The 1153433-nt window shown below is 35.4% G+C and overlaps 1 pseudogene; it reads right to left on the bottom strand.

The window, feature by feature from the left end:
• Positions 1–489823: 489823 nt before the first annotated feature.
• LOC100582635 lies at positions 489824–493276 on the bottom strand (annotated as a pseudogene).
• Between the last annotated feature and the right edge of the window lie 660157 nt (positions 493277–1153433).

The following is a 1153433-nucleotide window of genomic DNA, read 5'->3' as shown; positions in this document are numbered from 1 at the left end:
TATGTTCAATTATTAATGCATTTAATAATATAATTGAAGAAATTCATAGGCGGCTTACAACGTGCTAGGTATTAAAGATAAAAGAATGGGGGGGTCTTTTTCCTCAAATAATAAGTCTAGGTAATGACTAGGAAAGGTGCACCAGGAGATTAAAAAAAATAAAATAGAGTTTGGGCACATACCAAAGATTGGGTGAAAATCTGAGAAGTTTGGCTTCAGACTGCAATGCAACATGGAGCTGCTGGAATTAGAAGCATTTGAGGCAAGAGTCCTTTCTATCGCTTTTTATTTTCACCGTATAGGTGATTTTCTGTCCCCTATGTGTAGAGCTTACCCCCTTATAAGCACCAGTTATTGGTTCAGTGTTATTTCCTAGGACTGGGGAAAACCTATGAGATTAATCTTACATATTTCACCTTCTTCTAGAAATCATTCTTGTCTGGTGCATTTTTAACCCTGTTATTTTGCTCAATGTTCAAACTTTCAATCAGAAAAAGTTATAATAAATTCCTTTATCCTTAAGGCTTAACATTTTACTTTCCCCAGAAATATTTTATTTTCAAAAAGACATGAAAAGCCTTGGAGTGAAAGGTATTAATTTCTCACTGTACAGTGTAAGATGTGTTGAATCAGGTACAGAAACAAGGTATTCAGGACTATCTCTCCCTCTCTTTCCATTTCTAGTCTCTGTTTTCTTTGGTATTAGCTTCTTCCTTTCACAGATTCTCATGTGAAAGATCTCTCATCACAGGTCCAGTCTTATCTACTTCCTAAATTTTACTGTCTCCAAATGAGAGAGACTGTCTCCCAGTAATCATGTTCATCCCTGCAAAGGGACCCACATTGGACTTTCTTGAGTCATCAACCTGCCCATCTATTGTGGTAGAGGTAAAGCCTCTTAAAGAGGATTTAAAAAGATATCAAGAGTGACATACTCAAAACAATGTCTCACAAGTGATCTGTTCAGGAAATGTTAATTCTCAATATTAATTATATTTTGGATGAGAACCTTTATGGGTCACTTAAAGATAATCATAAAAATTTAGAATAAGCAGAATCCAGAATTCACATCAGAATAGAGCAAGAAGTGTCTGGGGATTACTAATTTTTTCTTCTTTTTTAATAAACAAAGTCCTCTTTTACCTAAAAAGCTTTAACATATTGATGGAGATGACTAAATAACAAAAACTAATAAGAAATTAGCAAATATGTTAAGAATGTATTAACCAAAATATAATTTTAAAAGAGTAGAAAATATACAATATGAGGCAGGCTTAATTTACTCATAGTAAATATTTTAGGGTTTGCAGGCTATATTGGTCTCTTTCACAACTATTCAACCATCATTGTAATGTGAAATCAAGCGTAGGCAATGCATACACAAATGACTGTGATGGTGTTACAATGCACTATTTATAAAAACAAGCAATAGGCTGGATATTGCCCTTGAGCCATGATTTGCTGACCCCTACTATAGGCAATGATGTTTTGTATAACTATAGAGTTGTAGATTACTGGAAATACTTCCACAGAACCTCAGTGTGGTGTTCATTTTTGCTTTTTGCAAATTGTTCCATTTCTTTGGGGCACCATGGTAGGTTTTATTTCTTTACTCCGTTTGAAATAAGGCATGACCACTGTGTTTTGCTTTTGTTAATAAAATGTGAGCAAAAGTGTCAAGTGTTCCTTCCGGGTTGAAACCGTAGAAGTCAGGGCATGACTTGCCATGCCCTATTCACACCGCCTTAGTAAGTTTAGATGCATGTGCTGAGATTGGTCTTCAGAAGCATGTGTGATGAGCAGAGTCTTCTGATGTCCTACTATGGGCACATATTATGTATGGGCAATATAATTTTATTTTGTTATTCCACTAGAATTATGAGGTTGCTTCTTTTCTGCAGCATAATCTAGCCTCTTCTGAATGATACCTCCAGTTCCATTGGCTCACAGGTGGAGAATCCCTGGTTTTACCTCAGTAAATGATTTCTTAATAGATTTTTAGGGAGAAAGAAATGGATCTATATAATTAAAATTCTTTAGAGGACTAATCTAAACTCTTGCATGCAAGTGAAATCAGTTTGAACTAGCTTGCAGAGGGATTTTTAAATGATACTGAGATATCATGTATCAGTCATTTCTTCCCTCATTTATTCAAGAAATATTTATTGAGTGTACATTATGCCAGGCACTGCTCTAGGCACTAAGTATACACTAGTGAAAAAAAATGTTTACTATAATACTAGCAAAAGGTGTTAAGAAGAAATGAATATGAATTAGAAAATGGAAATTTATGGAAAGGGGATAATTTGAAGAATATTAAACCACCCAACTAAAGAGAAAACAGCAGTGTGGATGGGCCTCCAGATGCCTACAACCAGGAACTCAAATGCTTAGAAAAAGCTCTCTCTCTTTTTTTCTCTCTCTCTTTGTTTCTCTCTTCTCCATCCCCTTTGCTGCATGTCTCTCTCTTGCTCTCATTTCTTGTTTCCTTTTCTGTCAGCTACATGTTCTTTCATTATAGGCCAGCTGCTTCACATGGCAGGCAATAGCTTCCAAGAATTGCCAAGTCTTACTTCACTAAAGTTTGTGCCATCAGACAGAGACACAATTTTTATTGTCAATTTCAGCTTCAAAAATTCTGAGGAAAGATTTTGATTGGTTCAACTTGGGTCTGTTGGCCATCTTTAAATTGACTGTGATTAATGGCTCAGATAGATAAGAACATGCCAGCCCTGACCCTGAAGAGGTGTATTGAGTCAGGGATCAATTTCCTACAGATGAAGGCCCAATATCATAAGTATCTACTAACATACTTTAATACATGCTGATATACTAATGCATATTAAACTGAATATATCATTCATTCCACAGTGAAGTTTTGTATTGACTATTATTTTCCTAATAGTTTAAAAAATTCTCATTAGATGATTTTCAGTTTTATGTCCTCAAAATTTATGTCCTCACACTATGTCCTCCCTACTTGACAAGAGTGAAGATTCTGTTACCCTAAGTGGGAAAAAGCAGGCAAGCATTCTTCTCAGAAAATTGTACTTTAACAAAATATATTTCTAAATGGCTATGAGAATATTAGATTATTTGAGGGAGAACACTTCTCAATTTCTTAAATCACACCTGCGTAAGGAGTATTGTCTACCTATAGGACTGTCCTGCCTGCACCTTAGGGTAATTTATCAACATAGAATTCAGTGTCTAATACTTTCTGGCATAGACACAATATTTTAAAAGAATGTCTTGATGAAACTACTCATACAAGGAAACATTAATAACAAATCCCGCAGATTATAACTGCTATTTGTTCAATAAAATATAATCATTGACAAAAATAATTGTAAAGCATTGTTCATTTTCATTGCTAGGTCTTTAAGAACAAAAGCAACTCTTGAAAAGTAACTCCCTGACTCAATCTCAGACTTATGCTTTAATGTGTGAGTGGAAGAAAAAATTGGTGAGCAATCATTGTGCAAATGTGCTGCCTACAGAAATGCAATATATGCAAACCATGTCCCATGCCATGTATATTTGGGAGGGTGAAGGCAAAAGCCTAAGGAAATATTCTTTGGGAAGTTGTATCAAGCCCAAGGGCAGACATCTGTCTGTTCTTTAAATTCTCACAAAAAGAGGGAGTTTAGCTGTATATATGGAAATGGAATTCTCGATGGGGCTGGGTAAGTACAATCAATACTCATAATTAAGGGAGAGCATTTCAGACAGCTGCATCTAGTGTGACACAGTTCCTCGTGATCACAGAGCACTAAGGCAGCTGCCAAAGCTTCCTATTCCTTGAGGACAGGCAAACTTAGAAGTGGGCTATTATTGAACATGAGAGTAAGCTATATTTCTGAAATTCTTAAAAGCTTGAGGATGCTTTTACAAGGAAAAGACAATCCTTTGGAGAAATTTTTGATAGTTGGGTAAAATAAATAGATACTTTTTACTTGTTCGAGTATATTGTAGCTTTACTTACTCAGTTGTAAACATCTTGGGAACATCATTAAATGGTTGTATTAAGAAAGATAGTTACGTGTTAATTGTAAAAAGAAAAAGAAGAGCAATAAGATGGGATTTTGGAGAGTCATAAGGCTGAAAGACACATCAGCAGCTGGGAAATGGAGGCCGCTAGGTCAAAACAGACACTAATTTTTGTTTATTGTAGTGGTGATTAAAGAGACACACTAAGTTCGAGACCGGCCTGGGCAACCACAGGACAAAACCCCGTCTCTACTAAAAATACAAAAATTAGCTGGGCACGGTGGCGGGTGCCTGTAATCCCAGCTACTATGGAGGCTGAGGCAGGAGAATCGCTTGAACCTGGGAGGTGGGGGTTGCAGTGAGCTGAGATGGTGCCACTGCACTCCAGCCAGGGTGATAGAGCGAGACTCTGTCTCAAAAAAAAAAAAAAAAAAAAAAAAAGGGACACACTAAGTAGTAGAGGATTGTAAATTGGCAAATACTTTTTTTTTTTGGAAAATTGAACCTGAGAAACTACAAAATATCTCCTCTGACCTTTCCACATGTAAACTTGTTTCTCAACCAACAGACTAAGTAACAATCTATTTGAGATGTCTCATAGATGCTGGGCATTCTGAAATACATCATCTAGTAGATGGAAAAGGAATGGACCATCACACAAATTATTTTTAATTAAGATTTCCCATTGTTCCTGATTTAGAAGTATGTTTATGATCCTTTTCAAAGCAATATTGTTTCTCTTTGTTCATTTTTACCTCTTACTCATTTTATTTTTTGTTTTAAATTGGCCATGCAATGTAAAGAGAAAGAAGTGATAAGAAACTTTGATTTGCATCTCAACTCCCTTGCATACATATTTACTTGAATGTGGAAAACCCAATTTACTTTCTGAATCTATTTTCCCATCAAAAGAAAGGAGGATTTAGATGATGAATAATAACATATCACATAGTACTAAGATTATGATATAATTGGGGTTAAAAAGAAAAACAGTTACCTCCCAATGAGACCCTCCCACCTCAAGTGAGGATTATGGGAACTAAAATTCAAGATGACATTTGGGTGGATAACCAGTCAAACCATCTCATTCTGACACTGGCCCCTCCCAAATCTCATGTCCTCACATTTCAAAACACATTCATGCCTTCCCAACAGTCCCCCATAGAATTAACTTATTCCAGCATTAACTCAAAAGTCCACAGTCCGAAGTCTCATCTGAGACAAGGCAAGTCCCTTCTGCCTATGAGCCTGTAAAATCAAAAGCAAATTAGTTACTTCGTAGGTAAAATGGGGGTATAGAAATTGGGTAAATATCCCCATTTAAAATGGGAGAAATTGAACAAAATTAAGAGGCTATAGACCCCATGCAAGTCTGAAATCCAATAGGGCAATCGTTAAACCTTAAAGTTCCAAATGATCTTCTTTGACTCCAGGTCTCACATCCAGGTCACACTGATGCAAGAGGTGGGCTCCCATGACCTTATGCAGCTCTGTCTCTGTGGCTTTGCAGGGTACAGCCCCCACTCCTGGCTGTTTTATGGGCTGGTGTCTGCCATTTTTCCAGGCACAGGCACATAGGGCAAGCTGTTGGTGGATCTAACATTCTGAGGTCTGGAGGACAGTGGCCCTCTACTCACAGCTCCACTAGGCAGTGCCCCAGTGGGGACTCTGTGTGGGGGCTCCTACACCACAATTACCTTCTGCATTGCCCTAGCAGAGGTGTTCCATGAGGGACCTGCTCCTACAGCACACCTCTGCATTTCCATACATCCTCAGAAATCTAGGCAGAGGTTCGCAAACCTCAATTCTTGACTTCTGTGCACCTGCAGGCCCAACACCACATAGATGCTGCCAAGGCTTAAGCCTACACCCTCTGAAGGGCTGACCTGAGCTGTACATTGCCCCCTTTCAGCCATGGCTGGAGTGGCTAGGATGAAGGGCACCAAGTCCCAAGGCTGCACACAGCAGGGGGCCCTGGGCCCAACTCAGGAAACCATTTTTTCCTCCTACACCTTCAGGCCTGTGATGGGAGGGACTGCCATTGAGAATCTCTGACATGCCCTGAAGATATTTTCCCTGTTGTCTTGGTGATTAACATTTGACTCCTTGTTACTTATGCAAATTTCTGCAACTGGCTTGAATTTCTTCCCAGAAAATGGGTTTTTCTATTCTATCACATTGTCAGACTGCAAATTTTCCAAACTTTTATGCTGTGCTTTCTCTTGAATGCTTTGCTGTTTAGAAATTTCTTCTGCCATATACCCTAATCATCTCTCTCAAGTTTGAAGTTCCACAGATCTCTAGGGTAGGGGGAAAATACCACCAGTCTCTTTGCTTCAAACATAGCAAGAATAACTTTTATTTCAGCTCCCAACAAGTTTCTCATCTCCATCTGCGACCTGCTCAGCCTGGACTTCATTGTCCATATCACTATCAGCATTTTGGTTGAAGCCATTCAATAAGTCTCTACAAAGTTCCAAACTTTCTCACATCTTTATGTCTTCTTCTGAGCCCTCTAAACTATCCCAACCTCTGCCTGTTACCCAGCTCCAAAGTCAGTTCTACATTTCAGGTATCTTTACAGCAGCACCCCACTCCCACTACCCAGTATCAATGTACTGTATTAGTCTGTTTTCATGAAAATAGCATAGAGGAAACTGCTCCCATGATTCAGTTACCTCCCACTGGGCCTCTTCCCACAACACATGGGGATTATAGGAACTACAATTCAAGATGAGATTTGGTGGGGACACAGCCAAACCATATCAGATGAGAAAGACTGCTGATGTCTTGTTGGAAACAATCCAAAATACAGGATAGTGGAACAATATCTTCAAAGTACTAAAAAGAAGAAAAAATCAATCAATCTGAAATTGTGTATTAGCAATATGTCTTTCAAAAATGAAGGTCAAAAATACAAAACAGAAAAACATTATCACCTGCATACATTCACTACAAGTAACAGTAAAGTAAATTTTTTAGGCAGAATGAAAATTATAGCAGAAATCTGAATCTATACAGAGGAATGAAGAGCACCAGAAATGGTAAGTATGTCAGAAAATATGAAATAACATTCTTCTAATTTTAATCTTTAAAAGATATTTTATAGTTTAATGGACAATTTATGGAGGATTTTACACATATGTAAAAATAAAATTTATGAAAAGTGTAAGGCAAAGGTTGGGCAGAATGCATGAAAGTACACCGTTTTCCAGTTTCTATACTCTGCATAAAGTGGTGTAATGTCATTTGAAGGTAGACTATAATAAGTTAAAGTTTTTAACTATAAACTTCAAATTAATGACATAAATACAAAATAAAGTTATATCTAATAAGCCCATAACAAAGATAAAATGAAATAATAAAAAATTCACCACAGTTTTCTCAAAGAGGACAAAGAATATGAAGAGAAAGAAGTAACCTTGTCTTTGTTTTCAGATAACATTATTTTCTATATAGAACATTCTGTGGAATCTACAAAATAAAACTTCTAGAATTAATAAGTAAATGTAGCATAGTTGCAGTGTACAAGGTCATTATTATAAATTAACAGTATATTTTTATTTTAAAAAGGAGCAATAAAGGTGATATTTAAAATTTTTAAATTCTATTAAAAAGCATAATATAGGCATAAATTTAACAAAAATATAAAATATTTGTATAGAGACAAATGTAAAACATTGATTAAAAAATTAAAAAAAGGCTGGGTGCGGTGGCTCATGCTTGTAATCCCAGCACTTTGGGAGGCCGAGGTGGGCGGATCATGAGGTCAGGAGATCGAGACCACGGTGAAACCCCGTCTCTACTAAAAATACAAAAAATTAGCCGGGCATGGTGGCGGGCGCCTGTAGTCCCAGCTACTCGGAGAGGCTGAGGCAGGAGAATGGCGTGAACCCGGGAGGTGGAGCTTGCAGTGAGCTGAGATTGCGCCACTGCACTCCAGCCTGGGCAACAGAGTGAGACTCCGTCTCAAAAAAAAAAAAAAAAAAAAAAAAATTAAAAAAAAGATAAATAACCGGAGATATATTTGATAATCATGGATTGGAAAGGGCAATATTTTAACATTCTCTCAAGGCTGATCTATAGACTCAATGCAATCCTAACAAAAATCTCAGATGGTGATTTTGAGAAATTGACAAGCTAGCTCTAAATTTTATATCAAAATGCAGAGACCTAGGTTAGTCTAATCCAATTTGCAAAGAAGAGGAACAAAGTGGGAAAACTCACACTCCTTGATTTAAAAACTAATAATGAAGCTACAGTAATCAAAAGAGTGTGGTGTTGGCATAAAGGTAGACAATTTCATCAATGAAACACAATAGAGAGTCCAGTAAGAGGCTCACACAGACATGTTAAATTGATGTTCATTGATGTCCCATGCAATCCAATAGGCAAAGTATAATCTATCCATCCTCTGTCCCGAACCTCATTCCTTACCTCAAATGATATATACAGATAAACTGGAGATAGTCCTAAATGCAAGAGCTAAAATAATAAAACTTTTAGAAGAAAATGTAAATTATTTTGGATTTGATGATTATAAAATGTAATTAAAAAACACAAACTATGCAAAAATCTGAATGTCTTAATATCTGAATATTTTCCAGTCATATGGAAGAAGTTGGGATTATTTATTTAAACATTAGAACATAGGCTGGGCACAGTGGTTCACACCTGTAATCCCAGCACTTTGGGAGACTGAGGCAGGCAGATCACCTGAAGTCAGGAGTTTCAGAACAACCTGGTCAATATGGTGAAGCCCCATCTCTACTAAAAATACAAAAAGTATCCGGGTATTGAGGTGCACACCTGTAGTCCCAGCTACTCAGAAGTCTAAGGCAGGAGAATTGCTTGAACTTGGGAGGTGGAGGTTGCAGTGAGCTGAGGTTGTGCCACTGCACTCCAGCCTGGGCAGTGGAGTGAGACTCCATCTAAATAAATAAATAAACAAACAAACAAACATTAGGACATAAATTGGATATCATCAAAATTAAAATTTTTACACCTTCAAAATAAAACATCTGACTTCAAAAGAATATTTTCAAATCATATATCTGACAAAGGACTCATATCTGAAATAAATTAAAAAACTCATAATTTATTAAGAACAATAAAAAGATGGCAGTTTTTAAAATGGGCACAATATGTAAGAAGCAATGAAAAATAAATGCAAGAAATTTGCTCAATCTCATTAGTCATTAGAGAAATACAAATTTAACTGCAAGGATATCTTAACACAACCCCACTTGAATTGATAAAATTGGCCAACAAACGAAAAAGTCTGTCTACATTAGTATTGGTAAATATATGGAGGAACTGGGATTTTCTTATCCTTCTGGTGGAAATGTAATATAATGTAGTAACCTTGAAAAAAAGTTAGAAATATTTATTAACTCTCAACCTTTTATAAAAATGTTGATAGCAGCTTTATTTGCAAACAACACAGATATCCACCAATAGCTAAACAGATGTCACAGTGATCACCACTAACTATGAAACTGCATTATTACTCAGAAGTTTTGTCTAAGAAATATTTCACTGAGATTAATTTTATCAATGAAAAGAGACATGCTAGGAAATACTGGATACCATTCTTTTCCATACCATAGTGTTTCTTATCAGTGGGAAAGGTTTAGAAGTTTAGCTGACTGGTAAATATTCTCTTAAAATGTGAAAATGATTCCAAGGTATGTAATTAGACTTCATATGTGCTTCCTGAACGTATACGGGCAGATTTTTTTCTCAGTGAATATTCTCTTTATTATTCAAAGGTGTATTTTACCATTTTCGGTTTTCTCAAATCTTTTCAGTCATTTATATGAGATCTAATGTGTGTGTGTGTGTGTGTGTGCATGTATGTCTGTGTATGTGTGTGTGTGTATATATGTGTGCATATATATATTTAAAATCTTTTTATATATTAGAATGCGTTTAAGATATTAGGTATGAGGAGAATATATTTGAATGCAGTATAATTTATTCTGTAAAAATATGTTTGTAAATCACTTTGGAAAACAAAAATGCCTACATTAAAAAGAGTAAAATGTAATGTCCTCACCCTTGCCCCTTAGAAGAGAAGGAAATAGGGAGATTATGATAAAATGCTTCATTATTACATACATACTTAGAAACATACATACATATACACATGCACAGGACTAGTTTAATGGAGGTGATTCTTAGTGATAACCAACCACAGAAAGTGAGCCAAGGTTGATTAGTAATATTTGAATTGGTCACAGAAAAAGATTTGGCCATATTTTCATAGGCCACACTGTTTTGTAAGAGATTATACTGTAGTTACAGGGAGTGTTAAAAGACTGCATCAAAGAATACAGAATTTTGAAAAATTCTCCCCAGGGAAGAAGTTCTAAAAATGTCATAACTTCTAACTGAGAATTACTAAAAGTTTTTGTAATTGCTACAGAATTTTTGTGACTTCATACCTTCCCCTGATCTTAAACAGATATGTTTTAGTATTTTAAAATGCATTATCAACTGAGAAGAAAAAATCCTGTTCTGTCCTTCTTTTCAAGAGGGCTGGTCGTAAGTGGCAAAAAACCCTTTAGTTTGGAAGTCAATATTTACAAAACGTAGTCTTCATTATTTTTTCCTTTCCCCAGATAGGAGTCTTTCATGGAGTTTTGACTGGAAACAAAAAAATAAACAAACAGAGTTGGAAGGTTATATTTTCTTCTGACACCAGGTCAGACTCTGGATATAAGACTGGCCTTGGAGCCTAAGTTAAAATCACATTTGTTTTTCAAATGAAGAATTGATGTTAAATTATTGCATCTTTAATAACAGAAAAGAATACATAAACACAAATACACACACAAATTCATTTATTTGCTTGATTTTTGTCTAAAAAGATTCACAAGTTGAGGATGAAAGATGATGCAAGGCTGAGGTAGATTGTTTGAGAAGACACATGTTTAAACCAATGAGCTACTTTCTAAATAGCACTGGGAAAACAGCCATGTTTGGGAGATTTCAGAGGAGCCTTTGTCTTCACTCATTGTGGTTTATTAGATAGGGTGACCATATACTTTATTTCCCCATTTTTCATCGAGACAGTTGTTAAATGTTCTAAAGAAACAGGAGATGTGGTAACTCTATTAGTGGGGTCAGTCCAAGGAACTATGAGATAACACTTGAAGAAACCAAGAATTTGAAGTTTATTATACATTTATCTCAGATTTAAATTCTGGCCCTATCTCATAAAACAATACGGCTTTAGACAAATTTACTTAGCTTATCTGAACCTTTGTTTTTTCATTTGTTAAATGGTGATGATAGTCTTATCTTCAAGCATGACTTTAAGAATTAAATAAATGAATTAAAGAATGTAAGACTCTTAGCAGAGAATCAGGAGCATAGCAAGCATGCAATAAAAGTTGCTTTTTGTCATTTGTGTTTCAAAGCAATCCAGCTCAAACAGATACTATTCTTTGAAGTTTTACATTCTGAAGTTTTCATTTACTGAGAATTAATACTATGCTTCCTTCCTCTGAGTCTTTAGAATACATTGCTTATACCTCTGTGCTAGCCAAAAACACATTATATTCTGTCTCAGGCTGTCGTTGATTTTGTAGATCTCCATTTTGTCCAGAATGTTGAGCCCTAAGGTCATATTATATCTATCTTTTTACCCCACATAGGGTTCATCCCTGTGCCCTGCATAGAGTAGGAATGCAATGATTGCTGAAAGCATTGCATTTAATTTATCATAATCTCATGGATTTAACAGCCCTTTATATTTTTCCCCTAATTTCTAGGCAGTCATTGGCTTTCCAAAAGAACTTGTGTTCTCTTGATGATTAATTCACTATTTGTTTAAAGTATGGTGATTTCAAAAAAATATTCTAAAAGCAAATGTGCATTTTATGGCTAAACACAATTGACCTTGATATAAAAATAAATACACTGAAGCAGAGATGTGAATGTGCAAAGGAAAACTCAGAGTTGAAGCTAATTAAACATTCTGCCCTCTAACCATAAACGCTAATAAGTGAGCATTGCTCAGCTTCTTAAAATTTGAAGCTGGCCATTCATCCTTCTTGGGTAGCATGAGTCTAGGATTTGTTACTGCTGCCAAGTGATGGTATACTCAGGAAAAATGGTATAATCAGGAATGTTATTCTTCCAAGCCTACTGGGCTTTTTCATTTATTTATTCATTCAATCAGTAAACAGTTATTGGGAACTCACTATGTGCCAAGCATACAAAGGGATACAAAAATGAATAAGATGCAGTCCTTCCTCTCAAAGCCTAAAGGAGAAAGATAGTAATGAATAAGCAGTTACAATATGGTATGGTGAGTACTGAGATAGAGCTCCATATAGAGTGAACAGCTAAGTCTGGTTTCTAACTCAGAGATGTAGGATAGATCTGTGTTTCAGAAGGGCTAGATGTAAGGAGAATTATGAAAATGATTCATTAAAAAATTCTAGAAACAAAGCAGGTATTTTTTTCCATTCTGGTGAAAACAATACAAAGTATTAAAATGATTAAATAACTTATACCCAATCAATTAACTGGTTAATAGGGCTAGGATTTAGTTTTATGTACTCTGATTTTAAATTTCAGATTTTTACACGTTACCATATGTTTTCTGTTAATTAAAGTTCATACACATTTAAAGAATACTTTAAGTCAGGTTAGTTCATCAATCTGAGACTGTATAAAAAATGTGGTACTCAATGGGATACTATTCATTCATACTGAAGAATCAAGTTCTGAAACGTGCAACACCATGGATGGAGCTTAACACATTACATGAAGTAAGAAAAGCCAGATGCAAATGATCACCTTTTTCATGATCACATGATTAGTTTCCTAGGGCTACCATAACTAAGTTTACAAACTGAGTGGCTTGAAACAGTAATTTATTATCTCATGGTCTGGAGCCTAGAAGTCTGAGATCAGTTTTCCTTCTGAAACACTGGAGGAGAATCCTTCCTTGTGTCTTACTAGTTTCTGACAATTTGCCAGCAATTCTTGGCAGCCCTTGGCTTGTGGCTGCAACCCTTTGATCTGCTCCTATTGTCACATGCATTCTGTCCTAATATATATATGTCTCTTTGTCTCTTCTCTTCTTGATAAGGACAAAAGTTATATTGGATCAAGAGTCATATTCCACTATGACCTCACCTTAACTAGTTATATCTGCAACAAGCCTATTTCCAAAGAATTGTACATTATTGGGGATTAAGACTTCAATATATCTTTCTGTGGGGACACAATTCAAGCCAAGGCACTCATTTATATGAAATATTCAGAATAGGTAAATACAGCATAGAAGCAGAAAACAGATTAGTGGTGACCAGGGCTCAGGGCTAGAGGGAATGGAGAGCAACTGTTTAATGGATATGGGGTTTTCTTCTGAGATGATGAAACAGTTTTGGAGATAGTTTGTAATGCTTATGCAACACTTTGAATATACTAAATGGCATTTAATTGTACACAGTAAAATGGTTAAAATAATAAATATTTTACAACGTGTAATTTACCACAATGGAAAATTTAAAAAAAGGTGTTAGATCAAGTTACTCTGTTCTCCTTGATCACATTTTTATTTATTTATTTTATTTTTATTTTATTTTATTTTGAGACAGAGTCTCACTCTGTCACCCAGGCTGGAGTGCAGTGGTGTGATCTTGGCTCACTGCAACCTCCGCCTCCTGGGTTCAAGTGATTCTCCTGCCTCACCCTTCTGAGTAGCTGGGACTGCAAGTGCCCGCTACCATGCTTGGCTAATTTTTGTATTTTAATAGAGATGGGGTTTCACCATGTTGGCCAGGCTGGTCTTGAACTCCTGACCCCAGGTGATCAGCCCGCCTCGGCCTCCCAAAGTGCTGGGATGATAGGCATGAGCCAATGCACCTGGCCTCATTTTAAACGTATTTAGCTTCCATTTTTATTACTCCACTCATTTTAGTACCCCCATCCTTGCTGCTAGTCAGCACGTTGCCTTTTGCTGTAGTGCTCCTACCTTTTGTCCTTGAAGTCTTCTCTACTGCAGGTGTTTGTTTTTTCTCATTTAACACAAATTACTCCAAAATCTTTGTTCTTTTAAATTTCTCCTCTCAAGTTTTATTCAACTATTCTGTGTGCTCATGGCTGAAAAATGCAGTGCTGTTTTTCTTCCTGCTACTGGCAACTCTCCCCTATTCTTCTCCTGTTGTAGTTGGAGAATTTAATACTTTCACATAAAAAGTAGCCATTGGCAAGAATTTCTTATCCCTGAAATGAAACCATATGGCCATTTTTCTACATATTGACTTTTGGTTCTCCCCACTCTGTTTTACTTCCTTTTGCTCTGGGAACTCACTCACACTGGTGGAGACCAATCCTGCTGGACCATGAATCTTGGCAGTAAGCAGCTGGAGAATAAATTAGAAAGGACGAGGCAGGCCAGAGTTTGTTTGCAAACAATTCTAGTGTGAAAAATGACCTTAATGCAATAATGTATGTAATAGGAGTTAAGTCCTCCTTGCTTTCAAGGAGAGCTTTTGCTAAACTCCTTGAATTCAGGTATTTCACTTTCTTTATTTCTAAATCTTTACCTGAGCAAGCAAGTAATGGACACACAGTACATTTGTAGTAATAGTAGTAGTAGGTTGGTGCAAAAGTAATTGCAATTACCAACATAGTAGTAGTAGTAGTTAAAGTTGAGGAGTAGAACTTATTTCTCCCTAGTCTGATACATCTATGTGAAAGAATTTTGACTTGAGATATACTCCAAGGGATTTGTTGAGTGAAATTCATTGGTACACATTTCTGAAGTATTTTATTAAACTGTGGAAATCACTGATAATTCATTCTCTTTATTCCTTTCCTATCTTCCCCAGATTAGTATGAGACTGCATTCCCAGGTAAGGGGGATAGGCTCTGTAGACTGAGACTTTCCATGAATGCGTTTTCAAGTTACACACTTGCAGGGGCTTGGGAATAATGCTAGTAAGCCTTTTTGTCTGCAGGTCAAAGATACATTTTCTTTTTTTAGCCTATTAAAAATAAAGCTAACATTTTTTTCCTACTCATTTTGTTTGCACTGATTCCAAAGTAGAGAGGTGCCAAGGGAGGAAGGGATAAGTATTGACATTCTATTACTCCAGTTGGTATTTATTGCACCTTTGTTACATGCCAGTCATTGTGCTGATTTCTTTTATTTTTTATTATATTTTAAGTTCTAGGGTACATGTGCACAACGTACAGGTTTGTTACATATGTATACATGTGCCATGTTGGTGTGCTGCACCCATTAACTCGTCATTTACGTCTGGTATGTCTCCTAATGCTATCCCTCCCCCTTCCCCCATCCCACAAAAGGCCCCGGTGTATGATGTTCCCCATCCTGTGTCCAAGTGTTCTCATTGTTTAATTCCCACCTATGGGTGAGAACATGCAGTGTTTGGTTTTTTGTCCTTGTGATAGTTTGCTGAGAATGATGGTTTCCAGCTTCATCCATGTCCCTACAAAGGACATGAACTCATCCTTTCTTATGGCTGCATAGTATTCCATGGTGTATATGTGCCACATTTTCTTAATCCAGTCTATCATTGATGGACATTTGGGTTGGTTCTCTTTGTTATTGTGAATAGTGCCACAATAAACATACATGTGCATGTGTCTTTATAGCAGCATGATTTATAATCCTTTGGGTATATACCCAGTAATGGGATGGATGGGTCAAATGGTATTTCAAGTTCTAGATCCTTGAGGAATCACCACACTGTTTTCCACAATGGTTGAACTAGTTTACAGTCCCACCAACAGTGTAAAAGTGTTCCTTTTTCTCCACATCCTCTCCAGCACCTGTTGTTTCCTGACTTTTTAATGATGGCCATTCTAACTGGTGTGAGATGGTATCTCATTGTGGTTCTGATTTGCATTTCTCTGATGGCCAGTGATGATGAGCATTTTTTCATGTGTCTGTTGGCTACATAAATGTCTTCTTTTGAGAAGTGTCTGTTCATATCCTTCACCCACTTTTTGATGGGATTGTTTATTTTTTTCTTGTAAATTTGTTTGAGTTCTTTGTAGATTCTGGATATTAGCCTTTTGTCAGGTGAGTAGATTGCAAAAATTTTCTCCCATTCTGTAGGTTGCCTGTTCACTCTGATGGTAGTTTCTTTTGCTGCACAAAAGCTCTTGAGTTTAATTAGATCCCATTTGTCAATTTTGGCTTTTGTTGTCATTGCTTTTGGTGTTTTAAACATGAATCCTTGCCCATGCCTGTGTCCTGAATGGTATTGCCTGGGTTTTCTTCTAGGGTTTTTATGGTTTTAGGTCTAACATGTAAGTCTTTAATCCATCTTGAATTAATTTTTGTATAAGGTTTAAGGAAGGGATCCAGTTTCAGCTTTCTACACATGGCTAGCCAGTTTTCCCAGCACCATTTATTAAATAGGGAATCCTTTCCCCATTTCTTGTTTTTGTCAGGTTTGTCAAAGATCAGATAGTTGTAGATATGTGGCATTATTTCTGAGGCCTCCGTTATGTTCCATTGGTCTATATCTCTGTTTTGGTTACAGTACCATGCTGTCTTGGTTACTGTAGCCTTGTAATATAGTTTGAAGTCAAGTAGTGTGATGCCTCTAGCTTTGTTCTTTTGGCTTAGGATTGATTTGGCAATGTGGGCTCTTTTTTGGTTCCGTGTGAACTTTAAAGTAGTTTTTTCCAATTCTGTGAAGAAAGTCCTTGGTAGCTTGATGGGGATGGCATTGAATCTATAAATTACCTTGGGCAATATGGCCATTTTCATGATATTGATTCTTCCTGTCCATGAGCATGGAATGTTCTTCCATTTGTTGGCCAGAGCAATCAGGCAGGAGAAAGAAATAAAGTGTATTCAGTTAGGAAAAGGGGAAGCCAAATTGTCCCTGTTTGCAGATGACATGATTGTATATCTAGAAAACCCCATCGTCTCAGCCCAAAATCTCCTTAAGCTGATAAGCAACTTCAGCAAAGTCTCATGATACAAAATCAGTGTGCAAAAGTCACAAGCATTCTTATACACCAATAACAGAGAAACAGAGAGCCAAATCGTGAGTGAACTCCCATTCACAATTGCTTCAAAGGGAAAAAAATACCTAGGAATCCAACTTACAAGGGAAGTGAAGGACCTCTTCAAGGAGAACTACAAACCACCGCTCAATGAAATAAAAGAGGACACAAACAAACGTGCTGATTTCTTTATTTGAAACATCTCATTAAATTTTCACAACCCTAAACTTAACTTAGAGACAAAGGGAAAATAATTTCCTATTTATTCTTTAACAATTCCTTTCAGCCCTCAACTTAGGTTTTTATAGTTCCTTTTCTGTTTCAAAGATACTAATTAACATGACCCTACTTCACCTGCAGACACATAGGATGGTAGAATAAAGTCACCTCAGGATCACACCAATCTGAATATTTCTCAGACAAGGAAAGCCTTAAAGAACTAGATTACACAAGACACCTCAGAGGAAAGTCCAGGCTTACTAAAAACACAGATGGTCACCAAGAATACGAATTCACACTTACTATCCTACCACCTTCCACGTGAAGAGATTCATGCTGACTAAATATAAGTTATTTGCTAATTTTAATTATTCAAAGTGATTCTTTTTCAAGCCACACTTATTCCAAAACCTCTCTTGACCTGCTTTCTATAAGATGGATAAGTTTTATTTGCCTTGATATTCTGAGTGCCCACTACAACATTGTTCCTGAATAAGTAATAACACGTATGTATATTCTTATACACTAGAGAAGCTTCAGAGTTATCTGACTAAAGATTTTTAAAATGCCTTTATATAAAAAGCAGGCAAAACAGCATTTTCACCAGTACACAAATATCCAAGTGCTTAAAACATGTGGTTCAGAAAGAAAGCATCACTGCAACTCCAGCTGATATGTCTGTATATAGTACCATTATATCATGCTTGTGTTAAGAACCCAGACATGTGAAAATTCACATCTCCTTACAGGGAAACAAAGGAACAACTGTGGGAGAAAAATCAGAGAGATGCCTCTGATCATGAACTGCCTCCTAAAACCTGATGGGGGCTAGTTGATCAATATCATTTACCTTCAAATAGCCCCCACTTTGTCCACCCATCAAACAATTCACACCGAACTCCTAGGGAACCCTGAAGGAGCATTTGGCTCAAGGTGAATACGTCTGTATAGATTGCCTTGTGGGTGATTTTTATTAATTTTTCTTCCTTGTCTCCCCCATAGTGAGCACTGATGAATCACAACAGCACTTTGGCTTTGACAGACAGACAAGTCTAAATTGGAGTTTTCTTAAAAAAAAAAGGAGAGAAAGGAGAGTGGCACTACCTTGAGAATAGGTTTAACAAAGCAGTAAAGAGACAAAAGGAGAGTGGGGGTGGTGTTGTTCGTCTGACTCAGGAGTCATTGGTATGTGTGGGGGTCATTATAAGCTTACATGCTCATTATACAGTTGTTAACATGTGAAATCAGCTGTGTTTTAATGAATAACATATGCTACCAGGGAACTCAAAGTCTCAAGAAGGAAGGTAATTCCTGCCAGCTGCATAGCATTAGTGCTTACTCTTTCGAATAGCACCAATATACCCTTTTCCATTTGCATCAAAAGGCACAAAGAGAAGGGCAGTTTTTTCTAAGAGCCAAGATTGGCATTTTGGTGATCTTGGCTCAAGATCATGAGACAGCCATTTTGATAGCCTCCTGGTCTATCAATAATTGCCAAGGCCTCCCAACATGCTTGTGATACAGAGCCAAATAGGGAAACAAGCTAGTTGTCTGGTCAGAAGGAAAGGGAACATTCCTAAGCTGTTTCTTTTATGTTTTCTTTTTTTCCATAGTTGTGCAGAGCAACTTGGAACACTAGAGGGAGTTCTGATTTTGTGCAAAGTCCTGTTCTCATTTTTAAATTAAGTCGTTGCATATTGTTTAAAGTCAACTTTATTTCATTTTATTTATATTTATGTATTTATTATAGAGATGGGCATCTTGCTACATTGCCCAGGCAGGTCTCAAACTCTTGGCCTCAAGCACTTCTCCCACCTTAGCCTCCCAAAGTGTTGGGATTACAGGTGTGAGCCACCATGCCCAGCCTCTACTTACCTTAAATGGCACAACATTTTTCATTGCAGGTTACTAATTCATAGGGAAATTATTTTTTTTCCATTGGGAAAATGAGAAAAGCTTTCACTTTCATTTTGTGGAATAAGTCAAAGTACAGACTTCAAGCTTTAAAAACACTGTTTAAGATGGATGTATATTGAGCCCTTTTGTCTACTCAACATTCTCAGTTGTAACATTCTCAGCCTCCTGATATATACAATTATCCCAAGTTCAGTGTATTTATGTGTGTGCATGTATACATATGTATATATGTGAATAATATGTCTACACCAAGTACTTGAATTTTTTAATATTTTCAGAATTGGAATAGCAAGTGAAAAGGTTGGAAATATGCCAGAAGTCTTAGAACTGTTATTTCATTGAGAAAAGAAGAAAACGTGAAGTGTATGCTTTTCTCTCTAAAAATCATATATGTTGAGCAAAACCACATTGTGAATTATCCAAGTAATAGTAATCCCAGAAAAATGAGTTTAATTGTTTAACAGTTTATTTAGCTCTTTGTTATGCATATACATATATAGAAATGTAAGCTGGATTTTGAGAGCATACTGTGAAGTCCAAACTTGTTTTAATTTACTAATCGCCAATAATGGATGAGTAAAAAGGACAGACATTCTTAAAAAACATATCAGTACTGTTATATGTTTTTTTGCCCTAACTAAACAATTGCAAGGGAAGCATCTTCATGAAAGAAAAAAGAAAACTCTATAGTATTTTTTTTCAGTTTATACTCATCTTTACAATACAATTATTAATTGCTTTCAATTATTTTAATTTATTTTAGTTCTAGAACAGAAGTTGGAACCCTGAATGTGAAGATTTAGTTTTGTTCTGTATGCATTTAGAGTATATAAGTTTTAGTCCACAAATGCAAACATGCAAGAAATGTCATATTATTTATTTTAATTAAATTGAATCTAACTCCAAGCCCTATTTCTAGATGATAAGAAATTCTAACGCAATTATTATTACAACCATTCCCCTACCACAAGCTGTGTGAAAGATTCTGTGGTGTTTGGTATACAAGTCCACAGGAGTCATATTTACTCCAGGTAGGAGTAAAACATTTGACATAAAACATTTGGGAAGCTCTCTGGTCTCAGGTCTGCACTGTTCTGATAAGATGTCAATTGCATGCATCTCTGATCTGTTGAAATAAGAGAGCTCTGTATTTTTCTGTGGTTGAAGAATATTTTTAAGCTATGATACCTCCCAATTACATATTTCAATCCCCTAGAGCTGCCACCTTTTCCTAAGGTACTGCAGATAATTGAGTCATGTGGCCCAATACCTTTCAAACCCAAGATCTTACATTTATTTTACCATCTTTCAGCCTTAGGCCCATTGCAGCCACTATTTCTTCTTTAAGGTACTCATCCATCTTGTTTCCCAAGAGAAACTTCTTGCCCCAGGAGCTCAGACTTTCTGAAAACTAAATCCAGGAAATAAAGTTGTCTGCAAACAACTTCGGCTTTTAGCTTTGTAACAGAAATCTTTCCTGAGTGAGGAATAATGAAGACTTCTAGCTTCTCTCTTGAAATAAGGATTTGGGTTGGGCGCGGTGGCTCACGCCTGTAATCCCAGCACTTTGGGAGGCCAAGGCAGGTGGATCACGATGTCAGGAGTTCAAGACCAGCCTGGCCAACATGGTGAAACCTCGTCTCTAAAAAAATTTGCCAGGCATGGTGGTGGGTGCCTGTAATCTCAGCTACTCGAGAGGCTGAGGCAGAGAATTGCTTAAACCTGGGAGGTTGCAGTGAGTCGAGATCGCGCCACTGCACTCCAGCCTGGGTGACAGAGCAAGACTCTGTCACAAAAAGAAAAAAAAAGAAATAAGAATTGGAAGAATATTTTTAAAACAACATGCAAATTAACATCTTAATATATGACCCTGCCACATATGTTTTTGTGTTTTCTGAAATTTCCACGATAAACATGCATTATTTTCTTAACTAGGAAAATATTTTTTATGATGTATACTTACCTTCAAATTATTGTAACTAGATGTGTTTAAACAAATAATGTAATGAAAAGGATTTTTTTTCCAGAGGGAGGACTAATGAACTACATGATCTTTGCACTTTTTAAACCCTGCATGATGCTGTTTTCCAGTCCCACTAAGTTTTAATAATATTAGTTGCTTACATATTATTAAAAATAGACAGTCATTTGTATCTCATTTTGCAGAAGTTTGAAGTCTTAAAAGCATATAAAATTTCTTCATTTTTTTTAAGTATCAAATTTGATTTCTACCTGTCAGGATACTTTTGAAATAAAAGTGACCAATCAGCATTCTAACATCCGGGTATCTAGTAAAAGTAGGAGTTCATTTGCAGTTCTTGAAGTTGACTCTGATATTTAATGGCCAGTATGGCTAAAACAACCATGCAGCGACGTGTGCCATAATTCCTTAAGATACAAATAACCACACTGATCCTGGGGAGCAAATCCAAATTTCCCCAGGCTGAATGAGATGATCATTAGATATGTTTCTCCATCCAAATTTATATTTAATAGATGGGTCAAGGAGAACATATTTTTACAGTTTACTAATGGATTTGTTGGATTGGTTACCACCTCTTCTTATCACTAATAACTCAGCCAATTTTTGGAGCAATAAAATGCCAACAAAGAGAGACCCTTTTCATGCAAATTATAAGTTTCCAGATACAGTTGGCCCTCCATCTCTATAGATACTGCATCTGTGGATTCAACCCACTGTGAATTAAAAATATTTTTAAGAATTTTGTCTCCACTGAACATGTGCAGGCTTTTTCTGGTCATTATTCCCTAAACAATACAGAAGAACTATTGATGTAGCATTGTCATTTTATTATTATAAGCAATCTAGAGATGATTCAGAGATTTTAAGCATATGATTTAAAGAGGATGGACATAGCTTATATGCAAATACTATACCATTTTATATCAAGAACGTGAACATTCATGGATTTTGGTATCTGTGGGAGGTCCTGAAACCAATCCCCCTTGGATATTGAGGAACAACTCTATAGTCTATCTCTTTTCAAGATCTTTAATTTGTTCTAAGAAGTTTGCTGACCCAGATAAGTGGAAGATATTCATAATATAGAAGCACTAGCCTAACAGGGAATTGTTCAATTGTTTGAACTGAATGAGTGTCCTAGAAAAAAGGCTTACTGAAACATTTGAAGAATAGGCACTTGGTGTTTCTTCTGGCTGCTAGGTTACAAGTATCTTTAAGACCAGCTTCTTTTGCACTTGTTCCGTATCTGTTTTGTATTTTGACTTTTGATGTCCCTACCTTAGTTAGGTTAGAATAAAATATTGGTTACTTTTTGGTAGATCAGCAGTATCCAAGAGAACTGTCTGTGGGGAAACAACTGTGCTATTTTATATAGTAGCCACTACCAGCATGTGTTTAGTAGACACTTGAATTTTGGCTAGTGTGAGTGCTGGAGGGTCTGAATTTAAACTTAAATAGAAATAGCTATATGCAGCTATAATAGCGGACAACACAGTGCTAGACTCATTAAATCTCTCTTTGCAGAGGTTTAATTAAGCAGTTTATTCTTTATATTTGAGATTCTATACTGATGAGGTCTGAAACTCCAAGAAGACATTCAAAAACGTGTTTTTTGATTGAATATGCTTTCCTGACAAGGATGAAAACTCAAAAATAGATATGTATTTCAGTCATTGGTGACCCTTAATCATTAAATCATATCTAAAGACCTGTATTGTTTGCCTGTTTCTCATGTAGGTACAAACTAGATATTGTCTACCCTTTCCCTCTCAAACAAACGAGATTTAAGTAGAACTATGAATAGGATTTCTGCCAAATCTAAGTCAGAATTACATAGGAGGAGGCATCTAGATGACTGAAAAGGCAAGACAGGGGTGAGATCTATGCTCAACTAAGACTGCATGGAAAGCATTGATGGAGACAATGCCAAAATAAATGATGCAAAGACCAGGACTGCGATGCATGGAGAGGGACAGGAATACTACTACCGAGACAAAAACAATACTAGTGGTAGCAAATATTTATTTGCAGAGATTACAGTGGCACGGCCCTGTACTAAGTACTTAACATGCATAATTATAGTTTCTCTGTGTCTGTCTCTCTCTCTCTCTCTCTCACACACACACACACACACACACACGAAGCAAGTGCCCATAAAATCACCGTGTTGGAGAGATTAAATGTCCTATACCAGGGGTCCCCAATCCCTGGTCAGTGGACCAGTGCCGGTCAGTGTCCTGTTAGGAACTGGGCCACACAGCAGGAGGTGAACAGGAGGCAAGTGGGCACTACCACCAGAGCTCTACCTCCTGTCAGATCAGCAGTAGCATTAGATTCTCATAGGAGCGCAAACACTATTGTGAACTGTGCATGGGAGAGATCGAGGTTAAGCCCTCCTTATGAGAATCTAACTAATAGCTGATAATCTCAGGTGGAACAGTTTCATCCCAAAACCATCCCCCTCACCCACCTGGCCCCCTGTGCCAAAAAGATTGGGAACTGCTGCCCTAGACTATTCAATGAATAGACAAAAAACAGACTGGATAGAGGTGAGATTAAGGGTGCTACAGTAATGAATTGAAGGTGTGTAAAAAACTATAGGCAAATGAGCACAGAGAGATTTGAAGTAAAAACCAGAGTAGTAGGTGTAGCAAAGGAATGCCCTATTGGTGCAACTCATAATTTCAGAGTGTACCAGAAACTCCATCTTGACAAGACATCCACTGAAAAAGATAGTTCTTCTGGTACCAGCCAATCCACAAGGAATTACTCTGACTGTCAATTTATACAACCCCAAAACTTCCTTCTATACAGGGAAGACAGTCTTGACTTACCAAGGCTTTATATGAAGTATTACTGACTGTTTAAACCAGCTACTCAGTTTGTTCAGAAGAGTAGTGGAAGAGTTGTCATTTGAATCATTAGTTTGTAAGTTGCTTTGAGATGATCTAATAATTAACTTTTTAAAAACTAATGTGTGTTTAAAGGTTTAATGCCAATTAAATTAGTTCTCTTTCTTTTTCTACTAACTCTGTCCTTAATATATTATATATTATATAACAATCAGATTTTCTATTAACTTCAAATGAAAGAATTGGAAACAAATATTTTAAGAGAAAAATCACCAAAGCAAGTTTTGATCGGCAGTTATGTAATCTGAAACAGCGATTATTAAAATGCAGTGGGGCTGGCAGAGCAAGGCAGAGGAGACGTTACTTCCCTCCTGTCTCCCCAACATACATGCACAGATTCTGTTACACCTTCCCTTGACTACCCTGAGTTAAGAATTGCCAGAAAATCACTAACAGTGTACTTCATGCTATGGGAAATTTCAAAGATTTGAATTCCTCCATTCCTCAGTCTATGGAAATGTGTATTCTATAATATCTCCAATCATTGGTATGTCAAAGTACAATGATTTCAGTGCTTATTTTTAAAATAAAAATGTAAAAAACAAACAAAAAATAACTCCTTCTAGTTCAGACTCAGAAATCTTGAAAACAGGTTATTTTGGAGGAGAACTCCGTGGGTGGCTTTCTTATTTTTGCACTCAGAACACAGCTGTCACTCATAACAAAGTTAAAGACAGTAAAGTCCTGCTGTAGTTGGCTATTTAGTTCACAGCCAGGAGAAAGCTTTTCACAGTGTATTCCCCAGTGACTTGTCTAATCTAGTTTAAAATGACTGAAATGATAAAGGCAGAGCACTTTTACTAAGAAGCTATTAAATAGCCTAAGATAACTTCATTGTTCCAATAATATCACCAGATTCATCATCTGGTGCAAAGAAAGGGTGTATATTTAGTTTATAAATTTACTTTTAAAAAGCATATAGTACTTTGGTAACCCCAAGAGTCAACACAGAAATTATCAGTCTAGGTGAAATAGAACTAATTTGGGGATTTAGCATTAGAAATTAAAAAAAAAATGCTTTGACAGTGAGAAGGGACAATTCTTGTCACAGGAAGAATTACTGGCTGTTTAATTCCAGCTTTGATATTTGTTTAATGCCAGTCTTCACAGTCTTCATAGACTAGATACAAATTAGCAAGGGTGACCCCAGACAAAATTTCTAAGCAGATGAAGGTATTCTCCACAAAGATTCTTTAATTTTCTCTTCTTTATCCTCTTCCTTCCATTGGCCCAGTGACTTCTACAACTATGCCAAATGTAACACTACACTTTTAAACCCTACCCCATGTCAGAATCCCTTGGATTCCAGAAATTTATTGCTTTCTCTTCTACAGCCCTCTTCCCTGATTCTTTAAACCTCAGCTATCCCTTTAGTCACACCATCAGATATTTGCTCCCTATCAGATGACTAATGAGTAATCTCCTAAGCAAATTAATGTCTTAAGTAAAGTTAGTCTCTACATACATATTTTCTCCCTTTTATAAGATACCCACAATTTAACAAGCTCTTTATGATAAAACGGAGTGGCAGTACAATGTCAGTACAGCAGTTTCCAACAAGAAAACATATAATATTACAATAATTCACTTGAAAATAAAGGGTTTAAAACAAAATATTTTACCCATGAAATCAATTTTATAAATTTTAGTTAGGTGACCAGTTTGCCTATATAAGCCTAATTAACCTGTAGTACTTTCGTGTATCATTATATTGTGTTCCTTTGTTGCCAAGAGAAGACATTTTCACTTTCAAATGAGATTCCATGACTACTGAAGTGAGCAAGTGAATCATTTTCTCAGCTTATGATCTAGTCTTGAGAAGAGAACCTATCTTATGCAAGGAAAACTTTCATGACCTCTCCACGTTTGTGGTTATAATATTAGGAGTGGTAAGGGAATTTTAGTGCCAAATGAGATAAAAAGGACTGGGGTAGAAGGTAGTGAAAAGGAATTGTAGTTGAGAGAATGGTGAAGCACCAGTTCTAATGAATATAAATAATATAATAATAATAACAATAATAATGAGGTTTCTGTTTATATAGTGTTTGAAAATTTTACGGTGTTCATTCTGTCCACCCAGAGAATGGAAATCTAAATTTATCCTCATCTAAAATATTTTCTGCATGTTCCAATTTCAAGTAGTTGCCCAGGTGCCACTTAGATATAAAGTAGGTTAATAGTTTCCATATGCACTTCTGCTTTTACAAATAACATGAGACAGACTAAAACATCTTTCTCTCTCTCTCTTACCGTCTCTCTTTCTCTATACCTTTCTTTCTCTCTCTTTCTCTCCTATCTCTTTTTTTTCCCTACAGTCAGCTTTATTTGGCTTATTCTGCACAAAAGCAGGCTGATGTAATTTGAAATTAAGTTCTAAAATTTGATGAATATTCTAAATGAAACTTAAGTTTTAATTTCTTAGTAAGTGATAAAATATACTTTAGAAAGTTAAGATTATAGACTTTTAAATAAACACATGCTTCCTAAGGATGAATTGCTTTCTCTTATATTTCATTTATATTTTGTCTTTGTTTGAATTATACAAATGTAGAAAAATGTAAATTTTGGTCAGTAATATATGAAATTTGCTTTTTACTATGTATTTTCTTTGGATTGGCTTATTAAAGCATTAAAATGAAAAAAACTGTAGACAAAATACAGTGGAAAATGGTTATTCTAAATAGTTTAGAGTGGCCCTGCAATGCTTTTAGTGATTATTATCAGTAAAGAGACTCTCCTATTGTTAAAACTTTATGAATTCTTGATGTTTTTATTAATTGAAAAATTCTAATTGGCTACATACAAAGTAAATAACATTGTCTTAGTGGATGTGTCAGTCTAGAGATAGGGCTCTGCATCTGAGAGAGGCTTATCTATGATAAAAATTCTCGAGTGACATGGGAGCCCTTAATTTAACATGATACAAGGTAACATATGCAAAATTAAGATGCAAATTACTTTATTTAACTAAATGATTAGTCAGTAATAATTACAGGCTGTGAAACCTGTAACAATGTTTTCAGTTAGCAACATTTTGGTAGAGATTTTGATTTATACAATTCAGAAGTCTCATTTATAGTAGTTCACATTCCCTGCCTATTTTATGTATGGCTTTTCCAACTCATTACAGAAAGACAATATAGAAGAAATAAGGGCATCATTTAATTTTTAAAATATTTCTCCTTAACAGTGCTTCAGCTGTATCCCAGAGATGCTGGTACGCTGTATCTTCGTTCTCATTAGTTTCAAAGAACTTCTTGGTTTTTGCCTTAATTTCATTATTTACCCAAAAGTTATTCAGGAGTAGATTGTTCAATTTTCATGTAGTTGAATGGTTTTGAGTAAATTTCTTAATCTTGAGTTCTAATTTGATTGTGTAGTGGACTAAGAGACTCTTATGATTTCAGTTCTTTTGCATTTACTGTGGAGTATTTTACTTCCAATTATGTGATTAATTTTAGAATAAGTGCCATATGGTAATGAGAAGAATGTATATACTGTTGTTTATGGGTGGAGAGTTCTGTAGATATCTATCAGGTCCACTTGATCCGCAGCTGAGCTCAGGTCCTGAATATCTTTGTTAATTTTCTGTCTTAATGATATGTCTAATATCATTAGTGGGGAACATACCTCAAAATAGTAAGAGCCATATATGACAAACCCGCAGCCAATATCATACTGACTGGGCAAAAGCTGGAAACATTCCCCTTGAAAACCAGTATTAGACAAGGTTGCCCTCACTCAACAATCCCACTCAACATAGTATTGGAAGTTCTGGCCGTGACAATCGGGCAAGAGAAAGAAAGAAAGCATATTCAGATAGGAAGAGAGGAAGTCAAACTACCTTTTTTTGCAGATAACATGATCTTATATGTAAAATACCTCATTGTCTCAGCATGAAAGTTATTTAAGCCAATAAGCAACTTCAGTAACATCTCAGGATACAAAATCAATGTGCAAAAATTGCTAGCATTCCTATAAACCAACAACAGGCAAACCAAGAACCAAATCAGGAACACAATCCCATTCACAATTGCCACAAAACATACCTAGAAATACAGCTAACAAGAAATGTGAAGGACGTCTTCAAGGAGAACTACAAACAACTGCTTATATTATAGATGACATACACAAATGGAAAAACATTCCATGCTCATGGGTAGGCAGAATCAACTTCATTAAAATGGCTATATGGCTCAAAGCAGTTTAAGGATTCAATGCAATTTCCATTAAACTGCCACTGAAATTGTTCACAGAATAAAAAAAAAAACTATTATAAAATTTATGTGGAACCAAAAAAAGAGCACAAATAGTCAAGGCAATCCTAAGCAAAAAAAAAAAAAGGAAAGCTGGAGGCATCATGCTACCCAACTTCAAACTATACTACAGGGCTACAGTAACTAAAACAGCATGCTACTGGTACAAAACAATACACATAGACCAATGAAAAAGAATAGAGAACCCAGAAAAATAAGACCACACAGCTACAACCATTTGATCTTCGAAAAATGTGACAAAAAAATAAAACAAGCAATGGGGAAAGTATTCCCTATTAATAAATGGTGCTGGGAGAACTGGCTAGCCCTATGCAAAAAATTGAAAATGTACCCCTTCCTTACACCATATACAAAAATCAACGAAAAAAATGGTTTAAAGACTTAAACGTAAGACCCCAAACTATAATAACCTTAGAAGAAAACCTAGGCAATACCATTCAGGATATAGGCACAGGCAAATATTTCATGACAAAGACACCAAAAAAAATTGCAACAAAGCAAAGATTGACAAATGGGATCTAACTAAACTAAAGAGCTTCTGCACAGCAAAGGAAACTATCAACAATATATAGACAACCTACAGAATGGGGGAAAATTTTTGCAATCTATGCGTCTAGCAAAGATATAATATCCAGCATCTATAACGAACTTAAACAAATTTACAAGAAAAATAAAAAAAAACACATGACCCCATTAAAAAGTGGGCAAAGAACATGAACAGATACTTCTCAAAAGAAGACATACATGCAGCCAACAAACATGAACAAATTATCAACATCACTGATGATTAGAGAAATGCAAATCAAAACGACAAGACATACCATCTCACACCAGTCAGAAAGGCAATTATTAAAAAGTCAAAAAACAACAGATACTGGTGAGGTTGTGGAGAAAAAAAATGAGTTTATACTGTTGGTGGGAGTGTAAATTAGTTTAACCATTCTGCTAGACAGTGTGGTGATTCCTTAAAGACCTAGAAATAGCATTTGACACAGTAATTCCATTACTGGGTATATACCCAAAGGAATATGAATTATTCTATTATAAAGACACATTCACATGTATGTTCATTGCGGCACTACTCACAACAGCAAAGACATGGAATCACTCTAAATGCCTATCAATGATAGACTGGATAAAGAAAATGTGGTGCATATACAACATGGAATACCATGCATCCATAACAAAGAGTGAGATAATGTCCTTTGCAGGGATGGAGGAGCTGGAAGCCATCATCCTTAGCAAACTAATGCAGGAACAGAAAACCAAAGACCGCACGCTCTAACTTACAAGTGGGAGCTAAATTTTGAGAACACATGGACACATAGAGGGGAACAACACACTCTGGGACCTGTCAGAGGGCAGAAGGTGGGAGGAGAGAGGGGAAGAGGAAGAAGAGTTAGTGGATGCTGGACTTTATACCTAGGTGATGGGATGATCTGTGCAGCAAACCACTATGGCACACATTTACCTATGCAACAAAACTGCACCTCCTGCACACGTACCCCAGAATGTAAAATAAACTTTGAAAATTTAAATAAAGATTTCTCAAATTGTTATTGTTTCTGCCTTAAATGGTCTCTTTGATCTTCCTTTTTTAAAAATTTTTGTTGTTGTTGTTAAGTAACATTTCACCCAGTAGTGATATGACTTTATATATTTTCTGTGTCTGGATAACAGCATAAGACAGTAAAAGGTTTTGTTGCTGACAGTCACTGGGTGAAGGCAAGCAGTGAAGGGGCCCACTGCAGATGTCTCCTTCCCTCTGCTTGTATTGTTGCAATGTGCATTTATAAAGAAGTTTTTGCTTCACATTTTAATTTCTAATACTTGCAAAGAAAGCAAAAAAATGCAAGTTTCTGATCATGTGGAGTTAAGTAGGATGGCTCTCTATTAAGTGGTTCATTTGCCTATAGACACCCAAGGGAAACCCTGTGTTAACATAAAATCTTTGCAGTCTAACAGATCTTTAAGTAGTTGAATATCTTTCAGCAGCATTTTCTTTCTTTCTTCTTTTTTTTTAACCTCAGGCAATGTTACCTATGAAGGTATTATCTAGGAGTCATAAATTGGAGTTAACAAAAATAGAATAAAATGTAAAAAAGAGGAAAAATATAAAATAAAAGAAACTAATATAAAGAATACTAAAATTCAAGAAAACTGATTTTCTAGTACTTGCTCTGCTGCTAAACGTGTGCCATGAGCAGGTCAGGAAACTCCAATAATTTAACATGGTGATCTATATAATGAGATGTTCTGAGGTAATATATGAAATTGTGTATGCATAATATAAAAATGCTGAATAAGTTTACTGAGGGCATAGCAAGGTAACAAAGGTAAATTGTTTCCTTGATAATAGCAACCAAATATTTTTAACCAGCATATCATGCACCTCCTTTAAAATAGTTAAAAACTTAAATATCTAGAAATACTCTCAGTCATTTAATTTCTCTTCAAAGCTCTAATGACTCCCGTATCATTCAATACACTTTGCTACGGCATCTAAGTCCCACATGGTCTGACTCTTGAAGTCTTTTTCACCCACTCACTACTTTTATGACTTCAGCTCCTACAACTCTCTCCCTGACACCTGTGTGCCAGCCACATCTCCATGCCTCGCTCTTGTATTCCCCTCACATTTCTGATCAGCTACCTTGTTACTAGGGAAAACTTTTCAAATCACTTTATGTAAAATAGCACACCCTCCATCTCTCTTAATCCCCCTTAACCTCTCTTTATTCATTATTGAAATTTGGAGCCAATTTCCTTGGACTGGAAGATTTGCCACTTAATAATTCCCAACCTGATCAAGTTACTTAATCTTTCCGTGCCTCACTTTCCTTTCCATCTCTAAAATGAAAATACTAATAGTACCTTTCTTATAGATGAATTAAAAATAATAGTATTTTAAAAACATTAACTATATTTGGCATATGGTGTTACTATTATGTTTGTTACTATAATCATTATTATTGTTCATAGCATTTACTTTAAACTGACATATATATTTTTGTATATTTCACCCATTAGAAATGTAAGTCTATGGGAATATTTGGATTTGCTCATTGAACAACTCCCTGTGTCTCTAATAGTATCTTGTATTTAGTGGGCACTCTGTTGGATAAAATCTGTTGGATTAATATCTGTTGGATAAATATCTGTTGGATTAAAAAAATGGAGGTGAGTATATTGGATAAATTTTGCTTCGTTTATAGGTTAGTCCCAGAACTAGTGTTATACTTGATAAAATTAAGTTTTCTGCTTGATTATAACAAGGACCACAAAAATTATATTTTTATGACTTTTGCTATTTACCAGGAAAATTTCTGCAAAGTACACTGGAAGCAAATATGCAAAAATCATGAGTGCAGCAGAACAATTTCATAAAACTATACAGAAGGTTCTGATGTGGAATGTAGCATTTTGAATAGTTGATTGTAAATAATTTTCTCTAAAAGTCAATGTTACCCTGAAAGTTCCAGGGCAGAGGTGACTTTACTATAGTAACTTTGAGCTTTCTACCCATAGGGATTCCCTGAGTTACAGGCCAACCTGGAAATACAGAAGGATTCCCATCATAAAAATAAGCTTGCTAGTGTTCAATGCATTTCTTATGATTTTTTGCTGAATCCATTATGGACTAAAGGAAGTGAAGGAATGTCAAAGCTAGCAAGGTCCAGGCTACACCAGCAAATAATTGATTATATAGGTCTATTCTTCCTGTGTTCCACTTATTCTTCCCTGAGGTGCTTTATGACACACCCTAGTCTGTCACTCCTGTGTTCACCCACAGTAGTCACTTTTTCCATCTCAATACAGGCAAAGGGGTATTATAGTTCATTCGTCTGTATTATCAGCAGACTATAAAGTTATGTAAGTTTTCTGAATATCTTAAGTCATTGACCTTCTGTCATTGCCACAATCTCCCTCTGCTTCAAAGACATCTATAACTACACTGTATCTTCCTAGCCCTTTTCCTCTGACCTACTTTCTTCACAGTAGCTGATAGTTTTAAATAAGAATTTGAACCTCCTGCAAATTTGGGCACAATATTAGTACTGATGAAGGCAGAGTCAACTGCACATATTGAGATGTCTGAATCCCAGGGGGACCAGAGACTCAAAACCATCCATGTAACCTTTTGGAACCAGGCACAGATTCCAGTAAACAATGCCCTCAGAGTGAGATACTCTCATTTTATCTGGGTTTCTCAATCTTACTGAATTTGTTTTCTCAGCATAATCATTGGAAAAAGATGAGAATTAATTAAATTTCAGTAGGATTCTCCCTTATGCAAACTTCTTCACCCTTATCTCAAAAGTCAAGGAACTGATTTTCCATGTACTGTTTCTAGTTTTGAATACATGATAATAATGCCCTATGGAACTATACCATCCAGTAAAATGCAATAGCATCTAACACCCAATGAATTCATGAAGAGAAGCTAGAAATCAAATTACTGTTCATTGTGTTTTTCCTTTCTCAAAGAGAACTTTAATGATTTCCACCTGTATCTTTGAAAAGGCTTAAAATCTAATTTATGGCTGTGCACATTAGAATTAAAGTTGTATGGATATCTTTTATTTTCTAAAATGACATTGAATATTTAGAAAAGCATGTGAGTCTCAGGTGCCTGTAGTCTCCCTGAATATAGCCCACAATTTACCTTCTTTCTAGTAGGAAATAGGTTTTACTTGATCTCTGAAGAAGCTGAACAATTGCCAGAAAAAACGAACCTTCTCTGTAAATCAGAAACATTCAAAAATATTAGAGAATAAACACAGAGAATCCTATTACTTCTGAATTTTTGTAGAGATCTATCTCAACCATGTCACCCATCATGAAGTCAAAAGTCACTTTCTAAATGCCTTAAATCAGTTGGCCTTCTCACTATAAAAAAGGTAAATTAGGAAAGAATATTTTGGAGTCACTTTGAAAACCTTTTCTGATGAAGCCCACAAAAATATAAATTTTGGAGTAAGTAGGCAGGGATTTGTACATATAGCTTTCATTCATTCATTGGTGCCATTCATTCATTGGTACATACAGCTTTTCATTCATTCATTTCATTCATTATAATAATTATTATTATTTCATGCAATAATAATTCAAACACTATATTCTTAAGTTTCATCTGATATCAACATAGATGTGGCATGTTTTAAATAAAAAATAGCACTGTCATTTCCTGACACTACCATGAGCAAACACTTCAAGGCATCCTATCCTTATCTTCAATTTATAGGTGAGAAAACTGAGGTTCATAAAGTTTAAGTAATTCGTACAAGGGTCAATAAACTAGATAGTAAAGGCTGAGGCTGGCTTTAAAGACAGTGTGGTAATTCCTGAAAGACCTAAAGAGAGAAATACCATTTGACCCAGCAATCCCATTACTGGGTTTATACCCAAAGAAATATAAATTGTTCTATTATAAAGGCACATGCACCCATATGTCCACTGTAGCACTATTCACAATAGCAAAGACATGGCATCAACCTAAATGCCCAACAATGATAGACTGGATAAAGAAAACTTGGTACATATACACCATGGGATACTATGCAGCCATAAAAATGAATGAGATTATGTCTTATGCATGGACATGAATGGAACTGGAGGCCATTATCCTTAGCAAACTAACACAGGAACAAAAAACCAAATAATGCATGTCTCACTTATAAGTGGGAGCTAAATGATGGACAAATGGACACATAGAGGGCAATGACACACATTGGAGCCTTTTGGAGAATGGAGGTTGGGAGGAGGGAGGGGATCAGGAAAAATAACTAATGGGTACTAGGCTTAATACCAGGGTGATTAAATAATCTGTACAACAAACCTCTATGACACATTTACCTATATAACATCTGCGCATGTACCCCTAAACTTAAAGTTAAAAAAGTCATACGATTCCAGAACTTAGTTCTTTCATAAATTATAGTACTTCTCTCTATAAAATACAGTCATGAAAATATCCATGTAGTAATCATTTTTGTCATTAAAACAAGGAAATATCAATTTATTAATTTGGAATCATTGTTGGAAAAATGTTTTAACACCAAGACTATGATTGACATAATGCTGTGATTTATATTTTAAGTCAAAAGCTTAATAAAATGATTTCAAATAAAAAATAAAGTGTTTAAGCTCTTAGGCACAATATAAATGAAATTCTAAAATTAAATTTATTTCAAATGATTAAGGAATGTAAAATATACATATATAAATAAATATGTGTGTACATGCATATATTTATACATATATACACATGTATACATATGTACACATATGCATGTACAGATGTACACATGTATATATGTACATATATACATGTACACACAGACTTAGGTTAGTTTAACATTTAAATGTGACTTTAACTTTTAAATATATGTATATACTAGTATACATAGGTTAGTTAACCTATGTAACAAACCTGAGCAAATATACATACATATTTATTGACATATATGTATCTTTTATGTATACATATATTTATATGTAATATGTGTCTACATATATGTATTTATACATATATGTAAACAAATGTATGTGTATATATTTATATATTCCCTAATTACATATTTTTAAACGTGTTTTTATATATTATATATTTTATATAAATAATTGTATATTTTATTTATAATAATTACATATTTTTAACATTTATTTGAAAGCAATTATACATTCACATGTAGTTGTAAGAAATAATACAGAGAAATCTTATGAACCCTTTACCTAGTTTTCCCCAACAGTACATCTTCCAGCACTTGCAAAACATTCAAGATATGGAACATTCCCTTCCCTACCAGGATCCTTCTATCCTATAGCTGCTTAAAAAAAAAAATTACCACAACTTAATGGATTAAAATGCAAATCTACTATCATATGGTTCTAGCAGTCAGATATCTGAGATGGGTCTCACTGGGCTAAAATAAAGGTGTTAGTAAGGCCATGTTTTTTTCTGGGATCTCTAGAGAAGAATCCATGTTCTGAACATTTCTAGCTTCTCCAGGCTGCCTGCATTCCCTAGCTCTTGAGCACATTCCACATTCAAAGCCAGCAGTGTCCTGTTGAGTCTTTCTCACACTCTATCACTGTGATGCTGATTGTTCTGCACTCATCTTCCACACTCTTTAAAAGCCCCTCATGACTACATTGGACCAGTCAGACAATACAAGAATTATCTCTTTCATTTAAGGTCAGTTGATTAGCAACTTTAATTTTATTTGTAATATTAATTATTTCTTATGAAGTAACACAATATATTCACAATTTTAGAAGATTGGGTCACGGATATTTTTTGGCGGGGGTTGGGGGAGACGTGGGCATTACTCTGCCTTCACACATATTGCCTACAATAGCCATACCCACTTCCTTATTCCCTCCATACTCACTTGTTCTCATTTTTAACCTTTGGAAAACAGTAATCTTGTATCCATTTCTGTAACTTTGTCATTTCAAGACTGTAATATAAATGGAATGATACAGTAGGTAACCTTTGGGATTGGCTTTTACACTCAGCATAATTCTCAAGATATTCATTCAAGTTGTTTTGTATACCAATAATTCATTCCTTTTTATTGTAAGTAGTATTCTGTGACACAAATGCACTACAGTTTTTTTAACCATTCACTTGAGAAAGGAAATTTAGTTTTTTTCTCATTTTTGACTATTTCAAATAAAGCAGCAGTGAACATGAATATGTAGGTTTTTATGTGAACAAAAATATTAATTTCTCTGGGATAAATGCCTAGTAGTACAAATACTGGGCTGTATGTTAGATGCATGTTTTAGTTAGTTTAAGAAACTATCAAACCATTTATGCAGAGTTGTAATCCCAGCAGCATCTAACGAATGATGTGCATTGTTGCCAACGTTTGGTTTTGTCATATTTTTAGTTCAGCCATTTTGATATGTATGTGGTGATATCTCACTGTCATTTTAATTTGCACTCTCCTAATGGCTCAGGATGCTGAACATCTGTTTATGTGCTTGTTATGTGTATATCATCTTTGGTGAAATGACTGTCCATATCTTTGAACATTTTCTAACTGGATTTATTATTATTATTAATATTATTATTTACTGTTGAGATTTAAGACTCCTTTATAAATTCTATAAATTAGTTCATTGTCAGATGTTGTTTGCAAATATTTTCTCCCACTCTGTGGCTTGCCTTTTAGTCCTCTTTACAGGGTCTTTTTCAGGGCCCAAGTTTTTTTTATTTTGATCAGTCCAGTGTATTGGATTTTTTTTTCTTTGATGGATCATTCATTTGGTGTCAAGTTTAGTGCTCTTTGCTTAGTTCTAGATTCTGAAAATTTATTTTTAAAATTACAGCTTTACAATTTACATGTAAATCTGTGTTTCATTTAGAGTTAATTTTTATATAAGATGTGAAAGTTAGGTTGAGGATTTTCTCCCCCACAACCCCTCCAAAGGGCATCTAATTGCTTCAGCACTACTGGTTGAAAAGGCTATTCTTTCTCTATTGAATTGCTTCTGCGGCTTTATCCAAAACAAGTTTGGGGCAAATTTTTGTGGCTCCTTTTCTAGGTCCTTTATTTTGTTCCATTGATTTATGTTTCTATTCCTCCACCAATAACATACAGTCTTAATTGGTCAAATTCATATGGGTATAGTTGTTCATAGTATTTATTATTCTTTCAAGTTCTTCAGCATTTGTAGTGATAGCCCCTTTTTCATGTTTGATATCAGTAATTTGTGTCTTCTTCTGTCTTCTCTTGTCAGGCTTATTGGAAGTTTGTCAATTTTATTGTTCTTTTCAAAGAACAAGCTCTATGTTTCATTGATTTTTCTATTAAAATTTTCTCTATTTGTTTTTAATTTTATTGGTTTCTGTCTTTACACTTATTATTTTCTTCTTTCTGCTGCTTTGTGTTTTTTCTCTTCTCTTTTTCTAGATTCTAGGTAAAAAATCGTAATTAGGGAATTAATAATATTCTAAAATTAAACACCCATATTATCAGTCTCTTTAGGTTGCAAAGAACCTAAGTTTATGCCTCCTCCTAGATTGATCTCCATCCACTGACTGATGGTACAAACCTGGACGTCACAACTCAACTTATGAAAACTCAAAAGGGCTTTTCTAGTTCCAGAGCTCCCCATGGGGTTAGCCAAAGCTGCCATTGACCCCCCATTTAAAGAAATTCTTTGCTGTGCCCAGTCCTGCTTCTTCTTTCCCTTCTAGTGTTTTTGACCCCAAGGACTGCCCATAATTCATTATAATCTCCATATCAGTGTTTCTTCTTGGTGAAACTTATCTTCCACAGTTTGATAATTGTTTTCTTTTAACTGGAGTGGTTAGCTTGATTTTTACTTTTTTATTTTATTTTATTTATTTTTTTTTTTGAGACAGAGTCTAGCTCTGTCACCCAGGCTGGAGTGCAGTGGCATGATCTCGGCTGATGGCAGCCTCCGCCTTCCAGGTTCAAACAATTCTCCTGCCTCAGCCTCTTGACTAGCTGGGATTACAGGAACGCACCACCACACCTTTCTAATTTTTGTATTTTTGGTAGAGATGAGTTTTTACTTGTTGGTCAGGCTGGTCTCGAACTCCTGACCTCATGATCTGCCCGCCTTGGCCTCCCAAAGTGCTGAGATTACAGGTGTGAGCCACCGCTCCTGGCCTGATTTTTACTTTTTAATACTGATAGACTTTGATTTATTTTTACCACTTTAGTTTTCACTTTCAATTGATTCATTTTCCCGTTTATATTTTGTGTTGTTTTGCCATCTTTTGGATGATGCATATTTTTTCTTTTTCTTGGGCAGACAGGCAGCCTCTTTAAATTCTTTCCCCACTTACAATCTGAAATTAACATTATTACATTATTTTTTTCTATTGAATTGTTATGCTAGATGCTTCATTTTGTATGATTAAAAATTCTAAAGTTATTTAAATTTCTTTACTTTTATGCAATTTATTATATGGAAACGAGGGCATTTTCACTCCGATCTCTGCATTACCCAAAATTATCCAGTATTTTAACTTTCTCATTAAATCTCAAAAAATAATAATTATTATCCTTTTATACATGCAGTATTTATTTATATTTACTCATACATTTAACAATTTTTGTTTTTGTTATTTAGCAGTCATTCAGCTTCTCAGAACGTCTCTCTTTGGTCCTCATCCTTTTGGATGAATACATTTATTAGATGCTCCTTTAGTGAAGATTGATTGATTATAAACACTCAACTTTTTACTAGTTGAAAAGTCTTTATTTTATGCACCTTCTTAAGAGTTAGCTTTTCTTTTATACAATTTTAAGTTAACACATTTACTTTTAGTACCATGAGAATACTATTACTGTCTTTTTAGTTCTCATTGTTACGTTTGAGAATTCAGCTTGTTAAATTATCTTTTTTATTAACTGATTTAAGTCCTTACTGTTTGTTTTTGTTATGCTACAGCTTAGTTCACAAACATACAAACACATACACACCCACACACATACACTATCAATTATAGACTTAACATTTGCTAGCTTATTTGACTTTCATTATTAATGTTTTATGATTTCTAGCAAATTATCACCCTTTACTTTTTAAAATATTGTGCATCTTCCTCTCTCTTTTATTACAATTGGATCTCCAGTTGGATATATATGGAGCCTCTGCACTGTTTTTCCCATGTATCCTACTTCCACTTTTATGTTTTTTTATTTTTTTACTGTTTGGAGACGGAGTCTCGCTCTGTCACCCAGGCTGGAGTGCAGTGGCGCGATCTCGTCTCACTGCAGGCTCCGCCTACCAGGTTCACGACATTCTCCTGCCTCAGCCTCCCAAGTAGCTGGGGCTACAGGCGCCCGCCAACACACCTGGCTAATTTTTTTGTATTTTTTAGTAGAGATGGGGTTTTGCTGTATTAGCCAAGATGGTCTCGATCTCCTGACCTCGTGATCCGCCCGCCTCAGCCTCCCAAAGTGCTGGGATTACAGGCGTGAGCCACTGTGCCCGGCCTCCACTTTTATTATGAAACAGTTTTAAATACTTCATTTTTCTGTGATATATTCCAAGAAATTTATTATGCTATATTTTCTAGGTAAATATTTCATCCTTCAGAGAAATCAAATTGGTTTTTAAACTGTCCATATCATTTTAAATTTTATTTTTTTCATTTATTTTACTTCCCTTGGAAATTATTTTTGAATCTGCTCATTTTGGTAGTTTCTTGGATATTTATGTCTTTTATTACTTTTGTAATTTTTTAAATATCTAAACATATTAAACTGTATTAGTCAAGGTTCTCTAGAGGGACAGAATTAATAGATGTATATATAGAGGGGAGCTTATTAAGAAGTATTGACTCACATGATCACAAGGTGAGGTCCCATAATATGCCATTTGCAAGCTGAGAAGCAAGGAAGACAGTCCAAGTCCCAAAGCTGAAGAATTTGGAGTCCAATGTTCAAGGGCAGGAAGGATCCAGCACAGAAGGAAGATGGAGGCTGGGAGGTTAACTCAGTCTAGTCTTTTCAGGTTCTTCTGCCTGCATTTATTCTGGCAGTGCTGGCAGCTAATTGGATTGTGCTCACCCAGATTGAGGGTGGGTCTGCCTTTCCCAGTCGGTTGAGTCAAATGTTAATCTGCTTTGGCAACACCCTCACAGACACAACCAGGAAAAGTACTTTGCATCTCGCAATCCAATCAAGTTGACATTCAATATTAACCATCACAAGTCCACCCCTTGTCAACTTGAACCCATACATATATCCTGAAATCATACATAATCTTCAAATAACAACAATAATAAGGCCTTAATTACACCTAACTTAATACTACTATCCTTTGTACAACCGGGAACGCACCAATCCCCAACCCAAATACTATTACATAATGTTAACACACTTAAATGTTGATATGAAGTCAATAAATCTTATGTCACATGATAAAAATTGAAATAAAATGAAAATTTTTTAAGTACAAGTGTATACACGCACAAACATGTTCTTAACAAAATGAGGAAATACTCATGACAATAGCAGCCCTCATTTCTGCAACTAGTCACTGGTTGTAGCTGGTATTGATGACTACTTTCTACTATCCATTCTGTATTCCCTTGGCCTTCAGCAAGCACCTCAGCACATTGTGGTTTTTTACCTGGTAGCGTGACCCAAACTTTCTTTCCTGAAGGGTCTGGGTCATCTGTAGTCCTGCCTAGATTAGGGTATTGTAGTTTCCTATTGACCTTAATCACAGGGTGTGGTAATACTAAGAGAGGCCCTAAGGGATCTCCTGTATTCCAAGGCATACTCTTCCTTACCTCCATCATGGAGTAGTAGACTGATTTCATCTTGCTTGTCCGGATCAATTACCTCAGCCAACACTGTAACTCCCTTCTTAGCTGTCTGACTTAAAGGTAGGAGGAGCCCAAAGTGTCCAGATGGCAATCCTAACTTCCAGTTTAATGGAATCATTGTTGTGTCTCCTGGTGGCAGTGTTCTTCCCTCTGGAACTAAGACCTCTAGGCCAGCAGAACATAATGTTACAAGAACAGAAAACAAAAACCTTGCTAGTGGGTCATTAGGGGTGATGGTGAGTGGTGCCACTTCCACTTCCATTCCTTGATTCCTGGACCCATAAATCCTTGCTGTGGGAGTAACAGTACAACAGAAATATATTGGATGCTGATTCAGAGCATACACAGCCTTCTTGAGAACTTTGCCCCAGCCCTGCAAAGTATTGTCACCTAGTTGGCATTGTAATTGTGGCTTCAAAAGGCCATTTCATCGTTCTATCAATACAGCTCTTTCAGGATGATGGGGAACATGGTAAGACCAATGAATTTCATAAGCATGAGCCCACTGCCACACTTCTTTAGCTATAAAGTGAGTGCCTTGGTCAGAGGCAATGCTGTGTGTAATAACGTGATAGTAGACAAGACGTTCCATGAGTCCACGAATGGTAGTCTTGGCAGAAGCATTGTGTGCAGGATAGCCAAACCCATATCCAGAGTAAGTGTCTATTCCAGTGCGGACAAATCACTGCCCTTTCCAAGATGGAAGAGGTCTAATGTAATAAACCTGCCACCAAGTAGCTGGCTGGTCATTCCAAGTAATGTTGCCATATCGAGGGCTCAGTGTTGGTCTTTGCTGCTGGCAAATTGGTCACTCAACGTATCCCTAGCCAGATCAGCCTTGGTGAGTAGAGGTCCATGTTGCTGAGCCCATGCATAGCCTCTATCTCTGCTACCATGGCCTCTTTGTTAATGGGCCCATTGGGTGATGACAAGGGTGGCTGAAGAAAGGATGAGTGGTGTCCATAGAATGAGTCATCCTATCCATTTGATTATTAAAATCCTTCTCTGCTGATGTCAGCTGTTGGTTAGCACTCACCTGGGATACAAATATCTTCAGTTTTTGACCACTAAGAGAGGCCCATTCACAAACTTCTTCTCTAAATTTCTTTGTCACCAACTTTCCAATCATGATTCTTCCAAGTCTCTGACCGTCCAGCCAAACCATTGGCTATAGCACATGAATCAGTGTATAATCACACATCTGGCCATTTCTCCTTCCATGCAAGTACACAACCAGTTCTTGAAGTTCTGCCCACTAGGAAGATTTCCCATCACCACTCTCCTTCAGGAATGTCCTAGAAAGGGTCTGTAGTGCTGCAGCTGTGCACTCTTGGGGGGTGCCTGCGTATTGTGCAGAACCATCTGTGAACCAGGCCCTAGTCTTCTCTTCCTCTGCCAACTGATCATAGAGAACTTCCTATGAGGCCATTGGTGCAGGCTGGGGGAGAGAAGGCATGGCAGCAAGAGTGGAGACCATGGGCATTTAAGCCACTTCCTCATGTAACTTACTTGTGCCTTCATGACCTGCTAAGGCCTGATCACATATATACCACTTCCATTTGATGATGGAATGCTGCTCTGCACCCCACATCTATGGCTAGATGGGTCAGAAAGTACCCAGTTCATGATAGGCAGTTCAGGTCGCATGGTGACTTGATGACCCATAGTCAAATGTTCAGTTTCCACCAAAGCCCAGTTACAGGCCAAGAGCTGTCTCTCAAAAGGAGAGTAGTTATCTGCAGAAGAAGACAGGGCCTTGCTCCAAAATCCTAGAGGCCTCTGCTGTGATTCACCTAGGGGGGGTCTGCCAAAGGCTCTGGATGGCATCCCTGTCTGCCACTGACACCTCAAGCACCATTGGATCTGTTGGGTCATATGGCCCAAGTAGCAGAGCAGCTTGCACAGCAGCCTGGACATATTGCAGAGCCTTCTCCTTTTCTGGACCCCACTCAAAACTGGCAGCCTTTTGAGTGACTTGGGTGGAGTAACATTCCCAAATGAGGACTGTGTTGCCTCCAAAATCTAAATAGGCCCGCTAAACATTGTGCCTCTTGCTTGATTGTAGGAGGGGCCAAGTGCAGCAAATTATCCTTCACCTTAGCAGGAATATCACGACAGGCCCCACACCACTGGACCCCCAGAAATTTTACTGAGGTAGAAGGTCTCTGGATTTTAGTCAGATTTATTTCCCATTATCTGGAACACAAATGTCTCACCAATAAGTCCAGTGTGTTTGCTACTTCTTTCTCACTGGATCCAATCAGCATAATGTCATCAATGTAATGGACCAGTGTGGCATCTTATGGAAGTGAAAAGCAGTCAAGTTCTCTCTGAACTAGATTATGACACAAAGCCAGAGAGTTGATATGTCCCTGAGGTAGGACAGTAAAGGTATATTTTTGACCTCCCAGCTGAAGGCAAATTGCTTCTGGTGAGCCTTATACACAAAAATGGAGAAAAAGGCATTTGCCAAATCAATGGCTGTATACCAGGTAACAGGAAGTGTGTTAATTTTCTCAAGCAATGAAACCACATCTGGTACAGCAGCTGCAATTGGAGTCACCACTTGTTAAGCTTACAATAATCCACTGTCATTCTCCAAGATACATATGTCTTTTGCACAGGCCAAATAGGAGAGTTGAATGGGGATGTGGTTGGAATCACCACCCCTGTGTCTTTCAAGTCTTTGATGGTGGCTCTGATCTTTGCAGTCCCTTACAGGGATGCAATATTGGTTTTGATTTACTATTTTTCTAAGTAGAGGCAGCTCTAATGGCTTCCATTCAGCCTTTCTCACCATAATGGCCCTCACCCTACCAGTCACAGAGCCAATGTGGGGGCTCTGCCAGCTGCAAAATATGTGTATGCCAGTTATGCATTCTGGCACTGGGAAAATGACCACAGGATGAGTCTGGGGACCCACAGGACCCACCGTAAGTCAGAACTGAGCTAAAACACCATTAATTACCTGACCTCCATGTGCCCATAGTTTAACTAGAGGACCACAATTACCTTTTGTGTCCACTGAAATCATTAGCTCAGAGCCAGTATCTGGTAGTCTCCAAAATGTCTGATCATTTTTCTTTCCCCAATGCACAGTTACCCTGGTAAAAGGTCTCCTTGAGAGAGGACAGGAGAAAGATTAACAGCACAAATTTTTGGTAGTTTAGTGGGGTCCTTCCTCAAGGAGACCTGGCCTCCCCTTCATTCTAGGGGGATTCTGGATCTGTAAAATGGTTTAAGTCTGAAGGTTGATTGAGGGGCCCTGATCCTCTGTTTTTATAATTCAAATTTGTCTTTTGTTCACTTGACCTTGAAGTTTTCTGCTTATGTAAATTAAGAATGCAGTAGGCTTCCTATCAATTTCACTTCTAGGAACACCGTGATTAATTAGCCAATGCCAGAGCTCTACAGGATTCAGACTATTCTGATTGCTGCTTTGCCTCTGCTATCCATTATAGTAGCTACACCTACCTTGCCTTTGATGGTTGAATGCTGCCACTTGGCCCCTGCCACCTTGGAATCCAATTATTCCCATTGCATTTAAATTTTGTAGTTGAGATTTGAGAGTCTAATTATGTCAGCAGACTTTAAACTCACTGGAACCGTTAGAACTGTTTTTTGTTGATTGCTAAAATACCATTCTCTGTCTCTTCTAAGTATAATTTTGTATATATTTGAGTGACTGGAGTTCCCACTGTTGGATCTGGCATAGGGAGGAAAGCAACCACAAAGATCTTTAATGATGCAGGTGCTGCCCTCACAAATCTATTTTGCAAAACACTGGCCAAGGGTGTGTCTTCTGGACCCTCCCAGCTGGGATGAGTAGGTCTAAAGTGAATAATCCACTCCAGCATCCCAGACTCCCTAAGCCTTTGGGTCACTTCTTCTATATTAAACCAAGGGAGATAAGGCATTTCCAGCTTGCTCACACTGGGCCATCTTTTAATCCATAGTTCAGCTAATCAAGCAAATAAACTATTAGAACCCTTTTTAATTCCCTGAGCTACAACATTAAATGCAGAATCTCTTTTTAGTGGGCCCAAATCAATAAATTCAGCCTGATCCAACTCTATGTTCTTTCCTTCTACCCTTTCCCCACACCTTAGTATTCATTCCCATGCCTGTTCTCCAGATTTCTGCTTATGTAAATTAGAAAACTCAAGCAGTTACTTTGGAGAATAGCACACCTCCTTGTGGGTCACACTCTGAGCCTCACCTCTAGTGGCCTGCCAGGACTTTATTCTAGTTACAGGTCTAGAAGCAAACAGGGGTGTTGTGGTGGGTCCTGAAGAGAATCAACATCATTTTGCCTGGCAACTGCCTCAAGGGAGGCCATCACTATTGCCTCAGGCAGTAGAGGGCTTATCTCCTCAGACAAAGGTGAGATGGCTGATGGCAGCATGGGCCTGGGAGGGGATGTTGCCATCACGGGGGATGAGGAAGCTGTTTCTTCTGTCAAAAAATGGTTCATCAGAGTTTACAAGCTCAGTGTCTCCAGCTTCATCAGGGTCCTCCCACATGTCCCTATTCCAGATTGTAGAGTCCCATTCTTTTCCAATCAATGCCCTCACTTTAACAGTAGACACTGGGCAAGGCTGTGCATGCACCTTTCATTGCAGGTCAGCCACTTGCATGATAAGAGCTTGTGTCTGTTTTTCCACAATTTTAGCTCTTCCTCTACAGAGGATAAGACTTTCACTCAGGGCAATCTTAGAAAATTTGAGGCTCAGTATCTGCTTCTGAAGCTGAGAATGAGAATCCCTGAGTTCATCATTTTCTTTCATCACTTTGTCCAGTGAACTTAGTGAACTAACCAACTTCATTTTATTCTGTATTTCTCCACACATGGTCAAAGATATTATGTATAGAGTCACTAAACTCCTTGCCTCTCATGAATGGTGAATCAGGAATGTCAAAGGCATTTATTTTGCATAACTTTCTAAACAGTTCATGCCAAGGACTATCGGTATTCTCCATACTACTAGAAGTAGAGTCCTTTGCATTTTGAGGTCTAATCATATTAATCAGCCAACTCTAGAAACTCCCAAACCAATGAAAGTACTCCATTATTAATATTCTGTTCCACTAGAACCACACCTGGTACCAAAATCTGTAATAGTCGGGGTTCTCTTGAGGGACAGAACTAATAGGATAGATGTGTGTATGAAGGGGAATTTATTAAGAAGTATTGATTCACATGATCACAAGTTGAGGTCACACAATAGGCTGTCTGCAAGCTGAGGAGCAAGGAAGCCAATCCAAGTCCCAAAGCTGAAGAACTTGGAGTCCAATGTTCAAGGGCAGGAAGCATCCAGCACAGAAGACAGATGTAGGCTGGAAGGCTAAGCCAGTCTATTCTTTTCATGTTCTCCTGCTTGCTTTCATTCTGTCAGTGCTAGTAGCTGATTGGATTGTGCCCACCTAGATTGAAGGTGGGTCTGCCTTTCCCAGTCCACTGAGTCAAATGTTAATTTGCTTTGGCAACACCCTCACAGACACACCCAGGAACAATACTTGGCATCCTTCAATCCGAACAAGTTGACACTCAACATTAACCATCACGAAACATTCATGTTTTTATCTTTTATCTCATCATTTCAGTATCTGAAATATTCATGACCTATATTCCGTGTCTACTGTTTCTGCTATTTTTTACTTATGGTATTCCCTTTTCTTCACATTTTTTATTGTGAGCTCATATTACTTTGATGTAATTATTTGTGTCACTTTTGATAGAGTGTTTTATTACATATTAATATTTTTTCTTTTGCCAGCCCATTATGACAGCCATTTTAAAATAATTTCTCTTTTTAGGTTTTCTTTTCCTTTTATAGGTATTGAAAATTTCAGGTAAGAACTCAAATGAGGACTAGCTTCATATTATAAACTCCAGTTGGAGCTTACTCCTTCCCATCATATCCAATATCAAGGTTGAGAGAGCTTCAGCAGCTTGATGTGGAAATATCTTACTGAATATCCATTCAATATATGTTTTGAAGGTATATATCAAATTATACTTATAAGAAACAGAGAATGATATTTTAACAATCAATAAAAAACAGTTTTAATGGTTCCAGTGAGTTGAAATTCTGCTGACATAATTACATTATGGAAGTTAGAAGAGCTAAGATTACTAAGAAAAGCTAAATATTTGACCCTGGCAAGAAGTCTATCACTTCTTGAAAGCTATTCAGAAAAAGGAAATCTATAAATATCTTCTCTCTGATAAATGTACAACTTTTCTCTGATGAGGAAACAGAGTTTCTGTGGTTCACCCAAGGAGATAGAACAATATTTGATTTCAAAGAACTTTCTCTGATTCCTCCAAATTTCAAAATGTTTTAGTTTATATAGGTCACATAGGTTTTAAGGTTTTAAAGAGTTTAACTTTTGTACTTTATAAAGAAATTCAAAGAAGACATCAAAGCAATTACATGCCTGATTTGTAATACTTTACTTCAAATGTATAGACATGGATATAGGAAAGTAGAAAAGAGAAAGATAATCATTTTATGTCTGAAAATTTTTATAAGTAAAAAGAACTCTAACACTTGACATTATTGGTAATGGCTTGATACATAATATAATATTATAATTATAAATGCCTCAATGGTCTTTTATCATCTGATTTTTACTGTAATGAGCCTTATAATGAGCTTCATTGACTTGCATAAGAAATAACTATTTCCCCCAAAATTTATAAAAGTACAGGGAAGCTTAATAAAACTTTAGGGTTAAAAAGAGCTTTCAAGATATTGAAACTTCTATTAATGTTCCATATGCTTCATTTGCTTTTTATCTTCCTGAGCTATTATATGTTTAGATTTTGAAGGATCTATCCACCTAACAAATTAGGTTCGCAGTAAAAATAATTTTAAAATTATATTTTACAAAAAGGCAAAACAAACACAAAACTATGATTATTCATTCTCAGTATTATACAAAGATAAATCTGTTAATGAAATGGCAGCCTCTTAACTTGCTGACAGCTCTCTTTCTCTGTTAAACTTCTTTTGATAAAAGTTTTTCAATAAAGTTAAAAACAAAGGTAACCTTGTTTTTCAGCTAATTTTAGAGAAAATTTTATCCTTGAATGATCTTTCATGTTCTGATTTAATGAGGAAAATATTTAGAGTTAATATGAAAACTTTAAATTCATAAATTGACACAGAAATATCTACTACTATAAAAAGCTGAAAATCAAGAAAGGTTATTACCAACTGGTTCTGGGTCTATAAGGAAGAAAATGCCTTCTAAGCATTTTGTATAAAAATATCCAATTGCCCCTGGGGCTTCTCAAAAATCTAGTTTGAGAAATAATAACTAAGATTTGTAAGTTTATTTCATGCTAAAATGGTACTGTAAAAATCACTTATTCAAGTCCTCTAGTTTCAAGATGTTCTAATACAGCCCATGTAAAGCAGTTATGCTATTCCGAATTATTAAAATTAAAACCAAGGAAATATAAGTACTCGTATTACCTTCCCATAAGAAGACCTCCATTGAGGTCAGAGATTTTTATTCTAGCTGTGTCTACTCCGAGTGTTGGTACAGCTGTGTAAATGATTTCATAGTCATTATGAAACTGCATGTTTGGTTTCATTTTCATACTGTAGGACCATAGGAGCAGGTAGGAGGGAGGAACAGAAGTCTGTTGCATTTCTTCTTCATTGATAAGGTTTGGTTGATCTCATATAGAAAGTTAATAACCAACTTGTTATTGAAACATATGTGTATTACAGAAATTCAAAATCTTTTTCCCTCATCCAATATGTTGTTCACAAAACTTTGCAGCTGCTAGTTGCGACTTCTTGACTTAATCTTTGAGAAGGTAAACACTTTTTTAAAAGTGTGAGTGAGGAAGACTGTGGAGAAACAGTCACAAATGAGAGAAATCAAGATTGAATATACAAAAAAGTCTTTTAATACCTTCTTTTATCTTTGTGTAGCAAACATTTCTTTTTAAGGATGTTAAATTATTTGGATTTTGCTACTATCTCTGCATTTGCCCTGCATTAATTTTCCGGTGTTTTCCTTTCCTGAAAGATAGTACGTTTCTTAAAAACAATGATTATGCCTTATTAAGTATATATCCTCACCTTCTCTACAGTACCTGGCCACAAAAGTGTGCACTAATAATTAATTTTAAAGAAACTTGTAAACATTAGTAGAGAAATGATAATTTGCAAGATACTTTTCTACACATAAGTCATAAAAATAAAGACAAAAAAGATGCTACCAATCCTCAAGATACTTAAAATATATTAGCTTTCTCTTCTTTCACTAAGGTGTGCTTTTATCTCTACTTGTAACATTTGTCATACGCAACTTTTTATCTAATTTATCTGTTTACATATATGTTATCATGTTTTATTCACAAGCAACAGAAACTCATATAATATGGTTAAAGAAGAGGGAGTTGACTTTAAAGAACTTAAGAAACATCTCAAATATACTCAAGAAGAGGAGAGGGAAAATGCTAAGCTGTGTAGGGATCAAAGCTATAATGAGCTTCTGCGTTCAAGAACACTCTAAGATCTTTAACAAAAACAGTTTTCATGATTTAACTCCTGTGTTCTGGAATTAATGTAGTTTAGCTTCAACTCTCGTGTCTCATTTCCATCTGTCATGCTACTAAATAACTTCTTTCCTCACAGATCCTATACCTCTGAAAATTTGTATTTCATGTCATTCGATTATTGTAGCCTTTTCATATGGACCATATTCTCTTTCCATATTATTTCAAGTTTTAGAGGGACAGCGGTTGTTTTTTATTTAAGAAATTATCTCAGTTAGAGCAAGAAAATATATATAATTAGCCAAAAATGTCCTTCAGAACCCACTTCCAGTACCGCTCTCTGTGAAGCTTTCTTTAATGCTGACTTCCAGTTGTCCTTCAGCCTACAGAAAATAACTGCTTTGGGTTTCCACTTTGTATGCATTCACCTATATACTACACTGAAATGATTTCTTTATGTAACTGTCTCTCCATTAAACATTAAGCTTCTTAATGACATTTACTTCTTTTAATTTCTATGTTAAATGCCAAGGAGGTTATAAAAGTAAGTGCTTAATAAGTGTTTGTGAAGGAAGTGATGGATACCATAACTAAAGGCTTAGAGGTGTAGAGAAGTAGAAATCAAACACTGCTTCAGGGATAAAGTAGCGTTTGAGATGAACTTTGGGAGATAAACAAGTAGGAGGAGATGAAATTGAAGACAGTTGCTCTAATGAGCAGAAAACATAAAAGGGAAAGCATATTCTTGGGCATGTATGAAAAACTTATTCCTTTATTTTTTGTAATTAAACTTTAAGATCTAGGGCACATGTGCACAACATGTAGGTTTGTTACATAGGTATACAGGTGCCATGTTGGTTTGCTGCACCCATCAACTCATCATTTACATTAGGTATTTCTCCTAATGCTATCCCTCCCCAAGGTCCCCCGCCTCCTGACTGGCCCCGATGTGTGATGTTCCCAGCCCCGTGTCCATGTGTTCTCATTGTTCAACTCCCACCTATGAGCGAGAACATGTGGTGTTTGGAAACACCTCTATGCAAATAAACAAGAAAAACTTCTTATGTTGAGCAAATAGTTCTGATTTATTCATTTATAGAGGTAGCCATTTTTTAAAGATGAAATTCATTGGGTAGAAAAAGAAAACGCTTTCATTTTTTCCTACTATTAATTTCATATACATTCTGTTGAATAACCCTTCCGTACTGTTGAATAATCCTTCCCTACATTGACTATATCTCAGGCAGTTATCATTACTTTCTCATCTCTTTTAATTATAACAAGTCTCATTTTCCTTATTAAAACTCATTTATAAGTATTAAAATTTCTCTTCAACTCAAATCGAAACTTCAATTTTAAGTCAGTAGTGCCCACCCTCTTGTGCAGGTAGTATCAACATGGTGTAAACCTAGTCACTGTTTTTTGTTTTGTTTTGTTTTTTAATTTCTTCTAAAAAAAAGAAAGAAAAAACAAGATACATGTGCAGAACATGCAGATTTGTTACATAGGTATATGTATGCCATGGTGGTTCACTGCGCCTATTGACCCGTCCTCTAAGTTCTCTACCCTCAACTCCGACCCCCCAATGGGCCCTGGTATGTGTTGTTCCCCTCTCTGTGTCCATGTGTTCTCAATGTTCAACTCCTACTTATAAGTGAGGATGTGTGGTGTTTGGTTTTCTGTTCCTGTGTCAGTTTGCTGAGGATGATGGCTTCCAGCTTCATCCATGTCCCTGCAAAGGACATGATCTCATTCGTTTTTATGGCTGCATAGTATTCTACAATGTATATGTACCACATTTTCTTTATCCAATCTATAATTGATGGGCATTTGTGTTGGTTTCATGTCTTTGCTATTGTAAATAGTGCTGCAGTAAACATACGTGTGCATGTGTCTTTAAAACATAATTATTTATATTCCTTGGGGTACATACCCAGTAATGGGATTGCTGGGTCAAATGGTATTTCTGGTTCTAGATCCTTGAGGATTCCTCTAGATACAATTTCTCTAGATCCTTGAGGAATTCCCATACTGTCTTCCACAATGGTTGAACTAATTTACATTCCCACCAACAGTGTAAAATCATTCCTGTTTCTCCACAGCCTTGCTAGTATCTATTGTTTTCTGACTTTTTAATAATCGCTATTCTGACTGGTATGAGATGGTATCACATTGTGGTTTTGATTTGCATTTCTTTGATGATCAGTGATGTTCAGCTTTTTTTCATATGTTTTTTGGCCACGTAAATATCTTCTTTTGAGAAGTGTCTAGTATCCACATGGTAAAAATTCATGTGTCATTATCAGGACAAATATTAGAATTTTCTACCAGTGTCTTGCTTCAAAATCCTTTAGGAAGAAAGCAGATTCCAGATTTTATGTTAATGTATGACCCCCAAACTGCAGAAGACACATGTTGAGCTCACTTAGAAAAGCATTAAGTTCTGCCCTAGACACACAATGAGGAACATTGTAAAAACTAGAGTAAATAGGCATCTAGGAAGGGAGTGTATTGCCTAACTCTTCTTTTTTCAAGTAATCATGACCTCTCTCATGGATTCTCCTGGAGTCCTCTCACTTGCTTTGAGGAGTCCTTCTCTACTTATGAAGGAGTGAAGGAAACTGTACAAAACACTTTACCCCAGGCTAATAATTCATTACTTCAAACAATAACTGTGCACATCTAGTCTTTTGGTTTTGTAAGCAGGAAGAGGGTGTCAAAGGAGCATTAGCTACATCTCTGTGATTTGTGTGAGGTTATGTGTTTCATTCCCTTTGTAAGAGTTCTTAGAGACATATGTCTTCAGTAGAAATTCTAAAATAACAAGGTAAGAATGCTATTCCATTCTTTGTTTCTGAGACATTTGTAGTTAAATCAGAACCCAAATATCATCCTTTCTGCAAAAGCTTCACATAATATCTATTTCAGGAAATAAACTGCCACAAAACTAATAGTGTCTACAAGACAGTGTGAAATCAAGTAGTAATGTGTACAAACCACAGAGTCAGAATTTATGTTAAAAGATGGAATGGTCAGTATGAGAAGGAGTAATGAGGGAACACTTCTAGTGGAGGCAGGGTTTGAGCACTTGGTATCCATCCTCCCCTTCTTCTTCACTAACAAAATTCCACTTTTGTGGAAGGCAGCAGTAAGCTCTGTTCTTACCACAACCACAACAACAATAAAAAGTTACATTTCCTAGTTTCTCTATCATGTGAGTATGACCACATGGCTCAGTAGGCCAAACTCAGTAATATTAATAATTATTATATCAATTTTTCATTGAAAGGCTGTTTGACGTTATTAAATTTAAATAACATTGTTTTTATAGTTAATTTTCAATTCATCAAATACAAGGTGCCAAGAAGCTCAATAAATATTAATTATAAATATTCATTACTGTGTACTCCCATCATTTCTCTCTAAGAATATAAATTATCTATGCCATTGACTGTGCCTTATTAATTCACATAAGTTGTTAGGACTCAGTCATTATCAATTCTGCTATCAAAACAATATTGATTGAGTAGCTACCTTATTTTGTGTCTGGCACAATTTTTTGCTCTAGGGATAGCTATATAGTTGACAACTCATTAAAAAATTTCCTACTCTCAATAAGTCTCTTGTAAGACAATAGACAAAATGATTAAGCAAAATATATAGTATATTAGATAATACTGTATTTATTGATTAATAAGGTAAAGGAGCTGCAATTCTGATACTTTTTTTTGAATATTAAATATATCTTTTATTTTGGTATTGAGTACCAAATGTCTAGTTTCCCAAATAACTAAGTAAATAAAATAAATGGACTTGAAATAATTAGAGGGGATCAGATATTTTGAAAACTGTAAACAAAATGTATCTTATCACATAAAGTTAAAATATTATAATTAGATATTATAAATAATATCTAGAATTTTAGAAAAAAAAAGAATATGTCATGAAGGGGAGTCAGAGAAACACTAACCAGAACCCAAAGATTGATAGTCCCAGTGGGTAAGACAGTCACGCCTAACTATTCTGCAAAATAGATTGAATGACCCAAATTGCTCTTATGTTTATGATATTTACTTTCTTAGGCCCTTAGTAAAATTGTGTTCAGCACAGAAACACTTTTGAGTGATCAACCTGAAAGGTGAAATCAGAATGGTTGAGATTAAGAGAAAGATGCAACTGTTTCACTCTTTCACAGGGACATTGCTTTAAAAAAAGTTATTGCAGTAAAAAATGAGAGGAAACATAGAATAAAATATGTCTTTAATTTTATCTGGATTGGTTATGGACTTCACACCTTTTAGAAAAGAAGCAAAATCAGCAATAGTATTTAAGTTTGAACAGAAAGATGGTTTCTTCTAGTTCGTAGTAGAAGAACAATGCCAAATAGGAGTAGGTGAAGATTTCTTGCTAATGCTTTATTTTTTTTCTGTGGGAGGTAGACAGCAAAGTTCACTGGGTACCAAGGAAAATATACCAGTAGGTCCCTTGGCTGATACAGAGATTTTGCTTTAACTCAGAGCTCTTCCTTTTCTATAGGAGGCTGTGAAAATATCTGAAGCTAAAAGCCTCTGCAAATGCTCTCATAACTTCCTAATATCCATCAGTTCCTATAATAGAGTCAGATTGTCCAAGGCATTTGATTAATTAGCCATGGCTGTCTTACTCCATAAAACTTTGGCCCAGTCTCCTTGATATGACTTCTACTTTCTCAGCACTGCCAAAGATTTCCCATTTATATAGACACATGCTGTTTCTCTTCCTCATACTCCCATCTCTCTCTCTCTTTCTCTCTCTCACACACACATATATACCCACACACTACCCAATATAATGGTATTTACTTATCATTTCTAAGTTGAAGGAACAGAGGGAAAGTGAAAGCGGAATATAATAGTTAACAAAAGGATGCCCCTATGCTGTATAGAAACAGATGTTAGAGACTAGAGTGGCCACATAGAATAATAATTCAGAGATAAGTGTTGACATGGTCAGGTTTTGGTCTTCCATTTTACTGGCTATGAGATTCTTTTGTTTTGTTTTCAACTCTCTAAGCCTTTTTTAAGGAGTCATATATATATATATATATATTTGTGTGTGTGTGTGTGTGTATGTATATATATATATACACAAAATTATTTAGGTTTACAATATCTCAAGTATATTTAGTGTGATTAAGCCTTTATCTGAAAAATAATAATTATTCTACTTTGTAATTACAGATACAGATAGAGTCTAGGAAATGGCACAAAACAATTACTTTTTTGCTCTTCTTGTTTAATAATTTCAGAAAGAAATTCTGTTTTTTATCAGTTTATTTTTTCTTATCTCCCTTTATTTTCAATTTTTTTTTCTATTGTTTTCTGTCTTTTATTACCTCCACCCCCTCCCTGAATCCTGCTTCTTGCCTGGAGAAGCAGCATAGGACTTTATAGTTCTGTGTCTCACTCCTATAACTATTCTGTAAACAGATGCAAATCTTAGAAGGCATTTTAGTTCCTTTAGCACCTTCAGGACAAAATAGCTACAAGACAAAACCAAGCCAACATAACAAAGAAAAACATCATTTCCTTGCGGATATTGAACAAACTTCACTGCATTATTTTCTTTGTACTAGTATGCTTTCAAAATGTCTTTCTCTTCTTAATGCTATTTCCCTTGATTTGTTCCCTCAGAAAGAAAGTATAAGGAAAGTATGGGGTAAGGGATAAAGGAGATCTAGGGTTTGCATAATATATATTAGTTATGATCAAACTGCAAAGGGCCAAGTGTTAGATAGAAGTCTTAACACAAAATTCTGAATTAGAGTGAGGAAAGCACCACCAGAGACTAGGCTGGAGATCCTAAGGTGCTAAGGTGTTTAGGACAATGGATCCAGAAAGAATTGGAAAAAGAGCGTTTGTGTTATGCCTTGGAAAGTTGGAGAGGATCCTTTGAACGTGAGTGCCTCTTCTACTTCTCTGCAGCCTAAGGTTGAATAAAAACTGAAAGATGAATTTTTCAGGAGACACAAAGGGCTGAAATACCTGAGGGCAATTTGCAAAGAGAACGACGTCAGCTGGGCAAGAGTGGTGTCCTTGTGGGAGAAGATCCTACTGGCAGGACCAAAACAAAACAGTCAACCTTTTATGGTTCACACTTTATATCATGCGGTCCACTCACAAGTAAGCATAGTTCATCTTGAGGGGAGATACTCATTACAATTATCTTAATGTGACTGTGAACAAATCTATTAACTAGAGTTTTCTATTGAGTCAAACACCTTTCTCTATTGCAATTATGTTTGTGGTCCTATTTCATGTAAAACATAATATGAATGTACTTAAGAGGAAAGACTTGGATGTCAGAAAAATTGGATCTTCACGACTTCCTATCAATGGACAACCTGCCTAGGCTTCAATTTTATCACTTGTGAAATAGAGATGCAGAAAATTACTTGAAAAAATTAATCAGATATATGTAAAAGCAATAAGGCAGTGCCTGGGGTGACATGTTTGTATGTAACAGTATTTTTATATAAGTAATATAATGGTGAGTTTTTGTCAAGAGAACTAGTATGATTCAGTTGATGAAAAAGAACTTCAGACACTTTCCTTCTATAGAAGAGACTAAACTGTAGGTTTTGCCACTCCATTTTCCTTTAATTCTCTCTAAAATTACAAATGGATAACTATACTGATATCTTCACAACTTTCGTGCAGTTTCCTGGTGTGATTAATATGTAATGAGAGCTTTTAATGAATGAGCATGTCACAGCTTGTTCTTGTTTGACTGTCACAAATTAGAAATTGATCAGCTATTTTTCTGTTGATCAAGGCTTTCACTTTTAACGTGATGTACTATCTACGCATGGACAGAGGATTGTGGAAAAATTGCTGCTTCCCACTGATCAGCACAACATTTTCTCTGCAATTACAGAGCAATGATTCACATGGGCTGTTCTGTGCATGGCCCTAATTTTCTTGCACTGATGTGGTGGATGGGGTGAGAAGATGTAAGTTACATAATCTGCTTAAGCCAGAAGAGAGAACAGCTCTAACTTTCTAGTCTAACGCAATGAAATAAACCCTGAGCTAGTTATCAGGAAGCCCAGGGTGTTCACTCGTACTGTTTCCATCTAACCCTAATTTTTCTCAACTATAAACTGTGTCTATGTGCCCCTATATGTATCTGCATGGGTGAGGAAGAAGATAATGAATTTTCCTAGTGTATTTGAAGGAATTATGATTAGTGTTCATTGAGACATTTGTTAAGAAAAGCTGGGGTAAGTACCTTACAAATGTGGAAGTTTATTTTAGTGTCATTGCCCTACTTTAGACAGAGAAGAGCCACATGTCCAGCAATATCTGTCCTAAATCCTGTCATTCCACTACCATAGATATATCACAGATATGTATTTCTCTTGACATTAAATGCACATGAAGTTCTATGAAAATAGCAAAATGCTGTATAAACTATTTGTATCAAATAATCAAATAATAGTTGGAAGAAGTACTCCTTTTGTTCCAATTAAGAGGTTAGCCTCTGAATCAAAGTTAGATCTGAGTAATGTTTTGGTGGGGAAGAGATTTACAAGGCAAGAAAGGGATGGCTTAGAAGTGGAAAAGACTTTCGAAGGAAAAGGGAAGGGCAAGAAAGATTAATATTCTTAGATTCTCATATTTACTTCCGTTTAACCTTGAAATTGAAACCATTATTTTTAAGAGAAAATATGCTGAATTTGTATTCATTCATTTATTCTATAAATATAAATTAATCTTCCACTATGTTCAAGGTACTATGCTAGGTTCTAGAGATACAACTGTGAATTAGACATGTAAAGTGCCAGGAAGAAGTTCACAACCTCATTAAAAGACAAGTGCCCTGACGAGGATAAGTAGAGGTCACCAGAGGAACACAAAACAGACATCTTACGTCAGAAAAGTCTTCCTAGAAAAAGTTGACATGCAGTTTGAGGCCTAAAGATGGGACAGGAATTAACTTGTTGATAAAGTACCATTGAAGAGACTGTACCATTGAATCTGGAGAATGTGGCATGTAAAAGGTAATTAATGTTCTTCATTTAGCTTCCTATTCCTTAATATTATTGCTAAAATTTTGCTAATCGTATGCTGAAATTCATGGCGTGAAAACTATTCTTTACTATACCAACCACATTTGCTTCCACAGACTGATTAATTTCTAAAAGTACCTGTTTCATAATTGTAAAGAATGATAGCATTTTCTATAGTTTTTTGGTACCTCCAAAGGGCAGAAAATGGGTGTGCTGGGCATTAAGAGTTGATGTGCAGGCATAAGAAAATATGCAGTATTTAGTGTGGGAAGTGAAATATTACATGTGGAGAAGTAATCAGGGAACATGCCATAAAATGATTTGAATGCTAGGGCCGAGTTTGAACTTCATCCTAAAAAGTTGAGTATGCTTGTAAATGTTTTAAGTAAATAAATAGTATAATCATAATGGTATTTTAGAAATGTCACTCTAGCTCTGGATGTGTTATTCAAATATTTTTGATCATATACCTCTATTAATAAATCATTTTGACCACAGTCCTCAACACAGAAAACAATGAGAATTCTTATTCTGATGCCATAGTCCCCAGACTTGGATTTCTTGCATCATTTTCATTTCTTTACTTAGACTCTAATGACTCAGAATGTCCATTTTTCTCAGGAAACACATGTTCATTATAGCAGATATCACATGAAGACAATGCCTTCACTCAGAATAAATTATTTCTAAATAGGAAAGTCAGAACTATCAGAGGAAAGGTTAGGACGCAATACGTGGTGTGTGTGTGTGGGTGTGTGCACGTGTGTGTGTGTAGTTTCAGAGGTAGCAGCCAAATCTGTGTGTATGAGAAATATTTTAAAAGTTTGTGATATTTTTAAAGTCAAAACTTAAAGGCATCCGTTCTAGATTATTCTTTATTTGATTTTTTGATATGAGAGAATGAATAATATTGTAAGGTAAAAATCTAAAATTATCAAAGTCATAAAAAGGCAAATGCATATTTTACTTACGTAATTTTCTATTCAAGACAAAATAACTAATAGTATTGACGTTGTATATTTTTGGGCAATTAATCATGTTGAGGTAATGATGCATGAAGCAATCAAAATGCCTAAATAAGGCTCAATAATATACAAAGATAAAGTAAAGAAAATTAATGATGAATAATTCTTATGTGTTATATTACCTTATCCTAAAATATTTACAAAATAAATGTAATAAGTAAACAAAAGACTCAAAGTTGACTAATAAATTAAAATTAATTATACATTAAAAATACACTGAATATACAGCAAACTAAAATAAATCTAGAATACCTCATCCCCATAATTGGACTGGAAATTATTTCTAACCTGATCTGTCACTAATTTATACTCCCATAAAGTGAAGACACATAACCTGTATATTTATTTTTTAAAAATAAGATTACTTGACTAGATAATTTTTAAAATTGCTTTTAACTCTAACAATTTTATATTCTTTTGCTCTCTGACCAATTTTGAATCTCCTCATTGTTCTTATTGCTTAAATTGTGTTAAAATAATGAAAATATCCCAACCTGATGAAGACCTTAGTGCTTGTCAGCTATGTTTTATTATTAGAGTGATTAAAAATGTTCAGTCTTCAAGTGCTGGAATTTCACTTGCCACTAACTCTTCAAAGAGTTTTTTTTTTATTAACATAGGCACCCCATCTGGAACTTATTCCAGTCTAGACTCCTCCCTGCCACATCTGCTCATGTGCTTAAATCAAAATTAAAGACCTTGTGCTTAGTTAATATTTTTCCATTTTATTTGTCATCATTTTTTTTAAAGTCTGAGTTTAACAGCATGGAATATTGGAACATATTTGGAGGAACCATGTTTCTAAATAAATTTAGACAGAAAGATGCTTAATGGCATCTACTTCGTGGTCCCTTTTTCTGAGTACAGAGTTCAAAAATTTATTAAAATGTTTTTGCTGTGTGGAGTACAATGCCATTATTAAAAAAAAAAAAACATATTTCTCAATCCAAACTATTCAGTTGGATGAAGTCACTCTTTCCTAACAGTGTCATATTTACAAATAAAGAACCAAGTAAATTTCATATTAAGTGATAAATAGGCTGTATTCCAACATATTGTATTCCCAAGTGATGTTTACAGATGCTAAAGAGGAAGTACTATGGTATTAAGAAAATGGAAGATCTATATTCAAATCTGGGTTCAAACCAGGAGGTTGCTCCTGATTTGAACCCCCCAAAAACCTCAAAAACTCTCTTTATATTTGTAAAGATGATGATTCCAACAACAAAAAAATTGAGTCTAACAAGCATTGAGCACATAAAAATACAGATTCCAAAAAGCGAGTGTAGCTGGTTGGTGAATTATATTCATAGAACCCTCTGATTAATGAGGCAGAAAACTACAGCTCGTAACAAAGAAAAAACCTATTTATTGCTGTTCAGCAAAATAATTCTGATGCAGGGAAGATTATAGGGGATCCAAGCAACATTGGTCAGAGTGGCCAGAGTGGTCTGAGGGGTCAGAGTGGATCCCTTTTTAGCCTTCATAGAGCTTGTTCTTTTAAGCACCCTGGTTTAAATGCCATTACCAAAAAAGAACTGCAAACTTGGAAGCTGAGTAAAAACACTTTATTTCATAAAATGATGATGGTAGATGATATATTAAAATACTATGTTATATAGAATGTTTTTCTTATGATTTCCAACAACTTGTCTGTGTCATCTTTATAAAGTGTTGAATTAAAAAGCTATCTATGTATTGTTATATAAAACATTTGTAAAGAGCTGAACCTACCCAATTATTAGAATCAAGATTCTTTTTTATTTATTTTTATTTTTTTAAAGTAAGCAAAGTCTGGAAAGCCACCTGCATTCATCCCAACACCTCCCTGATATGATTTGGCTCTGTGTCCCTATACAAATCCCATTTTGTAGCACCCATAATTCCCATGTGTTGTGAGAGGTACCCGGTGAGAGATGACTGAATCATGGGAGTGGGTCTTTGCCATGCTGTTTTTGTATTAGTGAATGGGTCTCAAGAGATCTGATGGTTTTAAAAATGGGAGTTTTCCTGAACCAGCCTTTCTCTCTTGCCACCACCATAAAAGAAGCACCTTTTGCATTCCACCATGATTGTGTGGCCTCCCCAGCCAGGTGGAATTCTGAGTCCAATAAACTTTCTTCTTTTGTAAATTGCGAAATCTTGGGTATGTCTTTATCAGCAGCATAAAAACTGACTAATACAGTAAATTGGTACCATTAGAGTGGGGTGTTGTGGAAAAGATGCCTGAAAATGTGGAAGTGACTTTGGAACTGAGTAACAGGCAGAGGTTGGAATAGTTTGCAGGGCTCAGAAGAAGATTGGAAAATGTGGGAAATTGGAAATTCCTAAAGATTTGTTGAATGGCTCTGCCCAAAATGCTGACAGTGATACGGACAATAAAGTCCAGGGTGAGGTGGTCTCAGATGGAGACGAGGAACTTGTTGGGTACTGAAGCAAAGGTGACTCTTGTTATGTTTTAGCAAAGAGACAGATGACATTTTGCCCATGCCCTAGAGATTTATGGAACTTTGAACTTGAGAAAGGTGATTTAGGGTGTCTGGCAGAATAAATTTCTAAGCAGCAAAGCATTCAAGGGGTGGTTTGGGTGCTGTTAAATGTATTCAATTTTATAAGGGAAGCAGAGCATAAAAGTTTGGAAAATTTGCAGCCGGACAATGTGATAGAAGAGAAAATCCAATGTTCTGAAAAGAAATTCAAGCTGGCTGCAGGGATTTGCATAAGTAATGAGGAGCTGAATGTTAATCACCAAGACAATGAGGAAAATGTCTCCAGGGCATGTCAGAGGTTTTCACAGCAGCCCCTCCCATCACAGGCCTGGAGGCCTAGGAAGAAAAAGTGGTTTCATGGGCTGGGCCCAGGGTACCTGTGCTGTTTGAAGCCTAGAGACTTGGTGCCCTGGGTCACAGCCACTCCAGCCATGGCTGAAAGGGGCCAATGTAGAGCTTGGGCCATGGCTTCACTGGGTTCAAACCTCAAGCCTTGGCAGCTTCCACATGGTGTTGAGCCTGACAGTGCACATAAGTTAAGAGTAGGGGTTTGGGAACCTTCACCTAGATTTCAGAGGATGTATGGAAATACCTGGATGTTCAGGCAGATGTTTGTTGCAGGGGTGGGGCTCTCATAGAGAACCTCTGCTAGGGCAGTGCAGAAAGGAAATGTGGGGTCAGAGCCCCCACACAAACTCTCTACTGGGGCACCACCTAGTGGAACTGTGAGAAGAGGGCCATTGTCCTCCAGACCCTAGATTGGTAGATCCACTGAAAGCTTACACTATGTGCCTGGAAAAGCCACAGACACTCAATGCCAGTGAGTGAAATCAGCCAGGAGGGAGGCTGTACCCTGCAACCCCACAGGCCAGAGCTGCTCTAGACCATGGGAACCTACCTCTCACATCACAGTGACTTGGATGTGAGACATGGAGTCAGGAGAGATCATTTTGGAGCTTTAGGATTTGACTGCCTTGCTGGATTTCAGACTTGCATGAGCCCTGTAGCCCCTTTGTTTTGTCAAATTTCTCCCATGTGGAATGGCTGTATTTACCCAATGACTATATCCCCATTGTATCTAGGAAGCAACTAACTTACTTTTGATATTACAGGCTCACAGGTGGAAAGGACTTGCCTTGTCTGGGGTGAGACTTTGGACTGTGGACTTTTGAGTTAATGCTTAAATGAGTTAAGACTTTGGGGTACTGTTGGAAAGGCATGACTGGTTTTGAAATGTGAAGATATGAAATTTGGGACGGGCCAGCAGCAAAATGATATGGTTTGGCTCTGTGTCTCCACACAAATCTCATTTTATAGCTCCTATAATTCCCACATGTGTGTGAAGGACCCAGTGGGAGATAATTGAATTATGGGAGCAGGTCTTTCCTGTGCTGTTCTCGTGATAGTGATTGGGTCTCATAAGATCTGATGGTTTTAAAAATGGGAGTTTCCCTGCTCCAGCTCCTCTGTCTTGCCGCTGCCGTGTAAGACATGCCTTTCGCGTTCCACCATGATTGTGAGGCCTCACCAGCCACATGGAACCATGAGTCCAATAAATTTCTTTCTTTTTTAAATTGCCCAGTTTTGGCTATGTCTTTATCAGCAGTGTGAAAACAGACTAATATACTCCCTACCCATCATCACCACATATATTTCGCTAATATAATTCTATCTGATTGTGTTCTACATTTAAATTCTTTTTTTTTTCCACTTGAAAATACTTATAATTTACCCTGTGTTACCTGTCAAATATAAATGCTCTCTCCTTCCTTTATATACAGGTGGCACTAGATGAATATGTCTTGATTTATTACTAGCAGGAAAGTGTGCAATGCTGTTTATTATTTCAACTGTGGAAATACACATTTTTGATATTTGAAATCATTAATATTTGATATTTAATGTTTTTAATAAATCTTTAATATTTGATATTTAAATGGCAAAACTGACTATGTCATTGGCCAAATGGGCTATCAGTCAAGAAATTCACATTTGGATCACAAGTAGAATCAATTTCAAAGAATTGATAAAATAACAAAGCAGTAATGCTGTCCTCAAAAGTTAATAGGCTATATAAAATTGGAAAAAAATGAACCCAAAGCAATTCTACATAATACCTTTCCATTTACAGTTGTTGTGGACATGTTTCTCAATAATATTATGTTGCCTACAGCAAATTAAGCACGTTGGATTTAAAATATTTGAAAATAGATAACAATCAGGTGTCCAGTGAATTACAGAACTGTGCATCAAAAGGCCAATAGAATAGGGGATATGAGGCAACAAAGGAAAAGATACATTTTAAAGGCTTGGCAATGGCACTTTTCAGAAGGCAATAAACAGATAAGAGGAAGGTTATAAAAGGAGGAAAAACTATGCTATCAGATGAGTAGACATGATTTGCTTAAGAAAATAACGAGAAATGGCAATAGATAGCCTTGGAGGAGAAAAGGAAAATCATGTATTCCCTCCATTTTGATTCTAATCTGTACTTAAAGGTTGTGTTGAGAAGAGGGCAGAGGTTTGTGTTTGGAATAGGGCAGAACTAGTTTCAAATCCCAATTGTAGTATTAACTACATAATTTGATTCAAGTTATCTTTCTGGCTTCCATTTTCTTTTATGCAAAATGAGGATAATCATTTATACTTCTTAGAATTGAGGTGAAGATGTAACAACATCATATATATGTAAATATTTCTTACAACATATGGAATGTGGTAGGCATACATACCTTCTTCCCATGCAAGGAAAGAGCATCTCTCTAGACTGTTTCCTATCTCAATGATTTATATCATCATGAAATTAATATCACACTGGAATAAATATCAGAAAACTGAATATCTTGTATTAAGTTCACCAGTATCCAGCAAATAACATATCTGGCATGAAGTATTTTTCATTTGTACAGTTTTGTTACAAACAGAACATGAATAGCTACTGTTTATAGTCAAGAAACAAAAAAAGCTATGGCAAGATAATAGTATCTGTTGAATTAACAATTTGTTAAGTAAAAATGGAAAAACATAGTTCATATAAATTAGTAAGAGAAGCAATAGTTTGTGGAGGCTACTTTGAGTGAATTTTACAAAGTTCATGGAGCATATACTATAAGATACTTTACAAATGATACAAAGATGAATTCAACAGTTTTTTATCTTCAAAGAACTTAATATCTACTAATTAAGAAAAGAATTGCACATAGCTAAATGTATTATATGGTCAAGTAGAATACAATATATATTAAAAGTAGAAAGTGAAGCTCTGGGAAAATGTGTTACTATGACAGACTGATTAGTACCCATGTCTGTTACTAATCATTACTGATTAGTATTCCTGTATGTTTATCAATAAATTTTACCAAATGCCTTCTTTGTGCAAATAACAGTTTAAGGACATTACACTTTTTATCATCAGTGCCAAGTCTAGGCCTGCTTCCCAACCTAGAGCTAAACTGCTTATTTATGGGTGCAATGGATTTTTCTTAAGCAGCAGAAGACTGCACTTTCACCTATTTAGATTTTTCTTGTTTATTTCTCTGAAGCCTTTATCTAATTTTTCAAAAGAAAATACAAAAGGAAAGGATGGGTTAATCAATGGCTCTGAAAGAGACAAGGAATTGAGAGTAATTTGAATTATACATTATGTTAATTTGTGCTACCTCAAATTCTAAAATGTGATGGGAAAAATATTAAAATGATCACTTGAAGTCAGTTGAAGCATGTTAGAGTCATATAATTGATAACAATTAGATACTGTAATCTATCTCAAATAGCAAGTTAATAATGATTGTTTTTGGTACTAAGGCCTTAGAGAGCCTCTTGTCAGTCAGTGCCTAATATTCTACAGTATTTAGAGAAGCCCAGCACCAATAATCATGCTAATTTGTAATGAGACCATGACAGAGGTGAAAGAAGGGAACTGATTGTTATTAGATGCTTATTAATTTCCAGGCACTTGTACATGCATTAGATTATTTAATTTTCATAACAACTATGTGAATTAAGAATTCTTATTAATATGTAAAATAATAAAATTTAGGCAAAGAAAGGTTAAGCAACACGATCTAGCTGCTGACAGAGCCACATTTCCCATACTATCTACACAAATGCTTCCAAAAATTGCCTGATTACAACAAATCCTCCTTGGTACAACATAAAATAAAATTCTCAGGATTCTCCTTTGAAATTTGGGTTCAATATTTCTGGAGTGAGGCCAGAAGGCTGAGATTTTAACAATAGTTATTTTAGATCATGTTATCACCAGGCAAGATTTGGAAATATTACACCATGTCACGATTTGGAGATGGCTCCAGATATTCTTTATGTGGACCTTTTATTGAATATGTAGACCCCTTTTCTCTACCGTTTTTGGCGTATTCCTGTAGGTCTCTTGTCATGTCAAAACCTACTCCCTGGAAAAAAAATATATTTTTAAGTCAGTCACTGATGCCTGAGTATGAATTTAATTTATAGTGTTTTCTCTCCTGGGGAGTTTGCATCTTTAGCTATAGTTTAGGATGTGGGAGAAAAGTCTTTACCTTCTGGTTAGTTTTATGAATAAAATATTCAGAAAACTGGCAGGTGAGAAATGTGGAAAGAATGCATAAGAAGCTATTTTTAAGGCTCTTGAAATCACGGGGAAGGAAAAGCAACTTTCTAGCCCTATGTTTAAAAAAATGTCCTGAATTAAACTGAGGATGTGAAGAATGATTATGTGAGTATGACATTTTTGTAGGAATTCAAGTGTTCACTTGGAATTTATATTTTAAAATACTTTAGACTTATGATTAAGAATGTAATGGAAAAAGAGGGAAATCATGATGCTGCCAGGAGAAAGCACAGAGATTTTCCCACACGGCTTATACCTCAGCTGCCAAAAACACACCTATTCCCGGTATTTCTGGTATAGTGCAAAACTAACAGATGAAATGACAAATGGTTCTTTTGGTTTATAGTTGAAGCATTTCAGCAGCTTAAAAGATTTTGTTTGCTCATGTTGTAATGAACACTCTTCCCTGCATTTTGCAAAACAATAAATTGTTTTTTTCCCTGAACCTTATAGACTAATACTAGATTCACTTATAAAAACAAAACACTAATGACAGAGAATATACATTTATGCAGATATAGCATACCTTGAAGATATTGTGGGTTTTGTTCCAGACCACTGCAATGAAGTGAATATTGCAATAAAGAGAGTTACATATTATTTTTTCACTTCCTAGTGCCCATAAAAGTTATAAATTGCATTATACTATAGCCTACAAGTGTGCAATAGCATTTTGTCTAAAAATTGTATGTGCCTTACCTTAAAATACTTTGGTGCTAAAAAGTGCAAATGATCTTTTTTGAATCTTGCCTTCATGTTGATGGCTGCTGACGGATTAGACTGGTGGTTGTTGAAGTTTGGAGTGGCTGTGGCAATTTCTTAAAATAAGAGAACAGGAAAGTTTGCTGCATCTATTGACTTCCTTTCATGAAAGGTTTCTCTGTAGCATGTGATGCTGTTTGATACTATTTTACCCAGAGTAAAACTTCTTTCAAAATTAGAGTCAATTTTCTCAAACCCTGCTGCTGCTTTATCAACCAGCTTTATGCGATATTCTAAGTCCTTTGTTGTCATTTCAACAATGTGGAAGCAGCTCCACATCCTTTCAAGTTTTATCATGAGATTGCAGCAGTTCAGTCACGTTTTTAGGCACCACTTCTAATTCTAGTTCTTTTGCTATTTCCACCACATTTGCAGTTACTTCCTCCATGGAAGTCTTAAACCCCGCAAAATCATTTATGAGGGTTGGAATCAACTTTTTCCAAACTCATGTTAATGTCGATATTTTGACCTGCTCCCAGGAATTACAAATGTTCTTAATAGCATCTAGAATGGTGAATCTTTTCCAGAAGGTTTTCAATTCACTTTGCTCACAACCATTGCAAGAATCACTATCTATGGCAGCTATATCCATACAAAATGTATTTCTTAAATAATAAGACTTGAAAGTCAAGATCACTCCTTGATCCATGGGCTGCAGAATGAATGTTGTGTTAGAGGGACAAAAACAACATTAATCTCCTTGTACATCTCCTAGCTCTTGGGTAACCGAGTGCCTTGTCAATGAAAGAAATCCTCTTTTTTTTTTTTTTTTTTTTTTTAGCAATATGTCTAAGTGGTGGGTTTAAAATATTCGGTAAACCATATTGTAAACAGGTGTGCTGCCGTCCAAGCTTTATTGTTCCATATATAGAACATCCAGTCAGTGGAGTAAACATAACACACACAACATTGATTAATTAAGTTCACTATTTTATATGGGTGCAGTTCATGGCACCCAAAACCAATTATAATAGTAACATGAAAGATCACAGATTATCATAACAGAAGTAGTAATAACATTTGAAATATTGTGAGAAATACCAAAATGTGACATAGAGACATGAAGTAGGCACTGGCTATTGTGAAAATGGTGCCAACACATTTGCTTGACACAGTCACCAAAGATCTTCAATTTTTAAAAAATGAATTATCTGTAGAGCACAATTAAATGAGGAATGCTTATATAAGTTGAAATAATATATGGAGTAGGAAACTTTACATTGAGGCCTAATAATAAATTAAGTGCCTTATCAAACCATAAAAATAGATATTTTATTGCACGTATCATTGTTCATGTTGAAGTAATTTATGTTAGTAGCTCTTTTCTTGTTTTTTTTCTTTTCCTTCTTTTTGCTATGTTATACTACTGGTGGGTGATACATGAAAAAAAAAGCTGTAACAACAAACATGCTGTATAATAAAAAATACACTTATGAGTTGCTGGTATATGCTGGTGAAGCTACTACTATGATCATAAACAAATGTAACTAGTAATTTATTTCTAAGGGTAATAATATGATTGATATATAGATAAGACTTTGATTTAATACAATGGAAATTATTTAAGAGGTTGATCATATAGGCTCTGCAGTGAGACTGCTTGTGATATAATATTGGCCTCAGATTTTGCATACACTAACTTAGTGTCCTAGTAGTAACTATTCAACTCTTGTGTGTTTCATTTTCTATCTCTGTTAATTGGAAATTAAAAGGTATGTATTGTATAGTTGTATATACATATCTGTGTACATATATGCAGACATATATGCAGCATATATGCAAGTGTATATATAGTCATGTGCCACATAACAATGTTTCCATCAATGAAAAAACACATATTTCACAGTGGCCCCATAAGATTATGATACCATATTTTTCTTGTACTTTTTCTATGTTTAGATATGTTTATATACACAATTGCTTACCATCTTGTTACAATTGCCTATGCTATTTAGTACAGTAAGTTGCTGTACAGGTTTGTAGCGTAGGAGCAATAGTCTACACCATATAGCCTAGGGGAGTAGCAGGCTATGCCACTAAGGTTTGTATAAGAATACCCTGTGATGATCACGCAATGACAAAACAGCCTAATAACACAGTTTTCAGAATGTATTCAGTTGTTAAGTGAGGTGTGACTGTATAAATACTCTTAGTTGGAGTCCCAGGGAAGCACACATAACACACTCAAATTAGAATAATTGAAGATGAGATTATTATCAAAGAAATTAACAACACAGGTGTGGGTAGGGTTCAGAGATACTGGAGGGGAGCACAGGATTCTGAACAAATAATAACAGAGCTGTTATCACACTAACCCCAAAGGGACAAGAAAAGGAAGGAGTCTCTGGAACCTGAAAAGACAGTTATGTTAGGCCAGCTAGAGAGGAGTAGTGGGTTTCTTTCAAAGGATAGTCAGCCTAAAGACTTTTAAATAGTTTTGGAAAGAAAGCTGATGGCTACTGAGTATACCGAATTATGTTTCAGAAAAGTAAGTTGTTTACGTCAGTGGTTTTCGATCTTTGTATTTCTAGGGCTGTTATATGGTCTTAAAAAAAGTGAGAATGCCAAAGAATATATCCAGTTATATCTCTTGATATTTACCATCTTGGAATTTCTAACAGACAATTTTAAAACTTTCATTTATTTATTTTAAAATAATAATAAATAACTCTGGGAACCACACACTTTTTCTGTGAATGGCTGGATAATGAGTACTTTAGGTTTTTTGAGCCATATTTTTTTTGTAATTATTCAGTTCTGCTGCTGTAGAACAAAAATAACCATGGACAATATATAAAACAATGAGTGTAACTGTGTTAAAAAAAATCTTTATTTACAAAAATAGGCATGAAGCTAGATCAGGCCTTCAGGCTGGATTTGGTCTTTGCTAACTCCAGATAAAACTGTTTACATAAACCTATTAACCTGTTAACGTAAATACGATATTTTGATAATAAATATTTTCCAATATAGTATGGTGAGAAAAGAGACACCATTTCTCATTTTTATTAATCTCTAATGTCTGATTTTATAAGAAAGCTGAATTCTTTTATCTAATTTGGCATTAAATTTATCACAGTGTTGATTTGATTGACATATGTAAAGAATATCTGGCCCCATCCAAGTATACAGTTTGAAATATGAGGTTATTTTACCAATTTTGAGATAATTTATGTTCTTTTTTAATGCTACACCAAAATTCAACTAGCGGTTGATTTCAAAGGATAATTGCAATGCGTAATCTGAGACCATGTCAATATACATTTAATATTTTTTATTGGCCAGGCGCAGTAGCTCACGCCTGTAATCCCAGCACTTTGGGAGGCCGAGGCGGGTGGATCACGAGGTCAGGAGATCAAGACCACGGTGAAACCCCGTCTCTACTAAAAATACAAAAAAAAATTAACCGGGCGCGGTGGCAGGCGCCTGTAGTCCCAGGTACTCGGGAGACTGAGGCAGGAGAATGGTGTGAACCCGGGAAGTGGAGCTTGCAGTGAGCCGAGATCACGCCACTGCACTCCAGCCTGGGCGACAGAGCAAGACTCCGTCTTAAAAAATAAATAAATATATAATATATATATTTTTTTATTAAAAAACATTTGTTTTTCTCACATGAAGATGATTCTGTAACATACATAGATTATGTAAATAATATTGTTTGGTGTAGTGATGCAGAGCTTCCAAATATTAACACAGTTTATTATACAATATTTTATAATTAATATTACTGTTTATCTACCAAGAAAGGTCTTTATATTCAAAAGGTGTCAAGCTCATGGTAGCAAGTACAGCTTTTCCAACATTCTGACTTTTGCTTGAAAACATTAATTTTATGTAACAAATATTGTTTCATAAAATTAAAACTTTATAGTACAAAATGCAAAAATTTCTAGTAATAAATATTGTTAACTGATTTTCTTGAGGTAATGTTCTTACTTTGTTCATTTTTCAAGACAATACCTATCAAAATCCTAAGTTTGAATAACTATTGTTTTTCTGTCTGTTCTTTCAAGTAAAAATTTTGTTCCCTGAATAAAGCAGCTAGTTTAGCTTGCACAGAATAGACTTGCCAATTGCTTCTCCTTAAGATAGTCCTCAAACTTTGGTATACAACAGAAGTATTTTATGTGTACTTACTATTTCATCATACAGAATATTAAATGAAAATTATGTAAGTAAGACTGGAGATTTAAAAGTTGAGTAATTTTTATTACTTCATCAAAAACATGGTAGTAAAAACAATAACTACTAGTATGGTTGGGTGCCATTTCCTTGACTTGTACTAAGGTACCAATATTTTTACTCACCATTGTTTTTGCATCATCAGTACAAATGTTAACACAATCAAAAAAGCAAATAATATTTTAGTACTATTCTAAAATACTTAGGATCTCACATACCCTTTGAAAGGTTTGGATATCTCCGAGTGTCCACTTGGAAAAACATTACTCTACATTTTATGAATGAGAAAGAGTGAGGGTCCAGAAAAGATAAAAATAAGAGTTTGGTGTCAAAATGTCAAATAACTTTATAGAACAACCGTGACAACAATATGCCTTTACTAATTTAAAATTAAAAGTCTCTCCTGAATGCTCTGCTACTTCATTTGTATACTAAAAACTTATACAAATTGACTTATTTACCTTGAAAATTATGAAGTCCTTCTCATTTTCAAGACACTAACACTTATACTCACCACCGTATTGGATTCTGAAACACTAGTTTACCACAATGGAAAGCATGGCTTTATCAAGCATAGCCACAGAAGGACAAAGCAGCAAAACAATTCAGTTAATACATAAAACCAGGTGATTAGTTTGATGTAAATTGCCAAGATTATATTTTTATTTTCTGTTTGTTTCCTTATAATATAGACATTGTTCTTTCAACTACAAAAGGTAATAATGATTTTACATTGTGTACTTCTTTTACTTTTCAAAATTATTTTAGAATTATTGACAAATATTTAATAACTAAAGAAAAATATTTTCCATAAGTGATTAAGTTCAAACATGAAGTTATTATGTCAATTAAAGCAAGTCTTATTTCCAGATTAAAATTAGGCAGGAATTCATATAAAAGTAAATATTCCCCCAAGATTTCTGTTTAACTAATGGCATTATTTTTACATTATAACTACTCATATTGCCAAGAAACAGAGTTGAGTGCCAATGATTAATTATATCTATACTTAAAAAAATCCTAATCTCTTAATATTTTCTTTTTTTAAATTATTATTATACTTTAGGTTTTAGGGTACATGTGCACAATGTGCAGGTTTGTTACATATGTATCCATGGGCCATGTTGGTTTGCTACACCATTAACTCGTCATTTAGCAATAGGTATATCTCCCAATGCTGTCCCTCCCCCCTCCTCCCAACCCACAACAGTCCCTGGAGTGTGATGTTCCCCTTCCTGTGTCCAATTCCCACCTATGAGTGAGAACATGTGGTGTTTGGTTTTTTGTCCTTGCGATAGTTTACTGAGAATGATGTTTTCCAGTTTCATCCATGTCCCTACAAAGGACACGAACTCATCATTTTTTATGGCTGCATAGTATTCCATGGTGTATATGTGCCACATTTTCTTAATCCAGTCTATCGTTGTTGGACATTTGGGTTCATTCCAAGTCTTTGCCATTGTGAATAGTGCCGCAACAAACATACGTGTGCATGTGTCTTTATAGCAGCATGATTTATAGTCCTTTGGGTATATACCCAGTAATGGGATGGCTGGGTCAAATGGTATTTCTAGTTCTAGATCCCTGAGGAATCGCCACACTGACTTCCACAATGGTTGAACTAGTTTACAGTCCCACCAACAGTGTAAAAGTGTTCCTATTTCTCCACATCCTCTCCAGCACCTGTTGTTTCCTGACTTTTTAATGATCGCCTTTCTAACTGGTGTGAGATGGTATCTCATTGTGGTTTTGATTTGCATTTCTCTGATGGCCAGTGATGATGAGCATTTTTTCATGTGTTTTTGGCTGCATAAATGTCTTCTTTTGAGAATTGTCTGCTCAGGTCCTTTGCCCACTTTTTGATGGGGTTGTTTGTTTTTTTCTTGTAAATTTGTTTGAGTTCACTGTAGATTCTGGAAATTAGCCCATTGTCAGATGAGTAGGTTGCAAAAATTTTCTCCCATTCTGTAGGTTGCCTGTTCACTCTGATGGTAGTTTCTTTTGCTATGCAGAAGCTCTTGAGTTTAATTAGATCCCATTTGTCAATTTTGGCTTTTGTTGCCATTGCTTTTGGTGTTTTAGATATGAAGTCCTTGCCCATGCCTATGTCCTGAATGGTATTGCCTAGGCTTTCTTCTAGGGTTTTTATGGTTTTAGGTCTAACATGTAAGTCTTTAGTCCATCTTGAATTAATTTTTGTGTAAGGGGTAAGGAAGGGATCCAGTTTCAGCTTTCTACATATGGCTAGCCAGTTTTCCCAGCACCATTTATTAAATAGGGAATCCTTTCCCCATAGCTTGTTTTTGTCAGGTTTGTCAAAGATCAGATAGTTGCAGATATGCGGCATTATTTCTGAGGGCTCTGTTCTGTTCCATTGATCTATGTCTCTGTTGTGGTACCAGTACCATGCTGTTTTGGTTACTGTAGCCTTGTAGTATAGTTTGAAGTGAGGTAGCATGATGCCTCCAGCTTTGTTCTTTTGGCTTAGGATTGACTTGGCCATGCGGGCTCTTTTTTGGTTCCATATGAACTTTAAAGTAGTTTTTTCCAATTCTGTGAAGAAAGTCATTGGTAGCTTGATGGGGATGGCATTGAATCTATAAATTACCTTGGGCAGTATGGCCATTTTCACGATATTGATTCTTTCAACCCATGAGCATGGAATATTCTTCCATTTGTTTGTATCCTCTTTTATTACATTGAGCAGTGGTTTGTAGTTCGCTTTGAAGAGGTCCTTCTCATCCCTTGTAAGTTGGATTCCTAGGTATTTTATTCTCTTTGAAGCAATTGTGAATGGGAGTTCACTCATGATTTGGCTCTCTGTCTGTGATTGGTGTACAAGAATGCTTGTGATTTTTGTACATTGATTTTATATCCTGTGACTTTGCTGAAGTTGCTAATCAGCTTAGGGAGATTTTGGGCTGAGACAATGGGGTTTTCTAGATATACAAACATGTCATCTGCAAACAGGGACAATTTGACTTCCTCTTTTCCTAATTGAATACCCTTTATTTCCTTCTCCTGCCTGATTGCCCTGGCCAGAACTTCCAGCACTTTATTAAATAGGAGTGGTGAGAGAGGGCATCCCTGTCTTATGCCAGTTTTCAAAGGGAATGCTTCCAGTTTTTGCCCATTCAGTATGATATTGGCTGTGGGTTTGTCATAGATAGCTCTTATTATTTTGAGATATGTCCCATCAATACCTAATTTATTTATAGTTTTTAGCATGAAGGGTTGTTGAATTTTGTCAAAGGCCTTTTCTGCATCTATTGAGATAATCATGTGGTTTTTGTCTTTGGTTCTGTTTATATGCTGGATTACATTTATTGATTTGCGTATGTTGAACCAGCCTTGCATCCCAGGGATGAAGCCCACTTAGTCATGGTGTATAAGCTTTTTGATGTGCTTCTGGATTCGGTTTGCCAGTATTTTATTGAGGATTTTTGCATCAATGTTCATCAAGGATATTGGTCTGAAATTCTCTTTTTTGGTTATGTCTCTGCCAGGCTTTGGTATCAGGACGATGCTGGCTTCATAAAATGTGTTAGGGTGGATTCCCTCTTTTTCTATCGATTGGAATAGTTTCAGAAGGAATGGTACCAGTTCCTCCTTGTACCTCTGGTAGAATTCAGCTGTGAATCCATCAGGTCCTGGACTCTTTTTGGTTGGTAAGCTATTGATTATTGCCACAATTTCAGAGCCTGTTATTGGTCTATTCAGAGATTCAACTTCTTCCTGGTTTAGTCTTGAGAGGGTGTATTTGTTGAGGAATTTATCCATTTCTTCTAGATTTTCTAGTTTATTTGCGTAGAGGTGTTTGTAGTATTCTCTGATGGTAGATTGTATTTCTGTGGGATCGGTGGTGATAACCCCTTTTTCACTTTTTATTGCATCTATTTGATTCTTCTCTCTTTTCTTCTTTATTAGTCTTGCTAGCAGTCTATCAATTTTGTTGATCTTTTCAAAAAACCAGCTCCTGGATTCATTAATTTTTTGAAGGGTTTTTTGTGTCTCTATTTCCTTCAGTTCTGCTCTGATTTTAGTTATTTCTAGCCTTCTGCTAGATTTTGAATGTGTTTGCTCTTGCTTTTCTGGTTCTTTTAATTGTGATGTTAGGGTGTCAATTTTGGATCTTTCCTGCTTTGTCTTGTGGGCATTTAGTGCTATAAATTTCCCTCTACACACTGCTTTGAATGTGTCCCAGAGATTCTGGTATGTTGTGTCTTTGTTCTCGTTGGTTTCAAAGAACATCTTTATTTCTGCCTTCATTTCATTATGTACCCGGTAGTCATTCAGGAGCAGGTTGTTCCATTTCCATGTAGTTGAGCGGTTTTGAGTGAGTTTCTTAATCCTGAGTTCTAGTTTGATTGCACTGTGGTCTGAGAGACAGTTTGTTATAATTTCTGTTCTTTTAGATTTGCTGAGGAGAGCTTTACTTCCAACTATGTGGTCAATTTTGGAATAGGTGTGGTGTGGTGCTGAAAAAAATGTATATTCTGTTGATTTGGGGTGGAGAGTTCTGTAGATGTCTATTAGGTCCACTTTGTGCAGAGCTGAGTTCAGTTCCTGGATATCCTTGTTAACTTTCTGTCTCATTGATCTGTCTAATATTGACAGTGGGTCTTGGCTCCACCTCCCTCTTAATATTTTCTATAACTCTAAATAGAAATATAAAATTATTAGTATTTTCATTATTCAGCACATGCACATTTCAAGACTTATTTTATCTTAAATGCTGATTTTTAAACTAAGATTATTTATCAAATTATTGACTAGAGTACCAGTCTAGTGTTAGTGGAGTTGGTTAGATCTTTTTTGTACTCTTGAGGTAATTGGACTGTTATAATCCTGTTGATCCCTCAATCTGAATTTATATAGTAATCTGCCTACCATACATGACCTTCATGAAAGTTTCTGTCTGTTCATGCACAGTATAAATTCCCCTTATTCCCTCTAACGTTAAATATAGCCTTACCTTCCTCAGTTACCGGAGTCACTTCTTGAATTGGTCTCTTGCAGACTCCATCCTGCAAAATTATGGTTTAGAAAAGGAAATAAAAGCAGTGAATTGTGTGTTAAGATCAGAATATACATTGCTATGGAAGCTGTCAAATTCTTGCTGAGGTAATTTTATTGTTACAAAAAAATATCTGGGTCAGTCCTCCTGGAATCACTGCCCAGCAGTATGCCCTGGAGTGCTTACACTCAGTAGCCAGGAACAGGAGGAGCCAGAATGCAATTGGAAGCTAGGTGTGAACTTGGTAGCCTTGCAGTCACAAGTCAAGGGAGCAAAATTCTGTTCCAAAGTACAGTTGCTAACTTTTGGTCCAAATCAATAATTTTATGAACAGTGGTCAAATAATAGTTAAAGCCATTGATCTCAAATATAATAGGTACATAATGGTCACAATCAAAGGTTTAAAAGCCAGTTAGATTCTGATTGTGATGGTCAGTTATTTGGGTCAGCTTTACTTGGCCATGGGGTCCCCAAATATTTTCTAATATCTTATTCTGGGTATGTCTTACAGGGTGTTTTTGATGAGATTAATATTTAAATTGGTAGACTAAGTAAAGCGGATTACCCTCCTTTTTGAAAGCCTAAATCAAACAAAAAGGCTAAATAAGAGAGAATTGCACTGATTTAATGGTTGAGCTGGGACTTTGATTTTCACCTGTACTTAGACTGGAACTTACGCCATCAGCTATTGATATGGTTTGGCTGTGACCCCATCCAAATCTCATCTTGAATTGTAGTTCCCATAATACACACTTGTCAAGGGAGGCATCCAGTGGGAGATAATTGAATTATTGGGGGTGGTTACCTCCATGCTGTTCTTGTGATAGTGAGTGAGTTCTCACAAGATCTGATGGTTTTTTAAGGGTTTTTTCCCCCTTTTACTGGGCACCTCTTCTTCCTGCCACCATGTGAAGAAGGATGCATTTATTTCAATTTCTGCCATTATTGTAAGTTTCCTGAGGCCTCCCCAACCATGCAGAACTGTGAGTCAATTAAACCTCTTTCCTTTATAACTTACTCAGTCTCAGGTATTTCTTCACAGAAACGTAAAATGGACTAATACAGTAAATTAGTACTACAGAGAGTGAGGTGTTGCCCTAAGGATACTCAGAAATGTGGAAGCGACTTTGGAGCTGGATAACAGGCAGAGATTGGAACAGTTTGGAGGGCTCAGAAGAAGATAGAAAGATGTGGGAAAGTTTGTAATTTACTAGAGTCTTGTTAAATGGCTTTGACCAAAATGCTGATAGTTATATAGATAACGAAATCCACGCTGAGGTGGTCTCAGATGAAGATGAGGAACTTTTTGGGAAGTGGAATAAAGATAATTCTTACTATGCTTTAGCAAAGAGACTGGCAGAATTTTGCCCCTGCCCTAGAGATCTGTGGAATTTTGAACTTGAGAGAGATAATTTAGGGTATCTGGCAGAAGAAATGTCTAAGCAGCAAAGTGTTCAAGGAGAAACAGAGCTTAAAGGCTGCAAAATTTGCGGGCTGATGATGCAATAGAAAAGAAAAATCCATTTTCTGGGGAGAAATTCAAGCCCAGTGCAGAAATTTGCATAAGTAAAAAATAGCCCAATATTAATCACCAAAGCAATGGGGAAAATGTCTACAGGGCATGTCAGAGACTTTTGTGGCAGCCCCGCCCATGACAGGCCTGATGGTCTATCAGGAAAAATGGCTTCATGGGCCAGGCCAAGGGCCCTTCTGCTGTGTGCAGATTTGGGACTTGGTGCTTTGTGTCCCAGCTGCTCCAGCTGTGGCTAAAAGTGGCCAAGGTAAAGCTCAGTCCATAGCTCTAGAGGGTGCAAGCCCTGAGCCTTGGCAGCTTCCACATGGTGTTGAGCCTGTGGGTACACAGAATTCAAGATTTGAGGTTTGGGAACCTATGATTATATTTCAGAGGATGTATGGAAATGCCTGGATGTCTAGGCAGAAGTTTGCTGCAGAGGCAGAGCTCTCATGCAGAACCTCTGTTAGGGCAGTGCAGAAGGGAAATGTGGAGTTGGCATGCCCACACAGAGTCCCCACTAGGGCACTGCCTAACGGAGCTGTGAGAAGAGGGCCACCATCCTCCAGACCCCCAAATGGTAGATCCACTGATAGTTTGCACCATGCACCTGGAAAGGCCAAAGACACTTATGAAAGCAGCCAAGAGGGCACTGTACCTTACAAAGTCACAGGGGTGGATATGTCCAAGGCCATGGGAGCCCACCTCTTGCATCAGAGTAAACCTGGTTGTGAGAAATGAAGTCAAAGGACATTATTTCAAAGCTTTAAAATTTATTTACTGCCTCGGTGGATTTCAGATGTGCATGAGGCTGTAGCCCCTTTGTTTTGGCAAACTTCTCCCATGGGGAGTGAGTGTATTTACCCAATGCCTATACGCCCAATGTATCTAGGAAATAACTAACTTGCTTTTGATTTTACAGGCTCATAGGCAGAAAGGACTTGCCTCATCTCCAATGAGACTTTGTACTTGGACTTTTGGGTTAATGCTGGAATGAATTAAGAGCTTGAGAGATTGCTGGGAAGGCAATATTGTGTTTAAAAATGTAAAGACATAAGGTTTTGGAGGGACTGGGGTGAAACGATATGGTTGGCTCATCTTGAATTGTAATTCTTTTAATCCCCACTTGTGGTGGGAGGGACTCGGTGAGAGGTAACTGAATCATGGGGGCAGTTACCTCCATGCTGTTCTCATGATCCTGAGTTCTCAGCAGATCTGATGGTTTTATAAGGGGCTTTTTTCTCTTGTTTGCTTGGCACTTCTCCTTCCTGCCACCATGTGAAGAAGGATGTGTTTGCTCCACCTTCCACCATGATTGTAAGTTTCCTGAGGGCTTCCCAGTCATAAGGAACAGTGAGTCAATTAAACCCCTTTCCTTTATAAATTCCCCAGTCTTGGATATTTCTTCATAGTAGTGTGAGAATGGACTAATATACCTCTCCTGATTCTTAAACAATTGGACTTGAATGAGAAATTATACCCTCAGTTCTCTTGGGTCATCAGCTTGGCAGCTTCAGATCTTGGAGTCCCAGCCTCCGTAGTCATGGGAGCCAATTATTTAAAAGAAGAATTTCTGTGTGTCTCTCTCTCTTTCTCTCTTTCTCTCTCTCTCTCTCTCTCTATATATATATATATATATATATATATATATATAGTGTGTGTATGTTTTTATCCATATCTATTGGTTCTATTTCTCTGTAGAATATTGACTAAATATACTAATACTGCATAATGAACAAGAGTAAACGTTGAACAAGGGGAGCAGAATGGGCTGAGAGCGTTTTTTATTGTGCCTTCAGGCTTTTATGTATTTCTATTTTTTAGAAACAGAAATAGAAAACATAGTATTAGAGGTTATTAATAAGGATTGAGGTAGGTTGTAAACAGAAAACTAAAATAAATAATTTAGTAAAATTTAACATATATATGTTTATTATATGTATGTATGCATATTATATATATACACACACATATAATAAAAATATATTAACTTTATTATATATGTTTGTATGTATGTCTAATGTGGATACACACACACACACACACACACACACAGTAACTTCCTATTTCTGTATCCCTGATGCCATTCCCTAAGTGTAGTGCATTTGTGAAGTAAATTTGTATGTAGTGGCTGAATGTCAGGTAGAGTGCTCTGATATATCTCAAGATTGTAATTTAATTTGAGTTTAATAACGGGGCATGTTACTTTTATTTATGTTGCCAGCACAATTAATAGTGATTTCCTTTTCTTTCTTTGAATATACATTCTTGAAACCCTTGGGAACCCTATGCGGTCATTAGGCCACAGTTAGAGGCATTCCAAAATTTATTTATGTAGGTCAAGAATAAATTATTACTAGTTTCCAAAATAAGCATCATAATGTAATGACTGAAATTTTCTGCTGCTGAGACTGCAGCATATTTATATCATATCACAGCAATATTCTGATGTCCTGGGGTTCTCTACAATATAAACAGAAATGTTAGTTGCAATCTCTGCAATGCATTTAAGGAATTTATTCAGTAGTAGAAGCTAATGTAGAATCAGGTATTGGAATAAGGAGACCACCTATAAATTTAAACTCTTCAAGTCATTTATAAATTGGCCTGCGCTTAAGGCCAATTTAGCGAAACCATTATTTTACTTCCTGAACTCTTTAGCTATTATGTTTTCTTATGAAAAGCTTTAGTGTTTTCAAAAGTAAATTGATCCATATTTCACAGTAAGACTGCATCACTATTACTTTAACATGTGTTTTTCTAAATATAAAAGTAATATTCCACCACAAATATTCCAAAATAAGGAAAAGCCATAAAAAACTACCCATACATCCAGCATTTAAATATGTATTAATAAAATCTGAGTGTTTTCTGCCAATTTTTTTCTAAGACAATTTCTCTACAGTTGTAACAGGGCATATTATGATATGTGTATACATTTCATTGATTATGATATCCTAAGCACATGTTATACTGCTGTATAGGCTTACTAGTCAGAAGTATAAATAGCTACATAATAGTTCACTGGATAAATTCAGCATAATTTTTAACCTTTAATTTTCAAGTGGAGATTTGCCTCTTTGAAAAAGTTTATGTGGGAAAATGAGAATAGGAGAATAGAAGTTATCAAATAGGTTAAATATTAGTTTATCTGAATTTTTAAATATAAGAGGTATTAACATATATAAGACATATATAAATAACCAGCATTGGTCAGGGAGAAATAAAAGTTTCTCTTTGGCAAAGAGATATGTAAATGGCCAACATTGGTCAAAGAGAAGTGATTTGTTGTTGTTGTTGTTGTTAAAAATACAGCCATAAGGATTGACGAGAACAGCCAAATCTTATATTTATATCCTACTTGATTCAGAATACAGTGAAAAAGTAATAATCATCTAACATGTCTCTGTGACAAACATACATTGAGTACCAACTAAATTTAAAAACAGATATTGAACTGTCACTGACTGTATCTTCCACATGGAAGTAACAGAGAATTAGACAAATCTTGCCCTTAGAGTCAGATACACTATATAGACATGTAGACATGCATATACCTACACTAGACAAATGGAAAACCAAAATTTAAGTTAAAAATTAGGTAACTTGTGCATTATGTATCACCTAAATTATAATAGTGATTTTCAGAAGAAAATTTTTCAATATGTATATGGCCTTTGGGCAAATGTGAGGAATTATAAGTAAAGGCTTTGTTTTTTCTACATATTTGAGGTTTTGCAGAATTTGAACATGTGGAAATAGAACATGGAAGAAAGGTAACTTCAGACAGAAAAAACTTTAATAAAGTCAGAAAATAAAAATTCACAGGAGATAGCAGCAGAACAGTAAATTCACAGAGGTTTTAGAGAAAAGCATGGTTGTATTAGTGAATATGAAAAACACTGATGCTTATCAGAACCTCTTTGAGAAAAGACAATGAATAAATGAATGAGAATATGAAAATATTCCTTAGGGGAGAATAGAATAAGACTGTTTATTTAGGAATTCTGTGGAAACAAGTTAAGAGTTGAGGGAGATGCTATCCGTAATCCAACCCATATTGTAGTAAATCCTTGACTTCCACATCAGACTTGAAAATGTTTAGCAGTAGGAACAATGGTCTGTTTTTTTTTTTTTTTTTTTTGAGACGGAGTCTCGCTCTGTCGCCCAGGCTGGAGTGCAGTGGCGCAATCTCGGCTTACTGCAAGCTCCGCCTCCCGGGTTCACGCCATTCTCCTGCCTCAGCCTCTCGGAGTAGCTGGGACTACAGGCGCCCGCCACCATGCCCAGCTAATTTTTTTGTATTTTTAGTAGAGACGGGGTTTCACCGTGGTCTCGATCTCCTGACCTTGTGATCCGCCCACCTCGGCCTCCCAAAGTGCTGGGATTACAAGCGTGAGCCACCGCACCCGGCCCAATGGTCTGTTTTTTAATGTTACATCTCTCATTTATCAAAGTGTCTGGCACATAGTAAATATTTAGCAAGTACTTGTTGAATTGGAATGATACTTAATAAATGATTTATGAAAATGACTTGATACCCATCAGATTAGAAGTAAGAAGAAACACCAGTAAAACTATAATAAAGGAATACACTCTAGGAAAAAAAATTAATTAAGATATAGCAGTGCCATGTGATAAGTTTAGAAAAAGAGAGGTAGAACATAGTGTTAAGTCTTGCAAAAAAAGACCCCAGTTAATGACCTTGTATTTACCTAGAAGATTGTCTTTACTTATTAATAGGCTATAGCTTTTAAGAATGGTAATGAATAGAAGAATGAATGGAGTCATTAAAAATCAGCAGTAAGCAAGTAAGCATTTCGTAAAATAAAATATTGTATACATAATGTGAACACACTTAACGTTATGACATTTCTGGTTGGAAGTAGAATGCTGGATGATAGTGCTGCTGGATTATGGACAATGGAAGGGCTGCTTTTAAATTGGAGGTTATAATGCTGATGAGAGGGTGTATCATAATGTTTAAAGATTGTTTTGATGGCGAGACACAACACAATTACACTTGGATAGATGAAAGGCAGAACTTTTTTGTCATTTACAGCAACAAGGGGAAGAAAGCTACCAGGCAAGGCCACACAGGAGGCTCTACCTGAAGACAGGATAATAGCATGCTGGAACAGTAGGAGGTAGCTATGTATGACAAGTGGGGTAGGAGTTAGCTAGGTTTTTCAGGCACCCTGTGGACTGACTAATTTGAATAATTCCTCTGGCTTTTGGGCATAAGAGCTTTCTCTGGTTGTCTGGTGGGTAGCCCCAAGAAGATTAGGTCTGGTACATAGCGGCCTGGATTGTAAGAGGGAAGTGATTGGGGTGTGGTCTTAATCAACTACTCGGAAAGAGTACTGACCAGCTACTAAGAGGGCCTCAACACTGGGTCAACATAATGACAAGAAACACTATTACACAGGGGCTGCCCGTGAATCACAGGTTGTACTGAGATGAGCTGAATAGAATTATCTCATGTCTTGTGGATTAGAGAGGAAAGGTCTGTGGAATAGTTTTGAGTTACATATAAAAGGAGATTTTTGTGAGCTATAGTTTATGAATGATAGAGCCGAGTTATGCTCTTGACCTGAGGCTAGAAAAGGAGATGGCTAAAGATTTCTGAGAAGAATCTCTCTTTGAGGGCATTTGTTTAAAGGTGAAGGAATGTCAGCCTTTAGTTAAATCTTCTTCACACTGGAAATAACCAAAATGTCAAGGAGATATGTCACCAAGGAATGGCCAGACATGGCTTTATGATGACTACTGCTCTGAGAACAATAGGGTATCCGGCCCAGCTTAAACAGTTTGAGAAGCATTTAGGACACTTTTCAAGGTCTCTGCTCTTGAGGAGTTTACAGCTTGGTGTCATATTGTCATAAAACTCTTCATGGCAATTGTCATGGTGGAAGATTTTCTCCAAGCTCTATAAAATCTACTTTATAGTTCCCTGCAGCTTCTACATGTAATATTAATTATTCGCCTATAATTTTCTTTTCCTTTCCTAACAACTATTCTTAGTTAAAGCAGTTTTAATGGTATCATTTCTCTGACAAGTCTTAAGGGTATTTTATGGAAGTTAACACTGGTTTCCCAAATATTACCTAAAACTATTCAGAAATAAATAAAAGAACACCTTCTTGCTTGAAATTCCATAGCTCTTCTTAATGATAGAGAATCATTGCTTCTTCATATGTATTTCTAGGAAAGCACCTACTTACTTGTCCTGATGGCGCTGCTATGGAATGGTAACTTCAAAACTTACAAATTTAGCCTGAAGGCATTGTGACTTTGAGGACACATAGGACTCAAGTTCAGCAAGAGAAAAACCCTATGCCATATTAACTATTCAAATGGATTGGATGTTTCCTTATAACGGCTTTTAAATGAAGATTTGCCCTCTGTTCCTTTTCATGATTTATTTGAGTTAAGGAAACATAACATTGCATTATGAAAACTAGAAGACATAGCCTTGTGCCTGAAGAATACATATATAATTCATGAAATGGGTCAATAGTTTTGTAGGAAAACAATAAATGGCTACTTTATTTAGGGTGGACAATTAAATTGCATTGGTGGAAGAAAATTATATCTGAGTACTTATCTTTATTCATGAATTATAGGGCAGCTCTTTCCTGAACTTACAGGAGAGGAACACATATGGCTTAAACCCCCCAGTACAGAGATGTGCCAGGCAGCTTGAGAGACATCTGAGCTTGGAGGCAAAGCTAAGAATTTGTCAGTTTGCATGAATATAGCATCTTTCCTGGTATTTATACCACCCACTGTCTGTCATAATGAATCAAGCTCAGATTAGAGTCTGTTAACTTTCAGATATAAATATTATAGTTTAGTTTTTTCTTTATTTTTCAAAGAAAAACAAGAGGAGAGGGAGAAATTGCTTTTATAGATTGTTGCTAGGGAAACCATTCAGCTGGGCTTTTTTCTTTATGGCCTGTCTGCCTTATTCTGTATGTACTCCACAAAGAGTTACCCTGTGGTTTGCTCTCAAGTTCAAATTGGGAATTATGCTGTGGGTTTTAAAATAGTTTTTAGAAAGTGAATATATTATCTGATTTCATTTATAACATCACAGTACTTATTCATTGTTGAGCTAGTTATTTATTTATAAGAATCTACTGGCCCAGATTCTTAAAACGATGAGAAAACTTGTAAACTTTTGAGGCTTTCTTCCTTAACAGGTTTGTTAAATCTCATCAATTCAGAGCTGAGCTTTTGCTCAAAAAAAGACCTGTTATTCTTTTCCATAAGCCTCAACAAACATCATTCTCCATGTATTCTTTAATTTAGCCTAAATCAGTACTACATCCAGCACCTTAGAAAATTGCAGGCTTCTATTACTTGTCACTCAACAAATATGATAATGATAATACAAACTACTCATATAGAACTTTACAAAATTTTATCATATACATGATCTGCTGTAAAGTTCACAAAAGTATTGTTACCCTCATCTCAAAGATAAAACTGAGTATTTTGACTCATTAAAAACTATAGAGTGAATAAGTAACATAGCCATTATTTAATTTATTATTTTCATTTCCATGCAGTGAAAAATATTTGAAGAATCATCAGGAAATGCATGCATCCTGTGATTAAATATGTGTTTATTTTGTATTTAAGTGGGCCACCTGAGATACTTGCCACAGATAATTCAAACAGAAGGGCCCCAGCTGTGCATACTATGTAACACATTTTTATATTTTCTGACTGAAAAGTGAGTCTTAAGGGAATACTTAGCCTCGTAAATGAGAGAGTAGGTATTTTTTATTTAATGGGATGTTTCCTCCATGTGAACAGTGAGTAAGAAGCATTGAGAAGCAGGTTTCCCTAAGCTAAGAGAGATTTCCCAAGTCATATCTCTTTTTGGAAGGACAGAAAATACCCTTTTAAAAATAGTTGTGTTACAGTACTCACTTCTGGAACCCAGAGCAGGGCAAGACCCTGGCAGTGATGTTAGGTGACTCATTTCTGGATGGTGATTTCAGAATCAACTTGTCCTGAAACAAGCATTATGCACGTTATGCTAGGAGGTAGATTTATCAGCAACAGAAAATCCTAAGAGAAATATGATATTTCTTTTTGCAACAGAAAAAGGCAGGATTTATGACAAATATGAGAAGAGATATTAAATACATGCAGAAGCATTAACATATAACCAAATAGGAAAGAGAATCAGGATGTGACTACATTAACAAAAGGCACTGACAGCTGAGATAAGAGTGTTTGTGAACAACTACTCCATCCCATCATGGCCACTCTGCTGGGGAACAAAATTGGCCGGGATGGGAAAATCTCAAATACCAGCAATTACACAGGTAAGGACTAACTCAACATTTGTGGATTTTGTTGTTATTGTAGAACTCTCATTTTTTTCTTTTTTTCTCAAATTGTTCGCTGGAATAGTGCCCGTTATCTTTCTGATTGCAGTTAAATTAGCAGTCCATTATTCCACCTCTAAATTATTTGAGGGGTGAATGTGGAAAGGCATCAAAATGTTTTTTATTCTTAAATACACATTGTGTTATAAATAATATGCATAGCATAAGTTGAGTTCTCTTAGAAACAGACTCCCTGCAGTTGTGGCTAAGGCCACTATTGTCCTTTCAGGGCAGTTAAACCTTCCCTCTTCCTAATCCTGCTTCCACTGTCTTTTAATGCTGGTGTTCCTAGGAGGATTCTCCCAAAACTTTTTGCCCACGAGGACTTCTGAAACTGTGTATCCTCACAAGGACCAGTCATCAGATGACCGCTACGATCTGAGCAAAGCAGCTTTCTTTAGCTGAGGGAAATTTCTGGACATAGCTTTGAACATTCAGTAGCCAATAATCTTCAGTCTTAATGGAATAATGGTGGCTGTGATTTTTTTTTTTTTTGGTGTATCAACTATCATTTATAGTCCTCAGTTACTCATTCAATCAAAAACTATTCTGGGTGGCCCTTTGCAGATACTTTTTAGATGTGATTAACGTTCATATGTTTATTTTAAGTTAAAAGAGATCGTCCTCAATAACGTGAGTAGTCCTGACTCAGCTAATTGAAATGCATTAGAAGCACAGCGGAGGCTTCCAGAAAGAAGAAACTTTATCTGTAGATAGCTCCTTAAGCCATACTTTTAAGAGTTCCCATCTACTCTTCCTGACAACCTGCCTTACAAATTTGTGCTTTCCTAGGCAGCCCCACAATCATATAAGCCAATTTCTTGCAACACATTTCTCCAGATGTATCTCCTACTTGTTCTACTCTTCAAGCTGAACTCCTTCTGATACAGTGACAAACCACAACATCCATTCATATTACCATGCTGGCTTCTTATTGTAATTAGAGCCAATTTTCTGTACTAGCATGGTAACTCCTGTCATTTCTATCCCTGTAAGTGTCTTTGCTACAAGGAGTCTTGAGTGACTATATGGGTTCCATAGATTACAGTTTAATGGGACTCTTTGTCTGTCCCAGATGGAAGTATTCCATTCCATTCACAGAGCCTAGAATTATGGAGGCGTAAGCATAGATTTCCCAAGTGGATGCCTCAGAGTGATGGTAATGACACTATTCCTACTATTGTCTGAACATAGAATCTACATAATGGGGACACAGCACCAAACAGTAATTGTTGATTTAAGATATATGATGCATCCTGAGAGATGGCTGTAATCATTCAGGTACCATTTCCAAGATGGTACTTCAATTGTACCTGTAAAACTTTGCTTATTGGATGTTATAACATCCAATTTGTAGATAGAACAAATAAATAACCTTGTCATTTGCCCACCATCGCACCTTTTATGCCAATGTAGATATCTTGGTCTGATATGAGGTAATATGGTATGGATCCATGTCCCCACACAAATATCATGTTGAATTGTAATCCCCAATGTTGAAGGTGAGGCCTGGTGAGAGCTGATGGATCATGATGGTGGTTCTTCATGAATGATTTAGCACCATCTCCACTTGATATTGTATTTTGAGTTAGTCATTGTGAGATCTGGTTGTTTGTAAAGTGTGTGGCAACTCATGCCTCTCTCTCACGGTCCTACTCCAACCATGTAAGATATGTCTGCTCCCCTTTTTCCTTCTGCCATGATTCTAAGTTTTCTGAGGCCTCCTCTGGCCAGAATCATATTTGCTGTACATCCTGTGGAAACATGAGCTAATTAAACTTCTTTTCTTTGTAAATTACCCAGTCTTAGCTATTTCTTTATAGCAATATGAGAATGGACTAATACATGAGGTTATGTAGTATCATGTACTTATGGATCAAACATGTTTTAAGTTATCTGAGAGTGGTGTTGACTGAGATCTGGGAAGCAGGAAAAGCAGAAACAATCCTGTACTAAATATATTCAAGATGAATTACTGACACTTCAGAGCAAAATGTTTTAATGTAATCAACTTGCCACAACAGAGCTGGTTGGTTTCCTGAAGAAATGGTGGCATTTCAAAGGCTCAGCATTGTTCCTTTTGGCTGGAAGTCTGGATGTTCAGCAGCAGAGTAGTTACAGCAACCTTGGTGAATGAAAACACATCCCTGTGGGGCCATGTGCAACTTCTGTTCTTGACATCATTGCTATTTTGTTCATAAGTCTAGTGTGCTAGCACTGAGGTGGCAGATGTCAGAGGCTTGCAGGTGTCAACTGATTGAGACATTTAGTTTATTTGGATGTGAAATCCCTTTTCCATGGTAGACACTCTCACACTTTGTACCCACTTCCATTAACCCATCTATATGATTCTTCCCTAAAACTCTGTCCTCAGTCTTTCTTTCTTTTTTTCTTTCTAAGCACTTGAGTTACAAGACAAGCCATTGAGCACTGTCTCTGATTCTACATATATTTTTACCCCAGATACTTCTTTTTCCAGTCAAATTGGGAACCAGTTGATCAAACTGGTTCACTGAGAAATACTCTGCCTATTGGTAATATTCTCCTTAAGCAGTGTCTTTCAAAGATATCCCTGTGTAAGGCTAAAGCGCAGCCACACTCTTCTTTTCAGCTTTCACTCACGCTTTGAGCTGACCCTCTCTGATCCACATCTAGCTTTTTTCCTTCTTCATTGGCTGCTCATAGAGGAACCCCCTAAGAAGTTGCCATATGTGTAAACTGCAAGAGAGTCACAGGCGCAATTATCGTGGATTATATGGGCGTTTGAGTCACACAGTCATGCTACTTATTTGTGCTTTTTGGCTGTGTTCAACCTTGGTCCCAGACATGCCACTTTCACCTTATGATGGATGCTGTTGAACTTCCTCAAACATATGACTTATTGACTCTGACAGAATCCAGACTATGATGGACAATCTGGCTGTATAGCCTGTTGATGTTCAGTAGCCAGGCACTCCATCTCTACTACGACCCAGTCGATGCCACAGGCTATATTCTGAATAGTGTCTAATTGTCTGTTACTGATTGCATCATCCCACTCCAGAATCCTGCAAGTTTCCATTGTGATTTTTCTATTGGAGCTTGCCATCAACTGCGAAAGACAAGTTTCTCCAAAACAAATACCTTTGATAATTCACTGGAGGCCAAATTATATGGCTCATGAAAGATGGTATCCTACATCACAGTCTGTAGATGCTACAGAGCCCTATTCTATGCTTGATCAAACTCAAACAAGGCAGTCTTTTATACCTCTCAGTAAATGGATTTAGGTCAGATTCCAAAATGTGGAATATGGCAACTTCAGAAAGTGAGGAAGTTCATTAGACATTATACTCGAATTTGAAAAGAATGTTCTGTAACGTCCCAGACCACTGGATGCTGAAAACATTACCTGATATGACAGGCCTCTGAATCTCCTTCAATATTATTTCCAGCCCCCATTCCTGAAGTACATATTTTATCAAGGCCATCGTTGTACTTGCCACACTTTCTGTGAAGCATTTCATAGTTTTCTATGAGTCTGACACCCTGGCTGCCATTCTGATGTTGCCATTTATTTTGATAATTGCACTAGCCCTCCTTCTGTCAGTTAAGCATCACCACCTGGCTTATAATATTTTATAATCCTGTGATCCCCATTGTTATCAGGGAGCCTAGTTCTAAAACCATATCTCTTATTATTAGCCTGAGCCTCCAAAGAACAGCCACCAATTGGTTTCTTAAGAGTGTCCATGCCTCTCTCACCAGTGCATCCCTATAAATTTTTGGTAAATAGAGTGTCATCTGGATCCTTTTATGGACTGTAATCATTTGATATATGTAGTAGGTATGTTTGGTATGCCTATTTCTCTGAGCCTTTTGATCATTTTTCCCCTTCTGTCATGGAAGTTCTGGAATTTCTATTTCATTTTGTGTGGGTCTTTGCTTTCTTCAAGCTTCTAAGACAATCACAGCAATGCATGTCACAGAATAGTTCTCCCATATCAATAAATTCTCCTTTATCCAAATTTATGTTCTGTCACATCTCTCTGTGGCCCAACCACCCTAGAATCCAGTTCTTTAGTGTGTAGTCAGTTTGTGTCCTATTGTCAACCTGTATGCTTGACTGTACACATTGTCAAGATTATGCAACTCCTGGATAAAGTCCTTTTCTTCTCTTGGCCAAGAATTTCCTCAGGTTATATTATGACTTAAATTGGTGTGGTGGTTTACATTTTTTCTGATTGCAAGGAAGAGTTTTCCTCAGTAGGGCATATGTTATTTGGTCTAGTGATACACTGGAGCTGGCTCGTACCAACTCACGGAAGAAAATTGTGAAGCATTTCAGAAATTTTGTGAGCCAATTGCTAAACTGTTAGTAGCTTGAAATCAACTATGATGTATTTGTTTACATCATGCAAAGCAGCAAATGCTACATGTCAGGGCTTTGCCCACTTGTTTGATTTTCTTTTCAGACTGTTAAATACTTATCAGAAAACCACTGGGATTAATCGCCCTTAAGCCACAATAAAGTGAGAAACTTCAACAGTCGTAGAGGGTTCAAGAGATCATGGGGATTTAAGATATTTTAGTTTGCCCGCCCAAATGTCCCTACCCAATGTCTCAGATTCCACTTACTTCCAAATTAGATGTCTGATCTTGGTGTATCAAATTTTCAGAAGTTGATAATTTGGCCTCTCCTGGAAATCTGCCACTGCTACAAATAAGTCATTGGCCTGATCTAAAGCTGTTTTGTCCTTTGGCTAAGGAAGCTAAGAATATATTTATTGCCAAGGAAGCCCTCATGTGGTGAAAGACTGAGTTTAAATCAATGATTAATTACCATCAGTTTTTCGTAGACTTTCTGTAATGTATCAATTGCCCTAGCAACAGTTCTATGACTGTTTAATCCTTACAATTACTATTCTTCAGTATTTCTCAATGGCCTGAGATATTACAGCTGCTAGTGCAATTCCTTTCATCATTGCCCCATTGAATCTCATCATCCATGAATGGTTTTAAAATTCCTTTTCCTAATTGCCATTCAGCTCCAAAGTGTCATTCTAGGATCTGCATTCTAGGATCTGCCTACTTTGGACACTAAATGTCACAGTTTGGGTTCCAAGGGAAACAGACTCCTAGACTCTGAGATTTGCGTGCAGCACATTTATTAGAGAGTGATTAGAGGGTTATCTCTGGAATAAATACGTGAGGGAATGAGGTAAGCAGGACTGGGCAGAGGGAAAGGTTGAACTACAAGCTTTCATATCAGTGACCTCAATCAATCCTATGGGGAGCTCTAGAGCTGGAACAACCCTATAGAATTGTTCTCTATCAAGGCAAGGACTCGCACCTTTGTACTGCTCCATCAATCAGTTATTGCATGATGATGGCTTTCCCAGCAAAAGATTCAAAATTAATGCATCAGCAGCCACTGCCCTTGAAAGGTGACAAATGGAGTCACTCAGTCCTGAAGTGGTATTTGGGTGGCTCTTTTCAACCTGCACTACCAACAAGTAATCAAAATGTCATTAATTTAGGAATCAATTTTCATAATACTATATCTCTCATATTCGTTTATAAGAAGGGTTTGGCACCTTTAAACTAATGAGGGTTTAAAACAATATTTCGTGTTAGGAACTCAAAGATCTTTACCTTACTGTTTTGAGAAGACAAAGAAAATAGGGGTCACAGAGATCAGCCTCTCAGGAGGTGCTTCAGGGTGTAAGTAATAGAGATCTTACAGTTTGTCTGATCTTCTGAGTAAAATGAAATAGCCAGAAGCTGCATTATGTAAATTCAAATAGACCCTCATAATTTAGAATAAAGTATTTGGTTATGTGTTAACTATAAAAAGAAATGGAATCCCAACTTTATAATGGCCAATATACTTCCACTATGTAAGTAAGTCAGATTAGCCATGGGAATAGAAACTTTTATAATGTTAATATAGTCTTTTCATAATGTTAACATAATTAGTATTTTTGCTACAATTTTAACATTTTTGTATCCTTGCAACAGTACTCATTTGAATTATTTAATTTATTAACATTTTCACAAATTTTGAGTCATGCTTCATTAAAAAAAACTTGCCAGAAGTTTTTGATTGCCAAACGTGAAAATTAGATTTACTTATTTTTCTGTGATGAATTATGCTTTGGAAATTCTATGCATTTTTCTCTGAAAATCAAGTAACATTTTTGATTTTGTTTTTTTTTTATGGTTAGGCATAGGTGAGTATTTAATCAGAAAAAAAGAGTAGTTCTACTGTTTGATATGTGTGTACAAAATATATAAGTCATACATTTCTTATGTAATTTTGTATGTGAGTGAGAACTATTTATGTGGGGAAAGTACTATTTAGTTTTGTAAAAATTATGAAAATGATCAAAATATGCTGAAATTATTCAGAAAGGTGAGAGTCTTAAGAAAATTTAAACAAAAGATTGTTAAATCTATTAGAGATTTTCTAGTTAGTTAAAATGGAAAGGACTAGAAAGATAGAAGTGTAACTGCAAATAATGTAAGTAAGAAAAAAACTTGTGGGGTTCAAGAGATTCTCCTCACTCAGCCTCCTGAGTAGCTGGGATTTCAGGTGCCTGCCACCAAGCCTGGCTAATTTTTGTATTTTTAGTAGAGACAGGGTTTCACTATGTTGGCCAGGCTGGTCTCAAACTCCTGACCTCAGGTGATCTGCCTGCCTCAGCCTCCCAAAGTGCCAGGATCACAGACGTGAGCCACTGCAGCAGGCCTTTTCTTTTTTTCAACCAAACACTTTACATAGTCAATCCTCTTTCAAGGACAAAGAATAACTCTTCTTGTAAACACATATATATGTTGATATATTTTAATGCAAATATGTATAGTTCTAAAGGTTGATATTATTTACTTGTGTGAGTACAATAATTATCCATCCACAAAAAGAAAATACACAGAGAGAATGACTAAAGGTATAATCTTTTAAAAATCTTTTTCTTATTATGTTGTAGGGACAGGGAAATAGAAGTTGGAAACCAGAACAATATATGAAATTGAAGTTTGAGTCTATTAGAACAAAATTTTAAAAACAATGCCTGAGATATTTTGGTGCTGAATTTCTAAGTGGCTGACTTGCCCATTGAGTTTATAGACATGCATGGAGAATTGTACTTCCTCAAAATGATTTATATGAGTAAATAGAAGGGGCCTTAATTCTCCCTTTGAGGCAGCTAAGAAGATAAGAATTAGGGCAGATGCAGGTAAATGTGTAGATGGGTCTAGGAGGTGATATGTATGCATGTCACATAATCTCTTTCTGCTCTTACAAAAATGAAGGCCATTTGACCACTAGAGAGAGAGATGATGGCAGTAAGATGCAGAGGACTTAAGAAAAATAGTAAACATTTGGAGTAACTGTTGAGAAGAAGAGAGAAAAACAAACTGTCCTTTCTAAAAATAATAATAATTATTATTAAAATTAAAATAATTGACAAGATTGAGGGTACATACTTGATTGGATGCCATAAATGTATACTGAAAGCTGTTCTTCATGATATATTTATTTTCTGCAGGAATGCTTAGGAACCCCAATTTAGAGCAGCAGATATGCCATGTTACATTGATAGAGGAGGGGAGGCTTTCTGATCAAGCAAAGACAGTGGAAAAATAGGTGAAAAATCTTTGAGTCTGTGTTAGCTCAGTTTGGAAAAGATCTTAGGTAAGAGCTGAGTGACATTCATATGAAGAATGTAAGACACAGTAAGATCTTCAAATGACCCATAAACATTCAAAACAAGATTAATTATTTTCACTTTTGTTTTAGTATGTGTTGAAAATATGCAATTAACTCATGGTATGCATACATTCTAATGACCTATTAACCTAAATATTCAGTCAACCAGAACATTGTATTCCCTGACCAGTGTAGATAAACAGGAATTTGATTTATGCCCCTGCCAAGATACATATTTCAGAAACCATTTAAATCCAAATCAGATCTCAAGTTTCTCTCCATAATATAAGCCACTGAAACTCTCGAGATTTGCAATACTTCACACATACCAGAGAGCAATTAGGGAGAAGGCAAAGTAATTGAAAGGTGATCTACATTTAAATACCAAATACAATTACTTTTGAATTCTGCTTGAATTTATTCCATGAATTTCCAGAATCACTGTGCTCATTTTTCAAATATTTTTTAATTGAAAGTTATTACTCTCATAAAGGTAAGTTACATGAGACTTTTCAGGTCACAGATAAGCCAGGTTTTTATAGTGGTGGTTGTTTTTACATATTGTCCCCATCTCATGTTATTCTCTCCTCTAAAATGATAATACTATAGCACTTATTAAATAGTTGGTATGTGCCTGGCACGGTGCCTTCTAATTAAAACATAAATATTATTATTTACACCTTTTTTTTAATATGAGGACACAAAGTCTAGGAGAAATTAAATAACTTGTCATAATTTATGTTGCTGATAACCACTATTCCTTATCTAAACAGGTCTAATTGATTCTAGATACCATGATTTAAACCTCTGCAATTCTATTGCCCTGCTCCCCCTCCCCAACTGCTTTTTGTACCCATTGAAACTTATCCTTTAAGGCAGACTGGATTTTTTTTCATCATCATCTTTTTTTTTTTTTGATACGGAGTCTCGCTGTGTCCCCCAGGTTGGAGTGCAGTGGCGCGATCTCAGCTCACTTCAAGCTCCGCCTCCTGGGTTCACGCCATTCTCCTGCCTCAGCCTCCCGAGTAGCTGGGACTACAGGCGCTCGCCAACACGCCCGGCTAATTTTTTGTATTTTTAGTAGAAACGGGGTTTCACCGTGTTAGCCAAGATGGTCTCGATCTCCTGACCTCATGATCCGCCCGTCTCGGCCTCCCAAAGTGCTGAGCCACCGCGCCCGGCCATCATCATCATCTTTATTTTTATCTTCCTATTAATACATTCATGTTTTCCTGGTATATAAATATTTTCCTAAAATTGTTTATATTCAAAGAATGCTATTACATTTTTTAGTGGTACATAATATTTGTATTTATTTATGGGATACATGTGATATTTTGTTGCATGCATAGAATGTGTAATATTCAAGTCAGTGTACTTAGGGTATTCATCACCTCAAGAATTTATCATTTCTATGTGTTGGAAACATTGCAAATCTTCGCTTCTAGCTATTCTGAAATATACAATATATCACTATTAACTATAGTCATAAACTCTGCTATGAAACATTAGAACTTATTTGTTCCGTATAAATGTATGTTTGTACTTACTTATTATCCTGCCTATCTTATTCCCTCCACCTCCCACTTCCACCCCCTCCCCAACAAACACATCCTTCCCATCTTCCCAACATCTGATAACAAAGTTAGATCCATCTAGGATACTGGTGCTCCAAAGCTATTCAGAACAATGATCCTGCTTATTATCTTTCATATATAGTCTGCTAGATTGTTGAATTTCTGAATTCATTTCCTGTTTATTACCTTTCTACTTCTTTTCTAGATTTAGCATGCAGAACTCTCAAGTTTTTTTTTAAAAAAGACTTAAGCCAATTCTACCAGTATCCCAGATAGAATATTCTAGATTTTAAAATATTTTTCACATAATGTTTTTATGTATGAGCATATATATATATGAGCATATACATATATATAGACTAGGTTCTAAAGATTTCATATATATATATGAATTCTTTATGTAAATTTATTTCCTGTGAGGATAAGCTGATTGAAATTAGAGTCATCCCTGTATATCTGTGTGTCCTGTTGCATTATAAAAAGTCTTGAATATATTAATGTCTTAAATAATACCTGTTATTAAAATAATGCTGAAATTCACCCACATGATATTTATTTATATGGATTGAAACACTACTTTCTCAAAAGATAGATTTTCTTCACTGAACTAATGTGATAGGGCACTATCAGTTAAATCTTCCTGTAAGATTAAATGATTATGTCCTTTCTCATGAGAAGATAAACAAGAGTAACTTTTTAAATTTTTAACTTGTATCTTAAGTTCAGGGGTACATGTGCAGGTGGAGAGTAACTTTTTAAAAATTTTTTTGATTGACACATAATAGAAGTATATATTTATGGGCTATATGTGATAATGTAATATATTCATTCGTATAAGATTTAAGAATCAAGCTAGTATGATTGAAATATCTCTTAGCTTAAATATTTGTCATTTTTATGCTAGAAAACTTTGAATTAGTCTCTTCTAGCTATTTTAAAATATGCACTAGACTGTTGTAAAGAATAGTCACCCTACTCATCTATCAAACACTTGGTCTTATTTCTTCTATCGAATTTTATATATTTATCCATTAATTAACCTTTCTACATTCCCCGTTTCACTATCCTTCATGGCCTCTGATAATCACTGGTCTACTCTCTATTTTGATGAGATTCAACTTTTTAACCCCCACATATGACTGAGAACATATGATATTCATCATTGTGTGCTTGGCTAATTTCACTTACAATATTAACCCCCAGTTCCATCCATGTTACTACAAATGACAGGATTTTATTCTTTTTATGCCTAAATAGTATTCTATTGTATATATAGAATATTGTGCACATTTTCTTTGTTCATTCATCAATAGGCACTTAGGTGTATTTCGTATTTTGGCTATTGTGAATAATGCTGCAAGAAACAAGAGTGCAGAAATCTCTTTAATAAATTGATTTACTTTCTTTTGGGTATATATCCAGTATTAGAAATGCTGGATCATATGGTAGTTCAATTTTTAGTTTTTTGACAAATCTTCATAAAGTTTTCTATAGTGACTGTACTAATTTACATTTTCAACAACAGCATACCAGGGTTTCCATTTCTCCACATCCTCATTAGCATCTGCTTTTGCTTGTCTTTTTGATAAAACTCATTTTAACTGGGGTGAGATGATATTTCATTGTGGTTTTGATTTGTATTTTTCTGATGGTTAGTGATGTTGAGCAATTTTTCATATACCTGTTTGCTATTGTATGTTTTCTTTTGAGAAATGTCTTTTGAGATATTTTGCACATTTTAAGTCAGATTATAATTATTAGTAGTATTTTGCTATTAAGTTGTTTTAGTTCATTATATTTTAGGATATTAACTCTTTGTCAGATGAAGCGTTTGCAAATATTAATATTTTCTCTCATTCTGTGGCTTGTCTCTTCACTTCATTGATGTTTTCTTTGCTGGGCAGAAGATTTTAAGCATGATACAATCCCATTTAACTATTTTGTTTAATTGCCTGGACTTTCGAAGTCTTATGCAAAAATTGTTTGCCTACACCAGTGTCCTGGAGTGTATACACAACATTTTCTTCTAGTAGTTTCATAGTTCCACGGCATAGATTTGAGTGGTTAATCAATTTTGATTTGATTTTGGTATATGAACAGAGATAGGTGTCTACTTTCATTCTTCAGCATATAGTTATCCAGTGTTCCCAGCACCATTTGTTTGAGAAACTTTCCTTTCTCTACTCTATGTTCTTGGCTCCTTTGTTGAAGATGAGTTGGCTATACATGTATGAATTTATATCAGAATTCCCTATTCTGTTCCTTGGTCTATGTGTCTGTTTCTATGCCAGTAATAGGCTACAGCTTTGTAGTATATTTTGAAGCCAGATAATGTGATGCCTCCACCCTTGTTCTTTTTGCTCAGGATAACTTTAACTACTCAGGGTCTTTTGTCATAACATATAAATTTTAGAATTTTTTTTCTTATTTCTTTGAAGAATGTTATTAGTATTGTAATAGTAATTTCACTGAATCTGTAAATTGCTTTGGTTTGTATTGCCATTTTAACAATATTAATTTTTCCAATCCATGAGCATAGAGTGTCTTTTCATTTTTTGGGTCCTGTTTCTTTCACTAGTGCTGCATAGTTTTTCCTTGTATACATCTTTCACTTCTGCGGTTAAATTGATTCCTAGGTTGTGATTTTTTTTTTTTTTGCTAAATATTGTAAATGGGATGCTTTTTAAAATTCCTTTTCAGATTGTTTGCTACTGAAACACTAGGGGCTAGTGATTTTTTTATGATGATTTTGTATCCTGCCACTTTACTGAAAATCAGTTCTAACAGGTTTGAGGTGATGTCTCTTGGTTTTTCTAAATATAAGGAGGTATCTATGAACAAGGCTAATTTGACTTCTTTCTTTCCCATTTGGATGCCCATTATTCCTTTTATCCAGTTGCCCTGGCCAGGACTTCCAGCATTATGTTGAAAAAAAAATTGGAGAAAGTGGACATGCTTTTGTTTTTCCAGATCTTAGAGAAAAAACTTTTTTTTTTCCATTTTCACTGTTCAGTATGTTAGATGTGGGTTTGCCATATATAGCTTAATGAGGGTTTTCATCATAAAGGGTTGTTAAATTATACTGAATGCTTTTTCAACATCCGTTGAAATGATCATATAGTTTTTGTTCTTGTTTTTGTTAATGTGATATATAATGGTTATTGATTTGCATAAGTTGAACCATCCTTGCATTCCTGGGATGAATCCCACTTGATTATGGTGAATGATCTTTGTAATTTGTTGTTGAATTTGGTTTTCTATGCTTTTGTTGAGTATTTTTCATTTATGATCATTAATAATATCGGTTTCTACTTTTCTTTTTGTGTGTGTGTCCTTGTCTGCTTTTGGTATAACAGTAATTCTGGCATCATAGAATAATTTTGTAGGTATTCCTTCATCTTCAGTCTTTTTGAAGAGTTTGAATAGAATTTGTATTTGTACTTCTTTAAATGTATGGTAGAATTCAATAGTGAACACATCAGATCCTGGGCTTTTCTTTGATGGAAGCCATTTTATTGTTTCTTCAATCCTATTTCTTATTAGTTTGTTGAGATTTTCTATTTTATCATGGTTCAATCTAGGTGGGTTATGTGTTCAGGAATTTATCCATATCTTCCAGGTTTTCCAGTTTGCCATTATATGTTGACATATAGTTGTTCATAATAGTTGTCAATGATTCTTTGTATTTCTGTGATCTTAGTTATATCTTCTTTTTCATTTCTGATTTTATTTATTTGGGTCTTCTCTTTTATAATTTGTTAATCTAGCTCAAGGCTTGTAGATTTTTTTCTTATCTTTTCAAATAACCAATTATTAATTTTGTTGACCTTCTGTATTTGCTTTTATTCTCAATTTTATTTATTTCTGCTCTGATATTTATTATTATTTTTCTTCAATAACTTTGGATTTTATTTGGTCTTGATTTCCTAGTTATGTTGTTTATTTAAAACAATTTTCTAGTTTTTTGATATAGGTGATTATTGTTATAATCCTCATAGTATTGTTCTTGCTATATCCCATAGATTTTGGTTTGTTATATTTCTGTGTTCATTTGTGATACGGTGTGGCTCTGTGTCCCCACCCAAATCTCATCTTGAATTATAATCCTCACTTGTTGAGGGAGGAAAGTGATTGGATAATGGGGGTGGTTTCCTCCACGCTGTTCTCATGATATTGACTGAATTCTCACGAGATCAGATTGTTTTATAAATGGGAATTTTTCCTGCACACACATTTTCTCTCTCTTGCCTCTTGCTATGTAAGGTGTGCCTGCTTTGCCTTCTGCCATGATTGTAAGTTTTCTGAGACCTCCCTAGCCTTGTGAAACTCTGAGTCAATTAAACCTCTTTCCTTTATAAATTACCGAGTCCTGATGGTCATCTTAATAGCAGTGTGAGAATGGACTAATACAATTTGTTTCAAGAAAATTCTTAATTTATTACTTAATTTTTTCATTGACCCATTGGCTATTCAGGATCATATTGTTTACTTGCCATATGTATGTGTATTTTCTGAGGAAAATAATGTGTATTCTGCATCCAGTGTGTAAAATATTCTATAATGTCAGACCTATTTTTTTCTAGTGTGTGATTTAACTTCTGTATTTTTTGTTGGTTTTCTGTCTGGATGATCTGCCTATTACTGAGAGTGGAGTGTTTAATCTACTACTATTGTGTTGCAGTCTGCCTATTCATTTATATCTATTAAGGTTTGTTTTATATACTGGGGTGCTCCAGTGTTGGGTACATAGGTATTTATAGTTTTTATAACCTCTTGCTGAATTGACCCCTTTATCATTATATAATGAGTTTCTTTGTCTCTTTTCACTCTCCTTGATTTGCAGTCTGCTTTATTTGATTGAAGCATATCTAATCTTGCTTATTTTTGGTTTCTAGTTACATGACATGTCTTCTTAAACCCTTCCATTTTCCTTTATGTGTGCCTTTATAGGTGAAGTAAGTTTCTTGCAGGTAGCATAAAATTTCTTCTTGTTTCTTTATCCATTGAGTCATACTATGCCCTTTAATGGGAGAACTGAGTTTATTTACAGCCAGTGTTATTATTGATACATAAAGTCTCATTACTGCCATTTTGTTGCTTGTTTTCTGGTTGTTTTGTAACTTCTCTGTTTATTTCTTCCTGTCTTCCTTTGTGATTATGTTATTTTCTCCAGTAATATATTTTAATTCATTGCCTTTATTTTTAGTGAATGTCTTATAGGTTTTTGGATTCTGGTTACCATGAGGATTACAAAAAAAATCTTAAAGATATACAAAGTTACTTTAATGTGATGACAACTTATCTTATACAAGATCACAAAGAAAAGAATAGAAACAATCAAAAAATGAAATAAATAAAATTCTATGCTTTAATTCCAAATCCTCAACATTTTTGCTTTATGTTGTCTCAATTTACATATTTTTATATTTCATATCTCTTATCAAGTTGCTGTAGCTATTATTATTTTTAATATATTTTTCCTTTGGGTTTTATATTTGACTTACAGGTGGATTGCACACCACAATTATAGTATTTTAATATTCTGGTTTGTCTGTGTACTTAATGTCCGCAGTTGGGTTTTCTACCTTGAAAAATATTTTGGTTTTGCAATTTATTTTTTTTATTTTTTTCTTCTTTCAGGTTGAAGAACTCACTTTGGCATTTCTTGTAAGTTGGTTCTGGTGGTGAGGAATTCTCTGATCTTTTTGTTTATCTGAGAAGAAACTTAATCTGTCTTTCATATTTGAAGTATAGCTTTGTTGGATACATTAATCTTCTATGGCAGTTTTATTTTTTATTATTCCCAGCATGTTGAAAATGTCATCCCAATTCTTCCTGCTCTGTATGGTTTTTGTTGAGAAGTCTGTTTCCAGATAAATTGGAGCTCCTTTGTATGTTATTTGTTTCTCTTTTCTAACTGCATTTAGAATCCTCTCTTTATCCTTGAACTTTGGGAGTTTCATTATTATATGTCTTATGGTAGTCTTATTTGAGTCAAACTCTTTGGTATTCTCTCACTTCCCTATGCCTGGATATTTATCTTTTTTTTTCAAGTTTTGGAAAACTTCCTGTTATTTTTTTGAATAAACTTTCTCTCCATTGCTCTTGCTCACCTGAACAATTGTTCTTAGATCTATTTTGTTTTTTGAGATATTTTCGATATCTTTCAGGTGATACTTCTTCTTTCTCATTCTTTTTCACTTTTGACTGTGTGTCTTTAAAAATCCTGTCTTTGAGCTCAGTAATTCTTTTCCTCTGCTTGATCCATTTTGCTGTTGAGAGCTTCTAGTGATTTTTTTCTTTATGCAAATATATTTATCAGTTCCAAGGTTTTTGATTGACTTTTTAATTATTTCAATCTCTGGTTAATTTCTCCAATAAATTTCGGAATTGCTTTTCCTTTTCTGTGTTATTTTGGACACCACTAAGTTTCCTTAAAACTGCTATTTTGAATTCTTGGTCAGGTAGTTTACATATTGCCATCTCATTCTGGTCAGTTACTGGTGGTAACTTGCTGTTGTTTCTTGTGGATCCATGCCTGTGTTGTTGCATTGAAAGTTTAGTTAATTATTCTAGTCTTTTCTTTATGGTGTGTTTTGATTTCTATTATGTTTGCTTTGAGATTTAACTTATCTGTTGATTCCCTCTCCTCTCCTCTCCTCTCCTCTCCTCTTCTCTCCTCTCCCGTCCTCTCCTCTCCTCTCCTTCTCTCTCTTTATTATTTTTATGCTAGGTGACTGACTCTTTTTCTGCACTTGATGGCCCCTTAACCACAGATTTGCTTTGGTTCTAATAAATAATCAGATTGCCCTATCCTAAATGGTGAGGGATATTCCAGCAATATGGGAAAGTTGGCTAGGGGTTCGTGTTTAGGGGACCTTAGAAACAAATCTCTTGCAGTGTGGTGCTCCACAACAGCCATTCTAATTTAGTACTCTCCTTTGTCTGAATTACATAGTAGAGTTTCCAGGGCAAGGATGGTAGTCCCACCTCCACCTTTGTTTCTAGGTATTCTTAGGGATATTTCTCCCTTCAACTACCCCCAATGCTTCCTGTTGTTTGAGGTAGGCATAGGCTCTCTGCCAAGAGACCCAAAATGTGGGAAAGCTGGTTGTCCACCTTGATTTCACTTTTTCCAATGTAGAAATCATGAGACATGGGAAAGCCATATCTCAAAATAAGTAAATAAATAAAAATAAAATAAATCATGGAATTTTGTTCAGAAAACTCTTGGTTTTACAATTCATTGTAACATTTCTGGGTACCATGAAAAAGGAAGAAACTTTGGGAAATGGAGATGGGAGAGCATAGATACTATTGTACTAGTGGCTTGGCATGGCCAAGAAGAAATATACTGTGTTGACTCCTATGAAGCACAAGGTCCAAGAGGAAAAACATTCATAGGAGTCAAATCCAATCCAAAGGTTGTTATATATGGGCAGTCAGTGAACCCAATAGAGTAGACAGTCTAAGCAATGATAAGCGCATCCAAAACATAGGTGTGTCTCTTTAGTAGATGTGCCTAAGGGATCCTCTTTTGGTGGCCTGGGACTCCTTTCCCTTATGTTTAAAGTGATGTGGTTAGTTACCCATTAGTGATTTACCTTAGACTAAAGGTAAAGAGAATAACCTACAGCAGTATATTTCTTTTAACAGGCCACTTCTCTAATCAGTATCCATTTTGCTCATTATATACATTTTTCTTCTCAGTAGAAATGGGTAATGATGAGAACATTGCAAACCTCTGTCTATTGTTTGAAAACCAAAGAACAAGGCAATTAACTCATTCCACTGAGATTGGGAACATAAAAATGTAGAACTGTGACAGTTAATACTGAGTGTCAACTTGATTGGATTGAAGGATGCAAAGTATTATTCTGGATGTGTCTGTGAAAGTGTTGTCAAAGGAGATTAACATTTGAGTCGGTGGACTGGGAGAGGCAGACCCACCTTCAATCTGAGTGTGTACCATCTAATCAGCTGCCAGTGCAGCTAGAATAAAAGCAGGCAGAGGACTGTAGAAGGACTAGACTGGCTGAGTCTTCACCTGTCTCCTGTGCTGGATGCTTACTCCCCTTGAACATGGGACACCAAGTTCTTTAGCTTTTGGACTTTTGGACTTGCACCAGTGGTTTGCCAGGGCCTCTTGGGCCTTTAGCCACAGACCGAAGCCTGCACTGTTGGCTTCCCTACTTTTGAGGTTTTAGGACTCAGAATGGCTCCCTGGTTCCTCAGCTTGCAGATGACCTGTTGTGGGACTTTACTTTGTGATCATGTAGTGAATAAACCTTAATAAACTCCCTTTCATGTATACATCTATCCTATTAGTGCTGTCCCTCTAGAGAACCCTAATACAAGAAGTAAGAGTATTTTTTCTGATTTTTTAAATAATTTCTTGAAAACTGGGAATGATAAACTAAAAAAGAAAGATCCATGTGGTTTAGTGAATTCTAAATTGTCTACAATTAAATTTCTTTGATTTTTTTAAACTTTTAGACTCTTTGCTATAAACTACGTTGTTTTTAACCAAAAGTACTTTCTCCACACATGTCAAGTTATATGATAGATCACAGAATGTGATCTAATGTTTCTAATCAAATATACTTTAATTAAATTTGTTTTATATTGAAATGAATAGATAGTTGATATTTTATTTCAAATATCTTCACAGGCTCTGGTTTTCATTTTTATCAAAGTACCACTCTCCTGTCTACTTATAATGATTTTGGAAGCTTTATGTCATTTGAGTTTATGTATTTATTTTTATTTTCATCTTATTCTGGCACAGAATATGAATTTATTGATATAAAATTAAGAATTTCATTAAATATTTTTCACAAGTTGAAATATTCCAAACTAAAATTATTGGATTCAAAATTAAATTTTTTACACTATTTGAGCTCAAGTTATTTAAATTTTTTGTGTTGCAAGTTAATGTTTTCTGTGATAGCATTTGTTGAGTACTTATATTTAACACATTTAACTCATTTTGAATATGGGACAACTATATTTAGAGGCTATTTTTAAAAGACATTCTAGCAAAAGACCAAGAATAGGCAATTCAATCTTGAATGAAAATAAAATTAGAAGATGGACTACCCAACTTTATGACCTACTGTAAAGATACAGTGATCAAGACACTGTGGTATTAGTGAAACAATGTACCTATACATTAATGGAACAGAGTAGAAAGCCCAGAAATAGACCCACATAAAAAGAGTTAACTGATCTTTGATAAAGGAACAAAGGCAATGCAATGACATAAAGATGATCTTTATAAAAAATGGCGATAGAACACCTGAAAATTCACATGCAACAAATAAATCTAACTATAGACCTTACCCCGTTCTCAAAAAATGTAGGTAACTCAAAATGGATCATCGACCTAAATGTAAAATGCAAAACTATAACACTCCTAGGAAATAACATCAATGAAACCCTAGATGGCTGTCAGTATTTTGATGACTTTTTAGATCCAATATGAAAAACACAATCCATGAAAAATCAATCGATAAGCTGAATTTCATTAAAACTAAAAACTTTTCTCTGTGAAAAACAATGACAAGAAAACTAGAAGGTAAGCCACAGATTGGGAGAAAATATTTGCAAAAGGCACTTTTGAAAAAATGCTGTTATCCAAAATATACAAAGAACTTCTAACAATTCAATGATAAACAATGAACAACCTAATTAAAAGGTGGGCAAAAGACCCAAAAAGACACTTTACCAAAGAAGATATACAGATGTCAAGTAAGCATATAAAAAGATATTCAACAACATATAACATTAGGGAATTGCAAATTACAACAATGAGTTACCGCTATGCAGTTATAAGAATGACAAAAACCCAGAACACTGACATCAAATGCTGGAGTGGATGTGGAGCAATAGGAACTATTGTTTATTCCTGGTGGAAATGAAAAATTATACATACACTTTTGAAGAAAATTTGGTAGTTTCTTATAAAGCCAAACATACTCTTACCACAGAACCCAATCAAGCTATTTAATATATAGCCAAAGGGATTAAAAATGTATGTCCACACAAAATTTTGCACATAACATTTATGGCAGCTTTATTCACAATTGCTAAAACTTGAAAGCAACCAAAATGCCCTTTAGTAGGTGGATGGATAAATAAATGATACCTGCAGACAATGTGATATTATTCAGTACTAACAACAAATGAGCTATCAAGCCATGAGAAGACACAAAGGAAACTTAAATGCACATTACCATGAAGGATGCCAGTCTGAAAAGTCTACACACTATACTATTCCAACTATATGACATTCTAGCAAAGGAAAAACAATAGAGACATTAAAAAGATCAGTGGCTGCCAGGGTTTAGGGAGGAGGGAGAGAAAACAGATAGAGCACAGATGGTTTTTACAACAATGAAACTATTTTCTATGATAATGTAATAACTACTTTCTATGATAATGTAATAGTAGATACTTGTCATTAAACCTCTGTCAAAACCTGTAAAATGTATAACACTAACAGTGAACTCTAATGTAAACTATGGACTTTGGGTTAAAATGATGTGTCAATGTAGATTTATTGACAGTAACCCATATAACAATTTGGTGTGGGATGTTGATAGTTGGGGAGTTTGAGCATATGTGGAGACAGAGGGTTTATAGGAACTCTCTGTACTTTCCATACTTTCCATTCTGAACCTAAAAGGGCTCTAAAAATTAAAGTTTATTCATTTGTAAAACAAAAGGGATTCTAAGATACTAACATTTATGTTAAGTGTAGTTTCCAAAGTCTCAAACATTTCTAAAATTTAATTGGCTAGCAACAAAGACAGAAAACATGGACGGACATGCTGCAGTACATTTTTAATAGATATCGGTATACTCACAAAAATTACATTTTAGTTATATTAACTGTGTGCATATATGACAATTTTTTAACTTTGATAACTGTGGCTTCTATTTTAATTTCTGAAATATTTAAAATTCTTTAGATGAAATTTTGAGTTGTATAATTGTTGCAACAAAATCTGAGTACTTTGTAATTTCTACTTCACAAATTTCTTAATTTGATGAGAATGTCATTTTTACCATGATGCTGTGCTACATCAAACTTTATATCCATATCTTTACCAAAATAATTCATAATTTTTAATCCAATATTAAACTTTTTAAATTAATAAACATGTAAATAATATTGGTTGTTTTATCTTAAACAGATAAGACTTCCAAAAAATTTATCTGAGTCCACAAATGTGATATAAAAATGATTAATTATTGGAAATAACTGATATTTTATTCTAAATACTTAATGGCACGGATATAAAAAAATTACCATGTAATTGTGTGGAAATTTCTTTTAATGAAACCGATGAATAACCAGTTATTATGTCATTTTAGTATGTGCACAAAAATCTTGGAATAAGAAAGAGCAAAATTAGCCCACAAAACAGTTATTTTATCTAAATTGCAGTATTCACGTGTGATTAAAGTTGAAAACTATATATTATGCCAGCTAAATGATCAATTGCAACTTGCTTAAAAATTGGAAAGTCAGTATTTATTTTTAAATTAATTTTGTACTTATATTTTTTCATTCTTCTATCCTACAAAAATGGATTTAGCAGAATCTAACAAGAAAAATAAATGATTTTAGATGTATAGTCACTATTGGGAATGGATGCTCGATGTCACAAAAATCAACACTGAGACAAAAGATCTCTCAGCAAGACTAGTTTACTTTCTGCAGAAAGGGTGCCGCTCGCTAGCAGTCTTGCCATGAGAGCACACATGAACAAAGGAGACGGGTCATTTATAACCTGATGTGTCCATCCTACTGCTGTGTCCAGTTTCCATTGGCTGGAACAGGACCTCACATTCTCTACTCAAACCGATTGGCTAGCAACTTAGAACTTCCCAAAAGAGGCAAAGGCAGAGGATAACAAAGGACGAGAGGAAGTAACTTGTGGAATGCTGAGAGAGGCAAAAACACTTCCAAATAAGGAAGAGGAATAGGCTATGACCTAATGCTTGCTTGGACCACTTCAGTCATGCCAGGGCAAATATCTAGGCTAAAATATGGGAGTTAAGAACACAGAGTATATTGATTTCTTTATTACAGCTAGCAAATATTTAAGAATATTAGCACAGGTCTTTGAGTAAGTTTTGCTTCTAAGAGAGGTTACTATCTATTCTCAATTGGACTGGGAGGAAAGTTCCTTTGAAGAGGAACCTCTACTTACTTCGTTTTCTGCAGTCATCCTACCAAAATGGAAAAAAACAGTGAGGCAAAAATATTTAGGCTACTTAACACCTTAATATACACTGTGACAGGAATGCTCAACCTTTATTTTCTGTATATATTTTGCATACAATTAACCTTCTTTTTTTTCTGCATTTGTCCTTGATTTCTACTCATTTTTTTTTTTTTTTTTGAGACAGAGTCTCTCTCTGTCACCCAGGCTGGAGTGCAGTGGTGTGATCTCGGCTCACTGCCAGCTCTGCCTCACGGGTTCAAGCCACTCTCCTGCCTCAGCCTCCTGAGTAGCTGGGATTACAGGTGCCCGCCACCACGCTTGGCTAATTTTTTTGTATTTTTAGTGGAGATGGTGTTTCACCGTGTTATCCAGGATGGTCTCGATCTCCTGACCTCGTGATCCACCCGCCTTGGCCTCCCAAAGTGCTAGGATTACGGGCGTGAGCCACTGCACCAGGCTAGGCATTTCTTTACTGTAGTTGAGTTGAAAGTTAACCATGGCAGCTCTCTTCAGTTCCACATTTAAATGATGTCTTTAATGTTTAAATTATTTTAATAATAATAATACTCTGTTTATAGTGCAGAGCGCTTTCAGCAATTCTTTTAGTTAATGTTTGGTTTTGTCGTATTGAACCCTTCATTACAGGAAAACTAACAATTAACAATATATTAAAATTCTTAGGGCTACTAAACTTTATTGGTAACAATTTTGTCCTTATTTTATTATTTAGTATTGCTAACGCATTGGCCTATGTATTAATTTACTAATGTTGTTTAAGGAATAGTATGGAAAGTGTTTATTTTGTCAAATCTATAGATATGATAATTAATGCTTATATCACAGCAAAACTTCAGTTTTGTTGGTAGTGTTTTCCACAGTTTGAGCAAGCATATAAAAATATGTTGAAAAAGAATAATTGGATTATGTATTTGAATTATTAGGACAATATAGTAATATGTGCTAATAATTATGACTAAATAGTTTATTCATAAGCTAAATAGAACAAAGCTTTATTTTACAACTTACAAGAGAACAAGTGAAAAAAGACTGATAATGCTTGTCGTGTTTCCCTGCAGTCAACAGAAGTCTCCCTGATAGGAATATACAACATTGGCTGATATAGAAAAAGAATGAGATCCTAAGGATACTGAGTAACAAGAAGTGAGATGAACCAAAAACATTCATAATTATAGAATTATTAATATATTTAATGTGATTTATTTTTTACCAAGCATATTATGTAGGATATGTAATGCTATAGGTAGTAATTACAAATGTATAATAAATTTAATCCATAATCTCACTGACTTAATGTAACAAATATTTATTTCTTGCTTACTTTGTATGTCTGGTGAACATTTGGCAAGTACTCTGATCCACATGGTCACTCCAGCATTCAGGCTGATGGAAGTTTGTCATCTCTGTGTCAGGAAAACAAAAGACTGGAGATCAGCATTAGATTTTATTTTTTTACTGTCTCATCCCAGAAGTAAAACATACCAAATGCAGTATTTATAAAAATTTTAGTCTCTATGTCTCTGTGATTTTAAATATATATATATATATATATATATATATATTTCAAGTGGTTTAATCTCATGTTCACATACAAAACACTTTCTGAAATTTATAAAAACAAGTAAGTAAACCTAGTGAATGGAGCCGACACTGAAACCCAAGTCTCTCTTCTCTAGCATTCTCTTTCCAATATAGCACATTGCCTCAGTAGGTTGAGAAGTAATTCCAAATTTACTCCCAAATGTCAACTTTCTGCTTTTGTTAGAATTATTAAGAAAGATCCTTGAGGAAAGGCTATTTTTACTACATAATATAGTTCTATTACTATTTTAAAAGTAAAATTAAAAAGTGATTCTAAAAAAGAATGTATATTTGGATACATGCTAATGTAGTCAGGTCAAGTTTTTTTTTTTTTTCAATGAGAAAAGATAAATGAGGTGTGTATACACACACACACACACACACACACACTCACATAGTTGATTACTGTGAGGGCTATTCTCTCAAAAGGATTCCTTCTGCTTTCTAACTACTCTCTTTCCATTTAATTTGTTTCAATATTTGTAGTGTTATACTTATCTTCATGGTGATGAACTGTGATATTGCAAACATTAGCTAAATCAGGCTGGAGGAAAAGATAATTGGAGAACAAAGGGCTCTTTGTCCACAGACAAATAACCTGGTACACATCAATTATGAAAAAATTTGAAGAAAAATAATACTATAAAAGGATTCTAACGATCACATATGATATAAAAAGAAGAGGAAATTGAAAATTTAGCTTTCCAAAGGCCTTAGAAGTTATAAACTGAGCAATAAGCTCTCAATATAGTAGTAATCACTATCGTTTTAGGATATTGGCAATGCTTCAGATAATAAGGAAATCCATGTCATTTTTGATTGGATAAGAAGAATGATATATTTTTGAGATACTTACAGAGATATAAGAAATGTGAATAAACAAGAATAGTTTTTTTTTCTTTTAAACCTCACAAGGTTAATTTCGTGGTATTGCTTTATTTAATGGATTAAGGGAAATCCATTAGTGAGTTTATCTGTTCAAATTTCAGAAGTCATTATGGAGACACTCTCCTTTTTCTTTTTGAAGTTTACTATGTTTCTGTTACCTGCAGAAGAATCCCATATGCAAAAAATTAAAATATATTGTACCATATGTTAAAAGATAAATGTTCTTCATTCCCTATTTCCTCCAGGAAAGTATTATTAGTGGCCTTGCCAGAGAGGTATTTTAGATGAACTTTCCTGATTCTATTAAAATATAAGAGCCCTTTAATCACATTTGCCACCCTCCATTCCAGTATGTTAAATCTCTGAAAATTATGCATTTATGTATTCAACTACTAAATGAATATTTGCTGAGTTTCCACTATGTATAGGCACAATTCTAGTGTTTGTCTTCCATAGTATAAGGAGAGTCAATAAGTTGACATTATATTTAAAAGTCCTCTAAAATACCATTCAAATACCTGTTTACACAATATACTTTCTCTCTACAAACACATATTCCTACAAAACACAGACATATGAAATCATATCTTCAAATCACATTTCAGAGTCAGTATGTACTTTTTAAAACTTTTATTTTAAGTTCAGGGTACATGTACAGGTTTGTTATATAGGTAAACTTGTGTCGGGGGTGGGGGGTTTGTACAGATTATTTTGTGACACAGACAGACATTAAACCTAGTACCCTTAATTATATTTCCTGATCCTCTCTCTCCTCTCACCCTCCATCCTCTGATAGGCCCCAGTGTCTTTAATTCCACTTGATGTGTCCCTGTGTTCTCATTTGGCTACCACTTATAAATGTGAACAGGTATTATTTGATTTTCTGTTCCTGTGTTATTTTGCTAAGAATAATGGCCTCCCAGCTAGATCCATATTCTTTTTATGGCTGCATAGTATTTCATGGTGTATATGTACCACATTTTCTTTATCCAGTCTACCATTGATGGGCATTTAGGTCTATTCCATGTCTTGGCTATTGTAAATAGTGCTGCAGTAAACATTTGTTGCATGTCTTTATAACAAAATGATTTCTATTCCTTTGGGTAAATACCCAGTAATGGGATTACTGGGTCAAATGGTGATTATATTTTTAGGTCTTGGTGGAATTGCCACACAGTTTTCCACAATGGTTAAACTATTTACACTCCTGATAGTGTATAAGCATTCCTTTTCCTCTGCAATCTCACCAGCACCTTTTATTTTTTGACTTTTTATAACAGCCATTCTAACTAGTATGAGATGGTATCTCACTGTGGTTTTGATTTGTGTTTCTCTAATGATCAGTGATGTTGAGCTTTTTTTTCATATTCTTGTTGGCTGCTGTATGTCTTCTTTTGAAAAGTATCTGTCCATGTCCCTCGCCACTTTTTAATGGGATTGTTGTTGTTTTTATTTTTTTTTTCTTTTTCTTGTAAATTTGTTGAAGTTCCTTTTACATGCTGGTTCCTAGACGTTTATATAAGATGCGTGGTTTGCAGAAATTTTCTCCCATTCTGTAGGTTGTCTGTTTACTCTATTGAAAGTTTTGTTGTTGTTGTGCAGAAGCTCCTTAGTTTAATTAGATCTCATATGTCAACTTTTGCTTTTCTTTGCAATTGCTTTTGGCATCTTTGTCATGAAACATTTACCCATTTCTGTATCAAGAAAGAGATTGTCTAGGTTGTCTTTCAGGGTTTTTACAGCTTTGAGTTTTACATTTAAGTCTTTAATCCATCTTGAGTTAAATTTTTTATATGGTAAAAAGAAGGGATACAGTTTCAGTTTTCTCTATATGCCTGGCCAATTATCTCAGCCCCATTTTATTGTTTGTTTCGGGCAGCTTTGTTGAATATCAGATAGCTATAGGTGTGTGGCCTTATTTCTGGGCTCTCAATTCTGTTCCAGTGGTATTGGTGCCTGGTTTTGTGCCAGTACTATGCTGTTTTGGTTTCTGTAGCCCTGTAGTATAGTTTGACGTCAGGTGGTGTGATGCTTTTAGCTTTATTCTTTTGGCTTAGGGTCGCCTTGGCTATTTGGGCTCCTGTTTTGTTCCATATGAATTTTAAAATATTTTCTAGTTCTGTGAAGGATGTAATTGGCAGTTTGATAGAAATAGCATTGAATCCATAAATTGCTTTGGGCAGTAGGGACATTTTAATATTGATTCTTCCTATCCATGAGCATGGAATGTTTTCCCATCTATTTGTGTCATCTTTAATTTCTTTGAGCAGTGTTTTGCAGTCTTCCTTGTAGAAATCTTTTATCTCCTTGGTTAGCTGTATTCCTAGGTATGTTATTCTTTGTGGCAATAGTGAATGGGATTGCATTCTGGATCTGGCTCTCAGTTTGACTGTTGTTGGGGTATAAGAATGCTAGTTATTTTGGTATATTGATTTTGTATCCTGGTATTTTGCTAAAGATTTTTGTCAGCTTAAGGAGCTTTGGGGCTGAGACTATGAGATTATCTAGATATAGATCATGTCGTCTGCAAACAGGGGTAGTTTGACTTCCTCTCTTTCTACTCAGATGATCTTTATTTCTTTCTCTTGTTTCACTAAAACAGTTGTCAAAGTAATTACCAATGATAGCTGTAGGCTTCAATCCAAGGAACATATTTCTGTACTTACCTTACTCAGGTCTTCCTTTTTGGGTTACTTTTCCACTAGTCTCCTAGGTAACATGCCCTTTTAACTTTCTTCCCACTCTGTCTGCTACTTATAAAACTCTGTTGCAGAATTATTAATGTTGGTGTTACTCAACCCTCAATCTTAGAGCCACAATACTTTTCATTCCATACACAAATAACTCACAATCTACTGTGTTTAGCACAAAATCTCCTCTGATTCACTGACCTATATTTTCAAGTATCTGCTGAAGTTTAGGGGCTGAACTGCACTTCAAACTCAATATGTTGAACTCAGATGTTCTTATCTATTATTCTTCCATGGCTTCTTATCTTCACCAGAGAGGTATACCCTCTTCTATTCAAATAGCAAATCAAAGACCTAAAAATGTTATTTGAGGCTTCTTTTTACCTTCACTCAACATAGCAAAATCTATCTTCAATTTCTATTACTTTACTTCCAAATAGTCTTCAAATTCAATTGCTTACCTCTATATTTTCAGTGCCAAACTCACTAGTCCAAGTAGCCATTAACCTTTGACTAGAGCTTGGCAATAAAATAATAACATGTTTTTCTGCATAAATTCTATTTTTCTTTCCTAGTTGTCCTCCATAATGCTGCCAGGGTAATCTGTTCACAACACAAAACTACTTATATTATATTCCTGTTTAAAGTGATTCACTACTGTTTTGAGGAAGATATAAATATATAACTTGGCCATAAAATAAAGACCTCCTCCTTCTCAGCATCAACATGTATTATTCCACTTTGCCTTCTTTTTTAAATTAGCCTCCTCTGACATTTTTTTCATCTGCCATGCTTTCTGTCTATTTCACATCTTTGGAAATCTATGGCATGGATGGTTGTGATCATAGAATGACATGATTAACAGCATGGTATCGAATAACAGAGACCTGTGTGAATCTCTGATATATACACTTGCTTTATAATTTAAAGGAAATTCCTTATGCTCTTTTTTTTTAGAGATGAGGTCTTGCTACGTTATCTAGGCTGCCTCAGACTCCTGGGCTCAAGTGATCCTCCCACCTCAGCCACATGAGTAGCTGAGACTATACCACTGTACTTGGCTTCTTATCATTTTTAAGCTTTAATTACTTTATTATAGACATGGAGTTAGTAGTAATATTAACTTTATAGGTTTCCTGGATATATTAAATAATTCAAAAATAACGAGCTAAAATTCAACATGTCAGTCACTGGTTTTGTGCATTTTGACAAGTCATATATCATTTTTAGATATATTAGTCCCCTAATTAGCAATAGAATGTTGGACTGCATATGTTATATAGTGGATGTATTAATGTTGATATGAAGTGCTTATTAATGTTAAAAATATTGATCATAAATAGAAAATAATCTTTTCCCCTTTTGACTTCAGTTTTCTGGCAAAGAGTTATTTTTGAATAATACCATTACCAAATTCAGATAAATTGAATGTTGGAAAGTTAGAAAATTTTATGTCTTAGTTTAATCAGTACCCCAGAAACTTACTATGCATTTTAATTATCTTAGGATATTTAAAAAATACAAAAACAAATTTATTTAATCAAGAGTGATTTTCAAAATTCTACGTTTCCAACCATCTCCCAGGTGATGCTGTGATTCCTACCTTTAATTTACCTTTTAGTCATAGTAGTATAGATAGATAGATAATATATTATCAGCATTAATCTATGAACATTTGAACACGTTGTATTTCTTAAGTATATTATGTTGTAAGAAAAAAAGAAGTATAAGTCATATGAGTATCCTTCCCATCATGGCAATTAAAAAGCGAGATTAATTTTTTTTGGCCGGGCATGATGAGTCATGCCTCTAATCTCAGCACTTCAGGAGGCCCAGGCAGGAGCACTGCTTCAGCCCAGGAGTTAGAGACCAGCCTGGGCAACATAGTGAGACCTTGTCTCTACTTAAAATAAATAAATAAGCCAGACATGGTGGCACACACCTGTAGTACCAGCTACTTTGGAGACTGAGGTGGAAAGATCACATGATCCTGGTTGATTGAGGCTGCAGTAAGCTATGATTGCACTACTGCACTCCAGCCTAGGTGACAAAACAAGACCCTGTTAAAAAAAATAGATTAACTTTTTAATAGAAGAAATTTTATTGAAAAAAATTTAAATTGTGATGATTGTTGCAAATCAAATGGACAGTTGCATCATGCTATACACATTGTAGATATGGAATAAGCACTTAAAATGGGAATTCAATAAATGGACAGATTTTTACTTGCATTAATAATTAGAATAGAATTAAGATGAAGAAGATTTGAGTTGAGATTTGGTGGATAGGTAGAGACTAGATTCTTTACACACAAAGGAAATTTTACGATACAAAAATAACTTTAAACAAAGTCACAGAAGCAAGAATGAAATTGGTACATGTAGAAATATCGGGGGAGTTCAAGTGAATTTACAGAACGTGGAAAGATTTGGTTCTATGCAGCATCGGGCTTATAAAGATTTGGTTCTTGACAGCAGTGTTTTGACATGCTAGTAAATCTTGGTGTGTTATGTGCAATTTGCTACTTAGATGGTTTTAAGTACTGAATATTCATATCATATAAATTAAGGTAAGGTCAATATTCAATATTATTTGTAGAATAACAATATTCAGTTGCATGTCAATTCTATTCCTTGAATTCCAGAGATAAATGGAGCAATAGCTGGCATTTCATGGAATTTCATATTGGGAGGCATGTCACATAGACAAATGTCGGGTTGGCTTTAGCTCAAGCCATTGCTTCTTCATGCCAGACTGTCCATCTGTCATAAGTGAATGTCATTGCTTACATATGTAATAGTATAAAACTTAGACTGCTCTATGGTGGAGACTAATGCCTGACACATAGTAGGGACTCAAAAAATACTTGCTGATTCAATGAAAGAATGTCCACCTATTAGGCAGGATGGGCTCTGAATACAGAAATTCTTCATGCTAAAGCATATTATTAGTTGTAATAACTTTTGATAGGAAAGTATACACTGATATTGCCTTATTTTGTAGGAAGAACCACACACATTTATTAAAAATTCTGTCTTATTACCATCCACATTTAATAATAAAAAGATTAGGATAACTAAGCAGGTAAATTAATATTTTCAGAAGGACAATCCTTATCTGGAGCCCCTATATATGACGTATATGAGTGATTTTATTTCTATAACCTTCCAAATGCTGAAAGCCAGGATCATCTGAGAGACTATGCAACAGTTTACTTAAGGAAACACTAATATTTAGATGCATTCTAGGTTCCATTGAAAGGATCTCTCATTCAATTAACATCATTAATGTACCAATTGTTTTTCTGGTTGAAAATACAAGTATTTATATTCTCTCATGCTTCAACACATCTGTTGCCCCAAGTACCAATGTGATACTGTTCAAATTAAATTAGTATTTCAATATTGCCACCATTTTTATGTCACTTCTAAACTAGCAATGTAATTATATACACCTTTCTTCTGATATTTATTATTAATAAGGAGATAATAAAGTGGGTGATTAAGCATTTGCCAGTTGCTTCTGTAATCACTGGACCAGCCTGAGGGGAATAGGTTCAATAACATGTCATCAAAAGGATAAAATCTTAATGAGTCATTAACTAGTGATGGAATTGCGAGGCACAGATCAGATAGAGTTATTTTCTTGGCCATAGAAGAGAGAGTTGAGGCTGAGAAAATAATTCATATGACATTTCATAGGAGAAATGAATACATAGACTCTAATTCTAGATTTTTTTATTTTCTCACCTTCAGATGCTCTGAAATATAGGTGAATTATCTTCCCCTTTATCATGAAATACATTAAGTACGAATTATTTAGGAAACAATAATTCCAAACATCTTTGTACCTTTGAATCTGTTTATTCTAATTAACACAACAGTTATCTTATCTAACAACTTCCTAGTTTTGAGTCCCTTAGTAGTTTTTTGTCTTCTATTGCAAAGCAGATAGGTTACCAAAAGTAATATCCACTTCTCAATTTTTATGTCCTTTAATTCATGTGGGTTAGAAATATATTTATATACTTACCAAGATGATTGATGTAGTGCAGACTCTATTGTATCCTCTACAACTCAAGTCACTTGAGTTACTGAAAGATTAATTCCCAGTCGGCATGAGGGGCACAGCTTGTGTCCTTGTGGTCCATAAATGGCAGTGCCCTAGGAGAATCCCTAAGATATGACTACTCTTTTAGGTAGCCAGCCAACTCATTAATGAAACTTATAAACCTAGCCTTAGATACCAGCTGGAGGATTTAATGGCCTCTGACTAACAGAGGGTAAAAAGAATCACAACCAGTCTGCCACATGGCTTGAAAAACATTTGTAGGTCCTAGGGAGATTGTCATAGAGAGGATCGAGGAGTGGCATGATGGCATATTTTAAATAATTTACCTGGGAGACTTCACTTGTAAGAAAGATAAATAAAAATCACTTTAGAGAGAGTATTTTTGAGGATCTTTATTAAGCTCAAGAGAGAAAAAAAACTGTCAAAGTAATGGAGCCTTCAAACGTGAATTTTCTACTATGTGAGATAGTATGCTTCCCTATCTCTATTTTTAAAAGCATGAATGATTACTTATCAGAGATGTAATTTTTGTGATTTTTGCATTTTATATTAAATATCTTGTGTTCTGCATAAGGTCGTTCTGGTAATCAAGTGATTTAATACACATAAATCACATAGAACAGCCTCTGCGACATAGAAAATGCTTAAAACTGGTAGTTTTCAACTCTTCTATTATCGATAATTTTATAACTGTTTTATCAATTATGTGATACAATATTTTTTCATAGTGCATACACTGGCAAATTGAGTTGTATCTTAAACAGCAGCATTCGTTTTCTTTTTTGGTAATATGTAAAATAATAATGTCTTTTTAAATCAATGGTAGCTTGGATAAAATATACTATTAATTTTATTTGTCATAATACCTGACAATATTTAACTTTCCCTTTGAGATAACACTATCCCACTAATAGCCACCTGTTCAGGAATTCTAATGTTGGATGATATTTATGCAAAAGTTTCCCTTGATCATTCTGGAAGTTTCACCTGGCCCAGGGCCAGTCACTCCATAACTTGTCCAGTGACTATGAGATGGGCACCAGAAAAGAGCTATGCTAAATACTAGCCATGTAAATTTGACTGTTTTCTCTATAATTTGGTACATAGGCAGCTTGCTCAGGAGTAGAAAATGAATGAAACAAATAGAGAGGAGTATGGATGCTATAAGAAAGAAAGATAGTGAATGTAATTTATTCCTAGAGCTAAGTTCTTTCCTGTTCTAAGGATTAATAAGACTATAATCTTTAAGATATGTCTAACATCTGTCTAGTTAGGGCAAAAATGTATCAATATCAGTTCACAAATATAAAGTATATATGTCCGAATTGAAAATGAATTCAAGAAGAATTAAAGATCTAGCAATACCAAGAAGACTTGGAAGAATATCCCCAAAGCAAACCTCTCTTAACAGTTTGGAGGTTTTTATGTTGGTAAGAAAGGTCTCAAGTTAATTATTCGTCGTAAGTTCGCCATTTTAATAACTGGAGATATTATTAGTCTTGGAAACATTACCATTATTATCAAGATTTTATGATCACTGAATTTCTCGTAGAATGATTGTAAAATGTTTTGCTGACTGATGAAGAGATTCTTTAGAAATATGAGAATGTGACATATCTCTGTACTAGAGACTGCTATATGCACCCCATATTCATTCTCCACTGTTTTATTGTAATAGAACTTTCAGCTTTAAATTCTATTTTGACAAAACCTCTATTACAGTAAAGAAGTGGAGAATGAATATGGGGTGCATAGACATCCAGGCAGAGATTACATTTTCATTTTCCTTGCTATTAGGAAACCGTATGACTAAGCTTTTGCTTTAGGGATGTGAACAGAAATGATATATGATACTTCTGTGTCACTTGTATATCAAGAAGTTGTTTACTCTACCTTTTTCATCTGGTGAAATATAGAGCTGAAATGACATCCAGCATTTATTATTCAGGTAAGAGGAATACTCCAGTGAATATAGAACAAGACATAAGGAAGGTAGGCCCTTAGATGACTTCATGAGATAGAGATTCCCTTTTAATCTTGTCTCTACCTTGACTTCTGACAAGTTTCCCTTCACCTACTCCCTGTACATTGCCTAGCTACTTCAACACATACATGCCTTTTGTTTATGCTTCCTATCAATCTAGGTATTTGAAAAACTTCTATCTTGTTTCATCTACAATAGTTCTTATCTCCCGGTTCTTAAGAAGCTTAGCCTATTCCATAACTAATGCACTCTGTAATATATTTTACATAAGGCTAGATGATGACTCACTTTTTTTTTTTTTTTTTACAGATTGTATGATTGGTTGTTGTAGATTTTTCTCAAATGAAATGTGAGTGTTGTTAAGACTTTTTGCTCACAAAAAAGATATATGCTGAAAAAATATCTCTCGATATCATGGTACTAAATTTGACCTTGTGAATTAAGATAGCTTTAAATAGCTCAAACTTATTAAATCCAACTCAGCTCATAGATAAGTAGGTAGTCATACATAGATGAAAAAAAGAAAGAAAGAGAGAGAGAAAAAAGAAAGAAACTTAATTGAGTATGGCCAGCTTTAATCATAGATGTTTCTAGAAAGGGCAGCTATGGAGTTGAGGCATGAATTCTGCCCAAGCAGATCAAGAAATCCATGAAAAACAGAATCATCACTTAGATAAGTATTTTTATAATTTTAAAGAAGTTACCATAACTTGAGGGATTACGGGGGAAGATTGTACACACATATTTAGATATTTGGCTTGGGGAATAATTTTGCTAAACGGACCTTATTCCTAAAATAGAATGAACCATATATAGTGGGATTTCAGAATCATTTAATAGTCATAAGAAAATCTACATAAAAGTTTTGGATAAATAAAAAATTTTCTTACTTTGCAATTTTCCTAATTCTCCCAGTGATAATTGCAAGATCACCCAATTGTGATTCATGTTGTAGAAATAACGTGGCTATAATGAGGAAGGATACAAATGAGAATAATAAAAAGTCCTGGTAGTTGGGTCTACATATTCAACATAAAATGTAGATCAATTACTTTATTCTTTTATTGATTGAGCTGGAAGCAATCTCAGCTCTACTCCCTTGACTCACAAATGAGAAATTAAAGGCCAGTTAGACAATGTAAAAGATTAATCAAGGTCATAATAATAATTAAGGACAGCATTAAGACTAGAACCTTGTTTACCTGGTTTCCAATCCAGGGATCTTCCCACTAAACGTTGTTGTCCTGAGGGGTCTATTTAAAAACAGTCTGGTTGAAATATGACTAGAGAAGAGGCAAGTCTCTCCAGGTAGCCCAATCAAATGCAAAATTCCTGAAAGTTCATTCAGATAAGGCACATCTGGCTAGAGCACCAACACATAGCTATAGCAGTGCATGTAAAAGCAAAGAAATTGGAATCTGAACATGACTAGCAGGGTTTACAAAGTCTGACACCATGGGCAGTGGGATTAAGGCCACATTTTGAGCTGCTGGAAAGAGACGGGAGGATTTAAGCCCCAAATGGGGCCTAAATGAAGAATAAATCTGTTAGCAGAGCAATTAATCATGTCCTCAGTACACTGCCTCCTTCAAGGATGAGCAGATAAATCTAGGCCTAGGCATTAATGTTTCCTTGGCACATCTTCCTCCTTCTGCACATCAATAACAATGTATTTACCCAATTATCAGATAATCCCACTTAAATTGATCAATTGATAGCTGCCCAGTCCCTTCAAAGCACTGCTTTGTTTTCTTTGGCCTCAAACACCTAAAAATATTTCTAGAGGTCAGGAAAGTACAAATTGCAAATTTATTATTCTTTGAGTTGCAGGATGACCTTTAACCAAGCATTTCAAATCTCTGTGTGGTGCCTTGGAAAAGTGATTTCCATTAAAGTAAACAAGAGTCCAAGGGCAAAAAGCTGAAGGGAGCTTTGAGGTTTAACCCTTTCGTGAACTTAGCCCACAATGAGGAAGAAAAATGGGCAATTGCTTATGGTATTTGTTGTATTTAAATCATCTCACTTTGAAATGTTTTCTTCCTCTTTTGCTTTATTTTTGCCCCTTGACTTTGCAACTTAACAAAACCCTGTACAAATTATTACAAAGTGATAACTCTTATGGAGAAAATAATTTTCTCTTCTCATACATGTGCCATATCAAACAGTAGATTAGTTTAATTTAAAGAAGAATATTACAGATACTCAATTCTTGTTTGTTATCATTTCACTAAAAGATGAGAACTGCTTCAAGTCCAGTGCTTTCATAGTTTTAGGAGGAGTTAATAGACTTAGCAACAAAAAATATACGATATCCAGTTAAATTTGAATTTAATCCACAGTAGATGGATTAAATTTGTCAAATTAAATGGTAGATCAAACTTAAATTTGATCTACTATGATTTTTTAGTATAAGTATGTCCTAAATATTTCATGAAACATGTATACTAAAAATGTATGTATAGTGTATTTAAAGTTCAAATATAAGTGGACACTCTGTAGTCCAATATTATGCCTGGAAATACAACGATGGGAGAGCCTCTCACTTTTTAGTTATTAATGGCGTGATGGTTACCAAACAACAGAGGAAGGCAACAGCTGAGGCAGAACATAAGTTTGGACACATTCTGCCTGATTTTAGTTTCCCTAAGAATCAAAAGAAAAAAGATATAAGCAAGATTTATAATTAAAAAAAAAACTTTCTTCATCAACACCACCTTTACAATTTGCTTCCTACTTTCAACTGCATCTTTCCCACCTGTCTTGTATCATTCTCTTCACCCCACTAACTCCCTTTTTTGCTTCAAGAATGTATTTAGCTATTCCTCACATTCATGTATTTTGATCACACTGTTCCCATGTCTGGTATAATACATACTGTTCCCACCTGTACCTCTTCAAATTCTTTAATCACAATCACAATCTAAGTCTCAGTTCCTCTGTGAAACTTCTCTTGTTATACAATGACCTTGCTCTCCATCTTGAATCACCAGAGAAACTCTCATATCCTTTATTTGGCACTTACATTTCACTGGGATTCCTAAAGTGTCCATCCTCCCCCGACCCCACCTCTTTCCCTCGCTCTCCTCATTCTAGAGTGCACACCCCCAACTGCTCAACCTTGGTTTTTTAGTTAAAGGGCAATCTCATGAATATGAGGCACAGAACTTTATTTAGTTTTATTTCTCTTCTAGTGATAATAAATACGCTTAGTATATATCTGCTCTAGGTTATTGGTCTTAATATTTAACCAGTCTCCTAACTTGAAGTCCTTTTCTATCTCTTTGAATTAATTCAAACTATCTATTCATTCTTCCAAAATTATCTATTGAGCAACTATCATGTGCTAGATGTTTCTCTAGCTTTCAGATCACTAAAATATAAACTGCATGAGGGCAGGGATTATATACGTCTTGTTTAGCTAAATCTCAGAAACTACAGCACGCAGTGGAGGCATAATAGCTAACATACTGAAAACACATGCCTTTAGAAATCATTCACTGCTTTTTAAATAGATGGTATTTTCATTTTAATTAAATTTAAATGACATTTTTACCACATAATCATTGCAGAGACAGGTAACAAAGCATAGCTCTTAGGAGAAAGGAATAATGAAAAGACAAAAACACTTAAAGCAAAAGTAAATGTTCAATGATTATTGGTTGAATAAGTAAAATAAAACCTACTACCTATTCTTGCTAGTTTATCTTCAATTCATGCTTGCTTTCTTCTAGTACCACTGCCTTAAATAAGAACTCATCCATCTCTTTCAAATGATCACGTTACTGTCTGCAATAGTTACCCTGCCTTCAATCTTCAGTTTAATATCTATTACACAAGTTGCTACTAGGATTATAGTGAGTACTAATATATTTACTTCTCTGCTTATGTACCTTCTATGATTTCTCATTATATAAAATATAAAGTCCACACTCAATAATGGCATATACACTGCTTCACAATGTGGATCTAACTTAAGTCTCCAGACTTAGTTGTTTATTTCTGATTGCACACTCTCAGGCTCCAACCAAATCCATCTAATTCCTCTCTGATGAAGCTGTAAACAGCTAGAGTTGTGTGGAGTCAGGTGATTAGTAAATGTAGGGGTGAAGGTCACTAAAATTTCTCATCATTTTAAAACTCACCAGCCATTTGCTGTTTAATGCTTTGCATATGTTACTATCTGAAAAATCCTTGCTTATTTTTGTCTGAGAATCCCTAGACTTCTGTTCCAGTCTTCTCACATGTAACTTTCTATATTATGTCCATCTGCCTTCCCTACTTAAAAAGAGAAATTCCCTCTGTGTACTCCTATAATGTTTTGTCCATATGTCTGCCAGAATGAACATGCTAAGTCTTAACTCATCTATTCACATTTTGACTACCTTGTCTAGTCTCTGAGTTCCCTGAAGGCAAAGATCTTGCCTTGTCCATCTCTGTGTATATTGGTTCCCTCTAATCTGTTAAATAGAACACGAATTATTTTGATAAGATTATTCTGTTTGGGTAGGTTCTTTCTCTTTTCTTGATGATCATTGTATGAGTATATTTCCTCCTGGGTCCTGGTGTTTCTTTTGCTATTCTTTATATTTTGTTGGATCTCACTATGTTAGGCAAGTAGTTTCTTTCATAATTGTGCAATGGTAAAAGGTAGCCAGCATCTTCATGCTGATTAATGTACACAGGAAGCATGTGAGTCATTTATGAATCTGCCTGAGTTTTGAGTCTGAGATTGAAAATGTCAAGCCAAAAGGTAATTATAATCCTAGGTTTCTCACAGAGGTCCAATCTAGAACACAGACTCCAGGAGAGAAAGGATTTTTGTTACTTGTGTTCACTTCTCTATCCCCAGCACCTGTTACTATACTAGGAATATAATGACCACTAAGTTAATACTTGTTAATTGAATAAAAAATACTCGCCAAAAGCCACAGAGCTGACAAATTTCAGAATTATAACTGAAGTCAGAACAGTCTGATTTCCAAGGTCATTTGTATTTAAATAGCCTGCTATCTCTCAAGATGGCGATTATTTAATTTAAACTCATGTTACAGACCATGCAAATGGAGACTTTCCTATATACTCAGTCTAATCTGTATATTCAGACTTGCTCTTCTGGTGCTAAGTGCCTCATAATTTTCTCTTATATAAATGGTTTCTGATGATTGATTTTGCGTTATTTACAGGCACCATTCTAGGTATTTTAGATTCATGAAGATAATTAATCATGACAAGAAACTTACTAGCATCATTTTGAAAATGATGCAACTGAAGTATAGTGAGGTTAAACAACATGCTCAAAGTCAAATAACAAGCAGTTCTCGAGCTGGTCAGTCTATCTTCACATACGTACACCTTACACTCTAGAAGAGTTCAACTGATCAGTATCTCTAAAAGTAGAAATCAGCAAGGGAAGAGCTGTTAGCCTGAGTCCAGCTTACCAGCTTCTGAAGGTTTACCTGTGTCTTCAGAGAAGCATGTCTACTGACCTCTGCCATACTGCTATCACTTATGATGTGAAATGGTGTCTCCCACAGCCTCCTTTTTTTTGCAATGGCAGCATTTCACAGACCCCCTCTGCTTGAACATAAATAGGTGTTCAATCTGTAAAAGCAGGCAGGAAAATGGCATAAACACAGGGCACAAAGTCATTAAATGTACCACCAGACAACAGCCCCAGTATTAGGAATACAGAAATGCATGTGGAGATATAATAGCTAAAATATTGAAAATATATGACTTTCTAAAATCATACGTTGCTCCTTTCATAAGCAATATTTTCATTTTAATTAAATTCATGTAGTGTTTTTCACCATTTAGATGTTTCACAGACATGTATTAAAGTATAGCTGTTAGGGGAAAAGAATGAATATGTGAATATAAGGCAAAAAAGCTTTAAATCAGGATAATTTACTTAGCAAATTTTTATCTTGTGTTATTGGGGAAAATGAAACTTATGGGTAATACTAAATACACTCAAACATATAAGCATTTGTACTAATTTAGTACAAATACAAAAATAAGATATATGTGTATCTCCCTGTATTTACAGGTAATGAAAATATATAAATAAAATATTCTTGAAATTGTAATATTCCTAATACAATCCAAATCCTCAAAAATCTCTTTTTTGCTTAAGGATGGTTGAGTCAGGTTGTGGTTGATTGCATCTCCTAAGTGGTAAAGTAAGATCAGAGCAATTGCCTCAGAAAGAATAAGTCTTTTCATAAGAATAATTGATGAGTCCTTATTGCTCTTTCATGTAATGCTCATGCTCTAATTGTAAACCAAAGTCATTCTCTTTCAACCCATTAAAAGTCTTCAGTGTTCTCCTTCCACATGAGTTGACTGTATCTGCTTTTGACTGTTTACTGCTTTGTCTCTGTTGATTTAGTCTATACTTATTCTTTAGGAAACTATGCATTAGATAACTTTTTAATTGATCACAATATAAAGTGTCTGTGCACACGTGCATTATATAATGTGTAATATAGGAATATAGATGTATGTTACAAGTATTTTGCCCAGTTGTAACTCCTCTAGTGGTGAATATTTCTGTTATTCAGGACATATTTGAGATTTAATTTGTCAGTCTTTTCTTTTGGAGTTGTGTCACATGTATAAAGTTCTCTCCAAATTTAAAGAAATTAAATGTGTTGTATTATGTCACCTTGTACTTTCATATATTTGTATTTTTGCATTTAATTTTTTAATGAAAACTGGAATTTATAGAATTGAAATTTTGAGGAAATTGATTCAACCTTATTTCCTTTTCTAGATAACTACCAAATTGTTTGAATATCATTTGTTGATTAGTCCATATTTTCCCCACTGATTTGAAATATTAAAAAAATCTAAATATCGCTATATACTGAGTTTGTCTTGAGTTTTTTTAGTTCCATTAATGTATTTATTTATGAGCCAGTACTATATTGTTTTATTATGAATTTCTAAGAATTTCAACATCTTATAAGAATAATTTGTCGTCATTACATTGTCCCTTGGATATACTTGATTTTTTTTAAATGAACCTGAAAATCAGTTCATTTAGTTATAAGAAAAAAAAATCTGTTTCTGTTTTTATTATTCCAAAAATTTGGCACCCATCTGGACCACAAAACTCTGCAGGTTTCTTTACATTTGTATCTTTTAACCAGAAACCCTGAGCAGTGGCAGGCAGTATTTTGAAACTCCTTTACTCTAAGAAGGGCTCAATGACTATTCTATTTATGACTTTAACCAGAAGTACATTTGAGTCAAACCACTGCTTAATTATTTCCCCAGATTGCTTTTTCCATGTCTGTAATATATATTGAACTATTTTTTCAAGTACCAGGACTGAAGGTTGATTTCCTTCTTCTCTACAAGTTATTTTATATGACTCACCATAAGACAGTTGTGTGCTCTTCTTTCTTTTAAATTTTTTATTATTAATAACATCTTTATTGAGAAATAATTCTCATTATCCAAATATAAAATTTGATGATTTTTAACGTATTTAAAGAATTGCATACAACTGCCATCACTGTCAATTTTAGAATATTTTATTATAGCAAAAAGAAGCCCCATACCTTTTAGATATCAAACTCCCTATTCTCCAACCCTGCAACCTCTTAAGAAACTACAAATCTACCCTCTGGCTTATAGATTTGACTATTGTAGATGTCTTTTATACAATGAATCATATCATGTGTACTATTTTGTGTCTGGCTTCTTCAACTTGGCATAATGTTTTCAAGGTTCATCCATGTTGTAGCATATATCAAGATTTTGTGCCCCTTTATGGTATAAATATATTCAATTATATGAGCATACCACAGATTTGTTTATCTGTTTTTCAGTCAATGGACATTTGGGTTATATGCACTATTTGGTTGGCCATCATGCAGAGTATCATTATTGTACAAGTTTTTGTGTGGACATGTGTTGTTATTTTGTTGGTCTGGGTCATATGATAACTCTGTGGAAACATTTGAAGAATTGTCTGACTGTTTCCAAAGTGGCTTTACCACTGATATGGTTTGGAGAGCTTGGAAGAAGACAGGAACATGTGGGAATGTTTAGAACTTTCTACAAAGAAGTTGAATAATTTTGACCAAAATGCTAATAGTGATATAGACAAGGAGGTTTAAGTTGAGGGAACTTCAGCAAAGGTCACACTTTCTATGCTTTAGCAAAGAGACTGGCAGCATTTTGCCCCTGCCCTAGAGATCTGTGGAACTTTGGATTTGAAAGAGATGATTTATTCCAAAATAAAATATACTTTTATTTTTAAATACATATTTATTCCAAAATAAAATAAAAAAGACGATTTAAATATATATATTTAAATATAAATTTATTCCACATAAAATAAAAAGAGATGATTTGTTCCAAAATATACTCTGTCACCTCTTGAACAGTTTTGCTGCTAAGAAATTCCTTCTGCCACCTCACAGAAGTGGATTTCTTCTGCCACCTGGCATTTGGAATGGGAGCATTTATTCAATGCCACCTGGCAAAAGAAATTTCTTAGCAGAAAAGTGTTTAAGAGGTGACAGAGTGTAAAGGTTTGGAAAATTTGCAGCCTGGCCATGTGTTAGGAAAGAAAAACCTAATTTCTGAGGAAAAATTAAAGCTGTCTGTAGAAATTTGCATAAGTAATGAGCTGGGAATGTTAATTACCAAGACAATGGGGAAAATGTCTTTAGGGCATATCAGAAATCTTCACAACAGTCCCTCCCATCACAAGCATGGAGGCCTAGGAGGAAAAAATTGTTTCATGGGCCAGGTCCAAGCTCATCCTGCTGTGTGCAACCTAGGGACTTGGTGCCCTGCATTCCAGGCACTCCAGCCATGACTTAAAGGGGCCAAGGTATAGCTTGGGCCATTGATTCACAGGGTGCAAGCCCAAGCCTTGATGGCTTCCATGTAATGCTGGGCCTTAGGGTGCGCAGAAGAGTTGAGCTTTGGGAAACTCTGCCTAGATTTCTGAGAATGTATGGAAATGCCTGGATGTCTAGGCAGAAGTCTGCTGTAGGAGTGGAGCCCTCATGGAGAACCTCTGCTAGGACAGTGTGGAAGACAAATATGGGGTTGGAGCCCCCACACAGTGTCCCCACTGGGGCATTGCTTACTGGAGCTGTGAGAAAAGAGCCATTGTCCTCCAGGCCTGAGAATGATATATTCACTGACAACTTGCACCATGTTCCTGGAAAAGCCTCAGACACTCAATGCCAGCTGTAAAAGCAGCCAGGGGGGCATACCCTGCAAAACCACAGGAGCACAGCTGCCCAAGGCTATGCAAGCCCACCCCTTACATCACTGTGCCCTGGATGTGATACATGGAGTCAAGGCAGATTATTTCAGAGCTTTAAGATTTAATGACTACTCTGCTCAATTTCAGACTTGCTTGGGGTCTGTAGCCCCTTTGTTTTGGCCAATTTCTCCCACTTGGAATGGGAGCAATTAGCCAATGCCTGAATCCTCATTGTATCTTGGAAGTAGCTAACTTGTTTTTAATTTAACAGACTGCTAGGCAGAAGGAAATTGACTTATTTCTGATGATACTTTGGACTGGAACTTTTGGATTAAAGCTGAAATGAGTTAAGACTTTTGAGGACTGTGGGAAGACATGATTGTGTTTTGAAATATGAAGACATGAGATTTGAAAGGGGCCAGGGGCAGAATGATATGGTTTGGCTCTGTGTCCACACCCAAATCTTATCTTGAATTGTAATCCCCATTATCTTCATGTGTCAAGGAAGGGACCTGGTAGGAGGTGACTGGATCATAGAGGTGGTATTCCCCATGCTGTTCTTGTGATAGTAAGTGAGTTTTTATGATAGCTGATGGTTTTATAACTGTTTGACAGTTCCTCCTTTACATGTTCATGTTCTTTCCTGCCACTTTGTGAAGAAGGTAAATGCTTCCCCTTCTGCCATGATTGTAAGCTTCCTGAGGCCTCCCAAGCTGTGTGGAACTGTGGGTCAATTAAACCACTTTACTTCATAAATTACCCAGTCTCAGGGAAGTTTTTATAGCAATGTGAAAATGAACTAATACAATCATTTTACCTTCTCACCAGCAGTTTGCATATGTTTCGTTTATCTACATCCTCATCAATATGTACTATTATCCAACTTTTTGATTATACCTAGTAGGTGTGAAATGGTATCTCATTGTAGATTTGATTTGCATTTTCCTGATGATTAATAATTTCAAACATTGAATTATTGCATTTGCTTTTTGCCTGAAGCATTCTTTAGTATTTCTTTTAAAGTGGGTCTGTTAGTAACAAAATTTTCACAATTTTTGTTCATAAGGGAATCTATTTATTTTACCTTTATTTTTCAAAGATAGCTTTGCTGGATATAGGATTCTTGATTGACACTTTTTTTCATTGAGCACTTCAAATATGGTATGCCAGTGCCTTTTTGCCTTCATAGTTTCTACCTACAGGTCAGCTGTTCATTTTATTTTGCTTCACTTTTAAATAAATAAACATTTTTCTCTGCCATTTTCAAGATTTTCTCCTTGTCATTGGCTTTCAGCATTTTTATTATGATGTATCTGTTTGTGAAACCCTTTTCATTTATTACACATGGAGGTTTCTGAGCTTCCTGTATGTATAGATTAATGCTTTTCAACAAATTTGGAAGTTTTTAGCCAATTGTTCCACAAATATTTATCTCGTCTTTTTCTCCTCTTGGATACTTTCATTATGTTTATGTTGATGAGTTTAATGGTGTTCACATTTGTCTTAGGCTCTGTTATTTTTTTCTCTATTCCTTTTTCTCTCTGTTCTTTATATTACATAAAATCAATTAATCTATCTTCAAGTGCAACAATTCTTTCTTCTGCCAGTACACATTTACTGCTGTTTCCCTCTATTAATTGTTTTATTTAAGTTGTACTTTTTAGCTCCAGGTTTTCCATTTGGAAGTTTCTTTTTTAATACATTCTATTTCTTTGTTGATATTCTCTATTTGATGCAATACCATTGTCATACTTTTATTTGTCTTCTTAATCATCATTTCCTTTAGGTCTTTGAATATATTTATAATAGCTACTTTTAAGTTTTATTCTGCTATGTAAGACATATGATTACTTTCACAGGCATTTTCTGTTGCCTAACTTCTGGTGAATGAGTTATATTTATCATTCTCTGTATGTCTCATAATTTTTTGTTGTTAACTGAACTCTTTAATATGTTGCAGCAACTCTGGGTACTGGTACTCCCTCTCATGCCAGGCTTGTTATTTTTATTTGCTTTTTTACTTGTTTAGTTATTAACTGGGTTATGATAGTGAAGGCTATGACTCTCACCCCACCCTCACCAGCAGTATTAGGTCTCTGAGATTGCTTCTCAGGGGCAAAGACTTCAGTAAATACATAGTCACTCTGTTGTCAATGGTTTTTCCAGAGCTCCCTTTGTCTCTCTCATTCCCTGATCACACCCAACTGTCAAGCTCTATGAATTTTCAGCTTTTTTTTATTGTTCTGACAATATCTGGAAGCATAAGTTGCTTCCCATATTAACCAAAGTTAGATTTGCTTGAAGAAATAATTTCTGAAGTCAGTCTTTGAAACTTGTTCTGACCCAAGGAGGGCTATTTCCATCTCTCTCCCACTTTTCTCTCAAGCAAACTAGCTGGCTTATAGTTTAGCTGATATCTCCAGTGGATATATTAATCTCCTTCACATTGTCTTTTACTACAACCTCCATTGTTATTGAGAATGCTCATAGGTTTAAACTTCTCCGTACTCTGTTGTAAATAAAGTCAGTTGTTTTGGGGAGAAATTTTAAATATGGTTTTATGATCTACTTTTCCCTCAGATAAAATCTCTGAGCCATAGGTCTGGTGCTGTGAGCAGGGACAATGACATCAAGTTTCTCTGAGTGACACTCCTGCTTTAGGAGCTGAGTGCTTTGTGGATGGGGAAAGCAGTAGCTCTAGGTCACCTAACCTTGCCCCTCTCACTATGGAATCCTCATCACTTCTGCCTGTATATGAGTGATCCAGGCCCCAGTATTCTTAATGGCATTGCACTCAAAGTGGAATCTCTGTTGCATAAGTAGTGGCTGGGCAGGAGAAGGGAGCCCTCTTTTCTCTCAGGTGCATTTGCCCAGAACTCAGTCGGAGCAACAGTTATCTGGGAGCAGAATGAGAAATACTGATATAAGGCCCTCCTGGAATGAGAGTCCTTTGAGAAGTTAAGGAAAGGGAGTCCTGTGCCCTTGGTTATATCCATCTGGAGGATAGTGTCCAGCTCTCTGAGATGAAAGATGAAAGGTAGGTAGCTCTTGCTGTGCTTATGGAATTTTGGTAATTTTTTTGAATAAATGTTCCTTCATTTGCTGCATGACCTTAGGCATATTTCCAGAAACTTTAAATCATTTACTTTTAAATTTTTTTTAATTTTAATTTTTTGATTTTTATTTTAGGTTCTGGGGTATATGTGTAGGTTTAAATAGTTTATTTTAATTTATTTTTTAGCAATTTTCACCAGTTTTACTTGGGTGCGAATCTGGAGAGCTCCTCATGCTTTCTTGCCAGAAATAGAACTTGTTTTCCTTTTAAAAATGAAACACTTTTCCTTCTGTGTTTTGCAGGGCAGATATTTCTAAAATTCCCAGTGGCAGAGGCCTCAGAAAAGAAGGCAGGGCTACCAGAAACTGCAAGGGGTTCTGGACTTATAATTTGGAATCGTAATTCCACAGAATCATGGAAAACCAAATCAGAGTCTTGGAAGTAGGCAATCTTTAGTTCAATCTCTCTTAATTTTTTTGTAAACTCACCATTTATTGATCAAATGCATTATATTTAAATTCACTTATTTATCACATATATGGATGAAATAAAAACAAAATCAAGTAGAAAAGCAAAACTTTTAATGAGAAGCAGCCAGACATTTCCTCCTTGTCTTCTCTATCTTAAACTAACAAACCAAACCAAGTTCATCTATGTCTAACTTTTTGTACAAAGACATAAACATAGATTAAATTATATAAATTTATATACATTATAGTTATTTAAAATTATTTCTTACTGTATGTAAAATATTAATACACACCCACACAATCCTTCTCATTTACCTCTCCCCAGTTTTTTTTAACTTTTATTTAAGTTCGGGGTACATGTGCAGTATGTGCAGGTTTGTTACACAGGTGTGTGTGTGTCATGGGGTTTTTAATACAGATTATTTCATCACCCACATATTAAGCTTAGTATCCATTAATTATTTTTCCTGACTCTCTCCTTCCTCCCACATTCACCCTCTGATAGGCCCCAATGTGGGTTGTTTCCCTCTAAGTATCCATGTATTCTCACCATTTAGCTCCCGTGTATAAGTGAGAACATGTGGTATTTGGTTTTCTATACTTGCATTAGTTTGCCAAGCATAATGACCTCCAGCTCCATCCATGTCCCTGCAAAGGACATCATCTTGTTGCTTTCTGTGGCTGCATAGTATTCCATGATGTATATGTACCACATTTTCTTTATCTAATCTATCATTGATGGGCATTTAGGTTGATTCTATGTCTTTGCTATTGTGAATAGTGCTAGCAATTACTAGTTGTTTTTCAATGTTTAAGTTTTATATTCCTTTGTTTACCTAATGTTGAAACTCACTGAAGAAGTGTTGGTGGCAGAAACTGCCTCGTCTCTATTGAAAACAGACCCTCAGATCCTACTTCCTCGTAATTCCCATAGTCAGGGCATTCACATATGAGCTAGGCTCAGTTATATTGCTGTACACTCCTGGAGTTTTTTTTTTTCCTTTGAATACTGCATTTAAAAAAAATTTCAATAGGTTTTTGGGGAACAGGTGGTGTTTGGTAACATGAATAAGTTCTTTAGTGGTGATTTCTGAGATTTCTGAGATTTTGGCACACCATCCCCTGAGCAGCACCTGCACACAGTGTGTGGTCTTGGAGTTTCATTGTAGAGTTAGTGATGTAAGAAATATTTTAAAAGTGGATAATTGACTCTTGGAGAGTCAACTCTCTCCAGCAGCAGTACAGCTACAAATTCAATACTCAGTGGTGCTGCTACACACAGGCTTATTCTAAAAGATCATTTGAAATGTAGTTTGTTTGCCTGGAATCTCATTGTGCCGTTTTTTTTGTTTGTTTGTTTGTTTTCCTATTTTCTGGTTTTCCATCCTTCCCAGAAATTCTGTGAGCTATATAGGCCTCTTCCTACGAATGCCTTTTCTACTTAAAACAACCTAATAAAGATTATGTTACACTCTTTATTCAACTTTCCAAATGACATAATATTCATTAAGTTATATTCTTTAACCTCTTATTTATTGCTATGTTGATACTGAATTATCCTGTTTTAGCCCATCTTCCTTTTACCTTTCATCACACAAGTAGATTCCAAGTCCAAAGTTTTGAGATCTCTCTTCAATTACTACAGGTTGGGCAAATTTAGGTGGCGTTTTCATTTCACCTGACAACATTCTACCATTCACCTCAATTTTAAAACATGTAGTAAAATTAGTAAAATGTCTTATTTCCTCATGGCCCCACTCTCATTTATTTTCTTTTATAGATTTACTGCCTTAAAAAATCATCACTGTCAATTTAAATATTAAAAAAAGAGAAAAGTATATAAGCTTATGCATCAGTCTTAACCCAATAGCTTGAATTATCTTTTAGCTTTATATTTGCCAAGTCCCAGGATTTAATAAGTTTTTACTGGGTAAACTATTTTCAAACACTTTGTATTTATTTATAGCTACTTCCTTTTTTATTCTCCTAAGTTAACATTTTACACCAAGGGTAACTGACAAGTTAGCTATAATCTACAAATGATTTGCATATTTTTCTGATTAGTTATGAGTTCTGTGGCTGTCACTGTGGCTTTGCCTACTAAGTTCTGGCAGAAAGGGAACACTATTGCTTACTTGAAATGATATTGTCTGAGTATTTTACCATACAGGTCATTATAATACTTTTTTCCTAGTAGCAACCAAACGATTTTTGAAATTTAAATTTTTCTATTTTTGAAATTTAAATTTTCTATTTTTCAGAAGAAAGCATTTGTAGTCACTCTCCTGCTTTAAGGTTTTTTTTCTCATATATTCTTCCAAGTCATTAAACCAAATATATCCTTCTCTTCTACTAGTATGTCATCAAGGTTAAATAATATTAAACTAATAAACTCTCTGATTAGTGGTCAGCTTTGAGTAAGCATTGTCTGATTTGAAACTTAATAACTATTATATACTTCAATATGCAACTATCTTCTTCTAAACTCAAATAACATTTTTATTGCCATTGTACCACTCAATGTTAATTTAGCACAGCTCATAAAAGACTCAATAGAAGTGATGAGAATAGACATTTAACCACTGACCTTCACGATTGAATCAAGTCTGAGCAGTTTATATTTGCTGGGGACACCCAAGCCTAGTCAGCTAGCAGTCCTTGTGAACTAGGGTTCTCATTCTTCCCTGTCAGTCTTGTCACTGGCGGTCATTCAAGCCTAGTCAGCTAGCAGTCCTTGTGAACTAGGGTTTTCATTCTTCCCTATCAGTCTTGTCACTGTCGGTCATTATACTGTATCCCCTTGAATGAATTACCTATTATCTCTGGTCTGTTTTATCATAAGGCAAATTCATAACAAAAAAATTATATTAAATTAAGTTAAAATGTATTGAGTGCTTACTATGGAATAGATATTATTCCAGGTCCTAGGAATACATTGGATAACAAATATTCCTTCACAGAGGTTCAGCTCTGCTGGTGTAAACAGACCATTGGCCAACAAATATGTAAAATATATTGTTCATCAGGTAGTGAAAAGTGTTGTGAGATAAATAGCTACATAATAAGAATAAGGAGGGTTGGGGATGAGAGATTAGCCATTTTAAATAAGGCAATTAAGGAAGCCTTCCCAGATAAGGTGGCATTTGAACACAGATTTGATGGAGGTGGGGACATGAGTCTTAACCATATCTGGGAAATAGGTAGTCCAGGCAAAAGTAATAGCAAGTTCTAGTGTCCTGAGACAGGAATGTGCTTGGTATGTTTGATAAACAGAACAGGATCAGTCAGGATAAAAGTTGTGGGAAGTAAGGTAACAGTGTTAGAATGGGAGCAGATTATGAGAAATTTGTCAGCCATTTATAAAATTTTGGCTTTTACTCTAAATGAAAGGAGAAGCTACTGGGGGGTGTGAAGATAGAAGTGACATCTTTTATTATAAAAGGATCGATTTGATTTTTGCATTGCCAGTGGACTAGAGGTGGGGACAAGCGTAGAAGCAAGAGACATTTTAGAAGATTATTTCAACATTTAAAGTGCGAAATGATGATGGCTTGTACCTGGGTGCCTCTGGTGTGATGTAAAAACAGATTCTGTCACTGAATTTTTTTTATGACAGGACATACAAAGCCTGTTGGTAAATTGTATGTGAGGTGTGAGATTGGAGTTAAGGATGAATCCAAGACATTGGTCTGAGTAGGTGGAAAAATGGAGTTAGTGTTTACTGAGATGTGGAAAAATGTGGTGGGAAGGGGAGGATATTTTCAGAGGTGAATGTATTTCAAGAGTTTGGTTTCGAGGCATGTTAATTGTGAGATGTTATTTAAACATACAGTTAGCAATGTCATGGATGCGGTTGGACATATAAGTCTGGAGTTGTTGCGTGGTGAGGCTAGAGATGTACTTCATCATAGAGAAGGTATTTAAAGTCATGGGACCTGATGTGGTAATTTAGGTGGTTAGTGAAAGTAGATAAGATCATTTATTTTCTTCCTGCTTTAAAAAATTAGAGTTGATTTCTGTTTTACCCAAGAGATTTCTTTTCTGTCATTAGTTCCTTTCTACCTTCCAAATTATCTCAAGCTGAGGATAAGTGATCCAAGGAATTGAGTTCAAAGAGTCACGCATAGAGAAAATGGACGTGTAAAAAAAAGCTGCAATACAGATAAGTATCCACTACTGCTAAGGATAGAAGAATTAGCAGGAAAGATCCCAAATTCTTCATTGTATCCACACAAATGGTGTGTCTGAGTCTAACTTTCTCTTACGCTTCATAGGCATCATATTCTTTTTAGGGACTTCAGGAAACCCAAAAGCAACCATAAAGTGATCAACTAAAATTATATAGTGGAAATAGCACAGTGTATGGAGTTAGAGAAACCAGTTTGTGTCCTGATCAATTCACTAGCTCTGATACTTTGGATTCATTGACATTTCCTAGGTTGAGATTATTTATCATTAAGATGTATACAATAATTTATGCCTTGAGCACAACAGTGAACTGTCTTTGAAGATAAAATAAAACAGTCTTTGAAAGAGTTCTGTGAAGTGTAGGGTCCTTAGTAGATGCAACATTTTGTCATCGATCTTGGGATCAGTAAAGTTTGTTAATCCTGGTACAAAGCAAGAGTGTACTACGAAATGGAAAATTAAGCTCCTAATATTAGCAACAGTTTTATCAGTGATTGAGGTTTTTTCTTCTGTGTATAGTTCAGTGTTAGGAAATCTACATATTGGTGTATTCAAGAACATTCAGGTGGCAGAGGTTTAAAAAAAGAGTAAGATGCCGAAAATAAGAAGAAAAATAGGACTATTGCTCTTGGAAAGTAAGAAACAGCATTGAACACTGCAGTGTGATTGCTTAGCAAAGACACTGTGGGGAGAGTGAATGAATTTAGGATGGATAGCCAGTTAGTAGCTGGAAAGACAATGAATAGTCAAAGCATGTTGGTCTTGAGGAAAAGACTGATATGGCTCTAGCAGTATTAAAGACATGCATATGCTTCTGCTTGGGAAGATAGTTCCCAGGAAAACAGAAGATACAATGTGGTTAGCACACACAATCTGAAAGAATATTCTAATTGCTTCAGGTAATTAGATAATGTGTTGTCATCAAATTGGCTATGGCTAGTAAAATTCTATCTCCATTTTCATATGTAGTATGCTGTTTTGCCTCTTTTTGTGTTTTGTCTATTAAATTACACTGAAAAATCCTAGAATAAATGTTATCTCACAGGAAGCAGAACAACAGGATACATTTTAAACGTTAATTTAGGATTTGAAGATTCATTCAGAGAGGTAGAAATGCCAAGGTACAAACTAAGTTTTCAAGTTCACTTTGTCAGATATATTTGTAAAGATATGAAAGCTATTAAAATTTTGGTATCATTATTTCTTGCTTTGCTTACAAATTAAAGTTTGGATTATGTGATATATAAATGGTAGAAGTATTAAAAGACATGTGATCCTAGACATATTAATAAAAATGCTAAATATATGCCCTAACAAATTTTATAAATTTAGTCTTTTCAGTAACCATAAATAGTGCTTATGTATTAGTGAAGGACCACTATATGTAAGATCCTTTGCAAAATTATAAAATATCACTTAATTTTAACAATAATTGTATTTTATAAATGATAAAATTAAGGGTAAAAGATAATTTGTGTATAGTTAAAAAGCCAATAAGTAACCAAAATAAGATTCAAATGCAAGTTTAACTGCAATTTATGTATTATTTTAATCACACCACATTGCTTAACAGTATTCTCTCTATCAGTACAAACTTTTAAGCTACTCCAATGAAGATCTAGCCAGCATCAAAGTTTAAGGGCTCCCAGGATATTTTCCACATTTTTCTGATTGTTTACACAATCTCTGTAGCTAATTGTGGATGGTTGTTTCCCACATGCTTTTTGATATGACTTCATTAGCATTACCTCTCAATCACAGTTAGTAGAAAATATTAAGACAGAATTCAAAATAAATTCTAAAGCTTGGTCTAGCACATAATAAAACTAACAATAGTAATTACAAATTGCCCAGTCTCTGCAATAGTTAAGGTATATGTTCAATATCTCTATTCTTCACATTAACCTTGAGAGATAAGCAATACCATTTCTTTCACAGGAAAACATTGAGATTAAAAACAAATAAGTCATTTCCTTACAATGACAATGCCCTAAGTGGGATAGAATCTCCAGTAAAATTAGGCTCCAGTGCTTCTTTACATCCCAAAAACATACTGTCTCCCTATTATACCATTAAGCAATGCTTATTGCACTACTACTTTCTTATGGGATAGACATCTTGATTCAGTGGCTGTAGAATATGGTGAAATAGGCAAAACAGAGAAAAGTAACCATACATGTTGAGTAGCAGAAAGAGGCTGAGAAAAAAAGTGTCAAATAGGTATTTCTTTTTGAGTTATTTTGGCTTTAGGGAGCACTGTTTTAGGAAGTATTCCGAATTCAAATTTAGTTGAGTAGAAAAGAGAGCCTTTGCTTGTTAGCATTATCTTTGATGGAGTAGAAAAGAAGAAATGAAGTGTGCTAAGCCTTTTCTAATCCGGGTTTTAGTTGATTGTTAAACCAATCTGCATTTTTAAGAGTGAATCTGACTTTCTGAATTTATACATTCATTAGAAAACATTAGACAAACCCAACTTAATGGATATCCTGCAAATTAATTGGCTAGGATTTTTAAAGATACCAACATCATAAAGCATAAAGGAAAGCAGAAAAACCATTCTAGACTAAAAGAGAATAAAAAGCTTCACAACCAATTACAATGCATAATACTTGACTGGATTCTGGACTAGAAAATATATACAGGCAAAGGATATAGAGATAATTGACAAAAATTGAAATTAGTCTCTAGAATAAATACTAATAATATTACTTTGAAGTTAGATTGACTGATTGTAATTACTGTAGAATATGAAAGAGAATGTCCTTGTTAATAAGTACACAGTAATGTACTTAGGGATAAAGCACTTAGAGCCAACTTACCCTCAAATGACTTAGATCAAAGTTTTAAATATGTAAGTGTGTGCACGTGTGTGTGTATGTATGTATGTATGTGTAAAGAAAGAGGAGAGAAGGATAAGACAAAAAGAGGCAAAGTGTAATCAGGTGATGATTCTGGGTAAACAGTATGCATGTGTGTTACTTGTTTTATTCTCAAAACTTGTCTGAAGCTTGAAAATGTATAAAAAAATAAAGTTACAAAAATAAAAATAAGTAAAACAGCTATAATTTGAGCCCACTCATCAGTATAAACAATGTAGAACAGCCACATTTTACCTGACTCCAATGATGCAAAACAACAATATAGAATTGCTATTAACTATTCTTGCCAAAATTGTCTAATCTGAAACGAATCACATATTTAAATCTAATTTCAATTGACGAGAAATATAGGATACAGGAACAAATGAAATGATGGTACGAGAAAGCAGTCATCAAAAATCATAAAGTTGGAAAATTCTGTAGGAAAAATTGACCTGATTTTCAACAAATCAATGCCATGAAACATATGGGTCTATTTTATATTAATTATTTTTAAAAAGTATAACCAAAGGCAAATCATTTGTAAGTGATTCATTGGAAAAATTGGGGGAAATTAAAGTAAGGAACTGTTATTAGATTATGATAAGAACTATTGTTAATTTTCTGTTGTGTGGTAATAAAATTATGTTTATATAGTGACATGAATTAAATGTTTTATATTTTGAGAAATAGTGAAATATTTAAAGGCAATTATCATTGTGTTTGAAAGTTAATTTAAAACTTTTTTTAAAAGTAGACCAAAATGGGGGAAATACTAAACTTGAGACCTTGCTGATAATTATATAAATTAAATTATTCTTTGTATTTTTGGTATGATTAGTTATTTTATATTAAATTTGCAAGAGTTAAATAAAATTAAGTAGAATTGTGACTCATCAATGAAAGTAGACTGGTGAATGTCAGCTTCAGTAGGCAAAGAAGTCAGAGAGAAGACATTTGAGAAGTTACAATTGCACACCAATGAGCATGGCAGACAATAATTGCAGATCAGAGGAGGAAAACCAGGAGGAAAATATAGTTATCAAACTGATCCGAGTCTGAGATAAGAGTTGAAAATTGTATTAAGCTCCCAAAATAACAGGAACCACACTTGATGTGAGTCCAGTTTAGAAATTTGCTACATTCTCCACCCCTGGATTTTGATGGCAAGAGAACCACATTGGAAAAGAAAAAATAATGGCTTTTCCAAATTACATGCCTATCATATCACAGAAAAATAATTCTCCCAAATGCAAACTAAAAGTGCCATTAAGAATCACGTACTTCTTGCTGGCAAGAGCGAAAGTGAAGAAAGATATAATGAAGTCAGAAAAGGCTGCTGAAATGTGGAGAGGAAGAATTGGGTTTTTTGTTAGCCAAAAATTTTAAATAATTTAATTTCACTTTTACAGATACATTAATGGAAAATGAAATACTTATGCTGGTCCATATTTCTAGATGCAAATGTTACTACATGCAGAAGAAATAAAATATACAATTCTAAAACATATTTTTAAAATGTATCTCTAAAGCCATAAAAATGAAGATCTCAGAGATACAGCATTATGTTGAAGAGGAAACTATGATGACTATTAGGCAATAAAATTATCAATTAAGAAGGAAAGACCTATGTTTGAGGAAATTGTGAAGCTGAATTATAAGTATATCAAGAAATACCAGTGAGATCATCGGTTCGTATTTGGACATTCGTGATATCATTCTAGCAATAAGGTAATTCTCAAGATGCTGAAGAGTTTTAAGGATAACAAGTGACAGAATCAACATTAATCATAGTAAATTTCTTCAAGCATTCTTCAATAATATCTCTAGTAGACATACTGCTAAAATTATAGATACAAAGACAAAGGGAGTATTTTTAGGCACTTTGAATCTGCAAGACAGAAAGATACACAAATAATCACCATACAATTAAATAATTTTTATTTAGAGTAATTTATTCATCCACAGTGCTCTTCAGAACTATTCATTAAAGACAACATAAGCTTTATAAGCTTGGAGCATTTGAAGAACCAAATGAGAGTTGTATACTAAATAAACACTGCAAAAATATAAGGAAGGCAGACATCATGTACATTATGGTAGGCTATGTTAAGGAATTTAATTTTATTCTAAATCATTAGCTAAGAAAATCATTGACAGTTTTGAAACAGAAGACTGATATAATCTGATTTTATTACCCTGGGTGCTCTATGGAAATATATTGTAGGGAGAGCAAGAGGCACTGGAGAGACCAGGTTACAGGCTGCTGCGATGCTCCAGGTAGATACAAACAGCAGTAAAGCATGAGATAGAAGGATTTAACTTCACCCATGAACATATCCATTCTCTAAAAGTTTCCTTGTGGCTCTGTATAATATCAGTCTTCAACTACTTCCTCACATTCCCAAGCAGCCCCTTATCTGTTTTCTGGTACTAAGTATTAGGTCCTATTTTCTAGAATATTTATGAGTCATACAGTATATACTCTATTTTATCTACCTTTTAAGCTCAGCATAATTATTTTCAGATTTAGTCATGACCTAGTCATTCTTTTCTTTACTGCTGAGTAGTATTCAGTTATTTGGATATACCACTGTTTGTTTACTCATTAACTTGTTAACAGATATTTGCATTGTTTCCAGTTTCTGCAATTGCAAATGAAGTGCCTATGAGTATTCATATGCACATATTTTTAAGGAAACATCATATTTTTATGATTAATTGAATTTTGTTACATTTCAGTTTCTAATTGTTTCTAATATATAGAAATAAATTTGATGTTTTTATGTTGTTCTTGTATCCTACTACCTTGCCAATTTCACTTTTTAATTCTAGTAGCTTTTTTGGGAGATTTTATAAAATTTTACATACAGAAAATCATGTTATCTGACAATAATGACTATTCTACTTTCTTTCCACACCGCATTTTTATTTATTTTGGTGCATGATTGCACTGTCTAGAAACTCTAGTCCGAGTTTGAATGAAACTGGTAAGAACAGATATGCTCTCTTGTGCCCAGTCTTAGTATAATTCAGTCTCTTACCATTAAGTATGGTGTGAAATGGAGATTTTTTTTTTTTTTTGGTAAATGCCCTTTATCAAGGTCAGGAAGTTTCCTTCAACTTTAGTTTGCTGAGAGTTTTTATAAGATGACAATGGTGGATTTTGTCAAATATTTTTATATGTTTATTAAAAGAATCATATTGTTTTTCTTTTTAGTCTGTTAATATGGTGAATTATATTGGTAACTTTTTCTAGTGTTACATCAATCTTCCTGAGATACAGCTTACTTGATTATAATTTATGGTGTTTTCTCTATATCATTGGTTTGATTTGCTATTTTTTAGAACTCTGCATCTAATTTTCATGAGTTATATTCATCTATAGTTTTTAATATCTTAAAGAAGATATTTTGTCTAATTTTCTATTAGAATACTGCCATTGATTAATATACAGTCCAATATCTGATTAAAAGTAGTTAAAGAGAGACATGCACACTACTCTGTGTGAATCACTTTTTATATTATTTCATTGTCTTTGCAGTACCCCTTACACAGCCAAAAGACCACATGCCTAGTAAAAGGTGAACTGCATTTAAATTTTGTGCCAGCTATCAATTTGTTGCCGTTCAGCTCCAAGTTCACACTTTCCTCATTTGCTTTGTCATTATTGGTTGGGACCTTTAGGTATTTTTTTCTCTGCAGTAAGCATGGTGTCAGTTGAGGTTGCCAGAGGGCTTTCTAGGAAAAGGAGTTTTCTCTTTGTTGCTGTATTTCTGGTTTTCCTTTCTTCTTCTTCTTCTTAACATTGGTATGCTAAAATTAGAGAATCAAAGGCATTCTGCCTCAGCTGTGAAACCAGAGTACACACTCTCTCTGTAAGCTTGGACATCTGGTCACATCCATTGATCACGTTACTGCAATTATTTTTAAGTGGACACAGCAATCCAGGCCTAGTGCCATGCTTCCAGTGAGTGAGCTTCTGACACAATGATTCCTTTTGTGTGTCTGCCCCTTAGCTTCTGCCTGCCTCCAGCCTGAAGGTTGCTTCTTGTGGCCCTCCTGATGTGAATACTGCATATCCCAGGCTGGGCACTACTGCCCTGTATTCTCCCAATGTGCCAACTCTCTCTGCATGCTGGCTTACTAACTTTGCCCACTTATATTCCAGAAGTGTTTCCTCCTTACCTAGTGTCTGTGAACCAGCTCTGGTATGGGCATCCCAGTGAATGTCTCCATCATCAAGTTGATCATACCATGCATTTTCCAATGAGGTCTGATTTCCAGTCTTGTAGGAGGACTCCTCTCTACCTGTTTGGTTCATTCATTCTTTGGTTACTCCTCCTCAGCCCTAGCCTAATCTTTTGTGTTGTTCTTATACCTTTATGGTTATTCTGCTATTACTGTTAATATTTATCTATATTAAACTTTTCCTGTTCAGAATTCTTTCTCTCTGTTGGAGGCAGTTTCCAAAAATGTAAGTTTTTCATTCCACTAGAGCATGCCAATTCCCATTGCTTGAAAACAAATACATCTACTGTCAAATAATTCACAATCTCTCCAAGAGCTGTAAAAGTTGAAATCATGCTTCTTCTGAAAGCACTTATCTGTGTTCATATCTAGAGGTTGAATTGTTAATATAGTCTTACATCAAAAAATAAAAATGTTACTGTTAGCCAAACCAGCACACAAGAGACAATAAGGATAGAAATGCAGTTATTTACTTCAGACTCTAGTTGAGAAGTGCAGTTTGTGTAACACATATCTTTTGAGAAGGTTTAGGAGAGTCCCTTTGACTTTGTTTGGCTTGTCTCACTTGTATCTTACTTGTACTTCCTGAAGTCTTTAATCTTTATTTTGGATAGGGGAGCATTTTCCCAGAGGAATGCTGCTTCATTATTCCCTCCTGAGCTCCTCTGTCTCTTTAATGCCGTGGCCTTGCCAAATTGTCAAGATTTCACCTTGACCCTCTGGCCAGGTTCCAGAAATTGGCTTTTGGGGTTTTCCTGGTTGAAATTTAAAGGAACTTCATTTTTCTGCTGGAGAACGACTGTATCATGATGCTAAAGGAAAATATTCGTCACTTTTTGTCATCTAGCTCTCTTGACCCACATGATAACTGGGTCAAACTGGAATAACATTTGAATGTTGAATGTCGTATGTTAATAGGATTTACATATTTTCCTTGCTTAAATAATATTTCAAGTGGCTCCTTTTAAAGAATATCTTAATTTGTGACAAGTCCCAGAAATATGTGTCTGTCAAAAGCAGAAAGAAGAGTAAGAGTTAATATTAAAATATATCCTATTATAGACTGAATTTTTGTGTCTCCTCAAAATTCATATGCTAAGCCCCAACTCCCTAAGCTATGATAAGTGAAGGTGGGGTCTTTGGTAGGTAATAAGATTTTGATGAAGTCTTGAGAGTGGGGTCCTCCAGCTGGCACCTTGATCTTGAACCTTACAGACTCCAGAACTTAGAAAGTTAAGAACTGTTAATTTATAACATTAAGAAGTGCTATCTGTTGCTTAAGCTACCTAGTCTTTACTATTTTGTTATACCATCACGAGCTAAGAAAGACCACATCGTAACACAATTATATTGAATAAAATCTGTCTCTTTAAATTTTATTCTAATTCATCTTAGTAAAGTCCCTCAAAATTATCTGTATTCAATTATGGAACCACTTAAATGTAAAAGAGTTTAAGATTCAAAATGATTCTCTAAGCTCAATGCAAGTAATTCTTGGGGAAGAAAAGTTATGTTCATCCCTCATATTATGTCATCTAATCAATTGTCGATTCATACGTTTTGTAATGAAAGACATTGGAGAAGATGCCATCAAGAAAAAAGAGTTATATCCTATAGAAACGACATGGAGAACAAGGACAGAAATTCATTTTATTGACTGGCTTTTGAGAAGGCAGTGTTCTGTAAGTTAATTCCCATTGACTAATGGTTGTGAGACTGGTGTTATCCAGATATAAAAAAAGATTAAGAAATAACCTAATAACCAATATAGAGGTTTTAACAATGATAGGAATAATACATTTAGGAAGAAATTCCTAAGCAGAGCAGAGTGGAAGATAACTTCTTTTAGGGTAAGAAGATTTTTATTTTTTGGAACTCATACACATTGCTGCTGTTGACGTAAATTGATATAACCACTTCGGAAAACATTTTGGCAATGCTTTATAAAATTAGGCACACATTTACCATACAGTGCAGCAACTCGATTCTTACATATTTATTCAAGTGAAATAAAAACACATGTCTACTCACCTTTGTTTATAATGGCCCAAATTACTAGAAACATCCCAAATGGACATCAACAGGTGAGTAGATAAACAGACTGTGGTTTATGCACACAAAGGGATCCTACTCAGAAATATGATAGATTGATTTTATAAATATTATGCTTACCCAAACAATTGAACCACAAAAATACATATCGTGTGATTCCATTTATCAGAAATTCTAGAAAAGATAATTAAAATTTTAGTTACAGAAAGCAGATCAGTGATTCTGTGCATCTTGGGGTTGAATGGACTATGAACTTTTAAATTGCTCAAGGATAAAAATTGGGAGTAAGGGAAATGAAAAGGGAAATTGAATACAGTAAAGATGTCAATTCTTGCCAAATTTATATTCCAGCAATACTTTTTATTGATATAGGAAAGATTATTCTAAAACTTATATGGTATTAGAATTAGGAAAATCAATTCTGAAAAAGAAGGGTAAAGTGAAAGAAATCATTCTACCCAATTTCAAACTTATTATATAACTAGTCATTAGGACTACATAGTGTTGGCAGAAGGATGGACATATATAGATCAACAGAACAGAATAGAGAACACGTATCTAGCTGCATATGGGTACAGCCTGTCAATTTTTTTAAATAAAATTGCAAAAGTAATTCAATGCAGAAAGGATAACTTTTTGACAAATAGTACTGGAACAATTATTGAACGTTAATAGGCAAAAAAGGAACTTCAACCTAAACATCATTCTTTATACAAAAAATAACTCAAAATTGGTCATAAATTTAAATATAATAATTATACTACAAGAACTTAAAAGAAAGTACAGGAAGAAATCTTTAGAGCCTAAGGCTTTGTGAAGAGTTTTTTGACATGATACCAAAAGCATGATCCATAAAAGAAAAAAATAATAATATATACTGGACTTTACCAAAATTAAAAGCCTTTGCTTTGTAAAAAAAAAAAATGCTATAAGAGAATGAAAAAGAAAGCTAGCAACTAGGAGACAAGATTTTCAAACAACATATCTAACAGACTCTCAAAATGTAGGGAAAATAAAAAAAAGAAACAAATAAAACACTTCAATTAAAAAATCAACAAAAAACATTGAGACATCTCATCCAAAAGATATACCAATAGTAGATAAGGATATGAAAGATGTTCATCATCACTAGCCATTGGGGAAATGTTCTATTTAGAACAGGTAAAATGTAAAGTTTTGACAGTACCAAATACTGGCAAGGACATACAGAAACTGGATCACTCATATATTCTTGGAGGGAATATGAGATGTTACAGCCACTTTGAAAAATAGTTGGATGATTTTGTAAATACTAAACATACACTTAGTATGTGACTCAGAAATCACACTCCTGGGCATTTATCCTAGAGAAATGAAAATATATGTTCACACAAATATCTTTACATAATTGCTCGTGACAGCTTTATTTATAGAAACCCAAACCTGGAAACCCTCTAAAGTAGGTTGATGGTTGCACAAACTGGCACATCATGGCATCGAATGTTACTCATCAGTAAAAAGAAACAAATACTGATACACACAACTTGAAAAGAGCTCAAGGACATTATACTAAATGAAAGCACTGAATATCAAAAGATAAGACACTGTGCAAATCCATTACTTAACATTAATAAAATGATGCTATTTTAGAGATGTTAAATAGTTAGTTTTTGTCAGGGCTTAGCTATCCTAGAGATAAGAAGGGGGAGATATAGGGGTATATATAGCTATAAAGGGAGTGGTGAGTTGAATGGTGACCTGCAGAAATGTATGTCCACATCCTTCTCCTGAAACCTGTGAGTATTATCTTTTATGACAAAAGACAGAATTAGTTAAGTATCTTGAGGTGAAGAACTTATTCTGTATGGTCTGGGTGGACCCTAAAGGCAGCCACAAGTATCTTTATAAGATATACACACAGAGGGAAGACATACAGAGTAGAAGGAGATGGGAAGATGAAGCAGAGAGAGATAGGACCCAAGACAAGGTATGCTGATATCCGACAGACACAGAAAGAAGAAAGAGAGGATTGATTTTTTCCCTATAGCTTCCACAGAAATGCAGCCCTGCAGACACCTTTGGAATTTTACCCTCCAGAACTGAAAGAAAATAAATGTCTGCTGGCTTAAGCCACCAAATGTATGTCAATTTGTTATAGCAGTCACAGAAAATTATGCAAAGGTCAGTGTAAGATAAATCTTTCTGGTGATAGAATAATTCTGTACCTTGATTGCAGTGGAGGTTACATGAATCAACACATGTGATTAAATAATGTAGCCCTATTATTAGACTAGATTTTTTGGTTTTGCTATTGTACTTTAGTTATATAAGATGCAACCAATGGGAAAAACTGAGGGAGTGTACATGGGCCACTCTATATTATTGTTGGAACTTCCTGTGCATCTATTTCAGAATAAAAAGTTTATAAAAATTCTGTCAGCAAAAATTGAAGTAAAAGAAGATAACGTTTTTCCCCTGAGGTTTTTGGTCAATAAAACTTTCATTTACACCATGTTAAAAATTTTCAAACAACTTAGTTCTCACACATATGATATGATACAAAGTATCGTCTCTGAACTTTAAGTGAATGTAATTCCTATTTTACATCTAAAGCAGCTTAGGCCTTTCTAAAGCAAATATACTGACTTTATAGCAGCAGTTCCTCATTAATAAGGGCCAGATGTGGTATGTCTGCTTAGAACTGAAGTGGGAGAGTTTTTCTTTGATTCAGAGCTCTCATTCCTTCATTCTCTTTTTATTTTATCTCTATGTTTTTCCCCAAAGACCACACTGTTGCTCTTTCTTTCTGGTTACTGCCATTTCTAACTATTCCTACAAGCTGTGTCTTTGCACCTTTCAGATAATATCCTTCCCTCATTGACCTGATTCCATTTGTATCCTGAATCAGAGTTTTGTTAAGAAATTTGTTAAAATAAATTTCTTTCAAAAATTTCTCTTTCAGTTGTCAAACTGAATACTGAAGCGTGTTCAGAGAAAGTATGCAATGAAGACTTGGTGGAAGGTTGAACAAAGGCATGATTACATGAATTAACATAGCACATTAAAGCAGAATTGTATACCCAAGAGGAAAGCTCAAAATGAACTACTTGGTGGGTGGTAGTGACTGATTCGCCCTTCATTTTGCTTAGGTGTAATACTCAGGGTCAATTTAGAATTTGAACACTCATTAACACACAAAGTATTATTTAGAACATGCATTAATATAAAAGTTTGGTTGTTTACATGTTATATTTCTAAATCTAATCAGTGCCACAAAACACTGAAGGCCAGGTTGATGATCCTGGATATCAACTTTCAGTTCCTTCGGTTTGACCTAAAAGAAGTCACCAATGTAAACAGGTGGTAAAGATAGTGACTGAAAACATGACTATCCCATGGTGGCATGTGACTGTTAGGTGTATGTGATATCTCATACGCATTAGTGCTTGTATCAGCATCTATTTTTTTAAGTGCTGTTGACTCATGACTGTTCAAATGAAGTTAATAATTCCATTTGCTTCAGCTGTGGCAAACTACTTACACTTAACCAATGTGCTCTATCTATTCTTTTTATTAATAAAGTTATCTGCCTACAAGGACACAAGCTACTTAGTAAACACTCAGTAAATATTAGCAATTATTATTTTTTACTTCTCTGATTTTTAAAATCTTAGAAGATTGAATATGTATTATCTATATCTCTTTATTTCTAGTAACTAGTTTAATGTTCGATATATAATCTTCAACCAGTAAACGTTGGTTTAGATAAATTGCAGCTGAGTCTTTTCATTAAAGTTGATTCATGTTTCAATATATGAGTTTTTCTCATATGATTTTTCCAATAGGAAATGTTGTTTTTATATTATTGCCTATTCCCATTCATATAAGTAGTGATAACTTCGTCCGTAACATTCATAGTAGCAGCCCCTGGATTGTACAGGTTAGTTATTGTTATCTGCATATGCTGTTGATTGCAACTAGTAAAGGAGAAGCAAAAGAAGGCTATATAAGAAAGGCATTTTACAATTTAATTAACCAGTTAAAAAAAACAAACAATTATTTGACTACTGTTGTTAGAATAAACTGCAATTTTAGGCGCCATTAAATTAGTCGTTATAGGCTTAGTAAACTAAATACAAATCAACAAGAAAATATTTGCTTGAATTCAATGGAGACATTTTTTAGATCAGGTATATTTTTCCTTCTTAACATGAATTAAAGAAAAAGGGACAATATTGTAAATACTTTGCAGGCTAGCAATTAGAAAACTAAGACACATGGGAATTGAGTGTAGTGATTTTCTCAAATAAAGTGATGTATGTTATTTAGGTATAAATAACATACATCTCATTAACTCAAATCTAAATCTCCCAACTTCAATATACTGAAGGATTTTAATAAAGGACTATTTTCACTGTTCATTCTTTTCGATAATTCATTCCTTTTGTATGGAAAAGATACTAGCTCAGCAAGGCTAATCTGTATAAGCTTTTCAAGCTAAGTGAGTAGAAGAGAAAAACAGAACAGTTAAGAATTTCAGGCATAAATATAAAAGTTTGAAATGTGGATAAAATAAATTTGATGTGGGCAGTGTCATTACTACTTGTATGAGAAGTACGAGAAATGAGAAATTTCTGAAAATGTTAGAATAAATAGCATTGTAAATAATAATAATTTAATGTATATTTCTTTGGAGATTGATGGTACACAGAAGCTTATTTAACAGATAAAATCATATTAGTGAAATAGAGTTTGAAATGTTTTTAATCAAATGATTTTTTTCTTAAAATTCATTTTTATTATATGTCTTGGAAATAACATTAGTTTACAATTACCACTCTACTTCATGCATTAAATGACTCAGCTAATAGATGTGGTTGGTTAAACATTGCATCTATTTTCTACTGGAATAACCACCATCACTTATACAGTTACTTCTATATTTTGCATCTGTATTGATGTAAAATACTACGAAATCAGGTCCTGAAGCTTTATTTGTATAATTCTTAGCACTCATTCAGCAATATCAGCACACTTCATTTTTGATACTGTTTACACTCATTACAGGTGGAGCTGGGGTTTATTTATTTATTGTAGAGACAGGGTCTCACTTTGTTGCCCAGGCTAGTCTCAAACTCCTGGCCTCAAGCGGTCCTCCCACCTTGGTCCCCGAAAATGCTGGGAATGTGGCTTTCAGCCACTACACCTCGCTGAAGAAGCTGTCTTTTTAAATATACGAATTGTGCTTATGTTCTAGAGATAATATTCTGAGATCTTCCAATTTACTACTGGTGAGTAGTAAATTATATATCTGAATGTTTTGCTTTTTGCTTTCTCTCTAGGTTTTGGTGTTAATTCCTAGACAAAATATTTTCTTAATTAGACCCATGATATAAGCCTTTGTTACTGCAGCATATGAAAACAATAATATGGGGATATAACATATAGGAATATTGGAAAATTAAATAGTTCATCAGAGATTAAACTGAGACTAGAAAAGAACTCTCTGGTTAAGACGGAAAAAAGTAAGGAAGAGAGAAAAAGTAAGTTGGCAACTACCAGCAGAAAGATTATGATTCTGCCCTTCCTTGCCCTTGGGTCCCAGAGAAGTTCGCAACACCTCAGCTCCTTGTATAATTTAAAGGCCTCTGGAGTGTTTAAGTGTAGAAAGTCACTTGCTACTGCCTGGATTTTGCCTTTTGGATGACAGGAGACAAAGGGATCACAAATCAAATACAACAATACAGTAGAAATAACAACAGTAGAAGGAAAAATGGCAGTTTGACTGATACAGAGCTGAAAGAAAATTCCTTGCTGCTTTCAGGATATAAAAAGTTCATTAAGTATGAAGGAAATTCTAGGAGGCTGGATGTTGAAGAAAATGAACCCTGAAAACTTGATTTTTTTTCACCCCCCTAAGAAACTATTCAATGTTTAAGGTTCTTTTGAATGACTTTTTATACTGAAGGCACCCTGTAAACTTAATGCCTATGTATAGCGTAAAAACTTAATGCATAATATCTGTATTATATTTTCTATTAATTAGATGTACTTATAAAACTTTTTGAGAAAAATACTTATTTTGTATTTCAGGTATTCTAAGTAATGCTATGAAATAAAATAGCATACCAACTGTAAACATTTCATGAAATTGATATGATGGAGTGTAATTCATGAAAGATCACATGTATTATCATACTACAGGTATCTCTTGGAAGGCATGGCAGAAAATAAGATACCTGGCTGATTAATATACACTCTTAAAAAAATCAATAGTTGAAGCTTGCTCTTTCAGTCACTTTGACTTCTGTTTCTTAATGATTTATCTCTTTATAGTCTGTTTTGTGGATATATTGTGGCATGTTGAGGAACTCAGTTGGTATTTGATTAGGAAGCAATATGACGGCACATTTATCAAAGCCCTTAAGCATGGTTGTTCAACAATGTTGCTATTGACATTATGAGTCATTCTGGTGGCAGGGGAGGGGCACGTTCTGTGCATTGTAGTATGTTTAGCAGCATCCGTGACCTCCATTCACTAGATAGTAGGAGCCTTCACCCCAGAATCCCAGCCCCAGCTAATTGTCACAATCAAATTGTCCTAACCAAATTTGTCAAATGTACTTTTGAAGGCAAAATTGTCCCTGAGTAAGAACAACTGCCTGAGACAATTATAGCAATTGCATCTTATTCCTCAGTGATTGATTTAGAAATAATGAAACACATCTAAGTCAATATCAAGTTTTATAAGTTGTAAAATTAGGGAAGCAAAGAGGGAAGAACTTCTGAGCCAAACAGAGCTAGACTCAAGTTATGATTCTGTGAATTTCATTAAGCTACTTAATTTCACAGAGCCTCAGATTTTTCAGCTGTAAGTGGACATAATAACATCTATGTCTAGGATTGTTTTGGGAACGAGGAAAAATGAATGTAAACTCCTTAACAGATTACCTGGAATATGGTAAATACTCTTATGTTAATAAAACATTAATGCTTGAGATGATGAAAGAATACCAAAGCATGGGGATTGTATTAGGAAACACCTTTGAAAAATTTGATGGGAAAATATTGATACTACATCAAATTTAAATTCATTGAGATCTCACATGTAGATATATATTTTATTTTTATTAAAATGCTAATAATATGTTTGATTTTATAATTAATATTGAATTCCTAACAAATTCAAATAAATTGAATGCTAATAGAAACATAACAAGGCATAGCTATTTGAAGACCTAAATTTTTAGAATATGTGTTTCAAGAAGTTATGAGAAGAAATTTGACACAGTATCATAAACTGAGACCCATAACATAAGAAGTATGCCATATAAAGTTAACTTCTTTAAAAAAAATCAACAAATATGTGCTGCAAATTGTACTTTTTAAATCTAAGAGGTAGAACAGGACTTAATCCCTCATAGTTGCACTTTATACCTGTGTGTAAAAGTGATTATACTTCATACACCTGAATTTTCTTAAAAAAGAATTTACTTATGTATTTATTTATTTGAAGTCCACAGATCCACTGGGAAGGAAAATAAAGTCTCACAGGGAATATTCCCTTAGAGAAATAAATTCATATTTGATTTGTTAAATATTTGGCAGTTACTGTGCTTCTAGATGTTTATATGCCTAAATAGAGACTTCAGAAATACCGAGTGACTCCTAGATATTTACACTCTTCTAATTTTCAAGCTAAAACAATAATCTATTTTGTTAATATAATTTAAAGGTAGAGATTTTAAAGAAAATAAAGGAGAATAGAAATGATAAAGAATGGGACAACAACAAATAAGAGATGAAACCAATCAGAAAGGCAGACACACTCACAAAGACAGAAATGGAGAATAGAAGATATCGGAAAAGCAGCCTCTAAGATGTTTTCAACTAATCTACACTGGCATTTGTAGCAATATGTAAATATTGCTGCTTGTGATTCATAAGATTATGTTGTGCTTTCATAGCTATATTCACATATGGAACATCTATGTCTTGTCACTTGCCTCAGCTGCGAGATAAAATTAGGTCGCAATTTAGTTTGGCACAAATGGTGAATAAAGCTAAGTCTGGAATTTGCAAGTAGGTCTTTCTTCATTGAGACTCATGTATACATTCTCATGCCAGCAGCATCTCCTGCCACACAAAGTGTGGTCAGATACAGAGAAGCATTTAGGAGCTGTGTGCCTGCAAAACATTCCTTTATTTTCTCCTTACCGTTTTCTCATTACATTTCGGTAAATGAGAATGTTTTATAACATACTCAAAATAGAAGGGCCCAGAAGCCTCATTGAAAAGTAGTGAAGATTGTTAAATGTTCTGGTAGAATTTGGGTTATTATTAGTTGTATAGGAACTGTTTATTAAGAAACAATGTGCTTAATCTATGATTATCTGAAGCATTTGGAGTAGATAATTCATGTGGTAAATTTGAGTTATTGAGATATAATTATTGTTTAGCTTCTATTTAATTGTTTAATTGTATTATTAATGTGTAATTTAATTTCGAGGCAACAGTTTCATTGGACTCTAACTATACAAATCATCTAAAATTTCACTCATCATTAGCAATACTTAAACCAATTCTGAGTATTTATTATTAAACGGGAAATTCTTTAAAGAGTCTGGGTTGCTGTTTAGCATGTTATCATCTTACTGACTTTCTGGCAATTTGTTTATCTATCTTTTATTCTTCTTGTGCATATAGGCTGAGATCTTTGGGAAATTATCTCAATATTTTACATTGAAATTCTATATCTCAAAAGGAAAGATTAATAAAAATTATATATGAATGTTTTATTGGAGTTTTGCAATTATGCTAGGTTATTATTAGGCTTCATTATTTTAACAAAAAGAAGACTTTCTTGGTGAATGTATTTTAAAGTTAAATAAGATTTATTACACCTAGAGGTTTATAGAAACATAATCCAGAACAAGGTTTATGGTTCTTCCATATTTTCTTAATTTTGTCAGCTAATGGTGTGATTCTTATTCATTTCTATTGCTTTATTAAGCTGGTAAAAATGTCTAGAGATTTTTCATCTCTAACAGATAATAGGAAAATGTTTTATGAAAGTATAATAAAGCACATATTAAAAACTTAAAGTCCATTAGCATGTGCTTTAGGTAAATTTCACTGATCAAAGCTACTAGAGAATATTAATTTATAGCATATCTCGAATTTTTTTTTTAAAGACAGACATTCTAATTCATTTTGAACAAGACTAAAGTGTTAGATCAGCAAGAGCAGAGTGACTCTTCTGGGGAAATGGAGAGAGCAGAAGGAGCACACATAGGAAAAAAGAGAAAGGGGAAAATGATGAAAAGAGGAAGAAGTATGTAAAGGAAATCTAAGAAAATTGAAAACAATGGGGAAAGAGGAGAGAATGAAAAAGAGGAAAAAAGGGGAAGAATTCAGATAGGGAAGAGAGGGAGGGAGAATAGGAAGAGGGAGAGGAGGAAGAAGATAAAGAAGGATAAAAGAATGAAATGGAGAGGAAAGGAAAGGGAAAACAAAGAGAAAGGAGGAGTTGGAAGAAGGCAAGGCCAGTGAGGCAGAAAGAGTTACATTGGTTAAGTATCCTAAGGTGAAGAATTACATGCCTACATGTCTGAATTGTCACTCTGGAATTTCGATCCATGGCTTTGTTCTTCAACATTAAAAAAAATATATGAACAGGAAAATAAAACCAAAAAACAAAGACTAAGGAATTGGTTTTTAAACAACAATCCAAAATTGCCAGCTAGTTCCCTGTGTTTCTGGGAGCTATGTCTAGATTGAATTAAATGTACATTATAGATTTCTTACTGCTTAATATGCATTTATGCCTCGTTTTACTTTGCTAGACCTTTGAGTATCCTGGCTAGAGAAGAAAACATTTGACTTTCCTAGATCTGAATTCTACCCTCAATAGTCTCAATATACTACTGGTGAGGTGGGAAATTCTGCCCAGACTTTGGGAATGGTGTTATCCTATAAAGAGAACTTTAAGAGTTAGAGAAAGCTTCAATACAAAGACAAGAACTATTTCTGTGTGCTCTGCCTGCATATTCAAATATCAAGCCATTTCCTTACTACTCTCCTTAATTCTGCTAACTAGATTTGATTGTATTTAATGTATGGACGTAGACACAGAGATGAATAAAACATAACTCACAATGTCTCCCCACGTGTATTAACCCATATTAAGTACACATGAAACAGCAGAATGTAGACAAATTAAGCAGTATTTTATTAATATCTGAGTTAGTAGGCCAAGGTAAAGCAGGTTGAGTTGAAGCACACAGATACAACTGGAAGCTTCAGCAGAGCCTACTAATCACTATTGAATCTGAATCTTGGAATTTGTAGCATGAAAAAAAAAGTTGAAGAACAGGTGGGTTAGAATAGGAAATTTGGATAAGCACATTCCGAAATAATTTATATAACCAGGCACCATAAATCAGGAAGGGATTATAGGCTCTCCCGGTCCAAAAGAGGGCACAGACAGTCTATTGGTTGCATGAAGCAGATGCATGAAGTAGAACGAGAGGAATATTAGCAACAACAGAAAATGGGTTCCTGCTTCCAAGGCATACAAACGTAACCTACTAGGAATTATTGCCCAGTGACTGTCTGGAGCATTAAAGTACCAGAGAAGAAACATAGAAATGGGGTACCTAGAAGCTAATTTAGCATGGGAAGATACAGCTAATAGTTCCCCTGTTCCTACATTCCAGTAAAGTCAAGACTTCTAGGATGGTTCTTTTGTTGTATAATTTCCGGATGAAGCCGGACTCTCCAAGTAGTATGGAGCTTGACTGAGTCTGGGGTGAAATTTTAAAGTGGCTGTGACCTCTGGCTTTTGGTTACTGTGACCCAGAGTCATCGAGTTGAATTGATAGCAGTTCTGGAAATGTACTGATCTAGTGGGAGCCTAAATTACAATTATAGATTAATAGCAAATGTTTGCAAATTATTGAAACTATTTGCTACATTTTTGTAATATTATATGCCTCAGAGTCATTGTAAGCACTATATGCTGCCTAATATAATGCTCATAAACAATTAGTTAAATGTGAGGAATGTAAACGACTTACAGATCAGCCCCTTTGTTCACTACTCACCACAGTATTGCACATCATTCAGACGTAATAACATATTTTTTCAGTCTTTTACTTTTAAGATTCATTTTTTTTATGCATTTAAGCATATACAAATCACCTTACATTTTTCAGAGACATACCCAGGGGATTTTACACACACAGGAAAGCCACTTCAAACGTAGCGGTGTTCTAACCAATTTCCTCATCTCTCAAAGAGCACCCGTTACTGCATTTATGATGTCCAATCAAATTTCATTACCTCATTTGAGATGAGATGAGTATAATAGGCTCACCCTCTCTGTTCTTTAGTAGCAACACTAAGTGGCAAGCTGTCAGAATTTTTGAAAGAGATCTTTTTTTAGGAGGTGTCATCAAGATGGCTGAGTAGAGGCATTCAGCACTCACATCCTCCACAAAGAAGAACCAAAGCAACAAATTGATAACCACGTGTCCAGTAGAGCTTCTGAGAAAAAACACTGGAAAGCAAGGAAATAACAAAGATCCCGATCTCGTGAAGCATGGAAACTTAATATGGCAGCGTACAGAGGGAAGCAAAGCAGCCTGCCACATTCACACAACGGATGCCTGCAGTCCTGATACAGGAGAGCCCTACAGCCCTTACAAGCCCTCAACTGCCTGGAGTCCCTGTGACTGCATTGTCCCAGAGAGAAAAACTTATCCTAGGCCTTCCTTACCCTTGAGACCCAGGCTGCTGCTTCATAGCACCATTTTGAGAGATGAGCAAACATCAGACTACATCTTGTCCTGGGGCTCAATAGCATCTGCATCTCCAAATCCCTGGAACTCCAACATTTCCCCACATACACCAAAAGGGCTGGAAGCGTTCCAACACCAGATGGACCCAGCAGTGCAGTTACCTTCCCACCATCCCAGCCCATACTGTACTCTATACCCCAAAGAAGAGGCTGTACCATACATAAGGGAGGCTGTTATCAAGACAAAAGGAGCCATAGTACCTGCTTCTAAAAACCTAAGAGCCACTTTCTTAGGGCTACCAAAGACTATCCGCTACAGCAGCTGGCTGCTGTGCACCTGCCTGTTGCCTAGAGACTGAGAACCAGCCCACATGGGACCTGTCACAGCCACCACTGAAGCTCAGGCTTGCTGAGCAGGGGCTGGAGGACTGTTCACCTGGTCCAGGACCTGATGGCTTCACTGCTGAATTCTACCAAACATTTAAAGAAGAACTGGTAGCAATTTTTCTCAAACCTTTCTGACAAATAGACACAAAGGGACTACTTCTAAACGCATTCTACAAGGCCAGCATTACCCTGATTCCAAAAGCAGACAAGGACACAACAACAAAAAACTGCAGGCCAATATCCCTAATGTACATAGATGCAATAATCCTCAACAAACTATTAGCAAACTAAATCCAACACCACATCAAAAACATGACACACCATGATCACACAGGTTTTATCCCAGAAATGCAAGGATGCTTCAACATACACATATGGTTTTTGTCCTTTATTCTGTTGTTGTGAGGTATCATGACTCTCTCTATAGATACAGAAAAAAATTATACCATTCAACATTCCTTTATGATAAAATATCTCAACAAATTAGATATAGAAGGAACATACCTCAACACAGTAAGGGTTATATGACAAATCCACGGATAACATCCAACTGAATAAAGAAATGCTAAAAAATTTTTCTCTAACAACCAGAACAAAACAAAGATGTGTTCCTCTACCCCACTTATTCAATGCAGTACAAAAAGTCCTAGACAGGAAAATAGGCATGAGAAAGAAAGAAAGAGCATCCAAATTAGAAAAGAGAAAGTCAAATTTTCCCTCTTTGCTCATGACACAGTCTTATATATAGAAAACCTAAAGACTTTGCCAAAAAACTCTTAGAACTGACAGATAAATTCAGTAAAGTTGCTGGTTACAAAATCAATATACTAAAGCAGTAGCATTTCTATATGCCAATACGAAATACCTGAGAAATAAAGCAATTTTATTTATTATAGCAACAAAAAACCACATAGGAATAAAAGTAATCAAGGAGGTGAAAAATCTCTATGATAAAAACTATAAAACATTGATGAAAAAATAGAAAAGAACATAATAAAATTGGGAAGACACCCTATGATCATCTATTAGAAGAATTTATGTTGGTAAAATGACCATACTATCTAAAGCAATCTGTAGATTCAATGCAATCCCTATCAAAATACCAATGGCATCTTCACATAAATAGAAAAATAATTCTAAAATTAGTAAGGAACTACAAAGTCCCTTAATTGCCAAAGGAACACTGGACAAAAAGAACAAAGCTGGAGGAATTACATTAACTGACTTCAAAATACACTGCAAAGCAATAGTAACCAAACAGCATGCTATTAGGATAAAAGCAGACACATAGACCAATGGAATGGGATAGATAACCCAGACATAAATCCACATACTCACAGCAAACTAATTTTTGACAAGGCTATCAAGAACTAAGAACATACATTGAGGAAAGGAGGATTTCTTCAATAAATGGTTCTGGGAACACTGGATATCCATTTGCAGAAGAATGATCCTAGACCCTGATCTCTCCTCATATGCAAAAATCACTCAAAAGAGATTAAAGACAAATGTAAGACTACAAACTATAAACCTATATTTACAAAAAGTAGGGGAAGTTCTTCAGGACATTGGTCTAGGTAAAGATTTTATGGGTAAGATCTCAAAAATACAGGCCTCAAAAAGAAAATTTGACAAATGGTATTATTTACAACACAAAAGTCTTCACACAGCAATCAAATCTATCAAGAGAAGAAAAAGACAATCTGTAGAATAGGAGAAAATATTTATAAACTAGTCTTTCCACAAGGGACTAATATCCATAATACACAAGGAACTAACAATTCAACAGAAAAAAAAACAAAACAAAACATCTGATTTAAAATTCAGCAAAGGAGGTGAATAGACATTTCTAAAAAAAAGAACAAATGACCAACAAGTATAAGAAAAAATGTTCAATGTCACTTATTATTCAAAGAAATACAAATCAAAATGACAACGAGATATAATCTCACTATCCTGGATGAAGAGAAAAAGAAGTTCTTATATGTCATTGATGGAAATGTAAATTAGTACAGTCATTAAGAAAAAAAGCATGGAGGCTTCTCATAAAACTAAAGATGGAAGTACCATATGATCCAGCAATCCCACTACTGTGGGATTTACAATATTACAGGAAAGAAAATCATGGTATCAAAGAGAGAGCTGCACCCCATATGTTTCAGCACTATTTACAGTAGCCAAGATAGAGTCAACCTGTGTTCATAAAGAGATGAATGGATAAAGAAAGTGTGGTATATACAAGCAATGAAATACTATTTATCCTTGTTAATATTCTGTCTTGTTGATCTGTCTAATATCCCACTATTATTGTGTGGGAGTCTAAGTCTCTTTGTAGGTCTCTAAGAACTTATTTTATGAATTTGGATGCTCCTATATTGGATGCATATATATTTAGAATAGTTAGCTCTTCTTGTTGAATTGATCCCTTTACCATTATGTAATGCCCTTCTTTGTCTCTTTTGATCTTTGTTGGTTTAAAGTCTCTTTTGTCAGAGACTAGGATGACAACCGTTATTTTTTTTTTCTTTCCATTTGCCTGGTAAATTTTCATTCCTCCCTTTATTTGAGCCTGTGTGTGTCTTTACAGGTAAGATGGGTCTCGTGAATGTAGCAACCAATGGGTCTTGACTCCTTATTCAATTTGCCAGTCTGTGTCTTTTAATTGGGACATTTAGCCCATTTACATTTCAGGTTAGTATTGTTATATGTGAATTTAATCCCGTCGTCATGCTTCTATTTGGTTATTTTGCACATTGGTTGATGCAGTTCCTTCAAAGTGTCATTGGTTTTTATACTGTGGTGTGTTTTTGCAGTGGCTGGTACCAGTTTTTACTTTCCATATTTAGTGCTTTTTTTAGGAGATCTTGCAGGGCAGGCCTGGTGGTAATGAAATCCATCAGCATTTGCTTGTCTGGAAAGAATTTTATTTCTCCTTCACTTATGAAGCTTATTTTGGCTGGACATGAAATTCTGATTTGGAAATGCTTCTCTTTAATAATGTTAAATATTGTCCCCCAATCTCTTCTGGCTTGTAGAGTTTCTGCTGAGAGGTCTGCTATTAGTCTGATGGGCTTCCCTTTGTAGGTGACCTGGTCTTTCTCTCTGGCTGCCTGTTAAAGTTTTTCCTTCATTTTAACCTTGGAGATTCTGATGATTATGTGTCTCGGGGTTGCTCTTCTCATGCAGTGTCTTAGTGGTGTTCTCTGTATTTCCTGAATTTGCATGTTGGCCTGTCTTGCTAGGTTGGGGAAGTTCTGGATAATATCCGGAAGTGTGTTTTGCAGCTCGTTTCCATTCTCCCTGTTTCCTTCTGGTACTCCAGTCAATCATAGGTTTGGTCTTTTTATGAAGTCCCATAGTTCTTGGAGACTGTTCATTCCTTTTTAATCATTTTTCTCTATTCTTGTTTACATGTCTTATTTCAGTAAGGTGGTCTTCAAACTCCAGCATCCTTTCTTCTGCTTGATTGATTCTGCTGTTGATACTTGTTTATTCTTCACCAAGTTCTTGTATTGCGTTTTCCAGCTCTATCAGGTCATTTATCTTCCTCTCTAAACAGGTTATTCTAGTTAACGATTCCTCTAACCTTGTATCAAGGTTCTTAGCTTCTTTGCATTGGGTTAGAACGTGTTCCTTTAGCTTATCATAGTTTTTGTTCCCCATCTTCTGAAGCCTGCTTCTGTCAATATGTCCATAAGATCCTCTGCCTCGTTCTTTTGCCCTTGATGGAGAGATGTTGAGATCATTTGGAGGAGAAGAGGCACTCTGGCCTTTTGGGTTTTCAGTACTTTTACGTTGATTCTTTCTCATCTTCATGAGTTTGTCTAGTATTGGCCTTTGAGGATGCTGACCCTTGGATGGGGTTTTTGTGGAGGCCTTTTTGATGTTGTTGTTGATGGTGTTGTTGTCACTTTCTGCTTGTTTGTTTTTCCTGCGATAGTCAGGTCCCTCTTCTGTGGGATTGCTGCAGTTTGCTGGGGGTTCACTTCAGGCCCTATACATCTGATTCGCTCCCGTGCCTGGAGATATCACTCAAGTAAGCTGGAGAGCAGCAAAGATGGGTGCCTACTCCTTCTTCTGGGACCTCTGACCTCAAGGAGCACCAGCCTGATGCCAGTAGGATCTCTCTTGTGTAAGGTGTCTGACAACCCCTGTTGGAGGGTCTCACTCAATGGGGGGCATGAGAAGTTGGATCCGATTAATGAAACATTTTGTCCCTTGGCGGAGAGGGTATGTTTTGCTGGTGGGAAACCCACTCATCTGGGATGCCTGGATTCCTCAGAACTAACAGGAGGAGAGGCTAAGTCTGCTGCTTTTCAGACTGCGGCCACCCCTCCCCCTAGGGGTTCAGGCCCAGGTATATTCAAATTCTACCTGGAGTTATTGGACAGACTGCAAGGAAGCCCCACCCACTGAGGAAAGATGTGTCAGGGTTAGACCTGAAGAGGCACTCTGGTTGCAGATTCCCACAGCTGGTGTGTTGAACTGTGGGGACAAGTCTTAGGACCAAGCCGTCCAGCCACCCTGGCTCCAGTAGGGGAAAAGCACAGCCTGGAGCTATAGAAATGGGTACCCCCCCTTCTCCCGCCCATGGAGCTTAGTGTGTTAGGCAGTTGCTAGCCCCAGTGCTGGCTGCTGCCCCTCCCCCAAGGAGCTCAAATAGCTTAGACAGAGGGCAGCTGCAGCCTGTGTTGGTCGCCCTTCCCGCCAGGAGTTCAGTAGGCTTAAGCAGATTCCAGCTGAGAGGCTGCAAGAGTTTGCTAGTTCCAGGGTTGGGACGCTAGGCCTCGGTGGTGTGAGATTGCGAGTGGGATCTTCTGATCTGTGGGTTGCACAGTTCAATGAGAAAAGCACAGTTTCCCTGGCTGCGTAGCCAGCTCATGCACTGCCTCGCTTGGCTGGGAGAAGGGGTTCTCCTTCCCCTCGTGGCTCTCATGTAGGCCATAGTGTAGCAGGAGGAATCATAGACAAAATCCCTTAGCGGATTGTGGAAAGAAAGAGCTTTATTCCGCTGGGAGCATCGGCAGGCTCATATCCTAGAAATCAATCTCTCTGAATAAGTAATTCCTGTCCCTTTTAAGGGCTCACAACTCTAAAGGGGCTGTGTGAGAGGGAGGTCATGATCGATTGAGCAAGTGAGGGATATGTGACTGGGGGCTGCGGGCACCAGTAATCAGAATGAAACAACAGAACAAGGAGTTTCATAATGCTTTTTCATACAATGTCTGAAATCTATAGATAGCACAGCCGTGAGGTCAGGGGTTGAATTTTAACTACCAGGCCCGAAATGTGGCACCTGGTTGTCTGACTATGTTTTTCACTTCTGCCTACTGTTTTAACTTCTACTTTTTCAGCAAACAAGAAATTAAATATAAGACAATATGAGGAGTGGTCTCCTCTCTCAATAGCACCACACTGCTCTTCTTTCTCTCCGTGGGTTATGCCAGCCTTTTAGTAAATTCACAAGCTAATTATGTTTGGTTTTTTCCATGAGAGCCTCTGATGGCGGCTGCTTCTAGTGGGCCATCTTGGCCTCACCCCCTAGGATACTTGAAATATCTTCAGAATAAGGCAAGAATCAGCCTTTCCTTTAAACTCAAGCTTCCAACCCAGTTAAAAAGGGAATATGATAGAAAGTAAAGAGTAACCCGATTCCAAGATCATAAAAGTGAGAAGAAAAAAGAATTATGGTTCACCATAGAGAAAAGGCAGAAAAATCAAACAAGAAAAGAATAGGTAATCAGTGAAAAAGAAAAAATTAGGCCGGGTGCGGTGGCTCACACCTGTGATCCCAGTGCTTTGGGAGGCCGAGGTGGGCAGATCACGAGGTCAAGAGATCGAGACCATCCTAACATGGTGAAACCCTGTCTCCACTAAAAAAAATACAAAAAATTAGCCGGGCTTAGTGGCGGGTGCCTGTAGTCCCCAGCTACTCGCGAGGCTGAGGCAGGAGAATGGTGTGAACCTGGGAGGCGGAGCTTGCAGTGAGCTGAGATGGTGCCACTGCATTCAGCCTAGGTGACAGAGGGAGACTCGGTGTTATAAAAAAAAAAAAATACCGGGAAATATCAATAACTAAAATACATATACTTAAATGTATATGAAGACAAATAGAATGCATATTTTTTATTCACATCTAACTGCTTACTCTGGCAAGAGTTACATAACAAGTACACATTTTTTTCAAGACCATTGCTCCCCCCATTAAAATATTCTGATGTATAATTAGCAAACAATACCACGTTCTCTAGTATGATTTTGATGTGTGCTTCATTCAAGACATTTTTGCAAAGTCCCTGATAAAGTTGCATATAAATACTTTCATTCAATGTCTCTTTCCATATTAGTAATAAAAGACTTAAGCTAATTACCATTCTTTAAGAAAAGATTATATTACACTGATTTATTAAGAATATGAAAATAAAACAAGAAAATTTTGTATGTATACCAGTATAATCAGCTTTTGGTCACAATGGGGGATACCCATATTCCATTAAGAATGGGTAAAAACAATTTTACCATTATGTGGTATGCAAAGAGATCATCTCCCAAACTTTCTACATTACTATAAGGATTTAATGATTCATGACTCTGAGTGATATTTTGAAATTTTATGTGGTAGATGCTCTTTATAATGTGGCTTTGCAGCTTCTCCATCAATGAAAAATCTCTTTTCTCATGCCCTTGAATCTGGGCTTCCTTGTGACTTGCACTAGCTGATAGAATGTGCATGAAATTAAGATGTGCCTATCCTGAGCTTAGACCTCAAGAGCCTGGGTGAGCTTTACTCTTTGGCTTGGACCCATGAGAACACCGTGTGAACATACCCAGGTTAGCCTGCTACAGGATTAAAAATCATGGGGTGTGATACCAAATCCTCCCAGTTCACACTGTCTTAGATCAGTCAGTTCTCACAGTCAACCAACCAGCTGACCATAGACCCATGAGTGACACTAGTCAAGATCAAGTGAACCTGGCATAAACCCATAGAAATATTCAACTAATCCCAAGTCCAACAAGGTAAAGCTAAATACTTGCTTATTCTTTTAACTATAGAGTTTTAGGGGTAATTTTTAATTCAGCAATTGATAACTCATATGGCATAGTGGAATTCTTAACTGGTGATTCAAATCTGGGGACAATTCTCTCACTATTGCCATCACGTCAAAAGAAAACAGTCATATTTGTGGACAGATTCAAGCCATAGGTCTCAAGGTAGTTTGTTGCTGATGTTCACTGTTTCCAGTATAGTCACTAAATCAATAAGTTTCTAATCCAGTACAGTCACTAATTCTGTGCCACATGCCAGAGATATAATATCAAAATATTTAAATAAGAATATATACCTTAGATATATAAGTAAAAGCAGAAAGTGATATGTACAGAGAAGAAAAATAAAGCAGGGTGAAATGGGAAAGCCAAGGACTTTCAATTTTGAATAGGGCCATTAGGGAAGGCCTCTTTAAGGAGGCCGCATTTCATAAATGCCTGCAAGAGGTGAGGGAGTAAAGCATTAGGATATCTGAGGGAAGGATATCCCATACCGATGCAAAGTCTGTGTAAGACTGAAGGTAGAAAGATGTCTGATATGTTGAAGAAACTTAGAGGAGGCCAGTTAGACCAGCACCGTATGAACCATGGGGAGAATAATAGGAGATAAGGTCAGAGAAATAATGGGGGTCAGATAACAAGAAGAGTTTTCAGGTCATTCTAAGGCTTTGACTTTTATCCTTACTTAAATGGGGAGCTGCTGGAGAATTTTTAGTAAAGGAATGTCAGGAATTGGCTTTCATTTTAATAGCATCATTCTGAATCTTGAATTGAAAATGTACTTAAAAGAGACAAGGGCAAAAGTAGAAAGATAAACCAGGAGTCTGTAGCAATGACCCAAGTAAGAAAAGATGGTGTCCTGGTTCAGCATAGCAGCAATAGAAAAATGGTCAGATTATGATTACATTTTGCAGGTAGGGCTAAAGAATGTGTAATAAATTCAATACGGGGTATAAAGGAAGAGAAGTTTTTGGCCTGAAAAATAAGTGACTAATACATTATTCTTAAGTGAAATGAACTTACAGTGTGAACAAATTGATATCAAATCATAAGACATATTCTGTGTTTTTTTATATATAGCAGGTAATTTTCAGAATATTTGTCTTTAGATGCTGCTGAAAGGTAAAAAGATTTGTAAGGGGATAAGATGAATCTCCATGTCTCCCCCCCCCATGAGGACTTGACGACTGTAAACTGTTAATAATTCATTTTGATCATTTGAGATACTTTACATTTGAAGCCTGCATATAATGTGCTGATTAAATTACATTATGTGTAACTGAGTGAATATATTATTAAACAAATTACCCCTTTCCATAACCATGAACTGTGCATCTGTAGCAAATGGCTGAGCATTTTAATAAGGAGTAGTGTAATTATATTATGGTCACTGCCTTTTTCAGGCTTATTGGCCACATTTTAGAGGTGAATATCTTCATTTGAAGATATTTATTGCAAAGGAAGTGTCTTTAAGTTATAGTTAATACTCATAATTCACTGAAAATATCTCTGCTTACAAAATAAAAGAGCATTGGGGAGGAGATTTTGGAGAAATTATTAAACTTAGAAAGGATAAATTACCAACTAGCCTTTCTGTTTTTCTTCAGAAATCACATCCTTAATGTCTATCTGGCAAAACAACCAAACCAAACAAAACAGAATCCTCTGTCTTTTCATTGTCAGAAAATAAATAAATAAATACATAAATAAATAAATAAATAAATAAATAATAAAACCCTCTAGTAAGTTTTCTAGTAAGTGGAAAAGTGGAAAACTCACTTGGAATTCTCTGGCACTTGCCATTAATTATTTAATTATTTGTCAAGACTCAGTACAGATTAAAAAAAGAGAGAGCAATCCAGCTGGGGTTCCTAATTAAGAGAATTCAAAAGCACTTTTTAATAATTGAAAAAATCATTTTGACTATCCAAATCTATTACCTCAATACAACTTGCAATGAGTCCAAAGCAAGTGTGTCAGAATCAAAGGGATTACGTTGTATTTCAAGGACGACCAAAAGATAAAAAATAAAGAATCCCATATTGGAAAGAAGTTTGAGTTTTGCCCATGCAGAGTTTAATGGTGGTTTTTCAGTAATTCACCCAATCAAATAAGAGAAAATGGAACATATAACAAGGTGACGAATTTGATGATTTATTGGGAAAAAGGCAGACAGTGATATTACTAAATAGTAGTTTTTTTTTTTTTTTTTCCGAATAACTGGTGAAGGATAAAGTGAAGTGAAAAATCAGTGAAGAAAATGACAATTTTACCATTGAAGTACTAGAATACTTTAATTAAAACTCGAATGATTGAACCAATTTGCCCAACTACTCTTCTCTGACAGAGTAAAATATATTTTGATATCTCAGGATGGGTATAGAGCTGTGGCTGGTTCTCCACCAAGACTGTATTTTACAGTCACCTTTGCACTTTCAGATTATATTCATGCTCAGGCCCCACCCCAGATTAATTAAATAGAATCTATAAGCAACGGGGCCAATGCATTAATAGCGTCAAAACTCCCCATGGTGATTCTAATATGCAGCCATGGTTAAGAAATACTGGCTTAGAACACCAGGAAAACTTTGTTCAAAATGGCCCCATGTATGCCAATGATTGAAGAACCACATTCAACCTAAGCGGCCTTCTCTAAAAATTTATACAGGAGGTTTGAATTTCAGTTATGACAATATATTTGTAGATTTTTTAAATTAGCAAATCCTTTCCTTAACAGTCAGCAGAATTCAATCTTCTTAAAGAAGTAAGTTTATCTTGAAATGAGTTAAATTTGCAAAAGGTAGTGGAAGAAGGAAGTAAATACCAGATATGACCAGAAACAAGATCTATAATACTTATGAGACACATAATACACACATACATACACACACACACACACACACACACACACACACATAGAATATTAGTCCATTTTCACACTGCTATAAAGAACTACCCGAGACTGGGTAATTTATAAACAGAAGAGGTCTAATGGACTGATAGTTCTGCATGGCTGGGGAGGCCTCAGGAAAATTATAATCATGGCATAAGTTGAAGGGGAAGCAAGGCATATCTTACATGGCGGCAGGAGAGAGAGACAGAGCAAAGCGGGAGCTGCCAAACACTTTTAAACCATCAGATCTCCGGAGAACTCACTCACTATTATGAGAAGAGCATAAGGGAAACCATCTCTGTAATCCAATCACCTCCTACCAAGTCCCTCCCTTAACATGTGGGGATTACAATTAGAGAAGAGATTTGGGTGGGGCCACAGAGCCAAACCATATCACAAACATATCACATGTGTGCACATGCACACACATATATACACACATCAAACGTAGGAAGTATTAGAGTGATTAACCTTATATCTCATTATTAAGTTGTAGAATGTAAGGAGAAATAGTGTGACTGCTAGAAGAGAAATGAATATCATCAAGAGACAGATAAATGGGACTTTGAGGCATCATGTTTAGGGAGAGTGTTAAAGTGTTTAGAATTGTGTGAAAGCAAGGATTATTGGGTCATATTAGGAAGAAGCATGACTTTGCTGTTGCCTTTATCTGGAAGTTAAATATGGTAAAAAGCTATGTGTGGAGTCAGTTTGACAAAGGATGAGCTGAACTGGACTGTTTGATTGTCAGCTGCATTATGTTGGGAAAAATATTTTCCAGAATCCCCTTAACTCTGTGGTTTCAGGTTAGAATTGACAAAAGTTGCAGTTGTGTGAGATTTGGCAGGTAAAAGAATAGAACCTTTATGTTTTGCAGGTTGTTGGTTAGAAGTAGTAAGATTCAAATCCAGTTTCCAGAGGTCTCTAATGTTTCCTTGCTCCTGTCTGGTCTATATCCAGCTTTCCTGTGAGAGTGCCACCCCTATGGTCAACAGTGACCTGAGGCTAACCACTACACACTTCTAGAAACTTAGTGTGGAAACCATATAGAGCCAAGAGCCTGCCATCAACGTTCCTTCATGGTTCCGCTCTAGCAGCTGGATGTGCCTATTTTTCCAAACTTCCTTACAAACTGACTGTGCCAAAGCTGGGTAGGGATTTTTCTCTGATCCTCCCAATTCCTTTTGATGCCTTTATTTTTATAGTTCCTTCCCCTATTGTTAAATTTGCATGATAAATTCCTTATTCTGTAACACTCACAGTATTAATAGTACTGATTGAGTCATGATTGATACATAGTGAGACCAAATGCACTTGAAGTCCAAACTCTGTGAAAATGCAACTAGGAACATCAAAAAACATTAAAAACAAAGAATATTGAACTTAAGAAGATAAAACACTGCAGATTTAATCAAAAAAGATTTTGAATGAAGTCTTCAATTAACTTCAATTAAACTTGAAGAATGTGACATAAAATATGGGTAAAATTGAGCACTAGAATGAGCTTGGAAAATATTTTGAGATGGGGCTTACATTTTACTTCATTTTATAAAATAAGTGGCTCAACCCTAAAGAAGACAGTTCCCAATAAAACTTTTTAATTGAGCATGTAGAAAGTCTCAGGCACACTTACCTGAGTTTTTTAAATATCTCCTAAAACCAATGTTTAATCTTAGATAATTATATATTGCTTTTAAAAAATATTCTTGTTGAACTTACTGAGATATGAAACAAGTGAGTTATTAAATGAGTTGCCCAGAAAATGTATGCATTGATATATAAAATGTTTTAATATTTATGAGTAACTATTAGGATTTTCTAGAACACCGAGTCTATCTTTTGTTATTAACACTAGGACATTCTCTTTAGCTATAGTGAAACATTTCTAACTAGATTGGGCAGCACAGTACTTTTTTTTTTTAATTTTTGTTTTACTTTTCAATCCAGGTTCCTGGTGACAGTTTTCAAGTTTTGTTAAAAAGGCATGGACTGTCCACTTAGTTGTATAAAAAAGAGGAGGTCTCCATGACCGCGAAAATCAGACAAAACTACTAGAAAAATTATCATAGGTTCAAAAATCAATAAAACACACTGTTTTTTTTTCAGAAGTTCAGTTATACTGAGGAAGACAGACACACAAAGATGAGTAACTGAGCTAATTTTCTCTAAAACATCTAGATGAGCCTTCACTTATAATTTTTAAGTGAATTCAGAATTAGAAAATATAAATAGATCCCATGACCACTTAGTCCAACAAAATTTTTGTGGCCTATATGAAACCAACTTAGTGGTTTGACTGAATTTTTAATTTCCATCCAGATATTCTCAGGTCTTACCTAAGGAACTCAAAACTAGTCTCCAAGTTTCATGAAAATTACTATTTTAAAAAAAAATTGCTTTTCTGCCTCTTTTACCTTGTTGAGCAAAATTAGTTAAGCTGGTATGAAGAAACTATGTCGACCTGAGCCTGTTTGTATTATTGTATTAATTATATATTATTATTATTTTTACCCAGGGAGCTGTTTCAATCATTAAATAATAGTTTAACAGCAGCAAACTGCATTAGACAAAAAACAACTACGAATTTTTGAAAGACCAAGTAGTGACTAAGATTTTATTTATTATTGTCTGTTGTGAAGGAAAAATATTGTGTTTAAAAGCAATTGCATTCACCATATTGAAGTATAAATGCACAGAATGGCTTTTTCAATTATCAGCTGTCTTTGCTCTCAGCTCTGCTTTGGAACATAACCAGTAACAGAAGAAATATATTGCTTTGCATGCTGACTTATTGTGACATTGTCCCTTAAATATTCTTTACACATGTGCAAAGCCCTCATTAGAAAACTTTTGCATTTGAATGTCTCCTAACAATACACCCATGTGCAGTATAGGTTTTAATACAGAATGCCAAAACTGTCTTATAAAAGAAAATTTGCATCCAGAGGTGTCTGTAGAAAAGCAGTTTTCTTTGTTAAGTTTCAAAAAACCCATTTAAGAGACTTGGGATGAAGGCAAAATTCTTTGTGCAGTAGCTTCCTTTCTTAACAAATGCTTTTCAATATGCCTCCATCTTACTAATGAGCATAATATGTATTCTGTGATCTGATAATAAATTGGAGTGAAATTACACTCTTAAGATGTTGATTTTTTAAATAAAAAATGCACTGACCTACCCTCTGGAAATAAAAATATGTGTAAGCTCTATATATTTCTGGTCCTCAAGGAGATGCATAGTAAATGATAAATTCTAAAGTGCAGATGTTAAATTTCTAAAATATAGCAGCCATTAAATACGTCTGCAAGGAGAAGTTCAGAAAGATTTATCAGAATAGAAGGCACTTACAGCTGCTATAGGCACAAAGAAGAGGAAATACAGAATTTCAGAAATAGAGTATAACATGTGCAAAAGCATGTGTGATAGAGGTTATGAATTGTTTTTATCTGACTAGGTGTGGCCATGTGACTATATTCAGGACATTAGTAGGTAAAAGAAAGTTATTTTTTCATTTTCCAGGTCATATCCTTTAAAAAGATAGCCAGGTGTAGTGGTCCATACCTGCAAGCCCAGCTACTCTGGAGGCTGAGGGGGAAGGATTGCTTAAGCCCAGGAGTTTGAGGCTGCAGTGAGCTATGATCACACCACTGCACTGCAGCCTGGATGACAGAGCAAGATCGTTTCTAAAAAAAGTAATAATAAAAATAAAATTTGAAAAGAAAGTTGCTTATTTTTAGCTTCTTCCCTTTCCTCTTTTTTATATTGAAATTCAGACAAGGTGATAGTGAGTAAACTTTAACCATGAATGTGAGGGCTCTGTCCTGGGAAATGGTTGAGCAATCCAATTAGAAAAGACCCGGTATCTGTCTACTCTGAATTGCCTGTCTACGTCTAAACTGTCACAAGAGAAAAAATAGAATTGTATCTCATTAGAGCTGCTATATTTTCTGTTCCTCTTGTAACAGTAGCTTAGCTTATACTCTAACCAATACATTATGAAAGGATGAGATAAGATGGCACGCTTGTATTATGTTTAGGAAAGCTGGAGACTCAGGTTGAATGAGGACACTGATTAGATCAAAACCTTGAAAGAAATGTCATGACTATATTTTGAAGACCTTCATATGAATCAGGTTTGAACTGTGTACAGATACAATCATGAGTCATCAGATTTTTATGCAGTCTAGTAATATGATCAATTCAGAGCACATACTTAGGTCAGTATAATCACACAATTTCTGGTAACAGCATCCCAACTTCCTTTTGAGGAATCTACCCCTTGTATGAAGCATCCATGGTGTGGTAAATCAGGGTGAACTCGTAGTCATTTGACAGCCATGTGACCTGATTGAGGCAGTCAGATTCTATCTCCCAGAACTTTAAATCTTGAGTGGATTACTATAAGCATGTTCACATGCTTATTCATTAAATATATATTCATTAATTTGCTTATCCTCTATTCCACATCACACACTGATCTAGAGATCAGGGTTAGTGTTCAAAAAAGATAAAAATTCTCACCTCCATAGAATATATGCTTTGAAAATATTCACATGCACTGAATCATTTTAGCAATAGTGCCCAGATTGTGAATTTTCTGTTCACGTATTCTAGTGTTTTCTCGGTTCCTTTATTTTCTTACCCTTTCCTCCCAAATTTCCTACTAAACAAAATGTTCCCAAAATTTCTACAAATTTCCCATTTCCTAAGATTGAGATAGTGTCTACTGCAACCAAAAATACCAAATACAGATTTGAGTTAAAGAAGTAATACTTTGATTCAGTTCAATTTGACAGACATTTATTACTTATCTGCTGAATACCAGAAACTGTGTGATGTTCTGGGAAAAAAAAAAAAAAAGACATGATACTACTTGTTGTAAATAGAATATTGAACCAAATGTCAACCATACCCTTAACCACAAACTTATTATGGTGACTATACTCTCTTGACCCTTTACTTTGGACTTGGTCTCGTGACTTGATTTAGCCATTGGCATGTGGGTAGGCAAGACAGTATAGTAGTTTCAAAACTAGAACTTTAGAAACATAAGTTTCTGTTTGCCTTCTTGTGTCTCTGCCATCAGCATGCAAAGAATATCTTCTAATTAGATTACTAACTTAATACTGGGTGAGGAATATAGAGCAGAATCAGACCAACTCACCTGTACAACAGAAAGGAAAATAATTACGTTTGGGTTTTTTTTTGAAGAAGGTTTACTATGAAAATTTTAACATTTTTCGTTCATTTAAGGAACGTAAGGACTACGGGAGAGACAGGCACACTATGAGATCATTTTCATGTGTCTTGGGCATACATTGCCTCTAAGTCAATCCAATCATCTTCCTATATAATGACTTTCAACAAAATCCCCTTATACTAGCATAGGGTTAATTGATCAGTAGAATATATTACTTTATATAGTGTGTGTTATCCAGATACAATTTCTACAACATAAAATTTCTAGAAAATCTACAATGGGAAAACTCACTATGAATACTGCCAAAAGTGAATAATTGCTCAAACCTTTATTTTACTTAGAGTCACATATATGTAAGATATATCTACCAATCTATATCAAAAATAGATCGATAGATCAAAAGATATATATCATATATATATCAATATAGATCGATAGCTATATATCATATATGTCACATATACCATGTATGTATACAATATCATATATGTGTCTTATATGTAAATTATCCTATTTATGTTTTAAATAAATAGAAAAAAATTCAGAATGTATGTAGAACCAGCAAAAACCCTAAATAGCTAGAACAATCTTGAGAAAGATAAGCAAAAGTAGAAGCATCACACATTCTGTGTTTAAACTGTATTACAAAGCTATAGTTATCACAACAGTATGGTACTGGCATCACAACAGACACAGACTGATGGCACAGAATAGAAAGTCTGAAAAAAAACATGCAAATGTGGTCAACTAACTTAAAGCAAAAGTGCCAATAATATGCAATAATGAAAGAATAGTCCCTTTAATAAATGGTGCTGGAGAAACTGAATATCCACATACAAAATTAAAATTGCAATCTTCTCTTACACCATACACAAAAATCAGTTATAAATAGACGAAAGACTAAAGCATAGGTTTTATGAAACTATAAAACTTCAAACAGAAACAGGGAAAATCCTCCTTGACCTTAGTCTTGGCAATGATTTTTTGTATAATACCAAAACACAGGAAACAGTAGCAAAATATAAACAAGTAGGATGATACCAAACTAAAATATTTTAACACAGCAAAGGAAACAACCAATACAATGAAAAGGCAACCAACTGAATGGGACAAAAAAATTGTAAAGTATATAACAAGGAGTTAACATTAAAAATATATAAAGAAGATACACAACTCAACATCCAAAAATAAAAGCAAATAATTTACAAAATGGGCAAATGACCTGAACAGACATTTTTCCAAAGAAGACATACAAATGACCAGCAGGTATATGAAAAGGTACTCAAACAACACTAACCGACGAGGAAATACAATTCTAAACCACAATGATATCACCTCATACCTGTTGGGATGGCTATTTTCAAAAAGTTAAAAGATAACAAAATTTGGGGAGAAGGTACAGAAAAGGGAAACTTTACATATTGTTGGTGAAAATATAAATCAATAAAGCTGTATGGTAACCAGTATGGAGTTTTCTCAAAAAACAGAAAATAGAATTGCCATATGAGCCAGCACTCCCATTTTGTTACATATCCAAAGGAAATCAAATCAGTATGTCAAAGAGATATCTGAATTCCCATTTTATTGGAGCATTATTCACAGTAGCCAAGATATAGAAACCACCTAACTTCTCTCAACAGGTGAATAGATAAAGAAGATGTGGTGTTTATGCATAAAATGAAATATTATTCAGCCTTAAAAAATGAAAATCTTGCCATCTGCAGCAGCATTGATGGACTGGAAGTGCATTATCCTAAGGGAAGTAAGCCAGACAGATAAAGACAAATGTTGCATGATCTCACTTAAATGTAGTATCTAAAAAAGTTTAACTCATAGAAACAGAGAGTGGAATAGTGGTCACCAGGAGCTGGAAAGTGGAGGAAGTGAGGAGATGCTAGTCAAAAAGTGAAAACTTTAAGTTGCTGGAAGAATGTTTTCTGGAGAGCTAATGTACAGCATGGTGATTATAGTTAATAATACTTGAAATTTGCTAACAGAGTAGATCTTAAGTGTTCTCACTATACACAAACAAAAACAATAAGTGTGTGAGGTAATAGAGGTAATTAACGTGAAAATTATTTTATAAGGTATACATACATCAAATCATGTTATATACTTTATATATAACTTTATATATCCAATACATTTCAATAAAGTTGAAAAAATAAAATTGTATGTTTGGCTTGTTAGATAGGTATGACTAATAGCTAGTTAACTAGTAGCTAGATAAATTAAACTCAAAGAAAAAAATGACTCATTTGGTGAATGAATATATGATATATGCTGAAGAACATTCCATGTGCATTTGGGAAGAATGTATGTTCTGGTTCCTTGGAGTGAAGTGCTATGTATATACAACATTGCACAAGATATAGATCTTGTATATAGTTGTTCTATCCATTATTGGAAACAAGGTATTGAAATGTTCGATATTATTGTCTAATTGTCTTATTCTTATTGTCTATTGTCTAATTTCAATTTTTCTTCGTGTATTTTCAGACTCTGTCGTTAAATGAATATGTGTTTATAATTGTTACATGCTCTTGATTAATTGATACTTTTCTTAATATGTAATGCCCTTTATTTCTAGTAACAGTTTTGACTTAATTTTTCTTTTATGTGGTATTTGGCTATTCCAGTTTTCTTTTGCTTATGACTTGAAGAGAATATCTTTTTCCATCCTTTCACTTTCAACCCATTTGTGTCTTTGAATATAAAGTGAATCTTTCCTATCCAGCACAGAGATGTATCATTTAAAAAAATTACATTCTTCCAATCTCTACATTTTAATTCGAGTTTAATTAATTTTAATTTAAAGTAATTACCAGTAAGGAAGGACTTCTGCCATTTTGCTATTGCTTTCTGTATGTCTTATGTGTTTTTGGTTACCAAATTCCTCCAAAACTGCATTCTTGTATGTTTAGTTGACTTATTATAGTATATAATTTTGATTCCATTCTATTAGCTTTATGTATATAGGTTTTACTTATTTTATTGTGGCTACCTTAAAAATTACAGTGAACATTTCAACCATATAAAAACCTCATTTGAATTAATACCAATTTAACTTCAATAGTATTCAAAATTTCTACTCCTATCCATCTCACTGTTATGTTTTTATTGTCACAAATTACATCTTTATACATTGTGTGACCATTAGTATAGATTTATAATTATTTTTCAATTTATTTTTCTTTTATATAATACAGAAAATATAGCACTACAAAACTTGAATACAACAATACTGACATCTACATTTATCTAAACCATTGTTCTTTTTTTTCTTTTTTTTTCAGACTAAAAATTTCTTTTCTTTTTTTTGTATTTTATTTTATTATTATACTTTAGGTTTTAGGGTATATGTGCACAATGTGCAGATTTGTTACATATGTATCCATGTGCCCAGTTGGTTTGCTGCACCCATTAACTCGTCATTTAGCATTAGGTATATCTCCTAATGCTGTCCCTCCCCCCTCCCCGCACCCCACAACAGTCCCGGGAGTCTGATGTTCCCCTTCCTGTGTCCTTTTTTTTCATACGACTTTAAATTTCTGTCTAATGTCTTTTCATTTCAGCCTGAAAGACTTCCTTTAGCATTTCTTGTAGAACAGGTCTATTAGAAGAAAACTCCTTTAGCTTTTATTTATATGACATCATCTTAATATATCTTTTGAAACATAGTTTGTAGAATATAAAATTCTTTATTCACTGTGTTTTTCTTTCAGCACTTTAAAAATGTCATCCCACTCCCTTCTGGCTTCCATAGTTTCTGATAAGAAATCTACATTTTATCTTATTGAGGATCTCTTAAATAAGATGAGTCACTTCCCTCTTGCTGATTTTACGATTCTCTCTTTGTTCTTCGATTTCAACAGTTTTATTATAGTATGTGTCACTCTGGTTCCATTGATCTATAAATTTTTGTTGAGATTCTTAGGTGTTTAGATTCATATCTTTTATCAGATTTGAGTGTTGATCATAATACCTTCAAATTTTTTTTTTGCCCCTTCCTCTCTTTCTTGAATTTCCCTTATGTGTATGGTCTCCCACATGTCCCTTAGGCTCTGCTCATTTTACAGTATTATTCTTTCCTTCTGCTTCACGCACTGAATAATTTCACTTGACATTTCTTTAAATTTGCTCAGTTTTCTTCTTCCTACTGAACTCTTCCGTTGAACTTCAGTGAAATTTTCATTTCAGTTATTGTACTTTTCAGCTTCAAAATTTTTATTTGATTTCTTTTATAATTTTTATCTTTGTTTATATTCTCTATTTATTGAGCTATAATTTTCCGCTTTTCCTTTAGTTATTGGTCTGAGTTTTGTCTATTTAAACATAAGACAGTTGATTTAAAGTTTTTGTCAAGCTTGTTCTATGACTTTGATTCCTCAGACTCGTTGATATTAGTTTATTTTTTTCATTTGATTGCACTATATTTTCTTATTTCTTTGAAAGTCTCATATTTATTTCATGAAACTTTCAATTTTTAGTATTTTGGTAGGTACTACATTCTTTGTTGCATTTGGCATTTGTGGTCTCTGTTCTTTTAGTTAGTGCTCAGCTAGTCATCTTTTATTTTGAATTTTAAAATGTGGTAACTGTGCAAATCAGATTCTCCCTACTCTTCAGGATTAATTCCTGTTGCTTACAGTAGATTGCAGTTGTCCATTTTTTCAAGTGGCTTTTTCAAACTGTTTTTGCAAATATTTTATTTCTTTTTGTATGTGGTTACTAAACTGTCTGTTCCATTAGCTCACCAGTTAGCCAGTAACCCAGCAGAGTTTTCTTTAAATGCTTGGAGTGACAGAAAGAAAGAGAGAAGGTGGGGGGGTGGGACGTAGAGAGAGAGAGAGAGAGAGAGAGAAAGGAAGGTGGGAAGGCAGGCAGGAAGAAAAGTAGGAATGAAGGGAAAGAAAGAAGGAAGCAGGAAAAAAATTCCTTAGGTCTTTGTAAATGGTGTCTGTTTTGGGGCTTAGTTTGCCCGTTTTTGAATCTGTCTTAGCCTTTGCCTCTTGCTAGTGTGGAGCTTAAAGTTTAGCTGAGGTCAAACTTATGATCTCTTCAAGTCTTTTCTGAGTGTCTTACCCTGTTAATGTGTATGGCCTTTTAGTTAACTTGGTATATGTAGGAACTTTTCACAGTCCTTATTCCCCAAAACTCTCACTTCCCAGATTTTCCTCCAAGCCTTTCAGTGTGTCAAATATTTGCCCCATCTGTTACTTTTTGCTCCAGGTGGCAGCACCTTTTCTTTTGTCTTTCAATGTTTTCATAGCCTTTCCTGCCTGATAAAAGTCTTAGGCAAAACAAAAAATATTCCTTGTGTTAATACTTTGGGAAAACTGTCAGGTAAGACAAACAAACAAACTTCCAATATTTCTTGGAAACAGGGATGTTCTGCTCATTCAGAAATCAAGTATTCACACTGAGAATGTAGGCTACAGTCTCTGATATGGTTTGGCTGTGTCTCCACGCAGATCTCATCTTGAATTCCCACGTGTTGTGGGAGGGACTAGTGAGAGGTAATTGAATCATGGGGCAGGTCTTTCTCATGCTGTTATCATGATAGTAAGTCTCATGAGCTCTGATGGTATTACAAGGGGAGTTTCCCTGCACAAGTTCTCTTCTCGTCTGCCGCCATGTGATCATGCTTTCACCTTCCACCATGATTGTGAGACCTCCTAGCCACGTTAAAATGTAAGTCCAACAAACCTCTTTCTTTTGGAAATTGCCCAGTCTCAGATATGTCTTCATCAGCAGCACGAAAATGGACCAATACAGTCTCCAAGACTGCTGTGTTTGGAAGGGAGAGGAAGCTAGGGTTGGTTAAAATGCTACAAAGATCATATCCCATGCTTAAGTAGCCTTTCTCCTGATTCCTTTTGCTTGGTTGCTCTAAATCTTTGGCTAGCTCCATGACTTCCAGTAGGATTGATTTTGATAGTTTCTGTTAGAGTTTTTAGTGTTTTTATGAGGAGAAATGAACCCCCAGAATTCCCTACTCTGCCACTTTCCCTGACATTACATAATTTCTGCATTTCTTAATGTAATTAATTATCCACTCTCAGAGAACACATGACCCTAGTTCTTAGATCTTCCAATGTAAAATAGGTTACCTGTATTACACAGAAATGTGTTTATATACATAAAATAAGTCATAATCAGTGATGAAGCAGGGTATAGTTGGATCAGCCAATCAGGGAAACTGACTAGTTCTATGTTGCTTTGTTATTTTCTGATAGAGCAAGGTACAGAGCCCACATATATTTTTAGTTAGTCACTTTTTTAATGCATAGTTTTGTACAGAAGAAAAGATTGCTGTTGAATATTAACTAACACATATTTTGTAACTTTCAGTTTAGTCTCCTGTTGGGGACATGAAACCTAGATTAATACTAATACATATCACCAGTCCTAAAAGCCAGTAACATTGGTCTTTGTAATGATGATTTTGAAATGTTTTTATATCTGACAGTTCCATAAATTCACATTTTAAGAAGAAAGAAGAAATATATTTTGCTCCTTTTTACATTGTGTCAAAATAGCAATGAAAAATTAAATTCCAATTGTTATCTCTAAATTTTCTTAAAGGTATATTGTCCTTCTACTTCTCCCACATCGGATCTTATATTTTTGACTTTAGCATTGATTCAAATGAGACCAAGTGTAAAGAACAGTATGTGTGTATGTGTACAGGGGAGGAAAATGATAAAATGATAGAATGATGTAATAGAAGAACTACTTGAAAAATCTTTGTGCAAACATGTTAATTTAATTTACTGCTTCGCAAAATGTAAGAAGGCACTTCATGTGATTTGAACAAGCTAGGGAGAGTTGAACTCCTGGACTACAGAAGATATAAATGCAGCATGCACAGCCTAGGATTCTTACCTGGTCCCTGATATCCATGAAACACAGTAAACTGTTTTATAAGAAAAGAATGCCCAGTAGCCAGTCAGTTATGTGTTTAGACATACAAATGTTCAGATATCACTTCTGGTTGTAAAACTTTTTCTAGCATCTTTTATTAGTATTTTTATTTGCAGACAATTTTAATGAGAATTGTAGCTTCTGTCCTCATATCCAAGGATAATGTCATCCTGCCTAATAATATTTCGTAATATCCAAAGGCCAGAATTTTGTGATGTTGATGTTTTTCCTGTGCTTTGCCTTGTAAAGTTGGTAGGTGATCTCTGCAGGCAAGCTTTTCAACCTGACATAGACACTACTGTTTTATTCTAACATAGGTTCCCAGCTGGAGACTATTTCATGTTGGAGAGATGGTGATATAATTTTAAAAGTTTGTAAAAGCTCTAAATGGAAACAAAGGTTTTCTCCATACTTTAATTTCTTGTAACACACTTGAAGTGTTATCTGAACAGAAAAATTAATCTCAAACATCAAGTTTTGTGGTTTCACAGCACCGCTCAAGCTTGAAGTCATTAGGATATATATTCAGCATTAACAATAAATCATTTGAAATACAGGCAACAAGTATGAATGCTTTATCCTTCCCTGATGGATGATGGCTTGGGGGATAAGTGCCTCAGAATCATTATTCTTAGAAGAAAAATAATGCTTTATTAATAAAATAGGACTCAGAGTCTTTCATTTAAAGACCTCTAGTTACTTTTTTCTGGGGGAAAAAGCATTTTTTCATTTTAAAACAAGGAAGTGGATGTGTGTGTTAAGTGATTTATCCCAGGTCTGACTGAAAGATTCAGAATTAGCTCCTATTTTTGCTTATGTCTATTTTTTGCCTAACCCTCAGGTGGCACCCCATGGCATATATAGAGGAGGTGTGGGCAGATGTCCACCACATGGGCTCCCACGATGCATGTCGGTTTCACATGTTAACCTGCCACGTTCTCTTGAGTGTTCTTTTTTGGACTTTTAAGAAGCGCGGAGATATGGCATTAAAAACTAAAATTCACAATCTGCTCATTCTAAGATTTCAATATGATATACTGATATTTGAAATTTTAAAATGAGATATTTTGACATTATTTCATACTGTGAGAGAAATTAGAAATGCTAAAGTTGATTGCAGTGCTAGTGTATTTTTTTGTTTGTTTGTTTTTTATTTTTTAATTAATTTTTGCACCCATTAACTCGTCATTTAGAATTAGGTGGATCTCCTAATGCTATCCCTCCCCCATCCCCCCACCCCACAACAGTCCCTGGTGTGTGATGTTCCCCTTCCTGTGTCCATGTGTTCTCATTGTTCAATTCCCACCTACGAGTGAGAACATGCGGTGTTTGGTTTTTTGTCCTTGCGATATTTTTAAACTTTTTTTTTTTTCTCACCAAAACACACACACAAAAAGGAGAATATTTAGAATTTAGCATGTATCGTAAGGGTAAGGCTAAAAGTAGGAGTAAAATGGGAAGTGATTTATTTTTTATTTTTATTTTATTTTATTTTTATTTTTATTTTTTTATTATACTTTAGGTTTTAGGGTACATGTGCACAATGTGCAGGTTTGTTACATATGTATCCATGTGCCATGTTGATTTCCTGCACCCATTCACTCGTCATTTAGCATTAGGTATATCTCCTAATGCTGTCCTCCCCCCTCCCCCCACCCCACAACAGTCCCCGGAATGTGATGTTCCCCTTCCTGTGTCCATGAGTTCTCATTGTTCAATTCCCACCTATGAGTGAGAACATGCGGTGTTTGGTTTTTTGTCCTTGCGCTAGTTTACTGAGAATGATGTTTTCCAGTTTCATCCATGTCCCTACAAAGGACACGAATTCATCATTTTTTATGCGGCACTATTCACAATAGCAAAGAGTTGGAACCAACCCAAATGTCCAACAACGATAGACTGGATTAAGAAAATGTGGCACATATACACCATGGGAAGTGATTTTTAAAGATTGATCAGTTTTCTGGCAGATATCTCTATGGATAAGGACATTACAAATACATGAATTATCCTGTGTTCCAGTTTCTAACTCACATACCCTTTGCTTTTTTCTATATTGTATATGTTATGATTTTATTTGAGGCTTCAGAAGTAGATTAATTAATAAAATCCTCTTGGGTTTTACAAGTATGTTGGAATTTCACCATTTTGTATTCACCTTAGGAAGCCATGCTTTTTTACTGATAACACCTGTGCTTCAGGCATAAAGCAGAAATAAACTTATTAACGTATGCTTTCTAATTGGAACTTAAACAGAAGGCAAATTCACAAATGTGACTTTTATCATCTCCTGGAAAGTGCATTTGTGGTTCTTAGTCTTTCAGTGTCATTACCAGTATGTTGAACAGAAACTAAGTACAAACCAATGAAGTTATCAACAGCCAGTCTGTTTCCTTTATCTAGAATTTCTGATGTAAATTATCAGTGAGTATTTAATGAGGTCCTACTTTAAGCCTATTGTCAATGCAGTTTTTTGTGGGTGAAATAATTGTATATCCACATGGCCATTCCACCCTATATGCTGGACTTATCCTGTTTCTCACTATGTTCCCTCCTGTTATTATTAACCCATCCCCTGTTTCTAAATTTAATTCCTAGAAAACTTAAGCCTTAGAAATAGAATATTATAACAGGAAAATTGGCCTGTTTCTGAAATTTCCTCAGTGCTTTTATTTCCCACAGCATGAAATCTTTTAGCTAGCTCTCCAAAACCGTAACAAAAGGATAGGAGTAGACAACAGGAGGGTTGAGCCAGGAATCCGTGTTCCTCACTACTTACTCTATCTCAATGGGGCATAATGTCCTCAGGGTATTTTTTGTTGTCACAATTAGGGGAGCACTACTCTCAAGGTAAGAGGAAATAGGCAATATGCTAGTATTCCTGCAGTGTTCTGGAATGCTCCACCTATCAAAAATATTGTACATCATTCCATGGAACTTCCAAATATATTTGTGCCTATTAATTAGTGTGAAAATCATGTCTGTAGAAATATAATCTTAAAACATGTCTTCATGTAACAATTAAAATTATAGTGTTTTCATCATTTTAATATTCATTAAATTTTCCAGGAAAAAATATCATGTAAATAGATTGAATATTATATTTTCTATTGTTTGAAATTTCAACAGGAGTGGTTTACCAGTTAGAGAAAATCACATGAGTAGAAAGGTCACTTTTGGATATTTGAGTCATCAATATAACTTTCAATTTGAATTCATGTATGGTTCATTAATAATCCTATATACAGACGCAAGCATATGATCATTCCATTATGTTTTTTACTACCATGCCACAGTATTTACATATTGAATACAAATTATAATAAATTATTTTTAGATTTCTTTTATAGATTACTAGATTACTGTTAGGATATTATGTTGATTTTTAAGTAATATGAATAATTATTTAATATTCTTTGTAATTCCATTAGAATGTTAAAGAGGGCTTTATATCATGAAGTTATTAAAGAAGGACATGGGGCCTGCTAGGATTAAGAATCATAGTTCTATTATAAATGAAGTGATTATGGAAAAATAAAGGGCAAAAACTGAAAAAGAAAAAATGGCTTTCTGACTCAACAGGAGTCAGGTGGCAGAAGCGGTTTCAAGTGGCTGGCTGGTTAATTCAAAGGGCATTCATTCTAAGAATGTGGAAAGAAGAAAGTAACGATTAAAACAGTCAGGGTCTAAAGGAGCTGCTAGCTGAGTGGATGAGGGTACAATCAGTGGTGAGGGCAAGGCTAGAATGGTGTTTGGATTTCTGCTCAGCACAGAGGCTTTATGTGCTAAGCTCCGGCCAGGCTATAGGACCTGTTCATAATGGAAACCTGAGCAATTAGATTGCCCTCCTCTGGTGCTTCCATTTATGTCTTCTTCCATTCTTTCCTGCATTTCGTTTCTGTGGGCCTCTGGTTTCTTGGTCAACTGTGTGAATGCTGGCCCCTTGCATTGCCTTCCCTTTAGGCCTTTCTATTCTCACCTGTATTGCAATTCCTGAGGTGCTTTTTATCTCAGCTTCTGGTATCCACATGTGCCTGATGGATTGCTCTCTCCAAACTATAGTTTTGAGTATGGGATCTGTGAAGGCCTAAATTTGTATGTGTTTGCTGAACTCCCACCTAGCACAGAATTTCTCCTAAAATAGTCAACTACCCCTTACCCAATTATTTATTCTTTATCACTGCCCTGGATCAAGTGCTGTTACATATACAGGGAGGTTACAATAGGACTTTTGAAAGATGATATATTCTTTCGGTTTGTTTAGGTACCATTTAGCTGATGGCTTTCTTAGCGCAACAAATGGAAAAATTCATTTCTCTTTTGAGCCCTGTAATCATTATGTGGATCCCAGAAAAATATCTTAGCAGAAGATGTTATCTAAGCCATTTGCCATAAAGTGAGACCATTTAACTGTTACAGGTTGGCAGACTTTTCACTAAAGGACTCCATAGTAAGCATTTTGGCTTTGTAGGCCAGATAGTCTTCCTTACAACTATCCAATACTGCCACTGTAGTCAACAGCAGCCCTACGCAAGGCATAAACAAATGAATATGGCTTTTTCCAATAAAAATGTGTTTACAAAAATGGTAGGTGAGCTGGATTTGATCCACAGGCTATAGTTTAGTAACTTTGGACTATTAAATTGGCAGTTCTTAATTGCTTAGTAAATTAATTTGAAATTAAATTTGTTTCATCATTTTTTCCTATTGTGTAGTCTATGCCTAAGATGTTTCCAGTGTAAAACTTCTACTTTGCCCACCCGGATGAATCAGTCAAACTCACTTAAGATAATCTGCGATATATAGTATTATGTTTGTAAAGTATCCATTTACAATTTGTTAAGCCTTGTCAAAATTCTGCAGACAGGAATATAAATGATCAAACTAAAAACTGAAATAAAGTCCAAATTTGTTATTGTAAGGAGATATCCTATTATATTTCTTGCTCCCCTATCCCACTGCTTGAACTGCTTTGCAGTAGTTAAATCGTGTGACCAAAGTAAACTTTTTCAGACAATGAGAGCTAATTCAAAAAGCATCAGTGCTCCATGCAATTAAAACAATGAAAACATCAAAAATATGGTGCTAATGAAAACACATTAATGGAAAGATATTTACCTAGCCATTAGTAATAATTTTTTTTGGCTTAGTCAGGTAATAGTTGCGAGTATATGCGGAGAGAGATTGTTTCTCAATAAAAATAGTTCTCCAAATCTAATTACTTTACCATTTATCAAAATTTTTCACATGGCAGGTTGAAGGCAGCATTTCCAGAATTAAAATCAGAGCTTGAAAAATATACTTACACTGAATTTAATTTTAATTTAGCATTTCTTTTTTGGATGACTTTCCCGTTAAAAGTTTTACCTAAAGTAACTCAAATGAATATTAATCTACATAATTTAAAACATTTAGGATTTTTAATATAGTGTTGAAGAGGTAAGACCAAAGTCCAAGTTCTTAAACAGTGGTTTAGTGAAGTCTCTGATATGCTCTGAAGAAACTTTACATTTATTTTTGCAAAAAGAAAGAAAAACCTGTCATTTCTCACAAATAATTTAGAAATTTTGCATTTTGCTCTTTTCTGTATCTTAACTCTATCAAATTATATTTTTTTCATTTATCTATTTAACAAATACTTATTGAGGGATTTCTACATCCAAGGCCTGTTTATGCAAAGGTAAACAGACATGATTCTTGTTCTTATGGAGTTTCCAGGCAAAAAGAGAGGCCAGAGTAAACACGTAAATGAAGAAATAACATGGATTTAAAATGTAACCAATTGTTATATAAGCAGAGATAACAGGATAGGCATGGTGTAGAGGAGACAGAGATCATCTCCAACCTCCCTGTAGGAATCTTCACAAGAGAATGAACTCCAAAGAAGTGGCCAAGGAAAGATGCTTTTATACATTTTAGACAAAGAATGATACATTTGAGAGGAAATGATGGGACAAAGAAAAGCTGACTGGGACAGTAAATTTCTAGAAGAGTCACTAGGAAATATGTTGGTGGGAGTTGGGGGTGCAGATCCAGTGGAAGACAAAGTTTCCTTCATTATGTCTATTTATTCAGCTTCATTGCAGCCACTAATTCCCAGTCTCTGGTGATAAGGGCTATTTTCTCACCCTTGTATGAAGAGGATATCCCTCCCAAAGGAATCTTTATAGCTTGCTGCATGCAGGATGAAACGGTCAGCTAATCCACTTCGAAACTACATTGTTTCCATTTTTTTTAACTCAAAATAATCAATATACTAATTTGGTGCATTTCGGGATGGCACATCATTTACTCTTTCAGCAGTACAGCATGAGCTGTGCATATGAAAGGAAGATACATGTCCTTTTTGTTGTACATACATACTCTGATCCAAAGGGGTCATTCACAGAGAATTCAAGGGGATCAGTATGTCTTGTGTTGGTAACAAGATGTTCCTTATACAGTGACAGAAAATAATAGTGTGATGGGGGATAGGGAGAAAGGGAAAACGTGAGAAGAGAGAGACGCCTTTTGCATATGGTAATCAGGAAAGATCCTTTGGGGGAGTTTATAAACAGAGCAGAAAGCAAATTCAGTCATGTTATCACAGGGAAAGCATTTTCTAGGAAGAAATTACAACAAAAATCAAAACCGTAACTTTGGAAAGACAGTTGTTTCTTTGAGAAAATTTAAAAAATAAAAAGATCAATGTGATTGAAGCTAAACCATGTGGCATGTGGTGACAGAGTAAGAATTCTAAGTGACTTTTTGAGTAACAGCAAAGATTTTCAATTTCATCAGTGCAAAGGGAAACAATTGAAGAAAGGGTAATGTGATCTGATGTGTTTTCAGAGGAAGCTTGACTGCTTTATAGGTTAAAGGTGCTTGTAAAGAGACCATTTAGGAAGCTATTTCATTGGATCATGATAGTGTAGTAGATATCAAGAGAAATAGACTAATCTAAGATATATTGTAGGGAAGGAATTGACAGGAATCTGCATTTATTTATTCAAAACACACTTGCTGATTACATGAAGCATAATGATATCCTGTGCGGACAGCTAGGAGGGATAGAACTATCAACTTCTAAAATATCTAATCAGACTTCTGTAATAACACTAGATAATTTGACCTGGACTGGAATTTTCATTGTCATTCAAACAGACTAAGCTTTTTATTTAAAAAAAGTATTTAAAAGATGATAGAAAATTTGGCTGGATGCTTGTAATCCCACTACTTTGGGAGGCCAGGGCAGTTGGTGGATCTCTTGACCCCAGGAGTTCAAGACCAACCTGGGCAACATAGCAAAACCTCATCTCTACAAAAATAAAAAATAAAAAAAAGCCAGGCATGGTGGAGCATACCTGTGGTCCCAGCTACTTGGGAGACTGAGTTTGGGGATCTGTTGAGCCCAGGAGAGGCTGCAGTGAGCCGAGATCACGCCACTGCACTTCAGCCTGGGTGACAGAGTGAGACCCTGTCTCAAAAGAAAAGAAAAGAAAAGAAAAGAAATAAAGGAAAAAAATTCAAAGCACAAATAAATTCCTCTCTTACGTAAGAAATCTCTCTAATCAGAATGCTGAACTGCCTGAATGAATCTAAACTAATGGTTTTAATAATCCCTTGCTTACTTTTTGTTTCACAGATTTTTTAGGGCAGAAAACACTTCATTAAAATAACCTTAGTGGTTAAATGAGACATTTCCTAATCTTCTTTGCCAATTGACTTCCACTAAATATTCATTCGTTAGTCAATATTTAGAATAATCAACACATGCCAAATCACTGCTTTGTGCCTGATATTAGTGATCAATACCAGTAATAAAAGTCAAAGTGGTCATTTTTCTCTTGACACCATATTATCTTATGTGGCAATAATTTTGTATTTTGTTCGATATTATGGCCCATTATAAAGTCAAATGTCACAGTAAATATTAAGACAGATATATTTTTTCTGTTCAATTCTAGACATTTTTAGTAAGTTTAAAATTATTTTAACTTTTATATTTGTTTAATTTATTGCTTAATTTTAGACTTTGAATCTTTTCATTTATTTATAATTTTTTTTAATTTTTATAATGAAACTTTTTTTCCAGAGGATATAAACAGCCCATACTTTTGAGTTGCATTTAGAGAATAAAACTTGTTAATGGAAATTGATTGTTTTTTTCATGAAAAAATAATATAAATTACTGTTTAGATCTTTGTTTTATTTTATCATGGAAATGTAAATATCACACCTTCATTAAATAGTATTGGCATTAATATTTTAAAACTTAATGTTGTATAGAAGGTCACACATCATCACTGAAACACTATAAAGCACCAGCTGTCTCAGAGTGTTTAATTTCTTTGCAGAGAGAAACTTCCAATTTAATACTAGAATCTTCATGACCAAGGCCATAACTGAGATGTACCAGCCTATTTTTTCATTGAGTCTATCTTTAGAATTCTAACATTCTTGAAATTTCTCTGAAAAAAAAAAGATGGTTAGAGAAAACTTGATTATTACCTATAATGCTGTTTCATAAGATATACCAAATCAACATAATTTGAAAAATAGTAATATTTGACAGCTTCATCCTATATTCATCGTTTGAAATCCTATATGTGTACATCTTTATAATTGAATCCCACAGAGGGGGCATCAATATGACTGTGACACTTTTGCAGGAAATAAATGAAATTCCAGAATATGGCTACATTCTTGGTTAACTTCTGTTAAGAAAAGGGTCTTATTTAATTATTTTTGTAGAGTACCTATTATATTCAGGCATGCATTTCTGCATTCTCTTTTTGAGACTCCTATCACAATTTGTCTAATATAATTTCTTTACCCACTACCAGGCTCTCACTTCAAAGTTCTTTAGCCAGCAATCAATCAAATAACACCTCTTTCTCTAAGTCCCAGGAGAAGATGTCAATTTTGGCAGAGTGAGTTCAGGAAAAGCAATACCTGCCACGATCATAGTCTAGTTTATTTATAAAATGCTGAAAATCTAGATAAGACATTCACCTCAAATATTGTGGGAAAGGAAACATATTTTTTCCCTTTTTGGTTTATACTTAAGACATCCTCCTGAAAACAAAAGTCAGGTTTACTAAAAAGAAAAAAAAAAACTATAATTGTGTGCTATACCCATTATACAGGATAGGCCTCAGTTTAAAAGTATTTTCCTTTTAAAGCAGTAGCTTAGGGGCCCTAAGTAAAGACCCTCATTATTAACAAGGCAATGAAGGTTGAGATAATTAAGGCATATTTCTGAGAGCTTGGTGCATTTGGACAAACAGACATTTCAGACTCCCAGCTGGCCTCCCAGCTGACGAACTGACATGAACCCGACAATTTATGTCCTCCAGGACGGTAGAAATCAAATAATTAATTCACTGGTTACAAAGCCAAGTTTCTCAGGAAACAAAACAAAATGAAAATAGAACCTTATTATGATTTTATTCCTCTTGACAAACCACGAAAAGAGACAGAGACAAGGAAAACAAAGATCCTTAGAAAACTAAAAATCAATAACCAAATAGGTACCCCAAACAGATAACTATTATAAATGTTTTTTCGCCAATCAGAAACTAGAAAGGAAGAGACAAGAAACAATTTTTACCTTCCTTTCTTGACCAGGTACCACAGATAGAAGCCTCGAGAAGCTTACTTTGGTGAGAAATTTTATCTTTCTCTGCAGGCTTCTACCAGTTCGATTCCATCTGTGGGTCTTAGGGTGAGTAAAGTCTATCTGTTGGTCCCATATGGGTCACCAAATTGTAGAGAAGAAAAATATTTTTTCTTTCTTTTTAGGATTTTAGTTGAAACACTTTCCTGAAAACAAAAGTCATATTAACAACAACAACAACAATAGCAGCAACACCCCAGAAGTTTATTAATGTGTGCTGTACCCATCATATGGGAGAAGCCTCAGCTTAAAAGTATTTTTCTCTTAAGGCGATAGTTAGGGGCCTTGTTTAAGTAGTAGTTTAGTAAAGAGTCATAACTCATATATAATGACAAAGAAGAGAGCATCTTGAGGCTTTTCAATGGCAAGAAAATGTGTGAAGGTAAATTTAGGGGAAGACTAAAGTCTGTTCTTAGATTCTCTGGTGCTATTGTCTCTGAGCTCTATTTCTGAGCTCATCAGCAAGTGTTGTATATGGAATTACATTTAGGTGGGAAAGGCAGAGAAGAGTGGCAGAGTGTGTCCCTGCATTTTAGCCTTTCTTTTTAGCTAAAAAATCTCCAGTATTTTAGAGAGTAATATTTTGGTTTCCTTCGATAGTAGTTATTTTAACATCATTTTGATTCTAGAAATGAAATATACAGATAGGTAGGAAAGAGATTTTTTCCACCATGGTATAGACCAAAATAGTAAAAACAAAACACTTTTAATTTATGAACATTATTTTTTAACCCAGTTTTCCTCTAATGAGTCTTTTAGAACAATTTTAAGCCATTACTGTGGCACAAAACTTTGCAAAATATTAGAGCTAGGGATATCAGACTCTTAGCTCAAAGGTAGAGATATTTTTCAACACACACATGAAAAATGAAAATAGAATATATTTCTTTGCTTACAATACTTGGGTAATAAAATTTTCTTAGGCTTTGGGGCAAAAGTATCTCGATATGTATATATAATAAGAAAAAGTGATTCACAAATTTAAATATATATCAGAATCTCTCAGAGAGCTTAATAAACAAATAGTATCATAGTCTAAAATCTTGCAGGGTAGGGCCCTGGAAACTGATTTTGTAAATATTTCTCAGAGAGTAAAAGGAGTAACAAGTATAAGGCATAGTTATAAAATAGAGACATCTTGGTTATACAAAAAGTCATTGTACATTAAATAACATATTATACATTAAAATTACGTTTGAAATCATATATATATATGAATTCAGATATTTAATATATTACTGTGTGAAATTATGATTTATTCATTTACATCTGTATCTCTAATATTTCTATTACTTAGCATAATTCTATATAGTAGTCACTCAAGATATTTTTGTGGTATGATTATATAAATTAAAAAAATCTAATAACAGGAAATAGGTCTTATGCCACTCCATATCTTTTGGTTTCTAAGACAGTTTTTTGAAAATAACAACAAAAGTCCTTCTGTATACATAAATTTAGCAACTATTATTGAGAGAGAGAAAGAGAGTGAGGGAGAGGAAAGAAACAAGTTAATACACACAGGTACACGCACGTACAAACGAAGACAAAAAGAGACAGAACTAGGCAACATGAAGAAGGTGATTCTGATTCGGTTTTGGTGATGACAGAATAGTTTTAATTGAATTAACGCCCCCAGTGATAATACATAAATCCTGGGAAAAGTATTAAAAACAAACTGCGTGAAGGCACAGGTAAGTGACTAATGCAGAAAGAATCTAGAAGGAATGTGTCTTTTGAAACAAAACCACATTGATGAAATCAATCTGTATATAGCTTCCCCCAAAGGGCAGCACATGAAAATATAATGAGGCCACTAAAACTCAAGCAGAGGGTTGCAGGAAAGAAATATAAAAACCAGAAAAGCTGGCAATTTCAGGGAATATATGTAGGAAGAATCTTCAAGAAGGAAAGACCTCAAAATGAAAATAAATTCTCTTTAAATCATGGGCTGACACTTAGGCATGTGCAGGTGAGATTATAAGCATATTAGAAAGAGACAATAACTAAAAGACTGAAATAAGTTAGCATAGATTACAGCTGCTGTCCACTACAGGGATAAAAGAGTTTGGAGTTCAAGTCCCGTAAAATTAGCAGGACTTCAAAGTGTATTAGGCTTCTCACTAAAATGCACCCCCACCGCGCCCCCCCCCCAAAAAAAAAACAAGCCAACCTTTTGAGTAAATTCTAGGAAGGATTAGGCATAAAGCCAAAACTAATACATTCATCCTAAAATTAACAGCAAAAGCAAAGTAGACTTACCCTAACAAAACATAGAACTAAATTATGAATGGTTGAAAGTGACTTATCAGTAATTAAACTGCTTAATACAACAATACTTAACACTCTTTAGGGGAAGATAAGAAAATACGGGAGGTCTATACAATGTGTCATCCATATTTCTGGAATACAATAAAAATACTAGGATAAAGGAAAACAGAAAAAGTTTGATTCATTGTCAGGAGAAAATTTATGAAAGAGAAGTAGATGTACTAACAAGCTAGATGTAAGGAGCAGATATGTACTTTAAAATAACTATAATAAATATATGAAAGAATCTGTAGAAAAAGATAAATGAAAGTAAAGATTTTCAGAAAGTATTTTGAAATTATAAAAACTAAAAAGCTATAAATTTCCAAAACTAAAAATTATAAACATTACTTAGGAAATATTAGAAATGAAGAAAATGCAAAATCTAAAAAAGAATAGCAGATTAGAAACAATAGATGAGAGTATCAGTGAACCAGAAAACAGGTAAAAATAAATCTATAGGGGGAAAATCAAGAAAGCTTATTGGTTGGTGAGACACTATCAAATGAGTTAATAAATACTTATTTGAAATATCAAAGGAGAAGAGAAGATTAGGGTAATAAATTTTTGAAGAAATACGGGCTAAAAAATTCCCAGGTATGATCAAAAAGGGGAGACTACATATCCAAGAAGCTCAGCAAACACCATGAAATTACAAAGCAAATTTTACCTACGAATATCGTAATCAAATTTCAGAAAAGAAAACCATTAAAAGCAAGAGAAGAGAAAAAAACAAATTATGTACAATAAAACATTAATATTGTTGAAAGCTGAATTTCCATCAGTAATGAAAGCCAGAAGAAAATGGCATAACAACTTTAAAGTGTTGAAAGAATTATTTCCATGTAGAATTCTATATCCTGTAAAATTTTTCTCCAAAATACATACAAAATAAGGACATTTTTGGGAAAACTGAGAGCTGAAAGAATTTGTCACAAGTAGACCTGTAGTATCAAACACACACACACACGCACGCACACACACACATGCAAACACACACACGCGCGCACACACACACACGCACACACACACGCACACATGCAAACACACACACACACGCGCACACCCCCCCCCCCCCCAGAACAAAAACAAAAGAATACTCTTCTGGCTGAAGGAAAATGACACCATACGGAAAGTAAATTCCACAGAAAAAAAGGAATAGTACTTGAAATGTTAAATATATGGATAAATATATTAGATAAGTTTTCTATCTTTAAAAACTTTAAATTACTTAAAGCAAGAGTCATAACAAATAAATGTGAAGTATGTAAGGTATGTAGGTATAAAGTACATAACAGTAGCACAAAGTGTGGGTAGAGCTAGATATGTAATTATAGAGTAACCAGTTTGTTACATATTATGTAAAATGATAATATGAAGTCAGACAGTATGCAGTAAGCTATATCATAGAAAATCTCTAGAGAAACTACTTAAAAATATAGAGATGTAAATTTAAAGTCAAAATGTGAGTTAGATTAAAATAGTAAGGTATTGGCTTTACCAAGAAAAAAAGGAAGAAAAGATAAAGACAGTAGAGACAAATAGAAAATAGCAAAATAATGGACATAAATTCAACTATATTGACTATTTAAAAGTCAGAGATTGACTAGATTAAATAGAAATAGATCTGACTAAATATAAGGAAGGCAAGTAACATCTAAAAACAATTGTTTTATTAATAACAGGATGAAAGCTGAAATATCATGCAAAATTCATCATTGGATAGCTGAAATGACTATACTAATATCAGAAAAAACAGACTCGAAAGTAGATTCTTTATCCAGAGATAATGAAGTTGGTTGTATATTAATACAAGTGTTAATTCATTCAAATATAAAAATTCTAAATGAATATGTGCTTTATTGGTGCTTCAAAGTGCATGAAATAAAGAGTGTCAGGTTCACGTAGAGAAATAAAGAGATCCACAAATTGTAGATTTTGTTAATTCTCTCTCATTGACAGAAAAAATTGAAAAAAATCAGTAATTATGTAGAAAATTTGAACAACCTTTAAAGAATTTGAATTAATTGACATTTAAAGACTGACATATATCAAAAAATTCCAGAATACACATTTTCCAGTAACCATGATGTATTTACCAAGATAGATAATGTATTTTCTCATAGAATAGGACACAATTAATTGTTGTCTTGAAGTCACACAAAGTGTCTTTTATGAGCATCTTAGATGTAAATTAGAATTAACTAACCAAAATAAATCTAGAAAATGTCAAAACATTTGGAAAACATGCAATTGTAAAACACAAGAGAAATTGACACCTAATTTGGCCTGAACATTAATGAAATTACAACACATTTGTGGGGTGCAGATAAAGCTGTGTTTAGAGGAGATATGTATAAGATTATATGCTTATAATAAAATAGAGATTCAACATCAATTATCTACGCTTTCATATCAAGCTAAAACTAGCAAAACAGAAAGTAGAAGAAAAGGAATAATAAATAGAACAATGAGAAATCAATGGGCTATATATTACAAATAATAGAAGAAATCAGTAAGGCCAAAAGTTTGCTGGCTGGTTGCAGTGGCTTACTCCTATAATCCCAGCACTTTGGGAGGCTGAGGCAGGAGGATCTTTTGATCCTAGGAGTTCAAGAACAGCCTGGGCAACATAGTGAGATGGATGTCTACAAAAAAAGTAACAAAGTAGTCAAGTGTAGTGGCACATGCCTGTAGCCCCAGTGTATTAGCCTGTTCTTGCATTGCTATGAAGAAATACCCAAGACAAGGTAATTAATAAGAAAAAGACATTTAATTGGCTTATGGTTCCACAGGTTGTACAGGATACATGATGCTGGCATCTGCTAGGCTTCTGGGGAGGCCTCAGGAAACTTACAATAATGGAGGTAGGTTAAGGGGAAGTAGGCACTTCACATGGCCAGAGTAGGAGCAAGAAACAGAGATTGGGGGGGTGCTACACACTTTTAAACAACCAGATCTCACAAGAACTCACTCACTATCAGGACAACAGCATCAAAGGGTTGGTCAAAACCGTTTGTGAGAAACCTGTCCCCATGAGCTAATCACCTCCTACCAGCCTCTACCACCAACACTAGGTAATACAGTTCAATGTGAGATTTGAGCAGGGACTCAGATATAAATCATATCACCCAGCAACTCAGGAAGCTAAGACAGGAGGATAGCTTGAGCCCAGAAGTTGGAGGCATAGTGAGCTATGATTATACCACCACATTCCAGCCTGTGTGATAGAGGGAGACCGCAACTCTTAAAGAGAGTTGCTCTTTGAAGGGTAATACAATTGATTTTATTGACTAGAAAATCTAATCATGAAAAACTGAAAAGAGAATGAATGAGAGAAAGGAAACACATTACTGATATCAATAATATTTGCAAAGATAACACTATGGATCCTAAAGACATCAAAAAGATAATAAGGAAATATTATAAATGGCTTTATGCCATCAACTTTGTAATTAAATAGCACAATATTTTTAAAAACACAACTCCAAATATAACATAAGAAGAAATAAAAAATCTAAATAGCTACCTATTTACTAAAGATACTGAATTTGTGATAGACATTTCATGGGGAAGATAAAAAATTTTCATGTAGGTCATAAAAAATACTACCAGTTAAAAAAGGAATTAATTGGAATTTATTAAGGTTAAAATCTTCTGTTTTTCAAAAGTCAGTGTAAGAACGCGAAAAGACAAACCATATATTGGCAGATAACATTCACAATACTTTCTAACAAAGGACTTACCCAGAATTTATACACAAGTACAAATTAATAATTAAAATATTTGAAAAGCACAACATTAAAGAATATATAGACTATATATTATATATAATACATATTTTAACATATATGGCTAATAAACACAGGAAAAAATGCTCCTTGTCAACAGTCATCAATGAAATACATGCTAACTAACTTTCAGGTATGACTACACTACCAGTAGAAAGACAATAAACCAAACAGACAAACAAAAATCTGACAATAGCAAATATTATCAAGAATATGGAGTAATTCAGATTATCATATTTTTTGGTGTATAAAATACTACAACCACTTTGAAAAATTCTTCTGCAGGTTTTTTTAAATTGGGTTCAGGTATACACATACAGGTTTGTTATGTAGGTAAGTTGCATGTCATAGGCATTTGGTAGTTAGATTATTTCATCACCCAGGTAATAAGTATAGTACCCGATAGGTAGTTTTTTGATAAATTAAATGTGCACTTACCCTATGAACCAGCAATTTACCTTAGATAAATGAAAACATACGTCTACCAAAATGCTTATATTCAAATGACAAGCAATATAAAGAAATATAAAATATTAAATATATTAAATAAAATCTAGAATTATAAAAAACTTTTTATATTTCTTCAATATGAAATCATAAAATTGGTATATCTAAACTATTTTGACATAAATAAAAACAGTTATTACCTCAGGGTGGAGGCATTGCAAACAAAAGGGCACAAGTATATTTTCTGCATTGATAGAAATTTTCTATTTTCTTTTTTTGTTGTTTTTGGATAGTTGTTACTTGGGTATATGTAGTTATTACAATTCATCTAACTGTACATATAAATATGTGCATTTTATTGTTTATACATTTTAGCTCAATAAGCTAGAAATGCATTCCAAGACAGATAAAATTATAAAGTTGACTTTGGCAATTGCATATAATATATAAGCAAATAAAACCCTCAAGCATGAGAAAGTGATAAAACTATTCTAAAATTGTATGTGTTGTAATGTGAAGAGCTATGGCTAAGAGGACTAGGACAGGAGGAAAAGGGGAGTGGAAAGAAGAGGGAGTATTCCAGGTAAGAGGAGATTTTAGGAAAAGAAGAGAAATAAATAAGACCTGTGTAGGTAATCAGTATTTTTTCTATCAGCACTATTAACTGGAAGTCTACAAGCTTCATTCCACTACTTGAAGCCAGATATTTTATTTATTCATGATTTGGATTTTTCCACCCCATTTTACAATGTAAATGAAAAGACATATTTATCCTGACCCACTTAACAGGAGAAGTTCTAAAATCTTTCTAATTTTACACAATACCACTCATATTCAAGTCATCAGAGCACATAACATGCTAGTAGAATGTTCCATAAAACTTTTTGAACTTGGATAGCTCAAATATTGATCCTTTCAGTTTCTAGATTTGGGAGAGAGTTGTGAATAAATATCAGACTTATTTTTCCTAGGATTTTGCCAAATTGTAGATACTTATGTGCATATTTATTAACAATTTTCACACATGCTTACAGTCTTCAGTCTCTAAATTTTCATTTACACTCAGGCCTTGGTAAGCAGTGTGAACTGATGGAAGCAGCTACGGCAATATGGATTTTTAGTCAACCAAGTTTTTATTTTATTGGATCCTACACAATATTGATTATTTTATTTTACAGCAAGATGTTAATTGCAGCTCTGCAGTCAACCATTTAGAATATATTAAATTTCTGTCAAAGTGGCAGGTAATGCAGGGGGCATCTATGAGTAATACGAAAAAATTGCACCATGATCTCATGGATAATGGAGAAATAACCACATTGTATTATCTTAGTAATCTCAGGGCATGTTGTTTTCTAAGTAAATACATGTGATACTTTATATCAGTATATAGGCATACCTTGGAGGTATTTTAGGTTTGATTCCAAACCATTGGAATGAAGTAACACAATAAAGCAAGTCACATAATTGTTTTGTTTCCCAGTGGATATAAAAGTTATGTTTATACTATACCATATTCTATTAAGTGTGTAATAGCATCATACTTTAATTGAAAATATATTATTGCTAAAAAATGCTATCGATCATCTGTGCCTTCAGTGAGTCCAACTTTTTGGTATGGAGAGTATTGCCCCAATGTTGATGACCACTGACTAATTAGGGTGGTAGTTGCTGAAGGTTAGAGTGGCTGTGGCAATTTCTTAAAATGAAAAAGGAAATATTTATTGCATTGATTGACCCTTTCAAGAAAGATTTCTCTGTAGCATGCAATGCTGTTTGATACTGTTCTACTTACAGTGTAATTTCCTTTAAAATTAAAGTTAATCCTCTCAAACTCTGTGGCTGCTTTATCAACCAAGTTTGTGTAATATTTTATTTTATTTTTTTAAATAGCTTTATTGTAGTACAGTTAACATAACAATAAACTTCACCAATTTTAGTTGCACATTATGACAAGTTTCGACAAATGTACATATTCATGTAACTAGCACCAAATTCATGGTACAGAGTGTTTCCACCAAACTTCAGAGTCAAAATGGCCACTTTGTGTCATTTTTCTCCCCAGTGCCTTCCCATGGCAACCACTGGTGTGATTTCTGTCTCCATTATTTTCCACTTCTAAAATTTGACATAAGAATTGTCATATGTCATATAGCCTTTGGTTCCTGGTCTTTTCCCTTTTCATGATGATTTTGAGGTGATTTTGAGTTTCATGATTTATTGCGGTCCATCATTACTTTATTTTTTATTGCTAAATCATCTTTGATTTTAAGGTTACAACACAATTGGTCTTATGCGTTCTCCTATTGATGAAGATATGGATTATATCATGTTTAGAAACAGAAAATATTATGAATCAATCTGTCAATAAGTCTTGGTGTAGACCCATGTTTTTATTTCTCTTGAGTAAATACCTAGGAGTTGAATTGGTGAATAACATGGCAAGTGGATTTTCAGCGATATAAGAAACTTCCAAGTGGTTTTCAAAAATAGCTGCATCATGTCATATTCCCATTAGCAACAATGGGAGTTCCAGCTATTCTATATATTCTCCAAATCTTGGTACTGTCAGTCTTTTTAATGGTAATCATTAGGCAGAATTTGTAGTAATTTTTCATTATGGTTTTGATTTTCACTTCCCTGATGAAAATTATGTTGACTATCATTTCATGTGTTTCTTTGCAATGTATATATCTTCTTTGGTGGAATGCTTGTTTACAACTGTTGTACATTAATTTTATCGGATTGTGGGCTTGTTTTTATACGTGAAAACTATTTATATAGTCAGGATTAAATTACTTTATTAAAGTATATGTTTTGTAAATATTTATTTCCATGTTAAACATTTTATTTTTAAAATTTTTGAATTGTATTATGATATTTTTGATGTACAGCCATCTTTCTAGATTATTTTATTTTATTTTATTTTTTTTATTATACTTTAGGGTTTTAGGGTACATGTGCACAATGTGCAGGTTTGTTACATATGTATCCATGTGCCATGTTGATTTCCTGCACCCATTAACTCGTCATTTAGCATTAGGTGTATCTCCTAATGCTGTCCCTCCCCCCTCCTCCCACCCCACAACAGTCCCCGGAGTGTGATGTTCACCTTCCTGTGTCCATGAGTTCTCATTGTTCAATTCCCACCTATGAGTGAGAACATGCGGTGTTTGGTTTTTTGTCCTTGAGATAGTTTACTGAGAATGATGTTTTCCAGTTTCATCCATGTCCCTACAAAGGACACGAACTCATCATTTTTTATGGCTGCACAGTATTCCATGGTGTATATGTGCCACATTTTCTTAATCCAGTCTATCCTTGTTGGACATTTGGGTTGGTTCCAACTCTTTGCTATTGTGAATAGGGCCGCAATAAACATACGTGTGCATGTGTCTTTATAGCAGCATGATTTATAGTCCTTTGGGTATATACCCAGTAATGGGATGGCTGGGTCAAATGGTATTTCTAGTTCTAGATCCCTGAGGAATCGCCACACTGACTTCCACAATGGTTGAACTAGTTTACAGTCCCACCAACAGTGTAAAAGTGTTCCTATTTCTCCACATCCTCTCCAGCACCTGTTGTTTCCTGATTTTTTTAATGATGGCCATTCTAACTGGTGTGAGATGGTATCTCATTGTGGTTTTGATTTGCATTTCTCTGATGGCCAGTGATGATGAGCATTTCTTCATGTGTTTTTTGGCTGCATAAATGTCTTCTTTTGAGAAGTGTCTGTTCATGTCCTTGCCCACTTTTTGATGGGGTTGTTTGTTTTTTTCTTGTAAATTTGTTTGAGTTCATTGTAGATTCTGGATATTAGCCCTTTGTCAGATGAGTAGGTTGCAAAAATTTTCTCCCATTCTGTAGGTTGCCTGTTCACTCTGATGGTAGTTTCTTTTGCTGTGCAGAAGCTCTTTAGTTTAATGAGATCCCATTTGTCAATTTTGGCTTTTGTGCCATTGCTTTTGGTGTTTTAGACATGAAGTCCTTGCCCACGCCTATGTCCTGAATGGTATTGCCTAGGTTTTCTTGTAGGATTTTAATGGTTTTAGGTCTAACATATAAGTCTTTAATCCATCTTGAATTAATTTTTGCATAAGGTGTAAGGAAGGGATCCAGTTTCAGCTTTCTCCATATGGCTAGCCAGTTTTCCCAGCACCATTTATTAAATAGGGAATCCTTTCCCCATTTCTTGTTTTTGTCAGGTTTGTCAAAGATCAGATAGTTGTAGCTATGCGGCATCATTTCTGAGGGCTCTGTTCTGTTCCATTGATCTATGTCTCTGTTGTGGTACCAGTACCATGCTGTTTTGGTTACTGTAGCCTTGTAGTATAGTTTAAAGTCAGGTAGCGTGATGCCTCCAGCTTTGTTCTTTTGGCTTAGGATTGACTTGGTGATGCGGGCTCTTTTTTGGTTCCATATGAACTTTAAAGTAGTTTTTTCCAATTCTGTGAAGAAAGTCATTGGTAGCTTGATGGGGATGGCATTGAATCTATAAATTACTTTGGGCAGTATGGCCATTTTCACGATATTGATTCTTCCAACCCATGAGCATGGAATGTTCTTCCATTTGTTTGTATCCTCTTTTATTTCATTGAGCAGTGGTTTGTAGTTCTCCTTGAAGAGGTCCTTCACATCCCTTGTAAGTTGGATTCCTAGGTATTTTATTCTCTTTGAAGCAATTGTGAATGGGAGTTCACTCATGATTTGGCTGTCTGTTTGTCTGTTATTGGTGTACAAGAATGCTTGTGATTTTTGTACATTAATTTTGTATCCTGAGACTTTGCTGAAGTTGCTAATCAGCTTAAGGGGTTTTGGGCTGAGACAATGGGTTTTCTAGATATACAATCATGTCATCTGCAAACAGGGACAATTTGACTTCCTCTTTTCCTAATTGAATACCCTTTATTTCCTTCTCCTGCCTGATTGCTCTGGCCAGAACTTCCAGCACTATGTTGAATAGGAGCAGTGAGAGAAGGCATCCCTGTCTTGTGCCAGTTTTCAGAGGGAATGCTTCCAGTTTTTGCCCATTCAGTATGATATTGGCTGTGGGTTTGTCGTAGATAGCTCTTATTATTTTGAGATATGTCCCATCAATACCTAATTTATTGAGAGTTTTTAGCATGAAGCGTTGTTGAATTTTGTCAAAGGCCTTTTCTGCATCTATTGAGATAATCATGTGGTTTTTGTCTTTGGTTCTGTTTATATGCTGGATTACATTTATTGATTTGCGTATGTTGAACCAGCCTTGCATCCCAGGGATGAAGCCCACTTGATCATGGTGGATAAGCTTTTTGATGTGCTGCTGGATTCGGTTTGCCAGTATTTTATTGAGGATTTTTGCATCAATGTTCATCAAGGATATTGGTCTGAAATTCTCTTTTTTGGTTATTTCTCTGCCAGGCTTTGGTATCAGGATGATGCTGGCTTCGTAAAATGTGTTAGGGTGGATTCCCTCTTTTTCTATCGATTGGAATAGTTTCAGAAGGAATGGTACCAGTTCCTCCTTGTACCTCTGGTAGAATTCAGCTGTGAATCTATCAGGTCCTGGACTCTTTTTGGTTGGTAAGCTATTGATTGTTGCCACAATTTCAGAATCTGTTATTGGTCTATTCAGAGATTCAACTTCTTCCTGGTTTAGTCTTGGGAGGGTGTATTTGTCGAGGAATTTATCCATTTCTTCTAGATTTTCTAGTTTATTTGCATAGAGGTGTTTGTAGTATTCTCTGATGGTAGATTGTATTTCTGTGGGATCGGTGGTGATATCCCCTTTTTTGTTTTTTATTGCATCTATTTGATTCTTCTCTCTTTTCTTCTTTATTAGTCTTGCTAGCGGTCTATCAATTTTGTTGATCTTTTCAAAAAACCAGCTCCGGGATTCATTAATTTTTTGAGGGGTTTTTTGTGTCTCTATTTCCTTCAGTTCTGCTCTGATTTTAGTTATTTCTAGCCTTCTGCTAGCTTTTGAATGTGTTTGCTCTTGCTTTTCTAGTTCTTTTAATTGTGATGTTAGGGTGTCAATTTTGGATCTTTCCTGCTTTCTCTTGTGGGCATTTAGTGCTATAAATTTCCCTCTACACACTGCTTTGAATGTGTCCCAGAGATTCTGGTATGTTATGTCTTTGTTCTCATTGGTTTCAAAGAACATCTTTATTTCTGCCTTCATTTCATTATGTACCCAATAGTCATTCAGGAGCAGGTTGTTCAGTTTCCATGTAGTTGAGCGGTTTTGAGTGAGTTTCTTAATCCTGAGTTCTAGTTTGATTGCACTGTGGTCTGAAAGACAGTTTGTTATAATTTCTGTTCTTTTACATTTGCTGAGGAGAGCTTTACTTCCAACTATGTGGTCGATTTTGGAATAGGTGTGGTGTGGTGCTTAAAAAAATGTATATTCTGTTGACCTGGGGTGGAGAGTTCTGTAGATGTCTATTAGGTCCACTTTATGTAGAGCTGAGTTCAATTCCTGGATATCCTTGTTAACTTTCTGTCTTGTTGATCTGTCTAATGTTGACAGTGGGGTGTTAAAATCTCCCATTATTATTGTGTGGGAGTTTAAGTCCCTTTGTAGGTCACTGAGGACTTGCTTTATGAATCTGGGTGCTCCTGTGTTGGGTGCATATATATTTAGGATAGTTAGCTCTTCTTGTTGAATTGATCCCTTTACCATTATGTAATGGCCTTCTTTGTCTCTTTTGATCTTTGTTGGTTTAAAGTCTATTTTATCAGAGACTAGGATTGCAATCCCTGCCTTTTTTTGTTTTCCAGTTGCTTGATAGATCTTCCTCCATCCCTTTATTTTGAGTCTATGTGTGTCTGTGCATGTGAGATGGGTTTCCTGAATACAGCACACTGATGGGTCCTGACTCCTTATCCAGTTTGCCAGTCTGTGTCTTTTGATTGGAGCATTTAGCCCATGTACATTAAACGTTAATATTGTTATGTGTGAATCTGATCCTGTCATTATGATGTTGGTTGGTTATTTTGCTCATTAGTTGCTATAGTTTCTTCCTAGCCTCGATGGTCTTTACAATTTGGCATGTTTTTGCAGTGGCTGGTACCGGTTGTTCCTTTCCATGTTTAGTGCTTCCTTCAGGAGCTCTTTTAGGGTAGGCCTGGTGGTGACAAAATCACTCAGCATTTGCTTGTCTGTAAAGTATTTTATTTCTCCTTCACTTATGAAGCTTAGTTTGGCCGGGTAGGAAATTCTGGGTTGAAAATTCTTTTCTTTAAGAATGTTGAATATCGGCCCCCTCTCTCTTCTGGCTTGTAGAGTTTCTGCTGAGAGATCAGCTGTTAGTCTGATGGGCTTCCCTTTGTGGGTAACCCGACCTTTCTCTCTGGCTGCCCTTAACATTTTTTCCTTCATTTCAACTTTGGTGAATCTGACAATTATGTGTCTTGGAGTTGCCCTTCTCGAGGAGTATCTTTGTGGTGTTCTCTGTATTTCCTGAATCTGAATGCTGGCCTGCTTTGCTAGATTGGGGAAGTTCTCCTGGATAATATCTTGCAGAGTGTTTTCCAACTTGGTTCCATTCTCCCCATCATTTTCAGGTACACCAATCAGACGTAGGTTTGGTCTTTTCACATAGTCCCAAATTTCTTGGAGGCTTTGTTCATTTCTTTTTATTCTTTTTTCTCTAAACTTCCCTTCTCACTTCATTTCATTCATTTCATCTTCCATCAGTGATACCCTTTCTTCCAGTTGATCGCATCTGCTACTGAGACTTCTGCAATCTTCGTGTAGTTCTCGAAACTTGGCTTTCAGCTCCATCAGCTCCTTTAAGCCCTTCTCTCCATTCGTTATTCTAGTTATCCATTCTTCTAATTTTTTTTCAAAGTTTTTAACTTCTTTGCTATTGTTTTTAATTTCCTCCCGTAGCTCAGAGTAGTTTGATCGTCTGAAGCCTTCTTCTCTCAACTCGTCAAGGTCATCCTCCATCCAGCTTTGTTCCGTTGCTGGTGAGGAACTGCGTTCCTTTGGAGGAGGAGAGGTGCTCTGTTTTTTAGAGTTTCCAGTTTTTGTGTTCTGGTTTTTCCCCATCTTTGTGGTTTTATCTACTTTTTGTCTTTGATGATGGTGATGTACAGATGGGTTTTTGGTGTGGATGTCCTTTCTGTTTGTTAGTTTTCCTTCTACCAGACAGGCCCCTCAGCTGCAGGTCTGTTTGAGTTTACTAGAGGTCCACTCCAGACCCTGTTTGGCTGGGTGTCAGCAGCGGTGGCTGCAGAACAGCGGATTTTCGTGAGACCACAGATTCAGCTGTCTGATAGTTCCTCTGAAAGTTTTGTCTCAGAGGAGTACCCGGCTGAATGAGGTGTCAGTCTGTCCCTACTGGGGGGGTGCCTCCCAGTTAGGCTGCTCAGGGGTGAGGGACCCACTTTAGGAGGCAGTCTGTCCGTTCTCAGATCTCCAGCTGCGTGCTGGGAGAACCACTACTCTCTTCAAAGCTGTCAGTCAGACAGGGACATTTAAGTCTGTGGAGTTTCTTGCTGAGTTTTTGTTTGTCTGTGCCCTGCCCCCAGAGGTGGAGCCTACAGAGGCAGGCAGGCCTCCTTGAGCTGTGGTGGGCTCCACCCAGTTCGAGCTTCCTGGCTGCTTTGTTTACCTAAGCAAGCCTGGGCAATGGCGGGCGCCCCTCCCCCAGCCTCGCTGCCCCCTTGCAGCTTGATCTCAGACTGCTGTGCTAGCAATCAGCGAGACTCCGTGGGCATAGGACCCTCCGAGCCAGGTGCGGGACACAATCTCCTAGTGTGCCGTTTTCCAGGCCCGTTGGAAAAGCGCACTATTAGGATGGGACTGACCCGATATTCCAGGTGCCGTCTGTTTCCCCTTTCTTTGACTAGGAAAGGGAACTCCCTGACCCCTTGCGCTTCCCGAGTGAGGCAATGCCTCACCCTGCTTTGGCTCACGCACAGTGCGCTTCACCGACTGTCCTGTACCCACTGTTAGTCACTCCCTAGTGAGATGAAACTGGTACCTCAAGCAGAAATGCAGAAATCATCCGTCTTCTGTGTCGCTGGGGCTGGGAGCTGGAGACCGGAGCTGTTCCTATTCGGCCATCTTGGCTCCACCTCAAGTTTGTGTAATATTTTAAATCCTTTGTTGTCATTTCTACAATGTTCATAGCATTTTCACCAGGTGTAGATTACACCTTAAGAGACCACTTTCTCTGTTTTTCATAAGAAGCAACTCCTCATCCATTCAAGTTTTATTATGAAATCAGAGCAATTCCATCAGATCTTCAAGTTCCATTTCTAATTCTAGTTTTTTCGCTATTTTCTTGTTTTTTTTGTTTTTGTTTTTTGTTTGTTCGTTTGTTTTTGAGATTGAGTCTTGCTCCATTGTCCAGGCTGGAGAGCAATGGCTTGATCTCAGCTCACTGCAACCTCTGCCTCCCAGGTTGAAGCGATTCTCCTGCCTCAGCCTCCCGAGTAGCTGGGATTACAGGCACCCACCACCACACCCGGCTAATTTGTGTATTTTTAGTAGACATGGGTTTAGCCATGTTGGCCAGGCTTGTCTTGAATTCCTGACTCTTCTTGCTATTTTCACCGCACCTGCAGTTGCTTCCTCCACTGAAGTCTGAAACTACTCAAAGTTATGCAGGAGAGTTGAAATCAAGTTCTTCCCAATTCCTGTTAAGGTTGATTTTTTTTTTTTTTTTGAGATGGAGTCTTGCTCTGTCCCCCAGGCTGGAGTGCAGTGGCGCGATCTCAGCTCATTGCAAGCTCCGCCTCCCGGGTTCACACCATTCTCCTGTCTCAGCCTCCCTAGTAGCTGGGACTACAGGCACCTGCCACCATGCCCAGCTATTTTTTTATTTTTTTGTATTTTTATTAGAGACGGGGTTTCACCGTGTTAGCCAGGATGGTCTCGATCTCCTGACCTCGTGATCCGCCAGCCTCGGCCTCCCAAAGTGCTGGGAATACAGGCGTGAGCCACTGTGCCCAGCCTAATGTTGACATTTTTACCTTTTCTAATGAATCATGAATGTTCTTAGTGGCATGTAGAAGATTAAATCATTTCAAAATGTTTCCAATTTACTTTGCCCAGATCAATCAGAGGAATCACTATGTATGGCAGCTATAGCCATACAAAATCTATTTCTTAAACTATAAGCCATAAAAGTCAAAATTATTCCTTGATTCATGAGCTGTAGAATAGATGTATGTTAGCAGGCATAAAAATATTAGTCTTTTTGTATATCTCCATCAGAGTTATTTTATGACCAGGTGCATTGTCAATAAGCAGTAATATTTTGAAAAAATTCTTTTCTTGTGAGCAGCAGATCTCAACAGTGAGTTTAAAATATTCAGCAAACCACACTGTGAACACAGGTGCTGTCATCAGGTTTTATTGTTCCATTGAGACAGCACTAGCAGAGTCAATTCAGCAGAATTTTTGTTTTTTTAAATGGAGTCTCGCTTTGTCACTCAGACTGGAGTGCAGTGGCGCAATCTCAGCTCACTGCGACCTCCGCCACCAGGGTGCAAGCGATTCTCTTGCCTCAGCCTTCTGAGTAGCTGCGAGTACAGACGCACGCCACCACACCCAGCTAATTTTTGTATTTTTAGTAGAGATGGATTTTCGCCATGTTGGCCAGTCTGGTCTCGAACTCCTGACCTCAGATGATCCACCAGCCTCGGCCGCCCACAGTGCTGGGATTATAGTTATGAGCCACCGTGCCCGGCAAGCATAATTCTTAAGGGCTATAGTGTCTTTGAAGTAATAAATGATAATTACTTTTAAATTAAAGTCGCCAACTTCATTAGCCCCTAACAAGAGAGGCAGCCTGTCCTTCAAAGCTTTAAATTCAAACATTGACTTCTCCCCTTTATGTAATTTCTCGATGGCAACTTCTTCCAGTACAAGCCTATCTATTTTACCTAGAAAATGAATGAGTTGTTAGTGTAGTCATTTTCATCAATTATCTTACCTAGATCTTCTGGATAACATGTACTTCTATATCATCACTTGCTGCTTCATTTTGTATTTTTTTGTTAGAAAGACATGTTTCTTTAAAACTCATGAACTCCAATTCTGTGAAGAAAGTCATTGGTAGCTTGATGGGGATGGCATTGAATCTATAAATTACCTTGGGCAGTATGGCCATTTTCACGATATTGATTCTTCCAACCCATGAGCATGGAATGTTCTTCCATTTGTTTGTATCCTCTTTTATTTCATTGAGCAGTGGTTTGTAGTTCTCCTTGAAGAGGTCCTTCACATCCCTTGTAAGTTGGATTCCTAGGTATTTTATTCTCTTTGAAGCAATTGTGAATGGGAGTTCACTCATGATTTGGCTCTCTGTTTGTCTGTTATTGGTGTACAAGAATGCTTGTGATTTTTGTACATTAATTTTGTATCCTGAGACTTCGCTGAAGTTGCTAATCAGCTTAAGGAGATTTTGGGCTGAGACAGTGGGGTTTTCTAGATATACAATCATATCATCTGCAAACAGGGACAATTTGACTTCCTCTTTTCCTAATTGAATACCTTTTATTTCCTTCTCCTGCCTGATTGCTCTGGCCAGAACTTCCAGCACTATGTTGAACAGGAGCGGCGAGAGAGGGCATCCCTGTCTTGTGCCAGTTTTCAGAGGGAATGCTTCCAGTTTTTGCCCATTCAGTATGATATTGGCTGTGGGTTTGTTGTAGATAGCTCTTATTATTTTGAGATACGTCCCATCAATACCTAATTTATTGAGAGTTTTTAGCATGAAGGGTTGTTGAATTTTGTCAAAGGCCTTTTCTGCATCTATTGAGATAATCATGTGGTTTTTGTCTTTGGTTCTGTTTATATGTTGGATTACATTTATTGATTTGCGTATGTTGAACCAGCCTTGCATCCCAGGGATGAAGCCCACTTGATCATGGTGGATAAGCTTTTTGATGTGCTGCTGGATTCGGTTTGCCAGTATTTTATTGAGGATTTTTGCATCAATGTTCATCAAGGATATTGGTCTGAAATTCTCTTTTTTGGCTATGTCTCTGCCAGGTTTTGGTATCAGGACGATGCTGGCTTCATAAAATGTGTTAGGGAGGATTCCCTCTTTTTCTATCGATTGGAATAGTTTCAGAAGGAGTGGTACCAGTTCCTCCTTGTACCTCTGGTAGAATTCGGCTGTGAATCCATCAGGTCCTGGACTCTTTTTGGTTGGTAAGCTATTGATTATTGCCACAATTTCAGAACCTGTTATTGGTCTATTCAGAGATTCAATTTCTTTAAAGTTCATATGGAACCAAAAAAGAGCCCGCATTGCCAAGTCAATCCTAAGCCAAAAGAACAAAGCTGGAGGCATCACGCTACCTGACTTTAAACTATACTACAAGGCTACAGTAACCAAAACAGCATGGTACTGGTACCACAACAGAGACATAGATCAATGGAACAGAACAGAGCCCTCAGAAATGATGCCGCATAGCTACAACTATCTGATCTTTGACAAACCTGACAAAAACAAGAAATGGGGAAAGGATTCCCTATTTAATAAATGGTGCTGGGAAAACTGGCTAGCCATATGTAGAAAGCTGCAACTGGATCCCTTCCTTACACCTTATACAAAAATTAATTCAAGATGGATTAAAGACTTATATGTTAGACCTAAAACCATTAAAATCCTACAAGAAAACCTAGGCAATACCATTCAGGACATAGGCGTGGGCAAGGACTTCATGTCTAAAACACCAAAAGCAATGGCAACAAAAGGCAAAATTGACAAATGGGATCTCATTAAACTAAAGAGCTTCTGCACAGCAAAAGAAACTATCATCAGAATTAACAGGCAACCTACAGAATGGGAGAAAATTTTTGCAACCTACTCATCTGACAAAGGGCTAATATCCAGAATCTATAATGAACTCAAACAAATTTACAAGAAAAAAACAAACAACCCCATCAAAAAGTGGGCAGAGGACATGAACAGACACTTCTCAAAAGAAGACATTTATGCAGCCAGAAAACACATGAAGAAATGCTCATCATCACTGGCCATCAGAGAAATGCAAATCAAAACCACAGTGAGATACCATCTCACACCAGTTAGAATGGCCATCATTAAAAAATCAGGAAACAACAGGTGCTGGAGAGGATGTGGAGAAATAGGAACACTTTTACACTGTTGGTGGGACTGTAAACTAGTTCAACCATCGTGGAAGTCAGTGTGGCGATTCCTCAGGGATCTCGAACTAGAAATACCATTTGACCCAGCCATCCCATTACTGGGTATATACCCAAAGGACTATAAATCATGCTGCTATAAAGACACATGCACACGTATGTTTATTGCGGCACTATTCACAATAGCAAAGATTTGGAACCAACCCAAATGTCCAACAACGATAGACTGGATTAAGAAAATGTGGCACATATACACCATGGAATACTATGCAGCCATAAAAAATGATGAGTTCGTGTCCTTTGTAGGGACATGGATGAAACTGGAAAACATCATTCTCAGTAAACTATCGCAAGGACAAAAACCAAACCGCATGTTCTCACTCATAGGTGGAATTGAACAATGAGAACTCATGGACACAGGAAGTGAACATCACACTCCGGGACTGTGTGGGGGGGGGAGGGGGAGGGACAGCATTAGGAGATACACCTAATGCTAAATGACGATTAATGGTGCAGGAAATCAACATGCACATGGATACATAGTAACAAACCTGCACATTGTGCACATGTACCTAAAAAAAAAAAAAAAAAAAAAAAAAAAAAAAAAAACTATGAACTCTGCTAGCTTCAAACTTTTCTACAGCAGCTTGTCACCTCTTTCAGCCTTCATAGTACTAAAGAGATTTAGGACCATGGTCTGGATGAGAAGTTTGCTTAAGGAAACGCTATGGTTAGTTGAATCTTTTATCCAGACCCCAAAACTTTCTTCATATCAGCAAAAATACTGTTTTGCTTTTTTAACATTTGTATTGTTTATTGGAGTAATACTTTTAATTTTCTTCCAGAATTTTTCCTTTGCATTCACAGTCATGCCAACTGTTTGGTGCAAAAGGCCTATATTTAGATCTATCTCAGCTTTTGACATGCCCTTCTCACTAAGCTTAATTATTTCTAGCTTTTAATTTGAAGTGAAAGATTTGGAACTCTTCTTTTCACTTGAACACGTAGAGGCCATTGTAGGATTATTAACTGGCTTAATTTCATATTGTCCCTCAGGAAACAAGGAGGTCTGAAAAAAGAGAAAGAGATGGGTAATGGCCACTTGATGGAGTAGTCAACAAATACTCAACATGTATCAATAAAGTTCATTATCTTATATGGACACCCCAAAACAATTACATTAGTAACCCAAAGATCACGGATTACAGATTACCATAACACATATAAAGATAATGGAAAATTCTGAAATATTTCAAGAATTAGCAAAATGTGACACATAGGCAAGAAGTGAGCACAGTGTTGGAAAATGGTGCTGATAGAATTCTTTAACACAGGGTTACAACAAACCTTTAATCTGTAAAAGTTGCAGTATCTGTGAAGCTCTATAAAGCAAAGTCTAATAAAAAGATGTATATCTGTATATGGAAAAAGGCTTTGTCTCTTTTGAATCAGTAGATTTTAATCCCAGAAGTCAATTTTGTACCATAATTCTGGGTAGACCTGAATATTCATATGCCTTTTTAAAAATTCAGTACCTATAGAAAAGAGTCATTTCTCATTCAAGTAGCATAATCATTTTTATAACTTTTGAGTCATCTGTATATCATTCTACTTGGTCTCCAATAGAATCTAGTCCTTTAGAACTAAACAGAGCTTCCTTTACATTTCCCAGTTGTCTGAGACATCCTTCTCAGATTCTCTTCTTTTCTTACTTTGTCAACACTATTTCCCCCCCCTTTTTTTTCCCTCAAAGTTATCTGCTTGCTCTTCCTTGGGAAAATCTTCATCTCAACACATTATTTTATCTCTTACCCTAAATAGAAGTGGAATAGCTAAATTGTCTGCCCTTTACTAACCCTCTCACATCTGAGCTTCTTTATGAACAAACTCTTTCTTCCATCTAGTTTCATGAACAAGTAATTTCTACCCTTTTTCAAGATCCTATGATAGGGATCAGTCAAATTAGTCTCAACTGATTATTCTTAGGCACATGACATTTTTGAATAATTCCTATCCCTGAGATTCTCTTCTTTTCTTATATGTCAACACTATTTTCTCTTGTTTTTTTTTTGTTTTGTTTTGTTTTGTTTGTTTGTTTGTTTTTCTCAAAGTTATCTGCTTGCTCTTCCTAGGGAAAATTGGAGACTTTTTACAGATACACCATTCTCCATCCATTTAACTATAGTTATATTTAAAAGTTCTATACTTAGCCCTTTTCTTTGGCCTTTCACCCAGGGCAATATTATCCATACCCAAAATTTCAAACATTTGCCTCCTAAATGCATGTGTCTACCAAACCTGCAATTTGAATCAAGTCCTTACTTTTTGAGATCTATATAATCAACTTCCTGCATGCAGATACCTCAAATTCAACAAGCAATATGCTAAAATCATCTGTCTCTGTGTATCTGTTACTTCTACTAGTTTGCTTTATTCAGTGATGTGCACCTCAATTAACATAGTCATACAAGTAAGAAACTTAGAGATCAGCCTCCATATCCAAAGACTCCTAAAATTTTGTCAATTCCATATTTCTAATTTCTGTATATTTTTCACATGTCCCCTACCCTATCCCAAACTTTCAACCATTCATTTACGTAGCAGTTATATACTGAACAACTGTGGACTAGGCACAATAGTAGGCTTTTTACTGCCTGAAACTAGAATGTCATTATGTCTCATTATTTCTTGCTTTATCTGTTGCAATCATTATAAAATAAATTCCATCATGCCACTTTCCTACTTAATCCTTTGGTAAATCTTCTTTAAGTACAGGTTAAAGTCCAAGCTTTCATGCAACATCCCTCTTGATCCAGCTACAAACCATCTTTGCAGAATCCAGCTGTTCCTCAAATTTGTTCTGTTCTCTCAGGCCTTCCTAGCAACCCATTTGGCTTCTTTTCTTTTGAGTATTTCTTCCCTCATTAATAGCTAGTCAAATCCCATAAAGCCTTTAAGATTTAATTCACTTGTCCATTAATCTTGGAAGACTTTCCAGATGTGTCCTCCAACAACGTGTTAAATACTTGACTTGCATTACAGCACAGCATATAATATTTTATTACTTAGTCTATCTTTCTTATGTATGACAAAGTAATGTCACTTCTTCACCCACTGCAAGGTTTACAGCTGACATCCCAATCACAAAAGACAGATTAGCAAGAAAAAAGTGTAACAAATTTATTAATCAAAGTTTTATGTGACATGGAAGCCTTTAGAAATGAAGATCCAAAGACCTAAGGAAAACTGTATATTTTTATGCTAAGTTTGATGAAATAAGAGGATAGCAGTGGAGGAAGAAGCATAATTGGAAAATAGAGTATGATTTAATGGAGGGATCCAGCAAAGCCTGTTTGTTCAGATTCTTCTTGGTCTCTCTATGTAGCAATTCTTTCCTCCAGGTATAGCGTAGTACATCTGTCACAAGAGGGTCTTATAACCTACGTTAAGGGAAGGTAGGTCAGAGATTGAACTTCCTAGGTTTTATGACATGGTTCAGAGCAGTAAAAGGTGAAGGAGATAGGAGGGCTGAAGAATCTAACAGAAATCTTGCTTCTGAGGCCCTCCTGTCTGTTTCAGCTAAAAAATGCTCAGCATGTCAAGGCACCATAGTGGGATATGATATTTTGAGTTCTGGCATTTAGTAGACTGTGAACTCCTTGAGAGAAGAAAATGTATCTTTAATCTATTTTTATCTTCAATTTTTCAGTACATAGTGCTTGAATATATTTTTTAATACAGAACTGAGTAAAATATGATTGAAAATATCTTATGGGAGGGTATGTAGTGTGAAGGTACTCAGTGTCTTTACTTTAATTTCCCTACTTGGAATTGATGTTTACAGGTTAATAACTTGGGAGGAGTCTTTATTGAATTAATCTTTCCATGATTACTATAGCCTTTAGGGAAAACACTGTCATGAAAAAAGATTTTTTGGCAGAACGTTGTCTACTACCTAACTTGACATACATACCTAGTGAGGAAAATGTACCTGAGCATAGTATCAGCAATCACTAAACAATAATAAAATATATAAATAATAAAAAATAAACATGCCTCTTGTGGTTTGGCCCCAATATTATATGATATGGCATATTCTTAAAACTAATACCACTAAGGTATATATGTTCAGAAGCAGTTTGGAAAAAGGAAAAAGGTATAAGAAAATTTGAAAACTAAAAAAAAAAATAAAATATGAGTTTATCATTACAATATGTAAATGTCTCTGGCAGGAAGAAATAATGCAATTGTGAGAACCAGCAGAAATCTTATTTTCCCCCTCTGAGTAGTAGTTTCTATTTTCTTGGATTGGCCATTGTTCAATGGGGAATAAAGGTTAAATTTTTAAAATTATTTTAACCAACTAAAAAAATGGAAAATAAGTAATTTCAAAGGGGCCTTCACAACCTGAGGAAATCGAAGATTTCTGTATTAGAGCTAATATTTTCCACTTTGTTCTGTCTTGTGTCTATGGGGAAGATAGCTGTAAGATACAGCGATTATTTGCATTCAGATTTCTCTGTTTATAAACTTTAGTCTATGAATTAATCTCAACAAAATAAAAAACATGCTAAGAATTTACACTTAAATAATTTTAGCTAACATATGTTTATTGAGAATGTCTTATACGCAAGACTCTCTTAGATTCTGATAAATAAATAAATGAAATTAAAAAAAAAAACTGTCCTTAAGGTACTTCCAGAGGCAAGTCTTGGGGAACGTGTGGTTGGTGAAGAACTAATAAACAGAATATACTGAGATTTATGTCATTATGCAACTAGCATGGAATTTTATTGGAGTAAAGATGGAGGAGCTAGTGAGATAAAGAATGGAGGTATAATTATCAAGTATTTTAAGCTCTAAACCATACTTATGTCAATTATAATGAAGTGAAGAACCCCATAATTGGTTCATTCTCTATTGTGTATTGCGCACATAGCCCTAATTGTAAAGCATCATTATCCTTCTTTTAGAAGCTAAACTATGAATCGCCACTGTAAGCCTTGGACCTCCCAACCTCTTTGGCCTCCCACTTGTGTGGAAGCCCAGCATGCCTTCTGATTATGAGGACCATGAGCCATTGCACACTGCTAGAACACACAGATGGGTGGCAGCAGTGGTTTTTCTTTTCCTTAGCTTAGCTATTATGTAAGGCACATCAGGGAAGTGTGTACAAAATTGGCATCCAGGTGTTAAGGAAAAAGAAAACAATACAGTGAATGTGCAAGGCTCAATTGAGCTCATTGTACTGTCTAGAAACCACTCTTGCTCCAGCTGCCCTTGAGACTGTCTGGAAGAATCACAGAAGAGCTGGGGTGCAGTACAAAGAAAGTTTAAAGGGATACTTTTTAAAAAGAAATAATTAAAAGTAAAAGAAGAATAGCTGTCTCTGTTATAATAGCTAACTTGGAATAAAGAAGATACGGAGGGTATTTAATTGTTATTATAAAGAGACAACATTTCAGAAAATGAGCATAATGCCCCTATATAGAAAAACTCTAAAAAAGATTACTATCATTTTTTCCATCTACTGTCCCTATGCATTATACAGATTGCATGATTTATGGAATTGGTATTTCCTTACTTCCCTTTCATCCCTCTCTCCTTCATTCTATTTTTCTTCCTTCTTTCTTTCCTTCCTGTATTCCTTCTTTCTGCCTTTCTTCCTTTTCTTCTTCTCTTTCTCTTTCTTTCTTAATCTCTGGCTTTTTTTCTTTTTCTCGCAATAATCTGATATATTTGGGATTAACAGTTGCAATCATAGTATAAACACTACAGACTGCTATCATAAAAGCTGCTTAACTACTGGAACCTCAATTTTCACATCTGTAAATTGTGTACAATGTAATTGCTGCCTCAACTAGCTTTATGCTAATTATATAAGATCATACCCTTAACACAGTTGTTGGCATTTAATGGACTCTTTAGTAGTTTATGCAATTGTCATGGTATAGCTCTATAGCTTTTCCTTGCTTTGAGTATTTTTCATTGAGACAAATTACTATCATAAATGCTATATGTATTTTTAAATATTACCAAATTGCATTATAAAATTTCTGTGCAAATTTGATATAACCTTGTGATAAAACAAATATAGAAAAATATAGCTTCTGTTTCATTCTTATACCAAATTTTAAATGAATTACATATATAAAAGGAATAAATAAAATGTCAAGAAGAAAATAAAGCATTTATTTACACAGTCTTTTGTATAAAAAATTGTCTATACCAGAAAACAAGAATAGGAAGTATAAGGCTGATCATTTCACGGATTTTACTACAACTAAAACAACAGCAACAATTGCAAACATCAAAAAAGAAATTACAAAAACAAAAAGGCAAATAACAAACATGGAACAATGTTTTAAATAATTTCTTGGAAAAAATATTCTTTTTCTTAAAATGGAGAGTGTTCTTACAAATCAACAACTAAAATACATAAAAATATGTAAAGGAAGCATAGAGAAGATATTCAAAAAATAGTCCCAATTGCTAATAATTATATTAATACCTGTTTAGTCTTATTGGCTATAAAATAATGGCAATTTAATACAATATCCTTCTATAGTTAGCAAGTTAACTGGAATTAAATGAAAAGAATGATGTTTATGTTGTTGCAGACTATAGGGAACGCTCTATTCTACTATTGGAAATCTGTATTAGTAAAAAAATAGAGAGAGTAAATTGGCAATGCTTTAGAATTTTGCTTACCTCCAGAGTTATTTTTATTTTAAGAATATATTAAGGATATCAACTTATATTTGCATTAAACAGTGGATCCTAATGTTGATGCTTTTACTAGTGTGGAGACAAAAACATCAAAAAATGTCAAATAACAATAGCATGAATTATATTCTTACTAGAAAATAATATAAAGTCATTAACCTGTTGTGGTAGAATAATATCTAATGATAAAGGCAATATTTATTATGATATTTTAAAATACAAAACAACCCACTTATACACAGTTTTTCTTCCGCCTCTGGTACTCGTGAGACAGCAAAGACAACCCATCCTCTTTGTATTCCTCCTCAGCCTACTCAAGGTGAAGACAGTGAGGATGAAAACCCTTAAGATTATTCACTTCCATTTTGTGAATCACAAATATATTTTCTATTCCTTATAGTTTCCTTAATAACATTTTCATTTAGCTTGCTTTATTGTAAGAATACAGTAAACATACAAAATACACATAACGTACAAAATCTGTTAATTAACTGTTCCTATTATTACTAATTGATGTGATCCAAATAGTTTTGTTATTTTAGCATTTTCCTAGCTGATTGTTGGAATGTTGTAAACTTTAGGATATATTTATTTTTTAGGTATATATTTACTTAGTTGTAATATGGTCAAATCTGGAATTCTTTTCAGCTCTATACTTAACTTTAATTATTTAAATCTTACTTGATAATAAAGCATATAGGTTTCATAATATAGTCATCCTTAATAATTTGGCTGTGATTTTATTCAGCAACCTATCAAATTGTAAAGAATCAGCAACAAAGCAAAAAGAGAGCTAGAATTCCATTGTAATGTAGCCTTTGGCATAAGGTAGACAGTACTGTGAGCTATGTAGCATATTTGTTGTTCTTGTGCTGAGCAAATGACACTCTTTTTAGAAAAAAATTCCAAAGTCTTAATTTCTAGACTACAAGTTTTAAAACTGCATTTGGATCATATCACAGTGTATCAAAAAATTAAAAAGTGACCCAAGTAATTGCATTATACAAATGCCAAATACTAAGTTCGGTTTGTTTCTTTTCATTATCTTGGACAATTATTTGACAGTAGGTTCTCAAAAAGAATACAGTTGTGTTCTATACCAACAAAAATCTATGCATCATAATTTGTAAAAGGGAACAACAAGACAATTTTTGTTGCTAGTGTGAATGAAACAAGGAGTGGCAGGAGGTGAGGTTGAGAGCTGAAATTGGGATGGACAATGAGGATCCTTCCATAAAAATTTAAAGGAGCCACAGCTATATCCTAGAAGTAATGGGTGTTATCAAGTGATTTTAGAAAAAGACTTTACAAAATAAGCTCCCTTACTGAGAATCTTCTATGTGCTAGGCCCAGTAATGACCACTGAAAATGTACAGATTGAAGAAGTTTTATCTGCCCTAGCTTACAAGAAACAATGATAATCTAGTTTAAAAAATGCAATGATAGAAAAAAAATGCAGAGGATTTAGACCACATGCACTGCAACTAGCTTGAGAAAGGAGATGGGTATCACTGGGTTAGGCAGTGATATGTGTATATGATAGGTGATTAATGATTGAAAACCTTTTATAAAACCCTCTAATAAAGATACATCTTTCTCACATTGAGTACAAATATATATTTGAGTCCAAAATACTGTTCTTAAAGATTAGGTTCTTTAATATGATAATATGTAAGTAACTCAGAACAATGGCTGACTCATGGTTTGATCTCTAATAAAATTAATTAAAATCTTTGTACAACTTATGAGTGTTAAACTCAAATGTCATTTCTTGGGTTGTTATTAATTAACTATTAGCAAGTCTTGATTGGAAGTCAAGCCTGATAATCTGAAAAGTAAACAGGAGAAACTCTTTCCTCAATTAATGGACACTAGAGCTACAATGGCCTCCTTTCTTTCTTTCTCCAAGTCCCACTGCTTGAATATACCTCTTATATTAACGAATGATCTTTCGATCACTTAGTGCTGCCAAAATCCAATACCAAAAGGACCCAGCAGAAACCGCATCCCTAATCAAAACTGAGCAAATTCTCATTCATTGATTCGGTCTTTTGTAGGAATGAGGCATACTTGTTTTATTGATTTTACCTTCAAAAGGCAGCATGGACATTAAGAAAGAAAAGGTTCTTTTTGAACATATTTGGTACTTTTGTTGTTGTTGCTGTTGTCATTGTTTAAAATCTCACTCCAGTCTAAAATGGTTAAGATTTTGTGACCATGGCCAGGCTTAATTGGAAGACTCAGGACCTAAAACCAAAATTCCCCTGTGTGACTCAATAACAGAGACAGAATTTTATTTAGAGAACAAAGAGACAGCCCATTTCAAATGCTATGTTGTGTTAATTGGGTTGACAAAAGGCTGGAAACTGTTATTTAAAAATCCTAATTAATACTTGACATTTGTTAAAGAATGCAACAATTTACAAAGTTTACATATGCTTTTTAAATTTTAATCTTACCATTTCCTGTGGAGTATGTTAGACAAGTATTAATAAATGACAAGTTTTGTAAGTGAAAGGACCAAAACCATTAATTAGAGCAAGTAGATGCTGGAGAGGCAGTGTAACTATAGTATAGGGGTTACAAGCATGGACTCTGGAGTGAAGCACACCAGGGGTTAAATTTTGACAATGTTATTATTGTATAACTACTGATTAATTGTAAGTTGATTACAATTCACTGTCTTTATTAGTACAATGACAATAACCATATCTATTTTACATGGTTGTTTTGAATACAAATTAGGCTATATATATTATATATATATAATATAAATATATATATTAATATTACATATATATATATATAAACACTGTTTAGTGCCTGAAAGAGAGTAAACATTCATCGAATGTCAACCAGTTTTATTACATGTGTCAAGATTCTAGTCTCTGGTACCTACATCATTGTTTTTATTTTACATTTTAGTATTGTGGTAGGTAGACTACAAATTGATCACCAAAGATACCTGGTCCTAACCCATGGAACCTATAAATATTACCTTATTTGGAAAAATAACCTTTGCAGATCTGTTTAAGTTAGGGATTTTGTGATAGGAAGATTATTCTGGGTTACTTTAGTAGGCCTTTAATGTCATTACAAGTCCTTTTATAAGAAAAAGGCAGAGGGAGATTTGATGTACAAATGGAGGACAAGGTGATATGAAGATGAAAGCAAGAATTGGAGTGACAGAGGCACGTACCAAGGAATGCTGGCAGTCACTAGAAGGTGGAAGAGGCAAGGAATGGATGCCCCTATGGAGCATTTGGATGGAGTGTGGCCCTGCTGATATATTTGATTTCAGACTTCTGACCTCCAGAATTGTGACAAATTAAATATCTGTTGTTTTAAGCCACCAAGTTTGTAGTAGCTTGTTACAGTGGCAGTAGAAAACTAATATAATGCTACATATTCATTAACTTAATAACTTATTTATTCTTATGTAGTATATTGATAAATAATACTGGAAGAGTAGCTTACCATTTTTTTTTAACATGTAGGATAGGCCAGTCAGCTTTTGATACATTGTATCATTTCCCAACAATCCTAGGAAGCATTTCTCTTGGCAATGAGTTCTTTGAATATAGGGAACTAAAAAATTCTATATTAGCCAGTACCACTCCACCTGCTGTAGAGCGTGAGTGCTCTTTGAGGATGCAAATGGACCAGGTACACTTCAGCCCCAGGACATAAGGATTAATCACTTATTAGGAATATGTTATTCCTAATTCACCTGCAATTGTATCTTCTTATTATATATAAATAAAAGAGATACTACTTGAGACATTCATATACAACTTGTAATAATCTTTATCAGTACAGTCAGTTGTGTCTGAGATACCTGCAATGCACTCTATCCTTTCACCTTAGTGACCATATTTTTGTTGGATAAAAATATCTGCTCATGAATTGACATATAACCTTCAAATAAATTAGAAGCACTTATTTATTGTAAAACATCCTGGACTAACACCCTAAACTTCGATTTACTCTAGATGTTGGGTGTCATCTGGGTGTCTGAACTAGGGTAAAAAATCTTCAACAGATGACAGTTGGGTAGATAGGAAATGCCTGACTTCTGCTCAGAGGTGGCTAATGCTGTAACAGGTTCAGGTATTTTGAATAATATAGATAAAATAATGAATTTTTGAAATTTTGATCTTTCACTCACATCTTTGCCACTCTATGCAGCTGAGAAAGCTCCTCAGCTGTGACCTCCCTTTTCCTTTTAGGGAAGTCACTACTGAAGAGCTTTTATTATTTGCTTTTATTATTATTGAGGCAAAGTCTCACTCTGTTGTTGCCCAGGCTGGAGTGCAGTGGCACGATCTCGCCTCATAGCAACCTCCACCTCCCAGGTTCAAGCAATTCTCCTGCCTCAGCCTCCCAAGTAGCTGGGATTATATGCATGTGCCACCACATCCAGCTAATTTTGTATTTTTAGTAGAGATGGGGTTTCTCCATGTTGACCAGGCTGGTCTTGAACTCCCGACCTCAGGTGATCCACCTTCTTTGGCCTCCCAGAGTGCTAGGATTACAGGCATGAGCAACTGCCCCTTTTAAATCTAGCATGAGCTTAGTTATCACACAATTTTGATCAATATAACCTTATAACCTAAATTATTTTTTGAGTTTGATTTATTGCAACTTTCTGAGCTCAAGCAATCCTCTCGCCTTAGCCTCCTGAGTAGCGAAAACTACAGGCACATGCAACGACACCTGGCTAATTTTTGGTAGAGATGAGGTTTTGCCATTTTGGACCTGGCTAATTTTTGGTAGAGATGAGGTTTTGCCATTTTGGTCAGGCTGGTTTCAAACTCCTGAGCTCAAGCAAATCACAGGCCTTGGCCTCCCAAAATGCCAAGAGGCGTGAGTGACTGTGCCTGACTTCATTTCAGTTTTAGATTGTTCAGAAGCCAGTGATTATAAGCAATTATAGGAATCTAATAATGCTGACACAACACCATATATTCAGCCCACATGAACACTCACTGTGAACTGGACCGTATACAAGGGTCCATTTTAAAATTTATCCTCAGGCCACCATAGACCCTAATAGTAACATGAGGACATCATGGTCCTTTGGGTCTCCATATTAGGTGTTTGGTTTTCTGTTCTTGTATTAGTTTGCTGAGAATGATGATTTCCCATTGTGGAAGAGAGTGTGGCGATTCCTCAAGGATCTAGAACCAGAATTACCATTTAACCCAGCAATCCCATTACTGGGTATATACCCAAAGGATTATAAATAATTCTACTATAAAGACACATGCACATGTATGTTTATTGCAACACTGTTCACAATTTTTGAAATTTTGATCTTTCAGAATTATGATTTTGATAATTTTTATTATTATTATACTTTAAGTTTTAGGGTACATGTGCACAATGTGCAGGTTTGTTACATATGTATCCATGTGCCATGTTTGTGTGCTGCACCCATTAACTCGTCATTTAGCATTAGGTATATCTCCTAATGCTGTCCCTTCCCCCTTCCCCCACCCCACAACAGTCCCTGGTGTGTGATGTTCCCCTTCCTGTGTCCATGTGTTCTCACTGTTCAATTCCCACCTGTGAGTGAGAACATGCGATGTTTGGTTTTTTTGTCCTTCCAATAGTTTGCTGAGAATGATGGTTTCCAGTTTCATCCATGTCCCTACAAAGGACATGAACTCATCATTTTTTACGGCTGCATAGTATTCCATGGTGTATATATGCCACATTTTCTTAATCCAGTCTATCGTTGTTGGACATTTGGCTTGGTTCCAAGTCTTTGCTATTGTGAATAGTGCCGCAATAAACATACGTGTGCATGTGTCTTTATAGCAGCATGATTTATAGTCCTTTGGGTATATACCCAGTAACGGGATGGCTGGGTCAAATGGTATTTCTAGTTCTAGATCCCTGAGGAATCGCCACATTGACTTCTACAATGGTTGAACTAGTTTACAGTCCCACCAACAGTGTAAAAGTGTTCCTATTTCTCTACATCCTCTCTAGCACCTGTTGTTTCCTGACTTTTTAATGATGGCCATTCTAACTGGTGTGAGATGGTATCTCATTGTGGTTTTGATTTGCATTTCTCTGATGGCCAGTGATGATGAGCATTTTTGCATGCGTTTTTTGGCTGCATAAATGTCTTCTTTTGAGAAGTGTCTGTTCATGTCCTTCACCCACTTTTTGATGGGGTTGTTTGTTTTTTTCTTGTAAATTTGAGTTCATTGTAGATTCTGGCTATTAGCCCTTTGTCAGATGGGTAGGTTGCGAAAATTTTCTCCCATTCTGTAGGTTGCCTGTTCACTCTGATGGTAGTTTCTTTTGCTGTGCAGAAGCTCTTGAGTTTAATTAGATCCCATTTGTCAATTTTGGCTTTTGTTGCCATTGCTTTTGGTGTTTTAGACATGAAGTCCTTGCCCATGCCTATGTCCTGAATTGTATTGCCTAGGTTTTCTTCTAGGGTTTTTATGGTTTTAGGTCTAACATGTAAGTCTTTAATCCATCTTGAATTAATTTTTGTATAAGGTGTAAGGAAGGGATCCAGTTTCAGCTTTCTACATATGGCTAGCCAGTTTTCCCAGCACCATTTATTAAATAGGGAATCCTTTTCCCATTGCTTGTTTTTGTCAGGTTTGTCAAAGATCAGATAGTTGTAGATATGTGGCATTATTTCTGAGGGCTCTGTTCTGATCCATTGATCTATGTCTCTGTTGTGGTACCAGTATCATGCCGTTTTGGTTACTGTAGCCTTGTAGTATGGTTTGAAGTCAGGTAGCATGATGCCTCCAGCTTTGTTGTTTTGGCTTAAGACTGACTTGGCGATGCGGGCTCTTTTTTGGTTCCAAAAGAACTTTAGTTTTTTCCAATTCTGTGAAGAAAGTCATTGGTAGCTTGATGGGGATGGCATTGAATCTATAAATTACCTTGGGCAGTATGGCCATTTTCACGATATTGATTCTTCCAACCCGTGAGCATGGAATGTTCTTCCATTTGTTTGTATCCTCTTTTATTTCATTAAGCAGTGGTTTGTAGTTCTCTTTGAAGAGGTCCTTCACATCCCTTGTAAGTTGAATTCCTAGGTATTTTATTCTCTTTGAAGCAATTGTGAATGGGAGGTCACTTATGATTTGGCTCTCTGTTTGTCTGTGATTATCGGAGTACAAGAATGCTTGTGATTTTTGTACATTGATTTTGTATCCTGAGACTTTGCTGAAGTTGGTTATCAGCTTAAGGAGATTTTGGGCTGAGACAATGGGGTTTTCTAGATATACAGTCATATCATCTGCAAACAGGGACAATTTGACTTCCTCTTTTCCTAATTGAATACCCTTAAAATTTTAGAGATTTTGATATTTTGGGATTTCAACATTATCAATTACGGCATTCGGGATTGTATCTTTTGGGATTCTTTCCCAAAACCCATTTGTAGGCAATTTCAAAAGAGAAAACTTTATCACTCTTTTACAGTGAAAATCAATGTAGCATAGTACTGATTAAGGATATCAAGGTTGGTGCCATACACATCTGGATTCCAATTCCATCTTTGCCACTCTATGTACCTGAGAAAGCTCCCCAGGTTTCTGAGATACACACAGCATGTTAACAATTCTGCCTAGGAAAAGCTTCAGAACCCTCACCCTGCCCTCAGGTACTTCTCACTGTCTTCTAAATGTGGGTTGAAGCGACTTGACAGACTAGGGAATTCTATGAAGACTGAAATCTGCCTATCACTACAGAAAACTATCCTGTACTAACACTCTGAATTCTGATTTACTTGAGACATTCAGATACAACCTGTAATAATCTTTAACAATACAGTCAGTTGAGTCTGAGATACCTGCAATACAGTCTATTTCACCTCCGTTACCATATTTTTGTTGGATAAAAATATCTGCCGATGAATTGATATACGATATACAACCTTCAAATAAATTAGAAGCACTTATTTATTGTAAAACATCCTGGACTAACACCCTAAACTTCGATTTACTCTAGACGTTGGATGTCATCTGGGTGTCTGAACTAGGGTAAAAAATCTTCAACAGATGACAGTTAGTTGGGTGGATAGGAAATGCCTGACTTCTGCTCAGAGGTGGCTAATGCTGTAACAGGTTCAGGTATTTTGAATAATATAGAGAAAGTAATGTCTATTAAGAGGGAGGGGGAGGGATTGCCTGGCTTTTGCTAAATTGTATTGATGCCCTGCCTGAAGAAGCAAAATGGGAAAGCAAAGGCTAATAATGGCTAAATAAGAACCAGAGAGCTTCTGTGGTGGCTTATAGAGTCTCTCATCACCTATAGTGGAATCGTGGAAGCAGGTCCCTAGAGGGAAGGATCCTGTGTTGTCATGGCAAATACATAGTATGTTGTTTCCCAGGTTTTACCCAAGAGCACCTACAGCCAATTACTTAAGTAACATATACTGGTAAAAGGGGAATAATAAGACATTCTGAGGACTACAGAGCACAGGAGCCAGCTATGGTTTGAATGTTTCGCCCCTCCTAAACTCATGTTGAAACTTAATCTCTTATATAACAGTATTAAGAGGTGGAGGTTTTAAGAGTGATTAGGTCGTGAGGGCTTTCCTTCATGAATGTGAACCATTCATAGATTAACAGATTAACGAATTAATGAGTTCATAGATTGATGAATTAATGGATTCATAGCCTAATGGATTAATGTATTATCATGGGAGTGAATTAGTCATGAGGGTGTGTCTTGTTAAAAAAGCATGGTTGGCTCTCTCATGAGCTCCCTCACCATGTCTTGTCCTGTGTAGCCTCAGGACTGTGTAGAGAGCATCCTCACCAGAAGAAGGCCTATATCAGGTGTAGCCCTTTGACGTTGGACTTCCTGGGCTCCAGAACTTTTTTTTTTTTTTTAATTTATAAATCACCCAGTCTCAGATATTCAGTTACAGCAATAAAAAACAGACAAAGATGGAACCAAATTGACACCTAATATGGAGATCCAAAGGGCCATGATGTCCTCATGTTACTATTAGGGTCTATGGTGGCCTAAGGATAAATTTTAAAATGGGCCCTTGTATACAGTTCAGCTCACGGTGAGTGTTCATGAACCCATCCAGTGGTTATATCCTCAGTCCCTGAGTGCATCATTGACATTCATTGACTTACTTACTAGAGTAACCCTTACTTTAGGGACCTGCTCTGTGGAATAAGAACTATCACTGTGAGGAAAGCCAAATGAAAACCTCTAATTGCCCTAACCTCACACACATACATACACATAGGTCAACAAAATAAATAAATCAAACAAAAAAAAACATTTTATTTTTGAAGGAATGGTAGACCTATCAGCAAAGACCTAAACTGAGCAGGGATGGTGGGGACTATACTGTATCTATCTAACTTTCCAGGCTGGCTCTTGTAGAAGCTCGATAGATTGATGAGATGGTAGAAGAAAAACCCTTTGAAGATTCATGAACTGGCTGCTTCAAATTACAGAGGGTCTAGAAGTCAAGGTACCCTCTCCAAAGTAAAAAAAAAAAAAAAAAAAAAAATTGCTGTATCTTGCATGCCCCACAAAAAGGAAGAAGCATAGTGCCTGGCAGGTCTCTTTGAGTCATGGAGGCAATATATTCCTAGAAATATTATTAACACAGAATGTTTTCAGCTTTGAGTGGGACCTGGAGAGTGAAAGGGCACTGTCATAGGCAAAACAACAGTACAGTCAGTCTTCCTTCTTGGGACACGTGATCTGTGAACCTAAAATGTTAGAGGGGTCAAAGATAGAGAGAGAGAGATGCAGTACGGAGCTTGTAAAAATTTCTGAAGGGGAGTCACAATACACATCGTGGAAGGTTAAGGCCATGCCTTCTGCAGCATGGTGCTCCCAGAAACAGGTCTGTGCTCTCAGGGCACAGTAGAATTAGATCACTTGACGAAGGTACACAAAGTGACCATGCATTCAGAACTATCTATTACTAGCTTTGCTTTGTTGTAATTTCCAAGTCATAAAGTCAGGTCATCTAAGCAGTAGTCCATAGAAAAATGGGCTTGGTACAACTGTGAGAGTCCAAGAAGGACCAGTGCATACAACTAAGTTCTGTTAACGGACAGCTTAGACACCCTAGTTGAGCAACTATCTGATTCAATGCTGCAGATGCTGATTTTACATGCATGATATACTTGCTAATGTCATTGTAGACTCAAACTATTGATAACATAGTGCACTTTAATAGTTTTCATAAATCAGCATTTCTAAAAAGTATTGCCTTTAATTAAATATGTGTCCTTTCTTCCTTTTGATCATTTTCAGGACTGCATCTGTTTACACTCCCATTCCCTTACATTAAAATTATGAATGAGAGAATAATATATATATAGTAATGAATATAAATTCCCATTGAATTCTGGTAAAAATCATTATGGATACTTTTATAAAATTAAGATCAGTTTTAAAACCAAGTTTTTAAGAGGTCAGATAATGTTATGTATATAGAGAGAAAGGAAAATAATGATAGAAATAGGTGAATAATATATAATAATTTTATGTAATTGAAGTTAATAACCAGAGAAAAATTCAAAAACCACAAAGCATTTATAAATCAAATTTAAATTTATTTAGTTTTCAAAGGTATACATGAATAGGAGATTGACTTGGCTAAGTCCTTATGTCTGGGTTAAATCACTGGACTGTTAGGCTTCTTACACAATATCACTAATGTGACTCAATGAATTAATATAATTTAGAAGCACAGAGAGCAGGACAATGTGTGCCACATGGATGGAAAACACATGAAGACAATTGTTCTGAGTTTTACCAATTCCATACCTTTCATTCCTCAAGCTCTGAATTCTCTATTTGCTAATAAATAAAAGTAAATATCTGAAGATATAAAGCTGGCTTTCAATTGTGGACTTTTATAACTTCTATAAGCCATTATGAACTACCTCAGATTTGAGAGCCTATTTCTTCTAGTCCAGACACTGAATAGTTTTACTTGCTCTATTGTTGGGTTTATGTAGACAATGCTGAAAGGAGACATTTCACAGCCCTGCATTAACAAAATGCTATGCAAATAAAGATTATGACTTAGCAAAGGAGCCAAAGGGAACAAAAAAAGGCTCATTCTGAGAATGCAGTCTACCCCTACAGAGGCTAATTAGCAGAAGACCTCCAGATCTTTTGTGTCTTGGACACCAGAATGAGTAGAATTTTTCTGGTGCGCATTCATTGGATGAGTTAGGTGCACTCACTAGTTCAATACTACACCAAGTTGTTGCCATCTGGATTATGTTATTAGTACCCAGCCTGGTCTCATGTTTCTGTTAACAATTGAAGAAAACTGAAATGACTGGGAGAGAAATACGTTGCAGTATCAAAATGACACTGTGTTTTTCATTGGCAGTGTAGTCCTCTATTGTCATGTGGATAATCAATTCACATTCAAAGTTGGTCACTCTCTGCTAACACTCATGGCCACAGATGTTATCGATGATCATAAATGAAGTCAATGCCCCTTAAAATCTTGCCACACTCTATTTCTCAGTAACCTGATGTATCAGACCATTTGGACTGCCTTTTTAGTCATTAAGAATTTGTAGTTTCCTGGGCTTCCCTGGGTAACCTTTCATTTTAAGAAAACATAGAAATGGGAATTACAGTGTGCTCAGAAATAGCTACCATTTCAAAAGCTAAAGATTCATTTAAATTATGGAATGTGAAAATGTGAGTCCTAAAAATACTAACAATTTATATTTATGTGTAGAGTTTTAGTTAACTATAAAAAGATGCAGATTCTTTTTCAGAAGTGTAGGTGCAATTGATCACTGGCCCTTAACTCTGTTTCTCGACACTATAAGTGTAAAACTAATGTCACGATTATTTTTTTTAAATAGAAGTCTCGGTGGATTATATAGTTTTACATTAATTCCTGCCTATATCTAAGTGTTAAATGTACTTTGCCTAACTTCATATAATATCTTCTATGTTTACACTATATAATTTCATGGGAAACTTGTTTCTTAGGTTCTGAAAATATAGCTTAACATATCAAAAATAATTATGAAAGTGAAGACAATTAATTTTGTAAAAATCTTTGTTATATTCGAGGGTGGGAGGAATAATGTCTATATTATAAGAAAACAAAAAAAATTGATGGTAAAAACTCCAATTAACATACTAATAATTTTATAAATCAATACTTAGCAAACGGACTTTATTGGATTAACTGGATTGTTTAAACACATCGTCTTGTACCTGCATGCTTGATAGAGCCATAAATCCCATCCCTAGAGTGGTAAAGTCATATTTCAGAAAATAATAAAGCAATTAATATGAATATGGGGGTGAGATTTATCATAAAAAGAGTAAAAGTGATTGTATTTTAAAGGGGTGTTCAAAGCCCTTTCATCTTTTTTTGAATTCTCTTAACAGTCCAAGATAAACAAGGCAAGTATTTATAATATTTTCATAACAATTCACATATGCTGTAGAAGATTACTCTAACACAGTAACTTAACACTTAGAAGATGCAGATTCTTGTACGGACTGTGCCACAAATTAGCTGTTTGACACACATAAACAATTTCCCCTTCTTTGAAACCTTGCTTTACTCCTTTCATCTATAGCAGGGGTCCCCAGACTCCCAGGCCACGGACTGGTACCAGTCCGTACCAGCCACATGGTACCAGTCCATGCAGCAAGGGGTAGGCAGGGGCTAGGGAGCATCCCTGCCTGAGCTCCACCTTCTGTGAGATCAGAGGTTTCCAAAAACGTACCTGAGCCACCAGCTAAACTTCATGAGAGAAAGCTTTTACATACTCTTACTTACCACTCTTTTTTTCAGTTTCTTGACATTTCTTGGCATGTAATAGACACTAAATTTGTTTAGAAACTTGTTCAATAGTGACTGGCTTGGTGATAGAGACACAATTCTATCTCTTGACATCACTTTAGTCAGAATTTTTTGTTTTATTTATGAGATTACCATTAAGATGTATTTGTGTTAATAAATCTAATATTTAAATACAGTTTTGTAGATCTAGGCTGGATGATCTGCATGATCTTCTAATTTTATATAATTGAGGTCTTTTGAAGGTTTTGCCTGCCAAAGGTTTAAAAGCTAAAATAGAAATAGTATATTGGAACCCAAGCTTCCTGACATGGTAGTCACAGCTTTTTTAAAAATAAAACTACCAAAATAATATTTCATTTAAAAAAGTGATTTTTCAGACTCTTTGAACTCTTCAAGGAACCAGAGAAATACACTATGATGTTTAAAAACATGGTTTAAAGATAGATAGTTACAGATTCCTAGACCAACTCTGTAACTTACAACTTGCTTATTTAATATGTAAAATAAAAACAGTAATAACATTTTCTTATGAGATTCTTATGAAAATATAAATAATATAACAACAGATGTGTGCAAACTAAAAATTAATAAACTGGAAAATACATTAGAATTAATTATTCTTAATATAGCATAGAGAGAATAAAGAGGGGACAAAGAATAAAAAAGGTTAAGAGGTTAAAATAAATATAGTAAGTTTTCTAAAGATACATTTAATTGTAGTTCCAAGAGGATGGGAAAGAAAGAATATGACAGACACAAACTGGAAAAGAGAGATGAATCTTTCCAAATACCTTCTGTTGATTCAAACAACTGTAAGAATATCAAGCAACTAAATAAAAAGCTATGCACATCTAGAAACATCATTATGAACTTTAAACTACTCAAAAGAATAGCAAAATCAAACAAAAAAAGTCAACGAGAAGGGAGAGAAGTGAAAGAGAGATTATCTCCAGAGGTTGGAATATTAGGTCATCAGCTAATTTCTCAACAGCAAAAATGAAATTCAAATACAGAGCTTTGATAACACCAAAATGTTTAAAGTAAAAGTTCCCCATCTAGAATTTTACTTCCACCAAAACATACTTTCAAAAATGAAGAAAAATAAAGACATTTCAGAAAAGCAAAACCAGAAATGTTCATAACAGTACACACTGAATTAAATTTAAAAAGATTGTTTTGTATTTAACACAAAGAAGTTTTACATGAAAGAAGAAATGAGGAGCAAAGTAAGTTGTAAAATTAGTAGGTAAATAAAAGATGATTAGCCACTATGTAAAATAATCTGAGTGATTTGAGAAGGGGTTCCAGAGACAGAATTAAAATACATGAGAAGAGAATGCATGTAAGTTAGCAGGGATACATGAGCATTAACATACTTAAGATTATTTTAGCTCTCAGGAGAAAAGAAAAAATGTTTGTCAGTTTTAGACATTCATGTTAACTATGTATGTCACTATTCCTAAGGAAACCAATACATAAATAAACAACCAAACAATATTGTACTTCCATGACTACCTGAGAGAAAAAATTAAAGATGAGGAAAAAGTAATCAGTGAAAAATGTTAATAGAAAAAAAAGGAAACAAATTGAGCTGGACACTTCTAAAATACAAAGGAAAATGGTAGATACAAATTCAGTTATATTACTTATTATATTAAATGGAAATGGAATAAATGCTCAGACAAAATTACAAGGGATTTAGTCTGGAGTTTTTAAAAGTAAACCTATTTTATTTGATAATTTAGAACATAAAGAATTAATATAGAAAGAGTAACAGTTAAAAGATAAAAAATGTGAAGAATAGTTAAGAGAAAATTTATATAATTGGGAGATACAAAATTAATTTTAAGGCAAGTTGCATTAGAGATAGAAAATTTATTTCATAATTTAAGAAACATTAAAATGTATAATAATTAAAATGATTGATATACTAATATAAAAATATATAAAGCCACAACTAAGAAAACATAAGGAAATATAGACAAATTCTTAATATATTTATATCTTAATATAAAACAATCCTTTTAGGAAATACAGAAAAAGCTGGCAGAAATCTATAAGGAAACAGTACATTTAGCACTCTTCAGTGAACAGCCTTTTATAGGATATCAAGCCATAAAAGTTTAAATTATGCATTCTTTTAATGCATGGACAGTAAGTGTTTAAAATGGGCTCTATTCTGTGTTACAAAGCAAGTTTCAACAAATTTGAAATGATTGGAATGATCAGAGTATACTCTCTGACAACAATGCTGTTAAGCTAGAAATCCATAATAAAAGCATAACTAGAAATGTCTGATACTCCTAGAATTTACAAAACATATTTCTAAATAATTCAAGGCTCAACTATGCAACAAAAATGGAAATTATAAAATAATTTGAATGCAACAATTGGAATACTATACTACATTTTAAAGCTTATGGAATGCAGCTAAACCAGTATTTTGAGGTTTAGATGCTTCCATAAGCTTTAAAAGGTAGTAATACATTAGCTTGAAATGCCCAAGTTAGAGAAGAAGGGCTAATCACTAACATTTTAACTATCATGAATTTACATAATGAACAGTAAAATGAACACATTATCCCAATGTTGGTAAGAAATAAATAGTAAAGAGCAGAAATTAATGAGAGGAAACACACACACACACACACACACAGAATCACACACACATGCACCCAAACATACAGTAGCTCAACATATCAAAAAGTTGATTCTCTGTAAGAAATAATAAATTTGGCAACTTTTAGATGAAATCCATCAAAAAATTTAATTGTAATCAATAATAGAATTAAATGATTCTATTATGTACCAACAGCAGAATTCAGGGATATTCTTTGATGACATGGACATTAAAACAATAATAAAACTCACAGTATAAATTGATATTTCAGTAAAATATGTGTAGAAGAATATTCAAAGAAGTTTTATTCTTAAAATGAAAACACTGAAAACAACTCAAATGCCTATCAAGGGTAAAATGGATAGATAAATTATGGTATTTCTATAATAAATTATCTACAAGTTAAAATTATGGCTATACACATCATGGGTACTTCTCTCAGACTTAATATTGAACAAATTAAACTAGGCACAAAAAATACACATCACATGATTTCATTTATATCAAGCTCAAAATTAGTCAAAGTTGATGATGAAGATAGAAAGCTGAATTGTGGTTACTATTAGGGGTATCAGCCCAAAAGTGGCATATTGAAAACCAATGGGGTACTGGATTTGTTTTTTATATTCTTCTAGGTGGTAATTACGTGAATATGTGCATAAGTAAAAATTCATTATGTTGTATATTTAAGATTTATGTACGTTATAAATATATAACTCAAAGTATTTCAGTAAGAAAACATTATGGACAGATCTATGACAATAAATTTTAACAATACAAGACTAAATGTATAAATTTTCAGAAAAATATAACTTACCCAAATTCCCAAACTGACTTTAACCTGAGTTGTCTTGTGACTGCAAAATAATTCTAAAAATAAATGTATACTACACCCCTCAAACAAATATCACCACTACAACATACATATGCACACACAGAATCACACACACCCAAAACAGACAGACTGAAATGATGTTGGCAAATACTTAGTATCTTCAGTAAAATAACTGATAAGGAACTAAAATAAGGGAAGAGAGAAATAGAGGAGCTATCAAAATGAGACAGGGTGGTAATAAATAAACTGAAGGACATTGAAAATGACTGTTGTTGAATTAGCCAAGCGGCACAATAAAACTTTGTTGTTATATATATATTTCTCTAAAATTTTCAATAATTCATAGTTTATTAATAGATTTTGTAAATTATGCTATAAGTTTGTGTGTGTGAAATTCAAACAAGGAGATATATATTACATCTGGTGTTAGCACCCACAATTGCTAACACATGGCACAGGAAGTCAAAGACTTCATAAGAGGGCTTGGTGAGGGCCCTGGTTTTCTGTGAGCTAAAGAAGTATATGTGTAAAACAGGGCTTCATTTACTGAAGATCTACAGGAGCTAGGAACAACTAGGTGATAGCTCTGTGACTCCATATTGATAGACATTCTGTTTTTCAGCTTTCTAATGTAAATGCTGGTCTTACATAGATAGCATATTTGAAGAGGAGGTAAGCATCCATCATAGATAAGAAAATAGAGTAAAAGATTAATTTTTTTCATTATCTCCCATTTATGAATTTTAAATTGTGTCTCACTAGGCTGTGAGACCCCAGGGACAAGGAGTATGTTGGTCACTTTTGCATACTTCCATTATTAGGGATATGTTGTAATACAAACATGGTGTTTGCATTGCATTTGGTTGAATCCGTAGAAGTTATAATAGCCCAATTGAAACATATTTATGTTGTTTTCATGACTGAAACATATGCATGAAATTAAACATGATATGGTTGTGTTACATCTATTTTTACATATTTTGAATTCAGAATAGCTAATGCTTAGTTCCGATACCATACTTTCAGAATTTTTGTTGGATATTTTTCAACCACTGCAGCCTTGTTACAATCCTCAGGATCCTGAGAATCCTGTCAAAATTCTGACTTAGAATGTTCTAAAGGTCTGTTTTTAAAATACCGCTGTATTAATTTTGTGGGGCTATATAGTCTTTGAATGATTCTTTTGAAGGGAAGGTGTTGTAATAATTCTATAATTACTCAGTGCAATTGAGTTCTGAAAATTGTTGTTGGTTTAGGAAGTTAAGCCACATTGCTGCTATGGTTAGAAGATTTGTTCCCCCTGTCTTGCCCCCACATGCACATATTTATATGTTGAAACCTTATTACAAAAGTGAAAGTATTAGGAAGTTGGGCCTTTTGGGAGGTGATTCAGTCATGAGGGTGAAGCCCTCATGGATGGAATCAGTGCCCTCATGTAAGAGGCCCTAGGGAGTTACCTTATCTTTTCCTCCATGTGAGGACACAGTGAGAAGACTTCCACTATGGAAACAGACCCTCATGGGACACAAAATCGCCAATTCCTAAGTCTTGGACTTGTCAGCCTCCAGAACTGTGATACATAAATTTCTGTTATTATAAGCCACCCAGTTTATGGTATTTTGTTTAGCAGCCCAAATGGACTAAGACATGGACGATATTTAAAACAGTGCATTTTAAATGTAAGTCACATGATCTCTAACTTTAAAGCTCAGACACAGTCTTAGAGCTTTAATCAAACTGGAAGACGGAAGGGAGAGTTGCTGATGAAGGCTTAATTCAGGTCTATTGGCTTTGGGATATTGATTGTTTATAAGTTCTGCTTTCATAAACTTGATGCTAACTGGTAATGCTGGACTAGATATGTGAGCTTGTAGTCTTACCACCTAGATACTTGCCTTCACATTTTTTTCCATTCCAATTGTAATTTCCTACTTTATTTTGCATTGGCTGTGGGTTCCACCTCAGATGTGATTTCTTTGAAATATTTGAGTTGATGTCAGCCTCCCCTTTTCCTCATTCCATCACAGAAGTCCTCAAACATCATCCAGAGACCCACTCAGTCAGCTCATCACAAACTAGAAAACAAAAAACAAAAAACAAAACAAAAAAACAAAACCACACACACACACACACAAAACAAACTAACAAAAAAACCTTTTTTTTTTTTTTTTAAGGCTGTGAGAGAAGTAGATATATGTTACCACAAAGTAGCAACTTCCCAATCTAATATATCATGAGTCCTCTGGGTATGGTTAATCGAGAAAATAATAATCTTATTTTTCCCATAATTACCTGTTTTTCTTCTCCCTGCCCCACTCCCCACACCAACTTTTCTGGGAAAAAAAGGAAGAAACTTACATTTTTATGTGGATATTTCCTGGATTGGGACAAGGTAGTTCTGTGCTCAGTGGAATAAGAAGCACTGCCAATACCTCTTTCTTCATTCTCACAATTCTCCAGAGTCAGAAAGGGAGAGTTTCTTGTGCTTCAAATTCTCTTTCCCCCTAACTCAAATTTTCTTTTCCTTGGCTCTGGCTAACTTTCTGGCTAAGCTTTAATAGAAAAATAGATATCTTTAAATAGGCATTAAAAAAACTATAATTTGAAGACTAGGATAGATTACTGATGTGCACTTTCTCAAATCAACAGCTTGACTATAATGTTATTGCAAATTTGATTTTGAATGTCAAAAACTGACTACTATTTTTCTTTCTTTTCATTACTTCTTTAACAAATTTTGATGCATAGTCCAGACAGGGATATTTTAATCAACTAACTACATGACATTTAGGTCATATACTCAAGAAGGACAAAAACAATAGGTATGTATATTATTCATGTATTTGAAAAACTGTCTGTATTTTACCAAGACTGAAAATACAGCAGTCCATGAAACTTGCTCTATTTTACAATCCACCAATCTGCTCACAGTAGAGTACATGCCAAACATGCCTATTTTTGAAATATGCTGAATTTGGCCAATGGAAAATATAGCATAAGGGAGGTATCTTGAGAGTCAATTTTTTTACTGCATATTATGGATAGGAAAGTTAAAAATGTGTTCAGTAAGAGCTGTATTTTACTGAGCACTCATACTCAGCATCTACTTATGTAGCCCATGAGTTTATGGTTGAATAAACATCTCAAATATTTACCTGACTTAACAGTGTCGTCGATTCAAATTTCCAAGGTTTTCCTCATTTGCCTTGTATTTTTGTCTGCAAAGGTCATTTACTAGTAGATATGTAAGGTGACATAATAATATATATAACTTAACAAGACTTTTCTTTATAGAGTCAGGTATTAGGAAAATGTTTATTGTTTCCCGATTTAGGACTCAGTAACACAGATGCGGAAGCATATTCATATTTGTTCCTAGTAATCAATCTATTCTAAATGATTTGAGACACATTGGACTGTATTTGTATATGTCAAATAAGTCACTCTAATGTCAGACAAATGTGTAACTAACTATAAAAGTGGATGTGCAAAAAGCATGATTCTATATACTATATTCAGTATGTTATAAAACATAGATATATATATTATATTTATCATAATACAGTACTTTCCTCTTACCCACAGTTTCAGTTATCTGCAGTCAAATGTGATCCAATGTACAGACTGGAATAAGAGACATTGGAGACTCCAAAAGGTGGGTAGGGGAGAGGGGGGTGAGGGATGAAGTGTTATTAATTTGGTACAATCACGCCACTATACTCCAGTAGTTAGAATGGAAGTACTAACACCTTCTATGTTGTTCCCCAGGACTGATAATCATCTGTGAGTGTTTGTACAGCTCATAGCCCTCTTATTCTCTCTCTCTCTCTCTCACTTCTTTCTCTCTTTTTCCCTCACTCCAGCCTCTCTCCAAGACTTGCAAAAAAAAAATTGTTTTAAGACTATCACATATTTATCTCATCTGAATTACTCAGGGTTACCTAAAGTTTTAAGGCTGACTTCAGTGCAACATTTCATTCATCTACTGGAGACCTATAAATTGCTCTTTCTTTCCCTCTTCTTTAACTTGATAACTACTTATTCTATTCCCAAGGGTTTCTGTTCTCTCAAGATTATAGGTTTGAATTTAAAAAATTTACAATTATAACATATATTTTTCAAAGTTTTTATTTTTATGCTTTTATCCTTTGCATATAATGAGATACCTAACAAATACAGTTCCAGATGGTATAGTAGGCAACTCAGAAATGTATAATCTCATGTAATTTATATTTTAAGTAATATCATCTAATTTAACCCACTTATGCCTAATGTTCCATTATTGAAATACTAAGCATGTGGGAGTTATTTATATCCTACTGCTCAAGGTCATCTCCAAAATTTGATTTTTTCACTCATGCAAAAAATCAAAAAATTGTAACCTCAGGCATAAATGGCTTTTAAAGTGTTGCTGGTCTGTGTAGTTTTATATAAAAGAGTGAGTGAAGTGAGTGAGATGTAATTAAAAAAATGTAGAGTGCATTGGGCTTCCAGTAGTGGCAATTCATCTACTGAAAATAGCTCTGACAGCCAGGAGATTTTATATATCCAGTGAAGGCCCTGGAAAGCTAACAGCAGTGGAAAATTAAAGGGCTGTGATGCAAGAGAAAGATATCTATCATTTTTAGTATTTGGGATCACATTGCCCCTAAGGCATTGCAGAAGAGTATCTGTGAGGTCAACAAGAAGGAAAGGAATGTTGACTGTCTTTTAGGCCTAACAGAACAAAAATTAGAGTTGAAGGCCATTTAGGGAGAAGGTGACCAAAAAAATCCCTAGTACTTTGGGCAGGGTCCCCATAGAAATACATTATAGAATTTAAAAAGAGTCACAAGTAGAACTACCCTCAAGGACTGAAGCATAACTTTGCATCATTTTATTTCCTAAATTTAGATTCATGTGATCCAAGTGGCTAGTGTCTCTAGCCATCTGCTAGAAGTAAATATAAATTTTTTCTGAAGAAAGATAACAGTATAATTAGTCTCTAGTTATTTTTTCCCTAAATTTAAAATATGCAATGCCTATCACTGAAACAAAAATTATCAGGCATATGAGGATAAGATACATGACCAAAATGCAAGAAAACACAAATCACAAATCATCAGGATCGTTAAAGGATTATCAGACAGATACTTTAAAATTAATGTGATTAATATGCTGATAGAAATAAAAGGAAATGTTAATAGCCTTGCCAGAGAATGGGAAACTATAAAGATTACTGAACTGAAAAATGTAATAAAAAAATTTAAGATCTCAAGAGGTTTAACAGTTGTTAGATTCACGTGAAGAAGGAATTGGAAGATAGGTTATTAGAAAATATGAGGAATGAAGCATTAAGACATAAAATAGTAAAATAAAACACAGTAAAGATTATAGGATGCCTGGGGTATATAATATTTTAGAATTCTACCATACATGTGATTGGAGTTCTAGATTATGACCTCAAATGTGAAAGACAAGAAGAAAAAGGGCAAGGAGGAGGAGAGGAAGAGAAAGGAAAAGAAAGGAGGGAAGAAGAGGGGAGAGGAAAAGAGAAGAGAAAAAGAATAGAGGAAAGAGAATAGAAAGGAACAAAGCAGAATCAGTATTTGAAGAGATAATGGGTGAGAATATTTTTAGAAGGATGAAAGATATCAAGCTACAGATTCAAAGTTTTATGAACCTGGAGCATGTAATAGAGTGTTTTGGCACCTGGGAGACAAAAAAAGGGGAGCAGATTACATATTGTGTGAGTTATTTACAGGCTCTACAAGTTATACTATTGCGTTTGAATAAGGATAATTCAGAAAGGAATCTGAGCAAAATAATAAAAAAACTTCAGTAATAAACTAACTCAGTTTATTATCCCATCTAACTCAACAATGGTACATGTATTATACAATTATTTCTTCTAATTTACAAATGAGAAATTAAGATTGAAACGTCCTGTTCTAGGTTACACAGTAATAGGTGCAACTGAGCTACGTTTACTTGATGCAAGAGCCAAACTCTTAACCATTATAATATCACAATCATGTTGACATCTATATTTCATTTTAGTTCAAAAAATTACAGTTGTCAAGGTCTGTCATTTCACAAATATTATCATTTATTCTCATAAATGCTGTAGTCCATTTCATATTCATTCACATATTTACTAACAACAAGTATTTATTTAGTACCCTCAATGGGCCATACATACACTTCCATAAGCATTAGAGTTACATCAGTGTCAACAACTGAGAAGAGTCTGAGATTTTTCCCTACTATTAAGTTAGCAAGTTTTCCTGCCACGGTTTCATAGACGCCAACAGAGAAAGCAAGACTTCTGGGGCAGAGGCAAAGGAAGTTATTACTCATGGCACAATGGACAATATGACCTTCATGTTGGTTCCAGTTTCAATTGCCTTTTAAGTCATACAGAGTGACACAGAATGACTTTGGAGGATGCTGTGCACACAGTAAGTTTGAATCACTGCTGAGGAACCCCAAGTTTAAGAGGATGGCACACCATTATACAAGTTTAAGAAGACTGCATACCATTATGAAAGATTAACCCTAATCTTTCATAATCTATGAAAATTTAACCCTAGGGTTAATCTATGAAAGATTAACCTGAATCTTTCATAATGGTATGCAAGTAAATATGCCCAACTTTGGCCATGAAGGGATATATTATATTTTTTATACTGGGAAGGAAAGAAATTTGTCCTCTGTTTTGAAGGAAGGGACTATCTATGATTTCTTCCAAGAATGTTTGCTATACACATATCCTTGAAAAGGGAGTAGAGAACAAAAGGCTGTAGTGCCTCTATTTATAAGATGTACAGAAATCAAAATGACTCATGGAGAACTGTTTCTCAATAAACAGATGGACAAAAATTTCCTGTGAAGCTTACATTTTAAGGAAAAACACCAGTAAATATAGCACATTTTTTAAAAGGTTTTTGTTAGATTACAGGTAATCAATGCTAAGGAAAAAACAAACAAACAGTGGATAAAGGAGATTGGGAGTATTTGAGAATGTAGTTTAAATTTGGGTTGGTTAGAGTAGGACAAGAAAAGTAACATATGCAAATAATTAAAAATAATTTCCCTGAATATTACATTTTTCACTTACTTTTAACCTAATTAATTTCGTTGGGAAAAATAAATGCACTTAAAATGAAACATATTTCTAATTTTGTTTATTGTGGTTTAAGTCTTCACATGAGAATGATAAGAATAGTGTAGAAGAGAAAACCTCTGTAAACCATCATTTTTGATATTTAGTGATCATTAGAGATATAAAAACAATATATATGTGTGTGTATATGTGTATATATATATGCTGTAGTTCATTTCTTATTCATTCTCTAATTACTAACAACAAATATTTATTTAGTACCCTCAATGGGTCATACATACACTCTCATAAGCATTAGAATTACATCAGTGTCAACAACTGGGAAGAGTCTGAGAGAGATTTTTCCCTACTATTAACAAGTGGTCCTGCCATATATAATACATATATATATATATATATATACACACACACACATATGTACACATATATACACACACACACACATATGTGTGTGTGTGTGTATGTATTTCTCTCTCTTGAGTGGTCCTGCATGCGTGTCTGTGTGTGTGTGTATACACATATATATGTATGTATCTGGAGTTTGATTAGCAGTTACATTCAGTTCTCCAAAATGTTGCTCTGGAAAAGCAATTTTGAATCCCTGAAGTGCTTTGGCTTATTCTATATAATCCCTTTGGTACCCACTTTACTGTAAATAAGAAACCAATTTTTCTCAAGAGAAGCAAACAAACGAGACCTCATCTCAAATTCCCAGAGGTTTAAGTTGACTTTGCAAGTCAATGTCCATGAGATGAAGGTGTTTGCAACCTGAGTAATGTATATTTTCCTCGCTTGTAATATATTTTCTGGTCATTAACCATGGTGCTCTCCCAATTCACTGTTAATTCATCCAAACGGGCTTGCATCCTCTGGGGCTAAAGTACGAAGTTTGGGCCTACTTATGGCTGCAGGAAATGCCATTTTGTGTATTTTGAGGTAACAGAAAAACTGATGGTTTAGATATTATAAAATCCTACAGTCTCTTGAGAACAATATACTTCACATAAGGTATGATGATAAAAAAATACAACAAAGATTTTTTTACACAGATCCACCAAAGCAAGCTCAGAGACATATTATTATGGAAAATTTATACTGCCATGTAACTGGATATTATAGAGAGAATATATATAAATATCTGGATTAGATTTAAAGGCAGTGAAATTTAATGCATTATATATAATTTACTAAAATAATTTTTCTGCCGACTCAGCACTTGGAAGATTACTTGTTTGAAAGAGAGTGTAAGAAATATAGTTCTGGGTAGAAATGCTCTCTTTTTATCACTTATTCTACAAAATACAGTCATATTTATGGCTGGAAGTTTTACAAACTATAGATTTTGCAGCTGCTAACTCTTGAAATGGTTGCCTAACATTACAGTATTTCTGAAGTGTAAATTAGGATTCAATGCTGTCAAAAGTTGCAGTAATACTTTCTTACGTATATAGACGATTTGATTTGCATTCATAAAAATAGAATGCAAATCATTCACCACTTATCACACAGAAACATGAAAACATAGTTCTGTCTTCAAATCATGAACAGAAGCACATAATTGTCAATGTGCTTACTTGAATAAAGGTATGTAAAAATTTGCATTACAGCTTATTTAACTATTTTACTTTTTCTGAAGTTGGTTCTCATTAATTATATAGTATTCTGCCACACTAGATTGTGGGTGTTAATGAACAAGTTTTAGAAAATCTTATTCACCTACTATATAAAGAACATAGTTTTCTTATTTTTGAATGATATATTTTTGCAATATATCATATTTTAGAAAGCCCTATAATGCACTGGAATGTAGTTAGCATTCATATATATATATGAGAAATTGGAGGATACATTGTTAGTGAAGCTATCACAAATTTAAGATGTTAAAAAAATTCTATTTTAATAATTATAATTTTTAAAAACTGCCCAACTACTGAAGTGGGGCGCTGATATTTTTCTGGTCTAATAACCTGAGTAAAATATAAGAAAACATAATACATCCAGGCATTGTACAATATCCAATAGAAGAATGTGACAACTGAAAGAAGGAGAACTCATGAGGTAAGCTGCAAAATCATCCTGGCTTTCTGTGGAAGATTCTCCAATGGCTGCAACATGCTAAAGTAAAATGAATGGGACTGATTTCTGTGCACTGCACCTGCTGAATGTAGCAAAATGATCATACAATTTTTTAACATTATGTTGAATTGCATTGATTGATTTTTGGAAGTTAAACACTGTTTTGGAATATAAATCTAATATGAATATGATACATTATCCTTTTTAATATAGTTCTTAAATTTGATTTGCTAAGATGGTTAGAATTTACATCTATTTTATGAATGACACAATTTTTCTTTCTTATAATTTCTTTTATGTTTTTGTATTAATGATAACCTCACAAAATAAGTTTGAAGTATTTTCTCTTTCTGTATTCTCTAGAATATTTCCTGGTAGTCAGATATATTTCTCCTAAAAAATTTGGAAAAATTTTGTGATGAAGAAGCTACCTGGGCCTGAAGATATCTTTTCTGGTAAGTTTCAAATTACAAATTCAATTTCTATAATAGATATGTAGATTTTCTAATTCTTTTTGCATCATTTTTGATATGTTGGGTACTTTGAGACATTAATCAATTTCATCCAAAGAAAAATGTTTGTAAAAATATAAAAAGAATGTATACTATATAATTTTCATGCATTAATACATATGATAAATTTTCATTTATAAATTGTTAGAGTGTATAAATGTGAGAAATTTTGAATTTTTTAGTTTTTTAATATTACATATGATTTTCAAATGCATATTTATAACAATACCTGTTCTGTTATAGAGATGACTCATGTTGCGTCTTGATTTCAAAGGTTGATTTATATTCAAAGAAAATGTTCTTCATAGAAAGAATTTTTAATTACACTTTGGAAAACACTCTTGTTTCAGTCATAAAACAAATGATATTAGCTGTTGATAGAATGAGAGAGCATTTCAAGAAACATAATCTAATCTATAGAATTAAATAAATTATTAAAGGGTAGTTCCTAATTAGGCTTATAAATATCAATAATTAATAATTCCCCAAACTCATGGCAAAAGTGCTTTATTCTTTTCAAAGAGGTTTCTTTTTATTTCCATATTAGATGCTCACATCAACTCTCTGAGGTAACTTGGGAAAACATTACCCTCATTTATTGGGTGAGAAATGAATTCTTGGGGATGTGTGCCGTTTGTTTATTATATAAATACTATGAGAAGAAAGGTTCTCTGAATCCCAGGGCAGTTTCATCATCAGAGGGTTAGAGTGGAATTAATGTAAAATTCTAACATTTCACTGTGTGAACCATGCTTTTCTCCAGATCCTTATAACGTATAATAGTTTATAAATCCAAGCTAACAAATGTGCTACAATTAAAGTAAACCAAATTAATCAAAATAAAACAACAACAAAAATACAGCTATCATGACAGAAATCTCATTAGGAGAGAATCTGTGAATCGTTTAGGGAGAAAAATAATGGAGTGCTCTGTATTGAAATAATAAGCATCTCTATAGTCAACAGTTAAAATAGGAAGGAAGGAAGGGAGGAAGGAAGGGAGGGAGAAAAGGGAGAAAGGAAAGGTGAAAGGAAAGGAAGGGAGATGCTCAGAAAAGGAAAAACAAAAAGTATTTTCCAGTGGGGAGAAAAAAAACAAATTTTTATTTGCTCTATTTCTCTGAACAATCTTGATTAATACAGGTGCTATTTTTTTTCTCTGAACAATCTTGATTAATACAGGTGCTATTTTTTATTTTTATTAAAAAGTTATTATTTTTCTTTTATACATTATGGGGATCCATCCAGCCCTTCTGTTTGCTCACAGGTGGATGTGGCTTATTATTGGCAGAACTGTGTCCACTTAGGCATTTCAGATCAAACACAATTCCTGGTCATATAAACCTGAAGTTTGTATGGTACCTATGATAGTTATGTTTTATGGAAAGATAGATAGGTTGACATTCAGAATATGACTGGACAGTTCATGTAGGTCTACCTAGAGAGAGAAAATAGACTGATCATGAGGGGTGCAAACGTTGTTCCTGTGACAATTATAGTTCTCATAGTGAGTTAATCACTTGCCATTCTGAATTTATAAGTGTCTTCAGAGCTTGCTTCATGAGATACCTCTGAGATATTTATTAATGCCCCTTGATGTGCTGATGAAATCAGTATGCTGCACCAGGAAAACAAGGGACCAGATCTGAATCTTAATATATTAATCAAAAAAGTGAGTTTAACCCCTAGCGGCCTCTTGGTAGTATTCTTGGGTGTATCAAACAGACTATGTGGACGAAGGAATGTTGAGGAATCAACATGCCTCCTTTTTTTTTCAAACATGAGAGCTCAGCATTTTTCTTTTCAAATTTCTACCAATAAATGTAGAATGCAAAGGAAAAGAGAAAGTTGAAGAAAACGGGTATTTCAACAGTATAGATAATTTAACTTTTAATTTGTTTAATTAAAAGAAATTCAAATTAAATCATCTCTGATGGCTTATCTTTGATATAGCCTGTAGTACAGTAACAAGCACTAGAACATAAGATGTTCAAGGATTGTAATGTTAAATAATACAACATTGAATCCCTAAAGTCAAGCATAAAATCTGCATATGGGAGATGCTTAATAGAAATTGCTCACCGGATATTCATTATCATTAAATAACTTAACCCTCTTAATGAACTATTAATAATAATTACCTAATAAACTATTATTTAACGATAATGAAGATGCCTGATTAATAAATGCCTTAACTGATAAACTGATGAATTGATAATTGTATTAATTTTAAATTTAATTTTAAATTAAAAAATAAAAATTTTATTTATGATCGATCTTGAACACAGTACAGTGCTGAAGAGACGTACATATTAGATAGGTTGTATGTACTCTTGCTCTTTCATAGTCCCTATTATTACTTTTTAATGTTTTCTTTTGGTTTAAGAGGGCTGACAAGTCATGTTTTTTCCTCCTCTGAATTTGTAATCAAACTGAGAATACAACAAGCATCTGTTAGGAATAAAAAAAGTCATCACTGGTGTTATGACTGGATTGAAACCTTAGGAGAAGGAACAAAGCATGGTGGCTCTCTATTTTTCATCATATTGAATGTAAACTGTCTGTGATCTTCTCTGCTTCTGTTTCCATATGGTAAATATTCTGGAGTCACAACTGACATTTAACAAACTTAAAATACTTATTATGATTCAACATGCTTGGTGATTCTAGCAAAAGCTGTAATACAATAGATTATATCCTAGTAAAGTATACATTTCCAAAATTGATCCAAGAAAAAAGAAAAGCACACTAAAATATACAAATGATTTTAGAAGAGATTGGAAAGGTGATTAAAGAGTGCATGTGTGTGTGTGTTGTTTAAAGGCTCCAGGACAACACAATTTCACAGAAGAGGTTTATCTAATCATCTCTAAAAAAAAAAAAAAAGAACTTAAGTATTCCAACTTACTTATCAGAAAAGGTAAAAGTTGACAGCCGGGCACAGTGACTCATGCCTGTTATCCCAGCATTTTGAGAGGCCAAGGTGGGTGGATGACTTGAGGTTCAAGACCAGCCTTGCCAGCATGGTGGTTCTTCATCTCTGTTAAAAATACAAAAATTAGCCGGGTGCGGTGGTGCACATCTGTAACTCCAGCTACTCAGGAAGCTGAGGCATGAGCATCACTTGAACTCAGGAGGCGGGGGTTGCAGTGAGCTGAAATCACGCCACAGCACTCACTCCAGCCAGGGCGACAGAGTGGACAGAGTGACAGCCTGTCTCAAAAAAAAACAAAGAAAAGGTAAAAGTTTTTTTTTTATTGTTTTAGGCAGTTAGCAGATTTTAGATACTAAAACATGAATAAGATGGAGAAAGAAAACAGAAAAAGAATATCCATTGAAGAAATAGTTGTGTAATTTTTAAGTAAAACATTAGAAGGAATTATTCTAGGAATGTGTTAATTTTTCCATATCAGAAAATGCATTGCCATAATAGATTACATCATTAAGCTGAAGTGCAGAAAAGCCATACACTTTATCTTTCTGTCAGAGAGATTTTTTGTTTCCTTGTCTTGAGAATCCAACAATTGTACAGGGTATGCTAGTCTTTTAAAATAAGTGCTGTCTAGACCACAATTAAAGCTTCAATTTGACAGTATAATGTCTTGCTTAAGGTTAGAGAAATCTCTTTCTATAGTTTTTTGCAATATTACCTTTTTTTGTATGTTTAGAGATTTTTACTCAATGTCTTTAAGCAACTAGTTCAGTAATAGTCATTTACTTTAACTTATCATATAACTGTCTTGAAAAAATCTTAAAATCATGCATTTGTTTGTATTCAGTACTTTGATATCTTTAGTTGCAACTTTATTTTAGTAGGAAACATGCAATATATAGAGCGACTAAAAGGAATCTCAAATTTGCAAACCTTGTATACCTGAAAAAGACATATCAGAATACATAAAAACTTTCATAACTCAAGACAACAAACTATCTAATTTTTAAAATGGCAAATGAATGGAAAAACAAACACCTCACTAAAGAAGATATATCGATGGAAAACATGCACATGAAAAGGTGTTCAGCATTATTAGTCATCAGAAAATTCAATGGGGTCGTTTGTTTTTTCCTTATGAAATTGTTCAAGTTCCTTATAGATTTTGGATGTTAGAACTTTGTCAGATGCATACCTTGCAAATATTTTCTCCCATTCTACAGGTTGTCTGTTTGCTCTGTTGATAAGAGTTTCTGCACAGCAAAAGAAACTAAGTTAAATTACGTTCCATTTGTCAATTTGTGCTTTTGTTTATTGCTTTTGGCATCTTTATCATGAAATCTTTGCCAGTTTCTATGTCAACAATGGTATTATCTAGATTGTCTTTCAGAGTTTTTATAGTTTGTGGTTTTACATTTAAGTGTTTAATTCATCTTGAATTGATTTTTTTGTATATACTGTAAGGAAGGGGTCCAGTTTCGTCTTCTGCATATGCTAGCCAGTTATCCCAGCACCATTTATTTAATAGGGAGTCCTTTCTCCATTACTTGTTTTTATCATCTTTGTCAGAGGTTAGATGGTTATAGATGTGCAGCCTTATTTCTGAGCTCTCTCTCTTTTTCCATGGGTCTATGTGTCTGTTTTTGCACCAGTATCATGCTGTTTGGGTTACTGTTAAAGGACATAGACAGAAACTTTTCAAAAGAAGATACACCTGCAGTGTACAAGCATATGAAAAATAGTTCAATAACACTAATCATTAGAGAAATGCAAGTCAAAACCACAATGAGAAAACATCTCATACCAGTCCAAATGGCTATTAGTACAAAGTCAAAAAATAACATGCTGGCATAGATGCTGAGAAAAGGAAATGTGTATACACTGTTGGGGGGAATGTAAATTAGTTCAATCATTGTTGAGAGCAGTGTGGTGATTCTTCAAAGAGCTAAAAACAGAACTACCATTTGACGCAGCAATCTCATTACTTGGTATACACCCAAAGGAATATAAATTATTCTACTATAAAGACACATGTATGCATATGTTCATTACAGCACTATTTACAATAGTAAAGACATGGAATCAACTTAAAAGCTTATAATTGGCAGACTGGATAAGGAAAATGTGGTACACCAAGGAGGAGCTGGTACCATTCCTTCTGAAACTATTCCAATCAATAGAAAAAGAGAGAATCCACCCTAACTCATTTTATGAGGCCACCAGCACATCAAATAGCTTATCCACCATGATCAAGTGGGCTTCATGCCTAGGATGCAAGGCAGTTCAACATATGCAAATCAATAAACGTAATCCAGCATATAAACAGAACCAACGACAAAAACCACATGATTATCTCAATAGATGCAGAAAAGGCCTTGGACAAAATTCAACAGCCCTTCATACTAAAAACTCTCAATAAATTAGGTATTGATGGGCCGTATCTCAAAATAATAAGAGGTATTTATGACAAACCCACAGCCAATATCATACTGAATGGGCAAAAACAGGAAGCATTCCCTTTGAAAACTGGCACAAGACAGGGATGCCCTCTCTCACCACTCCTATTCAACATAGTGTTGGGAGCTCTGGCCAGGGCAATCAGGCAGGAGAAAGAAATAAAGCGTAAATAATTAGGAAAAGAGGAAGTCAAATTGTCCCTGTTTACAGATGACATGATTATATATCTAGAAAACCCCATCATCTCAGCCCAAAATCTCCTTAAGCTGATAAGCAACTTCAGCAAAGTCTCATTATACAAAATCAATGTGCAAAAATCACAAGCATTCTTATACACCAATAGCAGACAAACAGAGAGCCCAATCATGCGTGAACTCCCATTCACAATTGCTTCAAAGAGAATAAAGTACCTAGGAATCCAACTTACAAGGGATGTGAAGGACCTCTTCAAGGGGAACTATCTTCAAGGAGCACTACAAACCACTGCTCAACAAAATAAAAGAGGACACAAACAAATGGAAGAACATTCCATGCTCATGGATAGGAAGAATCAATAGATTCAATGCCATCCCCATCAAGCTACCAAGGACTTTCTTCACAGAATTGAAAAAAACTACTTTAAAGTTCATATGGAACCAAAAAAGGGCCCGCATTGCCAAGACAATCCTAAGCCAAAGAACAAAGCTGGAGGCACCACGCTACCTAACTTCAAACTATACTACAAGGCTATAGTAACCAAAACAGCATGGTACTGGTACCAAAACAGAGAGAGAGAGACCAAAGAAACAGAACAGAGCCCTCAGAAATAATACCACACATCTACAACCATCTGATCTTTGACAAAACTGACAAAAACAAGAAATTGGGAAAGGATTCCCTATTTAATAAATGGTGCTGGGAAAACTGGCTAGCCATATGTAGAAAGATGAAACTGGATCCCTTCCTTACACCTTATACAAAAATTAATTCAAGATGGATTAAAGACTTAAATGTTAGACATAAAACCATAAAAACCCTAGAAGAAAACCTAGGCAATACCATTCAGGACATAGGCATGGGCAAGGACTTCATTTCTAAAACACCAAAAGCAATGGCAACAAAAGCCAAAATTGACTAAATAAACTAAAGAGCTTCTGCACAGCAAAAGAAATTACCATCAGAGTGAACAGACAACCTACAGAATGGGAGAACATTTTTGCAATCTACTCATCTGACAAAGGGCTAATATCCAGAATCTACAAAGAACACAAACAAATTTACAAGAAAAAAACAACCCCATCAAAATGTGGGCAAAGGATATGAACAGACACTACTCAAAAGAAGACATTTATGCAGCCAAAAGACACATGAAAAAATGCTCATTATCACTGGCCATCAGAGAAATGCAAATCAAAACCACAATGAGATACCATCTCATACCAATTAGAATGGCCATCATTAAAAATTCAGGAAACAACAGGTGCTGGAGAGGATGTGGAGAAAAACGAATGCTTTTACACTGTTGGTGGGACTGTAAACTAGTTCAACCATTGTGGAAGACAGTGTGGCGATTCCTCAAGGATCTAGAACTTGAAATACCATTTGACCCAGCCATCCCATTACTGGGTATATACCCAGAGGATTATAAATCATGCTGCTATATAGACACATGCACACATATTTATTGTGGCACTATTCACAATAGCAAAGACTTGGAACCAACCCAAATGTCCATCAATGCTAGACTGGATTAAGAAAATGTGGCACATATACACCATGGAATACTATGAAGCCATAAAAAAGGATGAGTTCACGTCCTTTGTAGGGACATAGATGAAGCTGGAAACCATCATTCTCAGCAAACTATTGCAAGGACAAAAAACCAAACACCGCATGTTCTCACTCATAGGTGGGAATTGAACAATGAGAACACTTGGACACAGGAAGGGGAACATCACACACCAGGGCCTGTTGTGGGGTGGGGGGAGGGATAGCATTAGGAGATATACCTAATGTTAATGACGAGTTAATGGGTGCAACACACCAACACAGCACATGTATACATATGTAATAAATCTGCACATTGTGCACATGTACCCTAGAACTTAAAGTATAATAAAAAAAAAAGAAAATGTGGTACACATACATGAACGAATACTATGCAGCCATAAAAAAATCCAGATTATGTCCTTTGCAGGAACATGAATGAAACTGGGGGCCAGTATTTTTTAGCAAACTAATGCAGGAACACAAAACTGAATACTACATGTTCTCACTAATAAGTAGGAGTCAAATGGCTAAATGATGGGAACACATGGACACAAACAGGGGAACAACAGACACTGAGGTCCACTTGAGCTTGGAGAGTGAAGAGCAGGGAGAAGATCAGAAAAAATAACTTTTGGGTACTAGGCCTAGTACATTGGTGCCAAAATAATCTGTACATATCCCCAGGGACACAAGTCCCTCTATATAACCAAACTGCACATGTATCTTTGCACCTAAAATATGAGTTTACAAAAAAGAAAATTCAGTTTAAAACCACAATGGGCCGGGCACGGTGGCTCACGCCTGTAATCCCAGCACTTTGGGAGGCCGAGACGGGCGGATCACGAGGTCAGGAGATCGAGACCATCCTGGCTAACACGGTGAAACCCCGTCTCTACTAAAAATACAAAAATTTAGCTGGGCGCAGTGGCAGGCGCCTGTAGTCCCAGCTACTCGGGAGGATGAGGCAGGAGAATGGCGTGAACCCAGCAGGCGGAGCTTGCAGTGAGCCGAGGTCGCGCCACTGCACTCCAGCCTGGGCAACAGAGCGAGACTCTGTATCAAAAAAAAAAAAAAAAAAAAACACAATGAAGTGCCATCGCTATGCACCAATAGAACAGCTAAAATGAAAAAAGATTAACCATACCAAGTGTTGGCAATGATGTGAAGTAATCCGAGCTCTCATATACTTCTGGTGAAAAAGAAAAATGGCAAAACTACTTTGAAAAACAGTTTTGCACTTTAAAAAATTTTAAATAGCATGTAGTAGTCATTCTGCTCCAAGGCACTTCAACTAGAAAAATAAATAAAAACATATTTATTCTCACAAAAACATATACATAAATGTTCATAGCAACTTTGTTTACAAATACGTAACAAGATGGAAAAATCAACTCTCCATGAACCAGTGAAGGAATAAACAAACTGTGGTATATTCATATGAAATAATACTCAACAACAAAAGACAATGATGTATTAATACATAATCTTTAAAAAACTTTGTTAAAATAATGAAAATAACATTGATGAGTCTCTAACCTATGTTAGTGAGTGAAAGGAGTCAGACAAGAGAATGGTACCTATTTTCTTATTTCATTTATATAAATTTATGGAAAATGCAAACTCATCTACAATGACAGAAAGCAAATCACTGGGGATAAGGGGAAGATGTCCAAAGAGATTATAAAGGGGAATCAGGAAACATTGAGGAGTGACTGACATGTTCATTATCTTTATTGTGGTCATGGTTTCATGAGTAGATTCAGTTTCTAAAACTATGCATTATATATACATATGTGTATATATATTTATTTTCTTGTATAGCTTTCATTATTATTCTACCCAGTCTTACAGATATCTTCGTATATCTTCTTCTAGATGTTATACAGTATTAGCTTTTAACATTTCGGTCTATGATCCATTTTTAGTTAATGTTTGTCTGTGTATGGTATGGGGTAAAAGTTGTCAAGGTTCATTGTTGAGTATGTATATCCAAATGTTCAGGTACTATTTGTTAAAAATAATATTATTTTCCATTGAAATACCTTTTTTCGAAAAACAATTAGTATGTATGTGTCAATTTTAGCATGTTCTAATCTGTTTCATTGATCTTTCTGTCAATCTTTACAATAAAGCCAAATTGTCTTAACTATTATTTAATTACAGTAAGACTTAAAATAAGATAGTGTCTATTTCATTTTTCCTTTATTGTTGCACTTATTTTGCCTCTTCTAGGTCTTCTACATTTTTTTTTGGTAAATTTTAGTATTAGTTTGTCAATTTTTGTAAAAGTGCCAGCTAAGGTCTGCATGAAAATGCAGTTTAATCTACAGATTAATTTAGAATAATTGCCATCTAAAAATCTTATTAGATATGCTTCATAAACAAAATCTTACTTAGCTCTTTAATTTATCTTAGCAATGTTGTTATTTTCAGTATGCTCATCAATTTTGTTAGATGTATCAAATATTTCATCAACTCAATTTTCTATTGTGCCCTGCAAGCATATTATGGAAATACGGTGAATTTATATATATTGAACCTGAATCTTGTAACCTTAGTAAATGTTATAATTAATTATAGTAATTCATGTGTAAGTTATTTGGGGTTATATTTAAGCAATCATGTAATAATTAGAAATTACTACAGGTAAATCAAAATAGATTTTTTAGGTTGATTCCATGTCTTTACTATTGTGAATAGTGTTGCAATGAACATACATGTGCATGTGTCTTTATGACAGATGACTTATATTTCTTTAGGTGTATACTCAGTAATGAGATTGCTGGGTCAAAGAGTATTTCTGTGTTTAGATATGAGGAATTGTCATACTGTCCTCAACAATGGTTGTACTAATGGGATGGAGCTGGAGGCCATTATCCTTAGCAAAGTAACAAAGGAACAGAAAACCAAATACTGCATGTTCTCACTTATAAGTGGGAGCTAAATGATGAGAACACATGGACACAAAGAGAGGAACAACACACACTGGAGTCTATGGAAGGGTGGAGAGTGGCGGGAGAGAGAGGATCAGGAAAATTAACTAGTGGGTGCTAGGCTTAATACTTGGGGTGATGAAATAATCTGCACAACAAACTCCCATTACACAAGTTTGCCTATGTAACAAACCTTCCAATGAAGCCTGAACCTAAAATAAAAGTTATAAAAAGAAATTTATCTTTTATCTTTCCTTTGCCCTTTAAAATTTCCTTTCTAGACATTGTGCTTACTCAGATCCTGATACAATACTGTGTAATAGTGGTAAGAGAGGGAGCTATGGACAGAATATTTGTGTTTTCCCAAATTCCTATGTTGATGCCTAGTCTACAATGTGATAGTATTTTCAGGTGGGGCCTTTGGGAAGTTATTAAGATATGATGGTAGTGCCTTTATGAATGGGACTAGGGCCCTTATTAGAAAAGACATGAGAGAGCTTGAGCTCTCTCTCTCTCTCTCCACCGTCTCTCTCTCTCTCCTCTCTGCCATGTGAGGATACAACCAGAAGATGGCCATCTACAAAGCACACAGAGGATACTCACCTGTCACCGGATCTGCCAGCACCTTGATTGTGGACTTTCTTGTCTCCGGAATTGTAAGACTTGTTTCTGATCTGAGTGGGAAAGCATCCAGTATTTCTCCATTTAATATGATATTAGCTATAGATTTTTTATAGATGCCTTGCATTAAAGTGAAGAAGCTTCATTTTCTTCCTAATATTCTGATTTTTTTTTATCATAGATATGTTTTATCTAACTTACTGAAAAAGGAATTTCAAAAATGTGTGGCTGGGTGCGGTGGCTCACACCTGTAATCCCAGAACTTTGGGAGGCCGAGGCGGGTGGATCACGAGGTCAGGAGATCGAGACCATCCTGGCTAACATGGTGAAACTCCATCTCTACTAAAAATACAAAAATTAGCCAGGCATGGTGGCAGGCACCTGTAGTCCCAGCTACTCGGGAGGATGAGGCAGGAGAATGGCGTGAACCCAGGAGGCAGAGTTGCAGTAAGCCTAGATCGTGTCACTGCACTCCAGCCTGGGCTACAGTGCCAGACTCCGTCTAAAATAAAATAAAATGTGTTTATATATGTACACAGGTAATCACGTATCTTTATGCCTATATGTGTAGTATCCATACATATTTAAATGACTGCATCATTACGGGAATTCATCAATAAGTCAGCCAGAACAAGTTTTGGAAAAAAGTATTGTAGTCTCCAAGAAGGGACTGAAAACGGAAAGTCAATATAGTTTTCTGGTCACAAAGGCTCCTCTCTAACCCATAGTCACAACGGCACAAAGGCAATATTCTAATATTAAAGGGGAAATAAAAATAATTTAGATATCCATTTCAAATTTCAAATGCATGCATTTAAATGAAAGAGCATAATCCTAGAAAAATTTACATCACCAATGTATCAGTAATATGAATAAATCCCATTTTGTAAGCATTAATAGGAATATGACACTCAAGAAATACATGTCTCTAATTACTTATTCACTATATTAATCCAATGTCAAGACTCATAAGATCCACAAGCCTAAGCAAAGTAGACAACAAATGGTGAACATCAGTATTAGTTTTTGGACAGAGTTCTACTTAGATCCCTGGGTAACATAACATGTTCTAAAATTACTTGCAGAATATATTATTAAAACAATATCAGGCCTTTTTTAAACGTAGAACAATTAAGTTTTATTTTACTTTTTTTCAGATTATTTCAAAGCTGGTTTATTTCATTAAATCCAACTCCTTATGCACAAAAATGTTTTTGAAGAGTGGAGTCAACGCGCAATGAAAAAAAATCATTTTAAAGGCCTCCGAGGGAAGCTATTCTGTAATGTCCTTTGATAAACCATCATAGTATATAATAATCCTTATGACTGGAAAATTTACATTTCTATTTTACATAAAATTCATATTCCACAGTTTTAGCCTGAATTTTTCTCTTCTGTCCTTTCAGATAATAGAACACATTTTTATTAATTTGTGTATGAAGACCCTTGATATTCTGAAAAAATAGATTTATATCTTTCTTTCAGTACAGATATTCATTTTTTTTTTTTGACTTTGGAAGAGGAAAGGGTCCAAGGCTCACCGGAAGGTAGTACATGGGAAGAGAGTGGGTGAGCTTAGCAACATATTTGGTCTTTGTCCTATGGCATCTTTGCCTTAATTCTCATTATTATAGTTGGATCTTATTCTCAGGCCAGGCACCACAATAATTACTGAGCTTTGAGGGCATTTTTTGCAGTGTCTGTGCTGCTGCCAACTCCCTCTCTCTACTTTCATCACCAAAATATAAGGCTTTGCGGATGATGCAATATGTGAAAAGAAATAACTCATATCATCAGAGCCAACAGTAGTCAAGGGTAAAACTTTGAGGAAACACATTCCTTTAAGGAAACAGAAACACACACACACACACGTGTGCACACACACACCATATTCCTTATGAGGCCATTCTCTCTATATATCCTCTTTACTACTTTATATTTGGGACATTTCTTTTTGCATATATATCTTTCACTCTCATACTTAAAATATAAAAAAAAAATCTTTTAAAATCCAATTAACTTTTTCAACCATGACTTTTTCAAACCTTTGCCTTTGCATACTTCGTCTGTAGCACTTTAATACCATTTGTTAACACCATTTGAATATTTTATAAATCAGGAACTTTCCAGTATATAATGAAAAGCCACAAACCTACACAGTTCCTTCATTTTCATTTAACAAATAATTATTGAGAATATACTAGCTTTTGGGAAAATGCTGGTGAGAAAATATAGTACCCCACTCTGTTTTGTTCTCATTTGGAGTCATTGGACTTTTTGCAATTTACTTGCCTTCTCCTATGCTCCAATACTGTAATTTTCCTACAAATTGACCCTGGATGTCCCTGCCACCCCCCACCCAAACCCCTGGCTTTTGGTATTGTGTTGTCTCTGGAAAAAAGCCTACACTCCAGTTCTGTCCCCATGGTCAACATCCCACCTTAATCAGATTTTATTTTTCCCAGCACATATCCAATAATCCTCTTAAAATGGTCCTCCTTATGCATAAACACATATAGACTGACCCAAACAAACAAAGCCGCAGGGCCTAGAGAGCCTAGATAACTGAGAATTCTACATGTTGTAACTTCTAACTTTTCTCTCCTCATTCTACTAATCATCTTGTCTTGTTTCACTTACCTCCACCTCCTTTATTTGCTTTCATCATAGATTCTCTCTCTCTCTCTCTGTATGTGAACATCTAAGTAGTAATTTATTTTATTGCCTTTGTATTATTAATCTGAAAATATCTTGGCTTCTTCACAATCTCAAAGCCATAACATTTCTGCAATTTACTTTTATTGCTTAACTTTGTCTTTGTTGTTATATGTTTAGTATTTTATATTCACTCAGAGACCATGGCAATGGGTGCACTTTTATAAAGCTAAAAATTAAATGAATAAATTATAAATGAGTGTATCATTTCCTGTACATGAGCCCAGAGACTGAGGAAATGACATTTTCAAAATCAGAATATAAATAATCATTTTTAAATCTGGGTGCAGAGTACATTTGTGTGAATTACATTCTTTATTTCACTTTACAATTTTAAAATGTCACCTTCTGTATCTAAAGAAGGCATCAGGACTGTTACCCCAAAACCAGAGGTAAAAATGGCCCATGTTTCCATTACTCACTCTTATTATCATCCTTTCTCGGAAATGGATCTGTGGTGTCACTTTCTCTGGTTGTTATACCTTTGCCAAGAAAAGGAGATATAAGAATTCTAATGTTTGATACCCAACAGGAAGACAGGCAGAATCACCTCTTGACTGGGCTATGACCTTACTGTGGAAGTTCTCACTTGAGAGATCCCAGCCAAGGCTACTATGTGGAATTCAGTAACAAAACACCTACCCTTAAAACACTGTGGCCTGCTTCTCTCACCTAAACACTAGCAGAATTATGTTTTACTGGAGAGACAAAGATTGCAATGTGATGTGGCACAACACAAATACATCCTTGTTAGAATGATGGCAAGGAGAATTGCAAACAGTCAAGAAGTCTTCCCAATTTTTGTTATCACCTGACGATGGCACGTTAAGAGTCTCCTCCAAAGCTCTTCTTCCCTCTGCAAAATAGTTATAGTTTTTTTTTCCATTCTCCATTCATTCTTGCTTATAAAACTGAGAGCTGTAATTCTTACATCCTTCATTCTCCCCATTTTTACTGGAGTTATATGTTCATAGGAGACATCTTTCTGAGGTGGTACTGAATAACAAGGTGAAAATGATAAACATTATTATGTCATTAAGAGCAAAAAAGTGTTTAGAAATGTGTTTCTTTGTCTTTTCTATTTCACATAATACTGATGCTTTGGTGGGGGGAGACACTCCCTAAGGTTTTTTGCTGCATCTATCTTATAAATGATTCCCTTTGATCAAAATCTAGTGCAAGCTCGCCTTTTTTAGAGTCATAGAGGCAATGATTTCATATCACAGCATTTTGACTCTTGACAGCTCAGTGGGAGTAAGGAAAATGAGGAGGGGGATTATCTAAAGGAGAGGAAAAGGTTGGGGAGAGGAATTCAAAGTCAGGACAAAGATGACAGGCAAAGCATGAGAGCAGCTGTACAAAATGTTACTTGCTCTCTTGCAGAGATTGGTGTGCTGGAGTGAATGACAACTACTAATTAAAATGGTGGCTTATTATCATGTAAGAAGTGACACAATTTGTCTAAGACCTGGAGTAAAAGATGAATCACTTTTATTTGTAGAAAATTCTAATTTAAAAATATGCATTTTTAGATGAACATCTGTGGTGTTTTTGACAGAAGCCATGTGATAATTAAAACCTTTTTTATTTTCTGACTGAAATGTTCATATTATATTTTTGCTGTGTGCCAATTTTTATATTTCTATAAATAAGAACAAAGCAAGTTTTCTACAACAACTAGAAGTTTATACAATTTATAATTTTTAAGTCCAAGTGTCAAAATTAGATACCTAAATCATGATTACAAGTTTGTATCTTGCCATAAAAGATATTGGATATTAACTTTCCAACTTAATGATCTCTTTTTTTAAAATGGATTTCTATTAAAGCAGATGAATTGGTCTTTTGCAGGACAAATGTACATTACTGTTCTCAAAACACTTACTGCCTGGTGCTTTTTTTTAAACTTTTTGAGAGCTTAAAAAACGATAGCCTTGGATTTACTCTACTTTATACATATATTTCACAGTTAAGAGAATAATTTTCAAATTATACACATGTGGCAAGTAATTTTATTATTCCAAGTAAAATATGTATCTCTCTGATACCAAACAGTTGTTTATGATTTTCAGAATTAGTCTGGATAAGTTAAAGCATGCCATAAGTGGACAAGAAAATGCCTCAATCAGATAAACAATAATACTAAATAAGCAGATGTTAATATAAAAAATAAAGGAATAACTTATTTTATTGCACTTCACTTTTTGGCTCTCTGCAGATGTTGTGTGTTTGTGTGTGTGTGTGTGTGTGTTTAACAAATTGAAGGTTCATGGCAATTCTGCATCAACCAAGTATATTGACACCATTTTTCCAACAGCATGTGCTCACTTCATTTCTCTGTGCCACATTTTGGTGATTATTTCTAACATTTTCATTATTATTATGTCTGTTACAGTGATCTGTAATCAATGATCATCAATGTCACTGTTGTAATGGTTACAAACTTAGCCCATATGAGATGGGAAACTTAATCGCAAATGTGTGTATTCTGACTGCTCCACAGACCAGCTGTTACTGCGTTTCTCTCCCTCTCCTCATGTCTTTCTATTCCCTGAGACAAAACAATATTGAAATTAGTCCAATAATAACCCTTCAATGGCCTTTAAGTGTTCAAGCGAAATGAAGAGTCACACATCTCTCACTTTAAATCAAAAGCTGGAAATGATAAAGCTTACTGAAGAGGGCATGTGGAAAGCTGAGGTAAGCTGAAAGAGAGACCTAATAGACAAAACTGTTTGCCAAGTTGTGAAAGTTAAAAAAGTTCTTGAAGAAAATTTAAAATGTTACTTTAGTGAACACATAAATGAGAAGAAAGCAAAATGGCCTCACTGCTGCTATGGAGAAAGTTTCAGTCATCTGGATAGAACAGATCAACCACAATATCCCCATAAGCCAAAGCCTTATCCATAGCAAGTCTCTAGTTCTTCAGTTCTGTGAAGGCTGCAAGAAGTGAGGAAGCTGCAGCAGAAAACTTTGAAGCTAACAGAGGTTGGTTCATTTGGTTGAAGGAAAGAAGCTCTTTCTGTAATACAAAAGTGTAAGGTGAAGTAGCAAGTGCTGATAGAAAAGCTGTAGTAAGGTATCTAGAGCTAAGATAAATGATGAAGGTGGCTACACTTTCCAACTGATTTTCAATGTAGACAAAACAGACTTATATTTGAATAAGATACCATCTAAGATTGTAGCTAAAGAGGACAAGTCAGTGCTTGGCTTCAAAGCTCCAAATGACAAGCTGACTATTTTTAGGGGATGGTGCAATTGGTGACTTTAAGTTGAACCCAATCCGTACTATTCTGAAAATCCTTGGGCCTTTAAGAGTCATAATAAACTATCTCTGCCTGTTCTCAATGGAAGAGCAAAACCTAGATGGTAACTCGTATGTTTACAAAAGGATTTACTGAACATTTTAAACCCACTGCTGAGGCTTGTTCCTCAGAAACTAGAAAAAATTCCTTTCAAAAGATTACTGCTTATTGATAATCATGTGCTCATCCAAAAGCTCTGATAGGGATATACAAGGTATGTTTTCATTCCTGCTAATAAAACATTAAATCTGCAACACAAGGATCAAGGAGTAATTCAAGCTTTCAAATCCATTATCTGAGAAATAATTTTTGATATAATTCCTCTGATGGACCTGGGCAGAGTAATTTGAACACCTTCTGGAAATATTTCATTATTCTAGATGGCATTAAGAATGTTTGTGATTCAAAGGAGAAGGTCAAAATATCAACATTAATGGAAGCATGAGTGAAGTGAATTCCAACTCTTAGGGATGCCTTTGAGGGATTGAAGACTTCAGTGGGGAAAGTAATTGCAGATGTAATAGAAATTGCAAGAGAACAATTAGATGTGGAACTTGAGGATGCAACTGAACATCTATAATTTCATGATAAAACTTTAACAGATGCGGAATTTGTTTTTATGAATGAACACAGAACATAGTTTCTTGAAATGGAAACTACTTCTGGTAAAGATGCTATGAACACTGTTGAAATGACAACATATTTAGAATATCACACACACTTGGTTGAAAAAGCATGAGCAGGGTTTGAAAGGATTGACTCCAATTTTAAAATAAGTTTTACTGTGAAATTCTACCAGATAGCATTGTATGCTCTGGAGAAATCTCCATGAAGGAAAGAGTCAGTCAATGCAACAAACTTAATTGTTTTCCTATTTTCAGAAATTGCCACAACCATTCTAACCTTCAGCAACCACCATCCTGATCAGTCAGCAGCCATCAATATCGAGGCAAGACTCTTATAGCAAAAAGTCTATGACTCTCTGAAGGCTTAGCTGGTTTTTAGCATTTTTAGCAATAAAATAAAGGTGTGTACATTGTTTTTTAGATGTAATGCAATTGGAATTCTTTTATATGCACTAGAAAATCAGGAATAAAAAAATGTGACTCACTTTATTGTGACATTTGCTTTATTGCAGTGGTCTAGAATAAACTTGCACTATCTGCAAGGCATGCCTGCATGTGTATTAAATGAAAACAGAACAGTTTAGCTTGGTATTTTATTTTGTCTTATGTTCTTTTTCCAAGCCATATCTTTGGGCCCCTACTTCTATTCTCAAAGCAGTTTATTTTGATCTTCACTTTCTAAGAAGTTTTTTTGCTTCTTCATTTTTGTTGTCTTTGCTACACATATTTTAACCACAATGTCAAGGCTGAGCACATTATGTGTGTTAGGGGTATGAGGAGGGAGTCAGTGAAATTAATACATGCAGGAAAGATGTTGGAAGAACAAATCCAATAGAGATCTAAGGCAAGTGGCATAGGAAATACTGCCAGCAGACAAGAAGGTAGAATATAAAAACTAATATTTAAGATGTTTCCATTTACTTCTAGGAACTGTACTAGCTGTTTGACAGAAAGTATCTCATTAAATCCTCAATAAAACAGTGTAATATATTCATTATAATTTCTGTTGTAAAGATAAAATTTTTAGCTCAGAGAAGTATTCTATTTTTTTACAATCACAAAGCCGATATAGAAATTACAGTTTTAATTCATATTATATAGGTTTCAAATACATGTGTCCCTTTCCATAATACACTGACTTCTAAGTAAAAAGAATAAATAAAGTTTTGATGTTTTAAAACTTCTTCTTCAATATTTATCCGTGTCTAATAGCTGGAATGCATCCTGTGACTTTGATTGGCAAAGGAAAAGGATACACCAGAACTTACTTTTTAAATATAAATTAAATATTAACTAATAGTTGAACTCCTTTCTTACACCATATATGATAATTGACTCAGAATGAATCAAAGACTTAAATGCAAGTGTTAAAACTAGAAAACAAAAAAATAATCTCAGAAGAAAGCATAGAGAAAAATTTTCACAATCATATTTGATGGTGGTTTCTTAGATGAGATACCAAAGGTATAGGTATAAGCAACAAAGAAATAGCTAAAATGAACTACAATAAAATTAACAATTTTTATGCTTCAAATGATACCATTAAGAAAGTGAAAAATAAAGAGAAAATATTTGCAAATCATATATCTATTATATGACTTGTGTGTAGAATACAAAAACAACTATTACAACTCAATAATACAAAGACAACCTAAGTAAAAATTGACCTGACTAGACATTTCCTCAAAAAGAATATACAAATGGACAATAAGCGCATAGAAAGATGCTCAAAATCATTATCATCAGAGAAGTGCAAATCAAAAGTTCAACGAGATACCACCTCATACCCACTAGGATAACTGTAATAAAATATCAGATAATAACAAGTGTTAATGAAGATGTGGTAAAATAAGAATCTTCTTTCATAGCTAGAGAGAATGTAAAATGGTGCAGCCACCTGGGAAAACAGCCTGAAAGCTGCTCAAAAAGTTAAACACCAAGTTATTATTTGACCCAGCAAATCCACTCCTAAGTAGATTCCCAAGAAAAAATGAATGTAATTGTTTATGTAAAAACATGTACATAAATATTCATACCACTTTTATTCATAAAAGACAAAAGCCAGAAACAACTCAAATTTCCATCAACTGATGAATTAATTTTTAAAATGTGACAAAGACACATCGGACAAAAAAAACTACAGGTTAATATCCCTGATTAACATTGATACAAAAGTCCTCAACAAAATACTAGCAAGCCAAATTAAGCAACACATTTCAAAGATCATTTGTATGACCAAGTGGGATTTATTCCTGGTATCTATGGATGGTTCAATATATTCAAATCAAACAAAGTGACACATCATATGAACAGAATGAAGGACAAAAATCATATCATTTCATTTGATGCTGAAAAAGCATTTGAAAACATTTCAACATCCTTGCATGATAAAAGCTCTCAAAACACTGCATGTAGGAAGAACATAACCCAATAAAAGCCATGCGTGACAGAGCCACAGCTAGTATCATACGGAATGAGGAAAACCTGAAAGCCTTTCTTCTGAAATCTGGAACATGACAAGGATGTCCACTTCCAACACTGTTATTCAACATAGTACTGGAAGTCCTTGCTAGAGCAATCAGACAAAAGAAAGAAATAAAGGGCATCCAACTTGGAAGAGAAGAAGTCAAATTATCTTTGCAGATGGTATGATGTTATATTTGGAAAAGCCTCTTGTCTAAAAGGCAATAAGAAATTCTGGCAACAATGTTGAGAAAAAGGAATCCTCATACACTATTGGTGGGAATGTAAATTAGTACAACCACTGTATAGAACAGTTTGAATGTTCTTCAAAAACTAAAAGTAGAATCACCATCTGATTTAGCAATCCCACTGCTATGCACATACACAAAGGAAATAAATTCAGTATATCAAAAATATATCTGCACTATCATGTTTATTGAAACACTATTCATAATAGCAAAGATTGAGAAGTAACCTAAGTATCAATCAACAAATAAATGCATAGAGAAATATGGCTATTTAGCCATAAAAGAATGAGATCCTTTCATCTGCAACAACATGGATAGAACTGGAATTCATTATGTTAAGTGAAATAAGCCAGGCACAGAAAGACAAATATCACATGTTCTCACTTATTTGTGAAAGCTAAAAGTTAAAACAGTTGAACTCATGGAGATAGAGATTAGAGAGATGGTTGTAAGAGGATGGGAAGTGTAATGGTGGAATGTGGTTAATGGGTACAAAAATAAATAGAATGAATAAAATCTAGTATTTGATAGCATAACAGGGTGACTACAGTCAACAATAATTTATTGTACATTTAAATATAACTAAATAATTATAATTGGATTGTTTCTTACACAAGGAATATGTATAAATGCTTGAGGAGATGGATATCTCATTTACAGTGATGTGATCATTATAGATTGTATGCCTGTGACAAAATATGTTATGTACGTCATAAATATATACACCTACTATGTACCCACAAAAATTAAAAAAGGAATACATCTCTACAATGACATATTATTCAGACATAAATAAGAATGAAGTACTGATACATGCTACAATGCAGAACCTTCAAAACATCATGCTAAGTGAAAGAAGCCAGTCACAAAATATTGCATATTATATTATTCTATTAATATGAAATGTCCAGAACAGGAAAATCTATAGGGACAGAAAGTATATGAGTGTTGCCTAGGGCTGGAGGAAAGGGGGCAGTTAGGGAATGATAGATAAAGAGTACAGGGTTTCCATTTGGGGATGATAAAAATGTTGTAAAATTGATTATGGTAATGATTTCACTGTTCTTGCTCTTTGAAGTGCATTTTGTTGTAATAAGCCATTTGAATTATTGAAATAAAATGCAGGCTTTGAAATCATGCCAGCCTATATTTGCAGTCTGTAAATAACACCTTCTAGCATAAAGGGAATGGATTTAAAGTCAAAAGTCAAATCTATTAGGAGTGACCTCAGAAGACGTAGAAAAAGTAACCTCATGTATAAACAGTATCAAAATAAATAAAAAAAGCGGGGAAGAAAAAATTCCTAAAGTCATGTTAAAATTTAAAACCCTAGCATTAAACAAACAAAAATAAAAATAATGCCCTTACCTATGAATCTGGATCTAGTCTTAGACTCTTTCAAAGAGAGCATCTCAGGAAACTAGCTTAAGATAATTAAGGATGAAGAACATGATGCAATACTTTTTGCCTATTAGACCTTGGGTAATTCAAGACTTTTAAGTTCAGTTCATACTATATGCCAGGCCTGAGGGTAAAATGAGTGATACATTATTCATGCCCTAAAGAAGCTCAGAGTAGAACTCTGGGAGTGTGTGTGTGTGTGTGTAATACACACACACAATACACATACACACTTATTTTAACAGTATGTTCCATGTGGGAGCAGATCCATTACCTCTAGTATGATTCACTTCATCTAGTGGGCATGGGGTAGAGTGGAGTGGCTAATACAAAGGTCATATAAGGGATATCATTTAAGACAGACTTTTAAAGATACATAGGAGTTCACTAGATAGACAAGGTTTCAAAACAAAATTCTAGGTCGAGTAAACCAAATTCACATATTAATATGTGCTTTAAGAAAATAATGACAAAGTAAATTGTTAATGAGAAAAAATGCAAAAAATAAGTTTAAGTGAGCATCAAAGAAACAAGGTGAATAAGTAGTTATGAACCAAGTTTTAAAGAACTCTAAAACATTCTGGAATAGAAAGTATGAACTTTATTCTATTTCAGTGATTAAAAATTATTAAGATGTTTTAAATTAAGTATTGGTATGATTGGATTTAAATTCTAAAGTAGTTTTAAAGTTCTGCCTAACTTATCAGATTATCAGTAAAACAAGTGAAATAATAAAAACCCTTTTATTGGAACCCACTATAAACCAGGTACTATGTGAGTCACTCTAAATGGATTACTGCTAATCTCCCCAATGATTCGTCTACATTAGGTGATGAAATATGTTCAGGCCAACAGAAATACTTCTCCCAAGATCCTAGAGATAATAATGACAAGATTCAAGCCCTAGACAACTGAAATCTAGGCTCTACCCACTATGTCTCTCTGCATCTGGAGAACACTCTAATACACTGCAGGATGCTTTAAGGAGTGTTTGTGATCTGAAAGTAGCCAGACTCATTAGGTGGAAAATATTTTTAGGATTACACCAAGTGAGTGCTTTTACTACATTCACCGATATAAGAAAACTTTTTTTTCTCTTTTTCTAATTTGAACCAAAGCTCTCTGCAGTTTAGCAAACTATAATGACCTCAATATGAGCTTACAGTTCAGTGGAAAAGATCCAGTCCTAGAATGGAGGATGATTTGGATAACGCTTCTAGACAAAAACCCAGAGACTTGAAACAAGATTTCTGGGCTAGTTTTCATGGTATATAATTGGCAAAGAGGAAGTGACAAGGAGGCTCAGTTATCAGATTAAGAACATAGAAACAGTGAGAGATGTAAAAATATGATCATCATATAAGAAAAAGAATAAGAGATCCAGAGCCAGATTGCTTTGGTTCAAATCCAGATTCTATTATCTTACACTATAATAAACTCTGGTGTGATAACTAACATCTCTGTTCCTAACTTTTCTCATCTATATGTGGATATATTAGTGGCCTTTCAAAATGTTGTTATGGTACAAACACGACAATACGTGATAAAGTGCTGAGCAAAATATGTGGCACAGAGAAAGGACCCTTCTGTTTTTGACTATCTCTCTTGTATGTTTGTCTGTGTGGGCATACATATATAAAGTCATCCCCCAGAATTCATAGGGGCTTAGTTCCAGGATTTCCACAGACACCAGAATCCATGGTTACCAAATTTTGTGGATGCTCAAGTCCCTGAAATAAAATGATGAAATAATATAGCATCGACATATAATTCGCACACATCCTCCTGTATAGTTTAAATTGTCTCTAGGTTACTTATAATACCTAATGCAATGTAAATAAAATGCAAACAGTTGTTCTAACATATTTTTATTTGTATAATTTCTATTTTTATACCATTATTTGTTGTATGCTTTTATAAAATGTTTTTAATCTGTGCTTGGTTGACTCTCTGGTTGTAGAACCTGCAGATACAGAGAACAAAATATATACACATATGTCCATTTAACTTCTGTAATCTTTGTTTTTAATATTTCTAAAATTAGGACAATAATATATTTTCTCTCTCCAAAGGATATTATAAAAATCAAAATGAGGCCAGGCGTGGTAGCTCACACCTGTAATCCCAGCGTTTTGGGAGGCCGAGACGGGCAGATCACCTGAGGTCAAGGAGTTCAAGACCAGCCTGGCCAACATGGTGAAACCCCATGCTTACTAAAAATACAAAAATTTGCCAGGCATGGTGGTGTGCACCTGTAATCCCAGCTACCCAGGAGGCTGAGGCAGGATAATCGATGGAACCTGGGAGGCTGAGACTGCAGTGAGCCAAGATCATGCCACTGTACTCCAGCCTGGGTGACAAACCAAGTCTCCATCTCAAAAAAAAAAAAAAAAAAAAAAAAAAAAAAAAAAAAAAAAAAAAAAAACCTCAAAGTTAAACACTGTTAAATTGTTAAGCTCTAAAGCACAAAACATGAAATTACTAGTATAGAAGCAGAATGGGTGACAATATCAGTAGTAGAAACTAGTTAATGGGTGCAGGAAATCAACATGGCACATGGATACATATGTAACAAACCTGCACATTGTGCACATGTACCCTAAAACCCTAAAGTATAATAAAAAAAAAAATAAAAAAAAAAGAAACTTACAATAATAAAATATAGGAATAAGCAACACATGTTGTTATCCTACAATAAGAATACATCAATATTCTCCTCAGGTTTTTAGGCCATTCAGACAAGATCTCAATATTCAAGTATGACTTCAAATAATAGAAAATGGAGCATAGTGTTCCACATTGAAAGAGGAGTAAGATAAAGGTAGGAGGTTGGAAAGTCATTGGCTGTGTCCGATAGAGGTAATAGATTAGTGAGATAGCAGACTATGGTATACAGAATGATACAATTAAAGATAAATTTAGAAAGATAACTTGGCGCCAGATTATGAAAGACCTAAAATTGTATATTAACAAGCCCACTGGAATCAGAGAGCTTAGATCGTACTTCTTATTTTTCAAAATAGTATTGTGTGGATATAATTTACCAGCAACAAGCTAGCCTAGGAACTGATTTCCACTTCCTGTCACCTACCTCACAGATTTGTTATAAATATTGTGAGGAAGGACAAGTAAGAACCAACTGCATTATTGGAACTCAATAAATAAAATATATAATTATAGAGCAAGTAGGAGGTCACTTTAAAATATACAAGATAAAGAAGTCCTTCTGTAGATCATAAACATGGAAATTTTCTCAAAGTATTATGTAGATTATGCATTAAGTACATTGCTTAACATCTCAGAGCTTTAAATTTTATATTTTTACAAAAATTAATTAAAAATACTCTTATCCCAGTGAGAATTAAATACTGTACATAAAAGCGTCTTGCTGGCTGGAAAATACAATTTTAAAGCAATTATTAATTATATATAGGTTGGTTAAGGGTATTTCTCAATAATAAATTCATAACCAGTTAATAAAGCACTATAATCTCAGTTGGTAAAGTCTCACATAGCACAAGAGAGAGTTACAGAACCAATAAAGTTATTAAGACCCTTTGGAATAAATGATATTTAGGTTTGGAAGCAGCCAAGAGATGAAGCTTTGTGCATGCTATGCAGGAGTCTTTTGGTGGTTGCTGTGTCCATAGAGAAGTGACGAAGTCACCATTTCTGTGCTAGCTTCATTTTTCTTTTCAGTGAAAATGTACAGCTTTCCTGTTTGCCAAAATAAAGTACCCAAAGCTCTAAAGGCCCTACTGAGCAGTCTAGCAAGATACCAGCTGGTGCTAACTTGATTTCCCCGGCCTAAGAGAAGTGTTGAATCACCCACATTTCCTTGGATTATGTTGCCCATAGCTCTCAGCTCAGGACATCAGTCAACAATCAGTTGTGCTGCTTCCTCCATCTGCCTGCTCTCTTTCTCAGTAATATCCCTACCACTCCCTAGACTAATGCCTTGGGTGTCAGCACTTAATCTTAGTCTACCTCTCACAGAGAAGCAAAGTCAAGTCAGAGGGGTGTAAAAACTCTGCTGAAACCAGACTCTACTTCTACTATGGTTACAGCTCATACAGACTACTCTTCTGAATCAGGCCTGGGAGAAATAACATAGATAAACAGAAATTCTGATACAAAAATTCAAATAACGAATAAGTTACTATAATAAGTGGTTTTTAAAATGTTGCTGAATCAGCCAACTTAAATTGATGTAAATGATTACTTTGGCCTATTTTTTCTCTCTAGTAGTTTAGCCCTGAATTAGCATTTCCATTCAAGAAGCCTTTGTTGAGCACCTATTGGATTCTAGTAACAATGACAAATATGAATAAGAAATGATCCCTGCTCTGGAAAAACACTTAGTTTAAAGGCTATAAGAGTCAAGCAAAAATATAACTGCAGAAAAAGAGACAAATCTGAATGAAAGGACCGAAGGAATTGCCTAGGATGTCAATCTCTACTGGCCAATTAAGTATCTGGAGTGTTAAAACGTCCCCAAGAAAAAAATTAAACGAATGGCTAACTAGAATAACCAATGCAGAGAAATCCTTAAAGGACCTGATGGAGCTGAAAACCAAGGCACGAGAACTACGTGACGAATGCACAAGCCTCAGTAGCCAATTTGATCAACTGGAAGAAAGGGTATCAATGATGGAAGATCAAATGAATGAAATGAAGTGAGAAGAGAAGTTTAGAGAAAAAAGAATAAAAAGAAACAAACAAAGCCTCCAAGAAATATGGGACTATGTGAAAAGACCAAATCTATGTCTCATTGGTGTACCTGAAAGTGACAGGGAGAATGGAACCAAGTTGGAAAAGACTCTGCAGGATATTATCCAGGAGAATTTCCCCAATCTAGCAAGGCAGGCCAACATTCAAATTCAGGAAATACAGAGAACGCCACAAAGATACTCCTCGAGAAGAGCAGCTCCAAGACACATAATTGTCAGATTCACCAGAGTTGAAATGAAGGAAAAAATGTTAAGGGCAGCCAGAAAGAAAGGTCGGGTTACTCACAAACGGAAGCCCATCAGACTAATAGCTGATCCCTCGGCAGAAACTCTACAAGCCAGAAGAGAGTGGGGGCCAATATTCAACATTCTTAAAGAAAAGAATTTTCAACCCAGAATTTCATATCCAGCCAAACTAAGCTTCATAAGTGAAGGCGAAATAACATCCTTTACAGACAAGCAATTGCTGAGAGATTTTATCACCACCAGGCCTGCCCTAAAAGAGCTCCTGAAGGAAGCACTAAACATGGAAAGCAACAATCGGTACCAGCCACTGCAGAAACATGCCAAATTGTAAAGACCATCGAGGCTAGGAAGAAACTGCATCAACTAACGAGCAAAATAACCAGCTAACATCATAACGACAGGATCAAATTCACACATAACAATACTAACCTTAAATGTAAATGGGCTAAATGCTCCAATTAAAAGACAAGACTGGCAAATTGGATAAAGAGTCAAGACCCATCAGTGTGCTGTATTCAGGAGACCCATCTCACGTGCAGAGATATACAAAGTCTCAAAATAAAGGGATGGAGGAAGATCTACCAAGCAAATGGAAAACAAAAAAAGGCAGGGGTTGCAATCCTAGTCTCTGATAAAACAGACTTTAAACCAATAAGGATCAAAAGAGACAAAGAAGGCCATTACATAATGGTAAAGGGATCAATTCAACAAGAAGAGCTAACTATCCTAAATATATATGCACCCAATACAGGAGCACCCAGATTCATAAAGCAAGTCCTTAGAGACCTACAAAGAGACTTAGACTCCCAGACAATAATAATGGGAGACTTTAACACCCCACTGTCAACATTAGACAGATCAACGAGACAGAAAGTTAACAAGGATATCCAGGAATTGAACTCAGCTCTGCACCAAGTGGACCTAATAGACATCTACAGAACTCTCCACCCCAAATCAACAGAATATACATTCTTCTCAGCACCACATTGCACTTATTCCAAAACTGACCACATAGTTGGAAGTAAAGCACTCCTCAGCAAATGTAAAAGAACAGAAATTATAACAAACTGTCTCTCAGACCACAGTGCAATCAAATTAGAACTCAGGATTAAGAAACTCACTCAAAACCACTCAACTACATGGAACCTGAACAACCTGCTCCTGAATGACTACTGGACATAACGAAATGAAGGCAGAAACAAAGATGTTCTTTGAAACCAATGAGAACAAAGACACAACATACCAGAATCTCTGGGACACATTCAAAGCAGTGTGTAGAGGGAAATGTATAACACTAAATGCCCACAAGAGAAAGCAGGAAAGATCTAAAATTGACACCCTATCACAATTAAAAGAACTAGAGAAGGAAGAGCAAACACATTCAAAAGCTAGCAGAAGGCAAGAAATAACTCAGATCAGAGCAGAACTGAAGGAGATAGAGACACAAAAAACCCTTCAAACAATCAATGAATCCAGCTTTTTTTTGAAAAGATCAACAAAATTGATAGACCGCTAGCAAGACTAATAAAGAAGAAAAGAGAGAAGAATCAAATAGACACAATAAAAAATGATAAAGGGGATATCACCACTGATCCCACAGAAATACAAACTACCATCAGAGAATACTATAAACACCTCTACGCAAATAAACTAGAAAATCTAGAAGAAATGGATAAATTCCTCGACACATACACCCTCCTCCCAAGACTGAACCAGGAAGAAGTTGAATCTCTGAATAGACCAATAACAGGCTCTGAAATTGAGGCAATAATTAATGGCTTACCAACCAAAAAAAGTCCAGGACCAGATGGATTCACAGCCGAATTCTACCAGAGGTACAAGGAGGAGCTGGTACCATTCCTTCTGAAACCATTCCTTCTGAAACTATTCCAACCAATAGAAAAAGAGGAAATCCTCCCTAACTCATTTTATGAGGCCAGCATCATCCTGACACCAAAGCCTGGCAGAGACACAACAAAAAAAGAGAATTTTAGAGCAATATCCCTGATGAACATCTATGCAAACAGAATCCAGCAGCACATCAAGAAGCTTATCCACCACTATCAATTGGGCTTCATCCCTGGGATGAAAGGCTGGTTCAACATATAAAAATCAGTAAATGTAATCCAGCATATAAACAGAACCAAAGATAAAAACCATATAATTATCTCAATAGATGCAGAAAAGGCCTTTGACAAAATTCAACAACTCTTCATGCTAAAGACTCTCAATAAATTAGGTATTGAAGGGACCTATCTCAAAATAATAAGAGCTATCTATGACAAACCCACAACCAATATCATACTGAATGAGCAAAAACTGGAAGCATTCCCTTTGAAAACTGACACAACACAGGGATGCCCTCTCTCACCACTCTCATTCAATATAGTGTTGGGAGTTCTGGCCAGGGCAATCAGGCAGGAGAAGGAAATAAAGGGCATTCAGTTAGGAAAAGGGGAAGTCAAATTGTCCCTGATTGCAGATGACATGATTATATATCTGGAAAACCCCATCGTCTCAGCCCCAAATCTCCTTAAGCTGATAGGTAACTTCAGCAAAGCCTCAGGATACAAAATCAATGTGCAAAAATCACAAGCATTCTTATACACCAATAACCGACAAACAGACAAATCATGAGTGAACTCCCATTCACAATTGCTTCAAAGAGAATAAAATACCTAAGAATCCAACTTACAGGGAATGTGAAGGAACTCTTCAAGGAGAACTACAAACCACTGCTCAATGAAATAAAAGAGGATACAAACAAACGGAAGAACATTCCATGCTCATGGGTAGGAAGAATCAATATTATGAAAATGGCCATACTGCCCAAGGTAATTTATAGATTCAATGCCATCCCCATCAAGCTACCAATAACTTTCTTCACAGAATTGGAAAAAACTACTTTAAAGTTCATATGGAACCAAAAAAGAGCCCGCATTGCCAAGCCAATCCTAAGCCAAAAGATCAAAGCTGGAGGCATCATGCTAGCTGACTTCAAACTACACTACAAGGCTACAGTAACCAAAACAGCATGGTACTGGTACCAAAACAGAGATACAGACCAACGGAACAGAACAGAGCCCTCAGAAATAATGCAGCACATCTACAACCATCTGATCTTTGACAAACCTGACAAAAACAAGAAATGGGGAAAGGATTCCCTATTTAACAAATGTTGCTGGGAAAACTGGCTAGCCATATGGAGAAAGCTGAAACTGGATCCCTTCCTTACACCTTATACAAAAATTAATTCAAGATGGATTAAAGACTTAAATGTTAGACCTAAAACCATAAAAACCCTAGAAGAAAACCTAGGCAATACCATTCAGGACATAGGCATAGGCAAGGACTTCATGTCTAAAACACCAAAAGCGATGGCAACAAAAGCCAAAATTGACAAATTGGATTTAATTAAACTGAAGAGCTTCTGCACAACAAAAGAAACTACCATCAGAGTGAACAGGCAACCTACAGAATGGGAGAAACTTTCTGCAGTCTACTCATCTGACAAAGGGCTAATATCCAGAATCTACAATGAACTCAAACAAATTTACAAGAAAAAAACAACCCCATCAACAAGTGGGTGAAGGATATGAACAGACACTTCTCAAAAGAAGACATTTATGCAGCCAAAAGACACATGAAAAAATGCTCATCATCAGTGGCCATCAGAGAAATGCAAATCAGAACCACAATGAGATACCATTTCACACCAGTTAGAATGGCCATCATTAAAAAGTCAGGAAAAAATAGGTGATGGAGAGGATGTGGAGAAATAGGAACAATTTTACACTGTTGGTGGGACTGTAAACTAGTTCAACCATTTTGGAAGTCAGTGTGGTGATTCCTCAGGGATCTAGAACTAGAAATACCATTTGACCCAGCCATCTCAGTACTGGGTATATACCCAAAGGATTATAAAACATGCTGCTATAAAGACACATGCACACGTATGTTTACTGTGGCACTATTCACAATAGCAAAGAGTTGGAACCAACCCAAATGTCCAACAAGGATAGACTGGATTAAGAAAATGTGGCACATATACCCCATGGACTATTATGCAGCCATAAAAAAATGATGAGTTCATGTCCTTTGTAGGGACATGGATGAAGCTGGAAACCATCATTCTCAGCAAACTATCGCAAGGACAAAAAACCAAACACCGCATGTTCTCAGTCATAGGTGGGAATTGAACAATGAGAACACTTGGACACAGGAAGGGGAACATCACACACAGGGGCCTGTTGTGGGGTGGGGGGAGGGGGGAGGGATAGCATTAGGAGATATACCTAATGTGAAATGATGAGTTAATGGGTGCAGCACACCAACATGGCACATGTATACATATGTAACATATGTATGTTATCAACGAATAAAATTGCATCATAATTCATTAATATAAATGCAAATGGAGTGAGATTCTATTATATTTCTATTGATATATCACAAACCTACCTAGATCAGAATCTCATTTTTTAAGACTTTCCTCCTAGTCCAATAGGGAAGTGTATCTGCCCCTTTCAAAAGTATGTGTATCTCCTTGTACTCAGGATCTTATTACTCTTTCCTTCTTTAGAACTGTATCCTTCATTTATCTGCATCTTCTTTCTAATTCCTTTCTCTCTCTTTTCTCTCCAATCTCCCTCTGCCTTGCTATTCTGGATTATTCCCTTAGAATAACATATATTATATAATTTGTTATGTATAATAATACATTCATTATAATTATATTTTATATTTCATAATTATATTTTATAATTACATTGATTATATTAAAATATTAATGTAAATTATAATATACAAATATTAATATATAATAATATATATATCCCTATCATGGACATAAAGCACTATGTGACCTTGTTGCCGACCTCCCTCCAAAATCTTATCATCTTCCCCCATTGAGCTACAGCCACTTTCTTGTTCTCTCATACACTATGCTCTATCTCCTCTCTGGATTTTTATACTTGTTGCACCCTCTTCCTAGAGGAATCATCCTTCACATCTATTCTTCAGTCTGAATTTTTGACATCTTTTGGCAGAAATAGGTTTGGTCACCAATCTAGTGGTGGTTGGTTGGTTACCCCATTTATGTATTCACAATCTCTTAAATCTACTGCTACAGCATTTGGGCCATCTTTTTATCTTCTTATCACCGTATGTTTATTGTGCTTACAATATAATAGAAAGTAGAAATGAGTTTAATTGGTAAACTTAACGGTGTTCAAGATATGTAGGTTAAGATATTTTAGAGATCCCTCTCCCCTTTAAATAAATAAACATGTGAATCGAAAAAAGCCTTAACCCTTCACCTTTTGGAGAGACAGTCAACACTTGATTATGAAATGTCCATGCTTGACTACAATTTCAAAAGATTTTGTATTTGATGATAACTATAAATTTACAAACCCTCCTTGTACATTGAATATGGTGTCAGCCTTAAATTATTTCATTCAAGATTTTACCAGAGCACCAAGAATTGAGGTAACATAGATGAAACAGAATTACTCTAGGAATTTATTATTCCTAATTTGTTAGTATATTTGGTGTGACAAATGACTATATTGAGGACCTCCACACATCTTAGTGTCTACATTAAGCAAAGCTATTCCATTGCCCTCAGTGGCAAAACTTAACTACTTCTAGAAGCCCTTCTCCAGGCAAGTAACTTTATTGTTCATTATAGGAACTTCTCAACCCACTGACTTCAGTAGGAAACATCAACAGAGTTTATACATAAGACACTCTGAATATCTCAACTTAAAATCTTTGTCTTGCTGTTTCCATTGATCCTAAATATACCATGATGGATACACAATTCTAATTCAGTCCTCACATTGAAAAATTCACTTTAAACCTAACTTCAAATTCTCAATAAAATCCAATCTTGTCCTTCCCCCTCTGAGATACTACCAAAGCCCTGCTGGACTAGTGTTCTCCCTTACTGAGGTGATAAGTAAATTAAGCTCTCTCCTATCAACATTGTGTTGGACATAGTCAACTATATGTAATGGAATATGGCCCAAGACTTGCTTTTATTTTTAACTGAGTATGGAATTTGAGAGTGAATAGCTAGCCTATATCTGTATTTTGGCAGTACCAATAGTGGCCAGAAACAGCTAAATCAGTTTATAACCAAGTTAATTTGGGCCAGATTTTATCAAGGTCTAAATTCAAATGTCATACGTCAACATGGTCTTCTCTGACTGCTGAATTGAAAGTTGCCTTACTCATTTAGTCGCCATTTTGTCACTTGTTTTTTTTTGTTCTCCTTCACAGCTTTTATTAGAATAATTTAACTTACTAATTTTGTGTTAATGGGTTGGATTTTTTGAATGTGGGTTTATTATTTGCTTACTCATTCATTTATTCATTTCATAAATATGTTACTTACTAAGCATGTTTACATCCAGTTAAGAATGGCCAGTGTTTTAATTATCTTCTTCTTTTGTTGACACCTTGGTTGACAGAACAAAGAACTGTAATGGTGTGTATTAGTCTTTCGTCAACAAGTTGTTTTGAATTTAATGAGTAAAGAGAGTAGATGCATACATGAATACCCACTCAAATGAATGCAAAACTTTAGCCTGCACAGGTAGTCAGGTGTTTTCTGCGCCAGACTATATTCCATAGGCCTTCTTACTTCAGTGTATTCCAGCCTATGGCCTTCTGCTGGGATATGCATCTCTATGCCTGAGGGTCTTCTCCAAAACAGGCCAGAAGTTAGAAATGCTTACACCCACAAATAACCCATAATCAATAACCGAGAGGAGTTAGGGTCTAAGTACCCAGGTCAATGGCCCTTCTTGTGCCACAACTCTGAAGGGTAAGTTTTATGTTGGTTCTCTAATAACTTACCCCATAGGCTTATCTCTGGCCATACAGCACTAGTTGCCTTTTAAATGTACTATATGTTTGCTTTTTCTCTTGCTTACCTTACTTCATTACTCTCATATCAATGTCTCCTGCACCTATTGTGAGGATCTGTTCCTGGAGTATCCAAACTACAATACCCAATTTCCACGTATATTGAGTCAGCTCTACATATGTACTGGGGGCTAAATTAGCACCTAGAAGAAGCCTTTGAAAGACCCTAAACTGTAAGTGAAAACTGAGCTGAGTCTTGAAGAGGCCCTTAGTTGATTTCCCAGCTTTCCTCTTTCACATATGATCTTCTCTCTTTTAAATATATTGGAATATTTTCCAGATGGAATCTTGGATCCTCATTTCCTTCTCCATGAATTATATTTTAATTTATTCACCTTCAACATCCATTCTAAAGGCCTCCTTTGTTTCACCTGAGGGAGAAACAACCCACAGCCTGTTATATTCAGTCTCAGATACCAGACTGATCTATAAACTGCAAAGACCTTTTCAAAGAACTTCTGAACCTTTGCCTATTATTGAATATGCTCATTTAACAGTTGACGCTCCTACACAATTTTTAAAATATATTTATTTTAGGCTTATGTATTTAATACATGGTCATGGATTATAAATTTTTAATTTTTATTTGTTGAGTCACAACTTTAATTGGTGCAGCTCAGTGTGAATTTTATAGTGCTACATAAAATATTAAATTATGATTCCCATTACGCTAATTATAATAATTATCCATCATGATCAAAAAGCAATAATTATCCTCCTACACACAATATTACACAAGGAAAATCACCTATCCTGTGGCACTTAGTACCTAAAACATAAGATGGTAATGCACACAAACATCTAAAAGTATACATAGTATATATTTATGGCATTAATATTAAAAACTACTGATTTGCCTTTCAGTAAGCAAAATAAAAATACCAACATTTAAATTTTGGAAACCTGTGTTTTAATAATTCACTTTAACAATTTGAAATTTTACTTAGAATTTCTTCAAATAATCAACTTCTTAATAGAAGATAATATTTTTTCTTATTAAATATTTAACTTTACACATTTTTAGAGCCATACTCACTTATTATCTCTTTAGCAATAGGATAAAACTCAAATTATCTACAAGCATTTGTAAAAATAATTCCACGTGTGTGTTATATGAATAAACCAAATAAAATAAGTCAACAGAAACCAATATCTCAATAATTCAAGGGTATATTGAGTAACAAATTCCTAATTACATAGATATTTTAAAGGGATTTTATGTGCTTGAATTATGTCAATAATTGTTAGTTCTGAACTTGTTTAATATGTAGCTTTAAGAATAAAATATAGGAACATAAACATAAATGATAGGAAACTTGCCAATAATTTCATATTTTGAAAGAAGTTGGATTTCAAAATATTTTCATGCTATTGAAACAAATGGGGCTTATCTAGTTTGATGGAGTATTTTCCATAAACTTGGATCAGAGGGAGTTAAAATATTGAGGCAAAAATTTCCTATTTAGAAACATTTAAATATTGTATTTTAGAGTGAGGAGGAAATTAGAAAAAGTAAAATAAATCTATAAATACTAATATATGATTTTGGTGGTTCTATACCTGGGTCCCCAAATTTAAGACAGTTCTCTTATTAAACGTTGGGGTCTATGGCCTTTTTACTTGGATTTCAGGTGATTTGTGGCTGCTTTAACCCACAGAATAGTGATACCATATGGCTTCTAGGGTCAGAAAAGGCCATGTAGTATCAACTTGGTCATCTTAAAATGCTTGTTGTCGAGGCTCTCTTTTAGGAAGTTCTTTTAGGGAGTTCTCTACGAACTTAACTGTCATACTACAAGAATTCAAGCCACATGGGGAAATCATATGCAAGTACTCCAGTTGAAAGTCTCATCCGAGATCCCAGCTGACAGTCAACGTCAGTCACCAGACATCTGAAAAAAGATGCTTCCAGATAATTCCATGCCCCCAGTAACAAAGTTACCCTCAGTCATGGAGTCATTCCAGCTGAGGGTGCAGATGTCATGGTGTAGACATATACCATGTCTTCTGTGATCTTCCTGAATTCCTGAGTCTCAAAATCTAATCTGTTTGATGTGACTACATTTTGGAATGGTTTAACAGCAATAGTCATTGAAACTATGACTAAATTTCATCGATGTTTATAAAAATGCAAATAAAATCCATCTGATGATGCAGATGCATAATAGCATCATCTACCTAACATTTAATCCTTTAATCAGTCTGTCCTTTAATAGCCAAAAAGGACAAAGAATAATGGATTATTTTAATTTCAGAGAGGAAGAACTTGAAGAATTAATAGTATAATTAATTTTCTAAGAATTCCATGTTTTCTAAATGTCAAAGCCAGGAAAAAAAACAAAACACAACAAAAAAAACCCTCAGGTCTTCTTATTCCAAGTCCATTGCCATAGTTGTATCTTTAGAATATGTTCCACTGATGTGTTACTGGTTGTCAATCTACCAATTATGCTGGATGGAGGATTCACAATGTAAGTGGTTATATTTGTCCATGTCTACTGTTTCTTTAAAAATGATATATGCATGCATTCTCAGTGCATTCCACTTCACTCGCTGCCATCATGCCAGATGGGATATCTATTTGTCCCACTAAATTAGGTACTGGAATTAGAGTGACTCTGTGAGGTTACACAAAGAGGGACACATTGACGCGTTTAACACAATGCCCAGCATGTGGAAAGTGCTTAGTAAGGATAACCTTAAATTATGGCTATCACTATTGAGTACTTTTCATATTATGATGATTATTATTGTCACTAGACAATGCCTACTAAAAAGAGTTATAGTAAGATAATTTTTCAGGAAAAGAATGGCTTGAAGGCGGGGTATTTGAATAAAGATATGGGAGTCTTCTAGGTTTTTCCGAGTAAAGCAATAACATAAGTTGCTTAGTCATATTTATTAATTATAATCGAATGTATAGAGAGGCATTTCTAGTCATTAGGACAAGCACTTTATTACACAGGCAAACAACTTTTTCTCTTTTTAACAACCTCTGAAGTAAATAATATTTCTCCCCTTTACAGATAAGGGAATAGGTGTTCTGAAACTAAGTAATTTGTTTAGTGTCATTGGGGTTAGATAGTGACCCAGCCAGAGTGGAAATAAGTTTTGGATGCACACAAAGCTTTCATGCGTAGGTACTACATTTCTTAATGTGCTTTAATAGTTTGAAACATGAAGTTTAATTTTTATCTGAATTTGTTTGCTATGGCATTCCACTAAATAGAGATATATTTAATTACTTTAGGCTGGCATAATGTGTACATGTGTGTGTATATTCAGAGGAACCCAAAGAATTAATACTTTGTAGGTTTTGGAAATTAATAAAAATATTTCTGTGCACAGCAAATTTGAATTTTCATTGTTCTTAAGAAGTTTGCTTTTTAAATCAATTTTTGAATATTTTATCCTGTAACTAATACTTTGATATTCTTTTTAGGGCAATGAATTGTTTTTACTTTTATATTGGTCAAATTAAACATAAAAACATGTTATTTAAAACACGACACCCTCCCAAGACTAAATCAGGAAGAAGTCGAATCTCTGAATAGACCAATAACAGGTTCTGAAATTGTGGCAATAATCAATAGCTTACCAACCAAAAGGAGTCCAGGACCTGATGGATTCACAGCTGAATTCTACCAGAGGTACAAGGAGGAACTGGTACCATTCCTTCTGAAACTATTCCAATCGATAGAAAAAGAGGGAATCCTCCCTAACACATTCTATGAAGCCAGCATCGTCCTCATACCAAAGCCAGGCAGAGACACAACCAAAAAAGAGAATTTTAGACCAATATCCTTGATGAACATTGATGCAAAAATCCTCAATAAAATACTGGCAAACCGAATCCAGCAGCATATCAAAAAGCTTATACACCATGATCAAGTGGGCTTCATCCCTGGGATGCAAGGCTGGATCAACATACGCAAATCAATAAATGTAATCCAGCATATAAACAGAACCAAAGACAAAAACCACATGATTATCTCAATAGATGCAGAAAAGGCCTTTGACAAAATTCAACAACCCTTCATGCTAAAAACTCTCAATAAATTAGGTATTGATGGGACGTATCTCAAAATAATAAGAGCTATATACGACAAACCCACAGCCAATATCATACTGAATGGGCAAAAACTGGAAGCATTCCCTCTGAAAACTGGCACAAGACAGGGATGCCCTCTCTCACCGCTCCTATTCAACATAGTGCTGGAAGTTCTGGCCAGGGCAATCAGGCAGAAGAAGGAAATAAAGGGTATTCAATTAGGAAAAGAGGAAGTCAAACTGTCCCTGTTTGCAGATGACACGATTGTATATCTAGAAAATCCCATTGTCTCAGCCCAAAATCTCCTTAAGCTGATTAGCAACTTCAGCAAAGTCTCAGGATACAAAATCAATGTACAAAAATCACAAGCATTCTTGTACTCCAATCACAGACAAACAGAGAGCCAAATCATGAGTGAACTCCCATTCACAATTGCTTCAAAGAGGATAAAATAGCTAGGAATCCAACTTACAAGGGATGTGAAGGACCTCTTCAAGAACTACAAACCACTGCTCAATGAAATAAAAGAGGATACAAACAAATGGAAGAACCTTCCATGCTCATGGGTTGGAAGAATCAATATCGTGAAAATGGCCATACTGCCCAAGGTAATTTATAGATTCAATGCCATCCCCATCAAGCTACCAATGACTTTCTTCACAGAATTGGAAAAAACTACTTTAAAGTTCATATGGAACCAAAAAAGAGCCCGCATCGCCAAGTCAATCCTAAGCCAAAAGAACAAAGCTGGAGGCATCACGCTACCTGACTTCAAACTATACTACAAGGCTACAGTAAACAAAACAGCATGGTACTGGTACCACAACAGAGATATAGATCAATGGAACAGAACAGAGCCCTCAGAAATGATACCGCATATCTACAACTATCTGATCTTTGACAAACCTGACAAAAACAAGAAATGGGGAAAGAATTCCCTATTTAATAAATGGTGCTGGGAAAAGTGGCTAGCAATATGGAGAAAGCTGAAACTGGATCCCTTCCTTACACCTTATACAAAAATTAATTCAAGATGGATTAAAGACTTAAACGTTAGACCTAAAACCATTAAAATCCTACAAGAAAACCTAGGCAATACCATTCAGGACATAGGTGTGGGCAAGGACTTCATGTCTAAAACACCAAAAGCAATGGCAACAAAAGGCAAAATTGACAAATGGGATCTATTAAATAAAGGCTTCTGCACAGCAAAAGAAACTACCATCAGAGTGAACAGGCAACCTACAGAATGGGAGAAAATTTTTGCAACCTACTCATCTGACAAAGGGCTAATATCCAGAATCTACAATGAACTCAAACAAATTTACAAGAAAAAAACAAACAACCCCATCAAAAAGTGGGCAAAGGACATGAACAGACATTTCTCAAAAGAAGACATTTATGCAGCCAAAAAACACATGAAGAAATGCTCATCATCACTGGCCATCAGAGAAATGCAAATCAAAACCACAGTGAGATACCATCTCACACCAGTTAGAATGGCCATCATTAAAAAAGCAGGAAACAACAGGTGCTGGAGAGGATGTGGAGAAATAGGAACACTTTTACACTGTTGGTGGGACTGTAAACTAGTTCAACCATTGTGGAAGTCAGTGTGGCGATTCCTCATTGATCTCGAACTAGAAATACCATTTGACCCAGCCATCCCATTACTGGGTATATACCCAAAGGACTATAAATCATGCTGCTATAAAGACACATGCACACGTATGTTTATTGCGGCACTATTCACAATAGCAAAGAGTTGGAACCAACCCAAATGTCCAACAACGATAGACTGGATTAAGAAAATGTGGCACATATACACCATGGAATACTATGCAGCCATAAAAAATGATGAGTTCGTGTCCTTTGTAGGGACATGGATGAAACTGGAAAACATCATTCTCAGTAAACTATCACAAGGACAAAAAACCAAACACCGCATGTTCTCACTCATAGGTGGGAATTGAACAATGAGAACTCATGGACACAGGAAGGGGAACATCACATTCCGGGGACTGTTGTGGGGTGGGGGGAGGGGGGAGGGACAGCATTAGGAGATATACCTAATGCTAAATGACGAGTCAATGGGTGCAGGAAATCAACATGGCACATGGATACATATGTAACAAACCTGCACATTGTGCACATGTACCCTAAAACCTAAAGTATATATAAAAAAAAAAGTTAATAAAAAAAAAACACGACATATATAAATGTATAAACTTTTCCCCCAAATTCTAGAATTAAAATGAGTAAACCTCATCTGCTGAGATTTGATAAAAGCTAGCCTTTCATATTAAATATATGCACTAATGCCCACTCTTGCGCCTCTATTTAAAAAAAATAGGTAAAAAAGATACTGTAATGTAATAATAAACTTCCTCAGCATAAAGTTTCAGTACTATTTATCATTGTTCATCTGGATAATTTGGCACACTGCCAAAATATACTCTATTTCTCACTCCCTCTCCTCACAATTAGTATTATGTGGACAGAGCCAAAATGTGAATTTTGTTCTGGAGAAGTTAAACATAGAATGATGATTTCAATACTGTTTATTCATTTGGTTTTATCTTTGGCTATAAAATCCACATTAGGAAAAATCTGTATATTGATCCAATCTAACATAAATAGATATACTGTGCCAATATTGCAGAGTGATTTTGGCTATGAGTCTCAACATTCTGTGCAAGCTCAGATTTGGCTCTAAATGATTATATTAATAATGTAATCATAGGTTCATCAAATCCATTATGTGTCATCTTCTAGTTTTTAAAAGAGTATACTATAGATTTAACTATTCACTTTCTTCTCCAATATATTAGGCTATTCATTTTGGTAAAGTTTTAAAAGCAACTTTTGTCTATTCCACTGTGTTTAATTTTTTTTAAACGAATCATCTAGAAGAGGAAAAGTAGAGTGAGGAATACTAAAAACTTCTTGCTTAAAAAATATATGCTATTTGAGATTAAAAAGGATAGCTTCTGAACAAAGATTTTAAACAGAGCTCTCCTCCACATATACCAACATACATAGTACATTCAGTCTGTAGTAAAAATTTACTAATTCCTACAAATCACTTAGAGGTGATGGTTGGTAACTTTATTTCCCATATCAACCTCTCTGAATGGTGGTGGTGTTTTTGTTCAATGAGCATTCAACTTGAGAGTTAAATGGTAGCCAATTAAGTGATTTATCAAACTGAGTCAAAGCCTAAATCTCTTGTCACTAAAGCTATGCTTTTCCAAATAACCGCCACCCCACCAACGTATGCTCCTGGAGAAAAGAAAAGTGAACACTTACCAATTTTAAGGGCATATCGAATATAGGCAACAACTGGGCTATACCATTCTCACCAGAAACAGACGTCAGTTGGATTTACCTTCTTTTTCGACTAGTATCCTGAGTAGTTTTCACATTAAGCCAGTTGCTACCTGCTGTGATGTCTTTTTTCTCTGTTGGCTTCTCATACCTGGCAGATACTAAAATTCACACCAAACCGAATTTCCCTGCTGATCCTTAGAATTTGCACCTACCTTCCTTCCTCCAAGGGAGTCAATTATTATCCCTTAAAATTCAGTCCTAACTCTGTGTTATTGGGGGAAAAAAAAAAGTCAACTGTCACTCCAGGTTTGAGTACTGGCCCTATGGGAAAAAGCAAATGTCAATCAAGTGTTTGCTTAAGAAGGTTGTCAGATGACAAGATTTCAAGGAAGAGTTTTCTATTTGAGATTTTTCATATTAACAATTATGCCCAGAAAACCTAAATAATGTATGCACCTTGAGTGAGCAAATATTTTAGTGATAATTTACATTAGCCTTCTTAAAACATGAGTTCAAATGTGTTTTTACTAGTTTATATTAATTATAGCTCTTCCATATTATAATAATTTATTAACTATGGTATAGCTAATTAACATATTTAATAAACTATATGATTATATTATTTGCAACTAATATATAAGATGGTTTAGCACTATTCACTTTAAGTATTACTGATTTTTAAAATAAAAGCAGAGCATTTTCCCTTTTCTATTATTTCTCATTTTAATTCTGAAATAATCTTATAATTTCTCATTTCAGCTTTTAATTGTGATTTCTAAAATAGTGAATTCCTTGAAAACATATTAAGCATTTAAAGTATAGATAATAGAATAAATCACATAATTTCACTAAGTAGTATTACATGCTTAAATGGACTGTGTGCACCTGTGCCAGGAATATCCAACTGGGATTGGTCTGTCTTAGAATAGAGTTTACAAAATTGTTTCTCATGTTTTGTTTGCTTGTTTGTTTTAAGTTTTACCTAGGGTAACTGCTGTCTTTACATGCCATATCAGTATGCCAAAGATATCTTAGGGATGTGGAGAAGTATGAAGGGAAGCTGCCCTATTGCCCAGTCTCTGTGTCTACATGTGCATTTCTCTTGGGTTTTATGTATTTGTTGAAACCACTGGCAATCTCATTTCCTCAGCCTCTCAACAGTGGAACCCTAATCTCTTCTCTGTCACTTCTCACTAGAATTATATGGCTTTCATAGAGTTTTGCAGTAATGTGCAAGTCAGTGCTAGCATACTGATTTGAAAGTACTGTTCACTTTTTTTTTATAATCTCAGTTTTATCAGCTACAAATTTGGAATAGTTACATCTACTGTGTGTTTTTCATCAAACTGTGAATGTTTTAATTAATAGGTGAAAGGGCTATGTATTTTTTTTTTTTTTTGTCTATGATCTGGTAAGGTGGAGTGAATAAATACTCCAGCTGAGGATCATGTTATTTTGTTTTAAAAGCATTCCTTTGATAGAAAGACTCCACTTCTTCCATCATTTTCTCAAACTGTCAAATTAATATATTTACAAATATCTCTACAAAGATTTTCTTAATCAGCCCTGTTTGGATTCCTGGACCATTAAGGCCCCTGAGATCTATACTCATATTTTCTGGAAGATATTTCTCAGGACAGGCACAGTTAATTTCTCATTTTAAATCCTATAGAATCTTAAAATATATTTGCTTGAACTACTGGAGATTACATTTATTGAATATTCTATGCCTGGACAACACTTACCTAATGGTAGTTAGTATACAAGTCAGGAGTACATGGAATAAGGGTGAGCAAGAGTGAGAAAATGAAAAGAAATAAAATGGTAACATCCTGTTCAGATATTATAGTGTTCCTGCAGAAATGCTACACACACAGACACACACACACACACACACACTGTACACAGAGTTATCATTGGAAGGACTTAACAAAAGGTAAAGATACAATCTTCCAGGGATACTAAAGCATTCATACGTTATTTATGGTTGGTTAATACTGTTGTAATTTTTGCCAACATTTTAATTCCCAATTTATGTTACATGGTGATTCCTGATGGGCAGGGAAGGAAATATCTCTGAATCACCTGAGAGCGTAGGATATTAACCTCGGATATTCAAATTCTTGCACCCTAAAAGGCATCCCACTGTATCCTTTGAGAATCACTGCTCTAGTCACCACCCTTGAGAGTATGTCATCCACCTGGAATGGCTGAAACATTTACAAAACCACCAGGGTATTTGGTTTAATATACTCATGCTATAGTTTCAAACAGATTCAGAATGTAAAAAGTACTATTTTCTCTCATTGTGTTAGTTTTCTGTTGCTGTGTAACAAATACCCCATAATATACTGGCTGAAAACAGTTATTATTTCAGTTTCTGTGTGGCAGAAATCTGGGGGCAGTTTTGCTGAATAAGCATCTTTCTAAAGTGTTGACTAGGGATTCCTATATCTTTTTTTTTTTTTTTTTTTTTTTTTTGAGACGGAGTCTCGCTCTGTCGCCCAGGCTGGAGTGCAGTGGCACAATCTCGGCTCACTGCAAGCTCCGCCTCCCGGGTTCACGCCATTCTCCTGCCTCAGCCTCTCCGAATAGTTGGGACTACAGGCACCCGCCACCACGCCCGGCTAATTTTTTTGTATTTTTTAGTAGAGACGGGGTTTCACCGTGGTCTCGATCTCCTGACCTCGTGATCCGCCCGCCTCGGCCTCGCAAAGTGCTGGGATTACAGGCGTGAGCCACCACGCCCGGCCAGGGATTCCTATATCTCAAGACTTGGTTGAGGAAGGATCTGTTTCTGAGTACGTTCTTTTTTTAAAAAAAAAATTTATTTTATTTTACCTTAAGTTCCAGGATACATGTGCAGAATGTGCAGGTTTGTTACATAGACGTACATATGCCACGGTGGTTTGCTGCACCTATCAACCCATCACCTAGGTTTTAAGCCTCACATGAGTTAGGTATTTGTCCTAATGCTCTCCCTCACCTTGCCCCCCACCCCGCAACAGGCCCGGGTGTGTATTGTTCCCCTCCATGTGTCCATGTGTTCTCATTGTTCATCTCCCAATTGTGAGTTGAGAACATGCAGTGTTTGGCTTTCTGTTCCTGTGTTAGTTTGCTGAGTACATTCTTGTTTCTGTTGGCAGGTCTGAGAAAATTGACTTCCAAGTTCACTCATGTAGGCCTTCCCACGTGGCTACATTATAATAGAGGGCCTGGCTTCCAAGATTGCAGAGCAAGTCATCAATGAGAGAGTTAGAGAGATCCCCTGGTTCGTAAGCCATAGTTCTTAGATAACCCAATTCTACAAGTGACATCTCATTACTTCTGCCATATCCCATTCACTAGAAACAAGTAAAACAAGTCCAACTCACACTTAGAGGGAGGAGATTACACAAGCACACCCGTAGGTGCGGATCAATGGAGACCATCATAGAGGCTACTTACTTTACTCATCTATCAGGACATTTTTATACGGTATGAAAGATACCCTAGAAATCAAGGAAGAGAGGTAGAATACTGAGGACATTATGAGGTCACAGGAAACTGCATTGGGTGAGACTTTTGTCATAGTTAGGAACAGATTAACCACTTATGGGGCTAATTGTGTTTTTGTTTCTATGTACGATTATGCTTGCCCTACATTCACCTTCGCAGTCTCAAAATTTTGTTTTTATCCCAAAAGTAGCTTTTTTACTGGGACAACTATATTTTTTCATGATTTTAGCCCCCCATATAATTGTTTCTAATTGAAATATTGATTGGACCAAGTAATTTTATATGAAAGAGTAAAACTATGTTTGATTTGATAAAATTATAAAAGGATTAATAATATTGTAACTACCTCTAGTGCAACAAGAACATAGTAGATGCAAAATAAATAAGTTCTCAACTGAACAAAATCTAGTTCTTCAAAAAATTATTGTCTTCAGTGTAGTTATTTGGATAATCTCATTGTTTTAAATTGCTAGTTTCATCTACAGAGTCATAATAATCATGATTTTGAACAGGAAACACACAAGTATGAGGTTTGTGTCTACCTTTGTTAGAGGTCAACAGTTGTTACCCGTTTGACTTTGAGCAAGTATTCAAATATTTATGACTTACTTTCCTCAACAGTGTAAGACACAAATAACAGCTCTGCCTACCTGTTACAAAGATTTTCAAACAGGTGAAACATATAAGAATGTTGTTATAAGTGCATTTGCTCTTTTGAATATATATTAACAATAATATGAAAAAATACTAAGCTTTTCCTATAAGTTGTATTCTGATAAGCACATGTACATGTTATTTCATGGAATACTCATAAAAGCCCTATGATACAGGATGTATTATAATCAGTTTAGAGAGGAAGCAGTTAACAATTAGAAAATTGCTTAAGGTCATCAGTCTAGTATAGGAGCCATGGTTTTAATTCAGGTTTGTCTTATAAATCTCATGATTTTGTACTACTGTTCTTTGTTTACCATTTTTAATGAAAGGCGAACTTATTCTAGACTTGGAGGAAAGAAAGAGCTATGGCATACCCTGCTAATTGCCAATCAAAGTGCCAATTCACCCTTCATGCTTGCTATCAAAACTCTATTTCTCCAGCTGTTGGTAAGGAGCATTTTGCTCAGGAAAGGAATTCTCCTGTTCCCACCCAAGGGGTAAATAATGATTCGTCTCCATGATGGCGTTTTTATTTCTTCATGCCATCAATTAACCAAGAGTTAGCATGTGATCTAGTTCTGACTAAGGAATTGTAAGGGGAGATCTGCTAACACTTCTGTAAAACAGAAGATAAGCAAGACAGCTTATGATATTCTGTCTCAAACCAAGAACTGGTAATTTCTCAAGATTTTATTGATATAAACACTTATGCTTATTATTAAAGCTTCTATAATTCTAATTTTCTGACACTTAGTAAACATAGCATAACTGAAAAAAAGGCCTTGGACAAAAGGAAGAGGGATGATTATTCTGTAATTAAAATAGCCTTATAACTTGATAAAGCTTTTAAGCATTTTTATTTTTGGAGTTCCACAGTTAGGCTGGTTGTTTTAGTTTGCAACTATAAGGGTACCTTTATCTTCTTTTTTTATAAAAAATATAATAAAAGGAGAAAGTCAGTTGTAAATAAACATTCACTTGTTCAGTAAATATGTATTGAGTGCTTACAATGTGTTGATAAGTTGAGGAATTAGGGAGTGAGAGAACATACACAACTTCATTTCATCATGAAGTTTACACACCAGGATTTTCAGTGGGAGGACACAGATGAAAAATACAATAAACGCATAACATTTACAATATATTAAGTACTGTAGTAAATACTATGGAGAAAATAGAGTGAGGAAGTAGGATAAAGAGTTGCTGGAATGGAATGTATCAACAATTTTAAAAATAGTAGATATGGAGGGCATTACTGGGAAAGAGGTATCTAAATAAAGATTTGAAAGAAGCAAGGGTGTCCTGGGGAAGCCTATACCTGGCAGAGGGAATAGATAATACAAATGACTTGAATTAGGCACAGGCCCAGCTTTTGGAAGAGACAGCAAAATGCAGACACAGTTAAGTAAAATAAGATGAGGTCAGAGAGATGACAGGGTGATCACATTGTCTATGACCTTTGGGGCTTTGATAAAGACTTTAACTTTGATTTTACAAGAAATAGGGACCTATTTGGAGGATTTGAATGAAAGAGTAATGTCATCTCTCAATTATGATTTAAAATAGTGTGACAGTTTGGTTCCGACAGACTGTACAAGAAAATAAGGACAGAAAGTAAGAACAGTTGGGAAGCTATTGCAATGATTTCAGTGACAGAGGGTGGCATTTTGGGCCACAGTGTTAGCAGTGGGCATGGTATGAATTGGTCAAATTCCGATTGTATTTAGAAATACACTCAGTAGGTCTTGCTGACAGATTAAATAAGATGTGAGGCAAAGAGAGTGTGTCCGTGATGATTTTAACATTCTTGGCTGATGTAACTTCAGATATGAAATTATTGCAGGAAAGACAGACTCAGGGAGATGCTGAAAAATTCAGTAATGGACATGTTTTTGTTGAAATGCTTCCTATCCAAGTGGAGCTTCCAAGACAAAAGTTTAATATATTAGAGCAAGGAGGTTGTAGATGAGGTGTTGGAGATAGATACAAATTTTGGAGTCATTAAGAAATATAGTATGTCTTATGGTGATAAAGTCATGAATCTGGATGAGATCACCTAGGAACGAGTCTAGATAGAGGAGATAAGTAGTCCAAGAACTGACTATCAGGGCTGTTCATTATAAGGAGGTCTGGGAGACAAGGATGGAATAGAAAAGTAGATTGAAAAAGAAAAGTCAAAAGTAGTAGGAGGGAGGCTCTGATAGTAGTAACTGGGAGGTTGTGATATGCTGATGGCCTGTGAGAAAACAGGAAAAAAAAAGATTAACAATATTAAATGCGACTAGTAGGTCAAATAAAATAAAGGTTGAAAATCTACTATTGGGTTTCTTAGTATGAAGATTTCAGTTGATGTTCCTAAGAGGCGAGTCAGAGAATGATAAAGGTAAAGTCTGACTGTCGTACTTTAATAAAGAATGGCAGGACATGATTAGAGACATTGAATACATACAACTCTTTTGCAAATTTCCCTATACAGGGTTGTAGAGAAACAGCATAGCATATCAAGATGGAAGTACAATGAGAAGAAAAAAATAAGTTTAGATATATAATGGCATATTTATATAAAAAGAGGAATAACCAGAAAGAGGAAAAACTGAGAATTCAGTTGAGCCAATTATATAACTTTACATAAATTAATTTTTTGTTTACTGTTTCTTCCAAAATTCTACCAATTTGTTGTATGCCCTACTCCTACTGTAGAAATGGAGATACTGAATTATGTAATTTTGATTTTGCCTCTTCCCACTTTAATTTCCTCTAGGCTTCATAATTGTCCTTTTAAAATAATGTGGATTTGAGAAATTACTTCACAGACGTCTTTTAGTTAACAGTTTCTGAATTCTAAAAAGGATATACCATTGATGGACAAAGATAAAGGACCTCATACAGCTATTTATGTGTATGTATGTGAACTAAAATACATTTGTTGAGCCAAAACACATTTAGTTTCAACAATGTTGGTATTACTTAATTCATTGTTAATAATGTGTTTATTCCCAATTTGAAGTATGAGTAGTTTAGAAACAAAAATGACAAACCCTAATAGAAAATTGATTTCTGAATATATCTCTATAAAATTCTACAAAGAGAAACATAACACATAATTCATAATAAGAAATCCTTGGCATTTAAAAAATATGCATTCATCATTTAAAGTGCTATTCAAGGAAAATAATCAGATAAATTAAGGGGCAGCAGGACTTTGGAACAGCAGAGTAAGAATCTCTAAAAATCCATTCATCCATAAAAGCAATGAGACCACTGACAAAAATTATCAAAGTTAACTTTTACAGAACTCTGGAAATCAACCAAAGACTTCCAATAATCTGCCTATCATGTATTCAAGGAAAGCTACTGAAACTCAATGTTAATAAAAAGAGGACAATAACAAAGAGGACATAACAGGGTGAGAACTCCTCAAAGAATTCCATCCTCAGAGTATTGTTATTATTTTCCCTGTCTGGCAGCCCCCTGGGAAAAGTTTTAATCACAGGACAATACATTATTTACACTGATTTGGGACTCACTTGGTGGGAAAAGCTCTATTCTACAGAACATTTTTCAAAAAATATTAGTGTCATTTTGTTAATATTATGGCTATCTGAGAAAGAGATACCAATTAAGGCAAAGAAGATCCTTAAAACTTAAAAAATGAATATCTGAAAAATAAGATATGCACAGGGGCTCTGAAAAATAACAGCATGTTCTTTAGGATGTGGAAGGCTAAAAACAACTACAGGACTATATGCATGCCCAAGAATGACCTGAGAAGTCCCAACCTCTCATCTTGGCTGATGTTGTTGCCTGCACAAGTAGAAAGTAAAGGCTAAAGAACAGTTATAAATGGCTGGAACATGGAAGAGCTGCCCCAATACACCCACTGAGCAACTCAGCAAGGATACAAGATGTATTAGTTCAAGGAATTTAAAGACATTTCTTTCCAATTATTCCCTTAACATTAAACTAACTGAGATGGGACCTCAGTGATTGTATACAACAGCAAATACAAATTGTATAGAATATCTAAGAATGCAAGTAAACAATTGAACACTAGCAACAACAACAACAAAATGACACACAGTAAAATCATTAAATGTGGGGAGAGGATCTGATTTCCAGAATAACAACATTATATCATTTTAAAAGTCCATTAAAAAAGACATATAAAACATTGTATTATTTAAATGCCTGTTAAAAAAAGAAACGAAGTAGTATAACTCATATGCAAAACAAAACAAAAGAAACAGTCCTTGAGGGAGCCTAGACGTTGCACTTAATACACAAAGGCATTGAATCAGATATTATAAATATGTTCAGAGAACTGAAAGTAACCATGTCTAAAGAATCATAAGAAAGTATCAGAGCTATGCCCTACTGAATAGAAAATATTAATAAAAAAATTATAAAACTAAAACAAAACAAAAAGTCAAATTGAAATTTGGGAGTTTAAAAGTATAATAACTACAATGAAAAGTTTATTAGACTGACTAAAGAGTAGATTTGAGTTAGCATAAGACAGAATCAGAGAATTTGAGTATTCTCCAGTCAGAGAACAGAAAGGGAAAATAATAAAGATAAATAAACAGAGTCTCAGAGATCTGTGAAACATAGTCAAATAATTCATGAATATCGGGTTTCCAAAAAAAAGGACAGAAAAAATATTTGAAGAAATAATGTCCCCCAAAATTTAAGCATTGTTTACTGTACTGGATCATATGGCCCAACTGACAGAGCAGCTTGAATGGTAATCTAGATCTCTTTTGGAGCCTTCTTTAGTTCTGGGCCTCAATCAAAACTAGCAGCTTTCAGACCACTCAGTGAATGGGCCTCACTAATACTCTCAAGTGGAGAATATGTTGCCTCTAAAATTCAAATTGGCCCACTAAGCATTGAACCTCTGTTTAGATTATAAAAAGGGCAGATTCGATAATTTATTATTCATTTCGAGGGATATCTCAAAATTCCTTACATCCCTGGGCCCCCAGAAACTTCACCGAGATAGAAAGCCCCTGAAATTCTGTAAGGTTTATTTCCTTCCTTTTGATATGCAAATATCTTACCAAAGAGTTTTGAAAAGTGCTGCTTCTTGCCAACTAGTTTAATCAGCATAATGTGATCAATATTATGGACCAGTGTGATAGCATGTGGAAGAAAACCTATCAAGATCTCTGTGAACTAAATGATGACATATGGCTGGAGAGCTGATTTACTCCTGAGATTTAGGACAGTATTGATGTCATTGCCAGCTGAAAGTAAACTTCGTCTGGTGATCTTTATTAACAGTTTCCAAGGAAAGAGCATTTACCAGATCAATTACTGCATACAAAATACCAGGGGATGTATTAACTTGCTCAAGTAATAAAATCACATCTGGAACAGGAAGTAAAATTGAAGTCACCACTGGGTTAAGTTTATGTTAACCCACTGTCATTCTTCAATATCCATTTAACTTCAACACAGGCAAAATAGGTGAGTTGAATAAAGATGTGGTGAAACTCACCAGGCCTGGATCTTTTAGGTCCTTGATGATAGCACTAATCTCTGCAATCCCACCAGAAATGTGACACTATTTTGATTTACTATTTCCTACATAGAGACGATTCTAGTGGCTTCCACTTGTTCTTTCCTACCATAATAGTACTCACTCCATAGGTTACAAAGTTAATGTGAAAATTCTGCAAGTGCTGAGTATGTCTTTTCCAATTATGCACTCTGAATCTCGGGAAATAACCACAGAATAGGTTTAAGTAGTCACTGGACCCACTGTAAAATGAGCCTGAGCTACAATTCTATAAATCATGTGAACTTCAGAAGCCCCAATTCTGATTGGCAGATCACAGTGACATTTTGAGTCAATTTAGACGGGGTAGATCACTGTCACTATTGGCAAAAAGACTCAGCAGAATTTAAGGGTTCAGTGTCTCCTGCTTCATCAGAATCTTCCCATATGCTGTTCCCATTGCAATATTTGATATCCAACTTCTTCCCAAACAATGTCCTCAGTTTAAAGCATACATGCTGTGAGGTTGGAAATTCAATTTGCCTTGTAATTCAACCATTCATAGGATGAGATTCTGAGCTTGTTTTTCAAAAGTCTCACCTCTACGTCTAAGGGAAATTAGAGTTTCTTTCATGGAGGACAGATAAATTTTCAAGTTGTGTATGTGGAGCTTGAGCTGACAATTTGAATACCTGAGTTTATCCTTTCCCCCACCCTTACTTTCTTGGAAGCCATTAGGAGAAAATAACTAATCTCATTATACACGTTAATTTGATAAAAGTGTTCTAAGGTATCAAATACAAGTTCACCAGGAACTTGCCATTTATCAGTATTTGATTAGATATATCCAACAGTGATATTTTTATATCTCTATTGCCATATCTTGTCATGACACATCAGTGTTTCCTTTATAATCGGAAAGAGTTATTTGTGTCTTTAAATCTAATCAGATTAGAGAACTGATTTCAGGAACCTCAGAACCAACTCAGAAAATTCATCTTTATTTTTCTTCTTTCTTGAGATGGAGTCTTGCCCAGGCTGGAGTGCCCTGGTGCAATCTTAGCTCACTGTAACCTAAGGCCTTGTAGTTTCAAGCGATTCTTGTGCCTCAGCCTTCCATGTAGCTAGGATTACAGGCATGCACCACCACAACCAACTAACTTTTTTATTTTTAGTAGAGATGGGATTTCACCATGTTGGCCAGGCTAGTCTCAAACTCCTGACCACAAGTGATCTGCCGGCCTTGGTCTCCCAAAGTGCTGGAATTACAGGCATGAGCCACTGCGCCTGGTAGAAAATTCATCTTTTTAATTATTTTTCTCTAGAATGACTCTCGGTATCAAATTACAGATCACACTTCAATCCAAAATAAGAGATTGCCAGAAAATATAACACACAAAAAATGTGATGTCACTATATAATGCTAAAAGAAGCTTTAATTTCAAAGACATCAGTAGATTAAAAGTAGAAGCTATATTATACCAAAAGTTAACAAAACAAAACAAAACTGGAATTGCTCCACAAATGCCAGACAGTAGACTTTAAGAAAAATAAGTAACTAATGACAAGTAATGGCATTTAATAGAAATTAATGAGTAAATCTCCCATAAAGATATAACAATTAAAAACATATATGCACCTAACAACTGAGTCCCAAAATACAAGAAAACTTGGCAGAATTAAAGTCAGAAATAGGTAATTAAACACTGATAATTTGGATATCACATTTTCAATATGGAAAGAGCACGGCAGCAGATCAACAAGGAAATAAAAGACATGAACAATGTTATAAACCACATAGACCATGTTAAGCCAAAAACAAAAAACTCAGTACATTTAAAATGTTTAAAATTATACTTAGTATGTTCCCTAAACCCAGTAAAATTATTTAGATATCAATAAAAAAGATAATTTTGTTTGAAATGAACAGATATATAGAAATTCAACAAAAACACTTGTAAATAAACAATGGCTGAAAGGAGAAATCAAAAGGGACTTAGAAAACTCTTTGAGATGAATAAAAACAAAAACACAATATACCCAATTAGAGAAATACTATTTTTAGGGTAAAATTAATACCTATAGCTGGCTATGTTAAAAATATTTTGAATCAATATCTTAAACCTCCACTTGAAGAACTGGAAAGAAAAGAGTGAATTAAACCAAAGCAAGTGGAAGAAACAGAAAAATAAATACTAGAGTGGAAATGTTTACAATACTGAATGCAAGACAATAAAGAAATTCAACAAAACCAAAACTTGGTTCATGGGAAAAATAAATAAAATTGATAACACTTTAGCTCTACTGACTAAATACAAGAGAGAGACGATTCAAATTACTAAAGTCCTGACTGATATCACTACTGATTTTACAGAAATAAAGTTAATACTGATCCTTCACAACCGTGTCCAAAAAATTCCAGGTGGCAAATATTATCTTGATATCAAATGCAAATATATTATAAGAAAAGAAAACCACAGATCAATATCTCTCATAAGTGCAGAAATCCCCAACAAAATACTAGCAAACCAAATACAGTAACATATAAAAGGGATTGTATCCCTTGACCAAGAAGGAATTATACCTGGAAGAGAAGGTTGATTTCATAACAACAAAAAGTAATAATTTCAACGCATCATATTAATAGAATGAAAGATGGGAAGCATGTGTTCCTCTAAATTAACAGAAAAAGCATTTGACACAATACAACATCCTTTTATTGTAAAAACTCTCACCAAATTGGAAGTATCTGCAGGCTTCCTTAAGTTAATAAGGGGCTTCTACAAAAAGAGACAGTTGCCTTAAATTAAGTAAAAGATTGAATGCTTTCCCCCTTAAGAATATACTTACACTGAAAGTTCTAGCCAGGGTAAATGGGAATAAAAGGGAAATAGAAGTTACGTAGTTTGGAAAGAGGAAATAAAATTATACCTATACTCACAAGACATTGACCTTTTATATAGAAAATTATAAGGTGTGTATGCACGCACATGCACACACACACACACACAAACACATCCCTGTTAGACTAACAAAGATGGCAGCAAGGTTGCATGATAGAAGATTAATACACATTTAATTTTATTTCTATGCATTAGCAATCACGAATCTAAAAATAAAATTTAAAAAACAGTCCTATCTATAACAGCGTTGAAAACAAACAAAAAAAACCTTTGAAAAATTTTTAAAAAGAAGCACAAGTCATAAACATTGAAAACTACAAAATGTTGAATTAAATGAAAAAAACATAAGTAGTGGATAGATACTTATATTTATTGATCGGAATATTAAATATCATTAAGTGGACAATATTCCCCAAATTGATCTACAGATTCAACATAATATAAATCAAAATCTCACTAGGACTTTTCCACAGAAATTTAAAAGCTGATTCTAAAATTCATATAGAAATAAAATGTACCCAAAATATCTAAACCAATCTTGAAGAAGACAAAATAGTAGAAGTACTTGAACTTCCTGATTTTTAAAACTTAATACAAAACTACAGTAATCAACACAGCATAAGGATAGACCGATAGGTCAATGGAATACAGTAGAAGGTTTAGAAATAAACCATTACATTTATAGTTAATTCATTTTTTTCAATGGTGCCTAGAAAATTCAATGGGGGAAAGAATAGTCTTTTCAATAAATGATATAGGGAGAAGTGTGTAACCATGTGGAAAACAATGAATTTGTACCCACTAAGTTACCATACACAAAAATTGACTCAAAATAGGTCAAAGACCAAAATATCAGAGCTAAAACTATAAAACCATTACAAGAAATTATGGGCAATGGATTCCTAGATACGACACCAAAACACAAGGAACAAAGTAATTAAAAAAAAAAAAAAAAAAAAAACAGACTTCATTCAGTACCTTGGGAGGTGGAGGCGGATGGATCATGAAGTCAGGAGTTCGACGCCAGCCTGGCCAAGATGGTGAAACCCTGTCTCTACTAAAAATACAAAAATTAGCCGGGCACGGTGGTGGGCGCCTGTAATCCCAGCTACTCGGGAGGCTGAGGCAGGAGAATTGCTTGAACCCAGGAGGCGGAGGTTGCAGTGAGCTGAGATCTCGCCACTGCACTCTAGCCTGGGCGACAGAGCAAGACTCTGTCTCAAAAACAAAAAACAAAAAACAACACTAAAACACACACATACACACACACACACACAAAAAAAAACCCAGACTTCATTAAAATTAAAAAATTTTGTGCTTCAAAGGGTACCATCAAGAAAGCAAAAAGCAACCCATAGAAAAAGAGAAAATAATTGTGAATTATGTATCTGATAAGGGCCTCCCTAGGATTCAGAATTAAATAAATTATTACAGCTCAACAATAAAAAGTATAACCCCAATTTTTAAATGGGTACAATGTTTGAACAGTCATTTCTGAAAAGAATATGTGCAAAGACCAATGTGCACAAAAAAAGGGTCAACAATATTAATCGTTAGGGAGATGGAAGAGGAAATGCAAATGAAAAGCACAAGATCCCACATCCTGTCTACTACAATGCCTAAAATTGGAAGGAAAGACAATAGCATTTGTTGGCAAAGATGCGGAGGAATTGAATCCCTTAGACCTTACTGGTAGGAATGTAAAATCCCACTTTGGAAAACAGTTTGGCAATTCCTCTAAGTTTTAAGCATAGATTTACAATTTTACCCAGTAATTCCACTGCTAGGAATCAAGAGAAATGAAAACATACATTCACACAATCGCTTGTATGACCTTGTTATTGATGCATGTTTTTTTCTCAGGTATGAAACAGTGGTCTGCAAACTACTGCCCTTTGGTCTCAATTCAACAAGCTTCCTATATTTGTGAACAAAATTTATTGGAACATAGCCATGCTTGTTAATATGCATGTTGTCTCTAGCTTTTTTCTTATTCTTTTTCTTCTACAGTAACAGTGTTGAGCAATTGTGACAAAGACTAGATGGTCCTCAAAGCCTACAAATTTACTCTATGAACTTTTATAGTAAATTATTGCTGACTGCTAGCCTAGAGTCCAGGGTATTTCTTCCTTACACAGATGACTGATTTGAAATGATCAGCTCTATTATTTATTATTTGATAAAATGTTATGATAAAACGTGTTAAGGACTCATCCTAACCTGGGACTTCATGATTATTTTCTAAAGCTGTCCTAAATTATTACCAAAACAGTTCTCCTACTGCACTTATTAATTCCATTTTTAATTATCTTATTCACTCATTAAATATATATTGAATGGCGAGTATTTGTCTGTGACTTCTATATGAGATTTTATACAATCAAATCTGGTGTTATTTATATGATAAAGAGTTTGCATTCTAATGGAAGAAATAGTGGAGTAAAAGGGTGTGGTATGTGTCATGGTAGATATACACATAGGGAGGGCATGGGACTGCAGGGGAATAATATATAGATCAGCTGCTGAACAAGGGCAAGGAGTAAAAGAAATTTCCTGGAAATATTAATGAATGAACTGAAACTTTAAAATAAGAAAAAGAATCCTAAAACTGTTCTGTCAGATTCCAAATGAGACTGTATTGAAGGGAGCAGAATAACTGTGATAGGAAGAAAAATTAGGAGACTACAACCAAAATTCAAGTTATAAGAGATTAACTGAGGTAATGGGAATGGGAGTGCTGGGTAAAGTGAAATATAAAGAGAGAAAGTGGGTAAGACCTGGTGATGATTGCTAGTTAGAGATGGGGAAAAAAAGAGATATTTAGGGTAACTCAGGTTCTGGTTTTGACAATCTACGAAGTAAATGGTGACTTTATTCACATGGACTGGAAATGCAGGGATAAAAACAGGCTGGCAGAAAAGAGCTCATTTTCCCACCCTCATTCCAGGAACCAAAAAATAAAAAATAAAAAACCAAAACACGAACTATGCTTCTAAGTGAAAATGAACATTTATACTTCGATTTATTCATTTGTTTAAGACAAACAATGTGCTAAACACTACTAGGTTTTGGACCAAATATGTAGAATGGAAGCAAGAACACTATTCTGACAAAAAGAAACCAAGCAAGTAATTATAACAGATCCTGATAAATCTTTCATTGTTAGGTAAAAAATTGCTGTTCTTATTGGTAAACATCTAGAGTTCAGATCTTCTTCCTCCTACACAGAATTATTTTTTGCCAAGTATTTGCAAAATCTTTGATTTCTAGCCAGAACAACAACAAAAAAATAAAAATAGTTTCTCTTCCCTTGAAAAGTGGAGAATTGAAAGCCTCTACTGGTAAGAAGAACAATAGTTACTCTTTTAACATAGAATTTCTCACAGATGCCAAGGCCACGCCAAACTATGCCTGAAAACCAAGAGCTCATCAGAAAAAAAAAAAAAAAAATGTTTAATCTATGATGCTTGCAGGCAAGAGTCAAGTATGCTCATTTTTAAACTGCCAGACTCAGGAAAGACTGCTGAATACTTTGTTTTCAAAATTTAGGAAACAATTTAGGAATATAAAATAGATTTTTTTTTCTTGCTTGTAATAACTGTTATTGTTGAAACTTAGTGTTGAAGGTGTTGAAGATATTGTACTTATAAATAATCTCTTACTATTATAATTATTTTACATTTATAGAAACCTTAAAATAACAACTTCAAATGGGCAATGGGGTCTGAAGTTTAATGAAGATAAAACATGAAATATTGGTAACAGCAATATAACAAACAGTTTATATACAGGGGATAGAGGACTGTTAGAATGAAACAGATGTTATAAACTTTTATTTCCTATATTTTACTTATGGAGTATTTAAAAGTCCTCTATGAATCAAAATTGGTATGATCTCTGACACTAGTGGAACTCAGAGCTACCTAGAATACTTTCAAAGAATACCAAGGTTTAACACTTGCTTTTCATGAACAATACCCTTATCATGAATTTGTTTGCTAGACAGAATGGTTTCTAAAATATTTTTTATATTAATACTATTCTGAAACAGGAAAGTGGGTGTAGTAGCTGGCTGAACATGAAAATTTTGGATCAATGCCTACTCTGGAAGCTATTTATAGAATGCATATCAAAGCTTCATCTTGGGATGCAAAGAAATCAGTAGACCTAAGGTTAGCCCAAGACAATGTGAAATAGTCTATCCCAGCTAATGTGGACATCCTCAGAGGCACTGGATATCCAGTTAATAACCTTGAGTCAGAGTTAAAGAGAACTGTCGTTGGCTCCATAGAGGCCATTTATGTTCTTTCCAACTTGTTAAAGACTAATACATGATCAAACCACAATTTGCTTCAGGGGCTACCCTTAAAAACTGTATCAAAGACTTAGGTACCCTCTAGAGGGTGCCATTTTTCCATGGGCAAGTAGATTTTACAGTAGTATCATAAATCTTAATAGTAAATGAAAAATCTGCTAAAGAAATATTAAACACAGAGCAGACTTGGAAATGGCTCTCTGCACTTTAGAGAGACCCTATTCTTAATCAAATCATTGGATATAATGATGAGCATTGAAGTTCCTGTGGACTTGAAGGGAATATTCCTAAGAATTACGGGGCGAGTTGGTAAAATGAGAAAATGTTTTCCCGTAACACTAACTTCATATCATGTGATGATAGGCCAATTTATAACTACCTATGAGGCTGGGTGCTGTGGCTTACCCCTGTAATCCCAGCACTATGGAAGGCTGAGGCGGGCGGATCATCTGAGGTCAGGAGTTTGAGACCAGCCTGGCCAACATGGCGAAACCCTGTCTCTACTAAAAATACAAAAATTAGCCGGGCATGGTGGCATGTGCCTGTAATCCCAGCTACCTGGGAGTCTGAGGCAGGGGAATCGCTGGAGCTAGGGAAGTGGAGGCTGCAGCAAGCCAAAATCACGCCACTGCACTCCAGCCTGGGTGACAGAGTGAGACTCCGTCTCAAACAAAACAAAACAAACAAACAAAAAACTACCTATGTAGTCAGCTCAGACCAGTTTAGCTGCCAAAATTTTAGGTAGTGAGACCTGGAGAAGCAGAACATACTTTTTTTTTTTTTTAATTGCATAACTGTGTTTTTTTTTTTTTTTTTTTAAAGAAACTTACTTAATGATAGAATAATTGTCCTGGGTATCAAAGTCCTTTTCTTTCCCTGGCAAGAAACAGTAGAAGGGGAAGTGGTCAACTGGAGAAATGTGGATCCCATCACCTTTTGCAGGGGAATGGAAAATGTAAGCCTTCTTATTTTTGGAACATGACTGCAGAGCTGATGGTATCAGTAAAGCTTTTTAATTTTATTGGAGCTATGTAAACATGTTTTTCTTACTCAAAACAGTCTTCTATAGTCTAAACGACCCAAGTCAAGAATAGTAGAGAGTATAAATTAGGTAAGAGTCTTCCCATTGTCATTGAAATATAAATAATGCTAATAATGTTAATAATAACAATGATGGTCATTTTATGGCTTTTCTCCATGCCTCTACTTTTGATAGCTGTTGTGTTATTAACAGAATAAATCCTACTATATTATGCTTTATATATATGTGATAACATTATAGAGTTCAGCCTATGTATTACACATGCTATTCTGTATATGTGAAGTAAAACATTAAGTAAGGCACAGTAGTGCATGCCTATAGTGCCAGCCACTCAATAGGCTGAAGTGGGAGGACGAGTTAAGCCGAGGAGTTCAAGGCTATAGTGCACTAGGATGATGCCTGTAAATAGCCACTGCTCTCCATCCTAGAAAACATAGTGAGACAATGTGTTTTAAAGAAACTGATAATACAATAAAATACATAAAATAAAAATAAGTAAAACATTATTATTGGTGTAATTATTAATCATTCCTTCCATATAAAAATTTAAGCAGCTACTATATACATTTCATGGTGTATTAGTCCATTTTGCATTGCTATAAAGGAATACCTGAGGCTGGATAATTTACAAAGAAAATAGGTTTATTTGGCTTACAGTTATGCAGCTTGTGCAAGCATGGCACTAGCATCTGCTCAGCTTCTCATGAGGCCTCAGAAAGCTTTTACTCATGGCAGAATGTGAAGGGGGAGGCAGGCGTGTCAAGTGGCAAGAGAGAAAGTAAGAGAGGGGAGGAGGTGCCAGGCTCCTTTAAACAAACAGCTCTCATGTGAACTAATACCACCAGAACTTGCTGATTACCATGGGGAGTGGGGAGGGGACACTAACTTATTCATAAGAAATCTTCCCCAATGTTCCAAACACTTCCCACTAGGCCCTACTTCTAACATTGCAGATCACATTTCAGTGTGAGATTTGAAGGGGACAAACATCCAAACTCTATCACATATTCTTCTGGCATTGAGTTAAGGTAATAATTTAAAAGCTTGAAATTAGCAAGACCTGTATGCAAAAGTTTAAATCAGCTTTACTCATAATTGTCCACAGGTGGAAATAAACCAGATGCCAATCAAGTGCTACATGGAAACAGTGCTATAGTATAACGATCCAATGACAAGCTACTTAGTAAAAAAAAAATGAGTAACTAGGCCCGCACAGTGGCTCATGCCTGTAATCCCAGCACTTCGGGAAGCTGAGGCGGGTGGATCGTGAGGTCAGGAGATGGAGACCATCCTGGCTAACACAGTGAAACCCTGTCTCTACTAAAAATACAAAACATTAGCCGGGAGTGGTGGCGGGTGCCTGTAGTCCCAGCTACTCGGGAGGCTGAGGCAGGAGAATGGCGTGAACCTGGGAGGCGGAGCTTGCAGTGAGGCGAGATCATGCCACTGCACTCCAGGCTGGGCAGCACAGTGAGACTGGATTTCAAAAAAAAAAAAAAAAAAAAAGTAACTAGTGGTACATGAAACAGCAAGAATGATGTCAAAAGTATTATGCTAAGTGAAGAACACCAGATATAGAAGACTATATAGTGTATGATTCCATGTATTCGACATTCTGGAAAATGTAAAACAATAGAGACAAAAATTACATCAATGGTTTCTACGTGTGAGGGGTTGGAGGAGGAGATTAACTACAAAAGGGCATAAGGGAAATTTTAGGGGTGGTTACTGAACTACATACATTTGTCAAAATTTATAAAACTGTCCATCTAAAAATTAGATTTTATTATCTGTAAATTTTATCTCAATAAACCTGAATTTACAAAAAGTTTGCTTCTAGAAATTGGAGTGCAAAACTGTTTTACTTCAAATATTCCACAGCATATTGAAACCTCATGAATGTGCTTGGCAATGGTGTTGATGATACTGATTCTGCTAAATATGACAATTAACATCCTTCAACACACTTTGGGATAAAAAGGGGATCTTACTGGAAAGTAGACCACAGTTTACTTTCTTCTACTTGACTAAGTTGTCTTATAATTTCAGAGCAGAGTCTTTGATTAGCTACAATTCAGTAGTGATACAGGCTTGAGCATATACCTTTGCATAGTTTCACATAATTGTTTTTTTACCTTGGGACATTGTAGAAGAATGGGGGCAGATCATTCTTTTCACATTGACTCTGAACTGATGCCACTGACTCATTGTCCTCACTTTTGTTTTTGCTTCTAGTAATGTCTACCTCCGACAGGTGCAAAATAAGATGTTGCAAATAAAAAAGACATAATCAGTCATGAAGAAAAACAGATAAAGTGATCATTCTGTAATCATGGGCTTGACAAAAACACCTCCAATGTTTTTAATATTCTACTTGGTGATTTAGATGTTCTTCTGGAAGTTGTATGAGAGTATCCTTTTTCTTTTTTTTTTTTTTTTTTTATGAGATGGAGTCTTGCTCTGTCGCCCAGGCTGGAGTGCAGTGGCCCCATCTCCGCTCACTGCAAGCTCCGCTTCTGGGGTTCATGCCATTCTCCTGCCTCAGCCTCCCAAGTAGCTGGGACTACTAGCGTCTGCCACCACGCCCGGCTAATTTTTTGTATTTTTAGTACAGACAGGGTTTCCCCATGTTAGCCAGAATGGTCTCGATCTCCTGACCTCGTGATCCACCTCCCTCAGCCTCCCAAAGTGCTGGGATTACAGGCGTGAGCCACCGTGCACGGCCATATGGGAGTATTTTTTCTTCAAATAGTTTGCCATCCTGATGACTCAAATTATGAGGAGGTGGCGTATTTTAAAAATTAGTAGTTATGTTTACAACATAAGTATTATTTATAAACATTTAAGCCTGGCTTAAATTTAGTTTCATAGCTATGTGTCTGTAGGTATCATTTTATTTATAGTACTTTTTTTTTTCATTTAGAAGCCTTACTGTTTTATTTATTGCATTCCACTAGATAATATTTATATGCACTTTGGACTTCTACCAGTTAAATCCTGTAATACTACTACTGTTTATGTGAAGGTGAAGTGATTACATTTAAATATTTTTATCCATGTTGCCCTGACTATAAAATACACTTGATGCTATTGTTTATCCAACTGAAATAACATAAATTTAAAGTTAAGAGAAAGGGAATAAAGTCTTATAAAATAGAACAAGGGAGTAGATGGTTTCTGAAGAAAATTATGTCATCAGTAGAAAGCACTTCTATTTTAAGAAGGAGGTAGGGCAGTTAACTCCATAGGCTAAGAAAAACGGTCCTTTTCTACTCTAAGAACCAAAATTGTCTAATGTAGGTATTATTAAACCATATTTTAATATGCAAAACACAAGACCAAAAGGAGTCGAGAAATGTCAAAAATGTCAAAATGTGCAGGTTTTTCATTTAAGAAAAAAGTGCCTTCTACATCAAGTCCTGCACAGCTTTCAGGTGTTTTCAATTAATTAACTTAATAGAAAAAATCTTGAGTACACCCAGAAGCTAGATATACATCTAAATGCACAAGCACATACCTGCGCACTTTCGCAAACATGAACGGAGTACCTGCTACAAGCACGATGTTCCATTAGCCTGGATCTTGTTCCTAATCAAACAAGGTAAAAGTCTTTCATAGTATAATAGTTTTAAAATAGGATTCCTGGTGCCCACAGAGATCCCTTGAATAAGGTCCCAAAGATGGAGCCAGGAAATTTGAACATTTACTCAATCTCGCTAGTCTTTCACCAATATATAAAAACAAACATATGGACACAGACAATAGCAGTTAATGAGCTGATGGTCAGTAAATGACTTAGTTTTCAAGGTAAATTCTAGTCTTGAAATTTTTTACATATATATAGTGAAAGTGATAAAGAAGAATACTCTGAGCAAGTGCTTCAGGCCATTTTCTTCCTAGTGTTCATTAACTGCCCAGTGACATGATTTACCTGGTCACTTTCCCTTCGCTGTTAGTTCCTTTTTTGTAGCCACAACATGTTCAGTCTTTCAAGCCTTTGCTTTTATGACTTACACATCTGCCTATTTGATATTATGTCTAGTCCAGACTGCCAACTTTTTCATAAAAGCCATAAAAAACCTTAGTAAATTGACTTAAGGTAGATAAAAATCAGTGATCTGGAGATAAATAAGGTTATTCCTTTATATAAAATAAGAAAGTTGTGAGCCTTCAGCCTTTTTCTCTTTATTTAGGTGGACATGCTGATGTATACCAGCTGAAAACTTTGAAAGCTCTTTCCTTTAATCTTATGCTCTGAGAATGATCTGCAAATTCCAATACTAAGTTTATGTTGGCCTTGTAAATGCCAAAGTATTTCTTAGAGATACAATCATTCTGGCAGAGAAGTTCTGCATATAATTCCTTGGAAGAAACTTAAGATATTTATCTGAACATGTTTAAAATTACCTTTTTGGGGATTTTGTTTTACTCATGAACAGAATTTCATCAGAAGGCTTATTTTTCTTTTTTAATGATGTAAGAAAGGTTTTTTTAAAAGGCAAAAAAATCAAATGGGCTCTAAACTCTCATTTTAACACATATATAACCAATTACTAAATAATTATATTATGTGTTTTTTTTATAACAAACAAAAACAACTAAACCATTTATCTCATTTCAGCATTGTGTCAGTCGAAATAGGCTGTATGATGCTGACATTACAGAAAATCTAACAACATAATATTTCAGTAGTTTCAAAACAGCATTTATTTCTCATACACAGTAAACATTCAATTGAGGTTTGCAAGCAGGCTCTGCTTTCATAGTCATCCACAGACCTAGAGTGATTGGGGCCATAACTTGATGGGTAGCACAAACTTGGGAACGTTGCAAACTTTGCCCTGGCTCTTAAAACTTCTAGCAGCATATTACACACATCTATTCAGCTCATATTTCATTGGTCAAAACACATCATATGGTCATACCTAACCATTCCTAAAGGAAACAGTGGTGGGCAACCCTGCGCATGCTTTAAAAAAGTTAGCAGGAAATATGTGACAAACATCATAAGCAACCATCACAAGCCTATACCTCTCCAGAATTGGAAGGATGACACCGCAAATTTACTGGCTCTAATCATGGTACAGAGACCTGGTGAGTGAGACAACCACCTAGGGAAGTGCTGAATCACCATCAGAGAAGCACATATGCCAAGACATTTGTGAAAGAGAAGGTAGTTAGAGGGTTGAATCTATGTGAAAATTCAATAGATTAAGTATAGGAGGCCAAATGAAGAAAGCTTCAAAACAGAGAATGGAAGACAGCACTTGAGGCATTTTCTCTGTTAATTCATGGTTAAATGTAGAGAAATTTCAGTGCATCCTGGGTTTCAAGAATAAGCATGCATAGTCAGAGGGATTAGACACTGAGTAGGTTATACTTAACACATTTTTCTTAGATTAGATATCATATACTAAGATGCTATGTAAGTCAACACTGTATAAGGGGCTTTTAATTATTATTAAATGCATGATATATTAACATTTGCATTTAAAACAATAATTTAATTTAAAGTAGCATAGCAGGTACTTCAAAATTTGGGTTGGCTGTTTCCAAACTTATTAACAGTCAAAGTGATGCTGCTTGATTATTGCCAGTAATATTCAGATGAATATTAAATTTCCTTCTGTGGTTTTCCCACTTAGGACAAAGTAAATGAATGATTGAAGACCTGCAAACTGTGTTTGTAACGACTTTCCAAGATTGATCGCCTCCGTGTTTCAATGCTCATGGAGCAGATGGATATGACTGACACTGCCCTTAATACTATAGCATGATCCAAAGCATCACCAAAGTCTTCAAAGAGAAAGTAAAAAAAAAAAAAAAAAAAAAAAAAAAAAGGTCTCTCCATTTTTCACTTCTACTTCAAATCCTGCAATTTGACATAAAAAGACAATATATCTGTCTCCTTCACTAGACTGAGGGTGTCTTAAAGTAGGGCTCATGGCTTTTTTCTATGTTCTCCATACCTAGCGTACACTATACATATCCATTTAAAAAAAAAATAACAATTTGGCCTTTGTGGAAAGGATAGTTTTTCTAAGACTTCTGTGACTTGTTTAGCAACGTGTTTCTATTGATTTCTTCACTTGCATGTATGTGACAATGTGTCACTTTGGGGCAGAAGTTTTAAAAGCCAGTATGGAGTTCATCATATCTCTTTTATGGCTGCAATAATAAATGGCAATATTCGAGATAGAAACTCTACCAACCTGGGATCCCGAGGAAGATATTATGGAGCAGGGCCTTGGCTGACTCACAGTGGCCATGGGTGAGAAGTGTTCTTTGCTGCTCCAAGCAGCTGAGATATTAGGATTGTTGGTTGCCTCAGCGTAACCTAGCGTATTTTGACCGATACATTATGGAATATTTGGAACAAAGCATAGGACTTCAAAGAACAATAAAATGCTATTAAGAAACACAGTAGATGAAAAAAATTCATAAATTAAAGCCTGTGGCTTTGTGTGTATAGGTGATTTCTCAAACCCAAACTTAGTTTCTGCATGTAAAACCTGAAGCTAAGTTGACTAACTTGACCAATTTCACAAAGTGACTTCAAATTCACTTCATGCTCTTTCCACTCTCCTCTATGCCACGCAGTTTTTATTCCTATTTCACAGAAAGGAAAGCTGAGTTTGTGGAAGATAATTAGTTACTAAGAAGGAGCTCAATTGGCTTCATGCCTGGTGTTATTTCCACTACTAAAAATACCCTCACTGTCAAGGAGAACACTTAAAATTTATATTTTAGAGAAGTGGTGTAATACAGATGGTGATAAGCCATCCACATTACATACTTACCACTCCTTTATTCCTTCCACCTTCTGTGTATGCAGTGAATCAGAACAAGCATAGCTGAATTTCACCTTCAGCTCTACCTCTTAGAAATCATAGGGATAGAAGCCACATATCTATAAAATGTGGATAAGCAAATATATAAGGTCCCTATCACAGTGAACCAAAGCAGACAATGAATCAATGTGAATTATCTTCCATTGTAACTTCTCTATGTAAGAATCCTTACTGATAAATATGCATATGGTCAAATCTGAGCAAGTCATAATTAGAAATGGGCCTTAAAAACAGTTGTTGTTTAGAAGGGATTTTTTTCTTCCTTTGGCACCTATTCAACAGGAAAGGGTATTTATTGTCCTATAATCAAAGTTGAGGCCTGGTGTGGTGGCTCATACCTGTAATCCCAGCAATTTTTTAGGCTCAGATAGGAGGATCACTTGAGCCTGGGAGTTCATGATTAGTCTGGGCAACATAACGAGATTTCATTTCTACGAAAAACTAAATAATTAGCCAGGCATGGTGTCACGTGCCTATAGTCCCAGTTACTCAGGAGGTTGAGGTGAGATGATCATAATTGCTGGAGCCCTGAGACCAGGAAATTGAGGCTTTAGTGATCCATGACTGCACCACCACACACTAGACTGGGTGACAGAGTAATAACTTGTCTCAAAAAATAATAATAAAAATAATTGAGAACTAAGCAGACTGAATTAAATTATCATAATTGTATTTGCACATTTTAGAGATGTTGGAGAAAAGAAAAGCATTTTACTGTCTCCTTTGTATGAAAATGATTAAACTCTAGGAATTCTGAATCCATTCCACATTAAGGAAGCTAATTGACAGGACTCATCAGAAATCTAGAGCTGGTCAGTCAAGTATGAATTAGGAGGCTGTGATAGACTGGAGTTTCACAGTCTGCCATTCAGGCTGTACTCACCAGGGCTCAGAGAAAAATGAGAGATACCTTAACAGGTTTACTGGCTCCTATTGAGATGAAAGGCAGTAGGTAACTTGGCCAGCCTTTCTTCTCTGTCTTTTCCTAGTCCTCCTGCCCTTCAGATGAATCATATGAGCCCATAATCAGGATTCTTGGGGACTCAGTGAACTTTTCTAGAGCTCTGAAGAGGATGAAAAATCCTGCATTTAAAGGGAAAATAACTATTCTCTAAAGGACATTCAATATTCACACTCTATTAGCAATCTCGCCTAACTTCTATAAATTCTATAATCCAGTAGTATATCTACTTGACATTTGTAAAAAACATCTATACTAAATCGTGTTCTTTCCTCTGGGAAGCATTATGAAATTGCAAGAATGCCGCCTATTGTATCTAAGGGAATCCTAGAAATAACACGTGAAAATAAATTATTGTATTATCTATGTATTCCCTTGGTGAATAAAATTGTCAGCCTCCATTTTCTATTTTAACTCCCTCTAGGATAGCATTTACTTCATTGGGGTGGGAATGGGAATCTGCCATCACTCTTTATTGTTGTAATCCAAAGTGTTACTTTTGCTCTGTGCCTTTCTTCTTTGAACTGAATTTGGTACTTGAAGTCCTGCAGAAGGTAAATGTGTCTGCTCTCCAAGGTTTCCTCGCTTTGTAGGAAGAAGATATATGGGTTATTTAATTCCCATTTCTATGCCTACAAAAATACACTGCCATCTTCTACTTACTCCACAGTGGGAATACATCTGATTTATCTTTTGCTTTTTGCACTAAAGAGAAAGGCTTCAAGCCAAGTCTTTTATTCTAGAAAATCCTTATCTTGACTGGAGAAATTCTTTTTGTTAATGCTATTCTAAAACTATCACCCCTTGAAAACTGGCTCAACTGCTGACCATGTTGAATAATAATATAAAATGGTTACCATGGTGGCTAGTGGTTTAATGAAAAAGAAACAGTGGGTTGCATTTGGAATCAGCAAATCGGGTCAGAAAGAAAATCACCTTTTCTTTCTGCAAGCTTCAGTCATTTTATCTTGAGTCCTGACTAAAACCTTTGCCTCATTCTAAAAGTTTCATCAGTTGTCAGGCATGAAAGACTCTATCCATATCTCTCTCCTATAAAACCCCTATATAGGCTCAGAATCGCAAGAAATACAAAGGGCTCAATAATTTATTATGCCTACTTTATTCATAATGCCTAATTCATTTATTTTGCCTCTGACAAAATATGTACAGATTAACTTTTTTTGGTCTAAAATATTCTAGTGTGGCTTGGTTCTGGTAGCTAGCTCATTTTGCTTAGTGCTAATGAGTCAAGGGTTATGAGTTCAAACCCCACGTGAGTCAGTTAAGTTTACTTGCCCTTAAAGTTGGAAACAACCTGCATTGAATAGAATATAAATAAAGTACCACTAGTGGACAACCAACCAAAAGTATATGCTTTTGTGATTGAAGGTTAATAACTTCATTTATATGAAGGAAATCATTGGAAATATGTTAACATTATTCCATACATAGACTGTCTCAACTCGTCTGACAGCATGTATAGTTCAATGATCTTAAAGTAAGACATTTTGGTTTCTATATAATCTTTGAGCTGGAGGTCATCTCAAAAGGTCTTTTGATCTGGTTGCCCGCCTTCTAACTGGTGAATTTGAATTCCATTTACTGCTTAGCTCATACTCATTTTGGAAATGTAGAACAGCTGGTAGGCATTTTCTTAGTAATGCTTCTTAATATCCTTAAAGACAATAAAGTCATTCATCAGTCTTTTCATCTCATTGAACAATTCTAACACATAATTTTTAGGATTTCAAATACATATTGTTTAATGTGCTTTTTTTAGTATGCTTATTTTTTTGCCTCAATTTTCTAGAAAGTCATTAATATAGACACTACAGTTTTTCTCTCTTGCCTCGGACTAGAAAGACCCCCATGCAGGAGCATGAAGCCAACTCTAGTGAAAGTGACTCTTAAATGTACTGATTAGATGATGGAAGTCATTGTCTTATAAATAAATGTACTCTGGAGCATGCATTCATTTATTTCCCATCATATGTTTCCTTGAGGATTAAGAATAATGTCCTTAATAATCTTAACATTTCTTAATGGAACTAGAATCATTTTGTATTACAGTTCTCATTTATCTGCCTCAGAGATATTTCCAGCAGGAATCATCATCACCCCGGTATAATGGAAACGATTTACCAAATTGGAAACAGTAAAGCATAGTGGCACATCATATGCCATTGACAATAAAGGCAGCACATGGCACAGCTGTATTCAATTTAAAGTCCCCTGTGACTAAAAACAGTTTGCTTCTGAATTTTATTAATTGAGATTTAGGTGAGCATCATTTAGAGAATAATCAACACAAACAGAAAAAAAACTAATCTGATGGCAAAATTGGCAATCTTGAAGATTAGAACAACATTGAAAGAAAATTTGGACAGCTTGAAAATAAAACATCCAAAGGAAATATTTTAAATATGATGACATAACAAAAAATAAATCATAGTTCATCTGAGTGCAGAAAACCAAGAGCAAATCTTACTTAAAAGCAGGAAGTGATGATCGTTTTAAATTGAAAGGAGCGAATTGGCCAACACCATCAGGAAATACACTTTCCACAGGAAGACAGCAAAAGGATTAAAGACAATGAAATAAATGTCAGTCACACAAGACAATAGCCCCAATACTGAATCTTTGTCTAACTTCCAAAGTTAGAGGGCATATATTTCAAAGTTTTTATAGCCTGCATGTAGATTCTCCTGTGGCTACTTGGAAAGTTGGTTCTGCTAAATTTGCTTTGGTTCACAGGCAAAAATGGATCTTATGTACCTTCCCTCAAAGATAATGTAGACATAATTTAAATGCATGTAAATGTTTTCAGCCAGCTAGTGCAGCATGTACCCTTGTTACCAGGTTGTCCTCTAATCCTCAGTTTGTATATCGATGGTCATTCTGCCAGGGCCATTGTTTTTATTACATTTTTCGAGAGTTTTTGGTGATAGATTTGCAAATGTTTTAAAGATCAGACATTGTAAGACTATTCCCATTATTGGCATCAATAATTCTTTAAAATTTTTTGTAGTGATATTTAATAAAATTGGCTCATCTGTCAAAGTAGAAAAATACTAACTAATATAAAATTTGGTCCAGTAAGTGTTGTTCTTTTCAGGTGACTCATGGGCCCAGATGTCCACTGGATGGACAGGAGCAGGTAGGGAAGCTATACTATTCTTGCCTTGTTTTTTCTCTTTTTTGAGTGAATCCTGCTTTGCTTCCTTTGCAGAAGCAGCAGCAATTCTTCATGTTTTCAACACTTTCATGAATTTGGATTGCTCAAGACATTTACATAAAAAGCACATATTTTCATGAAATTCACAGATAAATATAGGATAAAAGAGTGCCCTTGTTTTGACTATGACATTTTCACTCCCATTTTTGTCATATTTCAATTTATTCTTAAGGCCAAATTAAATGCTATATTTAAAATAAAACTTTCACTTACAGCTAATGATTCCAGGCAGAGTCCTCCATATTCTTATGAAAATTTAATAATTTTTCTTATCCAAAAAAGTGGTCACACAGCATCATCATTATTTCATGGATTGTGTAATCCATGAAATGTTTGGGGGCACAGATAGAATTACAGATGTCCCTGACTTACAATGGTTCAACCTTTTTTTTTGACTTTACAATGGTAAGAAAGGGGTACACAGTCAGTAGAAACTACTTCGAATTTTGATTTTTTTTCTTCTTTTCCCAGGCTAGCAATATACATCAAGACATTCTCTCTCAATGCTGGGTACTGACAGCATGTGGCAGCTCCCAGTCAGCCATGCAATTAGGAGGGCAAACAGCCATGAGTTATTCAACATTGTGTTATAAAATAGACTTTGTGATGATTTTGCCCAACTGTAGGCTAATACAAGTATACTGAGCACATTTAAAATAGGTTAGGCCGGCCGGGCATGGTGGCTTGCGCCTATAATCCCAGCACTTTGGGAGGCCGAGGCGGGCAGATCACGAGGTCAGGAGATCTAGACCATCCTCGCTAATATGGTGAAACCCCGTCTCAACTACAAAATACAAAAAAATAGCTGGGCGTGGTGGCGGGCGCCTGTAGATTCAGCTACTACTCGGGAGGCTGAGGCAGGAGAATGGCATGAACCCGGGAGGCGGAGTTTGCAGTGGGCCGAGATCGCACCACTGCACTCCAGCCTGGGAGACAGCGAGACTCTATCTCAAAAAAAAAAAAAAAAAGTTTAGGCCAAGCTACAATATTCTGTAGCTTAGAAGTATTAAATGCATTTTCTCTTACAATATTTTCAATTTACAATAGGTTTATTGGGACTTAACCCCATCATAAATCGAGGAGCATTTGTATTTAATCATAAATGTGACAATGGATTCTACTTTAATGCATAAAACACAGGCAGGCAATAAATACATATTGACATAGACTGAATAAGTCAATGAAAATCTTATCTGAATATTGCTGAGCTAATCTATCTATGACATCTGGCTTCTGAACACCAAACTTTTACTACAATTAACCACTTCTCTGTAAACAAGGTATATTTACTCTGTTCCCTGGTCTTTTGTTCTGAACTACTTTATTGATCTATTATCTTAAAGAAGCACATAAGTAACAAGAGGTGAAGATATCTACCCCTTGTGTCTGGATGATTGCATATGTGTAGTGTGTACAAATATTTACATACAGGTCATAGGTGAATTCATTTTCTGATTGGCAACTGGTTGAAAGAGTTAAGTGCCTATCTAAACACCTGAAATCAATAGAGAAGGGTGTCGCGTTGAGACAAGAGGTTATGAAGACCAAGATTCTTATTATGTAGATGAAGTCTCTTAGGTAGCCAGCCTTAGAGGCAATAGATGGCAAATGTTTCCTATTCCAACCTCTAAAAGATGTTAGGCTCTCAGCTAATCTCTTCAGGACTAGAAAGGGAAGGAGATTCTCTACAGAATGTAAATCTCCTTCACAAGAGACAGCTTTTCAGGGCCATTTCAAAATGTGTCAAAGAAATAAATTTTGGGGTAAAATACTTCGATTTCATTCAGGGCATGCTACCTCTTATGTGATGCCATACTGGAAGCAGGTTGGTATTTGGTATCTTATTGCTATAAAGAGTCTGTTTGTCTTAAGATATTGTTTTAATGTTCATGCTGGTCAGTTGTACCTGAATTCCAAAGGGAGGAAGATATAATGAGTTATGTATGACCCCCACTTCCCATCAAGGCCTGAACTAGTTTTCAGTTTTCTTTGGAATCCCATGGGCCAAGAGGAATGGTCCATTCAGTCATTTGGGGGGCTCAATTTTATTTTTGGCTCATGAGATATATTTTTATGTACAGTGGTTTAAGTGTTTTGGGTGACTTACTAGGTTCCTAGTTCAAGATTGTTCTTTTCTGCTGATATATTAACATGCAGTTTATTTAAATCAATGGTGCAATATTTTTGGGGTGGGTGGGTAAGAAGACAGTGGGTGTTGCAATTATTCCTTCTGATCTGATGATTGGAAAGGATCTTTTAACATCTATCTCAACTCCTTCTTTCCCCTTCCCACTATGCCATCAAGGGGCTCCTTGCCTTTCCAAATTTCCTCTTCTTTCTAAAAAAAGCCACTTCATGTATTGTGCATTTTCAAATCTTCATTCTCACTTCTGAGTAGCCAATGCTTATAGATCCCAGTACTCAAATATGTTCTCTGCATTATCTGCATCTGTTTTAGAGTAAATTTACCTGTGTTTCATTACCCACAGGCTCCCCATTGGCTCCTTTCTTTATTGATCATGTTTAACTCTTAACTCAGTTGTAAGTACTAAACTTGGCTTAGTTATTTTGTGTATTTATTTCCCTACTTACATGTACTTTATGAGTTTTAGCATTCTGTGTCTCCCAGGTATAGTGCAGGCATGGGTTAATGTTGGTATAATTTGCCTTCTTATCAATATGGGTTTTGAGTGTGTGTGTGTGTGAATGTGGTGTGGGAAACATATGGAGTCACCCAATCTAAAGAAGATTTTTTATTCTATAGAAACCTAGAATCAAATTTTTACCAATTTTTTCAAACTTTCAAAAATTCTACTAGTGCGTTAAATGATGCACGTAGCCACAAAAGTAGAAAGTAGACATCACGAACTTGGAGTTTTGTATGCAGAAGCATTATAATGAAGACATAATCTTCCATTCAACAAATACACAAATACACTGAATCTTTTTTTGTGCCAAATGCTATACTTAGTATTGGTGATATAGTGGCAAAGAAGACCAAAATTTATAGAATTATAGTGTCAGAGGGGTGTAAACCAGAGCAACTTCATCTTGAATAGGAGCTGGGTAAAATGAGGCTAAAACCAGTGGGCTGCATTCCCAGGATGTTAAGGCATTCTAAGTCACAGGATGAGGTAGGAGGTCAGTACAAGATACAGGTCATAAAGACCTTGCTGATAAAACAGGATGCAGTAAAAAAGCCATTACTCACCAAGACCAAGATGGCCAAGAGAGTGACCTCTGGTAGTCCTCATGGCTATACCCCCACCAGTGCCATGATAGTTTACAGATGTCATGGCAACATCAGCACATTATCCTATATGATTTAAAAAGGGGAGGCATGAATAATCCTCTTCTTGTTTAGCATATCATCAAGAAATAACCATAAAAATGGTGTCTATGGAGTAGTCATTCTTTTGATTCTTTACTTTCTTAATAAACTTGTTTTCATTTTACTGTATGGACTCACCCTGAATTCTTTCTTGCATGAAATCCAAGAATGCTCACTTGGGGTCTGATCGGCACCACTTTCCTGCAACAATGAAAAGATAGATATCAAATATATACCTATAATAAATAACTGCAAAGTCTAAAAATAAACACTTTGGTATCTGGATTATGCAAAATCAGAAAATGTACGATAAAAACAGAATGATGTATTTCAATAGGCTATTCAGCGAAGGCAAAATCTAAATCATAAACAACTATAAAGGGAGAGTCTCAACTTCATTTATACTGAAATAAACTAATATTACAATCATGCTGAAATAACACTTTACGCCCACAGAAAGGCAGAAAATGGAAAGTAGGAGAGCACCATATATTGACAAACATGCAGGAAAACATAAATCTCAAGCACTATTCATGGCCATTTAAACTGATGTAGTAGTTATGAAAATCATTTGGCAGTATTTTTTTAATATATTTTTGAAGCAGAGTTTGGCTCTGTCCCCAGGCTGGAGTGTAGTGGTACAGTCTTGGCTCACTGCAATCTCCACCTCCTGGACTTAAGTAATCCTCTTGCCTCAGTCTCCTGAGTACCCTGGACCACAGGCACATGCCACCACAGCTGGTTAATGTTTGCATTCTGACAATATTTTTATAATTAAATATATAAACATTACATGATAGCAATACTATTTGTGTATATGTGTGATATGTATATATGCATATATGTGTGTGTTTGTGTGTGTGTGTATCTGCAAGAGAGGTACACGTAAGAGTGTTTACTGTATATATTATAGAACAGATGATATTCAAGAATGGTGTTTGTGGTAAGATGGAACAGGAAGCAATGGAGAAATGAAATGTGACATATATATGGTGGCAAATGCTATGCAACCCATTGGAACAATAAACGGCAGCAACGCTGTAGATCTTAATGTTGAGTGGAAAAAAAATAGTAATGACCAAATAGTAGTACCAAAGTAATAACATATCAATTGAATACGTTGGCCATGATTGGGAGTTGAATAGAAGTGGAGATCAGCTATGAAGGGGCAAGAAAATAACATGAGACAGGTTCACATTCCTGTAAGGAGCAGAAGAGTGACTGACTCAACTTTCTGCACTTAGCATCACATCAAATACCTGTATGAAATATAAGAAAAAAAAAAGCCAAACTTTATTCTTCATCAGCCTTTATTGATTGAAGCATTCTATACATGGACAGTTATTGAAAATCCCATTCCTAAAGTTTCTGTAAGACTTCTGATGGAAAAATATTATCCATTTGTATTGTCTTTATTCCTTTATTTCTTAGTGTAGTCCCAGAGGCATATACGACTTTGCTGCTTATTTATTTGGCAATTTTTATTCTGGTCATTTTTACTGGAGATAATCAAAAGTCATAAAAGTAGTATGATGGATTTAAAAATTATCATGGACGTCTTATATTGTAATTGACTTCACTCCCGCTACCTATCACACATTCTTCTGTGGGTGCTGTAATGTCTTCATGCACTTTCTTCTTAATGCTGCTATTTTAATTTTCCATCTTGCTTTCTCAGGAGCACAACTCTATCATTATTTTTTAAATCATCTTTTAAAATCTACTGTTGTTTCATATCTCTTTTTCTTCTTGCAGCCTTTCATACCTTGTAGATTTTCCTTTAAGTTAAAAAAAGTCAATAATTCAGTGCATTCCATAAAAATATATGTCAAAAGTAATGACTTGGCAACACTAAGATACGGAATTATCTTTTAAATTATTAAGGAAAGACAAAATTGCATGGACTTTTTAAGTGCTATTCACATTTAATTAGAATATGTACTTTTTTAAAATAAAAAACCTCTTTCCTTGTCATTAACAGAGTATTTTCTTCAAAGTCCAGCACAAACATTACCTTCTCTGTAAAGATTTCCTTGCCTCATTTTAAATAAAATGAATTCTAAAGAGAATTAATTTTGCCTTCTTCTCTAATCTTCAGTCACTGCTTTGCTCTGGCCTGGAATCTGCTTCCTTTGTCTAAGATATTTGAATAAGACTCTTCTCTACGTTCTGTTTGTTCATTTTGTTTTAAGTCTACGCTTTCTTTGTTAGAGCTACTCACTTTCTTTTTATTTTCTTTTTTAATTTTGGTAGGTTTTTAGTTTTGCCACTCTTCTTTATTTGTGATTATTTTTTAATTGAATAACAAGTGATTCATTTTATTTTGCAAATATTATTTTACTTTTATTTGGCAAAATGCTAGTTCTTTATCATTTAATGCCTTGGAATATATTTGATCTGTTTGCTTAGCTCTTTAGTTTCCTTTTTAATCATAAGCCATAATGTGGTTTCCAAATAAGCTGTTTCAGCATTATATGCAAAGCTTCTTAAGCATATAAGTTCCTCATTCTCAACCTATGTGCACCAAAATAGAATTTTCAGGAACAGACCCCTAAGGTCTGTATTTCTTAGAAATCTACATGTTTGAGAGGCCGAGGCAGGTGGATCACGAGGTCAGGAGATCGAGACCATCCTGGCAAACACCGTGAAAGCCCATCTGTACTAAAAAATACAAAAAAATTAGCCAGGCATGGTGGCGGGTGAGGCAGGAGAATGGCGTGAACCCTGGAGGCAGAGCTTGCAGTGAGCGGAGATCGTGCCACCGTACTCCAGCCTGGGCAACAGAGCGAGACTCTGTCTCAAAAAAAAAAAAAAAAAAGAAAAGAAAAGAAAAAAAAAGAAATCCACATGTAACTTTGACATACACTGAGGTGGAAATCTCAGCTCTAGCTCTGTTTTTACCCAAGATCAATTCCCTTTTGTCTATACTGTTGTGATTTGCTTATTTTCTTTCCGTTGAAAGAATCACTTTCTCATTGAATACCAGTTTCTAATTATACAGGTCTATATTTTCTGTGTCACATTCTTTTCGAAGTGTATATATATATATGTATATTTTACTCAGTAGTATGTTAGACTCAGGTAAGAGCATCCTTGGTTTTGGGGCACACATTTAGATAGCCCTAAAAGTCACAAATACTCACACAAAAAATAATGTTATTTAGAAACATGGGTGTCTCAGGATCTCAGGATATGTTGCTCAGTTGTGGCACAATACACTACATAAGCCAAACTATCTACTCTCATATTTAACACCATATAGACCTTAGGGAAACAATCATTCCCAACTCTTGTCCTATGTTACTGAATGGAAAGGCAGCTATATCTAAATTGTTTGAAGGTTTGCAGATATTGCTACCATTGATGTGATGGAAGTCTGCTTTTGAACAAAGGAAGAAAATTAATTTGACATTTTTCAGAGAGCAATAATGCAATATATTCTTACACATTTATATGATAGTTATATGATATGTGTGTGAAATTATATTAAGGGCCAGAAAACAATGTTTGAACTAAATATATACAATCATGCATCTGTTAATAACAGAGATTTTTTCTGAGAAAGCATAGTTATTTCATCAGCGTGTGAACATCACAGAGTATACTTACACAAATGTAAATGGTAAAACCTACCACACACACAAGCAATAAGATATAGCCTACTGCTCCTAGGCTACAAATTTGTATAGCATGTTATTGTACTGAAAGCTGTAGACACATGTAACACAATGGTATATATTTGTTTTGCTAAATGTTCCTGAATATAAGGTACAGTAAAAATAAGGTATCGTATTATCTCATAGGACCACCTTCATGTATGCAGTTTGTTGCTGACCAAAATGACATTTGGCATGGGACTATATTTTGTAAATCATGTATTTATTTTATTGCGTATCTAAATGACACTGTCCACTAACAGAAGGAGATATATGTTAAAAACATCAAATTCAATCATGTTGCCCATTGTCTGTGTATAATATAAACATTACAGCATTGCATATTTTAAAATTATTATCGAGACATGTGTTCCAAGATACAGCATGCAACATGTTTTATTTAATAAGTTGTTAGTTTGATTTATAACTTTTATGTACTTAGACAACAATTATGTTGCTTCTATTTACATGATTATTCTAGGTCCTACAAATATTAAGCATCAGCCTATCCCTACAAACAGATTTAAAAGGCTATAAGTTAATATTATTTCATTTTATGTTTAACCAATATTATTTAAGATACACAGCTATGCATTTTCCATTGTCTACAGATGCATGAAGTTTATCTAAGGCCAACAGTTATTCTGAGAGTTTGGAAGCCACCAGGTAACAATAGCTGACCAAATAGAAAAGCTGCTAGCTAACACTGTGTTACAGATAGAGAACAATATTGTATTAGCCTGTTTCTGTTTTCACACTGCTATAAAGATACTACCTGAGACTAGATAATTTATAAACAAAAAAGGTTTAACTGACTCACCATTCTGCATGGCTGGGGAGGCCTCAGGAAGCCTACAATCATGGTGGAAGTGGGAGGGGAAGCAAGGTACGTCTTAAATGGTGGCAGGAAAGAGAGGGAGTGCAGAGGATATCGCCACTTTTAAACTATCAGATTTGTGAGAACTCCCTCACTATCACAAGAACAATCTGGGGGAAAGTGCCCTCATGATCACCAGGTCCCTTCCTCAACACATGAGGATTACAATTTTAGATAAGATTTGGGTTGGGACACAGAGCCAAACCATATCAAATGTTTAAAGCAGCATTTATCATCATGCCAAAAATATGCTGTTAGTATGCACTCAATGAATGCTCACTGAGGTGAATTGGACTCATTATCCTACTAGGTGAGACACTCACCTGTGCGCTGCCTCCCATAATGGGTGGCACATAGCAGGTCCAAGTGAGTGAAGTTTGATCCCACCAGCACCAAAACGACCAGCTGGTTCCAGTGCTCATGTACTCCAGTTCCCACTTTATTTACTCATGTGTTCCCTCTTATGCGTGTTGACAGCAGTGGGCTGAGTAAATGAGACACACCGTCACAAGTCCTGTGAAGGGGTCAGGGAAATATCCTACTTCATCTGGAGTCTCCTCTGGCATATATCAGAAAGGTGAGTAAATGCGGATCTGTTGGATCTCTCTCTTCTTGTCCTCAGACTTTCCTCTGAATTATGCCATTTGCAGAAGACAGGATGCAACCCTGCCACCTCTTTCATTCTTTTGGGCGAAAGGAATATTGGCTCTGTTTCCCTTCATGGAGGTCTAGCTGTCACGTGGGACCGGAATAAAGTCCTGGGACAACTGATACCATCTGGCTGAGGGCACTCCTTGGTGTTGCCAGAAGGCCCCTAGACTGGACCCTATCGCCAACCACTTGGTAGGGCATCAACCAAGACCTCCAGACTTTTCTATGGTATCTTTCCTTCTTTCTTTTATGTTTTGAAATGGCTCCTATCTCTTCTTTTACAATGTAACAGGTGTTACTGCAAACTGCAGAAATGCTACTAGGTAGAATGAGCATTTGACCCAGTCACCAGATACGCAATTCAGAACAATGTGATTTTCATTTGTGCTTAGATGGGTGACCACCCCCCACCCCCACCTCAACAGCCACGGGTGTGTTTAGCACAGGACAGCTCCCCTCCTCACTCACTCCCCTCCCACCTGGGGCACGTCTGCACCCAGGTCCAGTTCTCCTCCTCTCTACAGGACTTAAGGCAAATTAAGGGGGATCTTGACAACTTTTCAGATGACCCTGACAGATATATAGAGGCTTTCCAGTATTTAACTCAAGTATTCGAACTTTCCTGGAAAGATGATTAGTTACTTTTGAATCAAACCCTGACTAGCACTGAGAAGCAGGCTACTCCGCAAGCAGCAGAGAGATTTGGGGATGAGCTTTGTATCACATATAGTGTCAGGGAAGGGGTCAAACTTTATCCAACTGGAAGAGAAGCAGTACCAATTGGATGACCCTAGATGGGATCCCAGTGACGATTTGGGAGAATGGAAAAGGATACACTTTCAGGTATGCATAATGGAGGGACTATTATACCAATTACACCAAGCTCAATTACACCAAGCTATCCATGATAGGCCAGGGATTTGATGAGAATCCCACTGCCTTCCCAGAAAGGCTAAGAGGGGCCTTAGTAAAGCACAACTCTAGATCTCCTGTTTCAGCTGAGAGACAACTAATCCTAAAGGATAAATTTATTACTCAGCAGGAAGGTGCAGAAACAGGCCCTGGGACCAGATAGTACTTTGAGAACCTCCTGAAAGTGGCCACCTCAGTCTTTTACAATACCTCACTGGAATAAATTCTTGGATTTATTATACCTGAGTAAAGGCCTGGGAAGCTGATGGAATTACCTCTCTCAACCCAGAAGAGCACCCAAAGTACCAACGTGAAGAGACCAGGGACCTCAAGCTAAAAATCACAAAAGATAAGTGTTAATAATTCACCTTCCATGGATATCCTCTTTATAGTCTTGCCTAAGCTTGCTGTTCTTACCTTTTTTCTGTTCTATGCCACAGGGTACAATGTTTTGGGGATGATTAGTGTATTTCACTTCTTATTTCTGTAACCCCTTTTTGTACAATACACATATTTGATTGACACATACTTAACTTTGTGAAACATGTTTCTTCTCACCTAGAGGTCATCAAACTCCAAATGGGCAGGCAATCTGACCCTTGGACAATGGCTCCCTCTTCCTGGGAACCCTAAAATAGACCTCTAGGAAGAATCTGACTGTTGTTCACCTCAAAACTACACCCACTCTCAGCAGGAATTAGCTAAGATCAGTCATTGCCCATGTTCTAACAGCAGTTAGATGTGCCTCTTCAGAGTGGGGAAATAATAGGGACAGGAGACAGACAAATTCTAGACAGAAAAATACAGATCCCTGGTGAAAAACCAACCCTCAACCCGAAAAGCCTGAAACTGTGGCCCAATGTGACAACTTATATCCCTGTTTTCCTAATTGAATGTTGCCTTTTCCTAAACCACCCATGGCCGTGGCCCTTCCCATCCTGTGCCTATAAAGACCCCAGACTCAGCAGACAGAGAGGAGAAGTAGCTGGACATCAGAGAGAAGCAGCTTGACTTCAGAGGGACAGCTTGATGGCATAACTTAGGAGAATAATCCAGACAGACATGGCCAGACTTCAAAAAATATTAGCTACACAACCCATCCCCTTTTCAGCTCCCCTTCCCACTGAGTGCCACTTTCACTGGCAATAAAATCTCTTGCATTTACTATCCTTTCATTTGTTCATGTGTTCTCATTTCTCCTGGATGCCATACAAGAGCTCAGAAGCCATGAGTCTGGATACAAAAGGTTGTCAACATGGCCCTTTGCCCTCGCTGGTGGAGGGCAGCTGTAGGCCCACTGAGTTGTTAACACTTAAGGCATCCGTCAATGGCAGAAATAAAGAGCACTGTAACACACCCTCTGAGGCTCTGTGAGTTCCAGGCACCCTGCCTGCACACTGCCATGGGATCTGCAGGGAGTTTGCCCCTGCTGGTGCCCAAAAGCACTTGTTCCAGCTCCTGCACCCTCTCATCTGTGAATTCCCTCCCATGAAGGGTGGAACACAGCAGGTCTGAATTAGTGGAGTTTGCTCCTGCCAGTGTCAAAATGGCCAGCCGGTTCCCACACTTGTGCACTCCAGTTCCCACCTTGTTTACTCATGCACTCCTTCCCATGAGGAGTTGAGAGGGGCATGCTAAGTAAATGAGGCACCCCTGTTGCAAGTCCTGTGAAGGGGTCATGGAAATATCCTGCATTAATAGTGTACTAACATGAAGAAAAGTCAGAAAAACACATGAGAAAGTGTCAGGGAAGATTTATTTGAGGATCTGATATTATTTTCCTGAGCTTGGAGTGATGAGGTGGGAAAGAGGATTCCTGGCACAGGGCACAGCAGTGGCATGTGCTAGCAGTTAAAAGGGTTTGGCATGCTCATAGACCATGAAAGTGACCATACTGAGCAAGGCAAAGAGTGGGATAGCTTAGATGGGAATGTTAGGTATAGGCCAGATCAGTAATATCTCCTTATACATCGTAATACATGATTCAGTTTTATTCTAAGTTATAGAGATATTGCATGTGTTTGTATTTTATACAAACACATATATAATGTACATACTATACACACAATATATTAATATATACAATATATACATATATCTGGTATATAACTATACTGTGTGTATATATATAAAATAAATTTTTATATACAACAGATTGCATCCATTTTAAGAATAAACTTTGAATTTGGACAACCAGCTGTGCCCCTGTAATCACCACTGTAATTAAAACATTTTCATGGCTCCACAAAAGTTCCCTTTTGTCCTTTGCAGCCATCTTCTCTCCACCACTACCTGTAGAAAAATCACTGTTTTTTTTTATAACTGTAGATTAGGGTTTCTCATATTCAGCAATATTAATACTTTGGGCTGGGTAATTTCTTATTGGGGAAGAGGGATGCTGCCCTGTGCATTGTAGGATTTTTAGCATCATCCCTGGTCTGTACCTACGAGATGGCAGAACTCTTATCCCACACTTCCAGTTGTGACAAGCAGAAATTACTATAGACTTTGCCAGACATACCCTGGGGAGCAAAATTGCATTTACTTCAGAACCCCTGCTACGAGTTAGTTTTTCCTCTTCTATTATTTAATAAAATACAATCATACAGAATACAATAATTGGCCTGCTTTCTCTCTCTTGGCATAATGGTTTTGAGACATATCCAGGTTACGTCACTATTTTTTTACTTATTTTTCATAAATAAAGATTCCAGTATTCATAAACCATAATTTGTTTAAACATATACTTTTTTCATGTTCTTTAAATCCTTGAAATAGCAGCTTCAATCTTTAACTTACGCTTTCACCATCTCAGACTTTCTTAGTCTGTTTCTATTAATTTATCCACTGGTTATGAGTCACATTTTTCTCTTTCTTTCTCATGTTAGTGATTTTTTTTCAGTGGATAGTAGACATTATTAATTTACATTGTAGGATGTTGGATTCTGTTTTCTTTCTTTAAATAGTGGATTTTTTTTTCTTTGGTCAAGCAGTCAATTTACTTACAGATCATTTTGATCTTTCAAGTCTTCCATTTTTTTTTTTATTTTGTTCAGGGGGACAACAATGTGTGATTTAAAACAGAGAAGTAATATAAGTGTGTTTTACTAAAACAACAACAACAACAAAAAAAACTTTGTGGCTTATATCAGATCTAGCTACAATGAAAATAACACCGTTCTGATTTTCTGTGTAAAACCCTTCAAATCCTCATGATCACATAATGAATGAAGTCCAGTTCTCTTAGCATTGTTTGAAAACCCTCCATTATCAGGCTTATGTCTTCCTATTCTCTTTTCTCTTCAGCCATTCGCTGCCCCTCCTATAACATTCTTCAAATACGGATATGCTTGTGATTTTTTCGTGTACACAATTTTTAAAAATACATACACCTATATTCTGTAGCTTCTCTTTGTCCTTTTCCTCAATGGAAAACATTACTCTGCCTCTATCTTACAATGTTAAATTATGTATACACATACACACAAATATGGACTCAGTCAATACATATTGTTTCATCTGATTCCTGTAAACAATCCAATAGTAAACTGAAGCTCGTAGGGCTAAAGTATTTGCCTACATGTGAATCCCATAACTCAAGTGTGGTTGAGCTAAAACTCAAATTCGAGTTCTCTGGAGAAAATGCATTCCTCTTTTCATGAGATCAAGTTTTTTTCCTCCTATTCCTTAGGATAAGTGAAGAAACTCTTTGCTAGGAATATAATTCTGTTCTATAAATTTATCTGATTGGGCAATTTAAGAACCAGGAATTACAAATTCTGGAAGACGTCAAACTTATAGCTTCAATTTTCTGCCTGTTCAAAAGCATTAATTTTTTTTCAGACCACCATAATTTTGAGATCCAACTGACTGTCAATGCTTAATTAGCAATGCTAATTTAACTCTCAAAATCTGGTAGTTACAGATTTTTAAATAGGTCAAAAGTTACCAGAAATTCATCCTGTAAGCTAATGACCCAAGCACAAAGGTCCTGTTAGAACATAGAAATTGTATTTAGCAATTTTTCCTCAAAGGATATAAAACTTCTGAGTTTATAACCCTTTCAACAGACTAAGTAACGACTATGCAGATAATTACAGCTTATCCATTGCATTTAAATTGAGTTTCAAAAGTTTGGGTGTTGTATTATTTTGTAAGCCAAAAATTATAATAATATCTTACACTTGAAAGGGGTTTTATGTTTAGAAAGTACTTTCATATGTATTATCTTATTTTATCCTCATGACAATCCTATGGAGAGATATTATTATCACCCACGACTTTACATGTGCTGAAACAAACTCAGGCATTGCAAATTGCTCAATGCCACTCAGCATATGGCCACACTGGGGCCCATTTGGGGACTTAAAATTCATCCAAATTTACACCCTATTATATAAGGAAAAGTACTGTTAATTACCAATACTCTGATAAAATAGAATTTGAGAGTTGCATAACTAAGAGAGGAACGATGGCTATTTATTGCTCTTCAACTCCAGTGTCCACATTTCTTTCAATCTTCAAATAAACATGGGATTATAATAAAACAAAATAACATAGTCCCCCCTAAACTTCGGAGAAATTAAATATATCTCCTCTGAAAACATTGCAATAAGGCTAGCCACAATGGCTAACCTGTAATGCCAGAAATTTGGGAGGCCAAGGAGACCACCTGGGGTCAGGAGTTTGAGCCAGCCTCGCCAAAATGGCAAAACCCCGTCTCTACCAAAAATACAAAAATTAGCTGGGCATGCCTAGTGCTTGCCTGTAATCCCAGCTACTCAGGAAGCTGAGGCGTGAGAATTGCTTAAACGTAGGAGGCAGAGATTGCAGTAAGCCAAGATTGCACCACCTCATCCCAGCCTGGGTGACACACTGAGACTCTGTCTCAAAACAAACAAACAAAAACCAAAAACAACAACAAAATGTAAGTAAGCAAATATAAGCTATTCCACTAATAAAAAAATGAGCATAAAAATTTAAAGATCTAAATCAAGATCACTCATTTAATTTTTGCTGTAAACCTATGGTCAAGGAATTGCCTCCACTTAATAGACTTGGTGTCTTCTCACAGACTGCAGGCATTTCCTTCAAACAAAACAAAAGAAAATATTTATTTCTTCTTCTGTGCAAGAAATGTGTTTGATATTATAGGGTATAAAATATGAATTAAATACTATCCCACTCCCTTTAGGGGTTTGAAAATTATCAGAGGGGACCAATGCATACACAAATGATGCAATACCCTCCATATAAGTGGGAAGTTACCTAGAAAAAAACAACACTTATATTGAATTTATGTTTCTATTGAAATGAAGTCATATACAGATAAAGTGGAATTCTGAAACCCTTGGAAAAGCAGACATATCACTGTACACCTGAAGGCAGTTTACCCACAAGAAGAAGAGATGAGACTCTTACACATGAACTCACATCCTCAGAAGAATGATGCTATGAAGCTGACCAGAAAAGAAGAAAGACAAAAATTTCAAAAATACAGCCTACTTCTGCCAAATGAGTGGAGGGGAGGCTTAAGGAGTAGGTTGTGAGAAAAAAACATAATGAATATCTATGCAATCTAAGAAATCCCAGTCACAGAAATAAAAACACCATATAATGCACTGCGCACTCAAAGCCAGTAACTAAGACAGAAAATGGTGGTAAAAAGAATTCATGAAAGTGTTCAGAATTTTTGGCTGTTATGCATGAAAAAGACTATACATTTCATTGATATTACAGGATGTGAGGGCAGGGAGTGTTGTACGTGCCAACATTGGTGAATACTTTTGGAGAAAAAGTTAATAAGAGTATAAATCACAGACAATTAAAAGCCAAAGAAAAGTGTTTTTTTCTTTTTTTTTATACAGAGTCTCGCCCTGTCACCTAGGCTGGAGTGCAATGGCACGAATCTAGGCTCACTGCAACCTCCACCCCCGGGTTCAAACGATTCTCCTGCCTAAGCCTCCTCAATAGCTGGGATTACAGGCACCTGCCACCACACCCAGCTAATTTTTGTATTTTTAGTAGAGACGGGGTTTCACCATGTTGGCCAGGCTGGTCTTGAACTCCTGACCTCATGATCTGCCTGCCTGGGCCTCCCAAAGTGCTGGGATTACAGGCATGAGCCACTGTGCCCGGCCACGAAAGTGGTTTTATTGTGCTAATCCTTATGAAGGACCATACAAGAGTTAACAGAAGCTAAAAACAAGTAAGTTATCTGTGCAAAACTGTGTTCCCTCTTTCATCTACTGAACATGTGAGTAAAGGAAGTGACAATTCCCTTTGCACTTTAACTTGTGAGGGTGTTGCAGATATAGAACTGGGAAAAGAAAGCACAATTATCTGCTGGCCCTGAAGATCCTCAAGTGTCTCTGAACCATAGGGTCTTGTTATCAGTGATATTCAGTGAAATTTAGGTTTTCTACTCAGTAAAAGAATAGGCATGGATCTAGGCTAGAGGCTGCAGGTCTTCCAAAGCTCTGCTTTCCCAGGGAGTACTTAAAATAATATGCCCAGGCTTTCATTGACCATCACAGTTTGCCCTGTTTATTAGCAGATGAATCTCCCCTGGGAAAGCAGTATTTTTCCTCATGTAGCTGTCTTTTATGAATCACTTACTATGGATCAGTCATAAAAAAAAACCTCTATGTATATTTTCTCATTAAACTCGAGTTATAATGCCTACTCTGTGAGATGCTGTAGGTTCCCCATTTTGAGGCCCATGAGTTTAAAGAACAAGATAATATAGCCAATTAGCAGCCACAATAAGATTCAAAGTCTGTTAATTCTGTTCGCAGAGAGAATGCTCAACCACCACTCTAGGCTGCCTTTAGGAAGTCCACATAGCTATAATGTATGTTTTCTTTGTGCTATATCACAGGTGAATCATTTCATATTTCTGTTTGTTGTACAGGTCCCTTACTCTTACAGTCATCAGTAACCTGAATCTCAGAAAGTGAAAGAAAGGAAGGTAATTAAGGAGGGATCAGAGCTCCAAAGAAAGCATGAAAAGGAAAGGGGAGGGATTCACATATGAAATGTTATGCAAGTGCTATAATATTAGTCATTGGTCAGTGTATGCAATAGGATACACAAGATAGACTCACTGGTTAGTGGAGTTGCAAGAAGAAATTATATTTTCTATACTTCTGATTAATGGAGGATTAATACCTATACCACATGCTAGAGACAGCTTTTTCCACTTAAACTACCCTTGCACTTAAGAGAGTATAGAGGTCAGGGAGATGAGAAAGACAGAGTTGTACTTCCTTAACAAATAAACTGGGCAGTTGGTACTTTTTACAACAAATGATGTCCTTGGAAACAGCTAATAAAGATTTGGTCAGTTAAAGACTGTACCATAAGAAATGCAAGCTCCTTAAGAATGAATATTTAAATGATCTTCTATTGTCTGAATGTTTGTCCCCTAAAAGTCCTTGTTATAATCCCAAGGTGCTGATACTGAGAAGTCGAGGCTTTTGGTAAGTGATTAGATCATAGGAGTTGAAATTTCATGAGTGGAGTTAGAGTCTTTATAGAAGAGGCCCAAGGGAGCTTCTTTGCCACTTCCACCATGTGAAGACACAGGGAGAAGGCACCATCTATGAGGACGGGGCACTCACGGGGCATCAAAGGTACTTAGACTTAGAGAAATCAATTTCTGTGTTTTATAAGCCACCTACTTTATGATATATTTGTTATATAAGCTAAAGAACATCAGAATAGAACCTAAAGGATGAGCAGATTTCTAGAGACCTGGGCAAAACTTGTACACAATGCTTTCTTTGTTCCTCAACTTTGACCCTACAAATTGAGTTCCCCTACCAAAGTATATTGAATCCAACACATTCAGGAAGAATATCCCCAGGTCCCACCCTACTCACTGCCAATTCCTTAATCTTCTTTCTAGGTTCTTACATCTGATTTTCCAGGCTATTACTGAATTTCTTTAGTTCCTGACCTTTTTCTGGTTCTGCATCTGATTTTTAGTCTTATGATTTCCTTAACATAAATTCATTAGCTCTGGCCTTCAGCTCCCCTCTTCACTGTCATTTAGTAACACTCTCCTTTGCATTCGCGTTTGGAGCCATGTAATGTTCATATGTGTGTTAGTTTGTGGCTCATTTGATTCAGTTGGATGCTATGTGTGATGTTAACAGTCTGATCTGGAACACTCAAACAAAGATTAGGCCTTTTCCCACCATTATTTCAGATATTTTCTTCTTTTCTTCAGAGTCTTCTCTGAATTACACCCTGAGTCCCTAGACATTTTGCCATGATACAAAAGAAAGTAAGAAATGAAGGAAAGAAGAAAGAAGGAAGGAAGGAAGGAAGGAAAAAATAGGGACAAGAAATATTCTAAATCAATGAATATCATAACATGTATCCTGGTTAATGATTTTGACACAATTGCTAGGAATATCATATTATTTCTTATACATTTATAATTCATTCTTTGTTCATTTTAAACCAAAGAAGCAGCAAATTGAAATGCATATTATTCCAATTAACTTTCCCTATAGTCCAGTAAGAAAAAGCAGCTTAAAACAAATACAAGTATTTATTTCTTTCCTTTGCCTCTCTTGCCTAAGCTTTTACTGAAAGCTTTTAAACAAATGTTATACTTCATGGATATGACCAAAATAACAGGAAGCTGCAAAGATGTATTGACTTGAGACCAAGGCTTAATCAATTTATTGGAGATACATAGAATAAAAGCAAAACTTTCAAATGGCCTTTGGATAATTTTGTCTCGCTAAGTTTATCTGAAATAAAAAAATCTATATGGTTCTTCAGAGTCTTCCACTGACTGAATTTTGCAACCACTTACAGAACCTGATTTTTACTCTCACATAGTACAAAGAAAAGTAGAATTTAATAAGTACTTAGCAAATTTGACAGATGTGGGTATGTCTATACAAAGTTAAACTCTGTGCTGTGAAGGGAAAGTCTCAAGCCTCAAAAAACAGGAGAGTGAAGGTATTACAGTGAATAGAAAACTGACTTTATAGTCACACAAATTCTAGACTAAATCCCTTTTTACTGCTGATTATGTAGCATAGATTGAATTATTCAACTTGGCTAAGTTTATGCCTTCTCACATGTACAATAGAAATAAAACTAATTAAAATGTAGATATCATGAATATTAAAAATTACATGTACACATCTAAAATAGCTGGTATCCAATTAATAGTAGCTTCTTTTAATATTGCTATAGATTATTGTAATGTCATTATCATTTTGAACATTCATATGCAGATTTTTGTCAACTAATTATACCCTTCAAAAAGCGAAATTGACAAATATGATGTGAATATGTTATGTTTTATGTCATATAGAATCTTTGCATTTTTATGTAGTGAAGCTAAATGTATAGTAATTGTTAAGTCAACTATAGGTAGTCAATTTAAAATATGAGTTTCAAATATATATCTCTTCAAATTTATGGAGGTCTACATAGAATCTGATCATATTTGTTACTATATGAGGAAAAACTAAAAGGGAGGAATCAAGCTAGGAACTTTAACTTTTCATCTATACTTTAACATTATTTAAAATTTTCACCTCGAGCACTGCACGTGTATGTGTGTGTGGTGTATGAAATCTCACAAATGTTAGCAATGGCTGGGCATGGTGTCTTGCACCTGTAATCCCAGCACTCTGAGAGGCTGAGGTGGGAGAATCACTTGAGTGCAGGAGTTTGAGACCACCCCTGGAAACATAGTAATAACTCTATCTGTACAAATAATATTAATAATTTTAAAAGTGGGCATGTTGGAGCATGCCTGTAGTTACAGCTACTCAGGTGACTGAGGAGGGAGGACCACTTGAGCCTGCGAGGTCAAGGCTTCAGTGAGCCATGGTTGCACCACTATAGTTCAGCCTGAATGAGTATATGAAACAAAGGTTAGCAGTGGTAATTTCTGGGTCGGTAGAATTGTGAATGTCTATATATACCTTTTACTTGTCTACATTTTCTGTAAAGCATGATAATTAGGGTAAAAATTGCAGAGTTCAAAAATCTGGATTTAAATTAGTTTTTGTTACTCCTTAGAGTTCCAAGATCTAAGCTCATTGTTAACTTGTCTGATGCTCAGTTTTCTCATGTTCAAAATGAATTAGTAATAATTCCTATCTAATGAGAAGATGGTACACATCAAATGAGGTATGTTGAGGTGGTACCAAGCACTATTTGTTGCCAGTGCATAATCTATCTTGAATAAGAAAAGTCATTATTATTTCCATGTGATTATATATTAATTTTATGAAATGAGTAAACACTGTATTTATTTTGAAAAATAAATAACTATACAAAATAGTTATTTAGTTCATAGGAGATATAGTTAATAATAGGAAACCAATGATACAAATACAGGCCTGGTTTTATTATCTCTTTAACTGAAAACCTAGTTGGCTAGAGATGTAATAAATGGAATGGCTGTACAGTGGTAAGAAAAGCTGTAAAGGCCGGATAAGGTTCCTCATGCCTGTAATCCCAGCACTTTGGGAGGCCGATGGGTGTGGATCACCTGAGGTCAGGAGTTCGAGACCAGCCTGGCCAACATGGTGAAACCTCCTCTCTACTAAAAATACAAAAATTAGCTGTGTGTGGTGGTGGGAGCCTGTAATCTCAGCTACTCAGGAGGCTGAGGCAGGGGAATTGCTGGAACCCTGGAGGCAGAGGTTACGGTGAGCTAAGATCACGCCATTTACTCTGGCCTGTTGTGAAAACAGTGTGACTCTGAAGAAAATGAAAGAAAGAAAGAAAGAGAGAGAGAGAGAAAGAAAGAAAGAAAGAGAAAGAAAGAAAGAAAGAAAGAAATAGAAAGAAAGAGAGAGAGAGAAAGAAAGAAAGAGAAGAAAGAAAGAAAGAAAGAAAGAAGAAAGAAAGAAAGAAAGAAAGAGAAAGAAAGAAAGAAAGAAAGAGAAAGAAAGAAAGAAAGAAGGAAAGAAGGAAAGGAAGGAAAGAAAGGAAGGAAAGAAGGAAGGAAAAAGGAAGGAAAGTCATACAAAGGTTTCAAGGAGGATTCCTAAAGGAAGCTTAACCAGCTTCACAACTTTCTCAAGAATGGCTGTCCCTTTGTTTTGTACATGGCTGATCATTTGACCAGCCATTATCTGAGTTCTCTGAAATTATTCAGATATCTTGATTTTTTTTTTGAGATCTTTTCTCTCACATGTTGATGTTAATAGTTCCCTATTGGGTCTTCATTGCACTAATTATCTCATTGTGAATAGAATAAATAATTACAATAATATTATCTTGGATTATTTTTTCCCATTACAAAAACTGTTAGTTTTTGTCACTTTAAAAAATTCATGTTCCTGCCTTACAGCTATAGTAAAACCTCTGGCAGCAATTGGAAAAAAAAATAAAGATGACAATTTGTCTGTGTCTCAAATAACAAACCAAGTAGTCAGTAAAAAAGCAACTGAAGGAAACTAAAAAATCTTCTCATTATATCACCACATAATGATGGCATGCGAGCTAAACATAATGCCTTACATCTGGAGGGACAAAGACGATGTAAGGAGGATGATCATGTGGTTATACAGAAAACAGAATTGTTGGATTTCTTCTCATTTGCATCATCTAGTTTGTATTCTGTTAGAGGGTGATGTATTAGTTTCCTATTGCTGCTGTAACAAATCAGTGGCTTAAAACAACTGAACTTATTATTTTATAATTCTGGATCTCAGAAGTCCAAAGTCAGTTTCACTGGGAGGAAATCAAGGTGTTGGGGGTAATGGCTCCACCTAAAATTTCTGAAGAAAAAATCACTTGATTAGACAGAAATGTGGAGAGGATTTGGGACTGGGCTTATAAATTTAGGAGTCACTAATTTTGATCAATCCAGATACTTTTTACTTAAAGGGCCTATTACTATTTTCTTTTTCAAATCTCCTTATCAATTTTAAAGTTGCTGATCTACAAATTAAACATGTTTATCCACATTACAATACTCAGCTTTGGCTTCATAAAATTCTGATTCTTTATAAACTTTGCTATTACATGTAACACCCTATTTACTTTGTATTTGGCTCATTCTGTCAGAAACTTGCCAAAACAGAAAATCAGAAAGATATAAGGTGGTAAAAACAGTGATTTGACATGGAAGACTATGTTTTAGGATTAAGTAGAAAATGGCTAATTTAAGTGATGCATTTATTAGTGCCATTTTCCAGACAGGGAGAGTTTTACTTCACTATAACACTGAAACTTTAGAAACTTCAGAATAAATACGTAAAATAGGATTACTCCCTAAAGTATTGATATACTAACGTATAAATTCAACGTTTATTTATTCAAAAATATTTATTGGCCCTTTGTTAATAGGTAACACTAATTGTAGCATTAGGTATATAGTTGTAAAAAACATAGACAAAAGTCCTTCCCCTCATGGAGGCTACATTCTAATGGAGAACATTTAAATTTAAAAAAGTAAAAAATGAAATATGTTAAATATATTAGAGATGGCTAAGTTAAAATATATATAAATACAAATATGTATCAATAGTCTTCTTGATATATACATATCAAGCATGTGTATATATCAAGTACAGAATATAAAATATTAGAAAGTGGATACCATTTTATATAAAGTACCATGGAACACTAAGTAGGTGACTTTTGAGTACAGACATGAAGAAAACTCACTCTACTATTTGTTAATAATATTACATTATATTACATTCCTTTATGTTGTACGACATTATATTAATGGTTTATTTCTATGCTGTTTCTTTGTTTTTTACACTAGAAGTGAGTTCCATGAAAGATGAGAAAATTTATCTGGTTTTCTTTTTTAGCCATGTATCCCTCTATCTGAATCAGTGCTTGGAACATGTAGATAGTTCAGTAACTGTGTGTTAAAAGAATTAATAAATAAATACATTTATTTAACAATTATAAATGTTCATGGTACTTGCTTTCAAAATGCCCACTGGTGAAACACTCTACACATGCAGGATTCAAAGTAACACACCTTAGACTAGGAACAGAAAAATGATCTCAATCTTATTTTAAAAATTTAAACTGAAATTTAGATTTGTAACATTTAAATTACAGAGATAGAAAAATAATTAAGCTCTTAAATTGACCAGAACATTCTACTTTCATATTAAGAAGAAAAGAAAAAGTCAAGGTGTGTAGATAATTCAGTTGTATCACTCAAATTTTAAAAATAAAGAAAATAGTGATAGTAATATTATATATAAAAATCATGAGCATATGCAATTGTTTCAATATTCAAATTTAATTAAAAATTTTAAATATTCAATTATATCATTTTTTGTGACAGTCCTTTTTCTGCCTTATGCATTTATTTAGTCATTCAGTATCTATTTGTTCTGCATTAGAACCCCAAGTAATGTCCAAATAATGTTACCTTTACCTTCCAAATCTTTTAGCCATTGAAGCAAAAAAAAGGCAGGAGTTAAAGAGACAGCCTAGGAATGAATAAAATGTAAATTCATATATAAAATGCCAATATAGAAATTTAGTTGATATATTTCATAGAATGCAATGCATTTTCAATTTCCAACTGAGATTCTCCTAAAGGTGTCACTTGTAGTGTAACCTATTGTGTCGAGTCTTTAATCTTATTGAACTGCTTAAAGCCATTTCATTTAGTCTCAAAACAGTTTCCATATTTTAGAAATTATGTTTTTTCTACTTGTCTTTCTGTGGCAAAAATATTCAATCTTTCATAAAAAGTCTAATGCCTTAGTATTATTTTCAGAAACAAATTTATTAATAATTATTATAAACAAAAGTTATTTAGATAAATCCCTCTGGACATTGATCTTTCTTGTTTAAAAATTCTCAATAATTCTCTATTGCCTCTACAATAAAGTTGTATTTCCTCACAATGGCATAAATGTCCAACCAAAACTATCCAGACATTATCAACAACTATGTAGCTTTCCTAAAACTACTTTCTAGTGAATTAAGTTCAGATTATCTAATTAGTATGTCTACTAAACTTACACCTTTAGTTTTTTGTAAACGTAATAACCTTTCTCCCTACTACAAGTGTAATTGTTATTTTTCACATGTAACTACTTTAAAGCTTCAGCTTAACTCATTCCTTTATGAAACTAGGCAACCATATCCTAAAGTGGTCTCTATGTACTCTAAATTTATACCTAACTATATCTGGCTATATAAATGTATATATATATTTTTTGAGGCAAAGTCTCACTCTGTCGCCTAGGCTGGAGTGCAGTGGCAGGATCTCGGCTCATTACAAACTTGGTCTCCTAGGTTCAAGCTATTCTCCTGCCTCAGCCTCCTGAGTAGCTGGGACTACAGGCGCCTGCCACCACGCCCAGCTAATTTTTTGTATTTTCAGTAGAGACAGCATTTCACCGAGTTAGCCAAGACGGTCTCGATCTCCTGACCTTGTGATCTGCCCACCTTGGCCTCCCAAAGTTCTGGGATTACAGGCGTGAGCCACCGCGCCTGGACTATAAATGTAAATTTTAAATGTTAAAATTAAATAAAATTAGTTTCTTAGACACATTGGTCACATTTCATTTTCTCAGTGGTCACATGTGGGTGGTTGCAACCATATTGGACAGTACAGGTCAAGGGTAGGTTGTTAATTAGGATGGTAAAATCTTGACTTTGGAGAATTTCAACAGAACTGAGTTTTGATTTTCTTTTAAATAAAGGAGTTGGGTGAGTATGGCAGCCAGTTTCTCATAATGACGGACTGTCCTATATCAAAAATCTCTAACTTGGTTGCTGCGTCCCCAAAGGTCAAAGTGAGGAAGTAAGTGGAAACCATAAAGAAATGGATTTCAGTTCCATATTAGAAAGGATTTATGTTCAGACCATAAAAAGTAGAGGACATTTCTTCAGGGGCATAAAATGGCCAGTAGTCAGTAGAAATGTGTGTAGGACATTTGAACCATAGACAGTAAGGACCCAGCCTGCCATTAATGCTGTTAATGCCATGAATTGTCAGTGAATAGCAGTAGCATTTGCGTAACTTCTGTGAAGAAAGAAATTATCCGGGTCTTATACTCCTAAGCCCCACCCAGTATTATTTAATCAGAATTTATAAGAGAAATGTCTGATAATCTACATATTTAATACATGTCCAAGTTATTCTAATCTTGAAGGGGAGATTGGGAAACTCTGAAGTAAACGATACAAAAATGATTGATATTCAATTTTATTAATGAAGCAGATCAAAGGGGACAGCACAATTTGGCAAAGGCTTTGTTTAATAGAAAGACATAGAGCTGTATTTAGAAAAATAAACAAACTAAAAAGGGAGAGAAAAGAGGAAAAGCATTTCAGGAGTCTTGAACTGAGGAATTATTATGGTATATTCAAAGATCGGTACTTTATTTTTTACAGTTTCTCCTCTTAAAAACCTTCAAAGAGTGATGATAAGAAACAGACATGACATCTCCTATCTAGAAATTTAGATATAAAAGGTAATTACAACAAACTAAATAAGCAAATAAAATGCTGCCTTTATAGAACACATTCAGAACTTCTGAAGAAAAGCTGGAGTTATTAGATTGAGGCAAGCTTGATAATGTAGAAGAATAAGTAACATAGTCTGAAACATATATGTTTATAGGAGTAAATAAAATGTCATTTTAGATGACTGTAGCACTTGGTATATATTAAGGAAATCATGAATAGTGTTTGCTTAGCTAGAATAAAGAAATTTACCTTGGTGCTTATACAAGATGAGACAAATAAGCAAAGAGGTTGAAAACAGGAAGGGATAAAGGCCTATTATTTAAAAATTCAATTTAATTCAACAGTTATTTATATAGTATGCAACTACTCTCATCCTGGCGCTGCATAACATGTCAGCAGAGGAAGGAGATTTTGTTATATTCTAACACTTATGTATTCCTCAACTTGAAAGCATCAGAAAAATGAATACTGTTTTTAGGTGATAATGACCATGATTGTGGGCTGCAAGGTTGGAAAGAGTCCCTGTAATTTAATCATATTGTTCTGGCGTACCATGTAGATGCATCTCTTGAACAAATAATTCATTGCTTGTGACACATAGGTTGCACCAGCACAAGAAAACTGAAGTGTAAAATACAGTAACCACTTAGAAAACTCAGATCATTGATATTATTGTCATAGAATATATCTCTTCCCTATATTATTATGATCTTTTAATTTTTACTGATCACTTTCCTGTGATTATTTTTATATGAACTGCTTTATCAAATCCATGCTGACGTGAGTTACATATAGTTATGAACTGGAATCAGCATCACCAATATTGATAATAGAAGTAAGGATATAGCTTACAAATGACCCAAAAAGGGAATCAAAGAGAACTCAGCAATTCCAAATGAAAAGCTGCCAGCTCTGTGTAGTAATTTCTACTTTCCCTTCTGATCTGATACTATATCTGGAATGAGATTTAATAGACCCAAAATGCATAACTTCTGGAAAGTGTTATTTTATATATATAAAAAGATATTTCATTAGCTATATTTATTAAAGTAGAATTTAGTTGTGCCTCTCTTAAGGAATCTATTAATAATTTTTTGAATTAACTATATAACAGGCATTACTTGAGACATGAGAATAGAGGGATAAAGAAAACACTCCCTCGGCTAAAGGATTTCATAATCTAGTAAAAGTCTACTATAGATGCTAATAACTAAAAATCTCACAAATTCCTTCAGTTAATAAATTTGAATATTAAACACGTGATTAGTATGTTTGTTAGGCAGAATAATGTCCCTTCAATGATATGTATGTTGTAATCCTCAAAACCTGTGAATATGTTACATTGCATGGCAAAATGATTTTGCGGATGCTTAAATTAAAGATATGGAGTTAGGCAGATTATCCTGCATTCTCCAGGTGGGCTGAATAAAGTAAAAGAATATCAGAATCAGACAGAGAGACTTAAAGATGCCACGCCGCTGACTTTGAATGCAGAAGAACAGGTCATGAGTCAAAGAATGTGAGCTACCTCTCAAAGTTGGAAAATACAAAGAAATGGATTCTTTTGCAGAGACTCCAGAAGGAATACCTCCCTGATGACAACTTTATTTTAGCCTAGTAACACCAATTTTAGATATCTGACCTCTGGAACTGCAATATAATAAATTCATGTTGTTCTTAAGCCACTATATTTGTGGTAATTTGTTGTAACAATAATAGGAAAACAATAGAGTTAGCGACCTATTTCTGCCTTCACGGAGTAAACATGGTAGTAGGGGTTACAGGCAAGTGACTGAAAACATAGCAGGCAGTTACAAATTCTGAGTTACATTAGTCCTCAGAGAATAAATGTTTGAACTGGGTCTTAAAGAATACCTATGAGTTTGTCAGATTACAAACAACAGAAAATATATTTCAGGCAAAAAAAAATTAAATGGATTGAAAAACAGAGTAGAGTAAGGGAATACAACAGCTTCATAAAATGACAAAAATTCAATTCAATGTAAGGCAAGAAGTGGTGAGAAAAAAAAAGTATCATACTCCTCAACTCCAGGGCTTGTGCACCTTGCAACCTACGCGAACGTCTGTACACGGCACACCTTACAAAGACCACAGTGCACAAGCGGCCTCTAGTTGGGAACTGAGGATGCTGGTGAACAGGCAAATTGGCCCCAGGCTGAGAAGAGTATTGAATGCCACTCCATGTAATGCGGATCTATTTCATAATCATTAGAATCTTACACATGATTTTTTAAAGAAGTAAGTGTCATTAACCAATCTATGTTCAGAAAGATATCACAGATGAAAGGAGTGATTCAGTACAGAATGAGGGATGTACTGTAAGGTCCTGCGAATAAAGGTCCATACAATAATTACCTCTGATATACACATTAAATGCAATATAAATAAGTAATTATATGGGGGAACATAAAGATATGCCATCAAGATTTTTCAGTCTCCCAAGCAATACTTTTTGAACTTACTTACTTGGTGGCATAAACCTCTTTTTCCATTTCTAGTTAAGTAGAATACTAAGGTAGTAAATGGAATGTTTTTCACCCCTTAGAATACTTCTTCATATATGAATTATTTTGCTTTATATATCTGTTTTGCTTTATATGGGAATATAAAATTATCAGAATGAAACCAACAACTGTTTTGCTATGATTTTTATTGACTTTTATACTCATTAGAGTATAGGTCATATCAAACTGTCAAATGCTTCACTGATTTTTTATTCTTTCCTTTGGTTTACATTTCTCATTCTTGATCTCCACTGGAATAACTGCTGGTTCCTTGCCTAGAGGTGGCACAATTCACCGGATAAAGCACCAGCTGATACCCAAGGGTATCAAAGATTTGTTTTGGCTCAACTTACTTAACACTTTACCTTGTTCTCCTGTTCTTAAAAATAAGAACTGAAGTACTAACCTTTATAACCTTATGGGAATATTCAATCCTTTGAAAAAAAGGTAATGATAGAGAAAGGAAAATTCCAACATAATTAGACTTAATACTATGTTTCTGTTATGTAACCATGAGATTTTTAAAGAAGAAAAGAAGGTATTCTTATCTGGATGGCTAAAGAACAAGAAGAACTTTGCGGTAAACACAGATTACCATTTTATTTTGGTATCCTTGTGGTGGTACTCTTCCTCAGTACAAAAAGAGAAGTGAACATGGTATCAGAATTTCTTAAAATTATGAAGTTCTGTAGGAGTCTGAAAGCATTTTTCTATTCTATTTCATATTCATCTGACCCCTACTAGAATGTAGTGTATAGTCTATAACATAATTATTCAAAAATATGAGAAGAATATTATTAAAAATTAAAGCAAGTAATAAAATGAACAAACCATGGAAAATAGGCAAAATGGTTAAAATATCTAAAAAGGAGCAAATTTAGTAATTCCCAAAGCACTTTTTCACAGGGTGTTCAGAGATATTACATGAAAAATGAAGCTCATAATGAAAAGCGATTAAGAAGTGCTGAGGAAATTTAAGTTAAACATGCTTCTTTGTGTTAAATGGACCCAGAATCACTAATAGATTAATGTGCATCCAAAAAAAGGATACGTTTTCTGGCAGTTACTGACTTCCTTTGACCACAAAATATTTTGGTTTTTATCCCAACCCAGTATTTAAGATACCATTGTCGCATGGAATATGCATTGAAAAGTGCTTGTTTAGAGAAGAGCAGGCAACATTTCAAAAGTACATGTAAAGAATAATGACGTCAATTATCAGTGGTCTCTGCTTATATCTCTAGGAATTCAAAAAACAGTAAGTGAGAGTCAATTAAGTAAGAGACATTTAAGTTAGACAAAAGGACAAGTTCTCATAGGGGAGCTAGTCTGAACAAAATGAATGTTTGGAGGTAGGTAGAATTTACTGCATTAAGTGCAAGGAAGAATAGAATATGACGTGCAAATTCTTATTTTGTGGATGCATTGATAATAGCCACTATCAACATTTGCAAAGCTGCAAAAGCTGATAGATTATGAAAATAATAAATTTCAATTATAATGAGAATACATTCACAATATAAAATGAGTTACTAAAGATAAGAATACTCTGTCTGCTTTTAAGAGCCCTGCAGGTAAGGATAATAATAATAATATATTTTAAAAATAAAAATTAAAAAGCCAATAGTTTCCCTAAAGGTGATTAAATGATATAATTTGTTTTATGGTGGTGGTGATGAAATTAGAGCAGAAATAGTGAAAATCAAGGAGCAAATGCAAATATGAGGTACTAAAATTGGTAGGATCAAAATTATGAGAAAAGTAAGACATGGTTCAGTTTGACTAAAGGCATTTTTCAGCAGATTTCTTTCTTTGGGCAAGTTTAAAGAGACCGAAGTGGGCAAATTATGATGTGCTTCACTGAGAAAATAAGAATGATAGAGGCTTATATTTTACCGATTATTTTAGGAGCAAGTGAATATAGTGCTCCAACTTAAAGTAAATGGATTTTTTGGACAGACATCAGAGCTCAAGAGTTCAGCTATTTATGAAAACCTCATACTTGAGTTTTAGATTTTAGGCATATTTTGGTATTTAAAAGAATATTTAGATAAATACACAATAAAATAAGGGTGAGTTAATTGTATTTCTAAAAGAAAGTTAAACTGTTAAACTTGAGTCTACCTGTGTTCATAAACATGCATTAGAAGAAATTTATAAGACATGTGTTACAAGGTATAAGAAAAAAGTAAAAGAAGCATAGAATGTGAAAATAATCACATGACAAAATCTTAAATAAATTATGACTTTCCCCAAAAGAAAAAATGTAAGAATTATATTTTCTCACCAGGAAAAAAATCAAAACAAAATGATTTTTTCAAGATTGCCTAAATGTAGACGGCAAAAAATGCTGTTGAGATACCTGAGGACATTATATAACTATACACTTTTGTGTAATGAATGGTATAAATAAATAAATGTCCTTTTTTATATGTGTGCAATAAGACCCTATTTATATGCAAGCATATGTTTACTGAATACCAGGATCAAAGATCAACTATCACAATAAAGCTCTTTCCTCAATTCTCTTTTGCCCACCTTCCTTCTCACCCTAAATCTGAGCAAACACCTTACCTCTAGGATTTCTAGGCTTTTGGCCTTGAACACATATTATTTCAATTCATTCATTCAGAAAACATGCATTTTATGTAGGGGCCAGCATGTCCTATGCATATTGTTATACAGAGGAAATTCAAAGTTAAGAAAGTCAAGGACAACTATCCTAAAGGAGTTCATTCTATTAGCTCAACAACTTTCTTGCTCTGGGACATTATTTTCCTCAATTGTAAATAGGCAAAATAATACAATCTCATAGAATTATTATAAAGTAATATAAATAGCACTTAGCACTCCACATAGAGGAGTCAAGAAATGCTGCTTGGATTCCATATTAGACACATTATATTCCATCTACTGTAAACTTTGCTATATTGGTAGACAGTAGATCTACTGCCAAAGGTGTTTATTCATTTTTATTTTGTTTGGATGGATTTTCTCCTCCACTAGATTATGATCTTTATATAGGTAGAAACTGCAATTTCCTCACATGATTTTCCTATGACCTAGCTCAATTGTTAGGCCAGAGCTGAAAGTCAATAAATTTTATAGAAAGGGTAAGGAAGAAAAAACCGATATAAGGAAGGTAGGGGAAGAGTTATAAAATATGGCCATTATAGAAGAAGAGACTAGTTGGGGCACAGTGGCTCATGTCTATAGTCCTAGCTACTCAGGAGACTAAGGCAGGGTTACTTGAGGCTGAGAGTATAAGAGCAGTCCTGGCAACATAGCAAGTCTCTTCCAAAAAAAAAATTAAAATTAGTCAGATGTGGTGGGGTTGTACTTGTATTCCCAGCTACTTCGGAGGCTGAGGCTGGAGGATTGCTTGAGCCCAGGAGCTTAGAGTGAGCTAGGATCCTACCACTGCACTCCAGTCTGGGCGACAGAGTGAGAGCCTGTCTTAAAAAAAAAAAAAAAAAAAAAAAAAAAAAAAAAAAATTGAAAAAAGAGAGAAAAATCAAAGTATTTCAGTTAAGTAAAGCGTTTCTTGGAAAAGCTGAAAAAGTCTGCCGAAATTGTCATCAATAAAGCAAAATGTAAAGTCATTGAAGCAGGAGGTAGTAGAAAATATTACAATTTCTTCATTGTATTTCTCTTCTCAGTTTGCTGCCAACATAATGATTTCTCTTCTTGCTCTCTCCTTTTTTAATTTAAAAGGCCATCTAAATGCTTTTACTCTTAGATTTTACCTGTTTTCTTATTTATGTTTGCCAACTGGCTCCAAAATCTTTGCTCTGGTGCCTTTAGAGACCAGGTGTTCTAAGTATAACCTGGAAAACAAGTCACTGAAATTTTTGTAACAGGCTTTGGAACAGAAAATATAAAAAAATGACTTCAGAATTAAAATAAATGATGTTATAAAGAACTAGCCATATGGGAAAGTTGTCAGTTATCTTTGGAAAATATAGCAAGAAAGATCAAGTAACTTGTGTTCTCCTTTTGATAAAGTTTAAGCTTTGATGAGTAACACCAACAGGGAAGAATCTGAACTATGCTAGGTAGGCACTGGCTTAGGATATTTGTTTGTACATTACTCATTTACTTCTTTAATGTAAGATTTAGAGTTCTCATTTTAATAGTTATATTTTGATTTTTAAGATATACTTTACATTCCCCATTTTTATAAGAATGAAACTAAACTTTATTGTAGAAATCATGAAACTAGTGCTCAAAATTCAAGGGATTATTAACGTAGAACTCATCTACATACATCTTAATTCTCATTATATATGTGTCATTTGTTGTCTTTTGAATATCTTCTGAAGTTCCTGATTAAGTAATGAAAAAATCTAAATCTGATCTATAATAAACATTGATATTGAAATCAGACTATGTCGCTTTTCTACTATAAAAATGTTCCATACATTAAGACAAAAATCTGAACTTATTTGGATTTAAGATGCTTACCATTATTAGCTCCTGCTTCCTGTTTAGCTTTATCTTTGTTGACTTTATAGTTTTTATTTTATATTTGAGAACGCTGCAGTGTTATTGAAACTGTAAAGCATACCTTGTACACAAGGTTCTCTCTGCATGGGAAGCCTTTTCCAAACATGTCTACTAAGAAAACTCATCCTCATCTTTCAGATACAGCATGAGAAGAAATATCCTACATTCTGCATTGTACCTTTCTTGACCTTATGAGCCAGGACAAGGCATGATTTCTTCTGTTCCCATGCTGTTTTGTCAATATCCCAATTAAAGCAATGGTACTCCTGATTGACAATGATCTTAATTCATATTAATAGAAATAGGTAAGTTTAGTTGAGTTCTCACAATCTCTTTAACTGCATTGTTATCAGTAAGCTTTCATTGCAATCCTGCATGGAAAGCTCCAGTTTACAAGATGACTCAATGAGCGAGTGGTAAACTAGAAATAAAAACCCAAGAAAAAAGCTCAGTATCTTTCCTATGACGTTTAAAGTCCTTGTTTGGTGTCGTTTTCCTCTAGATTAAAGACTCTTTTAATTCATGAACATGTAATAAGTCTTAATATCCACATAACACAACAGGTATATGACAATAAATAAAGCACATATACACATCCATATTCATTCAAATATAAATATAATATTTTAAAAACAGAAAAAGGCAACAATTTATAAATGAACTTGGATTTCAAAGTGGGAATATTTTAAGCACAGTTTAAAGGAAAAATATCTTTTAAATAAAAAGTAATGATAACAAACTCTGGTTTCAGCTTCACTATGTAAAGTGCTTAAAATCTTACTCCCATTCTTACTTCAAGATAAATCTAGGAAAACCGAAAACTAATAACTTTTCATGGACCCAACAAAGAATTGATGTTGCAGGACATACTCCTACTTGGAAATGAGGAAAGATAAGCATATTCAGATAGTCACAACTAAGATATCCTTTACCTGGAGCAGAAAACTCTGCCACCCTAAACTGGTACAGACACTTGAATGGTAACTGACAAATTTCTGAGGCTAAGTGTGGACTAGCATTAGAATGAGAAATTCCTATTGACTGAAGTCTTAAGAGAACTCCCACACATTTGTGACCAGGATTCCTAACCTGTTCAAATGTGGAAACTCTGGAAAAAGTTCCCTCATGATTCAGGAAGTGGAGGTAAAAAGTAATCATTGTGAAATATGATCAGACCTTTGCCTTTTGGAAAGATTCTGACATTGTCTTATACCATTGGGAGAAATGCATTTTTTTCACTCCAGTCTCTTCTAGTCTTTTATCTCACCAGCGGGGAATAAAATACATAGTTACTGAGGTTTAGGCTGTCAGATAGATAGACTGGAGTTCTGTAGCTAGGGAGGAAGTAATGAGAATGTTTGGGGGCAGAAGGGAGAATGTTACACCACTGGAGTAACACATGTGAAGATCACAGCCCTTAGAAATAGGCCCATTAAAAGACTGAGATTTAATTATAAGATTATAGAAAACCCTCCCTCTCTCCGTCATGTCACCTGCACAACAAGAGGCTTCCATTATCATAACTATGAATAACAGCTTAAAGAGTTGCAAGATACAGATTCTCTGTGATGAGTATACTTAGAAAAGTCCAAACTGAAGATGAGAGACAAAAATAGGGGCAAAAGAGAATTTTGATCTTTTAAGGTACCTATGGATATTGCAAATATTATACAGCAGTACTTCTAGCCCTATTAACATAAATTTGCAAAATAAAAGCCAACTTCCCTCAGTTCTTCTTTTTCTATAAAATACAACCTGTTTTCAACAAAAAGTTACAAGACATGCCAAAAGGCAAGAAAAAAATAGTGTGAAAAAAAATTCGTAGAGCCAAACTCAGATATCACACTGACTTTGGAATTAACAGAGAAATAATTTAAAATAACTATTAATCATATGTTAAGAACTCTCATGAAAATAATACACAACATGCAAGAAAAGAGGAGTCATGTAAGTATCAGGGGCATTTGAACCAGAATGCCTCCATCTTGAACAGGGACTGGATCAAATGAGACCTGCTTTGGTGCATTGCCAGGAGTTCGGCATTCTTAGTCACAAGATGTTTATGAATAAGGGAACAGATTAATATGTTTATTAAACAAACCCACACCTAAAAGACTCAGGGAATGTCCTGATGTCCTGTTATCTTAAGGGCAAAAGCATTCTTCATTAAGAATAAGTTTTACTTTAAATATAATCATATAGAGTCTTGTGAAAGTCAGTAGTTACACAAAGATGAACAATACTTTGTCAGGAGTCATTGTAATAGAACACAGCTCCCCTATGTTTTTTTTTCCGCTTTATTATCTTATATATAAACAAGCATTGAACCTAATAAAATGGAAGCATTCCTCTTCTTGGTTTTAGGAATGCCCTGCTCTGTCCATATAGTACCCATTATTTTGTCTCTTTACTTCTTGAATACATTTGATTTCAGTTTACTCTGTTGATCCGCCCTGGAGTATTTCTTGCATGAGATCCAAGAACTCTCTCTTGGGGTCTGGATAGGGACCTCTTTTCAATAACATAAGCAAAGAGATGAAGACTTTAAGAAAAATTCAAAAAGAAATGCCAGAAAATAAAACCACTGTACAGTAAGTGAAGAGTTCCTTTGATGAGCACCTCAGTAGACACAACAGGAACAAAAAAAAAGAATCAGTGAGCATAAAGTTAAGTCAACAGAAATTTCTCAAACTGAGCCGGGTGCGGTGGCTCACGCTTGTAATCCCAGCACTTTGGGAGGCCGAGGCGGGCGGATCACGAGGTCAGGAGATCGAGACCACAGTGAAACCCCGTCTCTACTAAAAATACAAAAAATTAGCCAGGCATGGTGGTGGGCGCCTGTAGTCCCAGCTACTGGTAGAGGCTGAGGCAGGAGAATGGCGTGAACCCGGGAGGCGGAGCTTGCAGTGAGCCGAGATCGCGCCACTGCACTCCAGCCTGGGTGACAGAGTGAGACTCCGTCTCAAAAAAAAAAAAAAAAAAAAAAAAGAAATTTCTCAAACTGAAATGCAAAAAGAAAGAATAAAGTAGATTTAAGAACAGTGGGACAATTTCAAAGGGTCATAATATATATTTAATTAATATTACAAAAAGCAAAGAAAGAACAAGGCAGAATAATAATTAGAAGTAATAATGGTTGGCCAGGTGTGATGGCTCATGCCTGTAATCCCAGCACTTTGGGAGGCCAAGGCGGGTGGATTACTTGAGGATAAGAGTTCAAGACCAGCATGGCCAACATGGCAAAACCCCGTCTCTACTAAAAATACAAAAAATAACCAGGCTTTGTGGTATGTGCCTGTAATCTCAGCTACCAGGGAGGCTGAGGCAGGAGAATCGCTTGAACCCAGGAGACGCAGGTTACAGTGAGGTGAGAAAACACCACTGCACTCCAGCCTGGGCAAAAGCTCAGTCAAACAAAAAATGAGTAATACTGGATAATGACAGGAGATTTTTCAATATTAATGACAACCACCAAAGCACACATTCAGGAAGGCCAGAAAACAACGAACAGATTAAAAACCACTTCCCTAAAAATAAAAACAAAAGGACACACAGGGAAACACTCAGGCTGCAGAAAATCAAAGACAATGGGAAAATTGACAGGAAAAACAATTTACTATATAACATGAAAATAAATAATTTAAAATCTAAATTGTTAGAACTTTAAAATATTTTGAGCCTTAATGAGATTATGGGACCTGAGTCAACTAAACAGGCAGCTATAATCATTGTTTATCTTATTATAGATTAGCTTTGTTCTTTGCATACAAAAGCAGCTCTAAGAGGTAAAGTTTATAGCAATAAATGCCTAAATCAAACAAGAAGCTCTTAAATTAACAAAGCTATGTTTTAAGAATTTTTTTTTAATGAACAAACAAATCGCAGCATTAGGAGAAGGAAATAAACAATGGAGTTCAGAGCATAACTAAATGAAATGAAATAGAGACAGATCACGAGGTCAGGAGATGGAGACCATCCTGGCTAACATGGTGAAACCCCATCTCTACTAAAAATACAAAAAAAGAAAATTAGCGGGGCATGGTGGCGGGTGCCTGTAATCCCAGCTACTCTGGAGGCTGAGGCAGTAGAATGGCGTGAACCTGGGAGGCAGAGCTTGCAGTGAGCCGAGATCGCACCACTGCATTCCAACCTGGGAGACAGAGCAAGACACTGTCTCAAAAGCAAAAAAAAAAAAAAGAAGGCCTAAGATCTAATGGCCTCACAATTGAATTCTGCCAAACATTTAAAGAATAACAGTCCTTCGCAAATTCTGCCAAGAGATTAAAAAGGAGGGAATATTTTCTTTCTTTTTTTTTTGTTTTTTTTTTTGAGATAGAGCCTTGCTCTTGTCACCCAGGCTGGAGTGCAATGGCGCGATATCTGCTCACCGCAATCTCTGCCTCCCAGGTTCAAGTGATTCTCCTGCCTTAGCCTCCTGAATAGCTGGGATTACAGGTGCCCCCCACCATGCTTGATTAATTTTTGTATTTTTAGTAGAGATAAGGTTTCACCATGTTAGCCAGGCTAGAGGAGGGAATACTTTCAAACTCTTTTGATGAGGCCAGCATTATCCTGATACCAAGCACACTGAAAACTATAGAAAGTTACTGAAATAAATTGAAGAAAACACAAGTAAATGGAAAGATATCTTGTGTCTATATACTGGAAGAATTAATGTTAAAATGTCCATATTACCCAAAGTGATCTACATATTCAGTGCAGCCACTATCAACATTCCAATATCATTTTTCATAAAAATAGAAAAAAAATCCTACAATTCATGTGGAATGGCAAAATAAGCTCAAATAGTCAAGGCAGTCATGAGTAAAAAGAATAAAGTTGGAAATATCATACTATTTGATTTCAAACTATAATACAAAGTAATATTAATTATAACAGCAATATACTGGCATAAAATAGACATATTAACTAATGGAACAAAATAGCCTAAAATAAACTGAACATAAAAAGTCATTTGATTTTAAACAAAGGTGCCAAGAATACACAATATAAAGGGCAATATCTTCAATAAATGATTTTGAGAAAACTGGATATCCACACACAGAAGAATAAAATTGAACCCTTATCTCAAACCATACACAAAAATCAATTCAAAATGGATTATAAAGACTTTAAAAAGATGTGAAATGGCAAAACTACTAGAGAAAAACTTAGGGGGAAACTACACAACATTGGTCTAGGCAATGCTTTTCTGGATTAGACTCCAAAAGCACAGGCAAAAAAAAGCAAAAATAGACAAATGGGATTAAAACAAAATAAAAAGCTTTTGCACCACCAATAAAACAACTAATTCAAGAAACAACCTATGGATTGGGAGAAAATATTTGTAAGCTATAGATCTGATAAGAGGTCAATATACAAAACATAAAAGATTATTAAACTACTCAATAAAAAGAAAACAAATAATCATATTAAAAATTGTCAAGGAAAGGGGACAGAATAGATATTTCTCAAAAGAAGACATTCAAATGTCAACAGATATATGAAGAATGCTCTATATTATCATTAAAGAGATGCAAATTAATTATGCTATTCCCAGTGAGATACCATCTCACAACTTTCAGAATGGTTATTATGAAAAGGATGAACAATACCAAGTGTTGGTAAGGGATGAAAAGGAAACAGTTGTACATTATTGGTGGAAACGTAAGTTAGTGCAGCTATTATAAAAAACTGTATGGAAGTTCATCAAAAAACTGAAAATGAATTATCATATGATCCAGCACTCCTACTTCTGGGCAATTACTCAAAAGATTTGAAATCACTGTGTCAAAGATATGTCTGCACTCCCATGTTCATTGCAGCACTATTCGCAATAGACACGTTATGGAGTCAACCTACGTGTCCATCAACAGAAGAATGAATACAGAAAATGTGGTATATGTACAATGATGAAATTTTATATGGCCTTAAAAAAGAATACATTTCTGTCACTTGTGATAACATGAATGGAATTGGTAACCATTATTCTAAGAGGAGTAATCCAGGCACAGAAAGACTAATCCTACATGTTCTCACTTAATGAAATCTACAATAATTTAATTCATAACAGTAGAGAGTAGAATAGTGCTTACAAGCGGCTGATGGGTGGGGGAAATGGGAAGATGATGGTTAAATGAGATAAAGCCTCAAATAGACCAGAAGAATAGGGTGATTTTTTATTTTTTGAGATCTATTGCACAAGGTGATGAATGTGGTTGATCCTCTGTATCTGTGAGTTCCACCCATGGAATCAGCCAATCATGGATTAAATATATTTTGGTGAAAAAAGCAATAAAAAATAAAAGTACAATAATAACGAATAATACAAACATTAAAATATAGTGTAACAACTATTTGCCTAATATTTACATTATATTAGATATTGTAAATAATCTTAAAATGATTTAAAGCGTATGGAAAGATATGCATAACTTATATGCAAATGCTATACCTTTTTATACAAGGAATTTGGGCATCCACAGATTTTGGTATCTGCCAGGGATCCTGGAGCCAATCTCCATCAGATACCAAGGAACAAGTGTTTTGCACATTTCTAAATCACTGAGTTAATTTCAAATGTACTTACCACAAAAAATAATAAATATTTGAAGTGATGGATTTGTTAATTAGCTTGACTTAAGAATTCCACATTGTATTCATTAATAATGACATTGCTTTTTATCCCATTAGTATATTCAGCTATAAATTTTCAATTCACAATAAAAAATAAAAAATGATCAGAAATCAATGGAATCAAAAACAAGAAATTAATAAATGAAACAAAAATAGTTCTTTGAATATATCAGTGAAGGTATTAAATCTATAGCTAGGTAATACAAGAAAAAGAGAAGATACAAATTACCAATAACCAAAATAAGAGAGTGGTCATCATTTCTGATCCTGCAGACATTAAGTGATAATAATAGGCCCACAATTTTCATAACTTACATGTATTTCCTTCCCCAAATTCACTACCCCATTGTAAAAATAAAAAAAATAAGAAAAATTTTAATCAATGGGCATTTGATACAATACCTGATTAGTACTCCACTAAACTCACAAAGTATGAAAAATAAGGCCCATATAAGAAAGTCTCACAGCCAAGAGAAGCTTAAAAAGACATGAGCACTAAATATAATTCAGTATACTTAAATGGGATCTTGGAACAGAATGAGTATAGTAGGTTAAAATCAGAGAAACCTAAAGAAAGCATGGACTTTAGTTGATGATTTAAATAATAATACTCCTTAAAATGGCAGGTTCAAAATAGTCAAATAAAATACAAAATAATTTTAAAAATATAAAAGTAATGAGACATTAAGTAATATAATTCAGTACAGAAATAAAGGATCTGAAATGTTAGTAGCTTCCCTATAATATGATATCAAATGAGGGCTCTATTTACAAATTGCTCAACAATATACTACTTAAATACTGATGCAGAAAATAACAGATTAGGGGAAGGATTATATATGTTATGAATTCATTTACTTAGAAAATTATTAGTATAAGGTGATTAAAATGTCTTCTGAAAAAGAGATACAAACCTAACAAAATGTGGTAATGTCTTTGAATGCATCACAAGACTTCTTCGTTCTCACAATTCTTTTTCATGTAAGTAGTTGTTCAGGATTGTCAGAACAATAGGCACAAACCAAGTTAATACGGTGGTGGAGAAATTATCTATCAAAGCCATGGCAAAACTGGGACAATTAAACTAAGAAAAAGTTGAAATCAGGAATTGTGTCAGTTAACAATTTTTCAAATTCAATTAAAGATAAAGGCACCAGGCATACTCAGAGGTATTTCCCAAACTTGAAATTACTACACGTGTAAATATGAATGACATTTCTAGATAGGCTAGAAAAATCTCATAAATGATGTTTTTATTTTTATGTCTGAGGCCAATTTTGACAGTACTATAGTATTTAAAATCTGTGACTTAAAAGGGGCTATCTGATAAAATTTCAGAAAGAACAGAACAAACTGTAGCTATAAAAGAAACAAGAGTTTCTTTCCTTAAAGGAATGAGACTAAGAATAAGTCATATTCATAGACCATTATATTAAAGTTATATTGAAATATTTGCCCCTTCCTTCTCAATTTAAGGTTACTTACAATATATATGAAAGATGAAATTTAAAACAAGATGCTGTAGAGAGCATATCATTTGGAATTTTTTTAATGAAATAAAATAAAGCCAAGATTAGTTACCTATATAATGTGCATGCTCTGGAGGTAAGTGGAGTCATTTCCTTTTAAAGGTTTACTAGCTGAATCTCCAAAACAAATGTGCATGCCTATACTTTATACTGTATATACATATAACACGTACAGTTGAACCTTTAACAACACAGATCAGAAAAAGCAGAAAAGTTACCAAAGGAAAAAAAGGAAATAATTACATCATCTAAAGCATAGCAACTGCAGTCCTCTCTTCTGGAGCTGCTAATGGAGCCAAAAGTGAGAGTTATAGGATTGTCTTGGCAATGTGGGCTCTTTTTTGGTTCCATATGAACTTTAAAGCAGTTTTGTCCAATTCTGTGAAGAAAGTCATTGGTAGCTTGATGGGGATGGCATTGAATCTATAAATTACCTTGGGCAGTATGGCCATTTTCATGATATTGATTCTTCCTATCCATGAGCATGGAATGTTCTTCCATTTGTTTGTGTCCTCTTTTATTTCGCTGAGCAGTGGTTTATAGTTCTCCTTGAAGAGGTCCTTCACATCCCTTGTAAATTGGATTCCTAGGTATTTTATTCTCTTTGAAGCAATATCTGTACGTCACCATCATCAAAGACCAAAGGTAGATAAAATGACGAAGATGGGGAAAAAACAGAGCAGAAAAACTGAAAATTCTAAAAATCAGAGCGCCTCTCCTCCTCCAAAGGAACGCAGCTCCTCACCAGCAACGCAACAAAGCAGGACGGCGAATGACTTTGACGAGTTGAGAGAAGAAGGCTTTAGACGATCAAACTTCTCCAAGCTAAAGGAGGAATTTCGAACCCATCACAAAGAAGCTAAAAATCTTGAAAAAAGATTAGACGAATGGCTAACTAGAATAACCAGGGTAGAAAAGTCCTTAAATGACCAGATGGAGCCGAAAACCATGGTATGAGAACTACGTGATGAATGCACAAGCTTCAGTAGCCAATTCAATCAGCTGGAAGAAAGGGTATCAGCGATGGAAGATCACATGAATGAAATGAAGCGAGAAGAGAAGTTTAGAGAAAAAAGAATAAAAAGAAATGAACCAAGCCTCCAAGAAATATGGGACTATGTGAAAATACCAAATCTACGTCTGATTGGTGTACCTGAAAGTGACAGGGAGAATGGAACTAAGTTGGAAAACACCCTTCAGGATACTACCCAGGAGAATTTCCCCAACCTAGCAAGGCAGGCCAACATTCAAAGTCAGGAAATACAGAGGACAACACAAAGATACTCCTTGAGAAGAGCAAATCCAAGACACATAATTGTCAGATTCACCAAAGTTGAAATGAAGGAAAAAATGTTAAGGGCAGCCAGAGAGAAAGGTCGGGTTACCCACAAAGGGAAGGCCATTGACTAACAGTGGATCTCTTGGCAGAAACTCGACGAGCAAGAAGAGAGTGGGGGCCAATATTAAACATTCTTAAAGAAAAGAATTTTCAACCCAGAATTTCATATCCAGCCAAACTAAGCTTCATAGGTGAAGGAGAAATAAAATTCTTTACAGACAAGCAAATGCTGAGAGATTTTGTCACCACCAGGCCTGCCCTAAAAGAGCTCCTGAAGGAAGCACTAAACATGGAAAGGAACAACCGGTACCAGCCACTGCAAAAACATGCCAAATTGTAAAGACCATTGAGGCCAGGAAGAAACTGCATCAAATAACAAGCAAAATAACCAGCTAACATCATAATGACAGGATCAAATTCACATATAACAATATTAACCTAAAATGTAAATGGGCTAAATGTTCCAATTAAAAGACACAGACTGGCAAATTGGATAAAGAGTCAAGACACATCAGTATGCTGTATTCAGGAAACCCATCTCGTGTGCAGAGACACACATAGGCTCAAAATAAAGGGATGGAGGAAGATCTACCAAGCAAATGGAAAACAAAAAAAGGCAGAGATTGCAATCCTAGTCTCTGATAAAACAGACTTTAAACCAACAAGGATCAAAAGAGACAAAGAAGGCCATTACATAATGGTAAAGGGATCAATTCAACAAGAAGAGCTAACTATCCTAAATATATATGCACCCAATACAGGAGCACCCAGATTCATAAAGCAAGTCCTTAGAGACCTACAAAGAGACTTAGACTCCCACACAATAATAATGGGAGATTTTAACACCCCACTGTCAACATTAGACAGATCAACGAGACAGAAAGTCAACAAGGATATCCAGGAATTGAACTCAGCTCTGCACCAAGCAGACCTAATAGACATCTACAGAACTCTCCACCCCAAATCAAAAGAATACACATTCTCCTCAGCACCACATCGCACCTATTCCAAAATTGACCACATAGTTGGAAGTAAAGCACTCCTCAGCAAATGTAAAAGAACAGAAATTATAACAAACTGTCCCTCAGACCATATTGCAATCAAACTAGAACTCAGGATTAAGAAACTCACTCAAAACCACTCAACTACATGAAAACTGAACAACCTGCTCCTGAATGACTACTAGGTACATAATGAAATGAAGGCAGAAATAAACATGTTCTTTGAAACCAATGGGAACAAAGACACAATGTACCAGAATCTCTGGGACACATTTAAAGCAGTGTGTAGAGGAAATTTATAGCACTAAATACCCACAAGAGAAAGCAGGAAAGATCTAAAATTGACACCCTAACATGACAATTAAAAGAACTAGAGAAGCAAGAGCAAACACATTCAAAAGCTAGCAGAAGGCAAGAAATAACTAAGATCAGAACAGAACTGAAAGAGAGAGAGACACAAAAAAACCCTTCAAAAGATCAGTGAATCCAGGAGCTGGTTTTTTGAAAGATCAACAAAATTGATATACCGCTAGCAAGACTAATAAGAAAAGAGAGAAGAATCAAATAGACACAGTAAAAAATGATAAAGAGGATATCACCACCGATCCCACAGAAATACAAACTACCATCAAAGAATACTATAAACACCTCTATGCAAATAAACTAGAAAATCTAGAAGAAATGGATAAATTCCTCGACACATACACCCTCCCAAGACTAAACCAGGAAGAAGTTGAATCCCTGAATAGACCAATAACAGGCTCTGAAATTGAGGCAATAATTTTTTTTTTTTTTTTTTTTGAGACGGAGTCTCGCTCTGTCACCCAGGCTGGAGTGCAGTGGCGCGATCTCGGCTCACTGCAAAGCTCCGCCTCCCGGGTTCACGCCATTCTCCTGCCTCAGCCTCTCCGAGTAGTAGCTGGGACTACAGGCGCCCGCCACCACGCCCGGCTAATTTTTTTGTATTTTTAGTAGAGACGGGGTTTCACCGTGGTCTCGATCTCCTGACCTCGTGATCCGCCCGCCTCGGCCTCCCAAAGTGCTGGGATTACAAGCGTGAGCCACCGCGCCCAGCCATTTTTTTTTTTTTTTTTTTTTTTTGAGATGGAGTCTCGCTCTGTCACCCAGGCTGGAGTGCAGTGGCGCAATCTCGGCTCGCTGCAAGCTCCGCCTCCAGGGTTCAGGCCATTTTCCTGCCTCAGCCTCTCCGAGTAGCTGGGACTACAGGCGCCCACCACTACGCCCGGCTAATCTTTTTGTATTTTCAGTAGAGACGGGGTTTCACCATGGTCTCTATCTCCTGACCTCGTGATCCGCCCGCCTCGGCCTCCCAAAGTGCTGGGATTACAAGCGTGAGCCACCACGCCCGGCCAATTGAGGCAATAATTAATAGCCTACTAACCAAAAAAAGTCCAGGACCAGACGAATTCACAGCTGAATTCTACCAGAGGTATAAGGAGGAGCTGGTACCATTCCTTCTGAAACTGTTCCAATCAATAGAAAAAGAGGGAATCCTCCCTAACTCATTTTATGAGGCCAGCATCATCCTGATACCAAAGCCTGGCAGAGACACAACAAAAAAAGAGAATTTTAGACCAATATCCCTGATGAAAATCGGTGCAAAAATCCTCAGTAAAATACTGGCAAACCGAATCCACCAGCACATCAAATAGCTTATCCACCATGATCATGTGGGCTACATCCCTGGGATGCAAGGCTGGTTTAACATATGCAATTCAATAAACACAATCCAGCATATAAACAGAACCAAAGACAAAAAGCACATGATTCTCTCAATAGATGCAGAAAAGGCCTCGGACAAAATTCAACAGCCCTTCAAGCTAAAAACTCTCAATAAATTAGGTATTGATGGGACATATCTCAAAATAATAAGAGCTATTTATGACAAACTCACAGCCAATATCAGACTGAATGGTCAAAAACTGGAAGCATTCCCTTTGAAAACTGGCACAAGACAGGGATGCCCTCTTTCACCACTCCTATTCAACATAGTGTTGGAAGTATTTGTGGAGTTTCTTATTTTTTTCCTCCAGCTTTACTGAGGTATCATTTACAAATAAAATTTTGTAAGTTTATGGTATACACCATGATGATTTTTATATTCCTATATAGTGTAAAATGATTACAATTAAGTTAGTAAACACATCCATAACTTCACATAATTATCATTCCTTTGTGATGAGAACATTTAAAAGTCTACCATTTTAGCAACTTTAAAGTATATGATACAGTATTCTTTAGTTATCATGATGTATAATAGATACTCAGACATTATTCATCTTATAAGTGAAAATTTATATCCTTTGACCAAAATATAACTGTTTTTCCCAACCTCCAGCCACTGGTGAGAAACATTCTACTCTGCTTCTATGAGTTAGACTTTTTTAGATTCCACATGTGAGATCATGTAGTATTTTTATTTCTCTAACTAATTTCACTTAGAAAAATGTGCTCCGTGAGGCTGGGCGCAGTGGCTCATGCCTGTAATCCCAGCACTTTGGGAGGCCGAGGCAGGCGGATCACGAGGTCAGGAGATCGAGACCATCCTGGCTGAAATGGTGAAACCCCGTCTCTACTAAAAATACAAAAAATTAGCTGGGCGAGGTGGCGGGCACCTGTAGTCCCAGCTACGCGGGAGGCTGAGGCAGGAGAATGGTGTGAACCCCGGGGGGGCGGAGCCTGCAATTAGCCGAGATCGCGCCACTGCACTCCAGCCTGGGTGAAAGAGCGAGACTCCGTCTCAAAAAAAAAAAAAAAAAAAAAAAAAAATGTGCTCAGTGAATCTCCACATTTATCCATGTTGTTGCAAATGGCTGGATTTATTTTTCTTAATGAATAATAGTCACACACACATGCATATGTACATATATATATATATACACACACACAAATTCTATTTATTCACTCATCCATTGATAGACACCTACATTGTTTTCATGTTTTGACTATATTTAACAATGCTGTAATGCACACGAAAGTGCAGACATCTCTTCAAAATTGTTATTTATTTCATTTAGATATATACTTACAAGTGGAATTGGTAGATAATATGGTAGTTCTATTGTTTTAATTGTTTGAGAAATCATCATACTGTTTTCCATAATAGCTGCATCAAATTACATTTCCACCAATGGTGGACAACGGTTCCTTTTTCTTGACATCCTCACTAACATTTATCCCTTGACTTTTTAATAATTGGCATACAAGCAGGCGTGAAGTAATAATTCACTGTTGTTTTAACTCACAATTCCTTGATAAGTCACAATAATAAGCAAATTTTCTTTTACCTGTCTGCTATTTGTAGGTATTTTTTAGAAAAAAATGCCTATTAAGATACTTTGCTCTTCTTTTAACTGGATCATTTGTTTTTCTGCAGTTGAGTTGGATAAGTTCTTTATGTATTTGGGATATTTAGAGTGTATTAGATATATGATTTGCAAATATTTCTTCCCATGCAGACTTGTGAAAAGCTGAACACTTTTCCTGTAAAATCCAGAACAAGGCAAGGATGCTCACTCTCACCCTTATAATCTACAGAGTACTGGAAGTCCTAGCCAAAACTAATAGGCAAGCAAAAAAAAAAAAAAAAAAAAAAAAAAAAAAAAAAAAAAAAAAAAAAAAAAATTAAAGGATCCATATTGCAAAGAAAGGAGCAAAATTGCTTCTGTTTGCAGATGACATAATCTTACATATTTAAATGTATTCTAAAGAATACATTTAAAATCTGTTAAAACTAACAAATTTAGTAAAGTTGCAAGATATAAAATGTTACATTTTTATACAATAACAATTAACTGTTTGAAAAAGCAATTAAGAAAATATTACTATTTATAATAGCATCAAAATAATAAAATACTTAGGAATAAAGTTAATGAAAGACAAAAGAGTTGTAAGTGAAATCTAAACAATATTAATAAAATAAATGGAAGAAGAAACAAATAAATTGAAAGATATCTCTTTATGGACTAGAAGAATTAATATTGCTAAAATGCCTGAATCACCCAAAGTCTTAAACAGATGCAATACAATTCCTATAAAAGCTACAGTGGCATTTTTTACAGAAATAGAAAAAGAATCCTAAAAATTTGTATGATAACACAAAAGACTTCAAACAGCCAAAGCAATCTTGAGAAAGAACAAAGCTGGGAGCATCACGTTATCTGATTTCCAAATACATACAAAGCTATCAAAATCAAACTCTATGGTACTGGCATAAAAATCTTTGCATATACACTCAGCTAATATTTGAAGAAGGTGCCAAGAATACACAATGAGAAAAATATACTCTCTTCAATAAGTGGTGTTGGGAAAACTGGATATCCAGAAACAAACAAACAAACAAACCGAAGAACTGAAATTGTATCCTATCTTAAACCATTCACAAAAATTAACTCCAAGTGGAGTAAAGAATTAATGTAGGTTCTGATCCATGAAATTTGTAGAATAAATATCGGGAATAAGCCTTTTGACGTTGTCCTGGTTGAGATATTTTCAGGTTCAAATTACTTGGAAATCTTCTATTTTATTTTATTTATTTACTGAAGTCTCAAGATACATGTGCAAGATGTGCAGGTTGCTTACGTAGGTAAACATGTGCCATGGTGGTTTGCTGCACCTATCAACCCATCACCTAGGTATTAAGCCCTGCATGCATTAGCTATTTAGCCTGATGTTCTCCCTCCCTCTGCTTCTCCAACAGGCCCCAGTGTGTGTTATTCCCCTCTCTGTGTCCATGTGTTCTCATTGTTCAACTCTCACTTATAAATGAGAACATGTGGTATTTGGTTTTATGTTCCTATGTTAGTTTGCTGAGGATAATGGCTCCTAGCTCCATTCACGTCCCTACAAAGGACATGATCTTGTACCTTTCAATGGCTGTATAGCACTCCATGGTGTATATGTACCACATTCTCTTTATCCAGTCTATTATTGATAGACATTAGGGTTAATTTCATGTCTTTGCTATGGTTAATAATGCTGCAATGAACATATGTGGGCATATATCTTTGTAACAGAATGATTTATTTTCCTTTGGGTATATGCCCAGTAATGGGATTGCTGGGTCAAATGGTATTTCTGGTTCTAGGTCTTTGAGTAATTGCCACACTGTCTTTCACAATTGTTGATCTAATTTACATTTCTACCAACAGTCTAAAAGTGTTTCTATTTCTCCACAGCCTCACAAGCATTTGTTGTTTCTTGACTTTTGAATAATCACTACTCTGACTGGCGTGCAATGGTATCCCATTGTGGTTTTGATTTGCGTTTCTTTAATAATCAGTGATGTTGAGCTTTATTTCAATGTGTTTGTTGGCCACATAAATGTCTTCTTTTGAGAAGTGTCTGTTCATGTCCTTAGCCCACTTTTTTTTTTTTTTTTTTCTGAAATGGAGTCTTGCTCTGTCACTCAGTCTGGAGTGCAGTGGCGCAATCTCAGCTCTCTGCAAGCTTCGCCTCCCGGGTTCACGCCATTCTCCTGCCTCAGCCTCCCGAGTAGCTGGGACTACAGGCACCCGCCACCACACTCGGCTAATTTTTTGCCCACTTTTTAATGGGGATGTTTGATTTTCTCTTGTAGATTTAAGTTCCTTGTAGATTCTAGATATTAGACCTTTGTCAGAAGGATAGATTGCAAAAATTTTCTCCCATTCTGTAAGTTGCCTGTTCACTCTGATGACAGTTCATTTTTCTTTCTTTTTTTTTTTTTTTTTTTTTTGATTTATTTTGAGATGGAGTCTCACCCTGTTTTCCAGACTGGAGTGCAGAGTTGTGCGATCTTGGCTCACTGCAACCTCTGCCTCCGGGGTTCAAGAAATTCTCCTGCCTCAGACTCCTATGTAGCTGAGATTACAGGTGCATGTCACCAACTCCAGGCTAATTTTTGTATATTTAGTAGAGACAGGGTTTCACCATTTTAGCCAGACTGGAGTCAAACTCCTGAACTCAACCGATCCACCTACCTCGGCCTTCCAAAGTGCTGGGATTACAGGTGTGAGCCACCATGCCCAGCAGACGACAGTTTCTTTTGTTGTGCAGAAGCTCTTTAATTTAATTAGATTCCATTTGTCAATTTTGGCTTTTGTTGCAATTGCTTTTAACACTTTTCATCATGAAATCTTTGCCTGCACCTATGTCCTGAATGGTATTGCCTAGATTTTCTTCCAGGGTTTTTACAGTCTTGGGTTTTACATTTAAGTTTTTAATCCATCTTGAGTTAATTTTCATATGAGGTATAAAGAAGCGGTCCAGTTTCAATTTTCTGCATATGGCTAGCCAACTTTCCTAGCACTACTTATTAGAGAATCCTTTCCTCATTGCTTGCTTTTGTCAGGTTTGTTGAAGATCAGATAGTTGTAGATATAGTCTTATTTCTGAGATTTCTATTATGTTCCGTTTGTCTATGCCTCTGTTTTTATACCAGTACCATGCTGTTTGGGTTACCATAGCCTTGTAGTATAGTTTGAAGTCGGGTAGTGTAATGCCTTCAGGTTTGTTATTTTTGCTTAGGATTGTCTTGGCTATATGGGGTCGTCTTTGGTTCCATATGAATTTTAAAGTAGTTTTTCAAATTCTGTGAAGAACGCCAATGGTAGTTTAATGGAAATTTCACTGAATCTGTAAATTACTTTTGGCAGTATGGCCATTTTCACAATATTGATTCTTCATATCCATAAGCATGAAATGTTTATCCATTAGTTTGTGTCCTCTCATATTTCCTTGAGCAGTGGTTTGTAGTTCTCCTTGAAGAGGTCCTTTATTTCCTTGTTAGCTTTATTCCTAGGTATTTTTTTCTCTTTGTAGCCACTGTGAACTGGACTTTATTCATGATTTTGCTCATCGCTTATTACTGATATATAGGAATGCTTGTGATTGTTGCACATTGATATTGTATCCTGAGTCTGCTGAAGTTGCTTATCAGCTTAAGAAGCTTTTGGGTTGAGATGGGTTTTTCTAGATATTGGATCATAGCATCAGTGAACAGGGACAGTTATTTGAGAATCTTGAAACCTCATAAATTTAGATGTACATTTCTCTCCTCAAATTTGAGAAGTTTTTGGCTACTATTTATATAGATTTTTGGTCCCTTTCTGTTAATCATTTGAGATTTTCATAATGCACAAATTATTTTGCTAAATAATGTCCCATATATATGCCTTATTCACTCTTTTTCATTCTTTTCTTCTTTTAGCTCCTCTGACAGGATAATTTTAAATAACCTCTTTTCAACTTTAACAGTTATTTCTTCTGCTTGAGTCTTCTTCTAAATCTGTCTATTAAATTTTTTAATTCGGGCATTGTATTCTTCAACTTTAGTATTTTTGTGTGATTTTTAAAAAATTCAATGTTTTCTATTTTTGCTGAATTTCTCATTTTGTTCACAAATTGTTTCCTTAATTTTATTAAATTGTCTATCTCTGTTTTCTTGTAGCACACTAAACTTAAGAGGATTATTCTAAATTGTCTGTCAGTCAGTTCACAGACCTTCATTTATTTTATTTTATTTATTTATTTATTTTTGAGACAGGGTCTCACTCTGTCACCTGGGCTGGAGTACAATAGCATGGTCTCGGCTCACTGCAACCTCTGCCTCCTGGGCTCAAGCAATTCTCGTGCCTCAGCCTCCTGAGTAGCTGGGATTACAGGTGCACACCATCACACCTGGCTAATTTTTGTATTCTTGGTAGAGATGGAGTTTTGCTATGTTGGCCAGTCTGGTCTCAAATGCCTAACCTCAAGTGATCCACCTGCCTCAGCCTCCCAAAATGCTAGGATTATAGGCATAAGCCATCGCGCTTGGCCCAGATCTTCATTTCTTTAGTGTCAGTTATTGGAAATCTATTAGTTTTCTTTGGAGGTTTTTGGCTTCCTTGGTTATTTATGAAAGTTATGTATTTGTTGTGATGTCTGTGTATTTGAGAAAGTGCTCACTTCTTTCAGCCTTGGCTGGTTTGCTTAGTGGGGAAAGACCTGCACCATTCTGTCCAGCCTGGAGTTCTGGATAGGCCAGCTGGTAAATTCTGTGAGGAGGAGGGGCCTGATCTCAGAGCTTGTAGTTGTTCAGGTCTGCTGCACATGCTTTACGGTTTAGTAGCGTTGCTGTCTGGGTTTTGTATTTAGGTGTCTTCTTACTGAGCTCTGTATTGTGGTAGGACCACTTCCTGAGCTTTCTGGTTCAGTGGGGCAAGTAGCTGAGCTTTTCAATCACCTCTGGTCATGCAAGTTTACAGGCTATTCCCTTTCCTGGAAGTGTCATTGGTTTACCTCCATGATTGGGTGGAGACACAGGTAAGCTCTGCAATCACTCCTGGTCAAGTGGGATGCCATTTTTAGCTGCTTGGTGTGTCTGGCTGGACTCCACTTTCAGGTAGGACTGTAGGCTGGGTTCTGCTATCAAATGAGGTCTCAGGTTGCATGTGCTCCACAGTTGGGTGTGGCTTCACACTATTTTCTGCTGTGAGTTAGGGTCACCAGCTTGGCTCCCTAGTTTACTAGGACCACAGACTATGCTCCATGATTGGTCAGGGCCACTGGCTGGGCTTCTTGCTTAGGTGTGGCCACATGCTATGTTCAGCAATTGGGCAGGGTCATGGGCTGGGCTTAGGGGCCAGGTAAAACTTTATGTAAGGCTCCATGACCAGAACAATCTTCAGTGAGGAAAATTCTATGCTGTTGATTATTGCAGATAAATTAGTAGAACTCTGTTGTAGGAGTTCATTGTCAGTTTGAGTAATTCTACCTTTTTCTTTCATAAACCAGGCTTATGCATTCTTCTTTCTCCATCAACTCATCATAGAAAATTCTCCTTGAAACTATAGATATACATAGACACGAGATACCTATTAATTCAATTGTGTCTTGCTGAACTTCCTAGGATTAGTCATACCATATCAAGGTCTATTATACCATTTCTGTGTAAAAATAAAATGCTTATTCGCATTCAAAAGTTTTCTTTCATGTCCAACTTCATGATTCAGTATATCAGACAACACTTAATTTGTGATGAATAGCTCAAGTTGCATATAAACTTGGTTCCTTTTTCTTCAGCATTCAGTCTCTATGCACTAGAAGTAGCAACCCACTAGCAGTAGCAAGCCAGGAGCTTCTTTTTAAATGAAGAATATTGTTAGCAAAATATAGCATGTCCTTGTTTCAAACATTGCAATTCTTCTATCTAGCCTTATTAGAAGAAAAATTCACATTTACCACAGGCACTTAAAGCACAATTGTATCTGATGGGCTATAAGGTCCAAATGACATGTGGCATTTTATTAGAACTTGAATGTGATACAGAATTGTCTATTGCTCCAACAAAGCAGGCAGCCTTATAGGTAAGCTGACAAATGGATAAAGCAGCACACATTCACATGTTTATTTAAAATGTCTTTGTAAACTAGGCACGGTGGCTCACACATGTAATCCCAGCACTTTGGGAGGCTGAGGTCAGCAGATCACTTGAGCTCAGGAGTTTGAGACCAGCCTGAAAAACATGGTGAAACTCTGTTTCTACCAAAAAATTAGCCAGGCATGGTGGCACACACCTGTAACTGCAGCTCCTTAGGAGGCTGAACCATAAGAATTGCCTGAGCCCGGAAGGCAATGGTTGCAGTGAGCCGAGATCACACCACCGCACTCCAGTCTGTGTGACGGAAGAGGAAAGACTCCCTTTCCAAAAAAAAAAAAAAAAAAAAAAAAGTCTTTGTTTCTCCGGAACTTTATAATCACTCATTCTATTGGTCTTTGGTCTGATCTTTAACCATGTCTTCTTTTGGCTACATAAGATAAATAACTATTTTATTTTACATTGTTGAATGTTCATTTTATGACTATATATTCTTTCCCTTAAATTCCAACTTGTAAAGTTTGACTGTATATTATACATAGAGATTTCTAAAGATGAATTTTAAGCAATTTTTGTGTTCTGTGACATTTTCCACTGCCTACGCTCTTCCCCTTAAATTTTAACTCCTGAAGCAACACTTAGTTAAGAGCCATACTGTTTTTTGCTTTTTTGAGTACTATATTTCTGTTGTATTAGTTTCTCTGAGTGTATTATGTTTCTTTGGAACATGAAACAATGATAATATAGGTTTTAAGATTAAAACAAGCAGTGTTCAAATTTTTCCCTTCAAATGTATCTCTCCAAAGAGAATATGGGTTTCAAGAGGGCAAGATCCTCATCTGCTTTGTTCATTACTCTAAGCTTAGTGTCTTATATCATAGGTGCTTAATAAATATAAGCTAAATTAATGAGGTAAGGCCAGGATTATGCTTGAGAACTGTCTGACTCTCAGCTTTTAATACTTTGGTAGTCATCATTATGATAAGGATGGTGTTCAACTCCTTAGCTTGGCATCTAAAGTATTAACATTTCTCATTCTGTTTAGGCTATAGCTCATATCACTGTATGGACTCTGAGGCTTTTATATAGTCCAGGCCTTTCAAACTGCTGCATTTCATATGTCTGTTTTTCTGCCACTCTCTAGGCATTAATCGCCTACCACTCTCAAGTTATTTAAATATTCCAAACATAGAAATTACAAATAGTTTGTCTTCTTCATTCAAGTACCCTCCCTGTATTTCCTTTACCCTCTTAATTTCTCTTAATATTTTCTAGGTTAGTTGATATTTTACTTCCTCAGGCACTTATTTTCTAAACATCAACGTTAGGTTTTGTATCCATTTTATTTTATATTAGATTACAGTACACTTATTATAGCTTGGAAATGTATATTAGCATTGATAATTGTGGAAATGTCTAAAATATAAATCTCCTAAAGTCAGAGTCTGTGTCAAACTATTTACTCTTTATTGTATCCTTGAAATGAAGCATAGTGACAAATTTACGCTTAATAAACATTTGCTGGATACAAATAAAGAGGTACATAAGTGGATACATGCTTAATAATCTAATACATCTGCATTTTTTCCATACGGATCTATTATTTATAAATAAAAACAAGTTTGGTTCACCAAGCGTGCATGTACTTCTGTACCTCTGTGCTTCTGCAGATATTAACCCTTCTAAATACATTGTCCTCTGCCCTGTCAACTGCACATTCCTCTCATTTTCTCTTTATTTTTGCTCCCTCAGATTCCAGAAGATTCTCATATAATTTAAAGATTCAGGAAACTCCTAATTTCTTAACTATTATGGCAGAATTTACATAAGGCAGAATTTTCATTACTCACAAAAGGTGAATCTTCCAGGATTAGCTTTTTAAGTTTGTACTACTCTTTCGCAAAACTCTACATTCTCTATTGAAAATAAATTTTATAATTATGCTGTGAATTTGAAGTTTTTCTCAATCAATAGAAATAACTGCATTTTTGCCCCCTTAGATCTATTATTTCTACATTTATGACAGTAATTCATGTAAACAAGTGGTTTTCCTCTTTCTGATGATTTCCCATCACATATAGCACAAGTTCCAAATATCTTAGTACAGCATTCTGGTGCTATATTAAGTAGCACCTGAAAATTTTTCAAGTGTTATTGACCACTATTTATTACTCACAGCATTTATCAAATTGATTCATACAGCAAGTATCTATTGAGAACCTGCTATGTTTCAGACACTGTTTTTAAGATTGTAGGCAGAGCAGAGAATAAAACAGGTAAAAATGTCCTATGGTCATGCAACATGTATTCTGGATGGTAGGGTGAGGAGAAAATGAAGGAAATATACAGTATATTAGAGAATAGTATGCATTTCACGGAAAAGAAATAAAACTAAGGAGAGACAGTGAGTATCAGGAAGGGAAATGCAATTTTATTGTGGTCAGGGAAAACATTGTCTGTGACACTGGAGCAATGACATTGTAGAAGTCAGAAAGCCCCAATTCTAAACGTGACTAACTTTAAAAATCTGTTAGGACTCAGTTATTTTACCATATGTAAATGTAAGGCATAAAGGACATACCTGTTTCCCTCCTGACAACCTTGAATTTGATGCCCTGTGTATGTGTTTTTATAGAATTATGTGTTTATCATTCTCATAGCACTCGCCTGGTAAATTAAAAATATCCCTGTATATGTCTGTCATCCTTTATCTACTAAAATGTAATTCTCTTAAAAAATAATTTTTTAGTACTGATCTTAGCAAACATGCATAGTAAATGTTTCGTGAATCTATCTGACCTAGTTGTACTGGGATGGTTTGCAGGCTATTCCATAATCACCATATTATGATAGTCCAATCATTTTTACATTTTATAGTTTCCTCTTTGTAAAATGAGAGAAGTGGTAAGGTGTAAGGAAGTTTAGAAGAAAAAGAGTGGTCAAATTTGTTCATTACAATGAAATGGAACTATTATCATTATCTAGGATGGTCTTCAAACTGCCTTTATAAGAAGTAAAACCTCTCAAAGGAAATCACTAGTTTCTTTATATTATCATTCCTTTTATATTGAGTATGAAATTGGTTGTATTTCCAGATCAGTGAGCCCAGCGGAAGTACAAAATAAATTTAGTTAGTTTGAATTTTATTCACAACCAAAGTTACAGATTTTGATGGTTTATTTCTTTATTAAAAATTCCTAGCATTGAATTTCTGCGGCAGTATGATTGAGTGGTTGCTATTATACCCATTCCTCTACCAGACAACTGTAATATCTAGGAGCAGATGAAGGGGCAGTTACCTAAACACTCAGAAATGTGAGCAAATACATCCAGGAGATGACACTTAGATAAAGTGAATAAGAAGGGTAAGTTATCAATTCCTGTATCTCTGAGTCTGCGGTCAGCCTGCAATAGATGCTACTCCGGGGAGATGAAACTCCAGTGGCAAAAGTTCAGAGCAAATGATGTGGCTAAAAAAAAGAGGGGAGAATTCCGGAAAGGAAATGCTCAAGGAGATATCACCAAATTATTGGTTTCTCTGAGTCTCTGACCCCTAAATCAGTCATGTGTGAACTAATTTCAGATAAAATAAAATTGAACAAGCAGGTTAATCCAAATAATATAATTCCTGGAAACATCATAATCAAGCTGCTGCAAAACAAACAGTAACAGAAAATTTTGAAAAAGGCCATAGAAGTCGGACATTTCACATAGGGAAACAACCTCTGAATGAAAGCCAACTTCAACAGAAAATATCAAGTCCAAAAGACATTGGTAAAACATCACTAACATAATGGCAGGGATGAACTTTCAAACAGGAATTACATACCAAGCAAATATATCCACTGAGACTGACATTGTAACAGATTAATCTTCATATAAAAGCTACCTGAGAGAGTTCTTTCTATTGGACTTGAACTGGAGATTTTGAAGGAAATTATTCAAGCCAGAAATAAGGAACATATAAAAATGGTAAATATTTGGGTAAACATTTTTATCTTTTCTATTTATTTAAAAAACATAGATCATTTAAGGCAAAAAGTAAAATATCATCTCTTATTATTTATAGTATATGTAGATATACTAGAACTCGAGTAAAAATTGAGAATTAGATATGGGAATTTATGGTTGCAAGGTTAATACTAACTCCAAGAAGACTGAAAAGTTGGGGATAAAGGAAAGTTATGAGTTCAGATCTGGGAGATGTTTACAAGTATAATACAATAATACTGTGGATAATTTTATGCCAACAAATTTGACAATAAAGATGAAATGCATAAGTAACCATAAAAATACAACCTAGTAAAATGCCTGAAAATGACTAAAGAAATAGAAAATATGCATAGCCTTATATCTATTACATTTGTTACATATAAAAAATAAACTGCCAGAAAGAAACTGCCCAGGAATAGATAGTTTTATTGGTAAATTTCATCAAACACTTAAAAAAGAAATAATACCAATCCTACTCAAACCATTTCAGAAAATATATAGGGAAAGGATACTGCCGAATCATAAGTCCACAATAATCAGAAATAAAATATTCTTACATACACATAATATGCAAATGATGTGGCCAAAAAAGAGGGGAGAAAGGATATATATATATATATGTAAAAATAGTTCAAAACATGTTAGCAAATACAATCTAGGAATATGTAAAGGGAATAATATATTGAGATCAAGTAGGGTTAATTTCAGAAAAGTAAGGTTGGCTTAACATTTTTAAAAATTAAACAGTATAATTCATTATATTTCTAAGAGAAAGAATACAAAATAGAAAAAAGATGGTCTCTTCAATAAATATTTCTTTGGAAAACTCGATATTCATATATGAAAGAACAAAATTGGACCCTTACCTCATGCAATATACAAAAATCATCTTAAAATGGACTAAAGACTTAAATAAAAGACTTGAAACTTCAAAACTATTTGAAGAAAGTACAAGAGAAAAATTATATGACTTGGATTTGGACAATGATTTTCTAGATTTTACCCCAAAAGTGCAGGCAACAAAAGCAAAAATAAACAAAAGAGATTACCTCAAAATAAAATGGTTCTGCACAATAAAGAAAACAATTAACAGAGTGAAGAGACAATCTGTGGGTTGGGAGAAAATATTTGCAAGGCATAATCTGATAAGGGGTTAATGTCCACAATATATAAGGAACTCAAACAACGGTATAGAAAGAAAACAAATAATCCTATAAAAAATTGGCAAGGGACCTGAATAGACATTTCTCAATGTCTACTGTAGACAGTGAACAGAGAACAGTTAAACAAAAAAATGTTGAATATCACTAGTCATTAGGGAAATTCAGATTAAAACCACTGTGAGATACCACCTTATACCTGTCAGAATGGCTAGTACCAAAAAGACTAATAACTAGAGTTTTTATCTAGTTATCATTACTATTATCTAGAAAACTAATCATTATCATTTATCTAGTTATCATTATCTAGAAAATAGAAGCTTTGTTTGTGGTTGGTGGGAATGTAAACTACTACAGCTATCATAGAAAACTGTATGGAGGTTCCTCAAAAAACTAAAAATGAATTACCATATGATCCAGCAATTCCACTTATGGGTATTTATCTAAAATTTTTTGAAATCAGTATGTCAAAGAGATACCTGTACTTCCATGTTCATTGCAGCACTATTCACAGTAGCCAAGTTAAGGAGTAAAACTAAGAGTTCATCGACAGATGCATAAAGAAATGTGGTGTATATACACAATAGAAAACTATTCAGTCTTACAAAAGAAAGCAATTTGTCATTTGCAACAATATTCTGGAACATTATGCTAAGTGAAATAACCTAGTCACAGAAAGATAAATACTGAATATTATCATTTATATGTGGACTCTAAAACAATTGAAATCATAGCAGCAGAGGATACAATGGTGGTTACCAGAGGTTTGTGGGTGGAGAGAATTGGAAGATGATGGCCAAACAATACAAAGCCTTAGACAAAAATACTAAATTAGTAGGGTTTTTTAAATATCTATTACACAGCATAGTGAATACAGTTAATAATAGTGTACTGCACATTTCAAAATTGCTGGTAGTAAATTTCAAAAGTTCCCACCACAAAAATATAAATATTTGAGCTAATGCCTATGTTCATTATTTTTATTTAATTAATCTACATTATATTCTTAAAACATAGTATCAGTTTATACCCCTAAACATAGAGAAGTATAATTTTTCAGTTTACCATAAAAAAGAAAAATCATGAGATCTTAACAATATTTGCAAAACAAATTTTTTTAATAAAAAACACTATGATTAAACTTCTTATCAAACTGGAAACAGAAATTTTCTCCATCTGTTAAATTGCTACCATGGAAAACCTCTGGCTAACCTCATAATTAATGTGGAAATAGTAATTGCATTTTTCCAAGATTGAGAACAAGGTAAGGATGTCCACTCTGATCAATATTGTACTAGAGGTTTTTGACAATGAAGAAGGCAATAGAAGAAAACAAAAGGCATGTAAAGGATTGTTGTCAGGCATATAAAATGAACTCCTACAACTCAGCAATAATAATTAGGATATCTAATCCCATAAAAATACACAAATATTTTGAGCAGAAACCTCACAAAAGATGATATACAAAGTGAACAAATAAAATGCTATTTCACATTAGTCATGAGCAAAACCAAATTTTTCACTAAAAAATGGCAACAATACACACCCAATTAAAATGTCTAAAATTAAAAGACTGACGGCATCAAATATGAGAGATGACACGGAGCAACTGTAACTACCATGATTTGTCAATGAGATTGTAACATGGTGCAACCACTTTGGCAAAGGTCTAGCATTTTCCTATTGAATTAAACATACACCTACCACATGACCCAGCAATCCTAAATATTTATCTGAGTATTAAAATATATTTACAAACATTTGTATTCATAGAAGCTTTATTCATAATAACCAATAACTACAGGTAGTCCAAGTGTCCATCAACAGGAGAATGACTTAACAAACTGGTTTATTCGTATACTAGAGATCTAATCATCAATAAAAGGGAACAAACTACAGATACATTCAGTAACACAGATCTAAAAATTATTGAGATGAATTAACGTTAATTTATTCAAAGTAGTCATACTATATGATGCCATTTTAATGAAATAGCATGGCAAATAAAATAAAATGGCCCAGGCAAAGTTAATTTGGGTTGGGGGAAAAATTTGCAAGAGTTATTGTCTTCAGCTTTCAGGAGGATTAAGTGGGGGATGAGGAGGAAACTTACATTTGAAGTATTTCCCTATTTCCCTGGTGTGAATAATACTACCATCACCATGATAAATTACAAGCTACCGACTTGATGTCAGCAAACGGAATTTTGGAAAAGGTGTGCATAATTAGCTCTTATGAGCTGATTTAAGCTGATTCCTCACACAGTAGAGTGTGAGGGAGCTTTTTAGAAGATGGTAATATTCTGTATCATGACAGAATTTTAACAATAGTTAGCATTTGAAAAGTCTCAGCAAATATGCAGTTACAAAGGTACATTTCACTTTTTGTAAATTTTCCACAAAATAACTTATAGAACTGTAGCTAATGATACAAAAATCCAAAATATTTAAGGGGGATACTACTGATGTCTGACATTTTCTTTGAAATGTATTAAATAAAAAAGAGTTGATAAAAAGGTGGATGAACAGATTGTGATAAAGCATGTACAATAACATCAATAATAGAATCTAGAATGTGATGATGTAAGTTTTCACCCTATACTTCTTTCAACTCTGCAACCTGTTTAGAAATATAACAAAATATCAGATGAAAAAATATCTTCCTTCTCTAATAATTTATTTTAAGCAGTTATAATTTATATCAAATGTATTTTCTTGTCTTGCAAATGTTATACTGGAGTTTCTAATTTATATTTAAAGGCAAAATATATTTTATTTATATAATAATTATTTCCTATTTCTGCTGGAAATCTGATTTTTCTAACTCTAGTTTTATTTGTATTACATTTTAAAGACAAAGTAATGTCATTTTCCTAATGCATATGAAATTAAGTAAAATCACTGCCTTGATTGAAAAGCTTTATTAGCTCTCTACAGTCTAATAAATTAATTTTAACCACATCGAATGTCACATAATACTGTATAGTTTCCCATTGCTGCTGTAACAAATTACTATGAAGTTAGCATGCTTAAAATACCATAAATTTATTATACATATTTTTTGGATTAGGAGTCCAACAGGAGTTGGACAGGACTGTGTCCTTCCTAGGAGCTCTAAAGGAGGATCAGTTTCCTTGCCTTTTCTATTTCGAGAGGCTGCCTGTGTTACTTGGCTTATGACTTACTTTCTTCATTTTTGAAGTCAAGAACAGCACATCCCTCTGACTCTTCTTCCACAGTCACATCACTCATCAACCATAGATAGGAAGGGTTCTCTGTTATTAAGAACTCATGTGATTTAACTGTACTCATCCAGATAATTCAAGTTAATCTCCCTGTCTCAAGGTTTATAATTTTAATCATACCTGCAAAGTCCCTTCTTCCCTACTCACAGTCTCTAAGAAATTAAAGTGTGGGCATCTCTGGGGACAATTTTACTGCTTTCTACACAGTCTTTGATCATATAATAATAATTAAAACTATAGGCAAATTTCTCTCCCTTCAACATCATGCAACTTGTGTTCTAATTGAATCAGATAATTTGCCCAGTTTATCTTTAACCTTGAGTCTTATTACGGCCCTTTCATTTTGTTCACCTGTTTAAAAACACTACTGCTAGTCAAAATTTATTGATCATCTACTAAGTATTACCTTCAATGACTATCAATGAAATGCCATTCTTCTGAGAAAATTCAAAAATGGTAATACTTTATTAATGATTTATCAATCTTGGTAAAGTAAATACTCTCTCTAGGCGACATTGCATCACATTTATAGTACAAGTTTTTCCTCCCAATACATCTAAAACCCCACTGAACATTTGTTCTATGTTTATTTTATGTAAAAACAACTATTTTCTCTTATTTGAGTCACCTACAGTAGACCACTCAATACATCTGGGTTGTTTTAAATTGTGTTGAAACAACAAATATGTATAGAAAATATATTGTGTATGGGGCTAAATATAACATTCAGTTTGGAAATCTGAATTATGTTTGCATTGAAGTTTATAATAAAATACAGACAAAAAGACTTATAAAATTATTTAAAATATAAAGTAGCATATGCTTTATTCCAAATGAGTGGTATAAACAAAAAGTGTTAAAGAATTATGATGTCCAGGATCTCAAACATCTGTAATTGATTTCTACAACTTTGACTTAACTGAACTGAAAAAAGTAACATTCTACCTAATTCAAAACAGCTGTCTATCTATAGTTAAGCCACATGGTAATGGTGCCCTGTACTCAAGGAGAAAGCCACATTAAAGTAATGGTTGTAAGATTTTTTTATCACCATTTTTCACAATAAGAAACAGTTTATGGGGAAATAGGAGGAAGAACAGAGGTACAAAGAAGGAAAAGAAGACAAGAAAGAAAATAAAGAAAAAAGTTTAAGGACCAGAAAAGCTGTATATCAACATGATGTCTAACGTTCTTTAAAAGCTTGATATAATTAAACTCCATGATTAAATAGTCATCCACTACTTGGGAATACAATATCAATTTTAAAACTACCACCAAAAATGTCTTCTTCTGAAAGTAAAATAAAACACATCCTCTATTGGATCCTGGAAATGTAGGTGGACACTTTGTTATGCATTTCTGTAGGGAAATTTGCATTATTATTTTAATATTTATTTTAATATTTATAAAACAGAAAGACAGGAGCCTTTGGGATTATGGTGCCCTTTCTCATGGGTGCTTCTAATAATGCTGGATATACTCTTTCTTCATGGGAAAAACAGCTTCAAAACCGATTTTTTATTTTCTGTAATTATAAAATGGAAGGGTTCCCGTTTTTATATGAGTACTATTTTGTGCAAAGCAGTCGAATCAAACTTATAAAATCAGAAGGCCAACTTTTCTCATCCTACATTACAGAAATCATATATTTGCTTGAAGATTTATTACTATCAGTTTAACGACCTATATGGGTCTTATAAGATAGAGCAGGACATGGAGGTTGCTGCCGATATTGGTAGCACATAGACCTGGTTCAAAATAAACCTCTGTCACTTCTTAGTTTCTTTTCATCTCCACTTCCACATCAGTGAATCCTTTTATTACAGAATTAAATATATGCATATAATGTGCCATGTGTTTAATAATTATAGCAATGAATATGTCCAAGCATTTTGTCACATAAATGTGACAAAAATTATGCCCAAGCATAAAGTTACAACCCAAATCTCTTTACTATGTTTTCATTTAAATTTACATTAATTAAGTTGTGATATCACTTATATTGAGAATCTGGGAGTTAAGGAATAAAAAAATATGCTAGTGAATAATGGACACAAAGTAGAATAATGACTGCTTTATGTATCTTATTATGATCCATATAATGAGTATAGTGTTGCATTTTAGTGATTTGTCATCTAAAAATTAACTCCATACTCTACTTACCTATTTAAATATATATATGTATATCAATATGTCAAATGTACATATTTTTAAATATTAAACTAACAACATGAAACACTACACTAGCTTTTGCCAAAATCCCAGATGAATTATTGTCTCTCAAGAAATAAAATACTTTATATGCATTATTTTTCTGTGTTTGTTACCACTCTATAATATTAGTGCTACCAATAGCTGCATTAGAAAGTTTTATTTATTTTGTACTCTCGATGTATGAATAACCTTAATTGTCCAATTGACTCTAAAATTTTTTGTTTGTTTTTGTGAAACAGTCTTGCTGTGTCACCCACACTGACGTGCAGTGGTGCCATCTTGGCTCACTGCCACCTCTGCCTCCTGGGTTCAAGCGATTCTCCTGCCTCAGCTTCCTGAGTAGCTGGGATTACTGGCATGCACTACCACACCCAGGTAATTTTTCTATTTTTAGTAGAGGCAGGGTTTCAGCATGTTGACCAGGCTGATCTCTTGGCCTCAAATGATCCACTCACCTTGGCCTCCCAAACTGCTGGGATGACAGGCATAAGCCACCATACTTGGCCTCAATTTACTCTAAAATACTGATTGTATTATGAATTATAGTTTTTTTATTATACTTTAAGTTTTAGGGTACATGTGCATAACGTGCAGGTTTGTTACATATGTATACATGTGCCATGTTGCTGTGCTGCACCCATTAACTCATCATTTACATTAGGTATATCTCCTAATGCTATCCCTCCCCACTCCCCCCACCCCACAACAGGCCCTGGTGTATGATGTTCCCCTTCCTGTGTACATGTGTTCTCATTGTTCAATTCCCACCTATAAGTGAGAACATGTGGTGTTTGGTTTTTTGTCCTTGTGATAGTTTGCTGAGAATGATGGTTTCCAGCTTCATTCATGTCCCTACAAAGGACATGAACTCATCCTTTTTTGTGACTGCGTAGTATTCCATGGTGTATATGTGCCACATTTTCTTAATCCAGTCTATCATTGTTGGACATTTGGGTTGGTTCCAAGTCTTTGCTATTGTGAATAGTGCCACAATAAAGATATGTGTGCATGTGTCTTTATAGCAGCATGATTTATAATCCTTTGGTTATATACCCAGTACTGGGATGGCTGGGTTAAATGGTATTTCTAGTTCTAGATCCTTGAGGAATCGCCATACTGATTTCCACAATGGTTGAACTAGTTTACAGTTCCACCAACAGTGTAAAAGTGTTCCTATTTCTCCACATCCTCTCTGGCACCTGTTGTTTCCTGATTTTTTAATGATCACCATTCTAACTGGCGTGAGATGGTATCTCATTGTGGTTTTGATTTGCATTTCTCTGTTGGCCAGTGATGATGAGCATTTTTTCATGTGTCTGTTGGCTGCATAAATGTCTTCTTTTGAGAAGTGTCTGTTCATATGCTTTGCCCACTTGTTGATGGGGTTGTTTTTTTCTTGTAAATTTGTTTGAGTTCATTGTAGATTCTGGATATTAACCCTTTATCAGATGAGTAGATTGCAAAAATTTTCTCCCATTCTGTAGGTTTCCTGTTCACTCTGATGGTAGTTTCTTTTGCCATGCAGAAGCTCTTTAGTTTAATTAGATCCCATTTGTCAATTTTGGCTTTTGCTGCCATTGCTTTTCGTGTTTTAGACATGAAGTCCTTGCCTATGCCTATGGCCTGAATGGTATTGCCTTCTTGAATTAATTTTTGTATAAGGTGAAAGGAAGGGATCCAATTTCAGCTTTCTCCATATGGCTAGCCAGTTTTCCCAGCACCATTTATTAAATAGGGAATCCTTTTCCCATTTCTTGTTTTCGTCAGGTTTGTCAAAGATCAGAGAGTTGTAGATATGCAGCACTATTTCTGAGGGCTCTGTTCTGTTCCGTTGGTCTATATCTCTGTTTTGGTACCAGTACCATGTTGTTTTGGTTACTGTAGCCTTGTAGTATAGTTTGAAGTCACATATTCTTTTAAGGTCATATATTTTTATTTTTAATATGTATTTATATGGATATCTCTAAAGTACAGACAATGGAAATACAGTCTTTTCTATTTCTGTTGTATTATCAAACACTCTCAAGGACAATCTTCCTATTAAGCAATAGCATTTTATTACTATTAAACAGATTACTGAAACATTGAGATACTAAAAAAAAAAAAAATGGCCTGGTATTATTCCTCACAGTTTTATTTCCTTTATCTTGGCCAAATTCCTTCACAAATGTCTGAAACATTTTGATATTTAGTCAAAAAAGAAAATATGTTTACGGAAATATGAACTGCATTCCTGACTTTTGTTCCCTATCTCAAATATTGAAAATAGATCTTTTATCTGATTTTCTTTCCACCGTGCTATTGCATAGCAGCTCAGAAAATTAGCTTCCCAGAAAAAAGTGAGTTTTTTGGGGAAACGAAATTTAGTTTGATCTTGTTATTTCGTTTGTTGTATTTTTGTTTAACATTTGGTGAAGTACAAGATAACCATTCTTGTAATCAAACACTTAACTTTAAAGCTGTGAAATCTTAAGTTTACTGACTATGCAGATTAAGTCCAGTGCTCCCAGGAGGAAAATCGTGAAAAAACCACTGATCCTTCATGTAAATCACACAACTCAGAAATCCTTGACTCTGTAAAATACACTAGAAAAGAATGAACATAAAGGCCTCACAGTTCTAAAGGTAAGATTACTAATTAAGTTCTCTGTGATAAGAGCAGTTTACTTCCTATTGCGATGTTAAGGTCATTTCCTACTGAGTGAAAACTCCTATAGAATGAACATTTTAATGTGACTATTTCTAAAGAACTTTAGTAACATGATATTTTCATAGAAACTTTTCTATTAATTCCTACTTAATTACAATTCAACTGTATATATTTATTTTTGTTTAAGAATTTTTGTTAAATTACCATCTAAGGAAAAGAGTTTTCAAAATACAATTTTCTCAGGATGTTGGATTTGTCATGACAAAACATGTAATTGCTTTGAATTAAAGCTCTGACCATAACTGTGTTACAGCTGGAGCTGATTTTGTGTAGACATAGTTAAGGCTTACTGATTCACCTTAAGTTGTATTAAGTTTCCTCCTTTTTTTTTTTTTTTTTTTTCATGACAAGGTTTCTTTTCCAGGATAGGATTTAAGAAAAGGCAGGATTATGGTTTGCTAGGCTAAGAGATTAGCAGCTAACACAAGACGAAACACTTCATACAAAATGCATCTGTTTCCACAAAGTGCAAAATGCAGTATTTTTGTGGATCTATATAGCTTTGGAGAATTATATGAATATTTGGTGCTGACTTGTTGAGCTCCTAGGAAGCTGAATTTATAGTTTTAGCAAAAGAGTGTCTATACGATGTCTCAATGCATTTCAAACAAGAAAATGTTGAAGTAGGACGTATTTTAAGGGGTGATTAGAATATAACATGTATAGGTTTTATAATACGGTAAAGAACTTATGGGGTGCAGAATAGGAAAAAAAATGGCAGAACAAATATTGCTCCCTACTGACTATAATAATGATCAGGTATATGCAAAGTGCTTGGTATCATTTTAAAGCAAAGAAGCAATCTCATCTGTTTCATATTGTCACTAGGTTTTGAATAAATAAGCTGTCTAGTTATAAATATTTACTGTAACAAAGTTTAGTTCATGAATTTGGCAAAGTGTTTTTTGTTATAAACCTTTGGTTTCTCATGCATAAAACAGTAATAATGACCTCCTAATAGAGCTACTTGACAGTTAAGTAAACAAATAACTATAAATACAAGTTAGCCTAGGCCAGGTTATAGGTTTTCAATAAATTGTAGTTTCCTTCTTTTCCACCATTTTCTGGATGTTGTCTGTGAACACAAATGTATATATGGTGATTTTCACTGTGAATATAGATCTGTTGGGATTTAAGGGAAAGAGGTATTGGTTAATAGTCGTTTTGAATACATACTCAATATTATGTAAATTTTGTATTTATAAATTTAGAAGTTAAATTAAAACTAATAATTATTTCTTAGTTGCTGCAAGAGCACCAGAAAAGAAAAAAAAAAACCATAACTCTAAAGAAAGTTAGGTGTCTACACTCCTCACCTTTTCTCTGGCTATGTAAGAATTCATTTTTATTCAGTTTTAAACAAAAATCTATAAGCATTCTAAATGAGAAGGGAAAAAAGAAGGAAGAGAAAAATGCAGGTTTCAGAACAAGACTCAGAAGGACAGAGATGGAACACAGATTTTTAGAATTATCAGATAGGGAAGTTAAAATATCTATCACTCTGTTAGAAACTCTAATGACAAAAATTAGATTTTGACAAAATATGGGCAATGAGAAAAGATAATTCCAAGGGAAAAATGTTAAAAAACAAAAACACTGTAACAAAAGTGAAGAAGCTATTAATGAATTCATCAGTAATCTAGGCATGGTTGAGGCAAGATCAGTAAGTTTAAAGATGGGTCAATAGAAACGTTACAAATTCAAATGCATACAGAAAAATATTTAAAAATTACACAATGCTGAAAAACTGTGGGATAATTTTAAACAGTAGAATATAGACATAATTGAAATACTAAAATGAACATACAGAGAGAAGGGGAAAGGGTAAGTGCTTGAAGTCATAATGGCCAAGACATTTTCAAAATTAATGACAGACACTAAGCCACGGAATCCAAAAACTCAGGAATACCAACTAGGGTAAACACTAATGAAATAAAATAAGAATTATACAAAATCATGCCCTATACAAAAGGATAAAAACAAAGGGAAAAATCTTAAAGAAACCAAGAGTATGTGGTAGCCTTATCCATAGACAAACTAGGATAAGAATTATAAAAGTCTTATTAGAAACTGTGAAAGCAAGAAACAGTCATGTAAATAGTTAAGTGTTTGAAAGAAAAAAATCTAGAAATCTCTGTGAAGTGAAACTATATTTAAGAGTGATGAAGAAATAAAGACTTTTTCAGACAAACAAAAACTGAGGAAATTCATCACTGGCAGATTGCCTCTATGAAAAATCTGAAAAGATTTTATCCAGGCAGAAGGAAAATTACATAGGCCAAACATGTGGATCTACAAAGAAAGAAAAATCACTAGAGAAGGAATATATGTAGGTAAAACATAATATTTTATGTTTAAATTTTTATTCATTATTACTATTTTTTGAGATAGGGTCTCACTGTGTTGCCCAGACTGAGATGCAGTAGAACAATCAACAGCTCACTACAGCTTTGACCTCTTGGGCTGAAGTGATGGTCCTGGCTCAGTCTCCTAAGTAGCTAAGATCACACGTATGTGCCACAACATCTGATGTTTTTTTAAATTTGTAGTAGAGATGAGGGCTTACTATGTTGCCCAGGCTGGTCTCAAACTCTTGGGCTTATGTGATATTCCCTCCTCAGCCTCCCAAAGTGCAGCAATTACAAGCATGAGACACCATGTCCAGCCTATTTTTTTAATCGATCTAAAAGATAACTATTTAAAAAAGTAATAGTAATAACACTATGTTGAGTGATTGTAGCATATTTATAAGTGAAATGAATGACAGCAGTGTCATAAGAACTGGAGAAGTAGAATTTGGAATACTCTTGTTATCAGATTCCTGCAATATAACTGAAGGAATATAGTGTTATTTAAAAGTAGATTTAGATTTTAGATTAGTTAAAACAATATATTGTGAACTCTTTGACAACCTTAGAAAGCTATTAAATATAAATATAATTGATATTCTTAGAGAGGAGATATAATAGAATCATCTAAATGCTCAGTGAAAACTAGAGAAGGTAGTAGAGTAGGAACAAAAACGAAGAAATATTTAACAAATAGAAAACATTTGCAAGCATGGTCAATATTAATTCCGGTATATGAATAATCACTATAAATGTGAAAGGTCTAAATACACCAAATAAAATGCAGAGATTGCTGGAATAGACAAAAAATTACAACTATATATTTTCTACAACAACCTCCTTTAAATATGAAGTTCTTTTTTTCCATTTTTTAAAAGAAGTGACGCTTGTCATCATCACTTAATTTTATTTTATGTGGTTAGGAAGACACAAAAAAGAGTCTACAACAGGCTGGTAAATGGATGGCATATATGTTCCTGCTTACAGTGCTTACACAGAAAAGCAAACCCTAGGTTTAATAGGGATGCAGCTGCTTGGTACATTATTACTTGTTGATATATTTGGTAATGTACATATACCTGTGCATTAGCTCATCTCTCTTCTAGAAATGGGAAGGAATGACAGCAAGAAGCACAATCCTAAGTATACTTAAGGGTATACTGTTTTTGCACTCATAATTTTTTAACTCACTAATTAATTTTCCTTTTTTTCACAAAAATCCTGTGTCCTTGATCTTGCAATTATGGAAACACCACATTTGTACAAGTTGCACTGCATAGGTTCAGGAAGTACCATTTCCCTATTGCATCAATTTTTCCACAACTTGACATTAATCATCAGTATTCCAGTTATTTTACATGCCACACAATCATCATCAAGTGATTATTAAATGACAATCATCAGATAAATCCCAACTGAGTGACAGTCTACCAAATATCTGGTCAATATTCCTCAAAATCATCAAAGTTACCGAAACCAAGGCAAATCTCACCGTCATGTGTAAGAGAAACGTGAAGTTTTATGGCTTCTTATGATCTAACCTGTTAAGTCCTGCAATTTCACTTTCACTCTAGTTTATTAGTTAAGCCAGTCATCAAGGTTGGCCAAGATTCAAAAAGAGAGCAATTAAAATCTTCTGCTCTGTGAAAGATCCTTTTAAGAAACTGAAATCACAAGCTACACCCTAGAGGAAATTATTTGCAAACTACATAACTGACAACAGAACAGTATCTAGGATACATAAAAAACTCTCACAGACAATAGTAAAAAACAATTCAATGAGTAAACAATGAAAAGACGTAAATCAAAGAAGCCATGCAGATGGAAAATACACGTATAAAATATGTTCAACATTATTAGGCATTAAGAAAATGCAAATTAAAACGGCATGACATATCACTACAACACCTGTCAGAATGGCTAAATGTAAAAATTTGGATATCACATTGCTGGGAAGGATGAAGAGAAACTGACTCACACATTGCTGGTGGAAATATAAAATTGTACAGCCTCTCTAGAAAATATTTTTGCAGTTTATTTAAAAAACTCAATATTCAACTACCCAGCTACCCAGCGATTTGATTCCTTGATATCTATTCCACAGAAATGAAAAGTTTGGTTCATACAGAACACTGCACATGAATATTTATAGCATCTTTATTCATAAGGGCCCCAACCTGGAAGCAACCTAGATTTCCTGCAACAGGTGGATGGTTAAACATGCTGTAATACATCCATACCACGAAATGCTACTCAGTAATAAAAGGAAAAGGAATAAGCTATGGAAGCCTGTAATAACTTGGATGAGGCTCCAAAGATTGATGCTGAGTGAAAAGAAAGCCAATCCGAAAAGGTCACAAATATATGATGCACTTTATGCAAAATTCTAGAAATGAGAATTGGGTACGGCCAAAACATGGGAACACGAGGGATCTTTGTGATGATGCCAATATTCTGTATCTTTACTGTGATATCCTTATATTGTGTGGTAGTTTTTCAGGGTGTTACCATCGAGACGAAACTGGGTAAAGGGTGCACAGGTTTTCTCTGTATTATTTCTTATAACTGCATGTGAATCCAAAATTGAATGGGCTGGGAACCAGTGGCTCACACCTGTAATCCTTGCACTCTGGGAGGCCGAGGCTGTAGAATGGCTTAAGCCCGGAAGTTTGAGATCACTCTGGGCAGCACGACCAGCCACCATCTCTATTAAATAAATGCATAAGTAAATAAATCAACTGGATGCGAAAAAAGACACAGCATCGGATACAAAGGTTAAAGAGTATAGAGCATATTTTTTAAAGAGATAAAAAATAACTATGTCTAAGGAATTTATTTCAGGAACATTGAAGACAGAAAGGAACTATAAAATATCTAAAACAAGAAAACCAAATCGGGAACAGATTATTGCTATTCTGACGTGTTCTTTGCATGTTTGACCAGGAATGGTTATAGTTAAGGGGGAAGTTCAAATGTAGGAACACATTTACTGTGTTAACTTTTATTAACACATACGAGAGAGGCATGTTTTAAGATGCCTCCATACAAGTATAAAATAACAGGAAATAAAGAAATGTTAGGAAACATCTGAGATTAATAAGGGAGTAAAAGATTCAATACAGGAAAAATAAAGGAAAAATAAGGAATTGGTAACCTGCAGTACTATATTTGTGAAAAAAAAATGTTATTTTTTGTCTGGGTGCAGTAGCTCACACCTGTAATCCCAGCACTCTGGGAAGCCGAGGCAGGTGGATCACAAGGTCAACAGATTGAGACCATCCTGGACAACGTGATGAAACCCTGTCTCTACTAAAAATACAAAAATTAGCTTGGCGTGGTAGTGCGTGCCTGCAGTCCTAGCTACTAGGTAGGCTGAGGCAGGAGAATCGCTTGAACCTGGGAGATGGATATTGCGGTGAGCTGAGATCGCGCCACTGTACTCTAGCCTGGCAACAGAGCAAGACTCCGTCTCAAAAAAAAAAAAAAAAAAAAAAAGCCCCCTTTTTTTTTTCCTGTGGACTCAAATAAAAAAAAGAAGAGAAAATGGAGCATGTTCCAAGGTAAATTAACACTCAGTGTTCCCAAAGGAGTGTGTTTATGTGTAACCTAAAAGAAAATATCACACAATTTTAAAAAGATCCAATATGAATGAAAAATGATTTGTAAAAAGTAATCAAGTATATGAGCAGCTCAGATATGAGGTACAAAATATTGGTTATCTGGAATTGCAGGAAAGAGACAAAGGGCACAGTCATGAGAGCAAAATAAAAGGGAATGCCTAAGTGAAGAATGAATGAAAAATATCACAGGAGGTCAAAACACTATACAAAATGTGTTTTGGGCATATAAAGGACAAGAGGTCACCCTTAAGAAGCTTGCAGAGTAAAAATTATAAGAATAAATTATCGACAAATGAAATAGATATTGCTAAAATATTAAATTAATCCCTTGCTTTCTTGTCTCAGTTTTCACAAAGAAAATAATGGACAAATGCTAGAAACAGACATTAATTTCCCCTGGGAGAGAAAAGAAATATTACAGGAAATTGTGATCATGCCAGAACAGGTAATCAAAAATACTGGTTGAAGCTGCGCACACAAAGAATACAAAAATATTCAATAGTCATTGACCAGGTAGGTCTCACTAGTTTTATTTGAAAGATACTGAAAAAACAAATAACCAAAAAAGCAAAAGGAGAAATGAAGAATAAACTTCCACCGCCATCAGACTTTTCCTAAAATCTAATATTTAAAAACACAGTCTACTTTTTTTTAAATTGAAAAGATAGATCAGTATAAGGAGCCTCTTTCTCTTCTGAAACTCTCAATTCTATTCCTACATAATGTATTCAGTAACAATCATTTGTATAATTATTTGTTATACTTCTGACAAATATATACTCCTGATTTTGGCATTATTTATTAGGAGAATGTTAGGGGCATGGACATGACTATATATTCATGTAATTGTAATCCTAGAAATATAAGTTTATGTTATAAAAATGACTGGAATAAGTAGGACTTCTATTTCAAAAGTATAAAACAGCAATATGAAAAAAGGTCAAAATGGTTTATTTACTGTTTTTAAATACCCTTTTATAAAATGGGAAAATACACATATACTTTTTTTTTCATTTAAAGCAAAGACCTTCATACCCAGAAGTAATTTTGAAGCCAAGAGAAAATAGATTATAGATGTGATGATGGAGTACGAGAATGGAATGTAACCTTCATGCTGGATCTGTAAAGGAAGATGAAAAATTATCTTCCTGTAACAACACTGAAATTACTATTTGTCTTCAATTCTATACAAATTTATGTAATAGATACCACTACAGTACCTGGGTTCAAGATGAGATGAGTTTAAGATCATTTTATATATTCATTCATTCATTTATTCATTCACTGACTCAATAAATAAATATATGGCCTGCTGTGTATAATCACTTTTGCCAGTCTAGTGAACACAAGGACAAATAAGTTACAGCCTCTATATTTAAGAATCACATGTTGTTGGAGTGATTCATGCTTATAAAGTCACATGAAACAGTCTGTTACAGGCAATTAGATACGGATGTATGAGACACAAATGAGGGCAGTTCCAATTTTGTTTATAGCAAGAAGAGCATCAGGAAAAGTGTGATAAGGTCAAAATAATTTGTAAGAAGAGGAAGAGCTGAGTAGGTGGGGATAGACCTGGTGGTAGCTTGTGAAGAATATTCTAGGCAGTGGAAGAATTGTAGATAATATACATGAATGCAAGACTCAGCAGAGTGCCTTCTAAGAACTGACAGTAGGTCAAATTAACCAGAAGAACCAAGTAAGAGGTAATGGGAGACTGGAAACTGAATGACAGAGATAATACTGAAAAGAGGTTTTTGATTTCTGACTTATAAGATTCCAAGCTTTCGTAATTTGATGTTAAAACTATTGAAGATTTTGTGATCATTTGTCCTTTGTTAAAACTATTCCATACTGGGAAGCTCTATGTGGTATAATAAGGATTTCTGATACTGATTTCTACTCTAGTAAATGTGATTATTGTTATAGCAATGATCTACTATAAGGTTTTTATTTTTTTTAATGAGTGGCCATGTTAATTAATTGTTTTGGAGATGAATAAAGAGTTAAGTATTATTTTCTTTCTTAAACATCACTTTCAGAGAAAACACTAAGTAATGTATTCAAGGTCAATGTAAATAAAGAATTTCAGAAATAATGATATGGCTCTTAGAACATACATGACAGAGGAATTGTTTAGCAAAGTTCATCACTTTTTCTAAGACTATGTTTGCCAATTAAATATTGATGATTGTGCAAAAATAGACCACCTGTAAAGGAGATTCAGCACACCTGAAAATTAACATAATTTGAATGAAACTAAAATACTTACAAATGCAAGAAAAATCGAATGGTATTTAGTTGCCAATGCTCATGTTTACACCATTAAATGTTCTAAATATTCCAAAATTCTGAATAAAATGTTTATCTAAAGTTGATAAAAATGGTAGGCACATGTAAAAACATAATTTCTACTCTAGATTTTCATTCTCAAATGAATCCATTTTTTATCACTTAGCAGTTCTAAGAGTTTGGAGCTAGAATTTGAAAAAATATAATGGCAGCTAAATTTTTGAAAGCCTCAATAAAAACTAAAATCATAATCAATTATCAGGAAACATTATTAAAAATCTCATGTTGACTTGGAAAGAAAATATGCTATAATAAAATAATATTCAAAATGAGAAAATTGGGAAAGCAGCATTGTTGGCTCCAGATAGCAAAATAGAGAATAGACTATAAGGTATAGAATACAACTAATATTATTTTAAAATGTTATATCAGTAGTTATCTGGGTTATCTATTTCTGTGTAACAAGTAACTCTAATACTTAGTGGCTTAAAACAACAATTTATTATTATCTTTCTTGGTTCTGCGGGTTACCTGGCCTCAGATGGGCAGTTCACACTGAGGGTCTCTCATGTGATTGCAGTTAAATGTTCATTGAGGCTGCAGTCATTCAAACCTTGACTGTATTTTAAAACCAAATCGGCTTACTCACATGGTTGGCATTAAATGATAATTGCTGGCTCGATGCTTAGGTGAGGCTGTCAACTAGAGCATCTTTATGTGACCTCTCCAAGTGCCTTGGGGTTTTCACAGTAAGGCAGCTAAATTTGAAGAGGAATATTTCGAGAGTTAACATTCTTAGAGACCCTGGCAGAAGTTTTAAGGCTTCATATGACTCAGCTTCTGAGGCCTTTAAACATCACATCTACTGCATTTTATTAGTCAAACTAGTCACTAAGGGCAGTGTAGTTTCAAAGGGGAGCAATTAAAAGTCTCAAAGGGAGGAGTTTCAAATAATTTTATTTAATCTAGCCCTATGGTCAAAAGGTTACTTTTTTATATTCTTACATGCAAAATGCACTCACCTCCTTCTAAAACACTCCCCAAAGTCTCATCTTATTATAGCATCAGGCTCAGAGCCAAAGTTCAGGGTCTTGTTATCTAAATCATATCTCGGTCTGAATGAGGCCCATATGTGCAGTTCTTGAGTTTGGCACTTCTCAACCCGAAGTTCTTTGAACTATACAGACTAGTTACTTGATGCTTATATTAATACATACAACATACAGTGGAGAGATATTGTAAAGAAGAAAACCAATAATCATATTTTTAAAAGCCCTTCCCCCCAAACTGGGAGGGAGCCGAGGGACCAAAGAATGACTCAAACAAGTCCAGCTTGGTGAGTAGATGTGTCTATCAGAACTTACATAGGAGGCACTCCAGGTTGGCAGCAGGATAGCTTTAGAGATCTGCCCTGCCTCCCATTTCTAAGCTGCTTTTAAGGTAACTTTCTGGCTCTTTGCCCACTGTGTGTGTGTGTGTGCGCGCGCGCGTGTGTGTGTGTGTGTGTGTGTGTGTGATGGGACTGTTTTCCTTGATACATTATCTGTTGCTCTGATACATTTAGGCTCTCAGGGACACCTGCTCCTCAGCTGGGCACCATGGCCTTGGCTCTCAGCCTGGCCTTCGGGGTTCGAGCAGCAGGTGTACACCCTTCAGTCACCTTGTGGGAGACCCATCCCACTACAGACGTAGATAGGATAACCTCAATAAATACTCTTATTCCAAAAGGAAGAGGATATGAAGTAAAAGCAATTTTCAAGTTCAGCTGGGCATTTGCCATCCATTTCTATATCCTGGAAAATTTTCCACACACCTGTTGGCTCTTCTGGGCTTTTTGTTTTGCCCTATATTGTTGTCTTAGGTATATATCCTATAATTCCAACTGAGTAGCTCTCTTCAGCCTATTCTGGTTATCTAATGCTGATTAGAAAATGCTCCAACCTTGAGCCATTTAAAATACCAGAATCTCAATGTTTTATAAGTTGATTTGGCTTGCGTGACAAAATAAGATTGGAGTCTCGCATACGGTTATAGCTTGAAGTTTCAAATGTGATTGTGGTTATGTGGTGGCTAGGTCTGTAATCATCTAAAGGCTCAAAGTATTAGGAGGCTTCACATGGTCCACTCAACTGATGGGACTATAATCTATGAGCTATTACAATTTGTCTATAATTCATTTGATGTGTGGTATACTACATATTTAAAGTGTATTTAAATTTGCTTAAAACTACCTATTACTTTACCCTGAAGTTCTATTCAAAAATCTTCTATCCCTTCATCTATACATCATACTTCCTTTATTATATATGGATATCTCTTGCTATTCTAATTTCTTATATCCCAGATCTCATTTTTCAAAAGCCAGAAATAAAATATTTTAAAATAATTTTGTATCCATTGCTATTGAATGCTCACTGTAGACATTTAGAAGCCAAATAAATTGGATTGTGTGGTATACATATAATGAAATATATACATAAACATACATTAAACACACATAAATAGATATGATTAATAAGAAAATTGATTTTCAGTGTGATTCATAACTAACTCCATGTAAAATTTATAAAATCTCAGCAGAAATGATTTGAAACAATGAAATATTATTATAACATTTTAAAAAATTAAAAGGAATATAATGTGTATGCAACTAACAATATCTACTTAACAATATGTAAACCAAAACACATAAATCAAAGAAGAAATAGGCAAATTTACTATAGTTGGGTATTTCATCCTTCTTCATCAAATAAATAGAAAGTCAATAAGCATATTAAAGACCTGAAAATCCTTATGAAATAACTTGACCAAACAGACATTTATAGATGCCAAGAAAAGAAAAATACACAGTCTTTTCAAGGGTACATGGAAAACTCACTAAGATAGACCATATTGTGGGATATAAACAAACCTTCAAACACTGAATATAAACAAAATCATAAAATCATAGACGGAGAAAAATCATTCAATATAAGTCAGCATTTTTCACAATAAAAATCCTCAACAGAGTAGGCATCAAAGGAACATACGTCACAAAATCTATATATGACAAACCTACCATGAACATCATACTAACAAGGAAAACGTTGAAAGCATTTTCCCTGAGAACTAGAACAAGACAAGAATACTCACTTTCACCACTCCTATTCAAAATGGTACTAGAAGTCCTTGCCAGAGTAATCAGGCAGAAGAAAAAAGTAAAAGGCATTCAAATTGAAAAAGGAGAAGTCAAATTATCTCTGTGTGCTTATGATATAATATTATACATAGAAAACCCTAAAGACTCTTCAAAAGACTCCTGGAATTGATAAATTAATTCAATAAAGTTTCGGGATATGAAATGAATAATTGAAACATCAGTAACATTTATATACACCCATAACAATCACGCTGACAACCAAATTGACAAGGCAATCTCATTTACGACAACCACAAAAAATAAAATAAAATAAAAAACCTAAAAACACATTTAACGAAGAAGGTGAAAGATCACTATAAGGAAAACTCTGAAACAGTGATGAAAGAAATTGTAGATAACACAGATAATATGGATTGGCTGTGTCCCCACCCAAATCTCACCTTGAATTGTAATAATCTCCTTGTGTCAAGGGCGGGGAAAGGTGGAGATATCTGAATCATGGGGGGCAGTTTCCCTCATACTGTTCTTGTGGTAGTGAATAAGTCTCATAAGATCTGAAGCGTTTTTTGTTTGTTTTGTTTTATTTCGTTTTGTTTTTTTTTTTTTGTGAGATGGAGGGCAGTGGCACGATCTCAGTTCACTGCAACCTCCACCTCCTGGGTTCAAGCAATTCTCTTGCCTTAGCCTCCTGAATAGCCGGGATTACAAATGCATGCCACCACGCTCAGCTAAATTTTTTGTATTTTTAGTAGAGACGGGGTTTCACCATGTTGCCTAGGCTAGTCTCGAACTCCTAACCTCAAGTAATCTGCCCACTGTAGACTCCCAAAGTGCTGGGATTATAGGCATGAGCCACACCATGCCCGGCCTGATGGTTTTTTTTTTTTTCTTTTTTTTTTTTTTTTTTTGAGACGGAGTCTCGCTCTGTCGCCCAGGCTGGAGTGCAGTGGCGCGATCTCGGCTCACTGCAAGCTCCGCCTCCCAGGTTCACGCCATTCTCCTGCCTCAGCCTCTCCGAGTAGCTGGGACTACAGGCGCCCGCCACCACGCCCGGCTAATTTTTTGTATTTTTAGTAGAGACGGGGTTTCACCGTGGTCTCGATCTCCTGACCTCGTGATCCGCCCGCCTCGGCCTCCCAAAGTGCTGGGATTACAAGCGTGAGCCACCGCGCCCGGCTGCCTGATGGTTTTATAAATAGGAATTTCCCTGCACAACCTCTATGTTCTACTGCCATGTAAGACATGACTTTGCTTCTCCTTTGCCTTCCATTATGATTGTGAGGAATGTCCAGCCATGCTGAACTGTGAGTCAATTAAACCTCTTTCCTTTATAAATTATGCAATCTCATGTATGTCTCTATTAGCAGCATGAGAACAGACTAATACAACAGACAGACAAATGGGAAAACATCTCATGTCATGGATTGGAATAATCAATAGCATTTAAATGACTATACTTCTGAAAGCAATCTACACATTCAATGAACTTCCTGTCAAAATGCCAATGTTATTATTTCAGAGAATTAGAAAAAGTAATCCTAAAATTCATGTAGAACCAAAAACAGCTCAAACAGATCAAACAATCCTGAACAAAAAGAACAAAGCTGGAGGCATCACATCACCTGACTTCAAATTATATTACAAGGCTATAGTAAACAAAACAGCATGACACTGTTATAAAAACAGATACATAGATCAGTGGAACACAATTATAAAGCCAGAAATAAAGCCACATACCTACAGCCAACTGACCTTTGAGAAAGTTAACAAAAAAGTACATTTTTCAATATATGGTGCTGGAAAAAATGAATTGCCATATACAGAAGAACGAAAATTGATCCTTATCTCTCACTATACGTGAAAATAAACTCAAGATGGATTAAAAACTTATATGTAAGAACTGAAACTGTAAAACTACTTGAAGAAAGACTAGGAAAAACTCTTCCAGACATTGGCCTAGACGAAGAATTCATGACTAAGACCTCAAAAGCAAATGCAACAAAAACAGCAATTGACAAATGAAACTTGATAAGACTACAAAAAGCTTCTGCTCAGCAAAATAAATAGTCATCAGTGTGAACAGACAACCTGCAGAATGGGAGAAAATATTTGTATACTATGCATCCAACAAGGGACTAATATCCAGAATCTAATAGATCTCAAACAACCCAACAATAACAACAAAACAAATAACCCCATTAAAAAGTGGGAAAAGGACATAAACAGATAATTTTCAAAGGAAAATATATAAATGACCAAAAATCATATTAAAAATGCTAAACATGAATAATTACAAGAGAGATGCAAATTAAAACCACAATGAGATATTTTATACCAATCAGAGTGGCTATTATTAAAAAGACAAAAAATCACAAATGTTAGCAGGGATGCAAAGAAAAGGGAACAATTTTACACTGTTGGAGGGGATGTAAATTTGTACAACCTTTGTAGAAAACATATGGAGATATTCTTTGGAGATGTGTCAAAGAACTAAACATAGAACTACCATATGATTCAGTAATCCAACTACTGGATATCGACCCAAAAGAAAATAAATTATTTTATCAAAAAGATACCTGCAGTCATATGTTTATCAAAACACTATTCACAATAGCAAATATATGGAATCAACCTGAGTGTCCATCAATGGGTGATTAAATTAAAAATGTGGGGTCTGGTATAAAAAATTATATATGTGTTTCTATGTGTGTGAGTGTATATATACACACACATATACATACATTATATATACACATATATTAATACATATACATTCATTATATGTAAATGTATATATGTATATATACACACACAAACAATGAAACACAACTCAGCCATAAAAAGAATGTATGTACATACATACATATATATATAATGAGTATATGTGTATATATACATACATATACATATAATGAATATGTGTGTCTATATACATACATATACATATGATGTATGTATATGTATTTATATGTGTGTATATATAATGTATGTATATAGGTATGTATATATGTGTATATATTATATTTATAATAAATTAATAAATAAATATAATAGTATATAAAAGAAAACATCATAAAATAATATAAATAATAAATACATGATATCATATATAATAAATATGTAATATTATATATGTATATATACACACACAAACACACAATGAAATACTACTCAGGCATACAAAGGAATGAAATCATGTATCTTGCATGATGTATCATGTATCTCATTTATCATGCAACAACGTGAAAGTAACTGGAGGCCATTATTTTAAGTAAAATAACTTAGTATCAGAAAGTCAAATATTGCATGTTCTCACTTATAAGTAGGAGCTAAATAATGTATACATGTGGACACAGAGTGTGGGATAATAGATATTGAATATTTGGAAAGGTGGGGTGTTGGGAGGGGAGTGAAGATGAGAAATTACTTAATGGGTACAATGTATGTTATTGGAGACAGGGTTACATTAAAATCCCAGACTTTACCACTACATAATATATTCATGTAACAAAATATCACTTGTACCCCCTAAATTTATACAAAATCTATGTGTCTGACCATAATAAAATTAACTAAAAATTAATAACAAAAAGATATCAAGAAAATCTCCAAATATTTGAAAATTTCACATAAACACACTATAAATAACCCACGCCCAAAGAGAAACATAAATTTAAAAATATTTTGAATTAAATAAAAATGAAATGACAGCATATCAACTTATGTGGGATTCAACAAAAGCATTGCTTATGGTGAAACCTATAACACTAAATACTTATGTCAGAAAAGACCAAAAGTCTCAATTAAATTACCTAAGATTTCAATTTAAGAAACTACAAAAGAAAACAAATTTAAATGCAAATCAAACAAAAAAAGAAAATAGCAGAAATCAATAAAAATTATAAACAATAAAACAATAAAAATCACGAGGAAACATTTTTCTAATATCAATAAATTGATAAATCTAGCCACACCAAAGAATAAAAATGAAAGAAAGAGATAATATATACAAATAACCAATATGAGAAAAGAGAGAGTAGATGTTACTAAAGATTCTCCTGGCATTAAAGTATAATACAGAAATATTATGAACAACTTCATGTCCACAGATTCAACAACTAGGATGAAATGGATAAATTCCTTAAAAAACACAAAATTCTGAAGCTCATTAAAGAGGACATTTGCGGATCACGAGGGCAGGTGATTGAGACCATCCTGGGTAACACGGTGAAACCCCGTCTCTAATAAAAAATGCAAAAAATTAGTTGGGCGTTGTGGCGGGTGACTGTAGTCCCAGTTACTTGAGAGGCTACAGCCAGAGCATCGCTTGAACCCGGAAGGCGGGGGTTGCGGTGAGCAGAGATGGCACCACTGCACTCCAGCCTGGGTGATAGAGGGATATCCTGTCTCATAAATAAATAAATTATTTAATTAATTAAATAAAATAAACAATTTTTAAAAATCATGATAAATGTCTTAACCAATGAAAATGATAGATTAAAATAAACTTATATAGATTAGAAAGGAATATATAAGATGACTTCTTTACACAGAATTTCCCAAAGTCTATAAAAAATGTAATAGACCTAAAAGCAATTTTTGCAAGAATGCAGGATACAAGATCAATATATAACAATCAATAATAGCTTGATATGCAGTCAATGAACAGCTAGAAATATTTAAATTAGCACTTAGAATCAAAACCATGAAATAATTAACATGCACATTCTCAAAAATATGTGCACATTTGTATGCTGCAAAATATAACACATTGTTGAGAGATAAAAAGAGCTACATAAATGTAGACTCAGATCTACATATTCAGCACAACTCCAGCCAAAATTATTGCATATTTTTTCTATAAAAATGGAAAAGCTAATTTTAAAATTTAGATGAAAATTCAAAGGAATAAGAATAGCCATAGTATTTTCGAGTAAGACAAAACTTGTGAGATTCATATTACAAGATTTCAAGACATACTACAAAGATATAACAATCGAGAAACTGTGGCATTGGTGAAAAAATAGGCCCATAGATCAATAGAACAAAGGAGATAGATAAGAAAAAGACCCAAACAAATATGGTGAAATGATTTTCAGCAAAATTGCCAAGATAATTATTGAAAAATGAAAGAATTTTCGGCAAATGATACTGGTAATATTCAGCATCTATATGCAAAAAAAAAAAACAACAACAAACAAACCTATACTATGTGCTACATACAAAAAAATCAAAATCAACAAAAATATGAATATAAACATCTAGAAGATAACATAAGAGATAATGTACTCTTTGCTTATGCAAATATTTTGTCAAAGGACAGGAAAAAGGCACAAATCACACAAAAAAATAGACTTCATCAACATTAAAATGTCTCCTTATGCAAAGACACTTTTCAAAAAAAGTGAAAGACAACTATATTACTGGGAGAAGATATTTGCAAAACATGTATCTAAAAAAGACTCATCCATAAAATTTAAAGACCTCTCAAACTCAATAATAAGAAAACAAACTATTAAGGAAACAACAAAAGATTTGAAGAGGCATTTTCTAAAGCAGTGATATTGCCAGGTTATATTGACACCTGGCAATATCAAGAGCTGGTGAGGGTGTAAGGCAGTTGCAACTCTCATAAATTGCTAGTATGCAGAATGGTGCAGCTACTTTGGATAATATGTTGGCATTTTCTTATAAAGTTACCATATGATGCAGAAATATAACTCCTAGATATAGTTATTCAAGATAAATGAAAACATGTCCAGACAAAGCCAGGTTCACAAATGTTTATAATGGTTTTATTTATAATCTCCAAAAACTCAAGGCAACCAAAATGTCCACACCAGGTGAATGGACAGAATGTGGTGCAGGTATGTAGTAGAATTTTCCTAAGCACAATAATAAAATTAACGAATGGGCAATATGCTAAAGGAAAGAAACCATATTATAATGAATGCATGTTTGAATATTCCATGTATCGGCTATTCTGGAAAAGGTAAAACTATAGCTACAAACTATAGCTACAAAGCTAAAACAGATCAGCGGTTGCCAGGGGTTGTAGGTGGAGAGAAAGGATTTAATGTAAAGAGACATGAGAGAATTTTGTGTGTTAGTGGGGTGGCGATGGAAAGTCCTTTCTCTTAACTTTAGTAGTGTTCACATGACTATGTATGTTTTTTAGAGCATGTAGAAGTGAACATCTAAAAAGAGATGAAACTGGTAGTCTAAAAATTATAACTCAATCAGATATTTTAAAAATAAATATTGAGTACATATTATAGAATGGAAATTATTGGCTATACTGAGGCCAGGAAAGCAGTATACTTTTAAATACAGGCTAAATGATTTGTGGTACAGTAGGTAATTCTGGTGACAGGAAGCTAAAATTGTATTTTTGAAACTACCACTTTCTAAATGAACACTTTCATTCTATGCAACTATAAATCAAGTTAAAAATCACAAGATCAAAATCTGATGGAATTTATCTCAATTCTTATTTACAGAAGAATGATGGTCATATCCAGTCTGTTCACTTTTACTAGCATACTTATATTCACAGGGTCTTTTACCTCTAGTAGAGAAGAACACTGCAGGTCTTCAGTAGTTTTTCACCTACACTGTAAAAAGAATGATGAGGCCGGGCACGGTGGCTCACGCCTGTAATCCCATCACTTTGGGAGGCCGAGGTGGGCGGATCACCAGGTCAGGAGATTGAGACCATCCTGGCTAACATGGTGAAATCATGTCTCTACTAAAAATACAAAAAAAAAAAAAAAAAAACAAAAAAGAAAAAGAAAAAAAAAAATAACTGGGTGTGGTGGTGGTGGGCATCTGTAGTCCCAGCTACTCGGGAGGCTGAGGCAGGAGAATGGCGTGAACCCGGGAGGTGGAGCTTGTGGTGAGCCAAGATCGCATCACTGCACTCCAGCGTGGCGACAGAGCGAAATTCCCTCTCAAAAAAAAAAAAAAAATGATGAAAAGTTAGATATTAGTATAGAATTTTGAATTTAGGAAACCCATATTCTCAAAGTATTAATAGAAATTAAACAATCATCTGTTAATCTCAACATTGTGTACTTTTTGTTACCATTATTAGACTTGTAATTTGGATATTTTAATAATAATTGAAATAACAATTTACAAAATAAAATTAATTACTTTTCACAATTCGTTTTTCTTCTTTAAGTTCTGGGATACATGTGCAAAATGTGCAGGTTTGTTACATAGGTTTACACGTGCTATGGGGTTTGCTGCACCCATCAACCCGTCATCTACATTAGGTATTTCTCCAAATGCTATCCTTCCCCCAGGCCCCACTCCCTGACAGGCCCCACTGTGTGATGTTCCCCTCCGTGTGTCCATGTGTTCTCATTATTCGACTTCCACTTACGAGTGAGAAGATGCGGTGTTTGGTTTTCTGTTGCTGTGTTCATTTGCTAAAAATGATGGTTTACAACTTCATTCATGTCTTTGCAAAGAACATGAACTCATCCTTTTTTATGGCTGCATAGTATCCCATGGTGTATATGTGCCACATTTTCTCTATCCAGTCTATCATTGATGGGCATTTGGGTTAGTTCCAAGTCTTTGCTATTGTGAATAGTGCTGCAAGAAACATATGTGTGCATGTGTCTTTATAGTACAATGATTTATAATCCTTTAGGTATATACCCAGTAATGGGATTGCTGGGTCAAATGGTATTTCTGGTTCTAGACCCTTGAGGAATAGCCACACTGTCTTGCACAATGATTGAACGAATTTACACTCCCACCAACAGTGTAAAAGCATTCCTGTTTCTCCACACACTCTCCAGCATCTGTTGTTTTCTCTTTTTAATGATCACCATTCTAACTGGCATGAGGTGGTATCTCATTGCAGTTTTGATTTGCATTTCTCTCATGGCCAGTGATGATGAGCATTTTCTCATATGTCTGTTGGCTGCATAAATGTCTTCTTTTGAGAAGTGTCTGTTCATATCCTTCGCCCACTTGTTGATGGGGTTGTTTTTTTCTTGTAAATTTGTTTGAGTTCATTGTAGATTCTGGATATTAACCCTTTGTCAGATGAGTAGATTGCAAAAATTTTCTCCCATTCTGTAGGTTTCCTGTTCACTCTGATGATAATTTCTTTTGCTGTGCAGAAGCTCTTTAGTTTAATTAGATCCCTTTTGTCAATTTTGGCTTTTGTTGCCATTACTTTTGGTGTTTTAGTCATGAAGTCTTTGCTCATCCCTATGTCCTGTATAGTATTGCCTAGGTTTTCTTCTAGGGTTTTTATGGTTTTAGGTTTTAGGTTTAAGTCTTTAATCCATCTCGAGTTTAATTTTTGTTAAGGTGTAGGGAAGGGGGTCCAGTTTCAGTTTTCTGCATATGGCTAGCCAGTTTTCCTAACATCATGTATTAAATAGGGGATCATTTTCCCATTGCTTGTTTTGGTCAGATTTGTTGAAGGTTAGATGGTTATCAATGTGTGGTGTTATTTCTCAGGCCTCTGTTCTGTTCCATTGGTCTATGTATCTGTTTTGGTACCAGTACCATGCTGTTTTGGTACCAGTACCATGCTGTTTTGGTTACTGTAGACTTGTAGAATAGTTTGAAGTCAGGTATTGTGATGCCTCCAGCTTTGTTCTTTTTGCTTAGGATTGTCTTGGCAACACGGGATATTTTTTGATTTCATATGAAATTTAAAGTAGTTTTTTCTAATTTTGTGAAGTCAATGGTAGCTTGAAGGAGATAGCATGGAATCTATAAATTACTTTGGGCAATATGTCCATTTTCATGATACTGATTCTTCCTACCCATGAGCATGGAATGTTTTTCCATTTGTTTGTGTCCTCTCTTATTTCCTTGAGCAGTGGTTTATAGTTCTTCTTGAAGAGTTCCTTCACATCCCTTGTAAGTTGTATTCCTAGGTATTTTATTCTCTTTGTAGCAATTGTGAATGGGAGTTCATTCATGATTTGGCTCTTTATTTGTCTCTTATTGGTGTATAGGAATGCTCATGATTTTTGCACATCGATTTTGTATCCTGAGACTTTGGTGAAGTTGCTTATCAGCTTAAGGAGATTTGGGGCTGAGACGATGGGGTTTTCTAGATATACAATCATATCATCTGCAAGCAGAGAAAATGTGACTTCCTGTCTTCCAATTTGAATACCTTTATATCTTTTTCTTGCCTGATTGGCCAGGCCAGAACGTCCAATATTATGTTGAATAGGAGTGGTGAGGGGGGCATCCTTGTCTTGTGTTGGTTTTCAAAGGGAATGCTTCCAGTTTTTGCCCATTCTGTATCATATCGGTTGTGGGTTTGTCATAAATAGCTGTTATTATTTTGAGATATGATCCATCAATACCTAGTTTATTGAGAGCTTTTAGCATGAAGGGGTGTTGAATTTATCGAAAGCCTTTTCTGCATCTATTGAAATAATCATCTGGTTTTTGTCGTTGGTCCTGTTTATGTGATGGATTACATTTATTGATTTGTATATGTTGAACCAGCCTGGCATCCCAGGGATGAAGCCAACTTGATCATGGTGTATAAGATTTTTGATGTGCTGCTGGATTAGGTTTGCCAGTATTTTATTGAGGACTTTTGCATTGATATTTGTCAGGGATATTGGCCTGAAATTTTCTTTTTTTGTTGTGTCTCTGCCAGGTTTCTGTATCAGGATGATGCTGGCCTCATAAAATGAGTTCGGGAGGAGTCCCTCTTTTTCAACTGTTTGGAATGGTATCGGAAGCAATGTTACCAGCTCCTCTTTGTATCTTTGGTAGAATTTGACTGTGAATCCGTCTGGTCCTGGAGTGTTTTTGGTTGGTAGGCTATTAATTGCTGCCTCAATTTCAGAACTTTTTATTGGTCTGTTCAGGGATTCGACTTCCTCCTGGTTTAGTCTTGGTCTATTCATGGATTCGACTTCTTCCGGGTTTAGTCTTGGGAGGGTGTATGTGTCCAGGAATTTATCCATTTCTTCTATATTTTCTAGTTTATTTGCATAGAGGTGTTTATAGTATTCTCTGATGGTAGTTTGTATTTCTGTGAGATTCGTGGTGATATTCCCTTTATCATTTTTTTTCCTTTTTGAGATGGAGTTTCACTCTTGTTTCCCAGGCTGGAGTGCAATGGCACTATCTCAGCTCACTGCAACCTCTACCTCCCAGGTTCAAGAGATTCTCCTGTCTCAGCCTCCTGAGTAGCTGGGATTACAGGCACATGCCACCATACCCAGCTAATTTTTGTATTTTTAGTAGAGGTTGGGTTTCATCATATTGGTCAGGCTGGTCTCGAACTCCTGACCTCAGGTGATCCACCCGCCTCAATCTCTGATATCCTTTCTTTTGCTTGATCAATTCAGCTATTTGATACTTGTGTATGCTTCAAAAAGTTCTTGTGCTGTGTTTTTCAGTTCTATTAGGTCATTTATGTCCTTCTCTAAACTGGTTATTGTAGTTAGCAATTCCTTTAACTGTTTTTCAAGGTTCTTAGCTTCATTGCATTGGGTTAGAACATGCTTCTTTAGCTTGGAAGAGTTTGTTATTACCCACCTTCTGAAGCCTACTTCTGTCAGTTCAACAAAATCATTCTCTGGCCAGTTTTGTTCCCTTGCTGGTGAGGAGTTGTGATCCTTTGGAGGAGAAGAGGTGTTCTGGTTTTTGGAATTCTCAGTCTTTTTGCTCTGTTTTTTCCACAAAATTGGAAGTAAAACATTCCTCAGCAAATGCAAAAGAACGGAAATCATAACAAACAGTTTCTCAGACCACAGTGCAATCAAATTAGAACTATGGGTTAAGAAACTCACTCAAAACCACACAACTACATGGAAACTGAACACGAGGCCCATATCTGATCTACAAATTTTCTTAAATAAGAAAAATATACATGCTTCTATTAAGCAAGAGTTAGCTTTTTAATTCAAGGATTTTGAGAGAGCCTTTTACTGTCATGCAAATGCAATCTGTAGATTCACTATTAAGTAGATAAATGTAATTACATAAAAACATAGAGAGTGATGAGAATAAAAGACTTCAAAGTTGATATTGTAGATTTTAGTCATCATGGTTGTTAACATAGCAAAAAATGAAAGAAGTCCTTTTTACAAATTGCATTTATTAACAAATACAAATTGTACATATTTATTGTGTACCTATTTTAAATGTGTACAGACTGTAAAATGGCTAAATTGAGTTAATTAACACACATTATCTCACATACTTATTCTTTGTGGTGAGAAGGCTTAATATCCACTCCCTTAGCAATTTTCAAGAGTACAATACATTGTTATTAAATATAGTTATGTTGTAAAGTATACCTCTTGAAACTATTTCTCTTATCTAACTGAAATTTGTATTCTTTGACCAACAGCTCTACAACTGCTTCCCATCTCAACCTTATCTTCTGATAGAGACACTGCTCATTGCAATAGTAGCATAATTAATTAACAATAGTTATGCAACAGCAAATATCACAGAATAAAAAACAACTCATTTACGAATATCCTGGATGTCACATAAATGAAATATTAGCTCTAGGCTTGGAGACTAAATTTCAAATGCAAAATGCCATGGGAGAAATAATGTTTTTTTTGAACTCACACATAGATGTAAATTACTATAGATTTTTTTTTTTTTACCCCCTGAGAACAGGCTTTAAGACAGAATGATTACAAAGCAGAAGTCTACAGGGAGCTGCTAGGGAAGCTGGTCATGATGAAGTATGCAAGTCTCAGCTACTGGGGTCTCAAAGGTTTCTAAAGACACACTACCTATTTTAATATTGTACATAGGAGGTCCTTTTATAAAATAACATAACAATTATACATTGATATCTCAACAAATGACAAGATAAATGTACATATTAAAAATCATCAGACATCTTAGACTCCCTGCTTTTAATCTCCCCTTCCATTAGGTTCTATTTATTTCCGCTATATTTAATTTTATAAATTCCTGATTAAACTGTTGCTTCATACATAATTCTCTATAGAAGACCTATAGGAAGACTGTTTAAAACAGAATACATGATTTTTTAGAAATGGATCTTAACTTAATTTCTTAGGTGTGTTTCTTGCTTTCAGCCCCTTCCACTTTGTTTTCTATCTCTCTACAATCTAGACTCATCACTGTCTCGCTTGCCATGTTTCTCTGCACGTCTGGATACTATTTACTTGTTGTGATCCTTGAGACAGCACACACTGAGTCTTCCCTCCAAAATGCTCTCTCTCTTTTCTTTTTTTTTCTAAGTACTACTGACTCCTCCTTAAACAATAGTTCAAAAGTTGCCTGCTGAGTAGAACCTTTATACACCTTTGTGGCTTAATTTGCTCTATCTTTGGTGCATTAACTCTTTGTTCATAATTCTGTTGTAACTCCTGCAGCATTTTTATATATTTAATTATGTGTGTTTCTTCCTTTTGCCTCTTCAATAACACTTATATTTGCTCAACTAAGGGGAAAATCTATGCCATATATTAATCATTTAATCCTACGATATAGCACAGTGGAACGTACGGAGGCACTGAATAAGATATTACACTAATTAAACTGAACAAACATGCTGTGAGCACTTAGACTAAATCTATTATCAAATTTATGGAAAATGTTTTGATATTTGGAGTCATTAGTTGCCAGTATACACAATTAATGGGGTAGCCTTCTACACAATAGAGGTGATGCTTATCACTTATTTAATGTAAACTGTTTAGTAGATAACTATTAACATTAGATAAGCTAGTTTGTATACAGTACTAAACCCAAGAAAAGTATCTTTGTTCATTCATTTTCAGATTTAAATTTCGTTTTTTCCTGAAAGCAGGCAACATATCTTATTTTGCATCTTCAGCATTTAGCAGGGTTATTACTGATAGTAGACACTCAGTTAAATATTTTTATGTCTTAAACTAAATGCAAATATGACTTTATATGATATTATAGCATTTATAAATAGTAGTTTCTAAAACTGAGTCAGAAAAGAAGTGAATGAATCCCAAGCACCGCTTCCTACATGGTTGGTTATGCCAACTTTTCCAGTTCTACAAGTATTCATATAAGTGTGCTCTCACATTTATGGTTGATTCAATTTATTATTTATTAATTGGCTAAAAATGCCAAGAAAAATATTCTTCTGGTAGTTCTAGTTTTCAATCTTATTAAATAATTATGACAGAGCATATCTGCAGATAACAGAAAAATGCCAAAAGCAATAGAAAAATTAATATAAAAATTCTGAAATTATTCAAACAAAACACTATAACCAAACGTTAATAAAATAAACATTTTGCTAAACATTTAGTAAACCATATTTAATAAAATAAACATTTAAATTATAATAAATTTGTTAAGGAATAATTATTAAAAGCAAAATCTCTATTCACATACAAATGTAAATATACACGTCAAGAATTTGATTTAATTTTATTAATGAACTAGAAAACCAGTAAACTGCTACAACTGGATCAAAGGCAAATACAAAGGATGGATACATATTTAGGCAATCAGGAATATTGAGAATAATTTACATAATAGATGCAAAATTAGTGAATAACCACAGAAGAATAATCAACAGTATTTTATGGGACACAGTTTGCATTGCTAGGAACAAAAATCCCTTGCAGTGTTTTGTTTTCTATAATTTACAGAGTTGTAGCATAAAGATAATAAAAGGTAGTAATAACCTGGAAGAACATGCTAGACAGGACACCCAGTAGTCCTTTTTGCCACTGTAATGTCATTCACATATTTTCTTGATCAATATTTCTATAATACCATTTAGAATAACACTGCATTTGTTATTATATCATTTTATGGTTACATAATATATGTATATTCCTGAAAGGTCATGTCATTACATGGCTACATGTACACTCGCATGAATTTCAGAGACACTCAATAGATTTCAGAATATTACAAATAAAATAAAATTTTGAGAACTACTTGGGAGAGTTCCAAATTTTATGTCATAACTGTATAAAACAATTGGACTATTTCATATTTGTTGTGATAATGTTAGAGATAGAATTATTGGCAGTGTGAAATCAATTCTTAAAACATTTCAAATTGGAAAACATTTCTTTTACTTATAAAAAAACAATTATTACTTTTATAAACTCTTGCAGTCTAAGATTTGAAATTGTGTTATAAATGTATTTTAACTTTTTTGCCACATATGTTGGCAGGTGGTCACCTCCATCTGCGCTTAAAATGTTTTACTTGTCATATTTCAAAATAGGACAGGAAAGGAAGTGGATCAAGACAATGAATTGGTTTTGAAAAAAGTTTCATATCTTAAATATAAATGGTTAATATATTTCCATCAATCCCAAGGGAAAAATCATGCCTGCAATAAAAGGAAATATAAGATTTGCCAAGAAAAACTGAAGAGTATTGGAGTAATTGCTTGGGAAATGGGCCACTGAGTTGGAGAGCCTGATTAAAAGAGCTGTGGTGCTTGGGTAGATTCCAGCTCAGCAGCCTAGCAGCTGCACATCTTGGGCAATCTGTTGTTGATTATTAGTGACAGAAAGCCAGGTATAATCATTGGTGTCCATTGTTATGAATGCATGAATCAAAATTCCAACAGTCTTTTTATAATTGTATACAAAGTAGGATATGGTCTTCTAAAACCACCCTTGATTTCCATTAGTATTCAAAAAACCTGGTAGCAATAAATTAAGGCTACATTTACCTATTTATTTTTTCCTATTGAAGGATACAACCATATAATGCCCAGAGATAACTGTGAGTTTTAAAATAGCTCTAAAAGGAGCTAAAATTCTTCCGTTTTATGCCATGATTCACTTTCCTGAGTAGTACAGAGAGAAGAAATACAAGAAGGACACAGTGATCTGGCTGAGTTGGCAAGGCAAAGACTACAGTCTAGGGAAGTTGTCACTGCTGCAATGTAGAGGGCAAATTACTGAAAGGGAGGAAGTTGAGCAATCTGCTTAAGAAATAATATGAGTCTGTTGAATACTAAATTGTACCTGTGTAGGGTAAAACATCAACATACGGGGGAAAAAAAAAAAAAAAAAAACTACCAGAGAGATGTAGCTGAACAATTCAAAGAGCTCACAAAGGGTTGGGAATTGTTCAAGTTATAATCCATAAAAATGGATAGACTTTGTTCTTGTTACACATTCGAGAAGTCCAGGAGAAATCCTGTAGTGTTAAGATCTTAATAGTAAGGCTAAATTTGACCTACAACAAAGGTTTTCTAAACCTCCCATTAAAAACAAAAACAAACAAACAAACAAACAGAAAAACAAGCTGCAAGAGCATCTAAAGATGATCTGCAAGTAACAAACTTCCCAAACAATATTCAATTTAAATGAAGATAGCAATATTCAAAGTCTAAATGTATGACACTAACAGTGTCTGGTATTCAATACAAATTTTACTAGACAGAGAAAAAAGCAAAACAAACAAACAAAAACATGAGAACTATAAATGGAAGAAATTCAAATCAAAAGTAGGACATACAAGCTGGCCACAGTGGCTCATGCTTGAAATCCCAGCACTTTGGATGTCTGAAGAGGAAGGGTCACTTGAGCCCAGGAATTGAAGACCAGCCTGGGCAACATAGTGAGACTCTATATCTACAAAAATTTTTTTTGAAAGAAGTATCTGGGCATGGCGGTGTGTGCCTGTAGTCCCAGCTATTCGGGAAGCTGAAGGAAGAGCATCACTTGAACCCAGGAGTTCGAGACTAGCCTGGACAACACAGCAAGACCCTGTTTCTACAGAAAAAAAATAGCCAGCCATGGTTGTATGCACCTGTAGTACCAGCTATTTGGGAGGCTGAAGTGGAAAGATTGCTCGATCTCAAGAGTTCAATGCAGCAGTGAACTATGATCATGCCACTGCACTCCCACCTGGGTGACAGAGAGAGACCTTGTCTCTAAAGCAAAAAGTAAATATGAAGAAAAAACATAAAGATATATCAGAGCTATTGGAATTAGAGAATGAATCCTTAAAAACCTTTTATAAATGTGATAGTAGATTTAAAGGAAAACAAAAACTCAGTGTGTAAACTGCAGCTATAAATATAAGTAAACAGAACTTCAAGAGATGAAACATAAATATCCCAAGTTAAAATAAAATTACTGGAAGGGCTTGAGAGAAGAACAGATACTACAGAAGGGAATATCAATGACTTTGAAGATACAGCAACAACAAAACAAATATAAACAAAGAACAGCAAATAAGCCTGAAATTGGCTGTATCCCCACCCAAATCTCATCTTTAATTGTAGTTACCATAATCATGACAGAGACTTGGTAAGGTATCCACATATATGCATCAGACCTCAGATTATGTGCCGAAGATAAAGAGGTGAAGGCACATATTAATACTATCTTCCTTTTGCCATACTTCACTGGCTGGGCTCTTAGAAGACAAATTTAATTAATCCAATACTTATTTTAGCCATCTACCATATTCCACGCAGTGTGACAAGCATTTGGAAAGGGCCATCATAAACAGTGTGCATTCCATGTCATGTACAAGGTCAGCCAATGCAATGGTGAATTGTAGCTGAAATCCTCGGCATAACTTTTGTCCACTAGGAGGAAGAGGTATTGTCTTTTATTATTTCTATATCCTGAGTGGATCTATTTTAAAGTTGGGTTTTTTCAGGGGGGTGGTTCCTGAAAGTGTCTCCTTTTCTTATTCACACAAATACATCCAATGTACTAGTATTGACACTATTTAATATGAGCCAATTAATGTTTGATTCCAATATAAATATTGTTGTGACATTCCGTAGATGATTCTCTTTTCTGAATCTGTTTACAAAGCCTGGGAACTTAGCACTGTGTATCTTCCAAGAGAGTTTTTGTAATAGAGAGTTTATCCATATAATGTTAAGTATAATTAACACAGGATTGTCCAAGAGAACTGTTTATTTATTTTTTCCTACTTTCCATACCACTGTAATAATCAGTTAAAAATCTCCAAAAAGGGAATATTTACGAAGTTCAATAATTAGAAGAATTCCTTTAACTCAGGGCTTTGTGAAAATAATAGATGGACTTTTGTAAGAATTACTGAACCTCATTATGCAAAATGAATGTTACATAGAAATCTACCTGGAAAATAAATAAATAAATAAATATATATATATATTGCAATCTGGTAATCAGTCAGAACTTAATGCCCATTCTAGAAGGAATAATTAAAGTATTCCTAGAGGGAAGGGAAATAACAGAAAGAATTAGGGTCCTGCCAAATCACTGAATCACCTGGTGGGGCAGAAGTTAAGGGGCCATGCCTACCCTATTATGGTCAAGAGAACTCAACTAGAACTACCACAGTTACATTCAGAGACTAGGAGGCTGCAGCTGCTTCTGCTGTGTCCTCCACAGCTATTTTTTATACCCATGAAGCTAGGGATGAAAACATGGAACACTGAGTCTCAATGCTTCAATTGTCTCTAGAAATCTGTATCTATCACAGCAACAGGAATTGAAAACCAGCTTCCACTTTGTCTCACAACAGTCTGGGAAACAATGTCGTGTGTGTTTGGTTTACCTTTCCAATTACAAAGGAAGAGGAATGCAGGCAGTGAGAGCCAGTCTAAGGTGTCCGTTTAGTATCCTGGATCAGGTAAGTTGAGGAGCAGTGCATGAAAGAAACAAGGCTACAAAAGGGCTTCTAATATATGTCCTGTCAGTGTTGCTAAATGAAAAGTTGTACTTCTATATCCTCATGTTCATTTTTTATCAACAACAATTTAAGTATAAACTATAATCTGCCGACTGCTTGCTCAGGACTATTGTTACCGACCAATCTATAGTCTTCATTGCCTTTAGACCCTTGCACAAAGTTTACTCCGAAATTTATTAATAGCTTATTGTAGTAGGCTTTATTTACTTTCACTCTATTCTATGTGTTACTGTCTATTTTTTTTACTTAGGTGCAGAAGTAACATTTTTATTCTGAACATTCATGCTTCCTTTTAACTGCTATACTAATGTTAAATGTTCTGGTTTTGGTGGCTGGGGATGGAAGTAACAAAGAATGGGCCTTCTAAAAAGGGTTGGTCTTGAAATCTCCTGAAAACTCCCCGAAGTCACTCAAAGGAGAGATTTCCTTATTTAATTGTGATCCAATTTAACACAACATTCTTCCTATGCAGTTTTAATCTCCTATACATGTAAAATGCACAAATTTAAAGTTCATTTTTTCTTTTAAAGCATAACTCCTAATTTCATCACTGAATTGAGAAGGGAGTTCTGATGAAATAGGGTATTACTAGCTAAAAACATCAAAATATCTCTAATTATGAAATTCTGAGAGAATCTGCTGAGAGGTACATTCCTCAATGCAAGCTAGAAAAGCGCTGGATTCAGAGGTGAGTCCACTCTAGGGCTTGCCTGGAGGATGGCTTTCCTTTTGTTTCCATTAAAGGTCAAAAATTTCAAGTACTCTCTGTTCGGGCAAATAATGATACCTCTTTCTGAGTGAGGTTCTGGAATAATTATGTGCATTCATTCCATCAGAGCAATACTTCTGTATTGCTGAAGGCAACCCTGCAAGTAGCAATTACAAAGATTAGAAATGGAATTAAAGAACTCTTCGATTTTGAGAAATATATTTAGTGGATAATACTGCCTAACATTTCAAACATTTCTGAACACCCAAGATGGAAAAAACTAATATGTCTAATCTACTTTCTCTTAGAAAACCTATTCTTTTCAATTTAGTTTCCTCTAAGACAATTTCCTTTTCATATTTAGCTCTTAGAATTATACCAATGGGGAACAATAGAGGCAGAAATTAAACTGATCACATATAAATGAAGCCTAATTTTCTACTGCATATTCTTAAAGTGAGCCTATTTTTGAGCTGGCCAATGTGCATGGGGTATGGATCATGTAATCTTTTAATTTTTCTCTACTTTTATCCTGCCACTGCCTCATCAAAGTTGTTTAGTTGTTTTTTAATGTCTGCACATCCTGATCTGTGGGAATAGGCTTCAGAAAAAAATATAAGAATTATTAAATTACCAATGCTAGTTCTATTTCTCATCTAGTTTCACAGCTCTAAGGCTGGATCCTCACTTATGGAGACTTCCACCTTGTGAAGAAGGTCCTCTCACTCCTCCATCGCCTCTCAGCAAAAGTCCTGTGGACACAAAATAATTTCATAGGGAAAAGCCTATTCTCAGTTTGGTAAGGTCTCCAGCAATTCAATGAAGTTAAAAAACTTTTGTTCTCTGGAATCTGATCTACATAAATGAACGGGCAAGGATTTAGTAAGCAAGATGTTCAAGTATTGACTTAGAAATAATCATTTACAAAGCAAATTAAGCCTACTTTTATTTTGTTCACAATGATTGCAGTGGAGGTGAGGGATTGCCACATGGAACCTGCTCCTGGATTTACCTCCTATGTTTAAAGCCTCAAATATTAAAATAGTCATAGGGGAATCAACTACTTTGTGGAAATTATTTATATTTCCATTTGTCCCAATAATGACTTTCATTGCAAAAGGAAAAAATAGTACAGAATCGAAATAAGAATCATGCTTTGCATGTCTCTTTCACTCTCCCTCAATCTAAAATGTTGTTCAGCTTTTCCTTGCCTTTCATGACCTTGATATGTATTTCTTTAGGAACTTTTCATTTTCATATAGTTTGAGATTTCTAGAAGTTGCAAAGATAGGACAGAGATTTCTGGGTACCCTGTACCCAGTTTTCCTTAAGATTTTACATTAGGATGATACATTTGTCACACCTAGTGAACAAGTATTGATATACTATTTTTATCTAAAAGTCCATAGAGTTTCTAAATTTGTAATTAATGTTCATTTTCTCATCTCAGGATATCTTCCAGTATACCACATTATACTTCATCATCATGTTTGGTAAGAGTCTTCTGAACTATGACAGTTTCTCAGCTTTCCCATGTTTTTATGGTCTTGATAGTTTGGAAGAATATTGGCCAAGTATTTTTGTAAATTTCTTCAAATGCTTTTTCTCTGATGCTTTTCTGTGGCTTTACTGAAGTTTGACATGCCCTTTTGGTTGAATTCTATGTCCCTTTGATATACCTTCATTATCGTGTGTGTGTGTGTGTGTGTGTGTGTGTGTGTGTGTGTGTGTGTGTGGTTTTTATTTTTTTTCAGTACATTTCACCTTTTTTTTTTTTCATCAAAAGAAATCCCAGAACAGGCCACATTATGTGCTTTCTGAGAGAATGAAGTGAGAAGAACAAAACATCATCTCTAAGGTTGGTGTTCTTGCCAAAAATGCATGATCTGAGCATAATTATAAGAAAGCACCACACAAATTCAAATTGAGACACTACACAATAGGTTTACTGGACTCTTCAAAAATGTCAATGTCTATTATTATCTAACGTAAAAAACCCAGCTCATTAAAGAAATGGCTGATTCAAGTACTGAGAAGGGGAATAGTCAAAATAAACCTGGGGCTTTTTTGGTGCAAAAAAGTGAACAGTGTTCATCACTGGTCATGTTAACTGTGATCATTTCATTTAGCTAGTTTGTGCTAAGATTTCTCCAGTAAGAGTCATTACTGGGGAAGAAGTCTGTGGTTACGTATGTACCGTATTTCTCACTAAACTTTTACTCTCAATTCAAATATGTATTGAGCCTTGCTTCAATTTATTATTACCATGTAGGTTGACAAGTTTTGATTTTATAATTCCATCATTCCTTCGACATTCGTTGATGACTTGACATATGTTTTCACAAGTTATTCTCATTTATTTATTAATATATTTACATATGTCAGTACAGACTCATGGCCTTCTGTTCTATTTCATGGGTTAGAATCACTGGCATCATTATTCATATACATGTGAAAATTATCCTATATAATGAAAGTCCTGCTCCTGTGTCTGACATTCCCGGCGCAATTTTTAGCACCTTTGTTTTTTTATTGTTCAGCAAGATGTTCCAGCTTCATCTTGTATTACTTTGCCACATCCCTGGAATCATCCATTTCTTCAATGAGCCCTGGTTCCATTTAGTGGAGTATGATATACAGAAAACAAGATCTTGGGACCAGGCATACTCATTGTTACTAGGCTGTCATTAATTCTAAGCCCTTTAGGTAGACATAAGATCTACCTACATAAAATCTGTTATGATCTTAATGTTTGTGTCTGCCTCCCCAGCACCCAAATTCATTTGTTGAAACCTAATCTAACACATGTTATGGTGTTAGAAAATGGGAATCATTGGAATCTGATTAAGTCAATGAAGGCAGAGCCTTTGTAGATGGCATTAGTGCCCTTACAAAAGAGGCCCCAGAGAGCTGCCTTCCACCTTCCACCATGTGAGGACACAGAAAGAAGGAGCCATCTATGAAACAGGAAATACACCCTCACAAGATATCCAGTTTGTTGGCACCTTAATCTTAGATATCACAAGCTCCAGGACTTTGATAAATCAATATCTGTTATTTATAAAACACCAAGTTTATGATATTTTATTATATCAGCCTGAAAGAACTAACACAGCATCTCTCTTCTTTTTATAGTCAAATGTCACTAGCCAACCAATACATGTGGAAGGAATTATAGAATTAGAAAATCACCATTTGTCAACCTTCATAGTAATTATTTGATTAAGGTAAGAAACATCAGTGGAAGTTAAACTTAGGGGGCAAAGTTTGATGACAAAATATGTATAGCATATACACACACACATATGTATATATATACAATAGATATATATAAACATTATTTACTATATTTATATTTTAAATATCTGCCTATATATACTGAAAACCATAAATTTATATTGATTCCTCCAATTCCATTTCAGTATCACAGGGTTTATTCTAGTTTTCCTATATATATGATGCACTCTCTTCTCCAACAGTGAGAATCTTGACTTCTTTATTTACATTATATGTGCTTATCTACTCAGCCCTGAAATATATAGAGTGTTTCATAGATTCTAATTCATAACATTGAGAAAAATAAACTTACTAAACAGTCTTACATTGCTTCACAATTCCTTTGCATATAGCAGAGAGTTTTGTAACAAAAATACTGTGTTCAAATGCTAGAATCCTTTTTTTAAAATTTCCATCAGTGTAGTTACATTATTCATGTTAAATATAGTTAGATTCATTTCTTTATTTTTTTATTCCAAGTTTTCCTTTTTTTATCCTTGTTGATTTTAATATTTGTTTTGTGCCCAGATTTCCTTTTAATAATCCTTATACTCATCAAGCAATTTTAATTTCAAATGCGATTTTTATTAAGTTGCTATCCTATAGAGTCAAAGACTTTATTTTTTTAATGAGTGTGTATGTGTGTTTGTGTTGTTGTTATTGTGGCTGTTGTTTTGAGACAGGGTCTTTCTCTGTTGCCCAGGCTGGAGTGCAGTGGCACAATCTTGGTTCAGAGCAACCTCTATCTCCCAGGCTCAAGTGATCCTCTCACCTCAGCCTCTTGAGTAGCTAGGACTACAGACCCATACCACCACACTCAGCTAATTTTTTTTTTTTTTTTTTTTTTTTTTTTTTTAAGAAATGGAGTATTGCCATATTGCCCAGGCTGGTCTCAAACTCCTGGGCTCAAACTATCTGCACAGCTCTGCCTCCCAAAGTTCTGGGATTACAGGCATGAACCATCATACCCTGCCTAGCTGAAGACTTTTACAGAGAATATTAAGTTCACTATAGTGAGCTAAAGGTGCCAAGTTTCAAAAAAAGACAATATTTATGACAAACACCTTAAGAGCAAGTTCAAGATCAATTTACATTGAGATGTGTCTTACCTATTTACTTATTACAATGATTAAGCTTTTTCTCATTTCAAGGAGAATTGTATGCATAAGGAATTTCAGCTCTTAATTTATATTTGCTCTAAGTTCCATACTTTTAAGAATTAGAAGTGTAACAAGGCTATTTTTGTATCTAGAAAATTCAGAGGAATGCCTTGCTTTTACTATAATTTCAGGTTTTAGGAGAAAGATTTTTTAGATATTCAGTTGAAAAACTTACCCCTGGCTTCTTAAACACTCTCAATCACTGCTTACACTAACACAATTGTGTTCCACTAAGAAAAGGAATATTGTCTTGACCAAACTGATTAAAGCTTATGTTCACTAATATATTTTCTCTTAAGATCCAGAATCCTGGCCTCAGAATTATATGTGATTACTTTCCCTTAAATGCTATCATTTTGAAAGAAAAATAATCTGTCCCATCTTTCCACTGAGAAACTAATAAGCCTTGACCTAAACTGAAGCTCCTAGAATGAAATTAGATATAGCAGAAAATTTAATAGAATCTTAGAGAAACCTTCAGTATCTTCCAGTCAAAATGTTTTCATTTTAGAGATAAAGAAAACAAGGCTTGGGGAATTTAAATGACTTACTCAATACCACATACATAAGGGTAAATCTATTGCTTAAGTACTATTATATCAACTCCCTATCCAGCACTCTGGCCATTGGTCTATGCATTAATTGAGACAATTTTAAACATTTAAAGGAAACACTGGAATAGTTTACAGAGTCCACATTTCTCAAAGTCACCACAGTGAAACACAGACACTCACTGAAACATTTTTTATCTCAATTCACTTTAAAGACAGAAGAATTAGAACACTTCCAGCAGCCGAATATATATTTTATTCCCTTTTCAATTATCCTTGGGATAGAGCAAAATATACAGTACAAACTAAGCTCCAAATATCTGATTTTGAGAAAACGACAATCATAGACTATTAAGTTGTGTTATATTTGTTTAAATATAATTAATGGAGAAACACCTATTTCTACAAAATTGCAATAGAGACCGGGGAATGATTTACTAGATCCTTAAATGATAATTGAAAATTGCCCAATCTTCCCATGCCTCAACTTTACCAACTGTAAAATGAATTAATAATTTTGTCCACCTGATAAAAGAATTCTGAGAATTAAATTAAAATATTTAATATATACAAAGTACTAAGTATTCTCCCTGGCCTACTGGGCTTGACATTTGCTTGCACTAGTAATATCTAATTGCTTTCATTACTATGGATAGTGTATTGGTCCAGGCTATAGATCTGCATTCAAGCCGCTACTCAATTAGTGCAAACTATGCCAACTTAAGGATAGTATTTTACCTCTCTGGGCCTATTCCTCATCTTTGAAATAGTATAATGGATCCTATTCCACAGGGTTGCTTCAAAGATATTGTATTTATCTTTGGCTCTGTTTACATGATGGATTACGTTTATTGATTTGTGTATGTTGAACCAGCCTTGCATCCCATGGATGAAGCCAACTTGATCGTGGTAGATAAGCTTTTTGATGTGCTGTTGGATTCAGTTTGCCAGTATTTTATTGAGGATTTTTGCATTGATGTTCATCAGGAATATTGGTCTAAAATTCTCTTTTTTTTTTGTTGTGTCACTGCCAGGCTTTGGTATCAGGATGAGGCTGGTCTCATAAAATAAGTTAGGGAGGATTCTCTCTTTTTCTATTGATTGGAATAGTTTCAGAAGGAATGGTAACCGCTCCTCTTTGTACCTCTGGTAGAATTCGGCTGCGAATCCGTCTGGTCCTGGACTTTTTTTGGTTGGTAGGCTATTAATTATTGCCTCAACTCCAGAGCCTATTATTGGTCTATTCAGAGATTCAACTTCTTCCTGGTTGTCTTGGGAGGGCGTATGTGTCTAGGAGTTTATCCATTTCTTCTAGATTTTCCAGTTTATTTGCATAGAGGTGTTTACAGTATTCTCTGATGGTAGCTTATATTTCTGTGGGATCTTTTTTATTGCATCTATTTGATTCTTCTCTCTTTTCTTATTAGTCTTGCTAGCAGTCTATCAATTTTGTTGATCTTTCAAAAAACCAGCTCCTGGATTCATTAATTTTTTGAAGGGTTTTTTGTATCTCTATCTCCTTCAGTTCTGCTCTGATCTTAGTTATTTCTTGCCTTCTGCTAGCTTTTGAATGTGTGTGCTCTTGCTTCTCTAGTTCTTTTAATTGTGATGTTAGGGTGTCAATTTTAGATCTTTCCTGCTTTCTCTTGTAGGCATTTAGTGCTATACATTTCCCTCTACACACTGCTTTAAACGTGTCCCAGAGATTCTGGTATGTTGTGTCTTTGTTCTCATTGGTTTCAAAGAACATCTTTATTTCTGCCTTCATTTCATTATGTACCCAGTAGTCATTCAGGAGCAGGTTGTTCAGCTTCCATGTAGGTGAGTGGTTTTGAGTGAGTTCCTTAATCCTGAGTTCTAGTTTGATTGCACTGTGGTCTGAGAGACAGTTTGTTATAATCTCTATTCTTTTACATTTGCTGAGGAGTGCTTTACTTCCAACTATATGGTCAATTTTGGAATAAGTGCAATGTAGTGCTGAGAAGACCGTATATTCTGTTGATTTGGGGTGGAGAGTTCTGTAGATGTCTATTAGGTCTGCTTGGTGCAGAGCTGAGTTCAATTCCTAGATATCCTTGTTAACTTTCTGTCTCGTTGATCTGTCTAATGTTGACAGTGGGGTGTTAAAGTCTCCCATTATTATTGTGTGGGGGTCTAAGTCTCTTTCTAGGTCTCTAAGGGCTTGCTTTATGAATCTGGGTGCTCCTGTATTGGGTGCATATATATTTAGGATAGTTAGCTCTTCTTGTTGAATTGAACCCTTTACCACTACATAATGGCGTTCTTTGTCTCTTTTGATCTTCGTTGGTTTAAAGTCTGTTTTATCAGAGACTAGGATTGCAACCCCTGCTTTTTTTGTTGTTTTCTATTTGCTTGGTACATCTTCCTCCATTCCTTTATTTTGAGACTTCGTGTGTCTCTGCATGTGAGATGGGTCTCCTGAATACAGCACACTGATGAGTCTTCATTCTTTATCAAATTTGCAGGTCTTGTCTTTTAATTGGAGCATTTAGCCCATTTACATTTAAGGTTAGTAATGTTATGTGCGAATTTGATCCTGTCATTATGATGTTAGCTGGTTATTTTGCTCATTAGTTGATGCAGTTTTTTCCTAGCATCAACGGTCTCTACAATTTGGCATGTTTTTGCAGTGGCTGGTACCGGTTGTTCCTTTCCAAGTTTAGTGCTTCCTTCAGGAGCATGATTATCTCAATAAATGCAGAAAAGGCCTTTGACAAAATTCAACAGCCCTTTATGCTAAAAACTCTCAATGAACTAGGTATTGATGAGACATATCTCAAAATAGGAGCTATTTATGACAAACCCACAGCCAATATCATAATGAATGGGCAAAAACTGGAAGCATTCCCTTTGAAAACTGGCACAAGTCAGAGATGCTCTCTCTCACCACTCAAATTCAACATACTGTTGGAAGTTCTGGCCAGGGCTATCAGGCAGGAGAAAGAAATAAAGGGAATTCAATTAAGAAAAGAAGAAGTCAAATTGTCCCTGTTTGCAGATGACATGATTGTGTATTTAGAAAACTGCAACATCTCAGCTCCGAATCTCCTTAAGCTGATAAGCAACTTCAGCAAAGTCTCAGGATACAAAATCAGTGTGCAAAAATCACAGGCATTCCTATACACCAATAATGGACAAACTGAGAGCCAAATCATGAGTGAACTCCCATTTACAATTGCTTCAAAGAGAATAAAATACCTAGGAATACAACTTAGAAGTAATGTGAAGGACCTCTTCAAGGAGAACTACAACTCACTCAACAAAACTATACTGCTCAATGAAATAAAAGAGGACACAAACAAATGGAAGAACATTCCATACTCATGGATAGGAAGAATCAATATCGTTAAAATGGTCATACTGCCCAAGGTAATTTACAGCTTCAATGCCATCCGCATCAAGCTACCAATGACTTTCTGCACAAAAGTGGAAAAAACTACTTTAAAGTTTATATGGAAACAAAAAAAAGAGCCTGCATTGCCAAGACAATCATAAGCCAAAAGAACAAAGCTGGCCAGGTGCAGTGGCTCACGTTTGTAATCTCAGCACTTTGGGAGGCCGGGGCGGGTGGATCACGAGGTCAGGAGATCGAGAACATGGTGAAACCCCGTCTCTACTAAAAATACAAAAAATTAGCCAGGCGTGGTGGTGGGCGCCTGTAGTCCCAGCTACTTGGAGAGGCTGAGGCAGGAGAATGGTGTGAACCCAGGAGGCGGAGCTTGCAGTGAGCCGAGATCGTGCCACTGCACTCCAGCCTGGGTGACAGAGTAAGACTCCATCTCAAAAAAAAAAAAAAAAAAAGAACAAAGCTGGAGGCATCATGCTACCTGACTTCAAACTATTCTACAAGGCTGCAGTAACCAAAACAGCATGGTACTGGTACCAAAACAGAGACATAGACCAATGGAACAGAACAGAGCCATCAGAAGTAACACCACATATCTACAACCATAAAATCTTTGACAAATCTGACAAAAACAAGAAATGGGGAAAGGATTCCCTATTTAATAAATGGTGCTGGGAAAACTGGCTGGCCACATGGAGAAAGATGAAACTGGATCCCTTCCTTACACCTTATATAAAATTAATTCAAGATGCATTAAAGACTTAAATGTTATACCTAAAACCTTAAAAACCCTAGAAGAAAACCTAGGATATACCATTCAGGACATAGGCATGGACAAGGACTTCATTTCTAAAACACCAAAAGCAATGGCAACAAAAGCCAAAATTGACAAATGGGATCTAATTAAACTAAAGAGCTTCTGCACAGCAAAAGAAACCACCATCAGAGTGATCAGGCAACCTACAGAATGGGAGAAAATTTTTACAATCTACCCATCTCACAAAGGGCTAATACCAAGAATCGACAATGAACTCAAACAAATTTACAAGAAAAAATCAAACAACCTCATCAACAAGTGGGCAAAGGATGTGAACAGACACTTCTCAAAAGAAGACATTTATGCAGCCAACAGACACATGAAAAAATGCTCATCATCACTTGCCATCAGATAAATGCAAATCAAAACCACAATGAGATACCATCTCACACCAGTAAGAATGGCATTCATTAAAAAGTCAGGAAACAACAGGTGCTGGAGAGGATGTGGAGAACTGGGAACACTTTTACACTGTTGGTGGGACTGTAAACTAGTTCAACCATTGTGGAAGTCAGTGTGGCAATTCCTCAGGGATCTAGAACTAGAAATACCATTTGACCCAGCCATCCCATTATGGGGTATATACCCAAAGGATTATAAACCATGCTGCTATAAAGACACATGCACACGTATGTTTATTGCGGCACTATTCACAATAGCAAAGACTTGGAACTAACCCATATGTCCATCAATGATAGACTGGATTAAAAAAATGTGGCACAGGTACACCATGGAATACTATGTAGCCATAAAAAATGATGAGCTCACGTCCTTTGTAGGGACATGAATGAAGCTGGAAACCATCATTCTCAGCAAACTATCGTAAGGATGGAGAACCAAACACCACATGTTCTCAGCCATAGGTGGGAATTGAACAATGAGAACACTTGGACAGAGGAAGGGAAGATCACACACCGGGGCCTGTCGTGGGGTTGAGGGAAGGGGGAGGGATAACATTAGGAGATATACCTAATGTAAATGACAAGTTAATGGGTGCAGCACACCAACATGGCACAGGTATACATATGTAACAAGCCTGCACGTTGTGCACATGTACCCTAGAACTTAAAGTATAATAACAAAAAATAAAAGATACTGTATTTAAACCCAAATAACTATAGGTAGTTTTCAGACTAGTGCCTATGATATTCTCAGAGTTTATTAAATTGTGTCTTTCTCCTATATACCCACATCACCCATGTACAGATATTTATATAGAGAGTACAGTATCTTAATATTTAGTTCTAAATATTCAGTTGTGAGTAGGGCAAGGCCCCCGAGATCTTCTAAAGAAGGTAATTGACACATTCATAAAATGTCAAACCAGGAAACAAATGAGGTTAGTAGTATATTCATCTTTCTAAAAGAAGAAAAAAATTATAATTTTGGAAATTAAAGTGTTATCAACTTTGCTTTGAGAAACAAACGTAAACTTCATAACTTATGATGAGTATGAAAAGGACTCTGAGAAAATACTAGGTGACTGTCAGGTTAAATGAAACACTGAAGACCTTGGGAGATTCAAAATATCTATAAAGAAATTCCATTTATTATTTTGATGTTTTGGGGAATTTGTGTTGCTTGATCCAGTATAAGAGTTTAAGAAATATTAGGAAGCAAAGAGGGAGTGTATTAGTCCATCTTCATTCTGCAGATAGAGACATACCCGAGACTGAGTAATTTATACAGGAAAAGCTGTTTAATGGATTTACAGTTTCAAGTGGCTGGGGAGGCATTAGAATCATGGCAGAAGGCAAAGAGGATCAAGTCATGTTTTACATGGATGGCTGCAGGCAAAGAGAGGGCATGTACAGGGAAACCAGTGTTTTTAAAACTGTCAGATCTCATGAGACTTATTCACTATCACAAGAAGAGCACAGGAAAGACCTGCCCCCATGATTCAGTTATCTCACACCAGGCCCCTCCCACAACATGTAGGAACCATGGGAGCTACCAGATGAGATTGGGGTGGGGACACAGAACCAAACCATATCAGGGAGGATGTCAGTAAAGAGAGAAGACCAGGAGGCAGGAGGGAGAAATGGAGGTAGGTCTCTATGACATGATTAGCAAGCTTTTAACCATAAAGAATCATGATTTTTTTAAATAATCGTAGAAGCCAGAGGAATGAAACAAGGGTAGAAGATGAATTTATTAAATATTACCTATCAGCTAGTATGCTAAGTATGAACTAACTCAATGTAACCCATTTAGGCTTTGTGCTACTAGGCTCAATAGAACATCACTGCTGCAACCTAGGACACTTATGATAAAATGTCAAATAAATATTTTAATGATAAATTAGTTATACTGCAAAACTTTTTAGAAATATATATTCTTCAACTTTTATTCTCAATGTAGATTTCAAACACAGCTGCTAATCAAAACATTCACCCTAAATCCAAGATCTCTTAAGCTTGCTCACAAACAGTCCTCATAGGCTGCTTCTTTTGGTTTTCCTTCTAGCGCAATCTTATTATACAGGCCAACTTGGCTTCCCTGTGGGATTATTCGACTGAAGCCTAGACTCCCCCATCAGTTCAACAAAAGGGGTCATTTCCATTTGCCTTCAAAAGCATAAAAATAAAAACTCTGGCCAGGCGTGGTGGCTCATGCCTGTAAATCCTAGCACTTTGGGAGGCCGAGGTGGGTGGATTGTCTGAGCTCAGGAGTTCGATACCAGCCTGGACAACACTGTGAAACCCTGTCTCTACTAAAACACAAAACATTAGCCAAGCATGCCGGTGTGTGCCTGTAACCCCAGCTACTTGGGAGGCTGAGATAGAAGAATGGCTTGAACCTAGGAGGCAGATGTTGCAGTGAGATGAGATCAAACTACTGCATTCCAGCCTGGGCAACAAAGTGAGACTCCATCTCAAAAAAAGTAAAACATAAAAACTCTGTCTAATGTATGTATTTTTTTATTACTTTCTTAAGTGTATATCTCAATAAAAAAAATCATTTGTTTTGTTCCCAGCTATATCTCCAAATTTAGCACGATACCTAGTGTGAGTGAAAAGATGTTTGTGAAATGAAAACCTCTAAGTTCTCTTCCATTGTTTAATTTTGGTTTCTACACTTAGAAGAAAATGAGGATAGAATGACACATCTAAAAATGAATGTTTTTTTTTTTTTTTTTTTTTTTTGGATAGGCTTTATGATTGAAAAAGGTAAGGGAAGGTCCCCAAGAAAAGTACAAACATCTAATTTATCAAAGCAATACTAAAATATTCATGGATATTAAGTAAAATACTTTTTTTTTTTTGTTTTGAGACAGAGTCACTCTGTCACCAGGCTGTAATGCAATGGTGTGATCTCAGCTCATTGCAACCTCCAACTCCCTGGTTCAAGCGATTCTCCTGCCTCAGCCTCCCAAGTAGCTGGGATTACAGGCATGCGCCACCATGCCCATCAAATTTTTGTATTTTTAGTAGAGACAAGGTTTCACCATATTGGCCAGGATGGTCTTGACCTCCTGGCCTTGTGATCCGCCCACCTTGGCCTCACAAAGTGCTGGGATTATAGGTGTGAGCCACCACGCCTGGCCAAGTAAAATATTTATTTACTATTTAGTAAACTAGTGTTTACTCTACTCATTCATGCTTAGCATTGTGGCTAATAAGAAATGTTTAATAAATTTCTCCTTATTCCCTTGTTTCATTCCTCTGGCTTCTACTCTGACTTAAACTAATGTTTACTAGTGATTAGCATTGCCTATATTTCAGAATGCTTTGGAAGGTTATAACAGAAAGAGTGACACTCAGACTTAAGACCACGGCACACCGGCTTGGCCAAGAGATCTTTATTGGAGGCAGCAGGCTGGGCTGGGCAGGAGAGAGAGAGAGAGAGCGGTGGGGGGTTTGCTTCTTTTATGCCCAGGAGTGCTGCGTGGTGGATGTTTGTGATTGGTTGGGGTGGGGCTTAGAGCGAGGCGGGAAAAACACCTCTCTCTTATTGGTTTTTCCTTTGGCGGGCTTGCATTGAGGAAGAAGAACCCGGAACCAGAGCCATTAGGGTGCTCTAATTACCTAACAATAACAGCTCATAATAGGCTAGAATTTATATGTGACATTTTCTCATAAACATGAAGCAATTATAAATGTGAGAGCAATTTGCATTAATATACTTGATATCAAAGGACAGTGTGTGCCAATATCAAATGAGTTGTATATTTAGCAAAGGCTAAGGATGCTCATAGGTAGAAATTATTATAGGCTAGTGTAGTCAGGAATGCTAAATGGGACAGGTGATTAATTGACTGTTTCATGATAAACTGTACCCTGAAGTTGTTAGTGAAAATAATTTAGTATTTTGTGATGTGCTATTAGAAGCACTCTCTCCTATTACTACTGTCCCCTATCTACTATAAAATTTATACTTGTTATTTAGTAAATATGACTGATAGGAATAATAAAATATTATATGCTAGTTCCATTCATTTATTCAGCATTTAACAATTATGTGTTGGTGTGTAAAACACAATATAAAAGTCATCGTTCAAGTGCTTATTTCAAAGCAGTGCAGAGAACAAATATATCCCCTATTTTCATGCAGCTCACATTCCAGTGGGTGAGATATTTAATTTAAAAGTTAAGAATCATATAATATTATTATTTCTTATGCAGTGTTCCATTAAAAAAATAAACTGGTGAACAAGAAATACAGTACCCCAGAGGGAGTACTTTAGTAATACTAGTGTGTCATGGAACTCTTCTAAGGAACTACATTTGGTTCACATCTGAAAAATGAGAATGAATGAGACTCATGAACTGCTGTGGAAAAATAAATCCAGGTAAAAGAATGACAACTGCAACATTCTATATGTAGGGAAAAAGCTGAGTTATTCATTGAAAGGAAAAGGAAGCTGATGTGGCCAGGGAATAATGGTTTAGTTGTGAAATGTTATGAGATGAGTCTAGGAATGTAGAAAGAAATTCGGTCACATTGTAGATATGCAAGCCATGAAAAACATAATAGATTTTATTCAAAGCACAATGCAAAACAGTTGTAGAATTTTGTGCACAAATAAAACGGAGAAGTAACAGTATGATTAGTGCTACTGAAGATCATCTGGGCTACTGGAAAATGGGTGCCATGAAGGATGGATTGGAATTAGGGAGGAGACAAGTGATTCTAGGAGGCTTGAATTGAGATGGGAGCGAGAAGGACTATAATGAGACATTGGAGACAGACAGTAGCGATGGCTTAGAACTCTCAGGGTCCTGCTGAAGTCAACCTCATTCAATAAGTATAGTTGCTATATAATGGGATGGAGCGGAATGGATATTGAGGGAATAATCACAATGTCCACTACAGCATACATTTAAAAAATTAGATAAAGGAGAAGTGTTTAAGTTACTACAAAAAAATTATTGGTTGGATGGTAGAGGGATTTTGCATTAATATTAGTAAATTGTGCTTTATAGCTGAATTTGATCATTCAACCACAAGATGGCCTGCTTTATAATGTAGAAACACCTGTCAGTATTTTACCAAATACTGGTGTTCAATGGAGCACAATTATAGAGAATAGATTATATTTCTGAGGTGCAGTAAACAAATGGTTTAAATTTCCTTTCCAAATCTAGGATTCTGTAAAAACAATGTGGCATGATTTTTCTATCACTTAACATAGTCACATTGGATGTCTGAGAGGTCAGGCAGATAAGAGATTTTTAAACATTTAATGAACAGTTATCTAAACATTTTGTGACATAGCAGGTATTATAGTATTTGTCAATAATGTATCAAATATGGGGTATATTTGTCACTTGGTTTTCTCTCTTAAATCTGCCGTACATCTGGTGTTGGTAAAATTTTGGCTGTTGCGTCTTAAGGAGTTATTTTATTGCCACGTATTCTGCATGGGAAGTACATTTCTAAGCTTCCTTTTGTTAATGTGTCTTATTTGAATATACAAAATCTTTTTGTCAATTAGTCAAGGTCAATGATCTAGGTTATAGGACACTGAATCCATACCCTTTCTTATTCTCTGCTCTACTTGAAGACCTTGAACTGTATATTTCCTTTCTCTGTCTCTCAAGTTCATGTCAGTGATTACAAGACAGTGTAGAACAATTAAAAGAAATCCAGTACAACAAAACCACCTATTATGGCTTGTTTCAAAACAAGTGAGCTATTAATAACATCTTAACATCTTAACTAGCAAAAAAGCATTTTCCTCACTTCCATGCCATTCTACCAATGTCCTAAAGTAATTGAACCAGAGATTTGGAGCTAAGCCTCATCAAAAATTACAGTTAACATGTACACAATTATATATAGTTTTAATGCAGTTTTTTAAATATTCAGATATTACATCTGCAAGATGATAAGGAACTATCATACAATTTCACCAATGAAGATACAACAGATCAGAAAAGGTAATTAACTTTGCATATACCGAAGAGGTGTTTCAGCTCCCCAGGATAGAAATTATGATCTTATAAGAAGGTTGATGCAGGGTTTGTATAGCCTGAATCTTACACAATTTGGGATATGTGTGTGGGAAAGCCCTGTATAGGAAAAATAATATAAATTATAAATATAGTATCAATATTTTCTTTCATTTTTTGACCTACCTGCTTTATTGATATTTAGAAGTTTATATTCGAAGACAGGAGAAAAACTTTGCCTCTTTAACATCTCAAACATTTGGTAAGAGGTAGTGTATTAGTGCATTCTCACTCTGCCATAAAGAAATACCTAACACTGGGTAATATATAAAGGAAAGACGTTCAATGAACTCACAGTTCTGCATTGCTGGGGTGGCTTCAGGAAACTTAAAATCATTGGCGGAAGGCAAAGGAGAAGCAGGCACCTTTTTCACAGGGCAGCAGGATGGAGGGAGTTCACATTCCTGTGGAATTTAGAGTTTTTCCACATATATATAATATATATATCTTATTATTCAGATATTACATCTGCAAGATGATAAGGAACTATCATATAATTTTTAGATGGGCAAATGAATTTTTGTTTCAATATTTTACTATCACAAATAATTCTGCAGATAATAACCTTGTATATTTTCTGGAGGTGTGTATTCAGGATAAAGTCTTTGAAGTAGAATTGCTAGTAGACCAAAGGTAAATACACGTATACATTGCAAATATTGGCAAATTTGCCTCTATAAAAATTCAGCTACTTTGCAGCCTCACAAAGACAATATTGGAGTATCTGATTCCCCAAAGCATTACTAACAAAATCAAGATTTTTAATTTTTGCCAATTTGTTGTATGGTGTTATTATTCTCTTGTTGTTGAACAATTTGTTTTATCTTTGTTTCTCAGTGTATGCTGTTCTTTCTTTATATATAATATTGGTGCATGCTGAGCTTCATGAATAAATAAATTTATGAATTTCACTAAAATTTGGCTAATGTTCTATGATGTTTCTTTAATTATTTTTATTAATTTTAATCTTATTGTGTCTCTTCTGGATTCTCAGTTGCATACATATTAAACTCTTGAAATTTTTCCACAGATTCTGCATTTCATTTTCTTTCTTTTTCTCTTTCTGGCTCAAATTGAGTAACTTCTATTGCTCTGCCTTCAAGGTCATTGGTTTTTTCCTCTCCCATATTTTCTATGTTGTAACTCTTTTCAGATATTTAAGTTTCATTATAGATACTGATTTTTACTTGCAGAATCTTTTTGTTCTTTTTAAATAATTTTTATCTGTTTGCAGTTTCCTATCTTTTAATACATTGAGAACATATTTTCCTTTATAGTATTGCATGATTATTGTGGCTGCTTTAAAATACTTGCTGCTAACTTCAATATCTAGTTCACCTTATTTAACTATATTCTTAATATGTTGAATAATTTTGATTGTATCCTGTACACTGTGGATTCTATTATAAATCTACCAAAGTTTTATTTTTCTCTAATTTGTTTTGGTAGGCAATTAAGTGGCTTAAACTCAAATCTAACCTCTCATTTGGATGTCTGTTCAGACTTTAGTTCATCTCTTTCATTCTTGGCTGGGCTGTTTTTGGTCTGTCTCATGCATGCATAATTTGCAAAAATTATAAAATGTGTAAAATCTGTTGAAACCTCAGAATAACAGTGAGAATAAAAAGTTCCCTTTTGGAACTTTCCTTTCACTTTCTAGGCATTGTGGATACTTCACGTTTTGATTTTGGAGTCTTAAGGCTTAAATACCATGGTTTTTCCATTGGGAATTTAGAAGTTCAAAAAGTTGTGTCTATGGTTTGCCCTTAGAATAAAACCCAGAAAAAGTGAGGGAACAACCTTTGCTTCGCTCCTCTTCTAAGTTAGTTCTTTTTTGAATATGCCTGATTGTTCTCACTCTGTATGTTCTCGGATAATTCATTTTGCATTATTTCCTTGAAAGTGTGGGATTTTCATTATTTTATTTGTTCTTCACGTTGATTTATAGTGATTTTATGGAGATGTTAGGATGTGGGCGATTACTCGGGCTCTCGGAAGTCCTCTAATGGATGCTTGTTTTCCCATCAATAATGTGAAATTGCAGTCAAATACGTCTGTTATGTTTACTACTTGGCTACCAGAATCATGCATATGTTATGTATTATCTATGTTGCATAAATAATCAGGAAAAAACTCACTTCCTTGGTAAGTATCTATAATATAATGTTAGTAATGTGTCTTTTGTTGTCTAATGTAACTGGGTTAGAAACCTAACTCTGAGACTCACTGGGTATACTTTCCTAGGCATGTGAACTTTCTAAGCCTTATTCCTAATAACTATAAAATAGGAAAAATCATACTTTCCTTAGAAGAAGATAATGCATGTAAAACGGTATTGAACATATAAACTTTTCTCTCCTCGATTTTACATATAAAGTTCCATGAGGTGAGGTTAATGGCCCAAGGTCACTTGTTAGACCAAAATCAGGGTTAGGAGCCTAATCTAATTTCTTATTTGGTCCTTTTCAGGATCTCATGCTTTTTTTAGATTTTTATACTTTTTTTTTAACTCTAGAAAGAGCCAGCACTTTTTTTTTTTTTTTTAGCAGTCCTTTACATATTGCTGTTATTTGCAAGTTGAAAGATTATGAATCTTAATGATGACATTAGTAATGTCAGGTCAAATCCTGTCTCAGTGTTGACAAATCAGTGATGAAAATACATATAAATTCTCTAAATATTGTTGGTGCATAATGTTGACAGTCTTGGATATTTTTGTAAGTCCTTAACAATATTTGCCAACTTTTTTTTTATTGTCCTGTCCCTATCTGGATATTTAATTGTGATGTGATCAATATGATGTGATTCTTCAACTAAAATATAACTTGTACTATACTCTATTTGTAAGTGAGTCCCAATACATTTTTCAATCCTGTGAGCAACAGAGTTATTCAATAAGTAGGGGGGTACCCTAGGACTTTGTCCTCATTTATACATTTTCCTTTCTCCTCTGCCAGGCAATGCATGTAATAGTGACATTACAATGAACTCATATTTGACCTTCTTAAAGCCAGAATACAAAAATATGTTCTTTCTTTCGCAGAGCAGTATCTATTGAGAACAGAGACATGAATGGTTGAGGCATATCTCTTTTCATGCTTTCTAAACAGTAGACAAGTAAAGCTTTCAAAAGATTCAAATGAATCCCCAGGGGCAGCCGTCTTCTAGTTAAAGTTGTGTTTTCTTTACTTCTCTAAAAGTTTTCTCATTTGACCCCACTATCTAAAGACAATTTACATTGAGGTCAGGCTGATGCTGTAAGACAAGGCACAGAGCTGTCTGGGCTTCTCATTTCAGGCTGCCCTTTTGATTTAAACTTCAAGTGCTAGAGTCAGAGCCTCAGGTACAGCTCATTGTTTTGTTTTGTTTTCTTCTTCTGTCATCTAACTGTATTCTTTAAAAGGTACAAAGACCTTATTATGTTTCTTATATTAAGAAATAAAATCTCAAATATAGACATTAACTCTCTTTTACAAAAGAAATCCTTCAAGTTTAAAATATCCATTTAAAGATAATTGTTTTCTATATGTTATTGAATTTACATTTTCAGTGAAAGAATATCTTACTCCCAGCGTCAGGCATGTTTCATTGTAATAAAGGAATACCAGAGCATGGGTAATTTATTTTGGCTCACAGACTTGTAGGCTATACAGGAAGTGTGGTCTTGGCAGCTGCTTCTGGTGAGGGCCTTAGGTAGCTTAAAATCATGATGGAAAGCAAAGGGGAGCCATCATGTCACACGGAAAGAGATGGTGCCAGAGAGATGACAGACTCTTTTAAATAACAGTCCTGAAAATTACTTATAGAGTGAGAACTCACATGTTACCATGAAGACAGCACCAAGCCAGTGATGAGGGATCCACCCCCATGATCCAAAACCTCCTTCTAGGTTCTGCTTCCAACATTGGTGGTCACATTTCAACATGAGATTTGGAGGGGACAAATATCCAAACCATATCACTCCCAAACATAACTTGGCTGCTTTTAAGTGGTGTTATGACATGATTTTGAATATCCCAAAGATAAATTCAATTAAGCTGAATGATGATATTGATGGAAATGACATGATTGTCACAGGTATTTAGACAGGCATGAGCGGGACAGGGGAGGGCTCTCCCCTGACCCACTGGGAATGTCAGGTGACTGTTTGGCAATTATCGTATTATCTATAAAAGTGATGAATTGGCAGCCTGAGCCAGGGAGGGGCCATTTCCTGATGGTGCACACCTGTGGTACTAAAGTGTTAATTGCATGCAGACACCAAGGAAAAGCAAATTCCTGGGCCTACACGTTAAGAGACAAAATGGCAGAGTATGACCTTCTGGAGGCACACCACAGCAAAGGAAGAAAGCCTCAGATGGGCATGCCTACATCTTCCTAAACACACTGCGCATGCTCACCTTCCAAGAGTAAGGAGGGCACTGCACATGTGGGCGGCCCACCCTAAGGGAAAAATCATGGGAAAGAGGCCAGCCTGTAAAGTCCCAGGATCATGGTTAAACATTGCACTTGTCCTTCAAGTCATGTGCTGCGGTCTCTTTCAACTGTACTTTCCTTTCTCTCCTGTTCTAAAGCCTTTTTAAATAAATTTCCACTCCTACTCTGAAACTTGCCTGGGCCTCTTTTTTTGCCTTATGCCCCTCAATCGAATTTTTTCTCCTGAGGAGGCAATAATTGAGGTTGCTGCAGACCCTAGATTTGCTGCTGGTAAGTTGGATACCTTCCACCAGTAACATGATGAGTTATCCAATATTAAAGAATTTTCAACATCCAAAATAGTAGTGTTTGTATATACTAACAATAAACCATTTGAAAAAAGAAATTAAGAAATGATTCCCATTATCAGTTATTACAAAGAAACAATACTGAGGAGTAAATTTAATCAAGGAGGTTAAAGATCTCTACACTGAAAATTGTAACACATTGATTAAAGAAATCAAAGAAGACACAAATATATGGAAAGATACCCATGTTCATGGATTGGAAGAATTAATATTGTTAAATGTCACTACTACCCAAAACAATCTATAAAGTCAATGCAATCCCAATCATAATTACAATTATATTTTTCACAGAAAGAGAACAAAATCCTAAAATTTGTCAAATCAAAATTTATTAAATAATTAAATGTATTACTTGAAACTGAAAAACTACCGGAAGAAAGCATAGGGAAAATAATTCATGAGGTTGGTCTTGGAAAGGATTTTTGGATATGACCCTCAAAGAACAGAAAACAACAACGAAATAGACAAATGGGATTGTATCAAACTAAAATGCTTCTGCACAGCAAAGAAAACAATAAACATGGTGAAAAAACAATGTAAGAAAAAGGAGAAAATACTTGCATACCATATTTTTGATAAATGGCTAATACTCAAAATATATAAAGAACTCAACTCAATAGGAAGAAAACAAATAACCTAATTAAACAATGAGCAAAAGATCTGAAGAGACATTTTTCAAAACAAGATTTGCAAATGGTCAACAGGTATATGAAAAGATATTAAACATCGTTACTCATTGGAGAAATGCAAATTAAAATCACAATGAGATGTCACTTCATACCTGTTAGAAGGCAATTATTAAAAAGATGAAATACAGATTTTGGTGAGGATGTGTAGAAAAGAAAACCCTTGACTATTGTTGGTGGGAATGTAAGTTAGTATAGCTATTATGAAAAACAATATGGAGATTCCTCAAAAAATTAAAAATATAATTACCATATAATCCAGTAATTCTATTTTTCAGTATATATGCACAGGCAATAAAAACATTATGTCAAAGAGATATGTGCACTCCTATGTTCACTGTAGCATTATTTAAAGTAGCCAAGATATGGAATCAACCTAAGTGTCCATGGATAGAAAAATGGATAAAGAAAATGTAGTATATATACACAATGGAATACCATTCAGTCTTATAAAATAATGAAATCCCGTTATTTGCAACAACCTGGATGAACCTGGAAGACATTATATTAAGTGAAATAAGCCAGGCATAGAAAGATAAATACTGTATGATGTCACTTATACTTGGGATTTTACAAAGCCAACTTATGAAAACAGAAAATACAGTGATGGTTACCAGAGGCTGGGGCCAGGAGCAAGGATGTCAGGAAATGGGGGCATGTTATTTGAAGGGTACAGAGTTTCAGTTAAACTCGAGGAATAAGTTCTGGGCATCTATTGTACAGCTTGGTGGCTACAGTTAGTAATACTATATTGTGTACTTGCAAATTGCTAAGAGAATAGATTGTAAATGTTCGTACCACAAAATAAAAGTATGTAATATGATGGAAATGTTAATGAAATTGATTAAGTCATTTCACAATGTATACATGTATCAATATCCTGTTATATACCAGGAATATATATAATATCATCTATCAATTAAAATAATAAAAATAAAATGAAATAAAATGATCAATAACCATTAGGCTTTCTTTCCTGTCCATTAAAAAAAGAGGAATGAACAAATACCTAAAATAAGAAAAGAGGAGATGAAATAACTGAATGGGTATAAGTATAAAGACCCCATCCATCATTAAGTGACATTCTATTTATAATATTTTAAAAATATTCTTAAAATTATTATAGAATCAGCGATTACATCATCAGGCTAATTATAATTAAAAACGGCAATTCATAGAGAAAAGCAAAGCACCAGAGCTACTTTGTCTCAGGGCAGTTCTCAAACTTGGAAGAGCTGAGCTTTAGATTTAATAGCCTTGAAAGATACAGATAAAAAAGTTGGGGGCCTGTTCAAAATGAGGAATCTGATAAGAAAAGCTTTCCTTGTAAACTGGAGCACCAAAACATTACACACTCTCACTTAAAGCTAAAACTGAGACAGCTAAGACATTTTCCCTTACATCAAATGCTAAAAGGGTCTCATATTAAAATCTTTCTTTGCTCTTGTTCATATGAAATCTCATTCTAGGCATGGATTTGTTTTGTTTGTTGTTATTTTTATTTAAAATGCTTGTATTCTTGAATTTGTACATTGATATCTTTCATCACTTGAAAATCCTCAGTCATGATCCCTTTAAATATTACAAGGGATGGCTTGTAATTACAACTTATTAGGGACAGATAATTTGTACATTTTAATAGGTAAGCAAAAACTATAAAAATATTTTACAGAAATTCTTAACAAGCTCTTAAAATAATATATTTAATTGGATTAAGAGTATCTACTGCAAAAGTCCTCTAAATATAACATTAGTTAAACATAGTAAAAGCTCTCCGTATATGACCAACATGACAATATTCTAAAATATTGTAAAGCAATATTTTAGAATACAATAATCAATAGATTGAATTTACAATACATTGAATTGTTTACAATTACAACAATCAATATTCTAAAATATTGTTTTGGAATTCCTTATTTGTGCAATAAGCAATTAGAAAAAATATAAGGACCATAAATGGAGTGTTGTTATTATTTGCAAGTAATATAATTGTATATATTTACTATAAGAAATAATCAGTTCTAAGTTATTAGAATTATTAGGAGAGTTTAGCAGACTGCCAGATTTTAAAAGCCAGCATTAATAAATTAATGTATCTCTATAGACTGGCACTAAAAATTTGTCAAAAATTTTAAAAATATTAGTAAGATTTATATATTTTACAAAGAATAAAAATCAAATAGACAAGTATAACAATTGATATGCATAATCTCTTAGGGAGCAAATGAAAAGAAAGAATAAAAAAGCTTTATTCAAAGACAATAAAGAATTGTAAATTAATGGACAATTATACTATAGTCATAGACTGTAAAACTCAATGCAATCAATTATTGATATGGTTTGGCTGTGTCCCCACTCAAATCTCATCTTGAATTCTAACTACCATGATTCCCACGTGTCATAGGAGGAACCCGACGCAAGGTGATTGAATTATGGCAGCAGGTCTTTCCTGTGCTGTTCTTGTGATAGTGAATGAGTCTCACAAGATCTAATGGTTTTAAAAAGGCGAGTTTCCCTCCACAAGCTCTCTTCTCTCTTGTCTGCCACCATGTGAGAAGTACCTTTAACCTTCTGATTGTGGGGCCTCCCCAGCCATGTGTAAGTCCAATAAACCTCTTTCTTTTGTAAATTGCCGCGTCTTGGATATGTCTTTATCAGCAGTGTGAAAATGGACTAACACAATTATGTTACAAAATTTGTTCTGAAATTTTATTCTTCCAATGCAACTGATATATTAGAGACTAAGGCATATTTTCTGTTTGCTTTTGTGCAATTTCAAAATTTGAAAACAATAGGTGACTGCGAAGCTGCACCCAGCTGAACAGAACCACATAGGAATATAGAAAACTCATACACACATCTCAAACGTATACTGGCTATCTCAGTTTACCATGTTTGTTATAAGCCACACTAATTCATACCTGGTATTATAACTTTCTGATTTCAAATAATCCTCCTCCCATCACTTCATAATACCTCACAAGTTGCAACCATCTCAATGTCTACTTTCACTAGTAAACATCAGGTGTCTTTCAAGACAGAGTGCCATATTTATGGTAGTCTGTAGTTTAAATACATAACATGTAAAAATGTGTCAATATTTTATTCTATATCTTTATGTATGACTAATGTTTTTTAGTATTTTTTTTCCTAAAACACCATATTCCCCCAGCCTTTTGGTTTTTATTAAGTGATTTTGCATAGAACAGAGATTTTTAGAAACAAATATCCTGTGTTATAGATTAACTGATTACATTGGAAAGACTGTAAATTGCACTATATTTTATGTACATTCAATGAAACTCTAATTAAAATCTCAGCAGGGTTTTCATGTATGTGTGTGTGCATGTGTGTGTGTGTGTGTGTATGTGTGTGCAAGGGTCAGGAACCTGTTGAAAAAGAACAAGTAGGAAGCCCCCTGTACCTGATATCAAGAGTTATTACTAGAGTGATTAAAAGAAAGAATTGATTTTCCAAATGCAGACAAAAATGCCAATATGTCAGAATACAGAACCAAAAACTTAAGGCACACATATATGGATGTTTGATATGTGAGGTACCTCTTTAAATCAATGAGAAAAGAGCAAGATTTTCATTAAGCAATGCTGAGAAATTAGGTATTCATTTGAGAAAAAATGAAGTTTAACCTCATATTTTATACAAAATCAGTTCCTGAGGGATTATAGCCTGAAATTTTGAGGGCAAATTTATGAAGACTTTAAGGATATTAGTAAAATCCCTTTAAATTATCAGTTAGGGAATGTATTCCTAAATAAAATACATAAACTACGAATCAATCACATTCTTAATAGTACATTCAACTTCACTTAGAATAAGCATTCCACTCATCAAAAACCACTATAAAGAGAGTGAAAATATCATATAGTAAGAGGTATGATTTGGAATACATATTGATGAACAACTAGTCTCTAGCATAAATGAAGAACTTCCTCAAACTTTTAAGAAAAATGTGGAAAACCTCTAATCAGATACTTCATCGAATGATAAATCCATACGCCAAAAATTAATAGGAACTCAACTTTTTCTAGTAATCAGGAAAAGACCAATTGAAACCACCTTGAAATATCATTTCATAACTCAAGTATTGGCAAAAATTAACAATTAGGTACGGTCCTATTATTAATATAAATTTAAAGTCAGGAAAGCTATCACAGATGACCAGTTAGAAATTTAATTATTATATACTTTTATGTATACCTTGTCTGTAAATACCTAGTAAATTTGAAAATATTCATACACTATTATCAGCATTTTAATTCTCAATAGTACACACACTACCAGGAGATGCACAAATGATACCAATGTTTTCAGTCTTAGCCGGGTTAACATGGGTTTTGTTTGACATTTTTAAAATATTTAAAATATCTTATATATTATATACCAGATACACTCTATCACTCCAAATTATTTTACATAGTGTCATATGTATGAAACATTTTATCATTTCAAATTTTTAGGGAAAATAATAGATTCTGATATCAATGACAATAATACAGGCCTTATTGTTAAGTGTTATGCAAATAAAGTTTAAAACCTAGATTAAAAAGAATAATTTACACAAAAAGTAAAATTTTCAAGTAAAAATTGAAAAAATATGACCAAAACTGCCTCCAGAAAAGCTGAAAATCTATACAAATTGCTTAGAGTAGTCAAAGAAATTAAATTTTTTCCTAAGAAAACACCAGGCCCAGATACGTTCACATAAGAACTTTACTGGCCATTTAAAGGACAGAAAGATCTTAATGCATTTTAAAGTATTCTAAATCATACAAAATAAACATTGTCAATTATTTGTATCATCTACGTAATATTAAATTCAAAACACAATCAAGAATGTCAAAAATAAATCTGGAGTCAGATTTTATCTAGGAATATTAGCAAACGAGCAAATTTTAACAATACAAAAACATGACATGATGTTTACATTAGGAATGGTGCAATTATTACATCTTAGCATGTCTATTCATATTATTCTCCACCTCAGTAAATCAGAGAAGAAATCAAGATGATCATCTTCATAAATAAGTTTACCAAAGGTATTTTTGAAACAAAATAGTAATTATTGGGGAGGACCGAGAAGTAAATGGATATTTCCTTTGATTAAAGTTATATTGACATTAATCCAAAGTTGACTAGATGCTTAAGGAATGGGGACAAAAGTATAGTTAGACAGAAAGGAATCTAGTATTTGATAGCACAAGAGGGTGACTACAGTCAACAACAATTTATGTACATTTTTAAATAACTAAGATACTATAACTGGAATGTTTGTAACACAAATAAATGATAAATGGTTGAAGTAATGGATACTTCATTTACTCTGATGTGATTATTATACACAGGATGCCCATACCAAAATATCTCATGTACTACATAAATATATACACCTATTATGTTCCCATAAAAACCAAAAATTAAAATTAGGAAAACAAAGTTAACTATATGCTTAAGTAAGCTTCACCAACAATATTTATGTTATTGTTAAAAAAAGACCATACATTAACAGAATTATTTTAACAATGTATGAAATTACTGACATACAACTGGACAAGAGAAAATAAAGAAAATGTAAACAAGAAATAAATATAATTATTTGTGTATTGGCAAAGCATATGATTGTACACATAAAAGTGCTGTGTAAAATTATATGCTTCACATAAATTAAGAGGATTCTCTGAAAAACTGTTAGTAATGATAACTCAGTAAGGCACAGAAATTAATAGATTTTATAATACAAAGCATAACAAGTTATAATTTATAAACTAACAAAAAGTGTAATATGCAATATCCCATAATGCCTATGAATAACAATGTTCCTGTTATCCATAATAATAAATGTCTTTAATGCTAATGAGAGTCACAATAGGACCATTGAAAAGAGAGAGAATTTTACTCTTGTAAAGGAAGACGCAATTTTATAAGTACTCAAAATCTACCTGAGTTAACTTATAACTCTGTGTCTCCCAGTAAAAATATCAATAGGGACTTTTGTGGGAGAATGATATTAGCTGCTTCTACAGGCATATGGCAGCATTAATATATAAGTCAGAATAATTCTGAAAGGGAACAATAATAAGGGGGAACTATGTATAATATATATTTAAATATAATTTTAAAGTTAAAATAGTTAAACTATAACTATTTTAAAACTATTATTTAGCCATTTTAAAATAGTTTATTTTAAAATAGTTAAACTATTTTAACTATTTTAAACTAGCTACACTATTTTAACTATTTTAAACTATTTTAACTATTTTAAAGTTAAAATAGTTAAAAGGATGAGGTTGGATAGACAGATCAATACAACAGACTGCAAAGTCCAGAGATAGGCTAAAATGTATTACAGAATTATTGCATGAAAAAGATTATATAGCAGGTAATTTGGTAAAACGCATATTACTAATAGAATATTTGCATAATTAGAATGCTGTCAAAAATAAGTAAAGAGTAATAGATCAAAAATACATAAAAATAAGTTTATGATGGAATATATACTTAATAGTACTAGTAAAATAATAATATACTTTAAAGATCTCCAGCTGAAGATGTTCTATTTAATGTGATATGAAACCCAGAAATAGTTAGAAAATGTATAGAGTTCGAGTGTCCATTTGAGATCTTTCTAGCTTTCTGAGTGGGCATTTAGTGCTAAAATATCCTTCTTAACACTGCTTTAGCTGTGTCCCAGAGATTCTGGTATTTGGTCTTTTTATTTTCATTGATTTCAAAGAAATCCTTGATTTCTGCCTTAAATTCATTATTTACCCAGGGATCATTCAAGAGCAAGTTGTTCAATTTCCATATAACTGTGTGGTTTTGATTGAATTTCTTAATCCTGATTTCTAATTTGATTGCACTGTGGTCTGAGAGACTATTGTTATGATTTCAGGTTTTGTTTTTTTTGTTTGCATTTGCTAAGGAGGGTTTTTCCAATTATGTGGTCTATTTCAGAATTAGTGCCATGTGGCACTGAGAAAAATGTATATCCTCTTGATTTGGGGTGGAGAGTTCTGTAGGTGTTTATTAGGTCCACTTGGCCCAGAGCTGAGTTCAAGTCATGAATATCCTTGTTAATTTCCTGTCTCATTCATCTGTCTAATATTGAAAACAGGGTGTTAAAGTCTCCCACTATTATTATGTAGGAGTCTAAGTCTCTTTGTAGGTCTCTATGAACTTGCTTTATGAATCTGGGTGCCCCTCTATTGGGTGCATACATATTTAGGATAGTTACCTCTTCTTCTTGAATTGATTTCTTTACCCTTCTTTGTCTCTTTTGATCTTTGTTGGGATAAAGTCTGTGTTTTTGGAGAGTAGGATTGCAACCCATGCTTTTTTTTGCTTTCCATTTGCTTGGTAAATTTTCCTCCGTTCCTTTATTTTGAGCCTATGTGTGTCTTTGAAATGAGATGGGTCTCCTGAATACAGCACAGTGATGGGTCTTGACTCTTTCTCCAATTTGCCAGTCTGTGTCTTTTAAATGGGGCATTTAGCCCACTTACATTTAAGGTTAGTATTTTTATATGTGAATTTGATCCAGTCTTCATGATTCTGTCTGGTTATTTTGCACACTAGTTGATGCAGTTTCCTCAGAGTATTATGGTCTTTATATTTTGGTGTGTTTTGCAGTGGCTGATACCAGTTTTTCCTTTCCATGTTTAGTTCTTTCTTCACAAGCTCTTGCAAGAGAGGCCTGGTGATGATGAAATCCCTCAGCATTTGCTTGTCTGGAAAGGATTTTATTTCTCCTTCACTTACGAAGCTTAGCTTGGCTGGATATGAAATTCTGAGTTGAAAATTCTTTTATTTAAGCCTGTTGAATATTGGCCCCCAGTCTCTTCTTCTTGTAGGGTTTCTGCTGACGGGTCTGCTGTTAGTCTGATGGGCTTCCCTTGTAGATGACCTGGCAATGGTCACATGCTTTTTATGGATGTGACACCCTAACATCACAATTAAAAGAGGTAGAGAAGCAAGAGCAAACTAATATTAAAGCGAGCAGAAGACAAGAAATAACTAAGATCAGAGCAGAACTGAAGGACATAGAGACATGAAAAACCCTCCAAAAAAGTCAATGAATCCAGGAGCTTTTTTTAAAATTAACAAAATAGATAGACTGCTATCTAGATTAATAAAGAAGAAAAGAGAGAAGATTCAAATAAGCACAATCAGAAATGATAAGGGGGAAACCTCCACTGACACAACAGAAATACAAACTACGATCAGAGAATACTATAAATACCTCTACTCAAATAAACTAGAAAATCTAGAAGAAATGGACACATACACCCTCCTAAGACTAAACCAGGAAGAAGTCGAATCCTGAATAGACTAATAACAAGTTCTGAAATTCAGGCAGTAACTAACAGCCTAGCAACCAAAAAAAGTCCAGGACCAGATGGATTCACTGCTAAATTCTACCGGAGGTAGAAAAAGGAGCTGGTACCATTCCTATTGAAACTATTCCAAACAATTGAAAAGGAAGGACTCCTCCCTAACTAATTTTACGAAGCCAGCATCATCCTCATGCCAAAACCTGGCAGAGACACAACAACAACAAAAAGCTTCAGGCCAATATCCCTAATGAACATTGATGTGAAAATCCACAATAAAATATTGGCAAACCAAATCCAGCAGCACATCAAAAAACTTATCACTCTGATCAAGTCAGCTTCTTCTCTGGGATGTGAGGCTGGGTCAACATATGCAAATCAATAAACATAATCCATCACATAAAAATAACCAAAGACAAAAACCTCATGATTATCTGAAAAGACACAGAAAACACCTTTGAAAAAAATTCAACATCCCTTCATGTTAAAAACTCTCAATAAACTAGGTATTGATGAACCATATCTCAAAATAATAAGAGCTACTTATGACAAACCCACAACCAATATCATATTGAATGGAAAAAAGCTGGAAGTATTCCTTCTGAAAACCAGTGCAAGACAAGGACACCCTCTCTCACCACTCCTATTCAACATAGTACTGGAAGTTCTGGCCAGGACAATCAGGCAAGAGAAGGAAATAAAGGGTATTCACATAGAAAGAGAGGAAGTCAAATTGTCTTTGTTCACAGATGACATGATTTTATATTTAGAAAACCCTATTGTCTCAGCCCAAAATCTTCTTAATCTGATAAGCAACTTCAGCACAGTCTCGGTATACAAAATTAATGTGCAAAAATCACAAGCATTCCTATACACAAATAAGAGACAAATAGCCAAATCGTGAGTGAACTCCCATGCTTCAAAGAGAATAAAATATCTAGGAATACAGCTAACAAGGGATGTGAAGGACCTCTTTAAGGAGAACTACAAACTACTTCTCAAGGAAATAAGAGAGGACATAAACAAATGGAAAAACATACCATCCTCATGGATAGGAAGAACCAATATCTTGAAAATGGCCATACTGCCCAAAGTAAATTATAGAGTCAATGCTACCCCCATCAAGCTACCGTTGACTTTCTTCACAGAATTAGAAAAAAAACTACTTTAAATTTCATATGGAATCAAAGAATACCCGGCATAGCCAAGACAATCCTAAGCAAAAAGAGCAAAGCTACAGGAATCATGCTACATGATTTCGAACTATACTACAAGGCTGCAGTAACCAAAACAGCATAGTACTGGTACCAAAACAGACATAGAGATCAATGGAACTGAGCAGAGACCTCAGAAATAACACCATACATCTACAAACATCTGATCTTCAACAAACCTGACAAAAACAAGCAAGCAATGAGGAAAAAATCTCCTATTCAATAAATCGTGCTGGAAAAACTGGCTAGCCATATGCAGACAATAGAAACTCGACCCTTTCCATACTCCCTATACAAAAATTAACTCGAGAAGGACTAAAGACTTAAATATAAAACCCCAAACCATAGAAATCCTAGAAGAAAACCTAGGTGATACTATTTAGGAGATAGGCATTGGCAAAGACTTCATGATGAAAACGCAAAAAGCAATTGCAACAAAAGCCAATATTGACAAGTATAATCTAATTAAACCAAAGAGCTTCTGTACAGCAAGAGAAACTATCATCAGAGTGAATAGGCAACCTACAAAATAGGAGAAAATTCTTGCACTGTACCCATCTACAAAAGTCTAATACCCAGAAGTTACAAGGAACTTAAACAAATTTACAAGAAAAAAACAAACAACCCCATCAAAAAGTGGGCAAAGGATATGAACAGACATTTCTCAAAAGAAGACATTTATGTGGCCTACAAACATATGCAAAAAAGTTCAACATCACTGATCATTGGAGAAAGGCAAATCAAAACCACAATGAGACACCATCTCACTCCAGTCAGAATGGTGACTACTAAAAAGTCAGGAGACAATAGATGCTGGGGAGGCTCTGAAGAAATAGAAATTCTGTTACACTGTTGGTTGAACTAATGTCAATTAGTTCAACCATTGTGGAAGATGGTGTGGCGATTCCTCAAGGATCTAGAACCAGAAATCCCATTTGACCCAGTAATCCCATTACTGGGTATACACCCAAAGGAATGTAAATGATTCTACTATAAAGACACATGTACACGTATGTTTATTGCAGCACTATTTAGCAAAGACATGGAACTAACCCAAATGTGCATCAATGATAGACTGGATAAAGAAAATGTGGTACATATATACCATGGAATACTATGCAGTCATAAGAAGGAATGAGATCATGTCCTTTTCAGGGACATGAATGAAGCTGGAAGCTATCATCCTCAGAAAACTAACACAGGAACAGAAAACAAAACACCTCATGTTCTCACTCATAAGTGGGAGTTGAACAATGAGAACACACATGGACACAGAGAGGAGAACAACACACACCAGGGACTGGGAGGTGAAGAACTAGGGGAGGGAATTTAGAGGATGGGTTGATTGGTGCAGCAAACCACCATGGCACATGTATATCAATGTAACAAACCTGCATGTTCTGCACAGGTATGCCAGAACTTAAAGTAAAATTTTAAAAAGTAAGAAAATGTATAGTGTTCATAATGAAAAAAGTATGAGAAAAAACAAGTTAAAACATTGAATCACAAAGTTGAGGAATATTTGCAATTTATTACATGAAAAAGAATACATGTAAATTCATGTACAAGGAAATATCCATTAAACTATCCACGTAAAAATGAAATCAGCAAAAACAGGTAATAATATATGAAGATGATGATAAACAGAAAAAGACTATTTCTTTAACCAGCTGGAAAGCGGTTCAACAATTCTCATAGTAGAATAAAGTCAAATTTAAAACACCGTGAGATACCTTTTATTCATTTATTTTTATTTACCTAATTTGGAATGATCTGTTAAAATATCATGAGAGTGATTGTGAGAAAATTCATGTACTCTCATGTTTTCTCATAGTATATAAACTAGTATAACATCTATAAAGGGAAATTCAATAGGATTTATAAGTTATAGACGCATCCACTCTTTGAACAGCCAATCCCAATTATAGAAATGTGTACTATACTTCTAATCACATGTGTGAAATGACATGGAGCATTGCTCTAAAATTTTAAAAACACATTTCAAAAGCAACAGAAATCCATCAATAACAAGCTGCTTAAATAATTTATGGTATATACACAATGGACTAACGTACAGCTGTAAAAACAAAGTTATAAGCCCACATGGGACAATCTTTAACATGTATTTTAAATGACTTTAAGTGAATAAACAAAAGTGTGGAATGGTGAATGTAATACTCAATCCTTTTGAGTAAAGTGAGATACATATGTATATATATGGAGAGAGAAAGAGAGACTACGTGAGAGACTGTGCAAGAATATCTAAGAAACTAGAAAATCCGAGCCTTCAAAAAGGAACACAGAATGGCTGGGCACTACAGTAAGGAGGAGAATTTTCACAGTATATTGTCTCACATTTTCTTTTTTTTTTTTTTTTTGCCTCATGTTTTCTAAATTTTTTAAACACCAGAATAATATACCTCTTAAGTAATGTTTTGTCTATTAAACTCATACATAAAATCTAAAAGTTGAAAGCAGTATAAGAAAAGGAAGGAAAAATGAGAAAATAAATGATAGAGGGCATAAAGATTTGCATCTTGCATTTGTCAAGCAACTCACAACCACAATTTGTTAGTAGATTTTTGGTTTTGAAAACACTTACATATATGCTTATTTGACGGTGTTACTGTCTTTTTGATTTTTTCAGATGATCAACTACACCCTAAAAAATGTCAAGTGACATACAATAATACACAGAAGTTAGTTTTGAAATGAAGATCTTGTGAGTTTACGTGCCATGCTGCTTACAAACTATCTCATTTTTATAAATATGCATAACCTTTTCTTCTTTATCATCATCTCCCTCCCATGCTTATAATGATTTGGGGCAAACATTAGGAGCTATCACTGAATAAAAAAGTGATTAGAGGAGTTAATGAATTAATGAATAAATGAATGCTCATTTAAGAGCTTAAAGAGAAATTAAAAATTGAAATATGTCAAAATTTAGGAACAATTCAAAACTTAAAAGTAAGTCTGCTGGGAGTGTTACAATCTTTCCAAAGGTCAATTAAGCCATTTCAAAAGTTTTCAAGTTAATGCTGGTTTCATCCAACAATTTTAGTTGTGGAGTTTTCTCCTAAATAAAAGGAAACGAGCAAAAAAAAATACGTGTGCAGTTATATTTAATATGCCTATATTATTTGATAAATAAACTGAAAGGTTATTTTTGATAGTATGGATTAAAGTAGATTCAATACCAAAATAAAATATGTAAAGAAAATTCTGGAGTTTTACTGTTGTTTTTTTTTTTACTATTTTTTTCTAACCTGTTTCCTTTTACACTTGCTAAAATACTCATCGAGATATTCATCAAGTACACCTTTGCTTAGCCTCCTTCAAAATGGATGAGAGCTCAACATCAGTAACTTAGACTTCCAATTCCTCAAATTTTAATGCATTTGATCACCAGTGTTTATTAAGTGTTGAGTGTGAAGCTCACTTCGTAGCCCAAAGATTTCACTGGGATCAGTCACTGTATTTGAAAACATCATAACTCCACTTTGAGCTTTTTTAAGAGCAAAGTGTCATTGGCCCTACTTTCAATCTCAGCACCTAAAGAGTTTACTATCAATTAAAGGATTCTCACTCCAAACCCACTAGAATCCTGCATCATGTTCCTGAAGCATGCATCTAAGAAGATTCCTAAGACATCCTAATTTACTGTTCTAAAATAGCCACTTTCCAGCAGAATCCTTTCCTCTCTGGCTTTGACAGTAAATTGGAAAGAAATCCTCCTTACGCTCAGAGTTAGCAGAAATCTTAAAGAGAAAACCAACAGGTTTGTGCTGGATAGAATGCCCTGTAATTGTGATTCAAGCTGTTATCCTCTTAAGATCTTGGTCATCATGCTCTGTGTCTCTTATTTCCCACCTCAACCAACCATCTGTTCCTAAATAAAACTTTTCTAAGAAAAAGTGCATATATTGTGTCATATCGGTAACCAGCAATGAAGACAGATCTATATATTTTTAAAATGCCTAACAAAACATGTATTAAAACAACTAAATCTAGCTAGTAGTTTATTTTTATTATATGGTGGTAAAAATTGCGGTTCTTTCATGGCTATGTCACACGGACACTTCAAATATCACAAAAAGCCCAGCAGGTTGCTAATTGAGGTCTCAGTTCAATAATTACAAAAAGCAGTAACACGTATAGAAAATTAAAATGCAGATTCTGTCCTTGGGAATTGTGAGACGACTGAACTCATTTGCTTCCACCTCTAAACTAGAGTGCCTTGCCATGACAAATTAAGTTGGGACCAACAGACACTATGTGATCAATGGGATTGAAAAGAGTGACATTCAATCACATCCTGCATCATTATATGCACATTTTAATAACATGAACGATGGCATCACAGTGCTAGCAAAACACAAAAAAATCCCTTTTTTTAAATTATCAATTTTTTTTAAAAGTGATCATGCTAAGTGACTGAAGTATGAACTCTTTGGTCTGCTTTGCTTATATAAAAGAGCCATTTTACCTACTCTGTGGTACCAAGTGATGCGTTTAATCTTGCGCACATTAAGTCCCGTTGGCAGAGGAAAGCCAACTATCAAATAGTGAAGAAATGCCTTGTCAGACGAACATTTCAAACACCTGAGCCAAAGTAAGTATGTTACTTAACCTTATATAAATATACATGTTTATATATATAGATTATATATGTATATACATAGATTTTATATATATATAGATTTTATATATATATAGATTTTCTATATGTATATATAATTTATATATATATATATGATTTTTGAATGTTTATGTGTCCCAAAATCTGTGGTACAATGTCCCACTTATAGATACGTATCTATATAGAGTGTTATTTTCTTTTAGCCCATACATGACTTTAAGCCCATCATCAGAATTTAGATAATTACATAAAAATTCAACTACTAAACATTGCTTTAATTTAATTTTTATTTTTTTTAAATCAGAGCTGGTACTCATCAATAGCCAAAATCCTTTTATTTTCTTCCTTCCTCAGAGTCAGAGAACGTGTCCATGATATACTGTTTTTGTCAGACTGCTAAATTTTATAATGCAAACTTTCATTGTTCCTGTGTAAACAGTGTTACAATGGAGTAAACAGAAATGAAATAGTCTATTACTTTTACGACTTGGTAGTGACAACAGTTCTTATTCTTTATTTTTATTTACTCAGGAGTCATAGTGTTAAAGACACACAATTCATTTATAAAGAATCCATATCTTTCCGCAATTGCCCTATTGGGTTTGTGAGACCAAGTCTAACAAATGAACAAAGAAAATTACGAGAGAAAATTCCACTGATTAGGGCAAAATCAGTGTGAAAAGACTGAAATTTACAGATAGGCAAGATGTCTGATTAAATTTACAGGCAATGCAGATTGGCTGCAGATGGTGAGGAATCTGGTCCAAAACTTAAGAGTCCATGCCATTTTTGTTTTTACTTTTAAAATCCCATTTCTCAAATTCTTACTTTGCAAGGCAAAGTCCTCTCATACGAACCAGATCTCAGGACTTTTGTGTTTTACAATCTCATAAAAGTCATTTTGTATCCACAGAAAGACCACACGTGACATCATTATCATCTAGTGATTTGATTTTGTTTATGCTTCTTAAACAAATTACTTTTGTTACAGCCATAATTTGCTCCTGGAGGCAGAGGATCCTACTTCAACCCGGCAGTGACCTAATCCATTAAGATTTGACAGTGAACATGCTTTTGGAAGAATACTAGCATCACTAAGGGTAACCGGAAAGACAATAGCCTATGTAAATATGCAGGATTATAAAAATACTTAAATATAAGTAGCATAATATTTCTACAAGAAGATTAGCAGATCAAGTTCTAACCTAAAACTGGTAAAAACTACATTGACAAAAAAACCTCTATCTGAGCCTGGCCCCTAAATTGATGAACCTAAACTTACATAGTTACTAAATTTGTCAAGATTCTATTAATACATACATCTAAATGAAAGCTGAAATACTTAGTCAAGAGTCCAAATCTTTATTAACTCTAAAGCCAGCATAAAATGTAACAGAAGAAATGTAACATGTATTTAAAAATTTGAACTCTAGAGCTGAGTCTTTTGAGTTTATATCCTAGTTTTATGTTTTCTATATTTATTAAATATATATGAATATGAGAACATTATTTAAACCCTTTTTGTGCCCTATCCTTACCTTTAAAATAGTTTTCATCAATTAAAGTCTTAGTTGCAATTTATAACCCACTCTAGCTAAAGCAGAAAAGTATTTATTAAGGTAGAAACTAGAAAACTTTTTTTATTTGGGTCAGAGACTTAAAATTTTAGACTTTATGGGACAGGTGGTCTCTGTTGCAAATACTTAGCATGGACATTCAATAAAACTTTATTTTCAAAATCAGGCATTATCAACCTCCATATTAAATGATATTATGTACCTCAAAGAGTCTTGAAGATTTCTGAGCTACAGTTGCAGGATCAGAGCTATGAAGCCAGTTTTAATAGCAATCACCACTCACTCACAGGTTTACTAGCAAGATCTTAGCACCCCTACCCACAGAAACCACAGCTTGCATCTTGGATACTGAGCACTACTATTAGAACCTCATCCACTAACATGTGATCTCTTTATTTGTACTCTACATCAGGGGTCCCCAGCCCCTGGGCCACAGACTGGTGTCATTCTCCAACCTGTTAGGAACTGGGCCACAAGGAGTGGATGAGCTGCTGGTGAACTAGCATTAGTGTTAGCATTATTGACGGACCTCTGTCTCTTATCAGATCAGCAGTGGCATCAAATTCTCATAGGATCACAAATCCTATTGTGAACTAAGCATGCTAGGGATCTAGGGTGCATGCTCCTTATGAGGATCTAATGCCTGATGATCTAAAGTGGAACAGTTTCAACCCAAAACCACTGCCCCACCACATTAGAGGAAAAATTAAAGAGTCATCTTCCATGAAACTGGTCCCTGATGCCAAAAAGATTAGGGACTGCTGCTCTACATCTTTTCCCACAAAAATGTGTTCAATACAACCCCTTCCTTCTGCTTTCTATTGCTCTGAGAGTGCATCTAATTGCAGAAATGTAGGTAATATACTCTAAAAAAGGCTGGGAAAGGAAACTTTTGGATTTTATGCTGGGAAATTATGATTCATGTTGGGAAAAATTAACAAAATATTGAAAGATATTTAAAATATACTGTGACCACAAAATGACAATGTTTTACCAGATACCTATAAAATATATCTAATAATGTTATAATGAAGCAGAATAATACATATTTATTATTTAAAACAATACCTCCACTTGGTGCTCATAAATAGTATTATATTAATTTAAAAAATGTTTATATTTTTTCATAAAAATAAGCAACCAACACCTTATAGCATTATATTTTATAAATTGAGGTAAAATAAATTAGATCTTCAGCCTGGAATAAGCCTAATGTCCTCTGAGAAAAAGTACTGCTTTTCACACCACCACCAGCCTCAACTCACCTACAGCATTCTCTAATCCATGTATCAGCAGTAAAAATGAATTACAAGATGACATACGACAAGATGATGAATAAGTAGAGATGGATGACAAGAAGAAAATGGTACCTATTGTCTTTTAAAGATTTGAAGACAATGGAAAGCCATGGGAAAGTTCTTATTTGTTCATTTTGTTCATTGGTAAATAATCTGCTTTACTTCTTTCCCTGACTCCATAACTCAGCTGCTGACCAAGCACAGTCAGAACTGTCTTTCACAGTATTAAAAGGAATTAACAAACCAAAAATGGAGGTGCTGTTGGAAGAGCTGATGTCCTGGGTATTACAACCCATGTTCTGCCACTAAGAGATGTGTTTCCCACATTTCTTTTTATCCCTTGCCTTATGTTCCACCCCTTTTCTTGACTTTGTCCATGTTAAGGACTTTCACTTGTCTTACTTCCCTAACTTTATCTTATGTATTTCACTTCTCAAAATCCTTCAATGACTTTTCACTTCAAAGTAAAACAGCACCCTAGAAATCACTGGCCTGCTGACCTCTCAAATCTCATTTCCTGCTACTCTCACTGCATCAGTCCACTGCAGCCACATCAGCCTCCTCATGGAAGCAACTTTTCTCACCAAGGCACCTTTGCTTCAGGTTCTTTGCATCCTCTGTTTCTTTTCCTGACATGCTCTTCTCATAAGGCTCCCTCCTTTCTTTCAGTGATTTATTTAAATGTCGTTTTCTTATGCTTCTCCTCTCTGTCCCTTTTTTATTTTTAACCCTTTATCACTTCTTTACCCTCTCCCTAACTAGAATGAATGCTCTACAAATGTAGGAATTTTTACCTTTTTTGTTTCCTCTTGTGTACCCTAGAAATGAGCGTGGCACAGAGGGAATTCTCAAAAATACGTGTTGAATACATTCCTGAACACATGAATAAATGTATTGTGACTGCTGAACTCATTTACTCATTATTTCAATGACTGTTGCTTGGCTCTCCCTTCAGCCTGAGTCCTCTGTATTTTATTTTGCTTTCGTTAATGGCCCCTCACCTATCGCTTTTATTATTACTTCCCTGCTTTTCCTTGCTTCTGCTAGTCTGCTGGACCTCTGGTAGTGTATTATCCACTCAGGATTAAAAAAAAAATAGTGCACTCAATTTGAAGACCGCTGAATGCACAGACAAATGTGTTTCCATCTCATCAGCACCAACCATTTTGCACATAATCGTAGACCTTTTTCTGTTATTCAGAAGATTCTGGATGTCAGAAGATGAAATAAGAGGAATATTTGGATTCAAGTGCATGTAACTGAAACAGCAATATTAAAATGTCATTTTATGAGGTAATTAAACAACTTGCTAAATTCAATACAAGAGACAGAGATGATCCATACACTTCCCACCCTACTACACTCACTACCTTTCTTATAACAGAAATTTCCTTAAACCAAAATATCATAAATATTCACCATATACTCAGGCCACAAAGTTAAAATATAGAGGCAATTTGTTTTGCAGTAAAAATAGAGCAAAATCTTTATATTGCTACCTCTTTCACCTTATTTTCAAGTCCAGTTAAATTAATAAGTTGAAGTAAGCAAGATAGATGGCCTCCTTAGCATAAGAATCTTTGCACCCAGGTACAATTAAGTTCCTTCCCAAATGCTGCCATTTCATACTATCAACTTGAACATTTGTCATAAAACACTTGAGATTATTATTTGAAAATATATTAATGGACTCCTGCTGATCATTCTTTCTCAAATTCTTACAGATGAACCCACAAATCCCCAAATGTTTTCTTTTCAATCCCAAAAATTGTTTAAATGGTCCCTGGATAGGTCCAATTATCCCCGTGTCCTTTGTTAAAAAAAAAAAAAAATTCACTTTCAGTATCATAAAAAATATTCTTTGGGGAAGGCCTGGCATTGGAGGGAAGTGACTGGAAAAATGCAACAGAATGTGTCTGCAGAGAGAAAAAGGAAATGAAAAGAGTAGTGACACCAAAGCAGTGCTTGCTGAGCACAGCTTTCAATGGCTTCATTTTAAAACCATTAGAGAAAACTGGGAATCAGATTTCTAAACACTTAGGTGACCCAACGGGATTATATTGCAAATGGAAGTATCACATTATTTTTTCCTTTTTTTACCCTTCATTTTTGTCTAAGCTATTTTTCCACAACTGTTATTTTCAATCTAAAATTCTTTGAAATTTCTGTCACAGCACTGCTTTGATATAAATGACACAACCAAGAGATACCCAGTAATTTCTATCCAATCTTAGTCTCTGTGATTCAAAATGATTTGATTTTCCGCTAAGCAGTGGATTTAAACTATTTTTTAAAATTAAATGCTGCTTCAAAGAAATAAAAAGATAAAATATATTTTCTAATCTTTTCTAAAATAAATTCAGACTAATTTCTGTACAAGCTCATTCTGTACCTGAAAATGGCAGATAAGACAACTGGATTCCCCACTATATGTATTCAAAAATAATTATGTTTTCAAAAAAGGGTACATATTCAAAATTAAATAAAAATGTATATATTCAGAGGAAGGGTATATGAAACCTAAAGAAGCAATTTAAATATGCAAGTATAGTCATATCTTGATTTTAATTTTCTGGTAAACGCATGGAACACTGTGTTATCTGTCACTGTAACTATCCACAACCCTGGCTTGTCTAATTTAGCTTTGTCTTCTGCTTTCTTTACATTCTTATTTCTTAAAGCATCACACTCATAGCGCTAATTTCTCAGAAACTCTGGTAAAAGTCTATTCCCTAATTCTCTTCTTCAGCACTCCCTCCCCAAAAGCCCATGAGCACTTTATTTGGAAAATCTTTGTTTTCTCATTTGAATTATAATTTTCAGAATTATTAAATACTTTCATTGACTAATTTCCTCCCCATCACATTGTATTCCTATGCCCTTCTTTCACAGCTATTTATACAAATGGTCTAAAATGAAAATACTTGTTTTATGCAAGTATATTCATTTCAAAGTTTGATAAATCAAAGGAACAGTGGACACAAAGCTGGTAAACCTGGTTTTAAAGCCTGGATTTGTCATTCACTGAGGGATTTTTGCCTAAGTACCTAACCTCTCTGAATTTTAGGCTACTCATTTGAGGCCTGTGAAGGACAATAACTGCCCTACTCATGTGGTAAGAATTCAACCAGTATCAAATGAGAAGTATGAAATAGCGGTAGGGGATGTGGGGGAGCAGAGTGGATGAGATATACACACAAAGAGATACACACTATCTATCTATCGAGCTATCTATCTTCTATATTTCTGAAGAGAGAATAATTATCAAGTATTTTCCCAGAGAGCACAATTGATCAATTATCTACATTTACTAAGGCCTTATTCCCAAGATTTCAAGACTGATTAATCAAGACTGGGTATCAAGGAAGACAAAACAGTCACTAAAATGGGTGTTTTAGAAATTGCCATGTTTTAGAGTAAGAGTGCTGATCCTAAATGCCTGGGCCCAAGGCTACGGTGTGTGACTTATTATATATGCCCAGTTTTTCTGGTACAAGTTAATCTAGTAAGAAATCTGTAAGCTATTTTTCCAACCTTCAGAAACTTTTCAAAAAAGATCTCTGACCTCATCCTCTATTGCTTATGACAAGTAACACATTTACTCCTATAGCCAAAATAGCAAGGGAGAATAATATACAATATATACAAATAAAAAAAGCTAGCCTTACAGAAAGTATATCTACATTCAGTAAATTGGCCAGGAGACACTAAAGGAATTGACAGCATTGGGATGTTTATTTGTTTTTTTTTAAATGTTTCTGAGGTTTGTCCCTGCAGACCATTGATGCACTGACTCTGGCCAGTTGACCAGCCAGGGTTGCATATTATTCTTATGATGATTTGTCTTTTCTAAAGCCGTCATTGACATTATATAATTTTCTCCAAATATTTTTGTTACCTTTGTAAACACTGGGTTTTATACATAGAGATATAAAGCTTTTTATAAAAAGGAGAAAGGAGGGAATATATTTGTGTATTAAGTGTTGAACTGTAAAATCCAGTTCTAAATAGCTCACAGCAGATGGGCAAGATTACCTTAAGGAGATAGAATGGTTAACGGGTATGTAAAGATTGATCAAAATTTACCTAACATAAATCTAAGAAAAAATGAATAACTTAAAAAGATTATTTGTCAGCTCTGGAAATACAGTAAAAGGAAAGGCATGGTAGTAAATCTAGTCAAGGCCCATATAGGAAGTGTCTAGGAGAGAAATCACCTTCATTAAAAGTCTTTAACTATGAAGGCCTCACCAGCCCATCTTCATTGTAAGACAGCATGTGCAAAGGATCATATTTGATACAGGCTAGGCATTGGTTGAAGTATTTCACACATAAAATTTACTCTCAGATAAATAACCATGATGACTCTCATTTTACTCTTTAGTATATTGAGGTAAAAAGTTAAAAAAAGTTATCTACGGTTATACAGCTTGTAAGTAATCAAGCTGAGATTCGATAGTTGAATTCAAAAACCTTTGTACTATACTAAATTTTTCCCTAGTTATCTAAATTTTATCCAATTATGTGTTTTCATTCCATGTACATCAAATAATTTTGTGGTTGACTTTTAGTTTTTCTGGTATCTTTATTTTCGACTTAAATATTCCAAGTTTTTAATGATTATGTATCTAATACTAAATTAATGTATTTGCCTTATGGTTTTATACATCAATTGCATGAGCTTGGTGAATGGAAATCTGCTACAGGGACAAATAGATTTTTTCTAGTGTAATGACAAAACTAGGATTCTAGGCCTGCATATTTACCAAATAACCTTCTAGCAATTTAATAGGGTCGAGCAGTTTTTCAAGACAGTAGAACCAGGCATAAGAAATAAGCTAAGAAATTAGTTAATTGCTTAGACTTGAGTGAGAAACAAAAGATAAGGGGAATACAGAGCCCTAAATCAACAGAGCATGAAAGAAAAACTGGTTTGGAGGCTGAAGGCTAACAAAGACAGGTATCTTATATAATATACTCGTTTTGAATCTTATTCTCTTCAAGTCATCCTTCCCTGTAACATAAAGAACAATAAACTCCATAAGAACCGCACACTTGAATAAAAGTATCTTACAACTTCAAGGATTGGACATTGGACGGTTACAGGGAGACATGTTTCCAGAGATGACTGGGTTTGGTTTTTCGTCAGGAAAGAAAATGGAAACAGAACATTCATTCTCCACTGTATAAAAATAAGATAACTGGATAATGCCTTTAGAATAAATACAAAAATGAATTATTTTTACCTTTTATGGTGATAGAACCCACTGATTATTACGGAGATCAAGTTATTATGATAGGGATAATGGGCTAGCTGGGGAAACTTCTTCATGCTATTGTGAAGTGTGCATGAGGGGAGTTTGTTTCGGGCAGGTGGTTATTTAAATATCACGCGAAAGTTTATTTTCATTAATTGCTTCAGATACTATATCAATGACACCAGTCTCACACAGTTCATACAGCACCACAAAATGAAACAAAATAAAATTTAAGACCATGCGGTCAAAAGATATACTGAGTTCCAATTTTGCTGTTAACATGATATATGGCTTCCATACATTATGGAATAAGTAATTCCATACGGTTTTTCTATATAGAAATAAAAGACACACATTTCACATCATAACAATGTGTAAGTACAGAAGAAACAAATGTCTCTTTCCCAATTATTAGAGTAGGTGCTGTCGGGAAATCCCCAGAAGAAACACCAACAAAACAAGGAAACAAAAATTTTCTTTCATCTAGAATTTTACACTCATGGAAATTCAACTAGTCAAAAGTGTTTAGGAGGAAATATTTATATAGGTATGACTATAGATATGCATATGGATATGAGTACATATATGCATATGGATATAGTATACATATAGACACCTCTCTAAGGTAAAGGCATTTAGATGGATAATATGAGAAATGCAGGAAAGACTGTTCGACAGTCACCTTCCCTCTGTGATTTTACTCATTTTGTAATTCAAATTTTTTAAAAAAATTTGAACCCATTTTATAATTCAATTCAAAATACCTTTTGAATTGAACAAAGTTTGCATTTTTAAAAATGTTTATCTCTACTGTTATTGAATTATTGTAGTAGCATTAATATTTTCAAGGACACAGAGTGAGAAGGTAATTTAGAATGCAGCTGTACTAGTTTTCATCATGTAGGACACTTTAAGTTTTTCCAGAGATCGGATATCCTAAAACCTCATTTTTAATGTTGTGTTCATAATTGTCTTTTCCACATGGCTAGGTTAGGGCCTGTTATAAGTCCAATAACAAACTGCAAGGCATGTATTTTAAAATTTCAAAACTTAATAGGCACTGTGATATAGTTTTCATTTGAAAATAAATTCCTCTGAAAAGCAAATAAGGCATGAATAACCTTGTCATATTATGGTGTGATTCACACTTGTTTAAAAAAAAGATGAACAGGGCCCACTGTTTTATTAGGTTCCACTAGATATCTTTAAACATGATGAAGGACATTTACACATCATGAGTTCAAGTCTTAGGCAGTTTTGTGTTGGAAGAGTAATTTTTTCACTTACTAAAGCAAACACATGTGAATCACAGGGAGATATGGGCCTCCTCTGCTACAGTATCAGTGAGATTGATATTTACCAGACATTATGATAACAAAAAGCCCACAATTCTTTGTTCTGAACATGAGAATGGAAAGTTCATGCCAATTTTTCCAGCTTAAAGTGGCAAGTAGCAACTTAGATGAGGGAGCAGCAAAGTGACTTTTCAAATATAGCAGTGAGCCAGACAACAGAGAGCCCTGTAACCCAAATACTAGCTTATCTTTAGACACACTTCACATTTATCCTGGTATTCACTTTCTGCTTGACTCTGAGCCTAATTGCCAGTAACTTCACATATCTGAAAACACATATGGAAAATTGATCTTAAAATGATTATTGTGTCTTCTAAAAGAGTTAATGCCACAAAGATGCAGGTCAGGTTTATGGAAGCTTCTAGCCTGGGCAAGCAGGTCTTACTTAATGGGATTGGTAGAGAGCTTTATAATGTTGCAGAGAGTTATTTGGAGAAGCATCATGCCCTTCCCGTTTAACTCTCAGTGTCTCTTTATGTGGTAATGTATGTTTCCTTTTCTTAAGGAGTCACCTTATGGAAAGAAACCAGAAATATTAATTTTGCCGTATCAGTTCTGATTTATCTTGTTTAATGTTAGGTCATTTCTCAACTTTTGGGATACAATATGTTCCATATCTTTGAATTTTTATATTAAAAGCTGGTACAATGCGGGCACAAAATAGGTACTCATCGAATGTTGCCCTATGTCATCCATTTGCACCTTTTGCTTTGAAATTTCCAGAAGATAGGGCAATCTTTCTATTGTGGCTTTCCTAGAGAGAAGCATATATTTCATCCCCTTCTATATCCAGTACCATGAATGGGCTGATTCCTTTCTGTTAGATACATGTGACAATGTGAAAGTAGGTGTCAATAAAACATCCTTTGAGAAGGCATTTGGGAGACATATAAATAACACTTTGTCTCCAGTCCTAAAGTTTTGTTTCAGTAGGGTTTCAGCAGGTAACTGACGAGTATATTCTCTCAAGTCAGATGGAGGCTCTGAGAAGAGCACAATCTGTAAGAACATTTGAGGAGAAAACTTAGAGTACAGCATCTGAAGACCCACGTAGCAAAACAATTGGGGAAAATAAAACTGTCCTGCTTAAAGATGCTGTACATCTATTCCCCATGCATTAAGAATGTACAGTTGGATTAGTCCTCGTGAAATTATCCAAATTAAAAATACTTTATCCTGAGATTTCCAGACATTTTGTTAAAAGCAAAACTTGCTAAAACTCTTTATAACACACCTGCCTACAATGTTGCCTTACTAAAAACCATGGATGCTTGTAAATTCTTGGATGAGGGAGTAAAGTACTAGACACAGTGTGTGAGGGTGGAAGAAAGAAAAGACAATCTTGATCCTTAACTAACGTGGAATCGAAAGGAACGAGTTTGACTACTTCCTCATATAATCACTATGAACATCTTAATTTTCATAGCCACTATATAAGTAGGTGTTATTATTACCCCTATTTAATAAATGAGATGCTTGAGGCTCAAAGAATTTTAGTAATTTTATATCAAGCAACATAGCTATAATAATTAGAGAAGCCTGGAATTCAAGTAATGCCTTTTGGTTTACTTTTCTTTGAACTTAGTCCCTAACAAAAGGCTAACTATAAAAAGAAAAGTAACATTAATTTTACCACTCGGCGTTCTCCGTGGTAGTCCCATTATCTTCTTCATGTCCACAAGGAATCCTACAGTACTTCACATAGCAAATGAAGAGACTAAAGCTGTCCTCTGAGGTCTAAGCCTAGCTTGACTGCGGAAGATGTGAACTGCCTTACAGATCCAGTAGAAGAATAGGTGAGGAAGAATAATTCATCCTATGGAAACAGCTTAAATAATAGGCTTCTGTATTCCTATAACAGCTGTATAGACTCAGACTATAATTCTGTTATAGTTTGGTAGCTATATGATTCATTTTTTTCTGTATGTATTCTCTTCCATTTGTTGGAGAAATATCTGTTCATCCTCCAGTAGTCACTAAAATGTCATCTTCTATACAGACCTCACTATTTCTCTCAAAAAACTTTTAAGAAAGAGGTCTAGTTTTGTTCCTCTTGAATTTTACCATATCTTTATTATGATACTTGACACACTGTACTATATTTGTGTGTTTATATGTCTACAATTTTACTCCATTCCGACTGACTTGAGAAATTACTCTGCAACACATAGTAGCTACTCCTAAGATATAATTTCATCGATATAAAATAATCATGATCTATTATATAAAGCATAAATTATTTACAAGTAAACAGTCTAGAAAAAGTAAGACAAAATATTGACAATTGTAGCCACTGAGTAGGGTTATTTGGGTTAACAAATTGCCCCACTTTTACTTATCTGGATTTTCTAATTTTTCAACACTGATTATCTTACACACTGAAAGTGAGAAGAAAGACAGGAGAAGTAAAAAGTAACTTGAAACTCAAAAAGAATAGATTTAATTAATATATAAGGAAGAATTTTAAGTATTAAAATGGTTAATTACTATACCAGATTACAAACAGAATAAGAAAATATTTTTCGAAGGCTTATAAAATCGGTCGGGAATAATTTTTAAATTGGCATGTGTGCAGGCAGTGGGATAGTTAGTTTGTCTGTTAAAGGTCTTTTACAGTCCTTTGCTTTTATAGTATGATGGATTTTGTAGGAATAACACCTATTTCTCATATGACACTAAGTGACTTATTTAAAACTTTCCAGAAGCCAAAAAGCCCTATCCCCAGTCCTCTACTGACATGTAGTTTTTATTTTCGAACTCTCCAAGGTGGAAAATAGATTTCTTAAATGTAGGGAATGGGATTTTGGCATTCCCATAAAGCTTCTGCATTCTGAATTCCCAACTCAGATCAAATTCTTTTTATGCTCCACTAAATGCATATCATCTCTGAGAAGCAATTTTCCTCTTTAAAAATCTAACCCTTCCTCTTTCTTTCTTCCTCTTTCACTTCCCTACTGACAAGTTCAGTTTTAGCCAAAGATGAATTTTAGCCTGTGGTTTCTTATGAACTTAGATGATGACAATAAATTCGTTGTCATTTGTGGAAAAGGAAATTGAGAAGATGAGTAATTAGATGGTCAGAAAGATTTTCTCTCTAAACTTTACTGCACCTGGAAACATGCTAGATTTGCAAATTCTCTAGCCCCATTCCTGGTCTAACGAATTAGAAATCCTGGGGGAGGGGCCCAGAAACCTGTATTTTGACAAGCCCTCCAGGTGATTTTGATGCCAGCTAAAATATGAGAAGTGTGTATAGAGGAACTAGAATTGAAATTGGCAAGAATATATAGAATGCTCAAAAGTAGCTAAAGATTAACCTTGCAAAATGAGATAGGACCAGAAAAAAAAATCATGGCATTGTCGATTACATGAATGCCCACAAATGACCCTCAGAAAAATTATGAGGAAAGTGACAACCATTCATTTACATCACTTCATTGCAGAAGTTTTCCTTGACACCCTTCCCTGTAGCAGTCCACTGACACTTTTTGTTATACCACATGTTTCATTTGTGTTGTAGCACTTATCATTATCTTATACTTTCTTTTTTGTTGTGCTTTGTCTTCTTTCACTATAATAATAGCTTCTTGAGGGCAGAGATCTTGTCTGTCTTGTTCTATATTGAATTTCCACTGCTTGGAACATTACTTGTTATACAGTAGACACTTAATAAATGTTTTTTGAATAAATTAATTAATGTGTAAATCACTAGAGATGCTGAAGTGAAAAAGAAAGACCCAATCCTGACCTCATGAAGCTTACTAGCTGGATGACATTTCTGGTTTACATGACTGCATTTTAAATAACATTTAGATTACTGGAGGGTGACTGGAGGCAAGACTAAGAGAGGAATACTAATTTGGATGCTGTTGTCATCAAAGTCAGAGCTAATGGTGACCTCTAGTAGAGAAATGCCAATGGGAGTCAAGAGAAATAGATAAATCTGAGACACATAAAGAGGATAGAATCAGGAGCCTTCTGTGATTCATAAAATGTAAGTGGCATGAGTCCAGGTATAAGGGGTTTGATTCTGACTTAAACTATGAAAGACAGGAACAGGAACACCGTTTGCAGAGAGGCAGAGCAGAGGAGACAGGTAAGTAGGGCTGCAAATATCATATAAAACATACTAATGCTAAAATATTATTTGTTATTTATCTGAAATTCAAATTTAACTGGGTGCCTTGTATTTTTATTTGCTAATAAAATACAGCAGAAAATGAAGAGCTTGTTTGTGAAATTGCATGTAATAACAGATTCCTTTACAGAGAATAAATAACAAACTGAACATTGAAAGCATTAAATTCAGATCACTCAATTATTTCATTGACAAATAAAAAGCATTGGGCTGACTTTAGTTTCTAAGAAATGTGAGCTTGTTTATATTTTGCACAGGAAACTATGAAATACCTAGGGGACTATTCTTTTTACTCATTATTAAAACATAATTGCCTCTCTGCATGTTAGATGAAGAGGAATTGAGAGATTTTTGCCAATTACCCTATTGTCAAATTTTAGATATTGGGAAGCTGTATATCTCAGCTTGAATTTCCTTCCTCAGTGAGTTTTTTGTTACAGTGAGATCCTTGAGAGAAAGAAAGGCAAGGGAGAGGAAATAGATTGATGCTATCGTAATTATGGTTACACAAATCCTTATATTCACATAATAGTTTGTAGTTTTGAAAATATTTTCACATCCATTTGATTTTATTTAAGTCTTCCGGTTACTCTGAATGTCATTAGGATGTGTCTCCATTTGAACAGATAAAGGACATTAAATTCTTTGAGATTTTAGTTTTCTTGAGATCACACTTTTAGAAAGTAGAAGAGACAACATTCATACCTCATGCTTCTGTCCACAGTTCAGAATTCAGTTTTAAGCAGTGGTTAATGGAAAAAACAACATAAATGTATCAAAATATGTACATACAAAGATGTGCTTTCCCAATGAGAGTAGTTGGTTATTTGAATATACACCTTGAAAGAGTGTATTGCAAGGTAGCTGTGGTTAAAAACTTTCCTGGAATTGCTTCTAAGAAAGACACTGTAGAGGTGCTAATCAGGGTGGAAGAATTCTTGGGCAGCTGCAGAGTGATGCTGGGACACCATTAACCTATCATAGCAACCAGTAGTAACTGCAGACTCAGTGAACATCTGCAGCAGTTAAAGTCAACATAAGCCGCCATTGCTGAAAGCTGACGTTGATTGGATAATTGATGGAAATGATCTTAAAAAGAGTAATCACAAAGAGGAGATACTGACAAAAACTGTTGGGAAAAGCTACCTATGGCAGAACACACCATAGAAAGCAGATGGAGTTTCGTGTATAGGAAGATTACTCAAACTGCCAACTCTGCCCCATTCACCATCCCAGCACCATCCTTCATCCCGTCATTTCTGAAGGAGAAAAAGATGATTTTCTATTTATCGGAGTGAAATTGGAGTTTATAAATATATTCTTATATCTATCATTAAGAAGGAAGAATAGCAATTACCCACAATGTGATAAAACAGGTTGGAGGAGGTAGATTTCCATCACATGGGTCCTGAAAGTCTACCAGTGTCCAGAACCCAGTGCCTCAGGGAAAAGACACAGAGCCTCATTGCTGGTAAGCCTTCAAAATGTACCTCTGCAGGCCCTGAGACACGGGACTCTGTTTCCTTAGGCAATAAATAAAGGGTTAGGTTAGGCCAGGTTGCTTTCAAATCGTTTTGAAAAGCTTTAAAGATTTCTTAAGTGCCCCAGGAGTCAATTTTCAGGCAGGAGTTGAGAGGAGTGCATATGAGCCCCACTGCACCCCACCCTACCCTTTGCAACTTCTTAAATCAGATCAGCTCTTCTACATTCATGTGGGGATTCTGCATATGAATTTGTTTGAAATACATTTCCTGTGGCTACAAAATTTGAAAATATCTAGACTAGGTCATTTCAAACTTTCCTTATAACTTTAAAATCTTCACTTATTAGCAAGAATGTTTTTATCTTTGTGCAAAATGTTTAAAGTTTAGTGTGCCAGTGCATTCAATTGCATAACAGTTTATTCCCCTCTCTCTCTCCCTGTCTCCTTCTCTCTCTCTCTCTCTCTGCACCTCCATTCTCGGGCTTTCCTACTGACTGTAAATTCTATCATTATTTCTTGATTATACATTTGTTTGGCATTTGTCTATCATTCCCAAAACAACCTCAGATTTGTAGAGAAGGCTCCAGCTGGAAAAATAAGCTTCCCATTCAGGCCCATCCTGTTTCTAATCTGCTGCTGTTGTAAGAAATTCTCTTCAGGGATTTCTTTACTTCCTATTGCTTTGCCTTTTCTGCTATAAACCTCACAAATATTAATCTTTTCTGGTCCCCATTTTCCCTTACTGCCTGACTTTTTTTTATTTTTTGGTCTAAAATGCCTGCCAGTACTTTTCACACTTCATCATGTCTCCAAGAATACTGGCCCTAGGTCAAAGCCAGAGGCTGCAACTTGACAAGATGTGTTGCAAGGTGGCTTTCCCTCCACACTGTCTGCAGCTGTCATCTTCTCTCAAGTCCCCAGACTGCAAATTAGTGAGTCAGCATGGAATCATGGTATGTCACAATTCCTATTCATTAGACTAAGAAAAAGAAGCTTACAGGTTTCACTGTGTTTTCTTGTTTCCATACAAAAAAAAATAATAATAATAACACATAAATCGGTATTTGTTTGCTGGTTTCTTTTGAGGGTACTCTGATTCATACAATCAGAAATCATAATAGAGGAGTTGAAAACTCCCTTTCCTGGAAAAAAAAAAAAAAGATTCACAAATAACACTTTGGCCATAAGAATTATATATTATCCTTTAAGGGAAAAAAGATCCATTGCACCAATATTGTTTAATATTTAATTTTTTTCTTTGGATGATTGTGATAACCGTGGTAGTTCTAGGGCAGAAAAGAGTGAAGACTCTTAATTTAGAGGAAAAGCAAGCTAAATTTTTCCAGTCTTCTTTCAGTTTAAAAAAAAAAATAAATTCAAACCATGGTTTTCTATATTCTAGACACAATGTCCTAATAACATCAAATTTGAAATTAAGGATGAGGTCATTAATATAGGGATTGCCCTTTGTGTTTAAAACTTTGTTTTAAAAACTTATTGGAATAAACTTTAGACATTGCTGGAACAAGAACATAATTGGCGTTCCTAAAAACAGAAATGTTTTTTACTTTTAATGATGATCTAGACCATGTCTAAAGTGAATAAACATCTGGGTCTTCCCATTATAAATGCTATATATCAAGTTTAGTCTCATAAGTCATATCTAAACATAAAAAGCTAGCATTTTCTTATATACTTTCAGCTTTTATCTGGCTATCATTTAGGATGAGACAATAAATGTCTCCTATAAAATAAAATTCAGTCAAAAATTGTATACTGCTCACCATTTCATCCAATGCATGAGAGAAAAATGTGTGTAGTCCTATGGTCAAAGACAATGTACATGAAAATTGGCTGTACATAAATACATAGATGATAGATTATAAACTATAGTTAGATAAGCATAGATAGTAATATATAGTTTGGCTCTGTGTCTCCACCCAAATCTCATATTGAACTGTAGTCACATAGTTCCCACGTGTTGTGGGAGGGACCCAGTGGGAGATAATTAGAATCATGAGGGCAGTTGTCCCCATATCGTTCTTGTGTTACTAAATAAGTCTCAAGAGATCTGCTGGTTTTATTGGGGGTTTCTGCTTTTCCTTCTTCCTCATTTTTCTCTTGCCACCACCATGTAAGAAATGCCTTTTGCCTCCCGCCGTGATTCTGAGGCCTCCCCATCCATGTGGAACTGTAAGTCCAGTTAAACCTCTTTTTCTTCCTAGCGTTGGGTATGTAATTATCAGCAGCATGAAAACAGACTAATACAGTAAATTTGTACCAGCAGAGAGGGATGCTGCTGAAAATAACCCTGAAAATGTGGAAATGACTTTGGAACTGGGTAACAGGTAGAGGCTGGAACAGTTTGCAGGGCTCAGAAGAAGATAGTAAAACGTGGGAAAGTATGGAACTTCCTAGAGACTTGTTGAATGGCTTCGCCCAAAATTCTGATAGCAATATGGACAATAAAGTCCAGGCTGAGGTTGTCTCAGACGGAAATGAGGAACTTGTTGGGGACTGGAGCAAAGGTGACTCTGGTTATGTTTTGGCAAAGAGACTGGTGGGACTTCCCCCCTGCCCTACAGATTTGTGGAACTTTGAACTTGAGGGAGATAATTTAGGGTATCTGGCAGAAGAAATTCCTAAGCATCAAAGCGTTCAAGAGGTGACTTGGTGCTATTAAAAGCATTCAGTTTTAAAAGGGAAACGGAACATAAAAGTGGAAAATTTGCAGCCTGACAACGCAATAGAAAAGAAAATCCCATTTTCTGAGAAGAAATTCAAGCCGGCTGCAGATATTTGCATAAGTAACGAGGAGCTGAATCTTAATCCTCAAGACAATGGAAAAAAATGTCTCCAGGGCATGTCAGAGACCTTTGCAGCAGCACAAATCTGGAGGTCTAGGAGGAAAACAGGGTTTCCTTCCTAGCCCAGGGTCACCATGCTGCATGCAGTCTAGGGACTTGGTGTTTTCATCCTACCAGCTCCAGCCAAGGCTGAAAGGGGCCAACATAGAGGTCATGCTGTGGCTTCAGAGGGTGCAAGCCCCAAGCCTTGGCAGCTTCCATGTGGTGTTGACCACGCGGGTACACAGAAGTCAATAACTGGGGTTTGGGAACCTCTGCCAAGGTTTCAGAAGATGTATGAAAATGCCTGGATGCCCAGGCAGAAGTTAGCTGCAGGGGTGGGGCTCTCATGGAGAACTTCTGCCAGGGCAGTGCAGAAAGGAAATGTGGGGCTGGAGCCCCAACACAGAGTCCCTACTGGGGCACCACCTAGTGGAGCTATGAGAAGAGGGCCACCATCCTCCAGACCCCAGAATGGTAAAGCCAACTACAGCTTGCACCATGTGCATGGAAAAGCCACAGACACTTAATGCCAGCCCATGAAAGCAGCTGGGAGTGAGGCAGTATCCTGTATAGCCATGGGGTGGAGCGACCCAAAACCATCTCTTTCATCAGCATAGCCTGTATGTGAGACCTGGAGTCAAAGGACATCATTTTGGAGCTTTAAAATTTGACTGCCTCACTCTATTTCAGACTTGCATGGGTCCTGTAATTCCTTTGTTTTGGCCGATTTCTCCCATTTGGAAGAGCTGTATTTACCTAATACATGTACCCCCATTGTATTTCGGGAGCAATTTTCTGGTTTTTTTTTTTTTTTTTTTTTTTTTTTTTTACAGGCTCATAGGCAGAAGGGACTTGACTTGTCTCAGATGAGACTTTAAGCAGAGAACTTTTGGGTTAAAGCTGAAATTAGTTAAGACTTTGGGGGATCGCTGGGAAGGCATGATTGGTTTTGAAATATGTGGACATGAGATTTGGAGGGGCCAAAGGCAGAATGATATGGTTTGACTCTGTGTCACCACCCAAATCTCATCTTGAATTGTACTCACATTATTCCCACATGTTGTGGGAGGGACCCAGTGGGAGATAATTTGAATCATAGGGGTGGTTTCCCCGATACTGTTCTCATGGTAGTAAGTCTCACAAGATCTGGTGGTTTTATCAGGGGTTTCTGCCTTTGCATCGCCCTCATTTTTCTCTTGCCACCACCATGTAAGAAGTGTTTTTACTTCTTGCCATGATTCTGAGGCCTCCCCAGCCATGTGGAACTGTAAGTCCAATTAAACCTCTTTTTCTTCCCAGTCTTGGGTTTGTCTTACCAGCAGTGTGAAAACAGACTAAAACAGATAGATAGATGGATGATTGATAGATAGATAGATAGATAGATAGATAGATAGATAGATAGATAGATGGATAGATAGGATAGAATTCTAATGCACAAAAGAAAATGCAATCAATTTGCTTCATGTACTAAAATATACTCAATAACTGTGGAACCATGGGACTAAGACTCTAAACCTAGGGTTTGATTCTTTGGTTCTGTTTTATAAGCTGAGTGATGGTAAATCATTTAACAACTGTTGGCTTAACCTTTCTGATACGGTTTGGATTTGCATCCCCATCCAAATCTCATGTCCAGTTGTAATTCCCAATTTTGGAAGAGGGGCCAGGTGGAAGGTGATTGGATCATGGGGGCAGATTTCCCCCTTGCTGTTCTCATAATAGTGAGTGAATTCTCATGAGATATGCTTGTTTAAAAGTGTGTAGCACCTCCCCCTTCTCTCCCTTCCTCCTGCTCTGGCCACGTAAGACATGCCTGCATCCCCTTTGCCTGTTGTAAGTTTCCTAAGGCCTCCCCAGCCATGCTTCCTGTACAGCCTGTGGAACTGTGAATCAATTAAACCTCTTTTCTTTATGAGTTACTCAGTCTTAGGTATTTCTTTATAGCAGTGTACTTTCTCATCATCAAAATGGAGATAATGATATCTACTCCAATATTATTATAAAGATTTCATATGAATATATACAGAATTTTAGAAATATAAACTATAATAAAATTATTCTAATATTTTAAAACTCATTATATTTTATTGCCACCAGAATTTCATGATCTGAAAATTATTCACCTTGTGGTGTATTACAAAGCCACCACAAGGACCCTTTTTATTACTATCTTCATTTCTCCTAATACTCATCAGATTAACTGATTATCATCTCCAGCAACCACTGCTTATAAAAATCAGATGTCATACCTCTCTAGCACACTGTAAGAATCTCATAATTAAATTCGTGCTTAAAGAAAATGTGCGCACTTAACAAACGTATGTTGAAGTGAATAAATGATGCATCTTTATGTCCACACCCTACTTTGAGAAAGGAACTTTGATTAGTCAGCCTTTTGGCTCCTACAGACTTGTTTAGAAATACAGAGAAAGGAGTTTCTCATTATTAAACTGTCCAAAGTGTTCCAAATAAAAAGCAGAGTGATTAGCAAGTTGAAAGAAAGGCTGAAACACTGTCATTTTAACTCACTGTATGTAAGCTTCTCCAGGACACTACCGAGATCACACCTGGTTGTGAGATCTCAGCAATAAAAGAAAAAATAAAAGACAGCATCTGGTTTCATGAGTCTAAAAACAGGAAAGATTTATGGGAAGAGGATCTATATATTTTTTACAATATCAAATCTGAGTAAACTGAGTTTCATTATATGTCTAACCCAATACTTTACTTTCCTGGGATTTTCAGAGTTGTGATAAGCATTGAGTGCATATCAATCTGTTACCATTATATAATCTTTGAAGCTTATTTAACATGTGCTATATGATAATAGCTAACATTGTAGATACCTGGAATACTGCTAGGAACATGAGATTTTCAGACTTTGAACATGAAATATCCAATAGGTCAGACACTGTGCTATCAGAGAGTGTACTTAGGCTTGACATCAAAATATCTTCTAGGGAGGCAATGCAGCCTCATATGCACAACACAATCAAGTGAAACAAATTGAGATTTGTTGATGGATGTGTTAAAATAGTTTTTACTCTTATCACAATTCTCCAGTTAACTTCATACTAGCAATAGGAAAGCAGTGTAAAATATAAGTGTTTACTTAAAACATCTTCTCCTACATGATAGAAGTCAGGTCTGTGACTTATGATGCTGGGGATAAGAGAGAAATGCTCTTAATGCCAGAAAATGCTCATAACTGCATAAACCAAATGCTCATAACTGCAAAGCATGTGCATAGATACACATGTGGATAGGTGGCAAGAATAGTTTAAATTATGCAGCATTAAAGAGAGGCCAATGAGAAGGCTAATTTAAAAATTGAAAATATGTGAAAGACAAATGGAAAGGAAAATATGTTGCTGTATCTACAGAGAATTTCAAGTCACAGAGAAACAGCAAAATTTTGAATGGATATGAATTTCAAAACTTGTAAAAAATAAATGTTATAAGATACAGCAAAAGATAGAAATCTTGTTTCATTTTTCTGCATATGGATATTCAGTTTTCCCAGCAGTATTTTATGGTTCCATACATATTTTAGGATGTTTTTTTTCTATTTCTGTGAAAAATGTCATTGGTATTTTGATAGGGATTCCATTGAGTCTGTAGATCACTTTGGGTAATATGAACATTTTAACAATACTAATTTTCCAATCTGTGGGCAGAGCATGGGATATCTTTCCATTTTTGATGTGTGTCCTCTTCAATTTCTTTCATCAGTGTTTCATGGTTTTCATTTTACAGATATTTCAATTATTTGCTGATTCTATTCCTAGATATTTTTTGTAGCTATTGTAAGTGGAATTGCTTCCTGATTTTGTTTTTAGTTTGTTCACTGTTAGCTATATAAATGATATTGAAAATTTTACTGTCTAAAGTTAATTCAGAAATTAAGTGTTAAGCTTTATAAATAAAGGAATCAAACATTTCTTCTTAAAATATTTGCCTCTAGGGGTCAGACACAGTTATATATCTGTTATATATATAATTTTATATATAATATATATACATTTATATATAATACAAATGTATATTTTTATAAATATATATAAATATATATAAAATGTATAATATATAATATATAATATATTATATATTATATAATATTATACAACATACAATATATAATATTATATATTATATAATATTATATATTATATAATATATAATATTATATAATATATAATAGTTTATATATAATATAATATATAATAGTTTATATATTATATAATATATAGTATATAGTATATATATTATATACTATATATTATATGTATTATATATTAGATATATAATATATTTATATTATATATTAATAGATATATATCTAATATATATATTAGATATATAATATATATATTTTAGAGAGAGAGAGAAAGTGGGCACTTATTTTGATATATATAGAGAGCATTATACAGATGATAGATAGCACTTATTTTGTCTGCATATGATTCTAGAGGATAAAGCAGTAAATAAAATAAAGCTAAAATTCTAGACAGGGAAACAGAGCCTGAAACAAGTAAGCAATTAAATCTTTTTTTAATCTGATAAAGGAAAATATTTGAAAGAAAATAAAATGGAATTCTATAATAGAATAATGGGGCTAGGAAGTTGAAATGTATTACTCGGGAAATAGAGGAGGTCCCTGAAGAGGTGATATTTGAGGAAGATCAAAGGACCAATGTTGATGAGATATAGAGAGTAAGTGAGTGGTCTAAGGTGACATTAAAGAAGTAAGGAGAGACTAGATCTTCCGGGCCCAGTGAAATTCTGATAAGGGGTTGTTATGGATTGAACTACGTCCACTCCAATTCATAAGCGAAAGCCTTACCCCACTGTAACTGTATTTGGAGATAGGGACTTTAAAGATGAAAAGTTAAATGAAGTCAGAAGCGTGGGGCCTTATAATCCAATCCGACTGGTGTCATAAGAAGAGGAAGAGACATCAGGGTGCATGAGCACAGAAGGTTCCCGCAAGGACATAGTGGGAAAGCTGTCATCCGCAAGCCAGGGGGAGACGACTTAGAAGAAACACACCCTGCTGGTTCCTTGATTTTGAAAATCCAGGATCCAGAAGAGTTAGAAATTAAAATTATATTGCTTAAGCCCCCTAGTTTGTGGCATTTTGTTATGGTAGGCCTAGCAAACTAATATAGATGTTTAGGTTTTAATTCTAATACATGACAAAAACGTTAAAGTGTTTTAGGCAGGCTTATGGAATGAGTTAACAGATACTTTAAGTAAGATCACTTAAGCTACTCAAGTACAGAATGGAGTGTAGGGAAGAGGGAGACCTCTTAGGGGGTTGACATTATTAATGGTATGAACAAGAATAGTGTGGTGCAGATAGCGGAAAGTGGATATATGAAAACCATATTTTGGAGGTGGAATTGACAGGCCTGCTGCTGAAGGGAGGGAAGGGATGAGAGAAAAGATAAATCAAAGATCATATTCTAGTTTGGGTTGGGCACCTGGGTGAATGATTGTGGGATTTGCTGAAATGAGGAGTAAGTGAAGAGAATGAGGGGTGTAAGAGCTCTGTTTGGGATATGTTAACTAAAAGACTGATTCAAAATAGATTCTAAGAAAAGAGATGATAAAAATAAACCTGAAAGGAGATACTTATGAGGTAAGAACAAAAAACCAAGGGAATCACTCATCATGTCTTTATAAAATTGTGGTGTTTTTTCCATATAACATTAATTTTAAGTAGATTTCCGTTTAGTGCTTATGTTCATCTAGAATCTACAAGAATCGGGGAAACTACCTCAAAGCTTAGCTCTTATGAAAACAAAATAACCTATTTCTAAGCCACTTCTACTACAGAACAACCAGGAAATTTGACATAAATATAGTATATTAGAAGTACCAAGTGGAATACTTTACTTCTTTTAGGATGGCAATATTCATATATTTAGGTCTGACCTGTATATTAGGTATGCAAATAATTTCTTGTTGATGACAATCTAAATACATATTTTAGATTTTAGACTAGGAAGATTTCCTAAAATATAAACACTTCTTGGCATAAAGTTTTCTTATTTGATATGTTGAGCAAAGTTTTATGAAGAGCAGTTTATAAATATTTTTAAATGACTGCCTATTTTCACTGAGTGCTTTTCATAATATTTTCACATTCAATGATTCCACTTCAATAACACACTTGACGTTAAATGGTTGCATGGAACTGATGCATTTTAACATAACTTCTTATTCTAAGTACTTTATTTTGTCAAGTTTATTTTCCCCTTATTAAAGTATTTTTCTTTCTGATTATATACTCATGGGAAAATACTAAGGAAATGCGTTTCTATCAAGTGAATAATTTTGTATTTTCTAATCTCAAATTGCAGGGTTGTTTTCACTACTTCTTTCATTCTGGAAATACATTTTGCTAAATCTCACTAAGCCCACAATGATGTATAATTTCATTTGCAAGACACAGGCCTCTAAAAGTTATAAACTAGGGAATTCAGAAGATGGAGTTTGATTCTTCTGATCTCAATGCATTTTATTAATTGTAATAGAAATCCCATGTCCCAATGATTGTACAATTACACCCTTACAAAGAAAATATAAATAGCTAGCTGTGTAGAAAAAGAGAATTCACCTGGATAAATGATCTTTAAAAAGTTGTGTCATATGTGAACACATATGATACACAGTGAATATTTTAATTTTCCAACCCATATGTTCAGGAAACAAATTATGGACCTCTTGAATAAGCCAGTGTATTGGAAAGTTACATGTAAAGTTGTTATTGAATTTAAACATTAGGGTTATTTTTATTGCTGTTTTACCTTAAGACCGTTTTACAAATGTGATAATAATAGGAATGAGCCAGGAGTATCAAAATTTGAAATAATATTTTTTTACTTCATTAGTAGTAAATCGTTTTTTCAAGATTTGGAAGATAATATATTTTATTATAATCTACAAATTTGGCTAATTTTTTAATCTCATTGAGGTTTTAAATTTAGCCCACAACATTTATGTTTTTTGACGCAGAGACAATCAACATATTGTATGTATGTGTGTTTGTGTGTATATTTTACTATATGGATGTTGATTGTATTTAAGAATAAGTAAACATAACATGCATACTGCAATTTAGAAAGTAAGAACAAATTCAAGAAGCGATCAGTTATTATTTTAACTTAGAACCTTTTGGGCAGTTTCCTCAAGGCAAGAAGTCTAATCTGTTTTTTTTTTTAATCCATCTGTTACCAAATTTACATTTCTACACACTACAACTACCAGATAATAAGTCATCAGAATTTATTATGTGATCAGATTTACATAAATTTATTTATGTGATCATAAAATTAGAAGTTTAACAGCCAACAATTATTAGCAAACAGGTAAAAATTAATTTAGAAATATGTTTTCATAATTAAGTTAGGTCTCCTAAATACTGGAAATTTAGAAAAAGATAAGCAATTAGAGACAATATAGAAAATTTAGGTAACATTGGCATATAGGTATATCAGTGATAACATTATGTTGTATTACTCTCTGGTCAAAATTAGATCAAACTTTAAAGTCTGTTTTGTAACAATTGTAATATACTTGTAATAATCATTGTAAACAGTTTTCCATGTCATTAAATGTTACTCTGTAATAAATATGTTGATTATAGTCTACTGCATTATATGAAAGGGTAAATTTTTAAATGATACACTAATGTTAGATAATGTAGATTTTATTTTTCAATCTTTAAATTTTGTTGCAATGAGTAGCCTTGTATCAACACCCTGGACCATATACAATTTTTTTTTTTTTTTTTTTTTTTTTTTTTTGAGATGGTGTCTCGGCTCTGTCACCCAGGCTGGAGTGCAGTGGCACAATCTCGGCTCACTGCAAGCTCCGCCTCCCAGGTTCACACCAGTCTCCTGCCTCAGCCTCCCGAGTAGCTGGGACTACAGGCACCCGCCACCACACCCGGCTAATTTTTTGTATTTTTTTTTTAGTAGAGACAGGGTTTCACCGTGTTAGCCAGGATGGTCTTGATCTCCTGACCCGGTGATCTGCCAGCCTCGGCCTCCCACAGTGCTGGGATTACAGGCGTGAGCCACTGCGCCCAGCCCATATTCAGATTTGTTGTCTCATGATTTATCTTAAAAAGTGGCCAGCCATGAATTGTAAATAATTAAAATTTCTGAAATATTGTCAAATTCCCTTTAAGTAGTCTACCAATTTACAGTCTATTCAGTAATATACAGTAATGTCTATTTTTATTGTGCTGCATTTAATAAATTACATACTCAGGAAAACTAGAATATAGACTAAAATTCATCCATAATGCATCATGTTCTTTTCTGTCAAATCAGCTTATTTTTGTAGTTTCATACAAATGCAGCTCATCATTTTCTCTTGTGTTTACACAATTAAACTATGGCATTTGAATAATGAGTACATATATAAATAGTATTTTTAACTTATTTCTTCTACTTTAGTATCCTATTGGGTATAGTTTTGTGGTGGATACTGTGTTCTCAATTTTGTAATACAGCAGGAGATACTAGATATTATACTTAGCTTGAAGAAATCAATTTCTATTCTCTATGAATAATACTTTATCATCTTGTACATTTTTGGTTATTCTTGCTTTTGTTGGATATTCTGATTCTGTTTCTTAAATATTCACAGTAGGAAAGTTTACAGAGTTTGGTAATATACAAGATTTCAACCTAGAGTATAATGTAACATCAATATAAAATTAGCTACCTCTGATTTAGCAATTTCAAGATAATTTCATTTTTCCTATTCATTTATTGAGAAAGCTTAAACTTTAGTAATTACAGAAACAAAGTTTCTTTCTTTGTAGATTTGGTGGCTAAAATAATGTACAGCTAAGAAAAGGCTGCATTTGAAAATAATTCTATGCATTATCTTCCTCAGTCTCTGGACCAATAAACACATCATTCTAACAGGTAGTCATTCATTTTATTATGTTTTGTTTTGTTTTGTCTTTAAACTGAAACAGCCCACTTTACTCTTAGGCAGAACAGTTAGAAATGTCTTTTTCCCTTTGTATCTAAACTTCCTTTTAACATATACTCATCAGATCATGCTATTTTTGCTTCCACATAAGAGGATGTCAGGTAAATGAAACTATTTTGTATCCCCCTTTAGCCTCTCTTTTCAGGCATAATATCTTCAAGTCTTTTTTGCTGCAAGGTGTGCCTCCTCAGTTATTTTATCGTATTACCCTCTTTTGCAAATATTGTGTTAGCTCATTGAGGCCTCATTAATAGACGTATAAGAATGAAATAACAGGAGATTAAGATGCAACTAAGTTTCTGCTGATTGCATATCATTACGTTAGGAATTTTTTTTTTTTTTTTTTTTTTTTTTTTTTGAGACGGAGTCTCGCTCTGTCGCCCGGGCTGGAGTGCAGTGGCGCAATCTCGGCTTACTGCAAGCTCCGCCTCCTGGGTTCACACCATTCTCCTGCCTCAGCCTCCCGAGTAGCTGGGACTACAGGCACCCGCCACCAAGCCTGGCTAATTTTTTGTATTTTAAGTAGATGGGGTTTCACTGTGTTAGCCAGAATGGTCTCGATGTCCTGACCTCGTGATCCGTCTGTCTCGGCCTCCCAGGTGTGAGCCACCGCGCCCGGCCGGAAAGTTGTTTTAAAGTCAGAACTTGTCAATGCAAACTAAATTGTATCCAGTGGAGATCTGTCTGTAATAATCCTGAGCAAATGGTCAGGATTGCCTTCCTTTTTAATTAATATGGTCCCTTATACCCAAATGGGTGGCTATGAAAAGGTTATAGAAATAGGAAGTAAAATATTTAGAACATGCATAAATAAATTGAGAACCATTTACCTCATAAGAAAGTGTTGCTTTATCAAAGAAGACAGATGATTCAACCAAATCAGCAGGATTTTACCAATTGATTCATTTATTAAATCTCAGCATTTTGTCAACAGCAAAGTGGGAAGTGTACACTTATGACATTTGGAGATACAACCTATGAATGTAAGAAGTTTCCAGTTCGCATTTCTTGTAAAAGAAAGGTAGTTTTATTGGTAGTCTTTCTTATTTCATTTAGCCTTTAACCATGATGCCAGACAACACTTCCTTAAATACTACCTCACCCACTGGATTTCTTTTCTAAAAGCACATAATGGCCAATCATTCACCATTTATTGGTGAGTTACATCTGAAATACCTCAGTTTGGTGCTTTATAGTCTAAATCAGTTCTTGCTTTCTACTCAGCCAAAGTTATTAATGCTTTCTATCATTGCTACTAGGAAAGCCTTACTTAGAATCCATGCCCTTCCTTGAATGCCAGAGTAGTGCCTAGAAGCAAGAAACCAGTACAGACTACAGAAAATTATACTGTTGGCATAAAGATTCCCACTGGCATCTTGACTACAGCAACTGAGTATCTTGAGCCCAATTTACGTTTTTTCAACTGTACTTTCTTAACTGTTGCATCATTCATTCTCAGCTCAGAGTCATCTCATCTATGTAATGACCTCAAATCAGTTTCAAGTATGGAAGAAATGCCAAGACAGGTGAAAAATGTGAGACTTAAAATGTAATTTTTATTTTTAATTAAAAAGTTTTTGCTCTCACAGTCATACTAGGTCAAACTTTGTGGTAATCTAGCATATTTTTATTTTCCTGCACTGTGTATAGAAGCTATAAATATTTTACAGTTGATCCTGAATACTTCTAAGAGTTTGACACCAAGGATCACACAATTTCCAAAAATTGCAACAATCCCACTTCTATCTAAGTATACCCAAACACACACACATGCACACACACACACACACCCTTCCATGTTGCCAGATTCCATGGTATGGCCTTCCTGTTACCTTCTACTTGAAACTTCAGAATCATCACTGAGTTACCCTCTTCTCCCTCAGATACCAGTAACTTACCAAAGCAAGTTGGATCTGCCTCCTTAACCTGTTCAATGCTTATTTATAGGATTCATTTAGTATTTTAACTTATATTCCTTAAATGTGCAAAGTGCTACACAAATTACATATATGTATATATATGAATCACTATTAATTTGTCTATTTAAGACTGATTTCCCATTCATAATGATTAACTCTATAGTAGGTTTGCACTTCAGCAGTGTAGTTGGCAAAATACAATATACATATATATTAACCTTAGGATCAAAAACTATTTATTTTGAACCTAGAAGCCCTTGTTCCATTCAGACTCAAGGAATTCAAATTTAGCAGATTACTGAAATATAATAATTCTGTCCATGACTTTAATAAAGTTATTCATTTGCCTTATTCTAACAAAATTTACTAAACTTCTGTTGAAGTAAAGTTTATATTTTCCAAAGGAGGCTGACAATCATCAAGGTCAATTTAATGCATAAATGTTAACTTGTGCTACAGTTAAAATGTATTGTGCTAAAAAACTGCTTAATAAGTCAATTCTCTCAAGTTCTTTATATATGAATCCTTTTTATATTTATATATTTGTAAATTGCAAACACAACCTAGAATTAAAGAGAAAGCAATTTGACAATCTCAATTTTTCAAAATAAATCTATAACCATCTGATTTTTGACAAACCTGATAAAAACAAGAAATGGGGAAAGGATTCCCTATTTAATAAACGGTGCTGGGAAAACTGGCTAGCCATATGGAGAAAGCTGAAACTGGATCCCTTCCTTACACCTTATACAAAAATTAATTCAAGATGGATTAAAGACTTAAATGTTAGACATAAAACCATAAAAACCCTAGAAGAAAACCTAGGCAATACCATTCAGGACATAGGCATGGGCAAGGACTTCATGTCTAAAACACCAAAAGCAATGGCAACAAAAACCAAAATTGGCAAATGGGATCTAATTAAACTAAAGAGCTTCTGCACAGCAAAAGAAACTACCATCAGAGTGAACAGGCAACCTACAGAATGGGAGAAAATTTTTGCAATCTACTCATCTGACAAAGGGCTAATATTCAGAATCTACAAATTTACAAGAAAAAAACAAACAACCCCATCAAAAAGTGGGTGAAGGATTGAACAGATACTTCTCAAAAGAAGACGTTTATGCAGCCAACAGATACACGAAAAAAATGCTCAGCATCACTGGCCATCAGAGCAATGCAAATCAAAACAACAATGAGATACCATCTCACACCAGTTAGAATGGCATTCATTAAAAAGTCAGGAAACAACAGGTGCTGGAGAGGATGTGGAGAAATAGGAACACTTTTACACTGTTGGTGGGACTGTAAACTAGTTCAACCATTGTGAAAGACAGTGTGGCGATTCCTCAAGGATCTAGAACTAGAAATACCATTAGACCCAGCCATCCCATTACTAGATATATACCCAAAGGATTATAAATCATGCTGCTATAAAGACACATGCACATGTATGTTTATCACTATTCACGATAGCAAAGGCTTGGAACCAACCCAAACGCCCATCAATGATAGACTGGATTAAGAAAATGTGGCACATATACATTGTGGAATACTATGCAGCCATAAAAAATGATGAGTTCATGTCCTTTGTAGGGACATGCATGAAGCTGGAAACCATCATTCTCAGCAAACTATCACAAGGACAAAAAACCAAACACTGCATGTTCTCAGTCATAGGTGGGAATTGAACAATGAGACCACTTGGACATATGAAGGGGAACATCACACACTGGGGCCTGTCGTGGGGTGAGGGGAGGGGGGAGGGATAGCATTAGGAGATATACCTAATGTAAATGACGAGTTAATGGGTGCAGCACACCAACATTGCACATGTATACATATGTAACAAACGTGCACGTTGTACACATGTACCCTAGAACTTAAAATATAATAAAAAAAGCCAAATAATTAAAACGTTATATATAATACCCCTTTTCCTGATAGAATGAAATATAAAAACAAAGCAATCACATATTTTTGTCAACCTATCATTGATTTAGAACAATCCTGATATTCGATGCCTATGTTGTCTCTTTCCTTATTTCTTCTTTCTTTCCTCCTCTCCCCTCCCCTCCCATCCTCTCCCTCTCCCTCTCTCTCCCCTTCTTGTTTTCTTGCTTTTCTTGCTTTCTTGCTTTTTGAGTGTGGGGTACAGACTAGGGTACAGAAACACAAGCATGGTCAAAGGTAAAGGGCATTAGAGTACTTTATCTCATGACCCTTACAAAGCCAGAAATTTCAAGTAATAATGTAATCATGGTAGTGTAGGAATATTTTTATATAAAATAATATCAGAGTAATTCTGATAATTATACATAGAGATGAGATTTCTGCACATTTTCAATTTTCAGAATTTCTGCAACTGTGGTGATCATGAAAGAGTTGCTTTTGTCATATGCTTTGCTTCCTTGTCACCTCTGAACTCAACTCTTTGACCTCTGGCATTCTGTTTGGTGCCCTGATCATTTGGGTGCCTTGAGGTCAACCAGCTTTTCTGTATCACAAGGCTTTGTTTTTACTGGGGTAAGTCTTTTAGATCCACAAATGTAATTGACATCTCTCTCTAAAGACTTCTAAATCAAGGAAAACATTTTAAAACAAAACAAAATAAACTTTGCCAATATAACTAAAAATAGATAAAAAGCATTTTTCCATTCATTCCTCTTAATAGCTCAATCCTATTATATAGCTTTTGAGAAAAGACACGTAAGAAAATCTGAAACACTTAATACATTTTCATTGTAAATGCAAAAAAATAGACATGTGTGCTAACAGGGAAAAAAGGAACACTTTCTTTAGTGTTCAAACGCCAGGCCCCAATTTCAGATTTGAAGATAACTCTAGGAATGCACTGACTGACATTAGTTATTAGAGCACCAGACAGTGGTGAGTGGTATCAACCAGATTCAAGCTTTGAGCTGCAGAGTCCAATCTGTTATTATTATCTTTTTTAATCATAGATAGGCCCTTTCAAAGAACAGATTGACCTATGATCTGATGATATCCCATGGTCTGATTCATTCTTTGCAGATTCGTATTGCTAGAATCATTTGAGTGACATATCACACTCCAGGTCAAGAGGCTTTTGTCAAATAACTCTCTCGGAAATTACTTAGGACTGCTAATATTTCCAATCCTTATATAAGCGGTTCATTTAGCATTATGTCAAATATTTCAGCTTCTTTTCTTTGGCTGATGTGTATCATTACGTTTAACTTCATAGATGCTTCAAATAACAAAGGTATCTAATGTGTTTATAAAAAGGTTTTTGAAAGAATTCCTTATTTTCTACTTCTGTCCCATTCTAGCACATCCTGGATTACTGCCTGGAGTACTCTTCACTAAACTGCCATCGTTGCTGTATCTCAGATTATGATCTGGATTATAACCTATATTACTCTCCTGTTAACTGACACCATTATAAACAGACATAGATTTATTACCATTGAATCATCACTAGCTCTTAGCATTTCAGATCTCATCTCCAGTTTATCCTAGCTGTTATTTCTGTCTATTCACTTTAAGGTATAGATTCCATGGTAGTTCTCCCTTAATGACCCATTCCAAGTGTCACATATTATCTAACATTTACATTCATACACAGTAAACAATCAAGTGGCTTTAGGTTCCATTACTAATTACAAATTAAGTATTTAAAAGTAGGCAAATATCTAATATATTTCAACACTGAATTATTCCAATAATGCAATTTGGGTTAATACAGATCCCTTTTAACCATTTCAAGTCAAACTCCCTCTTTAAGAAGAAATATTGGGTATTATTGAACTTCTTCCCAAAGTGTAACTTTTTTCATCCCCTCAAAGTCAAATATTTGACCAGTGTCAGGAAATACACAATCACAGAGTCAGCCCAAATTTTCACCCATGCTCCTCTTCCCAACATGGAAGCCCCTCTTATACTGGAAAAAAAAATGTTTTGAGAGAAATACAGCATAGTATACTATTTACAGACACATACATATGAAAAAATAATGTGATTTTTATAAACAGTGTTAGTTGTGATCTAGAATGCTACCAAATAAATATATTTTATATTAATATTTTAAAGTCATGAAATAAAGATATTCACTACCTCCTCACACTTCACAAACATCCCTGAGTTAGTACCGCTGTCTAGTATCACCCTACACTATACCTACACTATTTTCAGTGAGTAAAATAGTGAGGAAGGGATAGAACTGACGGGGAACCACTTGACGAAGAAAGCAAGAAGGCATACAAGAAAAGTGAATACAGTAGAAAACCAGCTGAAACATTCAAAGAAAGAGAAATTTATAGAATGCTGATATTGTGCTGAGCACTGTGTTAAACATTTCACGTATTATCAAATTTTATTTCCATGAGTAATAAGATACTTATTATTATGTACAACGTATAAAAGAGGAAACTGAGGTTTCAAGATGTTGAACCACTTTTTCAAGCTAAAATTAGGAAGTGAAAAGCTGGCTTATACTCTTACAATTCACTAATATACTCACTTGTCCATTTCAGGACAGTCCGTGAAGTATAGGTGCTCAATAAATAGTGATTTTCCTTTCATGACATAGTCTGTTAACATACATGCTTATTGTATAAAATCTTCTAATGCCTCAAAGCCACCTAAAAGTAAGTGCAATTTTATACATTGCTGCATGATTACATATCTGCCTTTCCACAACTCTAAATACCTCTGTAATATCTGAAATTAATACATGCAAAATGTAACACTAAGAAGTGTGAAACTTGTTAACTGAACTTTTTCTGCTTTAATTCAGTTTGAAAATGTCAGTTGTCTTTAGCAAGATTCTCTACCAAGACAAGCTTATAAAATATGTTTTGCTAAGCAGTTAAAATTTAAATTCCCTTATTTTATTCCTGCTCAAAATTAGTTGCCCAATAAAATACAATGCCTACAATGGACGTGCTAAGCACACTTGTTTTATACTGAAGGATTGAGGATAAAATCAGGCACAGGGATCTGTTCTTAAGAATATAAATTATATGTGTTCTGATCTACAGCAAATTCTATCAAAAGCCTTAGAAGCACAGTTATCAAATGATTAAACAGTTCTTTATCAATAGGGCCAGAACCTACTTTCGTGGGGCCCACCCTCTTCCTACATCTTAATGACTCAGGAATCTTAACATTGCTTCAAAGCTTATAGGAGCCCATTTTCTATATTTTGTGTTTCTTAAAAGCATGGATTGTCTGAAATAATGTTGTTTCAAAGTTAGGAACTATGAGAGTTTTAATGGTTATCAATAAGTATTAATTTAATATTAAATTTATGATTTTAGGAGTCCTTCAGTTTTCATCTAATTCAGATGCATTACTAATTAGTATCACTATTGCTTTTCCAGAACTCTTTTAGTGAGAAAAAAAATTAAAAGTGAAGTACAATTTGATAATCATTCTCTCTTTTTATATGGGATCTGGCTCCGTAATTCTTTTAACCATCATTAGCAATAGGTCTGCAATCTTTAACAAATCATAATAAAAAGAGCATAAACTCTGGAAATAGAAACACCTGATATTTATTTCAAGCTTTTCTTCTTAGCTAAGTAACAGGATAAAGTAAGTAAGTGGATAACCTTAGAAAAAGTAGTTACTTAGATAAATTTTACTTTAAGTAAAATTTTTTCTTATGTATAAAAGTGGCAAAACAGGGCTGGGTATGGTGGCTCATGCCTGCAATCCCAGCACTTTGGGAGGCCGAGGCAGGCAGATCATGAGGTCAAGAGATCGAGACCATCCTGGCCAACATGATGAAACCCTGTATCTATCAAAAATACAAAAATTTGCTGGGCGTAGTGGTGAACGCCTGTAGTCCCAGCTACTCGGGAGGCTCAGGCAGGAGAATCGTTTAAACCTGGGAAGCGCAGGTTGCAGTGAGCCAAGATGGCACCACTGCACTCCAGCCTGGGTGACAGAGCAAGACTCCATCTCAAAAAAAAAAAAAAAAGATGGCAAAACAAAGCCCACCTCGTAGTGTGGTTAATAATTTAAAAAAAAAAAAAAAAGGAGTTGTGCATATAAACGTGTGGAATGCCTGGCACAGAAATAGTATTTCTGACTAACTCTCATTCTATCCTATATAAAAGTTCTTCGAACACTTGAAGAAGGATGCAATGTTACCGTATTTCTTCTAATCTTTAAATTTCTCAGGTTCTTCAATGATCACCAATATAACGTGGCTCCTAGATTCCACATTATTGTCTATGCATTCCAGAGAGACAATGAAATTGTAAAAATGTGAAGCCCAGAGCAGAACATAGTACTCCAAACATGGTATGACTAAAGCAGATCACAGTGGGACTCTTTGTTCCTTTGCTGAACTGCAAAATGCTATAAATTCATACTTAATTTGCATTAACATTTTAGCACTAGTATCACATTGAAATCCCAAGATTTCTATAAATTTTAAGCCTTACTTGTTGAACTTATATAATTGATTTTTTAACTTAAATGCAGTATTACTACTTATTTAACTTATTTACTTCATTTAAACCATCATCTCAGCCCCTTAAAGTTATTTTCTATTTTTTTATTTCAACATAAAAAAGTGAGTTTCATCTTTTTGTCTTGCTTTATGTTTATAAAATATATTGACACTAATGTTGGCCATTCAATTTTCTGTTATAAACATCTCAAATGTGCCACTCCCAGCATTTCCCCTAGAACTTCTCCTTTTGTGTACTCTCTAAACAAGGGGGACCCCAACCCACAGGCCACGGACCAATATTAGGAACCAGGCCACACAGCAGGAGGTGAGCAGCAGGCAAAGGAGCAAAGCTTCATTTGTATTTACAGCCATTCCCCTTCACTTATGTTATTATATGAGCTCTGCCTCCTGTCAGATCAGCAGTGGCATTAGATTCTCATAGGAGTGCAAACCCTATTGTGAACTGTGCATGCAAGGGATCTAGGTTGCACACTCCATATGAATCTAATGCCTAACAATCTGTCACTCTCTCCCTTCAGCCCCGGATGGCACCATCTACATCTAGTTGCAGGAAAACAAGCTCAGAGCTCCCACTGATTCTACATCATGGTGAGTTGTATAATATTTTCATCATATTTTACCATGTAATAGAAATATAGTGCACAATAATGTAATATGCTTGAATCATCCTGAAATCATCCCCTTGCTCCGTCTATGGAAAAACTGTCTTCCACAAAACTGGTCCCTGGTGCCAAAATGGTTGCGGATCACTGCTCTAAACTGTTGCCCGTACCTCTACATTTAGCATCTTCATTATTCCACATGTTCCCATACTTGCTCAAAATATATTCTAAGGTTATTAGCAAATGTCTCACTGAAATCAAGGTCCACGTCACCCATTGAATAAATCATTATATTATTAGATATAAAAAATAAAGGACATGAGATTTGTATGAAACACTTTCTTATTAATCAACCTATACTGTGACCTGGAGTTCACAAATGTTTAACAATTTGTTGTTTGTTGCTTTTTTTGTTTTTTTTGAGACAGGATCTCTATCACCCAGACTGGAGTACAGTGGTGCAATCATGGCTCACTGCAGCCTTGACCTCCTGGGCTAAGGCAATCCTCTTGCCTCAGCCTCCCAAGTAGCTGGGGCACAGGTGTGCATATCCATGTCCAGCTAATTTTTTAATTTTTGTAGAGATGGTGTCTCACTGTTTTGTCCAGGCTGGTTTCAAATTCATTTACTTAAGCAATTCTCCCACTTTGGCCTCCTCAAGCGCTGTGAAATGGGCATGAGCTGCCGTTGCTGGCCAATGTTTATCAATTAATTACCTTTTTAAAGATGCATTGTAGAATGTTTGCCAGGGATCAATATTAGGTTTAAAGCTTGGTGTCTAGGTTGTCTATTTACTAGTGGTCAAACCTTAGATTTGTTACTTTACCTCTCCACAGATTTTTTTCAAATGAGAATAAATAGCCTTATATGTTTTGAGGGAATCAAAATTGTTCATTATGTAAATGATATAGAGGAGTGTATACAGTAAAGATCTAATATATGTCAGCTAATACTATGTTTGAGAAATGGAGCTATAAATAGAATTTTTTCTTTATACTCTATTATAATTTATTAATAATTATAAACCATTCTTAAAGAGCAAGGACAATTTTTAAAAATTAAGATGTAGCAAACACAAGAACACAGTGACAAAACATAGTATATTAAATACATTAAAATATATCTAAAAGCTTCACATCATAAAAGACAGGATTGAAATTGCATCCAAATAAAAGATCAATAGACACTTCACTGATCAATTCTTGCTGAAAAGAAAACTTGCACAAAACTATAAATTGGAAAGTAAATTTAGAGCATTATTTGTGGAGGCTTTTGAATGTTAGGAGTTGTACATTGTACTTAATTTGATGGAATTAAGGAATGAGCATATGTTTTGAACCCAACAATACATTTATGAGACAAATATTCATGTCAGGACACAGGAGCAAGGAAGCCACATCATATGTTGCAGCAGCCCACATGAGAGTAATTCACATCTATACTGGAAGTGTCAGTAATGAAAATTAGAGATCAACCTTCAGAGATATTTCAACTCAGACTCTATATCTTGTCACATAAGGATAGCAGAGTAAGCGAGTCAAAACGTGTAATACTTTTTAAACATTTATTAAGGAGTTTTATAAGTGCCTTGCTAAGTGCTTTACATTGTTTGATACTTTAATCTTTATGAAACCCCTTAGATAGGGGTTACTGTTATCTTCTTCGTGTTACTTAAAAGGAAACAGAGTCCTGTGTTTGGGATGTGGTTTGTCACCTCCAAGACTCAAGTTGAGGCTTGGTTTACAGTGCACAAATGTCGGAAGCTGGGGCCTAGTGGGAGGTGTCTGGTTATGGGGTTGGATCCCTCAAGAATAGATCTATGCCATGTCTCAAGTTCTTGTTCTCATGGGAATGAATTAGTTGCCATGAGAGTTGATCGCTATAAAGTGTACCCAGTTTATAGTGTGTGTTTCTTTGCATACATTTGCTCACCTTTCTGCTTCTCTGTCATGTTGTGACACAGTATGGGCCTTCATCAGAAGGTGAGCAGTTGCCAATACCATGCTCTTGGATTTTCCAGTCCCCAGAATCATAAGTAAGCTTCTTTTCTTTATAAGTTACCCAGTCTTGGGTATTTTGTTATAGCAACACAAAATGGACCAAGAAACAGACCCCTTGACGAATGTAGTATGTTGCTCTAGACTATGCAGCTAATAAGTGATGGAACTCAGAGGTAGCCCTGGACAATATGAATTAGGGGTCCAGAAACTGCTTAATAAATTACTCAGCATATGCTACTTCTTAACCCTGAGGAACCAGGCCTAGTGGCTAAATGAATCCAACAAAGAAGGGCATCACAGGTGCTGCTTTGAGTAGGATAGGATAAATTTGTTTTGCACATCTTGACTTTAAGATTTCAGTGTATATCAAATCAGAATTTCCAATTTAGCAATCAAAAATATATGATATCCAATTTAATTTGAATTTCAGATAAACATGAGTATTTTTTAGTATAAGTATGTCCTGTGCAATATTTATCAAATGTTTGTATTTAACAAGTCCTGTATTTTTTCTGGCAACCCTAGTTCAAAGTAAATATGTCTGATTGGTAGTTGGGAAATTAGCTACAATGGTTTTAAGAAGAACAAGGATTAGAACTATAAAGTTAGGTGTTGTTAGTTACTAAATTGCACGTGTGTATAAAGGTCTTGCTGCCTGCCGGGCCCTGTGTTAGGTGCTGCAAAGAGGTGATAGTTGAAATAAATAGATAAAATCCGTGAATCAAAACATATAGCAAAAGCAAAGCAAGAAAGCAAATAGAGAAACACTGATTTTCAAAAACATTTTTAATGGGTAAGAAATGGCCACAAAATCAGAAGAAGAAAAGATATAAGGCTTGAAGCACAGGCAGAGTTGATATTCCATAAAATCTAGTGAGCATGTTGGCAGAGCCAAATGCCTCATAATATTGATGAGGATGAGGCCCAAGAGAAGGTCATTACATTTGGAATTTATCTACTAAGGCAGACAGTTGCCTGAAGATAGTGACTCATTGTGCTGCTGTGAACAAAATCTTGCAACATTAAATACATTTACAACCGTAAGCACATTTTTTTCTCTCCATAAATAAAACAATTATGAGATACTGGATCTGATTATATGACTATGAAGGAACAGATCTGTAGAAAGTCAAGGACAAAGATCAGTGATTTAAAAATAATTGCACTGGGAGCAAATATTTAAATTAGTGTGTTTCTGTTTGTTTTAATGCAGATGGACAGAGAGAAAAACTAATCAAAGTTGAGGAAGGCATAGTGACTACAGAGTAAAGAAACCTAAAACTCATCTATATTAGTTTTCTATTACTGTATAACAAATATATATTTAACATATACACAATATATTTAACAAAATAACAAATAAGAGGCTTAAAACAATTTCAATTTATAGCAATTTTAACTTTAACTTCTCTAACTTTAAATCCTTGAATTCAAGGGCTTTGTCTAATGAAACACTCTGGTAAGACTCAACTGGAATCCTCATGTGTAATATGTATTGGGAAAGGGAAGGGGATTTACCCTTTCTTTAGAAAAATCATGATGCTAGCATCAGATATATTTTTTTTATCAGCATACCATATATGTTAAGTTAATTTCAATATTATTGTGTTATAAGAATTTTATCTTAAGTACAATAACAGCTGCCATGGCTCACCAGGTAAATACCTGAGATGTTTCCTGGCCAAATAGAATGAAATAAGATGATATGAAGTGTCCACTTATTTGTGGTCTCCAATTTAAATTAGAGAAGGCAGGAAATAATTTAAGAAAAGTAATTGTTACTATTTTGTGTTAGAAGAAAAATAACACAGTCTTAGAACTTTACAGGACTGGTTTTGATATAAGTTCAGATCTTTGTAAATATGTTTGCTCTTATTTACAGGAAATGGTTTTAAAAGTTTAAGAAAATCCACACGTAACTAGAATTTATAAGACAGATAAGTTAGTAATTAAAGTACTGCAAAATTATTTGTTTAAAGAATGAGTTCCAAAAATCATTAAAAATTCCAATCCTCATTCTATGCTAAGTGTAAAATACTAATCATTGTTCTTATTAATATAATAAGTAATCATTATTTATCATATCTGATTTACCAGATACAGGGCTGAAAATATGTGTGGTGGTGTGTGTGTGTGTGTGTGCGTGTGTGTGAGAGAGAGAGAGAGAGATAGCTGTCATATCTATCTTATGAGATCAATGTTAACATTCTCATTTTACAGTTGATGGAACTAGAGCTAAGAATAATTTAAGTAACTTTCCTAAGTAGAGTCATGTGCCACTTAATGGCAGGGAAATGTTCTGAGAAATGTACCATTAGGTGATTTTGTCATTGTGCAAACATCACCGAATGCACTTACACAAACCTACATAGTATAGCCTACTACACATCTAGGCTATATGGTATAGCCTATGGCTCCTAGGCTATAGACCTGTGCAGCATGTTACTGTACTGAATACTAGAGGTAATTGTAACACAGTAGTATCTGTGTATCTAAGCATATCTAAACATAGAAAAGGTATAGTAAAAAAAATTGTTACAATTTCATAATACCACTGTTATATATGTGGTCCATTGTTGGCCAAATATTGTTATGTGGCCTGTACAGAGTGAGTAAACTATGTTTACTATTCCATGAATGTACATAGCTAGTAAATAGTGGAATTAATTTAAAGTCTACATATGATTTCTGTTCAAAATTTTGTAGCATTCCATCCTTTGTATAGCAGATGGTGCCCTTTCATGATTATTGTTTTTGGCAATTCATAGCTCAGAAAAGAGAGTTTAAAATGTAATATATATGTATATGTATATATACTCACATTATTCATAGATGTGTATATTTCTGCATTTCTATATTTTGCATACTTCTCATATAAAACATTCTGTACTTATTTCAGGGTACTCAAAGTAGGTCTGCTCTACACTAATTAGTCTACTAGGAGCAAAAATTAGCAATGCTGTTCAGAGGATTGATAAAAAGAAAACAGATATATGTGAGCAGTATATAATTTTCTACATAAATGTTGTAAGTAATATTAATAATAAAATGATCTTTATTTAAAAGAGTGAATATACGGATTCACTGTTTAACTCACCTCAATATTCATTGAGCACTTCCCACATACAAGACAATGTATTTGTCCCTGTGGAGGTCTGCTGCCTTCAATGAAGCTAAAAATCTAATGGGAAGTCAAAAACACTTATAAATTATTTTATGTACTTGGAAAAAGTAAAATAGTTCTGCAGGAAAGAGCAGTGAACTCCAGCTGAGTTTACTGGGGAAGGCATGGCAAAGATGATGATCTATCAGCTTAGTCTTAGAGGATTTCAGCAATGATGAAGAACATTCACAGTAGAATGACTTGTTTTTCAAATTCCCAGTAGATTTTTTTTCAAAAACACAGAATTAAGTGTAGGGCATTCATAGAATAATAAATAATTTGGTTTTTTTGTAGATACGAAAGTCTGAGAGAGATGATAAAACTAAATGAATCAGATGAGTCAAAGTTGGGAAAAGCCTCAAAAATATCAGTTTGGCATGTTTATATGTTCCTAAGAGTAAGGGGAATACAGTAAACCTTTTTTTCAGTGGGAAAGTAAAGTAATCAGACTTATGTTGTACAAACTTAAATCCAGATATGAAGAAAAAAACAAACTTAAGATAAATTGAATATAGAAATGGAATTGAATAGGCAGGAGGCTATTGAAAAGACTCATTGTAGTTATTTATATGACGCATATTATCTATTTTTTTAAATTTACAAATGAGGAGGTAGAGTCCCAGAGAATCTTAAGATGCATATCTAGTATTGAGTGAGAGTCAAACCAGTTCTAACCTTCTAGTTCTGTTTGATTATTATACTGATATTTCTTTCTCTTCAAATCTTTATTTTGAGTAATTTCAAAGGTGTCTGAGTAACTTAACAGCTATGTTTAAATGTAGACATAAGGTTATTATGGTATTACCCTAAAGGTTCAGAAATATACAGATTCGATCTTACCACTCACATTTTCTTCATGCTAGTTTCCTCAAGTAGGGAGTTAATAACTTTCTCCCTAAGGCAAGTAAGTGTGGCCAAGTAAGAAAAAAGTGACTGCATTATTAATAAACTGGCAGTCAATAGCCCCCTATGTAGAGATTTATAATTGAGGAATTAAAAATGTAACTTGGAGCTCAGCAGGGCTTCCTGTTCCTCCAGCTCACCATCTCACACTCTCCTCACAAATTGCAGATCAAGTCTTAAGTCCATCTAACCAATTGCAAGAAAGGAGATGGTATAAGTAAAAGAAAAGCTCTTGTCTTGAACTGCTTACCTCTTGGAATACATGAGAGCCCTGCACTTGGTCAACATTTAAGTCACAATAACATCATCTATTACCTGTTTGACACAATTAATGTCTTGAGCTTCAAGCAATCACATTGACAATATCTCTTTCTTTGGAAATAAATATAGGGAGTAGGAAAAGGGCAGAATTTATGGGAGAGGGAATGATTGCCACTTTCTTCTACTTTTGTCATAGGAATATACTGAAACTAACTGTATTAGTCAGGGTTCTCAAGAGAGCCAATAAGTGTGTGTGTGTGTGTGTGTGTGTATATGTATATATATATATACACACACACACACACATATATACATATATATACACACACATATATGTATATATATACACACACACATATATATACTCTATACAAGTATATGTGTGTATATCTATATATATACACATGTACGTGTGTGTACAGATGTGTGTGTGTATGTATATTGTTTAACAATGGGAATATATTCTGAAAAATGCGTAATTAAGTAATTTTATTGTATAGATATCATAGAGTGCACTTACACAAACCTAGATGGTATAGCCTACTATACATCCAGACTATATAGGATAGCCTATTACTCCTAAGCTACAAACACATACAGTATGTCACTGTACTGAATACTGTAGTCCATTGTCACACAATGGTAAGTATTTGTGCTTTTGAACATATCTAAACATAGAAAAGGTAGAGTAAAAATATGGTATTATAATCTTGTGGTACCATCATCATATATGCAGCTCATCACTGACTGAAAGTTGTTATGAAGCACATCACTATACGTGTGTATATAAACAACTTTCATTGTATGTGTGTATATATATATAACTTTCATTATATAAACAAGTATGTGTGTGTGTGTGTGTGTGTATATATATATATATATATATATATATATATATATATATAGAGAGAGAGAGAGAGAGAGAGAGAGAATAATAAATAGATTTGTTATAAGACACTGGCTAATGCAATTGTGAAGGCTGAGAATTTCCAAGATCTGTAAGCTGGAGATCCAAGAGAAGGTAGTTCCTGTATGAATGTCTGCAAGCTTGAGACCCAAGATGAGCCAGTTTTTCAGTTTGAATCAGAAGGCAAGGAAAGACCATTGTCCTAGTTCAAAGTAGTCAAGCAGAAGCAATTCCTTCTTATTTAGCCTATTTGTTTTATTCAGATGTGCAACTGACTGGATGAGGTCCACACTCATTAGGGAGGGCGATCTACTTTACTCAATCCATTCAAATATTAAGCTCATCAAAAACACCCTCACAGAAACACTTAGAATAAAGTTTGACTAAGTATCTGGGCATTCCATGGCCCAATCAAGTTGACACAAAAAATTAACCATCCAAACTTCTTTTTTTGTTGTTGTTGTGGTTGTTGGCTTAAGCTAGACATCTGGGAGTCCTTATAGACTGAGTCCTCTCCCTCACTCTGAAGTTAAATCTGTTGCTTACTTCATTGAATTTATTATTTTCAAATATCTCTTGAATCCAGTATACACAGTCACCACCATTGCCATTGGAAAGGAAATCAACCCTTATTTTCACCCTACTGTATGTTAGAAACAACGCTCTTGAAGTTCCAATTTCATTAACAGCTTGATTTTTTTTCCCTGATACAAAACTCAAGCGACAACTATACCAGACACAGAAGGAAATAATGATTTTCATACTTTCTGAATTAAGGTCATTAATTCAATTGTTTGTGAAATTTTAATAGTCAATTTTTATCCTTCTTTATCTTTAAAATATAGTGGTTTCAGACATGTTCAAGCAAGAGCACTTAGAGAAATAATATGCTGTGAGTGGAATATTATGACACATATTAGACCTAACCCTATTTAACTCTAAAATAAGAGATAGAATATATTTGAGTTTAAATGAATATCTTTGTATGACAGATTCTAATGTAGGTAGGCAGGAGCATGTTCCAAATATTTAACAAAAATGTATTACTGGGAACATTTTATCAATTAAAACATTTCAAATTTATCATTTGTTAAATTTGGAACATGACCATTCTTCAATTGGAGTGATAGGAAAAGCTTAGTGTCACTTGCATCCTTCAGAACACATCATGAGATACTTTTTTGTACTACATCTATGTGTACATTAAATGTAAGTGAAAGGGAAAACATGCCATCTAGAATTAACTTCTTAATTATATTATAAATCATGACTTAATCATTTCAATTTCCGAGTTTCTGACATCAACGGCCATTTCCTAAAGATCATTCATGTGTTATTACATTAGTTAGTTGAGAAAATAGAAGCAGATAACACTTCACTGGATAGTAGCAGAGAAATTGACCTGTGAAATTTCATTCTAGAGCTACTGCACTCAGTCAAAAATAGCTTAGGCTTAGTGATTCTCAAATGCACCGATCTATGTTGGGTATTTCTCTTTATATTGCATAATGCCTTAGCCCATTTGAGATGCATTCAAGCAGAGTCAAAGGAAAATTTGAAGTTTTCAAGCCAAGAGTCACTGAAATAAGATAGGAAATGCATCTGTTGATCCATCTTACTCTGCTACTACACTACTATTAGCCAGCCTTACACACCTCAAGTCACAAGGAATTACTGTGATTTTGGCACAAAATTTTTTAAATTTTTAAAATTTTGTACCAAAATTTTAAATTTCAGCTCCTCTTCACTATTTTTCTAAATTTCAGCTCCACTCCACTATTTCTCATTATGAACATTTATTAATATTCCAAAACTCCAAAACATTGCTTAAGCGGGATAAAGTGAAAGAATTTCTGGATACAGGAATCACCTGAATAGAGAATTTAAGAGAGGTAGACTTAAGTACAATAATTTCTTCACCAACGTTACAATGATCTTTATACCCAAACTAAAGGTTCTTACATTTTCCTTCAGAAACAATGATCTCTTTATTTTACTTGCATACTTCATAATGATGAAAGATATGTGCATACTTCAGAAGCATAATAGAGACATAGCAACAAATATAGGCTTTGGAGACTCAATTACTTCATTACAGGTGAGAAAACTATAGCTTATAAAGTCAAAGAATATATCTATGGTGATACTATTGCTTAGTGTTGGAACTAGAATAAAATCAAACTCACTTTAAGTCCATTTTAGTTTTCAAGGGGAACTCAAGATAAGTCAGTGCTCTTAAAGTGTGGTCTCTAGACGAGCAGCATGAGTGTCACCTGAAAATATGTTGGAAATGCAAATTCTAAAGCCCACTCCAGAAACTCTTGTGGTGATGGTACCTGAAAATGTATTTTAAGCCGTTCAAATGATTCCAACATAAGCTAAAGTTGAAAACTACTGAAAGTCTCCAGATTCTGTGAAAGTATAAAATATAAAGTTGCCAAATGCAAAATATTGATTTTCATAGTTTATATTGGGTTTATATGATTATTATATTCTTGACAGATAAGGGCGAAAATGTAGCAAGGTTAAGCGGCTCGCCAAAGATCATTTAAAATTAATCACTGTGGGTAGGACTGGATCATGTTATCTGGTTAACTATGCTCAATAAACAATGTTTCCTTCTTCTTCTCCATAGACAATGATAATATAAACAGAATGGTTAAAGGATTTAAGAAGTGTTTGGGAAATAAAATCAACAGGAGTGAGTGACTGATGAGTTGAGAAAAGTGAAGGAGATGATGCCAGCGCTGGTAATAATGAGTAGCTTGGGGATGGAGATGAAGGAGCTTTTAAATTTTTGAACTTTGTTGTTTGGGGATGGAGAGTATCTCAAATTTAAGAGTTTCTTGACAGACATACAGAGCATACATTCCAGTCAGCCCTCAGAAATGTCAGTCTCCCTTCTATTGTCCTAATTTCTGCACTCATTGCCTCTCATTTGTCTGGAGTAGCTTCCTCACTAGTGTTCCTGCCTCCAGTTTTTATCATGTGTGATATGGCCTGTATATAATTTCAGATTAGCTTTTCTGATGCATAAACCTAATCACATCACCATCCCCTTCTCAAAATTCTTCCATCACATCCCAACACTTTCCCTCCCCTAGCAGGCAAACTATTCAAACTACATTTGAAACCCTCTACTGTTTGGACATTTTTCATCTCCTGGACATATCTGTTGCAACAATATAATGTGAGTTGTCTATTCTACGAAAATTATTGTAACTCAAATATATTTTTCCCTTAAATAAAGCCTGTAGAAGACGACAATGATTGGGATCAGTAACAGCTGTTGAAAAGGAAAAGCTGAACAGGTGATAATGAACAGGAGAGAAAGAGAATCTTAGGTCCTGGGATAGATATTCACATCAAGAGTCATCATTTTTCAGGTGTCAATGTGTCTGCTGATGTTGGGTGGTGCTGCATAAACCCTACTGGCTGATTCTACTCCTTATTTCATGTTTTAAAAAATGAATTATTAAAAACATTTCAACTTTTATTTTAGATTCAGAGGGTACATATGCAGGTTTGTTGCACGGATATATTGTGTGATGCTGAGGCTTGGGATTCAGATGATCCCATAGCCCAAGTAGTGACCATAATACACAATAGGTAGTTTTTCAGCCCACACAACTTTTCTTTCTTCCCACATCCAGTAGTCCCCCAGTGTCTATTTTTCTTATCTGAATGTCCAAATGTACTCAATGTTTAGCTCCCATTTATAAGTGAGAACATGCAGTATTTGGTTTCCAGTTACTGCGTTATTTCACTCGAGACATGATTCCACTTTTTTATGGCTGCATGGTTTTCCATGGTGTATATATACCATTTTAAATTCAATCTACCATTGACACACACCTAGGTTGATTCTATGTCTTTGCTATCCTGAATAGTGCAGAATAGTGCATCTGAGTACATGTTGTCTTTTTGGTAGACTAACTTATTTTCCTTTGCATATATATATCTATTAATGGGATTGCTGGGTTGAATGGTGGTTCCGTTTTAAGTATTTTGAGAAATCTTCAAATTGCTTTCTAAAGTGGCTAAACTAATTTGCATTCCCGTCAACAGTAAATAAGCATTTCCTTTTCTCTGCAGCCTCGCCAGCATCTGTTGTTTTTTGACTTTTTAATAATAGCCATTCTGACTGGTGTGAGATGACATCCCATAGTGGTTTTTATTTGCATTTCTCTGATGATTAGTGATTATGAGCATTTTTTCATATATTTGTTGGCTGCTCATATGTCTTCTTTTGAGAAGTATCTACTTACGTCCTTTGCCCATTTTTTAAAGAGGTAATTTGTTTTATACTTGCAGAATTGTTTAAGTTCCTTATAGATTCTGGATATTAGACCTTTGTCAGATGTATCATTTGCAAATATTATCTCCCATTCTGTAGGTTGCCTGTTTACTCTGTTGATTTTTGTTTTGTTTTGTTTTGCAGAAGCTCTTTAGTTTACTTAGGTCCCACTTGTCAATTTTGTTTTTGTGGCAATTGTTTTTGGGGACTTAGCCATAACTTCTTAGGAATTCTTGACATTAGCCAAGGCTGATGTCAAGAAGGGTATTTTCTTCCAGAATTTTATAGTTTGAAATATTACATTTAAATCTTTAATTCATCTTGAGTTAATTTCGTTTTTTTTCATACTCAGTAAGTGTTTAATGAAGAATAGACAGATGGAGACGGGCGAGGAAGGCTGATGTTACAAATATAAACTTTGTCAGCACTTTCAAAACAATAGCAAATACACTTAAATACATACAAAGTTTGTTAAAAATAGGTTGCAACTGAAATACCGTAGAAATGGAAAACTACAGCAGTTTTGATGTTTTCTCATAGTAAAGCACAATTCTGAAAAGCACTTTTACACATATTCACATTTGACCTCACTGCCCAAAGATGGCCAAATTCACTTGTGTATGGGTTTCACAACCACACATACAAATATCCCTGTATGTAGGATAGTACTAGACCATTACCTTTCATGGTTTACAGAAATTAACTCAAGAATTTTATCCTTCTGCATTAGCCAGTTATCCCAGCACAATTGATCGAATATGGAATTCTTACCCATTGGTTAATTTTGTCAACTTTGTCAAAGATAAGATGGTTGAAGGTATGTGGCTTTATGTCTGGGTTCTCTATTTTGTTCCATTCGTCTATGCGAATGTTTTTGTACCAGTACCAAGCTGTTTTGGTTACTGTAGACTTCTGGTATAATTTGAAGTCAGGTAATGTGATGCCTCCCCCTGGCTTTGTTCTTTTTGTTTAGGATTGCTTTGGCTATTTGGGCTATTGTTTTTGTTCCATAGGAATTTTAAAAAAGTTTTTTTTTTTCTAATTCAATGAAGAATGATGTTGGCAGTTTGATAGAAACAGTATTGATCTGTAAATTGCTTTTGGACTGTATGGCCATTTTAACAACTTTTATTCTTCTGATCTATCAGTATGGGCTCTTTCTTTTTTTCCAGGATTAGATACAGTTTAATAATCGTCCAATTCTAAAATAAAAGTTACTGTAGGTAAGACCATGACATTTCCTAACACTTGATTTTAATACATTGCAGTAATTTTCTAAAACAACTCAGAGGAACCCATATTTACATTAGGCAGGGTATTTATGAAAAAATCTGGCACCAGGCGTGTGTGTGTGTACATATATATATATACGTATATATACGCATATATATGTGTGTATATATATGTATATACACACATATATATGCGTATATATATGCGTATATATATATGTATATAAGTGGTGTGTGTATATATATGTGTGTGTGTGTGTGTATGTATGTATGTATCTCAAGATTATGTGTACTAAGAAACAGGTTGTATACCTTTTTTTTTTTTTTTTTTTGAGACGGAGTCTCGCTCTGTCACCCAGGCTGGAGTGCAGTGGCACAATCTCGGCTCACTGCAAACTCCGCCTCCCGGGTTCACGCCATTCTCTTGCCTCAGCCTCTCCGAGTAGCTGGGACTACAGGCGCCGCCACCACGCCCGGCTAATTTTTTTTGTATTTTTAGTAGAGACAGGGTTTCACCCTGGTCTCGATCTCCTGACCTCGTGATCCGCCCACCTCGGCCTCCCAAAGTGCTGGGATTACAAGCGTGAGCCACCGCGCCCGGCCGGTTGTATATCTTAATAGCAGTACTAGAGTACAGAGTTTCAGGTTTGGATTTATAAATGATTTTCAATGTGTGGGGTTTGGAAAAGGAGCAGACATTATCTCGTTTTCAAAACCTGAAGTTGTTCTCGGGACTGAAGTCAAAATAATAACTGCCACAGAGGGAAAAGGGAAGTTTTTTGCACTTTAATTGTTCATCTGAGTCCAAAAGTCCAGTATCCCTGAGATAGGAACCACTCTAATAAGAAGGTAGTAAACACGTTTCTCCCAAAGGAAGATTGTTTGTTGCTGAATTATGCCTACTGCCCTGAGTATATACTTTGCATCTTCAAACCTAATGCTTGGCAGCACCAAGATATTTCAGTAATGGTTCATCATAAACCCAATATTCTCCATCTTTATGAAATAACCTTGTCTTCCACTGAATTTCCTTCTCTTTCCCTTCTTGGGGTTCTGCTCTTTTATTCAAGCCTGTGCTTTGCTTCAGTTGCTGATTTTTAAGTTGAAAGTGACATCCTTCCAAAGGCTGCGGGATTCATACTTGCTCTGATCTTCTAGCTTCCTCACTTTCTTCTTGATTACAGGCAACTTCTTGGTATCTACAAAGGATGTATTTTCCCCTATTGCATATTTTGCACATATCACACCATTCCATTCCCCTTCAGTTGAGCAAAAAGACTTCTTGTCATTTGGAGAAAAAAATTCTCAGCAGTAATTTTGTGCTTCTTGCCCGCATAGAAGGGTTTAGTATGGAAGATGAAATTTGCACTCTAGCCTGTTTGGAAAAATTAATACAACATTCTCCACCTAATTCCACCCAGGACAATGTGAGGATAGACTTTCTATAGCCACTGAGGAATGTGAGAATGTAATGTTCATCGTAGTGTAGACATGAGACACAGCCCTGCCCTATGTTGTGCACACCAATTGACATCCCAGGGAATTTTGATTTGGTCCAGACGTGAGTATTGAATTGTATCTTCTTGTTAAAACACTCAACATAAAAAGCTGAAATGGGTGGATGGGAAAGCTGCTCAGCCATGAATGTTACATATTTTTGGAAACCCAGGGAACTGGTCTTTCTGAAACTAGTTTTGTGTTCTCTTCAGTATCATTTGGTAGTGTCCAGTGACACTGAAAAATCTTGCCCAAAATGGGATTGTATGGCTTTTTGGCAACTGATCCTTTCCTTCTTGCATGAAAGGCTGAGAGGTACCATTTCACAACCAGAACCATTCGATCCTTGTGATCCTTCTAGTCACTAATGGGCACAAACAGGTTCCAGTGTGCAAAAAGTCTGCATACATTTCTAAACGAGATCTTCTTTCAAGAATAAACCTTGGAAGAACTACCTCAGTAAGATCCATCCCAAGCCTAACCTGTGACAAGAGAAGCATGATGACGCCCATGTGCTCCTCTGTGGACCCTGCCTAGCATCATCATCTCTACTATCATACGAATCGAAAAGGTCAGCATCACTTGTTCCATTGGACATGGAAGAATTAAGTGATTCTCTGGTATCTGGACGTTTTAGACTATTTCCTGAGCTGCTGCTGATGTGATTACCTACAAATCTTGATTGAACAATTAAAGTTTTTCAATGACAAGCTTCAAAACTACAAAGAAGATGAACAGAAAGAAAATGGAAACTCTCAAAGAAACAACAAATAGCATGGTAGAATCAACTAAACACTGCATTGTGTTGCTGCAGATTGCTAAAGAGTAGTGCAGAGAAGCACACAGATGGAATAAGTACTATTAATCCTGTAGATGCAATCTATCAACCTAGTCCTTTGGAACCTGTGATCAGCACAATGCCTTCCCAGATTGTGTTACTTCCAGAACCTGTTCAGTTGTGTAAGTTAAAACAGCAGCGTCCATCTTCCCTACCAGTTGGACCTGTGTTGGCTACTTTGGGACAGCATCAGACTCCTACACCAAACACTACAGGCAGTGGCCATTCACCACTGAATAGCAGTCTAACTTCTCCAAGCCATGTGAACTTGTCTCCAAATACAGTCCCAGAGTTCTCTTACTCCACCAGTGAAGATGAATTTTATGATGCCAATGAATTCCATCAAACTGGCTCATCCCCAAAGCACTGGATAGATTCTTCTGGATCTGCCTCAGTCCTGACACACAGGAGCTTGGGTATTTCTTCTTACATTTGTATCTTTTTTTATTTCTTTCAGTGGAATTTTGTAGATCTCCTTGTAGAGATCTTTAACCTCCTTGGTTAGCTGTATTTCTAAGTACTTCATTTTTTTTCTCTCTATTGTAAATAGGGCTGTGTTCTTCATTTGGCTCTTAGCTAGAATATTATTGGTATATAGCAATTCAGGTCATTTTGTACATTGGTTTTGTATCCTGAAATTTTGCTGAATGTGTTTATTAGTTCTAGAAGCATTTTTGCAGAGTTTTTAGGGTTTTCTAGATATAGTATAGAATCATATCGCTGGTGAAAAGAGATAGTTTGACTTTTCATATTTGGATGTCTTTTATTTATTTATCTTGCCTGATTGTTCTGGAGAACTAGACAGCCACAAAATAATAGTAACAGGCTTCAAGACTCCACTGACAGTGTTAGACAGCATCAAGGCAGAAACCTAACAAGTAAGTCCTGGACTTAAATTTGACATTCAACCAATTGGACCCGATGCTACTTTTCTTCCACCTATTGTATGGAATCAGTCTACCTCAGCTATAGTGCAAATTTTGGTGAGATTACCAATCTTTTTTTCAGCTGTAAGATTGACAGCAAAAGCTTGCCAATGTCTTCAACCATTTATTTCAGAAGACACAGACCACACAGTGCTTATATTAGAAATCATGCCCAGGAAATGATTTCTGAAAAATAATATTTTGATCAGATACATGTAAACAGATGATATGCAGAGCTGGCATGACTGGATCACAGAAGGCTGGAACAGTTGCAGAGGAAGTTAAATGAAAGTAAAATAATCAATTGTTTATGTTAGTGTTGCATGGAAGTAACAGTATTAAAGTTTTTCTCTTCATATTATGTACAGATTGAGCAGTAGCTGATAGTCTTAACCAATGAATCAATTAATTGGGGATACTTATTTGTACATTTTCAACTAAAACTTGTTGAATATCTCTCATATGTCAGAGTGTAGGCAGTAAGACATAGAGGTAATTAAGACCTAGTCATCTCTGTTTCAAGAAGATGAATTTCTAGGGGAAAAATCAGATAGATTACAATTCAAGGTGATATGTGTGAAAGTGAAAAACTGTACAAATTCTGTGTGGGCACACAGCAAAGGGGAAATTAACTGCACGAAGTCAGAAAAGGGTTCACAGAGAAGGCAGCATTTTAACCCAGCCCTATATAAACTGGCTTAGTGAAAGATAATGGGAGGTAGAGTTGAAGAGAATGGCAAAGCAGGAAAATAACAGATGTTCTAGTCTTAGAGAATAGCATATACAAAAGCGTAGGGTGAGGGAATTATAGGTTATTTAGTGATAAGTAGTTTTCAGATACCTATATAACTTGCCTTTCAGTTGAAATTGGAATTACAGTTGACTTGTTTTGTCTTTTTCTTTTCCCAACTCTTTTTTAATATTGACATGAAATACCTACACAGTATGAATAGCCTTCCAAATCAGGCTCTAATGTACTTATGCAAACCTATGTCTCTCCTTATCTGTTCTGAAAATACAGAGACATAAGCTCAAGTTGTATTTCTTAAGCATAAATGACTCTATACCTCTCCTTTTCTGAGCTCATGACGATGAGGAGAGAGACTCTTTTATACCCTATTGCCATTGCTCTATTATTTATCTGGCTTTCCCTCTTTGCATCAATTTATAACCTCTTGCTACTCCAACAACACATCTCTTGAAGTCTACTTATTCTTACTACTAGGTAAAATAGCTGTCTCCTATGAATGTAGATTTGTTGTAATATTGGTTGCCCATTGAATTTCTTGGCACACATAAAAAAATCAATTGACTATAAATATGTTGATTTCTATAAAATATTTCAAAAATGGAAACATTGCTATCCATGTCTATTCTAATTTCAATACCGCAGTTGGGTTACTCTAGTTTTGTAGTAAGTTTTGAAATTGGAAAGAAGTTTTCCAAATTTGTTCTTTTTCAAGATTATTGTAGTCACTTTGGTTTCTTTGCATTTTCATATGAATTTGAGAATAATCTTGTCAATCTTTTTTAAAAAAGGAGGATTTCTTATACACGGTTGATGGGAATGTAAATAAATACAGCCATTATGAAAAACAGTATGGAGCTTCCCCCCAAAAATTGAAAATGGAACTACCATATGATCTAGCAATCCCATTACTCTATATATATCCAAAGGAAATGAAATCAGTATGTGGAAGATATATCTGAACTCCCAAGTTTACTACAATGCAATTCACAATAGCCAAGATATGGAATCAATCTAAATGCCCATCTATAGATGAATAATTAAAGAAAATGTAATACATGTATACATACACACACACACACACACACAATGTGAATACTGAATTTAATACTGTTCATTCATAAAACGGAAGAAAATCGGGTCATTTGCAAAAATGTAGATAAAGCTAGAAGACATTATGTTAAGTGAAAAAAGTCAAAGTCAGGCACATAAAGACAAACAACCTCACTTATACGTGGAATCTAAAAAAGTTAGTGTCATAGAAGTAGGGAGTAGAATAGCAGTTATCAGAGTCTGTGGAAGGGTGAGGGAACCAGGACAGTGGGGTCAACAGGCACAAAGTTACAGTTGAATAGGAAGAATATGTTTTGGTGTTCTATATTGCACAGTAAGGTAACTACAGCTAATAACAGTGTTGTATATATATCAAGATAGCTAGAAAAGAAGATTTCGAATGTTATCATCACAGAGAAATGATGATTTAATCATTATAAAATGTATACCTGAATGGAAACATCACACTCTCCCTCCATAATATGTGCCATTATCTGTCAATTATAAAGGAATCATATTAATTTTAAAAATAAGGTGAATTTTTGGTAAGGACTGTGATTGATTAGATAATTATTTTGGGGATAATGGCCATCTTTCATTTCTTTCAATATGTTTTGTAGTTTACATTGTACATATCTTGCACTTTCGTTAAATTTATTTCTAAGTATTTTATTTACTTTGATTCTACTGTAAGTAACATTGTTTTATAGTTTTTATTTTTAAATTAGTCATTGCTAGTGCAAAGAAATACACTATGCACAATTAATTTTTTATATACTGAGCTTATATATATAGCAACCATTTCAAATTATTTAGTATACTTAACAGTCATTTGTTTGGATTTAGGGGAGGGTTTCTTTGGATGGTGTAGCCATGAAAGTCTCTGCTTGGTTAGCTTAGTGGTCAGCTAATGATTGAAACGACATTTTCTTGAATGCCTAGAACCAATAAGTTTCCCAATCTTTTGCTAAGGGACTCTGTGTTGGGCATGACTTCAAGACCCAACCAGGCAATTGAGAAGTGTCCTTTATTCTTCACCTTCTGCTTGCACCAAGTCTCAAAGTAAGCCAGAAGTGAGAACTTAGTGCCTTCTCTGTTATTTCTTCATATGCAGAAAGTCCTGGGCATGAATGCAGTCATACAAATACATACGGCCTTCTTTGCTTCCAGGAACATCTCAGAGCTTGCTTAAAGACAATATGAACATGTCATTTCCCAACTTTCACCAGCAAGTGTTTTGAATAGCCTGTTGTTGTCTTCAACTGTTATCTATTGCCCCAGGAAGCCAGAAATATAAGCAATTTATTCTCATTACTTTTGAAATATATTCCTGAGTAAAAAGGATTTTTGTAGTATGTGAGATCATAGATCAAATAAAGACAGCCTTTTAAGTGGAATTTTGTGGAGAACTATAAAAATGTCAGAGAATGACAATTATCTGAGAGTGAGACATTAAAAGATTTCCAGCCCCTTTTTATGCTCTCTGGAGGCTGCCATTCTGCTGGTTTGCAATTCTCACTATGATGGTGGGCTGTTGATTTTCATGGCTACAGTGGAGCTGGAGATAGGAGAATGAGAGTATTTCAAGTTAAATGCCATAAAACTCTGTTCTTACCAAGTTGCAGCATTTTTCTTAATTAAATACTTCCTTAATTGCTGCAAGCCTTTGGTTAACTCCCAGAGTTCTTAAAGTATTTATCCTAACAATTTTGAAAAAATTCTCCTTTTTATGATATTAATATTATCTCCCTGATTTTTTAATATATTCATTTGCTTGGATTCCTTTTGCTCTGTATGTATGTGTGCACATGGGTAGGTAATGTTTGACAAATAAGAAATTTAGTCATGTTTCTTGAGTTTACTTTGGGAGAAAATTTGCAAACTATTTCATAAAAAGTAAATTAATTCCATTTACATGTTTTGTATGACACATATGACTGACTTAAATTCTATTATATTGTTTTTATATCTGGCCTAATAACTTTTTGCATATTTTACTATGATAAAATATATGTGCCAAAATATTCATCACTTTAACCATTTGTAAGTATAAAATTCTGTTCATTAAATATCTTCACAATGCTGTGTAATCTTCACTATTTATACCCAAAAGGTTTTCATCATCCCCCACAAAATCTTTGTAACCATTAAACAATCACTTTCTCTCTGCTTTCATAATGACTATTCTACTTTCTGTCACTATGATTCTGACTACTGTAGGTAAGTCATACAAGAAGATTCATACAATATTTGTTATTTTTGTCTGGATTATTCCACTAAGCATAATGTTTTCAAAGTGTATTCATGTTGTTGCATATATCAAAATTTTATTCATTTTGTGGCTCAAAAATATCTCATTGTATGTATATACATACATTTTGTTTATCCATTAATATATTGCTGGACTCCAGTGATTTCCACTTTTTGACTATTGTGAAATCCCATTCACAATTGCTTCAAAGAGAATAAAATACCTAGGAATCCAACTTACAAGGGATGTGAAGGAACTCTTCAAGGAGAACTACAAACCACTGCTCAATGAAATAAAAGAGGATACAAGCAAATGGAAGAACATTCCATGCTCATGGGTTGGAAGAATCAATATCGTGAACATGGTCATACTGCCCAAGGTAATTTATAGATTCAATGCCATCCCCATCAAGCTACCAATGACTTTCTTCACAGAATTGGAAAAAACTACTTTAAAGTTCATATGGAACCAAAAAGAGCCCGCATCGCCAAGTCAATCCTAAGCCAAAAGAACAAAGCTGGAGGCATCACACTACCTGACTTCAAACTATACTACAAGGCTACAGTAACCAAAACAGCATGGTACTGGAACCACAACAGAGACATACATCAATGGAACAGAACAGAGCCCTCAGAAATAATGCCGCATATCTACAACTATCTGATCTTTGACAAACCTGACAAAAACAAGAAATGGGGAAAGGATTCCCTATTTAATAAATGGTGCTGGGAAAACTGGCTAGCCATATGTAGAAAGCTGAAACTGGATCCCTTCCTTACACCTTATACAAAAATTAATTCAAGATGGACTAAAGAATTAAATGTTAGACCTAAAACCATTAAAACCCTACAAGAAAACCTAGGCAATACCATTCAGGACATAGGCGTGGGCAAGGACTTCATGTCTAAAACACCAAAAGCAATGACAACAAAAACCAAAATTGGCAAATGGGATCTAATTAAACTAAAGAGCTTCTGCACAGCAAAAGAAACTACCATCAGAGTGAACAGGCAACCTACAGATGGGGAGAAAATTTTTGCAACCTACTCATCTGACAAAGGGCTAATATCCAGAATCTACAATGAACTCAAACAAATTTACAAGAAAAAAACAAACAACCCCATCAAAAAGTGGGCAGAGGACATGAACAGACACTTCTCAAAAGAAGACATTTATGCAGCCAAAAAACACATGAAAAAATGCTCATCATCACTGGCCATCAGAGAAATGCAAATCAAAACCACAATGAGATACCATCTCACACCAGTTAGAATGGCCATCATTAAAAAGTCAGGAAATAACAGGTGCTGGAGAGGATGTGGAGAAATAGGAACACTTTTACACTGTTGGTGGGACTGTAAACTAGTTCAACCATTGTGGAAGTCAGTGTGGCGATTCCTCAGTGATCTAGAACTAGAAATAACATTTGACCCAGCCATCCCATTACTGGGTATATACCCAAAGGACTATAAATCATGCTGCTATAAAGACACATGCACACGTATGTTTATTGCGGCACTATTCACAATAGCAAAGAGTTGGAACCAACCCAAATGTCCAACAATGATAGACTGGATTAAGAAAATGTGGCACATATACACCATGAAATACTATGCAGCCATAAAAAATGATGAGTTCGTGTCCTTTGTAGGGACATGGATGAAACTGGAAAACATCATTCTCAGTAAACTATCGCAAGGACAAAAAACCAAACACCGCATGTTCTCACTCATAGGTGGGAATTGAACAATGAGAACTCATGGACACAGGAAGGGGGGCATCACATTCCAGGGACTGTTGTGGGGTGGGGGGAGGGGGGAGGGACAGCATTAGGAGATATACCTAATGCTAAATGATGAGTTAATGGGTGCAGGAAATCAACATGGCACATGGATGCATATGTAACAAACCTGCACATTGTGCACATGTACCCTAAAACCTAAAGTATAATAAAAAAAAAAGAATGCTAGTGTGAACTTGGGAATACACATATGTTTGAGCCCCTTCTTTCAATACTTTTAGATAGATATGTCAAACTGGAATTGCAGGAATATGTGTAATTCTGTATTTAATCTTTTGAGAAACCACCAAACTGCTTTCTATTGTGGTGGTACCATTTCAAGTTCTCCTCAGGAAAACATGAGTATTCTATTTTCTTCACATCGTTGCCAACACTTGCTATTTATCATTTTTCAAAATTATAATCTTCATAATAGGTGTGAAGTGGTATCTCATTATGACTTTAATTTGGATTTCCCTAATGACTAATTGTGCTGAGCTAATTTTTTTTTCATTTACTGGCCATCTGTATATCTTTGGGAAAATACTAAAGTCCTTTGCTTATTTAATTTTACTTTAGTTGATAAATAATAGCTACATATTTATGGAGTGCAATGTAATGTTTTAGTACATGTATACATTATAGAATGGTTAAGTCAAGCTATAAACATAGCCATCAAGTCACATACTTTTTTTAATGGTGTGGAGTGATAATTTAAAATCTACTGCTGTGTTATCAGTTTTGAAACACACATGACATTATTATGAACTAAAGCCACCATGCTGTTCAATAGATCTCAAACACCTATTCCTACTATATGCCTGAAAATATATATTCCTTCATCCATCTATGTCCATTCCCCACTCTTCACCTCCATCCTCTGGTAATCACCATTCTAGTCTTTACCTCTATGAGTTCAAAATTTTTTAGATTACACATATAAGTGGGATCATGCAGTATTTCTCATTCCATGCTCAGTTTATTTCAATTAGGATAATGTCCTTCAGGTTCATTCATATTGTCCCAAATAACAAAATTTCCTTCTTTTTTAAGGCTGAATACTATTCCATTGTGTACAGATACAACATTTTATTCACTCATTTGTTGATGAACACTTAGATTGATTCCATATTTTGACTATTATGAATTATGTATTTTTTTCTTTTTTTTTTTTGAGATGGAATTTTGCTCTTGTTGCCCAGGCTGGAGGCAATGGCATGATCTCGGCTCACCACAACCTCTGCCTCCTGGGTTCAAGCAATTCTCCTGCCTCAGACTGCCAAGTAACTGGGATTGCAGGCATGTGCCACCACGCCTGGCTAATTTTGTATTTTTAGTAGAGACAGGGTTTCACCATGTTGGCCAGGCTAGTCTCAAACTCCTGACTTCAGGTAATCTGCCTGCCTCAGCCTCCCAAAGTGCTGGGATTACAGGTGTGAGCCACCGCGCCCAGCCCTTATGAATTACACTGTAATACACATAGCAGTGCAGGTATCTCTTCAACATACTGATTTCAATTTTTTTGAATTGCTGGATCAAATGTTAATATTATTTTCAGATTTTTGAAAAAATCTCTGTACTGTTTTTCATAATGGCTGTACTAATTTACATTGCCATCAACAATGTACAAGGTTTCCTGTTTTCCACATCTTCAACACTTATCTGTTGTCTTTTTGGTAATAGCAATTGTAACAGATGTGAGATGATATTATTCTTTTAATTTGTAATTTCCTGATACTTTGTGATGTAGAGAATTTTTTATGTTTCTGTCAATCATTTGTATGTCTCCCTTTGAAGTATGTATATTCAAGTTCTTTTCCCACTTTTTAATCAATTTCTTTCTTTTCTTGCTATTTTCTTAGTTTTTTTGTTTTTGGGATATTAGGCCCTTATCAGATATATGGTTGTCAAATATATTCTCCCAATTTAGAGGTCTTTTTCTTCACTCTTAATTGCTTTATTTGCTGTGCTAAAACATTTTTAGTTTAATGTAATCCCGTTTGTTGAATTTGCTTCTACTTCCATGCTTTTAAGGTTACATCAAAAAATAATTGCCTAGACTAATGTCATAGAGCATTTTCCCTGTTTTCTTCTACTAGTTGTATGTTGTCAGGTCTTACTAAGTATTTAATTCATTTTCAGTTTATTTTAGTATATGGTGCCACATAAGGATCCAATTTCTCTAACATTATTGGAAAGACCATCTATCTCTGCTTTGTGTTATTTATAGCTATGTCAAAAAATGTATTATCTACAAATGTGTAGGTTTATTTATAGACTCATATCAATTTGTTTTTATATCAATATCATGCTGTTTTGATTACTAGAGCTTTGTCTTATATTTTGACCTCAGGTAGTGTGATGCCTCCAACTTTCTTCTTTTTGCTCTAGATTGTGTATAGGGTCTTTTGTGGTTGTAAATTTTAAGATTGTTTTTCCATTTCTGTGAAAAGTATCATAGAAACTTGGTAGATATTCCATTAAATCTGTATATCACTTTGGGTAGTATGAATATTTTGATAATATTAATACTTCGAATCCATGAACACAGTGTATATTTCCACTTGTGTCTTCTTCAATTTCTTTTATCAATATTGTATACTTTTCAAATATATAGGTCTTTCACTTCATTGGTTATATTTCTAAGCATTTTATTATTTTTGATGCTATTGTAAATGGAATCACTTTCCTAATTTTTTTCAGATAGTTTATTGTTAGTATACAGAAGTGCTACTGAATTTTGTATGATTTTGTATCCTGCAACTTTACTGAATTAATCAATTCTAAATAGCTTTTTGGTGGGGTCTGGTGTTTTCTATATATTAGATCATGCCATCAGCTAAGGAAGACAACTTCCTTTTTTATTCTTGATTTTTTTTCTTTTTTTGCCTAATCGCTCTGACTATAACTTCCACTACAATGTTGAATTAGGGTGGAACAGGTGGGCATCTTTGTCTTCTCTCAGACTTTGGATGAAAAGCTTTCAGGTTTTCACTGTAGAATATAATGTTAGCTGTGGATTTGTCATATGTAGGCTTTATGGTGTTGATATTCTTAACTTGTCTTGAGCTATACCGTGAAAAGGTATTGAATTTTGTCGAATGTTTTATTTGCATCTATTAGAACAAACACATAGTTTTAGTGTTTAGCTCTATTAAAGTGTTGTATCACATTTATAAGCTTCTGTATTACTTAAAAAATAGACGAATTAAATTAAGAGTTTACTTGAGCAAAGAGAGACTTGCAAATCAGGCAGCCACCAGAACTAGAATAGTTCCAGAGCAACTCTGGGGCTGCCACATGGTTTAATAACATTTATGGACACAAAGGGAAAGTGACGTACCAAAAATGGAAATGAGGCACAGTGGCCACCCGTGACTGTCTGAAACTCAGCTGCTGTGATTAGCTGAGATTCCACTCCTTGTTACAAGAATAGTTTGAAATCTGTTTACACACCCAGTTAGGTTATAGTTAAATATGTATGAAGAAGCCCTTTGGCCAAATGTGTATGTGAGGAGGCAGCTTTAGGCTAAACTTAATTTAACAGTTGTTGAGTCATCTTTGCATTCCAGGGATAAATCCTATTATATCATTGTGAATTTTTTAAGTGCTGTTGAATTAATTTTTCTAGCTTTTTGTTGAGGATTTTTGCATGTTTGTTTATTAGGGACATTGGCCTGTAATTTTCTTTTCTTGCAGTGTCCTTGCCTCATTTTGGTATCAGGGTAATGCTGGCCTTGTAAAATGAATTTGGAAGTATAATATTTTCTTGAATCATTAGAAGAGTTTGATAGGTACTTGTATTTTTTAAATATCTCTGGTAGCATTTAGAATTTGGTAGAATTTGAAATATTTGATAGAATTTGAAATATTTCGTAGAATTTAGGCATGATATCATCTGGTCCTGAACCTTGCTTTGATAACAGACTTTTTAGTTACTGATTCGATTCAATTTTCTTACTCATTATTGATTTGTTCAGATTTTATATGTCTTCATGATTCAGCTTTTTTTTTTTTTTTTTTTTAAGACAGGGTCTCACTCTTGTCACCCAGGCTGGATTGCAGTGGCCCGATCTCGGCTCACTGCAACCTCTGCCTCCCAGGTTCAAATGATCCTCCCACCTCAGCCTCCCAAGTAGCTGGAATTACAGGCGTGTGCTGTGCTGCCACACCTAGCTAATTTTTTGTATTTTTAGTAGAGTTGTGTTTCACCATGTTGGCCAGGCTGGTCTCAAACTCCTGACCTCAAGTGATCTGCCCACCTTGGCCTCCTAAAATGCTGGGATCACAGGCGTGAGCCACTGTACCCCAGCCTCATGATTCAGGCTTGATAGGTTATATGTTTCTAGGAATGTATCATTTTCCTCTAGGTTATCCTGCTTGTTGCTATAATTTTTCATTTTAGCCTCTTATGATATTTTGTGTTTTCGTGGTAGCAATCTTTGTCCATTCTGACTGGGTCATTTCTTCTGTTTTTGTTGGTGAGTTGTAGGAGATTGTTATATATTCTGGGTGTTAAATGCTTATCAAATAAATAATTTGCAAATATTTTCTCACATTTAGTCTGTAGGTAGGTAGTCTTCATTTTTATGATAGTGTATTTTGATGCACAAAAGTTTTTATTTTTGATAAAGTCTAATTTGTCTATTTTTGAATTTGTTGCTTTGCCTGTGCTTTTTGGTGTCATATTCATTTATATATAGTTTCAGCTCTAAAGTTTAGGTCTTGGATCCATTTTTAGTTACATGGCAGTCAGTCTGCTTGACATCAGCAATTAGAAGCATCAATTCACAAGCAGAACATGGGACCCTGAGATTTGGAGGACAACATCTGTATTTCTCACCCTGGCTCCATCAAGCCATGGCAAATATGTGATTGCCATCCCCACAGCTGCCTTCCAAGGGGATAAAGGATGAAGGATGGATAGCAATCATGCTAATGGTAGAAATGGACTGAAATTAACAGCAATGTATAAGCAATGCTTTCCCCTGGAAGCTGCAAGTGTTCAAATAAGTTCCAGAGTTCCAAAATAGTCACTTCAGAAAAGTTCTGTCAGTATAATTATTGGCCAGGTGGAAATACAGATTCCTGATACTTGCTACTATACCGTCTTCACTGACTTACTGTATATGTATTTGTAATGTGTTTTTACTAAATATTCTGGATTTATTTTAGTTGAATATTTCTGTGGATATATCTGAGACCAGCCTACTTTGTATTCTTGTATTAATTATGTGGGTTGTGTGTACAACAACTCTCCCTGGAAAATAGCATTTCCTTTCAGTTATTTGTTTTATAATTTTTAGAATTACTATAATTTCTTTTTCTCGTTTTTTCTTCTGGAGTACTCCAATATTGCAGATATCATGTCTCCAATGGCTATTGTTTTCTCATTTATTTTGTTTTGTAATTCTATTTCCCTTCATTTGTTCATTTCATATGCAATCTCTATCTCCCTACCATGTTTTCTGTTGTGCTTATTTTCCATTGAAATTCTTATGTTTCATCTTTGTTTCTAAGAGGGCTTTTTTCCCTTTTATTTAAGTTTTCTCAGTTTCTGATTCATCTTCTTTTCCTGTCAGGTTCTCACATTAGAATGTCGGATGGTCTCTTCACTCAAGTTGTTATGTTTGCTTTTGTGTTCTCCATTCAGAGCTGCAATTGATGAGTTACACTTATTAACATTTATTTATATTTTCCTCTGCTTTGTAGCAACATTTTTCATAACTATAAAGCAAAGGGAAAATATATATGTAGATCTGTAAGTATGAGGAAGATTTTGGTGTTTTATCACATATATTTTATCTTCTCTGGATTTCATCCTTTGATATTATAATTACTTAACGTATGTTTCTTCTGTGTAGACAGGGCTCCTCTGCCACTCAGAAACTTGCCAGGCATAGGAGGACTTCGGCCTCTAGTCCAGAGTTCTTCTGATCATCATCATCAAAATATATGTCTGTTTTTCAAGATGCCTTTACCTTAAGGTTCAAGGTACCTTACTTTAAGGAGTATTTATTTTACTGTTTTAGGTACATTTTAACTTTCAACATTTTTTTCTTTGCTGTTTCCTCTCTCCCTCTATACCTGCACTCAGTGTCAGTAATCTTATTTATAGCCATTCATCCTTCTAGCACCCTAGGTTTCTCTCTCTCTTTTTTTTCCCTTTCTTATTTGGCCACAAGATTCACTGACTCCTCTGTTCTCCAGAGCAATTACTCTGTAATCCAAATTAGCTTCCCTACTTTTCTAGGCATTCAAGAAACCTCAAATTTCTGTCAGTAACAGAACCCTCTTACAAGGTGATTGGTGACCATCTAATGTTACTTCAGCATAGTCTGTTGAATTCCCAATACCCTTAGTTTTAAGCAATCAATGAGGACTTGAACTAGATAGACATTACTCTCCATAAGAGGAAAGTTTTTTATAGATATCAAGCATTTCCTGTTTTCCTACATTTTTATATTTTGACACAATGTAGTAAAACAAAGACAAAATTAGAATGAAAAAATAGACTTGATAATGAAGTTTTTTAAGTTTATAATTTATCAACAAACTTAAGGAAACAGATTTACACAAAAATTTAAGCACTGGAATTTTTTTAAGCAAGTGACTTTTAACACGAAATTATTTGTATTAGTAACAAATTGAAAACAAACCCAAACATGATGGAAGACTCCAGAAAAACAAACACCACATGTTCTCACTCATAGGTGGGAATTGAACAATGAGAACATTTGGACACAGGGTGGGGAACGTCACACACCAGGGCCTGATGTGGGGTGGGGGGAGGGGGGAGGAACAGCATTAGGAGACATACCTAATGTAAATGACGAGTTAATGGGTGCAGCACACCAACATGGCACATGTATACATATGTAACAAACCTGCACGTTGTACACATGTACCCTAGAAACTTAAAGTATAATAATAATAATAATAAAAAAAAGAAAAAAGCGAGGATGCTCGTCTTAATAGATACCAAGATTTACTGTTAGTTGTATAAAGCCCCATGGATAGTTATTTAAAAAAAAGAAGAAATAATAATGTAGGAAAGAACTTATGATATGTTGTTATGGGAAAACAATAGATTACAAAACAATGTACCTAATAGCCTCAGAATTTTATTAAATGTATGCATCTTGAGTAATATATAAAAGTAAAAATGGTCCAAGATTACAGATGAGTTTTATTGTCTTCCCTATATGTTCTAAGTTTTATAATACATATATATCTCTCTTAAAAACCTGAAAAATAATATTAAATCTAAAAACTACAATTAAAGAACAATTTTTAAAATACTGACATTATATGCACTATGAAAAAAGACTGATATCTTGAATAGAACGAGAAAACAGGCTATTTAGAGTCACGACTGATATCTTGTATAGAACAAGAAAACAGGCTATTTAGAGTCAGGTTTTCATTTATTATTTCGTTTAAAAACAGGAGGCACCGGGGAAAAACACTAATTTTCATGTTCTCAGTTTGCCCCATTGATAATGTACATATACATTTCCATAATGTAGAAATGGTAATAGCAATATGGAAATGGTTATATAAAATATGCCTATCTTTTATACTTGAGGTAGATATATTATTTCCTTTCCTGTTCTTCATACATTTATACTTCCTTTCATTTATGTAGTATCCTGGCATAAAGTACACTGGGAGTTATTGCTCAAAGGCACATTCACCCTTAGGTGTTGTAAAGAGAGGCAAAGTAGGCACCAGATTGCAGATGCAGAGCAAAGCTACATAAAAGAGCAAAACGTGTGATTATGGTGTGCTGTTTAAAAGACTAGAGAGAAAATTCCATCTGGAGAACGGCAACCTGAAGATGCTATAGAAAGGGCAATCCCATGAGCTCAGCCTACTGTAAAATGTAAGACTTGAAAAGAGAAGGCTACATATGAGCTTAACCAATTTAACTAAAGAATCAAGTAAAATGAGGGTAGCATGTTATATTTTCAAAAGGGCTTGATGAATACTGTTTATCTCTTTATTTATGTGAGAAAAAAATTTCAAACTCTAAAGAGCAGTTTCAGCAACTCTACAAGAGGCTATTGTAGTAATGAGCAGTGCTAAAGATGCTTGTTAGAAAAACAAATTATAATCAATGCAAAAAGCTTAATGGAGTGGGAAATAAATAGAGCAAAAAGCATTTCCTCAAAAATATCTTTAGATAATTTTTAAAGGAATCAGGATTTCAGTAGAAATTTTTTCTGGTACAGACACTGAGCAGGCTTTTAATGACAGTTGCAATATTCAACGATGATCCTAAACATACTGTGAAGATAAATTCCTTATCCCATAAAATGTTCAGTTCTCCCTGTGCTGGAGCTTTTATGATGATATTACACTACAGTCCAACATCTATGCACAGAGTTCAGTAGCTCGAATATGAATACTATTGCACTTATTAAAAAATGGTGACAGTTATTACAAAGGAATATGTTTTAAACAATACTTTGGATGTTGCCTATAGGGTATTCAGAACAATTTCCTGCTGGTTTCTGGTTTCGGGACAATTTCCTGGAGGTTTCAATTTTTTTTAGCACTTTCCAGATCCATTTCTTTGGGCAAAGGGAGAAATGGGGGAGAAAAATGGTACTTATTACAAGAGCAATCTTGAATGCTCAGCTACAATTGAAAAACCTAGTATGAAACAAAGACTCTATGATTGTGTCAAAGTAAGGTAAGATTTATGTGTTGTTGAAGCTCTTGGTTAAGTACTAGATGCAGTATTATGATATATTTCAGTCTCTTGTAAATTACATGATCTACCACACGAGCTTTCTGTCAGCACAACTTTTATTTATTGACCGCAATGTAAGAACTGTCACATGAGGCAAAAAGTCATCCACAACAAATAATGATTACATTTTTCTAAAATGATACAAATATTAACTCTTGGTTGAACCATGATGCTACATTTCTTCTCATTCCAGTTTTTCTTCTCTTTTTAAATAGATAACTAACATCAATTTCATTCTTTCTTCCTTCTGCTGCAACAGCTAGGATAATTGCTTATTTCACTCATTCCACTTAAGGGTTCACAAGAGGTTTCTATCCAGTTCCAGTAAAGAATGTGTTAGATTTCTTTATATCCCTCATATATTGCACTATTTAAGAAGCCAGAGGAGCCAGTGTACTAGCCTCTTACCTTCATAACACCGAGGAAAGCCTGCATTTCATAAGCAAAGAGACACAGGGCCAGTGAATAGGAAAGCAGAGTTCTCTAGCCACTTTTTGTAAGTCATACCCAGTGTTACACCTTGATATGTTTGTTACTATCCTCAAATTTCATTTTTCTAATTTTTGAAGAGAGATGGTTTAGTAAAACTATTTCTAAGGTCCCTGATAGTTTTAGGATCTTTTATTTTAATTTTATTATTTTATTTTTCAATAGAGTAGATTAAGGAATATTAGGATTTTTATTTTAGTTACTATTACAAGCATATTTTCATTGTCATAAGACAGCTTGTCTTTCTGAGCAAAATCAAAATTACCATATCCCTGTTATTATTTATTAGGGATAACAAGCAGCAGAAAGAAAATATGCATAATTTTAGATCTTTAAATTTGGCTTTAGAGTATACTTACCTTTTGATCTGTTGATACTACAAATAAGAAGGAATATAAAAAATTCAAAATCTCTTCCACCTGGCTAAAATTATCTAAATTTTTATTTGGGATATGATATTATAATGTAACAGATCTTTTGTTATTTGAAATTTTAAAAATCAAAGACTGGATAAAACTCTCCTCTTTATTCTTTTTATTTAAAGATCTGTTTGGTTTTTTCTTTTTGGTGGATTTCTTTTTTTTTTTTTTTTGGACACTATGAGAAATAAAACAGCAGCATGAATGCTACTGCTCAGTTGCAGAGAAGTTATGAGAATATCAGAATACAGTTAAGAGGCATAATCAGGCCTAATACACACCATCCTGTACACTACGTTTGTTGCCCCACTTCTGGATCTGGGTGATTTGTATTGACTATCAGTCCCTTGTTCTTAGGAAGCAAAAATTCTAAAAAAAAACAAAAAAAAAAACAAAAACCAACTGAAGAGCACCTCTTCTTTAAAATATGCCTGACTTCAAATCTGCATCATTATTTCCAAAAGGGCTGATGAATTGCCCTATACTACAATATTTAAAACAAGACACATATTCAGGGCTTGATATTAATATGCTTCAAAATGTTGCAGCTGACAGGAGTCTTTGCAGGGAAATGGGACTCTGTTTGTATGACTAAGATTCTAATTCTTTGTGCCACTCAACTGATTGATGTTGCTTCCTCTTTTGTAGCCTACAAAAGACATTGGTCTCATGTTTGGAAAAATAAATAAATAAATCCATTCATCAACTCGTGTCAGGGGAGAAAACAAATAGAAACTCAAGCAAACGCTGAGTTTTCAGATGTCTGAGACTGGCACATCCCAGTCCTGGACTGGTCCCAGTAGGACCCAACCTATTTTACCATATTTCCTTAGAACAGAGCTCAAGGGTGCAGCACACCAACATGGCACATGTGTACATATGTAACAAACCTGCACGTTGTGCACATGTACCCTAGAACTTAAAGTATAATAAGAAAAAGGTGTTATTTACTCTTTCCAATCCCCTTCTCATATTCTTTCTTAAATCCATTCAAATAAAGCTTTAGTTCCAAATGTCCACTCCAAACTGCTCTTTTCAAGCTTCCTATTTTTAAAACTAATGACTAGTTCTCTGTCCTCATCTTACTTAGATTGAACCATGAGAAACTGCTGATTTTGACCATGCTAGACCTACAATGACAGAAATTCCACATGGTCCAATCTTATTTAACCTAAAAAACGCATTTGATTTAATTGCACCTCCCACTTTCTCGAGATATTTTCTTTACTTGGCTTCCAAAGCAGCACATTCTCCTGGTTTTTCTCCTACCTTGTTGCATTCCTTCTTAGTCTTTTTTTCCAGCGTACTTTAATCTCTCCAACCTCTAATCATTATATGCCAAGACTCAAACCATGAAAGTATTCTCATCTTTATTTGCACATTCTGATTTGGTGTTCTTATCTGGTCTTCTGCCTTTAAATATCAAATCTATGCTGATAATTCCTAGCTCAGCTCTCGCCTCAAAGCTGAGATTTGTACAGACAATTGAGGAATCTATTTGTATTGTAATATATATGGAGAATTAACGTGTTCAAAACTATACTTCTGACCTTATGCCCCAACACAAGCTGCTAAATCTGCCCTTCCTTCCACCAAAACTTCCTACGTTAGGTAATAACAATTCAATTTGTCTAATTTTAAGTCAAAATTCTTAGTCATCCTCCATCCCCATCATTAAACTTTTTCACTTAACTTTATATTCAGTTAATCAACAAATACCATTAATTTTGCCTTCCAAATACATCCAATGTGATTATGTTTTATCACCTTTCCTGCTTCTACCTTGTTCCTAGTTACTATCTCTGCACTGAATTATAACAACCCTCTAAATTGATCTCTCTTTTCCCACAATTTCTCCTTTTACTTTTTCTCTGCACAGCAGCCAGAATAATCCTGTTTCAGCATAAATCAGAACACGTCTGTTCAGAGTCCTTTGAGGGCTTCCCCCCGGCTCACTTCTTTAAAAGCCCTGAATTGCCAAAGACTTGCCTGATAAAGCCCCTTTACACTTTCAGCTCTGGGCTCCTAATCCACTCAGCTCCAGCCACACATCATAAATGTATAATTATCAACAGTCACACCCTCTAACTAAGCAACTGGTTCTCAAACTTGATTATATATCAGAATCATCTAAAGAGCATTTAAAATATGTTAATCCAACATGCAATGTCCAACAAAATATGTTCATCCAACATGCAATGTCCAACCTAACTTCAGAGCCTTTGAACTTATGGTTCTCTCTATCCCAGATAGTCACATACATTGCTCCCTTATCTGCTTCAGGCTTTCACTAGAATCACCTTCTCCATGAGGCCATTTTAACCATCTTTTTTTTTCCATATTGGCCATTCTACATATGAATACATTCCATATTGCTATTGCATGCTTTATATTGCTCATACTACTGATCACAACACAACCTTCCAAGTATTCTACTTTTATTTCTGCCTGTATCCTACAGTAGTAGATGGTGTTAGAACATTGCCCATACTTCCTCAGCACTCCTTGTTCTTGCCCATGCCTATGTTATCCTATTAAAACGCCCGCAGTTCCTTGTCTGAAGGTTTCTTTTTAACCTCACCTGACCAGCAGTACTGGGAGTTTGTAGAGCTGGAGAGTGAATACCCTGGCACTTTTGAGTGGGATAACACTTAATTGTACTCTATACTATCTCCCAAATTTCCCCCATGGAATCAGGTCTCAGCTTCCTACATGATAACCTTCACCCATGACTATCTTACTTTCTCTGCCTCATTCCTCAATCTCCTTCAGTTGCTTTCTGAGATCATTTCCCAAATAAACTATTTTACTCCAATCCTTGTCTCAGGGTAAGCTTCTGGGAAACCTTATCCAGGACACATTCCAAGAATTCCTGGTCCTTTAAAGGAAAAAGTTTTTTATTTTGTTTTATTTTTACTGGTCTATCTCCAATAACTAGGACAGAACCTGTAAGGTAGTAGAGACTTCACACATATTTGTTGGATCAGCAAACCTCAATTATTAAACATTTCTTAACCCTAATCTGAGCATAGGGAGGGCAATCACCTAATTTACAAGTAACATCCTCATACTAAAATATATTTCCTTCTTGTTTCAACTGCTAGTGCTGCTGCTTCTGAAAAAGAAGTGAAGATTTTGTGAAATCAATAAGTTAAGTTTAGGGCAAAAGGAGAAATTTCTTTTTAAAATAAGAATTAGTTGCTACAGTGATTTCTAAATTTGGATACCCTGAACCCTGTGACTGTAGTTTATGTTTCTGATTTGTGGATCCTACTTTTCCTGAATCTAGACTCAACTGACTTGGAGTAGAGCCCATAAATGTATTTTTAATGTTCTGTTGATGATACAGCCCAGTTTTGGAACCACTTGCTTAGCTAGAGAATTCCACTTTAAGTTATCAAGTATTTATACAATATGATACTTCAGAGGAGAAATATATACTCCTCAAATATTCCCAGTTGTATTTAAATAAGAATCACAAACCTCCATTTAAACTAGAAACCATCATTCTCAGTAAACTATCTCAAGGACAAAAAACCAAACACGGCATATTCTCACTCATAGGTGGGAATTGAACAATGAGAACACATGGACACAGGAAGGGGAACATCACACTCCAGGGACTGTTGTGGGGTGGCGGGAGGGGGGAGGGACAGCATTAGGAGATATACCTAATGCTAAATGACAAGTTAATGGGTGCAGCACACCAAAATGGCACATGTATACATATGTAACAAACCTGCACATTGTGCACATGTACCCTAAAACTTAACAGTGAACTCAAACAAATTTACAAGAAAAAAACAAACAACCCCATCAAAAAGTGGGTGAAGGACACGAACAGACACTTCTCAAAAGAAGACATTTATGCAGCCAAAAAACACATGAAAAAATGCTCATCATCACTGGCCATCAGAGAAATGCAAATCAAAACCACAATGAGATACCATCTCACACCAGTTAGAATGGCCTTCATTAAAAAGTCAGAAAACAACAGGTGCTAGAGAGGATGTGGAGAAACAGGAACACTTTTATACTGTTGGTGGGACTGTAAACTAGTTCAACCATTGTGGAAGTCAGTGTGGCAATTCCTCAGGGATCTAGAACTAGAAATACCATTTGACCCAGCCATCCCATTACTGGGTATATACCCAAAGGACTATAAATCATGCTGCTATAAAGACACATGCACACGTATGTTTATTGCGGCACTATTCATAATAGCAAAGACTTGGAACCAACCCAAATGTCCAACAACGATAGACTGGATTAAGAAAATGTGGCACATATACACCATGGAATACTATGCAGCCATAAAAAATGATAAGTTCATGTCCTTTGTAGGGACATGGATGAAACTGGAAACCATCATTCTCAGTAAACTATCACAAGGACAAAAAAACAAACACCGCATGTTCTCACTCATAGGTGGGAACTGAACAATGAGAACACATGGACACAGGAAAGGGAACATCACACTCCAGGGACTGTTGTGGGGTGGGGGTAGTGGGGAAGGACAACATTAGGAGATATACCTAATGGTAAATGATGAGTTACTGGGTGCAGCAAACCAACATGGCACATGGATACATATGTAACAAACCTGCACATTGTGCACATGTACCCTAAAACTTAAAGTATAATAATAATAAACAAATAAAGTGAATAAAAGCTAACATTTAAAACGTCTATGAAAGTAATTTTTCATTGTATGAAATATCTATTATCTTCCTATCAAGTTGCAGTCACTTTTACTTTCTTTAGCTTAAGAAGGAGAAAGAGAAACTACTAAATATATGCAAAAAGAAACACTGTTCATGTGCATATGTGATTTATGATATGAATCATCCACACAAATACACAAAAGGGAACACTGTTCAAAATTATTTTGAGTAGGCTACATTTTATATTTTTTAATTATAGATTTCAAAAACTACAGATTCTATTATGTACTTGCCAAGTATAAATGAAAGAAATAAAAATCAAGTACATATTTTATACATTATATATTAACCACTTTTTTTTGCATTTTTAAACACTAGTGTGATTGTCATATTAAGGGTTAATTTACTTGCCTCTTTTTTTTTTTTTTTTTTTTTTTTTTTTTTTTTTTTTTTTTTTTATTATACTTTAGGGTTTTAGGGTACATGTGCACAATGTGCAGGTTTGTTACATATGTATCCATGTGCCATGTTGATTTCCTGCACCCATTAACTCGTCATTTAGCATTAGGTGTATCTCCTAATGCTGTCCCTCCCCCCTCCCCCCACCCCACAACAGTCCCCGGAGTGTGATGTTCCCCTTCCTGTGTCCATGAGTTCTCATTGTTCAATTCCCACCTATGAGTGAGAACATGCGGTGTTTGGTTTTTTGTCCTTGCGATAGTTTACTGAGAATGATGTTTTCCAGTTTCATCCATGTCCCTACAAAGGACACGAACTCATCATTTTTTATGGCTGCATAGTATTCCATGGTGTATATGTGCCACATTTTCTTAATCCAGTCTATCGTTGTTGGACATTTGGGTTGGTTCCAACTCTTTGCTATTGTGAATAGTGCCGCCAAAAGCAATGGCAACAAAAGCCAAAATCGACAAATGGGATCTCATTAAACTAAAGAGCTTCTGCACAGCAAAAGAAACTATCATCAGAATGAACAGGCAACCTACAGAATGGGAGAAAATTTTTGCAACCTACTCATCTGACAAAGGGCTAATATCCAGAATCTATAACGAACTCAAACAAATTTTCAAGAAAAAAACAAACAACCCCATCAAAAAGTGGGCAGAGGACATGAACAGACACTTCTCAAAAGAAGACATTTATGCAGCCAGAAAACACATGAAGAAATGCTCATCATCACTGGCCATCAGAGAAATGCAAATCAAAACCACAGTGAGATACCATCTCACACCAGTTAGAATGGCCATCATTAAAAAATCAGGAAACAACAGGTGCTGGAGAGGATGTGGAGAAATAGGAACACTTTTACACTGTTGGTGGGATTGTAAACTAGTTCAACCATTGTGGAAGTCAGTGTGGCGATTCCTCAGGGATCTCGAACTAGAAATACCATTTGACCCAGCCATCCCATTACTGGGTATATACCCAAAGGACTATAAATCATGCTGCTATAAAGACACATGCACACGTATGTTTAATTTACTTGCCTCTTACTGGACTGGAACAAGAGAAGAAAGGTAAGCAAGAAAACTTTGTCTTCTCTCAAATTCTTCAGTGTAATTATCCCAACTCCCAGACAAAGGAAAGTGGATTCGAGAACCATCTGTCATTGGTAGCAAATTAGTGCTCATATAGAAGCAACAAAGACTTTACTCCTTTTGGTTCACCTCTTTGACAAATTTAAAAAAAATCTATGTAAAAGTGCAGACTAAGCTGCCCAGTAGTGACCCTTGAGGAAGGCTATGTTTTGAATCCTAATTATTAAAAAAAAATCATCAATACACTGATCTAGGGATTTTCTGTAATGAGACATTTAGGTCATTCTCTTGTATCAGAGGGCAGTTGTTTCCCAGGAGAAGAAATGTTTGAGGTTTTCCTAAGAGTATATTTCTTTGTCAATAGAGTGTGAATCTGTATATATATATAAAAGATAAAAGATACTTCTGATACACACACACACACACATTCACACACTCTCCTTCAGAAAAGGCTTAAGGTATCTTAATTCACTTTGTTTTTTCATGTAGCGAAACTTTGCTAGGAGGGCAGATAAGAACATGATGAAAATGGTCTACCTCATGGTTCTATGGTAAAAAAAAATGCTTCTGGAAATGTAACTTCCTTTCTTACCTCTATGATCAAACATAATAGAAAGAATACAAGTAGGAGAAGCAGGTATTTTGGGTTAGGCTACCTACTTTTGGTATGAATTACATGACTTTAGTTACTTATCTATCTTATATGTCATTCATTCATTCTTGAAACAAGGGACAGATATTTGCTAGGGACTGTGTTAGAGAATATAAAAAAAATGGGAAAAGACATGGTCTCTAGATTTGGGGAGTTTTTAATCAGAAAATTACCCAAATACAAAATTATAATAGCATAATTATGTGATCGCAAAAAAAAAAGTATTTTTAAGAATTTCTTTAGTAGGGAGAGACAGAAGTCCAACACAAAGTAGCTTAAACAATGAAGAGAATTACTTGTTCCTAAAAATTTATAAGTCTAATGACATATCAACGGCTGGATTTAGATGAATATATGTCATAAAGACAGTTTAACTCTCATCACTTCTCAGTTTTCTCTTCCTCTCTGATAGATCCACACTTAGGTAAGACTGCTGCCCTCAGTTTCAAGTCTGTAAACTATCTCAGAAAAATACATAGATAAATTTTCTCCTCTCTATAGCTTAAAAAATAATCTCCATAATTAAGTTTAATTTGGTTTGTTTGGTTAGTGCATCACAGCATAAACCAATCACTGATGTAAGAGAGAGATAATGTTCTGATTGGCCAGTCTTGTTTTCCTTTCTGTTATTGAAAGTGGAGAAGGGTAGTAACTCATGAAAAATTGTGGTACTGTTTCTAGAGAAGGAGAGAAAATGACGCTTAGGCAAGAAAAATACATAAAAGACATGTCTACCTACACATGAGTTTGAACAAATTGTAGTGGAAGCATAATGGAAGAAGCACCTAAGATTGATCTGGGCACAATAGATGAGTAACAGTTTAAATTAGGCAAACTGTGGATATAAAGATGCAATGCTCATCACACTCATGGTGCTAAAATCAGTTTAAAGCTGGGTGTAGGCGTCAGGCACAGTGGCTCATGCCTGTAATCTCAGCATTTTGGGAAGCTGAACTGGGTGGATCGTTTGAGGTCAGGAGTTTGAGACCAGTCTGGTCAACATGGTAAAACCCCATCTCTACTAAAATACAAAAATTAGCCGGGTTTGGTGGCACATGCCTGTAATTCCCACTACTCTGGAGGCTGTGGTGGGAGGATCACTAGAGCCCAGGAGGTTGGAGTGAGCTGAGATTGTGTCACTGCACTCTACCTGGGTGACAGAGCAAGACCCAATCCCTGCACATACCCCATCCCCTGCAAAAAATAGCTTGGGATAGCATTTCCCTAATTGTTTTTCACAAACTCTCAAAACATACAAAATTCATCACATTTCCTGCCAACTCTTACCGTGAAATGAGATCCTTCGATTATGTAATCTATTCTCCCATCACCTAGTGATTACGTAGGTTAGGTCTTTACCATTTATTTCTCAAACCAGCGGCATCACACTTAAAATATTTGCCATATTTTCTAACAGCCTGGTATCTTTGAGGCACTCTTCATATGTTTGGGGAATGTCCTGTTTTTTATTGGTGTCTCCTTACAGTAAAAGTCACAACTTACTGGACTTCCTTCATTCTACAAGTAGGCATGTGATAAAGGCTGGCCAATCATACACATCCCCAAAACAGGAAATGATTCATGCGAACACTCAAGTGCTATGAGGACCATATTTTCTGTGAGATGAGAGTGTACATATCTGAATATTTGGAGGATCACTGCTGGAGATTCAAGAAAGCAGTGTGCACTCGGAAGAGAGAACTGCCATATCTCTGCAAGCACATATGGTACTGGGTCTTCTTTTGGGAAGCCCTGTAAGGTGATTTGGCCAGTATTACTAGACATAAAGACTTCAGGAATGATCCTTTCATAGTATCAATAATTATATGACTTTAATAATATCCTGAGAAAATCTGAACTTATTTGCTTAAACTAGCTAGAATGACTGAATGATTGATTTTGCCACAAGGCACATCCTTGGCTGATATATTGTTAACTGCAAATTATCACAAACAATAGATTGCCAAGGTAATGGAAATCTTAGATGGAGACTGGCAAAGTTGGAGCTAAAATACCAGTAATAGTGGAAATGTAGTGTGGGTTATATAGGTACTTTCTGTATTATTTTCACAATGTTTTTGAAAAAAGGAAACCATTTAAAAGAAATAGTTCATTCTAAAACAAACTATATCTAAATAAGCCTAAAAGGGCTTTTTAAATAAGTATGAAATAAAAATTGTTAGTGATTAAGAAAAAATATATTACCTGTTGTCATTCAGAATGAATATTGGAGTTGAATATTGGCTGTGAGGGCAATAAATTTCCATAGAACAGTGTAAATGAAATGGGGAATTGTAGCATTATGTAATAAGCTGTATGGCTCTAATTACTTTGAAAAGCTTATGGAGACAAGAAATTTAGGAAAATACTAAGTAATTTTTTGGCTTATGTACCAACTAAGGAGACAAGAAATTTAGGAAAACACTAAGTAATTTTTTGGCTTATGTAACAACTAGAGAATAACAAACATTTAAAATTGTGACTAAAGGAAATTTTATACTTTGTAGCCACAAGAATATGGGAGCAAAAATAATGATTGAAACTTGTAGACTGCCAAATCACAATGTCAGTTGAATATGAAAATTAAGATATGTATCAGAAAAAAGTGGGAGAACATGCATTGAAATTTTCATATTTGGAAAGATTCAGAAGGTATAACATATATCTTAATTATGTAAATGGATATGCTGGAATTATGTCAAGGAAGAAGACATATAATATACTTTAATCTTAATTTATATATATGGGGCTTAGATGCATTGCAGTTCTTAAGAGAATAGGTAAATTTGATTATTTTGTTTTGTTATTTATCATACTCTATGAGTTAAAACATATATACATTACAGTGTACAAAACTTGTTTACAGTTTGATACATTTTTACGTATATATTCACTCAAATGACTCAGATAAAGACAGAACAGTCTCCTAAGAAACTTTCTTAGGCCCTTTTCTAGTCATCTAATGTTTTGAATTTTATCACCATAAAGGAAGTTTTGCCTATTTTAAAATTTTATTTGTGGAAATAAAATCAGTAAGAATATGTAAGTCCTAGACAACACTGATAAACATCTTGATTTAATTGATATTTGTAGAAAAACCTACCAACAATGATAGAATACGCATTATTTTCAGGAATATTCACCAACAGAGACCACACTCTGGCCCATAAAACAATCTTTAAGTAAAACAGATTTAAAATTACAGTGTATAACTATAATGGAATTAGACCAGAAGTTAACAAAACATACATCTTTAAAATCCCCCACATACTGGAAATTAAACGATATGCCTAAAATGGCCTGTGATTCAAAGAGGAACTCATGAGGGAAAATTGAACCTATTTTGTATTGTATGGGAATAAAATTAAGACATATCAATATTTACCTCTTGCTGATGAAATAGTGCTTAGGAGGAAATTTACAGCACTAATTACTTCTATTTGAAGAAAAGTATTGAAACAATTACCTAAACTTCTACTTTACAAGACAGTAAAGATAATAGCAAATTAAATGAAAAGGATACAAGAGTTAAAAATAATTAGTAGTAGAAATCAATGAAATAGAATTTAGAAAACACAATAGAGAACATCAATACAGCAAAAAAGTTTTTCTTTGAAACACTGATATATTTCTTGCCATACAGGTAAAAATAAATATTTTCCAATACTGGTAATAAGGTGCGGGGTAATCATAAAGTTATTAAGGCAACAGAAGGATATTAAAAATTATGTTAGGCCAGGCGCCATGGCTCACGCCTGTAATCCCAGCACTTTGGGAGGCCGAGGTGGGCAGATTATGAGGTCAGGAGATAGGGACCATCCTGGCCAACACAGTGAAACCCTGTCTCTACTAAAAATACAAAAAATTAGCTGGGCGTGGTGGCAGGCACCTGTAGTCCCAGCTACTCGGGAGGCTAAGGCAGGAGAATTGCTTGAACCCAGGAGGCAGAGGTTGCAGTGAGCCAAGATCGTGCCACTGCACTCCAGCCTGGGCTACAGAGCGAGACTCTGTCTCAGAAAAAACAACAACAACAACAAAAAAAACAGGAATTACGTCAATTATGTATACATATATTTGACAACTTTGATGAAATAAAGACAGTTCTTGAGTGGAACAACTACCAAAAGTCACTCCAATAGAAATAGATAACCAGAAGGGTCTTACATCAAGTGATATAAATACATTCATACAAGCCTTTTATCAAAGTAATCTACAGGTTCATATATCTTCACTGTTTTTCCAAACACGTAAGAAAGAAAAAATAGCAATGCTATCCAAAATCTTCTAAAATTCAGAAGAAGACAATGTCCTACCTAATTTATTGAAGTCATCATTACCCTTTTACCAATAATAGGCTAACATATAAGAAGTACAAAACAGCTAAAAGCCGATATGCCTAATAAATATACCTGTTAGAGTTTTCAATGATTACTAGAAAATCTAATTTAGCAGTATATAAAATATTTAAAATAACATGATCAAATATATTTTATTCTGGCAATACAACACTGGTTCAGAATTTAAAATCAATTACACTTGAAGAAATGTTACTCATAGAGAGACTAAAAAAGAAAAACAACCAGCACTTTGGGAGGCCGAGGCGGGCAGATCACAAGGTCAGGAGATCGAGACCATCCTGGCTAACACGGTGAAACCCCGTCTCTACTAAAAATACAAAAAATTAGCCGGGCGTGTTGGCGGGCGCCTGTAGTCCCAGCTACTTGGGAGGCTGAGGCAGGAGAATGGCGTGAACCCGGGAGGTGGAGCTTGCAGTGAGCCAAGATCGCGCCACTGCACTCCAGCCTGGGGGACAGAGAAAGACTCCGTCTCAAAAAAAAAAAAAAAAAAAAAGAAGAAGAAGAAAAACAATATAATCATCTAAATACAGTAAAATTATTTGGCTAAATTCAACATCCATTCTTAATAAATCTCTAAATAGATTATAGATAAATAATAAAATAGATTACAGATAAATAAATCTCTAAATAGATTAGGAAAGAAAGGAACTTCTTCAACCTAATAAAAGGTGTACAAAAAAGACCTAGAGATAGTATTGTACTTAGTGGTGAAAGGTTAAATGTTTTTCCCCAACGACTAAAGACAAGGAAAATATATCTAGCCTTATTATTCATATTCAACATCATGGTAAGTACTGTAGCCAATATAATAAAGCAAGAAAAAATATCAAGATTGAAAAGGAAGAAATAAAACCAGGGAATATTAAAAAAAACACTGTTGAAATCAATAAGTGAATTAAGCAAGGTGATAAAAGATCTATATAAAAATTCAATAATATCTCAATATATTAATAGACGTTTAAAATTAAAATTAAAAAATAATTTAAAATAAAAATAAAATAAAAAGTATTGCAAAAATGCAATACGTATAGAACTATTACAAAAATCTGTATTAAGAAAGCAACAAAACATTGACAAATAATTTTTTAAAAATGAAGATATACACCACATTCATAAATTTGAAAATTCATACTTGTTAAGGTGTGACTACCTCTAACTCCCTGAACTGATTTATAGACATAATGTAATCCCAATCAATATCATACCAGGATTTTTTTTTTTTTTTAAGAAATTGACAAGCTGGTTCTAAATTTAGGAAAAGTATCAGAAAGTAGAAGAGCAAAATCAGAAGAATCACACTACTTAATTTCAAGACTTTTTATAAAGCTACAATATTCAGTACATTATGTTACGGGTGAATGCATACATATAAACCAACAGAAGAGAAGAGAGTCCAGACATAGACCCAGACATACATGGGCCATTAATTTTCAACAAGATTCAAAGGTAATTTAATGATAAACAGATAGTCTTTTTGAAAAATTGTGCTAGACAATGGGACTCATATGTGCTAAAAAATGAACTTGGTTCTTGTGGTAGGCAGAATTTTGACCCTTTATCTTTACCCCCAGTGTTACGCCTATAAATATTTTCCATTACATGGCAAAAGGAAATTAATATTGCAAATGGAATTAAGTTCACTTTTCAATTGACCTTAAAATATGAAAATTACTGTAGATTATCCAGATGGGAACAATGTAATCACACGAACCCTTAAAAGGGGAAGAAGAAGCCAGGATATTCCAACAGAAAGATGCTACGATAGAAGAGAAGGTAGAAACAATGGAAGTGTCAAAGGAAGAAAAAAAGAAGGAAGGAAGGAAGGAAGGAAGGAAGGAAGGAAGGAAGGAAGGAAGGAAGGAAGGAAAGATGGACAGAAAGATGGAAGGATGGAAAAGATAGAAAGAAAGAAATATAACAAAGCATAAGATGAGAGAGGAAAGAAAGCAAATATTTATGCCTAGCACCACCAGATCCCAACATCAGGTTACTGTTACCTCTTAAACAAATATATTTGAATCTTGACTACTAAAATTAAGTAATATATCATTCAGTTCTAATATGTGTATAATGCATTATGTAATTGTAATAATTTTGTATTTTAGATGAAAATTAACATCTGCATCATACAATGAAGAATAGATGCATTTAAAATAGTTATCTATTCTAAGAAAATTATAGATAATATGAATTAAATTTTTAAAAAATTTTACATTTTGAGTAATAAATGTATTATTATTCTAGTCACTTTCTTTCAGCAGTCATTAACAGTGTTATCAGACCATCTATTTGTTCTCATATCTTGTTCTCTATGCATTCACATACATAATATTTAACATAAATGGATCTCTACTGAATATTTTAAAATCTCTTATGTTCATATGATTAGATTTTTTTAATCTTTCTGTAAATTACTAATATACAGGCATACCTCAGAGATATTGTGAGCTCAGTTTCAGACCACTGCAACAAAACACATATCACAATAGTGGGTCACACAATTTTTTTGGTTTCTCAGTACCTATAAAATTATGTTTATATCTTACTGGAGTGTATTTATTGTGCAATACCATTGTGTCTAAAAATGCATGTACCTTAATTTAAAACTACTTTATTATTAAAAAATGCTAACTATCATCTGAGCCCTCAGCTAGATGTAATCTTTTCACTGGTGGAAGGTCTTGCCTTGATGTTGATGGCTGCTGACTGATCAGAGTAGTGGCTGTTAAAGATTGGGGTAGCTGTTGCAGTTTCTAAAGACAATGAAGTTTATTGCATTGGTTGACTTTTTCTTTCGTAAAAGATTTATCTGTAGCATGCAATGCTGATTGGGGCCATTTTACCCACAGTATAACTTCTTTCAAAATTGGAGTTAGTTCTCTTAAATCATGGTGCTGCTTTATCACTGTTTATCTAATATTCTAAATTTTTAGATTTCATTCCAACAATATTTATAGCACCTTACACAGAAGTAGGTTCCATCTCATAAAACCACTGCCTTTGCCTACTTATAAGAATCAACTCCTCATTTGCATTATTATGAGATTAAAGCAATTCCATCACATTTTCAGACTCCATTTGTAGTTATCTCGCTATTTCTCTCATATCTTCAGTGACTTCCATCACTGAAATCTTGAACTGTTCAAAGTCACCCAGGAAGGTTGGATCAGCTTCTTCCAAACTACTGTTTGTTCAATATTTTAACATTCTCACATGAATCATGAATTCTCAACAGCATCTAAAAGAGTAAATCCTTTCAAAATGGTTTTCAGTTTACTTTGATTAGATCCATTAGGGGAATCACTGTCTCTGGCAGCTATAGCCTTATGAGATGTATTTCCGAAATAAGATTTGAACACCATAATTACTGCTTGATCTATGGATTACAGAATGGATATTGTGTTAAAAGGCATGAAAACAACATTAATTTTCTTATGCATCTCCATCAGAGCTCTTGAGTAACCAGGTACATTGTCAATAAGCAATAATATTTTGAAAGAAAACTTTTTATCAGGTTTGTCAAAGATCAGATAGTTGTAGATAAGCAGCATTATTTCCGAGGGCTTTGTTCTGATCCATTGATCTATGTCTCTGTTGTGGTACCAGTACCATGCTGTTTTGGTTACTGTAGCCTTGTAGTATAGTTTGGAGTCAGGTAGTGTGATGCCTCCAGCTTTGTTCTTTTGGCTTAGGATTGACTTGGCGATGCGGGCTCTTTTTTGGTTCCATATGAACTTTAAAGTAGTTTTTTCCAATTCTATGAAGAAAGTTGTTGGTAGCTTGATGGGGATGGCATTGAATCTATAAATTACCTTGGGCATTATGGCCATTTTCACAATATTGATTCTTTTCTACCCATGAGCATGGAATGTTCTTCCATTTGTTTGTATCCTCTTTTATTTCATTGAGCAGTGGTTTGTAGTTCTCCTTGAAGAGGTCCTTCACATCCCTTGTAAGTTGGATTCCTAGGTGTTTTATTCTCTTTGAAGCAATTGTGAATGGGAGTTCACTCATGATTTGGCTCCCTGTTTGTCTGTGATTGGTGTACAAGAATGCTTGTGATTTTTGTACATTGATTTTGTATCCTGAGACTTTGCTGAAGTTGCTTATCAGCTCAGGGAGATTTTGGGCTGAAACAATGGGGTTTTCTAGACATATAATCACATCATCTGCAAACAGGGACAATTTGACTTCCTCTTTTCCTAATTGAATACCCTTTATTTCCTTCTCCTGCCTGATTGCCCTGGCCAGAACTTCCAGCACTGTGTTGAATAGGAGTGGTGCAAAAACAAGCAATGGGAAAAGGATTCCCTATTTAATAAATGGTGCTGGGAAAACTGGCTAGCCATATGCAGAAAGCTGAAACTGGATCCCTTCCTTACACCTTATACAAAAATTAATTCAAGATGGATTAAAGACTTAAATGTTAGACCTAAAACCATAAAAACCCTAGAAGAAAACCTAGGCAATACCATTCAGGACATAGGCATGGGCAAGGACTTCATGTCTAAAACACCAAAAGCAATGGCCACAAAAGCCAAAACTGACAAATGGGATCTAATTAAACTAAAGAGGTTCTGCACAGCAAAAGAAACTACCATCAGAGTGAACAGGCAACCTACAGAATGGGAGAAAATTTTCGCAACCTACTCATCTGACAAAGGGCTAATATCCAGAATCTACAATGAACTCAAACAAATTTACAAGAAAAAAACAAACAACCCCATCAAAAAGTGGGTGAAGGACATGAACAGACACTTCTCAAAAGAAGACATTTATGCAGCCAAAAAAACACACGAAAAGATGCTCATCATCACTGGCCATCAGAGAAATGCAAATCAAAACCACAATGAGATACCATCTCACACCAGTTAGAATGGCCTTCATTAAAAAGTCAGGAAACAACAGGTGCTGGAGAGGATGTAGAGAAATAGGAACACTTTTACACTGTTGGTGGGACTGTAAACTAGTTCAACCATTGTGGAAGTCAGTGTGGTGATTCCTCAGGGATCTAGAACTAGAAATACCATTTGACCTAGCCATTCCATTACTGGGTATATACCCAAAGGACTATAAATCATGCTGCTATAAAGACACATGCACACATATCTTTATTGCAGTACTATTCACAATAACAAAGACTTGGAACCAACCCAAATGTCCAACAAGGATAGACTGGATTAAGAAAATGTGGCACATATACACCATGGAATACTATGCAGCCATAAAAAATGATGAGTTCATGTCCTTTGTAGGGACTTGGATGAAACTGGAAACCATCATTCTCAGTAAACTATCGCAAGGACAAAAAACCAAACACTGAATGTTCTCACTCATAGGTGGGAATTGAACAATGAGAACACATGGACACAGGAAGGGGAACATCACACTCCGGGGACTGTTGTGGGGTGAGGGGAGGGGGGAGGGACAGCATTAGGAGATATACCTAATGCTAAATGACAAGTTAATGGGTGCAGCACACCAACATGGCACATGGATACATATGTAACAAACCTGCACATTGTGCACATATACCCTAAAACTTAAAGTATAATAATAATAATAATAATAATAATAAAACTTTTTATAGATCTCAACAGTGGGTTTAAAATATTCAGTAAACCATGCTATAAACAGATTTGATGTTTCTATCAACAGATTTGTTGTTTCCAGTCTTCATTGTTCTATTTGTAGAGTACAGACAGAGTAAATTTTGCATAACTCTTCAGGGCCTTAAGATTGTTGGGATAATAAATGAGCATTGGCTTTAACTTAACACCACCAGCTTCACTACCCCTACAAGAGAGTCAGCCTGTCCTTTCAAGCTCTGAAGCTAGGCATAGAATTTATGAAAGTCCTAGATGGTATCTTTTCCTAATATAATGCTGTTTCATCTACATTTAAAATCTCTTGTTTAGTGTGGCCATCTTCATCAATTATCTTAGCTAAATCTTCTGGATAACTTGCTACATCTTCTAGATTATCACTTGCTACTTCACCTTACATTTTTATATTATGAAGATGGCTTCTTTCCTTAAACTTCATGAATCAATCTCTGCTAGCTTCAAACTTTCCTTCTGGGTTTCCTCACCTTTCTCACCCTTCATAGAATTGAAGAGAATTAGGGCCTTTTTCTGAATGACATTGCTTTTAGACAGCTTCCCCATCATTCTGTAGGGCATATTTCCAGCAAATTCCAACAGTACACGTCAGGGGCTTTATTGTCATCCAGGAAGCCAAAGCCCTGCTGTTTTCTGCAAGGACTGGATCTCATTGCAAATGGGAGGATGACCTTTTCCTTGCAGGTTTTACCATAGCATTAGAGGTTGCTTGCTAAGTTTGACTATCTCTGTATTCTTTAACATTCACTTTACTTCTTACTAGTTAATCCTCATTACTCCAATGTGTTTTGTACTTCACAATCTTTATATTAAATATTCCCTTTTCAAGTTACTATGCAGTTTTTGTCTTGTCTCTGGGTTGGACCCTGACTGGTATTCTCCTATAATCTATTGCAGAGTATCACAATATGAATGTAACATAGCTTAATTATTCCTTCATTAATGGACATTCAGGTTGTCTCCAATTTTTAATGATAAACAATGTCTATTTATGATTTCGGGGACCACGTGCAATTATTTCTAGAGGATAGATATCTAAAAGTAGACACACCATAGTAAATAATGTGCTATATAAATCAGCTATGGCTGCTGGAGACTAAAGTCTGACCTTATTTTTCTCTTGCCCAAATTCCTAACTAAAGGGCCTGTGGAGTCACACCCTGCAAACTATAACATCTCATTAGATGAATTTTTATTAACCTTGTATAATGTGGTTTACTTTCTAAACGGACTCTGGTATAGCATCACATGACAGAGAACAGGTCCTGAAGGAAATGAAAATATTTTAACCCAAAATATATACCTTTGATATATTTTGAAATTGCTGCCACAGGCCAACAGATTGAAATATCATGGCAAAGCCCTGCTTTGTGGGGGATATTTGCATCTGCAGAGAATCACCATTAATGTAGCCAAGCCTTCCCTTTCTATCCCTTTCCTGGATATAGGAGAGATTAACTGAGACACCTAATATAGGAGAGATTAACTCAGACACCTTTAAGGTCTGAAAAGACACATTTACCATCTATACTCTCTGAGGGCTGCTATTTATGAGACTTCATAGACATAACAAGAACCTTGGTCTTCACGACCCCTTTATCTTAACTCAAGCATTCCTTTCTACTGACATTGTCTTTAAACAATAGCTTTACTCTCTCAATCAACTGTCAACTAAAGAATCCCTAAAACCCACCTATGATTTGTAAGCACCCCTACCAATTCCCCCACATTTGGAGAAATCTTGCCTTTTCCACCATAACCAATGTATATCTTCTACATATTGATTTATTGATTGCATTAGTCTCTTCTCACGCTGCTAATACAGACGTACGCAAGATTGAGTAGTTTATAAAGGGAAGATGTTTAATTGACTGCACATGGCTGGGGAGGCCTCATAATTGTGGCAGAAGGAAAGGAGGAACAGAGTCACATCTTACATGGTGGCAGGAAAGAGAGCTTGTGCAGGGGAACTCCCATTTATAAAACCATCCGATCTCATGAGACTTATTCACTACCACGAGGACAGTATGGGGGAAACAGCCCCCATTATTCAATTATCTCCACCTGGCCTCACCCTGGACACATGGGGATTAAAGCAATTCAAAGGGAGATTTGGGTGGGGAAACAACCAAACTATATCATTGATGTATGATTTTACTTGAAATTCCTATATCACTGAAATGTGTAATACTAAACTGTAACACAACCATGTCAGGCACACTTTCTCAGGACCTTTTGAGATCGTCACCCTGGGCCAGTCACTCATACTGGCTCAGAATAAACCTCTTTAAATATATTTTGGCAGAATTTGTTTTTTCTATCATCACTGCCGTAACAACATATCACAAACTGGGTGGCTTGAACAACAAAAACATATGGTCTCACAATTCTGGAGATTAGAAGCCTGCAATCAAATTATTGGCAGGTCTAGTGTCATCTGAGCTCTCTTTGGTTCGTAGACAGTTACCATCATACAAAGTCCTCACATAGTCTCTGTCTGTATGATCTCTCTTTCTCTCTGTATATTCTAATCTCCTTTCTTTTAACAACACCAATCCTATTGCAGTAGGGCCCACCCTAAGTGCCTCATTCCAGTATAGTTACTTCTGTAAAGATCTTGTCTCCAAATATAGTCACATTTTGAGGAACCAGGGGTTAGGGCTTTAACATGTGAAATTTGACCAATGCAATTCAGTTGATAACATGCTTTTTTTTTAAAAAAAAAAAGTGATATAATTTCAAACTGCATGGTCAACAAGAGCCAATTTATGTACTCATTAAAAGAGTCCAGTTGGTAATTTTTTCACATTTTGACCAATACTGCATATTTCCAGCCCTTTGATTTTCTGACTCTTTTTTCATGTGGATTGTTGTAATCCTCAGCCAGGAACAGCTAAGAGAATTCAGTATGTCTCATTCATTTTTTTCCCCACATTTTTACTATTATCTTTCCTGAGTCCACCTGTAATCTAGGGTTAGATATTATGTCTTTATTTCAGGGCTTTATGACTTTCTTGAAAAGTGTATCTATTAGCAATTGTTCAAAATTCATTTTAGGTTCAATATATATCACCTGTATTACTGAGCAATGTTTACTTCCTTTTAAAATACACTGAAAGATATTTCCTCCTATTCATTTACTTCTAAGAAAGAGTTTCTCTTATCAGTTATAATACATCCCAGCTCGACTCCTCATAGTTGTGTTTAAGCAGCCTCCTGTGTGTTCTGCCTGTGATTCAGGTTTTACATTCCTTCTTTTTTTGTGAGCCACGTATTGATTCAAGCTAAATAGATACTGCATTGTGAAGGCATATACACATTCAGATTTCCTGTGTAAGACTATTACAAATCTTTCCTGGTTGCAACTTAGTAACTTTATTTTTTTATATTATGAGGACCACAAAAAGTGGTCTAAAAAATAAATCTTTGGTCTTCTCAAAGAAAAACATCTTCACAGACTCTGTATGACATTTTCAGACGTCTCAATAATTTACTTTGGGATACATCATATTTATACAATCCTTAATGAATTTTTGAAGACCAGTTTCTTGCTGTCATGGTCACTGATCTGGTTTATTTCTTAATTTCTTCATTTCTCAGTTAGATTTTTATAACGACTTTATTTCAGAATTTCCAATAGTATACCCATACTCATTTTTCTCTATTTGATATTTTGCCAAATTTGTCTTTAAAAGAGGTGTGACCATTTTATGTGCCTGCATTTAAAATTATTAAGCTCCACCCAGACCCTAAGTCCTGATGGAATATAAGGTCATCTCAACTGGTACCAAATATTTTCTCCAAGTTCACCTTGAAATATCACTCCTTTCCTTATCTCTAGTACCATAAGATGAGTTTATGGCTTCCATAATACAATATGACTTTTGAAATGATACATTTATTTATTTAAAAAACACCACTTACAGAAAGTAATTTTCTAAGAAATTTATATTCATTCTTCCAGACCCAAATCAAATATCACCTTACTTCATAAACTCAAGGAAAATTAAGTCCTGCCTCTTCTGTGTTTCCACAGTGTCCTCTTTCTCTATTTATACATTTATTACATATCTAAGTTGTATGTGTATATATATATATACACATCTATGTATATGTATGTGCATATGCATATATATACATAGATGTGTATACATATTATATACATAGATGTGTATATACACATATATACATCTATATACAGATGCATACACACATACATACACATATACACACATATCTACACATATATACACACATATACATCTATATACACATATATACATACATATATGTATATATATGTGTATACATATATATGTATACACATATATGTATATATGTGTATACATATATATGTGTATACATATATGTATATATGTGTATACATATGTGTATATATGTGTATACATATGTGTATATATGTGTATACATATATGTGTATATATGTGTATACATATATGTATATACACACATATATACATGCATATATGCATATACACCATGTATATATACACACATATACCTTTTTTTAAATTTATCATATATTTTTCCAAGTCAAAGACCATGATGTATTTCCAGTGCTGGTCACAGAGTAAGTACTCAGTGAGTGCTGAATGGATGAATAATATGGTCCAACTAATATTAAATATACCAAACTTCTCTCAAATATGTAATGAAGCCTTAGAGAGTACTTGCCTTTTAACTTATATTATAGGTTTCCTACTATTCTGATTTAATAAGGCTGTCTCCTGATTTTCTATAGGTCTTTGTGAGCATATTCTCTTTACCAGTAATTAAATAAAAGCATAAAACCCCTCTATCCTCCTAGAACAACACTTAACCATTCCTCAATTTGTAATGTAGTGGAAAAAAATTATAAAAGATTTTTAGGAAAGAACTTCTTGAGTTCAACTCGATGTTTTTCCTAATAATGCAACTGTTTCTATAGATAGCTACATTGTGGTATTTAAGAGAAACACATTACATATAAGATTTTAAAAACATCTAAGTCAACGGCAGAGCATAAAAAATTAAAATTTGTTTTTAAAACATACATATATCTTGGGAAAAATACATTTGCAATTTTTGTGAAGTATTGGAAAAAATATAAAATTTTACAAAGTAAATTTGTGAAAGTGTATCAACACACAAAGATATAACATCTCATTGAGTTTACAAACAACAAAAATGTAGATTTATCATTGGCAATTGAGCAAATCATTTAGTTTTGCCATGAATGCATGGTTTCAATTCTCATCCTGCTAAAAAATGAACATATAAATTCAGGAATTTATTACGTGTGAGTAACTTTCTTACTTCAGAGTACTTTTTTCTTTTTGCTGACACAGTCCTATTTTTAGCCACAAAAGTGAAACTTTGTAAAGCTGGAATTTGTTTAGTTCTATTTGACAGTTAATTAGGTGGGCAAATACAGTATATAAGATTAGCAATTTGCAAAAGAACAAAGTTATGAAAATTAGATACATCTTTCTGAACAGTAGAAACCTAAGTGAATTGAAAGGAGCCATAGACATTTACGATTCATTTTAAGGTAGTGGTTTCCAAACTTTTGTGTTCCATGAACTACTTATAGACTTTTCTTTAGGATCAGTTGAAAGATAAATGTAAGAGTCTTACAAATTGAGATACAAATAATCACCTTCATTATTGATAACACTGATAGTACTGGAAAATGTGACTTTGATTTTTTGTCTAAGTTGACTTCACAACACTTTATCCATAAGATAGACTTACTCATTCAACTAGACGGAGTATAAATCACAAGTTTCCCCTTTAAGAAATGGTACCTTTGAAGTCACAGCAAAAGGAAATTTTGTGCAATTCCAAACAGAGATGAAGTGGCATGCCCAATTCCTTCTTTCAAACTCAAAAAGATATCTCTCCTTCCCAACTGGAGTAGAGAAAGTGAAGAGGTTGAGAGCTCACAGAGGTGTTGCTCTAGGGAGGTTCTATTCACACAGAAGCCACATAACTAAAGGGAAGTTCTATCCACACAGAAGCCAGATAACTATAGGCCACACTAACCTTTATTTTTTTGTGTTTCTAAACATACTGAGAAGACCACAACAATCTATACTATCCATATCACTTCATGATTATTGGAGGAGGAGTCCTAGCAACTGGTTCCTGAGTTGCCTTCTAAGACCTTCCCAGGTTCTGCAGATCCACCTTTTGCTACACTTGGCCGTGTACCCTATGCTAGCATCTGCCTTTCACATCTGAGTCTCCCTCCTTCCCCCACCTACCTCAAGTCACCTGGATATCTACAGGGGTGCAGATTGTAGTCTAATCCAGAAGGTTTCAAACAATCTGTGATGAAGCATGTGGGTTTTTTTAAATTCTATTTTGTACCTGATTAATTTTGTGAAATGCAATGGAAATGAATGACCAGAAAAATGATAGAATACTCAAATGTCACATCAATTTCAAAGTACTAGTTTCTAAAGATTTATTTTCAGTTTCTGTCATTCACTGCTTGTGTTTCAGTACTGATTATGTGACCTTATTTTAACAAGCACTGGCCTAAGCCATGCATCTTTACCCAGCATTTGGCTAAGTTGCTCACCTTCCAGCGTCTGCAATAATGGCACAATATTCATTTCTATAGCAGCCCTACAGCAGTTATGATACTTGACACTCAGAATGTCTTCCAGGATTAGATCATAAAGAAGCAATTGAGTTGACCAAATGCACGGGGTTTTATTTCTCATTCTTTCTCTCTGCTTTGACTTTTGCTCAAATATTTCTAATCTTTCTAGCAGATTATGACTTTTTTAAAGGACTTTGAATATTTTCTATTCCATATCTAGATAGATGATGTGCTAACCCTATTGCTCTGAAGTTTCTTCATATCAAATTATATTTTAAAACATATTCTACATAAAGCATACTATAATTGAGTGCCTAATGGTATATCCATTATTGTAGCATCATATAGAATAATTTCTCCACCCTAAAAACACTCTGCATTCTGCCTGTTAATTCCCCCTTCCTGACTAGCTTCTGGCAACCACTGTTGTTTTTACAGTGGTCATGTAACTGGAATCATATAGTTTGCAACCCTTTTTAAGATGGGCTTCTTTCACATAGTAATATGCACTTAAGTATCTTCCATGACATTTCATGGCTTGATCACTCATTTATTTAGAACTGAAAAATATTTCATTGTCTAGATGTATCACAGTTTATTTATCCATTCACCTATAGATTGACATCTAGATTACTTCTAAGTTTTGGAAATTATGAATAAAGCTATTGTTAACATGCATATGCAGTTTTTCTTTGCATGTGTGCACATTAGTTTTTAAATACTTTGGGTTAATATTAAAAGGTACAATTGCTGGGTCATATGGTAAGAGCAGGTTTAGTTTTACAAGAAACTGCAAAATTGTCTTCCAAAGTGTCTGTAGCATTCTGAGTTAGAGTTGCTCCACATTCTTGCCAGCATTTTATATTGTCAGTATTTTGGATTTCTGTCATTCTAATAGGAGTATAGTGGTATGTCACTGTTATCTTAATTTGCATTTCTCTAATGATATAGGATATGGGCCGTTTTTTCATTTGCCATTCTGTATCTTCTTTGATGAGGTGTCTGTTAAAGTATTTATCTTTTTTTTTTTCTTTTGAGACAGTCTCACTCTGTTGCCCAGGCTGGAGTGCAGTGGCTCAATCTCAGCTCACTGCAACCTCCACCTCCTGGGTTCTAGTGATTCTCCTGCCTTAGCCTCCTGGATAGCTGGGATTACAGGTGTCCACCACCACACCTGGCTAATTTTTTTTTGTATTTTTAGTAGAGATGGGGTTTCACCATGTTGGTCAGGCTGGTCTCGAACTCCTGACATGATCCGCCTGCCTCTGCCTCCCAAAGTGCTGGGACTACAGGCGTGAGCCACTGCATCCGGCCATATCTCATGTTTAAATTGTGTCATTTGTTCTCTTATTAAGTTTTAAGTGCTCTATGTATAGTTTGGATAACAGTCATTATCAGATACAACTGTGGCTTGTCATTTCATTCTCTTGATAATGTCTTTTGCAAAAAACGTAAGTTTAATAAAGTCCAGTTTATCAAACATTTTTAATTCATTGTGCCCTTAGTGTTATATTTAAAAAGTCATCACCAAACTCAAGGTCATCTAAATTTTCTTCTATATCACTTTCTAGTAATTTCATATTTGTGTGTCTTACATTGATGTCTATGATTCCTTTTACATTAATTTTGTTCAGGTATATAAGGTCTGTGTCTAGATTATTTTTTTGCTTTACGTGTACTGTCCAGTTGATCCAGCACCACATATTGCAATGACTATGTCTTAGTTGAATTTCCTTTGCTTCTTTGTCAAATAATAGTTGACTATAGTTAGGTGGCTCATTTCTGCTTTCTTCACTGTTTCATTTATCTGTTTGTCTATTATTTCACCAGTTTTACCCTAATTTGATCACATATATTTACAATAATTCTTGAAGTCAGATAATGTCAGTCCACAAACTTTGTCTTCTTTTAATTATTAATTTGTATGAGATGTCGGTTTCCAGATTTTCATTTTCCACTGTTTTAAGATACAAAATGAGTTTCTACAGATATAGTTGGATCTTGTTTTTCAAAAATATATGCTGCCAATATGTTTTTTAAAATGTGGAATTTAATCTATATTTAAATAGTTACTGACAGGAAAATATTTCACTTTGCTATTTTTAATTGGGTTTTGTTTGTCTTATAAAATTTTTGTCTTTCATTTCTGCTTTTATTGACTTTCTTTGTATTTAGTTGATTTATTGTACGGACATATTTGGATTCATTTCTCTTTTCCTCTTGTATGTATTCTACAAATATTCCTTTGCCTTTGCCATGAGGATTGTATTAGTTCATTCTCTTATTGTTATGAAGAAATGCCTGAGAGTGGGTAATTTATAAAGAGGTTTACTTGGTCCACAGTTCTTCAGGCTGTACAGGAAGCATGACTATACACAGGAAACTTTCAATCATAATGGAAAGAGAAGCAGGCAGATCTTAGATGTCTAGAGCAGAAGGAATAAAGGGGGAGGTGCTATACACTTTTAAACAACGAGATCTTGTGAGAACTCAGTCACTACCATGAGAATAGCTAGGAGAAAAACTGCCCCAATGATCTAATTAACTCCCACCAGGCCCCTCCTCCAACATTGGGGATTATAATTCTGTATGAGATTTGGGCAAGGACAAAAAACCAAACCATATCATTCCTCCCTCCCCAGCCCCTGCCTAATATCACATCCTTCTCATTTTGCAAAATACATTCACCCCTTCTCAACAGTCCCCCAAGTCTTAACTCATTTCAGCATTCACTTAAAATCCCACAGTCTAAAGTCTAATCTGAGACAAGCAAGTCCTTTCCGCCTATGAGCCTGTAAAATCAAAAACAAATTAGTTTACTTCCAATATACAATGGGAGCACAGGCATTAGGTAAATAGGCCTGTTCCAAAGAGGAGAAATCATCCAAAAGAGAGGGGGTGTAGTCCCTATGCAATTTTGAAACACAGCAGGGTAGTCATAAATATTAAAGTTCCAAAAGTATCTCCTTTGAATCCATGTCACACATCCAGGCAAACTGATGCAAGGAGTGGGCTCCCAAGGCCTTTGGCAGATTCACTCCTGTGGCTCTGCAGGGTACAGCCCTTGTGGCTGCTTTCACAGGCTGGTGTTGAGTGCCTGTGGCTTTTCCAAGCACATGGTGCAAGTTGTCAGTGGATATACCATTCTGGGGTCTGGAGGATAGTGGCTTTCTTCTCATACCTCCAGTAGGGGACTCCAACCCCATATTTCCCCTCTATTCTGCCCTAGTACAGGTTTTCCATGAGGGCTCCACTCTTGCAGCGGACTTCTATCTGGACATTCAGGCTTTTCCATACATGCTCTGAATCTAGGTGGAGGATCCAAAGCCTCAAACTCTCGCCCTCTGCACACCTGCAGGCTTAACACCACAGAGAGGCTGCCAAGGCTTACAGCCTGAGCCCTCTGGAGCAATGACCTGAGACATATCTGGAAACCTTTTAGCCGCAGCAAGAGCTGGAGCCACTAGGATGCAAAGAGCAGTGTCCCTGGGTTTCACAGGGCAGCAGCAGAGACCTGGGCCCTGCCCAGGAAACCATTCTTCCTTCCATAGGCCTCTGGGTCTGTCATGGGAGGGGCTGCCACAAAGCTCTCTAAAATGTCTTTGAGAAATTTCCCCCATTGTATTAGCTGTTACCTTTCAGCTCCTCTTTACTTATGCAAATTTCTGTAGCAGGCTTTGATTCTTCCCAAAAAATGGGTTTTTCTTCTTTACCACATGGTCAGGTTGCAGATTTTCCAAACTTTATGTTCTGCTTCCCTTTTAAATACAAGTTCCATTTTCAGATGATTTCTTTGCTCATGCATATGAGCGTATGTTGTTTGAAGCAGCCAGGTCAACAATTGAACAATTTGCTGCATGGAAATTTCTTCCACCAGATACCCTCAACCATCACTGTCAAATTCAGAGTTCCCAATAAGTTCCTCATATCCATCTGAAACCTCATCAGTCTGAATGAAAAACTGTTAAAAGCAGCAAGAGAAAAATGACTCATTACATAGAAAAGCCCTCAAAAAGATTATCAGTAAGTTCTAGCTGAAAACCTGCAAGTCAAAAGGGAGTAGAATTACATATTTAAAGTTCTTAAGCAAAATAAAACAAAACAAACAACAAAAATCCCTTGTAAATTAAGAATTTTAAGACACAAAGAACTAATCAAAAAGCACACAAACAAGTTAGAACACTGTAAATTAGGTTCACTTTGCTCTGTAAGGCTTATGAAAGGAATTTAAGGACCAGCCCAATGCTTTTAATCTACTCCATGACACATAAGGAGGGAAGGAGGGAGGGAGGGAGGTATGCATGAGCAAAATGCCACATGATTTCCCACCATTCAGAGTGTGACCCTTTCTTGATTGGATTTTCACTTGGCCACTGAAATCACCGATTGATTTCCAGAACTTCTAAAAGTTGTATCAGCCAGTCTCTAATTGTTTCTTGTTTTTTTGAAGAAAACAAGAACTTAGAGGTTTCTAGTTGGCCATCTTTTTAACACCTGTATCCACAATGTCTAGCACTGTAGGAAACATATACTAAGTAATTGTTACATGAAATGTAAGGAAGTTACAAACATTTAGTATCAGGACTAGAGTAACAGATCTATTGAGTATTTGCTTCCCAGTAGATTGCCATATTGGCCAAGGTCCATAATGAAAACTTACCTAACATGAGTTTTGATTTTATTAAGAATACAACTCAAGTGGTGATAAATGATTGCTACTGACATCTTCCTTAAAATTTCCAAGGACAGGAGTGTTCAGAAAAGATACTTGTTTTCTTTTGAAAGATAACTAACTATATTTTAACAGTAAATGTTTTGGTAATCTAGCTGGAAATTTAGATTTTATTACCAAATGGAAAGGTGTATGTGTTACCCCTTTCCATAAAACAAAGCAATAAGGGTAGCTGCCTATTTCTCTTATTGGTAAATTTGTTCAAGGAAACTGGAGACAACAAGCTGTAGAGATTCGTCTGCATCATAAATACAAACGAAAGTCTCAGGATAAGCAAGGGGTTCTCCTTCTGCTCCTGCCCTCTCAGATTAAGTTAGTATGTCGTCATGAGTGTAATCAGTGATGCTGTTTACTACTTACAACAAAAAAATCTGTGGTCACTAATGGAAAGTGTTCTTTAATTTGCCGTGATTAACTTTAGAAAATTAATCTTAAAATAGGAAGATATAACTGTGAATTAAAAGAATGTTGTTTATGGATGATTACGTCTTGCAAGCTAAAAATCTTCATATTTCTCCTCAAAGCAGGTAGTTCAATGCTAGTTTTTATCCTGGGAGAATGGAAACAACAGGTGCAATTATCTAACTGTCTGGATCAATACAAATAGTCAACATCATATAATTCATCCAGAGATAAACAGAATTTTTAAACCAATTGCTCCTCAAATACAATGAGATTTTCATGTACTATTATCTATATTATGAGTTTACAATGACAAATAAAATTATATATATATATATAGTTGGTGCAAAAGTAATTGTGATTTTTGCCATTAAAAGTACTATATGTTATATGTATATGTATGTGTGTGTATTATATAGTATAAATGTAATATGATATATGGTCATACATAGGTGTGTGTGTGTGTGTGTGTGTATGGCAGAATAAATAGGGGTGATATTTAAAATATTTCAAAAGTTCACTGGATATATACCAAATAAAACAAACACTGATAACAGCACAGAAGGAGGATTATACAGGACCCCTGCTCACTAACTCTTTCTCCTTACAATGATGAATTCTTCTGGGGAATGTTGAGGAGGAAGCAGGGAAGCATATAAGGGGCTTGAAGGCAGTTTAAATATCAAGACATTTCAATATTTAAAAAAAAAAAGCACAGCCAAACTGAATATTGACTAAACGTCTCCACATAATCATTTCCATTAACATTATTGCACAAATGCTAAAAATATTGTATGTATTGATACAGAGTAATGTGCCATATGTTTTAAACAACTTGCTAAGTTGGCAACTAGGCCTTTCGATTTATATGTTAAAGATAGAGAAACTAAGCCTCAGAGAGTTAAAACTATTTGCATTTTAAAGCATGATCACAGTTGTAGGAAGTAGCCTTTTGTACATGCTTTGTGGGAAAGTCTATTAATCATTCCTAAAGTACGGTTAATTCAGCCAAACTTCAAAGATAGCTTAATTTTGTAAAATTAGCATTGCTTTAAGAATCAGAAAACCTTGATGCTAGTATTTTCCTGTTACACCTTATCTGTTTACTGTGATTAAATATTTTGACCACTTTGAAACTCAGCTTTGGCATTTACCAGAACAATCGTATTAGATTTTATCACAAGGGTTTCTCATTATTTGCGAAGTAATCTTCCCAAAGACAGGGGAAAACCAAAGCTTTATCTCTTTGTTTACAAAAAGCTACTAAGGAGAGTAACACCTCTCCCAAACCCCTGGCAGTTAAAATATTTGGTCAATTAGATATTCCCTCTAAAATTTTAAATTTGAGAATTTGACACAAAGACATAGGGTTCTACAGAGGATTATTTCTAATGACATCTAGGGCACATTGAAAACCTAGTGACATAGTGATCTGAGCCCAGGTTCAGCACCATTGCACCAAATGCTATGTTGAAAGCTGTAGATAGTGCTATGTTAGTATTCTAAGGCGAATATTCATATGACAATACTGGGGTCCCCTTAGTCTCTGCCTAAACCAATTCATCAACCATCTAATTCATTCCACGAGGTACCTGATAATATTTCATACAACTACTTTCTGTTTAAGTTATAAAAAGAAACTCTTTAAGCTGCCAAGAATTAGCTTAGTAGACCAGAAATAATGACTAAAAGACATCAGTGTCTGTACCAGAAGAACCAAATTTCAGGAAAATGATCAAGTCTGAGATTGGTTATTTGGTCTACTTAGGAAGAAAGCCGTGGAAGTTGAGCTAGCTCTAAGTGAGTCATCCCTGTGTGTGCGATGGCAGAAGAGTAAAATTATCAACCGTGGACACCAGAAATAAGTGCTCAGTGAAGTGAAAACTTCAGAAGAAAACAATTCTTAAAGGGCATGAGAAAAATAAGCACTGTGGTGGTAGTGGGTGAGAGATGAGTGGTATCTATTTCTAGCGGTATCTAGACAGCTTAGAAGGAATAATACACATATTCTTAAATGCACAGTACATTAAAATTAAAGGGTATGGACTTTCAATGATTGTACTAACACATTGTTATATCCTATAGTGACATAGTTAAGAAAACTGAAAACTGAATGCAAAGTTCGACCCTGCACATGAACTACTTAAAATTGCAATCCTCTTCCAAGATATTTACTATGTAAAAGAAGACCATTTTTTTAAAGCCCATTCATACTTCTCTTCGTTGGACACAGACATATACCGAGAGTACAATTCCAGCCCCATTCGTACTTCTCTTCACTGGACACAGACAAACACCTAGAGTAGAATTCCAGTAAGTCTTAGAGTCTGATTATACAGTAAACCCTGGAGATAATGATTTACACAACAAAATAAAGAATTTTTTATTTGTATGTGGTAAAATCTGGAGATTATATATAAGAAATGACTTACATTATTTTATACCAGTAAAGAAAGTACATCATTTCAGATTTGCTGAAACTTTTGATATGTATGCATATTAAACAATTCAGATGTTAATGGCAGAGCTTGAAAGGCTGAGCAGTTTTCAGTTGTTTATTCCTTGGTAGATGGGCTGAAATCTGCCTCAATGTTACCCTGTGCTACATAATTTTGGACGTGCAAAGTTTCTTCATAAAATGTATAGTAAGAAACTAATTTAATATGTATTTATTAAATGACTGCTCTGTGACTGGCACTTTTTAGGTGCTGGCAAAACTGCAGTGAACAGAGCACTTATCTCTGCTCTCATGGAGCTTAGTTTTTTTAGGTAGAAGACAAAAACAGACTCAAGTAAAAACATATTGAGCAATGATAATTGTGACAACTGAACACTGGAAAAAGGCTTAGGGAGTTCTGGAAGGTTGTATTATTACTTACATTTTAAATACTAGGAAATTAAGAAATCAAGGTCCTGAAAGTAGGTGTCTTACCTAAAACTGCATATACAGCCAATGTCAAAAAAAAAAATAATAATGTGTAAATTATAGGTTCTTAGTTTCCTAAGCAAACTATTTTTCATTCTGTATCTGGCTGTCTTACAGGTTATCATTTATTTTATAAAATCTAATTAACCAGAACATTTTAATGTACAAACACACACACACACACAAACATACGCAAACACACTACATACATAAATATATTACTAAAGCAAGGTCTGTTTATTAACACACATATCCAGTAGGTAGCTGTCCTGACTATAATTCATGGTATTATAACCATGTATTCACTTACAATACCACCAATACAACTAACTGAAAACATTTTCATACAATGGAAGTTATCAGCCATCCTGAAAATGTAGGTCTTTCTTGAAAAGTTAATATTGCCAAAGCTTCTCTATTAGAAGTGAAAACACATGCATTCCAATCTTCATGCTGATACTTTAGTTAAAAAGCTGATTAATTCAAGTTTTCACAAATGGCTATGTAATTACCTACTGTAAAAAGGAGTGACCTCATGATCATCCATTGACTTATCCTATATTCCATGGAATTTTAAACTTAAATTCTAAATTTTAAATTAATAGACATGAGAATGTTTCTTCTGGAACATGTGATTCTAAAAGAAAAAGAAGGAAATTTTTTTTAAGTCTAACTTTTAACCAGGAATTGTGGGAGGTTTTCAACGTTCAAGAAACTGTTTAAGAAGTTTTGTTTATGATCAAAATGTTTATTCTCTCAATTTCTGAACCAATAATTGGCTTGTCATTTTAAAGCCTTAACAAAGTTATTGTGGCAAAATATTTTCTTGAAAAATAATGCATCTAATTTTTGACTTCCTGTGGCCCTACTACCATCCTTGCTTCCCATAACAAAGGTACAAATGATATAGAACGTTCTGCCTTTTATCTTTTTGGGCCTGTATAAAATTGGCAAATGCATGAGAGAAACAGCTGCAAAGGTGATGAGGGATTTGGGCTGCACAGCATGGTTCCTCTGTGGCAGATGGAAAGTGTCCCCTTCTGCCTGGCCCGTCACTGTCAGTTTAACAATAAGGCAACATCAAAACAGTTATTAGAGGGATTGTCAGCTTCAACTCAGTTGCACTTGGCTTACAGGGTGACAGGTAACAACCACATAAAGCAAGTAGAAACTCAGCATTTATTTCTAAAGGTTTAGGCTGAAATCAGCACTTTCAATCACTTATGCAAGTTGAACCTTTGCCTCAGCTGACTAGATGTTGAGTCTATTCTAACATAAATAACATAGAAATCTTAGTGTTCTCTTAAGAAATGTTAAGATTCAGAATACAAGTCCCGAATAGCCATGACCATACCTGGTAAAGGAAAGCTGTTTTATTAAATTGTTTCCAGATTTCAAGTTACCAAAGAACCCTTGTATTAGTGAAAAACAAAAGAGAATCTACATTTAAGGAAGAGATTTTAGATGTATGCACTTACTTAGAAATGCATCTAACACTACTGTGTATATTCTATATGTTTGTTATTAATTCTTTATTCATTTGGGGAGGTTGAATTGAAGGTATCATCATAAATCAAAGTAATTAGTAATTGCAATATTGTTTCTAATTCAATCATGTGTCCCTTACAGTGGGGATACATTCTGAGAAATGCACTCTTAGGTGATTTTGTCATTGTGTGAACATCACAGAATGTGGTCACACAAACCTAGATGGTATAGCCTGCTACACACATACGCTATACGGTATATAGCTCCTAGGCTATAAACCTGTACAGCACATTACTGTACTGAACACTGTAGGCAATTGGGACACAATAATACTTGTACATTCAAATATATCTAAACATAGAAAATGCATGGTTAAGATATGATATGAAAGATTTGAACAATGATATACTTGTATAAAACATTTACCATGAATGCAGCTTGCAGGACTGGAAGTGACACTGGATGAGTCACTGACTATCGAATGAATGCGAAGCCCTAGGACATTATAGTATTGTAGAATTTAGAAACATTATACACTGAACCTACACCAAATTTACTTAAAACATTTTTATTTCTTCAATGATAAATTAACCTTAGCTTCATAAACTAAGTTTTATGAACTCCTTTTCTTCATAAACTTTCAAATGTGTTTCTTTTGACTCTTTTATAATACTTTTTATGTACAGATCTCCAAAAATATATTATTTCTTTTATTCTTAACATATAAGCTTTTTTCTTTTCAATATTTTTATCTGATCTTTTACTTTTTAAACTTTTTTGTTAAAAACTAAGACACACACACACTGGCCTAGGCCTACAACCGATCAGGGTCATCAATATCACTATCTTCCACCTCCACGTCTTGTCTCACTGGAAGGTCTTCAGGGGCAATAACACACATGGAGCTGTTATCTCCTATGATAACAGTGTCTTCTTCTGCAATATCCCCTGAAGAACCCACCTAATCTATTTTACACTTGACTTTTTTTATAAGTAGAAGGAGTGCACTCTAATATAACAACACAAACATAGCATAGTAAATATATAAACCAGTAACAGTCATTTATTATCAAGTATTATGTAGTCTACATAATTGTATGTGCCATACTTCATACAACTGGCAGCATGGTTGGTTTATTTATACCAGTATCACTGCAAGCATGTGAGTAAGGCATTGTGCTATGATGCTACAACAGCTATGATGTCACTAGGTGACAGGAATTTTCAGCTCTTATAATATTATGAGACTGCTGTTATATGGTCTTGACTGAAATATCATTATGTGGTGCATAACTGTAAATAGTATGTATTAAACAATTCACAATATACCCATTATTTATTGAAGAAATTCTAACATTTCAGTAATAAATTAGGAATGGAGGTCAAATTCTTCCAAAGAGGTCAGACATGTTCTGGGTATTTCATCTGAAGATATAGTTTTGACCCAGGACTCCAACTGTTGGTCAGGAAGAAGACAAAAAGGGCCTCTGGATTCTGACTCAGGCATCTATCACAGTGATTCTGTTGTTCTGTCCTCCTCACCTAAAATGCAATTAACTCTGGATGGGGGCTGTGACAATGGGAATTGGTCAAGAGTTTAACTCATTAGATGTAGAGAGGCCCTTTGCCTGGGAGTACAAAGAAGAGTCAGATGACCAGGTCTCCTAAGATATGGAAAACATTCATCCACCTCAGGACAAAATCTGTCTCTCTCTATTATGGCCTAAAAGGTGCAAGTGAGGACCCAGTTTTTATAGGGCTGGACCCAACCCTCTTTACTCTTTGTGACTAACCTAACAAAACAGGACGTAACTGACCCCTAATAATCTCTCTGTACTTAACATTGCCCTCACACCTGCCACCAAGACCACAAGAGTTAGTGATTTCTCAGCAAACACTTTGGTCATTCAGGAATTTCTTTTCATATTTCCATCCTCTAGCCATTTCCCATAAAGTCAGCCTGAAACTGAGAGGGAAGAAAGAAAACTCACCTATGTCTGCAATGCCTGTTGTACCCCCATTGTCACACTTTATTTTTATTCTCAAGTTCCAACACGGATGGGTCATTATTTTAAGATGGAGTCAGAGGAAAATATTTGAAGTTAGCTCATAACTCAATTTAGCAGATTGGTTTAAAATCAGAAATAACTTTCAGCAGCTAAAAAAAATATGTTCAAAGTATTTCCGTACCTCAAAACATTTCCTCTTTAAGAATACATTAATGGTAATATTTCATTTAAATACCTTGTGATTAAGTTTTCTTCATTTTTGTGTTAATGATATTATTGAAAAATATTAATTTTATCTGCTAATTATTTTACAACAATCTGTTTTCATATGTATTATAAATTGAGTTTTATGTTTGTATATCTTGAATTTAAAATGTATTGTTTTTCAATTTCATTGATCATAGTAAAAAATACATAATATTTTAAGTGAAATAATAAAAGTTATATAGGTAATTGAGAAATATAGCAAGTAAATACAAAAATATCCTTGTGCTACAATATCACAAACTATACTTTTTTTAAAGTCTAGGATGATGTGGTGGGAGAATAAAAAAGAAGGTTGTAAAGATAGATTTAGGTTTGAATTTCAGCATTGTTACTTACAAGCAGTGTGACACTGGAGAAATCAACTAATCTTTTTAAGCTGTGGCATTTTCATCTGTACATGAAGATGATAGAACCCATTTTTACAGGATTTTGGGAAAATTAAAGCAAGAAACAGTATTTGAAAAACGTAGCAGAAGTGCAGAGAGCATAAAGAATATACAATAAAAGGTAGCAATTTTTATTAAATTCTGTTAGTGTATGAGGACTCAGTAATTGAATCTAGGAAGAAAGGGAACCCTATGCAATAGGAATAATTACTAACTCTGCTTAATAAATGAGAAAACCAAGTTGAGATAGATAAATACCTCATCCATTGAGTGTGCTTGACTTGAAAATTCATTCTTTTTCCACAATTACTCCATGCCAAGTGGTTCCAATACACCAACCATCTTTGTGCACAGTTCTTAAAGAGAGTGAAACTGCAGGTGTGTTTACTTGTCCATTGTGCAGGACAAGTGATAGCAGTACGGGTGAATTTGTTACAACTTTCTGTTTTCTATTTCAGAAAGCTCTCTGTCTCATTAACTTTAGGAGAAATATAATTCCAAAATCTACTTCTCAAATGAAATAAAAAAGGATATAGGTCCTCTTCAAGGCCCATCAACCAGAAGGCAGGTACATGGCCTAAACTCTGACCGTTTTAGGATTTTATGTCTTGAGGTAGAGGTGTACATTCTGGGTTTAAAGTTGGTTAATTAACTCAGAGGCAGCAATAGTGGCTACAGACAGACCAAGTTCATTAGCTGTGAAACAATCATCATGTTCCCTACTTGCTAATTTTTGTCCTTTCAATGTTCTCCTGCACCCCTGCCTCCTGTTGATTCTGTGTTCACCCTCTCATAACCACCCTTTCTCTTAGCCAGATTCTTTCTCTTGCTTGCAATTGAGAGACCTAATTCTCCCATACTATATAATCACTCATCTATTTCTATTTATCTTTCTATTCCTAGAGTGTCAGTACAGAATAGGGTTAAAGACCACAAAGTTTGGAGCCAAATTCCAAGGGTTCAAATCCCATATTCACTGATTACTAATTTCCTTATTGGTATCGACCTCCTAGGGTTGTTAACAAAAATTAAAGCAGTTATTATTTGTAAGGTTTTTAAAACCACATCTAGCACATAATATGCTTTATATATAAATTTACTATTATAATTTATGTTCTTATTGTGAAGTGAAGAACTTTTAACAGTAAAATTGTAAATCCAAAGAAACTCGTTCATTATTCATTCTTCTGTCTCCCATTTGCTTCTTCCAAAATTCCAGATACTTCCCAGATAGAGAAAGGACAATTGAAGGCTAAGCACCTGTCTTGCTGAATGATTTATAGGAGGGCAGTGCACCAATCTCACAAATGTGGAATTGCTTTTTGGCAGTGACTCAGTCTTACTTGACAGTTACATAGTTGAAATAGCATGAATTTGGTAACTCCCCCCACGCCATTACAGCAACATGTACTTTGTACTGCTTATTTGGACATAATTGTAGTAAGCCTTGCTTTCACGAACAAACCTGCCTGATGTCTGTAATTCTTGCTTTGTAGGGCTTCCAGCAGATCATCTCCATCACAGGCAGATTGTTCTGTGCAGGAACATTCAGTGGATCCCACAGCTGTGCACAAATTAAGTTTGTACCCTGCTCTATGCACTGGCTGTCAAGAAAAAGAACAGTCTGACTTTTCCATGACCTTGTTTGGCTTTAAAGTTCCCAGACAGAGGGTTACTCAGTACTGTATTTGTGACTTCAGCCTTGAGCCAGATATGTTGTGCCTGTGGGGTGGGCACTGTTGTGTTTTGGGTCACCAGGACAGCTGTAGCATTGACTTCAAGATCTTCAGAGCATGAATCCTATTTTCTTCCTTTTTCATTCTTGTATAGCTCAGCTTCTACCACCAGCTGCTCATTGTAAACAGTGATTTCCCTTGCTTTTATTTGCCTGCTTCCCATATGTATAGCCTTGACTGGTTTTCTTTTAGAACAGACTTTCCCTTATCTACTATGTTGCTGTTTTATTATTTATTGCCAGAAGTGTTCTGTCCAGATGTGCTTTGCAGATGAAAATATGTCACACGAAAAATAGCATGTTCTAGTCATTCTTTTCAAATAATCATAATCTTTGTTTATAAGGATCTTCCCTGAAACTCCCAAATCACATCTCTGGAGTTCTTAAGCTAGATCTTAAGTAACAATGAACAGACAGAGAAGCAAAAAAGATGAATGGAGATACATTTCTTGTATCAAACAAGCAGAGCTGAGTCATCAATTAAAGCACCCAGTAAACTGCACAGCACAAAAAAGCATTGCAGTAAATATTTGCTGAAAGAAACAATGACAAAGGCTGTGGCTTCTTCTCAGAAAGACATTAGAGGGTGGTAGAGTCTAAGGCATTCTAGTGTTTATTGTTCTAAATTGTATGTTTTAAATATCGTATGATAATTGCCAGTAATGATAGATACAAGATGCTAATTGCATAAAAATAACCATTGAGGTTGAACAAAGCAAATGGTAGATGTTCACAATATTTATGAACAATAGTCTCTGTCTTTATGCTAGAATAAGATTGAAAAGGAAAAGGAAAATTGCAAGGTGAAGTATCATTTGGCTACAAGAAAGTCATTTATCATTTTAGTTGAGAATTTAGATGGTCAAACTCAATAAATGAAATGGTCAATTGATATGACTCCCATCTCTGATGCATAGCATCAATATGTAATGCCTAAGGTATTCTCAATGAAATTATTTCTATAAAGTGTATTTTATAGAATGCACAGTGAAATTTTTGAAGCCTCTGTGGATTATTTCAGATTACCATTGGACTTCTTGTTGCAAGTCAGATTTCCAAGGAAGAATCACGAAATGCTGAATGCTTTAGCAAAATGAACTTTGCCCCATGAAAGATGGTGTTACGTATGCTATAAATCTTACAGAGATATTGCATTTGAGAACATTTCAGGAGATAACAAAGAAACTATGCCTTGGGATACAACATTTATTCCTTTTCAAGTAGTGACCTTTATAGTGTATTTTAAGCATGACCACTGCCTTTTGATACTGCTCAGTGTTGCATACAGATACCTTTCCCTGCACCGTATTCTGAACAGGGAGATGTAAGGAATATTCAATGTTAGCTCATAAACAGGGACCACATGGTGTAAAACATGGTGGAATAAATTACTGGTGATCATGGTCACTTTTATTTTTCAAGAGGCTTTTGTATAGATTTGTTAAGTCTACTGAGTATAAATTCAAGTGTCATATATAAGACTGGTTTATCTTTCAATAACTGGTTTTATATTTTAAATGGTGCCCTTTTGAAATATGGATTTTTACCCTCAAACTCCAAATTACTCTAATACCTAAGTAGGAGACACAAGAAAGAAGTGTGAAGAAAGTAACAGAAAAATCTATGTAATATATTCTCATTAACTGTATAATATGAATTCAATTTCATATCTTAAAGCAATTCATTTAAGGCACAAATACATTCAGGATACAAAGTTCCACTTATGAACCTAATGAATTTTCGTGACTGTATATCCTTGTAAATAAAATCTCAATAAAAGCTAGCATAAACTTTGCTATTCTTTGGTATAGATCATTAATATCTAATGACAATAGGTCAAAGTTGAAGTCTTAGGCATTATTACAAGTCAAATTCCAAGGCAAATTATTTATTTGATGACATATGTTCCAACTTAAAATTCAACTCTCACTGAGGATTTCAGGGCAAAATTGTCATTCAGAATATGCAAATCACATGTAAGTCAAATGATTTCACATCTGTATCCCTTTTCAAAAAATATCTTACTGAATCAAATATTATGGATTCTTTACTAGTATTAATCAAGGACAGTATGGAATTTGTAAAATGGAATTATAATATTAAGTTATTATGATTAGATTCTGTATATTTTGATGGCCAGATAAATTAGCATGCACATATAAATGTGACATTTTATTGTACAGAGAATAAGGTATGAAAGCAGGGTGATGAATTTTAAAAAGTCAAAATATCTGAATTCAGATACAGATGGTGTTACTTATTAGGTTGATCATTGTGAGCTAGGCATTTACTTTGAGACCTTGATCTATATTTCTAAAATAGGTAACACAGTATTTCCTACAAGAGAGTGTTGTCAGAATTAAATAAGGCAGTATTATCTTTCTTATAATGAAGTCCAAGTGATTAAGTTTTCATAAAGTAAGATATTGATATCTTTCATTAGTAAAAATGTTAAGTCCTTTTTACCCCTTATACTACTCAAATAAGTTTAAATAAACTCTAAAATTCCCTTGAACTAAACAAAATCTTATTTTACAAAAAGAGGAAGTAACCTGATAAGTTCCAGCTAAATAAAATTCTAAGGTAGTCTTTACTTTCTCTTGTAAAATGTTTTTCTATATACAGGTCTCCAACTCAGGCAAATATAGTCTCTGCAAAGTGGAACTCAAAATATTAACAAGTCATTGCAAGAAAGAACACAGCGTAAAGGAAATTTGGATGGGACTGCAAGTAAAATCAATGAAGTCTATCCAAACGTAGATCCTGGAGGTAATGGTATATCTATCATACTTAATCATTTTAATATATCTTTATTGACTCATTGGTCTGTGTTTATTCTGTACTACATTTCTGCCAGAAAGTCCATATTTTTTCAGACCGCATAATTATTCTAATATGTTTAAGTATGAAGAGTTATTTCTTTGTGCTGTATTAGCTTGGGACCTAAACTGAATAATGAAGAAAGTGCTAATGCAAGCAAAATCCAAAATAAAAATATCTTTTTCACTGTTAAAGGAATACAATCTGTGTCTCTTACATCAAGAGAGACTTAGTAAAGTCCTCTCCAAGAATACCATTTTGTACCAAGGTCAAACCGGAGGATCACAGTCTTTACATACGACTTAGGAAACAGGAAGAAGCAACCAAACCAATCTAAGTGAGACTTCATTAAGGAACCCCAATCTCATTATGTTATGAGCCCTGATTTAGTCACTGGTGAGTTTTATAGAACTCAGCTATATTGTTACTTATGTAATCTATTTTCATTAAATCAACACATCTTTCAGATAATATGGGGAAGCATAAAACAGAGTCCTTATTCTCAAAGAGTTATAATTTAGTTGGATAAGCACAGTTAGGAAACATCAAGCCAAATTCATTAGATTAAAAAATAAAATGGGAAAAATGATATTGCAATTCAGTGGTTAATCATATCGTGAAGTCATTTATGAGTTCAAAAAAATTTGAAAGCCTACACTGTGACAGGGAGTTAGTACAATAAAAAAGCCAGCTGAGTGAGAATATTTAGCTATAGAAACAGATATTTTATACAGACTGGAAGTACATTCTCTGCTATATTGAGATATAAGACATGTATCTGCATAGGATGTTTGAACTTCAAAAAAAGAAGAAAATAGGAAGCATTCATTGAATAAATTCAGTTAAAAAATGGAAAAGAGATGGTAAGATAACAGCAATACTAGGTTCAGTATATCGAATGACTATATTAATAACTAATGTTTATTGAGTATTCACCATGTACCAGGCATTATTCTCAGCACTTTCATATGAATTTATTTAATCCATTTATAATTTTTAAAGTAGATATTGTTTTTAACCCAAATTTAATCATTGAGAAAATTAAGATATAAACATTTGAATAAGTTCCTTAACTCAAATAGCTCATAAGCAGTAAAACTGGGATTTGAATTCAGCAAATTTGATATCAGGGCTCAGAGTCACCTCCACCAGGTATAGTGATTTCCTCACAAGTAAATAAAAGGTTTAATAAAGGTTATCAGACTCAATGTACTTTTTAAACTATGAGTGGAAAATACTACCTCATTTATTTATGTTTATGTTTATGTTATGTTTTTATTTATGTTTATTTATGTTTATGTTATTTATGTTTAGTACCCTTTGTTGATTAACTCATAGTCTCTTCCATGTTCTCACAACAGTGACAACAGCCCATATCTCAAATTGGTTGTAAAATGTGGTGCTAAACCTTGTATTATTTCAGATCATCTGTATTTATAAGAAATTATTATAGTAAAACTGGAAGAAGTTGAGAGAAGGATGCTGCTGCCAGAGAATATAGAGGAAGGGAAGAGGTAAAAGACTCAGGAAAAAAAAGACAGGAACACTTGAAATGTGAAATTACCAGAGCATAATTAGTGCTAGAATCTTTAAAAATCTAACAGTAAGCACTGTACCTAATTTTACTTTTCGGTCAATAATTATGATCTATGCTAATCTATGGAAACTATTATATATTTACATGCATATGCATCTATATAATTGTGAATTGCATAAAAAGGCTTTTCTACTAATCTCTTTTTCTTCTACAGTCACCTCATTATATCATGAGAAAAACAATAGGAATGTTATAGCTGATGCTATTTCAGTGATAGTACCCCAAAAGAGGCCACTTAGGAAATAACTCCAAGTCAACAGAAATATATAGCATATAATCAGAGTACTGGAAGGCTTAAGGTTCACTTATTCTGTCAAGATTTCAGGCATTCCTGGTTAAGGGTTTGGTCTCTCTTTTAAGCCACATTGTTGCAGATCTTTCCAGGGGATTGATACTGCCACCTACAGACTTTGCAGAAAGTGTTCCAATAAACACCCTTTGGTATATATAATAGATAGCCTTTTCTTGTCACTAAACACCACCTTCAATTACTTCTCTGTTGTCTTTAAAGGCTTTTTGTTTGCCCTCCCTTCCATCACTAATTAAGAGCTTAAGAGGAAAGTAGAAAGAGTTGTAGGAGATTTTTTCATTTTTGATAACGACATATTTTTCTTCAGTGTCATATTGTTTATTAGAATCTGAAGTTCATGATGGAAGACAGTTTACAATTAACTATGACCCACCTACAATTTACTTAGAAAACATGTTTAACCTATGTTTTCAGAGTCATGCAAAGTGGTTAATGGAGTATATGCATGGATAACCAATGTAGCAGTGCTTTGAAATTCTTAAAGATGATTGGAAATACAGTAGGGAGAATAAATCAAAGTTTATAATAACACATAATGTTTTTATAGAAGCATTAAAATATAGCAGGTATACTGCAAAATATATTTGCTATAAGCTTATGTGGGAAATTGGACAATAGAAAATGAAAGGGTTTGATTTTCTGAACTGACAAGCAGTAAAAATAGACTAGGGGAGTTTGAATTCTAATATGTCAGCATGAGAAAGTCCATAAGCCCATTCAGTTTCAGTGGCCTTAATCTTTCCTGCTTGCTGGCTCTAAAGAGCCTGGGCAATCTGGACGAGGAGGATTCCATAGCACAATGCAACAGCTTTACTAAGAAACAGTCAGACTGCTTCCTTAAAGGGGTCCCTGATCGCGTGTCTCCTGAATGGGTGAGACCTCCCAAAAGGGGTTGCCAGAAACCTCATACAGGAGAGTTGTGGCTGGCATCAGATAGGTGCCCCTCTGGCATGAAGTTTCTGGAGGAAGGAGCAGGCAGCATTCTGCTGTTCCATAGCCTCCACTTGTGATACCCACATGAACAGGTCCTGGAGTGGACCCTCAGCAAACTGCAGCAGACCTGCAGAAGAGGGGCCTGACTGTTAGAAGAAAAACAAACAGAAAGCAAAAACAACAGCATCAACAATAAAGACCCCACAAAAACCCCATCCAAAGATCAAGTCAACAGCCTCAAAGATCAAAGGTAGATAAATCCACAAAGATGAGAAAAAAACAACACAAAAACACTAAAAATTCCAAAAGCCAGGATATCTCTTCTCCTCCAAATGAATGCTACACTTCTCCAGCAAGGGCACAGAATGGTACTGAAATTGAGATGGATGAAATGACAGAAGTAGGCTTCAGAAAGTGGGTAATAACAAACTTCACTGAGCTTAAGGATTATGTTCTAACCCAATTCAAAAAAGCTAAGAACCATGATAAAAGATTACAGGAGCTGATAACTAGAATAACCAGTTTTGAGAGAAACCTAAACACCCGAATGGAGCTGAAAAACACAGCACAAGAACTTCACAATGCAAACACAACTATCAATAGCCATATCAAACAAGCAAATGAGAAAATATAAGAGGCTGAAGACTATCTTGCTGAAATAAGGCAGGCAGACAAGATTAGAGAAAAAAAAGAATAAAAAGGAATGAACAAAACCTCCAAGAACTATGGGATTATGTAAAAAGAATGGATCTACGACTGATTGGAGTAAACTGAAAGAGATAGGGAGAATGGAACCAAGTTGTAAAACACACTTCAGGATATCATCCAGGAGAACTTCTCCAAACTAGCAAGACAGACCAACATTCAAGTTCAGGATATCCAGAGAACCCCAATAAAACACTCCATGAGAAGATCTACCCCAAGACATATAATTATCAGATTCTCCAAGGTCAAAATGAAGGAAAAAATGTTAAGTCAGCCAGAAAGGCCAGGTTACCTACAAAGGAAAGCACATCAGATTAACAGCAGACTTCTCAACAGAGACCCTACAAGCCAGAAGAGATTGGGGGCCAATATTTAACATACTTAAAAGAATTTCCAACCCAGAATTTCCTATCTGGCCAAACTAAGCTTCATAAACAAAGAAGAAATAAAATCCTTCTCAGGCAAGAAAATGCTGAGGGATATCATCATCACTAGGCCTGCCTTGTAAAAGGAAGCACTAAACATGGAAAGGAAAAACCATTACCAACCAATACAAAAAGACACTGAAGTGCACAGACCAATGAGACTATGAAGCAACTACATTAACAGGTCTGAAAAATTAAACAGCCAGCATCATGACAACAAAATCAAATTCACACATAACAATATTAACACTAAATGTAAATAGGCTAAATGTCCCAATTAAAAGACAAAATGGCAAGCTGGATAAAAAGACAAGACCAGCCAGGCACAGTGGCCCATAACTGTGATACCAGCACTTTGGGAGGCCAAGGCGGGTGGATCACGAGGTCAGGAGCTTGAGACCAGCAAGGCGAATATGGTGAAATCCCATCTCTACTAAAAATACAAAAATTAGCCAGGCATGGTGGCACGTACCTGTAGTCCCAGCTACGCTGGAGGCTGAGGCAGGAGAATCACTTGAACCCAGGAGGCAGAGGTTGCAGTGAGCGAAAATCATGCCACTGCACTCCAGCCTGAGCAACAAAGGGAGACTTCTTCTCACAAACAAACAAAAAGGACCCATTGTTGTACTGTATTCAAGAGACATATCTCATATGCAAAGACACTCATAAGCTCAAAATAAGGGGGAAGCTTTACCAAGCAAATGGAAAGCAGAAAAAAGCAGGGGTTGAAATCCTATTTTCTGACAAAATAGACTTTAAGCCAACAAAGATCAAAATGACAAAGAAGGGCATTACATAATGGTAAAGGGATCAATTCAACAAGAAGAGCTCACTATCCTACATATATATTCACCCAATACAGGAACACCAAGATCCATAAAACAAGCTCTTAAAGACCTACAAAGAGACTTAGACTGCCACACAATAATAGTGGGAGATTTTAATATAACACTGTCAGTATTAGACAGATCATCGAGGCAGAAATTTAACAAAGATATTCAAGACTTGAACTCAGCTCTGGACCATGTGGACCTGATAGATACCTACAGGACTCTCCACCCCAAAACAAGAGAATATACATTTTTCTTGGTGCCACATGGCACTTACTCCAAAATTGATTGCATAATTGGAAGTAAAACACTCCTCAGCAAATGCAAAAGAACTGAATAACAGTCTTCTCAGACCACAGTGCAATCAAATTAGAACTCAAGATGAAAAATCCACTCAAAACCACATAACTACATGGAAATTGAACAACCTGCTCCTGAATGACTTCTGGGTAAATAATGAAATTGAGGCAGAAATCAAGACATTCTTTGAAACCAATGAGAACAATGAGACAATGTACCACAATCTCTGGGATGCAGCTAAAGCAGTGTTAAGAAGGAGCTTTATAGCACTAAATGCCAGCTTCAAAAAACTAGAAAGGTCTCAAATCAATACCCTAACATCACAACTAAAAAAACCAGAGAACCAAGAACAAACAAACCCCACAGCTAGCAGAAGACAAGAAATAACCAAGCACAGAGTGAAACTGAAGGAGACAGAGACATGAAAAATCCTTCTAAAAATCAACAAATCTGGGAGATGGTTTTCTGAAAAAGATCAATAAAATAGATATAAAGCTATCTATTTATTGTCTTAGTTTATTTTTGTTGCTATAAACAAATTAACACATTCTTGGGAATTTGTAAAAAATAGAAATTTATTTATCACAGTTCTGGATGCTGTGAAATTCAAGATCAAGATGCTAGCAGGTTTGGTATCTGGTGAGAGCCCCATCTCTGCTTCCAAGATGATTCCTTTTTGCTACGTCCTCCAGGGGGAACAAATGCTGTGTCTTCACAAGGTGAAAGGGCAAGTGAGGGCTTAAGCTAGTTTACAAATTGTAGTAGACATGCCACTTAAAATTTTTTTTTTGCAAATTTCAGCTTATTCTATGCTTTTCTAAATCATGCATCTTTTCTACTCTCTTCATTTAATTATTCTTTCAGCCTTATAGCTTATACCACCTCTGTGTTATTTAAACTATTATTTATAATGTTCACAAGATACTTTAGGAAGAAAAGAAAGCTGTCTGGTAATGTATTTCCCACTTCTTTTGTTAAAAAAAAAAAAAATCACCCAGAATGTAAATATGTAAATTTGGTAGTTTTACTCTTCCATGCTGTTTGACTTGATCTTCTAGGACACTGAAAAGTATCATATGATAAATTTTGCCAAAAGCTAAAAGCTCATTCTGCTCTCAATCTTTGATATTATAAAATTTGAATGAGGTTTTTGTGGTCTTAACCACATTAATAATCAATTTCATAATGGAGAGCTTTATTTTGTACTGTCTTTGGGGGAAAAACAATTATTTTTATAAAATAATTCACTTTGTTTTGGGGGAAAAATTAAAGCACTTGATGGCTACATGCCACTATTTTACGACACACTGGGGAGTAGAGAAGAATGAACTGATGTTCCCCAAAAATCTATTTTTTCAAATGATCATCATAACATTTCCTATACACACTTTTCTAATTATTTAAAATCATGACACTAAATGTCATTATCCTCAGAAACAGAAATTCATCCAAATGTCCTCTTAATTACTTACTGTTATTATATTTTTTAGGCTTTATTTTCTAGTACAATGATAATGATGATGTGATGATACGTTAATTAACCACTTTTAAGCTATTCTTTTTATTTTTATTTTTTGGGAATATAAAAATCATTTCTATCAAAACATTCATGTTTGAAAAATATAAACCACAACATGCTAAAGACATTGGAATATTACATTAAAAGCTATTTAATATCAAATAATATTAAATGATCAATTCCTTTCTTTAAAAAAACCTTTAGAAATGTAAAAATCATTAAGAATACTATGGGATGTATATTAAAATCATAATTAACTTAGCATCTCAAAATTTTGAAATATACTTAAAAATGTTTTCCTCATTGTTTTCCTTTGAAATTACTCATCAAACCACCTGCTGACCCTAGAGTGAGAAATACTATGCAATGATACTCTATTAGGTCATTCTTGCATTGCTATAAAGAAATACCTGACACTGAGTATTTTACAAGAAAAGAGATTTAATTGGTTCATGGTTCTGCAGGCTGTACAGGAAGCATAGCTCCATCTGCTTCTGGGGAGGCCTCAAGGCACTTCTGATTATGGCAGAAAGCAAAAGGGGAAGAGGAACCTCACATGGGTAGTACAGAAGCAATAGCAAGAGAGTGGGAGGGAAGATACTACACACTTTTGAACAACCAGATCTCTTATAAACTCAAAGCAAGAGCTCACTTATCACCAAGGAGATGACCCAAGCCATTCAAGAGGGATCCACCCCCATGATCCAAACACCTTCTACCAGGCTGCACCTCCAACACTGGTGGTTACATCTCAACATGAGATTTAGCCAGGGACAACTATCCAAACTGCATCAGACACAGAGAAAAGAATCAACTTGTATATACACAAGGCTCAAACACTAGAAGAAAACATAGAATCAAAACCCAGTCTATATATCAGGTAACTGGGCAGTGACAGCTGGATCGGCATACGCACACACAGATGGCAAATATCAGTGTGAGACTCCGAGGAGCCTTGGCAATTTGAAGAGAGACGTTGCCCAAAGGGAATAAGAAAATACAATAGGGCAAATAAGAGAAGCTATTATTTGATTCAGATATCTTCTGCCAGTAATTCTTTTGAGGATATGGGCCACTTTAATAAAATTTTGTCAGTGTAAAATATTTGACCTTCTTTGCTGGGCCACTTATAAAATTTATTTTGGGGGCTCTGCAGACTGGATAAGATTTTTTTGAAAGTTACTGGCCTTTTATCAAGGTTATTTGTGGTGGGTTATAATCTCCTATACTGAAACCTACTATTTCACTGGTTGTATAATGTTCCCAGTCACACATTTTACACAAATAACATTTAAGGGCTTTTATTTTTTTTTTCTTTTTTATTTTTTATTATACTTTAGGGTTTTAGGGTACATGTGCACAATGTGCAGGTTTGTTACGTATGTATCCATGTGCCATGTTGATTTCCTGCACCCATTAACTCGTCATTTAGCATTAGGTGTATCTCCTAATGCTGTCCCTCCCCCCTCCCCTCACCCCACAACAGTCCCTGGAGTGTGATGATCCCCTTCCTGTGTCCATGAGTTCTCATTGTTCAATTCCCACCTATGAGTGAGAACATGCGGTGTTTGGTTTTTTGTCCTTGCGATAGTTTACTGAGAATGATGTTTTCCGGTTTCATCCATGTCCCTACAAAGGACACGAACTCATCATTTTTTATGGCTGCATAGTATTCCATGATGTATATGTGCCACATTTTCTTAATCCAGTCTATCGTTGTTGGACATTTGGGTTGGTTCCAACTCTTTGCTATTGTGAATAGTGCCGCAATAAACATACGTGTGCATGTGTCTTTATAGCAGCATGATTTATAGTCCTTTGGGTATATACCCAGTAATGGGATGGCTGGGTCAAATGGTATTTCTAGTTCGAGATCCCTGAGGAATCGCCACACTGACTTCCACAATGGTTGAACTAGTTTACAGTCCCACCAACAGTGTAAAAGTGTTCCTATTTCTCCACATCCTCTCCAGCACCTGTTGTTTCCTGATTTTTTAATGATGGCCATTCTAACTGGTGTGAGATGGTATCTCACTGTGGTTTTGATTTGCATTTCTCTGATGGCCAGTGATGATGTGCATTTCTTCATGTGTTTTTTGGCTGCATAAATGTCTTCTTTTGAGAAGTGTCTGTTCATGTCCTCTGCCCACTTTTTGATGGGGTTGTTTGTTTTTTTCTTGTAAATTTGTTTGAGTTCATTGTAGATTCTGGATATTAGCCCTTTGTCAGATGAGTAGGTTGCAAAAATTTTCTCCCATTCTGTAGGTTGCCTATTCACTCTGATGATAGTTTCTTTTGCTGTGCAGAAGCTCTTTAGTTTAATGAGATCCCATTTGTCGATTTTGGCTTTTGTTGCCATTGCTTTTGGTGTTTTAGACATGAAGTCCTTGCCCACGCCTATGTCCTGAATGGTATTGCCTAGGTTTTCTTGTAGGATTTTAATGGTTTTAGGTCTAACATATAAGTCTTTAATCCATCTTGAATTAATTTTTGTATAAGGTGTAAGGAAGGGATCCAGTTTCAGCTTTCTACATATGGCTAGCCAGTTTTCCCAGCACCATTTATTAAATAGGGAACCCTTTCCCCATTTCTTGTTTTTGTCAGGTTTGTCAAAGATCAGATAGTTGTAGATATGCGGCATCATTTCTGTGGGCTCTGTTCTGTTCCATTGATCTATGTCTCTGTTGTGGTACCAGTACCATGCTGTTTTGGTTACTGTAGCCTTGTAGTATAGTTTAAAGTCAGGTAGCGTGATGCCTCCAGCTTTGTTCTTTTGGCTTAGGATTGACTTGGCGATGCGGGCTCTTTTTTGGTTCCATATGAACATTAAAGTAGTTTTTTCCAATTCTGTGAAGAAAGTCATTGGTAGCTTGATGGGGATGGCATTGAATCTATAAATTACCTTGGGCAGTATGGCCATTTTCACGATATTGATTCTTCCAACCCATGAGCATGGAATGTTCTTCCATTTGTTTGTATCCTCTTTTATTTCATTGAGCAGTGGTTTGTAGTTCTCCTTGAAGAGGTCCTTCACATCCCTTGTAAGTTGGATTCCTAGGTATTTTATTCTCTTTGAAGCAATTGTGAATGGGAGTTCACTCATGATTTGGCTCTCTGTTTGTCTGTGATTGGTGTACAAGAATGCTTGTGATTTTTGTACATTAATTTTGTATCCTGAGACTTTGCTGAAGTTGCTAATCAGCTTAAGGAGATTTTGGGCTGAGACAATGGGGTTTTCTAGATATACAATCATGTCATCTGCAAACAGGGACAATTTGACTTCCTCTTTTCCTAATTGAATACACTTTATTTCCTTCTCCTGCCTGATTGTTCTGGCCAGAACTTCCAGCACTATGTTGAATAGGAGCGGTGAGAGAGGGCATCCCTGTCTTGTGCCAGTTTTCAGAGGGAATGCTTCCAGTTTTTGCCCATTCAGTATGATATTGGCTGTGGGTTTGTCATAGATAGCTCTTATTATTTTGAGATACGTCCCATCAATACCTAATTTATTGAGAGTTTTTAGCATGAAGGGTTGTTGAATTTTGTCAAAGGCCTTTTCTGCATCTATTGAGATAATCATGTGGTTTTTGTCTTTCGTTCTGTTTATATGCTGGATTACATTTATTGATTTGCGTATGTTGAACCAGCCTTGCATCCCAGGGATGAAGCCCACTTGATCATGTTGGATAAGCTTTTTGATGTGCTGCTGGATTCGGTTTGCCAGTATTTTATTGAGGATTTTTGCATCAATGTTCATCAAGGATATTGGTCTGAAATTCTCTTTTTTGGTTAAGTCTCTGCCAGGTTTTGGTATCAGGACGATGCTGGCTTCGTAAAATGTGTTAGAGAGGATTCCCTCTTTTTCTATCGATTGGAATAGTTTCAGAAGGAATGGTACCAGTTCCTCCTTGTACCTCTGGTAGAATTCAGCTGTGAATCTATCAGGTCCTGGACTCTTTTTGGTTGGTAAGCTATTGATTATTGCCACAATTTCAGAACCTGTTATTGGACTATTCAGAGATTCAACTTCTTCCTGGTTTAGTCTTGGGAGGGTGTATTTGTCGAGGAATTTATCCATTTCTTCTAGATTTTCTAGTTTATTTGCATAGAGATGTTTGTAGTATTCTCTGATGGTAGATTGTATTTCTGTGGGATCGGTGGTGATATCCCCTTTTTCGTTTTTTATTGCATCTATTTGATTCTTCTCTCTTTTCTTCTTTATTAGTCTTGCTAGCGGTCCATCAATTTTGTTGATCCTTTCAAAAAACCAGCTCCTGGATTCATTAATTTTTTGAAGGGTTTTTTGTGTCTCTATTTCCTTCAGTTCTGCTCTGATTTTAGTTATTTCTATCCTTCTGCTAGCTTTTGAATGTGTTTGCTCTTGCTTTTCTAGTTCTTTTAATTGTGATGTTAGGGTGTCAATTTTGGATCTTTCCTGCTTTCTCTTGTGGGCATTTAGTGCTATAAATTTCCCTCTACACACTGCTTTGAACGTGTCCCAGAGATTCTGGTATGTTGTGTCTTTGTTCTCGTTGGTTTCAAAGAACATCTTTATTTCTGCCTTCATTTCATTATGTACCCAATAGTCATTCAGGAGCAGGTTGTTCAGTTTCCATGTAGTTGAGCGGTTTTGAGTGAGTTTCTTAATCCTGAGTTCTAGTTTGATTGCACTGTGGTCTGAGAGACAGTTTGTTATAATTTCTGTTCTTTTACATTTGCTGAGGAGAGCTTTACTTCCAACTATGTGGTCAATTTTGGAATAGGTATGGTGTGGTGCTGAAAAAAATGTATATTCTGTTGACTTGGGGTGGAGAGTTCTGTAGATGTCTATTAGGTCCACTTTATGTAGAGCTGAGTTCAATTCCTGAATATCCTTGTTAACTTTCTGTCTCGTTGATCTGTCTAATGCTGACAGTGGGGTGTTAAAATCTCCCATTATTATTGTGTGGGAGTTTAAGTCCCTTTGTAGGTCACTCAGGACTTGCTTTATGAATCTGGGTGCTCCTGTGTTGGGTGCATATATATTTAGGATAGTTAGCTCTTCTTGTTGAATTGATCCCTTTACCATTATGTAATGGCCTTCTTTGTCTCTTTTGATCTTTGTTGGTTTAAAGTCTATTTTATCAGAGACTAGGATTGCAACCCCTGCCTTTTTTTGATTTCCAGTTGCTTGATAGATCTTCCTCCATCCCTTTATTTTGAGTCTGTGCGTGTCTCTGCATGTGAGATGGGTTTCCTGAATACAGCACACTGATGGGTCCTGACTCCTTATCCAGTTTGACAGTCTGTGTCTTTTGGTTGGAGCATTTAGCCCATTTACATTTAACGTTAATATTGTTATGTGTGAATCTGATCCTGTCATTATGATGTTAGTTGGTTATTTTGCTCGTTAGTTGCTATAGTTTCTTCCTAGCCTCGATGGTCTTTACAGTTTGGAATGTTTTTGCAGTGGCTGGTGCCGGTTGTTCCTTTCCATGTTTAGTGCTTCCTTCAGGAGCTCTTTTAGGGCAGGCCTGGTGGTGACAAAATCACTCAGCGTTTGTTTATCTGTAAAGTATTTTATTTCTCCTTCACTTATGAAGCTTAGTTTGGCGGGATAGGAAATTCTAGGTTGAAAATTCTTTTCTTTAAGAATGGTGAATATCGGCCCCCACTCTCTTCTGGCTTGTAGAGTTTCTGCTGAGAGATCAGCTGTTAGTCTGATGGGCTTCCCTTTGTGGGTAACCCGACCTTTCTCTCTGGCTGCCCTTAACATTTTTTCCTTCATTTCAACTTTGGTGAATCTGACAATTATGTGTCTTGGAGTTGCCCTTCTCGAGGAGTATCTTTGTGGCGTTCTCTGTATTTCCTGAATCTGAATGCTGGCCTGCCTTGCTAGATTGGGGAAGTTCTCCTGGATAATATCTTGCAGAGTGTTTTCCAACTTGGTTCCATTCTCCCCATCATTTTCAGGTACACCAATCAGACGTAGGTTTGGTCTTTTCACATAGTCCCAAATTTCTTGGAGGCTTTGTTCATTTCTTTTTATTCTTTTTTCTCTAAACTTCCCTTCTCTCTTCATTTCATTCATTTCATCTTCCATCAGCGATACCCTTTCTTCCAGTTGATCGCATCTGCTAGTGAGGCTTCTGCAATCTTCGCGTAGTTCTCGAAACTTGGCTTTCAGCTCCATCGGCTCCTTTAAGCCCTTCTCTCCATTGGTTATTCTAGTTATCCATTCTTCTAATTTTTTTTCAAAGTTTTTAACTTCTTTGCTATTGTTTTGAATTTCCTCTCGTAGCTCAGAGTAGTTTGATCATCTGAAGCCTTCTTCTCTCAACTCATCAAAGTCATCCTCCATCCAGCTTTGTTCCATTGCTGGTGAGGAACTGCGTTCCTTTGGAGGAGGAGAGGTGCTCTGTTTTTTAGAGTTTCCAGTTTTTGTGCTCTGTTTTTTCCCCATCTTTGTGGTTTTATCTACTTTTTGTCTTTGATGATGGTGATGTACAGATGGGTTTTTGGTGTGGATGTCCTTTCTGTTTGTTAGTTTTCCTTCTACCAGACAGGCCCCTCAGCTGCAGGTCTGTTGGCGTTTACTAGAGGTCCACTCCAGACCCTGTTTGGCTGGGTGTCAGCAGCGGTGGCTGCAGAACAGCGGATTTTCGTGAGACCAAATTCAGCTGTCTGATAGTTCCTCTGGAAGTTTTTTCTCAGAGGAGTACCCGGTTGAATGAGATGTCAGTCTGTCCCTACTGGGGGGGTGCCTCCCAGTTAGGCTGCTCAGGGGTGAGGGACCCACTTTAGGAGGCAGTCTGTCCGTTCTCAGATCTCCAGCTGCGTGCTGGGAGAACCACTACTCTCTTCAAAGCTGTCAGTCAGACAGGGACATTTAAGTCTGTGGAGGTTCTTGCTGAGTTTTTGTCTGTGCCCTGCCCCCAGAGGTGGAGGCTACAGAGGCAGGCAGGCCTCCTTGAGCTGTGGTGGGCTCCACCCAGTTCGAGCTTCCTGGCTGCTTTGTTTACCTAAGCAAGCCTGGGCAATGGCGGGCGCCCCTCCCCCAGCCTCGCTGCTGCCTTGCAGCTTGATCTCAGACTGCTGTGCTAGCAATCAGCGAGACTCCGTGGGCATAGGACCCTCCGAGCCAGGTGCGGGACACAATCTCCTAGTGTGCCGTTTTCCAGGCCCGTTGGAAAAGCGCAGTATTAGGATGGGACTGACCCGATATTCCAGGTGCCGTCTGTTTCCCCTTTCTTTGACTAGGAAAGGGAACTCCCTGACCCCTTGCGCTTCCCGAGTGAGGCAATGCCTTGCCCTGCTTCGGCTCGCGCACAGTGCGCTTCACCGACTGTCCTGCACCCACTGTTAGGCACTCCCTAGTGAGATGAAACCGGTACCTCAAGCAGAAATGCAGAAATCACCCGTCTTCTGTGTCGCTGGGGCTGGGAGCTGGAGACTGGAGCTGTTCCTATTCGGCCATCTTGGCTCCACCCTCCCTTACTATTTCCCATTTAAGGGCTTTTAAAGGCAGTGACTCTGACTTTAGCATTAACATGGTTTCCTCCATGAAAATATCTGTAGAGGAACATTAACAAGTGACATTGTTCTGACAAATGTATTTAATTGAAATTATTAAAGTGCAGTTACATTAATGTCTATTCAGCACTTCCAAAAATGTATTATGAAAAATAAAAGACCTATAAAATGTCCTTCATTAAATAATATAGAGTCCTTGTAAGATATTACTGATCTCAGATTTGATAAGCTTTGTTCTAGGTTTCATATGATTTAGGATGAATAACATCTGAAAAAACTTAGTGTGATTGCCTCAGTCTAACTTCTAGCATCATGTATAATTGTGATACATGCTTGCATGTGTGCATGCCTATGAGAATTTTCATGATTATCCTATGTAATTTATTATAACATGATTTGATTATACAGCAACTAGTTACACAAGTCATTTAATGCCCTTGAGAATCTGTTGAATGTATACCATTCTGTTTGTAATTTTGTGTAGACTAATCATTGTCTTTAAGTTATATTAAGCTGGATACCTGTAGTGAACTTGCTAACTGATAAAATTCTAAAGGTATTCATGGAAAGCAGCACATATTTGGACTTACTTATGAGCAAAACTGATTTTCACTGAAGGAAATATTACTCAATAAATGACAAAACAGTGTAATAGAAATCTCAAAAATACCCTGATTTATGATTATTATTATGCTCCCTGGCTGACAATATAACTCAGATATGGTTTACAATTTTTCTTTCTTAAAAGATGTGTTAGAAGGACAGAAAGATGTGTCATACGTAACAGGCACACAATCAAGTTACCAGAGGCAGTTAGGGTTGAGCAATGAAACAGAAGAAACCATATCAGCAAACACAAAGCTAGGTCTTAAATAGAAAAGTAGGATAAATCTATAGGAGAGACAACATTTTACCTATATCTTCAAGGTGTTTTGGCTGGATCTGATAATTAAATTGACATGAGAAAGACGAACAAGAAAGAAGCATACAAATTTATTTAAAGTAAATTTTATGAGACATAGGGGTCTTCCTCAAATAAATGAAGAACCAAAGATGCAGTTAGAGCTGAAAGCTTATCTGCTGAATTGGAGAAATAGTAGTAAACTATGAAAACGTGACAAGGCAAAAGGGATTTGGCTAGGATAATTAATTGGGTATAGAGGTGGCAAGAAAGATAAGGCTTAGTTTAACAAGGTTTGTACAGATTTCCCTCAGCCCCCACTTCATGTCCTGGAAGATGAGCATGATACTTTCCTTCCAGTAGAAAGAAGACATTTTCATACGGGAATTTCATCTCCTGCTTTTAAGAAATAGCTCAAAGGTCATAGTGATCTTCTTGTACCTGCTGGTTTTTAAGTACCTTTAACTCAAAATAGTCCATGTGCCAGAGTGGCATATGATGGGGTGGCATATGTTTAATTCTTTCAGATTCTTTTCTTTTAATATACAATAGAAAGAAAAAGGGAGCCCATGGTAGTGCCATCCTGTTACTCCTAATAAAATATATCTTTCTTTTATTCTAGAGATTTTCATTCTCAGCACTGGTATTCTTAGGATTCTGCTATTCAATCTGTTTTAATTTTCTCTTTTATGTTTGAGATCTTCTACAGTGCTGACCATTTTTTAAAAATAATCTTTATATCTTTGTCTCTTAATTGTAACTCGTAACCCAAGTGAGAAACTTATTACCACAATCAATCACCATTCAATACAAAACCGAGTATAGAACTAATGTACACACTCACATTTAGAGTCATCTCAAAGATTAGAAACTTTCATTTCTTTTCCAACCTCTAGATGGATGCCGTTGGTTAGAGTGATCCATAGGCCAATAAGCTGTGGCCAGTGAAGCATAGTTATATGATGCAAAATGAGAACAACTTTTCTTTGGTGTCAACAACTGCAGCCAGTTTCTTCAAAAGGAAATTAGGAGTGCAGTAGACACTTAAGAGTCTCTTCAATATTTTTCTCTACACAAACAACACTTAACTATAACTGTTCCTCTCCATACTCACACTCTTTCTTGTTTATTCATTCAACGAAATGTATTGAGCAGTGTCTATTTGCCAAGCACTGAGCTGATTACTGGAGCTACAGTACTAAAGAGTAATGATCCATTCCTTATCCTTATTAAGCTTACATTCTACCTGGAAGAACTGATAAATATATAACTAATAACACAGTAGATTACTGGCTTACAATTATCCCACATTTTATAAAGAAGATATACATAATGTTAGAGTGGTGTATAAAAGAAGGATTACGAGGCATGTGAAAAAATATTTTTCTATGGAAGAAATTTTTAAGGTGAGTTCTGAAGAGTGAGTATGGCTTAGATAGTAACATTTTTTAATAAAACCAGATAGGAGCAAAGGCCCTATATAAGAAAGAATAATTGAGATACCAAAATCATGAAAAATAAAAGAAAGACAATGAAGAGAAATACAGAGTGCCCAAAACGTATGTTTGTGTGCTTTGAACAAAGTTAGCATACAAGGTGCTGAGATGAAAGATGCTAGGTAATCAGAAGCCAGAATGCTTCGAGCCATTTAGATCTTGTTAATGTTAACGTTGGATTTCTTTGAAACCAACAGTAAGCCTTGATACAATGTCAAATAGGGAAGATACTTGAACACATCTATACGTTTTAGAAATCACCATGAGAAAATTAAGCATTCATATATTATTACTAATAAACAGTTTGTATTCAAATTGTTGTAATATTTTTTCAGAGATGTTATTTTTGATTACTATCCAACCCAGGAGCAGACATTGCTCTTACTAGCCATATCGTTATATTATCTTTTAATTTGGAACAATTCCTCAGCATTTCTTTCCTTTTTTGTCAATGATATTTTTGAAAAGCACAGACCAATTATTTTTTAGAATGTCCTTCAGTTTGGGTTTGCTCCATGTTTTCTCATGCTTAGGTTTAGGCCATCAATTTTTGACAAAATTGGTGTTTCCTTCTTGGTGTTTTATGTTAGGAGACACATGATGGTGGGCTCTCTGGGTATTGGATGATGATGACTATTTGGTTATTTTTGTCTATAAATAAAAATTTTGTCTATAAAAATTATTTGAAACTTAATATATTCTTTTATATTTGTCCACAGACTTACCAGTTAACTCCTTTCTGTAGATCTCTCTTTTCATTCTAAGGAATATTGTAATGCTTTCTTTGTAGTGTATATTGCTGGTGACTAATTCCCTTAGTTTATGTCAGTTGAAATTATCTTTTTCTTGCTTATGTTTATGAAATATAATAGTGCTGAAAATTCTAGGTTGACAGATCTTTGGATTTATTTTGGCACTTTAAATATGCTTTTATATCATGCTCTGGCCTGCATGGTTACTGATGAGTCAGCTCTTATTGTGTCATTATTCCTCTCTACGTATATTGCTTCTCTGGTTGCTTTCTAGGTATTTCTTTTTAACTATAATATATGTGTGTTGTCTTTTATCCTGCATTTTGTTGTATCTATCTTCTTTGAGATTTGCTGAAATCCTTGAACCCTTAAGTGTGTATGGGGAGGAAGGAGGAGTGTTTAAATCAAATTCGAGAAAACTTTCCAAATTATTTCTTCAAATATTTGTTCCTGACCTAATATTTTTTTCTTTTAGTTCAATTACAGCTATGAGTAAGTATAACTACATACAATAGCTAGGTTTTTTTTTTTCTCCCAATTACTGAGACTCTTTATCTTTTCAATAAATGTATCTGCATTTCAGATTGGTATTTTTTATTGAACTGTCTTCAAGTTACCTAGTCCTTTCTTCTGCCATTTCAGATTTTCTGTTAAGCCTAGCTAGCAATCTTTTAAATTTTAGATATTGTACTTTTTAAATCTAAAACTTTATCATTATGTTTTCAAAATATGAGCTAAGTTTTTGTTTCTATTGAATGATTTTCTTTTGATGACAGGCTACTTTTCTGGTTACTGCAAATAATTGCTATTTTAGTATTTTATCCTGGACAATGCTGTAATACATCCTAGGATGTCTGGAATCTTTCATCTTTATCTGAAGAATGTTGTTTTTGCTGATGCCATCCTCTTAGTGAGCTGTTAACTTGGCTAGACTCAAACTTTATACTCTGTCCCCCTAGATGTTACTGTCTACCAGGCTCCTAGGAGTTTTTCTATCAATGTATTTTGGGACCATACATGTATTTAGTTGCAGGGTTATCCAAGTATTTAGCTGGAGAATATACATAGCTTATGATGAGGCTGCCCACTCTATGGCTCCTTTCTTTTTGCATTCTGTCTCTTTCTAGATTCTCGAGAAGCCCCAAACTCTGTTGTCTGACTACTTGAGCCACAATCCCTGATTGGTATTAGTTGAATTCTAGCACCCCTCTTTGTCCTAGCACCCCACTTGCTCTTTTGACTTGAGTTCTAGCAAAGAACCTGTTTTAGGGTGTGTTCTAATGTGAAATGTCAATAAACAGATATCTTATTGAGTGCAGGTACTTCTTTCAGTGGTTGGCTGCTTTGGGCTTTTTTTCTGCTTTTGAAAGTCCACCACTTTGAAAGTCATTTTTAATATTTTGTTTGTAGTTTTTGTCATACTTACCTGCAAGTAAGTCTGATGCAAGCTATTCTATAATTATCTGTAGCAGAACTGCAGATTTAAACTTCTAAAAAATCCCATCTAACTGTGATGTGGTAGATTTCAAAGGGGACCAGTAGTGAATACTGAAAGATGTTAGGAGACTACTGAAATAATCAATAAGAAAAGTGTCAGTAGCTTGGGCTAAATTTGTAGAATACATAATAAGAAGTTGACACAATTCAAATATGTTTATTACACGTTGTTGACAAGATTATTTCCTTCACATACCTAAATGAATTGATTCAGTTAGCATTTGCAGAAATGAAAGGACTAGTCACATTCTATAAAGAAAGTCCTAGTTTTTGCAAAGTTTTAATCCCTGAAGAAAATATCATGTTACCTAAGATCTATAACGGTATAAAATTTTAATGCTCAACATTGTGTCCTATGCCACTCTAAAACAGAGAAAATAGATCATTGCCAACTCAACTTTAAGATGACATTGATTGTAAGTTGCATCCCAACTTCAGAGGTATTAAAACCTGTGGGGAGAAAAACGCCTCCTGGAATCAAGAAAATCCTGCATTTTACAAAATCTATTTTATAAAGGCTAGTGAAGACATTAACTTTTCTTTCTTCCTAACAGAACTTTAGTTTTGTTCCAAAAACTTAAATTATGCATCCCTATGACTCAGGAAAAGCTGATTTTGTTCATTTTATGTTAAATATGATGACTTAATCTCTCTTCCCAGGGATTGAGGCTTAATCTAGTGAACGTAAAACATTTCTCTGGAAACTCTTACTGATTTGGGGAATGGCTTGCACTAAACTGAACCAATAAACTTAAAGGGAGACTAGTTTTTGATTGGAGGAGGGGTGTCACATTAGTTGAATGTGAGCTAGGAATTCTATTGCTCCAGTTGTAGCTAGATAGCCGTTTTGGAACCAGAAGGCAAACTGTTCTGAGGATCAAGTAAATGCACATAGACAGGCAGAGCACAAAGAATCACAAAGAAATGGAGTCAGTATCCTGACCATACCAATACCTGAAGACCACCAGATTGCTGGGTTTATTGACAGTATGTTTCTTTATTTGTAAGCCAGTTTAATTTAGAATTTTAATTATTGGCATCCGAGAGCACCCTAGCACATATGCTGTCGAAGTCAAAACCCAGCACCTCTATGTTCATGAATCACTGGTTTCTAAAATGTTTAACTGATACAGTATCTTTTCTCTTACTTTATCATTTCAGAAATTGAATCTGTCCTTTGCTTTCCTACTAACTGTACCCAAACCTCAGCCCAAATTTGCTGCTGCCACTCTCCTTCATTCTCCAACTAACTTTCTGTGACCGTAGCTGACTTACTGTCTTCCTCTGTTTCTCTGCTCATTGTTGACAATTAAGTACCACCTTTCCTTGGCCTTGGTCTAGACAAGATTGTTCCACTGAAGTTAGTTATTATTTATATACTGGCCATATATCATACTAATTATAAAAGAGAAAAAACCAGGTGAAGAATGACAGTGTGTTCTCATAGTTACTTTTCTTTTTCTAGGGCTAGGTCCAGCAATTTAATATTCTTTTTGAGAAGAGTGCCCTTCAGATAATCTTTTCAGGACCTCAGAAAACATTTATCAATATTAAAACTTCTTTGTCAAAACTCTATTCCCTTTACTTACTCCACAATACCATTTATTTCTGACTTAACTTCATTATTCACCCAAAAGTCACTCAGGAGCAGGTTATTTAGTTTTTATGTAATTGTATGGTTTTGAGTGAATTTCTGAGTCTTGATTTTGAATTTGATTGTGCTGTGGTCCAAGAGACTGTTTGTTATGATTTCAATTCTTTTGCATTTGCTGAGGAGTGTTTTCTTCTGATTATGCACTTGACTTTAGAGTAAGTGCCATGTAGCAATGAGAAAAATGTATATTCCCTTGTTTGGGGGTGGAGAATTCTGTAGATATCTATGAGGTCCATTTGATTCAGTTCTGGGTTCAAGTCTTAAATATCTTTGTTAATTTTCTCTGTTGATGATTTTTCTAATATTGTCAGTGGGGAGTGAAAGTCTCCCATTATTATTGTGTGAGAGTCTAAGTCTATTTGAAGATTTGTAAGAACTTGCCTTATGAATCTGTGTGCTCCTGTATTGGGTATGCCTTCTTTGTCTTTGTTGGTTTAAACTCTATTGTCAGAAACTAGGATTGGAACCTCTTCTTTTTTCCTGTTTTTCATTTGCTTGGTAGATTTTCATCCATCTTTTTATTTTGAGCCTATATGTGTCTTTCCATGTGAGATAGGGCTCTTGAAGACAGCATACCAATTGGTCTAGGTTCTTTATCCAGCTCACCATTCGGTGTCTTTTATTTGGGGGTATTTAGCCCATTTACATCTAAGGTTAGTATTAATATGTGAAAATTTGATCCTGTCATCATGATGTTAGCTGATTATTTTGCAGACTTGTTTATGTGGTTGCTTTATAGTGTCACCGGTCTGTGTCCTTCAGCACGTTTTTGTAGTGTCTGGTAATGGTCTTGTCTTTTCATGTTAGTGCTTCCTTAGAAACTCTTGCAAGGCAGGTCTGGTGGTAACAAATTCCCTCAGCATTTGCGTGTCTGAAAGAATCTTATTTCTCCTTCGCTTATAAAGCTTAGTTTGGCCAGATACAAAATTTCAGGTTTGAACTTCCTTTTTAAAATAATATTGAATATTGACACCCTACTCTCTTTGGGGTTATAGGGTTTCAGCAGAGAGGACCACTGTTAGCCTGATGAGCTTGCGTTTGTAGGTGACTTGGCCTTTATCTCTAGCTGCCTTTATCATTCTTTCATTTTGAACTTGGAGAATATGATATGTGTTGGGGATGATCTTCTTATGGAGTATTTTACTGGGGTTCTCTGCATTTCCTGAATTTGAATGTTGGCCTCTCCTGAATTTGAATGTTGGAGAAGTTCTAATGGATGATATCCTGGAATATGTTTCCCAAGTTGCTTCCATTCTCCCCATCTCTTTCAAGTACACCAACCAGTCACAGATTCAGCCTCTTTACATAATCCCATGTTTCTGGGAGGTTTTCATTCCTTTTTCTTTGTTCGGTGTCTGCCTGTCTTACTTTAGAAAGCCAGTCTTTGAGCACTGATATTCTTTCCTCCGCTTGATCTATTCTGCTATTAATACTTTTGTGACTGCATTGTGAAGTTCTTGTAATATGTTTGTCTGTTCTATCAGGTCAGCTACACTATTCTCTATACTGTCTCTTTTGTCTGACATCTTCTGTAATGTTTTATCATGATTTTTACTTCCTTGCATTCCATTACAATGTACTTCTTTATCTCAGTCAATTTTCTTCCTATTCATATTCTGAATTCTATGTCTGTCATTTAAGCCATCTCAGCCTCAGCCTGGTTCTGAACCCTTGCTGGAGAGGTGACATGGTCATATGGAGGAAAGAGGATACTCTGGCTTTTTGAGTTTTCAGTTTCCTTGAGCTGATTCTTTCTATCTTTATGGGCTTACCCATCTTCAATCTTTGAGGTTGCTGACCTTTGGATGGGTCTTTTTTTTTTTAAACAGTCTTGCCACCTTTTCACAGGGTTGCTGTGGTATGCTGGGGGTCCACTTGGGGGTATCACCCTCTGCCTGCCCCTTCATCTCAGGGTGGCCTAAAACCTCTGTCAGTCAGAGAACACCAGTGGGGGTAGCCAGAGACCCTGGTTGGGAGACTCCACCCAGTAATGAGGAATGGGATTGGGGACTCACTTATAAAAACAATTTGGACAGTTTCATCAGGTTTCTGTGCTGTGCTGGCATACTGTTTTCACCCCCAGTTGGCTTAGACTCTCCAAAGCCTGGAGGCTGGAATTGCTAAGTTGCCCAAACAGCAAAGATGGTGGCCCACCCCTCCCTCTGGGATTTCTGCCCAGGGAGTTTTTAAATCTTTGTAGGCCAGAGAACATCTTTGGGGACAGCTGGAGGCCCAGGTTTGCAGGTTTCACTCAATGAGGAGAAACGGGATCAGGGACCTGCTTAAATAAGTGGTGTGGTCATGTTTTCACAGAGCAGCTGTGCTATGCTGGGGTATTGCTCTGCTCCTGGTTGGCTTGGGCTCTCTAGAACCTGGAGGCTGGAAGAGCTAACTCTCCCAAACAGCAAAGATGGTGGCATGCCCCTCTCTCTGGGAGTGCTGTCCCTGGGACTTTTCAAATATCTATTAGCAGGAGAACACCAGCAGAAGTGGCTGGAGGTCCCAGTTGGGAGGTCCTGCACAGTGGGGAGGAATCGATGCAGGGCCTACTTTAAAGAGCAAGCTAGCCACATTTTGGTAGAGCAGCTGTGCTGTGCTGGAGGATCCTTTCCACTCCTGATCGGTTTGGACTCTCCAAAGCCTATAGGCTAGAATGGCTAAGTTGCCCAAACAGTGACTGAGCTCTGTCCCAGGTAGGTGCCACACTCTACTGGTGGCTGGCTGCAACTCCAAGCCAGTGGGTCGTGTCCTGTGAGACAGACCTATGTCACATGGAAGCGGGGCCTGCAGAACATTGCTGCTTGCCCACCTGGATTCAGCCTCTTTCCTAGGGGTATGTATGGAGGTCTAACCTCCCACTTTGCTGGAGATGCTATTACCTTTTCTTGGAAGCCCAGAAAGCCAGAGTATCTAAAGCTCCTGGGTCTCTACGTGTGCCTGAGCAGCTACTCTGTGTGACTCCACACAGCTGTGTGTGTCAGACTGGAAGCTCTTATGGAGTGGGTTCCTGAGGGGATCTTATGACCCAAGGGTTGCAAAGATCCATGGGAGAAGCATGGTTTCCCAGGGTCACACGTTTACCCACCACTTCCTTGGGTGGGGAAGGTTCCCTTGTCTCAATGTAACTTCCTGGATTCTGATGTTACCTGATCCATGGGTTATACTCTAAAACTACTTTTTCTTAAAGGCATACATGTATTATGCAATTTCTTTATGGCAGAGGACATTTAAAAGTTCAGAGTTTTGAAACTCATAATTTTTGTTTATTTCCCTCAAAGCTGTCTCTAATATAAATTATAAATGGCTATCTTAAAAAATAAAACCCCAGGTATTCTAAGTATTCTGCCTTACTGCTGTGTTGTCTCTTTGCTGAACAATAAAGATGAAAATGCCTTAGCTATTATTGGAATGGGGAGGAGGGGCTACTATGTAATTCAAAGTATAGAAAAATACACATTTATTATTGTAAAAAAGTATTATGTCTCTGTACCAGTCTTTATTCCTAGTTGTTCATTTTACCCTCAGTATTTCTTCTTGTAGTAAATTTGTAGTAACTTTTGTACTCATACACACACACACACACATCTATATAAAATCATCTATGATTACATTTATCTCCTGAAACCACTACTTTCATCTAGTTATCTAACTGCTTTTTTGTTTCCCATTTTCTAGAAAAAAGTCCAAAATCTTTAGTTTGGCATTCAAGTCCTAAGATATATTATCTCAAGCTACATTCCTGTGCTAATTTCTCATAAGTTTTCTGTAAATAAATATTTATCTATCTTACAACCACCTATTCACTGTCTTTCTCCATGTATCTAAAAGTCGCTAAACTTGAAAATACCTCTTAAACACTTTTCTCTGATAACTTACTCTATTACATCCACTGAAAGATGATCTCTTTCCACTAGAAACAATGATAATGTTCTCCTGCATCACAACTATGTCTCTTAGCTATAGTTACATCTTGACTATTTCTGTTGCACTATTAATTGTCAATGTTTTTATAGTTGTAAAGATAAAAATTCTCTGAATTTCATGGCCCAGGCCTTCTCTTATCTTATTGTCTACAGCAGTGGTCCCCAGCCTTTTGGCACCAGGGACTGGTTTCATGGAAGACAATTTTTCCAAGGAGGGAAGGCAGAGCGGGTGGTTTCTGGATAAAACTCTTCTACCTCAGATAATCAGGCATTAGTTCTCATAAAGAACACTTGACCTAGATCCCTTACATGTGAGTTCAAAATAGGGCTCATGCTCCTATGAGAATCAAATGCCACCACTGATCTGACAGGAGGTGGAGCTCAGTGGTAATGCTCCTTTGCCTGCCGCACACCTCCTGCTGTACAGCCCAGTTCCTAACTGGCCACGGACCAGTACCCATCCACAGCCCAGGGGTTGGGGACCCCTGGTCTATAACATCCTTTGCACGGAGTGCCCAGTCAAATAACTGCTGTTTGATAGATTTGTCTGAGTCCTTGGTGAAGTTTACTACAACCTAATTAGAGAAACTTCATTTTTGTTCTAATTATTTTGGCTGTTCTGTAAATCCTTTGAAATAAATAATTCCACTTTACCTCTGTGATATTTGAAAATAGAAAAAAGGATTTATAGTCAGTAAAATCATTATTTCATTTGTCATCCCAATGCAATGAAAACATCAAAAATAAGAGAAAAAATATATATATATATATCCATCTCTCAAAATTTCTAAAGAAAAAGACCAGTAAATTGTTACTAGTCATCTAGAACTGAGGCCAAAAATATCTGCAAAGGATAAAATGTTTATATTCTGTTTGGAGATTCTATTTAATCCCATATATCCTGATAATAACAACAATAACAGCCAAAAGAAAACAAATCTATAACAAATCTATTTCAATTCTGAAATTTGTTGTGCTACCAGATCTTCAAGGTTACTAGTAAAATATTAATTGGATTTTATTTGTTTATTCATTATTTTATTATTTTTTTTTTGAGACGGAGTCTCGCTCTGTCACCCAGGCTGGAGTTCAGTGGCGCAATCTCAGCTCACTGCAACCTCCGCCTCATGGGTTCATGCCATTCTCCTGCCTCAGCCTCCCGAGTAGCTGGGACTACAGACTCCCACCACCATGCCCGGCTATTTTTTGTATTTTTAGTAGAGATGGGGTTTCACTGTATTGGCCAGGATGGTCTCGGTCTCCTGACCTTGTGACCCACCCGTCTCAGCCTTCCAATGTGCTGGGATTACAGGCATGAGCCACTGCGCCTGGCCTGAATTTTATTTAGTAATTCATCATTCATATATTTTGTTGTATATGCATGGAACAATTTTGTTCTTTTCAGAAATAATCTTAAAGAGTCCAAAGATCAAGCTCTGGAAAAAATCACATATAACTGTGGAAATTATAAAATACTAATCAAAGCTTTTTCCTATGAGAGATTCAAGTCTAAACAATTCTCAAACATTTTTATTTCATATATTAAATTCATAAATCACAAATATGCAATATCATATAGTTTCAAAATAATAAAATTAATTTTAACTGTTAACTAAACACACACAAATGCAGGATATGTCAACCATTGTAAATTTGCAGCCCTGGATTTTTAATTATCATTGAATGTTTTATGATTATTGGCTAGAATATTTATATAAAAAATCATACCTAGCTAATCATTAGAGTAATGTACCTATGCATCATAAAATCAATAGACACAAATGATAGGAGTCAATTTAAATATATTGAATTGGAGGCAATTTAAGTGTATCCAAAAGGAGGTATCTTAATATCTAAATATGTTAAGTCAGAGGTTCTTAAGAATATCCAAAAAGATGAACCAATTACTTATTCACTTCCTGAGGACTTAAAAACTTCTCAGCCTGGCTTCTCTTTCAAGTCTTCTTTCTTCTCAATGTATGCTACACAACATGTGCTAAAATTCCAGCACATTAGACATGTTCCAAACTTTTCCCACTGCTTTACAGGAAACAGAAATTCCTTATGTTATGGAATTTAAGATATTCTATAATATGACCTTTAATGTAAATTCCAGACTTATCACCGCCTTTACCATTGCACAACTCCAAGATGGACTTTTATGCATTCCTTTTTTTCCCCCACTTCTTTTTTAAGTAATTCTCTAGCTTCAAACTTAATTCTAATATATAATCAAGTAATATCCCTCTCCTCCTGACTTTCCCTTCAGTAACACCTCGAATATACTTAGTGCATTAATTTTTCATAAAATTAAAGAAGCAATTTATCAAGTTCCCAAAATAAAAATTGTTAAAATTCATTTGGAATTTTATTAAAAAGTTGATATTTTGATGATTAATATCTGTAAAATATTAATTCCTCTTATCTATGATGGTACATGTCCCTATTTGTTTTCTTTAATATCTCATCATAAAATGTTTTATTTCTTCCTGCAGAAGCCTTATAGTTTATTAAATATGTTTTTGGATATTATGTTACCATTGTACAAAATATTTTTTCTTTAATATTCAGCAGTTGGTGTAAAAAATATGCTGTTACTGTATAAAAATGTATCATTTTTATATTTTAATCTTATATCCAGCCAGCTTGCTAAATGTTCTTATTACATTTAATAATATATGTATGGATTCTTTTAAATTTTCTAATTGAGAGGTCATAACATCTATAGCTACATTAGCTTCTGTTTCCTTCTAATACTTATGCCTTTAATCATAGTCTAGGACTCCTCACACAATGTTGAATAGAATAGTGATAACATCTGTCTTAACCAGGGTTAATCCAGAGCAAAACAAGGATTTTAATTGTGGAAAAAATTTCAGGGAAGATAGGCAGGAAGCTACTGCGAGTAAAATATGTAAGGAGAAGAAGGCAATACAGAGGGTACTTTTGATTTTTGATTGCTCTCTTTCATGATAAATGAGGCCATTTGTATCATCAAGGTTATATAAGATACTGTGTAGACTGAACTTCACAACTACTCACTTGAGAAAAGAAAGAGAGGAGAATTTATTCACTGGCTCCTGTCTCACCCTGGTCAAGAATCGTCCATGAGGTATTCATTTACCTTCCCAGACCACATATGCATAAAAATCAGTTAGATCTCCCTTGTCTCTTAAGTCGTGCTTTTAGAAACATCCAAGGCTGAAAGCGAAAACGCGAGGTGTAACTGAAGCAAAGTGCTATCAGTTTATACCTTCATGAAGCTGAATGCCATAAATATGACTTGATTAAAAGGAGAGCCAAAAGGACTGGGGCATGGAGTAAGTAGCTAATATAATGGACATTTTTGTCTTAAAGGAAGATGTCTCTAATTTAGGATGATGGCTGCTCATGGTTTTTTATACCCTTTATTATATTAAGAAAATCCTCTTATATTATTAATTTGGTAATAATCTTCCTTGTAAATGGGTTTTAATTTTTTAAACTGTATTTATAGAGAAGATTATATTATTTTCCCTTTAAATTAATTAATTTGTTGGATTAAATTTCTGGATTGTCTAATACTATATTGTCTTTTCATACCTGGAATAACACCAATATGGTTGTGATGTAATATTTTTTCTGTATATTGTTGTTTGATTTCTTAATATGTTAATTTTTTTGTTTTTTGCATCTATCATCATAAGTGAAATAGACATGCAATTGTTCTTTCTTACATAGTTTTCTCTAGTTTTTGTACCGGGTTGATGAGGCCTCATAGAGGACATTGGAAAATATTCCTCCTTTGAAATTTCATGTCAGAGACTGAATAAACTTGGTATCATGTGCTTGAACATTTACAAGAACTCATCTTTAATACATTCTGAGCCTAGTGTTTGCTTGTGGGATTATTTTAAGCACTGTTTCAGTTACTTGAATGCTTATATTATTCATGCTGTTTTTTTCTCCTTGATTTAATTCTAGTAAGATATATTTTCTGCAAATTTCAATTTACTCAAAAGTATTAAAAATTATTGGCAAAAGTGTTGGCATATTACTTCTAGTGTTACAACTTTTATTCCTATCATTCTATATGTATATCCTTTTCTCTTAATTACTGTTGACAAAAGTTTGTCTCCCTTTAATTCTTTTCTCAACTACTTAGGCTTTGGTGATCTCAGTGGTATTGGTTTATATTTTAATGAATTTTGCTAGATTTTTATTTCACTTGCTAATTTCTTTAAGTTTTGTTTATTTTTATTTTTCTAAGTAGGCTATACATATACTAAGTAGGCCACACATGTGTTTCTTAAAGCATTGGTTTGCTGTATCCTATAAGCTTTGATATATAATGTTTTCATTAAAATTCAGTTCTAGTAATTCTTTAGTATAATTTCTCCTTTATACCGTGAATTATTTAGCAATGTTTTTATATTATTCAAATGTGTGAGATTTTAAAAATTTGTATTTTTGTCATTAACTTCTAATTTATATTGTGATCAAAGATTGTAATCTTTATACCTTTCTTTGAAATTTTCTAAGACTTTGCAAGTGTCCTTGAAAAATGTCTTTCATTAATTGTTACACATAGAATATATATATATATATATATATATATATATATCCATGAATTTATTATGGGCAAGTTTACTGATTTTGTTGTAAATATTTATATACCCCTTTTCATTTATATTTTTAACTGTTAGTAAACAATAGGTATGTGTCCAATCTACTGATAAAATTTTGGACTTATGAAATTATTTTTGTATTTCTCTCAGCTTATGCATCATATATTTCAAAATTACTTCATTACTAATAATTATATATTCTTGGTAAATTGAAATTGCATCATTAGATAGTGACACTACCCTATATAATTGTCTTAACTGTATTTTATCTAATATCAGTATGGCAATTTCCTTGTGCTAGTATATGAAATGAAATGAAAAACATGGAAATGTCTTTATCTCTTCTTTCTCTTTGAATTTTTGCTTATCCTCATGTTTTAAGTGTCTTTTGTAATCAGCATATAGCCAAAGTTTGGATGTTATTCTCAGTCTGTCGGAATTTGTCTTTGAACTGTTAAGGTCCATATTTATTTATTGTAACTATTGATTTATTTAGAGCTGTTACTGTCTTATTTTTGTATTATATCCTATTTTTGCAATGTCTATTTTAATTATTTCTTTTTTTAATTGATAACTGTATACGTCTTTTAATAAAATAGAAATCAGCATCTTTTTACATGTCTTGGTCTTTCTCACTTCCTCTCCTGATTTAAGTATTACATGCAAAAATTTAATGAGTTTCTCAGTTACAATACTTCTGATACTGTACATTTCGAATATGGTTTTTATCATGTTCTCATATTGAAATGACAGTTTGAATTTTTTTTTTCTCCTAAATGTCTTGTTATTTTGATCTGTGAACTCATTTTCCTCAGAAATATTAGCTTTTTTTTTTCTTCAGGCAATGAGAATTAAGGAAGACCAAAATCCCAGTATTTGTCAGATTGATAAATCCAGAAGACATGGAGTGGAAAAGCCCAAGGGTAGAACCATCTAAGAAAACCAGATTCAATCATTCCTTTTCTTATAAAACAAACACTTTTATCAATTATTTATCCTTCTCAGCCCAAGAAGTATTCATTAAGTACTTGGAGTATAGTTGCTAATCTTTTAGAGTTTTGAAAGGGAAAAGATGGGAAATGGAGAAGCAATTGACTGAAGTCAGTAAGCCCTAGGAATTCTTTGATAGTTATTCCTAATACACCTAGACCCAGCTGTGTGGCACGGGCATTATTCGCCTCCAGGAAATGTCCTGGAAAAAGTAAGAGCAGAACTCCAATAATCCTCACTGTACTTAAACCTCAGCAGTGTTTGACTGCCTCCTGTCACAGGTCAAAGCTACTTCTTCCTACACACCAATTTAAAACCTCCAGTCTCCCAGAGTTCTGTCACTGTCTTCTCCCTTTTCCCTACTGATTCCTCTGAAGCTGAACTTCGTAGTGGAAGCCAGCAGCCATGCTAGTTCAACCACTTAGTCAAACTTGAACCCATATTCACTTTTCTTTGAGATGCTGGGTAGCATTATGATTTCCTCTGTTTACAGGGAAGATGTTTACACTTCATGCTTTCCTATTATCCTATCATGCCCAAGAAAGCCCATTAGCTTTCCCATCTTTTTTTTTTAAATTTAATATCTCACATTTATATGACTCACCAGGCCCTGTAGTAGTATACTGATGAATACTCTCTGGAAAAACAACAACAAAAGCCTGACTTTTTGTATTTGCAGATCTCCATAGCTTTTATACTGTTATCAAGGTTGATTTTAAGCTACCAACAATTTAGTAACTGGCTGGCAACATTAGAGGAACCTTCAGCGTTTGCATAGAAATAAAGTTCATATGGGTGGAGAGGTCAAGATGTGTTTTCTTTAGAATTATTTTCCTTGACATTTTTTTCCTGATGGTCCAAGCTGTTCTCCTGCAACAGGGCTGAATATAGGTGACACAGATGCAAATACTGCTCAAAGCAAAGATATTTCCTAGTTTGATCACCATAAATTCTACTATATTCATTGTCTAGAGCTGCTGTGAAAAAGGAACACAAATATAGTACTTTAAAACAACAGAAATTTATTGTCTTGCAGTTATGGAGAACTCTAAAATCCAGGTGTCATCAGGGCCCTGCTCTCTCTGATGCTGTAGGTAGAAGCCTTTCTTGCCTTTTCCTAGCTTCTGATGGTGGCAGGTGTTCACTGCTTGCAGCTGCATCACTGCAATCTTTGTCTCCGTTGTCACCTGGCATTCTCCCTGTATGTCTCCACATCATCTTATAAGGACATCAGTCATATTGAATTAAGGGTCCAGCCTACACAAGTAGATCCAATTTTAGCTTAACTAATTACATCTATAATGATTCTATTTTTAAATAAGGTCATATTTTGACATACTGAGGCACAGGAATATTATATTTTTGAAGACACGAACCTACGACATCTAGTTTAACTTCCTTTTCATGATCTTTTTGGGTCATGTAGTGTATGTTTCTCAGCACTGATTGCCCAAATTATCTGAGGAATTTATAAAATATACACACTTGGGTCATACAACAGAGCAATGAAATTGAAATTTCTCTGAATGGGGCTAGGACACCTCGGTGATTATGATGCCCAAGTGAGACGAAAGACCCCTTCTTAGGGGCCTGCCCGCTCCCCCAAACATGAAAATAAAAATATTTAGTTCCTTCAAAGGAAATTCCAGAAACTTAGCTAATCTTAAGAAGCAAATAAGGACCTTGATAAGCCAGAAGGTAACAGTAGTGAAAAACAATAGCCAAGGAAGCTGAAATCACGGGGATGCTTGGTTCTTCTATAGAAAGTAAAGATAATGTCTTAACATGTAGCTCTCAGTTGTTCTTCAGAAACCCAGACACCCACAGACTTGACCTACTGTCACATAGACCTCAGATAAGGGGAAACTGAGGACTGAACTTTGGCTGCCATTCCTTGTTCTAAATTTCTTCCTAAGAAGCCTGAAGAAAGACATACCATGAGCTGGAGCTAACGTTCTTTTCTACTGACCCCAAATTTTTAAGCAAGGCTTCTGTTCCTTAACCAATTGCAAATCAGAAATTCTTTGAATCTACCTATGACCTATAAGCCTCTGCTTCCAGATACCCTGGCCTTTTAAGCCAAAACCAATATGTAACCTCCATACATTGATGTATGATTTTGCCTGTAACTGCTTTTTGTTGTTGTTGTTGTTGTTTTTCAATTTACTCCTGCTTTTAGAAACCCTTTCCTACAAGGCATCAGCAAATTTGGGACTTAAGCATTTGCTGCCTGATCCTCCTTGCTTGGGCCCTGAAAACCAACACCTTCCTTTCTACAGCTGCAAACCTTAGTGTACATATCTGGTCCTACTGTGCCAGGTGAGTGGACCCCAGTTCAGTTATTTAACAAGAAGGCACATATGAAATCCAATTAATCCTAGTCATGGCTACCAGCAGGTAATGCCTTAATGGATACATTATCAACTCCTATTCTGCTGATTTGTAGTTTAGCATACACAGTACTACCCCCAATTTGTCTTTAGTTCTTATATGTATGAATAACTATATCTTCAATTAAGTTGATATAATTATAAATATAATTATATATGTGCACACACACATATACCCACTTCTAGAATGTAAACTTACAGAGGCCAGGAATTTTTATCTGTTGTGCTCTGTACTAGAAAGTTCCACACCAATGGGGAGATGGAAAGTGGTGGAAGCGAACAGCTTCCATGGGAAGGATTATCACTAGCATCGTTTAGAAATCTGGATACAAGAGGATGATAAAAAAAAGACTGACAATTGCCTTCAGTATTCTTTTTAAATTACCTAATGACAATGTATCTCTTATCTTTTGCTTCCAGCTATTCTTGCATTTGCCACTGACTCCTGGCACATCATAGGTGCTCTATAAATGATCATTAACTGGGTGAATAAATGAGTATAAGGTGTTCAATAAATACTTGGTGAAAGGGTGGAAGGATGGATACAGAGATGAAAGAAAGAGTAAATGAATAAATATATCTTCACGTACCTAAGTAAAAGAGTGAAAGAGTGAACCCCTTCAACATACTTTGGCACTGTTCTTTAGACTCAGGGACTCTGATGTCTGATCCCATAAGCAAAGTTATGACTTGCTTTGGTAAGAGGGAAAAAAAATTATCTAAACATGATAGTCCATAGGAAACTGCTCCATCCAACCTAGAAGATCAAAGTATTAATACCAAATAAATGCAGGTAAAAGACACAGGAGGGAAAAAATTAATACCCAGTATAAAAAAAATTGTAAAAGGCAAAAGAAAAAGCTAACCCTGATCCTGAATACACATAGGAATGAAGTCATAGGATATTTTTTTCCTTCAAGAAAAAAGAAAACACATAAAAGAGAATAAATGAGAAAGGGCAAATGTTATAAATAGTGGCAGAAGTAGGAAAATGAAAGCAAGGGAAATGGAAAATCACGGTAAAGGAGAGGAAGAAATAGAATCCTAAAGGAAGGAATAAAGCAAGCTAGCAAAGAAGCAGATTGTTGGCCTCTGATTGTATTTCATTTATAACTGTTCTTACATTTTATTATATTTCTCTGGCAGCAGTCCCACATCTCTTTATGTCTGAAGGAAGAGGGTGGCAGAAAAATGTTGCTCTGGAGACTTGAGATTTATTGCCTCGTACACTTAGTGTTAGGCTGATTTTTTTTTTTTAAATTACATGCCACTGTCATGTTCAAAATAAAACTTAAAATAGACTGCATGCCATGTATCATTGTAAGGATTGCTTTCATTCAGAGTGAAAAACTAATGAAATTCTGCTAAATCTTAAGCAAATCAGAAACCACTGAGGTGGATACCAACTTCTATACTCTTTTTATCATTACTTGTGCCTCCAATGAATGATATGGAATTGAATGGGTGATTTCCTGAATTAAGAACACATCGCATGAAAAATATGTAGATATTGCTACAGAAAGCCTAGGTTTTTGAATCTAGGCAGACCTAGATTTATATCCCAGTGAACTTGAACAAGTTACTTAAGCTATCTAAGCCTCAGTTTCCTTAGGTGTAAACATACATATTAATAGTAATTATCTCATTATGGTTTTCCTGATGATTATATACTATAAAGTGTAAAAAGTTTTTAGCATAGTAGCTGGTAAGTATTCAAAATAATGAGTAATTTTATCATTAAAGTCATAAACTTTTTCTTCATTTTAGTATTTGTTTCAAGAAAAAGTAATCAAATCTTAATGTTAATAAATTTACATTCAGAGCTAAATTAGCTAATGAAAGGAAATATGTAATTAGCCACTTCCTCTATTCTCCATAGTTACTTGGAAGAGAAGGTATATTCACTATATTTTCCCCTTTTCCATATTCTTGATGCTCTAACATTTGGTGCTATGATTCCCAGAGAAACTACCCCTCCCAGGACTACCTAATTCCTAGAAACAACAAAGAACTCCCCTGCAAGGGCTGCTTTGAATTACAAACCAACCAATCCAGAGCCCACACCCCCAGCCCTCTCCTTTATTACACTTTCACACATCAAACCAATATTTCCTCTGCCCCAAGTCACCCTTGGGCCAGATACCAGAAAAGTCAGAACCACCCCTATAACTTAGAACCCTCTGAAATTATTCAAACAGCCTATTTTAAAACCTTAGCATATCTACCCTGCCTTGCCATTTCTTCCTGTAAAAGCCCCAATAAAGGTTCTGGGCCATGTTCTCACCTCCTGCTCCTTTGTTTCCTGAATGACCCTCTTCCTTCCCCTGTGACCCTTCATGGTGTGCCTCCTGCTTCTAGGGATCTGTCAGTATAAACTTCTTCCTTTATGGCAATCATTTTTATGTGTGCATGTCTTACTTGCTTAAAACAAATGCTGGGTACATTTTAACGCAGAAATAAAAATATGCTTGTTCATCACTGTCTCATTCAGATAACCATTGCTCCAAAATTATTCCCTTGTTTTGAAATTAATTCTATCATCTTATAACACCTTGTCTCCAACCTAAGATAAATCCAATAGCTGCCAATGTTGACAGCCCTGTCCTAGCTTCTTCAATAACCTATGGCTTACACACACACCTTGTTTACACTAATCTTCCACTATTTTCCTTGAAAAATTCCATCTCCTACTTAGTATTCTTTTTAAGTCTGTTGACATTTCTTTGTAAGTTCCCATCTTAGAAACTTCATTTCTATTTTAGCTACCCAGTAGAGAGCTTCAACCCAAATCATCGTGCAGTCTTATTCAGTTTTCAAGTTTTGGAATCTTAAAATCGTCTACTCTGAAAACCAGTTCTTATACTGTATCTTCTTCAAATTCTTTCTTTTAGTGAGAACTTCCTCTTATACTCTGATCATTTGTCCTTTGATTTCTCACTGTTTTTATAGTGAATATTTACCACTCTTTGGCTTTCTATTCTTCCTTATACACTTGAATTTCATGATCAGTCATGTTATTGATCTACATCACAAAACACCATATTTATCTATCCAAAAATCTGCCAGTCTTGATGCATTAAAAAAGCCTCACTGCCTGCTGTTTAACCCTTAATTCTGAGCTTCCAAGTATTTTTATTGATCTAATTTGTACCAATTTAAAGAGCCACTTCAACTGTGCTTTACTGTAACTAAGCAATTATTTATTATTTTTTGTTAGCTCTCTTGTTTACACAGTAACTGACTCGAAACTTTTCCATACATTGCAAACTCCAAGTCAAATTTGCACCTCCTTTGTCCTCAGTAGTCATTGTCTCGTAATCTAGCAAGGCAAGACTTCTAAAACTACCATCTTCAATCTTTTTCTAGATGATAGACAGATAGACAGACAGATATAAGTTATAAATTCTCTTATTTTTATTCTGATCTAAAGTTTTTTCCCCAGTCTCTCAAAATCCATACTCCATTTTAATCCACTTCCCTCACCCTGCATGAAACCAGCATACCATCTAAGACCCTTTCAGTGGCAAGTGGTTAGAAACTCAAATTAAAATTACAAGAATGTATAGATACATTTAAGTGAGAAATCCCACAACTAAAATTGGCTTTAGGAATGGCTAGATAAAATGATCAAATGCTATCATGAGGACGGTGTTTTCCCCCAATTTCCTCTTGTGCATTCTGCTGCACTGACTTAATTCTCAGTTTCCAAATACAGATAAAAAGAAACTTCAGTATCACTTCAATCCATCATCAGATCTACGGGAAGAATAAGAATCTATTCCCTTGTTAGCACAAAACAAAACAAAACAAAACAAAACAAAACAAAACTCTGAAATAGTGTCTCAATATCTCAGATACAATAGTCTTTCAATCATATAACATTTCTAAATCAATCTCTCTCTCCAGTTGAAGGAAGTGCTTAAATTGATCAGCTCTGAATTCATGAAGCCTAGAATTAAGGAAGGTGAGTGAGCAAGGGATTACAAAGTCAGTTGCACCATGGTCACATAGACCAAGGAGAGACGGTTAATATTTCAAATAGAAATTGGGTTATGAGTTTGTAAAACAATATTAAATATCCAAAAGACAACAAATAACTAGTGCAGTTGGCTCTATTTCTTTCTCTCTATGTGTGTCCTTATACATATGTCTTCTTTATACAGGAACAAATTATAGAAAAAAAGTCCTAGAAGCTATTTCCCCTGGACCAACCATTATAGTATAATCTGTTATTTTACTTTAAAGCTTTTTGAAAATCCTGTCAATGTCATCTATTCTTTTGTGTCATGATTGTATCACTAAACTATTGCATTTTTATTTCTCCTGCCTTATACTCAAACTGATATTATCAAGTGTTAGTAAGTGGATTATTGCCCTCTCCCATAGGCCAATTTACGTAATGAGCTATGCAATTTTGGCTTTATCACACCTACCTCTTGAAATTCTGCCTTTTCTTAGTCAACAAGACATTGAAATACCTTTTATCTCATCAGTTCTCTCCTAAGTCTTTTCGTCTCTCTTATTAACATCTTTTTTACCTTTAACAACATTCAATGTTGATAATGATGTAGGGAAAGCTTTCTTTTCTCTATTTTTTTCAACTATTCTCTACAGTTTCATGTCTCACTTTTGGGTTATGAATTTCCACCCACATTTTTTAATTTCTCTTTTGTGTTTTCCACCTACCCCTTCAAATTTACAAATACCTTTTGACTCGATTTTCTTAATGTCTCTACCATGTCAAGCTCAATTTGTGCTGTATCGATTACCTTCAAAGACAATTTTATCTATGGTTATTGGTGATGCCATCATTATTATAGTTAAATTATAAATTCTTTAATCAAAGAACTCAGAACTCAACATATTCTCTGAAATAACGAGTGCTTAAAATATTTGCTAAATTGAATTTAATTCACTTTTAATCCTCTCATATTTATTATTTTGTCAAGTCTGGTACAGTCTTTGGCTAATGTATCATTTATATTTATTCCTATTGCTCCATTTCATAGATATATTTTCTGACCTCCTCATATCTCTACTTAATAACTTTTTTCATGGTCTCCAACTTCGTTTTCCCTACCATTTCTAATACGGATGCCACAGCCAGTTAATTTTTCAAGAAAGAAGTTATAATTATGACATATCCCCAATCAAACAACATATACAATCAAAAACCTTCAACTCTATCCACTTATCACATGAAGTCTATTCATAGTAGTCTCAGATTTCAGTCCTATGTGATAATTATCACTATTATCCTAACAAACCTGTACTGTGTACTATTTCTCAGACCCTGTATTCTTTAATTTTTTGGATGATGTTTACTTTATTTTCTTGCTTAGATAGCTGTGAGTGAAAACTTCATCATCAGCTCAGAAAATTTTGTTAACACCTCTATTACTTACCCTTTTATGCATTATATTTTAGATATTTTTGTACATGTTATCTATTCTCCTTCAATGCCATTCTCTTGAGGGCAGAACCCATTTCTGATTTATCACCGTATGCTCCATAGCATCTAACTGAAGGCCTCAAAGACACAAAAGCTTACAAATATGTGTGAAAATGAAATTTATATTTGTGATTTCAGATATTCCCTTTTGAAAATACTGCTGCTTTGTTTTTAAAAGTTATATTTTACTAAAAATACTATTAAATAATATTGTAATGACTCCTCACTTTTGGATTTCGTTTATTTTATTATTAAATCTAGTCATTCTCCAGTTCTTCTCCCGAGGGAAATTTTGGCATAACCTATATATATATGATGGAGATAGCCTTTCACTATAATTTCCTGTAAGAACTGTCCACTTTCTCCCTAGGGAAATTTTTTTTTCCCCTTTAATTCAGCTGTTAAAGGGAGGAACACCTGAATTTTGGATCTTAATAATGTCAGGCTAGCAGTTTAACCACAGAACCCAGAAGTCTCCAGCCTCACAATATGGTAAGTAGATGTTTTCTGGCTCCCGAAGAAAAAAGCCCAAATGGTCAAAATCAGTTATCTCAGCTTCCCTTAGTCAAGTCAGCTCCCTTCTATTCTGTTTGTTCAGCTGAGAATCATTTTCTTTTAAAATGAAACTTTAAGTAACCACAGGCTGAGGAATATTCCCCAGAGATTCCTCTGCAGAAGACTTCACACAGGGTCCAAGAGCATCCCAAAGCTAAGCTAATTCAGGGACTGCCCACAGGCTATTTTCTCACTGGCATTTTGCTTGCTGCAGCACTTAAGAGGAAGACAATGTTAGAAACCCTGGGGGTTTAATCTTGAGGCATGCTAGCTTTTCAGGGTTTTAGGCTTTGAAGGAAATGAAGCAAAAACCAAAAAGGACCCTGCAAATCAAAATGGCCTGACTTTAGTGGGAATTCCCAACTATTAGACCAATATAGAATATCTCTAGCTGTATCCCAGAGACCCCTAAAGGAAAGGTGAGGGCATAACAGCAGGAAGTACTGGGCACAGTAACCTTTAGGGATTGTGGGAGTATGTTTGGAAAAGATCTTCTCTGATGCTCCTCATTTCCATATGAGGCAGTGACAAACATCTCCTGAAAATCAGGTTTTCAGGATGCCAATAAGGATATTGAGAATTAAAGATATAAGTTAGATTTCAGAAACAGACTGAAATTAAAAAGTAAACCAAGGCTAAGGAAGCACGTATAATCTCAGATACCACTTACCGATGGTACCAAGGTTCTCCTGCTCTGGTCAGCTGTGAGTTATGTCCAGGCAAATTCATGCTTTATCCATCTTTGTACCCGTAGTCAGTGGCACAGTGCCTGCAGCAGAGTACATATCAATAGTTTATTTTCAATTCACAGATGAATAAAAATGAATGAATGAATAATTTGCTCAGGGCCTGATAGAGCCTGTTACATAGCTAACAAAACAGTAAGATGAGACCAGACAGTGTTTTTTGTTCCCCCATTTTCTGCAGGAAACCTTTAGCATAATCCTTAACATTCGCTCTATGCTAAAGGAAGATGAAGGTGGTTTAGAAAACAAATTTAAATTAGTTGTAACATTTCTTAACGCATATTCTCATTATTTCAGCTAATTAGTTTAAAAATTTGACAGAAAATAGAATTATTCTGCACATGTAAAATTCCACACCCATAGGATGCTCATGCTGTGTACTATATTATTTCTAATGTTAGAGTTGCAATGGCTACAGCCTTCTTCTGCTGTATGTGTTTATTTTTCAGTTCTATTTTCATACATACAAAAGAGCCTCATTGAGATATACAAAATATTGAAAGAATAATAAATTGTATTGACTATATAACTACACCTCCACTTTACAAATAAAACATCAATACTCGAAGGCCCTGTGTTTATCTTTGTGATTGTCTCTGGGATGCATTCTCCTCCCTTCCCAGCAAACATAACCATTACCCTAAACATTACATTAGCTAATTCTTTGCTTTTTTCATGGTTTTAGTTAAGTGTGTCTGTGTGTGTATGTTTGTGTATATGTGCATATAAGAAATGTATGTTTATGTATCTATGTATATATGTTTGAATTTTAACTTTATATAAACAAAATAATGTAGTAAAAATTCTGAAATTGTTTTTCACACCCCAAAATTTTAGGAAAATTCATCCATGTTTAGTGTGAATCCACAGTTTATTAGTTTTATGTGCTATATATTTTATTATGTGAATATACCACTATTCATCATTATTTACTTACTTTTTACTATACTTTAAGTTCTAGGGTACATGTGCACAACGTGCAGGTTTGTTACATATGTATACACATGCCATGTTATTGTGCTGTACCCGTTAACTCGTCATTTACATTAGGTATATCTCCTAATGCTATCCCTCTCCCCCAACCTCACGACAGGCCCCAGTGTGTGATGTTCCCCACCCTGTGTCCAAGTGTTCTCATTGTTCAATTTCCACCTATGAGTGAGAAGATGTGGTGTTTGGTTTTCTGTCCTTGCGATAGTTTGCTCAGAATGATGGTTTCCAGCCAAGACAATCCTAAGCCAAAAGAACAAAGCTGGAAGCATCAGGCTACCTGACTTCAAACTATACTACAAGGCTACAGTAACCAAAACAGCATGGTACTGGTACCAAAACGGAGATATAGATCAATGGAACAGAACAGAGCCCTCAGAAATAATACCACACATCTACAACTATCTGATCTTTGACAAGCCTGACAAAAACAAGAAGTGGGGAAAGGATTCCCTATTTAATAAATGGTGCTAGGAAAACTGGATAGCCATATGTAGAAAGCTGAAACTGGATCCCTTCCTTACACCTTATACAAAAATTAATTCAAGATGGATTAAAGACTTAAATGTTAGACCTCAAACCATAAAAACCCTAGAAGAAAACCTAGGCAATACCATTCAGGCCATAGGCATGGGCAAGGACTTCATGACTAAAACACCAAAAGCAATGGCAACAAAAGCCAAAACTGACAGATGGGATCTAATTAAACTAAAGAGCTTCTGCACAGCAAAAGAAACTACCATCAGAGTGACCACTATTCTCATTTTTTTCTTATTAAGCATAGCATTAATTTCAGTGACTTTTTTTTTCTTAAAGATGCCTTTAAACACATTTTTATATAAATCTTTCCTGAACCTGCCAAAAGTCTATTCCTGGGACTGGTAATTCTGCATCATCAGTGTGTGGATAGTCACCAATACCAGGGAAGCTTTCCAGAGTAGCCTATGAACATCCATGATGTTCGACATTCTTGAGATTTCAAGACTTTTTTTCCTAATCCTGTTGGATGTGTAGTAAAATTTCACTGTGGTTTTAGTTAGCAATTCCCCTATTATTAATTAGGTTGAGCATATTTACATATTTATTGGTTATATTTCATATTCCATAAAACTCTGTTCATATCTTTGACCCATTTTTTACTGAGCTGTTCTTATTTGATATATTGATTTTATATATATATACATATACACACACATATATAATTATATATACATATATATACACACACACACTCACAGAGTCTTTAAATACAGCTATCTATGTCTTATCTCTATATATTCTAGATATTACTCTTTTTTGAATTAAACATTACAACTATCTTTTCTATAGTTTTTGGCTCCATATTCCTTTTTAGTATTATCTTTTGATAAATGAAAGTTCTTAGTTTTATTGATTGATAATTTTTCAGTTATTATTTTAATAGACTCTAAATGTGCCTTGTTGAAGAAATCCTTGTCTAACCCCTAATAAAAGAGACTATTTTCTACATTTTCTTTTTTTTAATTAAAGTTTTGTCTTTGACACTTATCTTTACCTGGAATTGATTTTTTAATATAGAATAATGTAGATAGTTTTATTCTTTTCCATATAGATAATTGGATTAATTGCATCAACAATTGCTAACTCAATAGTTTCATCTTTCCCTACTGACCTTCAGTGCCAATGCCATCTCTGTCTCATGTCAGTTTTCTCATATCCATGAGATAGTGTTTAGAAACTTTGTTCTCTAATTTTGGCCTAATTTGTTGTCTTTCTCCACAATTATAAAACATAGACTCAGTTAGTCTAACTTTTTAATAGGTCTGGAATTCTGTAAGGATCTCTCTCTCTCTCATACACACACACTTATTCTCACACATCCCATGGTGCTCTACAATCATGGTGTTTTTGAGGCTTGTCTTGGCTTTTTCTTTCCTCTTCCACATATATTTTAGAATTAATATATCAACATCCAGAAAATATATCTGTTGGTGTTTGATTAGAAAAGAATCAAAATTATGAGTCATTATCAGGATAATTTACATTTTTAAAATATTATATTTTAATTAAAAATGGTATAGGTGCCTCTAGGCTTTTTGCATGCATTTAACATGCTATAAACATTTCCTTAACAGCCTTGCATGCTTTATGTTATGCTTTTTCTATACATGATATGCTTGTTCCTATTATAAATAGTACCTGTCTGCAATGTATTGACTACATGATGCTATAATATTAAAGTGCAAGCTTTGTGTATTAATGTTTTAAATCTAGGTATTAATTTTTTAAATCGAGCATCCTTGTTAAATCCTACCAATGCAAACACATTTCTACTAGGTATTCTTATTTATCACTTGTAGATATTTTTTTTCTTTTCAAATCATTTTATCTTATTATTTTTCTTGCTATAGTTCACTGGCTAAGATTTATAGGAATTCTTAACTTGAGCATGACAGACCCATAGGGAGTTGGTAGATAATAGAGCATTTCAATATAATTGGTTTTCTTTTTAATTTGAATTTACTTTATGCATTAGCAAACTGTTCCTAGTTGGGTGTGGTGGCTCATGCCTGTAATCCCAGCATTTTGGGAGGCCAAGGAGGAATGGCTTGAAGCCAAAAGTTCAGGACCAGCCTGAGCAACAGAGCAATACCCCATCTCTACAGAGTATTTTTAAAAGAAGTTGAGCGTGGTGGTGTGCACCTGTAGTCCCAGCTACTAGGGAGGCTGAGGTGGCAGTATCACTTGAGCCCAGGAAGTTGACATTACAGTGAGCCATAATTGCACCACTACACTCCAGCCTAGTCAATAGAGCAAGACCCTATCTCTAAAAATAAAAATAAAAGGATAAAGGATTTTCTGCTTTGTTTTGGATAGATTCAGGTTTCAAGTTTATTTGTACATGTTTTTACCTTCAATTCTCCTTCACCACACAAAGTTTCAAAATATAGATGTTATATGTGACATTTATATACAGTGATTTTCCTAATTACATAATGCACATTCAATGAACAAAGTTTATAATTATTTAGTATATTTACTATTTTCCCAAATAACATAATAAACTGATTTAACTATGCCGTTAACCTTACATGCTTTCTTTGTTCAACATTTCTCTGCAACTTTTTTTTTTAGTAATTCAGGCTGACTTCTTGATGACTTTTTACTTTTAGTTCAGCTTCTGGTCCAGCAATTCTCAATCTACATCTTTCTTTTAATCCTTTCATTGAGCTTTTGACTTTAATTAGAATATTTTTCATTGAAATATTGTATACAGATATAGAATAACTATAATTTTCAAATTGCTGTTATGATAGGCTTTGATATTACTCATAATTTCATTGACTTTTTATTGCTCTAAACATATAATATTTCTCATTTTTTCATACAGTAATTCCAAAATCACACGTATGTTTGTATTTTCACTTTAGTGTTTCTAATTTTTTTGTTTTATTATGTGTTTGTGTTGTTTTTGAGTTTGAGATTATACTCATTAAAACTTTATGGGATTTCTTTGAGGGCTTGGTTGTGGGGTATTTGACAGAGAAGATTTATTTTAGTTTCTACTGTGTACCTAGGGCCCTTATCATCCAAGTCTACTTTAAATTTCTAGTCTTTTTTCCCCTCTGGCCATGTGAGTAGTTTGAATCCATGTTCCAAATCTTTGTTGGAGTTTTCTTTTACATTTTTTTTTAATTGTTGGAGACAGGAATATTTCCTTGCTCTTCCTCATTTCTTGCTTACTGTTTTACTAGTCCCGAATTTCACTTGGAGTTATTCCCATTCAAGTTCTTGATTTTATACAGGGGTCTCCAAACTAACTTCTCATACAGTGAATCGCATCTTTTTACAGCCGAAGTCTGAGAACACTGGAGATTATCAAATGCCTTTAGGCAGCCATCTGCTTTGGGGCTTGCTTACTTCTCAGGTTTACACTTTTCTTATTATATTTTTGACATGTGATAATTTCCTTTATTTTGTTACTCAGTCATCCATGCACTATAACTGTTCATTTTAAATCATACTCAATATGTTTTGTATTAGAATTTTAACATCTTGAATATATTACTGTGAATAAGAATAGATTTGTTTTAATGTATAAGACTAAGGTATATTTATGAATATATTTACATAGTTCATATTTGGAAGCATATATATTATATACATATGTATTCATATAGACTACAAAACTGTATAATAAGTTAATCCAAAATTATTTGACATTTTGATAAAACACTTTTTGAAAGTTTAGTCATGTTCCTTTGTTTATGGATTTTAATATAAAAAAAGGTCAAAACACACACAGAAAGGAAGATTTTGAGAGAATTATCATTTTGTTATTCATTTCTTTGACAGTTTTAATGGAAATGTAATTTGTAATCTACTGTATCCATATCTAATGTGATAAGGAATGACTGGCATAGCTAATGTAGAGCAGGTAGTGAGAGAAGGTTATTCTAATGAATAGTTGAGCAGAGATCTTAATGTTAAGGAATCATGTAGACAGATATCTAAGGAAAACCTATGGAAGATAGAGCAGCAAAGACCTTATGGAGAAAAGAGCTCAGGAGTTAAGAGAAATGGAGAGATTGGTTTTCTGGTATACAGTGATTGAAGGAAAGAGTGGAATGTGACGATAGGTCCTCATAGGTCAGCAAGGGCCAGATTCACATAGGGCATTTAAGTCCACGGAAATGCTTTTGGATTTAATTATAATGACTGAAGAAAGTAAGTGTTGGTTGTTGAGCTCTCATAAAGCTACACTTCTTCATCCTTCTAATTTTATGGTTTGTTTAAATTTTGATTTTGTCGTTATAAAATTCACACCACATCATTTTGAATTCTATGCTAGGTAGACCTTACAGAGAACTCACTGCAGTACTATACAAGACTGAATACTTAGAAGGGCTATGCAGCCTGTGCCGCTACTTTCCTACATGTTCTCTCTTGGACTTTACTGTAAGCCAGACCAAAGCAAAGTCAGGCAGTCAGGAAATAACTTGTGCATACAACAGTTACAGGGAGTTTCAAGTGGACTGGAGTTGAGGATGAGACTGTTAATGATGCCATCACATAGAACTTGGCAAAACTCACAAAAATAATATAATCCAATTATGTCTAACATCCAATATGGACTGTGACTAGGCCAGTAATGAGACCTCTCAAGGAAAAATGGACTATGTCTAAAAACAAATAGACTGGTACATGATATTATTCTAGCAATATGCCCAAAAGCATGAATCTATTTATTTTATAAATACTTAGGTATTCATTATTACTCTAGCACAAATATATCCTATCTTTGGCCTTAAATTGCTCCTCGTTTTGCATAAAATTGGTTTCCCAAGTTTCAAGGACAGAATTTCTTCCACTCAGGCACTCCAGTTTTTATATTCCAGTTTCTGTTCAGCCCTCCAGAAATAAGAACTGTTATTTTTCTCTGCAGTTCTCACTTGGGTTTCTTATATGCCAGATGAAAATATTAGTGGAATTGAGAATTATGGTACTTAGAAAAAATGATAACTTGGACCTTTATCCATTTTGAAGAGAGGAAGAGGAAAATTACACACTAATATATGCTATACTCTTTTTGTCACAGCTGATATAGAGTGATTACGTCTAACAAGAGACGTTCCTGTTGAAATCTAATTTATGACAAAATCCCATCTTTCATACAGAGATAGTAAAGTGCCTATTAGGTGTCAAAATAGAAAAGTCTTATTCAAATGAATCCTATTTGAAGCAATGATTCCAAATATACTGGCCAGATTTTTAAATCACTTTTAATACTTAATTTTGTTAACTATTTTCTATTTTCATGTCCTTCTTCATCTTATTTAATTGATAATAGATGTGTGGAAAGGCAAGACACTAGACCACACATGAAGGAGGACAGAATCTCAGTAGAGTCATTAAGCCTGACATTTACTCAATTCTTTAATAGAATAATTTTGAAACCAAAATTGTAAATATATGAGCAAGGCCACTATTTTAGTTAATACCTCGGGAGGTTCCATCAGCTGAAGATACATTATGATTAGTCTTACAGTGTGAAAAGGGATGTGGTACTCAAAAGGTAGTATCAGAAATTCAGGAGAAGCATTTATCATTTAAAAATATATATTCAAAATTATTGTTTTATTTTGGTTTCTTGCACTAATAATTTAAGTGACATTAAACAGGGTTCAAAACTTTATGTGCATCAGTTCAAGGTTTTTATATTAATCAAAAATGCATGGGTAAAATTAATAATTAGGAACTGCCTTTGAGTAACTTCAAAATTATAGTAATCTATAATATATTTAAGTCATACACATGATTCCTTGCAAAATCTGACCTCCCTAGAGAGATAAACTTAGAGAAAAGATGTATAAGGCAATGTGAGAACATCCAATAAGGTATATACATCTGAGAGTATTACAGCCCAATGACTCATTTTTTTCTGTCTATGGTTTCTTCAGAGTACTATTTTACTTGAGCTTTTATTCACATATCAACAGAAGTGGCAATTTGCCAGTGATCTAATTTGTTTCATGTAGATACAGATCAGGTAAACCAAACACTAGAGAAAATCACTTGCTTTATAAACTGTGTGCATGCACATAATGCCTTTCATTTTCATAAAAAGCAATAAACATTACTAATTAAACTCTGGTAGGGCATTATGGAATGGTGGCTCATATCTTCAAATATGGAGATTACTCACCTAGTAAAAGAGATGAACCTATATTTTATGATTATAGAATCAGATAATTTTATGAAAGGGTCCTTATACCAGACTTATACCTTTACATAGATTGATATTTTTAGATATATATTCTTAATTGAACTAAACATGCATCCCAGTGTCTTCATGTTAATTGTGCTTAGATTGCTGGTTAAAGTGCAGAGCAATCTTAGCTTTCTGTTCTTGCCTGTGTTTTTTGTCTGTTTTTAAAAGAGATAAGAAGATGAGCTGAGGGTAAAATAATATGTACATTGAAAAGGGAAGAACATATTTCAGAAAATATATAAACATACGATTTATCAAATATGCAGTTGGAGTGGCAATGAGGTTCTACAGCAAAATTTGGGTGTGAGGAAATAGCACTACAATCCAAAATTCCTTCTATAAAAGTATATCTATAAAGATGGGAATAGACATCCATTTCTGGGAATATGGCTTCCTACATGGTCAAACCAAACTTCTTGCTGAAAATGAAAACACCAGAAAAAAATAAAATAATGTTAAAAGCCTCATAGATAGTGAAGAATTATCAGATCAAATCTAAGTGAAGGTAGGACTCCAGAAAAAAATGACAACAGTAAAACCATGTTGTCAGGTAATTTGCCAATCCTGGATAATTGAAACTCTAGTTCACCTATGTCAGAGGGCTATGGGAAGAAGAAAAAAATATATATAGGGCTTACTGACGCTGGGGAATCTCAGCAGGTCAAGATTCTGCCCCATGAAACTGATGCCCATAATGCATACACTTGGTGATAAACTAGAAATAATGTATTAAAATAAAAATATAATAAATATTTCTTTGCACTTTCCAGAGAAAGATAAAAAATGTTGTAATGTCACTTGGGAACAAATATGATTCTTCATTCCAATGAATACAAAGAAACAGAACTAAACAAAAATATACCTTAAGCCTTAAATTCATTCTAATTGAATTGTTCTAATAATGTTTTTGTAAGCACTTTATAAAAACAAAGCTGACTAACTCTAGAGAAACATACTTTCATTCTTTTTGTAAATGATTCATCCATTTTGTAAATGACTATAAAAATTAATTTTCTAAAGAATATGAGCAGTCATTCTCAAAAAATTATGAAACAAAGGACTGTGAGCAAAAACCAGCGAAAAAATAAAGAAGAGAAATTAGTATGCTAATATTCAGATCCAGAGGGACCAGGCACAGAATATAATGATGCTTACTGTATATTAAAAAAAAAATTGGAAATTTAAATAAGTCTTATACAAAAATTATCAACAATCAGTTTAAAGTCCTAAATGCAACTTTTACTAAAAAACATAATAACTGAGATTTAACTCAATACACGGATTTAACAGTGGCTTTAAAATAGTTTAGGAAAAGAGTGAGTTATTTCTTAAAAATGCAAAAGAGGTAAGAATGCAACCAGAGTGGAATGCAAACAGACTAAAAGATATGAAAAGTGGAATAATTTAAGAGATATCCAGTCTAGATAATAGCACTGTGTGTGTGTGTGCGCGCGTGTGTGTGTGCATATATATATATATATAAATTTGGTCATGAGAAATATGTGAAATAGAGAATAGAGACATGAAGTATTTGAGAACATAACATGCAGGAAATTATTACAATGGATGAAACAAGCTCACTGATAAAAGGCTAAAATCAGACAAAAATAAATACACAAATATCATCATAATAAATACTACATAATAACAAGACAAAAAAGCAAAGCAGATGACATGATTTTATATTTAGAACACCCCATCATCTCAGCCCAAAACTCCTTAAGCTGATAAGCAACTTCAGGAAAGTCTCAGGATACTAAATCAATGTGCAAAAATCACAAGCATTCCTATACACCAAGAATCGAAAAGCGGAGAGCCAAATCATGAGTGAACTCCCATTCACAATTGCTACAAAGAGAATAAAATACCTAGGAATACAACTTAGAAGGGATGTGAAGGACCTCTTCGAGGAGAACTATAAAACACTGCTCAAGGAAATAAGAGAGGACACAAACAAATGGAGAAACATCCCATGCTCATGGGTAGGAAGAATCAGTATCGTGAAAATGGCCATGCTGCCCAAAGTAATTTATGAATTCAGTGCTATTCCCATTAAGCTACCAGTGACTTTCTTTGCAGAATTAGAAAAAAAAAATACTTTAAATTTCATATGGAACCAAAAAAGAATCCGAATAACCAAGAAAATTCTAAGTAAAAAGAACAAAGCTGGAGGCAATTCACTACCTGACTTCTAACTATACTACAAGACTACAGTAACCAAAAGAGCATGGTACTGGTACCAAAACAGATATATAGACCAAGAGAACAGAACAGAGACCTCAGAAATAACACCATACATCTACAATCATCTGATGTTTGACAACTCTGACAAAAACAAGCAATGGGGAAAGGATTCCCTATTTAATAAATGGTGCTGGGACAACTGGCTAGACATATGCAGAAAACAGAAACTGGACCCCTTCCTTACACCTTATACAAAAATTAACTCAAGATGGATTAAAGACTTAAATGTAAAGCCCAAAACCATAAAGACCCTAGAATAAAACCAAGGCAATACCATTCAGGACATAGGCATGGGCAAAGACTTCAAGACTAAAACACCAAAAGCAATTACAACAAAAACCAAAATAGACAAATGGGATCTAATCAAACTAAAGAGCTCCTGCATAGCAAAAGAAACTATCATCAGAGTGAACAGGCAACCTACAGAATGGGAGAAAATTTTTACAAGCTACCCATCTGACAAAGGTCTAATATCCAGAATCTGCAAGGAACTTAAACAAATTTACCAAAAGAAAAAAAAAAAAACAACAACCCCATCAAAAAGTGGACAAAGGATATGAACAGACACTTCTCAAAAGAAGACATTTATGTGACCAACAAACATATGAAAAGAAGCTCAACATCACTGGTCATTAGAGAAATGACAATCAAAACCAAATGACATACCGTCTCACATCAGTCAGAATGGTGAATAGAAAATTAGCAAACAGCAGATGCTGGCGAGGCTGTGGAGAACTAGGAATGCTTTTACACTGTTGGTGGGAGTGTAAATTAGTTCAACCATTGTGCAAGAGAGGGTGGCAATTCCTCAGGGATCTAGAACCAGAAATACCATTTGACCCAGCAATCCCATTACTGGGTATATACCCAAAGGATTATGGATCTTTCTACTATAAAGACACATGCACATGTATGTTTACTGCAGGACTATTCACAATAGCAAAGAATTGCAACCAACTCAAATGACCATCAATGATAGACTGGATAAAGCAAATGTGGCACATACACACCACAGAATACTGTGCAGCCATTAAAAAGAATGAGTTCATGTCCGTTGCAGTGACGTAGGTGAAGTTGGAAGCCTTCATTCCCAGCAAACTAACATAGGAACAGAAAGCCAAACACTGCATGTTCTTACTCATAAGTGGGAGTTGAACAACGAGAACACATGGACGCAATTAGGGGAACATCATACACCGGGGCCTGTCGGGGATATAGGGCAAAGGGAGGGCGAGCATTAGGACAAATACCTAATGCATGTGGGGCTTAAAACCTAGATGATGGGTTGACAGGTGCAGAAAACCACCATGGCACAGGTATATGTTCTGCACATGTATCCCAGAAGTTAAAGTAAAAAAAAAAAAAATACTATGGAGCCAAAAGAAAAAAACGTAAAAAATATAAATAAAAAAGCATTTAAAAGAATTAGAAAAAAGGAGAAGATTTGTTTCAAAGGAGAAAGATTTAAAGTGAGATCTGATATATCAACAACAACAGTAAAAGCCAGAAAAACAGTGGACTAATATACTGAATTAATGAAGAGAAGAACTATCAAGCTATTTTTATCTACTCAACTAATGAAATTTAAAAATAAGAAGAAAAAAACAGTATTTTTGAAGAAACAGAAATTGATTCTACTATCATCATCATCGCCTTAATGGAAAATATAAAAATTTTCTTGGGTATCAAGGATTGAGATTTAGTTTGAAGTAGTCCAACCAAAAAGGGTGAAATATTTGTATCATAGTGTTTAAAATTTCTAGCACACGGTGAAAACAAAAACTAAACAAACGTTTGATATTTTTTTAAACTCTTGAAGCACAGTGCTCCACCTCATTGCCTGGACCCAGCATAGGTGGTTTTTAATGCCCTGAAGTAGACACCATGAAATGCCTCAACCCTGCTCCTGGTATGCCAGAGAAAGCTGAATGAAAAGCAACCCACCCTGTCCATTTGATTCTCCCCATGCTCACAAAGGCACACTTGCATATGCAGCCCGAAGTTGGTTCACCCTGGAATTATTTAAAAAATCCAGCCACTAGAAGGCTGGTAACATAAAAAAAATCTCACCAGAGCACTCTCTCCTCTCTCTGTTGAGAGACGAGACATCATGTACCAGACATAAGAGAGCCATCTTGCATTTCCCTTTCATTTTCTCTTCGTTCCTTGTTTGGTTTATGCCTGAGTAAGTAATAAAGCTTTAGATTATTTGAAATCATCAGTTCTGGTATGGTATGTTTTGACATCTAATACCTTTAAATAGGAGGAAATGGTATACCTGCCAATTGACCAAGTTGGACCGTAACATATTCCTTCCTTGCTGTGGTACTGAATGTATGTTGAATAGATAAAAAGTATTCTCAAAGGTAATGTCTGAGATGCAGTAAAAAAATAAAGAGATGAAATGTGTAGGTGAGACTAAACAAATATTAGTTACATAAACAATACCAACCAAAAGAGAGTTCATATAATTACGTTAATATCAGACAGAGAAATAGAGTTTATGTTAAAAGATAAATATCATGTCATGAAGAAAATGATTTACTAGGAAGCTACAATAATTTTTATGTGTATCTATTTAATAACCTAGTGATAAAATATATGGGATAAAATTGATACTGCTATAAGAAGACAAAGATAAATCCAGAGTCATAGTGGATATCATATTTATGTTTTCTCATTATTTATAAAACAGATAAAAGAATTCGTATTTAAGTAGAATCGTTTTTAAAACAAAATAAAAACTGAACAAGCTGATATATCACATACTGCTCCAACAAACAAAGGATGCACATTATTTTCCAGAATGCATAAAGCATTTTTAAAAATTGAGCAAATGTATGGCAATCAAGTTTCAACAAATTTCAAAGTTCAAAGTTTTACAGTATATATTTATTGACTTCAATAAAGAAATCAATAACTAAAAGACAAACAGGAAAATGAATGTATTTAGAAATTATTAAATTTCATATAACTCACAGGTCAAAGAAGAGATTAGATTGTAATCTCAGAAATATTTTAAAATGAGCACTCAGTAATAAACTTATGGACTTAAATGTGTATATTAGAAAAAAAGAAACAAAATAAGCATCTATATCGTGAAGTCTAACAAAGTACAGAAAAAAATTTTTTAAAGAATGACACTAGAGAATAAAAAAAGCAAAAAACTCATTTCTTGAAAAAGACAATAACATTGAGGAACTTCTATCTATATTTCTGAGTGTGCAAGAGAGATAGAGAGCATGAAGGAGACAGAACAACCAACCAATATAAAAAGATGAAAATGTGCTATCTTTACAAATATTAGTTATATTAAATAGATAACAAGGGCAAATTAAAAACAACGTTTAAAAGTGATTTAAAAGTTTACACAAAATGGAAAAAATGTTTAACTGAAAATTGAAAAAGAAACTACAAGTTTCCCCATATCTATTGAAGAAAATTAATTGGTAATTTAGAAACTAAGATTGAAAAAATAAAATGTTTCAGAAACGATGTTTAGTTCAAGTTATGTTAATGATACATTTTTAAGAACCATATACTTAAGACCCTATGCATATTTGATTTCTTTCTTTTCCTTTATTTTTCAACTTGACAGGTTGATTCTAAAATTGTTAATGGACAAATTATTGGTAACACTTGAAGAAGACAACAGAATGCTGTGTTACTCTAAATTTTAAAGTCTTTGTAAATAAACAGGGTAGAACTTACATATATGAATAGAACAGGCATTGCAAATGAAAGGAAAGGAAGGAACTTCCGATCAAGCATACTGAGAAAATTAAATATACATTTAGAAAAAAATAAATATTTTCATGTTATAAAATAAAAGAAAAAATTAACTTCAACTGAATTAAATTCTTAAATATGAAGGCCAAAACAATTAAGATTTCAAATAACTAAAGTGAATACTTTTAAAACCTGAGTGTAGGGAAAGATTTTTTAATTGTAACTGTAATTTTTCAGGCTTTGTGTGTGTGTGTTTGTGTGTGTGTGTGTGTTTGTGTGTCTGTATGTGTGGTGTGATGTAGTTTTTTGTTTCTCTTCCTTTTTTTATGATTTCAACTTTTATTTTAGATTCAAGGGATACATGTGCAGATTTGTTGTTGAGTATACTGTGTGATGCTGAGGTTTGGTGTATGGTTGATCCTGTTATTCAAGTAGCCAGCATACAACATAATACTTAGTTTTTCAATCCTTGCTTCCCTTCCTCTCCCCTGTCTAGTAGTCCCCAATGTACATTGTTGCCATCTTTATGTTCATGAATACCCTATGTTTAGTTCTCATAAGCGAGAACATGAGGTATTTGGTTTTCTGTTCCTGAAATAATTTACTTAGGATAATGGCCTTCAGCTGCATCCATGTTGCTACAGAGGACAATGTAACTCTTTTCTAGGGTCGTGTAGCATTCTATGGGGTATATGTACCACATTTCTTTATCCAATTCACCACTGATGAGCACTTGGTTTGATTCCATGTCTTTGATATTTTAAATAATGCTTTGATGAAAATTCAAGTACATGCATCATTTTGGTAGAACAATTTATTTTCTTTTGGTTAGATAACGAGTAATGAGATTGTTGGGTCAAATGGTAGTGCTAAGTTCTTTGAAAAAGCTCTAAACTTCTTCTCTTCTTCCACAGTTGCTGAACTAATTTACATTTCCATCAACAGTGTATAAATGTTCCCTTTTTTCCACAGACTCACCAGAATTTTTTTTTTTTAACTTTTTGGTAATAGCCATTCTGACTGGTGTGAGATGGTACCTCACTGTGATTTTGATGCATTTCTCTTATGATTAATGATGTTGAGCATTTTTTCATATGTTTGTTGGCTGTTTGCATGTATTCTTTTGAGAAGCATCTGTCCATGTATTTTGTTCACTTATTACTGGGGTTATTTGGTTTTTGCTTGTTGAATTTCTTAAGTTCCTTACAGATTCTGGATATTAAACCCTTGTCTAAGAGAAACCAAACTGACTGTGAGAGTAAGCATATACTGGTGGAGGTAGAAACACACATCAAATCAGCTATTATAAATACAAACAAAATTTATATTTACATGTCATATAAATTTAAATAAATCTTAAAAGTAAACATATAAAATTAAAAATTACTATATAATTCAACGGTAGATTTGAGTTACCATAAAAATAATTGGCAAATTTGAAGACAGATGGACAGAGATTAAACAATCTGAGAAACAGAGAGAAAAAAAAGTGAATGGAATCTTTGACAAATCTGGACACCATTAATTGCACCTAGATACATATAAAGGGAGTACCAATTATATGGGAGCAAAGAGAAAAAAAGGAAGATGAAAAATTATTTAAATAATGAAAGGAAATTTCTCAAATTGGATGATATATACTAATGTTCACATTAAAGAAGCTCAAGGGACACCAAGTAGGAGAAATATAAAATAATCTACAACCAAACACATTATAAACAAAATATTGAAACCCAAAGGCAAAGAGAAAATGTTCCAAGTAGGAAGAGAAAAATGACTCCTCACAGACAACAGAAATTTAATAAGATAATATACTAATTCATCACTTGAAACACTGGAGGCCAGAAGGAAGAAAATTGACATATTCAAAGTGCTAAAAAGAAAATGAACAAAAAAAAACCCATAACAACAACAACTGCCCACCAACAATGTTACAACCAGAAAAAAATATGTTTTAAAGGCTCTGGTGAAATATAAATATTCCCAGATAAATACAAACTGAGATAAAAAGCTTGTAGCAGACCTATCTTAAAACGGAAGTTTTTTAGTATTAAAGCATGTTACTCAGGCTGTACTTTGCTTACTACATCTAGTGAAACTATGCCTCAGGAATGATAGAGAAATGAAGATAATTCTTGACATTTTAAGTTAAGAAATCAGGAGTAGAAAAGCTTTTCACTAGCAGATACTCCCTTATTTTCCAATAACTGCAGGAATTTCTCTAAACTGAAAGGAAATAATACAAGAGAGATTCTTGAAGTATCTAGAAAGAAGAAGAAACAGTAAGCAAAGATAGTCTCTGACTTATAGTGGTTTGCTTTACCATTTTTCAACTCTACAATGAGTGAAATGCATTCAGTAGAAACTACTTCAGTACAGTACTCAATAAATTACATGAGATATTCTATACGTTATTATAAAATAGTGTTTATGTCAGGTGATTTTTCCGACCTGTACGCTAATGTAAATGCTTTAAGTACATTTAAGATAAGCTAGGCTAGGCCATGATGTTTGGTAGATAAGGTGTATTAAATACATTTTGCCTTATGATATTTTCAATTTATGATAGGTTTTTCAGGAGGTAACTCCAGTATAAGTTCAGAAGCATATATATAGGCAAATACAATAGAATTTTTCTCACCTCTTGAGTTTTCTAAATTATGGTTGATATGTGAAGCAAAAATTATAACATTATCTGATATAGTTCCAAATGTAGGAAGAGAAATTAACACAAACTATAAATTAGTGAAAGTAAAGAGATAAAATGGGGATAATATTTATATTTCTCATTTTAGCTGGTAATATGCCAGTACCAACAGAAATGAAAAATTTATATTGCAATAAATCATGTATCTGTAATCTACCGCCAACAGCAATCACACAAAAATCTATACAAAAATATACACTCAAAAATTACAGAGATAAATAAGAGTGACATTCTAAAAATATTCATGTATCCCAGTGTAAGTCAGGACAAAGAAAACATAGAAAGTAAAAACAGAGACAGCATATAGAAAACAGAGCAAAAATGGCCAACTTAACCCCTAACATATCAATAGGTATATTAAATGTAAAATATTTAAATGCATCAACGAAAAGACAGATTGACAGAGTGAATGAAACATGATCCAATACATGCCGTCTATAAGAAACACACTCCAAATATAATGCCATAGGCAAAGTAAAAATAAAAGCATGGAAAAATATAAAGCATACAGCTATCAACCATAAGAAGGAATATGTACCTATATTAATATAAACCAAAGTGAATGGCAAAGAAAATTACCGGTGAATGAGGACATTATATAATTACAAATGGGTCAATTCACAAAGAAGATATGCCTGTGTATGCACCAAACAACAGAGCTGAAAACATGTGAATCAAAAAATGATAGACCTTAAATAAAAAGACAAATCCAAAATTACAGTTGGAGATGTCTATGTCCTTCTTTTAACTATTGTTAGAGCAGCCACATGTATTAACAGAGATATAATAGAAAAACTAAAAAAAGTCACCTACATGACCTTCTAATGATTCATAGACTATTTGAACCCACAACAGCAGAATATACATACTATTCAAGTGCCTACAAAATATTAACCAGGATGGATTATATGCTGATTTCTTAATTTAGCCTAAAAAAATTAAATGAATTAAGAGAACACAGACTATGTTCTTTGACTACAATAGAAGCAAAATAGAAATCACTAATGAAAAGTTAACAGAAACATCTTCAAATATTTGCAAATCAAATATATACATTTTTAAATAATGCATAACTTAGGAAATCTCAAAAGAAATAATAAAATGAATTTATTTATTTAATGAATGGGTGGGTAGGAAGGAGGGAGGAAGTGAGGGAGGGAGGAAGGAGATCTGTTCTTATTTATAGTTGACATGGTTACTTACATAGGAAATTCCAAGGAATCTACAACAGAATCAAGAACCAAAATGGAAATACAACAAACGTGCAAGAAATAAGATAAATATAAATAACAAATTCAAATAGATGTGTGTGTATGTATATATACATATATGTCTCATTTTAGCTAGTAATATGACAGTACCAGTAGAAACAAAAACTTTCATTATAATAAATATGTATCTACAATCTACTGACAACAGCAATCACACACACACCATATATATATGTGTATATATATATATATATATAATGGGTGTATATATATATAGATATATATACACAGAGTGAACACATGGATGCAATTATTGAAAATGTAATACCATTTATGATAACTAAAAATAATTGAAATCTTGGGTGTAAATCTCACAAATCATGTTTAGAACTTGAATGTTGAAAATGGAAAAATTCTGGTTAAAAAAAAAGAAATCCTAAATAAATAAGGATAGATGCAATGCTGATAGATTTAATGATTCAGCAGAGTGAAAACAAATTCCCCCCAAATATGTATTCCAATGTAATGCAATTGATATAAAAATTTCTGTAAGGTATTTTGTTTACCTATAGACAATATTATCATAAACTTTATATTAAAAGGCAAATGATATAGAATATCTAAACCCATTTTGAAGAAGAATAAAGTGGGAGGGATAAGTCTACCTGATTTTAAGATGTATCCTGTACCAATGGTAATCAAATCTTTGCGGTATTAATGAATAAGTTGACACGATCTCCAGATCTGTGGAGTAAAATACAGAACCTCCCATAAAAGACTCATAAAAATTGCCTAATTAATTTTTGAAAAAGACGCAAAAACAATTCAATGAAGGAACATATCTTTTAAACAAATGGTGCTGGTGCAATTTTATATCCATATGCCAAATAAAAGGCTTTCTAAATTCACACCTTATATAAAAATTAATCTAAAATGGATCAGGGATTTTAGCATAAAGTAAAAACCAAAAAGCTTTTTGAAAGATGACAGACATCCTTGGAATGGCAAAGAGATCTTAGCCTTGGCACAAAAAGCACAATGCAGAAGAGAAAATTTGGTAAATTGGATTTCATCAAAATTAAAAACATTTACTTTGTGCAAAACCCTACTTAAAAAAAAAAAAACAGAATTGGAGCAAACTATTTAACTACTTGCAAAACATCTATGTGATAAGGGACTAGAATCCAAAATATATAATAAACACACAAAATCAATTGTAAAAGAAAAATATCCATGTATTAAATATATAGAAGATAGGAAGATATATTTTACAGAAGAGAATACATAGATGACAAATAATCCTCTGAAAAGATATTCAGCATCATTAGTCATCAAGAAAGTACTGAAAAAAACCATAGTGAGATGTTACTAAATACCTATCCTAATGACTTAAATGAAAAATATCAACATGAAATGCTAGTGAAGATGTGGAGGAACTCTATGATATTAAATTGTATCTCAATAAAGATGCTTAACAAAGAAAGGAAGGAAAAATTGACAATATTTAAATTAACTTTATTATAAAACTCTATATGCAGTAAAAATACAAGTCAAAGAGTGGGATGTGGTATTTTTAACATAGGTAAGTAACAAAGGACTACTATGCATAATATATCAAATATACTAAGAATAGGTAAGAAAAAAAACAGCACAAAATAAAAATAGGCAACATGCATTTGACAAAACAAGAAATTATAATGGGATAAAGAAAGAGTTACTTAACTTTAATAATGGATTTGCAAATTAAAACTAATCGAAATAAATTTTATTGTTAACCTAATCTCAAAAATTGAAGTCTTACAAAATACCTTTTAGAAAAAGGTAAAGCCATGAATGTTCTTATACATTATTGGTGGGCATGTAAAGCCATCTGTTTCGGTTTTTGCAGGGAGGAAATAATCTCAAGATATTTAAGAGAATAGCTGTTTCCTATATATAGTAACCATTTCATACATCCACATGTCAAAATTTTATATGAGGATTAAAGGAGCAGATACTTGTAAAACACATAAAACAGTGTCTGATGTTCATTAGGCATATAACAAATATTAGCTCTTACTATTTATCCTTAAATGTGGTTGCGGTTGTGCCTGTTAAGGGTCTCAGAGTGTATAGCGTTGTCTTCCGTCCCTGGATTCTGAAAATATTTTTTTAAAGTAAGTAAATATTGAAGCATAGAGAACATTTTTCTTAATGGTAGTACTCAGGTTAGAGGATGTGGTTTATGTCTTGTGAAAGTAGGCCTACTAGTAATGAAGTCCAGAAAGAAGACAAGCTGTTTTCCAAGTTACGGCACTGTCAAACTTGGGTAAGCATCTCTCTATACAGTGGCCGCAGTCTTTTTGGCACCAGGGAAAGGTTTTATGGAAGACACTGTTTCCATGGATGAGGGCGGGGCAGAGGGATGGTTAGGGGATGATTCAAGCACGTTACATTTATCATTAGATTCTCATAAGGAGCACACAGCCTAGATCCTTCCCATGTGCAGTTCACAACAGGATTTGTACTCCTATGAGAGTTTATTCCGCTGATCTGACAGGAGGCAGAGGTCAGGGGGTAATGCTCTTTCTCCAACTGCTCACCTCCTACTGTGCAGCCCAGGTCCTAAAAGGCCATGGATTGGTACTGGTCCATGGCCTGGGGGTTGGGGACCCCTGCTCTATAAGACACTCAACAAGAAGCAGCAAAGGGAAATGCAACCTCTGCACAGTTCACCTGAAAGAGGGAAGTGGAGGAAGCTAAGCCAAAACTGCTGTTTTTTTTTCCAAATTTATTACTGATTTGAGTCAGACCCAAATAACTCAATACAATCTAAGAGAGGCCAGGACTAGCTGAGGTTCCTGTGAAACCAGAGCTTCTTCCTCTAAAAGTAATTGCTTTTTTTGTTTGGTGCTGTGTTGTTGTTAAATGTAGGCATTTACCAGTTTTTCTGCTTGGTGATGGAATACTAGAAACTTCTAATAGCCCTTTTTGTTTTTAACTAAAGGGGAAAGGAATAAAAAATCTGATTCTGTTGGTGCAGGACTCCTGGGGTTGGCAAATGTTAACTTAATCAAACACACTGTAATCACAACATATTCATGGCCTGAACTTAGTAGGAATACTTAGAGCAGAGTAGGTACTCAATCTATCAACAGTAATTGACAGGTTCTATTTTGGGTTTTCATAATATCTGAAACTTTCTGTATTAGCTTGCTGTGTTAGCACTTGCTATGTTAGACAGTAAGCACAGTGACTTCTCAGCATATTTCTTTTTGATTCAATAAGTTATTATTGGATAAATGATAGCAATCTAAACCTGAAAGTTTAAAAGAGAGTAATATAAGATGAAAAATAGGGTAAGACAAAATTATGTCTACTAACACTTCTAGTTCGGATTTTTAGAACGCATATGTTTTATTGCTGTGGTTCATCAATTTCCCTATTTCACTGTCTCTTATACATATGAATGATTTACTGACAGGAACAATAAATGTAATGATTCTGCACAGCAGCTCATAAGGGCCTAAGTAAAACTGCGACATCGTTAATAATTATAGTCAGTATCTCTTCACTTCCTTTTAGGTACCCCATCCCACAGTCCTCAAATTTCATGGAGTATTCAGAGATGGTCCCCATTTCCAGAAAAAGGTTAATGCTCTACTCCAAAGTTGTCTGTTGCTTAAACTATCATCTTTGTGCCCTGCTCTCTGGTAGGATGCCTCACCAACAGCGTAATTATGTGGTAGTTTAAAATAATGGACTTTAAATAAATGCTCTATCTAGTCCAGCTAGTACTTGCCCTTTAAACAGGGTCTTCAAGGTTTTAAGCCAGAGAAAACTGGAATTTAAAGATACAAGCTGGAAGAAACAGGAGATAATTGGGTCAAAGGGCTTTCCTGATATTTCCCGTATCACATCCTGTCAGCAGCTTCTTACTTTATCTAAAATGAAAGTTGGATCTGAAGAGACGAAGTCCTTTTTGAAAGCAATCTTAGGCAGGTAAGAGACAAATAAAAAAATATTTGATTCATAAATCACCTATTACTAATTCACCTGTTAATAACTTTAAGAGTTTAATAAAAAGTGAAAATAATAAGTTCAAAATATATACAAAATTCAATTTCATAATATGTCATCCAAAAGAATGTCACATATATTCATGTGTATCAAGCTAAAAGCTTGCCTGCCTATTCTTAAGACAACACTATAAATAGCAGCCGAATGTGATTAGGGCAGAAAATCCTAAACAAATGAGATCAATAGTTATATATTTTAAGCTGCACTTCTTGCTTTAGATAAATTTTTCTTGTCCTAATTAGTAAGATTATTGAGAAGAAACAGTTTATCACATGACTCAGTACCAGCTTGAGAGGGTTAATACTTTCAGGATGAACAATTCAACTTGTGAAAAAGGTGACGCTTTGAATATCAACTGGTAACCAATATTTTGGTGAACCATATTCAGCCAAAATGTTCGCAACACATTTTGGTTGCCTCATTTTGCTAGGTACTTCATTTAGAGAAGAATGTGACACAACCTCTATCCTTAGAAAACTCACTTGCTAACAAGAAACTTACTTTCTTCTAAAACAGCTGTGGCTCCCCCATCACTGATGCCACAGCCGCTCAAAACCTCTTTATACTTCTTTTCAATACTTTAAGTGTAGTTATGAAAAGCTATCTGTCTAAGTGTTGTGAGGACTGACCATCTTCAGGCAAGACTGTGTCATCCAGTTAGGGAAAAATCTAACCTGGAGAAGGACAGTATAGGGTATTTACTTGTTGTGTAACTGAAGGCATTAGTCTTAAGGTAGAGAGAGTCTCACTAAAAGTAGTAAGAAATTGACTCCAAATTGTAGTCTTAGGTTTTCCTTGCAGACTGGAGAGGAAACTATAGAATTACTGGACAGAAGAGTAGAAAGTAATGTGTCAATTACTGAGTGTGAGGTGGGAGAGAGATGTTTGGTGTGCATTTCTTCTAAGCCTAAGCTTATGACAAGAATAGCAAACGCCCACATGCCTGGGCTATTTTTAACCAACTACAAATAATACGCCAAGGATATAATGTCTTTTTTAAAAAGAATATTCTACTCCCTCCCAGATGGTTTTATGGAAATATAGATGTTATGCAATTATCACCATGGTAACCCCATATCTTGCATCAAGAAATCAACATGTCACTTATTCCTGACATTCACTTGTCTTTTTTGAGAACAGAATTTTGCTCAATGTATCTCTCTTTTGTAGCACTACCAGAACTCTTTAATTCCTGCTTGTATTACACACACACACACGCGTACACAACATTAAACTCAAGGCCACAACAGTGAGGGTTTCATGATAAGAGGATACCATATAAACATACTTCATTCTCAAATAAAGGAATTGTCTATTCTGGAATCTCACTCAAATTTACAAAGAGCAGTCAAGAACTGATTTTCACAACTGGTAAATCAATGTACAGTTGTAATGTTCAACAAATATGAGTTTCAGGAACATAATTGCTGACATATTAAGGAAATACTACTATTACAAGTTCATTGTAGAAAGCAAATGTGGCACCATTTACAAGATTAGCTGACAGAAGCTGCACATTAAAACATCTGTTTATGTTCATGGGGATTTCTTGTTAGCTGAGTCCAGGGCTCATGTGATGTGCTTTGAGAAAACTGTATTCCTTGGAATGTGTCTTCTGTAAATGCAATAGTTGTACCTTGTCTTTTCTATGATTATATAGAGAATATAAGTATTCAGGTAGGATTATTCAGCCTAGATCAGATGACTATGTCAAGCTTGCCTCTCACCAGCAGTTTCTCTACTCTTCATCCATTAGCCCATACTCATTCTTGCCCTTCTCTCACCATTCAGCTGGTATATTAGTTAACTAATATTGCTTAACAGTTATCCTAAAATATAGTAGCTTGAAATAACTAACATTCATTATCTCACATTTTCTCTGAGTCAAGAATCTGAGCATGGTTTGGCTGGTGTCTCTGACTCAGGAAATTTCACAAGGCTGTGTGCTGTCATAAATGGCTACAGTCATCTCATGGCTCAGATGGGGGAAGTATTCACTTCCAAGCTCACTCAAGTAGCTACTGGTAGTCTTCAGGCCTTCACTGGATGGTGAACAGAGACTCCAGTACTTTGCTATGTGGACTTTTTATACGGCTACTGACAACATGGTGGTTTGGTTCCATAGAATCACAGGAGTGAGAGATAGAGAAGATAGAATATGAAGATAAAATAGAGAAAAAGGATGTAACAAATGGCATGATAACATTTTTGCCATGTTGTATTTGTTAAAAATGAGGCACTAAGTCCAGCTTACACTCAAGGGGAGAGGGTTACACAGGCTGTGGACACTAGGAGGCAGAAATCATTGAAAGCCATTTTAGAGGCTGCCTACCACAGATGGATTCTGAGATTGCAAATGTAAATGGACATTCCATTTTAAATTTATCTCCCACAAAAGAAGACTGAGGATTTAGTAAGGAAATTACATAACATATTCTGATGCTTAAACATAAATGATTTAGAAGTTATCTGATGTTCATTTTAAACTTGCTATCGCTATCCTCAGTACAATCAGTGAAGTTAACTAAGATTTTGTGCTTGCATATGATGATTCTCGTGCGCAGAAAAAATTATATCTCAGAGTCTGTTGTGTGGGTAATATAAGGATTTAGAGTCAGAATTGTCTTAGATTCTAAAAATACTTGATCACCCTATATAAAGTAAAATTTCTTTATCTGAAAGTGTGAGCTGCTACAGGAAAGATGCATATAAAGTAGAAAGTGAGGAAGCAGAAATGTGCCTGCTTAGTCAAATGAATTCAATCAACATAGTTAATCAATAGGGCTATTGATGCCACAGATTAATCATTTTTTAAATCCTTTCCCTAAAGCTTGTGAATTTCTCTTTTGCTCTCCATCCTAGCTTTCCCAAGGGATCATAGCCTAAATGGCCTTTAGGCTTTATTTCCGTGGTAAATATTAATTGGATCCCTCAGAGAATATATAAGGAAGATTAAATTCATTTCTTAAAGGCTCATACTTAATCTGCAGCTCTCCTCTACTCTACTGTGCTAGAGAAATTATATATTAGCCAGAGATAGACTGCCTCTTTTCCAGAAACAAAGAAGTCTAGAAGGTTTTATGTAGTCCAAATATCTAGGACATCTCCTCTAGCCTGTGTCTGTCCTGGTGACCTTTATATATTCATTTTTTAAGCTGCATTATGCCCTGAAAAGTAACTGTATCCTTGAAAATCTGAATCTGCATGTTGGAGACTTTTATTAGGACAGAAGTCCCAGTGAACAAGATTCAGCATCTGTAGGTATACCACTGAGTCAATTCCTGCTAAGCAGCTCACTGTTCTAAGAATTAACAGGCTTCATTCTAAAAGACACTGCCAATATGGGCCACTTATTCCTCATTTTCCAAGTCCTACACCCAGTGTTCATTTCCTTGATACTTTTTTTTTTTTTTTGAGACAGTCTCGCTGTCGCCCAGGCTGGAGTGCAGTGGCACGATCTGGGCTCACTGCAGGCTCCGCCCCCCGGGGTTCACGCCATTCTCCTGCCTCAGCCTCCCGAGTAGCTGGGACTACAGGCGCCCGCCACCACGCCCGGCTAATTTTTTGTATTTTTAATAGAGACGGGGTTTCACTGTGTTAGCCAGGATGGTCTCAATCTCCTGACCTCGTGATCCGCCCGCCTCGGCCTCCCAAAGTGCTGGGATTACAGGCATGAGCCACCGCGCCCGGCCCATTTCCTTGATTCTATCCCACGTGTTGTTTCTCCACTAAAACAATTCTGCTCTTTTCCACATAAACACATTTTTACTCTGGAACAAAGTCAATGTCAGCTCTTTAAAGTATTGCATTTCTCTTGAGTCCAGGAGTTCAAGACCAGCTTGGGCAACATGGCAAAACCCCATCTCTACAAAAAATACAAAAATTAGCTGGGCATGGTGCTGTTCATCTGAAGTCCCAGCTACTCAGGAGGCTGAGGTAGAATAATTGCTTGAGCTCTGGAGGTTGTGGCTGCAGTGAGTTGTGATCTCATCACCGTACTCCAGCCTGGGCAACAGAGCAAGATCTTGTCTCAAAAAAACAAAAAACAAAAATAATATTGCTTTTTTCAAAACATCACTGGTTGTGGTCACAAAGGGAAGGGAGTCAAGTGACCATTATTTTTGGTCATTTTTATAGCCTTATTTCAATAGCAATATAAACCAAATATAAAGGATTATTTTAATAAATTTTTCTATCATATGTACTAAAGTATCCCATCCTATCATAGTGACTGGACACTTCCATCAAGTGTCACATTTTTCAGGAAGGTATGCAAGATTTCAGGTTATTCTCCACCTAAGACAGTCAGACCAATACCTGCTGGGCAACAGGAATCCTGACTTGTCCTTGAATATAGCGCATGTAACAGTCCCTCTTGAACCTCTTCTAAGGTAAGTAACCTATAATCCTGCAAGTCCGGCTGACTCCCAAACAGGATAAAACACTGAATTTTGAGAAAGAAATAAATAGAAGGGAGACTTAGAAGGAAATGCAAGGGGGACTCTAGAGTTGTTGGCACTTGCTCAAAATTGGAGGCAGCCCAGGCATTTGCTTTTTGATTTATAGTTAAAATGAATCCATAAATATGCCTTATAGAGTAATTCTGGCAGAAATGTACATGGCTATTCGTTAACCTTACAAGCACTCTTTCATGGCCCAGCTAAAAAAAATCAGTTATATTTGTCACTATAGCACTGTCCTATTACAATACAGTTTATCAAATAACAAATTTGTTAATTCCAACCTAGGCAGAGTTATTCATGCTTTTCAATATTGTTATGCACCACTTGTCATAATGCATTATAAGCATTGCTTAACCCTATTTTTCTTACTGTTGTACATTCTATAGAGCTGAAAAGGTAGCAAACATGTTTTGAACTTCATAGAAACTCCAGTTCCTAATTCAAAGTAGCTGTTCAATAAATATTTCTTAATATATGATCAGAGGGAAGAACAATATGAAGTATAAAGGCTAGGGGGATGTACAGTGTTTGCAGTCTGCTCCTTCAAGGCTTCTACACATTAGAACAAGGCCAGGAAAAAGACATTGTCAATAGAGACATTTATTTCCTGCCCTTTTTATTTTATAATTGTTTAAAATATTCTATATTTACAATAATATAATTTTATCCTGAACAAAGTAGTTAGTTTTATGGGAGTTAGAATTAACATAGGCTGTATTCAGGTTCTAGATCTACCACTTACTAAATGTTTGATTTTCGGTGAGATCAAACTAACCACTTTAAGCCTCAACTTTCCTACCTCTAAAATGTGGATTATTACAGTAGCTAACTCACAGGAATGTCCTGAAAATTAATAATGACACTTTTTTTACAGCCATTAGCATAGTGCCTGTGACAGATTAAGCCTTCAATATATAACAGAGAAGTAGCAACAAGAATATCATCACTTGATTTATTTATTGGTTGAGATATTGGACCTGTTTGTGGGAACATTAAATGGAGTCCTTAGTTTCCTACAGCAAAGTTTTACGTATTATATAATGAGACTTTTAAATAATGACATTAAAGAAACCCTAGGAAAGCATCAAAATAATAAAACCCTACTAAGCTCTCAAAATAAGTATAACATTTGAAAAATATGAGATCTAAAAGAGAAATATGAATTAAAATCAGTGTTGATGTCTCAGGCTTTATTATAACTCTAGGAATAGTTTTGAAATTATTGTATTTATATATATTCTATCTTAAAAGTAGTTAAAGGAATAAGATATACTGGTTTTAAATTGTGGTCTAAATTACATAAGATAATTTAATTAATCAATTAGTAATCACTGTTCAAAAGCCTGGAAAGCTGTTTTTTTAAATTTTATATATTTAATAATTGATCATTACACTGAAAAATAATTGTATCACCACTTCACTTTGTGGCCATATCTGTGTTTATGTTGCCTATTTCTACCAATAAAACAGCAAAGCTCAAACGGGACATGAAATATGAAGTCAGTAGTGGAAAAAGACTCAAAAGTTATACTCATATTATAACAATTCTGCTCTTGTACTTTTTGACTGGCTTGAGAAATTATTGTAAAAACGATAGCCCCACATGGGATGAAGAGGCCCTGCCCATAAGTTTGACGGATTAGAAAATATGTTGTGTTCCTCTTTTCCTAATTGAATACCCTATCTTTCTTTCTCCTGCCTGATTGCCCTGGCCAGAACTTCCAACACTATGTTGAATAGGAGTGGTGAGAGAGGGCATCCCTGTCCTGTCCCTGTTTGCAGATGACATGATTGTATATTTAGAAAACCCCATTGTCTCAGCCCAAAATCTCTTTAAGCTGATAAGCAACTTCAGCAGTCTCAGGATACAAAATCAATGTGCAAAAACCACAAGCATTCTTATACATCAATAACGGGCAAACAGAGAGCCAAATCATGAGTGAACTCCCATTTACAATTGCTACAAAGAGAATAAAATACCTAGGAATCCAACTTACAAGGGATGTGAACGACCTCTTCAAGGAGAACTACAAACCACTGCTCAAAGAAATAAAAGAGGACACAACCAAATAGAACAACATTCCATGCTCACGGATAGGAAGAATCAATATCATGAAAATGGCCATACTGCCCAAGGTAATTTGTAGATTCAGTGCCATCCCCATCAAGCTACCAATGACTTTCTTCACAGAATTGGAAAAAACTACTTTAAAGTTCATATGGAACCAAAAAGAGCCCACATTGCCAAGCCAATCCTAAGCCAAAAGAACAAAGCTGGAGGCATCACGCTACCTGACTTCAAACTATACTACAAGGCTACAGTAACCAAAACAGCATGGTACTGGTACCAAAACAGAGATACAGACTAATGGAACAGAACAGAGCCCTCAGAAATAATACCACACATCTACAACCATCAGATATTTGACAAACCTGACAAAAACAAGAAATGGGGAAACGATTCTCTATTTAATAAATGGTGCTGGGAAAACTGGCTAGCCATATGTAGAAAGCTGAAACTGGATCTCTTCCTTACACCCTATACAAATATTCAAGATGGATTAAAGACTTAAATGTTAGACTTAAAACCATATGAACCCTAGAAGAAAACCTAGGCAATACCATTCAGGACATAGGCATGGGCAAGGACTTCATGTCTAAAACACCAAAAGCAACGGCAACAAAAGCCAAAATTGACAAATGGGATCTCATTAAACTAAAGAGTTTCTGCACAGCAAAAGAAACTAGCATCAGAGTGAACAGGCAACCTACAGAATGGGAAAAAATATTTGCAATCTACTCATCTGACAAAGGGCTAATATCCAGAATCTATAATGAACTCAAACAAATTTACAAGAAAAAAACAAACAACCTCATCAAAAAGTGGGCAAAGGATATGAACAGACACTTCTCAAAAGAAGACATTTATGCAGCCAACAGATACATAAAAAAATGCTCATCATCACTGGCCATCAGAAAAATACAAATCAAAACCACAATGAGATACCATCTCACACCAGTTAGAATGGCATTCATTAGAAAGTCAGGAAACAACAGGTGCTGGAGAGGATGTGGAGAAATAGGAACACATTTGCACTGTTGGTGGGTTGAACTGTAAACTAGTTCAACCATTGTGGAAGACAGTGTGGCGATTCCTCAAGGATCTAGAACTAGAAATACCATTTGACCCAGCCATCCCATTACTGGGTGTATACCCAAAGGATTATAAATCATACTGCTATAAAGACACATGCACACGTATATTTACTGTGGTACTATTCACAATAGCAAAGACTTGGAACCAACCCAAATGTCCATCAATGATAGACTGGATTAAGAAAATGTGGCACATATACACCATGGACTACTAGGCAGCCATAAAAAAGGATGAGTTCATGTCCTTTGTAGGGACATGGATGAAGCTGGAAACCATCATTCTCAGCAAACTATTGCAAGGACAAAAAACCAAACACTGCATGCTCTCATTCATAGGTGGGAATTGAACAATGAGAACATCTGGACACAGGAAAGGGAACATCACATACCGGGGCCTGTCATGGGTTTGGGGGAGGTGGGGAGGGATAGCATTAGGAGATATACCTAATGTAAATGACGAGTTAATGGGGGCAACACACCAACATGGCACATGTAACAAACCTGCACATTGTAGACATGTACCCTAGAACTTAAAGTATAATGAAGAAAAGAAAATATGTTGTGTATTCTCTAAGTACAATGTCTTATTTGTTATAGTAATAGCTCTTCTAGAACAAATTTATAATACTGTCATTAGCAGCATGGCAAAGACAATAGCTGTTATTCCCTGAAGACCTACTAGGTTCCAGGCATACCTCTGCAAGAAGAGTTTATTATTTACATTATCTTGTGTGCTAAGTAAACTAACATTAAGCAGTTTATGTAATGCTCCCAAAGTCACCCAGGTAATAAGTGGCAAACTGAGGATGTGACAATAGCTTTTTCTGCCTCCAAAGTCAATGCTCTCAATTTTCTAATCACTTAACCTATGAACACCACGAGGATGATATAACATTCCCAGGTACCTCAAATAAAGTTTATTTCTCTCATTTGCATATACTTAAGAATCTCTGTGGGTTTTGCTTCATATTTATGTATGCGAAGTTAATTGCTGAAAAACGTTTAGCTTACTTAATTGGAGTATACTCTTAAGATTAAATTTAACTCCACATTTGCAAAACTGATACCAGCTTTAAGAAACCCTATTCTTTAGCTGTACCAAATTACTACTCATTCTGCAAAATTATGATGCTTTGATTTTGTCTTAGCCCATCTGGTTTCTCCTACTGGAATCCTTTATCTACTTTGCAGCTGTGTCCATTTTTTTTTTTTTTTTAAGGCTCAGGGCGAGCATCTCCTACTCTATAGAGTTTTCTAAGAACTCCTGATACTACTCCAAGTTGTGTGGCCGTCCTTTGCATCCCAGTCCACCTTATACACACCTCAACTATACTATTATCTCATACTTTATAATAATTTTTTACCTGTTGCTTTTTCCCCTTGCCACACTGCACTGTAATCTCTTGAGGAGATAATTTCATCTCTCTTAAATCTTTTCGATGCTCAGCATACTGTTTGACACATAATGAAGTCTCCATAACTATCACTGAATAAATCATCACAATTAATAAACATTCTCATAGTTTCAGTTTCCTGCTTTTACAAATGGTTTGTCTATAGTTAAAAAAAAACTATGTATATTACATTTCAACATCCTGTGGCATTCTCTAATATATCACATAATGTTGTGACATTATCTAACACCTGACTTGAATCATTTCTAAGGTCTCCTGTCATGGAAATCTACATTTTATATTTAAGATTCAGGGAAGCACAAGCTTTTATTAAAAGAAGCCCCCTCAAAATAAGTACCACCTTATTTTCTTTTAATAACTAGTCACCAAAGGAAGTTATCATACTAACTTAATTTTTCAAGCTTCCTGATAGTATTGATCCAAGCATAGCCAGATGGTTTCTTACAAATAAACTCCAGGTGGAATGATATTAGTTTATTTTTAATCATTCCTGTTCTAAATATGCTTTTTTCTTCCACAGAACAAAGAACTGATTCAATGCCAGACTGTCTGGAGCCAGTAGAACTGAGGAAAACGATGACAACTAGGGAATAGATTTTAATATGTGTAATATTGTTTAGTTGACCATAATTATTAACAATCAACATGTCATAGAAACAATATATTGTTTTCCCTAATAATCAGGCCTGGGTCTACAGAGTTGTACTGAGAACAGGATTAGTGTGGCTGATGATAGATGAAGAGTTATCTTTGTCACACAGCCTGAAAGATTATTAAACGTCTACTTGGTCAAGCACTTAAAGCATGCGTTCTTTAGCTATCCTTTTCTTTCTTTCTTAATTTATTTTATAAAATTCAGGAGATGTTCTGATCTCTGAGAATAAAAAATTACAAGTTGCAAATTTAAACCTCCAAATTGATGATAATCTTTTGGTGGATATAGGCATGGAAATAAACAATTATGTGTGAACAAATGCTTATTTGTCTGTAGGTAGATTTTGCCAGCCCAGAAATAGTTTCCTAGGTTTCAGCGAGGAGTTGGTATTTGAACAAAGAAGGTGATTACAGTATGATTCCTTTCTAATTTCTAAGAGTACAGTGTTCTATAATTGCTCAATCAATTAATGAGATAATGCAGCACATTATAGCATCAGAGGAAAGAACTTTTCGTTAGAGATAGAAGGGTCAGGAAAGAAACACATTCCAGGAAAGGGGGCATCTCCTCTATATCCTGCAGGAGGAGTTGGAGCCAACCAGATAGGCGCGGTAGAAAATAGCATTTCAAGCAAAATGGTGGCTCTTACGGGAAAGAAAAGCAGGGCCTCTGGGCAGCAGTCAGACTTCAGACTTGTCCGACACATCTCAGACATTATTTTTCCCATGTGCCACCTAACACCATACACTGCATTCTGTAAGTCAATGCTTTTGCTTAATGTCGCAGCTAGTGCCAAATATGGAAACACTAGAAAATAGGGAGCTAGCTCAACTTATTATTTTGTTGAATTCTAGCAAAAGGCAATTTCCTAAGTTTCTCTATCTGCAAGATGGTGGTAAATATGATAGCATTTCTTTCGTATGCCCTTTTAAGGTGGCTAAAATTATTAAAACATAATTTACATGAAAGGGCTATGAAAATTACCATTAAATATTAATATTTTCTGGATTCAAAATTAAGATGAGGAATTAGAACTAATAAAAGCATCAAATAAAAGGGAAGGTGATTAGTGAAGAAATTGTATAAATGGTATCCTGAGAAACCATATACATTTAATATTAACAAGATATGTATATATGTGTGTGTGTGTGTTTGTGTGTGTGTGTGTGTGTGTGGATATGTGTATGGAGATTTTATATTTATATATATTTTTATATATTTATATATTTTATATATTGTATATATTTACATATTTATATATTTTATGTATTGTATATTTATATATTTTATATTATATATATATTTTATATATATTATATATTTTTATATGTATATTTATATATTACATATATGAATTATATATGTATATAGTTACCAGTCTAAGATGAATAATCTTTATGTCTGGACCGTATATTAAAATGTAACCTCAATTTACTGTAACAGAATTGGGCAAAGGAAGAAATTTACCTTAAAATTAAGATTTTTCTTAAATTAACTTTGTTTTCCTTCTAGTTTTTTTTCAGAGCTTTTCACTGTCACAGTAGCCTTTGTCAGACGATAAGTTATTCACACATAATTTGGCATGTGTTAAAAAAAAAACACAGATGCTTTTGAATGATGCATTCTTACTTTTATAGTCAATAATATTTATTTCAAAAACAGCAAAACTGGTAGAAACAAGAAAAAAGTCTATTAATACTTTTATCACTAGAAGGGAGTATTAAGGTTAGATAATACAAACTACATAAGGAATAGGTTATCAGAGGTTATCTTTTCTTTTATGTTACAAAATGAATAAAATATAAATAGAATAGAGAGTAAAAGAGACTCCATGTCTTCAAATAAATTTAAGGAGAGGACACTCACTAGAAGTGTCCAAGAGTTCAGCAATTTCCAAAGATGTGTTTATTTTCCATGGAAATTTGGCTTGTAAATAACAGATGTAAGTGTTATTTTAAAATCAGGTACAGAGCTACAGAAAGTGTTTTTAAGAGACTGAAGAAACTAACGTAAATTCATATTTGTAAAATTTGAGGCCGGTGACCTGAAATGCTTCATTAAAGTAATCAAGATTCAAGAAAATGCTGTCTTGTGGTGAGGTCTGCTGAGACTGCATTCCCAGCGCCATGCTGCACTCACAATTCTCCTCTGTGTGTTCACTTAGACTAGAGGGGCCTGTGGGATGGGTGACTTGATTATTTTCCTAAGGTTGTATTTCTACCCCTCTTCACTGCAAGAAATATGAGAGACATTGAAATAATTTCACAAACTATCTTAGATTATACAATCTCCCATAATATCTCATTCTCCCTAAAATTTTATCTGTATAGAAAACTCTTTGGTGCAGAAGAAAATGTTATAAAAAATATGTAAGCATTAAAGCAGTCCTTCTTGAAATGTAATTGGGAATACAAAGATGAGCTGAGTTTTCTTTACCATTTGTAAATAAAAAAATTAAATGTTTTTTATTTGCATTATAACAGCCACTAACACTTAGTGATCTGCTACTGTGTGCCAGGTAGTATGCGATGCTTTAAATGAATTACCTTATTTAATTTCTGATAAATCCTTAGGTACTATCATTATCCCAATTATACAAATGAAGAATGTAGGACTTGGAGAAATTAAGTAACGTGACCTTAGTGTCACTGCTAACCAATAATGGAGACTTTAGAACCCTGACAATCTTACTTCAAAGCCAATGTAAACCTATATGGTTTGCTGCCTTTATGAGACCTTGTTACTGCACTTCAGTTCCAGGCCACTAATCCAGTACATCCTATTGGCTGAGGTTAGTAAAAGCACTCTCAGGTAACACAAGAACCATGTAGATGAAAAGAGTGCTGTACCAGTACATTGTTCTTTCTCTTAGGTCCGCAATGTGTTTACTTTTAAGTTCTTTTCCAGGACCAACTCATTAAGTGCACTTCAAAATGAGCTGTCTTCAGATTACGAAAGACTTACGTAGATCCACTGAATTTTTTTCCTTCCAAAAAATGCATAGACTAAGATAATTATGCCTTTCTCTCACGTTCCACAATCCTAAAGTTATTTCCTGAAATAAGTTGATGGGATTTTTTTTTTCTATGTCAATGACATTTTTAAGCTACAATGATCTCAGTTGCAGCTCTCAAGGAGTTCTGTGTTAACCCTTTGAAGATTTAAAAAAAAAAAAACCATGAAAACTTTTATTTGTTATGCAGCTCTTTCTTAACCTAACCTTCAAAACCACTCATTTGGCCTAATAAATTATGCCTTTTAGTTTGAATCATTTTAACCCACTTATGCCTGAGGTTACACTTTTTTTTGAATATTTGCTATCAGACCTTGGTGATGACCCTGAGCAGTGGGACATAAATAACTCCCACGTGCTAAGTGTTCCAGTAATGGAACACTAGGCATAGTTTAAATTAGGAAATTCCACTTCTCAAAGCTCTATTATCTCTGCCTATTTTCTATTAATAGCTGCCATTTATTGAGTTCTTCTCAACTCCAGAAAATGTTGCCAAAAATCGACCTACATTAACTCATCTAATCAAGAGTACTACGTGAGTGTGATGATCCCCATTTCACAGAAGAAGAATCTGTAGCAAAACAGACTCCTTGTCTCACTTACGGTCAAACAGCTGAGACTTGGTTCTTTTGCTCATTATCCTCTCATTCTGAAGCACATGTTTCTGATTACTCTTATCACATTATCCCTCTACCTCTGTCCATTTGACTCCTTCAATATTTTTGTTAAGAAAATGTAAGTGCATACTAATCATTTCTTTATAAAACATAGTAGCATTTGTTGCTTTTTAAAAAGAATTTAACTTTCTAATATAGTAGAGAACTAGGCTCACTGCTGTTTATTTGGATAAAATTGGCTGAAAATTAATCTAGAGTTAAAATTAATTGAAGTGAAAAATATTGTGAAATACGCTCCCATTATCCCATTTCATTTTGCATTTTAGAGAGTTGACACAGCTTCAGATAAATTAAAGGGAAATCCTGGAGTCACACCCAGAGTACCCACAGAGGGAAGGTGAAGGAAGAGCACCAGTGCCTTTGCATAATCCCAACTACATTTGAAAATGTTACTTTTAAGTATGTTGACAAAACCCAGAGACTGTTCGTGGCTTTCTCCTTCCAGACCTGCAGAGGTCTACTGAGAATAGACCCTTTTTGTTAAGTAATGGAAAGGACAATTCACACTCCTTAAAACTATTAACAGACACCTAAGCCACTGACCCAAGTGCCTTGTCAAAGAGGACTAATTAATCCCACATTTGGAAAACATATTTAAAAAATTGAATGCCAACAATCTTGTGTATATATGATGTCTGATGTTACTAACAAGCAGACAGGGGTTAGTAAAATAATCATTGAGAATATAGTTAAATTTAAAATGATTTCTGACATTAAGGACCATATTTCTTATAAAAAGTGCTCTTTTAATTGTTGAAGATCTCTTGGGGCTATTTCTATAGGTCTAATCTTTTCTTAGGACTCTAGACCCGTTTTTCCCACTGTCTAAAACACAGATGTCACTGCTTCCTACAGACCTATGTGTATAAAGCTAACTATTAGATTTTTCCTCAAACCAGCAACTTCTCATAATTTTTGTGTTCTTCATATAGAATAATAATTCTTCATAAATGTAAGCTATTTAAATTTTTAAGTCTTCCTTTTTGTCTATATTCTTTCTTTATGTACATGCACTCAGTATTCAGCAAATACCTGTTCATTTCTTAATATGTGCCTCACACTGTTGTATGGCTGTTTTGTGGCTACAGTAGAGAAAAAACAAAACAAACAACCCCCCCCAATTCCTTATTGAACACATCATAGTTTAGACAGTGAGACAAATCAAGAAATAAAATACGTAGAATATCAGCTGGTGATAAAAACTATGGAGAAAAATAAATCAGTGTTTAGTCTGTTCTCACGCTGCTAATAAAGACATACCTGAGGCTTAATTTATAAAAGAAAGAAATTTAATTGACTCACAGCTCCACATGGCTGGGGAAGCCTCACAATCACAGTGGAAGGCAAGTGAGGAGCAAAGTCACATCTCACATAACATGAGGCAAGTGAGCTTGGTAAGGGAGCTCCCATTTATAAAACCATCAGATCTTGTGAGACTTATTCACCACCACGAGAATAGTATGGAGGAAACCACGCCCATGATTCAATTATCTCCACCTGGTCCTGCCCTTGACATGTGGGGATTATTACAATTCAAGGTGAGATTTGGGCGGGGACAGAGCGAAACCATAACAATCAAGAAAAGGGGATAAGGTGGTAGAGGAAACTTTACAGACTAGGCTCCTTATAAGGACAATGAGTCATGCTAGATTATGACTTCACCTTCAGGGCCTTATTTAACCAAAATTACTTCTTTAAAGGCCCTATTTCTAAATACAATCACATAAGGAGTTAGGGCTTCAACATGAAGGTTGTGGGGGCATAATTCATTTCATAAAATTTCTTACTGTAAGAATGGAGTATTATTCAACATTTTAGCCTGCATGTCGTGACATTGAATAAAAAGGAAGCAATTGGTTTACTTAGTTTATAGAATAGGTTCTAGCACTCTCCTTTTCAGAAGTTTCAGCAGTTAATCTTACCTATAAAAACTCAATAATTTAACCAATCCTCTAACCTACTTAGCCATGTTCCTAGCCTACCTTGGCTCCTATTATACACTTTCAAATAAACTACATTGTAACCATATTGAATTGGTTTCTGTTCCAACTCAATCAGATGTGATTTCAGTTTTGTATTTTGGTCAAGTTTTTCTCTGAGCCTGGGATACCACCCCTCTGACTTCCAGCATGGCCACTCTTATTTATGATTCTGAGCCAATTTCAATGTTTTGTTTTTTTTTTCCCATGGAGTTTTTCTTTGTGTTTAATCCATTCACTTATTATAATTAACCATTTCTTTTTCTGGGCTCCCGTACAATAGTGTTAGAGAATGTATTTTATTCCTTTGTAATTGTAATTAGTTGCATGTATAATTGTCTTCCTCAGAGAAATATTTTATTATATCAACAATTTGATTTTCTTTCTTGCTTCTCCTGGGTCTCAGGGAAAAGGAAATTCCGTTCATATTAAAACTGAAAAATTCCATACAATTTTTAAATTAAAAATTACAAAATAATTTTTAAATGCAGAAATTCCAGAAAAGAAGAAGGAGAAGAAGAAATAGCTCTGGTCTGTCATAAAGTGAAATGGGATCTTGATTGAATTTTTTTCTCTCAACACTTTGAAGGACTTGGAAGAGGGAAGGCACTATTGGAAAGGATTTTGAATAAAGTTTAATTCCTGACTCAAATATGTAGAGCGTTCCTCTTTCCTTTCTTTGCTGCTTATATCACATTTACAAAAGAAACAAAAAAAACAGCAATCTCTTTCCAACAATTGAGAAGAGTCCAGGGCATGGTTTATGAGTAGAATCTGAACAAAAAACAAATATTCTTATAGGTAATAATTTTCAGATTTATTTTATAAGAAAAACATAGGGACTAAGTTAAGAAATTAAATAGGTTTATTTCAAATCTCATCAGTATACAGTACATTTTGTTACTCATTTATATATAGTCTCTAATATGTTAATGAAGCCTAATAAAATAGAGAGAAATATCAAAGGCAATTGAGTTCCAGAAAGTCTTTTCTTTTTATGTGGAGAGGACCATACAAGAACATATATATATATATATATACACACAAACACATATATATACACACACACACACATATATATACACACACACACACATATATATATATAACAAAAGAAATAAATTAAATAATTAGTAATTCAGTACTTACGACATGTAAGGTACACTGCTAGTTTCTTGGATGAAAATGGAATCTGTGATGATACCCCTAAATTATTTTAGTTGGATATGTCCTCAAAGTTAATCTAGTTACATGTTTTATGAAACTTCTGTTTTTGTGGTTGCTATTTCTTTTAGGTGAAAAAAAAAATTAACGAATACATTGTGAATATTTCCTGAAACTTCTCTAGCTGAACTTTAAAACTTCCTATCCCTGTCAAATACACCCCGTACTTTCTATTCCCTTTGGTATTTCTTCCTTGGGCTCTGTTCTTCCTTTCCCCAACTCTCTATTCTTCCATCCTGTATACTTACTACACATCAGAATGAAAGCCCATCTATATGTTTTTAATATGTTCTACCTGCAAGTACATTGTAAGTATTTTGCACATATCATCAGTCAAATTATATCATCAATATGCCATATATTATCTATTGATGATGGCTTTGGTGGGTTAAAGTATAGGAGTATTGTTCAATTCATTGTCTACCCTTACAGCTCAAGTGGTTTATGTTTTCTTTAACACCAAGAATTTTAACTAGACTTATTTATTTCTCTTAAAATAAATGTGGCTGAAATAGTTTTGACACCAAATTACTCATCTTAAACTAAGACTTAGTTAATTCTAGGTCTTCCATTTTAACTGATGTTGTTTGTTCTAAGTAAGAATCAGAGGATTCCAATAGGGACTGAGAGCATAATTATAAACAAACAAGGGTGAAGCCCACTGTCCTGGCAAGAGCTAGGCCATCTTATAAATTCACTGTTCATTAGATCCACTCCCGTTACCAAACAAGACTGATTCACATTTGTCCCTCCCTTTCAAACCTTCTGAGCTCCCTCACATCATGGGTATTGTGTAGTGCTGGTGGAGTGGGCATGGGGAGGCAGTTCTACATCTGTTTCAACTGCTTAATCTTATCTAGGGAGTCAGGACATGACAATGTTTCAGATTAAAACATTTTTTATGATCAAATTTTATTTATCAGTACAAAATTATTTCTAGGCTGTTATAGATATTATTATCAGTGATTGCAACTCACATGCCTAAAGAAGATAGGTATGTAACAAAAATGTATGAAGTAGAGCATATTCAAGGAAATAGGTGACAGGGACTAGGGCAAAGTGGAGGGTGTGTGTCTCAAATAGGCATTTAAATTCAAATTTGTCTCTAGTTTTCAATTGCTGTGTAGGTAAAAATGGAGACTTAACAGTCTCCCAAATTTTGAATGAGAGTTCATATTTATTATTATGACCATGAGGCAACATGAAATATTTTAAATTATTTACTCTAGGATAGCTTTAAATTTACAGAAACACTGTAAGAATAGCATGGAGAGTTCCCGTATATCTTAAACCCGGTTGACATCATTACTAACAACTTACATTACCATGGCACATTTGTCAAAACTGATAAACCAACATTGATAGTTATTCACTAAAATCAATATATTATTCAGATTTCCTTCATTGTTACCTAATATTTTTTGTTATTCCAGCATTCTATTAGGATTTCATATTATATCTGTCTTTTCTCCTTAGACTGCTTTAGACTAAGAAGTTTTCTCTGTTTTTTTTTTTTTGAGGAATACAGATAAAATATTTTGTAGAATATACTTCAGATTCATTTCTCACATTTTTCTTATTGTTAGACTGGCTTTATGGTTTCTTTCGGGGAAGAACACAGCCAGCCTCCAAAATGGTGAGAAAATAAAATTTCTGTTGTGTAAGCCAATCTCAGTTATTTTGTTATGATACCCAAGCTGATTAAAACATTGTTTTCTTTTAGATAAATTAAGAACATTTAAAAGATTAAATGTTTTATTTTACTTTCATTTATTTTCTTTCTGATGCTCTTTTTTGTGTATATGGAAGTTTTTAATATATTCTTTTCATTCATAAATGACTTACTTTAATATTTCTTGTGCAGAAGATCTGCAGGCAATGAAGCCCTTGGGTTCTTGTTCATCTGAGAGTTCTCTATTTCTTCTTCACTTTTGAAGGATAATTTCACTGGATCTGAAATTTGAGTTTGGTGTTTTTTTGTCTTTCATACATTAAAACATTTTCTTGCTGTTTGTTTTCTGATGAGAGTAATATTTAATCTTGTTACTCTATACTTAAACTATTTTTTTCTTCTTCTGGCTGATTTCAATATTTGTTGCCTTTGTTTACTTCAGTTTGAATATAATTTGCTTAGGTGTTTTCTTGTGGCAGGAGAGGGTAGCGGAATGGTAAGTAGATGAATCAGTTTGATATCATCTGAATTTTCTGAATCTATGATTTGGTATTTTCAATAATTGGAGGAAGTTTTCAGTCATTATTACTTTAAATATTTCTTTTGCTTCATTCTCTGTTTCTTCTCTTTCTGGTATTCTGGTTACATGTGTCACACCTTTTATCCTGCAGTTCTTACATATTCTGATCTATTTTTTGTTGTTGTTGTTTTGTTTCACTCTTTTTCATCTGTGCTTTTTAATTTGCAAAATTTCTATTGGCCTATATTTAAGTTCATTGAGTAATTCCTCAGCTGTGTGGAATCTAATGATAATCCTGCTGAATGTATTCTTCATTTCTGTGATTATTTTTGTAATTTATAACATTTCCTTTTTTTTCCATCATTTCTCTTTTTCTGGTTACAGTGTCCATCTGGTCTTGTACGTTGTATGTGTGTGTGTTTTCCTATTAAAAGTTCTTTGACCTTAGCCATAATTATTTTAAATGTCTTATCTATCTGATAATTTCAATATTTTTGTTATATCTGAGACTGATTCTGATACTGGCTTTGTCTCTTTAGACTGTTGTTTTTTTCTTGTCTTTTGGTATGGAAAATTTTTTTGTTGAAAACCAGGCATGCTATAGAAGTGAAGTAAATAGGCCTTCAATGTGAGGATTTATGTTAATGTGGCTAGTTGAGCTCTGTTTAATGTCTCACATAAGTACCCGAGGCTTCAATCTCCTCTCCTGTTCTTACGTTTGTACTCCTTGACTTTGAGTTTCCCTTTGTAATGATGCTTAAAGAAGATCTGAGACTTGCAGCTCTTTCAGCCATAATTCATTATTATTACTATTATTATTATTTTGAAGCTTTCTGTTGTCATGGAAGCATGCGAATAAGTGGCATATTTCTATAATCTTCTAATGAAGTGTTAGTGTTAGTGGACCAGTGTTTCAGGGGTATGGCCATCAAAAGTATTCTAGTCTATCTTCCAAGGTCATTTTTTGTTTGTTTGTTTTGCTCACTTTCCCCTACTCCCTCTTATGGTTGCAGTATACTAATCTACTGTCTTGAAGCCTTTTCCCCTGTTGTCTACCCTCACCTTTACCCTGTTAGGTGAGGTGGAAGTTAGGAGAGGGGTGGAGTGTGAAGGAATCTCCTTCCCCTAGCTTGAATCAAGTTTCGGCATATGCTCTGGAAAATTCCTTCCTCAGGATGCTATGTCTTTGTTAAAGAGAAGACACTGGATGGGTTTCATGATACCATTTTTTCCCTACTCCTGCCAGGGCCAGGAGGTGATCTTTCTCAGTTCCTCACAGTGGGAACATAGAGGGTTTCCTGGAGTGAAAGCCTGTGAAAATATGTGGTTTACCTTATGACTAAGATCCCCAGGTGTTTCTCATTCTCATGATAGTCTGCGCTCAACCTTCAGCACATCATCAAAACTAGCACTTAGCTGCCTCTAACCATTTAAGAGATTTAACAGCTTTTGTTCCAGGTGAGCGAACCCCAGCTGTCTCTCTCTCTAAGTGCTTCTTTCTCCAGATTTTGGGAGATGCAGTTTGCCTTGTAACTGCAGTTCCTGGGTAATCTCAAGGTAAGATTTTTGCTCAGATTTTTCTTGTTGTAAGGGTGGTAGTGATGGACAGTTCTTTAGATGTTGGACCTGAAACTGGAAACCCCAGGCTACCAATTTTTGATTGAATTGTTTTTGCCATCTGAACCCCCAACAGTGCTATCACCTGTGTTTCTTCTATCAACTAGCAAAGGGATAAGAACACTGGAAAAACCTATTGCTCTTATGACAGTAACAAACATACACAAAATGCAGATTGTCTAACTTCAGCTGTCCTATTGCCAATGTTGAGAAAACAGAACTCAAAAAAAAATCCATATCTTACTAATGTGATGACTCTCAAAACTCAATTGCACTACAATTGGAACCTATGGGAAAAAAATAAAAATAGTACCTTTATTCTGTTATGAACCTATTCTTACTTAAAATGCCACTTTCTATTTAATTAGAAAACTAAGAAATTTGGGGCCAGGCACAGTGGCTCAGGCCTGTATCCCAACACTTTGGGAGGCCAAGGCAGGCAGATCATCTGAAGTCAGGAGTTCGAGACCAGCCTGGCCAACATGGTGAAACCCTGTCTCTACTAAACATACATAAATTAGCTGGGCATGGTGGTGCATGCCTGTAATTCCAGCTACTAAGGAGGCTGAGACATGAGAATCATTTGAACCCAGGAGGCAGAGGTTGCCGTGAGCCAAGATCACACCACTGCTGTCCAGCCTGGACAGAGCAAGACTCTGTCTCAAAAAAAAAAAAGAAAGAAAGAAAAGAAAATTAAGAAATTTCATTTAATCCCATTTGATAAACTTAGCCTGCTAAGTAGTTTAAATAACCCCTCTAGGTAATATTATTACATGATTAAAATTTATCAGTTATTTCTCTAAGACCCTGATGCTTTCATTAAGATGACATCTAGGCCAGGTGCAGTGGCTCACTCCTATAATCCCAGCACTTTTGGAGGCCAAGGCAGGCAAATCACCTGAGATCAGCGGTTCAAGACCAGCCTGACCAACATGGTGAAACCCCGTCTCTATCAAAAATACAAAAACTAACTAGGCATGATAGTGGGTACCTGTAATCCCAGCTACTCAGGAGGCTGAGGCAGGAGAAGCACTTGAATCCACTTGAATCCAGGAGGTGGAGGTTGCAGTGAGCCAGGATCATGCCACTGCACTCCAGCCTGGGTGACAGGGCAAGACTCTGTCTCGAAAAAAAAAAAAAAAAAATGACATCTAGCTTTTTATGAGAGAGTTGTGGTTTACAAAATTTTATGGCTTATTTTATAGTTGAGAGGGACAAGATCTTCAGATTCTTCTGATATCCTTTTACTATATTGTGTATTTTTCTGGTCACTGAGAGCATTAATGATCTCCATGCTTGAAATTTGGGGTTTACATCCCATAGTCTTTCTAATGTTGTTTCATCAGAGAATGGTGATACTTCATTTGAAGGCCTTAGTTTAGTTCCTGCTGGCTGCAAATCCTTGCATAGCTTCTTTACTCTATCAAACCTGTGGGCCCACTGGTCTCTGGGGTAGTGGTGCCTTTTCCCACCAGGGCAGAATCTATGGAATCTTCTTGGCTTTCATGTCAGTTTTCATATCACTGGGAACTGAAAAAAGCTCTGAAATGCCAAATTTAGATGGCTCTATCCCAGTTTGGTGTTATAACTGCTAGAGAAATAATTTGTTTCCAGAATCATAATCTAGTGACAGTGGCTAAAAATACTTCTGCAATAGTACTGCTGTCATTTATCCTTAGCATCTCCATATGCCCTGAGTCTAAGCCAGTATAAGGAAACAAAATAGAGATGCATTTAACTCTCTATATCTCTATCTTCCTTTCCATAACCTATTTGGCCAGAAAGGTTGATTCATTTCTATATAATTATTTTTTCTTCCATTCTGGCTAATGCAATAATCTGAGAACTTCAATATTTGATATTTAAAATGCAATTTGGGAATTTTGAAAAATCTTATTTTGTATAAAACTTGGAGAATTGTTTTATTGAATTCTAATTTTAAATACAAGTCACAAATATATTTTCATTTGTTTTATTTGTATTCCTTATTTTTGCATTTCTAAACTCTCCTTAGTTAGATGTAAGCCAAGACCTGAGAAGGATAAAAAATGTATATTACAAAATTTAAAGGAGAACATTGCATTTTTTACTTTCAAATGATTACCCTCATTAAACCAGCAAGTCTCTGGGTTAGGATTGCTCATGTTCACTCAAGGAATAAGGAAGATGGCAAAATCGGAACCTAGGGCTGAGCATAGATCATGGGCTATTTTCTCCTTGCTCCTTAAGATTTTATAATCTTTTTGGGGTTCTCATCTGCAAATTCAGGAAAGAGAAAATTCCTATGTGCCTTCATAGCATGCATTTCCCATTCATATGGCAAACTTTATTAATTGCATGCTGTGTGCCAAGCACAGCGCTAGTCACTGGGACTACAACTGTGAGAAGGGCAGAAGAGGTCTGAGGACGTAGGGAGCTAATAATCTTCCAGGAGATGCAGGGACATTGACACAAAATTAAATCTGTTTTTATAAATGTTATCATAAAGAGAGGACAGTTTTTTCTTTATATTTGATTTTGCAACAATCTTTCGGCATCTATTTACTTTTTCTATCTTACACCTCTGGTATTTTGGGGATTGTCTTGTTTGTATACAAGTTTTTTGTCCCTTAAGGGCCAAGAATAAGACCTTTTCCTAAATATACCGCCAGCAGAATTGAAATAACATTTTATTGACAGTCAAAAAAACTAAAATTTGACTCTCAGCTCAGTTGCCTTAATAGTTGAATGACCTGAGGCCAGTCCTTTGACCTCTCTAGACTTAGTTATGCTCGTCTATAAATTGAAGTGATAATAACCACTTACAGAGTTATTATGGTAAATGAGTTAATATCTGTGACTAACATTTTTAAGTGTACACAGATCTATAGAGAAATAGGCATTAAAAATTTACTTTGCAAGTATTTAACATTCTGGTATTCAATTACACACTGCTAAGCATTGAAAACAGATTGTGTCTAAACATTGAAAGCCTTTTTTACATAAAAAATACTAACGATAAATGCAGTTTATCTAGCAAATTTCCTATTAATGGAAGCAAACTTAGATTGGACACAAAATAATGATTTTGCTATTCCAATCATGACTTCATATCCACAAAAGATGTCCTTAAAACATCACATCCTTCAGGCAATTCAACACTCAGTTCACTTTTTGGATGTCATAAATTTCATCTAGGAAAATTTATAAGATGGCTAGTCTCCAAGATACTGGAATTAAATAAACTGTTGAAAATTACAGAAAGAAAACAAGGTTTTAAGGACATACAAAGGTTTTAATAACATATAAAACATTTTTCAAAGACAGTGGTGATGGTAAAGGAAAACTATAAATATGATAAGGCCAGAAGCAAGACATAATAGTGAAACAGCTTATACAGTTTTAGAAGATTGCAACATCAGATAATATGTCAAAAATGCACCACCACTCATTTATTTAAGTGAACTAAGGGGAATGTTTGTATTAATAGCTACTCTGAAAAGGAATGCAGGAAGCCAAAGTCAAACAAGGTAACTCAGGCTTATCCACAAAGAGCCTAAAATGGGTCAGGTGAATATCCAGAAACTTACTTAGAAATTCACCGTGGAATGTGTTGGTCACTTCGAATTTCTTAATGAAACTCAAGTAAAGTAATTTGCAAGGTCATTTGAATGAGTAAATAAAGCAAAGTCATATACATATATCACTCTTACTAGCAGGTCTGGTAACACCCACCTGTTTGTTATTGGAGTAGGGGTGGCAATAAGCTGCTGTTTTATAAATTTAGGGAGTCTCAGGTGTCAAATCACTGGTTCCAAAAAATAAATGAATAAATTCCGAGATTAACAGTAAAATTTCCATTTTAATGAAAATACTATACTAATTCAAATGAGGACCCTACTGTTGAAGAAACATTTGCTCTTCACACATAAACATGAAATATACCTTAAGTTATTTATGAGCTGCAGTCTTGAATCCAGGCACAGTATGTCACTATGGCACCATTGTTGTACAATTGCAAGAAGGCTAGCCAGGGATCCTGCTTAGTCTCTGACTGCAACAGTTACCCACCCAAGGATTGCACTTAGTTTCTGTGGTCTTCATTAAGCAATCAAGCTAACCTACCACATACTCCCAAATAAAAATATGAGCCAATGCCAATCTATCTAGATAATCATATCTAGATATGGCTATCTAGTCAGAAATATCGAAACAATTCTTAAATCTCTGTATTCCTGGATGAAGCTTTTGAGTTGAAACTTGAGAAAAGTAAAAATAACTGTGTTAAGTTAGAACACCAATTATGTAAGTATGAGGTGAGGAGGTCAGAGTTAAGGACAAAAAAAAATAGAAAGGAAATCTAGAGTATTTAGTTGATATAAGTTCCTAATCAATCAACCATATGATATGGCTCCTCCAATAAAGAAGCAAGTCAGTTGGATAAATGCCTGAAACATCAAATTATAAAATATTTTCATCTCATTTTTCAGAAGATGAAATAAGGGCATGAAATTTAAGTAACTTGTACTGAATCACAAATCTACTGCTGTGGCTAGAAGTGGAGCCAGATCTGACTCCAAAGTCTATATGTTTTTTTTTTTTCCTGAAATAACACTGATGAGGAAATTCAAAACCACAATACATGAGAAATAAAGAATTACTAGAACTGTAGATGTTTTTTTCCTTGGCATTGGAAAGCATGAAGAATGGTGAAAATGAGAAAAAGTCTTGATTGTGTACTTCAAATATCTGATGATTTATTAATGAAAAAAAGATAATAAAGAAACAAATAAATAGAATTTAAGGAACGCAAGATATTTATTGAATAGAAAAATCTGAAGAAATGAATGGACTACTTACCTGGTAATGAATTTCCCCACAAGAAATGTGTTGAAGTAGAAGACTAAATATTTACCAAAAGAATTATTACAGAGAGAATTTAAGTATTGTGAAATGGCCATGTCAGATGATATTAAACTCTGACCCTCAGAATTTTTGATTCTATGATACTATGAAAGCACACATAAAATATAGGAAAGTATCCAGGCTAGCCTGTCAGGGCTTTGTCCTGGCTCCTTCACTTGATCTAAGTTAACCTAAGAATGGCTACCAAGAAGTAGGGAAACCAGGGAAAGAAGGACAGAATGTTAGTTGCTTTCAGTAGTGCAGCCTCAGTTTTAGAATGAGAGAATGCCACGGTGCATGATGCTTTGGTTCCCAAGAGACACTCAGTGATACGATTTAGGCAAGTGCATCATGTTACTCACCTTGATACCTACCTAATGACCTGCTTCCCCAGAGGACCAAATAACAGCTTATCATTGGCCTAATAATACTCTCCTCTGAGGTCTCCCACCTCTGCTTCCCTCCATTACTGATTGGCTGCATGACCCTGATCAAGTTACAGCTGTCTCTTGGGTGCACTGAGCAGCACTAGCAGTCTTTCAATCTAATTTACTGTAGAAATAAAAAGTAACTCAGAAATGATCTATAGAAGTAGTGACAATGCACAGGAGACTTAACAAACTCCAGAGCATGGTGCTTGCAGCAGAAGAGATATCCAGGTCAGTAATTTAACAACCAACTCCAAAAATAAAAATACAAATGTTCATCTTATCACTTATATATTAGGTAATTCAGATATGCATTATAGAGTGCTAAGTTGTCATAAGGACTCATGTGAGGTCTTTTCATGGTCTTTGATGATGGGAGCATCTCATGTACACAAAGTACCACTAATCAGGTCCTGGATGTTTGATGAGGAATATTTTCCAGAGTGGAAGAAGGTAGATCTGTAACAGTTCTATACCGGACACTATCATAGGCTATTTACATGTATTATTACCAAAAATTTTCACAACGACTATAGCAGTAGGTACAATTGTCCCAATTATATACATGGGGAAAATTCCATCAGTGACAGATGATTGTCTGTTCCAGTTCAAATCTTCTTCATTATGCTATTTCAGGCATGTGATTCAACATTATTGATATGCAGTTTTTAATATATAATATGTGTATAGTAGTAATGTATACATTTTATTACATCTGTATTCTAATACATGAAATGTGTAAAATAGTTAGCATATTATTATGGTAATAATAACAAAGAATTATAATTCAATAAAGCACCATGATAACATAACCTAAACATGCTTTGCAATAGCCCATCATTTCTTTCACCCAAACCTGGTTCTCAAATGGAGGGAGGCAAAAGTTTTTATATTTGATGAAAATGTGATTGGGATAAAGAAATTAGAAGGGAGGGATTAGTAAAAAATAAATAAATAAATAAATAAATAAAAAATAAAAAAGGAGGAGAAAAAAGGAAGTAAAATATGGGTCCTCATGTCACCAGTAATCGACTAATCTCTTGACCTAGTGTCTTTCAATAGAGTGAGAGAAACAGGTGTCAATTAACTAGGAAGTTTTGGAAGTCCCAAACATTTAGAAAACTCTAAGTCCTTCCCATTCATTTTTAAGGTACAGCTAAAAAATATCAGCAGGTACACTAAACAGCAGTTGGAATTGGGATATATTTGGGTCACTAAGGCCATACTGGAATTTCTAATTGCCAGCTGTGCAGATTAACTACAGTTATTTCATTAACCTTCTAATAACCAATCCTTAATTTTACTTGAATGAGATTTTTTGGGACAAAATCTATCAAATTATGATAGTGTTTTCCTTTAATAATAACCAGTATTATATACTGAGATTTTTCTCTATCCCTATCACTGCCTTAATCACTATTCATTACATATTAATAACATGAATTCTCACTTAATAACCCTAATCTTGTGACATTGGTAACATCATTAGCCCGCATTCGCAGATGAGGGAATTAAGGCTTAGAGAGGCTAAGCCAAAACTAGTCAACAAGGTTACACATTGTTTCAGTTATCAACTGAAGTGTGATAACCACCCAGAAATTTAATAGCTTAAAAACATCCATCATTCTATTTGCTCTAAATTCTACCAGTCAGAGATTTGCAGGATCTCTGGGTTCTACCACAGATTGGACTGGACCCAGTAGAGGCACCATGGGGCAGCACTACAGGGCTGGACATGAGGGTGGGGGCATCACAAGGTCTAGGGTGTCATTTGGGGGTGGCTTCAATGGCTGGGGCTGGATAGGACAGCTGGGTGAGCCATATGTCTGGTATTTATTTTGTTTATTGTAATTGTTTTTTGTCTGGGTCCCCTGCTATTTATCCGCAATTCCGGCATGAGCCCTGCATGGTGATCTCATGCTTGCAAAAGAGTTTTCGAAAAGCCAAGTCCATGAAAAAAGTGTTTATTAAGTCTCCGCTTGCATCACTTTTGCTAACATCTCATTGGCCACAACAAGTCACATGAAAAAGTACTATGACTGTGGGAGAGGATTAAACAATGTCTAGAAGACAAGAGATACAATATCGGCATTTTAGAGAGCTGTGAGACCCACCAGAAGGTACATTGGGACTAGGCTTATGTTTGCATGTGTGTGTGGAGGGGAGAAGGTTTGTCACTTGAGACTAGAGGGGGAGAAAAATATAACTATAGAATTTCAGAGGGCTACCATCTATCTAGTTCATCCCTTTATTTTACATGTAAATAAATTGGAGCCACAATAGAAAAGTGCCAGGCTAGGCACATAAATCTAACTATTGGCAAAGACTAGATTCAGAATGCAGATGACACCAAAATCCAAAGGAGAAGCTCTAATGGAGAGTTTGCAGCATGCGGTAATAGTGAAGAATGTGAGTAGAATGCAGGGGCCGAACACAGCTGAAGTGGAGATTAAAAGAGCCAATCAGTGGAGAGTCTGAGAGTCCAACCCTGTGAAGTTGCTTTTAAGTAACCCACTTGAGAATTAATTTGCATTGTCCCTTGCCTGCACTGGTCAAGCTGAAGCACCATATCCCTCTCACACATCACTGCCTAATATCTTTCTACTTATTATTTCCTTGGAGTACTTGCACTCTGCTGTTCATCTACATATCTACATCAGAATATCTATCTTGTGGTGTAAGCTCCTAAAAAGCAAAAGGTAAATTATCTTAAATACAGCATAAAGTAAAATTAAGTATGTAATAAAGGCTTTGGGATTATGAAAATGAGGAAACATGTATGGTGCCTTAAAAATTCATCTAGGGTATCATATCTACAGCATCTCCTGTGTAGCACATTTTGTGCTATTTAATATAGAGTTTATATTTAATCAACATAAAACTGTAAAGTATGTTTTGAATCCTTTGTTTTTTCCACAAATGAGGAAACTAAAGGTGAAGATGGCTAAATGGCTTTCCCACTTGTCATACAGCTAGTAAATGCAACATCATAGATTTAAAATTTGACCATTATCCTTGTGCTTTTTCTTTAGTGCAACTAAACCATGGTCCCAAGTAATATAGCATAGGATATGCAAAACCCAGCAAGGAGTGAATGCAGTGTCAGACTTTTACACTTAACATAATTTTGTAGAAATTATTTAACCTCTATGAGTTTGAGTACTTTCATCTGAGAAATGAGAGTTGGACAAGATTATTTCTTACATGCACTTCACCTCCAGAATGTTTATTGCATTCACGGAAAATTGCCAAGGCAATGATATTCAATGCAGCGCCATCTGGTGTTCGCCGATGAAATTAGCTGACAGTTCTTGTTAAATGAAAAGAAAAATAAAAAGAAAAAACAGCAAAATAACTCCAAAATATATGTGATAAATATCCACTATGTACCCAAGATACATCCCACTGCAGATTTTATTCATTTTCTTGTATAATGTTTATAAAGTATGTGTTAAAATATCAAAAGCATTACACTAACTGGATTCTTGTACAATGTCACATACAGGGATAGACACTGCCTTCACATATAAATGGAGTAGATTATACCTGCACGTTTCACATTCACAATAAAATGAGTAATAGTTCCCATCACATTTCTATGCAATTAGGGTTAAATACATTTTAATCCCATGTAGCTACATGCATTTGACAGTAACCAGCACTATTGTATTTGAACTGTGTAATTATACACTGGATCTCTCAGAGGCAGAAAATGTATAATTATGAAGTTCCCTACAGTATTAAAAAAACACAACTGTGTGGTGCTAGGGAGAAATCACAATGGGGATATACTGCCTGTGATTCCACATCCCTAACTTCAGTATCTACTTAACTTCCTATACAGTGTAATTAGGTATGGGTTGAGTTGGAAGACAAACCATATCTAATACATTAACAGCATATCTTATTCACAAATAGCTAAAGAGCATTCCACCAGTCATGCCAACAGCTTCCCTTACACATAATACAAGCAATTTGCCATTCCACATAGAGTCACCACTATTATACTTTTTGCTTTCAAAACAAGATTCTAAAAATATTTCCCCAAGCCACTCAAATTGCAGCCTTTGTATTGGTATTCTATAGAGTTCCTAGATGCATGAAACATAATTTCACAGGGGAGTTAAAGTGATGAGGTATGCTCAGTAAGTAAAAAGGAATGCAGACTAAACAGGACTATATGTTGGATTTCTTTTCTCCTTTCTCAATAGATGAGCACTACAGAGACTTTCTAAAGGACATGGCTAAAGGATTTGGCTTATATTTTGAAATTCTTATGGCACTTAATTATAAAGTCCTTCACTTAAATTTGCTTAAAAGTTAATTAAATATCTATAGAATTTGGGAGAAGAGTCTTTCAAGCAACTTGCTTGAAAACGTTAATGCATACAGGCTTCACATGAGCCAATGAGATGCTATGCTAAGAGAGTGTCTTGGTCAGTATTAGTGAGTACAATGTCTAAACCTTAGGAAGCAGCAGCTCCACAATGCCACGGTGAAGAGTCTGAATGTTCTAGAGAAGATAGGGAAATGAAATCAAGTAAAACCAAAAACTGAAAGAATGTATGTTTAGTCTTAGAGGGAAGTCATACAATATAGTAAATAAAAATTTTCAGGTAGTTAAAAGTACTATCTGAAAAAAGGGATGCAATAGAAAAGATGCAGAAAGCGGGAACTGTTTGAGATAAAGTGAGAAAGGTATAACTTTTCTAATAAAGTGAGAGTTGAGCTGGAAGATCAATAATAAGAGAGAGGCAGCTTTGCAGGAGTCTCAAGAAAAACTTCTAGGTATGAACAAAAACAAGTGCAAAGTTCCTGGGACCAAATAATGAAAGAACCAGAGAGTCTGGAGCAAAAAAAAAACAAAAAAAAAACAAAAAAAAAAAAAACAAAAAAAAAAAACAGGAGAATTGTAAGCAGTGACCACTTTCATACTAGGTGTGAAAACAAGATTAACATTGTTTGGAAATAAAACTGGAAAAGGGTGAAAGAATGAAAACACCCTAACTATGAAGTCAAGTTATATGTGAAAATGGATTATGTTGTAATGGAATCCAATTTATTCTCCTATATTTTAAAGCAGCTATTAATGATTCTAATTTAAAGATCTTATGCTACACAGCAATTCACTCTATCATTGTATGCTCAAGTTTTATAGGCATTTGTCATTTATGTCATTTCTATACAATTAAATGAACATTAATAAGATGAAAAACATTTCAGAGTATTAAAATCTATTTATGGATTCATACATGATTAGTTTATTGCTGATTTTAAAATAAATCAAAATGCTTAGACTCTGACTATTAAGATGTACAAGACAGTTGATTTTTCTATTTTTTTTAAGTTAGTCATAGAAGGCGATTCTACTGTTTCTTTCTATAGAAGGTATGGTCTTTCTTAGGAAGAATATATTGTAAAGTTTGTGAATACTAACCATGACTGCCATTCACAAAACATAAGAACTTGGAGAAGTCATTGAATCTCTCTAAGCTTGTTGCTTCATATGTAAAAACGAGATTGCAATATATGTCTTTATAATAATTTTCTCCAGTCTAACATTCTATGATTATGTTTATATGCCGTCCTAAGAAAATCTCTGTATATTCTTTCCCTTACGGTAGAATTTTATTCTTGTAATAGACTATTCCTATAATATACATGATGTATATTAAAATATATATTCTTAAAATACAGTTTTAAAATGTGAATATTCTCATGTGTTTTTCCAATCTTAATGTACTTTGTAACTTTACCAACGTGGTCTCTCCTGTCTACCACACATTCCCCATTATATTTTAGATAATATTGTTAGTTTCTCATCACACCTAAATTTCTACTACTTTTATTATTATTTATTAAATTTTTAAGTTCTGAGATACATGTGCAGAACATGCAGGTTTGTTAAATAGGTATACATGTGCCATGGTGGTTTGCTGCACCCATCAACCCACCATCTAGGTTTTAAGCCCCACATGCATTAGGTATTTGTCCTAATGCTCTCCCTCCCCTTACCCCCAACCCCCTGACAGGCCCTGGTATGTGATATTCCCCTTCCTGTGTCTATGTGTTCTAATTGTTCAACTCCCACTTATGAGTGAGAACATGTAGTGTTTGGTTTTCTGTTCCTGTGTTAGTTTGCTGAGAATGATGGTTTCCAGATTCATCCATGTCCCTGCAAAGGACATGAACTCATTTTATTTTTATGAATGCATAGTATTCCATGTGTATATGTGCCCCATTTTCTTTATCCAGTCTATCATTGATGGATATTAGGGTTGGTTCCAAGTCTTTGCTATTGTGAATAGCACTGCGATAAACATATGTGTGCATATGTCTTTATAGTAGAATGATTTATAATCCTTTAGGTATATACCCAGTAATAGGATTGCTGGATCAAATGGTGTTTCTGGTTCTAGATCCTGAGGAATTGCCACACTGTCTTCCACAATGGTTGACCTAATTTATACTCCCACAAACAGTGCTAAAGCATTCCTATTTCTCCATATCCTCTCCAGCATCTGTTATTTCCTGACTTTTTAATGATCATCATTCTAACTGGTGTGGGATGGTATCTAATTGTGTTTTTTTTTTTTTTTTTTTTGCATTGCTCTAATGACCAGTGATGTTGAGCTTTTTCTCATATGTTCGTTGGCCACATAAATGTCTTCTTTTGAGAAGTGTCTGTTTATATCATTTGCCCACTTTTTGATGGAGTTGTTTTTTCCTTGTAAATTTGTTTAAGTTCCTTGCAGATTCTGGATATTTGACCTTTGTCAGATGGACAGATTGCAAAAATCTCCTCACATTTTGTAGGTTGCCTGTTCACTCTGATGATAGTTTCTTTTGCTGTGCAGAAACTCTTTAGTTTAATTAGATCCCATTTGCCAACTTTGGCTTTTGTTGCAATTGCTTGTAGTGTTTTAGTCATGAAGTCTTTGCCTATGCCTATGCCATGAGTGGTATTAACTAGATTTTCTTGTAGGGTTTTTATGGTTTTAGGTTTTATGGTTAAGCCCTTAATCCATCTTGAGTTAATTTTTGTATAAGGTGTAAGGAAGGAGTCCAGTTTCAGTTTTCTCCATATGGCTAGCCAGTTTCCCCAGCACCACTTATTAAATAGGCAATTATTCCCCCCTTGTTTGTTTTTGTCAGGTTTGTCAAAGATCAGATGGTTGTAGATTTTATTGTTGTGGCATTATTTCTGAGGCCTCTGTTCTGTTCCGTTGGTCAATATGTCTGCTTTGGTACCGTACCATGCTGTTTTGTTTACTGTAAGCTTGTAGTATAGTTTCAAGTCAGGTAGCATGATGCTTCCAGCTTTTTACTTTTTGCTTAGGATTGTGTTGGCTATATGGGGTATTTTTTTTGGTTCCATGTGAAATTTAAAGTAGTTTTTTCAGCTCTTTAAAGAAAGTCAATGGTAGGTTGATGGGGATAGCATTGAATCTATAAATACTTTGGGCAGTGTGGTCATTTTCATGATATTGATTCTTCCTATCCATGAGCATGGAATGTTTTTCTATTTGTTTGTGTCCTCTCTTATTTTTTGAGCAGTGGTTTGTTGTTCTCCTTGAAGAGGCCCTTCACGTCTCCTGTGAATTGTGTTCCTAGGTATTTTATTCTCTTTGTATCAATTGTGAATGGGAGTTCACTCATGATTTGGCTCTCTGCTTTTCTATTCTTGGTGTATAGGAATTCTTGTGATTTTTGCATATTGATTTAGTATCCTGAGACTTTCCTGAAGTTGCTTATCAGCTTAAGGAGTTTTGGGCTGAGCTGATGGGGTTTTCTAAATATACAATCATGTCATCTGCAAACAGATACAATTTGACTTCCTTTCTTCCTATTTGAATACCCTTTATTTTTTTTCTCTTGCCTGATTGCCCTGGCCAGAACTTCCAATACTATGCTGAATAGTAGTAGTGAGAGAGGGCATCCTTGTCTTATGCTGATTTTCAAAGAGAATGCCTCCAGCTTTTGCCCATTCAGTATGATATTGGCTGTGGGTTTGTCATAAATAGCTCTTATTATTTTGAGATATGTGCCATCAATACCTGGTTTATTGAGAGTTTTTAGCATGAAGTGGTGTTGAATTTTATTGAAGGTCTTTTCTGCATCTAATGAGATAATCATGAAGTTTTTGTCTTTGGTTATGTTTATGTGATTGTTTACATTTATTGATTTGCATATGTTGATCCAGCCTTGCATCCCAGGGATGAAGCTGACTTGATCGTGGTGGATAAGCTTTTTGATGTGCTGCTGGATTCAGTTTGCCAGTTTTATTGAGGATTTTCACATTGATGTTCATCAGGGATATTGGCCTGAAATTTTCTTTTTTTGTTGTGTCTCTGTCTGTTTTTGGTATCAGGATGATGCTGGCCTCATAAAGTGAGTTAGGGAGGATTCTCTCTTTTTCTATTGTTTGGAATAGTTTCAGAAGGAATGGTACTGGCTCCTCTTTCTACCTCTGGTAGAATTCGGCTGTGAATCCATCTGGTCCTGGGTTTTTTTGGTTGGTAGGCTATTAATTACTGCTTCAATTTCAGAACTTGTTATTGGTTTATTCAGGGATTCGACTTCTTCCTGGTTTAGTCTTGGGAGGGTGTATGTGTCCAGGAATTTATTCACTTCTTCTAGGTTGTCTAATTTATTTGCGTAGAGGTGTTTGTAGTAATCTCTGATTGTAGTTTGTATTTCTATGGTATCACTGGTGGTATCCTCTTTATCATTTTTTATTGTGTCTATTTGATTCTTTTCTTTTTTTCTTCTTTATTAATCCAGCTAGCGGACTATCTATTTTGTTAGTCTTTTTGAAAAAACTGCTCCTGGATTCACTGATTTTTTGAAGGTTTTTTTGTATCTCTATCTCCGTCAGTTCTGGTCTGATGTTAATTATTTCTTGTCTTCTGCTAGCTTTTGAATTTATTTGCTCTTGTTCCCTTAAGTCCTACTGATCAGAAACTTAAAAAAAATTAATTGTGGTAAAGTATACATAACATGAAATACAACATTTAAGCCTTTTGTTGTTGTTGTTTTTGTTGAGACAGAGTCTTGCTCTGTTGCCCAGGCTGGAGTTCAGTGGCATGATCTCGGCTCACTGTAGCCTCTGCCTCCTGGGTTCCATCCAGCTATTCTCCTGCCTCAGCCTCCTGGGTAGCTGGGATTACAGGCGCACACTACCACACCCGGCTTTTAAGCCACTTTTAAGTGAACAGTTCAGTGTCATTAAGTACATTCACCTTTTTGTGCAACCATCATCACTATCTATCTCCAGAACTTCTTTATCTTGCAAAATAAACCCTGCATCCATTAAACAATAATTCTTCTTGTCAGAAACTTTAAATGTTTACCCTCAGAGTGGCAAATAGAAGAGATCGATAAAAATCAATTGTGAAGGACTTATTCTCTCCTGATCCAATCATAAGACCTCATGCAGGAGTAAATACAGTAAACAAGAAGAGCACCCAACCTCTTAAAATTTATAGTTTAGAAGAAAGAATCAAGATTAACCTATTCCTTGGCTTTCTTGTTGGTCACAACTGCCTAGAGAAATAGGGGGAGCGGACCATAAAGCCATATGGACTGTGTGCATCATTTTCTGGCTATGCTTAACTCAATGTTCCTCCCTATCTTTGCACACTGGTCTGCCAAGGGCCAGATGGCACAACCCTGTGCAAACAGGCACATCTTTCCTCAAGGAAGTTGTTTGTCCTTACATGGAGCACACATATTTAACTTAATTCAGTAGTAAAAAAAAAAAATCTGGAAGCACAGGCTGTTTGGAAACTACAACCATCTCTGAAAATCTTCTCCACTTAAATCAGAGGAGAGGAGAGGGGAATAAACTGGAAGAAAAGAAAGGGAACAGGATGAGGATATTTATTTAAAGACTGTTTTAGAATATATGTATATATATGTCCTTATCCCTAGATCTTTGTGAATGTTGCATTTTTATTCCAACTTTGTATATAGTTGAAAATCAGTAGCCCTTTAATTTGTCCAGGGCGACATGCCTATTAGAGTTGGGGTTCAAACTGACACCAGAGACACTAACATTTGCTCTGAAGTCTAGGAAAGTTGTCTGGGGTGGTTCTTCTAGCACATTGTCATATTCATGGGAGGATCATGTCACTGCTACATAGCGTGACATCAACTAAAACATAAAGGACATGCTGTTCAATGATAGATTTAGGGACAAAACTAGATAGATTTTTAAAATGTGCTCTCTGCTTCTGATTTGGCAAAATTCTTGATGATTACCATGTCACAAATGTTGGCCTTTTCTACTTTAAGAAGTATAAAATACACATAACTTAGTTGGCTCTTTCATTACATTTAATGAAAATTTTGCTATTGATATTAGCCCTGGATATTAGCCCTTTGACAGGGATGCCCTCTCTCACCACTCCTATTCTACATAGTGTTGGAAGTTCTGGCCAGGGCAGTCAGTCAAGAGAAAGAAATAAAGGGTATTCAATTAGGAAAAGAGGAAGTCAAATTGTCCCTGTTTGCAGATGACATGATTGTACATCTAGAAAACCTTATCGTCTCAGCCCAAAATCTCCTTAAGCTGATAAGCAACTTCAGCAATGTCTCAGGATACAAAATCAATGTGCAAAGTCACAAGCATTCCTATACACCATTAACAGAGAGTCAAATCATGAGTGAACTCCCATTCACAATTGCTACAAAGAGAATAAAATACCTAGGAATCCAACTTACAAGGAATGTGAAGGACCTTTTCAAGGAGAACTACAAACCACTGCTCAATGAAATAAAAGAGGACACAAACAAATGGAAGAACATTCCATGCTCATGGATAGGAAGAATCAATATCATGAAAATGGCCATACTTCCCAAGGTAATTTATAGATTCAGTACCATCCCCATCAAGCTACCAATGACTTTCTTCACAGAATTGGAAAAAAACTACTTTAAAGTTCATATGGAACCAAAAAAGAGCCCGCATTGCCAAGTCAATCCTAAGCCAAAAGAACAAAGCTGGAGGCATCACCCTACCTGACTTCAAACTATACTAACGAGGCTACAGTAACCAAAACAGCACAGAACTGGTACCAAAACAGAGATATAGACTGATGGAACAGAACAGAGCCCTCAGAAATAATACCACACATCTATGACTATCTGATCTTTGACAAACCTGACAAAAACAAGAAATGGGGAAAGGATTCCCTATTTAACAAATGGTGCTGGGAAAACTGGCTAGCCATATGGAGAAAGCTGAAACTGGATCCCTTTCTTACACCTTATACAAAAATTAATTCAAGATGGTCTAAAGACTTAAATCCTAAAACCATAAAACCCTAGAAGAAAACCTAAGCAATACCATTCAGGACATAGGCATGGGCAAGGACTTCATGTCTAAAACACCAAAAGCAATGGCAACAAAAGCCAAAATTGACAAATGGGATCTAATTAAACTAAAGAGCTTCTGCACAGCAAAAGAAACTACCATCAGAGTGAACACGCAACCTACAGAATGGGAGAAAATTTTTGCAATCTACTCATCTGACAAAGGGCTAATATCCAGAATCTACAATGAACTCAAACAAATTTACAAGAAAAAAACAAACAACCCCATCAAAAAGTGGGTGAAGGATATGAACAGACACTTCTGAAAAGAAGACCTTTATGCAGCCAACAGACACATGAAAAAATGCTCATCATCACTGGCCATCAGAGAAATGCAAATCAAAACCACAATGAGATACCATCTCACACCAGTTAGAATGGTGATCATTAAAAAGTCAGGAAACAACAGGTGCTGGAGAGGATGTGGAGAAATAGGAACACTTTTACACTGTTGGTGGGACTGTAAACCAATTCAACCATTGTGGAAGACAATGTGGTGATTCCTCAGGGATCTAGAACTAGAAATACCATTTGACCCGGCCATCCTATTACTGGGTATATATCCAAAGGATTATAAATCATGCTGCTATAAAGACACATGCACACATATGTTTGTTGCGGCACTATTCACAATAGCAAAGACTTGGAACCAATCCAAATGTCCAACAATGATAGACTGGATTAAGAAAATGTGGCACATATACTATGCAGCCATAAGAAAATGATGAGTTCATGTCCTTTGTAGGGACATGGATGAAGCTGGAAACCATCATTTTCAGCAAACTATCGCAAGGACAAAAAACCAAACACTGCATTTTTTCACTCATAGGTGGGAATTGAACAATGAGAACACTTGGACACAGGAAGGGGAACATCACAAAACATGGCCTGTTGTGGGGTGAGGGGAGGGAGAGGGATAGCATTAGGAGATACACCTAATGTAAATTACGAGTTAATGGGTGCAGCACACCAACATTGCACATGTATGCATATGTAACAAACCTGCACGTTGTGCACATGTACCCTAGAACTTAAAGTATAATATACACAAATATATATATATATATATATATATATATATATATATATATATGTATATAAAATACCCCAATCTTTAAAAAAAAAATCTCAACTCTTGGAAACTAGCATATCCTAGTTGAAATAAAAACAAATTATCATTGGATGTTCTTGTGTTATGTATTACCTTAGTACTTCATCTATTTACTCTTCACTATGCTAGGCAATCCAACTCTCTCGTCAACACCCTGGGGAAAGAATGATATGTCCCAGGAGATACATGAATATGTGTGTTTGTGGTAGGGGGTGGAGGTATGAACTGAAACAGACTTGGAGAGAAGTCTGTCTTCTCATAAAAAATTGAAAACTATTTGATTTTTGATCATGAAATTTCCCTACATACAGGGAGAACATTTAAACTCTGAAATCACACAGGATTGCAAGAAACTTGGCTGGAAAACAGCCAAGGATTTTGGGATGAGACACATCTCTGAGACGTTAAGTCAGACCAAATGTATTCTTTTCATGGAAGAAGAACAGAAAAGAAATAAAATTAGATAGTCTGGTTTCAATACTTGGTAACATATTCTTCAATTTTTTGGGGGGAGTGCTGTAAGGGAAATTTTGTTTAAGATTAAGATCTACTACAGATAGGAAATTTAAAAGTAATTTTTTTCTAATAAAAGATGAGGAATATGTTATTGTAGGGTGAATGCCGAGCCAAGCATAAATAATGTCTGAGTTTCTCTTTCAAATATACTCTTTTTTTGGAAATAGCTATTTGGTACATTATGGACACATGCTGGTAGAGGCTATTAGCCAAAAGCCCCAGATTTATTCACTGTAACCTTTTAAAAATAACTTACCAAATGTTCATTATTTGTATGTAGGTTGAATGGGAGTGGGTATGAAACAGTTTAAATAAACTCTTGAGCTGTTGATCAAAGGAAAGTGTTTAATGTTGTCACACTGAAAGTGTCATGTCATCTTCCCACAGGAAAGACATTTTAAGGCCAGACCCTAGTCAGAAATTCTATCATATCTTTAATGAAAGAAAAGCAAAATACTTTTTTCCTCTGAATCACAGCTGGAGCAGAACATAAAGAAAACATAAAAGAATGGAGAGCACAGAGAGTGACCATAAGCCACAGCATCTCATAAATGGGATGAGAGAACAATTTATAGATACAGAAAATAATTTATAGAAGGCATTTTGCAATGCCCATTGGAGAGGAGAAGATTTCTTTTTACCAAACAACTAATAAAAGCTTGAGAAATTCAGTAGAAATAATCATATGGTGTCTGATAAAAGAGTGGTATTGCAGCATAGAACTCCATGAGGTAAGCACAGTTTAAGAATATGCAAGAGATTTAGCAGAAACTAAAGGAAGAGAATATGAAGACCAGAAATAAACAGAATATTCTCTAAATCACATTGGCTAACCGTTTTTTATATTGAGAAATAATTGGAAACTTACACTCTGAACTCACTATAAAAACATTTATTGTTCATGTTATACAACCATGTTTTCACTGACTATACTGGAAGCAATTTATGGTTTTCACTCTGTATTTTTGGCCCTTTTACAAGAATAGCCTTTGGTTGACTTCATAAAGATACAGATTAAAGACAACATTTCTATTCTGAAGGATAGCAGGGTCAGGAAAGCATCAACTATATCAGTCAAGTTACTGTGATCAGAGTATGCAAAAAAGGTAAGAAACTTTTCTAACTTGATATGGTAAATCAGTCTTCTTATTTCTGCCAGTATTTAAGCAGCAAATATTTGAGAAAGGTATATATATATATTTGAAAAAGGTATATATATATATATTTGAAAAAGGTATATACATATTTGAAAAAGGTATATATATATAAATATATAAAGGTGTATATATATGTATATAAATGTATACAAAGGTATACCTTTGTATACATTTATACCTATATATATATATACCTTTTTACATTTTTTACATTTTTTACCTTTTTACATTTTTATACATTTATACCATATATATATACCTTTTTACATTTATACCATATATATGGTATATATGTTTACATTTATACCATATATATACCATATATATACCTATTTATACATTTTTATATATACACACATACATACGTGTGTGTGTATATATATATGTCTATATATACACGTGTATATATAGGTCTATATATACACGTATATATATGTCTCTATATATGTCTCTATATGTATATATGTCTATATATGTATATATATGTCTATATATGTATATATATGTCTATATATATGTGTATATATATGTCTATATATATATGTGTATATATATATGTCTTTGCCTTTGAGGTTCTTTTACAATCCAGAATGGAGTTGGCAAATATCATTTAATCATTTTTTCTTATCACTTCTATATTGCATTTAATGCTCACAATTTCTCTTTTCTTTAGGCCTTTATTATCTATTCCAACCTTTCCTCTTTGTGTTACTTTTCTATTCTTCAAACTCTTCCTTTTATTGTGAGTCAAGCTAATGCAATAAATAACTTGAAGCACTGATATGCATGAACAAAGACTGGTTGCTGACATTATGACTTTACTATTTAAAAATATGTTTCACTAATACAGCTCAATAAAACACCTCCTCTGTAGCTAGTAGAAATAATTCCAATTTATTACTACTTCTTATAGCAATTTGCTGTACATTAGAGAATATAGTATATCTTAAGTAGTACTAGAAGAAAACAGACTGCAAGGAAATTTCAGATAAAAAATATCGTGCAATTGGTGAAATTTAGTGAAGAAGGACTGTTCACAGGAGGTTGCTTTTGAGATGACTCCTGAATAATGATAGAAATTCAACAGGAGGAGATATTGGAAGGTATTTGGGGAAAGGGAAATGAAGATGGATAGTTAGACAGACTAGAGAAAATACTGAAGGATGGGAAAATGCAGAAATATATTTGGAAATCGTTCAAAGAATATGATGTGAGTAGACGAAAAAAGTGGGTGTTATACAAGTTTAGAAAGCAAGCAGTGGCTTGATCAGAGCTGTGCTTTAGGTGAAGTGAACCTGACATAGGCTTATGGTCAACTAGTGGGAAGTTATTAGAAGTGTGGGTGAGAAACAGTTAAGAATCTAAGCTATAGTGGAAATATTAGGAATGCAATGAAGGAGACAGAAAATCCATAAAACTTGGGAATTTGGGTAAGTGAGAAATATGGAATCAGAAAATATCCTGTGGTTCTGAAATTGGATGCCTGGAAAAATCGGAAGCCAGGATTAGAAGAAGGTTATTTTGTTTGATTTTAATCATGTTGTGTCTGAGGACTGTTAGAGATAGCCAATTAATGGCAAAGCTTTTTCATGAGCAAAAGTCGTCTCTGTTTCAGAACTTATGGTAATAATAAGATGTCTGAGCTACCGTTATTTCCCAAACAATTAATTCTTAAAGAGAATATCCATGTTCTATTACTACGGCAAGAACCACAAGACTAGAAAGAGCTTGGGAAATGTATAAGCCTGCACCCACACTTAGTGTTCCAAACTGCCTCTGCAAATTTCCCAGCATGGGTGGTGAATATTGGGAAAGGTAGGATTAGAATGACTGAAGAGACTTTTCTATAACAACTACTAGTTGAACAAAGTTGAGTAAATTATTTATCCTCTCTCTTTCTTAGATTTCATATCTGTAAAGTGAAATGCTTAAAAAATGATTAGTGATTCACACCCAACTACTTATATAGTGTTGTTTTAAGAATTAAGTGAGGTAAAAGTAAATGTTCCTAAAGGTGTCTATGACCTGTGAATCACTATAAATTATGTGGTGTGATGGCACTGGTAGTAACCATGTAATGGTAGTAGATACTGATGGTGTTGCTGCTGTAATGACTACAACCATTTCCACTAAAACAATGATTGCTACTTCCATTATTGCTGCCACTATTGAGACCATTTTTTAGTGAATGGGATCTTCACTTCTCTCAAGAGATGGTCAACTGGCCATTTTATTATCTCTATCTCCTCCAGAGTCCATAACAAAACAACAGTAAAGGAACAAAAATGGTATAAACCAGAGGAAGTAGGACACAATGTGGTGACTGGTGGCAAAAAATAATAATAATAAATTAAATGAAAAGGTAGAAACCAATCAAAGAGTGGTCACTGACTCTACAAAAAGTAAGAAGACATGGCACCAGTTTGGGGAAAGTGGTTTTGAACTAATTTTTTCTGAGAATTCCCAGGAAGTTATAAGAATCAGGGAAAGGCTGTGGTGAAGAGTGGCAATAAAAACAGAGGTCATTTGAAAATCTCCACACTGAATATTTGACCCCGCTCTTTCCCCACCCAGTGTAAGGAATATCAGCAGTCAAATGTCCACTCCACACGCAGAATTTCTAAGCCCTTTTTTGGGGATATTTATTTAGAAGAGCAAGATTCAAAATCCCAGATATGAGGGAAAGTGAAGATGAGGCACACAGTTTAAAACAAGGAAGTAAAATGAACGTTTGGAAGCTGAATGGTGAGACTTGCGCCTCTTGCTGAGAGCCTAAGTAACAACAGTGGCTGCCAGATACTTCCCTGGGAAGGATTTTGGAAACATCATCTCTAGATAAACTGAAGGTCTTCAAAAAAATAACATCTGCCTATTAATATTTTAGAAGAGAGTGCCCTAGCAAAAAGCTAGCTGTCCACCCAGTTAGCGGATCTAGCCTCCTATTCTTCAGCGCATTAGTACACAAACGACTTCCAAACTGATAATTTTAAAGCCTCCCTTTAAAGGGACAATTAAAGTTTACTGATACTTGAAAAGAAACTTCAAAATTAAAGGCAGAAAAAATAGATAAAAAGTAATATTTCAGTCTTGAGGAAAGAGAACTCTGGAAAGTAATAAAATTAAAAACTTTAAATAATTATTCTCCACAACGAGGAGTTAATGCATGTAAAAATAAAAAATGCCATGGAAACAAGAATCATAAAAAACTCTTCAAATTTAAAATATTGCAAAAATATCCAGCTCAAAGTTTTAAAGATAAATTTGAGAATATCTTTTAGGAAGTAGAACAAAAAGACATAAAACTAGAAAATATGAAACAAAATTTACTTAGAAAGTCAAATCTAGGAAGGACAATTTCCGACTTTAGAAGTCCCAGAAAGCACAGATGGAGAAAATAAAAGAAAACAAATTATCCAAGAAAATTTCCTTGGACTAAAGAACATGAGTCTACCAACTGCCTGATACAATCAAGGAAAAAGGTCAGTTGTCATGAAATTTTCAAACATCGGTGATAAGGAGATTTTAAAGTCTTCTAAAGAGAGGGAGAGAATGCCACATACATAAGATAAAAACTATAACAACTTCATACATATCAGTAACAACTACGGATTACAGAAATTTATGGTCTTTAAAATTCTGAAGGCAAATGATCTCCAATCTTAAATATTATATGAAGTCAAAATACCCCTCACAATGTGATGGTAGAATATTTTCCTATTTTTTTTTTTGCATGACAGAACTCAGATATAGCTTTTTACACTCTTCATTAGGTGCAAAAAACTGCTTCAGAAAGCAAAGCAATTTTCTTAAGAAGAAAAAATTATGAAAAAGAAGTCTCCATTAAAAATGTAGATTTAACAGAATAATACAGTGCTTGAAACAAAAATAAGAGTGTGTGGATAGCATATTATGAAAGTGGAAAAAGAGTAAATTACTACCTCCAAGAAGACAAAATAGGAAAAAGGAAGTATCATTACAATACCCCTTGGTTTTGTAATAGTTTTAACACGGTTATAGTGGCATAAAAATGAATTTAACAAAAAATGGTGCTGTAATGATAAGACAATAGAATTCTAGATATTTATCTAGCATAAAAATGTACTCTTGCTTAACTTGAGGTGACCAGTCTTCCTGGATTAACTTCCAGGACAGTCCCTAGAAAGGAAGGATATTATGAGAGGTGATAATAAAAGGGAATCCTTTTATTATTGTTATTATCATAATTATAATTGTTAGCAGTAATAAATAAATAAAGATAAAGCTTTCCTTTATCTTTCTGAGTATATGTATTACGAAATTGTTTTATGAAACCAGAATTGTGTTTTTGCTCAAAACACAGAAAGTTGAGTGGTAGGAACCTTCTGCTAACGTTATGGATAATGTATGTCCCTATAGTACACATTATCAAATGTAGCAACACTCAAGAAATACAAGGGATAGACTCTCTTTAACCATTGAGCATCACTATAATTCAGGCAGGGGCTTTAAGAGGTCAGTTGGAACCTTTTAATTGAGCATTATAGAACATGGAAATTACCATTACTCTCATATGCACTGTCTTTATGAAGTTTTATTGTGATCTTTAAATCCTGCCGTGACAGAAATGTATGTTCAAACAGCCTTTGTTCCAAAGAGTCACAGTCTACCTAGAGTCAAATTACAGCCTTGTACTTTTAAGACTGCAGAGACTGTTAACCACGTCACTTCATTTCACTAGAGAGCAGGGAGAAACACTACTAAAATGAGCCAAAGCAAAGGTCTAATGAGACACTGACATTTAAGGAGGAAAGATTTGTTTCATAAGACCACGATCCATGCTCCATGGACCCTGTTCAGAGGGAGGTTTGCAGCCAAGTAAAATGTGAGGGTTAGATGCTGTGTCCTTGATACCACTGAATCAGCAGGAGAGAACGGCTGGCTGGCTAGTTTAAATTGTGCATGCTTCAGCAAATTTTCAGAGCCAATTACAAAATATATGATTCCCTTGTCATCATGTGTACATTCAAGACACGTTCATCACTAATTCACAGATCAACTAAAATAAAGAGAGTGAATGGCAATGAGTGCAAAAGACCTCTATCCCGTGGTGATAATACAGGACTTTGGGGAAGTATTCTTCCAAAGATTCCTTCCATCCAATTTTATACAGATATTCATGGTCTTTCTTTAGTTTCAGTGTCTTTTATAATTTCTGCCTTTCCATTTGAACCAGAACATGCACCTCACATCTGTTTTCTGACATTCCTAGGAGAGTCTATAATGCAAGTTCTAAATATATCTGGAGCTGACCGTCCTTTCAAATGCTAAACACCTTAATATCTCCTGTTCAGAAATTTTAAATTATATGCTTCAATATTTTTATGTTTTGACTAAACCTATGCAAAATTTATTTCTCTAAATTAAATATGGGAAATGCTCAATATCAAAGTTGGTTTCCACACAGCTGAATCTTCTGAGAGATAAAGTCATGAAATATTAGCTATGATTTTTGTTTTCAGTGATGATTCATGTGCAGAATGCGAAGCGTTGGGGGATTAAAGTTTTGATATCATAAGAGAAAAAACAAAAACATATACAAAGGTATAAGACATTACAGGCTGTCCAGACAAAATATGTGTGCGTGTCTGTGTGTGTTTGTGTATAATATATGGACATTTGCCCACTTAAATTCCCACAAAAATCAAAAACCTCTGTCGGCTTTCCACTTACTGAAGTAAGTTTGGGCAGACTGTCAACATTTTTGTTATTTAGGCCTTTGTGACTTATATACAAAAATGAAACATTCTGGAAGGCAACAAAACCATTTCTGGATTCCCATATGCTTTAAAACACCCGTTTATTAATACAATAATATATAAAAACAAGGACTCTAAATTATTATAAAAGCACCCTCCTTCCCGTTGTGTAAACTATGTATGCATAATCCTAAATGTTCAAATACAAATTGAATAATCTGTAAAACAAAAATATCCAGACATTTGACTGATCATTTACTGCCGCTATAAACATACGTTTGAAATCAAAAGTTACGTTAATGTTTTTTTCTTTTAAGATGAAAGCCAAGGTGAATGGTGTCCTTTTATTGATTTTTTTAAGAAAATAAATAATCTCAACACTCAGCAAAATCATTAATCTTAGAATAGCAGTGCATTTTGTTATTGCATCACTAGCAGTCTATCAGATCATACAAAAAAAGAGTCAAATAACACAACTCTATTCACCAAAAAGTCAGAGCACCTGCATGAAAAGTAAGGCATTCACTCATTCAATTGGTTGTGGTATAAGATCATAAATCATAAATCGAAATTTCCAATATACATTATATTTAGGTACTTATAAACCAATATCTCTCTCACCATCTATAGACATGTGTTAATATTATTTGCTCTCATCAGCAAAGTGATATAATGGCAAACAATGTGATTTATACAATAGTTGTATAAATAAAATAGTTGTTTCATGAGAGGATGAAATTATTTGTTAATGCCTAGGGGGAAAAATCGCTTTTTAAGCTGATTGGCCTGGCTATGTTATTTTACATAGATTTTGACAAATAATATTATAGTGACAAACATTTACAAAGCATGCAACTAAATAACTTGCCAAAAGAGCAATAAATATATAAATATATTTACTTATCTGAAATCTGAGAAAAATAAGTATGATTATTATTATGGCATAAAAATGAAAGAAATGTTATTGAAGGTTACTATAACTGGCAGATAATGATCATTATAACATAACCTTTGCTATCTACATTGAATAAAATGGGTTGAACCCATATTTCTTACTTGCCTCTATAAATGAGCCAAATCATAAATCAAAACTTCCAACATCTTTATAGTCACAGAAATACATCAACATATTTGTATATATAATTTTTTCATGCACACATGATTATTAATAGTTTTTATAGCATATAAAAATACATATTTCACTGATGTCACTGTATTCTCCAGTAGCAAGAAAACCTGGTTTGCTCCTAAGCTCAATATAAGAAATGGGGCTTATTTTGTCAGTCATTCAGGAAGGTCTGATATTCGGAGTCCAGTGCCTCCTTTACACAGGTGGTATTCTTCTGTCTGCTTATCATATACCCAATCCCGTTGAGTAGGACTTTTTTCTCCTTTTCTTCTGACTCATTACATGTTTGCAATGCTGCTCTTCCACAACAAAACTATGGGATCAGCCAATCCCATATTTACCCATTTATTATGCTGTTTGTGGTCAAATGAATAAACTTTTCTGTAACTAAATATGTGATGACAGATGAAAGAGTAACCACAGCATCTACTCAGATAAGCTAAAATGTAGGACTGTTGCCATTTAGAAATGAAGCTTACTGAAATTAAAACAATAAGATTGTATTTGAATAATTTGTATTTGAATTTTTCCATTTAGCAACTTAAAATTGTATGGAATCTAATGTGCAGATAGCTAATCTTAGATCCTCATATATATGTACATATGAGTATATATATACATATATGGGTATATATATATACACATGAGTATATATATATATACACATATGAGTATATATATACACATGAGTATATATATACACACATATGAGTATATATATATATATATATATATACACATATATGAGTATATACTAGAGAGAGAGAAGGGAGAGAGATGGTGAGAGATAAGGGGGAGGGAGGGAGGCAGGGAGGGAGGGAGGCAGGGAAGAAGAGAGAGAGAGGAAGAAGGAAGAAGAAGGAAGAAGAAGGAAGAAGAAGGAAGGAGAAGAAGGAGAAGAAGGAGAAGAAGGAGAAGAAGGAGAAGAAGGAGAAGAGGGAGAAGAAGGAGAGGGAGAGTGAGAGGGAGAGGGAGAGGGAGGAGAAGAAGGAGAAGGAGGAGAAGGAGAAGAAGGAGAAGAAGAAGAAGGAGAAGAAGAAGAAGAAGAAGAAGAAGAAGAAGAAGAAGAAGAAGAAGAAGAAGAAGAAGAAGAGGAAGAGGAAGAAGAAAGAAGAAGAAGAAGAAGAAGAAGAAGAAGAAGAAGAAGAAGAAGAAGAAGAAGAAGAAGAAGAAGAAGAAGAAGAAGAAGAAGAAGAAGAAGAAATTTATTGTGGGAATTGTCTCACTTGATTATGAAGGCTGTGAAGTCCCATGACAGGTGCATTGTTCTTTCATTGCTATAAAGGAATATCTGAGTCTGGGTAGTTTATTTACAAAAAGATGTTTAATTGGCTCACCATTCTGCAGGAGGTACATAAAGCATAGTGCCAACACCTGCTTCTGGTGAGAGCCTCAGGAACTTTGCAATCATGAGGGAAGGCAAAGGAGAGCCAGCATGTCACATGTGGAGAGCAGGAGCAAAAGAGAGAGAGAGGAGGTGACATGCTCTTTTAAACAACCAGATTTTGTGTGAACTACCAGAGCAAGAACTCACTTATCATCAAGGGGATGGGTATCTGCCCCATAATCCAAACACCTTCCACCAGACCCCACTTCCAAAATTGGGGATCACATTTCAACATTAGATTTGGAGGGGACAGCCATCCAGATTATAGCAATAGGCCATCTACAAGCAGAGGAAGCAGGAAAGTTGGTAGTGTGGATCAGCCTAAGCCTAAAGGTGTTTGAATCATGGAAACCAATGGTGTAACTTTCATTCCAGGCCAAAGGCCCAAGATCCTGAAGGGACTGCTTGTATCAGCCCCTGAGTCCAAAGGCCAGAGAACCTGGAGTTCTGATGTCCAAGGGCAGAAGAAAGTAGGCAATCCAGCTCTGAAAGTGAGAGCAAGAATTTGCCCCTTCTCTGCCTTTTTTTTTTCCTATCTGAAAATCCAGCTGATTGGATGGTGACTGCCCACACTGAGGGCCAGTGCTCCCCACTAAGACCCCTGACTCAAATGCCAATTTCTTCTGGAAGCATCCTCAAAGACACATTTGAGGTAGTCCAATCATTTTAATTAAATGCAAAAGCCCCTGGGTTTCCCTGTCAGCAGAAAAGGGTTGGGCTCAGTACCTACTGAAGGATTGAGAATAAATAATCCTTTTCCAGCTATCTGTGTATTCCATAATCCAGTCAAGATGACACCCGAAATTAACCATCAACCATCCTTTTGTTTTTTAATCTTTAAGGAATCCTTCCTTATACTTAAGCCCCTCATATGTTATATTTTTCTGCTTTCTTTTTGTCATCCTATGTAAAAAGAGAAAATTAGAGTTATATATTTCACAGTGAGCTTCCTTAAAAATGGTGATTATATACTTTCTCTTTCTTTTCCTCTCCTCTTTCTTTCCAGTATCAATCCATGTTCAACTAGAGGGGCAGAAGGAGCAGGAGATATATACTAAGATATTTTTTTGCAAGAAATGGGTGCATGTGATTGTGGGGCTGTTTAGGGAAGTGCAAGCATATATGACAGGCCATCAAGAGGGCAGGCTAGGGCTTTGGGGCAGGAGCTGAAGCTGCTGTTCACAGGCAAAATCTTTTATTTTCAGGGAAACCTCAGCCCTGCTCTTAAGGTCTTTCAACTGATTAAATCACGTCCACAAAGAAAATCTAGTATGATCGCTCTTGCTTGAAGTAAGCTGATTATGAACTTTCATCACATCACAAAATATATTCACAGTATCACCGAGATTAGTGTTTGATCGAATAGCTGGGAACTGTAGCCCCCTCCAGTTAACACATGAAAATGGGCATTACACTTCCCTTCCCTATACTTCCATTCTTTCTCTTCCCTTAGTAAAATACAAGTTAAGTACCCCTTATCCTAAATGTTTATTATCAAAGGTGATTCAGATTTCAGATTTCTTTTGAATTTTAGAATGTTTCCTTATACATAATGAGATATCTTGGGTTTGGGAACCAAGTCTAAGAACAAAAGGCATTTATTTTTATATACCTTTTATACATAGCCTGAAGTTAATTTTATGCAATATTTGAAACAATTTATACATAAAACAGTCTTGACTGAGTTTTGACTGTGACCCATGTGACTGTGACCCACCATGTGACTGTGACCTACCACATGAGATCAGGTATAAATTTTCCATTTGGTCCTCAAAACGTTTCCCAAGGAATAATACTTTTCAAGTAGCTCAGATTTTGAATTTTTGGATTAAGGATGTTGAAGCTGTATTGGGTACAGAATGTTTTGGTTGGATTTGAATAAGATAGATACCTACACAGTGAGGCAGGATTGGGAGGTATAATAGTGTAGTACGAGGTATCAGAGCCCCAAAGGGCATCCTTATAGGAGAATGGCAGAAGCAGTGATTAACAGTGTGGTATCAGAGCCTGAGCAGAGTGATGAGGCATCTATGTGGGAAGTGGCTGTGGGAAGAGAGGCCTACTTGGGATGAAAAGGACATCTATAAAGGACAGGCAGATAGAGCAGTGTTCTGGTACGAGATGTCCAGAATCCTCAGCGGAAAGGGGAGTATGTCTCTGTGAAGGACAGTGGAAGTGGTGGCCAAATAAAGGAATTTTTGTGTGTATGTTAACGTATATGTATGTGTGCGTGTGTGTGTGTATATATATGTGTGTATATATATACACACAAGCACACATATACACATGCACACATACATATAAGGGTGTGTGTGTGTGTGTGTGCGCGCGTGCGCGTGTGTGTATAATATATATGTTCCCTAATTTCATCTACACATTTGGCCTGGGAGCAGCAATATTTCAGTATCTCAGTAGCAATAAGCACATTCAGATCCCAGATTTTGGAGTCAAATACCACTCTCCACCCACAAATCTGCAGCTCCTAAAGGAAATAGCACCTCCAGGACTGGGGCAGGGTAAGTATGCGATGAGCCTGTAATATCTTACTATGTCAACAAATAAGGAAGTTCTCAAAGAATGATAGGCGAATTCAAAAAGAATATAGAAACCACTTTCTTTCTACAGGGCTCCCAGTGGGTAAATATGGGAAAATTGGGTATTAAATAATAAAAGTAATGAATGATTACTTATTGAATAAAAATTATCTTTTTGCATAAATAAATAAAGTTAATAGAGAAAAGGGTATGATGATAATCTCAAATATCTCTACTTAAAATACTTATTATTTACAAAGAAAACCAGATTAATTTCACATAGGTGAAGTCTGGCAGATACTGCCTTAATTAAGTGATCAAAGGTAACATCACGAGTAATGAGACAAGTTGAAATCGTGAACCCCTTCAGAGAATGCAATAAGAGATGGCATCACTACTTTAATATTTTCGCTAAAGATGAATAACCTGAATTTAATAATGAGGGCATATTAGACAAATGTAAACTGAAAGACATTTCACAAAATAGTTGGTCTACAACATCCCAAAGTATTAAAATGCTGAAAGTCAAGAAAAGACGGAGGAACTACTTCAGATTAAAGAAGGCTGAAAAGACAGAACACTCATTTTATTCTTTCAGTCACTTTGAGCAGAATACAGGAGGAATACTTTTATTTTACTTAGATATCGAGGGACCTGGCCATCACTAAAATAAAAGAATTGACTAAGATAACATAGTACATATCAAATGTCTATGAAAAAAGGTTTCTAGTTTGAGAGGATTCTGCCAATTATACATCTATTCAGTTCTATTCAGTACATCTATGCAGGGAACCAGCAACTATTCTTAAGTATTATTTTTGGTGTATCCCATGGAACAGTGCTTTTGGAACATTGATGGGTCTATAAAACCCTCAGATAGCTTATTAAATGTCAGGGCCAACTCTGGTTCCGTATGTCAAAGGTGAAACATAGTGTTCTAAATTTGTAATGAGCTTCCAGATAATGTTGATGCATCTGGTTCACAACCCACACTTTGAGTCTCAAGGTTCTTGACTAATATAAGGCATGGGCCTGGTAGGATCATTCCGTAAATGATTAGAATAATACTATACACATTGGTACTAGACTCACATGCGTAAAATAACTTATTTAAATCTATCACAAATAGAAATAAAGGTGTATTCTTGTAGGTTTAATTCCTTGAGAAAATTATATGTTCATGCTACTTTTAAAGCTGGCTATATGCAGACACTCAAGGTTGCTGTGATAGGTGTGTGCATGCCTTTAAATGCCAGTAAAACCAATTAATCTTTTTTAATGGCTGATCAAAGTTCTCAATCCACTGTTCCTTTCTCAGCAAATTTAATCTTGTAATCTCCAATTGGTTGGATGCATTATGGTTCATGTTTTGTCTGCTTCTGAAACAGCATAAATGGGCTTCTGCCAGAGATGGCTATTAGATTAAATGGACAATTAATGTGATTCCTTGTGCCAACTCCTGTGAAGTTTAGCCAAGACTAAAGTGACACAGACAAAACATTTACTGTAAAATGGAAGTGACATGGAGGAAAAGTCCTGGATATTTGTTATCTGGAAAGAAAATACATTACATTCAAGGAATATAGCTTCTTCTAAAATCTTTTTGACTAAAAATTATAACCAGCTGGTACCAGGAGTGCCTTCTAAGAGATCACAGTGCTTTGATCTAACAGAAAAAATCTTTGAATTTGAATAAGTGAGTATATTAGAATCTTATTTTTCAAAGGTATTGTTTCACATGCCATGCGTGCACCTGTTTTCCCAGAATCTTCCGTAAGAAGGGAATTCCCCACTCTTTTATAACCTAGCTTTGCTCTAGAAATTCACAATTAATAGACTATCAAAGTAATTTCATCAAATTATTAACAAAGATTTATGACACACACACACACACACTTAAATGGAGACTTTTTAAAAAGTAACATTCAAAGTTTGCACCCTCCAGTCAAAATGAAGACAAGTACAGTTATCAAATATAATACACCTTAGTTATCCAGGGCTTTCACCAATCTACATAAAAATCTTAGACAAATCAGTTAGAAAAAAATATCTTATAGTTACCCTATTAATTTAGCCAAGAAGGTTTTATTAAGACATAGTAATTATACAAATAAGAATCAAATAGGTTAAAAAAACCTGTTTAGGAAAAGAAAGAGAAGGGATACAGCAGTAAATTTATGCCATCATCAAAGAATAAGTGAAATTTGATTTAGCAAAGCACAACCAGAGGTAGAACAGAGAAATGACATGTTTTCTATCACAGAAAATAATAGTTCATGTTTTCTCTATAATTATTTCTCGACCTTTTAAGTTTGGCAATATTCTAGTTTTGCATTAATAAGTCCTATTTACTAGAAATAAATTTGTTTTAAAATAAATCAGTACAATATATGAAAAAGACCATGATACGGTTTGGGAGGCAACTTTTGTCGCCTCCAAATCTTATCTTGAAATGTGATTCCCAATGTTGAAGGTGGGGCCTGGTGGGAGGTGTTTGGATCATGGGAGTGGATTCTTCATGAATGGCTAGATGGCCCTTCCCAAAGTAATGATTTCATGTGAAATTTGGTTGTTTAAAAGAGCCTGGCACTCCCTCCCTTTCTCTCTTCCTCCCTCTTTCTCCATGTAACACAAAACTGCTCCCCCTTTGACTTCCATCAGGATTGCAAGTTTCCTGAGGCCTTACCAGGAGCAGATGCCAATAATATGCTTCTTATATAGCCTGAAGAACTGTGAGCCAAAATAAACCTTTTTAAAAATAAGTTACCCAGCCTCAGGCATTCCTTCATAACAACACAAATCAAGTAACATGGAAAATTGGTAATGCGGAGTGGGGTGTTGCTATAAAGATACCTAAACATGTGGAACAAGCTTTGGAACTGTGTAACAAGAAGAGGTTGAAAGAGTCTGGAGGTCTCAGAAGAGGACAGGAAGACAATGGAATGATGGAAAGTTTTGAACTTCTTAAAGACGGGTTAAATGCTTGGGACAAAAATGCTGATAGAAATATGGACCTAATTTTTCAGTTGACACTACATTTATATAGGCCTTCAAATTTATTTTTTCCATGCAATTTTTGTCAACTTTTGGTGTTAAAATTATGTTTGTGCTATAGTAACCTTCCATTACTTGTATGTTCTGAAATGGTTAAAATAGTAAAGAAGGCATCCATTTCTTGAAGTCTTGGCTGAACTTGCCTAAAACTGGCATTAATTCAAAACTTTAATGAAGATAGAGAATCATTTTTAATACAGTATTGAATTACTTTCACAGTTATTGGCCAATTAATGGTCTATATTTCATAGGTCAATTTTCTTACATCTATTTGTAATTTATATTTAAATTGCCACAACTTGTGATATATTTTCTTTCATCATTTGACCATATATATACTTTTTTCACTGAAAATGCCTTGCCTTGCTCTCTGATTTTTATATCAGGAATTGTAAAACTTTTTTCTAAAAGTCTAGACAGTAAATATTTTAGGCCTTATGAGCCAAAAAGCAAAATTAAACATATCATGTGTAGGTACATATATAACCAATAATATATAACTATTTAAAAATATAAAAGCCAGTCTTTGCTGGTGAAACTTCAGAAGAAAGAAAGAGGGAATGGAAGGAAGAAAACAGATGGTGCCAGCAGGCTATAGTTTGCCAACCTCTGCCTATGCTATTTATATTAGTTTAGTAAATTTTTAGTTTGGGCAAGCAAGTAAAATAGAGCAAAAATAATATAAGGGGTTTGATATTTATTGAGCAATTATAAAGGGCTCACCCTTTAAGAGATGGGCTTGGATGTTTCAAGAAAAGTCTTTCTAGTTTATTTTTAATTTTTCACACATACACACATATATATGTCTTCATAAATAATTTAGTCTGTATGATTATTATTTGCTTCCTCTCTATTTTTCCTCATTCTTCAAAATCCGTATCAACATAATTTACACATTTTCATGTTTTCCTATGGGTTCACATACTCATACAATAATATATACATTTGCATCTATTAAAAGTTTACTTACCATTGTTTTTTACAAAAACAGACACAAATATATTTATTTTTCCTGCTTTTTTGCTAAAAGAATTCAATAACACCTCATACAAATGCACTGAGAGAGTTCTAGTTCATCATTTCTAATGATTCTGCAATTTTCCGTGATGTGTCACTTAACTCAGATATTCAGTGGATAAGAGGTACTTATTATGTTTCCATTTATATTTTGTTTTTTAGGTTTTTTTTTCTTTGACATGTAATGTGGCAAAAGTTTATATTTATATATCTAGCAGTACTTATTACATGAGATATAGTCTGATGAGAATTAACACTTGAGGACTATATTTATTTACAATTTTATTAGATGTTCCTTGTTTACCTTCTAATAAATTGAAGCAATTCACATTTCCAGAAGAAATATATGAGTATCCTTTTCTCTACATCCTTCCAGTAAGTATTAGAACACTTTTAAATTTTTGTCAGTGTATTTAGTATAAAATACTGTTTTAATATACTTTTATAATAGATTTGAAAAAATATTTGCAATAAAACATACAGAAAGGCAGTTAAAAGTAATATAGGAAATTCTTGAAACTCAAGACAATAACTAAAACTCAATTTTGGAAAGTTAATTAACAGAAGAGAAAATACAAGTATCAATTATAAAAGAAAACACACAAACTAAAAAGGGAAAGGAAACAAACTTATAATGGGCATTACGTATTATGATCTACTTCTGAATTCCCTCTTCTATTTCTATTGATTTATTAGAGCGGTACTACAGTTCTTTAAATTTTTCTTGACTAATTTCATCAATTTTACTTCCATATAAAAGTTAATATTCTAATTGGAGCTGTTGTAAATGTATATACTATTTATATAAAAGTGATGTATTTATCATATGAAGTCATCCTGTCCAAGAAGATGGTATATGCTTATGATCATTCGTATGTTGTCTTATTTCTTTAATAATAATTTATGGTTTATTTTTATAAAATTTCTGTACAATTCTTATTTCTAAAAGTTTTAAAATTTTGTTTATTCTTGTCAACAGAACTTTTTTACAAATATTTAACTTGTATCTAACCCCCTTACAGATTTTTAAAAATTAATCCTAGTAGCATGCTACAACTTCCTCAGTGTTAGTCATGCAATAACATCATTGCCAAAAGTAGACATTATATGTTACATTCCTTTTTCAATTTTTATAATAGCTTTTACACTTTTGACTTATTACATTCATAAGGCAATATTAAATAATAATGGTGACAGCAGGTGAGCTCTTTATAGTTTTATTGATATAGATTCAGTGTTTTACCATTGTTCAATGAATGCCATGGAGTTTGAAAAGTAGTAATTATAAGACTGTAGTAGTTACTTCCATTTATATTTTACTTAAAGTATTATTTAAAATAACAGCTAAATAATATAAAATTCATTTGCAGTATCTACTCATACAACCAAATTGTTTTCTTCTTTAATTGGTTGTTATAATGATGAAGATAGATTCTTGGTATTGAATTATGTTTCCTGCAATAACCCCACATTTCCACAGCATATTATTCTTGTTAAGATGGGAATGAATTGTATTTTATGATACTTTATGTATTTTATGATACTTTATTTGAATTGTTTATATATATGTAACGAATTGTTCTGTAGGTTTGTCTTTTTGTGTGCTATTTGTCAGATTTTATTTCTAAAGGTATTCTGACATTTTAAGATGATCTTGAAAATTTCTCATTTGCTTTTACAGCTTAAAAATGTTTTCACAATATGAATGTCATCTGCTCTTTAAAGATGACCAAAAACTTTGTAGTAAACTCTTCTAATCCTATTGCATTTTTTTTTTTTGAGACGGAGTCTCACTGTGTTGCCCAGGCTGGAGTGCAGTGGCACCATCTCAGCTCACTGCAACCTCCACCTCCTGGGTTGACACCATTCTCCTGCTTCAGCCTCCCAAGTAGCTGGGACTACAGAGGCCCACCACCATGCCTGGCTAATTTTTTTTTGTATTTTTGGTAGAGATAGGGTTTCTCCGTGTTAGCTAGGGTGGTCTCGATCTCCTGACCTCATGATCCGCCTGCCTACACCCTCCCAAATTGCTGGGATTACAGGCGTGAGCCATCGCTCCTGTCCCTAATCCTATTGTCTTTTTAACAATACAGTTTAATCACTTTAGATTCTTATCTATAAATTTTCTATTGTACATTTCTACTTCTTTTGTATTCATTTTTATAATTTATATTTTATTTATAATTTAAATAATATATAACACATAAATTTATAATTTATAAATATTTATATTTATAATTTAAATGTTATAATTTATATTTTTCTTGGAAATCACTCGTTTATCTACATTTTAAAATAAAATGTCTTAGAGCTGTAAATGTATTTTCATAAAATTTTAATCCTCTCCTTTATCTATAATATTTTCCATCTAATCTTTTCTATTTTTGCTTTCTTTCTTTTCTTAATACGATTAATAATCACATATTTACTGACTTTTTAAATTTTGTAAAAATATTATGAAGTAGTTATCTTTAGCTTATAGATGAGATATGAATTTATCCCAACCAAAATGAAATATATATTTTAAATTATAAAATCTTTTTTTCTGTGCAGGAAAATTGGCATTTTATAGTGCTGCTAAACTTATCAGTTAAGATCGTATTTTGACTGCCAATCGGACAAGTGAGAAAAATTATGACAATGCTGTCTTACTTCTAAGATTCTCACTTCTAAGAATTTAACCTAAGGAAATATTTGAATTTATGCAGAAATATTTCACTAACTTGAAATGCTCACTGCAACATAATATCAAATCTTAAAAAAAGGAAATAAATAAGAAAGCTTTGAATTAAAAAACAATGGTACATTAATATAATGAAGAGCATATAAAGAAAGTACATAATACTTAAAAACCTGCTGTCACATTACTGACATGGAAAAATATTTACAAAAAAAAAATGAAAAGGACAATTTTACATCTAATCTGATAATTAAAAAAACTGCAAAGGGATCCATACAAAAAATATCTGAAATGTTCATGTTAATTCAAAGGGTTAACATTCTCGATTTCTGGTGATCTAGTTGTGCGTTATTTTTATTTACTTATTTATATTTTCTAAAATAATTATATGCTTATGTAAGAGAATATAAAAATTTTATTTACATATTTCAAATAAATATCATAGTTTTGATAACATTATAAGCAACAATGCTTTTGAGTTCTCAAACCTTCTGATGTAGCGAATTATTTCAATGAGTCAGAAGAGCTTCTAGGACATTTATGCTATCAATGTCCAGTCACATTTGCCTGGACTAAAAGACCCAAAAGAATGCTGCCAGCAGAGTATATGATTCCCATGATATCCCAGGTAAAATTTCTCCCGGTGAGCTCTGACTTTTATCCACAATCTATCCTCAAATAACACAGTTTTAATATAGATTCTTGTAGAATCACCACTACTGGATTGTAATCTCCATAAAGCCAAAGAACATGTTTCTGTCACATTTGTATCTTCTATTGTACATATCATAGTGATTTCAATAATGTAAGTAATAGATTTTGTGGCAGAATGGATAGGCAAATGACAGTTAGTGAGAAGATTTCTGCTACTTTTTATGTTTCATGAAGAGAGTATGTCTTTGCTTGTGATCCCAAGAAACAAAGCGTAAGGCAAGGGGAAAATGTCAATGCAATTTCAGAGCAACAAGAAGAAAAGAGAACTGAGGCATGAGAAGCATTACAAGGTAATACCTATGTTGGCTATTCCTCCTCCACAAGCTTCAGAAATGAATTAATAAAAAAATACATCATTCGGCCACTTGGGATGTCTTATGCAAATGACATAGAGGAACAGCTCTTCAGAACAATGTATTGGAAGAAATAAGGGAGAAAGAAGGAATTTATCTGACTGTGTGTCTGTCTTGTTTCTCTCCCTACTCAAAGTTTGTTCTCAGAGAGGTAATCCTACAAAGTTTTCTTCCCCTGCCAACACACACTTCCAAATTGTCTAAGCTTTTGGCAGCATCTAAGGAAGTCAGATCCCATGTCATTTTTGAAAGTGCAGGAAGAAACCTCAAGTTCCAGGAATGGGGCTGGTGGACTGTGAGAGACACACCTCATGGGCCATCTTGGGATCAACAGACCTTTGCAAGGGGAGTAAGTGACCAAGTAAGGAGTATGGAAGGCAGTTTGACATGGAAGGCAGTTTGACAAAGAGAATTTGAGGAGAGGCCTAAGATGTATCCAATACAAGGTCATATCAAATTTCTCTGGAATATAAATAAATCATCACTTTGTTCAAGATTACAAAGAAGTAATGTCAGTACTTGAATGCTATTGTGAAGGGTTATTCAAACAGGAAAAAATTAAAATTGCCCTATGTGAGTAAAAATAAAACAATTCACAATGTATTTATGCAAAAATCTGCAAATAATTAATACTCAATGCTTACTATGGTCCAGCTGTGTGTCAGATGTTAGATTTTACTTTTTTAAAATTATCACATGGGGCAGGGTGCAGTTGGGAGGCCTAAGCAGGCAGATCCCTTGAGCTCAGCTGTTGGAGATTAGCCTGGGCAACATGGTGAAACTCTGTCTCTACAAAAAACACACAAAAAATGGCTGGGTATAGTAGTGTGTGCCTGTCATCCCAGCTACTTGGGAGGCTGAGGTAAGAGGATCACTTCAGCCTGGGAGGCGAAGGTTGCAGTGAGCCGAGAATGTGCCACTGCACTCCAGCCTGGGCAACAGAGCAAGACACTGTCTGAAAAAAAAAAAATCACATGGTACACACAAAATTCATAAAACTAGATGTTAAAAAACTAAATTTAAAGATTAGAAAACAGGTTTGGAAATTTTGATTTGTTCTGAATCACATAGTATGTAATAGAGGTAAAATTTAAGCCCAGGGTACCACCCAGGGCACTTAATGTACTACACCAAAATTGCTTCAAGGCACATTACTACAAGGCTGCAATTGTGAATTCCTTGAATATGACAAACAGAATGATGACCAAGAAGGATCAGTCATCCTTCAGCACCAAAGTCAACAGAATCCCAGAGTGAAAACACACCATCCACAGATAAGTCTGAGTTTGACACTACGTCTAAATTTTATAACAAATGTATGAGACTGATTGGGACTTCAGATCTTTAACCTGAAGATCAGAAGAGTTATATAATAAACTAAATTCTATTCTTGCTTTATACACATGTATCTGGGAGCCTGAATAGTGTGTCAGCCCTTGTTGAGACAGAGTGCCTCACGTATTGCATAAATCTAGTTTTTGGGTCTGCAAGGTGGGGCAAAGTCTGGATAATAGTTAATTCACCAAAGAATGATGAAAAAAGAAAACATACCTTGTAGGCAGGCTTTTCCCTGATATATAAATGTGTCTAGATATTTATTTGATGTCCTTTATATTTGGACATTTAGCTTATGCTTTTCAGATTTTAATTGCTGTCTTGCCAAAATATATATTACTGAGTCTCAAACTTGTTTTTTATTTTTCCCCAAAATATCCTATTTAACAAGAAGCAAAGCCAAAACCATAATTCTGTGTTTGAACCTCTATTATGGCTTAAGATGTGGAACTTTTTTACTTCACATTGAATATAATACCCAAATAATCTTTGATTATGGTCACTAGGTATAGGTAATTAGGATCTGATCCTACCAACCCAAGGCTTTCCATTTAGACATATACAAGTCGAAAATTTATTTGCCCAATTAGCTGATCTAGTTTCATTTTATATGGCCCTGGATATATCTGAGAAACCATCCCTTTCAAGGTAAAAGCATGTTTCATTTACCGCTTTCAATACAAAGTATGTTACTGTGAGAATCAAGAATTGATAAGGCAAATTTTGTTGTCTGAAACACTAGCTTATATTATCCACCTCTCAGACTTTTATTTCTCTCTCACTCATCTTTCAGATTTCAATGAGACTTTGATAACAAATGTGTGTAAACCTTTTTCACATTAAAATTGTACAAATATTTGATGTAATAAAACATTGTTAGTATGATATTTTAAGAAATTGAAACCTTAAAACCTTACTGGAGATATAAAAGTAGTCTCCAGTGCCTTTTAATAGATTCTATCGAGAGTGGAGCAGGATTTGTATCTAGAAGAAATGTGCTTTGTCACACTAAGAAAAAAAAACGTTTTGTTTTGTTTTAAATTCACATCTCACCCAGGTTTCAAATTCTTTGTTAGAGGGCCAGTTTGCTTTTTATTAGCTGAAAATTCTACAGGAGATACTGGTGACCTAAGTGAAGTTGCTTAGCTAAGTGTCAAGCTAATGAGATTCTGTTACAGTGGTTTTCTCTTCTTGTTGTTATCTTTTCTTTTGTCTGAAGGGAAAACATGTTCAGGGCTTCTGAACACTAAAGAGAAAATTTTGGATTGTACCACTCTTCAGTCTGATGCCAAACTTCCAATGGAATCCAAAATCACATATTCTGAATTTTATTCACAGAGTTTATCCAACTAGAATAATCCCTCATTTTGGTATACTAAATTGACTTATAATTTCCTGATTAAAGCTCTTATGTTACTTAATTAAAACATTACAATAAAAACAGGTTTTTTTGTTGTTTTTTTCTGAGACATAAAAGCAAAACTTTCACCTGGAATGCTAAGGTCAGTTGTTTTGCTGTGTAGAATTTTTAACCATTCCACTCATATTTATTCCACAGGTCACAAAAGCTACAGTAGCATTTCCTAACTCTGTTTAAATCTGGTACACAATGAAAATTCTCGACCAGAAATCTAGAAATTAAAAAGATGGTACAAACAGAGGAATAGAAAGAAAGACTCCACTTGAAAATGGTCTTGCCAGGAAAGAGGCATGAGAGAAAGAGTCATCCTTGACACCTGTTCCTCAAACCAGCAAGACTAGGTGTAAGTAACCTTTGGAATTATATAATTTCCTTTGCAACTACAAGGCACTACCAATTTTGAGAACATGGCCGTCTGCTATACAACCTATACTATGGTCTGAATGTTCATGTCCCCCTAAAGTTTATATGCTAATTTTAATCACCAATGTGATGGAATTAGGAGATAGAGCCTTTGGGGCTGATTAAGTCATTAGGGTAGGGTTCTCATCAGTGGGATTAGTGACCCTGTACAGGGGCCCCAGACAGCTGCCTTGCCTCTTCCACTGTTTGAGGACACAGCTAGAAGTGGCTATCTATGAAAAAAGAAATAGGCACTCACCAGACACCAAATCTGCTGATGCCTGGACCTTGAACTTCTCAGCCTCCAGAGCCATGAGAAATAAATTTCCTGAAGTTTATAACTCACTCATTCTAAGGTATTTTGTTATAGTGGCTTGACTGGACTAAGACAACCTAACTAAATTAAATATTTTTTACACATTTTTATATTATCAAATTGAATGCTGAAAAGAAAGAATATTCTGATTCCTTTTTCCTGCCAACAACTTTTCAAAAAAGGGAGGATTCTTCTCATTACTTGTGGCTTACTGATTTACAATTATTTCTTAATTGATTTTTGATAACCATGTTGAATATTTAATGCTATACTATCATTAGCAAATTTATTATTAATCTAAATCATACAATTGTGGCAATTAAGTTGGCTGCATTTTAAGCACTTGCTTCATTGATCTTTAATTACACTTATAGAAACTGCACAGAACAGGAAAGTTGCTAAGTGGCACAACTCCATTTTGTTGCCCTAAAATTTGTGAACATGTCATGAAAATTTGTAAAGCAGAACCTAAATTTTCAGTGGCTTATTATTTATATATTGTACAAATTTTCCTTTTCTCTTGATAATTCATTTTTAGTTTATTCATTACTAAATATTTAATGTGTTTCTACTGTGTTCCAGGCAATGTAGTAGATGCTGGGTTTAAAATGATGAATAAGGTGAATAAGTTATCTGCCTTTATGGAATTTGTATCATTGAGCAGAAAGTAGATAAGAAGTTAAAATAAATAAGCAATGTCATTCAAATTGGTAGTAAGAGTATTAAGATGGAAACAAAAGAGGTGAAAATAAGTTGAGACTTGAAGGATGGAAAGTACTAAGTCATTGAAGATGCCAAAAGAAACAACAGCTTCATCTAGGCCACATCTTTCCCTCTGAATCCTTCACCATAAACCAGAGAATCTGGACGTTGTAGTTCAAATCCCAACTCTATCTCTTACTAGCTGTGTGAAATGGGGCCAGTTACTTAACTTCACTTTGCCTCAGTTTTTAAAACTTTCAAATGAAGATGAGTTCAGAGGGTCATTCTGAAAATTAAATGTGTTAATTTATATGAAGCAATTAGAACAGTAACTGGTACACTGAGAGCACTTTATAAATAACATATACTTTTATTACCATTTGTATTATTATCATTTTATGAATTTTAGAAACCCCTCTTAGCGGCAGTATTAACCTTGTTCCCCACCCTAATTTAACTACAAAAATTGGGCAGTAAGATAAAAGGGTGGAAACTGACATTTGCTGTAGGTTTTCTCTGTACCAATTACGATGCTACTAATTTTATGTAGAATAGTTCAATTAACTCTCACAAAAAAATAAATAAAACTGTCTAGGCAGGTGCAATTATACCCACCAGGTTGTAAGTTTCATGATAGCAGCTACTGAGTCTGTCTTGTAACTAACTTTATGATGGTTAATCTTATGTGTCATCTTGACTAGGCATGGTGCCTAGTTGTTTGGTCAAACGCCAGTCTTAATGTTGCTGTATTGTTGTTGCTTAAGATATTTTTACATGAGATTAACATTGAAACCAGTAGACTTTGAGTAAAGCAGATCATACTCTCCATAATAAGAATAGTCTTTATCCAATCAGTTGAAGGCCTTAAGAGAAAGGACTGAGGTGCCTGGAAAAAAAAAAAAAATCTGCCTTCAGACTGTCTTCAGACTCAGGCCGCAACATCAAATCTTACGAGAAATTCCAGTCTGCCAACCTGCCCTGAAGATTTCAGCATTGCCAGTCCCTACGATCATGTTAGCCAATTATTTAAAATAAATCTCTTTCTATGTATATATTTCTAAGATAGATATATAGATTATATATAATGTAGATATACATAGAAAGACATAGAGATATCTATATATACACATATATATTTATACACACATCTATCTATACATACATATATGGAGATATATATATGTGTATATATATGTATATATATGTATATATGTATATATATGTATATATATGTATATATATAGACACACACACACATCCTATCAGTCTGTTTCTCTGGAGAACATTGATTAATACAAGCTCCTAGCAATATTCGTTGTACGTGAAAGTTAATCAGTAAATATTTGTTGAATAAAAGCATGAACACATATTGGCAATAACAATTAAATGAATGAATGAATGAATGAGAGGATTAGAAAGTTTGAATGAATTTTTGACTCATATATCTGAACATAGTAAAACTAGAATTCAGACCAATATTATTCTAAATCCAAATGGTATATCCTCTATTTGACAATTTCATCTTTTATTAGACCCTAAAAATAAAAAAAGCAGTATCATCATTATTACAGGTAGGTTAATATCTCCTACTCATCCATACAATTTTCCACACATATCTTATTAGACAGGAAAATAACTACTCGAACTCAAGTCCTCTGATTCTAGCATTTTAAAAACGTTTTTGACTATACTAAATTACTCAAAATTATTCTCAGTTCTTTCTTCTCTATATTGGGAAAGCTTATTACTCTACTTTTTCCAAAATGAGTCATTTAAGTTGGACCGCCACTGAATGGCCTTATGATCTTAGGCATGTGGATCAAATTCTCTGAGCCTCTGGACATTTATAGTAATTTCTTTAAAATTGTCTCTATGCACAAAATATCTCATTTGAAAATATGTCGAATTCTCTTTGGATAAAAAAATTCCAAGTTGTTAGGCCTGCCATAAAAGAATTCCATGACCTGTCTGCTTCTCTCTCTATGTCTCTGGCCATGTCTCACTCAACTTATCATCTTCAATGATGAAAAAATGTCCTCAAGTTTCTGCATACAGCATGCTGTTTTTGTTGGTTTGTTGGTTTTCAGACAGGGTCCTGCTTTGTCACCTAGGCTCTAATGCAGTGGCAAAAACACGGCTCACTGCAGCCTTGACCTTCTGGGCTCCAGAAATCATCTTACCTTAGCATCCTAAGTAGCTGGGACTACAGGCATGCACCACCATGCCCAGCTGATTTTTTACTTTTTTGTAGAGATGAAGTTTGACTACGTTTCTCAGGCTGGTCTCGAGCTCTTGGGTTTAAGTGATCCTCCTGTGCCGGCCTCCCAAAGTGCCGGGATTACTGATAGAAGACACTGCACCCAGCTGCTGTTTTTACCTCCATTCTTTTTTTTATACTTTGTGCCTAGAATGTTAAATTTAGAGGTCTTATTGTTGCATTGCAAGTTTATTTCTTAAAACTTCTGACGGTACTATGTGCTTAGATTTGTGTTTCTTGACTTCCACATATATGTGTGCACCTCACAAACGATTATATTATACTGAATTTATTAATCTATATATTAAATGTTAGATATTATTTATAAGAAATTTGAGTGTAGAGACTATATCTAATGTATCTATATGCATGGACTGCAAAGCACAATGTTAGACACATAACAATTTAAACATTATTAATTCAACCAAAATAACATTATATTGGCTCGTGTGAAGATTATATATCTTTATCTAGAACAAAAAAAATTAACAAAGTTTTAGTACAGCTACTTTCATGTGAGATGCGATAGTGACAGACTAGTGTTCCTCTAAGAACAACCAGAAAAATTATGTAAAATGGAAATTATCTGCTTAAAGTTACCAAAAAAGCCTCTACTACAACACGAGCAAGATAATATTCAAATGAGAGAAAGAAACTGGGAGAGGCAAGCTATAGCCACTGGTAGTCGGAGAGTATGTGCTAATTCTGGAATCAAGTAAGAGGTTCTGCATCCATGTCACATATCAGAAGTGGCAAACTATGATCTATGAACTAAATGAGGCTGACTGCATATTTTCTATGGCCTACAAATTAAAAATGTTTGTTTACATTGTTGGGTGGTTGAAAAAAAACATGAAGAATACTTCATGAAAATTCTATGAAATTCAGATTTCAGTATCTTTCAATAAAGTTTTTTTAGAATATAACCATGCTAATAATATGTTTAAACATTATCTATAGCTGTGTTCAGGCTACAACTATACAGTTCGGTAGTTATAACCGTGACTGTAAGCCCACAAAGCCCAACATATTTACAATTTGGTCTTTTACAGAAAGAGGTTGGCAATCTCTAGTTTATGCTTTCAGAAAGCTATGGATGCACAATAATTATTTTGATAGAAACTTAGGAATTCTCCTACCTACAACCTGATTTGCCTTTAGGTCATTTGTAATATTTTGTGATAATGTATGTGGAAGACTTTAAAAGTAAGTGGAAAATCTTTATTAAGCAGATCAAAAGTTTTGACAGTATTGAACACCAAAGGTTAGAATGTGGAGTCCACTGGCAAGGGGAGGAGGAATAGCCATGGAGAGCACAGCACATTCTTAGCTATAAAGCTGGAAGACAGCCAGAGATATACTGGTGTCTTAAGAAACCTGAAGCCAAGCCCCATCCCTGCACAGTATCTGACTAGATTAAGATGAGCACCTATCATTCTATTGGCCTTTTTAAGGTAAGACACACCTTCTCAGGATAATAACAACATCATTAGAAGCCTATGTAATTTTTTAACAATGTCTGCCCTGCAATCAAAACTTAGATATACCAAAAAAGGTCATGTGATTTAAAATAATAAAAAAAAACAGAAAATAGTTGCAGAATCTGAGATGATCTAGATATTGATATTAGATAACAAAGACTAACTGAAATGTTTATAGTAAAATAAATGGAAGAATAGAAAAAAATAGATGAAAAAATTGATGAGACTATATAGTTTCACCAAATAACTAAAATCTATGTAATATAATAAAATGGGAAGTCTAGAAATGAGAAATATCTGAAATTGAGAACATATTACGTGGGATTAAGAGGACATATTTAAAAAAATAAATGCAAGAATTTATGAACTAGAAGACAAGTCAAAGAAAATGTCCAAACTGAAATTTAAGAGTAAAACAAATGTAAAATACAATAAATAGCATCAGAGATACATAATACATAAAGGTCAAACATAAGTTTACTTTTTAATCCCAAAAGTAAAAAGGAGAGACAATGAGGCCAAGAAGTACTTTTAAAACTGATGAAAAAATCAACCTATTGATTCAAAAAGGTCTACAAATCCCACGCAAAATAAATGAAAATAAAACTACACTTATGTTCATTATGGTAAATTGCTATGAACCAACGAGAAATTTTTGAGTGCAACACAAATTATGCACTTTTCTTTATATGTGTTATATTTCAATAAAAAGATTTAAAAATTACAGAGAAAAAATAGGTATTTTATCTCCAACAAAGCAAAAAGCCTGTTCAGTGGATTCTTCAACAGGAATTATAAAAACTGTAAAATATATAATGATAGCTGTAAAGTCCCAGAAGAAAATAGCTTCCAATCTAGAATGCTGTGCCCAATGAAAATACTCTGCAGAGATAAATGTAGAATTAAGATGTTTTCTGACCCAACAAAACAATGAGGGGATTGGTGACCAATAAGTCATGTATTAAAAACACATTACAGAAAATTTTTCATGTGCTAAGAATATGATCACAGGGAAAAACACTGAGTTAAAGGAAGATGTGAGGAGCCAAGAAAAGGGAAATACATGGGAAAATATAAATGAACATTCCAATAAATTTTGACTACACAAAACTATAATTGTAATGCCTTATGGGATGAAAATATATAAAAAATAAAAATATGTGACAACATTAACACATAAGGGATATAGGTAAATGCAGTTAAAGTATTCTAAGTTTCCTGTATTACTAGGGAAACTTTAAAATAATAATTTATATTGTACTTGAATAAGGATACATATTTAATCTCAATGTAATCATTGAAAACTGTACCTGTACAAATTGGTTACGTATGCACTGGGGAAAAAATGTGAAGTAAAAATATTTTATTAATCTAAGGGAAGTAAATAGTAAAGACAAAAAGAATTATGAAACGCCTAGGTCAAATGAAATCAATAAATAAAAATCCAACTAGATTGATATTTACATTAAATATAAATGGACTAAATATTTCAAGTTAAAAATTAATATTGTCAGACTAGATTTACAAATAGAACAAATAAAAATAAAAGCAAGCTACCAAAAATTTATCTTCTGCTTATAAGATATACTAATAAATATATGTATATATACTAATATCAAAGTAGAATAATTCAAAACTAATTTCTAAGACAAAAATAGTGATATTTCATTACAATAAGGGTGACAATCCAATAGAAATGTGTCATAATTCTATATAGGTATGCACAATCACATGGATTCAATATGTATAAAAAAATTAAAATGAGAAATAGACAAATTCACAGTTATGATGGAAGCATTATACCTTCATTTAATTGCTAATAGACAAACACGCAGCAAGAATACAGAATATTTAAAAATCACAATTAAATGGTAATTATGTATATGTATATATAATCAACATATGCATAAAACAGACTCTAACAATGACAGAATAAATTAGATATAGTGTTATTTTGTCTCCAATTCCTACATCAAAATAACTAAATCAAGGGGGAAGGTATAAAGCAATTTTTGCTTATAGTAAAATTTTACTCAAGGACATGCTTAGACATAGATCTACTAAATGCACTCAAAAAACACAATTTGTAATCTCTCTCATCACAGGAAACATCTTCATTTGCATTTTAACAGCTAACATAAAAAGGTGAACCTATCCCCCCAAAATCTGGCCTGTAGGATAACAGGCACTGTATTCTTTTCTGGCTCCATTACTGTAGTTGGAGCTAGGTACAATAATATCTCTAATAAACATGTAATTCAGTTCACATTTTTCTCATCATCTTGTGAATAGTTTAATAAATTTTAAATTATAAGCAGACTCCAAGTCCATATATTATTGGATTAAAATCCTGGACATTGGAGTCTGACAGATCTGAATTTAAATTCAATTTTGCAACTGGATAACTCGCTCTTGGGCAAATTAGCTAACCTCACCACAGAGTGAAAATAATAATGCCTTTATCATAATGTGATGAAAATTAAATGAAGTAATTTACGTAAAATGCTTAGCAGACTGTTCAGCATTTTGTAAATCCAGGCACAATTGTAGCTTATTATTATCCTTTTCATTGGTTCAGGGCTTGGCAAAACTCATTGTCTTATAGTCTTATATCATTAAATCTCCTTAGGTAGTGCAACTTGGTTATGGAGGGGGTAAGGGGACAGAGTGCGGAGAGTAAGCTGAGTAGGTATGTGAGAGGTACAGGAGAGGACAAAGAAATGTTGGATATTATTTTTAAAAATAAAGCAAACAAGATTGCTGCATAGAAATTGAAAAATGAAGTTATAAAAAGTTATAATCATAGTTAATTTAAGCAGCTATAATTATAAAAGTAGAACACTTCATGAAGTCATAGAATGTATTAAAATTTAATTGATACTCATTTTCCAGACTGAACGTAGGATATGAATATTAATCTTTCTAAAATATACTATATCCTATTTGGTCAACTTTTACATGGAACAATGTTTTAGTAGACACTGGTAACATCCAGCTCTCAGGCTTTCCTTTATCTATGTTGTCATTATTGAGCGATCTCTCTTCTACTTAAGTTTTTTTGTTTGTTTGTTTTACTTCAGATGGGCTTATAACTTTAATCCGCTTTAGATAAAGTGTTATGGGTATCAGAGCCATTGTCTACCTTCAATAAGAAAATGTATATGCTTGTTCTTATTCATAATAAACTGAATTAATTGTCTTAATCTTAGCATCGTTTTCACTTTTATTTCCAAGCTCTCTTGGATGAGGATCACTTTATGTGTACTTTCAAACCTCCCTAAAATCTCAATCCTGTTTGCAGAAATGGGCTATCAATCATATCAATCAAAGCATTTGCAAGTAAAAAAGGAAAAAAATTGGTATTATACTTATTTGAAGTGCAAAAAGCTAACCAATAGCTTATTGCCTTCATTGTAGAGTTTTGATAGTATAAAATATATATAGATTCACTTTTTTTCTAAAGCTCATTTATTGTTTCTCTATGTGTATATTACCTTTTGGACCAACACAAATGATGGATTGAATAATTTTAACTAAAGCCTCAGATTAACACCCAATAAAATTCTCTGGTTACATTTTTCCACCACTTAACTGTGAATTGAGAATGGCCAAATCATATATAAATATCTGTATCTCCAGCCTAAAATAGTGATGACTGAATAAATACTGCCCAGCAAAACACTTTAAATGGAAAACTTTCAGGAGACAGACAATACTTTATTGCCACCTTTATTACTGTCTACTTTTAAGCAATGTGTACTGTTTTATAACACCAGCCAAACATTTTCTTTTTTACATCTCACATCATTTTCTTTTTCTACCTCTCACCCTCACACTGCATTTGCAGAGCTGAAGAAGCAATTAGGCATCAAGCCGTTAAAAATTCAGTGGTTTTTCCAGAAACTATCAGAAGAGGGTGAGCGTGAGCCTGAAACTTTATCAACCGCTAATTCAATTTCCTGTCATTGGGCAACTGGGCACTTAGTAATTTCTCCCAAAATTAGAAAATAAAAAACAAACAAGAGAATGTCACTAGCAGTACTGCATCATTTGGCTACTAATAAGTTATTAATTCGCTCACTTTCTCTTATAGCATAGCAACAATATTAATTTATTTTATTTTATGCAAAGGGTACATGTGCAGGGTGTGCAGGTTTGTTACATAGGTAAACATGTGTCATGGTGGTTTGCTGCACCTATCGACCCATCACCTAAGTATTAAACCCAGCATGCATTAGTTATTTTTTCTGATGCGCTGCTTCCCGTCGTCCACAGGCCCCAGTATGTGTTGTTCCCCTTCCTGTGCCTATATGTTCTCATTGCAACAACATTTTAAAATCAGATTTTCAAAATCTTCCCTAAGAAAAATAACTATTAAAATCTAGGCTAAGCACAGATTTCAGCCAGGTCATTCAGTGTTCCCTACCTTGTGGCTATAATAAAACAGGGACAATGCTACAATTTTAATTTGACGCAGTCATTTTCAGATAAATATACTTGTAAAATGGAAGTGATGATAATGATACCTATCTCACAAGATATTTTTAAAGATCAAATGAAATAATAATGATAAATGTGCTTTGCAAAACATAAAGTGTCAGAAAAATAGTAATTATCATCATCAGTGTCATTATTGTTAGTACCATAATTAGATACAAGCAAAGTAACCTGTCATCTATGCGATACAGTTTAAAGACAACTTGAAGACACAATGATAAGATAAATTGCCCTAATAGTCTCTGAATACTTACTATTCATGTGCTATCTACTTAGAAATAAACAAACACACACCATTTGGAAGAAGATGAATTTGTTATTCATTCACATGCTAGTATAAATTATTCACATGCGAGTATGAATTCACTGAATTGGATCATTTTAGTCTTAACTATTGCATTTGTATCTGAGATGTAGCAGAAAATGAGGAGAGGCAATTTTATGGCATGAAACAGTGAGAGATGCATGAGACCTGGTTAATATCCTGGAGAGGACAGCATTCTGTTAGTGGAACAGATGAGAACCCTGTGTAGATAAGAAAAGCAGCAACACAATGTAATAAAAGAAAAAACTTGTATGGCCTTTTAAATGTTTGTCCAAGTGTTAAAGAAAGATGCAACTAAGTTAGGGACAAAAGGGCACCACTGCTTTGGCAAAGAAGCACTTATTTTTATTCTTAGTTTGCCCTAACAAGGAAGGCAAATGGTATGACCCAAAGAGTTCACTACCACCACCATGAACTTTGCTGCAGTAGATAATCAGAATATTTTCTAACAATACTTAGAAAATTAGAGGAAGACATAGTTAAGAATATTGCAAACAAAAAGGAATATGGTGTTTTAGCTAACTATGTGGTATTATGTATCAAATTTGTAAAAAGAAGTTCACAGAAAAATATTGCAAATATGGTTTATAACAAAAAAAATGAGATATTAAGAAAACTTTCTGCCTTGCTTTTCAGATTAAGCTTTGGTTGTGATAAGACCTTTTGGTACCACACCTGAAGACAGACACCAACAAATAGGACGTTGTTTTTAATAGACTGTTTGCTATCACGAGGAAAGTAAAAACCATGTTATACAAGGAACAGTTAAAGAAAAGTACATTATATAGCATGGAGAAATGAAGTCATGACAAAGGAAGACAGAGGGATTTACTGCGTTTAAGAAGAGATATTCAATAAGGCAAATGTAAGGAATTATATCTTCATCTACCACTAACTCATGTAACAGGAGTATCTCTCCAGGAAAAATGGACCACTGAGCATACTTTATGAAGCATACATTATGAAGAAATGGCACAAGAGATCTGCCCATGAAAAGAGGAAAGCTTTAAAAACAATAATTGCAAACAAATCATATCAATTAGATATAAGAAATAATTATCTGAGGTAAGACTTCTGGAATGGAGACTTCTGGAATGGTGATTGAGGAGTCCAGCAGACCCTCTCTCTAAATCAGATCAATTTAATCTTAACTACTAGCTGAAAATAACCTTTCTGAAGTGTGGGAAGAAAGGAGAAGAGGCAATTTTATAGTATGAATAAGTAAAAGAGAAGCATGATATGATTACAATTTATGTTAGAAAAACATAAAGTCTCTAGAAATTTTCCTAAGAGCATACATAAAGTGGAGTAACATTTTTTTGAGGAATATCTACAAAATCTAGCTAAAAACAGCAAGTCTGTGGCATATCAGCTACTATCCACTTACTCCACACACCTAGCCCAGTGTGGCAGAAGCTCTACTCTTGCCCAGTGTACCAATAAGACCAGGCTCTACCTCCATAAGTTCCCAGCATAATGCTCAAGGTTTTGTTCTTGTTTTTTTTTTTTTCTTTTTTTTTCTTTTTTTTTCCTGGAAGAAACAGACTGCCAGCATTTCTTACTCTCCTGCCCTTCCACCAGCTTCCTGTTACAAAAAAACTCTGTTTTAGGCAAATGCAGCCAAGAAGTCTGAGTTTCACTTCCCCCAAAGAGCCTCCAATTATATATAAGGTGGAAGATCTATGCCAGGTGAAAGATGCCGATCATACTGGGTTTGCGAAATATATAGACTATATAACAATTACAGCATCAGAAAAGGGGAGAGGGAAGATAACTATACAGAAATAAATTTTCTATACCTCACAGAAATTAATATAAATTTGAAGATTCTTATGAGTAATAATTTATACTGTAAACTGTAGAGCAACCACTAAGAAAACACTCAAAAATATTCAAAAATCATTAAAAAGTAAAATGTCAACTAAGAAAATAGTCATTTTCTGCAAAAGAAACCAGAAAATATCTACAGAAAAAGATACAAAATAGACAGAAAAAAACCTTGCAAAATGGCAGATGTAAATACAACCATATCAATAACATCAAAAGTGAATGAACTAAACATTAGAGGCAAAACAAAGGAAGAGATTGTAAAATCATATTTTAAAATAATATAAGTAGCACCCAACATATGATGTCTATAGGAGACACATTTCAGGCTTAAAGATACAAAGAGGTTAAAGTAAGGAATAAAGATATATCATGTAAACAATAACCATAAAATAGCTGGAGTGGCTATATCGATGCCTGACAAAATAGACTTTAAAACAAAGGACATGATTGTATATCTAGAAAACCCCATTGTCTCAGCCCAAAATCTCCTTAAGCTGATTAGCAACTTCAGCGAAGTCTCAGGATACAAAATCAATGTACAAAAATCACAAGCATTCTTGTACACCAATAACAGACAAACAGAGAGCCAAATCATGAGTGAACTCCCATTCACAATTGCTTCAAAGAGAATAAAATACCTAGGAATCCAACTTACAAGGGATGTGAAGGACCTCTTCAAGGAGAACTACAAACCACTGCTCAATGAAATAAAAGAGGATACAAACAAATGGAAGAACATTCCATGCTCATGGGTTGGAAGAATCAATATCGTGAAAATGGCCATACTGCCCAAGGTAATTTATAGATTCAATGCCATCCCCATCAAGCTACCAATGACTTTCTTCACAGAATTGGAAAAAACTACTTTAAAGTTCATATGGAACCAAAAAAGAGCCCGCATGGCCAAGTCAATCCTAAGCCAAAAGAACAAAGCTGGAGGCATCACGCTACCTGACTTTAAACTATACTACAAGGCTACAGTAACCAAAACAGCATGGTACTGGTACCACAACAGAGACATAGATCAATGGAACAGAACAGAGCCCTCAGAAATGATGCCGCATAGCTACAACTATCTGATCTTTGACAAACCTGACAAAAACAAGAAATGGGGAAAGGATTCCCTATTTAATAAATGGTGCTGGGAAAACTGGCTAGCCATATGTAGAAAGCTGCAACTGGATCCCTTCCTTACACCTTATACAAAAATTAATTCAAGATGGATTAAAGACTTATATGTTAGACCTAAAACCATTAAAATCCTACAAGAAAACCTAGGCAATACCATTCAGGACATAGGCGTGGGCAAGGACTTCATGTCTAAAACACCAAAAGCAATGGCAACAAAAGCCAAAATCGACAAATGGGATCTCATTAAACTAAAGAGCTTCTGCACAGCAAAAGAAACTATCATCAGAATGAACAGGCAACCTACAGAATGGGAGAAAATTTTTGCAACCTACTCATCTGACAAAGGGCTAATATCCAGAATCTACAATGAACTCAAACAAATTTACAAGAAAAAAACAAACAACCCCATCAAAAAGTGGGCAGAGGACATGAACAGACACTTCTCAAAAGAAGACATTTATGCAGCCAGAAAACACATGAAGATATGCTCATCATCACTGGCCATCAGAGAAATGCAAATCAAAACCACAGTGAGATACCATCTCACACCAGTTAGAATGGCCATCATTAAAAAATCAGGAAACAACAGGTGCTGGAGAGGATGTGGAGAAATAGGAACACTTTTACACTGTTGGTGGGACTGTAAACTAGTTCAACCATTGTGGAAGTCAGTGTGGCGATTCCTCAGGGATCTCGAACTAGAAATAACATTTGACCCAGCCATCCCATTACTGGGTATATACCCAAAGGACTATAAATCATGCTGCTATAAAGACACATGCACACGTATGTTTATTGCGGCACTATTCACAATAGCAAAGAGTTGGAACCAACCCAAATGTCCAACAACGATAGACTGGATTAAGAAAATGTGGCACATATACACCATGGAATACTATGCAGCCATAAAAAATGATGAGTTCGTGTCCTTTGTAGGGACATGGATGAAACTGGAAAACATCATTCTCAGTAAACTATCGCAAGGACAAAAAACCAAACACCGCATGTTCTCTCTCATAGGTGGGAATTGAACAATGAGAACTCATGGACACAGGAAGGGGAACATCACACTCCAGGGACTGTTGTGGGGTGTGGGGAGGGGGGAGGGACAGCATTAGGAGATACACCTAATGCTAAATGACGAGTTAATGGGTGCAGGAAATCAACATGGCACATGGATACATATGTAACAAACCTGCACATTGTGCACATGTACCCTAAAACCCTAAAGTATAATAAAAAAAAAAATTAATTAATCTTAATTATCAAAAAAAAAAAAACAAAGTTTTCTTCGAGATAAAGTAGGACATTTTATTATGAAAAAGAGTCCATTCATCAGAAAACATTAAAAAGTATAGATATATGTGTACCTAACAGAACCTCCAAATATGAGAATAGGGGGACAGAATTGAAGGAAGAAATAGGCACATCAACAATAAGAGTTGGAGACCTTAATATGCCCCCTTCCAATAATAGACAGAATATCTATGCAGAAGACAAATGAAATAGAAGTCTTAAAATCTATGATAAACAAATGAGGACCTAACAGACATCTACAGAATTTCCACCCAACCATGGAAGACACAGTCTTCTCAAGTGTATGCACATGATGTAACATCTCCAGTTTAGACCAAACACTAGTCTATAAAACAAGCCTCGAAAATTTTAAAACAATTGAAATAATACAAAGTTTGCTCACCACAATGGAATTAAATTAAAAATCAATAATGAAAGGACATTTTGGAAACCTTAACATTGTAAAATCAGTTAAAAGAGAAAAGAACAGACATTACAATGGAAAACGGTGAGATAGAAAATACTAAAGCTGTAGAGAAAATAAATAAGGCAAAAAGTAGATTTTTAAAAGGCATTAATAATATTGATAAACACCATCTAACACCATATTAATTGTGAAAGACTAAATGCTTTTAGTCTCAGATCTTGAACAATACAAGAATGCCTGTTTGGCTATTTTTATTAGATAGTGTACTGAAAGTTCTAGCCCGGGCAATTAGGCAAGGAACAGAAATAAAAGTCATGCAGACTGGAAAAGATGAAGTAAAACTATATGTATTTTTAAATGATAAGATCTCATATGTAGGAGTGAAGAATCCACTGCTAGGGTAAGAAGGGGGGAAACTTTGATAACTAATAAATGAGTTTGGTAAGCTTGTAATATAATTTTACAAAAAATAATTGTATTTCTATGAACTCACAAAAAGAATATGACAAATTGAGAAAATTATTTGTTGACAATGATATCAAAAAGAATATGGAGTAATAAATTTAACAAAAAATGTAAAACTTTTACGTTCAAAACTTGAAAATATTATTCAAAGAAATCACAGAAGACCTTAACAGATGTAGTTGCATTCCATTTTCATGGATTAGATGGCAATATTTTCCAAATTTATTTACAGATTCAACACAATCCCTGCCAAATACCAGCTGCTTTTGTTTTGGCTAAAATTAACAATTATATTCTAAAATTCGTATAGAAATTCTAGCAAACATTGAAGTCCAAATAATCTCAAAAATGAGAAATTGGAAGACTCAGAATTCTACTTTCTAAAACTTACTATAAAGCTATATTAATCAAAACAATGTGGTATTAGAAAAAGAACAGACATGTAGATTAACTAAATATGGATTCCTACATAAACTTTTATATTTATAAATAGACAATTGATTTTCAAGGGTTTTGACACAATTTAGTGGGAAAATATTTGTGTTTACAATAAATTTCCCTGGAAAAACTAGATATCTACATGCAACAACAGCAAATGAAACTGGATCCCTTTCTTACATCATACTTAAAAATTAACTCAAAGAATCAGTGGCTTAAATATAAGAGAAATTATAAAACTCTTAAAAGGACATGATCTGGTTTGACTATATGTCCCTGCCAAACCTCATATTGAATTATAATTGCCGATGTTGGAGGAGGGGCCTGGTGGGAGATGTTTGGATCATGGAAGTTGATTCCCTCATAAATGGCTCAGCACCATCCCTTTGTTGATGAGTGAGTTCACATGAGATCTGGTTGTTTAAAGCTGTGTGGTATCACGCACTCCTCTCTCTCTTGCTACTTCTGTGGCCATATGATGTGCCTGTGCCCACTTCACTTTCATCGTGAGTAAAAGTTGCTGGGGCCTCCCCAGAAGCTGAGCAGATGCCAGAAACATGCTTGTACAGTCTGCAGAACCATGCACCAATTAAATCTCTGTTCTTTATAAATTTCTCAGCATCAGATATTTCTTTATAGCAACACAAGAACAGCCTAACACAGAACACATAGGAGGAAAACTTTACAATCTTGGATTAGGCAAAGCCTTCATTGACTTGACAACAAAAACACAAGCGACAAAAGAAAAAAAATTAAAATTAGGACTCACAAAAATTGAAAAGTTTTATTCTGAAATGATTCTATTAATAAAGCTATAAGCCAACCCACAGATTAAGAAAAAAATTATGTCACATATCTGACATAGGGTTTGTGTCAAGAATATGTAAATATCTCTTGCAATTCAGTAATAAAAATATAAAGATGCTGAGCATCATAAGTCATTAGGTAAATGCAATGTCAAACTACAATAATATTTTATATCCACTAAGATTATGGAAATAAAAGATAGACAAATAAGCCACGAAGAGAAAGACAAATAGCACATGATGAATCTACAGGGTTGATCTCACAGAAGTGGAGAGTAGAATGGTGGTCATCGGGGCTGGAGCATTAGAGGTGGGGGGTATGGAGGTGAGATGTTGGTCAAAGAACACAAAATTTTAGTTCAACAAATAAATAAGTTAAACAAGTCTATTGTACAACATAGTGACTATAGTTAATAATGATATCATATTCTTTAAAAATGCTGAGTAAATTTTAAATGTTTTCACTACAAAATGGTAACTGTGAACTAACACGTATGTTAATTACCAGATTTATCTATTCAAAATGTGTTTCATCATGGTGTGTATAAGTACATATAATTTTATCTGCCATGTTTTTTTAAAAAAAATAATATATAAAAGGCAATCATAACACGTTGGGGAGGATGAGGAGAAACTGGAGCCCTCAAACTACTACTGGTGAGAATACAAAATGTTGCAGTCCTGTGAAAATAGATTGGCCATTTCTCCATATGTTAACCACATAGTTATATGACTCAGTATTCCAACCCTAGGTATACACCCCAAATAAATGTAAACATAATGTCCACACAAAAATGTAAACATGAACATCTATAGATTATTAACAGCCCAAAAGTGGAAAAAAATTAAATGTCCATCAACAAATTAATATATAATGTGTAATATTACCACAATAGGACATTATTCCTCAACAAAAAGATGTGGAACAGAGATACCTGCTACAATATGGATGCATCTTGAAAACATAGGTGGAAAATGCCACTTACAAAAAAAATCACACATTATGTAATTTTATTTACAAAAAAATGTCCAGAATGAGCAAATCTATAAATACAGAAAACAGATTATTTGTTCTTCAGCTCAGAGGGGAGCAGGCACATGACTGCTAATGGGTACGGGGTTTCTTTTCGGTGTGATGAAAATGCACAAAAAATAGAATGTGATTAATAGCTACACAACTTTGTGCATGCAATAAAATCTACTGAATTCAACTGTACACTTTAAATAGAGGAATGGTATGGAATGTGAATTTTATCTTAATAATGTTACTTTTAAGAAGAGTCACAATGAATTAGGTTAAACAAATGAAAATCTAAAACAAGAGCACAAGTTAAGACTAGTTTTAATGACCTACAATCAGCAGAATGGAATAGCTATTATTTCACATTCACTCTTAGGGTATTATAGATTCTTATAATTCCTACTAAAATATTATATACCTTTATTCTCTTTTTGGTTATTTTAAATAATTACTAAATTAAAAATTGCTTTATGGTATCTTGTTTCAATTCAGAACTTAGAAAGCCATAGGCAGGTGAACTTGTGTATTTCATGTATAAGTCTCTATTATAAGAGGATAATCTTAAAGGGACTTAAGTTGGGTTCCAATAATTTAACTTAAAAAGCTGTTCTCTCAAACAACTTCCAATGTATTAAGTTGTTCAAATGTCATAGAGAGAAGTACGTATCATAGAAAGTAATGTATCTATATGCTGGGAGGTGAACGTGATAAACTATTCTGAATACTATACATAGTTGTTCTGATATCTAAAATTAATCTAATTACTACAGACCAATGGAACAATCAAGGGAGATTTTCTTTTTCAAATCATATATGATGATATCACTTAAATGCTATTTAATATTTCTTATACAAAAATGTGGTCAGCAAGTTTATTTTGTATTTCCATTTCAGGAAAACTCTAAGTTGTTCACATTAACTTGTATGTATCTTCTAATTAGGAAATAAGAACTGTGTTCTAAGTAATTCTAATACACCTTGGAATAAGACATAGTACAAATTATAAATCAGCAAATAATTTTACCTTGGTATAGTCATTTTCACACTTGTGACTACAGAGAGTTAATGTATTTGATAGAGAAGTTCAACATTCTTTTTTCATATTTTAATCTAGATTCTAAACTGCTAGAAGATATGGACTATTTCTTGTTCTCTTTATCCTTGAGCCTACCATTGTGTCAGCTAAATAATTAATTTTTAAAAATTAAAAGAAAACTATTCAATATAAAAAGTTACCCACAATGGAATGTGCTTCCTTGAGTAGTCGTGACCTCTTCCATACTGGAAGATAAAATGCTGGATTGGTCAACCCTTTGCAAGGTACTTGTAAGGAAGGAATCAATCACCTACGGGAAGTTCAGACTACATTAACTTCCTCCCAGTCCTGTGATTTTGTGGAACTAAATGTATAAAACACTTATTTAGACACACATTTATGTGGTTTTTTATTTCTTATTTTTTCTCAATGCCTTTCCCAGTAAAAAGATGCATCATAAGATCATCTAGTATCCTATCTAGAAGGTTTGAAATAAGGTACATAAAAAGTCCGCTGTTCTTATAAAGAGCACTATCAGGTAAAGAAACACAAGTTAGTTGACTCTTTAGTACAAAGTTTGAAACATGGATTGAGGAGAGAGATTTGGGTAGAATGAGATTTCCTAATGCAGTTTTAATAGCTGTGTTTGCAACTATATTTCACCATGCAATTTCAAAATCTCAATGTAATGTGTAATTAATTTCATGAAAAGCATGATTATTAATTGAAATAATTTGTACTCTGTAATTTTGTCAGGAGACATAACATGCATATACTTAAATATGTCAGAGGTGAATAGTTATGCTTTATATATTCATGAGTATTGCATTCCTGTGTTGGCAACAATGGTATTGTACATAATGCAAGGGAGCCCAGAAAGACGTTTAAGGTTTTAAGGAATTAGCCTACAGGTTATCAAGAAATTTACAGAGCAACCTTATGCAATTCAGTGTGGGGGAGTAGAGAGATGATTATTTTCAAATAATCTTTAAGAAAGTAAGTTCCCTTTCATCAGAATTGAAAATTAAATGAACCTAGCATATTTGAATTGCATGCCAAGCACAACACATTTATATGAAGAGTAAATGCTTGTATAATCTTTATTATCATTTACAAAAGAGTTGTGAAATATATTACCTTCTTTGAAATCCCCAACAACTCTCTAAGGCTGATTGGTCAAGTATCATTATATTCATTTTAGAGATAAGAAAACCGTGGCTTAGAAAATGGTACTTTTCCTCAAGTTCACAATGCTAATTATTAACAAAGACAAGACATGAACCTAGATTCCCTGCACCATCTAGCCTGGTGCCTGGAAAAGAGTAGGTCCCTGCTGAATATATGTTGACCACATTTATTGAAAAGTTGGTTATAAGTTAGAGCACTCTGTCCACTTCACACCCCACTGTGTTAAAATGGCTTTGTACATGAAAGTGGTATCCTCTGGAATATTTCATTTAAAAGAGCTGATGACTTCAGGTTTGGCTAACTAGGTAACAGAAGTATCTTATCATGAATTCAAACAAGCAGGAGTTTCAAATATGTTTGTTGGTTTTTAAATTAGTGGGCCATCCTCATTTAGTGAGATTGGGGACGTTTCTGCAGCAAAGACTTACTAAATTGTACCATTCTATCTTCTACTGTCCATTATATAGACATTATGAGAAAGTCAACAGATGTCACTGCGAAAAAGAGAAAGAATGGTTACCATTTCTCAGTGCTTGTCAGTACAAACCACAATGATTCACTTTCATGTTTTTTTTTTTTTTTGAAAAAGGGTCACTTGGGTCACCATATGCTGGCATATTAACTTAATTTCTGCCAAAAGAAAGAGTCCATACAGAATCTGTAATTTCTTTTGAGAAGATACAAATCAAAATCTTTTTGATAGAGAGATTCTGGCATGAAATCTTGATATGTGCAATATGAGGCAGAAAACCTGGAGGTCTGCTGTTCTGAAGGGTGGAAGACATTTCTCTCTGCTGAAGCCCACTGTCCAAGTAGTGGTCACCCAGGCCCTTGGCCTCTCTGAGCCTGCCCTGATCCCTGCCCCACATTTTTGTCTTTTGAATTCTTCCTTACCTGAATTTTATTATCATTCCCTTCCCCATCTCAATACCTAACCATGGCTGGGGTCAGTTTAGGTCTAGAGTGACAGAATGTAGAGAATTGTTTTAGTCACAGATTCCGAGATTGGTGGAGATGACAAGGAGCCAACTATTGCAACTAGTAGGTTTGCAGGAAGAGCTGGAGGGAGACACAAATCAAGAGGCAATGAGAGATTGTAGCCCCTGGGAAGTAAGAGTCATCAACTGAAAATTAGTAACAATCCTTGTATCTAATATGTCAGTGAAGTTAACCCCACAGCTCTGCTTTGGGCTAAAGTTTCCTTTTCTGTGGTCTAATAAAATAGTATCCTGTGTTTCAGTCTATGTTGACAGTGCCTTATAGTGATAAAGAGGGACAGGTTCTACAGTCAGCCACACCTTGTTTTAAATCCAACTCCACCACTAACCTTGACACTTTGGGCAAGTACTTAAATCCTCTAAGCCTTATTTTTATGCCTTTGTTAATTAGAAATAATCATACTTCATGCATAGACTTGGTGAGTAATTAAGGCAATGCGAATAAAATGTTTATCTGGTATTTATATGTATGTTGATATACCAGATACGATACACATCATAAAAAGTAAATATGCAATATGTAATAGACTTTATTATTATAAATACTGGCAAACTGTTCACCAAATCAGTTTCCTTCTCCCCCAGAGCACAGAACAAGACTATTTTCTTCCTATGATAGGCTGAATGATAGCTCTGAAAGATGTTCATGTCCTAACTCAAGACTCTGTAAAGACGTTACGTTAAATGGGAAAAGGGACTTGACATATGTGGTTAAATTAAGGCTCTTACACTGCGGGGCATGAGCCTTTGTCATCAACTTGGGGCCACTGTACTCAGATAGGCTCTTATAAAAATGAGGAAGGAGAATACCAAGTAATAGAAGATATGCCCTTGGAAGCAAGAGTTTGTAGTGATGCTGCAAAGAAATCATGAGCGAAGGAATTAGGGCACCCTCTAGAAGCTGAAAAAGGCAAGAGAATGGATTCTCCTCTTCAAGTCTTGATTTTGCCCAGTTAAACTGATTTCAGACTTCTAACTTCTGAAACTGTAAGAAAATTAATTTGTACTCTTTTAAGCCACTACATTTGTGGCGATTTGTTACAATGGCAATAGAAAATTAACAAGCCTAGCCAACGCTGTGTATGGCCATATGAACAAGATCTGACAATGGACAGGAGTGAAATAAATATACCTAACAACAAATCTGGCCCCCTAATTCCTCACAAAGTCTTCACCCTCTTTTTTTCTCTGTCCACCAGGTGGAAGCCAAGAACGTAAAAGCCCTTGGGGACGAGAGATCTGCAGGAGGAAAGGAGCATTAGTACCTAAATCAACCTATGGAAGACCACCTGCTAATATCCCACTTTACTGAAATGATCTTTCTGCCTATCTTTACTGTGAGACAAAACATATAAATGAAAGAGGATATACCTTATTCTTATGTTCCTAATGTTTAACATTATGTTTGGTGCCTACCTGGAAAGTATCTCCTATGGGATTATCAAGACCTTGTAAGCTATACAAAAGAAAGGAGGCAAGAGGTCGGAAGTGAAGATAACAAAGGCAGACTGACAAGCAGAGGGCAGAGCAGGAGCAATTTTTCAACACACAAGCTAAGAACAAAGTCGGGATCGGGAGTTAACCCAGAATGGATATTGGCCTATGGACTATAGGCTCATTTACATGGAGAGAACAAGACCAGTCATCCACTACATAATGGGTGAGCATAGCAAAGTAGGAATGAGAGGGAAGCCTTGTGAATTTGGGACCTCTATTCAAAGTTAGTAAATACAGCATCTTTATTAATCTCTTGATCAGAAATCACTTAGCCTTGCCTAAGTTATTCGTTTTTTCATACATGCTATTTCAATAGCGTTTGGATAAATAAACCCATGTGATGTTTTCTTCTCTGGTTCACATGGGAAAGCAATATACAAAGGTTCACGTTAGAAATAAAACAAAAATTATCCCCTGAAATAATCAAATAAAACAAGGTAACCATCAGCTCAAAGACTTTTATTGTCCCATGTAGGGTCTGAGATTTATAGAGAACATTTGCTTTTCCTATTTTCAATCTACCTAAGTTCTGTATTATCTGAAAAGCAACCCAATTATTTTTAACCTAAATGCTTCTCTGATCTGGAACGAAGTTTTGCTTTTATCAGACAGTTCTCAGGCCTTGCAATAGGCAAGATCATCATCATTGTAGTCCCAAGATATAGTCTCTTTATCAGTGATGCATAAAAGGATTTTCCTCCCTTCAAACGATAATTAAATTAAAGGCAAAGTTGGAAAGGCAGCTTTGAACTGCTCTGATGAAAAAGGTCACTCACTGATCAGCAATCTGTTAGCACAGCTGTGTTGAAAAGAGACTTTTGAGCCGTATCTTCTACAAGTGGGTTCTTCATATCAAGTGAGAAGGCCGTTGATTTTGCTTCTTTTAAACACTTTGTTAGTGACTCTCAGAAGCCAGCAAACACATAGGCATTTGGTGTGTTTGGAGAGACTTAGGTAAAATACCGAAGAAAATCCACAAGAGGAAAGCACCATTGAATCTATAATCAGGAAAACAAACAGCAACAATAAACAAATAAACAAAAAAACCTATGGCAATGAGCTAATTTATGTCCTTTCTATGAGAAGTGCCAAGTGTTAGTTTGCTCATTTCCTTGATCATTGTACCACTAGAGAGGAGGGAGTTGCATGAAGTGGTTATGCTTAACAAGTGCTACTCCTATAAGTTGCGTGTGGCCAAATCATATTTTATATTCAGTGAACTGATATTTTCCAATCTAAAACAAAAATCTACATGGCAATGACCAAGGGATTTTAGCATTGTTTAAAGAAAAGTAAACCTTATGCACCATGGGCAATAATAAATGGACACTTCTCTTCTCAATTTATTGGATGCTACAGCCAGTAAACAAACAGGCATTTGGAGAGTTTGTAGGGACAGGCCGATAACCTAAGTTTGGTTTTAGACAGATAATGACCTAAGTGTAGCTAATGTCAGATTTTTAGTAGCAATTGCTCTTCTGTAGCTGGGGAATTGGAAGATAGTGTCATTTTAATTTTAAACTTTCTTCGTAGGATAGTAATTTTCCCATTGGACAATCTCAGATTCAAACCTGTCCCTAATCACTTCCTTTAAATTCCAGTAAGAAAAAGAATAAACTGAACCTAGTACAGAGACGGGAAATTGATTTGTTAGTCATTTTCAAATATGGCACATCATGTTGGCATTCACTTCTTTTAATAAATATAAAATGACTCATGAATCTCACTGTAGAAAAAATATAGATGAGATTTCATTTATCATAGCATTTACTGTACATAGAAGTTTAATGACTAGTAAAATGATAACAACATTAACATTCACTGAGCAATGTTTACATGGCAATGACTGAATCCATTCTATATTTCTTGAAAAGGATGTGGGTTGTGTATCTCAGCAAATGTCAGGGTTTTTAGGTGCTTTTCTATGTCCTTTATATGCCTCATTTAATCTTCACAACAATCCTTTGAGGTAATTATTTATGATAATTTTATGTGATCTTTGAAGACTTTATATAAACTTTATATATCTTATATAATAGAAGAAGGCCTTCTTTATAATCTCCTTATCTTCCCTGACAGGTTTTCCTAACGTCAAATCTGGAGAAGAGACAAGAGATTCATTATCTTTCTTCCTAGAGATTCTTATGCCAACTAGTGCAGAGATTCTTATGAAAATTATTAAAAAGTTAGCCTTCATCAAATCACAAAAGATGAATCTGTTGAATGGGTGGCTACTTCCATTTTTGTAACTAGGAGGAGTCATTCAAGTGGTTCTTAAATGAAGAATTATATCTTGATTAAAGCTTTACTAATGAAAACAAATATGTCTGCTATTGTTGATTGTTTACAAAAAGTGTTCTAGCAACATGAGAATTTTTTCCAAAAAACATAAATGAAGAACTACATGAAGTTATACATTTATTGACTTAATTTTGTTAATAAAAACTTTATGCAATTGGGACTTTGCAGGAAAAATCCAGCTTATTCTATTCTTCCAATAATGTATCTGGAGTAAACAAATCCCACTATTTTGACATGTCTTTTAGTTATTGACAGCCTATTGGAAAACAGCTCAACAGTTTCACTTCTTTGACTCACATCAAGGGCACGTCATGAGATTTCCTAAGAAAGGGTCTAATCTCAGGTGAATTTTGGGGTTTGTATTGGGTACAGTATTATTTGGTAATAAAGATCACAGGGTAAAAGTCTCTTTATCTTTGACTTGCTGCATAAGTCAAAGACATCTAGCTTTCTTTTTCCTTATGAAATGTTTTATTTTCCTAAATTGTAGCTAGACTCTGAACAATAGGCTGCCTTGCCTGGTAAGTCTGCAGTGGGTAGATCCTAGATGGTCTTAGGGCAAATAATGTGTAGTAAGCTTTAGATTAGTGTTTACTCACATCAAAGAAACAAGAATAGGTTTTGTGCTTTGAGGTTGAAATGTATCAAACTGGCTTTGGATAACTCGAAAGTACCTTACAAAGGGAAAGGGAATCTCTAGAATCAGATTTATGTCAAGTTTGGTACTATAATGCCAGGTGATAATAGCTTCACTTTTGCTCTGTGTACATGTGCATTTTCTAAATTCTAAAATATCAGTGATACTAAAATATACCTTCAATTCAAGAATACCTTTTCAGGATACAGAAAATGCCACAATAAATACAGTAAATTTTGTTTCTAGTGGTGGTTTATTATTGTAAACTAATCAAACAATAATGGGGCATAACTAGGCGGCATTCCCCCTGCCCCTGTTTTCTTTTTAAATTATTAAGAGGGCTTGATGTGGATGTTAATGCTTGAAGTGAGTCATTTGCAGAGCTACTCTTAGTTATGCAGCTGTTAGGTGAATAGACTCACAATCCAGAGGACAGCTTGCCGTGGAACTCTTGGCATAATGAAGGCTTTCCTGCAATATTCCCCTCCCCCAAGGATCCTTAGCTCTCATCACTAGAGAGAGGCACGTTAGCACTTAACACTTCATCTCCCATAGTGTAGCCAGGGAGGTCTAATGAAGAGGAGCAGGTGGTCCTGAACAAAGTCCTCTGTTATAGAGGTCACAGGAGAATGTATTAGAAGGAAATAGTTAAATAGGCATGAAAACTTCCTCAGCTTTGCAGAGGAGGGCCAGCCCTTCCATAGATGTGACTGTGCAAATGACTATGGACAATTCAAACAAGCTCAGCAGGTTGCCCTTGGGCATCAGGGAAGACTTCAATGCAGATGCAGTCTCTAACGGACTAAACTTCAAAAGTGAGTCTGGCTACCGTGACTGAAGCAATTGGGCTAAAATCCTGCAAAGATTTTCCAGTTATCTTTCCCTGTCCTGCATCCATTCCTACTCTGTAGCTGCCAAATGGACAGGACATTAGATTGATACCTGTAAGTCTATTAAGGGATGGATACAGCGAGGGGGCAAGCTGAGCCTCACAATGAAGCCCCATTAATAAGCACATGAAAATATTTGGGAAATGAAGTAGAACAGTAAAACATATGACTGTGTCTGTGTATGTCTGCTTCGCACAATTTCTGCATAAAAAATCATTTTAATACACCATTGTTGGTGTAATATATTGGAAGATACATTAAACAATAATTATAGATAAAAATTTAAGTTAAAATTAATCTGAGGGTGGTATTACCAAAGCAAATAATACTGAAAAAGTCACAATTAGATAATTACATGAGCACACATCAACAGATAATGGCAGTCACAGATACTGTAAACCACACGCAAGTCTCAGCCTGGTGATGATCACACTTAGTCATCAATAATAATAAATAATAATACATTAAAAATAGACCTAAGTATGTTACATTTTTATTATGTGTCCAAGAATTGTAATGTGTATCAAAATTTTTGTGAAACAACAGTAGTAACAGTAACAACAACAGTTTGTGAGAGCTTTATGCCCAACATGGTTAGTAATTGCCTTATATTTTCATTCTAATCCTTACAGCAATCCTTTAAGGGAGGAATTATTTTTCTAAAAGTGGATCTCATTCATTCATTTATTAACATATTTAGTCAACAAATATGCAATGCTGTTATTTGCAGATCCTTCTGTGAATACTAGAGTTTCAACACTAAGCAAAAGAAATAAAAATCATTAATGTCATAAATAAATAAACACACAAACTGGGGACAGTCATAATCAAATGCCGAGCCACCACCAGAGTTAGAGGACAGAGAGTCAGGATGGGGACAAATTCTATTTAAATATGATGCTCAAGGGCGATGTTAAACCTTAATGATGCGAAGGATCTAGCATAAATATCATGGGGAAGGGAATTCCAGGTAGGGGAAACAGCAGAGGAAAATGTCCTGAAATGAGAGTTAATTCTGTGTCTTCATGATGCATCAACAATGCTAAGTTGCTGGGAACAGAGTGGTCAGATCAAAAGTAGAAAGAAATGAGGAGAGAAAGATAGGCCAGAGCCGGAGTCTTGTAGGCAATCATAAAGGGTATGGAATTTTAATTTGAGCCAAGGGATGGCTTTCAGCAAAGGAATTATGTGACCTAATTTTAAGAGGTTCACTCTGGCTGTGGAGTATTATGGAGATAAATTTTGTGGACAATAGACTGTAAAGGGTACATGAATGAAATGGAGGAGACCATGTAGAGGCTGTGGCCCAGGTGAAAAAAATTAATGCCTTTTACTAGAGTTTTTCTTTATGGAGCTTATGAGGACAGGTAAAGTCCAGGATAGATATTGAACACAGATTATGAAGCACAGAGATAAGAATTAGATGTGTCATAAATAAGTCAATGGTGATTACTGATGTGGGTTCCTAGACAAGTGTGTGAATTATGGTAATAGTAATTCATATGCATAAGGGGAAGGAAAGTGGAAGGAAAATAAATAGGAATACTGGTAATTAGCAAATTAAGTATTGCTGAAGATGACCCAGAACTAGTGGAGGTTGGACTTGGACCTGGTTAAATCAGATTCCAAAGCCTATCTTCTTTGTGTTCACTATCCTATAGTAAATTCCAAAGATGAGAAAATTATCCATGTGTTTCCTCTCCAACATAACTGAAAATTCACTGCTTTAGTTGCTTTCCAGGACTTTGATAAATCTACTGCACTATATCTCAATATGAGAATTCCTGGGGAAAGTGGAAAGGAGATGTTGACCCTCTTGAACAATTGATAATGGATTGCAGATTAAACTGTAAAGACACATGCACACGTGTGTTTATTGCGGCACTATTCACAATAGCAAAGACTTGGAACCAACCCAAATGTCCAACAACAATAGACTGGATTAAGAAAATGTGGCACATATACACCATGGAATACTATGCAGCCATAAAAAATGATGAGTTCATGTCCTTTGTAGGGACATGGATGAAACTGGAAACCATCATTCTCAGCAAACTATCGCAAGGACAAAAAACCAAACACCACATGTTCTCACTCATAGGTGGGAATTGAACAATGAGAACACATGGACATAGGAAGGGGAACATCACACTCCGGGGACCGTTGTGGGGTGGGGGGAGGGGGAGGAACAGCATTAGGAGATATACCTGATGCTAAATGATGAGTTAATGGGTGCAGCACACCAACATGGCACATGGATACATATGTAACAAACCTGCACATTGCACACATGTACCCTAAAACTTAAAGTATAATAATAATAAAAGAAAAAAAAACTGTATTTAATTACTAGGAAGATACTGACACCAAAACATAGTGATGCTATTTTTTGTTGTTGTTGTTTTTTGTTTCGTGAACATACCACATGCTTCTTTTTTTATTATTATTATTACACTTTAAGTTTCAGGGTACATGTGCACAACGTGCTGGTTTGTTACATATGTATACATGTGCCATGTTGGTGTGCTGCACCCATTAACTCGTCATTTAGCATCAGGTATATCTCCTAATAATATCCCTCCCCCCCTCCCCCCACCCCACAACAGTCCCCGGTGTGTGATGCTCCCCTTCCTGTGTCCATCTGTTCTCATTGTTCAGTTCCCATAGTGATGCTATTTATAGCTCAGCTGCTGTAGGCAATGTGGAAAATAATGTGCAAAACTATTTTCAACTACCTTACTTTCTTTGAATGCACTGTCAAAGCATACTTTCCATAGTTCCTTGAGGCTACTGTAACAAAAAGTTGTATTTTCTAACCCAGGAGCAGTAAGGCACATATCAAATAGAACAAAGTAACACAGTCAAAGCAATACTAAAAAATGTGGCAACTACAACCTGTGGCTTAACTGTGTTACAGAGGCTCCTTCTTTAAGGAGCTCAAGCAAACATAGAGGAACTCCAAAGCACAGTTAAACAGGAAGCATTTGCCCCTGCTGCTCCTAAGGTTGTTACTGTTGACAGACTAGACCTAGGTCAGTTCAAAGCCTCCTGGAATTTGTTCAGCATTCTTGGCACTAAGGAAGTACTGATGGAACAGAAGTTACCTACCGGTATGGCGGCCTTTATCCATTATCCATGAAAGGTACTGTCAGATGCCCTGAGGCTTTAGAGAGAAGTAAAACCATATGTTCACTGCTGCTAGGGTGAGTGTAGAAAGCCATAGCCCTTGAGCCATACTGATGATGTTGGTTGGATAAAATGATGGCACCATAAGGTCTTTCTTTGTGAATTTTAATAAGTTAAATGTTCAGAAACATAAGGTTATGCACCCCCCTAAGACTCCAGACTCACTAATCTATTTATATTTCCCAGCATTGCTGGAAAGAGCTGTCAGGTGGGGGTGGATGCACTTCTTGAAGACTGAGGTAACAGATGATTTCTATGGTCTTTACCCTGACATTTATTTGCTGGTAATAAGACAGTGTTCAGGCTAGGTGATGCTCCAGCTTCTCAGCAGATGGTAGAAATTTACAGAAGAATAAACAGGATTTTTTTTTCAGTGTCTGGGTTTTAAATAAAAGGCTGTGCCCATACAGGATTTTGGAGGCAGGCAGATGTACATTCAAATCCCTGCTCTTCCTCTTAATAGCTGCAAGACTGTGGACAAGTTATTTAACATCTCTATATTTCTGTTTCACCATCAGAAACTTGGAACAATTAATATCTACATTTTATGGTAATCGTAAGGATTCAAAAAACTAATGGATGATGTATTTAGTACAGTGCTGAAAGTATAACAAGTACTAGGTAACTCTCCCTGCCTGTTGCCTCTGTGAGGATTTTTAACTATGTGGACTTCAACTTGTGTTTTAAATGGAAAGTAAATAGAAGCTGTGATGTGTTTGTGAACCACTGAAATGCTCAATGCTTAAACATTATTTCTCTGATTCCATCTTGCTAAACCATGCAAACATGATTTAAATCTCCTACAAATACTAGTCATGGGATTACAGGGACCTGGAAAAACATCTTAGCAGACTGTTTGATCTGGCGTATAGCAAAATGTCTGGGACCCTGTCCTCACTATTGTTCTAAGAGACAGTGTCCCACACAATTTAAGAATTATAAATAGCTGCCCCAGCTCCAGCTACCATCGGCCTAAAAGGAAAAGCAACATCAAGGAAGCTTCCTGGGAGTGCAGACACAATGGGGGTGAAGGGATGTATGGAAAGAGTCCATTGAAGTCATCCAATGTTTATGCAGCATCACTTACTGATCACCTAGTGTGCACCAGGCACTGTAGAGGATGTTCACAATAGAAGGTAGCACAGCTTACTGTAAATATTACAGGCACTAGAGTAAAATACATAAGAAAGACATCCCAGCTCTGTCACTGGGAATTATTTACAAAAGTTATATTGGAAAGCCAAAAATGGAATTTGTTGTCACTATATTAATAATGGATTGTTTTCAGATAAGTCAGGCATAGTTTTATGTAACTCATTTTATCTATATCTGGCAGGCATTGAAACATTGTGCTCCTAAGAACAGACTTGAGGCTTTTTTTTTTTTTTTAACCTCTGTTAACACAACAAGGAAAGACCAGATTTTTAACCAGGTAAACTGTATGTTAGTAAATAGAAACATAGACCTGACCCTGCTACTCCCATTGCCAGAGCAAAACGTGAACCTTTAGCATGGTGTATAGGGTTTATTATTTGACAGCCATCAATGTTTATTGTATTTTCTGCAACCACTATATACCATGAATATGACCTAATATATTAAAAATTCCATTTTCCCCAGAATGTACCATGTTTTCTTTTACTATCTCTTTACTTCTGTTGTTCACCCTATCTGCAGTGACATAACTCTACCTTGCATTTTTCCTGCCTAGAAGACAACTGCCACACTTCAAAACCAAAGTTAATTTCCACTTTTCCTCCAGGAAAATTGTCTAATCTTCCCCAAATTCAGTATTCCTTATTCTGGGCTTCCAAATCATTTTGTGTAGAACTATATAGTAGGCAACAATTTTTTTTTGTTATTTGGGTTTTAGAAATAACTATTCTAATTATCTCGCTTACTAAACAACCAACTATTATGTACCTTTGCATACTTATTCATACTTGTTGAACCATTAATAATGTGCCATTTGATTTGCTGAGCATGCTAAATGCTGAATCTCAAGCTCCTACAGTAATCCAGTGAATTTGGCATCATTTTCCATTTCACAGATGCAACAACTGAAGCTCAAACGATTGAAATGACCTTTTGGCTTAAGCAACTAACTTTCTGTATTAGTCAGGGTTCCCCAGAGAAACAGAACCAATAGAAATATATAGATATACAAAAAAGACATTAATTATTAGAGACTGCCTACAAAATTATGGAGACCGAGAAGTTCCACAATCTGCAGTCTGGAGTGGTGGTGGGTAGGGGTGGCTTGCGTTGTAAGTCTTGATCCAGGACCATTTATGTCCAGGGATAGTAGAATATGAGATGGTTGTCCCAGCTCAAGAAAAGAGAGGGAAGAGGGGAAGAGGGTAAATTTGCCCTGCCTCTGCCTTTTTGTTTTATTCAAGTCCTCAACAGATTAGATGATGCCTCCCCAAATTGGTGAGGAAGATCTTTACTCAGTCCACTGATTCAAATGTTAAGATCTTCTGGAAACAGCCTCAAAGACACACCTAGAGATATTGTTCTAGCAGCTATGTGGTCATCTCTTAGCCCAGCCAAGTAGACACATAAACTTAATCATCACTGTTTCTCAGGTAAAAGGAGACATTACACGGAGAAAGATTCTTCTAATTAGGGCTTCCTAATCTCTACCAGGCCATCTTCTTTAGTTACAATGTTTCTGGTCATATTTCTGACTATCTGATCATATTTCAACATAACATGAGAGACACACTAGGACACAGCATTAGAACACATGATATAATGTATGCAACGATGTTTAGATTGTGTTATGTAGTAAGGGAGCTATAAATAATAGGACATTTTCTTTCTTTGCAGGTGTTCTCCCTGAGCATGCACAGGAATGACCAGTATAGCCTACTTTGGTTATATATAACAACAACAGCAACGGCAACAACAACAACAGCAAAAACACACACAGACCCATATTATATATTCATTACAAAAAGGACCATATTATATATTCATCTATAAAATGTGTGCCCTAAACTTGTAGGGACAAAAAATCCCCACCCCACCTGACTCCATCCCTAATTATGAAAAGACATATGCTTCAAGAAATGAGATTTATGGCAAACTTTTTTTTTAATCCCTTGGCTACATGACTAAGACCTGTTCACCTTCCTCCTCAATGAGTAGCTTGAAAGGTCCGGGCAAAATCATACAGCCTCCTCTGTTAAGTGGAGCTGACTCCTGAAAGAGCACTCCTTATAAATTGTCTTGTCCATATGTTTCTGGAGGATGTGCCGTCTGGGATTAGAGCGCTCATATTTTATGAAGCAGGAAACCAAAAATATGTTCACAATTTAACAGTCTCAATTTGATGAGAAAGTGGAGTTGAATTTACAACAAATTTATACCATCTCAATATGTGAACCCACTGTGTGAGAGACATCATATTAAGCACTCTTTGGGGTAGAAATTAATTAGGAGACAATTGTTTTGGCTTTTGAGAAAGGGACAATTCAAAGAGAGACTTAGAGTGAACCTGGCTCTGTTCAACCTGCCAGTAGCATACAAAAAATAAATTTATAACAAAGTATCCTAAAAACAGATTTCATCACCCATGCTAGTCCGGTGGATTTGTAGCAGATGTCTGCATCGTTACACTGGAAAAGAATCTGAGGTTTGAGAAAAAGAGGTGTCCTTACAATGTCTGCCAAGAGCAGGCACATGTGGTGGCAAATATGCCCTAGTCTTGTCTTCTTCGTTGGAACTGAAAGAAGAAATGGCCATGCTAGAGCATTATTTACAAGTAATGATGCTTACTTCATCCAGCTTTATTAATTTAAAACCATGCATGAAGAACCAACTAAATGCCAAATACCATAGAGTAAAAATGACCAGGACCCAGTTCTTGCCCTCAGTGTGCTTGTCAGGACTCCCTCCTCTACCCTTTCTTAGCATCTTTACATATATTACATCCTATGGTGGCACTTATAATACTACGTAATTTCTTATTTACTTGGTCATATTATTCTCATTAGCGTGTTCAGACTACAAGTCTCAACCCATTGTTAGATCATTAAATTAAAAGCAGTAGGTTGTGACAGTCATTCTTCTGGTTATAATTAACAGAATGGAATAAAATAGAATGAAATGGAATAGAAAGTATTAGAGTGCTTCACACATATGTATTATATTCATGTATGTACATACCTATACATATATATATGACTGCATAGGCTGGACTTAATACAAATTGTATTTGTCAAATTGTATCATAATTACAACACTTGAAAGCCACCAATTTATCTAAAGTGTTCAAGAGTATAAAATATATTTCAAAAACAGAAGAAATGTGGATTAACAATGATAGTAATAAACACATATAGTGTAAATATGCTATTTAAACATATGTAGTTTAAATATGCTATTTGTAGGTGTAGCTCTAGAATTTATACTCTTATCCATTAGAGAAAGAGGAACTGACACCAGCTCTTCTGGTACTACAGATCTGTCTGCATTTCCCCACTACCAGCTCCCAATCTACCTGCATGTACCTCCATCATGTCACTCATTAGAGTGTGTCCAGTTCATTAGCTTGCCTGTGTATCTCGCTATTAGACTGAGGGCACCTGAATGCCAGAGACTGTTTTAACTGTTTTTTAAAATGAGGCAGAAAGCTATGATCTGAATGTTGGTGTCCCTCCAAAATTTAACCCCCATTATGGTGGTATTAAGAGGTGGGGCATTTTAGTATGTGATTAAATCATGAGGGCTCCACCCTCATGAATGAGATTAACACCCTTATGAAAGAGGCTTCCGAGAACCGCCTGGCCCTTCCACCTCCTCTGCCATGTCAGGACACAGCATTTGTCCCTCTTTGCACTCTTCTGTCATGTGAGAATGCAGCAAGGAAATGTCATCTTGGGAGCAGAGAGCATTCAACAGACATCAAATTTGCTGGCAACTTGATCTTAGATATCTCAGCTTCCGGAACTGTGAGAAATACATTTCTGTTCTTTATAAGTTGCTTAGTCCCAGCTATTTTCTTATAGCAGCACAGACTAAGATTAATAATAATAATTGTTATAATAGATGCATATGTAGGTTTGGGGACATGCTATTCTTTAGTCTGGCTCCAGAATCGATATCCTTATCCATTAAAGAAAGATTCTGGGTTGACAGATCTGCCTACATTTCCCAACCACCAACTACTTTACCCTGCCTGTGCTGCCAGCACATCGCTCTTCATAGTGTGTCCAGTTGTCAGTCTGTCTGCACTTCCCCATTAGACTGAGGGCACTTGAAGAGCAGATAATGCTTTGGTCATTTTTGAATCCCCAGAATTTAGCTTAAAAGCAGGCATCTGGTAGGTGCTCACTGAATGTGTGTTAACATACACAGGCCTATACGAAACATGATTTAAAAAAAAAAAAAGGAATTTTGTTCTTCTGTCATGACAAAAGTAACTCAGACAAACCACAGGATGACAGATTGTTTAGAATGTACCAGAATGATTACATGAACAATAAAACTCCTAGCAGGAGAGTAAGGATAGGAATGGGATTTCTTACGAAATTATTAAATGCTTATTGAGAGTTCACTTAGACTTGCCATAAGTTTCTGAGCATAATTTTGAAGTGATATTCTACACTATGCCTAAAGTAGACTCTATTTGTTGCCGAATATAGAATATCTTATTAGAACAAAAACTAGAAGCTTAACACAATAAAATGTTATAAAGAATGTAAAATTCAGGTGTTGAGGTAAAAATTAAATGGAGAGAAGTGATCTACCTTAACATATTTCAGAGAAAGAACTGGCATGATGTAATGATGAAGTAGGCAAGGGCTCCCACATGTTTATGACATTACAATAGATTACTTACAGATATCTCCAGATATCTCCAAAAAGAAGTAATCTTCTCAGGAATGTAGTGACAGTGATGTTACAGTCAGTATTAGATTTATTGTGGCTAAAATGCCATTGGCGTTCTATAATCCCTGGACTCTGTAAAACTTACAGCCAACCTGGGGAAACAAAATTGAAATGCTGGAGACTATGAGTTCTGATTCTGGCTGAAATCACCATAAACATCTCTGGTGCAAACCCCATATGAGCTAAACTCAAGTTCTAAGTTCAAGGCAAATGAAAATTATAAATAAGATCAAAAAATACTGAATTCTGGATAAAATACAAGAAATTAATTCCCAGATTTCACCTAACATAGTCATCTAAATTACTGCTTTGTATTTTTTTTTACAAGTTCCTTATTTCCCCCATAGTTATTGGAAAACAGGTGGTGTTTGGTTACATGAGGAAGTTCTCTAGCGGTGATTTGTGAGATTTTGGTGCACCCATCACCCGGGCAGTATACATTGCACCAAATTTGTACTCTTTTATCCCTCACTCCCTTCCCACATTTTCTTCCTGAGTCCCCAAAGTCCATTGTGTCATTCTTATTCCTTTTTATCCTCATAGCTTAGCTCCCACTTATAAGTGAGAACATACGATGTTTGGTTTTCCATTCCTGAATACTTCATTTAGAATAATAGTCTCCAATCTTATCCAGGGCTATGAATGCCATTAATTCATTCCTACTTATGATTGAGTAGTATTCCATCTATATATATGTATGTGTGTGTGTGTATATATATACACACATACATACATACATACATACATACATACATACCACAGATTATCCACTTGTTGATGAGCATTTGGCCATTTGGGCTGGTTCTACATTTTTACAATTGCAAATTGTGTTGCCATAAACACTCGTGCATGTGCATTTGTCAATGACTTTTTAATTTTTTAAATTTTTATTTTTTATACTTTAAGTTCTAGGGTACATGTGCACAACATGCAGGTTATATAGGTATACACATGCCATGTTGGTTTGCTGCACCCATTAACTCATCATTTACATTAGGTTTTTCTCCTAATGCTATCCCTTCCCCTGCCTCCCACCCCATGACAGGCCCCTGTGTGTGATGTTTCCCGCCATGTATCCAAGTGTTCTCATTGTTCAATTCCCACCTATGAGTAAGAACATGCAGTGTTTGGTTTTCTGTCCTTGTGATAGTTTGCTGAGAATGATGTTTCCAGCTTCAACCATGTCACTGCAAAGACATGAACTCATCCTTTTTTATAGATGCATAGTATTCCACGGTATAAATGTGCCATATTTTCTTAATCCAGTCTATAATTGATGGACATTTGGGTTGGCTCCAAGTTTTTGCTATTGTGAATAGTGCTGCAATACACATATGTGTGCATGTTTCTTTATAGTAACATGATTTGTAATCCTTTAGGTGTATATCCAGTAATGGAATGGCTGGGTCAAATGGTATTTCTAGTTCTAGATCCTTGAGGGATCCCCACACTCTCTTCCACAATGGCTGAACTAGTTTACACTCTCACCAAAAGTGTAAAAGCATTCGTATTTCTCCACATCCTCTCCAGCATCTCTTGTTTCCTGCCTTTTTAATGATCACCATTCTAACTGGTGTGAGATGGTATCTCATTGTGGTTTTGATTTACATTTTTCTGATGACCAGTGATGATGAGCATTTTTTCATGTGTCTGTTGGCTGCATAAATGTCTTCTTTTGAGAAGTTTCTGTTCACATCCTTTGCCCACTCTTTGATGGGGTTGTTTTTCTTGTAAATTTGTTTGAGTTCTTTGTAGATTCTGGATATTAGCCCTTTGTCAGATTGCAAAAATTTTCTCCCATTCTGTAGGTTGCCTGTTCACTCTGATGGTAGTTTATTTTGCTGTGCAGAAGCTCTTTAGTTTATTTAGATCCAATTTGTCAATTCTGGCTTTTGTTGCCATTGCTTTTGGTGTTTTAGACATGAAGTCCTTGCCCATGCCTATGTCCTGAATGGTATTGCCTAGGTTTTCTTGTAGGGTTTTTATAGTTTTAGGTCTAACATTTAAGTCTTTAATCCATTTTGAATTTTTGTATAAAGTGTAAGGAAGGGACCCAGTTTCAGCTTTCTACATATGGCTAGCCAGTTTTCCCAGCAGCATTTACTAAATAGGGAATCCTTTCCCCATTTCTTGTTTTTGTCAGGTTTGTCAAAGATCAGATGGTTGTAGATATGTGGTGTTATTTCTGAGGCCTCTATTTTGTTCCATTGGTCTATATTTCTGTTTTGGTACCAGTACCATGCTGTTTTGGTTACTGTGCCTTGTAGTATAGTTTGAAGTTAGGTAGCATGATGCCTCCAGCTTTGTTTTTTTGCTTAGGATTATCTTGGAAATGCGGGCTTTTTTTTTTTTTTTTTTTTTTTTTGGTTCCATATGAACTTTAGCTTTTTCCAATTCTGTGAAGAAAGTCATTGATAGCTTGATGGGGATGGCATTGAATCTATAAATTACCTTGGGCAGTATGGCCATTTTCATGATATTGATTCTTCCTATTCATGAGCATGGAATGTCCTTCCATTTGTTTGTGTCCTAATTTTATTTCATTGAGCAGTGGTTTGTAGTTCTCCTTGAAGAGGTCTTTCACATCCCTTGTAAGTTGGATTCCTAGGTATTTTATTCTCTTTGAAGCAATTGTGAATGGGAGTTCACTCATGATTTGGCTCTCCGTTAATGGTGTATAGGAATGCTTGTGATTTTGCACATTGATTTTCTATCCTGAGGCTTTGCTGAAGTTGCTTATCAGCTTAAGGAGATTTTGGGCTGAGACGATGGGTTTTCTAATTATACAATCATGTCATCTGCAAACAGGGACAATTTGACTTCCTCTTTTCCTAATTGAATACCCTTTATTTCTTTCTCTTGCCTGATTTATCTGGCCAGAACTTCCAACACTATGTTGAATAGGAGTGGTGACAGAGGTCATCCCTGTCTTGGGCCAGTTTTCAAAGAGAATGCTTCCAGTTTTTGCCCATTCAGTATGATATTGGCTGTGGGTTTGTCATAAATAGCTCTTATTATTTTGAGATACGTTCCATCAATACCTAGTTTATTGAGAGTTGTTAGCATGAAGCGATATTGAATTTTGTTGAAGGTCTTTTCTGCATCTATTGAGATAATCATGTGGTTTTTTTCTTTGGTTATGTGTATGTGATGGATTATGCTTATTGATTTGTATATGTTGAACCAGCCTTGCATCCCAGGGATGAAGTCCACTTAATCATGGTGGATAAGCTTTTTGATGTGATGCTGGATTTGGTTTGCCAGTATTTTATTGAGGATTTTTGCATCAATGTTCATCAGGGATATTCGTCCAAAATTCTCTTTTTTGTTGTGTCTCTGCCAGACTTTGGTATCAGGATGATGCTGGTCTCATAAAATGAGTCAGGGAGGATTCCCTCTTTTTCTATTGATTGGAATAGTTTCAGAAAGAATGGTACCAGCTCCTCTTTATACCTCTGGTAGAATCCGGCTGTGAATCCATCTGGCTCTGGATTGTTTTTTCATTGGTAGGCTATTAATTATTGCCTCAACTTCAGAGCCTGTTATTGGTCTATTCAGAGATTCAACTTCTTCCTGGTTTAGTCTTGGGAGGGTGTATGTGTCGAGGAATTTATCCATTTTTTCTAGATTTTCTAGTTTATTTGTGTAGAGGTGTTTATAGTATTCTCTGATGGTATTTTGCATTTCTGTGGGATCGGTGGTGATATCCCCTTTATCATTTTTTATTGCATCTATTTTATTCTTACCTCTTTTCTTCTTTATTAGTCTTGCTAGTGGTCTATCAATTTTGTTGATCTTTTCAAAAAACCAGCTCCTGGATTCATTGATTTTTTGAAGGGTTTTTTGTGTCTCTATCTCCTTCAATTCTGCTCTGAATTTAGTTATTTCTTGCCTTCTACTAGCTTTTGAATCTATTTGCTCTTGCTTCTCTAGTTCTTTTAATTGTGATGTTAGGGTGTCAATTTTAGATCTTTCCTGCTTTCTCTTGTGGGCATTTGGTGCTATAAATTTCCCTCTACACACTGCTTTAAATGTGTCCCAGAGATTCTGGAATGTTGTGCCTTTATTCTCATTGCTTTCAAAGAACACCTTTATTTCTGCCCTCATTTTGTTATGTACCCAGTAGTCATTCTGAAACAGATTGTTCACTTTCCATGTAGTTGTGTGGTTTTGAGTAAGTTTCTTAATCCTGAGTTCTAGTTTGATTGCACTGTGGTCTGAGAGACAGTGTGTTGTGATTTCTGTTCTTTTATATTTGCTGAGGAGAGCTTTACTTCCAACTATGTGGTCAATTTTGGAATAGGTGCGATGTGGTGCTGAGAAGAATGTATATTCTGTTGATCTGGGGTGGAGAGTTTTATAGATGTCTATTAGGTCTGCTTGGTGGAGAGCTGAGTTCAAGTCCTGGATATCCTTGTTAAACTTCTGTCTCCTTGATCTGTCTAATATTGACAGTGGGGTGGTAAAGTCTCCCATTATTATTGTGTGGGAGTCTAAGTCTCTTTGTAGGTCTCTAAGGACTTGCTTTATGAATCTGGGTGCTCCTGTATTGGGTACATATATATTTAGGATAGTTAGCTCTTCTGGTTGAATTGATCCCTTTACCATTATGTAATGGCCTTCTTTGTCTTTTTTGATCTTTGTTGGTTTAAAGTTTGTTTTATCAGAGACTAGGATTGCAACCCCCTTTTTTTTTTTTTGCTTTCCATTTGCTTGGTGGATCTTCCTCCATCCCTTTATTTTGAGCCTATGTGTGTCTCTGCATATGAGGTGGGTTTCCTGAATACAGCACACTGATGGGTCTTGATTCTTTATCCAGTTTACCAGTTTGTGTCTTTTAATTGGGGCATTCAGCCCATTTATATTTGAGATTAATATTGTTACATGTGAATTTGATCCTGTCATTATGATGTTGGCTGGTTATTTTGCCCATTAGTTGATGCAGTTTCTTCCTAGCATCGATGGTCTTTACCATTTGGCATATTTTTGCAGTGGCTGGTACCAGTTGTTCCTTTCCATGTTTAGTGCTTCCTTCAGGAGCTCTTGTAAGGCAAGCCTGGTGGTGACAAAATCTCTCAGCATTTGTTTGTCTGTAAAGGATTTTATTTCTCCTTCACTTGTGAAGTTTTGTTTGGCTAGATATGAAATTCTGGGTTGAAAATTCTTTTCTTAAGAATGTTGAATATTGGTCCCCACTCTCTTCTGGCTTCTAGAGTTACTGCCAACAGATCTGCTGTTAGTCTGATGGGCTTCCCTTTGTGGGTAACCAGACCTTTCTCTCTGGCTGCCCTTAACATTTTTTCCTTCATTTCAACTTTGGTGATTCTGACAATTATGTGTATTGGAGTTGCTCTTCTCGAGGAGTATCTTTGTGGCATTCTCTGTATTTCCTGACTTTGAATGTTGGCCTGCTTTGCTAAGTTGGGGAAGTTCTCCTGGATAAATCCTGCAGAGTGTTTTCCAACTTGGTTCCATTCTCCCTGTCACTTTCAGGTACACCAGTCAGATGTAGATTTTGTCTTTTCACATAGTCCCATATTTCTTGGAGGCTTTGTTCATTTCTTTTTACTCTTTTTTCTCTAAACTCTTCTCACTTCATTTCATTCATTTGATTTTCGATCACTGATACCCTTTCTTCCAGTTGATCGAATTGGCTACTGAAGTTTGTACATTCATCATGTAGTTCTCGTGCCATGGTTTTCAGCTCCATCAGGTCATTTAAGGACTTCTCTACACTGGTTATTCTAGTTAGCCATTCATCTAATCTTTTTTCAAAGTTTTTAGCTTCTTTGCGATGGGTTTGAACTTCCTCCTTTAGCTCGGAAAAGTTTGTCTGAAGACTTCTTCTCTCAACTCATCAAAGTCATTCTCCATCCAGCTTTGTTCTGTTGCTGTCGAGGAGCTGCGTTCCTTTGGATGGGGAGAGGTGCTCCGATTTTTAGAACTTTGTGCTTTTCTGTTCTGTTTTTTCCCCATCTTTGTGGTTTTATCTACCTTTGGTCTTTGATGATGGTGATGTACAGATGGGGTTTTGGTGTGGATGTCCTTTCTGTTTGTTAGTTTTCCTTCTAACAGTCAGGACCCTCAGCTACAGGTCTGTTGGAGTTTGCTAGAGGTCCACTCTAGACCCTATTTGCCTGGGTATTACCAGTGGAGGCTGCAGAACAGCAAATATTGCTGCCTGATCCTTCCTCTGAAAGCATTGTCCCAGAGGGGCACCCACGTCTATGAGGTGTCAGTTGGCCCCTACTGGGAGGTGTCTCACAGTTAGTCTACACGGGATTCAGGGGCTCACTTGAGTAGGCAGTCTGTCCGTACTCGGAGCTCAACCACCATGCTGGGAGAACCACTGCTTTCTTCAGAGCTGGCAGACAGGGACATTTAGCCTTTTGTTCAGCTACACCCTGCTCCCAGAGGTGGGGTCTACAAAGGCAGCAGGTCTTGGAGAGCTGCAGTGGGCTTTGCCCAGTTTGAGCTTCCCTAGCCACTTTGTTTACTTACTTAAGCCTCAGCAATGGTGGATGCCCCTCCCCCTACCAGGCTCCTGTCTTGCAGGTCGATCTCAGACTGCTGTGTTAGCAGTGAGCAAGGCTCTGTGGGCCTGGGACCCACTGAGCCAGGTGCGGTATATAATCTCCTGGTGTGCCATTTGCTAAGACCATTGGAAAAGTGCAGTATTTGGGCAGGAGTGTCCCAATTTTCCAGTTATAGTCTGTCATGACTTCCCTTGGCTAGGAAAGGGAAATCCTCTGACCCCATGTGCTTCCCAGGTGAGGCAAAGCCCCGCCCCACTTCAGCTCACACTCCATGAGCTGCACCCACTGTCCAACCAGTCCCAATGAGATGAACCAGGTACCGCAATTGGAAGTGCAGAAATTACTGGTCGTCTGTGTCTTTCATGCTGGTAGCTGCAGACTGGAGCTGTTCCTATTTGTGCATATGACTTCTTTTCCTCTAGGTAGACACCCAGTAGTGGGATTGTGGGATCAAATGGTAGTTCTACTTTTTGGTCTTTAAGGAATCTCCACACTGTTTTCCATAGTGGTTGTGCTAGTTCACATTCGCACCAGCAGTGTAGAAGTGTTCCCTGTTCACCACATCCAAGCCAACATCTATTTTTTCTAAATTTTTTTATTATGGCCATTCTTTCAGGAGTAAGGTGGTATCACATTGCAGTTTTGATTTGTAGTTTCTGATCATCAGTGATGCTGAGCATTTTTTCATGTTTCTTGGCCATTTGTGTATCTTTTGAGAATTGTCTATTCTTGTCCTTAGCCCACTTTTTGATAGTATTGTTTTCCTTGCTAATTTTTTGAATTTATTGTTTGTGTTTTTAATAATTACAATTATTTCTGTAAATATTATATTAAAATGCAAGAGCACCATGTCACTTCTCTGTACCAACTTATAATGGAATATCGCCATCGCAAACTGCAGGTGAGGAAGTGTAGACAACCTTGCTGGCATAAGAAAGACCTATATTTATGCACTACTTATCATATGCCAAATATTGTATATCACTTTGTATAAGTTATTTTGCCCATATAATTATGCACCTTATAGGTGTTTACAGAGAGCTGAAGAAATCTGCCTAAGGTTACAAACAAAAATCAGCAAAGGCCAGACTGAAGTCAGATCCAAAATATATCAGTCAGATCCAAAGTATATCGAAGCTTTTTCCACTACATCACACTGCTTGGAACGTTCTTATGTTATTTTATTAATATACCCAACCTTTATCAGCTTACTATTAATAACTTCTTTTACAGACAAGAAAGCAGAGGCACAGAGAGAAGAAATGATTCCTCTAAGATTATACCACTACGAAGAAGTAGAACAGATTTAAATACAGATGTTTGACTCCAAAAACTGATGCCCTTAAAACTACTGAAGTTATTCACTATTGGTACAATTTATTTAGAGCATCATCCTTAGCAAATTTGAGACTATATGACTTGACCAATTCATTTAACCTCTGAGTGTTCATTTCCTCCCCTTCCCTAATTTTTAAATCAGGCTATTGGTAAGATTATGAGAAAGAAAGTATAAAACTTGCTTATAAATAGAGAAGCAGTGTATGTAGCTGTATGTTGGAGTTGCTCTACTTTTAAAAAAACACACACACAGTGGTTCAAGAGGTAAGTGTTGTGTCATTATTTAAGGCTTAATTTTGTTTAGCATTATCTTGATATGAGCTTTTTATAAAACTTACTAAATTATTCTCTACCTGTGTCTATCTCTTTTATAAAATATCTTTATTCAAAGTTTGCCAATTAATAAAATTTGGGGAGAGAACAGTCTAACAAGTAAAAAAAATGAAACACATTTTTTTAAGAAATGTAATTTTCTTACTACCCCACATATTGAAAATAAACTATTGATAAGTTAAACTCCAGTCTGGACTCTTTTAATTTATAAGACATGTCACCTGGTATTACTAATCCTTATCTGGAAAGAAGCAGTTTATATGATCTCATTTTTGAAATGCATAAAATGCTATGTAAGGTTTGCTTCATTATTTTACCATACAAAATGCTGAAGTATATATTTTCCTCATATTTAATGTATAGGTAACCTTCCCAAAAGCTTGGGCCCAGAATTGCAAATTATATATTAGTAGTCTCTGAATTAATTAGGTTTAGATGTCTGTATTTTATAAAGGTAAAGATTGAGGTAACACTATGAAGAAGAGAGGTCATTAAATTATTGCTTTCTTCTTTACTAATAAAGACAGTAAATTTCTTTCAATATTTTCTGGTTATATGACAAAGATGCAAGTATTTTATTTAAAAAGAAACTTTCTTTGCTTTCTTAGATCCTTAAACTATGCCCAATGAAAGTTGTTGAGTAGGCACCAACCACCAATTCCATTTTTCCAACTAGCGAGTTGGAATCTCACACTCATTTTTCATAAAGTGGCTTCCATTTGCTCCCCACTCACAGCTGTGGAAAACTTCCTCTTTCCTCAACAACGGCCTCTCTCAGAGGCTATTCCAAATTAGAGTATGGTATTTTGTGAGGTGGATTCAAAGAACTGGCCTTGTGATGCTCTCCCAATTCTTAAAATAGATAGCTTTAAAAAAGTCATTTTCTGGAGGCCAAAGCTATAGGATTGACCTCTCCTGAGATCCACAAGAAGTAGAATCAGAAACATATCAATTTAGGAAGTAACACTTCTTTGTCCGTAATATAAACATCACAACATATACAAAATTTTAAAGTAAAATCAGAAAACTTTCTTTCCTTGCTCCTCAAACACTAATATTAAATGCCTATATCCACTCTCCCATTACTTGGTAGGCATTTTTATTTAAGCAGAGGTACAGAGAAAATCAAGTTTCCAAATAGGTTCAGGAGTCATTTCATTAATAAAAATCAAGGACCCAAAATAATTGTTCTCTATTGTTTTTTGCTTTGTTTTGTTTTTGTTTTTGTAACAGGCAACAGTCTATTTTAAAATAAATAAAATCAAACATATTTTTAGAACACTTACTTTTCACAACAGTTTTTGGATATGTCTCCTTTAATCTTCTCAATAACCATGTAAAAAATAAGACAGTTATTACCCTCATTTTTCAGATATGATAACATCAGTACAGCAGGATAAATAATGTGTCACAGTCACAGAGTCAGGAAGTGGTAGAGCCACTAGATAGAAGCTGTCTTTAAAGTTCTAGGTTCAGGATTGTGGTCACTTATGCTAATTAAAAAATCACTTACTACTCTGGGATTCGGTGCAGTTCAAATATGGAGAAAAAGAAACAAAAATTAGATAAATACCTCTGGGAGGGAGCAATATTTTCCTACTCCAGGGCAGTGGCAGGCCTTCATTAAATTCTCTCCTGTGTCTGTGCTTGGACAGCTAAGATGATCCCACAAATCCTGCCTTCTAGGGCAAAGAGTATAAGCCTGCAGGATGCAGCATTGATAGCAGAGACCTGAAACTTCTATACTAGAGGGAAATATGGGTTAAAGCATTAAGGGCTATGTAAAGATCAAGAAGTCTGATATCTACGCTTCTGATATATTGAAAGTAAGGTGACCTCCACCAAAGCCTATATCAGAAATAAATGTAAATACAGTTGGGTAGAAATGGATATACACATTTATTAAGGACTGCCTAAAGTATATTAGTGATAAGACTGTAATAGCACTCTTCTTAAATTTGGAGGCTAGTATAGGGACCTTATGAAAATACATATATTGGAAGAAATACACCTTTTCTTTAGAAAACCGTACACACACATTTTAACAAACACTATTTCCTAGAGTCCTGGAGTATTTATGGATTTTCCTATGTCAACTTAAATATATCCATGGACTACACAAACTTGAAATTAGGAGCCACTGACCTATAGTCTGATAATCAATGAATCTAAGCTAGGTCCTCAGCACAAGAAGGCAGACATATAGGCAGCATGATGTTAAAACCATAAGCCAATTAATTTAATTTCATTAAAAATCAGTTACTTCAGTGAGGGAAAAAGATCTACAATTTGGTTTAAAAAATGAACATTTAAATGTGTTCATGTCTCTAGCCATAGTTTTATCCCTTTTTCTTCATTTTCCTCATAGTCAATTGGTCAGAAGTTAAACAACTACACTTGTATTTAACCTATTTCCTGCCCTATCTTACCCAGTACACTATACTTCTTGAACTACTAGAGACTGAATCAAAGGCAGGACAGACAACAGTAGCATAGGAGATTCTGTGACATCAAATGGTTTCACAAATAAATCACTCACGTTAATGGTCTAACAGAGTTCTATCTTTGCTCACAATTTAAACCTCTCTGTATCTAGAGCAGTAGCTGCTACTTCAGTGTGTGTTCAATAACTGTAAATGAACCACATGTTGGCTCCAAGATTCCTCCAAAAGGTGGGCACTTTCAGGATCCTCCTTTGCTGATTGCTTCAACACAGCTCCAGGGTGTAGCAAAAAATGTCTTTGCAATTTGCATTTCTCTAATTAGTGAGTTTTCACATTTAGCTACCTCAATAGCAACCAGCTGCCACTTGTGTTTCCTGTATGTATGACACCTCATGACACCACAGAGTCTTCTCTCTGAATCCTCAATTAGCGAAAAATCCTGCATCTTTGTTAGCCTGTGGGGGGAAACATATGCATATCTTCTTTTCTTTGCTTTCCCTTAAATAAACTTGGAATTAATTTGCAAAGTGGGAAAAGAAAAAAAACATATGAGAACTGCTATTTCCTAATTCCTCCAACCCGAGATGGAAGGAATCAGGTAGTCCAGTGTGGTCTTCTTAAGATATTTTGGATAAAAAGCAGAAATGAATAGAACCAGGAATAGCTTTAAAATGAATCATCAGTAGAGAGCATGAGGGTATTGCTGAAAACTTTGGTAAATACAAAGCATGTGTTTTGGTCAAGGCCAGTATCACTTTGTCTCACTCTGATTTTCTCCCAAAACGCAAAAAAAAAAAAAAAAAAAAAAAAAAAAAAAAAAAATGATTATCTTGCAATTATGGTGAAAAATATCAGGGAATAATACCTATGTAGATCATGAAAAAATGATGAGTGATGATGTATTCCTCATGCCTGACTTTCTTATACTCTAGCATGACATTTCAGATCAAAATCTAAGGTTTTTATAAGTAGTGCATATACTGCTGGATTCAATTTTACTCAGCTGGGTACAATGACTTCAGATACAAATAAGCAAGCCCTGGGAAAAGCTTCTGATGGCTGTTAAATTAAATCTAAACTTAATTCATTTAATTAAAGGAAGTATCATATGGAAACACCACCTTTGTTCCCCCTACCATGAAAAACCAGTGACATCATGAATATTAACAATGCCAGGGGCTTAAGATATTATTTATTATTTATTATAGTTCTTATATTACGGAAACAGTGTCTAAGTCAAATAACTTGATTTTTGAAATGACAGATTATATAAGAAGCAAATATGATTTAAACATCATCCAGCCTCCATTCAACAGTTTTAGTATTTAGTATGTACACAGTGCTATGCTACATTCTGAAGAAATAGAAATAAGACATGGAAATTCACAAAGAGTTTAATCTAAGGGAAGAGATAGACTTGTAACAACGAATTAGCAAAAGTCTATAAGATTATTATTTATTTCAATGTTATAGACAAGAAAATTGGAGTTTGAGAGGTCACACAACTAGAGAGTGAACATTCAGATTTGTCTTACTTCAGAATCTTTTTTTTTTTTTTTTTTTACCGGTTCTTTAAAAGTGCAGGAATTTTATGATAAAATGTTTGGGAAAAAAAGACAGAGAGAAAGAACGTGTGTGTGTGTGTGGTGTGTGTGTCTGATGAGCAGCAGTGGGAGGGAATTATAGAATTACAGCATTTTAAACCAGCTTTTCATAATCCCACTATAGTGAGCTTTCCAATAACCTCTATTAGAAAGTAAATACCAGAGGTAAGCATTTGCCCCACCAACATTGACCTCTAACTAGAACCATTTGCAAAGGTACAAATACATCATATAAGTCAGTGCTCATTACCTTGAGCATGATTGTGTGTATGTGTGTGTGAGGGGGTGTGCGTGCGTATGTATGTGCCTAAGCATGCATGTGTATGAGAAGTTTTTACTGATCCTATATAGGCTACAAACAGGCAAAGAACTCATCTGTTAAAAGCTTTTAAAAGCCTGTTCTATCTCATGTCACCTAGCTGTTCATCCTAAGAACTACAATTTTGACAGGAGAATATAAGCAGCCATTAGCAGCAGAGCCTATCCTTTTATAATTTGGGGTATGTACCATTCTGGGATGGTCAGAGACATTCTGCAGTTTCAACTGATGTTGTAGAATGAACTCTGTTCATGAGTAGAGAGATGTCATTTTTATAATCCCAGAATGGTGGGAAGAGTGTGGTGGGCTAACCAGAGAATGGGATATGTAATGGGGTGGATATTTAGTAAGCGTAGCACTTGTCCCTACAGAGACAGTCCAAATTATATTTCTTTATCCAAAGTAGGGAGCTATTCATAATCAAGGAGAATAATCTAAATTCAGCCAAAACATTTTAAGGAAATAAACTGATATGTTAACTGTCTATGATATTTTTCTCAACAGGGTATCTGACTTGAGGATTTTTCTTGAGGTATAAGCTCCTATAGCACATAGTTTCACTTAATAATGAGAATTGTAAAAAAATGTTTAATAATATTTTAATTTACAAATACTGGTTACAAAAATGACCCATTTCAAACTGCACAGTGTGTAGTTTTTCTTTCCCTATTTCACAGATTTAAAAAGACACCAAATTTTTCAAATGATGTTCTCAGTGACAGAGAACTAATTTGTGACAGATTGTTGGATTCCAGCTCAGGTCAATCTGGCTGCAAAGTCCATTGTTTCTCTATGGAATACATGTTTTCGAAGTTGCTGTAACCACCACAAATGGGGTGGTTTAAAGTAGTGGAATTATTTTTCATATGTTTGTTGGCTGCATAAATGTCTTCTTTTGAAAAGTGTCTATTCATATCCTTTACCCACTTTTTGAAGGGACTGCTTTTTTTTCTAGTAAATTTGTTTAAGTTATTTGTAGATTCTGGATCTTTTGTCAGATGGATAGATTGCAAAAATTTCCTCCCATTCTGTAGGTTGCCTGTTCACCCTGATGATTGTTTCTTTTACTGTGCAGAAGCTCTTTAGTTTGATTAGATCCCATTTGTCAATTTTGGCTTTTGTTGCCATTGCTGTTGGTATTTTAGTCATGAAGTCTTTGCCCATGCTTATTTCCTGAATGGTATTGCCTAGGTTTTCTTCTAGGGTTTTCATGGTTTTAGGTATTACGTTTAAGTCTTCAATCCATCTTGAGTTAATTTTGTATAAGGTGTAAGGAAGTGATCCAGTTTCAGTTTTCTGAATATGGCTAGCCAGTTTCCCCAACATCATCTGTTAAATCAGGAATCCTTTCCACATTGCTTGTTTTTGTCATGTTTATCAAAGATGAGATAGTTGTAGATGTGTGGTGCTATTTCTGAGGCCTCTGTTCTGTTTCATTGGTCTATATATCTGTTTTGGTACCAGTACCATGCTGTTTTGGTTACTATAGCCTTGTAGTATAATTTGAAGTCAGGTAGTGTGATGCCTCCAGCTTTGTTCTTTTTGCTTAGGATTGTTTTGGTTACGTGGGCTCCTTTTTTGTTCCATATGAAATAGGAACACTTTTACACTGTTGGTGGGAGTGTAAATTAGTTCAACCACTGTGGAAGACAGTGTGGTGATTGCTCAAGGATCTAGAACCAGAAATGCTATTAGACCCAGTAATCCCATTACTGGTTATATACCCAAAGAATTATAAATCATTCTACTATAAGACACATGCACATGTATGTTTATTGAAGCACTGTTCACAATAGCAAAGGGTTGGAACCAACCCAAATGCCCATCAGTGATAGACTGGATAAAGAAAATGTGGCACATATATACCATAGAATACTATGCAGCAATAAAAAAGGATGAGCTCGTGTCCTTTACAGGGACATGGATGAAGCTGGAAACCATCATTCTCAGCAAACTAACACGGGAACAGAAAACGAAACACTGCATCTTCTCACTCATAAGTGGGAGCTGAACAATGAGAACACATGGACACAGGGAGGGGAACATCACACATCAGGGCCTGTCAGGGGGTGGGGAGGTAGGGGAGGGATAGCATTAAGAGAAATACCTAATTTAGATGATGGGTTGATGGGTGCAGCAAACCACCATGGCACGTGTATATCTATGTAACAAACCTGAACGTTCTGCACATGTACCCCAGAACTTAAAGTATAATAAAAATAAATAAATAAATAAATAAAATTAAGATCTATTAATAAAAAGTAGTAGAAATTTATGTTCTCACAGTTCTGGAGGCATCAAGTCAAGATGTTGGCAAGCCCATGTCTTATCTGAAGGTTTCTAGGGGAGGACCCTTTCTTGCCTCTTCCTAGCTTCTGATGTTTGCTTATCATCCATGGCTTCAGTGGCATATGCACACATCACTTCAATTTCTGTCTCCTTCTTTACTGGCAAACTTCTGTGTGTGTGTGTGTGTGTGTGTGTGTGTGTGTGTGTGTGTGTGTTTCTTCACATGGCCTACTTATAAGGCCAATAGTCATTGGATTTAGGGCCCACCCTAATATAATATAGTATGATCTCTTCTTAACTAATTAAATCTGAAAAGACCCTATTTCCAAATCATGTCATTTTCCAAGGATCTCTGTGATCATGAATTTTGGGGAGGTGCTATTCAATCCAAACAGTATACCCTCTGCACCCCATCAATTCATCCATATCCCACCTGTAAAATACATTAATCCCATCCCAACATACTCATTTTAACCCATTAAAACATTAACTCTAAGTCCAAAATCTCAATTATCAATTCAGAGTTTCAAAATATTATCTAAGTCATCCAACACATGTAGGGATGAAACCCTGGGTCTGATCTGTCCTGGGATAAAATTTTTCTCTACCTGTGGACCTGTGAAACTGAAAAACAAGTTCTCTATTTCCAAAATACAATGGTGGAAGAGACATGGATGCCATTTACATAATAAAAGCAAGAAAATAAAAAGAATAAAGGAGTCACTAGTATTAAGGTAAGTCCAAAACCCAGCAAGAAAATTTTCATTAGGTTTCAAGACCTAAGAACAATCCTCTGTGGCTTCATGATCTGTCCTGGGGACCAGGGCAGCAGTCCCACCTTCTATCACTGAGGTGGCAGTTTTACCCTCTAAGACCTGCAAGGCAGTGGCAACCCTGCCTTCTAAATAGCCCATTCTATGTTTGCAGATCCTGAAAGTCTGATAATCCTCCTTCATATTTCCCTATATCCAATCTGTTGTCTTCAAGGTGGGTTTGTTTCTTCTGTTATTCTCAAAATCTTTTCCAGCCTTCTGGAAATGTAAAAGTGATCCACACCATTACACATGAGAGCTCTCCAGAGATCCTTTCTATGTAGCCCCATCTCTATTCCTGACTTTTACTGGTATTGGTCATTGACTCTATAATCACATGCCTAATGTCTTCAGGAAAATATTGTACAGCCATACACTTAGTGTTATCTCCAGAAAGCGTGCAATTTTTACAGTATGGATAGGCTGAAGATTTTCCAAATCATCAAGTCTTTTCTTCCCTGTGACACACTCTACCTAAATTTCTCTCTTTTCTCTCACATCTTACTGTAAGTAGCAAAGAGAAACCAGACAACACCCTCCCTAATTGGCTTGGAAATCTCCTCAGATAAATATCCAGATTCCTCACTTACAAGTCTGACTTTCCATTCAACAGTATAACACAATTAAGCCAACATTTTTGCCACTTTATAACATCATTGCCTTTACTCCAGTTTCCAATTTCCAATATCATGTTTCTTATTGCTCATTTTCTTGTGTGACCTCACCAGAAGCATCTTTGATGTTCATATTTCCACCAACTTTCTGTTCGTGGTACATGTATCCTCTAAAGTGATAGAAAATTCTTCTAATGTGCTCCTCACATCTATCTCGGTTCTCACCAGAATCATATTTAACATCTTTAAACATTTTTAATCATCTTTAACAATATCTACCAGGCATTTATCTAAGGAATCTGGGCTTTTTCTATCAAGTACTTTAGCCTCTGCCCAATTCTGAAGCCATTTCACATTTTTAGGTAGTTGATACAGCAGCTCCTGCTTCTCAGTATCAAAATCTAGATTAGTTTCTCAAACTGTTATAACAGAGTTTCACAAACTGAGTGGCCAAAATAACAAGTGTATTCTCCTCCAGTCCCAGAAATGAGAAGTCAGAAATCAAGGTGTTGGTAAGGCCATACTTTCTCTGAAAACTCTAAGGGAGGTTCCTTCCTTTTCTCTCCTATCTTCTGGTGGTTGCCGGAAATCCTTGGCTTCCTTTGCTTATACCTGCATGATTCAAATTTCTGCCCCCATCTTCACATGGTCATATATCCTCTGTGGGTGTTTGTGTTTCTTCACACAGCCTCTTAATAAGAATACTGGTCATTAGATCTAGAATTTGTCCTAATGAAGTATGATTTCATCTTACTTAACTAATTACATTTGCAAAGAACTTATTTCCAAATAAGATCAATTATGAGATAGTGGGGTGGATATATTTTTTTTCTTTTGGATAGTGGTGAACTGTTCAACTCAGTACACAGGACAATTTGGCAAGAAAAACAAAAAAAAGCATCTAAATTGAAAATTAAAATGTAAAAGTATTTGGAGATGATTTGATTGTATATTTAGAAAATTCTAATAACCCCACAGAAAGACTTTTGACTTAAAAAGCAAATTCAGAAATAGTGTAGGATACAGGATCAAGATCAAAATGCAAGTATCAATGAACAGTCTAAAATGAAATAAAAAATAGTTCTGTTTTTAAAAGTATAAAAAAGGATAAAATATTCAGGGATATACTTAACCAAAAATTTCAAGACTTGTAAATTGAAACTTTAAAACATTGTTGAAGGTTCTAAAGAACATTTAAATGAATTAAAAACATGCTGTGTCGATAAATTGGAAGATGATAAATTGTTAAGATGGCATTCCGCCACATATTTATCTGCAAATTCAACACAATCCCATAAAAATCACAGTTTTCTTTTTATTTTTCTAATATTGGCATTCTAATTCCCAAATATATAAAAATGTAAGGGACTCAGAATAGTTATATGAATCTACAAAAAGCAGAAGAAAATTGGACATTCTCATTTTCTGATTTCAAAACTTAGAAAAAGCTACAGTAATCAATACAGTGTGGTACTAGCATAAGAATAAATATATGCATTTTTAAAATCCCATTCTTACCCATTATCCTTGTTATCCTTGTTATCTCAGTGGTATATTCCATCCCATTGATATATATATATATATATATATATATATATATATATGCATATATTATATACATAATACATATATACACATATGTATCAATAGTTTATATATTTATAAAGGGAGAGAGAGAGAAATGAGATAGAATTGCAAGCCCAGAAATGACACTTTACATTTATGGTCAGTTGATTTTTGACAAAGATATCAAGGCAATTCAATGAGAAAAATATATTCAACAAACTGTACTGGAACAACAGGGTAAACACCTGATAAAGACTAAGTTGGACTCCAAACCATGCCAAGCAAAAAAGAAACTCAAGGCCGGGTGCGGTGGCTCACGCCTGTAATCCCAGCACTTTGGGAGGCCAAGGTGGGAGGATCATGAGGTCAGGAGATCGAGACCATCCTGGCTAACACAGTGAAACCCCGTCTCTACTAAAAACACACACACAAAATTAGCCGGGCGTGGTGGCAGGTGCCTGTAGTCCCAGCTACTCAGGAGGCTGAGGCAGGAGAATGGCGTGAACCTGGGAGGCGGAGCTTGCAGTGAGCCGAGATCACGCCACTGCACTCAGGCCTGGGTGACTGAGCGAGACTCTGTCTCAAAAAAAAAAAAAAAAAAAAAAAAAACTCAAAATTGATCTAAGATCTAAATGTGTGGGCTAAACTATAAAACTCTATGAAGAAAATGTAGGTGTAAATCTTTGTGACCTGACAATGAACAAAAAAAAAAATTAGTTGTGTTGTACTTTAAAATGTAAAACTTTTGACCTGCAAACAATACCAACAAACAAGTGAACAGACAGTCCACATAATGGGAGAAAGCATTTTCAAGTCACCTGATAAGAGGTTTGTGTCAAGGATATAAGGACCCATTACAACTCCATAATAAAAAGTGAGCAAAGAGGATATAAATAAAAATTTCCCCCAAAATATACACAAATGGCAAACAAAGACAGGAAAACATGCTGAACATCGTTAGTCATCAGAGAAAGGCAAGTCAAAACTACATTAAGAGAACTTTTTCATAACCACTAGGATGGTTATAATAAGAAAGGCAATAAAAAGTGTGGATGAGGATGTGGAGAAATTGGACGTCTCATGCATTGCTATTGAAAATATAATATTGTGCTGCTATTTTAGAAACCAGTTTGGCAGTTCTTCAAATGTTGTCATGGAGTTGCCACATGATGCAGCAATTCTACCCCTAAGCATATATCCAAATCACAGCATGTATCCACCCAAAAACACGTGCACAAATATTTATAGCAGCCTACTTATAATAGCAAAAGCATAGAAACTATCCAATTGTTCATCAGCTGATAACGGATAAAATAATATTTGGTATATTAATAAAGTGAAACCTTACTTGTCAATAAAATGGAATAAAACATGGGTAACATGCTACAACATGGACGAACCTTGAGAACATTATGCTAAGTGTAATAAACCAACCACAAAACACTAAATATCATGTGATTTCATTTATGTGAAATGTTCAAAATAGGCAAATCCACAGAAACAGAAAATGGAGTCATGGTTTCCAGGGTTTCTTTTAGGGGTGATGGAAATAGTGTAAAAGTAGATTGTGGCAATGGTTTTATAATTTTGTAAATATGCTAAAAACCAATTTGTATACTGAGAAAATTTTATAGAATGTGAGTTATATCTAAATTAATCTGTTAAAAAAACTACTAGAATGAGAAAGCTTTAGTCATGTAGAATTTTGTAAAATGTTCATAGATTAAAGGCCACATTTGCGATAAAGAGTAATCTTCGATGATTCTGTTTTAGAATAAAAACTCTCAATCTGTTAAAATAATTGGTCTTATTTTCTATGCTGTACATCGAATATTTAATATCTTTGTTCTGTAGTAATTTTCCCACTTCCTTTTCTAATCTAAGAAAAATTATCTATTTTTCTTAGAATGTGCAAAATCTCTCAAGTTGGCCTGATTTACAAATTTCCTGTACTATTTACACTATTCTAAGAGAAAGTCAAGCTGCTAATTAATTTGGATCTAATACAAGTCTCATGACACCAACCCACTCACCCCAACAAGGTACATTTATATTTATCAATTCTTTTTATTGTTAGTCTTTGATCAATTTGCTCTCTGACATCTCTGTATGAAAATGACTTTATTTTTAGAAAATAGGAGCATAGAAAAAAGTCTCTATTGATTAGTACATAGAAAGATGAATAGGCATCTTTTGAAAATTTCAAAATTAACTCCTAGCCTGTCTCCAGTCCTCTCAAATCATATTAGTTTTAGTGCATTGAGTAGATAATTTGTATTTTACCATTAATATTTTAGAAATATGAGATTGGATGGGAATTTAAGGTTTTAGGTATATGTGACATCCAGGAACATAATTTAAAATTGGTTCTTTTGGAGAAAAGACATTTATCCTAATTCTTTGTTACCCATTTTTTTTTCCCATAGAAAAGAATGACCTGTGCATATTTTGAACAGCATCAGAAAACCTTCCAGTCCCACTCTGCCCTCCCATCTATGACTCATTTCTAGTAGATTAGATTAGTGGGGAGTGGTAGTGGTAATGAAATTAGACTATTAATACTCCAAACCCAACTTATGGAGTCATGTGATATAAAGTGTGGACCAAAAGAATTCAGCAAATAGGGATTACAATGTGATATCAGCCTTATAATCTAAAGTTCAGTTTTCCTAATAAAGCTGCATTGGATAATACTGCAATTCCTTCCTCATTGAATTGAATCTATCAATCTATCCATCTAATCAAATGCAGTATAACTGCAGAAGTGAAACTTCTCTAATACAGTCTGCGTCTGGTGCAAGGTGGGTAGGGATACTGATGGCCAACTGTAATAAGCAGGAACAGGAAAAACGAATTTACTCCAAATCAGTGCCAATAGATCCAAGACAGAAATAGCAAGATCTGAAAGGCCAGGACACTGTTTACCTCTGCTCCAATTTCATCAATCAGAAATATCATTCTTCCTTCATGAATGGGAGAAATTTAATGAAAACAGAGGAAGACTGGAGGTGTCTTCCAATACTATTTCCTTCTTCGTGGTGAGGAAGGAAATTCTCACATCCATCTACTTCCTTGGAAAAAAGTGTATGTTAATCGGGGGTCCCTCCTTTTCCCCAACTGAACAGTCTACTGGACAGGCACTGGTGAACTCTTTGGTCAATGGTGTCTGCCTCAATTCCAGTGTCTTAAAGTGCAGGCAGTTATATAGTTATGTGTCCAGTAAACTATGGAATCTCTCCTATCTCTCTCTCTTAACCATCAGAATCTTCTTTCTTGCTCTACTGATTCTGGAATCTCTCCCTTTATCTGATATCAAGATATTAACTCTCTTGGTCTCTCTCTCTCTCACTTACTTTTTGTTTTCTTTCCTGCCTCAGCTTCACACCTCTTTTCCAGGGACACATTTCAGTTAATTCTTACCCCAGGTAAGACCTCTGGGACTTCAACCCCAATCCAGAGCCTGGTTATGCTTATCCAGGAGAGAAGAAGGAAAATGAGTTTCATCGAGATTCAAATTCAAATTGTTTATTTTTTCCTAAGATGGCAGATTGGAAGCAGTATTAGCATGCCTCTCTCATTTAAAAAGACAAAATAATGTGTAGAGATTCACATTTTTTTTTTAAAGAAGCAATGCAGGGATTTAACAGGAAAGCTGAAATAATCCAAAGACCCTTTGAAAGAAGCAGTGGGCTGCAGCCTACACCATGAGCCAGGCAAAAAACTGTAAGTCCTCAGAGTGTGAGTTGGGACAGACTGCCTCCAGGATATACACCTCTCCATTGGGGAACCCAGAAATCCAAGTCACAGGGGAAGGCCCTTAATCTTACCCAGTGCTGGCAATGATATAGGGAGTGGTGAGGAATATAAAAGGAGAAACAGCAGTGAGAAGAGCCTTGTGTGCATTCCCAGTCTCCAGCATGGACCAAGGGAAGCCATTTCTTATTCTGTGTCACAGGGGACTTCACAGAAGTCTACCAACTAACTCAGGCAGTGGTCATAGGTTAAAAAAACTCCCACCTGAATTTTGCAATATGACCTAAAGGGGGGAATGAAGTCCCTTGGCCAGAACTGAGTCGGGGGTAGTGTGAGTGGGAAGTGTGCTCTAGCCATGAGTGCAAGAGCTGGTTGCCGCAGCCTTGTGGGCAGACTGGGAGGGGTGTGGCCTGAAAGCTGGGGTAGCTACTTCCCTGAGGAAGGCTTATGGCCTGGGGCAGTTTTGAGTTCTAATCATAGATGACCTGGAACTTAACTCACTGCTGCTAGCAGAATACTGCAGATGTGAGATCTGCCTTACCAAGTACCTGGGAGCTGGTTGGGGGTTACTGGCACCTGCTACTTCCCACTCCCTCTGCAACATTTTCTCTGCAGCAGAAGCCAGAGAATCACCTCTCAACTCCCAGAGGGAACACTGCTTGACCCACATGTTGGGAGCCAGAGCACAGATCTGCCTGACCCAGCCCCCACCTGGGTTTGTTCTTCTACCTCCCCTGGTAGCTCAACACAAAGGACAGAAACTTTTGGGAGCTTTATGGCCCTGCCCATCACCTGAGAAACAAGAGTATCTCCCTTGGATAATATAAGGCAAGTATATATCCTACCATTACTACTGCAGCTGGTATTTTTCCAGCTGCAGTAGGAAGGTGCAAGTACCACCTCTTGGCTAGAGGTCAACCGACACAGTCCATTACAACATCTCCAGGTAAAATAACATAGAACTCAGGAAGGATAAAAATTGTGTATGGCCTTGGTTATTACCATTGCCCACTCCACCCTGGCTAATGAGAAGATCTGAAGTCTGTCCACACGACTAGTTCATTACTATCACAACCAGCATTTGAGAAAGCCAACACACCAAGGCTATTCCTAATTAAGGAATCTCAGAGTCTATATCACTCCCCTGCCACACCCATCAGAGCTGCTGCTGACATTTGGTGACAATCCACATCAGTGGATCCCTTGCAGACATTCCCCAGCACCAACCTGGAGTGTGGTAACCCCACTGGGCAGCTAGACCCAGGGGAGCAGCAGTATTCACTGTAGCTTGGCTCTCAGGGATCCCTACTCCTAGAGGAAAGAGAGTGCACCACATCAAGAGAACACCCTTTAGGATGAAAGAATCCTATAGGATGAAAGAGTCCCAAATCTTTCAGCTGGTGGGAAGTTTCTTTCAACAGAAGCACAGGTGTAGTACAGAGTTCAGCAAGGAGAATCTGCAACTCTGCCGCAGGAGTCAGGCAGCGCTGGTGCTTGTCAAGGGTCTTGGAGAAGGTGACTTATTTTGCCTTTCATCCACCACTACAGACACAGCTGGGACTTCTCTCACAGGAAGCAGATAGATAGATAGATAAGCATATATATGCATATATAGATATAAATATATATAACCATATATATATAATACGTATATTAATATATATATTAAAGGAAGCATGGGTGCATATATAGACAGCCTTTCTGGACTGTGGTGATTACATCCCCACCACAGGTGCACCCTCCAGGTTCAGGCTTGCACAAGGGGAAATGTCACAATTCCTCTCTGCTTGGAACATAAATATCCAGCAGATGAAAAGAGGTGGCTGTCTGATCTGAATAGCTGGAATACTGGGTCAGGAGTGTTTCTGGGAAGTGGATAGGTTTCCTGCTGACCTGGCAAGGGAACTGAGATGGCTCCTACTCTCCCCTCTGATAAGACTTCAGTGCATTTCACTGACAGCTTCTCTAACCACCTCTGTCAAAGCTGGGACTTCTGCCCATCATTGGGTATTGCATTCACCCACCGAGTTTAGCCATAACCAGTTTCTACTTGAAGCCATCTCCAGATTTTTAGGCCTGAATCCTGAACTATTCAATCCAGTAAATAAAATACTAGGGGAAAAATAAATATATAAAAAATACATACCATGGGAGAATGAGATAAGCTTCAAGAGAACTTATGTAAAGCCTACAACCCTTAAAGCAGCAAGAGCTAAATGAGGCTATAATAAACTATAAACATAAAAGTCATATCATTAAGGGGAAAAAAGGAATAATAAAAAACACTGTCAAATAAAAAATAATTTCAAAAATAAGAAGTCTATGCAAATGAGAAGGAACCAGAAACATAATTTTCATAATATGACAGATCTCTAGCACTCCCAAAAGATCACCCTTAGCCCTCCAGCAGTCAATCCAAACCGAGATTAAGTCATTGAAATACCAGATAAAGAATTCAAAAGGTTAATTATTAAGCTGCTTAGGAAGATACCAGAGAAAGATGAAAGTGTATATAAAAAAATTTAAAAAATCAAAAATGAATGAAAATTTTTCTAAAAAGATAGATGTCATAAGGAAAAACCAATCAGAACTGCTGGAAATGAAATGAATTACAATATGTATTGGAAGTTTTAATAATAAAGTAGAACAAGTAAAAGAAAGACTGTCAGTGCTCAAAGACAGGGCTTTTTAATTAACCCAATCAGATAAAAATAAAGAAAAAAGAATCAAAAGAAATGAACAAAGTCTCCAAGAATTTGTAAGATGGCCAAATCTAAGAATAATCGGTATTCCTGAGGGAGAAGAGAAAGCAAAACGTTTGGAAAATTTATTTGAGGAAATGATTGAGATCAACTTCCCTGGCCTTGCTAGAGATTTAGATATCCAAATACAAGAAGTGCACAGAACTCCTGGGAGATTAGTTGCAAAAAGGTCATCACCAAAGTGTATAGTTATCAAGCTATGTAAAGTCAATATAAAGGAAAAATTCTAAGAGCAATTAGACAAAAGCATCAGATAACTTATAAAGGAAAACCTATCAGACTAACAGCAGTCTTCTCAGCACAAACCTTAGAAGCCAGAAGAAATTGGGGTGTTATCCTTAGCCTCCTTCATACAGAATAACTGTCAGTGAATAACTTTGTATCCAGAAAAATTAAGTTTCATAAATGGAGGAAAAATAAAATTATTTTCAGATAAACGCTGAGAGAATTTGTGACTACTACAGTACCCTTACAAAAAATTCTAAGAAGTTATAAATCTTGACATAAAAGTTTTATATGCACCAAAATAGAACTTTTTGAAAGCACAAAACTCAGAAGGCCTATAAAACAATTACACAATGAAAAAAAAGGTATATAGGTAACAATGAACAGGATTAATTGAAGAGTACCTCACATCTTAATAACATTGTTGAATATAATTGGCCTAAACGCTCCACTTATGAAATATAGATTGTTAGAATGGATTAAAAAATCACAAACCAAATCTATGCTGTCTTCAAGAGACTCATCTAACAAAAAAAGATTCATATAAACTCAAGGTACAGGGGTAGAAAAACAGATTCCATGCAAATGAATACCAAATGCAACCAGGAGTAGCTATTCTTGTATCAGATGAAACAGGCCTTAAAGCAACAACAGAAAAAAAAGACAAAGAATGTCATTTTATACTGATGAAAGAATCAGTCCAACAAGATGACATTACAATTCTAAATTCATATGCACCTAACATTGGAGCTTCCAGATTTTTAAAATGATTACTACTAGACCTAAGAAATGAGATCGACAGCAACACAATAATAGTGGGGGACTTCAATATACTACTGATAGTGCTAGTCAGATCAGCAAAAAAATGTCAACAAAGAAACAATAGACTAATGTACACTCTAAAATAAATGAACTTGACAGATATTCACATAACATTCTACCTAAGAACAGCAGAATATACATTATTCTTATCATGACACGGAACATTCTCTTAACTGGACCATATGATAGGCCACAAAACAAGTCTCAATAAATTTTAAAAATTGAAATCATATCAAGTACATAAAGAGATAAATCTAGATATCTACTTTAAAAGGAACCTCCAAGACAAAACAAATACATAAAAATTAAACGATCTGCTCCTGAATGATTTTGTGGTTAATCATGAAATCAAGATGAAAATTTAAAAATTCTTTGAAATGAATAATAATAGTGTCACAAGTTATCAAATCCTCTGGGATCCAGCAAAAGCAGTGCTAAGAAGAAAGTTACAGAACTAAATGCCTACATTAAAAAGTCTAAAGGACCACAAATTTACAATCTAATGCTGCACTTCAGAGAAACAAGGACAAACTAAACCCAAAGCTAGCAAAAGAAAATAAATAACAAATATCAGAGCAGAAATAAGTGAAATTAAAACAGAAAACACACAAAAGATCAATGAAACAGAAAGATGGTTCTTTGAAGAGATAGAAATAATTGATAAGCCATTAGCTATATTAACCAAGAAATCATTCAAATAAGCTCAATTAGAAATGAACTTGGAGACATTATCACCAATACCACATAAATAATAAAGATCATTTTTGACTACCATGAACATCTCTATGTACACAAAGTAGAACACCTAGAAGAAATGGACAAATTCATGGAAACATACAACCCTCCTAGATTAAGTCAGAAAGAAATATAAATCCTGAGCAGACCAGTAACAAGCAGTAAGAGTGAATCGGTAATAAAAAATTTGCCATCAAAAAAAGAACACAGGTCCAGATGGATTCACAGGTGAATCCTACTAGACATTCAAAGAAGAATTAGTACCAATTCTACTGAAACTATTCCAAAAGATTGAGAAAGAGGGAATCCTCCCTAAGTCATTATTTGAAACCAGTATCACCCTGTTACCCAAACCAGGAAAGAACATATCAAAGAATGAAAACTACAGGCCAATACCTTGAATGAACATAGATGCAGATATCTTCAACAAAATACCAGCCAACCCAATCCAATAGCACATGAAAAAAAAAATAATAATACATCATGATCAGGTGGCTTTCATCTCAGGGATGCAGGGATGGCTTAACATATGCAAGTCAATAAATGTGATACATCACATAAATAGAATTAAAAACAAAAACCATATGATCATCTCAATAGATGCAGAAAAAGCATTCGATAAAATCCAGCATCCTTTTAAAATAAAAGCCCTCAAAAAACTAGGCATAGAAGTGACATACCTCAAAATAATGAAATCTGTATGTAAGAAACCCACTGCCAACACCATACTGAATGGGGAAAAGTTGAAAACATTCTCCCTGAGAACTGGAACAAGATAAGGATGCTCACTTGCACTCCTCTATTCAACATAGTGCTAGAAGTTCTAGCCAGAGTAATCAAGCAAGAGAAGGAAAAAAAGAGAATCCAAATTGGAAAAGAGGAAGTCAAACTATCACTGCTCATAGATGATGTGATTTTTTACCTAGAAAACCCTAATGACATTTCCAAAAACTCCAAGATTTGACAAAAAAATTTAGTGAAGTCTCAGGTTACAAAATCAAGGTACCCAAATCTGCTATACACCAGCAATGGCCAAACTGATAATCAAATCAAGAACTCAATCTCCTTTGCAATGGCTGCAAAAAATAAAATATAATAAAATAAAATACCTAGAAATTTACTTAACTAAGGAGTTAAAAGATCTGCACAAGGAGAACTAAAAAACGCTATGAGAAAAATCATAGACGGCACAAACAAATGGAAACACATCCCATGCCAATGGATGGGAAGAATCAATATTGTGAAAATGACCATGCTGCCCAAAGCAATGTACAGATTGAATGCAATTCCATCAAAATACCAACATCATTCTTCACATAATTAGGGAAAATATCCTAAAATTCATATGGAATCAAAAAAAGAGCAGGAATAGCCAAAGCAATCCTAAGCATAAAGAGTAAACCTGGAGACATAATGTTACCAGACTTCAAATTATACTTCAAGGCTAAAATTACCAAAACACCATGATACTGGTATAAAAATAGGCATATTAGACAAGTAGAACAGAATGGAGAACCCAGAAATAAAGCCAAATACTTACAGCCCACTGATCTTCAATAAAGCATGCAAGAATATAGATTGGGGAAAAGACACCCTATTTAGTAAATGGTGGTGGGAAAACTGGCTAGCCATATGTAGAAGAAGGAAACTGGATTCCTCTTATCTAATAAAAACAACTCAAGATGTATCAAATACTTAAATCTAATATCTGAAACCATAAAAATTATAGAAGTAGCCTTGAAAAAAACTCTTCTGGACATGCCTAGAAAAACAATTCATCATGAAGACCTCAAAAGCTAATGCAACAAAAACAAAAGTAGATAAATGGGACCTAACTAAGCTAAAAAGCTTCTGCACAGTAAAAAAAAAAAAAAATCATATGAGTAAATAAACACCTTACAGAATGGGAGGATATATTTGTATACCCTGCATCCAACAAAAGACTAGTATCCAGAAACTACAAGGAACTCAAACAAATCAGCAAGAAAAAAAAAAAAACATCATCCCATCAAAAAGTGGGCAAATGACATGACTAGTCATTTCTCCAAAGAAAATATACAAATGACCAACAAATGTGTGAAAACATTCTCAACATCACTAATCATCAGGGAATGCAAATTAAAACTACAATGAGATTCCACTTTATTCCTGCTAGAATTGCCATTGTTAAAAAGTCAAAACCCAATATATGTTGGCATAGATGTGATGAAAACGGAATGCTTATATACTGTTGATGGGAAAGTAAATTACTACTACCAGTCTGGAAAACAGTATGGAGATTCCTTAAAGAACTAACAGTAGATATACCATGTGATACAGCAATTTCAGTGCTGGCTATCTTGCCAAAGGAAAAGAAGTCATTATATAATGCTATATAACATTATATAACAAAGACACATTCACACATATGTTTATTGTAGCACAATTTACAATTGCAAAGATATGGAACCAACCTAAGTGCCCATCGACCAATGAGTGGATAAAGGAAATGTGATGTAATAATAACATAATAAAAGGAACAAAATACTATATTTTGCAGCAACTTGGATGGAGCTGGAGGTCATCGTTTTAAGTGAAATAACTCGGGAAAGGAAAACCAAATACCATATGTTCTCACATGTAAGTGGGAGATAAGCTATGTGCACACAAAGACATACAGATTGATGTAAGGGACTTTGAAGATTCAATAGGAGGAGGAGGAGAGAAGGGGAGTGTGGGATTTAAAAACTATATATTACAAACAATGTACACTACTCAGGTGACAGGTGCACTAAACCTCATAATTCACCACTATGTAATTTATCCATGTATCCAAAAGCCACTTGTATCCCAAAAGCCACTGAAATAAAAATATTTAAATAAGATTTTTAAAAATTAACTAATGTTTATCTGGCATCCACTGTATCTCAGAAAACTCTTTGCCTTTTTCAACATCCCTATAAAACTTTTATTCCAAAGCATAGATTATAATAGATAATATTTGTTCTTTTTCATATATCAGTCTTACTCTAAATAATTTACATGCTAACACATTTAATCCTTATGCTAAATTCATGAGGTAAGTGCTATTTTAATCTTTATGTTAGTAGTAAGGAAACAGAAGCAAAAATGTTAAAAACCCTTTCAATATTATAGCTAGTAACATGGTTACTAGCTATATAACCGTGTTATAGCTAAATAACCGGTTATAGCTAAATAACACGGCTGAAAATGGAACCCAAGCAAGTTTCTCCAGATGGGAAGGTTATGGTTATATGGATGAAATAACTTGACCAGCTTCACAATTGACAAAGAGTGGCACCAAAATTTAAACCCAAGACTTTCACCAACAGTTTTTTTCTATTGTATCTTTTTTGCATAATAAGCCAGAAATAAGAAAAAAGAAAATAATTAGATAATATATTTTTGCTTAGCAATACAAACATCTAAATCATAGATTAAAAATTAGCTTGTACTGAATATAAATAATTCATAGGTTGTACTTATAATTCATTCATTCATTCACTCAATAAATAGTACAGCCTATTGTTAGTATTATTTTTATACTTTAAGTTCTGGGATGCGTGTGCAGAGTGTGCAAGTTTGTTACATAGGTGTACACAGCCTATAATTAAATCACAATGATCAAACTGTCCCTGTTTGCAGATGACATGATTGTATATCTAGAAAATCCCATTGTCTCAGCCCAAAATCTCCTTAAGCTGATTAGCAACTTCAGCAAAGTCTCAGGATACAAAATCAATGTACAAAAATCACAAACATTCTTGTACACCAATCACAGACAAACAGAGAGCCAAATCATGAGTGAACTCCCATTCACAATTGCTTCAAAGAGAATAAAATACCTAGGAATCCAACTTACAAGGGATGTGAAGGACCTCTTCAAGGAGAACTACAAACCACTGCTCAATGAAATAAAAGAGGATACAAACAAATGGAAGAACATTCCATGCTCATGGGTTGGAAGAATCAATATCGTGAAAATGGCCATACTGCCCAAGGTAATTTATAGATTCAATGCCATCCCCATCAAGCTACCAATGACTTTCTTCACAGAATTGGAAAAAACAACTTTAAAGTTCATATGGAACCAAAAAAGAGCCTGCATCACCAAGTCAATCCTAAGCCAAAAGAACAAAGCTGGAGGCATCACGCTACCTGACTTCAAACTATACTACAAGGCTACAGTAACCCAAACAGCATGGTACTGGTACCACAACAGAGACATAGATCAATGGAACAGAACAGAGCCCTCAGAAATGATGCCGCATATCTACAACTATCTGATCTTTGACAAACCTGACAAAAACAAGCAATGGGGAAAGGATTCCCTATTTAATAAATGGTGCTGGGAAAACTAGCTAGCCATATGTAGAAAGCTGAAACTGGATCCCTTCCTTACACCTTATACAAAAATTAATTCAAGATGGATTAAAGACTTAAATGTTAGACTTAAAACCATTAAAATCCTACAAGAAAACCTAGGCAATACCATTCAGGACATAGGCATGGGCAAGGACTTCATGTCTAAAACACCAAAAGCAATGGCAACAAAAGCCAAAATTGACAAATGGGATCTAATTAAACTAAAGAGCTTCTGCACAGCAAAAGAAACTACCATCAGAGTGAACAGGCAACCTACAGAATGGGAGAAAATTTTTGCAACCTACTCATCTGACAAAGGGCTAATATCCAGAATCTACAATGAACTCAAACAAATTTACAAGAAAAAAACAAACAACCCCATCAAAAAGTGGGCAAAGGTCATGAACAGACACTTCTCAAAAGAAGACACTTATGCAGCCAAAAAACACATGAAGAAATGCTCATCATCACTGGCCATCAGAGAAATGCAAATCAAAACCACAGTGAGATACCATCTCACACCAGTTAGAATGGCCATCATTAAAAAATCAGGAAACAACAGGTGCTGGAGAGGATGTGGAGAAATAGGAACACTTTTACACTGTTGGTGGGACTGTAAACTAGTTCAACCATTGTGGAAGTCAGTGTGGCGATTCCTCAGGGATCTAGAACCAGAAATACCATTTGACCCAGCCATCCCATTACTGGGTATATACCCAAAGGACTATAAATCATGCTGCTATAAAGACACATGCACACGTATGTTTATTGCGGCACTATTCACAATAGCAAAGAGTTGGAACCAACCCAAATGTCCAACAACGATAGACTGGATTAAGAAAATGTGGCACATATACACCATGGAATACTATGCAGCCATAAAAAATGATGAGTTCGTGTCCTTTGTAGGGACATGGATGAAACTGGAAAACATCATTCTCAGTAAACTATCGCAAGGACAAAAAACCAAACACCGCATGTTCTCACTCATAGGTGGGAATTGAACAATGAGAACTCATGGATACAGGAAGGGGAACATCACATTCCAGGGACTGTTGTGGGGTGGGGGGAGGGGGGAGGGACAGCATTAGGAGATATACCTAATGCTAAATGACGGGCTAATGGGTGCAGGAAATCAACATGGCACATGGATACATATGTAACAAACCTGCACATTGTGCACATGTACCCTAAAACCTAAAGTATAATAAAAAAAAAAAATCACAATGATCATATCAACCACCCCTACAAACATCTAGCAACTTTAAGTACACCGAGACACTTGGCATTAGAGACTTAATATGTGATACTAAATAGTAATAATAATATTTAAATTCTTAATTTGGATTGTCAAGGCACAAGGATGAAATGTTTTCAGCATAAACAGCCCTTACAGGGAGAAACCAGAAGGTCTTCTCAGAAAGTAGTCAAGTCATTGGCAGACACACACACTGCAGAACCCATTTATTTGCCTGATACCAGCCTGTAAAATGCAAACTTAACCTCTTGATCTCCTTGATGTTAAAGGATGTTTCCCTCTAGCTCCTCACAAAAATAATGCTCAAATTTTCATACTACAGCTAGAAAAAAAATGCACTTTTACACTAGTAACAGAATAGAAGCTAGAATTCTCTCAGGTTCTATTTGAGGCTTACAACTCATGATTCTCAACTCCTTGCAAATACTCACCCACTCAATGCTGCCAGAATGGAGCTGGAGAGAAAAATGAGATAGATTTACTTTTAGTCACTTATTTAGACCTTCCACATTATGTCCTATGCCCAAAAGCAAAAGTTGAGCAGCTGCATTTCTTAATTGTATTTTTTCAGTTTATTTATGCCAATGCCATGTAGAAATGTATTTCTAAGATTAAGATCTTAAGTAAAATATCACCTATATTACCCATTCTGTTAATGTATCTAATTTTCCTTAGTACTTACCATGGAGGGACTGATGACAACAAGTCTTGTCATTCAGTTATTCACCCACTTATTCATACTCTTAATTTTAAAATTACTAGATTATCATTTTTAATTCATCCTATGCACAATTCAATACCCTATCCCTCAAAATCCACTGGTAGCTACCAAATGTTTAGGGAATAAAGCCTCAAATCTTGCATTGCATTAAAGAATCTACATAATCTAGTGCCTGAACATGTTTCTGCAAAAGCTTTGGCCATCAGTCTTATCCCATTTTGAAGTCCCTCTTATCCCTAGTCAAATGTTCAATGCCAGACTTCAGGACTTTCCCTGTTGACCACGATTCCTTACAAATAGGCATTCTTCATCTTAAGTCACTTGAGGCTCTATTGGATGAAAGGTCTTGTAGGGTATCTTCACTTTTATGCATTCTATTCCAGTTATCATATTGTCTTTTATATATATATATATATATATATATATATATATATATACTTAAAAAAATAAATGGTTACTTATTGATTTAATTTAAACAGGTTTTTTAATTTTTATTTATTTATTTATTTATTTTTTGAGACAGAGTCTCCCTCTGTCACCCAGGCTGGAGTGCAGTGGCATGATCTCGGCTCACTGCAAGCTCCACCTCCCGGGTTCACGCCATTCTCCTGCCTCGGCCTCCTGACTACAGGCGCCCGCCACCAAGCCCGGCTAATTTTTTGTGTGTTTTTAGTAGAGACGGGGTTTCACCTTGTTAGCCAGGATGGTCTCAATCTCCTGACCTCGTAATCTGTCTGCCTTGGCCTCCCAAAGTGCTGAGATTACAGATGTAAGCCACCGCGCCTGGCCGATTTAAACAGGTTTAAATGCAAGATGGCTATGGGAATATAGAAGATGTTTACTATCTGTTACTAGTCATTGACTTCTAGAGGGTGGAAAAAAATATACACTTCCTTTCCTTAAATTTCCTTTCCACTATCTAACCTGAACAAGAGGAGCGTATGAGAAGCAAGGAAGAATAAAGTATAACACTAAGTTGCCTATGATTATGATTTCATGAAATGTTAGAGATGTTATATATTACACAGGCATAGAAAATCATGAATAGGAAAGGTTAGGGAAGTTAAATTTAAAGGTGGAACTTGAGGCAAACTTTAAAAGCTATAGAGAAACAAAGACTGAGAGAAGAATGCGTTTTGGCTGGGAAATCCAGAGGAAAAGATTTGCCAGCCAATTTTCAATCAAGGCATGGCAAACAACTGCTAGCCTGAACTCTCAACTTGGTTTTAAAATAAAAAACCAAACACCGCATGTTCTCACTCATAGGTGGGAATTGAACAATGAGAACTCATGGACACAGGAAGGGGAACATCACACTCCGGGGACTGTTGTGGGGTTGGGGGAGTGGGGAGGGACAGCATTAGGAGATATACCTAATGCTAAATGACGAGTTAATGGGTGCAGGAAATCAACATGGCACATGGATACACATGTAACAAACATGCACATTGTGCACATGTACCCTAAAACCTAAAGCATAGTAATAAAAAAAAAATGATAGCTCTCCTTTCTGTCAGTAATTCTAATTTGAAACTAGTTCATAATGACAACTTGATGCTTCAGTCAATTTCATAAAATGCCAGCCACTTCCTCTAACGATTATTTCTTTCTAATCTCTACACCCTCTTACTAAAAAATCTGCTCATGTCCTCTTATTAGAAGTCAATTTTCATTATACCTGCTGAGGGGTACTAAGATTCATGACTCTATACCCCTGGTATCGACTGATTAGAACACAGTTGGGGCCAAGCCAAACAAAACAGATTCTCTTTCTCCTGGATTCTTAACGGGTTTAAAACAGGGATTCCATGTAATATTGTGTCGAGGAAAACCATATGTCCACCAAAAAGGAGAAAGTAACCTCTGGAGACAAGGCAAAGAATGAAGCAGGCATGCAAAGAGAAGCAGAGATAAGAAATCATGTACTCTCAAAAACACAGAGGAGGTAACCATTGTGGTGCTGTCTTCAGGCATATGGGAGATTCGTCTTTCTCTTGGAACCTGTGCTTTAGCCCATATGCATATTTCGTTTTGTTCCCCATTTAAGTAATCATTCCACCACACCAGGCCTGTAATCTCTTCATCCTACCACCTTTTTATTACCTCTCAACTCTCTTGGTTTCCTCTCATTTCACTCTCTGTTCTGCATAAATTTCAAGGTCAATCATTAAAAGTGAACTCCTGGCTTATGTTCTCACAGTGTCTTTCACTTCTCCAACTTTGCCTTTCTCTAACTTTGTCAAACTAATTTTGCTGAAACTTAAGCCCTATTTAAATCCAATTATTTAGCTATTCCATGTTTATATCATGCAGATAAAAGTGGCTAGATAAAAACTCAGAGATATTCCATATGAACCTATTTAAATATAGTGACCTCTGCTATCAGGTGGGCCTTAATGCTGCCTGATGATTTAATTACATTTCCCTAGGCCATTCACTCTTGCAACCTTAATATGATAATTTCATACCTTTGTCTTCTCAAGTTTCTGGTCTTTGTTCTCCCATTTTTCATTCTCACTCTCATATAATGATTCCGATTTTCACAACTGGAAAAAAAACAAAATAAACAAGTACAGAATAATTTCACAACCTGACAAAAATAAGAAAAAATTACAAAACGATTTCCATAAACTCCCACTCCCACCTCTCACAACTGTGCATGTGTTCTTCTTATCAACACAGATGTAATTTCTGCAATTATTTTTAAGATACAGACTTCAATTGTGTAATGTATCCCATGTCTGCTCAAAAATCAAGGTCTAATAGCTTGGGTTAGTGTACGTTTATATGAAGTTCTTTCTCCATCTATTCTTCTGCCTTGAATTCCAGAACCACATATCTATCTTCTCTACTCAATATCTCCTATTTCTTGCCATAAAATAAAGTTCTCTTTTATTCCTCTCTTTCTTTTGTAGTCTACATTCACTTTAGTAGCAAAATCTTTTACAAATCAAAACAAACAGAATGCCAGCAGTTCTCTAGTTTCCGTTGCTCTGAACTGCCATCATTTCTTGCCGGAATTACTGAAATAGCTTCCTGATTTGTCCCTCTGCTTATGCCTTTGCCCTCTAAAGTTTATTCTCAGCAGGCTTAAGAGTGATACTTTTAAAATATAAGTCAGATGATGGCAATATTTGTCTTAAAACCCTCCAGTATTTCTTCACTGTGCTCACGGTAAAATTCAATGTACTTCTATTAACCTACAAGCTTTTTTGTGACCCAGATCTTGTCACTTCTTTGACCTCATTCCCTACCACTCACTCTCCCAGGTATTCAGCTCCAGCACTGCTGCTGCTTCTGGATCCTATCAGGAATTCACCTGCCTCATGTTTATTAAATTTGCTTTTCTCTCTGACTAGACTTGCCTTCCCCTAGATATCTACCTGGGTGACCTCCTCACCTCCTACAGAATTTTGGTCAAATGTCTTTTCTCAGTGACGACTTCCTGCCAAAGCTTCATAAATTAGAAGTAGATTTGCCAACCATTCCGATTTGCCTCAGAGTATCCCAATTTTAGCATTAAAAGTTTCACACCCCAGTAACAACCTCAGTTCCAGGCAAACCATGAGAGTTGGTCACTTTAATAGCACTCACCCTCATTCATCCATCCATCAGCTATCCACTTTCCTTTTTTTCTTTTTTTCAGTAGCACATTTCACCATTTTGTGTACCAAATATTTATTTGCCTATCCTATTCTTTCATTGTAATTAAGTAGAGCTTTTAGTATGTTTTGTCTACTTTTGTATTCCCTGCAGCTGAGAATAGTGCCTGTAATACACCTTAAAGATTTGAAATATTATTTTAAATGAACAAACAGGTAATTGAATAAAAGAAGAAATAGTTCCCATAATTCCCTGTGTTTGGTTAAATTAAGTTAATTAGATTTATCTTCCTTGCAACCAAATACTCTCAGATTCTACCAACCTCCTTTGTTTGGAGCCAGAATCTAAATTTGTTCTTGTGTCTGTGCTATCAGTGCTGAACTTCTCTGGACCAAATATCTCTTTAGCTTTGGTTCAGTTTATCTTTGTCCCCCTTCTCCATGAAGAGATTTCCCATTGCACAACCAAGATCTGAGCAATTACATGCAGTGAATAGATAAGCCTTACTCAGATAAACGGGAAAGAGAGAGAGACCATTAAAGGATGATTGTGTCCCCCCAGATTCATATGCTGGAGTCCTAGCCCCCAATACCTCAGAATGTGACTGTCTTTGGAGATAGGACCTTTAAGAGATAATTATGGTAAAATGAGGTCATATGAGTAGTCTACAATCCAATGTGACTAGTGTCCTTATAAGAAGGAGAGATTTGTTCACAGACGCAAAGATACCTATATAAAGACAACAGAAAGGGAATGACCATCTATAAGCCAAGAAGGGAGTCCTCAATAGAAACCAACCTGGCTGAAACCTTGATATCAAACATCCAGAAACATGAAAACATAAAATTCTGTTGTTGAAGCCACCCAGTCTATGATACTTTGTTTTAGCAGCCATTGTAAACCAATACAGGTGCTCAACTGGAAACAGTGGCTTGGAAGAAACTTAGGTATATAGGTTCTAAAAGTAGAAAATCCGAGGCTATATCTTACCAGTGATATTTTCACACTGAATACACAAAAAAGTCTCCAGATATATTTAAAGCACAGTTTGGGTAGTAGAATAAGAGATCTGACATCTCAAGAATTGGTCCAAGTCCTGGTTCTGTGTTTTCATAACCGTTCAGAGCCAATGATCTACTTTAATCATTATTTCTTTTTCATTCATTATATCACAATAGTGAAGTAACATTACCAATGTTCAGAGTTGTTGAGAATATCAGATATGGCACATAATGAAAAAAGGCTTAACATAAATATTGAAATCAACTATAACAATAATAATAGGTACCAGTGTATGAATTTTTTAAATTGTTGGTTTAAGTGTCATTTAATTTCTATGACAGTGTTTGATTAATAACCACAGTGATGCTTTAATAAATAATTTGTTTCGTTTGAAAGCATCTAAATTAGTTCTACTCAGGCATTATCTCCAGCTTCCCACTCATTAATAATAGAAGTATTTAAATGTTTTATTATACACTTAGTAAATTAACTCACCTGTAAGTGTGCAGCAATCTGAATTTATAGGATAGAAAATCAACAGAACAGAGTTCTAATGGTTATACCTAGCCAGGTCAGATCTAATTTTATGAAAGCCAATTGTGAATTTAAGCTTCTTCAATGGACTTAAACATACATTCCTGCTTTCCCCCGGGTTTATATTGATGTCCAGTTGTTATTGTACTAATTTTACAGAAATAAAAAACTAAAAAACAGAAGGGTTTAGTCATTTGTGTACCAAGGACTTACTGTTAGAACCTAAATCCCAGGTTTGTTCTCTTGTTCCTTTACCAACGGAATCATTCTAAAAAATCTTTGCTTTGGAATTTTCTTTCAGACTCTCTATATTTTTCCACTGATATTTTATTACATCATTTTTTCTCTTTATCTCATCTGTCCTGTATTACTCCTTTAAATTCCAACATTTGCTTCTATTATTTAATTCATGCTAAGTGGATGAGAGGAAAGGCTTTAATAATATGTAAAAAAGATCTGAAATGCAGAAGTGTGGAAGGTAAGAGAAAGGAATAACTTGGCATTTGCCAGATATTAAATTATATTCTTTACATGTGTTACATCACCTTTACTTCCAAAAGAACCACAGAGTAGGTGTCATTTTCATCAACTTGTTCTTGCTGCCTCTCAGAAAGTAAGCTTCTGAGAAGTTAAAAAGTAGTAAGAGATGAAACATTTCCATCAGGTCAGGGTGACCCCTAAGACTATATTCTCCCCACTACACTAAGCCCCCCTCGAGTAAAATGTTACTACATCACACCTATCCTAGTTTCTTGTGTGCTTCCTTTGGCAGCATGTACCCTCCTAGGAATTCCTTTCTAAGCCTTTAAGTCTTTCCAAGTCAACATTCTTTCAGGAGAGATTAGTTACTCCGGGCTCCTCGATGTTCCCTTCTCTCTAATCTCCCCTGCTGAGGTCTCTGAAGTTAGTCTCACACATCCGTATGTTTCCACTAGTAAATCTTTTATCTCTTTTGATCTGTGGCATCAGATCTTTGGGGCAAGCTTTGTGAACCCACTCAACTACCTCCCCACAGTGTAAAAGAACCATTTATATCAGTTTCTTTCTCCTCTTCTTAGCTTTATAACAGCTCTATGCTCTTAATTAAAAAATATGTATTAGCACCTTAGGTTACTTAAATATCATTCTTGTCTCTACTTTCCAGTCAGCCCTAAAGCTCCTTAAAGCATCAGTATTTACCTGACCCCAAATAAATCATTGGTTTGTAAAATGTGAGGCTGTATTTTTAACTATTTTCCAATTTTGTCCATGGATTCCATTATTCTATTCTGCAACTGTATTTTAAGTTGTTTTATATCTCTTTAACTTAAGTGTGTCTAGTTACCTCCTTCTTCATTCATCATACTCAACAGAGGTTTTTTAAAAAGTGGCAAAAACAGGAAGAAACACAACCTCCCAAATAACAGTAGTGTTTCCTTTCTACAGAGAAATTCATTTAGTGCATTCAACTTCCAGAGATAAGTTAAACAACAGTTTTGGCCTTAAGGAGTTCAAATCTATTATGCAAAACAAATCATTACATGGAATATGGAGAGGAAATCGAATGGCTATCATAGACAAGTTGCTTTAGGAGCACTTTGGGGAAACAGATAACTTTGCCCAGATCATTTTTATGAGACTTCACAGAAATAATGACTTTAGTACAGTCATTAAAGATAAAATAAGAAGCAGAGAGGAAGTCAGAAAAAGGTGGTTTACTAAGATTCATTTGGGATATAGCACAGGTTTTCTGTTGGATGAGAGGAAGTACAAGGTTTGGATTCAAAGAGATGGAATTCCAGATCAATTAATTACTGTACAACCTGTGAAAATTTTGAAAAACTACTTAATCTCTACACCATGATTTCCTCATTTTAAAAAGAGTGATTCTTTCTACTTTGAGTTGATTAATATTGAAGATTAACCAGGGAAATATGTATTAAGGTTTCAATATATAGTGGTATTCTTCCAAAGATAGAGTTCTTCCTCCAGGACCAAATGCAATGAACAGCTCGCCTGGAATATAAGAGCCCCAGAGTGAGAAATCATGCAGAGCCAAGTCTTCTGTGCACTAATACAGCAGTGTGAGAGGCAGAGCAAGAGTCCATGGGCAAATATTGGGAATCTGCACTCTTTCCTTAGCTGACTGAATTCGGGCAAGTTATTCATCTCCTCTAAACCCTGTTTCTCATTTATAAAGTATGCATCTCAACAGAATTGTCATGGTTATTATTATGAGAGAATACACACACACACGCACACACACACACGTGCACACACACACAGATATATATAAATTCAAGCACAAAGAAATATTTTTCCCTACCTACAAATGTTGTCTATCTTTTCACTACTTCACCTTAGTTTCCTTTCTGTACAGTTGCAGTAATAAATTTCTCTCCTTTTCAGTACTTCACCCAGCCTTTCCTTATGTAGGCCGATAAATTTTTGAGGAAAGCTTTCTTTGGCCGATGGCCTTCTAGGTTTCACTTGCTCACCATTTATGTTTGATCCTCCTATCTATTTGAACTACCAACTAATTTATCACACATGCTGCCGTTACACTGAAATAAGATCATCAGAGCAAGAACTTTGTACACCTTCGTTGCATTCTATAAATCAACATCTTAGTTTAGTATCCCAAATAAAAAGTTATATATGGGTTTTTTAGGGCAAAATGAAAATATAGTCACATGTAGTTTTTATTTGAATTTGTTTCTAGACTTTACCTACTGTTACTTGGTACGATTTGTTCAAAGCATGTCTGAATAGATAATGTTCTAAAAATTCACTATTTAAACATGTGCAAGTCTTCCTTTGAGCTGAATTCTCCAATTGTAATTCTGCAATTGTAATAATGAGGATAATGATACCATGAGGTCCTCAAAGTTAGGGGCTATGCCTCCTACATATTTATGTTGTCATAACCCAGAAGATCATAGATGAATATTAGGCAACATATATGGAGGCAAAATAGCATTTTCTGAATTACTTATACACATCTAGGTGTTGTCCTGTAGTTTAAATTAAAAAAAAAACTAACATTAATTTAAAATTTCAAAATAACCAGTATTGTAAGTATTTTACATATGTTGTGCCAAACATTAAATAAATGTTTGAAATAATACTATTATTATCACCTTTTTATAAGTTAAAAATATTTTAAAATCATATAATGATTTTCCCAAGATTCCACTGTTAGTGCCAGAGTCAAGATCTAAACCAAAAACTGACAGGAAAGAAGCTACAAAATTTAATCATGATGCTAAATGGCAAATGAGATAATAAAACTAAATTATTAATGCCCAAATTTAGAGCTCCATCCCAGACTTCTCCCCAGAATTTCAGATTTACATATTGACTCATCATTTCCACTTGGATATTTAAAATACATCTCAAAATAATATGTCCCAAAGTGAACCCTTGCCATTATCACATTCATATCAGCTCCTCCTCTGGTGAGTAACATTCCAATCCCCCCATTGTTCAGGTGGAAAATGTGGATTTGTCGCTTTCCTCTCTCATCCTATATTCAAGTCATCAGTTACTCCAAATAGCTTTACCTTCAAAATATTTCCTTATTTTGATTACTTTGCATACTTTTACCACTACTGCCCTAGTCCAAGCTACCTTTTTTATAACCTACTGCCATAGTTTTCTGGTCTTTTTGCTTTTTCCCTTGCTTCCCTGCACTATATTATCAATTAAATAGATATAAAGATCCTATCAAATTAGAAATTAATACCCTCACTAATTCCATACCAATGGGATACCATGAAGCATTAAAAAGGAATGAAAATAACTCTATATACTGAAAAGAAATAATCTCCAAGATATAGGATTAAGTGAGAAAAGTAAAGTACAGACCAGTATTTATAGTATTATGAAGGTGGCATGGATATTTGTATGTGCTTGCTTCAATTTCAAAAAGACGATTGATGTATAAATGAACAAAAGGTTACCCAAAGAAAGACCAGAGATCAGGATGGAAATATCAGAGATAGAAACAAAATTGCTCTAAATATACTTTGTTATATTTATTTGACTTTGGAAATATCTAAATGTTGCACAATTTCAAAATTAAAATTGGATCAAAAATTTTAAAAAGCAATCTATAAGAGAGCAAATAGAAATCAATGAACCCAACTATCAAATTGATGACATAATTACATAAAAATAATTTTCCAAGTGACCTCAAAACACAATTATTTTGACTATACATGCAAAGTGGAGTATATCCAAAGCACAAACAGAGATGGGAGGAAATCTCAAGTTTAACTCAGTGGTCTCATTTGGAGTATTAATATTAGAATTTTTATAACTATTTTAAACATTATGGGATAAAGAAAAGTATATAGTATTTATATAATTTAGAAAAATTAATTTCTAGTTAAGAGGAAAGAGTTGTAAGTCTAAAGTAAATAAGGTAGAAATAAACTATTTTACCTTTATTTTGATACAACAGTATGAATTCTGATTTTTTCTCTCCAAATATGTATTCTCTAATTCTAGCTACTGAAAATGCCAATAAGCAAAAATGAAGCCACAGCAATGAATATATCTGCTGTCCTGACAGTGGTTTCTACCATTCCTCAGTAACAGAACTCAGCTTGTTGGGAGAGTTGACTAAATCCTAGATGGGGTAGGAAACGTATAAGATGCGAAGAAGCACTTTGTTGTGCTAGAAAGTAAACAAGCTCAAAAATAAGGAAGGTTATGTTAAAAAGACAAGAGTCAAACTAAAGGGATTCCCAGACAAAAGCAAACATTTTGAACACCAAAAACAGTAATGAATACAATAGACTGAAGCATACTGAATATATAAAATCGATGCATTCATATTAATATTCAAAAGAGACAGATACATATATTTGTTTTATATGTATGTATATGTATATGTGTGTGTGTGTCTGTATATATATATATATAGAGAGAGAGAGAGAGAGAGAAATATCATTGCTAGTAAATAGGAAACAAACTTCTTTCTCTGAAAATTCTCAAGAAAAAGACTTCAGTATTTATCTTCTTTCTCATGCAAAGCGTATTTAAGAGAAAAATAACACTTGATATTTAGAGAAAATTATTTTACACATAATTCCTGCTGATAAATACGGAAAGAATGACAGAATTCGAAAATTGCCATTTAGTAAACCCTAATGAAATAATTGATTCAGGCAAAAATTATCAATGAATAAGATGAGCTGTTGATGGAGGATTTTACAATGAAGAAATCAGACTGTCACCCTAGAACACACAGACCAATCGTAGGCTGACTAATAGTGGGGCAACCAGACACTCTGTGTCTCCTACTGTGAGGTAATCTGTACTATAAAGCTTTTTTCTTTTGAAAAACATCTAATCAAGACCTCTTAGCTAATTTCTAGTATACACAAATACAAAGAAGCAACAATTAAAGGGATATCACCAAAAGTAAACAGACAAATCCTGCATATGGGACAAGATGCATTTAAAAAACCAACGACATGTTGAAAATATGATGGTGGAGGGGAGAAAGGCACTTTCAAACTAAACGATATGTAAAAGAAATAATAATTGAATAGAGTGTGTGTAACAAGTTTGAAACTTCAGTTCAATGTGGTAACATACTGTGTTTAAAAGAGAAATCTGAATATGGACCAAGTAGTATGTAATGCTAAGGAAAGATTCATAGTGTTGAATGGAATAATGACTGTGTCTAGGTAAGAAAATGTCTATAATTTTTGGAGTTACAGTTTCAGCAAGTAGTAGTGATATGAGATCTGGGATTTTCATTTCAACAAAAACAAGGTAGAGTGCAGTGGCTCACACCTGGAATCCCAGCACTTTGGGAGGCCAAGGCAGGTGGATCACTTGAGCCCTGAAGTTCAAGACCATCCTGGGCAACATAGTGAAACCCTGTCTCTGCAAAAATCACAAAAATTAGCCAGGTTCAGTGGCACATGCCTGTAGTCCCTGCTACTTGGGAGGCTGAGCTAGGAGGATTGTTTGAGCCCAGGAGGTCGAGGTTATAGTGAGCCATGATCACACCACTGCACTCCAGCCTGGGTGATAGAGCAACACCCTGTCTCAAAATAATAATAATATATTAAAAAATGAAAACAATAAAAAATAAATATATAAAAATAACACAAAACCTGGAATGGATAAATTGTGAGCATGGTAAATTTTTAATAATTATTAAATGTGTGTGACGGCTATATGTGTGTTTATCATATTATTCTCTCCACTTTTGTGCATGTTTGAATATTTTCATATACAATGCATAAAAATTCTAGAATATTAAATATTAGATGCTATCATCTACTTGCTCAAAACCCTCTGATAATTTTATGTTAGGATATAAAGGAAATCCCATGTTCTTACTAGGCCTTGTATAATCTGGCCCTTGACTTCCTTTATCACCTTCTCTCTCACACTCCTTCACTGATTCTCCCTCCTCCAGCCACTCTGGTCTCCTTGTTTTTCTTCAAACAATTACCCATGGATTCATCTTTTTCAGGCTTTCCTTTCTTAAATGCTCTTCTTTTAGTGTATTGTTGATTCCACTTTATTCTGACCTTTATTCCAAAATCACCTCCTCAGTGCCCTGTCTCAGTTATCTTTCTAAATAAACGTTGTGTCAAGCGATTATTTTGTATTTACTTAACAGCACCTGTTGTGAAGTAGCATTGTAATACAGAGCGTATTTGTTGCTTTTTTTGTGTCTGTGTCTCCTATCAGAAGATACTGTCTATGAAGGTGGAAGATTAATCCGTTTTTCTAGCCACCCCACAGTCTGGAACTGTATACACTGCAGGTGCTACATACATATTAATTGAATTAATATATGTGGATTTAAAAATATGCCAAATGCTATTATATCATCAAATAAGAAGGAATGATTGTTTCTTAACAATGACGAACTTTGGGTAATAATGTTTGAAAGGTTTCTCTGTCTGGGACAAAGAACTATGCTATAAATAGGCTTCGCTCAAATCAGAATTTGACTTTTGAGGACAACCTTTAATTTTACCTGGCACTATTTACTATTTGTTCATTCAAACCTGGTCACATCAGGAGGGCATTCTTCTTCTAATATTTGCATTTTACTTCTTTTGAAAAGCAGAGAAACTGATATTTAAATAAGTTTAAATGAAATTGATAGCTCATTTTTTTTTCCAAATAAGGTACACAGGATTTCAAAGCAGATTCCTAGAGACCCTAAATCTATTTATTTTGCTCTTTGTTTCTTTCTTTCTATTTTTCATTGTCCTTCAGCTCCAAGGAGTGATGTTGCTGCTTCTTTTAAAAGGCACCTAATCACTAACTAGATTTTCAGTACTGACATGGTTAGGAATAGAAAAGGTGACACATTTTTGCCTGCAAAATAACAATGGCTTCCATTCAAGGAACCAGGTTAACGTCCTGAAAAATGAACATTGCATATCCTTGGGGTTTTTGGTATTCTAATATAAGCAACATTCTGATTTAAAAGCAAACATATATTTTAAACAAAGTGAGTAGCAACTTTTTGAGCCCTAGAATCAGTGCATGTCCCTAAATGCACACCATTCAAAGGGCTGCAGTTATCTATGTCAAGGCAGCTGGGAAACTGGACCTACAACATATAGTGTTCTTTACAAAATGAAAAGATATTATAATAAAAATTGTGTGTGGCATTTAGAAGTTTTTCTTAAGTAATCTAATGATTCTTGAAATGGATAGATCAGAAAGTTCAAGTAACAATGAATGCACAAACATGATCTCTTAGCTTTAACTGCTTGTAAGGCCTGGTATTCCATACAGCATTATGATTGCTTTGCATTTCTCATCATTTGCCACATGCCCTATAAATCAATAGAAGAGATTTTCTGTAACAGGGGTTAAGAAACTTGCTCTCACCGATTGAATTACTCTGTAAGAATCTATTCTTAAGCTATTATAAAACCAAGTTAATAACATTGACTAAATGACAACTGAATATGAGGCAACTTTGTGATTCATATTATTATAACCCACTTTTCTTTTGGGAAAAACGCTTCTCAGCTCCTTTTATATATTCTCTGAGAAGATAATACATTTTCTCAAATTAAAATGAATGAAAGATGTAGCTGTGACACTTCTTTCTCATTTTTTAAAATTAAATTGCCATATTGCTAAAGTTCTAATTCTCTTTAATTAAGTAACCATTAAAAAGATTGAAGTTGACTATTCAAAAAATTCTAGCAGTTGTAAAACTGATTCTTTAATCTAGAGATCAGCACTAATGGCCATGTCATTACCATCATTTGTATTAATTTGCCATTTAAAATTAGAGGAATGTCCACTAAAGTTAAGTTCTGAGTAACACAGACCCTCCTTTATCCGCTACTGTGAAAGTGACAGTTGGAATTGCAAAGAGATTGTCGATTTTTCTCTTTGAAAGCAGTTAGCATATGGTGCCCAAAGATTTTCATGGATTTTGGTCTCATCAAAAGTAGCACCAAAATTACAACAATATTTATTGGTCCACAAATGTCTGTGATGACGCCAGTCAGCTTACCTGCCATAATTACCTAAAATCTGTTGACAAGCAATCTGTGGACTAGCATGGCCTACTCCCACAGCCGTTCAAAGCCACCTCATTCCTTGTAAATATAACCAAAGAGGATGCACAAAAGATTCAGAGTCATCCGCAAGATTAGGCTCTGTCTGGCAACAGTTAGAGATTGGAGAAAGGAAAGACACCTAGTGTTTCATCAAAGTCCTGATTTCTCTTCTTTTGTATAACTTTATTCAGAAACAGATAGGCAAATTATTTAGTATGGATTATATAGCTGCATGGAAAAGACAGATTTTCAAATTCACTTTCATTGATTGTCAGTAGGTCAGGAGATTTAAAATGGATTTACATGAATGTCTGCTGAAATGGGTGACAGAGCGAGACCCTATCACCCATCATGGACTGATAACAGGATTGCTGCTTGTAATGAACTGAGGGGATTTCCTTTCTCATGTCCTAATATGTATTAATATTTCATATATAAAATCTAATGTAGTACTGTGTAAGAGCTGGCTTTTAGAGTCAGATTGAGTTTGAATAGTGGTTCTACTACTTTTTTTTTTTCAGGTAAATTTATTTTATTTTTTTATTTTTTTTAATTTTATTATTATTATACTTTAAGTTTTAGGGTGCATGTACACCATGTGCAGGTTTGTTACATATGTATACATGTGCCATGTTGGTGTGCTGCACCCATTAACTCGTCATTTAGCATTAGGTATATCTCCTAATGCTGTACCTCCCCCCTCCCCCCACCCCACAACAGTCCCTGGTGTGGCGATCATTAAAAAGTCAGGAAACAACAGGTGCTGGAGAGGATGTGGAGAAACAGGAACACTTTTACACCGTTGGTGGGACTGTAAACTAGTTCAACCATTGTGGAAGTCAGTGTGGCGATTCCTCAGGGATCTAGAACTAGAAATACCAGTTGACCCAGCCATCCCATTACTAGGTATATACCCAAAGGTTCTACTGCTTTCTAGTGGTGTGTCTTAGGCCTTAATGTCTCCAAGCTCTAAGCTTTCTCATTTGCAAAATGGGCATTGTAAAAGTGCAAATAACTGTATATGATTGTTGCAGAAATTAAATAAATTAAATAAATTTCTGCAACATATATACATATAATATAAATCTGTTAGCACAATATTTAGTATATAATTGCTCAGTAAAATGGAGCTTGTTGTTCTTTGTATATATAAAATATATCTGAGAAATACATATTTCATCTATATTTATTCCCATATTTTTCTAATAGGTGGAAGGTGAGAAGAAATCCTGCCTTATTATCAAAAAGAAGTCCCATGCATTCTCCTCCATAATGTCTTCATCAACTATCCCAGGGAGAAACAAACAATTATTGCACCTGCAAGAATTCTTAGATAGGATATGTCACCTTTTTTTCTGGTAATACTTCACCTCTTTTACTTATAGTTATGAGTCTCAGGGATATAGACCTTACTCTCACCTCCAGCAGTGGTTTAAGGGTAAATAAAACAAACTGAACATGAGATCTACCTTCTTACATTTGTAAGTGCATGATACATTATTATTGACTATAAGTACTATATTGTACAGGGTGAACTCTGGAGCTTACTCACTGTTGCTTGAAAATATATGCCTGCTGATTAGTAATGCCCATTTAGTCCTTTTCCTGATCTTGATAACCATCATTTCACTTTTTGATTCTATGATTTTTGACTATCTTAGATACCTCATATAAGTGGAATTACACCATCTTTGTCTATGACCAGCCTATTTTACTTAAAATAATGTCTTCAAGTTTCATCCATGTTGTCACAAATAGTATTCACAATCTTTATCCATTCATCTGTCGAGGGACATTTAGGTTGTTTACACATCTTGATTATTGTGAGTATGCTGCAGTCAACATTGGAACGCTGCAATAAACATAAGGATATTTTTTGAGATCCTGATTTAATTCTGTTGCATAAATATCCAGAGATAGGATTGCTGGATCACATGGAGTTCTAGTTTTAATTTTTAGAGGGACCTATATACTGTGTTCCATAGTAACTACACCATTTTACACTTCCACCAGAAATGTTCAATGGTTCCAAATTCTTCACATCCTTGCCAACATTTGCTGTTTTTTTTTTTTTTTGATAATAGCCATCCAGACAGGCTTGAAGTAATAACTCACTGTGGTTTTAACTTGCATTTCTCTGATCATTACTGACATTGAGCAAAACTTTTGTATACTATATGGCCATTTGTATGTGTTTTTTGGAGAAATGTCTATTCAAGCCCTTAGCCCATCTTTTTATTCATCATTAATTTTATTTACTATTTAGTTGTAGAAGCTCCTTATATGTTTCACTCAGATTAATCCCTTATAAAATAGGTAGTTTGTAAATATTTGCTTCCATTTGTAGGTTACCTTTTTATTCTGTTGAATGTTTCCCTTGCTGTGCAGAGCTTTTTAGTTTGATAGAGCCATTTATTTTTGTTTTTGTTGCCTGTGTTTTCAGTGTCATATCCCTGAAGCTATTGCTAATACCAATATAGTAAAGATTTCCCCTGTGTTTTCATCTAGGAGTTTTATACTTTTGGTCTTTAACATAATGGTGAGATGACTTGAGTGCTAATGTTATTTAGGGTAACCCATTCCCCCTACTTACACATGAATCGAAAGCCTGTAAGGAAAGTTCCTTTGCTTCTAACATAGAATCATATGAAGAAATAAGCCCTTATTTTTCTAGATGGTGGTCTAGCCATCAAACTTGGGACCATCTTGTTCTTAGCCTGAGAATAAAGGTAACTCTGAGGACATTGCACAAAGATGCTTGTGTTAATTTGGTTCATCCGGCCTAGGTGTGCTCACTGACTGATGTCCAGAGGTTTCAAAGTGAATCAATAGCCAATTATTATACACTCAAATTCATATTTTTGTATAGCCTTCACACACCACAGATCACCAATTAATATTGAACACACAGTCGGTAATAAAAAAGGGGGTAACGAACTGCAGTGATGGCTCAGGGGACCAGCATGCCAACAGAAGCGTCAAGTGTGACAAGAAATTCTTCAGACACCGATCGACAGGGTAGTCATTTCTTCCAGAACCTCTGGTGGCAGATGCCAAGTTGGGAGAAGATTTCAGAGCTCTCAGGGTCGGAGACTCCAAACGGGTCTCAGACAGGATCAGGTCCTCCTTGCCGCTTTTAGGATTCTCTGCAGATGTGTATATTCTCATTATCTTAGCCACTTTTCTGGATTTTCTTTATATCAGTTGTTTCAGGTCTTCTGTGGGACTGGGCAACAGCAGATGTTATCCTATCATTTTGGTGCATTACATATGTGTTTACTGCTATGAAGGGTAAACAACTTCACTGTGGGCCTAATGCCTCTTGATATGAGTGACTCCATTTTGAGACATTAAGATCACAACTCATTGTGATATACTAAAGATTAAAATAAACAGGGTATTTAATGACAATAAATAGCCTACTTGATATCTCTGTCCTGGACCTCATCCTATCAAAGATAATGTGTCTCCTTATAATTTGTGTCCATTTCAGCTAGACTTTCTATTCTAATTTAAATATCAGTCATTTGGCACTTATCATATGCTATCTTACATCTTTTTATTTATAACTTCTACCCCCTCCATCCTAACTGCCACCATCACTAGATTGTAAAATCCTTGGGAAAACAAAATGGCATGATAAATACATATAGGCTTAGAAGTTGAATAGGTCTGGGTAAATATCTCCTCTCCACCACTTTTACGATGTAAAATCTTGAAAATGTTATATAAGCTTTCTAAGCCTCAGTTTTTTCATCTCTAAATTAGAGGGAAATAATATTCACTAAACAAAGCTTTGTGAGCACTAGATGATGCAAAGGTAAAATGCCTACTAGTGTTTGGTCCTGAATTGGCAGTGAAAAAAATAGCACTTCTGTTTTGCCTCTCCCTTACAATTTTCACTTTTCCCTGCCTCAATCCTCGTAGATAGTCAAATGTGCCTTGCAGCCACCACTGCTGTTTCTAATTTTTACATAGAGTAGGACTGCAATAATTGCACTACTAATTTCAGAGCAACGTTCTGTGTGATATGTGAAGCTTCCTATCAACTAGGCCAATGTGGTCCAGAGTAAGAATTCAGTTTCAAACATCTCAAAATGTCATGTTCAGTTTTCTCGTTGCTTCTGAATCCTCCTAGCAATTAAGACCTAGTTTCCATAATTTCTCCTTGGTGGAAATTTTTTCAGCTCCTTAATTCACAATTCTCTCGCCTGCCTTGGAATTCTGGAGTGGCTACATTTCCAGTTACATACAACCTAGCAACTGTGTCTCAGTTAATTAGATATTAACATGTGCACAGCTTATATTCACAATTAGAAAAGTTTGAAGATGCATTTTCACTTTGCTTTCTATTTCCTGATTATATTTAATACTAATGGATTATTTACTCAGCAATAATTGTTATCTGTATAGAATGTTGCTGTTATCCTGTATTACACACTGAACTTCCTGTGTGGAAAGCAAGTTGGTAGAGTTGTTATTATTTAGTAAATGAAAAAATTGAGACAATAAGCAACTTCTGCATGGTTATACATCTAACTAGAATCCCAGCTGTTCACCTGGGAACTTGGTGTTCTTGATAATGCATAGGCTAAGCTGCACACATACCACATTCCTACGCATCCTTTGTTCCCACTCCAAGAAGCCTAACAGAATGCAAGAATGATGTTGATTCAATTCTAATTATTTTCAGCCAACAATTCATAAACTGTAGTACTGTATTATTAACAAGTTACTTATGACTTACCTTACAAGTGACTTCAACATAGCAATGTCTCACTGCACCTGTTTTGAAAACCACTGGTCTAGAAAGTATGAGCAAGGGACATGTATTTATGTCATGAGTTTGAAAGGGATGCTAATTTCTGCCATCTGGAAGGCCACACATTACTTTCCTTACTTTGCCATTCTTGGCATTTCTTTTTTTTTTTTTTTTTTTTGAGTGATTGTTTGAAAGCCAATTATCCAGTGATAAGAATAGTCTGAAGGTCCATGTTAGATTATAGGAGAATACAATGATAATCAAATTCAAGCAGTTTTTGATCAAAAATCCCTCTCTATATAATAAGCCTAAAATTTGCTCCAGCTCAGCAGAGGATTTGCTTATCTTAATAATGCAAGGTCTCAGATGAACAGAGGACCCACCTCTACACAGGCTCTCATGGTTCCCGCAGCATAGGCAGAGGACAGGGCATGTTGCACAATGACTCTTCATGCTTCTGCATATGTAACAGCCACAGTGCTGCTCACATTGCATAGGCTAAAGCAAGTCATGTGGATTCACCTAATGTCAAAGTTCCATGGAGGTTCAATTATACATATGACTGGAAGGAAACTCTAGTATTGTGAATATCCCTAATGAATATCTGGAAGGCATGCTTAGTATCAATACCATTCCTGTTAAAAGTTGTACAGATGACAAGAGGGACAATATCCAAGGTGATAATAATAACCAATAGCCTTGGCTATGATAATATAAAATATTTGGTGCATATATATGTGCGTATGCATATATATAAAATATACGTATTTCTACCTCCTGACTAGGCCACGCCTGTGATCCTAGCACTTTAGGAGGCCAAAGCAGGTATATCGCTTGAGCTCAGGAGTTTGAGACCAGCCTGGGAAACATGGTGAAACCCTATCTCTACAACAACAACAACAACAAAATAGACAGGCATGGTGGCACATGCTTGTAGTCCCAGGTACTTGAGGGGCTGAGGCAGGAGCATCATTTGAACCCAGGAGGTAGAGGATACAGTGAGCCGAGATCATGCCACTGTACTCTAGCCTGGGTAACAAAGTGAGACCCTGTCTCAAAATATATATATCTATATATATCTATATATAGATATATATATCCATTTTGTTACTTTATCACACATACATTCACGTGTGTGCATGCACACACACACACAATCTTTATTTGCCCTATGGTCCCTTATAAATTGCAACTTTATGTCACTCATTTTACATCCTTTCTATTTCACTCAATATTTGTAACTATAACAACTTTCTTTCAGTTTCTTGGGCATATTCAGCTACTTTTTACTTTAGTGCCTTTACATATTATGTGTTCTCACAATGCTTTTTACAAACACATTTATCTAGCTGGTCACTGTTCATTCTTCAAGGAAAAACTTTGTGTTGTTTTCTGTAGATTCCTTTAGCTTCTAAAACTAGATTATGTTGCTCTGTTTAACATTTTTATTGAAACCTGGTTTTTTTCTCATAGCACTCATTACAACTGTTATTATGTGAGTATCCAACATTCTGTCTCTTCCTACACTTTAAAAAAATGCACCACAGCAAGTCAATATCTAGTAAAATACATAGCACAAAATTACATGCTAAATAATTAGCTGAACTAAGATTTCTTGGCCACCCATGAATACTACATCTTGTGGAGTAAAATCCAATATAGATCTTTGATCTTCTCTACCCCTTCCCCTACTTTTGGGTTGTTTTGAAGAAACCGTCTACGCAATTAGAACCAGCTCTTTGGAGATACTAAAGGCTAAGTTTCTTCTTGAACCTGGTGACAGGAATTTCAGGTGATTAGGGCTTTATATTGCATTTCATGAGAATAACTCTCAAATGATTTATATTCTCAAGCTCTCAGGATAGACACAACAGGATTACATTTCCCTGTTCTTTTTTCATTCTCCTGATGTTTGGCAAATGATTCAGCATATCACCATAACTACCAACTCCCCTGTCTCTTTCTCGGCTAGGCGCTGAGCTGTGTTCACTTTAAAATCTAATCCCAGGATTTATACAGTCCCTGACCTCTTCATACACATTTCATTCTGCTGATCTCACAAAATCCGGTTTGGGATGGGTTGCTTGGCTCCTTGATTTTCTTCTCTGGAGAATGTCCTTGTTACATTGTAACTCCCAAACCTGAGTACAGACAGCTTGGAATCTGTGCTTCCCTCTAAATTCTAAATTTATTGTGCAAATTGGTATGCTAAACAAATTCAAATATAGCAATGTGGTGAGCCTTCATTAGCTAGCACAGGACAGATCGTACTTCTTCCCTGCTTCCCCTGAAAAAGGCAGAGGAGAACTAAATTTAATGTGCAATGTTCCTGGCATCGATTTCCCATCTAGCCTACTTCCCTCGTCCATTTTTTTTCTTTGCTGTTTTACCTAATGTCACTAAATTAATTTTCCTTGGGTTGAATTTGTTAACCCAATCACAAACAATAAAGAACAGAAATTTGCCTATGCATACAGATTAGGTAATGCAAACCTCTCATTGTCCTAAAAGTCCAAAATCTAACCTAACATCACAAGTCCCCAGTTACAATGCCTGTTTACCTCTGACCACATAGACCTTGTTTAAACTGTTTAATTCAGTACTCAGTTCTTCTCTAAAGTCCGCATTTCTTTCTCTGTTACTGGCTTGGTTTTCTCCTCTGGTCCCGCCTATTTATTGCGGCCATGGCTCAAGAGAGAAAATCGTAAACTCAAATGTTAATTTATTCATTTAATATGAGAAAAAAATGCAACTTATGGAAAACATCCATCTATTTCCACTTCGGAGAAATACCTGCCAGGCAGCCAGGACTTCTCCCTGGTCAGGGTGTAGAGAGCCTGCAAATCTATGACTCTGTGGCCCCCCTTCATATAAGCTCCATGAGGGCTATAACTTCATTCCTTTAGTTTCATTATAGCCAAACGTTACTCTGGCTAAGCATATATAATTTTTAAAGTGACTCACATATAATAACTGATATTTGTTTTTATAGTTTACTTTCTTTGAACTACGTTAGTTTTTTGACCTTTCAGATTCTTATGGGGGTAGGTGAGGGTTGAAGTGAGAATACATGGGGATAAAACTGAAAGCTTCTGGGTATTTTACTTTCCTCTTTGTATTGGTTTTCTTAGAATCTCTATCCACTCCTTCCTATACTATTGTAATAGCCTCCTAAACTACAGTGACCTTCTATAGTAGTTCATTTTCACACTGCTATAAAGAAATACGTGAGACTGGGTAATTTATAGAGGAAAGAGGTTTAATTGACTCACAGTTTCGCATTGCTGGGGAGGCCTCAGTAAACTTATAATCATAATGGAAGGAGAAGCAAGCACCGTCTTCACAGGGCTGCAGGAGAGCGTGTATGCAAAAGCAAGGAAAACCGCCAAATAAAACCATCTGATCTTATGAGAACTCACTCACTATCACGAGAACAGCATGGGGGAAACCACCCCCATGATCCAATCACCTCCCTCCCTGTATCTCCCTCAACATGTGGAGATTATTGGGCTTACAATTAGAGATGAGATTGGGGTGGGGACACAGAGCCAAACCATATTACCTTCGTTGCTCTCATCTACCCCATAAAAAATACTGATTTTGTGAAGCATCACCATGATCCAGTCATTTTCTTGCTCATAAGTCCTTTCTAGATGACCTTTGTTTACTGCATTGTTTCACAAACTACTGTTCTGGACCAGCAGCATTGGCATCACCTGGGAACAGCATTGGCATCACCTGTTAGAAATTAAAATTCTCAGGCCCCACTTCATTTTTACTGAATAAGAAACTCATGAGTGCAGACCAGAAATATGTGTTTCAACAAGCCCTTGAGATAACTCTGATGCTGGGAACTCCTAGACAATTGAATAATCGAAATCCCTAAAAATGCCATTTTTATGGATTGATATCGTGTCTCCATGACACGATATCAAACCACATGCCAGCTTTATTTTATAAACCCAATTGCACATTTTCTAAGTCCCAGTAAAACCACAAATCTTACTACTTTTAAAATACATATTATAACATTTCATGTCACATATTTTCCTTACACTGTTCCCTCTTTAAAAGATTTCCTTATCACACCTCTCTTCCAACCACTGGTAACAATAACTCTGCTGCAATCCTCTTTTTTCTTCAAAGCCCTGTCTGAAAAAGTACCCTGCTTTTTAAACATTTCCCAATTTCCTATCAAAAAATAGGATACTTTCCTCTTTTGAGTCTTCAGAATAACTTCATTTCATCACTTTTGTGGCTGCATCACAACATAATTTCTAACATATTTTAATTGTGAATGTGATGACTGATGACTGGCAACCTCTTTCACCATTTGGCTAGAAGGCTTTGGCAGGTAAGGACTAGATCCTGTTCACTTTGATTCTGCTGCAGTTTCTTGTACATAATAGGTATTCAGCATGGGTAGATTAGTTAAACGAAGCAAATACCTTTTTTTCTATAAAGAACAATGCCCCTTAAGCCTCTTTTTGCCAACTTTAAATCAAATGCTTCCCTAGAAACCCTCTAGTTTCCAGCTGAGTAACATTATCTAGCGATGGTACTATGGAATTAACTCTTGACTTTAACTTGGATAGACTTGCATTCAAGTCCCAGACTCACAGCCCCACCCTGGTGACTTCAGGCAAGTCCCTTATCTCTTTGCACTTCATGTATGATAGGGCTACTATTACTTGCCTTATAGGATTGTATGAGGACTATACTCCATGCAATGCACACATATCTTGTAAACAAAAACTACTAGTATAAAATGTGTACATAAGCCACAATAACTTAACAATTATCTAAATCTATATAGCTTATATATTATCAAGACAAAATTGAAAAATATTATTTTTGTACTTTATTTCCATCTCCTATGTAGAAAAAAAATACCTTAGGTTAAAGAAAATTGAAAGGACAGGCTGCCTAAGATGCCTCCCTTCCGATCTAGAGGCTAGTTCTTCCCTCCTGGGTTCTCACCTAGAAGCTAGCCTATTTGTCCACTGCCACATACTCACCTTGCTCTTACTCTAAACTAATTAATTTTTTCTCTTCCCTGAATTGTTCTACGATTTCCATGGTTACCTGCCATGTTTTGATGAAATAGTCCTTCCAAATATTGGAACAGATAAAATAGAATTTGGAACACATTAATGAATAGACTGCTTCAGTAACTTACATGACAATGAACATCAATTTTTAGTTAACTTGAATAAACCCTCAAGGGGAAATACATTATTTCTCTGTATGTGCGTACATGTGCATGTTTATATAAAAAGGCTTAGGAGAATCTATTCTGTCAAAGCTTGTGACAGTCCTAACTTTAATGTCCTATAGAGCTTCTTACTATATTATACTATGGCCTCTGCAAGTCATCAGTTGAAATTAATTACTGAGGATTCTCTCCCAATTACATCACGGTGCTTGTATTGCATTCTGTTTTTCCTAATAGATTCAGACATTTCTGGGATGTTGATTAGTTCTGCCTTCCATCAATTTTTTTACAGCATCTGTGTCAACAAAATTATGAAGTATAGGTTTAGAAGTTACTTAATTTTCTTTTAGCACTTTAATCCACAGCTGGTTGTGGCTGTATGCAGTAACCATAATTTTGCATATTTGGTCCATCAGATATATATTGTAGTTCACTACTGTGCAAGTGAAAAGTGAAGTTCTGTTCTTGAAACTTGGCCTCTCTTGTATGGTAAATCTAAGAATAGGAGGATTATAGAAGCCTAAAGAATTTTAGGCTGTGTGTGTGTGTGTGCTGTACACACACACATATTTTTGTATTACCACTGGAGTTACTTCAATTTTGTGACACTGAAGACTGAAACAGAAATGTCAACTTATGCTCTGGGACAGCTAGCTGTGGGAGCATAAGAAAATCGCCCTAAAATTTGTAGAATTTAAATAACAACTATTGATTATTATTATTAATATGTCTGCAGGTTTGGGTGAATTGGTTGATATAGGCTGGCTTCACCTGAATGGCTCTGCCTCTAGCTATGGATCTGGATGAACTTGGCTTCTTGCTGAGGTTTCAGTTCAGGTATGCTTCATGTCTGGCCATGCGGGCCCAGAATAAGGAGGAGCAAATCTTCAGATTTTTCAAGCACTTTTCAAGATGAAAAGCAAATGGAAAGCAGGAACATGAGGTTTCTTAAGATCTGGGTTCAAAGGTGTGTAACATTGTTACTTTTATCTTATTGTATGAGCTCAAGCAAGGTACGTGGGGAAACCCAAAGTCAAGGAATAGGGAGATTCATTCTCTGCTCCTTCAGTGAGAGACACTACAAAGACTCATGGCAAAGAGCATGAATAAAGGGAGGGTTGAGGAGCTGGGACCAACAATGAAATCTATCACCTGTTCTCATATGTTGATTTGATAATGATAAATAGTGAATTTGTCTAAACATACTATGTCTTGCTCCTAAATATGGTTGTCTTCTTGTTTCATATATCCAATAGCCTCTGAAAATAGATCTTAAAAGTTTTTTTAGTTAAAAAATGGCTACAATCTTGTACTGGTGAAATGAAGATAAATTTTATGGCACATTTATCCCTGTTCACTATTTGATGGCAGATATCACACCTTATGTTTCTTTCTAGAAGTTTGGCCCTAATGGTGAGAGATTAGAATTCAAATCTATTGAATAGGTATAGTCTTATTTTAATGTATTATGTAACAACAGAGATGCGTGATTTCAAGTATTAGTCCTACAACCTACCAGGTATGTGACCTTGACTGTTTAAACTCTCTGGTTTCAGAGGATTCACTTGTAAAATAAGTATTACGATACACACTTGGAAAGTTACTACAAGGATTAATGAGATAATTTGATAAAGCAGCTGGCACAATACCTGGCATGTGGTAGTATTCAATAAAGATAAATGTTCTTAGATTGAAGCAAATGTTACCTATCAGGAGAAACCATGAAAATTCTATACTAATATGAATGTAGCAGGTGCACATTCTGAAGCCATGTACTGAAGTATATAATAAAAATTCCTTCCCTTCTCAATAACTTACTTTGTTAAGTCATTTATTCTACAAATGCATTTTGAGTGACTTCTATGTGCCAGATGCTATGTTCCAGGCACTGGACATACAGCAAAGAATAAAACAGACAAAAATCGGGCCCTCAAAGCAGAGGAAACAGGTAGTAAACAATAAATAATAGTAAGCATATAACAATAAATAATAATAAAATAATACATATCTAACACACACACATAATACATAGTTTTCCCCACGTGCCCCAAGAAATAAGTACATGATTTGTGTGACTACCTGCCATTTGATAAAATAGCCCTTCCAAATATTTGAACAGATAAAATAGAACTTGACACGTTAGTGATTACACTGCTTTGATGCCTACATGACAAATTTTAATTAACTTGAACCTTCAATGGAAATATATATATATATATATATATATATATATATATATATATTCTTGCTGAGGTTTGGATTCAGGTTTGCTTTATGTCTTAGTATATATATAAAATATATATATAAAATATATATATGTATATGAGAAAAAATGAAATAGGAAAGAAATATATAAAATTGTTGTGACTTACATGTAATTAGATAAATTGACTAGAGGAAAATTAAATTCTTGTTTCCTACCAAAGGATTGGATTAAGGGTTCCCAATGTGATGTTCATGGATCTCTTAGACAACACATCAATGGTTTTCAATAGCTCTAGGAAGCCTCTAAAATTGAATGCAAGATTTTGAATGCTTGTGTCCTCCCCAGCCCTGGGGAGGGATTACATAGATTTCACGAGACATTCAAAAGGTTTCTTAAGAAGAATTCATTTAGGCAAAAGTAATAGAGGGGAATCACTTTCAGGGGGTAGGTTATGAGGTTAATTCTTAGTTTAGTATTCTGTGTCTGATCATATAATAGGCATCCTACCCTGTTCCCCAATCATTCCCCTGCAGGAGGGTTTACATAAAAAATCATAGAGGCTTTCAACTCACCTGTGATAAGGGCTTACAATTGCAAGGTTCTTCCTGCACAGGAGACCTTACCCCTACCCTCAAGGAAACATTGACACTCAAAAATAATTGGAATTCAATTTTATCAGTGCCAAAGTTATAAACAAGGAGTTACAGAACTTTTGTTTATTCAACTTACAAATGCTGATCCTAATTTTTTCACAAGTTCTTAGGTAATACAATATGTGTAAGTATTGTTTATGCTTTCTACAATAAGAGTGTCCAAATAAGTCTTGGACTAAATTAATAATAACTCACATTTATACAGAACCTTATTATTTACAGTTTCTTTAGATATATTGCCTTATGTGGAAACCATGACACAGAAAATCCAAAAAGTTCCACAGGATGCATGTTGAAATCATGAATTTAAGAGACAGGAAATACGTCTGAGATTATGTAGTCAAATCTGAATATTTTTTACAAAGTAGCTTTGTTACACTTTAACTGTATTTTCAGCATTTAGATGTCCTTTGTATAGTAGTTTAAAATGGTTAAAAGCCCAATGAATTCTGCTGCTAGACTGATGTGATCAAAACAGTTTTCATATCCATTTACCACATTCTCTAGCATGAAAAGTACTGTATTATTATTTAGGATAGTTTCTCTTTTCATAAGCTCTTCTTCTCAAATGACTGTTAATATCTCCAGGTTATTCTTATCCTGAAATCTCAGACATCTGAGACACTGATTTCTTTTCTTTGATAATTTTCTGAGTATTTTCTTTTATCCAGATTGGTCTGTTTTTATTCCTGCTACAATCATTATGAAGGGAGTCTTTAAACATATAATAATTTTTTTGAATAGCCTGTGCCATCACCCATTCTAGTACCTCATCCTACTTAATTACACTTAGAAAATCTGACAGCCTTTCAAGTTTAATATTTTTATCAAAATTCAGGGTTTTATCCATCCCAGGCTTTCTTAGTTTTATTGGAAAAGGGATGGGAGAGAAAAAGCAATGGGTGAGATAACTGTGCCTTCTTTTAAGAGACCCAGTCTCTCAAGTATTGCTCATTTTATAGCCTATTGAATTTACAGGTGCAGCAAGCAACATTAGGAGCAAATATTTGAAACCTAGGAAAATCTCAGAAAAAAATCAAGGAAAAAAGAGTGGAGATCCTTCCACATGCTTTTATCAGGCTAATATTTTTTATTTCCATTTTTCTTTCATTTCAAGGGCAGCATTTAGTTTTTCTAGACTGATATGGTTTGGCTGTGTCCCCACCCAAATCTCAACTTGAATTGTAGCTTCCATAATCCCCACGTGTCGTGGGAGGAAACTGGTGGTAGGTAATTTAATCATGGGGATGGTTTCTCCCATGTTGTTCTAGTGATAGTGCTAAGTGAGTTCCTATGATATCTGATGGTTTTATATGAAGATTTTCCCCCTCTGCTGGACACTTCCCCCTCCTGCCACCCTGTGAACAAGGACATGTTTGCTTCACCTTTTGCCATGATATAAGTGTCCTGAGGCCTTCCCAGCCATACAGAACTGAGTCAATTAAACCTCTTTCCTTTGTAAATTACCCAGTCTCAGGCAGTTCTTCATAGCAGCATGACAATGGACTAATACAGAAATAACTCTATTTCTCTTTGAGTTTAATATTTATTTGCAATAATCAGAAGGATGCTCTTATGCAAAGGTTGATAGCCCAGTAACTAATGCATCTAATCCAGCAATAATATCAGGTGATTTTAGAGTAATAATTATAATACTGACAACAATGATAATAGCAATGCTATATGCCAAGCACTGGGCTAAGCTTGTTATAATAATTATCTATCTAATCTTTACTAAAACATGAGATAGATACTGTTAATAATGCTTTCATGCATAAACCTCTGGAATTTCAGCTTTTCTGATGTAATCAAATTTAATCACAACTGATATGTTTTACATGAAACCACCTAGAACTGAAAATACCAACACACGAATTTGTCATGGATACATTGTAATATACATCCTAAATATTCTCTGTTTGTTACTATCACCGTAAAATGTTTGATATTCACTTGTTAAATTTTCAAATTTTAAAATATGAAAAATAATATATTGTGAGAAAATAATGTTAAATTATCAATTTTAAAATATGAAAAATAACATATTGTGAGAAAAACTTCAGGTTGGATATACAAAGCATATTAACATGATCATCCCTGATGTAATGGGATAGAAGGGAGTTTGGTTCTCATTTGTATCTTTTTTTCCTCATTTTTTATGATAAACATGGATTAATGGTGTAAATTTATGTATTTACATATTCACTTATTTATTTTTAAGGAAAATACTTCTAAGTAAGCCGAACCTAGGATATGACCTAGAATATGAAGAATCAGTCCCATGCAGTGGTTATGAGTATGACTTCTGAGGCCATGCTACCTAAATTTGAATCCCAACTTTGCTTTTTGACTTCATTCATTTTACTTCATCTTTCTGTGTCTCAGTTGCTTATTCACTGAGGTTAGTGAAACTATTAATACCTACCTTAGGATTCTTATGAGCTAAAATTAGATAAATTAAGCATGCAAAGCATGTGGTACATACAGATTGCACTATAAAATCAACTATTATTATAACCTATAGACAGTGGGTTCCAGTGCAAAGAAAGCTCAAAATTTCCTTCTTACTTCTTGTCTCTCCCATCTATTTCAAAGTAGCATCTCTGCAAGACTGTCAAAACATGTCAGATATTTGGCATTAAAGCTGCATTATATTGATATTAGATACTGAATTGCTACGAGGTGCAGCCTTGCAAGTATTGCTAAGAAGAAAACATGTTAAATCACCCATGGTTTTATACAGTGAAAATCAACCCAGGCTTACAAACAGAAGTTATAGAACTCAGTTTCAAAGCTGCCCTTGTTTAGCTAGGAAATGGAAAGCAAGTCATGTTATCTCAAGACATTTCAGTACTCTTATCACTCAGGAAAGTAATTCCTGGGTCAAAGGGTTTTATTTGCATCATTTTTATGGGTATTTAGAAAGCAAAATCTTAGATCCCAAGATAGGAATATATTTCTTTAAAAAATATAAAAATCACAAATCATAATAGTAAAGACTGCTACATTTGAGCATTTGAATAAAAAATATTGTGTTTTACAAATGACACCAGAAGCGAAATAAAACGTCAAGCCACAGATATGGGAAACTGCATAGCCAATCAAAGATTGAATACAACATAAGTGAAGAGTTTTTCACATAAATAACAAATAGCTGAATATCACAGTTTTTAAAAAATGGGCAAAGCTTGTGAATAAGCATTCTGTAAAGAACCCAATTAGTCATTTTAACACAGATATTATTAGTAATTGCACAAATATTCAAGTTTGAACATTAATAGAAAATAATGCCATTTCCAGTTAGTTTTTAATTAATAAAACTGATATCACCAAACTTTAGTGAGGAACTGGGAAAAGGGTTGCTCAGTCACTGCTGATGGTAGTTGCTACACCTTGTAGAGCAAATTTACAACATGTGAAGCAGAAAATGCCCACAAACCATCGACCTAATTGTTGTGCTTCAGCGAAAATTGAGCATAAAAAGATACACACAAGGATGCTCACTGTATCTCTCTATAACAAATAAAAAAATTATCTGTTTCTCAAAATAATATATACCATATGTTTGATTTATAAAATGGAATATTATAAATGAATTAAAACATGAACTATACTACTAACGATGCTAGCCTGGGTAAATTCATAATATCGAGTTGGGAAAAAAACAAATTTCAAATAAATGAGTAAAATATCGCTTTGCATGTAAAAATTTGATATAAAATATTATTTTCTATATATAAAGACATGTTAATATAATGAAAGTATTAAAACAAGCCTAAGAATGATAGACATCAACTTCATGAGTGTAGTCACTTTTATAGATAGCTAGATTGAATTATGCCTGGTTTGCTGAGAGGTATCTTTTTTGTTGTTGTTTTATTTGTATTACCATAAATTTTTCAAGTGTTTTTTTGGTCACTTGTAAGGATAATAATGTAGTATTTTTTTCCCTTCAGTTACAAATGAAATTAATTTTTCTAACACAGATTTCCCAAAGTTAAATAGCCCTCGTATTTCTGTGTTAAGATCAAGTTGGTACTGAAGGGTATTTGTGTGTGTTTGAGTGGTTGAACTATTAACTTTCTTTCGTTATAGGCTGTTGGCTTAGATTTTCTAAAATTTTAAGAGATATTTCTGCATTAACATTAATAAATGCGATGACTTGTGCTTTTTCTTTTTTTCAATTACCTTCATCCAGGTATGGTAGCACATTGATGAAATGTTCCTTCTTTTACTTTTCTATTCTGTGAAATACTTTATATCAAATAAAGGGTCATGTTCTTTGAAATTTTGATAGCATTGACCTATGAAACTCTTTGGTTAAAAATAAAATGGATAGACAAAATGCAGTGTATTCATATCAAATCATACTCAGAATAAAAGGGAACTAATGGTGGATACATGTAACAATGGATGAATCTCAAATATACTGATGGTGAGAGGAAGAAATCTTGTACAACACAGTACATAAAGTGTGATTCTATTTATATTAAATATTCTGTGGTGGGAAAAAAATCAAGAAGGTTGTTACCACTGGGGAAGTGGAGATGGGTATTTATTGGGAAGAGTCATAAACAAACTTCGTGACTTGATGGTACAGTTAATATTCTATATCCTGTTGGGAGCTGGGTTTCACAGTTGTATTCATTTGTCAAAACTCAGTTTAAAAATGATGCATTTTATTGTATGTAAATTTTACATCAAAATTTAAAAAGTCAAAAATTGAATTCTGATTAATATTTATTCTGAAATATTTAGGATGAAGTATATGATGTCTGGAATTTACTTTGACATGCATCAAAAAACAAAAGGTGTTTGTACCCAAAGGTAGAAGAATGAATAGATGGATGGTCTATATTGTGAGGGCCCACCCCTACAGGCCCCGGCGTGTTATGTTCCCCTCACTGTGCCCATGTGTTCTCATTGTTCGACTCCCACTTATGAATGAGAACATGTGTTGTGTGGTTTTCTGCTCCTGTGTTAGTTTGCTGAGGATGATGGTTTCCAGCTTCATCTATGTCCCTGCAAAGGAAATGAATTCATTTTTTATGGCTGCATAGTATTCCATGGTGTCTATGTGCCACATTTTCTTTATCCAGTCTATCATTGATGGGCATTTGGGTTGGTTCCAAGTCTTTTCTATTGTAAATAGTGCCACAATAAATATACGTGTGAATGTGTCTTTATGGTAGAATGATTTATAATCCTTTGGGTGCATACCCAGTAATGGGATTGCTGGTTCTTCTGCTTCCCTTCTTCTCCCACGGCAGGCCATAGAAACCAGAATCCCTCTTTCACAAGGCAGGTCATAGGAACAGGAACCCCTCCCCCACAAAGCTAGCCATAAACCTAGAAATATTAATTTATCCTTCACCTACCTTTTATGTAAGAAGGGGTCATAAAAAATTATCTGGCCTACCCTTGTCCCATAGTAGTTTATAAAAACCTTATTTCAGAGGGGTCCTGCAGTATACACAGGAGAAAGGAATGCCACACAGAGGCACCAAGACTAATCAAAACATACAGATGTTGCTAGGTTTCCCCACTCGGTCTATTATTATTGAGTATTCTCTTTTGTCAAATTACATTTATACGCAGCCGTTCACTCCTTGCTGAATCTAAGCATAAAAATGGACAGTTTTCTACTGTCTTTGTGTCTTCCTTTTTGAAGGCTCCCATTGAAACGAAGTCGTTCGCTTGGGATGATACCCGAAGTTCGCTGTCTCACAGCCATGGAAAACCAAGACGCGGACACACACAGAGTGAGGTTCACAGCGGGAGTTTAATAGGCAAAAGAAAGAAAATAGCTCTCTCTGCTGCAGAGAGAGGGGTCCCAAACAGGTTGCCATTTCCAAGGTGAAATGCAAGCTTTTTAGAGATGAGCTCGAAAAGGCAGTGTCTGAGTGACATAAGGAACAAAAGATTGGTTGTACCAGGTCTGCCATTTGCATAAACTGTGAAAAACTGTTAGGATTAGGTGTGCCATTTGCACAGAGTGCAAAAAACTGGCCGCCCCCACCTTAAACTTTTATATACAGATGTGTTCTCTGCCTGGCTGGCGCCATGTTGCCCATTTCTTTACTGTCCATGTGGTAACAAAAAAAGGGAAGATGGAGTCTCCATGATGGTCATGCCTGGCACCCAGTTACCCCTTTTTTATTAGCACAGGTGCTGCCATTTCCCTGTGCAAGCTTCCATCTTGCTTATCTATGTTTGCAGCTCAATTTTTCAAGTTTCTCTTTGTTAGAAAAAAAATAATTTCGTGGGCTGCCTTTTGTTAAAGGGGAAGCTCTGCTGAGTACTCTTTTACCCTCACTATCTGCCTAAATAATTTTTTTCTAGTTCCTGTATCACCATGTCACTTAAAACTTTGATTAAATAAATTTGTTATACTTTTCTTTTCTTAACCTGTTGTTATAGAAATGCTGGTAGTGCCCTTTGCAATGAGTGAGAAAAGGTATTACACCATTATACCCCTACAGTCTCAGGTTGATTGATGCTTGGTCATTTTCTTCGCTCATCTGGCCACTGAGTAACATTCTACTGAGTAGACAGAAATGACCATGCTTTCCTTCTTGAGACACCCTCATCTCTAATCCTTTGTCATATCCTTTCTCTTTGTTTTTCTTTCACTTCTCTCTAGCTGGCCTTTCTCAGTATCTTTTGCTGACTTTTTTATCTTTCCCACTTCCGAATGCTGAATGGTTCCAGAACTCTTTCCTGGACCTTTTCTTTTTCTTTGTCTATACTCTTTTTAGGTGATTTGAATAAGCTAACTCACTAATATTGTATCTAGTCCTGTCCTCCCTTCTTAGACCCAACTCACCAACCATCAAATTTATACACATATTTATATATGTTTAAATAAATTCTAAGCAATTTATTTATACATATTTTCACCGAAACTTTTGCTGCATACTCCCAACCTTATTAGATAACAATCCTATAGAAGTCATCCTTAATTCATCCTTTTCTTGTACTTCCCACATACCATTCATGCACTGCCATGTTCTTTTTTGCCTACATCCAAGATATTTTATGTCCAGAATCACATAATTCTCCTTATCTCCGCAGACATCCTGCTGGTCTAGGTATCAACACCTTTTATCTGAATTACTGCAATGGATTGCTAACCGCTTTATTGCTATCTTTTCTCCAGTCCACTCTCCACACAAGAGCATGAGTGAATATATAAACCCGAAAATCAGCTTATGTCATTCCAATGTTTTTATGTTCTTCAAGTCATTATTTATTGAAATGAGAGAAAATATATCCATGGTCTACTCCACTGTCTCTGGTTTCATGTCATGCTACCCCTCCTCTCTCTTTTATGATGCTTCAGGCATGCAGGTCTTATATTGCAGAAATATACCACCTAGCTTTTCTCTGCTTTAGGGATCTCACAGTGGTTGATCCCTTTTGCTAGAGTATTCTCTTCTGTCTCCGTAAGTAGTTGGCTTCTTCTCATGCTTTAGGTTTTAGATCAAATTTTACATATGTGCCTCTATCTATAAAGTTGTTGTCTAATTAGTGACTTCTAAGAAGATTACCTACCTCCCCCTGACTGATCAGTTCTGCATAACAATTGATTTTTAGAGAAGCAACACTTTATCAAGTTATACAATATAAAGTTGAATATTCTTTCCAGGAGTCTTCTGTTTGCATAATTAAGAAAATTGACTTTTTTTGATCCCCCTCGAAACAAAAAATTGCTGCCTAACAATGACTTTTCTTGTTTACTTACTGGCGTTTCTTATCTGGGAACATTCAGTATTTTGGGTGGAGCAATCCTTCTTTGTATGGGACTGCCACACACGTGACAGTGTCTAGCTTCCTGTCACCAACACAAATAGTGTCTCCTAGTTGTTATGGTATGTTAAGACTCTTACACATTTCTACCTGTCCCCTATGGAGGTAGTAGTGCCCCCTGTTTGAGAACTGAAGAAGCAGCTAATAGATCCTGTAAAATAAAAAAAAGAAAAAAGAAAAAAAAAGAATTTTACCTCTGTAAACACACACTAGGTGTTAAAATACATGGAGGCTCAGAAAAAAAAAAACTAATAATTTGCCTAATGAACAAATGGTCAATGAAATATCAAAGATTTGCCAGACTCCAAGTTCCCCCTATATTAAATTACCTCTGCACAAATCCCCATAACATAAAGCAAATGTTAAAAGCCAAAATATGATTATAATCAAAAGGCCATGTAACCATGAGCATGAGATGTGAGAGTGAAATAACAACTGATTCCAGGGTTCAGGCAAGGCTTCCTAGAAAAAAGGGAATTTAACCTGATTCTTCAAGAAAAATGTCTAAGAGTATAGTTGGTAGAAGGGTGTCAATCAGACAGAGAGAATATCACGAGCAAAAAGAAATATGGGAAATATCCATGTTAGGTTCTGAGAATAATAAATTATCCAAGTTGACTATTATAGGCAAGGGAGTACTGGAAGCTTTCTGAAACATTGACTGGAGCCATGTTATGTAAAACCTTCAGGAATTTGTACTTGATTCACTAGGCAATAGGGACCCTTTGAATATTTCGGGTGTAGCAATGGGCTGACCAAAGGGAAGAGAGAAGTCAGAGGAGAAAATAATTAGGCAACGCCTGAACACTAATCACCTTGACTCCCCTAGAGGTAACTGTCTTACTGCTTACCCCTCACTTTACCTCTGCAGGTGAGATGCTCGAGAGACCAGACATTTGACTGAGGCAGAATATATTTGAATTCCTGTTTATTCACTTAGTTGCTGTGTAATTCTCAGCAATTTTTGTAACCCTTTCTCAATCCCAATTTATTTATCTGTAGAATGGAGTTTGTGAGAGTTATATGATAATTTAATATACTGATGGACACATAAAAATCACCCATTAAACTACTACTATTAAGTATTAATGTTAGGTTATTTGTTTCCTGGAGAAAACAAATATTTCTTTTCTAGATGGCAGAATCCATTAACGATTTTAGATCTGTGGAGCATATAAGAATTCAAGACTTTGCGTATGAATGCTATGATGCCACCTCAGAGATAAATGAGATGTTGCCAATAATCGAGACCTAATACAGTGTCTGTGTGTACTTACATACACACACACATGTTGGAGTGCACCTGTCAACTAACTACAGTACAGTCTGGCTTTTTTATGCTCTTCAGTGCTGCCTGAGTTGAAATATATCCACGAAAACCTCAGAGTCACTGTTGAAACCATGAACCAACCCCAATAGAACATTCTCTACATATTACCTTTCCTGAATGCTCTTGCCAACTATCAGGAAAGCTAATAGCAAAGTAAGCTCTGCTCTGTTTCTTCCATAGCCTCAGTTATGTAGCCAGATGTTCTAAGCTAAGCCATTTTAAGGAAGAAGAAGTGAAGTAGAAGGCTGATCAATTATACAGTAAACTCAGGCTAAAGATTTGTGTAAGTTTTCTTCACCAATCAAATTAGGTACTGAACTCTCTAGATTATACTCATTATCCAAATTCCACTTAAGTTTTTCCAAAATAATCTTGGGCTAGGTTCTACCTAAAATGTAAGATAAGCAGAGGATAATTAATAACTAAAAAGCCTCAATTATACCCCATGTCTTTTGCTTAAACATCTTTGTGTTTCTCATTTAATACCCAAGTATCCACACATGCTTAATGAGATAAATCGACTTAAAGTAAGGGATGTCCCTAGCCCTGTGCTAAGTGCTTTAGGAGGTCATGTGGCTATTGATCCCCGGAGGTATTTTTCAAATACAGATCTCTTTACCCTCACTATGCCACACTGACTCTCCATTGTTCTTCAAGTGGGATCTCATTTATTCATTTCAAAATCAACAGAATAGTATTTACCTTACAGGAGACCTTTGAAGAATAAGAAAATAAATGTGAATAAATTTAACTATTAAGCCTGACCTATATTTGAAAGTGAACTTGTTATACATCAAGTATACAAGTAACTAAAGATGCTTTTCAAAATATTTCTAATAAAAGTGATTTACTCCCTCACACATCATTCTCACCTCTTTCCAAATGTTGTCCACTTCTCTTTCTTGTTTATTTTCAAATTGTGAAATACTGCACAAATAGAGGATGCTGATAAGTACTACTATATCTCAAAACTATTACTACCTATTAACAATCAAGGACTTAGCTGCTATTATTGAGCAGCTGCTATATATCAGATGCTTAGCCCTTGTTGTCTAAAGCCCGCAATGTGGATGCTATCTTTTTTTCAGATGAAGAAATTGAGTCTCAGGGAAGAAAGTGCTATTTTTTTATACAACATTACTGGTAATTGTTACCAGGTCCACCTAGCTGCAAAGCCACTCTTTTTATTGTACTTGTTGCCTCCCCATGTCTGTTTTAAAACATTGACTAGTGCCATGTTATGTAAAACCTTCAGAAATTTGTACTTGATTTACTACACAATAGGGACCCTTTGAATATTTCGGGTGTAGCAATGGGCTGACCAAAGGGAAGAGAGAAGTCAGAGGAGAAAAGAATTAGGCAACACTTGAACACTAATCACCTTGACTCCCCTAGAGGTAACTGTCTTTCTGCTTACCCCTCACTTTACCTCTGCAGGTGAGATGCTCGAGAGACCAGGCATTGGACTGGTCTCTTCACTTCTTTCATAACTAGGGCCTAACCTTATTCCGGGTTATTCCAAAAACTTTGTACTATACAGCACCAGGCTTGGAACAGCTTCCTTTTCACTATAATGACTACTTTCCTGCCTGCATCCATCATCATTGAAGTCTTAATGCAGATCCCAATGAGATCCAAATAATAGGCCAGTAAATACTTTCTTCTTCTTATATTATGAGCTTCATAGATGGCCGAGGCACTTGGTGAGGAAAATATCCTTAGAAAACAAATTGCTTCAAAAACACTGACACTCATCCATTTAATAGAAATTATTGTGTATCGAATACACAAGTCACTAAGAATGCCTTCAAAATATTTATCCCAAAATGACTTACTTCCTCACACATTGTCCTCACCCCTTTCCAAATGTTATCTATTCTTTCATCTTGAATAACTCATTGTATATTCGGGTTAACACTATCTCCTATGATACCTGACATTTCTCTCATGGTAGCCCTTGTTTCACTTTTTGATCAGCTTCTCTGCTTGTTTAAATCCACCTCCATAATTTAAGCTCTGCAAAAGCAGTGCCTATGTCTGTCTTATTTGAGTTATAACACTAGTAACTCAGATTTTCTGACTTCTTTCTGTTTTTGAAATGAATAATCATCGTCTCACAGATTACTGAAAGCCCTAAATGGTATTCACATAATGGCATTTCCTAATTCAAACCTACTAAATCTAGGTCATAAATGTTCCTGTTTCTTATATGCCGAGCTCCTTCCATCTGAAAAATTATAGCTACAGCCAGGAAGATATCAAAAAGAACATGTTCTATCCCAATAGTCACATATAGTGCTGTCCTATGTCTACCATTTACATCTATTAAGCGAGAAGTATAGTCATTCCTAATAGAGTAGACTTCAAAGAAGACCAGCTAGTTGTGGTCTAACTAGGAAGTCTGAATTTACACTAAGTAAATTCCATGTCTATTCCAAGTTTCTTTTCTTAAGGCAGTATACATTATTGTATAACAAACAGAAAGAACTAGATGAAGAATCTCTCAACAATAATTCTCTCTGTTGTTTTATAAAACACATTCTTTGCTCTTTTCCTAACAGCAGAATTTCTCTTTTCTTTTAGCATTTGTATATTTTCCATCTTTTAAAACTATTAATTATATGCCTTAATTCTGCTCCTTTCAGAATTGGACCAGGTATCTCTGGCCAGCCAATTGGCAAACCATTTCCCACTGGATATGATCACCGATGCAAGAATGAGACAATGTCTGGAGGTCTCGGGGTTCATTTTTGCTGCCACATTGCCATGGGGACACAGTCTGTAAAATAAAATAAAAAATAACAAAACAATAGAGTCAAGATGGAAAGAAAGGGTGAGAACTGATAACTGTTTTGAACATACAGAATAATTATGCCTGATTCCGGAAAGCCCCATGAACAGTTTTGTGAACTAGTTATGGTAGTAACTTTTTTTCATGTTTAATTGGGTTTCTATCACTTGCAAGCCAAAAATATAAACTAATCTTCCTGTCTGTCTTTTCCTTTTACCATATTTATGTTAAAATGCTGTCCAGCTATTTAACCTTTGGCCTTTATTCCCTGGATTTAGTTAAATAAGGGATAATGTCAAAGGGAAAATACTTTTACTATACTTGTCCCAGGATTTGGGGCCAAAGAGGATAAAGAGATTAGCAACCACGGTTCTATCCTTAAACAGCTTCCAAACTAAAGAAGAAAACCAGACTTACATGTGTAACCTAAACAGAGAAACACGTGAGAATGTCAAGGGAACATATTATAGATCATGAGTGATAGAGAATCTACCACCAGGAGCATTGCCATTCAATACTTAGGAAGAACAATGAGATCCTTGCCTTGCAAATATGTTCTTATTGCCTCTTTATGAACTGATAATCATCTATAAGGAAATACAGATTTTTTTCAATAAAAATTCAAAATCAGCAAGAAAACATCATCTAGTTTTTGAATTTATTTTTTTATTTTAGTGAAAGATTAAAAAATAGATTTCCTCCTCTGACCAACTATGGTCAAGTGATAGGTTCTGCCTGAAATATTCAGTTGGAAGGGATTTTGAGGACACAAATAGTATGTTATAAAAAGTATCAAGATTGATGATAATGTCTGGAAATAGGTAACAATTGTTGTGGTAATATTTGTTATTCTTGCCTTTGTGTGAATGAATTTGTCATCTCCACTTCAGAGAGCAAGTTTTGATTAATGAAGTGAAAAACACAGTGGGAGGCCACTCTGGACAGAGATACCTAAATAAAGAGAGGAAGACAGTAAAGTTAAAGTATATGAACACAGAAAAACTTTATTTCATAATTTTTTCTTAGGCAAAATATTGGCCTAATTTCACAATTCTGAAAAGGAAAAAATTCTTTAAAAAGGAAAAAATGTTAAAAAATGAATGATTTATAGTTTTAGGTATAAGAGAAGGCATGTAGTTACTTTTGTAAGACCATGTTTCCTTTTCCTTCCCCATCTCTCTCATTGTAATTTTCTGGCAAATGTATACCTTCCTTTCCTTTTTCAATTTCTTGTGAGCCTTCTGAAGAAAACTTGAATATAAGCTGCTCCTGGCTCGAAAAAATTCCCCCAGTCAACTTGGATTCCAAAGCAGAAAACCAAAAATTAGCAAGTTTTTGACTGTGAATAAAGGATAAAGTATCATTGACCAGAACACATGTTTGAATAGTTACTTCATTGTAGCTTTACATTCTCTTCCTTTGTCAAAAATTACTGCTTTTATGATACCAGCCAGGTTGTTTTACTTTTTTAAATAAAGTTCTTGCTGATAGAACCATAAAAAATTACAAAAACAAAATACTGGATGAATTAAACAGAGCAATTTTTGTAATTGATTTTGTAAATGTAAAATGATTACCCCAATCATCTCTTAATAATTAATCATCTTATAATCTGACACATCCTTGTCTACTAAAGGAATGGGGCAAACTTTTTAATTCAGAACAGCAACTACTCATTTATACAAGAACAGTATGAAAACACTGTTCTTATGACAAAAATATTTATATTCCTCCCCAAAATAGCTCTAGGAAATAGTTGTGATAAAAAATAAGGCCATATGCATTTCTCTAAGATTCCCTTTTATGATGTCTGCCAAAACTCACATAAGTTTCAAGAAGTCCCAAATTCTGTTGGTCATATATATTTTCTATTAATTTTTCTAGCCAAGGTATCCAATGAAATCATTCTTTTCCTACACCCCCTAGTTAAAAATAGAAATATTAAGAAAGATAACAGTGCAAGTAATTATAGTAAATAGACCAATAAATATGTACAATATCAAATTAAATATTTTATGTGACCACAATGAAAATTAAGTCTATATAAATACAATAGCAAAATTAGGAGTGTAGAATTTTTCTGGGTGAAAAAAATCATTGATTATTTAATTTATTACGATTTTCTTCAGCTCCTATGGCTAACCAAATTACATATAGTATCCTCTTAATTTTGTTTAGCAATATACCTGGGGAAGCCAGTTTGATTTTCTAAATAAAATAACAATATTGTTTTACATTTTTTTAAAAAAGCAACTAATACATATAAGAAATGATAGATTTGCCTTTTGGTAATTGTTATTTATTTATTTTTTTGTTGCTGTAAAAAGTTACAACAAACTTAATGGCTTAAAACTATATGAATTTATAATCTAGCAGACTTGTAAGTCTGAGGTTTGACAGGGATATCACTGGGCTAAAAGCCAGGTGTTAGGATGGCTGTGTTCTTTTCTGGAGACTGTAGAGGAAAATGTGTCTTCTTGCCTTTTCCAGATTTCAGATGGAGACCACATTCCTCAGCTCATAGCCATTTCCTCCATTTTCAAAACCAGTGAAAGCAAATCTATTATTTATCACATAATCCTGATGTTCTTCCATTGTCACATCTCCCTCTGACTGACTCTCTCTTCTGCCCCCTCTTCCACTTTGAATGACCTTTCTGGTTAAACTGGTTTTACTCATGCAATCCAGGATAATTCTATTTTACAGTCAGCAGATTAGCAACCTTAATAATATCTTCAACTTTAATTCATCTTCATGATGTTAACTAACATATTCATAGGTTCTAGGGATTAGAACATGGACATCAGTTGCAGGGAGAATGATTTTGTTTATCACAAGAGCCATCATAATAGTTTATTCAGTCAAGAATCATCAATGAATGCTTAAACTAGTGGGAGCAAGTTGCTGAAGGAACAGGATACTAAGGTATCTCCTTTCAGCATACTTTAATTACACGGTGGAAAATAGTAGCTTTAAAGTGGAGTAACCTGGCAGATACCAACAAAACTCAAATTAACAAACCAGCAATTAGACATAAGAATATCATTGTCTCTGTTTATAGAAAATATATACTGAAGCAATTAAGGATAAAATAAAATTTTGTCTTCAATTTATTCCCAATTAATAAAGAAGACAATTATTCATATTATATATGTATGTATATATAATACAATATATGATATTAGCAGTCATAGAATCTGAGTGAAGAATATATGTGTACTATTCCTGTAATAATTCCAAAAGTCAAAATTATATTAAAATAAAAAGTAAAAACACCTCTGACAAATGGTTAATATCCAGAATCTACAAGTAATTCAAATAATTAGCAAGAAAATACAAACAATCCCATCAAAAAGCAGGCTAAGGACATGAATAGACAATTCTCAAAAGAAGATCTACAAATGTCCAACAGACATAAGAATAAATGCTCAACATCACTAACGATCAGGGAAATGCAAAGCAAAACCACAATGCAAAACCACCTTACTCCTGCAAGAATGACCAAAATCAAAAAATAAACAACAACAACAAAAAATAGATGTTGGTGTGGATGCGGTGAAAAGGGAAAACTTCTACACTGCTGATGGAAATGTAAACTAGTACAGCCATTATATAAAACAGTATAGAGATTACTTAAAGAACTAAAAATGGAACTACGATTTGATCCGGCAATTCCACTACTATCTACCTAGAGGAAAAGAAGTCATTATATGACAAAGATACTTGCACACACGTGTTTATAGAAGCACAACTTGCAATTGCAAAATCGGGAACCAGCCCAAATGCCCATCAATCAATGAATGGATAAATTGTGATACATATGATGAAATACTACTCAGCCATAAAAAGAAATGAATTAATGGCATTTGCAATCTGGATGGAACTGGAGACTACTATTTTAAGTCAAGCAACTCAGAATGGAAAACCAAACACTGTGTCATCTCACTCATAAGTGGGAGTTAAGCTATGAAGATGCAAAGGCATAAGAATGATACAATGGATTAGGCCGGGCGCGGTGGCTCACGCTTGTAATCCCAGCACTTTGGGAGGTCGAGGCGGGCGGATCACGAGGTCAGGAGATCGAGACCACGGTGAAACCCCGTCTCTACTAAAAATACAAGAAAAATTAGCCAGGCGTGGAGGCGGGCGCCTGTAGTCCCAGCTACTCGGAGAGGGTGAGGCAGGAGAATGGCGTGAACCCGGGAGGCGGAGCTTGCAGTGAGCCGAGATTGCGCCACTGCACTCCAGCCTGGGCGACAGAGCGAGACCCCGTCTCAAAAAAAAAAAAAAAAACAATGACACAATGGATTTTGGGGACTCAAGGGGAAAGGGTGGGAGGTGTATGAGGGATAAAAGGCTACAGATTGGGTTCAGTGTATGCTGCTCAGGTGATGAGTGAACCAAAATCTCACAAATCACCACTAAAAAAATTAACCATGTAACCAAATACCACCTGTTTCCCAAAAACCTATAGAAATAAAAATTTAAAAATAAAATAAAATAAAAATATATTTAGAATGTAGATTTGCTGGCACTTGTTAATAGATTAGATGTGTGATTAAAGAAATAAAAAAAATCGGGAACCTAAAAGTTGTATGAATAATTGCATGTTTACTGAGATTAGAAGTACTGCAGATAAGGTATCTTTCAAGGAAAAATGAGTATTTGAATATTCAGCACATAGCTGTATAGGTGGTATTTAAAGACACAGGACTAAGTGAGACCATTTAAGGAGAGTTTTAGAGGCGGATGATAAGTAGCTGAGAACCAAGTTCTAGGGAACAATAGCACTGAAAAGTTTAGAAACAGGAGGAGGAAAAAAAGTTCCTAATGAGAAAGATTGAATGGTCAAGAGGAGAAAAAACAGAAGAGGATAACAACTTGGAAACCAAGAGAAGAAAAAATTTTCCCCCAGATAAGGGACTGATCTAAATGTTACTGAGAGATTAAGTAAAATAAAGATTGAGATTAACAACTAGATTTGGCAGTATTGCATTTCATGGTGACCTTGACAAATGAGGTTTCAGGAAAGTAGTGGAGTTGAAGGACGAATTGGTGTGTGTCCAAGAAAGAAAATATGGAAATAGAGAAAGTAGAAAGCAGAAAAAGAAGATAATATTTGGAGGAGATTTATTATGTAGGAGAAAACAGACATGAAGCAGCGACAGTCTGCTTGGGCTATTATAACAGAACACTGCAGACTGAGTGGCTTAAACAACAGAAATTTGTTTTCTCAGAATTCTGCAGGCTATGAGTCCAGAAACAAAGTGCTGTCAGGTTTGGTTTCTGGTGTGTCCTCTCTTTCTAGCTTGGACCTGGCTTCTTTTTCACTGTGTCCTCACATAACCTCCCCTGTGCACTCATAAAAATAAAGAGATCTCTGTAGTCTCTTCCTTTTCTTATAAGAATACCAGTCCTATCCTTTTGACCTCAATTAACCTTAACAAGCTCACTAAAAGCCCTATCTCCAAATACACTCACATTGGTGGTTAGGGCTTCAACATATAGATTTTGGGAGAACACAATTCCATAATACAGGTGGGATATGAGGAATTAAGGAAACATTATGTTTTGCTTTGTTTTTAATTTGGGTGTTATTTAAACGTTTTTTAAATTTATTTTACTTTAAGTTCTGAGATACATGTGCTGAACGTGCAGGTTTGTTACACAGGTATACACGTGCCATGGTGGTTTGCTGTACCTATCAACCTGTCATCTAGGTTTTAAGCCCTGCATGCATTAGGTATTTGTCCTAATGGTCTCCTTCCCTTTGCCCCCTACTCCCCAACAGGCCCTGATGTGTAACGTTCCCCTCCCTGTGTCCATGTGTTCTCATTGTTCAACTCCCACTTATGAGTGAGAACATGCGGTATTTGGTTTCCTGTTCCTGTGTTAGTTTGCTTAGAATGATGGCTTCCAGCTTCATCCATGTCCCCGCAAAGAACATGAACTCATTCTTTTTATGGCTGCATAGTATTGCATGGTGTATATGTGCCATATTTGCTTTATCCAGTCTATCATTGGTGGGCATTTTGGTTGGTTCCAAGTCTTTACTATTGTAAATAGTGCTGCAATAAATATATGTGTGTATATGTCTTTATAGCAGAATGATTTATAATCCTAAACTTCTTTTTAATGATGACAATGACCAAGTAGAGACAGAACACTGATAATGCGGGATAGAAGGAGACAACTAGAAAAAAGCAACCACCTCACCAAGTCCCAGTGTACAAGGGGACAGTTTGAACTAAGATAGGGACAGTTCATTTGTTCTATAGAAGGGAAAGCAGAGTTTACGGGAACAGTTGTAAGTAGGTCAGTATATTTGGTGGTAAGAAGGTAAGGAGATTATTTTCTGATTGTATTTTTTTCATGAAATAAAAAGCGAGAAGACAGGATTACAGCTAAGAATTTTTTTTAAATGAACAAAATTAGACAAGACAAAAGACCAGGGCATACTTCACTTTTATGGTGATAAATGTAAAGTAACATCAGTCAGTAGGCATCCATATTCAGCTGTGCTCTGCTGATTTTGAGTATAATTAGATTTAACCACAGTGGGATTTTACAAAGGGAGAACCAAAAAAGGAGATAGGGCATGAGTTGAGGTTTAATCTAGGGAGTAGATATGGTGACAGATGAACAGAGTTTAATCTGCATGAAAAGAAAAGAAGAACATGAGGGACTAGAGAGTGAAAAAGTTGAAGGGGCCAGTTGATTTCAGGACAAGTTGTAAGTTAGATAATCATTAAAATTAGAGAACTGGAAAGATAGGTGGTAGAGACAGTGGGTGGTGAGCTAGCATATCAAGATTTTTGGCAGTGGTATTTTTAATAATAAGAGCCAAGGAATGACCAGGGAGTAGGTGGCTGGGTGGGATAAACAAAGAGATAATAAGAAACCGAATATGTAGGAGCTGAGAAGCTGAAGTGTTGGATTAGCGGATGGTGAGATCATAATAGATACAATGAAGGAGGAAAAGCCTCAAGTGAAGTGTTGAAATCTCTTATGAGCGAGGGCGTGACTATGAGGGTCATAGGTAACTAAAATATTTAATATCATCAACTTCAAAAGAGCCAATATTTTACATATACATGTATCTCTCTGTTTTTATAGAAAGGTTAATTAACAATGGCCTAGAAATAGCAATAGGAAGCAATATGAAGCCCTACCTTACCTCTGACCCTCTGTTCATACGGGAAGTGAGAAAAGACAAACAAACAAACAAGCACCTTTCTCTCAAGTGGACTGCAGGGAAAGCGATGTTTTCTGGGCATGGTAAAGTTAGACGAAGGAAATATATATGCTACCTTTAAGCCCTGTGCTTTGAGTTCTGAAAACTGAAAATTTTCTAGACTTGGAAATTTTACCATTTTCTAAATTGGCACTCCACGGAAGCAGAAAGAGTGCATTCCAGCCAGTACATTTTTGCTGTGGAATATCCTTTTCTTTCTAACCTAGTAGACTATAGAGGGCGACACTACTATCAGCCTATTTGTCTTGCTGTGTGATGGAGATTCCCCCCATCCCCCCAGTTTAATTTGTGAGAATTGTTTATAAATGTATCCCAGGGAACAATTTTGATTAAATCCAAATAAATGATAAATAGCATGCTTAAGTCCATTTATATTTATTTCTCCTTTGTTAACTGTGTTGGCAACACCCCAAAATTTAGTGTTATCTGCAAATTTCATTAGCAGGCAATTTATTCCCCCCTGGAGATGATTAATAAAGATGGAAAATAAAACCTGACCTCATGCCAAAGCTCCCGCAGCCCCCCTGCTAGCCACTTCCTCACAACTGGACACGCTCCCATTTATCATCACCTTCCTCTGCACTGGCTCAGCCAGGCTGCCAAATGATGTGACAGTGTTCATGTCCAAGCCAACCTGAAACAGGTTAGAATACTAACTTTTCTGAGACACAGCATTAAATGCTTCAACTATTCCCCCAATAAAACACAGACCGCATTTCCAAAGTTACTAGCTTTGTCCTCCTGCAAACAGACACATGTTTGACATCATTTACTATTTTATAAGCCCATGTAGCCATATTAAGGAGTCTATTGTTCTCTGGGTGTTTATAGATTCCCTTTCAATATCTGGGGCTTAAAGAAAAAAGGTAAATACTGACATCACACATATCACATAACTCCAACAACTCTCTTCTGTTTGAAGTTTTGCAACCTGTCTGCTTTTTCTCAATGTCTGGCATAATTCCAATCTTTAATGATATTTCAAATATTCTTCTAAGTAGTTTAACAAATGTCGGCCCACTTTTCCTGCTCCTAAGTGATTGTGAGATAGACTATTCTGATATTAATATTCTCTGAGTTTGACTTTAAATGTAACCATGGGATTAAGTAGATTTGGGTTGCTTTTACTTTTTTTTCTCCCTGTTCATATCTTTTGTTGAATAATTATTGCATAATTGATATAATCAGTTGGACAATTAGTCTGATTTGGCCATTAAAGCTTAAAACATTAGATTAAATTTTATTTTTGAAGTCTGTTACTTCTTATAAATAGTATAGTCTGTAAATTTATATAAGTCAACATTCAATTTGAACTTTTACTCTGCAAATCTGATTAAAAAATCAGTTTGCCATAGAAAACACTTTACTAGCTGGGATTTTGGTTGAATTTTTTTTTTAGCTTTCTTTTTTTTGTATTACCTATTTCAACATCAGAGTAAAATTTTACTGTTTTTTATATATATATAATATACATATATAATATATTAATATATTAAACATATATTATACATACATATAAAGGAAAAAATGAGATAAAATCCAGTCTTAGAAAATATTCGAAACCTCTATTCATTTTACGTAAACACTCAAACTATTTCATCAGAATATTTTGTAAAATGCCTAAAATGTCTGCTTTAAGGAAAACATAATTATTGATAAATAACTTTTCAAATTCTCATTGGTAGCATATACTTAACAATTTTGGTAGAGATTGAAAGAATTTGAATGTTGCATCATCTGTGAAATTTAATGCAGTTTTAAATAAATTAATCACGTAAAGAATACTAGAGTGAATACTTTATATGTCCCCACAGCACTGTAGAAACACCTTGTTATACTATAAATATATGTATTGGACATCCCTACTGCTTGTTGGAATGTAACTAGGTTTTCCCAGGTAATTGAAAATTTTAAAAATCTGTCATTCTAGCTAACAGACTAGCAGTTAGAATATTTACTCTCTCTCTCTCTCTCTCTCTATATATATATATACTGTTGTACATGAGTGTTTTAATACATTCTCTTCATTTTTCTCATAGGCTAAAACCACTAGCATGCTGGAAGTAGGGGTATTAGTTACCTAATTAGTCATCATTCAGTTCCCAACAGTTACAAAATTGCAAGGGAAAACCAAAGTCATCATGACATGAAAAAGTTTACTAAATAATTGACTACTTGTATAATTAATTTTTAATAAATATACCTTCATGCTTGAAATAACACTAATGTTGAGCTGATAGAAAGGTTTTTATTTGGTTTTTAGGCAATGATATCTCAGCGAGGTCTCATCAAAGTAAAAAGAATACTGCTGTGGTCAGTGTTAGTTTCCTGCAATGAATTACCAGGAAATAGAAAGATTTGAGGATGAAAAGTCAGGCAGAGGTTATTGAAGGTGAGTCATGGTAGCCATGACTGAAAGTAAAGCTTAAAGTTCAAACATGAAGCACTTAGGTAGCATGCAGAGAAGTTGGACTTTTTGTGATAGAGAATGTGATGCTATTGAAGGACTTAAGCAAAATTCTATACACAGAGTTGGACTACAGAATGATTTATCTGCCACAGCATGGAGGCTTGATGGCAAAAGGAACAGATTTAAGGCAGGGAAACCAGTTAAATGAATATCGCAAAAGGCCATGGCAGAAGTAATTAATATACTAAACAAATATTTACTGAGCTTCTATCTGCCCAACACTCTTCAAGGTGATCAGAACACAAAGTAAACAAAAGAGAACACAATCCCTGATCTCACAGAACTTACATTGGAGCAGTAGGAGACAGACTATAGACAAAACAATAATAATTAAACTGTACAATGCAGTAGGAGGTGTTAAGTGATTTGGAAAAAATAAACAGTGAGAGAGGATCAGGAACATGGGGACAGTTACAATTTTCAATAAGGCAGTCACAGTAGGCCTCATCGTGAAGGTGACATCTGAGGGAAATCTTGAATGAGTAAGTGACATGAATATCTGGGAAAAACGTGTTCCAGGTAGAGAAAAGAGCTAGGAAAAGACCTTATGGTACAACTGTGTCCAGCATATTCAAGACAGGATCTAAAAGTCAGTGCAGCTAGAGTAAAGTGAATAAAGAGAAATAGGAAGTAGAATTGGAGGGAATGGGTTTTGGGATCAGTTAAGGTTTTTCAGGACACTCTAAAAACTGTCTTTTGCCCTGAGAGAAATGAGCTAGCACAGGGTTTGAGCAGAGGAGTGACACAATGTTATTTTAGTCTTAAATAAATATGTTTTCAAGAAATGATTTATATCTTTAAAATAGAATCTAAGACAGGGGGCACACAAGTTAAAAGCCAGGATACCTATTGCAATAATAAAAGGTTGAAATATCAAAGTGACTTGGTCTGTGGTGTTAGCAGTACAAAGGATAAGTGGTAAGAAAGACCCGAATGGGAATGGAATAAATAGATACAGAAATGTCTAAACCGAGTGACGATTGATAGGTCTTAGTAACTGTAAACACGAGTGAAGATAAGGGAAAATTTAATCATTATTCTTAGGTTTTGAGTCAGGATAACTGACAGTATGGTGTTGCCCTTAATGGAAATAGGTAAGTTAGGAGGTGAAGTTAGTTTAAAGGAAGAACAGCTGGTTTTAATCATATTAAATATGAGGAGTCAGTGAATTATATTAGGTCATATAAATCAAATAAAGAAGTTTAAAAATTACATATTAGTGTGTGTATGTATATATATGCTTATACACTGTTATGCATGTAATTATATTATAAATTTATAAATTATATATATATAAATTATGGACATATTCATTTGTGGGATCTAAAGCATATAAATTTGAGAGGTCATCTTTAAGAAAAATAAAGCAATATGACAAATATTTGGTTTGGGATCTTGGAAGTGGCTCATAAAATTGAGAGGTGCGGAAGCTTAAACTTCATAATAAATTCATTTCTGGTGATACTATAGAAGGCTCAAATCTCCAAAGGAGTTAGAACTGAATATCACTTTTGGAGATAATAGGAAAAAGATACTCTTTAAATGTAGAGAAGGTGAAAGAAGAGTCAAGATAAAACAGCATCATAAAAGTCAAGGTTTGCAGCTTCAGGAAATAGAAGTGACTGGATGACCAAATATTTGTAAATATCTGACAGGCAGCATGCTAGATGCTGGACGCCTGTGACCATAGGATATGGTGATGTGGAGCCTTTTCCATAGGCTCTACCAGATTGCAAAGGGTGGCTGCAAGAGATCCAGAAGCCAAAAAAGATAAAGAACACTCAATTGAGAAACATAGCCACATGATTAACTGATTTTCTTAATTTTCATAAGTATAGACTTATCATCAAGCTAATCACAGCTTTAGTGGCTGAGTATGAAAATATACTAACTCTGTACATACATTAAATTCTTATCCCTGGGAGGAAACTTATATCTGAGGACCAAGGACTCTCTAATATCCTTAGAGATCTTTATGCTTAAATGCATCTATGTGTCTCTGAATAATTCTTTTGAATTTATGCGTAACCTCTTTTTTTTCAGCCAGCGTATTCATTTCTCACTAAGAGCTCAAGAAAGTTAAAAAAATCCTCTATTGTTTTTATGTAAGCAATTACAACTTTTTCACTAAGTGTAAATCCTATTAATTGTCTACATTCTCTAATTGTCTAAAGTGCTTGGCTTATAAAAATGAAATATATATCTTAAAGCTATAATATGAGATTTTAATGATTTTCTTGTATTTTAGCAGTGGTTTGATAACTTTATAGATACTTTTGTCTGTGCTTGTGTTTTAATGTGGGGTAATTTAGTAGTTATTTTTCCATGTACAAATCAATCAAAATACATATTACATTGTAAAGTCTAAAGCAAAGTGGTGAGAAGTTAAATTATTTAACCAGAGGTCTTAGTTGCAGAGCTCAAAAAAATTAAAATATATATGATTCCAAACATTATGATCTTTAATCCAAACCTTCTCACTTTTATATTCTAATGACTCTCTTTCCCCAATCTGCCACCTTTTCTGTCTCTAGACGGTCCTTATATATTATACATGCTTAATTGCCTCTCATTTAGTGAGAAAAGATAGTCCCTTGACCCTATGTCATCTCTAAACACTATTTAACATCCTCTTTCCTTTTCACAGACCATTTTATTGAGTTTTTATCGTTACAGTTTCTACTTCCTTTCTTGTCTGCCATTTATGCATAAACTTAATACAGTCTGATTTTCATTCCCCTATCACAAATAGAACATTTTTTTTTTTTTTTTGAGACAGATTCTCGCTCTGTCGCCCAGGCTGGAGTGCAATGGTGCTATATCTGCTCACTGCAACCTCCGCCTCCTGGGTTCAAGTGACTCTCCTGCCTCAGCCTCCTGAGTACCTGGGATTGCAGGCATGTGCTACCACACCAGGCTAATTTTTGTATTTTTAGCAGAGACAGGGTTTCACCATGTTGGCCAGGCTGGACTCGAGCTCCTGATCTCATGATCATCCCACCTGGGCCTCCCAAAGTGCTGGGATTACAGGTGTGAGCCACAGTGCCTGGCCATAGAACACTATTTTATTAGTATGTTCAATGATCACTTGATAGTTCTTATTCATATGCTTGGGAAAAAAATTATTCTCTAATTAAATTATGTCATTACAATTACAATACAAGTATCATAAAAGTTTGGAACTAATCAACTCTTAATAGGCATTCAATATGATATGGCTGTAAGTGAGTTTATTTCCCTAGATGGTGAGAGTCTGTTAACAGGATGGGTGAGTTTAGAGTGTCTTACTTGTAGGCATTCCTATTTTTTCTGTCCCAGTTTATCAAAAGTTTACACTTCCTTTACTTGGCTCACTGATCTAGGTAAAAGGAATAGAAGTCCAGAAAGTCTAAGGTTAAGTGGGCAAGAGAAGGAGGTAAATACTCTGTAAAGGAAAGAAAGTAGAGATGGACTAAGGTCAAAGAAATGGGCCAAGAGGAATTTTTTTTTTTTTCCAGCAGCACCACTTAAGATAGGACTTTTATTAAGTGCTTTTGGGGGAATATAATTTATTACACAGAATATAAACCTTCAAATTAAATTCTCCTTTGTTCCAAGTTTATGACCGGGAACATCAGCTGCCTTTTTTCAAATTTTATTTTACTTTAAGTTCTGGGATACACGTGCTGAATGTGCAGGTTTGTTACACACGTATGCATGTGCCATGGCGGTTTGCTGCACCTATCAACCCGTCATGTAGGTTTTAAGCCCCGCATGTCTTACATATTTGTCCTAATGCTATCCCTCCCCCAGACCCCCACACCCCGACAGGCCCTGGTGTGTGATGTTCCTCTCCCTGCGTCCATGTGTTCTTGTTGTTCGACTCTCACTTATGAGTGAGAACATGCGGTGTCTGGTTTTCTGTTCCTGTGTCAATTTGCTGAGGATCAAGGCTTCAGGCTTCATCCATGCCCCTGCAAAGGACAGGAACTCATTCTTTTATACAGGTGCATAGTATTCCACGGTATATACGTACCACACTTTCTTTATACAGTCTATCACTGATGGGCATTTGGGTTGGTTCCAACTCTTTGCTATTGTGAATAGTGCTGCAATAAACATATGTGTGCATGTGTCTTTATAGTAGAATGATTTGTAATGCTTTGGGTATACATCCAGTAATGGGAGTGCTGGGTCAAATGGTATTTCTGGTTCTAGATCCTTGAGGAATCGCCACACTGTCTTCCATCACAGTTGAACTAATTTACACCTCCACCAACAGTGTAAAAGCATTCCCATTTCTCCATATCCTCACCAGGATCTCTTGTTTCCAGACTTTTTAATGGTTGCCATTCTAACTGGTGTGAGATGGTATCTCATTGTGTTTTTCATTTGCCTTTCTCTAACGACCAGTGACGATGAGCTTTCCTTCATATGTTTGTTGGTCACATAAATGTTTTCTTTTGAGAAGTGTCCATCCATATCCTTTGCCCACTTTTTGATGGGGTTGTTTTTTTCTTGTAAATTTGTTAAGTTCCTTGTAGACTCTGAATATTAGACCTTCCTATACACTAATAATAGACAAGCAGAGAGACAAATCATGAGTGAACTCCCATTCACAATTGCTACAAGGAAAATAAAATAACTAGGAATACAACTTCAAGAGACATGAATGACCTCTTCAGGGAGAACTACAAACCACTGCTCAAGAAAGTAAGAGAGGACAGAAACAAATGGAAAAAAATTTCTTGCTCCTAGATAGGACAAATCAATATTGTGAAAATGGCCATACTACCCAAAGTAATTTATAGATTCAATGCTCTTCCCATAAGCTACCACTGACTTTCTTTGCAGAATTAGAAAAAAAATAGTATAAATTTCATATAGAACCAAAAAAAGAGCCTGTATAGCCAAGATAATCCTAGCAAAAAGAACAAAGCTGGAAGCATGATGCTACCTAACTTCAAACTATACTACAAGTCTACAGTAACCAAACCAGCATGGTACTGGTACCAAAACAGATACACAGACCAATGGAAAAGAACAGAGGCCTCAGAAATAACACTACACATCTGTAACCATCTGATCTTCAAAAAAACCTGACAAAAACAAGCAACGGAGAAAGGATTCCCTGTTTAATTAATGGTGCTGGGAAAACTGGCTAGCTATATGCAGAAAACAGAAACTGGACACCTTCCTTACAACTTATACAAAAATCAACTCGAGATGGATTAAATACTAAATGTAAAACCTAAAACTATAAAAACCCTAGAAGAAAACCTAGGCAATACCATTCAGGACATAGATATGGGCAAAGACTTTATGACTAAAACACTTCTCCTCAGCAAAAGAAAACTATCATCAGAGTGAACAGGCAACCTACAGAATGGGAGAAAATTTTTGCAATCTATCCATCTGACAAAGGCCAAGAGGAATTATATAAATATATTGTGACATACTGTATATATATATATACATCTATGTGTGTGGTTGTATGTATACATATATACACACACACACACATATACATATATATGTCTGTTTATGTATATATATGTGGCATGTCACATATATAGTGACATACATACTGTATATATATACACATATACACACATATGTATGTATATATGTATATATGTGTGTGTATATATATGTGTGTATGTGTTTGTGTGTATACTGATTCAAGTATGTCATCTTTTCTTTCACATTCATATCATTAGAAATGCTTTTTCCACTGCCTGGACCACTCTCCTACCTCCTCTACCTGAAATGGTTAATTCCTAATTTTTCCTCAGGTTCTAACTTGATCTTTGAAAAATATCTTGCTGTCTAGAACATAATTGATTTCCTGAGAGACAGTGAACATGAACATTTTGAAAACATTGCCCAAATGAACTATTCATTCCACACCTCATTGAAAAATTCTGCTCTAGAAAGACCGTGGGAAATGCATGGTGCTTCCAAAGACAGCACTGATGTACTTCCAGGTAAAGTGAATTGTGGTACCTACTCTCCTACTGTTAGCACGAGTGAGTCCAAATGGATCCCCCAAATTAAATCATATGTAACTAAACATAACTCCTTGTTGTGGAAGGGTTTTGTAAGTTTAGGTGCATTGGAAGTTACATACATTGGTTTTATTTTGTGAAGGTTTTTGCTTTACTTGACATTTTACTGTCTACAGAGTTGCTGTCAAAAATATCCATGCTAAAACTATGATGTGCATTTGCATGGTGGCTAACTGTTATTTATTTCATTTGAGAAATTAATTAAATACTCTGCTTCTCAGAATTCTGAGTAATTAATGAAGTGTGTAGGAATTAGCAGCTGGAGGTAGGACACTGATTTTTTCCTCTATCATTGTCCACAGTAAGTGCTTAAAATAAGCAACCATCATTCATTTTTTGCTCCACTTTAGAGCTTTAATTTTAATAAATACAAAAGAAATAGGGAAATAAAGTGCCTTAGTTGTGAGTTTGTTTTCATTTTTCTTTTGTTTTACTTTAATTTTTAAAATTCCTAGTTTAATAAAGATTTGCATTATCACATGAGAGGAATTCTATATTGGTGGATAACTGAATAAATACCATCATCATAATGTGCTGAACTGGCAGACTATGTACCATAGCAAACTGAGAGATTTGCCTTCTTCTGTCATAGATTTGACATCAGAAATGGAAGCTTTCTGTATCTAAGTTGTTAGTTCTCAAAATTCTCTGTATATGCTGGCTGAAAATAAAGGCAAAGTCAAGTCACATAGCAAAAGCATTATCTTAGATGTCTATGGATCTTTATAATTTATGAGAACTCTAAATTCTCAGTGTGCCCAATAGAATTCAGTATGACTGGTGTTTAAAAACTGTGCATATCCATCTCCATTTTCTGTGTCTGCAAAATTCCTGCATTTCGAGTCTCATTTCCTATCAAGATCCCATACCTAACTCACTCACTTTCTTAAGTGAATCACTGCTCCCAATCTTTTCTTAAAAGGTTGTGTTCATGACATAACTGTTGTGAGACTTCTTTTAGAAAGTAATTTTAATTTTGCTTGTTGTGGTCTATCCAAAGAGATTTTGCTCATGAATATCCTGATGAGAAAAATCTTACCAAAGTGCTCAATTGTAAGGGAAACCATGAATAAGGCAATTTTCTACTGTCCTCTGCAAACTACTTTGGGCCTAGGAGTGTTACACTTTTTTAAAAATCATATCACTGTCCAAAATGTGTTGTAGATCTTGTGAATTCTAAGTGTTCAAAGATATTTCCATAGCAGAGAACACTAAGCAGGGAACACTTCCAAATGGCAGCTGCCTAATTTCTATTTTTATATATAAGTGAAACAATACAGCGCTCCCCCTCACCAAAAAAAAAAAAAAAAAAAAAAAAAAGGTTGAGTTGAAGAGAGCAATGACCCAAAGATAACAGAAGTCTAACAAAACTGATAAAGTGCTCTAATTGACAAAGGTGCCTAAACGTTTATGTTAATATTAACCTCTTAGCATAAAACCTCAGCTCTGCAAATGTCACTGCTTTCTAAGGTTCAGGAAAGTTCAACGCATAAAAAAAGTAGATTATGTTTTAGAAATAAAAGGCATCATAAATTACCTCTGATTGAAGAACCTTTTTCTCTGTCTTGAAAATTGCTGAAGCTCCTCCCTTCAAGGAACTGCAGTTGGCTTCCCGTCCTTCACTTAATGTGATGTTAATTATATACCTGTCAGCCTACCTACTCTATTTAGAAGGCAAGTTGCACATTTTTCCAACAACCCACCACTTAGTTCTCTTCCAATTTTTAAATAGTGCTGACTGGTACTTTTTAATTAAGATTTGACAGTTGAAATTTGCATTCCAAAAGCTCATTGAATTTTATGGAATTAGCTTGCCTATTTTATCCTACATACACACACCACAGTAATTTCTAGGCCATTTTTTTCAACATATAAACAAGCTTTCCTTTTTCTGGGTTTCAATAGCGTAAGTTCTGTAGACTGTAGAAAATTTCACTTTTAAACTATTGTAAATTAGCATTTGCCATTGGATGTTGTGTTAATGTAGTGTAATTTGGCATGATAGGGAATTTGTGTAACTGTTAAAATACTTATTCTTGCCTATTCATTATTAATTTATATTAACTACAAGCAAAGGAATTCACTGGAGTTTACTGGACTTTAATCTCATAACTCTGTGGCTGATGCTGAGATTTTGGTATGTATTAAGTGATAGAAACTGCATAAGTAGAGTGTTAAATTTTTGGTTCACAGAAGAAAAACCTAGTTCAGCACAAAATTATATTAGTAACCACTTGTTATTACTAGCCACAGTCATATTTTTAAACAACATGTATCCCAGACAGAAGCTTCTTTATGAACATAAATGAGCTTATTTTCTAAACAGTATATAAAATGTACATCAACTATCAAATATATTACTTACCTGTTATGTGGATAGTAAAAATGACTTTCTAAACCTACAGGATTAAAAATATGTTAAGTTGTATATAAAAATCTTATGTTATATATAAAAAATACTGCAATGCTACATATGACAGAATTAAATATATTTTGGGAGAATGCATTTGCGTTATTTACGTCAAAGGAGAGTTATCTCTAAATTGTATATAAACATATAATTCTACTTATGACTTAAAGAAAGTGAATGAAAATCACTAAGCTATTAGTCAGATTTTGCACATCATGATGGAGTAGATTTATCTCAAATCACAGAAATTTTTTTTTGCCCCAATCTACCAGATTCCAGTAATGGAAGGAAGACTGGATTTGTATAGAAAAGGAAATTTTGTTTTCTAAATCAACTTTATTTATATCAGGTGAAATTATTCAATACAGGTTAAAATATTGTTCCTAATATGCAAACTTGACTTCAAGACAAAGATCTTAGGTGTCCCATTCCAACATAATTATCAAACATAAACACATTCTATGTTGAAATTCCGAAGATGTTATTAAACAATAAAATTTTCCTAGAGCATTTTGAGCAGATTTAGAGTCTACATAACATAATATTCAAAATGTCCAGAATACATTACAAAAATTTTTACATACAAAGAACCAGAAACATCTTAAGCTAAAATGCAATCAACAGATGGTAACCCTGAGAAAATGTCAGTGGCGAATTATCAATGTATTAGTCTATTAGAGATGCCATAGGAAAATACTAAAGACTGGGTGTTATAAATAACATGATTTATTTTTTCAAAGTTCTGGAGGCTAGAAATCTAAGACCAAAGTATCAAAGTTGTTGAATAGTGAGGCTTCTGTTGCTATCTTATAGGTGGCTACCTTTTTGCTATGTCCTCATGACACAGGATCTTTCGGTGCTGCTTTGCCAGCTGGAGGAGACCTAGGTGGCCAGCAATGTCCTTGCCTGGGCCTTGCTCAGCTCTGGGCTCCCAGCTGGAAGCACACTGCCCACTCAGCCTGATGGGCTGCACTTGGCTTGCACTCTGGCCCGTATCTCATGCTTGCTGTGGGATCCATGCTCAGCCTGCAGCTGTGCTGGGCATGTCATGACCTGCTTCTGCCTTTGGCACCAGTGGCTGGACAAGGTGAATGTGATGGTGCCTGAAAAACTCAGAGATACCAATGATCCCAAAGCCCAAAATGGGTGCTACAGGATGCTATAGCTTTAGTGTGAGGAGCCCTGAGGTCTAGGACCCCAGAAGGTTCAAAGCTCCCCTCTTTTTCCTGCCACTAGCAGAATGGTGAACGGGGGATGGGGGCCATTTTTCAGCCCATTTGTTTTACAGCACATTCAGTTCCTCTGCCCTGCTCTGCCCAATGGCTCCAGTGCTGGCCCAGCCTCAGTGCTACTTCCTGTCCCATGGGGCAGCTCCCTGGCACCAGCGGAGGGTGGAGAGCTACAGTGTTACAGCCTTTTCTGTACCTGAGTTCCATGGGTCCTGAGTACTTGTCCCATGTCCAAGAAGAATGAGGTTACTGCCAACCGAAGGGTGAACAGGGTGGAGAGTTCTATTGAGTGACAGCTCTTAGTGGAGAGGAGACCCACAGGGGACAACCCACTACCCAAAGTTGAGTAGCTCTCAAAATGTGGCTGAAATAGGGGCTTTCATGGGCTCAAAATGAGGGAGTGCATGCTAATTGGTTTTTGAGTATGCAAAAAAAGGCTAAAAACACACACCATTCAAAGATGGGCACAACAGTGTAAAAAAACAATTAGGGAAGGATAAGTATGTGTAAAATAGGTGAAGGATGAGGATCAATCAGAGGAAAATGTGCCAAACAGGAAGAGAGGTTCTCAATCTGATCAATGGATTTATGTGAGATTTGTAGCTTGATTTTCAGGCCTTAAACTGTCTTTGATATGAAAGTGTGGTTTCACTGGGGACTCATCCCTGTCTGCATAGGGTTTATCTGCCTCCTGCCTCTATCACAAACATGGCCTTTCTTCTGTGAGCACACAGAGAGATAGATATCTCTGATGGCTCCTCCTTTTCTCATAAAGACACTAGTCATTTTAAATTAGGGACCCACAATTATAACCATTTGTTTTCCTGCTTAATTGCCTCCCTAAAGGCCTTATCTCCAAATATAGTCAAAAAGGGGGTTAGGATTTAAACATATGAAGTTTAGGGGGAAACAGTTCAGTCCATAATAATCAAGCAAAAGCCTTAAAACAGCTATAAAGATTATGCATCATGAAGTAAAGGTAAACATACTTGAAATAATTGGGAAAACATGTTAAAAAGTATAATTTATAAAATTTAAAAACTCACAGGCAAAGTTTAAATAATAAAATAGAAATGACAAAAAAATCTGTCAAATTGAAGTTTGATCAAGAGATTTTCCCAACCTAAAGAATATGAAAAAAATTAAAAATAAATAAATAAAGCTGAAGAATTGTGACATTTTTGTCATTAACATCTCAGAGTGAGAGAAAAAAATTGGTAAAATGTAAAATTTTGAAAAAATAATGGTTGAAAGCTTCTCAAACTTACTGAGATTTAAAATTTTAAGAAGCTCAAAACATACAAAACAAAATAAAATCAAAGTAAAATTGGCCAAATACCTTAAATTCAAGTGGACATAAAACAAAAGACAAAGAAAAAAAATAAAGCACTACAGAAAACTGACACACTACATATTGGGGAAACAATTTTAGTACTACGTATTTTTCACACAAAATCCAAAAGTGGAACAATAGTATCTTCAAGGGCTTATATAAAAAAAAGAATGTGTCCACCCAGAATTCTATATCTAGAGAAAATATTCTTTCAGATTGAAGGAAAAATGAAGACATCTTTAGACAAAAGAAAATTAACAGAATATGTAGTCAACAGTCTTGTTCTAGAAAAAAAATGCTGAAAAATCTTTTTCATGATGAAGAAAAATGATACAAGAGAAAACTTGGAATACCAAGAAAAAAAGAAGAGCAAGAAAAATGTTAAATATCTGAAAAAATATCAAGGTCTCTCTCTTCTTATTTACAATATGCATGAATTCAGATTGTATACATGGTAACATTTTCTGGTAACATTTTCAAGGTATGTAAATGCAATACATATGATAATTTTTAGCACAGGAGGCAGAAAATGTATAAAGAGGTCTGCAGCATTGTAAGTTAAACTATAGTTTACTGATAACACTGATAAAGTATTATCTCTAAATAGAATGTAGAAATATAAATATACATATTGTAATCCTTACATCAATGATAAAAGAAATACAAAAGTCCAAAACCTAATGTAGTACTACAAATATTCAAATAATCTAACAAGTCATTAAAGCAGAACAACTAAAATCAGAGGAGGGGAATAAAAAAATAAAAATTTTAACCATGCCAATAATTAAATTAAATATTTTAAGTAAAACAATTAAAATAGAGATGGTAGGTTGGATTAAATTAATATATATCTAGCTATCTATAAACCTATTTTAATATATAGATAAATTAAAAGAATGAAAAAATATAACATGAAAACAATAATCCAAAGACAGTTGAAGTGGCTAAATTATTTTCAGATAAAGTAGACTTCATAAGAAAGATGATTACCAGAAAGAGAGCTATGTTGTATAATAATAACAGGTTAAATTCAACAAGAAGACCTACCAGTCATAAGTGTGTATATATCTAGCATCAGAACTTCAGAATTTGTGATACAAGAAAACAGTAGAACTCAAAGAAGAAATATACAAATACACAAAGATAGTTGAAGGCTTCATCACTCCTTTTAGTAGTAGACAGTTCATGTAGAAAGAACATCAACAAAGATAAAAACACATGAACAGAACTTCCAGCCACCTTGACTTAATATTTGTAGAACAATCCATCCACAGAATATACTTTTTTCTCAAGTGCATCTGGAATATTGACCAACATAGACAACATTCTGGGTCATAAAACAAACCTTAGCAAATTTAAATACATTTAAATTATGGAAAATATCTTCTCTGACTATGATATGATTTAATTAGAAATCAATAAAATAAAGATAACTAACGATTTTCCAATATTTGAAAATTAAAACACATGCTTCTAAAAATCTCATGTGTCAGAGGTTTTTTCAAAGGATATTAGAAAATATTTTGAATTGAATGATAATAGAACATATCAACATTTATGAGGTGAAGCTCAATCAGTACTTAAAGGAATATTTAGAGCATTAACTGCTTATGTTAGCAATCTAGGCTTAAATGCTAGCAGAAAAGTAACTTAAATATGAATGAAGCCGAGAGAGGGAAATAAGGAACAGAAATCAATTAAATTTAAAACTAAAAAAATTATAGAGAAAATCAACGAAACAAAACAGTTTCTTTTAAGATTTATAAAATTCATAAACCTCTAACCAGCAAAGAAAAAAAAGAGAGGACACCAATCACAAATTTTAGGAACAAAATAGAGGATATCAGTACAAACCTTATAGACATGATAAAGATGATAGAGGAATTTTATGCCCATAAATTCTATGTGCATAAATTTACTATAGATGACATGGACCAATTTCTTGAAACATACAAGCTATGAAAATTTACTCAAAAATTAATAGTCTGGATATTCTTGTACTTATTAAATAAATTATATGCATACTTAAAATATTTTATCAAAGAAAACTCCAGACCCAGATTATTTTATTTGTAAATTCTACCAAATTTTTAAGTAAGAAATAACACCAATTATGCCTACAGTATTCCAGAAAATAGAAAAGGATCATATAATTTCCAACCTATTTTATAAATCCAGTATTTTCTTTCCACTAATGTCAAAGACATTACAAGAAAAGGACAGCAATGACAGATCCACATCCTTCATGAGTATAAACGTATATCTTCTTGAGTTAATATTAGTAAATCAATCTAGCAATATATAAAAGGTTAATGTTTGGATCAAATGAAGTTTTCTCAGGAAGAAAAGGCTGTTTAAAAATTCAAAACCAATCAATGTAATTTACTATATGAATGAATTAAATATACATATATGATCATCTCATTATGCAGAAATACGATTTAACAAAATTCAATGTCCATTCATGATTTAAAAACCACCCAGTAAACTAAGAATGAAGAGAATTTCTTTAATCTTATAAAACATATCTCATAAAATACAACAGGTTATAGCTAGCATGACATTTAATAGTTAAATGTTGAATGTTACTCCCTTAAGACTGGGAAAAGGCAAGAATAAAATTTTTCACAGCTCCTACTCAACATGACAAGAAAAAGAATTAAAGTTCATAGAAGCTAGAGAGAAATAAATAAAACTCTCTTTATTTGTAGAAGACATGCCTATCTACACAGAAAATCCTATGGAATCTACTGAAAATACTCATAGAATTAGTATACCTAATTTTCAAGATACGCGATCAATATAGAAAAACTATTTTCCTATATGCTACAATAAACAATTGGAAACTGAAATATGGAAAGTCTACTATTTAAAGCAGCATCAGAAGCATTAAATACTAAGACATAAATCCAACAAAATAGGTGCAGGATATGAATACTGAAAATTACAAAGCAAAGATAAAAAAGAATCAAGATCTGAGTAAACTGAAAGAATTATTGTGTCCACAATTTGGAAGACCCAATATTTTAAAGTGTTAATCTCTTGGGGGTCCAGGTGTGGTGGCTCAAACCTGTAATCTCAGCACTTTGCGAGGCCAAGGAGGGAGACTCACTTGAGGTCAGCTTGGCCAACATGGTGAAACCCTGTCTCTACTAAAAGTGCAAAAATTATCCAGGGCTGGTGGTGCCTGCCTGTAATCCCAGCTACTCGGGAGGCTGAGACACAAGAATCACTTGAACCTGGGAAGCAGAAGTTGCAGTGAGCCAAGATTGCACCACTGCATTCCAGCCTAGGGGATAGAGCGACATTCCGTCTCAAAAAAATAAAAAGATAGAAGAAAAATCTCTTGGCTTCTTCAGAGAAACAAGACTAATAAAATACACACACACACACACACACACACACACACGTACACACACATATATACACACGTGTGTGTATACACACACATAAATACATACATATATATGTACATATATGAGAGAGAGAGGCAGAGAGACAGAGAGAGAGTGATGTTAAGGAATTAGTTCATGCAACCCTCATAGATTAAATCAGGAAGAAATAGAAACTCTGAACAGACCAATAACAAGTGGCAAAATTAAAACAGTAATAAAAAATTTGCCAAAATAAAAAATTCCAGAACCAGATGGATTCAGAATTGACTTCTATCAGACATTCAAAGAAGAATTGGTACGAATCCTACTGAAACTATTCCAAAAGGTAGAGAAGAGGGAATCTTCCCTAAATAATTATATGAAACTAGTATCACCCTAATACCAAAACCAGGAAAGAACATAACAAAAAAAGAAAACTAAAGAACAATATCCCTGGTAAACATAGATGCAAAAATCAACAAACTACTAGCTAATCAAATCCAACAGCATATCAAAAAGATAATCCACTATAACCAAGTGGGTTTCATACCAGGGATGCAGGGATGGTTTAACATACACAAGTCAATAAACATTATACACCACATAAACAGAGGTAAAAACAAAAACTATATGATCATTTCAATAGATGCAGCAGAAGCATTTGACAAAATCCAGCATATCTTTATAATTAAAACCCTCAGCAAAATAGGCAGAGATGGGACATACCTTAAGATAATAAGAGCCATCTATGACAAGCCCACAGACAACATTACACTGAGTGGGGAAAAGTTGAAAGAGTTTCCCCTGAGAACTGGAACGAGACTAGTATGCCCACTTTTAACATTTCTATTCAGTATAGTACTGGAAGTCCTAGCCAAAGCAATTAGACAAAAGAAAGAAATAAAGGGCTTCCAAATTGATAAAGTGGAAGTCAAACTGTTGTTGTTTGTGAATGACATGATTGTATACCTTCAAAATCCTAAAGACTCATCTAAAAAGCTCCCAGATCTGATAAATGAATTCACTGAAGTTTCAGGATACAAAATCAATGTAAACAACTCAGTAGCACTGAGTTATACACCAACAGCCACCAAGCTGAGAATCAAATCACGAATACAACCTCTTTTAAAATAGCTGCAAAAAAAAATATTTAGAAATATACCGAACCAAAGAGGTGAAAGATCGGTACAAGGAAAACTACAAAACACTGCTGATAGAAATCATAGACCACACAAACAAATGGAACACATTCCATGCTCATGGATAGATGGAATCAATATTGTGAAAATGATCATACTGCCAAAAGCAATCTGTAAATTCAATGCAATTCCCATCAAAATACCATCACCATCCTTCACAGCATGAGAAATAAAAATCCTGAAATTCATATGGAACCAAAAAAGAGCCTGATTAACCAAAGCAAGACTAAGCAAAAAGGACAAATCTGTGGGCATGACATTACCCAACTTCAAACTATACTATAAGGCTACAGTTAACAAAAGAGCATGGCACTGGTATAAAAACAGGCATGTAGACCAATGGAACAGAGTAGAGAACCCAGAAATAAAGCCAAACACTTATAGCCAACTGATCTTTGACAAAGCAAACAAAAACATGCAGTGGGGAAAGGACACCCTATTCAACAGATGGTGCTAGGATAATTGGCAAGCCACATGTAGAAGAATGAAACTGGATCCTCATCTCTCACCTTACACAAAAATCAACTCAACATATCAAATATTTAAATCTAAGACCTGAAACTATAAAAATTCTAGAAGATAGCATCTAGATATAGTCCTAGGCAAACAGTTCATGACCAATAACCCAAAATCAAATGCAACATAAGCAAAGATAAATAAGTGGGACTTAAAAGTTTCTGCATGGCAAAAGAAATAATTATCAGAATAAACAGACAACTAGCTGAGTGGGAGAAAATATTCACAAACTATGCATCCAACAAACGACTAATATCCAGAATCTACAGGGAATCCAAACAAATCAGCAAGCAAAACCCGAACATTTCCATCAAAAAGTGGGATAAGGACATGAATGGATAATTCTTTAAAGAAGATATACAAATGACAAACAAACATAAAAAAATGCTCAAAATTACTAATTATCAGAGAAATGCAAATCAAAACCACAATGTGATACCACCTTACTCCTGCAGGAATGGCCATAATCAAAAAATCAAAAACTAATAAATATTGGCGTGACTGTGGTGAAAGGGAACACTTTTACACTGCTGTTGGGAATGTAAACTAGTACAACCACTATGGAAAACACCATAGAGATTCCTTAAAGAACTAAAAGTAGAACTGCCATTTGATCCAGCAATCCCACTGCTGGTTACCCACCCAGAGGAAAAGAAGTCATTATATGAAAAATACACTTGCACACACACATTTATGGCAGCACAATTTGCAATTGCAAAAACATGGAACCAGCCTAATTGTCCATTATCCACGGAGCCGAGTGGATAAAGACAATGTATATATCACAAAAATATATATATATATATATCACAATATATATCACAAAATATGTATATCTTTAGACCATAAAATACTACTCAGCCATAAAAAGGAATGAAATAATGGCATTTGCAGCAGCCTGGATAGAGTTGAAGACCATTATTCTAAGAGAAGTAACTTAAGTATGGAAAGACAAATATTGTATGTTCTTGCTTATAAGTGGGAGCTAAGCTATGAGAACACAAAGGCATTATAATAATATAATGGACTCTGGGGTCTTGGGGGAAAGGGTCGGAGTGGTGTAATGGATAAAAGGCTGCACATTGGGTGCAGTGTATACTGCTTGGGTGATGGGTGCACCAAAATCTCAGAAATCATCACTAAATAACTTATCCATGTTACCAAACACCATCAGTTCTCCAAAAACTATCAAAATAATAATAATAATTTTAAAAACCAGTTTGTCATTCTTTTAAAACTCTAAAACTTTACCTATGATGCAGTAATCCCATTCTAGATCTTTGCCTAAGAAAAATGACCTGTACATGAATGTTTGTCATAGCTTTACTCATAATCACCCCAAAGTGAAAATGCCCCAAGTATACTTCAGCTATGAATGAATAAACCAAATGTAGCACAGTCATACATATTCAGCAATAAAAAGGAAGCTACTGATAAATGCAAAACATGTATGCTCTATAAGTAAAATAAGCTAAACTAAAAAGGCTACATGTTGCATGATCCCCTTTGTATACTACCTGTAAAAGTAAATTCAAGGCAAAAGGAAATAGATCTGTCATTGCCAGAGGCTGAGGTTTGGGAAAGGGATTAACTCAAGGGCACGCCACAGGGATTTGTGGTAGCAGTTACAACCATTGGATAAATTTGTTAAAACCATAGAACTGTACCCCCCAAAATATACATTTTACTCTTTTAAAATAAGAAATTAAGTATATTATAATAGGAAATAAATCAATGATAGAATCTTTCCTCCAGATAGTTATTCCAATCTAACTGGTCTAGAGGTGTGCTTGGGCATTAGTGTTTTGTTTTTATATTAACTCTGATTTCTTGATTTTCACAAGAATTCAGTGGGGAGTTGTTACCATTTCATTCTCCTTCATGAAATCTAGATTGGAACCACAAAGTCCATGAGTCCATATCTGGAAGCCAAGAGCACAAATGTCAAAAGTTTAAGAATGTGATTTCTATGGGACCACTGAGAGTTTCTGAGCTGGAACCCAGAAGACCTATGTTTGTAATTCTGGCTCTGTCACCTACTTGCTGTTTGTTCTTGGGCAAGAGAAATGGAATCTTGGTAGTATACTTAGCTTTAGTTATAACATGATGAGTTTGAACAAATGAGCTCTATACTCTCTTTCACCTCTGTCATGCTAAGATACAAGAGCTAAAAATTCTAGACTGGTCTTTCATTTGCTTTCAATATAGTAACTAATTCTTCTGAGCCTCAAATTCTCTGTGTATTAAGTTGGAAAAGACAATGTAATCAAAAAAATTAGTGAGTAGAGGGAAAACCATACACTGCCTCTATCTGTGATCTTGCCAGCCAATGAAACAGAAACTTCGATTTTCTTAGGCATAATCAGCATAAACTACTAACCACCCCCTCTCCCATTTTTACACCTTCTACCCACAGGAGTAGAAATTATTTATCTGTTTGCTAAACTGGCAAGAGATTGACAGTCATTCATATTTCTCTATTGAAAAAAGGCATATGCCCAAGGTCACTCACAAAGGGAACGTTTCTCTGAAGGGCTGTCTGCCCTCATCTACATATGCCTCAGGTCAGTCCTCCTCTCAGCTCACTGCTCACCGAATTCTCCCTACCGGCAGATCCCAGATTTGGAGTTGAAGGTAAAAGTTGGGGAGTATGAGGAAGCCCATTTTGGTCACAAAGAGCTATGGGCTAGTTAATATTTAATAACTGCCTTTCTGCCTTTCTGGCCGGGGCAGAGGATGGGAAGGGACAATATATTGTAATTTTATCCTTTTTTAATATTCAAAGGGTAAGTATTCTTACTGTGGTAGATTTCAAACTACCACAGTGATGTCAACGCATGCAAAGTTGGAAAGAGATGTGCATAATTGGATTTTGCTCTTGCAAATCAGCAGCTCCAGCATACCACTGGCGATAGACACACATCTAAGACATTAGCCTAGTCAAATTTCACAAGCAATAAAGCTGATAGTTGGAAACAAATTACATTAATGTCATTTCTTACTAATCAGATTTTCAAATACAAAAAACCTTGAAAATATAGCCTCTTGATAAGGTTTGTCTCCTAATTGTTGCTGGGAGTGCAAACTATTATTCACTCCTATTGAAGTGACAGTGTCTATAAAGAATATACACATGTTCCCTCTTAAGTAATCAAATTCCTTAACTAATCAGTAGATACAAAAACACAGAATGAGAAATTGCTGGCAAGCAGAAATTCACACTACTCAAAGTACGACAGATCATTTTTTAACTATAAATGGAAAAAGTTACTTTTAAAATAAGAAAATATATAGCAGATACCACCTTAATTAAAAGATCAAATTGATATTTCCATTTATGGGAGAAACTGATATTATGTATGCATTGGACTGAGAAGGACACCTCTGTCTTTATAGTATTGCTGCTAAAGAAAGATAAGAATAATTTGAATAGTGTTCCTGTTGCTTCTGGGTTTTCTTTAAGCCATTAAGGATCTTATTTGGCCAACTGTTTTTTTTTTAATTGGCTTTCTGAATGTAATATTTTTATCGTGGTCATGTAGGAGAATAATCCTTGTCCTTAGGAGATAGATACATACTGAAATATTTAGGGGGAAGTGCTATGATGTCTTCAACATTCTCTAAAGTGGTTCCAAAATAATTGTCTAAACCTATATGAATGAATGGTAAAGTGAATGAGAGATATAAAACAAGTAATTTGTTAATGATTAGCAAAACTAAGCAAATAATATACATACTGCTGTTCATTGAACTATTATATTTAATCCTGATGCTGTATAATAAATGTTTTCAAAATAAAATTGAGAAATAAAAAATTGGATATGAGGTTAAATATATATATATTTACAAGTTTTTTTGTTACAGTGTTGATGCAACACAGTGTTGCAAACCAATTCAATTTTAATTTTAGGAGTGTGATTAATTAAATTTGTGGTATCTATATGATAGGTACAGAAGTTAAATTGATGATATACATTTTTCATTTACAGAGGTTGCCTTTGGGTGTTGGGATTCAACCAATTTGATTCTTTTTCTTTTCCCTTATCCCTTTTCTCTGGCTTTCTTTTTGTTTAAGTTTTGTTTCATTGCAAAATTTAAACACTAAAATATATCAAATACAGCAAAGCTTAAGCAATTTTTTTTTTTTTTTTGAGATGGAGCCTTGCTCTGTCGCCCAGGCTGGAGTGCAGTGGTGCGGTCTCCGCTCACTGCAAGCTCCGCCTCCTGGGTTCACGCCATTCTCCTGCCTCAGCCTCCTGAGTAGCTGAGACTACAGGCGCTCGCCACCACACCCAGCTAATTTTTTTTTTTTTTTTTTTTTTTTTTTTTTAGTAGTAGAGATGGGGTTTCACTATGTTAGCCAGGGTGGTCTCCATCTCCTGACCTCGTTATCCACCCTCCTCGGCCTCTCAAAGTGCTGGGATTACAGGCGTGAGCCACCACGCCCAGCCAAGTAATATTTTTTTAAAAGACAAAAATGTAGGTTCTTAATCGATATCTACTAGATACGTGAAAATACACTTCCTGAGGTTTCAAATCTCTTTAAAAATTGTTCTATCACTTCTGGAATGTAAATGCTTCTCAGTGATTTTTTCCACAAGTCTATTTCTTGGGGAATTTTTTTTTTCTTCATAGTTGTAATATTTTGATATGTGATATGTAAAGAGTTTCTTAATTAATATGCATTTTGTAATTATTGCATGCACCTACAACCAGGTTTTTTAGAATTGTGTTTTGGAGGCATGGTGGTATTTTACTAATGAAAATAGTCTGTAGGTATTTTTAAAATAATTTTTGTAAATAAAGGAGAAAGTGAATGTTTAAGTATCAGAATATTACTCCCCTTTTCTTTTTACTTATATATATATATATATATATATATATATACAACTTACACTCTTTTGCCATATTTTTGTACATTGATTCTCAAATGCCATCAAGAGTCACATACAAAAGCAACTGTGAAAACAGTACCACAATGGGAGAGAATATGTTGATGATTATTAACTGCATAAAAATTACATTGACTGCTATCCCTCAGCAATTCGCTCACACCCCCTGCATGAATACTTTGTCATTATTTTTTCTTAATATGAATTTTTGCTTATTACAATTATTTTTACTGAAAACTACTATATATTTACTTTACTGAATATTACTTTCCACAAAATATTCAATGGTCATTGACCATCCTATAGCAGTTCAAGTTTCTTCTTAAAAGTTTTCTCTCATTTAATTTTTTAAAAATATAATGATTCTGTGACACTAGATACTTCAAAAACCCCAGTCAGAAACAATCTTTGGTAGATCTAAGTCTATATTTTGGGGGTAAAAATATGCCCTGACCTCTTGTGCCTCTTGTGATAAATTGAGGACATGGTGTGTCATACTGTTATCTTGGGCACACCTCTGTTTTCAAACTTTCTAAATCCCTGAATTACTTTTAAAGCATCAGAAAGGTTAAAATTCAAAATCTTTGAAGTGGTCCTCTGAGGATAAATCCTGTATACCCTTAGTGCCCTGTACAGTAATCTCCTTTATGCTATTTGGGCTCACTAGAAATAGAATCATCGTATTATAAAGCCTCCCAAGATCAGGAGGCACAGTGTGGAAGCAAGGCCATTAATGCAGAGCTCATGTATCTGCCACTGATGGCTCTTATAACTTCGTTTCTTTCAGTGCCCCAAGCAGCAGGTGTTGCAACAGCTGTTTTGCTTCCTCTGCTGGAAGCACCGAGCTCCAGGATGATTCCCAGCGGCATCATTTTAGAGCTCAGCGTACATGTCTGTCTATGTTCCACAGTCTGAGCAACAGGATCATTAAAATCCATTAGAAGCCAATGACATGGGGTTCCCAGCAGACCACAGTTTCTCATTTGCCTATGAAGGCTGAAACATGAGAACCAACATGCAACCAGGGCTTGCAAAGCCCTGGCAGATCTAAATTTTACTTTTCAAGGTATTGCTGATGGTAAAAATCTTCCAAGAGCTCTCAGGGCATAGTGCAAGAAACTCTGGGCTTGGATTTCAAACAGCAGGGGTTAAATTGACTCAGATCCAAGCCACTCCAAGGAAAATACTCAGCGTTATTATCTTTATCTGATATATTTTTTGCAAAAATTAGAAAGATGAAAATAGTTTGGCATGTTTATTACAAAGTTAATACATATGAGTATAATAAAATAAGACTATACTTTTATTTAAGAAAAATATTTAAATATATTTGGTAACTTAGAGGAAGAGGAGATCCCATGGTGAGTTATAGTTAGGGGCATCCTGTTGGATGCTGGGCAGAACAAAGTGCAAGACAGGCCTCCTAGTGTTTCTGGCTTCTGTCACCAAGATTTTTAACAGCAGTAAGTGAGTATGGGGTACGAGTTGAAGTAAGAACAAAAAATTTTAAGACAGTTTTCATTCTTTGGCACTTAGTGGTCTGCCTGGCCCCATGGTAGGTATTTAAGGTGCATTTCCTCATCTTCATGATAGCCCTAAAGGATAGGTATTGTTAAACACCTTTTTATGGAAGAAATGACCCATGTCTGGAAAAAATAACTTTTTCAAATTCTTACCTCATTAAGTGGCAGAACTGAAGCAGTTCTCTGTCACTGACTCTACATTCTGTGCTCTGTTATCTAGTAGGTGAGGGACACTATTGTCACTGATAGTGGAGGTTCTCTGAACAGTTCTGAAGATCTTTAAATGGTTTGTGAAATGGTACTCAATTCAAGGCATAAAGTAGTGAAAATAATCTGTTTTAAGCAAACCATAGATTTTGATGATAATAATAGCTAGAATTGCGAATGCTTACTATGTTAGACGCTATGCTGAGTTATTATATATACTTCCTTAATTCTCACAGTCCACAAAATTTAATGTGAGAGACATGGAAATGAGTAACTCAGATTTCCCTTCAATCAAGGACCAGCTGTCCCAGTTGTAGGGAGTGAGATCGGCAGACAATCTCTAGCTGTCATCTCCTTCAGGTTGATCTCAGATGCAAACAGCCCAAAATCACACACTACCAAGGTAGCCTACATTCAGTAACTGAGCAAGGTAAGTGTATTGATTCTTTAAGCCCTAGATGTGACACTCTGATGGACAATTGTCTCTCCAGATCCCCAACCTAGTTGGTCAAGACTTTGTGAGGCCTGCATCTCAGTTTGTTTACTTCATCTGCCCAATCCTGCCTCCCAATCTCTCCTCACCATTTTTTTGGTCATAGTCGTTGACTGTTACTAAGCACCTTAAATCTCAAACTTTGACTTAGTATCTGCTTCTAGGGATCCCAACATGCCACAACTGACAATGCTCAAAATATTTTTGGAGTTTATATTTGGAATTGCCTTTACAAGTCACAGAAGAAATTCTTTTTTCTAACTTTACTTCACTTGGTTATAATAATGGTATTATTCAAGTTAAATGACAAAGTAGTTTGATATGTTGACTTTGAACAATGGTTGCTCATTTTTAATTACAACATCAAATGTTTATTCAATCAAAAGACATTTATTAAGCATCTCTTATGCAACAGAGATTATTCTAGACACTGGGGGTTCAAAGGCAAATCAAGACTGCCCTTGGGGATATATAGGCAAACAGAGCAAAAAGTGAGGCATTTAAAAGCATGTGAAATACTTGAGAGAATTTTGTGGGAGGGTTTGGGAGAGAAGTTCTCCACCCCCATCGAGATAAAATGTGAATTTTAAAGGATTAGTAGATGGGAAATACATAACACAAACTTAAAAGATTTCAGCTTAGGCTCTGAATACACTTCTAAATTTGAATTTTACAAATATATTCTAAACAGTGAAAGCCTAATTAGAATAAGCACATTGTCTCTCTTTTTTTCAGTTTTGATTGGCATTTCCTTTTTATTTCTTCTAAAAAACAAACAAACACGGGATACATGTGTAGAACATGCAGGTTTGTTACATAAGTATACGCGTGCCATGGTGATTTGCTGCACCTATTGACCTGTCCTCTAAGTTCCCTCCCCTAACCCCCCACTCCCCACAGGCCCTGGTGTGTGTTGTTCCCCTGTTCCCATGTGTTCTCATTGTTCAACTCTCACTTATGAGTGAGAACATGCAGCGTTTGGTTTTCTGTTCCTGTGTTAGTTTGCTAAGGATGATGGCTTCCAGCTTCATCTATGTCCCTGCAAAGGACATGATCTCATCCTTTTTATGGGTGTATAGTATTCCATGGTGTATATGTACCACATTTCCTTTATCCAGTCTATCACTGATGGGCATTTGGGTTGGTTCCATGTCTTTGCTATTGTAAATACTGCTGCAATAAACATATGTGTGCATGTGTCTTTACAGTAGAATGATTTATATTCCTTTGGGTATATACCCAGTAATGAGATTGCTGGGTCAAATGGTATTTCTGGCTTTAGATCCTTGAGGAATCACCATACTCTCTTCCACAATGGTTGAATTAATTTACATTCCTACCAACAGGGTAAAAGCATTCCTATTTCTCCACAGCCTTGCCAGCATCTATTGTTTCCTGACTTTTTAATAATGGCAATTATTAATTATTATATTGCCATTCTGACACGTGAGATGATATCTCATTGTGGTTTTGATTTGCATTTCTCTGATGATGGGTGACGTTGAGTTTTTTTTTTTCATGTTTGTTGGCAGCATAAATGTCTTCTTTTTAGAAGTGTCTGTTCATATCCTTTGCCCACTTTTCGATGGGATTGTTTTCTTCTTGTAAATTTGTTTAAGTTCCTTGTACGTTCTGGATATTAGACCTTTGTGAGATGTGTCGATTGCAAAAATTTTCTCCCATTCTGTAGATTGTCTATTCACTCAGATGATAGTTTCTTTTGCTGAGAATAAGCACATTGTCTCTTAAAGTGACTGTTTTTAAAGAGAAAGTACTTTTTGCAAGTATACATTTTTATATATTTAGGCTTCTTTAGAACACCCATTAATGTATGTATCCTATGTTGTAGTTTGTTAACTATTTACTACTTTAAGATGCTTACTTGTTTCGCTGTACTCTAGTTTGTCTTCTTAGCTAAATAATGAAGTTAATTGGGGTATTTCTTGCCTGCGAAGGGTAACATGTACAAGTAAGAGAACTATATTAAAGGAGACAGGACCTGAGCTGACCCTTAGTAGCTGTCATCATATTCCCCTGTGCTAATTAGGGGTTGGAGAATGACACCATGATCCGTTCAGCCCATTAGTTAGAGTTTCCTTTTAAAGATAAGTTTTTTAGGTTCTGTGAACAATGACAACCCATGGCCTCTGATCATTCCACCATACATCTTTGCTGTGATTTTCTTTTCTTTCCCTTTGTCCCTCTTCCTTAGTAAATGCCCGTCCTAGTGAAAGAAGCCAGCTTTTAGAATTACTCTTTATTCAAGTCTGAGGGGAGCAGATTAAAATATCAACTTTGACTTCCTGTCTCTTCCACCCCACCCCCTCTTCTCAAACTTATAATTGCATCCTCGATTCTTGGAGAGTGTACTGACAGTAGTTTTATGACCCAGGATTTTTCAATTTCTTATCCAAAGCCAACTTCATCTCAAGTTTCCAAATTTATGGGCACAGGAGATGACATATGGGATTAAACTCTTGATAGATTTTCAACAATGACCTGCCTTTGGCAGCAGGCAAGGCTTTCTGAATCTGGAGGAAATGTGGGGAAAACATGCTGTCATGGTGCAGTGGGGTATCTTGCTTCCTTTTCAGGCCATTCTCTTTGACCCTTCCTGTTCTTTATCCCTCACCACCCTCCACTCAAACAACAACTAACCCTGATGAACAATGTACACTAAGAAGTAGACTCACTCATTCTTTTTTTGAATAGCCTCAATTGTTAAGAGTTAGGAAACTTTGAAGCTCTCATAAAAAATTAACAGTGACCGACATAAAATAAAATGAAACACTTTAGACTGCCGAACTTGACTAAACGGCCATCTGCTTTCCTCACTGCTTTCTGGGTTTTGTTGTTGTTCTAGATATTTTATTGTTTGAAGAATTACCTCTCTCCACCTGTGCATTCCCCCAGCATCCTCTCTGGGGTTGTCTTCTGGTAAAGACAAATTGCATTGTTTTTCTTCATTTTGCTTCTCATGGTTTTATCTTGGAGATTCCAAAAATCTCTTTCTTTTACATGGCAAATAATCCTGATTTGGCTCATTTCTCCTAATCTGTGAAGCATAGCTTCTCTCAATATATTCATTATTCTTTCCTGGCCTTTATCCAGTTTTCCCGACTGGGTTCAGGAGAACTTTACTCTTAAAAATGTGTCAGGAATGGTAAAATCACATCAACAAACAGTAGTATAAACAGATGCCTCACATTTAGGAGATTATTTTATAACACTCTCTTCAGCCCAATATATTTTAAGCATTTATACTTATTATCTCACGTTGAATATTATACACAGAATTTCTGAATCTGTCATCTCACTCGGGATTAGAAGAACCAATTTATTATTTGAGGGCTCAGAGGTAACTAAAATGTTACCCAAATTTTTAAAAATAAGTTTTATCTGGTAGTAATAAATATGGTATATTTTTTATGCCAGTAGCATCCTTAATTTACTTCTTTTTGAGAGCAGAAGTGCAGTATTAATTTATTCTAAGATTTTGAGAATTTCTTTTGAAATGATAAATTATTTTCTCTGCTACTGTATTACTACACCTAACACAAATTCATACATTTCATCATTATTAGCCTAGGATGACTAAGTTTAAATGCATATTTAAATGCATATATATTTTCACAATATGTCTTGGGTGTTGATTCACATTCAGCATGGCTAGACATATAGATTTTAGATCATACATCTTAGCCTCAAAATGATTTTATTTTTTCTGTAGTAGTTTAATTCTGAGGAGACAAAGTCTTCGCCTTTGATAGGTAAGAAGGCTTTTGTTTTTGTTGGATTGTTGCTTAGTTTCTTTTTATCTTGGATGAATGCTTGCAAAATTCTTTTTGATTTTTAACACCTGAAATTCATCAATGCCAGCTTTGCATATCTAGGTGTTTGTTGTTTTATAAACATCAAATGAGTCTGATCTACAGATTCAGGTCCTTCAGTTCAGCTAGTCTTTTCTATTAGTATACTTTTGTTCTGTTTACTTCTTGGTTGCATGTTCGGTGTCAGTTATCTATAAGAGTTCTCTTTCATCACTATCATTGTCTTTGTCTTCTGAATTCTGAGAGAATTTTAAATCATGTTTTAAATATCTGAAAGTTTTTTTCTAAATATTGTTGATTGGCTTTATGTAGTCTAGATTCTACTCATATTTTCAATTCTGTTGTGACACCATTTCTTAAAATTTTCTCCTTAAATTGGTAATTAGCTCATGCAATATGTTATTAACATCAAATTTTTATTACATTTTAAATATTTATTTTTAAATTATAAAAAACACGCAACATAACATTATCCTCTTAACAATTTCTAAGTGTAGATTTAGTACCATAAGTATATTCACACTGTTGTGCAACACAGCTCCAGAAATTTTTCTTTTTTTTTTTTCCTTCAACTTTTATTTTAAGCTCTGGGGTACATATGCAGGACATGTAGTTTTGCTACATAGGTATATGTGTGCCATGGTTATTTGCTGCACAGATTAACCCACCATCTAAGTATTAAGCCCAGCATCCCTTAGCTATTCTTCCTGGTGCTCTCCCTCCCCCAACCCCAACCTCTGTCAGGTCCCACTGTATGTTGTTCTCCTCCATGTAGCCATGTGTTCTCACGATTCAGCTCGCACTTATATGTGACAATATGTGGTATTTGGTTCTCTGTTCCCGCATTAGTTTGCCGAGGATAACAGTATCCAGCTCCATCCATGTCTCTGCAAAGGACGTGATCTCATTCCTTTTTATGGCTGCATAGTATTCTAGGGTGTATATGTATCACACTTTTTTATCCAGTCTATCACTGATGGGCATTTGGGTTGCTTCCATGTCTTTGCCATTGTGAATAATGCTGCAGTGAACATATGTGTGCATGTATCTTTATAACAGAATAATTTATATTCTTTGGGTATATACCCAGTAATAGGATTGCTAGGTCAAATGGTATTTCTGTCTCTAGATCTTTGAAGAATCCACATTGACTTCCACAATGGTTGGTCTAATTTATACTCTTAGCAACAGAGTAAAAGCATTTCTTTTTCTCCACAACCTTGCAAGCATCTGTTCTTTCTGGACTTCTTAATAATCACCATTCTGACTGGCATAAGACAGTATATCCTTGTGATTTGTACTTTTCTAATGATTAGCGATGTTGAGCTTTTTTTCATGTTTGTTGGCCACATGAATGTCTTCGTTTGAGAAGTGTCTCTTCATGTACTTTGCCCACTCTTTTATGGGAATAACTTAGTGGGTTTTTTTTTGTAAGTTTGTTTAAATTCCATGTAGACTCTGTATATTAGACCTCTGTCAGATGGATAGATTGCAAAATTTTTCTCCCATGCTGTAGGTTGTCTTTTCACTGTGATGATAGTTTCTTTTGCTGTGCAGAAGTTCTTTAGTTTAATTAGATCTGATTTTTAAATTTTTTCTTTTGTTGCAATGCTTTTGGTGTTTTTGTCATGAAATCTTTGTTCGTGCCTCTGTCCTGAATGGCACTGCCTACATTTTCTTCCAGGGTTTTTATAGTTTGGGGTTTTACATTTAAATCTTGAATCCATCTTGAGTTAATTTTTATGTAAGATATAAGGAAGGGATCCAATTTTAATTTTCTGCATATGGTTAGCCAGCTCTCTCATCACTATTTATTGAATAGGGAATCCTTTCCCCATTGCTTGTTTTTGTCAGCTTTGTTAAATATCAGATGGTTTTAAGAGTGTGGTTTTATTTCTGATTTCTCTACTCTGTTCCACTGTTGTATGTGTGTGCTTTTGTATGAGTACCATGCTGTTTTGGTTACTATACCATTGTAGTTTAGTTTGAAGTTGGGTAGTGTGGTGTCTCCAGCTTTGTACTTTTTGCTTAGGATTGTCTTGGCTATTTGGGCTTTTTTTGGTTCCGTATGAATTTTAAAATGGTTTTTTCTAATTCCATGAAAAATATCAGTGGTAGTTTAATTAGAATAGCATTGTGTCTATAAATTATTTTGAGCAGTATAGCCATTTTCAAGGCATTGATTCTTCCTATCCATGAGCATGGAATGTTTTTCCATTTGTTTGTATCCTCTCTGATTTCCTTGAACAGTGGATATAGTTCTCCTTGAAGAGGTTCTTCACTTCCCTTGTTAGCTGTATTCCTAGGTATTTTATTCTTTTTGTAGCAATTGTGAATGGGAGCTCATTCATGATTTGGCTTTCTACTTGCCTGTTGCTGGTTTATAGGAATGATAGCAAATTTTGCACATTAATTTTGTATCCTGAGACTTTGCTGCAGTTGCTTATCAGATTAAGAAGATTTTGGGCTGAGGCAATGGGATTTTCTAGAATATAGGAACTTGTCATCTGCAAACAAAGATAATTTGGTTTCCTCTCTCCCTATGTGAATACCTTTCTTTCTTTCTCTTGTCTGATTGCCCTGGTCAGAACTTCTAATACGATGTTGAATAGGAGTGGTGAGAGAGGGCATCCTTGTCTTGTGCCGCTTTTCAGTGGGAATGCTTTCATCTTTTCCTCAATTCAGTATCATATTGCTGTGGGTTTGTCATATATGGCTCTTATTATTTTTATGTATATTCCTTCAATATCTAGTTTATTGAGAGTTTTTAACATGAGGGATGTTGAATTTGATCAAAGGTCCTTTCTGTGTCTATTGAGATAATCATGTGGTTTTTGTCTCTGGTTCTGTTTATGTGATGAATCACATTTCTTGATTTGTGTATGTTGAACCAGCCATGCATCGTGGTGATGAAGCCAACTTGATCATAATGGATAAGCTTTATGATGTGCTGCTGGATTTGGTTCATTTGTGTTTTATTAAGGATTTTTGCATCAATGTTCATCAGGAATATTAGCCTGAAGTTTTTCTTGTTGTTGTTGTTGTATCTCTGCCAGATTTTGGTATTGAGATGATGCTTGCCTCATAAAATAAATTTGGGAGGAGTTCTTTGTTTTCAGTTTTTTTTTTTTTTTTTGACTGGATTTAGTAGAAATGGTACCCGCTCTTCTTGACACCTCTGGTAGAATTCAACTATAAATCTGTCTAGACTTTGACTTTTTTGTTTGGGAAGCTATTTATTACTGCCTCAACGGCAGAACCCATTACTGGTCTACTGAGGCATTCAATTTCTTCCTGGTTTAATCTCAGGAAGGTGGATGTTTCTAGGAATGTATCAGTTTCTTCTAGATTTTCTAGTTTATGTGCATAGAGGTGTTTATAGTATTCTTTGAAGGTTGTTTGTATTTTTGTGAGGCTAGTGATAATATCCTCCTTTTCATTTCTAATTGTGTCTATATGATTCTTCTCTTATTAGTTAGCTAGTAGTCTATTTTATTATTTTTAAAAAAGAAAAAAAGATCCTGGATTTATTGAGTTTTTGAAGGATTTTTTGTGTTTCTATCTCTTTTGGTTCCACTCTGATCTTAGTTATTTATTGTCTTCTGCTAGCTTTGGGGTTTGTTTGCTCTTGGTTCTCTAGTTCTTTTACGTGTGTTGATAGGTTGTTAATTTGATATCTTTCTAGCTTTTTGATGTGGGCATTTAGTGCTATAAATTTCCCTCTTAACACTGCATTAGCTGCATCCCAGTGATTCTGGTAGGTTGTCAATTTGTTCTCATTAGTTTGAAAGAACTTCTTGATTTCTGTCTTAATTTCATAATTTACCTAGGAGTCATTCAGGAACAGGGCTTGTTCAATTTCCATGTAGTTGTGTGGTTTTGAGTGAATTTCTTAGTCTTGAGTTCTAATTTGATTGTGTTGTGGTCTGAGAGACTGTTTGCTATGATTTCTGTTCTTCTGCATTTGCTGAGGAGTGTTTTACTTCTGATTATGTGATCAATTTTAGAGTAAGTGACATAAGGTACAAAGAAGAATGTATATTCTGCTGTTTTGAGGTAGAGAGTTCTGTAGATATCTATTATGGATGCTTGATCCAGCACTGAGTTCAAGTCTGAAATATCTTTGTAAATTTTCTATCTCAAAGATCTGTATAGTATTATCAGTAGGGTGTTAAAATATTCCACTATTGTGTGGAAGTCAAAATATTTGTTGTAGGTCTCTAAGAATTTGCTTTATGAACCTCAGTGTTCCTGTATTGGGTGCATGTATATTCAACTTCTTGTTTACCATTATGTAATGTCCTTTTTCATCTTTTTGTAATCTTTGTTAGTTCAAAATCTGTTTTGTAAGAAACTAGGACAGCAGCTCCTACTTTTTTTCTGTTTTCCATTTCCTTGGTAAATTTTCTTCCATATCTTTATTTTGAGCCTATGTGTATCTTTGCACATGAGATGGGTTTCTTGAAGACAGCATACTGATGGGGCTTGACTCTTTGGGCTTGCCATTCTGTGTCTTTTAGTTGGGCATTTAGTCCATTTACATTTAAGGTTAATATTCTTATGTGTGAATTTGATCCTGTCATCGTGATGCTGGCTGGTTATTTTGCTGACTTGTTTATGTGGTTGCTTCATAGTGTCACTGGTCTGTGTACTTCAATGTGTTTTTGTAGTGATTAGTAACAGTTTTTTCTTTTCATATTTAGTGCTTCCTCTGGGAGTTCTTGTAAGGCAGGCCTGGTGGTGACAAATTCCCTCAGCATTTGTTTGTCTGAAAAGAATCTTATTTCTCCTTCACTTATGAAGTTTTATTTGGCCTAATATAAAATTCTGGGTGGCAAATATTTTTAAGACTGTTGAATATTGGCTCCCAATCAGTTCTGGCTTGTAGAGTTTCTACTGAGAGGTCTGCTGTTAGTCTGATGGGTTTAACTTTCTAGGTGACCTGGCTTTTCTTACTGTGTGCCCTTAGCATTTTTTCTTTCATTTCAACCTTGGAGAATCTAAGGATTATGTGTCTTGGGGTTTATAATCTTGTGGAGTATCTTACCGGGTTTTCTGCATTTCCTGAATTTGAATGTTGGCCTGTCTTACTAGGTAGAGATATTCTCTTCCCTGATATCCTGCAGTATGTTTTCCAAGGTGGTTCCATTCTCCCCATGTTTTTTAGGTAACCAAATCAGTTGTAAGTTTGGTCTTTTTTCATAGTCCTAAATTTCCTGGAGGTTGTGTTCATTCCTTTTCATTTTTCTTCTCTATTATTGTCTGACTGTCTTATTTCAGAAAAATACTCTTCAAGCTTTGAGATTCTTTTCTCCACTTGGTCTATTCTACTATTGATACTTGTGATTGTATTGCGAATTTCTTGTGTTGGGTTTTTCAGCTCCATCAGGTAAGTTATGCTCCTCTCTAAACTGGCTATTTTGGTTATTAGCTCTTGTACTGTTTTATCATGATTTTCAGCTTCTTTACATTGGCTTACAACATGATCCTTTAGCTCAGAGAAGTTTGTTATTACCCACCTTCTGAAGCCTACTTCTGTCACTTCAGCCATCTCAGCTTCCACCCAGTTCTGTGCCCTTGCTGGAGAGGTGTTACAGTAATTTGGAGAAGAGGCACTCTGGCTTCTTGCGTTTTTAGTGTTTTCACATTGATTCTTTTTCATCTTATGGGGCTCATCTACCTATGATTTTTGAGGTTGCTGACCTTTGAATGGGGTTTTTTTGGGGGTCTTCTTTGTTGATGTTGTTGTTGCTGCTTTCTAATTGTTTGTTTATATTGTAACAGTCATGCCACTCTTCTGTAGGGCTGCTGCAGTATGCTGGGGGATCACTCCAGAACCATTGCCTTGGTTTTCCCTTACCTGGAGGTATCACCAGTGAAGGTTGCAAAACAGCAAAGATGGCAGCTTGCTCCTTCCTCTGGGCACTCTGTCCCAGGGGGCACTGACATTTTGCTGGCCCACATGCTCCTGTAACTGGTGCCTGGAGACCCCTGTTGGGGGGCCTCACCCAGTCAGGAGGGACAGGATCAGGAACACGCTTAAAGAAGCAGTCTGGTTGCTTTTTGGTAGAGCAGGTGTGCTGGGCTGGGGAGAACCCTTCCTTGTCCAGACTGCCTGGACTCTCCAGAGCCAGCAGGTGGGAAGGACTGAGTTGACTGAACCACAGGGTTGGTAGCTGCCCCTCCCACCATGGTCTCTGTCTCAGGAAGAGATCAGAGTTCTGTCAATATAACCCTGGCTGGAATTGTTGAAGTTCCCACAGGGAGGCCCTGCCCAGAGAGGAGGGATAAATGGAAGTCCCACTTAAAGAAGCAGTCTTGCCACAATGTGGCACAGCAGTTGTGCCGCATTGTGGGGGAACTCCTCCTCATTTAGACAGCCTGAACTCCCTGGAGCCAGCTGGCTAGAATGGCTGAGTCAACCTAACCACAGAAATGGCAGCTGCCCCCACTCCAGGAAACTCATCTGTCTCAGGCTATCTCCAGCCTACCGAACTGGCCGGCTGGAATTCCAAGCCAGTGGGTCTTAACTTGTGAGGTGCCATGGAAGTGAGTCCCACAGAACAACATTGCTTGGCTCCCTGGATTCCTTCCTAGCGGAACGTACGGATGGAATTCCTGTCCTGATGGGATTCCTGGGACCAGAAAATATAAAACTCCTGGGTCTGTGTGTGAGCCCGAGTGACTGCCCTGCTGAGACTCCAAACAGCTCTATGTATCAGACCCAAGGCCCTGGTGGTGTGGGGATCTCCTGATCTTTGGGTTGCAAAGATCAATGTGAGAAGTGTGGTTTCCTGGCAGGGCTGCACCAGCACTCAGCAATTCCCTTGGCTGGGTGTGAGGGTTCCTTTGGCTCCGTGCCACACCCTGCTTTCCTTTGTTCTCCATGGGTTGAGTTGATTGCCTAGTCAGCCCCAATGTGAGAATCTGGACAGTTCAGTTGAAGGTGCCAAATTCACTCACCGTTTTCATACCTCTCTGTGAGTGCTACAGATCACAACTGTTTCTAATCAGACATCTTTGCCCCTCCAAAATTTTTCATCTTGCACAACTGAATCTCTGTATCTAATTAATGACAATTCTCCATTTATCTCTTCTCCTAGTGTCTGAGTTCATTTGTGTTGCTATGAAAGAATACTGGGGGCTGGGTAAATTATACAGAAAAGAGGTTGATTTACCTCTTAGTTCTGCAGGTACAAGAATCATGTCATCAGCAACTGTTTAACTTGTGGTGAGAAGTGCAGGCTGCTTCCACTCATGGTAGAAAGCAAAGGGAAATCAGCATGAGCAGAAATAACATGGTGAAAGGGGAAGTAAGAGAAATGGAGAGAGGGAGAGAGAGAAGATGCCAAGCCGTTTTTAACAACCACCCCTTGAGGAAACTAATAGAGCAAGAGTCCACTCATTTCTGTGAGTATGGCACCAAGCTGTTCATAAGGAATCCACCCCCATGATACAAACACCTCCCACTAGGTCCCACCTTCCAACATTGGGAATCAACTTCCAACATGAAGTCTGAAGGGTCAAATATCCAAACTATAGCACCCAGCCCATAGCAACCATCATTCTACTATTTCTATGAATTTGACTAATCTGGATAGCCCATATAAATGGAATTATATAGTATTTGTCTTTTTGCGACTGGCTTATTTTACTTAATATAATGTCCTCAAGGTTTGTCTATGTTGTAGCATGTCTTAGAATTTCTTTCCTTTAAGGCTAAATAATATTCTGTTGTATGTTTATGCCCAATTTTTTTACTATTCATCCATTGATGGACATTTCATTTACTTCTACCCTGAGCCTGTTATGAATAGTGCTGTTATGAACGTGGATGTGTTATTTTAATTTTTTTGAAAATTAAAATTGCTTTCACAAATATTTCTAGTTAGCAAAATAGTTAAAAACATGCCTAACATATTTTGAATATATATATTTAATGTTGCAGCTTTTTTGAAAAAAGTAACCCCACTTTATTTACCCATTTACTTTTCTTTGGATAAAGATAGGTCTATCCAATTTGCTATATGAGAGGATTCTCAGCAAGTCCCTTTCCTATGACATAAACAGCATTTGACACTACCTTTTAAAAAGGTTTATAACACTATAAGATGACTATAATTAATAATAGCCTATATTTTCAAAAAGCTAGAAGATATTTATATATGCCATAAATATGTACAGTTATTATGTGTCAATTAAAAATAAATTTCAAAAGTAAGCTGTAGTGGGGCTGATTTATATATGCAAATTAACTTCATCATTCAGTAGCGTGAGATTGTTGGTAGAGAAGCACAGAAATTTGTCTCTGTAATTTTTTTCCCTTTGTTTATTAAAATGGCTGAAGGATGTACTTGTTTTCAATACCTTTTCCTGTATTGCCTCCCTTCAGGCATATGATATGATTATTTCTGGTCTTTTTTCCTAAAATGTACTTGCCGATATTTGAAATACTGACCCACACCAATTTGTGCAGATACTCTGTATTTTTAGAAAATACTCCTTGTATTGAAGTTAAATAAAACTATCTTATTCATATTTTAATTAAATATGTACTTGCCCATCTGAACAACACAGTTCAGGTCAACCTAAACTCTATATTTCAAATAAAAAGTACATAAATATAGAAGCCAGTTTTAGCTGCTTAGAGTAATAATGAAGTTTCTTGGCATGAGATAATTTTATGATTGGTAAAGTAGAACCTCCAAACAATTAAGACTTTGTCATAAATAGCTGGAACCTCTTACAAATGGATAAGAACTGTTTCACAGCTTTAAGGTACCAATACCCTGTAATTCCTTAGTTTACTTCAAGCTAAATTAATATGGTCTAGAGAGTTCACTTGTCAAATAGAGAGAAGGTCCATTGCCACAGGGTGTCACTATTGAATGCTAGTCCTCCACCATCTGACCTGCTGATTGATAGGAGCTGCAGGCAAGCCTCTCTGGCCAGGTTCCCAGGGCACATAGATATTGTCTTTTACAGAAGGCTATTTGGTGGAAATTGTGCTTTTTGAGTGTGTGTTCACCCAGCTGTCCCCGCTGTATTCCCCAGATCCTGAGATTTAGTGCCCTCCCACATCTGAAACATACAGCCATTCTCCTTACAGGTCAGATTAGCTGCCTGTGTGTCCTTTAAGGGTTTACATAATTTTCCACTTTCTCAGAGTCTAGGAATTCAACCATGATACAGTTGACTGCTTTCCTTATCAGCACCAGTAGATTAAGAGGAGTGATTCCATTTACACTCAAGCAACAGATGGCTCTGCATCTTCCTCCAAGAGAGTCTTAAATTATTTTCCAAGTTAATCCATCTCTTCCATCTAACCCTCAAACAGAAAAATTTAATAGTGCCCCTTGCTGCAAGGATCTTGAGCACCTTGATGAAGAATCCTTCTCTGGTGAAAAAAAAAAAAGAAAAAGAAACCTCTTTTTACTTTACTGGGGTGTCTGTGCATATGTGTGTGTCTGTGTGAAGGGATAACTTCCATGTCTAACAAGAATATTTGCTCAAGATCTCCCCATCACTTTTCCAGCTGTAGAAGAAAAAATAAAATGTGTGAAAAGACAGGCTGATGCATACTTACTTGTGTATATGAGATGATTACTTTTGTACAGAAGTAAGTACCACGTTATTTAAGGAATGTGGCAAAATTATCCTTTCTAAATATATCTCACTGATTGATTTCCTACAGAATGTTTATGATTTATTTACATTATTTAAGTCACAGTACCTTTTTAAAGAGAACTCTTTTAGAATGAAGGTACTCTTGTACTAATAGTGATGGTGTCAGTAATAGTTGAACAAAGTTTGTTATTTTTTTTTTTTCTGGACAGTAGGGATCCATTATTTCCGATGAAGTCATACCCTAGAATCAAAGGATCATCATTTAATATAATAGAGGTCATGGGATACTTTTCATGCCTTGCCAGGGGACAACTTACAAAAGGGGGCCAATGTGTATTAATTTAATCCAGTATATAATATGTGCATAGAATGAGTGGAATTAAACATTCTTCATACATAATCTCATTTAAACATCTCAGTAGTCCCATGGGCAGATAATAATATTCCAAATAACAAGTTAGGAAAAGAAGTCCCAAAGACATTGAGTAGCCTGCCATGGTTCACATGACTTGTAATTGGTGGAGGCAGGGTTCAAAACACTGGTCAGACTGATCACCTAGCTCATGTCCTCCATCACATGCTACACTATTTACCATGAGAAATATTCCTTTTAATAACAATTACTAAGGATTCTTATTCCTTGGTGGTTTATAAACTGCTTCTACATAACAAATTAAACTTTCCCAATTGTTTGAGATATCTGTAACTATTATGGTCTTCATTTCACAGATAAAGAAATAAAAAAGTTCTGAGAAATTGAGTAACTTGACTGAGATCCCTTAGCCAGTAGAGTGGAAGACCAAGGTCCAGCTGCTGCCAAAGCCTTTGTATATGCACACTTGAATAGACCCAGTCCCACGTGAGACCTCCTTAAAAAGAGGGGGCTTCGCAAAAGAACTGGATCCCTCAGGCTATGCCAACCAGATATGGCTAAATAGTAATTGTATAAAATTAAGTAGCTAGGAAATAATTCTGATTACAATTGATTTAGTCAATTGTTTAATGTAACTTCCTTTTTTTTTTTTTTTTTGAAACAGAGTTTTGCTCCTGTTGCCCAGGCTGGAGTGCAATGGTGTGATCTCAGCTTACTGTAACCTCCGCCTCCCGGGTTCAAGCCATTCTCCTGCCTCAGCCTCCCGAGTAGCTGGGATTACAGGCGCCACCACCACACCTGGCTAATTTTTTGTATTTTTAGTAGAGCTGGGGTTTCACCTTGTTGGCCCGGCTGGTCTCGAACTCCAGACCTCAGGTGATCCACCTGCCTTGGCCTCTGAAAGTGCTAGGATTACAGGTGTGAGCCACCACACCCGGCCTACTGTAACTTACTTTTTAAATAGACTGATGATATGTATAGACCACCAAAGCAACTAAAAGAAGTATTTGGCAACATGAAACAACCATAGATATTCTGTCAAACAGGAAATAATAAGATAAACATGAAACTATCTCTTCAGAACCATGAAAACAAAGGAATTGTTACTATGAAATATACCCTGGGTTTTTACAACTTAAATCTCAATTCTTGACCAGTATTTCGGGACAGCATGATGCTCTGTCTGAACTAGTTTTGTCCATTAACCAAAGGGTTCTATAAAATTATTTTAACTTTTTCTTAGTTTGGTTTTGTGGCTAAAATTGTTATAAACTTGTCATGCTTTCAGAGCAATGGCAATCCACTAAAATACAAGTGCTCTGGAGCTATTTCCTAGTTTAGAGGGCAGGTCAGTGGATCATTATTCTTGAAGTCATATAGCATGCTCCATTAGCTTGGAAAACGATAGCCACTACAGCACTTGCACTCCTCCTCTTGAGCAAATAAAATGAGGAAATGAGGCATATGCTTTTCTCTGTGGTTGAACAGTAGCTGAAGCAATGGAACATCATGGACAACAGAGCTAGAAAATTTAGTTTACATTTTATGGGGATTTAATAGACATTTAGTAAGCTAGGCCACCTTCCCAGATCCACCACTAACACCCTACATGAAAAGAGAAACAAAAACAAGCACGTGTGTGTTGCAAATACACATGGATTTAAAGGGATATCAGAAGAGCAAACATGCAACAGGGATAGTCCTTGATCCTATAGGGCCTTTTATTTCAGTCAGCAAATCCACTCTGTAAGGTTTATGAAGGGTCTAATTTTCCCTTAAAATTCACATGTTACCTGATTGAAAGAGTCAGAAGGAAATTTCCATGCCATGATACTGAACAGATCTCCAAATATGAAGACACTTGCTTTCTTCTCCAAACCCCTCTAATTGACTTCCTATAAGTCTGCTCCTGACCTCCATGTTGCCAAGCCAATTGACACCTTTCTGACCTTCTTTTGCACACTTAGCACCATGGCATTCTCCTTGTTTTCCTTCATTCCTTCTAACAGTTAATGTTCAGTTAATGCTCAGCTGACATTGCCAGTTCTTTTCAATACAAATAATAAACTAGAATCACTCAGGATGTGTTCATGGACTCAAATTCTCACCTGTAATCCTGGCTATTTCCTCCATCCTTGTAAATCCATCATTTGTATGATTCACAGCTCTCTCAAACTGAATTATTAGTCTCCCACAAGCCTCCCTCTATTGTTTTCCTCCTATTTTGATCATCTCAGTAAGTGGCAACTTCATCAATCCATTTGCCGAATTCTGAAAACAATGTTATTTCCTAACATATTCTCCTCATTATGTCTCACACCCATTCCACATGTCCCTTTACTTCTACAAGCAATTGATGTTTTTTAATATAACCAGTTTTCTTCATTTCCCTTGCACCTACATTGTTACACTTCTAGTCTGAGAGATTGCAAAAGCCTCCCATTTGGACATAATGCTTCAATTCCTTCTTAATTTTGCACCCTGAAATTTTTTTATAAAGTATAATTTATAACACTTCCACTCTTCCCCACATTAAAACTCCTCCGGACAGTAAACCTCTTTTTTCTTCACTCTTACCCTGGATATCTCCAAGTCACCTTTCCTTTCTCAGATCAAATCTTATATCTCCAAAAAGACCTTTTGCTGGTCTGAAAATATAAATTAAATCTCTCTCATCATAGTGTAAATGGAAATTATGATTTATTTACATTATTTAAGGCACAGTGTCTCTTTAAAGAGACCACTTTTAAATGAAGGTACCCTTGTACTAATAGTAGTGCTATCACTACTGAACAAAGTTTGTTATTTTTTTTTTTTCTGGACAGTAGGGCTCCATTATTTCCGATGGAGTCATAACCTAGAATCAAAGGAACATCATTTAATATACTTACTAGAGATCATAGTGGGATGCTTTTCATGCCTTGCCAGGGACCAACCTGGCATAGAACCTTTATGACATTTAAATACAATATAAAATTAAGTTGAATATCTTGAAATTTAAGCTCAAGACTAAAGCTGAAGATAGAACTGAATCATCTCTTCTAAGGAGAGTTGCAGTACTTATCAAAAGGTGCTCATTCTAATTTTTCAATCATCAGCTCTTATCACGAAACACTACTGGCAAAAAAAGAGAAGAAAATAAATAAAAGAAAGAAAAAATATTTTAAAATTCACTGAGCAGATATTCCTTTCTTTGTTTACAAAGAAGCAGAAATTTTGCCCTCATCTCACTTTAAGTAAAATGAAGGCTTAAAAGACCATTTAATCACATCTAAGATTAATACAAATAGTTACTCTGAAGGCACTGACCACTGCAATGCAACTAAAAAATAAAACAATTTAAATGTATTACTATGCTTTAAGGAACATATTTTAATGGTGAATACATTTTTTTAAAATACCAAGAAGAGTATGAGCTTAAATCAGAGTTATAGGGTGGTTATTAGAAAGCCAAAGTGAAAGTCTGTGTTTCCATATGAATTCTAGTCCTAGAAAATTAGCCTTGGAACCTCAGAAAGACAAGTGAGTGAAACCTTACACTTCTACAGAGGAATAGAGTAGGATGTTCAAGTGGTACTGTATTGATTGTTCCTTTCTGGAAGAAGCCAACAAAATCTTTGGAGAAAAGCATCCCACAACAGAGGAAACCAACAGCTCAATTACAACATTTCTAGTCACTGAAGACATTCACTCTTCATAATGCCTCTCTCACAGCTAGACAATGGAGGATCCAGAAGCAAGAGAGCAAACTGAAAAAGATATATAGATGAGCAAAGATGGGGGGAATATTGTATTGTATATGCTGTTGAATGCAAGATTTTTAAATAGATGTGAGATTTTGCTGGGACTGGATGTTTCAATGTCAAAAATGAGATGATTCCTCTTCCTTAAAAAACCCTGAAACTTATGCATCTGCCTGAGACACTCTTAATGACTGGAGAAGGGAATTCAACAGAGTATGTTTAAAGTCAGGAGTAGGAGAATAAAACTTTATCTTAGTTATGCTGAACCAAGTTCTGTCCACTTAATAAACTGTTACATATATTCCTTAGTATTTTTCTTTAATATTCACCTGTCTTGTTAGATTATGTATTAGTTCATTCTAACACTGCTATAAAAAGCTCCCCGAAACTGGGAAATTTATTTTTTAAAAAAAGTTTAATTTACTCAGTTTCACATGGTTAGAGAGGCCTCAGGAAACTTACAATAGTGGTAGAAGGTGAAGGAGAAGCCAGCACCTTCTTCACAAGGTGGCGAGAGACAGAGAGAGAGAGAGAGAGAGAGTAAGTGCCACTTTTAAACCATCAGATCTCGTGAGAACTCACTATCATGAGAACTGAGAACACCAGTGAGGAAACTTCCCCATGATCCAATCACATCTCACTAGCATCCTCCCTTGACATATAGGGATTACAATTTGAGATGAGCCAAACCATATCATTCTACCTCTGGTCCCTCCAAAATCTTACGTTCTTCTAACATTTCAAAACACAATCCTGCCTTCCCAATAATTCCCCAAAGTCTTCATTCATTCTAGCATTAATTCAAAAGTCCAAGTCCAAAGTCTCATCTGAGACCTGGCAAAGTTCTTCTGCCTATTAGTCTGTAAAATAAAAAACAAGTTAGTTAATTCCAACATACAATGGATGTATTAGTCCGTTTTTATGCTGCTGATAAAGACAGACTTGAGACTGGGCAATTTGCAGAAGAAAGAGGTTGAACTGGACTAACAGTTCCATGTGCCTGGGGAGGCCTCACAATCATGATGGAAGGCAAGGAGGAGCAAGTCACGTCTTACGTGGATGGTGGCAGGCAAAGAGAGAGACAGTGCAGAAAAACTCTCGTTTTTAAGATCATCAGCTCTTGTGAGACCTCTTCACTATCATGAGAACAGCATGGGAAATGCCCACCTCCATAATTCAATCATCTCCCACCAGGTCCTTCCCACAACACGTGGGAATTATGGGAGCTAAAAGATAAGATTTGGGTGGGGACACAGAGCAAAACCATATCAATGGGGGTACAGGCATTGGGTAAATGTTTCCATTCCAAATGGGACAAATTGACCAAAACAAAGGAGCTACAGGCCCATGCAACTCTGAAACCCAGCAGGGCACTCATTAAATTGTAAAGCTCCAAAATAATGTCCTTTGAATCCATGTCTCACATCCAGGAGATGCTGATGCAAGGGGTGGGCTCCCAAGGCTTGGGCAGCTTCACCGCTGTGGCTCTTCAGGGTACAGTCCCCATGGGGTGACCACTTTCATGGTCTGGCTTTGAGTGACTATGGCTTTTCCAAGCACATGGTTCAAGCTGTTGGTAGATCTACCATTCTGGTATCTGAAGGATAATAGCCCTCTTCTTACAGCTCCACTAGGCAATGCCCCAGTGGAGACTCTGTGTGGGGCCTCCAACCCCACATTTCTCTTCTTCATTGCCCTAGTAGAGGCTCTCCATGAGAGTTCTGTTCCTGTAGCAGACTTCTTTCTTGACATCCAGGCATCTTCATATATGCTATGAAATCTAGGCAGAGGTTCCCAAATCTCAACTCTTGTCTTCCCGCAAGCCTGAAGGCCCAACACCATATGGAAGCTGCCAAGACTTGGGGCTTACACCCTCTGAAGTCATGACCTGAGGAGTACCTTAGCCTCATTTAGCCATATCTGGAACTAGAGTGTCTAGGACACTGAATGCCATGCCTTGAGGCTGCACAGAGGAGTGGGAGTCCTGGTTCTGGTTCACAAAAGCACTTTTTCCTCTAAGGCCTCTGGGCCTGTGATGGGAGGGGCTGCCATGATCTCTGAAATGCCCTGGAGATATTTTCCTCATTGTCTTGGCTATTAACATTTAGCTCCCTGTCACTTATGCAATTTTCTGCAGCTGGCTTGAATTTCTCCCCATAAAATGGATTTTTTTCTTTTCTACTGCATTGTCAGGCTGCAAATTTTCCACACTTTTATGCCCTACTTCACTTTTAAACATAAGTTCCAATTTCAGATTATCTCTTTGTGAATGCATATGACTACATGCTTTCAGAAAAAGCCAGGTTACATCTTGAATGCTTTGCTGCTTAGAAATTTATTCTGCCAGATACCCTAAATCATCTCTTTGAAGTTCAAAGTTCCACAGATCTCTAGGGTAAGGGCACAATGCCACCAGTCCTTTGCTAAAGCATGGCAAGAGTGGCTTTTGTTTCAGTTCCTGATAAGTTCCTCATCTCCATCTGAGACAACCTCAACTTGGACTTCATTGTCCATACCACTATCAGCATTTTGGTAAAAACCATTCAACAAGTCTCTAGGAAATTCCAAACCTTCTCATATCTTCCTGTCTTCCCCTGAGCCTTCCAAACTGTTCCAACCTCTGCCCATTACCCAGTTCCAAAGTAGCTTCCACATTTCCAGGTTATCTTTATATTAGTACCCCAGTATCCCAGCACTGATTTTCTGTATTAGTTCTTTCTCACACTGCTATAAAGAACTACCTGAGACTGCGTAATTTGTTTAAAAAAAAAAAAAAAAGGTTTAATTGACTCACAGTTCCACATGGCTAGGGAGGCCTCAGGAAACTTACAATCATGGTGGAAGGTGAAGGAGAAGCAAGCACCTTCTTCATATAGTGTCAGGAGAAAGAGCAAAGGGGGAAGTACCACTTTTAAACCATCAGATCTCATGAGAACTCACTCACTATCATGAGAAGAGCAAGTGGGAACCATCCCCATAATCCAGTCACATCCCACCAGGTCCCTCCCTCAACATGTGGGGATTACAATTCAAGATGAGATTTGGGTGGAGACACATAGCCAAACTATATAAGATTACAATTTCCCATAAGAGTGGAAGTCATGCTTGACACCTTCATCAAAAAATATTGAGTTGATTATCATTTTTTGATGCTTCCATCTCAGCTATCAATATGTTGGTAAAGATGGTCCAAGAAAACCATTAGAAAAAAAGGTGGCCTTAAGTCAAATTCTGATAAAAGTGGCTTTTCTCATTTCTACTTCTCCAATTAGTTAAAGAAGATGCATGTCAAAACAGTAATATAATTTAAGAATTAAAAAATTGAGACGTGGGTTGTTTTCTCTCTAATATTTTGAAAGTTAAGTGGTAATCTTGACTCACTTACAGAAGTCATTTGAACAAACCTATAGTTTTAGTTACTTATTGCTGTATGTCAAACTATCTCCAAATCTTATGCCTTAGAATGATAATGATTTATCAATGTTCATGCTTCTGTATATTGGGAAAAGCTCACCTGGGTCGTTCTGCTATTCTCATTTGGGGTCTCATGTAGTACAGCCAGATGTCAACTTGGGCTTCAATATCCTCATGGTTTTCCAATATAACTAAATAGACTTGAGCTTCTTTGCAGACAGGGTGGATTTTATGGACTACCACCCCCAGTATTCAAGGGCTTATGAAGATTCTGCTTGTGTCCCACTTGCTAACATTCCAGTGAACAAATCAAGTCACACAACCAAGCCCAGAATTAATGTAAGCAGGGATTACTGAAGGATCTAGATATTAGGACATATGTTCATGGGAGACGACGAAGAAAACATCACAACACAGTTACACAAAGAGTCAGAGGCAGAGGTAAATTTGACCTTGGGTTTCTCTGACTCCAAAGCTATAACTTCACAATAGCACAATGGCTTCTCAGTTATTATATGCTACTTTCTCATTATTACTTGAAAATTCAGGAATAATAGGTGAGAGTAAAAAGAAGAAAAATATTTTTCCCTAGGCTATCACTGCTTTCTTCATTTCCTACAATTCTGCTTTCTTGACTAGTGGCTTGCATACGACTCCAAGGTAATTTTTCTTAAAATTGTAGTGATTATGTTCTCCTTTCATATATTTATTTTGTGCCTATTTTTATTCTCCAAGATTCTACTGATAGAATAGATGAGAAGTCATATGTCTCTAGATCCATGTCCATTATCATGTACATCCTCTATATTACATAAACTTGTGCATGCACATGTTTGTAAATTTACACACACATACACAACAATGTTGATACCCAAAGAATTATTTTGTTAGCAAACTTCTACATTTCATGAATATATGGTTATAATACTGTATTTCTCTTCTACAAAAGGACTAGATATGTTAAACCTAATGCTTAGAATACTACTACACAAGGTTATTTCCATAACTAGTTGTAATTAAAGCATCCTCACTGAAATGACTTAAATATACTCTGTCATGAATTAGTGTAAGGGATGGTAAAAGTTCATACACGAAATAGTTCAGAGCCACTCATAAAGGCAACATTTGTATATAAAATAATGAAGAAAGAAAATGGTGGGGAGGGCCAAGATGGCTGACTAGAAGCAGCTAGTGTGCACTGCTGTCACAGTGAGAAGAAAAAGTGGTGATTAAATAGTATATTTTCAACGGAAACATGCAGGTGGACACGTTGTGATTCATCAAGGAGCACTATGTGGAGTCTGGCAGAACCACTGCTCAGGCACAGGTGGAGTCCCGGGAGCCTTGGATCCCTGGGCATCCCAGCATTAGCAGCTGCACTTGTACCACCCTAACTGCCCTTGGGCTGGGAAAGAACAAAAGGCCTAGTCACTACCCTGGCACCCCCAGCATGCAGCAGCCACCAAATGGAGAGGAATCCAACTCCTCTTCCCTGGAACCCCCACCCCCCCAACTCGTCACCAGGCAGGGCAACCAGCTCAGGACCACAGAACAGCTGACCCACCCACGGCTGAGCACAACAACTAGTAGAGGCTCTGAGTTTCCCGGGGAGAGGCTCCCAGAGGCAATAAACAGCCCCTCGGCCACTGCCACAGGAGTGGTTCTGCCCCTGATGCACTCAGCCTGGGAAAGAAACAAGGTGCCTGAGGGCTTCACCCAAGCTAACAGCATGCCACAGCCACCGTACCAACAGGATCCCAGTCTCTCCTCCCTGTGAGCCCTTAACTCCTGCTTCCCAAAAAGCAGAACCCCTAGCTTGAGCCAGCAGTAGAGCTGCCCTATCCCCTGGCTGAACACGCCCAGTAGCAGTGGTTCCTAATTTATTGGAAGTAGCACTCCCAGGGGCAACCAAAAGCCCTCTGACGCTGCCTCTGCAGTGGAACTGCCGTTGCTGTCCTTGGACTGAGGAAGGAGCAAAGATCCTGAGTGCTTTATCTACACCTCCAGCAAGCTGCAATTGCCCTAAGGAGAGGAGGTAAGTTTGTCTCCCATGAGGTCCACCCACTCCCCCTGCTCGCCACCAGGCAATTAAAAAAAAACTATTTTAAAATTCATATGAAAGCAAAAAATGTGCCCTAATAGCCAAGGCAATCCTAAGCAAAAAGAACAAAGCTGGAGGCATCATGTTACCTGACTTCAAACTATAATACAGGGCCACCATAGCCAAACCAGCATGGCACTGGTACAAAATCAGATACATAGACCAATCAAAGAGAATAAACACATAGACCAATCAAATAGAGAGCACAGAAATAGGCCACACACCTACAACCATCTCATCTTCAACAAAGCTGACCAAAAAAAAAAGCCATGGGGAAAGACTTCCTATTCAAGAAATGGTTCTGGGATAACTGGCTAGCCCTGTGCAGAGGATTGAAACTGGTCCCTTTGTTCCATCACATATCCAAAGATCAATTTAAGATGGATTAAAGACATAAAGGCAAAACCTAAAACTATAAAAAACCCTGGAAGATAACCTAGGATATACCATTTTGGACATAGGAACTGACAAATATTTCATGACGAAGATGCTAAAAACAACAACACAAGCAAAAATTAAGAAATGGGATCTAATTAAACTAAAGAACTTCTGCACAGCAAAAGAAACTATCAACAGAGTAAACAGGCAACCTACAGAATGGAGAAAATTTTTGCAAATTATGCTTCTGACAATGGTCTAATATCCAGCGTCTATAAAAAACTTAAACAAATGTACAAGCAAAAAGACACCCAATAAAAAGTGGGCAAAGTGGCCGGGTGTGGTATCTCATGCTTATAATCCCAGCACTTTGGGAGGCTGAGGTGGGCAGATCACCTGAGGTCAGGAGCTTGAGACCAGCCTGACCAACATGGAGAAACCTTATCTCTACTAAAAATAAAAAATTAGCCAGGCATGGTGGTGCATGCCTGTAATACCAGCTACTCTGGAGGCTGAGGCAGGAGAATCACTTGTACCTGGGAGGTGGAGGTTGCAGTGAGCCGAAATTGTGCCATTGCACTCCAGGCTGGGCAACAAGAGTAAAACTCCATCTCAAAAAAAAAAAAAAAAAAAAAAGTCAAAGCAAATGAACAGATTCTTTTCAAAAGAAGACATACATGCAGCAGCCAACAATCATGTGAAAATTACTCAACATCTCTGATCATTAGAAAAATCAAAACCACAATGAGATACCATCTTACAACAGTCAGAATTGCTATTATTAAGAAAATAAAAAATAACAGATGCTAGCAATGTTGTGGAAGATAGAGAATGCTTATACACTGCTGGTGGGAGTGTAAATTAGTTCAACCATGTGGAAAGCAGTGTGGCTATTCCTCAAAAAACTAAAAACAGAATTATCATTAGACTCAGCAGTCTCTTTATTGGGTATATACCCAAAGGTATATAAATTATTCTACCATAAAGACACATGCACTTGTATATTCATTTCAGCACTATTCACAATAGCCAAGACATGAAATCAACTTAAATACCCATCAACAGTAAACTGGATAAAGAAAATGTGGTACATATATGCCATAGATTCTATGTAATCATTAGAAAAAGAACAAGATCATGTCCTTTGCTGCAATGTAGATGGAGCTGGAGACCATTATCCTTAGCAAACTAATGTAGAAACAGAAGACCGAATACCACAAGTTCTCACTCATAAATGGGATCTAAATGATGAGAACACATGGACACAAAGAGGGGTAGAACAGACAACGGGGCTTACTTGAGGATGGAGGGTGGAAGGAGGGAGAGGATCAGAAAACATATCTATTGGACACTATACTTTGTACCTAGATGACAAAATAAACTGTACTCCAAACCTCCATGACACAAGTTGTCCTATAGAACAAACCTGCATATGCACCCTGAACCCTAAAAATGTTAAAGGAAAAATAAAGAAAATCGTAAAGAGTTTATTTCTCCCAGCACTTTGGGAGGCCGAGGCGGGCAGATCATGAGGTCAGGAAATCGAGATCATCCTGGCTAACATGGTGAAACGCAGTCTCTACTAAAAATAAAAAAAAAATTAGCCGGGCGCGGTGGCGGGCGCCTGTAGTCCCAGCTACTCGGGAGGCTGAGGCAGGAGAATGGCGTGAACCCGGGAGGCGGAGCTTGCAGTGAGCTGAGATCGCGCCCCTGCACTCCAGCCTGGGAGACAGAGCAAGACTCTGTCTTAAAAAAAAAAAAAAAGATGACTATATTTCACCAGAATCTAGCCACCGACATGATATATTTATATTTTAGCATACTCGAAGTTTGGAAAATGGGAAAATGAGAGAATTCTGGCAAGATTTTATAATAATTATATTTTTTTCCAGTGTGAAAATCATTAATGGAAACAAACAGGTATGGACCAAATTTTAAACTTGAAATGATACTCAACTTCATGAATGTGTCACATTAAGAATAATTTCAACTTGGCTTTAATTTCTATGCACTTAGCTTTAATGCCCATTGAAATTACAGAAGCATAGTTTTCTCTATCCATTTTCATTTCTTTTACATTGATATTCCCATTGTGCCACTGATTATAATAATTACATAGATTCATGATTTAATCTATGACCCTTTCATATCAAAGGTCATGCAATATGCTTCTTAAAATAATAATTACATAACATAGAAGTCTGTTACAACACCTTTAGATTGCATGATAGTTGATAGTTACTAATGAAGTAATTAACATTAGAGCACCTCCTTTGTTATATAACACTGAGTTAGTGAAACAGTTTACCTAGTCTCCAGTGCTGCAGGTATACGAGTTACATTTGCAAGCAGAGTATCTGCTAGGCAAGCTTTCATTATTTTTTCTAATATTCCCAGCTCTGCCCCTGGGAGTGTGTTTCTGGCATATGTTAGAAACTCAAAAAACTTAGCTGATCTATTTTTTAAAAAACTTTTTACAATGTTTTTTAAACATTTCTGGGGAAAAATCATTTCAATGGTAGGAAACAGAAGATCTGCACACTTCAGAGATGGTCCAATTACGTTCTATGTATGACACAAAAGGTTCCGATATTTAATCAGGGAATGACTTTATGGCCTTTCTTGACAATGGGCAACATAATTTTGGAAAAGCTAGAAAGAAATGAAGCCTGATAACATCACTGCTTTTGTTTATCCACAAAGCTATTTAATGAATGTCAGTTAAATAACTCATTCTATATAAGATGATATCCCATATAAAGAGCACTGCCTAAGTGAGAACTGTGCTTGTCAGCTTTGCAACCTGCCTTCTGCTGGTAACACCTGGTGAAACAGACATATTATCAGCTTAATATCTCAAGAAAAAACAATTTTATTAACTGATAAACTGATTATAGGCAGACGTCTATGATTACCTATTACAGAGACCATTGAATTTCTTTAGTTAAGAGACTAAAAACATCATCAATCACTCTGGAAGTATTCAAATATGTTAGTGACAGACAAGAAGAGTCATAAATAAAGGCCAAATGAACCTATCTATCAGAGTTTAGTCATGTCAACAAGAAAGTCATTAAAATAGCCCCTATTTGAAACTTTAGAAAATTAAGAGTTTTCCTGGACCTATTTGTCAATTTATAAAAATATTCAAATATTTCTGCTTTGTATTTTGGCCTCCAGATTCTAAAATGGCATTGTGACCCAAAACATTTTTTTTCCTTGAATTTAGCTTTTTCTGCTACTAAGATAGTTACTTTAATTCTGGTTATTTTAAAGTATTTCCTGAATAATCAATTTAAAAAATCCTAATATCATAAATCCTGCACACAAAGCTAAATTTTAACATAGTTTAAAATACATATTTTACTTTTTCACAGACTTCTTAATGTTTTTGATTTCTTGTTTGGGTAAAGATTTAGGATTTTTTTAAAAAATTTACCATCCAGTTTTATTCTATTCTGCTACTGTCAATAAAGGCATTTTAGCTTAATCTTTTTCGTATCTCACTCATAGTGTGTTAACATGGCACTGGAATATTTTGATTATTGAATTAAACATTTGTGATAAGAAAATTGTAGTAATTCTACAAACATGTATGCACGTTTATCACAGAACCTTCTCCCTTTGCCTTGTCCTCTGACCATATCCACATTACCATCTCCTCACTTATTCTGGGCAGAATAACCCTCGGATATTTTTTTCATCAGCATCTGACTAAAACTCACCGGTTTTCCTTATACTACAAAGTGTGCTTCTTTGGCATGCTATTAGTCTCCTTTTTTAGATTTCATCACACCTGTTTGAAGTTGGTAGTTGCCCTCATGAGGAGAAAAAGGACCATATTTGTCAACTGCCTCTAGGAAACAGGGGCTCAAAAAAAGCCTAAAAAGGCTTTACTGTCTCTGACCAACATTGGGGAGGATGAGATAAAATAATAACTTTTCTCTTCATGACACACCTCTTTTATGCTTTTCTTACATCGCACATCTCTTCACACAACCTGAAATTCAAATTAATAAGACAGATGTGACATCATCCTGGCATTTCTCTCTTCATCTAAAAGTTCACCACTCCAGTAGGAAAATGGCTAATTAATTTGGCCACTTGACAGGTTAAGATTAATTACACAAAATGTAAAGCTGTTTGTTCCCAAGCAAACAGACCTTCTCAAGCAATAGCTTATTTTATACCAACCTAGAAAAAAAAACCTATTTTGACTTTTAAAAATAGATACTGAACAAAGGTAGGATAATTTACTGTGCAAAATCATTGGGGAAAGTGTCTTCAAAATGCTATTCTAATACCATGATTTTTATTAAAAAAGCCTTTCTCTATGTTGTTGTTTTAAAACTCTATAGCTATTATTTATTTTTTACAACCATCACTTTTTATCTCAATAGTAATATGATTATAGTGCTTTAATGAAGACTTTTTATTCTTCAGCATAGCATAATTGCTATTTCTCAAGTCATATTCTTCTTAAGAAGATAGTGATTTCTTTTAAAATAAAGGCTTTCTCTGATCAAATTAATTATTACATATCAGGGAAATATTATCCTTTCTTTTTTCAGGTCAATGTAGAATTGTTGAATTCAGATGCAAAAAATAACTAACTTTCTGACCATCCATCCACCTGAGTATTCTGAAGAAGGCACTATTGTCAATTTTAGAAAGGACATCAGCTTTCCAAATCTCCTCTCATTTCTGCTTCACTCTGGAAGAAGAGCCTCCAGATATAGGTAGCCTGTTGACTTAAGATCTTAGTGATTTTCTTTTGGAGCTCACCAAAGACCCACAGGTTATTTCTTTGCCTAGTAGGAGGAACATCAGGTTTCTATCATTTTGTTTTGTCACTTGCAAAAGACAGAAAATACATCTATGTCGAAATAACTGACTAGTGCTCTTCAAAATTGTTGAGATCATAAAAGGTGTGGAAAGCCTGAGGGACTGTCACAGATTGGAGGAGATTAAATGCAAGATGGGATCTTGGAACAGAAAAAATATTTTAATCAAAACACTAACGAAAAATCAGAGTAAATTATGTAGTTCATAGCATTATACAGATAATAATTTCTTGGTCTTGATAGTTGTATGATGGCTGTATTAGATCTTAACATCAGGAGAAGTTGGATGAGGATATATAAGAACTCTATGATGTTGTCACTTTTGCATAAGTCTAAAATTCATTTAGGACAAAAAACCAAACACCGCATGTTCTCACTCATAGGTGGGAATTGAACAATGACAACACATGGACACAGGAAGGGGAACATCACACTCCGGGGACTGTTGTGGGGTGGGGGGAGGGGGAGGGATAGCATTAGGAGATATACCTAATGTAAATGACGAGTTAATGGGTGCAGCACACCAACATGGCACATGGATACATATGTAACAAACCTGCACGTTGTGCACTTGTACCCTAAAACTTAAAGTATAATAAAAATAGAAAAATAAAAAGTTAATTTTAAAAAAATAAATGGCAAGATATATTTTTTCAGAATGAGCATTTCTCAGTATTATTATAACATCTTTTTCTAAAGTCAGTTTAAATTACCTTTCAATTGATAAAAATTATAGTTTTATTTTACTCTGTAGCAATGCTTGATTTACAAGAATGTGCTATCGAGAGATCTATTCCAGAAACGCAACATAAAATAGATTTGTGAATTTGTTTTTTTAAATTTCAGATACTACTGAAAATCTAGTTTCACATTGATATTTCAAAAAACATGGAATTGTCATTTTTACAGTTATTTTATTTGATGTGAAATATTCTAGAAGGTGAGAAAAATAACAGTAGCAATGGCTTTCAGGACTTTGCCTCTCTAACCTTCTCTCAGTGGGAGAGAGGAAAATGGGTAGAAACTGGCCAGTTGGCTGACCAGAACTTTGTCAATGAAAAAAGCTGGAGGGCATTTCCTGCTGGTGGCAACTGTCACTGGGGATGGGCTGCTAAGGATTCTTATTCCTCAAAATGTCACAGTAAGGAAATTACCTAATTAATCCCCCAGACTCAAGAATCTGCCCTTGAGACCCACTAAGATGTTATAGAAGTAAGAGTCTCTATTCAGAGGCTAGCAATTTGTTCTCTAAAGAGACAACCAGTAAATGTTTTAGGCTTACAGGCCATGGGGTCTCTGTTGCAACTACTGATCTTTGCCATTGCAGACTGAAGTAGCAATAAACACTAAGGAAACACATGGTTGTGGCTGTGTCCCAATAAGACTTTACTTACAAAATAATGTGGTGAGCTAGATTTGACCCTTTGGCTGTAGTTAACTGTACCCGGCTCTATTTTATATTCTCTTTCATACAAAAATACGTCTCACCACCTGGAAATTCTGAGTAAGATGTAAATCCAACAAACTTCTTGCAGATTTTAAAAAATCACCGTAGCCAGAAAAGTTATCTAGAAAATCTTCTGAGACAAAATTAGACGAAAAGTCATGGAAACATTATCTGAGCACTTCTTTACACACCCTCTACTATAACGTGCCTCTGTTATGCCATAAGTGAAATTAAAGGATAGTTTTGTGTAACAGTAAATGCATTGACTTTTTAAACAAGCCAACTTGTACTCCAGTTCTGACTATCACTTACTAGTTGGGCAAGTTCTTAAAATCTTTGACCTTTCATTTATCTTATCTATAAAACAAAAATAAAATATATTTCTTAAGGGATAAGAATGATATCAATATATAAACGGCTTGTATATGAACTAAGAACCTGCATTTCTTGGAATCAACATGAGGTAACTTTTAAGAAAAATTATTCCGGCATTTCTAAAGTCATAAAATACAGTCAGCCTTCTGTATCTGTGGATTCTGCCTCTGTAGATTCGACCAAACACAGATCAAATATATTTGGAAAAAATAAAAATAAAAAATAACAATACAGTAATAGAAAATAATACAAGTGTAAAAAGCAATACAGCCTAACAACTACTTATATATAGTTTAAATTGTGTTAGGCATTTTAAGTAATCTAGAGATGATTTAAAGTGTACAGGAGGACATGTGTAGGTTATATGCAAATACTACAACATTCTGTATAGGGAACTTAAGAGTCTGCAGAATTTGGTATCCACTGGGCGTCCTGGAATGATTTCCCTGACACATACTGAGGAAAGGCTGTAATGCAATCTCTATTTTAATATCTTAGAGAAAACTGAAGGCAATCCACTTAATAATATCCAGCAACTCTTCCCTTTTTTCTCTTCCACAATTTGCTTACATATAGCAGATGGCTTGGAGCTTCTCTCGTAATAAATCTCCAAAACTCTCCCAGGTTATTCTTCTCTTTCCTTCTTTACTCTCAACTCTTTCTTATGGACATTGATTTTACTTCTCTGACTTTTATTTTTTTTTCCATGATCTGTACACTTCTTTCTACCATATTATTAAATTTGCTTATTTTCTATGTTAATTGATGAATGTTGATTTCTCTGTTGAAGAAAAGCTTCATGAGGAAATGGTTTCTCTTTTGTTCACTTGATATGTCTCACAAGCTCAGAATAGTGTCTAGCCATGGAATAGGTACTTAACAAATATTTGTTGAATAAATAAATGAAGAATACATTCTTCTAATTTTATATTGTAGCAGCCTTTGGAGTCAATTTGGGAAAGAAATTCTTCTGTCGGAAGGGGAATAGGAAAGAACAGAAATTTAAATTGGAAAATTCAAATTTATTTTGGGGTCACTGAGACAACTTTTATGCTACAATATGTTAACTTCAATGTTAACATACACTATTTGACATATAGAAGCCTCAAACATAGGAGTTTTTCTACATAGTGTATATTTTTTATTACATAGATTTATATCATTTTTTAGTCTTTTTATACAAATTTTACTTATCACATCACTACTGCATAGCTATGTAAAACTTTAGTCTGACTTTTTTTTTCTTCTGGCCATGGTGGAATTATAAGGATCTGGTTTACCCTCCTACCAGAAACAAGTGAAAAACAAGACTAAATGTTTGAAACAATGGATTATAAGTCATTGAACACCAGGTAAGTAGGGACAGTGATCCTTGAGAGACAGGAGAAGCCCTGACAAGTTAAGCCCTAAGACTGCCCTAACTTGCCACCTAGAGAAAGTTTGCAAGAAATGGCAGAGAGCAGGAGAACCCGGTTGGAGCCAGTAGTCAATTTCCCCGAGTTCAGGGGATTGAACTAGGAGTCCAGGGAGACCAAGCATGTTGGGCAGAGTAACAGAAGGCATAAGGTGTACAGAGAGAGAACTTTGGAGACTTGAAGAAGTTATCCTTAGAGTCTTTAGCTGAGGATTTATCAACGTATTCATGTGACAAAACTACCCAAGAAAGAACCACTTGAAAGGATTAGGGGAAACAATTGCCAGGGCTCACATATGAGGAATGGTGCCTATTCCAGTCAGCCATACTGGAAAAAGTTACATAATTATAAGGCATTGCATATAGTGTTTAAAAAAGTTCTGTCTCAGTAGTGGGCAAATTTAGTCCTCGACTAAAATGCTTCTGCAATTCTCCCTAAGAAAAACTTAAAAGGCAAGAACAAAAAAGATCAAGTTTTCATGTAACTAAGTTGTATCCCAGATAAAATGTTTAATGTTTATTGAGATGAAAAAAGGCCTAGTGCCCCAAAATTTAACATTTGTAATATTTATTATGTTAAAATTACCATTTATGCAAAGAAGCATGAAAATAGGACCTATAATTAGGAGAAAAATCAACCACTTGAAATCTACCCACAAATGACACAGATAAAAGGATCAGAAGAAAGAAAAACATCAAAATAGTTATTATAACTGTACTTCATTTGTTCAAGAAGCTAAATGACAGATTGAGTATATTAAAGCAAGACATGGAAAATATTAAGAAAAAATCCAAATCAAACTTCAAGAAGTGAAACTAAATGTCTAAAATGAAAAATTTTCTGGGTGGGATTAATGGCAGATTATATATTACAAAATAAAACATTAGTAAACAAAAAGATATAGCAATAAAAATTATCTAAAAGGAAACAAAGAGATGAAAAAGAGAGTAAGAAAACATGATCCGTTATCTATCTGTAGAACAAGTTTAAACATCCTATCAATGAACTAATTGAGTCCCTGAAAGAGAAAAGGAGAAAAGAGGATGGGAAAATATATAAAGAAATAATACATAAATTTCCAGATTTGATGAAAGTTATAAACTGACAGATTCAAGAAGCTCAATCAATGCAAAACACAATAAATATGAAGAAAACTATACAAAGGCATACTATAGCCAAATTATATAAAACCAGCGAAGATCTTAAAAGCAAACTTAAAAGGAGGACTTTTTTGTAAATATGGAAGCTTAAAAATTTAATCACCAGCAAACTTGCACACACACAAAAAAGGAGCCTTCCAAGCAGAAGGAGAGTGATACCAGGTAGAAATCTGGATAAATATTGGGTAAATACAAAAACCATTTCTCTTATGATTTAAATATTTTCAAACAAAACTTCATAATCCCTTGTTAATTTGGATTCTTCTTAACATATCTTTGTGTTTTTTTCTGTCTTTAGAATTCTGAGCTACTCAGGAAAGAATTTAATGTGAGATTTCTCCATTCCATGTAACTAAGAATCATCCGAAAAAAAATATTTTGTGGATACAACATTAATGAAATTTGTTAGTTCGAGATACAAATGAGGCATCACTTACCATACCTTAGGTCACTCTGGCTATTACCCAGTCTGATTGTCTTCCTTCCAATAAATACAGTTTTAATTAGCCCATGTTCATCTTATTAGATTACTTTAGGGTTCATGAATTTCTTCAGAGAACAGCTTTGTCTCTACATGTTTTATTATTATTGGGGCTGATTATACATCCTAACATAAGGAAACTGTGAAGCTAATTAACATTCTACTCCCCTTATTTATCAAATTATAATTGAGGTGGCCATACTGAACCAGACAACAACACTAACCTTTAAATTTCATCCTCTGATCCACATTCCCACACGCAGGCTTTCCATTTTTCATTTTTTTTTTCTGTTTACATCTTGAAGACACTTTTATATTTCTGTGACAGGCTCCATAAAAAGCCAGTTTGCATTTTAATTTTAGCATTGTATTTTGGTAAATCAGGGGAAAAAACAAATAACAAATACTACATGGAAACAAATCACAAAAGCATAGATGAGAGCTGATCTCTAATAAGACAACAAGATATTAAGGTCATGGAAATATTTAGACTTCCAGCCTCTGATTGACATATAGTATCTGTCTCACATTGCCTAAAGCATTAAAACTTCGGAACTGCACAATCTGAGGTGATCAGCAAAAATCATTGAACAGAGCATTAGCCACAGTTCATAGAAAACATTCTTCCAAAGGTATTTTACACAAAATACTTCTGTATTATTTGCTATTTATCAGTCATTGAACAAAACATTTTGTACACCAACAATGTATTGGTCTTTGTGCTAAGCACTACAGAGTCAAGCATGAATGAGGTACAAATTTTCCCTGAAGGAGCTCACAGTTTTCAAGGGAAATTTAAACAAGTTGTCTTATAAGGAGGACAATGAAAACACATTTAATAAGTGCTATAAATCATTTATGCACTCCATGGTTTCACAAATACCTATTATTTGCTATAAAAGTTGAATTATAAACCATCATATTTAATACCCTGAAGTTCTAAGTACCTCAGAATGTGACCTTATTTGGGGATATGGTCTTTACAGTGGTCATCATGTTAAGGTGAGTGTATTAAGGTTGCCCCTAATCCAATATGGCTGATGTCCTTATACATCATTTGTGAGCAAAGCAGCAAGCCTGGAACAGATTCTTCTCTCACAGTCCTCAGAAGGAACCAACCCTCCCAAGACCTTGATCTGAAACATCTATCCTCCAGCGCAGCGAGATTATAAATTTTGTTTTTCAAGTCACCAATTTTAGCTACTTTGTTACAGCAGCACTAATAAACTAATACATATGCATTAAAACTATGTGATGAAGCTACCTGGATTGGGGGTGGTGGAGAAGACAACATGCCTTTAGAAAATTTAGACTTAATGAATAAAACAGTTTAATAAGAAATTATAATACAGAATAATAACTATTATAATAAATATCAGCAGAGAGTGCTACTGGAGCACAGGATAAATTAAATCATGCTAACATGATTGGAGTTATATATCAAATGATATATTACTGGAGTGACATAACAAGAATCAATTGAAGTCAACTAGAAAAAGACAGGAAAGAATGGTCTAAACGAAGAATACTACCTATTCAAAGGTGCAGAGGAATGAAAGAATGCAGCACTCCTCTGCATTCACAGAAAAGGCATAAATGATCATTTGGTTATTGGGTGTGTACATCTTCTTTCCCTTACCACAATTATTATTTTCTCTACATTTTTAAAACGTAGAAGATATGACAATATAAGTTATCCCAGAACTTGGGGCAAATAAGTTATATGTTTATATTTGTGCAGCACCAACCTGTCAGATCTTATTACTTATCCACATTATGGTATATGATTTCTGCTCAGTAACCCAGGTGCAACCAACTCTATGGCATTATCTCTCTGCTATCATGCTAACACCTGGAGTGCCATATCAAGGATCAATAGAAGTAATTTCTATCAGATTACTCTGCTATAGGAAATATCCCATGTCTATGTTTTTACTTATTATGTCATTCCTAGAGTTCTCATTCACCTCTCTGCTATTCTAATTGAGCTAACTCCTTCAGCTCAATCTTGTTTGTGATTTTCTCCAACAACATGTATCTACAATATTCATTATCTCCAGTGCATTTCTAAAGAACTTAAAATAACATAATTTATAATAAATCCATACAGTTTACTTGGTATCTGGTATTTATCTCAGAGATAGAGCTGTATATATAGAAATAGACATTTAGACATACAGATATAAACATAGAGGTACGGATAATAGATGCAGACATATCTGTTGCTATATCATATTGTCTCTAACTAGATTGCAAACTTCTTAAAGTCTGAATTAGTCTGTTCTTATGCTGCTGATAAAGACACACCTGAAACTGGGTAATTTATAAAGAAAAATAGGTTTAATGGACTCACAGCTCCACGTGAGGAACTGGGGAGACCTCTCCATTATGGCAGAAGGCAAAAGGCCTGTCTTACATGGCAGCAGGGAAGAGAGAAAGCTTGTACAAGGAAACTTCCCTCTATAAAACCATCAAATCTTGTGAGACTTATTCGCTATCATGAGAATACCATGGGAAAGACCCACCCCCACGATTCAACTACTTCCCACTGGGTCTCTCCCAAGACACATGGGAATTGTGGGAGCTACAATTCAAGATGAGATTGGGGTGGGGACACAGCCACACCATATCAATGTCCCGTCTGATTATCCTTCACAAGCTACTTATGCCTGACTTTAGGCCATCTTGCTTTGATGTTGATGGTTTTCTGTGGTTAAATGGTCAACAACAACTACATACATACACATGCATATATATATATATATATATATATGTAACAAATATATATTATATAAATAAAATAAATTATTCAACATTTTTATTTGTCATTCACGCATATTTTTACCAGAATAAAACATAAAGCTATTTGCTAATGATCTTCAAGGGTATTTCATTTTTTGTTGACTCATAGAAACATCTTGGTGACTCATGAAAAGTCTCATGAAATGTCTGAATCACTCAGCAAGCACTTCTTCATAGACAAAGAAAATCTGCCATCTGAGAAACAAAATATATAAACGAAGTATACAGCAGCAGTGGTCAAGATCAATTTATGCATGAACTGTAGTAACTAGGAAATTCACCATTTATATCCTTTAGGGAACAGTCTTCTAAGAAAGAACTTAGTGGGATTTAGTTTGTGAGATGTACCAAGTTTCATGACATAAGAATTTAAGATAAAGATACATAAAATAATTCTAATGCTAGTGTGTCAATCTTCAAAAATGTTATTTTCATAATATAAACCTGGAGACATCCTCTGTAAATATTTTGATTTTAAAATTATTTTTATTGGGCAGTTGCGGTGGCTCATGCCTGTAATTTCAGCACTTTGGGAGGCCGAGGCGGGTGGATCACCTTAGGTCAAGAGTTCGAGACCAACCTGGCCAACATGGTGAAACCCCGTCTCTACTAAAAATACAAAGTTATCTGGGCATGGTGGTGTATGCCTGTGATCCCAGCTACTTGGAAGGCTGAGGCAGGAGAATTGCTTAAACCCAGGAGGCAGAGGTTGCAGTGAACCCAGATTGCGCCATTGCACTCCAGCCTGGGTAATGAGCGAAACTCCATCTCAAAAATATATATATATATTATTGGTAGTTGTAAAATAAATGTCAAAGCTACTTGGAAAGAATAAAAAATTAATAAATGCAATCTACATAACATGTTTTGTGGGTGTTTGTATTAGATGCCCATAACTGGGAAAAATAAATTCAGACTCTGCATAATGAAAACGCTGGAATAAAGTGTTGACAACTGTAATTGAAAAAGAAAATCACTAGAAATGGTGAAATAAAGGAAACCAGTTTTGGCTTGATTTACATATATTATTACAATAATTTTCTACTTTTAGTTTGCTATTTTCAATATGACAGATCACATAGAAGATAAATTATTCATTCCCATACTTTCTTTTAATTTTTTTGAGGATAACAAATCGAATTATGGAATAAGGAAATGTACTGACTTCCACATGCCTAAATACATTTTTCAGGACTAGCATTAGGCTTTGCTTATAGTTGATACTTCAATCATTACCTCTTTAATTAAAACATCTCTGCCTGCTTTTTTCTTGGGCAACCTCTTGTGGAGATTGAAGTCTACTGCCACCTGAAAGAACCCCCTCTTTAATAAGGGCTTATTGGAATGGCCTCCAAACAGCCTGTGTTCAGGCTAGGCACATACAAGAAAAGTCTTGCTTCCTCTGAAAAACAGGAATATACCTTTCTTAGATAATGAGAACCAAGTAAATTTCTGTGTGACTTCCACAATTCTCAGGTGGCTCCACAAACCTCAATTAAGCATAGCTTCTGTGGGCCACTGTGCTAGATGCTAGAGACACCAAAGTTTGATAAGTATACTCCTGGACTCATAGAGTTAATTATCTTGTAAGGAAATAAGCCAACATAAAACCACAATAGTGGGGTTTAAAATCAATAGTGCTTTACTTTATCTGCCTTCTAGCTACTACTGGTGCTAGTGAGCATAAGAATAGTAAAATAAAGTTGAGAGAATAAGAAAAATTTAAGCGAGAATAAAACAGAAATAGAGCAATTTATTTAAAGAGTTTTGGCTATTTGATTATCAAAAATGTCATCCAGAGAGATCTGTTCATTTAGAAGGCTGAGAGTGGAAATTACTAAATTCTAGGAAGCTCAACTGAGGAAAGTATAATTTACTTTTTCCTTTCTCTTTTTCTCTTATTCTTGTTGTACTCATTTTCAGTCATGATGAATCCTACAACTATAATTCATTTTGTAGAACTGATTATGATTCCTTTATCATTTTATAGAATAAAAATAGACCATCTGCTTAAATAGCACTGCTACTTAAGTTATCATGGGGCAATTGCATTTCCTCCATTGGTAAATTCACTGTTAACTCTCAGTGAAGAAATGAAAGTGACCAATAGACATTTTTTTTTTTTTTTTTTTGACTTGGAGTTTTGCTCTTGTCACCCAGGCTGAAGTCCAAAGGCGCGATCTCAGCTCACTGCAACTTCTGCCTCCTGGGTTCAAGCTATTCTCCCCCCTCAGCCTCCTGAGTACTTGGGATTACAGGCGCCCACTACCATGCCGTGCTAATTTTTGTGCTTTTAGTAGAGACGGGATTTCACCATGTTGGCCAGGCTGGTCTCAAACTCCTAACCTCAGGTGACCCACCCACCTCGACTTCCCAAAGTGCTGGGATTACAGGCGTGAGCCACCACACCCGGCCCCCAGTAGCCTCTTAATGCAGTCTTATTAATGAGAAGAAGGCGATGGGTCTTTCTGTAAACAAATCAAATGTAATGAGAGTTTGCATTTGAAGAAAAGACTGCCAGATTCCAACTATGCATTCTTACTAATTTCTTATATCAGCTTCTACTATGTTAGACTGTCTCTAGAACAATCATATCAGAAAAAAAATTATGAAAAAATAAATTTCTACCTCTATAAACAAATTCTATAGTGTATATTATGCCTCTTATTATCACGTAATTTAATTTTATAATTGCACTCAATATGTATACTGCTTTCCAAGATATATATTTATTTCAGCTATAGCATTCATTCTCAATTTGTGCATAGTTTTCAGATGTCATTCTAATGTCAACATAATATTCCTTTAATTTAACATAGGACTGTCTACATAGCAATTTTGTCAGAATTGTTTATTTGGACCTTTTTTTAGTTTTCAGTAAAAATATATAATGTAGCTATAAGCATTTTTGCACAAATAGGCTTTTCTTCACCCTTACATTTTTCCCATAGGATAGTTTCTGAAAATAATAGTAGTATTAGGTAAAAGAAGATCACTTTTATTACTTATGTCATGAGTTGTCAACTTGCTCTTCCAAACTATTGCACTAACTTACAGTGCCATCAGTTGTGTATACATCTACTTGCTTCTAACAACCATGTTCATATTAAGTTTCTGTCAAAAATAATTTTTCTTATATAACAGGGCTGACGTAATATCTCCTAATTGTGTCCTTTAGCATTTTACTAATTTGTTGGTGAGTTGACTTTTAAAAATGTACTCTTTTAGTGTTCACAGCTCTTTGTACTGTCTATCAGTGCCTGGCATATAGAAGGTGATAATGAGTGTTTGTAGAATGATTGAAAAACAAATGAGTAGTTATTTGACCATTTATCAACTAGAGTAGTGTTTTATAAATTTGATCCAAATCTAATCCCCAAATATTTTCAAAATCAAATGTGTTTGTTATAACTTTGAGAAGAGTATATCTCATCATCTTTCTTTTAAATTATTATGTTATATACATATAATATTTAATTTTTATATGTAATGAGTGATATGTATGTTTTATTATGTCAATGGTCAATGACTATTTCTTCTTCACCCTTAAAATATAAAATGTCATTTTCTTACCGCAATTTGGATAAGTACAAATTTTATATTATTCTAGTGTTTTATTGTTTGTAAAATATTTAAATCTGTAATGTATTCAGAATATATTGAAAAGCATTATATCAGATTTAATTGGATATATTTTTTCATGATTGTCATATTTTCCTAATATTGTTTACTAAATATCATTTTAGAAACTTGTCTTTAAAACTTATCAAAAAACACCCACATAATGATTAAAACTCAAGTACATGTGTGGTAAAAATTGATTTCTTTTATTGAAATTTACATTGAAACAACTTAGTTTTTAATGTGTAAATTGAAAGTATACAACATGATGCTTTGATATGCATACTGAAATGATTACTGCAGGTAGGTAATGTAATATATCCATCACTTTCCATAGTTAGGGTTTGTGTGTGTATGTGCGTCTGTTTGTATGTGTGTGCTAAGAACACTTAAAATCTACTCTCAGCAAATTTGTGACATAGAATACAGTATTAGTGACTGTAGTCATCCTCCTCCTGTACTTTAGATCTAAAGACTTAATTATTCTCCAAAACTACAAGTTTAACCTCCATCTCCCCATTTCCTTCCCTACCCTGCCCCTGGTAATCACTTTACTGTTTTCTGTTTCTATGAATTTGATCTTTTCTTTTTAAGATTCCACATGTAAGTGAGAACTATTCCAATACAATGTACTCCAGTACAAAGTATTTTTATTTCCACAAACATGTCTGCTCTTGTTTCACTCCTTACTAGCTGTGTAACCTTGGCTAAGTCAGTTAATGTTTTTAACTCTCATCTATAATATGAAGAGAATAATAGAACTTGCTTAATAGGATTGTTATAAGAATTGGAAGAGATGACGCAAATAATATTACTACTCACTGCTTAATACAGTGAGTAGGTGGCTTTCAGATAGAGCATAGTGTTAGTAGTTATCTCTGCTTCAGCAGCATCATTTAAATCTTCAACCAAGTTCAGTAAACCATTACCCTTTTGTTGTATTTTTCATCATATTTCTTATCTCATATGCTTTAACATAATGTGGGCTATTCAGTATGAATAGCATAAATTTCTTTTTAAATTAATTTTATTACAATATAAACTCCTTACATCATTATGTAAATTGACATTTTCAAACCTGTGTAGTGGTCAATAATCAAGAAGCACAATATATTGCTTAAGCATCACTTTGTTATTGAGCATTTAAGTTGTTCAATGGTTCACTATTAAGGTAAATATTCAGTGATACTCCTTGCACACGTATCCTTGTCTCTATCTCTTATTTCCTTGGGATAAATTGCTACAAGGAGAATTACTGAGTTAGATTTCCTAACACATATTGAACTGCTCTCAAGAAAACTTCTTCTAATTTATGATATAAACAGAAGTTCCTGTCTCATTATAACTTTGCCTGCCTGCATTAAATATATATATGTATTTTTTTTTTTTTTTTTTTGAGATGGAGTCTTGCTCTGTCGCCAGGCTGGAGTGCAGTGGCGCGATCTTGGCTCACTGCAACCTCTGGGTTCAAGCGATTCTCCTGTGTCAGCCTCCCAAGTAGCTGGGACTACAGGTGTGCACCACTACCCCTGGCTAATTTTTGTACTTTTGGTAGAGACGAGATTTCATCACATTGGCCAGGATGGTCTTGATCTCCTGACCTCATGATCCGCCTGCCTCAGCCTCCCAAAGTGCTGGGATTAAAGGTATGAGTCACGATGCCTGGACACATTAAGTGTATTTTTAAAATCTCTGCCAGTTTGCTAATATAAAAATGGTATCTCATTGATGTTTTAATTTGAATTTGACTCCTAGTGAGTGTCAATATTCTTGTGTACTTATTAATCATTTGATTTTCCTCTTATGCAAAGGGCTCCTATAGGCAACTAGTGAGGATTTGTATTTGTCTTTTTCTCTTGTAATAATTCTTTAAATATAAAAAATATTCTAGAGTTTGTCTTCAATTGATTTTATGATACATTTTAATATAGAGATCCTATCATTTCTAATGAACCCAAATCTATCAACATTTCCCTAGAATTTCTATAAATTGATTGATGTTTTAATGTCTTTTTATATCTAAACTTCTTTCACTTGAATCTTCAACTGGTTGATTCATTTATTTTTATACATATAATTTTATATTAAGAGGGCAATTTATTTTTATGTTTTATGTAATATGAGGATCTAATTTAATTTTTCTCATTTTTTTCACTTACTGCTTCTTTTTCTACTCTCTTAAGATGATACTTTGCAATTTAGAGACACATTTTATAACTGCGCCCTCTTATATATGCTACAGTTTGAATGTGTTTCATAAAATTCATATGTTGAAACTTAAATGCCAATTTAACATCATTAAGAGGTGTGGCCTTTAGGGGGTGATGAAATCACGAGGGCTGAGCTCTCATGGTTGAGACTGAGACTCTTTAAAACAACATGAGGGAGTGGGCTTACTCCCTTCTGCTCTTCTGCCATGGAAGAACACAGTATTTGCCCCTACTGCCATGAGAGGATGTAGCAAGAAGACCTCTCCGAACGCCTAATGCCAGTGCCTTGATGTTAGATTTCTCAGCCTTCAGAACTGTAAGAAACACATTTTTGTTCCTTGTAAGTTACCTAGTTTGTGGTATATTTTTATAGCAGCACATAAAAACTAAAGCAATATGTTAATCATAAAAATATCGGAAAAAAACAGTTAAAGAACTGAATCAAATTATCTGTAATCTTATAAGACCTATGATAGTCTATCTAACAATGCTGGTATATCTTTTTCTAAATATACAGATGTAGTTAGAGACCTATTTTGCCCACAAATACAATGCAATAATGTGCATTTAAGCTTTTTATTCTTTGTTGGATAAGTATTTATTTTCCTTCTATTCTGTTTCAGGCATTGTGCTAAGTGCTAGGAATACGATCAATGATAGGGTTGATAGAAACTACTCTCATAAAATTTATCAACTAATAGTTAAAAATAGTTTTAAAATTACATAAACAGTGTATTCTTGCATTTCTGATCATTGGAACAAAGGAAGAAAAGAGAATGCCTCGAGAAAATGTAATAGAAGAACCTTAGACTTTTCCGAGTATTCCAGGAAGGTGTCACTGTATTTAAGCCCTAAAGGATGAGCAAAGTTAGATAAACCTTTCTAGGCTATGGTGGCTTCTTTAAGACCTTAGGAAAAAAATAAAACTAAAAGCAAAGAAACAAAAAGAAACGTCACTGAACTTTTATCAGTGCCCTGGCAGGGAATATTGATCCATTGATTAAGATTGCCAGTTTTAGTTATTAGGTATATTTGTAGATATACCAAAAAGACCTGACTTTTAAACTATTATACCTAATAAACTACTTGGAAAAAACATTTTGTGGTATTTAATTTAAAATTTGGAAAAGAGGCATTTGCTTTACAAAGGATTTTAAATATTTTTAAATATATTTTTAGATCTCTAGAAGCATTTAAAATAGAATTTGATTTACAAAATATAATGAATTTGAAACTCCCTGAAACCACATTTCTAGTATAAATAAGGTAATTCTACATCCAATATTTATAAAAATATCTTTTATGTTGCTTTTATCTCATTCTACTATTTTTGGCCTTCTAAATTGTGCTCATGTTTTAAGAAACATCAATACCAGCAAAGAAACCTATATAACCAGAATATTTTTACAGCAATAAAAATAAAACATGTCTTCTGGTAATATGTGGTCAGAATTTATGTGGTAGTGGAAAGAGTAGTGGCCTTAAAATAAAGTAATCCGGTTTTGAGTCTCAGTCACCTTGCCACTTATTATCTGAGTGTCCTTAGGGAAGTCATCTTACTTTTCTGAATAAATTATTTTATTACTTAAGATTCTCATCTAGTCCACAGCAACATTGTGAATTTTACATGAGATTTATAAAGGCTGTTTGCAAAGCATTTGGCTATTTGTATTTTTTTTTTTTTTTTGAGACGGAGTCTCACTTTGTCACCCAGGCTAGAGTTCAGTGGCACAATCTAGGTTCACTGCCAGCTCCGCCTCCTGGGTTAACGCTATTCTCCTGCCTCAGCCTCCTGAGTAGCTGGGACTACAGGTGCCCGCCACCACGCCCGGCTAATTTTTTGTATTTTTAGTACAGATGGGGTTTCGCCATGTTAGCCAGGATGGTCTCCATCTCCTGACCTCGTGATCCGCCCACCTCGGCCTCCCAAAGTGCAGGGATTACAGGCGTGAGCCACCATGCCCGGCCAGCTATTTGCATTTTTATGTTCTCTATGCTTTATGATTAACTTATACTGGCCATATACTTTTTAGTACAATTGTTCGCCAAATATTTGGGAATTAGGCTTGTTATCTTTAGTGAGATCAACAGCTACAAACCCCAATTTCAAAATTTAATTGTATGCCCTGTGAATTAAATCCAAGTCACTTTTGGTAAAACTGCTATTTTTATTTAGAACTGTATATGCAATCTTGCTACTGCTTAGTAGAAAGGCTGCTGTAAAGGCAACCAAACAAATAGACATTTTACCCCCGTGTGGTTCACAATTATGGAAACACCTGGGCCAAAAAAGAACTTTCTATTGATTCACTATGGTAATTCATGAGACTCAAGGGCCATCCATATTTTAATCCTTGCCAGAAAGTAGAGTTATGATCTTCAAGTGACTACAGAGTAAAGCTAGAATGAACTCACTTAAAAAATACGTCATACAATAATTGTTTTGAAAGAAACACTGCTCATAGTGAACAGCGGTGTTACTTGACTTTAAAATATTTGTATGTGTCCTGTTAACCCAGTTTCTTTATGAGTGCAAGGTGGAGCTTTGATTATCCTAGGAAATTAAGAGAAGCTTCTGCTGGATTGATGGTTTAAATTTCTATTGATCTAGGAAATTATTTTTCTAAAACAGTTAAATATTGTTTCTTTATGACATATCTCAGTGAATATCTAATGTATCTCAGTAATGTACAAATGCTCAGATTTGTACATTGTTGATATGTAAAATGACCTAACTGCCAAAGTAGATAAATTACCACGTTTATAAAAATCTCAAATACATTAAGCCAAATGAATAATGCATCATGAATTTTTGCTTATGTATGTTAAGATTTTAGACCATGAGAATTACCATCTTCATATAATACGTTGCAGGATTTAGAAATTTGAAGATTTAGAAAAAAATAATATTATTACTTACTTGTATATTAGACATATCTTAGATACAGAATAAATAACCAAACTCTCAAGAACCCTCTTTAGATCCATTTTTTTCCTGTTTAAAATTTTATTTAGTGATGTTTCAAGCTATTTCTATGTGGGAAACACTCAGACACTGTTCTGACTTCTTTCATTTATTATCTCTTCAATTATTATCACAACCCTGTCAACTGGGTAGTTAGGATCTCTATTTTACAGATGACATATTAAGGTTATAAAAAGTAAGTAATTTGTGTGGGCACAATGGCTCACACCCATAATCCCAGCACTTTGGGAGACCGAGGCAGGTGGATCACTTAGGCCCAGGAGTTTGAGACTAGCCTGGGCAACATGACAAAATACTTTATGTACAAAATAAAATAAAATAATTTACACAATGTATAAAAATGGGATTCATAGCCAGATCTGACTCAAAGTCTAAACTATTTTGTCTATGCTGCCTGATGTGAGAAATGAGAAATAAAGATGCAATGTGCTAAAAGATAGAGAAAAGAACCTCAAATAATTGCTGGGAATAGTCCTTTTTCAGATAAGTCATTTTACTGATAAGTCACTGTAGTTTCTCTAAAAGAAGAAAAGATGAGTTATTGTTACAAGCTGTTGTACTTAGTACTTAAAAGATTATGCAGCAGTAATACTTACAGATAAGAAATTAGATTAATCTGAGATTCTCAAGCCAAATAAAATCACTAGTAGAAAGTATTTATTCTTGATTAAAATCTGTAAATAGTCTACCCTGAACTGTATCATGGGGATTTTATTATAATAAGTAGTACATATCATGAAAGCTGGTGAGAGACTACAAAGAGCTTTGCCACTAGGATTTTAGTTCCCATGGAAGTCACCTAGTGAAGCCTCAGGTTTGTTCCATGTGGGAAAATAATGGAAGATGTACTAATGCCAATAGTAAAACTACTCAGCTTCCACTCATGGATTTGAAGGTTGTTGAAGGGTGCCAGGATGGAGGCAGTTCAATCATTATATTCTTCATCTTTAGGATTTCTATTTGTTTTTTTTTAATTATTTGTATTTCTTTGTCAAACTTTTCATTTTGTTTATTCTTTTCCAAATTTTATTTAATTTTTATCCATATGTTTTCATAGTTCAGTGAACTTCGAGAGGATTATTTTGAATTCTTTGTCTATCATTTCATAGATCTCCCTTTCTTTAGGGTCCATTGTTGGATTATTGTTAGTTCCTTTTGGAAGTGTTGTGATTTCCCGAGACATTGTAATCCTTGTCTCCTTCTTGATGTCTATATATTTGAGGAGACATTACTTTTTCTGTTTTTTACAGGTATTCTTTGGCAGAGATAGACCTTTACTATTTAGTCGGTGATTCTGCATGAGCCAGCTGTTAACTACCCTAGTCAGACAGAGTTTGCTTTAGGTTTCTCTAGATACTGGTTCATTGCCTTTGCTCTAAGTTCAGGTAGGGAGGCTGGGTAAACTCTGCAAATCAGACTGAGCTGCTGGATGGGCACTCCAATTGCCTCTGCATGGGTTGGGCAACAAAATATATTCCCTGGCCAGATTTTATTGTTATTTTATTTCAAAAGTTTAACAGGGTTTCAGGAGGGGCCCTGAGGTTAGGTGGAGTTGCTGATTGAGATGAATGAGATCAGTTGCTATGCTCAGTAGAAATTCATCATTGAATTTTTGTCTTCCTGCCTAGGTGGTGCCTTGGGGTGGGCATTAAAGCTAAAATAATTACGGTTTAAATTCTTGGGGGTGGTAGATCCATCTCCTGTTCTTTGAAATTTCCTGCGTCGGTCATTTATCTTCCTGGGAAGGCCTTGGGCTGGGCTTTGAGGCCAGGCAGAGGCAGTTAGACTCCTAAGTGTGGTGTAACTAGCTTCCACCCTTTACCTAAATTTGCTGTGGTTGTCATTTCCTTCCGTGGTTGGGTCCTTGGGGTAGAGTCTGAGGCTGGTCCTAAAGGCTGGCTGCCTGGGGATTAAAGCCCAGTAGAACTTCCACCACTTCTAGGAGTGACCAGCTCAGTTTTGCAGGTAAACTTTGCTATTAACTGATACCTCTGATTGAGTGTTACTGATCACAGGTACATAGAGCTACCACCAAGATCTGTCTACTGGCCATTATGGGCTATCTTTCTACCTGATTCCAGGTGAACTAGACATGCCATTTCTCTTGGCATGGCTTGTTTGGTGAGACCAGAGTGGGATCCATGAAAAAGCATCTTGGAATACTGAAAAAGTTGAATGTTTGCCCCTGGTTCTCTTTTCCCTTGGCAGAAACCATCGTCCCTGGGGAATCCTCTATGTGTGGCATGATGCTGACTCGGAGGGGGAAGGGGGAAGGTTGTCAGAATGAAGCTGTTTATTTTGCCCTTTCCATGTGGTTTTGTGAACTACGTAGGTGATTCAGGCTTATTCACAAATTTGGAGGTTTTCACCAATGTAATGCTTGGGTCATTTTATAAGTATATGCTTAAATGCTTAAGGAACAGTCAAAGTCTTTCCAAAAGGCATTGTACCATTTTATATTCCTACCACATTCTTGTTAATACTTGCTATAGTCTATTCTACTACTTGTGTATTAGTACACCAGTGAGATTTGATTTTGATTTCTACTGTGAGACAAAGTATCAAACATAAGAAGTCACATTTGCTAATTTCTGCTTGCCAGCACAAATTCATAAGCCCCTGACTGTGTGACAATGTGCTGCTCTCCGAATGGATGCTTTGAAGACAAAACAGGATAAAGCACATGTCCCTCTGTGCCACATCTCTTGCCTTATATTCCTCAAAAGGAAAATTACCCTAGTTCTTGCCTTTTCCTACAAATAAGATAATGTATTATGGGGTTTGTGATTATGCTTCTATAATCTATAACCAGATGAACACTTATACCCAAACTGTGATGTGATTTAAGGTAACTTCTGAGCAAGTGTAATATGATTTTTTAAAGGTACTGAATTCCCACCACCTGCATAGAAGCAGTGGGCTGAAATATATTATAGAGCAGTCTGATAGAAGCATTGTAAAGAGCTACTTCCAGGCAGTAGGTCTCAGTCTGCCCACATATATTTTGAGTTATTTTCTAACCCAAAGTAGAAAAAATAAGTTCTATATTTTTGTGATAGAAATGTTTTAGTTTTAACATAGAAATTTTACTCTCTAAAAGTTTACTCTTAGGTCCTATGATTCATTTTCATTTTAATTTTAGTGTACATGTGAATTAAGAGTTGAAATTACATTTTCTCCATATGGATAACCCATTGATCTGGCACCATTTGTTGCAGATACTCTTTTCGACATTGAATTACCTTGATATCTTGTCAAAAAATAATTAACCATATATATGCAGTCTCATTTTATGACATTTTATAATCTGTTTTTTTACTATTATTTTAAGATCGGGGTACATGTGCAGGTTTGTTATATTATAGGTGAACTCATGTCATGGGGGTTTGTTGTACAGATTATTCCATCACCCAGGTGTTAAGCCTAGTAGCAATTATTTATTTTCCTGAGCCTCTCCCTCCTCCTAACCTCCACCCTCAAGTAGGTCCCAGTGTCTGTTGTTCCCTTCTTTGCATTCATGTGTTCTCCTACTTACAAGTAAGAACATGTAGTATTTGGTTTTCTGTTCCTGTGTTAATTTGCTAAGGATGATGGCCTCCAGCTCCATTCATGTTCCTGCAAAGGATATGATCTCATTCTTTTTTATGGATGCATAGTATTACATGGTGTACTTGTACAACATTTTTCTTTATGCAGTCTACTACTGTTGGATATTTATGTTGATTCCATGTCTTTGATATTGTAAATAGTGCTGCAATAAATATTCAAATGCATGTGTCTTTATGGTAGAATGATTTATATTCCTATGGGTATATGCCAGTAATTAGATTGCTGGGTTGAATGGTATTTCTGTTTTTAGGTCTTTGAAAAATTGCCACACTGTTTTTCACAATGGTTGAACTAATTTACATGCCAACCAGCAGTGTATAAGCATTCCTTTTCTCTGCAACCTCACCAGCAACTATTATTTTTTGACTTTTTAATAATAGTCATTCTGACTGGTATAAGATAGCATCTCATTGTGATTTTGATTTGCATTTCTCTAATGATCAGTGATGTTGAGCTTTTTTTCATAAGATTATTGGCCACATGCATGTTTTCTTTTGAAAAGTGTCTGTTCGTGTCCTTTGCCCACTTTTTAATAGTGTTGTTTGTTTTTTTGCTTGTACATTTGTTTAAGTTCATTGTAGATGCTGAGTATTAGACCTTTGTCTGATGTATAGTTGCAAAATTTTTTTCCCATTCTGTAGACTGTCTGTTTAATCTGTTGATAGTTTCTTTTGCTGAGCAGAATCTCTTTAGTTTAATTAGATCCCATTTGTCAATTTTTGCTTTTATTGTGAATGATTTTGGCATCTTCATCACAAAATTTTTGCTCGTTCCACTGTCTAGAATGGTATTGCTTAGGTTGTCTTCTAAGGCATTGTGTCTAAAAGTTCTAACTCTCAGGGTTTGTTTTTACCCATAAAGAAGCAATCGTAACTATGACAGACATTAGTAGGTTTTTGTTTTGTTTTTATTTTTGCTTCTTAGACAAGGTCTGGCTCTGTCACCCAGGCTGGAGTGCAGTGGTGCAATCTCGGCTCACTGAAACCTATGCCTCCTGGGTTCAAGCAATCCTACTTCAGCCTCCCAAGTAGCTGGTACTATAGGCGTGCCACAGGGTGTCCAGATAGTAAATTATGTAAATTATATAAATATATTCAAATAATATTTTTAAAAATAACTGTATCCCTAGCAAACAGCTTGACTGCAATTTTATGCAAGATCTTGACCTAGAACTGCCCAAATAAACTTTTCCCAGATCCCTAACCCATAGTGACTATGGAATTATGAATGTTTACAGTTTCAAGCCTGGAAATTTGCTGTAATTGGTTACCCAGAATCATTGTAAGTAGAATTTCCTCTACTTGATAAAGGAGATCTATGAAAAGCATATAGTTAATAGCACATGTAAGAAGATTCAATGCTTTCTCCCTACATGAGGAACAAAGCAAGTGTCTCTACTCTTACCACTTTAATTCAACAGGAGACTTACATGTTTTTTTTCAACTTTCTCTGGCCATAATCAGTGCAATAATGTAAGAAAAAGAAATTTTTAAATCTACATTGTAAAGAAAAAGTCAAACTGTATTCGAAGTTTATTTTCTCCGTACAAAATCTTGTGAAATATTTCAATAAGCCTGTAAACTTAATAAGTCAGTTGATCAAAGTTGTAGGATGCAAGATTGACCTACAAAAGTCACCTATATTTCTATTACTAATAATGAAGAAAAAAAGTTGACATTTTGAAAATATTATTTATAAGATCATCAAAAATATAAAATACTTAAGGATAAATGAGACACAAAGTATTCGGACTAGTACACTGGAAATCTCAAAACATTCCTGGGGGAAATTAAAGAGGACTTAAAGAGGTTGAAGGATATATAGTGTTCCTGGATTGAGAGACTTAATATTTTTAAGGTCCTGTTAAGATATAATTTTTCCCTTAATTGCTCTATAAACACAATGTATTCTCAGTCAAAATCCCAGTAGATTTTTTTTTTTTGCAGAAATTGACAGACTCTTCTAAAACTCATATGCATATTGAAAGGACCAACAAAAGCAAAAACAACTTAGTAACAGAGAAATAATGATAGAGGATTTACACTACTTAACTAAAAAACTTAGAGCTTCCAAAATCCAAAATTCAAACAGTGTAGTATTGGCATGTAAGATGGAAAAAAAGGATCAACAGAACAGAGTAAAATACAGAGGAATACACACACACACACACACACACAATTGATTTTGACAAATGTACAAAGACAATTCTCTGAAGAATAGTCTTTTAAGTGTGGTTTCAGAATTATTGGATATCCATATGCAAAACAATAAACATCAATCTATACCTTACAAATACAAAAAAAAAATCAAAATGTATTAGAGTCCTAAATGTAAATCCTGTAGTTCAAATACTTCAAAAGTAAAACATGAGAGAAAAATGTAATCATGGGTTAGCTAATGGTTTCTTGGACATGACATTAAAAGTGTGACCTATAAAGAAAAAATATATAAATTGACCTTCATCAAACTCAGAAACTACTTTTCTTTGCAGACACTGTTAAGAGAATAAAAAGGCAAGTGGCAAACTGGTAAACTACACATTTACAAATCACATGTCTAATAAAATAGTTCTATCATGAGTATTTAATAAATTATCAAAACTTAGTAAGGAAATACACAACTCTATAAAAGATGAGCAAAAGATTTGAGTAGACACTTTACTAAAGTTACACAGATTGCCAATATGCACATGAAAATAAACTGAACAACTTTAGTGATAAGAGAAATTCAAATTAAAACAAAAACGAAGAAATACTGAAAAACTATCATAATACCTAAAATTAGAGGGAGCCAAGATGGCAAACTAGATGCAGTCAGGAAGATTATCTCCCACCAAGTGACCAGGGCTTCCAGAAGACTGACACATTATGAGCAGATCTTCGAAGGAAAGATATTGAGAGTGGACAGGAGGAAGATGTAGACCCTGGGATCAAAAAGGAGGAAGCTAAAAACCTTGCAAGGGGCTGCTGAGCACTGGGACTCATTCCTGGACCCCAGTGGCTTCTGGTGAAAGAGTGAAAGGTGTCAGGGGCAGGATTCCAGCCTGAGCCTGTGTAGAGCCCAAAGGGTGTAGGAATGCTTGCATGGAGGATGGCCAGGGCCACCCATCCCTTAAAGCTCGCCATGCTTCTCTTGGTGGTTTTGGTCTTTGGTGACTGTGTGATCTTGCTCATGAAACTGGGCCAATCTGATCTGAGTGTTCCCCTGTCTGCTGGATTTCCCTGAGGCCCCAGTCTGGTTGTTCTTGGGGGCCATCATCTGACATCCTTTACCAGCTGACGACACCTAACTATCAGAGAGCACCACAAAACCAGTCCCCACTAACATGTACCCATCCACGTGCAACCCCTTCCCAACACAGCCTTCTCTCACATGCACTCACCCAGAGCGCCCCCCATACTGGTTTGCCAGCCTATATACATTGGAGGATCTTGCCTCCCCTCCCCTGCTGGCACACATGCCTGCTGCTGATGTGAGACTACATGCATGGCCACTCCCATCTCGGTGTCACCAGCACCCTTTCCCACTTTCCCCAAAAATACACAGCCTCTCTGCCACACTACCACTGATGCTGGTACACATGAGCGAGCATCAATTCCACTGCCACTGCCCTGATGAAGCACTTTGATCAGCATGCCTCATCAAAGTGTTGTTGCCTGTGGATGGGGAACACCCCAGCCCCTCCAGCACAGCAGGTTTCTAACCCTGGGGGGACAGAGAACAAAGCTGAGTATCTAGTACAAGACCTACAGAGTTAGAGCAACCAGCCCAAGAGTGCTGAGTTGAGCCTTGTCCCCCTCAAATCTTCCAGAAATGAAGCCAGTCAACGGGACCCAACTTACACCACAATCAAACCCTTAAAAGGATCAAAGAATAGAAAAGAAAAAAACTCTACTCAGGAGGCATAAACTTCAAAAATTAAAGGAAAATTAGCCCATATAGATGAGAAAGAACCAGTGTAAGAACTCTGGCAACTCAAAAAGCCAGAACTCCTTCTTACCTCCAAATGACCACACTATTTCCCTGTTAATGGTGCTTAGTCAGGCTAAAGTGGCTGAGAAGAAAGACATATAATTCAGAATCTGGATAAAGATAAAGATTATCAAGATTCAGGAGAAAGCCAAAACTCAATTCCAGTAATCTAAGGAATACAATTAAAATAATACAGGAGTCAAAAGGCAAAATGGCAATTTTAAGAAAGAACAAAACTGATCTAATACAGCTGAAAAATCACTTCAAAAACTCTATAATACAAATTACAGGTATTAAGAGCAGAATCAACCAAGCAGAGGAAGGAATCTCAGAGCTCAAAGACTTGTTCTCTGAAAGAACTCAGTAAGACAAAAATAAAGAAAAAAGAATGAAAAAAAAACCTCAGAGAAATATGGGATTATGCAGAGACTAAATGTATGACTCATTGGTGTCCCTGAAAGAGAGGGTTATAAAGCAAGAAACTTGGAAAACATATTTGAACATATTAGCCATGAAAATTTCCCTAACCCTGCTAAAGAAGATAACATCCAAATTCAGGAAATGCAGAGGACACCTGCAAGATACTATACAAGAAGATCACTCCCAAGACACATAGTCATCAGATTTTCCAAGGTCAAAATGAAAGAAAAAATATATTAAAGGCAGCTAGAGAAAAGGGTCAGTTCACCTACAAAGGGAAACTCACCAGGCTAATGTCACACATTTCAGCAGAAACTCTATAAGCCAGAAGAGATTGGGAGCATTATTATAAAGCATTATTATAAAGCATTATTAATGAAAAGAAATTCCCACCTAAAATTTCGTATTCTGCCAAACTAAGCATCATGAGTGAATAAGAAATAATATCCTTTTCAGACAAGCAAATGCTAATGAAATTAATTACCTGTCTTTAAAAAGGTCATTAGGAAAGTGCTAAACACAGAAAGGAAAGACTATTACCGGCCACTACGAAAACACACTTAAGTACATAGACTATCGACATTACAAAGCAACTACTCAATCAAGTCTGCATAATAACCAACTAACAACACAATGACAGGATAAAATCCGCACATATCAATATTATCTTTGAATGTAAATGGGCTAAATGCCCCATTTAAAAGGCACAGAGTGACAAGCTGGATAAAAAAAAAGAAGACCCAATGGTATGCTGTCTTCAAGAGATCCATGTTATATGCAATAACTTCCATAGGCTCAAAGTCAAGGGATAAAAAGAAATCTAAGAAGCAAATGGAAAATAGAAAAAAGTAGGGGTTGCTATTTCAATTTCAAGCAAAACAGACTTTAAACCAACAAGGACCACAAAAGACAAAGATGGGTATTACATAATGATAAAGGAATCAATTCAACCAGAAGACCTAACTGTCCTGAATATATATGTACACAACACAAAAGCACCCAGATTCATAAAACAGGTTCTTAGAGACTTATGAAGAGACTTGGATAATCACACAATAATAGTAGGACACTTCAACACCCCACTGACAGTATTAGATCATTGAAGTGGAAGACTAACAAGATATTTGAGACCTGAATTTGACATTGGACCAAATGAGTCTAACAGATATCTACAGAACTCTCTACTTCAAACAACAGATTATATATTCTTCTCATCTGTACATGGCACATACTCTAAAATCTGCCAGGCAATTGGCCATTAAACAATGCTCAGCAAACTAAAAAAAAAAAAAAAAAAAAAAGAGAGAAATCATACTGACCCATCCTTGGACTACAGCACTATAAAAATAGAAATCAGTACTAAGATGATCACTCAGAACAATAAAATTACAAGGAAATTAAACAACCTACTCCTGAATGGCTTTTTGGTAAACAATAAAATTAAGGGAGAAATCAATAAATTTTTTGAAATTAATGAAAACAAAGATACAACATACCAGAATCTCTGGGATACAGCTAAAACAGTCTTAAGAGAAAACTTTATATTAATAGTTCTAAACACTCATATGAAAAAGAAAGATTCAAATTAACAACCTAACACCACCACTAGAGAAACTAGGAAAATGAGAGTAAACCAACTGCAAAGCTAGAAGACAAGATCAGAGCTGAACTGAGTAAAATTGAGATGCCAAAAAAAAAGGAAATACAGCAGATCAACAAAACCAGACTTTGGTTTTTTGAAAGAATAGAAAAGATTTATGACAGCTAGCTAGACTAATAAAGAAAAAGAGAAAAGATCCAAATAAACACAATTAGAAATGACAAAGGGAACATCACCACTGACTCCAAAGAAATGCAAAAGAATCCTCAGAGACTATTAGAACACCTCTATGCACATAAACTAGAAAACCTGTAAGAATTGGATAAACTCTTGGAAACATACAATCTCCCAAGATTAAAACAGGAAGAAACTCAAATTCTGAACATATCAATAACAAGTTCCAAAACTGAATTAATAATAAACAGCCTACCAGACAGAAAAAAGTCCAGGGCCAGATGGATTCACAGACAAATTCTACCAGATGTATAAAGAAAAGTTGATACCAATCCTACTGACACTATTCAAACAATGGAGGAGGAGGGACTCCTCCCTAACTCATTCTACAAGGTTAGCGTCATTTAGATACCAAAATCTGGCAGAGACACTACAGAAAATGAAAACTTTAGGGCAATATCCTTGAAGAACGTTGATGCAAAAATCCCCAAGAAAATACTAACAAACTGAATCCAGCATCACATTAAAAGTGAATCCATCATGATCTTGTAGTCCTTATCCCTGGGATTCAAGGTTGGTTCAACATATGCAAATCAATAAATGTGATTTATCACATAGGCAGAACTAACAACAACAAAAAAAGATCATCTCAATAGGTATAGAAAATGCTTTCAATAAAATTCAACATTCCTTTATGTTAAAGAACCTTCAACAAACTAGGCATTTTGAGGAACATGCCTCAAATAATAAGAGCCATCTATAACAAACCCACTGCCAGCATCATACTGAATGAGTAAAAGCTGGAAGCATTCCCCCTGAGAATCGGAAGAAGATAAGGATGCTCACTCTCACCACTCCTATTCAACATATTATTGGAAGTCCTAGCCAACCAATTAGGCAAGATAAATAAATAAAAGGCATTCAAACAGGAAGAGAGGAAGTCAAACTATCTCTGTTTGCAGATGATATGAGTTTATACCTGGAAAACCCCATAGTCTTTGCCTAAAGGCTCCTAGATCTAATAAACAACTTCAGCAAAGTTTCAGGATACAAAAATCAATGTACAAAAATTAGAATTTCTATACACTACAACATTCAATCTGATAGACAAATCAAGAATATATTCCTATCCACAATAACCATATGAAAATAACTAGAAATACAGCTAATCAGGATGGTGAAATTTTTTTACAATGAAAATTACAAGACACTGCTGAAAAAAAGAGATGACAGAAATAAATGGGAAAAAAAATCCATGCTAATGGATAGGAAGAATCAATATGTTTAAAATGGCCATACTTCCCAAAGCAATTTACAGATTCAATGCTATTCCTATCAGACTATCAATGATATTTTTCACTTAATTAGACAAAAAATCTAACATTCATATGGAACCATATAACTATAAAAATGCTAGAAGAAAACCTACAAATATTTCTGATATAGGCTGTAGCAAAGATTTCATGACAAAGATTCAAAAGCAACTGCTACATGAACAAAAATTGACAAATGGGATTAATTAAATTAACGAGCTTCTGTCAGCAAAAGAAACTATTAACAAAGTAAACAGATAATATTTAGAATAGGAGAAAATATTTGCAAACTCTGCATCCAACAAAGGTCTAATATCCAGAATCTGTAAGGAATTTAAACAAATTAACCAAGCAAGAATTAAACAACTCCATTAAAAAGTGGGCAAAGGACATAAACAGTTTTAAAAAGAAAACATACACATGGCCAACAAGCATACAAAAAAATGCTCTACATCACTGATCATAAGAGAAATATAAATCAAAAACAGAATGAGATGCCATCTCACAGCAGTCAGAATGGTTATTATTAAAAAGTCAAAAAATAACAGGTGCTGGTGAAGTTGTAAAGAAAAGGGAATATTTATATCTGCTGGTAGAAATCTGAATTAGCCAGTGTTCAAAGCAGTTTGGCTTAAACTGCTAACATTTGACCCAGTAATCCCATTATTTGTACATCCTCAAAGAAATAGAAATTGTTCTACCATAAAGACATGCACGCATATGTTTCTCAAAGCACTATTCACAGTAACAAAGACATAGAATCGATCTAAATGCCCATCAGTAGTGGACTGGATAAAGAAAATATGGTATATGTACACCTGGAATACTACACAGCCATAAAAGAGAATACTGTATGTTCTCACTTTTAAGTGAGAGCTAAACATTGAGGACACATGTTCACAAAGAAGGAAGCGGTAGACACTGGGGCCTACTTGAGGGTGAAGGGTGGAGAGTGAGGACTGAAAAACTACCTATTAGTTGATATGCTTATTACCTGAGTGATGAAATAATCAATATATCAAACCCCCATGATGTATAATTTATCTATGTAACAAACCTGCTCATGTATCATTAAACCTAAAATAAGCTTAAAAAAATAAAAAGAAAAAAAAATGAATGAAAATGCATTCAAAGACTAACACAAAAATAATTTAAATGAAAAAGACTGACCAGATCATGTGTTGGTAAGGATATAGAGGAACTTCAACTCTCAAACCCCATTGATTGGGATAAAAACAATATGAGCACTTTGAAAAACAATTTGGTACTTTTAAAATATTTAAATACATATCTGACATGTGATATACACACTGTCACTCATCAATTTCACTTCTCAACATGTATATAAGAGAAAAACAGTCAAAATTCGTGTGTAAGAATGTTCACAGAAGCATGATTCATAATAGCCACATGTCAACAGGATAACTGACATATAAATTTTCTTAATAAAATCCAATAAAGTTGAATAAAACAGTCATAAGAATTAACAAATCCAACACATAGATAAATCTCGCAAACATAATGCTGTGCAAATTAAACCAGAAAAATGCACATATTGTATAACTAAATTTACACAAAGTTTAAAAATAGATATAACTAATCTATGGAGTTAGAAATCCAGATACAGTTACCTTGGTGATATGCAGGAAGATAGTGACTGGGAGGAGACACGAAGGGGAAGGGGACTTCTCTGGTACAGGTAACATTCTGTTTCTTCATCTGGATGCACATTACACAGATCTGTACATTTCAAAACAAAACTTTATTCGTGTGTAACTAGCTTATAACAAATGTAAATATTTAAATCATATCAGTTAATAAGTTTTGACATATGTACAGACCAATGAGACTATCACTACACTCAAGTTAGTGAATGTACTCTTCTCCCCTTTTCCCCTCCATTTTAAACATAAGCACTTATTGATTTACTTTTCATCACTGTAGAGAATCATTTGCATTTTGTAAAGTTTTATGTAAATGTAATCATTGAGTATGTATTCTTTTTTGACTAGATTCTTACCTTTAGTATAATTAAGATTCACCTATGTTGTTGCATGCGTCAATACTTTATTGTTTTGTAGCAGGACGAGCCACGACAAAACCTCTCAGACACTGAGTTGTAGAAGGAAGGGCTTTATTTAGCTGGGAGCATCGGCAAGCTACTGCCTTAAAAATCTGAGCTCCCCGAATACTCAATTTCTATCCTTTTTAAGGGCTCACAACACTAAAGACTTCACATGAAAGGGTCGTGATTGATTTGAGCAAGCAGGTGGTACCTGACAGGGGCTGCATGTACTGGTGGTCAGAGGGAAACAGTACAGGGCAGGGAGTTTCACAATGTTCTTCTATACAATGTCTGGAATCTATGAATAACATCAGTTTCTAAGTTATGAGTTGATTTTTAACTACTGGGTTTAGGCCAGCCAGGCCCAGGCCTGGATTTGGGCCTGGCGCCAGGCTGCCTGTCTTTGGTCTTACTTCCTTGTTATTTTTTCTTAAAACAGGTACTGAGTATAAAACAATATAAAACAATATGAGAGGGTCTCTCTCTCCTCTCAGTTTTATTGCTAAATAGTACAAGGTATACTAGGTACATTATATACTAGCATTTTGTATATTAGTACTATATTCACATAATAGTATGTATGGATGGACCACAGTGGTTTATACTTTCATCTGCTGATAAACCTTTGGATAGCTTCCAGTTTGGTCTATTATTTAAAATAAAAAGCTGGTATGAACACGTGCGTACACATCTTTGTATAGATGTATATTTCCTTTATTCTTGGGTAATTCACATTCTGAAAATTCAACTTGCAGTGTGCTTACAATTCATGTGACCTTATGTATGTTTTATTTTAATTAAAGTTTTATTTTTAAAAATAAAAGGCTTTATGTGAGGGAAATCAGAATATTTCACATAGAAGTAGCAACAAAGACATACTTTAAAAAGTTCCAGAATTAGAAAATAAGAACAAAAAAATCTGAGTATAAAAGTGAAAGCTATTTCATTTCAATGGACATTTTCTATAAAAAATAAAAATTATGCTTTTGTCTATTAAAATTATAGCAAAATATTTTAATTTCTCCAGTACAGAATATTCTACAGTTTTATACCAAACAAACATAATAAAAATACACTAGAGAAGCCACAATTAGATACCTGGTTAGATAATTTCTGTTGACGCTAGCCTTTTAGTCATTTCTGCCAAGCACCCTGATGCGTGAGTAAAGCCATCTGGATCCTCCAGACCAGTCAACGGCCAGCAGAATAACCCCATGTCATGTCTGCGATGTTACATGTAATGAAAAATTCACTCCCTTGAAAACTGCCCAAATTCCTAACCTATGGCACACTGAAATAGAATAAAATGATTACCATTTAAGATACCAAATTTTGGAGTAGCTTATTGTAATAGATTTGGAACAAAATACTTAGACTGGATTTGTGAGATGCCTTGAAAAGGATTGTAGGAAACCTGAGAGATAAGAGGAATTGATGCTTCTCATAGCAGAATATTGAAATCACTTGAGGAATTTATTTTTCTTTTTTCTTTTTTTAAATTTTTTTAATTTTTTTTCAGTAAGTTATTGGGGTACGGGTGGTATTTGGTTACATGAGTATGTACTTTAGTGGTGATTTGTGAGAATTTGGTGCACCCATCACCCAAGCAGCATACACTGCACCATATTTGTAGTCTTTTATCACTGGCCCCTCTCTCGCTCTGCCCCACAAGTCCCCAAAGTCCACTGTATCATTCTTAAGCCTTTGCATCTTAAGCTATAAAGCTTAGCTCTCACATATCAGTGAGAACATACAATGTTTGTTTTTCCATTCCTGAGTTACTTCTCTTAGAATAATAGTCTCTAGTCTAATCCAGGTCACTGCAAATGCTGTTAATTCATTCATTTCTATGGCTGAGTAGTATTCCATCATATATATATACCATAGTTTCTTTATCCACTTGTTGATTGATAGGCATTTGGGTTGGCTCTCCACGACTGTGCAATTGTGAATTATGCTGCTATAAACAAGGGTGTGCAAGTATCTTTTTCATATAATGACTTCTTTTCCTCTGGGTAGATACCCAGTAGTGAGATTGCTGGATCAAATGGTAGTTCTATTTTTAGTTATTTAAGCAATCTGTACACTGTTTTCCATAGTGGCTATACTAGTTTATGTTCCCACCAGCAGTATAGAAATGTTCCCTGATCACCACATCCATGCCAACATCTACTGATTTTTGATTTTTTGATTATGGCCATTCTTGCAGGGGTAAGGTCGTATCGCATTATGGTTTTGATTTGCATTTCCCTGATCGTTAGTGATGTTGAGCATTTTTTCATATGTTTGTTGGCCATTTGTGTATCTTCTCTTTTCAGAATTGTCTATTCATGTCCTCAGCCCACATTTTGATAGGACTGTTTGTTTTTTTCTTACTGATATGAGTTCATTGTAGTTTCTGGATATTAGTCCTTTGTCAGATGTATAGATTGTGAAAATATTCTCCCACTCTGTGGGTTGCCTATTTACTCTGATGACTGTTCCTTTTGCCATGCAAAAGCTCTTTAGTTTAATTAGGTCCAAGATATTTATCTTTGTTTTTATTGCATTTGCTTTTGGGTCCTTGGTCATGAAATTCTTGCCTAAGCCAATGTCTAGAAGGGTTTTTCCAATGTTATCTTCTAGAATGTTTATAGTTTCAGGTCTTAGGTTTAAGTCCTTAATCAATCTTGAACTGATTTTTGTATAAGATGAGAAATAATGATCCAGTTTCATTCTCCTACATGTAGCTAGCCAATTATCCAAGCACCATTTGTTGAAAAGGGTGTCCTTTCCTCACTTTATGTTTTTGTTTGCTTTGTTGAATATCAGTTGGCTATACCTATTTGGTTTTATTTCTGGGTTCTCAACTCTGTTCCCTTGGTCTGTATGTCTATTTTTATGCCAGTACCATGCTGTTTTGGTGACTATGGCCTTATAGGATAGTGTGATATCAGGTAGCATGATGCCTCCAGATGTGTTCTTTTTGCTTAGTCTTGCTTTGGCTAGTTGGGCTCTTTTTTGGTTCCATATGAATTTTAGAATTGTTTTTTCTAATTCTGTGAAGAATGATGGTGATATTTTGATGGGAATTTCGTAGAATTAGTAGATTGCTTTTGGCAGTATGGTCATTTTCACAATATTGATTCTACCTATCCATGAGCATAGGATGTGTTTTCGTTTGTTTTTTTCATCTGCGATTTCTTTCAGCAGTGTTTTGTAGTTTTCTTTGTAGTAGGGGTCTTTTGACTCCTTGGTTAGCTATATTCCTAAGGTTTTTTTTCTTTTTCTTTTTCTTTTTTTTTTTTTTTTTTTTTTTTTTTTGAGATGGAGTTTTGCTCTGTCACCCAGGCTGGAGTGCAGTGGCACGATCTCAGCTCACTGGAAGCTCTGCCTCCTGGGTTCACACCATTCTCCTGCCTCAGCCTCCCGAGTAGCTGGGACTACAGGCACTTGCCACCATGCCTGGCAAAGTGTTCTGTATTTTTAGTAGAGATGGGGTTTCACTGTATTAGCCAGGATGGTCTCAATTTCCTGACCTCATGATCTGCCCACCTTGGCCTCCCAAAGTGCTGGGATGAGCCACCGTGCCTGGCCAGGGTTGAGTTCTTGATTTGATTCTCTGCTTGGTTGCTGTTGGTGTATGGAAGAGCTACTGATTTGTTTACATTAATCTTGTATCCAGAAACTTTGCTGAATTCTTTTATCAATTCTAGGAGCTTTCTGGAGGAGGCTTTAGGGTTTTCAATGTAAACAATCATATCGACAAAAAACAGTGACAGTTTGACTTCCTTTTAACCAATGTGGATGACCTTTATGTCTTTCTATTGTCTGATTGCTCTGGCTAGGACTTCCAGTACTATGTTGAAGAGGAGTGGTGAGTGGGTATCCTTGTCTTGTTCCAGTTCTCAGAGGGAATGCTTTCAACTTTTCCCCATTCAGTATTAGGTTGTCTGTGGGTTTGCCATAGATGGCTTTTATTACATTGAGTTATGTCCCTTGTATACTGATTTTGCTGAGAGTTTAAATGATAAATTGATGCTGGATTTTGTCTAATGCTTCTTCTGCATCTATTGAGATGATCATGTGATTTTTGTTTTTTAATTCTTTTTATGTGATGTATCACATTTATTGACTTGTGGATGTTACAACATCCCTGCTTCCCTGGTATGAAACCCACTTGATCATGGTGGATTATCTTTTAGATGTTGTTGGGTTTGGTTAGCTAGTATTCCATTAAGGATTTTAGAATCAATGTTCATCAAGGATATCAGTCTGTAGTTTTCTTTTTTGATTATGTTCTTCCTAGTTTTGGTATTAGGGTGATGTTGGCTTCATAGAATTAACTAGAGAGGGTTTCTTTTTTCTTTATCTTGTGGAATATTGTCAAAAAGGATGGATATCAATTCTTTGCATGTCTGGTAGAATTCTGCTGTGAATCCATCTGGTTCTGAACATTTTTTTGTTGGTAATTTTTTAATTATCATTTCAATCTTGCTGCTAGTTATTGGTCTGTTCAGGGTATCTAATTCTTCCTGATTCAAGCTAGAAGGGTTGTATTTTTCCAGAATTTATCCATTTATTTTAGGCTTTTTTTATTTATATGCATAAAGGTGTTCATAGTAGTCTGGAATGATCTTTTGTGGTGTCAGTTACAACATCTCCTGTTTCATTTCTTAGTGAGGCTATTTGGACTTTCTTCTTTTCTTGGTTAATCTTGCTAATGGTCTATCAATTTTATTTATCTTTTCAAAGAACCAGCTTTTTGTTTCAGTTTTTTATTGAGTTTTTTGTTTCAGTTTCATTTAGTTCTTCTCTGATGTTGGTTAATCCTACCTTCTGCTGTGTTTGGGTTTGGTTTGTTCTTGTTTTACTAGTTCTTTGAGGTGTGGCCTTAGAATGTCAGTTTGTGCTCTTTTGGCCTTTTTGATGTAGGCATTTAGGGCTATGAATTTTCCTCTTAGCACCACCTTTGCTGTATCCCAGAGGTTTTGATAGGTTGTATCATTATTGTTATTCAGTTCAAATAATTTTTTAATTTCCATCTTGATTTTGTTTTTGACTCAATGGCCATTCAGGAGTAGGTTGCTTAATTTCCATGTATTTGCAGGATTTTGAAGCTTCCTTTTGGAGTTCATTTCCAGTTTTATTCTGCTGTGGTCTGAGAGAGTGCTTGATTTAATTTCAATTTTCTTAAATTCACTGAGGCTCATTTATGGTCTATTATATGGTCTGTCTTGGAGAAAGTTCCATGTGATGTTGAATGGAATGTGTATTCTGTGGTTGTTGGATAAAATGTTCTGTATATGTCTGTTAAGTCCATTTGTTGCAAGGCATAGTTTAAATCCTTGAAGCCCCCCACTATTATTGGGTTGTTGTCTATCTCATTTCTTAGGTCTATTAGTAATTGTTTTGTAAATTTGGGAGCTCCAGTGTTAGGTGCATTTATGTTTAGGACTGTGATATTTTCCTGTTGGACAAGACCTTTTACCGTTATATAATGTCCTTCTTTGTCTCTTTTAACTGATGTTGCTTTGAAGTTTTTTTTTTTTTTTTTGTCTGATATAAGAATAGCTACCCCCACTCACTTTTGGTGCCCATTTCCATGAAATGCCTTTTTTCACCTTTTTACTTTATGTGAGTCTTTATGTGATAGGTGAGTCTCCTGAAGGCAGCAGATAGTCAGTTGGTGAATTTTTATCCATTCCATGTTTCTGTATCTTTTAAGTGGAGCATTTAGGCCTTTACATTCAATGTTAGTATTAAAATGTGAGGTACTGTTGTATTCACCATGCTATTTGTTGCCTGTGTACTTTGGTTTTGTTTTTTGTTTTTGCTTTTTAAATTGAATTTTTGTTTTATAACTCCTGTGTGATTTATCCTTTAAAGAGGTTCTGTTTTGATGTGTTTCCAGGATTTGTTTCAAGATTTAGAGCTCCTTTTAGCAGTTCTTGTAGTGGTAGCTTGGTAGTGGTGAATTCTCTCAGCATTTGTTTATCTCAAAAAGACTGTATCTTTCCTTCATATATGATGTTTAGTTTTTCTGGATACAAAATTCTTGGCTGATAATTGTTTTGTTTGAGAAGCCTTAAGATAGGGCCTCGATCCCTTCTAGCTTGTAAGGTTTCTGCTGAGATATCTGCTGCTAATCTGATAGGATTTCCTTTATAGGCTCCGTGGTTTCACAGCTCTTAAGATTCTTTCCTTCATCTTAACTTTGGATAACCTGATGAAAATGTGTTTAGGCGATGATATTTTTGCAAAGAATTTCTCAGGTGTTCTTTGTGATTCTTGTAATTGGATGTGTATGTCTGTAGCAAAGCCAGAGAAGTTCTCCTCAATTATCCCCCCAAATATGTTTTCCAAGCTTTTAGAATTCTATTCTTCCTCACAAACACCGATTATTCTTAGGTTTGGTCGTTTAACATCATCTCAGACTTCTTGGATGCTTTGTTCATATTTTCTTATTCTTTTTCTTTTGTCTTTGTTGGATTGGGTTAGTTCGAAGACCTTGTCATCGAGCTCTGAATTTCTTTTTTCTACTTGTTCAATTATATTGCTGAGACTTTCCAAAGCATTTTGCATTTCTATAAGTGCGTTCAATGTTTCCTGAATTTTATGTTATTTTTTCTTTAAGCTATTTATTTCCTTGAATATTTCTCCCTTCACTTCTTGTAGCATTTTTTGGATTTCCTTGTGTTGGGCTTCACCTTTCTCTGGTGCCTCCCTGATTAATTTAATAACTAATCTCCTGAATTTTTTTTTCAGGTAAATTAGGGATTTCTTCTTGGTTTGGAGCTGTTGCTGGTGAAGTAGTGTGATTTTGGGGGGTTGTTGAAGAGCCCTGTTTTGTCATATTACCAGGGTTGGTTTTCTGGTTCCTTCTCATTTGGGTAGGCCCTGTCAGAGGGAAGGTCTGGGGCTGAAGGCTGTTGTTCAGATTCTTTTGTCCCACAGGGTGTTCCTGTTATAAATAAAGTTTCGTTGCCACAAAAGAAATAGCATTTGAATATACAATTTTAGCTTTAATTCTCAGCAAGGCAAGTTACTTCTGTAGAAGGGTGCACCCTTACAGATGGAGCAATGGTGAGCGCATACTTAGACAAAGGAGGGGAAGGGGTTCTTATCCCTAACACATGTGGCCCCTCCTGCTGTGTTGTTCCCCTATTGGCTAAGGTTAGACCACACAGGCTAAATGAATTCTGACTGGCTAAATTTAAAGAGAGTAATGGGGTGAGTGGTTTGGCAGGAAAAATGGTTATGACAGAGCAGGTAATTGGAATGAGTCAGGGTGGAGCAGGTAATCAGAATGAGTTAGGGTGGAGCAGGTAATCAAAATGAGTCAGGGTGGAGCAGGTAATTGAGAAAGATTGCTTTATGAGGAAGTTAAGTTTAAAAGTAGAAGGCAAAGAATTGAACATACTGACATATTGATCCTTTGAAAAGAAATTTAGAACTCATATCTAACATTCCTTTGATGTAGTACTCTCCTCCTTTTCCTATAGATGTGGCTTTCTATGAGATGAACTGGAGTAATTGCTGTTTCTCTTCTGGGTCTATCCACCCAGCAGGTCTACCCAACTCTGAGCTGGTATTGGGGGTTGACTGCACAGGGTCCTATGATGTGAACCATCTATGGGTCTCTCAGCTCCGGATGCCAGCACCTGTTCCAGTGGAGGTGGCAGGGGGGTGCAATAAACTCCGTGAGAGATCTTAGCTTTGGTGGTTTAATATTCTATTTTTGTGCTGATTGGCCTCCTGTCAGGAGGTGGTGCTATCCAGAGAGCATCAGCTGTGGTAGTATGAAAAGGAACCACTGGTAGGTGGGGTCCTAGAACTTCCAAGATTATGTTCCCTACTCAGAGTGAGTAGGGAAGGACCATCAGGTTGGGGCAGGGCTAGGTGTGTCTGAGCTCAGACTCTTCTTGCGGGGCTCTTACTGGGGCTGCTGTGGGGGATGGGGGTGAGGTTCCCAGGTCACTAGAGTTGTGTACCTCAGAGGATTATGGCTGCCTCTGCTGAGTCATGCAGGTTGTCAGGGAAGTGGGGGAAAGCTGACAGTCACAGGCCTCACCCAGCTCCCATGAAAACCAAAGGGCTGGTCTCACTCCCACCAAGCCCCCTCCTAACAGCCCTGAGCCTGTTTCCAGAAGGTGGGTGAGTGGGGCTTGAAAACTTGCCCCAGGCTAGCCACATCCCAGCTGTGAAAGAAAAGGGCTTCGTTCTTCCCCAACCTGTGGAGTCTGCATACCAGATTTACGCGCCTTCCCCTAAGTTCTGGCCAGGAGGTTTCTCACCCCTTTCAAATTGTCACACAGTTCAGCTAGAGAATTCCTTCTCCCTGTGGAGTTTTACCCCACCCTCCGGCCCCCCGCTCCTGGATGGATTCCTGTGGTGCCAGGCAGAAATGGCCTGCTTGGGAACCCAGGAAGCTCCTTCCTCTTTCTGCTCCTTCCTCTACCCCTGAATTCACTTGGCTTTCTAAATTGACTGAGCTCTTAGGTAAGGTAGGAAACTTCTCCTGCAAACAAACACACCTTTCTCCAGTAAGGGTGTGTGTTCAGGAGAGGAGGCTCTCCCTTTCCCACCTCTGTAGTTGGTGCACTCATAGTATTTGAGATGTCTCCTAGGTCCTCCAGGAGCTATCCAATTCCTTCAGAGGGTCTGTGGGTCCTTTCGGGATTGCTGGTTTGTTCTTGCAGTCAATCTGGAGATAAAAATCACAATGAGAACTTCCGCGTGATGCTGCTGTGTCAGGAGCTGCAATCTAGTCCTGCCTCTGGTCCGCCATGATGATCTAATTCTCTCTCTCTCTTTTTTGTTTTCTTTTTAATGTGGATTCCTGGCTTCCACTCTCAAATGTGTGATTTAATTGATAGGGGGTATGGCCAGGGCGTCAGGATTTTTAAAAGCTTCTGAGGCGATACTACTAATCAGCCTATGTTTGCCATCATCAGTATAGAATATATTAATTCCTCATCTTTGAAGAAGAATAAAAATATGTATTTTATTTTCTTATTTTGATAATCAGAAAATATAGATTCAACAATGTTTTGAAAACACTTAAAGAAAACTCTTGATATGTTCAAAAACCACTGCAAAAATATAAAAAAGCAAGCTTTTTATTAAAAATTATAGGAAAATATAAAGAGTACAAATATTTAACTAAAGTAAAATAAAACGTGTTAAAACCAAAATATATTTCTTTAAAATGTTATTGGTAAATGACAAAGATTCTCATAATAAATGATAAAAACAATAATGCATCAAAGAAATACCTAGCACATCTTTTTTCTTTTGCAAATAGAGGAAAAGAGAAAAAAAGCATTGATTTTTAACAATTTAGAAAATTTGGTAAAAATCAGAGTATTATTTATAATAAATGAAAGTTACAAAATAAAATATTGCTCCCTAAATAACAAAGAAAAAAGAAACAGAACAAAGAAAAAAGAAACATGAATACATGTTGATTTTGTCCAAAGAAGTAGACAAAAAATAAGTGATAATGAAAAATTTGAATATTCAGGCTAGTAAGTTTAAATTAATAGACAATACATTGAACTTTGTATGTAAATGACTTCAACTAACCTTTATAAACCTCAAATCAGATACACTGAAGTCATATTTTAAACCTTCCTTTTACCCTACACCCTATCAACCACCAAGCAAAATGACTTCTACAACCCAGACATCTTTCAAATGTACCTGCTTCTTTCCACTTCAAAGTTATGAGCCATTAACTGCCGCCACTGTAGTCAGCTCTTGCATGAACTACTTATTACTTATGCATTATCTCTGGTCCCTCTGCATTTTGATTTGCTCCTTGCCAAATTATTCACCATACTGAAGCCAAAATGATGTTTGAAATGAGCAACTCCTATGCTAGCATCTCACTGCCATTTTCCCATGATGCAGCTAATGACACAAACATACATATATGACATTTTTGTGTGTATGTTTTTCTTCAAGTGAAAAAAACAAGAGCTAGATTGATTTTCACTATATTTTAAAAATAAGTGTTTTGATACTCTGACTTGAAAAAACAGGCTCCATGAGATATACAGAACTCGTTGTTAGGAAGCCCCTGAGGACTTAAAATATAAACAGTCATTCTCCACGGCAGCTTGGAGCATTGATTTGCTATTGAACTAATGCTACGTATTGACTTGTGAATACACAACTCTAGGGTGTGAAGCAGCAGGTTTATGGCTCCACTCAGCAATTCCACTTACATTGTATGTCTGTGAATATAAGTTAAAATATTTGAATGGATCAAAATCTACCAAATATAGCAGGTAAACCAATGTTTGAGTTTTAGTGTATATTCATATCATAATATGTACACACAGTGAGTGCATTAAATGTTACAGAAACCATCCTGTGGGAAACATGAGATTTATTCTTGCCCTCATGGGATGTGCAATCTAGGATGACAGGTTAATTATAAACAAATAATTCTATATACAACTTCTTAAATTACGACAGCTAAGAAAGGCCCTCTTTTATTGAAATCCTGATTCTCAGCGGTACTCTGCTAATGTAATTGCTGCATAAGAAATCATGGCATGGTCATTATTGTATTTGTTGATGATGCTTAGGTCGTACCAAGGATTCTGGGCTTTCAAAAAAGGATGTTATAATTAGCTCTTTCTTAGCCTTATACCTTGTATCTCTTGTTGTTAACTGCTACATTTGACCCGCAGTGATATGTCACATGGTACCATCAGAACAAAAAAATGCTTAAGAGTTACATTTTGAAGAAAGCAAACTTTGTTCCAGCTCTTTCCAAAGGAAATTATCTAAAATTTTAGAACTAGAAGAGACATTCTCATTCTAATTATCTTTTCCTCCCCTTTCATGAAGTAAATGAAGCCCAAATAAGTGAAATGGCTTGCCAAAGCTCACTGAGCTATTTTGTAGCAGTGTCTCTTGATTCTACTACATTAAAATGAAAATCAGGTGCGTTTACTTTTAGAGAGCAAGATTGTGAAAATCAGATAACTACTTCTGAGAATCTCTAAATTAATTTTAACTCTTTAGTCTGTTCACTCCATAAATAAATATTTCCTGAGCAACTACCAAGGAAAATTCTATGAAGGCTATGAGTTGAATAAGACTTGCTCTATGCCTTTCAGGAGATTACAATGTAGTTCAAAAGATAAATCAAGCAAATAAATTATTTTAATAAACTGGTAATTGAGTAATTAACACACAACTTGTCACCACTGTAAACTTGGACTCTTTTTTATTTAGTATGGGTATCAGTTAAATGAGATAAAATATGTAAAAGTACCTAAAATCGTAGGTAATTAACAGATGTTTTTTAAAGTTTTTAACTGCTACAAAACCATTAAAAAATAAAACAAAAAACAGTCTTGGTAAAAGATCAAAGAAGTAGGTATCTATTCATTTTAAGTAAAATGCGGAGTTGAACTTATTCTCTGGATAGTTAAGCAGAATGATACAGAAATCTATGTGATCTGGTCCATTTCTGCCTTTGAGGCAGCAGTTTCCCTTCCCATTGAAGTCTCAAAGCCCCAACCTTCATTGTTTACGATTCAGCTGATGGACAGGGCCTGAGATCCCACAGTAATGCACTGATTGCTATTTGCTTCTGGAAATAAATGTGGCTTAACTGAGCTTTATTTATTGATTAGTTGGAATGGGCCCAGACTGCCAATGAAGTCTATAGGAGGAAACAAAGTATGTTTGCTTTGAGAAAGATGTTAAAAATGCCCGTCTAGCTGTGTTGGTACTGAAACACATCTTCCAATGCCAGGGACGTTTTGGGATGTCTCCCTTTTTTTTCTATTTAAGCAAGACTATAGGGTTGTGACAAGAAGAGGGCAAATAATACTTGATGCCAAACAAATGCATTCAGCAAACTCTGTCTCACAACTTTGGAGGCAGGGGAAATAATGCCGCAAATGGTAAATTGTCTGACACATACAGAAGCTGACAAGGGATCCAACCTTCAATGATTATACAGAATTGTTTTCTCTTTAATGCAGAATTCCCAACCCAGAACTTCACTTTATATTATTATTTGCTGTAAGGCTACTGTCAGCTTCAGGGTAGAACTGTTTCTGAGACTGCAGTGAGCCGCTTAGCCACAGCTGCTTTCAAAACTGGAAGATAACATGAAAGTGAGGAATAACTCCATGTGATTAGGGGAAGAGCTGTGGGTTAGTTAAAGAGAAAGAACAATCTATGTCAGGAAACCTTACATCTATCTCTCTATTTTAACTGTTCCTAAGTGGACAGTAGACAAAACAATAACAGCAGCATTAATAACCATCACATATTGAATTTCTTAAGTGTGAAAAGCTTTATATCAATTATTTCTGATTCTCACACAACTCTGTGAGATAGGATTTTTCCCATTTTGTACATGAGAAAACTGGAGATCAAAGAAGTTAAATGACTTGCCTCCAGCTATGACGTGGTAGATCCCATATGTAAACATAGCCTGTCTCATTCCAAAGCTAATGCTCCTTTCAAACATCATATTTTTCACAAACATTACTCCTCTCAATGCACACCAAACTTAGGGTAGTTACTACCTCTAAGTGAAAAAGAAAGAGTATAAAGTCTCAGCTACAATAAGTATAGAGTTTTATTTCTTAAAGGTAATAATATAAAGCAAATATGGTACAATGTTAACATTGAAATTGATTTTTGTTAATTTTTTCCATAGTTTTATGTGGGTTTGAAGTATTTCATTTAAAAAATTGCTCCCACTAATAAATTATAAAGTTGAACTTACTTCTTAGCTAATGAAATTTTGCCAGGAATCCAAAACATTACTCATAAAATCAAAATGGGATGGCTTCGATAAGAAATTAAACCCCTTCTTTCCTCTTCCTACCAATAGAGATTAATGACTGTCATCAATACAGTCAGCTCCCTTTACAAAGAATAAACACTTTTTTGATATTATTTACTACATGTTAGAAAGTTCTTACTTTGAACAATAGTGAGAGATCATAAAGAACACCCGAAAGCTGAAACCATGTGAATGGATCTTAACAATCAATGAGAAAAGTTATCATTTAAATATTTTGTTCCTCAACCTTTTAAAGTTTTGCAAAACATTTAAAGCTCTTACTGTTGATTACAAATATATAAAGAATTTTAAGATAAAAATATATTTAGTACATTCTAGTTTGAACTATTAAAACATTGAGAATTAATATATTTATTTCTTTGTGAAAATCTGATCAAATTTATTTGAACAGTGCTTGCCTTCTTCTTAGAGAATAACTTAACGATAGGGATAAACATCTTTTCTACACCTCGGTGAACTGTCATACTTTTTTCTAAGTTTGTATCAGTCTCCAACATGTGATCTTTCATATTTTCAATGTAAAAAAAATCTCCTAGAATTCCCTTAATATGAAGTTTTTGTCAGTGTCACGTTCTGAGAAATCTTCATCCTGATTGTTACTATCATATTCATCATTTTTGTTGATAAATTCATCTTTACTCAGTTCCTCTTGAAGCATATGTAAACTTTCTGAATAGCAGCAGTGTGAATATCACCAGTCAGCTACTTATTCTATAACTTCATTTATATTCTATTTGAATTTCACTTCCAGCATTACGACTTTTTATTTCTTTGCTGCACCTTCATCTTTGTTGACCAATTTCCTCTTTCAATTGTGTATTTTTGTAAAATTTCATGTGGGTTAGCCACTGAGAGTCAAGGAGGCAGAACAACTGTATGCTTTGCTGTCTGTGTGTGAACTGCATAACCAATGTGTTACTGGCTGACCCAGAAAAAGGGTGATGTGATTGGTCACTGGGTATGTGTACAACTGGTATGTAGATAGTGACCTGTAAACTGGACACCTGGCAATTATTCAGTTATTCACATTTATAATAATACACTGTTCTAATTGAAATTTGAGCCATGTTATTGGGGGCACTGATTATTTAGCTAATTCTGTACCTATAATTTATGCATTTTGGAAGCATGCAAACTGAGGCCTGCCCATATTCTTATTGGAAAATAATATTTCTTATGAAACACAGTAGTGGTATATAGGACGTGGGGATAGTCTGAGCATTCCACTCTAGCAGGAGAATTTTATCACTGACATTGCACAGAATTTCCAACAGGTGGTGATAATAAAAAGCAGATTAACTAAGTTCCTTTTAAATTATTTAACACAATATATTCATTTTTTGCTAGTACTAAGTGTGGGTCACTCCCACTGCCCTCTACCTTGGCATGCTACTGAAACATGGTAACCCAAAATGTCACAACAGTTGAAGCCAAGGCTGGAGGCTATTCATGTCAGGGTTATTATTTTTCTGTATATCAATTTCTACATCTATATCAAGAAGAAATTAATACTTTCTCATCTTATGAGCTTGCTGGTGGGGATAAAATACAATTATATATATATAAGCATTTGCTTTAGTATATTAAATGAAGTACAGAAATGTGTGGTGAGAAGGCCTAGATTCAACACCCAATCTGCAGCTTATTTACAGGGCAACTTTGGAGAATGAAGTCAGCTTTATGAATTCCAACTTTCAGTTTTGAAAAAATAAATATAGAATTAGTATCTAACTCACAAGATTACTTTTACCCAAAATAAGTGCTTTGTTAAAAGAAAAACACCAAACAAAAGTTCATTGCTCTTATGGTGTAATTGTTACAATAAGACATCTGCTATTCGCTCTTACTGTGCAATACTTTCTTTTCAATACTCTCTAGTGGAACGCTAATACCAGATAAAGTTTATCTGGAACCACTGTATTGAACTATGGTCCCCAGACCAGCAGCATCAGGAACACCTGGAAACTAGTTATAAATGCAAATAATTGGGTCTGCACGTCTAAATTTCTACCAAATCTGAAACTCTGGAGATTGAGCCCAGAAATTTGCATGTTATCTAGCCCTCCTGATGATGTTGAAATTTGAGCTTTGGTTCTAAGACTTGTCTGCATATTGGTATCAACTAGAATGCTTTAAACAACATTGAGTAATACACCCATATTTTATTTTAACTTAGGTGGAACCAAAGCAGAAGGCAAAACTTAAGTACATAAAATGACAAGATAACAAATGCTAGATCTCAATTTGCCTAATTGCATAATTATGAACATACCAGGGTACAGACATGGTGAAAACTTCTTTAGCTTCTTCAGAGAAGTCGAGATTCAGGATATCCTAAAAGACAGGACAAATTATTTAAGTAAAAAGAAATAGATTTATATGGGCAAAAAGATCATTGACACAATAGTGTTATGAAATCACTCTTGAAAGAAAGTTGCAAGGATGTGAAATACATAAAGATAAGCCTACTAGCCCAAAGGAATACAATAGTTGATTGAATTTATTCTGTATTGGTGAAGAGGGATTCTCTCTTTCTTTCTTTTCTTTTTTTTTTTTTTTTACAAATATGTATGCTTATAAAGCAACAATCTAGAAAACGTATTTTTCTCCAACAGATGTTGAATCTTTTGGGATTATTCCAGATATATGAGGATGGTTTAATATTTTAAAATCAATTAATGTTATTCACCATATTAACAAGATAAATAAAAAATGCATGAACATTTCACATTTTTCAGAAAATGCATTTGAAAAAATTCAAAACTTAATCATAACATAAAAACTTTCAGAATACTAGAAATACAGGGGAAATTCTTCTAAGACATAAGAAGCATCCTCAAAAATCCTACAACTAAAATCATATATGATTGCGAAAGTCTGAATATTTCTTCCCTAAGATCAGGAAAAACACAAAGATGTCTACGCTTGCTAGTGCTATTTAACATACTAATAGAAGTTCTGATGAGCGTCATAATGCATGAAAAAGAAATAAAAGGCTTAGAGATCAGAAAGACATAAAACATTCTCTAACTGCAGTTGATCTATCTATGTCGAAAATCCCAAGCAATTTACAAAAAAGATCACAAAATGTTACAATAAATTCTAGCCAGGGTTTTAAGACAAATAAAGATAAATGAAACACACTTGAAAATAAAGAGGTAAATATGATCCTATGTGCACAAAATACAATTTATATAAAAATGTCAGGATAAGACAATAAAATTTAGTGCATTCAGCAGTTTTTCTGGTACAAGTTCAACCTTCAAATAATAACATTTTTATAATTCAGCAATAGGTAATTAGGAAATGTTATAATAATAAAATTTTCCAATTTACCAATTGTAAGTCTAATAAAAGATATAAAGGCATTATTCAAGAACAGAAAAATACCTGACCAAGTGAAGATACATATTATGTTCGTGGAAAAAATAGTGTCACGAAGACAAAATTATTTCTAAACTAACCTATAAAATTAACACAATTATAATCAACATTTTAATGCTTTCCATTTTTTTGACATAGACCTCAACATAAACTTATTTAGAAATTGGGAATATATATATGGAATATATATGGAATATATATATGTAATATATTTATAACATATAATATATATTATACATAAATGTATATGTAATATATGCACTATATGTAAAATATATATTACATATATTACATACGTGGTATATGCAATATATAATATATTATATATTGCATATATTATATATTATATATGTAATATATATTACATATATTATACATTATATATTATATATTATGTTATATATAATATATGTAATATATTACATATATTATGTAATGTATTATATATTACATAACATATAATATATTATATAATGTATAATATATAACATATATAATACGTTATATATATTACACAATATATTATATGTTACACAATATATTACATATATATGACCTATATAATATATATATTACACATATATGTAATTTGGAAGAACAAGATAGTAGGATTTACCTTACTAAATAAGAATAATGTCTCAGAAAGAGATATATTTATATATAAATTTGATTTAGGATAGTAGCATTAAAAATTAGTAGGAAATGTTAGGTTACTCAGCCAATGGTATTGGTTAGCACTGTGTAAAATATTAGCCATACATTGAAAATAATGTATTTCAGATTGGCTTAAATATTTAATATTTAAATTTTAATACTTTAAATTTTAACAAGTAAATATAAGACAACATTTTTATGACCTCAAGATGGAAAAATATGTCTTAAAGAATTTATGAAAAGCATGTTATAGAGAAGAAATAATGATAAATATGAGTGCATTTAACTTGCTGTGTGCAAAAAAACATTTAAAAGTTTTCAAAATCAAGTCATAAAATATATTTGCAAAGAAAATTACAAATGAAGAGTAAGCATCAATAATTATTTTAAAATACTGGTAGTACTAATTATGAAAAGGTATATAATTTAGTGAAATATTGGCAAGGACTATAAAAATGCAATTTATAGAAAAGGAAACCAGAATAGCCAAGAAATGGATTAAAATATTTTAATTTCACTCTAACCAGAAAATGCAAATTAAGCAAAGTGAGATTTTCAAAAGAAATACATGACAGATTGACAAAATTTAAATATTGGAACATTCAATTAATGGCGGAGATATGAAAAAGTAAGAAATCATAGAACACCCTGTTGGGATAATAATAAAATCTCTTTGGAAGCAATTGGTGAGTAAAAGATAAAATAGAAGAGTATGTGTTCTTAGAGCAGCCTCTCTACCTGTAGAGGTATGAAGAAGTTCTAACACATCTTCGTGGAAATATAAACAGAAGTGTTCATATAACTGATAACAAAAAATAGAAAAAATTCGAATGCTCATTAGAAAGAAAATGAATAATTGATGTCATATTCATACCTGCAATAAAATAGAGTTATCTGTATCTGTACAGATAATTTCCATCAACATTATTTAAAATGAAAGTCTAATATCAGTTTTATAAATTATATAAACATTCATTCAAAAGAAATTATCAATATGCAATGTAAAATGTCATATTGTATATTTTTATATGTAAATACATAGAAGTTATATGTTGCCATAAGCATGGTTTCTCCCTCTCTGTGATGAACAAAATGAATATACGATACTAAATTTCTCAGAGAAAAACAGGAATAATATCAAGGTGAGTATCTTGCGTGTTTCACTTTGATCTGTAGTATTTCGCTTCTTAAGAAATTAATCTGAAGTAAACCTTATAAATGTTAATATTTTAAAAATTGAATAGGATAAGTGTGATTATTTGGTTTATTACTCTCTATTATGTGTTTTATACATTTTATAATAAAATATATTAAAAGACGAAAAAATGATAATTTAAATCTCTACCATGAACATGTTTCTTTAAAATATGTTTTCAACATATATACCATATCCTTTCTTCCTCCTGCAAAAGTTCACCATGATTAGGAAGTGTGAGACTGAAAAGAAAAATTTCTTTTTTTTTCTAGAGGCAATTAAATTTAACACCTGGCTGCCTGTTAATCAAAGCATTGAGATCACTTACTCCCTTGACAGATCTTTCTTCTTCTTCAGGTTTCCCATTTCACACAGCAGGGAATCAGCTTTGCTGAAATTCACAATTAATTTCCAGAGTATAACAGAACTACTCTGTCCAATATGCCATATAACCACATTTTCTAATGCACTACAAAAAAAAAAACACTACTTTTTCACTACAGCTTCACTGCAAAAATACATATAAACCCAATATATGAAAAGTGTGATAAGCAAATTACCTTTCTTAAACAAACTAAACACATATTTCAGCTCTAGGGTTTAATTTTTAATACTGAACCTATCCCACACAACCCATAAAATTTTTACAATAAATTTTGGATTCTAAATTCATAAAACTAGGCTAGAAGTATTAGTGGGATCTCTGGGTTTATACTCCTTTCTATTCTTTTATCCTTTCTGTCACAAAGTCTAATCGTAAGGATTTTCTTCAGTATGGGTTATATCAACTTTACCAGTCTCAAGCTAGAAGAAACCTCAGAGAATATGATGATGAAGACATCATTGTGAAGATGAGCTAAATCCTAGAGAAAGCAAATGATTTGCTCTAGGACATACTTCCAGAGCAGACAAGAGCCAGGGCTAGAATCCAAATAAATCTCCTGGTCCAAGAACTGCTCATGACATGACAGTTCATATGGTCAGGGTCTTTCAATACTCACAGCTATCACCATAAACCAAAATAAGTGATCTTATCTCATTTTTAAACTTCTAGATGGTCTGCCTAACTTCAGGCTCTGCTTCGATATTATTTTTGTGTTATTTTATTATGTTTTTATTATAGAATAGGCTCCTCTGTTAAACTCTCATGGTCCTCTGTAATCTTGCCCTAACTTTATTTCCTTCTTTTCCCTATTCTCCTTCATTTTATATGAAATATCCTCTTTAGAAAGGATTAAAACATGTGTGACTTTCAATTATATTGACTGTCGTTTCTCCTAAATTCATAAAGTCCTACCCATTATTCTAGGCACATATTAATTCCTATCCAATCTATAAAATTTTCTCAGACTATATTCACCCATAACTTTACTATCACGTAATTACCATACTTATATTCTATTTTGCAAAATTAACTATTTAATTGTTTACTGATTATCTCAAATGCATTGTTGGTTTCATTACCAATTATTATCCAAACTCCCTTAAACCTAGTAATATATCTTATGATTGCTTTGTAATCTCCACAGTCTAACACGGTGGTAATTGATGATCCATAACAAGTGCTCAAAAACTACTTGTAATTGACTAAACTTAATTTAGAAATTCAAATTACAGATGATGACTAGTACATGAAGTAGACAGTAGATTGCTAAATGATTTGGATTAGCTGCCTGCAATGTACCAGATCATGAGGGTCAATTGTTTGCGCCACATAGCTCCCAGAAAGGGCAGCACATGTGACCACACATTTTCACTGAACAGGGCTGGAATAAACAATCCATGGACACTGTACGTTTTTTCACTTGGGAAGTTTAAATGGAAGACAAAGATATTAACCCCATAGTGGAATGCTTCTTTATTGATAAAAATCCATGTAGTTTTGAGATCAGAGTTTACGTCAAGACAAATCATAACCATATTCAATATATAGTTTTAGGAAAGATGATACAAAGAGTGAGCAGAGAAGCTGGCTTCCAAAAAGGAGAATGCAATAAACAAGCTGATCAAAAAGGGAGGCAGGGAGGGAGGGAGGGAGAGAGGGAGGAAGGAAGGGAGGGAGGAAGGGAGGAAGGAAGGGAGGGAGGAAGGAAGGAAGGAATGATTTCCTATTTCCTAAAAGGAAGGAAGGGAGACCATGGTGTGTGTGTGGGGGGGGTGTGCACATGTGCGTGCATATGTGTAAGAGAAAGATAGATAACCTGAGAAAGATTAGTTCCTGACAATCTATTTCCAATCTTATGAGACCCAGTTACACATTGTTAATTGTTCTTCATGTTAATGAGATTGCTTGTCAATTTCACGTAATAATTAAAATTTCCCCCACCCACATTTCAGCAAATTTTATTGGGTTTATTTTCCTTGTAATTCATATTCTAATTTATCTTTATTTCTGTGCAATGAAAACTAAATTTGAAGTCTTATTTTCTTAGCTAAAATCTGATATTTAGGTGGATCTTCAGTCAATGACCCTCAATATTTTATGATTCTACATTTGTTTACAGCTAATCCTTTACTCCATCCATCTCTTTACTATACCTTACCTCTGTGTAGTTAATAAAGAAGAAAATAAACAAATCGAAGAAAAAAAATGTTATGCCACTTGATATCCATTTGAGTTTCTAAGGAAAATATTCTATTTTTCTTACATTATTTAAATTTTACTCATTGAAATAATTTTATTAAAATTAATTGGTTAGAATAATTTCCAATTCAGGTCTTTTATCAAACCATTCTAAACAGCAGGTTTAATTGCCGTGAACTGGTGCATTTAGAAGCAGCATTCACTACATAAGATGTTAGTCATTTCTGGTGTTTTGTTTATTAATACTATGTCAGTAATACATTAACATCAGTTTCTAAAATAATATTAACACACATTGGCTCAAATTAATATGCTTATCTGTGTCATTTTGAAATTAAAGTCTTCACATGTTGATAGGGGAGACACAAACTGGACCAAAGAATGGAAGAGAGTACAAGAGACACTTATTGATAACATATTAAATATGATTGTGTATAAGCATGTATTATTTATAAATGTAGACATATTTGCATGCATATATGTGTGTATTTAATCATGTTTAATGTGTGAGTATAGATGTGCACATATACGCTCATACACACAATCTCACTGGCTTTTGTAACTTCTTAGACTCCTATTATTTCAAAAAGGCTAGCCTCTTCAAAAAAAAGTAGGTGAAAACACTTTATAAAGAATAAAAAACTATGTATACATATATATGTATAAGAGAACTATGTATAAATATATATAGCTATGATGATGAAGAAGGGGGTAATTATGATGAGGATGAAGAAAAATACAAAGAATATCTGCTTTGGGTCATGGGAGAAGATAGCTCCCTTTACATATGATCAATTTATCAAAAAGTAAAGATTGCTTTTCCATGAGCTAAAATCTTGAGCAGAGCTACTGTCAAGAGAAAATGACTTGATACTCTCTTGACATATCAGCGTGAACTGAAAAACAGATAGATAGATGGTATCTGAGACCTGGGAGAAGAGGGACTGACTGTCTCACTAATAAGTCCATTTCCTCTTCAAGCAAAAAGTTTAATAAAATATCTTTTGAGACTACATGTGTTCTAACTTTTGAATGGAGTCTGGTCTTTTTGAAATATTACATTTAACAGATTTTCTTAATTTTAACTCAGTAACCTCTTACTGCTGCAGAATCCCATCCAGGATTGCATATTACATTTAGTTATTATGTCTCCTTGGGCTGCTCTTGGTTCTAATGGTTTCTCAGACTTCCCTTGGTTTTGATGTCCTTGACAATTTCGAGGAGTACTGGTCGGTATTTTGTAGGATGCCCATGAAGTGGAACTTATCTGATTGGTTTTCTCATTATTAGATTGGGGCTATGGGTTTTTAGAGTTAGACCACAGGGGTAACGTGCCACTTTCATCAAATTATAGAAACTATATCAACTATCAACATGATTTATCACTCTTGGTGTTGGCCCTGATTATCTGGCTCAGGTAGTGTTCTTCAGGTAACTCCTATATAAAGCTACTCCTTTTGTTTGTTTTGCCAGTTTTCATGCTATATTCTGTAGAAAGAATCACTATGGCCAAGCTACACTTATAATGTGGGAAATTATGATTTATCTGCTTATGGTCAGAATATGGATGTACATTATTTGGACTCTTATGCACAGATTCATCTCTTCTTCTTTATTCAACCATGTATTAATACAAATATGAAGTCATGAATATTTATTTTATATTCTGGATTATAATCCAATATTAATTTGTTTTGTTGTTCAAGTTATTTCCACTTTGGTCATTAACTCACATATGCCTAGTGTTCATTATTGGAACCCTAAGCATGTGGGAGTTGTTTGTATCCTACTGCTCAAGGTCATCACCAAAGTCTGATTTTTCACTTATGCAAAAATTCAAAAAATTACAACCTCCAGGATAAATGGGTTAAAAGCTCTTTCAGTTGGCCCCTGTGTCACGCTGACACACCCCATAATTGTTAACATTTTCTTCCGAGAACTTTCTTATTTCCAACCATATCTTTTAATGGCTTGATAGCTCATTCATTTTTATCACTGAATAACATATTTTTTATTATACTTTAAGTTTTAGGGTACATGTGCACAATGTGCAGGTTTGTTACATATGTATCCATGTGCCATGTTGATTTCCTGCACACATTAACTCATCTTTTAACATTAGGTATATCACCTAATGCTATCCCTCTCCCCTTCCCCCACCCCACAACAGGCCCCGGTGTGTGATATTCCCCTTCCTGTGTCCATGTGTTCTCATTGTTCAATTCCCACCTATGAGTGAGAACATGTGGTGTTTGGTTTTTTGTCCTTGCGATAGTTTGCTGAGAATGATGGTTTCCAGCTTCATCCATGTCCCTACAAAGGACACGAACTCATCATTTTTTATGGCTGCATAGTATTCCATGATGTATATGTGCCACATTTTCTTAATCCAGTCTATCATTGTTGGACATTTGGGTTGGTTCCAAGTCTTTGCTATTGTGAATAGTGCTGCAATAAACATACGTGTGCATGTGTCTTTATAGCAGCATGATTTATAGTCTTTTGGGTATATACCCAGTAATGGGATGGCTGGGTCAAATGGTATTTCTAGTTCTAGATCCCTGAGGAATTGCCACACTGACTTCCATAATGGTTGAACTAGTTTACAGTCCCACCAACAGTGTAAAAGTGTTCCTATTTCTCCACATCCTCTCCAGCACCTGTTGTTTCCTGACTTTTTAATGATCACCATTCTAACTGGTGGAGATGATATCTCATTGTGGTTTTGATTTGCATTTCTCTGAAGGCCAGTGATGATGAGCATTTTTTCATGTGTCTTTTGGCTGCATAAATGTCTTCTTTTGAGAAGTGTCTGTTCATATCCTTCGCCCACTTTTTGATGGGGTTGTTTTTTTTTCTTGTAAATTTGTTTGAGTTCATTGTAGATTCTGGATATTAGCCTTTTGTCAGATGAGTAGGTTGTGAAAATTTTCTCCCATTCTGTAGGTTGCCTGTTCACTCTGATGGTAGTTTCTTTTGCTGTGCAGAAGCTCTTTAGTTTAAGTAGATCCCATTTATCAATTTTGGCTTTTGTTTCCATTGCTGAACAAAGCTGGAGGCATCATGCTACTTGACTTCAAACTATACCACAAGGCTACAGTAACAAAAACAGCATGGTACTGGTACCAAAACAGAGATATAGATCAATGGAACACAACAGAGCCCTAAGAAATAATGCTGCATATCTACAGCTATCTGATCTTTGACAAACCTGACAAAAACAAGAAATCGGGAAAGGATTCCATATTTAATAAATGGTGCTGGGAAAACTGGCTAGCCATATGGAGAAAGCTGAAACTGGATCCCTTTCTTACACCTTATATAAAAATTAATTCAAGATGGATTAAAGACTTAAATGTTAGACCTAAAACCATAAAAACCCTAGAAGAAAACCTAGGCAATACCATTCAGGACACAGGCATGGGCAAGGACTTCATGTCTAAAATACTGAATAATATTTCATTGTATTGATGCACCACAGCTTATTTATTCATTTCTCTTATTGAAGGACACCTTAGTTGTTTGTAGTTTTTGGTGATAATAAATAAAACTGCTATAAGTACTTATATTCAAGTTTAAGTTTTCAGATCAATCAGGCAAGTCAGGGAAGTGCTTAGGAACGTGATTACTACAGCATGCCATTTTTCAATTTTAATCTTTAATATATAATATAAAAGTAATGATTATTACATAAAAAATGTAAAAATAGAAAATTGAATGAAAAGGTAGAAATCTGCAATTCTATTTTCCCAAACCAATACCTGTGATACCAATGATAAAATTGTTATCAATTTCTTTCTGATTTTCATACAAGTTAAAATCCATATAATATATTATTTTGTGCAACTTGCTTTTTTGTTTGTTCATGTATCAGCAGGCCATCAACTTCTCCTCATGTCAATTTACATGGCTTACTTCATTCTTCCCAAAGGCTGAAATGTATTCAGTTACAATCTGATCCAAAAAATTGCTAAGTTCCTCCTACAGTGAATGCCATTAAGTTTTGGTACTTCATAATTTCAAAATTAAAAATTCTGCAATTTTTATCATATAAAACTCTATGCTTATATTAATCTATTTCTACATGCTATATTCTTAAAATTAGAATTTCTAGTTAATCGAATAGAATTTCTAGTTAATTAAATACATTTGCAAAGTTGATATATGCTGTGTGTATTAGTCCATTTTTATGCTGCTCATAAAGAAATACCTGAGACTGGGCTATTTACAAAAAAAAAAAAAGAGGTCTATTGGACTTAAAGTTCCATATGGCTGGGGAGGCCTCACAATCATGGCAGAAGGTGAAAGGCAAGGAGGAGCAAGTCACGTTTTACATGGATGGTGGCAGGCAAAGAGAGAGAGTTTTGCAGGGAAATTCCCCCTATAATACCATCATATCTCATGAGACTTATTCGCTATCATGAGAACAGCACTGGGAAACCCTTGTCCCCATGATTCAATTACCCCCCACCAGGTCCCTCCCACAACAGGTGGGAATTCAAGATGAGATTTAGGTGGGGACACAACCAAACCATATCATTCCACCCCTGGCTCCTACCAAATCTCATGTCCTCACATTTCAAAACAAATCATGCCTTCCCAGCAGTCCCCAAAAGTCTTAACTCATTTCAGCATTAACTCAAAAGTCCACAGTCCAAAGTCTTATCTATGACAAGGCATGTCCCTTCTACCTGCGAGCCTGTAAAATCAAAACAAGTTAGTTACTTCCTAGTTACAATGGGTGTAAAAACATTGGGTAAATATAGCCATTCCAAATGGGAGCAACTGGCCAAAATAAAGGGGCTACAGTCCCCATGCACATCCAAAATCCAGCAAGGCAGTCAAATCTTAAAGCTCCAAAATGATCTCCTTTGACTCCATGTCTCATATCCAGGTTATGCTGATCCAAGAGATTGGTTCCCATGGTCTTGTGCAGTTCTGTCCCTGTGGCATTGCAGGGTACATCCTCCCTCCTGGCTGCTTTCACTGGCTGGGATTGAGTGTCGGCAGCTTTTCCAGTGGATCTACCATTCTGGGTTCTGGAGGAATGGTGGCCCTTTTCTCACAGCTCCACTAGGTGATGCCCCAGTAAGGACTCTGTGTGGGGGCTCCAACACACAGTCCCTTCTGCACTGACCTAGCAGAGGTTCTCCATGAGGGCCCTGCCCCTACAGCAAACATCTGCCTAGGCATCCAGGCATTTCCATACATCCTCCGAAATCCAGGTAGTGGATCCCAAACCTCAATTCTTGACTTCTGTGCACTTGCAGGCTCAATATCACATGGAAGCTTCCAAGCTTACGGACTTGCACCCTCTCAAGTCATGACCTCAGCTCTATGTTGGCCCTGTTCAGCCACAGCTGGAGTGATTGGGACACAGGACACCAAGAACCTAGGCTGTACACAGCATGGGGACCCTGGGCTTGGCACACAAAACCACTTTTTCCTTTGAGGCCTAGGCCTGTGATGGTAGGGGCTGCTGTGAAGACCTCTGACATGACCTGGAGACATTTTCTCCATTGTCTTGGGGATTAGTCTTCAGCTTCTCTTTATGTATGCAAATATCTGCAGCTGGTTTGAATTTCTGCTCAGAAAATGGGATTTTCTTTTCTATCGAATTGTCAGGCTGCAAACTTCCTGAACTTTTATGATTTGCCTCCTTTATAAAACTGAATGCCTTTAACAGCACCCAAGTCACCTCTTGAATGCTTTGCTGCTTAGAAATTTCTTCCACCAGATACCCTAAATCATATCTCTCAAGTTCATGTTCCACAAATCTCTAGGGCAAGGGCAGAATGCCACCCATCTCTTTGCTAAAACATAACAAAAGTCACCTTTGCTGCAGTTCCCAACAAGTTTATCATTTCCATCTGAGACCAGCTCAGTCTGGATTTCATTGTTTATATCATTATCAGCATTTTGGTCAAAGCAATTCAGTAAGTTTCTAGGTAGTTCCAAACTTTCCCACATTTTCCTGTCTTCTTCTGAGCCCTCCAAACTCTTCCAACCTTTGCCTGTTACCCAGTTCCAAAGTAACTTCCACATTTTATTGTATCTTTTAAGCAGCACCTTGCTCCTGATACCTATTTACTGTATTAGTCCATTTTCACACTGCTTATAAAGACGTAAGTTGATACTGGACAATTTACAAAAGAAAGAGGTTTATTGGACTTACAGTTCCACGTGGCTGGGGAAGCCTCACAATCATGGTGGAAGGTGACATGCAAAGAGGAGCAAGCTACATCTTATATGGCTGGTGGGAGGCAAAGAAAGCAAGCTTGTGCAGGGAAATTCTCCCATAGAATACCATCAGATCTCATGAGACTTATTCACTATCATGAGAACAGTACTGGGAGATTTGCACCCATGATTCAACTACCTCCAACTGGGTACTTCCCACAACATGTGGGAATTCAAGATGAAATTTGAGTGGGGACACAGCCAAACCATGTTACTGTCCAAATAGCTTTCAAAAAGGGTCCCCCACTCTACATGGAGGTTTTTAAGTGTAAGTTATTATCTTAAAAACCTGTAAGCACATTCTTTGTCTTAAGAGGACAATGGTAACAAAAATGTATAAACTGAAATCACCTTTTACCTATTATGTATATATGGATGGTATTGTTTAGCAAACATGTATAAGTAAAAAATAATTTTGCTTTTTCTGTGTAACTCTTTAAAAATTGAATTTTAAAAGGAAAAATGTGTTAACATCTGTGAAGGGTGAATTGTGTTCTCCTTAAATTTATACGTTGAAACCCTAACCATCAGAACCTCAGAATGTGACTATATTTTGACACAGGACCATTAAAGAGGTAATTAAGTTAAAATGAGGTAATTAGGGTAAGCCCTAATTCCATTTGACTGCTGTCCTTATAAAAATAGGAGATCTGGACACACAAAGGTACCTAGAGATGTACACACAGAGGAATGTTGTTTAAATCACCCATTCTGTACTATTTTGATATGTAAGACCTAGCAAATTAACACAAGATTTGAAATGACTAAAACAGCATGAGAGAAATTTCTGAAGTTTTACATCTTAAAGTTCTATAGCAAAGACTTATTTTCACATTTTCAGGGTAGTAAATTTTTGAAAGAATTGTTGAGCTTTGTCAGGCAGCCAGCTTTCAGCTGATGAATAAAAGTCAGCAAATCACTTGGAAATACAATCCATTGATGATTCCATTCTAAAACTGTAGTTTTCTAGAGTATGAGACAATGTCAGGTGAAGTGAAGTTAGTGTCTCAGTGATCTCTGAGGCCTTCAATAACCCAGCCTCAGAATCTGCATTTATCCACTCTCTAACCCTCCTTTTAAAAAAGATGACAATGCTTACCTGTTTCTGTGTAGCTTTCATAGCCACCCACATCCACAGCTCCACCACCACCTCCGCTTCTACTACCTCCTCATTAATGTTGAGCTTGGCTATGTGGCATGATTTTAGCCAACTGAATTTTGGCAGATACACACCCCAACAAAATACAAGGTTTTAGAGGCACCTCACATTTTTGTTCTCTGTCTTTTCTCCCTCTGCCATGAAAACCTGTCTCAGGTAGATGATGCTCCTTTAGACTGAGGTTAGGAATGAGATCACACAGGGAGCATTTCTAAGGGGGCAGACCCACAGCTGTAAGCTGGGCTCATGCCTGTAGTCCCAAGACTTTAGGAGGTCAAAGCAGACAGATGGTGTGAGATAAGGATTTTGAGACCAGCCTGGGCAACATGGTGAAACCCTGTCTCTACAAAAAATAAAAACAATTAGCCAGACGTGGTAGCTCATGCCTATAGTCGGAGCTACTTGGGAAGCTGAAGCAGGAGGATCACTTGAGCCCAGGAAGTCGAGGCTGCAGTGAGCCTAGATCATGCCACTGCACTCCAGCCTGGGTGGCAAGAGTAAGACCCTGTCTCAAAAAAAAAAAAAAAAAAAGAAAGAAAAGAAATAAATGTACACTAGATTTTCAGTTGCTAAGATTTTGAGGTTGTTATTGCAGCAAGGCTAATTAATAAAACAAACTTAATAGATTAAGTGATTTGTTCTGACATAAGAAATTAAATCATAATATTTAATAAGTTAATAAAAGTGTATAAATCACTAGGGAAAGTGAAGAATACAAAGATGATTAAAGTTGTCTTTAACTAAGAAGTTGAATAAATAACTAGGCAGAAATCAAATGTGAGTAAATCAAGTGCTATCGTAGCTAAAACTTTATTAGGGGAACAAAATGAGGAGAATACATTAATATCAATTTTGGAAATTACCTTAAAATATCTTGTTTGAAAGTAAAACAAATAAATTAATTTCTAATCAAGGTATATTGTCTAAGGATTAATATTTAACAGTATGATTTAAGATTCTCAGGCTTAGAATTCAATATACAGCACCAATATCACTGTTTCTTTAAGGAGAACAAATTACCCTACCAGAGGATACAGAATTGGAAGATGCTGTTCTGGGTAGTTTGCCTGTATTATTTTTTAATCCATATTACACTCCTATAAGGTAGGTAATATCATCCTTATATAACAGAATGTAAAAGTGAAGTCCAACTTTATCAATGATAATCTGCCATAATTGGTGAAGCAAGAATGATATTTATCTAGCATCAAAATATACTCTTACAATAGCCACAGTATATTTCACTATAGAGGATTAGAGAATCTTGCCTAAGGAAATCCTAACATATATTTGATTGCCCTTTGTTTAGCTCTGAGCTCCATCAGAACAAACATCTGCAGAACTGTGATTTTGGTCACTTTGTACCTCCTCTTGTATGTCTTCTTTTCTGATTCTGATAATTCTTGCTCCTCTAACTAGAGTTTGTCTATATTGTTCCCTCTAAATGCAGCATTGCTCTCAATATCTTCTAAACAAATGCAGTGTCAAGTGTATCTCTTCATTCAATCTTTATAATTCATATTAAATTCTTTTTGGAAACAGGATAAAACTTGATATATGGTACACAGATGAGAGATAGATAAATGACAGATAGATAATAAACAAATAAATTTCTAATGATTGATAGATTAGACGAAAGTGCACTAGTACCAAATTTTTTATTATAACTACTTCCTGTACATATTTATTATATCATTGTTGGCTTCATAACTGAAGAATGATGATGGCAAATCACAGTAAATTATGACATTTTTAACAGCAGGGACCTGTTTTTGATCATCTTAACATATTTTATCACCCAGGCAAAAGATTATCTACTACACGTATAGCACTGTAATAAAGATAGGCTATATAAAGACAAGTAAGATATGAAAACTGTGCTGACAAACGACCTGGAGATCTAGCTCTACAATATACAGGTCAGTGGATAATATCTGCTTAGGTATACAATGAAAGTAAAAGAGAAAGGAGAGTTTTCCTTTCAATGACTATCTTCCTTTTGTCTATGCAAATATTATTTTTATAACTTTATATTCTATTATTTTAAAAATGTCCAAAATTGTTTAGGTTTTGGTCATCACTGAACCTAAAGTAAAACTCCCAATAGTAATTTGTTAAACTGACATTGGTAGAAGTGGAAATTAGTACAACTCATTGACAAAAACTGCTAAAGCTGAATGTACACTTAGCCACTGACCCAGGAGTTCTGCTCATAACATAAGAGAAATGAGTATAATTTTCTAGGAATACACAAGTACAACAATGTTTATAGAAGGACTATTCATCATAATCTCGCTAGAAATAACAAAAATGCCTTCCAACTGTAAAATGGACAAATAAATGATAGCATATTCACAGCAATGGACTTAAGAAACTACAAGATGTATGTACACGAATAAATCTTCCAAATGAAACATTGAGCTAAAGGAGCTAGAAACAAAAAAATACCTTCTCTATGATTGTATTCATATAAAATTTAAAAATAGACAAAATTAATCTGTTGTGTTAGAAGTCAGGGTAGCAGTTACCACTGGGGAAATAAGTGTTTGGATGGGGGGATGAGAAGACTTCTGGGGTGCGGGGAAGTTGTTTCTCATCTGCTTTCTGGTAACATGGATGTGTTCATTTTGTGAACATTTATGGAGCTCTACCCTTATGCTTTGTGATTTTTAAATCTATGCTATACAGCAATAATTAATTTGATAAATAAATGAATTTTTGTCTAATGCTATAAAATTTGTTGCAGAGAAACCAGAGAAAATGATAATAGGAGAATAAGTCACAGAAGAAAATGCAAAAATAATAACTCAGATATTACAATATATAAAAAGCTGTTATGTGTGTCTACTGTGGTAGAAGTAAATGGGAGTATGTGTGGCAACACAGAACAATAGTCAATAGATACAGGAATAGATTTCTGCAGGCTACTGTGGCATTTTCTCTGAGAACTTTAAAGAACTTACACACCATCAGCAGTACAGAAAGGCTTGAAAGTGCAGATTGAGAACACTGTACCCGACTGCCTTGAGCATGCTTAGCCACTTCTAATCACTGACACTAGGCAGAGCTGGGTCTGGGTAGCACTCTGATAAGATGCTTAAATTACAGGAATCAAGCAGCTTACTTTACAAGATTCCTTCACTCCTGAGATGTCGGCTTCTGTAGCAGTAGATTTCCTTTGTACTCAGAAGACAGACAAAGGTGGCTATTTGGCTATTTTCTCTTAAATTAAGTCCTAACCCATAGAAATGAAGCTAAAAAAAGTGCTGACAAGACTTTGCAAATTATATGAATTAGGTTAATAATGCAGCAACATGGATTACATAATTGAATGGGATCATGTGGAATGTTCTCTCAGAATGTGGTTCTCTCTGAATGTGGGTCTCGGAATGTGCAGTCTCTAGAATATGGGTCTGCAACCTCCTGAAAGGCCTAGAGCCTCTGACTTCTGCATATTTCTACACATTGCATAAGTTTTCAGATCTTTGATAAGATTAACAGGCAATCCTTGAAAACTCACCTTTGTAACTAAGAGGCTATGACTCAGAGATTTTGCTTTAATTTTCTCTTTAGAGTTGCTCTGTCTTTTGCTTCCTGCAATCTCCCATGCATTCAGAAAACAGTACAGGAACAAAAAAGAAATACTAATGAGGTATACTTCTCAAAGGATAGGGATGGAAAATGTGTTGTGTACCTGTGATGTACTCAGAAACACATAAATCCTATAACTAAATAATTTAACATGTGAGTGAAGTCAGAAACAGTCTTAATACATTCACGAGAGTCACACATAAAAATGAGGAACAATGCTAGGATTTTCTTCCCAAATACGTCAAAAAGCAACCCATTCCTATTTTTACCACTCCACACTGCCACCCAAAGGAAGTTTTATCACTGCGTGGTACTCACACTGATGTTCCCAGGAACAGAAAATTAAATTAGAGCCCATTTAAAACTGCCAAAACTAGTGCAGCAAATCATCCACTTAGTAAAAAGGCACATATGCCTTCTGATCAAGAAAAGGATATATTTATGACAGAATATCTATACTCACAAAATATGTGCCTCTTACTTTTTTATTCAGGAATTCATTTGAACATAAGCTGCTATGTTGATATGTAGGCAGTTGCATTCTTCTGATTAATTGTATATATCTTGCATAAAATCGATTTCTTTGTTTTGATGACAATTTTATTTAAAAGGAAACATATATGAGCTTCAACTACTAAGTTTTTTTTTTTTTTTTTAATAGAACGAGTCCTGTTTGGCAAATAGGAACAAACAGGCTCTATTAATACCTCAACTCTAGGAAGTCACTCCTAAGTCACAGAAAAGCTGCACGAAAGCAGTAGGTACCCAAGTTGAGGCTGAGTTCCTACCTTCAACAAAGCTGCCATTTAAAGATCCTGTATGATCCAGCCTGCAGAATTTAGGTCAGCACTGCTATTTCCTAGCCTTCTCCTACTGTTAGACTCACATAGTACTGAAAACGGCTCTGCCTTTTTATTTAAACTTAAAAAGACCAAGCATGTGATGAGAAATCACAGTCTTAGAGGAAAGGTAATGCAAAACTATTTGTTTTAAGAAAATTGCAGAGATTAATTAAATTAGTGTGGCTGAATAGTGCTCTCACTGATTTGCTGTTAGGGGTGTGTGTTTGTGTGTGTGTGTGTGTGTGTGCGTGCATCTGTCTATATGGCATATACAGGTAAGCAATGATTCCAGACAACAATAAAATAATAACTGTTACCATTTATTGTGTACTGCATACCAAGTCTATGACAAACATAGATTTTATGTCATTCAGATTTGGGCATGAAGATTAACTATTCCTGCAAGCTCTTTGGTTATGGGTAATTTTCTCAATTTCCATGAGATTTAATTTACTCTTTCTTAACATAGGCATAATAATACACTTCTTGGGTGGTTATTGCAAGGTAAGTGAAGAGCTCACCTTACACAAATTATTTACCTGTTTTCTGGCCCTTTTCTTATTTTATAATGGTTATTTGTGTTATTTTTGTTTCCCTGCTGTAGTATACTTTCTCTGAAGTAAAGACTGTGAAGTTTTTTTTCATTTTTCTTTCTCAACAGCTTGTGATTTACCTGGTATACATTTATTGAGGAAAAGAGAAGAGACAAAGTCTTCTGATTTAATTGCTGCTACTAAAGAACATTCACAAGGTGACAATGGACTCTGAACAGACTTTAACGTTCTATCCAGTAAACTAGAAGCATGAGCATGAAGAATACTTCATCAGTAACCTTTTCTTTCAGATATGTTGTCAGGATAACATGAAATAATGTTTGTAAAATGCTTATCTCAGTGTCTGGTGTACCGCAGGCCCTTAACAAATGGATTTGCTTTTCTCTCTCTCATGAGAAGGCTCCATGCCCATCTCCACATTGGTGCTTTTACTTTTATTTTTCCATGTGACATAAAAGTCAGTCCCTCTCTCTAAAGCAAACCTTATCCCAGCTTCCCAAAGAGAAGTTGTGAGAAGCTGCCTATTTATCTGAACTCCTACACCATTTGTCTCCAGAACGTGGACTGAGCATATGTGTGGCAGGGGGTTGATACTTGGCTCTCTGTCCTAGCCTGCTTGCTGTACACCTTTGGATAATTTATCTGTTTCTCTCTGACTCAATCTGATTTTTCCTGCTTTTTGATGCAGTCTAAAATTTTACAAGTCTTAGGGTGCCTGTGTTACTCATTTTTTCATATGCACTAATTTTATTTCTAATTATCTGCTTCTTAATCGTCAGATTCTGGGTCATACTTACTTAAATGTGCCCTTCACAATGCCAAACTGATTGATACTTAAAAAATACTACTGATTGATTCAATGGGAAGAGCAGCTCTAACTAAGTGTGACTTGGTGAGAAGTTCTTCAACTCTACGGGTGGCCTTGAAATTAGATAGAGGTGCTGGTCCCAACATCATGGATAACCTCAAAATGGAGGTCGTAACATCAGAACAAAGATCTTGGAGCCCAGAGAAACTCAGGCATAGAGAGTGTAGGGCAGCTCTTTAGAGTCCTCATTCAGGGACTTCTGTGGAAAATAAGAAGGCTAAGTCTTTTGAGATATTTGGAAACTAGTCTTTAAGAACAAGTTTGCCTCAGCATTTCACAAGCTTCATGACTTTGCTCAAGTCACATCACTTCCCTAAAATTCGATTTCCACACACATAAAATGTCATAATATGCCTTTCTTCAGCAAAGATCGAAAAAGAAAATATACAGAAAACACACATGAAAACTGTAAATCACAAAATACAAACTATAAACTTAAGCAGTTACATGATTTTTCAGCCAAGGCCTAGCATCTACATAAAATATGAGTACTGAAAATACCACTAGGCTAAAGGGTTGCAACTCCAGTAATAATGATGTTAATGTTACCAGATAAAAATTAACTTTGCAGTCAAAGTGCCTAATAAAACATGTATACTATATAATAAATATTTTAGAGTGAAAATAATTCACCATACAATTTTAAAGAAAAAAACCCTGTAACATGCTTAATAGTTTGCAGCTGACATTGTAAAATTGGAATTCAGTGTTCGCTAACGGTAATTATGTGAAAACTAACTAAATTAACTGTGTTATACGTTTTCATGCTTGAGAGAAAGTCACAAGGACATTATTTACTTCCCTTCAAAGTGAAGTTTTCGTGGGATCTAAATGAACACACATACATTCACATGAGAATATGCACACACACATACACACAGAAACACAGAAAAGCTAAAGCAGACAACTTCAGATTTATAGACTTTTTAACCTTGCAGATAACAATGTGGTCAAAGTTCTCAAAAGCAGCCTTTGTATTGTTTTAGGTAATGAAATCTCAGGCATTGAAAAAATTCTCATGATTAAGGAAGACCTGGGCATGAGTTGGGCTCTGCCTCAGTAATGCTTATGGCATGAGGTGGGGGCCAAGACCTAGTGAAATTTGAATTTAACACCCAGAAACTATCCCTGTTGTTAAAGAGTAGCTGGGCATAACTTATTGGATGAAAAGCCCAGCTGGAGCACCAGTTTTTGTCCATCTTCATGGAAAGGAAGTGCAATCCAGTAAGCAGAGCCTGTTATCAGAATCTTCTAGGCCCAAATTCAGGGAGAATAATAATTCCAGGTGTTCAGTTCATTTAAAATATTCCATTCAACGGGTATTTATTACATGCTTACAATGGATAAAGGATGAGGAAAAACAGATATAGCCTTGCTGTTATGGAGCTTACAGTCCAGTAGGAGAAATGAATATTAATTTCATAATCACACAAATAAGTGTATAAATGAAAAATGGGGTAATTGTTATAAAAAGAAGTAAATACTTTTAAGACAATTTATAGGCAAGAAATTAGACCTTGTGTGTGTGTATGGGGAAGGGGTCAGATAGACTTCCCTGAGGAAATTATTTATTTAATTAATAAGGGTGAGAAAAGGTTGAATGTTATTACAAACAACCCCAATTAATAACGGCTAAGCCTACACAAATCTAAGAGGGACATCCCTTGTTGAGAAGCATTATTTTGGGGCAGCAGTCCTCTATAAAGCCTCCCTGGCAGCCATGCTTCTTCAATCTACTCCCTCTGCTACCTTCCATAGTGGCACCCACAAAAGGGAAAGGGAGAGGCCATAGAAACACACACACACACACTATGAGTTGCCTCTGCCCAAGAGGGGCATTGGGTAATTCAGATATAACTGAATTTAGCATTAAATGTGTTTTAACCTTATTACCTCAGGATAGCTATGATGAAGCCATACAGAAAACAGAAGAAACCAGAGGGGCCAGTGTTATTACTCAATGTAAGACTACTTGAGGGGAGCACCTGAGACAGATAGGTGGCAGAGGGAGAATGTGGAACTGTGGGCAAGTGCGTTTATTATAATTTCCAGGGGAAAGAATAGCCAAGACAGGGTAAACGGGCTTTTGGTTTGTTAGCTATGTTTGAAAGTAGTGCCCTCATGAAATTCATGGTCACTATGACTGTTAAAGCATAAAATTTAGGGCTGTCTAATGTCTCCAGAAGTTTTCGGGTGAAGCAGGGTTTACTTGAGAAGAGCTAGTAACCATTTTGTAGATTTTAAAGCATTAGTTTGCAGGAACTAATTATGGTTAATACAAATGATAATAACTCCAAGATATATATGTCTAACACTGATTATTTCACTCAGCTCCAGGCTAATGGATTCACATTTCTTTAAGACAATAACAGACATTGAAAAAAGTAAAATAGTCAGAAATAGCTCTTGATTCTTATCACCCACCTTAATCTATTTCTTTCCTATTCTGTTCTATATTAGTATGTATCATCCATATGCACCTCTTGTTTAAGCCTAAAACATAAGTATTTGCTTTGATTTTTCCCTTTTTCTCACCCACCATAGCTAATTTACCAGTAAGTGGTATCAGATCTACCTCAAAATATGTCTCAAACCCATTTGCTCCATTTTATTCTGAAAGTCTTCACTGCTATATCACTGGTCCCAGCAACATTACTTGTTTGCCTCAGATTACAGCTGAAATTAAATTGAAACTCATTGATGTGGTGTACAAAGCTCTACACATTCTAGTCCTTGCCTACTTCTCCAACTTCATCATCCTCACTAGGTCACGATGCACCATCCTCTCTGGCGATTTCTGTGCCTTGAACATTCAATCCCTCTTCCTCTGAAGGGTTTTTGCATTTGCTGTGCTCTCTGACTGGAAATGCTTTCTTTCCCCCAACACTCATTATTTGGCTTGGTATTTCCATCGAAATATCAGAGAGATTTCCTATAACTAACCTAGCAATGATAAGCCCCACTCCCATATCTATCACTACAGTTACTGTCTACAATACAGTTACTTGAATTCACTACAATACAGTTACTTGAATTCCCTGTAAAAAGAGACTGAGACTTAGATAATGATTTGCATGCAGGTAATTTACCCAGTAGCTATCTCAAGAAGAAAGAAGAAAAAAGAAAGAAGAAAGAAGGAGGAGGAGGAGGAGAAAGAGGAGGAGGAGGAGGAAGGAGGAGAGGAAGAGGAAGAAAGAAGAAAGAAGAAAGAAGGAGGAGGGGGAGGAGGAGGGGGAGGAAGGGGGGGCAGGAGGGGAAGGAGGAGGAGGAGGATGGAGAGGATGGAGAGGAGGAGGAGAAATAAATAAGGTAAACGAGGGGGAGATAGAGAAAAAAGAAAAGCTGTCAAATGTGTTTTACTGAGTCGATAGCATCTGGGGCTCATGGGATTTAATTCCTCTGGAAATTCCTGGAGAAACAGTGTAGTATAAGCCTCACGAATTTTTTGTCTGCAAGAAAGGTTGGACATTTATCTCCAAACTTCCATCCATCAAAAGTTGAGGGTTTTCCTATGGATATTAATTCTCCTGTTTTACCTGTATCCTGGTGAAAGACCTCCCTGGTTTTTAAGAAAGCCCTGAGTGGCGGGCGGGGGGCGGGGGGCGGGGAAGCAGAGAAACAAAAATCTTATTCAGATATGCTGGTGTCATATCTGAGAACTGTCCATCAAACTTGATGCTGAATTCACAGGTAAGCTGAAGGAAAGGTGACACAAATCAGCAAAAGTGTTGGCCACATTATCACTATGACTACTTAAAACTTTTTTTGGTAAATCATAGGAAGTATGGGCAATTAAAGGGAGACTAGTGACATGATCTGATACATATATTTTTTTGTTTTTGTTTGTTTGTTTATTATACTTTAAGTTCTAGGGTACATGTGCACAATGTGCAGGTTTGTTACATTTGTATACATGTGCCATGTTGCTGGCTGCACTCATTAACTCGTCATTTACATTCAGTATATCTCCTAATGCTATCCCTCCCCTTCCCCCACCCCATGACAGGCCCGGTGTGTGATGTTCCCCACCCTGTGTCCAAGTGCTCTCATTGTTCAATTCCCACCTATGAGTGAGAACATGTGGTGTTTGGTTTTCTGTCCTTGTGATAGTTTGCTCAGAATGATGGTTTCTAGCTTTATCCATGTCCCTACAAAGGACATGAACTCAGATATGATCTGATATTTAAAAATGATCGAACCTAATTTGGATTAATTAAAATTTTAATTCATAACATAATCTTGCTTGGTTACCTGCGTGACCTACTTTCATCTAGTTATTTAATGACTTCTTTGTAATAATATTATAAATAACCATAAATTAACAATTCAAAACAAGAGTTAAAATCTTGACAAAACCATGGACTCCACCACCAATTTATGTTCCATACTCTTAACCCCTATGCAGATATGCGCTCTCACGAATCCAGTGTTTTTAACTACTCCCTGTCCTCTGCCATCTCTATGAACTCCTAAAATGTATGTATACATTTTAGATTCATTGTTTTTACCCATATAGAAGTTATATCATGATTGAAATACTTTGAAACTTGTATCTTAATTTAATACCAGATTTTTAAAAGACATCCTTGTCACTATAGATCTTTTTTTCTGATAGCTATATAATATTTCATTGTGTGAATATAACATCCATTATCCTTTCGAGGGTCATTTGAGTACTTAAAGCATTTTACTGTTGTGCACAGTTCTGCAACATACATCCTTATATTCCTATTTCCTGTTAATTATGTGCAAGAGTTCCTCCTGAGCCTATACCTAAGAGTGAAACTGCTGAGTTACAAGATACGCGATATTTAATTTTAAGAGGTAATGCCAAACTATTTTCCAATATGGTTGCACCAGTTTATACTTCTCACAGCAATGTTTGAAAAATCTTGTAGGTCCACATTTGCTCCAACTCTTAAGCTACCTGTAGATTAATTTAAAAAGTCTCATCAATGCTTTCTAATCTTATTTCTAATCTGTTTTTATCTGAAGTTTTAAACTATATCCACCCATATTTTCTGTAAATGTTAAAAATGTATTATGTGATATTGAAGTTATTTGTTCTTCTGGTGTTTATCTTTTCAAATAGTTGATGAATTAGATCTAATTTTGTCTTCTTCCATATTTATTATCACTTTTGCCAGTTTCATTTATTGAACAATACTTTCTACACTGCTTTTTCATGCTACCTCTCTTGTATACAAAAATTTCATGGCAAGCGGCTTTGATTCTAGGCTTTCTGTTTCCTGGCCACTTTTTCTATCCTTCTGCTAACACCATATTATGTTTAGATAATTTCATAATAAATACTGATATCTGTTATGTCGAGTCCTCTCTCCCTGTTTTGCTTCCTCAGAAATGTCCTAGGTAGTCTTGATCTTAATTCTCCTTATAAATTTTAGTACCATCAAGTTTCATTTAAAAACCCCAGTTGAGATTTTGATTAGATTTTATCTATAAATTAATTTGGGAAAAGCTAACATCTTTATCATATTGTCTTCCATTCAATGAACATGGCATGTCTTTTCATGTATTTCAGTCTCTTGTAATATCTCTTAAGGAAAGTTTATATGTTTTTCTGTAGAAATCTTAAACAACTTTTGTTAAATTGGTCTCTATACACTTCATAAAGAACATGTTGATATATGTTTATATTTAAATAATATGTTGATATATATTTGTATTACATGTACATTTTATTCTGTACAAATATTAACATATTCTTTTCTTTTCCTTTGACTATATTTTTTAAGACAATGTTACCTTTTACTCAGGTATTTGATCACTTTTACTTCGTATGTCTTTTCATAAATATACTAAGTTGTCCTTCTTTTTAAGAATTTAATTCCAAAATGTTTTTAATGTAGAGGTTTGTCCAAAAAAATTCTGAGAGCTTGTATGCCTAAAATATTTTATGCCCTCATATTATTAGTTCAAATTTTCTTACATTCAATGACTTGTGTGGGTAAAGAGGCTATTCTATTATATTCAAACATAAAAAGTTGGCTTACAAATTCAAAATAATAATATGTTTATTATAATCAGCTCAGAGGAATAAGCTTTGGGGTATAGAGACCCCCAAATCAGAAAACCACAATTAATCACTCTCCACCTCATAAAACATTTTCTTAGGTCAAATCTTTACTCTTTGCCTTGTAGAAAAAAATATCATTAGGAGAACGTGCTATTTAAATTGTAATTCTTCAGTCTTAAGAATTTGGAAAGGGGGAGTTAGAGAATAAATTATTACCAGGTCAGTTATTTGCCAGCAGTTTTTTCCCAGCTCCTCACAAGCACAGGGCTCTGAGCTATCCTGATTTTTCTCTTGGGAACACATGGACAAGAGACCTGTGTAAGCAGGTGTAGATGTAGACATAGTTTATTATAAAAGAAAATGGAGGGAAGGGATGGTAGAGAGAAACAAATGCAGAATGCCAACATTTCCCCTCCCTAGCCTAACTGGACTGTTTGCTGTTCCAAGACAGTGGCATCACTCACTCCATCAACCTGCATTGCCACCGCCTCTCCCTCCATTCACCTTTCTCTACCACAGAAACATACCAATTCACAATAGCATTTCTCTATGCAATTCCTGGTTGCTTTTTCTTTCTAAAGCGTTTTTTCAATTTTCTGTCTCTTGCTTTTCTTTCTAGAGCTGATATGGTTCAGAATCCTGATTGTACCTGGAGTCGAGTTTTCTGATTTTATACCTTAAATGCTGACCTTGGCTTCTGTGTGGAGAATTTATTGTGGTCTGGCAGCTGAAAGAAAATGGCAGCTTGAGCCAGGGTGGTAATAGTGGAGATCAAGAAGCAGGTGTTACGCATTTTGAAGTTATTGCATTACTCTAGGGAAGTCAAAATGGGAACTATGAAAAACACTAAGCCAAATAGTGTAATGTGTTAACCAGTGCTAGGTTAGAGTATTTTTTCAATAGGATGACAAAGAAGCCACCTCTGAGAAGAACAGAAGTAAATTCGAAGAAGGAAGTAAATAGCAAGTAAAAGTGCCTAGAGAAAGACCTTAAGATTATCTCAATTAAGGTGGTCATTATGAAATTGTAGAAAAATATTGATTCAGGATATACTTGGAAGATGTCACCAACATGAATTACTGATGGATTTAAACTGAAAAAAAATGGAAAGCAAAGAATTTTAGATGACTCTAGGTTCTAAGTGAGACTTATCTGAAATGTTTGTTTTCAATATGTTTACTCATTTACTATTTATTTTTTCATTAGTATTTATTTATTCACTTTTTAGAGGAATAAAAACTCTTTAAGAAGAAGTCTTTGTTATGACTTTTACTATTCTACTGTCAGCACCTAGAAGAGTGCTTGGAACACAGAAAGAGCTTAACTGCATTTGTTGAGTGAATAAATGATGCAACCACCCTCTGAAATTCTTCCCAGATAACACAAATAAGACTATTTCTGCCCTCATGGCACATTTTCTATTTATTTATCTAACATCACATTTGCCAAGTTATACTGATATCATTTATTGCTGTAAGTATATTCCTCAGGAGATTGTAAAATTATTGATGACAGGGTCAAGTATTTTTTATTTCCCTAGCACCTAATCATTTGTTAATTTGTTGGATAAATATTTCTTGGGGACCTATTATGTGTCAAGCACTTCTCATGTCAAAGGAATGCAGCAGTGAAGAAGCCCAACGATAACTGCCTTGGAGCAAACTGCATTTTCACACGGGGAAGAGAAACCCATATAAGTAGGAAATGTTAAGAGCTACATTTAGGATATGTGTCTCAACTCATCCAATGTCACTTAGAGGGCACTAAATACAGTTTATCAAGCTGCTTAAAGTTGAAACAATGGAGGAAATGAGCAATTGGCAGATGCTATGGAGGATATTAAATGAATCTTTCACTAACATTGATAATGGTTATCAATTGACCACTTAAAGAAGGAAATGAGATAGTCAAGGACTAGGAGTAAGATTTTCTAAGAACCAAAGTATTATAAAAGATAAATAAAAAGTTTTGCCAAGACATATAATAGAAGGTGATTCTTGAGTGGACTTACCAAAGGTCAAAGTATAAAAAGGTGAGGAAAGTAACCTCTCCTTAAAGCAGAGATTTGACCATTAAAGCTAGATAAAAGCGTAAGTAAAACAATAAAGTCTAGACAGGAGACAAGATTGGATGCCCAGAATCCTGGAGAGATAACTCTAGAAAAGAGAGAAGATAAATACATTAGGACATAAAGGAAACTAGAACAAAATATATGAGAAGTGAGGAGCAATGTTAGTAAGTAATACAAATCTGTCATTTCGAAAATTCTGGTGGGGACTCAAATGAAAAATAAATTTGGCTTTGGTGACTTTTCTAAAGGTGACATCTTGAAACTATTGCCAGAAGACAAAGAGAAAGTAGGCAAAATACAGTTAATTGGCATAAAACAGCATAGCAAATTTTCAGTCCATCATTGATTTTTCACAGGACTCTGATAACCACAATCTTATTAATTCACAAATTCTGCCACCAAAATCCAATGACTACTATTGTTACTATGGATTGAAAAAATATTACTGTCTGTTAGTAATTATTTTTCAGTACAGTATTTTCTAAAAATGTTTATTTATGGCTGATTATTATCATATTATCTGCCTAATTCCAAAAGTAAATAATGGTTTTCTGTTAAAAATAATTTACAGTGCAACCAAATAATTTTAAAAAGCACAAATATAAGAAATTATAGAAAGTAATAAAAAAATCATTAGATCACAAGTCCTAGACTAGGAGAAGCTATTGAAAATTAGAATTGAGTAGATGGGGGAGCTTAGTACCAACTAAAACTTATTCTAAGAAGAAAAATTACAGAGTCAAACTTAACCTTGAACATTTCTTAAAAATATTCCTGGATGACCAGAACCTGGATTCTATAAGCTCAAAATTTAATATTTATTTTTCTCTTCCCTAGCTCTCATTTTCTTAAACACCTTAGCTGAAAAACTTTTCCTGTACTCCATCTTGGCCACTATTCACATTAATATTATACAAACTCTAAAAGCTACTTATCAGCTATCCCCTTTCCAGCCACTTTCCCTAATGGTCCCACCACTCATACCCTCACTTCCTACTTTAACCGATTACATTCTGCAATCCCTTCTGTAATCATTATAGTAGAATAAATACTTATTCTATCCATTTATTTCCAACTATTGTATCTATGTATGTATGTGTAGAGTTTGCCTGGGGATACAGAATTGGGACGTATGTACAGTATTAATGTTGCCACTATGACCATAGCATGTAAACTGACCATGTGCCTATTTAATTAAGTCCTGCTGTTAATTCCTAGGATTTTCAATAGTTAACTTTATTTTCTCCTTTGACTTCCAACTATTCAAATTATTTCTCTTTTCTAGTAACTAGATTACCTTAGATCTCTCAGACATTTTATTTTTCCCTTCCCCAGACAAATCATTTGCATAGTTGATGGTTTAAATAAATTTCACCTGACCCCCCAAAAAAGAGAGGCAAGGTAGGAGTGTAATGTAAGAAGCATTTAAAATTAGGAAAATAAGTAGGACAGTGCACAGAAACAAGAAGTCTATGATGTATTGAGGAGAGCATTGGCACAGTGAACTTAGGGAATCTACTCCTTTACACAGAAATCTACATTCTCTGATTGTATGGAGAGCTTAGCACTAAGTCACACATATTCTTCTTGTCCCATAAAATAAACTGTAGAAGTAACTGATCATTATTATTAGAAATAAGCATCCACTTTACTCAATACAATAAAAGCAATTAAGATATTTGCTAATCCAACATTGCATCCTATCAGATGACAAAAATGCTTGCCTTAAATATTAAGAATATTTATTCTTTAAAATATCCTTAATGATTTAAGGAAATGAGAATCAGAAAAAAAAAAGAAACATAAAAGGAATGAGTTGCAAGGTAAAGTGAGTAATAAGAATTGTTATTGCGGATTTTGTAAATATCATTCACCTTCAGTGCTATTTAGTTCTTTTCAGATCAAATAATAAACCGGCAAAATCAAAGTTCTATTTATTTTATATTTATTTATTTATTTATTTATTTATTTATTTATTTTTGACATGGAGTCTCGCCCAGGCTAGAGTGCAGTGGCGCAATCTCGGCTCACTGCAAGCTCCACCTCCTGAGTTGATGCCATTCTCCTGCCTCAGCCTCCTGAGTAGCTGGGACTACAGGTGCCTGCCACCCCACCCAGCAAATTTTTTGTATTTTTTAGTAGAGACGGGGTTTCATTGTGTAAGCTAGGATGGTCTCGATCTCCTGACCTCGTGATCCTCCTGCCTTGGCCTCCCAAAGTGCCGGGATTACAGGCGTGAGCCACTGCGCCTGGCTATTTATTTATTTTTGAGATGGAGTCTCATTCTGTCACCCAGGTTGGGGTACAGTGGCGTGATCTGGATCACTGCAGCCTCCACCTCCTGGGTTCAAGCCATTCTTCTGCTTCAGCCTCCCCACCAGCTGGGACTACAAGCACTCACCACCATGCCCGGCTAATTTTTTTGTATTTTTAGTAGAGACAGGGTTTCATTATATTGGCCAGGCTGGTCTCAAACTCCTGACCTCATGATCCGCCTGCCATGGACTGCAAAAGTGCTGGGATTACAAGCATGAGCCGCTGCGCCCAGCCAATTATTTTTTTCTGCTGGTTTTAACCAGCTAAAAATTGGACATTTATTTACTTATTATACTCAATCACTGAAGTCTCTGAATTACCAAAGCTACCATGGAGGAATAAAAACATAATCTAAGGAGTTATGAGTATTTTGTCCCTTTGCCCTCTCTCTGCTGTTGATTTTAGAATCTACAAAAACTGAAATTGACATACAAATCAATTATATTTGAAGCGTTCTCTACTAGTGTTACTCAGAAAAAAACTATATCTTCTTCAGTAAACTACTTAAATATTATTCACCAGGAAAGTAAAACAATTCATTTTTCCCATAAAATTACTCTTGATAAAGACTAAACAGTAAAGCATATGTGGTTCATATTCCTAAATAAAATATACAATGTTTTTGAATTTTTATTCTCAAAGTTGCATACTTGGTATTACCTTGCCAGTGCCTCTATCAGTGAGATGATTTATATCTACCAGTTTTCACCTTTAATTCAGAAATCCCTCCTACTCTATATCATGGAGACTGCTCTTTTATAGAATACATTCCTTGGATTATCTGATTTCCTAGGTGACCTGTTGATATGTCTACCTCCAACAGCTACATATTTTCATTGATTATATGTTTAAACCATATGTTCTCATTTTTATTCAGGTATCTTTCTTTTAAAAATAAATCCTGGAGAGTGGAGAGGAGGTATAGCAAAATGGCAGAATGGAAGACTCCACTAATCATCCCCCAACAAGGACACCAATTTAACATCTATCTACACAGAAAAAACACCTTCATAAGAACCAAAAATCAGGAGAGCACTCATAGTACCTGGTTTTAACTTCATATTGCTGAAAGAGGCATTGAAAACATAGTAAAAACGGTCCTGAATCACCAACACCACACCACTCTTTCCCAAGTCCCTGGCAGCAGCAACCAGGGAGGTGCAGAGAACATCTTAGGGCCCCGGGGGAGGGAGAGCACAGCAATCGTAAGGCATTAGACTCAATGTTGTCCTATTAGAAGAGAAAGAAAAAACAGATCAAACTCAGCTAACTCCTACCCGCAGAGGGAGCACTTAAAACAGCCTTAGCAAGAGGGGAATCATACCACAAACCTCACCACAGAGGGCTAAATTGTTCTGGGTCTCCAAGTAATAAATTGTAAGGCAGTCTAGGTCATAAGGACTGCAACTCTTAGGTGAGTCCTCTTGCTAAACTAGGACAAGAGACAGTGGACTGTGTGGGGCATACAACCTCCTGAAATACCAGCTGGGTTGGCGAAGGGAATGCTGGAAACACACCTTCCCCAACCCCAAGTGGCCCAGCTCAGGGTTTCAGAATAGACCCTTTGCTTTCACTTGAGGAGCGGAGCAGGAAAAGTGGGGAGGACTTTGTCTTGCATTTTAGATAGCAACTCAGCCACAGCAGGATGGGGCACCAGTCAGAGTTGGGAGGCCCCTCTTTTAAGAGCTAGTCCTGGATGACATTTCTAGACATATCCTGGGCCAGAAAAGAAACCACTGACTTGAAGGAAAGGACCTAGTCCTAACAGCATATATTGCCTGTTAACTGAAGAGCCCTTGTGCTCTGAATAACCAGCAGCAATACCAGGTGCTACGTTGAGGGCATTGGGTGAGCCTCTGAGACTTAGATCAATATCTAAGTACAAGAAGGTTACAGAACACTGTTCAGATTTAACCCAAGGAAAACTACCTCAAGGCATATAATAATCAAATTCCCAAACATAACAGTAGAAAGAATCCTAAGAGAAGCAAGAGAAAGAAAACAAATAACATACAACAGAGCTCCAATATGTCTGGCAGCAGACTTTTCAGGGGAAAGCTTACAGGTCAGGAGAGAATGGCATGACATTTTTAAAGTGCTGAAGATAAAAGAAAAAAAAAAGCCTTTACCCTAGAATAATAAATCTGGTGAACACATCCTTCAAACATGAAGGAGAAATAAGAACTTTCACAGACAAACAAAAGCTGAGGGATTTCATTAATACTGGACTTGTCCTACAAGAAATGCTAAAGACAGTACTTCAGTCAGAAATAAAAAGACATTAATGAGTAATACATAATCTCCTGAAGGTATAAAACTCATTGGTAATAGTAACTACACAGAAAATCATAGAATATGATAACACTGTAATTTTGATGTATAAACTACTTTTATCCTAAGTAGAAAGACTATATGATAAGCCAATCAAAAATAATAACTACGACAACTTTTCAATACATAATAGTACAATAAGATATAAATAGAAACAACAAAAAGCTAAAAAGTAGGGGAACAAAATTAAGGGATAATTTTTTATTAGTTTTCTTTTTGCTTGTCCATTTATGCAATGTTAGGTTGTTATTACACTAAAATAATGGCTTCCATAATAGTGTTTGCAAGCCTTATGGTAATCTCAAACCAAAAAACCTACAACAGACATACAAAAAGTAAAAAGCAAGTAGCTAAATTATATCACCAGAGAAAATCACCTTCACTAAAGAAAGACAGGAAAGAAACAAAGAAGGAAAATAAGGCCGCAAAACAACCAGAATAAGTGGCAAAATGGCAAGAGTAAGTCCTTACTTATCAATAATAACATTGAATGTAAATGGACTAAACTCTCCAGTCAAAAGACATAGAATGGCTGAATAGATTTTAAAAAAACAAGAACTATTGATCTGTTACCTAAAAGAAACATACTTCATCCATAAAGAGACACACAGACTGAAAATAAAGGGATGGAAAAAGATATTCCATGCCAGTGGAAACCAAAAAAGAGCAGAAGTATTTACACTTATATTAGACAGAATATGTTTCAAGACTAAAACTGTAAGAAGACACAAAGAAGGTCATTATATAATGATAAACGGTTCAATTCAGCAAGATGATATACAAATTTTAAATATATATGCAGCCAACACTAGAGCACCCAGACATGTAAAGTAAATATTATTAAGCTAAAACGAGAGATAGGCCCCAATAAAATCATAGCTGGAGACTTCACCACCTTGCTTTCAGCATTGGACAGATTTTCCAGACAGAAAGTCGACAAAGAAACATTGGAATTAATTTAGACTATAAACCAAATGGATCTAATGGATGTTTCTAGAACATCTCATCCAAAGGCTGCAGAATACATAATCTCTTCCTCAGCTCATGGGTCATTATCAAGGATAGATCATATGTTGGGTTACCAAACAAGTCTTAAAACATTCAAGGAGTTGAGATAATATCAAGCATCTTCTCTGAACACAATGGAATAAAACTAGAAATTAATAAAAGAGGAATTTTTGAAACTATACAAGTACATGAAAATTAGCCTATTTGATCCTGAATGACCAGTGGGTCAATGAAGAAATCAGGCAAAAAGTTGAAAAAATAGTTGAAACAAATGATAATGGAAACACGACATACTAAAACCCATGGGATACAGCAAAAGCAGTACTAAGAGGAAAGTTTATAGATGAAAGTGCCTACACCAAAAAAGAGGATAAACTTGGAATAAACAATCTAACAATACATCTTAAAGAATGAGAAAAGCAAGACAAACCAAACCCAAAATTAGCTGAAGAAAAGAAATAATAAGGATCAGAGTAGAAATAAGTAAAATTGAAATGAAGAAAACGCTAAAAAAGATCAATAAAACACTACAAAAGATCGATGAAACAAGGTGGTTTTTTGAGAAGTTAAATGAAATTCACAAATCTTTAGCCAGACTAAGAAAAAAAAAAGAAGATACAAATGAATAAAATCATAAATGAAAAAGCAGACATTACAGCTCATACTGTGAAAATACAAACAATTATTAGGGGCTGCTATAAGTATCCATGTGCCAATATATTGGAAAATGTAGAAGAAATGGAGAAATTTCTAGACACATACAAATTTCAAATTTTATCCCAATACCTCTAACATAGAGGGAAGTTGACAGTCTTTAAAGAAATATTCCTGAATTAAATAATCAACTGAAATAACAAAAACAGAATTCCAAATGTTTTAAAATTTGGGGGGAAATAGATATATTTAATGTTTTTAAAAGTATGAAGCTTTTCTTAATACTAATAACCAAAATCTTAGTAAGCTGTTTGAAGTATTTTGGAATTATGTTAGATTTTTTAAGATGAAATACGCAGAAGTATACATACAGAATATATTAGAATGAACTTAAACTTATAATCGCTGATGTGGTTAAAGCCAACAGATTTGGTAACATCCTAACATTATCACTTTGCCTAAACAAGTTCATTTCTTTTCTGCTTTCTGTGAGAGGAGGCAAATATCTAAAATATGTATCAAACACTGGGCCACTCTAGATTGTATATTATCCAGAGACATATTTTGTTGGACCAGATTAGAGTTTGTTTGAATAAGTTACAAACAACTCTCTATCAAGAGATTTTGCATAAAAATCTGAATTTTAAATATATTTTTACAATCAGAAGATTTTACCACATTGGCCTGCATTCTTATATGGCAATAATTGCAGGCTCGAAGGGCAGCTGTTCACTTTAGGAAGTGCAAGTACTGTCCAGAACCTAATCTACCCATATACCTGACACATTCATGTACTTGCCTTACCACTGTAGGCATTTCCATTGTGATCCTGTAATAAGGTGTTTAATACACATCAAGATACTTGCTGCTTTTAGACCACATTGAGAAACTACTGCTTTCCTTTCTCTTTCAAGGTTGGCAGTGAGAGAGCTTTGGGAAAATTCCACCTGACATATAAAGAATAGACATTAAGGGATCAGGTATAATTTTTTTAGTAGATCTGAGGGATCTTTCTTTCTGTCTCTCTCTCTCTCTCTGTGTGTGTGTGTGTGTCTCTCTCTCTCTCTCTCTCTCTCTCTGTATTTCATAAGACTTTTAGTAGCGAGTGGAATCATAAATAGGTGCAGATTCGGGGCAAAAGAAGTCTAGGCACAAGGTGGTTTCCAGTCTTCTAATCTGATTCAATGTAGCTCACACAAGCTTTTAAAAAACATCTTCAAGTTGTAGAGAGTGCTTAGTCTGGAATCTGCCTCCATATTTGTATAATGATTACATAGGTGATGGCAGAAAAAGATTCACAATTCTTTATCCAAGCCAAATTTCATCATTCTGGCGCAATGTAAATTGGTCAATTTATGTAGATATATGCACATAATACTCATAAGTTTGACTGATGGTGATAATTCAGAATTATTTATTGTTAATATCCACTTTATCTGAATTATACATCCCTATAATGAAGACTATTGAAGAAGATACCTAGTTCTGTCAACTTTTCTCAAGAGTAAATTGGTAGGAAAATAACATAGTGTTTACAAGTAGACTAGAACAGCCTTTTCATCTGAGATAATGAATAAGTAAATATGTTTTATACTAAAACAAAAAAGAAGTATGAGAAATTCCTGGGGCAGAAAATTTAAGAAAGTGACAATTGAGATAAATTAACTTCAAAAGGGGAAGAAAACTGGCATAATATATGCCAGCCACTTTACATGAGACATCTCATTTAATCATCACAACACATCCGGGAGGAAAGTATCATCACCATTTTAGAGATGCACACAGAAATTAAAATGATTGACCCATGGTCCTCAAGCCATTACATTAAACAAATGAAATGCAAATATTTAATTGCCTGACTCTTGAATGTGTTCTTTTTCCAGTATACTATGATGGAGCAAGCAATAAAGTGGCACTATCAAGAGGGTGTTTTCCTATAAATGACTAAATCATGTGAATGAATGAAATTTTCTCTAATTTATGTGACAATGAACACTATTTTTAGTCTTAAAAATTCACTGAATAAACTTGACTTTTGCTTATATACTCAAAAATTTCTCAATTTACAGAAGAGGAAATGGGTAAATTTCTGCTTACCTAACACTCAGAAAAGAAGGCAAGTACTCTGGCCATTGGTAGCAGAACAGATGTAAGAATTTAAGTTATCAGATTTGCTTTGAAAAGTGCTTTCTGTATAATGGTTAGCTTTAAAGTCATGAGCACATTTTATATCTTTATCTGAAACTATACCAGAAAGACCAGACTAGATACGGTTAGAATTAAAGATTGTCAAGAAAAAGAGAAATTTTTTGAAGGCTCAGATTGTTTTCTCTAACTTATAATATAAAATTAGAATAATCCGTTACTTTTCTTGTTTCATATTAGAACTCTGACCAGTCTTACCTATTAGGAGGAATTTATTTGAAATTCAAGAGTTTTTGTCTACAGAAAAAAAGATATACAAATTTGTTGGTGACAGGAGATTATTAATTGGAGTCTCTATTAATGACATAAATTGTAGGTATAATTTACTATGTTTAGAATAAAACAAAATAATTTAAGTCACAAAAGAAAAATATAAAATAATAGAATAAATATATATTTAAAGAAAGGGGAGATGTAAAGAATTACTGAGAAATGCCTAGCGGTTGATTCATGGACATCAACTCCCCAGTTTCTTGGTAATTAAGGGAAAATAAGTCCAACTTATCAATGTACCTTAGTCATTTGCTTGCTTATAGAATTTGCCTCCCTCTTCCTTTAATTTCTGTGATTCAACTAGCCTCTAGTTCTACCCATGAGTTCTACCCTATAAATTTATTATTTCTCCTGTATAAGGGAAAATCATGAATAGGAATGGAAAAATGTGGAATGAAACCTTCCAGGATTCAGATACAGTGCAACTGATATGGTTTTGCTCTGTGTTCCCACCCAAATCTTACCTTGAATTGTAATCCCCATAATCCTCACATGTCAAGGGCAGGACCAGATGCAGGTAGTTGAAACATGGGGACAGTTTCCTCCATGCTGTTCTCATGATAACGAGTGACTCTCATGAGATCTGATTGTTTTTGTAAGCGTCTGGCATTTCTCCTGCTTACACTTGTCCTTCCTGCCACCTTTTGAAGAAGGTACCTTGTTTCCCCTTTGCCTTTCACCATGATTGTAAATTTTCTGAGCTCTTGCTGGCCACACTGAATGGTAAGTCAATTAAGCCTCTTTCCTTTATAAATGACCTAGTCTCAAGTATGTTTTTATTAGCAGTGTGAGAATGAACTAACACAATACATTCGTACTGGGAGTGGGGTGCTGCTATAAGGATACCTGAAAATGTGGAAGTGACTATGGAACTGGGTAACAGGCAGAGGCTGGAAAAGTTTACAGGGCCCAGAAGAACACAAGAAAATGTGGGAAAGTTTGAAACTTCCTAGAGACTTGGAAAGCTCAGAAGACAGGAAGATGTGGGAAAGTTTGGAACTTCCTAGAGACTTGTTAAACGGCTTTGACCAAAATGCTGATAGTGATATGGACAATAAGGTCCAGGCTGAGGTAGTCTCAGATGGAGATGAGAAACTTCTTGGGAACTACTGTAAAGGTCACTCTTGCTATATTTTAACAAAGAGACTGCTGGCATTTTGCCCCTGCCCTAAAGATTTGTGGAATCTTGAACTTGAGATAGATGAGTTAGGCTATCTGGTGGAAGAAATTTCTAAGCAGTGAAGCATTCAAGAGGAAGTATAGCTTAAAAGTTGGGAAAATTTTTATCCTGATGCAATGGAAAAGAAAAATCCATTTTCTGGGAAGAAATTCAAGGCAGCTGCAGAAATTTGCATAAGTAACTAGGATCCCAGTGTTAATCACCAAGACAATGAGGAAAATGTCTCCATGACATGTCAGACCTTCACAGCAGCCCCTCTCATCACAGGCCTGGAGGTCTGGAAGAGAAAAATAGATTCCTGGGCCAGGCCCAGAGTCCCTCTGCTCTGTGAAGCCTGGGGACATGGTGTCCTTCCTGGATGCTGCTTCAGCTCCAGCTGTAGCTAAAAGGGGCCAGTGCTCAGGCCATTGCTTCAGAGGTTGCAAGAAACAAGCCTTGGCAGCTTCCGGGTAGTGATGAGCCTGTGGGTATACAGAAGTTTGCTGCAGGGGTGGAGCCCTCATGGAGAATCTCTGGTAGGGCTTGAGGAAGGAAAATGTGGGGTTGGATCTTCCACACAGAGTCCCCACTAGGACACTGCCTAGTGGAGCTGTGAGAAGAGGGCCACCATCCTCCAGACTCCAATATGGTAGATCTACCAACAGCTTACACTGTGTGCCTGTAAAAGCTGCAGACACTCAACATCAGCCTATGAAAGCAGCCTCAAAGGGAGCTGTACCCTGCAAAGCCACAGCGGTGGAGCTACCCAAATTTAGGGGAGCACACCTCTTGCATTAGCATAACCTGAATGTGAGACATGGGGTCAAAGAAGATCATTTTGGAACTTTACGGTTTGATGACTGCTCTATTGGATTTTGGAGTTGCAAGGGGCCTGTAGCCCCTTTGTTTTGGCCAATTTTCCCCACTGAATGTGAGTGTATTTACCCAATGCCTGTACCCCCATTGTATCTAGGAAGTAATTATCTTGCTTTTGATTTTACAGGCTCATAGGCGGAAGGGACTTGCTTTTTCTTAAATGAAACTTAGAACTTGGATTTTTGGGTTAATACTGTGGAATCAGTTAAGACTGTGGGGGACTGTTGGAAGGGCATGATTGTGTTTTTAAATGTGAGGACATGAAATCTGGGAGGGGCCAGAGGTGGAATTATATGGTTTGTCTCTGTGTCCCACCCAAATCGCACCTTGAATTCTAATCCCCATAATCCCCAAGTCAAGGGCAGGACCAGGTGAAGGTAACAGAATAATAGGTGCAGTTTCCCCTATGCTGTTCTCATAATCAGTGAGTCTCACAAGATCTGATGGTTTTGTAATCATCTGGCATTTCCCCTGCTTGCACTTCTCCTTCCTGCTGCGTTGTGAAGAAGGTGCCTTGCTTCTCCTCCACCTTCCTCAATGATTATAAATTTCCTGTAGTCTCCTAGCCATGCAGAACTGTGAGTCATATAACCTCTTTTCTTTATAAATTACCCAGTCTTGAGTATGTCTTCATTAGCAGCATGAGAACAGACTAATACAGAAATTAAAGAAGAGAAAAAGAAAGAATCTACCACTGGAAGTAAAATATCAGCTCAAAATTTTTCCTCTTTTATTCCATTATCAGAACATGAATTTTCTTTTTTCAGATCAGAAATAAATTGAAGAGAATAGTTATTCCATTTAAAAAAAAATCCCAGACTTGGAAAGAAGGCAAAACCATTATGGTGTATCTTAGATGATATACTAGAGCTTTGTCTAAAAACAATCCACTAAAGTAGTGCACTATGGAGTAAGATAACTACTTGACTTACTATATGTTATTTATTTGAGCCAAGGCTCTAAAACATTAGATGCTAACTTTTAGAAGATGGATGAGTTTCAGATAATTTGTGTCTTATAAAATATAAGTGATTTATGTCTGGGATAAAGATAACTCAACATTTTAGATTTATTTTTCCATAAGAATTCTATTTGCTTGGCTTGTTCTTGAACAGACAAGTCAAACATCACCATTTTGGGGAATGTTTAACCAGTCTGAAATCTAAGGATCTCCTAATTTGCCCATTGGAAATGCCTTCAACTTTCTTCTCATTGCCTTTTTCTGAATAGTTACATGAAAATAATACAAAACCTTATTTTATTTAGGTCAAAGTGATTTAATTTTTTTCATTATTAAGATACCTGATTCCAACTTACAAAATAAGCATGTATTGGCTCCTTGCACATGTTGAACCCTATGCAAGATGATAAGATACAAAGATGAGCTAAACTTTCAGACCTCAAGGATTTCTCAATCAAATGAAGAAGATAGAGAAAGAAATCAACAAAATCAGATTAAAGACTATGCAACATGTATAGAAAAGGGCCTATAAGTGAGTCTGGGAATCAGGAATACATTTCCAAAAGTGGTGACATTTAACTGGTCTGTTGAAGAATGAGTAGGAATAAGCCAAGCAATGTGAATTCTTATGGAATGAAAATTCCAGGCTGTGGGAAAAGTGTAAATATAATACTAAAATACTTGCTCAGAGAAAAGAAAGTAGATCAAAATGTCATGAAAATGTTTTGAATAGCTGAGGTCAGAAAGACAGCCCAGGATGAATTCCTAAAATGTCTCATATGTTATGGTAAAAATTTTGAACTATGAACATATCATAAAGGATATATGTAACAACATGCTGTGAACAGATGAATATTTCAGAAAGTTTACTCTGACAGCCATGAGGATAAATTATTCGAAGAAGGCAAAATTAGAGACAGAGAAACCAAGTAAGAAACTTCCAAAGTAATTCAAGAGAAGTAAAGGAGGTTGACCTGGAAGATACTGGACAGTTGTCTTAGAGATTTTTAAGAGTAAAACTAATCAGTTCTTGCTGGTTGATAAGATAGAGGAATGAGGAGAACTAGGAGTCTATGATCGCTGTCAAAGCTGATTCATAGGCTTATGTGGATAGCTACACTTGATCAAGTCAGAAGGAGTGCAAGGTGATGAACATTTGGTATATTGGTTTTTCTATTGTTATGTAACAAATTAGCACAATTTAGATGAAAACAATACAAGTTTATTACCTCACAGTTTTGTAGGTCAGGAGTATATCATATTTTAGTTTCATTCTCTGTTTACAATCTCACAAGGCTGAAATTAAGATGTTGGCTAGCTGTATCCCCATCTTCAGGCTTGAGTAGGAAAAAAAAATCATAAACAAGCACCCTTATGTTGTTGGTACAATTCATTTTCTTGAAGCCATATGACTGACTCTGTTCTCTTGTCAACTAGGGAATGCTCTCAGCTCCTAGGGCAGTTTGCTTCTTCAAGGACATCAGGAGCATGTCTGCTGCTGCACTGAATCTCTCTCCCTTCTCTCACAGTTGGAATTATGTCAGCCTCACCAATAATAACTTTTTTTTTTTACTAACTCTACTGATTAGTGAACTTAATTACATCCCTTCTGCCATACAAGGTAACATGGTTGCAGAAGTGATATCCCATTGTTCACAAGTAATTCTCATGCTGAAGGGGAGGGTATTACACACAGATTTAAATCAGGAGGAAGAAATTTTGGACAGCAGTTAGAATTTTCCCTTTCACTTTGGGGAGAAAGATAATGAATGAGAATCAAAACCTACCAGAAGATGTGATTTCCTAGGAAGAAGACAAATGAAAAAAGAGGCAGAGACAAGATAGTGCATAAGAATAGAAAAATCAATGATTAGACATGACACACAATTTAATGAATCCTATGGTACTCATGATTTTAAATATTCATTGTTTAAAATTTACATCTATAAAACCTCTTAAGTTTTAAGTTTTATACAACTTTCTTCAAAAATAAAAGTAACAATAAATATACCTAACAAAGGCAATATAAAGAAAATAAAATGATTTCTCCATTTCAAATTGCACTACTCTATTCTTTTTACTTTTAAATAAGCTTTTTCTAACACTCTTATCATTTTTTTCTACATTCTGTTGGAGCTACTCCAAGCTTCCCACTACACTACAGTTGTGAGACCCTCAACTGTCATAACAGTACAATAAGTGCCTGATAGCTTCTAAGTATAGAGAATTGTCTCACAGTTTCTATAGAAAATTCTCTTATTTATACACCCTGGAATTTCAAACTCATTTTAAACAACAGCACTGTTATGCACTTGCTAACCTGTCCCAACTGCCTTTCTAAATATTTCTTCACTGTTATTTTTATAATAATGTTTTTACTTAAGTCAGCATTTACATAATTGAAAACATTTACTGAAGCAATGGCTTTCTAAAGGTATACTTATAGAGATAAATTCAGTTTGGACTCAAGGAGAGACAAATTCATAGAGATAAATTTATTGGACTTGAGGAGATCTAAAAGAGGTCATATAGATCATCCTCCTGTTTCTAGGCAACCCAAAAAAAGATAATCATCTTGTTTCAGAAATCTCTTCATAAAAGGAAATTCCAGAGTCTTTTCTCCAGCAACCTTTTCTTGTGTCTAATTACCATTGCAGTTAGGGACTTCTTGTTCTAATCTCTCTGGACATGTAGAACAGCTGGTAACCATACTCCTTATAATGACTGTTCATAAATCTTCAGATTTGTTTAAGTCATCTTCATTATCTTTCTTCCAGACCAACTGCATTCCATGTTTAGTAGTTAATTTTATATATTTTCAATATTCAAGGGCCAGGCTTGTGGCATATTCATTAATGATTTCAATTTCCCAAGTTCTTATTTATTTAGAAGATATAAATACAAATTTAAGACGAATTAAGATGATACCAGTGCCATGAAAATCAATTGTTTTTCTAATTATCTGTCTTTTTAGCGATGCAAATATACAAGATCACATTCACAAACTGTTCAAGGAAGGCAACTGTATATCCTCATCCTGATAACTGTATTCACTTCTTTTCTACAGTACTCCTTCTGCAAAGGATCTGAGTTGCGAACAAATATGGCCAATGTGCCACTGGGATTTACCGCTTCTCCTATGCTCTCTTTAGATTCTGAGTAGGTAATCAGTAAGTTAAAATAACATGGCTTCAATTCCAATATTATCTCAATCTGATCTTGAATATGCATTTAAGAGACACTATACTTTTAGTTTACCTCTCTGTACAATAAAATTTTATCATTTTTGTGCTTTCTATTTTTGTCAATATTGTAACTTGTTACACATAATAATCATTGTAGCCTATTATCAGCTCTTCATAGAAGTTATTACATTGACAGCCACATCTCAGTTTAAACATCTTAAATAGCAGCCGGGCACCGTGGCTCACGCCTGTAATCCCAGCACTTTGGGAGGCCGAGGCGGGAGGATCACAAGGTCAAGAGATCAAGACCATCCTGGCCAACATAGTGAAACCCCATCTCTATTAAAAAAGTACAAAAATTAGCTGGGCGTAGTGGTGCACACCTGTAATCCCAGCTACTCGGGAGGCTGAGGCAGGAGAATTGCCTGAACAGAGGTTGTAGTGAGCCGGGATTGTGCCACTGCACTCCAGCCTGGCGACAGAGCAAGACTCCATCTCAAAAATAATAATAATAATAATAATAAACATCTTAAATATTATTTTGGGGGGACTTGGTATCAACACTGTCCATTTCTCATACTAACTCTGAACAAGATAGCAAAATACTAAAATTCAGTCTATCATGGTTCTTTTTTTTTCTGTAATCAGAAACTAAAATTCTCATCAATATGAGACAGGGAAAAAAGCATACCAAAATTAATACTGTATTTTTGCTTAGGCACAGGATTCATATTTAAAATTCTAAAGTTCAAATCCTTCTTTCAGAACAGAAAGTTGCAAGTGGTATCAGCAAGATGAGATAGGAGTTCTCTACCTTGACTTCCCTGTTCCCCCCATTTACATGGAAAACTAACTAGCAATTATCCACATGAGAGAACATGTTCACAAATACCCAAGAACTCAGGAGTAAGGCTGAGATATTATCTTGGATTTTAGAACAGATAAAAGGTGCATTCTAAAGGTAAGAGGAACTGTTTCTCTTTGACTGCATTACCCATCCCACAAGCCAGCACGGTGCCACATACAGAGGATTTCCCTGAGCTCAGACTTTTTACTCTGGGAAATGAAAGTTGGAGGCAGACATTCAGCTTTCCCATCATTCTGAAACTCTTCACAGGAGGCTCACTGCTGTCTCATTCTACAGGAAACATAGGGAGTACCAGCAGGACTATAACTTCAGTTATAAAACAATAATGGGAATGGAGCTAATGGGAATGGAGCTCATAGTATCCAGAGCATTAATATTGATGGTTGCTCTGCATTCCCACTAACAGAGAAGCCATTTAAGAGAGACTAGTGAAAAGCCTCATGCTGCAGGAAGAGTGATCCATAGATCTGCCAGGTTCAAGTCACTAGCCAGCTTTTCCATAAGCTGAAGTACTCTCTTTAAGCTTCCCTCTGACCAGGAAAAATATCAGATCATTATTTACCTATGAAGAGAGCATCTGGCCCTGCCTAACCCTTGTAGAAAAGAGGTGATCCAAAAAACAAAGCCGTAGTAAGTTCATTGAGCCTTCCGCAGGCCTGAAGACAAGTGCAGATCAGAGTTTACCCAGGAAGGTAACATCTGGGTCTACCCAACATCAGTGGCTAAGTGACAAATCTGTCAAGCCTTGGTGTTGTTTAAAATCTATTATATGTTAGGAGGTAAGCTCAAATTCATGCATTTCCATGGAGTATGTCCTCTGGTCCTGTCTACCACATGTAGCCAAGCACTGACCCCCAGAGACCTCACACAGCCTTGAAACCAAGCATGTGTCTCTGCCTAATGAAGGATTCCAAACTGTACTGGCTAGCAAGAGAAGACTACCTGTAACCCTACTTGATCAGAGATTATTATGGAGCCAAGCCAGCAGCTCTGCCAGACTGTAGAGTCCAACTAGTGATGTCACTGGATTGTGGAGCATAGCGAGAAGTACCATCTGACTTGAGAGCACAAGAAGCAACCCAGTCCAGCTGGCAAGATCAACACCAAGGTCTGCCTGTTTGAGGTCACTACCAGCTGGTCCATCCAGAATTCCTGGCTAGACAAAATGGTGAAGGTCAATTACCACCAAAGAACATCTGAAAAGGCCAAAAAAGTTGGCTGTCTCCTCCAATGTGCAGACACCAACACAAGGATACAAGGATTTTGAAAAATCAGGAAAATATGACGCCAGCAAAAAGACCCTAATAAAGCTTCAATAATGATCTCAAGAAGAAATGGAGATCTATAAAGTGACTGATGAAAAATTTAGAATTATTCTCTTAAAGAAGTTTAGAAATATCCAGAAAAATATGGATTACAAAATTAAATTTGCAAAATAATTGATGAACAAAATAAATTTGACAAAAAAATAGAAACAAAAATTCTAGAGGTAAAAAACCAGCAACTTCACTGGAAAAGTGTTATCAGCAGACTTTATCAAGCAGAAGAAAGAGTCAGTAAATTCAAGCATAGAATATTTGAAATTATGCAGTTCAAGGGAGAACACAAAGAATTAAAAAGGACTATGGAAATTATGGAATATCATCAAGCTGGCTAAGCTTTAAATAACAGGAATTAAAGAAGGAAACGAGAGAGGAAAAGATCCAGAAATCATATATAGGGAAATGATGGCTGAAAGTTTTCCAAACCTGGGGAAAGATAACAACATCCAGGAACAGAAAGATCTGAGGCCTCTAATCAAATTCGACTCAATGAGGGGTTCAACAAGATGCATTATAATAAAACTATTTTAAAAAATCAAAGACAAAAAAGACTACTGAAAGCAGCAAGTGATAAACTTACCACATTCAAGGGAGCCCCAGTATGACTTTCAGTGAATTTCTAAGCAGAAACCCCATGGTCCAGGGAAGTGGGAGGATATATTCAAAGTGCTGAAGAAAAAAAATGAACTTCCAACCAAGAATTCTTGACCCTTCAAAGCTGCACTTCAGATATGAGGGGAAATAGTTTCCCAGACAAACAAAAGCTAATGGGGCTCATCACCACAATATCTGCATCTCAGGAATTGCTAAAGTGAAATTATTTAAGCTATAATTAAAGGCTGCTAATTAATAACAAAAATCAGATAAGAGTAAAAAACTCAATGGTATTAATAATATATAATCACACTGAATTCTTAAATAGTGTAAGGGTGATTCATAAAGCAATATTATCCCTACTATGAGAGATAAAAGACAAAGCTATTAAAAATGATTGTAGCTACAGAGAATTGTTAAGAAATATAAATTAGCCAAAAATATGTAAATTTTGATATCAAAATTATAAAAGATGGGGGAGAGTGAAAGTGAAAGCAACACTAGAATAAACATTTTTTTCACTCACACTTGGAACATTCTTCAGGCTAGATCATCTGTTAGACCAAAACAAGTCTTAATAAATTTTGAAAGACTGAAATATCAAGTATCTTTGATTCACAATGGCATGAAATTAGAAATAAGTAAAGGAAGAAATCTTGAAAGATACATAAATGTGTGAAAATTAAAACAGCACGCTTCTTAACAACTAATGTGTCATATACATTTAAAATAAAGTTTTAAAAAATACCTGGGCAAATGAATTTGGAAACACAACATACCTAGATTTATGGGATGTAGTGAAAGCAGTCCTACAAGGGAAATTTATAGTGACAAATGCCTATATCAAAAAGAATGATCTCAAACAATCTAATTTTATAATTTAAGGAACTAGAAAAAAAATACTAAGCCCAAGTTACCAGAAAAAAGGAAGTAACAAAAGATGAGAACAGAAATAAATGAAATAGAAACTAGAAAAATAATAGAAAAAATAATGGTGAAACAGAGTTGGTTTGTTAAAAAGGTAAACAGAATAACTCTTAGCTAGACGTAAAAAAGAGAGAGAGAGAGAAGACTTGAGTAAATAATATCAAAATGAAAGGCTGGGCATGGTGGCTCATGTCTGTAATCCCAGCACTTTGAGAGGCCAAGGTGGGAAGATCGCCTTAGTCCAGGAATATGAAACTAACCTGGATAACATATAGAGACCCTATCTCTATGAAAAATTAAAATATCAATCACATGTAATGGCATGTGCTGTCGTTCCAGTTACTCAGCAGGCTGAAGTGAGGGAATGTCTTGAGCCCAGGAGGTCGAGACTACAGTGAGCCAAGACCATAGCACTGCACATCAGCCTGGCTGACAGAGCAAGACCTTGACCTCCACCTCCAAAAAAATAAAAAATAAAAAGAAAGAAAGAGGAAACATTACATGTGATACTACAAAAATACAAAAATCAAAGAACCTACTATGAACAATTATATGCCAACAAATTGACAACTCTAGAATAAATGGATAAATTCATAGATAGAGCCTACAAAGACTGAATTATAAATGAACAGGAAACACATGTAACAAACCTGCACATTGTGCACATGTACCCTAAAACCTAAAGTATAATAATAAAGAAAAAGAAAAAAAATAAAGAAAATATTAAAACTTAAAATGAAAAAATAAATAAATAAATGAACAGGAAATAGAAACAGACCAGTAATGATTAAAGAGTTTGAATCAAAAATAAATCTTCCATCTAACAAAAACCCTACACCAGAGAGCTTACTGCTAAAGTCTACTAAACATTTAAAGAATATTGATTCTTCCCAAATTCTTTCATAAAATGAAAGTGGGGAAAATACTATTTTATTTCATTTTATTCTTTTTTTGCATATCTATCTATCTATCTATCTATCTATCTATCTATCTATCTATCTATAAAACTTAAGTTCTGGGATACATGTGCAGAACGTGCAGGTTTGTTACATAGGTATACACGTGCCCTGGTGGTTTGCTGCACCCATCAACCTGTCACCTACATTAGGTATTTCTCCTAATGCTATCCCTGCCCTAGCCCCTCACCCCCCAACAAGCCACAGTGTGTGAAGTTCCCCTCCCAATGTCCATGTGTTTTCATTGTTCAACTCCCACTTATGAGTGAGAACATGCAGTGTGTGGTTTTCTGCTCCTGTGTTAGTTTGCTAAGAATGATGGTTTCCAGCTTCATCCATGTCCCTGAAAAGGCCATGAACTCAGCCCTTTTTATGGCTGCATAGTATTCCATGGTGTATATGTTCCACATTTTCTTTATCCAGTCTAATATTGATGGGCATTTGGGTTGGTTCCAAGTCTTTGCTATTGTGAATAGTGCTGCAATAAACATACGTGTGCATGTGTCTTTATAGTAGATGATTTACAACCTTTTGGGTATATATCCAGGAATGGGATTGCTGGGTCAAATGGTATTTCTGGTTCTAGATCCTTGAAGAATCACCACACTGTCTTCCACAATGGTTGAACTAATTTACACTCCCACCAACAGTGAAAAAGCATTCCTATTTCTCCACATCCTCACCAGCATCTGTTATTTCCTGACTTTTTAATGATCGCCATTCTTACTGGTGTGAGATGGTATCTCATTGTGGTTTTGATTTCCATTTCTCTAATGACCAGCAATGATGAGCTTTTTTTCATATGTTTGTTGGCCGCATAAATGTCTTCTTTTGAGAAGGGTCTTTTCATATCCTTTACCCACTTTTTATAGGGTTGTTTGGTTTTTTCTTTTACATTTGTTTAAGTTCCTTGTAGATTCTGGATATTAGCCCTTTGTCAGATGGGCAGATTGTAAAAATTTTCTCCCATTCTGTAGGTTGCCTGTTCTGTCTGATGATAGTTTCTTTTGCTGGGCAGAAGCTCTTTAGTTTAATTAGATGTCATTTGTCAGTTTCGGTTTTTGTTGCCATTGCTTTTGGTGTTTTAGTCATGAAGTTTTTGCCCATCCCTGTGTCCTGAATGGTACTGCCTAGGTGTTCTTCTAGGATTTTTATGGTATTAGGTCTTACATTTAAGTCTTTAATCCATCTTGAGTTAATTTTTGTATGAGGTGTAAGGAAGGGGTCCAGTTTCAGTTTTCTGCATATGGCTAGCCAGTTTCCCCAACACCGTTTATTAAATAGGGAATCCTTTTCCCATTGCTCGTTTTTGTCAGGTTTGTCAAATCCAGTGTATCACTCTGAAACCAAAGCCAGATAAGGACACTACAAGAAAGCAAACAAACAAACAGACAATACAAAACAAAACAAAAATCCACTACGGCTTGAAATTCCTCATGAACAAAAATCTTCAACAAAATTAGGGAGCTGAATTAAAGAACATCTTGAAGAAATCATTCACCATGATTATGAGGGGTTTATCCTTGGGATAGAAAGATAGTTCAACATACACAAATCAATAAATGTGATACACCACATTAACAAAATAAAGGATAAAAATTATATGATCATCTCAATAGATTCAGAAAAAGCACTTGACAAAATTCAGCATCTCTTCACGATCAAAACTCTTAACATATTAGGTATAGAGGGAATGTATGTCAATACAATAAAAACCACATACAACAAACATGCAGCCAAAATCATTCTCAACAGGAAAATTAATAGTGTTTCCTCTTAGATCAAGGAAAGAGACAAGGCTGCCCATTGTTGCCACTTCTTTTTGACATATAACTGAAAGTCCTAGCAGGGAAATTAGGCAAAAATAAAATAAATAAAATAAAATAAAATAAAATAAAATAAAATGCATCACAATAAGAAAGGGAAAAGTAAAATTATCTCTATTTTCAGATGACATGATCTGATATGTAGAAAATCCTGAAGACTCTAGCAAGAAACTGTTAGAAATGGCATTCAGTAAATTTGCAGAATACAAAATCAACATAGAAAAATCAGTAGTGTTTCTATGTACTAAAAATAAACTATCTGAAAAGGAAATCAAGGAAATAATTTCATTTACAAATACAAATAAATATAATAAAATACTTAAGTATAAATTTAACCAAGGAAGTGAAAGACTTGTATGCTGAAAACCATAAAACACTGATAAAATAATTTTTAAAATAATAAATAAATGGAAAGATATCCCATGTTGATGGATTGAAATAATTCATATTGTGAAATATCCATACTACTCAAAGAGATCTAAAGATTTAATGCAATCCCTATCAAAATTCCAATGTTATTTTTCACATAAAATTTTTAAAAAGTTCTTAAATTTGTCTGGAACCTCAAAAGAGCTCAAATGACAAAACACTTGTGAGCAAAAAGAACAAAGCTGACAGAATCGCACTGCCAGATTTCAAAACATATTAAAGCAATTACAGTAAATACTGCATGGTAGTGGCATGAAAACAGACACATTGACCAATAGAACAGGATAGAAAGTCTAGAAATAAACCCACATATCTATGGCCAATTGATTTTTCACAAACGTATCAATATTACACAATGAGAAAACATAGTCTCTTCAGTAAATAATAGTGTTTGGGGAAAATTGTCCATCCACATGCAAAATAATAAAATTGAATTCTTATACCATATACAAAACTCAATACAAAATGGATTAACAACTTGTTCTTATAATATTCAGCTTTAAATAAAGGAAAAGAATTATGTCATTTGCAATAACAGAGATGAACCTGGAGGCCATTATGATATGAGAAATAAGCCAGGCACAGAAATACAATCACCACATGATCTCATATGTGAAATCAGAAAAAGTTTAACTCATAGGAGTTTAGAGTAGAATGATGGTTACCAGAGGTTGGAGAATTGGGGGAGGGAGGGAGGGAATGAGGAGTTGCTGATCAAAGGGTACAAAGTCTCAAATAAAAAGAATAAGTTTTGAGATCTATTGCAAAGCAGGGTGACTATAGTTAATAAATATGTATTGTTTATTTCAAAACAACTAAGAGTAAATTGAAAATGTCTTACCATAAAAAATTATAGGGGAGCAAGATAATGGATATTTTAATTATTTGGTTTAATTATTACACATTTCATATATATATATACATGTATATATCCAAACATCATTGTACCCATAAATGTATTTAATTATGATTTGTCAATAAAAATAACATTGACAAAAATATTTTAAAAACTTTATTTTAAAGGTAAAAAAGAAAAAACATAAAGTTGTATATTTTGAATGATCCATGGATATCAGAGTAATATTATTTTCTGTTGTCCTTTTTTGCATTAATTTGCATATTCTTGAATACTAGTGTGTGAACATGGAAATATATGTACACACAGACACATATATACACACATTTTATATATTGAGTTATTATCTTGTTGATCTGTTAGACCTTTATCTGTCTTTATCTGTGTTATAGATATTTGTTTCATGTGGCATCTATGTTGTAAAAATGCTTTCCAAACCTTTTCAATTTTCTATTGATTTTGCTTATAGCATCTTTTGCCAAAGTTTTAATTTTATACACGTAAATATGGATATTTTTTATTACAGATTCTGAATTTCTTGTTTGTTCAAGAAAATCCCTTCCATGTTAGATGATGTGTGTGATCTAGATTTTCTTCGAACATAACTATCTAGATCTATAAAACCTAGAATTTAGAATTGTGCATGATTTAAAATAGGCATATAATTTTATTTTCTTTTGATAGATGATCATTTATTAAACAAGTCATCATTTTCTCATTGAGTTGAAATATTATCTCAATCATATTTTAAGTACTCAAATATATAAAAATAATTTCTGGAGTCCCTATTGCGTTGCATTATTTCATACTTTGTTTTTCCTGCTATTGCTGTTGTTTTCTGCTGATTCCCATGCCTATATAATATTAATTTGATTATAATGTATTTATAAAATGTTTCAATATTGGGCAAAGCAAGTTCCCTTTCATTTCTCCTTTCTGCTTTGAATACAGTTCTTGGTTGTTCTTCAGCATTTGTTCTTCCAAATCTTCAAGTGATTTTAAATACATTTAAAATAATTTGATATATTTCAAAGATAATATTTCTTCCCTAGAAAATCTCTTTTCTAATTGGCAGATAACTAAATATGTATATTAATTTTGACTGAATAGACATTTAAATATTCTTATCCATTAACATATTTTAGTTGCTTTAATAAAATTATGTATTTTTTATCTATCCTTCACATTTCATTCATTGTTAAATATGTATTGTCTTTGTCACTGCTCTGAATAGATTTTTCTCCATGTCTATTTTCTTGGTTTTTACTTTAATAAAAAATCACGTTTGATTTTTGATTATTCTTTTTATGTGCAATCACATTGGAAATTTGTTTATCATTTCAAACAGCTTTAAACTATGTTGCTTGGATTTTGTAGGCATAAAATATGTCAGTAAAAATAGATCATTTTACTGTCTCAGTTTTTTTCTTAAAATGATGATAATAGTACCTACTTTATAACATCTCTATGAGGAATAAATGAATTAAAATACATAAAACATTTTGAAAAGCACTTAGCATATTAGTACTTAATAAATGTTAGCTATTAATGGTAGTGATAGGCATTCCTGTCTAGTTTCTTATTTTAGTTAAAATGACTTACATGTATTTCCATGTACAAGGATATTCTAGCGCTCATTGCTTTTCTCCCTCTTGGCCAGATACAGAAATACTATGTACTTTGATTTTAAGCTTGTTTTAAATGCCAGTGTTCTGAAAGAAAAAAGAAAGGGGTTGTCTAGTGTCAATTGGATCTGGTTGGAAATCAAAATTTAGTATCTCTACAATTTTGGTCAAGCTACTTAAGCTCTAAATCTGAAGCTCTGTTTTTATACACACAAAATGGGGCTAGATGCTCCTTATATTACCGGGTTTTTTGAGTATTAAATGAGATCATAATCACAAAATACTGACTACCGTCTTGTAAAAAGTAGATGTTCAGCTCATTTTAATACTTCCTTTTCCCTTCGTTTCCATCATTTTAGGAAGGCCTTTTGTATATATACAACTTTCAAATGATCAGTAAAAATATTGTATTGCCTTTTACTACCAGCAGTTAATCATGATCATCAGCCCTTACCTGACTGAATAAAAACAAACAAGACCCTTTAATTTATTACCTAAACATATTTCTATATCTTAACATAAAATCTGCAATAGACAAATTAGATCCAATCAACTTCTGAGAGCCTATGCTTAAGAAACATCAGACCACAGAACTATACACAGGGTTTTTGACAGATTCTCTAAAATAAAAAATACATTAGAGGCTAGCATTGATGGTGGTACCAATACTTTCAGTAATAGAACAATCCCAGCATTTAAAATCCAGTTCTCCAAAATCCCATGTTTGCACATTTAAGATGCATGTTTAAATACTATATTATTTTAAAATTATATTTATACACAAAGAAATGTTCATTCATCACGAATGCAAAGGCAACTCAAAACCAGAGTGCCAGAGTTAGCATCTTTTAAATAAGCATCTCTATTCCATATACTGAGAGTAAGATTACAATCACTAAATCATCCTGTCTCTGGGAACAAATATGAACTACAAACTAACGAGGTAAGCATTTTTGATTAATTAGAATCAATAGTATCATTCTTTAATTAAACAATATTGATTGCATTATACAGAGGGCAGCCTTTTGAAATAAACCTTTGCCTTACAAAAATATGCCAGGGGCATATTTCCTTTGACATGGACTATCCCCTTTCTACACATGCCAATATGATAGCATTTTACATTTATAAAGTCAGAACTGAAGGGATGTCCAAACACTTATTATATGATATTTGATGCTGCAATGTGTTATTGAAGTTTCTTGTGGACTGACACAGAAGCCTGTTTATGAGAAAGATACTGTCTAGTCATATAGAGCTTAATTTATTCTGGCTATAATTTAAAAATATGATGAAGACTTACTTTATTATATAGTAAGATTTTTTAAATAAAATTTTACCTTAATTATCTCAACATTTTTAAAAAGTATGATTTTTGCCCCAATCTCCCACTGTTGCAAGCCTTGTGAAGGCAGAAATTGTGTCTATTTTGCTCATCATGGCTTATCTTTTGCTGAACACATGCTTAGTATAAAATTAGTATGCAATGAATATTAGTCAGTTAGCAAGTTATTTTCTTCAAGGTCCCATCTGAGAGATGTAGACAGATAGGATCTAACAGCCAGGAAGCCAACAGAAATATTTAAATGTCATGTTACTATGCTCACATTTTGCTTGATTACATGGAAGTTGTAAGGATCACTCCTGTTATTAGAGAACTACTGCACTGTCATCCTAAGTCTACCACTTAGTTTTGCACTATTCACCATTCTCACTTGCAGAAAATCCTTTCTTACATGTATTCTAAATATCTCATAGTATAGTTTTAAGTATATTTCCTAATATTCTCTCAGTGTTGGAAATGGAGGATAGCTGAGCATTAAACCTATATCTGTTTTAAAACCATTGACATAAAATCATCTTAGAAAGAGGAAGAAGTTACCATAATGTCTTAATATGTTACATTTCTTTGGAAGTAAATGAGGAAATTACGCATGTATAAACAGGACAAAACAAATAGGAGAACACTTTAAGAGGACTCATTTTCTTCAGAAGATGAAAAAAATTATTCCAAATCCTTTATAATTTCCCCATAAGCTTCATGTTGCAATTGTTTGAACTGAGTTTTCAATAAATGAAATTTAACTAACAGTAACTGAATGCCAGATTTGAATTGACTCCAGGTCAGGTACTGTGAGAAAATCCAAAGAAGTGGAAGTATAGCAGCAAAGTCGAGAAGTGACAGAGACAGGAATTTAAAAGTCAAAAAGACCAATGCCAAAGTCCTGGCAAGATTTGCTACTTGTAAAGCATATGACTTTGAGCATAATATTTGACTTGGTGAGGTTGAGGTATTTTATTTATAAAATGGGGATAACAAAAATCTTATCTTATTGGTTTATTTTTTGTAAGGATTAATTGGAATATTGTGCTAAAGGTGCTTAGTACATCGCCTGGTATGTTATTAATCTTAGCTATTCTTTTTTTTTTTTTTTTTTTTTTTTTTTTTTGAGATGGAGTCTTGCTCTGTCTCCCAGGCTGGAGTGCAGTGGCGAGATCTCGGCTCACTGCAAGCTCTGCCTCCCGGGTTCACGCCATTCTCCTGCCTCAGCCTCCAAAGTAGCTGGGACTACAGGTGCCCGCCACCACGCCCGGCTAATTTTTTTTTGTATTTTTAGTAGAGACGGGGTTTCACCGTGTTAGCCAGGATGGTCTCGATTTCCTGACCTCGTGATCCGCCCGTCTCGGCCAATCTTAGCTATTCTTATTAGCCATGATTCCTTTCCTCAAAAACATTATTTGGAGATACAACCCTGTTCGAATGGCCCTCAGTTTGATGATATTTCTATTATACCTCTCAGGTTTTTATGCAGCTACTTGTTCTATTTCATTTCATAAACCTACTACATCCACAATTGGCAGGGGTGGCTATAGCTTATGTATTAGCAGGGAAACATGTACAAATGCAGTTTATACCACTTTAAGCTAAGGTGAGCAGTTCATTACCAAAGCTAGTAGCATGTATCAAGAAATTTTAGTTGGTCAAGGCCTAGAGTTATGTAGGTAAGTTGTTGGTTAATGAATGTGACATCAGCAAAACTGTCCAGCTAGGTTGTTTGGACCCTCAGCTGTCTTCAGAGCATAAAGGGAGCAAGAGGTTGATAGCATGAATTTGCCTTTTCCCTCAAACTTGAAAAATGAAGAGGTAATGTTTATAAACAGTTGTCCCTTAACACTGAGAGACAACTGAGGTTGGTGGGTAAGGAAGCATGGCAAGGTATGAAAGTGCAAGTGTTGGCTGGGTGCGGTGGCTCACGCTTGTAATCCCAGCACTTTGGGAGGCCGAGGCGGGCGGATCACGAGGTCAGGAGATCGAGACCACGGTGAAACCCCGTCTCTACCAAAAATACAAAAAATTAGCCGGGCGTGGTGGCGGGCGCCTGTAGTCCCAGCTACTCAGAGAGGCTGAGGCAGGAGAATGGCGTGAACCCGGGAGGCGGAGCTTGCAGTGAGCCGAGATTGCGCCACTGCACTCCAGCCTGGGCGACAGAGCGAGACTCCACCTCCCAAAAAAAAAAAAAAAAAAAAAAGAAAGTGCAAGTGTTGTAGCTTTGTTCAATTTGTTAAAATACACCCAGGTAGGGGCATTGCTGGAATTTGGCCTATAGGCCAAATTATTTCATTTGAGTTACTGAGCGAAGAACCCAAATTTTAAGATGTAATAACCCTGATAATGCTATCTGCTACTTGGGATAAATGACAGCGTCTGTAGTTACTCACTCAATGGCGGCTACGCAAGATAGAGTTTAGTGGCATCAGGGGCAGGACATAGGTATGCTCTGATGCCAGAAAGCACATTCCACACTACCAAGCCCATGCCATAAATAAGACAAGAAGGTGGCACCATCTGACATAATATTTGCAGGGCTCCTTTGAGATTACTCCCATGAAATTGTGTTTCAAATGAGAGTATTCCTGACATTTTGTGGGGGAAGAAGGAAAGATGAAGAAAACCCACTGCTATGGGTGAAATATCTGTTCTCTCCAAAACTCGTATTAAAATTTAATTGTCATTTTAACAATATTAAGAGTGGACTTTGAAGTGGTGATTAGGCCATGAGAGCTCCTCCTTTATGAGTACATTAGTGGCATTTTGGTGAGAGTGGAATCCTTATGAAAGGGCAAGTTCAGCCTCCTTTTCTCTCTTTCTTTCTTTCCCTCTCTTGCTTTCACATTTTCCCCTATGAGATGGCACAGAAAGAAGTCCTCACATGATGCTGCTGCCTTAATCTTGGGGTTCCCAGCCTCCAGAACTATGAAAAAAATAAATTTTAATTCTTTATTAATTACCAAGTCTGTGGTATTCAGTTACAGCAGTAAAAAATGAACTAAGATGCCCACCCTAAATGTGTTTTTCTTGTCCTCAAAGGAGAATAATATCTAATATTGCCATATTCAAAAGCCAAATCACACCTGGGCTCAAAAACTGAGATTTTGGGGTCCTAGACTTTATTCCCAAGATCTTCCCACCAGGTAAGTTTCCATGTCATCTCTTGTGTGTCTATACTATTACTTCTAGTAAACCAAACTTTATTACTGCAAATCAGGAGAATAAAATAATAATGACAAAAGTATTCTTATTTTAATTAATATGTGTTGATATACACACTTTAAAAACATATTCTCCAGTGAGTTTTTAATAATTGGCAACATTTGAATTTTACTGAGATTCCTACAATAGGCAAAGCTCTTAGAGAGTTTGAGGTCACATAATAATGAGCTAACATAACACATAGATAGCAAACTCCATCTTTCATACAACTCACGAAAAATGCAAATATAAAACTTAACAGACAGCAGTCCTGCAGCCACCACTGGTGATTTTCACTTCAGACCTTTTGATGACAAGTTCTCACCATTACAGAGAACACAACAGGAATAAATCATTTATGTCCAAATGTTTCACACCCTTCTCATCACAGACAGATTTATACCATTTTAGGTGCCAAATTATAAATTTACGTGAACTCTTGTTATTGAGGGAAAAAAAATGTAACTACTGAAGAATATTCAAAGTTATATAGTTTTCTGAATTATCTCTCAAGGATCACAAATCTTTTGAAGAAACTGACTCATGTAACTGTCGATGGTGAGCATCCTAGGAAAAATAAGGAAAAATACATGATAAGTAACAATGTCTACTTTGATGATGATGTCCCAATCTGCATCATGGTTGAAGGTCTAATACCCTGAATATAAAGATATTTGCTTTTATTTGCAAGAGAAGTAAAGTATTGTTCAAGAAACGCTTCTTATTGCTTACTGCTTTGTGTAAGGCATTATTCAAGATGTTGCAGGGATACCAAGGAGGCTTCTAAATGTTAAATATGAATAATTAGATTGAGGAGGTTACAAATAGGAGTTTATGTATTTAGAAATGATTTAATTGGGCTCAGCATATTGACAGATGTGATCATCAGGAATACATCAAATACTTTAGCAAGATGAGTTGATAGAGATCCTGAGAGTATTTCCACTTTTGTGGAACAGGGACTACCAAACAAATAACCTTTTCCTGGTGGAGTTTTCAGGTTTCCCCAAATATAAGATTATATCATCTGCAAACAAGAATAATTTGACGGCCGGACGCGGTGGCTCACGCTTGTAATCCCAGCACTTTGGGAGGCCGAGGCGGGCGGATCACGAGGTCAGGAGATCGAGACCACGGTGAAACCCCGTCTCTACTAAAAATACAAAAAATTAGCCGGGTGTGGTGGCAGGCGCCTGTAGTCCCAGCTACTCAGAAAGGCTGAGGCAGGAGAATGGCGTGAACCCAGGAGGCGGAGCTTGCAGTGAGCCGAGATTGCACCACTGCACTCCAGCCTGGGCGACAGAGTGAGACTCTGTCTCAAAAAAAAAAAAAAAAAAAGAATAATTTGACTTCCTCCATTTCAATTTGGATTCTTTATGTCTATCCCCTGTCTGATTACTCTAGCTAGAACTTCCAGTAGTATATTGAATAACAGTGGTGAAAGCCGGCAACATTGTCACATTCCAGATCTTAGAGGAAAGGTTTTCAGTTTTTTCCCATTTAGTATGATACCAGCTGTGGGTCTGTAGTATATGGCTTTTATTATGTTGAAGTATGTTCCTTATATGCCCAGTTTCTTTTTTCCTTTTTTTTTTTTTTTTCTTCCTGAGACGGAGTCTCGCTCTGTCACTCAGGCTGGAGTGCAGTGGCGCAGTCTCGGCTCACTGCAAACTCCTCCTCCCGGATTGACGCCATTCTCCTGCCGCAGCCTCCTGAGTAGCTGGGACTACAGGTGCCCACCACCACGCCCGGATAATATTTTGTGTTTTTAGTAGAGACGGGGTTCCACCATGTTAGCCAGGATGTTAGCCATCTCCTGACCTCGTGATCCGCCCGCGTTGGCCTCACAGAGTGCTGGGATTACAGGCATGAGCCACCACGCTCTGCCATATGCCCAGTTTTTTGAGGGTTGTTATCATGAAGGGATGTTTAATTTCTTTCAAATGCTTTTTCCAAATACCTTTTGTAATAGTAATTTCTTTCATTGGTCAACAGTTACCAAAAAAAATTTTAACGTTACATATCTTTGGAAGTGAGTGGGAAATTATGGATATATAAACAAGACAAAACAAATTGAACATTTTAAGAGCAGACTTTCTCTTTAGTAGACTAGAGTATACAAGATTCTTTATCACTTCTCAAAAGCTTCATCTTGCAATTGTCTAAAATGAGTCTTCAATAAATGCAATTCAATCGATAGTAACTGGATGCCAGGTTTGAACTGGCTCCAGGTTATTTACTATGAGTAAATACAAAGAAATGAAAGGAAAACAGCAAAGTATAGTAGTGATTGGTATAGGAGATTAGTCTCCTACTTAGATGATGACTTTTAGGCCATTATTAATAATTAAGATGGCACACTTTTATTATAGTTCAGTTTTTAGAATGTAGGTATATGTCTATACTTTAATTTTTATAAAACATTTGGTTGTTGGGAATATGCTTTAGAAATATCGATGCATTACATGTGCTAAGAAGGAGGGGAAATTCATAACTTATAAATGTTACAAAAAAGATTTATGACTGCATCAATTTTTTTTCTATGGTCCAGAGAATATTTTGAAGTTATCAAGCACACCTTTTGTTTTATGCTGCTGTTGTGCCAGAAAAGTTTGATAAAACTTCTGTCTTTCCCTTGAACGGATAAGGTGACCAATCTTACTAGCAGAACCATGGCCAACTCCTTCTCTATGCACTGTACTTTGTCAATAACAATAATATCTATAAAGTCTGCTTGTGCTAGGAATACACTCCTTTCTCCTCATCTGGATGAAATGTAGGTATTTTAGTTTTACTTTCTCCATTCATGTGAGTAGGGAAGGAACATTTTCTTTTAAATATAACTCTAGAACACTAAGTAATCACATTGTTATTCGAAATAATGAATTAAACCATCTACTAAACAGTAAACTGGGTAGAAAATGAAAACAATGAGTTTATAATGCTGTGCTTTATGACTATTGGGTTAAAAATAACTACCGTAAGCATTCATTTGTAAATGGGGTATGTTGTACCTTATTTTCTAACTCACTGAAACATCTGCAACATCTTTATGGATCAAGAAAATTACAAAATAAGTACATTATTTGTGAGATGAGACTATAGACATTTCATAAATAGACTATGAAGTGTATGAATGCATGTATATATGAAACTATTTAAAGCATAACTGTATAATTACAGCACTTCTTATCTGAAAGTAAAACACATCATTTGTTTATTATATTTACTAGCCACCTTCTTTGAGGTTTTTTGTTTGTTTGTTTGTTTGTGACAGAGTTTTACTCTGTCGCCCAGACTGGAGTGCTATTGCACGCTCTTGGCTCACTGCAACCGCCACCTCCCACGTTCAAGCAATTCTCCCGCCTCAAAGTAGCTGAGATTACAGGAGCCCGCTACCAGTCCAGCTAATTTTTTCTATTTTTAGTAGAGACAGGGTTTCACCATGTTGACCAGGCTGGTCTCGAACTCCTGACCTCAGGTGATCCACCAACCTCAGCCTCCCAAGTGCTGGGATTACAGGCATGAGCCACTGTGTCTGGCCTGAGCTTTAATTCCTTTTTCATTTATAGCTCACTGGAGGTTTCTGGTTAAAATGTTATTTTTCTCACCTTATAAACAATTTGTCTTACTTTGCAAATTTATCTTAATAAGAGATTCAGTTTTAATATCATTCATCATTATTTTTGTGTCAACAAGCATCAACAACAATGTAGGCAAAAAACAACATGCAGATCATTAACAGTCTGTAATATTCTGAAAATTTCATGATAATATTAAGAACACATGAGAAAAAAGCTGGAGATTTCCCATTCATTATACTTGTCATAATGATACGGTCATTTTTATGTTATTGCTATTGTTGTTTTGGCACATATAACAAACCATACTGCAAACTTATTCAAGGATGGAAGTATTAATGTTTCTTACGGATTTATGTTAAAGGGCTGTACCTAGTACAGTATGCTTCACATAGAAGGTGATGTAAAATGGCTTATTGAGCTTATTGATAAATGTTACTTATAATATTTTTGGGTGTTTTTGTTAGTTTTAAATAATAGCTTTCAACCTAATATTAAAATAAATATCATAAAGACAGTTATGAATACTATGCATTATCTATGTATTTAAATTGTATGAGTCAGCCTAAATTCACTTTTTTTTTTTTTGAGATGGACTCTTACTCTGTTGCCCAGGCTGGAGTGCAGTGGCTCAATCTCAGCTCACTGTAACCTCCGCCTCCCAGGTTCATGCCATTCTTCTGCCTCAGCCTACTGAGTAGCTGGGACTACAGGCGCCTGCCATCACGCCTGGCTAATTTTTTGTATTTTTAGTAGAGATGAGGTTTTACCATGTTAGCCAGGATGGTCTCGATCTCCCGACCTCGTGATCCACCTGCCTCAGACACCCAAAGTGCTGGGATTACAGGCGTGAGCCACCACGCCTGGCCATGTCAGCTCTAAATTCTAATATTCCAGACAAACAAGAATCATTAAGAACTCTGTTTCCATTATTTGCATAGATACTTTTATTTTCATTAAGATTCCATGCACTGATTAACTCTGCTAGTGGCTAACAGCAAAATAAAATGTTTGGATTTCTAAATTTATTTGAATTTCATTTGGCACAAACCCAGCCATGCAGCCTACATCTTTTTTTTTTTTTTCATTTTATCTTTTGGTCTGGAACATACAACTGAAGCACAGGGTGTTCATATAAATGTATAATCAGAATCAAGTTTAAACTATTAATTATCTTTTCCTGAAACAAACAACTGGAATTCAGTATTCATCTGGACTCAATTCAGTGTACAAACATTGAGAATCAACAATGGGCAAATCACTGTTACAAGAGTGGTGGGAGATTAAACATTGAGTAAGAATTTCCAACCTCCAGGAGTTTACCTTCTAATAAAATAAACAGTTATACCAACATACACACACACACACACACACACACACACACGCACACTATTCAGTCCTAAGTCAAACTTAAGGTTTGACTATTTTCCTAAAAATTGGAAGGGTGTTGTTTTGTCAGGTCATATTTGACATCCAGTTGGTGGGGAATTTTTAGATGCTTCACAAATGTACTGTTTAAATGTGCTATTTGTTGTTATCATTAAATCCCAGTTACTCTTTCTTCACTTTTGTGCTCTCTTGCTCTTGCTGTCACTCTTGCTCTCTCTCTTTTTCAAACTCACTGTCATTCACACTATGGGAAGATGAAGAAGACATTCATTGAGTGTGAATATTAATACAGAGAGGCAGTGTCACCAGTTAAGATACCTCAAGGGAAAGTGATTGAAGAGGTGAGTAAAACAATAGAAATGTGTATAATATGGAAGTGTTTTGTCTAACTCTTCATTTTCTTCTACTTTCTTTGTTTCTGAGTTGTATTTTACTGAGTGTGCTCTTTTTTTTTCCATTGTGCTAACCTTGAGAAGTTTTTTGTGCTAATTAAGCAACAGCTATTGAAATGTGTGCAACTTTCATTAAAGTTTTTAGAATACACTAATTTTAGAAGATGTGTAGATTTTACAGCTTTAAAAATAATTTGCTAAATGAATTGACATGTGTGTAGTTTCACAACAGTTATGTTCATAGAAAAATTGCTTGTAAGTTTGATGATTTTTCTTTGGCTTCATTTTGTAATAGGTGTCTTGAAAGCAGTTTTTCTATTATTTCTCTATAACATCACAATACATTTCTTTGCTTCACTTCCTACCATCCCTATCCTAAGAAGTAATTGAGAAGTTTTAGCACTATAGAAACTATAGAGATCACCCAGTTCCAAAATTTGCAGTCTTTTGCCATTAAGAACACCTTTCATTATTTTCATCTATGAAATTCACCTCTAAGAGAATACTGCCCACCAAGCAGTGCATTCATAACTATTTCAGATTTTTGTCAAAGAATTCTGAAACATAAATAACAAGTGCAGTATATATAAACTGAGCTAATATTATGCCAGGCAAGAATAAATGAAATATTTTTGGGTTAGACTATGTGGTATAAAAATGTTTAAATATAATTACTAATAAGTTCTTTTAAAGCATTGCTAGTATTTTGAAATCCTTCATTAATTGTTACAAAGAGAACCCTGATGTATAGAAAACCTCAGCTGCAGAACTTCTGATCCATCTATCCAACTCATCTGTCCAAAAATTAGAAGTTCCCAGATTAAAATATAATCTAGGAACTCAAATAAATGACATACTCTGGAAAATGATCTTACAAGGCATGATATTGTTATATTTAAAATTTTTTAAGTATAACACATTCAGAAATTAAACAAACATAAATGTATGTTGGTGCATTGAGACAGAAGGAACGCCTTTGTAACCACCAACTATTATCAATAAACAGGATATTTCTAGTACTTCATTTATGCCCCTTCCAATCACCCCCTCACTCAGGATCAGAAGGCATGTGTACTCTCAGCTTTAGTGGATAATGTAAAACTACTTTCCAAAATCATCATACCCATTTAAACTCCGACAAATGAAATATGATATTTATCTTTGCATCAAATATTTAATCACACATGGTATTATGGGTGTACTTAATTATAACACAGAGTAAGAGCTTATTATGATTTAATTTGTATTTCCAATATTACAAATATGGTTTGTAACTTTTCATATGTTCAGTGGACCCATTTTTAAGTGCTACTCCCAGATATACATGCCATAAAAAAAGTGTTTATGCACCAAGAGGTATGCATTGGAATGTTAATAGAAAGATTAATAGCCAAATGTGAGAAATTACCAACAAGTCCATCAACATTAGAATAGTTATGGTGAGTCCATGCAACAGAACACTATAGATAAATAAAATGAATAAAGATAATGTAGCAGTCTTTTGCCCATTTTTGTATTGGGTTGTTTGTTTCTTTATTGATTTGTAGGCATTCTTTATGTATTCTGAATGAAAGCCTTTTGTCAGTCTACATGTTGCAAGTATCTTCTCCTATTGTATGGATTTCTTTTTCACTCATTAATGATACCTCTTGATGGACATAAACTTGTCATTTCAATGTAGTCCACCTAATCAATCTATTCTTCGTGGTTATGACATTTTGATTCTGGCTTAAAATCTCCCCTATCCCCAGATCTCTTTTATTATCTTATCAAAGCCTTATTATTTTGCCCCAGTGGGCCAGACCATTTTCCTTAGTTTCCCAGAGCAAAGTTATGGACAGCCCCCATCTTCAAGATCCAGCCCACCACACTGCTATGCTAAAGCTGACAAATCAAGAGGTGCATTAGATCCTCTGTCTCATGATTCAGATCATTTGGGAATTGTCACCTGCCAAGCCCAGAAACAAATACATCTGCTATAAATCCTTCTCTCACATTGCACCCTATTAGTTTGTAGTAGCATTCAACTGATGCTGTTTTTTCTTATTCCTTGGGCACATGTTATTTCTTCTCTTTAGAATCCTTTGCTCTAAATTATCAAATTGGAAATCCTATCAATTCTTAGTGTCAGTCTCATCCATGTTCCCAACGAAATAATCAGATTCTATCCTAAATAAGCAGATCCCTACCCAGCAGGCCCTCAAAAATTTTATCACAAACACAGTATTTTATAGTCACATGGTATTTTAAAATCATGACCCCTTTGGCTCAAACCTCTCAATGATTTCCCATTACCCTTAAGGTAAAATCTAAAAGAAATTTGCACGATTTGCAATGCTCTGCATGATCTGATCCGGGACTATTTTACCAGCATAACTTTTTGGTGCTCTTCCCCTTGCTATCTGTACTCTAGCTGTCATGGACTTCTTTCTGTTCCCTGAAAAAGTCAAATGCTCTCTCACTTCCTGGTCCTTGCACATGGACTTTCTTCTGTTTGGAATGTTCTCCCAATCTAATATGGTCCCATTGGCTTAATTATAAATCTTGAAGTCAATTCTTGCTGGGGTCTTTCCATATTCTCATGACCACTTGGTCTCAGGACCAAGTCCTGCTCCTCTCAAGACTATGACAGATCTACCTATAATACTTTCTCATAATCTGTATTTTCCTTTATCACAATACTTACTTTTGTCATTAATTATATTTATTTATTTATTTATTTATTTTTGAGGTAGAGTCTCACTCTGTCGCCCAGGCTGGAGTGCAATGGAGTGATCTTGGCTTATTACAACTTCTGCCTCCCCAGTTCAAGTGATTATTGTGCCTTAGCCTCCAAAGTAGCTGGGATTACAGGTGTGTGCCACCATGCCTGGCTAATTTTTGTAATTTTAGTAGAGATAGGGTTTCACCATGTTGGCCAGGCCGGTCTTGAACTCCTGACCTCAGGTGATCTGCCCACCTCGGCCTTCCAAAGTGCTGGGATTACAGGCATGAGCCACCACGCCCAGCTGTCATTAATTATTAAATGTCTGTGTTCCCTGCTGAGTCTTAAGCTGTGCTAGTAATATCATTATTTGAAAGGTAATTCCATGATCATTAGGAAAAATAAATATTAAAAATGATCTGTAATCTGTACAAAAACAAGTCTCCTTTTTAGTTTTTAAGTTCGGGGTATATGTGCAGATTTGTTATATAGGTAAACTCGTGTCCTGGTGGTTTGTTGTACAGATTTCATCAACCTGGTATTAAGTCTAGTCCAATTAGTTAATTTTTCTGATCATCTCCCTCCTTTCCATCCTTCACCCTCCAGTAGGCTCCTGTGTCTGTTGTTCCCATCTGTTTGTCCATGTGTTCTCATTATTTAGCTGCCACTTATAAGTGAAAACATGTGGCATTTTGTTTTCTGTTCCTGTGTTAGTTTACTAAGGTTGATAACCTCCAATTCCATCCATGTTACAGCAAAGGACATGATCCTGTTCTTTTTCATGGCTGCATAGTATTTCATGGTGTATATGTACCACATTTTTTACAAATTCAGTCTACCATTAGTGGGTATCCTTTGTTGTTAGTTGCATCAAGCTCTGGAGGATAAGGACTATCTTGTGTTTCCATTTTATTCCCTTGATACTTAGCATAGTAGGTATTCAGTAAGAATTTGCTAATGTACTAATTGATTTTTTCAAGTGGAAATATTAAAATAGGTAACTGTCTGGAAAAATCACAAAATGAAATAAACATCCTCCATTCCATACCATACTACTCATTAAAAGAAAGCTTGGAAAGAATGAAGGATGGAAAGATGGAAGGAAGGAAGAAAGGGAGAGAAGGGAAAAAAGGACAAAAGAATGGAGACAGCAACTATGGACTACCAGCCTTTTTAAGTCACGTGTTGCACACATCAAAAGAGCCAGAGCAAAAAGAGAAAACAGCATTTTAAATGAGTCTGCTCTCTACCTTCTAATTTTCAACCATTAAAATAGATAGCCTGGCCTTAATATACCCAGGTCTCCCTTTACACTCAAGAAATCAATGTAGCATTTCAATGAGCCATTGGAAAACTCTTGGGTTTCACACAGTCTAGGAAATAAAGTCTCCAGGCCAGAACTTACGTAGGTAAGGATGTGGCTCATTTTTCAGAATCCAGAACAAACTTCATCATCAAATAACTATCTTTCCCTTCAGCTTTATCTTAATATGAATCATAACAAACAGTCTTCTTATTGTGATATGACACTTACAAAGCCATTTCTTGAATACAGTCTTAGAGCACTACAATAACCAGAGAGGGGGTAAGGTGTTACTGTCTCCATCTTATAAGGCTAGAGCATCGAGTTATTTAAATAGCCAAGAGCATATAGATAGGTGAAAGAAAATCTTGACTGACTTCAAATCCAGTGATCTCTGCACAAAACCATGATCATAATTTTGTTTCTACTGTACTATTTGTCCACTGATTTTCTGTAACGTTATTTAATTATTTCTAAAAAAGAAAAGAGAAATTATCATCTAAAAATCAATAGATACTACCAAAATCTTAGAAAATGAACTAAAAAATTATTTTCCAAACAGTGAGCAGAAACCAAAGATGGTAACAATATAGCTAATGCTTACTGAGTGTCTAGCCATTGTTCTGAATAACTGAAATGTACTATCTCCTTGAATCCTCTTAACCCTATGTTAGCTATTATTGCAAGTTCCACACTGCACATGAGGAAACTCAGGCATGAAAATTCAATAACTTCACCAAAGTCACACAGTGAGTAAATAACAGAGCCAGGATACAGGCCCAGGCCAAAATATTTACCCTTTCTCTTGGAAGGCTTTACCACATCCCACAAAGAATCTTCATGTGGCTTCAAACATAGAGCAAGCTCAGAGTTCACAGCCATATGAAGAGTTACTTTTCAAGAACCTCGTTGTGACATTTCCAAAGGCTATAAGACTATGCCCAACAGAGTTTCAGTATGAGGTAGGTCCTTTGGTACTTCAATTTTATCAGATTTATTATCCATGGGCATTTTTTCTCCCAAGCACATAATTTCTCCTAATGAGAAAGAGACAAGAAAAACAAATTGTGAGTCTCATACCAGAAAAACAATTGTTCTGGAATAAGTGAGTTTAAAGAGGTATCTTTGAAGCACTTTAGCCTTTAAAAAAAGCATATGAGGGGCAATAATACCTATTTCTTAGGTTTATGAAGTTTCACACTTAACCCTCAAAGCAAAACAGCTACTAATCCACATATACAACCAGCAGCAGAAAACAGCATAAAAGAATGGAACAAGCGTTGGACATTGAATAAAATGGTACAGTTACAGTCACATTAATTTCCTGCCATGATGCCATGAAAAATGGAGATAATGCCTACTTTGCCTTATTCAGGTGTTGTAAGAACTAAGTTAATTAAAGGACTATATAAGCACTATATAATGTTAGCAGTACCTGTAGCAATATTTGAAGGGTCAAAATTTATAGCAAATGAAAAGCAAGACTCAGGTTCATCTGAAATGATTATGGATCAAAGTGAAATCTTAACACATTCAGATTGGTAATGTAAACAAAGCCAACTGACTGACAGCTGAACTTAGTGATCACAGGTAATTGTTGCACACAGCTGCGCTGAGTGGCAGGACCAGATGCGCCTGGCAGCTCAATCTCTCCAGTAGTTTTTTTTTTTTTTTCAATTTTTCTAGCACATACATCATTAGTAGTTTTGTCTAAATAGGGCCAGAGATAGATAGCAGAATTGCCAACAGAAGGCACACATCAACACTTTAGAAGTAAAAATTAAATGAGGTGCAGAGGGTCAAGATGGTAGAAATCAGAATGTTTCATTTCAAATTCCTCTTATATTACAGTCTCCATCCATGTCTATAAGAACTCACCCTTTCCACCAAGTCTAGCTCTCTGATATCCACTTTTCCTCTATTAGCTCAATTGGAGGCCTCTCAAGAAAAACAAGGTGCACTGACAACAACACTTAAGCTTCTTGCGACCCCTAGCAGAGGCAGGGGTAAAGATGATGGCAGTAATGGCAGAAGTTGCAAAGAAACACAATAATATTAGAGAGAGAAATGGCAAGTATCATTCTCATGCTTTAATTTCCATAGTGTCTGCTGATCGCCAATGTATTTCCTTGCCTTGGGGAACATCTGTTAGGCTGAAAGCTTGAAATTATTCTCACCATTCCATGGATGGGATTGCTGCCAAATGTTTCCATGACATTGACAGGAAATCCAGAATTCCAAAGCTCACCAAAGACCATTCATGCCTTCTTTTGGGAAGCCATGCTAATGGATTCCTAGAGAAAAATCATGTTAACTCTACTCCAAGAGGGTGACTAACTCTCCTCCTAGCCAATAAAATCCCATTATAAAGAGGAAAAATATTTTTCTTAACAATTGTCATTATTATAATATTTGTAAAACTTGCCATGTTTGAGAATTCATTTTTCTCCCCTGCTTTCACGTGTCTTTCTAACCTCAAAGAGGGCTAGGGCTTAGTTATTTGGAAAGACAATGTCACTCTGGGTACCCCATGTGCCTACAGGCTGAAATAGCTCATCCTCTGCGGAGTGGAGAAATTCTTTTATCAAGTCACAGGATAGTACACATTCTGTTCAACACCAAATTTTGATACCTACTACCTTTCTCCTTCTATTTATAGCTAGATAAGTGTGCACATTCAGCACTGGAAAAAACTACCCAGAGTGGAATACTGAAATGCAAGAACAATATACCAAAGAAATTCATGCACCATCAAAGGAAAACCTAAAAGAGATCAGAACCAGAAGCTGGGTGCAAAGAAAATTATCAGTCTAGAGTTAAACCACCATTTCTTATTTTAGTCATTCTGACAGACATGTAGTAATATCTCATTGTGGTTATAGTTTGTATTTTTGGCTAATGATGTTGAACTCATCATCATATGCTTATCTATCATTGTATATTCTCTTTGGTGAAATGTCACTTCATGACTTTCGCCTATTTTCTAAAACTTCATGACTTTAGCCTATTTTCTAAAACTTATTGTTGAGTTTTTAAAGTACTTATATCCTAGAGAGTAATTTTTTAAAGTAATTTTTAAAGTACTTATATCCTATAGAGTAATTCTTTGTTGAGTAAGTGACTTGAAAATATTTTCTCCCACTCTGTAGCTTGTCTACTTCTACTTGTCAATTTTTTTTCTTTTATCAATTATGCTTTTGATGCCAAGGCTAAGACGGTTTGCATAGACCTAAATTGACCAAATTTACTTTTTTTTCCTGAAGACACAGTTTTATATTTTACATTTAAGTCGATGTTTTATTTAGAGTTAATTTTTATCAGGTATAATATTTAGGCGAAGTTTACTTTTTCCCTCTGGATGTCCAATTGTTCCAGCGTCATTTGTTAGAAAGAATGTCTTTCCTCTATTGAATTGATTTTTCATCTTTGTCAAAAATTCACTGGGCATATATGCGTGGGTTCTCTATTCTGCTCTATAAATATATGTGGGTATACACCCCACCAGACCATGCTGTCTAAGTTACTGTAGGAAATTTAATAAATATTTAGGTTAAGAAGACTGATTTCTTTATTCTTTCTCAAACTTAGATTAATTTTAGTTTTTTGACTTTCCATTTAAACTTTAGAATAGTATTGTGTACAAAACATCTTGCAGAGATTTTGATAAGAATTGAGGTAAAATTGCATATCGATATGGGAAGAATTGACGTTTCACATCTTTCTTATCTTTAGCCATCAAGTCCATGATCTTGGAATGTGTAATTTATGTCTTTTTATTATTTCTTCCATCAGCTTTATGTAACTTTCAACAACAAATTCTGTATTTTTTTAGATTTCTCCATAATTCTCTCTCGTTTTTGACAACTTTAAATTGTATTACATTTTTTAAATTGGTAAACAGCTGGACGTGGTGGCTCACGACTCTAATCTCAGCACTTTGGGGCCAAGGCAGGCAGATCACTTGAGGTCAGGCGTTGGAGACCAGTCTGGCCAAAAGAGTAAAACCCTGTCTCTACTAAAAATACAAAAATTATCCAGGGGTGATGGGGGCATCTGTAATCCCAGCTACTTGGGAGGCTGAGGGAGGAGAATCATTTGAACCTGGGAAGCAGACGTTGCAGTGAGCAGAAATCATGCCACTGCACTCCAGCCTGGGTGACAGAGCAAGACTCCATCTCGAGGGGAAAAAAATGGTAAACACATGCTTATTGCATCACTGCAAATATATAAAAATATGATTGATTTTTGTATGTTTATCTTGTATCCTACAACTTTGCTGAACTCACTAGTTCTAGGGTTTTTTGTTTGTTTGTTTTTTATTCTTTGGGATTTCCTATATAGACAAGTAAGTCTTCTATGCAAGATGGTTTTATTTTTTCCTTATCTGTCCGCATTTCTCTATTTCCTTTTTTGATTGTTGCACTCACTAGAACATCCCACACTGTATTGAATAAGAATAATGAGATCAAACATCCAGGTCTTATGCCCAATTTTAAAAGGACAGCATTCATCATTAAGGAAAGCATTAGTGTAAGTTTGTAAAAACATATTCCTTATCAATTTGAGAGAGATTCCCTTCAATTTCTACTTTTTCTAAAAATTCTTAGAGTTTTTATCATGAGTAGATGGTGAATTTTGTTAAATACTCTCTCTACATTCTCTACATACTCTACACACATTCTCTACATTTACATTTACATACACATACACATTTCTCGACATACACATTCACATATTCATATACATTTCCACATAATTGTGTGATTTTTTATTCAGCCTCTTAATATAGTGAATTTTATCAATTAACTTTTTTTTTTTTTGAGGCTGAGTCTCCCCTGTTGCCCAGATTGGAGTGCAATAGTGTAATTTCAGCTCACTGCAACCTTTGCCTCCTGAATTCATGCAATTCTCCTGCCTCAGCCTCCTGAGTAACTGGGACTACAGGCATGCACCACCATGCCCAGTAATTTTTGTATTTTTAGTAGAGACGGCTTTCACCATGTTGGCCAGGCTGATCTTGAACTCCTGACATCAGGTGATCTGCCTCAGCCTCTGAAAGTGCTGGGATTACAGGCATGAGCCACTGTAACTGGCTTCAATTAACTTCTGAATATTGAACCAGCTTTCATCAGTGGAATAAACTCCAGTTGGTCACTATTTATAATTTTATATAGATATAGATATAGATATAGATATAGATATAGATATAGAGAGAGCACTAAATTTCATTTAATATATTAAATCATTTTTCACCTATATTTATAATTAATATTGTTCTATAGTTTTCTTATGTTGTACTGTCTTCTTCTGGTTTTGATATGAAGATAGGTTTTATAAAATCAACTGGAAAATGTCCATTCTTCTATTTTCCAGAAGAAAATATGTAGGATTACTGATCATTCTTTTTTAAACACTTGAGAGACCTTTTCAGGAAAACCATGTAGGCCTAGAGGTTTCATTTTGAGAGTACTAAAATAATACATTCATTTTCATAAAGGAATGAGATAACTATTTTATATTGTTTGAGTTTTGGTGTTTTGTGGTTTTTTTTAGGAATTGTACCATTTATGTGTGTAGTTTCTCATAGTATTTATTTGGTATGTTTCTGATATTTGCACATTTGCTGATATCCTGTTTCATTCTCAATATTAGAAATGTGTGTCTTCTTTTTGTCTTCATCATTCTCATTAGAGGCTTGTCAATTTTGTTAACATTTGCAAAAAACGGCTTCTTGCTTAATTGATTTTCTATGTTGTTTTTCTTTTTTAAATTTTACTGAATTCTACTTTTATCTTCATCACTTCCTTTCTTCTTGCTACAGATATTTTGTTCTTCTTTTTCTAGGTACTAATGTGGAAGCATTGATTATTGATTTTGAATTTTTTTTATAATATATGCATTCAGTGCTACAAACTTCCTCTTAGCACTGTTCTAGATTTCTCCCACAAATTTGAAAAATTGCATTTTTGTTTTTATTCTATGTATTACATTTTTAAAAAATTTTCCTTGAGACCCCATCTTTGACTTGTGAATGATTAATAAGTGTGCTGTTTAGTTTCCAAGCGTTTAGAGATTTAACTGTTATCTCTCTATTACTGATGTGCTTTGAATCTATGGTAGTCAGAATATATACTTTGTAAAAAGAAGATTTAGTTTATTTGTTATATTTATTATTTATTATTGAAGCATATTATACATTGAGAAAAGTTCACATATAATATTTGTACAGTTTGATTAATTCTCATAAACTGAAAACATTTATAAGAACCCAAGTGAGAAGCAACCCTCCTTAACCTGTTCACTTACCCCCTTCCATTTATGACTCCCAAAGTTCAACCGCTTTTCTAACTTTTAAAGGTCAAATATTTTTGTAAATACTCTTTATTAGCCTAAAGCAGTACTACAGTTTTACTAGCATTGTAGAGTTTCTGTTTTTATTATTGTGTAAAATACAACATAGATTAGTCCCTTTCTGGATGGGATATGTTTAAGACCCTCAGTGGATACCTGAAACCACAGATAGTAGTGAACCCTATAAATATCATGCTTTTATTCTGTACATCCAAACCTGTGAAAAAGTTTAATTTGTAAATTAAGTATAGCAAGAGAGCAACAATAATGATAAAATAGAATAATTATAATTATAACAATATACTTTCATAAAAGTAATGTGACCTCTGTCACTTTCTCTCTCTCTCTCTCTCTAATATCTTAATATTTTTGGACCATAGTTAACCACAGGTAACTGAAATTATAGACAGAAAACTGCAGATAAGGGGGGACTACTGTAATATATATCTTTTTTAACCAATACCTATGATGGTAATCATTATACATGTGTTTTATATTCCACGATATTGTCTATTTTGGTTTATGTTTCATGAGCACTCAAAAATTGTGAATTCTGTTGCTATTGGATGAAGAGTTCTATACATTTGTATGAAATCTTCTTGCTGATGTTGAGTTCTATATCCTTGCTGATTTTCTGTCTAGCTGTTCTAAGAATTGTTGAGAGAGGGCTTTTGACGTCTCCAATTCTAATTGTGGATTTATCTATTTTTCCTGTCAGTTCTATTTGTTTTTATTTATGTTTCAGCTCTGCTGATTGGTGCATACACAGTATTGTTATATCTTCATTGAGTAACCCATTTATCTTCTATAATTCCCCCTCTCATTGAAAATATTCTTCTCTCTAAAGTCTACTTTATATGATAGTAATATAGCTATTGCTGCTTTCCTTTGGTTAAAATGTTCATAATACATCTTTATTCATTCTTTAATTTTCAGCCTACTTACAGTCTTATATTTGAAGTTTTTTTTTTTTTTTTGAGACAAAGTCTCACTCTGTTGCCCAGGCTGGAGTGCAGTGGCGCGACCTCGGCACACTGCAAGCTCCGCCTCCTGGGTTGACGTAATTCTCCTGCCTCAGCCTCCCGAGTAGCTGGGACTACAGGCGCCCGCCACCACGCCCAGCTAATTTTTTTGTATTTTTAGTAGAGACGGGGTTTCACTGTGTTAGCCAGGATGGTCTTGATCTCCTGACATCGTGATCCACCCGCCTCGGCCTCCCAAAGTGCTGGGATTACAGGCGTGAGCCACTGCGTCTGGCCAAGTTTTTATAAGACAGCACATAGTTGTATTATGTTTATTTTTTTAACTCCCTCTTCCAGTCTCTGGATTATAATCGGTTTATATAGAAAATTAATATTTAACATAATTATTGATATATTTGGGCTTAAGCCTGGCATTTTTTGTTTTCTGCTTTTTGTTTCTCTGTTTTCTTTTTCCTTCCTTCATCTGAGTTACCTGAACGTTTTTACAATTCCATTTTGATCCATAGTCTTTCTGAGTATATCTGGTGGTAATACATCATATATGCATAATTGGCCCACTTATGTCATTATTTTACCTGTTCAAATGAAATATCTTTAACTCCTTTAAGTCTTTTTTTTCTTTCCCCCATTTATAATTTTATTAGATATTTCTCTACACGAATTTAGAATCACATCGGACTATGTAATAATTTTTGCTTCAAAGAGGAGAAAGCTCATTGTATGTACTTATTTTTGTGGTACCAGTTTCTTTCTTCTTTTCTGTTGTTTGAAGGTTTATACTTTTATAAATTAATTTATGTTGGGAATATTTCTTTAGCCGTTCTTTTATAGTAGTACTATCAGTGACAAATTCTTTGTTTTTCTTCATCTGAAAATGTCTTGATTTACCCTTTATTCCTGAGGGATATTTTCACTGTATACAAAAATTGAGTTCACAGTTCTTTTATTTCAGCCTTTGAAAAACATTATGCCACTTTCTCTGGCCTCCAGTTTCTGAGGAGAAATCCACTGCCTTTGGAATTATTGTACCCTACAAACAAGATGTTATTTTTCTCTGGCTGCACACAGGATATTTATTTGTTTTCAGGTTTTACAGTTTAATTATGATGTGCCTTAGCATAAATATCTTCTGATTTATATTTTTGTGGCTCACTCAGTTTCTTGAATCTGTAGCTTTGTATCTCTTGTCAAACTTGGGAGATTTTCAGTCATTTTTATTTTCAGCCTTATCCTTTTTTTTCTCTCTCTACTTCTTGTTGCTGGGGAAATGGATATTAGATCTATTGTTATAGTCCCTGTGGCTCTGTTCATTTTCTTCTCCTCTATTTTCACTCTGTTGGTCTGATCAAACTATCTTCCAATGCACTCATTCTTTTCTCTAACTCCGTGGTTACACTGTTGAGACAATCCACTGAGCTTTGTATTTTGATCATTCTATTTTCTGGCTCTAAAATTTCCACTTATTTTTCTTTATATCTTCTATTTCTTTGCTGACATTTTCTGTTTCTTCCTAAGGCTTTCCCATTTTCCATTTGTTCTAATCTTCTTCATAACTGTTCATTAAAGCATTTCTATCATGGCCGCTTTAAATTATTTGCCAGATAATTGTAACATCTCTGTTACTTCATTACTCTATTGGATTCTGTTGTGTCTTATCATTCAATTTGAATTTGTCCTAGATGTTATTATAACAAGTGATTTTTATAGAAACCTGGACATTTTTGTATTATGTTATGAAACTCTAGATATCACTAGATATCTGACTTTCTCTGCTACTGCTCAATCAGGAGAAGGGTGAGTATCATCTTGTTTCTGCAGGATCGAAGTAGAATTGCAAGACTCTCACTAGCCTCCATTGACATCTGAGGAAAGGGAGAGTCCTTGTTACTGACAGGCTGAGTAGGTCTTGTTTCCCATGTGGTTTATATTGACATTATTCTGGGGATGGCTGCATTATCTCTGAATGATGGTGAAAATTCTCACTCCCACTAGATCTCCTCTGATACCACCTAGTAGGGAAGAGGAGAGATGCCTCATTACTACAAGGCAAGAGTACAAATCCAGTCTGTCCACATGAAGTCCACTAACACTGTGAGAGAAAGGAACCTTGTTACCAGTAAGTGGGAAAAGATAAAAGTCCCGTGTCTCTACTTGATCTCCTCTGACAACATCTGGCAAGATTAACTAGTATCTTGTTACAACCTCAGCAGGGTAGATAGAAGTCAAGGCTCCCCACTGTCTTTGCTGACATGGCTGAGATGGAGCCAGAGTTGTTCTATAGTGTTTGGCTACAATACAGAAGATGCTGTCTGATCTTTTCTGTCTTGCTAGGTTGCCCTTTTCTTGATCCTTTGACTAAAAAGAGTAGGCTTTTGTTTGGGCTTTTTTGTTTGTTTGTTCGTTTGCGTTTGTTGATGTTTTCAGATCGCAAATTTTGCCAACTCCAAGTCTGGAATATGAGTGGAATGTGAGTGGCAAAAAGAAAACCCAGGGAACTCACCATATGTCATTACCTGGATCCCAAGATTTCTAGCTGCTCTTTCATCTTCACAATTTTCAGGTTCTTCTCATGTTTGTTTTATGTGTAATGTCCAGGGTTTTCAGTTGTAGTTAACAGAAGGAATAGGAAAAGGTACATCTACTTCATCTCCCCTGACACAGAATTCCTCTCTTTTTTATTTAGAATTATATTTTATAAATAGATAAAATGTATTAGCATTTGAATTTCTTTATCTTTATTTCCTTTTGTAGCTTATAACACTATTTAACAACATAGTTTAATATAGTTAATATAGTTTAATAATTCTCCATATGGTTACCATCTCTAGCAAAAAAAAAACACTGCCTGTTAATTAATGGTAGTATTGTAATTGGACTTATCAATTCGAAAATATTAAAAAGAAAATCATTTTTAGAAAAATATTAGATGTAAAAGGTAAAACCTATACAAAGATATAGCAAAAATTTACCAAGCTATAACTCAAAGTACATGTTTTGAAAACATTGATCTCTTTGAAGGTCCTTTCTCTTATTGCTCATAACAGGGTTTCAGTTGCTTTGGTGTCAATAGGTATATAGTGGGACTTGAACTGGGTATCCCTGTTTCAGACCTCGGTCTATTAAGTCTCAACTTTGGCACTGTAGCCTTAACATTCAAAGACCTAATATTCAAGAATCTCTTTTGTTTCTGGATATCCCAGGATTATTGGAGAAATACTTTACATTTTATTGTCAGACATGCCAAGACATGCTGTGTCCCCTGGTAATATTTTTTGCAGTTTCTGATTTTCACTCTTTAGGGGTGTCTGCAGTTCTGGAACAATTAAGGTCAACCTGGCACAGAAACTGAAACATGTCTTGCAAACATGAGGTACATGTGGTGATCACAGCAAAACTCCACATTGATTTCTGACCTAATGACCTCCAAAGAGTGTCCCTGATCTCCCACGGGTGAAGTTTCGCTAGGGAATGTTTGATTATACTGTAAGATTAAAGAAAATTCAAGTGGTTGGATAGCTCCCTATTCAGTACATATTTTGGAAGTCTTGAAAACATGTGTTATTTTTTAAAGTTGGTTATAAATTAACTCTCTAAATTGCTTCCAGATCAGTCTTTTCAGGCAAAGCATTAAAATGATGATTCTATCAGCCAAAACACTAATTTTTGTTTCGATCACACATACTATTATAAATTCTCCTTACCCTAATATAGAATAAGAAGATGCCAATTCAACCAATCATCCTTTCTCTTGGTCAGCAGATGTGCTGTCTGGATTAGGAGCTGCTGTCAGCAATTTAGCCACATAATTTAGCTCAGATTTTTTAAGAGATCAGTTGTGTGTCTCTGTGAAAAGATTTTGGCATAAATTTCAAAAATAGTCTTCTTCAGAACTCTGAATATAATATCAAATGAATGTAGAATATTCAAGTTAAACAGAAGCTAAATTTCTGACAGGAAAATATTTCATATTTTTTCAGATTAGAAAATAAATTGTTTGATTATCCTATTTCAAATATATGCAATATTTATCTCTGAGTCTTCTTTGAGGACTCTGGAAAGTAAGTAATAGCAAGCAGATTGAGGACAAAGACCAGGATTCAGCATACTGCCAAATTAGTGCTGAGAATACCTTTTTGGTTTTGGTGTTTTAACCCAGATACCCTTCAATATCCTGAACCTAGATGCAGTGAAATCCTGAAATCTAAAGTGGGCACAGGGTGCAGATGGAGATGTCTACAAGACATCTCTCTAATTCTGACTCAAGGAGTAATAAAAGAAACATGTAATGTTCAAATGGAGTACAGAAAACACTTTTTTATATTTTTCCCTGGTTTTGGGGCTATTCTTTTGCACTGTAGCCCCTAGTAAAAACTTCAGCAGTGGCAACAGAAACTCATAGGAGCCAAAACTATGAAATAGGTGAGCTTTCCTTCACCATCATTGAAACTGTGGTCTGAAGAAGCTGCAGTGATCACATGTTGCTTTTTTTCCTCACTCTGTCCTATCTCTGCTTTGTCTTAGAGGCAGGTATACTTGTAAAAGGGCACAGGAGAGAGGAATAAAAAAGGCCCAGCTTTCTGGCCATGTGATTCAAAATGGGAGGCCCAGAGTACCAGAAATTTCTGGAGAGACCACAAAGAGGGAGGATTTGAGGAAAGCAGTACCATGCAAGTATTTATTAACTTCTGGGTTACTTTGAAGCTGTGTATGTGTAGATCTGACATTAGTGAAAATATCAAACAATTTAAGAATTAAGAGATAGACCACATCCCAGGTGGAAAACAGATCCAAATAACACTATAAAGGCTTTAAAAAACTGAATTTATTATAAAACAATAACCGATAGAAGATGGACTAGAACTAGCAGTCTGAACCTAACCAAGTAGATTCCCTGCTAAAACAAACATATCAGCATTGTCCATAACATTTAAACAAGACTTATACACTCATAATACTATATTCATAATGACTAAGATGTGATTCAAAGCTACCAAGCAAAGAATGTCAACTCTCAAGGAAAAAGAGAATCAATAAACATCAATACCAAGATAACATAGATCTTGAAATTATCAGAAAAAGACTTCAAAGTAGGTCCTATAAAATTATCTCAATAAGCAATCATAAACATTAATGAATAGAAAAATAAAATTATCAGAAAAAAACAAAAGAAGAAGGAGGAAGAGAAAGAGGAGAAAAAATAAAGAAGAACGAAATGGAAATTTTACAACTAAATATAAAACAATTGAAATTTTAGCATCACTAAATGTATTCGATAACAGAATGGAGATGACAGAGAAAGGAGTTCATGAAATGAGAACAGACGGAGAACAGATCAGGGATTGCCTTAAGGTTAGGGCTTGAGTGAATGAATACAGTATGGGTGGTTTTGTAGGGGATGATGGGATATTTCTGTTTAGTTACAAGGCTAGTAATCACACTAATTGTTCAACACTAATTGTTTAACATGTAATACGTGTTCAAATTTGCTGAACTGTGTACCAAAAATGCCTATTCTACCATATGACAATTTAAATGGTATTTTAAGTTGTGCATGATAATTTGACAAATGAAGAAGTGAATACATTTAAATTTGTTTGTTAAATGTAAAGGATATTCTTGTCCAGTAGCACACATTGGGTGCTTCCAGGGTAGTTTGCTTTATTTAAGATTTAGTCAAGATCACTTTTCATTCTATGTGGTTATGACATGGCTTCTTGATGGTCTACTAAGCTGATAAAACTCAGAAAATGCATCAGCTTCTCCTTGAAGCACCTCAGGAATCTTCTTTGTGTCTCTTCAGCAAACTTACCCAGCCCCTCATTTAGGTTACCTCTCTGTCCTCTAGACACTTTTATCACAGCAACCATAGAAATTTTTTTGTTAAACTATAAATCTCATCAAGGAAAGAATCATGTCTTAAATACCTTTCATCATCAATTTGTAGCAAAGACTTTGGTATACATTAGATATAGAATAAATAGGTGTTGAATAAATACAGTGTCTAAATTAGTTTTACAATATCTTAATTACAACTTACCAAAGAGCATTTCATCCCTTCTATATTAAAGTTGCAATCTATAACTATTTATCCCTAGACAAAGAAAGGAAAGAACCACTTTGATGATATATCAAACCACTAATCTGTTTATTGCCTTTTAGTGTAAATCACCTTCTATATATATTATATATGTGAAATTCATTTATATCCTATACTCTACACTAATAAAATACCCTTTACTTAAATCTACTGGATACTAATTAGCATGCAAGAGAAACTTTAGACAAGTTAGTACTAGATTATTTTTCTAAAATGGAGATCATGGAAACATTTATGTTGAGAACAGGTAAAACATGTTATGTTTACTAGAATGGAACCATTATGCCTAAAGTTTGAAACAGTCTTACTCTGTAATACATAAGGGGAAAGTGCAGTCAGAATGAGCAAACCTTAGCATAGTCACAATGGTCCCAAGAAAACATATTCATATCTAGCCTACATCAGTTGCCAATATTGTCTTTTCTCCTGATAAGAATAGAAAAGTAGAGAAAAGGTAAACAGTCTTAAGCTTTGAAATCAATAATCTGTGTTTTAATAATAGAAGTTAATTACTGTACTACCCTAAAACAAGAGTTCATCAGCCACCCAGAGAAGCCCACCAACCACGTGAAGGTGGACGGGTGTGTATAAACATTGCAAATGTGACAGACCCCTCTGACCTTGGATATCAAATCTATAAAGGTGGAAATTCATGTCAATGGTATGATGTCATGGATCTACTGTAGACAAGTGACTATTAGGGTCTTATTTCTCACTGAATCAGGAAAACTTTCCCTGTTTTCTAAATAATAAGAATACTTCAGTTCTTATCTGTAAAAGGGAAAACGATGACAGATGATGAGAGAAATAAGCAATTGAAAGAGGGATTGGAGAAGAACTAAAGAGCAAGAGTCCCTGATACCTCCAAGAAGACTTAATTGAAAGAGGGCTCTGGGGAAGTAAACTGAACTGCAGCAAGTAAATTAATAAGCAAATTGTAGTGCACTATGACAGACTAGATCCTTGATGTCCCTGGCATTAAGATAATATGCAGAACAGAGATGCATGGTCTGTGATCATGCAGGAGTACCTCAGATACCATGAGTAGTCTGCGGTGATAATGTTGGCATAAAAATGACAAGATAAGATAATACTTAATGACAGCTTTATCCTGTTCTCTGAGAAAGTCACAGAGTTAGATGATTCCTAAAATGTTAAACAGGACATTTCTAATAATGTCTCTGTGCAAATATTCCTGAAACCCAAATGTGACTTCTAGTCCTGTGTCTACATGTTGAAGTGTAAAGAGAGTAGACAATCTCGAATTGCCCTTTAGTCCCAGGACTAAATAGAAGCTTCTGCAACACGAGGACATTGAAAACAAGATGAAACTCATCCACATAAGAGATGGGGTTGGGGCAGGGGGTGGGGTTCAAAGATGGCTGAATAGGAACACCTATGGTCTGCAGCTCCCAGCGTGATCAACGCAGAAGATGGGTGATTTCTCCATTTCAACTGAGCCTCCACTGGTGATACTCAGGCAAACAGGGTCTGGAGTGGACCTCCAGCAAACTCCAACAGACCTGCAGATGAGGGACCTGACTGCTAGAAGGAAAACTAACAAAAAGAAAGGAATAGCATCAACATCAACAAAAAGCTCATCTACTCTAAAACCCCATCTGTAGGTCACCAACATCAAAGACCAAAGGTAGATAAAACCACAAAGATGGGGAGAAACCAGAGCAGAAAAGCCGAAAATCCTAAAAAATCAGAGCACTTCTTCTCCTCCAAAGGATCACAGCTCCTCGCCAGCAATGGAACAAAGCTGGATGGAGAATGACTTTGACAAGTTGACAGAAGTAGGCTTCAGAAGGTTGGTAATAACAAACTTCTCAGAGCTAAAGGAGGATGTTCAAACCCATTGCAAGGAAGCTAAAAACCTTGAAAAAAGATTAGATGAATGGCTAACTAGAATAAACAGCATAGAAAAGACCTTAAATGACCTGATGGAGCCGAAAACCCTGGCATGAGAACTTTGTGATGCATTCACAAGCTTCAATAGCCAATTCAATCAAGTGGAAGAAAGGGTATCAGTTATTGAAGAACAAATTAATGAAATAAAGTGAGAAGACATGGTTAGAGAAAAAAGAGTAAAAAGAAATGAACAAAGCCTCCAAGAAATATGGGACTATGTGAAAAGAACAAATCTACATTTGATTGGTGTATCTGAAAGTGATGGGGAGAATGGAACCAAGTTGGGAAATGCTCTTCAGGATATTATCCAGGAGAAATTCTCCAACCTAGCAAGGCAGGCCAACATTCAAATTCAGGAAATACAGAGAACACCACAAAGATACTCCTCGAGAAGAGCAACCCCAAGACACATATACATCAGATTCACCAAGTTTGAAATGAAGAAAAAAGTGTTAAGGGCAGCCAGAGAGAATGGTTGAGTTACCCACAAAGGGAAGCCCATCAGGCTAACAGCGGATCTCTTGGTAGAAACCCTACAAGCCAGAAGAGAGTGGGAACCAATATTCAACATATTAAAGCAAATAATTTTCAACCCAGAATTTCATATCCAGCCAAACTAAGCTTCATAAGTGAAGAAGAAATAAAATCCTTTACAAGCAAATTCTGAGAGATTTTGTCACCACGAGGCCTGCTTTACAAGAGCTCCTGAAGGAAGGACTAAACATGGAAAGAAACAACCAGTACCACCCACTGCTAAAACATGCCAAATGGTAAAGACCATTGATGCTATGAAGAAACTACACCAATTAATGGGCAAAATAACCAGTGAACATCATAATGACAGGATTAAACTCACACATAACAATATTAATGTTAAATGTAAATGGGCTAAATGCCCCAATTAAAAGACACAGGCTGGCAAATTGGATAAAGAGTCAAAACCCATCAGTGTGCTGTATTCAGGAGACCCATCTCACATGCAAAGATGCACACAGGCTCAAAATAAAGGGATGGAGGAAGATCTACCAAGCAAATGGAAAGCAAAAAAAAAAAAAAGCAGGGATTGCAATCTTCATCTCTGATGAAACAGACTTTAAACCAACAAAGATCAAAAGAGACAAAGAAGGCCACTACATAATGGTAAAGGGATCAATTCAACAAGAAGAGCTAACTATCCTAAATATATATGAACCCAATACAGAAGCACCCAGATTAATAAAGCACATCCTTAGAGACCTACAAAGAGACTTACACTCCAATGCAATAATAATGGGAGACTTTAACACCCCACTGTCAATATTAGACAGATCAACGAGACAGAAGGTTAACAAGGATATTCAGGACTTGAACTCAGCTCTGCAACAAGTAGACCTAATAGACATCTACAGAATTCTCCACCCCAAATCAACAGAATATACATTCTTCTCAGCACCACATTGCACTTATTCTAAAATTGACCACATAATTGGAAGGAAAGCACTTCTTAGCAAATGTAAAAGAACAGAAATCACAATAAACTATCTCTCAGACCACAGTGCAATCAAATTAGAATTCAGGATTAAGAAACTCACTCAAAACCGCACAACTACATGGGAACTGAACAACATGCTCCTGAATGACCAATGGGTAAATAAGAAATGAAGGCAGAAATAAAGATGTTCTTTGAAACCAATGAGAACAAAGACACAATGTACCAGAATCTCTGGGACACATTTAAAGCAGTGTGTAGAGGGAAATTTATAGCACTAAATGCGCACAAAAGAAAGCAGGAAAGATCTAAAATCGGCACCCTAACATCACAATTAAAAGAACTAGAAAAGCAAAAGCAAACAAATTCAAAAGCTAGCAGAAGGCAAAAAATAACTAAGATCACAGCAGAACTGAAAGATAGGGACACAAAAAAAAGTTCAAATAATTAGTGAATTCAGGAGCTGTTTTTTTGAAAAGATCAACAAAATTGATGGACCGCTAGCAAGACCAATAAAGAACAAAAGAGAGAAGAATCAAATAGATGCAATAAAAAAAGATAAAGGGTATATCACCACCAATCCCACAGAAATACAAACTACCATCAGAGACTACTATAAACACCTCTATGCAAATAAACTAGAAAATCTAGAAGAAATGGATAAATTCCTGGACACAAACACTCTTCCAAGACTAAACCAGGAAGAAGTTGAATCTCCGAATAGACCAATAACAGACTCTGAATTTGAGGCAATAATTAATAGCCTACCAACCAAAAAATGTCCAGGACCAGATGGATTTACAGCCAAATTCTACCAGAGGTACAAAGAGGAGCTGGTACCATTCCTTCTGAAACTATTCTAATCAATAGAAAAAGAGGGAATCCTCCCTAACTCATTTTATGAGGCCAGAATCATCCTGATACCAAAGCCTGGCAGACACACAACAAAAAAAGAGAATTTTAGACCAATATCCCTGATAAACATCGATGCAAAAATCCTCAATGAAATACTGGCAAACTGAATCCAGCAGCACATCAAAAAGCTTATCCACCTCAATCAAGTTGGCTTCATCCCTGGGATACAAGGCTGGTTCAACATACACAAATCAATAAATGTAATCCATCACATAAACAGAAACAATGACAAAAACCACATGATTATCTCAATAGATGCAGAAAAGGCCTTCAACAAAACTCAACAGTCCTTCATGCCAAAAACTCCCAATAAACTAGATATTGATGGGACGTATCTCAAAATAATAAGAGCTATTTATGACAAACCCACAGCCAATGGCATACTGAATGGGCCAAAACTGACAGCATTCCCTCTGAAAACTGGCACAAGACAAGGATGCCCTCTCTCACCACTCTTATTCAACATAGTGTTGGAAGTTCTGGCCAGGGCAATCAGGCAAGAGAAAGAAATAAAGGGTATTCAATTACAAAATGAGGAAGTCAAATTGTCCCTGTTTGCAAAGGACATGATTGTATATTTAGAAAACCCCGTTATGTCAGCCCAAAATCTCCTTAAGCTGATAAGCAACTTTAGCAGTCTCAGGATACAAAATCAATGTGCAAAATCACAAGCATTCCTATATACTAACAACGGACAAACAGAGAGCCAAATCATGAGTGAACTCCCATTCACAATTGCTACAAAGAGAATAAAATACTTAGGAATCCAGCTTACAAGGGATGTGAAGGACCTCTTCAAGGAGAACTACAAACCACTGCTCAATGAAATAAAAGAGACCCCAAACAAATAGAAGAATATTCCATGCTCATGGATAGGAAGAATCCAGATCATGAAAATGGCCATACTGCCCAAAGTAATTTATAAATTCAGTGCCAGCCCCATCAAGCTACCAATGACTTTCTTCACAGAATTGGAAAAAACTACTCTGAAGTTCATATGGAACCAAAACAGAACCCACATTGCCAAGACAATCCTAAGCAAAAATAACGAAACAGAGGCAACATGCTACCTGACTTCAAACTATACTACAAGGCTACAGTAACCAAAACAGCATGGTACTGGTACCAAATCAGAGAGATAGACCAATGGAACAGAACAGAGCCCTCAGAAATAATGCCACACATCTACAACCATCTGATCTTTGACAAACCTGACAAAAACAAGAAATGGGGAAAGGATTCCCTATTTAATAAATGGTGCTGGGAAAACTGGCTAGCCATGTGTAGAAAGCTGAAACTGGATCCCTTCCTTACACCTTATACAAAAACTAATTCAAGATGGATTAAAGACTAAAATGTTAGACCTAAAACCATAAAAACCCTAGAAGAAAACCTAGACAATACCATTCAGGACATAGGGATGGGCAAAAACTTCATGACTAAAACTTCATGACTAAAACTTCATAAAAGCAATGGCAACAAAAGCCAAAATTGACAAATGGAATCTAATTAAATTAAAGAGCTCTGCACAGCAAAAGAAACTACTATAAGAGTGAATAGGCAACCTACAGAATGGGAGAAAATTTTTGAAATCTACCCATCTGAAAAAGAGCTAATATCCAGAATATACAAAGAAATCAAACAAATTTACAAGAAAAAAAAACAACCCCATCAAAAAGTGGGCAAAGGACATGAACAGACACTTCTCAAAAGAAGACATCTATGCATCCAACAGACACATGAAAAAATGCTCATCATCACTGGCCATCAAAGAAATGCAAATCAAAACCACAATGAGAAACCATCTCACACCAGTTAGAATGGCGATCATTAAAAATGCAGGAAACAACAGATGCTAGTGAAGATGTGGAGAAATAAGAACGCTTTTACATTGTTGGTGGGAGTGTAAATTGGTTCAACCATTGTGGAAGACAGTGCGGTGATTCCTCAAGGATCTAGAACTAGAAAGAACTAGAATTACCATTTGACCCAGCAATCTTATTACTGGGTGTATACCCAAAGTATTATAAATCATGCTACTATAAAGACACATGCACACGTATGTTTATTGCAGCACTATTCCTAATAGCAATGACTTGGAACCAACCCAAATGTCCATCAATGATAGACTAGATTAAGAAAATGTGTCACATAAACACAATGGAATACTATGCAGCCATAAAAAAGGATGAGTTCATGTCCTTTGCAGGGACATGGATGAAGCTGAAAATGATCACTCCCAGCAAACTATTACAAGGACAGAAAACCAAACACCACATGTTCTCACTCATAGGTGGGAATTGAACAATGAGATCACTTGGGCACAGGGCGGGGAACAACACAAAATGGGGCCTGTTGGTGGGTGGGGGATGGGGGAGGGATAGCATTAGGAGAAATACCTAATGTAAATGATGAGTTGATGGGTGTAACAAACCAACATGGCACATGTATACCTATGTATGAAACCTGCACCTTGTGCACATGTACCCTATTTATTTATTTGTTTTTTATTATACTTTAAGTATAATAAATATAATATACTTTAAGTGGGTAATAAAAATGGAGACAGGGTTTCAACATGTTGGCCAGGCTGTTCTCAAACTCCTGGTCTCAAGTGATCCACCTGCCTCAGGCTCCCAAGGGGATTACAGACATGAGCCACCATGCCTGACCGAGTAAAGTTTTAGGGAACAAATTGAGGAGGGAAAATAGCAACTTTTCATGAGACCTGGAAAAATAGAAAGGTGGATCAGATGAGATTTCTACGGGACCTTGGTCATCCCATCCCCCATAAATACCAAGGAAGAGCCAGAGTGAGGTCCTTTGCTAATTCAGATCTTCTGGTTGCAAGTAATAGAAACCTAATCTAAAATAGTTTAAGGGCTGGGCATGGTGGGGCGTGCCTGTAGTCCAAGCTACTCAGGAGGCTGAGGCAGGAGGTTCGCTTGAGCTGGGGAATTCGAGACTAGCCTAGGCAACACAGTGAGACTCCCACTTCTAAAAATAAAGAAAATAGCTAAAGGAATCCATCAACAAACAAATGCATCAGATTACATTTATACATATATGTTTACCTAACTGGAAATTCCAAAGCATTCAGCATGACATGTTTTGGTCATCAGGACTATTTTTCTCCATATGTTCTCCGTGTTAGTTTTATTTTCTACTATTCCTAAAATCCTATAGCAGTCTCATCTGCAGGATGAGAAATTCCCCCAAAGGACTCTGATTCACCCTCATGAGAGCACACCTGCACCTGTTCCTGGCTTCTGGGGCTTGGAGGGGTCTGTTATTGGGAGACTTGGGAAGGTGACTGGGCAGGAGAAAGCAGATATGGACTACACCTGAGAGCCCTCTCCTCAATGTGGTGCTTTGTTGATCTCCAGTTTAGGAATCTCCACATCCTACCTCACAGACTCAGTTGCCCCCAAACTGAATGACACCTTGTTCCTTGCCCTCTCACAGATTACTGACTCTCCAGATTATCTCTGTAGAGCCAAGCCACTCGGTAAGTGGTAGATTTAGCAAGATATTGCTCTGAGGACACTAAGTACTTGACTTGTCTCTACTGACAAACTTTATCATTTCTTGTTTTCACCAAGGGGAAGCCATTTCTAAATATCTAGTTCTAGAAATTAGTATAGTAGTGCAAGAAAGGTCTGATCAGGAAGGGACTCATGTTAACATTATCTCACTGCTTCATTTCAAGAGCAAGAAAACCTCTGAAGCAATGACTGGGTGGGGGGATAAATGCAACATGCTATTCTGCCATGTATGATAATTATTGAGAATTTGTTTTGTCTTTCCCAGTCATTTGTAAACTTGTTGTTAGTTCAATTTTGTGACTCTGTTACCTGGTATTACATAGAAGGGGGTCAATAAATATGTGTCTATTGAAAAAAAAGAGAGTAGACAATCTCACGGGTTATTAAGCAAAACTCTTAACCTAAAAATTAAAATGATTTTGATATTCAAGCTTAGGAATTAATTCCCCTCTGTTTTCACTAACCTTCATTATATGTATTGTCTCTCATCAATATCTGGTCTATTTGCATCCCACTCTGCTGTAGAGTCCTTTATGTCGTTTTATTTTATTTTATTTTTTGAGATGGAGTTTCACTCTTGTTGCCCAGGCTGGAGTGCAATGGCGCAATCTCCGCTCAATTCAACTGCTGCCTCCCAGGTTCAAGTGATTCTCCTGCCTCAGCCTCCCGAGTAGCTAGGATTACAGACACGTGCTACCACGCCCAGCTAACTTTTTGTATTTTTAGTAGAGATGAGATTTCACCATGTTGGCCAGGCTGATCTTGAACACCTGACCTCAGGTGATCCACGCACCTTGGCCTCCCAAAGTGCTGGGATTACAGGCATGAGCCACCACACCCGGCCTTATGTCTTTTCTTAAAAGTATTATAGTCTTACACATAAGTGCTCATGAATGAATGTATGACTTTTGCATCAAGATCATATGTCACAAGAAGATAAGCCAAGCAGAATCAAGTCAGAGAGAATGCACATAACCACAAAATATTCATGAAAGGCATGCCCTTGGGGGCTATTTACAGTAACTTCCTCATTATACAGATGCTAAATGAAAGCTCAGACAGTATTAGTTTCCTGTGCAGCATACTAAAACTAGTGAAAGATGAAAATCAAGACTTGAAAGCAGTTTCTCACTCTTTTGAAACCTACAGCTATATGTTCTCTGTTTCAAGACCTTGTTCAATGTTTCACAGGTTTATTGCTTTTCCGGCAGAAGACAACTCCAAAATTCTAACTAAAGGTATTTTCTCTTCAAGCTAACTCATACTCAGAAAATGGATGCCTAAAATGAGGGGAATATTGCTCTCTAGAGAGAATTGGTAGAAGCTGCTCTGCACAGACTGTTTAAGAAATGAATAAAGCAGACAGAAAAAGAAAGGAAAGACTTTCTGCACCTGCCTTTCTTTTCTGAATGTTCCCCAAACTACTTCCTGCCAATATCTTAGAGTGGGAGGGTAGATAGTAACATTGAAATACCAGCACACTGTCTGGTAAATATGTGCATCCTCACCTCAAACTTACTTTCTGTGCATTGTCCCTGTATTCCATCCTTCCACTAGTCCAAGTCCTGGGTGTTGTCCAAACTTTGTCCTCCGTTACAACTTCTTGAAGCCACTTATCACAGTAATTCTCAGAATTCTTAAAGTTCTATGACAGTAGCCTATTTTGTTTTCAGCTAGAGAAATCAGAGGAAGAGCAAGGAAAGATTTTTTTTTTTCTTAAACTTACCTCACAAATTTTCATTTCAGTAAGAAAAGACACCCTTGGCAGATGTCCCCTTTATTGGTAATCTAAAAACGTCATTGCAGGCTTAAAAAACACTTTGGAGAAATAAAAACCTGGCACTAAAAGGCAATTTTCAGTTTGAAAGAAATAAGATTCTTCCCTAGATCTGATAAGTCTGACCTAATGAAGAGAGAGGGAAATGAGACACACTTGACTGTAAAGACAACTGCACCTGGGAAGGAACGAAACAGGGGAAGAGGAGGAAGCATACCATACATGAGCAAGTGAAATATCCTGTGAAGGAGCAGAAGCCAATTATGACACAGAGAATGCTACTTCATACTCCAGGGAACCTTTAAGGGCATATAATAAAATTTTTGAGTGCCTACTATATGCTAGAATACATTTATTCACTTATGATGTTTTTTAAAGGCACAGCAAACAATTTATTGAAATGTTTAAAGGAATTGATTACGATCTTCTTACGTATGCAGCCTCTTGCTGGGGTCTAAATAAAAGTACTCTCAGTGGAGACTAAGGTGGTTATCAATGGAGATTCTAACATGTTAGTGTTTGTTGGGCAAGGTGGACCCTCCAGTAATTGATTTCTAGATGTGCTTGGTAAAGGATTAGTCAGAAGGGAAGAGGTTTAGAAGACAGCACCACAATAATCTCAGATATGAGATCTCAGCTGCTCTAGATACCTGCTATTAGTTATCTTTGTGAATGGAGCTATAAAGAGAAAAGGGAACTCCTCAAGCAGCACTATCTATGGAGACATTGGGGACACTGTGGTTATAGTTGCATTACTAGTAAAGTATATTATCTCCAGCAGTCATGTTAAGTGTGTTATCTTAAGAGATGATGCATACAAATGGGTATAGAAATGTTAACCAGAGAACCTTGTGTTCTATGAGCTGAGTTTAGCTATAGACATTTGTTTTGCGTTAATTCTCCTGCAGAGAGCTAAAAAATAAACAAACTGGAATGTGTTTGAAAGAATGTGTCTGTCCTTTCTACTTTTCAAGTTCCCACCTCTTCTACTGTCTTACAACTAGCCTGCTTCTCTCATTTATGCTAACTGCCTAGTCCCTGGTTGAACTCAATCTGTTAGGAATTTGTGATCCCTATTTTAGGCAAATCAATAAATGACAAAATTTAAAAGAGTAACACCAGAGGTCAGAAGTAATCTGCAACTATAACTCTCCCAACCTTCCCTTCTTGACTTTTCATGTCTATTTACTTTAACTTTATTTATACCTCACTACTTCCACATATCCACATACACCTATTTCTCTAGGTAAAATCACAATTTTGACCATTTGGTTGTCACCCAATACTAAACCCAATTAAGCTCAGTGCTTTTGTTTTTATTTTTATGTATATCAATTTATGGGGTACTCATACAATTTTCTTACATGCATAGGGATCATAGTGGTCAAGTTGAAACTGCCTTTGCAAAATTATGATGGAGACAGTGAAAGAGTTCTACCTTAATCGATTTCGTCTTGCCTTTAACCTCCAGGCTGTCTTTGTTCATTCCTGGGTGTCGGCTGAACTAACTTTGGGAAAATTTAGTTCACCGTTTATAGTTTAAAACAAAGACTGTAACAGCCCTTTCCCAAAGCAGACCTACTTCTTGCCTGGAGACTAGATTGCCTCTATAAGACTAACATTCGCCACAAGATTAGAAATTATGTTTTAGGAGTCATGCAGCTGGAGGCTATAAGATTTTGACCCTCCCTAAACTGTTCCTAAGATCAGTGCTTGAGATATTTTGCAGACCCTGTACTTGATGGATCAGCTGGCACCACCTAGATTGATAAACTGGCTTATCTGATCTTGAAGCCCCTAGATGCAGGAACTGATTCAGCACAGGAAGACAGCTTCAACTCCCTATGATTTCATCCCTGACCAATCAGCACTCTTGGCTCACTGGCTTCCCCTCACTCACCAAGTTGTTTTTAAAAATTCTGCTCCCAGGATGCTTGGGGTGACTGATTTGATCAACAATAAAACTCCCGTCTTCTGCACAACTAACTCTGCCTGAATTATTCTTTCTCTATTGCAATTCTTCTGTTGTGATGAATCTGCTCTGTCTAGGCAACAGGCAAGGTGAACCCCTTGGGCAGTTACAAAATAAGAGCTTTTAAGGTGTCAATCATTTGAATGAGGTACATTGTAATCACTAACTAATTTTTTATTATCTACCCTCCAGTCACCTTCTCACACTTCCAAGTCTCCATTGTCTATTATTCCACTCTCTACATCCACTGTACACATGTTTTAGGATCCACTTATGAGAACATGTGATAATTGACTGTCCCTTTTTTTGGTGAGGGGCTGGGTTCACTCTGTAACCCAAACTGGAATGTAGTGCCCTGGTCTCAGCTCACTGCAACCTCCGCCTCCTGGGTTCCAGCTATTCTTGTGCCTCAGCCTCCTGAGTAGCTGGAATTACAAGTGTGCATCACCACGCCTGGAGATGGGGTTTCACCACGTTGGCCAGGCTGGTCTCGAACTCTTGGCCTCAAGTCATCCACCTGCCTCAGCCTGCCAAAGTCCTGGGATTACAGGCATGATACCAGATAACTGACTTTCTTTATCTGATTTGTTTCACATAAAATACTGACTTCCAGTTCCATCCATGTTGCTGGAAAAGACATAATTTCATTCTCTTTTATGAGCAAATAGTATTTCATAGTATGTATATACAACAGTTTATCAATTTATCTGCTGATGGACACTTAAGTTGATTCTATGTCTTTGCTATTGTGAATAGTGCCCCAACAATCATGAGCACCCTTATCTTTTTGATATATTGATTTCTGTTCCTTGGGTAGATACTCAGTAGTGGGATTGCTGGATCAAATGATAGTTCTATTTCTAGTTCTTTAAAAACCTCCATACTATTCTCCGTAGAGGTTGTCCTAATTTACATTCCTACCAAATGTGTATAAGCATTCCCTTTTCTCTTCATTCTTACCAAAATCTGGGTTTTTTTTTGTCTCTTTAATAATTGCCATTCTGACTGAGTTAAGTTGTATCTCATTGTGATTTTAATTTGCATTTCTCTGATTATTAGTGACGTTGAACATTTTTTATATACCTGTTAGACACTTGTATGTCTTCTTTTGAAAAATATATGTTCACGTTCTTTGCCTATTTTCTAATGGGATTATTTGTGTTGTGTTTTGTGTTTATTGTGAAGTTGTTTGAGTTAAGTTATATATTCTAGATGACAATCTCCTGTCAGATGCATTGTCTACAAATAGTTTCTCCCATTCCACAGGCTGTCTGTTCACTCTGTTGATTATTTCTTTTGCTATGCAGAAGTCTTTTATAATAATTAAGTTGCCCATGTCTATTTTTATTTATGTTGCCTGTGTTTTTCAGGTCTTAGTCGTAAATTTATTGTCTAGACCATTGTCCAGAAGAGTTTCCCCTAGGTATTTTTCTAGCATTTTTATAGTTTCAGGTCTCATGTCTCAGACTTTATTCCATCCTGGGTTGATTTTTGTACATGGTAAGAGGAGTCCAGTTTTATTTTTCTTATTTATCATCCATATGGCTATCAAATTTTCTCAGTACCATTCATTGAAAAGGCTGTCCTGGCCCCAAGTTCTGACTGGCTTTGTCAAAGATCAGTTGGCTATAAATAGGTGGCTTTAATTCTGGGTTCCCTATTCTGTTCTATTAATCTATGTGTCTATTTTTACACTATTACTATGGTAATTTGGTTACTATAGCTCTGCAGTATAATATGAAGTGAAGTAATTTGATGTCAGTAGCTTTGTTTTTATTGCTTAAGTTGTCTTTGTGTTATTCGGGGTCTTTTTTGTTGCATATGAATTTTAGGATGATTTTTTTCTAATTCTGTGAAAAATCATGTGGGGTATTTTTATAGAGATCATATTGAATCTGTGATTGTTTTGGTAGTATGGCCATTTTAATGGTCCACAATTTTTTTTTTAATGTGTCCTTGTTTGGTTTTTGTATCGGGGTGATACGGCCTTACAGAGTGAGTGATTCAGAATACGCTCCTTCTTATGTTTTGGAACGGTTTCAGGTGGATTAGCATTAGTTCTTCTTGGATGTTTGGTAGAATTTGGCTGTGAATCCATCTGGTCCTCGGCTTTTCTCTATTGGAGAAATTTTATTACTGATTCAATCTCACTACTCATTATTGATCTGTTTAGTTTTCTACTTCTTTCCCACACAAGCTTGAAAAGTTGTATTTTTCCAAGAATTTATCCATTTTCTCTGGATTTTCAGTTTGTGAGCATGTAGTTTATAAAAACTTCGGATAAGCTTTTGTATTTCTGTGGTATCAGTTTTCATGTCTCTTTTCTCCTTTTTTATTATGTTTATTTTGATCTCTTTTCTTTATGTGGTTAGTCTAGTTAGTGGTTTATCAAGTTTGTTTATTTTTTATGAAGAATCAGCTTTTCATTTCATTTATTCTTTGATTTAGGTTTTTAGTCTCTATTTTGTTTAGTTCTGCTCTTAGCATTGTTAATTCTTCCATCTGCTATTTTTAGATTTGGTTTATTTTTGCTTTTCTAGTTCCTTAGGTGCATCATTAGATTGCTAATTTGTAATTTTTCTACATTTTTATATAGGAATTTAATGCTATAAAAATCCCTCTTAGCACTTCTTTTGCTGTGTCCCACTGGATTTGGTATTTTTTGTTTTCATTTTCATTCATTTCAAAAAACATTGATATATTTGTCTTAATTTTTGTGGCTCAATGATCATTCAGTAACATGCTGTTTAAATTTCATTTGTTTATATAGTTTCCAAAGCTTCTCTTGGTATTGATTTCAAGTTTTATTCCACTGTGGTCTAAGAATATGCTTCATATAGTTTCAAATTTTAAAATTTGTTGATATTCGTTTAGCGGCCTGCCATAAGGTCTATCTTAGAGAATGTTTCAAGTACTGATGAAAAGATTGTATATTCTACAGTTGTCAGATATAGCATTCTATAAATGCCTGTTGCATCAATTTTTGATCTAAAGTCTATTTTAAGTCCAATTTTTTGTTGATTTTCTCTCTATGTGACCTCTCTAATGGTCTGAGTGGGCTATTAAAGTTCACCCTCCCCTATTAAGGTATTTATGTCTATATTTCTGTTTAGGTCTAATAACATTAGTTGTATAAATCTGGATGCTCCACTGTGGGTGCATATAAATTTAGCATTTATATATCCTCTTGCTGGACCAATCCGTTTATCATTATATAATGACATTTTTGTCTTTTTTAACTGTTTTTGAATTAAAGTCTGTTTTATCTAATATAAGTATACATGCTATTGCTTGCTTTTTGTTCCATTTTCATGAATACATTTTTCACACTTTGACTTTCTGTCTATATATGTCTTTACTCGTAAAGTGAGTTTTTTATAGCAGTATATAGTTGGATCATTTTTTATCCATTCAGCCAATCTAAATCTTTTAAGTGTAGCATATAATACACTTGCATTCACGGTTAACATTAATATATGAGCTTTTGTTATTGTCATATTGTTAATTTTTTTAGTTGGTTTATATCTTTTTTTTTCTTTTTTCAGTTTGTTATTGTGGTTTAGTGGAATTCTGTAGTGATGTCAAGTGATGTCATTTGATTTCTTTCTCATTCTCCGTTGTGTGATTTCTTTATTAGTGAGTTTTATACTTTTCTGTGTTTTCACAGTTGTGAATGCCATTCTTTCATTTTCATGTTTAGAATTTCCTTGACCATTTCTTGTCAAACCTGTTTAGTGTTGATGAATTCTCTGAGCATTTGCTTGTCTGGGAAATACTTTATTTCTCCTTTATATATGAAGGTTAACCTTGCTGGATATAAAATCCTTGTTGGATAGTTTTTGCATGTGTTTTTTTTGTTTTGTTTTGTTTTGTTTTTTGTAATTTTATCATGTTCAATATGTTATCCCATTCTCTTCTGGCCTGTATGATTTCTGCTGAAAGTCTGCTGTTTCCTGTATAGGTGACTAAATGCTCTTCTCTTGCTGATTTAAGAACTCTTTTGCCTGGTTATTATATGCAGTGTGGAAACCTTTTTTGCATGGTATTTTCTGGGAATCTCCGAACCTCCTATATCTGGATGTCTAAATCTGTTGCTATGCTTGAGAAGTTTTCGTCTTTGATTTTGTTAAATACACTTTTTAAGCCGTTTTATCTCTCTTCACCCTCAGGTATACTGACAATCTGTAAAGTTGTTCACTTCATGTAGTCCCAAAGGTTTTGAAGGCTCTGTTCATTTTTTTAATGATTTCTTCTCTATTTTTGTCTGACTAGATTTTTCAAAAGACTTGCCTTTGTGTTCTGAAATTCTTCCTTCTGCTTGGTCTGATCTATTGTTGAAGACTTCAAACATTTTGTATTTCATTCAGTGAATTTTTCAGTTCCAGAATTTGTTTGGTCTTTTGTTTTAACACATCCATCTCCTTGGTAAAATTCTCATTTATGTCCTAAATTGATTTTCTTATTTCTTTGAATTGGTTTTCATATTTCTCTTGCATCTCATTGAACTTCTCTAGAATCTATATTTTGAATTCTTTATCTGGGATTATGAGAATTTCTTTTGGGTTAAAATCTATTGCTAGAGGATTATTGTTTTCTTTGGAGTGTCATATTCCCTTGTTTTTTTTTTTTATATATTTCCTGTTTTTTAATGTTGATTTCTGTGCCTCTGGTAAAAAAAAAAAAAAAAAAAAAAAAAAAAAAAAAGTCACTTATTATTGAATTTAGTTTAAACTGGGGGTGGGGTTAGGGGGGATGGGAGGCTTTTTACTGAAGTTGTGACTATGATGTTGGTTGAGTAGAGCCTTATGGCTTTGCTTCTGCATGAGCACAGCAGTGAGGTCTCTATATGATTTCTTCAGTTACATATCATTAATGGTGTCTGTGGTTGTCTTGGTGTGTTATTGGTGAAGGCTGTGGTGAAGTGCTGGGGACTGGAATGCCAGATGTGCATGTCTTCAGATTTTAGTGATAGCAGTGGTGGGATAAGCATGTTCATTCATGTCCCCTAGGGCAGGTTATGTTGACATCTGTATTGGCTGATACAGGTATGATCTAGGAAGTTGATCCTTGGGCCTCTCAATGGCTTTCTTAAATGTCAGTTTTAATAACAGTGTACTGGACAGGTGAGTGGGCTCTCAAGTTCCTAGGCAGCTAGCATGGCATGGGAAACGGAAATAGGAATGGTGATGAGATGCTTTTCTGGGTTCCAAGCACTGTGCATTCGTGTTTGCAGAGGTTGCAATGGGCTGTTTGGGCTGGCCTGCAGGCCAGTAAGTGGTTTTCACAGGTAAAAGCTTGCTGAAGTGCTAGCAGTATTGTGATTCTACCCAACATCTCTCCCTAAGGAGGAGTGCTTGGGTGTCACAGGTGATGGATTGAGTTGTGGAATCCTCAGGAACCAGGAGGTCATAATATGACTTAGAAAGAGTAAAGCCAGGTGGAGCTGTACCAGCCATGCTTGCGCTCAAGCCACCCAATGGTAAGTGCATGCATCAGCTATGGTGAGTGAGAGCAATGTGATCCTCAGCCACTGGCAGAATGCTAGGGTAAGTGTTGAGGTCCTGCCATGGGGAAGGTTGGTCTGGTCCCAGCAGCCACATCTTTGGCTGGCTGGTGGTGGACTTATGTCAAAGTCCTGGTAAGGGCTTGGTCCATTGTCCTTGCTATTGCAGCCAACCTGGTTTTTCTGTGAGGCCTTGCACTTCATGCTTAGATTACAACTCAACCCCAGGCCACAGAAGCCCCCACCCATCTCAAGACCAAGCTTCCCAGGCAACTCTTATCTTGCTCAAGTCCAAGGGGCAGTGCGCACTTCTAGGGACAGTGATTGTAACCCATACTATGCTTGCTTCTCAATCTTGATTGCAGGAGTCCATCCACCAATCACACCTCAATTCTACACAAAGAAGCCTGAATTTCCCTTATGCTGAGGTCTGAAGCTGCTAGTTTCCAGGACTGTCCACAATTTAAGAGTTAGGATCAAGAATGACATCTTGCTCTAGCCACTTAGACTTTAGAATGGGAGTGGGACCCACAGCATGTTTCCTTTGTGGAACAGTTTATTTTCACAGTCTCCCATCTACTCCCTAAGTTAAATTCAGGGCTTGGGAGGGTCAAGGTGCTCTCTCATGACCTGAATTCTACAATTCTCCAGTAGGAAAGTAGAACTCAGATTCACTCAACCTCTCCTGCTTCCTGGCCTGTCCTGGCCATGCAGGCTGCCTGTTTTCCCTCTCCTTCCTAGTTGTGGGTGTTTCCTGTTATTTTCTGTTGAACTTTCTTGTTTCTTCTTAGGATATGTAATCAAAGTGGGATTGTCTACACACTATTCTGGTTCTTCTATGTGGGTGAGGCATGCTTCTAGACAGACATCTTAAAACAAAAACAAAAAATAGCACAATATTTTAATTGCTGTGGCTCTTCTGGGTAAGAAGTGAAAGAATCTTTTCATTTTTCTTACACCAGTTAGAAATAGGCAGTAATTTTACAATAGAATTTGCTGAGAAATAAAGTCAAAAAACAAGAAGAAAAATATATGATGGTAGAAATTGTGGCAACAAAGAACTAATTCTCCAACTTAAAATATTGCCTTATTAAATAGTTTGTTCATCCCACATCCTTCATGAACAATAACTCTTAGCCAGCACTCTGCATTAGAACAATAGAAGAAGGAGATAGGCAATTTTGTTAGTGTGATATTTAAGAGGAGATTACCGTAGTCTAGGTGTAGTTTATTTTCGCCAAAATTACTTCTTACACAAAATTCCTATTTTAGCTTCAACTGTGTCTGAAAAATTCACTAGAAACCCTTTAGCTTTTCATTCCCTACTTTCTGGAGAGGTTGTCTTCCCTAGTCAGGTTCCCCAGTAAAACAAATTATAGGTAGTGGATGGAAAAAGAGAGCCCCTATCCAATTCTCATGAGCTTAGGAAGACAGGAATAAGCAACAAAAGATATCTGATTTCCCACCCCCTCAACCACATCAATGGTTTTCCAATGATGGTGTTTTATGCCATAGTAGTTTCTAAGAAAACATGTGAGAGACAAAATAAATTCTAAATATCTGAAAGTTTGTATTATTTAATTTACTTGGTACTGTGCCACTGATATGGTTTGCCTCTGTGTCTCAACCCAAATCTCGTGTCAAATTGTAATCCTCATGTGTCAAGGGAGAAGCCCTGTGGGAGGAGTTTGGATAATGGGAGAGGTTTTCCCCTAGCTGTTCTCATGATAGTGAGTTCTCACAAGATCTGATGGTTTAAAACTGTTTGGCACTTCCCCCTTCACTCTCTCTCTCATCTCGATGAGAAGACGTACTTGCTTCCCCTTCGCCTTCCACCATGATCACAAGTTTCCTGAGGTCTCCTAGTCATGCTTCTTGCACAGCATGCAGAACTGTGAGTCAATTACATCTCTTTTCTTCATAAACTACTCAGTCTAAGGTAGTTATTTATAGCAGTGTGAGAATGGACTAATACAGCCACGTAGTAGCACTGGTATTTTCCAGGTTCTAGAGATAGTATAATGAAAGATAATTACCAGTCCTTGAGACTCTTAGAATTCAATGTCAAAGATCAGTAAACCAAGTATTATAAAGATAATTACTAATCTCTATTGGAACACAAAAGAATCATGCCAGACTTAGACTGAAGAAAAATAAGTGGATTACTGACAGAGTGGCTGGGCCTTAGAGGGTGAACCAGGTTTACAAACTTCCCACATTGTTTTGCATGCTGCAGGGAACTTTCCCACAGAAAAGTCCATGGTACCAATGTCAAAAATGGAATACTAGGTTGATGGTCTTGGGTCAGACTAAAGGTGGCACCTAAAACTTTCAGATATGCCAAGGTAAGCAGTTAGTGATAAATGCAGTTTAACATACCATTAAATCTGTATGTATCAAGCCATCAGCAGCCACAGGTTAACCCTCAAGATAAATGACACATCTGAATCCTAAACTTGACAGGTTTTAGCCAGCTAAGATATATCCAAGAAGCTGTATCAGCTAAAAACCCTCTTACCTTTGGGCTTGGAGTACCACTATTGACACACTTACCACTCAGGTACACATGATGTGACTGCTAGCGAAAGACATATAATACATCTGTTTAAATATATAGGTATGTCCCTTACATAGTATCATTTGTAATAGGAGAAATTTTAATAGGCTGTTCCTAAGATATGAAAACATTAATGTGTTACTGTCTATATTAGGATTTGTCAGAGAAACAAAACTAATAGGTTATATCTGTCTGTCTATGTATCTATCTATCTAAAAGGAGATTTATTATAAGGTATTAGCTGACAATTACAAAGGCTGACAAGTCTCCAGTCTGCTGTCTGCAAGCTGGAGACCAACGAAAGCCAGTGGTGAATTTCTGTCCAAGTGTGAAGGCCTGAGAAACAGGATAAATTGACATCTAAGTGTAGGAGAAGACTTTTGTCCCAATTCAAGTAGGCAGGCAGAAAGAAAAAAAAAAGGTACATGTATCCTTCTCTGCCTGTTCTTTGTTTATTTGTTTGTTTGTTTGTTTGTTTGTTTGTTTTATTCAGGCCTGAAATTGATTGGGTGAAGCTCACCCACATCAGGGAGGGCAATGTTCTTTTCTGAGCCCACTGATTCAAATGTTAATCTTGTCTGGAAACACCATCACAGACATACCCAGAACTCATGGTTAACCAGACATCTGGGTATCCCTTGACCCAGTCAAGTTGACACATTAAATAAACTGTCATGGTGCCTACAGCCAGGATAGCTGGACTGAATAAAGAGCCTCTAATCTCTGAATCTGTGCATAATGTCTCCTTATAAGCAGTGGAATAAATTGTGTATCAGATAAAGTTTAGCTAAGCAGACAACTGGTTCTGCAAATAATGTTCATGGTAGACAATCTACTTGTAATGCAAAACACCAATATAATAAAAAATATTACTGTGGCCAAAATAAAATGAAGCAAACATTAATCATAATCAGGATAAACTCTGAAAGTGACTCACATTTAATCTCCAGAGGAGATCTTCAGTGAGCTGGCTAAGCCTGTCCCCCATTTAAGTACATGATTTTGAATGCTTGTCTTTTGCTAAGCACATTTGTAAATAAATATAGGTAGCAGTCATGGATCCTGACTCAAGAAGCTTACAGGATAATATGACTAACATGACATATACATAGATGATTTAAATATACAGTAGATTGTGATGGTTAATATTAAGTATCAACTTAATTGGATTGAAGGATGCAGGAACTGTTTCTGGGTCTGTCTGTGAGGGTGTTGTCGAAGGAGATTAACATCTGAGTGAGTGAACTGGGAAAGGCAGACCCACCATCAATCTGAGTGGGCACAATCTAATCAGCTGCCAGTGTGGCCAGAATAAAAGCAGCCAGAAGAATGTGAAAAGACTAGACTGGCTTGGCCTCTGAGCCTACATCTTTCTCCTGGGCTGAATGCTTCCTGACCTCAAACATCAGACTCCAAGTTCTTCAGCCTTGCTAATCAGACTGGCTTCCTTGCTCCTCAGCTTGCAGATGGACAATTGTGGAGACTCACCTTGTGATTGTGTGAGCTAATACTCCTTAATAAACTCCCCTTTATATATACCTCTATCCAATTAATTCTGTCCCTCTAGAGAACCCTAACTAATACAGATTTTGGTACCAGGAGTGGTTCTAGAGGAATAGAATATTAAGGATGGAGTTCTTTCATTGGTTTTGGGGTTTCTGGAGTTGGTGCTTAATATGATTGGATCCCAAAATGCTAAGGACTCTACTTCTAATAGTATGGAGAACACTGACCATCCTTGGCGTGAACTGTTTAGAGAGTTATGCAAAATAAATGCATTTTATACTCCCTATTCACTGCTTGTGAGAGGCATGGTTTAGTGACTCTATGCATAATACCTTTGACCATATATGGAGAACCAAGGAATATGGTGAAGCTGGTTGGTTGCTCCTAAATTCATTGGACAAAGTGATGAAAGAAAATGATGAACTCAGGGATTCTAATTCACAGATTAAGAAGCAGATACTGAGCCTCCAATCTTCTAAGATTGTCCTGAGTGAGAGTCTTACCTCCTATAGAGAAAGAGCTGAAATCGTGGAAAATAGGACACAAGCTCTTATTTTGGGAGTGGCTGACCTGCAATGAAACATGCTTGCACAGCCTCACCAGGTGTCTACTGTTAAAGTGGGGCATTGATTAGAACAGAATGGGACCCTGCAACTTGGAATGGGGACGTATGGGATGACTCTGATGAAGCTGGGGACATTGAGCTTGTAATGTCTGATGAGACATTTTTGTCAGAAGAAACAGCTTCCCCATCCCAAGCAGAAACAGCTTTCCCACCCCCCTCCCTGACCCATGCTGCTATCAACCTTTCCACCTTTGTCTGAGGAGATAAACCCTGTGCTGCCTGAGGCAACAGTGATGGCCTCCCCTGAGGCAGTTGCTAGGCAAGAGGATGTTGATTATTCTCAAGACCCACCCCCAACAATGCTGTTTGCTTCAAGAGCTATAACTGAAGTCCCAGCTGGCCCCTAGAGGTGAGGTTCAGAGTGTGACCCATGAGGAGGTGTGCTACACTCCAAAAGAATTGCTTGTGTTTTCTGATTTATATAAGCAGAAATCTGGAGAACAGGCATGGGAATGGATATTAAGGGTGTGGGATAGTAATGGAAGGAACATAGAGTTGGATCGGGCTGAATTTATTGATTTGGGCTGAATTTATTGATTAATTCCCTAAACAGGGGTTCTGCATTTAATATTGCAGCTCGAGGAGTTAAAAAAGTGTTCTAATCCTTTATTTGCTTAGTTAGCTGAAACATGGATTAAAAGTTGGCCCACTGTGAGAAAGCTGGAATTGCCTGATCTCCCTTAGTTTAATGTAGAGGAAGGATCCAAAGGCTTAGGGAGATTGGGGTGCTGGAGTGGATTAGTCACTTTAGAACTATTCATCCCAGCTGGGAGGGTACAGAAGACATACCCTTGACCAATGCTTTGGGAAATAGATTTGTGAGGGGAGCACCTGCATCTTTGAAGAGCTCTGTGATTGCTCTTCTCTGTATGCCAGATCTAACAGAGGGAACTGTAGTTACTCAACTACAAAATTTAAATTCAATGGGAATAATTGGATGCCGAGGTGGTAGGAGCCAAGTGGCAGCACTCAGCTGTCAAAGGCAAGGTGGGCAGCAGAGGCAAAGCAGCAATCAGAATAGTCTGACTATTGAAGAGTTCTGACATTGGCTTATTAATCACGGTGTTCCTAGAAGTGAAATTGATAGGAAAAATACTGCATTCTTAGTTAATTTATATAAGCAGAAAACTTCTAGGTCAAGTGGAAAAAGGACTTATTTGAATTATAAAAACAGAGAATCATGGCCCCTCAATCAATTTCCAGACTTCAGCCAGTTTTCAGACTCAGAGCCCCTGGAATGAAGGGAAGGCTGGGTCCCCTTGAGAAAGAACCACACTATACTACCCACAATTTATCCTGTTAATCTTCTTCTGATCCTTCCCCAAGGAGACCTCTGGCATTTTACCAGGATAACTGTGCATTGGGGAAAGGGAAATAATCAGACATTTTCGAGATTAGTGGACACTGGCTCTGAGCCGATGTTGATTCCAGGGAACCCAAAACACCAATGTGGTCCTCCAGTTAAAGTATGGTCTTGTTGAGGTCAGGTAATTAATGGAGTTTTAGCTCAGGTCTGACTTACAGTGGGTCCAGGGGGTCCCCAGACTCATCCTGTGGTCATTTCCCCAGTGTCAGAATGTGTGATTGGCAGAGACATACTTAGCAGCCGGCAGAACACCCATATTGGCTCCCTGACTGGTAGGGTGAGGGCTATTGTGGTGGGAAAGGCCAAATGGAAACCATTAGAGCTGCCTCTACCTAGAAAAATCGTAAATCAAAAGCAATATGGCATCTCTGGAGGGACTGTGGAGATTAGTCCCACCATGGAGGACTTTAAAGATGCAGCGGTGGTGATACTCACCATATCCCTGTTCAACTCTCCTGTTTTGCCTATGCAGAAGGCATAGCATCTTGGAGAATGACAGTAGATTATTGTAAGCTTAACCAAGTGGTGACTCCAATTGCAGCTGCTATACCAGATGTAGTTTCATTGCTTCAGCAAATTAACACATCTCCTGGTACCTGGTATGCAGCCATTGATTTGGCAAATGGCTTTTTCTCCATTCCTGTCCATAAGGCCTCCCCAAGGAGCAATTTGCCTTCAGCTGGCAAGGTCAGAAATATACCTTTACTGTCCTACCTCAGGGTATATCAACTCTCTCTCTTTCTGTCATAATCTTGTTCAAAGAGACCTTGATCATGTTTTGCTTCCACAAGGTATCGCACTGGTCCATTACGTTGATGACATTATGCTGATTGGATCCAGTGAGCGAGAAGTAGCAAACACACTGGACTTATTCGTGAGACATTTGCATGCCAGAAGATGGAAAATAAATTCAACTACAATTCAGGGACCTTCTAACTCAGTAAAATTTCTAGGAGTCCAGTGGCATGCGGCCTGTCAAAATATTCCTTCTAAGGTGAAGGATAAGTTGCTGCATTTGGCCCCTCCTGCAATCAAGAAAGAGGCACGATGCCTAGTGGCCCTATTTGGATTTTGGAGACACAACATTTCTCATTTGGGTGTGCTACTCCAGCCCATTTATTGAGTGACCTAAAAAGGTGCCAGTTTTGAGTGGGGTCCAGAACAGGAGAAGGCTCTGCAACAGGTCCAGACTGCTGTGCAAGCTTCTCTGCCAATTGGGCCATATGACCCATCAGATCCAATGGTGTTTCAGGTGTCAGTGCAGATGGGAATGCTGTTTGGAGCCTTTGGCAGGCTCCCATAGATGAATTGCAGTGGAGGACTCTAGAATTTTGGAGCAACGCCTTGCCATCTTCTGCAGATAACTACTTTCCTTTTGGGAGACAGCTCTTGGCTTGTTACTGGGCTTTGGTGGAAACTGAACATTTGACTATGGATCATCAAGTCACCATGTGACCTGAACTGCCTATCATGAACGGGGCACTTTCTGACCCATATAGCCATAAAGGGCAGTGCACAGCAGCATTTCAACCTCAAATGGAAGTGGTATATACATGACTGGGCTTGAGGAGGTCCTGAAGGCACAAGTGAGTTACCTGAGGAAGTGGCTCAAATGCTCATGGTCTCCACTCCTGCCACCCTGCCTTCTCTCCCCGGGCCTGTACCAATGGCCTCATGGGGGAGTTCCCTATGATCAGTTGACAGAGAAAGAGAAGGCCGGGGCCTGGTTCACAGATGGTTCTGCACAATATGCAGGCACCACCCAAAAATGGATAGCTGCAGCACTACAGCCACTTTCTACAACATGTCTGAAGGACAGCAGTGAATGCAAAATCTTCCTAGTGGGCAGAACTTCAAGCAGTGAGCCTGGTTGTACACTTTTCATGGAAGGAGAAATGGCCAGATGTGCAATTATATACTGATTAATGGGCTGTTGCCAATGGTTTGGCTGGATGGTCAGAGACTTGGAGGAAGTATGACTGGAAAATTGGTGACAAAGAAATTTTGGGAAGAGGTATATGGATGGACCTTTCTGAGTGGTTAAAAACTGTGAAGCTATGTATATTCCATGTGAGTGCTCACCAGTGGGTAACCTCAGCAGAGGAGGATTTTAATAAGCAAATTGATAGGATGATTCATTCCATGGACACCACTCAGCCTCTTTCCCGAGCCACCCCTATCATCTCCCAATGGGCCCAGTGGCCATGGTGGCAGGCATGGAGGTTACACATGGGCTCAGCAACATGGACTTCCACTCACTAAGGCTGACCTGGCTATGGCCACTGCTGAGTGCCCAATTTGCCAGCAGCAGAGACCAACACTGAGCCCTCAATATGGCACCATTCCTTAGGGTGATCAGAAAGCTACCTGGTGGCAGGTTGATTATATTGGACCTCTTCCATCATGGAAAGGGCAGCTGTTTGTCCTCACTGGGACAGACAATTACTCTGGATATGGGTTTTCCTATCCTCTATGCAATGCTTCTGCCAAGACTACCATCCGTGGACCCATGAGAAGCCTTATCCTCCATTATTGTATTCCATACAGCATTGCCTCTGACAAAGGCACTCACTTAATGGCTAAAGAAGTGCAGCAGTGGGCTCATGTTCATGGAACTCACTGGTCTTACCATGTTCCCCGTTATCCTGAAGCAGCTGGAATGATAGAAGAGTGGAATGGCCTTTTGATGTCATAGTTACAGCATCAATTAGGTGACAATACTTTGAAGGGCTGAGGTAAAGTTCTTCAGAAGGCTATGTATGCTCTGAATTAGCATCCAATATATGGTTGCTGTTTCTGTTTCTCCTATAGCCAGGATTCATGGGTCCAGGAATCAAGGAGTGAAAGTAGAAGTGGAAGTGGTACCACTCACCATAATTGCTAGTGATCCCCTACCAAAATTTTTGTTTCCTGTTCCCAGGACATTATGTTCTGCTGGTTTAGAGGTCTTAGTTCTAGAGGGAGGAATGCTGTCACCAGGGGACACAACAATGATTCCATTAAACTGGAAGTTTAGGAAGTTAGGATTGCCACCTGGACACTTTGGGCTCCTCTTACCTTTAAGTCAACAGGCTAAAAAGGGAGTTACAGTGTTGGTTAAGTTGATTGACCCAGACTACCAAGATGAAATCAGTCTACTACTCCACAATGTAGGCAAGGAGAGTATGCTTGGAATACAGGAGATCCATTAGGAAATCTCTTGATATTACCATGCCCTGGTGATTAAGGGCAATGGGAAACTAAAACAGCCCAATTCAGACAGGACTACAAATGGTCCAGACCCTTCAGGAATGAAGGTTTGGGTCACTCCACCATTTAAAAAAAAAACACGACCTGCTGAGGTACTTGTTGAAGGCAAAGGAATACAGAATGGGTAGTAGAAGAAGGTAGTCATTAATACCAGCTACAACCATGTGATCAGTTGCAGAAAAAAGGACTATAATTGTCATAACTATTTCCTTCTTATTTTGTTATGAATATGTTTGTGCATGTATACACTTGTACTAAGAAAATATCTTCATTTGATTTCCTTTTTCCTTTATCATGTGACATAAGATTTACTGACTTCATATCAGCCTTTAAGTGTTGTTAACTTTATGTAATAGCATTTGGGTTGGGAATTTGTGCATTTCTAGTAGTGCAAAGGATAGTTGTATTATGTTAGGGACAATTATGATCTTATTATTATCTTTATTTGAAGATTATGTATGATTTCAGAAGATGTGTATGGGTTCAAGTGAACAAGGAATGAACTTGTGATTGTTAATACTGGGTGTCAATTTAATTGGATTGAAGGATGCAAAGTATTGTCACTGGGTGTGTCTCTGAGGGTGTTGCTGAAGGAGATTAACATTTGAGTCAGTGGACTGGGTAAGGCAGACGCACGGTCAATCTGGGTGGGCACAATCTAATCAGCTGCTAGAGTGGCCAGAATGAAAGCAGGCAGATGAACGTGAAAAGACTAGACTGGCTTAGCCTCTGAGCCTACATCTTTTTCCCATGCTGGATGCTTCCTGTCTTTGAACATCGAACACCAAGTTCTTCAGCTTTGGGAGTTGGACTGGCTTCCTTGCTCCTCAGCTCACAGATGGCCTATTGTGGAACCTCACCTTGTGATCATGAGTTAATACTCCTTAATAAACTTCTCTTTATATATACATCTATCCTATTTAGTCCCTCTAGAGAACCCTGACTAATACATAGATCATAGTAAGTGTCACAGGGACAGCATGTATGTACTATTATGGGAGGTGTTGCAAAGGAAGAAAGATTTTTTTCCAGATGACACATCTAGAAAGGCTCCTTTATGAAAGTTTTTTTTTTTTTGCTGCACTCCAGACTTGCATATCCACCTGGCTTCTGATATTTTCTACTTTTATGTCCCGTTATGCTCAAAATAGAATCCAGCACATTTTGCCCCAAATTTGTTTCTTTTTTCAAGTACTCAGCTAACTCAATGACACCATCCATCAAACCCACCAAGCTAGTGTCCTGGCAATCATAATGAATCTCTCTCTCTCTCTCTCTCTCTCTGTCTCTCATGCATGCCACTATTGCATTTCATCAGTCACTTAGTCCCGTGCATACTATGTGTTTAATATTTTTGGAGTCACTCCTTTCCATTTGCACACCCAGTATTGTAGTAATGTTCTAATTATTGCTCTTATAGATTCCTGCAATGGTCTTTAATTTGTTTTAGAGTCTAATCTGCCATTTCTCTGCTTAAAATCCCACGAAAACTGTGTATTTCAAGATAAAGTTAAAACTCTTCAGGTCCCTTGTAATCTAGCACCTCCTAAATTACCTGTTGTATAGTAGGCACTCAATATTTTTAAAATAATAATTGAATAAATGGGTTATTGGACAGACTGGATAGCTTTTAACCTAGAAATAAGAGGACATTTTGACATGCTGATGGATTAAATAGAATTCCAACTAGAGAGAATGTGCTCAGAGGACCTGACCTAGGGGACTAATTGAAAGAACTTAGGGCACTATGTCCAGGGACACTTTCTGTCCTTGATAACCTATTTCCAATGAGAGCAGGAAAATAACTTCAAAAATACCATTGCACCCTCTCCAGAGATAAACAAGCAAGGTCAAGATATAATTAGAAACCACTTACAATCATGCAGAAAAATAATGGTAGTGGCACTGACTTGATTCATAGTTCTTACTTGCTTAAGAAAAAGATGAAAGAGAACAAGAGAAGGACGATAAAGAACAGAGTGAGAAAGAGAGAGAGCAAAGAAAAAGGGTGGGAGGAAAGGAGGAAGGAAAGAAAAAAAGAAAATCTTACCTTTTATAAAGTTGCTTTGTTTTTCATATTCCTAATACATTAGAAAAATATACACTGAAACTGTTCAGCCCAATGCTAAATTTTAACTGAAATTAACTGAAATTTAATTCTTCATGAGATATCATCTTAGACAGAAAACTTGTTTAAAAATATTTTTTTAGAGTTGGGTGTGGTGGCTCACACCTATAATCCCAGCAATTTGGGAGGCTGGGAGGTAGGAGGGTCTCTTGAGCCCAAAAGTTTGAGGCTGCAGTGGGCATGATTGTACCACTGCACTGTATCCAAGGTGACAGAGCAAGATCCCGACTCCACAAAATAAAATAAAATAAACCCTCTCTCTTATACTATGAGTAAAATAGTAAAATATACCTTTAAAATAATTTTATATCTTGAGTTCATATACCTGTATATATAATATCATGAAATTAAAAAAAAAAACAGGCTAGTATTCTGTTCACCGAATCTGTGTATGTCTCCAAAAGTTCTAAAATGAAGGTTGAAGAGTTAGATGTAATTCTTCAAACTAGCCAATTTTATACTTTACTATTTGAAGTCAGGAAAAGGGATGACCCAGGGCAATGCTAAGTCCTTCTGCTACCAAACTTAGACCTTGATCTAGAAGAGACACTCTTAACCATTTTGTATATTTAGACTATGCAAAATACTTTACCTTTAGAACAATTTCAATGAGGCCGGGAATGTGGCTCACCCCTGTAATCTCAGTACCTTGGGAGGCCGAGGCAGGCAGATCATTTGAGGTTGGGAGTTAAAGACCAGCCTGGCCAACATGGTGAAACCCCATCTTCACTAAAAACATGAAAATTAGCTGGGTGTGGTGGCGGGCACCTGTAATCCCAGCAACCCGGGAGGCTGAGGTAGGAGAATCACTTGAGCCCAGGAGGCAGAGTTTGCAGTGAGCCGAGATTGTGCCACTATACTCCAGTCTGGGTGACAGAACAAGACTGTCTCAAAAAAAAAAAAAAAAAAATCCAATGCAAATAACAAACAAGAGTTTTAAAATTATGGCTAAGTTTTCTCTTTTGCTTCTTCCTCTTTTCTCAAAGTTTTGAGATAGGGGAAGGAATATTCCATAAGTATAATACTAAACCTATTTTTAAATATATGCGACTCATAGAACCATTAAAAAATTTTGTGAAATAATTGGTCTCCAAAAAAATGGTAAATTATCTCTACTTATTAGAGATAGTTACTGTCTCTAAATAAGATATTAAGTGAATAAGATGTACTTATTATTTCCAACTCTTGAATTTCCATTATTCCCACAGTAGAGAAGACTCTGGAGGCTCTCACTTGTCCTATAGATACTCTGATAACCTTTCAAATTACTTTCCTGGTGGTGACCAGAAAATTAAGCTTTCCTTAAGAGGCCACTTTTCTTCCCATATTTATGCGCATTACAATTGCAAAGATGTCTTTTCCACCAGGGACATTTATTTACTGACTTATCTAATGCAATGTGTCAGCAAAAAACAAAAGGAGTTGACATATTTTGTGGTTACATCTTGGCTATAGTAATGTTGTGTTTGTTGTAATTGATGTTGTTGCTTTGGTTTGTTTTCTTAACCTTTATCATTTTTATTCTTGTCAAAATAATACATTTATACAATCAAGTTGTCCTGAGAGGCTCATAATGAAAAGCAGCAGTTCAAGTGATAGACCTCCACCTCCTTCACCAGTGAAAACTGCACTCAATTGCTCAGGCTCTTCTGATATTTATCTTCCCTTTTCTCAATAATCTACTGATTTCTTGATTTTTGTCAATTTAGAAATTATTAGCAACCCCCTGTGTAAATATGAGGATTTAATTATGTTACACACTGCACATCTAGTATAGTTAGATGACTGTTTTTAGAAATGTCAATGTTTATATGAAGATGGTATATATATAAATTATTATATATAATATACATAAATTATTATATATATTATATAAAAATTATTATATATTATATATAAATTATTATTCACAGAAATGAAAAGTGATGCTAAATATCTATATAAAAAACTTTAATTTTTTCCTACACTCCATCAGATACCATTTACCTCTCCTGTGACTTCATTTTTCACCCAAATACTACATTATATTAGATCTTTTATTGTGTTTTCTTTTCCGTCCTGGAAACCTTTTCCCAGATCATACCCAACTGGTCCCTGGGCCTTCTGTGAGCTACCTTCCAAAGACTTCTCCTTACCTTCCTCCTGAGATGGATAACTTGTTTCTCAGACACCATAATTTCTCTTTCTTTACTCTCTAGTTTACTTGCTAGTTTCCTGAAGCATTTATTTAAAAAGTGAATGAAAATGAAAGTTTTTGTGACCTGACATGAATATGATTTCATTCTATAATTACACTTGACTGATTTTTTTGAGTATGAAATCCTAGGTTGAAGATAATTTTCCATCAGAATTTCTGTTTTCTTTGTCTTCTATTCTCTATTTCCAGATCTCACATTAATAAGATACTGAACTTTCTAGGTAGATCTTCTGGGTTTACCTGCCTTTGCCTCATCTTTTCTCCAACACTACACTTTGGGTCTATATTGCAAATGATTTATTTGCCCTCATCTCTCAATTCTTCCATTGATTTTCTATTGGACTCTTAATTTCCAAGAGCTATTTATTTTTAATTTGCAGGTGCTTTTCTGTTTTTTTTTAACTTATGCAACATTTTCTTCTATCTCTCCTAGTATATCTATTATAGCTAGGTTTTTATTTGTGAACTTAAGGGTGCCCTGGGAAGAAGCAGACAATTTTATTCTTATTTTATTTTACTGTTTTATTTTATTTATTTATTTTGAACTGGAGTCTCTCTCTGTGGCCCAGGCAGGAGTGCAGTGACATGATCTCTGCTCTGCCTCTGAGGTTCAAGCGATTCTCATGCCTCAACATTACGAGTAGCTGGGATTACAGGTGTGTGCCACCATGCCTGGCTATTTTTTTTTTTTTTTCATCTTCTTAGTAGAGATAGGGTTTCACCATATTGGCCAGGCTGTTTTCAAACTCCTGACTTCAAGTGATCCTCCTACCTCAGACTTCCAAAGTGCTGGGATTACAGGCATGAGCCACCGCGCCCAGCCCCAGCAGACCATTTTCTAAGGAAATGGCTGTATGTGATGATATTTTCCCCAGCACTGTTTACTTTCTCTAGAGAAGTAAATCCCAGTTTTGCCTGAGGATTTATATTTACTACCAATCTGTTCTATCCACAAACTGGGGAAGACAGACATTTAAAATTACTTCCTGGCCCAGCTCCCAAACTCCTTCTTGGTAGGGGTAAAAAAAGAGCCCCAGCTGCTGGTGACATGACCATATCACTGCTCAGTGTTGTGCCTTTTGCCCAGTGCCCATGTCGTTTCCATCCGGTACCTCATCTTCACCCTTCACCATGTTCTCCTCTTGTTTGTATATTTCACTAGGCACAGTTTAAGCCCTAGCTTAATCTTGCTGTCTTCAATTTTTCTGTGTTGCAACTTCCACAAATTTATGGATATCTCCAATTTATCCCCATTTTCTATCTTCTCTTTGTTCTTGAAAATACACAAACATGCACACACACACACACACACACACAGAGAGAGAGAGAGAGAGAGAGAGAGAGAGAGAATCATTTTAGTTTTCCCTTAGGAAAAGATGAGGTCAATGTATATGATCTTCTTACAATTAGAAGTTTCTTGGCTGTGTTTCAAGTTTATGAAAAGTATTTCTTTTAATTCTTGTTAAACTATTATATCTCTCTAACCCAATTACATACTTGTTCCAACTCAATAAAACACCAGAGAAAAATTTTTCTAAGAGACATTTAACTTTTTCCTGTTGATAACCAAATTCATTTTCATTGCCTATTTTTAGAGTTATTGAACTCTGTTTCATTATAATATTAAAACTTTAAAAATGTCCCTTTCAATACACATGGCAATACAATGCCTTAAATGGAGAAAGGATTATAATAATTTATAATGATCAACCAGGTATTATCTCTTGTAGTGAGTATTTCTAAAAAACAACATCAATTAGGGGCTTGATGACCTCCACTTTATAGGAGACTTTCTTTGAACACAAAAATTTTTCCTAAATTACTAAAACTTACAGTCTGGAGTGTGCAATGAAATTATAACACAGTAGTTTGATATTAGCATTTATTGTTGTGTTTGAAATGTACAGACATGATAGGTTTTAAACTGCTATTTGTACTTGGATAGCTGAGGCTCTGTATGAACCCAGCTGTCCTAATAGAGAGCACCTAGGAGCCATCTCTCAGGGACATTCTGAGGCAAGAGATTACACATTTAGGCAATGTGGCTTATATTATTTCTGCCAAAGCCTCCTAGGAAATGTTGTTCCTTGCCTGAATACGCAAGAAAGTACGTACTCTTCGGGAACTGGCAAGCTACCAGAACAAATTCATCCCCCTTTTGTCTGTTGTCAATGTCCACCTCATCCTTCCTGGCATGTTGAAAAACAGTAGGGCTTTACTCTTCCCTCTGGCTAGGGTTCATTCTCGTTTCCCCCACTCCGTTTATTAAGAATCGCATATATCAGTAAAACATACTTCGGTTTTACTCATTGCATCAGTGAGTGTCCAGTTAAGAAAAATGGAGACCAACCCAGCTATTTTAATGATAACGAAAGTCATAATACAGAGAATTGTTTAAATAAGTATTGAAGGATTGAAAGGGAGATAACATAAAGCTAACACAGAAATAGTAACTATGGAAACTGCTACCATCTTTAAGACTGTTGAAATGATGAAGGTTACTGTAATTTAGAAGCTTGTAGAAGCCTTTATTGAGCTGGGTCTCAGATCCCTGAGAAGGCAACACATCACTGCTACTTTTGATACTCAGGAGTTCTGAGGAGCACTCCTTTCCCCAAGCTGCAACTCAGTCTTCTGAGGAGAGCTGAGTCCTGGTGGCTGAACCGAAAATTAAAACTAACTGCTGCTACTGAATCCAATAGCTGCAGCCAGGGTGGAAAACAATAGTTGGAGTAATGGGAAGAGGAATAGGAATCAAACAAAAAAGAAGCCTCTTCTCTCTATCCTTTCTTCCAATCTCCTTTTGATGTTCCCTCCAGTGAAGCCCAATAGAGAGCAAGCTGATCAAGAAGAAAAGTAGTCTGCAGAGTATGGAAGGGTGAGCTTAGAGCAGACAGGCAAGAGCTTAATAACCATCAAATCTACAACTGTGTAAAAACTCCTCTTTCAGGACAAAGGGAACTGACTTCTAGTATAACTACTAGAAGTAATTACCTAGGCAATAAATCCTTAAAAAGATTAATGCATAATTTCAGTCTTACACTAAATTTTACAAACACTATACTCATGCCCTCCAAATTTAGGCAATTCAAGACATTTTCTTTGCCTTGCTAATTTAAAAAATCCAGGATAATGCTAGAAATTATTTCAATGGCTCCATTATCAGACTGATGAATTACTGAACAATGACTATGGTCTCCTACCCTCATTCTCAGGTGAGCAGAGCCATGGTCCTAGTTCTTTGTGTTCTACTCAATTCCTACAGATTGTTGCTACCTTACTTACCCTCTGGACTGAGTTTTCTTTGGCATAGTAAATATACACAAAGTATTACTTGCATTACTCGAGATCTTTAAAGAGAAAATTTGTTAGGTTCTTTCAAAGAGTTCAAAGCAAAAGCAATCTATTTTGTGCTTCCTTTGGCTCAAGTCTTCTCTTATTACTCATGAAGGACTCTTGCCTTCCATTTTTCTACCAATTTCTACTTTTATTCTTCTGCCTTTCTAACAGGATGCAAATTTTGTTCAAGATACTGATGTAGTCAGGTTAAAACTACATTTTTCAGCCTTTTTTTTCAATGAAGAATGGTTATGTGTCATCATTTAAAGGTAGATGAGAGGAAGGCAGATATCTGATTTTCTGTGCTAGTCCAGGAAATATTTTCTTATTTTCCCCTTTTTTTTAGGTTCCTGCTTGGAACATAAATGGAAGGCTGGAGCTAGAGCTTCCATCTTATAACGGCGAGGTGAGCAGGAGAGAGAAACTGGTATTGAAAAAAAAATTAAAGAGTAAGAAGATGGAAAGAACATGTCTGCCTTGGACCACCACCATTTGTTGCTATGTGATAAAAATAAGCTTCCATACTTCTTTGATAGGAAACTTGAAACCTCATAATTGATACACCATCAAAAATGTTGCATCAATATTATTCTAACTCAACCATTTCTAGTGGAGCTTCTACTATGTGTAAAGTACTACCCTTAGCAATATAGATATTACAAGATGAAAAATAACTACAAGAGTTTACTGACCTTGGGGACCATATAATATGCTGGAGGAAGCAAACATAAAAATACAATTTTTATAAAATGTTTACTACCAAAACTCACTTATTGTTTTTGTAGTTTTGGCCCCTTGAGGTCCTGAATGGTTACAGTCTATGCTAGGTCACAAATTCCTTGGAGGGTTTGATGGTGGCATAATGCCTGCCACACCTGGAGAAAGGTAGGCATTTATCCACTGGCCAACCCCAATCCAGAAACATTTAAACAAAGGACTTAAAAAAATCATTCCAAGCTAGATAAGTTTATACGGCATAAAACTATGATGCCCAGTTAATAAGTAATGGAGCCGGGATTCAGACCCGGTCAGTCTGTTTCCAACTCTGTACTTCTAAATATACTGCTATATTATTACTCACATGGCTATTGCAAGGGAAGACCCTTGCCTGGTTATGATGTCATATTTTTCTTGTGAGTTCTCAGTATCTTATGTTCATCTGCCCATGAACATAGCAACATTTACAAATAAAAGAGGATTTATTCTGCTTTTGCTCCAAGAATATAGCTTAAGATTTTTTCTCCATGTCCAACATGAACAGATCAAATTAATAGCAAATATACAAAAACTCAAACATATTGATGGGGGAAAGATGAAGGTAGTATGTTTTAAGATAAAAGACAGTGCAGGTTATAGCTCTGATAAATAGATAATGAAATACAGGATTACAGAGAGCTGATACAAGGCCTAAAACTAGAGAATAAAATATTAACCAAACCCGATTTAACTTCAAATACCAACTACTTAATCATAAATTCCAGTGTAGTCCCATATCTGGCTGAGGGCTCCTGCAACACAAATGGAAATTAAATGCTTGCTATAATTGAGATATAAGCTGCGGGGCATGGAAGAGAAAGTGACTTATCCTGAATGAGAGGTCAGCTTCAAGAAGCAAAACGCATTGGAGTCTAGCCTTTGAGCACAGGTAAGATTTAAACAGAGAAGATACGTGTATTGAGGTAGTCAAAAGATAAACTGGCCTTGAAGCATTCAGCAAAATATTTATACTTTCAGTGTTCCATGCACTGTGCTAAAAATGAGATTAGTATTATAGAAAAGAAAAGACAGGTTCACACAACAGATGATACTTGTATGGGTTTGCAATGTAGGGTGGCAAGCATGAAATAGAAGCAGATGAGTTTGGAAACATAAAGTGACATCAGATTATGGTTAATGGATTTTCTATTCAATGCAAACATTTTCTCTTTCGTGCGTTGAATTCAAAAAATAAAATGTGTAAAGATTTTGGAAAGTTCACAATAAGCCAAGTAACACTGTATAACAGAATAAAACTGCCACTGCCAAACCCTTTTCTTTCTTTAGAAATGCAGTTGTGTGCAGCAATGCATCTATAATATAAATCATTTCTATTTCCATTGAAATAAGGAGAGAAGCACCACCTTTTATGAAATTTACAGTTTAAAATTCGATAAGTACAATGACCACAATATTACATGTTCTCTCTTAGCCAAAAAGCAAAGCCAAAGTTTTGTCTGCAAGATTGGCTTATATTTTATTTATTGGAAAACACATTGACTTCTCCCATTCCCAAACTTCTATGGTATTAAATACTATTCAGTTCATTGCTCAATCTTTCTGGAGTCTTCTCTGTTTTCTTTTTCTATGCATTTCATTTATTTATGGAATTTAACTTTCATAAAATTATAGTAAACGGTTCCTGTTGACTGCATTCTGAATTTGCACAGCTACATTTTAGGGGTCTGTATGTCATGGTTCATACGGTCTATAGTTTATTGTTGTTATTTGATTCCAGTACTAATTGTGTTTTGTAAGTCCTGACTGAGGTGTGGCTTGCAGAAGCAAATGACCAATAATGTGTGATAAAAGCCCTGGGGAAAAACACTGAGCAATTTCAACTGAGGGCTTGACTTGGCTGGTCCCATCCTTACAGAGAGAACAGCAGAATTTGAGAAACACTGGCTACTATGTTTACTTTACTTCAATTTTTAACCCACCTGGACCAAAGTTATAGAGGAGAAATATTAGAAGAGAGTGTAGGGGTAAAGAAGTGAAATAAGTTAGAAATTGTTTGTGGTTCTCACATGTACCCTAAAAAATATGCTTCTATAAGCTAGCAGAGATGTCATATCAGTGAAGTTTCATCTATAGAGTTATTCTTTTTGAATTAAGACAATATGCATAGTATAAAAATGTATTATGCAATAAGGTAACACTTGCACTTATTATATTAGAATATATTCTTTTATTCAACTTAGAGAATGAGGACTTAAGGAGAGGACAAATATCAGACAGAAGTTTGGGGCAGGGGTGATGGAAGGAAGGGATATATCTCCAGAGCATGAGAAGGGGCCAGAGTTGAGATTCAGGGTTAATAGAACTGTGGGAATTTTGGAAAGTCAGCGAGGTCAGAGAAATAAATGTAGACCTAATGTTTCCCTATTTGTTCTTTAGTCTAATGATGTGATAGTAAGAGACATGTTTTTGGAGTTAAATGTGGATTGCTACGTAGTCTCTGGAAGGGACTTACTAGCTGTGTGACAGTGGAGGACTGACACCATGATTTCTACTTCCTGGGATCCATGCATATATAATCCCCTCTCTTTTAATGTGGGAGGGGACAATGGCTTGCCTCTAACCAAGGTAATATAATAAAGGTGATGGGGTGTACTTCCATGAGAGCATTACTAAGATTGTATCCCATCTTGCTAGGAGAATACCTCTCCCTTCCTGGATTAGAAGAAGCAAGTGGTCTTGTTAGAAAGGCCCATGTGGCGAGGAAGTGAGGGTGACTGCTGTCCAACTGCAAGAAAATGAGATCCTCGGCCCACCTAGCCATGAAGGACTGAATGCTGACATCAACCACATAAGCTTGAAAGTGGATTATCCCATAGTTGAGTCTCTGATGAGACTACAGCACCAGCCAATGCCTTTATTTCAGCCTAGGGAGGCCCTGAAGGAGGGGATTCACTAAGCTATGCCCTGACTTTTGAGTCACAGAAGTTGTGAGTTAATAAATGTGTGTTGTTTTCAGCTATTAAACATGTGGTTAATATTGTTATATGCAGCAATAGAAAAACAGTGATCTTGTGGTATGTTACTTAACATCTCTAAGCCAAAGGATTTTTTCATCTCCTTATAATGTTCCTCAGTGTAGGCTATTTGCATATCATCAAAGTGAGGTCCGTTTAAAAAAATCTACACAGTCTGAACACCATGAGGTTCAAGATTGCAGCTCTCTGACTCAAGTTCACAAAGAATAAAGTACACTGGATTCAGAGTATCATTTTTTCAAGTGTTTCTCAGAATACTAATTTTACCAGATATTTATACTTGTTACAAGAAAAGTGTGTCTAGTGAAAAGTAAGTTTTAAAAAAGCAAGCTAGCTACAGTTCATTGGATTCCTTTATTTCAGCTTTTCAGATTCTCTAGTGTGCATTGAGAATCTCTGAAAGGGGATGGAAACTAAGAACTTGACCAAAAATAGTCTGAGAAAGTACTCAAGGAAAAGATGTTAATTTGCTAAGAAAACCATTTGGCATCTGTTTAAATGGGTGACCTAGGTCCCCAAAGCTTACAATATAGAACACATTTACAGAAATTTCAGAATTTGTGTAATGCAAAAAAATTTCTCTACATTAATGCCTGCCATCCTTAACTGCTCCCAAGGCTCAGCACACTAACAAAGCTATGATACCAACCTGATGCTACCAAGGAAAGTGGTCTCAGGACACAATTTCAAAGCCACAATTTTAGTTGCACATAGCTGACTTAGCACTTACTGTAAAAGGTGGAGCCTTGAATGTCACCTCTCACATCCCGGGACTAGCCACTCCCTTCTTCTAAAACTGCCTGGGACATCTAACAGTGGTGGGCAGAAAATCTGATGGCTGCATTTCATAAATGATAGTTGCATAATCCAGCAGAGTCCTGTAGTATCTGGGAGGTCATGTGAAATCATCTGAATGAGAAGGTACATTTTCAGGTAGACTTAAGAGGATCAACCCTGAGTGATTACCATTGGTAATCAAACTTGGCCCTCTTTTAACCTTGCCTCTCCTAAGCTGATTAACTGCCCTGAGGATAAAAGCATCTCTGAGTAACTTTCCATGTCAAGTTTACTCCATAAACACAAAATAATTTGAATAACCCAGATTTAAAATGTATCCAAAAAAACATATAATTTCTCCTTATAAGCATATGCATTACTTTTTCTCATTGTAATCTCATTATTCACAATTAAAAAAGCATAAAGAAGTGCTGTGTAATCTCACAAGGTAGATTACTTTGTAATCTCACAAGGTAGAGATATTTTTATAGATTAGATCAATTTTTAAGGATATTATAAGGTTTTTCCTAAGTCATTAAATATCACTTAAAGGATAAATTTTTATGTGTGCATAGTATTCTATTAGGAATAAATCTGAGGATTATATTTTGTATTTAGAATTTAGTTAACCATCTTCCTACTGCATACAACTTAGGCTATGTCTGATTATTGTATTGCTATAAATAACCTTATCAATAGTGTCTTTCTCCTGAAAATTTGTCTGTACCTTTTATTATTTATTTTGGATAGTTTCCCATAAGTGGATTTTTAAGGAAAATGACATAAGTTTTATAAAATTATTTTAATTTTTAAAATTATTGTTTTTCATTGCCAAACCGTAATTGTATACATTTATGAGGTACAATATGATGTTTTGATAAGTGTATACAATATGGAATGATTAAATGCAACTAATTAACATGGCCATCACTTCAGTTACCTGTTGTTTTTGGAAGTGAGATGTTTGAAATTTACTCTTGTTATTTTGATGTATGCAATATGTCATTACTAACTATAGGCTTGCTGCTGTGCAATGTATCTGAAAAACTATTCCTCCCGTCTAACTGAAACTAGGTACCCTTTGAGTAATATTTCCCCATTCTCTCTTTTCCGTTTGCCTCAGCCTCTGGTAACCAGCATTCTGTTCTCTACTTCTACCAGTTAGACTTGTTTTCGAATCCAAATATAAGTGAGATCGTGCGGCGTTTGTCTTTCTGTGCCTACCTGACTTATTTCACTTAACGTAATGTCCTCCACGTTGTTGCAAATGATAGGATTTCCTTCCTTTTTAAGGATTAAAGACAACAAGTAATAGCAAAACATGTGAAGAAAGAGTACAACCAGTATGTTGAAGAGATACCTGCACTTCCATATTCACTGCAGCATTATTCAGAAAGCCAAGACAAAAGAATCAACCTAAGCGTCTATCAACAGATGAATGAATGAAAAAACAAAAGTGGTATATATACACAAAGAACATGAGCCTTTTGAAGGGTCTTTGTGTGTGTACATATAAATATATACTAAGTACTATATATTATATGTAATATATATTTATACCACATATAGTATTTACGAATCTCTGTATATATTATATATATTTATCAAACTATTAACAGAATGTTGCCAATTTACCCTCTATTACTAAAGTATGCAAATATTCCTTTCACTGAGATTGAAACAGCAAGGGATAGTTTCCCTAATTTAAGATGATAACTAAATAAATAAATAAATAATCTTAAATTTGCCCCAAATTTAATTTTTAGATTACTAGTAAAATTAAACATAGGTTTATGTTTACCGGCCATTGATATTTCTTCTAACTGGATCAACCTTTTGTTTCTTGTATTTTCATTAATTATCATGTACAGACTTGATACTTGGAACATAATTTTGCTTCAAAGAGTATTCCAGGCTTATCAATTACCTTTACATTTTAATATGATATAGTTTATATTATTATACATACATAATATTTTTATAAACATTTAAAACATTCTTATCACTTTGAAAACAGGCATGTCTAAATTTTCTTTTTTAATTTTTAATTATTACAGATACATGCTAGTTGCCCATATTTATGGGGTACATGTGATATTTTGATACAAGCATACAAAGTGTAAGGATCAAATCAGAGTAACTGGGGTCCCTGAAGCATTTATGATCTCTGTTAGAAACATTTCAATTCTACTCTTTTAGTTATTTTGAAATGTACAATAAGTTATTGTTAACCATAGTTGTTTTATTGTGCTACCAAAAAGCTACATTTTATTTCTTCTGTTATTTTTGTACCATTAACCATCCCGTCGCTTTTTCTGTCTCCCCACTTCCCTTCCCAGCCCCTGGTAACCATCATTTTACTATCTTCATGAGTTCATTTTGTTTTTCTGACTCCCACGTGTTAGTGAGAACATGCCATATTTGTCTTACTGTGCCAGGCTGATTTCATTTAACATAATTTCCCCCAGTTCCATCCATGTTGTCGCAAATGACGGATTTCATTCTTTTCAGGGCTCAATAAAATTCCATTATGTATATATACCACATTTTTTTTATCCATTCATCCATTGATGGACACTTAGGTTGCTTCCAAATCTTGGCTATTGTGAATTGTGCTGCAATAAACATGGGAGTGTAGACATCTCATCAACATACTCATTTTCTTTCTTTTTGATAAATACCCAGCAATGGCATTGCTGCATCATGTAGTAGTTCTCTTTTTAGTTTTTTGGGAGACCTGTATACTGTTCTCCATCGCGGCCATACTAATTTACTCTTCCACCAACAATGTATGAATGTTCCTCTTTTTCTACATCCTCACCAGCATTAATTATTGCCTGTCTTTGGGGTAAAGATTATTTTAACTGGGGCGAGATTACATCTCATTGTAGTTTTCATTTGTATTTATCTGATGATTAGTGATGTTGAGTATTTTTTAGTATACTTGTTTTTCATTTATACGTATTCTTTGAAGAAATGTCAGTTCAAATAATTTGCCTACTTTTAATGGGATTATTTGATTTTTTAAAAATTGGGTTGCTTGAGCTGCTTATATTTTCTGGTTATTAATCCTTTGTCAGATGAGTAGTTTGCAAATATTTTCTCCCATCTGTCGGTGGTCTTTTGACTTTGTTGATTGTTTCCTTTTCTATAGAGCTTTTTAGCTTGATATAAGCTCAATTGTCTATTTTTGCTGTGGTTGCTTACGCTTTTGCAGTCTTACCGAAGAAATCCTTGCCAAGAAAGATACCCTGGAGTGTTCCATCAAAACTTCTTCCTATTCATTTTACAGTTTCAGGTCTTATATTTAAGTATTTAATTCATTTTGATTTGAATTTTGTATGTAGTGAAAGAACTAGGCCTAGTTTCATTCTTTTGCATATAGATATCCAGTTTTGCCACTACCATCTATTGGAGAGTTTGTCCCTTTCCCAGTGTAGGTTCTTGGCTCCTTTGTCAAAAATAAGTTGATTGTAAATGTGTGGACCTACTTATTGGTTCTTTATTCTATTCCATTTGCATGTGTTTCTGTTTTATGTCAGTACAATACTGTTTTAGTTATTATAGCTTTATATTATAATTTTAAGTTAGGTAATACAATGCCTCCAGTGTTGTTCTTTTTGCTCAAGATTTTTTTTCCCTATTTGGAGTCCTTTGTGATTCCACATGAGTTGTAAAATTATTTTTTATATTTCTGTGAAATATGTTATTGATATTTTGATAGGGATTGCATTGACTCTGTAGATTGCTTCGGGTTGTATGGACATTTTAACAATATTGACTTTGCTAATCCATGAACATGGAATATTTTTCTATTTTTTGAGTCCCCTTCAACATTTTTAATCAAGCTTTTAAGATTTTCATTGTAGAGATCTTTCACTTCTTTGGTTAAGTTTATGCCTAGGTACTTTATTTTACGTGTAGCCATTGTAAATGGTATTACTTTCTTCGTTTCTTTTTCAGATGATTCACTGTTGGCATTAGAAATGCTAGAGATTTTTGTATGTTGATTTTGTATCCTGCAACTTTACTGGATTTATCAGTTCTAATAGTTCTTAGGTGAAATCTTTAGGATTTCCTAAATACAAGATCAACAATACAAAGAGGAACAATACAAACAGGAACTATTTTGACTTTCCAGTGCTATGGATTTCCAGTACTATGTTAAGTAACAGTGATAAAAATGGGCATTCGTTTCATGTTCCAGTTCTTGTTTTTTGTTTGTTTGTTTGTTTTTTGAGACAGAGTCTCACTCTGTTTCCCAGGCTGGAGTGCAGTGGCACAATCTCGGCTCACTGCAATCTCCGCCTCCCAGGTTCAAGCGATCCTCCTGCCTCAGCCTCTCAAGTGGGATTATAGGTGCGTATGACCACGCCTGGCTAATTTTTGTAATTTTAGTAGAGATGGAGTTTTGCCATGTTGGCCAGGCTGGTCTTGAACTCCTGACCTCAGGTGATCTGCCCACCTCAGCCTCTCAAAGTGATGGGATTACAGGTGTGAGCCACTGTGCCCAGCTCATGTTCCGGTTCTTAGAGGAAAGGCTTTCAGCTTTTCTTCATTCTATATGATATTGGTGGATTCGTCATATATGGCCTTCATCATGTTGAGGTATGTTCCTTCTATACCTAGTTTTTGGAGAGTTTCTTTTTTCTTTAACAATGAAGAGATGTGGGATTCTATCAAATGCTTTTCTAGTATCCATTGAAATGATCATATGGTTTTCATCCTTCATTCTATTGATGGGAAGTAGCATGTTTATTAATTCCCGTATGTCGAATCATCCTTGCATCTCTGGGATAAATCCCACTTGATTATGATGAATGGTCTTTTTAATGTGCTGTTGAATTGTGTTTGCTAGTATTTTGTTGAAAATTTTTGCAGCTAAGTTCATCAGAGATATTCAGCTATAGATTTTGTTTTTGTGGTTGTGTCTGTGTCTGGTTTCAGAAAATAGATTTAAAGACAAAAACTAGAGAAAGAGATGCAGAGGGTTATTATATAATAAAAAAGGGATCTTTGCAGCAGGAGGATATTACAATTGTAAATACATATACACCTAAGCCTGGAGCACTCAGATATATAAAGAAAATATTATTAGAGCTAAAGAGAGAGATAGACCCCAGCTACAATAATAGCTGTGGATTTCAACACTCCATTTTTATTATTGAAAAGATCTTCTAGACAGAAAGTCAACAAAGAATTATCAGATTTAATGTTACATTATCAGATGAAATGTTAGAGAACATTTTATCTGGCAGGTATAGAATACACAATTTTCTCCTCAATACATGGAACAGTCTTAGAGATAAACCAAATATTAGGCCACAAAACAAGTCTCAGGAAATTCAAAAAAATCAAAGTCACATCAAATATCTTTACTGATCACAATGGAATAAAGCTAGAAGTCAATAACAAGAGGAACTCTGGAAAACAAACACATGGAAATTAAACAATATACTCCAAATGACCATTGGGTCAATGAAGAAATTAAGAAGAAAATTTTAAAAATACTTGAAACACCATCCTGGCTAACACGGTGAAATGCTGTCTCTACTAAAAACACAAAAAATTAGCCAGGCGAGGTGGTGGGCGCCTGTAGTCCCAGCTACTCAGGAGGCTGAGGCAGGAGAATGGTGTGAACCCGGAAGCCAGAGCTTGCAGTGAGCCAAGATCACACCACTGCACTCCAGCCTAGGCAACAGAGCAAGGCTACTTCTCAAAAAAAAAAAAAAAAAAACTTGAAACAAATGAAAATGGAAACATAACACACCAAAACCTGTGGGATATAGGAAAAAAAAATACGAAGAGGGAAGCTTATATAGCAATACATGCCTACATTTAAAAAGGAGAAAAGTTTCAAATAAGTAACCTAGCAATGCATCTGAAAGAACTAGAAAAGCAAGAGCAAACCAAATCCAAAATTAGTAGAAGAAACAGTAAAGATTAAAGCAGACATGAATAAAATAGAAACTAAAAACAAATGTAAAAGATGAATAACAATAGTAAGTTTTTTGAAAGTATAAAATTGACCAACTTTTAGCCAAATTAAGAAAAAAGGAAAGACCCAAATAACTAGTGAGAGGTCAAAGAGGAGACTCATAATTGATACCACAGAAATTCGAAGGATTATTAGAAACTCTTATGAGGAACTATGCGCCAATAAATTGGTAAACATAGAAGAAATGGATTCATTCCCAGACATATAAAATCTACCAAGATTGAGCCATGAAGAAATCCAAAACCTGAATGGTCCTATAGCAAATAATGAGATAGGAAAAAGTCACAAAAATGTCCGGTCCAAGAAAAACCTTGTGAACTTGATGGCCGAACTGCTAAACTCTAACAAACATTTGAAGAATAATTAATATCAATCTTGTTCAAACTATTCCAAAAAATTGAGGAAGACAAAATACTTCCAAAGTCATTCTAAGTTTTATTTTATTAACTACTTTATTTCTTCTACACTCAAAATTCTTTGGTAATACTATATCTGTTAATACTAGATCTGTTAAAAATATGCTTACACTTTCTTTTACTTTTTCAATTCTTCACTATTTTATCTTTTATATTTTACTTTTTAATATACCTGAAATTCGTGATTCTTGACAATGTATAATTGGCGACTCTATCTTGAATTTTTTTTTTTCTAAGATGGATTCTCACTCTGTTGCCCAGGCTGGAGTGCAGTGGCGCAATATTGGCTCACTGCAACCTCTGCCTCCCGGGTTCAAGCAATTCTCCCACCTCAGCCTCCTGAGTAGCTGGGATTACAGGTGTGTGCCACCACACCCAGCTAATTATTTTGTATTTTTAGTAGAGATGGGGTTTCACCATGTTGGCCAGGCTGGTCTCAAACTCCTGACCTCAAGTGATCTGCCCGCTTTTGCTTCCCAAAGTGCTGGGCTTACAGGTATGAACCACCATGCCCAGCCTATCTTGATTTTTTAGTAAAGCACTCAGCAGTAGTGAGGACTGGTGAATAGGACATATTCATCTACCAGTTGCAGGAGTATAAAATCTTATATCTATACTTAAAAGAGGTTTTGAAACATATGTTTGGAACCTTAAAGTATCTATGTATTTTATAATGCAACGCCATGCCTAGTAATATATTACAAAGAATTAACACACATTGTGTGTTAGTCACACAATGTTGTTCTTTATAACATATTACCTATTTTGTAATTGCATAGAGCTTAAATGTCCAACAGACAGGCATATTAAAGCTACATAAAAATAACAAGAATGTTCAATTGTTAAAAACAATGCTTTCAAAGTATATTATTTTGTAGTTTTATGCCTAAAGACAATACTTTCAGAGATTTCACTATTTTCATATACAGTTTCATAATATTCTTATAAAGGAGATAAGACCAGCTACCTAACATATAGTAAGGGCTCTCTAAGTAGTAACTATTATTATTATTATTGACTTTTAAAAATCTATCATCTTCACGTGTAACCCAAAAATTACTATCAGGAATACTATTTTTCCCCAAATACTTTCCACAACATTTGTCAAAATAGCTAGAACCTATTTAAGACTCATTTCTTTATGATTTGATCTTTCAATTTCAAAAATTCTCAACCAAAACATAAAATAAAATAAATAAAATAAAATAAAATAAAATAAAATAAAATAAAGCAGTGTCTCATTCAGGGACCCATATATCCCACTCTCCTGCCCTATCTTGCTCAACCTACCTAGTTGTTTGCCAGGGAAGTAATCTTTATGAAAAAAATTGAAGAATGGGAAAAAGGGGGAAGAAAACATTAAGTTATTTGAGCAGTTGTTATTGATACACATTTTTATTAAAACCAAAATATCTGTATGAATTTGTTAAAAGATGGAATAGATCATACAGGCATTCTCCTATGCAATTTGGGACATTTAGATAGAAAAAAGTGAGAAGTATCAGTTTAAGAGGCTTCCAGCTGCTGTCTTAGCTGAACTTGGCTATCATGTGTTCTCCAGCTGAGCTGAGAGTCAAAGACAGAGGTTAAGGTAGAGCAGTAAACCAAGGAGGGCACTAGAGCACAGCGGAGAATGCTGAGAGAGGCTTCCTATCATTCACAATCTCTTTGACTTGCAAACAGGCATCAAACCAAATTTCAGTTAGCTTCCACTGTGCCTAGCAGAGTGCTAAAGACCTAGAGGCTGCTCCTGAAATGGTAACCTGAGGAATGAATCGCTGTTTATAAAGAAAGCACGTAATTAAGGACTTTAGATTCCAAGCACAATAAGCTACTTTTCAATGGACAAATAATAGCTGCCAAGTGATTGTTCCCTCCACACACACCCCCATCCCTTGAAACCCCTCACACCCGCTGCCAAAATTTACCTGTAACACTTGCTAGAAAAAAACACTTTTTTTGAAGCATATTTTAAATCTTCAAAACAGATATATTCCGGCCATTTAAATGCTCTTTTTTACTTTTTACTTTTTTGGTTGCATACACACACCACATAAAAATAAGTTCAAGCAATTAAGCCTAACAAAAACACCTTTTCAAGAAAAAAATAGATAATTGGAAACAAAGCAGGCTATTTATTTTGTTTTATTTTGCTTTAATTATAAGGGTAATTACTTTTATTTCAGTGTTTATTACAGAGAATAGAATCACTAAGTCAAAGATGTTTCTATGAGTCTGACAACATGTATTTAAGAAAACTCTTATAGAAATAGTAATAATCTTCCCTGTGTTTGAGTTTTCTAAAGGAGGTTAATGATGATGATTACACAATCATGATACAGAAGCCACCAGTTCTCCACACATCATCAGCACTTTAATGGCAAATCGATTTGTAACCAGTTAATAGTTGTAAAGTTTATTACATGTCTCTGTTGACTTCTCAAGTATATAGGCTATTAAAAATAGGGGAAGGGTCTTCTGAACTATAGAAGTATTAAATTGATACTAACAGAATGCCGAGATGTGACAAAACATTCATATATATATACGTGTGTGTGTATGTATGTATATATGAAGATTTTATATATATAATCTTCAGTCAAAGAGACTGTCTTGAATAAAATTTATATGAGAAAAAATCTCTTTGTATATATATTGGCCCATTTGTAATCTGAAGCATAGAAAGGACAAGCAACTTGATCAATGTACCACAGTTATTAAGATGCAGGAATGGGATTTAAACAGAGATATGTCATACATATTTAAACTCTACCTTATGAACAGTTATATATAAATGTACAAGCATAAACCACCTTTCTTCTTTTTTCTTGCTGTTATTTTAAACTTCTTCAACAGGCAAGCTGTTTTCTTACTCCTGGATGAAATCTCAGACTAATCTGAGTCTTTCCAGTCATAAATGTTAAACATTTCTCAGGATGCCTCTCATCCAAACAATAGTTTTATGCCATTAATCAAAATGTTCAATATGGTATAATCATCAAATCTTGAAACTTAGCCAACTCTTTCCTTATTGCCTCTGGTCTGTGAGATACAGCAATCTGGGCCTGGTTCTCAGAAGAAGTACACCTGCCTTACAAGGCACCACCACTCTTCTTTCACTACCAGCCACAAGGCTGAGGCATAATCTACTGTTTCTGAGTTTTTTCATGTATGAGTCAAACACCAGTCCCGGGGTGGAGCCAAGATGGCCGAATAGGAACAGCTCCGGTCTCCAGCTCCCAGCCCCAGCGACACAGAAGACGGGTGATTTCTGCATTTCTGCTTGAGGTACTGGTTTCATCTCACTAGGGAGTGCCTAACAGTGGGTGCAGGACAGTCGGTGAAGCGCACTGTGCGCGAGCCGAAGCAGGGCGAGGCATTGACTCACTCGGGAAGCGCAAGGGGTCAGGGAGTTCCCTTTCCTAGTCAAAGAAAGGGGAAGCAGACGGCACCTGGAATATCGGGTCAGTCCCACCCTAACTGCGCTTTTCCAACGGGCCTGGAAAACGGCACACTAGGAGATTGTGTCCCGCACCTGGCTCGGAGGGTCCTATGCCCACGGAGTCTCGCTAATTGCTAGCACAGCAGTCTGAGATCAAGCTGCGAGGCGGCAGCGAGGCTGGGGGAGGGGCGCCCGCCATTGCCCAGGCTTGCTTAGGTAAACAAAGCAGCCAGGAAGCTCGAACTGGGTGGAGCCCACCACAGCTCAACGAGGCCTGCCTGCCTCTGTAGGCTCCACCTCTGGGGGCAGGGCACAGACAAACAAAAACTCTGCAAGAAGACTTAAATGTCCCTGTCTGACTGACAGCTTTGAAGAGAGTAGTGGTTCTCCCAGCACGCAGCTGGAGATCTGAGAACGGTCAGACTGCCTCCTAAAGTGGGTCCCTCACCCCTGAGCAGCCTAACTGGGAGGCACCGCCCCAGTAGGGACAGACTGACACCTCATTCAACCCGGTACTTCTCTGAGACAAAACTTTCAGAGGAACTATCAGACAGCTGAATTTGTGGTCTCACGAAAATCCGCTGTTCTGCAGCCACCGCTGCTGACACCCAGCCAAACAGGGTCTGGAGTGCACCTCTAGTAAACTCCAACAGACCTGCAGCTGAGGGTCCTGTCTGGTAGAAGGAAAACTAACAAACAGAAAGGACATCCACACCAAAAACCCATCTGTACATCACCATCATCAAAGACAAAAAGTAGATAAAACCACAAAGATGGGGAAAAAACAGACCAAAAAAACTGGAAACTCTAAAAAACAGAGCACCTCTCCTCCTCCAAAGGAACGCAGTTCCTCACCAGCAACGGAACAAAGCTGGATGGAGGATGACTTTGATGAGTTGAGAGAAGAAGGCTTCAGACGATCAAACTACTCTGAGCTACGAGAGGAAATTCAAAACAACAGCAAAGAAGTTAAAAACTTTGAAAAAAAATTAGAAGAATGGATAACTAGAATAACCAATGGAGAGAAGGGCTTCAAGGAGCCGATGGAGCTGAAAGCCAAGTTTCGAGAACTACGCGAAGATTGCAGAAGCCTCAGTAGCAGATGCGATCAACTGGAAGAAAGGGTATCGCTGATGGAAGATGAAATGAATGAAATGAAGAGAGAAGGGAAGTTTAGAGAAAAAAGGATAAAAAGAAATGAACAAAGCCTCAAAGAAATTTGGGACTATGTGAAAAGACCAAACCTACGTCTGATTGGTGTACCTGAAAATGATGGGGAGAATGGAACCAAGTTGGAAAACACTCTGCAAGATATTATGCAGGAGAACTTCCCCAATCTAACAAGGCAGGCCAGCATTCAGATTCAGGAAATACAGAGAACACCACAAAGATACTCCTCGAGAAGGGCAACTCCAAGACACATTATTGTCAGATTCACCAAAGTTGAAATGAAAGAAAAAATGTTAAGGGCAGCCAGAGAGAAAGGTCGGGTTACCCACAAAGGGAAGCCCATCAGACTAACAGCTGATCTCTCAGCAGAAACTCTACAAGCCAGAAGAGAGTGGGGGCCAATATTCAACATTCTTAAAGAAAAGAATTTTCAACCCAGAATCTCCTATCCCGCCAAACTAAGCTTCATAAGTGAAGGAGAAATAAAACACTTTACAGACAAGCAAACGCTGAGTGATTTTGTCACCACCAGGCCTGCCCTAAAAGAGCTCCTGAAGGAAGCACTAAACATGGAAAGGAACAACCGGTACCAGCCACTGCAAAAACATGCCAAATTGTAAAGACCATCGAGACTAGGAAGAAACTATAGCAACTAACAAGCAAAATAACCAACTAACATCATAATGACAGGATCAGATTCACACATAACAATATTAACGTTAAATGTAAATGGGCTAAATGCTCCAATCAAAAGACACAGACTGGCAAACTGGATAAGGAGTCAGGACCCATCAGTGTGCTGTATTCAGGAAACCCATCTCACGTGCAGAGACACACATAGACTCAAAATAAAGGGATGGAGGAAGATCTATCAAGCAACTGGAAAACAAAAAAAGGCAGGGGTTGCAATCCTAGTCTCTGATAAAATAGACTTTAAACCAACAAAGATCAAAAGAGACAAAGAAGGCCATTACATAATGGTAAAGGGATCAATTCATCAAGAAGAGCTAACTATCCTAAATATATATGCACCCAACACAGGAGCACCCAGATTCATAAAGCAAGTCCTGAGTGACCTACTAAGGGACTTAAACTCCCACACAATAATAATGGGAGATTTTAACACCCCACTGTCAGCATTAGACAGATCAACAAGACAGAAAGTTAACAAGGATATCCAGGAATTGAACTCAGCTCTACATAAAGTGGACCTAATAGACATCTACAGAACTCTCCACCCCAAGTCAACAGAATATACATTTTTTTCAGCACCACACCACACCTATTCCAAAATTGACCACATAGTTGGAAGTAAAGCTCTCCTCAGCAAATGTAAAAGAACAGAAATTATAACAAACTGTCTCTCAGACCACAGTGCAATCAAACTAGAACTCAGGATTAAGAAACTCACTCAAAACCGCTCTACTACATGGAAACTGAACAACCTGCTCCTGAATGACTATTGGGTACATAATGAAATGAAGGCAGAAATAAAGATGTTCTTTGAAACCAACGAGAACAAAGACACAACATACCAGAATCTCTGGGACACATTCAAAGCAGTGTGTAGAGGGAAATTTATAGCACTAAATGCCCACAAGAGAAAGCAGGAAAGATCCAAAATTGACTCCCTAACATCACAATTAAAAGAACTAGAAAAGCAAGAGCAAACACATTCAAAAGCTAGCAGAAGGCTAGAAATAACTAAAATCAGAGCAGAACTGAAGGAAATAGAGACACAAAAAACCCTTCAAAAAATTAATGAATCCAGGAGCTGGTTTTTTGAAAAGATCAACAAAATTGATGGACCGCTAGCAAGACTAATAAAGAAGAAAAGAGAGAAGAATCAAATAGATGCAATAAAAAACGAAAAAGGGGATATCACCACCGATCCCACAGAAATACAATCTACCATCAGAGAATACTACAAACACCTCTATGCAAATAAACTAGAAAATCTAGAAGAAATGGATAAATTCCTCGACAAATACACCCTCCCAAGACTAAACCAGGAAGAAGTTGAATCTCTGAATAGACCAATAACAGGTTCTGAAATTGTGGCAATAATCAATAGCTTACCAACCAAAAAGAGTCCAGGACCTGATGGATTCACAGCCGAATTCTACCAGAGGTACAAGGAGGAACTGGTACCATTCCTTCTGAAACTATTCCAATTGATAGAAAAAGAGGGAATCCTCCCTAACACATTTTATGAAGCCAGCATCGTCCTGATACCAAAACCTGGCAGAGACATAACCAAAAATGAGAATTTCAGACCAATATCCTTGATGAACATTGATGCAAAAATCCTCAATAAAATACTGGCAAACCGAATCCAGCAGCACATCAAAAAGCTTATCCACCATGATCAAGTGGGCTTCATCCCTGGGATGCAAGGCTGGTTCAACATACGCAAATCAATAAATGTAATCCAGCATATAAACAGAACCAAAGACAAAAACCACATGATTATCTCAATAGATGCAGAAAAGGCCTTTCACAAAATTCAACAACCCTTCATGCTAAAAACTCTCAATAAATTAGGTATTGATGGGACGTATCTCAAAATAATAAGAGCTATCTACGACAAACCCACAGCCAATATCATACTGAATGGGCAAAAACTGGAAGCATTCCCTCTGAAATCTGGCACAAGACAGGGATGCCCTCTCTCACCGCTCCTGTTCAACATAGTGCTGGAAGTTCTGGCCAGAGCAATCAGGCAGGAGAAGGAAATAAAAGGTATTCAATTAGGAAAAGAGGAAGTCAAATTGTCCCTGTTTGCAGATGACATGATTGTATATCTAGAAAACCCCATTGTCTCAGCCCAAAATCTCCTTAAGCTGATTAGCAACTTCAGCGAAGTCTCAGGATACAAAATTAATGTACAAAAATCACAAGCATTCTTGTACACCAATAACAGACAAACAGAGAGCCAAATCATGAGTGAACTCCCATTCACAATTGCTTCAAAGAGAATAAAATACCTAGGAATCCAACTTACAAGGGATGTGAAGGACCTCTTCAAGGAGAACTACAAACCACTGCTCAATGAAATAAAAGAGGATACAAACAAATGGAAGAACATTCCATGCTCATGGGTTGGAAGAATCAATATCGTGAAAATGGCCATACTGCCCAAGGTAATTTATAGATTCAATGCCATCCCCATCAAGCTACCAATGACTTTCTTCACAGAATTGGAAAAAACTACTTTAAAGTTCATATGGAACCAAAAAAGAGCCCGCATCGCCAAGTCAATCCTAAGCCAAAAGAACAAAGCTGGAGGCATCACGCTACCTGACTTTAAACTATACTACAAGGCTACAGTAACCAAAACAGCATGGTACTGGTACCACAACAGAGACATAGATCAATGGAACAGAACAGAGCCCTCAGAAATGATGCCGCATATCTACAACTAACTGATCTTTGACAAACCTGACAAAAACAAGAAATGGGGAAAGGATTCCCTATTTAATAAATGGTGCTGGGAAAACTGGCTAGCCATATGTAGAAAGCTGAAACTGGATCCCTTCCTTACACCTTATACAAAAATTAATTCAAGATGGATTAAAGACTTATATGTTAGACCTAAAACCATTAAAATCCTACAAGAAAACCTAGGCAATACCATTCAGGACATAGGCGTGGGCAAGGACTTCATGTCTAAAACACCAAAAGCAATGGCAACAAAAGCCAAAATCGACAAATGGGATCTCATTAAACTAAAGAGCTTCTGCACAGCAAAAGAAACTATCATCAGAATGAACAGGCAACCTACAGAATGGGAGAAAATTTTTGCAACCTACTCATCTGACAAAGGGCTAATATCCAGAATCTATAATGAACTCAAACAAATTTACAAGAAAAAAACAAACAACCCCATCAAAAAGTGGGCAGAGGACATGAACAGACACTTCTCAAAAGAAGACATTTATGCAGCCAGAAAACACATGAAGAAATGCTCATCATCACTGGCCATCAGAGAAATGCAAATCAAAACCACAGTGAGATACCATCTCACACCAGTTAGAATGGCCATCATTAAAAAATCAGGAAACAACAGGTGCTGGAGAGGATGTGGAGAAATAGGAACACTTTTACACTGTTGGTGGGACTGTAAACTAGTTCAACCATTGTGGAAGTCAGTGTGGCGATTCCTCAGGGATCTCGAACTAGAAATACCATTTGACCCAGCCATCCCATTACTGGGTATATACCCAAAGGACTATAAATCATGCTGCTATAAAGACACATGCACACGTATGTTTATTGCGGCACTATTCACAATAGCAAAGAGTTGGAACCAACCCAAATGTCCAACAACAATAGACTGGATTAAGAAAATGTGGCACATATACACCATGGAATACTATGCAGCCATAAAAAAATGATGAGTTCGTGTCCTTTGTAGGGACATGGATGAAACTGGAAAACATCATTCTCAGTAAACTATCGCAAGGACAAAAAACCAAACACCGCATGTTCTCACTCATAGGTGGGAATTGAACAATGAGAACTCATGGACACAGGAAGGGGAACATCACACTCCGGGGACTGTTGTGGGGTGGGGGGAGGGGGGAGGGACAGCATTAGGAGATACACCTAATGCTAAATGACGAGTTAATGGGTGCAGGAAATCAACATGGCACATGGATACATATGTAACAAACCTGCACATTGTGCACATGTACCCTAAAACCCTAAAGTATAATAAAAAAAAAAGAAAAAAAAAAAAAAGAGTACATAAAAAAAAAAAAAAAAAAAAAAAAAAAAAAAACACCAGTCCCTTATATTCCTCCAAGCTTCCTGGTTCAAATATTGAGGTCAACTTTTAGTTCTTTAAGGAATTTCCACACTGTTTTCCATAGCGGCTGTCCTAGTTTACATTCCCACCAGCAGTGTAGAAGTGTTCCACACCAACATCTACTACTTTTTGATTCTTTGATTGTGGTCATTCTTACAGGAATAAGGTGGTATTGCATTGTGGTATTGATTTGCATTTCCCTGATCATTAGTGATTTTTAGCATTTTTTTCATGTTTCTCGGCTTATACAAAGATTTATACAAATCTTTCTCAAAAGAAGATGTGTATATCTTCTTCTGAGATTGTCTATTCATGTCCTTAGCCCACTCTTTGATGGGATTGATTTGTTTTTTTCTTACTGATTTGTATGAGTTTGTTATAGATTCTGGATATTAGTCGTTTGTCAGATGTATAGACTATGAAGATTTTTCTCCCACTCTGTGGCTTGTCTCTTTACTCTGCTGACTGTTCCTTTTGCCCTGCAAAAGCCGTTTAGTTTAACTAGGTCTCAGCTATTAGTAGAACTACCATTTGATCCATGGATCCCACTACTGGGTATCTATCCAGAGGAAAAAAATTCAGTATTCGGAAAAGATATTTGCACATGCATGTTTATAGCAGCACAATTCACAATTGCAAAATCGTGGAACCAACCCCAATGCCCATCAATCGATGAGTGGATTTCAGAAACTCTGAAAGATATATAGATAGATAGATAGATAGATAGATAGATAAATAGATAGAGATAGAGATATATAGAGATATATATAGATATAGATATATATAGATATATAGAGACATATATATAGATATCTATCTATATATATATATCTCAGAGTTTCTTTATCCTACTCAGCTATAAAAAGGAATGAATTAAGAGCATTTGCAGTGACCTGGATGAGATTGGAGACTATTATTCTAAGTGAAGTAACTCAGGAATGGAAAACCAAACATTATATGTTCTCACTGATATGTGGGAGCTAAGCTATGAGGATGCAAAGGCTTAAGAATGATACAGTGGACTTTGGGGACTTGGGGGGAAGAGTGGGAGGGGGGCAATGGATAAATGACAACAAATATGGTGCAGTGTATACTGCTCGGGTGATGGGGCACCAGCTTGTCACAAATTTCCCCTTAAGAACTTACTCACGTAACCAAATACCACCTGAACTCCAATAACTTACAGAAAAATAAAATTAAAAAATAATTGAGCTCATCGATTATTTTTCAACATATATTTGCTGAGTATCTACCATTTGGGAGCCATTGCTATTGAACCATGAACAAGACAGACAAAAATATTAGTTCTTATAAATAGGTTAATCAAACCAGCACATTTTTGAGAGTAAAAGTGAGAGTGAAAGTGAAAGAGAATGTTCTTTATAATTGTATCATGACATCAGGCATAAACCAACCAGAACACATGGTCACCTACAGAGAGGAAATTACACGACATGTGATTAATGTTATTTTTAACTATAGTATAGGCTAAGAGAGATGGAAAGAGCCAGGATGAGTATAGAGCTTGTCATTTTAAACATAGCAGTCAGGGAAAGTCTCACTGTAGAGGGAATATCTGAGCAAACACTCATAGGAGGGGAGGGAGTGAGCCATGTGGATAAAAGAGATAAGAGCATTCAGGAATTAAATGAAGGGTCCATTGTGGGTGTGTGCCTCCCATGTTTAAGGCAAAGGGCAGGAGAGCAGAGTGACTAAGGAACTTCAAGTGAACAAGGGAAGGGCTTGGATCAGTGAGGCAAGAGGGAGACGAAAATATTTACGGCTTCCTAGGTATATGTAAATTGTTGGCTTCTGCTCTGAGTGAGATAGAAGCACACGTTTTTTGAGCAAAACAATGACATATTCTGACATGTTTTAAAAGGGCCCAATTGGCTTTTGTGTTGATATAAATTATATGAGTACGTTTGGAATCAGAAGAATCAGACAAGGCTTTTGCAGGAACCCAGGTGAGAGATGATAATGACAGTTTTGGGGAGGCAGCATGATGAGGAGAAATGATCAGATACTGGCTCTCTTTTGTATATATTTCTATCAGAATATCCTGATGGAATACAGGCAGGATATACAAGGGAAAATGAAGACAAACTTGGAGGGATATCATTGATGGTTTCCTCAAAGTTCCTCTCAGTTTACTTGAAATGAGAAGGGATAATTTGCAGGGCATGGGAGAGAGAAGGGAAAACACCACCACACTGTAGCAAATTTCTTCAAGTAAATTTCCTCTCTAAACCTCTTTAACTTTAATCATTTTATAATGGCGAAGAAGATATTGGGATGAGGGTCATAATATTGACGCTGTGAAAGTACTATACAGATGCAGTGGCACCTAACTTTGGAATACAAGAGTATTAGTCCACTATTATTCGATTATTGTCCTTTTGGTAACTCAGATAAATAGACAAATACATAAGCATGTAAACACGCACACATGCACACACAGATACACACACACAACAAAATCAAGATCATATCTCTGATATAAATTTTAATGTTTTTTATTTGTACCATCATGTCATTAAATACTTTTGAAAGCCTGAGTCTTTCACTGTTGCATTAGTGTATAATGTTGCTGAAATATGTATTTAATTATTTTCCCTCCATTAGACATTTAGAATTCTATATTTTGCTATGATAAACTTTCCTGTGTATTAATCTCTGTACCCATATCTGAATATTTTCTCAAGAATTCTTTCTAGACATAATATTAGAACAATACAAACCATTATTATAGTGCTGCATACAGTTTACATAATTAATGTTCAGAAAAGTAATTCCAATTTATATTTTCAACAGCAATATATTAGTAGTTTATTTCATTGTCATATTAGCATCACTGGGTATTATCTTTTCTTAAAACTTGGAGTTTGCTTGCATTTTTTTTTCATATTCAAGCTGATTCATTGAGGTATAGCAATGAAAACCTATAGCTGTACGGTATGTTATTGTAAGTTAAAATATATATTAAGTAGAGCTAATAGGTAAGTAAACTTAACATATGTATAGATGGAGCAATGTAAAAAGATAGGTACAATACATTTATCATTTTTAATATCCTTTCCAGACTTAAAATTCCATGCTCCATGATATATTAAGGAAAAAGTGTAAACTGTTTGTCTCAGGTAAAATCCTATATGATGGTAACTCTTGACAAAGTCCAAGATTTAAGTATAGCTAGGCACAGTCATATTGTTCATTTTAAAGCAAGATCAACTCTCCATTAACAAATGTAATTTCTGAGCAGATTTTAATGAATTTAGTTTTATGTATCTTCCTTGGAGGAAAACCTAACATTTCAAATATAGGTAGAAACCAGACAAAATGAGGAAATAATTACTGACATACTCAGAGGAATAGTTAGTGATAGCTGAAGGATTTGGAATTTTAACCATCTAGATTAAAAAAACAAAAGCATTGGAGAGGGATTCCTGTTTCTTTTTTTAAAAAAATCACTGAAAAATTACCATTACTATAATATTATTACTATTATTATTATTATTTCTCAAAACCTTATCAATTCTGATCTTTCCCGGTCTTCGGAGACTTCCTCATATCAATGGCTGTTCATTTGCCACAAGTACTTATTTCTGCTGATTGGAGGTATATTCTTTTGTTTCCAGAGGATTTAGTTTCCACTATTGCACTAAGGTCCACATTTCCCCACTTTTCATAGCTTATTGTTTTCTTCTAGAAGAATTTTTTTTTTAAATAATATGATACATCAAGCTGAAGCAGTGACATTTTAAACAAACAAGGATACATGAAATCTTTCTATAGAATTGGGTGGGAGGGTAATTTGCTTTTAGTTCACTGTCACTCTGGATGCCAGGAATAAGAACCATCATCGGCTGGGTGTGGTGGCTCATGCCTGTAATCCCAGCACTTTGGGAGGCCAAGGCGGGCGGATCACGAGGTCAGGAGATCGAGACCATCCTGGCTAACATGGGGAAACCCCGTCTCTGCTAAAAATACAAAAAATTAGCTGAGTGTGGTGATGGGTGCCTGTAGTCCCAGCTACTCAGGAGGCTGAGGCAGGAGAATGGCATGAACCCGGGAGGCAGAGCTTGCAGTGAGCCGAGACCGCTTCACTGCATTCCAGCCTGGGTGACAGAGCAAGACTCTGTCTCTAAAAAAAAAAAAGAACCATCATCATTTTTTTCCTCTGTGAGCATCAAGTAGGAAGAGGAGAAATTTTAGTTATAACTTAGTAAAGTGTTAGGATTTAAATTTTATTTAGAAATTAAAACTTCTCCAGGGAAATACTTTTCCTTTGTTTTGTTCTGCATCTTGTGGAAGTCCTGAATTCAGAGATGCTATTACATTTACCGAGTTTGCTTCTTCGGGTCAGTTGCAATGTGGTTTAGAAGGAATTTATTTTTTTCCTATCCTCCCCATAGATTTCTCAGTAGAATAATTTTCTAAGGGATACCTGGTTCATTTTGGGAATTTTTGAAAATTTTTCTTATTTTTTTTTTAAATATTCACAATCTAAAATTTCTGACAAAATTTAAAATACACTACCAGAACCAGCATATTGTATAATAATGATTTATTACTATGTAATAAACAACCACCTTTAGACTGGCCATGAAAATAAAACCAACACAAATATGGTAGATCCCCATTTTCTAAAGAAATATATCTTTATTGACTTTTTCCATTTTCTTACAAAGCGGTTAAAAACTCATTCTTAACCTCAGATGCTATTTAATGCTGTGATGGCTGCCTCCTTATAAGACTGTTAGTGGAGCTCTAGTAAGTTTCCTCAAACAAGTCTCGTAAGTGCAATGCTTCTTATGAAGTCATTATCAGGACTAAAAGAACACATCGTGGACCTGGAGATGTATAGGGACCTTCTGCACAAGCTCTGTGTTAAGACTGACAACAATAGTGGGACCATTTTCATTTTAGTCTTTTATAACAGTCGACCACAGGCATTTAAGTCAGCCAAAGAATATTGTTACCTTAAAGCACTATTTTATTTATATATGTATCTAGTGCATCTACATCTCAGAGCTTATTTTTAATAAGCAATTATTTTTAAAAGGCTGACAATTAATTAGAGCTTATTATGTGATCAATATATAAAATGGGTTCAATAAGTGCATCACCAGAAATACTTTGTCTCAAGCATTATTGTCCTCATTTTAAACACAAGTCATTTGAGACTTTAATAAAAGAATTATATCTAGTTTTAATTAATTGAGAAAGTAGGCTGAGGTCCCAACACTGAAGTCAAATTATGTGTCCTCAGTCACACAGCTAGTCATGGGAAGCATGCGATCTGTATCTGTTCCAGGGTTGAAAATATAACGTCACATTGCAAATCGCCTCCCTTTAAATTATTTCTCTGTGAGTTCTGATGCCTGTGAAATATCAAATTTAACATTTTAAATCAGGAAATCGAGAAATTATCTGGGTAATAAACAGGAATTACAATATTTTAGGTGGGAATTTTTGCCTACACTTAACTAAATCTAAAAGTAGATTTGGAGTGGGGATGAAGGGTACATTTTAACTGAATTTTGTTACTGTCATGTTTTATATGTTTTATTTTGAGTGTGAATAAGTGCCTATTATCTGAAAATTATATAAATTCAAAAGCCATTAAATCAGACACATCATTCATTCACAGATCTATTTGATAATATTTATTGAACACTGTGTAAATACAATTAGGTGCAAGAAAATGTGCCAGGTGCTATGGAAATTACAAAGATGGAAAATATAAACGCTGATCTTAAGGAATTTGAAATCTACTAGTGGAGACAAAGCATGTACAAATGATGAGCTCTAAAGCAGAATATACATTTAAGTACAAAGTCGATCTGAAATATGGTTGTCAAAAAAGTGGTTGGGGAAAAAATATAGAAAACATAGCAATTAAATTGAGGACAGAAAAAAAAAACTTTTTTGGCCACCCAAAACATGCCAGGGATTGTATTTAGGGTTTTAACAGTTGTTCTAAAAAGTTTAATATTCTAGAATACTTTCAAGTATGTAAACTAAGATCCATTATACAAAGATGGGAGGGACCAGAACATGGAGGAACTCAATGCTGCGCAGATGGTGTTGGTGCTTGGCATTATCCTTCACGATCTATAATTTCTGAATGTCCTGATGACTTCCAACTGCCAGCGCATATGCATCTCGGTGCCTGGGGCCTTTATATGAAATTAATGATGGTTACTCTATGGCTGGCTGAAAACACCAGGGACTAACATGTCTACAACTAAAAGTGTCATTTTCATTACAATTACATTCACTTGATTGTGTTTTTTTATAATTACAATTAAGTGAATGTAATTGTAACTATAAAAAAAAATTCCACTCCCTTTGATGAAAAGTGAATATCCCATAATACTAAAGTGCCTTAATAAAATACCTTATGCATTTTCTATTACAGCAGAAAGGAACACCTAAGATCTGGTGTTATATAGTATTTTACAATGATAAGTTTATTTACTTATTTTACTATATGTTTTAAAGTCTAGATCAAAATATATATTAGATATAATACTAATATGACAATCTTACGCCTTTGCTATTTTGCCTCCATCTTGTTCACACAGCACACATTTGTAACCATTTTCCCAATAGTCTCACATTACTATTGAGAAGAAACAAAGCTCTTGTTTTAGAATGTAACAAGTTTTACAATGGAATCATGTAGAACTGCTATTTCCATTACTGTTATTGGTCACAATAGAAACTAACCCAGTGAAGATTTCTTGAAGGATTATGACTTATTTAGCAAAGCCTTTGGGGCTGGCTAGTCTACATGTATATGGAAGAACTTTTGTCCTCTGGAGTTTACAATCTTAGTAAGGCAACTCACAGAAATAATCAGAGAATAATAATAAATCATAACAATAATGAATTTATATTATTGCTAATACTTGTTATAGAAAAATATTGTTGATACTTGCTAAACGCAGTGTAAAGTTTAGCCTTAAGTTGGCTCCTTCCATATTTTCAGTTCAGACTAAAGATTTCTCCAAACATTGTGAACTGTGACCTAGCTGGATGTATGAAAAGACTGTAACCTACTCTTATACCAATTACTGAATTTCAGCCAATTAAAGACAGCTAAATGTTCAAATCATGTTTAAATAAGGCAAATGCCGAGCTGTGACCAATTCTGCTCTTTCTGCAGCTCACTTCTGTTGGCTGTACATCACTTTTATTTTCTGTCCAGAAATCCTCTCAAACCACATGGGAGTGCCCCAGTTGCTCTGAATTTGTTCTGGTTGTGGTGGGGAAGGCTGCCTGATCCATACATTCTTTTTTCCTCAATTAATCTCTGTTAAATGTAATTTGTCCAAACTTTTTCCTTCAAAACCAGTAAGAAGGACTTTATTCAGTAGGGGGGACTATTGTGCTAGGTGTAGGGGCCACTGCAATTGGGTCTTGCAGAGTAGGGAGAGATTGGACACATCCGTAACTACAACGACAAGTGGAGATTTATAACCAAGGAGCAGGGTGGGATTCAGTGAATGGAAAATTACTAAAAGGAAAGGTTGGATTAAAGGGGATTCTTGTTAGACTGAATCAACAGAATTCTTGCTAAGACAGGCAGTCAGGATAGTAAAATATTGAGGATGGTCAGATAATAAGTGCAGGGGATTTAGTCACAATGACTTAGCAAGAATCTTGCTCGACCTAGATTCTACAAAGACAAGGAGAGAGATCCAAGATCGGGCCCAAGTCAGAAAGAGGACTCTGATGTGTTACAATGCCTATATGCTGCTCTACTAATCATCCTTCCTTCCTAAGAGGGATGCGTGGGAGACAAACACATGAGAAATAATGCAATCGAAAGCACAGTGACACTCATTGTGCCTGGATTGAGACAGGCAGTCTAGATTTGAAGCACAAACTGTTTATGCTCTCTAACAAATCTAAACCTAATCCTTACATTTTCAGGCCAGTGTTTGGAAGAAAAGACACTGAAGAGAGAAGTATGCCACAAGGATGAGCCGAAGCTGGCCCTGCATCATCTCTGCCCCCAGAGCATGAGTAGGAGAGAAAAAGGAGAAAGCTGACTGCATGTGAGGACACAGGGACAGCTGCGGCCCAATTAGGAGTCTGGGATGTGACCAGTCAATAACAGGTCTTCACACGACTGAGTGGTGGGAGAGGGAGGAAACTTGAGAGCTTCACCAGTGAATCTTGCGAGAGACATGTATTGAGCAATTTCATCTGGAAATTTGAGTGATGTCCTAATTTAAAAAGAGGTGTTCTGCAATTCACTTTGGAGGACAGGTAAGAATGAAGGATACCAGATAGGAGAAACACACACACATACACACATGCACACAATGGCATTTCATAGGAATGAATCATGCTAATTTTTAAATTTTCTTGACAACACCATAATCTAAGCCAGAAAGCCAGAGCCATCCTCACTACCTTCTCTCATCACTACTCAATCAACTCCTAGATCCTGTGGGTTCTACCTTGTATAATTCCTCCACTCCATCTCCTCCTCTCCTTGCCCAATTCCTTAACTCTGCCCTTATCTTGTCTCACTGGGATTATCATAACATACTATTAGCCCTTACCATAGTTTCTGACACATAGTTGATGTTTCAGCTATGACTTTTGTGTCCATTTTTTGGAAAGTAAAATATATTTTCCACTTAATACTAACATAAACTTTATTCCTAATGAATATTTTCTAGCAATGTTCTTTTTCTATCAAAACATTTAAATTATGAATAAAATATGGCACATATACTTTCCAAGAAATTGTTGCTGTGGAAGAAAAGGTGTCTTCAGAGACCAAAAATGAATAAAGACCTGGTATCCAGAGCGGTAAGAAAGTAGTGAAAATGGCAGACAGGAATTCAGCAAGTTGGGATATACATAGCCAAATGGAATTCAGAAGAAAAAGACTTTGCCTCATAAAAGGTAGGGAACTGTAACCCACATGCAAAGCTTGGATCTATGAATGATTATACTCTCAGTGAAAGAGTGATTAGAAAAAAACAATTCTTCCCCATTCCTACCCACCCCAATGAACAAAAATAGATAGCAAAGGAATTTGTCTGATCTGGTTCTAGTTTTGGCATAAGGAAAATACTAAGATTGCAAATACACCAACTGGCATTTGAGTACACTTAAGGTTCAAAATCACACTATATTCATGGTCTGAAAAACCACAAGCATATAAAGTAATTAAAAGTAGTCTCAAAATAGTTTGTTTTGGCAGAAATAACTCAAAGCCTCTCATAAAAATAATTTCTAAAAACTTCTATACAGAAAAGACTTCAGCAGATTTGCACCAGTAATGTCACAAGTATAATCTCATTTTCAAAAATCACAACTAAGTCAGTAGGAAAAGCCAACACAAATAAGATCCAAAAGTAGTAAAAAAGCCAAACCAAACTTAAATATTGGAAGTATATAAAATTTACCTCAATATTGAAAATGCATCAAGTATTAAAATACTGGAGTACAGAATATAAAAGAAATATTTCAACATAATTTCAGAAATAACAAAGAAAATTAAAATTGTCAGCCAAAGAAAATAATATAAAATTTATAAATTTATAAATTATTCATGGTTATTTGAAAAAGTGGCAATTGGGTGTCGAAGTAAAAAATCCAATTGTTTCAATTAAAAGATAAATGAATATCCAGTTCTAGTTGTTCCATAAGAAAAAGTGAAACTACGCACAGCAAAAGATTTATACATTAATGTTCATGGCATTCCATCTCCATCAAAAGGAGAATCACTAAATAAATCGTGGTATATAAAAAACAGAATACTACTCTGCAATAAAAGGCACTAAACTACCGAAATATGCAAAAAGATGAGTAAAACTTGAACACGCAGAGTTGAGCTTAAGCTAGACATAAAGGGACACATTTTGTATACTTCCATCTATACCAAGTACAAAGACAGACAAAATAATATATTATGATAAAAATCAGATCAGTTATGGGCAGATTTAGAGGGCATAATTGAAAAGGAGGACTGGACAACTTTCTGGTGGATGGAACTTTTATATTTAAATTGTGGTGGTGTTTACATTGTTGTTTATAATTGTCAGTACTAACCTTTTCTTTTTATTTATCTAAATTATGCCTAAAAAATACATTTGGGGGCAATTTTTAAAACCACTGAAGAGCAGTTATTGAACTTTCAATAAGCCCTACTCTATTTTAAACATAGATTAACTTTGTTAATCCAATAAGGTAAGGATCATTATCATCACCGCACCCCCCCACCCAGTTTTCCAATGAGGAGACTGAAGCACATAGAAATTAAGTATCAATTTGTACAAACTTTCATAGCTAGTAAGTAAATGAGGAAAGATTCTAACCTAAGAAATTGGACTTTCTAGCTCATACCTGGAGATGCCTCCTGTACTAATCCCAAGCCATCCTCAGACTAAATAAATCAGAATATCTGAGGTCAGATTCAAGTCAACAGTGAAAATACGGCCTTAAGGAAACTTGAAGACTTATACCCTGGAACATTTACAAGAATGTTTGTAGAACATTTGTTTGTGTGAACCTGTAACTGGAAACAACTAGAAATAAGAAATTGAAGAATAATGCATTCTATTTATATAATGTAGGACTTTTGAGTAGTGAAAATAAATGTCCTACAGCTATTCTCACGGATTTAGATCTCACAAAATATAATACAGAATGAAAACAGCAAGTTGCAGAAGATTATATGTGGTTATGATGTCATTTATATTAATTTCATAAACATTTAAACCTGTCAATATATTGAGTAGGTGGAATAAAACTATAATGAAAAGCAAGAGCATTATAAATTTTAAAAATTTAAAACAGTTGTTGCTTCAGGGAGTCTGGGTAGAGAAATAGAGAGGGTAAGTACACGGGATCTGCAACTATATTAGGATTATTTTATTGCTTAAATTCAGTCATAGGTATAGGTGCTTTATATTATTCTTTGTACTTCATATATATCAAAATACATTCTTTTGTTATTATTAAATATGTATGCACAAAATTTACAGTAGGAAATATAACCATTGTAATAGCACCCAGAATGGACTAGCTATTTTTTGAAAAAATTGAACTTGCACTATACAGGCACACTTCAAAGAACAGATAACATATTGTAATTCATAGATTCTAGGCTGAATTTTATTTAACTAAGGAACTTCACACTGCACTCATTTATTATTTCCAGTTTAAAATGAGGAATGCTCAAAAATAGCTTTTAAAAAGCAAATATTCCTGCTTTAGTTCCTTGGAATTAAAACTGCCATTATGTTGCTTTATTCAACACAAGTTTATGGGGAGTTAAAAACATAATTCTTGGAGATTATTGCTTAGGTAATGTGATCAACTTATAGAGTAGTTGATGTAATAACTAACACTTGCACTATGGTTATCATGGGTCAGGCACTATTCTATTGCTTTGCATATATTAATGCATTTAATCTTAGAACATGCTTATTATCCTCATATCCTAATCTTAGATAATGCTTATAATCGTAATTATGTAGTGGTCCAACTAAGGGACAGAGAGTTTATGTAACTTGTTCACGGTAACATCTCCGGTTGGCAATGGAGCTAAAATTTAAATCTAGGCCCTCAGGCTCTGTATCTGGGCTCTCAATCTACAAGCAATACCAAGTAAGAGTTATTGATAAAGGCAGTGAGATATAACCACGTCCAAAGTACTGGAAGAAAACAAACATTTAAGTAATTGTTGTATGTTATCAACAACAGATTCCATCTGCATTGGAAGGTGAAGGTCATGCACAATAAGTAAGTGACCTGCTGTAAGGAGACCAGAGAAGATAGCAGAAAGGAGACCGTAGAGTATACAATCCATGCACCTTCCCAATGGGGGCCTACACTGAACCAAAGAAGGGTCTGAGTGCTCTATTTTTTCAGACCTTAAAGTCTGAGACTATCTCTTTTCTTAGCAAAATAAAAAAAAAAAATTGGCTTGGTGTGAAGTTATTGGTTCTCTGTTTCTTCTCTATCTCCAAATTCTGTTGTCATTGTTCTAACATTTAATATTTCAAGAGACATCTGAGTTAAACTTCTTATTTTTTTCTTTAGTACTGGTTTCTCTTTTGTAGGTTTTCTTTCTTTGTAATTATATTTCAAAAGTCTTTGTGAAATAAGTCTACATATGATTTCTTTACGTTGACTTTGTTTGACAAAATGAGTACACATTTGCATATTTACACATCTTTCCAAGTCTGAAAGAGTTCTTTATTCATGTTTCATAATTGATTTATTTCTGATTATTCTGATTATAAACTGAGGAAAATATGTAATTCTTAAGTTAAATCCTGTTTTACTTGTTTTATATCTTCTCACTATCATTTTCTTTTTGTTTTTCATCTCCTGAATTCTAGGCAAGTTCATGTTTCACATCATTGACTCAGTTTTCCAAGGTAAGTCTTCTTTGACTCCAATGAAATGTTATTTCTGTTATTACATTTTTGGTTTTCTTATAAGTCCTCAATATCTTATCTATTTTTCTGTTTTCTAATCATAATGGTCTCCTCTTTATGATTTTCTGAAAATCTTTCAAATGAGTCATATATTATGATATCCTATATTCTTGTACACCAATCACAGACAGAGAGCCAAATCATGAGTGAACTCCCATTCACAATTGCTTCAAAGAGAATAAAATACCTAGGAATCCAACTTACAAGGGATGTGAAGGACCTCTTCAAGGAGAACTACAAACCACTGCTCAATGAAATAAAAGAGGATACAAACAAATGGAAGAACATTCCATGCTCATGGGTTGGAAGAATCAATATCATGAAAATGGCCATAATGCCTAAGGTAATTTATAGATTCAATGCCATCCCCATCAAGCTACCAATGACTTTCTTCACAGAATTGGAAAAAACTACTTTAAAGTTGATATGGAACCAAAAAAGAGCCTACATCGCCAAGTCAATCCTAAGCCAAAAGAACAAAGCTGGAGGCATCACGCTACCTGACTTCAAACTATACTATAAGGCTACAGTAACCAAAACAGCATGGTACTGGTACCACAACAGAGACATAGATCAATGGAACAGAACAGAGCCCTCAGAAATAATGCCACATATCTACAACTATCTGATCTTTGACAAACCTGACAAAAACAAGCAATGGGAAAAGGATTCCCTATTTAATAAATGGTGCTGGGAAAACTGGCTAGCCATATGTAGAAAGCTGAAACTGGATCCCTTCCTTACACCTTATACAAAAATGAATTCAAGATGGATTAAAGACTTACATGTTAGACCTAAAACCATAAAAACCCTAGAAGAAAACCGAGGCAATACCATTCAGGACATAGGCGTGGGCAAGGACTTCATGTCTAAAACACCAAAAGCAATGGCAACAAAAGCCAAAATTGACCAATGGGATCTAATTAAACTAAAGAGCTTCTGCACAGCAAAAGAAACTACCATCAGAGTGAAGAGGCAACCTACAAAATGGGAGAAAATTTTCACAACCTACTCATCTGACAAAGGGCTAATATCCAGAATCTACAATGAACTCAAACAAATTTACAAGAAAAAAACAAACAACCCCATCAAAAAGTGGGTGAAGGACATGAACAGACACTTCTCAAAAGAAGACATTTATGCAGCCAAAAAACACATGAAAAAATGCTCATCATCACTGGCCATCAGAGAAATGCAAATCAAAACCACAATGAGATACCATCTCACACCAGTTAGAATGGCCATCATTAAAAAGTCAGGAAACAACAGGTGCTGGTGAGGATGTGGAGAAATAGGAATACTTTTACACTGTTGGTGGGACTGTAAACTAGTTCAACCATTGTGGAAGTCAGTGTGGTGATTCCTCAGGGATCTAGAACTAGAAATACCATTTGACCCAGCCATCCCATTACTGGGTATATACCCAAAGGATTATAAATCAAGTTGCTATAAAGACACATGCACACGTATGTTTATTGAGGCACTATTCACAATAGCAAAGACTTGGAACCAACCCAAATGTCCAACAACAATAGACTGGATTAAGAAAATGTGGCACATATACACCATGGAATACTATGCAGCCATAAAAAATGATGAGTTCATGTCCTTTGTAGGGACATGGATGAAACTGGAAAACATCATTCTCAGTAAACTATCAGAAGGACAAAAAACCAAACACCGCATGTTCTCACTCATAGGTAGGAATTGAACAATGAGAACACATGGACACAGGAAGGGGAACATCACACACCGGGGACTGTTGTGGGGTGGGGGGAGGGGGGAGGGACAGCATTAGGAGATATACCTAATGCTAAATGACAAGCTAATGGGTGCAGGACACCAACATGGCACATGGATACATATGTAACAAACCTGCACATTGTGCACATGTACCCTAAAACTTAAAGTATAATAATTATTAAAAAAAATTAAATTAAATTAAAAACATGCTGAAAAATAAATTTGATTTTTATAGAAAAAAAAGAATTTTTGCTGGTTCAGGTAAGTTGCAAAGGTCTGTACTCTGAATGTTTAGGATGATATGCTTTTCCCTTGTTTTTCAATATTTTCCCATAGACTATTTTTTTCTTCCCTGAGGATGAAGTGAGAATAATCTATTCTAACAAAAGAGAGCTCACATTTGTTTCCCACTGTGTCAGATTTGAATTATAAACTATTTGGCAAGTCAGTTTGAATAGTTATTGGTGAAATTACCAAGATCTCATGGGTTTTCATCGACTTTGGCTCTGTGGCACTGAAATGGCTTAGTCCTTTGTGTTAGCCCGTTCTCACATTCCTGTGAAGAAATACCCTAGACTTGGTAATTTATGAAGAGAAGAGGTTTAATTGACTCACATTTCTACATGGCTGGGAGGCCTCAGACATGGTGGAAGACATCTCTTTCATCAGCGTGACATGGATGTGAAGCATGGAGTCAAAGGAGAACATTTTGGAACTTTAAGGTTTAATGACTGCCCTGTTGGATTTCAGACTTGCATGGGACCTGTAGCCCCTTTGTTGTGGTCAATTTCTCCCATTTGGAAAAGGTGTTTTTACCCAATACCTGTATCCCCATTGTATCTAGGAAGTAACTAGCTTGCTTTTGATTTTACAGGCTCATAGGCAGAGGGGACTTGCCTTGTTGCAGATGAGACTTTGGAATTGGACTTTTGGGTTAATGCTAGAACGAGTTAAAACTTTGTTGGAACGATTGTATTTTGAAATGTGAGGACATGTGATTTGGGAGGGGCCAGGGGTGGAGTTATATGGTTTGGCTCTGTGTCCCCACCCAACTCTCACCTTGAATAGTAATCCCCATAATCCCCATGTGTTGTGAGAGGAACCTGGTGGCAGGTAACTGAATCATGAGGGCAGTTTCCCCCATGCTGTTCTCATGATAGTGAATGAGTTCTCATGAGATCTGGTGGTTTTATAAGCATCTGACATTTCCCCTGCTGGCACTCAGTCTCTCTCCTGCTGCCCTGTGAAGAGGTGCCTTCTACCATGATTTTAAGTTTCCTGAGGCCTCCCCAGCCATGTGAAACCATGAGTCAATTAAACCTCTTTTCTTTATAAATGTTAAATGAGGTACCCCTTCATACTCTGAACATAATAAATATACGGAAAATAAAATCTGTAGGCTAACAGGGCCAGGTTCTGATCTTGACTCTTGATATTTTAGTTATGGGAACCATACCTCTTAAGGTGAATGGGCAACCATGAGGACTCAACACTTCCCCAATACAGCCAAGAAACATAAAAAAGAGATATTGCTGCAGAGAAGAGAGCAGCACTCTGTCTGCCTCAAAGCATTGCCGCCAATCAATAAAGTTGTTACTCAACTCAGAATCTGCCATTGTATTCAGGAAAAAGAAAATAGAAAAGGAAACAAAACATATTTCTACATATTTTGAGGCAGGTGGACTCATTTTATGCTCATGAATTAAAACGTTTAATCCATTCCCACAGTTCTTGTAGCAAGTAGACATTTATTTCAAATTCTGACAATAAGTTGACTGTGCAAGCAATAGTTAAGTTGTAGGTTTTCATCTGAGTCTGTGGACATATTTTAGTATAAAATGTGGAGATATTGTACCTGATGTTATTATCCACATAGCATCGAATCATTTCTGGCCTCATTACTATGGGACTTATATAACACAGGTTCCCTCAACCCCACCCCACCCCATACCTATGTTATTCAGCTGGATGATGAGTTACAGCTTCCTACCCTTTCTAAATTACCAATAACTGGGGAAAGAGGATCTTATTCTTGTATTTGTTATTTATTGTTGTTTCATGGTGTCATAGAATTGAGATTATAACATTGTTAATCAGGAATTTCAAAAACTAAACATTAAAGGGGACACTAAAGGGCCATTTCATCTACTTTGCAATAAATTACACTTTCAGAGGAAATCTCAACCAAGACTGGAATATATAAAGACATTCCAGGCTGGGTGCGGTGGCTCACGTCTGTAATCCCAGCACTTTGGGAGGCGAGGCAGACAGATCACAAGGTCAGAAGATCGAGACCATCCTGGCTAGCATGGTGAAATCCCGTCTCTACTAAAAACACAAAAACTTAGTTGGGTGTGGTGACGGATGCCTGTAGTCCCAGCTACTCGGGAGGCTGAGGCAGGAGAATGGCGTGAACCCAGGAGGCGGAGCTTGCAGTGAGTCAAGATCACACCACTGCACTCCAGCCTGGGCAACAGAGAAAGACTCCATCTCAAAAAAAAAAAAAAGAAAAGAAAAAGAAAAAAAAGACATTCCATTGCATGCTATTAGTAAATATCAGTTTATTTTCTCTTTATTCCTTTGGTGCTTGTCTAAACCAATAGGCTTTGAGGAGTATCTTAAAAAGTTTCTAGTGTCATTTTTATAACCTGGACATTTCATGAATGAAAACAAATATCGTCTAGTTAAGTAATTACCTGTGCTTGTGTCCTTTTTAAAATAAAAAGAATATTTGGGATAGTTCATTGATTTTATTCTGTCATTAATGATGAATGCAACTCATTTCAGTAAACATTTTCAATAGGTAGCTTAGGCAGACAACCAAAGCAGTCATACTGCATTCTGAACAGAGAAGAAAAAGGGTTAGGGTGAAGGGAAGCCAACATCTCAGACAGAAATGTTATGCCAGCCACTGCTTAGCATGGAATGGAACCTAGTCATCCTGAGGGACAGCAAAGAACACTGGAAGCAAAAGCACAAGTTTGCCCAGGGCCACCCATGCATCACCTAAACCATTACAGAGCATCAAGAACAGTGAGCCAACAATGCCACCTCTCAGCTCACCTTCAAGAGGTTTTCCTTCCTCATTAATGTAAATCTCTCACGTTAAAAACTGCAACTTCATTGTCCTTTCCCAAACTCAATTTGAGGTAAATATCACATCCCCAACATTTGTAAAATAAGCTGTCTTGTTGTGGGAAGAAAACAAGTGTCACAGAATCACAGGAAGTGATCTCAGCCCAACAACCTCAAGTCCACAGAAAGAGAATCAAACACTTCAGGCCAAGACTATGCATTAGTTCACAGAGTAGCTCATGGCAGAGCCACCAATAAGACATGTAGTAACAATGGGGACACTGCTGACATAGCAAACGGTGCATCTGGTTTCACCATCTTGAAGAACTGTGCACCATTTACCTGAGCAGACCATTTAGGCCTGCTGCTATGTCTCTGACTTCTTACTGTGACTTGTAATTCTCACTCTATAAGGCAAAGGAGTGTTTTTATTTTCTTTTTAGTTTGGTTTTGTTTGTTTTTTATCAAGCTTGGTAAAGTTATTAGCTGCTTAAGTTTGTCCTAATGTAAGTACAATGCATCCTTCTGTAAAGTTAAGATGTTCTACTGAATACACTCAGCTTCTAAGAAAATAGATGTTTCCTAAGAGTTACACATTTCCTCTAAGTGTGAAATTAGCTTAAAGTTAACTAATTAAGGGGTCAGCTTTCACAATAAAGGCCAAGCTTAATAATGAAAGACTTTTCCATTCCAACTAACTAGCTATTTCAGACTTTACCAGAGATCAGTGCTGAGCCAACAGCTTTCTAAAACAACAACAACAACAACAAAATTCACTAGACTCACTAAAAGCAAAACATGGAGGAAAAACTCAAAATTAGCATTTCTATAAAAGAAAGATACATTTTTAGCTCTTATAGAAAATAGTTCTGGAATGTGCTCAAAAGGAGAGCACCATGTTTGGGTTGTGAAGTCCCTATTTGGACTTCAAGAAACATTCCAGAATTCACATAAAAAACTTTACTAACAATTTTTTTGGAGAATTCTAAGTATAACGCATGAAGTGTGCTGTAAATACTCTGAGCAAACATCCATCCTATATGGTAGTATTTTTATTTTTCAAAAATTAAAACATGCACCATTTAAGATATAAGAAAAAGTTAACGCTATCCAAATGTGAAGTTGGACGGATCTCTGCCTCATTTTTTCACCCATGGAAGCGTGTAGTTAGGACTGAACCAGGGTTATTGAATTTATTCAGCTGACCATGCTAGCCATGGTTCTAGGGATTACAAATACAGCAGTGAACAAGACAGATAAAGATACTGCTTCACAGGGTCTACATCTTATGGGGAAAAAAAAAGAGCAACTGAGAAAAAGTTAGATGGTAAAGTTCTAGGAAGAAACAGAAACAGGGTAATATAATACAGAGTGACTGGGGGCTCCTTTAGTGTGGATGCTTAGAGAAGACCTCTCTCAGGGTGTGGCACTTCACCTGGCCTAAATGAGAAGGAATAAGCCATGTGAAGGTGTGACTGAGGAACATTCCTGGGAGGAACAAGTGCAAAGAACTAAAGGCAGAAATCAATTTAGCATTTTAGGGCCCAGGAAGGCATATTACTTAAACCCAGTGAGAAGGAAAGAGTAGCCTGTGAAGAGTTCGGAGTGGTGGGCAAGCTGGTGCCCCACCGTGGAGCGCCCCCATAGTGGTGTGCTGGCTCATGTTTAACAACCTGCTCACCAGATTTTTAGAGCTCGCCCATTTCAATATTCATGGTGTAAATAGTCACCTATCCCATGGATTATTTCAAGCTATCACATGTTTCAAAGCTGGCTCACAAAATTTCTGAAAATGTAACAGTGGTGTGAGTCAATCTTGTAGAGTAAGGACACTGGATTGTATTTGTCTGGAGGAAACTCAAAGATTTTTCTTCAGGCTTTACCTTTCTACTTTCCACTGAATGGACAAGAGGAAAATATTCATCCAACTTCTCATCGGATAAACATATGCAGAAACAATTCTAACTTTTCTCTGCCTGCTCAAGAAAATATGATTGGTGTGTCTGGGAACAGGAACCAGGCATGAAATGTAGTGACCCTCCCAGGCACTCTCTTTTTCACATCTGTGTGACCACAAGCAGAGAGCATACGGACCTGTGCATACAAGCAGAAAAATGTTTGCAGTTGCCTTTGTCTGAAAAGAGATAAGCCTGCAATTCCGGAGGACAAGTTCAGGGATGAGAAGTCACAAGTCCACTGGCACCTCACAACCCAGACATGTTCTCCAGTTATCATCACCACTAAAGGTGATACTTGGATCTCCATCTCTCTGTTGTGTAGACCTCTCAGTTCTAAAGACAATGAGGAAGGAGTGTCATTTTTCACCATTAGATCACACCGGGATTTGCTGAAGAGCAAAATGAACTTCAGCATGAGAAGGATCTAATCTCATTTACACTTTACATAAACAAAATGTTATGTCAGAGAGAATGCCAGAGAAAAAGGGAAAAATAAAAGTTATCTCTAAACAGCATTTAACAGACTATAGGATGAAAAGAAACCACCATTTAAAAGATGAGGGAATAGTGTTTCCAGCAGAGAGCAAACATCTTTGGTGGGAAAGAGCTTGGCAAATTCTAGCCACTGACAGAGGCCGGTATGACTGGCACAAAATGACTGAAGGAGATATTGGTACTTGATGAGGTAAGAGTTTGGTGGGGCCTTGTCAGGGTTGTGTTAGCACATTTAGCACCTTTGTGCAAATTGGAAAAATGTACCTCCTCTGAGCAGATAAACTGGAAAAAAATGTTCTCTATGGACAAGAAAATTAAAACAAGGTACTCCATCTACTTTGTTGTTATAACCCTAATTCCTGGGACAGAACTTGGATAGCAGCAAGCTGGCTGAGGATATTCAAACTGCGCAACATACCATATGGAAAGGAGGGAGACTTTTTATTATAGGTACTAGAGAATGTGGATGAAGAGTTTGAGGAGGTGATTGAAACAACAGAATATACCCATCGAGAACACCCATCTGCTTAAGTTTCAATTTGGCTCCTCTACTTAAGGTACATATTAACCCTCTCTGTAAAATGGAGTGAGAACAGGGCCAAGTTAATGAGATTGCTATTAATAATCAATAAATAATATATGTAACACACTCACAACAGTGCTTTACACAAGGTGTGTCATTTATAAATGTTTGCTAAGATTATTCTCTGAATTATATGTTTAAAAGATTATCTGGCTACTGTGTTGAGGATAAACTTTAAGGGACACAGAGTAGAAGTCAGAAGACCAATAGGAAATCCCTTGTATTAGTCCAAGAGAAAGATGGTAGTCCTGGGACCAGAGTGGTGTTAATGGAGTTATAATTATGTAATATATAATGTTCAAATATGGTAGCAGACATTATATAGACCATTTTATCCATGAATATTTTATATGTATCTCAGAAGATGAAAAATCATATTAAACATAGGCGTAATACCATTTTCATGCCTTAAAAGATTAACAGTAATTTCTCACTGTCATCAAATATCAAATATGACTTCAAATATCCCAAATTGTCTCATGATTTTTACAGTTACTGAAGACGCAATCAAAATTCATGCATTGCAGTTATTTGCCATGTCTCTTAAGTGTCTTTTTTACCTAGAGATTGCCTCCCTGTCAGCCAGCCTCTTTCTCTCTACACACACACACACATACACACACACATACACACACACACACTTCCCCCCTCCCCTTACTTTACTTGGTGGAGCAAGCAAAGAATTCTTCTTAGGAATGTATTAAAGTGTGGATTTTGCTATTGAGTCCCTATACCGTCATTCAATGTTTATCTTTCCCATGTTTTTCACATTTATCAGCACTTTCAGCAACATTCTTGGTCACTTCGGGTTGATTTCTTTTTCAGCAGCGTGTCATAGGAGGTGTGTATTTCCATCAGAAAATACACACATACACCTAAGACCTATATATTTTTTCTTAACACCGTCTGTTTTATTTGCTCTCTAGTAGATGCCTCAGGAAAATCTTATAGTAATATGATTTCCTAAGATATTAAATGCTCATAGCATACTTTATGGAGCTTTTAAATTTAAAGTTTAGTTTGGATGACTGTAAAATTCTAAGCTCATATTTTCTTTCTTTGCTTATATTTCTATTTTGGCCTAATATATTGCTGTTGAAAGGTTTGATGACAATTAAATTTCTTTCCATTTTAAGTGTCTTTATTTTTTTCCTAGATGCAAAGGGATTTCTTTTCTTTTTTTAATTTATTTTTTAAGTCTTCCAGTTTTACTAGGATATGTCTTGGTATTACCTGCTCCAGTTGGATTTTTTTCCAGGTGTGTTGTGTCCCATTTTATTAAAGTATGATTTTATGTCTTTATTTCAAAAAAGTATTTTTGATTATAGTATTTAGCTTTTGGTCCGCTCATTGCTTTGCTTTTCTCTTCTAGGGGCAGCTACCTTATGTATAAAGAGTTTTCTTTGCTCATCTTCTCTATCAGTCTCTCTTGAAATAATTTTATCTCTTTTTAAAAAAGTTTTCTCCTTTTATATAAATATTATTTTAAACATTTTCTCTTTTCCCTCTTTTACTTCTCATAAGACATTTTTCTGAGTATTTATTTGCTCTTCCATTAGTTTAAGCTTCATCTCTGAAGCAGCTTTTTCTTTCATTTCTACCTCCTTTCTGAGTTCTGAAATTCTCTCTCCAATCACCTCATATCTGAGTAATTCCATTTATTATTTTTATGTTGCTTGTGTATAGTTTCTATTACTTTTTAATTTGTTTTAGTTTGTTTTAGAATATTAGTTCGCTGTGTCTGACAGTATTTGTCTGTTTTGTGGACCTGACTCCTGAAATGCCTTGTCTGTAGAGGCTGATTCTACTTCTTTCTCTCTCTCATGCTCTCACTTTCATGCTATTTCATTTTCTAAAAACTGAACATACGGGATTCTTCTGCCACCCTTTTGATTCTGATGGCTTTGTGAGACGAGTTTTCCTGAATTTTTAACAGGAGCATGTGGGCCACATTCTCTTTTCATAGCTCTAGAGGCCCCTTTCCTGTTATGTTCATTAAGTGTTCAGAAATAGGGCCTTGCCCCTTCTGAAATCTGCATCTGCTGTTTCCTCTCCCACTTTTATTTCTTTTATCTTATTCTTATCTTTTCTTCTCTTGTATCATTCATGTTCTGCTATCAAGTTAGGCTCTATTTCTGGCCATTTCTCCTTACTTTGCAATTTTATCCTGGAAAATTGCTTTGGCTTATTCTTAGGGTCTAAACTGCTCCAGTGCTGTCAAACTCTCACTCTCGTCAGTAAGTTTGAGCCGGCAAGTTTCTTTCCCAGACTCAGCTGCGGTTTTCAGCTTGACCTAGACATATTCCACTGAGAACCTATGGGAAATTTGAGAATTCCCTGGCTTTTGGTGTTGTCAGGTCCCTTTGCCCCTCTCCTGTTACTGCGCACACAGTTACTGATAACTCATGAGATGCCGTGGCTGTAAGTGGTTTTTCCATGTCCCCCGTATGCTTATATTTTGAAGATTTTAGAGATACCCTATATGTAGGAGATTTGAAAGAGATTTGATAACCATGCCACAAACCCATATTCTCCTCCTGTACTCATTTCCAATCATCAAGCCTATTCAGAAAAACTCCAAAGGAGCTTTATTAACCCCATTGTATAGAGTTAATGGAGAAACTAAAGCTTGGAGAAATTAAGAAACTTAAACACACTGGCAAAACCAGAAAAGGGCAAAGGCAAAATCTGAACCCAGGTCCACTTGACTTTCAAATTCATTTTTTCCCACCATGAAAATATTGTTTCTCTTAGCATTTGAAGTAAGACTGTACTAGATTTCTCAGTTTCTTGGTATAGAGAGAGGTGAGGATGACCAAAAAGATATGCTGAGCAATGAGAGCTGGGGACTGGGTCATAAGACAAGGCTATTCAGGCTGTGGCTCCTCCTTATATCACCATGGCTGAACTAAACTTCCTCATATGCAAAGGAACTCTAACACAAGACTTAGCATCCATCTGAGAATACATACATTGTAAAGTTGAACAAGAAAGTATTTAACATCTTGAGTAATTAAGACAGACTCTAGCTGGATGGTTTGAGTACAGCCCTGAGCAGAACACAGAATGCAATGCATGTTCTGTTCTAGATGTTGTTTGTTTGGTAAGATTGTAATTCTATCATGGTGTAAGCTCACTGCTTCTATCATTTAAGACCAATGAGTTTAGGCTGATTGGGTCTAGGTTTAAGAAGAAACAGACTATGTCCTCATTGACTTCAGGAAAGAAATGAATAGCTGATTGTACCCCTCATTTGTCTAAAGGGGATCACACAAGTCATACATGAGAGAACAAGAACAACACATTATTTTTCCTCTTCTAAGGAAAAGCCCAAGTGAAAAAGTTGAACAGAGTAAGAGTTACTTAGTTACGACAGTAACAGGTAAACCATGAGGGCATATGGCAATCAGAATGAAGACCTACTGCAGGAACTGATTCCTGCATCAGGAGAGAATTTAGCATGCATAAAGGTATCAAATAGCAGTCAGGGATTCTATCTGGAATACAGATTAAACACAGAAAATTTGGATTACATGGAAAATCCACCAAGTCACATGTTGTAAACATTTACTGGTATTATTTTTTAATTCTCTTTTAGTTAGAAAAAAAAGTTGGAAAGTTTTGTACCTACTTTAATCTACTCCCATTAACGTTAGATTAATTATTTATATTTAATTTATTAGAAGTTCAATATTTAATTTAAAAAACCACTAAATGTATTGGTAGCATTTTAATAAATAATATCTAATAACTATTAAAGATTACTCAAAATGTACAAGATATTTAATTTCACAACACAACCCTTTTGTGACCTCATAAACTGAAACACAGTATTGCCTGTAAGCAAACTCAAAACTCTGACATATTCACAGCATAATCTATGTCCTTGACTCCTTCTGCACCATTGGTGCCTGTTAGAATCTATGACTTGGAGAAATTTTTAAGGAAAGAATATCTGAAGGAAGGACAGCTCAACTGCCAAAGATAAAAACAGCACGCTACCTGCACATTCATATCTTGGTTCCAACAGAAGTTTGAAGCGACTGTATAGGATGGTTAGAAATTAGTTATATGATATTACACACTAGTAAACACGGCATCTCCCATTGTCCCATCTCACTGTCTTCCCTTATTTCTCCACAGAGCTACTGCGAAACAAGCTTTTTTTTTTCCTTACCACATTCTTTTCCCACCCTAGTTTGTGTATAAATTCTTACTTTCCCTAAAGACTTAGCCAAAATATAATTCTTTATCGAGCAAAATTAATTCCCTCTCTTCTTGCACACCACTCCTACACACAGCACCTGGCAGATACCTATTTTTTAATAATTAACTGATTCTACTGTCCTTATTTACTTATGTCTCTCTCGCTAAATTATAAGCTCTTCTCCCAAAGTAACTTTTTCCAATTATCGCTGTATCCCTTGCTGATTCCTGGCACAGGGAGTGCATTCGTCATCCTTTCTATTTATCTCTTTAGGTGAAAATGTTCTTGGGTGAGGTGTTTTCATTCATTCATCAAGCTGTCTACTTGAAATTCTTACCTGAATGTATAATTAGATGCTCAAAAGAGCATAATTCTCCTACTCACCTCTCCTGTCCAACTTGGTCTTTCGCATTTCAATAATTAGCCCTACTCCATAGAAATCTAGGAATTATGTTTAGTCCTTATCTTTCCCTCAACCCAGCACCTAATCTTTCAGAAAGTTCTGTTGGTTCAGACACCAAAATAAACTTTGAATCCATTACTACCTATATCATGCTAGTCCAAGCCACTATCCTCTTTCCCATGGAATTCTACCATAGTCTCCAAAATGACAGTCATCAGTCTTTTATCTTCTTCTAGTCTATTCTCTTCAAGTAACCAAAGGATCTTTTAAAAATGTAAATATGATTATATCATCCTTCTTTTTAAATTTTTTTAAAACAGTATCTTTTTATATCACTTATATTAAAATTTTACCTACCTATCATGCATTACAAATAAGGCTGCCAGATTTAGCAAATTATAATACAGGACACTCAGTTAATTTGAAGATTAACAATAAATTTTTCTTAATATAATTATGTTCTGTGCATTATTTGAGACATACTTATACAAAAAGATACTAATTGTTATCTGGAATTAAAATTTAACTGAGCATCCAGTACTTTATTTAGCAATCCTAGTTATAAGGCCCAATAAAGTCAGGGTTCTGACTGACTTTCTCACTTTATTTAATATTACTCTTCCCTTATCCACTATGCAAAATTCACATGAACATTCTGACAGTTTTTATAATATTCTAAGTTCTTACCTACCACACTGGTAATGCAGTTTTAGTTTTCTCTGCTTATAACATTTTTTCCCTAGTCTTTTTGATTCCTGGCTCCTTCTGATCACTCAAGTATCAAGTTTAAATTTCATTCCTCATAGGCCCTTTCTGGTCACCTTATTTAATAACAGCCCCTTTCAATTTTTGGTGGTAGCACATGGAAAATACTCAATGTTAGCTACTACTATCATTCTTGTTGTTATTCCAATTCTATGAGTAACCTAGTTTACCACTGAGTCTTTTATACAACATACAGATCCATAACATATTCAGCGAAGTTCCCATTTGAGGAGAACGGTGAAAAATAAATATGTTTAATAAGAAGTAGTTTGAGAACAAGGTGGATGTGAAGAATACCTATATTTCTCTATATATATTCCTGAGTAGACAAGAAACAAAGTCAAGAACAGGTAGGAGAGTAAGGTAGTAGATGGGACTTGACTCCAGAGGTAGGGCCCTCACACTGGAACAGATTCAGGACTAGCTAAAACCAGGCCAGGGTGAAAGCAGCTTTCAACCAGACATGCCCACCAGTGTGCCATGGCAATTTACCATTGTCATGGCAACACCCGGGAGTTACCACTCCTTTCCATAGCAATGACCCAATGACCCAAAAGTTACTACCCCTTACCTAGAAATTTCTGCATAAACAGACCCTTAAATCCACATGCAATTACAAGTGGGTATAAATATGACTGCAGAACTGCCCTGAGCTGCTACTCTCTGCCTACAGGGTATCTCTGCTTTGTGGGATCAGCCACAGAGCTGTAAAACTGCCTCTTCAATAAAGCTGTTTTCTTCTACCTCTGGCTTACACTTGAGTTCTTTCCTGGGCAAAGCCAAGAACTCCCATAGGCTAAGCTCCACTTTGGAGCTCAGCCACCCTGCATCAAAAGGACTACCTGGTGCCTGAGCTTTTAGTACACTTCTAAGATTGATGTTAGTAGTGCTGAAGAAAAAGTTAAAAGGAAAGAAAAAAAATAAGTAACCAAATGGCATTAGTATATGGATGGGCAAACATTGTAGGGCCACCAAGATCTATACATCTGACTTCTACTAACTCACTGGATGGTCATCAGGATAGCCTTTCTGATGTAGAGAACCTGAGGCTTAGCAAATAACTACTGAAAACTCAACTATTATTGTATGAAATCTAAAACACAGACTTCATATTAAGTAAATCCAAGGAAATTTTAAATGCATTCTATTTTCTTAATTCTATTCAAAATAAACCCCAGAACCCAGATGCTTTGGTATAACCTCAAAGTTAAATAAATTGCTTTTGCAGATACACAGGTAGTGATTTTAAGAGCAATCTTCCTGCAGCACAGAGTATGTTTTTTTCTTTTAAAAAAAGAAAGAAAACAAATAAAATATCATTATGAGATGCTAATTGTTGGAAAAATTTTGGTTTTGAAAACCAATCTTTTCTTCCCAGAATGGAGAGAGAAGAAAAGCTTTTAAAACCACTCCAAACTATTTTTGTTCCCTCATACCAAAACACAAAGAGGCTTGTTCATTTTCAATTGAATTAAAAATAAAGTCACAGGGATTGAGGAACAATATACCAACTTTCCGTTCAAAATGCATGTTTTTACTATTAGACATAGTGTCATAAACATGATGCCATTGTAACTGAAATCAAGCTTTAAATACTCTGCCAAATGCATGTTTTTCAGTCATGCAAACAGTGTCCTTTTGAAACTTGTATTTATAACTTACTCTGAAAAAAACATTCAAAAGAATTCTTTTATTCATTTTTAGGTCCACTGTTTGTATAACTAACCTCATCTCAGGAATATTATTGAACTAAACATAAATGTGGCTTTCATTTGATGAGCTATGGACAATTATACTGCAAATTCCAGTGGCTGATCTTGAGCAGACAAATCTACCTGGGAGAAAAATGGGATAATGTCAAACGGAGATTTTTTATCTCAAGTAATCAAACAGCATTTACAGTTTCTGAAGTTCTTTCAAAATCAGACATTTAAATGCAATCATATAATAGAAGGAGAAAGATAGTACAGAGTGAACCTCAAAGTAGCAGTTAAAAACACAGGCAGAAATCCTGTTCATTATTAACTGGATGTCTGGGGATATAATACTTCCTACACACTCCTTTCAAATTACACCCTTTATGTCTATGGAAGATAGTCATAATTGCCTGAAAAATTTAGTGAAACTATCCAGTTAGATAATACCAGCAATCATGTGGCTTGGAAATATTTTCAATGGCGTAAATTTATAATCAAATGATGGGTATCATAACTGGCACAATAAGAATAACTCATACATCTATATATCTATCAGTTATTTGTCCATAACTAAGACTATTTTTAAGGCAATTCACTAACAACTGAATATAAAGAACTTGTAGCTATCAGAATATAATTAGAAAATACTGAATTATATATGTAAACTTGCAGGTGTATTCATATGCATCCAACCATGCATTACATAAAACTGTACAGGAAAATGTTTGAATTTGCAATCATGCACATCATCTGGTGGCATGTCATTAAAACTGATGATTTATTTTACATATGTGAAGGATTCATAATTACTTCAATGGCCTAAAAGGCACACTCATAATTTGAATTACTTGAAATCTCCTATTATATCCATAATATAAAAAATTATAAAATAAAATATTATCAACTATGCTATGTCTTGTAATGCAAGCATGACTGACAGTCCTCTTCACAATCACTATGTGAAAAGAGCTTTTATCACAAAATCAGGCAAGACAATGAACATCGAAAGCAGGTTTCCCTAGCTTCATATCCAGGCATTAGCAATATGAACTTGGGCATAAGATTTAGCATCACTGTGGCCCAATTAACTTGTGTGTAAAATAAAGATGACAACTTACCTCATGTAATATCTTTGAGGAATAAATGTGGAAACAAGTAAATACCACTGGCATTTGCCACATGCTCAACACATGTTAGTTTCTTTTAACCAATTTAGAATGAAGCAAGGGTGTCAACTTCTGCAAAATGAGGAGCCAGGATTGACTTGTTTAAAGGACATTGACAGTCAATGCAATCTTGGTTTTGCATATAGTATGATTCTAATCAACATTCCAGACACTTCCAAAATCAACAACTATCCTTCTTTCTCAATTACAATGCTCCAGGAATTGCATTAAAGCCTGCAGAAAGACTGAGCTGATAAATACGTAAATTGGCTTAATAAACCCTTTCTTATCAGTTGAAAATACTATTACATTGAAATAATGTTTCAGACATTATTTGCGGCTCGTAAAAGTCACATGTAGATTGCAGCAGCTTTCTCTGCATATTATATCTCCTTACCAACACCATCACTGTCTTCTCCATCATCAACTAACCATTACATGTTCAGGGCACAGCGCTGGATGCTAGACATGTATTTCACATCAATATGGAATGTTGAGGTTATCATTTATTTATAATAACATATCAAGTACAATCTAAACTACATAACCTTACTATTTTATTATTTCTTAGTCAGTCTATGGAGCACACTACAGACCACCAGACTCTTGGAGATCTTCAGGTTGACGTAGATACTGCCTCACTGACACCAGATTCTCCTTGTCTATATTAACTCTCAAATTATGGTTCACCTAACAGAGGAAAAAGTAGTTGCTCTTTCCCATCTATGATACCATATTTACTAGCACAGACCAACAAAGAACAATATGAGGGCCTCATAGGCTAGATTATTGTGTGAAAGCATTAAATATTTCCAAGCCACATGATTGCTGGTATTATCTAACTGGATAGTTTCACTAAACTTCTCAGGCAATTATGACTATCTTCCATAGACATAAAGGGTATAATTTGAAAGGAATTAAGTAGAATTCCTTAATTTGGAAGGTAATGCTCTACTTTCTGTAGTTTTCCCTGACATTCCCTGGACTAGATAGATATTCCTATTATAAGTTTCTATGCAAGATTGCGATTTCCTATGATCTCCCTCTAATAAGTGATTTTAACTCTTGGTTTAACTGTCGTTCTTCACCATCAGGCTGTATTCTTTGTGGAGGCATGGGGTTTACCTATCTTGTTCTTCATTGTACGCTAAAGAGCTGGCATTTTTCTTGGTTTATAATCATCACTCAAGCATATTTGTGAAATACATTAGAAATACAATACCTTTTCTCAAATGATTTCTCAGTGATTAGAAATATAATTTCTCACACTTAGGATAATGTTTTTAACCCATGTGATTATTTTACAAACACACACCCAAGCTTATTACTAGAATGTTTTATGTCTTCCTATGTGCAGGAATATACTTGCACAAGTGCAAAGCCTGATATAGAGAAAGAATATCATTAATAATTTTGAATAAATTAATTGGTTAATAAACTGACCTTTATTATTTTTATTCCTTGTTTATTTTCATGGCTACATACTAGGTGAAAATATTTATGTGGTATATGAGATACTTTGATATGGGCAATAAGTACTTATCACACCAAGGAAATGGGTACAAAAATATATTGTTAGAAAGAATGAATAAGACAATATAGAATTTTTTATAGAATTGCTTGAGCTCCTTATGTATCCTGGTTATTAATCCCTTCACAGATGGGTAGTTTGCAGATACTTTCTCCCATTCTGTGTGTTGTTTCTTGACTGTTGATTGTTTCCTTCACTGCGCAGAAGCTTTTCAACTTGATGTGATCCCATTTGTCCATTTTTGCTATGGTTGCCTGTGCTTGTGGAGTATTACTCAAAAAATTTTTGCCCAGACCAATGTCCTGGAGAGCTTCCTTGGTGTTTTCTTGTAGAAGTTTCATAGTTTGAGGTCTTAGATTTAAGCTTTTAATCCGTTTTGGTTTCATTATTGTACATAGTGAGAGATGGGGATCTAGTTTTTTTCTTTGGCATATAGCTAGCCAGACTTTCCAAGAGCATTTCTTAAAGAGACTGTCACTTCTCCAGTGTATTTTCTTGGCACCTTTCCTTCAGGGTGGCAAGCTCTCTCAGGCCCTCAGATCCCCCAGAGATGCTGTCTGGGAGCCAGGTATTGAAGTAAAAAACGTTAGAAGTTTAATTACAGTTCTATTGTACTGTGGCTAAACTGGCACTCAAACCACAAGACATTTCTTCCCCATGCTTCCCTCCCCTTTCCATAGGCAGAGGAGCCTCTCCCTGTGTCAACCACCACCAGCAACTCACAAGGGGCTGTGCCAGGCTGCCACCATTGATCACTTAAAGGCCAAGGGCTCTTCAGTCAGCTGTGAGGAATGCTGCCAGGCCTGGACTCACCCTTCAGGGGCAGTAGGCTCCCCACTGGCCCAGGGCAGGACCAGAAATGCTGACCATGAGCCTGTGCCTGGAGTCAAGGACCCCACGAGTCTGCTTGGGGCCCCACTCAACTTTGGCAAGCTAATACCTAAGATGTAAGATGGAGTCCCCTTTACTTTTCCCCCTGTTTTTCTCAAGTAGAAGGAATCTTTCACCATAGCCACTACAGCTGGGAATGTGCTGGATCTCATCTGAAGGCAGCATGTCTCAGATCCCAACACCCACAGCATATTACCTGAGTATTGCTTTTGATTATTCAGGGTCCGGAAACTCTTTAGTCAGAACATAATGATTCTTGCCAGGTCTCTGCTGTGACAGGGTAGCATTGAGTTCAATGTAAAGTCACTTAGTCACTGCGCTCTCCCTCTCCCAAACATATGATTTCTCTGCACTGCTCAGCCACTACTGGGGTGATGGAGAGAGGTGATATAATCACTCCCTTAGCTGCCCTGGCTGGTGTCTTGGTAGGCTCCAGTCCACTGGCTCTGAGCCCAGCTCAGCACTAGAACTTGCCTAGGACTTGCAGTCCTTGTGGCTAGACTGCCCCTCAGGTTCATTTAGGGCCCCACAGCACTCTAGCCTGCAGTGGTAAGGCTTGCTGGAACTCAAGCTGGGATGGACAATTCCCCTCTGGCTAGGGCTGGTTCAAATGCTCTCTGCATGGACAGGCATTAACTGAGTAGAACCTGGTTCTGCTTTCCACTGTGACAGGGCAGCACTGAGTTCATTGCAAAGTCTCACAATCACTGTACTCTTCCTCTGCCAAGCACACAGATTCTCCACAGTGTGCAGCTATTGCTAGGGGATGGGGGAGGGGTGGTATCTGCAATTCAAGACTGTCTTTCCAGCCCTCTTCAATGTCTCTTTCAGCAATATTAAGTTAAAACCAGGTACTGTGATTGCTCACCTGATTTTTTTTTCTTGTGATGGTGCTTTTTGTACGTAGTTAGTTGTTAAAATTCGGTGTTCCTGCAGGGTGGGCAGAGGAGTGAATGGTGTAGACTTCTATTTGGCCATATTTCTCTGCTGCTTTTTTTTTTTTTTTTTTGAGACAGAGTCTCACTCTGTCGCCCAGGCTGGAGTGCAGTGGTGCAATCTCGGCTCCCTGCAAGCTCTGCTTCCCAGGTTCATGCCATTCTCCTGCCTCAGCCTCATGAGTAGCTGGGACTACAGGCGCCCGCCACCAAGCCCGGCTAATTTTTTTGTATTTTTAGTAGAGACGGGGTTTCACCGTGTTAGCCAGGATGGTCTCGAACTCCTGACCTTGTGATCTGCCCGCTTCAGCCTCCCCAAATGCTGGGATTACAGGAGTGAGCCACCGCACCCAGCCCTCATTTGTATTTTTTTTTTTTTTTTTTTTTGAGACGGAGTCTCGCTCTGTCACCCAGGCTGGAGTGCAGTGGTGCAATCTCGGCTCACTGCAAGCTGCGCCTCCCGGGTTCACGCCATTCTCCTGCCTCAGCCTTTCCGAGTAGCTGGGACTACAGGCGCCCGCCACCATGCCCAGCTAATTTTTTGTATTTTTAGTAGAGACGGGGTTTCACCATGGTCTCGATCTCCTGACCTCGTGATCCGCCCGCCTCGGCCTCCCAAAGTGCTGGGATTACAAGCGTGAGCCACCGCGCCCAGCCCCCATTTGTATTTTTTAATGAAACTTTTATTATCAGTAAAAGCCCCTATGTCATGCAATAGATTTCCATTTTGTTTGTGACTAAAGTTAGAGATTTCCAGTGGTCAAAATGACTTTTTTTTCACAATTTACATTACATAGTCCATAAAACTTGAAACTATAAAGGTGTGAGAAGGTTACTCTACATCAATGTATTTTAAAGGTGAGTTTGGCCTTACTTTGTTTCTCGTTAAATGTTTATGGAATATTAGCTTCATACTTAGCGTTCTCCTGTTAAAGTAGATACTGTACTTGATTTAAAATAAACATTTCTACTTAAGTGCCATGTATTAATAGTTTTTTTTGTTTTTTTTTTTTTTTTTTTTTTTTTTGAGACGGAGTCTCGCTCTGTTGCCCAGGCTGGAGTGCAGTGGCGCAGTCTGGGCTCACTGCAAGCTCCGCCTCCCAGGTTCACGCCATTCTCCTGCCTCAGCCTCTCCGAGTAGCTGGGACTACAGGTGCCTGCCACCACGCCCGGCTAATTTTTTGTATTTTTAGTAGAGACAGGGTTTCACTGTGGTCTCGATCTCCTGACCTCGTGATCCGCCCGCCTTGGCCTCCCAAAGTGCTGGGATTACAAGCGTGAGCCACCGCGCCCGGCCTTAATAGTTTTGTTTTTAATAGTCTTCTATTAAAATGCAAGTATTCTAAGACATCTCCAAGGGTCATTTCACAGTTTTGTTTTGCTTTTCCTTCCAAGTGGGTTTTATTTTCTCATAGGCCTATGTTAAAAGAAACCAGAGATTCATAACAGGTGCCATAGTTCATAGAGTCACATTAAGAAAGCACAGAAAGAATGTCCTTCCCTGGTTTAAGAGACCATTTGTGTAAGTTTCTATTTGTTCAGACATTAAGAACAACCGGGTTATCTTAATGTTTTCTAGGTGACCACAGGCACTATGATAAGAATTCATGCTCAGATTATTTTTTTACTTTGAGCTCCAGATCTTTTATGGCCATTTTTACATACTCCATCTGGTTCTGAAATCTAAAACAGCCTTCTATATTTGAACACAGGAGTCTTGTGTTGAAAGTATTTCCTGCTAAGATCATGTGGGAGATGAAATATCCAGCCCAAAGATTAGAGTCCATCAGGCCCAGTAGCATGAGGAATCAACAACCTGGCCCACAGAAAAGGTAGAAAAATCAAAAGAAGCTGACTCAGCTAAGCTCTAAAGTAATTCTGAGAAATTACCAAAGGAAATTTATCAAAAAAAATAAATTTCTGTAAATTATTTATGTCTGCTTTCTTCGATATGCCTATGCAGTTTTAACACAACACAATACTTTATCATTGAAATCTGTAGCTTCCACGCGATTTTAAAGGGTTATCTTAACTCTGCTGGGTTAACGTAATAAGATGCCTTCTGTTAAGCAAGTTAGATGATCATTCTAGGACGTACAAGTTAAATCTGTCTAACTCAAGGAGTAATTAACTTAAAAAACAGAAAAAGCAAACTTTGAAAAAATGTTCAAAATCCTTTGAGGAAACATTCTTTGATTACATGTAGATAACCATGAAGCTCTTCTTGCTAGTTATGTTAAACATAATCTAGTAGTCACCCCCCAAATACCTTCTTTTGACTTGTATTGAAAAAAAGGTATGCAGGGGTACAGGGGACCAAAATAGCAGATTCCAGTGAATGGGAGCTGAAACATTTCTTTATAACCAACTCTTTTTTTTTTTTTTTTAAGTTATAGTTTAAGCTAGGCAAAGCTAAGCACCTGATGCTTAGTAACCAACTAGAAACTATAGGTTAATATTAGTTTACCTTTCTTTATACTCAAATATTTTGTGTGTTACCACGAACAGTATGTCTGTTTAATACTACATTTATACAATTATCATTCCCAAAATCCTTAGTAGAAACCCTACATATGTATGCAAAGGTCAGTTCCTGCCAATTATTAAATTTTCCACTGATTCTCTAGAGGCATTCAAAAAGACCACCCACTGGTTGTATTCTCAAACCTGAAAGGCAACATCCGACCTCAAGGAGGCAATAGTAAACTCTTCGAGCAATTCCTACCACCCTGGTGCCATTGCACTGGGCTCCTGGTTCCTGAAACATTCTCTAAAGCTTTCTTCTGTTATTTATCTTTTATTGTTTTTTCTCTCTCTCCTGTTATTGCATTATGTTCTTCTCCTTTTACCCTTTTCTGTATTTGCAAACCAGCTTCTTACCCCACCATTCACTTGGTTTATAAAAATGTTTGAGCCCCATAAGTCTTAGTTTAAAAAGAGTTTCTTCATTTGCTTTGGTAAAGTGCCTACTGGCATTTGTTGACTTTTGAGTCTAATTATGTGGCAGTTTACTGGCTTTTATTGAATGTGCTTAGTTAATCTTATTTTAGCTTTATTAGGTAGTAAATTTGTTAATTTGGCACAACCTTTTGCTTTCTTGGCTTGGCATCCTGGGTTAATAATTGCTTCCCTATAATCAATGGATTTACTCATTTACTAATAAATGCCCCTTTACCCTTCTAATTGTACATCTTCGTCTTTATTTAAAAGCCAATTTGGAAAAATGGTTTCCTTGCCTCTTTAAATTTGGACACTTAATAGAAAATGGCATTTCCTTCATCTAATAAACATTATTGAGTGCATAGCTTGTTTTTACCATTGTGCTAAGTACTATGAAGAAAACAAGGCAGCCTTAGACAAAATCTACCTTCAAAGGAAACCTTAAACTCTCATTCTCAATGCTTCATTGGTGCTATGCCCTGTATCTGAAGTATTTTATGCTCTCTGCGGTGCCTACTTGGTCAACCTGGCAGATGTATCTATTCATCCCTCTCCACCTTCAAGGATCAAGTTCATATCTTACCTTTAGTGTTGTGTACCCTCCACCCAGGGAATGTCAAATTAATTTTCTCTCATAAACTATATTCCCAAACCATTTTCTAAATACCATTAACCATACTGAATAATAGTTATGCATTAGGTATAGGTCTTCACGTATCTATCTTTTTCAGTACATAAAATATCTTAAGTGCAGAAACTGTGTTTCTATGAATTTCAGCATTCCCAGGGCTTAGTTCAGAGAAAATACATACCTCTGCAAGTCAGAATTCCAGAGGCTAAAACTCTAGATTCATAAAATTTACAGTAAAGTTTCCATTACATTGGAGGAAGAAGGGAAGCATGATCATTGGGCTTTAAAGCAGCTCCTGGTGGCACATAGCCCACCCTGAATAAATGATGGCTATATTTTAATTATCAGCTAAGTAAGACTGGACCAGGAGGTAAAAGAGATCTGGATCCAACATTCTCAGGTACTTTGACCTGAGTTAAGTTAACTTTTCTGGATGTTAATTTTTTATGAATATCAAAAAAGGCATAGAATTAATACTTGCTAAGGGCAACTTGCAGTGAGAAGACCCTCTGATTCCATTACATGGGATTGGTAAGGTATTCAAACATCAATATAAAATACAACAAGTCTTAGTAAATGTAAAAATTTCCTGATATAGGGAACATACGTTAGATAAATTTAGCAAGGAAAGAGTTTGGATCACTTGAGCCACAAAGTCAATTACAGTTATTGTAAAATTATCTAGATGATCCAAAGTGATGGACTGCAACTATAAACCGCATATGCAACATGAAAGTCATTAACCTTCCTCAACCATACAGGTCCCCTGGCATATTAACACTAACATAAGTGATCCTGAAGTGAGCATTTACATCAACTGTTATTCCTAGAACATTCCTAGACAGTCATCGCCAGGTGTGTTGACTTCAAAGTCACTAGATATTACATTGCATAAGACTGAGCAAGAGGAAAAGTAGGTTCATGGTAAGGATATAGAGTGTAATCATCTTTTCTCCATAAGATTTTCGGGAAAAGAAAAACATTATAGGAAGATTATCAAAATTGTTCTAATATAAAATTATAGTTGATGAGAAAAGTAGTGAGAAATGAGTCATAGTGTCTAAGGGAATAGCAAACCTTTTCTAGCTGAACTGGGAGATCAAAATACCTTCTAGAAATTACAGTTAGGCAAATGTGCAAATCAGTATTCTCTTTTGGTAATGTCATAAATCCAAATTTTCAGGCCAGAATCTGAATGAAGCTAGAGAAATATTCTAGGAAGACAAATAGCTTTACAATTGTGATTCAGACGAAATCCTAGAAGAAATGATGATGGCATTTTGTCTTCATATCTCAGGCTGGTCTCCATAAAATGAATGTATGGAAGTTAAATTTTGAAAGAGGCTTTTCCTTCCATGCACTAGCAGTTTATACCTGAAAACACCCATGACCATGGGCTCAGAAGCTGTTCTAAAGATGGTTCAAGAGGTCACTGGGAAATTAAGTCAGCAAGCAGCTAATTGTTCTGTTCATTATCCAACTGGGAACACAACAAAACTACAATTCATTTTCCGCAGACTTTAAAGAAAGCAAGAGTCATGAACTGCCATTATCATAAAACAAAATTAAACAGGCAGTGCACCTGCAAACAAAGAGAAAAACAGATTCTTCAATAGGCCACAAGTACCTTTTAGCATTTCTTCTGTTCCTAGTAGGCAAGAATTGGCAGCAGTACTTTGACCACTAACTGATAGAAGGTTGCGTAAGAGATTAAAATACTTTCGGCCGGGCGCGGTGGCTCACGCTTGTAATCCCAGCACTTTGGGAGGCTGAGGCATGCAGATCACGAGGTCAGGAGATCGAGACCATCCTGGCTAACACGGTGAAACCCCGTCTCTACTAAAAATACAAAAAATTAGCTGAGTGTGGTGATGGGTGCCTGTAGTCCCAGCTACTCAGGAGGCTGAGGCAGGAGAATGGCATGAACCCAGGAGGCACAGCTTGCAGTGAGCCAAGACTGTGCCACTACACTCCAGCCTGGGAAACAGAGTGAAACTCCATCTCAAAAAAAAAAAAAAAAAAAAAAATTAAAATACTTTCTTACTGGGACACCTCAAGTAAGAATTAATTTCATATGTGAAGATTCTTTCTGCTACAAAATGTTTCCCAAATGCTCTACATATCTTAGTCCCTTGAGTACTTTTTTAAAGACACAGATTTCCAGGTCCCACTTCAGAACAATTGAATAAAATATCTGAAACTAGTACCCAGAAATCTGCATGTTTCAATGTTTTCCAGGACTTTGAAGTCAGCAAGTTCAGCACCAGCTCAGTACCAGAACTCTGGTGACTGCTACTGATCTATTACATTAAATATAAAATGCAAAAGAGCTATGGTTGATTAAGACAGTGTTCATTTTATTTCCCATCTATATGTGTGTCCAAACCCCCCTACTCTAACATAAAGAATAAGAATGAATTTCTACTAAGTTACAGAAATAAAAATGTCCATGTAAAATTCTCAAAGATTTGGAGCTCTCTTTTAGAGAAAATTAAAATTGGAGACACCCTGCACATAAGCAAAACAATAAGATGATTGACTAGAGCAAAATATAAAATATAGTCTCAAAAAAATGTAACAATTCACATGAAAAAGAGAAGCGAACATAACTAACAAAAAGTAAAATAAAATGCTACAAAGGACACTTTGTCCAGAGTTTCACTCTATCATGCCGACTCTTGTATTTCATCCTTGGATGTCTGCCTTTGTTGGGGTAGAAGAGCAATAAGTAGGCTGCCTAATAGAATGGCGTTTGAATTGGAAGCATGGATTACTTCTTTAAATAAATAATACTCTATGCCCACTATGTGCCATGCTCCATGCTGAGTGATGGGTATAGACCAATGGCTTCAAGTAGGAACATTTTTTTCTTTCTGGGGGCATTTGGGAATGTCTGAAGAACTTTTTGCTTGCCCTAGCTATGGGTAGTGGAGGGTGGGATGCTACTAACATCTAATTGGTAAGACCAGGGATCCTGCTAAACATCCTACAGTGCAGAAGATGAGCCCATACAGCAAAGACTTATTTGGCCCTAAATGTCAGTAGTGCTAAGGTTGAGAAGTCCTGGTATAGGCTGAATAATAAGCAGATATGTTATTTTCCCTCAAGAAATTTATTTAAAATAGATCTTAAATAAACAAAAAATATATAGCAAAATAATGTCAAAAGTGCTTTGAATAAAACAACAGAAATTAGTAGAACAGAAAGGTAACACTCGAACTAGTTATTCATCTCATCAACGAAAAAGGAATAGAGCCCAACAGATGATAGGTACTCAAATTTTTGTTGAATTAATATAACCCTTTCTATTACCCATTAATTATAACTGCCTATAATATGAAAATATTTTTCTTCTAACTCTTTTTAACCACCTTTTTCTTTGACTGATATCAGCCTGTGTGAGAGTGGCATACCTAAAATGTCCTTTGAACTTCACCCCAAGTCTGGCTTCAGCAGTCATTCCTCTGTCTTGAACCATTAGGCTGCTATTACAAAATACCATAGACTGGATAGCTTATAAACAAAATAAATTTGTTTCTCAGTGTTCTGGAGGCTGGGAAGCCTAAGATCAAAGTGCTGGCAGATTCAATGTCTGGTGAGGGCCTGCTTTTGGCTTCATAGATCGTGTCATCTTGCTGTGTCCTCACATGGTGAAATGGGCTAGCCAGGTGGCTGGGGTTTCTTTTATAAGGGCACTAAGGCATCACTTCCAGATACCATCACCTTGGGGGATAAGATTTCAATGTAAGAATGGTGATGAGGGGACAAACATTCAGACAATAGCACCCCCAATATCTTCCTTGACTTGCTGCTCATGCCTCTCTACAGCACAAATGGGGCTTTGGCCATGTAATCTGGTCTTTTCAGAGTAAAGGTCAGTGGCTGAGAGTTGGTGAGGGAGATATTGCCTGATGACGTTAAGGTGATATATGGCATGTATAATGACACTAGCAGAAGAGACAGTCAACTATATGGCAGATGTCTGTGTTCACATAGGGGCCTTTAGCACCTTCATCCAAAGATGACCTTTGGACATCTTCTCACACTTTTTCTGGGTAGAACACTATCATTTTCCTAGAAATGAACTGCTTCTTCACTGTGGGTCTGAACTTTCTGGCTCTAGGGGGTGCAGGTCTCAGCAACCAAAGCCAATGGTACTCAATTCTGTAACATTGGCTGGGATTTTTGCAAAAGAAGCATTTTATTTTTATTGTCATTGCTGACAGGAAAATATAGAAGCCTGGATTTGCTGGTAATTGTCTTTCCAAAAAGAAAGGAGTGGCTTCCTGAAAATAAGACCATCCAGAGGGAAATAAAGCAGGGTACTGGATCAATGACCTTATTTAACTCCCAGGATCCAGCAATGCCTAATGCCAGATAACCTGAGTGAATGTGTCAATTTGACTTAAATCCTAAGTAAAATTGGACACATGTAGTCTTTAGCTAAGCTCCAATCAAGCTTATAGATAAGAAAGACATAGTCTTGCCATTTATAATTTCACATTTATTAGGGGAAAAAATGTTGGTTGTGATCATCTACCATGTTTTAGTCACTATCCCTAGATATTGCATATCTTCGTTTTATTGGATACTATGCTTAGTATCTCCCCCGAGGTAACAGAATAAGTAAATGGCCAAACAGAATTCGAACCCAACTATTTCTGATTCTAGAGCTCTACTTTGCTCTATGTTATGTTGTACTTTTGTAACTATTAAAAAAATATTTAATTGCAATAAGATTAATACATCTCCACTGGTACACAGAAGGGAAAAATTAACTCTTATTGTGAAAATGTTTCGCAGACCAAATGTTGAAGGTTAACAGGGTGTAGAGGGGAGGAAATTTGAAAAAGTATCTTTTAAGGAGACTGTGGTGTTTACTGGCCCTTTGGGCCAGGCATTTTTCTGACTTTTACTGTATTAACTCATTTATCTTCTCAGTAACCCTATCAAGTGATCACTCTTATTATCACCATTTTTCAAGATAACATAGGGCACGGAAAGGTGAAGTAATTTACCCCCATGAGCCTTTTGCAGGACTAGGATCTGAACTCAGAAAGTCTAGCTCCAGAGCTCACAGCTTTAACTGCTTCACTCTATTGCCTCCCATATGACTGTTCACAAGTGATAATGAGTGATAGGGTCAACAAACCATGACAAAAAATAAATATGATGATTGGATATCAGTTCAATATTTGCTTATATACAAATCCAACTCATTTTTAAATTGCTCACAGATGGCTTACATAAATTTATTTTTCTGAATACTTCATTTTGGATTTCTAATTCTACACACTATAGATTGCACATGTTTTGATAGAATAAGGACAATTATAAGAGTTAATATCATGTAGCTAAAGCTTAATGCTTAAATAAGGAACAAAGGCAACTCTTTGACAAAGAGTTTCAGTTCTGTCAAATGAAAATGTAAGATAGGGTTTTTCTTAAGTAATATTATATATATATATATGTCTGTGTATACATCATGAGTATGTACAAGCATATACATATTTATATATAAATAGATATATACAGATATATACACACACAGATGTAATTTCCATTACCCTTTTATATACAATAGACTACACTTGAAAAAAGAGAAATAAGTTCTAATGATTTCAGTTGAATATGCTTTTCCTCAAAATATTGCACAGAAATAGTTATACTCCATATAAAAGCCCTATAGACAAATTCCAATCAAAAAAACTAAAATTCTCACATTTAATTAACTCTGCTATTCCTCTAACACAAAAGTTTTACAAATAAATAAGTAGGTATAAATAAAATAAAATGCCAATTAATGTAATTATAATATTTGGAATTTATTGAGAGAGTATTGGGTGCTGTAAGTGGCTGTATCACTGTAAGAAAAAAAGTAAAAAAAAATGATGCTTGTTCTGACTAGTTATCTAATAAACATTAACAATTAGGATAAGAAACTGCATCAAAATGCAAACTGTGTGTCTACCTTCCTGTAGCGATTCAACTATTCAGGACTTACATGTAGAAATTTGCTCACGTACAAATGTGCATGTGTGTTACATGTACATGCACTGTTGCAGCAGTGCTTTAATAGAGCCATATTGGAAAGATTACCAAATTATGTATAATTTTGATGCTAATTATGTAAACTATGTAAGAAATTTAAATGGCATACAATATAGTAAAAATAATGTTACATGTCTGCATACAGGGAATCAGAAAGATATCCACAATATATTCATCACAAGGAAAAAAATCAAAATACAGAATAATATGTATTTTTGAACCTATTTATACAACAATCTACTCATAAATCTAAATGTTTATAGATGAATAGGGTAATAACTGGGAAAGATATGTTAGCAGTGATCTACTTTGAATACTAGAATGTTAGGTAATTTTTACATCTCCATACTCCTCTCACATTTGTGTTTACATTGATCATATAATTGAGTATTTTTATTTAGCAAATATTATATAAAACTTCTTTTAAAAGATGCAAAACTGTGATTTTTTTGTGCCTAAAGTGAAATTGTATTGATTTTGATACAGGGAGAAAAGACCAAACGTCTCTTAAGTAGCTATTCTGTGCTTAGGCACTAGCCCATGATCATTTCATATGCTATCACAGTCAGACTTCACATCAATATTCTGAGTAATGGAGGATTATACCTACATTAAAATGAGGAAACTAATGCTAAGAGAACTCCAGTAAATTAGTCAAGTTCACACAGCTGGTAAGTAGGCAAAGATACCAAAATTCAAATCGAAGTTACATTCTCTTACCAATATACCACACAGAGAAGGAAATATATAAAACCAAACTAAATCTAACCATAAAGCTGTTTTTTTCTATCACTTGATTTGTTTATTTCAGCTTACCAATTATTCTGAAAGACTATTAATAAATGTATATGGTTACTGTAAGTTAAGATTGTTAAATATTATATGCAATAATGATAATAATAGCCAGCACTTATTAACCAGGTCTTTTTCAGAACACTGATACGTTTTAACTCGTTAATTTTTACAACCAGCCTATGAGTTATGTATTATGTATAATAACTATTAGTGCTGCATAATAAGGAAATTGTGGCATAGAGTAAAGCCAGGATTCCATCCCAAGTAGTTAAACATCAAAGCCTGCACTCATAACCCTGTGCTCAATTCATACAACCAGGTAAGTTCTGACCCTTTGGCAGGAGTCATTTTTAAGAGCTATGTGTTTATCTCATTATGCTACCATTGTTCAAAATAAGTTTAAAATATCTCTTTAGAAATGACCCTCAGGGAGCTGGGTGTGGTGGCAAGTACCTGTAGTGCCAGCTCCTGTGGAGGTTGAGATGGGAGGACTGCTTGAGGCCAGGAGTCGAAGTCCAGCCTGAGCAAAATAGAGAGACACCATATCTAAAACAAACAAACAAATCAAAAGAGAAATAACCTTCAGGGTTATTTTACTAGCTGCATAATATCTCCTGGGTATATACAGGGTCTTTCGTGCAGACTGATGATTTGGAGTTCTTTCTTACTTCTGCTTTCCATTTTACACAGCTCGTCTGTATACACAGACCTCTTCTCTCTCACATAATAGATAAGAGTGAAAGCACCATGGGTAGAGGTGATCTGCTGTTGCTGTTGGCTTTTCACCGCTAGTCGGTGGATGTATGGGCTGAGCAGGGGGGAAGGAACCACACATACAAAGTCGGAAAATAATAGGCCTGAAGTTAGTACATTTGCCCACTGCCTGCTAGCCTACTGAGTCATCATGTGATGACCTGGGAAGAATAAGAACTGTAGAATGTCACAAATTGAAGAATACCTATGACCAAGCAGAAAATACCAATTTACATGTGAAAAGATTATCCTCTGTTGACACTTCAAAACAAGACAGTAATTGTTCCGCTAAAGACTGTGCACTTAGGAGCCATTAGCAGCCATTAATAAATAACACTCTCCTTGTATTTCTCCTGTACATTGAAATTTCATACCAGGAAGCAACACTTAGCTCCTTCAAATAAATTCCCATCTAATTTGGAACTTAGACCGATAAATATTTAGACTGTATATTTTAGGATAAATGTAAAGAAGATTTTAGGACATACATATTATAATTCTGTGTAATGCTCATATATTAAAGTCAAGAAAGGTAAAAAAAAAATAATAAAACAATTTTAGATTTCTGAGTTTAAAAAATGTATAAGCCCTACCTTATCAGTGGGTTTCCTTTCAATGATATCTATTACTTGCAGTACAGTACAAGATATTTTGAAAGTGACCACATTCTCATAACTTTTATTATAGTATATTATTATAATTGTTCTATTTTACATTATTTAATGTTGATCTCTTACCATGCCTAATTTATAAATTAAACTTTTTTATAGGTATGTATGGATAGGAAAAAGCACTATATAGTGTTTCCACAGATAGTAGAAAACCTAGGGTTTTCTACTATCTGTGGTTTCAGACATCCACTGGGATCTTGGAATAAATGCCCCGTTGGTAAGTGGACACCACTGTACCCTAAATGAATCACTAAGTCATATTTGATGTTTTCATATGACAACAATATTGAAATCTGTAATAAAAATTTTCTACACATACTGATAGCCACAAAAGGACATATCTCCAGAACAAACTCCTATCAGAAAAAGACATTCTCAAATGCATTTCCCTTTAGTATTAATCTAGTAAGTACTCATGGTGTCCTGCTGTGCGTAGCAGGCTGGAAGCCAGGGCTGACTTCTCTAGGGGAGTGAAAGAAGTATGGGCAATTTTTGACACACAGTAGATTGGACCATGGGACTCAAACCACCAGAAGCTTACCTAGGGATGCAAAATTAAAATGAAGGAAGCAATTACAGAACTGCAGAAAAAGTGTGTAATTAACCTTAGTACTCCTTCTCTCCATTTGACTTATTACCCAAATGGTTAGCCGGATTGAGCTAATGTTATTTTAAACAGAAGTGTTGAATATATCAATCCTATAGCATGACTAAAAATCTATTTATTTCTTAAAGGCATTACAAATCATTTTCTGATTAATGAATTTTTTAAAGGTTAATATAAAGGAATTTGCCAAACTCACTACATTCTGATGAACTAACTAGTATAAAAATTATTAGATCAGAGGAAAAAAAAGTCAAATGATTTCATTTATCATCCGCTTTATATATAAAGCTTACTACTTTCTGCATATATATATAAATATATATATATGAGTGTGTTTGTGTGTGTGTGTGTGTGTGTATGTGTTTAGACAAGGTCATGCGTCTCATAACAATGAAGGTATCTTCTGAGAAATGCACAAACCTACATGCTATAACTTACAACACACCAAGGCTATACGGTATGGCTTATGACACCTAGGCTGCAAATCTATATAGCATATTACTATACTGAATCCTGCAGGCAATTGTAACACAATGGTATTTGTGTGTCTAATCATAGACAGGGGAGACTGGCCAAGATGGCCCATTAGAAGAAGCCAGCGTGTGCTGCTCTCACAGAGAGAAATAGAAGGGGTAAGTAAATACAGCAGCTTCAACTGAAACATCCAGGTACACACGCTGGGATTCATCAAGAACACAATCCAACCCAAGGAGATGAGAGAGACACAGAGCCATGGGGGGCTTCCCTACCCAGGGAAGCAATGAGTGAGTGACCAAGTGACCCTGGGGACCCATGCTTCTCCCATTGATCTTTGCAATCCTCAGGTCAGGAGATCCCCACATGAATCTAATCCACTAGGGCCTACAGCCTGACACAAAGACATACATGATGTCTTGGCAGAGCAGCCACTCAGGCACAAGCACAGCCCTGGGAGCTTTAGATACCCAAACTTCCTGGCAAAAGCAGTCACAGCTCTGGCAAAGTGGGAGGTTAGACACCAAAGGGGCTGAATCCAGGAGGCTGAGTGCTTACAGTCTGCAGGCCCTGCTTCTACTGCACTGCTCAGGATAAGACCCCCTAGCTTGGAACTCCAGCCAGCCACCAGTAGCAGCATTACACCCCCTGAGATGGAGCACCCAGAGGAAGAGGTGGGCTGCTGTATCTGTGGTTTTGCAGCCTTAGCTATTGTTGCCTTCAGTGAAGCTACCCTATGGAAAAGTGTCCAGACTTCTTTTTTTTGTGGGTTCCTGACCCTGCTTCTCCTCACTGGATGGGACCTCCCAACTTGGGTCACCAACCACTCTCACCAGTGTTTTCCAGCTGGCAATGGTTCTGAGCCTCCTTGGGACAGAGGTCCCAGGGGGAGGGACTGGCCACCATCTTTGCTGTTTCACAGGTTTAGCTATTGTTACCTTCACGCTCTAGGGACTCCAAAGAGACTAGGGACTGAAGCAGTCCCCTGGCACAGCAGCTCTATGGAGAAGTGGCCAGACAGCTTTTTCACACAAGTCCTTGATTCCATTTTACTTCACTGGGTGACATCTCCCAACCAAGGTCTACAACTACCCCTGTTGGCATGTTCAGGCTGGCAACAGGTCCGTATCTCCCTGGGATGGAGCTGTCAGAGGGAAGGGCAGGCTGACATTGTTGCTGTTTTACAGCCTTCACTGCTGATACCTTCAGGTGCTGGAGAATTCAAGGTGACTAGAGATTGGAGCAGGCTCCCAGCATACTGAACAGTCCTACAGAAAAGTGGCCAAACTCTTTGTTATGTGGGTCCCCAGTCTCATATCTCCTTATTGGCAGGTCCTCCCAGCCTGGGTCTGCAGCCACACTCACCATGGCTACAGAGCCAGTAGCATCTCTGCAACTCCCTGAGACAGAGCTCATAGTGAGAGGGGCAGGTTTCCATCTTTGCTGTCTTACAGCCTTTGCCTTTGCTGTCTTGACTCTGGAGAATCTAAGGGGACCAGGGACTTGTCCAGACTCCCAGCACAGGTCACCCACCTCATGGAAAAGTGACCAGTCTGTTCTCCACACAGGTCCCTGTCCTCATTTCTCCTCACTGGTCAGGGCCACCTGACCTGAGACTAAAGCACAACCACCCTGCCCCCACCTGAACACTTCAATCAGAGTAAGCCCAGCAGTTAAAGGAATACTCACATGCAGAGATGAGAAAGAACCAACACCAGAATGCCAGCAACTCAAATGGGCAGAGTGTCTTATGTCCTTCAAACAACATTAGTTCAACAACAGGTTTCTTAACCAGGCTAAGTTAGCTGAAACGAGAGAAACAGATTTCAGAATATGGATAGGAACAAAAATCGTTGAGGTTCAGAACAGCAAAACCCAATCCAAGGAAACTAAGAACCACAATAAAATGATACAGGAGCTGACAGATAAAATAGCCAGTATGAAAAAGAACCTAACTGATCTAATAGAGCTGAAAAAGTATTTCACAATGTAATCACAAGTATTAACAGCAGAAGAGACTAAGCTGAGGAAAGCGTCTCAGAGTGTGAAGACTAGCTCTCTGAAATTGACAGCTAGACAAAGATACAGAAAAACGAATAAAAAGGAATTTTTTAAAACTTTGAGAAATATGGGATTATGTAAAGAGGCCAAATCTACAAACCACTGGCATCCCTGAAAGGAACAGAGAGAAAGCAAACAAATTGGAAAACATATTTTAGGATATCCTCCATGAAAACTTCCTCAACCTCACTAGAGGACAATAGTCAAATTCAGGAAATAGAGTGAACCCTTGACGTATTCTACAAAAGACGATCATCTCCAAATCACATACTCATCAGGTATTTCAAGGTCAAAATGAAAAAAAGAATATTAAAGGCAGCTAGAGAGAAAGGGCAGGTCACCTACAAAGAGAATCCTGTCAGTCTAACAATGGACCTCTCAGCAGCAAACCTACAAGCCAGAAAAAATTGTGGGCCTATATTCAATATTTTTCAAGAAAAAAATCTCCAACCAAGAACGTCATATCTGGCCAAACTAAGCTTCCTCAGTGAAGGAGAAATAAGATCCTTCTCAGATAAGCAAATTCTGAGAGAGTTCATTACCATCAGACTGCCTTACAAAATATCTTAAAAGAAGCACTAAATACGGAAAGGAAAAACCATTACCAGCCAATACAAAAATACACTTAATTACCCAGACCAGTGACACTATAAAGCAGACACACAAATAAGCTTGCATAATAGCCTGCTAACAATACAATGACAGGATCAAATCCACACATATCAATACTATCCTTGAATGTAAATGGGCTAAATGCCCCATTTAAAAGGCACAGAGTGGCAAGCTGGATAAAAAAGCAAGATTGAATGGTAAGCTGTCTTCATCAGACCCATCTCACACACAATGACAGCCATAGGCTCAAAATAAAGGAATGTTGGAAAATTTATCAAGCAAATGGAAATCACAAAAAAAGCAGAGGGGGCAATCCTAATTCCAGACAAAACAGACTTTAAAATAACAAAGTTCAAAAAAGACAAAGAAGGGTGTGACATAATTATAAAGGTTTTAATTCAACAAGAAGAGGTAACTATCCTAAATATACATGCATCTGACACAGGAGCAACCAGATTGATAAAGCAAGTTCTTAGAGACCTACAAAGAGACTTAGACTTCCACATAATAATTGTGGGAGACTTCAACACTCCACTAATAGTGTTAAACAGACTGTTAAGGCAGAAAACTAACAAAGATATTCAGGACTTGAACTCAACATTGGACCAAATGGAAATGACAGACTTCTACAGAACTCTCTACTTTAAAATACCAGAAAATATATTCTTCTAATCACCACATGGCACATACTTTAAGATCAACCACACAATCAGACATAAAAACATCCTCAGCAAATTACAAATAAATACACACACACACACATATATACACCAAACACACTCTCAGACCACAGCACAATAAAAATAGAATTCGAGACTAAAAAAAATTACTCAAATCCATACAATTATATGGAAATTAAGAAACCTACTCCTGAATGAGTCTTGAGTAAATAATGAAATTAAGGCAGAAATCAAGAAATTCTTTGAAACTAATGAGAACAAAGACATAACATACCAGAGTCTCTGGGACACAGCTAAAACAGTGTTAAAAGGGAAATTTATAGCTCTAAATGCCTACAATGAAAAGTTTTAAAGACCTCAAATTAACAACCTAACATCACAGCTAAATAAATAAATAAATAAATAAGCAAGAGGAAACCAACCCCAAAGCTAGCAGAAGACAAGAAACAAAGAAATTCAGACCTGAACTAAAGGAGATTGAGACACGAAAAGCCATTGCAAAGATCAATGAATCCAAGAGTTGTTTTTTGAAAACATTAATAAGATATATAGGCCATTAGCTAGACTAGTAAAGAAGAAGAAAAGAGAAGATTCAAATAAACAGAGTTATAAACAACAAAGGGGATATTAACTCTGACCCCCATAAACAGGGGAGCATAAATTAATAATAACAACAACAAAACCGTCAGAAACTACCATGAACAGCTTTATGCACATAAACTAGAAAATCTAGAAGAAATGGATAAATTTCTAGACACATACACTCTCCCAAGGCTGAACCAGGAAGATATTGAATACTTAAAGAGACCAATAACGAGCTCCAAAATAAAATCAGTAATAAATAGCCAACCAACCAAAGAAAAACCAGGAACAAATGGAGTCACAGCCAAATTCCTCTAGATGTACAAAGAACAGTGGATAATATTCCTATTGAAATTATTCCAAAAACTGAGGAGAAGGGACTCCTTCCCAACTCACTCTATGAGACAAGCATCATCCTGATACCAAAACCTGGCAGAAAGACAGCCAAAACAGAAAACTTTAGGCCAATATCCTGAGGAACTCTGATGCAAAAAATCCTCAACAAAATACTTGCAAGCCAAATCCAGCAGTGCATCAAAAAGCGAATTCACCACAATCAAGTAGGCTTTTTCCGTGGGATGCAAGGTTGGTTCAACATATGCAAATCAATAAATGTGATTCATCACATAAACAGAACTGGAGAGAAAAAAACCCACTTGATTATCTCAATAGATACAAAAAAGACATTCAATAAAATTCAACATCTTTTCATGGTAAAAACTCAGTAAACTAGGAATTGATGGAACTTACTTGAAAATAATAAGAGCCATCTATGACAAAACCACAGCCAACACCATACTGAATGGGCAAAAGCTGGAAGCATTTCCTTTGAAAACCAAGAGAAGACAAGGATGCCCTCTCTCACTACTCCTATTCAACATACCATTGGATGACCTGGCCAGAGCAATCAGTCAAGAGAAAGACGTAAAGAGCATCCTAATAGAAAGAGAGGAAGTCAAACTATCCCTGTTTGCAGATGGCATTGTTCTATATCTAACAAACTCCATGATCTCAGCCCAAAAGATCCTGTAACTGATAAACAACTTTAGCAAAGTTTCAGGATACAAAATCAATGTACAAAAAACACTAGCATTCCTATATACCAACAACAGCAAGGCCAAGAGCCAAATCAGAAACACAACCCCATTCACAATTGCCACAGAAGGAATAAAATACCTAGGAATACAGCTGACCAGGGAGATGAAAAATTTATATAATGAGAATTACAAAACACTGCTCAAAGAAATCAGAGATGACACAAACAAATGGAACAACATTCTGTGTTCATGGATAGAAAGAATCAATATCATTACAAGGGCCAGACTGCCCAAAGCAATGTACAGAGTCACTACTATTACTATCAAATTACCAATGACATTATTCACATACTAGAAAAAAAAACTGTTTTAAAATTAGTATAGAACCAAAAAAGAGCCTTCATAGCAAAGGAAATCTTAAGCAAAAAGAGCAAAGCTGGAGACAACACATTACCCAATGTCAACCTGTACTACAGGGCTACAGTAACCAAAACTGCATGGTGCTGATACAAAAACAGACACATAGACCAGTGGAATGAAATTAAGAGCCCAGACATATGGCCCCATACCTATAACCATCTGATCTTCAAAAAGCTGACCAAAAGAAGAAACAGGGAAAAGACTCCCTGTTCAATAAATGATGCTGGATAAGTGGCTGGTCATATGCAGAAGATTGAAACTGGACCCCTCCTTACGCCATATAGAAAATTCAATTCAAGATGGATTAAAGACTTAAAGTGAAACCTAAAACTGTAAGAACCCTGGAAGACCACCACCTAGGCAATGCCATTTTGGGCAAAGGAACTGGCAAAGATTTCATGAAGATGCCAAAAGCAATCACAATGAAAGCAAAAATTGACAAATGGGATCTAATTAAACTAAGCTTTTTAACAGCAGAAGAAACTATCAAAGGTTAAACTGACTGTACAGAAGAGGATAAAGTATTTGTAAACTATGCATCTGACGAAGGTCTAATATGCAGCATCTATAAGGAACTTAAATTTACAGGAATGATCCTAGGAGGTTGAGGCTGCAGTGAGCTATGATCATGTGACTGCACTCCACCCACCAGCCTGGGCAACAAACAAAAGACCCTATCTCTAAAAACATAATAATAACAATTTTTTTCAAAATACAGTATTGAAACCATGAAAAATCATGAAACCATGATTGTACACACCCACACATATATGTATGTATGTGTGTGTGTATATACATATACACACTACTATTATCTGAATGTTTGTGTCTTCCCAAAATTTCTATGTTGGAATCCTAACCCCCATGGAGACTGTGTTAGGAGAATAGGAGGTGGGGCTTTGGGGAAATAATTAAGTCATGAATTGGGGAAATTATTAAGCCATGATGGTGGATCACTTATAATTGCGATTAGTGCCCTTTTAAAAGAGGTCACAGAGAGCTAGCTAGCTACCTTCCACTATGGGAGGAGACAATAAGAAGGTGTTATGTATGACAAAATGGGAGCTAGCCAAACATTGAGTCAGCCAGTACCTTTATTTCAGATCACCAGGCCTCTAGAACTGAAAGAAATAAATTTATGTTATTTATGAGCTACCTAGTATGCCACTGAGGCTAGTATTTGTTATAGCAGCCTGAATGGGCTAAGATATAAGATATATATCTATATCTATATCTATATATTGATATATATATATATATATATATATATATATATATATATATATATCTCCTTGAATAGTAGGAACCATATCTTACTCATGATTGCATCTTCCAAGGTCTACTTAGTATAATATAATGTTTGATTAACTGAATTAAATTGATTTCCCTTTGAATATGCTCATTTTCACATACTCCATTAAGCTTCATTCCAGTCCAATGTGATTAGTCAGGTAACCTCTGTGTTCCTGATTCTGTGCTGGACCATGCTGTGGTGGGGAAAAGAAGGGTGACTTGATAAAAAACACATTACTCCAAAATATGGTACCTTGACATGTTGACTATTTTATGCTAAAGGAATTTGGGAAATAGCAGGTGCAGGAATCATTCTCTGGCCTCCCCACTCCTCTCCTGAAGCAGGTCATGAGACTCTCTTGTGAGAGGTGCCCTTCCTATACCTGTAGAAAAGGAACATCCTTATTTCCAAAAATAGAGGCCCATCAAGAGGAATCCGAACATACAGGCCTTGCTGAGATTTCCCCAATTTATTGCTTTTAGCTCATACCCTTTTTTCCTGTTACATTTTCCTGCAACTTTCCACTTTTCATCAAATCTAGTATAAAAACACTTGGACTTAATTGTTTCTTTTAGTCTTCATTTCCTTATGAAGACTCTTGTGTCATGTAAAAATTATATTAAATAAATTTGTATGTTTTCCTCTTATTCACCCATCTTTTGTTAGTCTAATTTATAGAGTCTCAGTCAGGGAACCTAGGAATGTAAAAGACAAGATTTTTTTCCTTTTCTACAGGGGTTAGGAGAGGACAAAGTAACTGTGCCTAGAAAGTACAGCATGTGAATTATGTAACCTAGTCAAACACAGAGAAGTCAGAGAACCATAAAAGTCAATGTACCAGGATTGAGGAAAACTGTAAACAGAAGAATATTGATCATTAAGAGGCACAGGTTCCAGCCCTAGATTTCCCACTAAATAGCTGTAGGAGAGCTTTGAGTTACTAGCTTGTCCTTTCAAGGTCTCACTTCCCATCTCCCAAAATCATATGTGGGCAAACCCATGAACCTCTAAATTGGGCAAGTTTTTCTGAATCATATCTGCTTCATATGTATATTTAGCTAGCAATAATACCTGCACTAGATGCACTAGTTAGATGCTTAACTGCAAGCAATAAAAATTAACATTTAATGATCTGAGTTGAAAAAAAGAAAAAGAAATTTAAGTGAATGCTTTGGGCACCTGACAGAGTAAGTCACCAGCAGGCCGAGAAGACCTAAATAAGAAAATGGGCAAAAAACAGAAAGAAAGAAAAGACTATGACAGATGAAGCACAGCTCAAATAATGCCACAGAACCTGCTGCTACTACTGATCCTGGGATTCCATGGCTTGTATGACTGTGAGCCTTCAGTGGGGGCAGAACAATCCGCTGATTCTGAGAGTGCTGCGGGTGCTGTTGCTCCCACTGCAAGAGGCTTCTCTACTGGCCCAATTTCTTGTGAGATGGAGCCCCACAAAGGGGTCAAGCCTAGGTTAGAGTCCACACCAGCTGTAAATCTGGTGGGAGGTTATTTATTGGGAAGTATACACTTCCTTCTCCATCCAGCACCTCAACTTAATGATAGAAAATTATCCAAACACAGAAGACAGTTCTTGTCCTGGGAAGACAATAAAATGAGCCTCATTCAAACATGAAGAACTCAACTTAAATTCTTACACTTACCCACACAAAGAACATTATTCAGATATGGTAGAGTATTTGAGCCAATTTTAAATGAATGTTGAGTACAAAAACATATTTTCAGCACATTGCAATGTGATTCTTTTTGTTCCATCAGAACAATGTATGCATAATTTTCTCATCAATATGTATCACATTTTAGTGTGGTTAGTAATGTATTCTGTCTTCCCTCAACAAGACTATGTGTTGGTACACGCCTTATTCTTCTTTGTGTTCTTGCCACATTTTAGCGATAACATACATATTTTGCTTTATGTGGTTTTGTTCATGGGAGATTTTAGAAAACAAAAATGTATTTAAAGCATATATAATAGTCAGTTTAATTTTGTTAATGGGTAAAGAATTTATGCAATCAATAAGAAAATTACCAATACTTCAATAAATAATATAGCAAAGGACAAACACAGGCACTTCATCAAAAAAGAAATATAACTGAATAACAAAAATGGGAAAATGTCAATAATAAAAGAAATGGAAAATAATATGAAAACCTTCTTTACTTTCAAATTTGCAAGAATTTTCCAACTCATAATATATAGCATTTACAATATACAATATAATATTGGTCAAGGATTAAGAGAAAGTAGCAGTTTCATATATTTTACAGGGTCATACATTCATAATATTTAAGACAAAATTTCTAATATATATTCATATAGTTTGGCTGTGTCCCTAACCAACTCTCAACTTCAATTGTATCTCCCAGAACTCCCACATCTTGTGGGAGGGACCCGTGGTTGGGGTTGGGGGGTGGTAATTAAATCATTGAGGCAGGTCTTTCCTCTGCTATTCTCATGATAGTGAATAAGTCTCACGAGATCTGATGGGTTTATCAGTGTTTTGACTTTTGGTTCTTCCTCACTTTTCTCTTGCAGCTGCCATGCAAGAGTGCCTTTCACCTTCCACCATGATTCTGAGGCATCTCCAGCCATGTGCAATTGTAAGCCCAATTAAACCTCTTTTTCTTCTCAGTCTTGGGTATGTCTTTATCAGCAGCATGAAACTGGGCTAATACAGTAAATTGGTACCAGTAGGGTGGGGCGTTGCTGAAAAGATTCCCAAAAATGTGGAAGTGACTTTGAAGCTGGGCAACAGGCAGAGATTGGAACAGTTTGGAGGACTCAGAAGAAGACAGAAAAACGTGGGAAAGTTTGGAACCTCCTAGAGACTTGTTGAATGGCTTTGACAAAAATGCTGATAATGAACAATAAGGTCCAAGCTGAGGTGGTCTCAGATGGTGATGAGGAACTTGTTGGGAACTGGATCAAAGGTGACTCTTGTTGTTTTAGCAAAGAGACTGGCAGAATTTTGCCCCTGCCCTAGAGATTTGTGGAAATTTGAACTTGAGAGACATGATTTAGGGTATCTGGCAGAATAAATTTCTAAGTAGCAAAGCATTCAAAAGGTGACTTGGGTGCCTGTTAAAAGTGTTACATTTTAAAAGGGAAGCAGGGCATCCAAGTTCAGAAACTTTGCAGCCTGATGATGCAGTAGAAAAGAAAAACCCATTTTTTTGAGGAGGAATTCAAGCCAGCTGCAGAAATTTGCATAAGTAGCAAGGATCCTAATATTAATTCCCACGATCATGAGGAAAATGTCTCTAGGAATTGTCAGAGACCTCCATGGCAGCCCCTCCCATCACAGACCCAGAGGCCCAGGAGGAAAAAGTGGTTTCATGAGCTGGGCCCAAGGTCCCCATGCTGTGTGCAGCCTAGGGACATGGTGCCCTATGTTCCAGCCACTCCAGCCATGACTGAAAGGGACCAACGTACAGCTCAGACTGTGGCTTCAGAGGGTGGAGGCCCCAAGCCTTGGCAGCTTCCACATGGTGTTGAGCCTGCAGAGGTGCACAGAAGTCAAGAATTGAGGTTTGGGAACCTCCTCCTAGATTTCAGAATATGTATGGAAACACCTGGATTCCCAGGCAAAAAAAAGTTTGCTGCAGGGGGTGGAGCCCTCATGGAGAACCTCTGCTAGGGCAGTGCCAAAGGGAAATGTGGGGTCAGACCCCCCACACAGAATCCCTACTGGGGCACTGCTTAGTGGAGGTTTGAGATGAAGGCCATCATCCTCTAGATTCCAGAAAGGTACATCCATCAGCAGCTTGCACCGTGCACCTGGAAAAGTCACAGACATTCAACGCCAGCTCATGAAAGCAGCCAGGAAGGAGGCTGTACCCTGCAAAGCCAGAGGGACAGAGCTGCCCAAGACCATGGGAACTCACCTCTTGCATCAGCATGACCTGGATATGAAACCTGGAGTCAAAGGAGATCATTCTGGAGCTTTAAAACTTGACTGCCCCTCTGGATTTCGGACTTGCATGGGCCCTGTAACCCCTTTGTTTTGGCCAATTTCTCTCATTTGGAACAACTTTATTTACCCAATTCCTATATCCCCATTGTATCTAGGAAGTAACTAGCTTGCTTTTGATTTTACAAGCTCATAGGCAGAAGGGACTTGCTTTGTCTCAGATGAGACTTTGGACTTTTGACTTTTGGATTGATGCTGAATGAGTTGACTTTGGGAGATTGTTGGGAGGCATGATTGGTTTTGAAATGTGAGGACATGAGATTCAGAGAGGCCAGGGGTGGAATGATATGGTTTGACTGTGTCCCCACCCAAATCTCAACTTGAATTTTATCTCCCAGAATTCCCACATGTTGTGGGAGGGACCCAGGAGGAAGTAATAGAACAATGGGGGCCAGTCTTTCCTGTGTTATTTTCATGATTGTGAATAAGTCTCATGAGATCCGATGGGTTTAACAGGGATTTCTGCTTTTGCTTCTTCCCCATTTTTCTCTTGCAGCTGCCATGTAAGAAGTGCCTTTCACCTCCTGCCATGATTCTGAGGCCTCCCCAGCCATGTGGAATTCTAAGGCCAATTAAACCTCTTTTTCTTCCCAGTCTCGGGTATATCTTTATCAGCAGCATGAAAACGGACTAATACCTATACCATGGGTCTTACAATTTTAATATCTATTGACTCGGCAATAACCTTTCCAATTATTTATGCCAACAGAAAATGCAGAAGAAAACATTAAAATATTCACTAGAACATCATTTATCATAATATAATATTAAGATAGAAACATTGATTTACAATGGTATTATGCCACCACAGAAAAACGATGCTTCTGAAACATTCATACTGACATGGAAAATGTTGCCCCATGTATTTTGTATAGGCAGGCATTGCAACTAATCACACTTCTTACAATTTGTTCTTTACATGTCTGTCTCTTTTATGAAACCATAGTCTCTTCAAAGTCTAGTATCTTATGTTATTTATCTTTTAATCAATAGTACCTAGAACATTGTTACCTAATTTCAGTGCCATATATTATTAAATAATAAAATAAATAAATAAATAAGTGAGCAAATAAATACGTATGTATCTTCTTTACAAAATTTTTCCCTGAATCATCTCTATGTCTGTTACTTGGTATATTTTGTGACATATAACATTGCAATAGAAGACAATTAATCAATATTATGCAGAACCTATGCTCTAAAATCCTTTTGGAAATTCAGTGCCTCATTTCAGTAAAAACAATTCTTTTTCTCTTTTATTCAGAAGGTATGAAGCTAGATACAATGAGTCCCTGATAAGCTACAATACTGACTGGATTTTTAAAGGGCCTCTAATATAAGCAAGAAGGTAATTTCCAAAGTCCTTGAACCATATGATAAAAATTACACACACATACACACACACACACAAACAACAACAACAACACCTGTCAAGCTATCAGTGCCTGTCTCTCATGAACCCCTAGCTCATTCCTACTAGCTCTGAATATTGTCTGCAGAGGATGCCAGAGAATGAAGAATTGCCAAGCCCATAAAATGAGCACTGACACTCAGGACTTTCAGATATAAAGGAATGTTCGATGGCACCCACTGGAATTACGTTCATGTGTGTTGTATCAGTTGTTTAATCTTCAGATCAGGCAAATGATAATACCAAACAAACGAGGTCAATTGCCAGAATAAGTATGTGTTTCCAAGACCACATAATGACTAGGACATGTGTTGGTATCGAGAAATTTTCACTGAAAAATGTAATCATTCTCAGACTCTCAAAAATAACTAAAATACTCTGACCCCCGTAGGTAGCACGGGGATTTACCTACATATTATATCAATTATTCATGAAATGTTTTATTCATAAAGAGTTTGTTCCAAGGTTATTTATAGATATAAATAGGAAAATTTCATAGAAGGCACATACCTAACTCTGTCACAAGATTCTTATGTCAGACACATGGGCTCGTAATGTATAATGTTGCCTGAGTTACGAAAGTAAATGGGGGTTTAAAGGGATGCAGAGTTGGAGAACTGGGCCCGGTGAGTGAAAGCACAGGCTTCAGAGTCAGAGACAGAGTTCAGCTCATTGCACTGGGCTTATTAACTGAGAGTCCTCAGTTATTTAATCACTCTTGTTGCTGTTTACTCATTTATAGATAGCAATGATGACAATGATGAGGATGATAATGCTTATCTCATAGATGCATTGTGAGAATTAAATGAGCTTCAAGCACTTGGCATGTTTTGTAGCTTGTGCCAAATACTGATTAAGACAATTTAATTAGGTAAAATTACAAGAGCATATTAAATGGTTAATTTTGTAGGTCAATTTGACTGGGCTAAGGGATACCCAGGTAGCTGGTAAATCATTTCTGGGCATGTCTGTTAGTGTGTTTCTAGAATAAATTAGTATTTGAGTCAGTAGACAAAGACTATTGCCCTCATCAATGTGAGTAGGCATCATCCAATCCAATCCATTGAGAGTCTTAATAGAATAAAAGGTGAAGAAAAGGTAAATTCTTCCCCTTCTTGAGCTAGGGCCTCCATCTTCTCCTATCCTCAGACATCAGAGTTCCTGGTTCTCTGGCCTTCAGACTTTGGGAATTGTATCTGCAGCCTACCCATACATACTCCTTATTCTTCTTTCAACTTTTGGCTTCAGAATGAATTACACCACCAGCTTTCTTGGTTCTCCAGCTTCTAGACAGTATATCATGGGACTTCTAGGCCTCCATAATCACATGAGCTAATTCCCATAATAAATTTCCTCTTCTATATTTATGTATATTCTAATAGTTCTATTTCTTAAGAAAACCCAGACCGATAATACACAGTGAGTTAGTTAATTATTAATATGTCAATAGCACCTGATCACAATAGAAAAGACTTGCCAATCTGAACAGTAAAATGGGTTTATTTATATATTATTTTTCTGATACAGCCTCATTAAGAGATCAGGGAGCTTTACTTAACACAAATTGCCAGCAAGTTAAAGTTAAGAAGAATAATTACTAAGAATCTCAGGACTATCTTTCAAAATGCTAATCATCATAGAAATATCACAATGTAAGTGAAAGAGAAAATTTTCTTCCAGGGCACTCAGGTCTGGTTACTTGCTTATCATAGGGGAAGAGAGAAAGCCAGCAGTTCAAGTGGTCCTTTGAATTCATTTCCAGTAAACGTCAGGCACCAGAGAGAAAAGTAGAAATAGGACACATCTGTAGGGTGTCTTCGAGACATAAGAATAAGATCCTAAACAACAATCAGCAAGGAATGGTGAATTCCTACAATATGTGTTTTACCTAGAGTCCTCTGGCTAAATAGAAATTCTAACTAGAATTCCATATATCCTGGTAATAAATCTCAGAAAACATAATTTTGATAAAAACGTCATGACAAAAGACATCTCAAAAGTTTTTAGTGACCTTACAAACATTATTAAAATAAGCTTCCCTGATATCTAAGTTCAATTTTCCTAAATATAGCATTTTAAAAGGTATTGTACCTTCAAACATTAGTTTCTTCAAACATTTTTGTTTCTCCTTTAGTTTTTTATGTATTTATTTTTATTCTTTAGTTTTTTGCAAACACATGAAATGGAGAGGATAAGTTACTTCTTAATGTGATAGCATTTTGTCACACTTTATATACTGCTAGAAATTGCTAAAATCTATCCCCAGCTTTTGTGAAAGACCACTTTTCTCATAATGCCATGACTAGGACAAGAAAGTGAAATTTTTATTAAAATTATCGTTAAGATCTATGAATAGTTGGGCAAGAGAGACTGTGTAACAGAGATTCAGGGTTTGCAGTCTATACTTTAGTATCCTCATCCATAAAATAGGAATAATGTAGCATATGTTTACCAATCAAAGGCTATTCTAGGCCCTGCAAATAAATTATTTTATTTACATAATTAATCTACTAGGTAAATAATATTAGCACCCTCATTCTGTAGATGAGAAAATTGATATAGAAAAAAGACAAGTCACATGCTTAGTAAGTAGCACAGCCAGAATTCAAACCCAGGATTCTTAAACTTGCCTTCTCAGCCACAGTGCTATATTTTGGAGTATTACAAAGGAAATTATCAAAAGACATACTGTATACAGAGATATATAAACCTTTCAAAACATCAAAGAATTTAAAACAACTCTAAAATTAGGCATTTCAAATGATAACATTCTCTATGAAAAATTTCCAATAGAAATCGACATTGTTTTTTGTAACTCTGTAATATTCTCTTGTGTTTTGAAAGAATCTGAGATGGAAATCAGTACTGGCATAAGGATTTGTGACAAGATCAATGTGTAATTAAGTCTTTGGTATAAAACTCTCCTGGGGAAAACTACTTTTAAATCTTCCTAAGAGACTTAGCTCAAGCTTATGGATGATTGGTGATCAGTCACATTAGGAAGAGAAAGGAATTAGTGACAAGACACAGCACACCACAGAAGCATCTTTCTGAGGAATGCCCTGTTTCAGCCAATGTGGCAGGAAGTCTCAGGTCAAAAGGAGAATCCGATCATTTTTTTCCATTTTGCTAGTGATTAAACCAGTTGAGCATAAGCTTGTAAGAAGACTCAATCTCACTGAAGAATGTTTATGTATTTTGTGTGTGTGTTTCAAGCTAAGAATGGATGGCATGCTGAAGATGATCTTTTTATCAAACAGTCATCCAATCTCTGTCGACATAACTATCTTCTACTTCAGAGGACAACAGCCTGAAAAATATAAATAGGAATCTGTTTCATTTTCAATTAGGAGTATAAATGAATACAGGAATTAAAAGCATGCATGGCAATAAATAAAAATAGTAGTTGGCTCAGGGGCCCCACCACATTCCTCACCATTCACAGTGATAATTTATAATGTAAATAGTGCCATTTAGAATCATAAAACATCATGGCAGCAGTGTTGGGCACTGTTCTCGTCACTTATTATGTGTCAACTCTTTTAATTCTCAAAAGATTCTATGAAGAAGAGAATACTCTGTACCCATTTTACAAACTTTAAAAGGGCAAAGTCCTACCTTACACAATAAGCAGGGGAGCCATATTTCAAAGCAAGGCTTTCTGACCCTAGAACCCACTTGTAAACATCATTCTCTGCTGCCTCTAAGAAAAAAAATAAGGGAAACAGGATCTAACTAGTAATAACTACACTTAACAGTATAGTCCAAGATGGACTAAAAAATAATACACAAGATATAGGCAAAAGTTTCCTAATTTCTCTGATCAAAAAGGTTCCATTTAGATTGTGGGTTTGTTTATATTTTATGTTCTAATAATATGAACCCTATTAATATGAATCTCATTCCTAAGAAAAGTAATAATAATTAGATAAGTATATTTTAATATGACTAGAGTTTAAGCTATGCCCATCTTATTGAAAAATGCTATTGTTTGTCTCACTCACACACAAGCAGTTCCAGCTGGTGTTTCTGTCTTTCCCTAACCTAGTCTTAAAGGAAGGCCCACTGAAGCTCCCACTGTCCAGAAAGAGTCCATAACTCTAAAAACAATGAGCTACTAGATTTTATTAAAGAGAGAGTGTATAGGGAGAGAAAGAAGCATTTGGCACAGAATATCATGTAACACAATGTCTTAAATATTCCATTTTTCTCTTCTCCCAAGTGTCTCTGGACTCAAAATTGAATTATTCCTTCTTCACCTACCCCTGTGAGCAACCCCAAACAGTCTTCCCAGCTTTCCGGGAAGTAGAATTTTTCTCCAATATTAATCTCTCACTAAATTCTTACCTAATGTATTTTATTTTATTTTTATTATTATTATTATTATACTCTAAGTTTTAGGATACATGTGCACAACGTGCAGGTTTGTTACATATGTATACACTCCTACCTATTATTGCATCTGTGCGTAAATGTGGTTAAGAAATTCCAATGAACAGGTAAAGACAGCAATCACACTAGAGTGTTTTGAGGAATTAACAGGAAGACGAGGAATAAGAGGCAATGATGAAAATGTAATATTAGAAAACAACATTGAATAAAGAAAACTTTTTACCCATGAAACAACCACAGAACTTAAACCAAACCATCAACGAAAGTGTTAAATTTGGCTTAGTTAAGAGATAAAACATTTCAAAGACAAAAGAATTAGGGTTGTTTTTGTTTTAATCAGTAAAGCAAATCTACTGATTCATTAAATGTCTATTAGGTACCTAGCTCAGGCTTATATTATGAACAATTACTGCCACTCCCAACTCCAACCAACACACACACACACACACACACACACCCCAATACACCAATATATCAGTGCATGAATCTGTCACATAATAATACAAATAGAATAATTAAATCACTACTAGTTTATGGCAGAACAACAGTACTTTCAACTGCTGGTTGGCTAAGAACAGATTTTCCCTTGGAGAAAAATGATTTTGCTTCCAGATGGAACAGAGATGTGGTCAAAAGAGTTGTCTCTCTTTCTTTGTATTTTCCACTGTCTTGAAAATAACTACATCTACAACTTAGGACACAGAGTAGAAGGCACAACAATTTCTATTCACTTCAAATAAAAAATATCAGAGTTTTGTTCTTTCAGGCTTAGACTCAGGAAATATTCATTAGAAAGAAACATATTTGAGAGTTTGAGAAAGAAAAAAATTGAGACTCATCAGTTAGAAAATTGTCCTGAAATAATATTTGTCTCCTCCTTGCATCATAGGGAGTCTAATTGAAATTAATGGGATACAATAATTTAAGTCATTCATTCAGAAATTTTCACTGAGCACCAATTATGCACAATGCACCACAAAGCAGGTAAGTGAATAGAGGATGTAATTTGACACCACGTATTGTTATGACAGAGAGTGGCAAACTACTGCCTGTTTTTATAAGTAAGGCTTGGAACATAGCCATGCCTATTTGTTTATGTATTATCTATGACTGCTTTTGTGCCTCAAGAGCATGTTTAAGTTATTGTGACAGAGATCATATGCCAAGAACGCTAAAAAAATGTACTATCTGGCCCTTTATTGGAAATGGAACAAAATATTTCAATGTATGTTTTCTATGTGCTTCTTTGGAATACATTTTGAAAGTAGAGCAAGAAGGACTCAGTGAAGAATTGGATGAGGCAGATGAAGGAAAAAGAAAAATCAAGAGTGGTTCAAATTTTTGACTTAAAAAATTAGGTGGAGCATGGTACGATTTAATGAGACAGGGAAAATTGGAGGGAAAAGTAAAATTTCTTGTGCGAGGAAGAGGGGATGATAAAAATCAATAGTTTTGTTTTCAGATGTCATGGTCTATAGAGAGTAGTATTTATTCATAGTACTGTATGATATTCTACCATATGAATAGATCACTATTTGTTTATATATATTCTAATATTGATAGCAATTTTAACTTTGTTGGTTTGTGGTTATGATAAATAATGCTTCCATACATTACTTTTCATGTCTCTCCAGGAACACAGTATATATGCTTCTGCAGGTACGGTCATTCCCAGAAATGGAATTACATTGCCATAGGGTGTACCTATCTTTAATGTATTAGATAAAGCTAAATTCTTTTTCAAAAGAACTGGGCATGCTGGCTCATGCCTGTAACCCCAGCATTTTGGGAGGCTGAAGTGGGTGGATCACTTAAGGTCAGGAGTTTGAGACCAGCCTGGCCAATATGTGAAAACCCCATCTCTACTAAAAATACAAAATTAGCCGGGCATGCTGATGGGTGCCTGTAATCCCAGCTACTCAGGAGGCTGAGTCAGAAGAATCACTTGAACCTGAGATGAAGAGTTTGCAGTGAGCCGAGATCACACCACTGCCCTCCAGCCTGGGTGACAGAGCAAGACTCCATCTCAAATACTAATAATAATAATAATAATGTAATCATACCACCAAAAGTATATGAGAGTCCCTTTGCTCACATACTAATCAATGCTTGGTATTATTTTTCATTATAATTGTAGCCATTTTGATGATTAAGAAGTAGTATTTAATTGTGGTATAATCTGAATTTCCCTATGCTTTTTACAAGCTTGTAGTAGACAGAGAAAGAAACTGAGTGAGAGGGAGATGTACTTTTAGAGTCAAAATCATGATGCAATGCTTATAGCAGAAAGATAATGGATAGCAAGAGGCTGAAGCTGAAAGAAAAAAAAAGATTGGATGGAACAAAGGCTTGAGGAGATGAGAGAAGAAGTCTCAAATTGAAGGAAAAGGATTATCCTGGAGCAAGAAAACATCCTAAGATGGGAGTGAAGATGGTCAAGGCAGGGAATAGAAGCAAAGACAGGGAGGGGAAACATAAAATTGCAGGATTTCCTGACTTGAGTTTTCTATTTTATTTTTAGGAATTATTAAATTGCCTGCTCAGAGTTAGTATTGAGATAGATGATAGATATAGCTGAAATAAAATAGCTGCTATAAGAAACTGGAGAGAGAGCTTAGTACCACTTTATATCCAGGACACAATATGCACCTAAACAATTTGAATATATTTATAATAGAACTTATGAAACAAAACTTAAACTGTTAATATGTTTACATATTTCTCCCACTGTACTGTAAGTTCCTTTAAGGCAGAAGCTAAATTTCCCTTTGTGTGACCAGGTTCTATTAACAGTTCTGCTATCCAGTAGTTTATCTAATACATTTTTGGTGAAAGAAAAAATTTTTATAAAATATAGAAAGTTGTATATTAAATCTCTTCTTTAATTAGCCTTGACATCCCTGGACATTTCCCAAGAAGGGATAAGGAAATGCTACCAAGAATGCACTTGCTTGACATACTAAAGAGATTCCTTTGACTTGAGTGAAATCTGGGCACCCAGACATTGGAGCTGAACTAAATCAAAAAAGGACATTGTTCTTCAAATTGCCATCAAAGGTAATGCAGGGACTGTTCCACAGTTAAATGAGAGAAGAGGACATGATAGATAGTTGACAGGACTCATCCACGAACATTTATAAATGCCATCTGGGTACATTCAGACTTATTTTGTAGAACTAGCAGATACGGATTTTACAGATTAGATAAGAGAAGGCCCAGAAAATCCTTTTTTAAAAAACATACATATTATCAACTTATTTTTTACTTTCAGCCTCATTTTTTGACACTTTTCAAGTTGCATGCATTATGAAAGGGCTCCTGAAGAAGAAAACTAGCATGTACATGCTAAGCACTTTACAGAACTCATTGTAGACTTTCTGCTTTCTCTTCAGCTCTATATGCCATCCATCAGAAAACAGTGTAAGCTCTAATTAAAACATAATCAGAATCTAACCATGTGCCACAGTATTTTCCATTCCAAGACATCTTCAACTGGTATCCGGATTAATGCAACAGCCTCTGCTATTTCCTTGCTTTGACTCTTGTCCTTCTACAGTCTATTCATGATAGTGTAGTGATACTTTAATATTTAAGTCTGATTAGGTCTCCTTCCCTAATCATAATCCTCTAATGCCTTCTAATTGCACTTGAAATAAAATCCATGACCCTTGTAATGGTATATGACACTCAAAAGATGCATCCCCTGTTCCTTCTTTTGTCCCTTCTCCACTTGTCACTATATTCTGTCCCACTGGCTTCCTAGCTTGGAATCCTTCAGGTTCCAAACCCAGGGCCCTCACTCTGCTTGAACTTCTCTTTTCTCACATGTTATTGTTATTTCTCTTTCTTCACAATGCAGGTGACTGCTTCAATGTCACTTCCCAGAGATGCCCTCCCTGGCCACTCTGTCTTAAACAGCAATTTCTATCGCTCTCTGGTCCATTATTGGGCTTTATTTTTCTTTATAACACATCACTATCTAACATAATATCATAGAACATCTGTTTATTTCTGTTTATCTCGCTAAAATATGAAGTCCATGAGGGCAGAGATTTTCCTTGTTTCTCTTTTTATTTTTTTCTAATGCCCTGTATGGCAGAGTAAGTATGTAAAATTATTCAATGGATGAATCAATCGTTCTCATTTAATCTTTACCCAAAGAATTTCCAATTTTACTAGTAAAAGGAAACATGTTAGGCCAGGTGTTTTCCCTCACACCTGTAATCTCAGCACTTTGGGAGGCCAAAGCAGGAGGATCTCTTGAGCCTGGGAGTTCGAGATCAGCCTGTGCAACATAGTGAGACCCTGTCTCTAAAAAAATAAAAAGAAAAGAAAACAAAAGAAAAGTAAAAAGGGAAGGGAAGGGAAGGGAAGGGAAAAGAAATCATATCAGGAAGGTTGAATAACTTTTGAAGATCACTAGTTTGAAAGCTCAATCTAATATTTAAACCTAAATAAATCTCTTTGATTATAAAACCAATAATTTTGAGATTTATTTCATAATAAATGTTCATTCAAGCATCTATGTAGATACATTACATGTCATCCAAATGAGTTTTTCTCTTTTGAAAAACCAATCTTATGGGTATTCAGTTATGGTAACATGTTGAATGTCAAAATAATTCCCTGTGTTTAATTATTACTAATAACTGCATGTATTCTATTTCAAAATAGCTTCAAGCTGACTGTAAAAATATACCCTGAGTCTAGTCTCCAGCTGGACCTTAACGATGCCACCAACATATTAATAATATTCTTTATAATTCCATAATTTCATTTATACATTTATACATCTCAGATCAACTCTATGCAAGGCACTGCACAATACTTGACAGGAGATACAGAAGTGAAGCAGAACTAGTTTTCCCTAAAATCTCCTGATAAGAAAGATAAGGCAGGTGCCTAAACATCTGTAGCACAAGATACGGTGTAATGAGACATTTTTGTACTTAGACTCCCTTGTATAGGAGCCAAGTTATTCTAATGTGTTTCTATGACCTTCTCATTTACACCTCATTTATCAGAATGCACCATAAACCACATCATTTTACCTCATTTCAAGATTTTCTTCATTCAAAATAGGAGTTTATGACACAGGCTATATATATTACCTTCTAAAAATAGATCTTCATAATTAGACTAAACACATTGTCTTTTTATACCTTTTTCCCGTCTCAAGGACTTCATAGCACTAATATACAGATATTTATATACTTGCCACAAATATTTCATATATAGGTAAGCATGGAGCAATATAACTTCACAAGTTGTGTCTTCCACTTACCTTTGAACAATTATATACAGAACATCTTACAAAATGATTTCAAAGAGTCTAATTTTTCAAGAAATCTAAATTGACAATACATTCTAATGATTAAATGGCCCTTTTCTGTCTGCTCACAAGATATTGGAAGTGCAGTTAACTTGAATGTGTCAATACATAAACAATAACTAAGATATACAAGTAACTTCAGTACAGTAGAATTGCTATGTTATTCTGTCCACAAACATCACAAGCAAATTTAATACCGGGTGTTCAAATAGCATTGACATAATATTTAATGTTTTGTTTGAATTTAGAAATATAATTCATAAAAAAGCTTATATCACAGAGATTTACCTTTGCTGTGACCTATAAATTCTCTTAAGAAAATAAATTGTCCAAATCAACGATGACTCATTTTCAAGCTAAGAGTTAGGTTCTAGGCTGCTAATTCTTATATTCTTGTATTCTATTTCAAATGAACACAGTGGCAGGAGTACGGGGCTTATAGCAAGAAGCCCCGTATGTGAGTCTTACCAATTGGCAACTCCAACAGCTTATAGAACCAGAGCAAATAGAATGGCTTGACAGAGTGGTAAGATAACACTTCCTTTGGTTAACATCAATGAAGCTTTCCAGCTCACGTTCAAAATCTAGAACACTTAGTTTGATAAAAATGTCACTAACGTAGACCATGGGAAAAAATCAGACTGAATCCATATAGTAATATTCCATGACAATAAAAAAAAATTACAGGAGCTTAATTAGGAAGCAGCATATTTCTCTGGTTTGTATGTGTAAATGTCAGAAAATAGGTATTTAAGGGCTTCCACAGTTCAGGAAATTTCTCTAAGTAAATACAACATACAAGTCTGGACATACAATATTTCTAACATACAAGAAGTAGAAAGTTCTAAGAATGGTGAATCATAATAACACAGAGAGAAATTCAACCAGGGAACCTTGTTTTATTGACTAGGAAGAAACAAAGCAAGGGTTACAATAAACGAATCACAATCCATATGTTCCCTCACCCTCTGTCATTTATTCAGCACAGAGAAACTACATTTATTCAGCATATAGGACATATGTAGCCCATCCAAAAGAAAAATATTCATTATATTAGGAAGATAAACATTTTACTATCTCTTTGGTTATTTGCAAGACCACCCTGCTAACATCAGAGTTAGCTTTTAAGAAAATCATGCAGAGCAACACAGAGCAGAAATAATATTTCTTTTCTTCCACTTTTCCATCCAATCCTTGCTCCACCTCATCTTTTAAGTAATCCTTGCTATACATAACAATAAATTAAGAAATAAGCATGAGACTAGGGCATATATGTCCTAATGGCTGCTCATTAGCTATACAAAAAACTCACCTGAAGCTTTGAAAACGAACACTCAAAAACGGGTACAATTATAGGCTTTATGTTACGTACATTTTACCGCAGACACACACACACACACACACACACAAACGTACAAGGTGTTGTTACAAGTTATCACCTTCCTTCCTAGACTGAGGAAAAAGGGGGGAAAATAGATGGTTTTTCTTAGCCTAGTAACATATCCTTCGTTTTTTTGTGTTATTTATTTCCATTACAGAATAATCTCCCTTATGATTGACACATTCTTTCTTTAGATATGTTAATACCTTAATGCTTACAACAGTCTAGTTTAGCTGGCCTGGAAATCTTCCCTTTCAGAGGACGCTCAGAGGACATTATTATTCATGTTTCAAAGTTATTTGGGGATATTTCACCATTAGTCCAATGCATCACCTGCTTTTACATTAAAGCATAGTTTTGGTAATTTAACTTCTTATATATTACTTTGTGACTGTATTCATTAAGAGCATGGATTCCAGAGCCAGATTTCCCAGGGCTGAATTCTAACATATTCACATATTAGCGTGTGACCCTGGATGAAGATTTTGATCTTTCTGTTTCTCATTTTCACAGCTGCAACACAAAGAGAGTAACATCCTCCTGATAGTTCTGTCATGAGAATAAATTACTTAATACATGCAAAAAACTTGAAACTGTGTTTGGCACATCACATATTATTTATTGATTTTTGACAATGGCTGGACACTAAGAATACAATGGAAAAAACTAGAGATACAATACTTCTGTCAATAGAATATATGAAGCTTATATTCTATTCAAAGGGACAGACCCAAAATTCCAATCAGACAGGCAAAGAAAATAACTGGTTACTGTAGCCTTGTAGTATAGTTTGAAGTCAGGTAGCGTGATGCCTCCAGCTTTGTTCTTTTGGCTTAGGATTGACTTGGCGATGCGGGCCCTAAACTATACTACAAGGCTACAGTAACCAAAACAGCATGGTACTGGTACCACAACAGAGATATAGATCAATGGAACAGAAGAGAGCCCTCAGAAATGATGCCACATATCTACAACTATCTGATCTTTGACAAACCTGACAAAAACAAGAAATGGGGAAAGGATTCCCTATTTAATAAATGGTGCTGGGAAAACTGGCTAACCATATGGAGAAAGCTGAAACTGGATCCCTTCCTTACACCTTATACAAAAATTAATTCAAAATGGATTAAAGACTTAAATGTTAGACCTAAAACCATTAAAATCCTACAAGAAAACCTAGGCAATACCATTCAGGACATAGGCGTGGGCAAGGACTTCATGTCTAAAACACCAAAAGCAATGGCAACAAAAGCCAAAATTGACAAATGGGATCTCATTAAACTAAAGAACTTCTGCAGAGCAAAAGAAACTACCATCAGAGTGAACAGGCAACCTACAGAATGGGAGAAAATTTTTGCAACCTACTCATCTGACAAAGGGCTGATAACCAGAATCTACAATGAACTCAAACAAATTTACAAGAAAAAAACAAACAACCCCATCAAAAAGTGGGCAAAGGACATGAACAGACACTTCTCAAAAGAAGACATTTATGCAGCCAAAAAACACATGAAGAAATGCTCATCATCACTGGCCATCAGAGAAATGCAAATCAAAACCACAGTGAGATACCATCTCACACCAGTTAGAATGGCCATCATTAAAAAAACAGGAAACAACAGGTGCTGGAGAGGATGTGGAGAAATAGGAATACTTTTACACTGTTGGTGGGACTGTAAACTAGTTCAACCATTGTGGAAGTCAATGTGGCGATTCCTCAGGGATCTAGAACTAGAAATACCATTTGACCCAGCCATCCCATTACTGGGTATATACCCAAAGGACTATAAATCATGCTGTTATAAAGACACATGCACACGTATGTTTATTGCGGCACTATTCACAATAGCAAAGAGTTGGAACCAACCCAAATGTCCAACAACGATAGACTGGATTAAGAAAATGTGGCACATATACACCATGGAATACTATGCAGCCATAAAAAATGATGAGTTCGTATCCTTTGTAGGGACATGGATGAAACTGGAAAACATCATTCTCAGTAAACTATCGCAAGGACAAAAAACCAAACACCGCATGTTCTCACTCATAGGTGGGAATTGAACAATGAGAACTCATGGACACAGGAAGGGGAACATCACATTCCAGGGACTGTTGTGGGGTGGGGGGAGGGGGGAGGGACAGCATTAGGAGATATACCTAATGCTAAATGACGAGTTAATGGGTGCAGGAAATCAACATGGCACATGGATACATATGTAACAAACCTGCACATTGTGCACATGTACCCTAAAACCTAAAGTATAATAATTAAAAAAAAAAAAAACCTAGATGATGGGTTGATAGGTGCAGCAAACCACCATGGCACATGTATACCTATGTAACAAACCTGCATGTTCAGCACAAGTATCCAGAACTTAAAGTAAAATTAAGAAATAAATTAAAAGAAAAAAAAAGTAAAAAAAAAAAAAAAAAAAAAGAAAATAACTGAATGTTAAAATAGGGCTTATGAAGGGAAGAAGAAAAGGAGCTATGATAGAGAGAGATAAAAGGAAATCTGTTAAGATAGAGTGTTTGGGGAAATCTTCTCTAAAGTGATAATAATCTAAAAGGTAAAGGATTACTCCTGAGGAGGCTGGAGGGGAGAACATTCATGAAAGGGAGTAGCAGCACATACAAAGGGTGCGGGGTAGTGAAGAGCTTGGTGTTTGAGGAACTGAAAGAAGTCAAGGTGTTGGGAAAGGTAGAATGCTCTATTTGGTGTTATTTCATAAAGCCAGTCATCTGCAAATATCAATGCAAAATTTCTTCTTGTTCATGAGCTGTGTAGCCCATGCCTGATACTCAGTAGTTTCTTATGCTCTTCTTTTTTTTTCATATTTCAAGACAGAATTTAGCAAGTTCTCAAATGGAGGGAAAAATATACAATCATTGGCTTACAGAACAAAAAAAAATTTTGAAAATTTACTGTTTTGACATGTATTCCAAAATAACCTAACATCCAAAGTTCTCAGTGGCTCCACAGTTTTAGTCCTAACCCTGTATTTGCATTTATAAAAGACTCTAAATCTGAATAAAAGTGGCAAGACTGCACATGTGACACCATAAATGGCACATAAAACCAGATGCCAATGATCCTGTGTGAAAAGCAGAGGGAGAGAGTCTCAGATAGAGCCAGTGAAAGAAGAAAATAAAGAACAAAAGCACAAATGGTCCGAAACCACAGGCTGCCAAAACCATGCAGGTATGAAGAAACCTAATGATTTAAGAAAAGAGAGAGAAAAACATACATTCCTGAAGGGTCAAAGAAGGTCATCTGTCCTGGATTTCCGACACCACATTATTGTTTGATTTGAATGTCCCAGTTGTAACTCTAGCATATTTTCATGTGAGTAATGTAACCTGAAGGTTCTTGCAGAAGAAATTCTGACAGATAGCGCCAACTTCAATGCATAAGGTAACCCCAAAAGCAACACCTGGTTGAGCACCAGGAGTTAGTAAACTCCGAAGTATCTCATAGGTGGATTGCTTATCTGATGAGGTCACAAGGAAAACACAAATATATAGGAGAAAGCACAGCTGCAACGACCACAGGAACTGCTCTGATACAGTGTTTCTCATCCTTATGATCAGGCACAGGTTCTTGCCTTAACATCACAGGCAAAAATGTTGGCCACTTCCTAAAATAAAAGCAATCAACAATGCCAGAAACCAATTTTACAACAGTCTTGCATTGAAGTAGAGAATGTTGATGGTCAGATATTGATAGAGTAATAATTTTGGGGACGTCATAGAAGAAGAAACCTGGCAAAGGGAGTATCCATCTTCAAATTCACAAATTCATTCTTTCAACAGATCGTTATCAACTGGCCTACTACATGCAAGTCCTAACTGGGGATACAGCAGTGATATCCTCATGGTCTTTAGATGATTTCAATTGATATTTTCAAGTGCGTTCTCTGTGTCAGATACCATGCTAGTCTCAGGACACACAGTTAAAAGTCACAGTTGCTGCCTTTAAGGAACTCACAGTCTACTTGGGAAGGCATGCAATTCAGGAAGTACAGCATGGACAGTGCTACAATAAAGAATTGCACAGGGTGCTAGGGAGCCCTGTCTAGGGAAAGGCATATTAAGAAAATTTTTCAGGTCACATGAAGACTGAACTGAGTCTTCAATGATGAGGAAGACTGACCCAAGCTGAAACAAAAAGAAATTACATTCCCAAAAAGCTAATTAACATGAATAAAGTCATAGAACTATGAAATATAGTAATAGCTAATATTTATTGCATTTTTACAATGTATATGTCAGGCATATAATGAGTACTTTATAAATAAATAGGATAATATATTAAACTCATTTTTCAAACGAAGAAACTGAGGCTTAGGAAAATTAGGTCACTTAAAGTAAACTTAAACATTTACTTAGTAAACTAGAGCTAGGATGTGGTTCTATACATGAAACTCCATAGCTAGAGCTCTAGATTGCTGTGCTTGAATGTCTGGTATGTCTGCAGAGTATGTTTGAATTGGGAAACACAAGTGTAAAATTAGGCAGAAGCCAGATTTTGTAAAAACGTGTAGTACTTACTAAGGTCTTGGATTTAAATTTGAAGGAAAATTACCAATAAAATATTTTAAACAGAAAAGGATCACAATTAGATTAATGTTTATATTTCTTTTTACTTTAACTATAGTTTATAGAATAGATTTCAGGAGACAAAATCAAAGGCAGAGGGAACAAAGTAGGACACTAGAATAGTACAGAGAGAGATGGCGATGTCCTGAAATAGGGGAGTGACAGATGGGTAGGAGACAGATATGAGAAATGGGATGAGGCATTACTTTGAGGTGAAGGGTGAGAGAGAGAGGAAAAAAAGTGTCTACCCCAGATTGACTGGGAAAATGTGGCTGTCCTTAGCCAAGATTTAAAGACAGGAGGTAGAGCAAGCTTTTCTGTTTTGCACAATTTGAGGTTGACACTCTCATGAGGCATTCGAGTGGAAATTTCTAGCAATTTGAACACGAGTTAGATGTTCAGATTAATTCTGAAGACAAGTTAGCTGACTTCAACCACCAGAATAATCATTTAAGAGAAATATTAGTGGAGTAATCCAAAATGCAGCATGTTCAATTTCAAGGCCAGCTTCTGCCATTTACTAACCATGTAGACTTAAATCAATCATTCGGACTTTCTGGTCCATAGTTTACTTTTCTTTAAAATAAAGCAGAGTGTACTATGTGACCTCTAAAGCCCATTCCAATTCTAAAAGTTCGAATATATTTTTCAATGTGTTTTTATTTTGGTCTTACGCCTTAAAGAGTTGACCATCTAATGAGTGACAACAAAATGCTGGAAAGAGATGAGGGAGATGGATCAATGTCATAATAAGAAGGGAAGAGGATTTAAATGAGAATAAGTTAAATTTGAGTAAAACTTTATTCTCTTATTTATTCTACAAATATATATTGAGTTCATGCTGTGTGCCAAGCACTACATTGTGCTCTATAATTAAAATAAACACGGTACTGTCTTTGTAAACCTATATGTCCTTGAGGAAGTTGCTTAATCATGTTTTTATTTTAGGTGTAAACTAAAGCTAATAATAACTCCGCTGCTATTATGCTAATCAAGTGCCATAATGTACTGAAGAGTCCTTTATAAACTTGATACAATTGATATGTTAACATTATTCTCCTGTAAGAATCTCGCTATCCCCAGTCTCAGAGCATCATACTCTGCATACTGAGAGCATGAAAAAACTATATTTCATCAAATCTTCATGGACTATGATTCACCATTATTATATTCATTACTAAGAAAGAAAAACTCTGCCAGGTAAGCTATGACACAATGATGGGATGTTATCAATTATAAAATTTACCCTGACTTTATAAATGTTAAAATATGAAAAAACAAATAACTTGTATAAAACTTGTGAGTTAGCAGCCAACTAGCTGAGTACATAATTAGCATGGAGCTAACATGACCTTAAGAAAAGGATGTAGCAGACTAATTTAATTAGTTATTATCATTAAAAAAATAAACTCTCTAAATAAGGAAGCAAGAATAGACACAATTTGTGGGATTTCATCAAGCATTTGTTTACTTCTCAAATGATATTTTCAGCAGTAATCTGTGCAGATGTAGTCCAGACCATGCTATTCTGACATGATTTGTTGAATGGTCTGATGTTCCTTTTATACAGACATTCATTGAAAAGGTGTCATATACAGGCACTGTGCATGGATTTTAGTTGCAAAGAGGACAATATTCACAATCCCCACACAAGAACCTCAAACTTGGATTGACTCTAAAGATTGGTTATTGAATGAGTAGGGCTACTTTGAAAAGAATTTTTAGAAGGAGAAGTGGAGGCAGAGACCATCTGGTATTTGTGTTGCTTGAAAATTTTATCAGTGTTATCAATAAAGGATGCCTTCATTAAGTTTGCAGATAGTGACAATTTCAGAAAAGTCATTAAACTGTAAAAGAATGAAACTAAATGCAAAGCGGACTTGATAGAGTAATTATCTATTCAAACATGTTAATAGTCAATAGCTGGTAGTGTAAGATCATATAGTCTGGGAATGAAAAACAGCCATCTAAATACAGAATTAGAAACAATATGCAAAATAACCTAGATGGGCCTAGATACTGGAAAAATAGAGAACATCAGTTCTTTGCTACAGCACCTGCTTTAAAAAACCTGGAGAAATCATGGGAGTAAAAGAAAGGCTAAAGGGAACTCTTAAGGGGGTGGAAAGGTTATGAACTAATGTCTAGACATAACCCAAAGGGAGAACCCACCCCTGAGTTCAGGGCAAGAAGGATTATTATGAGAAGCAGTGGCACAAACAAACAATGCCTTTCGTAGGGTCACAAATAGAAAATGCAGCACACATTACTCATCACAGAGAGAAGAACTTCAATGATTCAAAAAGTAGCTAAAAAATTATCAGTTAAAGGTGTGACTCTATTACAAGTAATGGGGTAAATATAAATATTCATTCTCACATTCCTGTAGCCATTTGTCATTCATTATATATCGATGTTTCCCAAAGTGCATTCCACTGAAGGATAGTTCCATAGGGTGACATTATATTGGTGTGAGAGTGTGGAGAATTAAGTTATATAAATATGTTTGGGAAACATCAGGTTAAACAATGGCAAACAAGTTACTTCATCAAGAAATTCTTATAAATTTTATGAGATTATATGCATGTCTCCAACTTAATCTCTAACTTAAACCTGACTATGATAAAACTTTTTTTTTCCCCTCACAAAGCATATTAAGGAGCACTTAAAATTTCAGGCCGGGTGCGGTGGCTTATGCCTGTAATCCCAGCACTTTGGGAGGCTGAGGTGGGTGGATCACGAAGTCAGGAGATCGAGACCATCTGGCTAACATGGTGAAACCCTGTCTCTACTAAAAATACAAAAAAAAAAAAAAAATTAAAGAAAATTAGCTGGGCGTGGTGGTGGGCGCCTGTAGTCCCAGCTACTTGGGAGGCTGAGGCAAGAATGGCATGAACCCAGGAGGCGGAGATTCTATTGAGACCAGATCATGCCACTGCACTCCAGCCTGGGCCACAGAGTGAGATTCCATCTCAAAACAAACAAACAAACAAACAAAAACAAACAACAACAACAAAAATTCCAGTGCAGGTGAATCTCTGCCATAAGAGAGGCCTGAGAAGATATTCTCCTAAAACCCTAAAATTTCTTTTTTCTAAAAAATAATATAAAATCATTATTTTTTCAAGCCATGAAGGTTTGGAGAATCTTCTTAAGGAAACAGAAGGAAGGCTGCATTATTAAGAAGTCCTGAAGACTAAGCCAAACAAAGGACTGCTAAAGTAGAAGTCATTTTTACTTGATGTAGATATAAGAAGATTCCAACAACAACAAGAAAAACACTTTAGAATCTAGGCACACTTATAATTCCCTAGGAACCTGATGGCTTTAGTAGACTGTAAACTCTTTTTATTTCTTTTCTTTTAAGGAGCTACTTCATAGACATCACACTTAATTCCAAGTGTAAGATTAAATCACAACCTTCCAGCTGAACTTTAATCTACAGATTTTGTCTTCTCCAATGGAGCAGGCATACAATTTTATTTACTGGCATATCAGGTAGCTCTTCTGGGGGTGATGAACACTGGCTTTAGGGCTCACTTGAGTGAAGTACTATGTCAGGGGCTGCTGCCTGCTTCTGTTTGTAAAGCATTAGAGCAGAGATAAGAATTGTGTGTGATACACATCTTGCAAAGCCACCATTTGGATCCTCCCACAGATTTAAAAACTGTATCTGGTGAAATGATATGGTATATAAACAATATGTCTCTTCCAAAGTCAGGCAAATTAAGAGTCTAAAAAATAAATGTTTTGTTAATTTAGGTCTTCAAACAATACTTTGACAGATTCTAGCTGCCCTGCTCTTCTTTGCCTAGCACAATTATTTTCTTATACAACATTCAAAGAAGCCATGTTCACACTCAAAGGATGAAATTCTTTGTTTACATAATAATCTATTTTTTATTGATTCTTACTATATATGTCAGCTACTTTGTTTTTCATTTAATCAAAATACTAATCCTATGAATTATTATTGCCACCCTAACATAAAGTGTTACAGTTTGGAAGGGGTTAAATCAAATGCCCAAAGTCACAGTCTTAATAAATGGCAAAGCTGTGTATATAATAAAATTACAGCTTTTTGACTTTAAAGTCCATTCTGTTTTGGTCTGAGCAATGGATCTTCAGAATATCAGCACTCTGCTGCTTTGCATGCTTAGCTTGTTGGTTTGGATGGACAAATACATGATATTGATGAGCCCTAAGTCACAGACTATCAAGATTGCTACTGCTTTCACAAATGGCCTATGAAAAGGTCAATAGGTGAGCAGCCAAGGGCAGCTGTGACTGAAATCCAAAAACAACCCTGGGTGTACCGGCGTTCCTGATCATCACTACACATACCTTTGAGCATTTCATAGTGATTTTTGCTGGATGGTTATTTGCAACTACAACCTGTAGTCAATTGACCCATTATAAAGATGCCAAAGCTACATGTGTAAGATTAAATATTCCTACCTTCATGTTTTGTGTTTCCTCTCAAATAGCCTATTCTGCCCAATCCCAAGGAATCTTTAGCATTCTTACATAATCTTTCTTCTACTGTTTACATATGTGTCACCTTTTTAAAATGATCATAATTGTATACCATATTATTATATATAATAATGTACATATATACATTATTATATAAAATAATCCCTATGTATATATTCACACTCATTCTGGATCCATGCCCTTGTTATTCCTTCCTCCACATAGCACTTCAACCCAAGATAGCTTATCTTGCTACATTCTTCACCTCATGATTACAGTTTTCTTTATGTTTTATCATACTTACAGCTCCTAGAAAGAGCCTATAAAAAATATTCTCTGGCATATATCTTGAAGGGGGTGTACAATTATTCATGGTTTATCTGATTCCCCCAATCCCTAATACTTCTTTCTCATACACTGACAAGATTCTGAGAGGTAGACACTTAATAAAAGTTTTTATTCTCATGAAATCCTCATCTTGGGCTGTAAACCTTTTTTATAAAGATGCCTAGGAGACTAACAAGGAACTGAAGCAATGTGTTAATTCAGCCATAATTTGCTAATTAAGAAAAGAAATTTTTAAAAATTCAGGATGCCTCTGTAAAGACAATGCTCAGTTCAACAATAAGAATGTAGAAGAAGCTCTGCTAAACTGTTTACCACAGTCTTCTTTTCATGGAAGTGTCAGGTTACAACATTAAAACACTGTCTCCCAAGTAATTCCATTAAGCAAAAGTCAACTGTGTGCGGTTGCGAGATTATTATGTAATTACCTCTATGCATTTAGCATTCATTATCATGGAGAGATGAATCTGTGCAATCAACATTTGTTTAGACACACTGTTTTGTCAGTATTTGGGTGGCAAATGTCACTAAGCTAAATAAAAGCATCTCTTATATATGCTTGTGCAATAGGAAAGACACTTGGGAAGTTAATTCTGTCCCGTTACTGATTTTGAATGTCAGCTCTGACAGCCACAATAACAATTGTTTTAGGTACTGTTGACAGCTGGTGAGGACAGGCTAGATCAAGAAATGCACTGCAGATTCAGATTCTTACCACTGTAGTCCTTGAGTTAGGAAACTCAGGTGACTGATGTGTAATTCAGTAAGTACTAAAGAGAGTTATGGCACACTTTTGTTAAATTGGTTCAGATTTTTGGATGATACTAAATAGCAAAATATAATCCTCTTATGTCATCTAGACACCTTGATAAAGCTCTTCAATGCAATATCTTGACCACGAGATAAAAGCAGAACAACTGATAAAATGTTTTCAAAAACTGCCATCGTAGACCATTTACATGGAGAAATGACACCAAATTTCATGCTATATGCTACACCAGAAGTCAGCAAACATTTCCTCTAAAAGGCAAGATAGTAAATATAAACAGCCATTTAATCTTTGTCACAACTACTCAATTTTGCAATGGTAGCATGAAAGTAGCCATTTACCAATACAAAATAAAATCAGCATGGCTGTGTTCCAATAATTTACAATAAATACAATAATTTAGGCAAAACAGGCAGTGAGACAAATTTGACTTGCAGGCCACAGGCTGTTGACCCTGTGCTACATTATGATCTGCCAGAAGGCTGCTGGTTGTTGTGAAAACAGTGGTATTCCCTTAGCACAGGTGATCGTATGAGAGAGATCCTTCTGGTAACCTTTGAAAGACTCTTAAGTTCTGAGTCTATCTGGGTTTAGACTAGAGTGATACAAGACTAAGATCAGCCTTGATAAGGACAAGGAATCAGAGCGGCAACCATGCATCACATGAATGACTCATCATGTGTGCCCATCATAGACCCTCCTTCCAATTTAAAAAAGAAAATCTAATCACCTAATACTTTAGCTTAAATATTTTGTCCAGGCCAGTATTCTATTTAAAGGTTTATATTTCTATGGAGTAGGGAAAACTACTGAAGAACAAATTAAGATTTCTAACTCTGGTCCAGGCTCAGTGATAAATAAGAATGCGACATTGTTTATTTCACTTTATATCTTTGAACCTGTTTTTTCTGTATGATAATGGCATTGAATTGATTATTACTAATGCTTCATCCAGGTCTACTATTCTATGATATATACACTCAAGTTTCATTATTCTCAGTAGTTATGGTCTACAACATCGCCCTGAACACTGAATTACAAAATACCAAATCATTTCTTCAAAGGAAAAATAGGGATGGGTCCCTACAAGTGTGTGGTTATGACATTGTTGTCAAGCTATCAATATGCAACATTATTTTATTTGTGTCTCTGTTTGAAGACACCATACGTAATAGACAGTATTAATTCATTAGCGTTGAACTCATGGTCAACAGCACTAAAACTCATGCCTGAACAAAGCTTCTCCAACATACATATTTTCTCTGTGAGGCATATTGCAACCTTCTCGCACTTTAGAACACTAGTCAGTGCTTCAGCACTATGCTTGAGCACCATTTTAAACAGTGAAATCACCAACAAAAAGCACAAAATGTGAGAAATGTAGCACTAAATAGACGGTAAAAAAGAACACTCATGTATAATACGAGAGCTGAAATAGACAGAGCTCTGCTGTGTTCCATTTCAGCTGGAAATATGCAACCAGAAACTCCCATTTTTGGCCAGTCTGTGCGTGTCTGTGAATGACTCATAAGTGCCATTATTATTGATTGGGGTATTACAATAAATTTCATAAATATATGAGTTTACAAATATAGAATCTGCAAATAAGAATTGACTGTATTATGAATAAAGTGATTGCATATCTCTGTGCTCCAATAACATTATTTTGTTTCCTCTTGCTCTTCATAGAATTTCATCTACTATCCCTCCTCAGGACTCTTTCATATTCAGCCTCTCTGGATCTCAAGTCATGTGCCCTCAGCCTCTGTGCCTAGATGAATATAGCAATCTTCAGTTTCTTGTCATTTTTGAAGTTAGTCCTTCTTCCAACATAACTGATTCCACAATTATCTTGCTAAAAGCAAATCTGAGTATAATGCTTCACTGCTTAGCTATCCCTGTGAATTCCTCATTGACCATAGAATAAAACCCTAAAGTTCAAACTTTTGGATTGCTGTGTAGCACCTGCACAACTTAGTCTAAACATAACTCATCTTCTGCCTCCACTCTCCTTATATTTTACATATTAACCACCCTTACATTCTTCTTTATCCATTCTTGTTTTTTCATAGGCCTTTATTTGCTTAGAGCTCAAAGTCCACCAACTCTGTGAATTCATTTTTTGATTACCTTAGGGGGAAACAAAAGAGTAACATACAGCATTGAAATTTGCTCTTTACAAGAAGATTATGCACACATCTTATCTCCTTAGGGACAAAGAAGTTTTCCTATAAATATTTTATGTTCTGAGACCTCAGCCTGAGACCATGGCATAGCAGATACTCAATAAAACAGTGTAACACATACAGAAGGAGTATGCATTTATTATTCACTGAAAATACTTATATACTACCTACTCTTTATCATTCTAGGTGTTAGGGATACCACACGAATAAGACAAAACAGGTGTATTTGAGGCTCAGGGGCTAGTTATTTAATCCCTTCAAGTCTGGATGTTTTTTCATTTATTAAGTGGGAGTAAAAAATATTTCTACTGCATAAGTCTGATGTGAGGATTAACTGAGATAATAAAGAAGCAGATACAATACTCAACATTGTGCTTAAAAGTAGTAAGTACTCAATACATATTAATTTTATAGGTTTAATGCAGAATACATTATCAGCTATTTCCAGTGGTATACAGTAAAAATTCCTACAATGGTTCTCAAAGTCTACTTACTTAGAGTTATTTTAGATCTCACTTCATATTCCATAATTACATACTGAAACTTCCTTTTTGAAAGTTTTTCCCAATTATTGAAGTAAGATGTCCTTTCTCTTGGTGAAATACATAATCTCCTGCAGATATTTATGATCAAGCCTAGTCTATTATCTGGCTATCAACTGCAGAAAATGTGACTATATTAGCTTTAAAATATATATGTTTATTTTTTTCATAAAACTAAAATCTAGAGGAAAGTGGCTACTGACATTGGTGCAATAAATCTCATTAAATTAGGACAAATGTATCTGTGATTCTCTTGGCCTTCCTCTTATGATTTCTTTTATTATTATTATTATTATTATACTTTAAGTTTTAGGGTACATGTGCACAATGTGCAGGTTTGTTACATATGTATCCATGTGCCATGTTGGTGTGCTGCGCCCATTAACTCATCATTTAGCATTAGGTATATCTCCTAATGTTATCCCTCCACCCTCCCCCCACCCCACAACAGTCCCCAGAGTGTGATGTTCCCCTTCCTGTGTCCATGTGTTCTCATTGTTCAATTCCCACCTATGAGTGAGAACATGCGGTGTTTGGTTTTCTGTCCTTGCGATAGTTTACTGAGAATGATGGTTTCCAGTTTCATCCATGTCCCTACAAAGGACATGAACTCATCATTTTTATGGCTGCATAGTATTCCATGGTGTATATGTGCCACATTTTCTCAATCCAGTCTATTGTTGTTGGACATTTGGGTTGGTTCCAAGTCTTTGCTATTGTGAATAGTGCCGCAATAAACATACGTGTACATGTGTCTTTATAGCAGCATGATTTATAGTCCTTTGGGTATATACCCAGTAATGGGATGGCTGGGTCAAATGGTATTTCTAGTTCTAGATGCCTGAGGAATCGCCATACTGACTTCCACAATGGTTGAACTAGTTTACAGTCCCACCAACAGTGTAAAAGTGTTCCTATTTCTCCACATCCTCTCTAGCACCTGTTGTTTCTTGACTTTTTAATGATGGCCATTCTAACTGGCGTGAGATGGTATCTCATTGTGGTTTTGATTTGCATTTCTCTGATGGCCAGTGATGATGAGCATTTTTTCATGTGTTTTTTTGTCTGCATAAATGTCTTCTTTTGAGAAGTGTCTGTTAATGTCCTTTGCCCACTTTTTGATGGGGTTTTTTGTTTTTTTCTTGTAAATTTGTTTGAGTTCATTGTAGATTCTGGATATTAGCCCTTTGTCAGATGAGTAGGTTGCGAACATTTTCTCCCATTTTGTAGGTTGCCTGTTCACTCTGATGGTAGTTTCTTTTGCTGTGCCAAAGCTCTTTAGTTTAATTAGATCCCATTTGTCAATTTTGGCTTTAGTTGCCACTGCTTTTGATGTTTTAGACATGAAATCCTTGCCCATGCCTATGTCCTAAATGGTATTGCCTAGGTTTTCTTCTAGGGTTTTTATGGTTTTAGGTCTAACATGTAAGTCTTTAATCTATCTTGAATTAATTTTTGTATAAGGTGTAAGGAAGGGATCCAGTTTCAGCTTTCTCCATATGGCTAGCCAGTTTTCCCAGCACCATTTATTAAATAGGGAATCCTTTCCCCATTTCTTGTTTTTGTCAGGTTTGTCGAAGATCAGATAATTGTAGATATGTGTCGTTATTTCTGAGGGCTCTGAGGGATGGCATTGAATCTATAAATTACCTTGGGCAGTATGGCCATTTTCACGATATTGATTCTTCCAACCCATGAGCATGGAATGTTCTTCCATTTGTTTGTATCCTCTTTTACTTCATTGAACAGTGGTTTGTAGTTCTCCTTGAAGAGGTCCTTCACGTCCCTTGTAAGTTGGATTCCTAGGTATTTTATTCTCTTTGAGGCAATTGTGAATGGTAGTTCACTCATAATTTGGCTCTCTGTTTGTCTGTTACTGGTGTACAAGAATGCTTGTGATTTTTGTACATTGATTTTGTATCCTGAGACTTTGCTGAAGTTGCTTATCAACTTCAGAAGATTTTGGGCTGAGACAATGGGGTTTTCTAGATATACAATCATGTCATCTGCAAACAGGGACAGTTTGACTTCCTCTTTTCCTAATTGAATACCCTTTATTTCCTTCTCCTGCCTGATTGCCCTGGCCAGAACTTCCAACACTATGTTGAATAGGAGTGGCGAGAGAGGGCATCATTTCTAGATGACTGCAGCAGGTGAGGCTATCATGAGTGCATTCAAGGCAAGAAAGGAAAGGAGGGAAAGAAAAGGGGACAATATCTGCATCAGGAAAATCAATCTTCTCAGAAAACCAGTTTAATCCCATCTACATTTCACTGGAAACAATTATACCGCTTAAACACACCTCTGAATCCAAAGAAGACTGGAATAGCAAGGATTTTGATTTGACTCATTCATTATCATCTCAAACAGATTTGATTTCTATTGGTTTGGAACAAGAGGGAAAAATAAATATTGTAGGCACTAGTACTGTTCACCCCACAAAGGAAATAGCCTAGTGTAGGTTTCACAAACCCAAAAAAGGTTAGTGAGTAATCAAGAAATATGGGCCTCTCAACACATTTTGTAATCAATGCATAATTATATTTCTTTCTAAGGTACCATTATAAAAAGTAAAATATAAACTTTCTTTTTGTATTATGGGAGGCATATCACAGCCTTCTTGCACTTAAGAACAATATTTGTGTAAGTAAAAAAAGGGTTGTCTCACTTCTAATGTTTTCTAAATATTGTTTTTCCTTCATTTCCTCTAGGACATTAATTCTCAAGCCTCATATTTCAAAATAGAGAAGAGTCCCTGAAAAACATAACTTATCCCACAAATATCATCACTTCAAAGGAAACTAGGTGTGAGAGATAGACAGAGTGGAGCATGGAGAATGCATCATGGAGGTGCTGGAAGAGACTGGAGGAACCCACCTATAAGGCCTACTAGCCAAGGTGCTAACACCCATAGCTGTCATTAGATCAATATATAGAGTAGCATTGACCTATGGGTTTCAGCACTTAGGTCAATACAAGTAAATTGGCAACAGTGGCCTGAAGCATTGTATTGAGAAGGAGTTTGAAGCTACATCTGGAATCAGAGGGAAAGATCCAACTAATTATTTTGCAGTATCTCTTGTGAGTAAAGAAGGAAGTACAAGAGTACCAAGTATGTGCTGTACTTCATATAAATTAATATATTCAAGACTGTTAGAATTGGAATTGAAAGAATGCCTTGTGCAATTATCTCCCTTTGAATATGAAATAATATACATTAGACTAGAACCTGGTCCCCTGCCTTCACTTCCTAGTGAATTCCAGGGAGATTTCAGACACCAAGTGTGAAAAATAATTGGGAATCTCAAACCATTTTCGTCTCTTGACAGGAAACCCCAGACAGCACTACCACTCCTCACATCACGAAAAGTGAAGTAACAGATAAACCCCAAGGACGAAATGGCTTTTAGAAATGGAAATAATTATTCATTCACTTAAAGTTCAGTTGGTTGCAGGGGAATAAGGATGTTCTGCTCCTTGGAGTTATTAAGGTATGCAGGCTCTTTTATCTTGTTCAGCCCTCCTCTAGGCACCTGGAATGCTCTCATCCAGTTCCAGATGGAGAAGAGGTGAAGGATCACCTAGACGGTTTTCAAGGACCAAGTCAACAAGGAACATATATCACTTCCAGTAGAATTTCATTTGCCAAGACTTCAGTCCAATGACCACACATAATTACAAGAGAGGATAAGAAATGTAGTCTAGCTGTATTATCCAGAAGGATAGGAAATAGGGACTACAGAAACAATTAGCCAGACTGCCACAGAAGTCAATCACCCTATAGAACCTCAACTAGGAAATAGCCACTGATGGGTTGCTGTTGCTTATCTGTGTGTATTTCCCACCAGTCTTTTCATATACATTAGGGGTCATAAAGAAAACAGATCTAAAAGAAGACACATATATTTGTCTTGAATTTTTTTATAGAGTCTACCTTTATTTCACATTTAAAAGGGGAAATAATTTATTGGCAGTCAACTTGAGAGCAAAAATTTAAATTTGTTATAAATGTATTTCTCTACTTTAACTTTTGGCTTTTGAAATAATTGCACATTCATACGAAGTTGAAAAAACAGTAGAGGTCGGTCCCATGAATATATTTCATCCGTGTTTTCCTTAATGGTTACACATTATATAATTATAGTATAGGAGCAAAACCAGGAAACTGACATTTGTACAACAGGCTGGACTGCAATGGGCATTCCATCTCCCCATTAGGACACCACAGATACCTCCCTGGGTCAGCGGTAGGAGTGTCCTCTAACTGTTTTCCATGTAACTTCCACAGATGTATCTTTACCATGGGGCCATGTTGAAAGCCCTGACTCTCCCCTAGCCCTTTCTGACAGTACCCCAGCAGGCAGAGAGAGAAACTACTCACTTTGCCAGCCTCCCCACATGCTCTTCACACTTACATCCTTGGGGAGGGAGTTTAGTACCACATGGCAGCATTGTGTTGAGAAAGAGTTTGAGGATACAACTGGATTTAAAGATGAGGGAGACTTATGTAATTTTTTTTCTTAGCTATGGTGTTATAGCCTGGCAAGAGTGGATTTCTAAGTTCTTCATTTCATCTTTGCTGGTGCATGTAGAGTGAGGCCAAAGTTTGCTCTGTGGTGTTTAGCAGCAGTAGAACAGTTATTGTCTAAAAGTTTTATTTCCCTTTCTGGTCCTTCGGCTAGAAAAATCAGACTTTTGTTGGGCTTTTTGTGTGTCTGCACCCATTGGAGTTTCTGGATTTTGCTTTTTTGAGCTCTAAGATTAACATACAGGATACCAAAAGAAAGCCTAGAGAACATACCACCACGTTGTCTCTTGGGTCCCAATGTCCCTTCTTTTCACCACCTTTTAGAGTTTTTTGTTTGTTTATACGTAATGTTCAGGGATTTTAGCTATACTTAGCAGGAGGAAAAGAGAAATGGACATCTAATTCATCTTCCTAGAAGCTGAAGTTTCCCTTCTCTTGATTTTTTTTTTTTAATTTTACAATGATAGTCACCATGAGAAAAGCTACAGATCTGGAGATGCCATGTAAAACTCTTCTAGGTTTCAGCACAGCCTGGGCATCTGTTCTTTAGGGAAGCACTTTTCTCCTATGAAAATGCTTACAAATTAAAGTTATTAAGCACTTTCTCTGAACAGATTTCATTACTTATATAAAATAATGCAATATCTTTATGTGCTTATCTTTATAGAAACTCAGCTGTCTATACATACTATAATGAAATTTTCACTTCTAATAGGTGTTCAATAAATCTTGAATGAATGTTCAAATAAATTATTCCATTGGTGAACTACAACTAATTTACATAAACCCACAAATAGATAACAAAACGTTTTCTGATAGATATTTAAGCCATTAATTTTTCTCAAACCATCAGAAAGGGTATGCAGCTGACAGGGTATTTACTCTCCCTACTACCACCAAAATGATATCAAGAACTAGGTGGCTTTGCATCACAAAATATGCTTGAGGCTACATGTCATAATAAAATAACAATAGGAACTGTTAGTGAGAAATCACAGGAGAAAAATTCCAAATTAGGAAAAACTTGGATCACAGCAGAAAAGAAGACAATGTGCATTAATGATAAATTCAGGTAAAGGCACTCAAAGAGCAAAGAAGCACTAGTCATTCTAGAACTTTCACTCTGTTTCTCCAGCACTGTGCTTTTTAAATGTCAAATACAAGGTTACAATGACAGTTGTCAGCAGAGAAGAATTACAGACCTGCACTCACTCAATTCCAGTGATTTAGCCCTCTTCCCTCAGGGAGAAGTCAAAGTAAACAACACAGTGTTAACATTTACCTGACATTTTCTCTGTCTTCACCTTGATTGGTAATTCTGCAGTAATTCATGTTCCCTTGGGCACACCTCTTGGGAGCAATATAATTCTCAGAAATCTTGAGAGAAAGAGAGAGAAAATAGACAACTTCCTCATGCCTCCAGCCTTTGCTAAGATTCTGCTCACTAACTGACCTCACTCTTACCTTGGGATAAGAAGACTAAACATGTCAGGGAAGGATAGGCCAACACAAATAGACCAGTGGGGTCTCAGAGTTCATGAGACCCAGTTGACAAAATCATACAATTGCCCTGACTTGCCGTGGCCAATGTTTTTCTGATGGGAACAAGTAGCCTGTGTCTTATCTGGACAGAAAATCACATCACCATGTTCTTTTTCTTAGAAATCTAAACATGTGGGAATCCCTCAGCACTCCTCTTAATTATTCCCATGAGAATGGCAAGCTGATCAGTGAACAAAGTATTCCTGAGAAGCTCTGTCAGAAACCACTTGCCTCGGGATGAAAAGCACTGTCTTAGGTGTTTCTGCCTGCTCCACATCACTATCTCTAAACCAGGCCTACCTCTTCACAAACCCATACTGCTGCTGTGACCTGCTCTCAAGAATAGTCTTGGAAGCTGTACCTTTCTGCTGCTTTCGTTCTGACTCTGAACTCCATTACATGTCACCTAGCTTCAAAGCTTGTAACTGCTTTGTCTCCCATTTCTGACACCTTACTCATTCTATAGATTGACAGCTGACCTTGATTTCCTTGCTTTTGACCCTATGTCTCTGGAAGAACTTGAAACTTAGCCTGTTTCTAGTTCTTTCTGCAACTGATCTTTTTAGGTAAAAACCTACCAGAGTAAGCTCTTAAATTTTTAACAAGGGTCAGTGCTCTAATCAGACTTTCTGCCCTCTCTAGGATGAGTCAAAATATATTTAATGAAAATAATTACCTGAAAAAGGTAGTATCTCCACTAATAAGCTTATATTTTTATAACATTGTTCTGTATCATGTTTTGCCATTAATTGAGTTCTTTAAAATACTAAAAACAACACGAATAAATTACTAAACATCCAAAATTGTTTAAATGTTGACTTTTTTTACTTCCAATTTAAAACATAGAAAAAAATTGAAGTTTCCTCTATTTATCTACTCATTTCCATTCTACTCCTATCCTCTCCAAAGGCAATTGCTTTCATTAAGAGAGGTAATCTGTTACATGTACGTATGCATATTTGTAAATAAAAACATGTAGCATTACTTTCAACGTTTTTAATAAGATAAATATTATACATTATGTTTTATTCTAAAATGTGATGTTTTAACATTATGTCTTCAATAACGGTCCATCAATCTATCAAGACATCTATCTATTATCTATTAATCATTTGTTCAAGTCAATGGACACTATTCTATCATATGAATAAATAATATGTCCTGTACCTATTTATCTACTGAGAGTTCTTGAAGAAATTTCCAAATTTTATTCTTACAAACAATGCTTCAATGGATATTATAGAACTCTTCTGTACCTATGCTCCATATGTGCTGATTTTTCTATATTTGCATTTATCCAACTGTGCATAAAACCTACTGGAGTGTTACCAAGTCAATTTACCATATCAAGACCACGATGAAAAGAAATCCATCTAACTCTTCTGAAGAGCCCACTGAAGAGAGAGAGTCCCATCTATTCCAGCCATTTCAACTGAGGTGCTGGACATAGGACCAAAGCCAACTTTGATCATCCAGCCCAACTAACTTCCATATAATGCTTTTCCATGAGTGACCTAGAAGGCCAAGAAATAAACTTCCTTCTAAGGCTAGCCTAGAATACAGAATCGTTAACAAATAAATGTTTTTTTATTTTAATCTGTGAAGTTTTAGGTGGTTGCATTAACTCTTGCACGTATTAAAAGTAGGAATATTCTCACAGTCAGTATGGGCTATGTAATTCTGCAGAATAAAAAACTCCTAAATCTTAGTGGTTTGTAAAATTGAAAGCCTATTTTCAATCAGTCTATATGTCCATTTTCAATTGACTATGTGCTCTGTTCTACAACAAACACCTCACTCCAGGGTACAGGTGGAGAAAGTAAGCACCATCTTAAAAGCTTCTAGTTGCGTTGGCAGAGAGAAAAAAAATACAGAAAATCTTGCACTGGCAATTAAATGCTTTAGCACAAAAATGAAACACATCACTTCTGTTTGTAACTCATTAGCCAAAATTTTTCACATGACACAATACTTGGTGAACTACGTTGTGTCCAAGTATGTCTTCTTTGATGTAACATGTAATTTTTTTTACTGTGTGTTGTGATTTTTTAAAAGCTTTAACAGAAAAGCAGCTCTAAGTTATAGTTCTCAGAGTGAAATTAATAGGTCATAGAGCAGGTACATTTTTACCTTTCCCAGATGATATTAAAATGCTTCTCAAAGTGGATATACCAATGTATACTCTGGAGTCATGCAATGGAGCCTGGCCCATCAGTGCTCTCTGAGAGTTCTCATTCCCTCATATTCAACTAAAACTTAGTATTGTTAAATTTTAAATTCAGGTAGTTTGATAGTTTTAAAATATCTTGTTTTCCTTTTCATGTATATGATCTTAATTATTAGTGGAGTAGCACCTCATATATTTATTAGTTATTCCACTTCATTTTCTGTAATTTGTCTGTTCATACCCTCTGCTTATTTTTACCGAATTCCTTGTAATTTTTAATGGAGTTTCTTATGTATTCTCGATACTAATAGTCTTATTCCACAAGGGTATAATGCTTTCTTTGATTTTATACCAACATTTCATTCACGTAAATCCTATGGTTTAAGTGTACCAAAAAATAGAACAATGGGTGCAGCTTTCCTAGCAGGAGGCAGGAAGATGATACATTATCAACGTAATTTTAAAACAAAAATTTAAAATATTTTTAAAACAATCATAATTTTTTAAAAAAATTTATTTGAAAGAATTTGATAAATTTGTGCACCTGTGAATATACGTGAAAGTACCCCATGGCTTAAATTCTAAAATTCCTAATAAGTATGATGTCTGAGAAGACAAATTTCCCTTCCTTGTTTTTCTTAAATAAGTCTTATTCTTGACCTTTTACTCATCTATACTGATTTTGGCATCAGTTTCTCTAGGTCCACAAAAATAATGCTTGTTGAGGTTTTGATTGCACTGAATGTAGAATTTGGATAATTGTGCTCTTCTTATTTATGAAGTATTTTCATCCATGGATTATTTATCTTTTCTTTTTTTTTCTGTTTTCTTAAATGCCCTTGGTATTATTTTCTTTCTTTCTCCAAAATAAGTCCCAGTGCCTTGTTATAGAAATTCTTTAACTCCACAGCCTTTCTGTTATTATAAATGGGATTTTTCCTATTATTTATTATTAGTGGCATATAGGATTGCTGTTGATATTTGTATAACGAGTTTATGCCAGGAACATTGCTGAACTCTATTTCTGAAGTTTGTCTACACATTCCACTGTGTCTGAACTGTATCTTCCTTTCAGATCTGTGTTTTTATTTTTCTTGTCTAACTGCAATGCCTAACTACTTCATTACCATGAATAGTAACGGTAATAGCAGGCCATTTTCTGATTTTAAAGAAAATGCTTCTTATGTTTCACCATTGAAAATGACCATTGCTATAGACTATATTAAATACTCGTTATCAGGTTAAGGATATTTCCTTCTAACCCTGATTTGTTGAAACTTTTATTATTAATAGATTTTGAAATGATTGTTTTTATATATGTATTAAAATAAGATAATGTTAAGGTAGAAAGTTAAAATACTAAATTTTCTTACATTAATAATATTTCTGTATTCTGTCTTATTTGGTTTGGGCTGCTATAACAAAGTACCATAGATGGGTGGCTTATAAACAACAGAAATTTATTTCTCACAATTCTGGAGTCTGGAAGTAATGATTAAGGTACCAGCATGGTAGGGTTCCAATGAGGGCTCCCCTTCTGGGTTGCAGACTACCAACTTCTAGTATTATCATAAGGTGGAAAGAAGGTGAGAGAGCTCTCCAGAATCCTAATCTCATCCATAAGGATTCCACCCTTATGACCTAATTACCTTCCAAAGGCCCCTTCTCTTAACACCATCACATTGGGGTTAGAATTTTAACGTACAAATGTGGGGGGAACACAAACATTCAGTCTATTACCCATTCCTTGTATAAATCCAATTTCAATATATTTTTCCTTTTTTTTAGGATTTTACATCTATGCTTGTTGAGTGAGTTTGAACTGTGTTTTTCTTACTTGCACTCTACTTGTTTAGTTCTGCCCTGAAGATTTTATGAGTCTGATAAAAAACAATAAGGAGTGTTCACATTTTTTTTCTATTCACTAAAAGTATTTACATTACATTGAGTTTTTTTTCATAAAAGTTTAGTAGAACACTTCCATTCATGTTAAAATTAAGTTTTAAAAATATCAAAATACATGCTTTTGTGCAATCTTTTTCATTATTGATGTATAACTTAATGGCTTTAGGGTCAGAAAATACAAATATCAAAACAGAATATTTTTGTTTCCTAAACCTTGCTTTATGGCACAGAACATGACATATAATTTTTTGTTATATTTAAGAAAAATGTGTGAAATATTCTTGGGTTAAATGTTTTTTCTATGTCTTTTAAAGTTTTTTGATCTAATTTTCTTTACACTTATTAATGATTCTATCTACTTGATCTATCCATCACCTGAGAGAGCTATGCTTAAATATCCCAATATCAGAAAACAAGTGGTAGACTTATTTTATCTGTATATACCTGTCAATTTTTGCTTTCTATATTTGGAAACTATATTACTTGGTGCATATCATTTAAAATTGATGGTGTTTCCCAGCGATATAATCCTTCTGAATAATGTTTTTACTTCAAAGGCTATTGTCCTTTAGTTTAGGTACCCCATCTTTCTTTTGCATGGTGTATTTTAGAGCATTACTTCACTCACAGGTGAAGCAAGTTAACCCAATAAAACATCTAATTATTAAAGATAATAAGACTTTATGAATCTCGATTGCCTCATTTTCATAAAGAGGGCTTTGACTGTGGTGATCTTTAATATCCTTACAACTCTGACGTTCTATGATCTTCCCCCTTTTCTATGCCAAAGTCCTACATTTACTCTAACTTACATTTTGCCAGCCTATGAAATAGCATAAATATGCATCTGTTACAGGTAATTCTATATCCCAAAATGGAAAGGAAGATCAGACAGTCCATGCTATTCTTTTGAAATTATTTAAAAACAAAACAAAACAAAACAAAACAAAAACAGGAACTTTTGTTTTGTTTTGTGTGAATTTCTTTTTACAACTCTGATTTTATCATAGTCCTGCTAACAAAATACTCAAGCCAAAATCTGCTTTGGATGTTAGTATCTTCTACATAATTTTTGGGTGATCTAATGGCTAACTAGAAACAGGGAGAAGACAGTTCAAGGAGAGGGAAACAAGAGCAGAGATAATGCATTTATCTCAGCAGGAAAAGGAAATTTATAATAATTTGTACATGTTACCTGTATCCAAGCCAGACACATTTTATTCAAAGGCTGTTGGCCCAGCAGCCTTATCATCAAATATGACAGAACATAGTAAATAACTATTAATACTATTTTGTCTATCACAAAGTGTAGCAGAAATTTAAAGACAGAAAGGACATTAGAAGTCATCAATTCTACATTTCTTCTTTTTAGAATAGAAAATTACATCAAAAAGAGTGATTTACCATATTACCTGTTTTACCATAGTATGCTTCTGATAAACACGTACTAATTACTAACTTCTTATACTTAGAACCTGCCAGAGATATCTGACCATAAGTCTATGTAAATGTACAACTCCCTTTTTACTACCTTAGTTACATTGTATGTTTTGCATTATAAGAACTTCATACTTCATAATTTTTAATAATGTATTATACATATCTTAAGGAAGACTAAAAAATTATGTTGAGACAGAAGAAATACTTTGACTCAGAGATTTGAAAATGATTTTTTATATCAATTTGGAAATGTTTCTTCTTAATTCAGCTGCTTTCCTTTCCTTGGGGCTGACAGACATTGGATATTTGTTCATTATAATTGGGTATATAAATTCAATATATATAATGAACAATTATGACTAAAAATAACTCATGAATTTATCTACATTGACCCTACTCCAGCTGGATTACCACCAAAATACTTTTTCAAGACCTTATTGGTTCAAGGATTTGAGGAATACATATTGTTGACATTGAGTTCCATGGCTTGAAAAATCATTCCTACTAGCTTAAAATAAGGTTGGAATTATAAGATAACCAGAACTTTAAAAAAATCCACAATAAAGTCACTACATAGAAGAAGATAGTTATGAAAATACTAACTTCTGGAAGCTTCTTCAGATAGTCCTATTTCTTGCAGTACATAGTACTTCATAGTTCCTCAAGGTCGGCTAGGCCAGAAGTTCACCAAGTGTGATCTCAAAGCCAGAATCATCAGACTCACCTGGAATCATTTTAGAAAAGCAAATTCTCAGCAGGCCTAGAGCTACTCAGTAAGAAACTCTGTGCAGAAGATAAGGAGATCCATCAACCTGTGTTTTAACAATCTTCCAAGTGACTCTAATGTACACTCATGTTTGAGAACCATTAAACTAGGCCATCTCCCACACTCTCTGTCTGCATTTTTTAAAAGGGGAAAATAAAATACAGAAAGAACTACAATCCTTATGTCTTGAATATTGTTATTCTCTGGCTTTTCTCAGATCACACAAATAGTAACAAATCCAAGACGAGAACATGTAACTCCTAACTTATGTAAAACTAAGGTTAGAATGATACAATTTTAGAGGTCAAAGAGACTTCGAAGTTGAATGTATTCGATGTGTTGTATGCTTTCATGTACTTCTAAATAGTTATTACTCTTAGGATTTCTTATTTAATGTCTGACTCTTCTACTGAATTGAATCTCCGTGAAGCAATAGACTATACTTTTTTGATCATTATTAGTTATAAAATGCCTTTACAGTAATTTTAATATAGTAGCTGTTTAATAAATATCTATTGACTTAATGATTATTGACTATATAGACATAAACACATGCTATATAGATCCAGAAACTGATAATAACACCGAATTTCAGTTACATCCTCTTTCTAATCTGGTAAATTTTTAACAAAATCCATCTTCTCTGCTGATCCATATACATACATAAATTGACAGGTTTAGAAAGAGTTACTGGAATGCGGAGAGGGATGTTTATATATTCAGAAGGATGTTCTGATGTGTCTCAAAATAGAAAATCCGTGACATATTTGATTTACCTTTGATACACAGAAACCCCTGGACAAAAAAGAGAATATTATCTTCCCATAATAAAAGAAAAATTCAGAATAAAAATATTCGATTTTTTAAATTTCTAAATATGGACCTCTAATTTATAAGTCCAATAACCTAGGGAATTTACAAAAATATATTCCCTCTTTAAGTAACAAGTAAATCAATTATAATTCATCTTGACACTAATATGAATGTATGTATACATTTATTCATTATACATTAATTTCTCCTTTGTGTTAATTGAAAGCTATATACAAAAAAAAAAAATAAAACCTGAGACCTTATAAGAGTGCCTAGAATAATGTTTTGCTTATATGAAGACATAAAGATAACGTTTCTACCAAAAAGCAAAGCACCAGAGTTTAGACAAGAGGAAAATTGTGGGCAAGTCTGTATGGGGGCTTTCTAGCTAGACATCTGTATTCAAATTCCACCACTGTTATGTACTAGTTGTGTACTCTTGGGCATATCTCTTCCTTTTCTGTTCAGTAAAATGTTGAATAATAATAGTACTTTCCTTGTAAGGATAATAGGGTTTCATGCATTAATACACATAAAGTACTTAGACATAAATGTTACCTATTATTACAGAGAATAGAGTACCAAATTAGGACCTAAATCAGGTTCTATATATTTCTCTAACAATATGCTCTCAATATTAAAAGTAATTTGACAAAATAAAAGAAGTTTTGTAAGTAACTAGAGTTGGATAGATGGATGCTGCAAATATGGACAGCCCTCTAGTCTCTCCTCTGAGCATTCAGACAAACTCACAAGATCCAGGTGAATTAAGTGACATTTTATTTGTGAATGTACTTTGAAAATGGTGAAATACCCCAGAGATGAAAAGTAATAGCAAAATGACAAATATCCAAATTATGTGCATAGTCTCAAAGGCTTTTCCTTGACTTTTTGGCCTCTTCCCTTGCTCCTGCCTTCCCTTCCCCCACTAGACATAAGCCTTTAATGGACCCGTGAACATGTTACCCTTCTCCAGGCTTAGAAAGTTTCTTCCCAGCAAATGTCCTAATCACCAGTTGTGTGTCCTTCAGGTTTTTCTTAAATATTATTTCCTCGGAGAAATCTTTCAACCAGAAAAAATAGAAAAATAGGCCCCTTGTTAATGCTATTATATTAGCTATACTCAGGCTATAATCTGAGTACTATGCCAAATGTCAAGAGTATTGAAAGTGAGATCTCTGTCTACCTTGTCTCGCTCACAGTAGGAACTTAAAAATAAAGTTGACTCAATGGGTGAATTAGCCATCCTCATAATCTGGTAATGAACAAAGTAAAATATGTTAAAGAGAAAGACTGACTCCCTATGTTGCTCAATACAATTCTTTTATTTCATGGACCTCAGTAAAAAAGCTCCCAGTGAGTTTCATGGGAAAAGAACATGTTTTGGAAGTTAGTCCATAGTAAATAGCTGAAAAATAAGACTGATGCTGAATTTTTCCATAAACATACTGAAAAATTAAGCTGCTTCTGTATACATATTTCTGACTTTGTGTAAATATACTATGAGGATGTATTTTCCCTTCTTGTTCCTAGTATAACTCTAAATATTGTTTTTTAAAACAGTAATAACTTAATTACTAAATTAATTTTACACACTAAAAATAACCCACTGGTCTCCATTCTCATCAAAATCCTAGTGGAGTTTTGCAACTATGCCAGACCCACCACACTTAGCAGATGCAACAGCAACTGCCAAAAGACAAAGCAAGGATCCAGGTACCTTCTTTATATTTTAATGATAAAGTTGTCTATTTGAATTTTGTCCAAATTCAGAAGAAAGAGCAAGAGTGTTTATTTGAAATACTCTTCCAGGCCCAAATACTATCTTGCAGGAGAAACAAAACCATTTACCTAAGAAAGAACTGAATGCACATTTTATCCTCAGCAAACCTTATAATAACAAGATTTAGCTTGGGGAATGGTGATCTTTGATGTACCTGCAGTGAAGTAATCTAAAACAGAGCTAGTCAATTGCTGTAAAGAAACTTGCAAACAATATCAAGGAATAAAACATGAGGCTAGTAACGGGGAACAAATAGATAGTAATTAGCAATAAGACAAAACAGGGTCTGCAGGATGTCAATTAGGAAGAGCTGCAGAGCCTCGGAGAAGTGAGGAAATGCCCAGAGCTAGGCTCTGCAGCCGCTGCTCCCCTCCAACATGGCCCTGAATCAGTCTGCACCTCTGTTTCTTGCTCTCCCCTCTGCATCTTCATTTTGCAAAGTATCCCACATCTCTTTGGTGTCTATGCTTCAGGAAGTATAGGTGCAGGAGAGAAGAGTGGTGAAGGATAAAGGGGGATGATGGCAGGAACAAAGCCATTGATCTTTTATATATCAATTTTTCTCATCATACTCCTCTGAAGTGTATGTGATTGCATCCATTTTACAAATGAATACATTGATATCCATAGAGGTTAAATGAGTTACCAGGGTTTCACAGCTACTAAGTTTCAGCACCGTGATTCCAGTACGTAGACCATGCATTTTCCACCATCTCCTCCAGGCTCTTTTTAGCCTTTCTTTATTAGTCCTTTCTCTGTGTAGACATGCAAATATGCCTTCCAAAGGCTCCCAAATGCTTTCTAAATCTTAGGACCTCAGGGTCTCCCCAAAGTCCCTGTTTTTCCTAACCTTCCTCCTTCAGCACCACTCTTACAGTATGTATACTCCATCTAAGAATTTTCCTGAACCACTCTAGCATCTTATTATCTCTTTGGAACATCACCATCTCCCTAGGCATATTCTTACATACAATTGTGTTTATGACTCTTATCTGTGTAATGATGCCAGCCCTATCTCATTTCAGACATTCAGTACTAACTCAACCCTCTTCTTGCTTTTATATCCATTTGTAGTGCTAGTGCCCTCGCCTGGAGGAGAAGAACTGGAATCTTTATTTTGGTTTAGTTCAGGAGTCTTTGTCATAACTACTGAACTCTGTTGCAGAAAGCAGCCATTGACAATATGTAAGTGAATGATGCTACTATACATAAAGGGTCTGAACGCCAGCATTTAGCATATGCCAATAATAGCTGTTTAGAAGGCCAAGGCAAAGTAAAGAAATTAAAACATAAATAAAGCCAACCTTTGAAAACTAGGAAGTTCAAATTTTCAGAGACTCTAGTGAGTAGTGAATATGCCCATGTGAGTAGGAAAGTATTCATGTCTATGACTCAGAGGGTCTTATCAAACAAGGTCTATTGGTTTCCACTTCTTACAATAACCTTAAAATAACCCCTACAGGATCTGATCCCTAACCCTCCAGCTCATTTCCCTATTTCTGTTACTTCTCTAACAAATATTCTATTACTTTCTTCTTCCTCCCTCTTCACACTGGCATTCTGACTGAAACAGGGTATGGCTCCCAAACTTTAGCTCAATCAGAACTACCTGGAAGACTTTTTAAAACACAGATTGCTGGCCTCACCAGGGTTTCTAATTCAGTAGTCTAGGATGGGGTCTGATAATTTGCATTTCTAATGATGAAGATATTGATGCTGCTAGACTTAGAACCATACTTTGAGAACACTAGATTAAAGTCACTTTTCAACAGAACACAAAGATTCAGGTAAAAGAAACCAAGTGTGAGATTTTCCTATCAAGGCTGGTAGTCCCAAGTTTCTGTAGTTAGAGGGAGAGAGAGAGGGAGACAGAGAGAGTGATAGAAACAGACACATAGGAAGAAAGGCAGAGAAGAAGGATCTGCATATCTAAAAATTATGTCTAGAAAAGAGTTGTGGCTGTGGCAGTTCACACATGGGAATTAGATACATAAGAAGCCTTCCAAAAAATCTAAGAGTATTTTACAGGCAAAGAAACCACAGTATTAATTTTTAATTACATAATTAAATTATTATTTATTTAAATAAATAGTAAATTATAGAATTGTACAAGATTTAATACTACCCTTGCAACCTCAGTTATTTATGAGAAAAAATATTTCAAAGTTACTAAGCCCTAGTGGCTACCATGCCACTCTCATTTTCATCAACTCTGAATGATGAGAATTGTGCTACATAAGGGCCCACCCTTGTATCAGGTCCAGCTGTGTCTGGAGAAGATACACATGAAAATTCGTGACAGCATTTCTCCTTTAGGAAAAGGCTAAGCCATTTAGTATGTATAAGGGACAATGAGCCATATACTTGGTGACCAAATGGCACTCTGGACTATTTTACCAAACATCTCAAGACTTATCTTCCAGATGAAACTGGACCTTTCTACACACACCCCAAACTTAGTTATGTCCATATGGCTGGCCCCCTATTAGATGCACTATGTGTTACTTCTGGGTAGAAGTTCTAGGGGTACAATGACTTTCCATTTCCCACGTCAACTTGTAATGGTGGCTTTCTATCAGCCTGTGCTCGTGAGTGACTACGATGCATAGAATTCTTTGCTGACCCTGCTGGATGTGTAGCTACAATAAGAAATAAATGTTTATTGTTTTAAGCCACTGAGATTTGGGGATCATTTTTGACCCTAACATCATCTTGCCTTTTAAATTTTCAGGCTAGTTAAGCATGGGACTCTGGAAAATAGCGATCAACTGATGATACCATTCTTAGTACTGCTAATTACTTTTGCTATCTGGAAATGTATTTTAAAATATTTAATAGTTGTAAAGTATTGGGCAAGACACTTTTCTACTTATGATTTCTTCTTCTGTATAATGAACAGTTGAGCTATATGCCCAAGGACCCATAAAATCTATGAATCTACAGGAGAAAAATTAATCCATAACTTATTAAGTACAGGCTGTTACTACAGGCTTTCTATTTCATATTTTGAACCCCAAGTTTAATACTCTCCTTTGAAGATTATCTGATATACACTGTGAAGAATATTCAAATAAGGATGTTCAGGAGGGTTATTTAAGAGATTTGTGGTACAATGTCTTGTTGCAGTCCAACCAATCATGAAAATAACTCTTGGAAAACGAAGAGAAGCAAGAGTCTTGGAAAAGTTGCTGGATTTCTTAAATTAATTTAGTATTAGAGAAATGGCAGTGGAGTCATACTGGAGTACCAAAGCATGAGTTCTACTCTACTGTTTTTGCCTGGAACCCTTGCTTCAGAAAGAATGTACACAGAAAGAACTTTATGATTCCTTGTTGTTAGATATCATCTGACAAATTGGAACTAGGTGCTGGTGGCTTTTCCTTTTATAACAGCATTAATCCCATCATGAGGGCTTCATTCTTATGACCTAATTACCTCCCAAAGCTCCACTTTCTAATACCATCACAGTGGGAATTAGGATTTCAACACAGGATTTGGGAGGTGTAGGGAAAACAAACATCCAATTCATAAGAGAAGAGAAAGGAAGAAAGGAAAACAAAGGAAAGGGAGGTAATAGAAGAAATGCATAGTCAACAAAAGTTGCTAGTTTGTGTAATGAGAATTAGCATAAACAATACCAGCCCAGATTCTGTGTAATTGACACATGGGGAATGGCTATATTAGATTGTTGCTAATATTAACTGGGATATAGAAAAATCCAGTAGTATTTTTTAAGGCCTCCAGCAAAATCATAGAAGTGATTGTCACATTTTTCAGAACAATTATTCATGGCAATTACAATCTTCATTAACAGAAACATTTACTTTTGTTTTTGTTCAACATTTTTAGAGAAGAATATGAATGAAAGCTGGTAGAGAGAAAGCGCTTGAGTTCCCACTCTAAAGCTGTGAAATCTGAGCTCTGCATATTTCTTAGGACTTGCAGAACTTCAGGGCCTCTGAATGCTCTCATTTTCTCCCAAGCAGCAAATAATTCCATGGCTAAACTGAAATTTATTACATAATGTAAATGTGGATGCAAAAGAGAACTAAAGCAGAAAAAAGTTCTGATTTATTTTGTCTCCCTTTTAGTTCACATCAGCCTATAAACTTGGAGAAACACAACTTCAAATTCAAAACCCAGGCCCTACAAATCCCTGATCTTATTTCTGTCTCTACAGATTTTTGGTTGTTTGTTTGTTTTTTGAGATACAGTCTCACTCTTGTCCCCCAAGCTGGTGTTCAGTGGCGTGATCTGGACTCACTGCAACCTTTGCCTCCCGGGTTCAAGTGATTCTCTTGCCTCAGCCCCCCAAGTAGCTGGGATTACAGGCTCCCACCACCACACCCAGCTAATTTTTGTATTTTTAGTAGAGACGGGGTTTCACCATGTGGGCCAGGCTGGTCTCGAACTCCTGACCTCAGGTGATCAGCCCACCTCGGCCTCCCAAAGTGCTGGGATTACAGGCGTGAGCCACCGTGCGGGGCCTGTCTCTATAGTTTTGCATTCCCAGACTTTCACATTTATAGAATTATACAGTATGTAGTCTTTTGTAACTGATTTAGTTCACATGGTATAATTCTTTGAGATTCATCTATGTTGTTTTACATATCAGTAGTTTGTTGACTTTCATTATTAATGTTTCACTGTATGGATGCACCATAATATGTTCATTTATTTGCCAGTTCATGGGTGTTCGAGTTGTTTCCAGTTTTGGGTGATTACAGATAAATTGGCTATCAACAAATAAAGGTCTTACTGTATACAGATATTTTCCTTTCTGTCACATAAACACTTAGGAGTGGGATGACTGAATTGTGTGGTAAGCATATCCTTAACTTTACAGAAAATTGCAAAAAGCTTTTCAAAGTAGCTATACCATTTTCCATTTGTAATTTACGAAAATTTCAGTTCTTCATCCTTGTCAACATGTGATATTGTTAGGGTTTTGTTTTATTTAATTGTTTTTGCCTTTTTTTAAAAAAAAAACAAAAATGGAGTTTCACTCTTGTTGCCCAGGCTACAGCACAATGGTGCAATCTTGGTTCACCGCTGCCTCTGCCTCCCTGGTTCAAGTGATTCTCCTGCCTCAGCCTCCCGAGTAGCTGGAACTACAGGCATGCGCCACCAAGCCTGAGTAATTTTTTGTATTTTTAGTAGAGACAGGGTTTCATCATGTTGGCCAGGCTGCTCTCAAACTCCTGACCTCAGGTGATCTGCTCCACTTGGCCTCCCAAAATGCTGGGATTACAGGTGTGAGCCATCGTGCCCAGCTGTTTTTGCCATTTTGATAGACGTGTAGTGGTGTCTCATGGTTGAATACACATTTCCTAATGACCAATGAAATTGAACATATTTTCATATATTTATTTACCATCTGTATATTTGCTTTGGTAAAATATCTGTTTAAGTATCTTGCTCTTCTTTTAAATTGGTATTTATTTTCAAAGTATAACGGAATAAGAATTGTTTATATATTTTAGATAGAAGTCCTTTATCAGGCATGCAATCTGTAAATATTTTCTTTCAATCTAAGATTTAAAATTTGATTTACTTAAACTTGTCTTTAAACAAAAAAATTTATAATTTTAATGAAGTCAAATTTAGTTCTATGCAATGTTCTAGAAGTTTCATAGTTTTAAGTTTTATATTTGGATCTGTGATCCATTTCTAATAAAATTTTGTACAAAGGAGAAAACACAGGTTGAGGTTCATTTTTTACATGTGACTGTCCAATTATCCTATCACCATTTGTAGAAGAAATTATCTTTTTTTTTCACTGAATTGCCTTGCCAGAAAATGTCTGTCAGAAATCAATTAACCACATGAGTGAATATTTCTGAATTTCTTATTCTGTTCTATTGATTAATGTATCTATTCATTTGCCAATAAAATGCTGTCTTGATTACTACGGCCTTGTAGTATGTCTTATAATTAGTTCATATGAGCTCTCCAACTTTGTCATCTTTTTAAAAAATAATTTTGGTTATTCTAGGTCATTTCATATTCAATTTAATTTTTAAAATAAGCTTGTCAGTTTCTATAATGTGTCTGCTGGGATTTTTATTGGCATAACATTGGATCTATAGGTCAATTTGAGGATAATTTGTATCTTAAAATATTGGATCAATATAAAAATTTTTCTTTGTTTAAGTCATCTTTAAATTATATCAGCATTGTTTACTTTTCAGCATTCAAATCTAACATATTTTAAAAGATTTATTTCTAGTTTATATTTTTTGATACCGTTGTAAATAGTATTTGTGTTAGTGCATTTTGCATTTTGGGTAATTTATAAGAAATAATGATTATTTGCATCACACCCTGCAGGCTATACAAGAAGCACAGTACCAGCATCTGCTTCTGGTGAGGGCCTTGGGGAGTTTTCAATTATAGCAGAAGTGGAAGGGGATCCATGTATCTCCAGGTGAGAGAGGGACAGAGAGAGAGAGGAGCAGGAGGTGCCAGACTCTTCATAACAACCAGGTCTCACATGAATATGAGAGTAAGAACTCATTTAATACTGTGGAGAGGGCATCAAGACATTTATGAGGGATTTGCCCTCATGGTCCTTATATCTCCAACTAGGCCCCACCTCAAATATTAGGGATTATATTTCTACATAAGATTTGGAGTGGACAACTGTCCAGACTATACTACTATTTTATCAAATTTCCAATTGTTCATTTCTATTATGGAAATTCAGTGGACTTTTATGTATAGACCATGTACCCTGTGACCTGTTAAACTTACATATCAGTCTTAACATCTTTTTGTAAAATAGTTGGGATTTTATCCATACACAATTATATTGTTTGAAAATAAAAATCAAGTTTTTGTCTTTCCAATATTTATTTTATTTTTTCTGCTTGATAATACTGCTAGTACCTTGTCAAATGGAAGTCTCAGGAATGGACATCCTTGCATTTCCCCTTGCAAGGGGAAAGCATTCACTCTCTCTATTAACTATGATATGAGTGTTAGTTGTATTTTATAGATGCTATATATCAGGTTGAGGACGTTTTGCTCTTTTCCCCATTTATTGAGTGTTTTTATCATGGTGGATATTTTTCTGCATCTATTCAAATTTTTTCGTGTCTGTTTACACAGTAAATTATATTAATTGATTTCCAAATGTTGAAACAACATTCCTGAGATAAGCCCTACTTGGTCATAATTTAGTATTTTTTTACATGTTGATACATTTTATTTGCTAAGATTTTGAAATGGATTTTGTGTCTATGTTCATGAAGAATATTCTTTAGTTTTTTTCTCATATATTTGCCTAGTTTTGGTAACAGAATGATGATGAACTCTTAAAATTAGTTGGACAGTGTTTCATCTTTTTCTGTTTACTAGAATAGTTTACTAGAAAATCAGAAGATTTTCTTCCATTTTGTAGGTTGCCTGTTCACTCTGATGGTAGTTTCTTTTGCTGTGCAGAAGCTCTTTAGTTTAATTAGATCCCATTCATCAATTTTGGCTTTTGTTGCCATTGCTTTTGGTGTTTTAGACATGAAGTCTTTGCCCACGCCTATGTCCTCAATGGTAATGCCTAGGTTTTCTTCTAGGGTTTTTATGGTTTTAGGTCTAACAAGTAAGTCTTTAATCCATCTTGAATTAATTTTTGTATAAGGTGTAAGGAAGGGATCCAGTTTCAGCTTTCTACATATGGCTAGCCAGTTTTCCCAGCACCATTTATTAAATAGGGAATCCTTTCCCCATTGCTTGTTTTTGTCAGGTTTGTCAAAGATCAGATAGTTGTAGATAAGCAGTGTTATTTCTGAGGGCTCTGTTCTGTTCCATCGATCTATATCTCTGTTTTGGTACTCATCTGACAAAGGGCTAATATCCAGAATCTACAATGAACTCAAACAAATTTACAAGAAAAAAACAAACAACCCCATCAAAAAGTGGGTGAGGGACATGAACAGACACTTCTCAAAAGAAGACATTTACGAAGCCAAAAAACACAAGCAAAAATGCTCATCATCACTGGCCATCAGAGAAACGAAAATCAAAACCACAATGAGATACCATCTCACACCAGTTAGAATGGCATCATTAAAAAGTCAGGAAACAACAGGTACTGGAGAGGATGTGGAGAAATAGGAACACTTTTACACTGTTGGTGGGACTGTAAACTAGTTCAACCATTGTGGAAGTCAGTGTGGTGATTCCTCAGGGATCTACAACTAGAAATATCATTTGACCCAGCCATCCCATTACTGGGTATATACCCAAAGGACTATAAATCATGCTGCTATAAAGACACATGCACATGTATGTTTATTGCGGCACTATTCACAATAGCAAAGACTTGGAACCAACCCAAATGTCCAACAACAATAGAATGGATTAAGAAAATGTGGCACAGATACACGATGGAATACTATGCAGCCATAAAAAAGGATGAGTTCATGTCCTTTGTAGGGACATGGATGAAACTGGAAATCATCATTCTCAGTAAACTATCGCAAGGACAAAAAACCAAACACTGCATGTTCTCACTCATAGGTGGAATTGAACAATGAGAACACATGGACATAGGAAGGGAAACATCACACACCGGGGACTGTTTTGGGGTGGGGGAAGTGGGGAGGGATAGCATTAGAAGATACATCTAAAGCCAAATGACAAGTTAATAGGTGCAGCACACCAACATGGCACATGGATACATATGTAACAAACCTGCACATTGTGCACATGTACCCTAAAACTTAAAGTACAATAAGAAAAAAAAAAGAAAATCAGAAGATTTTCTTCTTTAAATATTCTTTAAATATTTGTTTGGATTCACCAATGAAGGCATCTATATGTAGAACTTAATTTATGAGAATGTTTTAAATTATAAATTCAATTTCTTTAATAGATACAGGTCTGTTCTGGCTATCTGAATCTCATTGAATGAGCTTTGATAATTGTAGCCTTTTAAAGAACGTGTTTCTTTCACATAAACTATCAAACATATTGGCCTAACACTGTTAATTCTTTTATTAGGGTTTTTATATCTGTAGCATCTCTAGTGATGCCTCATCTTCATTCCTAACATTGATTATTTGTAACTTCTCTTTTATCTTGACCTAGTTAGAGTTTAATATAATTGATCTCTACCAAAAATACCCATTGATTACATTGACTTTTCACTATTGTTTTGTTTCCAATTTAACTGAATCTGCTCTTTATTGTTTCAATTTTTTTTGCTTCCTTTTGGTTTAAATTGCTCTGCTTTTTCTAGTTTCTTAAGATATATGCTTACATTATTGATTTGAAATCTTTCTTTTTTCAAATTTACGGCCTTCTGTTTCAGTCATCACTTTAAACTTTATATCTGTTGGATTATGAGTGTGGAAGCCAACCCTTGAATTGTAGAGTATATTCCCAAATTAAACTTGTGTTATGTCCCTTCTCAAAGTTACATCAGATAAAAATTAAATAAAGACACTAACTAGATATCTCATTTCTGAAGGGAGTAAGGAGGAAGAGTTGGAAAGTTCCCAGAAAGGACTTTTACATGTCAGCTGTAATATGAGGACAGAATCCATAAGGGTATCCTTAGCCTTATTATTTTTGAAACCCAAGAAATTATTCAAGAAGGAGTTACTTCATGTTTGGGAGTGTTAGCCACCTCCTTCTCTCCTATTAACTATTTCCTGTGTTACCATTTCTTTTCAGCCACTGTCCCCACAAAAACACACCATTAGATATTAACATAATTGAGAAATGTTAGAATATTTATAAAATTGGAACATAAACACAGGCATTGCACTTCATAGCATCTCTAACAAGTGTTCATCCAATCTCTATATAAAAAATTTCCAAGGCAAAGGTATAAACACATTGGCAGGCAGCCACTGTTTATTTTAGATATTACCTAAGCCACTCACTTTTTCATTCAGCCAACATTAACACCTTTACCTGCTAATGAAAATGTATAAGACATGGTTCCCTCTTCAAAATATTCAATCAAGTAAAGAGAGGCCTATAAAGAACTAAAAGTAAAAATGCGCAATAAAAGTCATGATGAAAGTGTATATGGGATACATGATTAAAAAAAGCTTTACTTTTAGTATTTGTTGTAGACAAGAGTGATAGCAAGGATTTCCCCTTTTAATTAATAAAGAAAGGAAGTAAGAATTAAATAAAATGATTGACTCGAAGACATTCTCACACAAACACTTTAGGACCAGGAAAATTTAACATCAGCTTTACTTAATGGATTAACATACAAAAGATTGTGTCAATCAGAAAGAGGTTTGATGACACTTTTAAGCTCTCCATGACACTTAAGGTTGGTGGAGTTTCTTAAAGGCACTATTCAAATGAGCCAATTTGATTATTAGGTCTCTCTGGAAAGCATATGTCTACATCCTTACTGTTTCCATAGATATATCTGGCTATCACAGCCTTCTGTCGTTAAACATTCAAATCCTATAATTAATTCCCCTTGTTGATTTCATGCTCAAACAGCAACCTTCTGATAATATGGCTTCCTGAGTAGCTTGTGCATGGAGAATAAAGGTGAAGCTCAGACTGGTACTATTACCTATTCCCTTGAGCAGTTACAGTTCTTATTGAAATTTAAGAGTCTGTCATTCTAATTAATAAATCAGACTCTTGAGAACATTGTTATCACAAGCCACTAACCCAGAGGGAGACCACCTCTGGAACTCTGATATGAACAACTTTTAAATATGAAGCCTAAATTCCAAACCCCATGCAATAGGGAATTCCCTGAATAAATACATGTAACACTGTGGAGTTACAGGTTACACCAAAGAGAGGAATCTGGAAACAGAAGGAATTGTTCTTTTGACAAAGTAATATGTATATAGACTTTACTTGTGTGAAGTTTTGCAGTGCCTTCCAGGCATCCTTCTATGTATCATCCTCTTCAATATTGTTGGCAGGTGAAATAACTATTGGAATTTGCCATTGATTCCGGAAATTATCTGATTTCCTGAACTCTGGTGGGAACTTTCCCTTTTCCTTCATAGACATAGCAACAACTTTAAAAGCCAATTTTTCTTGAAATGCCTAGAGTAAATTTTCTTTTCATTATTAAACCTAAGCTGATACAAAGATATTTTTGTGTTTGGTATCCTTAAAAATAAGTTTAAAGTATGTTCAGCTGAACTCACTGAAAGTATAGTATTTCAATGTTGGGCAAATTAAATATCTGAATAAAACAAATTTATTTTTAACAAGTCTATACCTAATAAAAGTGGATGAACAAGAAGTCTTCCTAATTTTTATGCAAATATATGCAAATAAAAACACATTATAACAAGTAGCACAGATGAACACTTAAGTAATACACAGTTTTGGTTGTGTACTTATGCTGCTTTCTTGAACACATCTATTATTTAATGATACATGAGTGTTCCTATGATATAACATAATGAAAAATGGGCTTTCCTTATTGATCTTGTACTCATTAGCTTCCTATGATGCTACCCCAGTGGACATTTCACTAGTACAGAAATTCTATTTCGGTGCAAAGGCAATGATCGTTATGGGAAGTGGGAAAGAAACTGACATGGGCATAAGAAAAATTATAAAAGGGAGTGCATAGGTAGGCAGCAATAATTGAGGTTTAGCAACAATAGAAAGTTAGGAATGGCACAGATGGAGAAGATCTGCTCAGAAATTCAAGGATAACTAACTGTTCTGGTTGGAGAGATGAAGAAAGGGTAGGGTCCAATCAGTGAGCCAGTGGAAAAGGAGAGGGCAGTCATGACGGAGAAAATAATTGGTCATTATAGAGGCCATGTTCAGAGATTAGCTATGTCTTTATTTACATCTTCACAGACATCTTCGAGGTAGCACTAGGTGTTATAAATAGCATAACAGATTATAAATCTTTACATTTATTATTGTCATAATTAACAAAGTAAAACATATTTCCTGGCGGAAAAAATGCTTATGAAGAACTTCAATACAAATATAGTAAACTAAACTCAAGAACTAATCTTCATTTTCTTCTAAACTCCACTAAAATTAAACTAAAGATAAAGCTATGATATAACTCTGTAATAGTAGAAACAGCAGAAGAGGATAAAGTAGCAGAGTGTAATATTCAACAAAAGTTTTGAAAGAAAAACAGAACATAGTTAGCTTTTACCTTTTCTTGAATCTGCTGTGTGCAAGAAGGTCGAAAGCTACCATGAAATATTTTTTTTCTGCTAAATACAGAAAAATCCAGGAATTGAAGTGTTCAGTTATATTTCAATGTGAGTAAATATTATGAGGTTGTAAACAGGAAAATATATTGAAATTAAGAAGTTGTTGGAATGCAGATCTCCTCTGCCACCCTGGGTGAAAAACAGAGTTAATTCTCTCCAAGGTTATGATCAGACAGACTAGGGACTAGGTAATGCCAGGTATCATGGAAAGCAAGAGAGACAATATCTTATTGAAAACAGAGGCATTTATTGAAACTCTGAATAATAACTAGTGATGCTAAACCACTTCCCCCATTCTACCTTGAATCTCAGGCTGCCAGCTATTTAATATGTTTCTTACTCCTAGGTAGAAAATTGAAGGATTTCTGTCAAGTAAAAATACCTACAGATATATTTAGAAGTGATGCAATAAACAGGTCTCCACCCATTTATTCACTGTGAAGCCTACATGTCAAGAAGCGTTGTCAAAGTATAAAGATACTACAATCACCTTTTGAAAATTTTTAGCAGGTCAATCTTAATTATAAATAGATATTTTCTAAATTCTTCAAGAAAGCCACTAACCTAAAAGATGAAAGCTGAAGCAAATAGGAAAAGGAATAAGGAAGAATCACAAAATATAGAAAGGTGGAGATAACTTCCAAAATTAATCAATGTAGTTCCAGATAGATATCTTTACATTAAAAAGAATATACTATTTTTTAAGGGACACAAGTAAGAAGGAAGAACTAAAACTGAAAGTTATAAGAGCAAACCATAATAATCAATAGAGAGTTGGAAGATAAATTGAAGAAATTTCCCAGAAAGCTGAAAGAGAAAGAGATGGAAGCTAAATAAAAAAGGTAAAGGCTTAAGTTGAGAGTTCTGTCATAAAACTCAAATAAGAATTCCAGAAACAGAAGATACACACACACATATATATATATATATATATATATATATATATATATATCTTTTTTCTAGAAAGTATTTCATTACTGAGACATATTCTTTTAGAATAAAACAGTCACTAAATACCCAACATAGTAAATGAAAGAAAGATTACAGTAAGACATGCTATTATGAAATTTCAGAACGCAAAGGTCAAAAAGAAGATTCTAAAGATTTCTGAGCCACAAACAAAAGATTATGTGCAACATATCAGTAATTATAAGTGTTAAATGCCTACATCAAAAAGTCTGAAAGATCACAAATTGACAACCTAATGTCACACCTCAAGGAACTAGGGAAACAAGAACAAACTAAACTCAAAACTAGCAGAAGAAAATAACAAAGATCAGAGCAGAACTAAATGAATTTGAAACAAAGATTACAAAAGATCAACGAAACAAAAATTAGATAATTGGAAAAGACAAATAAAGTTGATAGACTATTAGCTAAATTAATCAAGAAAAGAAAAGAGGATTCAAATAAGCCTGATTAGAAATGAAACTGAAGATATTACAACTGACACCACAGAAATACAAAAGTTCATTTGAAATTACTATGAACACCTCTATGCCCAGAAACTAGACTATCTAGAGGAAATTAATACATGCTGGAAAACTGCAGCCCTTCTAGATTAAATTTGGCAGAAATAGAAACCCTAAGTAGGCCAATAAAAAGCAGTGAGATTGAATCAGTAACAAAGAAAAATGCCCAACAAAAAATGTTTAGGACCACATGTATTCACAGCTGAATTCTACCAGACATCTGAAGAAGGATTGATACCAATCCTACTGAAACCATTCCAAAGGACTGAAAAAGAGAGAATCCGCCCTAACTCATTCTACGAAATCAGTATCACCCTGATACCAAAACCAGGAAAGAATACAACAACAACAAAAAAACTACAGACTAATATCCCTGATAAACATAGATGCAAAAACCCTCATAAAATACTAGCTAACAAAATCAAATAGCATATCAGAAGGATAATATACCATTATCAAGTGATTCTCATTCAAACAATGCAGGGGTGGTTTAACAAGTAAGAATCAATAGAGGTTAGATTAAGATGGCAGATAGGAAGCGGACCTAGCTTGCAGCTCCTGCTCTGACAAACAAAGCAGTGTGTGGAGGCTCACATCATGAACTCTTGCTCCAAGAACTACCACAGGAATATACCAGGAAAGCAGAGAGAATCCACAGACCTTTCAAAGGAACTCGATTGCCCCTGCAGGCTCCCTGAGATGCCAGAAAACTGTGAGTCAGCTTGATTTTGCAATGGGGAGGCCCATGGTCTGGGAAAAGTTCTCAGCCCTGGTCAACAGCTGCCTGGAAATAGAGTTGGTGCTGTTGTGGGAGGAAGCACAGTGGGAGTGAGGACAGCCTTTGGAACTGTGGGAAGCATGGAAGCAGGGTAGTCCTGTGACTGCCTGCTTTTCCTCATTTCCCTGGCAACCTGTATGATATGCCTCCACAGAGGCGGCCATAATCTCCCTGGGAATATATCTCCATTGAACTGGGAACCACAACCTATACTCCACAGCAGCTGCAGCAAGCTCTGCCTAAGGAGAGGCTGAGCTCAGACATACCTATCCCTGCCCCCACCTGGTGATCTTTCTCTACCTGCCCTAATAGCTGAAGACAAAGGTTATAATTTCTTTGGAGTTCTATGACCCTGCCCACGACCTGAGAAACCTGAATACTTAAGCAGGTGTCCCTAGGGTCTCCCTATAGGACCACAGCTGATGCATTCTTGAAAGCACAACCTCCTGGCTGGAGGTCAACCAACACAACACCAGTGCACTAAACAAAAACACAACAAAGGACCTCACAGCATCCACTTCACTCCCCTGCTACCTCTGCTGGAGCAGGGGCTACTATCCATGGCTGCAAGACCCGAACACAGATCACATCACAGAACTCTGAATACACTCCCCAGTACCAGCCCAGAGCCCAGTAGCTCCATTGGGTGGCTAGATCCAGAAGAGCAGAAACAATCACTACAGTTCGGCTCTCAGGAAGCCCCATTCCTAGAAGGGGGAAAACACCACATCAAGGGAGCACACCATGGGGCAAAAGAATTTGAACAGCAGCCCTTGCATCCCAGACCTTCCCTCTGACATAGTCTACACTAAGGAGAATGAACCAGTAAAACAATTCTGGTTAATATTGTAATGCCTAAGGTTCTTGCCTTAGAATTGGTGTGGTGGCTGACCACGGTGAGTGATAGAGACACAGACCGAGAGAGAGAAAAAGCTGTAGGCTTTATTGAGCAGAGTAAAAGTACAAAGTTTCCACAGCACGGAAGGGGTCCCGAACAGGTAGCCAGAGTTAGATTATGTGATTGCCTTTTAAACTCTTTAAGGTGGGAAATACGTGTGGTGAGAAGATGTTACCAGAGCGAGAAACAAAGGCAATTAACCATTTGTGACATGTCTTAGATCTTGAGGAAAACCGGAATTGCAACTAGGTTTTGTCTACTTTATGACCTTGCAGTGGCAAGGCAAAAGAGACAGGACTTTACAAAGTATGTTCACAAGGAATTGGAACTGGGAGGATAGATAAGGTCCGCTGATCACAGGAAAACAGGCAGTTAACATTCCTTTTAACTTTAGTTTTGGGAAAGGGGGAAGGGAGAGAGGGAGAGAAGGACACAGGGAAACTTACAGCAAAATTTTCACTGTTTATAGCTTTCTTGGGGAAAAAAACATGCACAAATCCTGGTGCTAGGAATATTTTAAGCATATATCTTCAATGTTATTCATCTAGGACCAAAGTAAGTCCTGATGCAGGAAATGAGTGAGTTTCACAGCTCCCTAAGCCCCTAATCAACCCAGGAAGCCCAGCTGGCACCTCCTCTCAATATGACAAAACAAGATTCTTCAACACTCCCAAAAGATTATACCAGCTCACCAGCGATGGATCCAAACCAAAATGAAATCTCTGAATTGCCAGAAAAATAATTCCAAAGGTTGATTATTAAGTGAATTAAGAAGGCACCAGAGAAAGGTGAAGTCCAATTTAAATAAATCAAAAACATGACACAAGATATTAAAGAAAAATTCTTCAGTGAAATAGAGAGATAAATAAAAAGCAGTTACAAGTTCTGGAAGTCAAGGTCACATTTAGAGAAATGCAAAATGCACTGGAAAGTTTCAGCCATAGAATTGAACAAGAAGAAGAAAGAATTTCAGAGCTTGAAGACAAGGCTTTCAAATTAACCCAATCTATGAAAGACAAAGAAAAAAATTAATTAACAAAGCTTTCAAGAAATTTAGTTCTATATTTAAAGTCCAAACCTAAGAATAATTGGTGTTCCTGAGGAAGAAGAGAAATCTAAAAGTTTGGAAAACATATATGAGTGAATAACCAAAGAAAACTTCCCTGGTCTTGCTAGAGATCCAGACACAAAATACAAGAAGCTCAGGAAATTCATTGCAAAAAAAAATCATTGCCTAGGGAAATAGTCATCGAGTTATCTAGTCAAGACAAAGGAACAGATCTTAAGAGCTGTGAGGCAAAAGCATCAGGTAACCTGTAAAGGAAAATCTATCAGATTAACAGCAGATTTCTCAGCAGAAAGCCTACAAGCTAGAAGGGATCGGGGTCCTATTTTTAGCCTACTTAAACAAAACAATTATCAGCCAAGAATTTTGTATCCAGTGAAACTAAGATTCATAAATGAAGGAAACATACAGTCTCTTCCAGAGAAACAAATGCTAAGAGATTTTGCCACTACCAAGCCAGCAGTATAAGAACTGCTAAAAGGAGCTTTAAATCTTGAAACAAATCCTCAAAATACACCAAAATAGGATCTCTTTGAAGCATAAATCTCACAGGACCTATGTAACAATAACACAATAAAAAAAAAAAAAAACATGAGGCATTTGGGCAACAAATAGCACAACAAATAAAATAGTACCTCGCATCTCCATACTAACATTGAATGTAAATGACCTAAATTTACATTCACATGTAATTTTTTGAGCACACATCTCAATACTAACATTGAATGTAAATGGCCTAAATGCTCCACTTAAAAGATATAGAATGGAAGAATGGATAAGAATTCACCAACCAAGTTTCTGCTGTCTTCAAGAGACTCACCTGACATATAAGGACTCACATAAACTTAAGGTAAAAAGGTGTAAATAACTATTCCATGCAAATGGGCACCAACAGCAAGCAGGAGTGGCTATTCTTATATCAGACAAGAAAAACCTTAAAGCAACAGCAGTTAGAAAAGACAAAGAGGTACATTATATAATGATAAAAATATTATTTCAACAGAAAAACATATCACAATTCTAAATACATATGCACCTAACACTGGAGCTCCAAAATTTATAAAACGATTACTACTAGACCTAAGAAATGAGATAGACAGCAACACAATAATAGTAGGGGATTTTAATATTCCACTGACAGCACTAGACAGTTCATCAAAACATAAAGTCAACAAAGTAAAAGCAGGCTTAAACTATACCCTACAACAAATAGACGTAACAGATATTTACAGAACATTCTACCCAACAACTGCAGAATATGCATTGTATACATCAGCACATGGAAAATTCTTCAAGACAGAAAATACAATAGGTTGCTGTATTAGTCTGTTTTCACACAGCTGATAAAGACATACTCAAGACTGGGCAATTTACAAAAGAAAGAGATCTAATGGCCTTACAGTTTCACGTGACTAGGGAGGCCTCACAATCATGGTGGAAGGTGAAAAGCATTTCTCACATTGGGGCAGACAAGAGAAGAGCGCGTGTGTAGGGAAATTCCCATTTGTAAAACCATCAGATCTCATGAGACCCACTCACTATCACAAGAACAGCATGGGAAAGACTCTCCACCATGATTAAATCACCTCTCACCAGTTCCCTCCTATGGAATGTGGGAATTGTGGGAGTTACAATTCAAGATTAGATTTGGGTGGGTGGGGACACAGCCAAACCATATCAGTCACAAATCAAGTCTCAATAAATTTAAGAAAATTGAAATTACATCAAGTACTCTCTCAGACCACAGTGGAATAAAATGGGAAATCAACTCCAAAGTGAATGCTCAAAACCACGGAAATACATGGTAATTAAATAACCTGCTCCTGAATGATCATTGGGTTAACAATGAAATTAATATGGAAGCTAAAAAATTATTTGATGTGAATGATAAAATGACACAACATATCAAAACCCCTGGGATACAGCAAAAGTAGGATGTACAAATCCTACTGACACTATTCCAAAAGATAGAGAAAGGAGAAATCCTCCTTAAATCATTCGATGAAGCCAGAATTACCCTAATACCAAAACCAGGAAAGGACATAAAAAAACAAGAAAACTACAGACCAATATCCCTGATGAACATGAATGCTAAAATCCTCAACAAAATGCTAGCTAATCAAATCCAATAGCATATAAAAAGATAATCCACCATGATCAAGTGGGTTATACACCAAGAATGCAGGGATGGTTTAACATATGCAAGTCAATAAATGTTATACACCAAATAAACAGAAGTAAAAACAAAAATCACATGATTATCTCAATAGATGCAGAGAAAGCATTTGACAAAATCCAGCACCGCTTTATGATTAAAACCCTCAGGTAAATCGGCATAGAAGGGATATAGTTTAAGGTAATAAAAACCATCTAAACAAACTCACAGTGAACATTATACTGAATGAAGAAGAGTTGAAAGCATTTCCCCTGAGAACTGGAACAAGACAAGGATGCCCACTTTCACCACTTCAATTCAACATAGTACTGGATGCCCTAGCCAGAGCAATCAGACAAGAGAAAGAAATAAATGGCATCCAAATAAGTAAAGAGGAAGTTAAACTGTTGCTGTTTGCTGATGATATGATTATATACCTAGAAAATCCTAAAGACTCATCCATAAAGCTCCTAGAACTGGTAAATGACTTCAGCAAAGTTTAAGGATACCAAATTAATGTACACAAATCAGTCTCTCTGCTGTATACTAACAGTGATCAAGCTGAGAATCAAATCAAGAACTCAACCCCTTTTATAATAGATGCAAAAATATAAAATACTTAGGAATTTTCCTAACCAAGGACATGAAAGACCTTTATAAGGAAAACTACAAAACATTGGTGAAAGAAATCATAGATGACACAAACAAATGGAAACACAATTCCATTCTCATGGATTGGAAGAATTAATATTGTGAAAATGGTCATACTGCCCAAAGCAGTATACAGATTCAATACAATCCCCATCAAAATTCCACCATCATTCTTCACCAAACTAGAAAAAAATAATCCTATAACTTATCTGAAACAAAAAAAGGGCCCACATATCCAAAGCAAAACTAAGCAAAAAGAATAAATCTGGAGGCATCACATTACCTGACTTCAAACTATACCATAAGGCCATAGTCATTAAAACAGCATGGTACTGGTATAAAAGTAGGCACACAGACCAATGGTACAGAATAGAGAACTCAGAAATAAAGCCAAATACTTACAGCCAACTGATATTTGACAAAGTAGACAACAACATAAAGTGGGGAAAGAACATCCTATTCAACAAATTGTGCTGAGATAATTGGCAAGCCACATGGAAAAGAATGAAACCAGATCTTCATCTCTCATTCTATAATCAACTGAAGATGGATCAAAGACTTAAATCTATGGCCATAAAGATTCTAGAAGGTAACATCAGAAAAAAAACCCTTCTAGATATTGGTTTAGGCTAAGACTTCATGACCAAGAACCCAAAAGCAAATGCAACAAAAGTAAAGATAAAAAGATGGGACTTAATAAACTAAAAACTTCTGCACAGCAAAAGAAATAATCAGCAGAGTTAACAGACAACCCACAGAGTGGGAGAAAATCTTCACAACCTATATATCCGACAAAGGACTAACATCAAAAATTTAAGAACTCAAGTCAACAAGAAAAAGACAAACATTTTCATCAAAAAGTAGACTAAGGACATTGATAGTCAATTCTCCAAAGAAGATATAGAAACAATCAACAAGCATATGGCAAAATGCTCAACATCAGTAATGATCAGAGAAATGCAAATCATAACACAATGCAATACCATCACCTTACTCCTGCAAGAATAGCCATAATCAAAAAATAAAAAAATAATAGATGTTGGTAGGGATGCATTGAAAAGGAACACTTTTACACTGTTGGTGGGAATGTAAACTAGTACAACCTCTATGGAAAACAGTGTGGAGAGTCCTTAAAGAACTAAAAGTAGATCTACCATTGGAACTAGCAATACCACTACTAGGTATCTACCCGGAGGAAAAGAGGTCATTATACAAAAAAGATATTAATACTTGCACGCATTATTTATAGCAGAACAATTTTCAATTGTAAAAATATAGAACCAGCCTAAATGCCCATCAATCAATGAGTGAATAAAGAAAATGTGGTATATCTATGCCATGGAACTCTATTCAGCCATAAAAAGGAATGAAATAATGACATTTGCAGTAACCTGAATGAAACTTAAGAGTCTTATTCTAAGTGAAGTAACTCAGGAATAGAAAACCAGACTTTGTACGTTCTCACTCATACATAGGAGCTAAGCTATGAGATGCAAAGGTATAAGAATGATACACTGGACTTTGGGGACTCAGGGGAAGGTATGCGAGTTGGCAAGGGATACAAGACTACACATTAGTTACAGTGTACTCTGCTCAGGTGATGGGTGGATGAAAATCTCAGAAATCACCACTGAAGAACTTATTCATGTAACCAAGCACCACCTGTTTCCCAAAAACTTATTAAAATAAAAAATAAACAAAATTTTAAAAAACACGAGTCAATAAATGTGATACATCACATCAACAGAATTAGAAACAAAAAACATATGATCATTTCAATTAATACAGAAAAAGAATTCAATGTAATTCAGCATCCCTTTGTGATAAAAACCCTCTACAAACTAGGCAAAGATGAGACTTACCTCAAGATAATAAAAAGTCATATATGGCATACCCATAGGCAGTATTATACCAAATGGGGAAAAGTTGAATTCATTCCCTTTGATAACTGGAACAACAAAAGGATACCAACATTCACCACTTCTATTCAGCATAATACTGGAAGTCCTAGCCAGAGCAACCAGGCAAGAGAAGAAAATTAAAAGCTTCTAAATTGAAAAACAGGAAGTCAAACTGTCACTGTTCACCAATGTATATGATTGTAAACTCCTAGATTTTATAAACGAATTCATTAAAGTCTCAGGTTACAAAGTCAATGTAAACAAATCAGTAGCATTGCTATACACCAACAATAACCAAATTGAGAATCAAATCAAGAACACAATCTCTTTTATAACTGTAAAAAAATACTAGAAATATGCTTAACCAAGGAAGTGAGAGATCTGTACAAGGAGAATCACAAAACACCACTGAAAAAAATCATAGATGACTCAAACAAGTCGAAACACATTCCATGCTCAAGGATTGGAAGAATCAATATTGTGAAAATGACCATATCGCCCCAAAGTGATCTACAGATTCAATGCAATTGCCATCAAAATACCAACATCATTTTTCACAGAGTTAGAAAAAAATCCTAAAATTAATATGGAACCACAAAAGAGCTCAAAGAGCCAAAACAATCCTAAGCAAAAAGAACATATTTAGAGGCATCATATTTCCAGACTTCAAATTATACTACAAGGCTATAGTTACCAAAACAGAATGGTACTGGTATGAAAGTAGACACGTAGACCAATGGAACATAATAGATAACGCAGAAATAAAGTCAAATACTAACAACCAACTTGTCTTTGACAAAGCATACAAAAACCTAAATTGGGGGAAAGCATACCCTATATATTAAATGGTGCTGGGAACACTGGATAGCCTTATATAGAAAAATGAAACTGGATCCTTATCTTTGACCTTACACAAAAATCAACTCAAGATGGATCAAAGATTTCAATCTAAGGCCTGAAACCATAAAAATTCTAGACAATAACCTAGGAAAAACTCTTCTGGACATTGGCCTAGGCAAATAATTTATAACTAAGACCCTCAAAGCAAATACAATTAAAGCAAAAATAAATAAATGGTACCTAATTAAACTAAAAAGCTTCTGCACATAAAAGAAATAATCATCAAACAGACAACCCACAGAATGGGAGAAAATATTTGCAAATGATGCACCTGACAAAGGACTGATATCCAGAATCTACAATGAACAAAAACAAATAAGCCAGGAAAAAATAAGTAATCCCATTAAAGTGAGCAAATAACATGAATAGACATTTCTAAAAAGAGGATATATAAATGGCCAACAAACATATGAAAAAAAAATCTCAACATCAGTAATCATCAAGGAAATAAAAATCAAACCACAGTGAGATACCAGCTTACTCTTACAAGAATGGGCATTATTAAAAAGTAAAAAAAAAAAATAGATGTTGGCATGGATGTTGTGAATAAGTAATGCTTATATACCACTGATGGGAATAAAAATTGGTACAATCTCTATGGAAAACAGTATGATCATTTCTTTCTTTTTTTTTTTGACGGAGTCTTGCACTGCCGCCCAGGCTGGAGTGCAGTAGCGTGATCTGGCTCACTGCAAGCTCCGCCTCCTGAGTTCATGCCATTCTCCTGCCTCAGCCTCCAGAGTAGCTGGGACTACAGGCGCCCGCCAACCACCACGCCCGGCTAATTTTTTGTACATTTAGTAGAGATGGGGTTTCACAGTGTTAGCCAGGATTGTCTCGATCTCCTGACCTCGTGATCCGCCCGCCTTGGCCTCCCAAAGTGCTGGGATTACAGGCATGAGCCACTGTGCCTGGCCATTTCTTAAAGAACTAAAAGTATACCTACTATTCCATCCAGCAATTCCACTACTGTGTATCTACCCAAAAGAAAATAAGTCATTATATCAAAAAGACACCTGCGTGAGCATGTTTATTGCAGCACAATTCACAATTGCAAAGATATAGAACCAACCAAAAGTGCCTATCAACCAGTCAATACAGAAAATGTGGTATATACACACCCATATACCATGGAATACTAATCAGCCATAAGAAAGAATGAAATAATGTTTTTTGCAGCACCTTGATAGAGCTGGAGGCCATTATTCTAAGTGAGGTAATTCAGGAATGGAAAAGCAAATATTACATGTTCTCACTTATAAGGAGCTAAGTGATGTAATGGACTTTGATGACTCAGAGGCAGGAGGGTGGGAAAGGAACAAAGAAAAAAACTACATATTGAATACAATGTATACTAATAGGGTGACAGGTACACTAAAATCTCAAACTTCACCACTATACAATTCATCCATGTAACCAAAAACCACATGTACCCCCAAAGCTATTGAAATAAAAATATACTGTAAATGCATATGTAGTATATAAATGTAAAAATTAAAAACTGAAAGACACTTAAGTATTGCCTTCCAAGTTCTAAAGGAAAATTATTTCAACACTCTGAAATTTCATTCCCAGCCAAACTATCGGTCAAATATATAAGCACGATTACATTATCAAATAGAAATTGTTTTAAGATATTTACATCCTATGTGTTTTTTGACATAAAGCAAATAAACGATGTGCTTTACTAACACAATGCAGCAAACTAATAAATTGAAAGAAGAAAAATCAACTAACTATCTCAAATAGGAGATAATTTTTCTAAAAATCCAGGATAATGATATAAAGAAGTTCCAGAACAACAGCCATAAATAATCCCAACCAGTTTATAAGAATACAGGAAGAATTCCAAAAGATGATCACAAGAAAAAACATAAAACAGATAAGTTATTGTATCTGATCATTTAGAGAGAAGGCTTGTATGTCTATCATAGAATTTATGAAGATTAAACTCATTAAAAGCTAAGAAGCAAACACAACAATTATTAGATTCAAGAAAAAATGAGTAATAAAGGAAATGTAATCACAGTAAACTACACAGTTCAACAGTAAACTTATTATTTAGCTATAATAAACAAAATCCTGAGCATTCAAAGTTTATTACATAAATATATTGATAAAGTTGGTGGAGGAGGAAGTGTTTTTGATTGTTGGAGGAAATATAGGGAAGCTAAATCCTATGATATTATGAGAAGTCAATAATCAACAATAACAACAACAAAGTAAAGAAATAACAAGTTAAATAAATTATATGGAAGTAACCATAAAGAAAAAGAGCTTAAAAAGTTGAAAGTGCCTGGAAAAAGGGGTGAGAAAAGTGAATCTTTTTAAAATCTTTTCTGCTTACAGTGTTATTTAAAATTTCAAATTATAAAAGATTTTAAAATGATAGAAATCAGTGTTTAATTTACAAAAAAAAGGTGAAGATAGAAAAGAAAACATTATTTGTAATTCCCTGCTCATTGATAACGGTAGTAAATATTTTGGTATAAATCCTTTTGGTCAATTTTGTTCAATGTGTGGATGTTGTTATATATATATATATATACACACACAAAACAACTTTATATATATATATATATATATATATATATACAAAACAACTTTATATATATATATATGGAGAGAGACAGAGAGAGACAAAGTGACAACAGTATACAATATATTTTTAAAATCAGAATATTATGATACATTTTATATCATACAAATTTATTCTGCATTTGCATTGATTGCATATCCTTCCATTGCAGGATTGTCCAACAATTTATTTAATTGTCCGCTAATTTTGGAAATGTGAGTCTCTTTCAATTACTCATTGTAAACAACATTACTACAAATATCCTATTAGCTTTATGTTTGCAAATAATCTAGATAACTTCCTTAGAATTAAATTTCTACAATTTTCCAAAATTATTATACTTGTTGGTTTATTGGTTTAAAGGGTATATGATATTATAAAATATATATTTATTCTTCATCTCTGTTCTGTAGCATACAACTCCTAAAATTCTTAGAATCTCAAAAGTGATGTCTTTTCATATGCTAATGAGTTTACTGGTGGCTAACAGCACCTAGATAGCTTCAGGATGAGGATTGGTCAATGGGAAGACCTTGGCATGATTACAGGGTTGGGACTTTCAGCCTAACCTCTGGGTAGGGGAGAGAGGATTAAAGGGTAAGTTGATCACCAATGCCAATTACTTTATCAATCATGCCTCTGCAGTGAAGCCATGTATAGAGCCTCTTTGACATCAATAACTCCATTTTAAAAATGACTCCACTTTATATTTCATAGAAACATGGTTTGTTTTCTCCTCTGGGGGTGTAAGCCAGTGTTTCTCTCTTTTTTTTTTTATCATTACTCTCCCAAGAAGCTTTTTTAGCCTTTTTATCCTAATCACCTCCTCATGTAATTTTAATACCATAAACATTCTGTATATATGTATATATTTCATATATATGAGATTTTTTAATGTGTAAAGCTTAGATATACATATTTCATATATATACCTATGTATGTACATATGCATATACATATGAAATATGTATATCTATGCTTTACACATTAAAAGAATGAGATTCAATGCCCCAACCAATCTGTCAACCTCTTATGGGTTATATCACCCCTGTTGAGAATGTATATTGTAAATATTCTTTGATTTTTTGTACATTACCAAATTCTCCTTTTGAAAGATGTTACCAATTTTAATTTTCATCATCAACATAAGGAGACATGTTTCCCCACCTCCCCAGAAAATATGGTGTTTGAAAATAAGTATGTAAATTTTCTTAAAATGAGAGTTTCTCAATGCAAATCTTAAAATTACTTTAGTTTGCTTGTAAACATTTCTTAGTAACAAATGCCAGGAGTAAAAATATTTATTTGTTTCAGACTTTGTCCTACTATTATGAGACAATGGCTTATTTCAAACTTTCAAGCAATTTACATTTAGAAAGTATGCTTCTATCACCATAATTCCCACTATAATTTAGGCTGTTTTTAAGTCAATTTGTTATTGACTCAACCAGAACAGTCAATTATATCCTGTACATCTTCAGTTTTCAAATTATTGACCTGGTCAAGTCAATTTGTAATTAGACAACTTCTAAAAAGTTATTTCTCTCCATGACTGTTACACAGCTTTTGAACTTCTGAATCCTTCCAAACTTGTGATTATCTTGGGCTGATACTCTTTTTACCTACAGCAATTACATTTTATAGAAGTACATCTTGTCTTTGTAAAGGAATTGAAAGAATTGCTTAGAACACTTTAACACTGGACAGGGTTTGTTAGCTCAGTATTAGGTAAGAACCATATGAAACTGTCATTTTTGAAGTCAAGTGATTAAATATTAACAATTTCATAGGATTCAATCTAAAAGTTTAGTCTCCTTTTATGCACCTTAGAAAAGAAATGAGTATTTATAAAGTATTGGGACTACTTATGTCCCACTACATGGACTTTAAATATTCTATTGAAATGTATAGTTTTTATAAAGAAGCAACAGTTAAGCTGACCTAGCCATAGAAGACTTGATATTCTATTTATATTTGATTAATACAAACACCTCACAGCCTCCTTCTTCCACATCAGGAAAGCAGTCACAGTCCTGACCTTGTATAGGGAGTAGAGTATTAGAGCAGGAGTCAGGGGACCTGAATTGCATTCCATACTTTTCCATTTCCTGCCCGTGTGAATTTGAGTGAGGCATCTCCGCTCACTCATTCCTCACATCCCAGGAACAGTTTAGACATAAACTCCTCAGGAAGGCCTTCCCTGATTATTACTAAGGTCAAAATTTCCATAGCACTCTTTGCTCTCTTGTTTGTAAAAGCATTTATCATTCTAAAAATCATTTAATTAATGTCTATTTTCCTCACTAAATAGGCATGATGGCAGGGAGATGTTTGTCTTTTTTATTCTTTTATCCCTGATATCTAACACAATACCTGATGCACATTAAATGACCAATGTGGTCGGGCACAGTGGCTCATGCCTGTAATTTCAGCACTTTGGGAAGCTGAGGTGGGAAGATTGCTTGAGCCCAGGAGTTCATGACCAAACAGGGCAACATAGTGAAACCCATCTCTCCAAAAATAAAAATAAAATACATTAGCCAAGCATGGTGGTACATGCCTGTAGTTCCAGCTAATTAGGAATTTGAGGTGGGAGAATTGCTTGAGTGCTAACGTTCAAGGCTGTAGTGAGGTATGATCACAAAGCTTCATTCCAACCTGGGCAACAGACAGAGATTCTAACTCAAAAAATAAAAAAAATATGTAAATAGAGACCAATGTAGATTTGTTAGATGAATAAGTTAATAAAATAAACCTACTAGTTCAAAGCTTCAGTTTTATCATTTGTAAAGGGCATTTAGCACCTGTGTTGCCTGTCACGGGATTGCTATGTTGTTAACATGAGGTGGCTAGGTAGATTCTAATGAGATGGAGGATGCGTATTTCACCTCTCCATTATGAGACCTCTCCTCAAACCCAAGAGGGGTAATGTATGTAAAAGTGTTTTATATGCTAAATAGCTCTTTACAGGCAAGATTTAACATTATCTTCATAAAAGTAAAAACTTCATTATATCCATGACAAAAGATTTGCTTAAAGTTTCATTCCACTAGACTAGGTTTCTTGTGGCTGCCTATGACTTTGCTTTCTCCCAATTTATCACATGTACCATTTCATGCCAGTCCCCTAACCTGTACCCCTTTTGGTGATTTTTTTTTCCTCTCCCTGGGAACACATCCAAATCATAAAAACCCTGTATCAACTAGAGTTGAGGCAAACAAAAACTAGAAGCTACTCTGTTTATTTCAAGTAGAAAGGGTTTAATACAGGGAATTTGAGGCTTATACAGCCACTTGAACAGCTGGAGAACAAAGATCAGAAGGAAGTTCACCAAAATCTTAGCTGCCTATAGCATCAAAGTAAGTGATTCCCAAAAACTATCTAGGAAGGTATTGGAAATGTCAAGAACTTCCAGGAAGCAACCACCAAAGTCCCCAGTGGTACAAAATACTAGTGATTTATAGGATCTTGTCAGAGAAGCTACTGAAAAACTCATGCAGTTGCTCATAAATCTGCCTATAATTTCTCCAGGACATAATGGCTTCTCCTTCTAATAAGCCTTAAAACACCATGAAGACAGAAATAAAACATTTGCAAGTGGATCAATTATGATTCCACTCCCCCCTCCACCTCTTGTTTTCTAGATGTCTATATTTTGGCTTTGGGAGAAATGATTTCATATGAAGGTCGCTGGGTCAGCATACTATAAACAGCATATAAGGATAACGTCACAGCCCTGCAAAGTGTTGTGACCCCACTTGAGCTGTAACTACATCTTCAAAAGTTATTTTGGTGGAAAAGAATATATATAAAACCTATGAATCTTGTAGGCCTAGACTTAAGGTCTGCATCTATTCCATCAGTGTTATTTGGAATGCTGACAGAGAATAAAATATGGTGATGCTGGCCAGAAAAAAAAAAAAAAAAGCATGCATACAAAGGAAAATCCTTCTTCTGAGTAAAAAGCTATTCCAGTGAAAACAAATTGATTCCCCTTCTATGGTGAAAGGCATCTTGTGTTATCAATCTGCTATTATATGGCTATCTGGTTCTCCTCTAAATCCCAGGAAAAGGTGTAGCTTTGGACTCCATTGTTGGCTGATTGGTCATTCAGCTATGGCTATATTAGCCTATGTTATATCAGCCTATGTTGTTCCCTCATACATAATCTTCCTTTCTTCCATCATAATCATATCCACCAACTGAGTGCTTTTGTTCAACTTACAAGAAAGTCACCTTTCCTCATAAATCCATTGAGGAAGCACTGGGATGGTTGGAGAAGGAGGCTTATTGACACCCATAAAATAGGACATCTGATCTACATCATTATTGAGCACCTTCTTTGCAATGGATGCCCTTTGATTAGCATTTCTATTGACAAATATATATTGTCACAATTCATGATCATTTCAGGAGGCCTCCTTGTCATCAACTTTTCCACCATGTTTTTTCCAACTGCCTGGAAGATGGTGATCTGGCTAACCCACTAGCTAACCCACAGAATATGGGAGAACCAGATAGCCATATAATAGCAGATTGATAACACAAGATGCCTTTCACCATAGAAGGGGAATCAATTTGTTTTCACTGGAATAGCTTTTTACTCAGAAGAAGGATTTTCCTTTGTATGCGTGTTTTTTTTTTTTTTTTTTTTTTTTTTTTCTGGCCAGCATCACCATATAACCCACTAGCTACTATGAATTTGTGTAGATCTTTACCTCTGGCCACCTTTCCTTACAGGCAAAGAAAAAGACTAAGTGCGCTGCTTGAATCCATCAATAAATATGTCCTTCAATGGCCTTAATAGTAATGTTAGACTCTTAAAGCAAAGGTAATTTTATTTTGTAGGAATGTGCAGAGAGGAACTGGAGGAAGGAATTATTGAATCTCACTAACTTTTCAGTGGCTGTTGAGGCTGGATGTAGAAAGGTGCCAGGGAGTTCCCCACGACTCTTCAAAGATTAGTACTCACCATGCTGTCTGTCAGCAGGGGTTGAGCTAAAAGCCTTTGACTCTAACTGTCCTTAAATCCCCTGGAGGCAGGAATCATCTTGCTGACCTGGCACAGAATATGGGCTCAGTTGGTCTCTTGGGTGAATAAAAGAAGGAAAGATCATGTCGATGTGATGAGACTTGACCCTGTCCACCCCTACGTGCACTCACTGCACCCCTTTCCTATGGGCCAGCCATTTTCCATTTGTGAGCAGCATTAGCTTGAACCACTTATTGGGGATAAGTGATTCCTCTTACTTACTTACGGGAACCTGAGCTAGAAAATATTTGGTTCTGATAGTGTTGACAATGATTCAATAGATTGTATTATGATATAGATTTTCCTGTGTTGTGTCTCTTTTTTTAAGTTACAAAAGAACTGTTTTAGGCTTAAATGTATTCACCAGCCATTTAGCCATTAGACACATTGCATATTTAATGTTCCACTTGACTGCCTACTGAAAGAAATAAATGCATAATAAAATGCTTTGGAAAATGAAAAAAAAAAAAAAAGAAAAGAAATTCTGCTGACTGGAGGGATTTTCTTTCCCCACTAACCTTCAGAACCACCCCTGATGAAGCTATGCTGCAGCACTTCACTTTCAACTGATGCTTACATGTCATGTGGGACTATCTGCATGAATATTTTTCTTCCTCTATATGTTGTTTAGAGGGAACTTCACATGAAAGTAAAGTGTGTCCAGAAGACAGATGACAATGCAGCAAGAGTGACTGAAGTGGAAGTCTTAGCCACTTGCTCAGGCAACTTACTACTAGGTATATCGACTTGATCTTCATTTAGAAGAGGCTATTCTGACTTGCCCTAGATTACTGTTTTCCAAGAAAATCTGCCAAATTCACATAAAGTATGCAAACAATTTCATATTACACTCATATTTTAGATACTATTGCTTGCTGTGTCTAATACTGATCATATTAGTTTTCTGGGTCTGCTGTAAAATATTACCACAGATTAGGTGGCTTAAAACCATAGAAATTTATTCTCTCACAGTTCTAGAGGTTACATCTGAAGTCAAGGAGGCATCAGACTAATGCTTATTTTTTAATTTTCTTAATAATATCATTCAAAAGAGTAGATGTTCACAGTACTGATAATTTCCAATCTATCAATTTGCTCTTTCATAGTTCATGTATTTTGTGCTCTATCTTGGAAATGTTTGCTTGATTGAGGTCACAAATATTTTCTCTCACTTTGTCTTTTAGAAGTTTTATAGCACAGGCTTTACTTGTAGGTTTATGATCCATATCAAGTTAATTTTCATTGTATTTTGAGGTCCGTATTTTGTAAGTGGAGGTTGAACTGCTCTTGGACCATTTGTGTAAAAAGACTATCATCCCTTTTGAATTAACATGGAAGTTTTGCTGAAATTAAATTGATTTGGGTCTATCTGGGTTTATTTCTAGGCACACCATTCTATTTTATTGACCTATATGTCTATTATTTTGACAATATCAAACTGTCTTGATCAGTATACCATATTTTAATTTTTTTATTTTTTATTTATTTTATTTTATTTTTTTTTTTTTTGTGAGATGGAGTCTCACTCTGTCACCCAGGCTGGAGTGCAGTGGCACAATCTTGGCTCACTGCAAGCTCCGCCTCCCAGGTTCACACCATTCTCCTGCCTCAGCCTCCCGAGTAGCTGGGACTACAGGTGCCCGCCACCAGGCCCAGCTAATTTTTTTGTATTTTTAGTAGAGACGGGGTTTCACTGTGTTAGACAGGATGGTCTTGATCTCCTGACATCGTGATCCACCCTCCTTGGCCTCCCAAAGTGCTGGGATTACAGGCGTGAGCCACCACGCCTGGCTGATCAGTATAGTCTTATAGTACGTCTTGAGATCCAGTAATATAAGTCTCCAAAATAGTTATTTTCAAATATGTTTTGAAAATTCTAGGTATTTTGTTTCCCTCATACATTTTAGAATCAGCTTGTCAATCTCCATAAAAACATACTGAGATTTTGACTGGATTTATATTGAATCTACACATCAACTAGAGAAAAGGTGACGTGTTATCAATATTAAGACATTCAGTCCATGAACACAATATGTCTCTTTATTTGTCATTTTTAATTTCTTCCAGCATTTTATGAATTTTTGCAAAAATCTTATAGCCCTCTTGCCATGTAAGGATGCAAAATAAGGAAGGAGCCCTGGTCTCACAAGAAACTGAATCTGCTGGCACCTTGATCTTGGTCTTCTTTGACTCCAGAATTGTGGCAATACATTTTTATTATTTATAAATTACTCAGTGGAAACTCTTTTATTACAGCAGTCCAAACAGACTAAAACAGTTGCCTTGTTCCTAATCTTAGGAGGAAAATAGTCTTTTGCCATTAAAAGCAATATTATCTGAAGTTTTAAAACAAGTGCCATTTACAGGTTGAGAGTTTCTGTCACAAAAGCATCTTGAATTTTGTTAAATACTTTTTCTGCATCTATTGAGATGGTTTTTTTTTTGTCTTTTAATATGGCGACTGATATTGTTTGATTTATTAATGTTGAGTCAATCTTAAATGTTTTTATTTAAAAAAACCTAGGCCTGGAGTTACGGCTCACGCCTGTAATTCCAGCATTTTGGGAGGCCGAGGCAGATGGATCACGAGGTCAGGAGTTCAAGACCAGCCTGGCCAAGATAGTGAAACCCTGTCTCTACCAAAAATACAAAAGTAGCTGGGCGTGGTGGCAGGCACCTGTAATCTCAGCTGCTCAGGAGGCTGAGGCAGAGAATTGCTTGAACCCGGGAGGCGGAGGTTGCAGTGAGCCAAGATCATGCCACTGCACTCCAGCCTGGGCGACACAGCGAGAGTCCGTCTCAAAAAAAAAAAAAAAAAAAAAAAAACCTAGACATGATAAATATTTACTTTTATTAATTGTTGGGTTTCATCTTCCAAAATTTTGTTTAAATTATAAAGTCTATATTCATGAGGTTCATTTTCACTTGATAATAATTATAATACACTTTTGAGTTTCTTATATTTTTTGACTAAATACCATAAAATATATATTATATGTAGCAGCACAGTAGGGATTGAGGGAAATAGTATTTAGTCCTGAAAATGGTTGTGCTTCTTTTCCTGTGAGGTCATTTGTATGTGGGATTCAGCTGTGTTCAAATATGGTTATTAGTATTAGTATCCTCAGTGAACCATAAACTGTTATAGAACTGAACTGGGGGCCGCTTGCTTGGCACAATAAAATCAGATATCCACAATGAGGATTTTTGCAGCAATAGAAAGGTAGGCACTTATTTGCAAGGTGCCAAGCAAGGAGAACTAGCCAGCTAATGCTCAGTCTTGGCCTCTCCAGTGGCTTGCAAGTAAGGGGTCTTAAAGATAGGGATAAATTTCAGGAAAGCAGAAGCTATAGCCAAAATAAAAAATCAATGCATGGAAGTTACACATTGATTTTGGCCTAAAAGGGTGAAATACCTTGAAATGTAGAGCTTATAGGTGATAGGTAGATTCAAATATATATATATATATATTTACATTTGGTAAAAGAAGAAAAACTGTTTAAATATTTGAGGCCAGGAAAAAAAAAAAAGTTAACTGACTCAAGGATGGGACTCCCTCCAAGCCCCAGGGGAAGAAATGTAGAACAAAGAATGGTAGTCAGAGTTCAGTTTTCAATTCCCTCTTATCTGAGGACTATGTACCAATGGATCTGTTCGGTGGGGGTCCTCTGTGGAGGCTGTGGGGGCTCCATATTTTTGAAAGACAACTCAAGAATATAAGTTGTTATCTTTATATAGATATCTATATCTATATATCTTTTGGTTTCTATAAGGAAGCCAAAAGTTTCTGAACTCTACCTTCCTTGGCTATTGTTTTAGGCTACTATTACCTTCTTGTTTAACAAGTTACTTACTGACTTCTCAGGGCTAGCTAGGTGCTTGGAATTTCTCCTGAAGGAATTCAGGATTTTCTTTTATTTCCATGCTTGGGAAGCACTTTCAGACCTCTAAAATAGAGGTCCCTGCTCTATCTCAAGTTCAAATTATTTCAGTGATGGGAAGAATTTTCCTGTCTTCCTGCTCTACCTTCAGTTTTCAGCAACCCTGATATCATAGAGAGTATCTCTATTCTTACTCTTTTTCTAGTGGTAAACTGTTCTTGCTTGTTTTCAATATTATTCTCATAGTGGAGGCAGTGGGCACGACTTGGTTTTCTTGAATCAAGTTCAGTCTTACATGAGGCCTGTGCACCTAGGATTCTGAGTTGAGTATTTCAGCTTTCCTGTCTCTCTTCCCAGTGACAGCCAAACTCTCCTGTCCCTCCCCTAGAAGTAATAGACCTCTGCTTTCTATCATTGCAAGACCCTGGGCCTGGGTTTTCAAGCTCTTCTTCCATGGGCGGATCATTTTGCTTCTACTCTAGTTTCCCTAGAACCAGTGGATCTCTGCCTGTTTCTTGTGGTAGGCAGGGAGGACTAGAAAGTTTCTTATCCCTCCCCAAGCCACATTGGTTTTTCTTCTACCCTTCCGCAATGGCATGAGGGGTGAGAGGATGTTTCACTTTTCCCCCAGTGGCTTACTGCTTTTGTTTCTTATGAAACGGAAGTCAGTGAAGTAGTGTTAATTTTTACCATCTCCAGTGTCAATCAATCATTTTTATTATACCTGTACCCGAAAGGCCAGGGCTATCCCCAGTCTTCAGGGAAAGGATATTTGTGTTTTATTCACGTCTATATTCCTAGGACCCAGATTACCATTTTGATGGTACATGCTAGTATTTGACTCTGATAATTGTATAGATACATATTAATTAAGAACAAAGGCCATAACTCAGATGATTAAATTTAACTCCAGAGAAAGTACCTTAAGTTTGAAAATATTCAGACAATCTGCCATTTTCTCTGTTCTAATAATGAAATCACCTTTGCAAAATTATAACAGTAAGAGAAATATGACATAGTTGGCTCCATCTTGCTTCTGACCTCCAAGCTGTCCTTGGTCATTCCTGGGCATAGGCCAAGCTAACCGTAGGAGGAATTTAGTTTATAGTTTAACTTGAAAACAAAGTTAATAACAGTGTCTCCCTTAAAGTAAGTCCCTTCTTGCTCAGGAACCAAAAGGGACCTTATGTAAGACTGATGAAAGGCTACAACCATCTGATCATGTGAGGGGCCTGAACTCTGCTAAAATACAAGTGAATTTTCTATATTCCTTTACTTCTCAGGAGTCATGGAGCTAGAGGTTACAAGATAGGTGGAGTTTCTATAGTCCTTTAGTGCTCAGGAGTCAGAGGTAACAACATTTGTGACTTCCCCAATTGCTCCTATAGATAACATCACTATTGTAGAACCTAAGAATTTTTTTGAGATATCTTTAAGAGTGACTCCACCTGGACTCCTAACTCATGACTCATCTGATTCTGCGGCCTCCACCCAGAGGTAGACTCAGCACAGGGACTGTTCTCTACACCCCTGTGACTTCATACCCAACCAATCAGCAGCAGCTATTCCCTAGCCCCCTGCCCACAAAATTGCCCATAAAACCTTAAGCTGCATGCCTTCAGGGAGACTGATTTGTGTGATAATTCCAGTTCTCCCACTGGCCTCACATCAATTAAACTCTTTCTCTACTACAGTGACATGGTCTCAGTGGACTGATTTTTGTCTGTGCTGCAGTCAGGAAGATTACAGTACTGATATTCTCATGACCATTTCCCCTCAATTTGAATATCATTGCCAACCTATCCAAAATATATTATTTATTTAGGAATAAATTTAAGTTAATGGCATTCACTAATAGCCCAACCCAAGTATCCTCAATGCTATTTTAATTGGAAACCCAAAATTTGACATTTATTCACCTTGGCAGAAGTTGCATTATTGGCCTTAGGCAAACTTGGATTTGAATCCCATGCCTTTCATATACAAGTTGTGTAATTTTGGATAAGTTATTTAACTTCTTTTATCTCGTTTTTCCATCTATATAATTAGGCTAATGGCAACGTCTCCTAGGGTCACTATGATAATTATACACATTAGAGAATGTGGATATGTATACATACATGCATGCATGCACAGTCATAAGAGCTTATTTAATATTTATCAGTAGTGCTTAATAGGCAGTAATGATTATTTATCTGATGTCATTTTTATAATTCCCTGTGATCGTGTTTTATCTCTGTAACAAAACTGTAAACTCTCCAGGATCAAAGATCAAATTTTGAGACTGTGTAAAGTACCATTAGTAGAAAAACACAGTGTGTATTGGGTTCATAATTCCTTTAAAAGTGAGTCATATTAAACTGGAAGTAGTTGGGTGTGGTGTCATGTAGTGACATGTAGTCCCAGCTACTAAGAAAGCTGAGGTGGAGTAGCTTGAGCCTATGAATTTGAGGCTGTAGTGAGCTATGATCATCGTGCCACTGCACTCCAGCCTGGGTGACAGAGTGAGACCCTGTCTCTAAAAATAAAACAAAATAAGAAAATAGAATAATTTTTTAAAAAGAAAAACAAGTAAATATGGGAATATTAACATAGAAAGTAAAAGTATTTCTTTTTGTCTTTTTTCTCTAATTTTTTAAAAATTTTTTATTTCCATAGGTTTTTGGGGAACAGGTGAGTAAGTTCTTTAGTGGTGATTTGTGAGATTTTGGTGCACCCATCACCCAAGCAGTACACACTGAACCCAATTTGCAGTCTTTTATGCCTCACCCCCTTCCTTCCCTTTCCCCTTGAGTCCCCAAAGCCCATTGTGTCATTCCTATGACTTTGCATCCTCATAGCTTAGCTCGCACTTATAAGTGAAAAGATACGATATTTGGTTTTTCATTCCTGAGTTACTTCACTTAGAGTAATAGTCTCCAATTCCATCCAGGTTGCTGTGAATGCCATTAATTCATCCCTTTTTATGGCTGAGTAGTATTCTATTGTGTGTGTGTGTATGTGTGCATATATATATATATATACATATATATATATATATATAAAATATGTCACATTTTCTTTATCTACTCATTGATTGATGGACATTTGAGTTGGTTCCCCTTTTATACAATTGCGATTTGTGCTGTTGTAAACATGTGTGTGCAAGTATCTTTTTCGTATAATGACTTATTTTCCTCCACTACCCAGTAGTGGGATTGCTGAATCAAATGGTAATTCTACTTTAAGTTCTTTAAGGAATCTCCACACTGTTTTCCATAGTGGTTGTTATTAGTTTACACTTCCACCAGCAGTGTAGAAGCATTCCCTTTTCACTGCATCCATGCCAACATCTATTTTTTTTTATTATGGCCAATCTTGTGGGAGTAAGGAGGTATTATTGCATTGTGGTTTTGATTTGTGCTTTCCTGATCATTAGTAATGTTGCTCATCCATACAGTAAAATGCATTGCACACCTCCCACTTCCATCTCAAAAATGTGTCATTGATTTGCAAGTCCAATGACAAAGTATATCCTAATTTAGGAGAAGAAACACTATGATTAGCAGAAGGGGAGAAGCAGATGTAACCAGTATCAGGTCAGAGATTAGAAGGGATAACACGGTGTATTAAGCTATTCTTGTGTTGCCATAAAAGAATATCTGAGACAGAGTAATTTGTAAAGGAATTAAGTGTAATAGGCTCATGGTTGTGCAGTCTTTACAGGAAGCATGGTGTGGGCATTGGCTCAGCTTTTAAGAAGCCCTCAGCGAGCTTTTGCTCATTGTAGAAGATGAAGCAGGAGCAGGCTTGTCATATGGCAATGGTACAAGTGGTGATGGGAGTTGTGGTGGGACCAGATGTGGCAAGAACTCACTCACTATCATGAGGACAGCACCAAGCCATGAGGCATCTACCCTAATGACCCAAACATCTCCCACCAGGTCCCACCTCCAATACTCAGAATGCCATTTCAAAATGACATTTGGGTGGGAAAAATATCCAAACCATATCACACGATATCAGGCAGAACTTGAATAGGCCCAGCCAAGGAAGAGGCTACAATCAGATGAGATATGACAGTGGAGGTAATATTACTTTTCCTCTTTGTTCATCCTATCATCTAATAAATATGTATTGACTGCTTATCATTTACTATGCTCTCCTTAAGGTGCTGAATCTGAGACTACCTTATTGCAACCAGGTGGTGATGTCTGAGAGGAACTTAGGATTTATTGCAAGCCATGGCTTAAAGGTGAAAGATTTCAGATACCATTACCAATCCCCAAAAGTCATTTAGTCACCAGTATGAGCTATAATGGATTATTGATCTCATAGACTATAAAGGCTCTCAAAGATCTATCATAGGCTATTAGGTTAATCTAGCAACTGAACATGCATACTTATTTGTCTATTGTCTGCCCTTGTTCTCATGTATAATTCCTCCTTCTGGAGTTAATGGGAGCTATGTGCCTGCTTCCAAGGGGAAAGAAATACATTTTTAGGTTTCATGCTTCAAATCCCAATGAAATAATAGCTCAGAGAGTGAAGCCTCTGAAGGCTTAAATTTAAATCCTTCAAATGTTATATTCATGTATGTCCATCATCATTAAACCTATTCAGAAGTAAGGCCCTGGCAAATTTCATTTTAATTTTGATTCTTTCTGAAGCTATAACATATGCATGTATTAGCTCTGGCATTCACAGTGGATTCATGTCTTTTCCTTTTATTTGTTTAGGGTTGTGTATTTGTGTGTTTGTGTGTGTGTGCATGAGTGCCTGTGTGTATGTGTGTGTAAAAGGAACAGAGAAACAAGAGCACCAGGTGGCTTTCTTCAAGCATTCTAAACTGAGACCCTCACTCATCTTCATGATTGGCCAAGGACAGACCCCAACTAGAAGGTAGAAATCCTTGAAACATGAGCTACATAATGGACATACTTGCATAACTATTACCGTAAAGCTACAAACATGCGTTGTCACCAGTGGGTTTGCACTATGTGCATCAAAGAAACATATCAATAAATACAATACAATACAATGTCATAGTAAACACATCTTTCCTTCTGCAGAGAGTCAATCATTTGGCAAATTCACTGGTTTAAGTAAGAAAGATTACTCACTGGGAATGTGTATATATATTTCTCTGAAAAATGCCTTGTGCAATATCCTAGACACTCAGGAAAATTATATGAAGCCATATTTCCTCCCATAGATGATAGTCTGAAGAAAAATATATAGCCTATAATTTTAGAGTCTAGATATCAAAAATTCCAATTGCATCAACCCTCCGGGTATAAATCAGTAAGAATGTACTAAAAGGTATCCCATGATAGAGGATACAGCACCATTTCACTGATTGCCTTACAAGTCCTATGTACTTCTCAGGGTTTATCTAAATACTTCTCACCACTCAAAGTCAAGCATATGATCCATCTTATACATGAAGACTTTCCTGACTTCTAATCATCCTTATCTGCCATCTACAATATAATTTCATCTACAGCTTATGAGCATAGTGTGCATTTAATTGTTTTTCAGTTGTTCATAAGAGTTCCTTTTGCTTTTCAGGCTAGTGTGATTTGGAGGGAGAAAATGTTTCCTGAAACTCAGGGTCTATTAATCTTCATCAGCTCTGTATCACCACAAGAAAAGCACCAGCAAGTGAATTAGGCCTGTTAGCACACTGCTGGAATGAATATGAAAGACACACTTGCTGACTCTCTTTCTGGGCCCCGATATCCTACTTGTTTTGACCAAAGCCCATATTCTCGCTGTAGACTAATGGGTTGTGATTTTATTCACCCAAGCATGGGTTTAATTAGTTGAACATGCAGTAGAGAAGACATTAGCTTGGAGAAGCAAAGAAATAATCATGATATTAACAATGCCTTACACTTTTACATTTGTATTCATTCTAGAGTTTAACAACCAAATTCACTTACATTTCTCACATTTACATATCACAATTAATCCTTGCAATAGCTTGTTGAATCAGTATTGTAAAATAATGGTTAAGATTATGAATTCTCTAGTCACAGACTCCCTTATTTGAATATAACATTCCCTGTAATTTTAGTTTCCTCAGCTCTAAAGTGGGGAGAATAATGACCTAGCCTTAGTTTATTGTAAAGGTTAATTGAGATAATGCATATCAAACAGTATTCTTGGCAGTGAGAAAGTAATCAGTAGATATTAATTATTATTATTATTTCAATTATGATTATTTATCTGTTATTATTAGTGCAAAGTAATTAGTGCCTCCATACCATCCCTCTTTATTCATGTCACCTTTCAAGGTATTGGTCTACACTAAACAATTTCTGCAATTATCTCGGATGATTGTATTTTCCACCCACACTTCTCAGTTTGTTGACCTTATCATGCCCAAAGACTTGTGCACTTTTCCCAGCCACCCATTTCTACAGTCATAATTGTGCTTTTCTCTTATCTAAATCTCTCCATCCCCCAAACTGCTCATTCAAGTTTCTTGCTTTCTCACCATGGTCCTCTATCTTCCTACCTCGCCTGTTCAAAGTCATGTGGATTACATAAGCACCTCCATTTAATTAACTTCAACTACAAATTGTTCCTCTCCTCCTGCATTTGTTTACTTTCACCCCAAGCTTAGAACTCATAGTCTTCAATTCAAAACTCTCTTGCCAAACCTTACTTTCTCCCACCCCTCCTATTGTTGTTTTCAAATAAAACTCATCTAGCGCCATCACATCCCTGTTTAAACTTGTTTTCTCTGTTCTTGTACCAAGAAAGTCAAACATTGCTTTGAGAAAATTACTTAACATAATGGATTGAAATTGTTTTAAATTTTTCATCAATAACCTCAGTGGGCTTTCTAAACCTCTAAACAGCCTTACTCTTTCTTTTTTATTTTTTTGTTTGTTTGTTTTTGAGATGGAGTCTTGCTCTGTCACCAGGCTGGGGTGTAGTAGACTGATCTCAGCTCACTGCAACCTTGGCCACCCAGGTTCAAGCAATTCTCATGTCTCAGCTTCCCGAGTAGCTGGGACTACAGGCAGCGCCACCAAGCCCAGCTAATTTTTGTATTTTTTGTAGAGACGGGGTTTTACCATGTTGGCCAGGATGGCCTCAATCACTTGACCTCGTGATCCACCTGCCTCGGCCTCCCAAAGTGCTGGGATTACAGGTGTGAGCCACCGTGCCCCAGCCTCTTTTCCTTTTGAATACTACACAATACCCTTTTCCAAGCTATCTCTTTTGAGCCTTAAACTTGTATTCCAACTTACCTCCTTGACATCTCAGTGGCGTCTCAAATTCAACATGCTGAGCACTGAATTTGTCTTCCACTTAAAACCTAGTTCTCATTATTTTCCATCTCAGAAAAGTCGGGATTATCTATCCATCCTATTGCCCAAGTCAGGAATCTAGAAGTTTCTTTTATTTACCCTTCTCCTTCAACAAGTCTCATTCATGTTACCTCAAATCTTTTAAATCCATCCATTTCTCTCCACCTTCAATAACATCACCATTACCTCTGCCAGTCTCCAGTCTACACTATCATCACCTCTCACTGTAACTCTTTGCTGACCATGTGCTTCCTCACAGTTCAGATCTAACCTGAACCACGTGTATGTAAAATACAAATCAGATCATGCCATTCTTATGCTTAAAATCTTACAAAGCTTTCCCATCCCGGTTAGAATAAAGACAAAATGCTTAATATACTTGGAAACTATTATAGAATCAAGCTCCTGTCTTTCCCTCCAGCATCACCTTAACTAGTCTACCCCTCATTGTCTATGCCCCCTAGATTAAAATATCCATGAGGGAGGTTTCATGCTATTTTGTTCACCATCTTATTCTTAGTGCCGACCAAAATGCCTCAGACCTCATTCATGCCTAATAAATAAAACCCACTAAGTGGCTTGCCCAAGGGCGCACAGCTACTAGCTCCAACCTTTATGCTTTATTATTGTTTTTATTTTTATTTTAGGTTCAGGGGTACATGTGCAAGTTTGCTATATAAAGTGTATGTCACAGGGATTTGGTGTACAGATTATTCCATCACCCAGGTAATAAGCCATAGTACCAGATAGGTAGCTTCTTGATCCTAATTCTTCTCCCCCATCCACCCTCAAGTAGTCATCAGTGTCTATTGTTCCCTTCTTTGGGTCCCTGTTTATTCAGTGTTTAGCTCCCACTTGTAAGTGAGAACATGTGATATTTGGTTTTCAGTTTCTGTATAAGTTCACTTAGCATAATGGCCTCCAACTTCATCCATGTTGATGCAAAGGACATGATCTTGTTATTTTTCATGGCTGCATAATATTCCATGGTGTATATGTACCACATTTCTTTATCCAATCTATCACTGATGGACATTTAGGTTGATTCTGTCTTTGCTATTGTGAATAGCACTGCAATGAACATACAGATGCATGTGTCTTTATGGTAGAAGGATTTATATTCTTTGGGTATATGTCCAATCATGGGATTGCTAGGTCAAATGGTAATTCTGTGAAAGCAGTTTGGCAATTTCTCAAAGAATTTTATTCTTTAGATAGCCTCTTAGTACAACAATAGAAAAAAAGACCAAATTAGGCTAAGTGTGGTGGATCATAACTGTAATCCTGACACTTCAGGAGGCCTAGGTGGAATGATTGCTTGAGCCCACAAGCTTGAGGCTGCAGTGAGCTATGATGTGTCATCTGCACTTGCACTGCATCTTGCACTGCACTTCAGCCTGCAAGACAGAGTAAGACCCTCTAAAGAAAAGAAAAAAGAAAACCCAAATCAAGAAATCAGAAAATCTAGCAAAGAGTCCACACTACTCTCAACATTAACATTAACATATGAGAGATAAGTTAATCTGAATATGGAGCAAGAGAAAGGAAAATTAATAATGTCTTTCCTGCAAGTTGCATTTTGAAAATCTTCTTGATCACTAGCCCAGATTAATCACTGGTTTGAAAATACCACCTGAAAAGAAAGGGGAGGAAAAGAAGGAGGAAGAGGAGGAGAAAAACAAAGAAGAAACCTTTTAAAGCTTTGTAACACTTACATCTCATCTATCATTACAAATTTTCATTAGAAATAAAAAAAAGATGACTGTATAGAAGAGAGCTTATAAAATGCAAAACACAGGGCATTTTGTTTTCATTTTTGCCCCTTAAAATGCTT

The sequence above is a fragment of the Nomascus leucogenys genome, chromosome 15, assembly GCF_006542625.1.
Source record: "Nomascus leucogenys isolate Asia chromosome 15, Asia_NLE_v1, whole genome shotgun sequence".
NCBI lineage: Eukaryota > Metazoa > Chordata > Mammalia > Primates > Hylobatidae > Nomascus > Nomascus leucogenys.
The sequence above is the reverse complement of the archived record's forward strand: the minus strand, read 5'-3'. Positions and strand labels throughout refer to the sequence as shown.